Source organism: Pseudorca crassidens, chromosome 8, assembly GCF_039906515.1.
Source record: "Pseudorca crassidens isolate mPseCra1 chromosome 8, mPseCra1.hap1, whole genome shotgun sequence".
Taxonomy (NCBI): Eukaryota; Metazoa; Chordata; class Mammalia; order Artiodactyla; family Delphinidae; genus Pseudorca; species Pseudorca crassidens.
Window position 1 is genome coordinate 73,534,193 of NC_090303.1, and position 1,022,485 is coordinate 74,556,677.

At 37.5% G+C, this 1,022,485-nt stretch overlaps 5 protein-coding genes, 2 long non-coding RNA genes, 2 other non-coding genes and 1 pseudogene across 18 annotated transcripts; 6 read left to right on the plus strand and 4 right to left on the minus strand.

Annotated features, from left to right (window-relative positions):
* Positions 1 to 13,649: 13,649 nt before the first annotated feature.
* On the minus strand, positions 13,650 to 13,752 carry LOC137229628 (U6 spliceosomal RNA). Its single transcript, XR_010945781.1, has one exon. It is a non-coding gene; the product is annotated as a U6 spliceosomal RNA (small nuclear RNA).
* Positions 13,753 to 178,672: 164,920 nt separating this feature from the next.
* Positions 178,673 to 334,603, minus strand: TFEC (transcription factor EC). Of its 3 annotated transcripts, none has more exons than XM_067746793.1 (8): positions 334,558 to 334,603; positions 234,145 to 234,396; positions 215,875 to 215,961; positions 195,991 to 196,105; positions 193,956 to 194,012; positions 190,334 to 190,409; positions 184,352 to 184,499; positions 178,673 to 183,468 (listed from the first exon to the last, which is right to left on the minus strand). In XM_067746793.1, exons 2-8 carry the CDS (start codon positions 234,322 to 234,324, stop codon positions 183,088 to 183,090), a joined length of 1,044 nt encoding a protein of 347 aa, XP_067602894.1. In that variant the 5' UTR covers positions 234,325 to 234,396; positions 334,558 to 334,603; the 3' UTR covers positions 178,673 to 183,087. The 3 variants fall into 3 exon arrangements, with proteins under 3 accessions (XP_067602894.1, XP_067602893.1, XP_067602895.1); XM_067746792.1 differs by lacking the exon at positions 334,558 to 334,603 and adding an exon at positions 258,956 to 259,086; XM_067746794.1 differs by lacking the exons at positions 215,875 to 215,961; positions 334,558 to 334,603 and adding an exon at positions 258,956 to 259,086.
* A 92,437-nt stretch (positions 334,604 to 427,040) lies between these two features.
* TES (testin LIM domain protein) lies at positions 427,041 to 474,705 on the plus strand. The gene is made up of 7 exons (XM_067746800.1): positions 427,041 to 427,239; positions 453,059 to 453,144; positions 464,277 to 464,529; positions 465,708 to 466,043; positions 467,015 to 467,230; positions 467,649 to 467,807; positions 473,448 to 474,705. The coding sequence occupies exons 1-7, from the start codon at positions 427,213 to 427,215 to the stop codon at positions 473,634 to 473,636; spliced, it is 1,266 nt and encodes a 421-aa protein (XP_067602901.1). The 5' UTR covers positions 427,041 to 427,212; the 3' UTR covers positions 473,637 to 474,705.
* LOC137229220 (uncharacterized) lies at positions 466,527 to 846,488 on the minus strand. 2 transcript variants are annotated; one of them, XR_010945594.1, is made up of 4 exons: positions 846,357 to 846,488; positions 838,458 to 838,827; positions 570,781 to 570,887; positions 466,527 to 466,661 (listed from the first exon to the last, which is right to left on the minus strand). It is a non-coding gene; the product is annotated as an uncharacterized lncRNA (long non-coding RNA). The 2 variants fall into 2 exon arrangements; XR_010945595.1 differs by lacking the exon at positions 846,357 to 846,488 and adding an exon at positions 845,901 to 846,021.
* On the plus strand, positions 580,617 to 580,723 carry LOC137229606 (U6 spliceosomal RNA). The gene has a single exon (XR_010945763.1). It is a non-coding gene; the product is annotated as a U6 spliceosomal RNA (small nuclear RNA).
* On the plus strand, positions 647,404 to 677,068 carry LOC137228619 (uncharacterized). Of its 2 annotated transcripts, XR_010945321.1 has the most exons (4): positions 647,404 to 647,513; positions 661,539 to 661,775; positions 670,767 to 670,866; positions 676,646 to 677,068. It is a non-coding gene; the product is annotated as an uncharacterized lncRNA (long non-coding RNA). The 2 variants fall into 2 exon arrangements; XR_010945320.1 differs by lacking the exon at positions 647,404 to 647,513 and having other exon boundaries at positions 661,470 to 661,775.
* Positions 685,037 to 697,170, plus strand: CAV2 (caveolin 2). 2 transcript variants are annotated; one of them, XM_067746796.1, is made up of 3 exons: positions 685,037 to 685,346; positions 685,684 to 685,871; positions 696,470 to 697,170. In XM_067746796.1, coding segments are annotated over exons 1-3 (339 nt in total). In that variant the 5' UTR covers positions 685,037 to 685,196; the 3' UTR covers positions 696,471 to 697,170. The 2 variants fall into 2 exon arrangements, with proteins under 2 accessions (XP_067602897.1, XP_067602896.1); XM_067746795.1 differs by lacking the exon at positions 696,470 to 697,170 and adding an exon at positions 690,317 to 692,283 and having other exon boundaries at positions 685,045 to 685,346.
* Positions 699,546 to 700,585, minus strand: LOC137229215 (mitochondrial carrier homolog 2-like; annotated as a pseudogene).
* CAV1 (caveolin 1) lies at positions 709,096 to 742,736 on the plus strand. Of its 3 annotated transcripts, none has more exons than XM_067746797.1 (3): positions 709,096 to 709,247; positions 710,639 to 710,803; positions 740,523 to 742,736. In XM_067746797.1, the coding sequence occupies exons 1-3, from the start codon at positions 709,218 to 709,220 to the stop codon at positions 740,862 to 740,864; spliced, it is 537 nt and encodes a 178-aa protein (XP_067602898.1). In that variant the 5' UTR covers positions 709,096 to 709,217; the 3' UTR covers positions 740,865 to 742,736. The 3 variants fall into 3 exon arrangements, with proteins under 3 accessions (XP_067602898.1, XP_067602900.1, XP_067602899.1); XM_067746799.1 differs by lacking the exon at positions 709,096 to 709,247 and adding an exon at positions 709,837 to 709,944; XM_067746798.1 differs by lacking the exon at positions 709,096 to 709,247 and adding an exon at positions 709,838 to 709,965.
* Positions 846,489 to 846,577: 89 nt separating the features above from the next.
* Positions 846,578 to 974,602, plus strand: MET (MET proto-oncogene, receptor tyrosine kinase). 3 transcript variants are annotated; one of them, XM_067746801.1, is made up of 21 exons: positions 846,578 to 846,850; positions 880,820 to 882,036; positions 915,969 to 916,160; positions 926,315 to 926,449; positions 927,454 to 927,627; positions 932,694 to 932,854; positions 934,825 to 934,927; positions 935,039 to 935,175; positions 935,853 to 936,014; positions 936,780 to 936,879; positions 940,614 to 940,832; positions 947,853 to 947,999; positions 950,056 to 950,212; positions 950,410 to 950,550; positions 953,580 to 953,810; positions 955,732 to 955,812; positions 958,491 to 958,672; positions 961,629 to 961,738; positions 962,933 to 963,098; positions 972,120 to 972,256; positions 972,362 to 974,602. In XM_067746801.1, the coding sequence occupies exons 2-21, from the start codon at positions 880,834 to 880,836 to the stop codon at positions 972,570 to 972,572; spliced, it is 4,149 nt and encodes a 1,382-aa protein (XP_067602902.1). In that variant the 5' UTR covers positions 846,578 to 846,850; positions 880,820 to 880,833; the 3' UTR covers positions 972,573 to 974,602. The 3 variants fall into 3 exon arrangements, with proteins under 3 accessions (XP_067602902.1, XP_067602903.1, XP_067602904.1); XM_067746802.1 differs by lacking the exons at positions 958,491 to 958,672; positions 961,629 to 961,738; positions 962,933 to 963,098; positions 972,120 to 972,256; positions 972,362 to 974,602 and adding an exon at positions 956,117 to 956,295; XM_067746803.1 differs by lacking the exons at positions 958,491 to 958,672; positions 961,629 to 961,738; positions 962,933 to 963,098; positions 972,120 to 972,256; positions 972,362 to 974,602 and adding an exon at positions 956,026 to 956,136.
* Positions 974,603 to 1,022,485: the final 47,883 nt, after the last annotated feature.

Genomic DNA, 1,022,485 nt, shown 5'->3' on the forward strand with positions numbered 1-1,022,485 from the left:
TCTCCGTTATTAAATAGATACTGGTACGTACTGATTTTCTTATAAAACTTAATAATGATAATGACCTTTCCTTTAGGAATTGGGTTTCCACGTTAAAAACACAGGTAGATATATAGAATTTGATACCAGATACAGACTGTAGCAGACTGCTGAGTTTTTATAAAGAGAGAAGTTGAAATGCATTTCTCACCTTGGGCTTTGAATACTGGTGTGCCATCATGGCCATCAAATGTATATATTTCAGTTCATAGTGAATATAATTAGTGTTACACTCAATTAATTACCTGATTCACTGTCCTTATGCCCCACTGCATCATTCTACTGTAGTGATTTGCACATCAGAAAATCCTATTAAAGGAAGAGCAGCTGATGGCACACATTTTTTCCATGTCATTTTGCTCTACTTAAAAAGTAGTATTCAGCCAAATTTTTATGACCACACAGAAGCTAGTAGCTTATAGAGATGATGCTACAATCCTTAACCTTATTCATAATCCAAGATTAAGGTTTATTCCAATATGATGTAATTAGGGATTCAATGATCCAATTAGTATTGTTTTGTCTTCCTCCAAAGTCTGAAATTCTCGTAAGCAAAAACTAATCACATTATTAATATTTCATTCAATATTCAAATGTGTGAAATAGCCATTAATGGCTACCATTTTTATTTTTGGCCCTGAGGCAGTAAGTTGCTTTATGACATGTTAAGTTGTATGTTCGTCAAGGGCCAAAGAAGGGAAATCAATTATAAAATAATGTTTGTACCTATCAAGGATAAAGAAAATTTAACTGTTTGCACTCAAAAACACTTTCTCAGTATTAAAAATTTTAGGTGCTTCTCTAAGCCTGTAATATTGGCTTGCACTATATAACTTGTATTTTACCTTAGCTCCAATCACTTGTACAAGCTGATTTTTATATAATTAGCAATTAGCAATCAACAATAAGACTCCCACACATCAATTGTTTAAGTCTTTTACAAGGGTATGAAAATTCAGCCCAACTAGATTTGAGTCCAACTCAAACTCTGGCTCTTGTTTTAGCTACCCATATTAATTCCCACAATCTTTTGAACCATCCGTTCAAACGTTTTTGAGTCCCATTAGTGTGTTTGTGCAGGTATTCTGCACAGCATGAAATGCTATGTAGATAATAAGTTATAATTTGAATGCCCATTCCTTTTGTAGATGGTAGGATCATTCTCTTATCACTGGTGAAATTCACACTCAAATATATTTTTAACACTGTGTTGACTCAGTCTTAATTAGTTTGCACATGGAGCGCCTTACTCAACTGACAAGAAAATATGAAAGTTAAAAATTATTTTTCTTTTCATATAGGCCATAATGATAGATTGGGATGGAAAGGCATTTAACTGTAGGAATATTGTTAGAAGACATGTCTAAAGTGAGACATTGGGATCACCTGGAAAATAAAGACTAAAATGTGTTTTCATCTTGCCCAGTAAGGGCTCAACCATGTGGGGCTTTGAGAGAGCCATGGGAGTAAGTGAGTGTGCAGTGGACAAGAATCGTTGGTTTTTAGCATTTGCTGAAGACTAATAAGCTGTGTTACCTTGAAAGTGAACCATTACCAACTCTGAGCATCAGTTACCTCATCTGTACAAGAAGGCTTTCATCAAAATCGGGAATTTTTAAACTTTCATCCTTAGAACTTCTGGAGTCTATGGCATAATTCAGAAGCCTCTGAGAGATGTAACCAAATGTAGCATGGGCAAAGATCCAGACCTTCTGCCCCATTCAATAACATCAATTTGTTTTCTATTTTGAGGTTCCCATGATTTCATTTGAAAAAAATTAAAAAGGTGTGGGAGTGGTAATGCTGTTAAAAAATCGAAAGGACTGTTTCTACATGATCTTGAGTTTCATTCAGTTTTAAAATGCCATACATTTTTTAACATTGGAATAACCATCTCTTATCTAAAGAGTTATAAATCCTCTTACCTAGTTATTTATTTACTTAAACACTTAGATGGTGACTTCTATGTGCCTGGTTCGATTCTGACGACTGCATAAATAATAACTCATTTACTCTTGTAAGACAGATATCATATAATGATCCCTATTTTGCAAATGAGGAAAACAAAGGCACAGAGAGGTTATCTCTCCAAGGTCACAGGGATAGCAACTGGTAGAACTAGGACTTGGACCCAGGCTGCTGGCTCTAGAATCCATTGGGCTTAATCCCTACATTGCTCTATCTCTCATATATTTCAAATGTATTAGTGATATACTAGTGATACAAATGTGGATTGATTAATATCCTTTAACAAGTCTATAATGATTCAGATATATGAGAGCTTTTTATCTCTTCCCAACAATGTTAAAATTTGACTTTTCCCATGTAAAATAATGTAACATGGCCTTTGTGCGACTGTCAACTACAAGAATATAACCATCATTAAGGTTTGATGCTCTCATGGTCAGATTAACATAAATGAGTAAATATTCATATTATTTATATGAATTACTTTTAGAGAAGATTATATTTTGGAAAATATTGGTATATTGCTTGAAAATAGACCTTGAGGTTTAACACTTTCAAATTCGTTAGTAAATGAAAATAGAAAAACATCTAATTCTACTGTTTTAAAAAATACTAGAGATAGACTATAGGAAGCTTATTTTAAGAGGCCCTTTTAAATTGTGAGTCTGAGACATAATATCCTTTAGCGTACACTGCCCATTATTTTTAACAATAGAGGTATCCTCAATTGTGATGTTAATAAATGTTAGGAGAATATATTCACACAGTGTGTCCTTTATCACTTTTTTCACAAAATGTTTTAACTTTTTTCACACACTGTGGCAAAATATAATCTTAGAAATTTAGGATTAATGAATTTATTACCCATTACTGTTTTTTCACTGAAGCAATCCATAAAATATACTGACTTTAGTTAAGTGAAGAGAGTACATAAACTTTCACTTCGTTTGCAACTTGGTACAGCAACTCTTGACTATCTAGGATTATCTTCATAGATGGACACAGAGATGTGGAAAGATGTGAATAACTCTAGTGAGTAAGGTAGAAATATTAAAATGAGGTTATGACTAGATGTTCACTATTGATGATTTAATTATCCATACTATACCTACTTTGCTATTGCTAAAGAACAGCAAGAATTTTTTATATCATCTATATTGGTGACTATTCATACAGTAATGAAGAGATAGGTGATCTTAGAAGGGAGCATGTTAATACACATTTTGTAATTTTCTTACACTGTTATCGTTAAGTTGTTAAGCTTTACTTAATTATTCTGACACTTCAGAAAACCCTTCTACTTCATCTTCACAAAGAATGTTTTTAAGTTAACACACAACACATTTTAAAAATAACAAGGAGAACACATACCATCAAAGCATTTGACAATAATATTATATTTTAGAGTCTCTACTAAAAAGATAGCCTCTTATCTCCAGATCTTTCTTCCAGGATTACTTGTTTCAATTATTTACCTATTCATTAATTCATTTCCGTCTTTTCCCCAAGAGGTTTCAAGACTCTTTTACAAAAAGAATAAATCAAACAAAAATAATATAGTAGAAATAAAAGGAGGAAACCAGGGCTAAAAACAGGAAAGCAAGCATTCCAACATCAAGGATTAATACTGCTGCTGTAATTGAGCATAAAGCCTGCATTAAGTTTCCTGGCAGGCAAGGTAAAAAATACAAAGCAGCAAGTTACAAATCTCTCAGAGAAAAGAAAACATAGCTGCAATTTGCTCCTGAAAAACAAAGTTTTTCCTAGCAGCAAACTTTGAGAAAAATGACTCATGGGAGGCAGTGTTTTGCAAATTGTAGGCCAGCCCATGAAATAATGTCACTGGATCCTGACCAAAATTTAAAATGCAATAGTCAATTTTTGTTATTTACAGTAGTTATATTCTATACAGTACCTGCAAACACTGAATTAGTAAATACTGATTCACTGCCACTGGAGAAATTCAGCATTAAGTACCTGTCTGGCCACATTTTTGTAAACCTATCAATACATAACCTTATTTTATGTTTGTTTCTGTTTAAAAGACACCTTATTTAATACATATTGTTGATTCATTAACATTGAACTCATGGCCAATAGCACTATAACTCATGCCTGAACAAAGTTTATCCAACACACATATTTTCTCAGTAAGGCACACCACGGCCCTCTTGTGCTTAGAAGCACTAGACAGAGCTTCAGCACTATGCTGGGGGCATTTAAAACAGCAGAATCACCAACGAAAAGCACAAAAGTGTGAAAAACTTTTACAGTATGAGAGTTAAACAAGAAAGCAGTGCATTTCACCATGTGTGACCTCAGCTGGTATGTGCCTATCTGGTAACTCAAACTTTTCACCATGCTGCACATACACATAGCTACAAAGGACTGTGAAAGGACTATGAGTGTTGAGTTTGGTCTTAACAAACAAACTTTAGGGTTTAGGCAAATCTGCAAATACAGAATCTACCAATAATGAAGACTGACTCTATACTGGAAGTGAATGGAGAGGAATAAAATAGGAAAAAAATATTAGTGCTCATCTCAGGCAGTCAGGATAAATACTATTTCATGAAAGATTTTTCAGAGCTAATATATATATTGATATAGATGTACACATAAAAATCCATATTAATAGATACACCAAATCACAATGAAAAAATCCTTACTATCATTTTTTTTTATGTTTAGAAATCACTGGAACAGAGGATACACAGTGATGCAATGAACAATTCAATGGCAAATTTTGAAACTTAATTCATCGACTAGTTATTTCTGGGGAGTTTTTACTTGTAAAGACCCTCTGGAAACACTTCAAGAATCCACAGGAGAATTAATGATGGCCTCTTCTAAGGCAGTAACCGTGAAAATGAAAAGAACAAGGCTGATGTGAGACTACTGATAAAATCGGAGAATTCTTGTTGACTGTGTATAAAGTGGAGGAAGGGCGAAGAAGGAACAGGGATCATTTAGAAAGGGAAACCCAAACTACCTGAGAAGAGCGGTTCCATTTTTGAAGAATGAAAGCACATGAGTAAAAGATTTTTTTTCATTTTTTGTTTGTTTAAGGAAATAATAAAATGAAAAAAATGAAGTAGAGTATTAAGAAAGGATTAAATAATATAGCTAAAATCTTTTGATTTCTTTCACTCTCTCCTAAAAGTGCAAATAAGAATTAACTAATAAATAATGTAACTTTAAAAAATATTGTAAATATTCTAATGGAAAACATTATTGCTATAACATGTCTGGCATGTTGCAAAGACCCAAAGAGATGTGAGCTACCTGTAAAGTCGTGTACTAACCGTGTCAGATGAGGGTGGAGGGATGCTATATCACAAAAAGAAAAAAAAAAAAATCATGTCAGGATTTAAAAGAAGAAAATAAAAATAGTATTTCTCTTTTTTAGCTCAGAAGTGACGTACCAGAGGAATGGTGAGAAAACTATAGAAGTAAAATGGTAATACCTAAGGCAACGAAAATCAAGTTGGCAGTTATATAGGGAAGTATCAATGAATCTCCCATCTGTCCAAGGTCAAATCACACTGCTGCCTTCTTCAGAATATCCCAAGGTGTTTTCCAAGATTTTTAGAAGTTAAGTCTTCAATGTAAGAAATTCTACCTCAATCAATTCATTTTTCTTCCTTTCTTTTCTTTTTTCATTCCTTCCTTCTTTTCTTCCTTCCTCTAAGACCAATGTGCTAATAGAAAATATTCTAAGGACAACATGTTGCTTTTCAATGTCTAAATACCCTGTATGTGTTATATCATCATCCCATAACACATTATGAATCTGCTACGGCTGACAGGAGTAAAGGTCCTTACTGTTTATTATTTTCCTTCAGTTATTGAGATTTTTGTCTCACTAGGTGTCCCTGGGCTTTTGTGTCTAACTCATGTCAAAAAAGCAAAACAGATTCCCTCTGGCCACCAAAACCATATTGATGACAAATATCCAAAAGCTATAATCATAGTTCTCCTGTTAAGACTTCAATACATTTTGAGATGTAAATATCAATCTCATGTAGTTTCAGTTTACAAGGCTCTCAAAATTTGTTACAGCTTTGGTTTCAATAAAACACACCCAAAACATGTTTTGTATAACAGTACTAATATTAATTCTGTGTTTAAAGCTAAATTATGAAGCTGTTATTAATTTAGAGCTAATGAATATAAAAAGGTGCTATGAGGATAATAATTAAGATTTTAAATGTTTTCTCTTGGGATAAAGAATTTTATCAAATAAGGTAAACACACAAAATTTCTAGGCCTTGGTGGGATTCTCTATGCTTGTAAATTTTTGAGTGATTAAAAAGACAGCAATTTGTTCGTTAGCTTATGATAATTTAAGAAAACACAGATATAAACTGACTTTAAACATTTCGAAGTCTGCATTTCATGACATACTGAATCATAATAACAATAGCCCTTGTCTTTACCTTTTATAACTTTCATCATTAATCTTCACTGAGTTATTGAAAACAAAAGGTCTTATTTTTGTATGTCTAAAGAAAACCTATTGTTTTAATTCCACAGTAGAAGTATACTCAAATATCATACCTCACTTTGTTGAAAATTCAGTAAAGCAAAAGGGAATTTAAACATAAATAAAACATCCTTCAATACAAAACGGGAATTTTATTTTTCATTTTTTCCTGTGCTCAGTGTCAGTCCTAACCAGTACTCAACTCCCTCCTCGCCCTGACCCCAACCTTCTGCCCTCATCTCTTAGTACCTAAGATTGGCTTTGTCTGTTCTTAAAATTGAAATAGCACCTTAACATTATTAGACAGATTTATTTAATAAAAACCACATTATTTCTAAATGGCATTCACCCTCTCAGAAGTTTAAATAATCTGCCAGAAATTTACCCCAGCACTGACCTTGTTTTCTTTAGTAGAGTACAAGCTTTTAATAAAACACTCTCACAGTCAACAGCAAAAAGCTGTCTGTCTCACCTTAATATATAACAAGGATAAGTATCGTGGTTCTTTATATGGACATATTTATATAAGCACACAGACATGGGGGTTATTGGTTAGTACAAAAACGCATATTCCAAACGCTCCTTACATTCAAATCCAGCTAGTTATGGTTTGTTTTGATCTTTGAAAATGTGTTTGAAAGTTTTGTGGGCTTACTTCACGTATTATATCCAGTTAAACTTTAATACAAACTGACTTTTCCCCTCTACATAGTTACTCTCCGACTGCTGTCAGTCAGCAGGAGCTCTGCATACACAGACTCATGTTAACAGTGGCCTCTGGAAGGATGTGATTTCTAACCTATTCAGTCTCCTACAGAAAAGCTCAGATTGTATTTCAAACCAAAATAGAAGTTTCTCTGGAGGTGATTCTTTATTCCCCACCTTTACTACCTACTAGCACAAGTAATCAATCAAAAGGGAAATGGATAGTCAACTTTAGATTTGTAACCAATGTGAATGTTCCAACAAAGAGTATGTATGCTTGTATTCCAGAGAAATATGGGAATAGGTGAGTGGGCACTTATGAAATCTCCTTCAAAGAAATCCTATGAAAGAAAGAGATGGTTTTAACATTTTTCCCTCCAGTGAATGGATTATCTAACATCTAAGTTTATCCTGGGCATATGTTTAGTTCATGAACTTTATTATATTTGATGTCAAGGTGGCTTAAAATGGTTTTGCATTCTTGCCCACTTGCTGAAGGCCTACCAACCTTTCAAGAATCAGCACAAACAACATTTTACTTTGAAACTTTCACTGAACTGACTCCACAAGCACATTTAGGTATTCTTCTGTAATTCTGTTTTCAGAGCAGCGTTTCCTTAAATTTCAATATTTAACTTTGTGCACAGCATCCAGTATCTATCTTTGAATATACTGGGCAAGTAAAAATAGAACTGTTCGCTAATTATTTTAAAATGAAAATCTCTGCTCAGTGAAATCTAAGTTCTATTTTATGCCACCCCTCCTTGAATCTTCCTTAACCACCCAAGCCAAAACAGCTTCTTTCTTCTGTGAGTTCTGTTACATGTCCAACTCATTGGTTGTCCCCACTAATCTGTATCACATGCAGTTCTCCAAGACCTCATGTTTTCTACCAAAAAGAATGAAAATTTCTGAGAGATAGGGAGAGTCCAGCACAGCCCAGAGTCTAGTCCGTTGCGAGAGTTGTCCAAAATTTCTTAGGTGAATTCTAGCTATCCTGGCCTGACACTAGAAGGCTTTAAATTTTTTCAAACTTATTCTGGTGTCACACTAAAGTCTGTATCATCCTGGATACTAGTGACCAGCTAAGTTACGTCAATGACCAAAACACCCTCTGTGCAGGTGAAAATCTTCTTTCCCACTCACATCATCTCTAAAAACTAATAATGTCACTATAGTGTTCTTTCTAATAGGTGCCTCCAATGTGATATCTAAGGTATGCTCTGCTTCTAGACGTCAAAAGTTTAATAAACTAGCCAAAACTTTAAAACAGAATAACAGGAAAATATAGGTTGTGGTTTATTTTGGAGGAATTGCTATTAGCCTGACTACAAGGCTAATCTTCAAACATGACTCTAAAGAAAAGGTCAGCAGCCTGAACTCAAACAGAAATGGTTGTTAATAGATGAATGCAGTGATGAGGGCCCTCGTGGGTGGGTCAGCTCAGTGACTTCTGACCACCTCAGAAGCACAAGCTGTGAAAACACAAGCATTCCTTCATTTCACTTATCATTTGGATCCTAAGCTCCGATTCACTTTTTTCAAAACTTATTTTGGAGCCAACAGCGATTGGTAAGTGAAAGGCTACCTGGGGCCGATTGTCAGCAGCAGCAGGGTCCCGCGTGGAGGAGAATTATCGCTCTTGTTCACAAGAGCATGTTTATAATACATCTGAAATTGCCTGGCAGAGGGTCTTTGAGGAGACTGCAGAGCAAGGGTGGAAAGCGAGAAGAATATGGATTGAAAAAGACACTCCAGTGATTTAGAAAGTTCTTTGGGGAAATGTTTTCCCTCTCTATTCAGTCTTTTTCATACTTTATCAACTCAATTTTATTTAGTATCTGTGTATGATGTTTAATACTTGCTTTCTAATTTTTTTTCTATCCAAATAACTATGTGCAAGGTCTAGATAGTTCCTAGCAGCAGATCACAAACTTTGCATTTAATACTCATTCAGTCACCTAAGAACAACTTGTCTCAGACACCTGGACCTCAGCAGGCAGCCCTCAGGAAGCCACTGTCCAACCAGGCCTGAGGAGTGAAACGGTGTAGTAGGCTCACACAGACCTGGGTTGCTGTTCCTCAACTACTAACTGTGTGATGTTGGAAAGTACACTTACCTTCTACTGAGCTTGAGTGGTAGAACCGGAAAAGGACTTGGGAGGGATGGGTGTGACAGGAAATTAAAATGCAGGTACACAAATTACATTTCAGAACTACTTGTAAAATATTCTCACCAAAGAGCATCTTCACAATAGACAGATTGTCAATTCTTATGATGTGGACACGTACAAATGATTCTGTAGGAAAATCCTGTGGTTTTACTTTAACAAAAGTGGAGATTACATATCATTTAACATATCATCACAAAGCTCTTTCTATTTGAAGGGGCCAAAGTCTAGACATAACTTGTAACACCACTGAATTCTATGCCTGAGAACAAAGGGTAATTTCTGCTCAGCAATCCTCAGTGGGTATGCAAATGAATGTTGCTGAAATATTCAGAAGCTGATACCAATACAAAGTGAAGTGTAATAATCTAAATGTGCCATTGCTTTCCCCTCCTACTAATTACTTGCTTTAGGCTGTTTTCACCAATATTTTGTCTCCTTGCCTTTTCTCTTCAGACTGAATGGACACCTAACTACGTAGGATCACTACAATTTCTTAACACAACTTTGAAGCATTGTCATTATTTTACTGGCTTTGTTGCTGCTCTGGCCGTGAACACTTAGCAGAGTTGGCTGAAGTGCAAAACAGCCGAAGTCACAATTTGTATGGGCTAAATTACTCTTCGTTCTATGGAAACAGATATCACTTAGACAACAGGGAAAATGTTCATGGGTTAAAAGAAACATCAAAACCAGTGCACCTCAGAAGGTATGGTCAGCTAAAGGCTAACGGGTAACTGCTGATTTCCTAAAAATTTTGAGGACACAAAATAAAATTGAATGGTCTCAAGTCGTCAATGCAATGAAGTTTGGTGGTGTTTTCACTCTGCAGGAAATAATTCTTCCCATTGTTAATTTCATCACTCTACCTCCATCTCAGTTTCCTCAGGATTCAGACTTACTGATTAAACTTAAAGGCAAATCCAAAGGATGTTTACCATGCTTATTCAGAGGAAGCCTCTCCTTTTGGACACAAAGCCCTTGTGTCTAGCTAAAGCTCACTAGCTAGCTTTCCCTTCCTTCAGAACAAGTTCTGTACTGAGAGGCTCTTCAGGCCCTCTTGAAAATTGGTTCCTTATAGACCCACTCCTCCAACATTAATTTAACAGTCGTAAATCCAGAGGTTGATTCAGCTTATGCTCGAGCCATACCTGGAGCCGCCAATCATTAACCATATGAATAAATGAGAATAAGTTTCCTGTTATTTATTTTATAGGGTTCCAATATGATTTTATATCAAAATAACTTTTTTTTGAATGACTCCCATTCCATAAAAATGATGACAGCAGACGTGGACATGGAGATGCATGAAAAGCCCAGAGCTGCCACCCCAACTCATCCTTCCCATCACAACCACCTCCCCTTTGATTCAAGGAAAACAACTAAAAACAGGACTACATCATTCTACTCATAGAGTCTCACTCTCTAAATTATGCATGATGGCAGGAATTATGAAAAGTAAAAGAATAAATGAAATTTGGGGAAGTACCTAAATATTATTAATTTATAATTCGTATTATTAATGAAGCAATATGGAATAAGAGAATTTTACAAATATCATTAATAAACATTGTACCTTGAACACTTACTATGTTTGCAACTGTGCTAAATACATTCCATACTTTTTCTCATTTAATTCTCGCAACTAATAATTGATAGGTGCTATTATTATCTTCATTTTATAGCAGAGAAAAGTGAGTCTCGGTAAGGTTAAATAATTAACCCAAAGTCAACCAAATAGTGAATGGAATAGCTAGAACTTGGATACAAGTCTCTATCCAACTCCAAAGATTCTTACTCTATTCTTTATTGCCATTTTCATTCATTCCTTTATTCCTTCAAAATATGTTTACTGAACATCACCTAGGTGAAGGGTTTTGGAGTTGATGTTATGATATATCTCAGAAACTATAATGACAGCTCTTATCTTTAAAGAATTTATAGTTACTTACAGGGCGTACGGTCTTCAAAGGACTCAGTATGTAAGAGGTGTATCTAAATAATTATATAGTTATCCTGGGTTGCATAACAACTTTTCTGTACTTTCTACATACGAACACATTGGAAGAGATCTGGAAGGACTGACAAAGACCCCACCCCCAAAATTATCATTCTGAACATAGGTGTAAAGGGCAAGCAGTGCGGGGGATTGATCCAGAACCAAACTGTGCGTGCCTTGAGTGGCTGGAGAAGTGCTCAATAATTTACGGAGCAGACGCAATTTCTGAGAGAGGGAACTCGCTATTTAATAACTCTAGCTAAAATATAAAATAATTCAGACTTAGTCTATTCTATCTTTGTGAAAACATTTGTGGGAATGATCTAGAAGACAGGGTGGTATCAGAGAAAGAACATGAACTGTGGAATCAAGAAAAATCTGTGTTTGAATCCTGGCTGATCCATGTTCTAGACAAAATACTTAAATTCTCTGAAGCTGTTCTCACATCAGTAAACTAGAGATGATAATAATGGCATCCATCTTAAAGGATTGTTGTAAAACAATCAAGAAACACTTTACATGAGGGAGATACCCAGTATGTGTTACAGCTTTTAGCACTGCTCAATCTTATGTCCTTTTATTTTCAGGAATATTGTATATGTAGGTAGGTGTCCTTGTCTTCCCTCCCTACTGTAGATGAATTCCTCCTAAAACTACATACTTGGTCAATGAAAGAACTTTTTCATGATAAAAATAAAACAATTAAACAATTAATTATAGTATAAATGAGGTATTATTCTCACCTGATAGACTATTCAAACTCAACTCCAAAACACTGGATTATCACTTTCAGAAAATAGACTTTCTTATCTTTTCTTCTTCTATTTTTTAAAACCAAGCTTATTGAGGTATAATTTAACATACAGTAGGATTTGTCTTTTTTTAGTGTAAGTTCTATGACTTTTGACAAACACATATAGTCATATAACCACCAAAATCAAAACACAAACTGTGTCATCACCCCGAAATTTCCTCATGCCTATTTATGGTCCATCTCTCACAATGCCTAAAGCCCCTGGCAATTCTGATTTGGTGCCTATAGTTCTACCTTCTCAGAATGTCTAAACAGAACAATTACATATTACGAAGTAGTCTTCCGAATTTGGCTTCTTTCACTAAGCATAATGCATTGAGATTCATCCATTCACTGCATGTACCGGTAGTTGTTCTCTTTTTATTTTATGGTATTTCACTGTATGAATGCATCAGAGTTTGTCTTGTTGAACGACATTTTGATTTTTACACTTTGGGGCAATTATGAATAAAGCCACCACAAACTTTGCCAAACTGCTTTCTATAGTAGCTGTACAATTTTGCATTTGCACCAGTAATGTATGAGAATTTCAGTTGTGTCACATCTTCAACAGCACTTTTTAAAAACAGGCATTCTAATAGGTGCATAGTGGTATCTCATGATGGTTTTAACTTGTACTTCACAAATGACACCCAATTTAAGTTTGAATGGTCAGCAACCCTGCCTCACCTGTTGTTTAATGTTTTTCATAACACAACTTTATGCTGCAGACAAAAGGCACTTCAGTAAACAAAGAACGCTGCTGCCATCAGGCCCTCAGCCACTGCAGCCACCCCCAACAGTGCACCCTGAGGGGAATCAGGATGGAGAAAAGCAGGATACTGGCCCTAGGTAGTTAAGGTGCACATCAACAGAATGATTTCTATAAACCCAGACTTGTATTCTTCCCATACATAGAAAAGCACTAAAATCATTAACTTGAGATGTTTTTTGTGATTAGCAGTAATCTTTTGATGTTTGACTACATTTTGTGTTTTGGGGGGGTTTGTTTGTTTTTTGGGGTGTTTGTTTCTTGGGGGGGGTCTTTTTTTTTTTTTCAGCACAAAATCCTACATATCTTGGTTCCTCCCTTACCATTTTGGAACAGTCCCTCAGAGCTATCTGAGAGGTTGCCATTCTGGGTTATAGTCCTTAATAAGGTCCCTGAATAAAACATTATTCTCATCTTTCAGGCTGTGCTTTTTTTTTTTTTCAGTTGACAATGCCTTCCCATAATTTAAGGTAATGGGAAATATATTAAGATAATGTAAACCTTTGTGAGATAAACAATATCCCACTGCGGTACTCAGCTACTCAACTGCACCTCAACATTTGTATGTACAGCTTGTACCCTAAAATTTTACATTTCTATATTGTTCTGTAGTTTTCCTCTGATTTTTTTAAATCTGGGAACATTGTATTTATCAACTAGACTTGAGTCTTCACTAAGACAGTGAGTTAATCATCTCTGTCCTAACATTATTTTTTTTTAACATGGAACACTTCACAGATTTGTGTGTCACCTTGCTCAGGGGCCATGCTAACCTCTCTACGGTTCCAATTTTAGTATATGTGCCACTGAAGTAAGCACTATCTTAAACTTACATTATACTAAGAGCCTTATTCCACAAAGGCTTGTGGAGTGAATTGAGAGCATTTAAGCCATAATTTTGTCCTGCCCTTCTCCAAGTTAAATGTCACCAGTTGCTGAGGGTCGACACTGAACAGAAGACAGAGAAGGAAGTGTTAAGAGCATGAGAACATTTGAGAGCTTAAGTGGGGATTGGTTAGCGCTCTAAAGAAAGTTGAAGAGAAAATGCAAAGTGAAGTATTATACAATGTAAATAAAGAAGCACAGGCAAAAGTAAGAAGAAAATAAGCAAAGGGAATATTGAAAATATAAGTAAAGGAAATAATTCACCATATAAGAGGGTAGGACTGAAGATCAGGAATATGCCAAAAATTATTATACATGAATACATCTATTTTATTGATAATATTGATTCTCTTGGTCTATAAGTTAAATCAACCCTCCTGACAGATGTAGGATGAAGAATGAGTGATATATTACTTGCTGTATTTCTGGGGATAATGCTTAAACAGGTTTTTTTTCTATTAACAAATCTCCTGAACTTTTATTAAAATTGAAAATACTAATACAGACTCAAAACAGTCAAGATACTAGCATGTGAGTGAGACTGGGGAGAAGATGGGGGAGACTCAGCATCCCCCGATGACCATCATCCTAATACTGTATCTTTAAATGCTACCAAACACTGACAACAGCCCAACCACCACACTGAACTCTGTGTATTCAACTGCTCGCTCAGTATCTCCCTTTGAATTTGAAAATTTTTTCAAATTTCTCATGGTCAAAGTTTTTCATGGTCAAAACAGAATTATTTATGCGTTCTTCATATGTGCCCCAGTTCCAGTTTCCTCCAACTCAGTAAATGGCAACTCTAGTCTTCCACTTGCCAAAACCTTAGTCATTCTTCACTTTTTCTAACATGCCACTCCAATCCATCAGCAAATCCAAATAGCTGCATCTTCAAAATACACTCAGAATCCTACCACTTCTTATCACAATATAGTCAAAGCTACCATCCTTTCAACAGAATTATTGCCATAGCCTCCTAACTGGTCTCCCTGTTTCCACCCTGATTTCTCTGGGCTTATCTCTTACCAGTCCCCGCCTGGCTCATCCTTTTCTAGCCATACTGCCTTCCTTTCTCTCCGTGGAACATGCCAAGCAAGCTCCCCCCATAAGCCCTTGGTACTTTTTCTTCACTCTCTCTGAACCGTCTCCCCCCAAGATATATACATGCTTCTTCCTGTTCTTTTCAATCCCTGCTCAAAGGATATCTTCATTCTCAAAAAGGCTTTTCCTGACCCTTCTGCAGAAACAGCACCCTCTTCCTGTTTTCCTCCATCCAAATTATTCTGATTTACTTTTCTCAAGAGCAACTGCCACCACCTACCATTTTATATATTTGTTCATTTACTATCTATTTCATCATCATCTCGGTCCCCCATAGGAACGTAAGTTCCATGAGGGATTTAGCCTACTTTGTTCACTATTGAATTCCCAGTGCCTAGAAGAACGAGTGGCTCACAGAATGTGGCAACATGGATTTGTTAAATGAACGAATGAATGATTTATCAGCCTGAAGTAAGGTCACACCAAGTGATAGAGTGTGCATATGAACCCAGCACCTTGATTCCTGATCAGTGCTCTTAACCACTCTGCTTGTTCTACTCATCCTGAGACAGCTATTGTAAGGACTGAAAGACATAATTTAGGTCAATTTTCCATCATCGCATTTGATACACAGTAATTACTGAATGAATGACAAACATCTTTCTATTTCCCGGGCTTTCTCAACTTCAATCCCCTCAAAGGTTGGTAACAGATGAAATCTGTCAAGTCTTGGTATTTGGCAGAGTAGAGAATAATTGATGTGACTGTCCCCCAAATTTTAGTAAAGGGAGGCCTCTACCAGTCATTTTCCAAAACATATATAGTGTCCCTCCCTTCCTGACTCTGAGGCCAACTTGACTTCCTTTTCAAAATTCTGAATAAAAAAAAGAGGGCAGAGTATGAGGGAATAAAATGTATAGAATACATCAAGATAGACAGATAGATAAAAAGAAAATCCTATGTATTCCTCACATAGACAGAATTTGCCAAGCATAGGTTGCTATCATTTGAACAAACAAACTTCAGATTCCCTGGGGCTGACTTGAAGGTTAAACAAAATTATACACCCAGAGCCAGGGTGATGTTGTCTTCAGTTCTGCCCCCTTCCTCAGTGCCCCCTTCTTTCCTCATCCACACTACTGAGCGTTTAGTGGGGTCTGGTCAAGGTCAGCACCAGATGGACATCTGGTACTTTGCACAAATATTAACAATATGTAAGTTTTAATATGCAAGGAATTTTTCAAACTTTTTTATTGAAGTATAGTTGATTTACAATGTTGTGTTAGTTTCCAGTACAGAACAAAGTGATTATATATATATATATAAATATATATACACACACACACACATATATTCTCTCTTCCATATTCTGTTCCATTACGGTTTATTACAGACTACTGAATATAGTTCCCTGTGCTATACAGTAGGGTCTTGTTGTTTATTTTATATATAGTAGTTTGTATCTGTTAACTCCAAACTCCTAATTTCCCCTTTGGTAACCATAAATTTGTTTTCTGTGTCTATGAGTCCATTTCTGCTTTGCAAATAAGTTCATTTGTATCACATTTTAGATTCCACACTAAGTGATATCATACAGTATCAATATTTGTCTTTCTCTTTCTGACTTACTTCACTCAGTATGATATTCTCTAAGTCCATCCATGTTGCTGCAACTGGCAATATTTCATTCTTTTTTATGGCTCAATAATATTTCATTATATATATATATATATATATACACACACACACACACACACACACCACATCTTTATCCATTCATCTGTGGATAGACACTTAGGTTGCTTCCTTGTCTTGGCTATTGTAAATAGTGCTGCTATGAATACTGGGATGCATGTATCTTTTCAAATTAGAGTTTTCATCTTTTCCAGATGTATGCCCAGGAGTGGGACTGCTGGGTCATATAGCAACTCTATTTTTAGTTTTTTAAGGAAACTCCATGCTGTGTTCCATAGTGGCTGCACCAATTTACATTCCCACTAACAGTGTAAAAGGGTTTCCTTTTCTCCACACCCTCTTCATCATTTGTTATTTGTAGACTTTTTTTTTTTTTTTTTTTTGCAGTACGCAGGCCTCTCACTGTTGTGGCCTCTCCCGTTGCGGAGCACAGGCTCCGGACGCGCAGGCTCAGCGGCCATGGCTCACGGGCCCAGACGCTCCGCGGCATGTGGGATCCTCCCAGACCGGGGCACGAACCCGCGTCCCCTGCATTGGCAGGCGGACTCTCAACCACTGCGCCACCAGGGAAGCCCTGTTATTTGCAGACTTTTTAATGATGGCCCTTCTGACTGGTGTGCGGTGGTGCCTCATTGCAGTTTTGATTTGCATTTCTCTAATAATTAGTGATGCTGAGCATCTTTTCATATGCCTCTTCGCCTCCTTCCTCTTGTGCAGATAACAGCAATACAAAGAGCAATATTTGTTCTTTTGTTACAGGCAAATCTCTGACTGCTGTTGCCACATTTGGGTCTGTTTTAAAACTTTCGTCATTTCAATTCACATAAAGCAAAGAATAAAAAAGGAAGTTTGCCATTTCTCATTTGATCAGCTATCCAAGAACAAAGTGAATTTCTTCAATATTGTAAGGTTCACATGGTGAACACTAAGAGATCTTTTCAGGAAAACAAAGTGTTGGTTAAGTCCTTTGTTATGAGCACATTTTAAAATAATAAAAATGGTCTTTAATCCTGATTTAACATAATTTCTAATAAATTCAAACATATATTTGTTCCTCACGGAATTTTAATGTCAGTATTTTGTAAATGAAATGTCAGTATTTTTCTAATTGGTTCTCAGCTGATTTTTTTTTTTTTCAGTCATCAACCCTGTGATACATTTTGGGAGTTCAGTGTAGGGAGTACACACACACTGCTTTCTGTCAGGGTTTTTTTTAAGTCTTCCTTAATGAATTCTTAATTACATTATTCAAAAGATCTATTATTCAGCATTCATCTCACTGCTAAATGAAAGTCTTTACCTGACATGTGAATGAAATGAGTCTAAATGCTTTCCATGCCACCTAGGGATTCTGAATAGACTTTTAGCTTCATGGCAGCAAGAGGCTTCATTTCTGTTTTAAATTTGTATGGATTGTTTTTAGAGATGGGTAACTATGCAATAGTACACCAATCTGAGCAGCACTTGACTTCCAGTGTGCTCTCAGACTTACTTAGGGCCAGAAAAATGCAAACAAGGTCAGATGATAGCTGAAAGTGGAAGAATTCCATACAAGATTTGATAACCTGTACAAAGATTTCAGATGAATGCAAGCATCACCTAAAACATGGACTAATTTCAGATGAGGAGAGTGAACCATCCTGAGAGCTCCTTATAAATGTCCCTCCTGTCATTTCTTTATCAGGAAAAAAGAACAGTGCTAAGTTGTAGCAAGAGAAATTCAGAGACCCTTCATAAGATAACAAGACTTTTTTTAAACATACTTTTCGTTGTTTTCAACGAATTAATGCATAATAATAAGGAATAGTCTCAGGCTTTATATGCCCCTCTTATAGTCATATCTAAAACTGAGCCAGTTACTAGTCTAATTATCAAGCAGTTCCCACATCTTCAAATGATACTCCAAGAAGGTATCTACGAAGAAGGTAAACTGGAGTATGAAATAGTTCTAACTGGGCTCTAGAACTCCCTCTGGTTCTACAGAATATAAACAAACCTGCTGGAGACTATAAATTTAGTGAAAGCAAAGTTCATGTTCTAAAGAACTGAAAGCAACAACTTCAGAATCTTTGCCCTCCCTAACCCAGCTTCAGAAAAGAAAAGAAAAAAAAAACCAAAATTAGCAAGAGCACCTAACAAGACAAGTTTACTTTCGTTTCGCTAGGCTTGGTTTTATTCTGGGTTTTCTAGTGTAAGAAACCTGGCTGAAAACACTGTTACTTGCTTTGCTAGGTTCAGGGTATGTCTGTGTGCAAAAGTGTATAAGAACCAGCCCTATGCCACATTCAGCTATGCAGAGCTGATTGAATAAATGACTTCATAGGCTTGCATCTTATATTGAGTTGACAAAAACAATAAAATCTTTTGGATCCCCAGATCCATCTAAGCATATTCTTAGAGAAAGCGTAAGTTGATAGTTAAGATTCAGGACTCTCTTTGAAGATAGGAGGAAATATGTCTGGGCAGAAAAGCAAGAAATTTTTCTTCCATGATTGTTTTTATAATAACTGCCATTGTAGCCAAAATTGGAGAACCACTTGTTCTGCAATTGTTGCGGAGAGTGGAGAAGGTATATAGAGGAGAAATTTCAATATGAAATTACGCCGAACACAGGAGGGTCGCTATATCTTCAGGGGAAGATATATTTAAATGTTTCCATATTATTAACTAAATATCTTGAAAATCAATGATAAATATACACATTTTAAAATTCAGTGTCTACACATTGTTAAAGAATACAGAGAAAAATGGCAGTCCATAATAAAAGAGCAAGATGTGTCAGAGAAACGGAACATCATTAATTCAGTAGAAACCACAAATGGAGATTTATTTCTTTCCAATTTTTGATTTAAATCAAAATTTAAGATTTTAAGATAATCAAAGTTTAAGATTATTCCAACAACGGAGGATCCAATCTTAAAATATATTTCTCATGGGCCAGAGGTGACGCTAAAGGTGTGACCTTGAAGATGCTCAGGCTCTAATCCCTAACTGATTGGAAACAGAGAAAAGGTTAAGATCTTCAGGATCAGCCTCACTATGTGTACTTCTTGCTAGAAAAGAAGGCCCACTTTAAACTGGTCAGGTATTACTTAATGAAACACCTGGCATTTTCCAGCAGCAAAGCAATACTCCCTGGCTTTAAAAAAAAAAAAAAGTATCCTTTAGAATACATAGGAATATTAGCGGAAAGCCCACATTAATCCTCTCCTGTGTGGGCAACTCCTAAGGACTGCAGTCCTCCATTCTCACTCAATGGGTTCTACCAGTTAAGCATCCTCTGCTGAGGCCCCCGGTCCACTCTAGCTCCTGGGATTAGGAACCCTCAGGGCAAAAGGCTAAGTCAATGGAAGACTTCTGGTGTGACATAAGCTAGAGATTTTGAAAATTAATCAAATGAGTCTAAACATAAACAAATTTACGTAAGGATGAAACCAGTAGGTAACTTAATGGAGCATCTGGGTACTCTCAGCTCCTGAGATCAGCACAAATTCTGTTCTCAAAGTAGGTGCTGCATTTGTTAGGAAATAAGTTCCATGGTAAAAGATATGATTCTCTGTCACGAGAGCCTCTTTCATTTTACAGAAGAAAACATAGATCAGACTTCTCTCCCACGGAGGGTTTGTACCCACAGCCTGGCTAGACTGTTTTATGTCTTGCTGCCCCCATTTCAATGCAGGTGGAAAAATAGACCTTAAAATAAAAGAAGCAGACAAAGAACTTGCCAAGCTTTAGCCCACAACCCATGCACATTTGTAGAAAATAAAAGGTGTATTTAGGGGGAAAAATCAAGACTGTTTAAGTTAAGCGTGCTGAGGGAATGAGTAACCCTGTCTTGGTGTCTGGCACTTGACAAGGTTCTCCACAATTATTTTTTCATCTGTAGTGCAAAAATCCATATTTATCTCTGCTACTGCCAGGAAAAAATATCCTAGTGAAGCTTATGAATAATATTTAAAAGTGAAATAAGCAACAACTATTTAATTATCTTGTTACTTATAGTTATAAAAAGCAATGTTACTTAAAATCCCAAAAGCTCCTTTCCTCAGAGCCATTGTAAACATCAACTATTGTTTACCAGATGTAACTTATTACTTCGGAAATGTCATTCTATTATACTTAAACAAGGTAATTTGCAATTCCCTGTACCATTCATAGGTGTCTCTTTCTGAACCCCTTTAAAAAGGAAATTCATGAAATAATAATACAAGTGTTTTTTATGTGACAATTTCATTTATTTTTAACCAATCTATTTTGCACTTTAACCTTCTGATTGTTTACCTTTTAAGTATCTATTAGATAGAGTGACTGCACTGTAGAATATTTTAACTCTGTACTGATAATGATAAGCAGGATTAAGAAAGAAAATGCGACTCCTTTGATGAAGGGCATTTCTTCACAATATGATTAATGCTTTTTCCCGTGTTAAAAATAACAGCAATTTCCTGTTTGTCCCTTTTCATTTCAATTAAACAATCCTTAGTGTTTCATATGGGGAAAGGTTTCTTTTCTTTCTTTTTTTTTTTTTTTTTGCCACTAGCGAACATTTGAACTTCCTTCTGATATGATAATACTGGCCTACAACAGGCTAGTGTACAGCAAACTAACATCGAAGACTGTTTCTTATTTTGGGTGACAATTATTCCAAATTAACAATTCTTATACTTAGGCAGTTAAAAATTATTTCAAACAGGCTAAATATGTTTAATTAAATGATTTTCTAGATTGTTTTTGAACCCCAGTCCCACCACTCTTTGTAGCACCAGGGGTATTTACAATCCCTTAAAAATGTCTGCTCTTTATTCTGAATTTTGTATGAAATCATTAGGAGTGTGAGTTTCTCACAGTCATTAATGTGTTAAAGGAGACGTACATGAGAGGCAATCCTTAAAGTTAGAATTATTGATAGCTATAAAAGCACTAGCTCAAAACCACGTAACCTTCTTAGCTGGTCAAAAGAGTATAATCTTCTCAGTTATTAGAAGACCTCTGAAGTGAAACACAGAAACTCAGCCCTTCTGCCTGTTTTTTAAAAAAATTCTCCTAGACTATAGACTAAATCACAGGGCAGTGTGGGCTCAGCCCCATCTGCGTGGCAAGCAGCGAATTACTTTACTTGAACTTTGCTCCAGTCAGGACATTTCAGGGCTTATAAATCTTGAATCCATCTAAGTTCACCTTAAATTAGCCTTGCAAAAACACACTCTAAACTCCAGTTGTCAGCCTGGTGGCTTTTGGCCAGATGCCACTCAGCAGCTGAAACACTGTCATCTTCTCTTTCACTTTTTTTTGTATTAGACACAATTTTTAAGGGAAAAAAAAGAATATGCAAGCTAATATGATGTGGAGAACAACTATAGCTGAATAATGGTACTGTTAGCAGGTACATTTTACAGTTAAAATATATGTGATGAAAACAGTGGTCAAGGCAGTCTAGCTGTGTGTACAATAATGCTATATACGGCACAAGGAATCTGGGACTGGGCCAGGGGCTTGGCTAAGCCATGCCAAGATACAACAGATTTTTCAATTTTCCAGCAAATGGAAACAAAATACTAGTTTCAGAAGGTGTACTCAACAAACACTTCCCAATGTGTTTCTGATTTGCGGTCAGAATATTTTTACTGTTGGTGCCCTGCACTTTTGAGACATTTATTTCCTAAAAGAAAGATTCCTTTCTATAAAACTCAACTGTCTGTTTTTCAAAGCAATTTAGAATCAAACACACAAATAAAATTCTTAACATATGGAAACCTTCATATAGGGCCTTACGTATCCAGAGTTAAAATTGTTTTATAAACTGTAATGCTTTGCAGATGAAAATACAGAGAGGATGACTGTTTTTAGCACTAATGCTTTTTGACAGCGTTAAACCTTGTTTTAGTAATTGACATCAAAATGTTTGGTGGTTTTAAATGGACCATTAATAAAAATGGCATGTTTTAAGTTTTTTAGAAATTGTGCTTAATACTGTGAAGTGGGATAAAATTGCAAATGTAATACTGTATTTTTATTATTTAAAAAAATTCTTATAACAAAACAACCCTCATTCCACCCCATGTCTCCAGAGGAACTTCTGAAGCTCAAAGGGAGAAAATATTTCCTCAGCATCTCTATAGAAATGGACCTTTTGCCAGTTCCCAGTTTGGAAAAAAGACAAAATAACAAAACAAAAACAAAATTGGCATGTTCTGCCACTAGGACTCTAGAAGGCTGCTGAATCAAGCTGGATCCCACAGAACCATGAAAATATAAACAAAGGTGTCTACATGAACTAGGAAGTATACATCAGAAGACATGAGTTTTAGTACTACCTCTGTCACAAATGTTGCATCCAGAAAACCACATAAAATTCTCTGAGCCTCAACAAACTTATCTGCAAAATGAGAATGGTAATATTTACATTACCAAAGTAGAAAGACAATTGGGACAGCTCATAAAATACCGTATGTAAAAAATCTTTGTAGTAGGAGGCAAAATTATTCAGTTCCATTTAATTAAACAAGCATTCTACTTAGCACCTATTAGCTCTTATCCACAATGAATGGGAGAGAAGAAATGGATATGAAAGTTATAGATCTTATCCTTGTGGAAACTGTAAAGAATGAATTGGATGAAAGCAGAAAATGGGATGAAGTTGGGGCTAGAGAGCCATTTGGTTCAGAGAGAACAATTTGAGAAACAAAATGAGGGCAGGAAACAGCACAGCATGATTCTGGAACTTCAAATGATCCAGCATTGCAATATGAGGATCGACTGGAAAACAGGAACAAATATGTTTGGGCTAATAGTATGTAAAGGAACCCTGTAAAAGGCTGTCATTCATTTGTTCATTCAATATTTTTTGAGTGTCTGTCATGAGACAGGACCTATACTAGTCACTCAGTTACACAGAGGTGAAATAGAGAGACCTATATATAGGATAGGCCCTAACTTCACTGTACTCATACTCTCCAGTTAGAGACTTTGGACCTAACTAAGCTAGAAACTGGCAAGTTGTAATTTACATCTTATGGAGACAATTGTGCCATCAGTGCAGGAGGAGGGTTCCAAGGAAGAAATTTATGTAAGTGCACCTGCATTTCTTTCTGCTGCCTCTGGGTCCCTCCCAGCCTCCTTCCTACCTAGTTCTTAAGGCCTTTGATTATGTTAATGAGAATAATGAGGAGACAGATCTACCATAGTGGATGTGATAAAGACAACAAAAAAGATTTACTTTGGAAATGAGTAGAACTACTAGGTAGTTCTACAGGAAGGAGAGGAGAAGCAAAGGTGTTAAGAACTGCTAGGTTTTATTTTGAGAAGTTTATGTTAGTAATTGAGATTTGGGAAGGAAGAAATCTGGGGATGAATAGTTGCCATCCATGTAAAGACTACTGAGAACAGAAAATATGAAAATAAATATTTAAATGGTATGAAGAAATGCAAACAGTAGCCCTGATTATTCCTGAAATTTTACCAGAAAAACAAAGCAACATGCTAGAAGCAATGCAGAGATTGGAACTGTGATTTGGGGATAGGGGGTGTACGGCTCAGGAATTGGTGTTTCAGGCTGAGACCCAGAAATATGTGTTCACTAAAATGAAAAGAAGTATAAAAAATGTCCTCAGGAGTTTACAGCAGTCAGCAAACACTGAGGTCCTTTAGAGACACACAGACTCTATTCTCAAGGAGCCTACATTTCAATAGGACTGATAAATGTAACAGTTTGTAAAAATAAAAAATAATTTCAAGTACTATTAAGTAAACAAAACAAAAATATGGAGTCTCCTCTAGCTGAAGCAGTTGGAGAAGACTTCTCTGAAGACATGCTTTCTGAACAGAATGGTGAATTATGTGGAGATAATAGTAAAACATCCCACACAGAAGAGCAGAAGGACACAGGGCTGGACAGGAAAACCTTGGGCTATTGAATATTTGAGGAACACAAGACAGATTGTGTGGCCAGAATGTATTGAATAAGAGAAAACAGTAGAAAATGAGGTCAAAAACATAGGCAACAGCCAGATAGTACAATCTCAGAGGCCACAGAAAAGAGTCTGGATTTCCTTCTGGCTATAATGAGAATCATTAAAGGGTTTAAGTGAGAAATGACACCTATTTTACGTTTTAGAAAGATAAATCTGGCTGCTCTGTGGATAAGCCTTTGGTGCTGGCGGTGGCTGGAGTGGAGGGCAAGGGTTGCGGAAACAGAGCACATTGTCAGGAGGCCATTCAGTCAATACAAGCTGCTGGTGCTCAGGGAAGGAGCATGTGTTTGATGGGGGAGGAGACATGTGAAGTAGGGAATCAAGAGTTTCGTTTTGGCCATGATAAATCAATATGCCTTCTGGACATTCATATGAGGCGATCACAACCAGAGGGAAAGGACTGGAGAGAGATAAAAATTCGAACACCATCTGCAGTGATGTTATCTGAAGCCAAGACTACACAAAAAGAAAGAAGGTGAAGAACCCTGGGCAATTCTAACGTTTAGAGGCTGGTATAGAGAAAGAAACAAAGAAAGGAAATTGAGATAAATCCACCTTGAATAGAAAATGTATTAAGAGTAAAGGAGAAGTCAAATAGTATACTGGCAAGAGGCCAATAAAAATAAGAACAAAAAGAATTATCATTAGTTTGGCAAGATGAAGAAAATTGGTGACTTTGATAAAAGTCATTTAATACTGTGATGGGGATGACTGAAAAGGGCTGAGTGAGTGGCAGAAGTAGTGACGGTGAATATAAGCTCCTTGCCTGACATTCTCTAATTACACGGGGTTTTACTCCATTCTAAAGGAAATCCCTCTACTCATATGTCCCCTGGATGGCATTCCCTCTCATCTTCGCTTGGACTTTGCTCCTATAATGTTCCCCCTCCACTCCTAGGATGTCTCGTTATTATAACTAAACTTCTCACTGATGCAATTAAACCTTCCTATCAGCAGAATGTGGCTTAATTTTCACCAATCTTAAGACTTTTCCCTTAGTCCTACCTCCCTATTCCAGCCACTGCCCAAATTTTCTGCTTTCCTTCATATACAAATTATAAGCTTAAAAATTCTTTTCTTAATCAACATCAAATTTATGAAGAAATTAGTTATCCTTAGAAGGAGGGCAGAGATCCAGGATCCCCTGGAGACTTAGTATCCACCGTGGGAGCCAGGCAGGCTGCAGAACGACTGGCATGGATTAACTGTTAGCATAAACATGGGATCAGGAATTCAGAAGGATCGCCACGCCAGAGGTCAGAGGAAAAACAATATACTTACTGACTAGAACATACTGCTGAAATTCTGTAGGAATGGTAGGCATCAGAGACAGAGGAATGCTGGCACCTGAAGGAAGCATCCAAGAGACCCAGCAGTGGAGACTATTCGGACTCAAGTCCTCTAGAACCTCCATTATGATGGCAGACCGTCCTGTGCTAACTAAAAGTCAGGGCAGAGAATGTCTGTAACTCCCGTGTTAAATTCCTAACTATGCACCAACCAACAAGAAAAATGTTTCACCTTTTAAAATCAGTTTTGAAAGACAACCATTGTGGGCCACACACCAGGGAATTAGAAGAGTCTGGAGCAGGCCATTCTGTGAGGCTCTGTAGTAAAAAACTGAACAGCCTGGTCTTTCATCTTAAAGCTGAGCAATCCCTAGTTTTTTCGCTCCTGGTAAAGTTCATTAATCAGAATTATGGAGGAAAAAAAAAAAGACAACCACAGCTGCCCTCAAGAATGGAAATGAAATCCATGGAGAGCTGCAGATATGCTTCAGCCTCCTGAAATAAGCCCCTCAGCAGCAGAGTTTGTAGGAGGTATAAGTAGTCAGGTGTCTCAGTCCTTTCCAGCTGCTACAGCAAAGTACTATCAACTGAGTGGGCTCATAAGCAACAGAAATTTATTTCTCACAGTCCTGGAGGCTAGAAGTCTAGGATCAGAGTGCCAGCACAGTCGGGTTCTGCTGAGAACCCTCTTCCAAACTGCAGATTGCTAAGCGCTCCTTGTATCCTCACATGGTAGAAAGAGACTAAGAGAGCTCTCTGAATTCCTTTTATAAGGGCACTCAACCCATTCATGAGTGCTCCATTCTCACGACCTAATTATCTCCCAAAGGCCCCACCTCCTAATACCACCATTGGGGCTTAAGATTTCAACACAGGAATCTGGGGAGGACACAAACATTCAGTCCACTGCGTCAGATTTTCCATTCTCTGCCAGGAAAATTCCCCAAACCAAACTAAACCAAGTTTGGAAAATAAGCCTAGCAATTTTCTTCAAGTGTGGCAGGGTAGGTCACAAGCAGGATGGCAATGACCACAAGTCTAACCCTGGCTCTGCCCAGACATCAGAAGGCCCATAGAGGTGGCCCATATTTATATTAGCTGTGGAAGAGGCACACTGCATGGCTAACTGAACCCATAGGAAAAAAAATAACTCAGTGAATGAGTCATCATCTTATCCCAGGCAGAGACCTTTTAAATCAAAGCACTGGCATATTAGCTGACCAGTGTACTAACAGGAATTTGGAAGAACACAACAAAGTAGATTTAAGCAGTTCCTCCACAGATACCAAAAGTAGTGCCATCTGACCTAACAGAAGGGAGTAGGCAAGATGTGTGTGGGGAATGACAGGAGGCTGAGAGTTAGGGGATGAAAGGAGCTTCCAAACAGAAGGAATAGGCGTGTGGCTCTTCATCAGTTCTCTAGAGGAAAATGTATGAGTCTTAACAAACTAACGCTTTGTTGCTCTGCTCTACTTCCCTGATTTCTCCTTTTCCTCTAATTTCTAAGGAAGAGTCTATGTTTTCTTACATAGCTTCAAGGCCTAGTAAAAGACAATCAGGATAACTGGGAAAAGGATTGTCTCAATAAAAGAAGTGAGAGTATTTAAAAGATTTATATTGGAAAAAGGAGAAATCACAAGCAGGAGAAAGATATAGTAGAGCTGAGCTTTGTGAAGGGGTACAGTGGGAGGAACAGCTGTTGTCCACATGGAGGGTGGAGCAAAGAGGCAGAGATGGGGTGGGGAGGCTTAAAGTAAAATCACTATTAGTACTGTACTTCCTCCCTTTGGGTATTTTCTAAGAGAAAGATTATAAATTAGAATTCTGATTCTAGTTTTCCTTTCCACTTTTGTTTCTTCAAATATGATTCAAATTTTCCAAGGACTGTTAGGTAAGGAAGTAAGTATCAAGACGTAACCCAGTGATTATCCTGAGTTCTAAACGTTAGTCCCTGTTCTTCTATTCTGGAACAGCAACCTTATTTCCTCTTGTTAACTGTGATAATTCACCCAGGGCACTATTGTGATCTTCACCTTCTCTACCTGATGGTTCAGCAGCATGAGAAATTCAAAATATCCAGAGAATAGTCTGAGCTTCCAATTTATTGGAAACATGATGATGTTTCCTTGTGAAGTATGCTTCTCTTAGGCACTATGACCTTCAATCTCATTGAACCATACTCTTGGGGGCAGGAAACAAAAATTCTTCTATTGTATTAAGAGTAATTGCAAGAGGGGCCACTTGCATTTCCATGCCTTAACTCTCAGATCTATACATTCCATCTAGGGAGCCTACACTGGCATTGACTACTGATTTAAGAAATACATCTCATCCTATAGGAATATCACTCCCCTCTCACAAGGTGTTTTCTCCTTGTTTGCACTATAGCTGAGGCTTCAGAAGGCCATTTCAATGTTTTGTCAAGCCAGCTACTTCTGGACGAGGCATGTGGTAAAAACTAGTGAGTTCTGACGTTGTGGGCCCACTGTCAAGAAATGTGGCCCTAGTCACACAAGATATATATGGAAGAAAATGATAGCTGATAAGTAATTCTACAAATTCATGAATAATGCTGCTTGTGTAAGCACTGCAGACACTGAAGACAAATTCCTAACCAGAACCAGCCTTGGCAGAAAACCCATGCCTCTATCCCTGATGCTATAGTCACTGTATACATGATACAATGAGCAAGCACTGAGTATCTAAAGAAAGATAACTGTTATCTACTGGGCAGGTCATCTTACCTAGTTATCTATTGAGAACCTCTTCAGTAATGGATTACCTCTGCCGAGCATTACACAAAATACAAATAGTGCCACACTCTGTACCTTTCCAGAATTGCCATCACACATATCCAACCCCCAAATCTTTTTCAATTTTTCAATTTTCCATTAAAAAAAGTTTTCTTTCCAAGTCCCTGACAAGCCAAGTAACTTGTTAGCCACTACCAACACTACCAGTGTAGATTTGTTTCTCAAGTCAGCTCTCCTTCCACGTGCAGTGGAAAAATAAACAAATCTACTAGGATGTTCTCTCTGCACCTTGAGTGGGACTGTAGTAAAATATCTATCCATTTCCTTCCATTCCTGTGCTGAAAAATGGTGTTTCTGTGCATCAGAACAAGCAGGACTGCCCATCACCCAGTCACTAGAGATTCAAAGTAAAATATTAAAACATTAGAATATTCTAAGCCAGTCATGGAATTGTGTTTTCCTTACCAGGATAAGTAATGAAATTTTAATTAATGAGACTTAAGAGAATTACGTTAGGGACTTCCTGGAAATGAATCCTTCTCCTAAAAAGTTATATGTAAAAAGAAAAGACCTTTTTTGCCTCTGAATACTGTTGTATGCATGTGACATCTGAGTCTAAAGCAAATATCTTCAGAAACTAAAGGACACTAGCTTAAGACTACAAGCTAACAAACTGAAGATCGAACAGTGGAAAGACGGAAAGAACCTGGTTCCTAGATAATGTCCTTGAGCCACTGAATGATCCATTCTTGGAATGGCTAAATGTAAGAGTAACTCTAGACTCTTTGCTGCCACCGCGACACTGGCATCATCTGGGATTTTATTAGAACTACAGAATCTCAAGCTCCACCCAATTCTACTTAACCAGAATCTGCATTTTAACAAGATTCCCAAGTGATTCATAAGCATATTAAATTTGAGAAATATTTTCCAAGACAAAATTTTTAGATGTAGTTACTAGCACATGGAATTGACCAGAAGAAAACAGACTGAAAGATTATTAAATTCTTAAGGGAATTGTATTCCCATTAGGTTCTCTATTACTTGCTACTCACTGATAAGGAGGGATAGCTTTTGAATGAAAGAGGCTTAAACATATTTATGATCTCTTTTTTCTTTTTTGGTGTAGTAAATGTATTTGGATTATACAGTATGAAAACTATAAGCATTAGTGTTCAAACTTTGAGCACTGTAATTCTTAAGATGAGGAAACACATGTAGAGGCTTTGGAACATACGATGTTTAAATAACTGCTTAAGAAGGCAATAAATATCACATGAAAGGGGGCATGATTAACAAATGAAAGCAATTCAGTGTCATTCAGGTACTACATAGGTAGTACTAGGGATAAAAATATGAATGACATAACCCTTGCCTTAAGGAAACACACAGTCTAAAACAACTGTAAGCCAGGTCACAGATCAAAATAAGTAGGACCAAACGAAGGATATGCTTTTGATAGTATTTGGCATATACATCCCCAAACAATAAGCAGAAGCATCACGGTGGGCTTTTTTTTTTTTTTTTTTTGACTTTCCAGCATACTTTCCCCTTCTGCTAACAGCACCACAAATTTCCTTTGAGGTGCCAACTCTCCCCCATTTTCCATGCATGCGGTTCAAGTTAAGCTACACCACTGCTCCAGGCAAGAAGAGAGAGATACAGGCCTGGCCAATCAGAGCTCCTATAAAAGATTACAGTATTGTTTCCAGCCAACATCTCCACCCTACTCCCAACTCCCACAAGAACAGTATATGTATATGCCTTTGCCATAGTATTGACAGCTGAGGTGTTGCCCTGTAAGTGGAATACACTGGAGTGGAATCAATCACTATCCAGAGTTTTAAGTCTGGGAAACCAGAAAAATGATTCCATTCGTAGTGACAGAGATGTCAGTAAATGAAGAGCATTTGGAAAGGAAGATGAAGAATTCAATTTTGGATAATGAGATTTAATTTAAAATAATACTTATTATTTCTTTTCGATTATAAAAGTAATGCTTGGTTTTGTAGATAATTCTGAATATCAGGGAAAATGGAAAGAAGGCATTTAAAATAACCTGTTAACATTTTGATATATTTCCTTCCAACCACATTTTCCCCCTCATACATAAATATATAAAACCAAAGTGGGATTCCATTTTACACACATTCTTGTATCCTGCTGTTTTCATTTGACCTTGTGAATATCCCAGTGTAAAAAACAAACAAAAAAAACAACTTGACTATGTAACTCTTCACTTAATGACAGGTTTCTTCTATTTTTACAAGTACAAATATAACAATAATAAGAATATTTATATTGAAACCTGAATATATAACTAATTTCTTAAGACAAAAGTCTAGAAATTAAATGATCAGGCCACAACAAGTATGAACTACTCTAAGGCAATGTAGATATGCACAGTGATTTCTCGAGGTCTTTGAGGTAAAATGTCTACAAGAATATAGGTATGTAACACCTTTTCCTCTCACAGTAAATATTTTCTCAAAAAGGACATATATACACAGACATAGACACTCATGTGTGTATCGGGGCAACTCCATTAAAGAGTCTTTAACACACACACACACAAAAAAAAGAGTCTTTAACACAATAGTATAAGGGTAAGCTTTCCATCAGGATACAGAAGCCGAAAGTCAGCATAAGTTTTCTTTCTGGACCAGGTGGTCATTATAGGCAGAAGGCCAGCACAGTGAGGTTTTGTACCATGTAAGCAAAGAAACATTACTCAACACATGTAGAGAAAATGCAGCCAGAAAAGAGGACATTTCTCTTAAGACAAGAGTAAACTTCTTTCAGGAAAAAAATAAGTTACTCTAAAAAACTAAGAGATTAACTAAATACTCTTATGCATTTCTCAAAAGGATACTGCATCTATAAAACTATAGCATGTAGTTATAAAAAACAAAGAACCTGCGCGTCTGGAGCCTGTGCTCCGCAACCGGAGAGGCCAAAACAGTAAGAGACCCGCGTACCGCAAAAAAAAAAAAAAAAAAAGAACCGGGGGCTTCCCTGGTGGCGCAGTGGTTGAGAGTCCGCCTGCCGATACAGGGAACACGGGCTCGTGCCCCGGTCCGGGAGGATCCCGCATGCCGCAGAGCAGCTGGGCCCGTGAGCCATGGCCGCTGAGCCTGCGCGTCCGGGGCCTGTGCTCCGCAACGAGAGAGGCCACAACAGTTAAGAAGCCCACGTACCGTAAAAAAACAAAACAAACAAACAAAAAAAACCCAGCAATTTCGTACGGACAAAGAAGTGAAAACCGAGAAAATAAGTATTAAGAGCAACTCACCAAAGGTGTTGCGTGCGGTGCCAACTCTCAGGTTCCACGGAGTCCGAGCCTGCGCCGCGGTGTATGCTGGGCCGGCAGTGGGCGGGGCCTAGGCTCCCATCACGGCTGTGCCCATAGGCTTTTGGTTTCTGACTCTGGGCTTCCCTGCGTATCTGTGCAGCTGCTGTCTACAGAGACCAAGCGGGCAAGTTTGGAGACAGCGGTATTTGGGGAAGCTCAAGTTTGCCGTCTTGGAATTTTTCCTGGATCTAAAATGTTGGTTTTAGCCACAGAGAAGAACGAAGTTGCAGCGTTAAATTCTCAGACTGGGTAGATAATCTGGTGCTATGTTGATAAGGGCACCCCAGAGAGGACTCTGGATGCCATGCTGCTCCAAGAACTGGATGCAATCACTGGATTGGATGGAGGCCGAATCCCGCGTTGTTGGCAGGCTAAAATTGGGGGCCCGAAATGGGAGATTATCTTGGACAATGGCAGTTTCCAGGCAGTTGGGCTGGTGGGTCTGCAGGAGTCAGTGAGGTCCCTTGCAGTTCTGAAGACCACTCTTGCCCACCATCACCTCTCTGGTGGGCACTTAAAGTAACCGAAAAAAGAAAGAGAGGGAAACAGGGAAGGGGAAAGAGACAAATATTAGAGTTACAGAGAACAGAGCTAGATGATTCAATATTTATATAATAGGAATCTTCGATATCAATAAACCAACAAAACAGACTCTCTGAATCAAGAGAGTTCACTGGGAACCAGAAAAACCTTTATTAAACAGGATAGTTAAATGCATGGCGTGAGCCTGGATTGGATATTGAATTAGAAAAGTTATAAAGGACACTTTTTTAAAATTAGCATTTGAAACAAATATTAGATAATATTATTGTATCAATATTAAATTGTCTGCATTTGATAATTGTATTATGGGGATGTGAGAAGTCCTTGATCTTAGTAGACATGTACTGACATATTTAGGAGTGAAAGGTCATGATGTCTGTAACTTTCAAATGGTTCAGCAAAAAATAAACAACTGAGAGAAAGAACCTGCAAATATGGCAATATATCAATTGATGAATTTAGGTGAAAGGTATAGAGTTGTTTATTGTATTCTTGCAACTTTTCTCCAGGCTAAAACATTTTAATATAAAATTTAAAAACATGAAAAAAATTGAAAGGTAATGCTGGGATACCAAGTGAAAAGCTTAAAAGATTAAAAAAAAAGGTTCTGTAAATATCTAGGAAGAAAACAAGCAAACAGAAGCAAACTCACAGTGATTAACATCTGCCATATACAAGGAGAAAAAAAATGGAGCATCGTATCAAATGAGCATACAGAAGCTTAGAAAAAAATATCCTTCCTCAGATGGGGGTGGGAGAATGTCTCCGGCCAACTGAGAAGTAAATGATTACAAAATAATTCAAGTTTGAGAGTCAAAGAATGGGGAAAAATACTTTTAACAGAAAAGATAACATATAAAACACTGTCTCAGATCTGTTGGTCTTGTCTGATTTTCTAATTCAGCTGGGTTCAGTATAATTAATTAACATTTCCTGAAAACTACCTTTCTTTCCACATTTTAAATTATTTTGCTTAGAAACCACATCTGGTGTGTATCCCTCAAAGCATCCTCATTTTTTGTGTTTGGATTTTGTGTCTTTATTTGGTTTGTGAAAGACTGCTTAATTCTTAGCTTTTTCAGATACTCCTATCTCCTGAATAAAAGTGGTGATAGTGGGCGCTGTTATCTTTTTCTGAACATCAAACGTAATGCTGCAAGATTGGCACATTAAATATAGCATTTAACAAAGTTATTTTCCATACCAGCTCACTAAAACAGCCAAGGCAACTTCTCAAAATATGCAGTACTTTAAGTTGTTTTCAGAGGAATAGTTAATGAGATTATACATTTCTTATTTTGTGGTTGTAGATACTTTAAAATTTTTGAATTATTTTCTGTGTAAAATGTATGTATATGACAACATTCTGAAATAGTTTGCTTAGTACTGTTGCTATATTTTATAACTTTTCCATGAAAATAAGACATTTAGTTTGAAGAAAATAAGACATTTAGTTTGAAGAAAATAAGAAAAATTCAGAAAATTATCATCTAAATAATGATAGACTTTTTTGGATCATTGTGTTTGATTGATGATTCCAATGACTTGTTAGCTTTAAACAAAAAGTCTATTGTAATAGAAAAATAAATATTGTTGAAAAAAATTTCTAAGCCCAAGATGGAGCTGCTCTTGCTCAGGGTGCCACATCAACCAAATGAAAGATAACTTTCATGTCCCTGTAAATGCTCCACTTGATCAGAAATGCAGTATACTCAGTCAGCCAATCCCCAAATACGAAGCTAACTCTGGGCCTTCTCACCCCAAACAATGTTAACTATGTGACCCCAGCCAATCAGATATTTTCTATTTCTCTCTTCCTCATTCTTCATTACCTATGCTATAAAAGTTTTTTTCCTTCTGCCCTGTTTTGCAGTCTCCCAAAAGGTGACTATCTGCTTCATATATAAAGTTTGTTTGTATCACCTAAATTGCTTTCTTTAATCATTTTTTAACAATACCTATACAAAAAATTTTTTATGAGAAACGTAGGCCTTAAGACTTCAGAAAATAAGATTTTTTAAAAAATAGTTGAGGCTGTTTTTAAGACTGATGACATGCTTAATATTAAAAAGAAAATATTTAAAGTTAAAAAATATAAGATGCAGAAAGTAAAATAGAAAATATTGAAATATTAATTTTTATTTAAGATTAACATTCAGAAAGTGATAAAATATTCATATTAATTACACTCATGTATGAGAAAATACTTTGAGAAATTGATATTCTAATACTATGTAAATCTAATATTTTATGATTGAATAAATTCCAACCTTACCAGATAGAGCATAGCAGATGAAATAGAATAGAATAGTGTCTAATCTGCAAATGCCATGAGTAATACCTCATACTTCCAAGTTGTAGGTATCAGGATCTTTAAGATCAGAAGCACTTTTTATGGCATAAAATAAAATCTTAAAATAAGATAAAAACAGTGAAAACAAACTGACCAGCGTTAACTGTAAACTTTTCCTGGAATAGAGTTTGTACATTTCTTAAATATTCCTGTGATAGGTAGAATAATTTTCCCTCAAAGATGCCTACATCCTAATCTATAGAACCTGTGACTATGTTAGGTTACAAGGCAAAGATGAATTAAGATTATGAATGGAATTAAGGTTTTTAATCAACTGACCTCTAAAATGGGAGATTGTCCTGGATTATCTGAGTGGAGCCATTGGAAATATTGAGGTTCTGAAAACATGGAAGAAGTCAGAAAAGGGACCAGAGTCAGAGAAAGACTTGATGATGCTATGCTGTTGGCTTTGAAGATGGAGAAAGGGGCCAGAAGCTAAGGAATGTGGTGACCTCTGGAATCTGGAAAAGGGAAGATAATGGATCTTCCTTATAGCCTCCAGAAGGAATGCACCCTGCTGACATCTATATTTTAGCCCAGTGATACCCATTTCAGACTTCTGACTTCCCCAACTATATAATAAATTTGTTTTCTTTAAGCCACGAAGTGTGTGATAAATTGACACAGCAGCAATGGGAAACTGATATAACTCAACTTCTTTAAATGTATTAAGATATCCTGCAAAGACCAGCTAATGTTATAATTAAAGACATTTCAAACTGGTAAATTTGTATATAATGGAGGCATCAACTTTCTGCATTTAAATCAAATTTACTTGGTTAGATATTGTTTTCAAGTTTGATTCATAAATTACTACCTATGCTCTCTTTCCATATGAAAATCTAGTCAAGAAAATAATATTTTTTTCAGGCTACTTCTCATGGGAACATCTTAAATGGGTTACTGCTGGTTAAATTGGACATGAGCCCTTTAAAAGAAGGTAAGAAGAGTGCATCTAAAGAGCTATAATTTTGGGATTTCACCATGAAAATTTGTCATTAACCAAGGAGTCAAATAATATATTTTTTAAATAAATTTATTTATTTATTTTTGGCTGCATTGGGTCTTTGTAGCTGAGCGCGGGCTTTCTCTAGCTGCAGCGAGCGGGGGCTACTCTTCATTGTGGCTCATGGGCTTCTCATTGTGGTGGCTTCTCTTGTTGGGGATCATGGGCTCTAGGTGCACAGGCTTCAGTAGTTGTGGCTCGCAGGCTCAGTAGTTGTGGCTCGTGGGCTCTAGAGTGCAGGCTCAATAGTTGTGGCACACGGGCTTAGTTGCTCCGCGGCATGTGGGATCTTCCTGGACCAGGGCTCGAACCTGTGTCCCCTGCATTGGCAGGCAGATTGTTAACCACTGCGCCACCAGGGAAGTCTCAATACTTTTTAAAAAAATAAAAAATTTCACTTAGTTTAAAATTTCTGAACCAGAGACTTCACTATTCTACTAGGTTAATACTTCTGAGAATTCAATAAATTATTTTAGGAAAGAGTAAAATGGTCAAAATTATGTTTTAGAAAAATAAGAAATAGCAATATAGGAAACAGTTTGGACTTCTAGACAAGATGATTCTGTAAGTTCATGCTTTTGGGTAACTCCATGGTTCCAACCACAAAAAGATGATATATAAAGTTAAAAAAAAAAATAAAGATTCAACCTGGCACAGAAATAAGATACTCTTCCCAACTGACCACACAAACAAAGCAAAGAGTAGGCAGAAGCAATTAGCCCACTGAAGTCAAATTCCAGAGAAAGCAAAGGTAGCTGGGATTCAGCTTATGCAGGGAACTGGGATTAAAATGCTTCACATTTGGTAGGAAGATTTCTTGAAAACAGAGGATATTGTGGATTCCAAGATGTTGATGATACAGAGACTGGAACTGTGCTTTACATACAACTTCAACCTTTGAGAGGCAGCTGAAAATACACACAGTATCACAAGAAAACTGGAAAAAATTGTTTGGGGACTGGAATGCAAGGACCCCAATAGAACCTTGGTGCAGAAGGCATTTCAGGATTTGGTATCACAGGAAATGAAAAACCATTAGATAGGGGTGAGGAGAGAAATTGTGAGAGTGAAAGCAAGAGCAAGAGAGTGAGAGCAAGAGTGAGCAAGAGAGGAGGAGGAGGAGGAAGGGAGGTGAGGGAGAAGGGGATGGGAGGGGGGAGGGAGGAGGAGGAAAAAATGAAAGAGAGAGAAGAGGAAGAAAGGAAGAGAGTACACATTAAAAAGATACCCAAAAGTATACTACCAGAAGTCAATTCACTGAGATTAAAATAATGACTAGAATAGTATGAAAAAAGTGTTTTTTAAAATAAGTTGAGGATGCTAAAAATCTCATAATGTCCATACAAAAATAATTAGCATAAGTATACAAAAAGAACAAACCTTAAATTTTACACAAAAAAGAGTTATAAAAATACAAAAGTCTATACCTAGAATAAACTTCATATTGAACTCAGAGGAAAAACAATAGGTGAAACAAAAGGTTTCTGCGGGGTTAACTCAGAATAACACCCAGAGAAAAAGAAGAAAAGATATTTTTAGAAAAGAGAGAGGAAAAAATATCGCAAGACATGGAGGATAATCAAGAGCCTCCAATAAATAACTAATAGGTATTCCAGAGATAAAAAGTGGTCCTGGACTGATGGTGCCCTCAGATGGCTATCAAGAGCAAGTTCAATTTTTTCTGGAAAAGTCGATTTCTATCTCCATTCTTATTGAATCACCACAGATAAAAGTTACAAGAAAAGTAAGCTACATGGAAAAGACTTTGACAAGTACAGGTTTCTGGTAACTGTACTGCTGAACTGAATGAATAAGCATTTTCAGAACTTTAATGGAAAACTGATGATTTCATAAAAGTGCTAACAAAAGATCAAGATAAAAAAAATTAATTACATGGGACTGATTGAACTGATGAGGATGATTATAATTTTTGTGACTTTCTGTTTGAATTTAAAAAAAAAAAAGAAAAGAAAAGTAAGCTAAATATTTAATGTGAGCCCTGTAAAAATATCCATGAGGGCTTCCCTGGTGGTACAGTGGTTGAGAGTCCGCCTGCCGATGCAGGGGACGTGGGTTCATGCCCCGGTCCAGGAAGATCCCACATGCCACGGAGCGTCTGGGCCCGTGAGCCATGGCCGCTGAGCCTGCGCGTCCGGAGCCTGTGCTCCACAGCAGGAGAGGCCCATGTACCGCAAAAAAAAAAAAAAAAAATCTATGACTTTTTTTATGGAACTAGAACCAATAATCCTAAGATTTATATGGAACCACAAAAGACCAAGAATTGCCAAAGCAATCCTGAGAAAAAAGAGCAAATCTGGAGGTATAACCTTCCCAGACTTTAGACAATACTACAAAGCTACAGTAATCAAACAGCATGGTATTGGCACAAAAACAGACATCTGGAACAGAATAGAGAGCTCAGAAATAAACCCATACACCTTCAGTCAATTAATCTATGACAAAGGAGATAAGCATATAAAATGGAGAAAAGACAGTCTCTTCAGCAAGTGGTGCTAGGAAAGCTGGACAGCCTCATGTAAATCAATAAAATTAGAACACTCTCTCACACCATATACAAAAATAACCTCATATACAAAAATAACCTCAAAATGGTTTAAAGACCTAAATATAAGACATGACACCATAAGACTCCTAGGAGAAAACATAGGCAAAACATTTTCAGACATAAATTGCAGCAATATTTTCTTAGATCAGTCTCCCAAGGCAAAAAGAAATAAAAGCAAAAACAAACAAATGGGACCTAATAGAACTTAAAAACTTTTGCACAAAGGAAACCATCAACAAAGAGACAACCTACAGAATGGGAGAAAATATTTTCAAATGATGTGAACGACAGTGATTTAATTTCCAAAATATACAAGCAGCTCATATAGCTCAATGTCAGAAAACAAACAACCCCATCAAAAAATGGGCAGAAGATCTAAAAAGATGTGTCTCCAAAGAAGACATACAGACGGCCAACAGGCGCATTAAAAAATGTTCAACATCACTAATTATTAGAGAAATGTAAATTGAAACTACAATAAGGTATCACCTCACACCAGTCAGAATGACTATCATCAAAAAGTCTACAAATAATAAATGCTGGAGAGGGTGTGGAGAAAAGGGAACCCTCCTACACTTTTGGTTGAAATGTTAAATTGGTATAGCTGCTATGGAGAACAGTATGAAGGTTCCTTAAAAAGCTGAACATAGAGCTCCAGAAATCCCACTCCTGGGCATATACCCAGCAAAGACAAAAACTGTAATTTGAAAAGATATCAATACATGCGCCCCAATGTTCATAGCAGCTCTATTTACAATAGCCAAGACATGGAAACAACCCAAATACCCATCAATAGATAATTGGTTTAAGAAGATGTGGTGTATATATATATATCTCATTACTTAGCCATAAAAAAGAATGAAATATTGCAATTTGCAACAACATGAATGGACCTGGAGAATATCATACTAAGTGAAGTAAGTCAGACAGAGAAAGACAAATACTATATGTTTTTACTTATTTGTGGAATCTAAAAATAATACAAATGAATCTATATACAAAACAGAAACAGACTCACAGATAGAAAACAAACTTAGGGGATAAATTAGGAGTATGGGATTAACAGATACAAACTACCATATGTAAAGTAGATAAGCAATAAGGATTTACTGTGTAACACAGGGAATAATATTCAATATCTTGTAATAACCTGTAATGGAAAATAATCTTAAATATATATGTGTATATGAATCACTTTGCTGTACACCTAAAGCACAATATTGTAAATCAACTATACTTCAATAAAAAAAAATAAGCTTTCAGTCAAAATCTATAAAACAAACAAGGAAATAAGATACCATGAGCAAAACAGAACAGAAACAAAGAGGCAGCTAAATAAAATTCCAAGCCTTCAGAAATAAGAATAACCAGAAAACAAAGTACAAGCATATATAAAAGGTATTAGACACATGGCTGAAATCAAGAAAAAAGAAAATTATCTGGCAAAGAAATGAATAGAACTTCTAAAGAGGAAAAAAATACAAGTATTTGAATGAAAAAATTAATGGGCAGGAATAGCATTTTAGCAATAGATTGTTAAAAAGAAAATTAGCAAATGGAAGATACAGATGAAGAAATTACCCAGAATGTGGCAGAGAAAGACAGAAGTAGAAAATATTAAAGAGTGGTTGAGAGACACGAAGGATGAAGTGAGAAATATATAGGTTTATATATTGGCATATATATGTTATATATATAGACTCAAATATATATATACATATATATACAAATATGTATATATATATTTATATTTATACCAATTTAGGGAAGCAGATAGCCCAACAAATTCCAAGGAGAGTAAATTGAAAAAACTACAAATTATAATTCATCATAGTGAAATGGCAGAAACTAATGGCACATAAAAATCACCTAGACGGGGCTTCCCTGGTGGCACAGTGGTTGAGAGTCTGCCTGCCGATGCAGGGACGTGGGTTCGTGCCCCGGTCCCGGAAGATCCCACATGCCGCGTAGCGGCTGGGCCCGTGAGCCATGGCCGCTGAGCCTGCGCGTCTGGAGCCTGTGCTCCGCAACGGGAGAGGCCACGACAGTGAGAGGCCCGCATACCGCAAAAAAAAAAAAAAAAAAAAATCACCTAGAGAAAAAAGAGGGATTATCTTCAAAGGAATGTTAAACAAAACCATAGAGAACAATTTATATTAAAGTCTTGGGAAAATATATGCCAGCCAAACAATAGCTAAATAAACTGGTTTAGTCATTTTGACATCTGGCAAAGTAGAATTTAAGGAAAAAGACAACGTAAAATGTCAACATATAATAATTTTTAAAAACCCACCAGGAAGTTACAGAAATCTCAAAACTATATGGAGCTACAAAGTGGATTTGAGAATGGATTGGAGAAGGAAAAGACTGCAATGTGAAGTTCAATGAGGAAGATAAGAAGATTGTGGGCTGGATGTGGTTTTAGAGAACTCTGTGGTGACCTTCAAGAGAACAGTGTTATTGAACTGATGGAAGAGTGAACCAGATGCAGTACCAGGAAGAACGAAGGAGAGGTAAAAAAGTGGAGACGTCAGAATTGTGTCTGGGACGTGACAGGGAGAGCCATCACAGAAGCTAGAGGGGGTACGTGGAGCCAAGAGGTTTATTCTTTTTTTTTTTTTTAATGTGGACATATTTTTAACAAAAGCTTAGATTTTGTGATTTTTGCTTGGCAACGTGGAACATTATAATGTTTTTGTCTTTCTTTTGTCCTTTTCTTCTCTGACCACACAGGAGGAATCAGAAAAAGAAGCACTTTAGGGTCATGCCACTTTGTTGGTGTGAGTACAAGAAAGAAAGTAGAGAAGATGTTGAAGAACCACACCCACAAGCATGGCCTCCTACCACCCTCTGATGCCACCTAGCAAAGTGGTTTCATCAGTGGCAGAGCTGAGCAACCAGGTAAGCAACTCTTCCTTCACAGGAAGTGATAGTGAAGAAGTGAGAGGTTGCTATGGGCTAATCATGTCCTTTCAAAGTTCATATGCTGAAGTCCTAACTCCCAGTATCTCACAACATGACTGTATTTAGAGATGGGGTCTTCAGAGGGTGAGCCCTAATCCATAGGACTGGTGTACTTATAAGAAGAGGGGATTAGAACACCAACACACATGGGGAGAAGACATTAATCTGCAAGGAAAGGGAAAAAGCCTCAAAAAAACCCCAACCTTGCCGGCACCTTATCTCAGATTTCTAGCCTCCAGTATTATGAGAAAATAAATTTGTTGTTCAACCTAAGTCTGTGGTGCTTCATTATGACAGCCCTAGCAAACTAATACAGAGGTATAGGATGAAAGGTGGAATCCTGGACTCATTCCCTCCTTAAATTCCCAAATCTTTTTATTTTTATTTTTTAAATTAAGATGTGATAGGACATTGCAGCCAAGCTTACGGTCAAGCCAGTGATCAGAATCAGAGAGTCAGATCAGTAGATCAGAGAGTTTGACCCTAATAGTCCCAGAAAGAATTAAGTGCAAAGCCACCTTTGAACAATTATCCCTTGATCTATTTCTTAGTCTTGAATTGCATTCAGATAATGTTACTCAACCGAGTACACCAGGAATGGCATATTTTATGCCCAGGTCATAATGTAGCCCAAATAATACCACACCAACAAGTTTTAAATTCTCAAGTTGAAGAATAGCCCCATTCCATTGTTAAGAAACCATAGAAAATAATTGATGGAGAAATTTAAGTTCACACAGTGAACCCTCCCCACCTTGTGGTCACATCGAAATATAAAACATTGCATAAGTAAAAGCGATTCGAAAAATAAAGTCAAAATCTAAAAAGCTGTATCACTGTTTATTTGGTCAGAAACACTAAAGTCTAAAAATATAAACTTCCCTTTTACACAAGCTTGTGAGATTTCCAATAGTTTCCAATATACTTGGAGACAGTTTTCATAATTAAAATAAATTAAAATAGTTTTAGGTACTTAGTATGTCCTAAACTTTGGAATTAAATCTCATGTGTTAGAATAATGAACATGTAACTTATTAATGGCATAGTATTTTGTGAAATCCTTTAGTTCTTTGGCTTCCAGTGTTCTCAATGTGCAAATAAGAATAATAAGGCAAACCATCCACTATGTTATAATGATCAAGTTTAGATAGTTTGTGGGAAAACATTTTGTTAACTCTAAGGCATAGTATTAAGAATACTATCTCATTATTTTTTAAATTTACCCTTCAGTAAAAAAGGGGCCTATGGGATTTTTCTTTCTGAAATTGTTCAGCAAAACTGCTCTTTCTCATATAGAATCTAGAATTGGAGTCTCATCTAGAATCTTATGGGTTAGTTGCTGTTAACCATTATGTTCTGAATCCTGTTTGCTGCAAAAATGTCATGAAACCCAATTTTCTCCTTTTCTAAGCACCTCAGACTATCCAGGTTTTACCTCTCAACTGTATATTTTTAAACTAGGTAATAGGAAGCAATGGCCATTTGGACTTGCTGCAGTCAGAACTGTACTGTAAACACTTATCACACCCATTCCTCACAGGCCAAAACGAGGGACCCCTGGAGATCAGCCTCCCTTTCAGGCTGTGTCCAATTAAACATGGCAACAGGCCAATGGAAAACAAAATATCCATTTTTAAAAAGGAAAAAATGCACTTGATTTATCTTTGAACCCAAGAATGTGTGACAGCATGTTATAAATTGTGCTTAAGGTGGGGAATTTTAAAGTTGAAGCTCTAAGGACTCCCTCCCCCAAAGATTTGAAGCTTCTTGTTCTTCTGAGTGTCAGATGGGTACATATGGTGTATTACTTCTCTGGAACTTAATGATCTAGGTTTTCTACCTTTTAATATTTATGATGCTATATAAAGGCTCTGTGTACTTGACATTTCCAGGGCCAATTTTTGCAAATGGTCTTAACCCAGGCTCTAAATTTGCAAACACAAATTATTTGGGCAAATACTTCTGGCAGTTAGATAAAAACGCAGTGTTTGAGGATGTTATTTGATGCACACAATTTTAGAGACCATGCTGTTAGAAGGTAGAGTAGCCTCCCTAAAAAATTTCTTGAAAAACCTGAAAGTTTACTTATATCCACAAACTTTATCTTAAAAAGGAAAAGCAGGATAGAATTTTGAAATATTTTATTGTACATACCAGATGATCTAAAATCTTTACCCAAGTCATTATTATTTGCAATTAGCTTCGCAAAAGAAGGCAGGTAGCATAGCACCTTCTATTTCATTCCTGGGGATTTGATTCCCTCATCTCATCTTCCCCATTATAGACAATACAGTAAAACACCAAAAACTAACCAAGAGATTTACAGGGACCAATTAAGTAGAAGGGGATGCTCTCCTTCTCCCAGGTACTTGAATGAAGGGCTCAGGGGAACAATTTTTCCATGATCAACTGCCCAAGGTTCTAAATTGTCTCTTTCATTTCACCCATTACAACATTAGCTTAATACAGTCACAAGGTTTCTTTCCAAATTCTAGTAATAAAATCAATATAAAATGGAATTTTCCAATCCACATTTGTGATTTTCCTTTATTTGTGTTTTTAAAAAATCTTTTCTAAAGCTCCATGAGTGGTCTGCCCAAAGTGTAAGTGCCTGATTGATTGACAGATTATTTTACAGCTAGTACTTACTATTTCTTTTTATTAAGAGCTGAGTGGCTTTTAGAGAAAAAAACAATAGGATAAAAAAGAAAAAGGTCTTTGATTCACTTATTTCAAATAGAAAATTGTAGAGAAAAAAGTTATAAAGTTAGCAATTTTGACAGTATATGCATTTCTTGCATCTATATTAATTGGTAGTCATAAATTGTAACAAGTGGACATACAATGCAAAAGTGAAAAGGTAAAGATGTAGAATTTTTAAGGTATTATGCAGTGGGTGATAACTGATCTTTTCTTAGTTCTTATATGAGTGAGTTTTTAAATATAAAACTAAAATACATAGAATGTGAGGACTGTGACTCCAGTGTATAGTTTATGAAACTATGGGGATTGTTCTTACGTAAAAAAGCAGGTGCTGCTTTCTCCATTACTGTCTTTATATTGTTTTTATTTTTCCTTTTAGAATAGTTGGATATTTTTTAGAACTATAAAAAATTTAGATGACTTTTCCAAAATTTTGTTGATATCCTTTGTCATACATTTATATGCCACATATAGCTTTCCTACGTTATTTCCTGTTTTATTTACCCTTGGTTGATATTTGACGAAAGAAAAAAAAAAACAGTTGGTAAAATTCTTATTTAATCTCCACAGAACCAGTAAAACCTATCACCTGCTTTCTGTTCTGATTGGGTTAATTTTAAACAATTATGAAATATCTAAAGAGACAGAAACCCTGTATAACTTTTAATGAAAATAAGTAAAAAATTTAGCAACTTTGAGCAAGACAGCCTTCTGATTTAAAACATGCTTTTCAAAAATCAGTCCTTTGAAAAAATTTTAATTACCTGATATGGATAGCAACCTAGAACTAAACAATCATATACACTCTGGGCCATTGGTTTATAATGCTTCATGTATTTCACATGTCCATCTGAAGTTTGCTACTCAGCAATGCATAAAACATAAGAGAGATGAACAGATTAAATAAATCACCCTGCTATTGGCCAATCAGTTGTATTTTTTGGTCATGCATCTCCAAATGGTAAGTACTCTAAGAAGGATATTCAGACGGCAAGGTCTATCTTCTATGTACCCTTACATGAATGATCACTTCTAATGTGGTGGTGGCTAGAAAAAGTTTAGTACAGTTGTTGCCCATTAGGCTCTAGTCTCATAAATGGGTTTTTAAGAATTCCTTGGGCAAATGGGAGAGCTGAGCATAGCAAGCTGGGTCTAAATTCAATATCACCATATACAGCAAACTTTCCACAAGTGTAAAATCACATTGTTGGGCTGCACCCCTCAGGCCTGCAGGCTTGTAATTGCCCAGCGGCAAGACCAAAGAAAGAGCCCAGAAGCAGTGACAGGGACATCAAGGACTTATTGAATAGGGAAACTTACAAGTCAGAAGTCCTGGAGCGACGATGTTTAGCAGACAGCAGGCAGGACACAGGAAAAAACTTGGCTACCTGAAGGAGAAGAAGGCTACCATTTATAGGGGGAATTGACTTCAGGTTGGCTCATAAGTTACCGGGGAAACCAGCGACTGGGCGGGGGACAAGCACGAAAGCAGTTCTGATTAAGCCCTGTAATTAAGAGAATTGGATACTCATGTGAGTGAAGCAGGTCCTGGTTGAGAAGAGGATGGACAGAGAGCAAGAGAACAGCCATCTTGAATGGCCTGACCATACCAATATCCATGACCAAATTGAGCTAACAGACAAGAATAGGAATCAATAAGTACAGCAGAGTATTATTTATTTTTTAGTCATTCAAAGAGCTACTTTTAGGCTGAAGCTGTGAGTGTCTTTAAAATGCTTTTTTGGGGATTTGTGATTAATTTTAGCCTGGGGAGACTGGTTTAGAGCTCCAAATTTAGATGATACCGCTGAGCTCTTGGAATTGACTGAGGGAAGTTGTTGAATGTTTGGCCTAGAAACAGAAGCATGTTACATAAAGAGACGCCACAGCACTGAGGTAACACTGCAGGAGGCAAAACCAAAATGAGGCTGCATCTGAGTTCAGCACACATAGGGGAAAAGGACCGAGTAAATTATGCACCTGCACCAAACCAGGTTGATGAATGAAAGAGAGTGACTGATGAACAAAAGCGAGGGCTAAAAATCACATTAGTCTCTTAGTAAGTGAGGGAGGGAAATGTGATTCTTCTTAGGAAAAACTTATATAAAAGTATGATTCCATGTTGATTTTTAAACAGAACCCATTCAGAGTAGGCAATTCCTGACGGCTCCCTGGCAGCCACTCTTTCTTTGTTCAGTGTCTGCCTGCCAATCAAGGCTTTCAGGCATTCACCTGCTGTGGATCCCAGTCACCTTGCAACCTGCCTTTATTGTTCTATCCACATTTGCATTTGTCTTTGATGCCTCCTGCTTTCCCCTGCTTATTCCTCCTTTTCCTTCTAAGGCATCTTGTCTGTTCATATTCCTTTTTGTCTTTTTCTTATCAATAGCCATGTTCAGCCCTTATTCTGGGTTCTATGATGGTCATTTCACTGTTTGAAAGATCACCCTATTAAAATTGGGTAGGGTGGGGCCCCATCCAGTTGTCAAGGGAATTTTTTTTTCCATTAATTTTTTTTTTTTTTTTTTTTGCGGTATGCGGCCTCTCACTGTTGTGGCCTCTCCCGTTGCGGAGCACAGGCTCTGGACGCACAGGCTCAGCGGCCATGGCTCACGGGCCCAGACGCTCCGCGGCATGTGGGATCTTCCCGGACCGGGGCACGAACCCGTGTCCCCTGCAGCGGCAGGCGGGCTCCCAACCACTGCACCACCAGGGAAGCCCTTTTCCATTAATTTTGCACACTATTCCAAGATAGTCTTTTAGAAGGATTACACTTTTCTTGATTTTGCATATCTAGGAAGAAATGGATAAAAAGACAGTCAAGAAATAAGAGGAGGCAAAAAGTAAATAATTGGAGCTGCCATTCATTGCTGATGGTACAACGACTTTGTAAACTGGCACCACTACTTTTGGTGCTTGAGAGGTTTTAATAAAGCTTGATACATGCCTACTCTATGATACAGCAACTCCATTGCTATGTAGACCTCCCAAAGGAATGAGTGTTTATATCTTTAAAAAATTGTACAAGAATATTCATAGAGACTCTATTCAGCATAGGCAAAAAACTGGCAACAGTGTAAATGTCTACCAATAGGAGAAAGAATGAACAAACCACATATACACACAATGATATGGATGAATCTCAAAACAATTGTATTTAGTGAAAGAAGACAGACATAAATGAGTACATAAAAGTATATTTCCATTTGTATGAAGTCCAAGAATAGGCAAAAACTAACCAATGGTAATAGAAATCAGGATAGAGCTTCCTCTGGGAGGGGGGATCATTATCTGGGAAGGAGTATGAAGAAATTTTCTGGGGAATGGAAATATACTAATTTGCTCTGAGTGATGGTTACTTGAGTATAAATATATATTAAAAATTTCCAAGCTATACACTTAGGATTTATTCATTTTACTGTATGAAAACTATACCTTATTTTAAAAAGGAAGGGGAAGGGATAAAAGAAGATTTGGTGAAAAGAGCACAGGTTTGGAAATAAGATGAACCTGGATTCAGAATCATAGCTTGAGTTTAATAATTCTATGATTTGGGGCAACTTATTTCATCTCTTTCAACCTCAGTTTCCTCACCTGTAAAATAGGAAAACATCACCTATCTCATAGATGTGTTAACCACATTAAATTATTTAATGGTAGTCAATCAAGAAATACTAGTTTCTTTCATGACCCCTTCTTTTCTGTTTTGACTAATTATTAGCAGTGGCAAGAGTCCTAACAAGTATTCTTTCTACTATGCCACCAGATAGGTTTGTATGTACATTAAGTTTGAGGAGCACTGCTCTAGAAAATTCCCAGTGTATAGCAGTACATTCAAGGCTCTCATAAATTATGCTTTAAAGAAATCTATTTAGTACTGCTTGAAACCGCATCTCCCAATCTTATTAGATCAAAGAACTGCCCCTGCCCCTCCAAACATGTATTTTTTTCGGCAAAGACATAACCATTATCCCTCCACAAGATTTTGTTCTAAAGAAAACACCTTGAGAAACATGTTAGTGTAGCACATCTCCCAGTGATGAATAAGAATTTGGGGGTATCCTCTGGCACATTTCAGAAATGTTGAGTTCAGGATTAGTCTGCCAGATACAACTGCAGCTCTTAGAACCACTTAATTTGCTGCTTTGACTCTATTAATACATATGTGCTTGGACAAATAACCCAAGTATGTGATTCTCAAATGTGAGTGAAGGGCACATCAGAATCATGTGGTGAGTTCTATAAAAATACACATAGATATATCATTCAGATTCTACTTTGGATAAACAAGAATGGCAATACAATCTGCAGGGACTGTTGAAAATACTGTCCCCGACACTCCCGCCCCACATTCCGGGCGTTCTGGAAGATACCGTCTAGTGATTACAATGCGCACCCTGACCCAGGTGAGAACTATTGGTTTAAATAAATGCATCTCAACTCTGATTGCCCGTTAGTATCACTCTGGCTTAAAAACATCAACTCCAAAGCCCATGGACTGACTTAATTGGCCTGGGGTTAGACTTGGAGATTGGCATGTTTTAAAGCTTCCCAGGTGATATTAATATGCAGCATGAGTTGAGAACCACTGGTCTAAGAAAAATAACGGTGTTTCTTTGACCCCATCACCAAAACTACCCATCATTTTGTTCTTAAGTTAAAAATACAGTCATTTCAGTGGTGGGTATTAGTCAAAAGAATGTCTGTGCTGAAATTTCTTATGTGGGGTCCCTTGTCTCTATATGGAGAATGGTGAACATCAAAGTGGTGTTTCAGAAAGTACAGGACAGTGAGGTGGGTGAGAATTGCTGCTGAGTCATTAAGATAATATGAGATCTGGGCAGTTTGCACACTGCCCTCCATCCATATTCATTCAGAGCTTTAAAACTGGATATTACATACAAGCAATTTGTAGACATCTGGGTGTAGAAAAACCTCTAAAAGGCTTTTTTCATTGTCTTTAAAAATAATCATTTTATAATTTAACTTCATTTGAACAATTTTTAAGTAAATGCAGTTATTATCAGAGAACTAGTTTTTCCCAAGTCACCTAATTCGTACTAAGTAAAGGCCATAGCAAGGCTTTTAAAAATAAGCACTATTCTTCTTTTTGAGAAAGAATCCACCATTAACAAAGATGTTTTTAAAGCTTCCATCATCCAATACTTTTAAGACTTCATTTCAATATTTATTATAAGTCAAAACTGGTATTCAATTAAATGTGTAAGTAGTAAATGATTTTATTTATTTACTTTTATTTTTTCAGTAAGGAATGACTTTATTAAGAGGGACTATTGCAGCAGGAGGAAACGCCTAGTGTTAGCCAGAATTGTTTCAGGGAAGGAATGGAGGAACAAAGCTCTGATATGCCGCGGCCAGTGGCTGGGGAGGGAAGGAGGGACTTGTTAAAAACTGCTTTGTGGGCGGGGCTGGGGTGATAGTATGGGTGAGGGCAGGGGGGCAAGTGCAAGATGGTGGAGGAGTGGGGAACTGTCTTGAAACTTAACAAACTGCTTTAAATAATTGCAATAGGGCTTCCCTGGTGGCGCAGTGGTTGAGAATCTGCCTGCTAATGCAGGGGACACGAGTTCGAGCCCTGGTCTGGGAGGATCCGCATGCCGCGGAACAACTAGGCCCGTGAGCCAAAACTACTGAGCCTGCACATCTGGAGCCTGTGCTCCGCAACAAGAGAGGCCGCGATAGTGAGAGGCCCGCTCACCGCGATGAAGAGTGGCCCCCGTTTGCCGCAACTAGAGAAAGCCCTCGCACAGAAATGAAGACCCAACACAGCAAAAATAAATTAATAAATTCCTACCCCCAACATCTTCTAAAAAAATAATAAATAATTGAAATAACAGGAAAAGAGCAGGCAGGAAATGTTTGTTGTCAGGCACATGGAGGAGGGGTGGGGATCTGGGACTGACGCAGAGTAAACAAGTTATAGTGCTGGAAGTTCTCACAAATAAACGGTCTCACTGTCCTAAGTCAATCCCAGCATCGGTTATGTCAAGCAACGTTTTTGATCAGCCTTGTCAAGGGCTCGGCTGGAACATTAGCTCCCCAAAGAGTGCCTGTGTTCAACTACTACCAGTCATTCAGGTACCCCATTGCCATTTACGTCTCTTCTAGCATTTGCCATTTGCTTTTTCTTTCTTTCTTTTTTGTTTCTAATATTTATTTATTTATTTATTTGGCTGCGCTGGATCTTCCTTGCCACGTATGGGATCTTCCTCTCGACATGTGGGATCTAGTTCCCTGACCAGGGATGCAACCCGGGCTCCCTGCGTTGGGAGCACGGAGTCTTAGCCACTGGACGACCAGGGAAGTCCTGCCATTTGCTTTCTTCCTTCTTTGATTTTTCTGTGTATATGTTGTGTTGTTTATTTTACATTCCTGGTATTTAGAATAGTGCATGGTATATAGTAAGTACTCAATAAACATCAATTCAATGAATGAATAATTACCCTGTAAAAATACACAACAATTTAGACTTCCATAGGCAGCGAACCACTCTATGGATATTGCTGAATGCAGTTGACGCTGGGGTCGGTAGATCCGCGATTGGCTGAATCTGCAGATGCGGAACCCGCTGAATAAGAGGGCAAAATGTAATACTACACCATGTTACATAAGGGACTTGAACATCCATGGCTTTTCGTATGGGTGGGGCGGTGGTCCTGGAACCAATCCTCCACAGATACTGAGGGACGACTCGTAGTAAATGATTTAAAAAAAAACCTTAGAAGTGCCTTATCTAAAGGTAGCTTTGAGGGCATATTTCTTGTTTACTTGTCTTCCTTGTGCATTAATATCCCTCTTTTTTACCATTTGGAAATAAACAGACTCATTGGTAGAGGCGGGAAGTTTTGTGGAAAAAGAAATATCTATTTACTTAAAATGTACCAATACTATCTAATGGGGCAGGGGAAGCTTGAATAAGCCTTCTGGGAGATGAGTTAATGTGATTTTATTAAACCAGCCTTCCAAACTGTGTGGGCATGACCCTAATAGAAATCTGGGCATTGATGTGTTTTACAAAAAAAGTTTGTCTGTTTTGGGGTTAACTGGATTATTAAAACACACACACACACACACACACACACACGCGCGCGCGCGCACACACACACACACACACCACTCCTCTAATTGTCAAGTGATAGATAATAAATGTTTACTGAAGTGTGTGATATAATATTTTTTAGTAATAGTAAATATAAATTGAGGCAGTCAGGTCTTTTATCAACTGAAGGCATTATAGTATTGCTATTGATAGAACTTTTCTAGTCCTTGCCTTATATAATTTAAACAGTGCTGGTCACCAAACCTTTGCAAGGTTTAATTGCTCTTCAGGGGAACAGTGTGGAGCAAGTATATGAATGATACCAGATCTCGACGATTAAGTTATGTGAAAAGATGGGGAAAGTTGAGCAAATTCTCAGTGGAAAAGGAAAGACTTCATGTAACCCAACTGAAGTTTTAAAAATTATAAGGTGGATTGATAAAATTGATCCAAGCAAACTCTTTATGTTTCAAGACCAGAGAAGTGAGTAGATATGATCTGAAAATTAGAAAGTTGGGAACAAGGAAAAAAGAAGGCAAAACTCTTTTACACAAAGGATAATAAGCATATGGAATAAATTACTATAAAGGGCCCCTGAAGCAAGGAGCATCATTGAATACAGGAGGGAATGAAATGAATTTCTAAATGAAAAGGGAAGATAGAGAAGAACAGGAAGAAAATAGGCTGATGGAAACAAGGGAAACTTTAAAAGGCAGGTATGATGAGCAGAGAAACCTTTCATTGGGGTCCCTTCACTTCTTCCTGATAGTGCTGTTAAATGGCTTTTGGCATAGCCTGTAATCTAAAATAATGTCATAGCGTGGTGCCCCATGCTGTCACATTTAACCAAATGCTACATGGCATTTAACATTCGTCTACCTTCAGGGATGTCTAAATACAACTCTATGTAAGGTAATTCTACTCTGCAAATAGGTGGTTTGAGAATACTACCCACCTTTTTGACCAATGAAGTTCAACTCTTCTATGGCTGTTGCAGATTCAAGGAACTCCTCCTTAGTCTGTTGCTTTAAAAAATAAATAGTTTCCCATAAGCACCTATAATCTAGTGCATGTCAATAATAGATGAGATGATTTTCAATAGGACATACAGAAAGTATGAAAGCATATTAACCATTTGTAAACTATTCAAAATGGGACTGATTGTCTCTCGTTGAGCACACTGTCTTCTGTTATATCTGAAAGAATCCCCTGCTTTTTTAGCTGGAAGCATGAATCTTTTTTTAGGAAAGTGTGCTGAGGCTGAATACAGGATTTCGAGTGATGGATGATTTGAAACATTAATATGTAAGGTATTGCTAGCTAATTATTCAGCGGTTACTTCAGTGACTTAGATGGGGAATAGGTTTCCTTTGGGAGACAGGATTCTGCTTTCAAGTGGTGCTAACTAAAGTATTAGTACTAACAGTTATATAGTACCTGTTACTGCTAATTCTCTCCCAAAAAGTATAGGTACATCACTTTCTAAAATATAAAATGCTTAATAGGAGCATAGTCATTGAGTGCTTGGAAAATATCTACTTGGTTAAAACAGACAAGAAAGTTTTCTTTAATTTAGGCTTAATTGTGAGTTTTTAATATTGCTTTCGTAGGTATAGTCTTTTCCCCACACTTGGGCAGCATACTCTTGTCATTTTCTGAATACCAACGAAAACCATGAGAGGACATTGAGCAGGGCGATGGCTTCTTAGTGACTAACTTAGAACTATTTGAACTTCTCAAACATAAAAGGGCATTTTCAGATGGAAAAGTTCATCAATAACGCATTGAGACCATTATCAAAGTCTGTTGGCCTAGATGTCTCACTTTGAGATTCAAGTCAGATGTGGGACATGTCCACTATTCACAGGCAAGGTTAGTGTATATTAATGACAGACCATAACCTGCCAGAATGCCCAAAGGAGATTGTAGTTTTAAGAAATGGAATCTAAAATGCCATGAGTCTATCCAGAGAGGCACATAGGTAGGACAGGCTCCACTAGATTCCTAGATTTGGGCACGAATTCTATGCACTGTAAAAGAACTCGAGGTAACTGGCACAGTGGGCACATTAGGTCTAAACCTTTGACTCTTCAGTCCAGTGCAGAGCTGACAAAATCATGGAGCTGATCTCACCACTCCTGTGTTCTCTGACTCTCACTTCACCCCAAAGCAAACCAAGGAAAGGCATTGGTAAATAACCATGGCATTCTTTCCCACTAATACACAATCTTTCTTAAAATTGTCCTCCCAGGAAATCCTCACAATCTACTGGGTTCGGCACTGTAGATGAAACCTATTTAATAATCCTTGCACCGATCCTTACATAGACGCAAATTCAGAATGGGGCTTGAAAAAATATCTGTGGAAAGTGTCAGGGTAACTCTGAGCAACAGGACAAGCCACTTTCCTACAAAAACAATGTCTTTCCTTTCTGATTTCGTAATGAATAATACAGGGCATGCGGGGCGGGGGGAGATTTTTGGTGTCAAAGGGCATCGAAAGTTAGTTAAGACGTATTCGTTTTGTGGAGACAATCTCAGAATGGATTTTTGGTTTTTTTTCATTTGAGGCTTTTTGGCTTCATTTTCTCAAAAGTTAGATACAGATTGGTAGACAGGTAAGTAGCTGGGTGGACATATAGGTACATAAGGAGGTAACAGCACGGATTAATTTTGGTTGACCGTGCTTTGCAACATTTTATTTTACAAGCTGGTTTTGTGTTATAGAAATATAGAGACAACAATACCACAGAGAAATATTTGTCTTATGTTTAAATTTTAGGGGCACTGAATTTACTGTGTATAGTTAAAGAAACACATACCAGTATTTTGTGTATGCTGAGATTAATTTTCAATATGCAGTCTCCCTTGGGACATTTATATTCTTCCAATCAGCATGGAACTGTCCATCAAAACTAACATTATAAATTTTTTTTTAACTTGGCACTGAGAAATGTTTCAGGGCTTTCTTTAAAGAGCCCTAGACAGATTAGCAATCTTCCTGTAAAAATGACCTCTGTCATTTTCCCCGTGCTGGCTACTTATTTCAATGCAGTTGAAGTCAGAGGAGGAGAGGCGTTTCCCCTCTTTTTCCTCCCTCTCCCTTTTAGATAATTTTAGAACCATTTGTTTAAGGCATAGAACTTATGGCTATTTTAAGAAAGTACTGATATTTATTTTAGAATGCAACCTGCATTTTGGTGTAAAGTTTATTTTAATTAGACCAGCAGAAAATAGTTTCCAAAAGGGAAAATACATTTTTTCTCACAAATTGCTTCCATAATTTTTGAACCCTGCTAAGCATTTTTAATAGATATGTGCCCTTAGCTCATCTTTTGCATGCTAACAATTTAATCTGAATACCAATATAGACACAAAATAAACGATTGTTTCCTGCCAGAGGTATCTGCAGAAGAAATCTTGGAGTAAAACATTGTCTTTGCAGCTCATTGTGTCTCTAATTAGAGTGGAAGGAGGCAGAAGCTTGCTGGTGTCAGTCTGTGTTTAGCATGCCCTGGAGCCTCAAACTCCTGTGGGTATCAAAGTGCACTAATTAAATGAGGGGTCCACAATACAGCACTAAACATCAGAGTGCGAGAAAGAGTCCAGTGTCCTCAGTGCCTTTGAGAATCTGTGGCCCACGCTAATTACCCATTGTTGAATTGACTTTCCATTCTGTGAGGAATGAATGGTTCCACTCTCCCTCCTCCCTCCACCCCTCCCCCTTTCTATTTTACCATCTTTGCTTTGGCCGCCTAATTAATCTTATGGAAATCTCCCGAAGCCAGATTCCAGCAAGGTTGCCCCGATGTTTATAATTTGATTTGTGATGATAAAAGTGAAGGCACCCGGTGATGGAACAGTGTCATTTTCAACGCTCTTGAGAATCGAAGAGGCTATCAATCTTTCCCACGTGCATGGCAAACTGATATCCTAGAAAATTAACTTCAATTAATAACAGAAATCCCCAGACACATGAGAAAGTGAAGCTGCTTTGAAAGAGAACCTTCAAAGATGTCTCTGGACTGTCTTTTATATGCAGACCTTTTTTATATAAGAGATCCTCAATGAGGAAATATATATATGCGTGCTTGCATGTGTGTGTGTGTGTGTGTGTGTGTGTGTGTGCCTTTTTTTTCAATACTAATTTCAGGGAGGTATGGTGTCATTCATACCTAGTGTAGAAAGAATTTAACCAAAGTTCTCTAGGTTTAATATCAAAGCATTCCTGTCTTTAAGCTCCAACATTTGGTGTCTTTTTTCTTTTGATTTGATGAGCAATGCAATTTTAAACATCATTTGAAAACTTTTCTTCTTATCCATAAAGCCTTTCTGTGGGCAATCAACATCTTAAATGTAATCACAAAATATACATACATGTACAAACATACATACACAGTAAAACTCACTAAAATTTTTGACAGGAAAGGATTCAACAGAACCTGTCCAATATAGTAAGAGTTGGATTGAATAAGGAATAAAAAGCCTCTTTCCCACAAAGTTTTATATCAGATATTACTTGATTTAATACAAGTCTACTCTCTAAGTATGTGCTCCAATTCTGGATTATACCTTAAAAAAGAGAAAGAAAGCAGTTATTCTTGGACAGCACAATTTCAGTTTATTGATTAAAAGATTTATAATATTTTATCACAACAACTGGAATGAATGCACCATCCAGAATAATCTCAGAGATAAATACCTAATTCTTTCTCCCCCTCTTCTCCTCCTTCTGCTTCTTTTTCTGCTTATATTTCTACTTATTTTATTTCTAAAAGCCATTAGGTTATTAAATCATAATTCTCAAAATATTAAAAGAAACCTAATTCTCACCAATAAATAGTGAGCACCTCTCAATGTCTTATTTAACTTAACAATGAGGGAACCAGCAGGATGGCAAAGCTAGTTCAAAAAAGATGAGAGGAACTGGGCTTGTGTACAGCCCTTGAAACAAGAATGGTGAAATAAGATTAGGAAATTACAAGCTTGATTAATCCTTTGGCTCAATGAATATGTAATTTTTAGAGTTAAATTTTCTACTGGACAGAAAAGAATGTTATCACACCTTAGTTTTTAAAGTTAACTTCCAACTTTTCAGAGTTGTCCAATGCCTGGGCTCTAGTCAAGCACGAATTCTAAGTAAAACAAAGTTACACTCCCAGAGAAAATCAGGTGACCCTCAGACTCAGGCAACCTTGTTAGATAATTCTCTAGCATGAATTAAGGAAACTCAAATTTTGGATAATTCTCTTTGACAAGGTAAATACACTCACCAGCTTTGCAATTAAAACAAATGACCAAAGTTAATACTGTTTTTACAAGTCAAAAGCAGGGGGACTTGGAGATTTTAAATTGAGCAAAACAAACAAACACACAAAAATATGGTTTAGTAACCAGATACGGTAAGTTTGTAGAATTTTAAATTTTTGTTGGAATTACCACATGATTGAATTCATTTTGTATCATTTCTTGTTCTTTAAAATCTTTTTTTTTTTAAGTATTTATTTATTTGGCTGCGCCAGGTCTTAGGTGCAGCACGCGGGATCCTTGCTGTCTCATGAGTGCAGGATCTTCCTTGCTGGGCACCGGATCTTTAGCTGTGGTATGTGGGCTCTTAGTTGCAGCAAGTGGGATCTAGTTCCCTGATCAGGGATTGAACCCAGGCCCCCTGCATTGGGAGGGCGGAATCTTAACCGCTGGACCACCAGGGAAGTCCCTAAAAACTTATTAAAAGGCATTGGGAATCTATGAAATTAACAGGCATGGGGATCTCATGGAACCTACGAGTTGTGTTATTGTATCATACCACCTCGACCATTTATGTATGCTGACTGGCTGAAATTTGATTTTTACCTTTGATAGCTAGGACCATGTGTTTAAAAATGAGAAATTGCAATTCAGTTAAAATCCCAGGGACTTCCCCAGTGGCACAGTGGTTAAGAATTCGCCTGCCAATGCAGGGGACACGGGTTCAATCCCTGGTCCGGGAAGATCCCACATGTCGCAGAGCAACTAAACCCATGTGCCACAACTACTGAGCCTGCACTCTAGAGCCCACGTGCCACAACTACTGAGCCTGCGTGCCACAACTACTGAAGCCCCCCACACCCTAGAGCCCGTGCTCCACAACAAGAGAAGCCACCGCAACGAGAAGCCCGCGCACCGCGATGAAGAGTAGCCCCCGCTCGCCTCAACTACAGAAAGCCCATGCAGCAACAAAGACCCAACACAGCCAATAATAAATTAATTAATTATAAATAAATTAATGAAAAAAATATTTTAAATCCCACATTTTAAAGTAGGCAAATGATATATCATGTGTGTTTTCACTTACTTGTTGAAAGTAATATTCTGAGATCTCTAGCGAGTAATTAAAAATTACTTTGACAATAAAGAAGTAGTAATATCAACCTTAATGTTTTAAATTTCATATACTAATTATATGTCCCTTAAGTCATAGCTGAATGCTGAATTAGGTATTAGAATTGACCATTCTTATGTCTTTTCATTAAAAAAGCTCATGTCTTCCAGAAGTCTAGCAATTCGTTGACAAGGAAAAACATTTTCTGCCGTAATTTACTTGTACTCGTGTCTTCAGCATGTGTAACATCAGCAACATTGCTTTTTAGAAATGACTTGATAGACCTTTTATTAAAAATACATATTTTAGAGATATGATTTCATTCTTAACACACAGAAGCATTATTCCCAGCACATTTTTATTGTACATAATTCAATTATAAAACACCGCTTAATCTCACTCAATATGGTGTGCCAATAATTACAGATAGGATTTTTTTCCCTATGAAATAAACATTTTCTTATTATGATTCGTTTTAATAAAGTGGAAGGAACCAAGACTGAGAATAAACCAGAAGTATCATGCAGATTCACGAATATTATTAACTTGACTATGCAAAATCTGCCCTGGACACCCTTACATAGAAAGAGACAATGAAATATAAGTGTTTATATATGTATTGTTATGATCAATACAAACTTTATCTGAACAATTGTATTGTGAAAGTTTAAAGGTGATATTTAAATTATCAAAGCATTGTACAAAACGTCAAGGATGAGGGAACCCGAATTCACAATGAATGTCAAAAGGATGTTTACTCTGGGTGCCATTAGGTCATGCAGCCTGTCATATGCCAAACAAAACATTTTGCTTATGTACAGGGTGATACTTTTTTTTTTTTTTTTTTGCGGTACGCGGGCCCCCCACCGTTGTGGCCTCTCCCGTGGCGGAGCACAGACTCCGGACGCGCAGGCCAAGCGGCCATGGCTCACAGGCCCAACCGCTCCGCGGCATGTGGGATCTTTTCCTGGACCGGGGCACGAACCCGCGTCCCCTGCATCGGCAGGCGGACTCTCAACCACTGCACCACCAGGGAAGCCCCAGGATGATGTTTTAAAACATGTTCTCACAAAGCTACTTCTTAACTCATCTAGGATCTATTTTTCTCAACGATAGATATTTCTGGCTGCATTAATACTCCCCCATACCCAATTAAAGATAGGACATATATTTTGGCCAAATATATATTTAAAAAGCCATTAATTCAGTTTTTGCAGAACTATGTGAAAATCCTAGCATCCCAGGTAGGGTTGTATTATTGTGCCGTACCTCCTTAGTACTAAAAGGATCATTTCCAGATCCAGTGGGTTTCCCACTTTGCCAGCACTGGACTACCTCCACATAGCATGATTAGCTCTCATCTTAGAAATTGTTTAACACATTTCATGTTAAATAAAAAGAAACTGGATGATGTAATAAATGTTTTATATTCAATAAGATAATCATCATATTTCATACATTCATTCTTAGAGAGTGCCTGTTTCCATCCTTCAGAAATGACCTGCAAGTAGCCTAGCAATAATGTTAACTCTATATGGGCTTTATTCTTTGCTCAGTTAATCACACATTCAATTTACCTATCTTCCTGCCCATGTGCATTATAATGCAAATCAATTCAAGTAGAGATGTGAGAGCTTAGGAAGGCTGGCCTGGCGAGCCAGCATCCTTTATTTCTTGCCTTAGAGCTAGCCAAGCTCCTGAGATGAAAATGAGCTTAATTAGAATTGTAGAAGGATTTAAAAGTCAGTTTAAAAAAATAGAAAACTATTCAAACTGAATATTCTATCCGCAGCAAAGTGGAAGAAAATGTTCACTGCCTATGTCCAAACATCTCAAACCTCAAAGGGTCAGAGGACAGTCTTCAAGAGAAAGCTATTCTTGGCATTCACTGCAGCCCTTCCCCAGGAAGAAAAGTATGAAAGAAGTTCCATGCTGTTTACCACCCAGGAGTCAGGCCAGTAAACAGAGCGCACCTTTCACCTGTCTTGCTGTTCCAGTTCTATTCCCTTCAGCCCAGATGCAATCCAGGGCCCTGTACACAACACTCGAGGTTGTAAAGGCCCAAGAGGCCCATGAGATAGATACAAGCACAAGTGCTGCAGAGTCAGTCTTAGAGCTAATAAAGAAAACAATTTCTAATCTCACAATGCTGAAATTTTCTTAAGCCCTGTGCTCCAAGAAAATAGTGAAGGTTAAGAAATCCCCTCACTCTTTCGTGCTCTGAGGACACCCTTCCCCATATGACGTAGTTAAGACTCATGATACATCTCTGTCCCCACCTCATTCACCTATAACAAAGCCAGGCACAGACCCTCCACATTCCAATTTTTTTGCCTCATAAGCAATTAGCTGAACTGCTTGTTTCAACAGATCAATCAGGACAAAATGCTGGTTAACCGAAATTTGGTTAAGTTTGGCCCCTTCTCTCAGAGACCTGAATTTTGACCCACCCTCATCCTGATCCAGCATACAACTCCTCATGAGAACAGACTGGCCTCATAGAAAAAGGTTCTCTGATTTACTCTCAGACCATGCCACTCTTTCATCCCACTTCCACACACCCAGTTTTTTCCAGTCCTGTTTATCCCTCTTGATAGAGAAGAAAATTATTTTCACTGAATGCTATGGTTGCCGTGTCCTCCCTATTGCAGTAGTCCCTTTCCCTACTTTTGCAATAATCATTTGAATATAGCCTTTCTTTACTAAGACTGGATTTGATTATTTGACAAATCTTATCAATGTCCAGGAATTTTGGAAAACTTTAGGTCTGCTCCTAACCTGGGGATTGAATCTTCCTTGACTTCTGGCAGTAAACCCCTAAATGATCCTATGGACCTATGTTTCCACAAATTGCACACACATTTCTGTGGGGTAAGCTTCATATGATCAACCCTTCTAGAGAGTAAGAGTAAATCAACGATTTGGCAGGAGGAATTGTTTTTTCATTTGTTTTTAAAATCACATTTTCACAAAAACAAAAGTTACAGAATCCTAATAATATAGGCCTGTCTTAAGAATTTTGGTAAAATAATTAAAACATTCTAAACTATCATGTACGAATGAAATGATCTATCATGATAGAAACTAATGATATAAGTACTATAATCATTTCAAAGTTAAGGGATCATCAAAATAGAGGCAAATTCCACCAGGCTGATGTCAACTTCTCAATATCATACTCATCAAAGGAACTGGAAGCTGGGACTACCATGGTGGTCCAGCAGTTAAGACTCCGTGCTCCCAATGCAGGGGGCCCAGGTACAATCCCTGGTCAGGAAACTAGATCCCGCATACCACAACTAAGAGCCTGCATGCCGCAGCCGAAATGAAGATCCTACACGCGGCAGTGAAGATCCTGCATGCCGCAACTAAGACCCAGTGCGGCCAAATTAATTAAAAAATAAATAAATATTAAAAAAAAAAAGGAGCTAGAAGCTGGACCAATCTGAGCATCTGGTTTCTGATAACTGAGTTTGTAACTTAATAAACCAGCGGTTTTATTCATTTGTTTTATTTACACACATGCATGTACACAGAGACACACACACAAAATCATTGTCTCTCCCAAATTAGTTTAACTTCAGTCACAATTGCCCTGAAAGCACATTCATAGAGTATCCAAGGCACAATATAATTTTAACAGTACCAATAATTCTGTTTATATAAATGTACTTATGTCAGTCTTTACTTACCCTATAAAATGTATGATATGTTTAAATTAAATTTCCAACAGTGAACATATGAGTTCATAAAAACAATAAATGCTGTGCCATTATTAAAGTATATAAAAAATAAGAGAAATTCAAAACAACTGAAAATCTAGCGTTATATCAGATCAGATGCTCTCTCTTGGCTCCCAACAATGAACTTGACAATGAAGATGAGGTTAAATTGCCCCAATAATAATTAACTTATCAATAGCAAAGAATTGCTTCAACTTAAAAAGATGTGGGATGCAATTAGACACCTATTTAAAATATGCATTTTATTATTTTGAGGCTAACAAGATGAAACTTTGGTATTTTTCATGTGACACTGTCCTGAACAACAACAGCACTGAAGCATCCATCTTTTAAAGGACTTTCAAGTTTGGAAGAAAAATCACTAAGATGTTTTATAACAAGAAAGAGAGAGCTTGATTGGAGAAATGACATTAGAACACAATCAAAAATGCAGGTACAGCATTGCTTGGCTATCTACAAGGGAGAGGGTTTTAAGGTTATCGATTGAGAGCACTGGAAGGTAACTGCTGCAGCTGAGGAGAGGGTTAGAGGGCGGGGGGCGGGGACAAGGCACACCCCTGAGACACAGACACCCCCGTGCAGTCCAAAGACTGAGGCTTATATTAGAAGATTCAAAAATACTCCCCTTGCCCCACATCCTACCACCAAGCTAATAAGACTTCAGTAACAGTAACAGTCGAGTACAAATAGGAGAACTCTAGAGGCAGACTTTTTCTGAGGATCAGCACAAAATGAAGCACCAAAGCCAAGCAGGGAGACAAAAATAAGGTGACAACGTGACGGGAGGAATTTGAAGCCTCTGATGCCCATAGTTACAAGAAACATCAAATACAGCCCAACTATTGGCCGGAACAACAGAGACTAAACACAGATGAGAAAACCATCAGTGAGCTTTAAGGTAGATCCACGGAAATTATCCAAACTGAAACGCAAACAGAAAAACAATGAAAAAAAAAGAAGAGAACATATCTTCAAAAACTGTGACACAATATCAAACCCAATAACTTTAGCCTGATTGGAATACTTTGAAGTAGAAGACAGAGAGAACAAGGCAGAAGAAATATTTGAAGCAATATGGCCCAAACTTTTCCATTGCAAGGGGAGCTAACTCAATCTAACTTGAAAGTTTCATCATCTAGCTTTTAGGCAGATGCTTGGAAAGCTGGATGCCACATCCTATGGTGTGGAAGGGCAACCCAGCCTAGGTAAGATGCTAACCAAGAGAAGGAAGGAATAGTCAGGAAAATCTGAGACGGTGCTCAATGTTTGTACCTCCAAATGCTTGTATAACTGACTTTTAAAAAAACCACTGAACATATATTTATAAAATGTACACTTTTAGTAAGTATAGAATTGACTTACTATACTTCTTACTATTTCTATAGAATGGAAAAATGTAAGTGTGGTCAAGAACTGTGAAGGGTTTAAGATTTTACCCTACTTGCAAATTAGCGAGTTAGGCTGACACATTTTCATGGATGCTGGCAGAAAACACAATACTTGAATCACACAGAAAAAAGATGTCATAACTCATGGCACAGCGAGCAGTAGGAGCACCATGATGTGTGTATCAACTTCCCTTGCCTCCCGCATCTCACATGGGTGAAGTGGAGGCATCAAGTGAATGTTGCACACACAGAGGGCTTGTGTTACAGCTGAGGAACCCTGAGCTTAGGGGATCACAACCTTTTATAACAGTCTGCAAGGAAGCAAACATGCCTGACCTTTTCCCAGAGGGTGGCATTATCTTTATTATACTGGACAGTAAACAAATCTGCCTTTTGCTCTGACAGACACTATCTCTTATTCTTCCAGCGTTGTTCATTATACAAACATCCTTGAAAAGATATTCCGGAACAAAGGCTGTCACTCTGCTCACAAGTCATGGGGAAACACGGGAAACCCCTCAAGAACTGTCTCCCAACTGGGATCTACACATGAAAGAGATCAGATATGTGATATGTCATAATCTAAAAGAAGGACACGGTGCTCTTAGCACACTCTTAGTGTGCTAAGAGCACCAGCACATTGATTCAAAGCATTTTCATACTCACGCTTAGGGTGCTGAATGGAAGAGAAAAGTTTGTAAAAAGAAGTTTTAAAAAGTAACTTAAGTAGGCATTATATTTGTACATGGTTTTAATGAAATAAGAAAGATTTTGAAAGATTGTTCGAGAGTTTTAGAAGTCACAATTTCTTCATGGGGAAAAAAGAGGAAAATGTGAAAAGATATCTTGATAAGGTGAATGACTTCACTGTTTTCTTTAATCATAAGGACTGTCTTTCAAAATTACTTATTTCACAGCTTTTCAAGGCTAAAGAGGAGGCAAAACTCTTGAGTTTTATGTTCATAATTCAAATAAGAACACATTTTTGTCAGTTGAATGACTAGAGTTTACTGTGAAGATTGAGTCATTTAAAATCCTAGTTAATTTCTATAGGATACAAATTACAATATTTATAAAAAGAACAAAAACAATATTAGTAGTAATTATTCTTCATGGAAGACCACTAGGGTATTAGAAAGCCCTTTCTTTCTACCATCTGACATGGGCAACTTAATCCAGCAATAAAAACATACTCACCAAACTGTCTACCAAGAGCAACTAGAAATAATTCCATGTAGCCCTTTGGAGGATCTCTTCTCAGTGATGCCAATTATTATGCTAAATATCTATATACTGATGTGAATTCAGGTTCCCCATGTGTTTGATACCAACACAGAGAAAATAAATTGCCTGGATGTTATATCTTATATATAGTGTCAATCATCTATCCATTGTCCAAAATAAGAGCTTCCACTCTTCAAAATCTGTTGAAATCTGGAATTTTTTAACCACAGCAAAAATGGTTCTAAATCATATTCAGGCATACTACTTATCAAGGAAGGAGTCTGTAAAAATTAAAATACTAAAAAACTCATTCAAATAAAAGGATAAATGACTGACAGCTGAGCAATCATTCACTGTATATTTAGCAAAAACTAGTAGGTTGTGGGTACTATGCAAAGAGCTGAACAAAAAGTGTACACTAAACCATTTACCATGTATGAAAGATATTACCTTGTGCTTCACTTAATATCACTGAGATTCAGTTTCCTTATCTACAGAGTTCAAATTAGAAAAAGGGTGCTATGCTTCTTCCAGGTCTAAGGTTCTTTGCATCAGATACCTACTTGGCCTGAGCTTATGTGCCATACTGGTCTGTTTAAATTAAATGAAGTCATCGGTGTTTGTATTAGTACCCTTTCACCCACCCATTCTCCTCTCCCATATTTGGTACACTCAGCCCCTTCTTCTCTCAGATGTCCAGGGCCAACATGCTGTCTAGGATGCTCTGTGTTTCTCCAACCCTGTGCAAGAGTTGGGATTATTCCAGTTTCTGGACATTTCTTATACCCACTTGCTTATTAAAATTTTAAAGTACAGATTTCCCTATATGCTGAATATTTTGTCTTCATTTGCCAAAGTGATGAAAAATTACGAGGAATATTAGTCCAGCTGTAAGTTTTAATACCTAATATGGAATTTATATATTATACTTCCCAGAGGAATTTTTATTTTAATGGTGGAGTCTTGGAAATACACTTTTTAAATCCAAAGGAATATGAGTCATTTTATCCATTATTACCATCTATCTGAATTTAGGGGAAAGTTTGTAAAATTTCCAATATAACAAGGTAAAGAAAAGATATGTTTGGAGTTCATAATGTATACGCAGCTGTCTTTATGCCCAGGACTGAGTCAGCGTGAGATGATGTTTCCCTTACTCAGTAAACTTTGCTGGGAGCTGGTACTCCCTTTAAGGGGCAGAATGAATCCTAATTAATTAGAGGCAACAGAAAATCCAGGAAACGTACTATAGTAGAAAAATCATGGAATTAAAAAAAAAAACAACCTCAACAAACACCATTCACTATCGGTATGCCTTAAATCTTACTTGTTTTTACCCTTCTCTCTCTCATTTCTCTCATAAGTAAAGTTTAGAAAGGAATAATATTTGAACTATTATATGAATCAAATGTGATAATCTGGCACATCATACAGAAATCCACGGGAGTGGATAGTGTATATTACTAAGGGGAAGAAAGTTGGAGATAAAAACACAGAGTATGGTTAAGAAAAAAAGACAAAAAATGCTACAGAGAAGTAAAATAAAAATGTTTTCCAGATATATTTTCCCTTAAGAGTAGGGGAGCATCCACCTTCTCATTCTAACCTCATTATGGCAGTTCTTAACCAAAGATGCCCCTCAGCACCGCTTGGGAGATTTTCCATAATGGGCCCCCCGGCCAGGAACAGCCCTGGGGCACATCAGGAATAGTAACTCAAGAGCTGCTGCTGTACATCTGTCTTCAGTTGTACCTGTTCCATGCTGTAGGCACACACCATGAGACTAGAACAATATTGGCAGCAATGTGGAATTGCAGTGAGGAAAATTCCTAGCAAACTTCAAATCTGCTTCCCGTGGATTAAATATGGTTCAAGTCACAATATATGTCAAAGGCCTGAATGACTAATGGACAATGAGTTATACATAGGGATTGGTGCTTCATTAAAAGGAGTATCATACATTTTAACAATATATTTTTGATATCTGCTTTCACTCCCTTCATCCAAGGTAAATCTTTCATTGAAATATTGTTACTGCTGTAAGGAACTTTGCTCTCAGGAATCATGTCATGTGGGATATTAACTTCTGGTGGGTACAATTTACTAAACCACTCAATTGCAAAGCCTGTCACTTCACTGTTCAATAATTATGGCTTTTCCTATTCAGCATATAGTTGATAGTTTACTTTCAGAATGTGAATTGTTCACCTTTTGTCTCCAGCAGCTATAGCTGTTGAATTTTCCATTATAATCTAAACCTAAAGGACCAATTTTTTAAAAATTCTTAATATCCCAAGGCACCTTGCTTCTTTAGACATGAATATTAAATAGGGTGAAAGCTTAAAACCCTTGGTGGCAAGTCCCGTCAAGAGAGGCCACATGAGGACATTCAAAATACAACTAGCCAACTCACATTCTATTGTGGGATTAATTAGCTGTGAGCTACAGAGTCAGTGTTGTAGTAAAGGTACTTTTCCGTAGAGCTTTTGTCACGTGCTTCTGCCAGGTCCATTTATTTTTTTCTCAGTCTCAAGCCATAGTTTGAGGAAAAAGCAGCTGGACGTGGTGGAAAGAGCAGGAGACAGAGTAGGAGGGTTCCGGATGATCCCACCCTCTTTACATTACACTTTGCCCACACAGCAACTGACTAGCTACTTCCTCTGAGAAAGTCTTTCTCTTTCTCCAGATTGACACCATTAGAGGAAGCTATTCTTAACCCCCGGATCAAGTAAGCTGGCTAAAAATGAAAGTGAAATCTTTTAAGTTAAAAAAAATTTATATCATTGTCAGTTTGGTAAGAAAAAAGAAAAAAAAAACCACTCTCCATCTAGCAGAGAGAAAAAAACTCTCTCCTTTTCAAACTCTTATGATGTTTTTTCAGTATGTTGCTCAAAATTGAAGAAAGGGCTCATTTCTTGACTATCACCATGATTTTCACTGAGATTTATGTTCAATGACACTGGAAGATTACACATAAACCCTGACAGTAGTGTAGGCTAGATCCTGCCGCCTGAACTATAAAAAAGGATGATTGTAGATGCATCGGAGGGCTAATTAGAAAGTCTTTTACTCCTCTGCCCAGCCAGCTACTCTTGGTTTCAGTTACTTTCTTTGGGGGGCGGGGGGCATGTCTTCCTTTTCTGTTCTACACCTTGCTATAGTTTATAAAATGTTGGAAATTTTTAAATGCATTTTCTCCCAAATAAAATAATGTAATACAAGTGAGATTACTGAAGAACTATGTGTTTTCCTGAGCCACCAATTAGCATTATTATTTTTTACTGGGCACATTTCTATTTCTATCAGACCATGCCAATGAGGACGATTGCACTGTTTGAAATCTTTCAGTAAAATTGTTAAACTTTTTCTCCTTTGGTTAAGAGATTTAAATTTGTGGTTTTGGGGTTCCATAAATCTCTGCATGTTCTGATTTTGTTTGTTATAGGGTACATTATTTCCCAGGAGTCTTTAAATATTATCTAACTCCTAAATGACTTTACTTGTAGCAGATGTTGAGGGGTTTTGTCAAAACCTACTCCAGCAGGCATTCATCTCTAAAATCATGTAGTTTCAAAAAAGTACAGTAATGAGAATATATGGTTCAACTGAGGATCCACTGACAAGGAATTAAGTCAAACTATATTGTCACGTAATTGAATATATTATAATGGCTGACTTATGGTCATCGTGTGGCACAAAGTTATTGATTAAAATAGAATCATGATTGTGAAACCTGCCTTTTTGAAATAATTTTTACTGAGACTAATGTGTTTACTATAGGCATTGAAATATATCAGATATGATATTCACAGCTATTCTGTGAATATATCTACATTAACCCCTTTTCTCTGTTGTACATGAGTCACAACTGCCTTCAAAGTTCTCTCTCCCTCTAGTGTTCTGAAGGTAACCAAGACACTAATAATGATTTGAATACTTCACTTTTGTGAAAGGAATATTCAGAAACAATATAAAGTAAATAAGAAATCGATTTGTACAGATGCGACAAGGCCCAATTTGCCAAATGAAAACCACAAGAGGTATTTAAAGGAAACAAAAAAAGCAAGGTTAGCAAGTTTACCTTAGTTTGTTCATGTTGCAAAAGGAGGCATATTTCCTCTAAAAACAGCATTGCAGAAGTCAGTGATAATGTTTTTATTATAGAAGCAGTAATTTGCAGGAAGTGCTTAAGGTTTCAATTTGGGGACTAGAACTAGGTAGGACAATCCTTTTATTTTTTGCTACCTAAAGGTACAAAGTGTGTGTTTTTTTCTGACTCTTGGACATATTGTGTGTTTCTGGGCCTACTGCCTCAGAACCGAGGGTCAGCCTTCTTTCCAAGATCTCTCACTGTAGGCAGATCTCTGTCCCTAAGGAATGAATTTGACCACACACATTTAAAAAAAATTAATACTGTTAATTTGGTATTTTATTTGGTCAGTTTTATTCGTGGAAGTTGAGAGATATTAATTAATTGATACAAAACTCCTTAATATCTAGCTTTAAAAACAGACCCAGAGGATTCTAAAGCTTATGAGTGAAAAACTATCCATGTGGAGGATTTGTAAAATATCTAGGATTATAATTTACTGTTATGTATCAGAAATATTTTTTGTCTTCATAAGCTTATCTATTGAGATTAGGAATCATGAATCATCAAAATTACATTTACCAGGTTCTGTCTATAAAATCTATAATCTGTAAAACCTGTTACCAATCCTTTCTCAGAGAGTCCCAAGTTTGGGAATGTACTTTTTGACCTAGTTGTCAAAGAGTAACATTCTTGACTACCTGTGAATACGTGTCACAGACAAGACCTTCAAGCCATTTTCCTGGGAGAACTTTATAGACATAGTTTTAACATATGATACATAGTTCTCATTTCTAACAAAGATATTGTCATATCTAATTAAGCAAGATCTTTGTTGTGGTAGGGTTGTAAATTTTAACTTTTTGGGGGTGTGGGGGAGAAGGATAGAGTCTCACTGAAACTCTATGTAAATAACTACATAGTCAGGAAAAGTATAGGAACTCAGCAGAGACACTTGGTATAAGATTTAATTATTGGGCTTCCCTGGTGGCGCAGTGGTTGAGAGTCCGCCTGCCGATGCAGTGGATACGGTTTGTGCCCCGGTCCGGGAAGATCCCACATGCCGCGGAGCGGCTGGGCCCGTGAGCCATGGCCGCTGAGCCTGCGCGTCCAGAGCCTGTGCTCCACAACGGGAGAGGCCACAACAGTGAGAGGCCCGCGTACCGCAAAAAAAAAAAAAAAAAAAAAAAAAAGATTTAACTATTGTTTTAAGTAGTCGTGCAGACAGGCCCCATGAATATATGTCACTGTTGTTGTTTGAGGTAATACACACACAAATTGCCTAAACCACTCTAATATTATGTATACAGTTAATATGAATTTTTAAGTAAATACCGTGTAACCACCACTCAGATGAAGAAGTAGACCCTTTCTAGTACCTTCAAAATTTCTCTGATGCTTCTTCCCAGTTAATGCCCCCACCCAGAGGAAATGAATATTCTGACTTGCATTACCATGTTTTTCATATTCTTGACATTCATATAAATGGAGTATAGGCATAAAGTTGTGCACAATTTCTCTTTGTTATCCTTTTATTGTCTGTAACTCTTCAATGTTCCCCTTTTTACAGCTTTATCAATTTTTTAAAATAAATCTTTTCAGAGAACCAATTTTCAGTTTTATCAAGTTACTCTATTTTTTTTTTCTGTTTTCTGTTTCATTGATTTCTTCTCTTATTATTTCCTTCCTTCTAGTGTTTTTTTTAATTATTATTGTGTAATTTTCTCTTCTTTTCCAGGCTTTTTGAGCTGGGAAATTAGATAATTGATTTCAAAACCTTTATCTTTTTTTAATGTATGTATTTAAAGTTACCTCTTAGCATTGTTTTAGCTACATATCACAAATTTTAGTATGTTGTGTTCTATATTTTCATTTATATAAATTATATTCTAGTTTCCTAAGTGATTTTTAAAAGTCAATTCAATATTACATGTGTGCAGCTTAATTTCCAAATATTCGGGGATTTTCAGGCATCTTGTTACTGATTTCTAACTTAGTTCCACTGTGGTCAGAGAACATGTATCTGAGAAATGCATAGGTGATGGTTCTTTTTAGGTGATGTTGCCCTGAAACAATCAGCCTGCCAGATATTTCTTCAGCAAAGATGGCTTTATTTGGGATCAGCAGAGAATTGCAATTCGGGGTCTGCAACCATGGTGAACCACGTGCAAGTCTCAGCATGGAAAGGGAAGAAAAACTCTTTTATAGAGGGGAAAAGGAAGTTGGGAGCGCCAGAGTAAACAAAGAGTCCATGATTTTTCATTGGTTGAGTCCTCGTCAGGAAAGAAGAGGTGTCTTTCTTCTTCCTGTTGGGCTCTGCTATCATTTTAGGGCATGAGAGCTCCCTGTTCTGGTCTTCCGATTCTATCTGAGGTTTCTGTTCATTAATTTTTTACAGTGAGAGAGATGCTGATGAGAAAAGGAATAATTGAAATGAACCCACTGATTTTATCAGGGTGACAAGAGTGACAGAGGCTAAATAGTGGCACTGCTTCTTCTGCCTTCGTTTGTTTCTAATTTCAGTTCTTTGAAATTTATTGAGACTTGTTTCATGGCCACCACACGGTATATCTTGGTGATTACTCTGCATACACTTGCAGAAAAAAACATTTATTTTGAAGTTGTGTGTAGTGTTCTCTAAATGTCATTGGTGAAGTTTGTTAATACATTTGTTCAAATATTCTATACACTTAATGAAATTTCTTTTTCCTGCACGTCTTATAAATTGCTGAGAATGTAGTGTTAAGTTCTCCGACTATGATTTGGGATTTATCTATATCTCCTTTTATATGTGACAATTATTTCTTCCATCTTGCTCTTTGTTAACTGCCTTCTCCATCTTTTTTGTTTCTATTTTCCTATTTCCTTTGGTATTAGTTGAGTACGTTTTAGTATGTTCCATTTACCACCTTTTTAGATTTTTAGCAATAAGTCTTTGTTTTAGCCTCTGGAGATAATAATGTACATACTTAATTTATTACAGTCTTACTTGAATTAATTTTATACTAATTCACATATAAGAAACTTACAATACCCCCTGCCATTTTCACTACTGTTGTCATGTATTTACATCTCCATAACTTATAAACCCACCATACATTACCAGTATTTTACTTTAGAGAGTTAATATCCTTTTAAAGAAACTAAGAAAAATATTTCATATACACTCACTTATTTTTGGTACACTTAGTCCTTTCTGTAGATCAAGGTTTCTGCCTGGTGGTATTTTCCTTGAGCCTATAGAACTTCCATGGTGTCATCAAGGTAACAGAACATGATAAACCCTTGTGGTAAGGTGAGAAGGTCATGGAGTCTGTGTACTAACTTATGAAAGAGCTGAAGAGCTAGCCCAACCCTACAGTAAGACAGGAAAAGTGTACTTCAGTCTCCATCAGGTAAATGCAAACTGTTTCTGATGGTCTGTGCTCATCAATAGAAAGTGCAATACATATATACAATGGAATATTACTCAACCATAAAAAGGAACGAAATTGGGTCATTTGTAGAGATATGGATGGACCTAGAAACTGTCATACAGAGTGAAGTAAGTCAGAAAGAGAAAATCAAATATCATATATTAATGCATATATGTTGAATCTAGAAAAATGGTACAGATGAACTCGTTTGCAAGGCAGAAACAGAGACACAGATGTAGAGAACAAACGTATGGACACAAAGGGGGGAATGTTGGGGGGGTGGGATGAATTGGGAGATTGGGATTGACATGTATACACTAATATGTATAAAATAGATAATAACCTGCTGTATAAAAGATAAATAAATAAAATAAAATTCAAAAAAAAAGAAAAAATGCATTATCTTTCAAAATTACTAATGCACACCAGTGGCAAAGGGCAATAATGATTTTCTCCACTAAAGAACCCATACCTGAAGCAGCAGCTGCATTTGGAATTACCATCTGATTAAGCTCACAATTATCCACTGTCATTCTCTATGATTTATCCAGAAGAATTAAATATGATAGTAGGAATTACTACCCCTGTGTTTTCCAAGTCTTTGAGGACAATACTAATATCTCTGACTTACCCAAGAATGGTATTGTTTTTGGTTTACTATCTCAGCACCAGGAAGCAGCTTCTGCTTCCTATGATGATGATTCTGACTCTATGGGTCAAGGAGTCAGAGTAGGGCTTCTGCTAATTTCTAATTGTCCCTTTTTCAATCTAACACTCAGGGTTGCAATAGTAACCGCAGGGTGTGACAGATCCATTGAGACAATTACAAGACAAACACAGAGCGAAATTCCATTCTTCCTTTGACCCCTTAAACCCTCACGCTGAATAGTGATGTTTTCTGTCTCGAAGGATTAGTGCTGGTTAAGAGCCAATGTCCCATAATCCTAAAAGGTCTGGGTATTTACCCTTCCCCAGTGCTCAGTCACTTTGGCAAATAGTTGCAATTGAAGGAAGATGATGTAAAATATCATTGTGGGATCTTCCCCCAACAATAACCACTTTCCCAGTAATTCAGTTCTGGGAATTGCATGGGGGATATAACTCTTTCATGGAACTTAGGGCAAGGTTTTTCACACCAAACCTAGTTATATTCACTGAAGAGATCAAGCAGTGCCTTAGTGTACTTTTCACCTATTTCGTCTTAGAGACCCCATGATCCATGAGCCCACAGCAAAGATCCTCACAATTCTCACTCTTGTTCCCACGTTGTGTCTGTCATAGTAACTCTGCCTTCATTGTCTCAGACAGCAAAACACCAGGATTTCGTAACTCCCACTGAAATGAAGGAGGTGAGGACAGTTAGAGGGTGAGTGAATGGACTGCACATGATACTCCCCTATCTCTCTATGTATTTGGCTTCCTTCTTGTACATAATTATCAAGGACTGTTCATTTCATTCACTGTAGAACACAGTTGCATCCTGCTTTTAGTTAACCAACTAAGAAAATGCTAACTGCTCAGGCTAGCACACTGAATCCAGCATCTTAGGTAAATGCCCCATGTTAATAAATTTTGCCCTATCTAAAAGTTTGTTGTTTTCTCCATGGTCTATCTATCACTGAAGAATCCACATATATATTCTTCAGGTTTCGGATTCTTTTAATCTCATATTTGAATTCTTTTGATATGTAAGTTTTCTATCCTTGGTTTTACTTGGTAATTGGCTTCCTTGGGCGTGGCGAAATCTGACTCTGGCTGCGAGATTGGAGGTCGTGCGGCATGGTTGTGGTAGAGCCTAAGGATAACTAGCAATATCCTTGATAAAGTTATTCTAGGTTCTCCAAACAAGGTAAACAAGCCTCTTCAGACTGGAAGGTCGAACTGCTTTTGTTCAATACAGTTTGGAGCTGGGTCACTCAGAGTCATCTGAATCCTTCCAAATGTCCCTATTCTAATTCTCAGAGCCTCATTTTTCAAATGGAAACACTAAACTTCACATAAAAATGTAGCTGTAATTCACTTGGTATTGTAGGTTCTCCAACTTGTAGAATCAGATTCTGTATGTAAATTTGGGTTATAAGAGATGAAATGTTCTTTTCCTCTGACGTTGCCTTGAGCTGAGATTGTTCCGCCCTGAGCCTGTCGTGTTCTTCCTTTAACTCCCAAGTACAGTTAAACACAGTCAGGCCATCCAAAATTTTTGTATTCTTCATGCTCATCATTCTATGATGTGACAGTTACCGTGTGATCTGCCAAAGGTATGCCTTTAACTGACACTTTATTCCAGCAAGACATTTCTTCTTAAGGAACTGTTGCCACTGGTTGACAAAGACTACTATTGTTCTATACTCTACCTCTAACCAGACCCTTGTGCCTTCAAATTCAATTAGGTCAGATGACACATTCTTCAATAACTATTTATTGAGGATCTATTATATTCCAGACATATAACCATAAAAAAAGGGATACAATCCCCAACTCCATAGGACTTATATTCTTTTCTTGGAATATAGGTACAAAATAAAAAACAAGTATATAATACAATACAGTATGGTATAATAAGAAATATGGCATGATGTGATGTAACATTACAAATCATATTATCAGGTAGTGTGATAATTAAATGTGCCTTTGGATCCATTTTGTTCCTAAGGATGTCAGGGATACTATTTTTTAAATAGAAAAGTTTCTTTCAGAGGCAAAAAATTCTGAAAGTATATTCCTGTTGGTTGCTGATTCTATATGCTTTACTTCCCTTTAAAAAACTGACATTTATAAATCTTACTTCATATTTAATTGCTTAAACTCTTTTGCAGTAAACTTAAAGCGCATTAGTGTGTTGTAAGGTCAAATGACTAAGCAGAAGATAAATATCAAAATCTTAAAACAAATTAATAATTTACCTGCATTCCCTGTGAACTTTAAATAGTTAATAATGCCCAGACTCCATGCCTCATGTCAGAAAGCGCATCCCCTTTTGAGAGGTTGGGCTGGTCATACCACCCACACGCTTTTGATCATTACCTAGATATGCAGTGGTCATGTCAGTAGCTAATTGCCCACGTTACCTTCTTCATTTTTCTTGTTAAAGAGAGATGTTTAAAATGAGCTCAATATATCAGCCTTTTTAGCAGAATTATTAATAATACGTAACCCTCATTTATTATTTGGTCTTTTTTTTTCCTGAGCTCTTCCTTCTCTGATAAATCTGTAAAGTCTCTGAAAGACTGTTGGAAATCATCTCACTTTCCCTTGCTAACACTTTTACCTAAAACGACAACAAATTCATACCTTACAATTTATTCTTTCTTAGTTATTCTGATTTGAAGTTGGCTTACTTTTCCAAATTTATTCACTTGAATTTTAAACCTTAAAATAAAGCACATTTTGACCATGAGCAGAAGAGATAAGACTTTTTAAATGAGGAAAGTTTGAAAATGTGAAATAAAATAAATAAAGCGTAAGGATCAACAACAACCAAAAAAATGCAGTGATTTAAGTGGAAACCTGGCTACAAGTTTCTAAAGCAAAGCTCAAGAAGGAAACATAAACTTGAAAAAAAAAATCACGTTCATTATATTTCCCAAGCAGACATTTTTCTCCTGGTGCTAAAGTCTAAAAGAAATTTAAGCCACTATATACAAACAGTGAATAATATAAGTATGTGATTTTCACCAAGTTACTTAACATTCCTGCCTTATCTTCCTCATCTGCAAAATGGCTTAAATATTGTATATCTTGTATACCTTCCAAGGTTGGTGAGACAATGAATTACAAAATTGATTTTTAATTCAACAAATGTTTACTATGCTGCTTAGTATTTCAGGCACAGTTCTAGGTATGAATATAAGCAGTGAACCAGACATTTAATGTCTGCCCTCATGAGTTTATGTTCTATAGGAAAAGGGAGAAAATAAACAAACGAAAAGATTATAGCATGTCAGATAATGGTAAGTGCTTTGAAGAAAAATAGTGAGAGCTAAGGGGAGGATAGATGCGCATTTTGAATAAGCAACTCAGGCAAAAACTCTTCAAGAAGGTGGCATTTGACCAGAGACTTGAAACAAATAAGGGAAAGGGCCACAAAAAGATAGGAGGAAGAAGAATTTCTGCAAGAGGGAATGGAATGAATCAATGAAGAGAAGACTGGACTAGGAGAAAGGGTCAGAGATATAGGCAGGGGTTAAATCAGGTAGACCATGTTTGTCTATGGCAAGTAGTTTGGATTTTATTCAGAACAGAATGGAAACCAGTGGTGGGCTTTGAGCTGTGACATGACTTCATTTCTGTTTTTAAAAAAGGTCACCGGGATGGCTCTGTTGAGAACTGACTATAGCACAGCAAGAATACAACTGTGGGGTGTCAATACATTAGCTTTCAGTGTAGTTTAATAGGCTTAGCCTGGGGAGGTTGCCTAAGGTTGTGGGAAGGGGTTGAGTTTAGGCTGTATCTTGAGTGCAAATGTGAGATCTGATGTTGATGGGCCAGATGTGATGTGTGATAGAGAGGATCCAAGGATGACCCCATGGAGAAGCAGATTTCCAGAGGGAAATCCACAGTTCCAGTTCAGACATTTTAATTTAGCCATTATTCATTCAAGTGCAGATGTCATGCAGGCAGATAATACCAATTTGGAGCTCAGGGAGGAGTGACGGCTATAAATGGCATCTAAAGCCATAGGACTATGTAATATCAGCTAATGAAAAAACAAACATAGATAAGAGAAGAGGGCGAAGGTCTCAGCGTTGGAGCACTTAAACATTTAAAGGACATAAAGAAGATGAGAAGCCTGAAAAAGTGACTGAAAACTAGTATTCAGTGTAATAAAAGGAAAACCAAGGGAGTTAGATATCCTAGAAGATGTGAAAAACCTTAATTCAAGAACAAAGAAGGTGATGGTTAATGTCAAATGCTGTTGCGATAAGGTAAATAAAGGTGAAGAATAGACCCTGGATTTGGCAAGCCAGAGACCATTAGTGACCTTGATAGTAAAGTGGTGAGGTTGAAAGGTTAAGTGAAGTACGTTTAGAACATGTGAGATGAGGAAATGGAGACACAAAGTATACGTAACTCTTATGAGCTTTACTGGTAAGATCTTCACACCTAATTTACTTCACTCTCTCATTTTCTGTCTCACAGGTTTATCTATATGCTTTTTTCCCAGATTCCCTTGTTCTTAATCTTCTACTCTTTCTCTTTCTGGGTCCCTGACCAACCAGCCAATACAGGTCACCACAGCCTATAAGTGTATATATATCCTCATCTATGTCACATCATTTCCCATACAAGGTAGATGATCAGGCACATCATCCCCAAAGTTCTGCCCATTGGGAGAAGTTCCCCTCACCTCTATATTTCAAGGTTAGCCTTGAATGAGGCAGCAGTCCAAACATAAATTAAGCATGAAATTTATTCTCTCCATCAGCTGGTTCTATGGTACCCTTGCAGCCATAGCTGTGAGCAACACATATGAACAAGAGGCCCAAGTACAACAGTGGTGGATGACATGATAGTCTACCCTTTGGCCCTGCTCTTGCCTGCTGCCACTTGTACCACTTCTGTCTTACAATAAATTGCTGGGCCCCCTGAATCTTATGTTTTGGAAAGCCTAACAGAGCCCAGCTCATGATGATCAGCTCTGGCTACGTGGTCAATTCATGTCCCATGATCAGCTGCTCATTTACTATTAGAGCCCAGGAGCATCCAGCTGCTTTTTTTTTTTTTTTTTTTTTTTTTTTTTTAGCCATGCCTTGCAGCTTGTGGGATCTCAGTTCCCTGACCAGGGATTGAACCCAGGCCCCGGCAGTGAAAGCCTGGAATCCTAACCACTAGGCAACCAGGAAACTCCCAGCTGCTATTTTTTGAGTGGTGTAAAATTTTCTGCTGAATATTTTGGTCTAGAAGTCAAGGGGTCTAAATTATGATTATTCTCCTGGGGCTTGCTATAAACTCTACACCACTTCATTTTCAGCCACAGATATATCTAAAACCAAAGTCTGTGATCCTTGTCTCAGAGGCTGCTTCCTGAAGAGCCCAACTGTAACAGGTATCTAATGTCTTTCAACTTTTAAGCAAGTTTTAAAATAACAGCTATGCTACAACAAAACCATTATTTTCTTTACATAATAGAAACTAGACAAGAAGTTGAAAGAACTTGCTAAATCAAATATAAACTTAATATAATGCAGCCTAACTATGATAGCATTAACTTGCTATTCTTTATCAGAAATATTACCACTGAGACTTCATCAATATGTAGTATTTTAGGGGTATGAGCAGATAGGTTATTCTGATAAATGACAATGGTGAACAGTAATAAACAGTTAGGGTGTAATCAGTTTAGGACTACAACAGTCAGTTTCCAGATATTTTATTGCACTGCTTGCTGAGAAATACCTCAAATATGCCAGCATGCAGATCTGGGATTGAATCAACCTTTCCATTTTTAAATCACATAATCTCAAATCTAGAATCTGTCATCTGGGCAACGTAAAAAGAGAGTTTTAGAAGCTGGACCCACAACCTTGACATGTTTCATATCTCTTCTGGAGGGAAAACTACAATCTTTAATTACATCACAAGTCAATTTATTTAACATAATACTATTTTGCTGTAAAATTCATGTGACACAAAAGAAATATTTACAGAATAAAAGACAGTCATTGAAAGTTTAATTATAGTATATCTAGAAAATATAACTGAAAGACACAATTTAAAATCAAAAGTTTCCAAAAGAAAGAATTTTGCAAGAGTTGTCATCTGTAGAGCTGACACTGTGAGCCTTTAAGTTCAGGAAAAAAAATATTTCACTTCCAGTTAATCAGTAGATTACTGACAATAAAATTGCTAAGGATACCTTGAGCCCTAAAATTGGATTTCTTTATCTGTTAGACCAACCAATGGTTTGCAAAACATGCTGTAAAGAGAAGGTGAAAGTACATTGGTCATAGCCAAATTCAACCCCAGCTCTATCTTAGTCTCTATAAACAAAGCAGCTCTGCTTTTGCCTACTTCACATTGTAGGCTCCTGAAAATGAGTACCTTTGGAAGACGATCTTGGGGAGCAAAGGAGTAGCTTGTGTACCATCATCTTAAGTCTGCTGCATTATACATATAGCTGAGTTGATCTGTGCTGATATTGTAAATTTGTACAAACCTATTCTCCAAGCTCAAAAACTTGTATTAAAGATTTGAGGTTTATAATTAATGTCTCTATGTTAGTTGACCCTCTAGATTACATTGATGAGATTTTTTTTTTTTTTTTTTTTTTTTTTTTTTGCGGTACGCAGGCCTCTCACTGTTGTGGCCTCTCCCGCTGCGGAGCACAGGCTCCGGACGCGCAGGCCCAGCAGCCATGGATCACGGGCCCAGCCGCTCCATGGCATGTGGGATCCTCCCGGACCGGGGCACAAACCCGTGTCCCCTGCATCGGCAGGCGGACTCTCAACCACTGCACCACCAGGGAAGCCCCAATGAGAATTTTTAGTGGAGGAAAACAATGGCATCCAGAGGTGGGTTTTGTATGCACAAAAGACTATTCAGAATTTCATTTTGGGAACAAGGGCTGTTATTCAACTTAATAAAGTTGCACATTCAAATCTCCTGTTTTCCCCTAATAGTTAAGTTCAAGTTGCGAATTTTAATATTATATTTGTGATAGTACAGATTTTAATAAACTTTTTGAAGATAACTTTGAATAATGTTTGGTCTTATTTACATGTATGGATATCTACACACACACATATACATATTTTGACATATTTCAAATGGCATTTATAAACTTATACATTCTTTTTTACTTTTACATATTTTAACCCAATTAATAAATCAGATCTTGCCAAATACTAGATATGATTTTATCAATTTAAGAATTAAACATAAAAAGGTAGTATGCTTTACATTTTCTTGAAAGTTCTTGCTCTGTAAAGAAACACTATGATTTCAACTTGAAATCATTTCTAAATATATTGTTCAATTATACATTTTAAATTGGAGTTATAAGGCTTTACTTTAAATGCCAAGATTCTCTTAAATGTCAGAGTAAATAAAATGTCAATCATGCATACATTCTTTTCTAACAAAATATTTATACTATGGTTTTCATTTCTTTTTATAGTAGATTCTGGGATGTGCTGCTGTGGCAGATTATATTTTCCCAGAATGGTCACAGAAAGATGGTCACACCTCACTCCCCATCAAGTGTCAGAGTCTATTTCTCTACCTCCTAAACCTGGGCACGTTTTTGTCTATTGCAAAAAATAGAATGCAGAAAAAGTGATACTGCCACCATGTTGTGAGGAAGCCCAGGCCACACAGAGAGGCTCACAGCAAGTTCAGGTCTTACCTGACAGCCAGCATCAACCACCATACATGCGAATGAGCAAGTCTTCAGATAATCTCAGCTCCTAGCCTCCAAGCTTTTGCAGTTGATGTTGAGTGGAACAGAAAAGTTATCTTCACTGAGCTTTGCCCAAATTGCAAATTTGCAAGCATAATACATGTTGTCATTGTTTTAAGCCACTAAAAGAGGGAGGTTGGTTAAGCAGCAGTAGATAGCTAATACAGCTGCTCAGAAACCCCCTTTAGGACTGTGGCACCCGTTTCCCCAGCTGGTGAGAGTATGGGCAGCTGATGGGAAGGTTTTCAGCTGAGTCACTCTCTGGAAATAGCCCTTAGCTAAAGAGATTTGCCACACAACACCCTAAGTAACTTGCCCTCTTGGAGTCAGCTCATACCACATGACTGGTTGGTGTAGGGGTGCTAACATCCTCTTGTCCTAAACACCATGAAAGTGGAAGAGTTTGAATTGCCTGAGCTCTGTGAGATCCTAAGAGACCTTCTTTGGGGTATATCGCACATCAACTCCTCTTTTTTCCTAATGCTACTTTCTTTACTCCCCCACAGGCTTTGATCCTGAAAGCATTCCCTAAAAGTGTTCCTATACACAAGTCTCCATCTCAGACTCTGTTTTCCTGGAATCCAACCTAAGATGCTTTTCTATATTTAAGTTAAAATTTTCCCAGAGTTAAAAGATGCACTCTCACTAGTGAAGACAACTATCTAAGCTTTTAAATGGGAGGCTGACTAGATTCTTGTTGGCCATCCTCTGAACCCTATTTATATTTGTTGTGTCAATAATTTCATTACTCAAAGGAAATGATCAGGTAGTCCAAACCTTTGAATCAGTACTAATAGAAATCTGTAAAACTTATGCAAATACATCATTCAGGGTCCAACCAGCAGACAGTAACCATAGTGGTTATTTGAATTTAATAAAAAGAATTGTTAACTAGTAGAAGGTAGACAAAAGGGGTAAAAGAAGACTCAGAAGCAACAGATACAAGAAAGCAACTACTACCTCTAATCTGAGGGTGTGTGGACAATAAAACTGAAACAAAAACAGACCAAAACCAGACACATGAAAGAGTGGGAGAGCCCTGACCTCAAGGTTGAGATTCATAACTTTTTAAATACAGTGAACATGAAGACTACCAGTGGAAAAGAAACTTCCTGAGGATGGGAATGGGGACTAGTCTGTAGAAGTACCCTGCAGTTGCTGTAGGATGTGGTCAGGACAGAGCTGCTCATAAGTGACCACTGATAGGAGATCATAATCAGAGCGCACAGCTGGATTGCTTCTGTAGGAGGCTGCTGTGCTCTCTCATTGAATAATAATAATGCAAGACCAGAGCCCCAAAGGAAGGTATCTTCCGCTGTTACACGCTTGGAGCATCTCTCCAGTGCCCTCTACTGATGATGCCTAACATTTTGCCAGTTGGCAAAGTAAATATATTAACAGGGCCCAGTTTCATTATCACATAGCATGGGAAAGAGATGGATTTGGAGCTGAAAGAAAATAATTGATTACTGGAACACCAGGTTAAATACTTGATTGGATTCTGCATTCATTTTGCTCCTTATACCTGTCTAAAAGCTTAAAGACTTTTGAACTTGACAGAATTCTGCACAATTTCAAATTCTCAGCATCATATAATTCCATCTACATTTAAAATGCTATCTGATTGAATTCTGGCTACCTCACATGGCTTTTTATAACCGGCTTTTTCACCTGAAGAGATCAGCTTATAGTCATGCTGCATATTACAGTACTGTTACCTCAATTAATAGGAAATCTATTTCAAGGAAGTACATGAGAATAAGTAGTACAGAAATAGGAATCTTATCCATGTGATCAGTCTTCATAAGAATGTATTGTAGGAAAAATCATGTAGTTAGTTGTCTCTGAAATCAGAACACACTTCAGGTAGTAGAACAATCCAATGTTGAACTAGTAACAGTATTACCTCATTGTCTCCTCAATGGTGGGAATGATTCTTTCACAATGTAGTTTCTCAGGTGATCTCTATCTTTTCTTCTGCACCTACCAACCAAATACTTCACGTTTTTACTCTGCCATGATTTGTTTTGACTTAACAGAATATTCTAATTTAGAATTTATCCTTAACTTTAGCTTCTTCTCCCTTTGATTGGTTTGACTTTGATTGGTTTGGCCAATTAATAATATCTCTTCTTGAAAGTGACTAAACCTCAAGCCTCCTCATAAGACCCTGAACATCCTTATAGATTGGCTCTCATTGAGTTAACAGTCAATTTCTAATTCAGTCACCTATAATCAGTGGCATGAGTTCATATGGTAGAGAATATAGTCACCACCTCTGTGTTAGAAATCAAATAGAGTTGTTGTTCTCAGCAAAGCACTGTCCACATGAAAGGGAGATATTGAATGGTGGAGCAGACCAGAGACTTTGAAAGGTCCTCTCTGGTACGACACTCAATCTAAAAATCCCGATTAAAGGGAGTTCCCCAAAGAAGTTCCAGTCAATGGTTCCCAACAGTGGCTTTTATCGCTTTCTGTCAACACCATCAGCTGCTTCTGTTGACTGTGCTAACAGTGATAGGGTGTCCCATGGGTTTCTCTTTCTGACAGTGCCCTGTGTGCCTTGCTAACAGCTTGCAAGCCCCTTGGAGAATGAAGAGTGCATAATTGCTCTCTCAGCACAGTTCACAACTGAGGCATTGCTGAGGCACAGCTTTTTCTAGGTTATTCTGTACAGCTACCTAGTATTGCAGTTGGAATTGGGCCATTTCTCTGAATCTTCCCTGGTTCACAGTCAGCTCACTGTCCATAAAATAAAATATGACTTTTTAAGGGAAGGGTTTTGCTGTATGGAGCTCCCCCCAACACACGAATGATAAAGGATGAAAACTGCGGTGATGGAAGGAACATATTGGTTTAATATAAACCCAATTTATGTGAATTTGGACTTGGCTTTAATTTTTATCCTGGCATAAAGTATAAAAATGGCAAATTTAACATAGATGCTGGGAGTTTGAAGGTCCCCTTTGGATTACATGGTCAATACTTCTAATTTTATAGATGTAGGGAAAAAAGAGCCAAAAATAACTCAGAGAGTTATTCTCTTTGTTGATAATTTGAGATTAGAACTCAGGCTCCTTGAAGTTAAACTCTGTTCTCTTTCTAGATATCATGCTGCCCCCTAGTGTTATCTAGATTTTCCTAAGAACTCGTGATTTCATTCACAAGAACAAATTTCCATTAATGTAAAGATTTGCAAACCTAGAATACATGAGCTAAATTAAAATGATCCAAAGAAGATCTAATATAAAACTCCTTTTCACAGTATTTTGTCATTTATTAGGATTACTGTCCTTACTAGAACATATGTTTGCCTTATCTTCTAAAATAAGTCTTCTAAGATTAAATTAAGGCCCTAACAAGAACAAAGTTGTGTATGGGGTGGGGGCAAGGGAAGAGACTCACTTAAAAACAAACAAACAAAAAAACCCCAACAACACTATCTTTAATTAAAACTCAATCTTTCTCAATATACCAATGAGTCCATTTTCTCTTGTTATAGATAGGGTTAATTGGCATCCTGAGGCAACTTGGGGGTCTATGAAAAAGTCACAAAGTAAAAGGAATCAAAGAACCACTTTTATAGTAGGAGGAATTAAACATTGTGAAAAAATAGAAAAAAGAAAAAAAAAGCCAAGTTAGAGTATCATAGTAAGTTTTACCATACATTTTCATTCGCCCTCTTCCAACAAAAGGATAGATATATATAAATAGAAGAGCAAAACAAATCAAATAGAAATAAGCAAATAAAAAATACTGACGATACATTATGAGAAGAAAAAATGTGTAACAGATGTATCGGGGAAAGACAGAAACAGAAGAGAAAATAAGACAACTAATAAATGAGAGGAAGCAAAGAATTATTACACTAAGAAGGCTGATATATTGAGCCCATTTAAAGAATGTCTTTAAAAAAGAATGAAGACAAATAAAGGGGAACTAATGAAGACAATGAAAATGCTAATAAAAATGTTGAGAGGGAAAATGTGGAATGTATTGTAAAATAGAGAACAGCGATTCAGAGAATCTTAAGTAGGATTATGGGATCCTTAAAAAAGAAAACTCTGTGATGGATACAGAGTCAAACATATGAGCACTGTCTTGGATTTAATATATTTAATTGAATTAACTGTGAAATTCCAAAAACATGGAAATCACACTTTAAAATATGTATTATTCAAGAAGGATTTCACAGGAGATGCAGAAGCAGCACACAAGTCTCTAGTGTCTTCCTTTTCCTCTTACCTCTAAGTTACTATCTGATCATCTTTCAAGAGATTTCTGCCATAAAATGGCATTTGCCCAGCACTTTGCAATGCAACCCATTCTTCTAATGCAGTCCTTCTCAGTCTAACATCACACTGAATGGTGAAAGCTTGAAGGATGCCTACTTTCAGCACTCTTTTTCAACACAGTACTGGAAGTCCTGGCCAGAGCAATCAGGAAAGAAAAAGGAAAAAAAAAAGCTTCCAAATCAGAAAGGAAGAAGTAAAAATATCTGCATTTCCAGATGATATGACTTTATATATAGAAAACCCTAAAGACTCCACCAAATAACTGTTCTAACTGATAAAGGAATTCAGTAAAGTGGCAGGATACAAAATCAACATACAAACTTCTGTTCTATTTATATACACTAATAATGAACTATTTGAAAGAGAAAGAAGAAAATAATTCCATTTATAGTAAAAGCAAAAACAATAAAATAATTAGAAATAAATTTCACCACGGAGACGAAAGATCTCTACACTGTAAACTCTAAAACATTGATGAAAGAAATTGCAGACAGAAGACACAGATGAATGGAAAGATATCTTGTGTTCATGAATTGGAAGAATATATATTGTTGAAATGTCCATACTGCCCCAAGCCATCTGTAGATTCAATGTAATCCTTATCAAGACTCCAATGACATTTTGTACAAAAAGAGAAAAAAAAATCCTAAAATTCATATGGAATCACAAAAGACCCTGACCAGCCAAAGTGATCTTGAAAAAGAACAAAGATGGAGTCATCACACTTCCTGATTTCAAACTATACTACAAATAGTAATCAAAACAGTATGGTACTGGCATTTAAAAAGACACATAGAACAATGGAACAGAACTGAAAGCCTGGAAATAAACTCAGGCACATATGGTCAACTAATCTATGACAAAAGAGACAAAACTATACAATGTATGATCTCCCTTACATGTGGAATCTAAAAAATAAAAAGAAAAGAAAGAAAGAAAAAAACAAATTCATAGAAACAGAAAGTAGATTGGTGATTGCCAGGGGCAGGGGTGGGGTGGGAAAAACGGGTGAAGGTGGTCAAAGCGTACAAACTTCCAGTTATAAGATGAGTAAGTTCTGGGGATGTAATGCACATCATGGTGACTTATAGTTAACAATAATCTATTGTATACTTGAAAGTTGCTAACAGCATAGATCTTGAAAGTTCTCACCAAATAATGGTAACTATGTAAGGTGATGGATGTGTTAAGTAACCTTATTGGGGCAATCATTTTACAACATATATGACACTGTACACCTTAAACTTATACCATGTTATATATTAGTTACATCTCAATAAGAAAAGATGGAAGCTTATAAAAATGATCACTCTCAAGATATTTTTGAAACAGAAAATGAGAAGCATTCTCTGTCAAAATTTGTAGTTAGTTTTGACAGAGAATGCTTAATTAAATTAATCAATACCTTTAATGAAAATATAAGTGAAATATGGTAGACAGAAAAGGATTTAGAATGCCGAAAATTTTTTAATTCATCATTGAATTTATTAGAGCATAAGTGTGTGTATATGAGTGTGTGCACGTGTGAGTGAGTTAGAAATGGAGAGCAGAAAAGGGAATTTTGAAGTAGGAAAACATGGAGAAAAAAGGCTCTTTCTCGGGCCACATTCTCTGGATGTTAGTCCTTCTCATCCAGGTAATAAGGGTAGGGGCCAATTAGATAATGGACTCTTTCAAAATACTATGTACCAAAAAATACAGTGATCATCTATTGCTACTCAGAATCCATTTCTTCCCTGAGTGAAGAACCATTCGTTTTCTGGGAAACACTTGACCCAGCCCTGAGTCCAAGCTTGTGTTTTGAATGGGAGATGACATGGTGTTACTGGCCTTATACCTCAAAGCAGAAAGGAACACCTGACTCAGGCTAGACCAGTCAGAGCCCTTCTCTGGATTTTTTACTTTGGACCATAGGTAATGTTAGCCAGTACTTTCTATATGTATGAGAAGTATAACACTGAGTGGTTCATTACCATGTTCCCAAACTCTGCAATGTCAGTTTGCACCAAAAGAAGATAAAGCCAACATAAAGAGGAAAGCAAAGACGATTATGGACCAGTCATCCTGGAGATTAGTCCTGCACTTTCTTGAACTTGGTTATATATGATATCCTGGTACCTTTCCAATAAATTTCTTGCTACATTTAAGCTTATTCAAATGGGTTTCTTATACCTGCAACCGAGAGCTCGGTGAACACATGTTTTCAACAACCAGACCAATTCCACTAAATCAGTGTAATGGTCAGCGGATGATCGGTGTGGTCAATTTAGACAAGAATGATAGTCTAAACTGTGTGGTCAGAGAGAGTAACAAACACCCAATAGATTTATTAATTTAATGGGAAGAAAGCCAGGATGGACTCATTTAGGAACCACATTTTTCTATAGGAAATCATCATATACCTGCATCATATCCACTTAGAGTGACTGCTAAAGTGCACATTCCTGGGCCCCACCCTGGACCCAGGACATCAGAATCTCTGGTGAGTGAAGGGAACGTCCTTAAAGTGGCACCCCAGATGATTCTAATGTGGGTTAGAGATTGAGAGCCACTGCCTTAGAGGAATGGTTGTCATTATTAGGATGCTAATAAAATGCAGTGTTGAGAGGCAATACATGCACATTAAGGATCCAGTTGTGTAGAGTGCAGCAAAAACAGTGTAGGAGAAAAACCCAGGCAGTGTTTTCCTGTTGTCATTATGTTACAATGACTGGAAATGGAGAAAGTACAGATAAAAGCATAGGACCTTAGAACCACATATCAATAATAAAGCAGACTAAAGTTTTCTTTTTTATATATATGAAGGGAAAACATTGACCTGGTTTTCTTACATATGAATAACAAAGATGATTTCTACATTTATTTATGGTTAGTATATGAATGTGTTTTGTGCCATTGCAAATAGCCAACATATGAAAAATTAAAAGTCCATGTGAAACAATGAAGTATTGGCCTATTGTAAAACAAACACCCCAACATGTCTGTTCAATTTCCTCTCAACTGTATCAAATAAATTTGCCACTGAAATGGCAATTTCAGCTTCCATTAAGACTGCCCATCTGATTTAACCAAATTTTCTCACCTTGAAAATGAAGTCATAATTTTATGGCTTGTACTGATTCGAAGATCTTAAATCAGAGACCCAAATCCAGACAATTTTCAGAGGAAAACTATTTGCTCCAAGTGAATTTCAAACCAAATGAATAAAATATCAAATGGAGAGCCAACGTGTACATGATCATTTACTCAATGCAGTTCATTTTTGTAGCTAGCCAGCAAGCATTTATTTTTAAGAAATGCAGGAGTCAATGTCTCTGAGAAGAACAGCCACAATCTAACCATCTTGTCATATCCATTCCCTGGAACCTCAGGGGTAGAGCCTTCCTACCAGCTTCAGGGAAGCCCTATCAGCCTTTCCCTCCATTCCTCAATCTTCCATTGTCAGACGGTGTCGGTAATTGGTTTTTAATTGGTTCATTTACCCGAATGATTTATACTGCCTCAGGTAGACAAGATTTAATGACACCCATTACAGGGCTTTAGATTATTTCACAAATAGATATGCTGTTGTCCTTCAAGACTGAAGATCGTGCATATGAGTATTATCATGCATACACCTCTGATGTAGAAAAGTCCAATGCAAGGCTAACAATGATAAAAAATAATAGTTTATCAAGTGTGAACTATGGACCAGGCATTTTGCTAAGTACTTTATACACATTATCTTATTTAATTGGCATTTCCATAAGAAGAGAAATAAACAGAAACAATGTCCAAAGTGTTGCATTTGTTTTGAACAGAGACTGTTTACAACTGTTTCTCTTTAACTGTCCAGATGAGAAACTAGGTAAGAAATCTAGATTTATTCTTGATTCTGATAATAATTGTGAGACTTTAATCCAGTTACCTAACCGTTGGGTTTAGATCGACTCTCCTGAGAGGACTCTTATAGTTCTGAGATAATGTGGCTGACTATAGATTCCTATTTCTCATTTTTATTGACTAGCTGCTTGGGGTGCTGTCAAATCTTCTATTGTATAACCTATGTTTGTACTTCAGTGTTCTCTTGAAACATAATTTCTGCCTAATAGGAACACAGTTAAATATTTTTAAAGTTTTTTATAATTAGTTTGCATATACACACACACATATCATCATACATGTGAACTGAGACCTATTGATATTTAGATATAGATTCTAATGTTGTTTATGTAAAACAACAAATTCAAATGGACTCTTCTGATTGAGTCTGGATAAATTTAGAGAGGCACATTTTAGGATTGGGGCTTTGTCCAATTATAAAGATTTGCACAGAAATCATATAACAAATAATTGGGCGTGTCATAAAATATCTCGCTTTAATGAGAAACAATCTTTGGCAAACCTAGATATTTTTGCAAGAATATTTCTCTTACTTGGTTAAAAATTTTTTTAGTATTTACTTTGTACTTATGGTCATTGACAGACTTTTGTTTAATATCCACTCCTTCAACATGTACAATTTCTAAGGATAATGTTGCGTTTTTCTAATTGTTTCTCACAGTATCCCAAGTTTAGGGAAGCAGATTTACAAAGATTTTACTCAAGGACTGTTATGTCTCAACTCTGGATTAGTGCAGACATATTTAAATGTAATAAGATCTTTACTTGCACTAACATGTGCATGACTTGATGCTTCAAATAAATTCAACTCAGTTGTATACAAATGTAACTGGAAAAAAAATAAAGTGGAGAGGGGAGCTTACCTCAGAATTTACCTGTTCTAAGGATGAGAAAACAGTCTTAAAATGTCTGTTGTATCTTTTTGTACCCAGATGACAAGCATGAAGGGGCTGAAAGCTCTGTTGACTGAAGAGAATTTAGTGGTAGTAGATTTTTTTATGTACTTAAAGACATCTGGGGACTTCCCTGGTGGTGGTTAAGAATCTGCCTGCCAATGCAGGGAAAAGGGTTCAATCCTTGGTCCAGGAAGATCCCACGTGCCGCGGATCAACTAAGCCCATGAGCCACAACTACTGAGTCCATGTGCCACAACTACTGAAGCCCGCGCACCTAGAGCCCTCGCTCTGCAACAAGAGAAGCCACTGCAATGAGAAGCCCACACACCACAATGAAGAGTAGCCCCCTCTCGCTGCAACTAGATAAAGCCTGCGTGCAGCAACAAAGACCCAACACAGCCCAAAATAAGTAAATTAATTAACATAAATAAATAAAGTTAAAATGATACTTAAAAAAAAAGACACCTGGGTATATTTCTCTTCCTTAAATGAGCTCTGTGCTGTCCAGTACAATAGCCAATAGTCACTTGTGGCTACTAAACACTTGAAATATGCCCAGCCTGAATTGAGAATGTGCTGTAAATGTAAAACACACACCAGATTTGGAAGACCTGGCATATAAAAAAAGAATGTAATTATATCAGTAATAATTTTTATATTGATCACATATTGAAATCATAAATTTTAGGTATGGTGTTAAGTAAAATAGTTATTAAACATCATTTGTTTCTTTTTACTTTTTAAAATGTGGCTCTCAAAAAAATAAAATTATATTTGTGGTTCATATTATGTTTCTATGGGGCACTGCAGCTCTAGATTCAGACTGCATTGTCTCTGACGATTATTTCTTGTCATTGAGCTATGTGTCTGTGAGGTTTGATGCAACAATTATCTGATGAAAGATTAGGAATAACACAGGGCTTTGAGTTTACCCAGGCCAGGAGTGGTCAACCCTTCCCTGAACTGTCTTGCTGAAACCAGCCCTTGCATCTTACCTCACCACCATCCCCTTCCCCACTCCTAGTCACCATGGTATCACTCTAAATTTAATAATTTGGACTCTGGGAAAATATATTATGTATCACATCTAACACTGTGTGCCAGGCATGGGTCTCAACTCTTCACATATCAATTTATTTAGTTCTCATAGCAATTCAACGAAGTAGGTTTTATTATAACCCGCATTTTACAGATGAGGAAACTGAGGTACAGAAAAGCTAATAAAGTTGCCCAAAGTTCACAGAGCTAATTAAAAAGTAAAAATAAGGCAGTCTGGAGTCAGAGTCTGAACCCGAGCACATATTTTTCACTCTCGTTCATTTTCATTAACCACAGATTCCACACCCCTCCTACACCCCAGTTGCTGGGTTCTTCATACTTCATAAATCAGAAAAGGTCCATCTCTTTTTCCCAGAAATTTCACAATTTTTACTTTTTCATGCAGAGCAATTTAGCATTCTTCTCCCTACTCTATAGAATCCTGGTCTTCCCACACATGTCCTCAGGCTCAATTTTTTACAACCAAATGGCAAAAGAGAAAACTTTTTTAAGGGGAAAAAAAAAGTAAGCCCTTGGAAGATAGCAGCATCTGTAAATATTTGTGAATTTAAATGACATTTTGTTTCTTACCATTACCCTTATAAGGACTTTGTGTGAGAAATATTGTTATCATTAAGCAAATTAGAAAACTGGGTCACAGAATGTAAATAACATTCCCAAGCTCACACAGCCACCAAGGGGGTTAGTAAAGGGATTCCTGCCAAACAGAATTCATAACTCACTGTACTAGTCATGCCTCACATCTGTTCACATCAGTTGAGGTTCTTCTGGACACTCTGTCCTGGGGCCTTGCCTTTACCGTAGCTCAAACCTTGGTCAATTTAGACGGTCATAGCTCTGTCTGCCATACACGAGTTATCACCACACTGCCACCAGACACGGCGAGGATGCCTGAGCAACACTTCCTGACAGCATGGTATTGTGCCATCAAATAACTTTAAGAACACCCCTTCCCCACCATCTATGTCACTGTCTTTCACCAGGTTATGGGAAAGGAATCTCTAGTCATGTTTTATTGTGAGCACAAATGGTGTCTTTGGTCAAAAACCTATGCATCTTAGAAAAAACCAGAACTCCTCAGTTTATAATTGTTATCCCCACGTAGATAAAGGGAAGATGAAGATCCAGAAGTACCATTTTCTCTATGTTAAATAAGGAAATAAAAAAACGCTTTCCAGTTATAAGAAGATGGAAAAATTGAAGCTATTAGAAAGAAATTATTTGTGGATCAAAAATAGTTAAAAGAAATGTGAGTGTTCAGAACTTGACTGGAGAGCAAACTAATCAGCCAATGAAACCCTTTTAAGTTAATAATGAATGTCTCATCTCAACTTGAAACAAATCTGTCTGCTCTACTGGAAACATTTAATATCAAAGGAGAGGAAGGCTGTCCCATAAAGCCATGGTAGCATTTGAACATCAATTTGACAGGTAGTGTAATTTTCTTACTAAGGACTGAATATCGTATTGAAGCCTACTACAGAAATACTACTCAAATTCTCCACATAAGTCATCTGAATAGGAAAAGTTTCAGCAGAAGTCAGAGGAGATATAGGAAAAAAGGCCGAGGGTGATGAATTTCACTTATGACCAAAAAACCATGACCTTGACTTATTTCCATTTAATACTAATCTATTATTATTATCTCTAAACCAGGAACAAGTGAAACTGAAATCAGTCAGAAGCCAGAGTTATTTCTGCTCCAGATTTACTCTAAGTAGTGCTGTGTCACCTGTACATTTGTATGCAAGTGACAAGACTTGGAGAATGTTCAGTTCTGATCTGTGCTTTTTCTACTATTTTAAGTCCCAGGGAAAGATGATAGTGATTTGAACCTCTGTGTTTCCAGCATATAGCACATGGATGGCATGTAGAAGATGAGAAAAACATTTTATTAGTCTTCTCAGTGTTATCTTGTATAATATATTCAGTTTTTTATTACCCATATAGGAAAAAAGTTTTGAGAAATGTCAACCTAAAATTTCAATTGTTTTAAAATATGTTTTTCCCTAGGCATCCCAGAAGACTGTCACTGTGCAGAGTATGGGAAAACCTTGACTAGTTATGTCTTTCCGTTTCAATGTGATTTACCAGAATACAGGAAACATAACAGAAACTGTGATGACATCCCAACTCCCAAATGGTCTCTGGATTCAGGTTTGGTTACAGCCAAGTCATCAAATGAAGTTCTTTAAATATTTTCTGAATGGTGTCCAAATCTTGGGTGAAACTTTATTCTGTTAGGACTAACATATGAATGGAGTATACGGAACTATAAAAACAATTGTTGATTTTATATACAATTAGCCTTTGCAAGTTCACAAGGAGAGTCATTTCAAGTACAAGTCAAAAACTAGGGCTGTAGGTTATTTATGAAATATAGTTTTGCTTTTAAAGAGCCAATATTTTAAAATTAGACTTTATGTTAAAATCTGCATTTCCATTCTATTTTGAAAAATTTGAAGATCTGATATCTTGTGACCCAGGCTTCCTCATGGCAATAATTTGCAGGGTCCACGTACCTGAAGCTCCTTTAAATTTTCAGTTCTTCACAGCTCCATCTTCCCCAGGGAGCCAATGGCCAAGTGCCTCGAATTTTAGTTGCCTAGCAAACTCCTATAAGCATTTCATGTTACGACCTTGACCTAAAGAGTCCATGAAAATCCCTCAACAGAGCAAAACTGATGAAATACAACCTTCATGAGTGTATTCTCTCTTCTGCTCTCAGAAGGCAAACATTGCTGCAGAAAACCACAGTTATGAAAACTGGTACTACTGTTGAGGTTACCAATTCCCATCTCCACAGGGTCCAGCAGTGTTTTATTTTCTCTGGAAAAGTCCCTTTCACATTCTAGATAGCTTATTCCCAAAGTATACCTTATTCATGAATTCTCTTTTTCCACATTCCAGTCTTTACAGAGAAAATAAAGTCTACGGAAGAACTCACTCAACTTACTATCCTTCTGCTGCTATACTTCCCTATTGCATCTCACATAGCTGTGTGATCCTGGGCAAACCTTTGAAGATTTCTTAGCTTCTAATTTCTCCTTAGGCAATTGAAACCCCTGTGCCTAACTCTTGGGGTGACAATGACTAAATCAGATCAGTGATTAATAATCAGTAAATAAACACAGTGACTAGCAAAGAAATTGTTTTCCTTCATGGGGCCACTTACCTTCCCTGTTCCTGCCTCAGAGGATGGAGATGTTTGATACCATCCACCTTGACTCTCTCTAAATTTTTCTTCCTGAACAATCTATCTTGTTTCATCTGTCACCTCCTTGAACTCCTGAAATACTGTTCATTCATAGGATTCTGTCTTTGCTCCTTTTCTAATCCTGTTCTACTTATTTTTCCAAGGTTATCCCAGACATCCCCATGGATTCTAAACTACTTCCTTTATTCTGGTGTCTCCATGTCTGTACATCAACTTCCTTTTTCATACTTTAGTCATAAGATTCTCACTCCTGACCTTTCATCCTCCACTCTACTGCCTAAGTAACATCGCTCAAGGCAAAACTAATCCTGCCAAAAACATCTCTTTTAGTTTTGGGCCAACCTATAGGATAAATTCCAAATTCTTTAGATCACCATGCAAAGATCTTTATAACAGGTTCACACCCATTTTATGTGCCGTCTTGTATCATTCTGCTACAACACACTGTGCCAAACTGAATTTCTCACCTCTTGCTGGTTAGTTCAGCCACTTGCTGTTCCTTCTTCCTGGTAATATTCCTCTCTCTGCCCCCTGATATGAAAATCTCTTTTTTTCTTTAAAATCTAGGTCAAAATGTACCTCAGTCTGGAGAATTCTTCATCTCCACAATTAATGTGGGTTCCCAAAGTAATTATCAATTCATTGACATCACTATACTGCCCTGTTTCTCTCTCACACCCAAAATAAATAGACCCATGCACTCATTTTGAGACTTCTTAATGGCAGGAATGGTGTTTCACATGTGAATCTTAAAGCCCTAACACAATACCTGTTGTATGATAGGATGGAGAAAATGATAAGTTAGTTCAACAAAACTTTATTTTGTCCTGACTTTACTGTGTTATTCCTCTCAATCCACGCAGCAACCATATGAGTTAGGGATTATTAATTAGAGAAAAATGAGGTTCAGTGAAATTATTGGGTTAAATTAGTAAATGATAAAACTGAAATTTTCTTCACTAAATGTTTGTTGAATTAGTGAATGATTCAATAAATCAGTACAGGGTGTCAGGTAAATCTTTGCCAGTCTTTACATAGTTAACTATCAGGATAGTATGCACTATATATAGTACTCTTTAAAAACGTTTGAGATATTTTAGTGTTTATTCATCACTACATCAAATTAAATTCATTATCCGTTATTTTGCCGAATTAAACAATGCCCAGGAAATAGTTTCCAAAAAGTAACTTAAATTTACCTACTGAACGACATATTTCACAGTTTCTTAAGTAACATACCAAGTTTCATTTGTACATGCTTTAATATACTATGAAACTAAATGTTAAAATAACAAAATTTTAAAATTAATGCCGAGTAAAGCAAAGACACATAGATTGTTGTGCTATGTGTCTCCTAAGGTTATTGTTATAAACCTAATTTAAACTTTAATTATTTTGTTGTAAAGCAGGGTCATTGAAAATCCAGGCAATTATTAAAAACAATTTATGGGGATTATTTTTAACAAGAGAAATTCCATTAGTGTACTATGTAGTATCAAATGTCTTTGGTAATCTTTTCATATTTCACGTAGTTACAAGCTTATTCCCTTTTTAGCTGCATTATGAAATGTTAATAACAATACCATTAATTAGTAATACATATTCATTGAAATTTAGTGACTTAAAGACCTGTCTAGCTTCATATTTGTATTGTCCTTTGGGACACATATTCCAGACCTAGCATCACATCCAACCATAGATAGTGAGAATAAGATGATCTAGCTAGCATAATGTTTTTACAAAAAGATGAGGACCAGAAAGTACACACATCCTTTTTCTAACATGACCAAACAAGGAGGATGACCAAGGACTACAGCTCAGTCTTTAGACTCCTAACCCAGTAAATATTTTTTCTATTACAATGAAACCTATTTTCAATTAAACCTATTTTCAATAGTGAAAAGATAGAACAATGATTTGATAAAGACAATTCACTCTACCCTATTGTCTTGTTTTCCTTTCTAAGGTTACTTACTAGCCTTTACTACATTAATGCCACATATCCAGTATATCTATAAATTGATTTGTTTAGTCAAATCTGTTTGAGCAATTAGTTTGACTAATTATATGACTAAATTATTGGTTAACAAGAGCGGCTAGTAAGTTTATGCTAAAATAACTAATCAAACTGGTTGTTGCTTATAAATAAATACATTCAGTGGCTGAGGATATATTTTATTCTTTGTTCTATTGTTTTAGTGCACATTCAGCTTCTGAGTGAGGCCATAGTCAATTGTTAAAGGTTGTAATAAACTCAAGACAATTTTTTTTTTTATACGACATCAAATAATCACTTTGACTTACTTTTCATCTTTCTTCTAGTAACTCTGGCATCATGTTTCCTAAGAAGACAGTGTGTTCTGGATTTCGTTTTTTCACTTCTGGAAGTCATCAGGAGGAAGAAAAGTTGGTATCGTTTGCCACCTGGGAACTCAGGACTGGAGGAGACAAAGGGAAATTGGGGTAATAACTCACATGAGAAAGTAAACAGACAAAGAACAGATACAAAAAGTCTGAGAGAAAAAGTATGAAAACAGAATTTGGTGAATGTGAAGTATCACCTATATAATTGTAATAAAAGTTTCACTTAGTTATGCTGCTTTGCTCCAAAGCTTAGAAACAATTTCAACAACTAAAAGATATTTTTGCTTCCATTTAAATGTTGATCTAATCCTATCTGTGTTAAAGAGTCACATCATATGAAGTCAATGCCGAAACAAAGATACGTTACACAAAAGAAACTCATAGCTTCTAGCTAGTGTTTTACTGCTGAAAAATGTCCAGAAATTGTTATCAGTCAATTCTCTCTGCTCCTCTATGGGGCTGCAGCTCCCCCACTTTCTTTCAAATGCTCACTTCCCTGGAGATTATGTGACAAATGAGGTTGGGGTGGATAAGAAGTGATTTAACCACCTCTAAAGATTATTTTCTCTGGTGCATCCAAATTGTCTAAAATAATTTTTTCCTAGGAAATAGATTTGGGTTTATTTTATACAGAGGAGGAAATTCTGAAAAAAAAAGAGAGAAGAAAAAAGAAGCACATGTCAAAAGATAAAATAGTGCAGCAGAAGGATTCATTGCCTAGGTAACTTTCTTCTTCTCTCATTTTACTTTGCGGTAAGTTCTCAATGGACTGATTCATTTAAGCTATGATTTTTATTCATATTTTTAAGCTGTTGGGCCGGATGTTGAAATCTCCCTTGTCACCAGTTAGACTTACTAGTTTTAATGATTTGGGTTTTAAATGAAGGTCATTATATAATATCCTGCATTGCATGCAGATTATGAAGTTCCTGCTAGCTTTACCTTTTAATTAAATTATTCTTTCAAGTGGAATATAGAAGTAGAAAAGTCCATCTTCTTTTTATATTGAAGAGACTCTATAGCCAAACTTTTCATTTATTGCTAATGAATATTTAAAATAATGTTCTTGAATAAACGTTGATTGGATCTAAAAGAATTATTTGTTTAATAAATCTTTTTCCCCACCCAGTTCAATTACCTACATTCTGCAGATAATGTAATCCAACATATGACTCTCTTTCTCTCCATACATATATAGAGATATACAGAGATACATATCTATATATCTATCTCCTCTATCTCGTCCTTCATTTTCCGATATCTCTGATACATAGCTAAACAAAAAAAGAAATAAGAGAGATAAGACTTAAGAGTGAATTTGTTGATTAACACTCCAGAAAAAGTGATGAACTACAAGTCAGGGAAAAGGGAAGAGAAAAGTTTATTGGAAGGAACAGAGTGTTGGAGGAAGCTCTGTGGGAAAAGCCCATTACCCCGGGTAGGTCTATTCCATCCAGCAGTTCAGCTCTCTAAGATGGGTATCTACCATGAGGGGAGAAGGGGAGAAAGTTACTGACTCTGGTTGGAAGGCGAGCCTAAAATTCACTATCTGGAGTAGTATTTGCCCATGAATGTGCTAAGTCATGGAGAGCCAACTGTGACAGCCAACTTGACAGGGGCATAGGGAAACTGACAATTCTTGGTTTGGAAAGTGAACCAAAAAAGCCACCAAAATGAATCATGATACCAGGAATAACCCATCCAGTAAGTCACATTTTAGAGTCAAAATTTAAAAATCATCCTGAATAGACCCATTGTCTTAGAAAAGTTGAAGGAAGGCTAAAAGGAGAGTTAGAAAAGTGAATTTCTGGGAGAAAGTAGGACAGCAGGAAAAATCGGTCTTTTTTCTTATCTATTGCCACCTAGAACTGTGTCATAAATCTTGACCAGAAATGTCAGTAGATGACATCTGAATGCTTTTTAAACCTCCCATTGCTGAAGGTTAGTGCTCTAACCTCTCTGGATGGTCTCTGCTATCTAGAATAATAAACAGTTGTTGGGTGGCACCCATAAGTCAATGGCCTGATTAGTCTATCAACTTGCAACGTCCCTGCAACTCTCTTAACTAACACTATCTGCTGAACCATAGGATTGACAGCCTGAGCTTTATTCTAGAAGTTGGGTACCTCTGCAACCATTTGATGACTAATGATGCACGGCCCTTTGTTTATTTGCTTTCTCTGAAATCTGATCCTGTTTTTCATTGCCCCCTTCTAGGTTTGATACAGAACTAATTGTTGGCAGATGTGGCGAGTATTTTGAGCTAAGATATAGTATTTGTTTGCACTGTCTGAGTTTTCAGCCTGAACCAATGTCAGGTCATTGCAGCTGGTTTCTATCAAGACTCTGTATACCGTAGACCATCCACCTGACAAAACAAGATTTGCTCATGTGACCTTCATCTGAAAGCCTTAAGTACAGGAATTCCACCAAAATAATAGGGAAATTTTGTTGGAAATTACTAATCAAATTAATGAATGGCTTAATTTAATTTTTATTTACATGTAAAAGACGATCTTACAATATACAGGAAAATGTGTCCTTTAAAAACATATTCATTAAGATTTATGGTTTTAGCTCACCATGAGTACCAATTTTAGGCTTAAAAATTATATTAAATCCTTACTCTCTATATAGGCATCACTCATAAGACAAAGCGTACAAACCACTTTTTAGCCTTCATGAAAAAGAGAGCTCTCACCATCAAAACTACAGTAAACAACATGAGCTGAATCCAGCAAACTAATTTTGTATTAACATTCCTTTCTTTGCTGACAGGGTTTTCACTTTTCCCTTACATGCCAGAATCAGTATGGTGAATTATTTTCATGACCTTCCTCGTTGTTTTAAATAAATAAAAGATTAGCATTTCAGCCACCCTGTTTACATTAAACTACAAATTCCATAAGCCACAGTAGTGTTTGTGTTTTCAACTTTCATGCATTTTTTTCCCATGGGTGCATGAGTTCATTTGATTTGTTCAGACAACCCCAAATATTTTAAGAGTGCTGCACTGTGAAGAAGTATTTATTTGAAGTAGCTGTGGATAATTTGCAAACTCCGTGATAATACAGTGGTCTTTACTAATGAAACAGAAAGGCTTTTATTCTGTAGTCTTCTTGACACTGCAGGAAATAAAGCCTCAAAGAGACCTAAGCTTTTATTAAAATGATTTTATTTTTGGATTTTATCTACTCCTTGGGTTGTCATGCGTCTTACATAATGTGATTCAAAGGCAATTTTACCTGTTTTTATGCCATCTATGTAGTTACAAGATACTTTATAGTGCTGTGGAATAAGAGTTGTCTGAATCTGAAACAGTACATTAAAAGGTATATGGTTAGAAAAGCACAAAGCAAAAGGAATCTCACTTTCAGATTTGGAAACTGTTGCAAATAAATTTATTTGGGAAAGTTCAAGATATCTTACATTACCAAATATAAGGTGATCATGAAATAAGGCAATTCCCCACTTTTTCAAGAGAAGATCCAATTAAAGATTCTTTTTAGTCAATTTGAACATACAAATATTTACGGATGCAAGTGAGGTAGTCAAATGTCTACTTACAATATTAAAATAATTACCTTATTTATGCATATTAAAAACTTATGTAAAATAATTATTAATATTACTTTATTCCACTCTAATTTCATGATTGTTTTTAAAAATCCTTCACTATATCTTTGACCTCAGTCTCTTAGTCATCACTAGGAAAGTTTTAAAGTTTTTAAACAAATTTTTTCCAGAGAATATTATTTTTAGATTCACCTATGATTGTACAGCACTTTTTTCATTCTTGTGTGAATTGTCCCTGGAAAGTATATTGCAAAAGATAAAGAACCCCTGAGCTTAACATTCAGACATATTTTTCATTGTTGTTTTGATCTCCAAACCATAAAGTACATCATTTTTAAACCAGATCCAATACCTATTGAGAAATAAAACTTTGTTAAATTTCCATTTCTTTGTTTATAAAAATCCCATCAGTTAACCTCTAAGGTCATGCAACGATAGCACCGATCTTTAAAAAAATGAAGCGACTTGGCAAAGAGAATGTTGATGTTCAAAATAAGGTAACTGGGAAAGCACCTATAGTGTGAGATATTTTATAAGTGCTTACATGTAAATCAACTAATTTTCTCCTTTAAAAAGAACGGGGGAGATGGGAATCTCTTCTTATATTCAGGCATGCACAGTGCATTCTTCCTCCAAATCATTCAATTATCCAAGTATTATTTTAGCTACCTAATTACTGCCAAGATGAGTTACTTCAAATTTTGTTTAAATATATATCTATTTATCAAATAGGCAACACATTCTTGTATTTAATACTCAAAAGGTATTTGAAGGTATATGGTGAAAAGTCTCCCACTCATCCCATCTGTCCCATCCAGTTCCCTGTCCTGAAAGCAGCCAATGTTATCAATGTTTGTGTATTATTCCAGAGATATTTTATGTGTATATGAACCAGTATGTATGTATATTATTTTCTGTCCTTGTAAATACTAATTATCACAGTCTGTGCATATTATTCTATACTTCACTCTTTTACTCAGCATTGTATTTTGGAAATAATTTCATTTTATAGGTTGTTTCCAATATCTTGCTGTTACAGATGATACTACAACTAAAAATAATTGACAACAATCTTTTACATATGTTATTTTGCAGGTAAGTGTGTATACCTGTAGCATAAATTTTTGGAGGTACAAATCCTGTGTTGAAAGGTAAAAACATTTGAACATTTGATAGAAATTGCCCTAATGCCTTCCCAATTAAGATTTTTTCCAATAACAAAAATTTTAGTGCCTTTCCCCTCTCCATGGTCTGGTTAAATTCTTTTAAAAGGATTAAATGGTTGCAGCTACATTAAGTGCCCATCAATAGGCGAATGGATAAAGAAGTAGTATATATATACAATGGACTATTACTCAGCCATAAAAAGGATGGTCTCTTGCCTTTTTGACAACATGGATGGACCTAGATGGACCTAAGTGAAATAAGTCAAACAAAGACAAATGCTGTATGATTTTACTTACATGTGTAATCTAAAAAACAAACAAACAAATGAACAAACACAACAAAACAGAAACAGAGTTATAAGTACAGAGAACAAACAGGTGGTTGCCGGGGAGTGGGGGCGGGGAGGAAAGAAATAGGTGAGGAAGATTAAGAGGTACAAACTTCCAGTTGTAAAATAGATGAGTCACGGGTATGAAATGTATAGTGCGGAAAATATAGTCGATAACTATGTAATATCTCTGTATGGTGACATATAGTAACTAGACTTATAGTGGTGATCATTTTGAAATGTACAGAAATATCAAATCACTGTGTTATGGAACAGGAACTAACATGGTGTTGTAGGTCAATTATACTTCAAAAAGAAACAAACAAACAGACAAATTCATAGAAACAGAGATGAGATTTGTGGTTCCCAGAGGTAGGGAGGTGGAGGGAGGGGAATTGGATAAAGCAGTCCAAGTACATACTACCAGTTATAAGGTTGATAATTACTAGAGATGTAATGTACAACATGATAAGTAAAATTAAAATTGCTGTATTTTGTAAATGAAAGTTGTTAACTCTCCTGAGTTCTCACCACAGAGAAAAAAAATGTTTCTATTTCTTTAATTTTGTATCTATATGAGATGATGGATGTTCAGTAAACTTAGTTTGGCAATAATTTCAGAATGTGTGTAAGTTAAATCATTATGCTGTACTTAAACTTATACAGTGCTGTATGTCAATTATATCTCAATAAAACTGTAAGAGAAAAATTAAATTAAATATAATTGAATTGTGGAGATGAAATTGGAGTGAAGTAACCGGGGAAAAAAACACCCATTTCTCTGAATATTTAACAGTTAAGAAATAGCTTGAAGTTATAAGACAACGATGAGATGATCAGGGGGTGCAATGAGCATTGGCCAATAGGATTTTGGTCAATAGTTTACACACAGGGAGAAATAACACTTTGAAAATATGAGTCAGAAAGTGACTAAAGTATCAGGAGTAGATAACCAGCACTGTCCAGGCTTCAAATCTTACTTAATCACTCAGAATAATTTTAGAGTTTTCACATAGGTGACAGCATGTTTTATCATTGATATAATTTCTTAAGGCTTACCAAAGCAACATCTAAGTGACTAAAGATTCAAATTGGCTAATAGCATGAAAAATTTGGAAACATAATTAATCAGAATACTATTTACATCATGAGTTTCATCATCTGTTATAACTCTTGCTGCTAAAGGTAATCTGTTTGAATTTCTACAAGTGTTTTGTTTTTTCTTAATGTTATAATTTAATAGCACAGCTAACATATTATTATATACAGATATCTGCAATTAAGTTACAGAAACTTACACAGCTACTTATTGTTTTTGTTTCCTTTCACCCAAAATATAAATTAAATTCTACACAAATAATTTTCTAATAATTCTTCCTGCTGTGAATATTACTTTAGCCCCATGGTGAACAATAACATTTATACACATATCTTATTCATATTGTTACTTCAGTGAATAAATTTAAACTAGCAGTTGATCAGTTAGGTCTGTCATCATGCACAAACTGTTTATAAGAGTCTACTGCACAATGTTTCTCTAGTCAAAATGGTCTATATGTTTGGAGAAAGTGAAGAAAAGGGAGGAAATATGCTCTTTCCAAGGTGAGGAAATAATCAGTTAACTGACGTATTCATTCTTTATCCAGTTAGTGTAATAAAGACTGTTTCAAAACATGTACAATTTGAAGTCAGATCTTATTATTATAATAGTAAGTGTTCACCAAAGGTATTTTAAGAAACAGACACGAACAAAGAAAGTATAAATCCTGGACAAACCCATCCAACACATGCACTGCTGAGCAGTCTGTAAGTATTGCGGTTACCTCTAGTCTTTCATTGTTTACTTGGCTGAGAGGTTTGGCTCTGCTCCTAGTCTGCAAAGTAAATAGTTCATCAGGGTCTCTGATAAGTGCTATGAAAGCTCCAAGTCACCAGCTTCCACTCCCACCTGACACGGCTCTGCCTTAGCTTTCAGCAACAAAGACTTGCTACCTGAAAGCTCCAACTTTGCTCTTTCTCTCCCAGGTACCCACTCTGAACCTTGTAGCTCTTTCCTACTAGTGACAGGGATCTGAACTTGTGTCCAGAACATCGAAGTGGAACTGTGGGCTATATACTTCCTTCCGGTTCAGGACCAATGGTGGCTGGTCATTCTCACCTGGTCTCTGGTTTTGATTCTATTCCAATTGCCTGCTAGGGCTGTAGGTTCTTCAACTGGCCCTCAGGCCATTACTGGTTTCTTTAACTTCTGGGTCTTGATCACATTTTAGAAATGCTTCACATAATCTTCTGCGATTGGTTCACTCACCCAATGTTGAGACATTTTGCCACTGCTTAGAAATCACATTGCCATGCCCCATCAACTAATCTTCGGTTAAGACTCTTCAACATCAAGCCTACATTTGAGTTGAATTTTTCTGCATTAATTTTGACGTGTGGTTTGAACTGTTCCAATCCTTTGTGTCTGTTGGCTTTCCCCAATGCCTGGTCTTAAGAGCCTTAGGCAACTTCTCTTTGAACAGAAGCTTTTAAGAAGCCGGGGGGCCATGGCAGCAAAAAATATGAGTGGTCTCTGCCTAAATACTTACATCCTATAGACTTCCACACTAATCAGTCATGGAATACAATCTATCCTAGAAATTAAACACTGCATATATGCATCCCAGTTAATCTGTCCATTCTATGCTGTAAGCCAGTAACTCCAATTCTGGGATTACTGTGGTGGATTCTTATATGCTATAAACTTCCCACTTTCTGGAGCTATACCCCAATGGACAATTCCAGAGTTTGAGAACTTAGCCCCCAGGAAAGGTCCTTGTTTGTAGAGGAAGTGGAATGACCTCTAGATATAGGGACATAAAACTTTTGGACTGAAGAATACACATCACAGACCTCTGTAAGATCAGAATGGACAGATCTGAGAGGATAGTTAAGTGGCTGCTAAAGGAATTCCTCAACCATCTTGCTAAAGAAGACATTAGGCAAAAAGCCTCTGTTAGCTTAGTTAGTCCATTGGGAGCTGTCTTGGCCTTTGCTCTAAGATTGATCCTTTACCTTTATTCCCTTTTTTTCCCTTAGGTATCCTTCTCAGTCAGACCAACGTCCCTGCTCTCTTTGTTCTATCCCTGATTTTCTATTTTATCTCTCTTATATAAGTTCTGCTTGTTATTTTCCTTTTGTGAGTAGCCTCAGCCTATCCATACAAACTAAAATTGCAGTTTCCACCTCTGGTTGCCTGGCTCTCAACCAAATCTGCTACTTCTGATTATTGTAGGTAATTGTAACTCCTACAACAGACCTTGGCTACACCCCTCACATCAACTCTGACTTGGCCAAAACTTTCTGGGCATTTAGGATAGTAGGGATGTATTATTACATATATACATTATACATAATATACATATATATATATGTATATACATATATATATGTATACATATATATGTGTGTATACATATATATATGTATATACATATATACATATATATACATAATACATATGTATTATTATATATACATTACATATATACATACATATATATACAAAATATACCTCTATATTTGGAGGTAATTTAACCTACTGATGGCAATAAGCATATTCAAGGAAAAATAAAATTTTGTCAGATATCTTAGTTTTTTTTTTAAGCTACCATTTTGTTCAGATGATTCCTTAGTTCCAGTTTTTTTTTTGTTTCAAATTAATAATTCTCTTATTCGACCGTATTACTTTAATGCAGCAGAAGCCATAGTTTTCAGGATATGGAACAATTATATGAAACTAAGTTCTTCAGGAAAATCAAATATTTTGATTGTTTTTCGTAACTATGTAGAGAATGTGAGGTTTAGACTTTAAAAAACAAAATGTAGAGTTGTTTGTATAGCAATCAATAGAAATTAAGAATTCTCAACCCTTTTCATTCTTTTTCCTTTTCTCTTTGATGAAATTGTTAGGTTAGAAGCTCCACTATGAATAAGAAGACATTCTGAGCATTCAGAGGACTGACCTACTAGACACTTTTTTCCTTTGCTGTTTGGTCCAGGGTCCATAAAAAATTGATGTTCTCTTCTCAGGTAACATGCTTATTTTTATCTACATGAAACTCATTGATCTCCTTCCAATTTGGTGTTAGCCTCTTTATTCCACTATCATTCCCGAGGTAACAAATGATATTTTCATAGGCATGGCTAGTAATCAATATAGACAAGCTCTGCTCATTGATCTGAGGAAGACTTTGATCTAGAAAATCACCAATTATGGCTATTTAAAGTAGATTCAATTGGATTAGGTAGAACAAAAAAGAACTGAAATGTACAGTATTTAATAGTTTTAAAACCTAGAAAGACATAAAGTTAAATATAAGTCCTCTTAATGAATAAGGGTTAATTTTCATTCTTTCAATTTTAAATGAAGATTTTCCTGCACATTCCACTTTATTTCTGAATTTTTTATGTCTGTATAATGTGATACTCTTATAAGGGACATCCTAGGTACTAGGTAATTGACGATTTGCAGTGAGTTTCTGACAACCTTCAAATCCTAATTAATAAAAATAGATTCAGCTTAAATATTGATATGCTAAGCATTAGTCTTATTTTAACTGAAAAAGGTGGACTTCTGGTCCCAGCAAATTAAGTCTTTAATGGTATGCAGGCTACCTGGTTGATTGATCTATTACATTTTCGAGTGGAACTTGGAGTTACTATTATTTTCAGGCTATGGCCAAATACGAATTCGAAATGAGAATGTGGATTGTTTCTTGCCTACATAAGACTAATTATTCCCCAGAGTACAATCTATATTACTTAATGTACAGTGGCCTATACTGCTTCTGAAGACCATGAATCATGAAATATACTGAAAGTAAAAGGTAGAGAGCCCAGCTGTGTTTTCCCCTCTGTCTCCTCTCTGTGTGCAAGGAGTCCTGAATTCTGGCAGAAGATATATCCTAAAAGGCATTTAATTTGTGGTTTACAATGCAGGTTATATAGGAGAGAGACCTGGATTCTGATCCCAACTCAACTCATCTCAACTTAATTTGCTGCCTATGCAGCTTGAAAGATTATTTAAACTCTTTTTCTCTAGTTTCCTTGTTCATAATAATAGTAGCCATCTCATAGGTTTTGAGACTTAAAGAAATTAATACTTAATAATAACAATACTTAATGCTTATAATTATTTATTCAGCAGTTACTATGTGGTGAGTAAAGTTCTAAACCCTTTAAATTATTTAATCCCCTCGACAACCCTATGAATGACATATCCTTTCTCTCTCCATTTTATAGATAAGGAAATAACCATAGAGCGTTTAAAGTTTTCTGCACAAAGTCATAAGCTAGTAAATTGTCAAGTGATTACTAAAATACAAATAGTTTCATCTCAGAGCCTGTCCTCCTAATCATTACTAGATGCACGCAGATATTTAGGACAGGAAGTAGCACATAGTAAGCTCTTAATATATGAAGAATACTGAATGTTAACAAATGTAAATAATACATGCCCCAAATTTCAGAAACTATTTCAACGTTCAGATTTAAATAAAAATAGCTTCACACCTAGCTTTAAAACAATTTCTTATTTCTGTAGGTTTAGAATCCTGCAGAAAAGTCCAGAGGCTTCTCTCCTTTTAGTGCTTACTATGGGCATTTAATTTGTAAGTTAGGTTCTTTGTCTTTGATGCTCTTAACCATCTCCATCCGCCATCCACTTCTTCCTTCTTGTCTGTTTTCTTCCCTAGATATCTACTTTCTTTCTAATCTTTGCGTTTTAGAGTTCAGCTAATTTTTGATAAAGTGTTAGGGGGGCATCTGTTTATTTTCATTCCCAGCATTCATTCACCTGTTTTTTTTTTGTTTTTTTTTTTTAACCTCGGCCTAATTCCATCTGAGAGAATATCCTCTCACCCTCTCTTAGTTTCTGGGCTTCTTTAGTTGGGTTGACCACACACTCCAGTCTCCAAGGATGACTTTGTGACATGTCAGGGTAGATACATTACCCAGGTCAGGTCAGTGGGAGGTTCAGGGATGGGTATATGAACTAATCACAGCCAATGAGATATTGTTGGAATATCTGGAAACAAAGTAGTTTGATTTTTTTCTTTTACTGGGCTTGAAGTTGTGAGGACATAAAATATGGAGCTGCTATGCCATGTGTAACCATCAGAGGGATGCTTCTCTGAGACTGGAGTCAAGAGAGCAGTAGAAATAGATAAACACAGCCCTGGTGGTATCAAGCTGTGGTTAACATCTCCTATAGACATTTCCATAGTGTGATCCAATAAGTTCTCCTTTTGCTTAAGCCAGGTGAATTAAGTTTTCTTTCACTTACAACTGAAAGAGTTTTAACTGAGACAGTTTCTTGATGCTTTAATAGAATATTTTTTAAGACTCAAAAGGATAAAGTTATAATATTGGTATGTTAGTGGGTTTGGATAGTTTCTGTGGGGTACATGTTGGAGCCCTATAGGATAATTGTAGAGGTAGCAATAATAGATAATGAAATTATTGATCCCTTTCTCCATCTTCCTTTTGGTCGGAACCCTTTTCAAGAATTACTTCATATCAATAAGTAGTCCTAGGGGCTTCTGCAGGCTTCTTGTTATTGTTCCCCCAGGGTTCAAGCAGTAATAAAAGAAGAACAATTTTATCCTTGGAGACTTTACGTCTTGCTCACTCACTCCCAGGGCTGGCACTTTTAAGTGAATATCTTTCAAGTATATCAAATGTCTCTCTTGATGGTACAGGCTACCAATCTAGAAAACTTCATGCTTTTAAGCCCAGACAGTTTTCTCCCTGGCTATATTCCCTGGGCCTGGAATACAGACTGATTTAGAAATTCTGCAGCTGCCTTAGGAAACTTATGGGTAGATGAAGAAAGACAATTAAGGAAAAAAAAAAAAAAAAGCAAAGACTAAAGGCCAACTTACTGAGGACTGCAGAGGGAAGAGATGGGAAGAATCTAGGTTCTTACTGACAGCACGGAGTTAAAAAATTATCAACCTAGAATTCCTCATCCACTGGACTTCTGATTCTATGGGAGCAGTAGACAATTGTCTTTCTTTTTAACTATCAAAAATTTTAATCCTTTTTCTATGCTAGGACGTCCTCCTTCTTATTAGGTAGAGCCAGCCCTATATTAGAAAACTAAAGTTGCTACATACTCACTTTCCCATATTCCCTTGCAGGTCAGACTGCAAGCTAGACTCTGCACTAGATCTTAACAAGAGCCAGTGACATGAACGAGCATGGACCATGAAGAAAGCACTTTGAGTGAGAGTAGTGGAACCAGCAGTGGATATGTTCACTTTCCAGGGGCAACTGGGCAGCATTGCTGGCCTCAGTATCCCAAGTTCAGTTTTGGTGGTGCCAGTGGTGAAAACTGGACTGTCTATGCCCACCGGCAATGACAGTGGTGTTTTCATGGGACAAGGTTTGCAAGGTTTGGCTTCGAGATGTTTTTTCTCTTAAATCATCTAGAGTTGATTTTTATCACCTACAACTAAGAACCTTCTGTGATACAGAGAGGTAATACATTTTTAGTATTCTTTTCAATTGTTTCTTATTGTTAAGCAGTTGGCTTCCTGTTATTTTTGCAGCTAAATAAATTTTCTACATGTATCAACTAATATCTCAACAAGCATGAGTCTCTAATATCTACACGGCACATGCTGTTACAGTTACCAGGAAAATAAAAGACAGAATTTCTAATCAGGAAACAAACTTCCCAGTTCTGGTAACAATAAATAAATAAATAGAATGATTACTAATTTCTCCACATAGATAGTCACCAGGTTTACTTACATGATGGTATCTTAGGCAGAAACCATAATGTATTTCTTAATACAGTGGAAGAGTTATTTATTATCACTTTCTTTCAAAGTCTTGTCTAACTAAGACTTAATGCTCCTGGTTATAATATGTCTTTAATGAGTTCTTTTATTTTATTCTAATTTTGAGACACTGTACTCTCTGACTTAACCTGGGGCTAAAATTGAGTATCGAAATCCCCACTGTGGTTTCTGGCTCATCAGAAAAAACACTGATTCTATGGGAGCATGATGATTCTTAATCTTCACAAGAGAACTACAATTTCTTGTCAAAGTCTGTTAGAATTAATAATATAATAATAATTATTATTAATAAAACTGTGGTTCAGAAATTTTTCCTTCATGGTCACTTTTTTCTAAGATAAGTTCCTTTATTATTTATTACCTAAGAAAAGGCCAGGAAGATGGTAAATACAGTAATGTGAAATGAAGAAAAGATCCTGCCGTCTTTTAGGCTACATTGATTTAAAATGCATCACTGACAATATCACCATCATTCAAAGTACTGTATTTTAGTCAGGTGGCAGGCACTATTTGCAAATGCAGAACTCATCAGAGAGGGCTTCTTCTTTTTTTTTTTTTCTTTCAGTCCCACCAAATTCTTCTATTCCATTAAAACAATGAATTAGAAAAATTAAGAAAAACAGCCTGAAGCTGCCTCTTTTGTTCTTTAACATACAGTACTTCTACTGAGGGTTTCAAATGGAATTTATTCACATGTCAGATGTATGGGATTGGACTAACCTCATTTTGAAAAGTTATGTATTCTTCATTACTCTTCTACCCGTCTCTGAATGCTTTAACTGGTATGTTGTTAGGTTTTATTGGATGATATCTGATCAAAGTAGTTCTAATTTATAACTTTTGTTTTCTTTTTCATATTAGGGCTTGTTTGAGATGAGCTACTATATTTATCCTGGGCCATTCCTTTTAAGGTTAAGAAAAGAATTTTTGCCTTTCCCTTTGTGCTGTTTATTCATGTAAATTCAATAAAAATAAAAGATACAGAGGTGAGTTTCTTGAAATAGTTATGATGTTAGAAAGCATATTTTATGAAATATTTCTTTTGATTATGAAAAAATAATCTATAAAAGTTTAAATATAATTTGTAGTTTATACATATAAGCAACACACATGCATAAAAAAGTATCGGAGTTATGTATCGTATACTTACTTTAGAGATGTAAGAAACAAAATGATGCACCCTATTTAACATTTTAAAGCAAAAGATAAAAGAGCAAGCTATTACTTCATTACATAAAAATGGAGTTAACTAGTACTGGGAATGGCAAACTAAGGTCCACAGGCTTGTTACCTGTTTTTGTAAATGTAGTTTTATAGGAACACAGCCATGCCATTTGTTTACATGTTGTCTTCAGCTTTTCTATGGCTGCATTCTCCTTAAAAGGGCAGAAATGAGTAGTTGCAACAGAAACCATAAGGCCCCAAAACCCTAAAATATTTATTGTCTGGCCATTTAAAGAAACAGTTTGCTGGGCTTCCCTGGTGGCTCAGTGGTTGGGAGTCCGCCTGCCGATGCAGGCGACAAGGGTTCGTGCCCCGGTCCGGGAGGATCCTACATGTCACGGAGCTGCTGGGCCCGTGAGCCATGGCCGCTGAGCCTGCGTCCGGAGCCTGTGCTCCGCAATGGGAGAGGCCACAGCAATGAGAGGCCCGCGTACCGCAAAAAAAAAAAAAAAAAGGAAACAGTTTGCTGACCTCAGACCTATCTAGCACATATATTGGTATACCAACATTCCTTAAATTTATAGGTGGAATGTGGTAGCTGTCACATTTTCTGAGGGTAAATTATAAATATATTTTATTTTCAGATTACAAGGCGTGAGACTGCAACGAGAGTCAATGTGTAAAAGAAAGTAACATTATGTGTCAAAATGCTCCACGTCGATAGTATAAACCTCTACCACTTGAGATAAACTATAGGAAACTTTCTGTTAGACACTGAAGGAGCTATTCATCATCTCTACAAAAGATCTAACTTCATACAGTTGAGAGCACAAAGTGTCAGCCATTCCACCAAGAACCTTATTCTAATGTAAAAAGGCAGAAAGACCCCTGCAAGCTAATGGGAGGTCTATAGACTGCTCTTTCATGAAACTCATTCTCTGGAGGGATGAGTCCAGAGAACCAGGGAAAAGTGAGAACATTTTTCAGTTAATCTGCTTTTTACTTTCATACCTTGCTTTGGTTCTGTATTCATCCCATGATTTAAAAAAAATTTTTAATTCATCAAGAGCTGTACACAGTACCATTAAAATAATCTTTCAATATTTAGATTTCCTGTAAATAGCAACTTCACCCCTTGAAAAACCAGTTCTATTAGTTATGATTTTACATTTGCTTTGCTATCACTGATTGTTTGAAATATTATTCCATTATCTCCATCTCTTTTTTACTCAGTGTTTTAGACTTCATTGTTTGGAATTGTTCAGATATATTTTTATTCTAATAGCCACTGACCTTCATCTGGGCTACTTAACAGGTATTAATAAACATAGTTATTCTTTTAAAAAAGAAATCCTCCTTCAATTAGGCATCTATGTCTCTAATGAGAGCATGAAATTTGCAAAAATATGATATTGCTATTTTCAATATGTAACTGTCTGCCCTGGTTAAAGATCTAATCTCTATGTTTCTTTGACCTCATAACCTTTTACCTCAACTTTAAGTCTGTGTTCCATTTAAAAATGTAAATATTATTAGTGCATATAGGAAAGATCATCTCTGTTTGAAAATTGCATATAAATAACTCCAGAGGACTGGAAAGAAGCCTATGCTAGAATCATTGCATAAGGATTAGATCTGTATTACATTAACTGCAGAAAGAGGGAATTTCATATATTAACATATAGAGAACTGGTGAGGAGGTTTGAGCCAAAACTTATAAACAACACAGAAGTGAGCCAGTCAATGAAGCTTATGTTGAAAGATCTTTTCTCCATCCTTGCCTCTCTGAATTTTAAGTATCATATGAGTTGTTAAGTATCAATACAGTCAAATGATTAAAACAAAATGAAGGTTCTGCTTATGCTTTGGAATACTGAGATAGCTGACAACTTGAGTCCATGGGTTTAATTTCCATCCTGTTACATATCTCCTGAAATGACCAAAGGAATATAAAAATAGACACTAATCTGCATCAGTTAAAGGACCAGAGAAGGGTTATCATTTCCATTGTCAGAAATAGCAGCGTATTTCTGCTAGATTTAGTGCAGATGAAATGACAAGGCACTGAAGTCTGGTTCAAAATTCCTCTCCGGAGAAAATGGTTCAGACTCTTAGGAAGCAATCAGTGGATGGGCTGGCAGACCCCCCTGTCACCTTTTTAAATTGGAAGCATGAACATTGGAGGCAAGGAGAATCTATGGGGCAGATGGGGAGTTTAAATTTGGGATCATTTTTACTGTTTTAGAGGAAAAGCATTTCCATTCAGTTGTTTGAGGGAGGCCTGGCATGTCCTTGTTTTCCTAGCAGAGATAATAACAATACTTAATAATTATAGAGAGTTTATTATGTGCCAGATACTTTTCTAAATGCCTAATATGAATTATCACAATTAGTACTCCTACTGACCCTGGAAGTAGGTACACTTATTAGACCAATTTCATAAGAAAGTAAACTAAAGCACAGAAAGCTCAAGTATCTTACCCAAAGTAAAATAATAAGTGAAAGAACCAAGATGTCCACTCTGGCAATCTGACTCGAGATGATGCCCTCAGATATGATTTTATATGGTCTCCTAGAAAGTCAAGAATGCCACTAGCTATACTGGCTTCTCAATGATGCACAGAGAATTTCACTGGATATAGTATGGCTAGGTTTGCCAGATGTGGCAAACAAAAAAATACGGGATGCCCAGGAACATTTGTATTTCAGATGAACAATGAAAAAATTTTTACTGCAATTGCATTTTCCCATGTACTTTGGTTCATACTTGTTGTTTATCTTACATTAAAATTTAACTGAGCATTCTGTATTTTATCTGTCAACCCGAGGCATGGATCTTGCATGACAAGGAGGCAGCCCGGCCAGGAGGAGCACGGGAGCAGCTTCATGATACACTTGGCCAGGAGGTTGGGCAGAAACACCAAAGGACTTTATTATCCTGGTGCACTAGCTTCACCAAATAGAGAAGAAACTACACAAGAGCTACTTCCTTTGCTGGAAAGTTCTGTATTTGAATTGCCCTTTGCTTCTCTCAGGAAGCAAGGTTCTACACTGCTAATGTAAATTTGCGTTTACCAGCCCTTCATCTGAACAGCTAACAGCAGAAATCTCGGAACAACCAAGAAAATACTACAGGGGACCCAAAAAGAGAGGTTGTCTTTATGGAAAGACTTCCAGCTGGATTTATCTCTCTTCTTTCAAGAATAAGCGAACTTCTGGGAAGATGGCGGAATAGTAAGACGCGGAGATCACCTTCCTCCCCACAGATACACCAGAAATACATCTACATGTGGAACAACTCCTACAGAACACCTACTGAACGCTGGCAGAAGACCTCAGACCTCCCAAAAGGCAAGAACCCCCCCCCCCCCCACGTACCTGGGTAGGGCAAAAGAAAAAAGAATAAACAGAGACAAAAGGATAGGGACGGGACCTGCACCAGTGGGAGGGAGCTGTGAAGGAGGAAACGTTTCCACACACTAGGAAGCACCTTCGCGGGCGGAGACTGCGGGTGGCGGAGCGGGAAGCTTCGGGGCCGTGGAAGAGAGCGCAGCAGCAGGGGTGCGGAGGGCAAAGCGGAGAAATTCCCGCACAGAGGATCAGTGCCGACCGTGCCACTTACCAGCCCAAGAGGCTTGTCTGGGGCGGGGCGGACGGGGCCTGGAGTTGAGTCTCGGGCTTCGGTTGGAGCTCCGGGAGAGGACTGGCGGCATGAACACAGCCTGCAGGGGGTTAGTGTGCCACAGCTGGCCAGGAGGGAGTCCGGGGAAAAGTCTGGACCTGCCGAAGAGGCAAGAGACTTTTTCTTGCCTCTTTGTTTCCTGGTGCGCGAGGAGAGGGGATTAAGAACGCTGCTTAAAGGAGCTCCAGAGACAGGCGCGAGCCGCCGCTAACAGCCCGGACACCAGAGACAGACATGAGATGCTAAGGCTGCTGCTGCCGCCACCAAGAAGCCTGTGTGCGAGCACAGGTCACCATCCACACCCCTCTTCCGGGGAGCCTGTGCAGCCCGCCACTGCCAGGGTCCCGGGATCCAGGGACAACTCCCCCGGGAGAACGCACGGCGCACCTCAGCTTGGTGCAACGTCACGCCAGCCTCTGCTGACGCAGGCCCGCCCCGCACTCCGTGCCCCTCCCTCCCCTCAGCCTGAGTGAGCCAGAGCCCCCAAATCAGCGGCTCCTTTAACCCCGTCCTGTCTGAGCGATGAAGAGACGCCCTCCGGCGACGTACACACAGAGGCGGGGCCAAATCCAAAGCTGAACCCCAGCAGCTGTGCGAACAAAGAAGAGAAAGGGAAATCTCTCCCAGCAGCCTCAGAAGCAGCGGATTAAAGGTCCACAATCAACTTGATATACCCTGCATCTGTGGAATGCCTGAATAGACAACCAATCATCCCAAATTGAGGAGGTGGACTATGAGAGCAAGATTTATGATTTTTTTCCCCTTTTCCTCTTTTTGTGAGTGTGTATGTGTATGCTTCTGTGTGAGATTTTGTCTGTATAGCTTTGCTTCCACCATTTGTCCCAGGGTTCTCTCCATCCGTTTTTTTTGCTTTCTGTTTTTTTTCCTCTTAATAATTATTTTTTTATTTTAACTTTATTATATTTTATCTTACTTTATTTTATTTTACTTTATCTTCTCTTTTTTTCCTTCCTTCCTTCCTTCCTCCCTCCCTGCCTCCTTTCTTTCTTTCTTTCTTTCATTCTACTTCTACTAATTCTTTCTTTCTACTTTTTCTCCCTTTTCTTCTGAGCCGTGTGGATGAAAGGCTCTTGGTGCTGCAGCCAGGAGTTAGTGCTGTGCCTCTGAGGTGGGAGAGCCAACTTCAGGACACTGGTCCACAAGAGACCTCCCAGCTGCACATAATATCAAATGGGGAAAATCTCCCAGAGATCTCCATCTCAACACCAGCACCCAGCTTCACTCAACGACCAGCAAGCTACAGTGCTAGACATCCTATGCCAAACAACTAGCAAGACAGGAACACAACCCCACCCATTAGCAGAGAGGCTGCCCCAAATCATAATAAGTTGACAGACACCCCAAAACACACCACCAGATGTGGATCTGCCCACCAGACAGACAAGATCCAGCCTCATCCACCAGAACACAGGCACTAGTTCCCTCCACCAGGAAGCCTACACAACCCACTGAACCGACCTTAGCCACTGGGGACAGACAGCAAAAACAACGGGAACTACGAACCTGCAGCCTGCAAAAAGGAGATCCCAAACACAGTAAGATAAGCAAAATGAGAGGACAGAAAAACACACAGCAGATTAAGGAGCAAGATAAAAACCCACCAGACCTAACAAATGAAGAGGAAATAGGCAGTCTACCTGAAAAAGAATTCAGAATAGTAATAGTAAAGATGATCCAAAATCTTGGAAATAGAATGTAGAAAATGCAAGAAACATTTAACAAGGACCTAGAAGAACTAAAGATGAAACAAACAGTGATGAACAATACAATAAATGAAATTAAAAATACTCTAGATGGGCTCAATAGCAGAATAACTGAGGCAGAAGAATGGATAAGTGACCTGGAAGATAAAATAGTGGAAATAACTACTGCAGAGCAGAATAAAGAAAAAAGAATGAAAAGAACTGAGGACAGTCTCAGAGACCTCTGGGACAACATTAAATGCACCAACATTCGAATTACAGGGGTTCCAGAAGAAGAAGAGAAAAAGAAAGGGACTGAGAAAATATTTGAAGAGATTATAGTTGAAAACTTCCCTAATATGGGAAAGGAAATAGTTAATCAAGTCCAGGAAGCACAGAGAGTCCCACACAGGATAAATCCAAGGAGAAATATACCAAGACACATATTAATCAAACTGTCAAAAATTAAATACAAAGAAAACATATTAAAAGCAGCAAGGGAAAAACAACAAATAACACACAAGGGAATTCCCATAAGGTTAACAGCTGATCTTTCAGCAGAAACTCTGCAAGCCAGAAGGGAGTGGCAGGACATATTGAAAGTGATGAAGGAGAAACACCTACAACCAAGATTACTCTACCCAGCAAGGATCTCATTCAGATTTTATGGAGAAATTAAAACCTTAACAAAGAAGCAAAAGCTGAGAGAGTTCAGCACCACCAAACCAGCTCTACAACAACTGCTAAAGGAACTTCTCTAGGCAAGAAACACAAGAGAAAGAAAAGACCTACAATAACGAACCCAAAACAATTAATAAAATGGGAATAGGAACATACATATCGATATTTACCTTAAATGTAAATGGACTAAATGCTCCCACCAAAAGACACAGATTGGCTGAATAGATACAAAAACAAGACCCATATATTTGCTGTCTACAAGAGACCCACTTCAGACCTAGAGACACATACAGACTGAAAGTAAGGGGATGGAAAAAGATATTTCATGCAAATGGAAACCAAAAGAAAGCTCTAGTAGCAATTCTCATATCAGACAAAATAGACTTTAAAATAAAGACTATTAGAAGAGACAAAGAAGGACACTGCATAATGATCAAGGGATCGATCCAAGAAGAGGATATAACAATTGTAAATATTTATGCACCCAACATAGTAGCACCTCAATACATAAGGCAAATACTAACAGCCATAAAAGGGGAAATTGACAGTAACACATTCATAGTAGGGGACTTTAACACCCCACTTTCACCAATGGACAGATCATCCAAAATGAAAATAAATAAGGAAACCCAAGCTTTAAATGATACATTAAACAAGATGGACTTAATGGATATTTATAGGACATTCCATCCAAAAACAACAGAATACACATTTTTCTCTAGTGCCCATGGAACGTTCTCCAGGATAGATCATATCTTGGGTCACAAATCAAGCCTTGGTAAATTTAAGAAAATTAAAATTGTATTGAGTATCTTTTCCGACCACAACGCTATGAGACACTATCAATTACAGGAACGCTATCAATTACAGGAAAAGATCTGTAAAAAATACAAACACATGGGGGTTAAACAATACACTACTTAATAACGAAGTGATCACTGAAGAAATCAAAGAGGAAATACAAAGATACCTAGAAACAAATGACAATGGAGACACGACGACCCAAAATCTATGGGATGCCGCAAAAGCAGTTCTAAGAGGGAAGTTTATAGCAATACAATCCTACCTTAAGAAACAGGAAACATCTCGAATAAACAACCTAACCTTGCACCTAAAGCAATTAGAGAAAGAAGAACAAAAAAACCCCAAAGTTAGCAGAAGGAAAGATAATCATAAAAATCAGATCAGAAATAAATGAAAAAGAAATGAAATGATAGCAAAGATCAATAAAACTAAAAGCTGGTTCTTGGAGAAGATAAACAAAATTGATAAACCATTAGCCAGACTCATCAAGAAAAAAAGGGAGAAGACTCAAATCAATAGAATTAGAAATGAAAAAGGAGAAGTAACAACTGACATTGCAGAAATACAAAAGATCATGAGAGATTACTATAAGCAACTCTATGCCAATAAAATGGACAACCTGGAAGAAATGGACAAATTCTTAGAAAGGCACAACCTGCCAAGACTGAATGAGGAAGAAATAGAAAATATGAACAGACAAATCACAAGCACTGAAATGGAAACTGTGATTAAAAATCTTCCAGCACTGAAATTGAAACTGTGATTAAAAATCTTCCAACGAATCTTCCAAAAGGACCAGATGGCTTCACAGGTGAATTCTATCAAACATTTAGAGAAGACCTAACACCTATCCTTCTCAAACTCTTCCAAAATATAGCAGAGGGAGGAACACTTCCAAACTCATTCTACGAGGCCACCATCACCCTGATACCAAAACCAGACAAGGATGTCACAAAGAAAGAAAACTACAGGCCAATATCACTGATGAACATAGATGCAAAAATCCTCAACAAAATACTAGCAAACAGAATCCAACAGCACATTAAAAGGATCATACACCATGATCAAGTGGGGTTTATTCCAGGAATGCAAGGATTCTTCAATATACGCAAATCAATCAACGTGATACACCATATTAACAAATTGAAGGAGAAAAACCATATGATCATCTCAATAGATGCAGAGAAAGCTTTCGACAAAATTCAACACCCATTTATGATAAAAACCCTGAAGAAAGTAGCCATAGAGGGAACTTTCCTCAACATAATAAAGGCCATATATGACAAACTCACAGTCAACATCGTCCTCAATGGTGAAAAACTGAAAGCATTTGCACTAAGATCAGGAACAAGACAAGGTTGCCCACTCTCACCACTCTTATTCAACATAGTTTTGGAAGTTTTAGCCACAGTAATCAGAGAAGAAAAGGAAATAAAAGGAATCCAAATCAGAAAAGAAGAAGTAAAGCTGTCACTATTTGCAGATGACATGATACTATACACAGAGAATCCTAAAGATGCTACCAGAAAACTACTAGAGTTAATCAATGAATTTGGTAAAGTAGCAGGATACAAAATTAATGCACAGAAATCTCTTGCATTCCTATACACTAATGATGAAAAATCTGAAAGTAAAATCAAGAAAACACTCCCATTTACCACTGCAACAAAAAGAATAAAATATCTAGGAATAAACCTACCTAAGGAGATAAAAGACCTGTATGCAGAAAATTATAAGACACTGATGAAAGAAATTAAAGATGATACAAATAGATGGAGAGATATACCATGTTCTTGGATTGGAAGAATCAACATTGTGAAAATGACTCTACTACCCAAAGCAATCTACAGATTCAATGCAATCCCTATCAAACTACCACTGGCATTTTTCATAGAACTAGAACAAAAAATTTCACAATTTTTATGGAAACACAAAAGACCCCGAATAGCCAAAACAATCTTGAGAACAAAAAATGGAGCTGGAGGAATCAGGCTCCCTGACTTCAGACTATACTACAAAGCTACAGTAACCAAGACAGTATGGTACTGGCACAAAAACAGAAAGATAGATCAACGGAACAGGATAGAAACCCCAGAGATAAACCCATGCACATATGGTCACCTTATCTTTGATAAAGGAGGCAGGAATGTACAGTGGAGAAAGGACAGCCTCTTCAATAAACGGTGCTGGGAAAACTGGACAGCTACATGTAAAAGTATGAGATTAGAGCACTCCCTAACACCATACACAAAAATAAGCTCAAAATGGATTAAAGACCTAAATGTAAGGCCAGAAACTATCAAACTCTTAGAGGAAAACATAGGCAGAACACTCTATGACATAAATCACAGCAAGGTCCTTTTTGACCCACCTCCTAGAGAAATGGAAATAAAAACAAAAATAAACAAATGGGACCTAATGAAACTTAAAAGCTTTTGCACAGTAAAGGAAACCATAAACAAACCAAAAGATAACCCTCAGAATGGGAGAAAATATTTGCAAATGAAGCAACTCACAAAGGATTAATCTACAAAATTTATAAGCAGCTCATGCAGCTCAATAACAAAAAAAAACAAACAACCCAATCCAAAAATGGGCAGAAGACCTAAATAGACATTTCTCCAAAGAAGATATACGGACTGCCAACAAACACGTGAAAGAATGCTCAACATCATTAATCATTAGAGAAATGCAAATCAAAACTACAATGAGATATCATCTCACACCAGTCAGAATGGCCATCATCAAAAAATCTAGAAACAATAAATGCTGGAGAGGGTGTGGAGAAAAGGGAACCCTCTTGCACTTTTGGTGGGAATGTAAATTGATACAGCCACTGTGGAAAACAGTATGGAAGTTCCTTAAAAAACTACAAATAGAACTACCATATGACCCGGTAATCCCACTACTGGGCATATACCCTGAGAAAACCATAACTCAAAAAGAGTCATGTACCGAAATGTTCATTGCAGCTCTATTTACAATAGCCCGGAAATGGAAACAACCTAAGTGTCCATCATCGGATGAATGGATAAAGAAGATGTGGCACATATATACAATGGAATATTACTCAGCCATAAAAAGAAACGAAATTGAGCTATTTGTAATGAGGTGGATAGACCTAGAGTCTGTCATAAAGAGTGAAGTAAGTCAGAAAGAGAGAGACAAATACCGTATGCTAACACATATATATGGAATTTAAGAAAAAAAAATTGTCATGAAGAACCTAGGGGTAAAACAGGAATAAAGGCACAGACTTACTAGAGAATGGACTTGAGGATATGGGGAGGGGGAAGGGTAAACGATGACAAAGCGAGAGAGAGGCATGGACATATATACACTACCAAACGTAAGGTAGATAGCTAGTGGGAAGCAGCCGCATAGCACAGGGAGATCAGCTCGGTGCTTTGTGATCGCCTGGAGGGGTGGGATAGGGAGGGTGAGAGGGAGGGAGACGCAAGCGGGAAGAGATATGGGAACATATGTATATGTGTAACTGATTCATTTTGTTGTGAAGCAGAAACTAACACACCATTGTAAAGCAATTATACTCCAATAAAGATGTTAAAAAAAAAAAAAAAGAATAAGTGAATGAGAAAAACCCAAGTGGAGATTGCCAAGAGATTCTGCAGTATGAAAGAAACCATCCCTATGAAGTGTCTACTTTTATTTTTTTTTAATCTACAGAAAGTAGAAATGTTTGACAGAGTCAGCTTTGAACTATCAAAAATTCAATGAAACCAAGTATTAGTTGATCTCCTACTATGGATGTGACATGCTCTGGTGATATTAAACTGAAACAGAGGCCTTGCCGTCAAAGAAATTTTTGTAAAATAAATTTTAATAAAATTAATGAAATGTCAAGTGCTGAGGAATGAACGAATTAATTGATTGATCAATCAATAAATCAGTAAACCAACCAAAGGAAAGGAGGAGGAACTTTATGTAGGAGGTGGCTGTAAATAGGATGACGGCGTTCTAAACCCCTCTACTGTGCCTAGAAAGCTAAAAACAACTCCCAGACTCTTTTGCAGCTTAAATTCTGGTTATGATTTAGGCTTCAAAAGTTTAATGGCTCTGGGTAATATTTAAAGGCAAAAATGTGGCAGTTGCCTCAATTCTACTGCAGGCAAGTCCATAATAGAGATGTCTGGGTTTTGGCAACAACATTAATAGACACCCTAGTGTCTGGATGATATCTTTGTGGCTGTTGAGAGGCAGGTGTGTCCATTTTCTTCAGGCTGTCCGACAGTTCTATGAACAACTTAAGATCCTATAATAAATCCCTTTGGCTTTAACTACCTGGAATGCTATTCCATTTTCCACACTGTACTGTGATGGATGCAGTCACTGGTACACGAAACACTCAGAAAATTACAATATGTGATTAGCTCCCTGAAGTAGTTACATTTGAAGGTGACAATGATCTTGTTAGCCTTAGAAGGAGGACACATAGTGATGAAAATTTACTTAAATCATAATCATCATTAAGGGAAAACATGAGTCTCTGTTGCTGGTCATTGGCACTCAGCAACCTACAAAACCATTGCCAGGGAGGTGCAGCCAGGAACTGGGACAGGTTGATTATATTGGATTCCTCCAATATGGAAGAGGAAGTGGGTGTACTGACTAGTGAGTGTACTGGCTGATTTTGGATATGGATTTTGCTTTACTGCCTACTTTGTAAAGCAGCATTTTTGGATTTACTGAATAGTTTACTTTTTAAATCATGGTTTTACCACACAACACAACTCCTGACTGGCCATGACATTCATTATATAGAAGAAATAGGAGAGAACGTGGGCTGACTCCCAAGGGATTCACTATTCTTAGCATGTGCTCAGAAACAAGGGGCGTTTTGTAAAGATAGAACAGACCATTGAAAACAAGTCAATATACCTTGTTAGAATAGAATGTTTCCCTACAGGATGACATGGGCTTTCAGCCAGCAAATGATGTGCATCCCTTTTTCTCTTATGGTTGGAACACACTTGTCTGGGCACTAAGGGGTAGAAGTATTGCTGCTAATGGCATTTCTGCTCCGGTACATTTAATGACCTACTAACAATATTTTTGTTCCTCATTTCTGTGGCTTTGCTTATGATGGTTTAGAGGACTTGGTACCCAAGAGATGAATCCTTCCACCAGGAACACATCAATGGTTTTTTGAATTGAAAGTTGAGATTGCCACCTTTTAATACGGAGCTACACATGCCACTGGGCCAATAGAAAGGGGATTGTTGTGTTTTCTGGGGTGATTAATTCTGATTACTAAGGGGAAATGGGGTTGCTGTTATTATGTGGGGCAGGGAGAAGCATACCTTCAACTCAGGAAATCCTCTAGCACTCATTATGGTTCTGCCAAGTCCAATTTTAAAACTTAATGGAACAGCATGTAGGATCAGTAAAGGCTTGTACCCCTTAGCTGTGAAGGTTTGGGTCACTCCACCAGTTAAAAATCCCAGCTCGTTATGTTGCCCAAGGAGAAAGAGACCTGGGAAAGGGTTTTGGAAAGAGGAAAGTTATAAATAAAAATTAAAACCTGGTGATCAATTTTAGAAACAAAGACTAAAACAACTACTCATATTATCTTCCTTATGCGCTTGTATCTATAGCATTTTCCCTGAACAATTTTATTTTCCTCATCATTTTCTCTTATCATTTTATATAGGGTATACTAGTGTTAGTTTACGTTGTAATTTTGTCCATAAGTTAATGAATATCAAGGTGGGACTATGACTGAATGTGGGAAATGAATATCACCAGTTTGTGGATGCGGTGACTAATGGGATTTTAGGCCTCCTTTTTTAAAGAGAAGGTGAAAGCATTTTCATTTGTAAATTGAAAGCTACAGTAGTGCAGGATGTATTTCGCTGTTCTCTTGATGTCATCTGAAAGGTTAAGATTGGAAAGAAGGACTTGATGAAATTTGAGTATCCAAAGCAGTAAATTGAGGTAGATATGGTGGCTCAGTATTCAACATCCATCTAAACGCCTCTCAAGGTTTTTTCTGATACTGCAGATACTAGAAAACTAAAAACCACATTTTTTTTTTTTTCTCACAAAGCCACAACAGCTAAGTTGCTGGATATGAATAAGATTCCACCACTCAGATACACTCTAACGAGATTTGGAAGGTAGAAGTGAAACAGAATATTTTTCTATTTTTACTGACAAGTATGGTCAGAGGCATGTGCTTTATTTTCTGCCGCACCATTAGCAGAGTCCCAGGGCCTGGTCACAAGATTTGTGAATGTCAAAGCAGGATGTATGGCATCTGTTTTGCTGTACAGACTGCAACATGGATAGCATTGGTTTGGAGCTGGTATCAGGACAGTTTCCTCATGGTGGTGCCTTAATGATTGATCACAGTGGTTTCTGGTTTGTTTTAGTGGCAGCACAGTTCTGCAGCAGCAGCAGCCATGATCCACACTGGAAAATGGCACTCTGATTAAACAGGAAGTTTCATCTACCATGGTGACCAGGTTCTTCAGTGTGGTTACAGAGTCACTCCTGAAATCTCAACCTGAGATTTGTTTCTTCAGATATTCAGGCAATTCTGTAAGCCAGATACACTATAATACATCCATTTTGACTTAAGCTAGGTAGAGTGAATTCTGTTTTCCGAGACAGAGCCTAAACATGCAAAAAGCTTGACCACAGAGGTTGAGATGAGAAGCAAAGAGACATAAGAACAGGCTGAAAAAAAGACCTGTAGAGGAAATTAGGATTGCAAGGTAAAAATATAAAATTTAAAACTTTAAACTTTCATCAAATGAAGTAAAGATTAGAAGAAACACTGTAGAAAACTGAATAGGGATGTGACAGACAGACTTAAGAAACCCTCCTGAGAACAGAAAAGATTAAGACATGAAAACAATACAACAATGTAGTAGACACAAATGTCAGGAGATATTAAATATGTGGATATTAAGTTTTACATAAAGAGAAATCATAATTAAAGAGAGGGAAAAGATTACTACAAATGGGATAAGACAGGGCAAACAACAAAAAAAGCAAATTTAATTCAGAATACTATAGACCTGGCTGTATAGGACACAAGGTCTCCTCCAGAGTTTCAGGTAAAATTTCCTGATGACATGTTTGAATTTATTAAATATTCATTAAAGATGAATAAACAATACGCAAACATCCAAGCTCAAACAAAAACCATCTTCCAAATACCCCAAAAGGAATAAATTCTGTTTTACACAAGAAGACAATAAAATAATCTTTTGCTCTGTAACATTCAGCAACAACACATAAAGAAATAATGTGTACAAAATTTTGATGGAAACATTTTTATGAACTAAGAACTATAAACCTAACCAAATTGTGTATAGTCATTAAAAGGAGTTCATAATAACTCAGAGGTATGCCACCTACAGACCTCTCCTGAATCTTGAAAGCAGTTATTCAATGATCAACGGCAGTCAACCAAGATGAGCCAAAGTAAATAAATGAAGACTATGGTAGGTATAATATAAAAGGTTGGGGTAGTGAGCATCAAAACCCTGATTACAAAATAGAAATTAAAGTTGTAAAAAGCCTTACTTGAAAGTAAAGATAAATAATGTAAAAACCGGGCTTCCCTGGTGGCACAGTGGTTGAGAGTCCACCTGCCAATGCAGGGGACACGGGTTCGTGCCCCGGTCCGGGAAGATCCCACATGCCGCAGTGAGGCTGGGCCCGTGAGCCATGGCCGCTGAGCCTGCGCGTCCAGAGCCTGTGCTCCGCAATGGGAGAGGCCACAACAGTGAGAGGCCCGCGTACTGCAAAAAAATAAATAATAATGTAAAAATCATAGTTTAATTTTAATAAATGTGATGTTTATGTGTCCATGGAGTTAAGTGGATAATATATTAGGATATAAAGTTTGGTTTAATATGTTCCAAAAAACACCCTTTATTAGACCACATTGCCATAAATTAAAAACTAAGTACTTTGACATGAAAAGGGGGAAAAACTTCTAAATAACTCCTTGTACAAAGAAAAAACTTAAAACTTGTATTATATAATATTCAGGAGAAAAAAGAAATGAAAACATTGCAAACTAAGACATATGTAACCAAAAATATGTATAGAGATAAATTCATCAATTTAAAAGCTTTAATTATTTAGCAAGAAAAATAAAATAAGTAAACTGAACACTTTTTCCAGAGGTTAGAAAAAACAAAATCAAAGTAAAGAAAAACAAAAGAATTGGATTAAAAAGTACAAAAGCAAAATTTACAAATTCATAAATGCAACAGTACAATTGTCATCCACAATTTGGCTCTAAAAGTAATACACAAACTCACAATAAAATATGTTTATTGTAATCAAAAAAGCAGGTGATACAATAGAGGAAAAGGAATGTGCAAGTCACAAATCTGAAACTGGGAAAACAAAGACCTAATTCTATTTTATTCTAAAGTGATCTATTTAAAAGCAATGTTAAAACTATTTTTTATTTAATCTATTTAAAAAGCAATCATTAATTACTATACTCAACACTAAAATAAATTGGAAAGATATATGAAATGTGACAGAAACTTTTAAAGATTGGAATAAACAGGAAGATAAATCATATTCCTGGGTAGAAAGACACACAATTATAAAAAGTATAATCTTCCTCAAATTAATTAAGCTTATATAAATTAAAATATCAATTTTCTTTGTGTATGATTCTAACATTTTGTCAAGAAAAATCAAGTAAAACTATACAAGATTTTAAAGTGAAGACTAATAAAGGCTATAAAGTGCATTATAGGCACAATATTTATGAATATAAAGCATCAACATATAGATAAAATACAAGTGTTTTACAAAAGCAACTGTTAAGTGGGTGGAGAAATAAGCATTAGCACACACTGAGTGGGACTGAGAATTGGTACAACATTTCTGAAGATTAACTAGAAAAATATTTATTTTAAAATTATGTATTATATTTATCTCGGAGATTCTATGCCTAGAAATTTTCTTAATGAATATACTTGTATAATTACACCAATACATGTGTATATAAAGTTGATCATTACTTATTATTAGTAATGGCAAAATTATAAGGGAATAAAAAATATGAGGTAAATGAAAGTAAAGTTCAAGGAAAGTAACTAATATAAAACACATTTGTAGGGAATTGTTTAAATAAATTTTAATTTATCCATACAAAGGAGTATAATATAGCCATTTAAAAAATGAATCTGAACTCTCTGTGCTGATAAAAAAATCTTTGATATATATTCTGAAGTTGAAAACAGCAAAATTCAGAACAATATTTTAGTGTGATTTCATATGTATATTAAAAAACAATTTGTATTATATCTCTTATATAGTGATGTAAGGCATGAAAGTTTATAGGAATGAGGCCATTCTAAGTCCTTGAATCTTATGCCTCTTGTGCAGGCAGTGACAGAAGTTCCTGTCTGATATTTTCAACACGTATATTGCTGCATTTATTAAAATTTTTTAAATAACATTCTTACATGACTTAAAAAATAGTGTTTTACATGTATTGAAGAAATTAGAGATTAATACACAGACTATAACACCCAGACACAGATTGCTTCTATCAGGATCAGGTGTTCTCAAATACCCTTAGTGAAAATAGCAAAGCTTTCTGGAGTACAACTTGGCAGAATTAATCAAAAGCATACAAAATGTTTTTACGCTTTCATCCAGTAAATTTACATCAAGTAATGAAACAATAAATTACTAGATATTTGTATAATTATTATTCATTTAAGTGTTACTTACAAAACTGAGACATAAAGACAACAAAAATGTACAACAATTAATTAAATGAATTATGGAATGCTCCTATAATATATTATTAATAATATAAGAAAATTCTCCTCATATATTGTTTTTAATAGATTTATTTACCTGTAATTCACATACATAAAATGCACCCGCTTAAAATGTACAATTCAGTGATTGTTAGTATATTCACAGAATTGTGCAATCACCAGTATCTAATTTAAGAACATTTTGTCACCTCAAAAAGAATCCTATACCCACTAGCAATTATTCCCTATTCTCTCTAACTCTCCCACAGCACTAGGAAACCAATAAATTACTTTCTGTCTCTATATCTATAACTGACTATTTTGGACATTTCATATAAATTAAATCAAACAATATGTGGCCTTTTGTATCTGGCTTCTTTCACTTATCATAACATTCTCAAGACCGATCCATGTTGTAGCATGTATCAGTACCTCATTCCCTTCTATTACTGAATAATATTCCTTTGGATGACTATACCACATTTCATTTGTTCCTTCATCCATTGATGGACATTTGGGGTTTTCTACCTTTTTGCTATTATGAATAATGCTTCTATAAACATTCATGTATAACCTTTTGTATAGAAATATGTTTTCATTTTTCTTCAGTTTATTTCTAGGAGCAAAATTACTGGGTCATATAATAACTCTATGTCTAAACTTTTGAAGTACCGCCAAATGTTTTTTCCAAAGTGGCTGCATCATTATACATTCCTGTCAGCGATAAGTCCCATCAGCAACATGTGAGATATGTGAAGGTTCCAATTTCTACATATCCTTGCCAATGCTTGTGTTCTTTCTTTCTTTTAATTTTTTTAGTCATCCTAGTGGGTGTGAAGTGTATCTCATTGTGGTTTTGATTTGCATTTCCTTAATGAACTAATGACTGTTCAGCATATTTTCATGGGGTTATTGGTCATCTTCTATTGTCTTCTTTGGAAAAATGACTGTTCAGGTCCTTTGCCCATTTTTAAATTGGGTTGTCTTTTTCTTATTATTTAGTTGTAACAGTTTTTTATACATTCTGGATACAAGTCTCTTTTCAAGTATATTCTCTCATCCTGTGTGTTTTCTTCTCATTCTCTCAATGGTATCATTGGTAGCAGAGAAGTTTTTAAAATTTGATAAGATCCAATTTTTTTTTTTTTTTGCTTTAGATATCATATCTGAGAAACCATTGTCAACCTAAGGCCACAAAAATTTACTCCTATGTTTTCTCCTAAGAGTTTTATCCTTTTAGATTTTACACTTAGGTCTATGATCCAGCTTAAAAAATTTGGTGTATGCTGTGAAGAAGAGGTTCAACTTCATTCTTTTGCAGGTTGATATCCAGTTGTACCAGCACTATTTATTGAAAATACTATACTCTCTCCATTTTACTGTCTTGCTGTCCTTATCAAATATCAATTGACTATTATAGATGTCAATTTCTGCACTCTCAATTCTATTCCATTGATCTATATGTCAATCTTTGGACAGGTTCCATGTTGTCTTGATTATTGTAGATTTGCAGTAAGTTGTGAAATTGGGAAATGTCAGTCCTCTAATTTTACTCTTCTTTTTCAAGATTCTTTTGGTTTTCCTAGGTCCCTTGCATTTCAATATGAATTTTAAGATTAGCTTCTCAAGAAACTTATCTTAGGTGGCTAAGAAAAGCCACCTAAAATTTTGATGGGGATTATGTTGAATTTGTAGATCTATTTGGGAAGTTATTTGCCAGCTTAACCATTTTAAATCTTTGGTTCCGTGAACATGGGATATATTTCTATTATTTAGAGTTTTAATTTCTTTCAACGATATTTTGCATGTTTTAGTGTGTTACATTATTTTGTTAAATTTATTCCTAAGTATTGTATTCTCTGATACTATTATAAATGAAATAGTTTTCTTAATTTCACTTTTGGATTGTTCATTGCTAGTTTTTATAAATACAATTGATTTATACATTGATCTTACATTGCACAAATTTGTTCAACTTACTATTACTAAAAAAACTTTTTGTGGATATTTTTAGAATTTTTTATATATGAGGTCATGTCATCATCTACAAATAGAAATAGTGTGACTCCTTCCTTTCCAATCTTCACGCTCTTTTTAAATTATTTTTCTTGCCCAATTATACTGGTTAGAGTGATCAGTACAATGTTGAACAGAAGTGGCAAAAGTAGATGGTATTAAGTTTTTCCCATTAACTGTGGGTTTTTTGTAGATGGCCTTTAACATGTTGAGGAAGGTCCCTTCTATTTTTGTGTTGAGTGTTTTTATCATGAAAGAGTGTTAGATTTTGTGAAATGCTTTATTCTGCATTTACTGAGATGATCTTGTGCTTTTCCCTTTTGTTCTATCAATATAGTGCATTACATAAATTGATATCCAGATATTAAACCAACTGTGCATTCCTTGGGTAAATTCCACATAATCATGGTATACAATCTTTTTTACATATTGTTGGATTCAATTTGCTAGTGTGTTGTTGAGATTTGTTATATCTATATTCATAAGATATATTGGTCAATAGTTGCATTTTCTTGTGATGTCTTTGTATTGTTTTGGTATGAGAATAATATGGTTTTCATAGAATGATTTGGGTAGTCTCTTCTATTTCCTTATTTTAGAAGTTTCTGAATGATTAGTATTTTTTAAATATTTGGTAGAAATCTAAAGGAAAGCCCTCTGGACCTGGCTTTTCTTTGTGAGAACTTTAAAAATTACTAATCCAATCCCAGTTACTTGTTTTAAGTAATTCAGATTTTTATATATCTCCTTGAGTCAGTTTTGGCAGTGTGTGTCTTTTTAGAAATTTGTCAATTTTATCTAATTTGCCTAATTTTTAGGACTACACTTGTTTATTGTATTCCCTTAATAAAATTTTTTATTTCTGTAATGTTAGTAGTGATGGCTCATACCTCTTTCACTTCTGATTTTATTAATTTGAGTTTTCTTTCTATTTTTTTTTTTTGGTCAGCCTAGCTGACGATTTGTCAATTTTGTTAATATTTTTAAAGAACCAACTCTTGGTATCATTGACTTTCTCTATTGTTTTTCTATTCTATAATTCATTTATTTCTGCTCTAACATTTATTATTTCCTTTCTCCTTTTTACTTGAGTTCAGTTTGTTATATTTCTGGATTTTTAAAGTAGAGGGTAAGATATTTTATTTGGGATCCTTCTGTTTTTTTTTTTTTTCGGTACGCGGGCCTCTCACTGTTGCGGCCTCTCCCGTTGCGGAGCACAGGCTCTGGATGCACAGGCTCAGCGGCCATGGCTCACGGGCTTAGCCGCTCCGCGGCATGTGGGATCTTCCCGGACCAGGGCACAAACCCATGTCCCCTGCATCAGCAGGCGGACTCTCAACCACTGCGCCACCAGGGAAGCCCGGGATCCTTCTTTTTAAATATAGATTTTTGGGGGTGGAGTCAAGATGGCAGACTGGGAGGACGTGGAATTCACGTCTCCGCACAACTAGGGCACCTACTAGGCAATGGTGGGGGACCACGGACACCTAAGGGGACGGGTGTGACCCCCAGCAACCAGGTAGGACGTGGGGCATGGGGGGAGTGAAGGGGGAGGAGAAGTGGAGGCGGGACAGGACTGGTGCCCCTGAGGAGCGGCTGGGGGAGGGGAAGAAATCCCACACCCGAAGGGGGAAATTGGACCATTGGGAAGGCAGAGGATCAAAAGGGAGTGTGGTCAGGTTTCCCCTGCCCACCAAGGCCCCCTCCAGCCGCATAGGTCCTGAGGGAGTAGGAGGGAGGGAAGGGGGAGCAAAAGTAAAGGCTGGACCTATGGGACTGGCATTCTGGGGGGTAGCTGGGGGAGGGAAGGAGTTCCTACACCTGGTGGGACCCATCCACAGTTAGGGGTCCAGCAGTGAAAGGGAGACCCTGGGGGAGACCTTGGGGGGTGCATGGAGGAACTGACGGGAATGCGACCAGTGCTTTCCCTGTTCACTTAGGCACCGGTGAGCCTACTGGGCTCCCGTGCCTAATCCTCTGCCCTCGGAGCCTCCCTCCTGCCGTGCAGAGCCCAAGCCCCGCCCCTAAACACCGACCCAAGGCCCTACCTCTACACTTGAAGACCCCTCTGAAAAAACTTCCAACTGTGCTGGGTCTAAACCCCACCCACACACCCTCACCCAGGGCCTAATCTCCAAACTCTGGAACTCCACACTCCAGAGCCCCCCCCCTTTGAACGTGCTGCCTCTCCCCTTATGCACAGGTCCTAAGCAGAGGTGCTGTGCCACAACTGAATGTTGTCCACCTGGGCCCTGCCTTCAAGGCCTTTTCTGGCTGCATGGGTCCTGAGCCTATTCCCTACTGCAAGCTCTAAGGTCACCCCACCCACCCTGCCTAGGTCACACCCCACCCTAAACCCCACCCCTGCCTAAGTTCCACCCCCATCTAATCTCTGCCACCCATAGCCAAGCCTTTTTGCTTTTTTTCTTTTAGGTTGGGGTTCTGTTTTACCTTGTTGTTGTTGATTCATTTATATTTTTATTTTTTCTAATAAATGTTTTATTTTTCTCATTTTATTTTATTCTTTAGACTTTGTTATTGTTCTTTTCCTTTTGGCTTGTTCCCCCTTTTATTTTTTTCTTTTGTGTGTTGTGGTTTTGTTTTACCTTGTTGCAGTTGTTTCAAATATATTTTTATTTTTCCTAATATAGTTTTTATATTTCTAATTTTATTTTATTCTTTATACATTGTTATTGTGCTGCTCCTTTTTTTTCTCCTTTTTTTTTTTTTTTTTTTTTTGCCATGCCATGCAGCTTGCAGGATCTTGGTTCCCAGGCTGAAGGTCGGGTCCAAGCTCCTGTGGTGGGAGCACCGAGTACAAACCACTGGACTAACAGAGAACCTCAGACCCCAGGGAATATTAATCAGAGTGAAGACTCCCAGAGGTCCTCATCTCAGCACCAAGACCTGGCTCTACCCAACTGCCTGCAAACTCCAGTGCTGGATGCCTTAGACCAAACAACCAGTAAGACAGGAATACAGCTCCACTTACCAAAAAAAAAAAAAAAATGAAATGACAAAAAAAATACGTCACAGATGAAGAAGCAAGGTAAAAACTTACAAGACCAAATAAATGAAGATGAAATAGACAACCTACCTGAAAAATAACTCAGAATAATGAGGGTAAAGATGATCCAAAATCTGGGAAACAGAATGGAGAAAATACAAGAAATGTTTAACAAGGATCTAGAAGAACTAAAGAACAAACAGTGATGAACAACACAATAACTGAAATTAAAAACACTCTAGAAGGAATCAATAGTAGAATAACTGAGGCAGAAGAATGGATAAGTGAGCTGGAAGATAAAATGGTGTAAATAACTGCCGGGAGCAGATTAAAGAAAAAAGAATGAAAAGAACTGAGGACGGTCTCAGAGACCTCTGGGAAAACATTAAATGCAACAACACTCGAATTATAGGGGTCCCAGAAGAAGAAAAGGAAAAGAAAGGGTCTGAGAAAATATTTGAAGAGATTATGGTCAAAAACTTCCCTAACATGGGAAAGGAAATAGTCTATCAAGTCTAGGAAGTGCAGAGAGTCCCATACAGGATAAACCCAAAGACAAACATGCTGAGACACATATTAATCAAACTATCAAAACTTAAATACAAAGAAGAAAACATTAAAAGCAGCAAGAGAAAAAAAACAAATAACATACAAGGGAATCCCCATAAGCTTAACAGCTGATCTTTCAGCAGAAACTCTGCAAGCCAGAAGGGAGTGGCAGGACATATTTAAAATGATGAAAAGGAAAAATCTATAATCAAGATTACTCTCCCTGGCAAGGATCTCATTCAGATTTGACAGAGAAATAAAAAGCTTTACTGACAAGCAAAAACTACAAGAATTCAGCACCACCAAACCAGCTTCACAACAAATGCTAAAGGAACTTCTCTAAGCGGGAAACAAAGAGAAGAAAAAGACACGTAAAAATAAACCCAAATAAATTAAGAAAATTGTAATAGGAACATACATGTCAAAAACCACCTTGAATGTAAATGGATTAAATGCTCCAACCAAAAGACACAGACTGGTTGAATGGATCCAAAAACAAGACCCTTATATATATATATGCTGTCTACAAGAGACCCCCTTCAGACTTAGGGACACATACAGACTGAAAGTAAGGGGATGAAAAAATATATTCCAGGCAAATGGAAATCACAAGAAAGCTGGAGTAGCAATACTCATATCAGATAAAATAGACTTTAAAATAAAGACTGTTACAAGAGATAAGGAAGGACACTACATAATGATCAAGGGATGAATCCAAGAAAAACACATAACAATTATAAATATTTATGACCCAACATAGGAGCACCTCAATACATAAGGCAACTGCTAACAGCCATAAAAGGAGAAATCAATAGTATCACAATAATAGTAGGAGACTTTAACATCCCAGTTACATCAATAGACAGATCATCCAGACAGAAAATAAATAAGGAAACACAAGCTTTAAATGACACAATAGATCAGATAGACTTGATTGATAGTTTTAGGGCATTCCACCTGAAAGTGGAAGAATACACATTCTTCTCAAGTGCATACTGAACGTTCTCCAGAATAGATCACATCTTGGGTCACAAATCAAGCCTTGGAAAATTTAAAAAACCTGAAATCGTATCAAGCATCTTTTCCAACCACAACATTATGAGATTAGAAATCAATTACAGGAAAAAACGGTAAAAAACACAAATATATGGAGGCTAAACAGTGTGATGCTAAATAACCAACAGATCACTGAAGAAATCAAAGAAGAAATAAAAAAATACCTAGAAACAAATGACAATGAAAGCACAGTGATCCAAAACCTATGGGATGCAGCAAAAGCAGTTCTAAGAGGGAAGTTCATAGCAATTCAAGCTCACCTCAAGAAACAAGAAAAATCTCAAACAATCTAACCTTACACCTAAAGCAACTAGAAAAAGAAGAACAAAGAAAAACAAAGTTAGTAGAAGGAAAGAAGTCATAAAGATCAGAGCAGAGATAAATGAAATAGAAAGGAAGAAAACAATACCAAAGATCAATAAAACTAAATGTTGGTTCTTTGAGAAGATAAATGAAATTGATAAACCTTTAGCCAGAATCTTCAAGAAAAAAAGGGAGAGAACTCAAATCAATAAAATTAGAAATGAAAAAGGAGAGATTACAACTGACACTGTAGAAATACAAAAGATCATAAGAGACTACTACAAGCAACTTTATGAAAATAAAATGGACAACCTGGAAGAAATGTACAAATTCTTGGAAAGTACAACTTTCCAAGACTGAACCAGGAAGAATTAGAAAATATACCAATCACTGGTAATGAAATTGAAACTGTAATTAAAAGTCTTCCAACAAACAAAAGTTCAGGACCAGATGACTTCACAGGTGAATTCTATCAAACATTTAGAGAAGACCTAAGACCTATCCTTCTCAAACTCTTCCAAAAAATTGTGTAGGGAGGAACACTCCCAAACTCATTCTACTAGGCCACCATCACCCTGATACCAAAACCAGACAAAGATATCACAAAAAAAGAAAATTATAGACCAATATCACTGATGAACATAGATGCAAAAATTCTAAACAAAATATAAGCAATCAAAATCCAACAACACATTAAAAGGATCATACACCATGATCAAGTGGGATTTATCCCAGGGATGCAAGGATTCCTCAATATATGCAAAACAATCAATGTGATACACCATATTAACAAATTAAAGAATAAAAACCATATGATCATCTCAATAGATGAAGAAAAAGCTTTTGACAAAATTCAACACCCATTTATGATAAAAACTCTCCTGAAAGTGGGCATCGAGGGAACCTATGTCAACATAATAAAAGCCATGTATGACAAACCCACAGCAAACATCATTCTCAATGGTGAAAAACTGAAACCATTTCCTCTAAGATCAGGAACAAAACAAGGATATCCACTCTAGCCAGTATTATTCATCATGGTACTGGAAGTCCTAGACACAGCAATCAGAGAAGAAAAAGAAATAAAAGGAATACAAATTAGAAAAGAAGAAGTAAAATGGTCACTGTTTGCCAATGACATGATGCTATACATAGAAAATCCTAAAGATGCCACTAGAAAACGATGAGAACTAATCAATGAATTTGGTAAGTTTGCAGGATACAAGATTAATGCACAGAAATCTCTTGCATTCCTATACACTAACAACAAAAGACTGGAAAGAGAAACTAAGGAAACAATCCCATTTACCATCACAACAAAAAGAATAAAATACCTAGGAATAAACCTACCTAAGGAGGCAAAAGACCTGTATTCAGAAAACTATAAAACATTGATGAAAGAAATCAAAGATAATGTAAACAGATGGCGAGATATACCATGCTCCTGGACTGGGAGAATCAATATTGTAAAAATGACTATACTACCCAAAGCAATCTACAGATTCAATGCAATGCCTATGAAATTACCAATGGCATTTTTTACAGAACTAGAACAAGAAATTTTACAATATGTATGGAAACACAAAAGACCCTGAATAGCCAAAGCAATATTAACAAATAAAAACGGAGCTGGAGGAATGAGGCTCCCGGACTTCAGACTATATTACAAATCTACAGTAATCAAGACAGTATGGTACTGGCACAAGAACAGAAACATAGATCAATGGAACAGGATAGAAAGCCCAAAGATAAACCCATATACATATGGTCACCTTATCTTTGACAAAGGAGGCAAGAATATACAATGGAGAAAAGACAGCCTCTTCAATAAGTGGTGCTGGGAAAAATGGATAGATACCTGTAAAAGAATGAGATTAGAACACACCTTAACACGAAACACGAAAGTAAACTCAAAATGGATTAAAGACCTAAATGTAAGGCCAGGCACTATAAATCTCTTAGAAGAAACATAGGCAGAACATTCTATGACATAAATCACAGCAAGGTCCTTTTTGACCTACCTCCTAGAGAAGTGGAAATAAAAACAAAAATAAACAAATGGGATCTAATGAAAGTTAAAAGCTTTTGCACAGCAAAGGAAACCATAAATAAGATGAAAAGACACCCCTCAGAGTGGGAGAAAATATTTGCAAATGAAGCAACTCACAAAGGATTAATCTTCAAAATATACAAGCAGCTCATGCAGCTCAATATCACAAAAACAAAAAACCCTATCCAAAAATGGGCGCAAGACCTAAATAGACATTTCTCCAAAGAAGACATACAGATGGCCAACAAATACATGAAAAGATGCTCAACATCATTAATCATTAGAGAAATGAAAATCAAAACTACAATGAGGTATCACCTCACAACACTCAGAATGGCCATCATCAAAATATCTACAAACAAAAATGGTGGAGAGGGTGTGGAGAAAAGGAACCCTCTTGCACTGTTGGTGGGAATGTAAATTGATACAACCACTATGGAGAACAGTATGGAGGTTCTTTAAAAAACTAAAAATAGAACTAACATATGACCCAGCAATCCCACTACTGGGCATATAACCGTGAGAAAACAATAATTCAAAAAGATACATGTACCATGCAGCACTATTTACAATAGCCAGGACATGGAAGCTACCTAAATGTCCATCAACAGATAAATGGTTAAAGAAGATGTGGCACATATATACAATGGAATATTACTCAGCCATAAAAGGGAACGAAATTGAGTTAGTTGTAGTGAGGTGGATGGACCTAGAATCTGTCATACAGAGTGAAGTAAGCCAGAAAGAGAAAAACAAATGCCGTATGCTAACGCATGTATATGAAATTTTAACAAGCGGTACCTGGGGCTTCCCTGGTGGTGCAGTGGTTGAGAGTCCACCGGCCGATGCAGGGGACACGGGTTCGTGCCCTGGTCTGGGAAGACCCCACATGCCGCGGAGCGGCTGGGCCCATGAGCCATGGCCCATGAGCCATGGCCGCTGAGCCTGTGCGTCCGGAGCCTGTGCTCCACGACGGGAGAGGCCACGACAGTGAGAGGCCCGCGTACCGCAAAAACAAGCAAACAAACAGACAAACAAACAAAAAAAAGGTACTGGGACTTCCCTGGTGGCACAGTGGTTAAGAATCCACTTGCCAACGCAGGGGACACGGGTTTTAGCCCTAGTCCAGGAAGAACCCACATGCCACAGAGCAACTAAGCCCGTGCAACACAACTACTTAGCTCACGTGCAACAACTACTGAAACCCGCGCGCCGAGAGCCCGTGCTCTGGAACGAGAGGACACCGCAATAAAAAGCCCGCGGACCGCAACGAAGGGTAGCCGCTGCTTGCCGCAACTAGAGAAAGCCCATGGGCAGCAACGAAGACCCAATACAGCCAAATAAATAAAATAAAATAAATAAATTTATATTAAAAAAAAGCGGTACTGAAGAACCTAGTGGCAGGGCAGGATTAAAGACGCAGACGTAGATAACGGACTTGAGGGCACAGGGCGGGAAGGGGAAGTTGGAATGCAGTGAGAGAGTAGCATTGACATATATACACTACCAAATGTAAAATGGATGGCTAGTGGGATGCTGCTGCATAGCACAAGGAGATCAACTCGTTGCTTTGTGATGACGTAGAGGGATGGGATACGGAGGGTAGGAGGGAGGCTCAAGTTGGGGGGGATATGGGGATATATGTATACATATAGCTGATTCACTTTGTTGTACAGCAGAAACTAACACAACATTGTAAAGCATTTATACTCCAATAATGATGTGAAAAAAATTAAACTAAAAATAAATAAATATAAATTCTTCCAGTTTTAAATTTCCATCGAAGCATGGCTTTAGCTGCGGCCCATAAATTCTTATGTGATGTGTTTTAGTTTCATTCATCTCAAAGTGTTGTCTAATTTTCCTTTTGATTTCTTCTTTGATCCACCAATGGCTTAGGAACATGTTGTTTAATTTCCACATATTTGTGAAATTCTCAACTTTCCATGTGTTACTGATTTCTAATTTAATTCCATTATGTTCTGAGAACATGCTTTTTATTATTTTAATCCTTTTAAATGTATTAACGCTTGTGTATGACCTAACATATTGTCCATTCTGGAGAATGTCCCATGTGTGCTTGAGACGACTGTATATTTTACTGTGCTTGAGTAGAATGTTCAGTAGAAGTCAGTTAGGTCTGTTTGGTTGATAATGTTCTTCATGTCTTCTATATTTTTGATCTTCTACTTATTTGCTCTAATCTGTAATTAAAAGTGGAATATTGAAGTCTGCAAATATTATTGTTGAATTGTCTATTTTTCCTCTTAGTTCTGTCCATCTTTGCTTCATGAATTTTGGAACGTTGTTGTAAGGTACATATATATGTATAATTGTTAGAACTTCCTGATGGATTGAGATTTTTATTATTATAAAATATCTTTCTCTATCTCTAGTAACATTTTTTTTTTGTTTTGTCTTAAAGTCTATTTTGTCTGATGGTGTAGCCACTCCAGCTCTACTATGGTTGTTGTTTGCATGGTATATATATTTTTTCATACTTTTACATTTATTCACATTTACTAATACTTTAATGTTTTCTAATTTCTGTAAATGAATATATTATTTTATAATAAATGAGTGTGCTTTAAAATCCAGATTCTAAAGTGATACTTTTTTTTAATGCCTTTTTAAGTTTTCTCTGAATAGCCCATCCTACTCACTTAATTTCAGGAATATTGGTGAAAGCTGCAATGTCTCTGGACCACAGTGGAATGTGCACAGGACACCACAAAAATCTTATCATTTATAATCATCCCAGTCAAAGAATTTACTTTCCTCAAAGAAAATTGTTGCATCTTGTTAAGAAGAAAAATTTCTCCAGAGAATATGAAAATGGGAGAACCATCTAAATTGGAATAAGTCAGCCTCTCATATAAAAATTTTGAAAATTTTTCCTTCTTATTCTTGAATTTTTAGTCATTAAGAAGGTTTATTTGTAGAAAACAAATATCAAGGCGTGTCATACAGTTGAGCTGGCATTCTCATGGATATATACCTAAAATGATGCTAAGGAAGTTGACCAAAGCCATTTAATTGTACCACACTCAGAGGTTCCCTCATTTCTCCTTGGAATAAATAAATGCTACTGAACATTTTACCCTAATAGGGGATAGACGTATTTTAACTATCTAGATCTAATTTAGTTTTTAAGTGACACATTAGACCTTTACCTGTTTATTCAACTTTCTTTCTTTGAGGTTCCAATACATTTTATTTTATATTGTTTTAATGTATTCTAAAGGGTTTTTAAACAGGTCTTATTTGTGGATCAGCCTTTTTTTTAACTCATCATATTTTCATTCATTTCTTAAATACATTACTATAGTTGTGTTTCAACAAAGGCAATTAACTGCCTTAATTACATTTTTTCTCCTTTTTGGTGATTTTAATATGCAAAATGAGTTAAAATAATAAGCTCACCATGAAACTTAGACCTCAAAATGAGAATACTGTCAATTAGAGGCCATGTAAGATATAGGAATAACGGAGGAACCATTTAAGATGATATAAGTATATACCCAATTATGGGGTTTATTTTTAAAAGGAAGGACCTTGGTAGAAGAAAAACTAGAAGCTCTCATCAGACCTAAAGTAAATTAGACAACTGTAAAAAGCAGTAATTGGAGCAAAAGTTAAGCATTTTGCTTTCCAAAATATTAATTTCATAGTAAGTAATAACTTCATTGCTCTCTGATTATTGGCAAAGGCAAGATGTGCATGTTCTCCTTTTGAACATTGTATTAATGAAATTGAAGGTTGTGTGCTTTATGCAGTGTATGTTCTGCAACATTTTGAAAGCTTAGTTTGGAATCCCTGTGGTGCTGACTTAAGGAAAAAAGGAAGCAAAGTCTTCTCCAGTTTTTAAAAACCAGAAGCATTTTTCAGAAGTCATGTATGAAATAAACTGCTTATGAGAAAATGACTGTAATGCTGCCTCAGTTTTCAGTGATAGAGGGATCTGTTTAAAACACTCTGACATAAAAAATAAATCAGCTTTAACTTCAATTATTAAGTGCTAAAGTAGCATTCTTTGATAGAAAGGGGTGGGTTTCTGGCATTTCAATTATAAATATGTATGAAAAGAGTTGTGTCACCATGGAAACCGAACTCTCACCATATTTTTTTAGACAAGGCAAATAGTATAATAGAAACTAGGGACCTCTAAAAACAATGTTGAAGACCAATCACCGTTAGGTTTGTTTTCGTATTCTTAAGTTTTAGCATTCCTTAGTTTTTAGCATTCATTTAAAGTTCTGAGGAATACTTTGGGATTTTCATCAAGTCAGTTTTGAAATTTCAAGCATTTTAATGAATATTTCTAAATAAGCATTCAGGCAACTGTCTATATGGTTGCATTATTAACTAATGTGTTTTACGAACTTTGAACATCCCTCTGAAGAAGTCAAATGTATATTTCTTCAGCATAACACAGCCTCTTTTGTAGGTATTTAGGCAGATACGTTTTATATTTCTCCTTCCTATGAGGAATATAAATTTTGTTTCCTATGAGTGAATTCTGGACTAGAAGTGAAGATTAATATCTGAATCCAGTGATTTTTTTTTTTTAACATCTTCATCGGAGTATAATTGCTTTACATTGTTGTGTTAGCTGACACAAGAGGGAGGGGACATGGGGATATATGTATACGTATAGCTGGTTCACCCTGTCACACAGCATCCAGGATATTCTTAAGTGAAACTGGCCATTACAGTTTGTCATCCAGTGATGTTTTTCCTGTGACACATTTTACAAATACTTTCTGGAGTTTCTGATAGAGTGCCCCCTGGCTCTTTTAGTCAGGACTACCTCCTGCTAGGAGCCAATACATTTCATATTTCCTCTTTCCCTAAAATTACAGAGTTCAATTATTTTTAATGACAATGTTAAGTATATGTATATTTAAATGAAGGCTACGGTAAGCAATTCAAATATACCTTCTGATGTAAGAGGCAATATTTTTAACAGAAAAGAGCACTGGTTCAAGATATCTCAATGTCTAAACCCAGTTCTATTTTTTAAATAGCAGTTTGGCCTTGGAATAGCCATCTCATCTCTCTGAGCCCTCATTTCCATGTTTATAAAATGGGACTCATTATATATTCACATGATCATGATTATTTTGAGAATCATTGTTTATTTGAAAACTCTTTAAAAAACAATGAATTATATTTCAAGTGTAAAGTGAAATTAGGTTTTACTGCAGGTAAAAAAGCACCTGGGCTAAATCTTGCATATATGATAAAGTAAGTTAAGTTTATAGTTCATAAAGTAAACATAGGCTGTGCTTATGCAACACCAAAATATCTGGCTCGAAAGTGAAAATTCATGTAAGATATATTTTCAAATAAAATTTTACCTGCTTAGTTGTTTTCTGTATTTATTTTGTCAGCCATCAGAATTATTAGTGATTATGTAGTTACCAATGAGTAGTTCAGTAGATACCTTCAAAATTAAAATCACTGTGGTAACCTCTTACCACAAGAGACATCATCAACTTTTGTTATGTTTATGTTTACCTAATCAATAACTATGTTACTTCAATGAGCAAGGAGAAATATTTGATATAGCAGGACAATGGATTTTTTAAACACATAAGTGAAATGTATACACACGATAATGAACAACAAAGAGTATTCCAATCTTGCAGAGCATGACTCTACCAATGGATTTCTTCTATAGAGGTTCCCACCTCTTCCACAACATTCTTCTCATTCTCTAAAATTCCATAGTCCAGGGCTGCTGCAGACGCAGAAACCTTGCCACGGCCCCTACAGTTGATACCACATACTTGGTTTCATGGCTGGTGTTGCTTTGTAAGAGTTACCTAACTGCTCCTGTGAGGATGTAAAACCTCTCCAACTTTGGGTGAGCCCTTATAGTCAGGAGGCCCATAGCCTGGCTTTCTGCACACCCCACAGTGCACTGGAATGCTGTCACACCTTCACACTTAAAGGCACATTAAAACACAGACAATACATTGTTTATGATAGCAACTGGTTTTTTTTTCTGCATAAGGAACTTTTTTTTCTTACATAGAGTTCAAAATAATTCTCATTATCTTAGTGCCAAGTCTGAGTACTTGAAAAGCCTCAGAGTTTTAACATGGTTAAGGACTAATTAGGTCTGATTCACAATCTCAGTGACCACTGAAAAAATGTTTATGGAACAGACCATGACAAGAAACATGCCCATCTCCAAATGGAATAACTAATCTTACTACACTCATTTTTTATTTACTCTTATTTATTTCAATGGGGAGTATATATTTAGTAATTTCCTTTAACTGGACAAATTTATGTTTTTAAGTTCTTTACATCTTTAAATAAGTAACAAAATTTCTGGCTTCATAGATATTCTCATATATTTTCTGAAAAATGGACATTTATTTTCAAAATAAATTTTCTTCTATGTTTTCTAGTAACAGAACCTATTTTAAACAACGCTGTGGATTATGAGGAATACTTGAGAACAAGAACTGATAGAGTAGCTTTCTACTGAATGAACACTTGAGTTATAAAACTTTGTACCTATAACTCTCCATTTATATCTTTAAATATCGTCCTTATTTATTATAAAAATTTAAGTCTCTGCCACTTTTAATCGCAAAAAATAAGGAGCTGTTTGGGCACATTCTTCCATTTTTACTCTAACTGACTGGAATATTATGGTCAATGTATACATAGAAGTAAGCATTTAGACAAAACAAAAACAAATCAGAATTATTCCCAAATCCAGATTATTCCCTACACAATGACTAACATCTTGAAATTTCTAATTACCTAAAACTATTTGTTTTACTAATACCATCAAATGTCATACAGACACAGCAGTCACTTAGATAGTAAGATTCTACAAAGAGCGTCACTATCCAATATTGCTGCCAGCACTTCTAAAAGTTAATTTCTTACTGACAAGAAAGAGATCTATTTCTGCTTTTTTCCCCTACAAGTACATACTTTAAGGCTTTATTTAAAAGTTACACAAAATCTTTGGAATCTTATTTTCTTGTGGACAAAAAAAAGCACTAACTTTTCTCATCAAGTTTGATCAATGCCATGTTTTCAAGCTAAGTTCTAATGATGATTCTCGTAGTGATTTGGCAGCATGAATTTAAGAAAAGACATTAGGTTTTAACAGATTGAAATATCATAAGGTAAGAAAGGGTTAACAGCCAATGTAAGTTTTAAAAAGTTCATATAGACCTATTTACTGACAAATTTTAGGTGATAATTAAGTAGTGTGAGACATAAAATAGCAAGCCTTTTTCAAAAAAGACACTTTTAGATATGCTATTGTTAAACTAAAAAGAAATCCTCATGTTCATATAACTAATAACCAATAACCTATTTACCACAAAATGCTTTCATCCCTACCTCTTCTATCTAGCTGTGTCTCATGTGTGAACAATTTATCACGAGGTGAAAAATAAGAGAAAATAAGGTGAAAAATAAGACAGTGAAAAACTTTTCTTCTAAGAAGAGACACTCAAAATATACTACAACATTTTGATATCTACGTATGCCAGCTACCTTTAGACACTAATTGGAGAAAAAGTGACTTGAACTGTAATTATGAAATTATTACCTGTTTATCAGTTATTAGCCACTTCTTTAAAAGTTGCATTTTAATAATATCATACTATTTATCATGGTTATTGATTATTTAATAAACATAGAATTAAACTAGTCAAATAGAGATCTAGCTTTTTATATTGTATTTGAAAATACATGTATGTAGGCAAAGTGAGCTCAAACAGGCTAATATATGGGTAAATAATCTGTGGTGTGAATTTAGGGACAGGAAGTAGGTAAAATTTTTCTGAAATGTCAAAGACACATTTTTACCCCATTTTATTTAACAATTTAATGGCCATTAAAATGCTTTGAAAATAGTGAGTGGGATCAGGAAAAATTATGTAAAGAAGGAAAGAAAGCATAAGAATGCTTAGGGTTTGAAGTTGAAAGAAGGGTATAGAAGAGGACTCCGAGGTCCTTAAAAATAAATTTTGCTCATTCCAAGCTCTTCTTAAACTTGACTGTCTCCTTCCTTCTCTTTCAAGGATCCACATATGCCCTTCTTAATATTGCACATGTTATTTTACCTTCAACAAGCAAGGTTTACCTCAACCTGCATGGAATATACAACCACAGGCATATTCTTTTATATGACTAAGTTGTCAACCAATCATGCTTTGGCATTTTGAGTTGAGAATTAGAAAACAGAAAACTAACCAAAAAGAGATTTTTTCTGAGGCCAGATCCACAAGGAACCAGGAGCAGAGAATCAGTATAAAAAATAATACAAACAAGAAATTTTAATGAAAACTTTTTTTGATTGGAATTGAGCTATAAAACTTCAGCTGTTTGCTAGCATCTATTGAATAAAAAGCTCAAAAATTTTTTATTCATTCTTTAAGTTGTATATTTGAAACTTACATGTTTCTTTCCCTTTTTTTTTTCAGATTTTTTTTTCTTCATTTATGAAACTTTCCAGGACAGAAACTGCAACTTGTAAATAATTCTGGCTTGGCAAGTCCTCATATGTACTTGCAGATTACATACTGTTCTGATTAGGCACACCAAACATGCTACTCAGTATGTAGACGTGTTTCAGCTCACTATGACAGCTGATGTCTGATTCACTATGCTGACTGCTCAAGGCATTTGTACTAGTTCAATATTCTTATTTATTTATGTCAAAATTTTGCTGTAAACAAAGCAATTGAAATGATGTATCAGATGGCTACTGACAAAAAGTTTTTTAAAAACTACTCACTTGTACTTTAAAGGAAAGAGAAATCACATAAATATGTCAAAGTCCTATGAAAATAAAGTAGCTCCTTTTAAAAGTAAAATAAAGCCAGTGACATTCCATCATTATTTGTTTCCTGTACCATTTTAATTACCTGCCAGACTGAAAGAACTGTCAATAAGATGGTTTGAAACATTTGCTTCAGAAAAATAATTTCTCCATTAAGAAAAAGTCCTTTAAAGAAAGAAAAGACAAATTCTCCTTTTAAGTTCACCCAAGTCAGAGCTAAATCCAAGTGCCTGTTGCTCTTCCCTACACAAACTTCTGCATGATTTAATCAGAGAAAAGTCACTGGGCAGGCAGGATAATATGCTATTTTACCTTAACAACCAGCTGTAAATCACGCCATCAAGTGAAACACTTGTTAAAAGCTTAATGGGCAGAGAAAAAAAAAACATGCAAATTTCCAAAACAAGAACCTATTCCTGGGTTTTTCTAATAAATTGCACCCACACCCTGATTGGCCACACAGCAAGAAGGCTCAACTTATTGCCTAGGCAGTAAACCCAGTTTTCTCAGTGGAGGGAACACACCGTTCATCCATATCTTCCTGGCATTTTTATCTCCGATCAGGGATTACTACAGCGTATAATTTAATACTGGGAGGGAGTACCTGAATAGTTCTATTCCCGTGGTAGACAAAAAAGGGGAAAAAATCGATATATACACATGAATTAAGAAGTACATCCTTTAAAAATCACCAAAATGAATTTACGTTGTCTTCCAAATGGTTGTCATTGACCTCATGAAACTCATCAAGGACTTAAAATGGAAGTGGGAACAAAAGTTAAGCAAATAACTTTCTAAAATATCACAGGACAATGAAAGAGAAAGGGATTAAAGAAGGATTAAAAGAGGGAGAAATAATGAAAAAGGAGGAAGAAATGAGAAAAGCATTTGAGGGGGGCGGTTCTAGGTTGTTTTTCCCTCACTCCATAACATATTAAAAGTAAAGCCTTCGGGCTTCCCTGGTGGCACAGTGGTTGAGAGTCCGCCTGCCAATGCAGAGGACATGGGTTCGTGCTCCGGTCCGGGAAGATCCCACATGCCGCGGAGAGGCTGGGCCCGTGAGCCATGGTCACTGAGCCTGCGCATGTCTGGAGCCTGTGCTCCACAACGGGAGAGGGCACAACAGTGAGATGCCCGCGTACCGCAAAAAAAAAAAAAAAAAAAAAAAGTAAAGCCTTCTAATTATTAAGATTGCATTGAAGTCTGAACCAATCTAATTCAAACCAATTGCATTTCTTTATAATTCCCTGGTAACTAACAGAATAAACACATTATTTTTACCTAAAGGGCTACTAAGAAAAAAATTTAATGTGACTTTTTAAAGTTTGGAAATTGCTTATAATATTTTTCTTCCATAATATGTTCAACATCAGAATGTCAATAATTTGCCTGAATAAAAGTGACTTGACAAACACACAGAAATATAGTTGTCAACTACCCTGCTTAGGTAGATTTGTGGAAAAAAGATCTCATAAAGATGCAATATCATATTTTTCAAAGAAAGAGCCTGGTTTGTTCCTTCACTTCTAATTTCTCTTGTAGAGATTTTCAGCTTCCGTATATTAATGACAATTTATTTTATTATCCCTTTTTCAAAATTGTACTTCAAAATGCACAAGTTTGACTATGGACTAAATTCAATGACAAACTGGCTTAGGAAGAGCAAAAAAAAATAAAAGAAAGAAAAAGAAAGAAAGAAAGAAAAAACAAACACTTAAATAGAACGCTTCTTCATTGTTCTAATTTGCATCATTTTGTTGTTAGTTCTATTGGGTGTGGATGACTAGGTCAATCTATCCGCTTATTAATTAGAATTTTCTGAATTAAATAAAAAATAAAGAAGATCTGCCTGAAACCAGAGATAATAGTTCATAAGTTAAGAACAGAAACATACCTTTAGGGGCATAGTGTCCTCTGATAGATAAAAAACCCTCCTGCATTGAATGCCTATCCTGAAAAACCATCTTTCTTAAAGATAGCGCTTATTTTACATTCCGCTAAAATGAGCCAATTAATATTCAAAAATAAGTTTTTCCATAATAAGATGCTATTAACATGTCCTTAACTCTCAAAGCTTTTAGAATCTGTATTTCTCTGTGGTGTATACCCTTTGTCTATGATGCTACCAAGCTGCTGTTTATTTGTTTTTCAACAAATTAGGTCTTTTTCTCAACTACCAGAATAATCCAGTCATATAAGGGTCCAACAGTAGTCACTTAACTGATTTGAACAATCTCTTCAAATGTAAAATAAAAATTTGGTCTCTAAGACTCCTTCCTGTTTGTCATGCCTATGCTATTATTTCAGCCATCTGAACAGCTCAAACTGATCACCAGCATGTGCTTTTTTGGGGGGGGAGGGGGACGGAGGGTGAATGGGAGGGCTGTCACTACCACAAAGAGACCAAAACTTTGTAAAAATATCTGTTCAATCTAGTCACTCAAGTTGAAAAATGTGCCAACCTTATATTTAATTTCACCATTTTTTGGGTTATTAATTGACCAGTAATTCAGTTATAAAATACATTGATTGACATGTCTGAACTGGTGTTGAAAGAAAATACGTACTTAAACTGGTTAATAAATCACAACTGGAGGAAGGGGTATCAGGTAAACTCTTTGGGTAGCAGAATAAAATTTCAATCATGTAAATAGCACATTTTCTATTTTCTGCTTCTGTTATAGTATAGTTTCTGATTCTCCAAACTATTGTCTGACAGGTCTGTGTTCTCCCGGCCAGGTGGTGGTACATTTTTCAGCTTGTCAAATTTCCCCGCGCCCTTTTTCATTATACAGCATTGCTCTGTGCTTAGCCACTGTATCCATGCATGCAGACACACTCTACCTTCAGTGTAACACTAAAATTGATTTGCTAGACTTTCCTTTGCTTCTTCACATTTCACATCTTCCCATTGAATTTCTTGTGTCAGGAGCACAGCACTATCTTTCTACTTCCATCCTCAGAAATCTGAACACTCTTTGGGTTTTCTGAATATTTAAGTGGCTTTGAGACTGATGTCAGTGTGATTCATTCTATAGTACTGTGTTCAATACAATTTTGTATTAATCTTTGAGAGTAGTCAGTGCTCATTTTCATTTCTGATTCTTTCTATTTCAATGCTGTTGAATCTTATTGGTCTTTTTGTCTGAATTAATGACAAGACTTTTTTGAGTAAAAAACAAAGTTCTTAATTAGTATTTCCCCCAGAAAACATACATTAAAAACAAAAAAACCCTTCATAATATAATATAGATCTGTTTGAATAGTTTATTTTCTATAAAAGGGATATAAAAGGAAATGGCAAAAACTAAATACCCTTACACAAATGAGAAAATATGCCTTCTTTTCTTGCAAAAGTGGAAGAAATGAATGTAAAATGATTCAGGCTTGCAATTATATGATCTAAGTTGGCACCAAATCATGGATGTTCTCTGAAGAATTCAAAGCCTGACCATTTAGTGCTCATTGATAAGGCATATTTATTGTAGTACATTGTTTTAACTGGTCAAATTTTGAGACTTTTGGAAGCGTAGGTGAAAATTCAAACTTCTTTACTAAAGTATAGCCATTGTGTAATAAAATACCCAAGGTGATTCATTCAGTCAACCTGATATCTACTCATCAAGGAAGAGAACAAGCTGAGAAGGTATTATATCTTTCTCTAGCATAACATGTTAAGTGCAGCATTCCAATCTAAAAGGTAAAATTGTTCCTTTGAGTAAAATAATTAATGAGCCCAGCAAAAGGAAAGCTGTTACGAGAGAGACCTCTAGTGGAAAAAAATGCAAGTGCCTTGGAAAGGGGTTTTATTGTTTATGCTTCATCTGAGAAACGGAACTTGCATACGCTATTTTAAGACAGCGTCCACAAGACAGCAAACTAAACTCCTCTTTCATCCTGAGCACGTGCGATTTGTTTAGGCAAATAATGATTTTCCGAACGGAGCCAACAAAGTGCTTGAGGGAGACAACTTCTTAGACATTAGATTTTGGAAAACATGTTACAGGTGTCTAAGAAGAAAGACAAGATTTGTAGAAGAGGGCAACCAGAATTTGGAGGCATTCCATAAGCTAGGAACTATAGCCTTATTTGTTTGTTGAATTATACTTTAATTGTAGGTAATTGTTTTACATATAAAATATCAAAGCACTGTTCTATGAGTGGAGGGTGGAGCAGGGATTGGGGATTTTCCATATTTTCATAAACCATAACTTTTAATAATAAAATATTAATTCAATGTTATTTTTTAAGAGAAACAGCAAAGGCTGGCAAATGCAGTGTAAGAAGGCACCCAAGTACAGGTTATTTAGAGAAAATAGTTGCCTCTGGATTAGTGTCTCATTCGACTGGTGCTCCTTAGTTTTAAGATTAGTTTTCCTCTGTCCTTCATACGATTGCATTTAATTCTCCCTCTGATGTATAACTAATTTTAATCACTTATTACAGTTTTCTACTTTAAACAACGGTAATGGTAAATATGATAATTAGGATATGTTTTCTGGCTAGAGATATAGCAGTAAATCCCAGGGAAATCTGGGTCTACTAACTGTGTTTACGAACTAGGTAATAAGTTCTAATTTAAATTAGGACATCCACTTGAGTTCAGAAAAACACCATGACCCAGAGCTATGTAATTTAAGAAAGTGCTCCAGGCATAAGGAAGAAAGTGAAAGAAGTTGATAATCCAAAGGTGTAGTATTAACTCAGCACTGAAATATGGTCACAATTTTTAAGAAAAGTATTATAGCTGTGGGAACCAGTTGCTTACAGTAACAATTTCTGAAATTCGCTTCTATAATAATGACAACTGTTACATACTCTTTTAAAAATTTAACCACAATAGAGCTTAGGTTTTGTTATTGTTCAGATGTTCATCAAAATTTAGGAAAGGAGTATTTTGTGAGGCTATTTTTTACTTTCAGTGTAGTCCCTAGTTTTCTTATCCATTTTTAATTCTTCCTATTGTCTTTAATAAAACTCTCTTCAATTTCTCCTTAGGTCAATGAAATTTTAGAGCCTATTTGCAAGGCAGGTTATTAACAGCCCTTATATTCCTCATACTAATATATCTCAGTTAATGCTGAAGAGGATCTATCTTTCCATTCTTACCAAAGTCTGAACATCCCATAAAACAGGACATCATAATTCCGAGGAAGCGTGCTTCATGAATCTTTTCAAATTTGGGCTGGTGGCTGGCAGCCAGTTAAATGAGAATTGGTAGTAGGGAGGGTAGGGGTTACTGGAGAGTGTCACTCAAATTTTATTTCCCTGACTTTGTTTCCAGTTTAGAATGGCATTTCTTCAGAGAAAAAAATAGCTTCAAATTTTAAAGGCTTTGAATGAGGTTTTTTTATATTTAAAAATATTTATAATGGCTAACAGAAAGTGTCCGAAGGTAGAAGAACATAAAGCAACATATTTGTCTGTCCTTTCTGATTCTTTCTTCTTTAAAATAAAGCTATTCACATTCCTAGCTTGCTGTGTGTTCTTCAAATGAAACTGCACATTTCAGTTTATAACTATTTCCCCTAACAATGTTGAACCCTGTCTCTATCGGCATGTACACCTTGTGAATGGTTTCCTTGCACTCTTTCTGATCTTAATAGATCTCACCATTCATGTTCCACAAAAAGACTAATTTCCACAAGCACCATAGTACGTGAGAAAGAGTGAAGGTGAAAACAAAAGCCTTCCGAGTTTGCCAGAATTCTCGTTGGAAAACGAAAAGTCACAATCCGGTCTGGCTAAGGGGCGTAAATGCAAACCATTCTTCACTTACTACCTTATGCCTTGCCTGAGGGCCTCATTCATACACACACACACACACACACACACACACACACACACACACACACACACACACATACTGGCAACAGGAAAGAACTCTGCAAATACAATTTCATTCTTATTTTAGGTTTGTTTCAGACCCTTGTCTTAATTATTAATTTTTATACACCTACTATTGCCCTTTATGCTTCTCTTTTGGGTGCAAACAAGGTGGGGGGGGATAAAGAAAGAAAAGAAGGAAGGAAGAGAATCAGAGTCCTTTCTGCCCTAAACATGGGCAATATTTTTCATTTCACTTTTTAGTTTGGGGCTGTGTTTTCATACACTTTTTTCAGGCTGCAATAAACTGATTCAGAATTTATCATTTCCCACCATTCAATGTCATCCTCACCCTTATTCCCATTCTAACTGCAGGGACCACCAAGTAGGCACCAGATGTGCTGTTACAGAAAAGCATTCTAGCGAAAAACAAACACCCTTGGAATGGCACTCAGTCGACCCAACTTCTCATTGCTGCAGCGTTGGATTATTGTCACTGCTCTGTCACTAAACAGGTCACCTTAGGAGGTCCCTAACTCCTCTGTTTTTTGGTTTGTCTATCCTCAACATATAAAGATATCACTATTTGCCCTAATGGAATGTTGATATAAAGATGAAATGCTTGGAAGAAATAAAAATACAAGGTAAAATTATGCATCTGAAAATGAAGACAGCAGCTGTCGGATGCTGTTAGAATTCCTCTGCTTAATAGAATTGATGGCTGTACTTGAAATCCTCCAGCTTAAATCCTTTGCCCATTGCTTTGGGACCTTACTAGAGCCACACAAATGACTGACGCTGAATTGTGGGTGAGACTAAGCCAAACTTTGAAGTGACCTGTGTTTTCTTCCCTTTGCCAATAAAGCAGCTGTGGCCAATTAGTGTTCAACCCCATCTTCCAGCTGAGAAGCGATTTCAGGTTCCAGATGCAAACTGCATCAAAGAGGGCTAGAGTGTCTAATCGCTTATTGTTCTAGGCTTTTCATCCTCAAGGAATTTCAGAGGAAAGAAGGATCTAAGAGGTTACCTGGTTCATTCATAAAACAGGAATTATTTAAGCACCTACTAAGTAAGCAGAGCTTTCTCTGGTTTGTGAACAAGAACATTTCTCGTAGGAAATATCCTTGAGATGTAAGTTATTATACCCGACATCTTAATCAATTCAAGATTTTTTCACTAGAGTTAAACATTACGCTTACTTTCCCTTTATCATGAGAAATCACAAAGGTCAGTTAGCATAGATTTTCTGGAAGACCATTGTTCCTACATCAAATATAGGGAAATAGTAAATGGGGGTTGTTCACCTATCTTCTTTAAAAGAACGTGCACATAATATGGGCTTACTTTCCTCACTAGATACGTTATCTAAAGTATCTCTTCCAACTCTAAAACCTTTGATTTTATTTTTCTTTGTTCATATGGTAAAATTCATAGTAATTTGAAAATAGCACACATCAGCGTGAGCTTCAATTTGTGTTTGCATGTTGTTCTGCAGATGTTTGCACACAAAAAAGAAGGAATAGAGAAATAACCAGATAGTGATTAACATAACACTGCTGAGGTTGTGCAGGTGTAATTTTAGATTGTGTTATAGTATACTGTACATATATCCACCTCCTTTATTAGATTATGAGTTTTCTGAGGGCAAGGATCATAGGAATCTTCGTAGCTCTAATATCCTGAATTTATTCATTTGTGCATTCATTCTGCATTTATTGAGCACCTGCTACATGCCAGGAATATTGTTAAGTGTAGAAATTTTTACGAAGATGAATATATGATCCTAGCCCTAAAAGAGCTCACAGTCTAATGGAAATAAAATAATATTATATTACATGATTTTAGCAATCATACAGTTTGAAAAGCACATTTACTTCCATGATATCCTTTGAACCTTAACAACCATTTGAGGTTGGTATAATTAGCTTCATTTTTACAGATGAGGAAAGTGAGTTTCTCAGAGGTTAATTATGTTGCTTCAGGTCACTCAGCTAATCAATGGCAGATCACAGGCTCTAGGCTTCTTACCCCAAATCCTGTGGGTGCTTAACGAATAGTAATCCAACAATACAAGATTGTGTTGTTGGATTACTAATATTTTTGGATTATTAGTTTTCTTCTTCTGATCAAATGAAAATATTTATAAAACATCTTCCTAAACATCTGTCTTAAATCCATTCCATAAGTAAATTACATGGAATAAAAATGAAACTCCTGATCTGACCAGATGAATTGTGAACACAGGATCTCTCAAAATAAATAAAAATATTCACATACCCTAAAAAATTTAGTAACACAAATCTGATTCAGTTCATTTCAGCTGTCAAAAAAACTGCTTTTGTGCATAAGACATTGCATGCAATAGAAGGATACGTTAGTACTTGCCCTCATGGTTCCAGTTCAAAGAATTACTGTGCCAGAAGTTGTTTCCTCTGTTACGGGTCCAGGAAAATCTGATTCTTGTTAGTATCACTTCCTATACATGGGAAAAGTAGGAGAATAGTGCTTTGATTCAATCCAGTCTATACATAGCACTGTGCCTGCCAGGCTGGATTTGTATTAAAAAGAGAAAAAAGAATATGTTACCCAAAAAGCTTCTGTGTTGCAACCAGAGGGGTGGTGACGCAGGGGGCTAGGGCGACGATGACATCCTGTGTATACGGGAGAAATATTATAAAGAATCATTTAAGACAATCAGACCATATGACACTCATGATAATTAAACAGTAGATCAAACGAGATACAAGCTGCATAAGGAAATATCAACTGAGGAATCATTTAAAGAGTGTTAAATGTTCTAAACGTCAATATGACATATCTTGATTGGAATAAACGTAGAAAGTTCTGGGGATCTCATCCTGATTTTGAGTCTATTTTATTCTCAAGTATAGCTAAGCTACACAGTAAGCAGTGGCACCTCTGTCCCATATTTGAATCATGAGCTTCCCCTTCTGCTTTTTCTTTTAAATTTCCCCAAACCAAGGTTTGGAATAAAAGAATGTTTAAGATTACTGGAAATACTGTGCCATGGGGATGTTTGAGCATCTCAGACTGAACACTAGCAAGCTGCAGATCACAAGGCAAGTATAATTGTGCTGTTATGTATCCTGTTCACTCATTCATTCATCCCCTCATTCACTCATTCATGCTATACATTTTTATTGACCATTTACTCTGGGTTTATAAAAATGATGAAGCATAGTTCTTTCCCAGCAGAAATCCACAGCTTAGTGAGGTAAGAAAGACAAATGCAATTGTCTCTTTCAGTGAAAACATATCAGTTAATATTGAAGATGAGAGTCAAAACGAAGACGGCCAAGTCACTTGATGAGGGTATAATGCCAAGGTGATTATTAGGCCTTTAAAGAAGGAGGCACTGCATTGTTCATCTTTATCCCCGTGGTGCCTGGAAGCTTTGCAGGGGCTTGTGAATGAATGAATGAATGAGTGAATAAACATTGCACTCAAAGAACCCCAGAAGAGTCAGTTTCCTTGGCTCTGGTGAGTAAATAAATGTTAAGCTAAGGGTGAATGAAAGATATACTGCAGGCCTGGTGCTCAAAATATCTAGAAATGGCAAGTTTTCTTGCATGAGTAGCTTGACCTCACACTGCACTGTATTTTTCACCCAACAACTTAATCATTTCATAAGATGGACTAAGTGAGAAAGGAGAATAAGTTGACCATGTGATAGGTAAGTCACACCCTGGTTTCCATAGGGACCTAGCCTACTCCGTACAGTCCATACAGTCTCAGTATAATATCTTGGTTTTAGGGCTCCTAGGGAGTCCTGAGGGTTTTTTTACCCACATACTGAAAACAATCTGTTTTTATGTTCTGCACATGACATCACTCTGACATACTGTAAATGTGATAGCGTATTTTATGGCACTGGAAAAATAAGCAAGGAAAGGAAATATCCTTCCTCCATGCTTTGGTCAAATATATTTTACAGTTAACTAAACTTAGCACACATGGGGTTTCCAGAAATGTTCAGAAATGAACTTCCTACTTTGAGTAAAGTTGAGCTAATGAATGCAACTATTCACAGCAAAACTTAGAGATTCCTTGGAAATGTATTATTTCCTGTTTCCAAAGATGTATTAGCTCCTCTACAAAAAAGTCTTTACTATAATTCTAGTTCTCGGTCACTAATATTGAAAGGCTTATGGCTCACTTTCAAGCTCTCAGCATGCAAATAAAGGACTAATATTTGAAGGTTTCGATGGATTTTAAGTTGTTTTTCTCCCCCACACCTAGCAGAATCACAACTATGGGCTCGGTCTCATTTTCACTGAACAGTCATTAGGCAGAGGAGAAGAGAGAATAAAATGGAAGGGATTAAATTCAAGTAGAGGACATACGGAGAAAAAAAGGATAGGAAGCAAACAGAACCAAAGCATTGAAAATGGGTCAGCCATGAGCTTCCTCTCCAGCAGAAGGTCACTTTGGATCCAAGCTCTTAGCACTTTCCTGATGCTGTCAGAGGCAGGTCTTATACTTGCTATTTGCAAGTGCAACAGGGCAAGAGGCTTATCATGTAGGTTTTTGAAGATTATACAGAAAAAAGTAGTATTTAGTCATTTCTTCAAGTATTATTCAAAAGCTCAGGTTATAGCATCTCAGGTTATATGCCTCAAATTATTTCCTGACTTTCAGTCTCCCTGAAATCAGGCAGTTGAAAATATCCGTTAGTGTGTATTGCTTAAATAGATTGCCCCAACTTACCCTGTTAACGTAAGTCATCTCAGCAGTAAAGATTAAGTATGAAAATTATTTTTCATTAGGTTTTAATTTGTGACTCATTTAGATATGTTAATAGGATAAGGCATTTGGTTGATTCGTTTTTAAAAAGTTAAGGAAAAAAGAATATATAATTAAGTTCAACTTGTCCAGTGTTCCTTAAAGATTTAAAAAATCAAGTTCATATGTTGACATGTAAAAAAATGACATAAGAGAAAAAAATGATACTGCCTAGAAAAAAAAAAGCATAACTGGTTTGCTATCTGTCTTCCAGCTGACCTACACAGAGGAATTTTGTTCCATTATTTTGAAGTAAGCTGCTACTTGTAAAATTATAAGCATAAGTTTTTGTTGCTGTTGTTGTTCCAGCATTTACTAGGGATGTTTAAAATAATCTTGAGTTACTTCTGCAGCTATTTATTGATGCATTTTATGCCTTTTGTTAGCTATAATCTCAGTCATTTTAGTACACAGAGCCCTAATCTTCAAGTGTGTCAGTCCCATTTTGCATTACAAATCATTTGTAGTTCTATAACTGTCATTTCCAAGGACATCTGGAAAAGATGGATTTATGAAAGGTTACCATGCATTCTAAGAAGGCCGAGAATTAGCATGACTTTGTAAAGGTTCTTATAAGTTGAGCAGCAGCCATCACTGACAATAAGGTGTTTTCTGCTTTTGTCAAGTATCTTTATTTAAATATTAAGGGAGAGATATGACCTTTGACCTTGGAGATCTCTGTGACATGGCAATGGCCCAGTGTATTAGCTGTCAATGGAGTGCTATGGCCTGACTCTCTCAAGACCCCTATTTGTGGACAATGTTATAATAACCCTTCCATTAGGCATCCCCAAGGCAAATAACCTCAGCTTTAACAGAGTCAGTTTAAAATTCCTTAGAGTAACATTAAGAGACTATCTGGTTTGTGTCAGTTTTAGATCAACTACTCCTTGCATAGGTTCAATTCTGTAAATTTTAAGTAGCCACAGTTATTTAAGAATTATTTCATATATGCCTGCAGGTAAATATTAGACACATAGAATATAGAAAGAACCCCATCTACTTCTTTGATTTCTTAACCAGCCTCTTTAGAGACTAACTGAATCCAAATGGGCTTGAGGATCTATTTATTTAAACAACTCTTTCTATCTGTATATGTATCTTTTGTTCATGGAAATTTCACAGAGTTGCTGCTTATGATATGCACAGGATTTGAAGACATCAAATCACAATTGGAAGAGAGAAGATAATATTCATTAGGAAGCAGCATACCTCCCTATGTGTGCACCAGGGCTAAGTCATGGTTACAAGACCAATGGTTTTGCTCAGATGAGATGCTTGCATTTGAATCACATATTATTATTGCCCTCATTTATAACTACTTATTACTAGGCTCAGACTTTGTGAGGAAATCTGAAGTCAAAAGACACATTTATTCTGTGAAAAATCAAGGTCAAGCTGTCCTAAAATGCTTTGAAAAATCGTAATTGTCTTCTTAAGTCTTAAAATAAATCACTGAAGTTGATGTGAACACTTCAAATACTTGGCCATGAAACAAATTGAGTGTCTCCTCTGAATCCAACTTTTCTGTTTGGGTGTCTGTGACATCGAAAATGTTATTAAATGTTATTAAAATATTTAATCAAAATTATAAAATAACAAATTCATTGGTGACTATAGATGGCTTCTCAAGTGCAACCTTCATTGTTTTATATTCTTAGTTAAATACAAATTAATAAATTGGTTTAATTTGGAAATTTTATTTTTAAAACTAAGGGAAAAGTCAACAAATGTTTATAGAGTGCGCACGATATATACATGACATTGGGATTAAGTATACACATCTTTCAATATTCTTTTTATTCTTACAGTAAAAATCCAGCCAATTTTTAAAATAATAGACTAATTTTAGGGAAATAAATTATATGTTTAGTACTTGCCTTTTGCTTATTGATACCAAAGATGTTAAAGGGTAAATAATTATTGATTGGATTAAGTTTGTCCCACATCAGGTTAACTGCTATAAGGAAAAAAAAAAGGGAAATGATACCATGAGCTAAAACCCCAGTGCTCATAAACAACATTTAGCTTTTGATTTGCAGTGAAATCACAATTCTTCATTTCCTGTTCGCTCTGTCTCTGACATTGCATGTGAGACCATAGGGCAATACATGCCCTACGACATAATATAGGATGTAATTTAAAGGGTTCTATTGATGCTGTAAATCACAGGGAGTTCTGCTGAAGCAGTTTATGAATGGTAGTAAAACACTAAGACTGGATTATATCATTAGAATTATGTATCACATGCAGTTATTATTATTTGTAATTGGGGATGAAGTTTTACAAAACACATATATGGGAATGTCATTTTTCTTGGTATTTACAGGCTTCTTTTATGCAAGAAGATGTGTTTTTGGATAAAATAAGAAATCCAGGGTTGTAGAGTATCTGTCATTCTGGAGAAAGTATTTGTGCGCTCTGAGAGTAAACCGTAATAGTTAGAACATATTCTGACCAGTCATACATAACCTAATTGCTAGAAGTACAAAAGACTATCTGCATATGTGTTACCAGCAAATTTAATAAGTTTTCTTAGTACACAAAAAGACATAACACCACAGTGCCTATGACAGTATGATGTTCTAAAAACTAGTTGAAGAGTGTAAAATATCAACCACCCTGTTAGTGCTCTCTACAGGAAAATTACAATTATGATGGAATTAATTTTCCACTGAACGGACTGGTTTTTGTTGACATATAGCCATTCTGAAACTCTGAAATAATGTATTTCCAAGTTTCTTTTCTGGGAAGATAAAATGACAATGGTGGTTCTTCAACTATTCTGGGCATATCTTTGATGATGAAGAGGAACTCCAGTCTTCTAGCTCATTTAGTTATATTTTTCTGTTTTGAGTAAACTGTCCTAGTGGATGTGTCTATGTGACTAAGCCAGATGGCCTGGATTGTAGCCAAACAATTCTTCCATCTGTTATTTTAATTTTTTTCTCAAAGAAACTAAGATAATATACAGCAGGATATCACAAGTAATTTCAGAATATTCTAGGTTGGCTCTTCAGATTAATTACCCCAAATGAAGTCAATCTCCCAGGAATATGCTAAAATAAGTTAAGACTTGAGCATCTCCTACTTTTCTCTCTCAGGCATTGAACAGCAATGTCCATCAACCCCAAGCTTACCTCTAGTTTCCCAAGAATCAGATAGGGTACTCAAGAGCTATTCTTCTGGATTGTCACCTGTCAGAGCCATGTCCTATCATTTTTGTTTGTTGCGGCCATATTTCCCTTTCCACAGAAACAAATTGGTTCTGGTTTTATTCCTGCAGGAGAAGGATAATAATTAACTGTCTAATAAACGATCTGCATTTATTTGCAAAGGCATCGATTACTATATGGAGAGCATTTTCAAGATACTTTCTGGTAATAACTCTAGAGTTAATTAATCCAAAGATTAAACATGAAGGCAAATCGAATGGGCAGTTGATATTGTGGCAAGCCAGTGTTAGCACTTAATTTGAATTGTTTGGGCATTGAATTCCATTCATCATGAAAAATATATATATATATTTATACACACACCCTCATATATACACACACATATACATATAAATAAATATAAATATGTATATATATGTAATTCATCCCCAAACCTTAGTTCCACTCAGAAGAAAAATTTTTCATAGCCACTGATTTGCAAAGGCATACAACATTTCAGAAGATGCAAGAAAGACTTATAACACTGTAACATGTCTAAGAGCAAGATTTCAAAAATAAGACTACCTGGGTTACAATTCTTACTAGCTGTGTGACTTTGGTCAAGTTACTTAACTTCTCCATGCCTAAATTTCTTCATATAGAAGACTTAGTACTTTAATTTATATAGAATACCCACATCAATGACTAATAAATGAAAATCATCATATATATGTTTGTCATTAAGAGAGTAAATTGTTGTCTAAGAAAGAGCTTAAATAGCCAATATTCTAAAATATAAACACAAATTTTTACAAAGTAAATTCTGGATTATTGAATTATTGATTTTGATTGTTATCTATAGTTTCATAAATTTATTCATTCAACAGATTTTTTAAACACACATGCTAAGCTAGATGCTATGAAATACACAAAAAAAGTTTTAAAAGATCCTTTTTCTCAATGAACTTAAATTTTATTATACATAGTTATAATCCAAGATGGAAAGTGATAAAGCCATAAAGAAGGTAGAGATAATGTGCTATGACAGTTTAGACATGGTAAAAATGACTTCCAGCCAGAAGTCCTATGGAAAGCTTCTTGGAGGAGACGAAATTTGAACTGATTCATGAAGATTAACTAGCATGCAGAGATAAGAGGGATGCCCATTCTGGAGGAGCTTAGGGCACAAGGGCAAGACAGTGGGAATTTCTGAGTGTGTGAAATAGAGGATAAGACACTCTATCCTATCACTATTGGAAGGAGATACAGAAGCATGTATAAAAGAAAATAATAACTTTGAATTATAGTCTTGCAGCTAAAAGTGATCAATATTAATGTTGCTATACATTTTTATAGTTGTTTCATGTATATAATTTTATTTAAATAATTGAAAATGTATTGTATATATATGATTATATACATATATGCATAGGTGTATACATGTATGTCATATACATTTATATTATTTATTTTAAATAATTAGATGAATATTTTAAATGACTGCTCTTACTTTTTCTTAATAAGGATGAACAATTAATTAATCATTCAACTTTATGGGAAATTTATGTGCTCCTCACATTTTGCTATTGTTAATAAGGTTAGAATAAACAAACTTACATATAAATCTTTGCCTGCAATTAACATTGTCTTCTTGTGATATATTTTGAGAAGTGAAATTAGTGTCAAAAATGTTAAAGACTTTAAGGTTTTCGATATATAATACCATGTTGCTGAGTATATACAATTTAACCCTTCAAGTAGTAATAGTGTCATCTTAATAATTATTATCATCTTTCTCAATTTGACAGGCATAACACTGCATTTTATTTATCTTTAAATTTGCAATTTCAACAAGGATAAGGCATTATTAAACTTTATTTATGATGTTTCTCCTTTTTACGTTCTTACACTGGTCTCTTTCCTACTTTTACAAGGCCATTCATTTACCTATGAGAATGTTAGAATTATTACCACACAAGTAGAAAGAGAAACAAAGGTTTTTAATTAGTTTCTCAATCCAAAATAAAATTTTTTGCAGAAGTAAAAATATTTGAAAAGTTAACTTATTTTTGAAGTCGTCTTCTGCTAAATCCAATATCAGGATCATCCCTGGATTTGCTCCTATTGACTTAAAAAAAAATTCTTGCTTATCAGTAACATTTTCCTTCTTCACAGGTCTAGTGATAGCAAATTATATTCCCAAAGTTGTAAAAGTTATAGTAGAAAAACTCTGGATTATGTTATTTTCCTCTGTAGAGTGTAAATTTTTCTTTTGGCAAAATGTTACATTATTGGAAGTGAATTACAGCTATCAAGTCTTGTTTTTAGGGCTTGTTAAAATGAGTATGATTCAGCTTTGCTATTACTCCAAAGGCAGATCCATTACTCTTAGGGCTGACTAAGAGGCATCTTAGTCAGGCATCCTGACTCCTGGGGCATAAACTTTCTCAAATAAAAGCCTGAGATATTTACTGACGACTCTTTGACTGAGTCTGAACTTTAATTTCTTTATATCACTCTTTGCTTTCTGAAGCAAATTGAAAAAATTTCTTCATAGGGTTTGCATACAGTACTTAGGAAGGTCTTGCCTCAATGGGGAATATTTAGCCCTAGATTGAGCACTGCTCCAGACTCCTGAAAAGTCATAAAGTAAGACTCAAAAGGATCAAACTTTTCTCCGAGTAACTCAACTACATTTCAGAACAAACATCCATGTGAGTGAGCCAGGAAGTGGCTCTTTCCCAGATGAACATTGAAATGACTGCAGCCTTGCAGAGGCTCAGAATCAAAGGATACAGCTAAGTTATGTCTGGATTCCTGACCCACAGAAACTGTGGGATAATAAATATTGTTTTAAACCATTAAAATTTGGTGTAATTATTTATGTAGCAAAAGATAACTAATACAGAAGGAAACTTCCACAACCTGACAAAGGGCATTGATGAAACACATACACCAAACACATTTAGTGATGAAACAATGAATATTTTCTACCCAAAAGATCAGAAGCATATAAGAAGTTATGCTCTCACCACTGTTGTTCAATTTCTACTGTGGGTTTAGCCGATGAAACAGTCAGGCAAGAAAAAACAATAAAACGAATCCACTTTGAGAAAGGATAAGTAAAACTGTCTTTTTCACAGACAACATGTAGAAAATCTGATGGACTCTACAAAATTCAGGGGTCAGAAGGCTCCATTTTGTTAAGAAGCTATTTCTTTGAAAATTGATTTATAGATTCAAAATAATCCCAATCAAAAATTCAGCTGTCTATTTGCAAAATTGACAAGCTGATTCTAAAATTCATATGGAAAAGTAAAGGATCTTGAAAAAGAAGAAATAAGTTCTTAAACCTACACTATGTGCTTTCAAGACAAGTTATAAAGGTACAGTAATCCAGACAGTGTGGTATTGACATAAATTAGTCAAAGAGGTCAATAGAACAGAATATAGTCCAGAAATACAAACACATGGCCAATTGATTTTCAACAAAGGTACAAAGACAATTCAATGGAGGAAGAGTAATTTTTTTGACAAATGGTAATTGAAAATTGGATATCCATATGCGTAAAATAAAAAGAAAAAAAACTAAAGTAAAAAATGAAAAAAAGAGAGACAAATACACCTCCTCCACCACATATATGAACAGATTGAACCTCCCTACACTAATAAAAACAATTTACTAAAAATTTATAGCAAGTTTCATGTTTATAGTTAAAAAAAAGTATACATGTTTTCATTGTCAAAGCATAGTTTTAAAAAGTTAAAACATAACCTTCATATAAACATAAACTTGTATTAAAATCAATTGCATCAGAGCTTCCGGGAAGATGGCGGAAGAGTAAGACGCGGAGATCACCCTCCCCCCCACAGATACACCAGAAATACATCTACACGTGGAACAACTCCTACAGAACACCTACTGAACGCTGGCAGAAGACCTCAGACCTCCCAAAAGGCAAGAAACCCCCTCCCCGTACCTGGGTAGGGCAAAAGAAAAAAGAATAAACAGAGACAAAAGGATAGGGACGGGACCTGCACCAGTGGGAGGGAGCTGTGAAGGAGGAAAGATTTCCACACACAAGAAGCCCCTTCGCGGGCAGAGACTGCCGGTGGCGGAAGGGGAAAGCTTCGCAGCTGTGGAGGAGAGCGCAGCAACAGGGGTGCGGAGGGCAAAGCGGAGAGATTCCCGCACAGAGGATCGGGGCCGACCGGCACTTACCAGCCCGAGAGGCTTGTCTGCTCACTCGCCGGGGCGGGCGGGGCTGGTAGCTGAGGCTCGGGCTTCGGTCGGAGCGCCGGGAGAGGACTGGGGTTGGCGGCGTGAACACAGCCTGAAGGAGGTTAGTGCGCCAAGGCTAGCCGGGAGGGAGTCCAGGGAAACGTCTGGACTTGCCGAAGAGGCAAGAGACTTTTTCTTCCCTTTTTGTTTCCTGGTGCGCGAAGAGAGGGGATCAGAGCGCTGCTTAAAGGAGCTCCAGAGGCGGGCGCGAGCCGCGGCTAACAGCGCGGACCCCAGAGACGGGCATGAGACGCTAAGGCTGCTGCTGCTGCCACCAAGAAGCCTGTGTGCGAGCACAGGTCACTATACACACCCCCCTTACAGGGAGCCTGTGCAGCCAGCCACTGCCAGGGTCCCGGGATCCAGGGACAACTCCCCCGGGAGAACGCACTGCGCGCCTCACGCTGGTGCAACGTCACGCCGGCCTCTGCTGACGCAGGCTCGCCCCGCACTCCGTGCCCCTCCCTCCCCTCGGCCTGAGTGAGCCAGAACCCCCGAATCAGCGGCTCCTTTAACCCCGTCCTGTCTGAGCGAAAAACAGACGCCCTCCGGCGACCTACATGGAGAGGCGGGGCCAAATCCAAAGCTGAGGCCCTGGGAGCTGTGAGAACAAAGAAGAGAAAGGAAGCAGCGGATTAAAGCTCCACAATCAACTTGATGTACTCTGCATCTATGGAATACATGAATAGACAACCAATCATCCCAAATTGAGTAGGTGGATTTGAGAGCAAGATTTATTCCCCTTTTCCTCTTTTTGTGAGTGTGTATGCATATGCGTCTGTGAGATTTTGTCTGTATAGCTTTGCTTCCACCGTTTGTCCTAGGGTTCTATCCGTCCACTTTTTGTTTGTTTTGTTTTTTAATTTTTTTTCTTTTTTTTCTTATTTTTTATTTTAATAACTTTATTATATTTTATCTTACTTTATCTTTTCTTTTTTTCCTTCCTTCCTTCCCTCCTTCCTTCCTTCCTCCCTCCCTCCCTCCTTTCTTTCTTTCTTTCTTTCTTTCTACTTCTACTAATTCTTTCTTTCTACTTTTTCTGCCTTTTATTCTGAGCCGTGTGGATGAAAGGCTTTTGGTGCTGCAGCCAGGAGTTAGTGCTGTGCCTCTGAGTTGGGAGAGCCAACTTCAGGACACTGGTCCACAAGAGATATCCCAGCTCCACATAATATCAAATGGCGAAAATCTCCCAGAGATCTCCATCTCAACACCAACACCCAGCTTCACTCAACGACCAGCAAGCTACAGTGCTGGACATCCTAACCCAAACAACTAGCAAGACAGGAACACAACCCCACCCATTAGCACAGAGGCTGCCTAAAAGCATCATAAGTCCACAGACACTCCAAAACACACCACCAAACGTGGACCTGCCCACCAGAAAGACAAGATCCAGCCTCATCCACCAGAACACAGGCACTAGTTCCCTCCACCAGGAAGCCTACACAACCCACTGAACCAACCATAGACCCTGGGGGCAGACACCTAAAGCAACGGGAACTACGAACCTGCAGCCTGCAAAAAGGAGACCCCAAACACAGTAAGATAAGCAAACTGAGAAGACAGAAAAACACACAGCAGATGAAGGAGCAAGATAAAAACCCACCAGATCTAACAAATGAAGAGGAAATAGGCAGTCTACCTGAAAAAGAATTCAGAATAATGATAGTAAAGATGATCCAAAATCTTGGAAATAGAATGTAGAAAATACAAGAAACGTTTAACAAGGACCTAGAAGAACTAAAGAGCAAACAAACAGTGATGTACAACACAATAAATGAAATTTAAAATTCTCTAGAAGGGATCAATAGCAGAATAACTGAGGCGGAAGAACGGATAAGTGACCTGGAAGATAAAATAGTGGAAATAACTACTGCAGAGCAGAATAAAGAAAAAAGAATGAAAAGAACTGAGGACAGTCTTAGAGACCACTGGGACAAGATTAAACATTCGAACCAACATTAACACCAACATTCGAATTACAGGGGTTCCAGAAGAAGAAGAGAAAAAGAAGGGGACTGAGAAAATATTTGAAGAGATTATAGTTGAAAACTTCCCTAATATGGGAAAGGAAATAGTTAATCAAGTTCAGAAAGCACAGAGAGTCCCATACAGGATAAATCCAAGGAGAAATATACCAAGACACATATTAATCAAGCTGTCAAAAATTAAATACAAAGAAAACATATTAAAAGCAGCAAGGGAAAAACAACAACTAACACACAACGGAATCCCCATAAGGTTAACAGCTGATCTTTCAGCAGAAACTCTGCAAGCCAGAAGGGACTGGCAGGACATATTTAAAGTGATGAAGGAGAAAAACCTGCAACCAAGATTACTCTACCCAGCAAGGATCTCATTCAGATCTGATGGAGAAATTAAAACCTTTACAGACAAGCAAAAGCTGAGAGTTCAGCACCACCAAACCATCTTTACAACAACTGCTAAAGGAACTTCTCTAGGCAAGAAACACAAGAGAAAGAAAAGACCTACAATAACGAACCCAAAACAATTAAGAAAATGGGAATAGGAACATACATATCGATAATTACCTTAAATGTAAATGAACTAAATGATCCCACCAAAAGACACAGATTAGCTGAATGGATACAAAAACAAGACCCATATATATGCTGTCCACAAGAGACCCACTTCAGACCTAGAGACACATACAGACTGAAACTAAGGGAATGGAAAAAGATATTTCATGCAAATGGAAACCAAAAGAAAGCTGGAGTAGCAATTCTCATATCAGACAAAATAGACTTTAAAATAAAAACTATTAGAAGAGACAAAAAAGGACACTACATAATGATCAAGGGATCGATCCAAGAAGAAGATATAACAATTGCAAATATTTATGCATCCAACATAGGAGCACCTCAATACATAAGGCAAATACTAACAGCCATAAAAGGGGAAATTGACAGTAACACATTCATAGTAGGGGACTTCCACACCCCACTTTCACCAATGGACAGATCATCCAAAATGAAAATAAATAAGGAAACCCAAGCTTTAAATAATACATTCAACAAGATGGACTTAATGGATATTTATAGGACATTCCATCCAAAAACAACAGAATACACATTTTTCTCAAGTGCTCATGGAACATTCTCCAGGATAGATCATATCTTGGGTCACAAATCAAGCCTTGGTAAATTTAAGAAGATTGAAATTGTATCAAGTGTCTTTTCCGACCACAATGCTATGAGACTAGATATCAATTACAGGAAAAGATCTGTAAAAAATCCAAACACATGGGGGCTAAACAATACACTACTTAATAATGAAGTGATTACTGAAGAAATCAAAGAGGAAATACAAAAATACATAGAAACAAATGACAATGGAGACACGACGACCCAAAATCTATGGGATGCAGCAAAAGCAGTTCTAAGAGAGAAGTTTATAGCAATACAATCGTACCTTAAGAAACAGGAAACATCTCGAGTAAACAGCCTAACCTTGCACCTAAAGCAATTAGAGAAAGAAGAACAAAAAAACCCCAAAGTTAGCAGAAGGAAAGAAATCATAAAGATCAGATCAGAAATAAATGAAAAAGAAATGAAGGAAATGATAGCAAAGATCAATAAAACTAAAAGCTGGTTCTTGGAGAAGATAAACAAAATTGATAAACCATTAGCCAGACTCATCAAGAAAAAAAGGGAGAACACTCAAATCAATAGAATTAGAAATGAAAAAGGAGAAGTAACAAATGACACTGCAGAAATACAAAAAATTATGAGAGATTACTACAAGCAACTCTATGCCAATAAAATGGACAACCTGGAAGAAATGGACAAATTCTTAGAAATGTACAACCTGCCAAGACTGAATGAGGAAGAAATAGAAAATAAGAACAGACCAATCACAAGCACTGAAATTGAAACTGTCATTAAAAATCTTCCAACAAACAAAAGCCCAGGACCAGATGGATTCACAGGCGTATTCTATCAAACGTTTAGAGAAGAGCTAACACCTATCCTTCTCAAACTCTTCCAAAATATAGCAGAGGGAAGAACACTCCCAAGCTCATTCTACGAGGCCACCATCACCCTGATACCAAAACCAGACAAGGAAATCACAAAGATAACTACAGGCCAATATCACTGATGAACATAGATGCAAAAATCCTCAACAAAATACTAGCAAACAGAATCCAACAGCACATTAAAAGGATCATACACCATGATCAAATGGGCTTTATTCCAGGAATAAAGGATTCTTCAATATACACAAATCAATCAACGTGATACACCATATTAACAAATTGAAGGAGAAAAACCATATGATCATCTCAATAGATGCAGAGAAAGCTTTCAACAAAATTCAACACCATTTATGATAAAAACCCTGCAGAAAGTAGCCATAGAGGGAACTTTTCTCAACATAATAAAGGCCATGTATGACAAACCCACAGCCAACATCGTCCTCAATGGTGAAAAACTGAAAGCATTTCCACTAAGATCAGGAACAAGACAAGGTTGCCCACTCTCACCACTCTTATTCAACATAATTTTGGAAGTTTTAGCCACAGCAATCAGAGAAGAAAAGGAAATAAAAGGAATCCAAATCGGAAAAGAAGAAGTAAAGCTGTCACTGTTTGCAGATGACATGATACTATACATAGAGAATCCTAAAGATGCTACCCGAAAACTACTTGAGCTAATCGATGAATTTGGTAAAGTAGCAGGATACAAAATGAATGCACAGAAATCTCTGGCATTCCTATACACTAATGATGAAAAATCTGAAAGTGAAATCAAGAAATCACTCCCATTTACCATTGCAACAAAAAGAATAAAATATCTAGGAATAAACCTATCTAAAGAGACAAAAGACCTGTATGCAGAATATTATAAGACACTGATGAAAGAAATTAAAGATGATACAAATAGATGGAGAGATATACCATGTTCTTGGATTGGAAGAATCAACATTGTGAAAATGACTCTACTACCCAAAGCAATCTACAGATTCAATGCAATCCCTATCAAACTACCGCTGGTATTTTTCACAGAACTAGAACAAAAAATTTCACAATTTTTATGGAAACACAAAAGACCTCGAATAGCAAAAGCAATCTTGAGAACAAAAAATGGAGCTGGAGGAATCAGGCTCCCTGACTTCAGACTATACTACAAAGCTACAGTAATCAAGACAGTATGGTACTGGCACAAAAACAGAAAGATAGATCAATGGAACAGGATAGAAAGCCCAGAGATAAACCCACACACATATGGTCACCTTATCTTTGATAAAGGAGGCATGAATGTACAGTGGAGAAAGGACAGACTCTTTAATAAGTGGTGCTGGGAAAACTGGACAGGTACATGTAAAAGTATGAGATTAGAGCACTCCCTAACACCATACACAAAAATAAGCTCAAAATGAATTAAAGACCTAAATGTAAGGCCAGAAATTATCAAACTCTTAGAGCAAAACATAGGCAGAACACTTATGACATAAATCACAGCAAGATCCTTTTTCACCCACCTCCTAGAGGAATGGACATAAAAACAAAAATAAACGAATGGGACCAAATGAAACTTCAAAGCTTTTGCACAGCAAATGAAACCATAAACAAGACCACAAGACGACCCTCAGAATGGGAGAAAATATTTGCAAATGAAGCAACTCACAAAGGATTAATCTCCAAAATTTATAAGCAGCTCATGCAGCTCAATAACAAAAAAACAAACAACCCAATCCAAAAATGGGCAGAAGACCTAAATAGACATTTCTCCAAAGAAGATATACAGACTGCCAACAAACACGTGAAAGAATGCTCAACATCATTAATCATTAGAGAAATGCAAATCAAAACTACAATGAGATATCATCTCACACCAGTCAGAATGGCCATCATCAAAAAATCTAGAAACAATAAATGCTGGAGAGGGTGTGGAGAAAAGGGAACCCTCTTGCACTGTTGGTGGGAATGTAAATTGATACAGCCACTGTGGAAAACAGTATGGAAGTTCCTTAAAAAACTACAAATAGAACTACCATATGACCCAGCAATCCCACTACTGGGCATATACCCTGAGAAAACCATAACTCAAAAAGAGTCATGTACCAAAATGTTCATTGCAGCTCTATTTGCAATAGCCCAGAGATGAAAACAACCTAAGTGTCCATCATCGGATGAATGGATAAAGAAGATGTGGCACATATATACAATGGAATATTACTCAGCCATAAAAAGAAACGAAATTGAGCTATTTGTAAGCTATTGTCCATGAGGTGGATGGACCTAGAGTCTGTCATACAGAGTGAAGTAAGTCAGAAACAGAAAGACAAATACCGTATGCTAGCACATATATATGGAATTTAAGAAAAAAAAAATGTCATGAAGAACCTAGGGGTAAGACAGGAATAAAGACACAGACCTACTAGAGAATGGACTTGAGGATATAAGCTGTGACAAAGCGAGAGAGAGGCATTGACATATATACACTACCAAACGTAAGGTAGGTAGCTAGTGGGAAGCAGCACATAGCACAGGGAGATCAGCTCAGTGCTTTGTGACTGCCTGGAGGGGTGGGATAGGGAGGGTGGGAGGGAGGGAGACGCAAGAGGGAAGAGATATGGGAACATATGTATATATAAAACTGATTCACTTTGTTATAAAGCAGAAACTAACACCCCATTGTAAAACAATTATACTCCAATAAAGATGTAAAAAAATAAAATAAAATAAAATAAAATGAGTATAAAAAAATCAAAAAAGAAAATCAATTGCATGACTACCAGACAAAATTTCTTTGCGCTGCTATGGACAAGGATCATTTGCTTTTCTCTAATACAAGAATAATTTACATCACAATCAATTTTCTGCCGGTTCAGATCTACCCCTTCAGAGTTGTAAAATCATTTAGTCAATTAAAAAGTCAATCAAAGTTACAAGCACTGGAAAAGCATCCAGTATTCTCTTTTACATTTTTCCAATTTTGAAAAGTTTTTTCGTGAAAGGGTAATTTTTATTTACACTGCTAAAGTCAAGAAGCCTGAGTCATTGTTAATTTAACACTCTACTGTTGATAGAAGTCAATAAACTGATACTTATAAAAGAACTAAAAGATATAAGCATTACAAAGGAAGAAAAAAAATTTCAGAGACTGTCAACATAGAAAATTCAAGAACATCTACAAATGTATTATTATAACAACAACAAAAAAAATCCAGCATGATTCTTTTGATTAAATGTCAACATACAAGGATCACTGGCTTAGACTGACCAAGAAAAAAAGGAAATTTGAGTAAGAGACTCAAATTACTAAAATCAGGAATAAAAGAGAGTTCACTACTAATCTTACAAAAATAAAATGGATTATAAAGAAATACTGTGAATAACTGTGTGCTAACAAATTAGAAAACTCAGATGAAATGGACAAGTTCCTAGAAATACAAAAATCTATAGCTTTCCTCTACCCCAAATGTAAGCATAGAAAAATTTTAATGTAAAAAAATTTGCATCTTGATGGAAGAAAAAATTTTAAAACAGAGGTATAAACCTAATAAAAAATGTGGAAGATCTTAGAAAAAAATTACAAAACACTGTTAGCTACATGAAACTTGCCATAGAGGGAAAGGCTTGACACATTAAAGGTGTAAATTTCCCTCAGTTAATCTTTAAATTAAATGTAATTTTAATAAAAATATGTACATGATTTGCAAAAATAGACAGCTATTTTTCATACTCACATGAAGACAAAAAGACAGTTTTGAAGGAAAGAACCTATTCTCCTATTATTAAGGCTTATTATAAAACTGCAGCAGAAAAGCAGTGTGATACTGGCAAAATTATATTTAACAGAAAAGCAAAAAGGATAAGAGAACACAGAAAATTGCCCAAGTATATACCATGACATAGTACAATACAATCATTTTAGAAAAGAGAGATTACTGAAGAAATGATATTGAAATAAGTTGGAATAAAAGAAAATTTAATTGCTGTCTTACAATATATACAAGAATAAACTCCAGAAGATTTTGATTCATATGTGTAAAATAAAAATTTTAAACTATCAAAAGGTATTATATGAAATATCTTCAATCAACAAGAGTGCAAAAAATTTCCTAAATAAGATGTAAGAAATACATCTCAGAAAGAATGATTGAAAAATTTGACTACATCAGAGATTAAAATTTCTTTTTAAAAAGACATATCACCAACAAAGTTAAAAAAAAAAAGCCACAGACTAGCAAAACATACCTACAAAGGTACAACCAACAAAGAACTGCCACCCAGAATATATTTAAAATCTTTATAATCAATTAAAAATAGTTTCAGACAACAAACAATAAAACAGCCAAAGGAGGCAAAGGATAGAAAGAGAATACTCACAAAAGTAACCCAAATGGCCAAAAATATTTTAAAAATTTAGTCCTAGAGTAGTCAGTGAAATGTAAAATAAGGCAAAACAGTAACATTTTATCCCATTAAATTGATAAAAATAAAACAGAAGACAAAACTAAGCATTGCTGAGTTGTGGCCACAGAGAATGATCAAATGCTTCAACTAGGGATACAAAATAATACTCCTACTTTGAAGGATATTACCCCATATTCCAGCTATTAATTGTCTAGATATGTGCCCTAGAGAAAAAGTTCTACATGTATACTAGGAGACACACTTATGAAGCCATTATAACAATGTAGATTATTCCATGACAAAAAAGATACCCCTAACACAATAAGTGAAAAAAGTAAAACGTAATATGATCTTATTTTTGCAAAAACAAATCTTATACATGTTATGTACACTGAATCACATATTCACACACATGCACAAACACATATACACATATAACAGATAAAATATCAGTAGAAATCTTTCTTTACATAATGGGAATATGAGTGTTCATATCTAAATTTTCTTATATTTATTTTTACTAATAAATCAGTTGTATATATTTTAGAAGTTTGAACTAATATATAATTTCACATTTATCTTTTTATATATCATGTTGTTCATATTATTTTATATATTTGGGCTATTTAGCTATTAACTCTTTCTTTTAAAAATCATAAATACTAGTTTACTTTAAAAAATGAAAGAAATAATTTACTAAAAATTATAAGAAATCTGCTTACCATGACTTGGAATAGCGGCATTCACCATACACTCAGGGAATAAGACACTTCCTTCAGGAATCCTCTCCTGACCCCCGTAAGTCTGGGTTACTGGGTCCTCCTATGTGATCTTGTGTGTAATCGTGGGTATATTGGTTCCTCTCCTCCACCAGTGAGTTCCTTAAGAATGGGTACTAAGGACACATTATCACTGTTAACCACTGATAGAATGTAAAACATAGGACACCTGGCAGGAAATCAAGAGATGTTTGATAAATAGATAAATGAGTGAATGGGTGAAGCTACAGTTTCACAGTGATTCTGCCCATTTTGTGTTCAGAATTACTTGCATTCTGTGAATATCAAGAGAACAACTTTTTAAATGATATAAATTATTTTCACCAATAGGAGAAATAATCTAGGAACAGTAAGCGGGGGGGATGCAAAAAAGAATTGTGACCAAGTTTTGCTGCATTTGAAAAGGAAAAAGAAGTGTTTCTCTGACATCCTAAATTTCCTCATGCACATATCTCAAGCTTAGAGGGACTTATCATATTGGACACATGTCCCTAAGACAAGGAAATGGGGGTTTCAGTATGAGAACTACTTTATGATGCTTGCAAAGAGCTCAGATGGAGAATCTCTCAATCCCCTGTTCCCGAATTAAACATCAACACATGGGAGTCACGCCTGCTGCTCTGCAAGTGACCATGTCTTACACACAAGGCCAGGTCTGTCAGAAGATTAGGCAATGGCCCCTTAGTCCTGGTGTATCTATTACTATATTTTCATTTGCCAGTAACAGAAATTCCCACCCAAACTGGCTGAAATATTAAAGAATTTTTTTAAACCACAGAACTTAAAAAGACATGTGATAATGTAGGCTTTAGGTGGGAGTCAGTTGGTCTCCCTGCCATGTTTCTCTGGAATTCTCAAAGCTCCTTCGTCCCCACATATATCAGCTTTGTTCTTGGGCTGACTTTCCTCCATATGATGGGATGGCCACCAGCATTAACTGGTCCCACATATTGCTCTGTTCACAAACATGGAGAGACAGCAAGCAAATCACTTTTCGAAGTGATTAAATGAGAGTTTTGAGCTTCCTGAACTTTACTACCCTTTACTACCAATTATGTTGCCAAGGAAAAGCCATTAGCTGATTGTTGTAAGCCTGAGTTACCTGAACCAACCCCTATTGCAAGAACACATAATCGAAACTCGGGGTGGAATCTGTTCTGCCAAAGTGACACAGCTTCTTCTCAAGGGGGAAGGGCTGGAATGAATGATGATCTACGTCATTTCCATACTGTTGAAGAAGGCCCTGAATGCTTTTGCCAACATTCAAATGTTTTAGAGTAGACTTTTGACATATTTGCAGTAAATGCCTTCTAATACTCATGAGTCGTCTCTATCTGCAAGGTATTTGGCAGAGAAACACATTCAGTACTACAAATGACTGACAAGAAATATCCTAGACACTAGTGTGCTAACCACACTACTTTAATTAGTACTGTAAAGGAGAAGTTGTAATAAATAACTTGCTTATATCCTAACAGGTAATAATCTAGTCATGGTAAAATTGGAGAATAAACAGCTTAATATTACCAGACACGTATGGCCATAATTTTAGCCTACAAGCAAGTCCAGACTGTCCTATTATTATGAGATCCATTTGGAAGATTATGCTGTAGCAGGAAGCTATGGAGTTGATACCTGCAGAACTAGAAGACTCTGTCTCTGTACCCACATTTCCTAATATATTCTTCCTCTTTCTCTACAATACAGCACATTGGCCTTTCTATTATTCAGGCAGGCCAAGTTGTTTCCACAGTGAGCCCTTTTCACATTTGCTCTCTCTTCTACCTAGCCTGGTCCTTTGTGCAACTTGTACACTCATAGCTTTGTGATCTTTGTTCAGATGTCACCTAACCTATGGTACTCTCCCTGATTATGTGTTCAAAGCATATATCTCTATTCTCATCACAGTCTATAATATTATCATCCTTTATTTTCTTCATAGGACTAATAGTACTTCAGAGTATTATATTTTTACTAAATTTTGCTGTTTTCTATTTTTTAATTTGTTAATTGCCTATATTCCCTATTTAAACCTAAGTTAAATGAAGGCAGCATCTTGGTCTTATTTACTACAATGTCTCTGTATCTGTAATAATGTCCAACAAAGCACAAACACCATTTTTGTGGTGAAAAGTGCAAATAGTTTAGAGTGAGAAGCTGTGATCTGGGTTATGTGATCTAAGGCCTGTCATTCATCATTTTTATGCTGAGATTTTGAATATTTATGATGTATAAATGAACTATTGTATAGGGAAGCTCCTTGAAAATTATAAAAATTCTATGCACTTCAAATTCTTTCTGTAATAATCAAGTTTTTTGATGGATGGATAGATGGCTAGATAGACAGACAGAAAGACATGGCTGAATATGTTAACAGAAACTATGATAACAGCATGCCACCAAATAGCTTACCTAAAAATTAAATAAAGACAAACTTGTTAGGAAATAGCAAATAGTTGATAATAGTTGCCATAGCTATTATTTACTGGGTGCTAACTAAACATATGCAGGGGACTGTGCTAAATTCTTTATGCAATTTCTCTCTTTTAATCCTCACTAACAACTTAATATGTTGCCAATTTACACATTGATGCACAGAGAGATGAAGCGAATCCTTGAGGTCACACAGACCTTAAATTGTAGTGCAGGGACTTGAACCAACTTTGTCTGACTACAAACACTGTGGGGCTCTCCAATTATTACAGATATCTCAGATATTACATGCTGTCTCCGCATCTGATATGAAAGTCTCTAAGAACCTTCACATTTTCTTGTCTACTAAATGAATGTGATCTCTCTGGAAAAATACCTAAAGTGATTGGTGTTACTCAAAAGAGTTGCTGAAAGCAATAAGATCTAGAGTGGAGAATAAAAACTGAAAAGCAAAAGGTCATTCAGAAACTCAACCTTCTTCTTTTCATGAGTAATTTAAAAAAGAAAACAGATAGGCTTTTTTTCATTGAAATGATACATCTTCATCTCCTCCTCTTCTTCATCATTGTCCTCGTCTTCCACTCCCCCTTTCCCCTTATCTTTTGCCTTCCCTCTTCTTCTTTCTTCCTCCTCTTTACTCTCTTTTACTCTTAGCCCCTCCATCCTTCTTTTTCTCTTTTTCCTTTTTCTGAGACCTCACTCACACTCATAGATTTGAATATCAAGTCTACTATGAGCAGTCTCCATCTCCTTGATTAATACTAATAAGAAAAAGATCCCCTGTTTGGGAAGCTATTTGAGAATAGTATGTCTCGGTTCACCTTCTCAGTATACTTCTTCCTCCACCTCCTCCACACACACACACACACACACACACACACACAAAGTACTTTCTTACTCTGGGCCTAGGAGAAGGGACTCAAAGGTCCTCTGACCTAGTACCTGAATAACTTGGGTCTTATGTGATAAAGAATTGAGAAGATTTTAAGGCTAATTACTCCAAAAACGTCTAAATTTTCTGACCCCAAAGAGTTACATTCCTTATACCAAAAGCACTCACGAGCCTCCTGAATTAGTCATAGTAATCTGACTGATTGTCTCTATTTAAGGAACCCTTCCCCTTCTCTTTCTCACCTCCCCTTCTTGAACCAGGCTAGCCCTCACATTGCCTTTAGGTCTCAGTTTCCCTGAGATTGGTCCAGATGCCCTGACCTGTGCTTCCCTATCACACTTAATCTTGCCAGCATAGCACATACTACACTTTACTGAAATATCATCTTTTATATTCCCCTCATCAACAATCACTGTTCTTTGGGGGATGCTTATTAAAGAAACAGTGAATGAATTAAAGGATGAATTCTAGAGTAGAAGATTTCTCTAAATCCATTGTTGCAGCATTTAGATATTATTTTCACTTCTGACCTCACCTTTTAGATAAACCAAAAGAAGACACAAATGCTTATCTCACTGCAATTGAAAGAACTGACAAAGAGAGACTGGAAGAGATTCATTTCAATGAATGGTCACAGCCTTGAGTGATCACCATTTCATTATCTGAAGAATCTTACACTTGCACACTTCCCTCACCTATAATTAACAATCACTTAATCATTTATTAATAAAATAGCATGTTAAGCAAGACACTGTGTTAAATGATGTGAGATACAGAGAAAGCTAATTTTTGCTTCCAATGCTCATCCATCTACTGAAGAAGGTAATATATGCATGGCTATGAAAAACAGCAATACAAAGATAGATTTTAAGTAGCAGCTAGCTGCTATAGCCATAAAGGACCATGACAATGATAACCGTTGATTAGGGTAGTGAGAAAAATCCTCAAAGTTGGAGAATCTTAAAGTGGTCTTAGATTAAAGAACAGAAGGCCGGACTAGAATGGAAGCTGGAAGAACTATCTTTATTGATTTGAGGACCTAGGTAGAAAAGGTGACTCATCTATTCAATAAAAATAAAATTTTAAAGAAAAGGTAATTCATCTATATCTGAAACCTACTTTTTATATTTACCAATGAATAAACAGAAATTTAATGTCAGAATAAAGTCTCAGGGATCCCCTCTTCCTGTCCTTAGGAATATTACAATGGGTTTTATACAACTACATACTGCTTCTAACATAGTTAGAGTGATTTTAAAGTCTTGAAGGACTTAGAAACCTACTTGTTCTATGTAATTACATGAAATAAGTATTTTTGAAGAGACAACCATATAACTCAAACACTATTTTTCTCCACAGAAACACACAGCATCACCTTTCACTTGTGTAAGCAAATAAATTATAATCTTGACTACGGTATTGTTTGCAGCAATTTAATTTTTTCTGAACATAGCTCTTATTCTATTATAATGCTTGAATGATTCACATGCAATGTTTCCAATCTACTTTTCTTGGCTTGTGAAACTTTTCAACAAAATGTTAGCATTTGCAGGCACCAGATGTTTTGACACAAGGAGAAGCAAAATGTAAATTTTAATCCATGCTAGGAACAATAGGCTGCAGGCACCTTTTTCTTATTACATGAATTATATACTTAACCACATTGTGGTCAGTCCTATCAAAATCATCACCATCTAGAATGCTGTACTCTTGTCTTATGGTTGCCAACTAATGAAACTGATATATATTTAACATGAAACTGATATATATTTAACATGATGCCAACTAATGAAACTGATATATATTTAACAGTCCTTAACCCATAAACCTTATTGTATTTTACCACTTAACCACTCCACAGCTAGAACTCTGCAGGCGATAATAATAATAACAATTTTTTAGGTGGGTTTCAATATTCCTTTTGGTGGTCAATAAAATCAATGTTTGTAATATATTTAAAAGGTTTATAGCTGCAAACATCACTTATTTTAACAAAAACATTAAAACTTTTTACAACTTTCTTCATTTTTTCCATCTTTTTGACTCAACTCAGAGTAAGGTGTGTGTGTATGTGTGTGTGTGTGTTTCTAGCAGAAGGGATTTGCGGATAGCTTCAAATGTTGCCTACATGTAGGTTCCAATAAAAAAATAACCCAAGAATAGCATATTCTTATATGTGGAGTCTTTCCTAGTATCAAGAGATTAGAAGACTTTTTTATAAGCTCCCACATAGGCAGACATGTGTCTGTATCCAAATACACCACATATGTACATACACATACAATAAACAATCAAGTATAGAACCCATTCAGTCATCCTTTTTTCAGTCTATATAGTGTCAGAAAATCATCCTGACTTACCTGTACCTTATTAGAGTGGTTATTCCTTTCTACACAGAAATTATTGTATTGATCAGTATTTTTGGCATTGATAATGCATTAAGAAAAAAATTTATCTGATATAACATTTTTTAAAAATCAATGAACCTATATTTGAACACAGAATAGCATCTTTTTATAGTCAACTCAGAGCCATCCTTTTTATTATTTCTGAGGCAGGTGTGTAGAAAAAAATTCACAAACATGGTATTAAATATTAGAAAGTCTTAACATTTAACTGAAATTCTTATTAATTTCATTATCAAGGGATAGGTCTAGTCAATACCAATTAGCAGCTTTAAAATGTTTTACATATTAAAATACAATATTCTGTTTATCCTAGATTGTCTGGGGACTATCTAGTATATTAAAAGATTTTGCCGAGTTTCTTAGTGATTTCATTGCTACAAGTATGCCTGTTAGCAATTTTGCAACATTTTGATGAACATTTTCCATAAATCAAAATCATAACAGCTTAAGAAGCAGATGGCAGGAGACTATATTTTAAAATGTAACAATTATTTTCATTAATAAGGAAATACTGGATTACTGTTTTCAGCATGGACTATGAAGTAAGCAGTTGTCAGTTGTGAAGTCTCATGGCTGTTAAGTATCCTTTCAGATGATTAACCCACATTCTATATTTTCCAGTGCAATCTATACACAAAGGCAGAACAAAAAGTATGTTAAAGCATTTAATGATTCTATGCTTTCATTTTATACATATGCAAAGAAAATTTTGGTACATTTTTTAAAAGTATGTGTATAAGCATTCATTTATGTGTTAGAGAACACCAGTGCTCTCTATTTTCTTAGAAAATAAGACATTACTTTGTTATTAAAAATGAAAAATAGCAATAGTTACAAATTCTACAGTCTTATTATACTAACAATGTTTTCTTGATCTAACCAATGTTAGATTAAAATTATAGGAATATTACTTCAGCTATTCATATATATAAAATGCTATTAAAGTCAAAGATTTTTAACTACATTGTTATTATTAAGATTAAATAGCTGAATTAATTGTAGCCTTGTATGCCATAAGCAACTGCAGTGCTTTTAGATGGGATCCTTGAATTTAGTTAGCTTTTAAACTTCAGTAGTCATGTAGTAAAGAATAATATAATATGTAACTTCCTGATTTCATATAATTCTTTCAGCATATTTTGCATATTTCCTATTTTGTTTGTTATATATAATCACCAGCTTTAAACGATGTACAAATAAAATTTATTTCTGTGGCAAAAGCAAAGTTGAAAATACAGAACTTTTGAAATAAAATGGTAGTGCAGGAATAGGAGAGGTAGAATTGGAAACACAAAAGTCTTTAACTTTATTCTTGAAGCATGTTGGATAAATGTAGGAAAAAAGATATATTACTGAAGATTTCATCAGTAGAAAACACAATAGAAATCATTTGGATATGTAGAAATACATACACAGATCCCTTTACAAGAAAAAGATTAAAAGTTCCCTTTTATGTATAAAGCAGCAGATAGCAGTATTTCATCATTAAATTGGTTGAATCCAGTGGGAGGTTTTTTTAATCAAAATAATTATTTTCTGATGATCTCCTGTATACTAAAATTCTCTATGACTCTCACAGAAAACAAATGTAGCACAGAAAAATTTTAAGAAAACTATTTTTATCATTTTGAATACTTTGTTTACAAATTAGAAATCATACAAATGATAAGATATTGGTGTATACAATGAATAATGATTACAGAAAGGTCATAAGATGCATTAGATCAGCAACACTCTAAATGTATTAAGTATTTATTAAGTAAATGAAATGAAATCTCTGTATATGTAACTTACACTAACTCAAATTGACATCTTGTATTTATCAACAAGCAGGGCACCAGAAGGGCAAAGGATGTAATTCCATGTAGCAGATATAGGCTGTGCCATTATCAATACTGAAGCAAAATTCAATCCTTCAGGTATTTTCAAGAAACCCAGATGGTTGATCTAGTGTTGATAACATAGCAAAAGATTAATTGATTCCAGTTTTCATCTACATCTTAGATATTATAAGGTCGATAAATATCAGCCTAGAGATACTGTAAAAACATTGGAACATTTAGTTATGCCATTTATTTAAATATCAAAATTCCACGATACCAGAGCAGCAAAAAATATTTTCATGATACTTTGAAGTATAAGAAAATTCAAGCATGGCTCAATCTATCAAAACAAAGAAAAAAATAAATTCTTTTTTACCTTGTGTAATCTAACTTCTCCCCTGACAATGAAGGTAAATGAGCACACCAATCAAGAAACTCATTATGTCTATTTTTTTTTTAAGTAAGAGCTATTAACTATTTTATTTACAGTCATATGAGTGGAAAAGAATGAGTTTAAAAAGGAGGAGAAAGGCTGTTTCTCAATGTCCCCAGCTCATCTGGCTATTTATTATTTAGAGCTCTTGTACCCACATCTAGAAAGCTATAGTCACTGACTTCACATCTGTAAACTGAGAAAATATGATCTGTATATATATTCTCCAGTTATGGGGAAAATTCAATAAGAAAGGACACTAAGAAGAAAAAAATATGAAAAGCTACATCTACTCGTAAGAGGCCCTTGTTATTTCAAGACAACTGGGAGTTGGAAAGGTTGTTTAGTGTGAGTCCACGAAAAGGAAGCCAATATTTTAGAGAAAAAAGATTGCATGGGACCTTATCTTGAAAAGATAACTAACAATAATTTTTAAATTGTTTTATTTAATTTTTAACAAAGTTTTTATTATTATAGAAATTATGTAATAATTATTTGAATGAACAAGGTTCGGTTAATTGTGTATTAATAGTTCAGTGGTAGCTGATATTTTCTGTGACAAAATTATTTGGTAAACAATATGCCTCTTTTACTGTTGTAAGTCTCATTTCTGAAAACATATTGTAGGCATCAATTTTCCCAAGGATCACTCTTGATTCTTAGATATTCAAATAATTTGCCTGTGAATTTACATTATTTCTACTTATATATATATATATATATATATATAAAGTTATATAGCTATATATAAAGTTATATATATCTATATAACTTTTAAATGTTATTGTCAGATGGTTACAACATCTATGTGTCATAGAGAAACTGACCCATAAATGTATAAGCATATAACAGAGGCATATATATAACAGGGGATGTTAGAAAGGGGCTACTTTATAAGTGAACAACTTCTTTAGTGAATAGTTTAGTGTTTGGTACACTTTCACTTACCTATGCAACCTTATCATTTCTGGGGCTGGGATAATGATATTCAGATAACTAGGGCTCCCTCCTCCATCATTACATATGACATTAACTGTACACTTAGCTCTTGATAGATACACAGCTACTATGCTATCAGTTGAGCAACAGACCTGATGTGGGAGTTCTTCATCTGTGATCCAAGGAGATATTTAGGAGATCCCCCACACCTCTTAACACATACAAATTTTGGGATATATATATATACACACATATATATATATTCTGTACTTTTCCAGGGAGAAAGTCTGTAACTTTCAACAGATTATCAAGGCCTTAAAAGTTAAGAACTAATGACTAAAATTAATTTTTTAATCTACTTCAGTTGACTGTGACACAACACTACTCTTCACTCTGTCTTTAAAAATCCATTACCTGTTTTACAATCCGCTGATAGTTATTATAATCTGTAAGTAGTAGCAAATATTATTACCCTTTCCAGATCTCCTTCATCCAGACTCTACCATCCTGTGTCAAGCCATTCACTAGCTAAGATTATGAGAAATGGCTTTCAAGGCTGAGTAGTAGTATTTTAGCAGAATGGAAAATGATGACAGAGTGAAGAAATCCTCAGTGTAAGTTTTCTCAGAATATGAAGAAATTAGAATAATGTATAAAATGAGAACAGAAATTAGCCTCTATCTAGAATGATGTGTTTTCCATTGACTTCAAGATATATTCCTTCTCTATGATTTGCAATGTTAACTTATCAACTCGGATAATAAAGTGGAATTTTGTCATAAAGTATATAATGTTCCCTTGAAAATTCTTGAGGAAATGTATCTTATGGCTCTCTTTCACGTGATCTATTTCAGATGAATTTATTTATCTGGCTTTGACAACTATTCCTATAAATCAAGAGTTTTTTCATGTCAAAAAATGAAAATTATTTTAATTCTCCAAACTCTGAGCTAATTGTAAGCTAAGCCTGAGATAATAAGCACACCATAAAGATCTAATATTTTCCACTTTCATTAGCATTAAAATCTCAAATTTTGTGATGACGTATTTTTCATGTAATACCTGAAGCACCCTTTCAAAAGTTTATCCCAAAGTTAATATTCATGAAAGATTACATGTCAATCACATTAGTAATATACAGTAGCATTTTAATTTTTAGGCTTCTTCCTCTTAATTAAAAAATCTATTCCTGCTACATCATTTCATCTTGGTTTTCAAAGGCTTTCATAACTTGTTGCCAGTATTTTTCAGGACTCCGAACAGACGTCTTCTAGGGTGGTCAGATCTTTCTAATGAATGTATCATGAAGACACTTCCCCAACTTATTCTCGCTTTTATCATTTGGTTGATATTATTCACCTGTATAGCCTCCCCTCCACCAAATGTATGCTTTTTAAAAGAAGTTAAATTCTGCTATGCCCACACATTTTTGTGATTCTCCAATCTTCATTTTTAGTTTTTCTGACCTCCTGTATTTGCAGCTTATGCTGCACCATGTAGGCTTTAATTTTAAATGTCTTCTATCTTTTGTTGTGGTTTCTCATGCAGTCATTTTAACTCCCTGAGGAGTAAGACCATATTTTGCTCATCTGTTCTATATTTTCACAGAACTTACTGCAGTTTTGAGTATCCCTCCATAAATACTCATTGATCAGATGATCATTCATGCAGGTCTAGCACAGAGTAATATCCTTGGTAAGTCAATTCCCAATGCTTTGAAGAAGCTCAAGAGAGAATAATTTGAGTGAAGCACCATAGATATAAATAATAAATGCTAACAAGGCTAACAGAGATCGTAGGGTACTCTAAGTACTCACAGGAATAGAACTTTATCCTCTGCTCAGAGCTGAATGTAATAAGAAAGATTTTTTGTTTTACTAATTATTTTGTCAGTTGGCAATCCAGTTTTCAGTATTTCATCAATTTGGAGCAAAATTATATCAACTAATTAATTTAAATCCAATTTTGGAAACAGTGATAAGTTTTATTTAACAAATTAACAAATTGTCCTAGTAGGGGGGCTTTCGATATTTTATTTGCTGAAACTGATTATCCAATATCTCTTCTTGACAAAGTAAAAAGGATTTGGAGTGTAATTTCAGATGCTGATTAGAAAATCAGAAGAATGAAGGGGGAAAAAAAGAACATGTATTATCTGCATTGTGTACCTGTTTGGGGGGGTGGTGGGTATGCTTGTGTGAAGCAATAACAATTCTAGCCAGTATTCTTGAGGACAGCATTCAATGTGTTCTTTTTCTGAACTGAGCATGTCTCCATAAATATGCAAAGATGCTTTTAGAGTTAGTGTGATTGAACTGACCAAGGGAATTAGAGTCTAATTTTAGAATCCTAAGTTTTTATAAATTTTCTGTATTTTATTGTGGAAAATTCTAATGTTTATTGTAGATTCACTTTTCAATTATAAGTGGTAGATAATCTATTTTTTAATTAGTTCCCCTATAAGGCTTGAACTTTAGACAACTATCCCCCAGACAGTGGAAAAAAGGCAATGAACAACCAGATCTGTCGATCTTGATTCTTGAAAATTAACATTGTCAGAGCTGAATAGGAAGGAGACGGAAGTAAGAAAATGTATATTTCAGAAGGTCTATTCTTTGCAGTCTGTTAGTTCCAATAGTACACCACCAAGTCACTACTTTTAAAATATCAGTAGAGAGCTTTTTCTTATGTTGTGCCTCTTTCCAGGAAAACAAAATTTAAGTAGATTTGGACTCAGTAGTCAAAGAGAAAAAAAAGTCTTTTTTGCTCTTAATAATCCTTCGACACTGTGCTTCTTCTTCCTGTGAATTCTGTTGTTTCTAACCAATCAGTTTTTCATGAACAATATATTCCTTTCAGAAAAATTGAGCCAAAGCAATATATGAAACACAGAACTTCATTGCATAGCACCAGCATAGAATTGATTCCCAGTTGATGAATTGAGCCTGTTTATTTCTTATAAGTCATCACCATCATCTGAGCTAAAGCTACTTCTCCTACTGCTCTCTTTGGAAACTGCAGGGGAAGTGGCAGATAGCAGAGGATCTGTTCCAAATGGAGATATTGTGTCATCCAGTAGCATGTCATCCAATCTTTGTTCCTCCTTCAAAGCCGCACTAAATGATAAATCTGTGAAGTGTGACAAAGGATCAGAGAAGGCCATAGCTTGATCACAGAGCTCAGGGCTTGTCCCCTGAGACAGAACCAATTGTTGGCAATAGTCTACTGAATTCTGCTCAAGATGGGCCTGTTGTTTGGTGATGTGAGCACCTAAATCAACTGTGCCAAGTGAAGCCAGGGTTGGCAGACCATGAGCACGAGCCTGTATTTCTAGTTCCTGCAATTTCAAACAAGAATAATTAAATAACGACTTTGAAAGTAAACTCAATTCTATAGAATAAGCCACAAATAGATTTAAAATATTAACAAGCACTCAAAATGAAGACTAATACATATTATAAATATTCTTTGCAAATAACAGAGTGTGGTATATTTCTAATGCCTGAAAAATAACCCTGAGGAAAATACTCAGAGTTTTAAAAACTACTCAGATTGTTCGTTAAAGGAATACATGACATATAATGGTCCCATAGTGGCTCAGGCTACAGTACAACTATTTGGAGATAGTGGAAATCTTCCAGTCATTCTTCCTGATTAATTTCTCTCTATAGGTCCATTTCATGGAAACAGGAGTGTTTTACCTGGCAGTAAGCTTGCTCACATATTAAAGAAAAAAGCTTGAGGCTTATGAAAACCTATATTCTGAGATTTTGTGTCACATGAACAGATGAGGAGTAACAATATAAACTGGCATAATATGCCTTAAGGCAATGAAATCCATAGTAATGTTACTATAGAAATAAAAGGGGGAGAGGAGAACTTAATGTCCAATATTATCCAGAGAAACAAAGGTTCTGCTTATTATTATTTTTTGACTGGGATAATATTTGTGTGTTTATAAAATTGATTCTATTTTCTGCATTTTTGCAATTAGTTGTCGTCATTCATTATATACTTTTAAAGCCAACTTGATCCTAGATTTCTAATCAAAACCTAATTGAATCAATCTAATTCATGAACTTCTAAAAGGCAATAAAATTATCCTTGGGAAGAAAAAATAATTGTTAATGAGAAAAAAATAAATGAGACCAATGAATAAAACTGATGATGGATAAGTCATATGTAAGCTACATGGTTCATGGCAACGTTCTTATAAAAACCTGAATCCGGAGTAGAAGGCGCCTGTTAGCCTGCTCTAATTTCTTCTGTCTGTGTTCTAATTCTTGAGCTCTCTGTTGTTCTTTTTGTAGCCACTTGATGTACTCCACTGATGCTTTTAGAATGGTTCCTTTGTTCCAGCGCATATCACTGTAGAAAGGAGAGATAACCTTTTCACAATTGTGCATGTCAGCAGAATTCATAAGAACTTACAAAATCTTTCACATTAATATGAAATAATGATTTACATGACTATTATTCACTCTTAGATATTATTGCTTCTGAATAGAAATTTTAATAGAATAGTTAAGAAGCCCTTATATAGTAAAATTAATCCCAGAATGAAAATAAGTGTCAAAAGAAAGTAATAAAGTGACTTTTTGTGGGAGAGCTAAATGCAATATCATGATTCTACCATTACAGTTTTTATATTTTTAGTGAAAATTGCTTTTATTATTAACTCTGAGATTAAAATCTATGTGCGGTATTTCTGCATTAATGAACGAGGAAATGTACATTACTGAGGACTTAAGCCTACATTTTTTAAGATCATTTCAAATGCACCAATCTTTTAACCTACTTTCTATAAGGTTGCTTTTATGCTTCTAGGAAAAGAAAAATAAAGTCCCTCCTGAATGGTGATCCTGAGTAATTGTGAAACAAATTGGAGTTTGGCAACATCACTTTATGCAATAGAGCAAAACTTTCTAGAATCATTAGGCAAATTTTTCTACACAAAAAGCATCAACATTTTTTTAAAAAAGCTGGTTATCTATTTTTAAGTAAGTGTACAATAAGTAAATACAGTTGAACATTGCCAATAATCTTCAGACTGTAGCATAGAAAAAATATTTTATTAAAACTTATTTTTAGACAGGAGAGATGATAAATTTGGAACTACAGAACAGGCTACTGAGTTTAATATCTAAAAACATACATCAATATATTTACTACTATCTGACAATTCATAATATGTATGGAGAATAGGGCCAAACTGATTGCTAAAACTTAGAGCTGTTGAAAAATCTGGATGAATTTTCCATTTAGAATCATGAGATTTCTTTTAATACAACAGAAAGTAAACTTGTAGGGAAAATTTTAAAAGACATTACACTGCATGTATTTTTGGTTTACGTGATCTACATGAAATACATGGAACTTAATATGTATTTATTAAATGTTCAGAAATGGGAAAATGTAGTTTATGAAAAACCTGACTGGCATGTGCCTCATTGGAAGTTCAGGTTAGACGACAATTCATTAGCTGTAACAAATTAAAGGAAGATACATTATTCTACCACAGGTGAAAATGCTTATTAGGTGAGAATGCTGGAATAAGCCATCTTCTACTGAAAAGCACCAAACCATTGCCACGTCTGTCTCAAGCTTGAAAATGCTTTGTCAGTTCTCTGGGGCCACTACTGCTGTTGATATCTTTCCAAGCACAGTGAATTATCTAGTGGTGGGAAGGGTAGGGGGAAAAGAGGTTACTTTTGTCATTAAACCAAGAAGTTATCTGTCACTGAAAAGTGTAGTGAACTCCTGAGTTAAAACTCTAAGCAGCAACAGGAGCCTAAAGGCCCTAATTTTGTTTTATTTCTTCTCATGGGAAGAAAAACTTGAAGGACAGAAGGAATAGGATGAAAACAATAACCCTAGTCAACTTTGAAGTTTAAGGTACTGTTTATTTAGATCTAAAATAAACCTTCAAAGTTGTGGTAGATCCATCCACCTTACTACAAATAACTCAATTTCATTTCTTTTTATGGCTGAGTAATATTCCATTGTATATATGTCCCACATCTTCTTTATCCAGTCATCTGTCGATGGACACTTAGGTTGCTTCCATGTCCTGGCTATTGTAAATAGAGCTGCAATGAACATTGTGGTACATGACTCTTTTTGAAATATGGTCTTTCTCATACAGAATGAAGTCAGTCAGAAAAAGAAAAACAAATACGATATGCTAACACATATATATGGAATCTAAAAAAAAAAAAATGGTTCTGAAGAACCTTGGCCAGGACAGGAATAAAGATGCAGACATAGAGAATGGACTTGAGGACACGGGGAGGGGGAAGGGTAAGCTGGGGCGAAGTGAGAGAGTGGCATGGACATATATACACTACCAAATGAAAAACTGATAGCTAGTGGGAAGCAGCCACATAGCACAGGGAGATCAGCTCAGTGCTTTGTGACCACCTAGAGGGGTGGGATAGCGAGGGTGGGAGGGAGACGCAAGAGGGAGGAGATATGGGGATATATATATATATGTATGGCTGATTCACTTTGTTATAAAACAGAAACTAACACACCATTGTAGAGCAATTATACTCCAATAAAGATGTTAAAAAAAAAGTTGTGGTAGAAAACACACAATGGGTTTTGCTACAATATCTACTTGATGTCATTTCACTAAATGTTTAAAAGTTCACTCTATTTAAAGCCATTTTAATATATGAGGTTGCTTCTGAAAATATTTCAAGTTTTCCAAATATATTAAAGAGATGTTTACCTCTCTCCCAAGATAATTTCATGCAGTTAGGCATTAAAAAACATTATATATGACATTATACTATAAACACTAACACATACAAAGACATACCTAAGGAGTGAATGTTGATACTGGCTTTTCATTTTCTACAAAATAATTTTCTTTGAAGAACTTACATCGTTGAGAAAGTTAAAAGCTTGAATGTATATAGGGCTAAAGCAGGTAACAGAAATATGTAAGTTGGAGTAAGAATGCTGCCAGGCAAAACTATGGAAAATGTACAATCTGTTGTCATCTTAGGAGTGCCCATTCACTTAGAAACATTAAAAAAATAAAAAAGAAAGAAAACACCAAGACACGTCTGATTCTTCTTGCTTTGATCAACATTTTATAACTTCTGATTTAGAAAGTCTTGTTAGGTCTCATTTACTACCTCAACTGCCATTCTTACACAAAGGCCAGAGAAAGTTCTGACTGTAGAAGATAAAAAAATCAATACAAAAATACCTTAATTTTATATATAAAAAAGTAGAAAGAAAAGAATAATTTGATAGCACAACTAGAATAATTCATGCTCTGTTGGCATTTTTATATCTACAAATATGATTTTTTTGTAAATATGATTAAAAACACATATGAAGTAAATCACTACCACACGTCTGTAGAAATGCTTCACTTTTTGTATTTGCTAGTTTTGTTTGGTTTTATTTTTCACTGACGGTTAAGAGACTGTGTGCTTTTCATTTCATTTTCTCAACATATATACCTCAACGATAGCTCTTTACTATATTTTTTCCCTTCTGACCATACTATTTTGACCCAGCAAAGAAGAAAGAAGTACAAATTTCTGAATGTTTTTCATACACAAAAATGGCAACTTCATAGAATTCAAAATGCTTTCAGGTATTAGCTTTCATTTGCTAAGCCAAACCGTAAGTTTATTCTAGCCATGAGCTGGAAAGGTCCTCAGAGCCTTTTTATAACCAAAGCTTCAGAGTTCCTGCTACTTGCCCAAGAGCATGCGGTGTTTAGAAGATGAGTCCTAGGTCTCCTCTCTCAGTTCAGTGCTGTATCTGCAAATCTGTGGCTTTCCCACTTTTTCAAATGCATCTGCCATAAGAAATGTGTTTTCTATTGTGACCCAGTGCGCTCTTTGTACTTATAACAGCAACAAAGGATTCATGTGGTATTACTATCCTTCTAACGTGTAATATGTAATACTCTGATGTTTTCAGTGCCTACATATAATAGAATTAAAACAATTAATAATTCCTCTTTCTGAAATCCACAAAGAAGAGAAAGTCCCTTAAGAATACTTAAAATGAAGCTTTCCCAATTATGGTCCCTTTCAGATGTGATTCTGTGATAAATTGATTTTCCATATTCTAGATCAGGGGTAGACAAACTATAGCCTGCAACCTGTTTTTGTCAATAAAGTTTCATTGGATGCAGTCATGCTCTTTCATATATATATTGTCTATGTCTGCTTTCATGCTACAATGGTAGAGTTGAATAATTTTGAGAGACTTTATGCTCACAAAGCTTGAAATAATTACTATCTGGCCCTTTAGAGGAAAAGTTTTCCATCCCCTGTTCTGGACAATGAATTAGAACCAGAAAGGAGCCATTTTACAACCAAAGCTTCTATAAAAATGTAGAGTAATAATTATCCCTCACACAAGCTTTATAATTTTTAAGATATTCTCATACATATTACTTGATTTTATTTTCATAAAAACCCAGCCATATAGTTGGTGCTTTACAGGCATGGTGACATCTAAAGATGTTCAGTCAGGCTTCAGAGTCCAATTTTAGAGTCTCATCTGTTTTCTGCATATAACCTGGGCCTGGCACTGTGGGTTAGCTCTACCGGTTACAAGGGAAGCTCTCTTAACTGACCTTATCTAATCACTTTCAGGAGTAATTAATGTTCTCCATTCCCTTTGTGATACTCACTGACTGTTGACAGAACAAAGTAGACACTAGGCTACCTTCTGAGACACCCAGGTACTTCTGTTATCCTTGTGGTGACATGTACTTACTGACAGGCTGTTAAATGAATGCCCATTGTACTTATTATTGTGATAGTATAATTAAATTATATGTATGTTAACTAATGAAATACGAATGCAAAAGAAGAAAAAGCATTTATAAAGATAGCTATGGTTCTTAGGAAAAGTATATTAAAAGCTTTGGAAAAGCTGAAGTAAAATGTAGGTAGAGATAGGTTGCTAAAAAATATGCTGTAAGAAATTAGAGTGCAAACATTAAAAAAATATCCATCTATACTTAGGTGGTTGGCCCGTAGGTTTTTGTTTTATCTTTAAGAAATTGAAATAGACTATACACTTTTGTGCAGTTTATGTACGAAAGAAATATTGAAACACATTCAAACTAAAAGGTCTTGGTCTTACATCAAATGTTTGGTGAATAAATGTGCATTCATATTTTAAGTGTTAAAAGAAGTCTTATCTGGAAAATGGATGTTCCCTTCTGCTAACAGAAAGAGTTGCATGCTTAGAGACTTCAAAAGATTTGAAAAATTATGGTAGGACCTACACCAAGATTGAGCTCTTCAGACTTTCTGTCCAGTGCTCTTTCTGCCATTCTACTGGAGATGCCTTCACTATCTACTATGCCCATAAGAATAAATATGGCATTCCCTTCTATTATAAATGGATGAATTGTCCAAGTGAACTAGCACATTTACATTTAGGGAAAGAATACTTTCAAATTTCACAAATATCACTTTATCAAACATCATCATTTCTGAATAATGGATTTTTGCCAGTGTCTGGAGAGTCCAGTTCTCAGTCTGAACAAAACATTTTTTTCTAGTCATTATTAATGCTACAATGTTTTCATGTTTTTAGAGAAACACTTAACATGCTAAATTGATATTTTGTTTTATCAACTATTTCTTGAAATTTACAACCTCAAACATCTTGTTTAACTGACTTTGTGACTGTATGACACCATAGCCTAGCTGAAAATTTAATTGCAATAACCGATTATTGACTGGCATCAATCAGCCTGTTTTTACAATTCTATTTTTTCTGCTTGCATATCGCCAGAATTTTGGAACCTCTGAAAATTCAACATTCCAATTTTCACGTACACATAAATCTTAAATTGGAAGGAGTGCTATAATCATAAATTGAGGATGCCAGTCAGTATCATGAAAGCATTTGGTACTACCACTAAATTTGCAAATATTGGTGCCATACAGAAAAATCCACTAAATACTGAGAAGAAATAATTTACTTATTTCCTATAGCTCAATAGGACAAGTGTTAGTAACAACGTTGATGCTTGATAACTATCAGCCTTGAATAGATATTAAAAAATGAGACCAGCAGTAGCCTTATCTTTACCACAGCTGGTTAGTTTCCTAGTCTTTGGTTCTCCCCTCCCCCTCTCTCTCCCACCCATTTTTTTGGGGGGGGGGATTGAAACCATAACATTATTAATAAATGATTGGTGAACTCACGGATCATTAGACTTTGGAATAAGAGTGCCAAGCTCCTTGATTCGGTAATTAATATTATACCTTCTTCTTCTTTCAACTATTAAAAAAGAAATATTATTGATTATTCTCATTAAAGCATAATTCATTTTTGGTCAGCTGTAAACTTTCTTAACAATCTTTGAAAAACAATGAGCAAAAAAGTTTCATTTAGTGAAAAGGGTACTTCTCAAAAATAAAAAATTCAAACACATTTTATTCTAAAAGTAAAAATAACAATATTAGAATTGTGAGTCTATTATTCACAATTATTTTAAAACATTTTCTCTCAAAAACAACATTTTTATCATTCTTTGAAATGCAATAATATTCACTCATACTGATATATATATATATTTATATACTCTCCTTTCTCATACATGCCACTAAAAGGCTAACACAAAGTTTGCTACATGGTAGGTATGTGTGCCCAAATAGACTATGACCTCTTTGAGGGCAGGGACCATTTCTTTTGTATCTCCAGCGGCCTTGGCATGTAAAAGGTGCTAAATAAATGTACGTTGATTAGACTATAAATATAGTTTTCTAATTTAACAACTTTCAATAATACATAGAGCAGTGATTCTTAAACTCTGGCATGCATCAGACACACCTGGAGGGATAGTTAAAATAAATTTGTACCCCGCACCTAGAGATTCTGATTTTAGTAGGATTGGGTTGGGCCCAAGAATTTGCATTTCTAACAAGTTCCCAGGTGATGCCGACGCTGCTCGTCTAGGGCTCACACTTTGAGAACTACTGATGTAGGTTTTTATTCAGAGACTGTTTTCTCTGTTTGCATTTCTATGCATCCATTGCTTATGGAAATTTTGTGCATCTAGTAAATGTTCAATAAATGTCAAATATACAAATAAGTAGAGTTTTCTATATTGACCCTTACCTAAGAGCAGTCTTACAGAGCACAGAGTAGTCCTATATTCCCAGTGCTCTATATTTCCAGTATCAGGAACCACAACTTATGCATAATATTGTTTAAGTAGATAACATTTTTAAAGCTTTTTAGGGAAACGAAGGAAGTAAAATGTCATGAAGAAGAAGAAAACTATGTCAAAAACATTAAACCATACGTGCTTCAAAAATAAGATCTGCTACTAGAAACAAGGAAAGTCATCAAAAATATATCAATTGTCTTGGTGAACCTACTCTACAAAGCAATTTACCATGAATGAACTTGACCTTCAAAAATAATACATTGGGATTCCTCTGAAATTAGGATATAATTGATTCTTGGGAGAGTTTATTTTCCCTCTTTACCAATCCTGTTTTCCTATGCATGTGATTCAAAAAACTGACACCATATAAAAAACTGAAAAGAAAATAAACAAAGATAATGCTGATAGAAATACATTTATATTTTACAGTGAGAATTTATTAGTAAGTCTATGTTCACACATATTCACTCCTATATTATAAAACAGACTTTTAAATATAAGATGAAGAGCAGCTAGGAAGGATGTTCACAGTTTTATCTCAAAATAGGAGACTGGTTTAGTCCTATAATGTTTTATCAAAATCTATTATTTAGATGCACCTTACGTAAAATATCAGAAATTCCTACCCAGCTCTTCTTAGATTGTGCCCAGTAAAACTTTTAATGGCTAATTATGATGAGAAGTTTCGTTCCTCAATGTTTTCATCTCCAGTACTAGTTGTCTGTAAAGGAGTCAAGTTTTAAGAAATTACTAAACTATTTCATGCTACACGTGATTTCACTCGTCACCAAGTTTTTGATATATTCACTCATTCCTGTCCTTAGATCCAAGCAAAAGGGGCCTCTCTTCTCAGACCCCGTACTGATGAGGAGCCCCCTTTGCCTTTTCTTACCACACCCATCCACACTGAGCAAGGCAGCCACAGGACAAAGGGATCCCCCTTCTAAACTATATTCCGGCTAATTTGCAACAGGAATATCTTCCCAAACACCCTGAGCCTGTTCAGGCTGCTTCCCAGGTCCATCCTCTTGAGGGAGGATCAGGACACCAAGGTGCTTACCCTAGTCCCAAGATGCAGACAAGGGGCAACTGTTTGCAGAGATATGTATAGAACTTGAATATACAGAATGAGGGGTTCCCACTCGTGTTTGAGGCCACTTGCAGCATAGAAATGCAAGTGGCCTCTAGGGGGTAGACAGAGAAGTGAGATGGGCTGCTGGCTAAAGGCTGGCATTGCCCCACCCTGACATTCCTACTCAGAATTCCAAGGATCTGAGAATTGTTATTTCACACCTGGCCTTCCAATCTTTAGGAAGGATAGAACATACTTAATTTAGCATTTCTAGCTTGAGTTATAGCTTTTAAGTATTTAGACATCTGGTAAGTGGGACTTTATTTGTCCTCCAGCCATGATCCTCACAAATGTTAAGGGATATCCTAGATTCATATTTAAAATGTGATATTAATTTTTTGTAACATTGATATCTCCAAAAAGGAAGATCCCTAAGTAAGAGAATCCAAATTAGAAAACTCTTTGATAATGGTCATATAAGGCACCTATCATACTTTACATTAAGTGACCTGTTATTTAAAGTGCAAACATAGAGGAGAGAAGAAAGGAGCAAGGAAGGTAATAGTTAGCAGGCTTAAAACTAAGAGAGAAGCCTTTATCTCCTCGATGTATCATTAATTCCTTCTGGCAACAACTAGCTCTGTCTTTCAGGTTCTACTTGTCTCATAAACTGCACCAACACTTATCTGCTCTGCCACTAAGTGATCAGAATCAAATCATTTCCCTCTCCACAATTACTCTAAGGACCGTTATAACCACAGGTCAGCCCTCTCCTCAGTCACACAGTCAACCTACTCTGTGACGTAGGCAGATGCTTGATGAACAGATATATGCAGGTTTCACAGGTACATGTAGAATCAATTTCAACTAACCACATGTAAGGAAATTCCTGGTTTGTTTCAGGGCTTTAAAGTTTTTATTTAATTTTATTCTATTCTATTTTTTTCTCATTTTTTGATTTGGCTCCGAGAACAAAAAAGCTTCACACCCAATTAGTCAAGCTCACTTAAGACAGTTAAGCATTTGAGACATGACAAAGCACTCTAAAACTCAACTTGCCCCTCAACAACTTCCCTGGACTGCATTTACCCATCTCATGTGACCCATTATCAGAGTCAAATTGACCCCCAGGAAGGTGTAAGAGGCCTTATCATTAGGAAGGGAGGAGCAGATTGACACAGAAAGATAAGAACCTGGAGTCACATTTCTTGCTATTTAAATGGTGTATATTTTCCAAAGTCACTTTTATCTCTTTAAACCTTGGAGTCATGAGTCACAACTGAGTTCAGACATAACTCAATGCTCACATGCAGCCTGAGAGAGAGAGAGAGAGAGAGAGAGAGAGAGAGAGAGAATGATCAAGGAGAGAACTTGAGATGCTGAACTGCATAAAAATGTCTAGCTTTTCTGAGAGTTCGCATTGTTTAAATTTCCCAACATAGCTCTACCAGTGAGCATGTACACTTCTGGTCATCTGACCTCAAAATATTTATGGGGCAACAATAAAACATCACACATTTTAAATTCTGCATTTCCTCTTGCACTAATTAATTTTGTTTCGAAAAAAGGAAAATATACTCACTGAGGTTGTGGTTGTCCTTTTTTTGTCTCTCTTTTGCCAAAGCTCGAGTATCAGTTTCTGATCGAAAGGAAGACAATTGAAACAGTCCTTATTTTTACCTTACAATCCTTCCAGTCAACATAATTCAGAAATACTAGTGAAAATACAATATTACTTGCTCCAAGTGGTAAAATATATATACATATTTTTTGCAAATATTCAGAAATTTGGAACAGAGTGCTCTTTAGTAAGAAGGCAGTGACAAAACCTATGGGCTTTGAGCAGTAAAACCTGGATTTGTATTCTGGCCCTCCATTTAATAGCCTTGTGAACTGTTACCTAAGTTCTCTGTGTCTCAGGCTTCTTATCTGTAAAACTGATATAATATAATACTTACCTGATAATCACTGTGATGATTAAAATGGGTACAGCACACAGAAAATATTAAACTGCTTAATCATTTTTATTAGTATTGTTCTCAGAATTTTAAGATTATTCAAAATTATTACAACCTTAATTTTTTATAAAAAATTATGATTTCTACATCCCAAGAATTGGAACTAACTACATTTCTCAGATATTCCTATTGGACAACTCCATACTTTCAGTAAGTGACACTTCATGTGCTATGTACTTGTGAGCATTTGTGATAGTCAGTCTCCACTATGGCCCACGATGATTCTCACTCATGATATTCACACCTTTGTTAGTGCCCTTCCACACTGAATAAAGCTGACCCGTGAAACCAACAGAATTTTGTGGGAATGATTAGTGTGGCTTCCCAGACTACACCATAAAAGACATTTTCAGCTTCCCACTTTGGTGTCCCTTGAATTGCTAGTTGTCATGTCATGTGGACACCTCAGCAGTCCTGTGGAGAGGTCAATGTGGTAAAGAACCAAGGCCACTTGCCAACAAGCAGCACCGACTTGGAAGACCTGTGAGTGAACCACCTTGGGAGTGCATCCTCTAGCCCGTCAAGTGGCAAATGTCTGTACCTCTGGCCAACATCTTGACTGCAACCTTATGAGAGACTCTGAGCCAAAACCAGTTTTACAGGTCACCCCCGGAATTTCCGAACCATAGGGATTGTATGAGATAATAAATGTTTATTATTTCAAGCTGTTAAATTTTGAGTAATTTGTTATATAGCAATAGATAATTAATACAATGTTCTTTGAATTATTCTAGTTTTAAAATACATTTATTTAAATTTAGTTAAGGCTACATTCATTAATTTTAATCTAAATAATTTGAATGCATAGATATTTTTGAGTTATTGGTTAGACTCCAAGAATGGATATATTGCATTTATTAAAAATGTTTATATTAACTGTATAAAAATATTTAAAGACCAGTGTTTGAGCTCCAAACTAAAAATTTGTTATAGAAATTTCGACTGAGTTTTATTTTATTCTTATGGAGAAACTAACACTGGTCTGGTAAGCCATGAAATCCTTATTTTGATCCACTTCTGCTTCTAATCAGCTGTATGACTTTGGGAAAATAACTCCTCTGACTCTTGATTCCCACATCAACATATTGGAGGAACTTGACAGTGCCCCTATAATTCCTTTGAGTTGTAACAATTTTGAGATTTACTATTGAAAACTGAGGGTTTTTTACCCACATGAGAAAATTAAATGTGAATCATGAAATCCATAAAACAAGCTAAAAAGGGGAAAATCTAATTTTCCTTAATCTATTAATCTGTTCTTTTGCAATCATGTTAATAAATTGCATCTATTCAATATCAAAATGAACCTATGTTAAGTGAAGAACTTAGTCAAACTGTCATATACATATGAATAGAAGTTATGTGTACATTCACCCAATTCCTAAAATAATTAATTAATTCAATTGAACTGTAAGTTATGCTAACTTGCTGTTTGGTTGTCATAGAGGAAAAAAAGATAGATTTACTCTCTAAATGTCTTCCATTTTAACTAACTATTTTAATAATATTTTTAAAATCCTCTTTAGCTTGGAAATATATGTCACTCACGTCTTATGTAGTTGATTTTTAAAAAGGATAAAACTACAAAAGCAATGTTACCTGTAATTTCTCTTTTCATTGGTAGACTACTTGGACAAGAAGCACTTGTAAGGCCCATATTAACTGGTGAAATTCCCTGCTCACCACTATACACATCCAAAATACTTCCAGAAAGCTTTAGAGGAAAAAGGAAGAAAAGATCAATCAAATCTTCGTTGGATATTGACAAAGTATTTAGATGTTCATTTTAAATTTACCACTTTATTAATAGTAATTTGTAATATATAGCATTTTAATTTTAAACAAAAGTGAGTATGCCTTAACTTTGTAAAATCATTGTGGCATGCTTATGGATAAGTTATGTTGAAAAAAGCTATTTGTATTTAAGCAAAAGGAGAAATTAGTTCACTCACGAAGAAAAATTTTGATTAATATTTACAAAGTTATGGGAATTTGATCCAGCACATTACCTGGTTATAAATGAAAAAGATTGAAAATATCATTTTTGACAAAAATCAATATACATATTAGCAAAGCTGGAAAGTTCATTGCATATCATAAATTAGGTATAATGGTTGAACATTTTGGAAGCCTTCTTAATACCATCAGTGCTACCAGCAACTCACAGTCAAGAGGTGTTCTACACTGTTAATTAAGTGAAAAACTTTCTTTCCTTCCTGGAAGGCATACTTTTCTCAATGTACACCTAATGTTCTAGATTATTATAAATATCCTAGCTGGTAACCAAAAGTAGTCTAAAACTGCTTTTACCTCTAGTGGATATAGGGTATGTCTAATTATAGCAACACTGCAATTCTTAAAGTGCTTCTTGGGAACAATTTTTCAGAAAGCTAAGATACTTTATACACAATTTAAAATCGTACCAATTTGTTAGTTAAAATGTGCTTATTGATTTGATCTCCCAAGAAAAAAATTTAAATAATATTTGTAACTCAAGTTAATATTCATTATTCCAGAACAAGCTACATTTAAAATATATGATTTGAATGTTTAAAATATTTCCATTCTAAGTATCTTTATTTCATTTCTGGGAAGTCAACCAAGAGCTGAATAAGCAGTATCTTTTTAATTTCCTAAAGAACTAAAAATAATACAAGTAACCAAGCAAAGCTATAACCAGATTATTACGGAGACTCTAACATCTTATTCCCACTTTTTGTAAAACTCCAGTTCAAACTGAGGGAAATTTTTTAATACTTATAAAATCAGACTGAAAATAAATGTGAAGAAAGACCAAAATTAGTTTCTGACATAATAATCTATTAAACTATATAATAATATTGTATATTTCTGAGGGAAAAAAATCATTGAAAATACAGTGGAAATCAGGCTAATATTTAAGTGTATGTGCATATCAATAAGGACATTATAGATTGCATATGGTATTCTGATGTATGTTTTCATATATTGGTTCTTCTCATTATTTACTCTATTTGGACTCCTCATCTTTATTTTATATAAATTCATTGTTTTAAAATGTATTTTTGCTTCTGGGACCTTAGAAAGGAGCGCCTTAAGTGGGATATTTATTCCCTCTCAATTTCCTCAACTGAAAAGTAGGGACAGGGACAAAGTTGACCAAATTGGATAGATGATGAGTATTAGTATCAGTACAACACAATTAGGAAGAAATCCTAAAGGCAGATATTTCCCTAACATGTGAGTCATTTAGTTATATTGGTAAAATTTAAAAGTTTCCAAAATCTTTTTTTGAAAACCCTGTTGGTTATAAGCTGGGGCATCACCAACCTGAATTGTTCATTTCCACTGTGCCTTTGAGAAACATAATGGACATGCTGAACAAAAAGACAGGGAGTGAGGGAGAAGGAAGGGGGAAAGAACTAGGAAAAGGGCACTTTTCTCTGAAGAGTTTGAATTCTGATGGATTTCAATGCAGCAGTGGCAAATAGCAGAAATGTTTGAGAAGAAAAGGAGCCATATTACGTATACACTGCAACAATAAAGTGATAGATTCCTAACTATAGCATCTCACTGGGTCCATATTACCTCATCAGACTGTACCCAATGCATTTTTCCTTAGAAATGGGTCTGGAATTCTGAAAATGAATCTAATCCTGCTTAACTGTGGGTATATTACATCCTCTCCTGACCTTGGTTATTGTCAATTTATGCCCTGAAGCACAATGATTAATATCCTATTTAATTTTATGCTGTAGGTACTACTCTATTTCATGTAAATAGCTAATCACTTTTTGAATATCATTAAACAATTGGTTTCAATTTCAAAGTATGTAATACATCTCACATAATCTAAAGAGCCTTTTCTCCATTAAAAGATATAAGGGTACAGTGTTAGTGAAAATTTAAAGATTACATAGACATTGGAAAAGGCTTACAAAGCAAAATTATAATTACTTTTTTTAAAGGTATAAGTTACTTAGGTATTAAGGTCTAAGTCTTAGCTTTATTTTATAGAGTAGTAGGCAACTTGATAGATATTTTATGAAGAAGCATTTATTATTCTGATTAAAACACAGGTTACTTTTTCAGAAAAGCAAAATCATTGACATAACAATGGGAAATATGATTATTAGAAATAAACTCACAAATTTTAAAGACATCTAATAAAGAATTAATTATAAAATATTTTCAACAAGGTAAAAAACATACTCCTCAAGACAATTCTTCTTTCCAGTAGAAAAAAGTGAACTCCTGATCTAAGAAGTTGCTTTGAAGTGAGAAGTGATTGGCAGTGGTTCCTGATGTCCAAGATTCTCTACCCTAGATTTTAGTCACATCTCATTACTAAGATCATAGAGACTTAAGTGGACTGAGCACTGGCCTTTCCACACATATGCTACCTTTCAGAGTAGCCAATATTCCCTAAAGAAAATTAGCTCACAGGTCAATATATCAAAACGTTAGAGGAAAATGACTATTTTAAAAGTTAAACAATATGGAGTGTTAGAAATAACATCAAAAGCAAAAATTTTAGAAATAAAAAGTAAAAGATCACATGAAACCAAGTTTTTAAAATTGACCTAGTGTACATTCTAAAAGAAACAAAGATATTTGTAATATCTTTATAATATAAAATAACTTGTAATAATTTATAATATAAAATAATAACAAGAAAGCATAAAATGGCTGAAGTGATGAAGCAGAAATAGGAGCCATGAAAATATAATACTTGAACAAAATAAAACTATGGAGAAACAGCATAAATATAAAGGAATTACCAAATTAAAGTAATCTCTCAGGAGGGTAATGAAAAGAACCAAGAAAATCTAATTAGTATGTAGGATAGAATTATTAGAACTAAAATACAGACAGGTATTAGGACTCTCAGAGAAAAAGAATAAATAAAACTGGAAGGAAGAAAAAATTTTAAGAAATAATGGAGATGCATTTCCTAGAATTAACACTAAATAAAAGACCAAAAAGTCTTTTATTTTATCTCATCTTATTTTATCATTGTTTTATTTTGATTTAAAAATCAAAGGGCCTATAGAATATCAAAGAAGAAAAACCTACACCCAGACACATTATAGTGAAATTTAAGAGTATACAATGACAAAGAGAAAGATCGAAAAGCCTAAAGAGAAAAAGAGAAGATCATGCTCAAAGGAACAAGAATCTGATTAACATAAAATTTTTCAATAGCAAAATGGATGAAAGAAGAAAGTGAATCAGTATTTTTCAAATGTTTAAAGAAAAGGACTTAAAATACAGAGTTTTATATCCAGCCCAAATATCATCCACATATGAGGTCATGACGAAAAATATTCTTAGAGGTATAAAATGCTTAAGAATATTTTCTCTCAAAGACTAACACTGAAAACAGTTTTGGATGAAGTAAATATGATATAATAAAATATGTCATAAAAAATAATCAAATATCTTGGTAAAGTGGTTGTAGTCTAAAAAAGAAGAAGGGAATCAAAATCAAAGATAAAATGAAATGTATAGGGCTTCCCTGGTGGCGCAGTGGTTGGGAGTCCACCTGCTGATGCAGGGGACACAGGTTCGTGCCCCGGTCTCGGAAGATCCCACATGCCGCGGAGTGGCTGGGCCCGTGAGCCATGGCCGCTGAGCCTGCACGTCTGGAGCCTGTGCTCCACAATGGGAGAGGCCACAACAGTGAGAGGCCCGCGTACCGCAAAAAAAAAAAAAAAAAAAAAAAAAAAGAAATGTATAACCATATGACTCAGTATTAAAGTCTAGATAATATCAGTATGATTGGATTGGAGTAGTAAAAAAGCCAATGGATGTGAAAGTGGTTAAAAAAAAATTACTAAAGAAAAACATATTAAAATATAGGACTCACTTAAATAATAAAATAAGATGAGAGGAACAGATGAAAATATATCAATAAGAATAATTAATGTAAATAGGTCAAACTCCTCAGCTAAAAGGTTGACAGTTTGGTTAAAAAGACAGTATTTAGATCTATGTAGCTTACAAGAGACACCACTACATTGCAAAAGGACACAAAAGATTGAAAGTTAAAAGATGAGAAAAGATATGTCCAGCAAATTATAACCATAGGAAACCAGTGAACTACATTGATATCAGAGGAAAATAGGCTTTAAAATTAGAAAAATTAGGGCTAGAGAGAGTCACTATCTAATAATAAAGAATTCAATTCTCCAAAAAGGCACAGCAATTATGAGCAGGATTGTACCTAATAGAATAACCTCAAAATATGAAACAAAATGTTTGTAACTACAAGGAGAAATTAATAAATCCATCAACATATTGGGAGATTTCAACACATTTCTCCCTGTTTTTTGAAAAATCAAGTAGACAAAAATAATCAGTAATGTTCTAGATGTGAACAATAAAAGTAAAGTCTTGGCCTAATACATATATATAGTTCTACATCTACAAATTAGAGGACACACAGTTTTCCAAGTACGTATGGAACGTACATAAATATTGATCACGTACTCAGAAAAAATACTAAAACCAACTCCTCCCCCCAAAAAAATTTCAAACATTTCATAGAGTCCTTGATTTCCTATATATTTAGAAATTCTTAAGTGACTCAAGAGTAAAGACCAAATCATACTGTAATTTAAAAATAAATGAAAGATACTGAAAACACACATAAAGAAACTTCTGGAATATGGCAAAATAATGCTTTGAAGGAAATTTATGCCCTTAAATATGAGAAAAATAGATAAAAATTTGAAATTTGATAAACTAAGTAAATTTCTCAAGAAGTTAGAATAACCAAATAAACCCAAAGCAAGTAAAATAGATAGTAATATAAGATCATAAATCAGTGAAAAACAAAACAATGCAAAAGACAAGTTTTGTTTTGTTTTTTCAATTAACAAACTTGACATGCCTCTTACAAGACTGATTAAAAAGAATGAAGACTAAACAAATGATATCTTAAATGAAAGGAGGATATAACCACAGTACAAGTTGAGATTTATAAGTTTTTTTCCTCAAGAATCAGGAACAAACAAGACTGGGACACCACCCACTTTCTTTCGCCACTTCTTTTTAACATAGTGTTGGAAGTCCTAGCCAGAGCAATTAGGCATGGAAAAGAAAGTCATCCAAATTGGAAAAGAGTAAGTAAAATGATATTGTTCACAGATGATATGATCCTATATTTAGAAAATCATGAGGCTACACACACACACACACACACACACACAAGTATGAAAGCTAATAACTAAATTCAAAGTTGCAGGATACAAAATCAACATGCAAAATATGTTGCATCTTTACACACTAACAAAGAACAATCTGAAAAGGATATTAAGTCAATTCCATTCACAATAACATCAAAAAGAATAAAATATTTGGTAATAAATTTACCCAAGGAGGAAAAGACTTAGACACTGAAAACTAAAAAAACATTGCTTAAAGAAATTAAAGAAGATATAAATAAATGGAAAGATATCCCATGTTTTTTGATGAGAAGACTTAATATTGTTAAGATGACAGTTCTACCCAGAGCAATCTACAGATGCGATCCAAACCCTATTAAAATCCTAACAGTGGTTTTTGCAGAAATAGAAAAACCCATATTAAAACTCATATGGAATCTCAAAGGACCCTGAATAGCAAAAACAATCTTCAAAGAGAACGAAGTTGGAGGACTCAAATTTCCATATTTCAAAGCTCACTACAAAGCAACAATAATCAAAACAGTGTGGTACTGACATGAAGACAGACATAGAGAGTGGAATAGAGAGCCCAGAAATTAGTCCTCAAATATATGGTCAAATGAGTTTTGACAAGAGTGCCAAGACCAAGACAGTTTTTTCAACAAACAATCTTGAGAAACTGGATAGCCACATGCAGAAGGTGAGGTTGGATTCTCACACCATAAACAAAAATTTCTCTAAATGGATCAACGACTTAAACATAAGAGTTAAGGCTATAACACTCCTAGAAGAAAAGATGAGGGAAAATCTTCATGATACTGGGTTTGGTGATGATTTTTTAGATATGATAGCAAAATTACAGGCAACAACAACAACCAAAACAGATAAATTGGACTTCATCAAAATCTAAAACTTTTGTACATCGAAGGACACTATCAAGTGAGTGAAAGGACAACTCACAAAATGGGAGAAATTACTTGCAAATCACATATCTGTTCAGAGATTAATATCTAGACTACATAAAATAAACTCATATGACTCACAAAAACAACAACAAAAGCAATCCAATTTAAAAAATGAGCAAAGAACTTGAATAGACGTTTCTCTGAAAAAGATACACAAATGACCAATAAGGACATTGAAAGATACTCAACATCATTAGTCATTAGGGAAATATAAATCAATACCACAATGTTTTACAACTTCACACTCATTAAGATGACTATTATTAAAAGAAAGGAGGACTTTCCTGGTGGCACAGTGGTTGAGAGTCTGCCTGCCGATGCAGGGGACATGGGTTCATGCCCTGGTCTGGGAAGATCCCACATGCCGCGGAGAGCTAGGCCCGTGAGCCATGGCCGCTGAGCCTGCGCGTCCGGAGCCTTTGCTCCGCAAAGGGAGAGGCCACAATAGTGAGAGGCCCGCGTACCGCAAAAAAAAAAAAAAAAAAAAAAAAAAAAAGAAAGGAAAACATGTTGGTGAGGCTATGGAAAAAATATTACCCTTGTTCATTGCCACTGAGAATGTGAAATGATGCAGCCACTGTGGAAAACAGTATGACAGTTCTTCAAAAGTTAAACATAAAATTAGCATATGACCAACAATTTCTCACCTCTAGGTATATACCAGTAAGAGTTGAAAGCAGATACTCAAACAGATATTTGCACCAATGTCCATAGAAGCATTAAAGAGCCAAAGGGTAGAAACAATCCAAATGCCCATCAATAGATGAATGGATAAGTAAAACGTGGTATATACATAATGGGATATTATTCAGCCATAAAAGGTAATGAAGTACGGATACATGTTACAACATGTATGAGTCTTGAAAACATTATGCTAAGTGAAATAAGCCAATAGAAAAGGACAAATATTGTATGATTCCACTCACATGAGGTACCTAGAATAGTCAAATTTATGCAGGAAGAAAGGAGAATAGAGGTTACTAAGGGCTGGAGGTAAGGGAAAATGGGAAGTTATTGTTTAATGGGTTCAGGGTTTCTGTTTGGAAGAATGAAAAAGCTCTGGGAATGTATAGCAGTAATGGTTGCACAACAATGTGAATCTATGTTATGCCACTGAATTGTACACTTTAAAATGTTTATAATAGCAAATTTTATGTTATACATGTTTTACCACAATAAAAAAGATAATAACAGAGAATACCTATAATACCTATAATACCTATAATAACAGAGAATACCTATAATAATTTTCCAATGACTGTGAATGCTTAGGAAAAATACATAAACTTCTAGAAAAGTATTATTTGGTAGAACTTACTACACAAGTAATTAATAGTCTTGAATAGTCATATGAGTACTGAAGAAATCAAAACAAGCTTTAAACATATTACACAAGAAAATATCTGGACTAGACAGTTTTATGGGCAAAACTGTCACATTTTCAAGAAACATACCATCTCAATTTTGTACAAGCATTTCCAGACAATAGAGACAACAGAAAATATGTTCCAATTCATTGAGACTGAAACCATATGAAAACATTATTAGAAACAAATATTATAGACCCATTTCATTCATTCTATAAATCTTAAGCAAAATATTATTAGTAATTTTAATTCAAGAGAATATAAACAAGGTAACTTACCATAATCAAGTTGGATTTCCCATAAATATATTTTATGACGTTAAAAAAGAAAAAAAAACTCTATGGTCATCTCAATAGATTTTTAAAAAGTATCTGATAAAATTCAATCCCATTTATTATAAAATTCTTAGTTTGTGAGAGGACAATAACTTTCAATAATAGAAAAATATAGCTTTGCCAGTGTTTAAAATCAGTGTTTCCCTATGAGAAAATGAAATCTGTGTCCAAAATTATTGTACAAATATTCATACAACCATTTACTCTCAGGCCAAATACAGTAAAGGGCAGCATAAATGATCTGACCTAAATTCCACATATGTTTTTTCTGTTTTGCCCTCTTCCCTCTCCATGTACTAGGTCCAATCTATTACCCAGTTATGACATTTTTTTCTTTTAAATCATTAGTCAGTTTAAATTGTCTTCCCTATCCTCGTATCTCAAGATCCTCAGGGCCTTCAGCCTAAGATATGTCCCTCCCTCCAGTAGCCCTCCATCCCTCTCAGTTAGTTTCCAACTGCTCCTCTCAAACCAACTCATGTTTTAAAAAATACAACTTTCTTCTGATCTCTCCCAGCTCAAAAACCTAAAATTTAAACCTCTCCCCTTTAACTCATATATTAAGTTCAAATCCTTGTGTCCAGCTTTCAAAATCTCATTAAATGGCCCCACATTATCTGGTCAACATTATTTCCCACTACGCTCAAGTTCTGAAAGGTTTCTCATCACCACATACATATATGTAGACTATGTCACAGCTTGTAAAAATAGATCTCCTACTCCAGTGGGAGGGAAGAGGCAAGAAGATAGAATGTTGCCAAACGGAACCTATGAATCCACATATGGAGAATTTTTAAATGATAATAAAATACAAGCAATATCATAATATATATATGCAACATTATAGATAGTTGAGTATTTATTATACACCAGATATTCAGATAAGCATGTTTCATAGTAATAACAAAAAACAGCTTCTCAGGTAATCTTTATAATAACTTTGTGAGTGAAGTCTCATAGTTCCCATTTTAAATATAAATAATTAAAACTCTGAAAAATTAAGTACTTATCTCAAGATCATACAGTTGTAATAAATAAAAGACTTGAGATTAAAACCTAGGTCCGTCTAACACAGAGGCTGGATTCTTTACTACCTATCCCATTGTGGAAGGGCTCTTGCCTTAACACTTTTAATGGTAAGAAGTGTTTTGAAAACTCAAAAAAGTTGGAGGCCATTGGAGAATATTTTTCTCAGTTTTATTCTTTCCCACTACTATTTTCTGCACCTCAAATGTCCTCACGCTTTCTTTAAGTATCAAACTACAACCTACTCTCTAAGGCTCAACTTAAGGTCCAAACATCTCCAACACTCTCCCTACGGCAACCTGGCTTAATTTTTTTCTTCACCAAAATGCTATAGTATGAGGAAACTTGACCACAAATTCAATAATTTAATTCATTTTTATTGTTTTACCCCTCTTCATTTATATTCACTCAGCAAGAGAGAGGGTACTATAGTACCCAGGAACACTCATCATGTTTCTGAAAACTGATTATGTAAAACCCTGAGAATTTCCTGGAGATACATACATGTGCATTTGTGTATATGCATACATACATATAATATGCATATATGTATATTACATATGGGTGTGTGTGGTGTGTGTGTGATGTCCCTATCCCCCAGATAATCTCATTATAAATACAAAAAAAGAAATAAAATCATATATATATATATACATATATTTCCAGACAATTTTTCAGTATAGAGACTAAAAGAAGAAAAACTTCTAAACTCATACATAGATGTGTATGTGTGATATCTATATATCTATATCTATATCAAATATTTAGTGTGAGTTTCATGGGAAAGTGAGGGGATTTTGAGTTGTTTGGACCCTCTATTTTGCTTTTCTCTGAAGACATTTACTGTGAATGCAAAATGGCAAAATTGAGCTTGATACTGTTAGATAGAATAATTGTAGGCATAGAAAGAAGATAAACTTCAGGAATAAAGAGTGAACACTGTAGGAGAGCATATATCACACAATGTAAGCATACATAAAAACTGGCATTTAAGAGAATATTTTCTTTCCTTTTGTGTATTTATTCTTTCCTCTAGTTTACCTTTAAACATAGTAAACTAGATTTTTCCAGTTTTAGGACATGTACAATTGATCTCCCCCTAACTTTATTTTATTTGCTGAAGCAGGGCTATGAGGTTTGAATGATAAACATTGAAAAGAGAAATCCCACTGAGTTATTTTTTTTTTCGTTCTATTATGAGTGAATAAAAATAATCTTTTGGGCGGGAGTGGGAGATTCCTGTCCTTGACCAGCTGGTTCATAAAGCAAATAGAAAAGATAAAATACAAAACAGAGAATGGTAACATAATAAATGCTTTTGCATCATACACTTTATATATATATAATCTGTTTAGTACCAAATGTAAACGCTGCAACAAATAATTAGTAGAACCTCCACTTTTTGATAAAAAGGTCACAATATAACATTATTTTTAACAATTGTTTAACTAAATAGACTATAAAAATATTTTTACTGTAGCCAAAGCATTAAAAACTATCTTCTAAGTAAATAAGCTTGTCAGTACAGCAGACTATATGTTACACTTTTCAATGCTCAACTTCTACATACCTTATTTTATTGACTATTAGTTTATAAAGTTTAAATTCAGTATTTAAGGTGGTTTCATCTCCAAACATTGAAAGAATTCCAAAATGCACTTGCTCACCAGTTTTAACTTTGAAGTGTCTATAACCTTCACAATAGCAATGGTTTTCTCTTTCTCCTTCATCATTTTCTTTTCCTTACACTTGCAAGCAATAACTGGGAGAGCTGTGCAGAAACTTCTAAGGTGAACTTTGGTTCTTCCTTGGACTTTAAGTCTAATCTGCTCTAGATTGTGATTGACAAAAGCTTGCTTGTTGGTGTTCTGTAGTCCTTTCAAGTTCCAATCAAGCACAGGGGGTTGTTAATATTTACTCAGTCCTTGTCTCTGAAATAGTCTTGAACTATAACAGTATACTGAGATTGTCAAACGCCACCAGCATTTACAGACACTTGATTGAAAAATACCCATCTATGATAAAAGAAGTGAGTTACTGTGCACAACCACATCTCTGAAAGGGAGAGGTGAAACTAAGACTAAAGGGTAGAAATTATAGGGAGACAGATTTAAACTCAGAGGCTAAACAATCCTTTGGCTGGAATGTGACAGAGGATCGGATCAGGCTAAGGTCCCTTCAGATTCTAAGATTCTACAATTCTATGAAATGGCTTCCTTCTGAGGCTGCTAGCACAGCAGAGTGGGTAAGATTGTGCATTTGGTGTCATACAGGATTGGATTCAAACCCCTCTCTTGACATTCACTAACTATATGAACTTGAGTGAGTTACTGAACTTCTCTAAGCCTCTTTCCTCATTTGTAAAATGATAATCCATAATAATAGTCTCTATCTCATATGTTTGTTGTGGTGATTAAATTTTCATGAAAAGTGTTTTGCACAATCCTTGTCACATAGCAAGTACCCAAGGCATAGTAGCTATTATTATTGTTGTTATCCTTATTGCTGCCGATTTTAGCCATTAAAAAATTTCCTAAATGGTAATGTATAATGGGAACAATTTTTTAAAATATTGTGTGTGAATTTTAAAGTATTTATTTCATATGTATTTGCTGAGCACCTATGATGTGCTAGACATTTGTGCTGGGTACTGAGAATAAAATAATGAACAGGTCACTCTTTTAGGCTTTAGGGACACAGCAGTGAACAAGACAGACAAGATCACCAGCTTCCAGGAGTTCACATTTTAAGGGTGGGAGCACACAATAAATAGGTAAATAAAATAAAACACAAGATAATTTTTGTAACTCTAATCCTAAGTGTCCCAGGGAATTAAATAAGATATTGAGTTAGGAAGTGTGGGATGGGGTGTTCCAAATAGGGTGATTGTGGAAGACCTCTCTGACAAGTTGATATGGACTAAAGATCTGAGGCATAAAGAGATAGTCATGCAAAGATCTGGGACAAAATCATTCCAAGCCCAAAAAAGGAAATTCCATGGTCCTAAAATGATAATATGCATGTCATATTCAAGGAGTAGGAAGAAGGCTATCAAGACCAGAGCCTAAAGTTACAGGGAAGTGCTGACTATGGCCAAGGGTCCTGGTTATATTCTGAGGATTTCAGGAAGTTAACAGAATGCTCAGCAGTCAGAGAAACAGGATCTGAGTTTTGCTATGTGAAGATCGTTCTGGCTGCTGTGTGATCAACAGCCGTACGGGGGAAAGAAGTAGCAGAGAGCTTAGTTCTGAAGTTCAAGTGAGAGATGATCATAGCCTGGAAAAGGGTTTTAGTAGAGGAGCTGATAAGCTGTGAGATTCAGGAAATCTGGGATGCAGAGTAGGAGGGCATACTGGTAAATGTGGTTGTGTGGAAGTAAGAGAGAGAAGAAGAATTACTTTTTTTGGAGGGTGTTGGTTCTAGATGGATAAGGAGGGGGACAAAAACTTCTTTTCAGTCAGATTAGGTTTGAGATGTCTGTTGGAAGCACAAAAGATGTTAAGGTAGCAGTAAGACATACACATCTAGCATTAGGGGAGACAGCTAGGCTGGAGAAGGGTTGAGATCACCAACAGAATGTATAGATATGTGAGAAAAGAAGACTGAAGTCTAAGCCTGGGAGCACTTTAGCATGTAGATGTCTATTAGAAGAGAAAGAACCAGTAAGGTGGGTGAAAAGCCAAAAAATATGGCGCTACAGAATCCCAGATAATACTTCAAGAAGGAGGGAGTGGTCAACCATGGCTACTGCCACAGAGAAACCAAGGCTGGTGAGAATGGAGAATTTACTATTGGCTTCGGTACTGGTTGGTTTTAAGAGCTCTTTTAGAATTGTAAGGGCAACAGCTGTATTGGAGAGTAGAGAATGGGAGGTAAGGAAATGGAAGCAGAGAGAGTTCTGAGGGGTAGGGAGTCAGGAAATGATGTGGTAGCTGGAGAGGAACTGCATTCAAAGGGAGTTGTTTGATTTGGTTTTATTTGGGGGGAATCTTAGTAAAGACAAGTGTAATGCTGATATTTATAATTCAATACATCAGAATAGACTGATGATATAGGAGGAGCTGCTATTTAGAGAGGGAGAGTGCTTGAGAAGGTAAGAATTTGTGAGATCTAGGACACAAGTAGTTGGGCTGGCTTCAGATTATGAGCTGGGACAATTCTATTCTAACAGAAGGGATGGCAGAGAAAATCAAAACAGATGCAGGTGGTCTTATAGAATTTGTGATGCAAAGCTAACAAGTAAGTTCTAACCTGATTGCATATATTTTCTCTCTGAAGTATGTTGTGAAAGAGAAATCAGCTAGAAAATGGAGAATGGATGGGGAATGGTGGAGATTTGAGAAGAGAAGAGAAAGTATAATGTTGTCTTAATTAATGAGAATTTTCACCAAGGAATAGCTGTAGTATTGTCTGGTAGTAGTGAAAGCCCCTATGAAATTTTGGTGATGTATAGGAGGTGAGTACTATGAGCAATGTGGTAAAATTTTATCCATTCAGCTACCCAGGTGAAGATGTGGAGTAAGATGAAAAATAAGTTTAATCAGGGTTGGGCTTTTGTTAGGAGAATAAAATGAAGAAAAATGGGTATATGCTAAGAGTGTTCGCAAGAGAAATGGTTATAGTACTTGACCAAGAATAGGTTAAGAAAGAAATTGTCAAAATGTCATGAGTGAGGGGCCGGGGCAGCCCACCCCACCGCCCCGTCCCCACTGCCTACGAGGGCCAGCGTGGGCTCTGGGTGAGTGTGGCCATGGAGGGTTCTCCGGAATCAGGGCCCAGAGGTCCACGGGACCCAATCCCGGCTTTGAAAAGAGCACAGCACATCTGGCACTGACCTGGAGCACCATGCCACGCTTCCCCCAGTGTCAGCTGGAGGACCCAGAGTACAGCCAGTTGGAGTACAAAGGTGAGCAGGGTGGGGCTGTATGCTGGGCACCACAGGGTGACCCACAGAGGCTGGTGTTCGGCCCGAACCAAAGGCTGGCCTCAGACAACCCGTCTGGTGGACTGCAGTTTGCCAACACATAACGAAGAAAAGATTGGTTCAAAGAGGGAAAAGGCTGACGGGACCCCCAACCCCGCACGACCACACCCCCGGCCACAGATGGTAGAGCAAATTACGCCCTGGATGGAGGGGCAGACGAACAGCGATCCAGCTCACCAAGCTGAGCTCTATGCAGCCCTGGCCTTGTCCTGCCCTTCCTGGAGGTCTCAGAGAGATAGAGACGGAGGAAGGAGAAGGGGGCCAGTTATTGCATACACTGGCCGCTTTCATCTTCCAAGGTGGAGGAAATCCTCACCATATTAATGGCATGGAAAAAAGAAAGAAGAGGTATCCAACTGCAGAGGAAAGAGTCCAATGGACCTGATTCTCTGCACAGAGAATGCTGAAGGTGACCCCCTCTTCCCCCAAAAGAAAACAGAACAAAACAGAACAAAACTCGTCAGGAAACTCAGTTTGATTGCAGGGTAGAAACTTCATCGACACTACAGAAATCGGTTGCTTTCTGTACACTCACAACAAACTATCTGAATGAGGAAGGAAGAAGAGAACCCTGTGGACAATGACGGCAACAACACAAAAAAAATACCTAGGAGTCCGTCTAACCCATGACCTACAAGACCCGTAACTCAGAAAACTGGATGAGAGACATACCAATGAAAGAAAATGAAAATGATACACACAAAACATGGAAAGATAGGTGGTGCTCATGGATCGCCAAAGTCCGTCTTGTGGAAATGATTCCACACCCCCAAGGCAATCCAGAGATGCAATGCCATTCCTCTCAAAATACCCACAGATTTTCTCAGACAAGTACAACCAAGAATTCCAAAATGCGTCTGGAAACACAAAAGAACCTAGAGAGTGGCAATACGCTCTTCAGACAGAAGCACAGACTTCGGACTTCCCACACTGCCTGATTTCCAACTAGCCTGCCAACCTGCCATCATCAAGACATCATGGTATAGGCACACAAGACATCCACATAGATCCATGGAGGAGAAAGGAGAGGCCAGAAAGAAAGCCACGCTTATGTGTCTATTCGTCTCTGACAAAGGAGGTGAGAAGGTCCCGTGGGGATATGATAGCCTGTGCAATGAATGGTGTTGGGGAAACAGGACCGCTCCATGCACAAGCATCACAATGCCACCTACAACAAGAAACTCACACCAAATCGACTACTGCAACGTAAAACCTGAAGCCAGGCGAGGCCTAGAAGAAACCCATAGGTACTGCGTTCTTGGACCTCAGTCTTGGAACCATGTTTGTGGAAAGAGAAGCACAATAAACCCAGTTGGGGCTCCAGGTGACTGAAAAGGTTTTCAACAGCACAGGCAAGCGTATGCATGACGAAAGAGGCAGTGGACCGAATGTGAGAAAACACTGATTTGCAAATGTTGTATCTGAGAATGGCGATCATCTGGAAAACAGACTGAGAAGTTGCACAACACAAGCCTTTGAGACACAAAAACCCTAACCTGACGCTTAACCCTAATAATGTGTGTGTGTAATTATTTGCACTGATAGTTATTTTATACTCAATATACCTAGATTATGTATAATAAACATATTCTATATCAAAAAAGATGTCATGAGTGAGAAATAATAGCTATTGAGAAAAACAGTGGTAGAGTCAATTGATTTGGAGTCTCCACAAGCTTGAGCAATGGTGAAGTAAGAACATTAGAGTAGGTGCACTGAAAAACAGAATGTAATGGTCAAAAAGTATGAAATAAAAATGTTATAGGATAGAGAAATACATAATAACAAGATCTAAGATATCATCATGTGAAGGGATCGCTGGATAGGAAGGAGAAAAATACCACTGACACCAAGGAGACTGAGAAACTGAGAGGTTAAGGTGTTGATGAAAACACAGCTGATTTCACTGAATGTTTCTTGCACTTTGGGTCTTTTCAGTCCAATTTACAAAATTGTTGCAGTAAGAACGAATTGACAGTTGCCTAGTTCTCTTGGTCAAATAGAAATTGAGAGGTAACTTCTGCTTAATTATTCTGAGTCTAGTCACTAATCACTCAATATTCATTTCTGGGTCAGAAATACCTGGGCTAAATTGATCTGTGAAAACCTTGAACTATTCCATTCAATCTGGGGAAATGTGAAGGACCACCACAAGTGGACCCTTAGCAGCTTCCAAGCTTTCCACCAACAGAAGTTAGAACATGATTTTTAATTAAGCCTATATGCAGTGGTCCTGGGATAAATCTACACTCAAGGTTTTCTGCTTAAGTCACAACAAAAGAACCCCAAAGTGACTAACAGCACAATCAGTAGACTGCCCCTAAGACTTTGCAATTTCTGTGAGAACTACAGAAAATATGTAAAATACTCAGCAACGTGCCTGTGACATAGTAGGTGAGATATTAAGAAAAATTATTATTATTGATAAATATCCTCACTTTTGAAGCTTACCATTATGGGCATCTGTTGTTTCAGCCTCTCTAGAATTCATTTACATTTATTTTGGTAACAACTCCTGCTCTCCTGGTTCTCACTCTTAACCTAGATAATTTGTTTTGTGGAGCTGCCTGATTCACAGCTCTAGCGTGGGCCCAAGACCCAGAAAAATTAGCTGACAGTTAGATATATGACAGAAATTGCTCCACAAGGAATTAGCCCAGAGATTGAACTGGAACTAAGCGGGAAAGGAAGCTCTCCTCTTAAGTTTTTAAGCTTGACTTAATGTATCCACCAGGATGCATTTGGTTATGACAATCAGAAAATCCTGACACAATTAGCTTATAAAATAAAGGAAAAAAATCTTACTTAATGTGTGAGATCCATAGGTAAAGAATTCTCCAGGGGCATATAAGCAGTATTTCTTTGCATTCCGTTTAGATTTTCCTCTCTTTGTTTCTTTAGTTTTTCCTCAGTTTATTTACCTTCTGGGCAATAAAATGACTACATAAGTCACATTGTCTTACAACATCATGGAGAGGCAAAACCTTCTCTTTCTTGGGTCTCCTTTAAAGGCTAAAGTAAATTCTAGAAGACCCCAGGAACCTGCTCAACTTGCCAGAATTGCAACACAAGCTCATTCTTAAAACAATCTCTGGCCAGGGAAACAGGGTCACCAGGGTTGGCTTAAATTAATCAGAAACTTCCTCTTCCTTGTGAAGGAGTGGATGTCTGAAAAAAAACTGGGTTAGCAAGGAAGAATTGTGTGCATAGCTAGGAATAAGCTGTGATAGTGTCTGCTCAACAGCTGAGAATAAGGCCAGTACAGAACAAAGGCAAAGTTATGGAGGGATGTTCACATACAATATTACTTAGGAATTTGTGGATGACATGAGCCAACAAATTCCTTTCATACTTAAGCCCCATATTAGCCAGGTTCTATCATCTACAACCAAAAGTTCACTAGCTAAAATGCTTACTCAAAGCATTCCTCTGAATCTAACAGGTCTTTATTTTTATCCACATGAACTATAAATATCCTTCAGAATTTCCTATCTCTGTTCTACCACCTATTCTTATACATTCTTTTTTTCTGACTTCTTGCCTTTTCTTATGTTGTTCTCTCAACTTGTTATACTTTGCTGCCTTCATGTCTACCTCTTAAAATCTTAACCTTCCTTTATAACTATATCTCAAATATCATCTTTTCCTAAAGCATTCCAAAAATATCTCAATTTCGCATGGTTTCTACTTTAGTCAAACTCCAGGGCAACTCTCTGACTAGCATTTAAAAAAATTATATATATATATATATATATATATATATATATATATGCCATCTACCAAGATTTAATATAAAAATAGCTTTGGCAATAAATATTTTCAATTATTCTCATAATGCAGAAGAAGAAAGTGAAATAAAGAGAAGTGACTTGCACAATACCTAGATGACAACTTGGGTTAATACCAAGATCCATATTCTTTCCCTCCCTGTCTCTCAGGTGTGCCTCACTGCACTGCCTCACTATCATGTTGCCTCTTGATATGTGAATTGTGTCTCACTCAACTTTTAGTTTCCTATAGTGCACGTATTGTGCTTTGCATATAATAACTATTGAATAAATATTTGGTCAGTTGAACTGCTTGGGGTTATATCTTGATCCTGATTTATCAATGATTATTGATTGGCCAACAGCAGATACTTCTTTATATAAGTACAAATAGGCCAGTAGTATCTATCTTTTACATTCTGTATATCAAAAGCAAATTCCCAATACTCACTGTCACCAGTTTGCATGGAATAAGCAATCTATGCAACCTCTACAAAACAAGTAAGATAATTTGACAAAGAGAATGTTTCAATATACAATTTCAATGAAATAAGTACCACATACAAGGAAGAGAAGATTGCAGGAAATTAATATCATTTCCTCAGACCCAGAAGTTGAATACTAGTTAAGAAAATAGTAACCTCATGCTGTTGAATTAGATGGGGAAACTTAGCATTAATAACATTTATATAGATAATTTGTTAGATTTCCTATAAATATGCTGCTTAAAACCTGAAGAGAGAAGAGGTAGAAAGAATTGTCACTTCATTCTAAAAAACGAACGAACAAACAGGCAAAAAACAAACAAAAAAAATCCACCAAAAAAACCTTCAAAAAAAACCTAGATTTTAAACCTCATTTGATCTTTGTCTAATAGTGGTATTAATGACTTGTTATAAAGTGGAGGTCCTTTGTACGAGAGAAAAGGAGGAAAGAGATAATTCTCCTTTTTGTAGTCTATTTGGGAATTAATAAAGAAAAGAGGGATGCTTTGTCTAATTTTTTTCTTAAAGTTTTAAATTTAAAATGTCCATTGTTAATATTAATACAACTTAGCCCACTGATTTACTGATGAACAGTATCTAGTCAGAATTCACTTTCTTTAAATGAAATGTTTAACAATTAAATCACAATCTTTCATATTTTTTCTCATGTTTTCTCAAAGGTCTAAAACCATAAACAAACCAACAACAACCCTTCAAACTGTATAGAAAGAGCTTGCACACCCTTTACAGATTCATTTCTAGAGATTAATAAATGAACAATGAGAAGGCAACAGTAATCAAATAGGAGATAAGATAACTCTTCACTGCATATTATTTCAGGAATTTGTGATTTCAACACAGAAATCTGTCTACATGCCTTAAAGTAGTGTGAGGCTCTTCTAGCTTTCTTCAGTTCATCTTTAACCTCTGGTTATTGGCTCAGAAGTAAAGTTATATTTTTGTTGTTATAATTTTTTTCTTTCCTCTATAAGGTGTAGAGCCTCTGAATCTGATAGCTGTTAGTCATGGTAAAATAGTTAAAATTTAGCCATGAACTTATGAGGGTATTATGATATGTTGTGCTTCAAAAGGAAATCTGAAGATTTCACAGAAAATGCTATAGCAGACTAGATATATAATTAGATGGTGTTTATAGAGATTAGGTAGGTAAGTAGATAGATAGATAGACAGATAGAATAGTACACGTCCTATTGTCTTCCTCAATAAAATTATGTATCTTTTTTTCTGCCCCAATAAATATTTTTTTAATATTTATCTATCTTGTACCTGTTTCAAAAGTGCAGAAGAAAACACCACTTATTAATCAAATGAAATTTCTTGTTTTATCATCATATGCTATTATTGATTTTAATCTCATTGACCTCCTCAGGTCTGGAAACACTTACTGTTCTTTGCATTAGCAGAGGAGAGCCTGTTCCTTCCTCTTTAAAACTCGATTCCGTACCGGTTATATCCTCAATAACGTCCTCCATCTAGCAAAATATAATACATTTAGAATATTGTGCATAATGATAAAAGTTGCACGTCAGTCTGAGTTCAGAGAGAAAAAATTTAGCAATCTTTAAAAGTTTTTTTAGAATATTTAGATTATATGTGTATCAAAACGCAGAATATTTTAGAACTTAAAATGAAGTAATCCTGACACTCTGATCTGTGTTGCTTTTCCTTGCATTAGCTTACGCCAGCTGGCAGGTGATGGCTGGGCAAATCACCCTGGGTTAGTCCTTTGGAAATTAGTATCTGCATAAATAGAGTGATTATCATGAATACCTTGAGCCAGAGCTCATATACTTAGCTTGTAGAGAGATGACTTCCTACAAACTTTATTTTTCTTTTAAAATGTTTTGATAGGGGGCTTCCCTGGTGGCGCAGCGGTTGAGAGTCCGCCTGCCGATGCAGGGGACATGGGTTCGTGCCCCGGGCAGGGAAGATCCCACATGCCGCGGAGCGGCTGGGCCCGTGAGCCACTGCCGCTAAGCCTGCACGTCCGGAGCCTGTGCTCCACAACGGGAGAGGCCACAACAGTGAGAGGTCCGCGTACCACAAAAAAATAAAAACAAACACACACACACATACACACACACGTGGCCATTGGGTATCATATTCCAGAGTGTGGCTCTAGGCCCTGTTCTGGACTTTAGATGTTATTCCATGTGCACTGAGAGATCTCTAAAGGATCTAGGAAAATAAATATACATGTTTTCTTTCTTTTGGTTAGTCCACTTTCTGAAAGTTTTCAAGTATATTATTGATTGTTACCAAACTCAAATTTTAATTTCATGACATTTTTCTTATTACTACTCCACCATTAAATGGACAACAAATTTGTATTGAACAGATGTGAAGGAAACCTGAGGGAAGAAGGATGCTAAACACAATTCATGGTAAGTGGTTTACTTTGGAGCATTTCTGATAGTTTCAATAAAAATTACACATGTCATTTGTCCCTTTTCTTTCTGGAAGCTTACATCATAAATTACTCAGTCTCCTGCATCTCTCATTTTTTCCTCTTACCTATAAACATACTCAGGTTTCTTCTATTCCAGAAGGAAACCCTTCTTTCCTACATGTCAAAGTTCATCCTCCTTGGAGACTCTACTTTTGCCTCTAACACTTCTATCCATAATTTCTGTCATCCACCTACATGACTATCTTTTCCCCTAATTTGTTGGAGTTGCTGTCTCTTCTATTATTCTAAATTGACTTTAAAATCTAAACCAAAACTTTGCTTCACAGCTTCCAGGAATCTTCATAATTAATCACCTTGGAATCCAGTTGCTACTTTAAGAAAGACAACAAACACATCATTTTATATCAGATGAAACAGAATGAACAGATTAGACAAAAGAAGAATTACAAATCAGCAGAATAAGCGTCCTCAAAGTGATAAATGAAGATGATGAAATACAAAGGAAGAACACAATATTTTCACTAAAATAAAAATAGAAATAATAGTTATGGAAAGAATGAGGCTCAAGGACAAAGGAAAAGATTATAAGCAAAGGTCTACAAAAGACTAAGAATCAAGCTTTTCAACAACCCTGGGTGCAAGAAAACAATGGGATAACATTTGAAGTGTTAAAGGTAAAGAATTTTGAACCTAGACATTTATAACCAATAAAATATCCTTTAAGTGTGTGCATGAAATAAAGCTTTTCTTAGACATAAAAACTCAAGTTTTAGGGCAAAAAGACCTTCGGAAAACACTCTTTCAGGAAGTATACTAGTCAGATAATAAATAAAACTATGAAATCAATACAAAATATAAGAATGAGGAAGTAACAGTAAAATGTTTGTGGTCTAAATAAGAAGAATGTATGTGTGTGTATTCATTCTAAAAATATCAATTCAGAAAGATAGGTGAGAACAAGAAGGAGAAGACCATACTCAGACAGACTTTTACTTAAGGGTATGACATAGATATTGTTAAACAATGACATAGATAAAGAAGAAATATAGCTATGTGTCTTAAGTTAGGTGTAACCAAAAAGAGAGAGAGAGAAATTTAACCTATCCAATAGAGGATAGAAAAAAAGATGGCAAATAAGGAAACAGAAAGCATAGTAATTAAAAAAAAAACGTGAAAAAAGGTAAGTATTAAATCCTAATGGTAAAGTAATTACAAGAATGTAAATGAGTTAACATAGTGCTCAAGAAATTATCATTCAAATTGGATTTTTCAAAGGTATTGTAATACTTTGTCTATAAAGGACACATTTAAAATAAAACAATAGAGAAAGCAGAAAATAAAGTGCAAAGATGAACCACAAAAATGACCAAAAGGAAAGCAACAGTAACAATGTTAATATTAGACCATATAAAATTCAAGATCAAATGTTAAAGCAAAAATAATAAAAAAATAATACCAAGTAACCATGAAACCTAAAAAACCTAAAAAGAAAAACCTAAAAAAACTCTGTAGCAACAGCTGTCAGAAATCTATGAAAAATAAATTCAATTGTAGTTGAATATTTTAGCTCACCACTCTCAAAGTCATAAATCTGAATTTAGCCTTCTGTTCACCTATTCTCTAGGCCATGCCTGGGTCCTATCACCTTCTAGTCTATACCACTCCATTTCTGAAATTTTAAATTCAATTATCTCACTCATCAAATGCAATATTCCATTTAGATCCAATTTAGACACCCTATGGCAAATCAACTGAACAATTTTCATTATGACTCTCTATGCTTTTACCCTATTATCTTTCTGCCCAACCACCCCTAACTCCCCAGGAGTTCTCTCTCTCTACTTCCTGTTAACTCTGAATTCAAAGTAGAATGGTTCTTGCTCACCATCTTACTGAAATTCCTTTTGTTGCTATTTTCTTTGACTGCTTGACTGATAAATTCAACAGATATTTATCAGTCCTTATTTACTAGACTCAGTCACTACATTTGAGTGTGTGGGTCATTTCCTCCTTCTTTAAACAGGTTCCTTCAGTGGCACCACACTAGTTATCTTTTTACTTTACCTTTACAGTCCTTTTCCTCTGACCACCCCTTAAATGTGGGTGATCTCCTCAATCCCACCCTTGGTTTCCTACTCTCCTCATTGTTTTCATGTTCTTCAGGAGCTTTCTTCCTCATTCAAATTTTCAAGTACTACCCATAGGCTGACAACTCTTAAATCTCTTCCTCCAGTCTAGATTACTCCTCCTCAAGACAAACTTTGATATCTAGCTGTCACCAGCATCTCCACGTTGTGGTCTCACAGATACCTCAGTTCTAACATGTTCTAATATAAGGCCTCATCATCTCTCATTGTACTATAGAAATAACCTCCCCACTGGTCGCTCCCTCCCCCCAGGTTTCTTCTTCTACATAGTTGACAGAGTGATATTAAAGTCAAATCTGATTATGTCGCCCTAGCCCTTACATTTAAGCCTTTCAAGGATTTGAAATTACTTAACATGGAGCACCAGCCTTTCTGTGATTTGTCTATTACCTGCTTCTCTAGTGTGACCTTTTGTCATCACCTCATGCTGTTTCCTATTCTTTGCTCATGCTATCTTACTTGGCTAAATTGCCCCACTAGCCATTTTCCTCTAAGTCTACTTGACATACTTCTGAAGCAGAACAGCACTTCTGCACTTCTACATATACCATAGCTTTTTCTACATAATAGTATAAGTATTTGCTTCCCTTTTTTTCTCTTCCCTTCAACTTAGAGTTCTTGTAGAGTACAGAGGATAAGAAAAACAAGACAAGGAATAATTAAAATATAGCATGTGCTGTAAAAATGCTATGACAAGAGCAATTTTTATCCACATGATATAGGTGTTACTATGAAAACTCAGAGAATAGGCACCTAATCCACACAGAATACCCCCAGGGAAAGAAGAAACCTGAGACGAATTTTGAAGAGTCAGTCAGAATTATCCAGATAAATGGAGATTGAATGAGTAGTTGGTAAAGAAAGGATATAAGGAAGAACCTGGCCGCTGTGAAAATCACTAGTGAACCATATGGCTGAAGAACACAGTACCCTGCAGATGTGTAATGATAAGTCTGGGTAGGGTAGCAAGGGTTAAGTGTGGAAGAGTCCTGTGTGCCGTGAGTACAAATTTGAATTTTATCTTGGAAAGACCCATGCTATAAAATGCTTATTTGACTTTATATCTGATTGTCTTGGAGCGCTTTAATCACCTAATTACTCCTAATTGCAACCCCCAAATCCTAAATCTATGGATGCTCTCATAGATTTCTTCTGTGGTAGCTATGATTTCTGGGGTCTTTGAATTAATGAAATGTTCCGTGATGTCACAGGAGGACAAGCATAGAAGAAAGAAACACAAAAATATGGCAACAGCCACCAAATCCTGAGCAATCTCACTGCCCTTGTGTTAGAAACTTCAAAAAATGTAAGCATCAGAGTGACATCACCAAGATGGCAACTTAGTTAGCTCCTGAATTCACTCACCATCATGAGAAGAACAATTAACATCTATTCAGAAACAAGACACCACTAAGAGAATCCTAGAGCACGGGGGTGAGGCTGAAATACCCACTGAACCTCAGAGATCAAGGCAGACTGCATCAGAAGGCGAGAGAAGCAGCTACACGTTGACCACATTGACCCTCCTGTAGGACAGTGCAACACTATGCAGAGAGGTCTTCTCTGAGCCACTGGTTCGTCCAGAGGGAAAAGAGAACCCAGGGCGGACAACCAATCTCCTTCAACATTGTGGGCTGCTCTGTGGGAGCCCCTACTTTGATCTCGCACTATGGTAATTGCAGAGGAATCTATGGGGCCCAGCCACTGGGAATCTGTGACAGAGAAGCAGGGAGGGGCTTGCAACAATCAACACACAGATCTTGGCAGACAGTTCGTATCTGCAGTGCCTGCCTAGTAAATCCAACCAGCGACATCGTTGGTCTGCAGAACCAAATCAGGGGTACACTTTGACCAGGTAACTTGGGGGGAGGGGGCACAGATCTGACTGATTCAGATACTCAAGGAGTTTTATCAGCCCTAGAGCCCATTTGTCCACACCCAGTCACGGTGCTGAGTCATGGCCCCACCCACAGTGAAAAGTACTTTCCAGCCCCATCTGAACAGAAGAGCTAGTGACAACTCCTGGAAGTTGTGTGGCACAGTGGGGCTTGAGTCAAGAGGCAGGTGGACAGGCAGAGCAGATCACCCACAGAGCAAAGCCAGTACCAGTCATGGGGTCTTCCCATGCTATGCACAGGCAGGAAGATTAATTCATAGCCAAGGGTAGCTCTTGGCGTCTCTCAAACTGAGAACCTCCTTGGAAAATTGAGAATAGTCTGGAAGGCTATTCCTCTGGCCCCAACTGATCAGAAGGGCTAGCAAAAATACCTGAAAGTTTTGCAGCACAGCAGCACTCAAGTTGAGCAAAGGGCAGACAGAACTGATAGTCTGGAGAGCAAAGCCAGCAGCCCTGTTCAGCCAAGTAACTTGGGTGTGGGTCAGCTTGAGTTAAGACAACAAAGAGCTTCACTTGTTTTAGAGCAGCTTCTGCAACTGTGTCTGGGCAGAGAATCTAATTCATAGTCTTGCTCATCATTGAATACAGCCTTCAGCCCATCCAACAAGGAAACCTAACCAGAACACATGGGAAGTTGCATAGCCCATTCAACAGTCCCACATACAGTGGCACTTGAACAGAGAGCACAGCCATGGCTTCCCCTATCTGCAGAGCAAAATCAGTGGCCTCATCTGACCAGGGTATTCAGTGCATACTCAGGCCTTATTCAGGCCTCCAAACAATGAACTGCACAGGCCCTGGGCCCTGACCTACTTCCCTGCTAGGACAGGGAAGCTAATTCATAGCCCCACCAGCTACATCCAGTCCCAACCATCTAGTAAGCCTGATCAGAGAATTCAGGCAACTGTGGAGCCCATTCTACAGCCTCACTTGAGTAAGAAACAAAGCCAACAGTCCTATCCAACTGCTCTCAGCTAGCGGCACAACCCCCAATCCCTGTCTTCAGAGTTCTAACAGTTGCCTCACCCAAATATATCATAATATCAGGCTCCACCTGCCCAAAGGCATTAGTGGCAGACACACCAGAAACCCAAAATGAGCAGACTGATGAAGAACTGTCTCTGGCAAAGCAAACCTGTAAAGTCTGCAAGAGGAGCCCTATTACTCAAATGCACAGATACCAACATAAGGAATTAAGGATCATAAAAAATCAGGTAAATATGACACCACCAAAGGAAACTAATTAAACTCCAATAACTGACCCTAAAGAAATGGAGATCTATGAACTGTCAGATAAAGAATTCAGAATAATCCTTTTAAGGAAGTTTAGTGACCTACATGGAAACATAGACAGGTAACTAAACAAAATTAAGAAATACAATAATCTATTATTAATAACCCAATATTTAAAAAAGTATAAATTTTAACAGCAATAACCTAAAGTGTGACGGGGAGAAGAAGTAAAAGTGTAAAGAATACAAATTCTATTGAAGTTAAGTTGCTAGCAATTTAAAATAGGGTGTTATAAGTTTAAGTTATTTTATGTAAGCCTCATGATAAACACAGGAAAATCTTATAGTATTGTAATTACGCAAAAGAACTCAATAAAGAAGTCAAAGCATATTGATACCAAAAGGCAGAACACAAAAAATGATAGCAGGATAAGAAACAGGGAATGATGGAGCTACAAAATAACCAGAAAACAACTAAAAACATTTTATTGTAGTGAGCCCTTATCTATCAGTAATTACTTTAAATATAAATGAATTAAATTCTCCAATTCAAAGACATAGTATGGATGAATGGATTAAAAATAGAAGATCCAAAATGTGCTGTCTACAGGAGACTCACTTTCACCTTAAAGACACAAATAGACTGAGAGTGAAGGGATGGAAAAAGACATTTCAAGCAGTGGTAACCAAAAGAAAGCAGGGGTAGACAGCTTATATTGCTTACATCAGACAAAACAGACTAAACTAAAAATGGTAAAAAGAGACAAAGAAGGTCATTATATAATGATACAGGGGTCAATGCATCAAAAAGATGTAACTATTTATGAGTCCAACATCACAGCACCTAAGTATATAAAGAAAAAACTAACAGCGCTAAAGAGAAAAATAAATGGTATAGTTACTATAAACAATAATATTTGAAGACTTTTTTACCCCACTCTCAACAATGGATAGATCATCCACACAGAGAATCAATAAGGAAACAGTGGATTTGATCAACACTATAGATTTCCTGGACCTAAAAGATACACAAAGAACATTCTGTCCATTGACAGCAGAATACACATGTGTACTCTCAAGTATACATGTGACATTTTCTAGGATAGACCATATGTTAGACCACAAAACAAGTCTTAACAAATTCAAGAATGGAGTAATACTAAGTGTCTTTGCTAATCACAATGGCATGAAACTAGAAATCAACAAGAGGAAACTAGAAAATTCACAAACACATTGAAATTACACAACACTCTCCTGAACATTCAATGGATCAAAGAGGAAATTAAAAGGGAAATAAAAATGTTTATTAAGACAAACAAAAATAGAGACATGACAAACCAGAACTTACGGGATACAGCAAAAGCAGGCCTTGAAGGCATTATGCTAAGTGAAGGAAGTCAGACAAAGAAAGACAAATACTGCATGATCTCACTTATATGTGGAAACTAAAGCAAAAACAAAAACAAAAAAACCTCGTAGAAAAAGAGATCAGAGGGGCTTCCTTGGTGGTGCAGTGGTTGAGAGTCCGCCTGCCGATGCAGCGGACGGGGGTTCGTGTCCCGGTCCGGGAAGATCCCACATGCCGTGGAGCAGCTAGGCCCGTGAGCCATGGCTGCTGAGCCTGCACGTCCGGAGCCTGTGCTCCGCAATGGGAGAGGCCACAAAAGTGAGAGGCCCGCGTACCGCAAAAAAAAAAAAAAAAAAAAAAGAGATCAGAGGACCTTCAAGATGGCAGAACAGTAAGACCTGGAGATCACCTTCCCATAAATACATCAGAAATACATCTACACGTGGAAAAACTCCCACAGAACACCTACTGAACGCTGGCAGAAGACCTCAGACCTCCCAAAAGGCAAGAAACTCCCCACGTACCTGGGTAGGGCAAAAAAAAAAAGAATAAACAGAGACAAAAGGATAGGGACGGGCCCTGCACCGGGGGAGGGAGCTGTTAAGGAGGAAAGGTTTCCACACACTAGGAAGCCCCTTAGCGGGCAGAGACTGCGGGGGCACGGAGCGGGGAAGCTTCAGAGCCACGGAGGAGAATGCAGCCACCGGAGTGCGGAGGGCAAAGTGGAGAGATTCCCGCACAGAGGATCGGAGCTGACCAGCACTCACCAGCCCGAGAGGCTTGTTTGCGCATGAGACACTCAGGCTGCTGCTGCTGCCACCAAGAAGCCTGTGTGCGAGCACAGGTCACTATCCACACCTCCCCTCCTGGGAGCCTCTGCAGCCCGCCACTGCCAGGATCCAGTGATCCAGGGGCAACTTCCCCGGGAGAACACACAGCGCGCCTCAGGCCGGTGCAACATCCTGTCGGCCTCTGCCGCCGCAGGCTCGCCCCGTACTCCGTACCCCTCCCTCCTCCCGGCTTGAGTGAGCCAGAGCCCCCGAATCAGCGGTTCCTTTAACCCCATCCTGTCTGAGCGACGAACAGACGCCCTCAGGCGAAATACATGCAGAGGCAGGCCCAAATCCAAAGCTGAAACCTGGGAGCTGTGAGAACAAAGAAAAGAAAGGGAAATTTCACCCAGCAGCCTCAGAAGCAGTGGATTAAATCTCCACAATCAACTTGATGTACCCTGCATCTGTGGAATACATGAATAGACAACGAATCATCACAAATTGAGGAGGGGGACTTAGGGAGCAATGATATATATATGTATATTTCCCTTTTTCTCTTTTTGTGAGTATGTCTATGCTTCTATGTGATTTTTTCTGTATAGCTTTGCTTTTACCATTTGTCCTAGGGTTCTGTCTTGCCTTTTTTTTTTTTTTTTTACTGCTTAAAAATTTTTTTCTCTAAATAATTATTTTTTATTTTAATCGTTTATTTTATTTTATTTTATCTTCTTCTTTCTTTCTTTCTTTCTTTCTTTTCTCCCTTTTATTCTGAGCTGTGTGGAGGACAGGCTCTTGGTGCTCCAAACAGGCATCAGGACTCTGCCACTGAGATGGGAGAGCCAAGTTCAGGACACTGGTCCACAACAGACCTCCCAGCTGCATGTAATATCAAACAGTGAAAATCTTCCAGAGATCCCCATCACAATGCCAAGACCCAAATCCAGTCAACGACCAGCAAGCTGGAGTGCAGGACACCCTATGCCAAACAACTAGCAAGAAAGGAACACAACCCCACCCATTAGCACAGAGGCTGCCTAAAATCATAATAAGGCCACAGATACCCCAAAACACACCACCAGACATGGACCTGCCAACCAGAAAGACAAGATCCAGCCTCATCCCCCAGAACACAGGCATTAGTCCCCTCCACCATGAAGCCTACACAACCCACTGAACCGACCTTAGCCACTGGGGACAGATACCAAAAACAATGGAAACTACAAACCTGCAGCCTGCAATAAGGAGAGCCCAAACACAGTAAGTTAAGCAAAATGAGAAGACAGAGAAACACACAGCATATGAAGGAGTAAGGCAAAAACCCACCAGACCTAAAAAATGAAGAGGAAATAGGCAGTCTACCTGAAAAATAATTCAGAATAATGATAGTAAAGATGATCCAAAATCTTGGAAATAGAATGTAGAAAATACAAGAAACGTTTAACAAGGACCTAGAAGAACTAAAGAGCAAACAAACAGTGATGAACAACACAATAAATGAAATTAAAAATTCTCTAGAAGGGATCAATACCAGAATAACTGAGGCAGAAGAACAGATAAGTGACCTGGAAGATAAAATAGTGGAAATAACTACTGCAGAGAGGAATAAAGAAAAAAGAATGAAAAGAATTGAAGACAGTCTTAGAGACCTCTGGGACAACATTAAACACACCAACATTTGAATTATAGGGGTCCCAGAAGAAGAAGAGAAAAAGAAAGGGACTGAGAAAATATTTGAAGAGATTATAGTTGAAAACTTCCTAATATGGAAAAAGAAATAGTTAATCAAGTCCAGGAAGCACAGAGAGTCCCATACAGGATAAATCCAAGGAGAAATATGCCAAGACACATATTAATCAAACTATAAAAAATTAAATACAAAAAATAAATATTAAAACCAGCAGGGGAAAAACAACAAGTAACAAATAAGGGAATCTCCATAAGGTTAACAGCTGATCTTTCAGCAGAAGCTCTGCAAGCCAGAAGGGACTGGCAGGTCATACTTAAAGTGATGAAAGAGAAACACCTACAACCAAGATTACTCTACCCAGCAAGGGTCTCATTCAGATTTGATGGAGAAATTAAAAGCTTTACAGACAAGCAAAAGCTAAGAGAATTCAGCAGCACCAAATCAGCTCTACAACAAGTGCTAAAGGAACTTCTCTAAGTGGGAAACATAAGAGAAGAAAAGGACCTACAAAAAAACACCCCAAACAATTAAGAAAATGGTAATAGGAACATACATATCCATAATTACTGTAAACGTGAATGGATTAAATGTTCCAACCAAAAGACACAGGCTTGCTGAATGGAAACAAAAACAAGACCCATATATATGCTGTCTACAAGAGACCCACTTCATACAGACTGAAAGTGAGGGGATGGAAAAAGATATTCCATGCAAATGGAAATCAAAAGAAAGCTGGAGTAGCAATTCTCATATCAGACAAAATAGACTTTAAAACAAAGACTATTACAAGAGGCAAAGAAGGACACTACATAATGATCAAGGGATCAGTCCAAGAAGAAGATATAACAATTGTAAATATTTATGCTCTCAACAGAGAATCACCTCAATACATAAGGAAATTACTAACAGCCTAAAAGGGGAAATTAACACAATCATAGTAGGGGACTTTAACACCCCACTTTCACCAATGGACAGATCATCAAAAATGAAAATAAATAAGGAAACACAAGCTTTAAATGATACATCAAACAAGATGGACTTAGTTGATATTTATAGGACATTCCATCCAAAAACAACAGAATACACATTCTTCTCAAGTGCTCATGGAACATTCTCCAGGATAGATCATATCTTGGGTCACAAATAAAGCCTTGGTAAATTTAAGAAAATTGAAATCATATCAAGTATCTTTTCTGACCACAACGCTATGAGACTAGATATCAATTACAGGAAAAAATTTGTAAGAAATACAAACACATGGAGGGTAAACAACACACTACTTAATAACCAAGAGATCACCGAAGAAATCAAGAGGAAATCAAAAATACCTAGAAGCAAATGACAATAAATAGAGGGAACTTAACTCAACATAACAAAGGCCATATATGACAAACGCACAGCTAACATTGTACTCAATGGTGAAAAACTGAAACCATCTCCAGTAAGATCAGGAACAAGACAAGGTTGCCCACTCTCACCACTATTATTCACCATAGTTTTTGAAGTTTTAGCCACAGCAATCAGAGAAGAAAAAGAAATAAAAGGAATCCAAATTGGAAAAGAAGAAGTAAAGCTGTCACTGTTTGCAGATGACATGATACTATACATAGAGAATCCTAAAGATGCTACCAGAAAACTACTAGAGCTAATCAATGAATTTGGTAAAGTAGCAGGATACACAATGAATGTACAGAAATCTCTTGCATGCCTCTACACTAATGATGAAAAATCTGAAAGAGAAATTAAGGAAATACTCCTATTTACCATTGCAACATGAAGAATAAAATACCTAAGAATAAACCTACTTAAGAAGACAAAAAACCTGTATGCAGAAAACTATAAGAAACTGATGCAAGAAATTAAAGATGATACAAACGGATGGAGAGATATACCATGTTCTTGGATTGGAAGAATCAGCATTGTGAAAATGACTCTACTACCCAAAGCAGTCTACAGATTCAATGCAATCCCTATCAAACTACCACTGGCATTTTTCACAGAACTAGAACCAAAAATTTCACAATTTGTATGGAAACACAAAAGACCCCAAGTAGCCAAAGCAATCTTGTGAAAGAAAAATGGAGCTGGAAGAATCAGGCTCCCTGACTTCAGACTATACTACAAAGCTACAGTAATCAAGACAGTATGGTACTGGCACAAAAACAGAAATATAGATCAATGGAACAGGATAGAAAGCCCAGAGATAAACCCACGCACATATGGTCACCTTATCTTTGATAAAGGAGGCAAGAATATATAGTGGATAAAAGACAGCCTCTTCAATAAGTGGTGCTGGGAAAACTGGACAGCTACATGTAAAACAATGAAATTAGAACTCTCCCTAACACCATACACAAAATTAAACTCAAAATGGATTAAAGACCTAAATGTAAGGCCAGACACCATCAAACTCTTAGAGGAAAACATAGGCAGAACACTCTATGACATAAATCACAGCAAGATCCTTTTGACCCACCTCCTAGAGAAATGGAAATAAAAACAAAAATAAACAAATGGGACCTAATGAAACTTAAAGCTTTTGCACAGCAAAGGAAACCATAAACAAGATGAATAGACAACGCTCTGAATGGGAGAAAATATTTGCAAATGAAGCAACTGACAAAGGATTAATCTCCGAAACATACAAGCAATACATGCAGCTCAATATCAAAAAAACAAACAACCCAATCCAAAAAGCGGCAGAAGTCCTAAATAGACACTTCTCCAAAGAAGATATACAGATTGCCAACAAACATGTGAAAGAATGCTCAACATCATTAATCATTAGAGAAATGCAAATCAAAACTGCAATGAGATATCATCTCATACTGGTCAGAATGGACATCATCAAAAAATCTACAAACAATAAATGCTGGAGAGGGTGTGGAGAAAAGGGAACACTCTTGCACTGTTGGTGGGAATGTAAATTGATACAGCCACTATAGAGAACAGTATGGAGGTTCCTTAAGAAACTAAAAATAGAACTAGCATACGACCCAGCAATCCCACTACTGGGCATATACCCTGAGAAAACCATAATTCAAAAATAGTCATATACCAAAATGTTCATTGCAGTTCTATTTACAATAGCCAGGACACGGAAGCAACCTAAGTGTCCATCAACAGATGAATGGATAAAGAAGATGTGACACATATATACAATGGAATATTACTCAGCCATAAAAAGGAACGAAACTGAGTTATTTGTAGTGAGGTGGATGGACCTAGATACTGTCATACAGAGTGAAGTAAGTCAGAAAGAGAAAAACAAATACCATATGCTAACACATATATATGGAATCTAAAAGAAAAGAATAAAAGAAAAAAAATAGTCAGAAGAACCTAGGGGCAAGACAGGAATAAAGATGCAGACCTACTAGAGAATGGACTTGAGGATATGGGGAGGGGGAAGGGTAAGCTGGGACAAAGTGAGAGAGTGACATGGACATATATACACTACCAAATGTAAAATAGATAGCTATTGGGAAGCAGCCGCATAGCACAGGGAGATCAGCTTGGTGCTTTGTGACCACCTAGCGGGGTGGGATAGGGAGGTTGGGAGGGAGGGAGATGCAAGAGGGAAGAGATATTGGGACATATGTATACGTGTAACTGATTCCCTTTGTTATAGAGCAGAAACTAACACAACATTGTAAAGCAATTATACTCCAATAAAGATGTTGAAAAACAAACAAACAAAAGAGACCAGACTTGTGGCTACCAGAAGTTGGTGGTCGGAGTGGTGAGGAATTGGAGGAAGGTGGTGAAAAGATACAAACTTCAGTACTAAGATAAATAAGTACCTTAGTACTTATATAAGTACTACAACTAGTACTTATATAATATAATGTACTACAATGTGATGACTATATTTAACAATGTTGTATGACATACAGGAAAGTCGTTAAGAGGAAATTTTTTCTTTTCTTCTTTTTGTTTTTTTTTTTTTACTGTATCTATATGATAAGATGGATGTTAGCTGAACCTATTGTGGTAATCATGTCACAGTATGTGTAAATTAAATCATCATGCTGTATTCCTCAAACATATATAATGATTATGTCAATTATTTCACAATCAAGCTGAAAAAATAAAATAATGTTAAAATAATTATAAAAATAAAAGATGACAGAAGTTCCCCCCAACCCACCTGGAAATGTAAGCATCAAAACAACTCTTCAAGGAATTCCTTGGTGGTGCAGTGGTTAGGAATCCGCCTGCCAATGTAGAGGACACAGGTTCGAGCCCTGGTCCAGGAAGATCCCACATGCCGTGGAGCAACAAAGCTCGTGTGCCATAACTACTGAGCCTGCACTCTAGAGCCCGCGAGCCACAAGTACTGAGCCCACATACAACAACTACTGAAGCCCGTGTGCCTACAGCCCGTGCTCCACAACAAGAGAAGCCACTGCAATGAGAAGCTCACACACCACAATGAAGAGTAGCCCCCACTTGCCGCAATGAAGACCCAACACAGCCAAAAATAAAATGTAAATAAATATATAAATTTATATATAAGACAACTCTTCAAACCATAGAAATGTTGGTGAGAGAGGTGCCTGACTCTGAAGACTCCAAACTTTCTGCTTTGTGACAATGACTCTTAGCACCAATCAAAGAATATTAGGATGTTGAGGTAAGTTCCCTCTATGTCTACTTTCTGGAGAGTTTTTTTATTATAAATCGGTGTTGAATTTTGTCAAAAGCTTTTTCTGCATCTATTGAGATGATCATATGGTTTTTATCCTTCAGTTTGTTAATATGGTGTATCACATTGATTTGTGAATATTGAAGAATCCTTGTATTCCTGGGATAAACCCCACTTGGTGGTGTGTGATCCTTTTAATGTGTGATCCTTTTAATGTGCTGTTGGAATCTGTTTGCTAGTAGTTTGTTGAGGATTTTGCATCTATGTTTATCAGTGATATTGGTCTGTAGTTTTCTTTTTTTGTGACATCTTTGTCGGGTTTTGGTATCAGGGTGATGGTGGCCTCATAGATTGAGTTTGGGAGTGTTCCTCCCTCTGCTATATTTTGGAAGAGTGAGAAGCATAAGTGTTGGCTCTTCTCTAAATGTTTGATAGAATTCGCCTGTGAAGCCATCTGGTCCTGGGCTTTGTTTGTTTGAAGATTTTTAATCACAGTTCAAATAAACAAGTGGGACCTAATGAAACTTAAAAGCTTTTGCACAGCAAAGGAAACCATAAACAAGATGAAAAGACAATGCTCAGAAAGGGAGAAAATATTTGCAAATGAAACAACCGACAAAGGATGAACTTCCAAAATATACAAGGAGCTCATGCAGCTCAATATCAAAAATACAAACAACGCAATCCAAAACTGGGCAGAAGATCTAAATAGACATTTCTCCAGAGAAGATATACAGATTGCCAACAAACATATGAAAGGATGCTCAACATCACAAATTATTAGAGAAATGCAAATCAAAGCTACAATGAGGTATCACCTCACACCAGTCAGAATGGCTAGCATCAAAAAATCTACAAACAATAAATGCTGGAGAGGGTGTGGAGAAAAGGGAACACTCTTGCACTGTCGGTGGGAATGTGAATTGATACAGCCACTATGGAGAACAGTATGGAGGTTCCCTAAAAAACTAAAAATAGAACTACCATATGACCCAGCAATCCCACTACTGGGCATATACCCTGAGAAAACCATAATTCAAAAAGAGTCATGTACCACATGTTCATTGCAGCATTATTCTCAATAGCTGGAACATGGAAGCAACCTAGGTGTCCACTCACAGATGAATGGATGAAGAAGATGTGGCACATATATACAATAGAATATTACTGACTCATAAAAAGAAACGAAACTGAGTTATTTGTATTGAGGTGGATGGATCTAGAGTCTGTCATACAGAGTGAAGTAAGTCAGAAAGAGAAAAACAAATACCGCATGCTAACACATATATATGGAATCTAAAAAAAAAAAAAATGTTTCTGATGAACCTAGGGGAAGGACAGGAATAAAGACGCAGATGTAGAGAATGGACTTGAGGACACAGGGAAGGGGAAGGGTGAGCTGGGACGAAGTGAGAGAGTAGCATTGACACATATACACTACCAAATGTAAAATAGATAGCTAGTGGGAAGCAGCTGCATAGCACAGGGAGATCAGTTTGGTGCTTTGTGCCCACCTAGAGGGGTGGGGTAGGGAGGGTGGGAGGGAGACGCAACAGGGAGGGGATATTGGGATATATGTATACATATAGCTGATTCACTTTGTTATACAGCAGAAACTAACGCAACATTGTAAAGCAATTATACTCCAATAAAGATGTTTAAAAAAAAAAAGAATATTAGGAAATGGCAACAAGGTAGGATACATCTTAGCTACTAAAGATAGCAAGACTGGAATTGATGGCACTATGTGAAAATGTGTACACGATAAGTCAAATTCAAAGAAAACACACATTAAAACTATAACAGATGGAATAAAATTGTGATTGACATTAATGGTTGAAGAGACTTATATACACAGTTTAAAGAACAATGGTTAAAAAAATAGAAAGTGTTTGTCTGCAGCCAATGTGCATGTTGTCCCTAGACCACTGCAATTAATGAGGCTTTCAACCCTTCCCAGCCATGCAACTCCTTTTGACTGACACCACCTAAAGGTCCACTAAGATCAGGTAAATTTCTCTTATACAAACTTATTATAAAATAAAAGGTAATCTGTGTGCCTAAGGAATAAAAATGTTATCTAAGAAAAACCGAGAAGACTGATATATGTTAGTTATCCTTTCTCATCTTTTAGAAGACATATTTCATAAGACACATAATAAGATCATTTTCTGGGTTTTGCCTAGAATTGACTGGCATATGCATATCCTTTGCGATTTGTTTTTTCCTTTGGGAATCACTCTTCCACACAAGGAAATGAACTTGGGAAGAAGGTGGTTGTAAGAAAAGTTGTATTGGGTGAGTTCTAATATTTATTGTACAGATGATTTTCAACCTACATATATTTTTATTATCTTCATAGAGTGAATAGAGAACCTAGTTCTACATTTTTTTTTGAAAATTCTTTGTATATCCACTACTGAAAAGTTTAAGTAAATATACATGTAGAGATCTATGTTTAGTTTTAGATTTCAACTAGTCCTGTTTTGTGGTTGTTTTATATTACATTAAACAATCTACCAGGTCCTTATTCTTTTCTCTTTTCTAGATTAACATAAAATTTGCAAAAGAAAATCTTCCTCTAACATTTGGAATTCAAATAATGATATACTTAACATCTATTTTGTACCTGGAGGCTACAGACTTAGCTAAAAAGCAGTGACCTGAAATCAGTAATAATCACCAGGAATGTAGATTGGGAGATTAAATCTGGGAGATCATAGAACCATGTCTCCATCTAAAAATCAAATGGAAAAAAAGAAAAAGAAAAGAATAGAAAGCTCAGTTACTGATGTAGTTTTTCTACATTGAGATATTAAAGGAACTCTTTTTCCCAGTTCTAGTTTTCTAGTTCTAGTTTTCTCCCACTTCTACTCATTCTTCAGTATTTTTTGAAGGTTCATTTACAAGCAAGTCACAATAATTATGAACTCCACGAAGCTAGACACTCATTAATTTTGTATCCTCAGCACCTCTAATTTCCTCTTATTTAGTAAATGGTAGGCAAGTATTTGTTGAAAATAGAAATGAATGGATAGATAATCAATAGTAATAAATTCCGATATAATTCTACAAAATATTAAGTGCAAGAAGATTATTAGTCTCATTCTGATAAACATTTCTAGAGCACATGTTTACTGTTATTTATTCTTTTGCTTGTTTTATCTTAATGGGTACTTCAGATAATGTAACTGTTGATAAATGTTTTAACTAAAGTTATCAGAAAACCATTACAATTAAAGCTAAATCTTCTTAACATATTACTATTAGAACCTGCTTTGACTCACATTGATACAAAACTGAAATGAGTGTTAAAAAATGAATTGTTATATTTTATGCATAACAATTCTTATGGGCATAACTAATTATTACAAATTAATAAATTAAGACATCCTTTTGTTAAATAAATTTGCATATGGAATGTTTACTATAAAAATTTGACTTCAATTTCTTGAGGTATTTTTTTTCCCAAGAAACTGATGATATATTTTCATAAGCAGCCATTAGACATACATGCCATTCCACATTGTCATCTTCTTTCCCAAGAGTTAGCAACTTGGTGAGTGGATTTCCAGTGGGTCCAATGTTACTCTCGGGAGACTGGTGTCCATGCTGTACCAGAAGTGCACTGCTTGGTGTTGGAGGGTGTGACCGTTTAAGAGTCTGGCGGACGATCTGGTGGTCAAGGGTCATGAAAGGTTTTACTTGCTGTCTCTGAACTTTCTGTAGCTGAGTCCTAGCAGAACTTTCCAGGTGTGCTGGGACCTACCAAATAAAAACCAAACAAATGCAATGTGTAGCATCATCTGGTAGATGAGTTCCACTTTCAACAACTGGATTATGACAATAAACACTGTAACATCTAGTTTGTTTCTAATTTATTGTCTATGCTTCTGTCATAATTTACATAAGATATTAATGGACTATAGTTTTTGAGAAGTCATTAAAACTTTACTAAAATATTTTAAATGCTAACCAAGTGTTTAAGAATAGCTCTTAAAATAATATGCAACTGAAACCAACTTGGAATAAATATAAAAGCAGCAAAACTTTCTGAGGGTCTGAAAAAGAATGACTAAAATAATAAAAGGAAAACACAGCTGATTTACTATTATTAGTGATTTTTATATAACATATATCTCTTGTATTCCTTTATATTACATATAAATATTCCATTGGCTATAATCTCTATTTTTAATGAAAGATTTTAAAAAATTATCCATGAGGGAGCAGAGACTAGAAATATATATACTAAATATTGTCTGATACTTTATGGGTGGTGAAAATCTAGGTGATTTTTTTCAGTTTTCTGTATTTTCCAGAGTTTCTATACTGAGTTTTATTTTAATTTTTAAAAAATCTTAATTTTAAACTCTTCCATACTCTCACTTTATAATAACAATACTTTGGTAGAATAATTATGAATTGACAGAAAGAAGCATTCAGAGAAAAATCTAACCAGTGTCATGTGCCAACTAAGCAACTATCCAGTATATTGAAATCCCTTTTTCAAATCATAGACATAAAATTCTGGGCATCTTCAGTGTAGCTATCATAGTTAATGATATGCCATTATTTGTATAAGGACAATTTTAAGTATTTCAAGCTTTCCCTTTAAAAACCTCTGAAAATAGTATTGCCTGCCAGTCCCCTTTATATTTACTATGCTGCGATGTGACTTCTAATACATTTTCCTCAAGTGGCCTATATATAAACCTATTTAATATTTCCCTCGTGTTAAACAATAGTAAAGATTGCTGTACAGTGCTTATTTTTCCTTTTATTTCAGCTACACAAACTACTCCTTAAATCCCTTAACATGCATTAGCTCAGATAAATAGCCTTTACAAAGTATTTTGCATTTAAATTAGCTGGTTTGGGGTACAATATTGTAGTAGTTACTTTAGTTTAATTCTGTTATGCTGACATTTTTAGCATTATTTTAATTGTACTACCATAAAATAATTTTTCAGTCATATAAAAAAGATTAAGATTGGTAATAAAGATTACACATATTACTAATTATATTGCTGTGAGCTTTAAAGTTGTAAAACAACATTTCATTAAAATGCCTGTGGTAATTTTTGGGGGGTAGCTATTTAGATTATCCTACAGTTTTAAATTAATCCTTAATCCACATACATTTACAAAATATACACTATAAACAGCATTTTCAGATTCACAAATCTGAATGACTTTCACACAACGTAACTGAATGTTAAAGAACATTGTATATTATTTTAAGAAAAGTATGTTGAATCAGAATTTACAACATTCATTAACTAATTCATTTTTCACTTTTCATCTATGGATGCTAAAAGCATCATTATAGTACTTATTGTGTTTTGTGTTACATCAGGAGTCCAAGGGAAGTCATAAATGTGATCCTAGGGCTCTAGGAATTTACAATATACTTGGGCAATATTAATATCAACTACAGCAAAAATGATGATGATGATAAAAATAATAATATGCAGCAGGTATCAGGCACTGTGCTAAGCATTTTACACACATTGTTTCATTTAATCCTTGTTACAACATTAGGAGATAGGTATCAATAGTACCCCCATTGCACCATATAATTGAAGCCACTGAGACTTAGAGAGGCTAAATGGTGTGGCTGTTATCACTCTGCTAGTAAGAGATGGAACTGGAATACAGGGCCTGGCTTCCTAAACACTACATGATATTGGCTCCTGATTGAAATGACTGGAATACAAAGAAAAAGCTCAGTAATGTATACAATGAATTTAGAATGCCACAAGAAGCAGTGGTTTTAAAAAACTAATTGAAAGAGAAAATGGATATAAATCAGGTGTTGGAAGGAGATGGTCCTGGGATAGGGGACAGAAAGAAGGAAAACTCAAATGTAAAAGATCAAAATGAAAGAAGAAAAGAAGTTGGGAGACAGTCACAAATATTAGTCATGAAAAGGAATTCACATGAATACTTTTCCTTTCTCAAAGCAAAACTACCATCTCATTAGATCACTCTATACAGAGACGCAATAAAAAATATGAAATTCTAATTCTGCCTAAATTATTGGTTATTTATAGGGAATTACAAGGGTTTAGCAGGCAAAAGTGAAGACTCTCTTGGATCCTACATAGATATACAACATCTGTATACAACAGCTATAAACTAAGCATGAGAATCTGAAAGATCAGTGGAGCCAGGGAAGATTAAATGGAATGCAATGAAATTACTCCCCAGTAAACCTCCATCTTTTCCAAGCATGGACTGATATCAGAACAATGAGACAACTAACTGTAAAACATCAGTTAAACCATGTGCAGTCAATTTTAAAATACTTTTAAATTGCCTGGGATCTGAAGACACAACTATAAAACTATCTGTTGGATTGGTTTCACTGAAGGTCTTGGTAGTTGGTGAGATGAGGTAAATGAAACTATATGTTGCCATTGTTCATTTATTCATTTATTTAAGAAATACTTTTGAGTGTCAAGTGTGTGTGCGCTGAGTCATGCATTGAAGGTAAAAGGGAGATAACCACAGTATCTGCCTTCAAAGAGCTCGTAGTCTAGTCAGAGAAGAAAAATAGATCTCCAAGGGCAAGGGCTGCATTTATCTTGCTGGCTGCTGGACTGCCATACTTCCTATACATAACCCAGAGAGGGGCACACAGCAGGCACTTAAAAATATGTGTTCACATGTGTTCAATGAGTGATTTTATGAATGAATCATTAAAGTACAGTGGCAGAGAGCTTTGGGAACCCACTAGAGGAAGCAGGGAAACCATAATCAGAATACCAAAGTCTTCACCTAGAAGGCTAGAGCAGCTGTTGATTGTGATTTTGGTTCTTTGGACTATCAAAGAGATTAAGACCACCCAGATGTAGGGAAGTTTTGCTATTGACAGTAATAAGTAAAACATTATCTCCTAACTCTGAATTATGTCTCAGCATTATCTCTCTGGAATGCTGTTATTGCAAACTAAAAATAATGATGGTCAGCTTAAGTTCAAGGTTTTGTCTATGTGCAGAGATCTGTTTTATTTAAATTAAAAGAATTTATTTACTTAATTCTCCCTCTTTTCCAAAACATTATAAATAAATATAAGGCATAAATGTGGTGAGAGGTATTTATACCAGAAAATGTAGGCTGAAGATTAATATTGCAATCGAGTACAAAATTTACCCACGAGCATCCTGACAGCCAAGGAAAAGGAAAATTTTAAAAACATATTAGGTGGAGCCTTGTGAAATTGCAGATATTTGACAATTTTTGATCTACGAATTGTCCCTTCTGTATAGTTCAACCTAATATATATTTCTTAATAAGTAATTAAATCATGCCAGCTCTGAGGAAAGACAAATATTTTTCAGAATAATATCTGAGAATTTATAAACCAGATATTTTCATGGAAGACTTGAATGATATCTTGAACAAAATTCCAACTTGCAAAATAGGCAGTGAAGTTCTTTATATGCCCATATTTAAAAATAAATATTTATCATCTTCAATTGAGTTAGCTGGGAAACATAATCTGAAACTTGCCTGTAGGATGTTTATTGGGGGGTGCTCTCAGAATCAGCACTGCAGTAGGGTGAGGGAAACAGGATCAGGTGGAGGCAAGAGTGGTTCAGTCATGAAGGGGATAATGTTGGCCATGCACCGTAACATCCACTACATTTATGCTTGATCAAAGGCCCAAAGCATAATATGAATCAGCTCAAGTGAAAGCCCGAACATATAACTTTATAGTGATCTGACTTGACCCTTAGATACCTTAGACAGCACTTAGAGCAGGCAGAGCAATGTTTTCCAAATCAATTTATATTTCAGACTCCATATTTAAATACACTAACCTAGAGGATCACCTGGTTAGACCATTAACCCAATATCAATTATCTCAACCTAGGCTTTCAATAGAAGTTATGTTGTTTTTTTTCAAAAGGTTCCATTATTTGGAGTTACAAAAATGAAACTTAGCTTAAAACATCCAATTATTTTTTAAAATATGTTTCAAATGTAGTTAAGTTCTCATATAAAGGGATGTGGATATTTTAAAAAATTAGAAATGCATGTATTGATGAGCTTTAAAAAATGCTTAGATTCATTAATAAGAGAACCAAGCAATGTGCTTAACGGGTCAATTGAAGTATTTTTTTTAAATTAGAAATACATAAATTCCTGCAAGTACAACAAGCTAATGGGAAGAAATTGGTTGGGAAGAAAAAAGCATTCTGGTTGTAGAAAATATAATCACTGGGGAATCACAATCACAAATAAAAAATGTATGTATCTAATTCAAAAAGAGTCATGTACCACAATGTTCATTGCAGCTCTATTTACAATAGCCAGGACATGGAAGCAACCTAAGTGTCCATCGACAGATGAATGGATAAAGAAGATGTGGCACATATATACAATGGAATATTACTCAGCCGTAAAAAGAAAAAAAAATTGAGTTATTTGTAGTGAGGTGGATGGACCTAGAGACTCATACAGAGTGAAGTAACGAGGAACGAGGAAAACAAATACCGTATGCTAACACCTATATATGGAATCTAAAAAAAAAAAAAGTTCTGAAGAACCTGGGGTCAGGACAGGAGTAAAGACGCAGACATAGAGAATGGACTTGAGGACACGGGGAGGGGAAAGGGTAAGCTAGGACGAAGTGAGAGAGTAGCATTGACATATATACACTACCAAATGTAAAATAGATAGCTAGTAGAGAGCAGCTGCACGGCACAGGGAGATCAGCTCTGTGCTTTGTGTCTACCTAGAGGGGTGGGATAGGTAGGGTGGGAGGGAGACGCAAGAGAGAGGAGATACGGGGATATATGTATAGCTGATTCACTTTGTTATATAGCAGAAACAAACACACCATTGTAAAGCAATTATACTCCAATAAAGATGTTAAAAAAAATTTATGTATCTGTAGGGTTTTTTTTCCTTCTCCTATTTTTAGACTAGAAGAGATGCAGGAATCCTGACTATTGAGAGCATTGATGGAAATTCATGAGCCAGCAGCCCAATGCCATAGAAAAAGGTCAGATCTCATTCTCTGACACTACAGAAGATGATTTAGGGTATCTGATACCTGAAATTTTCTTTTGTTTGTTTTGTTTTTTAATTCCAGAGTTTAGATCCAGTCTTGGGAGGTTTCAACTCTGTAAATCAGCAAATATTTAATTAGAAATTAAGGCTAACAAAATGTTATGTGGCCCTATATGCATTTGTATTTAAAATCTCCTGGTAGGTAGAAGAGCTATGGAGTAATGTGGGCCAGGCAAGCAGTGGAGGCATTCTTATTTTCACACAGTGGTTTTCAAATTATGCTCCTAAATACATGAATTAATTCTCCCAATTTACGTTTCATTGTTCCACACTGTAGTCTTTTGATTTAGTTCTCATATGGGTTTCAGTCCTATCCAGTAGATAAACAACAAGGAGAGTTGTTTTTTGTTTTTTGGGTTTTTTTGCGGTACGCGGGCCTCTCACCGTTGTGGCCTCTCCCGTTGCGGAGCACAGGCTCCGGACGCGCAGGCTCAGCGGCCATGGCTCACGGGCCCAGCCGCTCCGCGGCATGTGGGATCTTCCCTGCCCGGAGCACGAACCCGTGTCCCCTGCATCAGCAGGCGGACAAGGAGAGTATTTTGAATGAGGAAATTTTAGAAACAATTGGGTGGATAGTTGTACAAAAAAACAAAAACACCAACCCTGTGATTCTCTGTCTATAATATTGTCTACTTGTATCATATCTTCTTAAATATTGCTACAAATCATATAAATACTTTTAAACATAATTCATATATATGCATATATATGATAGCCTCTTTAAAAAGTTACCTTTTTATAGAGAAACCATAAGATAATCATAAAAGCCCTCAGCTAATTCTTTTAACATTCACTCAGCAAACATTTAATGAGAGTTTGTTCTTTGTTAACGCCAGTCCCAAGGGAAAGTCATTCCTCTCCAGAAAGCAGGTCTATGATCCATGTGTCACCATCCACCTGGAGATCACTTATCTAAACTGAGGGCACAGAACCTGGGAGGAGATGAAACACCCTCTGGGTACTGGCCTTTTGAAATTCAAAACTAAAAAGTCGTGGCAAACATCACACAAGCAATCATCTGAATAATAAGACATTTTATCACCATTAATTTGACTAGCCAAACAAATCAATCAGGCAAATATGGGCACCTACTTAATGAGTGTGTTTAGATTATCTGCAAAAAGAGAAACAGAAATATTTTCAGCAAGAAAAATATTTATTCTATACATATTTACTATGTAGTGATAGTAAATAAAAACACATGCACTACCGCTAAACACACACACACATACACATACAGGCAGGTGTATACACACAGCCCCATCAAAAAGCAAGACAGACAATCCCATTCACTACAACATGACAACCTCATTTAATTTTGTTAATTTTGTACTAAGGTTGAAATTAATAAATGAAGTAAAAGCTTGGACTTCACAAGTGAGTAATAGGTAACTATTAATTATGTTCCTAGTAGCAGAGGTATATAAGAAGAAATCTATTTTGGGGGGCTTATGAATCTACTACCTCATAGATACCTACTCATAAAAGCCACATGACGTTTGTTAATATTCTGTAGCAAAGATTAATAACTCGTTTCTTCAAATCTTACTTTCTTCACAGCAGTCTTTGTATATGATATACCCATAAATCTCATCCTGACTAAACCTAAAATTATACAGTCGAGCTTGTCTGATTGAGATATAACTACTGAACAAAGTAGGGCCGGGTTCATCAAAAGTTTTACTTAGGTTTCTGAATAACTGTCAGCATATTTCAGCGGAGCATTATACAATCCAAAGCTATTTAATGGATAATAATATAAAATGTGATTGTAACATATTCCTTCAGTCCCTATCACTTGAATTTGGATAATTCCAATGGTGTGTCTTTAGAAGAGATCCACACTTAAGAGACTTTAAAGAGGCATGAATATTATTAAGCGTAGTTTTCCTAATTCGATAGTGTTCTAGCAGTAAAAATGCTTGCACTCTATGAGCACTTATATTATTACTGTAAAGACTAAGCTTCCCTTATTACTCCATCTATCTCCATTTGTACTTGCATTGATTTGATTTGTTTATGTTAGTATCTCAGGAAAATTACCATTTTATATCTTTAAAAGAATTAGAACTAATGCCAGAAATAACTGTGGTTTATTTAGTCTGATCTGTTTTATAAGTGTATGTGTATATAGAAATTTAGAGCCATAAATAGCAACTAAGAATCACAGCAGACACTGACCACTTCCCACCGACTTCAAAATTACAGAGCAGCCATGTACACACTAAAGTCAACCGGCAATATCATCAATAACGAAAATAAGTTAATATGAAAAATGCAGATAACTTAAGCCATAATACTTTAAAATATATTTGACAATGCATTCTCAGGCTTAGTATTCATTAATTCTATAAATATTTTTGAGTGCCACTACACATCAGGTTTTATGCAACTGTGATAAGCTCTGGGGATATAATTATGAACAAAATAGACATAACCCAGTCTTCAAAGAGTTCACAGTCTACTAGGAGAAATAGATAATTAAAATATAATTATAACACAATGTGATAAACCCTGTGAAAGTAAAAGGTGTCACAAAATCAAGCAGAAAGACCTAGATAAAATGGGAAAGAGTCATTCAAATGACAGTTTCTGCTATTAATTTCACTGATTCATTCACTTAATAGATATGTGTGTGCCTATATATATATATACTGGCTACCATATATAGTAGTAGCCAGTTGTGTGGGTAACAATGATGAATAAAGTGAAACATGGTCCCTTTCCCCATGCAGCTTATGGACAGGTGGAAGAGACAGATTTTAATCTAATAATCACACAAATGACTGTAAATTTTCAAGTGTAACAAGTGATAGGCAGGAGAGATAACGCATGACTAGGAGCCTGTAGAAAAAGATTATCTAGACAGAAGTTAGGGACAACTTTCCTAAAGAAGGGATGATAGGGCTGGATCTGGAGGATGAGTAGGAAATAAAGAGAGGAAGAGTAGAAAAAACATTTAGAGAGATAAAGCAGCATATGTGAAGACCCTGGTGGGAAGAAACAAGATGAAAAAAATGCACTGAAAGGAGATGATAGGACTAGAGCAGAGTGTGGTATGAGGCTGGGGAGGCCAGTAGGGCCAATTCATGCAATCTTTTCGGTATACAAAGATGTCTTACTTTCTTTATCATAAGAAAAGGGGCAGTAGCAGTTCAGTGGGATGAATTTTAGAGAGGTAAAATGAGAGAGTCTAGGAAAGAAAAAAGGGCTGCTTGAACTAGGGTCATGTGATAAGGGTTGCATAGTCACATGGAAACAAGTAGATGGATTCAAGAGATGTTTAGAAATGGATTAAGAAATGACACCTGAGGTTTCTGGCTTAAGTGACTAAATAGATAGTGAGGGCTTTCACAGAGAAGACTAGGTTTTTTGAGGGGGACAGAGAATTATAAGGTCAGTTTTGAACACGTTGAGTTTGTGATGTTTTGCAAGTGTCCAAGAAGGTATGTGAAGTAGGCAGCTGCATTTATGGGTATGGAATTCAGAGGTAAGGTATGGACTCTGGATAAAATTTACATAACATCTACACTGAGGTGATAACTGAGATGATCGTTGGAGGACGTACAGAATAGAAGATGAGAGGACCTAGTGCCAAAGATGGTTAACTCCCATGTTCTAACTACACATAGGGAAATCTATTCCGATTCTAAAGTTTATTTTTCCCTTTGGCTCCATTGATTTTTTTCTCACATTTTGCAAAATGCTTATTTGAAGTTTGTGTGTGTTACATTGTCAGGTAAATCCTCCTTAATTAATAGTTAGTTTGCCCTATTTCTAAAATTATGCATTCAACCTTTTGATGTAGATACAGCCCTATTTTCCTAGTCCAATTGCATTACAATTCTATCAGTCCTCTACCTCTTAACTGCAATTCCAAAATCCAAAAAGCTCTGAAAGTAGGAGTTTTCTTCTTTTTTTTTTATGTTTGACACAAACCCAATTGGTGGCAAAATCAAACTTAAAATGAAGTAAGGTTAGTTAAAGTCTTTCTTTATCCTACTTACAGTAGATATTCACATGTACTGTTGCAGGTATATTAATGTGTTTGATTATGGGATGCTGTCTTGGACTGCTGCAGGGTATCAAGGAATATGTAACATATTACCTTTCAAAATTTAAAGTATTGATAATTTTGAAACACATCTAGCCCTAGGTTTCTAAATAATAGATTTTGTACCTTTTCTTGTTTATTGAGTGAACAGCCTATAGAAAGGACTATGCTATATACTTTGCATATATTATCTTATTTAATCCTACAATATCATAAATAAATACTCAATTGGGCCTCCACAATTATTTTCTAAAACTTCAGTACAATATTTAACTGCATTTTGTTTTCAGAAATTATAGAGTATCAAAAATTAAATTAAAATTGAGCATATTCTCTCTTGGAGAAATAACAAGATGAGGAAATGTCCTTTCCAATTCAACAAACCAGTTGAATGAATGAATGATGTATTCTTCCTTTAATAAGAAAGAATTGTCCAGTTGTAACATTATACTTTGATATTATTAGACATATTTATGTTTAGTGCTTTGGCTGTATTTAAGTAAGTTAATACTACAGTTTATATTCTTTTTAGAAGCTTCTCATACAATTAAATTGTTTCCTGTAAATGTGGAAATATACAAGCTAATTATTTAAGCTAGATTCAGTAAAAAGTCTTAACTTCTTTAAAAAAATATTTATCTAAGGGCATTAAGACTTGAACATTAATATTTATTAATAAGACTTTCATAAAACAAAAGACATTTTGCTTCAGAAATCAACAATTGTGTTTAAATGATGACTTATACTTCACAGTTACTTTCAACTTAAAACAAAGCTCTCATGTAATGCTTAAATGTACTATTTTTCATCTTCCGTATAGTGACTTTTTGATATCATTTTCATTATGAAGTTGTGAATGTTCTTTCAAGGATGCAGAGAATAAAGGAGAAACAATACTGACTTCTTCAAAAGGTCATATTTCAAATATCTTGGAAAGTCATCAATGTTTTTTTAAAAAAATTTTTACACATTCTAAAATAGATCCAAAGCCATAAATAGGAATATCTGGGACAAACTTCCATATAATACTTTTCATCTCTTGTATCATTATGCTGCAAATACATTACATTTTTAATTTTTAGTATATCTTAATGGTAAGATTTGGGATAATATCAATATATTGTCGACTTATGCAGACCTTATAAAAGAAATTCATAGGCCACTTAATGCAGGTAAATTTATAACAAATTTATGTATTTTGTAAGAATAAAAGGATCATAAATGTTTATTCCTAAAAAAGAAAATCTAAACAATTCAAATTGGTTTATATTACCTTAGACTTGAAAACTTTTTATATCCCTTATCTACTTTATGAGTTGATATATGGTCATCAATTAATGAAGTCATTTTTATCATAATAAAATGTCATCATTAGAACTGCAGTATTATAGTGTAACCATTTTCTAAAAAATATGATTGGGGCATTTTAGGTAGTTAAATATTAAAATAATCTAATTGAAAATGAGACTTTAAAATTATTCATTTTGATTGGCAAACGGCAGAAAATGGCTTTGTTTCATAAGTACATTTTATCACTCAATTTTCGTAGATATTACTAGTATTTCTGGAGAAAAAAAAAAGTAAAATTTATCTTGTCTTTGTTTTACCTAACTAGTACATATAATTACTTTTGGTTCTCTATGTTTTAAAGGCACCTGTTACTACATTTACATAAATCAAACTCCTCAAGTAATTGTGCCCTCATGTACGAAAGGCCTTCAGTTACAAAGTTGCAGTTTTACTTTCCACTTATCCCTGAAGAATAATGTTCCTTTAGAATCAAAAAAATATACTGCCATTTTAATTTTTTTATGGTTATGGAAAGTATATAGCCATGAAACATCAATTTGTTGAGAAGATTGATCACAGGACCTCATGGACTAGTTGAAAGCCCCAGAATGCAAGATAATAGTAGCCACAGTCACAAGTTGAATCAAACACTCCAACGATTTAAGTAAAGACTTTTATCCTCATTTTAGAGATGAAGAAACTGAAGCTCAAACAGGTTATCAGACTCGCTTACAATCACACAGGAAGAAAAGTGAATTTGACTTCTTGTCTTTTGAGTACAAGGAGGGTATTCTTTCAATTGCAAGTTATTTATTATCAGCGCACAAGAATAGTAAAACTCCAGGCCCTGCAATTAGAAAAAAATATGTCCCATATCTGTATACAAATATGAATCAATTGACTCTACTCTGTAGCGGAAAAACCTTTGGGGTTGCTTCCCCATTATTAGTTGAGTTTGGCTTGATTCACTTTTGATTTTGTATTATTTTGTGTTTCACTTCATCTATGTTGTAACCACCTTATGGTGCAAGACCTGGGTTTTCCATACAAGTGGGGTAATGCTATAATTGAAAGCTACCATCAGAAAATATGAACTCTAGATAAGTGTTTCCTTTTTTAAGATGCTTTCTCCACTTTAGTCTCTAGATCTATGTATTAAATATACACTATTCTGAAGAGTATTAGCCTCCTTACCCATGAGAAATTTTATTTCCCTTATATCATTTTACTGTTACCTTTCCCAAAAACCTTTTACTCCTTTTCACAAGGGTGGATGGGAAGGCAGCAGGTGGAAAGAGCAGAAAATAATATTAGTTTCAGCTTGGCTTATTCTAAATAAATATCATGACTATTCTATTCAGTATATTTAAACTTCCTGCTCTCGGGGATAAATTTAAGAAATGAATAACTGCATATAAAAAGTTGGTAAGAGTTGAAATAATAAAGAAGTTCTTTGTAAGAGCTTTCTTTTATGCCAATTACTTTTGAGAAATAAAGAAAAATCAAAGTGCTAGTTAATATTATAGCATTGGAATATATGGAAAATATTCTTACTGAAACTTCATATATGAGGATACAGGATTCTATTTTCCACACTAATTTGAGCAGACAAACTAAGTAAAACAAAACTTTTTCATTGAAAACAAAAATATATTTGAACATATTTGTTTTAGCCTTTTTAAACTTTTTCCATTTATTTTCAATTATTTTGTGGTAGGTGAAATAATGCCTCCTTCACCAAAGATGTCCACATCTTAATCCCCAGAACCTGTGGATATCTGACCTTACACTATAAAAGGAACTTTGTAGCTGTGATTAAATTAAGGATCTTGAGATGGGGAAATTATCCTGGATTATCTGGATAGGTCCAATGTAACCTCAAGGGAGGGTCCTTATAAAAGAGAGACAGGAGTGTCAGAATTAGACAAAGGAGAGAGATATGACTATGGAAGCAGATGACACAGTTATGAGAATTAAGCCAAAGAATGTGGGCAGCCTCTAGAAGCTAGAAAAGGCAAGGAAACAGATTTTCCCTTAGAAGTTCCAGAAACAAACTAAACCCTGGTGACACTTTGATTTTAGCCCTGTTTAAATGATTTCAGATGCCTATCCTCTAGAATTGTAAGATAATAAATGTGTATTGTTTTAAATCACTAAGTTTGTGGTAATTTTGTTACAGCAGCAATAGGAAACTAATAGGTACTCCTTTTAAATTCTGAGTTTCTCATTCTTGTAGCATTAAGAATCTTGATGATGGCTTCTAGGAAACACCCTGCCTGGAAATTCTAGTGCTATGGGATTTCCTCATCATAGCTGAAGTCATTTGAGGAAAATCCTACAGAGTTCAGTTCCCCAAATCTCATGTCTTTAATTAAGCTCTCAAAGTTATTAAAATGCTCCAATAGCAGAAGTTATAAAGACAAAATGTTCTTTCTTACCCCCTTCCTCCCTTCCTTTCTTCCTCAGTATGATCTGAATAAAGTGTAGGTGAGGACAAATGAAAATAGAAAACTAGGCAGAAGCCAGCTCATAAAGAGAAATAAATACAACCTTAAGCTTTGTGCTTATAGCCCTGATGTCCCATATAAGACTTTTAGCAGGACAGTAATATGATCAACTATTATTTCAGAAATATCCCTTAGGCAACAATATGGAAACTGAATTATTGAAAGACCAAGGCACAAAGAAAACAATTAGGAGTGTTTAGTAATATTCCAGGAGAGAAGAATAGAAGGCCCAAGCTAAGGCAATAGTATTTGATATTAAAAAGATAGGTTAAATATTACCCATAATATAGAGGATAAAAATTTTAAAATATGTACAGGATTTCTGATTCGTTTATACATGTGGTGAAGGGGAAGATTCACATATGATGAAGTGGTGGAGAAGATGGCATTTATCAAAATAAAGAATAAAAGTGGAGGCAAAAGATTAGAAGGAAAGATGATAACTTCAGTATTGGACATAATGAAGTCAGAGTGGCTGTGAAACATCCAACAGGGATGCCTAGTAAACAGCTAGATGTGTGGATTTAGAGAAACAGATATGGTGGCCAGCTTAGAACAAATCACTGAATCAGGGTTTTAGTTAAAATCACACAGGACAAAGAATTAGAATTAAAAAGACAAAATCCAGGTAAAGAACTCTGAGGAATATCAACATGTAATGGGCAGAAAAGACTAAAGAAATCTCAAGAAAGTATAATGAAAATTAGGACAGAATGATATAACAAAGCCAAAGTAGGATAGAATTTCAAGGAAAAAGTGGTTAACAGAGTCAAATAGCACAGGGATGAGGAAATAGAAAGAGCAGGAGATATTGCTGGCAGATTGGGAAATAACTGGGTCACTGGTGACCCTCAGGAGAATGATCTCAGGGACACAGTGAGAATAGAAGTCAGCCTGCAGGGACAGGAGGGACATTGCAAATTGTAAATGAGGAGACCTCGGGGCTTAGCACTAGGCACTTCTACTCTCTCTCCACACTCTCCCCAAAGAGGGTCTCATCTCTTCCCCTGGCTTTAAATACCACCAATATGCTAATGATACCCAAATTTGCAATTCTCTTCCAGAACTCTCTATGAAATGGAAACTGGAATGCAGTAACTTGAAAAGTGAATTGGAGATGACACAGGACTCAGCACCAGACACCTTCTTTCTCATGTATGTGGATGATATCGTCTATCCCCTCAGTTATAAATACCAGTTACACACTAACAAAACATAAATCCCAAAGTTTCTCTCTGGGAGGCCGAGGTTTATGTATATTAGATAAATAGATAGATATCTCACAAATATCGCAAAATTTAAAATTTACATGTCCAACCACTTGTGATAATCCTCCCCAAAGCCTGTTTCTCTTCATTCTTCTCCAAATCAGTTAATGGCATAATTATTCATCCAATTTCTCAACTCAGAAACTGAGCAGTCTTCCTTTTGTCCTTCATTTTCCTTTACCCTCATATATAATCCACCCCATCCATTCTAACTCACAAATGGACCTCAAATATAGTCATCTCTATCTCTAACTACCAGAGCTCTAGTACAAGCCACTATCATCCCTTACTGTGACTCTCTCATTACTCATCTCCCAGCCCCCTCCTTTGCTCTCTTCAACCATTCTTCATACACCCTTCAGAATGGACTTTTTAAATCATAAAATGGATTAACCTCTCTCCTGATTAAAAATCTTTCAGTTGCTTCCCATTTCATCTAGAATAAAGTTCAGTTTCCTTATCGTGGCCTATGGATAGGTTTTTCCCCACCTACCTATTCAACTTCATTTTTCATTTGATCCCTTATGATTATGATCCCTTATTTGACCCATTTTTTTGATAAGCTAATTAAGGCTCATGTTAAGCATGTTAACAAAGCAGCATGCAGAGTTAAAATCAATCGAAGTCTGCTCATCTCTATGCTGGTGTTCTCCGGAAAGTATGTTAATAATCATAATGATAATAATGGCATACATTGCTGATAAGTATAGAAAGTTTGCTTTATGTCAGGCACAGAGCACGGAATGCTACCCACCATGTCTCATATAATCCTCGCAGAAAGCTGTGAGGTGAGTAGCCTTTCTCCGCACTTTCATGAGAAAGTGGAGATAAAGGATAGGTTGAGGAGCTCTGAAGCAAAGCCTGAGTTCAAAGCCTCACTGGTCTCACTACTGAGTCTTTGTTCCTCATCAGAATTGATTATTAAAATGAAGCTGTTTTCCTTTCAAATTAACCAATATTTTTAAATGATAATACCTAGGGCTGAGGAGGAAACAATGCAATAGGTATCTGTGTGAGTTGCTGCTGGGGAAGTAAATTAGTACATTTGCATAGCTTAAGGAAATAATCCTAGATGTGTAAAAGGTTTGAAGCATCAAGATGATCACTGAAACATTATTAACAATGATTCTATAATGTAGAGAACATATACAATTTAAATATATACCCCAGTGGACTCTCTATAGCATTCTTCAAACGGTGAGATTTAATTTATTTCTCTCTTTTACTCAGGTCAAAGGGCTTTACTGCTAAAGCCACTTAATCGTAAAATGACTAGAAAGCATAAACTTTGAAAGCAAAGTTAAAGTAAGCTTCCTTTCTCTCTATTAATCACAAAATTTTTAAAATAGAATTATATATCAAGTGACTCTAACACAAGAGAAAATATGACTATTAAGCAAGCTATTTTAAGAAAAGTATCATTATTTTAGTCATTACTAACACTCTGGCTTTAAGTTCTATCTAGCCTTACCACTGAACTTTAATAGAAGTACATGAGATAGCATCTAAGTCCTGAACATTTACAAAACATTTCCATGGGAAAAGTTAGAATTTTAGGAGTGTTGAAGAGCAGCACATGAATGTCTTTCAAACAGTAACAGGATATTTCAAAATCTCAACATAAATGTATTAGGATGTTCAACCAGCATAAACCAGACCTTATAAAAATGTGCTTACAGCAGACAATAACCTCATTATGTTCTCCCCATAAAATCCAACACTATAATGTGAGAATAAATCATTCTTTCCATCCTTATAATGTTGTTTATGTCTTGCCCAAAGCTGGAGCTCATTTCAAAGTAAATTTCCTAAAGGAACATAAGGATAGATAGATAGGTATATAGATAGATAGATAGATAGATAGATATAAAGGGGCTTGCTTTGAAAAAGCAGCTCAAATAATAATGTCAACCAGATTCTTTTGCCTCTCATCAAAGGTTTTGTTTTGTTTTTCCTTCTCTCATAAATTCTTCTTAGAAGGACTACTCTTAGTGGTAAGGTCAACTTTGCCTTGCCCTAGTCACTAATGACTGAATTGGTAACCTGATATCTGAGAAGTCATTTGCTGTCATAAGTCTATCACCAACGCTTCAGAAGAGTAAGAGAATATAATGCCTTACATTAGGACTTGGCCAAGTTAAGGTAGAGTTTCAATTTTATTGAACTCTATGTGTGCATGGGGTGAAATGTGATTGTTTTGTAGCCTATAAATATATTGCCAGTGCTAGCAAGTGGCAAGACATCTATCTCACTCTAGAAAGTCAAATGCTGCAATGTGTCACTTTCAAACTTCTCTCACTGGTCCCAGGAAAATATGTACAGATTTAGAATAAAGTTATTTAAAGTAGATTCTGGTATACACATACTCCAAAGTTAAATTTTCCAGTTAGACTGTCTCCAGTCAATCTGACCACTTCAAGCTGAAGCCGGTCAAATAAGCAGTCACAGTGGGTCAAAAATCTGTCAGAATGGTTTGCTTCACTGGTGATTACTTTTTGACTGACTTGTGCAGTCAAGTTAATCAAAACAGTCAAACCAGCTTTCCCATGTGTACACGGTCTTAGCTCTTCCTGTGTTAGTAGCTGTGCCCTGTTTAAGTATTTGAAAGAGTTTTATTAAGTTACATTGTTTAAGAGAAACAAGTCAAAAAAGTTATGAGCACCTAGTTTGACAATTAGGGCTCCCCTCAGAGCTGGACCTCAGCTTCAGCACTGGGGAGAAAAGGCTCATGGGGCCTGGGAGGCAAGGGCAGGGGCAGACAAGGGAAAAGCACCATGGGAGCAGGAAGAAACCATATGCCCAGCTCCTAACATTTCTTGGTTATAGAGGGCTGATATGTGTTCTGACAAGGGCTGGTTGTACCTTTTGAAATTAAATAGAAACACTTAGAAAGAATCCAAGGAAGGGTTTGGTGACACAGATATCACTGTTAACAATGGTTTTTGATTCTTGGTGTGAAGAGCCATTTCTGTCAGACAAAAGATAAGCTTTAAGAATCCCCTTAATTTAAAAATGAGGGTGAGGACTATTTAATTTCTCAGCTTGCACAAATGACAACCTTGAACTGCAGTCTGATGTTTCCAAAGCAGTGTTAGAGGAGCAGTTAGGATTATAGGGTTTGGAATCAGCCCACCTGGCTTCAAAGCTGGGCTCCTCACTGACAAGTTGTATGACTTTGGACCACGTATTTCCCTCCCCATATGTAAACACTCTTACCTGTTCACTGAGCACAATAATACTGCTTAATTTCCAGAATTGTTCTGATTACTAAATGACTTAATGTGAGTAAAGCACTTTTATTGGGGAAGGTAAGGAAGACTTGCTGTAGTGAGGCATCTGACCAGAAGATGGTCCACCTCAAGTTCACCATAACTGTGAGAGTATCTTATTCAAAGGAAGGATTTTTATAAAGTACTAGACTTCTTTTATACTCGGGTTTTATGTTTTAAGTCATGCCCCAATTAATAGTTTTACCATTTAATATCTTTATCATTTCTAATAATGATGTTAATAGATACATGGCTGATAAGTATATGTGGACATTGAGCTGGGTGCTTTACCTTTACTTTCTTATTTAATATGAAACCCAATGAGGTATATCAGGTTTACACATGAAGAAATGAGTTTACACATGAGTTTCAATCAAATTACATGACCTGTCTGGGATCAAACAGGTGATTATGACAGAGCTGGTTTTGAAACCTAAGTGCCTTGCTTTAAAACCTATGCTCATTCTAATACACCATGTTTCTAAGAACCTACAATGTAATAAATATCTAACTAATAATAACATATTTCTGGTTCTTCCAGCAAAGAAGAGTAGCTGATATTGCAGGTTTGGGACTTCCTAAAGAGCAACATTTGTCTATTGGGCCTCCAAAGGTATTACAAGTAAATCAGAGGAACCAGGAAGATTGAACACTGACCTGGCATATCCAGAGCCCATGTTCTTCCTACTCTCTACACTGCCACTTTGGGTTCCAAAAAAGTACAAAATTTCTGGACGACAAAACTCACAGATTCCAAAGGATTTAGAGCTATAAAGGATTTTAAAGACTGGTTAATTAAGAAAATACAGGTAGAATATCTCATTAATTGAAGATGGCTCAAGAATCAATTAATAGCCTGAAAACTAAGTAATTCTTGTGACATCAAAACTATTTCATGCCAATTTCTTGGGTGATTTTTCAGAGAGTAGTAATCTCAGAGAGTAATGTACCAAAAGTCTAGACTCTGAAGGAGTATGAATGAATGATACCTCTGGGAAGTGCCCAGCCTTCCAACTAAAACTCAACATAGAGGGTGTAATCCAACATAGAGGTTTAACATCTCAGGAGATTTGCCCTAGGTCAGTTCATCTCTCTGTGATGCCTTATCCTCTAGATGGAAATAAAAGCAGTGAACTCTCTTAAATGTGCCCTATGGTCTGATTAAAGATTGAAAAGGTCTCTAAAAATCCACAGCACTCCCAGGGAAAAATGCTAAATATCATTATCATTATTACACCAAATGCCATAATTTGGTCTCCTCAGATTCCCTTTTTATGTAGATTCCATCAAACTCTGACTTTTGACTTTTTGCCTCTCTGACCAAATCTCCAATGACAAAGCATAGGGAAATGTTGAGGCAATTAGTGGGAAATGGAAGCAATTAATTCCCTTTTTTAGTGGAGACCTGGCCTCTGTGAACCAGTTTAACCAAAAATAATCAATGACCTTTCTCTGACCAAACTGAAGCAAATCTGCTTGATATTTGTCACTGGTTATCCATCTACTGCTTCAACATTAATGAGTCTCTTCACTTTGCCCCTTTCTTTTATGAAATAGAGCCATCTATTCTGGTCCCTTGTTACCTCTGCAACTGCCATTTTTGCAAATTTAATGTAGTCAAAGACCTCGTTATCCATGTATAAGCCTAGGAGCCACTTTTAGCAGAGCTGTGATTTCTGATTTCCCCCAACCCTTCTCCCTTGAACTGTTTCCCCTTCTCTGCTATAAAGATGGGATAAAGCAGAACATTTGTTCAAAATGAATAAAGTAGAACAACAAAGATACAGTTTAAGTTTAAAAGTTCCCCAGAAAAGACTACAGAGTTTACTTAGGTCTAAGACCCTTACAGACCTAGATCTAGGTCGCTGCTCCATCACTTACCCACTGGTCACCTTGGAAAAGTTACCTATCCTTCAAAAGCCTCACTTTTCTCAACAATGGCAATAGCGGACTTGCCTCAAGGGCATGTCAGGCTCAAATGAGGTGATAAAGTCTTTAGTACATGCTGAGAGCCCAATGGATGTTAACTATTATCAACTGTGGAAGAGAAAAGACTATTTCATGTACAATATCTGATTTTGATACTGGTTAAAACTCCTTCTAAGATTACTGCTATCAAGCAGAAGTAATTAACATTCACTGTCTCTCTTTTATCCCTCAATAGAGGACTTAATATTTCAGCTTATGCATTTATTTTATAAATTCTTTCCTTCTCCTAACATATTATAGGATATTTTTGCTTGCTATTTTGTCATTGTTGCTGCTTGTTTTGTCTTTAGACAAATACATCTTAAGCAACTGGTTGTGTTACATATTTCACTTGGTGTGTTCAGTGGGGCTGAATCTAAATGAATTCAGATACTACTTAGTACACCAGTGTTTCCTGAAACAAATAGAAATGAAAATGAACTGGCAATGCAGTTTTAGAAAATATGGAAAAGTAGATGTGACCTATGAAGAAAAGGCAAATTATGCAGAGTTGCTTCATTCTCTACTTCATTTTGCTCTGAGAGCTCTGTCCTAAGGCAGAGTCCTCCAAGGCTATTTTCATAGGAGAGAATATATGAGACAGCAGCCCCTGGTTATGTTCTGTGCTCTAGAAATCTGTCAGAAATGTGAGATCAGGGATCCCATAGGGAGAAGCAGAGAAGTCCTCCCTTTGGGTTGTGACCTTTATTTCCAATCTTAGAGCTCCCATGACCTATCTAAATTTGATAACCTAGGAGCAAATTCAGAACTACTCTTCAAGCACAGGAGACTTTAACACAACCAGACCCCTCTTCCTTCACACTCAGGCCCAGCCCCAGCTGTTCATTCACTCTCCACGCTAGGTATTAATTCAATATAAAATATTCAGCTAACACTCGCACATATACACACACAGACTTATTTAAAGTCACATGGCAAGTTAGTAGCAAGCTAAAAATGCTGAACTTCTGACTTCCTATTTTACAGCACTAAACAGCACTAAACCCAATCAGCACTAAACAAAGCAACCACAAAGAAATCACTGAATCACTTGCAAATATTTCCTTGGCCCACTGGTTTGGGAGCTAATCCATGTTCAGTTTAAGTGGTTATTTTTACAGTGGAAAATGACACAGTCCACCACCTTTGATTTTCTTATGAAGTAGGTTCTACAATATTTTTAGTAAAGAACTTGCCTTCTGTTGTTGCCAGAGGTTCAACAACCTTGCAAAGTATTATCCAGAGACATATAATTGTCTTTGCTGTCTTAAAGCAGATACAGGAGCACTCTACAAACAAAATCTAAAACTTATGACTCTGGTCTTTCATCCCACCAATCTGTGTTCCAAATGGCCAGAGATATCCTGCTAAAACACAATCAGAACAAGCTACTCTTGTTAAAACTGTACAACCCTTAAAAGCATAGTTCTTATGGTCTGCCCCCACCTTAACTCTCCAGCTCTTCTTTATGTTATTCCCCACAATGATTCCAAGCTATAATCAAAGACCCCTGAATGTGCCATGCTTTTCACATCTCTGCTCTGATGGAAAGAGCAAATCATCCATCATGTGAAAAGTGCCTTACATATGTGTAGGACAATCATAAGCTATAGAAGAGGAAAAGTGATTGATTAAATGGAGAGAAACATTTGAGAGATGTCTCTTAGCCTAAGACTAATTAAAGAGAAGCCTAAAAGTTTACCAAACCTTAGAGTCTGATGGTAAAAATGCTACTGACAAAACTTCTGTTACAGACCTCAATAGTTCAGTAGGTTCAAATCTATTTGAATTTGCACAGGATCAAAGGGAGCAGAGAATGTAAACATCCTAGCTGCTGAGGAATTCCCTGCAGACACTAGCTGACAGCATTACCTGTCTATAGAGAGATTTTCAAGGCAAATAGGTACTGGTCAGATTTTTGGGGAGTGTGGAAAGATGTCTAATAGAATGAGTTTTCACCAATGGAGAAAAAAAGGGATACAGTGAAATGTCTGACTGAACACATAACCCTGGCTCAAATGCTTTTCTGGATGGAAATCCACACAAGGAAGCTAAATATCTTTCAGAACCTAATTGTTCATGTGCATAGAACTTTTGAATTGGAAACATGTTCACAAAATAAGGAATAAAGAAAGGAACAAAGGGAGGGATAGAAGAATTCTCTGGCCCAGTGGAAGAAGCTAGAAAGTGAATCACAATCTGTTCCAGTACACAGGCTGAGGAGGAGTGTTTCAGGAAAGGCAAGAAATGATTTGGAAACACTCTTCCATGGTAACTCTTGGGAATAAATGTAAGGGGATATGGAAATTCGTATTAAACCTCAATCTCTTTCCTAGACTCATTCCTTTCAATTGCCTTTTTTTAGTTCTATTTTTGAATTTCACATGTTCTTTCAAATGTGAAGTGATAAAAAGAAAAACAGCAACCTGATGGGCTTTAAGATCATTAGGCTCAACCTCCTGCTGTATTCTGAGAACAATTACAAAATTAGAACCTAGGGTTTTCTGTCCTTAATCAATCTGTTCTTAAAATTGTCACCTAAGGAAATTTCACAACCTATCTTACTATCTCACTTTTCAATAATACAGATCCCCCTAATTTTCCTAATGTTTAACATAAACTACCTGTAATACATTCCCATATCATTCTTTTTTGCTGATGAGTAATTGGCCAAGACATCCATGCTCCAATAGCTACAATTTAATAGAATCACAAAATTATCATCAACTAAGTTCTCACAAGCAAAATAATGTCTGACCAATTTTGGTGTATCTCCAAACACCTATACCCTGACCTACAGATTCCTGAACAGGCTGGTAATTCACAACTCTAGAAAATAAGGGATATTTTTGTATGTTAATTTATTGATACTCATTTTTCTATAAGACTACTGTTAAGCTCTCCCCTCATAGGTTATGTTTTTGAAAACACTTGTGATTCTTACTGTTTTCCTCATACATCCTCTGCTCTATGCCTCCCTGACTCGTCTTCCTAATCTTAGTAAATATAATCAGTAAAACCTGAGCAAGAACTATATTTTGCACTATACATTTGTTTTGGGTTTTTTTGCCAAATAGTATAAAATTTGCAATCTGCTATTTGTAAACATCCCTTCTCTGGATCTGCTATCACTCCATTGTTTAATCCAATATTTTTTACTATAAAGAGTTAATTAAATTTTCCTCCATGAAGAATCTGGTATGTCTAGTGAACTTCATTTTATACAATGATTTGTACAAAAATAAAATTGACTTCTATTTATAATTGATTAATAAAGAATTGATGATTATACATCCACTTGTATATTTATTACTTTATCAGTATCCATCATTATTCCTTTGAATCATATTTCACTAGTTTATTTGAAACTATCATGTAAGAATATTTTCTTTCTTTCAGTTTCTCCTTTCTAACTATTCAAACCACTGTTTTCAAAATTATTTTCCATTTTCACTGTGTTAATTACCACAACTTCTGAAAATGTCACTAATGCTAGACATTTCCATCAGATTTAAATACCTCATAATTATTTTGGCTATCTAAAACTTATAATAAACACTTGTGTCACAGTCATTAAAATTAAGCTGATTTTTAAGGAACTTTTTTCAGTTTGTTTCATTTTTGACATCAGCTCCAACTTCCAGTTCAATAAAATTACTCATACATTGAACTATTCTACTGCTTTGTAATGAAATAGAAATTTTTTAAAAAGTAATGATAATCAAACCAAAGAAATAGACAACATGAAAATTATCTCTATTCCTTTTGTTTTATAGCTAAAAAAAGTTTTCATTCTCAAAATGGAGATTACAAAGTTTGGCCTATTTAAGGTAGCTTCCACCAAAAAAAGTAAAAGATTTAGTATTAATTCCGAAGTTACTTGAAAGTGTAAAGCTACACTCAGATTCATCTAAAATAGAAGTGAAGCAGAATTGTCTGAATAATCTTGATAATGAACTCTATATTCTGCTTCACTTTGCTTTGTTGACACAGTCTCTGAACAGGGAAGAACTGTGAAAGTTATTTTAAATTCTCTTAACTTTAAATGAAGTTTCTAGTAAATAAGTTACTAAAAAGCTACCCAAAATGAATTAAAGATTACCTCAGGTTTATTTTCTTCTCAAAATGTGTATTCCCAATGAAACATTTTAAGATGATACCGAAAGCATGGGATTATAATTCATATAAACAAATATATATAAAATATATTTTTATGTACATATATATAAACAAATATATATATAATCTTCCAGGCCCTACTACAACTCTGCTAATTATTACAGTTGAAAACTATTACTAATAAACTAATTGAAAACTATTATAATAAAAAGTTATTGCTTTGGGATTTTGACATCTCCTACACAAATTTTTCAGATTCAAATCTCCATAAAAAACAGAATAACTTTTAATGCTGGAAAAATAATATATGCTAAAATACTATCTGGTGTTATTTCTGCTATGAATAGTATGCATATTTTCTTACCTTTAATAGCCAATAAAATGTATATTGCTAAAAGTAGAAATTAACATTTACTCATAAAATAACATAAAAGATGCAATAAAATGTTAAATCATGTTCTAATTTAGTAAATATCCAGGAATATTAAACTGGAAGAAGAAATTCCTTTGGTTATCATGAAATAAAACAGTGATTTCTATATCTTGATTAAAATAAGACATTAATAGATTGAGTTTTAGATATATTTTACCCAAATTACAGCAAATCATAGCTCAACTACTCTAATATCCTGATATCCAGTGATCATGCAAGATGAAACTATAATTATCAGCAAGTCACACATATCAAAGTAAAATAGGTATTGATTAGACTTGTCTTTCACAGTTTAAAGTACAGAAAATTAACTTGCCAGTTTAGTTACCTACCAGCAATGACTGGATTCTATCAGTGTTATCACCTTTACAAACAGCACCGAATTATAATCCCTCTTCCCATAACATAAGCACCATGCCACAGGAGACAACCAAAGTAAACGTCCTGATCATGAATAATGAATAGTTTGGACTGGTTGGAATCCACTTAGTTGAGGAAAGAGAAAAGAGAAGTGGCTCATTAGGGCATTTCCTGAACCTTGGTTGGAATTTCAGTTAAGGAAGAAGAAATGACACAGCAGTTTCATGTACGGGGACTTCCTTTCTTTATGTGAAATATGCTACCAATTTGAGAAATAGCACTCCAACAAAAGTACTCCACAGTAATGTGACCACAGTAAAAGCTCTAGTTGATCCCATTATTGCCCCATAATCAATATTTCTTCCCAGAATAAACACAAGCAGTAAATGGTTGTTATCAAAATGGACTAAGGTCCCACATTTATTGCGACGTGTCAAGTCTCACACTTAACGTTTCTTCAAAAAGCTGACCTGCACCAATTTTCAGTTTTTAAGAATTGCAGTTTTGTTAAGAGTGTTAACAGATTTTGAGTTTTTGCTTTAGGCCATTAAATTTCCCATATTTCATATAATCACATTTTCCTTACATATGATTTTGCTCTCAAATTCCAGGATAATTTTCATCTTGTCCAGGAATATTTTATTTTCCTATGTAGTCGGAAGATATATATTTCAACTTATAAGATTTCTAATTTTTATTATTATTTTTCATATCCCAGTGTGACATATTTTTAAGGGACATGAGTACTGGTTACTCACGCACTACCTTTATAAATGAAACATCTAAAGAGGTCTCATTTTATATATTAGTTACCTGCATGAAAGTAAAAACCTAAAGATACAACTTTGTTTCATGCAAAGGTTACATTCAAATTCCTCTCTTTGTGTTTTATAAAATCATGCAATTGGGCTTCCCTGGTGGCACAGTGGTTGAGAATCTGCCTGCTGATGCAGGGGACACGGGTTCGAGCCCTGGTCTGTGAAGATCCCATATGCCGCGAAGCAACTAGGCCCGTGAGCCACAATTACTGAGCCTGCGTGTCGGGAGCCTGTGCTCCGCAACAAGAGAGGCCGCGATAGTGAGAGGCCCTGCACACCGCGATGAAGAGTGGCCCCCACTTGCCGCAACTGGAGAAAGCCCTCGCACAGAAATGAAGACCCAACACAGCCATAAATAAATAAATAAATAAATAAAATATATAAAATCATGCAATTAAATTGACATTGATGTTTGTCAAGGAGTGAGGTTTATGTGAAAATGTCTCAGCACTTTATGTCTCCTCTGAAGAACTGCAAAACTATTAAGTAAAAATTTTAAAAGTTCTCTCATTATCAATAACTAATTTTTGAGTCACCTTACATCTTCTTATGATGTTATCACACATTTAAATCTCCTAAGGTGATGGGAAGGAGTAAGTACTTAATTTAGAGCAAAGGTGATTGATTTAAGCTAATTTTAGAAAGAAAAGATTAATAAGAAACATTGTTAAGAAAGAGAAACATATGGGATTTTAACTCATATTAGAGACTACTTCAGATAGAATTATAATTTGAAACACATTTGTGTGATTCAGAAGGTAAGTTTTGAAGCTCTATTATTATAAGGGCATACATTTTGGTTTTTGAAAAGTTGGAAATGCACACGTGGACACACAAACCTGAAGCAAAAGGCACCAATGTGTTAACAGTGCTTATATCTTAATGATGGTCTAGAGGAGCACTTAAGATATTTTAAAAGTTTTGTTTACCTATAGCTTCTATATTTTATATAATAAACATGTTTGTAATTTGTATTAAAATATAGTTTTGATTTTAAAAATAGTTTGTACACCAAAACATTTAAGGATAGTATACTACTTTGTGTGATACTGTGATATAATAAGAAATAAATATTTGGTCTTCATCCTTGGTTCCTGGTTCACGGTTCTTAATAGGGGTGAGAAGAGCATCTTTTGTTAATCATGTAAGCCCATTTCAACTAGTACATGAGTTTATGTTGAAGAGGTGACTTCTTTGGCCCCAAAATAGTTTCCGGATGAGGGCTGGTTGTCAGAGGAAACAACCACGTGATTAGAGCATTGTTTTTCTAAATCACAGATTTGATAATTTTATTCTCCTTACTTGTAACCATCAGAAGATTCCTACTGCCTAAACTGATTCCCATTACTCTAGAATAACATATAAAAGTCCTCACAACCAAATCTAAGTCTGGATTTCAAGCTTCATCATAAACATCCTTCCTTCCTTCTGCTTAGAACGTCCTGATACAAGACTCTCCCTTTTTCAAAGTCTAGATTGTGTCTGACCTCCTGTCTGTAGGCTTTTCTTGAAAGATAAGAATTAAATGCTCTTGTGTGTGTGAACAAACGGAACTTTACATATCTTTCTACTATAAGTATTAATGTCAGTATATTTTAATCCCAAATAAATTTGTAAATTCAATATAATATCCATCAAAATTATAGTTACAGTCTATTGGTGTTTCTATTATTATTTACTAAGAAGAATAAATGAAAAACATAGCCAAAATATTTTGAAATTAAAAAAATAGTGAAGAAGGACTTGACCAATGAGATACTGGACACACTGTAAAACTACACTAATCAAAACAGCTTACTGATGGCATACAGTAGACAGAAAACTCAAACATGCATTTTTAGAAATTTAGTATATGTTGAAGGTTGTATTTCACATCAGTAGAAAATAGATATATTTCTCAATAAATACTTTAAGGGCAAATAGCTAGCAATTTGTTGGGAGAGAGGGAGAGAGGAAGAGAGAAGTAGACAGAGACCCATACTTCTACTATACCAAAAACTCAATTTCAAAATCTTAAAGATGCAAATATAAAATTTTCAAAATCACGCGCCAAAATGTGACTATTTTGTAATTCATAAAGTAGAGAAAAATATCAAGAAAGTCTAACGTATTTGACCACATACAGATTAAAATCTCTCTAAGAAAAATACTTTTTAATGACTAAAAAAAATCTTGGGAAATGCTTTTATTCCTTAGCTTTAAATCATAAAACATGTAGGTAATCGTTACACTGTATTATAAAGGTTTGATTGTCTTCTTATCTAAAGATGTACTTATTGCTGGATTGGACCATAACTTTTTCTTCTTTGTATTGGTAATTCTTAGTTTCATGACACTGGAAATTATGTAAAATGCTTAGATTTATTCCAGGCAGGGAACAAAGGACCTGGGATATTTAGACCCCCCTAAAATCCATCAGCCACTGGTTTCAGGCTGCCTCCAAGGGAACATTAACACCCAAGCATATCCTGCCCAAGCTGCAGCTGGGCAAAGTGGAATCTGTTCTGCTGAGGGCAGCCTTCTGACAAAACTTCCATTGCAGGCAATTGGAAGACAAGCCTGAGATGGTAAGTGGTATATGGAAGTATAGACAGAACATGGACAGCATATGCTCCAAGTACTTATAATTAGTCCTGTCACGCAATAGACAGTGTATATTAAATACTAAGCCTTATGTTCTTCACAGTAGCTTCTCCATCAAAACCAATATTTTATCTATTATTAATTAATCAGCTTCTACTGAATGTCTACCATGTATCAGGCAGTAGGATACAAAGACAAGCTGTTGTGATCCTTACCCTCAAGGAGATTAAAATCTAATAGAATTTGGAAGATAAATTACCTATGGTTTAAGTTAGTTAAAGGCAGAGAAACAGTAATTTAGTAGATGAATATATGAAATAGCAAACAAAAATGATGTAAGGAATAAATGGACTGTTTTCTTACATCTGATTTTGTGAAGGACTGGGATATTGAAATGAGAAATGCCACAAAAGTAGAGGCTACTTGGTTTCTAAAGTCAAACATATTTGGGGGCACTAAGGTAACAATCAGTAATAGATAATGTCTGTGATAAATAATGTTTAAGTTAAAAACATATGAACAGACCATAGAAGAAAAAATTTTCTGATTGCCAAACGGCAGCTAATGCACTTTTGGAAATGGACTCAAAAAACATTCCTACAAGTAAGTAGAAAGCAGACAAGAAGATTGCATACCAGCTCTTCAAAGAAGAAAAACAAGGCATTCATTGTAACTTCAGACTGCTTTCATAGAAGTCTCAAAGGTAAAAGATTATTGGTAAAGAATCCTTTTAATGGCAATTGATTTTGTACATATATACCTGGATGTTGAGGGTCATTATGCCCATAAGTATGCCTTTTTCTTACCAACAAGTAGCCTAGTTTAAGATAATCATTAATTTTTTAAAAACTTCCAACCTGATAAACACTGAAGAAATCTAACTTCTCTTTTAAAAAGCTAAATTCAAGGAAAAGATACAACTCTCCTAAGAAGTTTGGAGAAAAAGTCCAGAATCAATATTACCATAGAAAACAAACAAAATCAGATGTGAGTATATAGAACTGGAGTTTATATGTCCCTCAGGGATAGAAATTATCCTTTTACAGAGAGATTAATATTACCATTAAGTCATTTGGCAAAAAATTCACATTGATTATTCAAAAGTCTGATTTCATTACCAGAAGTGCGTAAGTTAGAAAGTGAATGTTCCCTGTTTGTATGTGATTACTCTACACTTTGCCTGAATAGCACTTTAAAATAAACACTAAATATCAAATCTGATCTTAAATTCCAATATCATTTAAGAATTACAGACCATCAAACATATAGGAGTTCATCCCACTAAAATACTAACACTGAAACTTATCTAGATTTCTACTATTTCACTAGCACATTAGCAAGTGTAGTATTTGCAAACTTTCAATATATCTTTTAAAACTGCATTTAGGTTTTATTCCATCAAAGTTATTATGTCCTTAAGAAGCGTACTAGGCATGAGAGCTGTGGAACACGTGTAAGATCAGTATAAATATACAATTGCAATAGTAGTACTTTTTCAGTTCTAAAATGCTCTCATCTACTTCAATGAACTTCACAAACATCAACTCATCAATCCACAGTGTCAGCAAAAGTGCATGACTTAACATTGCTGTGTGAGAAATGGAGAATCAAATGACTTTTGCAAGTTTTTCTGTCCCCAACAAATCAGTTTTGAAGAGCACGAAGTCTCTACAAACCTTTAAGGCATTAATATAATTTAATTCTTCTATGATGCCAAGGGCTTTAAGAATTCTCTAGAGTTTATGTTTAATCTCGGCATACATCAGAGAATTAAACAAAGAATCGGCTCTTCTAAAAATTATGAAGTAGGCAAAATTTGTCTTTAACATGCAATCTCTATGTCTTTTTCCCTTTTGCCAGACAGGTGCCATGATCCCTTATCATCTCCCCACTTTGCCACTATCTAAAACTATTTTTAGGAAACTCTCTAATTAATTCATTATGTACTTTATTCGCCAAGGTATAAATGCCTAATAAGACTTAAAATATTCTCCTTCCCCAAAGCATTTGCATTTGGAAGGTAATAAATCCTTAAGGTAAAGACAGAAGATATATTTAAAATTGGGAAGGGAAAATTATATATAAAATTCCAGAAATCAGAAATATTCCATGGAGGCTACCATCTAACCTATACTCAGACGAGACAATGTATTTATTATCCGTAAAATAAGTAAAAGTATAAAGCTTCTTCCTTTGTAATATTAGGAAGTTCCAAATGAGAAGGCATCTCCCATGATTAACACTGCAGCTCCCTAGAGATTGGGAAAATTATAATTCTTTTGCAGTCTGCCAAAATTGTACAGTTGTTCTCTGCTAGACAGGGGAGGACAGGATATGCTGTGGTAACAAAAACCTTCAAAAAATACATAGTGTTAAAAACAAAACGTTATTTTATACTCTATAAGTCCAGTGTGGATTGCGGGGGGTGGGGGAAGGGAGGCTGTGTTCCACACAGTTACTCAAGAACCCAGGATAATGGAGGCTCCATCTCCATATACGCTTTCAACACCACTGAGGCAGGCAAACAGTATGCAATGAACCATATGCAGGTTCTTAAAGCTTCTGTTTGTCATTTATTGGCCAGAGCTGTCAATGACCATGTCTACTTCAAAGGAAATTAACCTGCATAATCCTTCCATATATTGAGAGAACTGGGATATTTGTTATTAGGATCAATGACTATAAAACTCTCCTAATAGCCTTTAACTTATCAACTTTTCCCAAGGGAATCGCTCTTTAGTAAAGTTTAGTTCTCCTGTATTGTCACCTAAGAAACAAATTCAGTCCATGCAATAATAAGTTATGAACTTTATTCTGAAACTCATTATAAATACAAATAGGAAGAGAGAGTAGGTACAGGAATAAGGGAGGGAGTAGACTGACAGAGAGATGACGATGATAATTTTGATTACCATGATTTGGGGAGATAAAAACTAAAATAAAAGAAAAGCTCTCTGTATGAGTATATATGTGCTTATCAGTATTGTTATTTTTGTTCTTAAGATCTATGCCAAAATGCTTTCCGGAATCCGCAAGGAGGGAATTGCCATCTTTCAAAGAAGTATAAAAATATGAGACACTTCACAAATTCATAGTTTGCTATAAGCAAACATGAAGTTTCCCTGAGTAAACTATAATAATTATAACAGTATAATAATTTTTAAAGGAATACAATCTGGAAAGGTAATAAGATCAGAGATAGAGAAAGGATAAGTGTAGAAATGTGTTTCCTATTTCCATTTTGAGGGTTTTTAAAATTCCTTTAGAGGTTTAAAAAAATGCCCATGCACACCAAAGAATCATCAAAGTATACTTCTTGGGGGCTTCCCTGGTGACACAGTGGTTGAGAGTCCGCCTGCCGATGCAGGGGACACGGGTTCGTGCCCCGGTCCGGGAAGATCCCACATGCCGCAGAGAGGCTGGGCCCGCCCATGAGCCATGGCCGCTGAGCCTGCGTGTCCAGAGCCCGTGCTCCGCAACGGGAGAGGCCACAACAGTGAGAGGCCCACATACCGCAAAAAAAAAAAAAAGTATACCTCTTGTTTTAATCTATAATTTTTGGTTGACATTTTTAACTACGATAAAACTACACTCTGACAAAGTAAAATAAGAAGAAATAGAAGGGGGAAGAGGGGAGTAAGACTGTCTTGTTCCTCAAGTAAGATAGGAAGTAATATGCAATAATCTACAAAGTCTAGGTGTGACCTAGACAAAGAGAGTAGAATAAAGCAAGGTATAAATGTTCTGCTGGGGATACTTCATACACTTGGTGACAAGAAATGCTAGTGGTATTTAAATTTACTTTGGTCAGTAGGTGCATCATGATGTGGGAATACAACAAAGGAAAATGGGGCTCATAGGACTTCAATAAAGGTGTCAACAAATGCCAGGAAAATGATGGCACTGGCACGAATAGTCTTTGTTTAATTGATAATGTTGTAGTAATTAGCCAACATAATTTGTTCTTATTCCCTAATTTTTAAAAAAAATGTATACAGATAGTCCCCAACTTACAATGGTTCAACTTATGATTTTCGACTTTACAATGGTGCAAAAGCAATACGAATTCAGCAGAAATCATGCATCAAATTTTGAATTTGGATCTTTTCCTAGGCTAGCCATACGTGGTAAGACGCTCTCTCCCCATGCTGGCAGCATCAGTGAGCTGCAGAGCCGTCAGCCACATGATCACAAGGATAAACAATAGATACACTCACAACCATTCTGTTTTTCACTTTCAGTGCAGTATTCAATAAATAACATGAGATATTCAAACTTTATTATAAAATAGGCTTTGAGTTAGGTGATCTTGCCTAACTGTAGGCTAATATAAGTGTTCTGAGCACATTTAAGGTAGGCTAGGCTAGGCCATGATGTCTGGTAAGTTAGGTGTATTAAATACATTTTCGACTTACAATATTTTCTACAATGGGTTTATTGGGACGTAATCCCATCGTCAGTTGAGGAAGACATGTACATACAGAGAGAGAAAGAGAGAAAGAGCATTAATATTTTCTATTAATAAGATTTTTCACCTCATTTGGGCTCAGAAGAGAGAGGCCAAACTAAATTCACAAATTAGATTTGGAAATATCTTTTCATTTCCATTTTTACAGGGCACATAAAATAGAAATTACAAATAGAAAGACCTGATATTTTAATATTATTTTTGTTTTACAATTGCATTTTAAGTACTCCATTTTTATTTATTTTCTTTCCCCATATTAGGAATCTATTGTAATGCTTAAATTGCACAGTGTTGTGATGGTCAGCTTTGAGTTCCTGGGTTAACGACATCAAACCTGGCAAGCACAAACGTTCAGCCACATATTCACGACACAGAGCCACTAACATCATGGCCAATGAAAACCATCCTACACTTTCTAAAACACATTCCCATCCCCACCTTTGCCATTTGGGACTTATCTGATATGGGTTAACCCAGATTCGCCAGAATCCATGAATGGTTCTTGCATTTGTAGGAACTGTGATTCTTATGCCAGATATTAAAGAATTAACATTGGATTATTCACTTTCATTTTGTCAGAGTTCAAATGTTAGGATAAATTAAATACACTGCCATGGCTTAGGAAATTTAAAATGAAACACATTCTTTTAGGTAGAGGTTTCCCTCAAGGGAACGGTAAGACTTAATTTCCCAGGATACTTAGTTAATGTAACTTGAATATCATAACTTGAGTATCTGTCTCCTGTTGTGACACTGAAATGAGAAGGATCTGTCAAATATACTGAAATATTTCTTGAAACATAAATAACTGGGTGTATCTAGACTAGCATGTAAGCATACTAATTACACTGGGTGTAAGCTATGTGAATTGCCTTATCTTTCAATATAACATTTGTATTTATTGCATTTCCCATATGGTAATGCTTCCTTTCATTTTGCTATCAACTAATGAGGGAAAAGTAGAATATATATATATATATATATACATATCCAACTAAACTGCTAGAGAAGGTCGGCCAAGTATTACAAAATATAAGCACAACTCTATTCAGATATCAGTTCTAGATTCAAGTAACTTGGGGCATGTGTGTCATGTGCCAGGAGCTGTGCTAGGTGCTTTCACTTGAATATGAAATGCAGTAATTTAAAAGTTTTTAAAAAGGTAACATACTTCAGAAATTATAAAGTTAGAATATTGGAAAATTCAACCCGTTGAAAACTTCCTATGTTAAATAAGAGAAAAAGAGAGCTGGTAAGTGGCAGTGACCAGAGCTGGTATATCTGAAAATCTATAACAAGTAATAGTGTGCTCAGAAGTTATTCTTTTCTCATGTGTATGGATCTTGCTAATCATGTAGAAAACTATACTTCATTTTCTGGTTTCAACTCAAAGCAGGCAGAGCTGAGTTTTGAAAAACCCAGGGATTTCAGAGGTTCTATGCTCCCTGTGTTGGATGACCGGTCTGAAACAAGGAAAACACACACACACACATGCACAAAAATAATATGGCAAAGCTTCACAATCAGCCAGTTCCTGAAACAAGGGGCAAAAGATGCATCTCTCACACCATATATAGACCTACAACTGTTCACCTTCTGCTGGCAAGCTGATATAAAGCTACAGATCAGTTATTAGAGAAAAACAACTGTGACATGGGAAAAACAATAGTGAAAGTGGTGCCTAGTAAGCTTCATTTTAAAGAAAAGGAAACAGGTAAAAGTATCAGATGCAATAGTTAGATTTTAGATGTCTGTACTATCAAGTCGCAGAATATAGGTAGCAAAGTGAAAAATGACATTTTAGCACAACGAGATGAATGCAAACCCACAGGTACCACTGATAGTTGGTAGAATGGCATTCTTTTCTAGAATAGAGTCACAGAAGAACATGTTTGGCTTTAAAAGAAGTATGATATACATATACATTGTGGAATGATCACCATGATTAAAATAATTAACATATCCATCACCTCACTTAGTTAACTCTTTTTTTAAATGCTGAGAACACTTTTCTACTCTCAGCAAACTTCAAGTATGTAACACCATATTATTAACTATAGTCTAGTTGAAAGCAGAACTTTGTAGTTAAAATGGACAAACTTAAGTTTGTTATTAATTTGTTAATATTTCATCCTTATAGGAATAGTAAACCTAATTATGGATGTAATAAGTAATCCAGAATGGCTTTTTATTAAATGAAATTGCCGCAAAAAGATTTGGAAGCTAGAACTAAACATTGAAAAGAAAATTATCCATGCCTGAATCCAACAGAATGCAGGACTCATTCAGGAGTCAGGCAGGGATGATGGGGAAAAATGAATAAGTCAATATCTAGGTCAATATGCCTCTTCTCCTTCTAAATTCCATTAATAAATCTCATGAATTCAACATGGAAATAACTGAATAAAGCTCAAAATTATAAAGCTGAATAACATATTTGGCTTCTCTTAAACCTAAAGGCTCAAATTTTCCAGAAATAGAAAATAAACTTCCCTTACATTGAGAGAGAGGGCTATAATATGTGATTACAAATATATGTACTTTTGTTGCAAAAACTTGAATCTTTTTACTGGTTAACTCAAACTGCCTTGACTTCTCATGTTTATGCAAAACAGATTTTTTGGAGAAAAAAAAGAAAGGTACTGTAACATCAGAGGAAATCATCAAAGAACTAGTGGCAACATCTTAAGGCTTTTATCAAAGTAGTGAGGGAATGCATTAAAGCAACAATATCTGAAGCTTACATGTGATGGGACTACTAAATTTAATAGTGTATCTTATGAACATATGTGGATATAATGATTTTTTTGTTAGAATACCTCATTCTGAAGGACTTTCTTCTGAGTAAGAGAACATTATTCTCTCAAGACAATTCAGAAAAAAAAATCCACCAATATTTCATTAATAATAGATATCTCACACTCTACAAACAGAGGACCAAAGTTTTTGAAAAGTATATGCACTATAAGTGAAGGTTATACAAAGGGGAATAAGCTTATGAATGGAAAAAGTCATTTAAAAATCCTTCATCAAATTCCTACGAGAAGATGGTGGGCTAAAACATGAATTGTTAAAACTGTCATAGTATCAATCAATATGTAAGGGTTTAAGTAAAAATAAGGGGCTCTCACCTAGCAAATCTTGCTGAACAAGCTATGATTAAATTTGAGATTTCTATTTACATTTAGCAAAATGTGTTAAAAATAAACCATTTCTTATTTTTCAAAGAAAAAGTATCAACAACAGTATATAGTTTTACCTGCAAATAATAGTTAAGAACAAAAAGGAAAGGAAACCCATATGAAAATGCATATTTTAGTATTTAACAGAGTATGACTATTTGAGATGCTTTACCTAAAAATGTCATGAGAGGTCACCAGTTGGTTCACTCATACCCTGACAAATCCAAGGTCAACCTCTTATGCATATTCAGTCTATGCAGGGCTCAAAATGAACTAAACACTACTGAATTCTTTGATTAATGAAGTAGAATATATGGGTGGGAATCGTGACACTATGAAAGAAAACTCTTCTGGGTGCTAAATGTGGCCTTCCTGTGAATGGGAACTACAAAACCACTAGTATCCAATTTCGGGACCCTTAGCTGCCAAATAATGCTTAGTTATTTTCTCAAAAATAAAAAGGTAATGCACAATCTCTAAAAGTATATCACTTAAATTTATGGCAGAATTAGAATCTAAGTTTTCCAATGTGAACGATGTTAAATTTTACTCAGGAGTTGTAAACTTGGGCCTCTGAACATTAAACAAAGAAGTGACTTGCCCCAAAGAAGACAGGAGTAGGATTCATTAAGCATTCTAAAGTCCTTCTATGCACATTCTCCATCATGGTCAGAACAAGCCTTATGGGATATCATGCAGTAGGATAATGTTACTGTCTTCTAACTGATATTTTAAGGTATTTGTACAGCATCTATTTAATGAGAATAGGCATTTGCTCTTAAATTAGTACTAATCGTGTAGCTCTTACATTCAAAATAAGAGATTTATTACATGCTCTGAACATAAAATTTAAATTATGTATTTTCCTTTCACAGTGTTATAGTTACCAAGAATAGATAAACTGACCTACACTTACTTTGTTATAAAATCTTATTAGAGGGGCTTCCCTGGTGGCACAGTGGTTAAGAACCTGCCTGCCAATGCAGGGGACATGGGTTCGAGCCCTGGTCTGGGAAGATCCCACATGCCATGGAGCTACTAAGCCTGTGCGCCACAACTACTGAGCCTGCGCTCTAGAGCATGAGAGCCACAATTACTGAGCCCACATGCTGCAACTACTGAAGCCCGCACGGCCTAGAGCCCGTACTCCGCAACAAGTCACCGCAATGAGAAGCCTACGCACCGCAACAACAACAAAGAGTAGCCTCCGCTCACCACAACTAGAGAAAGCCCGCGCACAGTAACGAAGACCCAATGCAACCAAATATAACTAATAAATTAATTAATAAAAAAAAATCTTATTAGAACGTAAGTTTATTTTCCTCTGGTTACTGTATCAGCAAAATGTCCTTCAAATCCTTTAGTGTTTGTTTTCTCGGTTTTTTTGAGCAACCACTTGGGAAGCATATTTAAGGGTCTAAACGTTAGGTAATAAAATGAATCACTGGTTCCTGGTAAAGAGCCAGACGCTGAATGTTATTCTCTTCTTCAGTATTTTGACTGCCTATACCTGCTGATTCCAGGCAACTGACAGCTTCCCAGCCTCAGGCTCTGAGGCATGATCTGTAGTTCTACCTGGAACTTGCCTGTGTAAGATCTAAAATACTTGACTGGGACAAGCGGCACCCATGAAGAAGTTTCTCTTTTCCAAATTTGTTTACACTGAGCAGCACTGTCTACTTCAGTGGAAGGGAGACCAAATTCAATTTTTCCAGTTATGTAAGGAATTGCGTGGGCAAAACCTGAGCAAACTAGCACACCAGATCCAAAGAACCCGTGTTGTTGCAGTGCTGCCTAAAAATTGGCACCATATGATGCTACAAAGTTGGCCAGATCCTTAATCCAACACAACTAGCAAAAAGAAAAGAAATAGGCTTATACTTATTTATGTGAAAAATATCTTTTCCTTGTTTCATACCATAAGTTCAAAGAGGGCAAAAGCTTTTTCAGTTTAATCACCATTGTACCCCACTACAAAACTTTGTGCACAATATATATACTAGTGTTTAATAGCTCTCTGTGGAATGCATGAAATTGACAGATATTTGGTATTGCTTATACTCCCTATAATTTAAATGCAGCCAAAGTCATCCATTTTTGTTTCAGAAACATGTATGTCAAAAAAACAAAAACAAACAAAAAAAAAAAACGGGGCTTCCCTGGTGGCGCAGTGGTTGAGAGTCCGCCTGCCGCTGCAGGGGACACAGGGGACACGCTGCAGGGTTCGTGCCCCGGTCCGGGAAAATCCCACACGCCGCGGAGCGGCTAGGCCCCTGAGCCATGGCCGCTGAGCCTGCGCGTCTGGAGCCTGTGCTCCACAGCAGGAGAGGCCACAACAGTGAGAGGCCTGCGTACCGCAAAAAAACAAAAAAAACGGCAAAGCATCTGGGGCAAAATCACACTGTACTTTACATTTCTGAAGTTGTAAAAAACTATACTCATATACATAGACCATAATACCTGCAAGAGAAATGAGCTAGAATACAATCCTTTGAATTCATGCCTTGGAAGCTTATGAAGAAGACCCCTTCTTAGAAACAAAAATAAAATAGAAACAAAAGTGGTGAACACTTATAAAGCACTTATAATATCTCAGTAACCACACTAAAACTGCACAAATATGAAAAACAGTGGAACAATCCTATGAGGAGGTACTATTATAATCCCCATACTACAGATGAGAAAACTGAGGCATAGAGTTCAAGTAAGTGACCAAAGTCATACTAGAGGCAAAATACAAGCTCAGGAAGTCTGGCTCCAGTTGAATTTTTACATTATACAACATCATTACTAAATGATGAGATTCTTTGGGTATCTCAAACTAAATTCATATAAGCAGTCCAAAAGGAATTACTTTTCTACAAAACTGGGGCAAATAGTATATTTTGTATTAATACACGTCTAATGATGTTTAAGCCCATAGCATTTTATATTCAGCTGCATGTGTTTGTATATTTACCTACATTAGCATAGTCTGGAGGAGGAGAAACAGAAAAAGGAGTAGTATGAATAATAGTAAAAATAGCTACAAACATTTATTGAATATTTACTATACACCAGACACAGCGGCCAGCACTTTCCAGGCATTATTGGTTGAATTCTCTCCCCAAATTTTGATAGATGATACTATTTGTTTCATCTACTTTTCCAAATTATAAAACTAAAGACTGGATAAAATAACTTTTGGGTACATCAGGTGCTCTTCAGAGCCTCACACAAAGGATGTGGGGTGTGAGAGGAAGAGAGAAGCCAAGTGCTTTGTCCTGAGGAACTGTGAGGCTGGAGCTGCCATTTCCTGAGATGAGATAATCTGCTGGAAAATTTAGCAGTGTGGTTTTGGATGTGTTAACTCTGAGGTGTCTATTAGACATCCATCCAAATGCAAACATCCAGGAGGGGAGGAGATGCAGTGCACAAATGGGGGGACTGGTCAAGGTAGGGTCACGGAGAGTCCATTCAGAGTGAAAGGAGGGAAGCCAAAGGGTGGACAGACTCCAAGAGGCTGGGAAACATGGCTGTGAGTTTTTGGAAGTTCTTTTCTGACAGTTCACACTTCCTCAGTGAAGTACAATGTAAGAATGAGGAGAAGCATTTAAGGTTGGTGAGAAAGGAGACATGTGAAACAGAGACAGAATGAATCTTGGACATGTAATTGGATTTCTGGGGAGCAGTAAGGGACAATCTGAAGTTCACAATTATTAATTTAAAGTGAAACCAGACAGCCTGTTTGCTTTGCAATTTTTCCCTCTACTTTCTATGTTCATGTACAGAGTACAGTTGGATTTGAATAGGATTTAGGTTTTGCCAGACAAGAAAAGTGAAGGGAGAGATGGACAAAGGATTTAAGAGTGTAAATTAGGGCATTTTGATGTTGCCAATGGTAATAATGTTAATGATGATAATGATAACAAAAGCTAAATTTATAGTGCAAACTTTGTACCAGGAGGGAACTGTTCAAAACACATTACATAAATTATTTATTCTTCACCATAGCCTTATGTGGCATGTTTAACTATTAGTATTGCCATTTTATAGATGAGTAAACTGAGGCAGAATGACTAAGTAAATTGTTGAAAGTTATAGATAGTGAATGGTGAAGGCAGGATTTAAGTCCTTTAATTCCAGGTAGTCTGGATCCATATAATAATAATTCCATACTGCCATGAACAACTGTGGAATCTATCAAATAAGGAGTGAATTAAGAACATGAAGAATGAAATGGTAGAAGGATCAGTGGACTGTAGGTTCCAGTGGAGTAAAAAAGAACAAATACTACAGCTGTGGGTTTTCAATGATGTACAATAAAAAAATCAGAAGTGTTAGCTGGAGAGTGGAATTCTTGGAATTAAATATTATGAGGGAAGTGCATATATTTGGAATGGTGAGGTCTAGAATATAATAATTAATGTAGAAGGGTGGTTAACATAATAGAGAAAGATCACTGGAGGAAAAGAGGTTAAGGACGTAAGAGACCAAAGTACTGGAGACATTATCTGCAGAAAAATTAATATTACCAAGACAGAACAATTTGAAGGGAAAATGACATAGATCCAGGGGCTAAAATGTTGAGGGAATAAGGAGATTGTCATTAAAATGGTGACTGATGGATAGGGTTGCCAGATTTAGTAAATAAAAATATAAGATGCACAGATATATTTTAATTTCAGATAAGAAAAATAAATTTTCTTTGAGTATGTCCAAATATTGTATGGGACATATATATACCAAAGAATAATGTGTTGTTCACCTGAAACTCAAATGTAGACCTGGGTGAGGGAATCGGGAAGATGGCAGAAGAGTAAGAAGCGGAGATCACCTTCCCCCCCACAGATACACCAGAAATACATCTACACGTGGAACAACTCCTACAGAACACCTACTGAACGCTGGCAGAAGACCTCAGACCTCCCAAAAGGCAAGAACCCCCCCCCCCCCACGTACCTGGGTAGGGCAAAAGAAAAAAGAATAAACAGAGACAAAAGGATAGGGACGGGACCTGCACCAGTGGGAGGGAGCTGTGAAGGAGGAAAGGATTCCACACACTAGGAAGCCCCTTCGCGGGCGGAGACTGCGGGTGGCGGAGCGGGAAGCTTCGGGGCCGTGGAGGAGAGCACAGCAACAGGGGTGCGGAGGGCAAAGCGGAGAGATTCCCGCACAGAGGATCAGGGCCGACCGTGCCACTTACCAGCCCAAGAGGCTTGTCTGCTCACCGGCCGGGGCGGGCAGGGCCTGGAGTTGAGTCTCGGGCTTCGGTTGGAGCTCCGGGAGAGGACTGGTGGCGTGAACACAGCCTGGCGTGGTTAGTGCGCCGCGGCTAGCCGTGAGGGAGTCCGGGGAAAAGTCTGGACCTGCCGAAGAGGCAAGAGACTTTTTCCTGCCTCTTTGTTTCCTGGTGCGCGAGGAGAGGGGATTAAGAACGCTGCTTAAAGGAGCTCCAGAGACAGGCGCGAGCCGCTGCTAACAGCGCGGACCCCAGAGACAGACATGAGATGCTAAGGCTGCTGCTGCCGCCACCAAGAAGCCTGTGTGCGAGCACAGGTCACTATCCACACCCCCCTTCCGGGGAGCCTGCGCAGCCCGCCACTGCCAGGATCCCGTGATCCAGGGACAACTCCCCCGGGAGAACGCACGGCGCGCCTCAGCTTGGTGCAACGTCACGCCAGCCTCTGCCGCCGCAGGCCCGCCCCGCACTACGTGCCCCTCCCTCCCCTCAGCCTGAGTGCGCCAGAGCCCCCGAATCAGCGGCTCCTTTAACCCCGTCCTGTCTGAGCAAAGAACAGACGCCCTCCGGCGACCTACACGCACAGGCGGGGCCAAATCCAAAGCAGAGCCCCTAGGAGCTGTGAGAACAAAGAAGAGAAAGGGAAATCTCTGCCAGCAGCCTCAGAAGCAGCGGATTAAAGCTCCACAATCAACTTGATGTACCCTACCTCTGTTGAATACATGAATAGACAACGAATCATCCCAAATTGAGGAGGTGGACTTTGAGAGCAACATTTATGATTTTTTCCCCTTTTCCTCTTTTTGTGAGTGTGTATGTGTATGCTTCTGTGTGAGATTTTGTCTGTATAGCTTTGCTGTCACCATTTGTCCTAGGGTTCTATCCGTCCGTTTTTTTGTTGCTGTTTTCTTTAAAAAACTTTTTTTCTTAATAATTAGTTTTTATTTTAGTAACTTTATTTTATATTACTTTATTTTATTTTATCCTTTCTTTCTTTCTTCCTTCCTTCCCTCCTTCCTTTTCCTTCTTTCTTTCTTTCTTTCTTTCTTTCTTTCTTTCTTTCTTTCTTTCTTTCTTTCTTTTCTTTCTTTCTTTCTTTCTTTCACTTTTTCTCCCTTTTATTCTGAGCAGTGTGGATGAAAGGCTCTTGGTGCTCCAGCCAGGAGTCAGTGCTGTGCCTCTGAGGTGGGAGAGCCAACTTCAGGACACTGGTCCACAAGACACCTCCCAGCTCCACATAATATCAAATGGCAAAAATCTCCCAGAGATCTCCATCTCAACACCAGCACCCAACTTCACTCAACGATCAGCAAGCTACAGTGCTGGACACCCTATGCCAAACAACTAGCAAGACAGGAACACAACCCCACCCATAGCAAAGAGGCTGCCTAAAATCATCATAAGTCCACAGACACCCCAAAACACACCACCAGACGTGGACCTGCCCACCAGAAAGACAAGATGGAGCTCATCCACCAGAACACAGGCACAAGTCCCCTCCACCAGGAAGCCTACTGAAACAACCTTAGCCACTGGGGACAGACACCAAAAACAACAGGAACTATGAACCTGCAGCCTGCAAAAAGGAGACCCAAACACAGTAAGATAAGCAAAATGAGAAGACAGAAAAACACACAGCAGATGAAGGAGCAAGATAAAAACCCACCAGACCTAACAAATGAAGAGGAAATAGGCAGTCTACCTGAAAAAGAATTCAGAATACTGATAGTAAAGATGATCCAAAATCTTGGAAATAGAATAGAGAAAATGCAAGAAACATTTATCAAGGACCTAGAAGAACTAAAGATGAAACAAGTAACGATGAACAACACAATAAATGAAATAAAAAATACTCTAGATGGGGGCTTCCCTGATGGCACAGTGGTTGAGAGTCTTCCTGCCGATGCAGGGGACACGGGTTCATGCCCCGGTCCAGGAAGATCCCACATGCTGTGGAGCGGCTGGGCCCGTGAGCCATGGCCACTGACCCTGTGCGTCCGGAGCCTGTGCTCCACAACGGGAGAGGCCACAGCAGGGAGAGGCCCACATACCACAAAAAAAAAAAAAAAAAAAAAAAAATACTCTAGATGGGATCAATAGCAGAATAACTGAGGCAGAAGAACGGATAAGTGACCTGGAAGATAAAATAGTGGAAATAACTATTGCAGAGCAGAATAAAGAAAAAAGAATGAAAAGAACTGAGGACAGCCTCAGAGACCTCTGAGACAACATTAAACGCACCAACATTCGAATTATAGGGGTTCCAGAAAAAGAAGAGCAAAAGAAAGGGACTGAGAAAATATTTGAAGAGATTATAGTTGAAAACTTCCCTAATATGGGAAAGGAAATAGTTAATCAAGTCCAGGAAGCACAGAGAGTCCCACACAGGATAAATCCAAAGAGAAACATGCCAAGACACATATTAATCAAACTGTCAAAAATTAAATGAAAGAAAACATTAAAAGCAGCAAGGGAATAACAACAAATAACACACAAGGGAATCCCCATAAGGTTAACAGCTGATCTTTCAGCAGAAACTCTGCAAGCCAGAAGGGACTGGCAGGACATATTGAAAGTGATGAAGGAGAAACACCTACAACCAAGATTACTCTACCCAGCAAGGATCTCATTCAGATTTGATGGAGAAATTAAAACCTTTACAGACAAGCAAAAGCTCAAAGAGTTCAGCACCATGAAACCAGCTTTACAACAAATGCTAAAGGAACTTCTCTAGGCAAGAAACACAAGAGAAGGAAAAGACCTACAATAACAAACCCAAAACAATTAAGAAAATGGGAATAGGAACATACATATTGATAATTACCTTAAATGTAAATGGATTAAATGCTCCTACCAAAAGACACAGACTTGGCTGAATGGATATGAAAACAAGACCCATATATATGCTGTCTACAAGAGACCCACTTCAGACCGAGGGACACATACAGACTGAAAGTGAGGGGATGGAAAATGATATTCCATACAAATGGAAACCAAAAGAAAGCTGGAGTAGCAATTCTAATATCAGACAAAATAGACTTTAAAATAAGGACTATTAGAAGAGACAAAGAAGGACATTACAGAATGATCAAGGGATCGATCCAAGAAGAAGATATAACAATTGTAAATATTTATGCACCCAACATAGGAGCACCTCAATACATAAGGCAAATACTAACAGCCATAAAAGGGGAAATCGACAGTAACACATTCATAGTAGGGGACTTCCACACCCCACTTTCACCAATGGACAGATCATCCAAACTGAAAATAAATAAGGAAACACAAGCTTTAAATGATACATAAACAATATGGACTTAATTGATATTTATAGGACATTCCATCCAAAATCAACAGAATACACATTTTTCTCAAGTGCTCATGGAACATTCACCAGGATAGATCATATTTTGGGTCACAAATTAAGCCTTGGTAAATTTAAGAAAATTGAAATTGTATCAAGTATCTTTTCTGACCACAACGCTATGAGACTAGATATCAATTACAGGAAAACGTCTTTAAAAAATACAAACACATGGAGGCTAAACAATACACTACTTAATAACGAAGTGATCACTGAAGAAATCAAAGAGGAAATCAAAAAATATCTAGAAACAAATGACAATGGAGACACGACTACCCAAAATCTATGGGATGCAGCAAAAGCAGTTCTAAGAGGGAAGTTTATAGCAATACAATCCTACCTTAAGAAACAGGAAACATCTCGAATAAACAACCTAACCTTGCACCTATAGCAATTAGAGAAAGAAGAATTAAAAAAACCCAAAGATAGTAGAAAGAAAGAAATCATAAAGATCAGATCAGAAATAAATGAAAAAGAAATGAAGGAAACGATAGCAAAGATCAATAAAACTAAAAGCTGGTTCTTTGAGAAGATAAACAAAATTGATAAACCATTAGCCAGACTCATCAAGAAAAAAAGGGAGAAGACTCAAATCAATAGAATTAGAAATGAAAAAGGAGAAGTAACAACTGACATTGCAGAAATACAAAAGATCATGAGAGATTACTACAATCAACTCTTTGCCAATAAAATGGACAATGGAAGAAATGGACAAATTCTTAGAAACACACAATCTGCCAAGACTGAATCAAGAAGAAATAGAAAATATGAACAGAAGAATCACAAGCACTGAAATTGAAACTGTGATTAAAAATCTTCCAACAAACAAAAGCCCAGGATGAGATGGCTTCACAGGCGAATTCTATCAAACATTTAGAGAAGACCTAACACCTATCCTTTTCAAACTCTTCCAAAATATAGCAGAGGGAGGAACACTCCCAAACTCAATCTACGAGGCCACCATCACCCTGATACAAAAACCAGACAAAGATGTCACAAAGAAAGGAAACTACAGGCCAATATCACTGATGAACATAGATGCAAAAATCCTCAACAAAATACTAGCAAACAGAATCCAACAGCACATTAAAAGGATCATACACCATGACCAAGTGGGGTTTATTCCAGGAATGCAAGGATTCTTCAATATACGCAAATCAATCAACGTGTTACACCATATTAACAAATTGAAGAAGAAAAACCATATGATCATCTCAATAGATGTAGAGAAAGCTTTTGACAAAATTCAACACCCGTTTATGATAAAAACCCTGCAGAAAGTATGCATAGAGGGAACTTTCCTCAACATAATAAAGGCCATGTATGACAAACCCACAGCCAACATCGTCCTCAATGGTGAAAAACTGAAAGCATTTCCACTAAGATCAGGAACAAGACAAGGTTGCCCACTCTCACCACTCTTATTCAACATAGTTTTGGAAGTTTTAGCCACAGCAGTCAGAGAAGAAAAGGAAATAAAAGGAATCCAAATCAGAAAAGAAGAAGTAAAGCTGTCACTGTTTGCAGATGACATGATACTATACATAGAGAATCCTAAAGATGCTACCAGAAAACTACTAGAGCTAATCAATGAATTTGATAAAATAGCAGGATTCAAAATGAATGCACAGAAATCTCTGGCATTCCTGTACACTAATGATGAAAAATCTGAAAGTGAAATAAAGAAAACACTCCCATTTACCATTGCAACAAAAAGAATAATATATCTAGGAAGAAACCTACCTAAGGAGACAAAAGACCTGTATGCAGAAAATTATAAGACACTGATGAAAGAAATTAAAGATGATACAAATAGATGGAGAGATATACCATTTCTTGGATTGGAAGAATCAACATTGTGAAATGACTCTACTACCCAAAGCAATCTACAGATTCAATGCAATCCTTATCATATCACTGGCATTTTTCACAGAACTAGAACAAAAAAAATCACAATTTGTATGGAAACACAAAAGACGCCAAATAGTCAAAGCAATCTTGAGAACGAAAAACGGAGCTGGAGGAATCAGGCTCCCTGACTTCAGACTATACTACAAAGCTACAGTAACCAAGACAGTATGGTACTGGCACAAAAACAGAAAGATAGATCAATAGAACAGGATAGAAAGCCCAGAGATAAACCCACACACATATGGTCACCTTATTTTTGATAAAGGAGACAGGAATGTACAATGGAGAAAGGACAGCCTCTTCATAAGTGGTGCTGGGAAAACTGGACATGTACATGTAAAAGTATGAGATTAGATCACTCCCTAACACCATACACAAAAATAAGCTCAAAATGGATTAAAGACCTAAGTGTAAGGCCAGAAACTATCAAACTCTTAGAGCAAAACATAGGCAGAACACTCTATGACATAAATCACAGCAAGATCCTTTTTGACCAAGCTTCCAGAGAAATGGAAATAAAAACAAAAATAAACAAATGGGACCTAATGAAACTTCAAAGCACAGCAAAGGAAACCATAAGCAAGACCACAAGGCAACCCTCAGAATGGGAGAAAATATTTGCAAATGAAGCAACTGACAAACGATTAATCTCCAAAATTTACAAGCAGCTCATGCAGCTCAATTACAAAAAAAAAACAACCCAATCCAAAAATGGGCAGAAGACCTAAATAGACATTTCTCCAAAGAAGATACACAGACTGCCAACAAACACATGAAAGAATGCTCAACCTCATTAATCATTAGAGAAATGCAAATCAAAACTACAAAGAGATATCATCTCACACCAGTCAGAATGGCCATCATCAAAAAATCTAGAAACAATAAATGCTGGAGAGGGTGTGGAGAAAAGGGAACACTCTTGCACTGCTGGTGGGAATGTGAATTGGTACAGCCACTATGGAGAACAGTATGGAGGTTCCTTAAAAAACTACAAATAGAACTACCATGTGATCCAGCAATCCCACTACTGGGCATATACCCTGAGAAAACCATAATTCAAAAAGAGTCATGTACCAAAATGTTCATTGCTGCTCTATTTACAATAGCCAGGAGATGGAAACAACCTAAGTGTCCATCATCGGATGAATGGATAAAGAAGATGTGGCACATATATACAATGGAATATTAGCCATAAAAAGAAATGAAATTGAGCTATTTGTAATGAGGGGGATGGACCTAGAGTCTGTCATACAGAGTGAACTAAGTCAGAAAGAGAAAGACAAATACCATATGCTAACACATATATATGGAATTTAAGGAAAAAAAATGTCATGAAGAACCTAGGTTTAAGACAGGAATAAAGACACAGACCTACTAGAGAATGGGCTTGAGGATATGGGGAGGGGGAAGAGTAAGCTGTGACAAAGCAAGAGAGTGGCATGGACATATATACACTACCAAACGTAAGGTAGATAGCTAGTGGGAAGCAGCCGCATAGCACAGGGAGATCAGCTCGGTGCTTTGTGACCACCTAGAGGGGTGGGATACGGAGGGTGGGAGGGAGGGAGACACAAGAGGGAAGAGAGATGGGAACATATGTACATGTATAACTGATTCACTTTGTTATAAAGCGGAAAATAGCACACCATTGTAGAGCAATTATACTCCAATAAAGATGTAAAAATAAATGTAGACCTGGGCACGCTATATTTTATCTGGCAACCTTACTAATGGAGCCAGCATCTGAATTCAGATTTTTCCAACTCACAGATTTAGTTCCTAAACTTGATAACATATCTTTATTGCTAGTATTAATTTAAGCAAATAAAGTATTGAATAAATCTTATCAAGTCAAAAATTATACTCCTAGTTTGCTAAACTAGAGTAAATGCATTTCATGATCTTAAATATGATATTCATATGAATATATAAATGCACATGGAATTTTATGAAAGTGAAAGCATTTTGAAAGCATAAACTGTGGTCTAAAATTTGTATCACTAGTTATATGTGTAGTAAGATATCAGTGGGTAGGCTCCCTGATCATTCCTGTTGTTAACACAGTTTAGAGAATAAGTTCGATTATGATGACAGGAAAATAGCTATGCATCATCACGAATTATCTTTTATCTTTGACATAAATGGGAAAAGATTACTCTCAGTAATTCCATAGTTATATTTAAAACAATTTAGCATTGTGCTTGATGTTATGCTTTTAAAAGCAATAGGCCCCACAGTTTGCAATCAATGCTATAGTAATCTCTGTCATTTAAATGTGTTTTTTGTGGGTTTTTTTTTTTTTTTTTTTTTTTTTGCTTTTTCCAGTACTATTTCACATTATCTTATCTTTAAGTTTTTTTTGAATGATGTAGACAAAATCAAGATCAAGAAAGATAGTAAAACGTGTGTAAAAGAAGAATAGAAGTCTAAATTCAAAATAAATTAAATATACAAATATTTTCTGATATTACTTACATAGTGATTTTACAATCTACTAGGAGTCTTTTAATGTTTTCATACTATGGGCTTTTCCTGAAAAATATATAAGTAACATATGAAACATACATGGATTATATACTACAAAAATATTTGTAATAAATATTTTATAAAATTAATATCGAAAATATTTAAAGAGGTCTTACATGTACATAAAATGTTGATTTTTCAAAGAAATTTTACATGCAACATGATTTCACAAGTCTTTGAAGAAGATACTATAGCTGTAATAATATCTTTTTTGCAAATAAGACAATCAAGAATAAACAGAAAACTTAAAGGGTGACACACTGATCAATGGCAAGTTTCATTCAAGGACCAGATACTCTTATTATTGGTTCTGTGATCTTTGTACTCCGATAACCTACATGTTCAGATGCTCCTATTTGATGCATACTGTACCATATTTTTTCTGGTTTTATTGATATTATAATTAGCAGCTATTACAGATCAATTTATAATTATTGACAGCACATTGTTGAAATCTCACTAAAACCGTAATAAAAATATTAAGAAAGCATAAACTTGATGTTACTACACCTGACCAACACAGAGTAACTGGGGCCAAATCTACATTCCTAACGAAAACAACCAACAAACAGACAAAATATTTGAAACGCTAGCTTTCAAGAGACTGGGCATCAGTCAATAAAAGAAAATGATCCCTGAGAGACAGGAAACATTCAGGAGAAAAAGTGAGCTCAATGATTTCCCTAGCTTACTGCCACGAGAGAGTTTGAGGCTGTGGTACACAGTAAGTCAACCCAGGCAGAAGCTGGCAGACTCTGAGTGGGGAAGATCTGAAAATATGAGGAAACCAAGGTGGCTAGAGTTCCAAATATACTGGAGAAGAAAGAGCTGCACAGAGAGAGAACTCCAGATATCTGTAGGCGGTTCTCTCAAAGCATTCAGCTAAGTACTGATAAGTGCATTCTTCTATGAAAATACTCCAAACCAGAAAAAGAACCACTTGAAATGATTAGAGGTAAATGCTGAGAACCATAGTGAAAATCATATGACTCACAGGTATGCAGGAAGAGAATACAGAAGGATCTTGCCTCAATTATGAGGATAATTATAGCCCTAGATCTAGCACTGCTCTGCTCCCATTTAAAAGAAATCTTAAAAACATAACCAGCAAAATTCAAACTCTTTCCAAGTAACTAAATTGTGTCCCAAAACAAAGTTTAAAAACATTTATAAGAATACAAAAATATCCAGCATCCAATAAGATAAAATTCATGATGTCTGACATCCAATAAAAAACTATCAAACATGCAAAGAAACAAGGAAACCCAGACCATAATGGGGATAAAAATCAATCAATCAGTAAACCAATAAAAACCAACACAGATGTTAAGAATTAGAAGAAAATGACATTAAAACATTACAACTGTATTGCATATGATATGTTTGAAAAATTATGTAAAGACATATAAGATATAAAAAGGACTTGGTTGAACTTCTAGAGATAAAAACTACAATGTGTGAGATGCAAAATGTTCCAGATGGGAATAACAGCAGATTAGATACTGCTGCAAAAAAAAAAAAAAAAAATTAGTACACTTAAAGTCATAACAAAATAAACTATCCAAAATGAAACACAGAGTAAAATAAGAATAATAAGAACAAAAATGAACAGAGTGCCAGCTAGCTATGGGACAATTTCTTGTAGCCTAAAATATGTGTAATTGTAGTTCCCAGAGTTAGGAAAGAAAAAGAGAACAGAAAAAAAAAAAAAAAAAAAAAAAAAAGGATGAAATGGTAGCCCAAAACTCTCCAAATATGGTAAAAACTATAAACCCATATAAACCCAAGAAGCTCAATTAAATAACTCCAAGCCCTAAACATCATGGCATACCATTACTAAATTGTTCAAAGCCAGTGATAAAGACAAAATCTTAAAAGTAGCCAGAGAAAACATGTTAGGTACAGAGGAACAAAGATAAGGATGACAGCAGATTTCTGTCACTGAAGATAGTGAAACAGCGTCATTAAGGTGCTGAAAGATAATAATGGTAAACCTAGATTTCTAAACTCAACAAAAACATCTTTTGAAAATGAAGGTGAAATACTTTTCCAGACATACAAAATCTGACAGCATTCAACACCAGCAGACCCATACTATCAGAAATGTTAAAGAAAGAAGAGGACTAGAAATAGTAATTTATGGGTACATATTTATGATTTTTTCTTATTATTTAAATCTCTCTAAAATATAATTGACTATTTAAACAAAATTAATAATAATGCAGTGTGATGTTTATAACATAAAAATAAAATTAACAAAAAATAACACAAAAGCTGGGAGAAAAGAAATGGAAGTATACTATTGTGAGGTTCTTCACTATACATAAAGTTATATCACTTGAGGGAAAACTGTATGAAGTCAAAGACATAGCTATAAACCCTAAAGTAGTCGTTGAAATAAATAAAGAGTTATAGAGAATAAGCCAACAAAAGAGATAAAGTGCAATCATAAGCAGTATTTGTTTAATCTGACTAATCCAAAACGAGGCAGAAAAAGAGGAAAGGAGAACAAGGAATAGATGGAAAAAACAGAAAACAAATAATAGTTTTAAACCACTCAAATTACTAATCACATTGAATGTCTTATTACCCTAATTAAAAGGCAAATATTGTAGGATTGCATTTGTTTCTAAAAGCAAGACCCAACCATATGCTTCCTACAAGAAATTCCCTTTAAATATACAGTAAGAAATAGTTTTAAAGTGAAAGGGTGGAAAAAGCTATACCCTTACTAACACTAATCAGAAGAAAGTTGGAGTGACTGTATTAATATCAGTTAAACTAGGTTATTCAGCAATGAATATTAGCAGGGATAAAGAAGGTAATTTTATAATAATGAAACTGTCAATTCATTTAAACCAATCTAATGATTTTAAACAATTATACACCTAATAACAAAGCTTCAAAGTATATGAAGCAAAAACTGATGGAACTACAATGAGAAATAAAAAATTTTACAATTTTAGTTAGAAATTTTAATAACCTTCTTTTAATAACAGATAGAAGACAGTAAATCAGAATATAGAATATGTGAGCAAGCTGTTGGATTATCAACCAACTTGTCCTAATTGATATTTACAGAACATTCCACCCAGCAACAACAAATACACATTATTTTTACATTCACATGGAAAATTTACTTAGATAACATATTATAGGCAATAAATAAATGTGAATAAATATAACAGAAATCATGTCATACAAAGTATGGTTCTCTGCATAGTGTAAGTAAATTGGAAATCAAAACAGAAAGATTTATGGAAAATTTCCAAATATCCGGAACAAAGTAATATGCTTCTAAATAACTCATGATCAGAAAAGAAATCAAAAGGGAAGTTAGGAAGTATTTTGAACTGAATAAAAATAAAAACAAAACTATGTGAGCTAAATAAATGGGTGAAGTACTAATGAAGCAGTACTTGAGGATACATCTTTAGCACTAAATGACTATATTTAAAAAGATGAAAGGTCTCATATCAACCCTCAGCTTCTACCTTAAGAAACTAGAAAAAGGAAACAAATTACAAATTAAGTTAAAAAAGAAAGGAAATAATAAAGATCAGGATGAAAATTGATAAAATAAAGAAATAAATGAAACCAAAAGCTGTTCTTTGAGAAAATCAATAAAATTGATAAAACTCTAGCCATACTGATCCAAAAAGAGAGTAAAAAAGAGAAAACACAAATCACTCAATAAGGAATGAAAGAGATGATATCACTACAGATACTACAGCTACTTGAAAAGATGATCAATGTATATTACAAATAACTCTATTCCAAAAAACCCTCAAAACTTTTTAAAAACTTAAATGGACAAATTTGTTAAAAGGCACAAACATGACTTCAAGAAGAAATGGATAACCTGAATAGCCTACGTCTATCTAAAAAAAAATAGAATATGAAGTTAACATTCTTACCAAAAAGAAAACTCCAAAATCAGATAGCTTCACTGATGAATTCTACCAAACTTTTATGGATAAATAATTTCAATTCTACACAAAGTTTTCTAGACAACTGAAAAGGTGGGAATCCTTTCTCACTTATTCTATGAGGTCAGTATTACCTTGAATCAAAACCAGATGTTACAAAACAAGAAAACTACATATCAATATCCTTCATGAACACAAATGCAGGAATTTTAAACAAAGCTTTTGCAAATATAATCCAACAATATATCAAATGAAAGAAATAATCATTACTCAGTGGAGTTCATCCTACAAACACAAGGTTGGTTTACCATTCAAATCTTAATCTATGTAATTTGCCTTATTAACATAATTAAAAAGAAAAATGATACGATCATCTCAGAAGACATTAAAAAAAGCATTTGACAAACTAGAAGATTCATTCTTGATAAAAAGTCTCAGCAATACAGCAATACAGCAAGATTAAGTATCAAATGGCCTCTTCTCAATAAACCATCACTGAGAATTGGTTCAAGAAAATTCTGAAAGAAAATTATTTCCAAGCAAAAGATACTTGCAGACATGAAAAAATGGATATGTTATTTTATATACAAGATAAGGGATTAAACCTATAAGGAAGACATGGCGTAGGACATAGCAGACCCAACATGGTGGAGACAATGGGCGCATGCAGGGTGATGGTGCAGGAAGTTCCATATGACTGTTATGCACTAGGTATAAAGTACAACTAGTCTGTACTGGAGAATATCAGGCTACTCCAAAAAAAGATGAAATTGATAGTACACTGATGTACTTGAACATCTTGAAGGAAGACACAGACAATGTTGGGGAGTCTTTGGTACTAAATAAGTTACAAATACATTAAAAAAATCATTTAAATGAGGAATGAAAGTAATATCTCTAGGAAAAACAGAACATTGAACAGTAAAGGAAATTAATCATGATTTACCATATTGTTCAGTTCTGGATAGTGCTTACATGGTCATAATAATCTAAACATAATATTTATCTAACCTAAATAACAACATAATCATATAGGGAAATTGGGGGTGGGGGGACTGGGAAGATTTTATATTATGCAATATGTATATGCATTATGGGGTGGGTAGAGAAGAGTTAAGTCTTAGGAATGGGAAGGCGATTGATAATGCATAAAACTGAGAAACCAAAATGTATGATTTTTATCACATTATTTAGAGACTAGTACCAAACAAATCAACTAAAGTCATGAATGGAGTTGCTTCTGGCACAGGGAAAATGGAGGAAGAGGGTGAGTGTGGTAGACTACTGATTTTCATAAAAGCCTTGTTGAACTATTTGAATATGTACAACTTTGATGAAACTGGAAACCAACAAAAAGTTTTATATCCAGTACAGACTTTTATTATAACACATTCACTTACTAGAGCATGAATTATAAACTGAAACCAAAGATTATCTCACCATTTGAAATTGCCAGTCTTCTTCACCTACTGTATGATAGTGGCTAATACAAAAGTGTCTATACATATGTGCACACTTATATATGGTTTTGATGTGGATGATGTTCCACTAGGAATATGAGATTGTCGTCTGCAGGAGAACTGAGACATAACAGACCACACTGAAGTTACAATGTCATCTTAGAGAAAAGGGCTTCCCGGTCAGCTAAAAAAAATTGAATGCAACCTGATTGAGGTTATTATCTTACCTAAAGAAAGAATACATAAAACAGAAGGAGCCTTGTTCAGCAAAGGGAGCCAAGTAAAATTAGAATCTTCCTGGTGAATGCTGGCAATGTCAATTCAAGGCCTACCCAAGGAGGAAGCTGCCCTATTTACATAACACAGCCTGATGGCCCTGGTGGCTCTTCTGTCCCTATTGAGGAAATGAATTTACCCATCTTTCATTACCTGCCGCCATTAGACATTTGAACCAGGCCTATCACAAAGCTATAAAAATTATATGCACTCATCAGAGGACACAAATATATAGCACCCTTGGTATTTGCATTTCTCATTGGAAATTAATACAATTTACAATGTTTCTTTAGATCTAGGTTAAAGTAGGTTCCTCCCTAAGAGATTAATCAACATTTAATATGTTAGAAAATAAGACTTTTTTTTAGTTTGTAATTCTGGGTAGGGGAGATGAAATAGGAGATCATGTTTTTTAAACTGTCAGGGAATATGTGTTTGAGATAAATCTGAATAGCAATACATATACTAATTTTAAAATATTCAATTACATTTGAGAATTTTTTTTTCTCTGAGTTGTAATGAGCCTAGGAAAAGTTTAAATAAAATGCTCGAGAACTTTGAACTTAGCTGGGGAAGTGTTAAACTAGTTCAGATAAAACAAGTTTGCTAAACTGTAATTATTTTATGTGATGTTTAAAAAATGCACTTAAAATTTTTTTTTAAATATCTGAAACTGAATAAATAACATTAATTATGTCTACTGTGTCAGGAAGCTGAATGGTACCCTAGTAGTCTTGAGAAGATAATGCAATCTACAGTCTACTAAATTATTCCCTAGGCATAGTTTACACAGCAGGCATATATGACCCATTAAAGTCAATGTACAGTTTATGTAAGACCACAGTTCATCTTGGCCAAGAGGTGATTTCAAGTGAAATATTGAGAGTTTAACATTCTCTCACCTAAGAATAATTTGTATTTAAGGATAAAAATTAAATAATATAATGAGTTTTGTGATCAGTTTATATAAAATGTAAAATATATTTTAAGTGAACATTTAAACTCCAATTTGTCTACTAACATTTCTTAGATTCTAATTATTATTGTTCTAATATAGAGTTTTATAAAGGGGAGAGTTAGAAGGATCTTTGGGACAGCCCCTCTAGTGCAGAAGGATAAGGCTGTAAAACACGAGGCAGGACAAGCTCTTTATCTTTCATTGCTTTTATTACTCAGGATTCCCTGATTTTCCACAAACTTTGATTTACTCATTTCAGATGATTAGGCAAGACCTATTTTTCATGGATATTTCCACGTATAAGGCAGAGATGAACCAATGACTTTCAAGTGCTAATTTGAGAATGTTTGTATAGCCTCTGATTTCAGCAAAAACACAAGGGCACCTTGAGTGAAATGTTGACCATTCTTAGCTCTGGATTATGGAAGAGAAGGTGAGACAAGAAATGAGGACAAGAGAAATATGGAAAAACCTGTAGTCCAACCACCAAGAATTTTGGATATCCGTGACTACAAGTGTTCTGCTCAACTGATTTTCACATTGTATTGCTTAGAGCAAGTGCACAGGGCAATTAATGACACATTATACTGTCTCAATGGCTTTGAATGTTGACACTTGTTTCTACCTTCTTTGATCATGCATTTATTTGTTAATTAAGCAAATATTTATTAAGATTTACTATGGGGCTTCCCTGATGGCGCAGTGGTTAAGAATCTGCCTGCCAATGCAGGGGACACGGGTTCGAGCCCTGGTCTGGGAAGATCCCACATGCCACGAAGCAACTAAGCCTGTGCGTCACAACTACTGAGCCTGCACTCTAGAGCCCGTGAGCCACAACTACTGAAACCTGCGCTCCTAGAGCCCGTGCTCTGCAAACAAGAGAAGCTACCGCAATGAGAAGCCCATGCACCGCAATGCAGAGTAGCCTCCGCTCACCACAACCAGAGAAAGTCCGCGTGCAGCAACGAAAATCCAACGCAGTCATAAATAAATAAATACATACATACATACATAAAGATTTACTGTGTACTACTCATAGCTATTATTCCCATACTCACTCAAATAATCTATCTTTTAGTGAAAAGGTATGGTGTTGACTAAAGCCTTTCTTGCACTAATACCACAGTCCTCCTCCACCTAATAATCTCTTTGGCTATTAACCTGCAACATTCAGTGCTATCAAATGGATCTTCGGTAAATTAAATTTCCTGAGGGAGTAGGAAAAGGGAGGAGCTCTCCTCTCAGTTTTAACTCACAGTGCACTACTGACATCACCTAAGCCCTTCCTTCACTGAAAATCTTGACCTAGAATTTGCTCACCATTTTCTCCTCTCAGAAGTCCTACTCTATCTTTCTAATTTAATATACTTAAAAAAGAATAAATCCACATAAATATGCACTATTTGAGAATTTTTTTCTTGTTTGTTTTGAAAGGGAATACTTAATATCACAAATGAATGTTTAATTGGTAGACTTTCAAGGAGTGTTGCCAAATGAAATGAGGATTTCTAGCAAGACAGAAGCAATTACATTTTTGTATTTTTGAGGGCGGTGGGGGGACTTGGAGGTCTCTGTTTCCCTTACATTGTATAACAGGATGATTAATTATTTTTCCTATAAGCCCAGCCCTGATCTCCCTAAATCAGGGTTAATAACTATTTCAATGTTGCTAAACTTGGAAATAGTTTAAGTATCACATTAAGTGCAACTTAAAAACAAGGATTCAGAGATTCTGACTCTATAAACCTAAAAGGGTAGGAGAGTAAACTGTGGGTGTATAATGTGGATGTATAAATAAATGGGAAGACAAAAAGCTAGAAAACATACCATCTATGTCAAAGAAATAATTAAGCTGAGTCCCTGACACTAAAAGTTCTATTATTCCAAACAATATTACAATACACTGTAGCTATAGATTTTTTAGATAATTTGACTGGAAAATTTTGGAATAACTAATAAAGTGGGAGAAAGGTTCACTTGTATATGAACAGATCATCTATGAAATAAAATTTTAATTATTACTTTAACACTACCAGAAAAGAATGCTTTGCCTTCACAAATCTTAATAATAAATAATAAATTTAAAAGTAAAAGGCAAAACATACATCCCAAAGTCATAAAGCAACTGCAGAAAATCTGTTAGCTATATCTAGTTCTTTAATTTATATGCAGGCTATTTAACAAAGATCCACTTTCTCATTTTTAATAACACATATTTTCTAAGGATATTTCCAAGAATAGGATATACTGTACTTGAACACATTGAAATAATAAAAATGAATACAAACACAACATGAAGAAGTAACAGAAATAAGAACACAACTTTTAGACAACAGGAAAAATAGATACATACAATTCATTAATATTTGTTAAATGTGGGGTTAGCAAACGTTACATTTCTCCGTACTTGACTCTTGGCTAAAATGTTGAGCATAGAAAGAGTGAACATTTTTAAAATTCAATGAAATAGCACCCAGAGGTACTCTAGAGAAGATCAACAAAGCTGAAGTTGGTTGTTTGAGGGGCAAAAAAAAAGCCTAACAAAACAGACAAATCTCTGACAAAATGGATTAAAAGAATAAAGAAAACATAAATAATATAATCAATTAAAAGAGGAACATAACCAAAGATAAAGAAGAGACTAAAAAAGTAATGAGAGAATATTATAGAATATTATAAGACTCTGATTTTGAAAATAAAATTTACAAATTCCTAAAATTATGTCTCATCAGAATTGACTCAATAAGAAATGAAGAGGTCGAGTAATCCTATGCACACATTTGATGCACATTTCCTCTTCTTGTTGATGATAAAAAATCCTGAAGAGGAAAAGTTCAAAGACTATATTTTCTGAAATGCTGCTAGAGCCTTACTGCCAGGTTGATAAAACACTATTAATCAACAATGTAATAGTCTGCTGTCATGATTCTTAACGATAATTTTAGATGGGCATGATTTATGCATATAGGTTTTTAGTGAGCACTGCTTCTTTTTCCAGAGATGTCATAATTAATGTTTAATCCTATATCATTATGTGTTAATCAATAGTTTAAAAACCTTCCCACTTTTCCACTCTCACTGCCCCTGCTTTAGTTGATGGGTTCATGGTTTTTTGTCTGAAAAATTATGAAAGCTTCCTAAATGGTCTTTTGCCAACCAAAATTAATCTTTCTACTAATCAAATTTAAAATATTTTTAGAAATTTACCTCAAATTACTGGTCTGGGCTAATTTTAATATATCAAGATATTTAACCATTTTTAGTCTCCAGTGATGATGTATACTCTAATTTTCTCTGAGATATGCTCTTCAGAACAATATAAATACATATATAAGCATATACATATATAAAATAAAATAAAATCATTATTAAATAATATAAAAATATAATATGCATATGTATTTATTTTATATATACATAAATGTATGCGTATATAAAGCAATATAAAAGCAATATAAATGTGTGTGTGTAAGTACAAAGCCATTTTCAAAATTTCCAAAGAAATCCAACCTTGTTAATTGTTAGTAAAACCTATAAAATTCAATATGCTTCCCTGTATTAAAATGTCAAGTATATTCATTTATTACTTTTTTGTCACCAGACAAAACAAGAGATAATAAAGCAAACAAATGGATCATTTTTGTTGACTTCTACAAAAATCTCCTAACATGTATTTGTTTGAAAAAATAAGGTTATTTATAAATGTAATATTTATAAACAAATAAATTCTCTCAGATCACCTAATATAAAATTATAGAGTTAGGTATTTTAGTGTTTTGGTACTTAAGAATCTAGTATTATACTCTCAGAAATGAGTATCGTTAGGTTATGAGATAAATCTGAAGAAAACATAAACACATTAGAAATAAAAAGAAACACATTCAACATACATATTCTATTTGGCAGTTGGTTAGAAACATCATCTTTTAATATATATAACAATAAACACAAGTGTCTATTAGATCTAAACTGAAGTTTCAATGACAAAATTTCATTTTAAAGTAATAATGTTCTCTTATGACCAAATTGTGGTGCACTCTTCGATATTTTTATCATGTAATTAAAATCAAATTTAACAATGTGACTATTCATGTTACTATTATCAGAGAAGCATGAAAAAATACTTTTTCAAAAATGTATCTGAAGAAATAATCCTCTAAGAAGAGCAAGACAGAACAAAAAAGTAAGGGCATAAACCCCAAAGAAACACATAGACACACACATGCTCACTCAAGTAATGCACAATGAAATCGACTTAAAATATTCCTCTAAGCTATAAATCTGAACATGATCTGTATTCTCCATGCATAATGATTAAAGGAAAAAAAGGCAAAGATTCAAATGATAAGGAATATGCATATATACATTTTAAGCTATTTTATTTGGTTATTGTATAAGAAGGGGAATTCTTAAAATATTCTGATGCTCAACAAGTTAATATTTTTACTATATTAGGTGATGCTAAAATAGACATTTTTATGAAAAGGAAAAATACACCCAACACAAGAAAAATGTAAAATATTACTTTTAAAATTTAGAGATTCTCTGAAATTTAAGCTTACCCAACAGCTATGACATAATGATATTCTATATATCAAATGAAATTAATACAAGATGAGATGACTCTTTCATCACAGCAGGCAGACTAAAGTTAAAAAAAAAACCTGAATATGAATCAAGGTATTAGGCATTTAAAGGGCAACTCAGGTATGTAGCAATACAGAAATATTTATCTTGAACTGAGATTTTAATAGACTATATAATCAAAGGTACATTTCAGAAATGACTCATTATTTTAAGAATAACTACTGAATTTCTAAAATATCCCTCTTTCCTTTTCCTAAAACGTATACTTTATTAGATATAAAGAGATTTCTTTAGTCTATTTATAATGATTGCTATAATTATGTAAAGGGTATAGTGAGAGAAATTCTGCAGCTGCCACATAATACACAAATCTCATTTTAAATAATTCTCCTATAAATGTTAATAATTTCATATTCTGATCTAAACACCTGCTTATAATGCCTCACTGTCTATGATAATGCACTTGATTTTCTCAAGTCTAAATACCACATATCAAAGTAGAAACCCATTTTTAGTAATGTATGCCACCATTTTAAGTAAAATACTTAGTACTACATAAACAAGAAAATGTGTTTTTGTCATAACTGAAATACAAACAAGACTCTGTGAAGTAAATTTATTCATTGTTCACTTCTTTCCCAAAGATTAGCCCTTATTCTGTCTCTACTGAAAATGCACACATGCAAAAAATATAGCTGCAGTTTCATACCTGTGTGTGTTTATAAAATTGGTTAATTTTTATTTTATAGACAAAAAGAATGTATTTTAAATCTTATACAAAAAGATATATTCAGTATGGGATACTAAAGTATGGAATACACAGATCATGCCTTTGTATTTGGGCCCAAACATTTTTCTTAAAAATACATATTAACAATAAAATGTTTGCTACAAAAATGTTTAAGTAGTCTTATAATGTTGTGTTTATGTGTATCCATGGACTAATTCTTTTTAAATTTCATTCCATCCCATCAAAACCACATGAACATCTTAATAGATGCAGAGAAAGAATCTGAAAAAATTCAACACATTTTTATGACAAAAAAACAAACAAACAAACTAGGGATAGAAGGGTACTTCCTCAACTTGATAAAGGGTATCTTTGAAGAAAACATAGCTCATACTTAATGGTGAAAGACTAAATGCTATCCCTTTAAGACCAGGAATAAGAGAAGGATGTTGTACCACTTCTATTCAACATTGTACTAGAGAGTTTAGCCAGAGCAATTAGGCTAAAAAAATAAATAAAAGGCATCCAGATTGGAAAGGAAGAAAAGTTATCTACATTTGCAAATGACATGATCTTGTACACAGAAAATCCTAAGGAATCCACTGAAAAACTATTAAAACTAATAAATAAATTCAGCAAGGTTGCAGGATACGAAGATCAATAAACAAAAATTATATTTCTATAAACCACAATGAGCAATGCAAACAATAAAATTGAGAAAACAATATCATTTACAACAGCACCAAAATGAAACAATACTTAGGAATAAATTTAATGAAAATATGACTTGTATACTAAAACTATAAAATATTCTTGAAAGAAAACAAAGTTCTAAATATTTGAAGATATATCCCATGGTTATGGATAAGAATATTCAACTCTGTTAAAACTGCAATGTGTACCAAATAGATCTACGGATTCAACAAAATCCCTATTAAAATCCCAGTGGGCTGTTTTGCAGAAATTGACAAACTGATCCTAAAATTCATATCGAAATTTAATGGACCCAGAATAACCAAAACAAGTACTAAAAAGAACAACAAACAATTAGTTGGAAGACTTACTGTCCCCAATTTCAAAACTTACAATAAAACTACAGTAATCAATACAATGGTACTAGCCAAGGATAGACATAAATTAATGGAATAGAATTGAAAGTCCAGAAATAAACCCTTACCTTTATGGTCAATTGATTTTCAACAGGGTGCTCAAACAGTAAAATGGGAAAGAATAATCTTTTCAACAAACGGTGCTGAGACAAGTGGATATCCACATGCAAAAGAATAAAGCTGAACACCTTACTCACACTAAACACAAGAATTGACTAAAAAGGGATCCTAGACTTTATAAGAGCTAAAGCTATAAAATTCTTAGAAAAAAACATAGAAACAACTTTTTGTGGCCTTGGGTTAGGCAATGCTTTCTTAGAGGTTTCATTCAAAGCACAAGTGATGCAAGAAAAAATATATAAATTGGACTTCCAAAATTAAAAATATTTGTCCTTCAAAAGACACCATCAAGAAAGTGAAAAGACCACCCACATAATGTGAGAAAATATTTGCAAATCATACACCTCACAAGGGGCTTTTATCCAAAATATGTAAAGAATTCTTACAACTCAAAAATTAAAAAAAAATTATAAGAACCCAATTTAAAAATGGGCAAAGAATTTGAATAGACATTTCTCCAAAGAGGATATACAAATAGCCAATTAGCACAAGAACAGATGCTAAACAACATTATTCACTAGGAAAATGTAAATCCAAACCACAATGACTTCACACACACACACCAGGATGACTATAACAAAAAGGCAGACAATAACAAGTGTTGATGAGGATGTGGAGAAATTGGAACCTTCATGCATTTCTGGTAGGAATATAAAATTGTGCAGTCACTTTGGAAAATAATTTGGCAGTTCTTTAAATGTTAAACATAGAGTTACTATAAAAACCAAGTAATTCGACACCTTCGTGAATTGAAAATGAGAGAATACCTCCACATAAAAACTTATACCCATATATTATAGCAGCATTATTCAAAATAGCCAAAAAGTAGAAGCAACCCAAACATCCGTCAACCAATTAATGGATGAATAAAATGAAATATGTTCATACAATGAAATATTATTTGCCAATAAAAAAGAATGAAGAACAAAGTTCTGATACATGCTACAATATGGATGAACCTTGAAATCATTATGCTAAGTCAAAGAAGCCAGTGACAAAAGACTACATATTGTATGAGTCCATTTATACGAAATGACAAGAATAGACCAAAAACAGAAAGCACAGTAGTAGTTGCCCAGAGTTGGGAAAATGAGGATAACAAGGAGTGACTGCTAATTGTTATGGTGTTTTGTGGGGAGGATGATGAAAACATTCTAAAATTAGATTGTGGTGATTTTGCACAACTCTGTGAATATGCTTAAAAAAAAACAACATTGAATTGTACATTTTAAGTGGGTGAACTGAATAGTATATGAATTATATCTCAATGATGCTATTTTTTAAATGTCCATCTCATTATTTTCCCACAAAGAAATATTACATGTACAATGTCTCAAACACCAAAAAAAAAAAAAAAAAAAAAAAAAAACTCAGGGTTTTCTCTCAGCTGTACCATCTTCTTTACATGGCAGTATCAAAATCCTGTGGAACCATTCAGCAGTCTTCTTTAAATCCTTCCTACTCTTCTCCTTGCCCTTGCCTCAGTTGATTAGGTCATAGTTTACTGTCTAAATAATCATAGCTGCCTCCCAGAAGGCCTTGCTGTCAGCCACCAGTCTCTGCTCTCTCCAGACCAGCTACTCACTGCCTATACACTTGTCTTCCTAAAGCATGCTCTGAGAGATATTCCAGAGTTCCCCCATAGCTCCCAGAATTAAGTCCAAAATCTTTAGCATAGATTCAGGTATTTTTCAACCTGACCCCATACAACAAATTAGCCTAATATCCCTACAGCTTTCCAACCAGTACTCAGTACTCAAAGTAATCTTTCAAGCAACTTGCTGCTATTTGAACTTAGTATGCTCTTTATGCCTCAGTAACCTTGTATAATACATCCTCTCCACCTCTCACCTTTCCTGTTTGATTAGATTAATTCTTATTTCTCAATCAAGACCCAAGTTTAGATGCCACCTTTTCTATGAAGTCTTCTAGGAGAGCCCTCATGTATATTTAGTGGTTCTTTTCTTCTGCTTGGGAAGAATTTTATTCATATCTTCATTATAGTATTGAACACTGTTGTATTGTTATTATTTGTTTACACATCTGTTTTCCTCAGTAGACTGTGAGCTTAGTGATAACACATTTATTCATCTTTGATTTTCCAATCCGTCCATTAGAATCCTTGTTATATTAGGAAATGCTTAATTAATTCTTATTAAAGCATAAAACACATACAGAACTAATGAATGTTATACATACACATTTGCTTCAGGGTAAGTGGAGAATTTAACGCTAAGAGACAAATATTCCAAAGCCTCACTCCAAAATTTGCTATTTCACCCAGATTTAGCATAGCATATTAGAGCTAGAAGGACCTTTTTCTAGATTAACTTGATAAACTAAAGTCAAAGAATGGTCTCTAAGGAGTCTTTAAAACTCTAAACTTTTAAGTCCAAGAACATTTTAACTCACTGTAGGAAATACTTGGCCAATATTATGTATTAATGAATCATTTATTAACCAAATGAAAAAGTTCTTTCTGTTACTGATTTTTAAAAATGAGTATCTTCCTCTTTTAAAATCTAATGTACCATTATGATCTAAAACAAAAGAAACTATGCTAAGTGAAACACTGTCCACCAGGAAATGTAAAAGCTAAATTTGTAAATTCATAGATTTGTTAGAGTGAATCATGATCATAAGCATAATGATTTCCAATGATATGCTCATATGAACTAGTGATAATGTCATAAATATTTTGTTGGCAAATTGTAGTCTCAGCAGATACATGCTAGGTAATTAGTATAATTTCATTATTGTGAGATAATTTTATTATCTCACAATAAAATTACATATATAACATACAAAAATACATATACATACATATATATCTAGTGAATCTCATCTCCATCAATCATTTTCAATACATTTTAATAGATGTCTAATGAATGAGAATCCCAAAGCTAAATGTCTAACTCAGTCAATCTAATATTCAGTATTTGACTCCAATATGTATTTAAAGTTTGAGAGAAATTTGATTGCAACATTAACAACAAATAGATGGCTTGTTTACCAGTAAATGATATCCTTTTGAGAAAGACAATATAATAGCTGGAAATACAGAAGCTTTTAATAAAATTCTAGTTCAAAATATACAGCTAAATTTTTAGTTAGATAAAATGATAATATTAAGCACTATGAAAATATTTGAAATTTTAAATGATAAACATTAGATGCATTAATTAGTTTTAGATTCTAATATTTGTAATTGCATAATGATATCTAATTTCTACAACTGAAATTACCTGTACTGGTATGCTAATATAAATTAATAACTGCAATGCTAATTTTTAAAGACTTTAGAGTGATTAATAAAGATATTTTTAAGTATTGAAGTACAAAATAAAATTTACCCTGCCTTACATAACGATCACACAAAATTAAATAAAATAACAAAGCATAAATCTTGAAACTATATACATATCCTGTGTACAATATAAGTTCTTATTAAGTTTAGCTCACTAAATTAAAAGAAATCAGACCACTTATATTAGAAATGTCCAAATTTTCTCCCATTATGATCTAAAGTAAATAATTAAAGGAAATCAAAATTTCTGCAAACTTATATAAGAAATAATCTACAGTTACAGGCTTAGAGTGACAAAACCCTTGGTGTCTTTGTGTGTCATATACCAATAATTCAGTTTCATTTAAAATAATATAGAGATGATAAACCTTTCACCATAGCCTCAAACATCAATCATTCAAATAGAAATACACATACCTGCCCACACCAATCATATTCCAGCATTGTAGAGTTGGAGAATTTAAGGCTTTCAAGATTCTGAATATGTGCGTAAAAGCTGTTGATTCATTTAGAAGGAATCTGTTATTTTCCCTCCTCAAAGTGTAGTTACCAACTACAACTTCTTACTTAGCCATCAACACTGCCACAATCCAAGCTTTGTTGTAATGCTGTACTCTTACAGCTAAAAACCTGTTGATAATGAACCTGAACCCATTATTTTGAGTCAATGGATTGAAAGAAATAGGGCAAAGAATGAAAGCCACAGGGCCAATTACAAGCATTCTTTGATGTATTACTTGCTAGCACCCACCATATCACTTTGTGTCTTTGTCTTGATCCCCTCTGTTACTCATTAATTATTCTGGAAGGGTTAAAGTTCAGAGAGCTAATTGCACAAACAGTCTTTCTTGGTAGGGATTCTCCCTACTCTGACACTTTCCCCAACTGTGCCCAGCCACCTTGTATTATGCCAATTAACCCAATTCTTGGCATTTTTGCTTGGCCTTCCAGCATCTTTTCGAGCTTTGCCTAAAATATTTTCACTGGGTTACCTACAGAATAAACCAAGCAACTTTAAGATTTGATTAAAACTTATTTCATGATATAATCTTTCATAAACTTCTAATGACACAATTAAATTTTCTTCTGTACTAATTGTCATAAATACATTATTTATAACATAAAAATTCTTTAACAAATTGCTGAACATTCAGCAATATTAAATTATTTATTCCACCTTCCTACACTGAGTCACAGCCCATTCTAATAAAAATGACTTTTTGCACATTTGTCAGCCAAGATCTGAACTGAGATTTAGTTTTTACATGTCGTATTGAGGTCCCCGTAATATATGAACTAATCCCAATTATTATCAGGATATTTAAAGAAATCACCTGTGGTGAGTCTACACAGTTTCTGTAAATTTTCAATATTTGACCATTATTATAATTCTGAAATATAATTCCAAAAGTAAATAATCCTGCCTTGTAGTGCTTCCTGAGTATGCCTTATACGTCTTTATATTTTTTCAAAACCTTCAAGAATCCATTGCTTTTCATGTATCAGTTTCAATAGTATCTGGCAATTGTTTGAAAGCATCTATTTCAGAGCTATGCACTAATTAAGTACTCAATTTATTTTCAGTTATTGCAGTTGTGTTTTCATTGAATAGCAATTAATTAAGCAGCTACTACATATCTAGCATTTGCTGGCTGCTGTGGACAAAGGGTGAATGAGTTTAAAAGAGTGTCTACTCTCACAGAACTTTAGGTTAATGGAGTTGTCAAAATTTCAACAGATAAGCAAATGCTAACATAAATAGTAACAAACAGAAGCTTCCTTGAAGAAGGAGGCCCATTGACAAACAGAACCATTAACCTGAAGAATGAAAAGGGGCCCTGCATGCAAAGAGCAGGGCAGATGGAATAGTATATGCAAAAGCTCCCCATTAGAGGTGAGCAAGCTAAGTCTGAAAAACTGTTAAGCCAATTTGCAGTATAGTGAGAGGGAAAAGAATGACTGGGGGCTAGATTAGGAAAATAGGAACCAGATCATGCAGGGTGTTCTAGACTATGAAAAGAACTTATTTAAGGAACAATGCATATGATGTGATTATTTTTTATACTGCTGAGAAGAATACATTAATGGGTTTTTAAACTAAAAGAGAAGCGAAGCCAGAGATCAGTTTTTAAGTAGGAATTCCATAAATCTTCTAATTACTTCTGTGATGGAGAGCGTTCTTTGCATATACCCATAAAACTTACTTGACTCTAATTTACAGAACTAATTTGACCACATAGATTCCAATTGTTAATCTCCATTAAACAGATGATAGAATCCTACACTCCACAAGCAATTATGTCAAAAGAAGAGGCCAATAACTTCTTGGCTTAAATAAAATACGTTTAAAAGCCCAAAGTACATAATTGTTGAATAAGCTTTTTAAGTTGGTTTATAGATTTTATTAAATGTCACAAGAATAATACAAGCCCAAGATGAAGCCAAAATGAAATGATTAGTGCCAGTGAAGTTATACCAATCATTCATTCAGAGTTACATAGATGTCACCTTTAGCTGCAACCCTGTATTAAATGTGTTTGGTTAGTTCATTCACAGTCCTATCAATGACAGAACTTTTCAGATTGACCTTTTAATAAAGCTAACACAAAAATAACCAACCATGATTCCAAAGTTATTAAACGTATCATTTTAACCTCTCTTTCATAAGATGCTGTAACACTAACACTAGGATGGCAAAAATAGTTCCATGAATTAATTGACTCTTACATAACATCTGCAAAAATACATTTTTCAGAGTCTGTGACTTGCCTATTTCTAATTTTTAGAATGCCAATTATTCTCTTTTAAATTTAACTTCTTTCACTCATGATTAATTAAGGTATTAAGCTCTTTTTTCTTAATATAAATGAAAGGTAAATGATAGTTTTAAAATGTAGTTTCATTCTAATGATTTTCATCTAACTCAAAGTTCCACATTTGAAGTAAAGAGGGGCGCTCTAGATTGATGTTAGCACCCCCTTAACTCCCTCTTGCCCCCTGCAGAATTCAAAGAACTTATTTGCTTCATTCCAAACCCCTTCATCTCCCCTGGCGCAGTTTGTCAAACTAAATATTTTTCCTCTCTCTATTTCTGGCTAGTCATATTATGGGTACTATCCTAAAATAATGATGCCACATTTAGGACCAGGGAAATTGAAAAAAGGCCAACTCCAAATGACCATTCAATTGCTCTTGTCCTCATTTTTTAAGATCTTGAATGTTTCTTTACGATTACCCTCCCCACTTTTTCCCAAGTTGTAATTCTATAAGACACAATAAATTCATTGTCCTGCAATGAAGTGTTAGCAAATGCAGGGTGACAATATCAATACTTCACGAACATTGCATTTTATTTTTAGGAATCAGATTCTAGAAGAATGATAATTCAGCATTCCATAGGAAAGAGAGAAAGCAGAATGTACTGCCAACTCATGATTTTAAACTTCCCTCCCCTATTTATAAGCTACTAGTAAACTGCTTGAACTGATATAGATTGGAAACTGTTTAGTTATGTAATTTCTGCCTCCACATTTGCTTCCTCTTATCTCACAAGGTATTCTTCTGATATATCCCCTCTGGATGTATGAGTGAGATAGTTCTGAATCTGCCAAATGCTGTAAAAGAGGTGAAGTGACATCCTTAGAGCAGCAACAATAATATTTGAGCTATTTTCCATTGGTAAATTCATTAACTATCTGGCTTAATCTGCCACTATTTGAACCATCACTGGGAGTTTTATGGCAAAACTCTTTGGTACATGATCCATAATCAGTTAGAGGTCAAAGAAGAGAAGGCATCTCAGCCAATGTTATAAATTTCCATACCTCCAACTCACACCCCTGGGTCCTCAATTTTATATCAATAAAACTGTTCTTAAAATACATCTATTCAACATAAACTATATTTAAAATGGTGTTTAATTTTTTTTAACATCCTTATTGGAGTATAATTGCTTTACAATGGTGTGTTTGTTTCTGCTGTATAACAAAGTGAATCAGCTATACGTATCCATATATCCCCATATCCCCTCCCTCTTGCGTCTCCCTCCCACCCTCCCTACCCCACCCCTCTAGGTGGACACAAAGCACCGAGCTGATCTCCCTGTGCCGTGCAGCTGCTTCTCACTAGCTATCTATTTTACATTTGGTAGTGTATATATGTCAATGCTACTCCCTCACTTCTTCCCAACTTACCCTTCCCCCTCCTCGTGTCCTCAAGTCCATTCTCTATGTCTGCGTCTTTATTCCTGTCCTGCCCCTAGGTTCTTCAGAACCTAAAATGGTGTTTAAATATTGTACTAAACCATTTCATATTTCACATGAAATTATTTCTCTTTTAAGGGACTATTTCAGATGAAAATTTTAAAAATTAAAATTGCATTAATGTTAGGACCCTCCAAAACAAATATCCTATCAAAATAGAATGTCTAGAATCCTAAAAAATATTGACTAGTGTTGTCTGTAATATATCCTACTCTTCATATCTAAACTGAAATTGTATACAATAAAGACCATAATTTTATATTCTTTCACTATTTCTCCAAAGTACATAGGGCTTTGATCCATGAACTGTAAGACTGCTTACAAACTGAACTTCAAGTATTATCAGATATATCCCCTTTTCTATAGATTCTGTAGTCAGCAACTTAGAGTGCTACATTCCATTGTCCTTTTCTAAACAGCACACTTTCCAATCTAGTAATGTTTTCAGGGGTGGGTGAGGTAGAAAGTATCTTTGAGAACATTCTAAGTTCCTTCCCAGTGAGAGAAAGAAAAATATAACCTTTGATTATTCATGAAAAAGGAAAATTTTTCAGACTGCTATTAAATGCCTCCAGTAACAGAGATCTCAAACCCATTCTGCTGTTGGATCAATCTAATAGCTTAAGTGTTTATTTTTAATCTTAAACTGTAAATCACCACATTCTAACATGGTAATTAACATCTTAACTTCTGTTTCCCATTCTTCCTTTGGAAAAATGTGGAAGAAGATTATTTTCTTTCTACAACAGTCCTTCAAAAAATACTTGCTATCACAATTCCCTTAAATCCAGTCTCTGAGATACTATATTTATTCCTTCATGATGCTTTATATGACTTTATTGTCAAGTTCTTCATGATTTCTCTCACCTCAGAGCTTTTGTACCTGCTGATCCTTCTGCCAGGAGCACTATTTCCTCACCCTCTACTGCTCCAGGCTATCTATCTCTCATTTACCAGATTTTAACTTTGGGATAAATTTATGTGGGAAGCTTTCTCTCGTGTTCTCAAAACCTGGGTTGGATAACCACTCTCACCTTCACCCATAGCTATCTCTATAGAACTGTGGGCTGACCCATTATGGAACTTTTCATACTGTCCTGTAATTCTCCCTTTTTCCTCTGTCTTTCCAAATAGACTGCCAGCTCTCTGATGAAAGTAGCTGCCTTAATCACTGATACATCTCCAAAACTGGGCACTGGAAAACTAAAGAATGAGGTAGAATAGTGAACATCTGTGTTCCTCAGTTTCTTTATATGTAAAGTGGAAATCAGACCAGTATCCACTTACTGAGCTTGTTGAAAAGATCAATTGAAACAATATATAAAAAATCTTAGAAAATTCCCTAGTACACAGGAAGGTTTAGATAAATCTTGGTTATTTTTTTTTTGTGGTCAGCTAAAACCACTTTCTTTTTCACATAATTTAATATTAAAGTGTCTACACAATTTTGTACTTTCAGTGTTGATTTTAAAAAATTAAGGGACAAGTTTAACATTTGTATTAGTTACTTTTCATCTTAGCCAATTGTTCAAGATAATTGAAATATGTATGCCTTTAGTATTTTCACCTAAAATATGAATAAAGAAACATATATATATTATATGTATATATGTATGTAATAGAAACAGACAGAGAGCTGGGAGTAAGAAGGGTGGGAGAAAATGGGAGAGACAGAGAGGGAAATGTATTAGTTATGTAAAAGGATTCTGGACACAGTCAGCCTTGGGTCCAAGTCTCAGTTCTTTCACCTAATGATTGTACAAACTTGGAAAAGTTGCTTACTTCCTTCCATTATTAATCTCTTTGTTGTAGATGTCTAGCCAACTATAAATTTACCACACTACAGTGCATTATCATCAGATCAATATTTCATTATGATTTTGGCATGTATTTGCTTAAATCTATAGTAACTGGAAATGATCTCTATCCTCTGAACCTATAATTACTCTATAGTATTTATCACAGAGAAGCCTGAAGCATATGTGATGAATAGTGAGTATCATACCTGGTCCTGAAAATGTGGTACACAAAAAGTAGTAAAGAAGTAACATTGGAAAGGTAGGAATGGGCCAGACTATTTAAGACCTACAATACAAAGATTAAGAGTAAACACTTATTTGGAAGAGTAGCCAATGAAACTTTTTAGTATAAGAATGACACAACTGGACCTCTAATTCAGGAATGTTATGTGTCACAATATGCAAGATGATGGCAGAGGGTGGACTCTTAAGCAAGGAGACCACTTAAAAGATTTTGTAGTAGCCTGAGCAAGAGGTTAGCCAAAAGTATTTATTGAACCACCATCAGGTACAAATCACAATCACTGACATTGATGAGGATATAATGGTGAAATATACACTAGCCTTATAGGTTAAAAAATAATCAAGTGAACTGAGGAATATAGATATATATTTTTTTAAACTGATAGAAGGCAGCTTTGATTACTCTTAAAATAGAGATTAAAATGATGATTTAGGAGAAGAGATATTAATTCCCATTGAGGGTGAAAAAGACTAAGCAAAGTATCTCTGAAGGAGGATTATTGAAGCTGGGCCTTGATTTAGGTAGATGTCAAGCACTAGCTATGGTGGAAGGATGCACACAGATAAGAATGTACAAAGAAGCTGATTTTAAAATGAAGAGGGTAAGTCCTTCTCCCTATTCTACTAGCCAGTATCCCTGGAAATTTCAAGGAATACTCATGTCAAGGTTTGGATTACATAAATCTAGCCCTCTGGGAAGAAGTTCCAAACCTCAGAGGACCAATATGACTTCTTCCAGATATCAAGGGTGCTTGTCTTCAAGGTGAGGTCTTATCACTGGGGTGGAAGGAGAAAGCACTAGAATTTTTACTACTGCTTTTTTTCCTCAAAGATAAAACTATTTTTATCTGAAGTATATTAGTATAATATTACCAGTATACATTTTAAAATATAATAAGACATACATAATTTGCAGATGCTCAAAAATGTTTTACCAATAGTCATGTGATGTTAAAAGATCAGAGGCTATTCTAGAGATCTGAATTGTGGACTTAAAAGAGAATACACAGAAAATACTCTTTTTTGCAAGACTTTATGCATAAAAAAATCCTCCAGAAAAATTCGTTATATAGATCAGAATTGTGTGAAGAACATGGAATAATACAGTGGGAAATACTGTTAGCATGAAAACTGGTCTTTCTAAAATCTTACAGGTTAGACTATACAAAGCTTCCAGTTGCTGTAAAACCTATTAAATAATGTAAGATCCTAAATAAAAATAAATACTGTGTAAATGGTGAAATAAATTAATCGTCCTGCCTTTCACATAAAAGTTTAGGATTGTATTTTCCCCCAATTTGTTTTTCCCTCAGTTAGGTCATCACTAACATGAGATTCTTAATATAAGCAATCCATAAACATTGGTAATGTTTCTGCTATTAAAAATCAGTATTATTTGTATACAAAATCTTTCCATGGGAGAATAAGAACACAGACTCAAAGATATTTAGCTTCAAAATGGATGTCAAAATTGACTGAGTTGCATTCTAAATGGAGAAACACCTTCAACATGAATTTTTTTAAATAAAAATAAAAATAAACAAGAACACTAATCCTTTAGCCCAATATACAAAATCATCCAAGACTGAAAATGTGCTTCATTCCAAACTGTTCTTTTTATAAACCAGTCTGTTTAGTTGTATAGAAAAAAACTGTCCAGTTGCACATGGCATTGATAAAAGATATTTCATAACTTCACTAAAATAAAAAGCAATTGGACACATATATTTATCCCCTTTAACCATTAAGCTAAACTGGCCCAAATGAATTTCTGAAACAAAATAGCTTCTAGGCTAGAATCTTGATGCCAACTTTAGCCTGGAGCAAATTTTTACACTGACAGTGTTTGCTCTGGAAAGTGGTATTTTAATGGAAACACTGTCAGACCTTTGTCTCCAGTAGAGCTACTGGACCCATAAAGACATAATTTAAACTTCCAAACACAGGGGTCGTTTTTACCTACTAATTGTCCTTTCAGAGATCAGATCTCATCCAGTGTCTCCAACGAACTGCCCTGTGAACTCAGAAAGCACTCTTGCACGTTGCCCTAGGTTCAAGTGGAAAGAATAAATGGCAGAAGTTACACGTTACTATTTGATTCTTACATTTTTCTTCCTTTAATACTAGTTACAACTTGAACTTCACCTTACTGACAAAGCCTGTAGAATCCATTCAATTAGCTTTAATAGGATTAAAACACTGCCTTGGAACTGCAGATTTTAATAGACAAAAATCTTGCCAAATACATCTTTCATGTATCCCATGAATTTTAAAATAAATATGTTACCTGAGGCAAAATAAGCATAATAAGATATTTTAGCATTTTGCTTTTTAGCTAAAGTATTGTTTTCCATTATGGTAAAGTCTTAAAACCAAACTTTAAAAAGGAAGATTAGTGTGTTTGTATGTGTGTGTGTGTGTATTAATTAAAGTTTTGCTCAATATACACTCTTGCTTGGTAGTATTCTTCTGACTTAAAATAATGGCCAAGGCTAAAGGAGAAACTCACAACATTAATAACTTTAATTAATTTGAATTGGGCCATCTCCACCAAGTAAACAAGGCAGATTTCCATGATGGTCACTACTGCTCTCTTTAGCCATATGTTTTTAATGTAAAAAATATAGGTCACTTGAATAGTCACTGAGTAATTGCCAAACTGGATCTCTAATCCTGTGTCCAAAAAGTATATTGCAAAGTATGATCATTATTAGCTAATCAGCCAACTTCCATAGGTTCTACAAACAAAAAGCAAGTTAGATTAACAAACAGCCCCACCAAATGCCCTTATAGCAATTTAAACAGATCCTAAGCAAGAATAGATTAACCATTCTTAACGAAGGTAAAAGAATTTGCATCCCTTTCATTGGCTCATTTATTCAACCAATTAAATTTACTGAGTACCTATTGAGTTAATACATCAGCAGATGAATACTTTGAAGTTTCAAAGAAAGCAGTAAACTTGGGCCTTGTCCTCAGGGATAATTTCCTAGTAAGAGACAATACGTGACATCCATGAAACCATGGTAAGAGGATACCTGAACCCTGCAGTGTGGTCTATAGAAAATACATGCTTAAAAAATGGAAAGTAAAAGAAAAATCTACAGTTACAGTTCATACAAGAGGCTTCATTTTTGTTTTTTAAAGCAAAAGAAAATTTCTCAAGAACATACGTGTGAGGAAGAGATAACATAAAGGCACAAGGAAACAAAATGAGCAAAAAAGGGCTCTAGCAAAAAAATAAAGACTGCAGAATATGAGGCTTTGAATTCTGAAGGTTAAATTTACCTAGTCTACAATCTAATACATGACTTACCCTGCTATGCGGTTTTAGAGCAGGTGCACTTTTGTTCTTTGCTTCTTTTTGTTTGTTTAATTTTGTTGCTTTGTCATTTTGCACATACCAAATGCATATTCTCTTTGTGATTTCATGTTTTACACTCTTTTCCCTCACATCTGTTTATACCTAAAATAATCTCTCACTTTCTATTTAAAAAAAAAACCCTACCTTTTTCCCGACTCATAACTTCATTGATTTCTGAAGCTCTAATAGTGAAACAAGATCTAAGCTGATGTTGGAAAATACATGCATAGGTTGGTATATGTAAGAAAAAAATGCAAGCTCTAAAAGTTTGTTATAGATATAACCTGACCCAGAAAAAAATTAATATCAGAAACTTAGTTACGTTCACTTATCTCATCTTCCTGATATTCCACATTTTTTAAGGTAGTTGTAAAACAAAGGGTTTTGTTGTTGTTTTATTTCATTTTCCGTTTGTTATTTTTTAACGTCTTTATTGGAGTATAATTGCTTTACAATGATGTGTTAGTTTCTGCTTTATAACAAAGTGAATAAGCTATACATATCCATATATCCCCATACCCCCTCCCTCTTGCGTCTCCCTCCCACCCTCCCTATCCCACCCCTCCAGGTGGTCACAAAGCACCAAGCTGATCTCCCTGTGCTATGCGGCTGCTTCCCACTAGCTATCTATTTTACATTTGGTAGTATATATGGACATATGTATGTCCATGCCGCTCTCTCAATTCGTCCCAGCTTACCCTTCCCCCTCTCTGCATCCTCAAGTCCATTCTCTACGTCTGCGTCTTTATTCCTGCCCTGTCCCTAGGTTCTACAGAACCTTTTTTTTTTTTTTAGATTCCATATATATGTGTTAGCATACAGTATTTGTTTTTCTCTTTCTGACTTACTTCACTCTGTATGACAGACCCTAGATCCATCCACCTCACTACAAATAACCCGATTTCGTTTCTTTTTATGGCTGAGTAACATTCCATTGTATATATGCGCCACATCTTCCTTATCCATTCATCTGTCGATGGACACTTAGGTTGCTTCCAAGTCCTGGCTGTTGTAAATAGAACTGCAATGAACATTGTGGTAAAGGACTTTTTGAATTATGCTTTTATCGGGGTATATGCCCAGTAGTGGGATTGCTGGGTCGTATGCTAGTTCTATTTTCAGTTTCTTAAGGAACCTCCATACTATTCTCCATAGTGGCTGTATCAATTTACATTCCCACCAACAGTGCAAGAGGGTTCCCTTTTCTCCACACCTTGTCCACCATTTAGTATTTGTAGATTTCTTGATGATGGCTATTCTGACTGGTGTGAGGTGATATCTCATTGCAGTTTTGATTTGCATTTCTCTAATGATTAGTGATGTTGGGCATCCTTTCATGTGTTTGTTGGAAATCTGTATATCTTCTTTGGAGAAACGTCTATTTAGGTCTTCTGCCCATTTTTGGATTGGGTTGTTTGTTTTTTTGATATTGAGCTGCATGAGCTGCTTGTAAATTTTGAAGATTAATCCTTTGTCAGTTGCTTCATTTGCAAATATTTTCTCCCATTCTGAGGGTTGTCTTTTCGTCTTGATTATGGTTTCCTTTGCTGTGCAAAAGCTTTTACATTTCATTAGGTCCCATTTCTTTATTTTTGTTTTCATTTCCATTTCTCTAGGAGGTGGGGCAAAAAGGATCTTGTTGTGATTTATGTCATAGAGTGTTCTGCCTATGTTTTCCTCTGAGAGTTTTATAGTGTCTGGCCTTACATTTAGGTCTTTAATCCATTTTGAGTTTATTTTTGTCTATGGTGTTACGGAGTGTTCTAATTTCATTCTTTTACATGTAGCAGTCCTGTTTTCCCAGCACCACTTATTGAAGAGGTTGTCTTTTCACCATTGTATATCCTTGCCTCCTTTATCAAAAATAAGGTGACCATATGTGCATAGGTTTATCTCTGGGCTTTCTATCCTGTTCCATTGATCTATATTTCTGTTTTTGTGCCAGTACCATACTGTCTTGATTACTGTAGCTTTGTAGTATAGTCTGAAGTCAGGGAGCCTGATTCCTCCAGCTCTGTTTTTCTTTCTCAAGATTGCTTTGGCTATTTGCGGTCTTTTGTGATTCATTACAAATTGTGAAAATGTTTGTTCTAGTTCTGGGAAACATGCCATTGGCAGTTTGATAGGGATTGCATTGAATCTGTAGATTGCTTTGGGTAGTACAGTCATTTTCACAATGTTGATTCTTCCAATCCAGGAGCATGGTATATCTCTCCATCTGTTTGTATCATCTTTAATTTCTTTCATCAGTCTTATAGTTTTTTGCATACAGGTCTTTTGTCTCCTTAAGTAGCTTTATTCCCAGGTATTTTATTCTTTTTGTCGAGTGGTAAATGGGAGTGTTTCCTTAATTTCTCTTCCAGATTTTTCATCATTAGTGTATAGGTATGCAAGAGATTTCTGTGCCTTAATTTTGTATCCTGCTACTTTACCAAATTCATTGATTAGCTCTAGCAGCTTTCTGGTAGCATAATTAGGATTCTCTATGTATAGTATCATGTCATCTGCAAACAGTGAGAGTTTTACCTCTTCTTTTCTGATTTGGATTCCTTTTATTTCTTTTTCTTCTCTGATTGCTGTGGTTAAAACTTCCAAAACTATGTTGAATAAGAGTGGTGAGAGTGGGCAACCTTGTCTTATTCCAGATCTTAGTGGAAATGCTTTCAGTTTTTCACCATTGAGAATGATGTTGGCTGTGGGTTTGTCATATATGGCCTTTATTATGTTGAGCTAAGTTTCCACTATGCCTACTTTCTGGAGGGTTTTTATCATAAATGGGTGTTGAATTTTGTCAAAAGCTTTTTCTCCATCTATTGAAATCATCATATGGTTTTTCTCCTTCAATTTGTTAATAGGGTTTATCACATTGATTGATGTGCATATATTGAAGAATCCTTGCATTCCTGGGATAAAACCCACTTGGTCATGGTGTATGATCCTTTAAATGTGCTGTTGGATTCTGTTTGCTAGTTTTTGTTGAGGATTTTTGCATTTATGTTCATCAGTGATATTGGCCTGTAGTTTTCCTTCTTTGTGACATCTTTGTCTGGTTTTGGTATCAGGGTGATGGTGGCCTTGTAGAATGAGTTTGGTAGTGTTCCTCTCTCTGCTATATTTTGGAAGAATTTGAGAAGGATGGGTATTAACTCTTCTCTAAATGTTTGATACAATTCACCTGTGAAGCCATCTGGTCCTGGGCTTTTGCTTGTTGGAAGATTTTTAATCACAGTCTCAATTTCAGTGCTTGTGATTTGTCTGTTCTTATTTTCTATTTGTTCCTGATTCAGTCTCAGAAGGTTGTGCCTTTCTACGAATTTGTCCATTTCTTCCAGATTGTCCATTTTATTGGCATAGAGTTGCTTGTAGTAATCTCTCATGATCCCTTGTATTTCTACAGTGTCAGTTGTTACCTCTCCTTTTTCATTTCTAATTCTATTGACTTGAGTCTTCTCCCTTTTTTTCTTGATGAGTCTGGCTAATGGTTTATCGATTTATTTTATCTTCTCAAAGAACCAGCTTTTAGTTTTATTGATCTTGCTATCATTTCCTTCATTTCTTTTTCATTTATTTCTGATCTGATCTTTATGATTTCTTTCCTTATGCTAACTTTGGGTTTTTTTTTTGTTCTTTTCTCTCTAATTGCATTAGGTGTAAGTTTAGGTTGTTTATCTGAGATGTTTCTTGTTATTTAAGGTAGGATCGTATTGCTATAAACTTCCCTCTTAGAACTGCTTTTGCTGCATCTCATAGGCTTTGGATAATCGTGTTTTCATAGTCATTTGTTTCTAGGTATCTTTTGATTTCTTCAGTGATCTCTTGGTTATTTAGTAGTGTATTGTTTGGTCTCCATGTGTTTGTATTTTTTACACATTTTTTCCTGTAATCGATATCTAGACTCATAGCGTTGTGGTCGGAAAAGATATTTAATACAATTTCAATTTTCTTAAATTTACCAAGGCTTTATTTGTGACACAGAATATGATTTTTCCTGGAAAATCTATGAGCACTTGAGTAGAAAGTGTATTCTGTTGTTTTTGGATGGAATGTCCTATAAATATCAATTAAGTCCATCTTGTTTAATGTATCATTTAAAGCTTGTGTTTCCTTATTTATTTTCATTTTGGATGATCTGTCCATTGGTGAAAGTGGGGTGTTAAAGTCCCCTACTATGATTGTGTTACTGTCGATTTCCCCTTTGATGGCTGTTAGCAGTTGCCTTATGTATTGAGGTGTTCCTATGTTGGGTGCATAAATATTTACAATTGTTATATCTTCTTCTTGGATTGATCCCTTGATCTTTGTGTAGTGTCCTTCTTTGTCTCTTGTAATAGTCTTTATTTTAAAGTCTATTTTGTCTGATATGAGAATTGCTACTCCCGCTTTCTTTTGATTTCCATTTGCATGGAATATCTTTTTCAATCCCCTCACTTTCAGTCTGTACGTGTCCCTCAGTCTGAAGTGGGTCTCTTGTAGACAGAATATATATGGGTCTCATTTCTTGTATCCATTCAGCAAGCCTGTGTCTTTTGGTTGGAGCATTTAATCCATTCATATTTAAGGTAATTATCGATATGTATGCTCCTATTACCAATTTTCTTAATTGTTTTGGGTTTATTATTGTAGGTCTTTTCCTTCTCTTGTGTTTCTTGCCTAGAGAAGTTCCTTTAGCATTTGTTGTAAAGCTCAATTCGTGGTGCTGAATTCTCTTAATTTTTGCTTGTCTGTAAAGGTTTTAATTTCTCCATGAAATCTGAATGAGTTCCTTGCTGGGTAGAGTAATCTTGGTTGTAGGTTTTTCCCTTTCATCACTTTAAATATGCCCTGCCACTCTCTTCTGGCTTGCAGAGTTTCTGCTGAAAAATCAGCTGTTAACATTATGGGGATTCCCTTGAATGTTATTTGTTGTTTTTCCCTTGGTGCTTTTATTTTTTCTTTGTATTTAATTTTTGATAGTTTGATTAATATATGTCTTGGCATGTTTCTCCTTGGATTTATCCTATATGGGACTCTCAGTGCTTCCTGGACTTGACTATTTCCTTCCCCATGTTAGGGAAGTTTTCAACTATAATCTCTTCAAATATTTTCTCAGTCCCTTTCTTTTTCTCTTCTTCTTCTGGGACCCCTATAATTTGAATGTTGGTGCATTTAATGTGTCCCAGAGGTCTCTGAGACTGTCCTCAATTCTTTTCATTCTTTTTTCTCTATTCTGCTCTGCAGTAGTCATTTCCACTACTTTATCTTCCAGATCACTTATCTGTTCTTCTGCCTCAGTTATTCTACTATTGATTCCTTCTAGGGAATTTTTAATTTCATTTATTGTGTTGTTCATCATTGTTAGTTTGCTCTTTCGTTCTTCTAGGTCCTTGTTAAACGTTTCTTGTATTTTCTCCATTCTATTTCCAAGATTTTGGATCATCTTTACTATCATTACTCTGAATTCCTTTTCAGGTAGACTGCCTATTTCCTCTTCATTTGTTTGGTCTGGTGAGTTTTTACTTTGCTCCTTCAACTGCTGTGTGTTTCTCTGTCTTCTCATTTTGCTTAACTTACTGTGTTTGGGGGTCTCCTTTTCACAGGCTGCAGGTTCATAATTCCCATTTTTTTGGGTGTCTGCCCCTAGTGGCTAAGGTTGTTTCAGTGGGTGGTGTAGACTTCCTAGTGGAAGGGACTGGTGCCTGAGTTCTGATAGATGAGGCTGGATTTTGTCTTTCTGGTGGGCAGCACCGCATCAGGTGTGCTTTGGGGTGTCTATGACCTTATTATGATTTTGGCAGCCTCTCTGCTAATGGGTGGGGTTGTGTTCCTGTCTTGCTAGTTGTTTTGCATAGGGTGGCCAGCACTGTAGTTTGCTGGTCATTGAGTGGAGCTGGGTTTTAGCCTTGAGATGGAGATCTCTGGGAGAGCTTTCACCATTTGATATTACGTGGAGCTGGGAGCTCTCTGGTGGACCAGTGTCCTGAACTCGGCTCTCCCACCTCAGAGGCACAGGCCTGATAGCCGGCTGGAGCACCAAGACCCTGTCAGCCACATGGCTTGGAAGAAAAGGGAGAAAAGAAGAAAGAAAGAAAAAATAATAAAATAAAATAAAGTTATTAAAATAAAAAATAAAGAAAATTATTAAAAATAAAAAATTTTAAAGTAATTTAAATAAAAAAGAGAAAGAAAGAAGAGAGCAGCCAAACCAAAAAGAAATCCACCAATGGTAACAAGTGCCAAAAACTATATTAAAAAAAAAAAAAAAAGAAACCGACAGACAGAACCCTAGGACAAATGGTAAAAGCAAAGCTATACAGACAAAATCACACAAAGAGCACTACCTAAATTTTGGGATGATGCGTTGTCTATTCAGGTATTCCACAGATGCAGGGTACATCAAGTTGATTGTGGAGATTTAATTCGCTGCTCCTGAGGCTGCTGGGAGAGATTTCCCTTTCTCTTCTTTGTTCACACAGCTCCTGAGGTTCAGCTTTGGATTTGGCCCTGCCTCTGCGTGTAGGTCACCTGAGGGCGTCTGTTCCCGCCCAGACAGGACGGGGTTAAAGGAGCAGCTGATTGCACGCAGTGTGTTCTCCCGGGGAAGTTGTCCCTGGATCCCGGGACCCTGGCAGTGGCAGGTTGCACAGGCTCCCGAGAGGGGAGGTGTGGATAGTGACCTGTGCTCGCACACAGGCTTCTTGGTGGCAGCAGCAGCAGCCTTAGTGTCTCATGCCCATCTGTGGGGTCCGCGCTGGTAGCCGCGGCTCGCGCCAGTCTCTGGAGCTCGTTTAGGCGGTGCTCTGAATCCCCTCTCCTCGCGCAACCGAAACAATGGTCTCTTGCCTCTTCGGCAGCTCCAGACTTTTTCCGAGACTCCCTCCCGGCTAGTCGTGGCGCACTAACCCCCTGCAGGCTGTGTTCATGCAGCCACCCCCAGTCCTCTCCCTGGGATCTGACCTCCGAAGCCCGAGCCTCAGCTCCCAGTCCCCACCCGCCCCGGCGGGTGAGCAGACAAGCCTTCGGACTGGTGAGTGCTGGTCAGCACCGATCCTCTGTGCAGGAATCTCTCCGCTTTACCCTCCGCATCCCTGTTGCTGTGCTCTCCTACACAGCTCCGAACCTTTCCCTCTCCACCACCTGCAGTCTCTGCCTGCGAAGGGGCTTCCTAGTGTGTGGAAACCTTTCCTACTTCACAGCTCCCTCCCACTGGTGCAGGTCCTGTTACTATTCTTTTGTCTCTGTTTTATCTTTTGCCCTACCCAGGTACGTGGGGAGTTTCTTGCTTTTTGGGAAGTCTGAGGTCTTCTGCCAGTGTTCAGTAGGTGTTCTGCGGGAGATGTTCCACATGTAGAAGTATTTCTGATGTATTTGTGGGGAGGAAGGTGATCTCCACGTCTTACTCCTCCACCATCTTGAAGGTCTCCCCCATTTTCCGTTTTTTTCCAAACTGTACAAGTTGACAGTATTTATTATAAAAGTGAGGTGAGCTTACAAAAACAAACACCACAAGAGCTATTTAAAAGGATAAAGAACACATTTAAAAACCACTGAGACAGTTTGGAGACCAACAAAATAATGTATGAGGCAGTTTTAAATACATCAAGGAGGTAAAAAAAGGACATAAATAATCTTGATTCCTGAGTATGAGATATAAACACTACAGAGAATTTTCCCCAACATCTGGTAACCTGGACAATTTTATAAAAATCAGAATTGGTTTGAAGTCAGATGGGTAAGACCAACTGCTGTCAATGTGATTACTTTTTTCTCATTATGCCTAGGACTAGACTAGACTTCAGGTTTTAGCTTCCCATAAGCACTACCATGTAATGACAAATGTATTTTGAAATTAAAAATTAGAATACATTTTTACTGGGCTGTAGTAGCTTTACAGATTACCAAACTTGTGAACTGTTTTCCTCTACTCTTATTTTTTATTCAGTGGTTGATTTACTGTTCGTTATTATAATAGCACCAGTACTATAGAATGAGCTCACCACACCTAAGCTTTATGCTGTAAATTGAAGTTAAATTGCTCACTCCCATCAGATGCTAATTAAACTATTATTGATTTTATGTAGCACATTGTGCTTTAAATATATATGCCTGGGATACCCAGCAGATGAATTGCTACTTATAGATACTAATAATAAGGATGCTGGTTATTTTTTCAACTTTAATTAACAGGTGTAATACCCACTTGCAAAGATATCATTAAATTGTATCCAAGATTTACAGAATTTATAATACAAAGTTGGTTGTTTAATATTCCTTTTATAGGTTGACCTTTTCAAAATGCAGTTTAATATTTAAGCATAAAACCACTGAATTTTCAAAACTTTGTTGCCTTAGCTCACCTTAAAACCTATTTTCTCTGTGAATTGTTTCTGTTTTATTGAGATGAAAAACACTTCACTAATGCCACTATACCAATGGCACAAACAAAACAAAAGTGTGTGACTTCTGGTTTCTGGTCCAAATGTAAGAAGCTTAGAAGTAGCCACTCCTTCCTAAAAGCAAGTGAAAAGCTGAACAAACTGAAAAATAAACAACTCTTCTTAGATCTGTCAAAAAGACCTCTCACAGGGCAAACTCTTGCCCCTCAAATTGAAAAGAGAGACAGGCAGATACAGAGAATCACAACTTACTCAAGCAGAAATCCATAAGCAGAAATCTCCTTGGGAACCAGTAGTACGGTAGAAAAACCTAAACTGTAATTGATGAATTGCTGGAAGCTCAGGGAGTATAAGACTGCGAGTTAAAAGCTCTAAAGGTACACAGACCTATAGGGACCTCCCACTTTCATGCGTCTTACCTCCAGGAGCTCTACCAGGTTCTCATAATGAATAATCAGAGACAAATTCCCTCCTGCTTCTGGCAAAGGTAGGGGGATAGTGGCCATTTTAAAATACACTGGAGCATTCTGTTATTCTTAACAAGAACTTCCCTCAGAAGAAACTATTTTACCAGATCTTAACCTCCTGAGAGAAGGAAATATACAACTTCAGCCCCACCTAGCCATCCTGTCCCACATAGAGTATGTGGAAGTGGAGATTAAGAAGGTGTGAAGTTCACAGTCCAGAGACCTAAGCTCACCAAAAGACTGGGACCTAATCACAGATTTTAAAATTTGTCCCTTAACTCCCACAGTTTACCACTATATTGCTAAAGACCTCTTAAGGCAGAGTCTTTCATGAAATACATCATGTCCACTTTTCAACAATAAAAATATTTATGAGGCATACTAAAAGGTGAAAAACCCAGTTTGAGGAGATTAAATAGGTGTCAGAGTCAGAATAAAATATGGCAGGGATGTTGGAATTATAAGGCCAGGAATTAAAAAAAACACAAAAATCCTGCAATTAACATGCTAAGGGCTTTAGTAGAAAAAAGTAGGCAACATGTAAGAACAGATGGATAATGTAAACAGAGAGGTAGAAATTCTAAAAAAGAAATGTCAGAAATCAAAAACACTGTAGCAGAAATGAAGAAAGACTTTGATAGGCTCATTAGCATATGGGACATAACTGAGGAAAGAATCTCTGCATTTAAGGATATGACAGTAGAAACTTCCAAAGATGAAAAGGAAAGCAAAGACTGAAAAAACCAGAACAGAATATTCAATACTCATGGGACAACTACAAAAGGTATAACATACATGTAATGGGAATACCAGAAGGAGAAGGAAGAGAAAGAGGAACAGGAGAAGTATTTGCAGCAAAAATGACTGAGAAGTTCCCCAAATTAATGTCAGACACCAAACCATGTATCCAAGAAGGTTAAAGAATATCAAGTAGGATAAATGTTTAAAATACTACCCCTAGGCATATCATGTTCAAAATTTAGAAAATCAAAGACAAAGAAAAATCTTGAAAGAAGCCATAGGATAGAAACACCTTACCTACAAAGGAGCAAAAACAAGATTTACGTCAACTTCTCCTTAGAAAACACACAAGCAAAAACTGGAGTGAAATATTCAAAAGTGTTGGGCTTCCCTGGTGGCGCAGTGGTTGAGAGTCCGCCTGCCTATGCAGGGGACGCGGGTTCGTGCCCCGGTCTGGGAAGATCCCACATGCTACGTAGCGGCTGGGTCCGTGAGCCATGGCCACTGACCCTGCGCGTCCGGAGCCTGTGCTCCGCAATGGGACAGGACACAACAGTGAGAGGCCCGCATACTGCAAAAAAAAAAAAAAAAAGAAATTCAAAGTGTTGAGAGAAACAAAAAACCCAACCTAGAACCCTGTACTCTCTGAAATTATCCTTTAAAGTGAAGGAGAAATAAAGATTTTTCAGACAAGCAAAAATTGAGGGAATTTGTTGCCAGTAGACCTACCTTGCAAGAAATGTTAAAAGAAGTTCTTAAGAGAGAAGGAAAATGATATAGGTCAGAAACTCAGATCTACATAAAGAAAGAGCATCAGAGAAGAATTAAGTGAAAGTAAAATAAAAGCTTTTGCTTTTCTTATTTTTAATTGATCTAATAGAAAACAGTTTATTCAAAATAATAACAATATATTAAATTTTGTATACTTATTGTATGCTTATGTGTAAGTGAAATGGGTGACAGCAACAATACAAAGAATGAGAGGAATTAGAATTATTTTGTTATTATAAGGTACTTGCACTACTGTGAAGTGATATAGTGTTTTTTGAAAATGAAGTTGGATTACTTGTAAATGTATATTGCAAACTCTAGGTCACACACTAAAAACGTTTTAAAAAGTATAATGGATATGCTAAAAAAGGAAATAAAATAGAATCATATAAAATGCTCTGTGAAAACCACAAAGGTAGAAAAAGAGTAGAAGGCAAAAACAAAAATAAAAAACAAGGACAACAAAGAGAAAACAATAACAAATATGGTAGATATTAATCCAACTATATCAGTAATTACTTTGGACATCAATGGTTTATATGCATCAATTAAAAGACAGAGATTGTCAAAGTGGATAAAAAACAAGACCCAACTCTATGTTGTCTATAAGAAACTCACTTTAAATATAAAGATTATACTTATATAGCTATATACTATATAATATATAAATTCAAAGTAAATGAATGGAGAAATATATACCATACTCACACTAATCAACAGAAAGTGGGAGTAGCTATATTAATTTTCAACAGAGTGAACTTCAGTCAAGGAAAGTTATCAGCGACAAAGAGAGGCATTACATAATGAGAAAGGAGTCAATTCTCCAAGACATAACAATCTGTTTTCTTTTTTAATAGATCGTTATTGGAGTATAATTGCTTCACAATACTGTGTTAGTTTCTGTTGTACAACAAAGTGAATCAGTCTTTAACATGTATGCATCTAACTATAGAATATATGAGGCAAAACTGCTAGAATTTCAAGGAGAAATAGATGAATCCACTATTATAGTTGCAGACTTTAACATCCCTGCATCAGAAGTGGAAAGATCCAGCAGGCAGAAAATCACTAAGGACATAGCTGAACTCAACAGTACTAACCATTGACTGGATATAATTGACATCTATAGGTACTCCATTTGACAATAGTAGAATGTACATTTTTCTCAAGTTTACACGGAACAGTCACCAATATTCTGGGCCATAAAACACATCTTAACAAGTTTAAAAGTATAGAAATCATACACTGTATTTTCTCATATCACAGTGAATTTAAACTAGAAATCAATAAAAGAAAGATAGCACGAAATCCCAAAATACTTGGAGATTAAATAACATACTTCTAAATAATACATGAATCAAAGAGGAAAATTCAAGAGCAATTAAGAAATATTTTAAACTAAATGCAAACAAAAATACAGCTTATCAAAATTTATGGGATGCAGTGAAAGAAGTGCTTAGAGGGAAATGTATAGCATTGAATGAGCAGGCTAAAAAAGAAAAAATATCTAAGATCAATAATCTAAGATTCCACATTAGGAAATTTGAAACAGAAGAGCAAATTAAATGCAAAGCAACCAAAAGAAAATAAATAATAAATTAGAGCAGAAATCAATGAAACTGAAAGTAGGAAATCAACAGAGAAAATCAACAAAACCAAAAGCTTTGAAAATATTGGTTGTTTGAAAATACCAATAAAAGCAATAAGCTTCTAGTGAGACTAAGAAAAAGAGAAAGACACAAATGATCAATATCAGAAATGAAAGATGGACATCACTAAAGAGCCCATGGACATAAAAATATAATAAATATATATTATAAACAATTCTATGCCCACAAATTTGATAACCTAGATTAAATGGACCAATTTCTTGATAAAATTTGACAAAACTCACACAAGAAGAGATAGACAATCTGAATAGGCCTACATCTATTAAATGAATTAAATCAATAATTAACAATCTTCCAAAACAGAAAGCACAAGGCTCACATGGGCTCATTGGTGAATTCTACCAAATATTTAATGAAAAAATTATACCAATTCTTACAATCTCATCCAAAAGACAGAAGCAGAGGGAATATTTCCTAACTCATTGTATGAGGCCAGCTTTACCCAGACAAAAACAAGAAAAGGAAACTACTACAGACAAATATCTCTTATGAACATAAATGAAAACAATTTCAACAAAATATTAGCAAATTGAATCCAACAATGCATAAAAATAATTATACACCATGACCAAGTGGGATTTAACCCAGGTACACAAAGCTGGTTCAACATTTGAAAATCAATTAATCAATTAATGTAATCCATCACTTCAAAGCTGAAGAAGAAAAATCACATAATCATATCAATGGATGCAAAAAGGCATTTGACAAAATAAAACACCCATTCATGATAAATCTTTCAGCAAACTAGGAATAAAGAAGAACTTCCTTAACTTGATAAAAGAAAAACTACACAAAACCTACAACTAATATCAACTAAACTTGAAGATTTCTCACCAAGATCATGAACAAACCAAGGATGTCCCCTTTCAAATATGCTTTACAGCACCTTCTAGAAGTCCTAAAAATTCAGTAAGATATGAAAGGAAGTTAAAATATACAGGTTGGAAAGGAAGAAATAAAACTTTGTTCAGATGATATAATTGTCTATGTAGAAAATCTGAGAGAGAGAGAATATTTAGTTTTGTTAAAAAATCACCTGTCTTCCCAAGGGGCTGAGCCATTTTGCATTCCTACCAGCAATAAATAAAAGTTCCTGTTGCTCCACGTCCTCACTAGTATTTGGAATTGTCAGTGTTTCAGTTTTTGGTCATTCTAATATATGTGTAGTGGTATTCCATTATTGTTTTAATTTCAAATTACCTAATAACATATGATATTGAGCACTTCTCATATGCTCAATATCAATATGCTCAATACTCATTGAGCACTTTTAATTGACATCTCTGTATCTTCTTTGGTGAGGTCCCTGTTCAGATTTTTTTGCCCAGTTTTTAACTGGGTCATTTGTTTTTTACTGTTGAGTTTTATGAGTTCTTTCTTCATGAGTTTTTAAAATCATATTTGATGGTTTAAGCAAAAATTATAGTGCTGTTTGATGTATGCTCAAAGTATGTAGAAAAACTTATTAAGAAAATTACATTTTAAAAGTTGGCAGGGTAAAAGGACCTAAATGGAAGTAATTTTCTACACTTTACTCAAAGTTGTAAAATGTCAATACCAGTAGACTGTGGTGTATGTAGACTGTGATGGTAGATATATATGTATATACTTTAATACCTACAGTCAACACTGAAAAGCTATACAATGATATATACTTAAAAAACTGTAAATAAAGAAAATGAAACTCTAAAAAACATTCAAGTAATCCATAAGAAGGAAAGGAAAAGGAAACAGAGGATGAGAAACAGAGGGAACAAATAGAAAACAAATAATAAAATAGAAGATTTATCTCCTAATATATCAACAATTTCATTAATTGTAACTGTTCTAAATATATTAATTAAATGACAGTAATTAGTGGGCTGGATTAAAAAATGATTAAATTATATGATGTCTACAAGAAAGTTCCTTCAAACATAATGATATAAGCAGATTAGAAGGACAGAAAAAAGATACACCATACAAAACTTAATTTTAAAAAGAGTAGCTCTATTAATATCAAGTAAAGTAGACTTCCGAGAAGAAAAAAAATCAAACAAACAAACAAGCAACAACAACAAACCCCACCAAAACCTTATCAACAACAAAGAAGAATATTACAAGGGTCATTACACCAAGAAGACATAGTGGTCCAACATGTATATGCACCAAGCAATGGAGCATCAAAATACATGAAACAAGAATGAATAGAACTGAAAGGAAAAGAAGACAAATCATTTTAACTGGCAGTTTCAACACCCTATAACTGTTAAAGAAATTTAATTTGTAAATTAAAAACTTACAAAAAATAATCTCTGTAGACCCAGATGGCTTCAGTGGAGGAATCCACCAAACAATAAATAAGAATTGGGACAAACTCTACATAATCTCTTCTAGATAATAGAAGAGAAACTAACATTTTCCACCTCTTTTTATGAGGTCTGGATTATCCTGATATCAAGGTCAGACAAAAACAATACAGGAAGAAAGAAAGAGAGAGAGAGAAGGAGGAAGGGAGGGAGGGAGGAAGTAAGGAAGGAAAGAAGGAATGAAGGAAGGAAAAGAAAGGAGGGAAGAAGAGAGAAAGAAACGAAGGAAACTACAGATTAATATTTTTCATGAACTTAAGTGCAAAAAATTCTTGACAAAATATGAACATTTTGAATCTAGCAATGTATAAAAAGAGTTCTTAAACATAACACCAAAACACAATTCATAAAAGAAATAATTGATAAATTGGATTTTATCAAAATTAAATTTTTCTGTCCTGTGAAAGATCTTATTAAAAGGATAAAAAGAAAAACTACAGCCTTGAAGAAAATATTTGCAAATCACATATCTGACAAATGACTTATACCTTTAAAATGTATAGAAAGAAGGATAAAGAATTAGCTTCATTGATCTTTATGTTATTTACACAGTTTTCTTACAGACTTACAGAACTCTGCACAATAGTAATGGCTACACTGTATTAAGTAATCAGGAAGGTAAGGTTCTGCCAACTGATAATCCTGGGATAGCAATATGTGATAAATTATTACAGTTAGAGTACCCCCCCAAAAAAAATCACACCTGTTTGTATTAACTCCATTATGTAGTCTTTTCGTACATTGACTATGGCTTAGCCATGTTGGCTTGGCCAATGAGACATCATGCAAAATGATGTCACATTCAGGCTGGCCCCATCTCTTCCTGCTTTTAGAACCTTGCTACATATGAAGCCAAGTTATCCTACTAGAGACAAATGGTCCAGCAGACAGCCAACACCAACAACCAGACTTTTGAGTGAGGTTGTCTTAGACCATCAATCCCAAGGATAGTCACCAGATAGTATGCAGAATTAGCAGCAAAGGAACTACTAAAATGAATTGCCCATATTGCTGACCCAGAGAATGATAAAGAGGTAAAATAGTTGTTTTAAGTCACTAATTTTCACAGTGGTAGATTTCGCAACAACACGTAACTGATACAGCTTATTATTACTAAATATTTAAATCTTACTTAAACTTAAGTAAATGGGTTGACTCAATTATGTAATTGAGTACTTTCATTTCAACTCTAATTTTGAAAGCCCTTCATAATTATACACTCTAACTTTTTAAAATTTGAAGTTGTTCATGGTATTATGAGAATCACTGAAGAGAGTAACAGCATCAATGTAGCTGGTTTGGGAAATTGAATTTTGTGTGAATTTATTCAGAACCTACCTTACATAATGTATTTTTAATTTGCCAATAATGATTTTGGCTTCAAATTCTGCCTGCCTTCAGAATATCAAATGGCCAAAAACCAGCAAATTCAGAGTTTACTCAGAACCAATTAATGTAAGTTTTACCAATTATACCTTTATACAAAGTTCAAGTCTTGAACAATTGTCGACTGTGGACTGTTTTTCTTATCATCTTTTGAAATAGTTTAAAGAGGAAGAACCAATTGCCAAATGTGGAGATCAACACTAAAAAGATTAAAATGTTCATCTGTCATTGTAATTTTGCCAAATAAGTTATTGAGTAATTTGTGGAATTTATTATTCAAGCTATTATTTAGGTCAATCTAGTAAGCACATTAATATGAAAAACATCTCCTTTTTCGCCATCTTAGCTACAATAAACTTTAAAATATGCCAATCTTCATGCTTTAGGGCATAATTTGGTTACCAGCTGGGGTCAGGAAGAAATTTTCTCCATAGTGTAGTATTGCCAATTACCACAGGTGTAGAGAGAACAAGAGAAAGAGTCCAGGGGTTACACGGCCCTCTAAAGCATCTGGTATTGGATGCTTTCTGAGTGAGAATTCAGGATAAGATGAAACATTCAATTGTTCCTGTATGTCAATTCCGATATTCCTATGAGCAGCCAATATGACATTGCTGCCACAAGGGAGGGATTTCCTACAGAACAGATGTCACTTACAGTATTATGTGGACTATCTATCTCAACGAATAATTGCTTGGCACTTTTGCCCTATGGCAAGGGTCTGAAAATATGTTAGGGTGGGAACACACCATACAAGCAGATGGGCTTAGATAAAAGAAAGAGCAAGAGCATACTGAGTCTGAAATAGATATGTAAAAGCCAGATGGGGGTACTGAAGCAGATGTCTTTCCTTATCTTCAGCAACTAAAGCTCAAGATCAGAATTTTCCAGTTATTAGTTATTTAGAAGTTCTATTCTCAAATTTCTTTAGATGAGTATGTGTTACATAAGGCTCCAATTTACTGAAGTAAAGAAACCTTGCCTTTTTGGTATAAACTGCAATTTCCATTTGAAATGAATGCATTTTGCTTTAGGCCTGAAACTGATGTGAGACTCCCAACACCAGTGCCCGCTACTTCCACCCCTCCCCCGAAAAAAGAAAAAGGAAAAAACTAAGCTGGGATAAGAGGAGGGACACAAAGACTGACAATGAATGACAAAGGACAACTGAGATGGGACTTGCCTGAGAGAGACAGCAAGAGAGGAAAAAAAGTTCTTTTAAAATATCAATAAGAGAATCAAAGAAAGCAAGATCCTTTTTCTGATAAAAGGGGAAAAGTTAATAACAGTGAAGAAAGAAGGCAATTGCAATATGCTCCAACTGTAATGGAAGAAAAGAAGATGAAGGTAGAATCAGAAAGTAACCATTTTAAATAAGTTTAACATACATGTAGCTTTCACAATTCAAGAATTAAAGTTTTAAAAATATTTAAACTATTTGCCTCCATAGCAGACCTGATTGACTATCCAAATAATGGGTTGGAGAAAGAGGAGGAATGTTTTTGTTCACAAGAACCAGCAAAGGAATTTTTACTTTTAAAATAGCATTGACTCCAGAAAAAAGCTTGGGTCTGGGGGCAGTGAACAATAATGAATTGTAAATTATTAACAAGCATTAATTGATATCTCAGAATTAGAAAATGCTCGAGGATGTTACAGATACATTTCTATGAGTATAATTAGACACAAGTAATAAGTGCTTTGAGAATTTTTTGGACAAAAATAATCTGGCCATTCAATAATGTCTGGAAACTGTGAGTCAACAGAACATTTGTTCATGTGTTAGAGCAGATTCAAAGGTGATTCTTAAGGAAAATTCTAAGCCTTGCTTGCCTATATCCCTTTGTATGTAATTTAATCTTAAGAAATATAATTTTTATCATAAGATATTAATCCTACCATGTTCATCTGTTTTCAAAGTTTAATAACCCATCCACAATTGTTAATATGGAGAAACAGGATACAAGGTCCTATTTGAGACTATAGCTCAAAATTTCTTTTAGCTATAGTCCAGCTGACAAAAGTATAATGTAAGGGAAATTGCCTAAGGAGCAATCATACACTATTCTGAGGCCACTTAAAGAGTTTGGACTTTATCTTCAAGGGAACGGGAAGCCACTGAAAAGCTTTTGTTGGGGTGTGTGCTTGGGAGAAGGGTACCACAGTCACATTTATATTACCATAGATCCCTGGGAATACACGGTGGGGAAAGATTGGAGGGTAACATGACAGCGAATAAGGACACCAATGTGGAGCATTGTAGTAATTAGATGAGAAATGATGATGACCTTGACTAGGGTTGTGGCTGCAGCAGTAGAGGAGTGGGGAGATTTGAAAACTATTTATGAGGGGGGCTCAAACAGGAATTTGCAATAACAGGGATGAAAGAGAGAGAGGATGGTAGGATGATTTCTGTTTTAAGGCTTGAGCAAGGGCATGGGTAAATATTCCAGTTATGAAATATGAAACTCTGAAGAAGGAGCAGGGTCTTTGTTTGTTGTTTTGTGTGTGTGAATTCATTGGGAGACACTACTAATCCAGTGTAGGCCATATTAAGTTTGAAGAGGCATCTAGATAGAAGCAGTTGGATATTTGGATGTGTAGCTAAGAGGAGGGCTGCAAATTGAAGACAAATATTTTTAGGTAAGCAGCATTTACTTTATTGAACCCATGGTAGTGGATAAATCTGCCTGAGGATAACGTGAAAAATCAGAAGCAAAGAATCTCAAAAACACTTTTAAGGAAAAAGATTTATTAAACAAGTATTTTGTAAACACCTACTCTGTTCTAGTCCCCAGAGCTCGATCTATCTCGCTCTATACAACAGATAAGGTGTATTCTCCCATGTAGCATACATTTTCAGGAGTTGAGCCAAACAGCTAACCAGTAAACATATAAGAGCAAAACCCTCCAACATGATAAGTTAGGTATTTTCAGATACTCTGAGAAACTGTGTAGAAAATAAAAGAGCACATGGTGATAACAAGTGACTGGAACATGGTGGAACACTGAGGGAGGGATAAGAAGATGCAGCATGCAAAAGAAAGCAGGAGCCCTAAGGAAGGAGAACAGCAATAGGAACAGGGGTTTTATTGGAAGAGGGAAACTATTGCAACTCAGAGCCAACCAAGAGGCAGAAAACGGAAAGTTAGTTTTCTCTCTAATAAGGCCACCAAAAGTTTCTCTGCCAAAACTGCTGCTTATACAGCAGTAATCAAACTGGACAAGTCTCAGAAAAGTTGTAGAAAGACAGTGCCTTGAATCTAAAGTCTAGAAAGTTAAAAGGAAAGCAAGGAGGGTTTGGGAACTGCTGAATCTAGTGAGCTAAAACAATTAACAAAACACCGAGATAAGACCTTTCCTTAATATAGTTATATATTAATATCAAAAATGTAACTTAGAATGGAAATGTATACTATTCCTGCTTTTCTCAGTTATTCATGTTTGATATTTCACGCTCAGGATTAGTTACCACATCTAGACATCATGATTTATCTAGTGGAAGCTACTGAAATAATTAGCATCTGTATATCTGGGTTTACATACTTAAAAAATGATGATAGCTGTGTTGCCACTAAAAATTAGCAAAACAAAGTTATAGGTTGAGCGCACATTATTTTAAAATTCTAATGAAAAAATTTTTGGTTAATCCCCATGATGCATTTTCAAGTAGCTATGAGAAATTTGAAGATTCCTTGAAATTTGAAATCATAATAATTTGAAGTCATAATAATCTATTAAAAGCCTCAGAAAGAGACATACAAGGAAAAGTTGAAAAAGAACAACAGTATCCACATTTATGGAGGGAGATTATAAAGTTAAAGGTGACCAATTTTCTATGTTTCAAGATAAGTAAAAGGAAATTAGGTTAAAATTATAAGCCAATCATAGTGAAGAAGAAGATTAATATTACAACTTCTATGTATGCCACAATGTATTACCCAGAAGGTTGTATAATTCTCTCTGCTTCATTACCTAAAATCAAGACAGGCCCTGAAAAGCAGGTATTGATTAATAAGAATCATAGTGCCAGACTATCTTATACTTGAGGTTTCCAAAGAAACAGGTCACTCCCACCCTTGTCCCCTTTGACTTCAGTGAGCCATTTTCCTCCATCAGTAAGCTTTTGAGCTATAAAGATATTTCATAGGGTTTTAGATGCTACTAGTCTCAGGTGTATAATAAGTTTTATTCAGACAACACCATGGGGATTAGTTGTCTTCTTGAGACTCTTGCTTATGAAGTTGATTGTAACTTGGATGAACTCAGCTTAAGCCACAGCTACCATCTTAGTTCACCCATTACTCATCATCAGTTAGTAGTAGCTGCATTTGCTCAGGTTCAACCATGCATTCCTCATTTTTATAAATAAAGGAAATACATGTTTGTGGAAAACATGTCCTCACTCTGATCAAAAAATCTTTTTATAGACAGTGTATAGCTCTCACTTTATGTTTTCAGCTCCACAGCTTCTGTAATTTCTGTCCCTTTCATCAACACTAGAGGCAGAGGGTTTTTTAAAGTATGTTAGGTGTCATATACAGGCCACTTGACATAATTTCTGTTTTAAGTCTGAGTCTTATTAGAAAAAAAAAGAAGGGTTTTAAAAGGTTTTTGGAATAGATAACTTCAAAAGTTTGCTCAGCATAGATGTAAATGAAATCTATGTCTGGAGGAAATGAACAAATCCTACAGGTTATTTAACAAATTTAGAACATCCAAAGGACAACTAGACAATGCTATCTAAGCATGGAAGATTTAGCAACTGATTCTGTAACTGGATTTCTGGTTTCTAACTCTTTTCTCTTGTTCTCTAAGTTTTACCTCTGCATCAGAGTTAGTATCCCTGATATACACCTCTTGTGGATTTTTCCTTTTTTTGTATGCCAAATCCTTTCCCTGCATCCCTCCTGTCCTATGACTCCAGAGAAAAGTAAAGGCAAATGCCAACAGTGGAAAAATGAAGATGTAGGAAGTTCTTGGCAGATCAAGCAATGAGAAGTATACATTTCCACCAAAAAAAAAAAAAAAATTATAGTAAGAGGACAAAGGGAGACAAGATGACAAACATGAGGGTTCTAATTCCCTGTTCTGGGACAAAACCATTTTTGTATATGCAGTGGAGAGTCAGAGAGAAGAAGAAACATAAAAAGAGGGATTTTTGCTCCATTTTCCATTTATGATGGTGTTGAGTCACCACAGCATATAAGAAATGATGACAATTATTCCAGCAGGCCCCAGGCTCTGTGACTGAGCCCCAAGGTCCACTGGCATTGACCACTGATGCTACCCTTGCTGGAGGTAGACCGTGAACCCCATTAGCCACAGACTTAGCAAGGGGAGCTAACAGGAAGCCTGGTTCTTAGGTCAAACCACCTTCAAACGTTCCAAACAAATTTGACAGACTTCAACTAATGGAAAAAATTAGACAAAGCCCCTCTACCCTGCATAAGTGATTTAACAAATATAATGTTAGGCTGTTAACCAGTATAGAATTAACTAATGCAACGAGAACAGGTATGGCCTGTGTTAATAGCCACAAACTGGGATGACTGCCTGGCTCATAGTAATTTCTGGAGCCATGTTTGTAAAGCACCCCCTCCTCATTCTAATAATATACTATCCCTTCCATCTCTCCCTACAGCCACAAAAGTGAATACCTGACTAATGAAAACTGATCATAGCATCACCATCACCTTAATGACCAGCCTAAGGGATCACATGCCGCGGAGCAACTAAGCTCGTGCTCCACAACTACTGAACCTGCGCTCTAGAACCCGCGAGCCACAACTACTGAAGCCCATGCACCTAGAGCCCGTGCTCCGCAACAAGAGAATCCACTGCAATGAGAAGCCCCCGCACCACAAGGAAGAGTGGCCCCCGCTCACCGCAGCTACAGAAAGCTTGCGTGCAGCAACGAAGACCCAGACAAAAATAAAATAAATAAAATAGAAAAAAAAAAAAAAAAAAAAGGCTGGGATTCCAAATGTGATCCCAGCAAATCTTTATCTGGAATTTTTCACACTAGAGCCAAGTAACATAAGCCCCCATCTTCCTAGGTGACATGTTGTGAGGATGCAGGCCTAAAGGGAATGAAGCCCACACAGTGTGCTACAAGGAGGACCTGGTCTGAGAACAAAGACAATATGCAGAGAAAAGCACAGATGAGAAATAGACACTTCTTAACCATATTTGAAGTTTCCTAACGGTATTCAAAGTCCTGGTTCCAGTCACCCCTGATATCCTTCCTAGTAATAGGGGTCAACGAATTCTCTTTTTGACTTAATCAACTTCCAACTGGGCTGTTCTTACTGAACATCATCTGAGTCTTCACTAATAAAGCTAGTGAGAAAGTGGGTAAACCCCAACCAGATGGACAAATAATAACTGCCAACACTGTAATGGTCATAGAACAATAACATTTTTTTCATTGTGCAATTTTGAGCTAATTTCTTAAAATCTCTGAGCCTCAGTATATTATCTGGAAAATAGGGCTTACAGCTACTCTACTGGATTATTGAAAAATTAAGAATAATGTTGTAAAGTATTAGCATAATGGCTTTCCATGGCACTTCTTAAAAAGTGCTAAAAATTTATTTTTCTGAAAGTGAGGATGTGAGGATAATGATGAAAAAGACAAAGATTACAGGATTACAGGACTCAGAATCTTATGTGATTTTTCTATTAAAAGCATGCCTGATCAAACATATTTTAATAAAGAAAGTTACAAGAACTGAAAAGAAAAATGTAACATAGTCAGAGATAATTATAAACAAAACATCTCCATTACCTTAAGAAGCAATGATTTTAAGAGCTTAATTTACAACAAATAAGCATTCATGGTCAAAAGTTTACTAGGGGTTAATGAAATAGTCTTACCTTTAAGAATAGGTTTAATATAAAAACAAGCAAATGTGATTGATATAGCTATTCCCTGAGAATGGATATAACAATAGTTTTAGGCCCAACTCAAATGTCTCCATAATAATAAAGCCTTCCATGACTTCACCAAACCTATGTACAATTACTAGACACCATACCTATGGTATTTAGTCTTTCTTTCATTGCATTGATATTTATTTATTTACCTTCTACATTATAAAACTTACATAGCAATGTCTCTCTTTTTCATATTTGTACCCTATAATTATAGCTCAAGAACTTGGTCGAAAGTAGCTGCTCAAAGTATTAAATTAAACTGAACTCTAGAAGTTTACTGGGAGTCAGAAGAAATGGTTTCCTATCTTGCCTCTGTCATTCACTCAGTGTGTTCCCTTAAAAAAGCCAATAGCCTTACAGTCATATACTCACTGCAGTGGACTTCAAAGTTAGGTACTCTAACCTCCTACTCCAGTGCAAAAATCCCCTCTAAAATACATTTGCTCGAAATTGAGTTATTTGTACTGAGGTGGATGGACCTAGAGTCTGTCACACAGAGTGAAGTTAAGTCAGAAAGAGAAAAAGAAATACCGTATGCTAACACATATATATGGAATCTAAAAAAAAAACAAAAATTGGTTCTGAAGAACCTAGGGACAGGACAGGAATAAAGACGTAGACATAGAGAATGGACTTGAGGACACAGGGAGGGGGAAGGGTAAGCTGGGACGAATTGAGAGAGTGGCATGGACATATATACACTACCAAATGTAAAATAGATAGCTAGTGGGAAGTAGCCGCATAGCACAGGGAGATCAGCTCGGTGCTTTGTGACCACCCAGAGGGGTGGGATAGGGAGGGTGGGAGGGAGACGCAAGAGGGAGGAGATATGGGGATATATGTATATGTATAGCTGACTCACTTTGTTATAAAGCAGAAACTAACACACCATTGTAAAGCAATTATACTCCAATAAAAAATAAAATACGTTTGCACACTCAGACCCTCTACAAAAAAGTAATCTTCAATGAAGTTCATAACCACTTTTTCGCATAATTATTATCTCTCACATTGAACAACTCAACAAAGCAATGCTTTAAAAGACCCATTATCATAGAGACAGCGAGAGATCCAGATTTCCAACTGAAAGATGGCATCCTTTCTTTACACTCCAGCACTTACTTGTGTTTTAAAGTCTTAGAATGACTTTAGAAAGCTTATCATTCTTAATAATCTTCCTACTCATATGGCACACCTCACTGATTGGTTTAGATAGTCAAATGAGATGATATGAAACTTCTCTGTATAGTATAAAATGCCGTATTATTATCTTAATGATGATGTTGATTATAATGATGATGATAGGAAAGAGAAAATTATGTACTTTGGAGGTTTTGTTGCCCTAATATTTACATGCTGTTAAATGAACCACTTGCTGGGTATTGAGAGGAAGTTCTGGATTTATATCCTTACTTTGTCTTCAACTTTTGAGTACATTTAAAATGTATGAATTAAAAAGTAGGTGATTACCCACTATATTTACTTAGAAATTATGGCCATTATGTATACAGATATGTGCCTTGGGAAAGGATGGTAACTGACTTGAAGAAATCTCTGGTCTTACTGGGAAAAGTCTCTGAAACATTGGTTTGTATGAAAATTGCATGTGGAATTGTGTGTGCTGGGTCCTGGCTTCCTGGCTGAGTTGAAGTCTCCTCTGCTTTTCTCCTAATTGTCCTTTCAGTTGAAATTGGAATCCAATTAAAGCTTGTAACATATTTTTCTTCTCACTATTAATGATTTGAAAAAAAGAAGCTCTCCAAAAAACATGCAAGAAATTATTTTCTTTTATCACCTGAGATTACATATTGTAAAATAATCTAGTAAATGATAGGGGAAGCATCTGAAATAGAAAAACAAATTCATTCTTTAATGGTTACGGTTCACCCATAATACAATTCTTAATGTTCAAGTTAAAAAAAAAAAAGATGAGAAGAAACAGTTGGCATTCAGCTAACAATTGTGTTTGGAGATTTGTGCCTGACTTTGTTATTCTGAGCAAAGCCAGGTACCAGTCTCTTGGGATTATGTACAAAGGCAAGAAAAAAAGTGGACATGTACAAACCTCAAAGGTGACTGCTGGGTTAATAAAACAGCCTGTTTTCTGTTCACCCACTCTTGCTCTCAGTGTGCAAGTATATTAAAATATGTCAAAAGGAAAACCATTCGCTGTGCAAAAATAATTCAACTACAAGTCACAATTTCCAGCTGCTGGAGTGCCTTGGTGCATTTAAGTGCACTAACAAGTGACCCATACATCTCCCTGGATGAAAGTTGTATCCTCATTAAAGGAGAAACAAACACAAAATAGGAACAACTGTCACATAGAAAAACAGACCACAATAGATGCCGCATTTCCCTCAGTATGTTTCTGACTTGAGCTATCACAGACTGAAGAGCAGTGCTGTCCTAGAAGTCACCTCTTAAAAAGCTATGAAAGTAAAACGAGGAAGCTGCTAGAGGAACTGAATGTGTATCTGGAAAAACATTTTTTCTTTCTAGTCTGTATAAAATCTCTCGCCACACAAGACATTGTAATAATGTGAAGTGGCTGGATTAAACAAACGTAGCCCAGGGAATTTAGAATTAATGCTCTAACATATCTTTAAATAAGCCCTCTTAGATAAAGTCTGGTTTAAGCATTCATAAGATATCATACCAACCTTTGCTTTTCTGATTTTTCTCTAGAGAACTATATCATTAATATGAATCTGCAAAAAAAAAAAAAAAAAAAGAGGTTAATGTTGTTCAACTCTAATAATACTGTTCTTATTTGATTAGTATGTTGCATATTACTGTAAGGCAAAAATAAACATTGGATGCTCAGTGTGATAGCTCCAGTTCTCAGCACAGCAGGATATATTTTTAAAAAGCATATGCCTTCAAAAAGATAATAATCTAGAACAATAAGGGAACAATATTTCAGAAAATGTACCTAATTACAAAATGTGGTACCAACAATTATTTCAAAGCTGGATAAGGCTCTCCTCTTGTATACAGGGACATCTTTGCTCAACGATTTTCGTAGCAGTTACCGGATATTATTGCAATTGCCTACTTACTCTGTTGTGATTCTCAAACTAGAATGCAAGTTCTTCAAGGGCAAGATTTCTTATGTCATTTTTTTAATGTTTTTAGAACACCCATCTCACACAGCCCCTGGCACGTAATAGGAATTGAATAATTTAATTCGTTGGGTGGTTAACTTATTAAATATAGTTGTGTGGTTGACAATTTGTGTCCCCTTTTGAACTACCAACCCTTTCCTGGAAGACAGCAGAAGAATTGTAAAGGGAAGGTGGATCTAGGAAGACATCAACAATTTCTGTGAAAACTTACAGTCCAGAAACAATGGATATACATATAGAAGAGCAGAACTACTCAACTCTGAACTATGCTTTAAACTCGAATATACAGAGCCATTATTAAAATGAAATTGAAGCCCAGTATAGGAGGAAAGATAATAAGGGATCAGCAAACCAACCTAAATAAATTAAACTGGCCAGGCCCAGAACAACTATGTAAGCTTAGAACAAGGAAAGTATGTGAGGAACCTAAGTTAATGATAAGAATAACTTATTAAAAATGGGAAATGATACATTTGGATACCAAGAACTAGTGAGCTTGATTTTTAGCCCCCGTGAAATTCAAAGCAGATTATTAAATATATAGTCTAGGAAGTCGTGAAAAATAAAGTGGAATTCGGTAGGAGATAGTATTACATAAAATCAAAAGAGTATTGTATGAAAACAAAAGTTCTGGGTTCATGTTCTATATGTGTACCCTGGTTACTTTAGTGATTTCTCTTTTTTCTTATTTGTTGTGGGATAAATTGTGTCCCCCTCAAGAATATGTTGAAGTCCTCACCTCTGGTACCTGTAAATATGACCTTATTTTGAAACATTGTCTTTGCAGATGTAATTAAGTTGCAAGTTAATTACAGCCCTTAGTCTACATGTCTGGTGACCTGCAAGGAAGAGGAGAAGAGACATGGAGAAGACAGACACACCCAGAAGAACACCATGTGATGATGGAGGCAGAGACTGGAATTGTGCCAGGAAAGAAGCATGGAAATCTCCCTCTTGACTCCCAGGAAGGAAACACTCCTGCTGACACCTTGATTTTGGACTTCTAGTCTCCAGAACTGTGAGAGAATAAATTTCTATTGTTTTAAGTGACCAAGTTTTTGGTAATTTGTTATGACAGCCCTACTAAACTAATATACCCTTCTATAAAATGAAATTAGTGATATATCTTCCTAAGGTGATTGTCAGGAAGACATCAGCAATTCTTAATTTCAGCAAAACATTTCACAAAGTTTCTTGTAATGCATTTACTAATAAAATCAATCTATATGAGTTCAATTATGAGTTAGGTTCAAAGATGTTAAAACTGTCACTCCCAATGAGAGCTGACTAATAACTCAACATAAATCTAATATTTTCCAAAAAAATCACTTATTGATACGTTGAAAATAGCTCTCAGGCCTTGGATGTCTATATTTTAGGGCTCTTGGAGACAAATGGACAGAAGATGGGAAACTGATCTTGAGTAATATTTGTAATGGTGGACACAGGACCTTCATTCACCTGTTACTTTTAACACATTTAACAAGACTTAGAGAAATACACAGAATGGATGCTACTCAAATATAAGGAAAAAGATAAGTCGGAGAAATAACACTCACTGAAAGACAAACAACATTTAAAAATAAAATTCTTATTATCTTAATAATTATTTATTATAACAGTATAATTTAGTAATCACTATTAACAATTTAAACCACTAACAGTACTCCGAATAGTACTTGATACCTAATAGATACTCAATAAACTACTATTATTATTAATAGCATTATAGCTTAGAATAATGGGTCAATCTCACTTAGGTGCAAAATACACAATATTTCATTTGGGTTCAAAATTATAAAAGTATGTGAAGTGGGAAATATCCAGGTTCATCATAAATTCATATAAAATAGATTTGGACATTTCAGCTGACCAAAGTCTCAATCTGTCCAGTGTTTTTGTGGCCTCTAAAACATAAACAAAACTAAACAAACAACAAAGGTGAAAACTTGGGGTGAATTAATAGGTGTACGTAAGCCTATGATAATTTGCAGAAGGGGGAGGTGAGAGGTTTGTTTTTCTAAAAGCAGCAATTCTCCTCTTTATATCTGACAACAGCCTACATGGTTTAGAAAGAAGAGAGAGTTCCAAAGGAGATGGAGGGTTTCTGCACATTCCCAGACAAATTTCAGGAAGATAAGAAGAGGTAGGCTCCCAAGGCATGCAAATCAGTGTCACACGAAGATCCGGGTGAAGGCCGGGTTGCTTCAGTTGAAGCACTGAAACAATTGAAGCTTCATAATAGTGGCATCCGAGAAACGCAACAGCTTTAAGAAACACCAGAGTCTCCCTCAGCTAAGACCAAAGGGTGCAAAGAATGACCACAGGCATTTGAGGGGCTAAAAGAAAGACAGCAGTTAGGAAGAGAATTTGGAGCATATCACTCCCAAATATCCAAAGGAGACACCAAAAGTAAGGCGGGAGTAAGACATTTGCCAGAGAATGAAGACAAAGGCATGAGAAGAGAAGCTCACACTGCCATGAGTTTTGGTGATATCCAAGAAAAGGGGACAAAGAAGGGCAGGTCTAATATTGTTAGTGTGGCTTTTTGTTAATTAAACCTCTATCTCAAGGCTTTTAGGAACATTACATGCAATGGGGAACCTTCTGTATGTAAAATGTATTTTCTTAGACGTTGAGTAGAACACAGTGCCTATGATACTGATCATAGAAAGTAACTCGGGTTCTTTATACTCGAGTTCTTTCGATGCCAGGTTTCAGACAGCTTTGATTACTCACTGTACTAGTTCCTATCGATGCTGTAAAATAATTACCAAAACTTTGGTGGCTTAAAAAACACAATTTTAATTTTTTTCTCTTATAGGACAGACACTGAAATCAGTTTCCCTGGGCTAAAGTCAAGGTGTCAGCAGTGCTGGTTCCTTCTGGAGGCTCTAGAGGAGAATCCATTTCCTTCCTTTATTCAGATTCTAGAGGTTGCCCGTATTCCTTAGCTTGTGCCTCCTTCTTCCATCCTTAAAGTGGGGCACTCCAATCTCTGCTTCTGTGGTCGCCTGTCCTTCTCCCTGACTCTGACTTCTGCCTCCCTCTTATAAGTACTGTGGTGATTACATTGGGCTCACCCTGATAATCCAGGATGATATCTCTGTCTTAAGATACTTAACTACATCTGCAAGGTCCATGAAAGCATAAGCTAGTTTTGCTTGTTTCACAAACACTTATAATGCTTCTTATTGGCCAGCTGCTTTCCTAAATGCTTTACATTATTAACGCATTTAATCTATATGATAGCCCTAGGAGGTAGGAATCATTATAATTCCCATTTCACTGGTGAGAAAACTGAAGTACAGAAAGGATAAGTTACTCACAGATGGTTTGGTGGTTATTTAGAGGCAGTATGAATCCAAATAATACCTCTTAGCTGGGTGGCCTTAATACAGTGTTTTCTCTGGGAAAACCCTATTTTATATAGTTGTTATAAGGATTAAATAAAATAATGTACATAAAATAGATAGCACAGTTGTTCATTCAAAATGTACTCATTACAAGGTAAATGATAAAATAAATAAATATATCAGAAGCATTGACCGAAACAAAAAACAACCCAAAACAGGAAAAGAAGAATAAGCGTGGTTAAGGATTGGAAATGCTATGATCTGGACAATGATAGTTTAGCTTGGAGAAGAAAAGAATTATGGGGACATGATAGCTGTCTTGAAACATGTGATGAGCTTTCACGTGAGAGGGGAAGTAGATTTATTTTAATGTTCCTCCATAAAACCAAAATAAAACCTAAAGGTAGAAATTACAGGGTGATACAATCTGGCTCAAAAAAAGTGAAAGGGACTTCTCTGGTAGTCCAGTGGTTGGGACTTCGCCTTCCAATGCAGGGGGTGCAGGTTTGATCCCTGGTTGGGGAGCTAAGATCCCACATGCCTCGAAAAAACCAAAACACAAAACAGAAGCAATATTGTAACAAATTCAATAAAGACTTTAAAAATGGTCCACATTAAAAAAAAAAAAGAGAAAGATCTAATAATTAGAGCGATCCACCAATGGAAAAGTCTGCCTCAGAATTTTGTAAGCTTTTAGTCCGTTGGAATGTTCAAGCACAAGCTAAGTGACTTTCTGTAGTATATAAAAGATGGAAAGGATTTCAACAATGAGAGGGACATTAGAATACATTCATGCATTTATTCAGCAAATATTTACTGAACATCTTCTGTGTGTACCGCCTGTAAGGCCCCTTACAACTCTGAAAATAATAGAATCTCCTATTCTATGAACGAACAAATAAGAACACATGTTACAAAAATAGACATAATTTCAGGCTGATTCCCATTGGATTTACTGATTCTTCAGCTCCCAGGCTCTCTGGCTGGTCTGGTGTGATCTGCAGTAAGCCTTTATTTTCACAATCACTTATCACTAGTCACAGGGAGACTTTTTCTGCACTAAAGAGTCAGTTTTTAATAGGAAAAATCACTTATTTTGCATTCTGATAGCAGGGGCTTTTCTTAAAAGGAGAGAAGAGAATTTTATTCCATATTACTTACTTTACTTTTCCTTTCAGCCTAGGCAAACAAATATAATAATAACCAACCTCTTTTAATCCAAAGAAGGGGAAAAGATGGGGCCCTTCTCATTTGATCTGAAGCATAAGCCACTTTGGAAGAGTCTGTGCTTTGTCATTGTCTCCAGCAAAGATATGCAGAGACTTTACTCACTCTCGTGGACCCACAAATAAATGAATTATGGTAAAAATCTATTAAGTCTGATTTGTCCTGGGAATTATTAAGAAGTTGTCTACCTACCTCTCACCTAATCTCTCTGGCTAAGGGAGATTGCTTTTGGAGAATTACCTGAATTACACAGGTAATCCAAGAAAGTCTCCAGCCACGGAGCAGAATGTGCCCAGTGTCTACACCACCCGTATGACACTTCATCACACAGCACCCACTAGCATTTATTATACAGCTGTTAGTATGTGTCAGAATTGACCAGATAATTGGATAGCCCTCTATTTGATTTTTGGTGCTTATAATATTTTCTTTGCAGAAGACACAAAGCACGGATAATAATAACCCTAATACAAGTGGACATTTAATGAGCTCTTACTATGTGATGGTCACATCATATAAACCATCATAGGCAATCCTTTCAACACCCTGTTGAGCAGGTATCACCTTTATCCTTGTCTAACGAATGTGATGAGGTCAAGATTAAAATACAAAGGGACATGCTCTTGAGCTCCCATTGACTGATAAACCACAACATTTAACCACCTCCCCAACAAAGATAAATAAGTTAGCAAAGTAATTACAAGTCTGTATTTAGATATCTTTTACAAAAATAAACAGTGTGCCAAAGATGGGGTTAGAACCTAGTTCTCCAGATAACAGTGTTCCAAATGACTCTTGCCTAATTTAAATATGAAAACCACTGTCAGCCCCCATGGGCTAGCGACATCACTGAGTTATTAAACATCAGGAAAGAGCCAGTATAGGTAAGAACATTTTTAAAATATGGTAAATTTTATTCTCTTCCCCTTCAAAATGCCTCAAGTCACTCGTATACATTATGGACCTCACTGGCCTGAAAATTCTCAGTTGAGGGAAAAAGAAATCCAAAATCCTTGAATTATAAGAGCACTAAAAAAATCTAAAATGATAACTATTTTGTCCATTTAACACCAAAAGATCAACTGATCTTTATTTTTTACTTGGAGTTGGCCTTTATTTAACCCATGGCATGCCAAAGTTATGGCCTGAAGCAATTTTTTCAGTGAATGCCTTGACTTGGGACAAGAATAGACATCTCTGCCTCTGAATCATTGTTTCATACCACTGCTGATGGTCAGTCTAACAAAGAAAAAACATCCCTCAACATGTAAAGAACACTAAAACTTTCTGTTCAATTATGTATTTCCTCCATTTCAAATACATTCAGAACTGTAAAATATTTGCAAATTCCAAAATAATATGCATTATTCAGAGTTATTAAGCTCTTCACTAAAATGTTTGTGCTCAATTATACATTAAAGATAACCAACTGACTGTGTCTGCATTTTTAAAAAGTTACAACAGTTTCTTTTGATCACTTGGCTGCCTGCTGGCATCATTTCCTAATGGAGAAATTAATTTCAAGGCATTCTGGTGCCTCTTTTACCCCCCAGATAAGTCCTGCACCTATACACAATTGTTCAGGTCTATCCCATTATTTTGAAAGTAATAAATGAGGTATAGTTAAAGGATTTAGACATGATTAGTATAGTCTAACAGTCCTTCTCTAACAAAAACAAATTTAATAGTTGCATATTATGAAAGATTACAATACCAAAGAGAAAAGTCCAAAAGTACAGTAGGAGGTATTTAATTTAGGGATTAAGAATTTATGGTGATAAGGACTGTGAGGCACCTCTGTGAGTTATCCAGGGAGAATGCAGATTCTCTGCAGGTTTTTAATGATATAAACAGCTATATTTCTGAGCGGGCATAAATAGGATCCTGGTTATGGGTAGGCAGCATAATAAAATAAAATAATAGTGTAGGAGAAGTAGATCTAATCTGGCTCAAGGATGTCTAGAAGAAACTGTTCAACAGCAACTATGTTTATATGAAAATAATTTAATAGTAGCACAAGTCTTCTATTGTGTATCATCGCACATATTTTTATTTCCTGGGCAGAATCAATCTTTAGAAATTCACACACAAAAAATATCAATATCACCATACGTTGAAAATTTGCTAAGCACTTTGTATCTACTATCTCCTTCAACAGTTTCAATACGCCTATTTATTAATGCTCTTTATTGTTATCAAATGGAGAAACTGAAACTCAATAATCACAAATAATTTGTCCCATGCTACATATTTAGTAAGTTGAATATTAAATTCATATCAGTTTGACTTCAAAATATATGCTTCCAAACTCCTGTATTATACAGCAAAATAGTCTTAGCAATAATTGAGAAAAACACAAATCCACCCACTACAGTAGGTCAGGAAAGAGAAATGAGTTAAGACTACTAAAAGGATACATGATTATTATCTGTAAATGATACAGATAGCTATATAGAAAACCTAAGAAAAACCAACAACAGCCAAAAAAATTGTAAATAACAAGAGTTTAAATACAATGAATTTTTTAAAATCTTAATTACATGCACAAACTTATGAATATACTTTAAAACCCACTGAATTGAACACTTTAAGAGAATGAATTTTATAGTATGTAAATTGTATCTCAATAAAAGTTAAAAAATAAATGATTATACTACCAGTTAATATGAGAGAAAGCGGGTGAAATAAGGACTATTCATTAATGGTATAAATGTAAATTAGAACTTTTTTTCTAGAGAGTAATTAACCTTTGTTTATCAAAAGTCTAGTTATTATAAATAAATAAATGTCTAAAAATGCATTCTAGGAAACTAATTGGAGATGCACCATTAGATTTATACACAATAATATTCATTCAATAATATTATTTATAACAGTTCCCCCGAAAAGAATTAAAACAATGGAAGCTATACAAATCCAGGAACTTCTAAATTTACTTCAATATATCCATAAAAAATCATGTTTCAGAATAATTACATTGAAAATGCTCACAATGTTAAGTGAAAATGGCAAGATACAAATAAAATAAAGGTTAAAAAGAAATTAGAGCTATAATAAATGGTATGAGAGAAGAGGATTTTTTGCAAAAATATATTGGACAAGATAAAAGAAGCTGATATGAAGGCATAGTTGGGTCTAGGAATGAATTTGTTCATTTGCTGGTGGGGAATAGGTTGTCACCGGAGTAACAGAGGGTCAAGGAATTGTAGCTTGTTCTGTGTATAACCCCTAAATGTTAGGGAAAGAGATGGGATTGCTGCTCTGCATCACTTTCCCTCAGATACACCAAGCCTCCTCTCCCCATGGAGCCTTTGCAAAGGCTGTTTTCTCTTCCTGGAAATTTCTTCTCCTAGATTTTAACTCGGCTGGCTCCTGATGCACATTCCACATACATGTTGCCACTTAAAAGTCATTTAGTAAACTGTAAGGTCTTTTCTGCCCACCTGAAGCAGCATGGTCATCACCTGGGAATTTGTTGGGAAGTCAGAATTTCATGCTCTACCCAAGACCTACTGAATTCAAATCTGTAGTTTAATATCATCCCCAGGTGATTCTCGTGCACACTAAAATTTGAGAAGTACTGATTTTATAGTCTATGATAGAGACCCCATACCAATTCCTTCATCATTTTCTTCATAGCTCTTATGCATCTCTAAAATTCCCTCTCCTTCCTACATGTAGTTCCATTAGGACAAAAATCTTTTTGTCTTTTTGCCTGTATCCTTAGTTCTCAAAATCATTCTTGATGCACAGTTGGAACACAGTGAATATCTGTTGAATGAAAGCATAGGATGGGGAGAGGGATACCTCAGTGATTTTCATTGAAGAAATATACTATTTCATGTTTCCTTAATTATCTAAGTTACTCTGTCTTTCAAACCTTCCTATTGTATATGGAGACAAAAGCTATTGGATAAATATTCCAGTCCAAGACATCATGTGAAAATAATATTTGTTGGTGCATAATAAATCCTATCTAATAACTTTCTGAAGAATAACCAATATTAGCATGTATAAAATAAAAGGAGGTTTCTAAAAGTTAAAACTAGAATTACCAAAGGACCCAGCAATTCCACTCCTAGGTAAATACTCAAAAGAACTGAAAACAGCTGTTCAAACAAAAATTTGGACATGAATGTTAATAACAGCATTGTTCATAATAGCCAAAAAGTGGAAACAATCCAAAAGCCCATCAATGGATGAATGGATAAGCAAAATGTGTTTTATACATACAATGGAATACTATTCAGCCATAAAAGGGAATGAAGTACTGATACCTGTTACAACGTGGATGAACTTTGAAAATATTAAGTGAAAGAAGCCAGACACAAAAAAGGCACATATTGCTTGATTCCATTTATATGAAATGTCCAGAAGAGGCAAATCCATAGAGAGAAAAAGCAGATTAGTAGTTGTCAGGGGCTGGAGAGAAGGAGGAATGGGGAGCCTGCTTAATGGGTATGGGGTTTCTTTTGGGGGTGACAAAAATGTTTTGGAATTAGATAGTGGTGATAGTTGCACATTATTGCGAATGTACTGTAAGTCACTGAATTGTACAGTTTAAAATGGTGAATTTTATATTATAGGAATTTTATAAATAAATAAAAGTAAATTACTATTTTAAAATGTAGTATAGCATAAATGTATTGACTTGCTACCAAGAAACTTTGTGCTACAGACTCACTTATTTCAGTTCAGAGTTCCAAATGATTAATATTATGTGATGATTACCTCTGCCAGACAGAGATAAAGCAGGGAAATAAGTAAACGAAATGAGTCTGGGATTTGCCTAAGCCAGGACTCAGATTCCTTTGATTCTTGGCTAAAAGCCCTGATTGGCCCAAAAGGTCAAATGGAAAGGAAAAAGCAGTCAAGAATAAATCAGTAAAATAAAAAATTCATTTAAATTTAGCTATTGGGAGGAAAGGAAATAACCTTCCTTTCTTCTACTAAAGAGAAAATTGACAACCTAATTTTCAGAACAGGTAACAGATGTATGGCTATAGCAAGGTGCCCAGAATTTCTTCTCTACTGGGAAATGTTGGAAATAAATTTAGGAGGAGGCTTCAGACTTACTGAAGCCGCTGAAGTTGTAATTGTTGTTACAATTGCTAGGGTTTATTAAAGATCATCAGGAAGCTTGGCATTAAAAAAGTGTTTAGATAGATAAGACCCCTGTTTGCACTTTAAGCCTTTACTGTTAATTACATGTTGCTGTGACTAAGCACTTCAAAAGTGACTTTTATGAACTGTGCTATTATTTAATTTAATAATAACTTCGAATAAAGTCACAGGTTAGCAAAAGTTCATTAGTAAGTTAAATGTTTGGAGCTCAGAAAGCATTTCCCCACAGATCAATGTTAGCCATGGTTGTTGAGCTGTACATCCATGGGGTACAAAGGAACAGGTAATCGATACACAGCTGCACCAACAGTACTAAAGAGTACAACACGCACATAAAAGGATTTCGTGGAAACATTCATTCAGCATTCTGGGACCAAGACCATCTCTTCCCTCCACTGCATTACTGATGCTTATTCATTCATTCATCATTCCATCACTCATTTAACAAGCATTGGTAGTGCCTGCTATGTGCCAGGCCCCTTGACAAGTTGTCTCCCTTTCCATCTGCCAGGTAGCAGACTTTCTTCAACTTGGAGTAAGTACCTTGTGGCCTAGCTTATAAACTCCATCATGGTGGGGGTCCCTCTAGGGGCAAAGATGAGACTCTAGGGTTAAGGTGACATAATGAGGGCTGGGAATCAGTAAAACAAGGTGATGGCATAGGAACCATCCACCAACCAAGCCGTCTATACCCTTGTCCCCATTCACCACACCGTGGCCACATTGGCTTTACAGTAGGAAAGCCCTAGGAGATGATACCAATAAAGGTCAGTTAGATAAAGGATGCTTTTTCCTGTTTCACTCTCCCATACAGCAGTGATCAGGAGTGGGAAATGCCAGGAATAGTGTTAAAGCCAAACAGGTATGAGGACTGAGACCTAAATATTTATTTCCTTCCTATCTCATTACCTGAGAGCACAGACATAAAAGAATAAAGGAGAAGGAAAATCATTTATAGATGTATATCCATAGGTTTCAATGTTGTACATCGGGAATTGTTCGAAACAAAAATATTGGTTTTCTTGTAACTGTTGAACTCATATCATTAAGGAATCACGAGTTACCAACTAACAAAGATCACCACCTAGTGGCCCCAGCAGGATAATTGCACTTGAACAAAGTGCATTGAAATTCAAAAATGTTGGGGTTTGTTACAAGAATGTAACATAACATTGAAGCTCCTTTTGTCTCTTGGACTCCAACCTCCCGTTTTCCTTTCATACTTGGTCTCTTCTAGTTTATAATTCTAAATAGTCTCTAAATCCTTCTGCTTACAGTTATCTTTATTTTAATCTTTACAATTAGCTGTCTACTTCGTCACATTTTGAGTTCCTCTTCTTTCATTTTATGCCATAAGCCCCTATGAGTCTTATATGAGGTCAGTTTCCTTAAACATCACTTTTGTCACACCACTTCCCTATCAAAAGCTTGAATGCTTAAGTGAATCCTGTTGTAATCTTTAACAAGCTTGGTCTAACCCACATAACCCCACACTCCACTTAGTAAATGTATTGCCTGCCCCTTAGGCTACTTTCCTCACTGTTGCTTCACAACCTCCAAATCTCAGGCACAACCACGCTTTTACCTATCGCTGAGTACGCAGATCCAACTCAAACTCCACCTTTTCTATTAGATTTCACCTACTACCCCTGCCCAAGCTCACTTCTTTCTTCTCTAACTTCCTACATTCATGGTTATTACCACTGTTTACTATTTAATTATTTTCTAATTGCTTTATGTGTATTATGTCTGCAAAGAACGTTCCATAGCTTTTTTTTTTTGGCTGCGTTGGGTGTTCGTTGCTGGGCATGGGCTTTCTCTAGTTGTGGCAAGCAGGGGTTACTCCTCGTTGAGTGTGCGGGCTTCTCATTGAGGTGGTTTCTCTTGTTGAACAGCATGGGCTGTAGGTGCGCGGGCTTCAGTAGTTGTGGCGCGTGGGCTCAGTAGTTTTGGCTCTTGGGCTGTAGAGTGCAGGCTCAGTAGTTGTGGCGTACACGTTTAGTTGCTCCGCGGCATGTGGGATCTTCCTGGAGCAGGGCTCAAACTGGTGTTCCCTGCATTGGCAGGAGGATTCTTAACCACTGTGCCACCAGGGAAGCCCCGTTCTGTAACTTAAACATGTCTGTATCTCCCACAAACCTCAGCATGGTATTAAACATAACATAGAATGCAATAAATAAATGATTTATTTAGAAAGGGATAGAGAAGAATTCCTGTAATTAAAGTGCTTTTGGTGGTCTGGTAGTGGGGAACAAGGGAAGAGGAGGGAGAATAGAATGGGGAAAGGTTGCCGGAATTATACTCTATGAATTGAAAAATGTTAATTCTATCCTCCTTTATCATGTAAAATAGCAGTGACAAACAGAAAAGTATCCCTCAAAATGCCAGGATAAAGACACAGACCTACTAGAGCATGGACTTGAGGATATGGGGAGGGGGAAGGGTAAACTGTGACAAAGCGAGAGAGAGGCATGGACATATATACACTACCAAACGTAAGGTAGATAGCTAGTGGGAAGCAGCCGCATAGCACAGGGAGATCAGCTAGGTGGTTTGTGACCACCTAGAGGGGTGGGATAGGGAGGGTGGGAGGGAGGGAGACACAAGAGGGAAGAGATATGGGAACATATGTATATGTATAACTGATTCACTTTGTTATAAAGCAGAAACTAACACACCACTGTAAAGCAATTATACTCCAATAAAGATGTTAAAAAAAAGTAATCATAGATGCATATAATAAGTCAGCTGCCAGAATATTAAATCAGTATATTCATACAATAATAAATTAGAAATTTAAATTGAAAAAAAAATGCCAGGATACATTTAAACTAATATTTCAAAATATGTAGAACAATTTAATCATGGAAGTTTGCAGTAGAGTATAGTTGCTTTGGGTGCAGCCAGTGACAGGAGCTCACTTCACAGATAAAAAGAAGAGAAACACAGAAGAAAAAGAAATTGTTATTTAAAAGGTAATGAAATGTTAACTTGCATTCTAAGGTAAGACAACGTTTTAATTCTTGGGTAGCAGCAGAAAATCTGCTCCAGGGATATGAATTACAGACAGATTAGGCAGCTGCACACTTGGAAATAACAGGACCAGGAGAAAGTTCTCTGCACTCAAACTCTGGCATACAATTCAAACAACTTTGAATGTGAACAGAAATATTTTACCCCCAAAATGTGAATAATAAAACAAATAAAATATTAAATAATCTACTCAAATGAAGTCTGCAGAATAAGTAATGTGAAATTGAAAAATCTCATTAAGTGACACCAGAATTCTATTTCTAGTGCAACTGCAAGTAGTTTTATAACAAGGCTTCCAGTAAAATAATTAGACTATTTTAAGGGGTAGCAGCTGATTCTATCTTGAGGAGAGAGAGAAAAAAATGTCTCTCCTATGTAAATCTCCCCCTCCCCAATTCCTTAATTTGACACTTTCAAAGGGATTAAAAAAGGACAATTACTTATATGCTGTATATATACTTCTATTTCACCACAAAAGAGTGATACATATGCAAGGCCTTGTGCAAGATACTGTAGAGGGAAACAAAGAATATAAATGCCAGAGACCCTGCTCTCAAGTTTCTTACTGGGGCAAGAAGGCCTATACAATTTAAAATTTAACAGATAGTAAAAACTTCCATGGTAACTTTTAAGTAAGTATACCACATATTATGCAGATAGTCTGTATTTTCATACCTCAACAAATATTAAAGGCTCACAATTAGCAAGATGTTATATTAGTCATTTGGGAATAAGAAGTAAATCAATTACACAACTGACCCTCAAAAGCAATATGTCTAACAAGAAATGTATTGAGGTACATTAAATAGGGCAAGAGAGTACTTGATAGAAGAGGCAGAATTTGTGATTCATCTTATTGTACAGGTATGGTTTAAATATGCAGGGTTGGGAAGTATTAGAGAAAGCATTCCAGGCAGAGATTTTTATCATGTGCAAAGGCACAGATGAATATGAGAACATTAAGTTTTTTACTGGGATATACAGAAAATGTGAAATGAAACACTGAGAAATTATATTGGAAAGCTAGATTGGAACAGGAATATAGAAGACAGTCAATTCCAAGCTTAAGAATTTGACTTTAATCTAGCAAAGAAGGAGTCTTGAAATTTTGAACAAGAGAGTGACACAATCACAGTTGTGCTTTAGGGCAATTAATCAGATGACAATGCATGGAATGGCCTTGAGTGTGGAGACATGGGGAATCCATTAAGAGGCTATATTACATTAGTTTAGAGAAGAAGTAAAGTTGGTGGTATATGTAGTGACCAGGACAAAATGGAAGAGAATTCCAAGACATCCTACAGAGATAAAATGAACTGAGACTTGGTTGATTAGATCAAATATGAACCAAGAGGATCATCTCAAAGATAATGCCATTTAGGGAAACTAAGAACAGAAGAGGGGTAAGGTTAGTATCTATGGAGAGTTGATGACTTCATTCAGACATAGTTTTCAGCTTGAAGTGCCTTTCAGAATGAAATATCCAGATGGGAATTACAATGTAGGACAATTGAGATCAGAGATTAAAGTTGTAGATTTGGAAAACAACCAGAGTGAGTATAAAAGAACTGAAAAAACTGAAATCTCAGACCTTGTACAAAAAGCAGCAAGAAGAGCTAATTTGATACCACAGAAACCTATTAATGAAAATAGGAAGCTCATAAGAAAGGGTGAGTAGAAGCAGTTAGCTCTCCATGTCCCCGCTCTGCATTTAGTCCTCTTCCAACATGGTAGGAGGTGGGACATTCATTCTTTAGAGAAATTAAACCAAGTGTACAAAAGTATTTCCCAATAAGAACATCACAGGAAAAAAACTTAAAGTAAATGAGACAATGTATATGGGGGAGGTAAAAGAAAAAAATAAATAAAGCTTGAAATTAGCCTCAGAGTGATAAAAGAATATATTTTATATATTATATATTTTATAAAATATATAATACATAATATATTATATATTTTATGAAATAAAAATCAGGATGCACTAAAAACAGAAAAAATCAATTTCAGCTAACTAAATAAATATGAGACTATCCAAAATGCAAAAATAAAGGAGTGATGGATATAGGAGAGGAAAAAAATAAGAATTCTTAGTTGTTTACACTAGGTAAACAACTAGGAATTCTAGAAAGAAAAAAGAGGGGTAGGTAAAATGATGAAAGAATTAATAAATAAAATTCCCTAGAACTGAAGCTCATCAATTTCCAGATTGAAAAGGCCCTCGTGAAACTATCAAAGGAATGACAAAGTCACACTATCAAGAAATTTCAGTGAGAAAGAGTTAGAACTCCAGATGGGCAGATGGAATTGGTATCAGTAACCTAGGAAGCTAGAACACAATGGAGGTATGATTCCTTCAAAATCTGAGGGAAAATGACTTTTGGTCTAGAAATCTTTACCAAGTTAGTTCTTAGGCCTAGGTGTCAGGGTCAAAAAAAATCTTACAAACACGTGAGATCATGAAATTTCATTTCCTTACATATTCTTCTGACCACTACTGAATAACGTACTTTAGCCAATTGTGGAAGTATACCAAGAAAAAGGAGATTAGGATTCAAAAAATAAAAGCTGGGGCTCCAACACTAGAGTAATAGTTTAGCTAGATATAAAATTTTACATTATAATTATTTTCCCTCCACTACTCCATTATCTTATGGCCTCTATTGTTGCTGATGAGAAATCTTCAATTATTCTAATTCTCGCCCCTTTTAAGGTAATCATTCTTTTCTCTCTACTAGCTTTAAATATTTCTGCTTTATATAAGATGTTCTGTTGGGTATGTATTTAAGTTGGTTTAACTTCCTGAATATGGGGAATGTGACTTCAAACTAGTATGTTCACAGCTTCAGTTTTATCGGCCATTTGAATTTTGCTTCAGAGCATGTTTAGTTTGTGTTTTTAAAAAGCTATATATCCTTTTTGAGTTACCTCTTTTTTAGTAGTTCATCTTCTTATCTTTTCCTGGCTTTGGTTTTATATTTTGAAAGGCCTTATAAACCCAAAGACTATACAAATATTAAAATAGGTAAAAAAGACTAGTTCAACCAAAAAAAACAAAATGTTATTTAAAGGCAAGTGAGTAAAGAATAATACAGGTATGTAGGTGACTGGGCTTGAGAAGGCAACCTGTATAACATGAGGTAAGGGTTGTTACTGAGAGATATAAGGGAAACAAGCACAAATTTACATTTTCTTTCTCACATGTTGCCTTTACATTGGCACACCATATTTTACTAAGCATACAGAGAACATCAAATGTAATTTGTGTAGTGAAAGTAATATAATTGATTCCCAAGACTAACCAATAAAGTGGTGAAAGAACAAGATCTAGAACACAACCCTCTTTGTATGGTGTTTTTCTTGTTAGCTTTGTGGTTCCTAATATTTTTACATATTTATAATTTCTGAAGCCAATTCTTAACCAAACTGAGAAGAAGAAGAAAGTTATTGTCATTCCCCCAGATGTCTTTTCCTGATGTACTTTTTCCCTTCAATGGTGGTTGTCTAACACCTTAAATTCCCAGTGTTCTCCTTGCCCTCACACTATGATGTTCATGATTCAATATTTTTTTCTGCATTCTTGTTTATATCACCATATTCCTACTACCACAAATGCAAGAACACACACACACACACACACACACACACACACACACACATTTGCTTGACAAATTCCTTTCTGCTCACTTACTAATTTGAAGCCCTATCCACTAGAAGTCTCCTCAGACTAATCAAGTGTAGGTCAGGGCTGTTATTTTCTTTTGTTAGTTCCCTGTAGTTTCACTAATATTGCCCTATCACAGAATGCTGGCATTTTGTTTTCTTATGCATTCATTAGCTAGCCTATGAATTCCATGAGCACTGAAACCTAACCTGTCTCTTTCACCATTGCCAACTAGTACAGCATGACAAATATGTAAGCAAATGGAAGGAGTTCTATCAAATGCAGAGAGAAGGAAGTGAAATTGATAATATGGTAACCTACAAGAAAAACTAATGCTCTATATTTAAGACTTGTTGAAAATCCAGTGAAGAGACTTATAAGGGACAAGTGGTCAGAATTCTGAGTTTAAAAAAGAGTTTAAAAAATATGTAAACTGTCCAGATATTCATTCCAAATTTATCACGCATCGTTGTTTACATTCCTTTCTAAGATGCCAAATGATTAAAGAAAAATTAAAAAGTGATGAATCTCTAAACACAAAAGACTAGGACAGGAAACATTAGTCAGTAGAGATTTTATCAAATTTTTAAGAAAGAAACAAAAGGAGGGATTGTAAAAAGTTTTGTTATGAAAAGTCTATATAGTCTATATTTCAATTTATAGAAAAACCTCATTAATTTAAAAGTAATGGAAAACCATGCAGAAGCAATAATATATTTGAATTCTAGAATAGAATCATAAATTTCTATGTTATCCATCTAATATTCCACATGTTAGAAGGGGACTTAGAAGTTGTCCATCTCATATTTCATATAATAAAAGATTTCCACAAAGTGCTTGAAAACTGTCATGCAACCCTAACTCTAACCCTAATTGTTGTGATTGGGCAACCTTATTGGTTTCAGACCAATCAAATCTCTATCACTTAACAATCCTTCATAGTTATAATACAACCACCAAGGCTAAGAAAAGTCTTCTGACTTCATGCAAAGTTTATCCATTTCCTCATATAGTATAGTTTATCATAGTATCTCTTCTGAAAAATTCACTTCATAAGAATTATTAAAGTGCCAAAAATGGAATATAACACCCCAGACATAAGATGACCAATTTAACTGTGGTGGAAATGTACATTTCCTCATTCTGTGTGCCATATCTATTCATATAACCACTATTAGTGTTTTGTAATTTCCTTTTTCTCTCTCTCCCCCCCACCCCCCACCTTCTGTCTGTCTCTCCTGTGACATCATATGGTTGATTTATATTGAAAAGATCAACAAATTAAGATTTTAAAATAACGATGACCTGGGTTTAAATTTGGACTCTACCACTTACTAGCTTAGGTTAGTTAATCTTTCTTTAAATTTCTTTTTATTTTCCCTCATCTTAGAATGAAGTTTCAGAAAGACAGGGGTTTTGCATGTTTTGTTAACTGCTGCATCCCAACACTTAAAACAGTTATTGGCAGATGTAGGCACTTAATAATTATTTGTTACATAAATAAATGAGTGAATGAATAAATATATAAAATGAGAATAGTAACTCAGTCACAGGTTTGTAGTGAAGAGCAAATAGTTATAGATACAATATATATTTCATAATATAATTTCACACCAGTGATAACTATGACTCCATAGTCCATATTTGCAACCAACTAGTGGACAGCTCCACTTATGTACCACAGGCACATCAGACATATCATTTGTAAAATTGTTCATTTAGAGCTAAACTATGCGTCTCCAGTCCTACTGTCTCTACTCTGTACATTATTTCTCAAAGATGTCCCTTTATCTTTCCTTTTGCCAAGCCTTGCCTAGATCAAACTTCCCCAAAATGTATTATGAACACTAATTTAACTATATGACATAACTGTATGGCCAAACTTTCCTTTTCCTTTAGTAGAATTTACATCAGTGTGTATTAATACAAATTTGTACCCAGTGCATTAAGACCCATGATCTCATTTATAGTACTGTTTATGTACAGCAAATTTTTTAAGTAAGTTTATTTACAACTAATTTTTAAATATGCAATAGATGATAAACAGATATGGCTGTGCTTTCAGACCATCTGTAAGTGGGGTCAATATGCCATCAGTAAGTCATCCAAACCCTCATGCAAATAATTTATAAATATCTTGGAAAGGTTAAAAACAAAGGACAGGGCACAAAGATCAGCCACTACAGACTTTTTTCTTGGGTAATATGGATCCACTAATCAAGACTGGTCTGTTAATCAGTTAAAATGAATTAACAATATCATCATTCAGTACATATATCTTCACTTTGGCCACAAAGATATCATGAAAATATATATGTAGAATAGATTTCTTATTTACCAGTCTAACAACATTGTACCTATTGTAAAAACAAGTGTAATCATATTATTTTATATTATTTTTACTAAATGCAGGTAAAATATTACCTCATAGAAAGAATACTCTAGAATAAATAGAGGGAGGGACTTCCTTGGTGGCGCAGTGGTTAAGAATCCTCCTGGCGATGCAGGGGACACGGGTTCGTGCCCCGGTCCGGGAGGATCCCTCATGCCGCGGGGCGGTTGGGCGCGTGAGCCATGGCCGCTGAGCCTGCGCGTTCGGAGCCTGTGCTCCGCAACGGGAGAGGCCACAACAGTAAGAGGCCCGCGTACCGCAAAAAGAAAAAAATTACTCATGTAAATCCCTTCAATCAACCATAAGCTGTATCCTTTAGTTTTATCTATACAACACTGCTCAAATATATCATTTCTCTGTGTTTTCTCAAGGATTTGAACAAACTTCTGCTTCTTTGGGCATCAGATGAAATACTTGGCCATTTAGGTCTACACTGAATGGAAAATACAAATGCAGAACAGATCAAAGTTATTATCCAGGAGTTACTTGGAATGTCATCGATAAGTACAGCTCTTAAAAAACTGAATGTGCTCAAGGGTCAAAATTTGATAAAGTTAATAATATTTACTGCCTCATCCAAGACATTCTTAAGTAAAACTGGCAGTATTTTTCTTTAACTGTCAGTAAATGGCAGTGAAGAAGCCAGTAATTACTAGCAGTTTGGTACCACTGCCTTGATTCTTGAAAAGACACCAGAAATTTCACTCATTATTGCTCTTGCACCATCAGCGCAAATACCAAGACTGTGAAAATGGAAAATAACATCTTACAATTAATATAAAAATAATTTTGACATTGTGGGCCTCCTGAAAGTGTCGTAAGAGACTCCCTGGAGATTATGGAACACTCTTTGAGAACTATAGCATTTACTCAACATTTCAACAAACTATAGAACATTAGTAGCTGAAAAAATGTGAGAATTCTTTTTTCTAATGGCAAAATATCTTTTCATTTTATTGTGAATGTTTATATAATAAATATTTATGTAAAAATGTAAGCAATGTAATAGGTAACACTTTGAAATCACTTTTATTTTTGCTTTTATCTCATTTCTTATTTGTCCTTTTTCCAGAACAATTTTATTTTATTTTTTTTTTATTTAGAGAATACTCTATTAGTTTCTGTAATCAAACCCATGTAGCTAAGACCTTACATACTTAATACAGTGCATTACCCCTGTACAAATGGAAAAAAATTATGTTTAATGTTTCTAGACCAATATGGCTGTTGATTTCTGTACAATGCCAACCCAATACGGTACAACTGGGATACTTCTCCAAAGTTGACAGCACAGCTAAAGTTTCCAAAAATTCAAATTATATATATATTATATATAGATAGATAGATTTATTTATTTATATAAAAAGACCAATAGCAGTATGTCATGCATCAATAGCAGCAACAGCTTTTCCAGGTTCTGCAGTCATCAGAACAAAATTATAGAGACATCCAGCACACTCCATTAAAAAAAAAAAAAAAGAAAAAAAAAAAGGTTAAAAACAAAACCTCAGAAAACAGCAAATTCTGTTACTGTTGTGGTACCTGGCACCATTTTTTTTTTTAATTATTATCTGGAAAGAAAACATTCTAGAATAACGTCATTAAAAACAGATCAGATAAAGCACGGTCACTACTACGTATCATAAAGCAGGTACAAGATATTTTACATTCACAGAGGTATGATACAGTACGGTCCTACGTCTATAATACTAGAGAATATAATTAAAAAGGCATTATTTGAGACTTGATTCTACTTTTTCAGCAGAGGGCCCAAAGGATGGTTATAACACAGCTCTGGTACAGAACAATGTCAATTTTAAAGCTTTGCCAGTTACTTTTTATTTTTCTTCAAAATGGTTTTCTTATAGATTAGGAGATGAAGAAGGCCATTATTACAGTAACTTAAAAAGAAATAAATGTATGCAATAAAAGCTATCGTAAATATTTAAAGTGCTCATAATATTTTTGTTTCTGTTGATTCCCAAAAGTTATATAGTTATTTATATAGTGATAAATAGTAATTTAATATTTGTTTAAATCACAATGCCTTATGTTAAGATTCCTGGTAACAAAAAGTGAAAACATTTCTTACTTAGCAAACAAAAAATAATTCCTTTCTTAATTAGAAAGTTTCTTTACTGATAAATGTGTTTTGGAAACTATAACATAACTTAATCATTTACATTAAAGATTCTTCATGCCACCCTTGTTGATTTCCAGAAAATTCAGCCTTTTCTTTCTTGACTGAATTGTATTTTGAAATAATTAAAAGAAAATTTTAGATTTCTACCTCTGATCTATTTTTCATTTTTTTGCATTATTTTTCAGGGCTTAACCTATGCTATTGTAATAAATGCTAATTGAAGTCTAATGTATAGCAGCTTATTAGATGCTTAAGACATCTTTAAGATTTAAAACAATGTTGATGAAGTAGAGCACCATTAAATTCATAGAGTAGATAAAAGAGAATAGGTCATGAAAGATAATAATGCAAAAAACAAAAAAAAAAACCCAGATTGACACAAGCTCCTAACATGTAATCATTGACAGGAACAGCCTGCAAATCAAGCCAAAAGATACTAGTAGGCCAGGCAAACCAGACTAAAAGCTTAAGATAAAAATAACTACCTCACTAGTCTTTGTAGAAAACTTCTGCATGCTAAGGATGTCAATGTAAAATGTGTCTGGTTTATAAATAAGAATATTTAAGAACAATACTACATACATTAAAAGAAATAAAATTAATATAAAAGACTGAGTCAAGTAAATGATCTATGTAAGTTCAGAAACTTTCATTAAATACTTGAAAAGCTGTAAAACTAGAATTACAGCTTTTATCCTTTATCACACGTTAAGCAGGGAGTCTATGCTTGACTTCTGTTCTATGCTAAAAAGAAAAAAGAAAAGAAGATAAAGAAAGAGGAAGGAGAAAAATGCTCCCTCTCAATCAATTAATTGTACACAAATTGAATCACCTCTTACATATAAGTTTATCAGAAATATTACTGCATACAGAAATGACCTGTCTTCCCTCTCAACTCCAGTTCAAACTCTTCTCTTTAGGTCTCTGACATTATTTTCACACATTTGACAATTAATTTTACACATCAAGAGGAAATGTGATTATCTGTGAATCCCTTATTTTGGAGAAAAAATACTATTCGACAACTTTGAAATTAATAAGATTATAAGCATTACTATATGAAAAATTAGAAGTCCTGTTTTTGCATCTTTTATTTTGATATCTGAGTTAAATATATGGACATAAATATTTTTTCTATCTATACAAATCTAATAAATGTGACCATACTAATGGAAAACAAAAGGTATATTTTAGCTTCACAGTGGAGCGGCAAAAATGCACCAACCTATATGTGAAGTATTAAACATTGTTATAATACTGGTCTTTGAAACCAAACTAAATGTCTTATTTATTAAGCATTAGGAAAACCTCTTCAGCTTCTGTTCAAATACATTGCAACATTTGAATAATGCCAGTCTCTGTAAGACTGATATTGGACTATGAATATTTGACCTAGAATGTCATTAACAACTTATACATTTTAAAACCACGTTTTGAAATGCGGCAAAACTAAGACTGTAGTGAATTTAATTTCAAAGTCATACTATCCCTCCTTTTATGCTGTATGTGGTAATCCTTGATTTTTTGCTGATGCTAAATGTTAATGAACAGAGCCACCGTGTACCATTTCACCTGGAGCAATGAAAACATTAAAATCTCTTTAGAAGCCTGAATAAAACTTTATTTTATAAATATAATCCATGTTAAAGCTCTACCGTTTCACTGTACTTTTGAAATAAGGGCACATGGAAAATATGGAAGCGTTTCCTTTGAGATGGCTAACTAAAGCTACAAAATGAGCACTGTACGGCATTTCCAAGGAACATGGTTCAAAAGTTGTACGATTACTACTAAGGTTGTTTTATTCTCTACCACATTTGGAACAGGAAGTCTGTGTTGTTCTTGAAGAATTCTGAAAAGCAATGTCACAGTCTGATGACCTCTTCTCCTCATTAAAACGTTCCCAAAGACAGCGCTCTGCATGATGTTTTGTAGCTTCAGCAGCCATGAACTAATTTGTACCTCTTATTTTGATCATGCACTGGTGAAAGCACCAAACAATATTTTTCTTTAAACACAGAGAGGTCTTTCAACAGCTCAGCATGCACTTCTACCCTCTTTTTAATCTTGGAGCACCTATTTATTTGCTCTTTTCACCACTAAATCTTCTTTGCTCCTTTCTGCCCCCTGCAAAGCAGCTAGTTAAAAATCTTCAGTGTTTTTTCTTCATAGGCTTAAACCATTAAAAGGGTATTACCATAAAAACAGAGATGAGGGCTTGTAGATATAGTACAAGGAGAATTTGCATTTCTAATTTTTAATCTAATTAAACTAAAATGATATTTATTTAGTTACTACCTTTCTATAATGTGCCTGATCACTAAAACTATGTGAAAAAAGTATAGCTTTAGAAAATTAGTTTTTAGGGTTCTCTGCAAAGACAGATTGGTTCCTTACCGTGAATAAAAGAAGGCTTTACTTAAAGCTTATTAGTATGTATGTGGCTCATTTGTTTATTTTGCATACCCCTGCAGTTTCTTTGGTTCAGTGATATAAATATTTTCTATATATTCCTTTATACTACCAAGAAGGTGTTGAGATTATTGTATGCATTACGTAGGAAACTGGTTTTAAGCCATGCATTTAATTTACTCAGGAAAAAAGAAGGGGTAGGGGAAACCATAATAATAAGACATTGTTAATGGATATGACTTTTAAGCAGTAATATTTTGAACTTATTAATGAAAACAATTCCAACAGCTTAATGATTCAAAAGTATTGTTTTAAAATGTATATTAATTTATATTAATTGGAGTTACATAAAACTCACATATGGCTAAATGCTAACAACTGATTAAATTTTGGTAAATTTCATCAAGCCAATGGTATAGCTGTAAACAGGACATACTTCAAGGATTACAGATCTAGTTAAGGTGAAATCTATAATTATATACTAATAAGTGAATTATTTCATCACCATGGAAGATTTGCTCTTTCAAGATGTAATTACTGAACACAATGAATTTCTCTTAAAAGGATCAAAGATAATAACGTAAATATTTCACCATTAATGAATCATAGTATGTTTTCAAACTCAATAGAAATTTAAATATTAATATTATTTAAAATAGTAACTCATTGACTTTCAAGTTTTCAAAAACCAGTTGATCTTTTTTTTTTTCTTATATATTTATTTATTCATTTTTGGCTGCATTGGGTCTTCCTTGTTGCACGCAGGCTTTCTCTAGTTGCTGTGAGCGGGGCCTACTCTATGTTGAGGTGCGCAGGCTCCTCATTGAGGTGGCTTCTCTTGATGGGGAGCACAGGCTCTAGGCGTGCAGGCTTTAATAGTTGTGGCATGCGAGCTCAGTAGTTGTGGCGCACGGGCTTAGCTGCTCTGCGGCATGTGGGGTCTTCCCAGACCAGGGCTCGACTCCGTGTCCCCTGCACTGGCAGGTGGATTCTTAACCACTGCGCCACCAGGGAAGCCCCCAAAAACCAGTTGATTCTTGAGCACTGTTTTATATAAATATGCAATTTATCCAAATAATTCCTCGATTTATTTGTAAAATTAAACATTTGTAGGAAAATAAATACCAAAAAGGTGTTGTTTCTAATGATATGACCAATATTTCATTTTAGCCACATTTAAAAAATTTTTTTCCAAGTAAAATTAATCAAATCAATGTTAGCAAAATAAATTATGTGACTTTTTAAGTCATCACATCTACTTAATTGATCCTTTTCTCTATTCCAAATTGCTTCCTAATGAATATTTTTCATTGCATTATACATTTTGATGGCAACCAAGAATGTGTAAAAATTGTTAATTTCAGGAACTATTCCTTCAAATTTAATCAATTTTGCTGTTTAGAATTGTTTCTTCCATAAATTTGTCTTTGACTAATCTTAAAATATATTTACATGTCCTGTTGTGTCTCTATCATATCTTAAATATAATTTTTTCATTAATATAGACCTCGTAGTGACCAGCAATTGTCATAAATTTTCTTGATCTTTTCCTCTCAGTAAAAGACTCACCACGCTGCTTTAATTTGTCTCTTAAAATGATTTTTAAGAGATCTTCTGTGCTATTCAACTCTAAGTTGTATTTATGTGCCTGTGTTTTTGTGTTCAGAGGTCTAGTTTCAGACTTTGGGGATACCTACGCACATGCTTCTAAATCCTCAGGGGAAATAAACACACCCAGCACCAGCTTTCTTGGGTTCCCTGGCTTGGTTAAGGGATGCTTTTCAGTTTAGTGTAACAAAGTCAGAGACCTGGGTGTGAACATAGGTCCTGTCACAAGACCCTCTGATGAGCTTGAGCAAATTATTTCACTTCTTTGAGTCTTAACTTTCTCAACTTTAAACTGGGTTTAAACAATCCTTTTCTGCAAGGTTATTAAGATGATTAGAAATGATGTATGTAAGGGATATGGTAATGGTAGACGCTAGCTGATAGTGACTAGTTGTTGACAGTTTAGCTGGGTTCCCCCAAACATTAAGAAGTTTACCGGCACTGTACCAACAGTGATAGCCCCTAGAAGGGTGCCAGAATGAGTGCCAAGAAACCTGGATTCTTTCTTCAGTTCACAAGTCACCTCACCTTCCTGAGCATCAATGAATAAAATTTGAACTAAATAGCCAGGACATTTTTATTAAGAATCAATTTAGATGATAGTTGTGAAAAACCCTTGAACCGTATCAAATAGTATAGAAAACAAAAATAATATTATACCAGTAGTATTCCAGATTTCTAAACCAGAAGAAAACCATAAATGTGAAAGAAAAGAGATTCAGACAGGCTTTCCCAAGATTACGTAACTAGCCAAATACAACGTTTATCTGTTTTATGTAAATCTACCTCTCCATGGTTGATTGTAAGATATCTCCTTCTACATATAGGTTGTATTAAATTAACATCTGATACTGCCACAATAAACTATACCAAGTTAATCAAGAAAGATAAGCCATTATAGTCATAAAGAGTTCAAAATAACATACAAAGTTAAAAGAAGGTTTAAAATGAACCCGACATCTTATCTTCAGAGAAAGCATACTGATGTTAGTATAGGAGGGAAATTTTTTCTGATTTTTTTTAAAGTATGTTATCTGAAAGTGAGGATCCTGCTTGAGGGTAGTTTTACGTTCCATTCTGTCTTTCGTCCACTAGATGTCCCCAGTACGTCATACAGAAGCTCTGATCTCAGATGGGGCCTTGTTAGAATCTGCATCTACTGTTTCTTTTTGAAGTGAGTTTCTGAGATACCTTCTCAAATGATTTTTTTTTCCTGAGTTCATTTCATCCTGAAAATTAGCAAGCTACTAATCTACAGAGAAATGCAATCATTTAAAGATTTTTGTCTAACAGACAGAGTATAACTTTGCTAATGTAAGAAGCAATTAAAGAACATGTATATCTTCTTTTCTGAAGCGCGTTGAAGAAATCAAAGACCTGAAACAAGTTCAAAATCCTTAGAGAAAAAGTTCAGAGCCTTGAAAAGAACGACTCTTAACACAACTTTTAATTGTATTGGTTTCAAAGGGTGAATAACATTTACACAAAATAGTTCAGAAAACTTTGGTGACAGCAGGAGCCTTGTTTAATTTGAACTTTAATAAATTAAAGAAGAAAAGTAAAAGCCTGAACAGTCACCCAAAGCGTCCCCTCCTAACTCACACAAAAACCTCTATAACAAAGGCTACAAGACTGAAATACAATAATAATTGCAACGTGGGGATATTCAATTAGAACTAGGCTTGCAAAATGCTGTCTTTTTTTCCCCTCAAGAGCCCAGTGAGCCCATATTACAGGAGGCTTCTGCCTCTGAGTGAAAAATAACACCCTCTGGGGTTACTGTGGCAGATGGCTGCACTAGAGGGCTGGGAATCTACTCTTCTAAAGCAATTCAATAAGGATTCCTACAAGGTGTCTCAAAATGGAAGCACTCAGGCAGCGTGTTTCTGCCTCACAGGGCAAGAGGTAAAAAGTTCAGCCTGTGAAGTAGAACAGTTTCTGCCCCAGAGCAAAAGAGAGAAAAAGTACAAGAGCATTCTGGTGAATTATCTCTTACTCGGAGCTAACACGGGCTTCCCAGGAACAATGGCCAAGTCTAACCAGAGCTGACAGCTCCATTCACTGCCCAGCACTCCATCCCGCACTGTGTCGGAACAGTGCGCAATCCTCACCGCTTCCCAACCCGTCCCCAGCCTTTCAACAAACCTTCTCCATTCGGGAGCCACTTCTTGATAGTGCTTTTTTTGATTAAAGCTCACCTTTCATCTCTCTAACATTTTATTGTTAGTATTTACAACGCATTCCAAGAATGGAGGTAACGTCAAAAAAAAAGAGTTTAAACCAATGAGCCTTGGATTCATCTAGTTAATTATCAAGGTTAGGAATGTCGATCCAATCATAAGAAGCAACTAGAAAACTATTTAGTGATAAACTATGGGATCCTGGCAAGAATTACCAATGTAATTCACAGGAGATTATATTTGTGTCCTGGAAAAGAAGGGGTTAGAGAGGAGTGGGAGCTTGAACAAAGTTTTAAAGGATTCAGGGACCTGGGAGAAAAAAAGGAGGCAAAAGGAGAAACCAGGTGAGAAATCATCAAGTGAAAGGACACAGATACAAAAATGACCATTGCATAAGCAGAAGACAGACAGAAGCCAGCTGGACCAGGCATCCAGAGGCGCTTGAAAAGAAATGGGCATAACCTCCAGTAGGCTGGATTGTAGAGGTTCAAGAGAAAAAGGTCCACCAGTTTAAAAAGCAGAGGGGAGCCATTATAGTGTGTTATGTTGGGATGTGAGGCAATAGAAGGAATGTTCTAGAAATATAGTCACAGCAGATTTGGCTGTCAAGGCAGGAGAGGAAGTTTACCAGGAGAGGTGAAGGATTATCAGAAAATGCATTACTTGGTTATTAACACAACCTGTGGTTTTGATAATAAGGGCCAAGACCAGATGATTGGTTTTTCAACATAGAAAAAGAGGCAAATTTGAGAGATCAAGCTTGGTGAAAAAAGAGATAAATGAAAGAAAAGTGTGGTTTCGACAGGAAAAGAACCTACTCTTTGTTTAGATACTACAATTTCACATTCTTCTCCCCAGGGTAGAGCCAATTTCATCTGTATTTTGTTTCGTATTCCACAGAATAAATAACATATTTCAATAAATATGCCTTTTTTTAGTGACTCCATCCCATGAGGAGATATTTTATGTCCCAAACATCTTTGAGATAGCCTAGAGTAAATATCCTAAATTTCTGCTGAGGACATCTTCATATTTCAAGGTATCAATATTATATCCTTAAAACAAATAATAATAAAATAAGTTATGTGCAATATAAACTAAAGCAATGATATACTGGCAGTGCCTTATAGCATATGAATGGCCGTAACTATTTTAAATATATTACTTAAAGGGATATTGTAGTCCACACACCCAGACTTAGAGGCAAATGATATATCAGGTGGAAACTATCTTCAATTTCTCCCTTCCCAACTGTGACCCTCACCAGACTCTCCACACTCTAGAGGTCATACCATTGCAGTCTTTTCATCATTTTACAAATATTTATAGAGCAGCTTCATAAAGTTGAATATGACATAATCTATGCCCTCAAGGCACTTGCCCCATCTAGTCCTTTCCAGACTGGCACCGAATTTCCCCACCTTCCAGATACCAGCCACTTGTTAATAAAACAACTACTCTGTATAAAAGTATCAAGCCCTGTGGGAGACTTGGGAGAAACCCTCTTACATGGTCAATACTCTCTGAAATTTACAATCAACAAATTACACAAGTACATAAACAGAAGCATACGTATTACATGTTAATTAATAATGCAGGGTAAGTAAGTAAGTGCTGCAGAAGTTGTTCCAGGAATTCACAGGAGGGATATATCAGCAAGGATGCAACTAGTAAAAGTAAAAATTAAAAGGCTAATTGCCATTTTCAAACTTAAATTGCTTGAGTAATTTTAAATATCTGGAACCCCGTAAAGGAGCTGGAGCCGTTCAAGCTATTATATTCTCATCATTGTCTTAATGTCACAAATAATAAATAGTCTTTCATGGGTATCTGTCCAAATGTTTAATAATTTTTAAAAGCTAAGTAAAGAATGAAGTTTCTGTAACACACTCCCGCATAACAAACTATTGAGCCAATTGATTTAAAATAGATATCTAATAATCTTCCAAACAAACCAACTCACCAGCCTGAAAACATGCTCAGTCCATCTGGACAGAAGATCAAAGGGACAAAAAGAGCCTCTGTGTGTATGTACATGTGTGCTAAGAGTGTTTCATTTTGTTGGTTTTCTTTCAGTCAGATGCCTTAGAGAAGCATCACCAACCAAGGACTATGGAAGTACCGCTGAGGTCAAACAAAGTTACATCGATTACTTGCTGCAGCCATGGAGACCACATTTCATGAGGAATTAGGGAGCACCTCAGTTCAAGGATGTTACAGGGAGCTGGTTAGAGGGGTGGGCTTGCATTAGGTGATTTTTAAGAAAGGTTCAAAGAAGCATCCTTGGCTTTAGATTGGATGTTATCAGGAATTGGGGGTAATTCAGTGGTTGGGTACCAGTAAGTTTCTAGGAATCAAGGAAAACACAGATTGTCTAAAACTGTAATTGGTAAACAAATGCAGCCACTCATGTCAGCCATTAGAGGGAGTCGTTTGGTCATTTTTGTGGCTGGCACAGGGTTTGGTTTTTGTCTCATTCTATCATAATCTCAGAGTAACCTCAGCAGATGCTGGTGCTGTGTAGGATAAGCAGAACACCATACCTTAGCTGTTAGGATCAGGCCAGCTACCAGCTGACAGCTGTCAGAGCTGCTCTTTTTTCTCAAGCACTATTTTCTGTGATGCAAGGATTGTCCATGCAGTGAGAAAAATATACATCTCCTGAAGGAATTCTTCATTTTCTTCAAAACTCCCAACTGATGAGGATTTGCTATGAATTCTGCTTGTCCCTAGGAACACTCACTTTATCAGTAAACTGGAAGAGCTGGGCACAAAAGATAAGGGTCCTCTTTGAAGTGCTGGATTTCTAAGAAGACTGATAAGGCTGGCATTGTAGATACATTCTAGGGAGCCCCACCTTATTTTTCAGAAGGCATTCCCACACATTGTTGGGTTCTACCAGCTACAATTGCATTATTTGATACCCCTTTGCCAAAATTAAGTGGACAGAGGTAGATACCTGACCCTAGCTGGACCAAATTCCCCCTCCTAGAAACCTGGAATTGGGATTCAGAGAAGCCAAATGAGTTCTGCATGCAGCTGGAATTGTCGCAGGTTAACTCCGGGGCTCTGTAGATGCTCTTTTCCTTATGTGGCCTGACAATCACAAAAAGCCAGGTTATGGAGACAGAATGAATCAGAACTGCAGAAAGAAGCAGAGATACGGACATGGGAGGGTCCTGACAATTTTCAGTTCCTCTTTCCAGTCTCTTCCTGAGGTCCAGCTGAATTCTCACTCTTTTGAGTTCCCTGTATCTTCATAATACATTCTCCATTTTTGTTTAAGCCAACTCAAGCATGTTTCTATTATTATAATTTACAAAAACTCTTAGCTAGCAATAATAAACAATTTAATGCCAGGTGTAAGTGTAGCACAGACCACTGACTGTAGCCCGGTATTCAAGCTTCCACCTCCCAACTACTTTTGCAGCTAGGTGTGACCATATGACTGTGTTCCGTCTAATAGTATGTATGTGAAATTGATGCATGCAACTTTATGGTTATCTCCTTTAGGCAAGCTGCCTACCCTGAATTTTCCTCTTTTCTCACTGACTGGAAAATGGTGACCACTGGAACAATTGTCTTGGACCAGAAACAGAAACACAATTGGGATGACAAAGCCAACGCACCAACCAATGTACCTGGTTGACCTTCAGGAGAAAGGGTTCTGCCACTGCGCCCACACCACCTGCCTGACTGACCAGCACAAGAGAGGAGTGAACTTCTATCACATTTGCACCACTATATCATGAGGTCTTTTTGCTACAGAAGACAAGACTCCCCTAATCAATACAGAGAGGTTGCCATAATAGACCTTCAGAGAAAATGCAGAGCTAGCTGAGTAGAGAATATGTGGGGTGAAATTTTTATTTCGGTATGAAAATCCTACTGTCTATGTTACGTGCTGCTGAAGCAGTTAGTTAAAATCCACCTATAGTCTCTGGGAATTCGAATGATATTGCCCCAAAGATGACAATGTTTTAGGAGAATTCTTTGTTTAGAGTGAGAATTTTAAAATGTGATATCTACTCTTTGTGATAATCAATGAAGTACAACATAAAAGAGGAAAACAGTCCAGAGTTCCCATCTGGATGCAGATAGAGAAAATATGTTTAATGAACTGAAATTGCTGAAGCCTAAATCAAGAAATGAATAGATGTCTTGCCAAACTGAATTATGCACATCACTCCTTGATGTGTATATTACTGATGTTCTATTATGGAACTGCAACATCCTGACCATTGGTATGGGATCTGGGAAGAGTGAGAAAACTGAGGAAACCTATCCTCTGTGCTGTCTCTACTCTTTCTACAAACGTATCGCAATGCCTCTAATTATAAAGTTTAGTACAGGATTATGGGGAGAAAGAGGCCCAGAGAAGGCTAGAGATGAAGTGCTTGCAGATACCCTTCCTCTGCCTGGAAGGGTATCTGCAAGCCCTTTTTAACTAGTTCCTGATTCACTGATACTCAGGTACTCGGAAAGGGTAGAGTGTCTTAGCACAAAAACTCCATCAATATCACTCATCTGGGTATTACTAAATTTGGCATGACAAAAAAGTTATGAGGATATAGTGAATGCAATCATGCTAAATGAAATTGGCAAGCAGTCCACTAAAATTTTATAGGATTATGTGATGATTAATTTCTTATGCCAACTTGGCTAGGCTGTGGTGCCCAGTTGTTTGGTCAGACACCAAACTAGATGCTGCTATGAAGGTATTTTTTTAGATGTGATTAGTATTTAAACTGGTAAACTTTAGTAAAGCAGAGTGCCTCCATAATGTAGGTGGACCTCATCTAATCAGTTGAAGGCCTTAAGGGAAAAGACAGGTTTCCCATAGAAGAAGCAATTCTGCCTCAAGATTGCAACATAGGAACCCTGCCTGAGTTTCCCATCTGCTGGTTGGCTCTGCAGATTTCAGACTCCAAGACTCAACATCAACTCATGAAGACTCAAGATTGATACACACACACACACACACACACACACACACACACACACACGCTGTTTTTCTGGAGAACTTTTTTGACTAATACAAATTGTATTGCTAGGGGAAAATGCAATCCTGGCCAACTGTGGCAAAAAAAGTAAAAATAAATACAAATAAAACAGTATACTACTAATAATTACCCCCTTTTCCCCTGATCTCAGGAAATTCTGTATGCTTATTCTTTCACAACAGTAAATTGTCCAAACAAGATAAAACTGATTCCTCTTCTTTCCCTAGAAATTCACCCGTCCTAAATCTCTTCCCCCTAGGCTCTCAACCTTGGGAAGTGGCATTTACTTCATCTTAGAGTCAAATCCATGCTAAGGAGAGAACAGGCTGATATCTAGAAATCCTGCTCTTTCCCCAAACTATCTGAAGATAGTGACTTCTGCTTTTGCTGTATGATGTAAAGTGGCTAAAACTGTCACCTCTGAACCACAGTTAAAAATAGGAGGAAATCATTTAGTCAGGAGGGGCCTGGCAGCACCTAAAAAAATCACACCACAGAGGCCACTTCCTTTTCTGCATATATGTAGAATATCATAATTGCTAGACTCACATCCAGCAAACACTCTAAGCTCAAGGATTACAGGCAATTCTGAGAAGCAGAGTATTTCCAACCAAGTACCAAGACTGCAAAGTCAAAAATGAAGTTTCGATTTGTTAAGGGATGCAGGAGCTATAATCAATCAGGTCTCAAGTAGTTTCAGTTTCAGAAATACTTGCAGGATATCAAGTTATTTTGAATTCATTTAGGTCCACACACGAATGGACCTGAATTCCTCAGTAACATTGTCTCAGAAATACCCATGACACCCACTAAAACAAGATAATTCTAGAGCAGGCAAAAATTCTCAGGTTGCTTACAAATTGAAATACCATAATTTCTGTGACAATTGAAATAGTAATATTTTAAGACTCAAGTATGGTACATGATAAAAATTGGTCATCATCAATTTCTTTACATTTTCAAATTCAAAGTAGGATATGGAGAAAGAAAATTTAAAATCACAGACAAAGGTAAAACACTGACAGGAAATGAAAAAATTTGAATTCTGTTTGTAGCAACTATGAAGGACAAGAAATTAAGTGGAAACACCTACCAGTGTAGTATACCTAATACAGCTGAATAGCATTTTTAGAAATCACTTTAATACCTGTCTGAGCAAGAGAAGACAATCAAGAAATCCCTCAACCACCAGAAACACAAAACCCTGCAAATCCAGAAGAAGTAAAACCCAGAGCAGGAGTTTGCCCAGGACTGTTTGCCATCCCTGACAAACGAGCAGTCAAAATTTAAAAGGCTCACAGTTGCGGCAAGAGAGACAAAGGTCCCGGACCTAAGTTGATCAAAGAAAATCCACCAAAGCCAGAACCCCTGAAGAAAGGACATTATGGTCAGTGCCTGAAAGAAACTACTCTGCTTGTAGAGCCTGTGGAGACACTTGCATGCTGCAGCTTTACCTCTGAGTGGTGAAATTTAATGGTCTTCCCTTCCTAACCACAAGCCTCAGTCTCAGGTGTCTAAAGCAAGAATTCAGGCTCTATCTATGGTACAAAATACCCATGTCTGGAAATGTCGATTAAAGTGATCCAGGGTTGGTAGTAAACACAGGTTCCTGACAAAAGCAAACACAAGTCTTACATAGACAAACTCACTTTAACACACCTCAAAGAAGTCTCACAGTTAATGCTTCAAGATTAACTCACAGTGAAAAGTCACCAAACACTAAAGGATCAAACAACTACAAATGAGAGTTAAGATATAAATCAAGAAACTGCCAAACAAGACTCTCAAAGATGGTTAATCTTATAATGATCAGAAGAAGCCTATAAAATGAGTTTACTTGTTACTGTTAAATAAATAAAAGAGACCATTATCAACTACAACTGAGGAAGAAGAAATTATGGGAGCTGATTGGAGAGATTTGAGGAAAGAATAAAATTAAATTGTTGGAAATGAAGAAATGTAATAACTAGAATTAAGAACTCAAAGTTTAGATTAAACAACAGATTAGACAAAAGTGAAGAGAAATTTTGTGAATTCTGAGACATATATGGATAAAATATTCAAAATGGAGCACAAAGAGTCAAAAGAATGGAAAATATAAAAGTTAAGAGACATGGAAATAGAAAGATTCCAACGTGTCTGCTAATTGGAGTTCCAGAGATGAATGAGAGAAAAGATGCAGAAGAAATATTTGAAACAATAATGGCTGAGATCTTTCCTGATATGATGAAAGATACTAAATCCTCATATTTAAGAACCTCAGTAAGTCCCAATGAGAATGAATGGAAAGAAATCCATACTTAGACATATCAGTGAAAGTGTAGGACAGTCCTGGCTGAAACTTCAGGTGAACTCACCATGACCCACTGGGTACTAGACCCCATATCCTTTTGCTGACTCCTCCAGCAATTCTTCCCTCTCTCTTCTGCACAATCACTTGTTTCTCTTCTACTGGACATTCACATCAGCATATAGCATGTTCTTCTTTCTTCCAAATATTTCTAAAAAGTTTTTTTCACCTTTATTTGTATGGTTAGCTACCACAATATTTCCCTGTTCCCTTTGCAGGAAGGGTCCTTGAAATAACTACTATTCAAGGCCTATTTCCATTTCTCTCAATTATCTTTTCCAACTATCCAATCAGGTTTGTGCCTCACCACCAAAGTGCTTACTTCAAGGTTACATGGCTAAATCCAGCACTAAATTCCCAATTTCCATTATACTCTACTATCAGTAGCATTTGACAAAAACAATCACTACTCTTTAATATATTTTCTTGACTTGCCACACCACACATTTGACTTGCCAGTACCTCTTTTGGTTTTCCTTCCATCACATGGATCAGATCTTGCAAGATCATCAACTGAGAGTAAAGCTGGAGGAGGGAGCGTTGGAGGAGAGAAGAGAAGACCCCCCCAAAAAAAAGGCTTTCAATAATATTTTCAGAATGAGGATGAAATAAAGACATTTTTAAGATAAATAAAAATTGAACCAACATACCCTCACTAAAGGAATTAGGAAGAAAATGATCTGAGAAGGAAGGTCTGAGGGGCTAAAATGAATGGTAAGCACAGAAGTAGTTAAAAAAGCAGTCAAATCTAAATAAGCATCTAAATAAATCAATAACAATATCTAATTTTGAGGATTACAAATAATCAATGTTTAACTATTATACTGTGTAAGAATAACACACAAGTAAGGAGAGGGTATGACTGGTGTATGTATGTATATACAAGTTCAAGCACCATCATTTCTCAAGTTGCAGTGATGAACAGAGGCTTTTTGAGTTATTTCTAAATAATAATACATTTGCTGTTATATTTGGTGATATCTTCAAATTTCAGCAGAAAAATTCACACTTTTCTCTCATTCTCCCGATTCCCACATTCTACATCCAGCTAAACAAGACAAAAATTCATACAACTTTTCAGCCTTGGGACAATAAAGAACTGGAAAAAAGACATTAAGAGGTACTGAACTCAGCAGTTCACCACTAACTCCTCAAGTATTTTGCATTGCCTCTAAGTAATGGGGCATCCATACTGTAATTCCTTTACAACAGCCAATGTGCAACCAGATGGAAATCAGACTAACCCAAAAAACTTCCTCCTCCCTATCTGGATTCCCCACCTAGTAAATTAATTCTGGGCTTTAGATGTTAGTTTCTGTTGACTTTTAAAATCCAAATAATTTCACATTCCAAAAGACCGAAACATTTTTCACACAATCTAAAATTTCTTTTTTGTTATACCTTTTTAATTTTACAGTTTACCTAATCTCTGTCTCTTACTTAAAATTTTTTAATGTTAATAGAAGACCTTACTTCAGTTAACGCTCTCTTCTTTGGGCAGTGGAATTATGACTTCCCAATTACCAATTTCTACTTTCAAGATTTTCAATGATATGCATGAATTATTTTTATAATAAGAAGAATTAAATCTGTTTTTAAATTAGAAGTCAGGGAATAAATTGTATTATATCTCCTGGGACCTCTATTACAATATTGAATACAATGATTATGGGCTTCCTTGTCTTTAAATTTTATTGTGGAGTCACTAGAACTATGATTAAATGGCCTTAAAGAAAAAAAAATCCACAGCTCACCCTCCTGCTCAAAAACTAAACCACCACAGTCACATGGTGATATACAAATGGTTAAGGATATTAAAACAATAACAATAACAACAACAACAACTACCCTGGCATCTACATGTTTAAAGAATATGTTTGCATTTTTATTGCTGTCACATTTCTTTCTTGCAGAGTGTATAGTTAGGGGAATACTATTTTAATAGTGTGTTAACTGGAAGTGAAACTAACATTTAAAAATTCATGAGAAGAGTTTTTGTGTTCTTATATTAGCATTCAGAGGTAGAGTAAGGGTGATTGGAAGACATGTGAGTTTGATTCAAACTCAAATTATATTTGTTCATATAGAAATAAAGGCCTTGTGATGTATGGTTTTGTCTTGGCTCAAAGCTTAATTTGATAAACATTAATTTTGGTATGCATCTCTTTTAAGGGAGTATAATAAACAGTATAAAACCAACATTTGAGGTTTTAAAATTGTAACTTCTAAACATAATTTTATTCACACTACAATATTTTCATTGATTTCCTTTGAAAATAAAGCAGTAGATTTTTAGCAAGTTGTGTGTAGCATATACTCCATCATTAGCACATGAAAATGAATAAATGTGTGACAAAGTCTGAATCTCTTTTGAAAGACTGATTGATTAATCTCAGTTAAATTCAAAATAGATTTTTTCTAACATTAATCTGAACACAGAACATTTTCATTTGATATTAGCTTTTGAAATTTTTACTCTCCAGTTGAATTTTTCTCCTTATCTTAACAGGGTTTGTTTTTTTTTCAACAAGAATGAAAACTTGTTACAATGGAATTTTCTTTTATTCAGCAGGACAAATGTACTTAACTCTTTATATCATTATACAAATTTTCATAATTGGAAGATTTGCATTTTTGATGGATGAAATAGTGAATGAACATCTGTAGTGTAAGATAACATAAAGTCATCAATTTAATTGGTTCATAAGATAATAACAAAATCTGAATTGATTTGTTTCACTGGATTTTAACATTTTTTTCACTGAGATATCCATTCTAATTCAGTAAGCACCTTGGACTTCAGCAAAGATTAAATTCCTGGAAAAATTTTTAATTATTTCCCAATGTAGGAAATAGGATAATTTAAACATAAATGTAGATCTCTCTGGTCATTTTATCAAAGTATTAAAACCTTTTGAAGTGACGGTGCAGAGTAATACTCAGATCTCTGTAAGTATACCTGGATTAAACTTTGAATTTAAAAAATAGCATTTAAGAGCAATGTGCTCATCAGCCTTAGTTTGGGAAAAATGTCAAGAACTTCCATTGCTAGTCAAGAAAGAGGAACAAGGACCAGATTTATGCTTGTATCTTAAACAACTAAAAAGTCTAACAAAATATATGAAACAATGATTTTCAGACATTGAACAACTGGCAGCAGAGAGCAGTGGTCCCTGAGAGAAGGAAAATAAACTACTTAAACTCTATGATTGCTTCAGCTTACTTCCTGGAGAGAGTTTCCAAACCACACCACAGGGAGAGAGAATCCAAGCAGAGCCCAGAGTTCTCTCTGAATTGAGGAGACAAAGACAAGAATCTGGGGAGGCAAAGGCAATTAGAATTTGCAGGGCAGAGTACCACAACAGAGAGAGTTACAAAGAGAGGTAGCTCCTGAGATCCACAGAGGGTTCCCCTACAGACTTCAGCTGAGTACTGATCAGAGCACGTGCATAAGCAAACTACCTTTTGGCTGGGCAACAAACTACCGGAAAGAAGTAGTAGGAATAATTTCTAGAGATCACACAAAGCTGGGAATGGTTTATGTTCCCAAGAGCCAGGGGGTAGAAAATACACAGGGCGTACCTCAAGAATAGTACTCAGAAAGGTACTGCCTTACTAAGGCAGAAAATTAGCCTTAGACTAAAGACTGCTTCGATTCCATTTGGCAAAAATTAAAGCTACTTGTGAAAGAATCAAAATGTTTCCAAGCAAATTAACTTCATCCCAGAGCAAAGCTCAAAAATATTTCTAAAAAGTACTAAAAGTGCTGGGCTTCCCCGGTGGCGCAGTGGTTGAGAGTCTGCCTGCCAATGCAGGGGACATGGGTTCGAGCCCTGGTCTGGGAAGATCCCACATGCCGCGGAGCAACTAGGCCCGTGAGCCACAACTACTGAGCCTGCGTGTCTGGAGCTTGTGCTCTGCAACAAGAGAGGCCGTGACAGTGAGAGGCCCGTGCACCCTGATGAAGAGTGGCCCCCACTCGCCGCAACTAGAGAAAGCCCACGCACAGAAAAGAAGACCCAGCAGCCATAAATAAATAAATAAAATTAAAAAAAAAAAAGTACTAAAAGTGCCAATACTCACAATGCTTGGTATCCAATCAAAAATTACCAGACATACAAAGAAGTAGGAAAATATGAAGAACAATATGGAAAACACTAATTCAGTAAAAACTGACCAATGAATGACACAAATGACAGCAACAATAAAAAGTACATTAAAACAACTACTATAACCATACTCCGTATTTTCAAGAAGGTAGAGGAAAGAATGAGCCTTTTAAGGAGAGACATGAAAGATACTACAGAAGATCTAACTCTAAATTCTAGAAAAGGAAAATATAATGTCGAAAATAAAGTTTACTCTGGATAATATAAATCTTAGCCTGGGAACTGGAGTACATTGCAACCAGGAAACACCAACAGGCTGGACAAATAGCCTTGATATTCCTTATCCTTTGAGCAAATTAAGCAACAAAGATGATTGTTAATCTGGCTATTTTCTATTTCTTTGATGCTATAGTTGTAGTTACTTATTTTGTGTTTTGCATTCTACCTCTGATCATTCACTTTACCCATAGTGATTAGCAATAGTTAGGCAAAGGAAAAAAAAAAGCTCTCTCTTCCATTACTGGTTAGCAAACCAAATAAAATTTATAATGAAGTAAAAAAAAACAAAGAAACACTGGATAGGATTAAAAGCAGATTCGATAACACCGAAGAAAAGATCAGTGAACTTAAAGACATAATAGTAGAAACTATTCAAAATTAAACTAACAGAAGAAGTCTGAAAAAATTAAGCGGCTATCAGTGAGCTATGAGACAACTTCAAGCAGGCTAATATACATGTAATTGGAGTCACAGAAGGAAAAGGGAAACAAAAAAGCGTCCCTAGGTTTTGAAAGCTTTTGTATGTGGCCCATCCCTTGAAGCAGAGGATTAGATAAAACCATAAGGAGAGAAGAGTTATCCTGCCCTAGCATAACGGTAAAGAACACAGTGTTCACTAAACATTGTCAGGCAGCAGACATTAGGAATATCATCATTTAACTTTAGTTAAGAGTATTGAGCTACAGTGGCCATTCTTCATATGATGCCTGTCTTCCCACTTTTGACAAAAATCTTCCCAGTTGATACATGTACTAGAGTGGCCTCCAAGGTGTGAGGGAGAGATGGATAATGCAGTTAAGACTGAGGCTGAAGAAAACTTTATAAGCTATGAAACTCTGTCACTTATTAAAGCTCTTTCTTTCCTTCCTCGCTCTCATCTCTATCCCCCACTTTCTTCAGATGCAGACTTTACTATCTCTTGGTATATCACAGAGCTCCTATTCACACTGGCACTGGAAGGAGCACATGACTCTCAGTGGAGATCATGACTCTTGAAAGTATAGTGGCAATAATAATATTCATCCATATATTTTTTTATTTATTCAAAATCTCTTATGAGTCAGGCACTATGAAATGTGTTGGGAATATATTAGTGAATAAGGCAGATACATTCTTGATCCATGGAAATTAGAGACTGCCTGGAAAGATTGGCATTACCCTCATAATAGCATTAATTAACATATACTTGTTTAGTATACTAACATTAATTATTTGTCTGAGGTCAATCACTTTCTTCCATGTTCTGTGCCGTATATACAGGGGGCCAGAGACCCCCAGAAAGTATATTTCCCATATTTCCTTGCTAACTGACTTCCAGTTAAGTTTGGCTGATGAGAGGAATTGATACAATATTGGAAGGTGACAGGAGGGGAAAAGTCATGGGTCTTCCTCTCTATTGGGCATTTATTCCTCTCTCTTTGCTTTGTGGTGGTGTCCATGAAAGTGGCTGTGACCCTTCTGGGGTCCCATCCTTAGCTCTGATTTCCCTAACTCAGGTATAGTAGCCCATGCTAAATTGTCCCCTTTGGCAATTCTAGCACTCTGATAGGCACCCTAAGAAGTCATAAACACACTCCCAATCTGGGTTACCTCACCTTGTTTTTATAGTTCCAAAGTATAGCCCACAAATCTGACATCTTCCATATCATTGTTAATTGACCCCAGTCCAGTATGAAAAGAACCCAGAGTATGAAATCAACTATTTTGCCAATTGTATAACTAATTCGTTCTATTAAATTCACTTTCCTTGAAAGATCTAGTATGATTTCTGTTTTCCTGACTGATACACGTATCATATTGATAAATGCCAAGTACATAGCCCACTGAATATATGTAATGGGAGATCTAATCTATACTGGGGAATCAGAGGCAGTTTCCTTTAAGAATTAATATTTAAACTAAGAACTAGAGTATGAATAGAAGTTAGCCAGGTGAAGGGACATCAGATGATCAAATATCACATTATTTAAGATATCAAAGAAGGACTATTCTACAAAAGGCACTTCCCTGATATACACTTGACATAGTTCCATGTTGTACTTCTTACTGTGCCATTGAACCTACAACAAGCCTGCCAGCGTCTACCTCAGAAGGCTAACGCAAAGAGTTGTTATGTTCAGTCCTACTTCTAAGATTACAATCAACGCCCAACTAGCAAAATACATTTGAAACATGGGAAAACAAGATATTAAAAACTAGAGAAATATTTTATTTCATGTGGGCTTGCCCATAACTGCACCCATCCTCAGCCTTGAGTCTCTCAAACAGTTTGGCCACAAATAAATGGGTCACATGTATTTTGTAGCTCTCTCTTGTGAGTCTCTAGAATTTCTGCTTGGTTTCTCAAGGGCTTACTTTTACAGTTCCTGAGTGTAGCCCACAAATCTGACATTTTCCATAGTAATGTTAATAGGCCTCAATTTAATGGGAAAAGAATACAGGCTATGAAATCTAGGCAGGTCTCCTATTGGCTCCTTGTTTGTAACTGGAAAAGATATTTAGGCCTCCATCTCCTCATCTCCAAAATGAAGGTTTTGGACTAAAAGTTCATTAAAATATTTTGTCATATTCACATCCTATGACCAAGTAATTCTGCTACACATACACATTTTAGACCATATGGAAGACTTAGCTTAAGTTGGACTTATTGGCACTCTCTCTTCATCTCTGCTTTTGTGTGTACTAAACTTTATTCTGAAGTATCTGCAATTCACTTAGAAAGTAATTTGGGGACTTCCAATCATAGCAAGAGTTTTGATATCATATATTAGGCCTCTAACATGTCTCAGATGATCTTTCCTATACTTTCTCATGTTCTGTTTTTAAATTGTGTTCTTCTTTTATCATATTCCCTAAAAATGTCCTATCTCAGAACACCTTCCTTTCACATGCAGAAGATTCACAAACACATGAAAAGAACTAGCTTAGTGCTGCTTATATTTCTTAAGAAACCTTTCTTTCTCTCTCACTCTCTCCCTCCTTCCCCTGTCTTTTCTCTCTCCATTCTCTTCTTTTTTCTTCCTTGGCTTGCTTTTCCCATTTTCTTCCTTTTTCTCTCATTACCTTCCTTTATGACAGTAGAGAAGATCCTAGATGTTTAGTTCAGAATATATGAGCAAGTAAAATAACATTACAAATTGAATTTTACTTGACAGTATGCATACAATGCATACTATATTCAGTGCATGCAGAATAACATAGTAAGGAAAACATATGCTATAAGTGAAATGGATTAGTTATTACAAATAATATGTGATGACAAAATACATTTAGTAGGGAATGAACAGTGTTGGGGGGAAAGAGAAACCAGGAAACAGAGGGAAAACAAAAAATGAGATGGTAAGTGTGGAGCTGAGAATGAAGTTCTGAGCTATAAAAATATTTTATGAAGTCCTGTGTTGGCCTTGCTTAAACAATAATGGATAAACAGTTGTTTTTCCTTTCTTTTATGATCTCATACAACTGTAAAAACATAGTACTTATGTCATATTATAACAATGTAAATTTGGTCTTATAGTATTTCACAATTCTTCATTAACATTATTATTTGAAGAGGGCCTTTGCTTAACTGTACTTGCTTCTATTTTTGATGTTTGCTTACATTAAAAATATGAAGTGACAAAAAGGTATAATCAAATATTCTTTACTTTTTTATCTTAAAAGATTATAAAATGTGCTAATTTATTTATTATAAAATTTATCATTATAAATACGAATATGAACAATCTGTATTTCATGTCATTCATATATCTAATCCACAGAATTTATTTTAACTGCTTTTATTTTTAAATAACTCATTTCTCTCCATTTAAGGGCTATCTGAATTAGGATTCAATGTGTTAAATGAAATGAACACTAAGTTACAAGTGTATTTACTGCAGTGAATAATGAGAAATAAATATCACCCATTAAATTATGAAATTCAAATCTATTTATGCCTCACTTTAAGGATATATAATTTTCAAAGTTTCAGATTTATAATGCATACTTCTTTATCAAAAATATACCCTATAGAATAACTTTCTTGTCTGGTGCTCTTTCTTTAAATTAGATAGATGATTGAGAGATGATAGATAGATTATATTCCTTACATTATAGATAATAATTATATCAACCAGTTCTTTGTAAACATATATATTGCATAAAATGAGATAAACATACTCATGCCAATTCTCTATAAACTTTGGCAAAATTTGAAACCATTTTTGCACAGCCAAAAGAGAAAACTATTTAGAAATCTCACATATCAGTTACTCAACTCATCATTTCCTTTTTCTTCTATTAAATTCATCACTGAAGCATTATAATCAAATGTTACCAATAATTTTTTTTTTTTTTGCGATACGCGGGCCTCTCACTGTTGTGGCCTCTCCCATTGCGGGGCACAGGCTCCGGACGCGCAGGCTCAGCGGCCGTGGCTCACGGGCCCAGCTGCTCTGCAGCATGTGGGATCTTCCCGGACCGGGGCGCAAACCCATGTCCCCTGCATTGGCAGGCGGACTCTCAACCACGGCACCACCAGGGAAGCCCGTTACCAATAATTTTAAAAATAGCACTAAAATTTTATCTATTTCTAATTTATAGAGCAAAATGTAAGTTAAGATCTAAATGTTTTTAATATGTAAACATTTCAAATTAAGTTGAAATTTATAGTTTTGTGCTTTTAAACCCCTAGATATATGTAATTTTATAGTTCTAATTAAATAATTTGGAGAAAAAAATTACCTTTGTAATGTCTCAGGAACATAATCTGTAAGAGTCAGTCTCTCCATTTGCTTTCTATGTACTGTACTGTTGACTCCTACTTCTCTACCTGTTCTACTTCTAAGGGAGGCCAAGCTATATAAAGCATGATTTAGTTCCTCTTTTTGGCATTACATTCATTTCTCATATTCCTGACTATAGTTTTGAAGAGAATGAGTAATATTTAACTAACCATGATTTTAATAATTTGTAATTACAAAGAACAACCCAATTCTTTTTTCCCCCTATCAAATATTTTATTATTTTATCAACAATGCTCTATATACAAATAAAAGTTAGAAGTGATTAATATAAAAACTGAGAAGTAAGCAGAAATTTCAATGTGTAAAAAGAGGACAATATTGCCACTGTTAGGTGAAGGCTCCTAGGAAAAGATAAATTGTTCCTCTGTCATCATTGTCTGGCTGTAGTTTCTCTGGATTTTACAAGTTGTCTTCTGGAAAAGTTAACAAATAAACTCAAGTAGGAAACACTGGGTTTGCTTCAGTCAAAGATTTGGAAGAACAAGTGAGTTATGTTTCCAGAAAAAAAAAAAGAAAGGAAAGAAAAATAACATACATACATCTGTGTATCTGTATGAGTATTTGTCAATGGGTGGGTGTGGTAATCATTTAATGTTCACCATTTTCATTCATATTCCATTCTCCTATACTTCTGACTCACTTGAAGTTAGGAGTGACCATGGAACTAACTTTTGGCCAGTGAAATAAGAGGGTTTGAAACATTTCTTGCTGGTGCTTGGCTCTACAGCCCTCCTTTCTGGCTGCCTTGGTGATCATGGAAGCAAGTGTCCAAAGAGCTTCCATCAACCCAGGGCCCCTGGGTTTGACTCTGGTAGACAAAACCCTCCGATCACCTACATTGGGCTTGTAACACAAATGAAAAATAAACTATTTTATTAACTGCTGATATCTGGAAGTTATGTGTCTAACCTAACCAATTTTTTTTTTTTTTTTGTGGTACTCGGGCCTCTCACTGTTGTGGCCTCTCCCGTTGCAGAGCACAGACTCCGGACGCGCAGGCTCAGCAGCCATGGCTCACGGGCCCAGCCGCTCCGCGGCATGTGGGATCCTCCTGGACCGGGGCACGAACCCCTGTCCCCTGCATCGGCAGGCGGACTCTCAACCACTGCGCCACCAGGGAAGCCCTAACCTAACCAATTTTAACTGGCTCAGCGGATGAAATTATAATTACTCTATTTTCAAAAGTAGTGTACCTTTAAATACTTGTGTCTATAAGAACAAGCCTCCACTCCCTCCTGTGAGCTATCTTGCCTCTACAATGAATGTGCAGACTAATCATATGGAAAGAGGACAACGCTTGGAGATTTGGATAGTTGTCCAAAGTAATGCAAACTAATTAGTAGCAAAGCTTGAACCTCTCACTAACTTGTTGCATTACTTTGGACAAGTCATTTAAGCTCTCTAAACTTAAGTTTCCCATTTGTAAAATGGGTACAATAATAGTTTCTGTGTTTATATAACAAAGTTGAGTAACAAATAAAATAATATACAAGTTTTATGTGTTGCCCTTACTAAAGGATAGAAATATATTCTATTCTTCTCTAAATGCCCTATCACCAAGTAAAATATTTTATATCACAATGGATACTAAATAAATATTAGTAATTAAAGGCAAATTCTACTCCAACAATTATTTAAGCCTTTAATCAATGTCTAATGCTGATTTATAGACTAATTGAGAACATCTCTTTCAGGTAATACTTTTCACTAGCCAAGTGTTTAATTATTTTAATGTGTTAAATACTTATTAATGATTTACCATGTCAGGTATTGTTCTATGCATTGGAGGAATGGATAATTAAGCAAATTAGGCAAATTTTCTGCTGCGATGGAGGAAAACAGACAGTGACAAGCAGAGGCTGTATGTGGGAAAAGAAGGAGGCAAGGGTGATTTTGATAAATGTTCAGGAAAAACCTCCTTGTTAAGCTGACACTTGAGCAGAGAATTCAATGAAGGACTGTGAACCATGTGGATACTGGAGGGAACAGTTTTCCAGGCAGTGGGTGCAGCACATGCAAGGGCCCTGTGGCAGGAATGTTCTTAGTGTATTTGAAGAACAGCATGAAAGCCATTTAGATTGAGGCACCTTGAGAAGAAGATGAATACAAAGGATGCGATCAAAGACATAGAGGAGGAACCAAGTCTCTTGTAGGCAGTGATGAAGGCAATGAAAATTTTCTGAATGAGATAGAAAGCACTGGAAAGTTTTAAGCAGAGTAGAACATGATTTGGCTTACATTTTCAAAGGATCATCAAGGCTGCTTCGTGGAGAATGGATTGTAGGAGGCCAACTATGGAAGCAGGAAGATAAGTTGGATGGTTATTGAAATAGTCCAGGTGAGACAACTGGCTCCAAGTAGTTTGATATATATATATATAATTTATATATTAATATAAATTCATATATTAATATAAATTCATATATTTATAGATTATATAATATATACATGGATCAGATTTCCTTTCTGAAGCCATTCTCAGAGCTATGTTACTATGGCAAGAGTCAAACGAGAGAGCCAAGGAATGTGTTGATATGCAGGGTTATATGTATGTCAGGAATAGCCTCTTGACATGGTGAAGGAAGAAAGAAGGGCTTTGCTTTAAGAGACGCACAAGAGATTTCTGTATCCAAACAGTATGGTACTGGCACAAAAACAGAAATATTAGATCAACGGAACAGGATAGAAAGTCCAGAGATAAACCCACACACCTATGATCACCTAATCTATGACAAAGGAGGCAAGAATATACAGTGGAGAAAAGACAATCTCTTCAATAAGTGGTGCTGGGAAAACTGGACAGCTACATAGAAACTAATGAAATTAGAATACTCCCTAACACCATACACAAAAATAAACTCAAAATGGATTAAAGACCTAAATGTAAGGCCAGATACTATAAAACTCTTAGAGGAAAACATAGGCAGAACATTCTTTGACATAAATCACAGCAAGATCTTTTTCAGTCCACCTCCTAGAGTAATGAAAATAAAAACAAAAATAAACAAATGGGGCCTAATTAAACTAAAAAGCTTTTGCACAGCAAAGGAAACCATAAACAAAACGAAAAGACAACCCTCAGAATTCGAGAACATATTTGCAAACAAAGCAATTGACAAGGGATTAATCTCCAAAATATACGAACAGCTCATGCAGCTCAATATCAAAAAAACAAATAACCCAATCAAAAAATGGGTGGAAGATCTAAATAGACATTTCTCCAAAGACATACAGATGGCTAAAAAAAAGATGCTCAACATCACAAATTATTAGAGAAATGCAAATCAAAACTACAATGAGGTATCACCTCACACCATCATTAAAAAATCTACAAACAGTAAATGCCGGAGAGGGTGTGGAGAAAAGGGCACCCTCCTACACTGTTGGTGGGAATGTAAATTGGTGCAGCCACTATGGAGAACAGTACGGAGGTTCCTTAAAAAACTAAAAATAGAGCTACCATATGATCTAGCAATCCCACTCCTAGGCATATATCTGGAGAAAACCATAATTCGAAAAGATACATGCACCCCAATGTTCACAGCAGCACGATTTACAATAGCTAAGACATGGAAGCAACCTAAATGTCCATCAACAGAGGAATGGATAAAGAAGATGTGGTACATATATACAATGGAATATTACTCAGCCATAAAAAAAGAATGAAATAATGCCATTTACAGTGACATGGATGGAACTAGAGATTGTCATACTGGGTGAAGTAAGTCAGTCAGAGAAAGATAAATATCATATGATAATGTTTATATGTGGAATCTAAAAAGAGGGGACAAATGAACTTACCTACTAAATGGAAACAGAGTTACAGATATAGAAAACAAACTTACGGTTACCAGGGGTTAAGCGGGGGGTGGGGGTGTAAATTGGGAGATTAGGATTGACATATACACACTACAATATATAAAATAGATAACAAATAAGGACCTACTTTTTAACATAGGGAACTCTACTCAATAGTCTGTAATGGCCTATATAGGAAAAGAATCTAAAAAAAGAGTGGATATATGTATATGTATAACTGATTCACTTTGCTGTACACCTGAAACTAACACAACATTGTAAATCAACTACACTCCAATAAAAATTTTTTAAAAAAGAGAGAGATGCACAGGAACAGAGTCTGTGTAAAAGAAGAAAGAGAAGAAGTAGAGGAGGAGGAGGAGAGATTGTATTTGCTAAAGGTTGGTTATTTTCAAAAAGTGACCTTCAATGGGAAGATTAGCAATCAAGACAATCCAGACAGACAGAAGAACATGGAGGCAACACATATGGCTTAAAAAAAAAAAAAAATGACCTGTGGACCTATTATTACTGGAGACATCAGACAAGTTATTTAGAAAGAACAGCTAGCAAGAGGCAATGTAGGCTTATGAAGGACAACAGACACATCAGTCTAGAAGTCTAAGATGAACCTCTAAATCAATCGAATTTTCTATGACACTTATAACTAACGGGGGGGTAAAACAAACCATGAGATATCATGGAATTACTGTGGCACATCATTCTGCAAAATATTCAATAGTTACTGGTTTCTATTATTGCAAGAACATGTCCCTTTGTTACATACAACCAGCAAAATTATTACCAGTGTCTGGGTTTACAAATCTCAAACTCTCTATAGAAGGCATTTTCCTAAACTTCAGAGAAATGTGAGCCAATCGAAAAGTGACCCCCTTAGGGCTTCCCTGGTGGCGCAGTGGTTGAGAGTCCGCCTGCCGATGCAGGGGACACGGGTTCGTGCCCCAGTCCAGGAGGATCCCACATGCCGCGGAGCGGCTGGACCCATGAGCCATGGCTGCTGAGCCTGCGCGTCCGGAGCCTGTGCTCTGCAACGGGAGAGGCCACAACAGTGAGAGGTCCGCGTACCGCAAAAAAAAAAAGTGATCCCCTTAAGCTATAGCCCAGCATTTACTGCCAGAGAAGCCAAACAGGGACCTATATTCCCTGGCAGTTCCAAAGGACAGTTACAAAGTCAGTTGCTCAGGTTGGTTGGGGGTCAGGCCCCAGGGAAACAGGAAGAAGGCAGAGAGGCATAATGTGGGTTGTGCATGCCAAAGAAGCCACAGGGCAGTCCGGAAGCAAAGAAGAAGAGTTAAGGCTGATGTGAGTCTACATCTTGAAGTCAATGCAGCCAGGAGCCAGCTCCAATAACTACTGAGAACTTCTGAGACTACTAATGTTTTCACAGCTCAGAACTATGGATCACTGCTCAGTTAGAATCTCTAGAAATTTTAAAGAACTCTGACATTTCTGGGGCTTCCCTGGTAGTGCAGTGGTTAAGAATCCGCCTGCCGGGGCTTCCCTGGTAGCGCAGTGGTTGAGAGTCCCCCTGCAGATGCAGGGGACATGGGTTCGTGCCCCGGTCCAGAAAGATCCCACATGCCGAGGAGCTGCTAGGCCCGTGAGCCATGGCTGCTGAGCCTGCGCGTCCGGAGCCTGTGCTCCGCAACGGGAGAGGCCACAACAGTGAGAGGCCCGTGTACCGCAAAAAAAAAGAATCCGCCTGCCAATGCAGGGGACACAGGTTCGAGCCCTGGTCCAGGAAGATCCCACATGCTGTGGAGCAACTGAGCCCGTGTGCCACAACTACTGAGCCTGTGCTCTAGAGCCCATGAGCCACAACTACTGAGTCCATGTGCCACAACTACTGAAGCCCACACCTAGAGCCTATGCTCAGCAACCAGAGAAGCCACCACAATGAGAAGCCCGCGCACTGCAAGGAAAAATAGCCCCCGCGCGCCGCAACTAGAGAAAGCCCGCCTGCGGCAACAAAGACCCAACACAGCCACTAATTAATTAATTAATTAAAAAAGAAAAACTCTGACTTTTCTGACTGCCACTACCGACAGTCAGGAGTGTACACTCAGTGTGGTAAAGACCCCACTACAATGTTTATCTAGAAACTGCCTACTTTTTCTCTGGGACAGTGCTATGTTCCTCTGGTGAGTCGAATTAGGAGGGCATAGGCTAAGCTTCAACAGGCACCTAAAATACAGTACCTTAAACAAGGTAGTTTATTTTGTGTTCATATAATTGTACAGAGATAAAACGTCTCAGGACTGGTATAAGTGATCTGCCACTCTCAACAGGGGGTTTCCATCTCTGGGCCAATGTACCTGTCCCATTTCCTTCATCTTCTATTGGCACACATCACTTTCTCTCCCATCCCTTTGGTCAGAAATAAGTCTGTGAGGGAAACTGGGAAACACAATGCCTAGCCAAGCAGCCACGCCCCCTGCTGAAACTCAGAATTTCTTTTAATGAAGAAGGGGAGAATGCATCTTGGTGACATCTAGGAGATTCTGCCATAGGGAACTTGACAAAGTGTTACAAATGTGAGATTTGAGAGGAAGAGATTTATGGGGTTTTCTCCCATTTTATAGATGAAGAAACTAAAATACAGTTCTATGAAATTTTTTAACTTATTCGGAAATATCTGGAAAATCAGTGAGTGACTTTCCTTGCTATCATTCACTATAAAAATTCCATGTTCATGTACTTGTTTTCCTTAAGTATTTATATCCTTTGTAATTACACAAAATATTGCTGAAAAAGTTTTGTTCTTCCATAAAATACTGTAACAATTATTTGTGGCCCAGGAGTCTGAAGACTAAGAATTATAGAATATACCATGTAAAACTTAGCTATAATTGAGCTCTCTATTTCTTCTACTAAAGAAGAGATGCATTTTAATAAACATCTGCAGACCATATCCTTAAAGGAAAGCCCCTTTGACTGAGAAAGATTGAGAAAGATGTATGCTATCTATTTCGCCCCAAATTATCTCTCCCATTAACAAACAGATGCATATAATTCCCCAGCTAGAGATTATTTTAAAACCTTGAATCTTATTTAAAATTAAATATACAAAAAAAGAGTCACATAAACTAATTAAAAACTTCTATGCAATTTGTAATATGAGTAATACTGTACCATAATTGCCTACGGTGGCGATAGGCATTTTACACATATTACCTGTAATTCTTACAGCACCTTAAGGAAAATAACATGATCCCCGTTTTAAATCTTAGAAATAGATGGTTAAAAAATTTAAGTATCTTACCCAAGATAACACAGGTAGTAAGTGACCGAGCCAGAAGGTCATTTGAGGTCTTTCAGTATTTATGTCACATTTGCATAGGACATGTTAAAGTAGCATTTTGTGTTGGCACTGCTGTTGAATCAAAGATTAAGTTGTGCTCCATGGACTATTTAAGTCAGAAAATGAGCTTCTGGAAAGTGCCAGCACTTGAAATAACCATCATTTTCATTTTAAAAGTTTCCTTTCCCTGAATTTCCTTTGATTTTTACTCCATTGCTATTTCCTTTCATATTTTGTTTAAGTATCTGGAGAAAAAAATCTAAGAAATGTTCACTACAGAGTTAGAAATTTCTCTTTTTAAGATATTAATATCAAATAAAGACCGTGGCTGATAGATATAAGAGACTGAACCAACACCTAACTTCATTATGGTTATTTGTGACTTGTTCATTCAATGGACCTAAATTGAAAGAACATTATCCAGAATGTCCATCATTAGGTTATATGCACTAACCTCTACAGTCTATAAGTCCAATTAGTTCTCTTCCTTTTTCTATTTTCAGTGCAATTCTCATTTGGAAGTTTGGTTCAATTATGGCAATCAGAGAATTCATCTTACTTGTGGAAATAAATAACACAAGAAAATACCCTGAAAACCACACTTTCTTCAGGAAGTCACTCTATTTTCATAAAGTAAAATCTACAGTGGAATTTACTCCCTTTCTCCTTTTTTATTTTTATTTTATTTTTTTACTATTAAGACATGGGCAATTGGTGTTCTTCACTTCTCTATTCTTGTTAATGTAGTTCCTCTTTATTCTACTTGGGTGGAAATAAAACTAATAACTGTCTTGGTTCTTGTTAGAAAGTCCCTGGGCAGTGGTGAGACAGATATTGGAATTAAACTGCTGACTCACTCTCATATGACTGCACTGTAAAGTCCTAGAACTTAGGGGATCTAGAAGAAAAATTCTGTATCAAATACACTACATAGTCACAAGAGAGAAGCAAATTTAGAGTTGAATAGACTATGGCTAGATGGAACTTCCATGGGTGACACAATAAGACTGAACTTCTTATTATAAAACCTAAGGTTCATAGGTTTTGTGGATTGAGTGGACAACTTGTTACAGGACATTTGAGGGGAAGACTGGAGGGAAAGTTGCCCATGAAATCTACACTGCCTTAAAAGGCTTAAAAGGCTAAGGAATAGTATTGAGTATGAATACACCAACCCCAATACCATTACTATACATTTGCCTAAATGCAGTAAGAGTAAAAAATGGCTTCTATGAAGGCATGGTATAAATCAGTTTCCTAAGCTGTTGGCCATCTCTTATGCTATCCTCATGAACAAGATGATCAAAAATCAGCTGACTTATGGCTGACTGAAGAAGGCTGATATCACTCTGAAGTAGAGGCACTAGTAGAATGCAGCAGATTCCACACAAGTCAAACTTTTAATCAGCTATTTGGAGGAATGTTTAAGGCATGCTCTTCTGACTCCTGCCCATTTGCCCCACCCCAGATTATTCTCTGCCCTGCTTTGCCATGTTCTGTGCCCAGGAGCAGAGGCTGATTTACTGTTGAGCTAATGAAGCTTCCTCTTCAGGGCCCCTCAGGTATTGCCCCTTCCAAGCATTGTGCCTAAGATAATTTTGAATTATTTTTCTCGTAGAGTACCTCCTAATTGTATAAGCTTCATTGCCACATGACTTGTATCCAACCCTACCCAGGAGGCTAAATCCTAAAGACTGTCAACTGATACTGCAGGCAGAAGAATGGCTCCTCCCAAAGATGTCCACATCCTAATCCCTGGATCTTGTGAATATGTTGACTTATATAGCAAAAGAGGTCAGAGTGATGCGATATGAGGACTCAATCTGCCGTTGCTGGCTTTAAGATAGAGGAAGGGAGCCATGAGCTAAAGAATGTGGATGGCATCTAGAAGCTGGAAAAAGCAAGGAAATGGATCCTCCACTAGAGCCTCCAGAATGGAACAAGACCTGCTGATACCTTGCTTTTAACCCAGTGAGACCTCTGTATGACTTCTGGCCTCCAGAATTATAAGATAATAAATTTGAATTGGTTTAAGCCATGAAGTTTGTAGTAATTTTTACAGCAGTAATAGGAAACTTATACACCTGGCTTCTGGTTGGATGTGGCTAACGGGAATCATCCGAAGAAGAGTGGCAACTGAAAAGAGAAAGTGGTTGGCATGTTTCCTTCCTGTTCTCTACCTGTTCTGAAACCAATGTCCTGGCAGGGCACTCATATCTCTACAGCTAGAATTACTGCCGTGGGCCCCTCCTTCACTGGTCCACCTCAGTGGGACCCTGGGGCACAATACGTCTTCTTGTCCCTTCAAGCTTAGGGTTGGTAAGCATTTTTACATCTTGCCTGTTTCCTTATTCCACCCACAATTTCATACATGGTATCTGTAGTGTGTTGAATAGTGTTGCTCAAAAATTCGTGTCTACCCAGAACCTCAGAATGTGACCTTATTTGGACACAGGCTTTTTGCAGATGTAGTTAAAGATCTTGAGATAAAATCATCCTGGACTTAGGGTGAGCCTTAAATCCAATGACTGATATCCTCATGTAAAGAGGAGAGGACACAAAAAGATACACAAAGAAGAGGCTATGTGAAGATACCTTTTGAAGCCAATGAATGTCAAGGATTGCTGGCAGACACTAGAAGCTAGGAGAGAAGGATGGACAGTTTTTTCCCTTCAGAGGCTCTAGAAGGAACCAAATCTGCCAACACCTTGATTTTGGACTTTTGGCCTCCTTAACTTTTGCTTTAAGCCACTGAGTTTGTGGTAATTTGTTATGGTAGCCCTGGGAAACTAATACAATACCTTTGTTAAACTCTTTTGAACCATCTGAGTTGGCTTCTGTTTTCTGTCGGGACCCTGGCTGACAGAGACCTATGCTTATTACACTTATAAAAGATGGGAAGATGGAAGAATGGTTAAAACCCTGCATTACATAGCCAAAATTAAAAATTATCTCACAGTCTAATGAATGTAAGGGGCCATAACCAAAAATATAAACTATAACAGCTTTATACTCAGGCTCAAAAAATCAGCTGCCATTTATTGCCCATGTAGCCTTAGCAAATTACTTGGTATTCCTGACTCTAAATATTATCATGTTTAAAATGGAGTTAACAGAACTTGCTTTTCTTATCTGATGGTGTTCTAAGAGTAAGAGGAAATAATAGAATACAAGGAAATTATAGCAGCCATACGATCTGGTCTAGACCTGACTTTGTCACCAACAAGGCGTGCAATCTTATTTCAATTAATTAACCCCTGTGATCTCTAGTTCCCTCATCTCTAAAGTGAGGAACTTGGACTAGATGATCTGCAAGTAGATCATTTTGTGATAACATTCTCTAGTTTGGTTGATTGGGAAGATATGTAAAAATAGCCATTCTCATGAAAAAGACCAAGGGGATTTTTGGTAGTTGATCACAAGCTCAAAAGTAACCAATTAAGTCATGTGGGTGCTAAAAATTAATTAATTAGTTAAAAAGAAAGAAAAGAAAAACAACATAGACTTAATCTATGCTAGAAATATCTATCTAAAAGGGTATGAGAGTCCTACTGAGCTGTGTTATGTGGTCAGTTATAAACATCAAATTTGTAAAGGAACATTAACAATGGCAGGGTTATTATTACCAAGGCAGGGTTATCAGAATGGTTTGGCATGTGAAAAATATCACATATATATATGATTTAATTAGCAAAAAATACACATCCTGGAGAAGGGAAGGTTTAAGACGGTAATAAACAGGGAAGACTAAGGCCAAAGTGGACCAAAGGTAATTTTAGAAGCATTATCAGGAAAAGAACAATAATAATTGGAACTACCAAACAGTGGAATGGTAATGTTGGACACAGTACTATTCAAAGCTAAGGCTAGGTAGCATTTTAGGGTTCCAATCAACCTACGAATGGTTTGTTAAAGTTGTCTTGTACCGGCTCACAAGAGATAATTGCTAGCAACTCTTCCAAACTCCATGTTCACTGACATCATTTCAGTAGGTTGAAACTGGCCATCAGGGTAGTATTTACACCAAAAATATCAGCAAACACTGAAAACAAGGGTCTTTGTTTTCCCCCAAGACCTGGTGGCTAAACATTTACTATCACACTACTAGGTATTATAGAATTCCAGCATTGAATAGTTCAACATTTGCAATTTTACTCCCAATTCTATGAGTCTAAGATTCTATTTGGCATGATTTAGTGGAGGGAAAAATCAAGAGAGAAGACTCTAAGTGAAGTTAAAATGCCTTCAGAGTGGGACCTCTGGACTCAGCTTCCTGGATCTACATACTCATATTCTTCCTTTGATAATGACTCTTCCACCCACTTTGGTTATTGCCTCCCTACCAGCTTTCTTTACCCTTTTTGTTATGAAAACTAAGAGAGATCTGACAGAGACACATAATAAAGACCTTCAAACAGGTGTAGGGTTGTCATGCAGAAAAGAGATAAGGCTATTATTATTATCATATCTTTTATCAGCAGAGGTATTATGGTATGATTTAAACAACAACAACATCAACAACTATATATGGATTAACACCATTCATTAGCTGGCATTGATTATCTACACACCTGAGAGAAGTTACTTAATATCCCCTGGATTCTGTTTCTCATCTCTGAAGTAGGACTTACAACTCCTAAATGAAAGCTTTGGAAGGTTCTATACGATATAATGAAACAAAAATATTTTGTCAAGTACTATGCAAATAAGAATTATTATTGTTAATATATATCACTAAGTTTTATTTACATCCCAGTTTAAAATTGTATTTATTCTGTGATTTTAACAAAAGCAAGAATTAGCTACACATCCTTCCCCCTTATCCCCCATCCACATCTTCTATCTGAATGTGATGCAAAAGCAAAACAATGCAATCCAGGCCTTGCCATTCCCCATGTAACAGCATCAGCAACGACTGCAAACAGATCTTCTTCTGTGACTTTGCCCATCTCTTCAGCACTGCAGTAGGGACCTATAATATCAAGGGTTTCCCAGAGCCTTGCTCATGTGGAGTATTTCCTTCCTCAGTATGTTCTAAGAAATAAATAAATAAATTTTTGAAAATAAAAGCATTTTGAAAAACCTCACATTGTATTTTCCCTTGTATTAATCCTATTTTTCTCCTTCTTTTAAAAGCCATTCCTTCTACCACTAAGGCTAAGGCATAGAGTTCAATGTCCTAGAAAAAGAAAGTGATAAAAGCCTGGAACAAAGAGGTCACTGTTTCTCTTTGAAGCTCGAAGCTTCAATTTTTGAGTCCACAGCAAGAGAATACTCTTGAAAGTCAGGCTTTGTTGAGAGAGTAAAGAATGTTCTAAAATCTAAATCTGAAGTTTGCCTTTGCATATCAAGCTTAGAGGTCTGAATATATAATTTTTTATAAGGTATGAGTAGAGAAGAATTAGGATAGCACATAATATCCTGGAGCTCATGTCCGCCTATCAGTTTCAAATGAACGATTGGGAAAGACAATGCTGGGGGTGAGGATAGGAGATGGGATGAGAGATGCAGGGAGTAAGCAGAGAAAGTCAGATGAGACAAGTCCAGGGTAAGGAAGCTGCAAGTACCTGAAAAGGGCCTCAACCCAGTGGTTTATAGAAATTCTTATAGAAATTCCAAATAAGTTGAGAATGAATCTGAGAGCAACTGAGCTGATACTCCAGTTTACACCGTGGGGAACCCTACATCAGCAGGGCCAGAGAAAAGGGTCTAGGTACATGGGGCTGGGCATTCCTGCGTCATCCCCTTGCCTCCTGAGTAACAGAGAAGTGATCCAGAAGTTCCCATGTGGGGTGGAAAGTAAATGAAGTGAGCTTACCTGAGGGGTCTGGATGAGTAGGAAATTATCTTATACCACACAGCTTTCAGGCTAAATACCCATGTAAGGGATTGAACTGGAATCATAGCTGGACCTTCAGGGACACATATAGTGGGAAGGAGTTGTAGCAAAATTTGCCACCCCAAAACGTCTCTTTGGCATGTGGATTATTTCGTGATGAAAACAATCAAGGCCAAAAGACTCAGGAAGAAACTCTGACCTTCCCCCTAACTGCCTAAAGAATGTAGACGGGGACCTGCTCCAGGAAGGGAGCTGTCACCATAGAAAACTATAGTATGAACTAGGTGCATAGACAGGGAGGAACCTAGCAAAGTCTGTTTGTTAAAATTTCTCTTTGTGTCTCTGCATGGCCTAGCAATATCTGTTTACCAAACATTTGTTTTTCCATCTCCATGTCAAGTGCCTTCTTCCCCTTTGAGGTCCCAAACCACTACCCTCAATATCCTCTTTTGTCTTTAGCTGAAGGTGGCATTTAAGGTGAGAATTTCAGCCTTTTTGGTGGATTAGATTTTCTGGGTCTCTTGTATGTATACATGTTATTAAACTTTTGTGTGATTTGCTCCTGTTAATCGGCCTCATGTCAATTTAATTCTTAGACCAACCATAAGAACTTAGAAGGGTGGAGGAAAATTTCTTCCTCTCCGACAGAGTCAGGACAGGATTTGGTCAGATGGCAGAGGGGAACAAGTTTAATCTCACACCATATCAATGCCAAGAGAAGAGAACACAAGTTACACCACCTGAGGACACATTAGAAGAGGCAGTGGATGTGGAGAGCCCAGTGAAGGCTCTAGTGAACCCTAAGTTACATAGTTATGTGTCAACAAAAGACTGATGTGATTTAAGTTATGAGAGTGTAATTTGATGCCCAAAGAACCCAACCCAAGGTCCATGGGAGCCACAGATTGAGACAAAGTACAAAGCAAATATTCTTCCTTGGCTCTGATGTGAGTTTTGTAAAACAAAGTAGAAGATAATATATAAAAGACTGAGATTAACAAAAGAGACTATTTTAAAACAAAAGAGGATGAGCTGTTTAATTTATATTTATGCCTATCCCCCAAGTCTCCCAGTAGCAAAGATGGGGGTTTGTAAGCAAGACAACATAAAAATAAAGAAAGTAAAGAAAGGTTACTTGGTTTTTCTTGCACATCTGAATGGTAAAGCATACATTTTAACTTCCCATAATCATTCCTAGTCATTACTTTGAGGAAAGGTACTTTGGGTAATAGGTCATCTAATAAAGGGACCAGCAAACACAGTTCTTGCTGTGAAAGTGTTAAAAAGGAAATTCTAATTGAAGGATCTGCATTCATTGTCTCTTATGACTGCAGCCAGTCCCCCTAGAGTCTGGGCAGTGATGAATGTCAATGTCCATTAGACTGAAGCCCAGAGTATCAGACCCAGGTGAATCCAGGGAGTGATGGCCATTCCTGTGGAAAGTGGTGGTTTTTCCAAGAGAAAATAGTAGAGTTATGAATGAAGAGTGTCAAAGAAGGAGTGTGTGAAGCTAGAAGGGAGACACAACTGGCCGGTAATCTTTAGAAGGTGGAGCAGAAGTCATCCATAAAGTCCCATCCCCGTGAAGCCCTAAGTATTTAGGTTCCTTAACATGTGGGATTCAAGAGAAACTTCAAGTTAACTAAGACTTTAAGCTTGGTCCTTTCAACCTTGTAATTCCTTTCTAAAATTGCCTTTATCCTAAAGAACTCACATACTCTTAGAAAACCGTATGTGATGGTTTTGTGGAAGATAAAGGAATAGGACAGCCAAGAGGTTCCATGGATCCAATGGAAAGAGTGTTAATATATTGGGGTAAATATACCTCAGAATCCCAAAGGGGGAAGAGAAATACCAGAGTCCAAAGGGAAACTGGCAATGGAGGAGGACCCCCGGGATTTAAAAATACTCCAGAAGGACATGCAGATGAAAAACTTTGCAGTCAAATCCTCTAGCAACCCTCAGGTTACTTAAGGGACAGAAGGGGCCTAGTGAACTGCAAGTTACATAGTTATGTATCATCAGAAGACTAATGTGGTTTATGTTACAAGAGGGATTATGGATGATTTTGCTTTCTTTCCTTTATTTTCTAGAGTTTACATACTCACATAAATACTATTTATCCAATGCTTAGAACGTACCAGGCATTCTTCATCAGTGAGCAAAAGAGGCAAAAATCAATCCCTGCCTTTTTTAAAAATAAATACAATGTGAGATTAGATTATAAATAGAAAAAGACAACTCTGAATATTTTCAAGCTCAGCAGGCAGATATCTTTCCCTCTCCCTCTCACATATTTATATATATATGCTTTTCCTATTTATTCCCCCAGGGTCCTTTCACATTATGACTAACTCTTCATTTCACTCATAGGTTTATCTGAATTGCTTAAAGTTCATTGAGCAAAAAAAAGATCAGTATTCATAAACAATCTATCAGATCCTTAAGCCTTTGGTAAATTTAATTCAAATAAAATTGTAGAAAATGAGTCATGATGCTTAGATTAAAACCTGGTTAATCAAACTTATTTTCACATTCTACTATACGCACTGCATTACCACCACCAGAATACACACATACACCAATAATGTTAAAATTAATATAAATTTAAAAAATTATTTGCAATTCAAGTATATTTGTTAAAATAATTATTAGAGGTTTATATGAATGTTCAATGAGGTAAAAGGGAAATTGTCTATTGCAGAATAATGAAAAATATTCCACTTATTCCATTAGGTGGCAGCAAAACACTTCAAAAGTCTTTGTCTTTAAGTGCCTTCATAGCAGGTTTGACAGGTTAGACTGCACACAGAAATAAACATGTTCAATTGTTACCTCTCAGCGAAGGGCCTCCATAAACATCAAGATTAACAGTGTATTGAATTTAAAGGCTTAATGGTTAGAGAAAATGACCTTTCAAATTAAAAAAAATTCAGAGTTTCTTTTTCAATTCAATCCAAAGAATTTGTCGATGATATGTGCCAATAATACTCTAGGAGTTTTCTATTTTTATGAAGTTGGCTCCAGTGGGAAGAACTCAACATGGAATCGATAAATACCAGCAACATCAAAAACATTAGGCTGCAACCTTCATCTCCTCTATCACCAGTCCTGTGTCATCTGAGTGAAATTACCCTCTTTCTAAAAAGGTACTTCTTAACTAGAAATTCAAGCTTGAAAATCATTATAACACACGTTGTCAAAACTGCTTGTCTAAGATTACCTGAATAAAATAAAGATATCCACTTCCTTCATCCCCAAATTCAGCTGTTCTATAGGGCCCACGTCCATCCCTGAAGTTCTGGTATGGGATGCCGGTCTTGCCCCTGCCTTCATTAATATCTTGGGGTATAGCAGAAAAAGGTCCAAATAGCGTCAGAAATATACCAAGTACAAGGACTCAAAGTACCTATAGAGTGAAAGACTTAATTCCTTAAGGAACTGCCAAACTGTTTTCCAGAGTTATGTACTTTTACACACTAGTGAGCAATATGTGAGTGTTCCAGTCATTCTACAGCCTCACCAACATTTAATATTGTCAGTATTTCTCATTTTGCCCATTCTAATGTGTATAAAGTGGTATCATCCTAAGTTTTCTAATGATATATATATATATATATATATATATATATATATATATATATTCTTTTTTTTGCCTCTCCCGTTGCGGAGCATAGGCTCTGGACGCGCAGGCTCAGCGGCCATGGCTCACGGGCCCAGCCGCTCCGTGGCATGTGGGATCTTCCCAGACCGGGGCACGAACCCGTGTCCCCTGCATCGGCAGGCGGACTCTCAACCACTGCGCCACCAGGGAAGCCCTCTAATGCTATTTTTTTTTAACATCTTTATTGGAGTATAATTGCTTTACAATGGTGTGTTAGTTTCTGCTTTATAACAAAGGGAATCAGCTATACATATACATATATACCCATATCTCCTCCCTCTTGCATCTCCTTCCCACCCTCCTTATCCCACCCCTCCAGGTGGTCACAAAGCACCAAGCTGATCTCCCTGTGCTATGCAGCTGCTTCCCTCTAGCTATCTATTTCACACTTGGTAGTATATATAAGTCCATGCCACTCTCTCACTTCATCTCAGCTTACCCTTCCCCCTCCCCGTGTCCTCAAGTCCATTCTCTACTTCTGCATCTTTAGTCCTGTCCTGCCCCTAGGTTCTTCATAACCTTTTTTTTTTTTTTTTTTTAGATTCCATATATATGTGTTAGCATACGGTATTTGTTTTTCTCTTTCTGACTTACTTCACTCTCTATGACAGACTCTAGGTCCATCCACCTCACTACAAATAACTCAATTTCATTTCTTTCTATGGCTGAGTAATATTCCATTGTATATATGTGCCACATCTTCTTTATCCATTCATCTGTTGATGCACACTTAGGTTGCTTCCATGTCCTGGCTATAGTAAATAGAGCTGCAATGAACATTTTGGTACATGACTCTTTTTGAATTATGGTTTTCTCAGGGTATATGCCCAGTACTGAGATTGCTGGGTCTATGGTAGTTCTATTTTTAGTTTTTTAAGGAACCTCCATACTGTCCTCCATAGTGGCTGTATCAATTTACATTCCCACCAACAGTGCAAGAGGGTTCCCTTTTCTCTGCACCCTCTCAGGCATTTGTTGTTTGTAGATTTTCTGATGATGGCCATTCTGACTGGTGTGAGGTGATACCTCATTGTAGTTTTGATTTGCATTTCTCTAATGATTAGTGACGTTGAGCATTCTTTCATGTGTTTATTGGCAATCTGTATATCTTCTAATGCTACTATTTTTTAAGGCTCCCCTTAGTTCTCCACATAACTTTAATAAGAACTTATAAATAGGTGAGCTGGGGCATGGTGGTTGTACCACGTACTTATAACAGATGTACAGATAACTTTATCTCCTTGGCTCTCAGGGTCTCCAGGCCTAGGACTACCAGATGTCCCAGGATGCTCACTTCCAGATCAAAGGGCCTCATCCATTTACCTCCAAGTGCCATACAAACAGCATTTTCAGTATATGCCACGCGAAACAGCCTGGGAAGCTTTTTAAGACATATGCTTAAGCCTCTACTTCTTGTCCTGTTGTGTCAGTTTCAGTCAGAATCTTTTGGCACCTAATTAGTAACCAGCATCCCCTCATTTGTATTACTCTTCTCTCTTTATTCTGGGAGCAAGGGAGGGGTTGAAGGCCCCGGTGGAGCAAGCAGTTTCAGAGAAGATTCAGTAGTGGACTTAGAAAACACCTCTGAAATGGGTCTACTACATCCTGAGATCCTGTCATTAGGCACAGGACTCACCTGTGGTGTAAAATTAGAAATCTGGCAAAAGTTATGTAACTTTCCACGTGAATAAATCAGCCCTACATCACTGTTCACAAGAAGGTCCATAAAGTGGTCAATTTAGAGAAACTCGTTCCTTCCATTTCTATTTTATAAATATGCTATGAAGCACACATTTAGGGAGGATGTGCCCCTGTGGCTTCCTAAGCTCATTCATATACCCTCAAAACCCGCCTCCACCACGTGTTGTCACTTGCCAGTTACAGAATCATGGTGTCATGGGAAGGGATTGACTCTAGCTCACTGTGTTTGGGGGGAAGCTTCTTTGGAAGCATTTCATTCCGGGCCCTTTTCTTATCTTTGATGTTTATAAACCCACTCTGGCAACACTGGATCAACAATCACCTTGTAACAACCTGCCTCACACTCCTTGTGCCATTGTTAGAGACCATGTTTGGTGTAAAATGATTAGAACGGGTGATGCATTTGTTCCTGGAGAAAGAAGTTTCATTATCATGAAACATCAGGGAAGAACAGACTGGATGTTCCTACGAAATTGTCTGTTGAGATATAGCTTCTGGAGACAAGAAAATTTTCCTCAAGCCAGTCTCAAGTGTTTCCTGGATTTATTTGTTTTCTTAATAACTTATTGAAATAAAATTCATGTAACATAAAATTCAGCATTTTTAAAGTGATAATTTGGTGACATATCTAGTACTTTCACAATGTTATGCAACCACCTCTTCAGTCTAGTTCTAAAACATTTCCATCACTTCAAGGTAAAACCCCGTATCCATTAAGCCATTTCTTCCCATTTCCACCTCTCCCTAGCCCCTGGACATCTGAATTCTCTATGGATTTATTCACTCTGGATATTTCATATAAATAGAATCATACAATATTTGACTTTTCATGTCTGACTTTCACTTAGAATACTGTTTTCAAGGTTCATCCACTTCATCCACACTGTACCATGTATAAGTACTTCATTCTTTTTATGGCTGAAATATATATGTGTGTGTGTATGTGTGTGTGTGTGTGTGTGTGTGTGTGTATGTGTGTGTGTTAATGACAACAAGACAGTTTTTTTAAATTTTTTGGCTGTGTGGCACAGCATGTGGGATCTTAGTTCCCCCACCAGGGATTGAACCCACGCCCCCTGCAGTGGAAGTGCAGTCTTAACCACTGGACTGCCAGGGAAGTCCCTGAAATGTACATTTTTAATCATAATTTGTTTATCCATTTATCTGTTGATGAACATTTGGACTGTTTCTACTTTTTGACTATTACAAATAGTGCTGCTATGAACATATGTGTCCAAGTACTTATTTTAGTGCCTGTTTTCCATTTTTTCAGGTGTATACCTAGGAGTTTAATTGCAGGGTCATAAGGTAATTCTATGTTTAACTTTTTGAGAACTTCTAAACTGCTTTCCACAATGGCCAAATCATTTCTCATTCCCATCAGCACTGTAAGAGGGTTCCAATTCCTCCACATCCTTGCCAACACTTAGTTTCCATTTTATTATTATTACTATAGTCATCCCAGGAGATGTATAGTGGTACCTCACTGTGGTTTTGGTTTATATTCTCCTGATGACTAACGATGTTGAACATTCTTCATGTGCTTTTTTGGCCATTTGTATATCTTCTTTGAAGAAATGTCTATTTATATCCATAGCTCATTTTTTAATTGGGTTGTTTGTCTTTTTATTGTGGAGTCGTAACAGTTCTTTATATATTCTGGATACTAGTCCCTTGTCAGATTATGATTTGCAAATATTTTCTCTCATTCTGTGATTATCTTTTCACTTCTTTGGATAATATCTTTTGATACACAGAAGTTTCAGATGAATTCCAATGTATCTATTTTTTTCTTCTGTCAGTCTTTCTTTTGGTGTCATACCTAAGAATCCATTGACAAATCCAAAGTCAAAAAGACTTACCCCTATGTTTTCCTCTCATAGTTTTATTTTTTTAACTCTTATATTTAGGTCATTGACCCATGTTGAGTTAACTTGTGTTTATAGTGTGAGGTAGGGTTACAACTTCATGTTTTCAATGTGGATATGCAGTTTTCTGCATACCATATATTAAAGAGATAAGTCTTCACCCATTGAATGGTCTTGGCACCTCTGTTGAAAATCTATTAGCCATAGATGTATGGGTTTAGTTTCTAAACACTCAATTCTGTTCCATTGTTCTATATGTCTAGCCTTATGCTAATACCATATTGTTTTGATTATGGTAGCTTTATAGTAAGTTTTTAAATTGGGAAATGTGAGTTGCCTAACTTTGCCCTCTTTTTTGAGATTGTTTTGGCTATTCAGGGCCCCTTACAATTCCAAATGAATATAAACTATTCCATTTCTGTGTGTTGCCACTGAAGTCTTTGTTCCTTTATCTTGTGTTCAGCTAGTATTTTGACAGCAATTTCCTTGTACACTAGGAACTTAAAAAAAAAAATCCTCTCCCAGTTTTCATAGATTGGCTCTGTGATGAGTCACTCCCTCAACACTTAGCCAGGATGTTTACAACTCTGACTTAAACTTCACTTCCTGCTTACACTGAGACTAGAGGTCAGCCAGAGGTAAAATCTTAGGGCATTCTATGGTCTTTTCTGAGCATCTGACCTTCCTTGAGCAAATGTATGGTTTTCTAAATTCCCCAATATACATGGATACTTTTCCATGTTCATTTCTCAAAACAATTCTCCCCAGCTTTTCTTCCCAACCTTTGGGCAGTCTGTTGTGTCTCAGCTGTAATCTTTAACCCTAGCTGGCTGTGGGTTTTTCCTCACTTTACAATGTTTCTGAGCAATGCTGGCCACTTTTCCACCCTGAGTGAGTTCCAAGTTAGGCAAACCAGAGACCTTGCATAAGTGTCTCAGGCAGTCCCCAGAGAGCTTAGAACAGACAAACATAATATTTTGCCAATTAGATCTGCTCTGCTCCCTATGGAACTGGGGGTCAGAGTCTTACACTGGGTAGGTGGGCTACCACCTTCAAGAACACCACCAAGCTGGGGAGAGGGTGGGGCAAGGGGAAGTAAAAAATGCCACAGAGCTTTTTTGTCATTGCTAAGTTGCTTTTTGTTTGCTTGTTTGTTTTTGATTCAGCATTCACCTGGCTGCTATAAACCTTTGACTGTTTTCCAGATGTCTGACAAAGTTGATTCTGCCAATTCCTGTTTCTTTTCAGTGTTTCTGTAGAGAGACAGGAGCTTAGAGCTGCCTGCTCTGCCATTTTGCTGATATCTCAAAGATCTGTTTTTAAGGGCATGCAAATCTACTCAATGTGTATTTAGACGTTCTTGTGGTGGTCTGCATCAACAGGGTAATTGAAATAGGTAGGAGGCTACTCATAAATTCACCTTTCCAGAGTATATCCTGTCTGCCAACATATAAAGAATTTTTTTGGTCAAATTTGGTTTACAGAAATGACTAGAATTTTATTTTAGATGTCTTTGGGTGTTTTATAAGTACTTATCATTTTCAAATATCATGAATAAAAATAACTCAGTTAAAATCTATTATATGCCTAGTCAGTACACCTCTCTATTAAATAGAAAAATGCCACACACTACTATTAAATGTAAAACTGCTACAGGGCTTCCCTGGTGGCGCAGTGGTTGAGAGTCCGCCTGCCGATGCAGGGGACAGGGGTTCGTGCTCCGTCCCGCGAAGATCCCACATGCCGCTGAGTGGCTGCGCCCGTGAGCCATGGCCGCTGAGCCTGGGCGTCCAGAGCCTGTTGCTCCGCAACGGGAGAGGCCACAACAGTGACAGGCCCGCATACCGCAAAAAAAAAAAAAAAAAAAACCTGCTGCAATACAAGGATAATTTGTGGTTTGGAAGATAATCCATTTTATGTGGTCAAAACTCCAGCTTTGTATTTCACTGATGTGTTTATAAATGTAGATTTATATGTACAGTGTAGATTTATATAAATAAAGGCATAGTTGCTCACATATTTAAAAAATAACAAAAAAGTACATTTTGAAGGTGATATCAAATACTTAACCTGACTTGAGTCTCACAGGAAGCCTGTGAGGGAAGGATTCCTACAGCAATTATTCTGAGGCATCAGGAGTGTGACTCATGGGTATCATAAATATCATTCTGATCTTGTATCTGAGAGAGATGAGCTGTGAAAAACAGAAGAATATGACTGATAGAAGACTATCTTAACTGGAACTTGAAAAAATGGTACTAGCCACTAGGAAGGGGAATAAAAACCAAGAAAGATATAAAAATATTTTAGGGAACTTCTTGGCCAACTAGCAGGGGGACTCCCTTCTCTTTATTGGGCTCTTAATTAACTAGTTCTTTTTTTGTAGGAGAGTGTGAAGAAAGATCTAGAGCTCTAAGAGAGAAATATTAGTCAAAAGGGTTTGTTTGTTTGTTTTCAATGAAGTCCTATTTACTTTCTATTTTGATGGTGAGGGTCTATATTTTGTTTCAATTATAGAAAATTAAAAGCACCCTACCTCTCACATCCCTTACCACTGCTTTTAGGAGAGGCAGACAAAGAGACAGAGGTTCATCTATTATATTATAGAGAGGCAAGCATAAATAGTTTTTTAGCACACAAAATAAGATTTCAAGATATAGTAAAACATCCCTTAATTTTGTTTTTATCTATTATTGAAACTCAGATAAATTATTTTTTATGATTTGAATTGCTCAGGTGTTACCTATATTTTAAGAAAGCTATTGATATTGGAATTTATTTCCTGGGATTAACTAAATTCCATGGGAATATGTGTAGGTATGAGTCATTTTTTTCTTATACTCTGTTTTGAACTCTATATGCTCTTTCTATCTCCATACTTTTGTCTTCTTCTAATTTGAGGTGTTTTCCTTTATGTCTTTGGTAATTTTCTTCCTGCCATACCTCTTCTTTTTTATAGAACTTCTACCATATACTGGATCTGCTGGATTTACCCTTTATATCTCACTTTTTTCTCTCTGTTTTTTTACACAAATATCTGTCCAAAGAGTGTACTCCATGTGTCTTCAATAGCTGACAGTGGCGCTGTCTCCTCTGCACATTTCTCTAAGGCCCTCGGAAATTCCACTGCCAGCTACCCTGTGGACACTCTCTGGCTCTGCCCAGTGCCATCTGGGATCCTGGAGTAGGTGTCCCAACAGGCTGACATGGTTTCTGCACTGGATCCTGAGAGACCATTCCCTTCATGAACCTTCGTAAGAATTCACAGCACATCAGCCAAACATGAATGGCCGGTTCACTGGCAGATCAGAGCAATCTCAGAAAGAAATTACAAATTTAAATTCTAACAGCTTCCCTTAAATGTCACAAAGAAAGGAATTCCTATGGGTGCCCTGACTCCAACCTCTGACCAAGCTTACCTACCCTCATGTTTGTAACCGTAGGGGGAAAATGCATAAGAAAACATACTCTAAATGACAAACAGTTATTGTGCTACGATGGTAGGGATACGGGGGATTGTATTTATTTTTTCCCATTTACCAGTATTTGAGTAAAGTAGTCCTATTAATTTTAAAATAAACAAAAAATTCAAAGTAAATCTTAAAACAAAAATGTGAAGCGTATCAGTGTTTATAGCTTGATAGTCAAATATTCGTGACTTTATATACAGTAAATACTACAGTACTACACAATCAGCAATTGGTTGAATCCACAGATGCAGAACAGAGGATAAAGAGGAACCTCGGATATGGAGGGCTGACTATAAATTATATGGGTCCTGGGGACTCCTTGGAGGGTTGGTGGCCCTAACACCCACGTTGTTCACAGGTCAATTGTAGACATTATTACACCCTTTCTACAGATGAGGTTAACTGAATCTCAGAGAGCTAACCACTTTGCTTGAGATCTCAAACCTAATAAGTGCAAGTTAGCCGTAAAACCCTGATTCTAAGTCTACTGGACTACCCATCTTTCCAGAGCCACCATTTTTTTAAGATGAGACTACACAGGATATTGATCTCAATGGAGACCAGCCTTATGAATAGTACAAGCAGCTAACGAGTGTGTTGAGAAGGTCTAGGTAAAATCCCCTTCTCCAAAACATTTCACTCACTCACTATTTCCTCATCCTTGTACCCAGGTCAGGAGGAATTTAACTGAGATGAAAGTAGTAACAATTTCTGCCCTTATCAGTTAGTAATAAATATCAAAATAATGTTGGAAGATTTTTCACTGTACAGTACTTATGCCTAGAACCCTCTATCCCCTCCTCCCAAATTCGTATTTGGTATAGGGAGGGACTAGCACATATGTATACTGAAAATCCAGGGGATTCTGAAGTACTTCTCTAATTTAAGAACAACTGTCTTATAAGGATTTGTTGATAGATGGCTGTGAGCAAACAGTATTTTTCCTTTAAAATATATTTATTATCAATTATCCCTTATATGTGGAATCTAACAAAAATGGTACAAATGAACTTATTTGCAAAACACAAATAGAGTTACAGATGTAGAAAACAATCTTATGGTTGCCAGGGGGAAGTGGGGGGGATGGATAAATGGGAGACTGGGATTGACATATACACACTACTATATATAAAATAGATAACTAATAAGGACCTACTGTATAGCACAGGGAACTCTACTCAGTGCTCTGTAATGACCTATATGGGAAAAGAATCTAAAAAAGAGTGGATATATGTATAACTGATTCACTTTGTTGCACAGCAGAAAGTAACACAACATTGTAAATCAACTATACTCCAATAAAAATTTTTTAAAAATAAAGTAAAATATATTTATTATCAATCATATTTCAGGCACTATATCAGGCACTGGGAACATACTGATAAACAGGTGGGTCAGGACCACTGCCTTCAGAGAGCTTATACCTTTTTTTATTAGGCATAACAATTCTGTCCTATCCAAGCATTGAAAGATAGTAGAGAGATTGCAGAAAGGGCAACAAAGCTAAATTATCCATACCTGAGATATTAGGAAAATTAATCATAATTAAAAAGAAGCAAAATAAATACTAAGACTTGAGAAATAAAAATACTGACTTTTAAAGGTAATGATATTCTAGCTAGATACAGTTTATATAAGCATCAGCCTGACAGCCTTGCTGTAACAAATTCCAGATATTGTTAAAATATAAACACTGGAAAGAAGAAATTTTTGAAGCTGGAATAAAAAGTGAAGGAAAGAATATTGACATAAAATTCAGTAAAAAAAATATTTAGATCGCTCAGCAGGGGATAAACATCTTGTGAGACATAAGGATTAATGTAGTTCTTTAAAAGCAGTCCTTTATCTAGTGAACACCTGGCAACTGCCATCATGAAATAATAGTATTAACATGGAAAACTGGATTAGACAAAGCCCTAAGAGTTGCACACCGGTAATAAACTTTAATTAGAGGGAACTAACTATAATATGAGGTGTTCTTTAATACTACCTTCTTTAATTCCATAGCATCTTCACCCTCAATTTCCACTATTTTAATTTGGCACATGAGGCCTCCCATAATCTGGCCTCTCCCTCTCTTTCTAGCCTCATCCCCCCCAATTCCCCATAACTGGTCCCCATTGCATACCCAGTAATCTGGTCATACTGAACTACTCTAGTTTCACAAGTAAGATATTATCGTTCATGGTTACTTGTTTTGCATATTCTCTTCCCTCTGCTTAGAAAAGTCTTGCCTTTATTTTGAAAAAGAAATCAGAATATGTCAGTTTGCTAGAGCTATCAAAACAAAATACCACTGACTACATGGATTAAACAACACAAATTTACTTCCTGGAGGCTGGAAATCCGAGATCAAAGTGTTGACAAGGTCAGTGGTTTGTAGATGGCTGTCTTCTCCCCCATGTCTTCATATTGTCTTCCATCTTGTCCAAATTTCCTCTTCTTACAAGGACAGAAGTCATATTGGATTAGAGCTTACCCTAATAACCTCATTTTAAATTAATTACCTCTTTAAAGTCTCTATCTCCAAATACCATCACATTCTGAAGTACTGGAGGTTAGGATTTCAACTGTGGAGTGTGTGTTGGGGGAGACACAGTTCAGCTCATAATACAAATTCTTACTGTGTACAGTGTATAGCTTGCTCGTAATTTCTTCTAGGAATCCTTCATCTTGAATCTTTCCATCTCAGGCTGGGTTAGGTTTCCTTCCTCAGAACTCCCAAAGCAGGATACACATTCCTCTGTCACATTAAAGGGGCTGTTTTCTTTACTCCACTTTAAGATATGTCTTAATTTTCTTCATCCCAGCAACTATCCCTGTGCTTGGTACATGGTAAGTGTGCAAGACTCTTTGTACCTATATGCTTTATTGAAGTATAAGCCCTCTGGCTTGGTTGTATTATGACAGCATTTCCTGAGATAGGAAATAAAGGATTAGCAAGTTTGCCCAAGGATCTTTCTTTTGGCATGCTGAGTTTAAGAGCTATCTAAATGGAAATATCTAGCAGGGAGTTAGAAGTACGAGCACAAGCTCAATAGAGAAAACCATGCTAAAATTATGATTTGGTGAATGGATGTGATCATTAAAGAACATATAAATGAGAAGAATGTCATGAAAAAATCTTTAAAGAATGACAAAGTTTTTAAAGAATGGGAGAAAGAAAAATGAAATGGAAAGGTCAGAGAAGTAAATGAGACTTAGAGAAGTTGGTTTCAGTTTCCATTTACTCTGATTTCCAAACGAAAAAGTCTGGAATTTTGTGGTTATCTGTTTTTCCTTTATGTTGCCACCAGGGGTCTCCAACAACTCCTGCAATATCTGTCTGGCAAGCCCTCAACAAGTATCTTTTAGCTGTCATTACATCATTACAAGGGCTTTTCCAGCAGTGTCATTCACTCATCAAGAAGACCATGTACCTCACGGCAGTAGAAGTTTATTGGATGCCTGACCCTCGACTGAGGTAAGTTCAGATGCGTCCTTCAAGTGAGTCAGTGGTCTGTGGTTTACTGACCTCCGTGTAGTCTCTTGAACTGGCAGCTTTATCACATGATAAATGAATGACACATCCTCTTCCCATTTCAAGAATTGGGGCTGATTATCTGCCTAGGACACATTAGAGCCCAACATATAGATTGTATAAGGTTTGGTGAGCCCTCTAAGCATACTGAAAAAAACAACTGAATGTTCTAAAAAATTCATCATGTTATACTGACTCTAGAAACTCTCTCTCTCTTCTAAAAAAAAGATGAGAGGAAAAATAGTCTGTCCCCCTAGAACAATGAGAAAAGATGAGACTAGACAAAGCTGACAAACATTTATTTCTTAAACTTTTTCCTTTTTCTAATTATTCCTGCAGATGACATTATTTCTGTAATGACAACCTCATTATCTCCAACAGGTTATAATGCAATTAAGTTATGTGTATATGTACTTTTATATTAGATATTTAAAGTTTTACTAACATGAAAATGTTTAATAATATAGAAAAGTAGAAATACCAAAATATCACCCAGAGACTCCCTATATCGTTAACACTTTGCCGTATTCATTTCTTCTATATATGTTTTCTTCTTGAACCATTATAAAATAAATTATAAATATTCTGATGCTTCAACCTAACTGCTTTAGCATGCATTTATAGAAAATAAGAGCATTCTCCTACCTGTTGACAGTACTGTCATCACATCTAATAAATTTAGAAAACTTCCTAATGTCATCTATTTCCCAGTCTATATTTTAATACTGCTACTTATTTCTAAAACATATTTTATAACTGTTTTTATTTTCAAACCAAGAGCTAATCAAGAACCATGCATTGTCTTTAGTTGTTGTCTCCCTTAATCTAAAACAATTACAACTCCCTCTTCCTTTTTCCTCTACAATACAGACTTGAGACAAGTGGTCTTGTAGAATATTACATATCCTTGCTTTGTTCATTTCCTTGTGGTATCCTTTAAATTAACACTCTATCTCCTGTATTTCCTATATACTGGAGGTTAAAACTGGACCTCCTGAATTATGTTCAGGTTTATACTCTTAACAAGAATTCTTCCTAGGTGATACTGTGGACAACATTGTGCATCACATAGAAAGGCACATCATGTCTGATGTCCCACTATTAGTGACAGTAAATGGGATTACTGAGTTAAAGGGAAGACGAGCTAATCTCTCGGTTTTTAAGTTAAATTATTTTCTTTTGGGACCTGCATATAATCTGTATTCCCCATCAACCATTTATTTAATGGTTTTAGAATTCATTAATTTTCCGTACTGTGATAGGTACAATAAGGTCCCCAAAGATATTCATGTCATAATCCTCAGAACCTATGAATATGTTACATTACATGAAAAAAAAAAAAAGAGAGAAGTTTCAGATGTGATTAAGGTTAAGGACCTTGAGATAGGGAAATTATCCTGGAATATCGAGATGAATCCAGTCTAATCACCTTTCCCAGTAGAGCAAAGAACCTTTCCCACATGTAGTCTGAGAAAGTGATGTAATGAGACCAGGGTCAGAGAGATGCTAAGTTGCTCTCCTAAGCAGGGTCAGGAGATGGAGTAAGGGATCCATGAGCCAAGGAATTCAGGAAGCCTCTAGGAACTGACAAAGGCAAAGAAACAAATTCTCCCCTAGACCTTCCAAAAAGGAATACATCCAGCTGACACCTTAGATTTTAGTCCAGTGAGACCCCTGTAGGACTTCTGACCTACAGAATTGTAACATGATACATTTGTATTTTTTAAGCCACTAAATTTGTGGCAATTTGTTACAGCAGCAATAGAAAAGGAACACAGATCTTCCTCAACTTACAATGGGGTTACCACCCAATAAATCCATTGTAGGCTGAAAATATCAAGTCAAAAATACACTTAATGAACCTGACCTTCTGAACATCATAGCCTAGCCTACCTTAAACGTGCCTAGAACATTTACATTAACCTGCAGTTGGGAAAGTCATCAAAGCTTATTTTATAATAAAGTGCTGAATATCTCATGTAGTTTTTTGAATACTGTATTGAAAGTAAAAAACCAGAATTGTTGTACAGGTACAGAATGGTTGTAAGTTTATCAGTTGTTTACCCGTGTGATCGCATGACTGGCTGGAAGTTGCGGCTCACCACTGCCCAGAATCTCAAGAGAAGATCTAATGCATATCACTAGCCAGGGAAAAGATCAAAATTCAAGATTCAAAGTATGGTTTGAAATGCATATCGCTTTTGCACCATCATAAAGTTGAAAATCATAAGTTAAACCATTGTAAGTTGGGGACCCTCTGTATACATACCTAAATCAATTATTTATTGAGGGATGTGAGTGAAAGTGTGTATGTGTTTTCTACATCAGTCATATTTCAAATAATATGTTCCTAAAGGTTATACCTGGTCTATTGTATTGAACTATAAACACAATCATGGCCCATCAGTATTTAAGTAGTTATGCAATTGAATGATTTTTACTAATTTTCATGTCATAGAATGAGATTTTCCTGGTTTTTCAAAAACTCTATACCTTCTCTATCAAAACTTAGGCCTTGGGGCTTCCCTGGTGGTGCAGTGGTTGAGAGTCTGCCTGCCGATGCAGGGGACACAGGTTCGTGCCCCGGTCTGGGAAGATCCCACATGCCGCAGAGCGGCTGGGCCTGTGAGCCATGGTCGCTGAGCCTGCGCGTCCGGAGGCTTGTGCTCCGCAACGGGAGAGGCCACAGCAGTGAGAGGCCCACATACCGCAAAAAAAAAAACAAAACAAAACAAAACAAAAAACTTAGGCCTTTATTATATAATAACAACATTGAGGTAATCCAGAAAGTATTCATTCCTGGCAAGCATTATCATCCTCAGTTAAAGAATATTGCTTATACGGGAATTTTCCTGCGTAGTTCAGGAAGTTTTAGAAGCTTTATAAACATTAGTTTCCTCCTCTTTCCTATACACTACTTTGTCCCAGAAGACAAATGCTAATAGTAACTAAAGAGAGCTGGAGTGGTTGTACTGTTATCAGACAAAATGGATTTTAAGATAAAAATTGTTACTAGAGACAAAAAGGGCATTTCATAATGATAAAAGGGTCAATTCATTAAGAAGATAAAACAGCAATAATATGTATACACCTAACAACAGAGCTTCAAAATACATGAAGAAAAACTGACAGAACTGAAGGGAGAAATAGACAATTCAACAATAATTGTTGGACACTTCAATATCCCATTTTCAATAATGGACATAACAACTAGACAGATCAACATGGATATAGAAACTTGATTAAATTATAAACATAGTAACAGACACAGAACATCTATAGAACACTCCCTCAACATCAGAATATATATTCTTCTCAAATGTACATGGGACCTTCTCCAGGAGAGATCATATGTTAGGTCTCAGGTTTAAAAGAATTGAAATCATACAAAGTGTGCTCTCCAACTCCAATGAAACAAAGTTAGAAAATCACAATAACAGAAGGAAATTTGAGAAATTCACAAACATACAGAAGTTAAACAACACACTCCTAAATAATCAATGGGTCTACCTGGCTGGACAGCTGGATTGGGAGATGTTACTCCTGTAGATGATTATTGGTGATAAGCCTTAAGGCTAGAGGCAGTGTTAGGTAAGGCCTAAGAAATGCTGCTGTGTTCAACTCTGAAATATTTCTTGGATTTGTCTTTGTCTGCAAACAAACATACATTTAATGGCTTCTGAGATAAGCTCTCAATCCCATTATAATCAAACCTTGTGAATCTATTAGACTATTACTCATTACTGCCAGTCCAACTGCCCAGCTAGGTTAATTCCTCAAGGTTTTATGCCTTCACATCCTCTGTGCCTTGGCTATGTTATTGAATGCCTGCTCTCACCTCTCTGCCTCAGTATGAGACTCAATATGACATCATGTGTATGCAAAGTTTTGTAAACTATAATAATACATTAATGTAAATTACATTTATTGGAATTCACACTCTTCAAGAACCAGTTTAAGTCTCCTCTTCTTCTAAACTCCTATAGTCCTCACTGATCTCTTATTTCTTTTTCTTTTCTATATTTCCCTCCCTCCCTCCCTCCCTTCCTTCCTTCTTTCCTTCCTTCCTTTTTCCCTTCTAAAACTGTATTCTCCTTGTTCTATACCTCTATCCCCCCCTCCCCAAACCTGGTAAACACTATTTTGAATTCTATGTTTATTACTTCCTGGCTTGTTTCACAGAATTTATCATTCATGTATATTTCCTGAAATAATAAACTGCTACATTTTGTCTTTTTTTAACTTCACATAAAAGCAATCATAATGTATTTATTCTTCTGTACCTTGTTCCTTCTTATCATCATGGGTCTGTCAGTTAACTTGAGTAGGTTTTACATGCGTGGTTCAAAAAGCAAAACAATACAATACAAAATACTGAAAGCCTGACTTCCTCCCCTGCTGCAGCCAACCTATGTCCCCCTCTACGTTGTCCCCATAGGTAATCACTCCTATCAGCTTCTTTTGAATCTTTCCAATAAAAGCAAACACAATTGTATTCTTACTCGCCCCCCCCCACCTTTTTAATTTATAAAGGACCTGACATCACATATAAATCTTTCCATATAAATCTTGGAGCACTTTCTTATTCTTTTTTATAACTTCATAACATTCCATGGTGTCCATCTACCATAGTTTTATAACTAGTCCTCTACTAATGGACACTTGGATATTCTCTAATCTTTTACTAGTACAATGTTGCAGATAATAACATATGCCATGTTTTTTCCGTGTGCATATATTTCTGTAGGATAAATTCCTGTGAGTAGGACTCCTGGGTCGAAGGGGAAATACATTTATAATTTTGACAGGCATTACCAAATTGCCCCTCAGAAAGGGTGTGCTATTTTATGCTTATCCAATGATATATAAGTGCCTGTTTCCCACTATCTCATTAAACTTAGATTTTTGCTAATTTAATAGGTGTAAAATGCAGCTATTGTATTATAATTAAAGTTGCGTATGTTTTTCTTATGTTTAAAGCCATTTGTCTGTCTTTTCTGTGAGATAGCTTTTCATGTCTTTTGCACATTTTTCCCTTAAATTATTGATACTTTTTCAAATTAATTCCTAGCATATTAATTCTTAGACTTACATGAGTAGCAATTTTTCTCTGATTTGTCATTTGTGTTTTCACCTTGGGTATTGTAGTTTTGTCACCAAGAAATTTTTTTAAATGTAACTAGTTTTGACAGTTTTAACATAGCTCTGGATATTTTTTATTTTTTTATTTTTACGGTATGCGGGCCTCTCACTGTCGTGGCCTCTCCCATTGTGGAACACAAGCTCCGGACGCACAGGCTCAGCGGCCATGGCTCACGGGCCCAGCCACTCCGCGGCATGTGGGATCTTCCCGGACCGTGGCACGAACCCGTGTCCCCTGCATCGGCAGGTGGACTCTCAACCACTGCGCCACCAGGGAAGCCCTGGATTTTTAATCAAAGGTACAAAGTACTTTCCTAATTTAATTTTATCAAGACATTCTCCTATGTCTTCTTCCAGTATTTACATAATTTCATTTAAATCTTTGAGTTTATATCAGTGCGTAGTACAAGGACTCACTCTAACTGCATCTTTTCCTAAATGGAGCTGCCTGGTTGCTCGACCCCAATATTATGTATAAGATTCACTAGTGTTGATGCATGTAGCCACAGTTCATTCATTCTAAATGTTGAATTCCACTGTGTGAATATAAACAACTTATCTTCTCCAATGATAATGAACATGTTGGTTATCTCCAGAAGTTTGCAGTTATAAGCAGAGCTTTGTAAATGTGCTTATAACATCTTATTTCTAAAGTCTGTAGCACTTTCTGTGTATCACTTATAACTTGCATTAATTGAATAAATGAACTGATATTTAACTATTTCTTACTATGCATTCACTCCTTTCACTCTAGGACTTGAGAAAAAGAGGATAGTCTTACATCTTTGGGCTATATACCATATCGACTAGGAGAGGAATGTGCTCTCAGTAGTAAATATAGACATTTCTCCAAAGAAGATATACAGACTGCCAACAAACACATGAAAGAATGCTCAACATCATTAATCATTAGAGAAATGCAAATCAAAACTACAAAGAGATATCATCTCACACCAGTCAGAATGGCCATCATCAAAAAATCTACAAACAATAAATGCTGGAGAGGGGTGGAGAAAAGGGAACCCTCTTGCACTGTTGGTGGGAATGTGAATTGCTACAGCCACTATGGAGAACAGTATGGAGGTTCCTTAAAAAGCTACAAATAGAATTACCATATGACCCAGCAATCCCACTACTGGGCATATACCCTGAGAAAACCATAATTCAAAAAGAGTCATGTACCAAAATGTTCATTGCAGCTCTATTTACAATAGCCCGGAGATGGGAACAACCTAAGTGTCCATCATCAGATGAATGGATAAAGAAGATGTGGCACATATATACAATGGAATATTACGCAGCCATAAAAAGAAACAAAATTGAGCTATTTGTAATGAGGTGGATGGACCTAGAGTCTGTCATACAGAGTGAAGTAAGTCAGAAAGAGAAAAACAAATACCGTATGCTAACACATATATATGGAATTTAAGAAAAAAAAAAGTCATGAAGAACCTAGGGGTAAGACAGGAATAAAGACACAGACCTACTAGAGAATGGACTTGAGGATATGGGGAGGGGGAAGGGTAAGCTGTGACAAAGCGAGAGAGTGGCATGGACATATATACACTACCAAACGTAAAATAGGTAGCTAGTGGGAAGCAGCCGCATAGCACAGGGAGATCAGCTCAGTGCTTTGTGACCACCTAGAGGGGTGGGATAGGGAGGGTGGGAGTGAGGGAGACGCAAGAAGGAAGAGATATGGGAACATATGTATATGTATAACTGCTTCACTTTGTTATAAAGCAGAAACTAACACACCACTGTAAAGCAATTATACTCCAATAAAGATGTAAAAAAAAAAAAGTAAATAAATTGAAATGAGTTGAATTAAATTGAATGGAATTAGTAGCCTGCTGTAGGCAGTGAAACGTAACATTCTTTCCTTTTATTCACCAAAAGCAAAAGCACCAGGACAAAATTAACTGTATACCTATTTTGAATATGTATAGGTGTTTATTTTTTAAGGTTACAGAGAACTTGAGTCTTAAGGAGAAGCATACCAGTCAATTAATTCATTCACCTTTGATACTCTTGGAATGTCTTGTGCGCATATGAATACTGATACAGCTTCTATGACCTATCAAAAACAGATGAGATACGATGGAAATTTTATTGAGCAATTTCCTTTTCACGTATTCAAAAAGAACATGCTGGCCTTATTTGGCATACCTCTCACATCATTATTTTGACTAATCCTTTTGTTTAAATGATAGGCTTCTAGGAGTTACTACATCCTCTTATGGTAGAAGAAAAGCCTTTTAGAATGCATTCCAGGCTAGGTTTTTGTCCAGGGATTAAAAGCCTGAGTTTTAAGTGAACAAAATCTACATCTCTTTCAGAACTATAATTGATTTTCCTCCTTATCCAGCTATTACTGCAAGCATGACACTAAAATATTCACCAATAGGCTGTTGTCATCCCTTTTTAGGACTGATTCAACTTATGAAAAATAAATTAGTAGCTTGTGTTCACACTTAGGCTTACCAGAGACTCATATTTATACTATGGTTAAGAGGCAGTCTTAAAAGTACAACATTTCCATTAGCCATATCATATTGAGCTCTCAGGAAATGGTATACGCAAAGAAAATCAGTTTAAAAAAAAATGAGATCTGTGTAAACTTTTAAGGTAAGAAAATTTATTAAATGACAATATATTAGATAGAAGAAGATTTTCCTATAAAGTAAAATTATGATTTTACTATTAAGTAATAATACTCCTTTAAGGCAAGGTATTGTGTTATAATTAATGTAGAATTAAAATATCTGTGAGCTTTGAGCTGTATAGGAATTGCACACAGTACTGTGTCTTATGTACAAGCCAACTTGTCTTTTTCTGTACTAAAACACTGTACTAGAAAAACCATAATTACATTGTTTAGAATATAAACTGCTAAAATAGTTAAAAGAATGTAAGACAATAATATTTGTTTAATTTTGCATGTTACTTGTCTTAGTCCTTTTGGGCTGGTATAATGAAAATACCATAGACTGGGTGGCGTAAACAACAAATATTTATTTCTCATAGCTCTGGAGACTGGGAATTCTGAGTTCAAGGCACTAGCAGATTAGGTGTCTGGTGAAAGCCTGCTTCTCCCTGTGTCTTCACATTGTTGAAGGGGCAAGGGAATTCCTTGGGGTCTCTTTTATAAGAGCATTAATCCCGTTCATGAGAGTTTTGCCCTCATGACCTAATCACTTCCCAAAGGCCCACCTCTTAATACTACCACATCGGGGTTAGGTTTCAGCATGAATTTTGGGGGGACGCAAACATTTAGTCTATGGCAGTGCTCATGGTTCTTTTCCACAGCTGTTTTAATTACTGAGCAAAACTAAAGAAGCCCACATTGCTTATTCCTAAAAGGTATCATTCTACCCAGGGAGCATGCTGCCTTAGACAATAATTCCACAAATACCATTCAGCACTCACTGCATTTGCCCACAAGAAAATATTTATTCTAAAAATGATGTGAAATTCTCCATTACAAGACACACAGGGATTCCTAGCCAATTACCTCAATAAACTCCAATGCTATAATGTCTCATCCTTTTATTTTACAACCCTTTTATATCACATTTTCCTTGTTTGCCTAGGAAAGTAGTGAGCATATACTTAGCATTATTATTAACCTTTAACAATGACTTGTGGGAGAAACAGATAATTTCTGCTTTTTACATCGTTTCTAAATTCATCCAGCAATTCAAGAGGGGTTATTCAGTGCTCTAGGTTTAGGGTAAAAATAAATATTACTAAATTTTGGTGCAATAGTATGGAGTTTTCTCAACCAAAATAACAAAAGAAAAATGTTTTTTTTCCTAGAATAGAAAAATGAGTATTTTGTGCCAGTATCTTCCTTAAGGTTATAAGGGACTTAAATAAATAATAACACCTTGTGACTCCTTAGTATAATAAGAAAAGAAAGCTTGACTGATCATAGATCATTCCCAGAATTTTTCAAAATTGAACTTGTAAAGAAGAGCCTTATTTTATTTGGTTATGAAAGATGTGAGCTTGAACTATCCGTAGCCTTGTCACCCATGACATGGAGAAGCTTGTCTGAGAGAATGAACCTGAAATACTGCAAGGGGCGGGGGGGAGAGAGAAAGAGAGAGAGAGAATGAGAATTATAATGAAGTCAATAAACCTAACTGGCTTAAACTATTTCAAATTATGTTTCTGTCCTATGCAACTAGATAATGGCAAGACATTGAGAAATTACTATCTGAAAATGGGGTATTGCAAAGGAAAGGCTTTAATATGTGACTCTGTTGGTGGAGGGAGGTGACAATGAGATACAATTCTTTGAAAATGATATTAAGGAAGTTAGTCAAATTTCTTTCCAGTTTTCTGTTAGGACACAGGCCATACACATCAAGGCTGTCACTTAAAAGAATTCCATAGCAAATGTCAGGGTATTGGAGGGTATGGGTGACATCTTGAAGTCTTCATAAGTTACAAGACAGAGATAAGCTAGGATCCAGGCTGGCTCATCAGAAAGAAGAAAGGATCCCTTGGGATCAATCAACGGTGTTTTTAAGAGAAGCACTTTCCACCTGTTGCCAGAAATCCAAAATAGCAGAAGGTAAAAAAATCATGTGTTCTGCTCATTACAAAGACTGAACACTTTGTCCCATGCTAAATGTAGTGTGTTGGCTTAGAGTGGTGCTTTCAGAAGAAATCACAGGAAGGAAATGGGGAACATTTAATCTCCCATGATTCACCAAAGTATCTCCTGTGTACTCCCTACTACACTACTCTCCAAAACCCTCATTTCAAGCCACAGTAACCTGGGATTAGCCCTGTGGCAAGGCGAAGCTTTCTATTATCTCTGTTTGAGGACAGTGGCCTAGAGCAGGCAATTAAATTGAGGTTAGAGGGGGTAGATAGAAACCCAAACTTGTTGCTAAGAGATCAAATCTATGGCTATAGGCTAGAGATACAAGATTTTACTTGACAAGAGTGGCAGACTGTATTTTCCAAAGATGGCCACAAAAATATCTTCCATGCTATATTCTTACTATGTGATATTGACATCCTTCCTATTGCACAGTAAAGTTCTATGACCCCGTGATCCTGAGTGGACCGTTGTGACTACTTTGACCAACAGAATTTAGTGAAAGTGATGCCATGAGACTCATGAGGCTAGTTCAGAAAAATGTCAATCACTTCCACCTTGCTCTCTGATGTTTAATCTGGAACCCAGCTACCATATGTGAAGAAGTTCAAACTAGCTCATGCTGAAAGAACACATGGAGAGACCATTTATAGATGTTCTTGTTGATAGTCCTAATCACCAGCCATCATCAGCTAGACACATGAAACACCATCCGATAATTCTAACCCTCACCATTGAGACAACCTCAGTTTTCAAGTCTTCCAGCAAAAGTGTCAAACATGATGTAACAGAAACAAGCCTTTTCCTATGTCTGTGGTCCCCAAGACCACTCTCAGATTCAATGATTCAGTAGAAAGACTCACAGAACTCAGAAAAGCTGTTATACTCATGGTTATGTTTTATTACAATGAAAAGATGCAGATTAATTTCAGCAAAGGAAAAAGGCACATAGGGCAGAATCCAGGAGAGACATGAGATTCTAGTTGTCTTCTCCCAGTGGAGTTATAAGGACAGCACTTAATTCTCCCAGTAATGATGTGTGACAATATTCATGAAGTATTTCCAACCAAGGAAGCTCTCCTGAGCCTCGGTGTCCACCGTTACTATTAGTAGTCATTCACATAGGCATGGATCTTAGTTACTCAGTCTACAGTCCCTCAAGAGGTCAAATTGATACAGCACAGTCCAAGGCCCTTACCATGAGTCACGTTTTTAATATAAACCATCTAGTATATCCTAAGTCTCCAGATATACAAAGACTTTGTTCTCAGGAAGGATATTCCAAAGGTTTAGAGGTTATCTCCTAGGTGACAATTAAAGCCAATCTTATATGTGGAATGTGCAGGGTTTGAACAACCCAGATCTGCTGAGTTAACCCTCTACTGAGCACAAGGCTAGTTCAGAAAGATGCCATGCACTTCCACCTTGCTGTCTGGGATCTTGGAATTCAGCTACCATGCTGTGAGGAAGTTCAAACTAGCCTATGCAGAAAAAACACATAGAGAGGTCATATTTAGATGTTCTTGCTGATAGTACTGGTCAATATCGATCATTAATCAGACATGTGAAGACACCTCCAGAGAATTTTGTTCCCCAACCATTTTGTCATCCTTAGCCTTTAAGACTTCCAGCTAAAGTCCCAGACATCATGGAACAATACTTGCCCACTATGCTCTCTCCAAATTCTTGGCCCACATAATTTTTAACCCTACTAAAATTGCTGTTTTATGCAGCTAACTTCGGGATGCTTTGTTACAAAGCAATAAATACAACAACAGCTTTTGAGCACTGGAAGTAGGGTCCTGCCCCACCCCAGCCCCCCCAAAAAAATCTAAAACAGGTGGCACTGGCTTTGGGAAGAAGTGAGAAGAAACTTAAGGGGCCTTAAGGATACTATCTGAAAGTCTAATGGGCTTCTAGGCAACAGTTATCTGAAGCTAAAGGAAGCTGTCAGTGAGGGCTTAAAGGAAAGTATGAAAGTGTTACTAGAAGCTGGAAGAAAGAAAGCAGTTGTTATGTAGTGGCAGAAAGTTTGCCAAGACTGTTGTCTGCAATAATGTAGAAAACAGAAAATACCTAGAACTTGATGACCGAAGAATATTGAAAGTGCCATCTGGCTTCTTTTTACCATCTATGATAAAATGTGAGAAGAGAGATGAACTAAAGACTGAAATGCACTGTTAAACAAAAAGGGACTGGTACTGTCTGCGTTCAAAAGTAAAACTGTTTCCCGTACCCAACATTTCCATATGTCAAATAATTTTTAAATTAAGAATTGAGAAATGACTTCTGGGAAAAGATCAAATCCAGGCTGGTGTGTAACAGCCTTTGTTAAGACATCAGAAAGGTTTAACAGAGTGACTCATATATAAACTTTTAGACAGATGGAAGGCCCCCTAAGGATCTTAAGGGTGTGCCTCAGAAATCTTCTGCATTTAAAACAGAGAGTTTCTAAGAATACTAAATGTGATATCTCATGGAAATTTCACACTGGTAGGACAAGATAAAGAAAGGATAGTATCAGAGAGGTTTGTGGATACGACTTTGGCTTAATAAAATAGATTATACATTGACACATAAGAAAACACACATGATTTTTCAAATAATTATACCAGCTTGGACTGAAAGGGAGAGAGTCAGTACAAAATGCAAAGGGTTTTGGATTCCTAACTTTTGCATTCAGGAGGCAGATTGAGACAATGACTCAAAAGCAAACATGGAGTACTTTTGATGGAAAAGGAAGAATGCCTCAGAGAGCAGAGCCAAGATTCCAGAGAGTGGAGCCAAGATCCATGAAGAACAATTGCCAGGGAGTAGAAATGAGTCCTAATCAAGAAAGTCACAACATGGTCCTGGCTGGATTTCAGAACTGCTATGGAACAGTGATTGTTATATGCCTCCTGTTTTACCCATTTTTGAAAGGGATGGTTTACAGCAGGTATTCTAGGACTGGCCCACTATGTATTAAGTGTGTGTGAGGTACAGATATCTTGTTTCTTTAGTTCAGAGTTTTTCAGATCAAGAGGAATGGTATTCAAAGAGCTGTAACCAATTAACCACACCTGAGTATCATCCACATCTAGACTTGATTTAGATGACAGATAATAGACTTTGTACTGAGAAGACCTGAAGATCTTGGAGAATGAAATAATTATATTTGGCATGTGGAAGGGATGTGAGTTTTTTTGACAATAGGGCAGAAGGTAGAAGATGATATTTTCCAAAGAAGATTGCAACAATATCTCCCATCCTCTATACTCTTCTTAAATTGTGATTTGGATACTCCTCCCATCAAGGTGGGGGTCTATGTCTCCTCCACTTAAACTTGAGCAGATCTTTATGATTATCTCAAACAACAGAGCACTATATAAGTGGCACTATGTGACTTCCATAGCCAGATCATAAAAATGCCATAAATTCCACCTAACTCTCTTAGAACACTTGCTTTTGAAACTCAGCCACCAAGTTGTAAAGAAGTCCAAGCAGCTCACAGAGGCCCTAGCTGGAGAGGATCTGAGGCGCCCCCCTACAAACATCACTGAGGTCCAGCACCAACATGCCAGTCATGTAAAACCATTTTGCAGTACTCCAGTTCAGCCATCTCAGCTGATAATGCATGCAGCAGATACAAGGGATTCTGTCCTTTCCTGCTCAAACTGCTGATTTGTGAGCAAAATAAATTTGTTGTTCTTATTGTGTAAAGCCATTAAATTTTAGGGTGGTTTGTTACACAACAATAGATAATAGATTTCTGGAATCATTTAAAGCTAAGTGGTTCTCAACCGAGGATGATTTTGCTCCACAGAAGACATCTGGCAATGTCTGGAGATATTTTTGGTTGTCACAACTGGGGAGGGATGCTACTGGCATCTAGTGGGTTAAAGCCAGGAATGCTATTAAACAGTCTACAATACACAGGACAGCCCCCTGCAACAAATATCAATAATTATCTGGCTCAAAATGTCATTGGTCTCATGCTTGAGAAATGCCGAATTAAAGTTCCCCTGAAATAAAAATGACAGGCATATAGTTACCTTAAGTCTCAAGCCTGGCAAAAGGTGTTATGTTACCCCAAATACCTCAGTCCTCCAAAAAGGTGCGTATGCTAGCGCAGCTCTCCAGAAGGAAAACCTCAATCAATGCCTTTCTAGAAATTCACCTTAGGGAACACTGGATAAGGAAGAGTTTTCCAGAAGTAATAATCCAGTGCATCTATAGTAGAAGACAAAGGAACTAGCCCCGCTGACAGTAAATTTAGTTCTTATATTCTCAATTCTGCAAGATATAGTGTTTGCTGTGGAACAATGGCCACTGATTGCTTCTGCTTTTTCCAAGTAGCAGTTTTATTGTGGGTATGTTACTTTTGTTCCCCCACTGTAATGGGTCATACTGTGTCCCCCCAAAATTCATATCCACCCAGAACCTCAGAATACAACTTTATTTGGAAATAGGGTTTTTATAGATGTAATTAGTTAAGATGAAGTCACACCAGGTTAGGGTTGGCCCTAAATCGAATGACTGGTGTCTTCATGAGAGACAGGAGAGATTTAGACTCAGACACAGAGAAAACAGCCACGTGAAGATTCCTCAGGAAGGGCTCATGTGAATTGTATTTCCTAAGTTCTATGTTTATAAAAGTTTGTGCCCTTTATACTTGAAAGTCACTTCATACAAAATCCTTGGTTTATACTATCTTTCTTGAATAGCTTAAATATGTTACTCTACTTTCTTCTGATTTAGAGCATTGCTGTAGAAAAAGTGTGATGTTAATATAATTGTCTTCCCCTTGTAAGTCACACCCCTTCCTAAAGCTGGATACCCAAAGGATTTTTTTCCTATTGTTCAAAGTCCAGTAGCTTCACTAGAATATGTCTTGTGCTGGTTATTTTGAGTCAATATATTCTCAAGTATGCAGTATGATCTTTCAATATCTAGTTTCATATCATTTTTTTTTAATTCAGGAAAATTTTCTTGAATCACAGTTTTTTAGTGTTTGTTCCTTTGGTTTGGTTTGCTTCTTCAGAGACTCCTATCATCCATATGTTTGATCTCTTTATCTTATTTTCAATATTTGTAACATTCTTTAGAAAACTTTGTATTTCTGCCTTCATTATTTTTTTATTTTGTTAGAAAAAAGAATTTTTACTATCCATTGTTTGTAGGCATTATCAGTTTTTTGGCCTAGTATTCTTTTTACTTAAGTTTTCATCTATGTAATATTATTTTCTTCATTTCTAATTCTTGCCTGAGTCCTATCACCTCACTTCTGAGTTTTTCTAACTCTGATTTGTGTGGTTCTTTCATGACATGCATTAACTTTGTAATGTCTTTAACTTGTTTTAAAGTAATAGCTTATAGTTTTGTTCTGTTTTGTGGACACATCTTTCTGACGTTCTTTCTTTATCTGTAGGGAAGTTATTCTGCTCTGTTTTCTCTCTTTTCTTATAACCTTGTATTGGATTTGACCTTAATATAACATTTACTGTTACCTATTTTTATGTGATATTAATTTTCCTAAACTTTTACAATGACGCAGCGTTCAGAAAACCATGTCCAACTTGAGAGAGCTCCATCTTCCCTTGTTTTTATGGAGTGTTTAAAAATACAGCAGGACTTTTAGGATTTCCTGACTCTGTTCCCCTTTCTGGCTGCTGAGCACTTGAAATATGTCTAAATTTTAAATTTTAATTAATTTTAGTTAATCTAATTAAATTTTAAACAACTACATGTGATTACTGGCTACTCTAATGGAGAGAACTCCTCTAGCCTTTCACTTTCCACTGTCTCTCCTGCCCCATCCTACTTGATTTTGATTTCCTTCGACAAAGTTTCTTGTTGTGGGATCCTCTCCTAGAAAGGAGTCCTGGTGGGTTAGTTTTCACATATCATAGGGTGAGATTGCTTCAGCCCCTTCAGTCACTTTTCACTGTTTCAGTTGCTGTTAGAAAATTGGCCTGCAATGTTTTAAAATGAGTAACTGGAGGAGAACATCTTGAATTTTCCTGTCCATCAGACACCAACTTACTGCTTCCCTCCCTCCCAGACAGAATTTTTTATACATGCATGTCTTGTGGCTCTTGGTGGTTTGTCCTTACCTCTTGTGTTTGGGGATTTATGGACATACCTTGTCACCCAGTTTTATTGTAAAGGTTGTCCACAGCTTTCAGTTTTGCTAACCAGTTTTTTTTTTTTTTAATGTAGATTTTCAGGCAGATTGAAAAATTATGCTGCCACTGCCCTATCTTCCTAAAATGCTTTGAATACAGTAAGTCCCCTACATAGGAACCTTCAAGTTGGGAAATTTCAAAGATGCGTCCTTGCTGTGCAATACAAGGAGCTTACTAATGAAGACCTGATGGAATTGGAGGTCCATAGAAAGGACGAAGAGAGACAAGAGGAAGAAGAAGTAACTGAAGAACTAAGAGATTCACAATGCAGGAAATAGCAAGGGGATTTACTTTATTGAGGAGGCACTGTTAGTTTCTGAGGCACAGGAACCGAACGTAGAATTGTACACGAAGGTTGCAGCAGCCGTTCAGTATGCAATCCAGGGCTACTGTGTCATCTATGACGAGAAGAAAAGAGCTACTATCCAGAAACACTGGATCATTTTTTCAAGAGGGTAGAACTGAATACAGCAAGGAACCAGAACCTGTGCCATCAATGTCAGGTGAGTGAAATTGCAGCTTGCCCTCCGTCTCCTATTGCTGATGACCCTTCAGCTCTACTATCCGCCACCTAGTCTCCCTCCTCCAGTCAGTAACTCTTCCTGCCTGTCACTTGATGCCAGACTCTGTATGGCAGCTGTTGTACTATACTACTGCACTTTTCAAGGTACTGTACTGTAAGATTAAAAATGTTTTCTTTATTTTTTGTATTTGTTTTTTATGTATTATTTGTGTGAAAAGTTTTATAAACCTATTACAGTACAGTACTATACAGCTGATTGTGTTAGTTGGGTACCTAGGCTAACTTTGTTGGACTTACAAATGCGCTCTGGGAATGCAACTCATTCGTATGTAGGGGACTCACTATATTATATTTTTAAATAAGGTTTTTCCATTAAGAAATATGCCATGATCATCATGGAATATTTTTTAAAGGAAGGAAGGAATCCCTATGGACCCACCAATCACAGACAAACCACTGCTGACATTTTAGTGAATTTTCCTCATGTTTCTTTCCTGTGCATTATGTTTTTGCATAGTTGTGAGCACAATCTATATAAATTCTATTTTGTTCCTATAACATTATAATTGTTTACCGTTACAAAACAATTTAACATAAATCTATCATGTGAATCATCCATTATTTGCTTAGCCAATCCCCAATGCCTAGTCAATTAAAAAAATTTTTACAGGTAATAGTTTGCTCTGAGAAATGTTGGTATATCCCTATAGAACAATGTGTAATCCTATACAAGCTGCTAATGAGCAATAATAGCTATGTCAATAGCACAGGAGTTCCTCTAACAGGTGTTAATAAATGATTAATATTCACTAAAGAGGCCACCTTGGACCACATTAATAATTGAGGAGACAGGTACAGTCATCTTTACCTTGAAAATTTACCTTACCTGGTATAGAAAACGTTCCAATTGGTGTTTCCTTTTCCTCGTGTTTACAGTATGTTGACCATGTGTGTGTGTTTATATGCACATGTGTATATGTAGATGTGTGTGCCTGCATATTTGTAATCAGTCATCTGTATCTCCAGCCCAGATGTTTCTTTTGACTGCCAAACTCAGATCCAATTGGCCTTGCAAAATCATTACATACAAATGAAACCCCTCATCTTTCTCAATCAAACTTCCTCCTCCTGTTTCCTATCTTGAGTGATTTACAGCCATCATACCAGTTACCAAAATAGATTCCTAAGAGTCACTCTATGCTCATCCTCCCTCCCTTCATTTCAACCAGTCAATTCCAATTTTCTACTGCCTTAAAATCATTGGTTACTCCTTCTAACTCTCCATAATTGTTGCTGCCTCAGTTTGGCCCACAGCCTATTTCACATGGGATATAGCTATCACTTCCCAAGTTTACCAATGACTTCCTTTTTGTTAAACCCAATGAGAATCTGACACTTCTCCACAATTTGACATTGTTGATGAATTCCTTCTTGAATTTCTTCTCTTAGTTGTTGGGACTCTAATTTTTTTTTCTTACCATCTGACTAACCCTCAACTCCTTTCTGTGCTTTTTTTTTTTTTTTTTTTGCGGTACACGGGCCTCTCACTGTTGTGGCCTCTCCCGTTGCAGAGCACAGGCTCCAGAGGCGCAGGCTCAGCGGCCATGGCTCACGGGCCCAGCTGCTCCGCGGCATGTGGGATCCTCCCAGACTGGGGCACGAACCCGTGTCCCCTGCATCGGCAGACGGACTCTCAACCACTGCGCCACCAGGGAAGCCCTGTGCTTTTCTTGCTCAGCTTTGCTCAATTGTAGTCTTTGATATTCTTTTATTTTGCAATATCCCATGCTGATCTTACTCCATCCATGGCTTTCAATTATTTGTCTATGTAAGATGTTGACTCCTAAATTACCATAGCAGTCCAAGTCTCATCTCTAAGATTTATATTTGGATACCTTACTTCAATACCCCAACCTCAAACCCAATATATTAAAAACTGTACCCTTAGGGAGATCAGCTCCGTGCTTTGCGACCTCCTAGAAGGGTGGGATAAGGAGGGTGGGAGGGAGACGCAACAGGGAAGGGATATGGGGATATACGTATGCATATAGCTGATTCACTTTGTTATACAGCAGAAACTAACACAACACTGTAAAGCAATTATACTCCAATAAAGATGTTAAAAAACAAAACTGTACCCTTTGTCCCCACCTCACCCCCAAGAAAACACAACTAAAAAAACACTGCCTATCATGTATTTTCCCTTTTCCTGAACCAGCTATATAAATGATCAAGCCAGAAACATGTGTCATCTTCTACTCATTTTTCTGTTATCAACTACATCTTGTCACCAAACAATGCCAGTTCTAACTCCTCAATATCTCTTTAGCTTAACACTTGAATAGCTAAATAAGAAATTGAAATCTAATCCTCCTAACTTAATATTTATCTACCTCAAAGTTACCTTCTACATAATTGGCATAGTAATGATTCCAGGTAGAAATCACTGCATTTCACCTTGCCAATGATACACAAAGTGATGCTGGGAGGGTTGAGAGGGAAGAGAGAGAGAAGGGCAAAATATGATGGTAATAAAATGTTTCCAGATATCTTTCTTAGTGTTGTCTCTGAAATCTCACCAAATAAGCCCAAAATTTATGTTACAACATTTGTTTGATGCCTTATTTAAACTGTTTCACTGGACATTTTAAGCTCTCTGAAAGAGATCAAGTTGCCTTGTCATAACTAAACCTCATGCTCATTGGAGCTTACACTGGGTAAAATTTGCAGGGGCCCAAACATTGTAGGATGACTTGGGAAAATGGGATGGGAAAGTTTTACTTAAACTGAGTGAGAAGAAAAATTCATGACCATTTTGGTCATTCCATTTTTAGTTTATTAATAGGATAAGGAAAACATCACATTATAAATCAATGTTCTGTTACTGAACTGAACTTGGGTCTGCTCATCCAATGCACAGTAAAGCTAATCTACTGACATGAGAGGGTGGTGAAGTAAAGTATAGTGTTTATCGCAAGGCACCAAGCAAGGAGAACAGGAAGCTAATGCTCAAAAGACTGGAACTCCCCAATGGCTTTTACAGAAGGGTTTTTAAAGGCAACATCAGGGGTGTGGGCTGCAGGGTGCCTGACCAGCTTGTGCACAATTCTCTGATTGGTCAATGGTGAATTAACAGGGTGCTGTTTCAGGAATCCCTGAAGATTCATTCATTCCAACTGGTCTGGGGTCTACACTCTGGTGGTCAGCAGTTTTCATCTTGGGGGGGAGGGTCTGCTTTCTGCAAAATCAACTCAAGGATATGGTTCAGGATATTATCTATAGCCCTTAAGGAGGAACTAAAGGTCCTTGACTTTATTTTATGGTTAAACTATTATTATTTAGCTTTGCTTGACTGTTTTCCTTTGTTTCTGCATTTTCTCAGTTCTCTGTTTAAATCTGCTCTTTGGAACTTGGGAAAGGCCTAGGTGGCTAAAGCTCTTCTACAGACAAGGAGCAGAGGACACCAGGGGTCTGTCCCTGGGAAGGTCCTGCAGGGTCTTGCTTGGTTTCATGTTGAACAACATTAATAAACAGCCAAGTAAGCAAAGGGTTAAAAGTGTTAGCTAAAATGAATTTGGGGTGTTTTCAGCTACCAAATTTCCAGAGGTAAGGGGGAGAGAAATCTGGACCTATATATCTACATGATTTGGGACTTTTTCCTTTTTAAATTTAGATGCCAGATTAAGAGGTCACCTGCTACCTGACCATTATAATTTTCTGTCATTACCGTGAACTGGGGAAAAAAAAAAAAGATTCTTTTCTTTTAATTAGTCAAAATTCTGTGTTTGCTGTCCCAAACATGCTGGAGACACTGCTTAAAGACTCATGAGCACTAGCTCTGCCCCCAGGAGACTATGAAATTGGGCAGGTCCCTATACCTCTGGGGTCCTCAGTTCCCTGCAAAATGAGAAAGCTAGACTCAATAATCCTTAGGATCCCTTTCAGATCCACCAAGCTAATGGTATATTCATTGCAACTGCTCCTGAATGAGGCCATGATTTGTATCCAGCTCTAGTGCTTCAGTGTTGCTTGTTATGTCTATGAAACTGCTTCATCAAAACATGACGCACATGAGCACCCTCACACCATTTCACACAACAAGGACAAAGGGCAAACCTCTACTTCCAAAGGAATGACATAACCTGTCTCTGAAGTGGTTCACATCATCCTCATCTTTGAACTAACAAGTGCTCAGAAAACACATAACCATCTTCATTGACATTAAGGCTGTGAGAGGAGATTCCCAGTCAGTGCTTGGGACTTGGAGAAAAGCATTTAAGAAAAGGCCATCTCCACAACTTAATAGTGAAATTAGGGTGCAACACCCATCACAAGGATCCCTAACAACCTCCACGATTTCTTTGCTAGGAAAAGAAACCAAGAAGCCAGTAGTGGTATACTACTCCGCTGGACACATATCCAAGGTCCCAAGCAAAAACAGGTACAAGCTTACTGAATGGAAGGGCTCTTCTTCAGTTGGAGGTAGGCTGGGTTCCAATTCTTTACCAGCAGGTCGGCTGAAGGCCAGGGCAGCCTCAGACACCAGGTCAGGGATACTGAATTGCGCTCTGCAGGGCGCCGCCCCGGACGGGGCCCCGCCCCTCACCTTGCCTTCGCCGCGCTCCGGCCACGAAGGTGCGTGCGGCGCTCGGTGATTGGCGGCTGCCCGGCGGGGCCAGGCTGCCATTGGCTGCCTGGGCCTCTTTGTTCCCGGTCCCCGCCTCAGGCCGTCTGTAGCGGACTGGGCGGCGGAAGTTTGACGGCGCCGGGCGAGTGGCTGCGGCAGCGGCGGCGGAGACCCAGCAGTTCTCTCCTAGTACCTGCAGCGGTGCCGGAGGCCAGGCGAGCCTGGGTGTTAGATCCCGGACAGCAGGAGAAACCCCTCTGACACACAGATATGGACTTGGAAGCCAAAGTAAAGAAGGTAGGGCGGCGCGGGCAGCGGGGCAGCGGCCGCTTCACCTGCGCGGGGCGCTGCCCTCTGGCTGCCATTGGCGGGTGGGGCGCACGGGCCACCGGGCCCGAGCCAGCTCTGGGTCTCCGGAACCCGGAGCCCAGGTACCCGACCCTCTCGGTAGAGGGGATCCCCGGCGGCCTCGCAAACTCCTGAAACCTGGGAGCGACGGAGAGTCGTGCGCGCGCGCGCGCGCGAGGGTGGCACGGGACATTTCTCCCCGTCTAACCACGTCCAACGGTTGGAAGTGTTAGAAACTTTCCTTAAGATGTTTCAGCTGCGCCTGTGCCTCCCTAAAAGAAAAGGATGAGGTTAGGGCGCGTTAAGGCGAGGCTGTGACACTACTTCTTCCTGCCTCAGGAAGTTCAACTTTATTAAGCCTCTGTGGTTTGGGGTCACTGATGTGACTTTGACAGCTCAGACCTCCTCCCCGCCCAGCTCGGCTGTCCGAGGCTCTCTAGAGTGAGCGTTGATTGAATGCGCTTCCTTCGCACCCGCGGCTGGTGATAACGTGAAAGGTGATGATGTTTTTTATTTTTTTTTTGGTCATTCATTACTTGACTTCCAAAGCACTGCCTCCCTCTTCCAAAGAAAATGTTCTCCCTGTTTGGCAGCCATCCCCAAAGGACGATTGTCACCAGTGGTTTAGCTCCAGGAGACGTTTCCTGCCTGGCTGCCCTCCGGGCGTCAGTACCCACGGCCCTACCTGAGCCGCTCCCTGATTTGGGGAGCCTTACGTTTCTTGGCAGAAAGGGGTGGGGGACCACACTGTGTCTGAAAAGGAATGCTGATGTCACATTGCAGTGTAACGTTCGGTGTGAAAGGTCTCATTCCAGGGAATTGCTCATATTTACTTTGCGGTAAATTTAAGCTAGCTGCTTCTTATCAAATAAGGAAGGAAGTTTTGCAGAGAGAAAAAGGGGAAAAAATAGAACCTAATTTTCTTCTCTTGCCCACTGTGGGTTGCCAACATTGCCATTATTTCATCTTCTAAAGACAAAGTTCCTGACCTGAGCATTAATTCTGTTTCATGCCCAGAACTGGATTTTTGAAAATGTATGCAAGTGCAAAATAGTAGGTCAGGAGGCTGTTGAAAAATGAAAACCTGCGGTGGGAAAAAAAGTTTGCCCCTTATGGCTAGAACCGGCACTCAAAACGGAATCCAAGGACGGGAAAACATAGTGTAAATTCTGACAGTCCTGATTGCATTCTGTTATCTTCCAGTTTGGTTTCTTATTTTCTTTGCTTTTAGATGACACTAAAATTTTTTGTTAATTTTGCTTGCTACTAGGAAAGCATTTTGTTTGCCGCTAATTAGTCTTCTGTTGATGAACACTTCTTATTTTGTTTTTCAAGTGGGAAAGAATGGGTAATTTAGTACTTGTCAAAAATTTGGGAGGTCTTGTCTATGCTTAAACATATATTGCTTCAAAAATTACTTTTTAAATGTTAACATCCTTTGGGAGGGGAGGAATGAATGCGTGAAGCACAGAGGATTTTTTTGGGGAAGTGAAACTACTCTGTATGCTACTATAATGGTGGTTACATGTCATTATATATTTTTCAAAACCCACAGAATGAACAACACCAAGAGTGGACCCTAAAATAAACTATGGACGTTGGGGGATGATGATGTGCCAGTGTAGGTTCATCATTTGTAACAAATGTACCACTCGGATGTGGGATATTGACACTGGAGGAAGCTTCGAAAGGGAGTAGGGAGATATATGGGAATGCTGTCCCTTCTGCTAAATTTTGCTGAGAACCTAAAACTGCTCTGAAAAATAACATCTACTTATAAGAAAAAAAAAAATCAACATCCAAAAGTGATTTTGAAATTATTTGAGACAAAGAACAAGTAATTCTGAGGGAGAAAGTACAGAGTTAAGAATTACATGTGCTAGGAAGGGAAAAATCCAGACATTATTTATAAACAATTTACTTAGTTTTAGAATGTGGATTATAATAAGTAATGCTCTTGATATATGGTGTAATTTTTCTCCTCCATCTCCCCTTTACTTTAAAAGGTTATCTTTTCAACCAAGAATCTTATCCTTCTCTCTAATCCTCCTTCTCCCCTTCCCCCACCCTCAAGAAAAAGGATTCCATAAGTTTAAAGCTTTTACAGACAATACCATGACTGTAACAAATCCTTGTTTCACTACTTTGTCATCACTGGTGATTCTCAGGACAGAGTCCTTAACTAGTAAATTGCAAAGTACTAAAAGATCCCAAAGGTGTCCAATTTGACTGCCAACCATACCCTCTGTGTCTGTGCAGGACCCTTGACAGACTTAATGTTCTGTGAATTCAACAAAATGTTTCCCAGCACAAAGAATTTAGAGGTCCCAGGAACACATTTCATAATCTCAAAAAGAAACTTGCATTCCCTTTAGAAATTGCTTTCTAAGACACCAGAAGAAGGAAACATTACAAGATCATCTCTGATCTATGATCAGAGCCTTCTTACCCTATTTTGGTACCTAGATAGTTTTCAGGTCTCCTTTCTTTTTGACTTGGGTATACAAGAAAACTAATAGTTTGAATGTACCTTTTAAAAAGCGTGGTTGGAAGTTGGAACAAAGACACAACCATTTAAGTAAAACAATTTGACTTCTGGTTTAAGATACATGGCATTTTTTCCTTCTAAAACCCTTGTACTGTTGTTTTCATAAGAAATTTTCTCCAGGCAGATGATAAATGTTACTTTCCTTTCCCATTAACATTTTGTGTAAAAAGAATTAAAAAGGGTTGTCTTTATTTCACAACCACCTAGGTGGATGATACTATTATAAGATTCTTTGTTTATAAAATGAGAACTTGGGTGTCCATATCATTGGCATAAATTTGGATTCATTACCAGTTAAAACACACAGTCACAAAGGCAAGGAATTTTTATAATTAGATTTTACTATATTTTGTTTTGTTTGAGGTAAGTGAGCTGTTGCTAGGATGTGAGAGCTAGTTTGGTTATACAGAGTTTTTGTTTCAATAATATTTTAGAGTAGAATTTGACTTTTACGTATTGGCCCTGTCGTCTGAGTTATTTGTCTAGATCTCTTCATTATAATTGACTTCGTGTAAGTAGACCCTATGTTTGCTTGGAAAAAGCAATGGACTTTGAGAAGCAGAAAGAGAGTCTCATTTTGGTGGTGACTGGTAGATCATGGCCCACAGCCAGATGTTTTCTTCTTTCCTTTCTGTGTTACTCTTCCATGAGAATCACTTTTTTTCCCTTTAAAAACATACCAGAGAGAAAGAGAACTCTAGTAATTTCCCTTATGCTGCCTGGAATTGCTGCAGAGCTTTAAATTTTACACCTTATTCATTGTTTGTCTCCATTCTAACCTCCATCTTTTGATCCTTCCTGATGTCTTGCATTTTTTTTCTTAGGACTCTTTTGTTTCTTTAATTTAATTTTAAAAAGATGAGATGTACTTTAAAGATTACAAGTCACTAAAAACCCCCTTTCTCAGCATCCAAACATGTTTTGAAAGCTTCTGTCATTTGCCAAAAAAACAAAATGAAACCAAGTGATTGCGCTTGGAAAGAGTACTGAACCACAAAGATTGTTTCCATTAGAAATTAGAATGAGCCTTTTCTCTAAGGTGGCCCCTGATTGAATGGAAAAGGCAAGTAAATGGTGACCTGGAGGCAGAAATCTACAGTTGAATTCTCTGCTTGAAGCCATTCTTTCTGCGAGAATCATTGGCAAGGCTTGGGGTAATGGGAGGGCAGCGTGCTTCCAGGGCTTTACCTTAGAGGCAGTTACTCTCTCAGAACAAGTATAGAATAAAGTGGTCCTCAGTGGGGCTTTTATCTCTTCCAACCCATAGTATCAGTCATTACATTAATTGGATATGAAAAGTCACTTTCTCTAACTTGGTCTGAATATTGGTTTGAATAGAACTGTAGTAGGTTATCTATTGATTTTGTTCCTTAACTTTATCCTATGAAGTAGAATTAGTGATTTATGTCTCTGCTGGCTGTTAGCTGTGTACCATCATCTCTCTCCTTGACTTTGCTTGCTCACCTTCAATACTAAATACTACTCATCTTTAAAGACACACTCCTTACCCTACCCACACCACACATCACCCTCCAGGTGATCTTTCTTCTTGTTCCTATCTGGATGGAAAATCTTTCTTCTGTATTCCCAAAGTATGTCCTCATAACTCTTAGGACATTCATCACTTTCTCCCTCTAGATTATAGTCTTCTTCTTACCTAGATTGCAAGCTTCTTGAGAGTGAAATTCATATCCTATTTATACTTGTATAGTTATTTTGTTTGCTGTTCAAAGCAATTTATGAAGTAGATCTTAGCCTCACTTTAAGGATAAAGAAACTAAGGCTTAGATACATTAATCTGAAACTGGCAGAACCTAACTGTGATCTTGAACCATAGTTTTCAGAATCCATGCAACTCCCATCATGCCACCTAGCCTGAGTCCTCTGATATCCTTTGCCTTGATCACTACATGTATGTTTGAATGAAGTACCCTAATATAAAAAGAGAAATAACCTGAGGTCTGTTTCAACATTTTTTATTGGTTTGTTTAAAGGAATTATATTGGAAGAAATGGTTTCTATTCCAATAAAATTACCACCCTACTGGTTTTCTACATTTTATTTATACTTTATCCATGGTTATATGTATGCCCTTTAGTGTAAGTTGCCTTTGACCTTCTTTGCACGGAAACAAGTCTAAATAAGTAAAAATATCATGAAAAGGAACTTCTGCGAGACTTTTACAGTCAAAGAAATTCCATAAGCTCCAATAATATTCTGGAACGTATCTTCTGGATTCTTCCAACTTCCCAGCTTTTGTTGGGAGCAATGATAATGCTGCCTCCTAGCTACTTAATATGGTTCTGAACAATAGCGACCCTGCTTTTGGCTCTCTGCTTTGGGATTTCAACCAGTGACATCTGGAATTGTATAGAGGCACTCATGGTTGGCCTGTTCAAGAATCTGTTCTACCTGCTGAAGCCCAGACTTGATAGAAAGCCTTACACATAGCATGGTAGGCTAAACCTCTCTTTCTCCTAGCAGCAAAGTGCTCAAAGTGCCACTGGAATGGCAGACCAGGCAGCTTAGAATAGAGCAGTTAAAAACAAAAAAAGTTCAATGCTAGGAAGAGAACTGTTCATTAAAGAGCTACCGAAAAGCAGTAGGAAACACCAAAATGTTGAACTGTTTTGTGAGGCTCTCACTGAGCTCTAGGATGATACCAGCATTGTGAGCACGAAATTAACATCATGGACCATCAGGGTTACTCTGAGGGGCCTATTTAGTAGAAAGAGAATGATAAATTGGTAAAAGAGTACTACTTCCTATGTTCTTTTTCTGAGAACCAGAAGTAGTTTGCCCCATGCTAATCTGAATATGTTTTTTACAAACCAGATCACTACAATGTGTTCAGAAATTAGAAAAGGTCAGTAAGTGCCAGTATAGGTAAAGAGCTGTAGTAGTATACAGAAAGATCTTCTGTACTATATCAGCTTTCTCACTCCTGTTTATCAGTATGATATCATTAAATTCACTCTGGGCTGAGAGTTAGTAGATCTGGGTCCACTCTAGTTTTTGTGATCTTGGCTACTTTGGATTTCAGTTTTCATATCTATAAAAATCAATAGGGGGGCTTCCCTGGTGGAGCAGTGGTTGAGAGTCCGCCTGCCGATGCAGGGAGCACGGGTTCATGCCCCGGTCCGGGCAGATCCCACATGCCGCGAAGCGGCTGGGCCCGTGAGCCATGGCCACTGAGCCTGCGCGTGTGGAGCCTGTGCTCCGCAACGGGAGAGGCCACAACAGTGAGAGGCCCGCGTACCGCAAAAAAAAAAAAAAAAAAAAAATCAATAGGGGAACCAAGTGATTTCTAAGATTTCTTAAAACGCTGTTACTCTTTTTGACTATGGAAAACATTATAGTTTACTAAGTATAATAGTGTTCCACAGTGCTTAAAAATCATACAAGCCAAGAATATATAAATATATGTGATTTTAATGAAATGGCATGTATATACTCCTGTGAAGTCCATGAGAAAAATGAAATAATTTTTTTCATAGATCTTAGCTGTTTTTCAACTTGTTTTTACTTAATTAGTTTGCCTTTTAAATATTTGTGGGGATTTGAAGACATTAAGTTTAATTAATTTAAATCTGTAGTATAAAGCTTCAAAGGCATATAAACTGCTCTGTTAGCATGAGTCAAATAAGCCTAGGCATGATGTATCACTTTCCTTGGTACTTAATTACAGGAAAGTGAAAAATAATGGAGCTTTTATTGTCTTTAAAAGTTATCTCTCCCCAAATAAGATGAGTCATTTAAAAACTATGTGAGTAGTTTATGTGCAAAGCACTGTTCTAAACTCTGGGGGTATAGTGTGAACAAAAAGGCAAGGTACCTTGTATTATAGAACTTACACTGTTGAGAGGAATGATAGAGCAAAAAAAAGTAAATGAAAGTAAATGACAAAATAAATGATAGAAAGTAAGCGCAAATGGGATTATACCCCTTAGTGAACTCTTTACAGGTCAGGAGTACATTAGATTTCCAACACAGAATGTCCTTTTTTTTTTTTTTTTTTAATAAATTTACTTTTTTATTTTTGGCTGTGTTGGGTCTTCATTGCTGCATGCGGGCTTTCTCTAGCTGCAGCGAGCAGGGGCTACTCTTCGTTGTGGTGTGTGGGCTTCTCATTGTGGTGCCTTCTCTTGTTGCTGAGCACGGGCTCTAGGTGTGCTGGCTTCAGTAGTTGTGGTGTGTGGGCTCTAGAGCACAGGCTCAGTAGTTGTGGCGCACAGGCTGTGGCATGTGGGATCTTCCTGGACCAAGGCTTGAACCCATGTCCCCTGCATTGGCAGGCAGATTCTTAACCACTGCGCCATGAGGGAAGTCCCAGAATATCCTAATTTAGTGGTGATTCTTGGTATTGGTTCCCGGTTTTGCAAACTTTGTAATTAGGGGTTATTATTTATCTTAAGTAATGGCAAATGAAAAAGAGATGAGAAGGTAGCTTTTATGTATTAGAATATAAAAAAGCTCATAATTAGATAAAGCTAAAATATTTACAATCTTACACCTATAAAATACACAAACTGTCTTTTGCCTGATTACAAATGCTCTGCAAGAGTCATTCCTGTATTGCGTTTACTGTTTACAGTCATTACTAATTTTTGTTTGGTAACTACTGTCATGGTACCTGAAAGAATGACTTTTAAAAATCTGTTTATTAGATCATTAATATATAGTACATTTAGGAAATTATTTTGCTTTTTACAAAGTGGTGATGTTCAGGGAGCATTATATAAATTATGAATTATGAAATCAACTTTTTCAAGGAGAGGAAAATAGAGAAAAGACTAACCAAAATCAAAATGGGTTTTAAAACCTCATAAATTTTCAAGATCTTAAGGAAAAATAGTTTGATAATTGATAAATTCACCCCTAGTCTTTGAGTAAAATCCATATATTAAACCTTGCCTTAAGCACTGTTATTAGAGGATTAAATTTAGAGGTTATGCTTTTCAGCTGTCTAGCTCCAATCTTTGATTTTCCTATAAAAGAGCTCAAGTCATATTTGGTTTCACTTATTTTTCTAAGTACCTGATCTACCTAACTCCCTACTTGAATAATAGGAAATTAGATAATAATATGCCTGACTGTAATTTTCTAATGAAAGTTCATGCTGTGACCCTAAAATGACTTTTTAATTACTTTTCTTTCTTTCTTCTCAACCACTTTAATCACTGTTCATTGCCAGTGACAAGAACATTAAGAAAGAACAGAAGGTGATAGAGGAAAGAACGAAAAGAAACTTACTTGGTATACTTTGGGAACAGTGCTATGAAAGTGTTTCATGTTTCTATCACAATGAGTATTTAGCTATAAAAACTGGTTGATTCTAGGTATCGTTACTTTTATTTCGGTCATATTCAACAAAGGAGAAGAGCATAGCTCAGGATTGCCAATTTCTCTTACCCTTGGCTAGTCTGCCAAGAAAGCAGGACTGCTTGGGTTTGAGCACGGCTTGAGGCGGGGAACTGTAGGAGAAGCCAGGCATTGAGCATTGCTGAGAGCTTATCTGCCAAATGACAGCCAGGCTCCCAGTATATAAATATAGTTAATCTCTGAATGAGGCTGGATCATCCTCAAATCACAAGTGATTCAGCCTGTGTTTATTACGGTGACATTCTGACCACCATACAGATTTTAAAAAGGGGTTTCAGGTTGTCTGTTGGTTATAAAGGTTCTTATCTGAACAGTGAGCCTAGCAAAAAGGAGGCTGAAAGCCTAGCACCAATGCCTTGGTGCTGAGTCCATTAATAAGTCTGCCGCCACCATGAACTTGCCTGTGCTTTGTTTGAAGATGAAATGATATCATGTTTCATTGCAAAATGATTATGCAAATGTTAGGTGGATTTTTATTTCTGTAAGTGTAACATCATAGATGTCTTGATAGAATGAGTCACAAAGTAAAGGTAAAGAATGTATTTCCTTCATGGGGTACTGGCCTACAATAAAAATAATCGGGGGTTAAACAAAACAAAGTCACCCTCTGTTTTTCATAGAGAATATTAAAAGTTTAGTTTAAATGTAAGACTACAGAATCTCAACTCCTTTTCTATCAATATTACCTGTGGAGCTTGTATCCCCCAAAATACTGTGATGTCAGCTTTGGTGGATAAAAGAAGGAAGGTAGGCAAGCTAGCTAGTGGGCAAGACATGTACGTTAACTACAGTGCTAGATAGAATGAAATAAGTGCTGTATGCTGTAATACAGTGTTGCTCAAAATATCTATGTTGAAGAACCATTTTTTCAAAACTCTGAATCTGTCATGGGCCGATACTTTTAAAACAAAAAAAAATGAATTACTAAAAGGAAAAAAAGACAAATACGAGGCCAATTTTTAAAAAAATAAGTATATCAGACATAAAACTACTGTCAAGTTGCTTAACAATTCCTAATTGCTTTCTCTCAGTTTCTTTCTATGTCTGATCACAGACTGGTAACCAACAGTTTGCAGACTGCCACACTTTGTAGCAGTGCAATAATAGGAATAGACAACTACAGTATCCCCCCCCCTTATCTGCGGGGAATATGTTCCAAGACCTGCAGTGGATTCCTGAAACCCCAGATAGTACCAAACCCTATATATACTGCTTTTTCCTATACATACATACCTTTGATAAAGTTTAATTTATAAATTAGGCAACATTAAGAGATGAACAACAATAATAATAAAATAGAAAAATTATAGCAATATGCTGTAGTAATAAAAGTTTTGTGGATGTGGCCTCTCTCCTTAATTAACTTCTTCAACTCTGCCACAGATTCAGCAGTGGCTTCTTTATTGGCAGACGCGGCCTCTCCAGTAATTTTTATATTTTTCTTTCCAAACCTATTCCTGAATCTTTATAACCATCCCTTACTTGCAGTAAATGCTGTTAACACATTTTAGGGGATCCCTTGCTGAAGTCTTCATGTGGGCTCTATTGCTTTCTGGTGCCACATGTTACTACCAACTGGAACATGTTTTCTGTTTGTGTGTCCCACCCACAAATTTAATGTCTTTTCCATCTTAAATAAGCAATTAGCATGCACTGTGTGGCCATAACTTCTGCAGTTTGAGGTGCGACAGCAACATTAACAGGAATTTCTTTTTCCTTCTTCACAATTTCATGGATAGAAGATTCCTTCTTACCATAGATCTTAGCAGCATCAGCATACAATTTTTGTTTGTTTGTTTGTTAAGTGGAGAACTTTCACCTTTTCACCTAAAGGAAGCACTTTAAGGCTCCTGTTTGGCAGATCCGAATTGCTAGCATCGCTGCTTCTGCACTTGGCCAGCGATTTTTATTTTGGCTGGCCAAAAATTAATTCTGTTATTTCACTAACACTTTGCAGGTTATTACAGTCTATAGTTACACGTGACACAGCTGTAAATTCTTCCAGTTTTCATGAAGTGCTGTCTTCAATCCACTCTTCTGTAGAAGCAAAGGAGCATTCTCTAGCACTGTGAGTTTCATTTTCACTTTCCATATCAGAATAGATCACTAAGGTTTTTTTGTCTTTTTGTTGGTCTAATATTCACATCATCTGAATCAGAACTATATTCTGAAGAACTATCATTTTCTGAGACACTAGTATATATGTCGCTCAGACAGTCAGAGAAAGTATCTGCATAAAATTCACCGAAAAATTCTTCTTCACTCAACATTTCGCAATGCATCATTTTTGAAAGTTTTACATTTATAATATACACAAGATTGGAACAAAAACCTAACGGAGCAAAATGTGAATGATAATGACAATCATAAGTTGTATAATGAACCCTTGATCAATTTTAAGCTCTAACAACTTCTCATGTTATGTTAATTGTACCACTGTCTAAAAACGTATTGATACGTCTTCGGTCAATAACGTTCTGGTAACAAAAGACGAATTAATACGTCTCCAGTCAATAATGTGTTTAAGTAAAAATAAGGGTTACTTGAACACAAGCACTGCAATGTACTGCAACAGTCAGTCTGATAACCAAGTTGGCTACTAAGTGACTACCTAGCTGGATAAACTGGACAAAGGGATGATTCGTATCCAAGGCAGGACTGAGCAAAGGCTGGAGATTTCATCACGCTACTCAGAATGCAATTTAAAACTTAGGAATTGTTTATTTCTGAAATTTTCCATTTTATATACATATACATATATATATATATATATTTTTTTTTTTTGTGGTACGCGGGCCTCTCACCGCCGGTGTCTCCCCCCCCCGCCCGTGGAGCACAGGCTCCGGACACGCAGGCCCAGCGGCCACGGCCCACGGGCCCAGCCGCTCCACGGCACGCGGGATCCTCCTGGACCGGGGCACGAACCCGCGCCCCCCACACCGGCAGGCGGACCCCCCAACCACTGTGCCACCAGGGAAGCCCTCCATTTAATATTTTTGTATCATGGTTGACCATGTATAACTGAAACCATAGAAAGCAAAAATGTGGATATGGGGTGGCTACTGTATTATGAAGTTTCAGAAGCAGAAGTAATTTAATTGGGTAGATTGGGAACAACATTATGGAGGAAACAACATTCAAACTAACTTCTGTAGGATAAATAAGGTTTCAGTAGGCAAAGAAGGAATTCCAGGAAGAATAAATAAATGAACCAAAGAAACAAGGCTGCAAAAAGTCGGTAAACCCTTGGTATTCACACCATAACATTTTCAGTGTTGACGCTTCTAAAACAAAGCCAAGGCACATGATCTGTAGTGATTTGGGACTTTCCTAGATTTCAGGTTTGAATTTAGGAAGTGTGCCACTGAGCTTGTACAGGAACCTAACCTACTGCTGAGGATCTATATCTTTATCCTAATCTTGATTTTTATTTAATACACTTTGTCATCTCTTGAGGTAGAGGAGGAAATTTCACTGGCGTCTAGCTGATATAGTCTGGGCTTGGTTCCAAGCTGTGGGTTGGGACTACGTTGGCTCCCCGTATCTTTCATCTTCCTTAGATCATTGGATATCTTAAGCAAAAGTTTGGAGCAATAGCGGGCATGTCCAACTGCAGGAGCACATTTTAAGCCTCTGCTTGTGTCACAGCAGTCACATGTCCAAGTTCAAACTCAAGGGGAGGAAAAGTCCAGTTTAATGACTATGAGGCAAGAGTGTGGATGTTTAATAACTACTTGGGAATGAAGAATTGGGATCATTACTTCAGCCTATCACATATTCTACAGTGGGATTTTTTTTTTTAAATTTGGGGGTATAAGTATACTTTTCTGAAGTTCTCTCATGTATCAGGAGTCCATTCTGAGAAGATATTCTGCACAGTTTCATAGACAGCTGGTATTTCAAAGCAGGGTAGTTTTTGACCCTTCTGAAAAATTATAAAGGAAAATTGACCCTGGGGTATCCTTTACTTGATTTTTAGAGGGTTCTTTTTTTCATTTAGTCACTCTTCTGTTAGTTTTGAGACTAACAGACTTCTCCAAATTCATCCCAGCTAGGTCATATGATCTCCATGTGAAGAAATGTAGAACTCATTTCTTTGGAAAATGTCAAGTTGCCAAAGGTTTTTAAGAGGAGTTAAAAAATCTGACCTTTGAAATACTACAACAAATTGGAAATAGATTCTACAGATATTCAAATGATGCCATGTGTTAGACTCTGCCAGTGGTAGCAGAATAGAAAATTATCCCAAGAGAAATAGGCAGAAATTAATGGTAGAGGGAGGCAAGACAGATTTGAGTGGCTTAATATCCATATTTCTTTTAAGATGTCACAGGTAAAAACAATTGAGATGTTATTTGTTGGCACTTTTCTCATGGACCAGATGAAATCAAGCCGGAGGATGGAATCATCCAGTGGACCACTGTTGCCCACCCCTCTGGAACACAGGGAGTTTAGAGGGAGAAGAACAGAACTTTCATAGGTTTGAATCCCAGTTTGACACTCCTCTAGAAATTTGGACAAGTTTCTTAGCCTCCTTGGCTTTAGGGGACTTATCGGTAAAACATAGATAATACCTCCTTATTGGGTTATTGTGAGATTAAATAAAGTAATGCTTGTAAACACTTAGAACAGTGCCTGACATATAGACAGTACTTGATCAGTGTTATTATTAATGTTCTCTGTTCGGTTTTGTTTAGTTATCTAGACCTTAGTATCAATAAGTAAATGTTGGGAGAACCAGAATTGCAGGAAGGTTATCAGCTTTAGAATTCTGGGTTCAGTCTTAGCCTTGGCACTTACTGGCTATGTGAATTTGGCAAAATTATTTAACCCTCTAATCCTCAGGATCTTTATCTGAAAATGTATTGCAGCCATCTATCTCACAGGGGTATAAGAATAATTGACACGAACATTATAAAGCACAAAGTATGGTGCCTGCACATACAATAAATAGATGTATCATAATCATTATCAAGAAATCCAATTTAGAGGGAAGAAAATCCTGCATAGATCTTCAAACCATTTAACAAGCACCTGAATCTATCATCAAGAATTTTATGATAACACGCTTTCAGAAAATTATTGATACTTGATGCTTTGTTGGACACAAAGAAATATTTAAAATTCAATAACTGGAATTTATTAAATTACTAGATTTCATTTTTTCCTTTTTATAATTTGCAAATTATTTTGATTTTAATTTTTTATGATAAAAATTTATAAGTTTCTAATACTGTTTGAGTACATGCCATGTGCTAGTCATTATGGGAAAGATTTCAAAGCTATATTAATTAGGTTGCCTAGCAGGGGCACTTGATTTAACATTACCAGGTACTTTGGTCCAGTATAGGAAATAGGTATGTTTTCCTGAATAGAATCTTCCTCAGAGTTTTTGGGGTAAATTGCAAAAATGGCTACAATTCTTTGCAGCACCTCCCATTAAGAAATGGAGTCTATTTTCCTACCCTTTGAATCTGGGCTGCTGGTAGACAGTGGTAGAACTGATGTTGTGTGTGCTGCAGGCTTGGCCCTCACGAGGGCTTGTTTGCTTCTAACTACTTTATTGGAACCCTGCTACTATCATGTGAACTAGCCTAGTCCAGCCCACTGGAGGATGAAAGATGACATAGAAAAGATGAAACATCTCAGCTGAGGTTCCCCTATATTAGCTGTCCCTAGCTCACCTGAAAGGTGACTACGGATGTAGTGAGCCCAGCTCAGACCAGAAGAACTATCCAGCTGAACCCAGTCCAAGGTGTTAAACTGCAGAAGCGTGAGCAGAATATCATGACCGGAAACTACAGAATAAATGATTGTTATTTTAAGCCACGATGTTTAAGGGTGGTTTGTTAGGCAACAGATCGTAACTTATACCCCCTCTATTGCTAGGATGTAAGTCTTCTCAGCCTCCCACAGTGAAAGCTATGGAAAAGGTCTTAGAGAAGGCTTTTCTCATTCAGAATTACCCTCATAGCCCTCTGTACATAAGAAAGAGTAAAGAATCAGGACACTGTAGGTTCCCTGACATCATTGGGCACTTGAGAATGGGCCCCCTTTCTAACCTAGTCAAATCTAATTTTGATTTTGAAAGTTGTCTATTTCCCCTGAACCCTAGACAAATCTAAGATGATGTCTGTGTACCTTTTGTAGTGACAAAGTCCTTGGGCTATAGTTTAAATATAGAACAAAAAGCATGTGAATCTAAACCATTTCTCTAATAGATCAAAAATCAGAAGATGGATCAAAAATTAGTTAAGGCACTTATGTTTACACAACACATCATATAAACATAATTCATTTTTTCCAGAGTAAGGGATGGTGTGAAAAGGCTGAACAATAAGTAAATAAGCATAAGGCATCTGGCAGTAGGGTTTCTGTATCTCTCCCTTCCTTTCCCAGTTTCCAAGACCCCTATCTGTGCTATAAGACTTTGTTTTTGCTCTAAATACACCTGAATGCCAATCCTGGGCAAAAGTGGAAAATGAGAAGATTGTCTTTTTGTGCCTTTTACCCCCAATTTTCTGTGAAAGCCTTCTCTCCGTTGGGCTTTTCTCTCCAGGTCCTTTGGATGCTCATGATTCCCTGGGCATCCTTCTCTAACAGCTCTCTCAGCCAGTGCCACAAGCCTTTCCCTTCATTCTGGCTCTGAAAACATGCCTGTACTGTCCTCTTTTCCTGCGTGTGCTCTGATTAGATAGGCAATTAGTGGCAATAATCACTTAATTGTATAGTTATCCTCACCCCACTTCTATAACAGGTTACTCCTAAAGAAATAATACTGTAGCCCTTAGGCCTGGTAAACAATGATGGTAATATTCAAGTTTTGGGATATGCAGTCTTATTAAAGGCTTCTCAATACACAGCACTATCTGTGGAATCCACTCTTTAGAGCCAGCTGTGGAGGTAGTGACAAGACCAAATTAGAACTGTTTGTCATGATCTAAATTCTTTTAAGAGACTCCTACAGATGGCTTTTGGAATCAAGTTTTTAAAATCCCTTTTATAGCTAATAATTGGGAGTCTCTGAGACCTGTGTATAAAAGCAAACGCATTACGGAGTCTTTCCACTGAGCCAGAGCTCAGCCTATCCTAATTAAGAAGCCATTTCATCAGCAATTGTAGCCTGTGACATTTTTATAGCCCGCATTGTCTTTCTCAAAGTAACAGAGTTAGGAGGAGGCCCTTTTTGAGTAGAATTCGCGGAAGAGGTATTCTATTGGTGAACATCTCAAGTGACTGCCTTTAGGTAAGAGTTTAAAAATAATTTGATAGTAGTCAGTTTGAAAAACATTTATAAGGAGCCAGCATAAACTGAACAGACACAATACATTTCTTTTTATAATTTGCTACCTAAAATAAGTGCAGTCTCTTAAAAAAAAATCTAAATTATTTTGTCCCTAATAATACGGTGAGGATACATTAGGTTTCGAAAAAGTATACAGTACTGAGAAGTTGGTTATGAACTGGTGACTATAAATACTACCTAATTTGAATCAAGTAATTTACATTCTGATATCACAAAGAAGTGCTATATATTTTTTCCTTTACTTTCCATCACCAGAAGAGTTATGTAATAGAATAAGGTTTATATCAATCTTTTTCCAGTTTTATTCTCTATTCATTAAGGAGGACTATGACATATAAAAATTGTGAAATTTTTCTCTTAAATATATTTCTAGAAATTTCTTGCTAGTCAAACCTGATATTTTGTATTCTGGTTTGTGGCTGTGTTCTAAAACACAAGTATGTGTGCACACAAGTGTGTATGTATATACATTGAGATGGTTAGAGAATAAGACTTAGAGACTAAAAATCATATTCTACCCTGTCTTCTGGAAGACTGTTCCCTGATCTTGACTGAGTGAACAGTTAAATTGAGGTGAATAAGAGCATTTATAAAGGAATGAGCAAAGTTTTGTTTTACTATGCCCGTTGGGGTGAAGACACATTTAAATATTTGAAATGGAAAAAAATAAAGTCAGGGGTTGTAGATAAGCACACCCTATATCCTCTCCCTTTGTAAAGTCTGTCATCACAAATCGCTTAGTATTTAAAATCAAAACAGAATAGAGGCCGTGGCAGACAGTCTCTAAGGTGGCCCCCATTGATCCCCACCTCCTAGAATTCATACTCCTGTATATTCCCCTTCCCTTGAGTGTGGGCTGGACCTGGTTAGTTGCTGCCAAGGAATATAACATGGCAGATGTGATGGTATATCCCTTTCAAGATTAAAGACTGCAGCTTCTGTCTTGGGTACTCTCACTCTCTGTGCGATCACTTGCCCCTGGGAAAACCAGCTGCCATGTCACAGGTGCCAATGTGAGAGAGCTTAAAAGTGGATCTCCTTCCAGTCGAGCCTTGAGATGACTGCAGCCCTAGCTGACCCCTGATTGCAACCTTGCAAGAGGCTCTGAGCCTGCCCACCTAGGTAAGGCACTCCCACCTGCCTGACCCACAGAAAGCTATGAGATGACAAATATTTGTTATTTTCAGCCCCTAAGTTTTAGGGTAATTTGCAATTAATACAGAGGTTTTCCATTATAAATCTAGGAATTTAATGATTTGAAAAAAAATGAAAAGAATTATTGCAGTTTTTGCCTCATTATGTAACCCCTGGACACTGCATAAATGTACAGATTCGTTTCTATAATGTAGTAAGTAATTTTGAGTACTAGTGATGTCTCCATGTTTTGAATAAAGATCTTTCAACTCTGAGATTCAATTTGTTCGTTTGTATTTCGTTGTTTCTTTTAAAACATTTTTTCTCTTGCTATAACATTGGAAGAGACCTATTTTGCATCGGGACCCTGGATATTTTCCTTGACTCCTGACCCATTCTTTTGAGGGCCCTCTTGTGTGCGTGATTAATCACCTCAGGGCATTCAGTGTTAGTGCAGCTGACACAGGTTTCTTATAATCAGTCTCAGGTTTGTCTAGGAAGGAGAGCTCCTGGCTGGTGACGAATAAGCAGTCTTTCAGATCAAAATCTATTGTTCTACAGAAGTTACAGATGAGGCATATTACTCATTTAAATTATTACTTATCTTCAGAGTCTCATTTTGGAGAAAAAAAGTGGTGACTTTATAGTCAAGAGCTCAGGATTTAGAGTTAGAAATGCCAAGATTCAAATCTCAGCTCTGCACTTGGCATATTGCCAACAAGATAGCTGGGCAATCTTAGACAAATTTCTTAATCTCTCCAAGTCTCAGTGTCTTTATTTGTGAAATAGGAGTGATAACACTTTCCCACAGGTCGTCTTGAGAGTTTCATAAGGTGATGTATGTATTGTGCCTGGTAGGTATTAACATCTTAACAAATGGTGGTTGAGGTATTTTTACTACCACTTCCACCTTCACAACTACCAGTGCTCATTAAGAAAAAGAATAATTAGAATCGCTTCAAGGTATCCTACCAAAACTAAAATTCATTATTGTTTCCTAGAAAAAAGCAGCGGGATCTACCTCTGATCTTCATCAAAAACGTTACCATATTTATTGAAGTTGTATGGATGTCTTAGGTAATCTGCTGCAATCTGATTACATCCCAGATCGAAGTAGACAGGTTGCCTTGGTTACAGTCCTTGTATCACTTACCTAATACTGGTACTGACCTAAGAAATGTAGGGGAAGACTGGGTGGGAGTTATCTATTTAATTTGTTAAAGTTCCAGGAAGATTGACCCAGTACCTCCAGAATAGAATTTATTATAAACTACTTAGACTGAAAGATCACTTGTTTCCTTTTCTTTCCTACCACAATGATTTGTTAGTGATGATTTACTACTATGTGTGAACAAAAAGGTGTCAGTCCATTTGTCTCACAGCGGATTTTATGATACAAATTCATCATGTAGGGCTCTGGCTTTGTACTTCATGTGCTGAAAAGCTGAAGGGATATGGAAATGAATCCTAGAATCTGCTATGAAGAGTTTTATTCCCACTTACTTCTGAATAAGTGGTCTTGAAAACTAAAGACCCTTCATTGATTATTTTATTCTTGGCTATAATATTTTGATCTCAAGTTAAAATTATATTTCTTTCTATTTAAAAAATTTAGTTACTAAATATTTATCTAACCCAGGGTCTTTCCATGTTCATGACCTATGTTTAGGCACTGGAGGTTAAGAACAGGCATTCGGCAATGCAACTGACATTGGGTCCGTTAACAATTTTCTGCTTTAGTTTCTTCATCTGGATGAAAATGCAGATAATGAATAGTTTTCATAGAATTGTTATGAGTATAAAATGAGATGATCCATGTAAAAATCTCATAACCATGCCTGATAATATAATTGCTCAATAAATATTTGCCATTGCTTTTATTATCACCATCACCCCTGCCAGAGCCATTTTATTTTATTTTATTTTATTTATTTATTTTGTGATACGTGGGTCTCTCACTGTTGTGGCCTCTCCCGTTGCAGAGCACAGGCTCCGGACGCGCAGGCTCAGCGGCCATGGCTCACGGGGCCAGCCGCTCTACGGCATGTGGGATCTTCCTGGTCCAGGGCACGAACCCCTGTCCCCTGCATCGGCAGGCGGACTTTCAACCACTGCGCCACCAGGGAAGCCCTAGAGCCGTTTTTTAAAAAAATTTTTTATTTTTTATTTTTCTTGTGAAAAGCAATGGGAATTCCTTGGGGTAAAGGTGCTATGTCATAAATGATTTGATAATTAAAACAAGTATTAAATAAATAGATAACACTTTTTGGCATTTCTACAAATCTCAGGCTGTGTAGCAGGCGTCAGGAATTCAAATATGAACAAGAAACTCACAGTCTAGTGGGGTAAATGGATGTCATAGTATAGAAAAAAGGGACTAAATAATAGAATTTGAACCAAGACCAATAGGAATTCAGAAGAACTTTGCTGAGGATAGTTCAAGGAAGGTATCACCAAGTAACTGCTGTTTGAACTGGGTGTATAGAGAGTAGCATTTTACCAGATGGAGAAGAGGAATGAGATCCAGGCAAGGAGAAAGCTCGTCTAGAAGCAGAGCATGGCTGGAGGGGAGGGGTGTGAGGAAGGGAGCTGTAGGAGCAAGGGTGGTGCCAGGTTGAAAAGGCTTTTTTCTCTCTGCCAGGCTAAGACATGTGAAATTCACTGCACTCATTAAAAACATCTAACAAGGGGAATGTTATGATCATCTTTGGGTTTTATTAAAATAACTTTGGGAGCAGCACTATGACATTATATGAAAGGAGTGATTAGTTTGGAGAGTATGTTCCCAGGTTGATGTGATAGAAGTTTGAACACGAACTGTGGAGTGGAGATGAAGGAGGAAACTGTAGGTTTTAGAGAAGAGACCAGAAAAGACAGGGACCTAAAAAGCATGGCTTAGACGAGGATAAAGAAGGCCTCGTGACTAAGTGACTGACTAAGTAATGACTTTTTCTTCATTCTTGTTCTCATGTATTTCAGACTTGAGTAAGTGAGAGATGGGAAGTTTTCGTTCTTATGATTAAAGGAAAAGATAACAGCAATTTTAGTAGGAATGATTAATCGTGGCTCTTAATCACAATAAATTATTCTCACCTATAAAGTGTTCTCACCTAAAACACTTGGCAAACTATAGAAGTTAAAGGATGCCTCTCTTTTTACTTTTAAGTCTGGTTTTCTATGCAACCTAACCTTTTTTTTTTTTTTTCTATGGGGGGTGGTTACTGAAAATCTTAGTAGATAATGTGAAACAGGCATTGAGCTAAAAATCTAAAACTGTTTAAATCTGTCAGAGAGATTAATGAAAACATATCGATTTGGGTTTGGGTGGGGGGAACTTCACAGATTATACCAGGTTTCTAAAAGAGCCACGTGCTGAGAGGAATTATTTACATAGAAATGCAGTTCCTTTGTCCAGAATATTCATTCGTGTGAACAAGATCTAAAATGCCTAAGAGTGTAATATGAATGCATGTATGTATACATATATATGTATAGGTAGATGAATACAGATACACATATACAGAGACAGAGAATATATGTGTATTTCATATAATCTACCTTGGTCAGCTTCATTCCAAGATGAGTAAAGAAGTCTTAGTAACACTTGCTTGTTTAGTAACCACATATGATTTTTTGCTCCAGAGGGAAATTTGGTTATGAAAACAGCATGAATCAGATGATCTCACCATGAATACTGAATAATATCTTCCAGACCCAAATTGTATCCAAATCAACTCAGACTGTGTTTGAAATACCAGATGTTCTCTACTCTTCTTTCCTCTTTCTTTAAAGTATCTGACATGCAGTACCCTTTCCTGGGTCATAAGGGTCACTTGAAATGTTGCCAACCTATCTGGTTGCCTGAAATTATGAATATGGAGAAATTGAACCCATTCCCATTTCTTACTCTAAAATAAGCAGGAGATGATGGATGTTTGGAGGCACAGATCATAGTGCTATAAGCTCAGTATCTGGATCCTATAATTAAGGATATTTTAAAAGTCTTATTTGTCTATGACTAGTGTTTCAGAATAAATATTATACGTCATTTTTATTTTTTCAAAGGACCTTGATAGGTATTCCTAAAGCGTGACTGTAGTTTTTCCAAATATAGTCAATCCAAAGAACCTGTTTTCTTGGACACCGAAGAAGAAAAATTAATCTGTCATAACCTTGTATTGATGCTGACCAGAATGCGTTACTAAAATTATATGAAGAAGACAGCTTTGGGACTTGTGTGCTTATGAAAAAGCATGTGTTTTCAGGCATCAAGCATTGACTCTGCAGGGAATACTGTATCACATTTGCTGTTGAAATAATTATGTGCAACAGAACTGTGTCTTATCCCTCAGAACGTAAATTTTTTGTTTCCTATGTGTACTTTATAAACTACTATTCCAAGCTGAATTCCAAATGATTCTGACCTGTAAGAGCCAATAATATATTAGCTTTCTCAAATAATTATTTTCTATTTAGTGTTTAAATGTTGAGCAGATGACCATGCTGAATAACAACTAAGATGAAGTTAATCTGAAACATGATTTTCAGTCATAATTTTAGAATTAAAAGGTGTCTTGGAATTGATCTAGTTCAATTCCTTCATTACCTAGATGAAGCCTAAAGAAGAAAAATGACTTCTAAAATCACTGGACTTGGCAGTGATATAATACCTTGGGGCCAGATCACAGTTTTCCTGACTCTCTTCCAGTGCTCTTTCTGCATTTTCACTGTTTAGCCATGTAATTCTTGATCATTTCCTTAATACCTGGTGTAGCTAATTCTCGTGACATACGACATATGAGCACACATATATTGGTGTTTATATTACTCCAAGGATCTGAACTTCACGTTCTAAGCAGCTAGGCTATCTTAGCTGAGGCTAATACTTTCTGGACTTCCCTTCCTCTCTACCACCCCCTCCCACACACCATGGGTATCATTAAATAACACCTTCCCTGTTCTCATCCCTCACCAAGAATTCTCCAGCCCAGAAACCTGGGCAGAAACTAACCGGTAAGATCCGGATGTCTAAGAGTAACAGCCATGGCTCTTGAGGAAAGGAGAAGGACCCTGACCAAAGGATGCAGTCTGTGCTGCGGGTAGGGGGAGGGACAAGGTATAGTGAGAAGAATTCTGGATCCTGGACTTAAGGGAATCCTGAACACAGAGTAAGGAGGAAGAGAAATTGGCTGAGCCCTTAGGACAGATGGGGTTCCAGACCCTCAAACTGAGACTAAGAAGAGTTGGGGAATCCCAGCTCCTGTGACCTCTGCCCAAAAGGTCTCGGAATAGGTCTTGAGAAACTGTGCCTAGGGCAGCTCTGGCTCTGAAACTCATTTTACTACAGAGTAAAATCCGTACATTTTACTTCATTTGATATATGTTTGACTTGTTAAAGGGAGGGTAGCAGATTCCTGGATGGCTAAATTGGCGTGGGAACAAAAGCAGAAGAAAGTTGCCTCACACCAGTAGGGATGTGTCTGCTGGGGTGCAATTTTATCATCTAAATTGGATTGAACAGGATTAGAGAACACACTGCACTCTGGATTATAATTTAGCCTGGAACTAGGCACATCGACGAAACAGGGAAAATGCTGGAGTGTGACCCACAGATCTTTGTTGTCTGAGTGGCTTTGTGCTTTTGTATCCTAACTGAGGTTGATAAAAAGGGTAAGATTATGGAAGACGTATCCACCCAGTAAGTGGCATAAATTAGAGATCTTCAATGCTGGGTGTCAAGGAGGTTGACTTTTTATAGCTTCATTTACAGGGAAATTTAATGAAATTCCCTTAAAGAGAGTAAATTCATTGCCAGTCTGAAACTCTCTAATCACTTTAGCTGCTAACAGTGGTTTTGAAAACTAGGTGCTTTTTTGGTTTGAGTGTTGTTTTTAAATTAGAACTGCTTCCTTTGGGTTATAGCAGGAGAGAGTGTATCATATTGCCATGACCTCATTCCACTCTCTTTCATTTACTTGTTGTCTCTTTGTGATTTTTGAGAGTCCCCTCACTCCTTATGTCTGGGCCCTGGGGGAAGAGGAGAGTGTGTGTGTTTGGGAAGGTGGGAAGGGACATGTTCTTAAGGTGGTCACAAACCCAAATTGCAGGAAACAGCCTGTATGGAGATTAAGGTGACCTTCCAGGCAGGCCGGCCGGCAGGGGTGGAAGAACATTGGAGCAGTGCTGTCTGAGCTTTCCAGGGCAGACTGCAGAGCCCTTTTCTCAAATTACTGCTTTTCTCAGAGTCGGGTCTCCTGAAAACTAAAATAGCTAGATTCTTTTGTCTTTTGCATAATGCACTTTATTTCCGTGGGTCTCCCTAACCCTGAGGTTTGGCCAGCAGAACTTAAGAGGGGCTCTTGCCCCCTTTCCCCCATTCTCCACTCCACCCCCATTGCCTGCATGGCTTTTCTCTAAAGCTTCCTCCTTAGAGTATCATCCTTTCTCTGGGAATGTCTTCTCTGTTAAATCTGGTGGCCTAAGACACCGTACCAAATTGTTCAGGATATATATTTCTTCCTCAGGAAAAGGAAAAAAAGAGAGAGAACCCCACCTGGCCTGCTGCAAGGCTGGCTGTATCACCTCTCAAGTACTCTAAGATGTCCTCAGCTCTAACCATCCCTCTTCTGTCACAGGCTTCAAATATGATGTCCCCTCTGCCTTGAATGTACTTCCTCCTCCTCTTTACTGAGTTAGATGTTGCTCATCCTTTCCAGCTCAGTTCAGCTATCACTTGTTCAAAAGAGCTTTCCCAACCTCCCTGCCTGATTCAAGGCTTCTCTTTATAGAGGCCTCAAACTCATCTCCACTGAGACATGTTGCAGGAGGCTTGGGGCCTGTAGTTCTTTTCCTTGAAGCAGAAATGAGGCAGGGAATCTTTTTAGAAAACGGAAGGGGTCCCACTGGACACCCTATAGAGTCTGCCCCAGCAGCACTAGCACAGTGCAGCACAAGTCAGACTGGGTTTTAGGTTAGCTTGCTGTCGACTAGCTGTACGACCAGGAGCAAATCAACTCTCCTCTGAATTTTAGTTTCCTGATCTCTTACACCAGGGGGACGCCTAGGCCTGTCCCGCACTAAGAATATGTGGGGCACTTTAAAAGAGTAGATGTTCATGAGACACCACCAGTTCTAATAATTCTAATAAATAAACTGATAACCATTTTAAGAAGATTGAAAAGCAGGTAGGAAAGAAACAACTTGCCCCTTTCCAAGGCTGACTTTGTAAATCAGCAGTGAGCTACACTGAGGCCTTAGTGTAAAATCTCTGGTGACTAATTGAGGTTCTAGTTACATTAGCTGAGCTTCCAAGTTTCATTCAGAAATACAGAATGAGATGGTATTGGTCCAGTATGTTTCTGGTATTTTATTAAGGCCAGTGTTGCTCAGACCAGATGATTTAGATTGGAAGGCAGGCAAGAATTTGTTTAGGTGGCCATTTAACTTAGAGGCAGAAGCATACTTAGTTCTCCATTATTATATAAGCCAGTAAATCTTTGTTTCAGGATTTTATACACACTTACATATAAGTTTGTGTATGTCTGCATGTTTTCTTTCATGGGATAAGATGTATTTCTTACTGTGAATTATATACAAGAGAGTTTGAAGCACCTGCTTTAAGCTAAGCTGTGTGATTAAGGCTTAATAATGTAATCTTAATTTTCATTTGGGATCAGAGTTTAGCAGGAGATGCATGAAACACAGTATGAGGCAAATCCATATACCAGGAGGATTCAGGATTGTTACCTCTCCTGTAATGGAAAACTAGAAAGGGCTTGAAAAAGAATAGACCTCTTTTTAGATTTGCTGTTCATTTTACTGTGGATATCGTAATGGAGAAAACTCTTTAATTATGTTCCTTGCAAAAGACCAGAAAACTAAAATAGCTAGATTCTCTCTGTCTTTTGCGTAACCCACTTTATTTCCGTCTGTGAACTATAATGATCAGTGACAAGGAAATAATTTGATTCTTTCAAAAAAAAGTGTCTAGTTTTAAAGTATACAATTTAGAGAATTTTAAATCTTTGAAAATTGGTAATGGAGACATGGCAAAGGTGACAAAGTTTAGTTAATGCTGGACAGATTTTTATCCCCTTTAGAAAGTATTCTTGAGAAGGTATACCTTTAAAATATTGTAGGTTCTCCTAAGCAGCTGGGTGGACCAGCTGGTTTTGAATATGCCCTTAGTTATCGTAAGAGGATGTGGTCATTTTCTTCAGGGAAAAATGGAAGGGCTTCATTTAAACTTCAGGGCATGGTCAAGCTGATCTTTCAAGGAACAAGTTACAATGTGGTTTGATTGCACAGGAGAAACACAACTTGGTCAAGCTACAACAGGGAGCCACTGAAAAACATCTCTCATCTGGCTTGAACTCTTACTCCAGATACTAGGCAGTAACAAATTTGTCAGCAGTCACTGATGTGATATTTAAGCTACAGAATAATCGAGGCACTGGTGATTTGCCAATGTGCTGAAGCGAAGCCAGTCAATCTTTTTTACTCTAGTATCAATAGTTGGGTAAAAGAGGTTCCATTGCCTTCTTGTGTCCTTCCCTCATCTGCACCCCCCCTCTTCTGCTTATGAAGTCATGTCTCAGGAGTTCCAGAGGGTTATTGTTCAATACGGGAAAGGGAAATAGTCTGCTATAATGAGGACAGTAGTACAACCCCTCCACCCCCACCTCAGGCATAAGAGCACAGACCTTGGAATCAGGTAGACCTGGAGTCAGATCTCTTCTCTACCATTTATTAACATTTTGATCTTAAGCAAGCTCTACAGCCTCTCTGAATTTCAGTTGTCATCTCTAAGATGGAGAACAATATTGCCTACTTTATAAGCATTTTATGAGGTTCTGTAAGATTTCAATGAGATAAGTACTTTATCTCTATTCCTGGCATTCAATATGTTTGTTGTTGCTATTATTATTATATTTATCAAAAAATAAAATAATATTAAATTGTATTTCCCTAAATCATTTGCATATTCCATGTTTGCCAAAAAATATGTCATTTGGGGCTAGGCTTGCTTTCCGAGCTCTGGCTCCTCTGACTGCTCCCTGTATCTATTGTATACAGGGCATGAAGTGGCCAAAGAGATGAATTCATGACTTTTTGTCACCTGCAATATTTGTAGTCTTCTATGTAGTTGTATTCTAATGCTTTTCTATTCATGAAAAAAAGCAATAAGAATACAAAGTATGTTGTGTGTGTACTTGGAATCGCCATTTAGTGTACCTGGGTGTCATCACTGACTAAACAATGTGACACTCATAAAAGATTTATTTGCAAGTTCTATCAACAGGAGTGGTAAATGGAATTAAAGGTATAATTTATTGAATTTTTTAAGATTTTTTTTAAAAAAATGTAATAACAGGTTCACGTTGTTTTCTCTTTAACAGATGGGCTTAGGACATGAGCAAGGATTTGGAGCCCCCTGTTTAAAATGTAAAGGAAAATGTGAGGGGTTCGAACTGCACTTCTGGAGGTAATGTTTTGAAAACCACAACCACAATAGTAATTCCTGCTTTTTGTCACTGCTTCCTCAGACAGCAGAGATCGCTTACAGGCTACCCAGCATGGTTGCTAAGTTGTGGATCTGTTATATTCTTTTCTAAGAAGTAAAGCTATTCTGACTTCCCATCATTATTCGAGCTAATTGGGCCATAGTAACTATATTTAGAATTGTTTGATTTATTTACTGTTCTTCAGTTTCCCTATGAGACTGAAATACTGAACACGTCTCTTTTCTGAGTGGCAAATAAGTTTGTGGTAATCTTGAAGGACTATTTTGTGGTAATCTTGAAGGACTATTTATTAGTTATTCTTTTGTTAAAAACGTATAACTGCACATCTCATCTGTACATTTGCGATAAACAATAAATATGATGAATTGAGCAGTCATGTCCTAGTTCTCAGGAAATTGACTTGAATCTAGGTCTTTCCAAAATTTTCATTTGTAAATTTACTACTGAAAATCTTTGAAACACTTGAGTTTAAAAAAATAATAATTCATCGCCATTGTTTTTGTTTGAATCAAGTGCCTATATGTGGAGGATGAATGTTAGTGGATCAAAAATATGTATTTTGTATAGCTCTTATTTGCATGTTTTTAAAAAAATATTATCATACATCATATAAACCTAAAATTGGTATTTTAAACCTGTTCTTTTGAAGAACATAAATGTTCATCAGCGGCTGTCAAGACCGTAATAGTAGTTTATAAGTCTGTTCAAAGTTAGAATTAGCACAACATTGCTAGAAGAAAAATATTAAAACGATCAACCATACATTATTTGGATGGAAGCTGCCTGTTGGAATGAATCTTACTTGAGAGCCACTTTTGTACTGCGTATTTCCATAGGAAATGCTCTAGAATAAAAAATGTCCTCAGCTATTGAGGTTGTATACAGTGCAAGTTAAAGGAGAATGTAAAATAAAATTTGGGATATTAGGCTCTTTTAAAAGCTCATTTATTTAGTAAGTTTCAGGAAACAAAGACAGTTGTTTTAAATAGTGAAGGCAAAGGAAAACCTTAGCCCTCCCCAAATGATGATACAGTTCTTTATCTGGAAGGAGCTAATATGTTCCAGGGAATTTCAAATTTACAGGACTTTAATAGCTGTTCCTGTGCTGCCTCTTCAAGGGACATAGCAGTTTTTCAATATGTCTGTCACCTTTTAGAAAGGTAAAGTCACTAGACACAAAATAGTTTTCATGGACTGGAATATTTCAGCTCCTAATGTGAGCGCGACTCTCATTTGTACTGAGTTTTGTGGAGAGCTGCACTGCCCTCTGCTGGGCACAGTGCTTGCTTCACAGTCTTAAAATATACTCTTTTTAGTTTGACTATACATTTGCCAAAAACTGCTGATGAGATTTTTAAAGCTCATTCCTAAGTGATGGCGTCTTTTCTCTAAAGCAGGTTAGTTTATAGTAGTTCTTATTTGCTCTATGTTATTTTTGTATTGTAGATAACTATCATCTGATATTTTCAGATAAAAATGTCAGATAAGAACAGATACCTATGGCATGAAAATCACTTATTTATTTTAATTTTTCCACACAATCTCATCTCCTTACCTGGGTATTGTCTGAGAATCTGCTAAGAGCCATAAAAGACTAGGGCTTTGTCATGGCCTCTAATCTAACTTGGGTTTATATAGTCTGTCCAAATGGTGTTACTTAGTAGTGCTGTCTTATTCCTGGCATTCCAGACACATTTCTCAGAATTTTTGATAATTCCTTGACCTTTTCACCACAACTGGAAGGCTTGAGGGTAAGTGCCTTTACCTCCAGATGAGCCATTTTCAGTACAGTCTTTGAAGACCTTTTACAGACTTTCTAAGGCTGGTTGTCCTGAGTGTAACAAAGATTCCAGGTCTGGTCCAGGGCCACAGAACTTCAGGGCTGGGACTGAAGTGGACATGGGGTCTCAGGATCCTGTCCACTTAGCTTCCTCCTCCATCTTCACGGTGACCCTGGACTTCTGAGACCCTTAGGGCCTCATGGAGCACATTGTGAAAATCAGAGCCTAATTATTCTTCACTGTTATTAGTCGGGCCTTCTATGCAGCCACAAGAATGGCCTTTTGAAAATGGATACTATTATGTACTTCCCAATAGCTTAAGAACCTTCAGTGTTTTCCCACTGGAGTTGATCCTTTAAGCGAAGTCTTTGGCCTTTGATGTTAAACCTCAATATCTGGCCTCTGCTACTGTTCCAGCCTCCCCTCCCATTTCAGGCACCTGTGCTTCAACTACTTAGACACATGCTGTTTCCTGAAATTTCTGTGCCTTGCCTCATGTTCCCTTTGCCTGGAAAGACCCTACATCTCACCACCTGGAAACAAAAAGTCCTTCCTGTTCTCTTCAAGTCTTAGCCCAAGCACTATCTCTGAGAAGTTCTTTACTCCCTGTATTAGTCAGCTCAGGCTTCTATAGCAAAATACCATAGACTGGTGGCTTAAACAGCAGAAGTTTATTGTCTTACAGTTCTGGAGGCTAGAAGTCCAATATCAAAGCATCAGCATGGTTGATCAAAGCATCCTCACCAGAACCACTTCCTGGTTTGTAGATGACCACCTTGTGACTGTGTCCTCACATGTCCTTTTCTCTGTGTGTGTACATAGAGAGAGAGAAAGATCTCTCTCTTCCTCTTGTTATATGGCCACCAATTGTATCAGATTAGGACCCCACCCTTATGATCTCATTTAACTTTACTTCCTAAAAGCTCTGTCTCCCAATACAGTCACATTGGGGGTTACAGCTTCAACATAGGAATTTGGGGAGGGACACAGTTCAGTCCATAGCACCCTCTGTCCCTGCTTCCACACACTCCCAAGTAAAGTAAATCATTTCCCCCCTTAGCACCTTGTACACTTGTAGGAAGCCAGGAAATAAATACTGAGACCTCATTTTCTTCATCACTTGGACTTCCTGCTGGTGCTTTCCATTGCTGGGGACAAGGTAACACACTGCTTCAGTCCTTAGGGGTCAGCCTCCTAGGGCACAACACAGGGTACTGTGCAGAATGGATCTAGAGAGTGATGGAAGAGATCCAACAGGCATGACTGTCTATTCAAGGTGTGTCTCAAAAGTTGTAAAAAGCTGAAAATGAACTGTTAGATGTATGGAAGTTTAGAGTGGGACTCGTAACTTAGCTAGCCAAACCTCATTTTACAGATCAAAGAACTAAAACCCAAGGGAGTTAAAAATGACTTGTTTGAGCCTATTAGTTATTAATAAGAAATATAATACATGAACATCTTCTGTGTCACACACCAATAAACACTTACAATAGTTTCCTGTTGCTGCATAACAAATTGCTACAAATTTAGCAGGCTAAAGTAACACCTGTTAATTAACTCAATATCCATTTACGCTTTAGATCAGAAGTCTAGGCAGCTTAGCTGGAGTCTCTGCTTAGGGTCCCAAAAGGCTGAAATCAGAGCATTGGGTAGGTTGAGCTCTAATCTGGAAACTCTGGGGTCAGAATCTGCCTCCAGGCTCATTCCTCAGGTTGGTAGAATTCATTTCCTTGTGGTTGTAGGCCTGAGGTCCCTGTTTCCTTGCTGGCTGTCATCCAGTGGCTGCTCTCAGCTTCTAGAAGCCACTCACATTCCTTAGCACTTGGCAACCTCCATCTTCTAAGCCAACAACATTGCTTAGAATCCTTTCTGCACCTTCGATCTCTCTGAATTCCTCTCATGCTCCCAGCCAGAGAAAACAATATTTTTTAAGGGCTCTTGTGATTAGATTAGGCACACCTGGATAATCTCCCCTTTTCCATATAAAGTAACATAATAATAGGAATAACACCAGGGGTGAAGGTCATGGGATGACTTAAAATTCTGCTTATCGCTTTATTTACCTGATTGTACCTAATCCTCATAATACCTTTTGAGATAACTGGTAGTATTCCTGTTTTATATACAAGAAGTCAAAGACTAAGAAAGTTAAATAACTTACTAAGCAAGGCTTATCGATGGCAGAGCTGGAATTTGGACCCAAAACTTGCCAAAACCTTCCTTATCACCGCCTTTCTACAGGATAGAACAGAAACTCAGAACCATCTTTACACTCTCCTGCCCAGTGAACTGTGGACTGCACCAGACTATCCACCCTACATGTGGCACTTCTGCGGCATAGACATTTTGGTGGACAATAATATTTTAACTGTGAGCTCTCCTTTTTTTTCAGTGCACCAGTAATTACAAGACCAGAGAAAAATAAAAGGTTGAGGAGACCTGATACTTATCACATAAGAGCTACTATCTTCTGGGCACACTTTCAAGTAATATTTAGAGATAACAAATATTTATGAAATGCAAGGCAGAAACCTAAGATATCAAAGAGTTTATAGCCAATTATTTCATATCATTGGAACCACAGGTTCTTTATCATATAAGTAATATAATTATTTGTTTGTCTTATCCTTGATAAATCCTTCCAATAAAAGAGTTACATTTTACAAGAAAAGTGTTACTTGAATATAGCATACATCTGTCCGGAGAATTTCTGATTGGGTTAGAGCTGGCTGAAAACTGAAAATTCCCCACCATAAATGGATTAATGCTTGCGCTGAATTCTATAACAGAGGCCCACGCTTAAGTCCATATATGTATATCCCTGTTGTAAAAGGGCAGCTTCCAACTCTTTTAAATTATTTGTTTATAGCAGTGCCATGACCATTCCTTTAAATCACTGTGACTGCTGGCAGCATGTCAAAGCACTCCAGTTGCTACTACTTGCCTTGGAAAAATAATAATTTTTACAAATAGTACTACAAAAATAATTTCTCTATTGAGGAGATGAGGGATAGTTTCTTGACTGCTTTCAGCTTGAAACTGTAAATCTATCTACTTTTCTGAGGCAATGCTTTTGGTAAATTTTGGTACTCTCTCTCATGGACTTAACTCAAGAACTCTGAAGTTGTAATGTAAAATTTTGAGAACACAGTTCTGATTTGTCATGCATATTAATCTTTGCATGTGTATGTGTTAACAGCATTAAACATTTTTGTACAAAAACTTTTTAGTACAAATAACCCTCCTCCTCCCACATCTTAGAGCTTCCCAGTCTACCAGTCTACCCTCACATCTTTTTTAGAAAGTCATAAAAAAGACTTTTAAACTAACTTAACTCAGAATCCCCCCACCCTTTTTTCCCTTCACACAACTTTAATTAACATCCCATGGAGAGCTTGGGGAGAATTGCTTTAGGGCAGTTTAGAAGATTTAGAGGTAAGACAACTGTGCTAAGTATGGGAACTGAGTTATATACTCCCCCAAACTGCTATTGAATTGGAATAGCTCAAATAAATTTAATAAAAATAAACTATTTAAGTCTACATATATCATCAGAAGTTATGTGTGAATCATCTGAGGAAAGATACTCTACAAACCTTACAAACATAGCCCCTAGCACATGGATACTGAGCTCACCTAAGCCCTGTTTTTGTTTTGTTTCCGGTTGGCATAAAACCAATTTTTTAAAGTTCCTTGTTTTCTTAAAAGGGATGGAATCTGGGTTATTTTAGACTGAAATTAAATATATTATAAATGTCCCACTCATCCTCACGCCTTCTCTTAGATACAAAGATAATGGTATCTCTTTCTTCCCTAATTCCTTAACAAAATTCTCCTTTTAATAAATTTATTGGCTAGTTTCCAGATGACTTTGAAAGTTCTTAAATGATATTTCTAAAAATAAAATAATTTTAACTTAAATATGGGAGATTCAAATATAAAACACTATAGACTAAAATCCCAAGAAAAGGATTTAAAACATTTTTTTAAACCTAGATAAGTAGTAGATGGCACACGTTTCCACATGGATAGCCCTTGGCACCTGGCCCAGATTTTATGGGTTTATTTCTTGCCTAGTGGTTTGTAGCTGTCCCTTTTTATTGTAGAAATGGAGCTCTGGTATTAGGAGTCTGGAAGGGATGTGGTCATTCCAGCTCCTTCAGTGATGACAACTCTGACTAAAAGAACCATCCTACCCTTCTTGAGTCACATTCCTGCCAAGTGCTCTGTTACTGCAGATTACCATGCTGGCGTAAGGATGCAGATGAGGCTAATAATATATTGGGATTTTCAAAACTATCATGAGTCAATCATAGGTTTTCCCCACTTAGAAAACTGATAATCAGGCATAGTCTGACTTCTTTAGCTACTTCTTTTTCCCTCATCACTGCTGCTATTGGTGTAGTGTTTTAACCTGATTTTTCTTGCTTTAATAAAGGTATTTCAGGTGGGTGAAGGGGTGGACAGGGAATATAGATTTTCTCAGAATGTAAATATTCCAAGAACAGCCAAGATGAAAAATAAGAAAAAATATAGAGATGGCTATTATATCACTGGTTAATATACTTCTTTTATATAACATTTTCACAGTAAATATAATTTATTTAACCATGCTACAGCTTGTCGTAGTATAGTTCATGCTTTAGAAAGCCCGCAGGCTTTATTTTACTTACTCTTTTACTATTTGTCTTTCATATTCTAGAATCTAACTCCCCTCATTTCATAGCATACATGTTGTACTGGTGTAGAACTGGATAATAAACATTTCCAAAGGAACTCCAGTATTCATCACATCCTTGTAAAATTATTACTTCCTTCTTTAGTGAACCACTTTGCTAATATTAGGATGCATGCCATAGTTCACAGCCATATAAGGATCTATTTATCTATATTAAGAACTAAATTCCCAACCCACCTCTTTACCCTCAGGAAGGTGTGATTTAAAACTTGATCCAAAAGCAATGTGATAGTTTTATGTATAATTATATTGTTTTTGTTAACCGAAGAACAAGAATGAAGAACATACTGTAGTAGAATAGTATGCTCCTTTCCACTAGATGGAAGTATGAGATAACCAGATGTAAGAGTCTTTTATAGCTGAACTGGAATATGCAAACTCTTCAGCGAATTCTTACCAAATAAAGAATTCTGACCAGTGTGTGCACAAGGCAAGTATTTAGCCTCTCTACCTTCATATCTCTGACACTCTGTCTCTTTCTTTCTCTCTCTTTCTGGGACTGTATAAATCAGATCTAATGTTTTCAGTTTGCATACCTCACCTTAAGAAAACAGGACACAAAAATCAATAATTATTTAATAATGTGTTATTTGGCAAAGAGTTTTTTAGTTGTTTTGTTTTTTGCTAATTTTCTGATGTAGAGAAATCCAATGATTTATATTAATTTTAAATCCTTAAGACTTATTAAACTCTTAATGATGGTGATACATTTTTATATGATCAGTCATAGCATGTGTGGTTAACAACAGTTTAGTTTCTTCCTTTCTGATGAATCCTTATGACTTGTATTTCTCTGAACTTTCTTACTGCTTTGGTTAGTAACAGGACAAAATGAATGAAGTCACGATGGCAAGGTTGCTTTCTTGCTTCAGATCCTAAAATGAATGCACTAAGTGTGATGGATGCTGAGTCTTGTGGGTTTTTTTTTTTCCAGAAACCCTTTCTAAAATCCTAATTCCCTTCTACAGCTAAAATTACTTTAAAATGTAATCAGAAGAAATGTTGAAATGTATTGAATCCTTTTCCTATATCTGACGGGAAGCAAACATTTATCTTATCAGTTTCCGCTGTTATTTTTATTTTCCTTCTTTTTTACTTTAGGTTTAGTCTGAATTTTTCCTAACTTCCTGAATTAAACACTTAGCTTATTAATTTTTATTCTTCTTTCTAATTTGAGCATACCTTAACTATAAATTTCCTCCTCAGCATCCCTTTAGTTGTGTTCTACAAGTTTCAGGAAGTAATATTTTTGCTTTCTTTTTTCCTAAAATGATTTTGGTTTTAATTTCTATTGTGATTTTTTCTTTCAACATTGAATTTTTTAAGAGGCTTTTTAAAAAAAGTACTTTGTAGTTACATTTTTGCTGATGATTTCTAACATAATTGCATTCTGTTCAGATAATGTGGTTGATGATGTGTCCTTGGGCATTTCTTGAGCCTTGCTCTATGGCATAGTAGACTTTTAGATTTTCAAAGTGTTTCAAATAACTTATTAAAAGAATATATGTTCTCCAATCACTGGATATGATATTTTTATGTGTCTGTTAGATCAAGCTTGATAATTGTGTTATTCAAATATTCATTTCTAATTTTTTTAGTCTCACCATAATGATGGGTTTGTTCATTTATTTCTTATAGTTCTGTTACTTTTGCTTATATATGTTGAAGTTAGGTTATTAGGTTGTATTAAGTTCAGAATTGTTATATCATAGAAGTGTTTTTAAATGTTTGTTACAATGAAGTGACTCTCTTTATTAGTCATTAAAGGAAAAAGCATTAATTGTATGATATTCATATAGGTATCTAACTTACATTTTGTTGGCATTTACCTGGTTAATCTTTTTGCATCTTTATACTTTCATCCTTTCTGTGTGTTTAAACTTTAAGCATTTCTTACAGACAGCATATTGCTTAATTTTGTTGTATTATCCTTCTGAAAGCCTTCATCTTTCAGCTGGAGAAATAGGTCCATTTATTGTGACTGTTGATATGCTTGGGTTATATCAACCATCTAATTTTTGCTTTCTGCATGTCCTAATTGCCTCCGTTTATTTTTTTCTCCTCTCTTATTTGACTAATTACATCTTTATACTTTCATTCCTTTTTCTTTTAGTTTAGAAATTACATTTCTTTCTTTAGTTATCTAGATATTTTAACATACATGTTTAACCTCTAATGTTAATCTATATCTTCAGTATCTTCCTGAACAATATAAGGACATTAGAATGTTTTTTTAAAACTCAGATTCCTCCCTCTAACTTATATGCTATCATTGCCCTGTATTTTAGTACCAGTATATGTTTTTAACCCCACAAAGTCTCTCTACTCCTCTGTTTTCCTCTGTCACCTTTTCCAGCTTCTGCTCCTTTACCAGACTCCTTCCTGAGTCCTCATCTTCTTCCTCTGCTCTTCCCCCAGGAAGTGAAAGTGACCTGTTCAATTAACTCCCTGACTTCCAAACTTATATTTTCTATCAGGCTACAGTTTTTAACACTAGATCTATATATCCTGTAATCTACTTGATATCTTTACCCTGTCTCATAGGCATTTCAAACTTATTATTTCAGTTTTGGATAACTTTCACCAACCTTTTGCCCCATACCTCAGATCTGTTCCTTTGCTTTTACGATCTAAGAAATTAATTCCTTTCACCAACTTACTCATCCTGGAAACCTGGGTTCATTTTTTAACAGACTGGACCTTCCCTTCACCATCACTATATGCACAAAGTTTAGTCAGTTTCACATTCAAGGATATCTTAAATTTGTTCCTTTCTTTTTATCTCCAACATCAAATAATCTAGTCCAAGCTATTACACATCTTAGCCAGGCCAAAACAATGACCATCCAAGTTGTAAATTCCACTTGCGAAGTAGCAGTAGAATCTCTGTTATTTAGAACCTTGCCATTGCAAATTGGATGCACCATTGACATGTTAACTGGTCTCCCTACTTTCAGTTATGTCTACCCCTAATTCATTCTCCATGTGACAAGTACTACAATTTTTGAAAATGATCTAATCATGTTATTCCATTACTTAAAAGCCTTCTGTGCCTCCTGATAGCTCTTATAATGAAAGCCAAATTTCTACAAGCCCCTGCATGATCTCAGGCTTGCCTACCTCTCCAACCTTGTCACCACCCCATTTACTTACCTCACTGTAGTCATACCAGACTTATCTGATCATGGGACCTAAGGGCACAATCTCTTTCCTAATTCAGGACCACCACAAATACTCTTTCTACCCAGAATGTCTGGAGGCTTTTCTTCTCCTTTCATTACCTCTTCTCAAATACACACACATACACAATTCACACATCCTTCAGATCTCAACGTAAATGTCACTTTCTTATGGAGTAATGTTCTTATGGAGTCCTCTCCTCACCAGTTCTAAGTCAAAATTATACCCTCTCGGGCTTCTCTGGTGGCTCAGTGGTTGAGTCCGCCTGCCAATGCAGGGCACACGGGCTCATGCCCTGCATGGGAAGATCCCACATGCTGCGGAGCGGCTGGGCCTGTGAGCCATGGCTGCTGAGCCTGCGTGTCCAGAGCCTGTGCTCCTCAACGGGAGAGGCCACAACAGTGAGAGGCCTGCGTACCGCAAAAAAATAAATTAATTAATTAAAATGAAAAAAATAAAAAAATTATACCCTCTCAAAGTATCCTGTACTTTTCTTTCTTATCACAAATGCAATTATAGGTGTGTGTGTGTGTGTGTGTGTTTGTATGTGTGTGCATTTTTTAATATCTGTCTCCCCACCAGGTGGTAAGTTCTAGAATGTCAGAGACTGGGCCTAATTTTTTCACTATTATGTCCTACTATCAAGTTCATTGCTTAGCACATGGACACTCATATACATTGCATGAATGAAAGATTACATGCCAGACCAGTCTGGGGAAGGGAGTCGGTGTCCTTCAACTATAAGAAGGCCAGAGACTTTATCTGTCTTCTTATACATAAGGGAGCGCATGATAGGTGATCACTACGTGTTTGAAGAAATAAAAGAAGGGGGAAGGAAAGGGAAGGAAAGAGAAAGGAGAAAGGAAATAGAACATGAGAAAAGAGAGGAAAGGAAATTGGAAAGGGGACAGAAAGGAAATGATAAAAGCTAAACCTAAATCTTGGATTACCATCCTTGATCAGAAAAGGATATATCAACCTCCTTCTCTCTCACTTAGGGACAAAAACAAAAACAAAAACCCATGGGCAATGGCTGTTATCATGCAGTAAAATATGAAGCTGCTTACTCTGATAGTTTTTTGGTGATTTTGTTTTATTTATATATCTGGTTGAGAGAATGAGGAATACCAGATGGGGTTATCCTCAGACATGCCCCCTTGAGCATGCACTTTTTAATCAAAACCTAACTTTTTTCAAAGTCTTATAAAGCGAAGATGCATTTATATGTTTCCTTGTTTAAATTTATGGATGGCTACTTGTAATCTCCTCACCCTACCCAAGACTTGACTTTGCATACCATTATGTGGAATATTTGTAAAAGTATATTTTGAACTATATATGTATGACTGATTAGATCTAATTAATCATTGCCTACTTATCTGCAAAATTATAGAAAAATATGTCGTAACTGCAAGTGTGGCCAAGAAGAGCATGATGTCCTCTTGAGCAATGAAGAGGATCGAAAAGTGGGGAAACTTTTTGAAGACACCAAGTATACCACTCTGATTGCAAAGCTAAAATCAGATGGAATTCCCATGTATAAACGCAATGTTATGATACTGACCAATCCAGTTGCTGCCAAGAAGAATGTCTCCATCAACACAGTTACCTATGAATGGGCTCCTCCTGTCCAGAATCAGGCATTGGTAAATAATAAGGGGGTGGGAAGTCCCGGTATTAAACTTCATGGGCTACTTATTTAGGGCAATTCCTTTAGTGACCCTAATCGACCTCAGGTCTATTATTTTTCTGGGGTCCCCATTACTTTGACTTACAACTCCTATTGGTCTTTTGAAAGTAAGATTAGATACCTCATAAAATTTTTGACTACCTAGATAATCTGTGTTAACTTTTTCAAAGAAATGGTCTGACATTTTCAATAATTAAATGAAAAACAGATGTTTTGTATAAATCTAGTAACTTCTATGTTACTCTTGAGAAGATTTCTCTTAAGATAGTTAAGAATATCTAAAGAATAGAATTTTCTTTCATTTTTTATAATTCAAAAGATGTTCAACACTATATTTCTTTTACTATGTAAGGCAAAAAAATGCAATTTTGTGTCAAGGTACTTCCACTAATACAACAACTAGAGGAGACATTTGGAAATCTTTTAAGAAGGTTAGTTAAATCATAAGAGTGAATCTTGTGATATCATTTTCTTATAGTGATGAAAATACTGATGATCCTTAGACCATTCTAAACATGCTGCCTAAAAAATTGTATTCTCTTGCAACTATACAGTTGTGTTTTTTTGGTTTTTTGGGGTTTTTTTTTGTGGTACGCGGGCCTCTCACTGTTGTGGCCTCTCCCGTTGCGGAGCACAGGCTCCGGACGCGCAGGCACAGCGGCCATGGCTCACGGGCCCAGCCGCTCCGCGGCACATGGGATCTTCCTGGACTGGGGCACGAACCCGAGTGCCCTGCATTGGCAGGCGGACTCTCAACCACTGCGCCACCAGGGAAGCCCTTTTGGTTTGTTTTTTAAAATTTTCATTGGAGTATAGTTGATTTACAATGTTGTGTTAGTTTCACGTGTACAGCAAAGTGATTTTAGCACATGTAAACATTAAAAGAAACTGGAAAAAAGAAAAGCTTTAATTTCATGAAGAAAAATGTGTTCATTTTTACTGACCTCAATCTATTTATTGTACCATTTTTAACGTGTTAACGTCTCAAGATACTAATATTATGAAGATCAATTGTTAGTAATGGATAAAACTGACTTCTTTCTTCAGTATTTTGATTCTAATGAGTGTTGTAAAATATCATTTATATGATGGCCAAGGCATCTCCCAGTTAACACCGGTCTCCTTGTGGTCTAGGCCAGGCAGTACATGCAGATGCTGCCCAAAGAGAAGCAGCCAGTGGCAGGCTCAGAGGGGGCGCAGTACCGGAAAAAGCAGTTGGCAAAGCAACTTCCTGCTCATGACCAGGACCCTTCAAAGTGCCATGAGTTGTCTCCCAAAGAGGTGAAGGAGATGGAGCAGTTTGTGAAGAAATATAAGAGCGAGGCTCTGGGAGTAGGAGATGTCAAACTACCCTGTGACATGAACGCTCAAGGGCCCAATAAAACATACATTCCTGGAGGGGATAGAAGCACCACGACAGCGGTAGGGGCCATGGAGGACAAATCAGCCGAACACAAAAGAACTCAGTATGTAAGTGATAACAGTCACCATGTTGGGCCAATTGGTATATTTTACAGGTTCATTCCATTTCTTTGAATGGCTGGTGGGGGGGCGGGGTCGACGGGGAGGAATACAGTTACTCTGTTTCCAAAAGGGAGTAGATGAGGGAAATAAATTGAATTATAATTCAGTTTAGGCTTATTTTAGAGAATTATCTACCATGTTTGAAGCCTTGGTCTAAAGCCAGGTTTTCTGATTATCTGTTGCCGAAGATAATTGTGAGTTTTATGTATACATAGCAGTTAGCATTGGTGTCGTGCTGGAATACAACATACAATCTAGAGTCTGTTTCTAAACATAATTTTGATGTTAATTGTCTATCTCTTCCCATAAATAAGAATAATACATGCTTAGGTTAATTCAGTTTTGCTTGTGAGAACATGCCTAAAATTCAAACTTAAATTTATGTGGATATATGGTCAATCATACTTTTAAAAAGTCTCTCTAGAGAGGGATATTGAAGTCTTTTTTTTAATGCCTTGAAAGTAGAAGCAAATTGTGACACAGATGAACAAAAAATAAGAACTAAACTTACTGTAATGTGTTTCTCACAGATCCCGTTAGCACATCAACCAACAAGGCTTAGTCCTGTATTAAAAAAAAGAAAAAATAAGTACAATAATTTCTAAAGTAGCCATTTTTGAGAGCACTACTAAAATTGAAGTGAAAATTACTATTAGCCTTTTTCCATAAGCAGCTTTAATTCAGAAAACAGTGCTGTGTTACACATAAGGGTGCAAGAATTAGGTTTGGAGAAGCTGGAGAAAGCCTAGAGATTCCTTTTCACAAATACTAACACCATATTGCCTACATGGACAAATTACTGATTTCAGTAGAAATTATTTCTCTTGAAAGTGGTTTCTCTGAATTCCTACTAAAACTGTTGATGAGAAATGCCAGTCTTAGGATGACTAGATTGTTTTGGCTGGTTTCGCTTTCAGTCCTGCTACTGCTGCACACTGAGTATGAAGGAAGGAGACCCAGCCATCTATGCTGAAAGGGCCGGCTACGATAAACTGTGGCACCCAGCTTGTTTCGTCTGCAGTACGTGCCATGAACTCCTGGTCGACATGATTTATTTCTGGAAGAATGGCAAGCTGTACTGTGGCAGACATTACTGTGACAGTGAGAAACCCCGGTGTGCTGGCTGTGATGAGGTATGTTCTCTGGGGCCACCTAAATGCAGGCTCCTTTTTGCACCCATCTATGGTTTCTCCACCATGGTAACCAGGCCACCCTTAGCGAGAAGGTAAGATGAATTAACCAAGCATTAGTTGCTTTATTTATATCCAAAGAAGTTGAATGAAAAAAACTTTAAATTTCAGTCATTCTGAGTGTCCATGTTAACTGAGTTACCTAATGAAATACTGTCCAGAAACGTAAAAGATTGATTTGAACTAAACTAAATGATCACCCAAGTTCAAGCTTTCGGTTGTTTTCAGACTTCACACCCCAAAAAGTTGACTGATATTCCTTGTGGATCTAAATCCCTTATTGGTCTAAAGAACCTAGCTTGGTTATTTGTAGTAAAAAGGAAAAAACATGATTGATCTTTTATTTTTATCCTCTTCCCAGCTAATATTCAGCAATGAGTATACCCAGGCAGAAAACCAGAACTGGCATCTGAAACACTTCTGCTGCTTTGACTGTGACAACATCCTAGCTGGGGAAATATACGTGATGGTCAATGACAAGCCCGTGTGCAAGCCCTGCTATGTGAAGAACCACGCTGTGGTAAGAGACATCTTGGGATGTGGTAGCCTTGACCTGCCTTATTTAAGCCTCCTACAAAGGAGAAACAGAGAGCACTACTCTTAAGTAGGAAACACGTGATTCCTACCATAGGGTGTTAAAATCCAGGTAATTCAAAACAATACATGCACTGACTAGGATGAACCACCTCAAGATTCTACCTGTGCAGTTTACACTATAAACTGCTACTTGATAATCAAATCCCCACCAAAAAAAAGTTCCTTAATGGGAGTGAGATTGATTGATTCTCATCATACAGATCAGATTTCACTTAAATTAAGGTATTTAGGGGCTTTTCATATTGCTTTAGCTCTATTTTAATGTTTATATTTCTGTTCTTGTTACCAGATCACCCACTGTGGCTTTGTTTTTGCTACCTGTAGATTGTACAGTACCTATTTCTTAAACTCTCATTGAATTTATATATATAACAAAATTTGACTTGCATATTTATATTTATTTGCATGAGCCAAACATTCAAATATTTAATGTGAAAGTATATATATATATATATATATATATATATACACACACACACACACACACATACACCCTGCTTACACAGAGCTTTTGTTGAATGATTGCCCAGAGATAGATAAATAAAGAGTAGATAAAGAAAGAGTTGGCCATATGTGGTAAAGCTTATAACCCAGGGGGTATTAAAATGATAGATGTTTACTTTATATGCAGATAAATAAGTACTAGTTAAAGATCTCCCTGAGCTATCAAGTAGAGGAGACTCCTAGCTAAGGAATAAAATGACATATTTATTATGTATAGTTCTCAGAGTATGATACAATGAAAATACGGTAAGAAGTTTTGGTGTCAGTGCCAGTTTTCAACCTTTACCCACTGCCCCCAGATATAATCTATCAGCTCTCATCTTCTATCAACTCTGCCTCATCGATATATCTCAGATTCTCACAGTTACAACTACTCTACTTCAGATCTTTATTTTTTTGTTGTTTGGATTATTGTAGTGACCTCAAATTTGGCCTCCCCACTTCCATTCTTCTTGTTCAAAGCCACCTTCCATAAAGATGGAAGATAATCTTTCTAAAATGAAAATCTGATCATTAAGCCTTGCTTAATAGATCCAGCCCCTTCTTATCTGTCCAGCCATTTCTACTAGTTATCTAACCCAAATCATACATTTCCCAAGTTACCTGCATTTCATAGTTTATACACTGTGCTTTGTCTTCTGCTCACACTAATTCCTTTGTCTGATATGTCCTCCTAGTCCCTGTTGTTTTTTTAACTTATTTATTTATAATTTTTTTTTTAGCCACACCACACAGCTTGTCGGATCTTAGTTCCCCAACCAGGAATCAAACCCAGACCCCCGGCGGCAGTGAAAGCTCTGGGTCCTAATCACTAGCCCACCAGGGAATTCCCTCCCTGTTTTACTTGAACTGTGCCTGCACATTCCTCCAGACTCAGTTTAGGCTTAACTTTTTTTCAGAACACCTTTCCTGATTCCCTACCCCAAGCTCCACCCCTTTCTCTCTGGCTAGGCTGGATGCCTCTCTTCCCACAGGACTCTGTGTATGCTTGCCCACGTGTGTGTAATTGTTAATATCATTCATCTGTCTCTTCCACCAGACTGTAAACAGCTGGAGGATAGAGCTTGCCTCTTTATTTTCACACCCTCAGTGTTTGTACTTAGGAAATGTTTGAGTGACTGACTTGTGTTTTAACATTTCTCATTTGCTTTGGGGGTCAACATGGACCTTCCTTATACCTGGGGATAAGATGTTGAATCATCATATGGCCTGATACGTCATTTAGCTAAAAAAAAACCGCTTCTCTAAATGTTGTTGCAACAATTTCTCTACAGAAGAAGATTATCATAATGTGCATTTTACACATTACAGGGGTATGTTACCTTGGTTTCAAGGAATAGAATGTAAACTCCATGAGGGCAGGGATTTTGTCTGCTTTTTTTCTGTTCTATTTCCAACACTAGAACAACACAGTAGGTACTCAGATATTTATAGAACAAAGCTGTAAACAGATGAAGCTCCTTTATTGTTACAAGCTTCTTTCCATTGCATTGCAATAATCATTGGAGAGGAATAACCACAGATATGATTAAAAAGAGAATGAGAATCTCTAAATTATTTAGCTTTATAATATGGCATGATTTCTTTTAGAAGGTTTACTTTCTCAGTAAGATACACTATTGCCATTTGCTTAATATTAAAATGAACATATCTATCCATCACCTGAATAAACCTTAGCTGATAGCAAAGAGAGGTACCCATGCAACATGCTAAATGATATAAAAATTGGAAGATTATCTAGTTCAGGGAATTGATCTGCTTAGATCTTTTAATCTTAAAAAGAAAAAAAAAAAGGAGTGAGAATACAAATTATTTTTAGACCTGAAGCCAAGAACCCAATTCAAAACAGGGCTTTTCTGAGGAAAAAAATAACATGGAAGGAGGAAAATGAGAAATAACTTAGTTTGTCTCTTCATAGTCTCTGGAATTCTAGTCTCAAATGGCCACCCCCAGAATTCACATCTCTGAGATTTCACAGGATCCTCCTGCTAGAGAGCACATTACATCAAGTGTCATTATCAATTTTATATTGTGTATACAAATAAATAAAAAGTAGGAGAGATTGAAGGAAATAAGAACTTATTGAATTATTAGCGGTTTAATTAAGAATCCAGGAAAGGGCTTCCCTGGTGGCGCAGTGGTTGAGAGTCCGCCTGCCGATGCAGAGGACACGGGTTCGTGCCCCGGTCCGGGAAGATCCCACATGCCGCAGAGAGGCTGGGCCCGCCCATGAGCCATGGCCACTGAGCCTGCGCGTCCGGAGCCTGTGCTCCGCAACGGGAGAGGGCACAACAGTTAAGAGGCCCACGTACCGAAAAAAAAAAAAAAAAAGTATCCAGGAAAAATCTAATGCCAAGCAGAAAGTGGTGAAGTACATCATCTCCCTGACTGGTCCTGGAGTCTCCAGACCTTTGGTTGGGACCTGGGCAGCTTTCAGATCTATGAAGAATGAGGGATTGGTAGTTTTTACCTGGGATCATGTCAGACTTTGGGATGAATGGCAATCAAATTATTAATAAAACTAAATTTCATGAAGCCCACAAACACCTAAATTCCTATACCATTCAGCGTGCTAATTATTTTTTTTTTTACCAAAACAATTTCCTTAATTTTACGTGCAGTTGAACAGTAGTTATCACTTTTTTTTTAATTGCAAATGAAAATGTGAGTTTTGAAAAATTATAAAAAGATCTACAAACATGAGAGGGCTGAGATAAAGAAGGTAGATCATGGTCTAAAATCAAGGGAATAAAAACTTGAGTGTGAAATACTTCTATTGTACACAAACAAGTTTTAAAATATTGAAAAAATAATATGAAATATAGAAAACAACAAAGGGCAACATTCTAAATGAATTACAAAGCTATAAAAAATGAATATACACAAAAGCAATTGCTTGCATGGTGCAGCTACAAATTAGGAGTATGTTTGTAATCAAAACACTCATTTTTGTTGTATTCAGGAATAGTGGATCGATAATGCAAAGAGAGTATCTCCCTTGCTTCTCAGGGAAGATTGGGTTGACATAACCTGTGAATTAAGGAGCTACAATTTCTGTAATTAGAAGCCTTGTAGTTCTAAAAAATATGGAAAGTATATTGCAGGTCTGAAGTGAATATTTATAACAAGGCCTCACTTCACACCCTAAGCCAGTTCACCCACTGAGTGGCAGCCACACTTTCAGGTCTTTTCAAGTAAGAAGGCTTAGGCTAAATGACCTTCCTCAACCCACCCACCCTCATCTCTCAGGAATTCCTGACAATCACATTAAGAGACCAAGGGTGTGGAAGATTAGTCACTTTGATGTAATGCTGGACAATCTTGTTGGTTTCTTCATTTGTTATAAAATATTTAAAACAAAAACTTTAGACACATTGATTTATAATATATATAAACAAGAAGGCATATGAACTATCTAGTGTTTTGGAGCTCTCAACTGGGTAGTTTTGTTTTCTGCTGTAATATTGCCAGTTATTCATTCATTTTCTTTCTATACATGTCCAACTAAAGAAGAAAATTATGTGTGTTTGTGGGTATGAATGTGTGTATGTCATATGTTTATTTTTACATAACATACATGTACACTGAATGGTATATGGAATGTAAGTGTTAATGTTCTATGATATTAGATTATACATAAATTATGACATGACAGAAGCCAGTTAACTACAAGTTATATTTTTAGTGCAAACTCATTATTCTCAAACACTGTCAGTACTTTTTGACTGAGTCCTTAATTACTTTGAACATGATTTTCATCTACTACTGTCTAGAAATTAGTGGTGTTAATAATCTCATGTGTCATAGGTAAGACTGGTAAAATTACCACTTCAAAGCTTTAGTGAGTGACGAAAAATCTCTTTTTTTTAAGCCTATTTTTTAGAGCAGTGTTAGGTTTACAACAGAATTGTGAAGGAGATACAGAGATTTCCCATATCCCCCCTACTCCCCTCACATGCATCGCCTTGAGCATGATCCACATCACTCACCAGAGTGGTACGTTTTTTAACAAGGGTGAATCTACATGGACATAAAGCATAATCACCCAAAGTCCACAGTTTACCTTAGGGTTCACTGTTGATGTGTATTCCATGGGTTTGGACAAATGTATAGAATGGACAAATGACATATATCCATCATTGCAGTATCATACAGAATATTTTCACTGGCCTATAAGCCCTCTGTGCTTTGCCTGTTCATCTCTCCTACTTCCCTGTCCCCTACTCCCTACCCCTGGCAACCACTGATCTTTTTATTTTCTCCATAGTTTTGCCTTTGCTAGAGTGTCATATAGTTGGAATCATACAGTATGTAGCCTTCCCAGATTGGCTTCTTTAACTTAGTAATGTGCATTTAAGGTTCCTCCAAGGCTTGACAGTTCATTTCTTTTTAGCTCTGAATCGTATGAATGTACCATAGTTTATTTATCCATTTACCCACTGATGGACATCTTCCAAGTTGTGGCAATTACAAATAAAGCATCCAGGTACAGGTTTTCGTGTGGACATAAGTTTTCAACTCATTTGGGTAAATACCAAGGAGCATGATTGTTGGATTGTATGATAAGAGTAAGTTTAATTTTAAGAAACTGCCAAACTGTCATCCAAATTAGCTGAACCATTTTGCATTTCCACCAGCAATGAATGAGAGTTCTTATTGTTCCACATCCTTGTCAGCATTTGGTAGTATAGGAAAAATCATAAAACTTTTTTTTATAATTGCTAATGTACAATCTAATAGAATACACTAGAACCAAACACACTGCTTTGGAACTTGCTGTCAAGACTTTTTGCCGTGGGGATATCTTACAAGCACTGAGTCCTGTTTGGACTTCAACTGTTATTTCTCACAGTGTTCCACATATAGACCCCCATTAACAATTGTTGGCTATGAAGGTGAACGAGAAGAAGGTCATTCTCAGTTGTATATCTCTGAGGTTGTCATTCTCAGTTTAATCTGCCATCTGAAGCAATGCACTGAGTTTGTTCTAACATGAAAATGTTACCATCACAGTTCGATCTCTCATCTTCTTTTCTTCTTTGTATAACTGACTTAACAGGTATGTCAAGGATGCCACAATGCCATTGATCCTGAAGTGCAGCGGGTGACCTATAACAACTTCAGCTGGCACGCGTCCACAGAGTGCTTTCTGTGCTCCTGCTGCAGCAAGTGTCTCATTGGGCAGAAGTTCATGCCAGTAGAAGGGATGGTTTTCTGTTCAGTGGAGTGTAAGAAGATGATGTCTTAAGAGGAGGGTACCAAGTAATATTGAGCCATAGCTAACTAGAGTGGTCTGCATTTCTACTGTAAAATGCAATTTAGAAAAACAAAAGGAAAAAAAGAAACTATAAAGGAAACCAGGAGATTTTGTTCAGTATCTTTCTTTGATGTTTTTCCTTATCAGATTTTTCATATCAATTTTTAAAACCTGCTTTAAGCATTTGATTTTAAAAATGGTAAAGAGTTTTACCTTTTCTTGGCTTTCCAGATGTAAAATCTTTTGAGTTGGAAGCTTGGGTTTAATCATTCTTCATATTCCTGCCCCCTTTGTGCCAAACACAGTATATATGAAACATTTAAAAGTTAGTATTTGAATGGAAAGATGAGCATTTCATGTTCTATATTCTTTTTCACTTCTTGTATAAAATGAAAAGGAAATTAAACTTGCCCTAATGCCAAGGTTCTACGTTTATTGCCTCATCATATTCACTGAATTTTGTAGCGATACACAATGAATTCTTTTGACGGAGAAAATAGAAATGCAGCATAGTATGAAGAGCCGTTATCATTTTAATGCCTATGCATTTGCTATTTCCTAACTTAGGCAGAGGTGGCTTTATCGCATATCTCTATTTTTTTTATTTGCTCTGCCTCTCAGTATTCTCTTTGTAAGCTGATGACCTCCATCTGTGGCCTTGAATATTTTATTGTCACATGTGGCATCCACACTTTTTAATTCTATAGATGATTTTTGGCTTGGACGTAAAAGCCAAGCCACTCCTTTATATTATGCTTTCAATCCAAAGAACATGCATACTTTTGTATCCAAGAAACTATAACTTGTATTGTTTGCACTTGCCTGCTGTGGTTTGGATAGACATTTTGCATGGTTTTCTTTCTTTTCTAATGGATACTGTCCTATGATGCCTTTTCATGGATGTATATCAAATGCCTTCTTTGCCTGTATACTTCCATCCTTAGATATTTCTAATGTTAATTCTGCCTTATCTACTTCCATACATAGCTATGCACTATGAAAATTAAATGGAATGAATGATATGTATATTATTATTCAAAATAAAGTCTCTTTCACTTTAGTACTTGTATCTTTATTCTTCGTATCCTTTTCATTTCAGAGCAAAAAAATCCTTCTGCAATTAAGCATTTGTTACAGCAGGGGGCGGTGTTTCCAAGCATAAAAAAATAACCCCCCACATAAAGGCTACTTCTGACAAAACAGGACAGAAACTAGGCTTTTCATTATGGTGAAGGGATAAATTTTATGAAACTTTATAATAAATGAAAGCATTTAAATTGTTGGTTTTCAAGTCATGCACGAGTTTTTTCTTTCAGGAAAAAAATGTCATTTTAATTGAAGTTTGGGAAAGCTGTATTTTCTTGAGGTAAGTCTAACAAGTATTACTCTTATACTCAAATTGCAACTCTGTTTGGTTTTCTAAGAATTTTTTCATGGCAGCCTATTGTGAAAAGGGAAGCAAATGTGGAATAGTTTTAACTTCATTCTTCCTAATATTAGCAGGTCATGAGATTTCTTTTCTTCTTATTCTGAAGCATTTGTCATAGCAGGAGTAGCACTTTTCTCTGACACATACCCAGAATAATTTGACTTTTATTTTTTTTCAGCTCATGTCTGTTTGGCTAATAGCGCTTCTCCTAAATTCCACAGCCAGCTCCCCCGGCCCACCCTACCCCGCACTCACTAACATACAGATATCTGCACTTACTCCCTCTGCACTGTGCCTTCCCCAGCCATGAAAAGAGTGTCTTGAACACATCACCTTATCTAAGAAGTACTCTAATCCTGCATACTATCACAGATATCACAGATATCCATCATTGTCTATAAATATCACTTTATGCTTTCTCTCTTTTACCCTTATCTCAAATGGCAACAGATATATTTCCATCTTTTCCATGAAGTTGAACAACTTAATTTTCCCACACATGGCTAAGTGGGAATAAATTGAAAAAATTTCTTTGCATGCTAACAGGCCTACTCCACATGTCTGCCTGCGCAGCCTGCACTCTCCTGCGGCTGAGATTGAATCAGGCTGTTTTGGAGATGTAGAGGCTCAAGAAATTTGACTAAATCCATCACTTACTACCTGAGACACTGATTGCGTGTCTATTAGGCATTTCCTAAAAGAATAAACTACTTTGCCTGAGAAATACAGAACCACTTGTTTTGACTCATTACCCTGACTAAGTTTTAGTTTGGCTTTCTAATACAACAGAATGAACTGTAATGAAATGTAATGCAAGAGAATGTGCACCATTTTTAATTGTTAATCAGATTTTTTTTTAAAGGGGTTTTTCAAATACTTTGTCCTATAAGCACTTAACAAGAGTGTAAGATGGTTACTAGATTCTATAATTTTTATTTTTCCTCTAGCCCTTAGGATATGTTCACCGCCTCACTTTCCACCATCATTTTATATTCTGCATTGACCTCAATTCTAGATAATGGCTTACTTGGTACTGGCGCCAGAGTTAAATCCTTCCTTTGCAATGGGGAAAAGATAGGAAAGTAATAAATATTTCTATCTGAATGTGTGCATTTTTTTCTTCAAAAATAGATAATGAAGAATAAACTTTTGGTCTACTTATTTCTTATGGGGTCAATAAATAGAAATTTCTATCATCCAAATCTCATTTACGTTCTATTTTTCAGATACATATAGCTTATCCATTTTTTGTACTCAATATAGCAGGCATTTGACTAACATGTCTATGTAGTTAGCAGTTGAGAGACCCTTACCCTGAAAGGGACTAGACAGGGAGGAAAAGAATACCAGAATATGAACCATGATAAAGGCACCACAGACAGTAAGAAAAGAAATGCCTTTTTCCCTTCTGCAGAAGCCAACATCTTGGATATTAAAAGGTATAATGATGACTTCTGATTCTCTTATTCCCCTGTTCAGCCGTGGGTACTTGAGAATAACAATGTTGGATGAGGAAAGAGAAGGGAGATATTTCTTTCCTGAGACCCAGGAAGTTCAAAAGAAGATTTTGACACATCAGTTGCTAAAGTATATTGAAGTAATACATTTATCATCCTTATTGGAAGAATCAGACATGTTAGAATGACTAATCATGAACTCATTCACAGAATCTGCACATAGCCTGTTCATCTCTAAGCAGAAGGATTTTGCTCTTAACCTTTGAATACAGTTGTAATTTTGAAAAATCAGTGGATTTGGTTATCCAATCCCTTTAAGAAATACAAGTTACTCAAAGAGACTCTAGTCATCATACTTTTTGGTATGGTATCTTTTTTTATTTTTTAAAAATTTTTTTGGAAATGAGGGGATGAGGGTTGTTTTTCCTTTAATGAACTCTATCTGAAACTTCTGTGACTCTGAAGTCTTCAAGCACAGGTTTCCAAATCTGACTTTGAAGTATTTCAGCCCAATTTCACCAAAGGCAAGAAATTCATTATTGACTCATTCTTAAGGAATTTTCAACATGCAGTGTTTAAGCTTATCCAGCTTCACCATGGTTACCAAAGAGACACCACAGCCCAAGATCAGCATTAAGCCTCTGTCTCAAGATGCCCTGGCATATCTGAACTTGTCTTCTGGCTATTCACTTAATTCCTTGGAAAACTTATGACTCCATCAATGTCTCCATAAAATAGCACTTTACCACAAATTCTTACTAGATATGCCCTGCCCCTCCCTGACGTCTCCCGATTGAAGTGTTCAATGACAACTCTGACGACTGTACTGAATATTCACATATATGAAAGGGGTACATGGGTGTGTTTTGATCAAACAACCTGAAACACATTCTGGCTTGATTAATAGATTTTTTTCATATATTTACTACATGTTTAAATAGCTTTAGCTAATTATTTTGTCTCTTCACGGGGACAACATGCCATTGTAGCTTCTATTTAATCTGATAATGTATTTTGAAACCTCAAAGCAAGGTATCATTAACCTTTTATATTGTTTTCAATGGCATTTTATGCTGACATTTTTGAAGGATGCTATTGATTTTTCTTCAATGATACTTCCCCCCAGGATATCTCGACCTTCAGACAAATAGCAAAACCAACCTATACCCTGGGGTACCTTTACTAGAGCCAGCCATTATTGAATGCAGAGACATTCGAGTTGATGTCCCCATAAGTAGTGACTAACTGTGAAGGCAACATGGTATAGTTCAAAGGCGGGCTGGGGTCAGGAGTCTAGAGACCTTCTGGCTAAGTCCCACTGATCCTCTCCTCCTCACAGTTACACTGAGTAGGACAGAGGACAAGATTGTTGGATTTGAGGAGTCTAGGAAATAATAGGCCCAAGTGTGGGTTGGACATCTATGAATATATTGAAGTCACCAAGAATAAAAACAGGGAAATCAGTGGAGAGAAGAGTGAGCCAGAGGCTAAAGTCATTTAAAACAAAAAACAAAAAACCCATGAAGGAGTGTCCTGGAATTTGATAGAAGATGGCATCTAAGGGTAGAAATGGGTGGTAAAGTCTGTGGCCACATACTAGATATGCTTCAAAGAGCTGTGATTGTGAGGAAACAAAAAGGAATTAGTGGAAATAACAATGGAGAATGAGGAAGATACCTACCCCACCGGCATTGTGGAATGCCCATATGGGAGAAAAAGTAACTGGCCTCTACTTGAAAGGTCTGGAAGGAAAACCAGGAGTCAGTTGGAGCAAGATGAAGCTGTTGAGAGTACAAGGGAGTTTGCAGTTCACAGAAGTTGAGCATAGAGGTAAATTTAGGGAGTATAGGAAGGGATAGAGCCAAATTAGGGGATTTGCAAAGTAGAATGGATATCAGGTTTCCAAACGAGGCCAAAAAAAATCTAGATACCTGGGGCAAACAGGACTGAGGGGCATACCAAGGTTAGTTTGCTAGAGGAGTATAAGTAATCAATTAGGAATGCTTTTGGTTGTAAGTAACACAGTTAAGAGTAGCTTAAAGACATAGGCTAGCCCAAATTTGGCTCAGAACAAGCTCTTTTTAATCTCTGTGCTCTGCTATCCTCTATGTGTTGCATTCCATTCTCAGGTTTGTCCTTTCATTCAAGCACCACTCCCTCACATAACAGCATCCAAGATACAAAGCAGAGCAATGGCAAAAGGTTTTACTTTCTTAACAAGGAGATAAATCTTTCCCAGGAGGCACCAGCAGACCTACATAACTTTTCCATTTCATTGGCTAAAACTAGTTCACATGCTCGTCCCCATCTGAAGAAAAGGAAAATAGTAGCTATGGTTGAGTTATCCAATCATAATTCATACCCTGAGAGCTGGGCATATGGCCACCCAGAAGAAAATTAATGTTCTTGATAGAGGAAGAGAAGAAATGGCCGTTGAGTAGGCGAATGACAAAAACCACTAAGGTGAATGATCGTTTAGAGTTCAGAGTCTTTAGCTGGAAGGTATGGGATGCCCAGGCAGCTGTTTAGTTCTGAAGCTTGGGGTTTCTGTTGGCCTGTGAGATGAGCCAGGGGCATCATTTGGGGGCACCTTTCTTAGGCAGGATGCCACTTACGTGGCGAGAGATGACATGGAGTCAGAGGAAGAGACACTGTGAAGTCCTTGGGGTGACATTACTAGATTTTGCTTGGCTTGCTCCCCCCACCAGCTCACTCTACCCAATCCATTTTCAAGCTGCAGGACATTGTTACTTCCCCTGTCAAGCTCCCTCACACTCTCTTGATTTCTCTCTCTCTCTCAACCTATAACTTGTTCCTTGGTGCCCCTACCATGCTGACTTATCTGGCCATCTGAAACACATTTCAGTCTGTCTGTGCCTGTCTCTCCAAGACCATAACCAACACTTTAGTGGATAACCTCATTGTTTCTCATCAGGGATATTGTAAGTTCCTTTCAAGCCCTCCTGTTGATAGTCTCACCCTCTCACCCTCATTCTAACTCAGTGGCTCACAAGCTTTAGTATGCAGTTTTGTCCAATAGAACATGAACAAAAGTAAAGCAGTCCCCTTCTAGGCTTGGCCATTAAAACTCAAGATCCCCTAGAAGATGGTGGAGCCAAGAAATAAAGAAGGCCCTTGGACATGCATACTGGAACATATGTGAGCAAGAAACAAGCTTTAACTGTTTTAAGCCACTGAGATTAGGTTTGTTTGTCATAGGAGTTAACCTTTCCTAACTAATACAGATAAATAAAGCAGACTTTTTACTCATTTTACAAACATCCCTTGACTAGGTCATGTGTTATATTGGGATGCTGGGGAACTGGGGGTGAACAAGGCAAGTCTTCTGCTCTCAATTCTCCATAGTCTCATGGAAGAGATAGATAAGTAAACAGAAATTAAAGTAATGAAGGGGACTTCCCTGATGGCGCAGTGGTTAAGAATCCGCCTGCCAATGCAGGGGACATGGGTTCATGCCCCGGTCTGGGAAGATCCCACATGGCACAGAGCAACAAAGCCCATGAGCCACAACAACTGAGCCTATGCTCTAGAGCCCGCACACCACAACTACTGAGCCCGTGTGCCACAACTACTGAAGCCCGTGTGCCTAGAGCCTATGCTCCACAAGAGAAGCCACCGCAATGAGAAGCCCGTGCACTGCAATGAAGAGTAGCCCCCGCTCACTGCAACTAGAGAAAGCCCGCGTGCAGCAACGAAGACACAATGCAGCCCAAAATAAATAAAATTAAATCTTTAAAAATAAAATAAAATAATGAAGACCTGTCCCCAAGAGAAGACAATGGAAATGATCCCAGAGTGACTGTGATATTGAAATGTTTTCTCTGATAGCAGAAGTTATTTTCACTGTTTTCTTAGGTGAGTGGATGGATAAATAGAAGAAACACTGCAAATACAGAGTCTAAAAGACCTATCACAGTGGGATAGAAGGACAGGGAGGAGTCAAGGACAGCTCCGAAGCCCCAGCCCTGCCAACTGGAAGGATGATGGTAACAACCATAGAGATGGGAAATCCACTTGTGGAGGAGCTAGGTTGAGAAAAAAATGATGGGCTAGCTTTGGAACATGTTGAACTTGAGGCAGGTGGAAGGGTACAGTTTAGAACCTGAAATCTGATGCTCAAGAAAAACCTGTGGCTGCAGATGTAGATAAAGAAGTCAATGGAGGGGCTTCCCTGGTGGCACAGTGGTTGAGAGTCCGCCTGCTGATGCAGGCAACATGGGTTCATGCCCTGGTCCGGGAAGATCCCACATGCCGCAGAGCTGGGCCCGTGAGCCATGGCCACTGAGCCTGCACGTCCTGTGCTCTGCAACAGGAGAGGCCACAACAGTGAGACGCCCGCGTACCACAAAAAAAAAAAAAAAAAGAAGTCAATGGATAAAAGTTACATTAGCATCTCATATTAACTTTCAAAAAGGAGCCCGAGTTTCCTTATGAAATATGACTATATGTCAAAGATACTTTTGAAATGATTTCCATGTTACTCTATTTTTTCCAGGGTAAAATTATGACAAGTTTAGTATATTTTCTCTTGAAAAAATAAAAATTATACAAACAGTTTTGGTACTTCCACAATAGGCATTGCAAGTTCTGAACAACCACTTAAACTTTGTCTCAGTTTCTCCTCTATAAAATGAGAATATCAATCCCTATGTGGCAGACTGCATTTTGAAAAATAGCTGTGGTAATAATTCTGGTCCCATATGCTCTTCCAGAACCTTGCCACTCACCATCTGGAGTCTAGCCTCCCTCCCCTTGAACCTGAGCAGGACCTTGTGACTACCTAGATGAAGAAAATGTGGCATGCATCCCTTCCTAGGCTAGGTCATAACAAGTGATATGACCTCTCCAGGCTCTCAAGGGTTATGCCTAGTCACCATAGTGTGAGGAAACCAAAAATAGCCCACCCAGTCCATGTGGAGAGGCCCATGTGGAGAGGAACTAAGGCTCCCAGCCCAATGCCAACATCAACTACCAGAAACATGAGTGAATGATTCTTCAAATAATTCCAGTCCCCAGCTCGAGTCTTCCAGCTGAAACCCTGACATCAGCAGAGAAAAGTTAAACCCATGTGTCCTGACCAAATTCTGGAAGCATAGAACCCATGAGCATAATGAACTGCTGTTTGATGTCACAAAATTTTGGGGTAATTTGCTATGCAGTCATGATATCTGTAACACTTATTGAACAGAATTATTATATGCATGTTTTGCAAGAATTCTCCTTTCTGCATTATTATACATAATACATAACATTATGCATAAAGAAGCATTTCTACAAAACATGTAAATTTGCTCCAGATACTACAAAATGTTACTTATATAAATGTATTACTTGGGATATTAACTTTCATCCTTTTATCTACCTTTCCTCTCCCTTTGCTTAAGGATTTCTGCAGACATACAGTCAATAAATGTAAATCCATAAACTCCATCTGCAGAGTTTATAAACATCAGAAACAGTTATAATAATCTGGATTCAGAAAACCTGGTGATCAGTATTTCAAGACAGTACATTCCATGGGTTAGGATCATGGTCCTGGAGCAAGTGGAAGGCCTATATCCCTATGAGGAGTCTTCAGGTCTTGATTCCTACTGGACAAATGAAATCCTCAGCACTCCAGTTGCCAAGGTGAGAAACACCTTCAATGCTGCTGAAGATTCAGGGAAAGAACTTAGAATACAGAATACAGGGCCTTGTTTATTCTCCAAATCCTATGAAATAAAAGTCACTTATTTAGGGAAGACTGAGGGGGAATTTATTAATAACCCACAAGTTCCCAAGTACTGTAGGTATAAAACTATATACAATATAGGCCTTGCCCTCAAGAAGTCCACAGTCGCATAAAGGAGACAGACACTTAAACAAACTAGCAATCCATTGTGATAGAAGAGTAGAGATAAAATCTGGAAATTAGCTCAAGAGTTTATCAAAACTTACAGTTTATCAACAAATAATACTATCACAATCAGTGATTTACTCGATTTCTTATAATTTCTTTCTCAAATTTAAGATGCATTACTTCCCTTTAATTGCAGTTTATATAATACCTTCAAAGTATTGAAGCATATGTAAGGGAGTATGTGAATTTTGACAGTCCTGCTTAACAAAGGCATACAGTACATTATTTTATTTCCACACACATTTTCTCTTTTTTTTCTTGTTCCAAACGAAGTTCTGCTAATAGACTTGAAATGGAGCAGGGGGAGGTGCGGGGAAGAGAAGCTAGAGGACAACATAGGACCATAGCAACATACAAGACTTTCATTCTGAATCGATTTTCCATGCCTCACTCTATTTTCCACCAAATGGCACTGCACCCAGCATTTTCCAATATCAGGAAATCCCTTTGCAGTTTTGCAAAATCTTTGAAGTAACTGTAGGGAATTATTGTGAAATCATCATCATCACCATTTAATATTTGTTAAGGATTCTTCTCTGCCCATTCCTACTGATGGCAGCATAAAGCAGAGAAAGCACTACAGGCGGAGCTGCTGACATAAAGTGTTTTATCTTAGAGGGAGAGTTCAGTATTCCCATCGAAGACTGAGAATAATTCTTGCTTCTTCACTTATAAAATGAACATAGGAATTTCCATTACTTATCTCCAGCAAAAAACTCATTGCAGGATAATCACAGAGCCTTATTCGGAGAACTTAATAAGGATTTTACCAAAGGAAGAGTTTAAAGCTTTAAAATGACATTTCTTATTTGTGTGTGTTGGGGCAAGCATTATTAAATGAGAGCAAATTTGGGCTGGAACATTTTTTTTTAAAACAAATTTCATTCATAGTCACTTTCTCCTTTTTAAAATTGCCTTAACATTCTTTTTTTTTTTTTTTTTTTTTTTTTTGCGGTACGCGGGCCTCTCACTGTTGTGGCCTCCCCCGTTGCAGAGCACAGCCTCCGGACGCGCAGGCTCAGTGGCCATGGCTCACGGGCCCAGCCGCTCCACAGCACGTGGGATCTTCCTGGACCGGGGCACAAACCCGTGTCCCCTGCATCGGCAGGCAGACTCTCAACCACTGTGCCACCAGGGAAGCCCCACCTTAACATTCTTTTGAACAGCAAAGCTAGTCACTGTTCTAAGTGTTTTATACATATACACTCAATCCTTACAACAAACCTTTCAGGTAGGTATTTTTTACTATATCATTTGACAGATAAGGAAACTGAGGACAGTGCAATTATGTAATTTGGCACAAGTCACAGAGTTAGGAACGGGAAGAACTGAAATTCGAACTCTGGCAATCTGCCCCCAAAGTCTGAATTCTTACTCACCTCACTATACTGCCATAGTGAGTACATGTCTCTTCCCTTTCATATAAACTATGTCAGGACCACATAAAAATAGTTTTCTTTGGCTTGTTTGCCCTATACAGGAATTTCTCCCATGCACCTCTGCATCTTCCAAAAGCTTTATTAGCGCATCCTTTAAAGAAAGGTCTTCTCTCCTTAAGAAGTTGCTCCACATCACATTGATTCTGGGCCATGCAGCCAGCAGCAGCCCCATGTCAGCCTGCTAAAGACAAAACCCTTTCTGTTTCTCAACCAAATCCCTTATATTTTGAGCAGAAAACAAGAACTGCCCTGCTGAGGTGCCAAGGGAAACATACTTACATTATGAACTGTTTCTAACAAATGTTTTGGAGACTTTAAAGGGACAACTTTCTAAATATTTGAGACATTTGCAAACAACCCAGAAACACAGGCCAGCTTTGCAGCCCAAGTATCGCTTCTGGGTTGTATAATCTTCTTCCTGAAAGCAGCTGTTGCGATGCCCAATTATCAGTCGTCCAAAGATAACAACAAATGTTTTCTAAGGTTAAAGTAAACAAAGTAATCTAGGCCTTTGATTTTGAAATGTACATTATTAATATAATTTTGGCATTATTTAACAGATTTCAAAGTGGAATCAAAGGTTTATGTTTATAAAGTTTATATTCATTCCACAAAGTTCAAGACGTTTGGCACTGCTAGGGAAACTTAAAAAGAGTAACAAAAGATTACCATGAGGAATTCAAAGCTGCCTTGTATGGTAATGCTGATTCAAACCACCACATAGCTCAGCATTGTAAGTTTAGCTGTAATTTTAAGGATGGATCAGTGTGTAGCTGCAGAGATTACTAAGTATAACACAGTGGTTTGCCCATTAACAATTAATAAGGGACTTTGGAAATTTTACAATTAATGTCTCAGTTTTGAAAACACACTGGAGAAATGAGAGAGAGAGAGAGAGAGAGGGAGAAAGAGAGAGAGAGAGAAACAGAGAGAACTGTTCAATTTTTGGCTTCATTTACTAAGTATTTATTAGCCTCTTTGACTGTTCTTCAGCAACAGCAGCTCCTCCTTGCCTTGTAATTGTAAACTGCACACTTTTGCCAACTTGGAATGCACACTGTGTTCCTGCCCAGCCCAAGCTCACTCTGAATCCGCCCGCTCTCAAACCCTGCTCTCCCAAGCTCTTGATTTGTTGGCAGCCGGTAAAAGGGGTTTCCTTATGAATCATAGTGCGTGGGGAGGCTGAGTGGTATACCCCTCACTTGTGCCATAATCTGTGTGGAATGTATTTGAAATAGAAGACAGAAATCTAGAGTTTAGTTCAACATCTGACTTCAAGCACATTCTCAAAAAATTGGAGTGCGATGTGGAAAAAACACTGTGTCTCTACTGCTGTGGAAAAGTTTATTCCCATTAACATTGTCTCCAAAGGGACAGGAACTAAGTTGCGCACTTTCAGGCTCTGAGGTCTCTGATTAGGAAGGAGTCCATTTCTCGACACTTTTAGATGACCCAACTTTCCTGTTCAGTTAATATACTTTTATTACATCCTTTGGTGGGCTGAACTGGAAAGGCGTGTGGTTAAGAATACACAGTTGCCATAGACAACAGTTTTCATCAATTCTATTGAACAAATGTAAAGTCTGATGGATCACATCTATAACTGCAAGACGAAGGCTAAGAATATTATAAGATAGGTGTGTTTATAAAAGTCAGAATAAATGTGAGAACACTTTCCCATCACCTGTCATCACCTGTTTACGTTATGTTAAAGAAAAGGGGTTTACTTATCAGCAACATGCACTTACCTGGCAAAATGAATTGCAACTAGCTATCCAGTTCTAAATTTCATTTCAAAGAAACTAGATACACTGTACTAACCAAATCTTTTATTTTCTTCTTAGATTGCACTAAGTACGCAAATATCTTAAATGAAAAAAAAAAGACTGATAAAGGCATTTTGAATGAACAGAAAAACTGGGAAATGTGTGGCTATAAGCTTAGAATTTGCCCTAGAAGCTAAATGTATCAAACTCACATATTCTCCCAAACTATAGAGAATAAATCATGTTTCAGAAATGTAAAATGCACATATATCATGAAGTTTTCTCTGGTTACTAGGCAATAAAATGATTATACCTTCTTAATTCACAAATCTTATAAATGGAAATAAGTCTGATACCTGCTGACTTTGATTAATATTCAAAGAAATAAGTCAAGTTATTTTGCTCATATACCTTGTAACATATATTTCCAAGTAAAGGTAAGTGATGTGAGAAAAGAGGAATGAATAATAATAATAAGTAATCTATTTTGGATACTCATAATTTTGGCTTGATACAGAAGTCCCTTCAGTGTCAATCATCTAATACAATCACTGGATATGGCTGATGTCAGCAGTCTCATCAGTATGTAGAAAATATCAAGCCTGTGTTCACTCATTTATTCAACAATCAATCACTCAGGGCTTACCAAATTTTGTGATGTTTACAAGGTGTACAAGGAGCCCATAAGCTCAGGAAGCTCACCATTTGGGGAGAGAGGCAGACATGCCAACAAGTAATAAGCATGAGCATGTTAAGCCCTCAACAATTGAGGACTAATAAGAAACTGCTATAAAAAAAAAAAAAGAATTTCTCTCTCAGTCTTTGCTCTTCTTTTAAAAATTTATTTTTATAATGGGGTATAGCTGATTTTCAATGCTGTGTTTCTTGCTGTACATCCACCTGAGTCACTTACACAGAGATATAAATAAATTCTTTTTCAGTTTCTAAAAAAAAAAAAAAAAGCCCTCAACAGAGTGGAACATGAAGGGAGCAGAGAGAAGAAGACCAGGGCAGACTTCGGGAGAAAGGCAATAGTTGAACTGGGTCGTTAACAGGAGTGTAAGTGACCCAGGAGAACGGGTGGGAGGTTTTGATAATGTGATTTATAGTAAGAAATATGTACTTGGTCTTTGTCCAGTTCCTGGCACAGGGCTCCCAAAATCCTTGAAATTCCCTAAGTGATAATAGAGGTAAAAATGTCTTTAGTTATTCATAACAAGCCTTTTTCAACCACACTTTAGTCTGCCAGGGGAACCAACCACGTGATTAGAGGGTTGGAACTTTCAGCCCCACTGCCTGACCTCTGGGGAGGACAGAGGGGTTGGAGACTGAGATCAGTCACCAATGGCCGATGATTTAATCAATCATGCCTAGGTAATGAGGCTTCCATAAAAACTCAGAAGGATGGGGTTCTAAGAGCTTCCAGGTTGCTGAACACTTGGAGATACAGGGAGGGTGCTGTGCCCAGAGAGAACATGGAAGCTCTGTGCCTCTCCTCACATACCTTGCCCCATTCATCTCTTCCAGCTGGTCGTTCCTGAGTTATAGACTTTTATAATAAACCAGTAATCTCATAAGTAAACTATGTTCCTGATCCATGAGCCTCTCTAGCAAATTAATTGACCTGAGGAGTAGGTTGTAGAGACCCCCCAGTTTACAGCCAGTGGTCAGAACACAGGTAGCAACCCAGATGTGTGACTGGCATCTGAAGTGGGGGACGTGGAGAGGCAGTCTTGCGGGACTGGGCCCTTAACTTGTGGGATCTGCAATCTCCAGGTAGATAGTGTCAGAACTGAGGTAAATTGTAGGGTACCCAACTGGTGTCACAGAATTGTCTGGTGTGGGAAAACTACCACACATTTGGTGATCAGAAATACCAGAAGTAAAGTAGTGCAGTGTGAGAGCAAGGAAACACACATCTGGCCACTGAAGTGTTCTCTGTAAGCAGGAAAAGGAACACACAGGAATGTGGTCTTTCTGTTCGTTTTTTTGTTTTGTTTTCAGAAGAGACATGGAGCAGTAAAGGGCATTTCAGACAATGGCATTTGCAGCAAGATGGATGGACCTAGAGATTGTCATACTGAGTGAAGTAAGTCAGACAGAGAAAGACAAATATCATGATATCACTTATATGTGGAATCTAAAAAAAGGGTACAAATTAACTTATCCACAAACAGAAACAGAGTTACAGATGTAGAAAACAAACTTATGGTTATCAGGGGATACGATGGGGTAGGGATAAATTGGGAGATTGGGATTGACATATACACACTACTATATGTAAGATAGATAACTAATAAGGACCTACTGTATGGCACAGGGAATTCTACTCAATACTCTGTAATGGCCTACATGGGAAAAGAATTTTAAAAAGAGTGGATATATGTATATATATAACAGATTCACTTTGCTGTATACCTGAAATTAACACAACACTGTAAATCAACTATACCCCAATAAAAATTTATAAAAAGAAGACACTGTTTGTGCAGTAACAAGACATGTGAGTATGGAGTGAAATGAGGTAGCGGTAGCTTTTGATTAATAAAAGAAAGGGAATATTGGTGGAGAGAATGATAGATTTGGGGCTGGCTAAGCAGAGAGGCAAGGTGAGTTTCACTGTAAAGCTTGCTAAGGAGAATGGACTACACAGCAATATTTTCCAAAAGGTGTTTTATGAACTATTAATTTCATAGACCACTTGTTTCTTGGGTTATTTATAGTGAACTGAGGTAAACAAAAGGATTCTTATTCAAGTAAGTTTGAGGAATGCTGGATTTCTTTTCTGCAGAAGTTCTCAGAGTCCTCAGTACACTAATCCACATGGCTATACAAGACAAGGTAATAAAGACTGAATTTCCCACACATATTTGACCAAAGAACCCTGTTTTGCACAGGTTATTTCAAAGAAATAGTGTTCCACATAAGGTAATTTGGAAATGCTACTATAAGGAGTTGAGTGGAATTAAAAGTCTTAATTGTTAAAGGTCAGGGAGATTTGTGGCCAAATCTGTATTTCAGAAATGCAACTTTGGCAAGATTAGGGAAGGGGGGTTGGAAGTGAGTCAGAGTTGGAAGATGAATGGGGAAGCTAAGAAAACAATCTAAGCAAAGGCCATGAAAATGGAGGAAAAAGTCTGAATTTGGGAAATTTTCAGAATTGACAGCTCCAAAGGGCTAGTTGGACATGGAGAGTAAAGGAGTGAATGAGAAGGAAAAAGTAAATAATAACTTAACCAAGTAATCCAAGGTAACGTCATCCATAATGAGACAGATTGACACCATGTGCTTCCTGATGTGATACACTGAGAAAGACACACTATCACTTACATTATATTCCAAACAATATATAATCTGAAACTAATCTTAAAAATATCAGATAAACCCAAATTGATAGATGTAAAATCAACAGAATGTATTCTCCAAAAATATCAATGTCACAAAAGACAAAGAAAAGCTGAAGAACCACATCAGATCAAGAGAGACTAAAGAGATATGAAAACTAAGTGTGAGTGCGATTCTTAATTCCATCCTGGACCAGCTAAAAATATGATAAAAAAGACATTAAAGAGACAATTGAGGGCTTCCCTGGTGCCGCAGTGGTTGAGAGTCCGCCTGCCAATGCAGGGGACATGGGTTTGTGCCCCGGTCCGGGAAGATCCCACATGTCGCAGAGCGGCTGGGTCCGTGAGCCATGGCCGCTGAGCCTGTGCGTCCGGAGCCTGTGCTCCGCAACGGGAGAGGCCCAAAGAGTGAGAGGCCCGCGTACCGCAAAAAAACAAAACAAACAAACAAAACAACAACAACAAAAAAGAGACAATTGGAATAATTTGAGTAGGTCTTATGGATTAGATAATAGCATTGTATCAATATTTTTTTTTTTTGCGGTACGCGGGCCTCTCACAGTTGCGGCCTCTCCACTGTGAAGCACAGGCTCCGGGCATGCAGGCTCAGCGGCGATGGCCCACGAGCCCAGCCGCTCCGCGGCACGTGGGATCCCCCTGGACCAGGGCACGAACCTGTGTCCCCTGCATCGGCAGGCGAACTCCCAACCACTGTGCCACCAGGGAAGCCCCAATATTAATTTTTTATTCTAAAAATTTTACTGTGATTATGTAGGAGAATGTTCTTATACTTAGAAAATAACAATGAATATTTAGGGGGAAAGGTGCATGAGATCTGTAACTTACTCTCAAACAGAATAGAAAAATTTATATGACTATATGTATGCATATAGATATATGGAGAGGGAGGGAGGGGGAGAGAGAGAGAGGGAGAGGGAGGAAAGAAAGAAAGAAAGAAAGAAAGAAAGAAAGAAAGAAAGAAAGAAAGAAAGAAAGCAAGAAAGAAAGAAAGAAAGAAAGAAAGAAAGAAAGAAAGAAAGAAAGAAAGAAAGAAAGAAGGAAAGAAAAAGAAAGAAGGAAAGAAAGAAAGAAGAAAGGAAAGAAAAAGAAAGAAAAAAAGAAAGAAGGAAAGAAAGAAAGAGAAAGAGGAAGAAAGAAAGAAAATATGAGAAAATGTTAAAAATTGGTGACCCATCTAGTTGAAGGGCATTTGGAAACTTTTGGATATTTTTGGCAACTTTGGAAACTATTTCAAACTAAAATGTTAAAAAAAACTCAGCCATTTCACTTGCAAAGCCAATAGGTACAAAATACAAGTCAATGATGGTTTTGCAGTTTCTAGCTTCAGTGATGGATTGAGCATACAGACTAGGGAGGAGCAGGTTTGAGAGAAGAAGGTGGAGTTTTGTTTGGGGCATGTTTCATTAAAATGCCAATATCATGTCCAGGGGAACACAGCTGGTAAGATGCAGCTGAAGTTCTGGAAAGAGAGGACACTGGAGTCAAAGATTTTGAAGACACCTTTACATATGATAGTCTCCACCTGCTGGTATTTTTAATTAAATGACAGTTTCTCTTTTCATTCAAACAACTTTAGTTGAGCCAGAGCAAATTTACAACTTTAGCTTGGGCTTAATTTTTAATCTCTAAACATGACATATGAAATTTTACCACCTTTTGGATGAGCTAGACACTCCCAAAAAGGATACTGACATAAATGACTTAGTTACAATTAAGTTTAGAAGAAAATTCAGGTATATTATATTAAATAATTGATTCTCAATGAATATTAGGGATCAACAGCCACAACCTGGCTTCCTAGACATTAACAGCGATTAAGATTTTGTACATGTGCTCCAAAAGTTGATTGAAAATAATAACATATTAGTTGAGATTGAGTTGAGTTGACTCAAAAATACCAGTGGTGTTTTTAACCTTCCTAAACTTCATGATCTACAGAGCTTGTGTTTCAGGAGCAACTTGAATATTGGTTTCGTTAAGTTAAACAACATTACAGTGAAAACATTTATTTTAATAAAGACTTCCCTTTAACCTAAACCTCTAATTTCATTAGAAAATGGAGAACACTAACACTAAAGTAGATTCAACTGGCCAGACTAAAAAAATGTCAGCTTTTCCAAACCTCAGCGTATAAAAATGAACAGGCTCAAAATATTTTGCCGAAATAAATATTATCTCAATTTTGTGTACGTAAAGCAGTTTCAACTTTTCCAAGACTAAATGCAAAATATTTTTGATGACTCTTGCCTATTGCAAAATGCCATAGATACCCTCCCGTCATGCTGGGACACCAACTCACCCTAACATGTAAATAGCTCATGCATGATTTCCTTCCATCTTTTGTATCAATTATTTGAATAACAGCAGAGTAATCCTTCCACTCTCTTTACTGGAACTAAATGCTGTTTAAAGCATGTCAAACAATGTCTAGCCAGACTGCCTGGGTTTAATTCTGTCTTTGCCCCTTATTAACTGTGACCTTGAACAAGATGTTGAATCTCTTTGTGCCTCATTTTCCCATCTATAAATGGAGCAATGACAGTACTTAGAGCTTTGGTCACAGTATGTGCCATATCAATTAGCCAAAGTAAAATTAATCCCACCTGCCTAGATGAATAGAAGTCCCAGCTTCCTCCAGGGGCCAATCCCTAGTATCTCATCAAGAAGCTAGACTGTCATACAGTGTGAAGTAAGCCAGAAAGAGAAAAACAAGTATAATATATTAACACATGTATGTGGAATCTAGAAAAATGGTACAGATAAACCTATTTGCAAAGCAGAAATAGAGACATAGATGTAGAGAACAAACGTGTGGACACCAGCGGGGGAAAGGGGAAGGGTGGGATGAATTGGGAGATTGGGACTGACATATATACATTACTAGGTATAAAATAGATAACTAATGAGGACCTGCTGTATAGCACAGGGAACTCTACTCAGTGCTCTGTGGTGACCTAAATGGAAAGGAAGTCCAAAAAGGAGGGGATATGTGTATACATATGGCTTGTTCACTTCACTGTGCAGCAGGAGCTAGTACAACATTGTAAAGTAACTATACCCCAATTAAAAAAAAATAAAGAAATCATATTAAAGACAACAAATACTCAAAAAAAAAAAAATGCTGGGACAAGAGGACTCCACCAACACTATTTATACGATGGCAATTCCAGAAACAAATGCCCTCTGTCCTGCTGTTGTGACCGCTGTCACTTCTACCATGACCTATGGATGCTTCTAGAAGTAACTATGGCAACTGCTCATGCTCTGCTTGTGTTTGTTAACATTACCATGCTCTGATCTAAAAGAAGAGAAACCAACTTTCCTCTTTACCCATCTGCCCCAAGAACTGTAATTCTATAAGCCTATCACTGCAGTTCAAGAACTCCAAAAACTAATCAATCACTAATTTTAAATTATTGAGCAGTCTATTTTGGTATTTTTTTAAAATAAAATTCTTCAGGGACTTCCCTGGTGGCACAGTGGTTAAGAATCTGCCTGCCAATGCAGGGGACATGGGTTGGATCCCTGGTACAGGAAGATCCCACATGCCACGGAGCAACTAAGCTTGTGCACCACAACTACTGAAGCCCGCACACTCTAGGGCCCGCGTGCCGCAACTACTAAGCCTGCGTGCTGCAAATACTGAAGCCCCTATGCCTAGAGCCCATGCTCTGCAACAAGAGAAGCCACCGCAATGAGAAGCCCGTGCACTGCAGCGAAGAGTAGCCCCCGTCCACTGCAACTACAGAAAGCCTGCATACAGCAACAAAGACCCAATGCAGCCAAAAAAGTTTTTAAAATAAATAAATAACTTCTTCAATAAACTGTACTCATCAATTTATATAAATTCAATAAATTTCCCATCTTGGAAAAATATCTTCATCCCAATGTTATGTTCAGGAAAGCCAGCATAAAGGCCATTAGAAGAGGCAGGAAAAGTATTACTTAAGGAGGGCAGACAGAAGGTCTATGCAAAGGAACTGGAGAGCACATTGTGACCTGAAGTGAGTTGAAGAAAATTACTCAAAGCATTTGTTACCTCTCAAAAAGTAATGTGTCAGGGAGGACCTTCAAGATGGCAGAGGACTAAGACGTGGAGATCACCTTCCTCTCCATAAATATGTCAAAAATACATCTACATGTGGAACAACTCCTACAGAACACCTACTGAACGCTGGCAGAAGACCTCAGACTTCCCAAAAGGCAAGAAACTCCCCACGTACCTGGGTAGGGCAAAAGAAAAAAGAAAAAACAGAGAAAAAATAGGGACGGGACCTGCACATCCGGGAGGGAGCTGTGAAGGAGGAAAAGTTTCCACACACCAGGAGGCCCCTTTACTGGCGGAGATGGGGAGTGGGTGGTGGGGAAGCTTCGGAGCCACGGAGCAGAGCGCAGCAACAGGGGTGCAGAGGGCAAAGCAGAGAGAATCCTGCACAGAGGATCAGTGCTGACCAGCACTCACCAGCCTGAGAGGCTAGTCTGCTCACCCACTGGGACAGGTGGGGGCTGGGAGCTGAGGCTCGGGCTTCGGAGGTCAGATCCCAGGGAGAGGACTGGGGTTGGCTGCGTGAACACAGACTGAAGGGGGCTAGTGTGCCACAGCTAGCCGGGAGGGAGTAAGGGAAAAAGTCTGGACCTGCCAAAGAGTCAAGAGAACACTGTTTCGGGGGGGCGCAAGGAGAGGGGATTCAGAGCACGGCCTAAACGAGATTCAGAGATGGGCACAAGCCATGGCTATCAGTGTGGACACCAGAGACAGGAATGAAATGCTAAGGCTGCTGCTGCTGCCACCAAGAAGCCTGTGTGCAAGCACAGGTCACTATCCACACCTCCCCTCCTGGGAGCCTGCGCAGCCCCCCACTACCAGGGTTCCGTGGTCGAGGGACAACTTCCCCGGGAGAACACAGGGCATGCCTCAGGCTGTTGCAACATCACGCCAGCCTCTGCTGCCACAGGTTCTCTCTGCACTCTGTACCCCTCCCTCACACTGGCCTGAGCCAGAGCCCCCGAATCATCTGCTCCTTTGACCCCCTCCTGTCTGGGTGAAGAACAGAAGCCAGAGGGAGACCTACATGCAGAGACGGGGCCAAATCCAAAGCTGATCCCCAGGAGCTGTGCGAACAAAGAAGACAAAGGAGAATCTCTCCCAGCAGCCTCAGGAGCAGCGGATTAAATCTCCACAATCAACTTGATGTACCCTGCATCTGCAGAATAACTGAATAGACAACAAATCATCCCAAAACTAAGGTGGTGGACTTTGGGAGCAACTGTAGACTTGGGGTTTGCTTTCTCTGTCTAATTTGTTTCTAGTTTTATGTTTACCTTAGTTTAGTATTTAGAGTGTATTATCATTGGTAGATTTGTTTATTGATTTGGTTGCTCTCTTCCTTTTTATATATATATATACACATATATTTTTTTTTCCTTTTTCTCTTTTTGTGAGTGTGTATGTGTATGCTTCTTTCTGTGATTTTGTCTATATAGGTTTGCTTTTACCATTTGTCTTAGGGTTCTGTCTGTCCGTTTTTTTTGTTTTGTTTTTTTTTTGCAGTACGCGGGCCTCTCACTGTTGTGGCCTCTCCCGTTGCGGAACACAGGCTCCGGACACGCAGGCCCAGCGGCCATGGCTCACGGGCCCAGCTGCTCCACAGCACGTGGGATCTTCCCAGACTGGGGCACGAACCCGTGTCGCCTGCATCGGCAGGCAGACTCTCCACTACTGCGCCACCAGGGAAGCCCCGTTTTTTCTTTAGTATAGTTTTTAGTGCTTGTTATCACTGGTGATTTGTTTATTGGTTTGGTTGCTATCTTCTTTTTACTTTAATTACTTTTTCATTTTAATGACATTTTTTACCTTAATAACTTTACTGCATTTTTTCTTTCTTTCTTTTTCTTTTCTCCCTTTTCTTCTGAGCTTTGGGGCTGACAGGGTCTTGGTGCTCTGGCCAGGAGTCAAGCCTGAGCCTCTGAGGTGCGAGAGCCAAGTTCAGGACTTTGGTCCACCAGAGACCTTCCAGCCCTTTGTAATATCAACTGGGAAGAGCACTCCCAGAGATCTCCATCTCAACGCTAAGACCCAGCTCCACTCAAGGACCAGCAAACTCCAGTGTTGGACACCCTATGCCAAACAACTAGCAAGACGGGAACACAACACCACCCATTAGCACAGAGGCTGCCTAAAATAATAATGTCACAGACACCCCAAAAGACACCACCGGATGCAGTCCTGCCCAGCAGAAAGATGAGATCCAACCTCATCCATCAGAACACAGGCACCAGTCCCCTGCAACAGGAAGCCTACAAAAGCCACTGAACCAACTTTACCCACTGGGGGCAGAAACAAAAAACAACAGGAACTATGAACCTGCAGCCTGTGAAAAGGAAACCCCAAATACAGAAAGTTAAGCAAAATTAGGAGACAAAGAAACACACAGCAGATAAAGGAGCAAGGTAAAAACGCAGACCAAACAAAGGAAGAGGAAATAGGCAGGTTACCTGAAAAAGAATTCAGAGTAATGATAGTAAAGATGATCCAAAACCTTGGAAATACAATGGAGAAAATACAAGAAACATTTAACAAGGACCTAGAAGAACTAAGAGCAAACAAACAAGGCTGAACAACACAATAAATGAAATTAAAAATTCTCTAGAAGGAATCATTAGTAGAATAACTGAGGCAGAAGAATGGATAAGTGACCTGGAATATAAAATTGTGGAAATAAATACCACAGAGCAGAATAAAGAAAAAAGAATGAAAAGAATTGAGGACAGTCTCAGAGACCTTTGGGACAACATTAAACACACCAATATTCGAATTTAGGGGTCCCAGAAGAAGAAGAGAAAAAGAAGGGGACTGAGAAAATATTTGAAGAGATTATAGTTGAAAACTTCCCTAATATGGGAAAGGAAATAGTCAATCAAGTCCAAGAAGTGCAGAGAGTCCCATACAGGAAAAATACAAGGAGAAACACACAAAGACATATATTAATCAAACTATCAAAAATTAAATACAAAGAAAAAATATTGAAAGCAGCAAGGGGCAAGCAACAAATAAGAAACAAGGGAATCCCCATAAAGTTAAGAGCTGGCCTTTCAGCAGAAACTCTGCAAGACAGAAGGGAGTGGAAGGACATATTTAAAGTGATGAAAGGGAAAAACCTACAACCAAAATTACTGTACCCAGCAAGGGTCTCATTCAAATTTGACAGAGAAATGAAAACCTTTACAGACAAGAAAAAGCTAAGAGAATTCAGCACCACCAAACCAGTTTTACAACAAATGCTAAAGGAACTTCTCTAGGCAGGAAACACAAGAGAAGGAAAAGACCTACAATAACAAACCCAAAACAATTAAGGAAATGGTAATAGGAATATTCATATCAATAATTACCTTTAAAGTAAATGGATTAAATGCTTCAACCAAAGCACACAGCCTGGTTGAATGGGTACACAAACAAGACCTAAATATATGCTGTCTACAAGAGACCCACTTCAGAACTAGGGACACATACAGACTGAAAGTGAGGGGATGGAAAAAGATATTCCATGAAAATGGAAATCAAAAGAAAGCTGCAGTAGCAATTCTCATATCAAACAAAACAGAGTTTAAAATAAAGACTATTACAAGAGACAAAGAAGAGCACTCTGTAATGATCAAGTGATCAATCCAAGAAGATATAACAATTGTAAATATTTATGCAGTCAACATAGGAGCACCTAAATATGTAAGGCAAATGCTAACAACCATAAAAGGGGAAATCGACAGTATCACAGTCATAGTAGGGGAATTTAACACCCCACTTTCAACAATGGACAGATCTACCAAAATGAAAAGAAATAAGGAAACAAGCTTTAAATAATGTATTAAACAATATGGACTTAAGTGATATTTATAGCACATTCCATCCAAAAACAACAGACTGCACTTTCTTCTCAAGTGCTCATGGAACATTCTCCAGGATAGATCATATCTTAGGTCACAAATCAAGCCTTGGTAAATTTAAGAAAATTGAAAACATATCAAGTATCTTTTCAGAGCACAACGCTATGAGACTAGATATCAATTATGGGAAAAAATTTGTAAAAAATACAAACACATGGAGGCTAAACAATACACTACTTAATAACCAAGAGATCGTTGATGAAATCAAAGAGGAGATCAAGAAGTACCTAGAAACAAATGACAATGAAAACACAACGACCCAAAACCTATGGGATGCAGCAAAAGCAGTTCTAAGAGGGAAGGTTATAGCAATACAATACTACCTCAAGAAACAAGAGTCACCTCAAATAAACAACCTAAACTTACACCTAAAGCAATTAGAGAAAGAAGAACAAAAAAACCCCAAAGTTAGCAGAAGGAAAGAAATCATAAAGATCAGATCAGAAATAAATGAAAAACAAATGAAGGAAACGATAGCAAAGATCAATAAAAGTAAAAGCTGGTTCTTTGAGAAGATAAACAAAACTGATAAACCATTAGCCAGACTCATCAAGAAAAAAAGGGAGAAGACTCAAATCAATAGAATTAGAAATGAAAAAGGAGAAGTAACAACTGACACTGCAGAAATGCAAAGGATTATGAGAGATTACTACAAGCAACTGTATGCCAATAAAATGGACAACCTGGAAGAAATGGACAAATTCTTAGAAAAGCACAACCTGCTGAGACTGAACCAGGAACAAATAGAAAATATAAACAGGCCAATCACAAGAACTGAAATTGAAACTGTGATTAAAAATCTTACAACAAACAGAAGCCCAGGACCAGATGGCTTCACAGGCGAATTCTATCAAACATTTAGAGAAGAGCTAACGCCTATCCTTCTCAAACTCTTCCAAAATATAGCAGAGGGAGGAACACTCCCAAACTCATTCTACGAGGCCACCATCACCCTGATACCAAAACCAGACAAAGATGTCACACACACAGAAAAAATTACAGTCCAATATCACTGATGAACATAGATGCAAAAATCCTCAACAGAATACTAGCAAAGAGAATGCAACAGCACATTAACAGGATCATACACCATGACCAAGTGGGGTTTATCCCAGGAATGTAAGGATTCTTCAATATACGCAAATCAATCAATGTGATACACCATATTAACAAACTGAAGGAGAAAAACCATATGATCATCTCAATACATGCAGAAAAAGCTTTGGACAAAATTCAACACCCATTTATGATAAAAACCCTCCAGAAAGTAGGCATAGAGGGAACTTACCTCAACATAATAAAGGCCATATATGACAAACCTACAGCAACATCGTTCGCAATGGTGAAAAACAAACCATTCCCACTAAGATCAGGAGCAAATCAAGGTTGCCCACTCTCACCACTATCATTCAACATAGTTTTGGAACTTTTAGCCACAGCAATCAGAGAAGAAAAAGAAATAAAAGGAATCCAAATTGGAAAAGAAGTAAAGCTGTCACTGTTTGCAGACGACATGATACTATACACAGAGAATCCTAAAGACTACCAGAACACCACTAGAGCTAATCAATGAATTTGGTAATGTAGCAGGATACAAAAATTAATGCACAGAAATCTCTTGCATTCCTATACACTAATGACGAAAAATCTGAAAGAGAAATTAAGGACACACTCCCATTTACCACTGCAACAAAATATTAAAATACATAGGAATAAACCTACCTATGGAGACAAAAGACCCATATGCAGAAAAGTATAAGACACTGATGAAAGAAATTAAAGATGATATAAACAGATGGAGAGATATACCATGTTCTTAGATTGGAAGAATAAACATTGTGAAAATGACTCTACTACCCAAAGCAATCTACAGATTCAATGCAATACCTATCAAACTACCAATGACATTTTTCACAGAAGTAGAAGAAAAAATTTCACAATTTGTATGGAAACACAAAAGACCCCGAATAAGCCAAAGCAATCTTGAGAAAGAAAAACGGAGCTGGAGGAATCAGGTTCCCTGACTTCAGACTATACTACAAAGCTACAGTCATCAACACGGTATGGTACTGGCACAAAAACAGAAATATAGATCAATGGAACAGGATAGAAAGCCCAGAGATAAACCCACACACATAGGGTCACCTTATCTTTGATAAAGGGGGCAAGAATATACAGTGGAGAAAAGATAGCATCTTCAATCAGTGGTGCTGGGAAAACTGGGCAGGTATATGTAAAAGAATGAAATTAGAGCACTCCCTAACACCCTACACAAAAATAAACTCAAAAAGGATTAAAGACCTACATGTAAGGCCAGACACTATCAAACTCTTAGAGGAACACAAAGGTAGAACACGCTATGACATAAATCACAGCAAGATCCTTTTTGACACAGCTCCTAGAGAAATGAAAATAAAACCAAAAATAAACAAATGGCACCGAATCAAACTTAAATGCTTTTCCACAGCAAAGATACCATAAAGAAGACAAAAAGACAACCCTCCGAATGGGAGAAAATATTTGCAAATGAAGCAACTGAAAAAGGATTAATCTCCAAAGTTTACAAGCAGCTCATGCAGCTCAATATCAAAAAAACCCCAAACAACCAGGGCTTCCCTGGTGGCGCAGTGGTTGAGAGTCCGCCTGCCGATGCAGGGGACACGGGTTTGTTCCCTGGTCTGGGAAGATCCCATATGCCACGGAGCGGCTGGGCCCGTGAGCCATGGCCACTGAGCCTGCGCATCCGGAGCCTGTACTCTGCAACGGGAGAGGCCACAACAATGAGAGGCCCACGTACTGCAAAAAAAAAAAAAAAAAAAAAATCCAAAAATGGGCAGAAGACCTAAATAGATATTTCTCCAAAGAAAATATACAGATTGCCAACAAACACATGAAAGAATGTTCAACATCACTAATCATTAGAGAAATTCAAGTCAAAACTACAATGAGGTATCACCTCACACCAGTCAGAATGGACATCATCAAAAAGTCTACAAACAATAAATGCTGGAGAGGGTGTGGAGAAAGGGAACCCTCTTGCACTGTTGGTGGGAATGTAAATTGATACAGCCACTATGGAGAATAGTATGGAGGTTCCTTAAAAAACTAAAAATAGAACAACCATACGACCCAGCAATCCCACTAATGGGCATATTCTCTGAGAAACCATAATTCAAAAAGAGTCATGTACCACAATGTTCATTGCAGCTCTATTTACAATAGCCAGGACAGGGAAGCAACCTAAGTGTCCATCGACAGATGAATGGATAAAGAAGATGTGGCACATATATACAATGGAATATTATTCAGCCATAGAAAGAAACGAAATTGAGTTATTTGTCATGAGGTGGATGGACCTAGAGTCTGTCATACAGAGTGGAGTAAGTCAGAAAGAGAAAAACAAATACCGTATGCTAACACACAGATATGGAATGTAAAAAAGAAAAATATGGTTCTGAGGATCCTAGGGGCAGGACAGGAATAAAGACACAGACGTAGAGAATGGACTTGAGGACACCGGGAGGGGAAGGGTAAGCTGAGACGAAGTGAGAGAGTGGCATGGACTTATATATACTACCAAATGTAAAACAGACAGCTAGTATGAAGCAGGCGCATAGCACAGGGAGATCAGCTCAGTGCTTTGTGACCACCTAGAGGGGTGGGATAGGGAGGGTGGGAGGGAGATGCAAATGGGAGGGGATATGGGGTTATATGTATATGTATAGCTGATTCACTTTGTTATAAAGCAGAAACCCACAGACCATTGTAAAAGCAATTACACTCCAACAAAGATGTTAAAAAAAGAATTTAAACAGAGGAGAAAAAATTGTAAAATAAATTTTTCCCCTACTTTTCTTTCTGAGCCTTCCTTCTATTTATTTATTTTCTTGGAATATCACTTATTAGAATATAATGCCATTGCTCTCAATGAAAATAAAAACAATAAACCAAGGGCTTTTCTGTTCTTCAGTAACAAGTGTCTATTTAAAGGCTAGGTGTAGTAGCATGACTGTAAATGTGATTGGAAATATGGGGAAGTAGAGCATGCTTTTTGATCAAAGATGAAGTGTGCTATCTCCTCTGTTGAGTTTGAGGTAGATTGGAACCCAGATTTTTTCTGTACTTCAAGACCCATGCGTTTTCAACTACCCCAAGGGTGGCAGGGGCTGTGGACATGCCCTCCATCCCCCAGCCTCTCTTAGAGTTCCAGTGGGGCCACATGATCAGTTATAACAGATGGGTAGGAGTGGAAAGGCACATGTCACTTTGAGACCAGCCTGACTCTTCTACCTCTCTTCCTAGCACATTGGAAACAAGATTTTATGTAACAGAAACTGAGTATGGGGTGGGAGTAAATCATTCACATTAAAATGTAACTAGAAAGTTAGTACAAACAAAAGAATCACTGTGATATAGAGTAATTATATGATTTTAAAATTTATTTTCATTATCTTTTGCTATTTTCTTCACACCTCACTAAAAGTATTACACAGCTTTGATATTGCTTATGTCCTTTGAGTTTTATTCTGTTTTTAATACGGCCAAATAATATAAAATAACATTCATCTGAAACCTCTGTTTCTGCCCCTGTCTCCATCTCTCTGCCTCTGTCTGTCTCTCTCTCTCTCACACACACACATATATACACACATACCCATTCTTTTTTCTACATTTATTCTTAATATTACAAAAATCCTCTACCACCACGAGGAAATTTGAGCAAAAAGTCAAAATAAAATTTAGACCTAAAAGTTGCTTATGGCTTGTTAACTGATAGCAACCCAACATCAGTATGATTCAATAATAAAAACTGCTCTTTCATTTGAATGGTTAAAGAAGGAAGTGTGGGCAATGGGGAGAGGGAGGAGGGAAAGGAGAGAAAGAACAGGGAGTGACTAGGCTGAAGAGGAGGCCGGAGTGCTAGAAATGCAGAAGTACAAGTGGTTAGGAAAAAATATTTTTGAAGAAAGTTATATGACAGAAAGAGCTCATTACTAAAGCATTGGGTTTATAGTTTAATGCCTATTCCTTTATATACTTATTTGTTAATTTCTTCAATTTATTTAGCTGGCTCACAAAATTACACCACCCTTTTCAGACAGGCAGATAAAGTTCAGGCAGAAAGATAACTAGGAAACTGTCTGAGACTTTATATTGCTTGTTACAGCATTCCCCGCACCCCTCTTTTTTTTAATAGAAATATGTAGGCCAGTGGTTTCTTCAGAAGAAAGCTTTCTTCATACTCCAGAAAGTCATAGGGAGGTTGCTGAAAAGAACAAGCCGTGCACACAGAAACACGCCCAGAAGAAACAGTCGTTCCCTTGGCTGGAATGTTAGATCTGCTTTGAAGTAGCTGAGGTGATGCTGATCTCCCTGGAAAAATAGTGGGAGTAAAACCCAGCAAGGTCATTCACCGTGGGAGCTCGGGTAAGAGTAGATTTGGCCAATCAGTCCATGGCCATATTTTTATTCAATGTAGCTGACTCCTCAGTGTGTGGGACTTAGGATTCCATACCTAAGGAATCAAGAGATGAAGAAACCTATTTAAAAAGGCGGAAAAAAGAAAACTTGAATACTAGGAGCAAACGGAAGACGTGTTTGTGTGCATACAGAATGCTAGGGGTTGGCATGGCATAGGCTGGTGACAGTTGAACAGATTTGGAGACCAGAATCCTGGATTCTATCTAGTTTGCACCTCGTGCGAGTCACTTTTTATGTCTGATCTTCATTATCCTCATCAGTAAAATGGCAGATTTTTATTAGATGGTCCATGAGACTTTCTCTCATCTAATACTATACACACTCTAGGCACAGCTTTCTGATTGGCTCAAAAGTCTGAATCAATATGACTCATAGAGTGTGGCTTTGTTCCGGCTCGTTCTTGATTCTGGAGCATCCAGAAGCCTGGGTGAACTCCTCTTCCAAGGCTCTCCTTGTATAATGGTGATAGTCCTTACAACACAGGGCCCATGCCCCCAGCCCCATCCTTATTGCTGGGGATTTTTTTTCTCACTTTGGCCAACTCTCTGGTGATCCTAACCTGTGGAGATTTGCCTAATCACGTTTGCTGTAGAAAGCTGAACCCTGGTGCTGGATTGGGATTTAGATGGTCAGTTTTATTTTCTGTTCCTTAAAAATTGAGAGTAAAGTATTTCTGAATTAAAATGAAATGATTAATATAATGTGTTAAAGTTTGTTTCTGGGGCATTATTCCAGCAATTAATGAGTTGTGTGGGAGCTCCAAAACAGCAATACAGGAATGTATGCTGGGCAAGCTATAAAAGAAATGTCAGAGTTTTAACAAGTAGTGGCCTTGAGTAAATCATGCCAGGCTAGGAAATAGCAGTGTTTACCATACTACTGATCTAACTATATACCCCTCCCCCAACAATTCAAGACTTACTTCTTTTGAAAGCAACTGAACTTGGTAAATATAAGAAACAATAGATCACTCTGGCTACATATTACACTTGGCAGTGTGGGGGGAGGTTAAGAATACCTTTGTCTGTCTCCTACTGCCCCAACCAACTAAATTAGGTTCTCTGTGATGAGGCCAAGGTGTTGATATATGTGCTAAGTTTCCCAGGTGACAATGCTTCTTCAGCAGACAGGGCTGAGAGACATGCATTTGATGGTCTCTTCCAGGGCAGCTTCCATAGAGTTGAAAACAGCTGAAATTGAAATGAGGAGGTTTGGGGTTCAAATTATGACTCTCTCATTTTCAAGCTGAGTGTCCTCAGGCAAGTCATCAAACCTTCCTTAGTCTCAATTTCTCCAGCTATAAACAAGGAGACAAATTATTCAGAAAGCGAAATAAGGTATATTTGAAAATATTTGCTACATAATAGGTATTCAAAAAGGTATTTACCAAATGTTGGATTTGTTTTCTTTCACTTTGTTAGCTTAATTTTAGGTGGTGAGAAGTGGTTAGTTATTTAAAAAGGTGAAAATCTCAGTACTGAGTATGGTCACTATAGTAAATAAGATGCCTATAAAATACATGTGAAGAATGGAGACATTGATTTTGTTCTCGCTTCCCTCCCAGTTAAGAGATCTCTAATTGTGGATCTGCAGTTAGGCTGATTCCTAGTCCCTCCAACTGGAGTTCTGATATATAAGGGGATTAGAGCCTAGTTCTGAGTGGGTGATGGAGACCCATGGGGCTGACCTCCAAGGTGTGGCTGGTGGTGGCAGCGTTGAGGTCAGGTGGAGGGGCAGACCAGCCTCCTTGGCCTCTTCGGCCTCCCATCTCCATTTCTGTTGAGATCTATAAAGTCAAGATGGTAATGCAAGCATGAACTGTGCCTTCTCTTTCTTTATATAAGAGTAGTCCCAGCTGTGATCTTGGAGGGAGGTGAATAAAAAAGGCAAACAAAAATGTAGGGAAAAGGGAAATAATTACACAAATACTTAAGAAAAGTTACAGATAAAATTGTCTGAGAACCATTCTCCCAAATCACTGCTTTGTATTTTCCAGGTTGTTGTTATTTTAGCTGTTTTTTTGTTTTGTTTTGTTTCTTCAGTATGAGTATTTTATAAATTTAGAAAGTAAGAGCTATCCGAATTAAAATTAAGGTATAGTACCTTCTGTCTTGTAATGAATGCCCCCAGCACCTTAAATCTGGATGGTTTTTCAAAACTTGATTCCACAAATAATGTTGAAAACCCCTCAAAATTAGTACAACCAGTTTTTAGACTGCTACATTAGCAAATCTTTTGCTACAATGTATAAAACAACAAGCTTTCTAGTTATTTCACAGAAATTTAGGTTTTAAAGATATCTGTAGAAATCAGCTAACTCACGCCACCCCCCTTGAGTCACATAGAAGCTGAACAACCTTCCAGGATAACACAAGTCATCAATAGTGGTACTAAGAACAGAATCCAGCTATTCCAATTTCATTGATGCTGCAATTACAGATACCTGGTATCTGGATTTGAAGAAGACTTCTTTGTGAGCTTTCTTTCGAGAAACAGATTACCTTGTTTCAAAAGAAATAACTTTCAACTTCATTAAAGGTTGATATCGGTGAATAAGGTCTAAACATCTAATGTATAACTAGTAACTACAGTTAATAATAATGTATTGTATAATTGAAATTTGCTAAGAAAGTAGAACTAAAATGTCCTCACCACCACCCCCACCCACAAAGATAAATATGTGAAGTTATGGATGTGTTAATTAACTAGATGGGAGGAATCCTTTCACAATATATCTGTATATCAAATTATCATGACATACTATTTAAATATCTTATTATTTTATTTATCAATTACACCTTAATAAGGCTGAAAAAATGTTGCTATCAAATAGGGTTTTCCAGAAGAACTCATAGATTCTATATTCCCTGCATTCTCCTATGTTTGAAAATTTGCTTGTGACTTTTATAAATGAATATTTTGGCATGGTATAATATTTCTGGTTAAAATCTCTGACTTCAAAATTCTGCAGACATTATTCCTCTGTCTCCTGACATTGAATACTACTAGAGACAAGACAAAAGCTGTCTTAATTCCTGCTCTCATGAGTAACTTCCTTTGTTTTCTAAGTGTGTGAAGACTTATTTTCTTCTTTCTTAAAGTTCAATTATTTCAATACCATTTATCTAAGTATTAATTGTTCTTTATTATTTTTTCATGATCTGCAGACTTTATGCTTCATTTCAGAGGAAATTTCCTCTATTATGTATTTTAAATAACTTTCTATGTCTTTTGTTGGCATTTCTATTTTAGGGACACCTAGAATTCTTATATTGAATTTTATTTGTTCACCCTCTATATCTATCATTATTTCTCTAATTATTTTAATCCCTGTGGGCACTGTGGTTACCTAAAATTTTTTCACTGTGCCAGAATTTAGATTTCAAGCTGTATATATATGGCCTTTTCCATTTTATTTATTGTACAGTAGTGTTGTAGTTAACAATTTGCTTACTCAGTTAAGATGCCACCAAAAAACTACTAGAGCCCATCAATGAATTCAGCAAAGTTTCAGAATACAAAATTAATATACAGAAATCTGTTGCATTCTTATACTGTAACAATGAACTATCAGGAAGAAAAATTAAGGAAACAATTCCATTTACAATCGCATCAAAAAGAATAAAATACCTAGGAATAAATCTAACTACGGAGGTAAAAGATCTGTACTCAGAAAACTATAAGACACTGATAAAAGAAACTGAAGACAAAACAAACAGATGGAAAGATATACCATGTTCCTGGATTAGAATAATTAATACTCTTAAAATAACAATACTATCCAAAGCAATCTGCAGATTCAACGCAATCCCTATCAAAATACCAAAGACATTTTTCACAGAACTAGAAAAAGTAATTTTAAAATTACATGGAAACACAGAAGACCCCAAATAGCCAAAACAATTTTGAGAAAGAAGAACAGAGCTGGAGGTATCATGCTCCCTGACTTCAGGCTATACTACAAAGCTACAGTCATCAAAATAGTATGGTACTGGCACAAAAACAGACACATAGATCAATGGAACAGAATAGAATCAATGGAAGAGAATAAACCCACACACTTATGGTCAATTAAAGAAGGCAAGAATATACAATGAGAAAAAGACAGTCTCTCCAATAAGTGGTGCTGGGAAAACTGGACAGCTATATGCATATTTAAAAAAAAAAAGATGAAATTTACAAAAGTTAACTCAAAATGGATTAAAGACCTAAATGTGAGACCTGAAACCATAAAACTCCCAGAAGAAACAGGCAGAATACTCTGACATAAATCGCAGTAATATTTTTTTGGATCTGTCTCCTAAGGCAAAGGAAACAAAAGCAAAAATAAACAAATGGGACCTAATTAAACTTAAAAGCTTTTAGACAGCCTACTGAATGGGAGAAACTATTTGCAAATGATATGACCAGGGGTTAATAGCCAAAATATATAAACAGCTCATACAACTCAATATCAAAAAAACAAATTACCTGATAAAAAATATGGGCAAAAGACCTGAATAGACATCTTCCAAGGAAGATATACAGATGGCCAACAGGCACATGAAAAGATGTTCAACATTGCTAATCATCAGAGAAATGCAAATCAAAACCACAAGGAGATATTACCTCACACGTCAGAATGACTTACCAAAAGGACCACAAATAACAAATGTTGGCAAGGATATGCAGAAAAGAGAATCCTTGTACACTGTTGGTGGGAATGTAAGTTAGTGCAGCCACTGTAGAAAACAATATGGAGGTTTCTCAAAAAAACTAAAAATAGAGCTACCATATGATCCAGCAATTCCACTCCTAGGTATATATCTGAAGAAAACAAAAACATTAATTTGAAAATATACATGCACCGCAATGTTCATAGCAGCATTATATATAGTAGCCAAGATATGGAAGCAACCTAAGTGTCAATCAATAGATGAATGGACAAAGAAGATATGGTATACACACACACACACACACACTGGAATACTACTCAACCATAAAAAAGAATGAAATTCTGCCATTTGTATAAACATGGATGGACCTGGAGGGTATTATGCTTAGTGAAGTAAGTCAGACAGAATAAGACAAATATTGTATGTTATCACTTATATGTGGAATCTAAAAAATAAAATAAATGAGTGAATATAACAAAACAGAAACAGACTCACATAAAGAACAAACTAATGGTTACCAGTGGGGATAGGGAAGCGGGGAGGGAGGGGCAAGACAGGGGTAGGGGAGTAAGAGATACAAACTACTATGTACAAAATAAATAAGCTACAAGGATACATTGTATGGTACAGGGAATACAGCAAATATCTTATAATTACTTTAAATGAAGTATACTCTATAAAAATTTTGAATCACTTTGTTATACATCTGAAACTAATATAATATTATAACTCAAATATACCTCAATAGAAAAACATAAAACAATAAAGAGTTACCCAAATAAAGTTAGCAAAAGACAAAAACAAACAAAATGTTCATTGACAGAGAAGTGGATAAAGAAAATGTGTTTATACATACATTTTCACTGAAAAATGCAAAGTAATTTTTGATGCATGAGGAATATTAATGATGTTTTAAACTTTCTTTGCTATTTTTCAGCATCTTAGAATCACCATGTTAAAGCTTTGTTTGAGCTAGATTAAATCACTGATTTGATAACAGCCCACCAACTCTTCATACATTCTTGTTAAGCTATTGCTGCCTTAGGCATTTAGGAAAAGTAAGGATTTCTAAATTATATGACATTATTCTTTTTCTCTATTGTGTACAACCTCTGTTTTTCTAAATGCCTACTCAGAAAATATGTTCTTCTCACACTTTGCCTTGTCAACTGATTTTAGATAAAATCTTTTAAGACCCATTTACATTTGTAAAAAGGAAAAAAAGAGTAGGTGACCCAATTTGGTTAAAACTTTTGGAGTTATATCCCTTACCTCCTTCAAACACTGCAGGCATATGACAAAAAATTCACTAGACTAGAAAAACCAATCTTGTAGCCACTAAATACAATAAATAAAAGTCTACAATAAATAATATAATAAATGGCCTACAATAAAACCAATATATAGATTTATTTAATAAATTATTTTTTCTTTTGGTGGAGTTTCAATGGGAAATTTAATCCACTCAGATCATCTAAAATGGTTCCTTCCATGGCCTTAAACTAGTCATTGGGCTGATGAGGTAATGGGAAGAGAGGCTAGGAGTTTCGACCACTCTATATAAATAGAGACATTTCAGCTCAAGAAACAATTTAAGATCCAGTCCCAGACTCAAAGAGGCTGAAGGCAAGAGGATTCAAAGGAGACTTCTGAATAAACAGTGAATCTATTATGCTACTAAGGAAAACCAGGGTAAATCCCTTTTGATAGGTCTCAATTAAGCACCAGTTATAGAACATTTTGCTAAGAGTCATACTGGAAAATTCTCCAATAAGTAAAGCCACAGAACAGACATTTTCATGGGGTCACAGAAAACCCCAAGACAGCCCTGGATCAGAGCCACCAGTGTCTGTAGCATCCCAAGGAACACACTGAAAAGCAAGACTACAACTCTGAGACTTGGCACATTAGATTCAGAGCTTTTACCAGCTTGATGGAATCTGACCCTTCAAGGATTTGAGGAGACTGTGCGCTCTGCCATCTGTGGCTGAGGCCAGATCTTCACACCAATGAGCAGATTATGGATAAGCTGGTGATGGAGCAGTTTATGATGTTCTTGTTGCAGGATTTCCAGGTCTTAGTCAAGGAAAGTGGTGTGGAGAGTCGCAAAGAACTGGAGGACATGCTAAGAAATAACAAGAAACCCCAAAATAGACCATAGTCAGCTTACAAGGAGAGAAGTTTCTTCTGCAAAATTCAAATGTTCAGATGGTGGAAGCTGAGATCAATGACATGGGCAATGGGAGAAACCTATTCAGGAAGTCTGAACCTTCTATGAGTGAGATACATTCAGATGACAGAAGGAACAGAATATTCTCCTGCCAGAGACCATTCCTGAAAAAGGTAAACTGGAGGTTCTACAACTCAAACAGAAATTGGAGAAGGGTCTGATGGAAGACAGGGGAGAGACAAGAATACTTAAATCTCAGGAGCCTCAGCTTCTGAAGGGTCCTGAGAGGGAAGTTTTGACTCAGAGTGGACACAAAAGAGACTCTCAGAAGAGTCTAAGAAGTTCCAAAAGAAAACAGGACAACAGTTCCATTTCCCAAGAAGTGCCTCAAGAAGGAGCCACATATTTGGAGAAAGGAAAATTCTCAGGACAACTTGGGTCAAATTCAGTTCTTTCACCAAGCACCGTGGGACCAACCGGTCATCATATTGGAAAAGAAGCCACAGACACCACATGAATGTAGGGTATGCAAAAAAAAATTTCATTATAAGCCTCAGTTTGTCACTCACCAGAGGACACACACAGGAGAGAGAGACCCTTTAAATGCAATATCTGCCCCAAAGGTTTCATGCAGCTTTCAGATCTCCAAGTTCACCAGTGAATCCACACAGGTGAGAAGCCATACTGTTGTGAACTCTGCACCAAGGAGTTCACCCACTACTCCACCCTGCCTGCTCACAAGAAGATCCACACAAAGGAGAAGCCGTACCAATGTGAAGACTTTGAGAAAGCTTTAAGCCACAAAGGGAACCTCAACATTCACTGACAAACCCACTCTGGACTAAAACCTTATACATGTCCCTAGTGTAACAGCACCTTCTGTCAGCTGGGAACTTTTAAACACCATGAAAAAACACATTTAAAAATGACTTCCCAATGATTCCACCATCAGGTCCAAGTCCATTCTGCCCCAAGAAGGAAATTAAATGGTTGTAAAAATGATGTATGACATGTTGAGCACCTAACGAGGTTTCTGGAACATAATAGGAGTTCCATAAATATTCATTATGAGGACCTTTGCAAAATTACTTATCTTCCCTATAAGTTTTTGTTTTCTACTTCATTATAGCCCTTTGTTTTATTATTAAAAGTTTTTTAGGTTTATGTTGCTATTCTTCTTCCAGTGAGTGCAAGTCATGAGTTTTCAATATTTCATCATTAAACTGAGCTACTGAAAATAAATACTTAATTAAATAAAAATTTTCACTGTACCAGAATTTAGATTTCCTGCTGTATATATTGCTTTTTCCATTTTATTAATTGTCCAGTAGTGTTGTGGTTAACAGTTTGCTTGCTTAGTGTAGTAATCTCCCCCTTAATGTCATCTTACTGTTTTATTATTTTAATGTCATCTTACATAATTATTTTTGAATTCATAATTTTACAAGTTTTTTTTTTTTTTTTTTTTTTTTTTTTAATAAACTCAAGGCACTCACATAAATTGTCTTCCATTCTCTGGTTTTCTTCTCCAGACTGAGCTCATCAGTTTATCTATTGCATACCTTGTTCCTCATCTATATGTAGATTTATCCAGATATTGTTTGATGGATCACACTTCTACATCTTGTTCTTTTGTAACATGACAATGTGGATATTGTATAGTAAAATCTATTTGATAGCCACTTTCCTTATCTCTTGGTATGACACTTAAAGATCTGAATTTTGAGATCTGAATCTCTCTTTCTATTTTCTGTATACTGAAGGTACCAAGGAAGAAATGCTTAAATGAAGTCGCATACTTTGTTTCCCTCCTGAAATACTGTTACTAAAGATACTTTAGCAGGGCCCCTGCACCCAGCCAGGGATGCATTCACTCCTGCAACTTTCTTCTGCTCTCTCCACTTAGTACACATTCCTGGAAATGCCCAACTTCTTGCCTTTGCTGAGATCTTGCAGTGAGAGCTTATGCACTCAAAATGTTTCCTGTATTTATCTCTTGACTTTCCAAGGATGCCTCCTCAATCCACCTCCCTCCCTGTGAAAGAAGTTGGTGAGAATGTCACAATGTTGTGGATTCACAATATTAACTGAGTATTGTTTCTGCAGAATGGAAACAGGGTTAGAACTCTGTGCCACATCAGAATTTACTCATTTATTCAACACATATTTTTTTGTGTCAATTCTGTGGCGAGCTCCATCTTAGGTTTACATCAGTGAAGAAAAAAATTAACAAAGTTTCTGCCTCATGAAGATTACCTTCTAGTGGGAATGAGATAACAATGAATAAATAACAAAACATACGTAAGTCGGGTGTATAAATGTGATGAAGAAAAATGAAGCATAATAGAGAGTTACAGGGCTTGCTGTTTTAGATAGGGTGGTCTAAAAGGACTTCTGATATGGTGACAGAGCATAAACCAGAAGAAAGTGGGTGGTAAGTGAGCCAGGTAGCTCTGAGGGGAAGAACTCTCCAGGCAGAGAATATCTAAATGCAAAAGCCCCGCACTGGGAAGGTGATCGGCATAACTGAGGCACAGTGAGGAGGCCAAGGTGACTGATTGGCTGTGAGGTCAGATAGGTTGTGGGAGCCCCAGAAGACACTTGGGCTTTTACTTTGAGGAAGATGGGAAGCCATTGGAGGGTTTTGCATAAAGGAATGACATATTTTGAAAGGATTCCCCCCTCTCTCTCTCAGCTTGACACTTTCCAAATTTATGAAGAGAAGATTGCCTTTTTCTGCTTAGGCTGCTGCTAACTTTCTTACCATTGTTTTTGTGTTGTTGTTGTTGTTGTTTCTTTCAAGTTAGTTAGGAGAAATATAGCCTGTGAACCCTCTTCACTGAGCCATCTCTACCTCTGCCATCCAGAAGGAGGAAGTTTCATTCCCACTGTGGTCTGGTGGCTTGTAGGCAAGGTCCACTCACACTCACCCTCCAGGCCAGGTCAGGAGGGCTGTGCCCTGAGGCTCTCTGGGAACAGCACAGTGAGTACATTCACCACCCCAGCCTCAAATCAGCCTCACCTTCAATCCAGGCAGTGTGTGCTTGTGCAGTAGTGCTTTACGGTTCCTTTTTTATAAATATATGACTCAAAAGAATATTGTTCTTTGTTTATCTTTCTCAGAGTTTGAAGTGTTTATAAGAAATAGTTGTAGATTTATTTTTCAAGATTGCTACCATTAAATCAAGAATTTTTAAAAACATAAGTATGCCCCCAATTGTATTTTTCTTATAAGAGGATGCTAAATTTACAAAAAAAAAATGTTATATTTGCATTAAGAAAGGACTAGCAACACATTAAAATAATAAATTATCTCTGATACTAAATGTATATAGAAAAGTTCTTGAATATCTGAAAAACAGGATTTCAGATAAAAATCTAACATACTCTGCTTTTTTTTACTGGACTACTTCAAATTTTGTTGTGTGAAAGGGGCTCCAAATGTTCTTCATGCAAAAGTCCAGGTCTTGGGTCTCATGTTTACTTCCTGTGACATAAGTGTAAATAATTATTTGAGCACAGTAGAAACAATGGCACTAGATTTATTAAAATCTGGTTTAAAATGTAAAGAACATGTATTTTTATGAATTATTTATAGACTAGGGGACAAAACTAATGAAGTATTAAGGGAATAAGAAATGAACCTTGAATTTATAGATATTTGAAATAAATCTTTTGACTATGGTAAGGGTAACCTAAATTTCTGAAGGATAAACATAGAAAAAGCCTAAACTTAAGGTTATATGTAAGGTATATTGGGTACCATGTCAATAAGCTTATCATGTCATATATCGTGTATTGTTCTTGTGGTTATTTTTCTAAAAGAATTCTTTTTTTTTTAAAACATCTTTATTGGAGTATAACTGCTTTAAAATGGTGTGTGAGTTTCTGCTTTATAACAAAGTGAATCAGCTATACCTATATCCCCATATCTCCTCCCTGTTGCTTATCCCTCCCACCCTCCCTATCCCACCCCTCTAGGTGGTCACAAAGCACTGAGCTGCTCTCCCTGTGCTATGCGGCTGCTTCCCACTAGCTATCTCTTTTACATTTGGTAGTATATATAAGTCCATGCCACTCCCTCACTTCGTCTCAGCTTACCCTTCCCCTCCCAGTGTCCTCAAGTCCATTCTCTACGTCTGCGTCTTTATTCCTGTCCTGCCCCTAGGATCCTCAGAACCATTGTTTTTTTTTTACATTCCATATCTATGTGTTAGCATACTGTATTTGTTTTTCTCTTTCTGACTTACTCCACTCTGTATGACAGACTATAGGTCCATCCACCTCATGACAAATAACTCAATTTCATTTCTTCTTATGGCTGAGTAATATTCCATTGTATATATGTGCCACATCTTCTTTATCCATTCATCTGTCGATGGACACTTAGGTTACTTCCATGTCCTGGCTATTGTAAGTAGAGCTGCAATGAATATTGTGGTACATGACTCTTTTTGAATTATAGTTTTCTCAGGGTATATGTCCAGTACTGGGATTGCTGGGTCATATAGTAGTTCTATTTTTAGTTTGTTAAGGAACCTCCATACTATTCTCCATAGTGGCTGCATCAATTTACATTCCCACCAACAGTGCAAGAGGGTTCCCTTTCTCCACACCCTCTCCAGCATTTATTGTTTGTAGATTTTTTGATGATGTCCATTCTGACTGGTGTGAGGTGATACCTCATTGTAGTTTTGATTTGAATTTCTCTAATGATTAGTGATATTGAGCATTCTTTCATGTGTTTGTTGGCAATTGGCATATTTTCTTTGGAGAAACATCTATTTAGGTCTTCTGCTCAATTCTGGTTTGAGTTGTTTTTTTTTTTTTTTTTTTGATATTGAGCTGCATAAGCTGCTTGTAAATTTTGGAGATTAATCCTTTGTCAGTTGCTTCATTTGCAAATATTTTCTCCCACTCTGAGGGTTGTCTTTTCGTCTTCTTTATGGTTTCCTTTGCTGTGCAAAAGCTTTTAAGTTTGATTAGGTGCCATTTGTTTATTTTTGTTTTTATTTCCATTTCTCTAGGAGCTGCGTCAAAAAGGATCTTGCTGGGATTTATGTCATAGAGTTTTCTACCTATGTTTTCCTCTAAGAGTTTTATAGTGTCTGGCCTTACATTTAGGTTTTTAATCCATTTTGAGTTTACTTTTGTGTATGGTGTTAGGGAGTGTTCTAATTTCATTCTTTTACATGTAGCTGTCCACTTTTCCCAGCACCACTTATTGAAGAGGCTGTCTTTTCTCCATTGTATACTCTTGCCTTCTTTATCAAAGATAAGGTGACCATATGTGCATGGGTTTATCTCTGGGGTTGCTATACTGTTCCATTGATTTATATTTCTGTTTTTGTGCCAGTACCATACTGTCTTGATGACTGTAGCTTTGTAGTATAATCTGAAGTCTGGGAGTCTGATTCCTCCAGCTCAGTTTTTCTTTCTCAAGATTGTTTTGGCTATTCGGGGTCTTTTGTGTTTCCATAAAAAGTGGGAAATTTTTTGTTCTAGTTCTGTGGAAAATGTCATTGGTAGTTTGACAGGGATTGCATTGAATCTGTCGATTGCTTTGGGTAGTATAGTCATTTTCACAATGTAGATTCTTCCAATCCAAGAACATGGTATATCCCTCCATCTGTTTGTATCATCTTTAATTTCTTTCATCAGTGTCTTATGGTTTCTGCATACAGGTCTTTTGTCTCCTTAGGTAGGTTTATTCCCAGGTATTTAAATCTTTTTGTTGCAATGGTAAATGGGAGTGTGTCCTTAATTTTTCTTTCAGATTTTTCATCATTAGTGTATAGGAATGTGAGAGATTTCTGTGCATTAATTTTGTATGCTGCTACTTTATCAAATTCATTGATTAGCTCTAGTAGTTTTCTGGTAGCATCTTTAGGATTCTCTATGTATAATATCATGTTATCTGCAAGCAGTGACAGCTCTACTTCTTCTTTTCTGATTTGGATTCATTTTATTTCTTTTTCTTCTCTGATTGCTGTGGTTAAAACTTCCAAAACTATGTTGAATAACTGTGGTGAGAGTGGGCAACCTTGTCTTGTTCCTGATCTTACTGGAAATAGTTTCAGGTTTTCACCATTAAGGATGATGTTGGCTGTGGGTTTGCCATATATGGCCTTTATTATGTTGAGGTAAGTTGCCTCTATGCCTACTTTCTGGAGGGTTTTTTATCATAAATGGGTGTTGAATTTTGTCAAAAGCTTTTTCTTCATCTATTGAGATGATTATATGGTTTTTATCCTTCAATTTGTTAATAAGGTGTATCACATTGATTGATTTGCATATATTGAAGAATCCTTGCATTCCTGGGATAAACCCAACTTGGTTATGGTGTATGATCCTGTTAATGTGCTGTTGGATTCTCTTTGCTAGTATTTTGTTGAGGATTTTTGCATCTATATTCATCAGTGATATTGGTCTGATTTCCTTATTTATTTTCATTTTGGATGATCTGTCTATTGGTGAAAGTGGGGTGTTAAATTCCCCTACTATGATTGTGCTACTGTCGATTTCCCCTTTTATGGCTTTTAGCATTTGTCATATGTACTGAGGCGCTCCTATGCTGGCTGCATAAATATTTACAATTGTTATATCTTCTTCTTGGATTGATTCCTTGATCATTATGTAGTGTCAATCTTTGTCTCTTGTAATAGTCTTTACTTTAAAGTCTATTTTGTCAAATATGAGAATTGCTACTGCAGCTTTCTTTTGATTTCCATTTGCACAGAATATCTTTTTTCATCCTCTGATTTTCAGTCTGTATGTGTCCCTAGGTCTGAACTGGGTCTCGTGTAGACAGCGTATATACGAGTTTTGTTTTTGTATCCATTCAGCCAGTCTACGTCTTTTGGTTGGAGCATTTAATCCATTTACATGTAAGGTAATTATCAATATGCATGTTCCTATTACCATTTTCTTAATTGTTTTGGGTTTGTTATTGTAGGTCTTTTCCTTCTCTTGTGTTTCCTGCCTAGAGAAGTTCCTTTAGCATTTGTTGTAAAGCTGGTTTGGTGGTGATGAATTCTCTTAACCTTTGCTTGTCTCTAAAGGTTTTAATTTCTCTGTCGAATCTGAATGAGATCCTTGCTGGGTTGAGTAATCTTGGTGGTAGGTTTTTCCCTTTCATCACTTTAAATATGTCCTGCCACTCCGTTTTGGCTTGCAGAGTTTCTACTGAAAGATCAGCTGTTAACCATATGAGGATTCCCTTATATGTTATTTGTTATTTTAACCTTGCTGCTTATTAACATTTTTTCTTTGTATTTAATTTTTGATTGTTTGATTAATATGTATCATGGCATGTTTCTCCTTGGATTTATCCTGTATGGGACTCTCTATGCCTTCTGGGCTTGATTAACTATTTCCTTTCCCATATTAGGGAAGTTTTCCACTATAATTGCTTCAAATATTTTCTGAGCCCCTTTCTTTTTCTTTTCTTCTTCTGGAATCCCTATAATCGAATGTTGGTGTGTTTAATATTGTCCCAGATGTCTCTGAGACTGTTCTCAATTCTTTTCATTCTTTTTTCTTTATTCTGCTCTGCAGTAGTTTTTTCCACTATTTTATCTTCCATGTCACTTATCTGTTCTTCTGCCTCAGTTATTCTGCTGTTGATTCCTTCTAGAGAATTTGTAATTTCATTTGTTGTGTTTTTCATCATTGTTTGTTTGCTCTTTAGTTCTTCTAGGTCCTTGTTAAACGTTTCTTGTATTTTCTCCATTCTGTTTCCAAGATTTTGGATCAACTTTAGTATCATTACTCTGAATTCTTTTTCAGGTAGACTGCCTATTTCCTCTTCATTTGTTAGGTCTGGTGGGTTTTTACCTTGCTCCTCATCTGCTGCATATTTCTCTGTCTTCTCATTTTGCTTAACTTACTTGTTTTGGGGTCTCCTCTTTGCAGGTTGCACATTCATAGTTCCAGTTGTTTTTGGTGTCTGCCCCCAGTGGGTAAGGTTGGTTCAGTGGGTTGTGTAGGCCTCCTGGTGGAAGGGACTAGTGCCTGTGTCCTGGTGTATGAGGCTGGATCTTGTCTTTCTGGCCGGCAAAACCATATCCAGTGGTGTGTTTTGGGGTGTCTGTGACCTTATTATAATTTTAGGCAGCCTCTGTGCTAATGGGTAGGGCTGTGTTCCTGTCTTGCTTGTTGTTTGGCATAGGGTATCCAGCACTGTAGCTTGCTGGTCGCTGAGTGGAGCTGGGTCTTATCGTTGAGATGGAGATCTCTGGGAGAGTTTTCGCCATTTGATATTACGTGGAGCTTGCAGGTCTCTGGTGGACCAATGTCCTGAACTCGGATCTCCCACCTCAGAGGCACAGAACTGACACCCGACCAGAGCACCAAGACCCTGTCAGCCGCATAGCTGTTACTGGAGTAGATACTTGTATATAGACTCTACATAGATCCCATTTCCAGAGTTAATATCAGCAGTAGTTGTGGCCAGGTGGTTAAGGCAATGGAGTAGAAATCCATTGGGGTCTCCCCACGCAGGTTCGTATCCTGCCAACTATGAGAAGCCAGTATTTTGGTACAGATCCTTTTTTTCCTTTTGCAGAGTTGTCCACGGATTATTTAAAGAATTTATGAACTGCTGGAATACAATTGGGACCCCAATGGGGCTAGATGAGGAGCGGACGAGGGAGCTACTAAGTCGTGTGATTGTGGTTACAACTTGAGTCCGGAAGAGGGAGATGACAAAACACCCCAGACAATGTGGAACAAAGAAAAGCAAAGCATTGCGAAGTAGCATAGGAAGGGACAGTTCCGACTGACCTCTCGCCCTGCAGAAAAGCCTGCCTGCACCCGGGGCTTCGGGACCACACTGCAGCCTTCTGCACGAGTGCATCAGTGCCCCTCAAATAATTCTTATCAAATGTGTTCCATATTTTGGTGGAGAAATCCTGGCAACTATAAAAAGGTTGTACCAATTTCCACTTCCACCAACTCTGTATGAGAACTTTTCAAAACCGATGAATCACTATCTTCTGGTTTGGATGAAGTTAGGGGGGTATTGTTAAATAATCTAATTTTTGTGTAACACTTTTTCTGAACACAATTATTTCAGTGTTTTCACAATGTTTCTAAATTTAAAAGAAAGTGTAATTATTTTTTTTTTTATATTTTGCGGTACGCAGGCCTCTCACTGTTGTGGCCTCTCCCATTGTGGAACACAGGTTCTGGACACGCAGGCTCAGCGGCCATGGCTCACGAGCCCAGCCGCTCTGACATGTGGGATCTTCCCGGACCGGGGCACGAACCTGTGTCCCCTGCATCGGCAGGTGGACTCTCAACCACTGCGCCACCAGGGAAGCCCGAAAGTGTCATTATTATTGAAAACATTTTTGTGATGAGCTAACAAAGTCCCCCCAAATAAAATAAATCATACTCTTGAGAGATCTACATTTGATATACTTTTTTCTCTGAGCAAGCAAACCCATCCAAGACCTCTGTATAAGATTATAAAACAATAAGAAAGCATTATAAAAATACATGCAAAGGAAAAATAGAAAAACAAAATATGTCTGCTTCTATCTTATCTCTGGTTTAAATTAAAACCCAGAGAGAAAAAGCATCATAACCACAGGAAATCAATATTCTTATAACAATATTACTTGAAGTTTTTATCAAAAAGTATTGTAAACATTTTCATGGAAAGTTTTATGTCATGTTTCCTAGGGCCCACACATTTCCTTCTCTAACTGTAGTGAACAAGAGATGTCCAATAAAATAAGTTCAAAATACAAACATTTCTCCTGATAGTTTCTCCTAACTTTCTGCTTAGTCTTCTTGTCTAAACCAGCATTGCCACATAAATAGGCTAATGCATGCTTGATTACATTATTCCTTTAAGTGCCTAGACATCAAACTTATGTGTATGTAGAAAACAAAGCAAATCCTTGTGAGAGGTAGTCACTACTGATTAATTCATTAATTAATGTATAGTTTATTTATTTTGATCCTTCTTATTTAATAACAAATATAATACTTTCAATTTTCTTTTAGTTACAGTACACCTTTATATGCAGTTATTTCATTAATACTATTTCCTGAGTAATTATAAATTTTTATTTCCTTTATGGCCCTAGACTTACTGAGAAAAATAGTTTTCAGTGTACGAGTGGTTGACCTTTTCTAATATCCCTATATAATGAATTTCTAAGTTCATTGCATTATTGGCAGAGGCTGTGACCCTCACAATGTCTTATAAGTCCCATGTTTGAAAGGTGAGATATTTATTCTCTGTCTACAGAGTACAGAGATTGATTTAGTCTTTTAAACTACATTAATCCTCTTATTCAGATCCTATACATTATTATGTCATACATTTTTATGTAATACCATTTAAAGTCTCTGTTTCAGTTGAGGTCCTAAAAGCTAAGAACAATAGATTAGGTGCTGAGAGTTCTTGTATCCTAAATTAAGGGATTGGATGACCTAGTTGATACAAGCCAAACCAGTTCTTCCAAGTTTACCAGGTTACAGTGGATTTACTGCGAGTTAATGAAGATTAAGCTTCTGGGCCCCTTCACATGCACAGGCCTCTCCTCAGATAATGAATAATGTCTATTAAAAAAGTATTTAATATTAAGTGCTCTACCAGAACTCTGGAAACACCCTGAAATCTTACAGCTCATGTATGAAAGAAATTTAATAGTGGTTTTCCGAAATTTTTCAAGAATTTCAAAAATTTACATGCTGCTCCAAAAAAGAAGTGTAAAGGTGGAAGAAACTTTTAAAATTATAATAAAAAAACAAATTTTAGTTAACCATGGCAAGAGAAAATTGAAATACCTTCCTAATATATCTATTGAAAACAGATCTATTTCCAAATGATTGGCATATGAAGAGGAGATCAAAGAATATGCAGTGAAAGATGTTAGAGAAAAAGGTATTTTAGAGACATGTCAGGCAGTCCATCAATAAAAAGGTTATTTTTTATTTTGTGAGGTTGAGGGTGTTTGTAAGCTTTTTAAAATTGATAATAAGTTCTGATTTCTTTTCACTTTACTAAACATTCACATTAATTCTTAATTTTGCATTTGTTCTTTTGTATTCTTTTTCTTAACCTCCCCACAAAACTGTACCAGCTTCAGACCCCACAAAAGGTGAATTATTCCCTGGTGATCATACACCTTCAGTGACTCAAGAATGAAGTGTCAAAGGGTTTAATTAAAGAGAAGATTCACTTGTATCCCCCCACCTTACACCAAATAAACACAAGCGTGATGAATCAAGAAGCTGGAGATGCGGTTACATCACTGTGTCCCTACAACACTCCCCCACCCCTTACCCTACCTATGAAGAAGAGCTTTCCCATCACCTCAGTCAGGTGAGAAGGGCTCTGAGGGAATCATCCCAAGGCCCTAGTTGGCATGTCCTTTAGAGGAAGTGGTGTCTGAGGCTTCCCTAGAGATTTTTAGTGTCTGGAGCTGTCTTTTTTGTCAGAGGACTGGGCACAAGCCATACTTTCCAAGGAACAGGGAAAGGGTACCTGAGTTTCTCAAGAGGCAAGTAGTTGCCTGGGAGGGAGCTACCACTTGGGAAGCTTTAAAAGGCCCCCACTCAAGAGAAATGCCTGGAGATGCAAAGAGACCCCAACAGAGGAAGTCTGTGGGGGGTGGACCATCCCACCCAGACCAACCTCCACCCTCCACCTCCCTCTCCCCATGTCTGGGGAAAGGGAGAAAGCTTCAGCTTAAATGAAATCTGGAGTTCTGATTACTGCCTTGGACTGGGCATTTTAATTATCAAATTGTGATTTTCCTTGTGGCTGAGTGACCAACCTGAGCTGTCATTCATCGGTGGGGAAAAACTTAATCGAGCTTGAGCTTGAGGGAACTATGGGAAAAAAATAAAATTGCTTTATATCAAACCCTAATGAGCCAAACTTATTCAAGAAAAGCTATATACATTTTCCTTTAGCCTTCTTAATCTACTGGGGACAGTAATTTATGTGAAAGCATGCCTGTTTTTTCCTCTAAAGCTTCTTTTCCATTTTTAACAAATTTTTACAAATTGCTTTTCAAGGCTATGTTACACAGCATATAAAAGTTTACTATCTTTAAGATAAACGAACATGTCAATATAAATCATGCCCACTGTTTTCTTTTAATTTTAGTATTTACCTAACTAAACTGAGCTTTCAGAGAAGAGGATATAGCCTGAGTAATTCCTACCCTTCGAAATATTTCGAATTTTCTTTGTTACCTTAAAAATGATTTTAGGCATTTTTAAAAATAAATATTCCATGGTATTTGAAAGAAATCTATATTCTATGTTTAAAGAAGGTAAGCTTTTTGACATATCTGTATTCATGTCTGTAAGCTAAATAGAAAATAAAATGATTTTTTCCCCAAAATTATTCATCAGAGAAGAGAAAGTACCTTCTTTATATTTGAAATCCATAGCAAGCTCCAAGAGGAGTAGAAGAGACAGTGTGAAATTCTTTACATTTAGCAATGGAAACAGCACATCTGATTTTTTCATGTTCTTATGAACCCATCTATGTATACAAAAAAGGATGGAGATGGCAGAGTTGTTCAATGTGATGACCCTAGATGCCCTCCCCAGAGCCCTGGCACCTTTGCTAAACCCATATTATTCTAGGAATGTTGTCTGCAAGGCAGTCAACGATTTTGGAGAGAGGTCAGACATTATTTCAAATATATGAGAACTAGAAGTGGGAGTGCAAAAAAGGGGTTCCCAAATTGGCAAGATTTATGCAAATTAAAAATATTTATACTCTTTGGGCCAGCAGTTCCACTTATAAATATCAATCCTAGAAAAACATTTGCACATGTGCATCAAAAAATACGGTATTGTGGGACTTCCCTGGTGGCACAGTGGATAAGACTCTGCAGTCCCAATACAGGGGGGCCCGGGTTCAAGCCCTGGTCAGGGAACTAGATCCCACATGCATGCCGCAACTAAGGATCCCATGAGCTGCAACTAAGGAGCCTACCTGCTGCAACTAAGACCCGGCACAACCAAATAAATAAATTTAAAAAATGTATATGGTATTGTGCTCTTCAAAGTTTGTTGAGAATAAATCTCATATTAGGTGTTCTTACAACCGAAATCCCAAAAGGACACAAGGAAACTCTAGGAGGTAATGCATATGTCCACTACCTTGATTGTGGTGATGGTATCATGGGTGTTAACACATATTCAAACTCATTGAATAATTACACATTAAATAGATGCAGTTCTTTGTACATCAATTATACTTCAGTAAAATTGTCAGAAACATTTAAAAAATATTCAGGTCCACTTCCCTTTTTTGATACGTCTGGTACATAAAAATTAAATAAATGCCAAAACAGGTTCCAAAAAAAGAATAGGAACATTCATGGAACATTGTTTTAAAAGCAAAATATAGGCAATTATCCAAATGCTAATCAACTGAGGGTTAACTAAATTATGATATATCAATACCATAAAATACTGTGCAATAATTATAAGTAAAATTTACATGCTGACATGCCAGATCCATAGATGCTGTTAAGTTTTTATATGAAGTTGCAAAACAATATAGAAAGTCTGATTCCATTGGTGAAAGTGTGTGTGATTTTGCATAAATGCCTAGAAAGCACTTTGGAAGTGTGTACAACAAACTATTAATAATATACTTTGGGAAACCAAGTGCGACTGGGGAGGCAGTGCTGAAGGGATGCTCTAGATATACTTCTCAACTGATTAAACTTTACAATGAGAATATTCTTATGTGTTGTATAAAAGGTTGTGATAAAAATCCACCCTTTTATAACTTGAAAGTTTGGGGTTTTATAACCCACAGAGCCAGAAAATGAAATTGAATGCCATATGGATTATAAGGCTTTAAAATTTTTCATTTCCTTTTTATTATATAATACTAAAAATTTATTCTCTTTCATTGCCACTAAAAATTTTGAGTAAACTCTCCTTACCATTAACAAAGGTGCCAGATTATAGATACTACTGGCAAATGAAGAAGTCATCAGGTCAACATCCATAAATCAGCAAGCATTTATTAAATATAGGTTATACTTCTCATGCTATGTTAGACATAAATATCACCAAGCATCCTGGAACTTCAAAATGTAAAATGTAGTGATATTATATTTGGACTAGTCATAGAGATTTGAAAAAATTAACCCACATAGCTTCTGGTTATCCAATATGTGTACCTTCAATATTATGATAACTGACTACTTGAATAATAACAGTTAACTGCTATGGTATTTACCAGTCTTCAGATTAATAATACAATCGGAAAATATTAATAAAAATACCACATTGAATAAACAATACTGTCACTATTTTCAACATAAGGAACTGAGGGTAAAAAGCTATAAGTGCCCAAGGCCATATTATAAATAAGTCTCAGAATCAGAATTTGATTCTGGGCCTAGTGGGGCTATGTATTTCAATTCTTTCCACTCTATCACAACACCTCCTCTCTACCTATCTGGTAATTTAGAAAAGCTTGCATGTCCTCTCCCCTTTATTTTTCAGTTTTAGAACTGAAATAGCAAGTTTCAGAAACTCTTCAATTCACTGGTCCAGAACACTGCATTGCTCATAGATGTTATAAATACAATATTACTATAAAATGGGCCATAACACGTATTTCAACGCATTTTGAAAACAATTTTAATCAGTCTTTTCTGGCCTTCTCCTGTTTCTTTAAAATCTTCCAAAAACATTTCATTCTTTCTTCATATTCTCTGAATTTTTTCCGGGTTGAAGTCTCTTTAACAAGCATTATTTTTAAGAGGCAATCCTCCTGAGTTGTTTAGAAATTCTACCTTTGATGTGAATTACTTTAATCAAATTGCTTCCACCTTAAACTCTAAGTGAGATCTCAAACAATGGTATTGTGGATGGGGAGTAGGGTTGGTGGATGAAGGAATGAGAGAAAGGGAAATGAGAAAAGAGGTCATTTTAGAGTATAGACACTGTGGAAGAGAGCTGACCTGGGTGTCCATCATCACACAGGGTGTGTCTGGAAAGATGTGAAGAAATGGCAGTGGAAGTGGAATTGATTATAAAAATAATGTTGATAATGCCACTAACCAAAAATGAATAGCATTTCTGGTGTGTTTAACCAAGAGCTAGGCACTGATAAGCCTTTTTATGTATGATCTCATTTACATGTTATCTCATTTACCCCTCACAAAAGCCTTACAATACAGATATTTTTATTCCCATTCTACAGATGAGGAAATGGAGGCTTAGGAACATTGAGCAACTTGCCCAGTTTACGTGTTAGTAAATAAACAGAGCCAACTGGAGTAAACAGAGCCAGCTGGAGTGATTTTTAGTATTTCTAGGATCAGATTTCATATACATTGGGGAAATTCTCCAAGTTAATTCTATGAAATATGCTATTCATTTTAGTGCTTAAAAATATAAATAGAGGGCTTCCCTGGTGGCGCAGTGGTTGAGAGTCCGCCTGCCGATGCAGGGGACACGGGTTCGTGCCCCAGTCCGGGAAAATCCCACATACCACGGAGCGGCTGGGCCTGTGAGCCATGGCCGCTGAGCCTGCGCGTCCGGAGCCTGTGCTCCGCAACGGGAGAGGCCACAACAGTGAGAGGCCCGTGTACCGCAAAAAAAAAAAAAAAGAAACGTATAGTTAGGTTAGGGCTTCCCTGGTGGCACAGTGGTTAAGAATCCGTCTGCCAACGCAGGAGACACGGGTTCGAGCCCTGGCCCGGGAAGATCCCACATGCCACAGAGCAACTAAGCCCAGGCACCACAACGACTGAGGCTGCACCCTAGATCCCGCGAGCCACAACTACTGAGCCTGTGTGCCACAACTACTGAGCCCACATGCTACAACTGCTGAAGCCCGTGTGCCTAGAGCTCATGCTCCGCAGCAAGAGAAGCCACCACAATGAGAAGTATGCACACCGCAATGAGGAGTAGCCCCTGTTCGCCGCAACTAGAGAAAGCCCGTGCACAGCAACGAAGACCCAACATAGTCAAAAATAAAAATAAATAAATAAAAATTTTTTAAAAAGAGAATCCTATAGTTAGGTTAAATGTTATTTTATTCTAAATTCCCCAAAGTATTCAGAGCAGAAAAGGAACAAATGATCTGTGAAGGTCAAGAAAAATCTGACAATTGAAACCATGATTCCTACTCAAATGCCTTCCTATTACCTTACATTTCATATGAAAGTCTCTCTCTCTCTTTTTCTCTCTCTCTTTCTCTCTCTTCCTTGTCTGAAGATTAATATTCTCCATAATGGCCTTCTTCATGGCTCCTCTGGCCTTATAATCTTAGTTTTCACGTGGTTCTGGCTCACTGCAGCCTTGATTCCAACATGGACTCTCCATGACCTTGCTGTCAGTGCTTCACTGTTACCTGACACAGGTGTGCCTCAATGTAAGTTCTTAAGCTTGCACACTTTGGCCCAGTTTGAGTCAGTTTTCCACTCTTCGTGCAATTAGTTATTGTCATGGTCCATGTGATAATGGAGCTCCCTCCACTGGAGGCTTGTAATTGGACGGTTTTTTTCTAAGAGAAGAATATGAACGAGGAAGAAAAAACTGGAGTCTTTAACACTATGGGTTTGAAGCAGTGGGTAGAAAAGCCAAACTTTATTACAAGGGGAGGTGGGCTTAAGAAAGTAGAAGACAATCTGTGAGAATAAGCCAGAAAAGCAAGGAGCTGTGAGTGGTGGGGAACGTATTGGAAGGGGAGAGAAAACATCACAAGGTCATTTCAATGTAGAATAAAACTCAAAGGAGAAATACTTGGAGATAAAAGAGAATGATGCTTTTCTTATGCTGGGACTAGGCAAGAGCCATAGAGTATGAAAATCTAATATCACTAGGACCAGGTGGGAAATCTGCACCAACTGATAAAACTAGCCTCAGATCTTGGGTAAAACTGAGAATCCTATAGGTTCTTAGAAACTATTGACCCAAATCTAACTTAAGCTAAGATTTTGTCTTTTTCAAGTTTTCTAGACCAACTTGGAGACATTCACATGTCACTTGTAATGCCATCTCATCTTATTTGTTATTTTTAGGACATGTCTTCTTTTTATTTGTTTATTTCAGTTCACTGCTAAAGCTATCATTTTAAGCCTTCTAGGGGGTCAAGGAATTTGTCAAGAAAGAGGAATAGATAACTGTTTCCACACCACTAGACTGTGGGTAACTCAGGAGGAGGGACAGTGTTATTTAACTCTGCATCCTTAGCAACCAGCACAGGATCTCGCTTCTTGCGGTTGCTCATTAAATATTTGTTGAATGATTCAGACCTGGAGCAGACCACCCTGGGCAGCCAGGTGTCATGTTAGCAGAAACAGACCAGATCAAGGGCAGAGGCGATTGGGCAATGAGAAAATATTTCAGGCAGCAGGCAGTGAGAAAAAATTTCAGAAGGATAAAATTCAACTGCAAACATACCTTAGTATTTCTGAACACATAATAGCAAGCCCTGAACTGGGACTAGATAGACAACTATGCTTGAGTCTAACCGTAAGCGACTAATAGAGCAAAATTGTTTATCCCAATACTACCAAAACAGCTCAGAACTCAAAGGGCTTTGTGGTGTTTTAAAACTTTCTAGAAAAGCCTGGGAGTATGACTGATGATGACACAGTGTACTCTTTTCATTTAGGCAATTGGCTCACACCTCACCCTCTGTTGTTCCCACCACTGAGCATCTAAGAAACCTCTTTGATGAGTGATGAACAAGTGGGTAGCTATAGGTTTCTTTCCTAAAACTCTTGCCAAGTAACCAAACAATATACTAAAGAGACTGCATGGACCAACTAGAGATAAATGATATTTTTCACCACGTTTGTTGAATCCAATAAAATATACCATTTTATGGAAAGCTTTTCCTCCAACCCCCAGTAACCTTGAGGCAAATGTTGCTCTTTGATCTATGGAAAAGTCAAAATGAATGGTAAAGATAGAGTTTTCTTTTCAAAATCTTACTGGCTAACTAATCTCATTGAAAATGTATGAAAAGGAAGTGGGCCAACAAGGGAGACCATAGCTAAGTCAATCAGTTTCAGTCTTCGTGTATTTTACATTAACTTAAATTTATCTAATAGTCCTCTTAACATGATTTCAAGAACTACCATTTCTTCTCCATCTCTATGCTGACAAGGAAAAACTGTCCTTCACAAAAGTATGGGTAATGAATAAACATTTTTTATGTCTGATACTCAAAAGTATATAAGCATAAAGTTTAATTGAAATAAAAAGGTATCTGACTTTCTGAGTGTCCCTTTGCAGATTTTGATTAATGACTTAATATGAAGGGCACAGGCTTTGGAATAACTTGTGACCTTTCATTACATGGAGTCAGGTAAGATTTCAATTTATCAGAGTGCTAAATTTCATTCTAACAACGGATACGACTTCTTGGGCACCTCACACTTTTCCTTTAAAAAGTCTCTCCTTTTTCTAAATTACATATTTGGCTCCTGTGTTAGTCTTATCTCTTCTATCTTAGGATTTGGCTCTAATACAACTATTGCAGCTGGACCAAGGCCTGCCCCTGCCTGGCAAGAACATGTGGAATTTTGAATTCACGCTTTAGGAAAATTTCATTTTCCCCTCGTATTAATTGTGATGTCAGATTCAAAATATTTCCCAGCTCCAGAGTGGGATGTTTTCTTTTTCCCTCTCCCTACCCCACTATTATGGAATTAAAATGACAAATGCTACTAAATCCCTCAGTATATGTTGGTATAACATATATTAACATATATCTTGTCAAACTAACATTGACATGGAGTAACTGCAAAAATACTTGGGTGATTTTTAAAATAATAATATAAACAATCCTCACTGAACCTCTACTATCTGTAAATCAATGTGTTATAGGGGATACAGAGACATATAAAGCCAAATTTGTGCCCATATGAATTTTCTCATAAGATGGTCCAACTTCAGAAATGGATAAAATCTAGTTTCCTTTCATCCAAGCTCCATACCTATCTTATGGTTTATAAATGTCCCAGGTTGAGACCACACTCTCAGATAAGAACCAAAAGTGCCTCAAAGTGATGCTTTTAATTCACCTAATTACTTTTATGGATGCATCTGACTGAATCACATGCCTAAATTCTAGCTGCAAAGAAGACTGGGAAATATAGTTATGGCTTCCCAAAGTATAGAAAGGGTATTCAAAAAATATATAGGTCAGCCACAAATATAAGGTGTGTTAATTAACAATCCTTTGCTGCCCAATGTCAGCACTTGCCCTTCTGTATTTAAAATTCCAAACAACACTATTTTCTCATCCAACATTATACCACTATTTATCATATGAATAAAACACTCTCATTCTTTGTTAAATGAGACAATCCAAATTTCATTAGTCACTATAACTCATTTCCAGTTAGGATCTCTCAGAAATAGTATTTCCCCTCTATTCCATCATGATCTTGTCTTTATATTTTGTGAGCTGTGGACTAAATACTAAGATTGCCTACTACCAACCCGTCCGCATACAAAAGAGCAGGAAAATTGGAGTGATGAAGGTGGAAATAGGATAGTTACGACAGGATGAGAGATCTGTATTGGAAACCCAATTATTTCTAAGCAGGATTAATTTTTTTCCTGGATTTCTATTTGCACTTCTTTTTTCTTTTTCTTTTTCTTTTTTTTTTTTTTTTGCAGTACGCGGGCCTCTCACTGTTGTGGCCTCTCCCGTCGCGGAGCACAGGCTCCGGACGCGCAGGCTCAGCGGCCATGGCTCACGGGCCCAGCCGCTCCGCGGCATGTGGGATCTTCCCTGACCAGGGCACGAACCCATGTCCCCTGCATCGGCAGGCGGACTCTCAACCACTGCGCCACCAGGGAAGCCCTATTTGCATTTCTTTATTTCTATTTAGTAGAATTTATTTTGAAAATATCAGCTAGTCTTAGCTTTTCTAAGCGGAAACAATTGAAAGGGCTTTTGTGGGCTGGAGCCAGGGTGTTAAAAAGTTGGGAGGTAATTGTGGCAGCAGCCATCAATGTACCAGACTCCCAAGAGGGAAAGAGACCTGGAGAGAGAATCAGAGTTGGCTTATAACCAGAACACTTGTGAACCCTTTTCTGTTCAAATCTTGGAAGGAACTGCTTTGTTTTAATTATGGAAGCCAGCACTTACAAAAGGAGATGAATTTAATGAACGTTTGTCAGAAGGGATTCAGATAGGTATAAAAGGTAAACTCAAAAGTTACTGGGGAGCAATTTGCAGAAAGAAAAGAAGACAAAGCTTTAGTTGGGTCAGGCATCATGTTCAGATTTGAATGAACATGCAGTTTTATTGATGTTTAAAAACTTGATTGAAATAAAATATGCATAAAGGAAGGGGCATATATAATAAATGAACAGCTCAATGAATTTTTGCAAAACAAATACACATGAAACTAGCACTTTCCTAGTCTAGCCCACTCAGAATTAATTCCCACATATATTCCCAAGATTTTTGCCATTGCAAATTAATAAAGTATTTTTAATCAGCTGGTATATAAACTTCCTCCTCCTTTTATGTGAAAGCGGCTGGTATCTGACTCTAGTTATACTGACAGCAGTGAAAGGTGGTATAGGCAGGCATGAGGGAAAGCAGCTTCCCTCTGCAAGGCTATTGTCCCAGGCAAGGTTGTCACAGATCTTGAAGCAAACCAGGGAAAGGCTCTTGACAAAGGGGAGAAGGAGCTGCTTCTGCTTGTAGAGGCAATTCCATGGAACTTGTGGGTTTATGTCTCATGATCTGACTCCTCTCATTTAGCCCTAGGGTAACTCACAGATTTCCATCGAAACCAAGAAATGCCCTTTTACTTGAGAACAAGGCTACAAATTAAACTGACTGTAATCTGGTGACCCTCAGTATAAAATTTTGCATTTTATTTTCAACTATGATTGTTCCATTACTGAAAAAATTTAAAGATAATTTCAAACAGTCAAGGAAATTATCTACTCTTGGATGCATCAAAACAAGAATTTTGCATGCGGAGCATATTGTTTAATTTCTATAAATTCTCCAGCACACTTAAAAACAACCGGCCTACTCCACAATCCTTGCATTTCTCACACATATCCTACTATTCCAGATCAGTGGACATTTGGTTCCTAAAGCCTGCCATTCCAGGTAATCACAGGTGAAGAACTGTTTTTCCATTGCTTGTCATGGATGGCAGGGTCCCATTATCTGCTAACAGTTTTACTCTAAGGCCTTCAGACATAAGCAGGTCATATAATTTCAGATCTCCATTTCCATAAGGATCTGGATGCTTACAACTTTTTTTGATACCATTTATTATTTTGGTCAGGGAACTAAGTTGTGAATAGCTGAATCAACTTGAGCTACTTTAAATCGTAAAGAAATATATTAAAAGATATTGGGTCCTCACAGAACCTGTGAGAGTCAGAGACCCGATGTAAGAAGCCACTCAGCCAGGAACCATGTCTAATCATGCAATTCTTGCCACATCTTGACTGTATCACTGCATCCTTCACAAATACTGCGACTTTCTGTGATGACGTTTGGGACTAAATAAGAGAACCTCACAACTATTGCACAGGAACTGTCAGTTACCAGCACTGTTGCTCTCATCATGAGAGCCTAATCACACATGTTCCAGGTCAAAAAGTCTCATGCAGTTGCATGGGTGGAAACCTTGTCATATACAGGTGTCCAACAAGGAAGGCTGGGAAAATGGCTTCTGACTCTGACACCTTATATTGTAGTGAGAATTTCACCAACTATAAAAAGGATATTTAATAAACAATTGTTGGATGGTGTTTTGATCACCTCCTGTTTACCCTGCTGATGATGGAGAAATTTTTGCTCTATAGTTATGGGAATGGCTGAATACATGCTCCCCAACACTGGATAGATGATACCAACAGCAATTTATTAGTTACATATACTCACAGTCTGGAGGAGGGGGACACTACACGCCACACAAAGCCATGCGAGGGTTGCATTCAGGGACAGAATGAACAAGTAGGGACTATGGTTGGCCAGCTTTGTAAAATCAAGAGGGTGGAGTGACCCTTAGTTGCTGCAGAAGGATGTGATTGGCTTGTTTGAATAATCCACGAGCTAGTGAAGAACTGAAGCCCAACACTGAGGGATAAGCAGGAACTGTGCTTAGTCCCTGTGATAAGGAGGGCTGCTAACCTGGGACAAGGTTGGCTGGGGGACCTTATCCATGGGAAAACAGTGAGGAGGGGAACTTGCAGTTAGGCCGTTGGAGGTCCCCCTGATTTTACTAGATGTCAAGTTAGCACATTAATACTGAGTCTTAATTTTAAGCCTTATACCACTTATATCACATATATGACAAATGCCTACCATAGTATATTTATTTTAAAAATTGAAAAAAAATGTTTAAAACAAATTTTTATATTGAATATACAATTTAATAGCCTGCTTTAAAATTTTACATTATATAATAAACATTTTCAAGTGTCAAAAATAGTGTTTAAAATATTATTCTAAATGTACACATAATAATTTTTTTAAAGTAATGTCTGTTATTTAGGAAATGCTGTGCTAAGAATTTTTCTGAAAAATCATTTCTTATCCTATGTAACCGTTTCCCTAATGTTAGAATATACATTGTTTCTAACTTTTCATTATTTTGAATCATGTTATGATGAAACTGCTGATAATTCTTCTTAGGCCAGGTCTTTATTATTTTAAAAAATATTTTTAAAATAGTTTTATTGAGATATAATTGACATATAACATTGTATAAGTTTAAGGTGTACGATATGTTGATTTGATACACTTACATATTGCAAAGTGATTACCACACAGGTTAACCAACACCTCCATCACATCACATAAGTACTATTTCTTTTTTGTGGTGAGAACATTTAAGGTCTACTCTCTTAGTAACTTTCAAGTATATAATACAGTATTATTAACTATAATCACCATGCTGTACATTAGATCCCCAGAACTTACTCATGTTATAACTGAAAGTTTATACCCTTGGACCAGCATCTCCCCATTTCCCCCAGCTCTCAGTCCCTGATAATCCCCACTCTACTATCTGTTTCTGTGAGTTCAGCTTTGTTAGATTCCACATATAAGTGATATTATATAATATTTGTCTTTCTCTGTCTGACTTACTTCACTTAGCATAATGCCCTCAAGGTTCACTGATGCCACAAATGGCAGGATTTCCTTCTTTCTTATGGATGAATAATATTCCTCTGTGTGTGTGAGTATGTGTATGTTTGCATACAAACATCTACTTTATCCATTCATCCACTGATGTACACTTAGGCTGTTTCCATATCTTGGCTATTGTGAATAGTGCTGCAATGAACATGGGAGTGTAGATATTACTTTGAGATCCCTTTTTCATTTCCTTTGGATATATACCCAGAAGTGGGAATGCTGGATCACATGATAGTTCCATTTTTAATTTCTGAGGACCCTCCATACTCTTTTCCATGGTGACTGTACAAATTTATATTTTTGGTTAGATCTTTAGAAATGTAGTTAATATGTCTAAACATTTTAAGATTCTTTATATAGCCACTTAATATGTCAACCCTTTGCATATATACTTTATAAAAGTTAAGAAGAATTACCTAGTACAACTGGTTGAAACTACTAAGACTTCAATCACCAGTATAATAATGTTTTGAAGACTACTGTTTCCAAATAAATGTAACTCTTCTATTTTAAAATGGGTGTCCTTTCTTCAGGTGTTAAATGTCCCACGTCAGAGACTTCATAAAATTTTTCACTGTTTTTATGCTTTGTAACTCAGTACTTTTCAGAGCCACAATTATTAAAGGGCTTGAAGAAAAAAAGACTATTTAAAAAGGTTAGAAAAAAAGGTTTATTTTACTAAGAGGAGAGTGAGAAAGAAAGCCAACGTGAATGTTTACATGTAGGAGAGGTTATTTTATAGGGAATGAAGGCAGTTGTTTTCTTTTTCCACTGATATAAAAATTAAATGATAGACATTCATTTTAAAGTGTAGGTGTATGTTTGACTTAGAGAAAATGTTGACAGGAGAATGTTACCAAAGGGGATTGTAGAATCTCCTTTTTTAGATATTTTGAAAGCCTAGGCAATGATATAGTTTGACTTGGGAAGATTCTTGCCTTGCATGCCCTTTCTAAAATACAACCACCAACATCAGCATCATTTATGGCAGCATATGGGGTAAGCTTACTCTTTGAATTCATTCAACGGACACCTACGGGGCTTTACATTGTACCAGACACTGGGAGGTCAACTTCCAGTTCACATTCTGTATGCAAACAGACATGCAGATAGACATGCAGACAACTGAAATGCAACATAAGTGTATGCTAGAAAATGGGAAGAATCAGTCCAGTAATCATGACCACCCTCTACTGGGTTCTTTCAGTGTACTAGGCACTATGTCAAGTGCTCTATGTATATTATTTTGTTTAGTGCTCACAGCAACCCTATGGAATATATACTATCATTTGCCAGATTTTATCAATGAAGAAACTAAGGCTAGAAGAGATTAAATAACTTGCCCAAGATCACGCAGACAGCAAACTGCAGAGATTGTTTTCAAACACAGGTCTCTGGCAGTAGAGCTGAAATTCTTAAACACTGGGCCAGACAACCTAAATCTGAGAGGAGGTGGTGCTGGGTGAGTGGGAATTGAAGAGCCTGAGGAAAGCCTTTAGCAGGAGAAGCCATAAAACTAAGTATTGACTATTTCTGTTTTGTAAATAAGTTCATTTGTATAATTTTTTTAGATTCCACCTATAACTGATATCATATGATATTTGTCTTTCTCTCTCTTCCTCACAGATATAGAAAACAAACATGCTTACCAAAGGAGATATGGGGCCGTGGGGAGAGATAAATTAGGAGTTTGGGATTAACATATACACTCTACTATATATAAAATAGGTAAACAACAAGGACCTACTGTATAGCACAGGGAATTATACTCAATATCTTGTAATAACTTATAATGGAAAAGAAGCTGGAAAAATATATATATATCTGAATTACTGTTGTACACTTGAAACTAACACAACATTGTAAGCTATCTATACTTCAGTTAAAAAAAAAAAACTGAATATTTAATGAGTAGGAATTGGCCACCTCCAAAGAGGTAGTGGTGGAGGGGTGGGAGGTGGAGAGGTGGGTGGAGGAGGGATGAAATGTAGAAGGGTGAGGAAGAAGAATGGGAGGTGGAAGGTTAGGAAGTGGAGGTGTGGATGGTGGAGAGGTGTGAGGTGAAGGGGTGTGAGATGGAGAGAAAGACAGTCTTGTGAGAAACCAGCTGTGGAAGGAATGAATCTCAGTCACTTGTTATTTAGTTAAAGACTTTGTCATTCTAAAGTCCTCACTGGGTTCTTTGGTGTTGAAAGCAGGGTTTTCGATGAGTAGTGCTCAACTTATGACAAGGGTTAAGGGGCTGTCATTGTCTTCCTTAGTCTAAGTACAGATAGTATTCCATTGGACATCTGCATTTCAGTTGCTCTGCCTGTTTTTGGTCAAGCCATTTGCCACTCCCTTCTTTCCCTCTAGCCTCTAGCTTCCTTGTAACTACCCTTTTAGTTCCTCCTCTTTCTCTCTGAAGGGAAGCGCTCTCCTTCCCTTAGAGGACACTCCCTCCCCTGTCCTACTGGGCAATGTTTCAAGCACAGCCCCATGACATCTCACATACCCTATTGCGATTGATCCTTATTGCAATCCTGAAATAAATTACCCTTAGTCTGGGATCTGATATTACTGCATGATCCGACAATGTCTATGGCCATGCTTCCCTCTTAAACATTTGCAGTTACTTTCTTTTAGAAGGGAGAGGAAGGAGTAAAATTCATAATTCTTTTCTTCTTTCAGGATTTTTGATGTTCCGGTTCTTCTGTGGTCAATTAATACTCATCAAAGTGGAGCCTTATGCTCTCTCTATGCTGATTCTCTTTTATACATCTGCCTGTCTGATGTCACACAACAGTATAAACAAATAAACATGAAGAGATTTGGTTTGTATTCTTTTCTTCTCATTTTTGCTTCTTTTCAGAAAGATAAATTCTATTTAATTTTTCTGACTGATACTTAGATACACATCTTGCATCTCACATAACTGTTTCTTAATCAACTACTGGAGCTTTATTAAGATCCAAAACCAACTCTTCCCTTTCTGAAGAACTGAATTCATAAGCAACTGTGAGAGAGAGGCAGAGTCATACCAGTGGGCTCATAGAAGGTGATTTAGAACTTAGCTTTAGATCTGTAGCCATAACTGGTCTCCATCGCTTAGTCCCCGAATGAGAAAGTTGGACCCAGTGAGTCCAAAGCAGAGCTGGGGAATCACAGGCTTTTCCTAGGCCATCCCCACAGGGTCAGAGACTGGCCTGAATTGCTCATCCCTCTAGGGAAAAGTGAGTCAGAGCAGCCAGAGCAGGGACTGACATGTTCAAGGAAGTTTCTCCACATAGAAACAGGAGGCCAGGAAAAAAGGAGATTCTTCCATGTTGGGAAAGAAACCTTATTTAGCTTTGCCTCCTTGGATAACATTAACTACTGTTCCCTTCATATTAGCCTTTTGTGTTTCATTTTATACAGAGAATTGTCTTTTACAATATGGGTAATACTCAAATATATTTACTTAAAATTTATTATGCCTCATATTTCTCAAATTGAGGCCCTTTCACCCTTCCTTTAAAGCTACGTCACTGTTCCATTGTAACTGCTATCCCGTAGAAATAATAATTGGTATTTTTATAGCATGGGCTTTAGTAATGCTCATATCTTCATATTTACAAAGTGCATTCCTGAATTGATTTTATCAGTGACTTTACTTCCAAAATAATTTCCTTTTAGGAAGATATCAGAACAGCAAACATAACTGTCCCCAAATCATATCTGGAATAAGATCACTTGGGAACATGAGTCAAAGAAGGTGTATAAACAGCTCTGCTACTGAAATAGCAAGCAAAAGAATACTGTAGATGGCTTAAAGATTTCAAGACATAGGACATAGGTTTCCTCTGTGTGATCCAATTGCCTCACCTAAATTTTCATTAGGCTGATTCATTCATTCCCCAGCAGGGTTATTTGATGTGCTTTTTCACCAATGGCATCCATGGTGTAAAGCTGTCTCTTACTGGCTTTCATCACAGTAGGATTCAGGATGCTCACTTTGGAAAGACTGCAAGTCTTAATAGATGGTAGAAAATTCAGTAAAATGCACACAGAGTTTAAGAATTGTCTTTTATAAGACTTGAAATCCATTTTGCTTATATTGAAATAGTTTTCTGCAGAGGGTAAAAATCCTGCCGGCAATTAGAGGATTGTGTGACATTCAAGTCTGCCCAGGGTGAGCAGCCAAGCAGAGCACTCTCCGCTCTACAGATTTGCACTGTTCTGCTAACTTTCCTATGCCAAAAACATTCAGTTGCTCCCTTTCACCAGCGTCTAAGGTCACAAGACAGACAGTTCTTTCTTGATTACTCAAACAAATACACGTCTGATTCAGAGGGGGAAAAAGAGAGTTGCCAACAGTCAATGCTTAGGAAGGGCAAGGCTGCTTTCGCTTTTTAAGCCAACCTGATGAATCACCACATCCATGACTAATTGTGGTATTAAAATGTACCCAGTAATATAGCCTGTTTTTTAGAGAGGAAAATACTAATAGAGACACAAATAAATATGGAAGAAAACTAGAAAATTTTGCATGAATATATAAATGGCCCACTCATCACAATTGTCTTGATAAATATCTACATATAGGCTTTCAATTAAGTCCTAGAAAATATGGAATTAACATTGCTGCTCTCAACCTGGCTTTCCTTATAAGTCAGCTTCATGAGCTCAAAAATTTTTTCCAAATGTTTTCTAAATTTCATAAGGTTAGGCATGGGCAGTGACCTTAATAAATTATGATGTTGAATATTTTTGTTTTATGGAAATGATAAAAACAGACTAATTTTTACATATATGTATATACATACATATATAAATGTAATATATAATATAAATATAATGCAAATATACATTTATGTAATACAAATATATATAAATATATGCACATATATACATATATATGATTATGTATATCTAACATATGTACATATATGTCCCATGTTTTCTTTGTAGAGGTACTAACGATACAGTAATTTTAAAAAAGACATGGTTTTTGTCCTCAATTATATAGTCTGTTGGGGAAGAAAATACATAAACAGAAAATTCTAATATAGTGAGAAAAGATCATTAACAGTTCTTCACCAGTTATTATGGAAACAAGGGAGGAAATCTTAATGGAGGGGAGCATATCAAGAAAAGGTTTGGGAAAGGGAGAAGTAAGCTGATCTTAAAGGATTTTTAGCAGTTAATCTTATAAAGGTGGAGGGAGGGATGGACCATGAGTGAAGGGAATTCCAGGAAGGGGAGACAGCATAAATCAAAAAGGCAACAGGAAAGAAACTGCATGAGATGCATAGGGAACAAAAGCACTTTGACTCAGGTAGAGTAGGGGGAGGCAAACTAAGGTCTGCGAGGTCTCCGGCCTACCATCTGTTCCTATATGGCCTATGATCTAAGAATGCTTTTTGCATTTTTAAGTGGTTTTAAAAAAATCAAAACAAAAATACTATTTTATATATTTTGCATTAGAACTATATGAAATTTAAATTTCATTGTTCATAAATAAAGTTTTACTGGAACAGAAACATACTCATTCTTTTAGATGTTGCCTATATAGCTGCTCTCCTGCTACAATGCAGTTGAATAGTCAGGACAAGGACCGAAGGTGGTACTCCCCTTGCATTGCAGTGCTGTCTGGTGTACTACAAATCACAAAGAAGCACTTAGAACTTGACAGTGTTTGAGTGCCTTGCATATCACCACATTGCAACGTTATTTTATTATTATTACCAATGCATACTTACCATGTTAAAACAGGAATAGAAACGTGGACTTCAAATAGAAGACCATATTTTTTTTAAGTATAATTGACTTACAATATTATATTAGGTTCAGGTGTACAACATAGTAATTTGATATTTTTATGCGTTACAAAATGATCACCACAATAAGTCTAGTTACCATCAGTCACCATACAAAGTTATTACATTATAATTGACTATATTCCCTATGCTGTACATTATATCCCTGTGACTTATTTATTCTATAACTGGAAGTTTGTACTTCTTAATCTCCCTCACTCATTTCCCTCATACACCACATCCCTCCTCTCTGGCAACCTCCAATATCTCCTCTGTATCTATGAGTCTGTTTCCATTTTGTTATGTTTGGATTCCTTTCTCTTTTTTGTGTGGTCTTTTCTTTTCCACTTAGGGAGGTCCCTCTGAACATTTCTTATAAAACTGGTTTAGTGGTTCTGAACAGTTTTAGCTTTTGCTTATCTTTAAAACTCTTTGTCTTTCCTTCAAAGCTGAATGGTAGCCTTGCCTAGAAGAGTGTTCTTGGTTGTAGGCTTTCCCTTTTCATTACTTTGAATATATGGTGCCACTTCTGGCCTGCAAAGGTTCTGCTGAAAAGTCAGCTGACAGTCTTATGGGAGTTCCCTTGTATATAACTAGTTGCTTTTCTCTTGCTTCTTTTAAGATTCTCTATCTTCCATTTTTGACATTTTAATTATAATGTGTCCTGGTGTGGACCTCTTTGGGCCCTTGTTTGGGACTCTCTGCTCTTCCTGGACCTGGATGCTTGTTTCTTTCCCCAGGTTAGGGAAATTTTCAGCTATTATTTCTTCACATAATTTCTCTTCCCCTTTTTCTCTCTCTCTTCTCCTTTTGGGACCCCTATAATGCAAATGTCAGTATGCTTGATATCCCAGAGGTGTCTTAAACTATCCTCAGTTTTTAAAATTCTTTTTTCTCTTTTCTGTTTAGCTTAGATTATTTCCATTACTCTGTCTTCTAGTTTGCTGATCTGTTCCTCTGTATCACCTAATTTTTAAATTTCTTCTAGTGTATTTTTTATTTAAGTTATTGTATTCTTCAGCTCAGTTTGGTTCTTTTTTTTACATTTTCTAGCTCTTTGTTAAATTTCTCACTGTGTTCATCGATTCTTCTCCTGAGTTTGTTGAGCATCTTTATAATCACTACCTTGAACTCTTTATCAGGTAGATTGCTTATCTCCATTTCACTTAGTTCTTCTGGGGTTTTGTCTTGTTCCTTCATTTGGAACATACTTGTCTGTCTATTCATTTTACCTGATTCTCTGTGTTTATTTCTATGTATTAGGTATGTCAGTTATGTTCCCTGATCTTGGAGAAGTGGCCTAATGTAGGAGATGTCCTATGGGGCCCAGCAGCACACTCCCTTCTGGTCACCAGAGCTATGCTGCAGGGGTGCTCCCTATGTGGGCTGCATGGGCCCTTCTGTTGTGGTGGGGCTGACTAATGTGGAGCCTGCTGGTACATGGGGCTGTCCCCTGACCCAGCTGGCTGTGGTGGCTTCTGGCTTGCTGGTGGGTAGGGTCAGCTCTGGGGTATAAGACACAATTTTAAAGGCACAATGAAATGTGGATTTTTTTTTAACTGAGTTATATGGCAAAGCACTGCATTTGCAATGCAATGACACTATAGCTTTACTAATAGAATACAATATGTGTTAATATTTCCAGATTAAGAACTTGTTGCAATATTCTCAACTCACAGGAAATTAACAGTCAGAAAAATTAGAAAACTTAAAATGGAATATCTCATCACAGCAGAATTTCTACACAAAATTTAAAAATCAAGAATGAAGTCGCAACCAAATTAAGCTTCTGAGCAACTCATTTGTTGGCCATACAAGGAAGGTCATTTATCAATGGTGACTTGGTCAAATCATATCTGATTGTAGCAACTGAAGAACGTGTCCAGAGAAAATAAACTTGTTTAAAATTACTAGCCTTTCTATGAGAACAGTTGCTTGAAGAGTTGAGGACATTAGAAGCAACATCAATAGTCAATTGAGAAATAAGGCAAATAATTTCAAGTGATTTTTCTTGGCTTTTGATGACTTAAGAGTTATCACTGAGTTTGAACTGACTAAAGAATTAGCTTCACAGTTCCAAGAAAGTCTGCATTGGAACAACTACAGATGAGAATATTTTCATAGAAGTTGAGAGAATACTAATTCAATACAACCTGAAGTGGAATCCGCTAAGATGTGATACAACTGACAGTGGTAAATATATGTATGAAGCATAAAATGGGACACATTTATAAAATTTGTGAAACTGTAAAGTGTTTATTCATTGTAATACTAATTAGCAAATATTCTGCATAAAATAGTTGAATCTATCATTTGTCATTGACCTAGAAGTATCAATGGTGCACTGTATTCACTTTCATGGATTTAATCATCATTTCTGTGAATTTTTGTCAGAAATAGAAGCTAAAAAACCTGACTTGCCTTACCATACAGAAGTGCAATGGCTTAGCAGTAATGAACTTTTACTGAAATTTTTTGAGCTCAGGGCTAAGACTGAAATTTTTCTGAATGAAAAAGAGCCACTCTCAGCCACTATTATTGAAATAGAATATTTTAGAAATTAGCTTTTGCTGAAGAATTGAATATGTTTCTTAATTAATTTAATCTTAAATTACAAGGCAAACCAGTGCTTTATATGTGAAACTTATATTCAGTAATGTCAATGACAACTAATGTTCTTGAATCACAAAAAATGTTAAGCTGCTTTATATACTTCTATTCTTTCAAAAGTTAAAACAAGAAGTGAGATCCAGTCCAATACAACTTTACAACAGATATATATCCTGACCTCAAACTACAGTTCCAGAAGAATTTTTCAGAATTAAGTACAAATAAGAAGGAAATTTCCATACTATTTCAAAATCCATTTATCTGTTCAATTAAATAGCTTCCACCTAACCTTCTTCAATTGGAAGCACTTAATCTGCAATGCAGTGATATATTAAAAAACAAATATGGAGAAGAATACAAATCTATAAATGCTTTCTAAATAATAATTATGCTTAATTAAAATTGTATGCTCATGGATAGATATCAGCATTTGGTAATACCTGTCTATGTAAAAAGGCATTTCCAAAGTGAAGTACATGAAGTCTCATTACACACCAACATTAACAGACGTACATTCGTGATCAATTTTGATGATAGAGAATACTAACTTTGAGCTTCAATTAAACAAAATGTTATTCAGAGGAAAAAGAATGCCATTATTCTCAGTGGATTAGTAGTACAAAAAATTATTATACTCAATTACTGTCATTATATTTTTAATTTTGTCAGTAAAAAATTTGTGGAAAATTTTCTCCCTTGTCACATATTTACCAAATAATATCTGTGATTTTCCCCTTGTCCCACAAAACCTAAAATATTTATCATCTTGCCTTTTTCAGAAAGATTTTGCTGATCCTTAGGTAGAGTACAAAATAATAACCAGAGCATGGCAAAAATTTAGATGGAGTGGTATATAAATAATAAGTGAATAAATGCAGGATTCAATGTATATCTGCCTGAACCCAGAGCCTATGCTTTATGTAGTTAAGCTTCATTTTTTTTCCCTAAAAGAATTTTATTTATTTATTTATTTATAGAGGTACAGTTGATTTACAAGACTATATTAGTTTCAGATGTACAACATAGTGATTCAAAATTTTTATAGATTATATTCAATTTGAAGTTATTATAAAATATAGTAGTATTAAGATTTTCAGTATTTTCTTCAATCTTTTTCTTCTCTATGAATAATCACACACTCACTCCTACACTTTTATAAATTTTTACCCTAATGTATACATTTTTTGTATCCTAGTTTTAAAAATTATGCCTTGAATATTTTATGATGTCATTTATTATTTGAAAGTACTATATATAATTGTTGCATAGGATTTTACCATGTAAATATTCATGTGTGTTTAATCAATGTCTTAATGCTGATCATGTTTCCACTTTTTCCCATTTTAAATACTATTTTGATTATTTTCCTAGTGCCTAAATATTTTTGCATATTTGAGATTATTTCATTGATATAAGATCTTACAAGAATAATTAAAGGATCAAATTATATCAATAATTTTTAAGTTCCTTTTACTAGTCACCAAATACCCCTTCAGAAAGTTTGTGTAAGTTTAAAATTCTACTACCAGTACTTACCCACACCCTTGTTAGCAATATATATTATCTTTATAAAAGCCCTGCTTAACTTGAGGAGCAAGAAAATAAGATTTTACTATTTTTATTTTTTATTTCTTGTATACCTAATGATGTTAAAGAATTTGTTTAACCATGTATTTTTCTTTCTAAATTGAAAATTAATACTATTCACACATTTAGTTGTTAATCTGTAAAGCTATAATTCTTGCTATACATGTTTAAAATTCTTCAGAAGTTTTTAAATTTCCTTTTATCTTTATTAGTATATTTTTACCTTTAATTTTTTAAAATTTCATATTGTTAAACTTATGTTAAACTTTTCCTACATGTATTTTCCTTTGCTTGAATGCCATAAAAACATTTCTTTCCCTCAAAAAATAAATATTGATTCCTAATTTCTGCTAGCTCAATTTTTTAATTTAATTCTTTAATGTACTGAAAAATTTTTGAATCAAACTATAAAATGTCTATCATTATTTTTTCCAAATATTTAACCAAATATCCTATTACCATTCATTAAATAATATTGCCTTTATTTTCTAATTTGAATTGCTAGCTTTACTGTATACTAAATTCTTTTACCTATTAAGAGTTGTTTATGAATTGTTTATTCTATAGCTTTAATCTGCCCATTTTTGTATAAATAATCCACTGAATAATTGTTGACTTTCAGCATATGCAGCAGTCTAGATAAAATCAGTAAGCACAGATACACTACAACATTACCAGAATAAAAGGAATTTAATATAGGAATTAGGGCTTGCATAAATGTGGAAGGTAGTCTGGAGACAGCAAACAAAGGATTGGAGGATCAGTTACTAATGACTTCTGCTCAAAGACCTAGAACAGACTGGAGAAATTAGAGGTTGCAGAGAAGTCTAAGAAGCTACATCTGGCTGTCACTATGACTCAGTGTCACTATGACACCATGTAACTATGAAACGTGAGCTGATAGTAAATTCTATGAAGTTGCCACATCAGGTCACGATGACCTCAAAGAGAAGCTCATGGAAATATCTGCAAAGCCACTACATCTGGCCACCACACCTCCCTAGAATAATGGCCTCTCCACCCTGCCTTCCAAATCTTACAGGAGTTCCTCACACGAGATCAGCAAACTAGAGAAGGGGATTCTGGGACATTCGGTTCCTTAGAAATGGGAATAATGCAAAGTTGACAGCTAACAATCTAGCTGCATCCACACCACTGTCAGTTCAGCTTCCATTTCACATTTTACCTATGTTAATTTCTGACTAAAGATAACAATAACATTATACTTCCACCTAACCAAAGATATGCTCACTCTCACTAAAAATGAAGACAAAACCTTCAACTTACCCATCTCTGAGTGATGTTTACTCCTTTTTAGTTATATTCTTTCCTTGATAAATCTGTCTTAAATACCAAGATATAGAGTTAACTATTATTAACTCTTCTGAGGGGAGAAGAAAAAGAATACACACACACACACACATACACAAATATAGGCTAGAGTACCCAGTTATTTAATCAAACACTAATGTAGGTGCTGCTATGAAGGTATTTTGTAGATGTGGTTAACATGTTCAATCAGTTAACTTTAAATAAGGAACACCCTTACGAAGTGGATGAGCCTCATCTAATCAGTTGAAAGACTTTAAGAACAAAAATTAAGTTTTCATGGAGAAGAAATTCTACCTCAAAACTAGGACATCAATCCTTTACGAGTTTCCAGTCTGCTAAACTGCTCTATAGATTTTTGGACTTGCCACCTCCACAATTGTGTGAGCAACTCCTTAAAATAATTATATATAAAATCTATTGGTTCTGTTTCTCTGGAGAACCCTGACTGATAAATATCTCATTTTTATTTTTTCTGCTTTATTAAAATGACTAAAGCTTCCTGGGCAATAATAAGTAATGGGGATGATAAAGAATACCCTTTTTCCCTGCTGGCTTAAGTTTATTCCTGTTGTATTTTACAAATAAGGAAAATAAAGGCTATCGTTAGACATTCTCTTAAGATCATGTTAAAAACACAGAAGAGTTTTAAAGGAGGGCAAGGACATAAAGAGTCTTCACATTTTGAAATGTATTACTTTGGCTACTCTGGAGGGGATAAAAATGTAGGCAAAGAGACCAATCAAGAAGCTATTTCAGAAGCCTGGGCAAGAGACTGTGAGAGCCTGAATCAGAGAAGCATTAACCAAATGAATAGTAGGGATAATTAGACCAAATACTTAGAAGGGAAATTCAGAATTTAGGTTCTGATTGGGTGCCAATGATGAAGCAGGGTACAGATTCAAAGATGACTGAAATTCTGGCATAGTTATTTGATTGAATAGTGTGTCATTTATTAACTACAAAATACAAGATATGAGAAAATAATAAGCTCAGTTTGTCTATAAGATACACATGTGGAAATGTCTAGATAGCTAGACTTGGGAATCCTCAGGATTCTTCACGTACATATATGTCAGTGAGTGTGAAAGAGATCATCCAAGTTGAGTGTATAAAGTAAGAACAGTGAGACAAGCTTTAAAGTCTGGTGATCATCAAGGTTTAAATGCTGATTAGAAGAAAAAAGAAACTCATCTACGATAAAGAGAACCTAAAAAAAAGAAGACAGAGAGTTGTGAGCCTAGAATCATATATTTTGAAAAAGAAAAATTTATCTAATATCAGGCAAATCAAAGATCCAAGCCTAAATAACTTCTAAGATCTACCTTCTACAGTTCTTATACTAAATTTATTTAATTTCTTCTGATTTCTCACATTCAGATAAAATTAACCTGTATTCAATATATATTTCAGAAGCTTCAAGCTTTATGTCTAGAAAGTTATCCTAAAGAAATAATCCTGAATGCATACAAAAGATATGATCAACATATGTTAGATATATATAATTCATACATATGGATATATGTGTGCATATATTTGTATATATTTATATTACATAAATGTATATTTATATTGTATATTACACTTATATATTATTTTTTTATGTATGTATACATATATATAGCAGAGATTTTTTGTTAAATAGAAAAAAATGCCTTAGATTTCCATCAAAGAGAAATTGTTCTATATATCACGGTATAGTCATACAATAGACAATTATGGATCCATAGAAAACCATGTTATAGAAAATTAATTGTGTGAGGAAATGTATATTTTATTACTAAAAATAACAAGTTAAAAACTGCACTCACAGCATGGTTATATTTTTCTCATAAAAACTTAAGATAGGGCTTCCCTGGTGGCGCAGTGGTTGGGAGTCCGCCTGCCAATGCAGGGAACGCGGGTTCGCGCCCCGGTCCGGGAAGATCCCACATGCCGCGGAGCGGCTGGGCCCGTGAGCCATGGCCGCTGGGCCTGCGCGTCTGGAGCCTGTGCTCCACAACGGGAAAGGCCACAGCAGTGAGAGGCCCGCGTACCGCAAAAAAAAAAAAAAAAAAACTTAAGATAAACATCTCATATAAGTCCTATATAGAGACAAATATAGTCATGTCTATTTTACTTTTCTAGTTTAATAACCTCAATCACTCTAATCAGAAAGTTTAGTATCACACTTTTGAAAAGCCACATCCTCTCTCTACTCCTATATTTTGACCTTCCACTTCCTCCAACCCACAAAATGCCAACAGATGGCCCACGTCGCCAAGGTGCCATACTGTTCTCCACAGTGGCTGTACCAATTTACATTCCCATCAACAGTGTACGAGGGTTCCCTTTCCTCCACAGCCTCTCCAGCATTTATTGTATGTAGATTTTTTGATGATGACCATACTGATTTGTGTGAGGTGATCTCACTGTAGTTTTGACTTGCATTTCTCTAATGATCAGCGATGTTGAGCATCTTTTCATGTGGCATTTGGCCATCTGTATGTCTTCTTTGGAGAAATGTCTATTTAGGTCTTCTGCTCATCTTTTGATTGGGTTGTTTTTTTGATATTGAGCCACAAGAACTGTTTGTAAATTTTGGAGACTAATCCCTTATCAGTCGCATCGTTTGCAAATATTTTCTCCCATTCTACGGGTTGTCTTTTCGTTTTGTTTATGGTTTCCTTTACTGTGCAAAAGCTTTTGAGTTTCATTAGGTCCCATTTGTTTATTTTTGTTTTTATTTCCGTTACTCTAGGAGACTCCTCAGAAAAGATATTGCTGCAATTTATGTCAAAGAGTGAACCTGCCTATGTTTTCCTCTAAGAGTTTTATAGTATCCAGTCTTACATTTAGGTCTTCAATCCATTTTGAGTTTATTTTTGTTTATGGTGTTAAAGAATGGTCTAATTTCATTTTTTTACATGTGGCTGTCCAGTTTTTCCAGCACCATTTATTGAAGAGACTGTCTTTCCTTCATTGTGTAGTCTTGCCTCCTTTGTTGTAGATTAATTGACCATAGGTGAGTGGATTTATTTCTGGACTTTCTATTCTGTTCCATTGATCTATATTTCTGTTTAAAAGAATACATGCACCCCAATGTTCATTGCAGTGCTGTTTACAATAGTCAAGACATGGAAGCCACCTAAACGCCCATTGACAGATGAATGGATAAAGAAGATGTGGTACATATATACAATTGAATATTACTCAGCCATTAAAAAGAATGAAATAATGCCATTTGCAGCAACATGGATGGATCTGGAGATTATCATACTAAGTGAAGTAAGTCAGACAGAGAAAGACAAATATCATTTGACATCACTTATATGTGGAATCTAAAAATAAATGATACAAATGAACTTATTTACAAAACAGAAACAGACTCAGACTTAGAGAATGGACTTATGTTTACCAGGAGGGATGGGTAGCGGGGAGGGATAGATTGGGAGTTTGGGATTGACAGGTATACACTGCTATATTTAAAATAACCAACAAGGATCTACTGTATAGCACAGGGAACATTGCTCAATATTCTGTAATAACTTAATGGGAAAATAATTTGAAAAAGAATAGATTCATGTATATGTATAACTGAATCACTTTGCTGTAACACCTGAAACTAACACAACATCGTTAATCAACTATGCTCCAATATAAAATAAAAATAAAATGCTTGAGCCTCAGGGGGTAAAAGAAACAAAAAAACAAAAAGCCCAGAGCTGTTTATAAGAGACACAGTTAAAACCTAAAGATTCAGAAAATTCGGAAGTAAAATGATTTAAAAACTAACAATATGTACTAGTCAAAATCTAAGCAGAAAGGAAGGTGGTAAGGTACTAGCATCACTCTAGATAGATTTAATAGCAAAATAATTAAGAGAGAATAAAGTGGTAATTAGATAATGTTAATAGATTCAATAACTCAAGAAGATTAATAGTTTTAAACCTGTATGAACCTACCAACAGAGCCTCAAAATATGGTAATAAAAAATTGAGAGAAAAACAGGAAAAGATAAGCATACAATAATAATGGGGGAGTTTAATATATATATATATATATATATATCTCAAAGCTAAAGAAACAGCTGATGAAATAAAATTAACATGATATTGATGATTTGAAAAACATAATTAGCAAAATTTAGTTAATGGACATTTATTGAACACTATATCCGCCAACTCCCAGTTACAAAAGCTTTGAAACATACACAAAACATGTTGTAAAAGTGACCATATTCTGCTCCAAAAGTAGTCTCAAGTTCAAAGAACTGAGGCATGCAGGTCATGTTCTCTGTCTACAATGAAATTTTGTTAAAAATCAAAACAAAAAGATAATTAGAAAAACTATGTTTGGAAGGAAATCACCTCTAAATAACCTATGGGTCAAAAAATGAAATCATTATAAATATTATAAAATATTTAGAAATGAAAGATAATAAAAGTGCTACGCATCAAAACTCGTGTGACAAGTCCTTAAGTCTGAACTTCTGTAACATTAGAAAAGAACAAAAGTTCAGAATGAATGCTAAGTGACCATCCAAAAAGAAATAAAAATAAAGCATAAAAACAGTACAAGTTGTATTTTTAAGAATAGAGAAAGACATATATAAAAGAGAGAATCAAAAGAGCCAAATTAGGGGCTTCCCTGGTGGCACAGTGGTTGAGAGCCTGCCTGCTAATGCAGGGGACGTGGGTTCGAGTCCTGGTCGGGGAAGATCCCACATGCCGCAGAGCAGCTGGGCCTGTGCACCACAGCTGCTGAGCCTGCACTCTGGAGCCCGCGAGACACAACTACTGAGCCCACGTGCCACAACTATGGAAACCCTGCGCGCCTAGAGCCTGTGTTCTACAACAAGAGAAGCCACAGCAATGAGAAGCCCATGAACCACAATTAAGAGTAACCCCCGCTTGCTGCAACTAGAGGAAGCCCGTGAGCAGCAATGAAGACCCAGTGCAGCCAAAAGTAAATAAATAAAATAAATAAATTTATTTTTTAAAAAAAGAGCCAAATTATGATTCTTTGTGAACATTAATAAAATTGATAAACCTCTCATAAGATCGATAAAGAAGAGCAAAGGCAACTGTAGTCAATATTAGGAATGAAAAAGAAGGTATAGCTTCTTTGTTGCAGATATTTAAAAGATGATAAGAAGATATAAAAGAAAACTTTATTCCAATGAATTTGAAAGTTTAGATAAAATTGACAAATTCCTAAGACAATATACCTTAAAACTAACTGAAAGAAAAATCAGAAAACCTGAAGTTTTCTAGAATGGTTAAAGAAATTGCATCATTTTGAAAAATTTCTCCCAAAATGAAAACACCAAAGACGGTTCACCACTGAATTCTAGTCAAACACTGAAAGAACAAATATTTGCAATATTATATAAATTCTTCAAAGAATATAAAAACAAGAAATACTTTCTATGTGATACCAGCATAACTTTGATGTCAAAATCTGAGGACAGCATGGAAAAGAAAATGACAGGCCAACTCACTCATGAACCTACACGCAAAAATCCTAAGCCAAATATTAGCCAAATGAATCCTGCAAAGTATTACGAAGACTATAATATCATGACAAAGTTGGTTTATCCCAGCCTTACAAAGTTGATTTACAATAGAATATCAGTTCATATAATTCATCATATAAATAGATTAACCTTATAATTGTGTCAATAAATGCAGAAAAATCATTTGATGAAATTTATTGTTCATTCATTATTAAGCAAAACAAAAATCTTTTAACAAAGTTTACTGGATGCAAAATCAATATAAAAATTTAACTCCATTTTTATATACCAGCAACAAACATTTAGAAATTAAATTTAAAACGTATCACTGGGGGACTTCCCTGGTGGCACAGTGGTTAAGAGTCCGCCTGCCAATGCAAGGGACACGTGTTCGAGCCCTGGTCCGGGAAGATCCCACATGCCGCGGAGCAACTAAGCCCATGAGCCACAACTACTGAGCTTGCGCTCTAGAGCCCATGAGCCACAACTACTGAAGCCCGCGTGCCTAGAGCCCGTGTTCCACAACAAGAGAAGCCACCGCAATGAGAAGCCCGTGCACCGCAACAAAGAGTAGCCCCCGGGGCTTCCCTGGTGGTGCAGTGGTTGAGAGTCCGCCTGCCGATGCAGGGGACACAGGTTCGTGCCCCGGTCCGGGAAGCTCCCACATGCTGCAGAGCGGCTAGGCCCGTGACCCATGGCCGCTGAGCCTGCGTGTCCGGAGCCTGTGCTCCGCAACGGGAGAGGCCAGGCCACAACAGTGAGAGGCCCAAGTACCGCAAAAAAAAAAAAAAAGAGTAGCCCTGGCTCGCCGCAACTAGAGAAAGCCCATGAGCAGCAACGAAGACCCAATGCAGCCAAAATAAAAAAAAAAGATAAATAAATTTATTAAAAAAGAAAAAAAAACATATCACTGAAAATATAAACCAGGTAGATCCTAAGGGATAAATTTAACAAAAGGTGTATGTAAAACTTTTTTATAGGAATTAAAGAGGACATATATAATAAAAAGATATGCCATGTATAACATGCTAATAAATTAGAAGATGACCTACAAATTAAAAAGTTGATGATCCCTCTTTCTTCAATCTTGTTTGGTTTGCCCTTTCAGAATTTGATGCATGATGATGTACTTGAATTAGATAGTTTGAGATTTTTTAAAAAAAATATCAAGCACACTTTCCCACAGGGTTCATTTTATATTTATACTTACTTATCTCAATAAATTGTTAACATATTGAAATGAGTGCTTACATCCACCATGAGCCATCGGCATGCATTTATTCAAAGATTTGGAGGGTCAAATTTGTTATTATATCATGTAACAACCAGTTCTATTTTAAGAAATTAAAAATAATTAATTTTAACATCCACATTAGATTCCAAATTGTTTAGATTGTCTATCTACATTCCCTGCATTCACCAGATAATGGCCTCAGTATATCCTGTACTTGGTCATGAATTGACATTCAGTCTGTAATTCTTAATTGCCCAAGATTGTTTTATTAAGTAAACAGAGTGTCCATTTTAGCAAAATAAGATGTAGTTAACAAACTCCTGGAAAGGGATGAATTATTAAGGAAAAAAATGCTAAAAGTTATGGAGAACATTCTACATGCAGGGTGCAACGCTGCAAACTTTACCTCTCACTATCTCATTTACTTCTCACAGAGACTGTATCTGGTGGTTGCTACTGTGATACAATTTTACAGATCAGGAAGTGGAATTGTTCCAGTGGGTAAGTAATTTGCTAAAAGGTTTACAGCTGGTAAGTGGTAGAGCAGGAGTTTGATGCCATACTTTCAACAGTCATAGTCCATGGCCTCTCAGGTCGGTATATAGATGGTGGTAAGAGAGTGTACGTGTGTCTTTATGTACAAAAAGGGAAGTTGTGTTGACTGAATTAGGAATAATAGGGTAGGGAATTCTTTTATATTCCCCCACTTAAAAATTATGGATTAAGAGATTAAGTATTTCAATGTAGCAAATTGCCCCCTATTGAAAGAATTGGGCAAAAGTCCACTATTTCAGAAGAGAAATATATTATTTATCCAAAATTTGAATTTGGAATTAGAATGTATATCCACTGTGCATTTGGAAGGAGGAGGCAAGAAACTCAAAACTTTAAAAGCAACTTTATGAGGCAGACAGGATTCCTTTGGGACTTCATATTAAGCTATTTTCAGTAGGGAGTACAAATACTTTGTACAAAATGCTAAGAAACACCCTTAAAACATCTCCTAATAGGGTCATAAGTGGCCTGTTGAAATGAACAGAAACCAATTTGCCCCTATGCTTGTAATATTATTACTGTACATGAAAAGTCAGTAGTTATTGCTTTTTTTTTTTTTTTTTTTTTCCGATTAAACAATAGCCTGGGCTTCCCTGGTGGCGCAGTGGTTGGGAGTCCGCCTGCTGATGCAGGGGACACGGGCTTGTGCCCTGGTCCGGGAAGATCCCACATGCCGCGGAGCGCCTGGGCCCGTGAGCCATGGCCGCTGAGCCTGTGCCTCCGGAGCCTGTGCTCCGCAACGGGAGAGGCCACAACAGTGAGAGGCCCGCGTACCGCAAAAAAAACCCCAAAAACCCAAAAAATACCCAATAGCCTACTTTGGGTCAATAAATGTAGATGTTGTGACAAAGTAATTTTGATAAGACTTACACTTTAATTAATGATGCAAAAATACATTTTTGGTCTTAATTCATTAGAATGGCAATTTATTTCTAAGATTAGCTTTCCCTTTCCTTATGTACTATTTTAAGTGGTTGTTGCCTTTTGTACTTCTTTACATTTCTTGTAGCATGTAATTCATTGCTAAACTTAAATATTTGTAGGTTGATTGCCCTTTTTCACCTAAAGAAAATAATGAAAGAATTACAACATTTGTAGAGAGAAATAATATTGCATTCTAACCACTTAATTGTACTCTCCTACACTTTGGGGTACTTAAGTATCAAGTCTAAAGTTGTGGATTGGGACTTCCCTGGTGGTCCAGTGGTTAAGACTTCGCCTTCCAATGCAGGGGGTGCGTGTTTGATCCCTGGTCAGGAGCTAAGATCCCACATGCCTCAGGGCCAAAAAACATAAAACAGAAGCAATATTGTAATAAATTCAATAAAGACTTTAAAAATGGTCGACATCAAAAAATCTTAAAAAAAAAAAAAGGAATAAAGTTGTGGATTGAATGTAATACTTTTCTGTCTGTAGGAGGCATAAAACTAGACAGGCCAACACTAAAAACAAAACCTCCCCACCCTCTATTCACTGCGGCTCCTCTTCCCCTGTGAGGTGTCTATCCTTCTTCACACCTTCAAGAGTGTCTGGCGACTGCTATCACAATTTGCTCACTGAACAGGCTCAGTCATTATTATCTCAGTGAAAATTTAAATTGCTGTATATTCTCTCCTTAAAGGATTTATATTTTAAGCCTAACATGACATGGGAAGTATCATCTCCCCACTCTTGAAAAAACATTTGAACGTCAGATATTAAGAAGAAATATTAGTGAAAGTAGAGAAGAAGCCTTGAGAAGACTATTTATGCATCCCAAATGACACAAATCTATGCATAGCTAGTCCCAAAATAAACTTCTACAAATTTCATGAAATAATAAATGAATCTGAGATGCTTGAATAATAGAATACTAGAACCAGATGGCATCTAAGAATTCATTGTCTACTTCACTCCACCCAAGGTGTAAGAACATTAACAGATGGTCAATAACTTATACCACCTCTTTTGGCTTTTTTAAAATTAAAACAGCTAGATTTCGGAAACTTCTTGGCAAGCTGCTATTCAACTGCAGAAATGCATCTGCTCAGACACCCAAAAATAAACACGTTTCCCAAAGGAATCAAATATGTACTACAAAATCCTGTTCTGTTCATAGAATATGGTAAGCATGAATTTCATTACAAGTTAATGATGGTGCTGAGATCCTTTTTGCCAGATTAAGAGGTGTTGAATGTAGTAGGTGATGGTTCAAAATAGGAACAGAAAGTTGTGCACTAAGAGGTATGCTCCAATCCTGCATGTTTCCTGGCATCAGATTTCAGAACATTAAGAAATAATATTGCACAAGACAACTTCATTTCATAATTTTAAGTTATTGTTCTCATTATACATGAAATCTGCCATTATACTTAAACACAATATCCAATGGAGTAAATTTGGACCAAATATATTCTTTAACTGACAGAGCCAATGGGGTGAGAAAACCACTCCCTGAGTTTCAGGCACATTGACATACTAAGTACTCTCAGTCAGGGATCTGAGATGCTGAAATTTAGCAAAAAATGGGACAAAAGGAGTTTTTGAGAACAATTCATTAGTCTGTATGCTTTCTGTATGGTATAATACATTTGCAATGCTTCTTAAAATGTAACAATTCTACAAACTTTTATTTTATTTTTATACACAGTCATTCAATTTCAAATTTACTCAGTAGATGATATTACTGTACACATATCAGAATTTGACATATAAACTTTCAGTCCTTTAGACAGATTGATAACCTTGGTAATCTCTATCCTGTTTAATACTTCCTTGCTTTCTCTGCTTTTGGACATTCTCATGACTCACTTAATGGAGAAAAGATTACATTAATATTCAGTGATATACAACCAAGCATTTAAAGTAATCTCTAATCTGGAAAGAAAACAGAAGACATCTTGAAATCTAATACAATATTAATGCTATATTTACTAAAATATGTGGATGTTAATTATAGACAGAGGTTAATTTCCAAAAATGAAGCAGTTTTACTGTGCCACACTCAATATTGATATGAACATAGATTTTATGTTTTAAGACTCAATTTGATTATTTTGTGAATTTCACCATTTTAAGGAGATTTCCTCATGATCCTGATTCTAACTCAAAATATTCCTTCTCACTACTCTTTTTTGGTATGCCACTAACTCCCTTTCCCCAAAACGGTGAGCAAAATAATAAATGAATAAAAACTTAAATTAAAAAAAATTTTACAAAGCCTTTTGTACTTCAAATGGTTCTTACAAAACTTTTAGATAATTCAACTGCAGACTAATCAGAAACACATGGGACTGGATTCCCTCTGAGATTTACAATCAGGGTGAAAGGACTTGGCAAACTGCAGTGGTTTAACAATAAAAAATCAAGAATATTCAACTTCATAAGTTTCTAAATTTCTTCCCAATTCACTTACATTTAAAAGGGAAGTATGTACTGGAAGCTTGAATTATGAAAACTGCCTGGTTATCTGATCTAGTATTCTCATGCACTAGCACCTTACCTACCACCCACCAACTTAAAATTATCGTCTCAATCAAGACGACTTAAAGTCAAAAAGAGAGCCTAAAATGGGATGTATGGTCATTCCACTTACATCTCACATCTGTTCTGAGTCTATTCTGACTCTTGGAACCTGAAGCAAAAAATACCATGCTTTTTTATTTTTATGATGCTCTCAGTTTTCTGCCAGAAATGTTCTGATGTGTGTGCTCATTATTTTCTGAGGTACACACTGCCCCATTAGGCATGCAGTGGTGGACCAAACAGCCTCCTTTCTTCCGTGCCTGGAGCTTACACTCTGGTGGGCATTTCATGGGACTGGTATCTGTAGAAGGTGTATTGGGAAGCATAGCTTGGGGTGGGGTAATGAGCCAGCATTGCACAGGATGAAGATACAGTAAAGGCTCAGGGAAGGAAAAGATCTGCAGTGGTCTAGGTAGGAAGTAATGAGGATATAAACCAGAAACATGGAAGAGGAAATGAACAAGTGGAATCACAGATGAGATAGTTTAAATATAAAATCAGCAGGATTGGGTAGCAGCTTGACTTTGGGAATCAAAGATGAATTTCACTGGGAAAATTGTTGTACTGATTAAAATACAAGAAGCCTGGGAAAGATAGTAATGAGTTTAGGTTTGTGTATTAGTTTAATATGCAGTGTAACAAATTCCTATAAACTTGGTAATTTAAAATAATATACCTTTATTATCTCATAGTTTCTGTGGATCAGCAGTCTGCACATGACTTAGATGGATTCTCTGCTCAGGAGCTCTACAGCTCAGGCTGTAATCAAGGTGTTGACTGGGCTGTTTTCTCCTCTGGAGGCCTGACAGGGGAAGATCCACTTTTCCAAGCCTTTTCAGGTTTCTGGCAGAATTTGTTTCTTTGTGGCTGAATGACAGAGGGTCCCAGTTTCTTACTGGTTGTTAGCTGTGTGCTGCCTTCAGGTCTTAGAAGGAGTTCCTTGTCACATGGCCTTCTCCACAGGGAATTCACAACATGGCTGTTTGCTTCTTCAAAGCCAATGGAAGGCCCTCCACCTCAGTCTTGCACAACATAGCTTAATTCAGGCAGCGATATTAAGCCATGAGTGAAATCCCATTGCCTTTGCCATATTTTATTGGTTAGGAGCAAGCCACGAGTTCTCCCAATGTTCAAAAAGAGAGGATAATAGGAGAGCAGGACTCACTGGAAGCCACCTTAGGGTGCGTCTGCCACAGTTCAGATGCGTTGTGTTGGAGGTGTTAGAGGAGCCTTCTGATGAAAAAGTCACCATAAACTGGACAGTGTGCATCTGAAAAGTTCTGTCCTTAGTGAACTTTTGATAGCAATTTGAATTAAACTACTACATCCCATAATCCTCCTTTATCCAGCTTGTGCTGGATGTCTATACGATCAAGAGGACTAATCCTTACTATGACAATAAAAAATGAAATAATATTTGTCAGGTGGTGATGAAAATATAACTTAGAAAGGTATGTATGGTGTCACTCAGACAGGGCTAGAAAGCATGGAGATACATGTTTATTCCTTAAAGCCAAAGATAAAATAATTTAATTTCCTAATCTGAAAAGCTCCATAGCACATAAATTGGCAGCTTCTCTGCCAAATATCTCTTGGAAGAAGATGTAATACCTCCCACTACACTTTAGCTCCTGAGCCAATTTCCATCTAACACACAGAAGTTAATTCTGGTCATTTCTCAGCAAAATCTTGACCTTTGAATATCACTGGAAAATTGAAGGGAGATTTAGAAACAGAGACAATATGCTAAAAATTGGTGCTGCATTACCACCCACTCCCTTTGTTTCCTTCTTCTCCTATCCCTAAGTGACTAAATAAAATGAGCATAGATCATCTATATCTTGGATTTAAGTGACCAAATCTCTCAACAAATCAATAACATCACTTGTGCATAAATTTATAGTTTTACTCTCCCTATATTTCACTTCCGGTAGGTTTGGCCAACAGACACTCTGTTCCCTAAAGGCAGAAAGTAGAACAAAAGATCATAGTATTCCACAAAGAAAAAAAATAAATCAAATAACTCTGTAAGGAAGAATTTCCTTCTGCATAAATTTTGAGTTACATGACACAATCATGGGTTTTAAAAAAAGCTACTTCAGAGCTACATTTTAAAAATCTAGATATAAAACCTAGAAAAGCATACCATAACCTGGGGAGATACTTGGGACATATAAGACAAAGGATTGTTTTGTTTGTTTTTTTAATAATTAAAGAGTCTTTAAAATCAGTAATATATAGATTAACACAATAATAGAATAAATAAAAGATATGAAGAAACACAATGACTAATATGCTTATGAAAAGAAAGGCTCAACCTTATTCGAAATTAAAGATGTAAATTAAAGCAATGAACTATTTTAATATATCTAATAACCAAATTAATATACCGAAGCGAGAGTACACAAAAATTAGTACTTTTAAGTATCTGGAGATGGCATAAGTTGACACAAACTTTCTGGAAGACAATTTCAACAAATATCAAAAGTTCTAAAATGTAATGATTCTCTGCACCAGGAATTCTATTTCTAGGAATTACTCATAAGAGGGATCAAATGGGACTTAGCTCCAAGTATTTTTATCACAGTTTGTTTTATTAAAAGACGAAAATGCGGATGAACGAATATTCAATAATAAGGGGTTACTAAAGTAAGTTATGGTATAGTCACACCTTAAAATACTATTAGCCTGCAATAGACAGTTTTAGCCTGTTCCCACTCTATGCCCCATTCTGTCCTCTCAGAACCACTGCCAGCCTCACACCACCCACAGGAGCATTTGTGCCACATAACCCAATGCACCCATCCATTCTGCCTGTATCCATAGCTAGTAAGATGTAGATACACCCAACTAACCCAATCAAATTTGTTCTCTTAGAAGTTTAGAATTGGAATTAAGAGCCTCTAGTAAATCTGTACTTCACTTAAATGGAAGACCTGTGAACTCCGGTAGAGGGGACATTTACACAGAGAAGGAGAGAAAGCAGCCTCCAGAGAAGAACAATGAAGCAGAGAAGCAGAGAAAAGCAAGGTGGGGAGAGGCAGTGTTGGGTGCATGCTGGGGCCAAGGCCATGTATCAAACCCCAGTGTTCTTGTATCCTTGACGGAATCCAAACAAGGAGCTCATTTTTGGAGACCCCCTCACCTTCTATTTCTTAGCCCTTCCTCCCCACATTTTCCTTGTTTTCATTTAGGTGTTGTATATATTTGCCATTAGGGTTTCCTGAGAAAGGCTTCCAAATAGCACCCTAATTTCCTTTTGGGAGGCTGACCAGACTCCAGAACCCACCACCAACAGTTGTTGTGTTGGTGACAGGGTAATCTAGCTGCACACAACTCACTATAGAAGCTGAACCTGACAGACACCACCTCTCCCCTTCCCTAGTAAAGGCAGAGAATAGACTCCCACCTAAGCTCAGCCCTCTCCCTGGCCTTTGAATCTTAAATCATGGCATCCTATCTGCACTTCATGCTTTCCACATTTTGGTACTCTGTGTCACCCTGGGATCCAGCTTACTCTCATACTTATTGCTCAGCCTCCCCCTAGTTTTCTGGGACCTCAATAGCCTTCCAAAGTATTTCCTTTGATTAAATTAGCCAGAGCCAGTTTTATGGGAATATTTCAAAATATGTTAATATGTGCTTTTCTTTCTTACATTTCCTTGTATTTGATGCCCTCCCCCCTTCAGCTAGTGGAACCTTGGCCATTATCTTAGGGAGGCTTGGAATTAAAACAGGAATGTAAGATGAAAAGGTATCCATGTTCAGCTTTTGATTTCCAAAATTAGATTTTTTAATCCCCAGTGATATGTATGTATATTTTCTGGCTGTGCCATGTGGCTTCTGGAATCATAGTTTCCCAACCAGGGATTGAACCCAGGCCACAGCAGTGAAAGCGCTGTGTCCTAACCACTGGATTGCCAGGGAATAACCCCCAGTGATATTCTTGAAACTGAGGCTTTGTGTAAAGGGATAAGATTTTTCTAAATCCCCTAAACTCCAATTCCCATATAAGCATATAGACTTAATAGACGCTAATCCTAGAGTTTTATTAGAACTCCAGAGAGGTGACAAAGTATATTACTGCAAGGGATATATTCAATATGAAGAGGGAAAGGAAGAAAGTCTTTGCCATGAAAAGAAAGCACACACCTCAGAGGCAACGCAGTTAAGCTGAGGAGGTGCCTGTCAGAACAAGAACAGTCACACAGCCATCCCTGTGCCTCGGCCAAAGGGAGAGAACCAGGAAACTCAAAATGTCCATTGAAAGCTGAAATAGGTTAAATGAAAGGTTGATGCTCTGCTTCTCTGTCAACAGGCCAAAGAGGTGTATAGCAGGGATTGCAGAAGGAGACATTCAACCCTCGATGACATACCCAAGAGGGTGCCCCAATCCTTCCTCAGCCTATGCATGGCATGCCAGAGACCCAGCAGCTCCTGTGTGGCCAGTGGGGGAATGTAGAGATGTCACAGGGTCTGGAAGGGACTCTGGATTGGGAAAAAGAGACCACATAGCATAGGAACCTCACAAGTTGAGGCAACTGGCAGGAACAAAGACATTAGAAGTCAGTACCAGCGAAATATTCAACAGGTTCGGGTAGAACCAGCCATACTGCAGAGGACACAAGCACAGAACCCTTGGGGACCAGACCAACCTCTCTGTAGCAAAGAACACAAAAAAATATGGAAAACGGTGGCCCCAAATCTTGCCAAGTGAAGACAGATAAAACCTCCACTTGCACATTGGGAAGAAGGGTGAGGAGGAGAGAGCTTTCGCTAGCAGAAGACACAGTCAAAATTGGGTTCTAAATTGTTGAAAATGAGAGTATTTCCTCAAAAGAGTCTGAGATATCTATACTTGAAAAGGCTGTACTTGGAATTGAATCTCTACCTGGAATTGAATCTTGTGAGCAAGGTGAAATCAGCTAAGGAAAATAAGGGAAGTTACAAAATATTTTGCACATACGGATTATAGAGAACACATTTAATTCCTGCTATACTTATAATCAAGTATACTCAGTAAGACAATAGAAAAATAAGAGATGTGTGTGTGTGGTTATAGGTAGTTAAAAGCCAATATCAAAAAAGAGAATATAGATGCAATTGGGTTCTTTTCTGTTTCTAAGATTCCTACTTCTGTACCTGTACCCTAAACTTTGTCTTCTCCATCTGCTCTCAGATCTTGTTTCCTCTACTATAACTTACTCTGATACAGAAGGAGAAGAATATAAAATGAATCTAGGGTTCATTATTTAAATAGATAAAAGAAGAAATATAAGTGCTAATATGACTCATGTCTTCAACTATCTCAAGTCTTATGATTAGAGAGAAGAAAAGCTCGAAGAAAATATCAAAATGTTCATAAAGTTCACTGTGTAGTATATTCTGCAGAATGAAGAAAATGGGAATAAAAATAGGGTACGAATAAAAATTTGTAGTAATAAGCCAAGCCACCATGGTTGCTGAAACAGTGACTAATGGGACACTGGTAGTGACAACACACAACCCTAGGTAATGTATTAGAGGAAGGGTGCTGAAAGCAAAATGTGGGGTGTATATAAAAATTATCTGCTGAAGGGATGAAGCTAAGATAAAATCAGCTAAATTCAATATTCATATATCAGCTGGTTCACATATCAGCCAGTCCCCTGAAGTCACACCACATTGGTTACCAGTGTTGGGAGACAATTCTGTACGGGTCTCTCAATTTTCTCCATGTCTTGTGAGCAGTGGCACTGACTGACTTTATCTTTTCCAGAATGTTTGTATGGTTAACAGCCTTGGAAGATGGAGACAGGTCTCCCTCTGGATCACAGAGCACCTTTGCTAATTGTCTATTATAATAAAGAGAGTGTCTCTCCCCCAGAGCAAAAGTCAGGCAAATTTGATTACTTCCCATTAAGAGTTAAGTTCACTAAGGTTGGAGTTTTTCAGCTGTGACAGATAACCACTGCATAAACAGCATCCACCTAGGCCTCTTTATATCAAACCCATGGGAATCTCAGGCAAGGGAGAATCAATGCAAACATCTCATGCTGCCTGCTGTGCCATAACAATGTCCTTTCTCTGAACCAGAAGCTTTGTGTCTTCTGCCAGCATCATGGAACTGTGGCAGGCTAACTTGTTAACATGCAAGTAAAGTAACATCCCAGAGCCTTCATGGTACCTGATAATCAGCTCTTCCTAGGTGAAAGACACATGCATGTCATTATGAAAGGCTTTGATGTGCAGTGTTCAAAATTTTGCCCAGTAGGAGGTTCCAGCATCATCTGAGTAATACATAGTACTGAGAAAATAGTTACTAAAGGAAGAAGAAAATAATATATTTCATTAAACAGTCTCAACCTTTTCAAAGAAATGAACGAAAAGGTCTTAATTGGTGGACTACAAAAATCTTAGAATCTCTGTCATCAATACCAATTCAGGGAAGAAGAAATCTGAAAGACAGTGACATTCATACTGACATATTTGATAACAGAAAAAATATTGAACTATTTTTCTCTCCCCCTTCTTAAATTTATACTCTTTTGGCCCTTAGTAAAAGCACTTCAGATTTTTTTAAATGATACTATTAATCTCCAGATTTTTGAAAATAATAGAAGCGTGTTGTTCTATTATAGCAGCAATTGATAGTCCATTTTTTTCAGACACTGAAACCTATGGAAGAAATAAGCCTTATTATTTTCACTTGTATTTGATAAATGTGGATGCAATGAAAGTTATATAATTCCTGATTATACATATCCCATCAGGCCAATTAAACACCAGTAATGTAAATTACTTCCTGATCCAAACACATCTCTTTATGTCATTGAGATCGAAACAGTCAGTGAGGGCTTTAAGCTAAATTACATTTGAACTCTTTATGGCCAGGTACCACTTTAAGAATCATTTTGCTTTGTCTGCAATGGTAATTGTCAAGAAAAAAAGAGTATACTTCAGTAACAACTTAGTTAAGCACTCCAAATCCAAAGTAATTCCAAGAATTAATATCTATACTCAAACCAACAAGTATATCTTTAAAAGTTTTGTAGAATGTTTCTCTTGGGTGAGGGTTTTATGATTAGGGGTGGGTGGGTAGGGGAGGAAGGAAGAGGGACTGCCTCACTACAAACTGATAACAAGGCTGTTAAAATCACCCTTATCGATGGCCTTTGCACTTAACTTGTTTAGAAATAAAAGAAAAAGCATTTCTGTGATCACAGCATTTTGTCTTTTCTAGCTTGGCAGGTCACCTTGTTCTAGTGGATAGAAACTGAGTCAATGTGGGAAGAACCAGAATTTGGACAAATCTCATCAAACATTCACACAGAAAAAAGAGAATGTACTGCAACTGGAGGTGCTTTAAAATTTTTTATGTTCAATTTAAGTCAAGGGTTCTATGTTATGAAGGCAGAGCTTCAAATCTCTAATAGAAAAACAGAAATAGAATATTATCTGAAATTTCTGATTGGATTTGTGTTCTTCTAATAAGATTTTAACTTTAAAGGAATCAGACAGCATTATCGAAAAGGATCCATCAGTGTCTGCATGCTCCTACCTATGGTTTAATCACTTCCCTCCATACATGCATATATTAAGCAATTCAAATGGTATGAAAGATAAGTTACATTTTCTATTCAACACCCTCCCACTTTTCCCACACCCCTACCCCTTTCCTCCATCCCCATTTTTGCACAGATACTGAGCATAGGAAGAAAAGACTAATGAATATGGGAAGGGAGGGAGGTAGATTAATCCTATACTGTTTTTTAAAATCTCCATTACAACCAATTTTTAATTTTAAGTCAGATGATGCTTCATAAGACATAGGCAAACACTGAGATTGGCACAGAAATTAAATGTTAAATTAAATTATATTATTAAATTATATTAAATTATAGATTTTAAGGAAAGCTTTTTGCTTTTCTTCCTCTAACTTACTTCTCTTCACATTTAGTGTCTTTCAATAGCTTTTTCTGCAGGATACATTTTTAACTACTATATTGTTCAATTTGAAAAAGAGTTCAGGGTGAGGAAGATTACAGCTGAGGCATTCACAAGGATTTCCTGTTTTGGGTGGCTCTTTCTTCCGCCATGATAACGTGTTTTTGATATTTTTAAAAAGCTGCCTGTGTGTTTTAATATTATTCTATCTTCCCTGCCCCTTAAGAAACCATGTTGGGTAGGGGAAGAGAGACAGTTTGAGTGCGGGCTCTTTCCCTATCCATCTCAGTGACCTAAGACAAGCTTCTTAACTTCACTCAACTCTATCAATAAAATGGAAATAGTAAGGCCTGCCCTGAATTGTCACATAATTTTGGTGAGGCTCAAATAAAATGTATATGTTTAATATTTTGAAGAATCACTATGTAATAAAGATCTTGAAGTGTTCGTAGTAAGTTATATCTGAAATAGATAAATTCACCAATATCCAAAGGGAAAAAAGTGTTCTATACCCCGTGGGAAATATGATCCATTGATAATTTGTCCACAAAGTTATAATACAAAAATAGTACCCCATGCCTCAACTTCATCAGGGTCAAAAAAACATGAGGTATAGTAAATCTCAAGTGATTTGGGATCTATTTGATTTTTGTACCATTTGCATATGCCCCTCTACAAAGTCACTGGCAACTGGGTGACTGTTGATGATGTGAAAAAAACCAGACTGACGTCCCCTCCCCCCCATTCTCCGCTTCCATTATTATTATCAAATAATACATTGATAAAGATAATTGAATCATATTAAACATTCTAAGGGTTTATTTGAGCAGAAAAGGATTCCAATGAGGCAGCACCAAATTGGACGTGATTACAAGCACTCCGCCTGACAGGACCCAGGGGAATGAATTACGTAGAGAAAATGCAGAAGCAAAGAAAGGAAATTATTGATTGACTATAACTTAAAGCCTAGTTGGCTGGCTGTGACTGGTTGTCCTTAGTATTTTGATTCCATCACCTCAAGGCATTTACTGGCTTAGATTTTGATTTGCACATGTAGGCCGCCATGGCATTAGAGCCACCTCAGGTCTAATGGCCTCCTTGTTTAACTAATTTAACAACATACATATATAGAACAAATTCAAATGGAATTAAAAGAAAAGTTACATTTCCTGGCTTAGCTGCTGCCACTTATCCCACTTTCCAGAGTTTCTGTTTTTAGTTCTGATGGATTCCTCTGTGTTCTCTACTCTGACTGATATGTTCATACTTCAGCAAACACACTGCTCCTCATCTGTCCTTTCTCCTGAGTTTTGTTTTATGCACACATATATACACAAATACACACACGCACACACACACACACACAATCTTTTAGCCTTTCTATAGTTCAATAATTGTTAAATAATATTCCAAACCTCTATTCCTTGTTTCAACTTTAGGCCCTGCATATTGTCTCAACACTGCCTTCACCTCCATTGCTCCTTCTCTCCATCCCTATAGCATCTTTACTTTCAGCAAGGATTTTAACAGTTAGGGCTGCTGTGCTGTTGCCTCCTTTGAGGATGGTGCCTCTTAGAGTTTGGCAGTGCACAGCCCATGTGGATTCACATAGATGCCCCAATCATATTTACATTTTATTGTTGCATATCTATAATGAATCTTTAAAGCCTTGTCTATAGGTGATTCATTGAAGCTGGAAAACAATAAGCAGCATTTACAATGTCATGATTTTAGCAATATTATTTACTATAGAAGTGAATAGTATGCTCTTTCTCTGTGTATTCTTTTAAAGTCTTTAAATTTCTGAAATTTTACTTGGATAAGTCCAGGTGGGGCTTTTTATCATTGATCCCATTTAGCACTTTGTGGCCTTTTTCAAATTTCAGACTTGTGTCTTTTTCAACTCTGGATAATTTCCCTCTGTTACATCCTTGATCATTTTCATTCTTCTGTTTTCTCTGTTCACTCTTTCTAGAACTTCTAATAGGTGCTCACTGTCCTAAACTGGTTCTCTATATTTAACTTTTATATTTTTTTTGCTCTATATTCTGAGATATTTAACTGACTTTATCTTCTACTATTTCCTTTCACTTTTTACATTTGGGTAATTGATTCCAAAATCTCTTGCTTATTCCCTAAGTGCTCATCCTCTATAGCAAACTAAGCTTATTTTATGTTTGCAATGTCTAGTACGATATTCCTGAAGATACAAATAATAATTTTAATTTTTTCACTTGTTTTGTTACCTTTGTAGCCAGTTATTCTGTTTTTTTATTTGTATTATGCCTTTTGCCTTATTGATTTTCCTTAATAATTGTTGGTGCACAGTTGGCCATTCATACTGGCTGACAAAAAACTAAATTAGTATATATAGTTGGTATGAGTTTCTTCAGGAGTTCTGTCTCTCCATCGTTTGTAGTGTCTATACCTTAGTAGGGAATGGGGGAGAAAGTGATGCAAGTTGAGTTCCCTATCATCCCACATTTTGTTCTGAAGTGCCAAAATCCATATTAGAAGCTGTAGGACTTGGGATGATTGGTCAATTTCTTTGGAGATCAGTCCTCTGATTTAGATAGGGGCTGGAGGGGATGGGTTAAAAGCTTCCAATTTTTTGCATACTAAAATACTTTTTTGTCATAATTTAGTGCATTAAATAAATACACATTCTAAATGGAATATACTGTACATTTGATGAAACACATATAGCATTCATCAAGGTAAAAATAATACATAGCCATGGAGTAGAAAGATGGCACACATTAAAAAAAATTACACATTTGGTAAGAGTTGCAACACAGTTAGCTGTTCCATGGATAGCCCTTCAATTAATTACTCTTTCCCAATTCTGCCTGGCAGAACAGCTGCTGAGGGGTCAGGAAAATTTACAGAGACCTGTCAGAAAGAAGGGCTACAGCCTGGAGGCTACCTTCTCTACTGCAAGTTGTATCCTGATTCCAGCTCCATTCTGATTCATCTATCAGTAAGTATTTATATGCTCTGCCTTGGAATGTGTTCAAACTTCTGGATATATTCACGAGCACCCTTCCATCCTAAGTGATTTTCTCTTCAGGTTAATGGAATAAGAAAATGGGACACGGGGTGGGGGAAGAGGTAAATTACTTTCTCATACATTCTATTTTAAACTGAATTTTATCCCACTCTTTTTTGGTAAAATTAAAAGGAATAATTTTTTCCAAAGTAGCATAAAAAGATGACTTTGATTAATCATCCAAACTGGGTCACTTTGAGAGTGACTGGGTTCTATTAATAATGATGCCTGGTTAACAGGCATGCTCCAGGACTGATCTGGATAAACCAGGATGCATGGTCACCCTACACAGGTAAGCCTAACTAGGTGCAGGATCAGTTGCAAAAAGACTTTAGTCCAAAGAAGAGAAAAAAAATGAGACGAGAGAAGTATGCTGTTCTGTGAGGAGATATAAAATACCCACCTGGGTACCTTGGGCATGATGCAACCAGGATATCTTACAGGTAATGAATAGAGTTACAATCAAGTAGAACAGCTTAGAGAACAGTATCCCTTTTGTTATCTCAGTGGACAGCAGAAACTTTTCTGGGATATTATGTTTCAAGAGCAATAATAGGGTTAAGTCAAGTGGTAGCATTATGGTAAGGGCAGTGATTCTCAACTGAAGTTAATTTGCCTTCTCTTCTACCTCTCTATCTCTCTCTCTCTCTCTCTCTCTCTCTCACACACACACACACACACACACACACGGAACATTTGTCAATGTAGGAAGATACTTTTGGTTGTAAGTACAAGGAGATGCTGCTGGCATCTATGGGTAGAGGCCAGAGATGTTGCTAAACATCCTAAAATGCATAAGATAGCCCCCACAATACAAAGAAGTTTTCAGTCAAAAATACCAATAATGCTGAGGTGAGAAACCCTGGATTCGGTTTAGAAAAACCCCTGGACAGAGCTTGCAGAAGAAGGCATTGAGTATGTCACTTGGGAGTAACAAGTAACTACAGGACTTGTTAGCTTTCTTTTCTCTGCTATGACTTCCTTCTGATATTGTGTCACATTGGTTAAACCCCCAAATATGGAAGCTGATGACAATTTCCTGGACTGACTGACCAGTGAAGAGATTTTTTCTCCCAGACTTTTAAGTAGGAACTCAACCCAATGAAAGAGTAATACCCATATAAATTAATCACAGTTCCTCTGCTCCAGGCATCTCCAACACAAGGGTCACACATACAAACATTCATTCCATAACAGTTGAGTCATTTCTAAGAGTATATTTGCAACTTTAAGTTGAGTGCTTTGTTTCTACAGAATTATGATTTCTGAGTAAACTGATACATTAACTTTAACTTAAAATTCAACCACAAATCTATAGTAGAAATACCTGCTACAAAGTGAAGAGATATAATTTATGAGAATTGGTGAGTGTGTTGCTTTTTAATATAGAATGAAGCTTTATCTGTTCTGGCAGAGTTAGTTTACCAAGTTATTAATAATTATTCTAACACTTGAAATTCAAGTCTTTTATCTCTCAGTATTTTAATATTCTATGTAAAAGTTGTAAATGAGAATTTTTTTGTTTGTTTTTCATTCTTTGGCTTTCATGGCAACAATTCATTCTGGAACAATTAAATATTGAAAAGAGTTGAAATTAGTTACAAAGAGAATAACAATAATGATTTCATTTACCATTTTTGACCATTTGGAAAATGATGAGTATCTTAATCCATTAGAGCTGCTATAACAAAATATCACAGGCTGAGTAGCTTATAAACAACAGAAATTTATTTCTCATGGCTCTGGAGGCTGGAAGTCCAAGAAGAGGGTGTCAGCATAATCAGGTGAGGGTCCTCTTCAGGGATGCAGACTTCTCATTGCATCCTCACATGGTGAAAAAGGCTAGGGATGTCTCTGGAGCTTCTTTTACAAGGCACTAATCACATTCATGAGGCACTCTACTCTCATGATTTAAGCACCTCCCAAGGGTCCACATCCAATATCACCATTTTTAGGGGTTAGGATTCCAATATATGAATTTTTGAAGGACACAAATATTCAAACCATAGCAACTAGGTTCTCAACTACCAACAGAAGAGCTAAGGAAATATAGAATATTGATGTGTACAAATGGCAGGAAAAAAAGAATGCTCATAAAAGAGAGACACTCATTTCCATAGTCTCTGTCTGACTTCTCTGCAAGGTTTAATGGCAGAAACTATAGGAGAAGGAAATATGTTTTATGTTACTAATTCTTTGAGCAATGAAAACCTTTGACTTCCTAAGCTCTGTTTATTTTAACAAATTTTGACAGCAATCTTCCTGTGTTCCAAATAAAAAACACAAGTCATAGCTTAATTTTCCTTGATAGCAGTGGTCCATAATTTTATCTGTCTTTTTCTGCACTATGTTATAATGCAGAACACAATTCTGTACCTACTTTCCAGTCTTAGGCTTTTCCCTTGCTTTCAAGTGGTTAGTTCTCAAATCTGTGTGTTTCTGCCAGAATGCCTGCCTTTAATTTGCTTCTAATCTTTTCTGGGCTTGGAAAACAGATAACTGAGCTGGCTAAGAGTTATATATAAGATATGTTAGATTCAAGGCACCAAAATTTAGAACAAGGGCCTAGACTTAGGCTCTGAGCTTCCCAACAGCCATTCTGGTGTGCAGTAGCCTTTCCTCTCCTACACCCATGTTCAGAGCTACATTACGGCTGTACAAATTCTGACTTCTTAATAAATGAGAAAGAAGCCATAGTCCTTCTCAGGTTCATTGTTCCATTTCTCTGGACAACTACAACTTGGGTTTTAGAGTGGGGGTGATAAGTCACTGCCACCATTCACTCTACACAAAGGAAAATTTGTAATTGGCTTAGCTTCTCCCCAGACAGTCCTGTGACCCATTACCATGTTTCCTGCCTGCATGCCCCTCCTGCACACCACAGCTGGTCACTCTGAACATGGAAACTCTCCAGGGCTCAAGAAGAATAGCTAACAAGAGTTCAGTGGCAGTGGCAGACTTCACCACCACATGTGGACATCCGCTCTTGCAGAATGAGAAGAAAGTAAATCAATAAAGGTAACATGGCAATTTAGAAACTAAAATAATATTTCAGTTTTTGTTTTAATTAGTTTTAATTCATTGAGGAGCAAAAAACATGAAAAGAAGGGAAGTTCTGTCAGCAGGTCAAATTATGCTGGCTGCCATGACTCACTAGACAGGTGTCTTTGTTATGGAAATAACTGTTTAATAGGCATTGTTTATGATAGAGTCTGAAAAAGAACAAATTACCTATAGAAGGAAAAGTATATGAAAGATAATCCTGAGGCTCTATGCTAGAAAGATATATTGTGATATCTACAACAGTTGTTTAGAGAGGATTTTTCATGAGAAAAATTAAACGTTAACTTGAGGGAATCTCCAACATGGTCTCAGCGAGCATGTGACATAGAGTGTGCATGATACGTGTATCATGGGATTATGAGTTCAATAGTCATATTGGTTGCAGTTGTTCAGTTTGAATTCCTCTGGTTAAATCTCCAGTAACTTTAGATGTGTTTGGAATAGATGGTCTTTGCAGCAATAAGGACCTAATTGATGAAGGCCTTGTGTTTTCTTTTTCACCAAATCTATTTAAGTATAAGTCCTGTCAATTGGGCCTTTTCAAATTCTTTCAGTCTATATCCTCTTCTCTACTGCACTATCATTGCCTTAGGTCAGACCCTCATCATTTCTTCCCTGGACTACAGCCAATATCTTTCTAATAGGTCTCTTCGCCTTCAGTCTCACCAATCAGTCTTTGTTCCACATATCACTAGAATGATCTAGGTAACAGGAAAATCTAATCATTAAAATTCTCTAATGTGTCCACACTTCTTTAGGAAAATTCCAAATCCTTAACAAAAATGTAATGCTATTCCTGATTTAGTTTCTTCCAACATCACTAGAGTCACTTCTTGTCCTCCACTCCCCCCACCCCATGTACCTTATATTTCAGTAACACAGAACTATTTGCCACTCCTTCAATGCCACATATTCTCTTACCTTTATGCCCAGTTGTTTGTCTCCTTCTTTTCTCCACCCCCACATCTTGAAACAGGTTCTCTTCCACTTCCCAAAGAGACTCAAAGTTGTCTCCTCCAGGATACCTTTCCTAACACTACATCTTCCCATCCCAGACTGCCTGGCTCCATCCAGAATGGCTTAGGTGTCCAACTACATTTCCCCACAACACCATGGATATGATTTTTATCAGATAGGATGCTTTTCATGTTTACTTCTCCACTCCCTCCCCACCAAGAAGAAAGTTTTCTGAGGATCATGATAGTATTTTAATGCTTGTATTTTCAGAAAAAGTCCATCGTAATGTAGATAACTCAAAAATTTTTGCTGAAAGAAAAATGAAGTCAGGGAGTGAAGGATGGAGGAAGGAAGGACAGGAAAGAAAGAAAGCATGGAAGAGAGGATGGGAGAGAGGGAGAGAAGAAGACAGGAAGAAAATAATGGGGAGCTCTTCTTCAAAATTAAGCTGGAAAACAACAAATAATTCTGGAAATCAACTGACTCAAATTCCACTTTAATGTCCTGCATTTAAAATGCTGTTCAGGGGGCATATTGAATGTTTTCTGCTCAGAAATTTGCTCCCTGGGAATCACATGATGACAAGAATTCATATCTTGAGGCAATAAAATCAAAAGTCCTTAAAAGAAAAAGCATATTGTTCTGAAAGTTTGTGGAGCGCACAATATAATTTACATTCAGCTATTTTGTTCCTGCTTCATAAGCATAACTGACAGTCTTGTGGGATAACAGAAGTATAGCCCTCATCAGTGATGGTCAAATTTTTCAAATTTAGATTTTCAATACAGAACTAGCAAAATGTTTATAGTTCTGATTTGTGCCATCTATGTACTTTACAATTCAAGGGACTACTTTGATGATGTATAGCAGAATAGTGTTAGAGAAGGAGTTTACAATGAAACCTTTAATGACTTCTCTTTGTACCATCTGACTTAGGATTAAATCTCACATAGGCAAAGGTCCTAGAATCAGCTTTTCAGACAAGATTGTAGAGTTCATAGCAAGTAAGGACACAACCTCTTGCTTACCTCCTGTGCACATCAATCAAGCACAGCTTTCTTGACAAGCTGGTCACCAGGGTCTGCTGCACAGCAATGTGTACTCCAGACTACCTGCCACTCAGTGCAGACACACCAAACCCTGTTTAGCCTACAAGAGTGGCATCTCTGCTCCTTTCCAGGGAAAGCTGATATCTTGCAAGAAAAGGGGTAAACCATTCATATCGCCCCCAAAGGAAGCTTAAGAACTAGCATCGCAATTCACATTACTCACCATTGGATATACGATGGTAATTCCATGAAGGGGTCCTCACATCCAGAGGGTCCAGGCAGGACAATATGCTCTGGGATAACGAAGTGTCAGTACTGCACTGGTCTGCGCTGTAACACAAGAAGGAAACTGAGTCTGATTATGCTCAGTCAAAAATTGGTAAAGATGTCTTCCACAGTATTCTCTCTCTAGACTCTTTGCCAAAGAGGTCAATGTCACCAGGTCTTCCTTAGGAGTACCTCAGATGAATTGGGCAAAATGGCTCCCTCTTAGAGAAGGAAATTGGGGTAGGAAGTGTAAAGATCACATTCTATACAGAAATCAATGTGATTGATTTTTACAAAAAAGGAAGTGTAAAGATCACATTCTATACAGAAATCAATGCCCAATGTGTTCATAAGATTGGGGTGGCTTGACTTCTAGAAGTTGTTCACAAATGTCCTAAAGTAGTCTCAGAGGCAACTGCCAGGAGGTGCGGTGTGATTTCCTCAGGACACGGTAATTGAGTCAACTTACTTGAAAGCTTGGACTATACCCCTTGGTTTCACTAATCATACTGAAGAACTCCAAGAACTATTCCCCTGGAATTCTCCAACTAGTCATCACAACTATGGTTCTAAAGCTCAAGGCAAACCTTAGCAACCCCAAGGATACTACAAAGAGTGCACTGAAAAGGCATCTCTATATAGTGCCTGCAATAAACCTGCTCCTTGCTATTCTGGAGGCAAACTTTACTCAGTCCAAATTAATCAAATGCCAATTTCAGAGTTACCACTGAAAAACTAATAAAACAATTATCATCCAAGTGGCACTCTGAATTGTCATCATGTCAGAATTTACTATTAAATCTTAAATTTTCCTAGTTATATGAGACCTTTTTTTCAAAGAATCCAGGAATAGGACTGCATTTTGTAGATGTATGGAATTACATAGTCAAAAAACCTTGCAGAAATAACCACTGACGATCTAATGAAATCAGTTACAGGAATGGGGGAAAATAAAAAGTGTAAAATCAAAATTTTTTATGTCACTTTCTAAAGTTACCAATATTATTGGTATTCACCCTACCTAAGACAACATGAATGTAAACTATAGTTACCCTTCTGCTGAGCCAAACAAGAATTTTAAGCTATTTAACAGCTCTTGAATTTCTACCATGTTTTAGTTATGAGGGTAATCACTTTTTCACCTATAGGAGTAATATTTTCTATGGCCCTGACCTCAATAAAAATAAGTCTGGCATCTGGAAAGCACAGTAGTCCTTGACGTCAGGTGTCTGGGCCATATCCTCAACAAATGAAATCAGAATCTCTGGTGGTGGCAAGGGGGAGGACTGGACATGGAAATGCTTCTAAAAGTTCCCCAGGTGATTCTACTGTGCAGCCAGCGTTGTGAATCACTGTGATGAATGAACAGCACTGTGCTAAACACAGTAATGAAAATAAGCACCTAGTAATCTATTCCTTGCCCCTAAGGAATCTGCCCTGGAGGAACAATACAACTTATCTTGTGCCTATCTACTAATTTCCCCCTTCCCTGAAACTTCACCCACAGGCTGCCACAGGAATGGGCTTAGGCAGCTGTCTGTACCAAAAATCACTGACCCTGCTAACCACACTGATTAAATGACTGGATATACAGTTCAAGATAAGACAACCAAATCTCTGAAAGTTTCGAATTAAGATCCCAAAAGTCTAATTCAGTCGTTTGGCTGGCGGTAGTTGAGCTGAAAGAAAACTGAAATGATAAGGCAGAGAGACAAGGGAAGAGTACGAAAGTAGATATTCCTGGGAAAGAGTCAAGAGGGGTACTGTATGATCCTGAGAACTGGAGAGAGAGAGAGAGCTGTCTAGGCTTCTGACAGGTTCCAGTGCATACCCTGCAAGGCCCATTTCTTGGATGCTGTAGGTTTATAATACCTTCTCCTTATTTTAAGCTAGTTGAGTGAGTCTCTGCTCCTTGCAATAAAAAATGCTCCTTTCTCCTCTTCATATTCTGGGTCCCAATTTGATTCCCACGTGATCTGTGAGCCCTCCACATCCTTCTCTTGTCTCCTGAAAACAGTAAGAGCAGTAAGAGTTCAGATAAATGGGAAACTAAAGGGTTGAGGAGTTGTCTGGGAGGCTTTACAGATCAGGTGGGAACTGCACTGGGACCTAAAAGATGGAGGGGGAAAGAGAGCTCACTCCAGGTGAGGGAAAGAGCAAGCACAAAGTCACAGAAGCAGAAATGTACCAAAGGTGAAGCCTACACTTAAGGAAGAGGCGCACTGGAAAATTAATTTAGCTTGGTGGGGATGAACCCGATTAAAGGCCAGACATGTTAATTCAATGGTCTTCTACTCCTTAGTTTCTCCTGCATGTAAAAAATCCTGATGCCCAGTACTTTTAAATAAATGCTTTCTAAATTCTTAAATACATACCATCTGTCCCACTACTCTAGGGGAAATGCACTAATAATAACAAACAACCAAAAAGTAATAAACAAGAGAAAAGCATTGATAGAAAGGAACAGACAACGCTTGCCAGTTTCTGTTAAAAACAGTTTATTTTTTACACATCAATGGACTCTTATAGCTTATTTTATTCTCTGTACACTTTGGCAAACATTGGTTATTTTGAGACTATGTTTTACTTCTATTATCAAAGTAATTCTTTTCTTAACAAAATTTTAAACTTAGTTGCATCTTCACATACATAACTAGTGTAATGGTCATAGTCTATAACCATTATTGGTGACAGGAAATAGTGTATCTTAGTATTAACTATAATTAAAAAGCATTTTGGATAATATTGGTTAAATGCTGTGAATTCAACAGTGGTATTTACCATCAACTGGAAATAATTAGAGTAGGGTTCTAAGTATTAAGAGATCCTTTTAATTCAAGCACTTTCTCATCAGTGATGTAGACCTGGAGTCAAGGTGTGAAGCCACAGGCAAGGCTGACAATCAGCCAATATGCATCAGAGTACCAGCCCCAGCCTGAGCTGTACCAATAGCCCAAGAGTGACTCTCACCAGGTCACTCCCAATGATCTTCTTTACATTCAGTATCTTCCTATTTATACTAAACGTGTCCTTAAGTTAAAAATGGCCCAAGCTGGATGGGCTCTTGGAAATTAGTTGATATTTTACTAATGAACCTAAGATAGTTAATTGTTGGGCTTAAGGGGAATGCTGAATTTGCTTTAAAAAATACTTTTTTTCTTCCAGCTAATAGCTCCATTGCTTTACTAAAATGACTTTTAAAAATCTTGCATTCTTTTCCCTTAGAATGCAGGCAGGAGCAGCCTGTGCAAAGCCTGCCTGCTCCATACGTCAAGCAGTGTTTGTATATATTTCGGCGTATCCAAGCAAGGGCTTTTTAACTTTCCACCCTACGGACGGAGCTGTACTTTCCTGAACGGCAGCCAGGAAAAATCTTGGAACTTTGGCAGGAAGACTGTGGGAAGCCTGGTGCAACACCAGGCTGAGATCTGGAGCAGAGGCTTTCTACAAAGGCAGAGGAGCGAAACACCTCCCTTTGTTTAGCTCTACATATGAGTACAAATGGAGCCCCCAGATTGCAATCAGGCCCTATTGTATAAACTTGGGGTTTCCATGCCATACAGCATTTTTGGCACCAAGTACCTTATTATTTTTCAGCTGGAAAACCAATTAGCATTCTTTTTATATCTGGGTGTTAGTACTTGGGACTTAGATTTTTTGGCCACCAGCCCACATGGCTGTAGTCTCTTGGGCAATGCCTGACAAATTAAGATAAAACTGTTACTTCATGTTTTCCTACAAAGAGAAAACAAAAACTGTTTCCTGCTCTTATTAATTGGATGAAGTCAATTTCCACGTTTAACAAATAAAAAGGTAGGCATAATCAGGGTGTCAACCCAGGGCTCTTATCTCTCCCCAAGCTGGTTCCTCTGCAGGAATGTGAGAGTATAAGAACTGTCAGGTTCGGACTAAGCGTTCCTTCTCTTGGAAAAAATTCCCATGGTCAACAGAGGCCTCTGTCCAGTGGAAAGGCTGCGACCACCACGAGGTCACCCTTTGCCCCCTCTGGCATTTTTTCCCCCACAAGTTTGAGCAACGGGATTTACCTGGAGAGAACTATGAAGAGATTCCAGCCCTGTCAAGTGAATTAGTCATAACAGTCAAGAGGGTACTGCCCAGTTTGAAAGAAATAAACAGAGCCAAAAATTCCCCTATCTTGAAAGCAGAGCAAAGAAAAGTTCACACTCTAGGAATGCAACTTATGATTAGAGAAAACCATATCTGGGCTGCTGTCTCAGAATATCTGAGCATGTGCGAGAAGAGGAGGAAAAGAGGTTGAAATTGTTGTGAGAGGTGCCCATCCTATAAAGTATTCCCTTATGATAAACAAGCCTTGCCATGGCGACACAACCTAATACCACAAGTCAGAGGAATATGGCCCTCCAGTGAGCAGACCACATTTGGGAAAACCTCCAGGATGATGCAAAATATTTAGAAGGAAAGTGGTGAAACAAACAGAAGGGAAACACAGCAATCCGACTGCAGTTTGAAGACAAAAATATGTTGGGTGCAAAAATCAGTTTGGGTGTAGTTACAACAGTGTTTTTGTGTTGTTGGTACTAAATGTACATCTCTTTGCTAGAAATGGCCTGAGGGGTCTGTTGCTTCCCTTAAAGACTTTCTTTGTAAACAGTGGGTGGTGGCATCCTTAAAAAAATGCACTTGAAAGACTTCTTTAAAGAATTTTCACAGAACATTTTCTTTGCAACAAATTCTGTTCTGGAGCTATATTACTTAACAAGGGGGCTGTGTTCTGAGTCATATGGAAATTAATTATCTTATTGCTAAATTTGTTATCAACAGCATAAAATGATCATCTGTAATAATCTAAGGGAGTAACTAGAAAATGTCCAATTTTGCACAGGTAAAGAAGCATTAGAATTGAGGTTCTAGACACCAGACGTCACACATTGCCCTACGTACCAGGTGACCATACATTCCAATTTGTGAAGACAGTCTCAGCTTACTCCAATTATCCAGGTTTAGTTACTAATAGTGCCCCTTTCACTCACAAAAGTGGTTTGGATAACAAATAATTTAGAGACCCTACTCCTGCAGAGACCAAGAGTCTTCTCTCTATCCTCCAGGGATACCAGTCTGATGCTTTATCAATCTCAGAACATACAAGCACTTATAAAAAAGGGAGGGGAAGGGAGAGTTGCTGCCATTTTGCAAAGAGTAATCCTCAACAGTTTGGCTTCACCTAAAAGAAGCATAGAAGGACCATGCACAAAATCAACTTAGGGGAAGTGAGAGAAAATGTCCATCCATAGAAACCCCCTAAGGAAGCCTTCAGGAGTACCTGGGGGCTTCTTACTAGATTATGTACCAAAGTCTAAACAAGTGTTTCTTTGTCAAATCCTAGAAGGCAGGCAGTCATTTCAAAAGCAGACATGCATACTGCCTCTTTTTCTGCCTTGTAGTCTAGAATGTATCACTTAGATATTCCAAATCAGAAAGTGTTCAGCCATTTTTATATCGCCACCAGCTACACTGCTGGGCTGCAGCTATTTGGATCAGAATGGAAATGCTTTGATCTCTTTTACATCTAAGTTTAACTGTGGCTTGGGCCCAAAAGGTGGACTAATTTTGGCAACTTCCCCTTTACACTTTTATCTGAAGATAAAAGGAACACTTGGAAGCATAAACAGAAGGTGTATTTCTGTAGGCCCAAGGACCACCACATCAAACAAACGAAACTATAGAAGCTTATGCTGAATATTAGCTCTGTTTCATCAGCTCTACTCACTCCCTCATTCACTGGCAGCCAGTAGGATCATTTCCTTCCATTGTAAACAAATAAAGATAATATAACATTAAAGAACTTAGAAAAGAAAGAACATTTCCATCACAGTGATTTTCATTTTCACAGAAAAATTTTAAAAATTGAAAACCATGTTTCTTAAGTGATAAATTTATTATACTGGCCTTAGATTCAGGAGTCCAAGGTCCTTTTGCATTCTCTGCAAATATCTGGGTGACGGGAGATGCTGGAGCAGCCATTCTCCTAACCTCCTTGTGTCTCAATGCTCTGGGCTTTAGTCAGGAATTTATAGATTGATAAACTCAGTTAGAATGGAACACAGGCCCCTATGGGAAGCCAGCTTGGAGCTCCAGAGAGGAATCATGGCTTCCCAATGACTTCTGCAGTACACAAATTATTCATTTGAGGACTAAATGAGAGCAATTCAAGAGCTCAGGGGGTTTAATGACCTATTTGATCTTATAGTCGGAGCTGTAGTCCATTCAAGCATAGGTCAAGGTACACTGGAGTTCTAAAAGTGAGGAGGTGGTCTCTTTATAGGGACACATATCTGAGTGCACAGAGGCAGTTTAGCTGGATGCAAATCAGATAGGCTCTGAGCAAAGGTATTGGGCACATAATTGCCAAAGCAGTGCTCTCGCTAAGAACAAAAATCACCATATTGGAAGGAGAGATTTCTGACTTTTCCTTACCAATATCTAAGGAGACAAGTGAGTTTCTTGAAGGGCCCTTAGGACACACAGGACCCAGCTAAGAGAATATGACACGGCTTAAACATACCAACTTGGCCAACTGACCCACTATAATGATTTGACAAATGGAGATAAAACAACCAGGCTAGTGATGGACAGAGTTGATGGAAGGTAATATGGCAGGAATTTATGGATTAAAAGGTATAAATACAGATAATTGAAATAATACTGGGAGTCACTTTTTGTGGGTCATCAGGTGGCATCACAGTACTCATTTGTTTGCTGAAAAAATATTTATTAATTTTTATTCTTTTGAATGAAATTACCTTTTTGTTTTCTTACATTGTTGGCTTAAAAGTTGGGGGAGTAGTACCACCCTATTTGAGTTTTCAGTGGTAAAGTTTTCCCAGGTTTCTGGATAAGAGGATGTGACTCAAGCATGAGAAATGTGAAAATCCCATCAACATTTCCCGGCCATCTCAGAAATCAGGATCCCACGTAAAACTTGAGAGTTGCATTAGATCATATCTAAAACCCCTTCCAGCAATGCAATTTTGCATAACAAGGACCTAAACTTTATTAAAGAATTTCTTTTTATGCCCATTTCAACACCCTCCAGAAAAGGAAAATTGGTAGCAAAGCCAGAGGTCAAGAGAAAATGTAAGTACAGAGAGTCCCAAACCACATTAGTGACAGACATGTGATTCTCAAACCCTCCTTGAAGCAGCTGTCTATCATGTGAAAAGAGTTTGAGCTACCAGGCCTGATCTTCCTTGAATACTCGTCTCTTTGATGTAAAAAACTTTTTTTTTTCAGTTAAACGAGAAACACATGAATATATTCTCACAGTAGAAGAATCAATCCATACAAAAGCATATAGAACAAAAAAATAAACACAAAGTATTTGTACATTTATGGGCCATATACATTTATATACGATTCTATTATGCAATGGTAACTTCTTTTTACCTGGGTCTTAAAGAATTTTCTATTTTAATATGTACAGATCTTATTCTTTCTCTACAACAATGGAATGTTCTGTAATTTTATTACTGTCTCCTTTGTTGGTGATATTCTGTTTGTTTCTACTGTTTGCTATTATAAAAGAGAATATTCTTGTAAACGTGTTTTACTCTGAGTGAGTGTTTCTGTGGGACAGATTCCTAGAAGTAGACCGCAAGGTCAAAGATTAGGGTTACTTGAAATTTTGGTAAATACTATCTAATTTACACATGCTGAGCTTCACATGTATGCCATATGCATTTCTCTTGTAAGTGGTCCTTTGTATCCTTTGTCTATCTTCTGTTTAGTTCTTTGTGTTTTAAATATTCATATGCAGGCACCTTTTATATATTGCAAATCTTTTATACCTGTTGCAAATATTTCTGCTAGTCTGTAGCTTATCATTTAACTTCTTTTTTATTGTTGTCTCATAGAAGATTTTTGTTTTTATGAGGTCAACATTATAAATAATTTCTTATATGACATATGAATTTTGTGTATTACTTAGGAAAGCCTTCCCAATTCCCAGAGTTATGATTTTTTTCTATATTCTCTTCAAATACTTTTATAATTTGTTCTTAACATTTATTCTCATCAGTCTCTCCAAAAGGTATCTTTGCTTATGATATGAACTATGAGTTTAATTTTTTCCCCAAAAGGAGAGCCAATTGTCATAATGTGATGAATTGAGAAGCTTTGAACACTTTACTAATTAGAGATGACATCTTTACTTAAACTATATTTTTGGGTTTCCATTCTAGTGTTTTTTTTTTTTTAATTAATTAATTTATTTATTTATGGCTGTGTTGGGTCTTCGTTTCTGTGCGAGGGCTTTCTCTAGTTGTGGCGAGTGGGGGCCACTCTTCATTGCGGTGTGCGGGCCTCTCACTGTTGCGGCCTCTCTTGTTGCAAAGCACAGGCTCCAGATGCACAGGCTCAGTAGTTGTGGCTCATGGGCCCAGTTGCTCCGCGGCATGTGGGATCTGCCCAGACCAGGGCTCGAACCCGTGTCCCCTGCATCGGCAGGCAGATTCTCAACCACTGCGCCACCAGGGAAGCCCTCCATTCTAGTTTTTTCTACCAATGTGTTTGTCTATTCCTATGCCAAAATGCACTGTTTAAATTGTCTTATATTATGTTCTTCTTATTAGTAGTAGTTCAAATCCCATGATTCTCTTTTTTAAAAATGTAACTTGCTAAGCATTGCTGTTCTTTCTTTCATACGTGCTTGAGAACCAGCTCATCAACATCTTCACAATGTTGAGTTTTCCCATTGAGAAATATGGAATAACATTTTATTTATGTAGATTTTTAAACACCCTTTTCATAAAAATCTTGCACATTTCCTATTTATTTCTAAGTATAAAATGGATTTTGTTGCTATTATGAATGAGATTCCTTTTAACATTACGTTTTCTAATTGAGTATTGCTAATATTAAGAAAGTTATTGATTTTTGTATATTGACTTTTATATCTGATCACCTTACTATACTCTTAAAGTACTCTCTTAAAATTCTAACAGTTTTTCTTATCATCCTCCAATTTTCTTGGTAGAAAACTTTATATATTTCTCAAATTAATTGTTGGGAGTTAGTAAAACTTGAAACACATGTTTTTTAAGATCAACCAATCAAAGTAATCCTTTGAGAGTGTTATAGACTGAATGTCTGTGCTCAACCTCCACAATTCATATGTTGAAGCTTTAACAACCAATGTGATGGTATTTGAAGATGGGGTGTTAAGAGTATAATTAGGTCAGGAGGGTGGGGCCCTCATGATAGGATTAGTGGTCTTATAAGAATAGGAAGAGAGAGAGAGAGAGAGAGAGAGAGAGACCTCTTCCCAGTGCATGTACCAAGGAAAGGACATATGAGGACACAGCAAGAAGGTGGCCATCTACAAGCCATGAAGACTACTCTCACAGAACCCAGTCATGCTGGCACCCTGATCTCAGACTTCCAGCCTTCAGAACTGTGAGAAAATAAACCACTGTTGTTTAAGCCACTGAGTCTATAGTATTTTTTTCATGAGAGTCCAAGCTAAGACAGTGAGTTTATGTTATGCTAGGCATACTGGGATTATTACTGGGACCCCAGTAAGAAAGCATGTAACACTTACTTGTTAAACTTACAGATTTAATACTTTGAAATTATGGTTTGCTTGCTTGTTTGGGATTTCTTGGTACAGATCAAATACTACATTCTTTTCCTAGTAGGCTCATCCTACTCTTCCCCAACATACACAAAAAGATTTTCAAATTTAATAGCTGTTTTCAATTTCTAATGCTTGTAAATAGGTCACCATTAAAACTTACAATCAAGAATGTATAATTTGTGCTCACTTCAGCAGCACATATACTAAAATTGGAATGATACAGAGGAGATTAGCATGGCCCCTGTGCAAGGATGACATGCAAATTCGTGAAGCGTTCCATATTTTTATGAATGGATAAAGAAGATGTGGCACATATATACAATAGAATATTACTCAGCCATAAAAAGAAATGAAACTGAGTTATTTGTAGTGAGGTGGATGGACCTAGAGTCTGTCATACAGAGTGAAGTAAGTCAGAAAGAGAAAAACAAATACCGTATGCTTACATATATATATGGCATCTAAAAAAAAAAGGTTCTGAAGAACCTAGGGGCAGGACAGGAATAAAGACATGGACGTAGAGAATGGACATGAGGACATGGGGAGTGGGAAGGGTAAGCTGGGATGAAGTGAGAGAGTGGTATGGACATATATACACTACAAAATGTAAAATAGATAGCTAGTGGGAAGCAGTCACATAGCACAAGGAGATCAGCTCGGCGCTTTGTGACCACCTAGAGGGGTGGGATAGGGAGGGTGGGAGGGAGACACAAGAAGGAGGAGATATGGAGATATATGTATATGTATAGCTGATTTACTTTGTTATAAAGCAGAAACTAACACACCCTTGTAAAGCAATTATACTCCAATAAAGATGTTAAAAAAAAAAGAATGTGTAATTTATAAAGGGAAGCCCCCCCCCCAAAACTGAATAAATAAGGACAAGAGGAAAATATTTTCAGTTTCACTGCCACACAGCCCATTTCTATTCTTAGCCAGCCTGGGTATGGGTCTTCCAAAGATTTGCTTCCCTGACATATGGAAACACAGCCGCAGATTTCCTCTGAGTAGCCCAGCCCTTAAGTTTGCAATGCCACATTTCCTGTGGAAGGAATTCTTGAGGCTAAAATCCTTGCTAACTTCCCTTTCCAAAACTGATTGCTTCATATAGGGACATGCTTTCTCTGTACGTCCAAAAGGACATAGAAAAATTAAAATAACTTTTGCGTGATTGTGTCTCTCCATTTGCTTTCTTACAAACTAATGACTCATTTCCTTCACTTAGTTTGTACATAATGGATCCATATTGGTTTATAGATACAGATAGGAAAGAATTATGGATAATAAGGGTCACACTCTATCTTTATTTATCTGTTCATGATAGATAAGTCTGCTCCCTTAACCATCCCTGACTGACTGATTGTGGCTCCTAGAGCACTATTTTGAGGAGAGGTCAGAGGCTGCCTCTGGCCATGATCAGTGATTAATGTCTGCCATGAGCATGGGAGGAAAAGAGGTGGGATGCCTGCCAAGCATTTCCCATCTTTGAATATAATTGGCTTTTTGTTTCTGAGCTTGGAAGTTTTATTAATTTGTAGCTATGATATGCATAAAAGGAAAAATATTGGTTCTTTAACTTGGATCAACAAAGAGGCCTAAAACATGTAAGTGCCTTTAAGACTAGGAAGCTTTAATGCTAAACATTGAGCATATTAATGTATATCTTAAGTAAAGCCTAAGCCAAAATACTACATTTTAAAAATATGCTACTACATAGTAGTGATTATCCTCATTATCATTAATAGTAGTAGCATGGTAGTATTACTAATAATTCTAACTTTAAAAATCCAACTTGGCACTATATTGGGTGGCATATAAAATTATCCATAAAGTATGAAACAGATATTTTCAGATAATAGTAGAATACTTTATTTTCACAACTCAGACATGCCAGGAGGCTAAGAGTTGAGGAAATAATACGAATGTTGCTGGTTTTTATCAAAGATAAGTATTATGTTTTGTGAAATTGAGTTAATAGTACAACCCAAAAGTTAGACTTTGCAAAATACTTGAGAAACATTAAAAAAAAAAAAATAGTGATGTGCAGCTCTAGGCATTGGAGGTTAACAAGTCTACCCTTCAGAGTGGGATTATCAGCAAAGTCTGGTAGTGGTTGAATTTGTAAAAAAAAAAAAAAAAATGGAGTGTTCAGCTGTGGTTTGGGATATTATATCATAAGAACTCAAATCACTATTTTTCCATATCCACATATTTATAATATTTTATGTTTTTTACAAGCAAGGAATTGTTCCTACTAACAACCCACTACTGTGATTCAACTCTCCTATTACATTAGAAATACTGTATAAACAGAGAGAGCAGGGGAACTTCACTTGGAAAATTAGCTAACAATCATCATACCAATCCATTTCCACAAACTATTACAACACATCCACATCTTAAGACATTCCCCCAGAAGTTCACACTGAAATTTGGGCTACAAAACAAATGTTTATATTGATACTGTGTTTTAACCAATTTTCCAGTTTTTTAAACTATGTCAAATAGCCACCTGAAAATACATTTCCATGAAATTTATGGTACTTCCTTCTAGTGATAATACGTCCATCATTCTTTCCCACGAAATACTTATCAACATGACCTTTTCCAACAAACGGGTAAAAATTGAGTTTTTAAACTATGTGACTTGCTTACCATCAACCAACAACTTTTTGAGGTACACACCTCTAAAGATCTAACCCATTGACCCTAAAAGAGATTTCTGCTCAGATTAACAAATGGATAAAAAAATTATGATAAAAAATTTTTCCACAATCTAATCAAACAACATTTATAAAAGATTGAAAGTCTTGTCATATCCCATTAGAATTATTATACACTTAGTCATATCTACTTTTTAAAGTATGTCCCTGAAGTGTACCAATATACAAAAACATTAAAAAATGTGTTGAAGTTCATACAGTGATACCAAATCATGAATATACAATTTTGCTATTTATTATTGGAGACAGTGTCTTTAGAGTGACTAGAAAACCAGTGCTTCTTTTACCTCATGTTGCACTTGATCAGTAACACATTTAACAAAACCATGTTATAGGACTTAAAGACTTTAGAGTTAAAGAAATTCCTTGTTTCCATTCTGCTACAATTTTTATTTTTAAAATTACCAACCCAAAATAATCTACTGCAAAAGATATCGTACGTGTAGGCAACCTACAACAGTTCTACATTTATACATGAGACCATGAAAACCAGACAGATGTATATCTGAGCAGCTATTCATCACTGCAGTGGACCATACTAGTTAAGTTTACAGCATTTGCCTTCAAGTCCTAGCCTTAAATCCCAGCTCAACAACTTTCTAGCTATGTGACCAGTACAAGTTACTTAAACATCTCTGTTCTGAGTACCCTCATGTGTAAAATGAAGGTACTAATAGTACCAACTCAGAAGTTGGTGTGATAATTAAATGAATAAATATATGTCATGCACTTAAAATAGTTTCAAGCGCATAATACGTGTTTAAGAACTGGAAAAAAATATGACGGCAGAAGTTTTGGGGGATAGGCAGCTGTGTTTAAGAGCATGAATTAACAATAAAGCAATGGGATCTGTTTTTTAAAGCTGGAAAAGATATGCCTGGGATGTAGCATTGACAATTCCCAGTCTTTTGATTTACCTGTTCTCTGTGAGTAATGTTTTGCACGATGTGTCAGACTTTGACACAGATTTCAGTGCCTCTTCATTTATCACAGGATTGATCTCATGAGAGTTTGCTAAGGGGCCTAGGCTAGATGACAAATGGACTGCTATCAAAGATTTTTTTTACTGCTATAATGGTTTCTCAAATAAGGTATAATATGTATGGGCTTTACAGTTTTTTTTATCAGATAAATGGTTTCCTTTTATGCATAATGTATTCTCTAATTATCCTCGGGTAATACATTGACAGAAAGCTAGGCATTCACTTTGCAAAACCTGTAAAGAATTGAGATGATTATGTATGTCAGCTGTTTTAACTGACATCATTTATGAAAGATTAGCTAGTATTACTTTATTAACAATTGCATAAAGAATGAAGCTGTGAGGCAAATAACCCACCTTAAAAGCCAAGTATCAACACTATTAGATCCATACATGGTCATAGTCTGCAGTATAAGATTTAAAGTTGAAAGAGACCTTAGACTCCATATAATCTAACCTTGTAGATTTTACATTTGCATAATCTGAAATTCCCAGGACTTGCATACATTACCTAAGGGAATCAGTTACGAAGTTACAGAGTTCCAACTGGAAACCAGGTCCCTAAATACTTGGTTCAGTATTTTTTATTTTAATCTATTCCAAACCACCTGCTTGTTGCAAGGATCAACATTTTTTCTCTGAATTAACACTGTTTCGTGATTAAATTGAATGTTTCATTTTATAGATGGTAGGTGAAAAACACTAGGTCACCTTTGATTAAATGCTAAATACCTTTCTTGGCTCATTGCCTCTGTATTTTTCAAATGATTTATTGTACAGTGATTATCTGTGATTTGTGTCGGCCATGATACAAAGTGAAAAGGGGCTCCAGCTGCAAAATTAGGGACACTGTTAACAATAATGTTAAAGATTTCCCACAAAATAACTTAGCAGATGGAAATGGGAATGGGGATTTTTTTAGATTTTTATTTTAGTATAGTTTTGCCTATAACCTTTTCCCTTTGCACCACAGCTTAAAACCGCATTGTCATCTTCCTCCCTTGAAAGACACCCAACAGATCATCCTATCTTTGCTGTTGGCACTTCTTGGAGTTCAGCATTTGAAAATACCAGGTTGAACTTCAGCACTGTCAAATCTAACCTGAGCTTTAAATACCACACCACTGCAGGCAGATGGTTACATTTATGAGGAAGAAAGTGGCTCCTATATTTACCTTACTAATATGACTTTTATGGATGAGTAAAATGCACTCAAGTGTCTCACAGTCTTTCCCGTCCAAGGAACTGCCTTGTGGGACAGGGATATGTGGCATTTGGTTGAGGATGGCTCCTTGAAGATAATCCAAACTGCACTGGCATTTTATTATTATAAATCCTGCAAATAGCGTTATATTCTGCTTCAATGCAATGACATATCAAATCCCGGGCTGCTTTTCTTTAAGAACTTCTATTGATGCCGAAAAGCTTAACAATGTCTCTCACTGCTGACAGAACAATACTAATGAGAAGTTTAAACTTTAGCAAGAGTTACAGTATGTCAAGTTATTTAAGGGATCATATTAATAGTTCCCATTTGTTTTGAGATCCAATAGTACTGGGATTGAGTAACTCTTTCCCATTTCATTACCTCGTGAACTGCCTTTCCTTTCTTTCCTTCTGCCAAATCTCCTCTTCCCTGCAGTCTTACCAAATTCGCCCAGGCAAGTAGTAGTTCCCTTCTCTCTGAACCAAAAGCACATTGAACACCACTTTAACAGCAATTTGTCACACTGTGTCACTATTATTTTTTTCATATCTGTCCTCACTGGAGTGCAGTAACTTGAGTCTTAGTTATCTTTGTACCTTCAGTGCCCCCTACACAGGGAACCACCAAGATTTGTCTTCAAATGTTGGTCTAGTAACTTTATTGCATTCTTTCAAGTTAATTAAAGAAAAATTAATACAGGAGTCACAATACTTAGTAAAATTAAATATTAAACAAAGAAGGGGAAACAGTTCATGTCCCTATGACCAAAACATGCAAGCAGCTAGTGGGAAGCAGCTGCATAGCACAGGGAGATCAGCTTGGTGCTTTGTGACCACCTAGAGGGGTGGGATAGGGAGGGTGGGAGGGAGACGCAAGAGGGAGGAGATATGGGGATATATGTATATGTATAGCTGATTCACTTTGTTATAAAGCAGAAACTAACACACCATTGTAAAGCAATTATACTCCAATAAGGATGTTTAAACAAAAACACACAAGCGATATGAACACACATACACACTGAATTAGGCCCACAAACCCTCATCTGAAACTCTTGGGGATAGCTGTATTCAAAATTCAGAATTTTAAATAAATTTCAGAATATGACAGCATGTAAATGGCACATATTTAATATTCCCACCATGGTCTGGTTCAGCACCCCCCCCAAAAACACATGAATATTTCTGTGGCATAAGTACGAATATTTACCTTCAAGAAGAGTAAGTAAAGGTACAAATAACCTTATTAATTCAGAACAGGTTTGCCACCAAATGACTTTGCCCCAAACTTATGAAAAATGTTTCAGTTTTCAAAATGTTTCAGTTTTCAAAATGTTTTCAAAATGTTTCAGTTTTCAAAATGTTTCAAAATGTGAATAAGGGATTGGGGACATGGATAATACAACCTATTTGGTGCTTCATCAAGTCTCCCCCTCTGAATGCACTCCAAATTGGATTTGGAACAAAATATTATTATTTCTTACAAAAATACAGTAACAGAATAAAATACTCTTTGTATCTATCATTAGAATTTTAGTCTATTTTCAAAATCTTTATTCCTATAAAATTAATCTGCATTTGTTTAACTTGTCAGTAAATTGTTTTAGTTGGAAGGATAAAACTTCGTGAAAAACCAACTTACTGAAAAGCTTCTGTGTAATGATCTTATTAAATGAAATACCATAATAAGAGGGCTTTCTCACTGTAATAATTTAGAAAACTTCAATTAACTCATAAGGCAGAAGTTCTAATTAACAGGTATTATATATTATATACTGTGATCTGATCATTGTTTCTCTTTTAATATTTATACTGGAGAGAATTTTTACAATGAATCTATGTTTTAAAATGTAGGTTTTGTTATTGTTTAGTATGTCATGCCAATAGATCAGGAGACAATAATTGCCACTGAAACAAAAATCAAATCACCTTTTCAAAGGAAAGCACAAAGTCATCAAACTAGTCACACTTTATACTTTGTTTTACCTGGAATTTTCCAGTAAAGACTTCTGGGCATAGAGTAGGTACCCAATAAATACAACAGAATAGAACAGCTTTAAGGGAATAATGGAAACCCCTAATTCAGAAATCTACTTTATATCTTGTTCATAAATTTCTTCATATGATATATTTTTAATATGTCACATACAAATTTTAAAAGAAATTTCTATTGCTTGCCAACTTCAGAAGACAAGTCCAAACTTTGCAAAATGCATAAAAATAAATAATTCTACTGTATTAAATAATATTAAAAGTTATTTACATAATGTGGTCTTGGATTCAGACTAATGAGGGCATAATGCTTGCTTGCAGTGCCTTCTTCTGACATCTCAGGGTGCCAAGTTGTTAATTCTGTGTGTGGTTATTTATTGAATATCTGTATCCCCTATTAGATAGTCCCCTTTGTGAAGACTAAAAGATGCATCCCTGGTGTCTAGAATTCTTAATAAATATTTAGTAAATGAATGAAAAAAGGGAAAGGGAAGGCAAGGGAAGAGGACTAACATTCCTTGAGGATGTACTATATGCCAAAGCCCATCACGCTCTGAACATGATTAAGCTTTTAAACTAAAAATGAAAAAAGGAGGCTAAAAAGTAGTAATTTGAATATATTTGTTCTTACAATGAAATAAGAAAAGACTGTAATAAAATAAGGCCAATAACGAGAGTAAAGAAATAATTCTTATTTCACTGTTGGTTTAAATTTGTATAATTGTATGCATTTGTACATTGTAATCATCACATTTTCTAGTTTCTGTATTTGATGCTTTGCTCTCTTAGGGCCTTGCTGACCCTGAAGGGACTGTCCCTCCCAGGGCTAACTAATTCCTAGAGATAGCAAACAACTCATCTAAGAGTGTGCCTTTTACATGCAAACCGACCAATTCAGAGCCCATACCCCAACCACCTCCTTTAAAGTGCTGTCACACTCTGGGCCACTATCCATCTGCCCTGATCACTTCAGGACTAGGTACCAGACTACTAGGGACAGTCCCTACATCCCAGAGTGCACTGAAATTATTCAAAATAGCCAATCCTGAGGCGGCTTACCCTGCCTTGCTCATTCCTTCCTGTGGAAACCACAATAAAGGCTCTTGCCCCCATTTTCTCCTTGTTCCTTCTTCCTGAGTGACCCTGGTGCTTCCCCATGTGGCCCTACATGGTGTGGCATGCCCCCTCCTCTTGGGACCTGTGATTATAACCATAGGGAAGCCCTGGGACTATTTTTTTAACCAGTCTATCTCCAGTCGTCTTCTGTAGATAACCTTTCTGTTTTCTTCCTTAATAATTCAGCTTCTGTATAGATACTCATAGCACTTGCTCTTTGATATCATGTTCACTATTAAATGAATTGCACATCATTGCAACAATAAAATTTAATAATTTTTTGTAATACTAGTGCTTTCTCTGAGATATTTTGGCATACAATATAACTTCCAAATATGAAACACTTTCCAATAAAGATTATCTCCCTGGGCTTCCCTGGTGGCGCAGTGGTTGAGAGTCCGCCTGCCGATGCAGGGGACATGGGTTCGTGCCCCGGTCCGGGAAGATCCCACATGCCGCGGAACGGCTGGTCCCGTGAGCCATGGCTGCTGAGCCTGCACGTCCGGAGCCTGTGCTCCACAACGGGAGAGGCCACAACAGTGAGAGGCCCGCGTACCGAAAAAAAAAACAAAAGAAGATTATCTCCCTGATTATCTGAGGTTCCTGACTAGACTGAAATGAGAGGACTGACCTCAATGTTCTTAGTTTCATTGTCTAATAATCTTTTCTTTCAGTTTCTTACTAAAGGAGTTGGATGTGCTTGTTCCTTTGTGTTACAGCCTAGATGCCTTCTCAGGGCTCAGGACAATGAAGGCCCTATCAGTTTTCAGTTCTGGCTCTTCTTTGGGACCACCTCTCTCCATCTCCTATATAACACATCACCTTTCAATTGCTCATCACTGACTCTTAGGACCAAATCCAGACTCTTTAGTGCAAATTCTGAGGCCCTATGTGACATGGCCCCTGCTTACCTCCCCAATGATACTTTTCCCCACTTGCTCTCACATTCTGTGCTCCAGATACTCTGAGCTTCTTTCCATGTCCCCAACACTCCATGTTTCCCCTTACCTTTAAACTTTTTATATATGCTGTTAATCTGGCCTGAAAAAAATCAAGGAGTCCTAATTTGTATACCATAGAAATGATTCTATTTCCCCAACAAAAGCTGTAAAAACATAAAGATCAAATATTGTGGCCTTGTCCATCCATCCATTATACAGCTATTAGCCTATCGGTATCATTAGAAGTCTATGGGGGTATAGATCCTTGTATTAGGTAGGGGAGAGATATCACGGAACTAAACAATAATTATCTCTGTCCTCTGGAAGCTAAGACTTTTGAGAAAGACTATAAGGCGTGAGGGATGGGGGAGCAAATCCACAAATACTTATGTAAAACCTTTAAACTACTGGAAAATAAAAATAAGTGAAATTTAGAATATGATAGTATGCAAGTATGAAGTACAGAAGGAAAAAAGCTGAAACATCAGTAGAGTAGGGTCAGAGGAGTTGACTTAAGCCAGATTGCATAGGTATAAAGGGTCATGAGTGAACACCTGTTTTGGGGAGATGGGAAAGAAGAGTTCAAATAAGGGAAAAAAACTTTGGAAGACTCAAAATTATAAATAGGTAATTTAAATACAAGGTTCAATAAATTCCAGTGTGACTAGAGCTGTATAAGATAGTTTTACATTTCAAATGTTGTTTAATTCAATGTATATTAGAAAATTTAAAAACCAGAATGTAAGACTGGACACTATAAAACTCCAAGAGGAAAACATAGGCAGGACACTCTTTAACGTAAATCACAGCACTATCCTTTGGATCCGTCTCCTAGAGTAATGGAAATAAAAACAAAAATAAACAAATGGGACCCAATTAAACTTAAAAGCTTTTGCACAGCAAAGGAAACCATAAACAAAATGAAAAGACAACCTACTGAATGGGAGAAAATATTTGCAAATGATGCAACTGACAAGGGATTAATCTCAAAAATACACAGACAGCTCATACAGCTCAATATCAAAAAAACAAACAACCCAATCAAAAAATGCACAGAAGGGCTTCCCTGGTGGTGCAGTGGTTGAGAGTCCACCTGCTGATGCAGGGGACACGGGTTCGTGCCCCGGTCCGGGAGAATCCCACGTGCCATGGAGCGGCTGGGCCCGTGAGCCGTGGCTGCTGAGCCAGCCCGTCCGGAGCCTGTGCTCCGCAATGGGAGAGACCACAACAGTGAGAGGCCCACGTACCGCAAAAAAAGAAAAAAAAATGCACAGAAGATCTAAATAGACATTTCTCCAGAGAAGACATACAGATGGCCAAAAGGCACGTGAAAAGATGCTCAGCATCACTAATTATTAGAGAAATGCAAATCAAAACTATAATGAGGTATCACCTCACACCACTCAAAATGGCCATCATCAAAAAGTCTACAAATAATAAATGCTGGAGAGGGTGTGGAGAAAAGGTAACTCTCCTACACTGGTGGTGGGAATATAAATCAATACAGCCACTATAAAGAACAGTATGAAGATTCCTTAAAAAAACTAAAAATAGAGCTACCATATTATCCAGCAATCCCATTCCTGGGCATATATCTGGAGAAAACCATAATTCGAAAAGATACATTCACCCCAATGTTCCTTGCAGCACTCTTTACAATAACCAAGATAAGGAAACAACCTAAATGTCCATCAACAGACAAATGAATAAAGAAGATGTGGTACACACACACACACACACACACACACACACACACACACAGTGGAATATTACTCAGCCATAAAAAAGAATGAAATAATCCCATTTGCAGCAAAATGTGTGGACCTAGAGATTATCACAGTAAGTGAAATAAGTCAAAGCAAATATCATATATCACTTATATGTGGAATCTTAAAAAATGATACAAATAAACTTATTTACAAAACAGAAACAGACTCACAGACATAGAAAACAAACTTACGGTTATCGAAGGGGAAAGGTAGGAGGGAGGGATAAATTAGGAATTTGGGAGTAACATATACAGATTACTATATATAAAATAGATAAACAACAAGGACCTAACGTGTAGCACAGGGAACTATACTCAAAATTTTGTAATAACCTATATGGGAAAAGAATCTGGAAAAGAATATATATATATTTGAATCACTTTGTCGTACACCTGAAACTAATACAACATTACAAATCAATGATACTTCAATAAAAAATAATTAATTAAAAAATTAAAATTAAAATAAAAAAATTATAATGAGGACATTAACTCCACAATTGTACCAATATTATCAGACAAAGGTTACAAGAGGTAGTGAGCTTATTTAAATTAGAAATAGGCAACCCCAGTTAGGGAGTTGATTTAAATAAAATCATTAAGTAAATAACAATAAAGGAAGAATACAGATAAAGCAACAATCATGAAGGCCCTACTCAAATGACTGAAGATTGGGGCTCACTGGACTAGAGCAGTAGGCCCTGTCTAAAGACTATGGATGATAAAATGGGAAAGAAGGAAGAAATATATATATATATATATATATATATGTATATGTATATATATGTATATATGTATATATATATGTATATGTATATGTATATATATGTATATGTATATGTATATATGTATATGTATATATATGTATATATGTGTATATATATATGTATATGTATATATATGTATATATGTATATATATGTATATGTGTATATATATATATGTTATTTGGTGTTGAATTTCTTAGTTTCTGAGCAGGAAAAAAATAGAATATATATTTTTATGTGAAATAATTCTTGCAGCAAGATATATATAATCAGTGAATGAGAGAGAGGCTGAGTAAAGGGGAGAGCCATGAAGTTGCTGGAAGCATGAAGTACATTCTCCTACAAATGAACAGAAAGGAGAGAATTGGATATGGTGGGTGAATAATATAACACTTAGAAATCAGAGCAGTGGCCAAGGGTTCAGCATGATGGTGCTTTTCCTCAGAGTAGCCAGGAAATTTGGGAGGGTATACACAAGAGAAAGCTGTTATTTCCATAAAATACAGCTCATCAATCAAGCACATCTACAATACTCCTCTGTCAAACCGCTGGAGAAAAGTGGTTGAGATCAGGGAGACAGACATATGTTTCAAGGAAGAGGCAAAGAATTTTAAATGTAGTAAGGCATGAAAATAAAGGTAAGAATTCTCACTGGTTAGGGAAAAAAATGTGTGGAATCCTATGCATTCATGGGGAAATTACTGATACGGGTTTTTATTGGTAAGTATCAGTGGGCACATTTTGACTGATTGAATTAATTGTGCAACAAGGGCAACAAAATAGGTTCTTATAGTTATACCTAACACTTCAAAACACTAGAAAAGAAATGTATAAATGTTTTATACTACAGACGACAATAACTTTTCCATTCACACTCAGGTCAGGTTAAGTTAGTTGAGCATTGTCATTCCAGTCCTTTGATAACTTAATAGTTAATACTAACATGGGGTGGAATAGAGACAGGAGGATGAAGTCTGGGAAAGCAAGCAGTCTGCAACTAGAGACAGCCCTTTGCATTATGCAAACTGAGTTTTTATTTTTAATTTCTATTTTTTAGTACAGCAAGATCTGTAATACAGTTTCCTTCAATGAAATAATAATAAAATTCATAGGATTTTGAAATCTGTTACTAACATTTTAAAAATGTATTTCCAAGCCCCAGCATATTTATAAATAGGTACTTTGAGATAGCTCAGGGAATACAACCATTTCAGATTTATTTAATTGGCTTTCAGACTTTCTCTTCCAAATAAGCCAGCATGCAAGTAGTCAATGGCAAGTTTTCACAATAGTTTAACTGGCAACGTTAAGGCATCAGCTTAAAACTCATTACACCAAGAGCTACAGCTCTCTGCTTTTCTAACTTGTTATTCATCACCATACATACCTTCTTTTAAGTTACACTTTCTTTTGCTTTTACTAACTTAATGAGCCCAAGAAAATGAAAAGGAAATGAAGTTTCAAAAATCTCCTCTGAAGGTTCTTCAAGATTCAGAGTTACACTTCATAGAACCAGGACTCTGAGTAATCTAAAATAAGAGCTGGCAACAGAGGCTTGCCAGCTGTTACACATTTACCAGCACAGCTACATTTTTCCCCCCTCTGGGCTGAATAGTTATAAAGGGCCACTCTTAACCTTATTTGGATTAAAATTTATACCATTCACACAACAGAGTTTCTTTTCAAAATTTTCATTTTCTTTATTCAATATTTCTACTGAAACCAGATATCTCTGATGTCCTATCATATTTTAGGGACTGTGGAATGCTACTACTGTAACACTGGAAAAAGAAATAAAGTTTGACCTATTTGCTTGTGAGAATGATGAGATAAAATCTGATCAATCTCTGTGACGAAAAACTATAAATCAGCAGTTACAGCACATTTTCATTTTTATTTTTTTTATAGTTTGTTGTTTCTTTAAAAAATGTAAAATATTGCAAAGGTGTGTTGGGATGCCCAAGACCACTCCATGTTTAGAGACTCTAAAAAGACTCACAGGATTCAGCATACAGTTGTATTCACAGCTAAGACTTAATCATAAGGGGAAGAGACACAGGCATTCTAGGGGAATCTGTGTGCAGGCTTCCTTGTGCTCACCTCCTCCTATGAGAGGTCACACAGAGCATGTTCTTCGCTGAAGAGAAAATACAGCAACACGTGTGTGGTGTTTCTACTGAAGGGAGCTCACTAGAGACTCCGCATCCAAGGTTTTTACTGGGGGCTGGTCATGTAGGCACCCTCTGCTTAGCATGTACCAAAATCCCAGACCCCCAGAAGGAAAGCAGGATTTCAGCATAACCACAATGTATTGCAGTCTAGGCACAATGAACCACCTTATCAACTCCTGAAATTCAAATGATCAGACATCAACCAAAGGCCAACTCTGCAAGCAGGGCTTTCTAAGGATAGACGTCTCATATCGGCTACATTAACCCTGTTCTTCACAAAAGGACACTTGCAATTATTCTAATTTACAAAGAAAACTGTTTAAATTCAGAGAGGAAGGAAAAATATTTCTCAACAGATTATTTAAACAGTTAAAGCATTTGAGAAAAATCTGGATGGTGTGCATTTCACCTTCAAAATAAAGTAAAAAAGAAAATGTTACCACAGAAGAATATTTTTTTTTCTTACTGAAAAGAACTCATGGAGAAAAATTTTAGCTCTTGCAGAAAACTAAGTAAATTCAACAATATTTTCTAAATTTTCTTCTAGGGTGCTATGAGTTGATGCCTTCCTCCAATGCTCACTATAAGACTAGATCATTTATAAATGGAATGTCATATTATTTGGGGCATTCATTTACTCAAATTTAAAAGCAGAGACTGAGGGACTTCCCTGGTGGCACAGTGGTTAAGAATCCGCCTGCCAATGTGGGGACATGGATTCGATCCCTGGTCCGGGAAGATCCCACATGCCGTGGAGCAACTAAGCCCGTGTGCCACAACTACTGAGCCTGCACTCTAGCGCCCACGAGCCACAACTACTGAAGCCCACGTGCCTAGAGACCATGCTCCGCAACAAGAGAAGCCACCGAAATGAGAAGCCCGCGCACCTCAACGAAGAGTAGCCCTTGCTTGCCTCAACTAGAGAAAGCCCATGCACAGCAACGAAGGCCCGAAGCAACCAAAAATAAATAAAATTAATAAATTTATTTTTAAAAAAAAGCAGAGACTGAAAAAAATCTACTCATTCTATTGTGTTTCACATTAAATTATCCCAAGCAATGCCCCAAATCAGCAAAATGCTGCTATGAGACTTGAATCGACATTTTTCAATAGGTCACAAGATATTTAAACAGCTTTCTTTGCTATTCCAAAAGCAGTTTGGGTATCAAGCAAAAGTATTTAGATTTAATAATATGTGCAAAATAATGAGACGTGAACTTGAAAATATAGAAGTGATCTTAAGGCCACAGCCAGTATTATTAAAAAACCAGGGGATTTTTTGTTGTTCTTATATCTTAGGGCCCTATAAATGAAGTAGCAACCACAATCTGAAATCTCGAGTGTCAGATCAATGTACTAACATTTTTCAAAGCTCTTATGAATACGCGAATTTAGAAATTAACTTAGTTGCATTATCTTCCCTATTTTGATGATTTGGAAATGAGATTTTTTTAACCCAGGGGACAGTGCATGGACTAAAAGCCCTTTCCTTTATGAGCTAAAGACACAGAGGCTTCCCCTTGAAATAAGATGCCACCATATGAAAGAGAAACAAATAAACCCTGAAAGATAAAGTATTTACCAAAAAAGAGACTAGAAGAAATAAGAAAGAGACTAGAAGAAAATAAGACAATGTCAATGGGCAATCTTAAATCCCCTGTTTCACTTCCTTCACTCCCCACCCAATTACTGGGAAGGACTGGGGCTTGAGGGCAACATTACCTCAGTTACAGAAGATTAGAAATTATGATTCCTTCTGCATATCTGACTTTTATTGCATGTATAGTTGACCCTATGGCACCATCCTTGAATAAATCAACCCATGCTATTATGGCATTAACCATGTAAGAGGTAACTTGGTTATAAATCAACTCCTGCTCTGTGGAGGCTGTACTCACATGACTTTTTATTTAGGGTCATTCTTCAAGTTTCTAAATATGTTCGGTGTGTTTCTCCCAGTTGGCGGTAGCAGCTTCTTGGGAGAAGAAATGAACACTGAGATCTTCTCCCAAGAACGCTGTTGGAGTCCACGTATTAAGTCAGCCCACCTAAAGTATAACCTCCAAATTTGAGACAATCCATCTAAGCCAGTTTTCTTGATGCTGTAGCACTCAACATGTAACTGTGTGTATACAGATAGCTTCCTCAATGCTATGTAGTACAGCTCCAACATATAGGAAAAGCTTAATAAATATTTACAGAAGGAAATTCTTGAAGAAATAAAACAACACATATGAATATATGGTATTACATTATGTGTGGTAATATATGTTTGCTTTAAAACAGTCAGACTGACCTATGTTTAAATTCATGCTCTGTTACTTAATAGCTTTATGGCTAGGATAACTTAAAATAATAATGATAGTATAAAACCTTCCTATAGCATTACTGAGTGCCAGGCACTCTTCTAACTACGTTGTATATGTTAGCACATTAATTCTCACAACAACCCTAAGAGTATGTATTATCATTTTCCTCATTTACAGTTAAGAAAACCAAGGCACAGAGAGGTTAAGCAAACTGTCCAATGTCACACAGCTGATAACTGGCAAAGCCAGGTTTAACATCAGCCTCCAGAGGCTGTGCTTGTGACCACTTTGCCTTATTGCTTCTCTTAAGACAGGCCGTTTACTTTTCCTGAGCCTCTGTTGCTCTACTATAAAAATAGGGTGATAATACTTATTTGCATATGGTTTTTGTAAAGAATACTCTAATAACAGAAGCAAAATGCCTAAAAGTACTGACTCAAAATAGGGACTCAATACATGCGATTTCCCTTCCTCCCTCTTTCTGGTGGCTCCCCCACCCAATAACAGCTCAGTGAAACACCAATCAACAATTCCTAGAGGCTCATTTTCTCTAGACTAAAAGGCCCCAAGTCCTTTGAAAATTCTTCATACGAAGAGTCAAAGAGAAGTTTCCTAAATTGCATATATTGCATAAATGTGTTAAAGGATAAGAATTTGAGATACTAGGTCCTCCACTCCTTGGCATCACCATCCTGACCCACTCCCCATCTCCAATCCTCAACACACACTTCCTGTGACCATCGCCTCATGAAAGGAGCAGCACACACTGGATTGGGGCATGACTAAGACAGCTGCATGCAGAATCAGAGGCCAGTTCCTGGCTTTAGCTCCAAATAAGTTCTTGCAACTCATAGCAAGGGTCATTGTTGTGAAAGCCAAGGATTCTAATTCAGAAGATCTGAGTATTTTGAAATCAAAAGACTAATCTCTAGAGAAGACTAAGTCTAACATACATTTTATATCATTTAACAAATAGACTGGGACTTCCCTGGTGGTCCAGTGGTAAAGAATCTACCTTACAATGCAGGGCACCGGGTTTGATCTCTGGTCAGGAAACTAAGATCCTACATGCCAGGGGCAGCTAAACCCACGTGCGCCACAACTACTGAGCTCGTGCGCCTCAACTAGAGAGCCTGCATGCTGCAAACTACAGACCCACAAGCCCTGAAGCCTACGTGCCACAACTAGAGAAGAGAAAAAAACCCGCATGCCACATCTAGAGAGAAGCCTGCGCTCCACAACTAAGACCCAACACTGCCAAAAATAAATAAAATTAAATAAATAAATAAATAATAAAATAAATCTTAAAAAAAAATAGACTGAAAAGAAAAAACTATGATGAGCTACATAACCCTACCCCTGAAAACAACATAAAGGAATTGGAAGTTCTGTGGAGGATGGAAGACAGCTTAAACATCTCTGAGGTCCTGAGAAGTGGCGGGATACCCTACTCTGAGTACAATAATAGGTTGGGGATGGGGGCTGATTTTGGATAATCCAGCCAGACATGTTTGAGGCTATCTGAGGGAAGAAGAAAAGCCGAAAGAGGCAAAGAACTCCTTAGAGATGCCATCTGCCCCAGTATGTGTGGTAGCCATCAGGTAGAAATGACCACGGGGTAGGTCTGGGCAGTGAGGACCTAAGATAGAAAAGCACTATCCTTATCCACCTCACCCTGGCCCTCAGCAGCTCAGGTGAACCTTTGAGTTTTCTGAGCTCCCTAGGGGAAGCTGGAAGGGACTGAGAGTGAGCTATTAATACCAGATATGTCTGGTGTACAGGGGGAAAAAAAGACAGAGGGGAGCAGGGTAGAAATAGACCCACATAGATCTGATGGTAGAGTCCATAGGACTGCAACATCTCAGTGAATGCAGTGGAAATAGACCCACAAGTAAATCAGATGATTTTCCTCATAGCCCATGATGGCACATGTCAGAGAACTGCTGAGGCCCAAGTGCACCCTCCTGAAAGAAAAAGCTGGCTGTCACATGTGCACCTGAATCCCCAGAGCAAGTCACTGACCTCTTCTTTGACCAAGTTAAAGACTCAAAATGAAAGAACTCATATGGATTGAATTTACTTGAAGATAACTGAGTTTCCTACCATCAGGTAGAAAGGAGACTTGCACTAGAAATGCGTTCCATTTATAGAAAATTTAATTTTTGTAGAAGCGAGCTATGACCTGAGAAATATCATACCCACTACATGTGTCTTCTAGTCTGAAGGTGACAGAGGTGGCAAATGTATTATTGTGAAAAATAGCTGCAATTGATTAGCACACTTGATGACACTGGGAAAGAATCTCTTCTGTCTTTTAACCTCATTTCTTGGTACCATTAGGTTATTAATTCTTAACAATTGTAAATTGCCACCTCAAAGATCATGGATAACTTCCAAAATATCACACCCAGTGACTACGGGTATCTGTTTCCGCTCTCTGTAGCACTCAGCCTTTTTGACCAGCTCCTTCCCACCTTTCACATGCTTCCCATGATGTTCTGCTGACCACTTTTGTCCCACTTTTGTCACTCCCAAACTGTCTCATCCTCCTCCCACTTGCTAGTTGAGCTGAGGGCTTAAGGAACTGAATTCTGCCAACAATCAGTAAGCTTAGAAAAGGACCCTGAACCCAGATGAAAATCCAGCTGCAGCCAACACCTGCACTGCAGTCAACACCTGCAATGCAGTCATCTGCAACACTGAGAAGAGGACTCAGTTAAGCCGTACCTGAACTCCTAACCTATGGAAACTGTGAGATAGTAACCTTGTGTTGCTTTAAGCCACGGAGTTTGTGGCAATTTGTTAGGCAGCAGTAGAAAACTAATACAGCATCTTAATATACTGTTCTTTTGTATAAATTATATGCTTTGGTTCAGTCTGTATAAATGTTTTACTTTTTATTTGACATTTAATGGGTAACCTAGGTCACAGTAAACTACCTTTCCTAAAGAAATTTTCATATTTTGCCATGGCAGAAAGGACAAATAAAATGGTATCAGATTCCTGGCAAATTGAGCTATTTGTCTCTTGATGCAATGTCTAAAATCACTTCCCAATCCCAAATATAGACTGACTTAAACTCCTGCCAAATTGTGTTCTCCTAAAAATTTAACTGTTAATCCTATTAGTTTGCCTAATGGGGAAAAAGTGAACAATCCAAAAGCCTTCTTTTGAGAAAAATGCTCTCCTCCAGCCACAATGATCACAAATTAAACTTCTGAGAATCAGCATTACCCATTTCACCAAGAAGAAAATTCATGGATGGCTTAGGCCAGATTACAGTTGTTCATTCTTCTCCAGCATTCCGATCTTGACAAGGCTTTTTGAAAATGTGAGTTTCAAGTGTTCTAATTCTCAGGAGATTTTCACTTGGGGACAATTTCTCATAACATCCTAAATAAAGGTTTAGGTCAATTCTTTCATAGTAACATAAAGGGAGAGACCATGCTTACAATCATAGATTTGACTCAAGAAATAACCTTATCTTAGAGATCCTGTCTCTGAAGTATGTTTGAATGCTCCTGTTGACTGAAGATTCACTGCTCCCTGTCAGTCAATCTATTCTGGTTTTAGACAGCAATCATGATTAAGTTACTCAAAATTATTCTTTTAAAAGTTCTCAGTCTTTCTAAATAATTTTAAAAATATCATAATAATGGCAAAAAAGGCATAGAAACTCATTTTCGTATCTATTTCCACAGAAAAGAGAAGAGTGAATGATCAGGTTTTTTGATCATTGCTCCCATCTCCATTTTCCCACTTGGCATGATTCTCAGACTTTGTGTTGACCAGTCCCATGCCCACAACAGGGAAAATCTAGGAATATAGCAGGCGAATAAGTAGTCTAGTAATATAGCAGGCTACTAGTAAAATAGTGGGCCAATAAAGTACTTTCCCAAGAATCAAACCAATGGAAGATGCCTCTATCTAATGCAGGGGTTAACGAACATTTCTAAATTCTGTGATGAAAGCAACTACACTGAAAGAAAACATGGGCCACCAAAGGTTACTTTCCACAGACTGGGCAACCTAACTTCTTAAAGGACAGTCCAAAGCAAGAGAGGCAAATGCGTTCTGCCACAGTCTCTTGACAATCACTCAAGCGAATAATACCTATGGAAAATCTACTATGCTCAAGGGAATATACTTGACATCTTATGGAACGTAAGCACTTACTTCATGGGGAGACAAAGTGTGATTACAGAAAATGTTTTATGAACCTCCAATCTCTCACTCTAAGGCTACCCCTATTTTTCTTTTTGACAGTTTCATTCCTACTCTTGGTGGGAATATAAGTACTTCTGACTAGCTGGTTGTCTCATCAACTGATGATGCCCTTTATGATGATTATGCCCTTTATGTTCAAACTAGGAGCATAGACACTATTTATTGAGTGTCAAATACTTAACATTGATTACTTTTATTTTTTATAACAACCCTGAAAGATAAATATTATGATGCCAATTTTACAGGTGCAGAAATAGAGGTTGAGAAAGACGAATGACTTACCCAAGTCTAGGAAGAAGCACTGTATCTGGAATCAGATAATCTTTTATAACCTTGTGAGCTGTATAATCATAAGCAAATGACTAACCTTCTCTGTATCTCAATGTCCTCTTATGTAAAAGGGATATAAAAAGGACCTATCTCACTGGGTTGTTGCCTTGATAAAATTAGATACTAGCCATGAAATTGTAAAGCATCATCCAAATGTAAGCATTGCTGTTGTAACTTCTACATAGCTAGCACATTAGATTTTTTAAGCCTATACAATGTGTGCTATTTCAACTACCAAGATTAAAAATATCTTAGTAACAATACAGTACAGCAATGTGACATTATCCTGTTGAAATTTTAATATATACTCGAACTCATAATGCTTTAGCTCAATTTACTTCTATGGCTCAAAAATATAAAAATGGTGCCACCTTATCATAATGTTCTATTAGCTGCAAAATAAAAAGAATTTATGTGCCCCTGGAAACACATAAATAAAAATAATCAACATCTAAATCCACAATACTTTTTTGTACATCTCCTTACTCTACCTCAAAGATATAATGGAACTAGGATAGATCCAAAAAAGGATATTAAACTTCAACAAACACACATTCAATGCTTATTACATTCCCAACACTCTGTTAGGCATTAAGGAAATTGAGATAAATAAAGCAGAGTCCCTGACCTCAAGTAATTCCTGGCTAAAAATAGCCCACTTATCTGGAAGAATGAATACTCTGCTGTTAAGTGTCAGTATACAGTAAGAATAAGAAAATCAGAAAATTCGCCTTTATGGCTTCTACCCCACAAGATGATTGTATTATTAGTCTACTTCATATAATGAATCCAAACTTATAGAATCTATTTCTCTGTTTGGCTGTACTTCAAAAAACTAAACAAGAAGATTTTAGGCAACTCATAAATAATAAATTAAAATCTGACTATTAATAGAGACTAAAACATGTTAGCAAATAACATTTAGCTTTTGAGATTGATGTCATGGAATTTCTTCAGGCCCTTCTACAAGCCCCAGTTCTATACTGTCCTGGCCAAACCAAATGAAGAATGGTGATTCTTTTGATTGTCTTATAAATTATCTTTAATCATGAGAGATATTAAGAGGTTTAGGTAGAACATTCCTCACCATTCAAACATCAAAGAGAAGTAGAAAAATGCAAAAATCTTTGTATATTAAATAGGTTTCCAAAACTATATCACAAGGCAATAGTTAAAGAGAGGTCAAGTGATCAGCAATGTAATTGCCTATACTTACACCTGGAGGTGCAGGTTGGTTGAGCAAGATGGGAGGAGGGTGTAAAGTTTAACAGTGGTACACCCTACCAAACAAAAACCTAGATTTGTTAAGAAAAAAGTATTTGCATCATGAATTTGGACTCCTAAGCTGCTATTTCATTAGCTGTGTATTTTAGCCAGTTTTTGGAGGGGCTACTGCCTGTGGTCAACGTGCTAAGCATCGCACAACTCCAGGGGGCACCATTTACATACATAAACTATAACATAAATGTCACCCTCTGGAGCTGCATAACATAGTAGCCTTTATTCTGTGTGCAAGGCAGCGGAGGAAGGGTGAGATGGGGAAGAATTATGAGGTAGGCCAGAATGCTGTAGGGGAGGAAGGCCAGTAGACATACACGATCCAGACATCCCTGACCTGAGCACCTAATCTGGAACTATACCAGATACTTACATATACCCTTAACAGGGATTTGGGGGTATATGTAGACACATAGTACAGTTTTCAAACATATACTCCCAAATAACCATACTGCCATTTTGTGTAATGGCAGTACACATGACATTGTGTTAGCATCCTTATAAAACCATTTAAAACTAAACTATTTGATCTGAAAATTTTCATTTCTTAGATTCAAATGAATTTGAAAATACATGCCCCTTTAGTGTGGAATATCTATAGAACATATTCAGAATGTTCTGTAGATGCTGAATATGGTCTGAAAATTCTGCCTTACATGCTGTTATACTTATTTTTGTAACAAACTTTAAGAAGGTTTTTGGCTTTTAAGAAATCTGTCATGCTGGTATCACACCAGATCTTTTATATTAGATCATTTATGTGTATTTCTGGAAATTCCATAAATTTGAGTCAAATCAAACACATCTTACTTAAACAAGTCAAACCACATCTTACTTAAGTCTTGCATATATCATGTAGGATATATATCTGCATGATATTATATTACAGCTTATCGGCAACACATACACAAAAACACACACAACCATACACACAATGTGAGTCTTGAATTCTATAAAGTAACATGCTATTTTATGATATAAATTCAAGTGAAGAATGCTCAGTTAATAACAGAAGTAAATAAGATCACATATTTATCACACATTTCTATGATTCTTCAATAAGAGAAAAGCATTCTTTTATAAATAGACATTATTCCCACACGATCAATATGAATGGCATCTAATATACTCATTCAGAGTATAACATTTACTGGTGAAAAAAAAAAAGGTTAGTACCTAAATTGGTAGATAGAGGTAAAACCATTGACTGAAAAACAGAATAAGCATATTTAAATTAATAATGATAGCAAATATGAAGTATGAATAATTATAACAGCTACTATTTTTAAACACCTACTATTACTACTGTGCTTATCGTGCATTATTGCTCATTTATATTTTGACATTGCAAAAATGATGTCATTTAGTTCAGAGTGATTAAAGAAAATTTCAAGATATTGCATCTGGAACTCAAACTCAGATTATCTAAATCCAAAGCTCTCAAACCTGTGCTTACTGTCTATGGGAAGAACTCAAAATATTTTATTTTAAAATATAGTAGTGATTCCAAGAAATAAAATAGAACTTTTGTTTTGCTTTGTTTTTTGCTTTCCTACACTTGCTTGGAAAATACTTTTTAATTCTAGTTCACCTAGAATTAGGAGCCCATTCTAGCCCTTATAAATTTTAAATAGAATTTCATGGTAGGGAGCACTTTGGATGTACCCTCACTAGATGACAGGTTCAATGTAAATACTTGTGAACGATGGAGCTATGCTAGCTGTCAATCTCTGGGTAATGAAGACACACCAAAATCATCGTTTAACTGCTTAAATTTTCCTCCTAGCATATCACTAAGTTAATACTCCTTACAAAGAAAGCTATTTAAATTATGGGAGTTTTTTCATTCTATTTTAGGATCATAGGCCACTGGCAACAACAGCCAAAGTCAGAGACTATTGTTAATGTACTTGTTATCTACAAGCCAATTCACTCCCTAGATCCCTGAATCACCATAATGTGTACACACACACAAAGTCATGTAACCTCTGTGGGGTTCAGTTTTGTCATCTGGAAAATGGGAATAATGGTTTTGGTTTAACATATTAAAAGTAATTTTTAAAATAACTGAGAAGATATCACACTTATGCCAAGTTTTAGGTGAAGAAAAGACAAGTTGATGATACGTATTTCATTGTATCAAGCACTTATTCAACAAATACTTAAGAAACATCTTTTAGATGTAAGAACCCTTGAAGGAAAAAAGAATGAGACGGAAAGAGTGAGGAATATATAAAGGTGAAACAAAAGGAGACTCTGTGACATAGCTTTCTTAAGTGGAAGATGCTAAACTCATGAATTACTCCAAATAAAAGAACATAGGTAAGTCAAATACATTCTGGAACACATTACAATATCTGATTTTTAATTAAAATTAAGATCGTCTATTAACTATTTTTTTTTATAATTGATGTCATGATGTAATTTTATATTCACTTTGCACAACAACAAGATCCAAAGCCTTGGCAAGATAAACGTTCTGACTATTTAAAAGAATCATCATACTCAGTGTGTTTTAGCTTTTTTCGGTGACTGGGATATGAGGGGCCAAGGAAGGATATGTGTTCCCAACACTATTAGTAACCGCCCCTTCTTTCTCTTCTCCCTAACAAGGTCAGGGAGATTCGTGCAGACTGAGTAGGTTTGAAAAATGTCCTTATCACTGCCTGGTGATCACTGTTCCAGCTGGGACAATGAGGGTTCATCCAAAAGCACTGCTTCCTCTTGCCTATTGACAGGAAACCCTGCCTGTGACTAGCTGCACAAGCCTTGCTCAATGCTGGCAGGGCAGCAGCTAGAGACTTGGGAAGAAAAACAACTTCTAAACCTGGTTTTTGTGCAGTAAAGTATCAGGTGGTGGTGACATGGGAAGGCTAATTGGGGATTTTTTTAAAATACTCATATCACCATAGGCTTCCCCAGATTGTAGAGAGAATTATGATATTCACAAAAGAACTTATTAAAAGTACAAAATAAAATAATTTTCAGTCTAAGACAGCTAGGAACTTAGAAACTTTGCATGTAAAGAGATGTGGTGAGGCTCCATAATAGAATGATAAAAGTATTAGGATGGAGTAGCTTTTCTACAGGACCTTCTAGAAATGGGTTTCAAATGCTTGAATTCTTATGTTCAGTTTAGAAGAGTGTGTTGGACCCCTTTTTGAAAATTGTCCTTAAAAATGTGTACCAGACTGCCTTAAAAACTTTACCAGGGGAACACTTAAAATGAAAAGCACCAGCAACTGAAGATCTGAATATCTTGTTTTCATGTATCATTTTTCATCTATATTCCTTGAAAAAAATGCATTAATTATAAGACTTTTTTTATACATCTGATTGGAGGCATCAGAGGAAGAAAGTGAACCGCATCTTTGATGTGCTAAACTGAGAAGCTGATGAGAGAACATGGATGGAAACATCTATCAGGTAGTTGGGGATTTGGACCGAGAGTTTGAGAGAAAGATCATTGGAGCTACTGACACAAGAAAAAAATGCCAAAGGAGAGGAAAGATAAGAAGGTTGAAAACAAAGTCTCAAAAAATGCCTACATTTGGAAAATGAAGAGAGAAGAAAACAAATAATTTTATTAATATCTATGTAAATAAAAATATAAGCCAAGAGAATATAATAAAACTAGAGGTGACCAGGACATGATGCAGGTCATCAAAACTGGCAAATAGGTTTTGACAAAGAGAAAACAATTTCAGTAGACTGCTGAGGACAGAAACTAGATTGCTAGAAGAACTGGACTGCAAATGAGTAAGTGGTTAGGCAATGGAGGAAACATGAATAGATAATTCATTCAAAAAAATAAGGGGGAAAAGGAAAAGACACAACCTTCGAGAGGGGAGAAAGCTGGAGGGCAGCTTCCTGCATCTGAAAAAAAAAAAAAGCTCTAGTGGTGAAATTTGAACAGAGATGAGGAAGGATAGGAATCCTTTATCCTCAAGAAAATAAAAAGTCTATTTAAAAAAATTAAAATTCCAAAGAACCAAAAATTAAGGTTTGGGCTGTTCCTGCACACACTCATGTAGGCCACATCCGTCAGCATTTAGGAATTCCCTCCCCTCTGTTACAGGCGTGGGCTTAAGCCCACGATGCAGGCAGTCTGCTATTTGTTTGCTTTTCCTTTGGTGAGAGCGTCTGAACATCCTGTGGTGAACCAAAGGCATCCCTGACCTCTCCTGACCTCTCCTGCCCTCTCTTCCCTCCAGCACCCCACACCCTCACTCCACCTCTCCCATTTTTTTCCTTCAAGCTGAATTTGTCTGCAAATTTGAACCTAGCAAATTGAGATTATTAAACAAGCTAGGCAAATATCTCTGGCAATCAAGGAGGGATTCATTCTACTGGAAACAACAGCCAAATTTTTAAAAAGAGAGAGAGAGGGAAAGAAGGAAAGTTACATAGGAAATAGAGATAAAACTTGATTACCAGGTGCCTGCCTGGTGGCCCAGTTTCCTGAGTCAACAAGTTGGTCCAAACTTGCAGAGCTGGCTGAACTATAGAAAGCAGCAGAGCCAATCAGCTAGATCACTGGAGGAGAGAATGCTTCCCAACTTTAGGCAAAGCCCTGTGAGTTTAATGCCCCTTACTCAAAATTGGAACCCAACTGGCGTGAAATAGGGTCTGATGAATGGGAGAAATAATGTACTTTTTCAGAAATAACACACACATTAGGATCTTTGCGCCTACGTATATTTTCATCTCAAGTCTGTAATACCTTTCCCTGCCACCCCTTCCTGCTGAAATCTTCCTCAACTTTAAAATCCAAACACTACCTCCTCATCAAATTTTGCAAAATTCACAAAGTGGAATCCTTTCCTAAGTGACAGGAACTTAACTCAATATCAGGAACTGTACACTGATGCTGGGGATAGTCTCCTTTGCATCTCCCTCCCCTCAGTCGTGCTCTGACTTTTTCTTTTTTAACTGTATAATATTTTTCATTAATTGATATTATCTTTATCCATTTATATGTTTATTCTATGTCTCTTCCTACCACAATATAAGATCCATGAGCACTGGGAATTTATTTCATGTGCAAATATGTTCCCAGAACTTTGAATAGGGTCCAGCACATAGTAGGCACTAAGCATATATTTGTTAAATTAATCAGTAAACCAACCAATCAATCCTGTCATTTAATCCTCACAGCCATCTGTGAAGTAGAAATTAATCTGCACATTTTTTCAGATAAAAATTAATACGAGGAAATCAAGGGTAACAGAAAACTAGTAAGTGAAATAAATCATCCAGGTCCTTCTGATGGCAAAGCCTTACTCTTTCCATTTAATATCACCTACAGCACTTGTCACACACTGCCTTGTTTGCTTACTTATGACCTTATCTGTCATACCCATAGCACTGTGAGCTCCCTAGGTATAGACTTCATTCTTCATATTTCCTCTCGTAGAATCCCTATGACTTGAAGATAATGGCTGTTCACCAAATGTTTATGAGTTGAATTTCCTCATCCCTACTTTAGGCAGTAACTAAATTTGAGACTCATTTACGCTTACAATCTTTGCTCACAAAAGGAGTGTGCAGTTTTCCACAGCTAAACCAAGAAAAGTGATTATTCTCTCAGCTAAATGACGGTAATGCAGGACAAAGAGACAGCAGTATATCTATAAAAACAAGCGAACCTGTTGGCTGGAAAATAGTCTGTACAGAATAACAAGAGGATAGTTCAGGAGGAGGGGCAGTGAGAACATCAGCAAAGAGGCAGGAAGACTTGGAGAACACGCCTGGAGATTAGGGAATAGATCCAGTTTGGCTGGGAACATTGACAGCCACTGGAGTGGCAATAGATGCTGGATGCTTCTTCTATATTCACCAGAGTAAGTGAATTCTAAACTCTGAGTTCTCAATAGTGCAGTTCATGAACTGTTTCCTATATGTATTAGATTTCTATTGTTGCTCTAACAAATTACCACAGATTTAAAGACTCAAAGCAATGTAAATTTATTATCTTACACTTCTAGAGGACAGAAGTCCAAAATAGTTTTTTTATAAGGCTAAAATTAAAGTGCCAAGAGGGCTACTATGTTCCTTCTGCAGGTTCTAAGAGAGAATCCTTTTGTTGTTATCTTTTCCAGCCTCTAAAGGCCAGCTGCATTCTGTGGTTAGTGACCCCCTTCCATCTTCAAGTCCTCTTCTGTATCTAGGCAAGCAATCACATCACTCCAACCTCTGCTTCCGTCCTTCACATCTCCTTCTCTGAGTCTGATTCTCCCACCTCCCTCTCCTATTTATAAGGACCCTTGTGATTACACCCAGGTAATCCAGGATAATCATCCCATCTCAAGATCTTTAACTTCCATTTCCATTCATTTAAATCACATCTGCAATCAAATGTTCTACTCCTGAGCTGTACCTTCACAACAGTTAGGACGTGTATCATCAAAAAGACAAGCAATAACAAATGCTGGTGAGGCTGTGGAGAAAAGGAAACCCTTGTACACTGTTGTGGGAATGTAAAGCTGTGCAGCCACTACAGAAAACAGTATGGAGTTTCCTTAAGAAATTTAAAATAGAACTACCATATAATCCAGCAATCCCACTTCTGGGTATGTATCCAAAGGAAACTCACTATCTCCAAGAGTTATCTATACTTCTATGTTCATTGCAGCATTATTCATAATAGCTAAGGTATGGAAACAACCTAGGTGTCCATCAATGGATGAATGGATAAAGAAAACTTTATACATTATCTTTATACAATAACTTTACTGTGTGTGTATGTGTGTGTGTTTGTGTGTGTGTATATATATATATATAGAGAGAGAGAGAGAGAGACAGAGAGACAGAGACAGAGAGAGAGAGAGAGAGAGACAGAGAGAATGGAATACTATTCAAGCCTAAAAAAGAAGGAAATTCTGCCATTTGTAACTTGGTTGAACCTGGAGGGCATTATACTAAGTGAAATAAACCAGACATACCAGACTCTATAGACTAGCCTCCCTCTGTACCTTCTCACCAAAAAGAAAGGAGGATCTGAAAGATACTATTCTGAAGAATAATAACACTGTATTTCTAGCAAGTAAAACTTTAAATAAAATAATACATATGATGCTGTATTTTCCCTTTGCCCCAAATGTATCATTTCTATAACACAGAATGAAAGAGGCCCTGAAAATTCTGAGACTCAACTAGTTTGACAAAAGCTGTATGGGGGCTTCAAGTCTTTATGTCAACAGTGCTGTTTATAGAGGTTTGCAAACCTAATTAAATGTACATCTTAGACAAAACTACTTAAAAAATAGATCTGGGCTTCCGTGGTGGCACAGTGGTTGAGAGTCCGCCTGCCGATGCAGGGAACGTGGATTCGTGCCCCGGTCCGGGAGGATCCTGCGTGCCGCGGAGCGGCTGGGCCCGTGAGCCATGGCAGCTGAGCCTGCGCGTCCGGAGCCTGTGCTCCGCAACGGGAGAGGCCGCAACAGTGAGAGGCCTGTGTACCGCAAAAAAAAAAAGATCTAATGACTACTATAAGGAAAATGCTATAGCCACATAACAAAATTGCAGCTGTTCCATTTACTATATAATTTTCACTTTTATCCTTAGGAGAATTATTTGAACATTACAGAAAGTGAAAAGAATTCATTTTAAATAAAACATAATTTTGTAGGAGAGCACCTTTTGCTTCAGGTAATGATAAGGAACCTGGAAATTTTCTCTCCATCAATGGTGATTCTAATTTTTCCCCATCTTTTCAAATTTCTCAGTGGAAAGTGGAAAATCTCTGATCTACACCATCTGTTTGTCTCATCTGGTGGTGCATGCATTCCAATTTCTGCAACCGAAGGCTCAAGACAACCTGCCAGTAAAATTCCCTGAGATTGTCAAGACACAGAACACCTGTGAAAAAGATTAAGATAAGCTTTTTTCATGGTTAAATTCTTCTCACACAACCTCTCTCTCAGGGCACCTCTGGCTTCAGCAACAGATTTTAAGTAAAACTAGAAAATGCCACACAGAGAGAGCTTTCAATGATTTATTACATAAACAGGCAGTTTGCTGGGTTGGAATCCCTGACTCACTCATCTGTGGGACAGAAGTCTGGGCTTTCATTTGCATTCATTTAAATGGCAATAGGCTGATGGCAGGTCACATCGAACTTACTACATTCCATAAAGAATGGAGATCCAGGCCTGCCAAAGAACACTATCTAAGTTAAACCCACAGTGATCACCCTTTGTATTGAACCCAAACAGGGTCACAAAAACAATGTGTACAATCCTTTGAGTTCCACAACCATCATGGAGGTTGAGAAGCTGCTTTCTAAAACAAGAGACTGGGGGTAGTAACATTTTCTAAGCATTTACTAACGTGCCAGAAGCTACATTAAGAACTTTAAATGTATCACCTCAGTTAATCCTTTCAACTACCCAATGAATTATATAATACTATCTGATCTACTTCTCAGATGGAGCAATTGAGGCAGAGGGTTAAGTAATTTGCCTAGAGTTGAATGTCTAGTAATCCTGAAGCCAGGATATTACACTCAGATAGCTTGTCTAGAAAGTCCATATGCTCAACCACTGGGCTTTGCAGCATTTGTACCAAGAAGCTGCTGTTTTTCTATGAAGAAACTGAAATCAAGCAGGACCCTGTGGGGCTCCTGGGCACAGAAGCCTTTCTGGGTCCCCCATTCATTGCTTGTAAGGAACAGACTCCAGCCTCCATGACCTTCCCTGAGTTCCAAAGGGCAGATTTGAACAGTTTGTAATCAGGGAAGGGAGGGGATGCAGAGACAAGGGAGGAGCAGCCAAGAAACAATAGTGCAGCCTTGGGGCAGGGTCCTGGTTCTGCCTCAAGGGATACACATAACAATATCTTTGAGCTCTTTAGGAACTAAACTCCCCAACAAATGGAAAGTGTTAGCATTCTTCATTCCAGAAAAGATCAAAGGCCAGATTAAAAGAACCAGAGAAGCTTTATCAAGAGACCACCTGAGGCCAGATTAAAGGAACCAGAGAAGCTCATCAAGAGATTTCCTGAGCCCAGATTAAAAGAGTGCAGGCCCTGCACACACCCTAATCTTATCAGCAACCCTGTCCTTGAACCATTTCTATAAAACTCCTCACCAAATTTTCCCAGGTGGGGACACACAGTTTTTGAGGGGCATGAGCCCACCGTGTCCCTCTTTGCCTAGCAAAGCAATAAAGCTATTACTTTCTACTTCACCCAAAACTCGGTCTCTGAGATTCGATTCGGCACAAGTGCACAGAGGCTGAGTTTTTGGGTTCTAATTCACTCTTCATACAACATTGGGTATGAGTGGATTTTCCAGGAGGTGGTGAGAATTGCACTAATCCATCTACCCATACTCAACCAGTCTCAAGAAACAATTCTGCAAGATTGGCTGGCTGAATTTGGGTGGAGTTGTTGGTTCTAAGCCAGAGTAAATTTATTGGCTTACCTGGGGGTGAATCTGAAACTTGGACTCATTAACATGATGCCTAAATGAAATAAACTAGTAAGCCATAGACATTGTAACAATTTATTTGATTGCCTGAAGCCATATACTTCAAAAGGAAATTAAAAACAGAAATGTTCTCTTCTTTATGGTATATAAGATAAAACAACCTCTTAGTTATTTTTTCCATTTTTTTTCCCCTGGAGCCATCAAATTTCCAATGTTGCTAAATACACTGAGCTCCCAAAATTCACAATATATTGCCTTCTAGTGGCTCTAATTCCTTTGAAATGCCTCTTAAAAAGTTCCATAGTTTGTTGTGAGATTAGCCTTAAAGATTAGGAGGAGGTTGCCACAAATTTTGAGCTCTCCTAAGTAATACCATTTCCTACAGAAACCTCACAAACTGTTCTCTCAAATCAATGAATTTACTCTCCAAATCAAAGCACTTGATTAGATAACAATGTGATACTCCTTTAAAAAGTCCTGACAGATTCTTATAGATAAGAAAAAACCAAAGGTGTGAGCAATGATGTACCTACGGGAATAGACTACTCAGAAGGAAATGCAGCCACCTGAAGCCTGTGTGTTTCACACTTCCTGAATGCAGAGGCCGTCTCTTGCTGAGACTCTGATATCTGCAGAACCTTTGCATTTGACTTTGCAGAAGTAGACCATTTATTTACATCAAATAGAGGCCAAATAAGTCTGATTCCTGTGAAAGACACTGTTTTAGGAGCGAGGGAAACAACAGAAAGAATGTCATTTATCAAATATAATGGAGGCGTTATCCAAATGACACAGCCATACTTTCAGGATTAGAGACAGAAGTGAGAAGAACTAAATCCATTTTTTCTTTTCGTTTCTACTTAGTACTATGCCAATGAACCATACAACTTAAAAGAGGGGGTTTTTTTCATCATAAAAGTAACAATTGTTCTGTGTACAAAAATGGAAATATAGAAGCTTATAAAGAGACAGTTAAAATCATGCATAATTACACTATCAAGAGAATTATAATCACTCATATTTGTACAAATAATATTTCAGTATATCCTCGTCCCTTTCTTTCTATGTATTTTTTATATGGCAGAATATATTTACAATTGCAGAATATATTTGCATTGCAACCTTTGCGGTGAGATTTTTTGATGTCATCAGTCATTTATGATATCCCTTTATTGGACATACAACAGTCTAGATGGATATACCATCATTTACTCAAGTAGTTCCAGGGCTATTGTGTTGCACAATTCCACAGGGAATTTGCACTGTATTTGTGCATTTGCATTTCATTTTTAATTATATTTTGAATTTACATTTGCATTGTATCATGCACATGAAGCACCATTATATGGTCAAGCACTTGTGCAATGAGGCAACTCAACCATGACCTATCCCCTATTATTGAACTTCTAAATTGTGTACAATTTTTTTCTATTATAATTATTCCATAATAATCATTCTTATACATATACAATAGTTTAATCTTAAAAGAGTTTTTAAACATTTTCTTCCAGAATTTTTATCCTATACCCACAAACATGCTTATAAAAGTGCATTTATGCCATTCTTATTTACCATCTTTTTTTGTTGTCTTTTTTCAGCTTGGTCTCTTGCAACCGATTTTTATTCCTTATTCAATCTCCTACCTTAAGATACCAGTGCTTATGATTTCGTTGCCTTGCCACTTATATGTATTAGGATATTTTTAGCAACAATTAACAAAGGGCCCAACTCACAATAACTTTGAGAATATACTAAAATATTATTTCACCCAGGAAACAATAGCAGAGAAGATTTAAGATTGTCTGAATCTGAGGCCAGTCACAGAGAGCACTCCACTACCGTAAAATGAAAGTCCAACATCCAAGTGCAAGGCCTTCAAGAGGCAGTTTCTGAAACCAAATACTGCAAAAACATCAACACAGGGGAAGTGATTAACTTGAGCAAGCAACCCATGAAAGGAATACAAATTGAAATGGATTTTCACACTTACCCAGCTACATTGGTAGGAGGCTTTATCTTCTTTCTTGGTACTACATATAATCATGAGCTTTATTTGTTATCTTTTCTTATTGAGAAGCAAACTGAAATAGCACCTAGGAAAGCTACATTTACTAAAAATAAAAAGCTGGTATGTCATTGTTTCTTTTTCAAGGGAGCTGTTTTATTTCATGTATATAACTTCTTTTCATCTATATTTCAAATACCAAAAAGAGACTGATAAGTTTTCCAAAACTAAAGATAAAAACACGATTACCAAACATTTATTCATCCATTGTAATTCATATTCTTTTGATGGTGATTGCTCTTGCAAAGAAAAGAGAAACACAGTAAAACATAATAATAAATTTTGAAGGAATTATGAGAGTCTAAAGGCAAGAATTTAAAAATGGTTCTCCTCCAGGATAGAGTCTAAGTGGGTTCCAGGTGGCTGACATTCAGGCTCCACCTGACCCAATGAAGGCAGCAGTAATTTTGAAGTCAGAAAAGTTGGATTCTTATACTAAATTACATATGGACTTTTATAAAGGCCATGCCATGCTTTTAAGACTCTTTGCAGAGAGATCCAGCATGCACACACCTAGGTCAACAAAAATGACCTCTGAAAATAGCCAGCATTCAGTGTTTATCTAAGGACTCTAATGAGTCCCTTGTTTGTCTTATGATACCTGACTACACAGTTTGGTAGAGCCCGGGATGCAAAAGCTAAAGTACAAGTAATCCTGTTTGAACTAGCAAAGACTTATTCAACATCTTGCATTTGAATGGGTCATAAATATTAAAAGTGGGAGCATGCAGACATGTACACATACTGTACTGGGAAAAGCAAGCCTTTGGAGGATGAAGCACTTTGCAGGCACATGGAAGTGAGTGGGTAAATAAAGGACATCAGTTTAGAAAGAACGCACCCACATGCAAACTTTACAATCTACACGATTTTGCCATGGATCAGTTCTACTCAGAGAATAATCATGGGAATATCAACTTGTTTGCAAAAAATAAAATATTCAAATTAAAATTTTTTCAACAATAGGAATTTATTTTCTCACTTCAAAAAGTAATCAGGGGCTTCCCTGGTGGCGCAGTGGTTGAGAGTCCGCCTGCCAATGCAGGGTACACGGGGTCGTGCCCCGGTCCAGGAAGATCCCACATGCTGCGGAGCGGCTGGGCCCATGAGCCATGGCCGCTGAGCCTGCGCGTCCGGAGCCTGTGCTCCGCAATGGGAGAGGCCACAACAGCGAGAGGCCCGCGTAACGCCAAAAAAAAAAAAAAAAGTAATCTGTAAGTACAGTTCAAGACGTAGCCACTTCAGGGATTCAATGATGTTATCAAGGATCTCTTCTCTATAATTTCCATTCTTCTTTTTTCAGGGTGTTGCCAATGTTTCCCCTCATAGTTCCAAAATGGCTGCAGCAATTTCACAGACTCTTACTGTTTTCACCAATTTAGTAGATTTTATTGAACGAATGTTTCTCCATTTGCTTTACCCTCTTAGGATAATTTCCAGAAACTTAAAAAAATTGTTTTTTTTTTTAAATTTTCACCAGTTAAATTGTCATTTTGCTGGGGATAGAGTCCATCTAGACACTTACTCTGTTATTCTGGAAGTCCCACCTTTCAAGGTTTCTTGAGACTAGGTTTCAAAATGGTGCACCATCACTTCTGTTATATTTTGTTGCCAAAACTAGGTCACAAGATCAACCTAAACTTAGGAAGTGAGGAAATAGGCTCCATCTCTAGCTAAGGAGAACCACAAAGTTCTATTGCGAAGGATCTGGATACAAGGAAGTTTAGATAGCTGAGACCACAGTCAGTTCACAATCAGGAGGAACACCTTTCTGAGACTTCCCCAGAAGATTTTTCCTGTGGCTCACTGGACAGGATTAAAGGATTAAATCACATGTCCACACCCTAGCTGCATGAAAGACTGGATAGCCAGAGTCTCACCTTTTCAGGTCCATAATGACAAACAGACTTTTCCACTGTTAAGGGGAAGGGAGAAGAAGGTTGTTTGGTAGGCAACCTACATGTCTTCCAAAATGTACAATCTTTTACCTCAATTTGAGAAGGCAGTTCTCAGTACTTAGTCAAGAATAGAAGGACCACCCAATGTCAAATATAATAAAAATAAAATATTCAAAAAACAGGAATAAATATTGAGTCTGTGATATATACTTTGGAAGGTTTGTGATAGATAAGAGGCTGGGTTTTAAGACAAGAAAATTTCATATAAAAATGTATATCAAACTATTAGAAGATAAGGAAAAAGCAGGAGAAAAGTACTTCATTTGAATATGATATTTTCAACAAATTACTATCCAGTTAGAATAACTGGACTTGCTATATGATATCAAAAATAACAACTGACATCTCTCCATCATTTGCAGTATTTTTTTAAGCCCCTTCTATGTGCTAGACAATTTGCTAAGTGTATTCCATATGAAATTTCATTTGGTCTTCATAATAAACATATGAAGTGGATCATTATTTTCCTCAGTTTTCAAAAAGAAAAGAAATTTATCTTCATATAAGTTGATAAATTGGGATTTAAGTTAGCCCAGCTAATAAATGACAAAAATCCATATTCAAACCTATACCAATCAGTTTTCACAGTGTGAAATCTTTCTGCCGTGTTATGGTCTCATTACCAAACATATGTGGCTTTAGAAGGGAAAAGAAAAAGAAGGAAAGCTTGGGAAAGTAGTAATTATAACATCACTGAGATGATATCATTTCAGAAGTTTTGCTCTGTCAGCTTTCTATAACTAAAGGATCTTCATAAGTCATGGTGACCATGTGAACAATGATAACATTTGTGCCAAAAGTACTGTTTGTAATACATGCTTTTCACTCAATACATCAAGAACACCTTATCATTGCATTCAGTATTACAAATTTTTTTTTCTTAACTGCTCAGTGTTCTACTATATGGATATAATTTATTTTAAAGTGTATCTACAATTAAAATTTGTAATTATTACATGTTCACCAAAATCTATTTCTTCTGTTGTCTAAGAACAAAGCTGGAGTACATTTCCCAGCCTCCCATACTGTTGGGTAACCATAGACTGTGTCTAGCCAATGAAAAGGAAGCAGAAGTGATCTATGCCACTTGCACACTCAGCATAAAGCATCTTCCATGTGACTTCAATATTCTTGTGATCACATAGATCAGCCAAAGGCAGAGGATCTCCTTCAGAGGAGGAAGGCATCAGGAATCACAAGGTGGAAGGGGTTTGAGTCTTTGAATAATTATATGGATGTGCACTCCCTAAGGACATCCATTTTGGAATTTGTATGAACACGAAATATGCTTTTCTGTATGTCCAGTCATAAAATTTTTGGATTTCTTTTACAGCAGCTGGTGTTACTGTTACTTAATCTAAATAATATATGAACAATGCTGCAGAAGACCACTTTGTAGCTAACTCTTTGTGCAAACGTTGATTATTTACTTAGAATATATTCTTAGAAGTAGAATTTCTGGGTCCACAAAAACGTGTATCAAATTGCCTTCCAGAAAGCATTTAAAATACTTAGCAGCAAATCAATGAGAATTTCTTAAATAATTCACTTTACAACTCAACAATGTTTTCTAACACAGGCAGATAACTTCTGTAAAGAATTTACTAGGATCTTGTACTGGCTCTTCTAACGTTGTAAACTAAATCTGTGTAACATACCTATCCTTCCATTTATTTCAAGGATCAAACGTCATAGAATAGTATATATTTTAAATGATATAAAATATAAGACAATACAAATGCAAATTTGACATGAATCTAATTTCATATGTGAAATTAATCGTTGTAGTGTCAATTTTTTTCTGCCTTGAAAACATCATCCACTGAAACCTTGTCCATATGATCTTTAATTAGATTTTCACTTTGCTGTACTACCACAGTAGCATTAGTTACTTAACAGTACAGATATTTCCTTCTTGTAATTTTTATTGGCTCAAAGTGAACTCAAGCTTTAGTTCAAACAAAGGTGAGAGAGTGAAATTTAAATGAGGTGGTGATAGAATATGTACTAGAAGAGAAAAAGAGATAGATGTATCAGCTGTTTGTTTTGTTTTCCTTTGAAAACTGCTGTGTCTCTGCTCCTGATTTGACACTTGGAGGCTAGAAACTTTCCAGCTGTGTTGAACAGAACCTCTGTCTCCCCTTGGGAGCAGCAGCAAGCCATGGTAGACCACAGGAACCAATGAAAATACCTCATGCTATTTACAACGGATCACATTTCACCATTTCTGACAGATGGAACCTTTGGAGAAGAATATTAATGACCATTGGGAGATGACACTAGTCATTTAGGGAAACACTCAATAAATAAGCAAGTGATACTTGACACAGAGACTCCCTGGATTTGTAAAATACTTAGAAGCCAAAGGAAGCTTTTCCTGGGGCTTTGATCATTTTTTTAAGGATAATAAAGCTTAATTCTGAACTCCCTGATGTAGTAAAATAGCCCACTAGTACCATACTACATTTCTTTAAATCTTGAAGAGCTCTGTTACTTTATTTTTTCTTATAAATTCTGGAGTTATATAACTTAGGAGTTATTCAAAAATATATGCTCTGTTTTCACCAATTATAAACCAAATAAGTTAGTATATTACAAAGAATCATGAGAAAGATGCCTTTCTTATAAAGAAGATGCCTAGGATCAAGAAGTTGTGGGTGATATGTTCAATGGAGCCTCCAAAGCCCCTCACAGTTGGTAGCAGCCACTGTGCTAGCCATAGGCCTAGAAGGCACCCCTTGGACAGAGGCACAATCATCTCTTACTCGTCCTGGCTGGAAGGCTCTTCACCAAATTGGTGGACTGAGGAGAAGAGGGGTAACAAACACCTGCAAAGAAAACTAAGTCTATGTTTCCTGAAGTGAATAAGTCCTGTTTTACCTCAATCTTTTTTTCTCCCCAAATCTCATGACTGTCAACCTGAAACACTGAAGAACAAGACTAAAATTATTCTGACTAGAACAAGAAGAGATCACATGTAGCCGTAAGTTTTATTCAAACCCCCTGCCCATGACACTATTACTGCCAAACTCCCTTTAAAATGAGTCACAATATTTCTCAATACAACTGATGATGGAAGGGATTCCCCTCTGGCCATTTTGGGAGCCCCATATTTTCTCTGATAAATTATCTAATATATCAAACACTGGAGTCTCCTATCAGAGATTAGTCACTAGAGCAAACAGTCAAAATCTTCCTCCAACAGAGGGTTTTCTGGTGTACGAGACTCTTGCAGTCATCTGTAAAGAAGAATAACAAGTACTCTCCAAAGAACTTCCCCAGGATTATCCCTAATAATCCCAAGAGGAAATCTCAGAAATACTGTGCCTGCAACAGACTGAAATATGTCAAAAATGCTAAGGGTACAGGGTATGTTCACTTTGCTGTTTTGTAAACAGAAAACACACACCACACAATGTTAAATGAACATTTCAGACTTTCATTGGGGGGAAATGAGGTATTTTAAAAGAATGTAAAGGCAAATTATTTGGTTCAGTGGGAATTCCACTGAAAGAAATTGTTTAAGAACAAATGTTGATGAACTTAAATACAAATCCATGGTTAAATACAATAGTGGAAAATCATATGGAATGCTAGATTTTATCATTGTAGTACAATTTCCTTAAAATTAAAACTCTCTAGATAATGCTGGTGACACTGTTACATTCATATCTGGTATTTTAAAGACAGAGGCATATTGAAAGAAATGTTTAATGATCATTGAAATGTTGTTGAAGGAATTAAGCTATGAATGAAGATTAAGAAAATGTATAATTTGGCAGGATAGCAACTAATCAGGAAATAGAAGAGCAAAATGCCATTAAAATGAGAAATCACTTAAGGTAGTCCATAGAGGAATATTAACAAGGAATGATGACTGGAAAATATGAAAAGGAAAACTGAAGAATAAACACAAGAAAAGTTTCCTGAGAGTCAAACCTTGTCCGCCTCTAGGGAGTCAATGGACAAATCCATCAATTAGGTCATATAAAACTACATTGTTCAGAATATTAACCAAGCCTTGTATTTCGACTTCTCAACCTTTCACTCTGAGAAACTATGTGTGCTGCCCACAACAGCAGAGTTCTTTAGGTTTTGGGCTTATTTTCTTTATAAACTCCTCCTTCATCAAAAGTCAATGACAACCAGAAGAACTAGTAAAGATGACAGGTAGCCAAAGTGGAAATGAGAAGTACTCAATACTAACTCCCAGTAGCAGTGGATATATGAATCTACTTAATTTTAATCAGAAAAGGGTACTGTTGGTTAATAAACGATTTGTAAGTCTTTCCCAAAATACCATTGAAGCTATCATTTCTATGGCATAAAGATTCATATCTGTAATTGTCTCAGTTCTCTAGCATATATAGGTTAGTTTCAAATTTTCATAATTAATAGAGGAAATCTGATCTCCAGTTCAGATCACAAGAACTCTTAAATTCTTTACAAGTGAAGTGACATTTCCTTCATGATTAAAAATGTTCACCGCAAATGTGTTTGAGTTAAATGAAGTAAATCAGATTTTCCATATTAATATCATTAGATACCATCTTATTTCAGCACAAATAATATACCAGGTTACAATTTAATATTAATATTACTAAATATGAATGGCTTGATACTAAATAGCTCTGATTGTTCTATGATGACAGCAATCTCTGTCACAGATTTCATAATTTTTATTAAGCAATACCTCAGAAGGCTGGGGCAAAGGTTTTCTTACCCCTGTTAAGACTATGTGTGGATGTTACACAGGACAGATGTCTCCAGTGAGTGCTATTTTTCAATCAAGTTTATTCTCCCTTTTGCAAGCCAAACTAGTAGTCCAGATACTTTCCATTAGTATCAATATTTGCAAAGTCTCTGACCGATTTGGCAGTTCTACCAATTAGATGTCTCCATGACTAGACTTTTCCAAAGTGGTTCAGGTTTCACTTGTATACATTTCATCTGCATGACCAGTTACTTTCATTGCTAATATAATCTAAGCAACTGGAGGAGAAAATGAGGCCAGAATAACATTTCCACACTTTCTTCTTTTTTGCGAACAGCCCCTAATTTCCACGCAAAATGATTATTCTGTATAAATTTTCTCAACTTTTTTTAATGGATCATTCACTACATTTAAGCCACTCTGTGGCTCATTTAAGTCACCCCAAAGTCTTTCCCTTTACTATTGCTGTTCACAGCAAACCTGGAGTCCCCTCTCTACTGCTGATCTCAAGTTGAGTTTTGCTCTTCGTAGCTGTGGTACTGAACTCCATTCCTGCTTTCCCTGCCTTACTTATTGGGAGTGGAGGAAGCACAGAGATGACTACACACACACACACACACACACACACACTCACACCCACAGAGCACAGTTTCTCAGGCACAGAGACCCTGAGCTATTTGTCTTTCTGACTGTCCTGTGGATGAGGAAAGAAGGGAGATGCAAAGGAAGGAACATGCTAGGTTCTAGGACCCTAGTCTGCTTCTGCTCTGAGAACAGAGAGCTTACGTTTCTGGGAACAGTCTTTACCTCTACTACTTTCAACACATAGGATGCCAGAATGACCTCGGCAAGCTCCTGTGTCTATTTGCCAAGATGCCCTGGGAAGAGACTCTATTTGTTCATGGAAAGAGGATAAGAGACCTGAAGCAAAATAAGTCTCACTTCACTGTGGAATCAGAGTGCATAACGTGGAAGCATTATGAATTTGCTTCTCTGGAAAGTGTATTAGGATGCATTTATCTACAAGAAAGAATAAAACTGGTTATCAGGGGTTTAAACAAATGAGAAATTATTTTTATTAGACAATAAATTTGAAGGTAAATTACTGGTAGCATGGATTCAGTGGCTCAGTGATGTGATGACTGTTGTCTGATTCATTTACCCTTTCCCTCATAGTCACAAGATAACTGCCACAGCCATAGGGAACATGTCCTCATTCAAGCAGAAAGAAGGGGGGGACAAGGGGAATCCCCACCAGATGTCTCTCTAGCTCTCATTAGTCACATGGCCACCCTCAGTTCTAAGGGAGGCTGGGAAAGCAAGTATTTTACTTTCCAGTCTCTATAATTGGGGTTGGAAAGGAAGAAAAAGTTGAGATTACGTGCTGGGCAAGCCAGTCAACAACATCTGCCACAGAAGGGATCCCAGGCTCAAACTTATCCACTTATTTTTATTTTTCTTGGAAATATCCAGGAAGCACATCATCCTTCCTGATGCTCAGCAATACCCAACTCCCAATAACATTGTCCACTTATAAATGCTAGTTCTTTCTTGCTTCGTAGAATTTGAGCATGTTGTATGTTTTGGAGGCCTGCAGTTTTATCTTTATGTGCCCTTGCCACCCAGCTTGGTATGATCCAGCTATTATAGAGGTTACATACTCTATACTCAGGCTATATACTCTATACTCAAATTCAAATGCAGGAAACTGAATGAAAAATATATATATATGTTCCTTCTTAAATCATTGTGTTCATTCTTTCATTATATTTTGTTCAACAAACACAATATGACTATCCTAATCACATCCCAAGCTCATTTTTTTTTTCCTTTTGCAATTTCAGATGACACCTGCAAGCCTGAATGTCCAGGTAAAAACTATTTGTCCTTGGTTTTTCCTCTTGTCTCAATTCTTCCTCTAATTCCGGCTCTACCCACCCAGTCTTTCATTTTTCTCACAGAACCTTTTGCTTTTCTAGTTATTCACCTCTGTCTTAGAGAAAGAGCTTCCTCCCTTGGAAGATGTGTAATCTTTCTCGAGACCACACAATGTGCCTTTTTGTGTGATGATGGGGGACAGATGTGATTTTTCCAATGAGTTCTATTTTGCTTGCTTATTTATGTATTCTTCAGACTTTGGTCTGCAGTCTGGAACAAAATAAATCAGGTCACTCATTTCTCCTAATTTATACTGAGGTGGGTTTTCATTAATTTTAAATGATTTGTTAATTACACAAAGTTCTTAAGCCCCTTTATTAAAAATCATAGAATATACTAGGCAGGGTTTTAAAAGCACATTTTTCATTAAAAATGTTTTTTAAAAGCAAGGCTGCAGTACTATTTAATAATAGATTATTTTGCCCAGGACAGTTTTCATAATATTTATAGAAAATTAACATAAGTAAATGCTCCACAACCCATGCATCAAAAAATTTCCAATTATATTTCTCTTCCTTGAAACAGTTATTTTATGTTAATAGAGAAATATGTGATCCAGAAGGAAGTCTAAAATTATCTAGCATTAACTCTTATTTTACAGATGAGAATATGGAAGCCACAGAAGGTGAACAAACACCCAACGGTTTACGGTTTGTGAGTGGTAAAGCCAGGATTGTAAACCAGGTTCCTGATGCCCAATTCTGAGCTCTTTCACAATCACCTACATCTCAAGGGTTCACCCCTATGATAAGCAACTACAAATATCATCCCTAGGTCCAGTGGTTCAGGTGGTAAAAGGCTCAAACAGCAGAAATGGCTGCATGGCAGGGCTGTATCAAGAACTAAGTACGGGATGACAGGCAAAGAATGAAAAGAAGGTGTAGAGGTAAGACCAGGAATGTGGACCTGTTAAAGTTGAATGATGGAATACTGGCACTATATTCTCCATATTCACTGAGCCAGATTGAGGGTAGCAGGAAAAAGGGGGCAGATCCAAAAGAATGATAGAAGGGATTGCTTCCAAAGACAAGTCTCCCTTGGAATCAGGAAATTAGACAAGCATTGCCTGGGAGAGGTTAGTTGTAGTTAGTACATTGTTTCACTCATTAATCAGTTTAAAACATGTTAATCAATTGACTTTCAGGTAATTTCAATAAAAAGTATGGTGAGGTGGAGTAGGGTAAAGGAAAGCATTATCCCTACAGCAACTTCAGCTGAAAAACATACTCAGAGGACTTGTACCAGCAGCATAGCTAACGGCCCTTTTAGAAGCATGCTTACTCTGAAAAAAAATCCTTTTTAGACTTAGTCTGCTCCTTGGTGATTCTAAATTCTTATTCATTTGTTTACTCAGTTATCAAACTTAGGAACCACCTACTATATGCCAAATAACTTAATCATTGTCAATATTTACAAAGTAAAGAGGTGGCTTTTCTTTCATGGGATGGAGGGTTAGAAAACATAAAATCCTTCTTTTAAAGTGTTTGTAAATATTCATTCTGCCAGTTTGAAATAAGTTATTGTGTTTGTGTTCAGAGCAGACAATTCCAATGTCTCATACCATAAAAGCAATTTATCTTATCTTTTTGAATATTAAATTAGCAAACAAGACACTCCTAGAAGAACTGGCCATGAAAGAATAGGGTGTGTTCAGGGTATACCAGTCCAGAAGGTATGCACTTATTTGAACCATGCATCATGTTATATAAAACCTATTCCCAATTAAGTACAGCACTTAAATAAACTGCAGAGTTAAAATGGTAGCATTAACTAAATAGATTTTTTTAAATGTCAGAGCAATTTCCTCACCATGTTGTATAAAGATATTTTATGTACATTAAATATGGGGGAAGGACTTGCCTTTCTCTTCCATCTCTCCAACCCCAATCCCACTCCTGGTCTTCAGTAAAGTAGATTAAAGAGTAAGCGACTTTGTTAGCATAAAACACATACAAAACACACGAACCATATTAAATGTGTGTCTCCATGTATAATAATCATCCCCCTAGTAGCACCAACACCTGAATTACTCCACTCTCCTCTCCTTCTAGGGTCCTAGCTCTATTTTGGAGTAGAATCATATTCTGCAGATTCTGCATATCCCTGAAAGGGACCTGAGGACCACATGATCTTCAGACTGACATGTGGACAAGAAACAGATCATCCTCTTGTAAATATACTGCCTTGTAGCATAACTTGGAACTGTTATTTTATTTTGCTAATAAGTTTATATTCCATCCTACCAAATGATGGGGAGTTGTATTAGAGAAGAAAGCCATGTTTGAATATACAGTTACATGTATAATTAGCTCACATGCAAATTACCTGAACAATTAAATTGTATATGCAATTACAAATGCATTCAGCACACAGTTTGGCTATTGTTTTGCCTTCCAGTGTGCCTTCAGCAAAATTTGTTAATGCCTTAAGCCACAACACGTAAGACCAGAGGAAAGTATGTTTTACACAGGCCCCAATGGATTCTATTGCCCAATCCGTTCCCCATCATCTCCCCAAACCACTTTTATAACCTAATACAAAATAAGTTTGTCTACATTATCATTCACAGGAATTTAATCAGAATGCCACTAGAAAGACCATCATCCCAGGAAGTGAATATCCATTAAAAACAACAACAAAAATCTTCCTCCAAATCAGATGCTGCTAACAAGCCCACAGAAAAGACATTGGCAAAGAAAAAATATTCAAAAGGTAAAATATTTCACCCAGTTCCTGGCACACTATAAGTACTGATGCAGAGGAAATACTCCCTGTGTTTAAATGAGAGGACTAACCTGAACTGTCCACATTTTATTATCATCATCAACTATTGCCCAAATAGTTCTCCAAAGTGGGGGGATCCAAAGAGGCCTTGTGAAAATTTCCAAAACAAAATCCACTAAATCATTTAAAAATGTTTAAATATGAAAAGAGGAGGATGAAGAATTGAAAAATCTAATAATAATATCTTATTATTCGGAAAGGTTAGAATAACTGTCAAAACATATTTCACTTCACATTAGAAAGATACTAGACATTTCCTATATTTGTTCATTATCATCCCATTTGCAGAGAAGTTAGTCATCTTTTGGCATATTTGCCAGATTAGTCTAATCAATGATTATTAACATATGTTTTAATGTCCAAAACCTAAGAACTGATGCTTTGCCAAAGAAATCAGGGTGTAGACAAAAGAAATGTAAGGAATTCAGCCTCACCTTTTAAAGTTTTCACTAGAAATCATTTCATGAGGAAAACACTTGTTGCCTTAACATAGGAAGTTCATTTTAACTTAAGAGTGTGGGGTAGTAGATGAAGCAATGCAAGGATATGGAAACAACATAAATGCAAAAGGAGTGAGTGAGCGAATGTGGAACCAAAGCATAGACAAGAATTAACCACCTTCTCGATCCTCTTCTTTCTCCACTCACCACATCTATTCTTAAAATACAACTTTCCACCTGCATGCCTCCCCTCCACAAAAAAAAGTTCCCTTCAGTTTAAAGTAGTGGCTTAGCAGCACAGATAATGGTGTTCCCAATGTCTTTTTCGAGATTGCTTATTTATCTGCACAGATGTTAGCTAGTCTCTTTATTACTTCTTATATCGAGTCTTCCCTCCATGTTTATTCCTCTGGTTTTAAACCAGCGGAGCAGTGTTATTTCTCTAAATAAAGGAAATGTACCAAAGTGTAATTTTATAGTGGTCTCTGCTAATTTCCTTCTTTGCCCCCTACCATGTCAGGAGGCTCAGTTCTAGGTTTCCCCACAGGCAGTGGGAACTTTTCAAGGATTCTGGATAATAACTGACATTTTGTGTGTTATACCTGGTACTATGCTGTGTTTTTTATGTGTTATCTTATTTGGTCCCTAAAATAACTCTGTAAGATATGTACTACTGTTATCCCCATTTTTAAGGTGAGGAAACTAAAACTTGGAGAGATTAATTCACTTGCCAAAGTTGAATCACAGAGTTTGGATTTGAGCTCCAAACCAACTCTAAAACCCATACTCTTAATCAGTTCAATATTCCTGTGTTCTTTTAAGAAAATATGAAAATCTGTCCAAATTGCCTTCTGAAAAATGAAAAGAGAAAACCCAATCAAAATAACAAATATAGCCATACCTCCAAAAGTTTTCCTGTATCCTTTTGTTATCATTCCCTCCTGCCCCACCCCTCCCAGGCCAACACTGACCTGCTTCCTGTTACTATACATTGGTTTTCATTTCATAGACTTTTCTATGAATTATATCATATATAAGTACTCTTTTTTTGTCTGGATTCTTTCACTCAGCATAATTATTTGAGATTCATCCATGCTTTAACATGTAACAATAGTTCCACTATCAAAAACCATTTTTATTGGTTGTGTAGTATTCCATTGTATTGGATATACCATAGTTTGTTTACTCATTACCAGTTGATGAACATTTGAGTTATTTCCAGTTTTTGACTATTACAAGTAAAGCTGCTATCAGTGTCAGTGTACCAGTTTTTGTATAGATACATGCTATCTTTCACTTGGGTATACCTAGGAGTAGAAAGACTGGATCACATGGTAAGTTTGTTTAACTGCCTAAAAAACTGCCAGACAGTTTTCCAAAGTGGTTGTAACATTGTATATTTCCAGCAACAGTGTATGAGAGTTGGGTAGAAGAATAATCTTGTTTTTCTAAAATCATAATCATTAAGATCCAATCGGTAGGGGACTTCCATTGTGGTGCAGTGGTTAAGACTCTGCACTCCCAATGCAGGGGGCCCAGGTTCGATCCCTGGCCAGGGAACTAGATCCCACATGCATGCCACAACTAAGAGTTTGCATGCCTCAACTAAGGAGCCCACAAGCTGCCACTAAGGAGCCTGCCTGCCGTGACTAAGACCCAGCGCAACCAAATAAATAAATAAATATTTTTTTTAAAAAAGGAAAGGAAATAAAAAGATCCAATGGGTATAAATTCTAAAAAATACATTAGAACACAGATAGAGATCTCCTTTTTTTTCCCCTGGTGTTGAATTCTACTAAAACTTACATGCTTATGAAACTTAAACTAGTATTCCATTTCAGACTTATCTTCAGAGCTCCATATACAAACATATAATTTACAATCCATCCAGTCACCCACTCTAAAAATCTCAGAGTTGTTCTTGAGTCCATATCCTGCCTTAAACCCCACATATAAATGTCAAGTCCTGCTGTTTTAACACCTTAAAAATATCACCGATCTATCCCATTTTTTCCATCCTTAGCTTAGTATCTCATTATCCCTTGTAAGAGCCTTTTCAATGGTTTCCCTGGTTCCAGAATTGGACTTAAAATCCATCCTCTACACATAAAGCTGGGGAAATTTTTAAAATAAAAATATGACCATGTTAGTCCACCTAACTCACACGATAAGGTTAAAGCTACCTTTTCACATATGGCCCTCCATCTTTCCAGTTTATCATTCATCACTTCCTGCCTTCCCTTATTCCTTAGAACTGCTTGTAAATTCCTCACATACCATGCTGTCTTGCCTCTATGCACTAACACATGCAGTCTACTGTCTCTAGAATGGCCTCCTGCCCACTATTCACCTAATTAACTCATCTCTGTTATCATGTCCAGCAGGAAGTCTTCCTCAAGTCCTCAAGTCAGGTGAAATTCTCCTCATTGGTAGTTCCATATTTCCATTTACTTCTATGACAGTACCATCAGATTGTTTCTAATTATCTGTTTATGATTCCCCCCACCCACCCCCAGAATATGAGCTCTTTGGCACAGTGGTATATCTAACTCATTGTTGCATCCATGGTGCATAGAGCCATGCTTGGCACTTAGCACACCCTCAATAAATCTAGATTAATGAACAGAAATGTCAAGGTCTGAGAGATTTGGAAAAAGAGTACCTGCCATAAAATTTTGGGATTCTAGGATATATTGGATCATAATTATAATACCAGTAGAGTAGGGACCTACAAATCTGCTATTAAATGCATTTTGACATAGTATGTGGGTGTTTTAAATTTAAAGTATGCCTAGATTATAAAGACTGCCTGCCTGCACTGGATAGGTGTGGTTTTTAGTCATTATCCCTTTGTGTATGTGATATAATTTCACTGAATAGATTTGGTTTTCAAGAGAAGTCAGCACATTGTCACAATAAAGTCATCACATAGCAAGCTTCTGCAGGATTCTTCCACAATCTTGTTGGTAACATCTGGCCCCTCAGGGAATAGAAAGTTGAGGCCTAGATAATAGTTTCTTAAGGACTTCTGAATTACATTAGAAAATTATGTGATAAATATATCAAGGGGTCCAAAATGAATCTCATGATACTGTACAAAGACAAAAAATACCTTTTGAATAAATTAAATAATTAGTTCATTGTTTTGGATACCTTTGACCAAAACAGGGAAATGCCTCTTCAGAATGGCTCTCATCTTCTGAGGATGCATCTGCATATGAAGCAGGGCAAGGATGTGTGACTCAGAAATTCCATTCACTGGAAGTCAAAGGCACAATTTTTTTCTATCTGGGCTTAAAGCCAATGATACCATAGCCTTAATGGATCCAGTGTAGCTGTGAGTCTTGTGACCTCAGGAGTATAATCATAAAGATAAATTTAGAATAGCATTCCAGGAGATAGCTGACACTCTATTATAAAATGAATAAATATGGATAGGGCATAGAACTGGAAAAATTGCATCACTATATACATGAAATTGCTACAAAAGAATCTGAAATTTTCACTAACAATTATCCCCCATCTCTCTCTCTTTCTCTCAAACACACACACACACACACACACACACACACACACACACACACACACACAAACAAAAAACTGAAGTTATATGCCCTCCTCCTCAGTCTAGCTTGCTGAAAAAAGAGATCTTGTGATTCAGGTTAAATTAAATTCAATTAAAGAAATAGTTACTGTACTTATTAAGTATAAGGCAATTCTCTAGGATACAATAGTGAACCACGTCCCATGGTATACAGTATGAAGAATTAATTTAGAACAAGGATAAAATGGAAAGCAATGTTAAATTAATATATTCCTTACATTATATATTACCTGATATTAATACTGCTACATTTTATTTCAATAGCCATTAACTGATACATATTTTGATCCTCAATTTTTTTCTTTTTTAAAATCTTTTGTCTATTTCTTGGAACCTCCTGTTCTTATTTTATTGATATGCTATCTCTTGAGTGTCTCTGAAGATAGTAATGATTTTTTTTAAAGTCTTCTGTTTTCTCCATTAATTCCATTTCTTCAATTTGATTTTTCTCAGTTTTTTGGTGGTTCCTGGTGTGTTTGAGAATCCCTTTTTGCTCTCTGTGGTTACAGGCATTTACTATAGGATTTTGCAATCAGTTATCACAGAGGAAGGATGGTCTGTGCTACCAGGCTGAGGGCAGAGTTAGCAATGTATCTTTTAGGTTTTGGGGGCTTCCTGCTGCTCCAAAAACCTCTCTGTCTCCCTCTGTCTCTGTCTCTCTTTGTCTTATATGCTCACATATGCTCATTATCCTTCACTGTGGGGAAAAACATTGCTAAAAAAAAACCCCTCACATTTCAGCAGAAACGCTGGAAAGGAAAATAGATAACTGGCTCAGCTGTGCCAAATACAGTTTTATAAATATGCACTTTAAAAATGCCAGGGTTTAATCTGATTCTGACAGCATTCCTGACATGAATTTCACAAGACCCTTGCTTTCCAGAGTCAATTATTCTGTACACACATACATAACCTGCCATCTTGCTCTGCTGATTATCATTCTATATGTGTGTGTGCATTTTTCTGACACAATGGTCCACAAAATTCTCAGTGTTGTAAAAATAACTTTATTTCCACTAACAATTTTATTATCTATCATGAGCTCCCATATCTACATGATATTAAAAAAAAAAACATCAATTTGGTCAACTTCCATATTTCTCAATCCTATCCAGGGATTTAACCAATTTAACCTTTTAACCAATTCCAAGTTTTTAAGGTATATGTGCTCCTGTTTTATCCCTAACCCATACTCCTTGGTCAAGAGGTGGTCATTAGAGAACGGCCACTGTGTCATGGTGGGGGGAACAGGAAGTCTTTCTCTCAGTCTCCCTTTTTCTCTGTCCTGTGTTGAGAACTTTTCTAGTGATGTAACTTGACTCACAGGGAACTGGACAACGTGTGTGAAGCATATGTTACACTCAGAGGGCAATTGCCCACGGGTGGATCACCTGGCACTTTAGCACTGCCAATCCTTCTTATCTGTCGCTGGGAAAGCACTCACATCTCTGCTTATTGCTTTCCCAGTCCCAAGACCTCTTAGCCAACTTTTCCCTTCTCTCAAATGTGGATACATCATTTCACTGTCCCTACTAGAGCGCCCTGGTAGACAGAGTGTACCACATCCATGACGCTGCTGCCTTCTGAGATGTTAGATGAGTAGTGGACCACGAGACCCTTTATCCTCATATTCCTACTTAAAGTTAATTAGATCATTTCCTCCCCACACCACACCCCCCCACACACACACCAGACTCCTACATCGGGGAGTGACAGACTCATGGCCCTTGCAATACTTCTAACTTATTTCCTAAACTCTCCACTTCCCGTGAAGTTCCTTTGTCTAGTATGAAGGGCAGAAAGACACACCTATTCTCCCTGCTAGTGGAGCTGCATCAAATCTTCTTGGTCTTAAACTGAGATATCTTTTGACTGTAGAAGCTTAAAATATAGCTTAGAATAGGATGTAGAAGCTCTTTGTTCTCATGAGTGGGGTTTTCCTTCTCTGAGCAGCAGGTGCACCCCTCCCTCATTGCCTAATAGGAAGAAGGTGGCATTACAACAGGGAAAACAAGAAAGTTGACATTAGTTAGTATTTGAACTGTTATCCCACCAGAGATTACTACTTCCTATGCCATCTTGCCATACATTTCTTGTCTTTGCAATGAGACTGGATGGGATTGTCCCAATGGGCTTTTAGCCTGAGTCTGAATCAGGCTGGAATCATAAACTTCAACCTTCATGGTATACTGTAGTTTGTCTTCATGTCAGTCTTTGAGTAGGCCAAGTGTGGTCAGCTCAGGAGAGGCTGAGATGGTCTGTGATGAAACTCATTGATATAATGTTAAACTTTTTCCCTGTTTTTTTCTGGAATGATCTTTCCTTTGTCTCAATATCTTTTTTTTTTCGAATTTTATTTATTTGCATTTTTTCCAGATGTATTAGGTATTAACTGACAAACATAACTGCATATATTTCAAGTGTGCAATGTGATGATTTGATATACATGAACTGTGAAATGATTACCACGATCAAGATAATTAACAAATCTGTCACCTAACATAGTTAACTCTTATTTTGTGGTGAGATCCTTAGTCCAATTTTTAGAAACACAGGTGCAGTCTAATGCCTGTTAGTGAAAATTGGCAGTGGCAAATTAAAACAATCATGCCTATCGCCTCTGTTTTTCATTGCCTCATGTTCCACTTTGTACTGCAAGACTGCATTCCTCAGGGCTTGGCAGAGAGAGAGAGAAAGAGAGAGAGAGAGACCCAAAAGGTCATATCCTAGGTCTCTAACATTCAGGACTAACAAACACAAGGATAAGGATAGCATTTTTTTAATGTTTTGATGGAATATATTCATCCTCTAGGCAAAGAACAAATAATTGTGAAGGGAAAAGAATCAAAACCCTCTTTGTAAGAAAATCATTTACAACAAGGTACTGCTTGAAAATTTGAAAAGAAAGTCCAATCTCACTCCTAAAATTGTTAATTAGAAGGAAGATTAATACACTCCATAGTAACTAAAACTGTTTGAACTAATTCTGAAATATCACCTAACAATTTTTTAATGTGATGCTTTTTCTAATTCTTTTTTTTGATAGGGAAATGACATAAGCTTTTCATACTTTGTGCATGTTTAAAGTAAGAATATTTATAAGCAAAAGTAGCATTACTTCATTGATTCAGAATCAGGAATTACGATCTCAAAGTTTGTTCTTCAATGGAAGTTTTTAAAAAATCACTTAAGTGTACCACAGTTTTCTTTTGTGAAATACATTTTTCAAATTAATAGGTCAGAAAACTTTGGAGTAATTCAAAAACTCTTCTAGTAAAATTTTATAATCTGAAGTCCAAGTTAGAGCCTTAATTCCAAACAAATACACTTTCATTTCTTTTTAACCTGGAATTTTGCAGTCAATAATATGCAGATAGAAATATGAAAAAATTAAATTAAAAGTTCGTTATATTCAACTATCTGAGAGGCATAAGAATTATCTGGGAAGAAAAGAGAGAAACACCAAATATTTTAGTATTGATTGCCATCATCATAAATAGTATGTTGGAATGATAGCAAATCACTATTGCCCTGTTAGTACATATCTATATACAGGGAGAAAAAAAATAACTAGTACACAATCAATTTCTGGCAATGGCAATTCTCATTTTGATACATCTTGGAAAATCACCAAAGCCAAAATAAACATCCAACTGTCCAAAAAGCACATGGATTATTAAAAATAAAAAAAAGTCCCTGTGCCATATTTTGGAGCTAAATACCAATTCAGTACCTGGCCTAGAAAAAGTACTCAAAAAATATTTTTAGAAACAATGAAAGAAAATGCTCATTGGTCGACATATTGGTCAGACTGGTATATCGGTGAATGATAACACTGGGTTCAAAGATCAACACTATCTCATTTCACAAGAGAGATATGCAAAAAAATTACAATGCACTGTATTAAATGGAACAATAATGTCACATCAAGTTTCATGGAAATATAATAAAGGATAAGTAATTCTGCCTAGACAGTTTGCCGAAGTAGCCACAGAATGAGTAATATTTGAGCTAGTTTTTGATGCATGAGTAGAATGTAGGTAGATGGAGAAGAGCAAGAAAGGATCTCCCAGAAAGAAGGGTCAGCATGTACAAAGCCTTAGCATTAAAAATATCTCTATTTGGGCTTCCCTGGTGGCGCAGTGGTTGAGAGTCTGCCTGCCGAAGCAGGAGACATGGGTTCGCGCCCTGGTCCGGGAAGATCCCACATGCCACGGAGCGGCTGGGCCCGTGAGCCATGGCCGCTGAGCCTGCGCGTCCGGAGCCTGTGCTCCGCAACGGGAGAGGCCACAACAGTGAGAGGCCCGCGTACCACAAAACAAACAAACAAACAAACAAATCTCTATTGAAAGCACAGTGAGGAGTTCAGTAGGGCAGGTTTAGGCGTGCATGTGTGAGAAAGCAACACAAAATGTGGCTTGGGAGTCAGGTCCAGGCTAGCTTGTGAAAACATTTTTAAGACATTCTAGGATTTTGAACATTTTCCTATAGTTCTCGGGAAACTACTGAAGTTATTTAAGCAGAAACAAAGTATTTTTGAATTTGAGTTTTATAAAGTTTGCTTTGCTGGTAGAATGTAAAAAGGCTCAGTTACATACAGAGGAGCAAATTAGCCTCTCAGGAAAGAAATGCTGAGAATCCACAAAGAATTCAAATACAGCTAACAAGTGCTCAACACTCTCTCCCCAAGTGCTTTGCCCTCAATAAATATAGAATTCACTAAATGAAGGAACAGATGAATGCATGTCTATCAGAGTTTGCTTTGATATCAATTTTAAACACGGCAAATACAGTTTTAGTGAAAGAGAACTGAGGTTGCAATGGGCTGATTAACAGATATTCTACAATATATCTTAACCACTTACTTCTCAGAGAGTTTTATTTTATCATTTTTAGTTGTATATGGGCTCACAAAAATATTAAAATCAAATATAAAGTAGTAAGCTATGCTGCCGATTGTATTGTACTACATAGTAGTATATTATACTGTTTTTATAATTACGAGGTGTTATACAATATAAAATATATTGTATATATAATGTATATAATCTCTAAATATACAATGAGAATTAGATAATTATCAGTTTTATTTTCATACTGTTTTCTTTTTCATAATTAACTAAAAATTCTAATTTCTTAGAAACCTTGATTATTTCATATTTTATAAAAAGTATTTACAGATAAATGCTATTTCCCCAGAAGAGTTCCAATAAGACATGATTTTAAAAGTTTCCTTGAAGAGGCTGTTAGAATTTAGACGTTTATAGCTCAAAGATAGATGGATTGCTAAGCAACTTTGTGGTAAGTCACCATATCTCTGAGGGTCTACATCCTCAATATGAGAGATGAAGTAAGCACTGGGGTTCCCTACCTACCATCCACTCCCCAGTCTGCTGGTAATAACCAACCTCAGCTTGCTTGTTCACATGTCCCATGAGGAACTTGCATGCTTCAGGGAAAGCTGACTCCATCCTGGATCTAGAAGTGAGGCAGGCAGCTCCGGCATACACCAACCTGGACAAGCCCATCCATTGGCCATTGGTACTGGAGGCTATATGACCTAATTTCTCTCTATAAGACTAGAAGAGGTATTTGCAGGGGCTTCTATAGTAGAAACTTTCTCTTCTGGGAAACAACTGGAGACAATGTCTCTTCCCTTTTGGATGATGGCACCTAGAACAACCATAGTCAACTCCCTACCAGTTCCTCCATGTAGCTGATGATGAGGCTGACATCTTGAGAAAGGCAGAACCATGAAAATCACAGGGAACCAAACCAGAGCAAGATAGGCTGTTCTAGAGTCTTATATATCTCTGGGGATATTGGTTACATGAGCCAATAAATCCTCTACATAGTTTAAGCCATTGTGAAATGGGTTTTCTGTAACCTACAATGAAAGGATCCCCAGGGGTATAAGTTGTTAACATAAAAATGACTATAAAGACATCACAAAGGAGCAGCTAATGTGGAGACACTGCCTGGGCTGACTCTCAGCTCTATGTGACCTCTAGCTATGTGACCTTAGGGAATCACGTAGACTTGCTGTGCCTCAGTTTCATCATCTGTAAAATGCGAATAATAATATATACCTCACAATGTTATGAGTTAGTAACCATAAATTAATAAAAATGAGTTAATGTATATGAAGTGTTTAGTATAGTGCCTAATGCATTGTCGATGTCTCAATAAGAGGTAGCCTTTATTAAAGTCATTCTAGTCTTAAAGAATCTAATGTTATCTATGTTACCTACTCCTCAAGCCCTCAGCCACTCCCAAATTTTCATGCCTTATCTCTCTCTCTGACCCTTTGCCTTATGACTTACGAAAACCCACTGCACCTACCGGAAACAATAATAGTGATTAAAGGCTCCCTACCCATAAATTCAAATGCTTAGTTGTTTTAATAATACTAGCTTACGCTTACATATACCTCCTTCCATAATGACACTTGTTAAAACCAATATCAGTCTTGCTATATACCACTCACTACTCATGCAAGGTCAGGTCCCATGGCTGGGAGTTTCACCAGTCTCTGTCCTGCTTACTCCTAGCTTATTCCCTTCCCTTACTACTAGAGTTGTTGAAGGTCTAACATGTTTTACACATACCCGAGCTTTTCTGAAATATTAGAATCAAGGACAAAGGCTTGTGGCTATCTTACAGATTTTTAAAATTCTTGTAGTATTTCATTTTAGTTATGACCTGCATTCTTCTTAATTTCTCCTATAACTAATAGTATTATAGCAAAATTCTAGTTCACTTTTGTTAAGTATGGACAAACTTAACAAAACTTACTTAACAAACTTTCCATTTTATAGACACATCATTTATAGAGAAAATAAACATCCAAAGAACTATCTGTAAATAAATACAGGTTTGGTAACCACAAATAGTGCTACAATACTCTTATTTTAATTGAAGTATAGTTGATTTACAATATTATATTAGTTTCAGGTGTAAGCATAGTCATTCAATATTTTTATAGATTATATTCCATTTAAAGTTATTACAAAATAATGGCTATATTTCCCTGTGCTGTATAATATATCCTCGTTGCTTATCTATATTATACATAGTAGTTTGTATTTCTTAATCCTATATCCCTATCTTACAATACTTTTTAGATGCTTGTGAATGATTTTTGTTTTGGCTCTTAAGCCTGAATTGTCCAATATGGAAACCACTAGCAATACATTGTTATATCAATTTTTATTAATTAAAATTAAATAAATTAAAGATTCAATTCCTCAGTTACCATAGCTACATCGTAGGTGCTCAACAGCTACTAGGCACACGTGACTAGAGTAATAAGCAGCATTATATAGAATGATGTCTCCATAACCACAGAAAGTTATACTGGACAACCTGGACCTAGATGGTGCTAATAATGGTGAAATATATCTGTAAGAGAGAATAATATGCTAACGACCAGACTAAAGTCTTTTAAGTTGTTAAATCCTGTCTTCCTTGTCTTACGAGTAAAATAAGATAGGTAAATGCTTCATTTTCTTGTTCTTTCTTATCACACAAATAACAAATATTATTGACAAAGTTAAAATACAAAGAAGTAAAAAGAAAAGGAAGTAATTCACAAATCACTCTAAATTGGGTGATGCTTTGACGTAGAAATTCATTTCTAAATAGAGTAATGATTGACTCTTCTACTTTTCTGTTTAAGGCACTTTTTCCCTTGACTTTTTCAGTAGGTAATAAATTGACCTGCAGTGAACCTCACAAAAATCTAGTACAACGTTACATATTAATATGCTCATTTGTTAAGTAATTACAAAAAATTCCTTCAAATTAAAAAAAAAAAAAAAAGAGTTTGCAGAAACACAGGTGCTCCATCCGGGGGGGGGAAAATGTAACACTTTAATGAGGAGTAACTAATTTCAACTATTAGGAAATGCAGGGAATCCCATCCTTTAACAAAAATATTTTCACATTCCCTTTGAAGAGCAGAGTGGTAAAATGCTGAGGAAATGAGGCCTTCCTGTTTCTGCCACATGTATATAATTATCCAGCTGCATCTCCAAAATAAGTATGGCTGGGAAGTTCTTTCAAAGAGCTCCTTGCAGCTGAATACCAAAGGAAATTTGCATGTTTCTAAAACTATTGTTCTTGTGGTTCATGATGGAATTATGAGGGCTCTCCTGTTTTTGTCTCTAAATAAAAATAAGTAGAGTTAAGTGATTTGAACCTACAGGATCTCGTTGCAGATTTTCCTCTTTTATAAGATGGCTACGGAGTAAGCAAAGAACATTTTGATGGGGACAAGTTCACTTCATTTACCAGGTGACCAAAGGCCAGGCCACTATAAAAACTTTGTTCTACTTGTATTTCTAACTATTCAGATTTTTTTAGTGTTTTATAAAAGCTTATTAAGTACTCTTTATTAATATCTTTCTGAACCTTTTAGAGCTTTTTTCTTCTATTCATATCTAAGAAAAAGTATGTCACAATAATTATGTCATGCTTTCCTTTTCTGGGCAAAATATATTTTACAGATGTTACTCTTTTATTACAAATATTCATCTAAATGAGCTTTAAGTGGTCATTCCTGTCTATTCTGTTTCCAAAGAAGGCTGATGAAGCCTGAGCTGGTGACACCACCAAGACACATTTAATGGTAGCAAGAGGGGCATAGTATTTGAGAGATAAAAAACAGAGCAAGAAAGTGGTTCTATGCTCCAGCTTCCAGAGGAAGCTTCACCATGCTTCCTCTCTTGGATGGATCGTTTCATTAAGAAAGGGAACTTTTACCCCAACATTAAATTTAAGAGTCCAAAACCACTAGGACATTTTTCATATAATGTTACTGAGAACAAGGAAGGGTAATGGTGGAGGAGCAATCAATAAATAAATAGAATCAATACATGCTAATAAAAAAGATGAAATCTTCTAAATGAAAAGAAATTAATTTAGCCAAGAAATTCTTTTATGTAAAAGAAAGAAGTTTAAAACATAGAAATGTGTATTTGGTAGGAGATATTAAAATGTTAATCATCTTTAAATAGAAAATAAAAGACAAACAAAACATTATACTGTTAAAAGAGTTTAAAATAGGCTGGAGAGTGATATGGGTCAGAATTAGAATGATGCTCTGTGATCTAGAAGCTGGTAATTTGAAAGGAAATTTGGCATCTGAGAGAGGTGAAAAAGGGAAGGGAATATAAATATTTTCCACAAACAGTCCTAGATCAGGAATTTATGTGACTAAGGAACGATACATAACTGAATTTTTTTTACGTGAGTTTAAAAAGATGTGACTAATTTCTGTGTAATCCTTTTGTACTGTATTTCTGTTCATAAAAGTAAAACAATGTCATCTCCAAGTTTTGATAGCAGAAAGTTTCCCACGGGGAATATAAAATATATATATTCTTTCACTTCCTTTATTCTTCCACAATTAAATCCTGGCTTCACTTCCCACCTATTATGGGACTGTGAGCAAGTTATGTAGCCTCTCTGTCTTGGCTTCCCCACACGTAAAATGGAGAGACTAACAGCACGTATGACATGAAGTTGTTATAATGGTTCAATGAGATAATGCAGATAAAGTGCTGAGCACAGTGCCTAGAATATAGTTAAGCCATGCAAAGTATCACTGGCTTTAAGTCTACAGAGAGATTTCACAGGAACAAGCAGTGATCTACATAGTTGATCAACCCGTGAAAGGAAAAAATAGCAAATGTGACAGAAGAGGGTAAACATCCGTGTCCATCGAGGTATGGCTCTAGTTGGCAATGGATTCTACACCTGTGGATTTCAGATGACCAACTGAACAAATATAATTCCTAGTAAGTATACTTGTCTGCTGACAGAGCAGCACTTTGTTGAACAGTGTTAAACAACAGAACTTTCTCTAATAATGGAAATGTTCTATTCTTCTGTGTCCAATAAAGTAGCCTCTAGCCACGTGGCTATTGAGTAATTGGAATGTGGGTAGTATAAGTGAGGAACTGGACTCTCATTTTACTTTTTAAAAATTTAAGTAGCCACATGTGCTATGGCTACTGTTTTAGATAGCACACCTATAGAATAATATAAATAAACAGCATACTGAAGTCACATATTTAAAACAAACTTCTTTCATCACTCTGCATTACTCCAAAAATAATAATATTTTTTAGAGGTGAGTTCAAGTACTTTGCATCACTCTTAAATTACAGCATGCTACAACACCCAGCACAGATATAGGTAAATGTTTAAATCAACTAATCCTAAAATGTGGTATAGCTACACTTCTTAGATCTATAGCCACAGACCATTTGTGAAGGATTTAGTACTTATAAAAGAGATAAATTGAACACATAGAATTTACTATTTACTTGCTGAGATACAATGCTAATTACAGAAGCAAGTTAACTACTCTAGCTCTATGTATGATAATACAAATTGAGGATTCCCTTTCTGGTAATGGCTGAGGAGCTCCTATTGGATCAATCCTACTGCAGATAACAACTATACACTCTGGACAAAACACAGAAAATAACTGCTTGAAAATACTGATAAACAGGCCAAAGCAGGCAGAATCTGGATGTGGGGGAGAATCTACACAAAGAAGACATCAGCACTAGGTGGATTTCCCATTTTTTATAGCCTTTTATCTGAGGGGAGGACCCAGTGTGGCTCAGTGTTGGATGTCTAGAACTCTGATAGATTCCGATGGTCTTTCTGGTGTAAAGAATGAGAGAACAGAGTTCAGGTAACCACAGCAGCTGGAAAGTGGTGGTAAGACCTGAAAAGGAGAGAGTAAGAGAGGGGCAGCTCCAAATCCTGTTCATAAACTCTACCCAAATTTCTGGCTGAACCCTGTACTATATAAACATAGGGCAGACTGCAAGCAGCTCAGTTAGGGCCAAATAGAAAGAACTAAATAGATACTTTAGCTGTTACCCATTATAGGGGAGACAGGGCTGGAAGTATGAATCTAGACAAGTTTATTGCCTGCTAAAACCGAAAAATGAACACTCTTCTGAGGAATATAAGAAAATCTCAGAGTCTCTAGAACACAGCTTCTGTAAAGTCCAGGATGCAATCCCAAACTCCTAGATTTATTTATAACAGAAAAACATGACCCATGCTCAAGAAAAATGGCAGTCAATGGGAAGAGACTGAGATGACCCAGATATTGGAGTCAGCAGATAAGTATTTTAAAGCAAGTATTGTAACTGTGCTCAATAAAAGAAAATATGTTCATGATGAATGAACAAATGTAACAAATTTCATCTGAGAAACAGAAACTATAAAAATGTATCAAATGAAAATTCTAGGAGTGAAAACTACATATCTAAAATAAAACTTCCAGCAGATTAGAGATGACAGATTAACTTTAATATTTATTTAATACTTCTAAATTACAGAAGTCAGTGAACTTTAATATAAAATAACAGAAATTCTCTAATCTGAAGAAAAGGAAAAATATCTTAACAGAGCCTTAAGAATCTGTGGGAGAATAGCAAAGATTTCCTGTGTGTGTGTGTGTGTGTGTGTGTGTGTGTGTGTGTGTGTGTGTGTGTGTGTGTATTTGTAATCCCAGAAGGGAAGGGAGAAAGATAATGGGGCAGAAAAAATATTTAAAGAAATAATGACAAAATATCCCAAATTTTGTCAAAGATATAAATTTAAAGATTTCAGAAATTCAGCAAATATCAAGCAAGATATATACACAAAAAACTAAAAAATGAAAAAAAAAACTAATAAAATATAGTAAAATAGATTTCATAGTACATGTATTATGCCACATACATTCACACACACATCACATCATGTATCATTCGGTGATAAATATATTGTCACACTGTGTATGTACTGTCACATATGTTGTATTGCAGGGCTCCCCAACCCCTGGGCCGAGGACTGGTGGTGGTCCGCAGCCTGTTAGGAAGCGGGCCGCACAGCAGGAGGTGAGCAGCGGTTAAGCAAGCGAAGCTTCATCTGCATTTACAGCCGCTCCCCATCGCTCTCATTACGCCTGAACCACCCTCCCCACCCCACCCCAGTCCGTGAAAAAACTGTCTTCCACGAAACCGGTTCCTGGTGCCAAAATGGCTGGGGACCGATGTTTTATTGTACTAGCTCTGCCTTCCAAACCAAGCTGTGTGTTTCCCAAGGTAAGGGATTTTATTTGTGTTTCTACTTTAGTTCCTGGTACATGGTACAGGATAAACATGCATGAATTGATGAATAAAGTGTCTTGACAAGTTACAAAGAAATTTAGTGGTAGAACCAGAAGTAAATTGAGTTTTTAGTATTTGTCCTGCCTCTACCTCATCTTCTCTCCTTTACCTGGTTAGGGATACAAAAACTTCCCTCTTAGACATTTAGAAATGTGTTTACTATGTCAAGTGAAGGTTAAACAGGTTTTATGAAACTAATGTACATGTTAATTCACTGAAGTCAGCTTTAAAAAAACAGGGATTTAGATATAAATAAGCTATATACAAACTTGACCTCCTAAGTGGGGGAAAAGTTAAAGTTGGACTTAATATTTCTGCCTAGTGCAAGTAATCCCCAAAATAAAAATCATGTCCATAAAGTGAAACAGGAAAAGTTCCTAATATTGAAAAGCTATCCTTAGGATGTATTTTAGGTCCTCAAAAAACTTAAGGGGTACTTCTGTGTGCTCAGACAGATTAATACTTTCAAATAATTATTGTTACTAAGAATAAAAATAACTAACAATTAATGTGTATGTAATAAGTGTGGGCATTTTGCTATGTTTTACATGTATTATTTTATTTTAGACTCTTGGCGGCTCTCTAAGGTAAATATTGTTAATATTCCCATTTCACAAGCTTCAAGGGAGTAAATCAAGTGTCTAAGGTCACCCAGTCAGTAAGATGATGAGCCAGGACTGGCACCCACTGCCTGCTCTCCAAGCCAGGCCCCTTCACCACCAAGCTGCACTGCCTCTCTTTTCTTGAAGTCAGCTTTCCAAAAGATCACCTTCAGTCCAGGATAAAGCTGGTACATCAAGACATGCCCCGAAGCTCACAAAGTGGTAATGAAAATATCCAAGAAGATTGTACTATTAGAGGTCAGTAAGAAAACAGGGAGACGTAAATTTGACATACTTAAAAAAATGAATCATGCAGACATTGCCTTTATTGTAGGCAATGTGTTTCAGGCTAGCTGAATTTTGTGAAACAAAATTATTGGGACTTTAAATTGTGTATAGACTGTAGTTACGTTGCTCTCTTGGTTTTAATTTATGAGTATATTTTATTTGGAATCACAATTGTTTTCATAATACAGCAATAACAAACCTGTCACTCTGAATAAACAGGAATATATGTTTATGTTGTATAGTAACTTGTTCCAAGGAGTTATTGAAACTCTAATCCAGACTTCACAAAAAGCAGAGGCAAGAGGAAAGCATTTTAGTATCTTATCCTGCAGTGCAGATAAAGATATCTAAACAGGTAGTTGCCTGCCAGGTGTATTATAAACTGTAGTTGGAGAAGAATGAAGACTCAAAATATCATGCCAATACTTTAAAAGAAAGGATCTTTGTTTTCAATATATTTGAAGAATGTCAAAGTAAGTAAATAGACAATTAAAATTGATGGTCAGTTTTTTAGGCTTCATTAAATTTTCCAAAGTGTGGATTTGCTTTTCCAATTTGCTTTCTGAGAGTGTTTTGGATTAGAACATTTTCTTCAAAATTTAAAGAAATAATGAAACATTAGACTGCAGAAGTAAAAAGAAAATATGGATAAAATGTTGTTCCAATAGTATATTACTGGAAATATGAACATCTAGCTAAATTATTGCTGGTACAACACTTCGTTGCATATGTATCAGGAAAAAAATTCAAGTAAAAAAGTAGCTTCTGGTGCAAAATGGTAGACTGAGCTCATTTGTTTATCCTCTTTCCTTCTCTAGATCTTATTAAAAGTAAAGAAATAAAGAAGGCATTAAACAAAAAGAACACAAAAACAGAGAAAACCAGAGACAAACCATCAGCAAATAAGAGTTTTCAATGAATTTTCAGGAGACAAAAAGTAAAATGAGATGGGATAACTAGTAGAGTTGGCCAGAAAAAAAAAAAATCACAGCCCAGAATATGTTGATTTTCAAATCAGCCTGAATATACATCAGAAAGGTGTTAATTATGGGTGCGGAACAGAATACAAATGCTGAAAGGTATAAATAATGTAATTTGGGAGACAGAAATAAGGAAGAGAGTTTAAATCAAGGGTAGGGGCACTAATGTTCTTTTATAAAGTGAGGAGTCTAGAGATACTGTCTGTAATTGGTAGAAAACACAAATAACCAATAGAAGTCATAAACAGTGCTGTAACAAAAAACTGGAAGGTGGTAGTGATGGTGGTGGAGGTGGAGAGGGGATTACCTAGGCTAATTGTCATCTATCAGAAAGTCAATGAATAATGTCTACATGGAAAATTAGGAGATAGTGACATAGTATACACAGTATACATATATATGAAGTTAACTAGGAAAGAAGTTTAAGATGGGAACACTTAAGAGAGAAGAAAACACTTGCCTCTGGAAAACAGAATTCCGTGTAGGAAAAGATGGGGCAGGGGGCTGATTCTTTTAACTATAAATTCTTCTATATGTTATTTTTAAACATGGACATGTATTATGTTTATAAGATTTTTCAATGTATGTAAGAAAAAATAAAATGCTGTGAATATCTATATGTTCAGCTTATCAATTTAAGCCTGATATGCAAGGCAGAAAAGCAAGGCAAATGCATTAAAAATTCAGAATCTTCAAATGCTGCATTAAAGAGTGTAGAAGCTCCTGTTTAGGACTAAGTGTTATGACATAATGGTGTCTGTTTCTATTCTGGCCAATAAAGCCTGGCAGCTTGTCAACTATTATCCCGTTAAAAGGTCTGGAGTGGAAGAATTAATTAAATGTGTTTTTCATAAAAGATTTGCCAACAAGACCAGAGAGGGGCTCCACTGGCAATTCCATTTCACAGTCTTTGCCTTCTTTGGGCAATATAGACGATGCCAGTGGGCTACCATATGGCCTCTAAAATCTTTTCCTTCTCTCCTCTGGGTACAAATCACTACAGTGTAGGAACACTCTGGATAATTCTGTGGTTCAATTATTAGTACTATTCTTAGACATGTTTAGAATTGTAACAGCAAAAATAGCTTGATTTTTCAGAACGTGGCAGCTTTACCATATAGCATCTACTAATTTCAGAGAAAATGGTTTTTATAGATTCAAAAAGTTAGAAAAGTTCCAATGATGCATGGATTTAATTGGTTAATTATTGCTAATTTGAATTAATGAAAAATATATATACACACACACACCCCACCACCATGACCACCACCACCACCGAAGCAAATATCTGTGTTGTTCAATTTTGTTCCCAAGAGAAATGATAATACCTAAGGCAATGGAGATTGCAATAGCCTGTCAGGATCCTAGGTACGCACTCTGGGCCTGACAGCTTGTGTCACTGGGTTGATATATTAGGAGACAACATGTGATTCTCTAGTTCTTTTCTTCCCCTGTTTTATGAACGTGGAAACCATATGTCTCCAATGCAGTTAACAATATGGCAGCTTTAGTCCCTGAGTATATGTCTGAAGCAGAGCCCTTACTACCTGTTTTAAGTGTACCATGACTGAGAAGTAACCCTTTGATGTGTTAAGCCACTGACATTTTGAGACCTAGCATAATTTAGATTATCCTAAGGTAGATGTTAAAAAGACATCTCAATCTTACTGTAATTAAAACTGAATTTTTTTGATGTTCCTCCTTAAAACTTACTCCACCTGCAGGTTCCCTATGTGAGCTGATGTCAGTTCCATCATTCCTGTTGCTCAGGTCAAATTATTTGAACAACCCTGACCTCTTCACTTCCTCTCACATCCTACATCCAGTCTATTAGGAGATGCTGTTGGCTCTGCCTTGAGAACACATCTACAATTCAAGCACTTCATCCCACTTCCTATGGCATCTTAGGTGGTTTTCTTTTTTTGAAATTTGTACCAAAGTTTAATAAAATGCTCAATTCTTCAAAACAGCCACAGGCTTTTCAGCTTTGGACACTCAAGTTACACAAAAACCTTGTGGGACTCATTCAACCAGAATCTTCACTAGCACCCTAGGTTGATGTTGGCCTGTTGGCCAACATCATCTCTCTCAGATCCAATAGCCTCCTAATAGTCTCCTTTCATCTACTCTTGCCCTATAATATACTCTCAAGACAGTCGTCAGAATAATCCTTTTAAAATACAATTCAAATCATATCACTCCTCATGAAATCCTCCCAAGTCTTCTCATCTCCCCCTAGAATCAAAGCAAAATCTTTACCATGGCCTACAAGACTTTGTATAATCAACCTGTACCCCAGTCCTCCTTATCTCTCTGATTTCTACTACTCTCCCCCTCACTCCATTTTAGTCACACTGGTCTTCTTGTTCTGCCAACTCACCAAACATGCCTTAGGGCCTTTGCCCTAGTGAGTCTCTTAGCCTGGAATGTTCCCTGATGGTTGCCTCCTTTATGACTTTTGAATTTTTTCTCAGATGCCATCTTCTTTTTTTTTTCTTTTTTTTTTTGCGGTACTCGGGCCTCTCACTGTTGTGGCCTCTCCCGTTGCGGAGCACAGGCTCCGAACGCGCAGGCTCAGCGGCCATGGCTCACAGGCCCAGCTGCTCCGCGGCATGTGGGATCCTCTCGGACCGGGGCACGAACCCGTGTCCCCTGCATCGGCAGGCGGACTCGCAACCACTGCGCCACCAGGGAAGCCCTGCCATCTTCTTAATGAAGCTTACTCTGACAATTCTATTTTAAGTTGCAAGGAACCCACCCCTTCCACCAGGAACTTCCTGCCTTTACACTCTATTTTTTCTACTGCTTCCCATCTTCTAGCCTGTTATATGATTTATTTATTGTGTTTATTGTGTACACCCTTACTCATTTGTTTCTCTTCTGTTATGTAACATAAATGCCTGGAACAGTATATGTCCCATAATAAAAGCTAAATAAATATTTACTGGATTAACCTAGCGTGGGTGAGGCAGACATGTTTTTACATTTCATAAGTAAAAATACAAACTCAGAGACAATGTAGCAACTTGCCCCAAATCACTCCAGTTAATAAGTGTATCCCCCCACAAAAAAAGACATAAAAGCACAATTTCCCAGAATCACAGAGGTAAGTGTCTATGTTCTCTAAATTCACTGGATAGTTTAAATCTTGTAGTTTCATCCCAATACTGAGTATGAACCTACCTAATTGGCTTGTTTATACTCTGGATTAATATGCCAGAATGACACTGGCTTTAACAATTAAATTTATCAGAGGATTTTATGTAGATAGAAAACAGTTTCAAGACAAAACTAGTATAGTAGATGCATTAAATAAATTTATGTATCTATTTCTTGTACCATAATACAAATTGCTCATTTGGGGGAAAGCTACAATTGGCTCATGGTCTAACTTTCTACTCATCAAAGTTTTCACAAGGGATGGAAATCATAAACAAGTTCATATTAGTCATTAGTGATCTGTGCTCATAAACCACATGTGAAGATCATACATCTGTTAAGATTTTGCTTTTATGATGCCTTTCTTATATCCAAGATTAAAGTAAAAAGCAAAAGAAGATTTTAAATATGTTGACCATATGCAAAATGTTTTTCAAATTGCTCATTAAAATTTTTCTTCACCCATATGAAAAAACACTTGATTTAATTAATTTCATACAGTTTTTGTTAGGCAAAATTAAAAATAAGGAAAAAATATTGTCTCTAACCAAAATTAAGCCAATAATAGCAAACAATAAAAATAACATACCAAAACCAAATATCTGAAGTCTAAGAGGATAGAAAAACCAAAAGCTGCATTGGCTTTTTTGGCAAGACATGAGCATTACCCCCTAAAAGTTCAGTAAAAACTGCATAAATATAAACAAGTACCAAAGACTAACTATTACACATGTAAGAAGTTGTTTTGTATACCTTTGCATTTGCATTTCTAATAATGACGTATATTGGATCCATGAAATTCTGGATTTGGTGGGAAGGGAGGCACAGTATAACATTCTAGAGGTTCCAAAGCTGGCTTCCTATAATGTTTATGTTCTATAATAGCTCTGTGTCTGTACTCTTATACTTTTAGTCTTGGCATAAACTTGACTCATACTTATTAAGTCACATCTTTGAGCCAAACTCTTCATGAGACATCATTAAGCCTTTGCCTCAAAAATGTCAACCTTTTGTGGAAACATGTATAGAAAAAAGAAATTAACTGCAGAGCAAGGCAGTGCAAGCTTAAAGGGGCATTCAGAGCACAAATGAAGAATGGATTATTTCTGACTTCAGGACCAGGGTAAGGAATTAGGAATGAAAAGACTTTTGAGCTAAAACGATTGTTTAATTTCAATCATTAGCATTTCATCAAATGCAGCCTAATTTTCGAGGTGAATATAATTAAGAGGAGTTTTCCTTTAGGGTCATGGGACTTTTTGCCTCAAACAAACTGAAATAGATTTAGAGCCAAATAAATGTGAATACCCTGACAAGTTTTTTTTTCAATATGTAATTACTGGCCCATACAATATTGGAAATAAGATGGTTCCCACATCTTAGCTGTGCTAAACTAGGTGTGAAACTCTCAGTTATGCTACTGTTGGGGAAATGTTGACTAGGGTTACTGCACAGAAGTTGTTTTTCATTTTGCTAAATTACGTAGAATTCATTTTCAGCTCAAGCCCATTTTGGACATTTCTTTAACAGGGGACAGATCTTGAAGAATTTGGAGATTGTAACAAAGAGTTCATGTTTTATTCTAAAGGCAAAAAAAGGACATTAAATAATTTTAAGCAGAAAAGTAAATTTGCTTTTCAGGAAGATCAAACTAGTGGCAGTGTGAAGGACAGGTTGGCAGTGGCGAAAGAGGCCAATTGGAGGCTGGTTTCAGTAATCCAGGAGAGAAATGGTGAGTATCTGGAGGCAATGACAGAGAAGATTCAAAAGAGGAGGTGAACTTGAGGGATTTTCAAGATACAGGATTGGCAAGACTTGGTTATGGATCAAAAATAGAGAATTACAGAGGGGGAGAATCACTTTTTTTGGATAAAATAATGTATGTAAATAAATAAAATGTATGGAGCTGCCAATAACAGAAAATACTGAGAATCAGATGGTAGGGTCTGATGAAAGGGAGGGAAACATTTAAGTTAAACTATTTGTGTAACAACCCATGTGAAAATATCTTGTATCAGATATGAAGGTCATTATGTATAATACAACTAAAGAAATCCTAGATCAAGAGCACAGGGAGCAGGGTGAGATATGGAAAGTGAAGAATTAATTCTTAATGTAAATTTTGAGCAAGTACCTTGAAAGAGATTGTGGATTTTCTGCAACTGGCAATAAGGAAAGATAAAATCAATAAGGAAGCAACATCCCAACATTAAACACTTGGGGTGGGAGGTGCGGGAAGCATAGAATCCACAGAAGCTATAAATTGTAATAGAAAATGGCACAATCTGGGACAGATCAGCAATTGTATTGGGCAAAATAAGATAGCGGATGTCACAATAAACAAACTGTGATATCTCAGTCTCAAAAATTTTCAACAAATATGAGCCAACCAGATGCAGCAAAATAACGATACTAAATTAAGACCAAGTTAATTTTGTCCGGAAATGCAACGTTGACTCAAAATTCAAAGATCAATTAATGTAAATAACCACACTAACAGAATAAAGAAAAAAAGTCATATGATTATTCCAATAGATGAAGAAAAAGCATTTGGCAAAAATTAAACACCATTCATGATTAAAAACTCTCAGCAAACTACTGGAAAAGAATAAAGCTGAAGGACTTACATAACCTGATCTCAAGACTTAAAGCTACATTACTTGAGACAGTGAAGTATGAGGATATACTATAGAGCAATGGAACAGAACAGTGTCCAGAGAGAGACCACACATAGATGAGCAACTATTTTTTAATAAAGTCACCAAGATAATTCAATGGGAAAGGAAATTCTTTTCAACAAATGTTGTTAAACAGTTGCATTTGGGCATGAAAAAATATGAACCTCAGTGCTTATTTCACATAAACAACAATTAACTTGAGATGGATCACAGACTTAAACATAAAAGCTAAAGCTATGAAACTTCTAGGAGAAAATATATGAGAATATATTCAGAATATATTTGGGGTAAACAAAGATTTCTTAGGAAGGATACAAAAGACATGAACCATGAAAGTTGATAAACTGGATAAAATTTAAAACTTCTGCTCTCTGAAAGCTATGATTAAGAAAAAGAAATGACAAGCCATAGACTAGAAGAACATATTCACAATACATATATGACAAGGGACTTGTGTCAAGAAACTCAGTTTAAAAAGTGACAAGTGCTGAGCAGATATTTTACCAAAATAGGTTATGAATTGTGAATAAGGACATAAAAATGTTCAAAATAATTAGTCATCAGGAAAATACAAAACCACAATGAGATACCACTACTCACCCACTAGAATGGCTAAAATTTAAAAGACACAATGCCACGTATTGGTGAGTGTGTGGAGCAACTGGAACTTTTGTACATTGTTTCTGGAAGTGACAAATGGTCCAAATAAGCAGTTTGGCATTTTCATATAAAACTAAACATCTACTTACCATACATCCTTACAATTCATTCCTATGTATTTATATTAGAAAAATGAGGGACTTCCCTGGGAGTCCAGTAGTTAAGACTTCACCTTCCAATGCAGGGGGTGTGGGTTCAATCCCTGATCAGGGATCTAAGATCCCACATGCCTCACAGCCAAAAAGCCAAAACATAAAACAGAAGCAATATTGTAACAAATTCAATAAAGACTTCAAAAAACTGTAAACACATTTAAAAAAAAAGAAAAATGAAAACATATATCCCCAAAATAGGATTTGTACATGAGAGCTCATAGAAATTTTATGCATAACAATCAAATACTGGAAATAGCCTGGATTTCCATCAATAAGTGAATGGATAAACAAATTGTGGTATATTCATGCAATGGCATACTTCTGGGATATGATACAGTTTCCAGGAGCACCTCTGTAAGTTCAGCCTTACTTATTAAATATCTTTCCCACTAGAGTGGGAACAATAAAATATGCTGTGCGTCAAATGATTTAAAAGGAATTTCCATTTTGGTGCTTACAAATTATTTGACATATTCCCTATTTACTTAAGTCTGACCCCAAAGTTTTACTCCAATACGATAGTCTTCTAAATACTTTGCTAAACAATAAATCAAGGAATCAGATAATGTGGTATATATGACCACACCCTCATGTTGCTATGAATATTTTAAGTATTTTAAATAGCTCTTGATTTTCATTACAGTCAGGAACACTGTGGAGATTTCTAGATTTATGCATTATTTTTACTTATGTAACACAGAAGGTTTTCCTCATGTTCTCTTTTTCAATACTTAAGAAAACAACCCTACGTGTCCAAAAACTTTAGAAGCAATGTACATTTTAATGAATATTTCTAAAACAGAGAGACACAAATTCACTCAAATATTACTTGTTAACACGTGTCTCTTTTCCCATGCTCTTCAGCTGTCAGCAGCTAGTACTTCTCTCAGCCTCAATTCCCCACCCTCCCCAGTCACCTGATCTCCCTTTCTATCCATTCATTTCTCCCACCAGTCACTCCATCTCCATTCTGGTCTCATTTTCTTTGATAATTTTCTCTATTAGCCTCCCTCATACAGAATCATTTTACTCCCACTCACCCTCAATCCTGAACTTGAGTATTTCACCCTCTACCTAATACTGCACATTAGCTGGATCTTTCACTGACCAATACCTCTGGATTTGGAATTTTTTCCTACTTATAAAGAAGCCAAAAACATTGTTGCAGTATGGAGCTATCATTTCCTTCCTTCCTCCCTCCCTTCAATAAGTAATATAGTATAAAAGAAATAAAATATGTGCTATGTGCCTTCATAGGAGATGAGACATGCCTATATAAGTCTAAAGAATTCTAAAACAGTTTGTTTACAAAGGACATCTAAAGGAGAAAAAAATGGACTAATTAGAGTCTTGTTTCTGCTGTACTATGAAAAATAACTTGTTATTTAAGACCTTGTGTTTTACTGGAGAATTTTTTTAAGTATTGACTGAGATTGAGTTTTTGATAGGCAAATCAATTGTACAAGTCAAACATAGCTATTCAATTTAAGTGCATTTTTCTTAAAACCATAGAGCAATGCTTATAATCAGGCTTCATAGGCCTTGAGTCAAATCAGCAAATAATTCTAGTTCACAACATAAATGCCCATAGACACCAAATAATAAATTTTCTAAAAGCACTATTTTATATATGTTTATGATATAATTGCCTATAAAAAACTAAAGCAAACAAAACATAATAAACTACAAAATAGATACTAGGAATAGAGGAGATGCTAACTATAGGTTAGAAATATTTTCTTGGAGTAAATGGAGTCTAAGAAAGTACTCAAAGGGAATTGTATTAGTCTGGTAGGACTGTCATAACAAAATACCAGACTGGGTGCCTTAAACAGAAATGTACTTTCTCATAGTTCTGAGGGCTAAGAAGTTGAAGATCAAGGTCCTGGCAGGGTTGATTTCTCCTGAAGATTCTCTCCTTGGCTTGCAGATGGCCACCTTCTCATCGTGTCCTCACAGGATCTTTTCTCCAAGCATGTGCACTGCTGGTGTGTCTTTCTCTTCTTATGAGAACACCAGTCTTATTGGATTAGGTCCCCACCCTTACTACTTCATTTAACCTTAATCACTTCTTTCAAGGTCCTATCTCCAAAAACAGTCACCTTGAGAATTAGGGTTTCAACATACACATTTTGGAGGAATACAGTTTAGTTCACAACACAAATGATAGGCACAAAGATTGAGGTTTAAATGATAGAGGTGAATGTATTTTAAGTATATTAATATATTTTTCTTAGGAAAGACATGCTGTGGTACTCTAACATCATGGTCACTTTTCTTCACCATCTGTATTTGCTGAGAATTAAAAGGACATTCCAGATGAGGGAGTAATATAAGCAAAGGCACAGAGATGGGAACAGGAAAAACAAGCATGAGAAAGGCAAGAAGCCCCATCTAGGGAGATACAAGAGCAAAACGGACAGGGACAGAGTAACAAAAAGCAGAGAGAAAGGACTATACTTTAAAATTCAGCATCAGTTAAAAACAGCAATTTCAGCTTAAAAATCGAAGCTTTTGCCTCCCACTAGTTTTGTGATTTGGGACAGTAATTTCATCTTCCTTGGCCTTAGATATTGGGAAAAGTAATTTCTAGGTGTTTACTGTTCTAAGATTTCGTTACTTAATTATTCCACTATGTCTATGCTTATGTTCACACATTATTTTATTGTTTTAATCCAGATGTTGCAATAGACACTTAAGTTAGAACAGACTACAAAACACAGCACCTGTTTCTAAAATGAGCAAGAATAAGAGTGCCAGGTTAGTTCAAGGTTGTTTTCACTTCCAACCAGAAACAAGCATTAAAAGGATACAAAGTAGCGAGCGGATGCAATTCCTTGCTTGCTATAGTTACATATTTTTGTACCATGTTTCTTACAGTAAACAAGCTTAAAGCAGGCCTGGCCAAGTCTACCACAGGACTCTAAAATGTTTCCACTATTCAGCAAAATAGAAGTAAATTAATTACATTTCTGTTTCATTGATGACATATTTTTTAACATCTTTATTTCACTATAATTGCTTTACAATGGTGTGTTAGTTTCTGCTTTATAACAAAGTGAAACAGCTATATATGTATATATATCCTCATATCGCCTCCCTCTTGAGTCTCCCTCCCACCCTCCCTATCCCACCCCTCTAGGTGGTCACAAAGCACCGAGCTGATCTCCCTATGCTACGTGGCTACTTCCCACTAGCTATCTATTTTACATTTGGTAGTGTATATATGTCCATGCCACTCTAACTTTGTCCCAGCTTACTGTTCGCCCTCCCCATGTCCTCAAGTCCATTCTCTACATCTGCATCTTTATTTCTCTCCTGCCCCTAGCTTCCTCAGAACCTTTTTTTTTATTAGATTCCATATTTATGTGTTAGCGTACAGTATTTCTTTTACTATTTCTGACTTACTTCACTCTGTATGACAGTCTCTAGGTCCATCCACCTCACTACAAATAGCTCAATTTCGTTTCTTTTTATAGCTGAGTAATATTCCATTGTATATATGTACCACATCTTCTTTATCCATTCATCTGTTGATGGACACTTAGGTTGCTTCCATGTTCTGGCTATTGTAAATAGAGCTGCAATGAACACTGTGCTACATGACTCCTTTTGAATTATGGTTTTCTAAGGGTATATGCCCAGTAGTGGGATTTCTGGGTCGTATGGTAGTTCTATTTTTACTTTTTAAAGGAAACTCCATACTGTTCTCCATAGTGGCTGTATCAATTTACATTCCCACCAACAGTGCAGGAGGGTTCCCTTTTCTCCACACCCTCTCCAGCATTTATTGTTTGTAGATCTTTTGATGATGGCCATTCTGACTGGTGTGAGGTGATACCTCATTGTAGTTCTGATTTGCATTTCTCTAATGATTACTGATGTTGAGCATCCTTTCATGTGTTTGTTAGCAACCTGTATATATTCTTTGGAGAAATGTCTGTTTAGGTCTTCTGCCCATTTTTGGATTGCGTTGTTTGTTGTTTTGATATTGAGCTGCATGAGCTGCTTGTAAATTTTGGAGATTAATCCTTTGTCAGTTGCTTCATTTGCAAATATTTTCTCCCATTCTGACGGTTGTCTTTTCCTCTTGTTTGTGGTTTCCTTTGCTATGCAAAAGTTTTTAACTTTCATTAGGTCCCATTTGTTTACTTTGGTTTTTATTTCCATTTCTCTAGGAGGTGGGTCAAAAAGGATCTTGCTGTGATTTATGTCATAGACTGTTCTGCCTATGTTTTCCTCTAAGAGTTTTATAGTGTCTGGTGTTACATTTAGGTCTTTAATCCATTTTGAGTTTATTTTTGTGTATGGTGTTAGGGAATGTTCTAATTTCATTCTTTTACATGTAGCCGTCCAATTATCTCAGCAGCACTTATTGAAGAGGTTGGCTTTTCTCCATTGTATATCCTTGCCTCCTTTATCAAAAATAAGGTGACCATATGTACGTGGGTTTAACTCTGGGCTTTCTATCCTGTTCCATTGATCTATGTTACTGTTTCTGTGCCAGAACCATACTGTCTTGATTAAGGTAGCTTTGTAGTATAGTCTGAAGTCAGGGAGCCTGATTCCGCCAGCTCCATTTTTCTTTCTCAAGATTGCTTTGGCTATTTGGGGTCTGTTGTGTTTCCATACAAATTGTGAAATTTTTTGTTCTAGTTCTGTGAAAAATGCCACTGGTAGTTTGATAGGATTTGCACTGAAGCTGTAGATTGCTTTGGGTAGTATAGTCATTTTCACAATGATGATTCTTCCAATCCAAGAACATAGTATATCTCTCCATCCATTTGTATCATTTCTACTTACTTTCATCAGTGTCTTATAGTTTTCTGCATACAGGTCTTTTGTCTCCTTAGGTAGGTTTATTCCTAGGTTTTTTATTCTTTTTGTTGCAATGGTAAATAGGAGTGTTTCCTTAATTTCCCTTCCAGATTCTTCATCATTAGTGTGTAGGAATGCAAGAGATTTCTGTGCATTAATTTTGTATCCTGCTACTTTACCAAATTCTTCGATTAGCTCTAGTAGTTTTCTGGTAGCATCTTTAGGATTATCTATGTACAGTGTCATGTCATCTGCAAACAGTGACAGTTTTACTTTCTCTTTTCTGATTTGGATTCCTTTTATTTTTTTTTCTTTTCTGATTGCTGTGGCTAAAACTTCCAAAACTATGTTGAATAATAGTGGTGAGTGTGGGCAACCTTCTCTTGTTCCTGATCTTAGTGGAAATGTTTTCCATTTTTCACCATTGAGAACAATGTTGGCTGTGGGTTTGTCATATATGACCTTTATTATGTGGAGGTATATTCCCTCTATGCCTATTTTCTGGAGAGTTTTTATCATAAATGGGTGTTCAATTTTGTCAAAAGATTTTTCTGCATCTATTGAGATGATCATATGTTTTTTCTGCTTCAATTTGTTAATATGGTGTATCGCATTGACTGGTTTGCATATATTGAAGAATCCCTGCATTCCTGGGATAAACCACACTTGATCATGGTGTATGATCCTTTTAATGTGCTGTTGGATTCTGTTTGCTAGTATTTGGTTGAGGGTATTTGCATCTATGTTCCTCAGTGATATTGGCCTGTAGTTTTCTTTTTTGTTACATCTTTGGTTTTTGTGTCATGGTGATGGTGGTCTCGTAGAATGAGTTTCAGAGAATTTCACCCTCTGTTATATTTTGGAAGAGTTTCAGAAGGATAGGCGTTAATTCTTCTCTAAATGTTTGACAGAATTGCCTATGAAGCCGTCTGCTCTTGAGCTTTTGTTTGTTGGAAGATTTTTAATCATGGTTTCAATTTCAGTGCTTGTGGTTGGTCTGTTTATATTTTCTATTTCTTCCTGGTTCAGTCTCGGAAGGTTGTGCTTTTCTAAGAATTTGCCCATTTCTTCAAGGTTGTCCATTTTAGTGGCATATAGTTGCTTGGAGTAATCTCTCATGATCCTTTGCATTTCTGCAGTGTCAGTTGTTACTTCTCTTTTTTCATTTCTAATTCTATTGATCTGAGTCTTCTCTCTTTTTTTCTTGATGAGTCTGGCTAATGGTTTATCAATTTTGTTTATCTTCTCAAAGAACCAGCTTTTAGTTTTATTGATCTTTACTATTGTTTCCTTCATTTGTTTTTCATTTATTTCTGATCTGATCTTTTTGATTTCTTTCCTAAAGAAAGAAATCCTAACTTTGGGGGGTTTTTGTTCTTCTTTCTCTAATTGCTTTAGGTGTAAGGTTAGGTTGTTTATTTGAGATATTTCTTGTTTCTTGAGGTAGGATTGTGTTGCTATAACCTTCCCTCTTAGAACTGCTCTTGCTGCGTCCCATAGGGTTTGGGTTGTCATGTTTTCATTGTCATTTGTTTCTAGGTATTTTTTTATTTCCTCTTTGATTTCTTCAGTGACCTCTTGCTTATTTAGTAGTGTATTGTTTAGCTTCCATGTGTTTGGATATTTTACAGATTTTTTCCTGTAATTGATACGTAGTCTCATAGCATTGTGGTTGGAAAAGATACTTGATACGGTTGGTTCAGTGGCTTGTGTAGGCTTCCTGGTGGAGAGGGCTGGTGCCTGTGTTCTGGCGGATGAGGCTGGATCTTGTCTTTCTGGTGGGCAGGTCTGCATCCAGTGGTGCATTTTTGGGGTGTTTGTGACCTTACGATGATTTTAGACAGCCTCTCTGTTAATGGGTGGTGGTGTGTTCCTGTCTTACTAGTTGTTTGGCATAGGGTATCCAGCACTGTAGCTTACTGGTCGTTGAGTGGAGTTGTTTCTTAGCGTTGAGATGGAGATCTCTGGGAAGAGCATTCACTGCTTGATATTACATGTAGCCGGGAGGTCCCTGGTGGTCCAATGTCCTGAACTCGGTTCTCCCACCTCAGATGCTGAGGCCTGACACCCGGCCAGAGCACCGAGATCCTGTCAGCCACATGGCTGCACACCTATGTAAGTCATGTGCAACCAGTGCTTTTGGGTTGTTTTTGGTTTTCTCCCAACAATCACTCTTGGAACACCCTGCCAAGTATGACGCTCTGTGCTCTGCTTATGCTCACTCCAGTATGTGGCCTTGGTCCACCTCCAATTTCTGTCCTCACAACTCTCATTTGGGTGCTGAAATCCTGAAAGGACTGTGCTTTTCTAGCTTGAGATGAGTTGCATTCCATGATGTACTGTTCTGGAGACTAGAAGTCCGAGGTCAGGGTGCCAGCAGTGTCAGTGTCTGGTGAGGCTCTCCCTTTGGGTTGCAGATGGTCTTTCTTCGCAGCACGAGAGTGAGGAGTGAGGGGAGAGAGCTGATGACATATTTTTAATCAACTTTATTGAGTAAGATTTACATATATATAAGGTACCCATTTTAAGTATACATTGTAATTATTTTTAATAAATGTATATACTACACAACCACTACAGTCAAAATATGATATATGTCTGTCATCTCTGAAAGTTCCTGTGTAACTTCTAAATCAATGAACCCCCTACCCTCAAACCTTGTTTCCAGGTAACCATCGACCTGTATTCTGTCACTCTAAATTAGTGTTCTATTTTTTCTGTAATTTCATATAAATGGAAACATATAGTATGTACTCTTTGGAATCTGGTTCCTTTCACTCAGTGTAGTATTTTTGAGATTCATCTGTGTTGTTGCTTGCACCATTACTCTGTTCCCTTTTATTGATGAGTAACATTCTGTGTTATAAATATACCATCATTTGTTTATCAATCACTTATGGATGGACCTCTGGGTTATTTTCATTTTCTGGTTATTATGAATAAAGTTGCTATGAATATTCATGTGCAAGTCTATGTGAACTTCATTTCTCTTGGGTAAAAACCAAGGAGTGGAATTTCTAAATCACACTGTAAGTGTACACTTAACTTTTAAGAAACTGTCAATCTATTTTCCAAAGTGATTATTTTATTTTTGTTTAATTTATAGTGATTGTTATTGATTTAAGTGATTAATTTAAGTGCCTGTTTAATTTATATTGCCCAAATCAATATATGATAGTTTCAATGGTTCTACATCTGGGCCAGCACTTGGTATGGGCAGTCTTTGTAAATGTAGACAATCTAGCAGGTGTGTAGTGGTATTTCATAGTGGGGTTTTTTTTTAAATAAATTTATCTATTTATTTATTATTTTTTTTTGGCTGCATTGGGTCTTTGTTGCTGCGTGCAGCTTTCTCTATTTGCGGCGAGTGGGGGCTACTCCTCACTGCAGTGTGCAGGCTTCTCACTGCAGTGGCTTCTCTTGTTGTGGAGCTTAGGCTCTAGGTGCACAGGCTTCAGTAGTTGTGGCTTGCAGGCTCTATAGCTCAGGCTCAGTAGTTGTGGTGCCTGGGCTTAGTTGCTCTACAGCATGTGGGATCTTCCCAGACCAGGGCTTGAACAAGCGTCCCCTGCACTGGCAGGCGGATTCCTAACGACTACACCACCAGGGAAGCCCTCGTAGTGGTTTTAATTTACATGTCCCTAATGACTAATGCTTTTGAGCATATTTTCGTGTATGTCTTGGTCATATGCATATCTTCTTTTGCTTCTCCCTCCTCTCCTTTGTGCTATTGTTACTATATATTTTACTTCTATGTATGTTATACACTCCAAAATACATTGTATTATTTTTACTTTAAGCAATTAAATACTTTTAAAAATCACTAAAAATTAAGGGGAAAGGTCTTTATATTTAAGCATATATTTAGCATTACCAGTGCTCTCCATTCCTTTTTATTGATCCATATTTCCATTGGTATCATTTTTTCTTCACACGATAAACTTCCTTTAACTTTTATTGTGGTTCAGCTCTGCTGAAAACAATTTTTTTCAGAAAATTGTCCTTATTTGCCCTTATTTGAGGAGCAATGCCTCTGTTTATAGACTTTTAGATTGAAGGCTTTTTTTTTTTTTTTTTTTAGCACTTTAAAAATGTCATTCCAGGACTTCCCTGGTGGCACAGTGGTTAAGACTCTGCACTTCCAATGCAGGGGGCCCGAGTTTGATCCCTGATCAGGGAACTAGATCCTACACGCATGTCACAAGTAAGAGTTCGCATGCCACAGCTGGAGCCCATGTGCTGCAACCAGGGAGCTGGCAAGCCACAACTAAGACCCGGCACAACCAAATAAATCAATTAAATCAATATTCAAAAAATAAAAATAAATAAATAAATAAAAATGTCATTCCACTGCTCTGGCTTATATAATTACAGATGACAAATCTACTGTAATTTCTATCTTTATTTCTCTTATCTAATGTCTTTTTTCTTTAGTTGCCTTTAAAATATTATTCTCAAGTGTTTCCAGAAACTTGATTATGGTGTACCTTGATGTAACTATGTTAGCATGAGTGTGTTCATCCTGCTTTCGGTCCATTGTGCTTTTAGAACCAGTGGGTTCATAATTTTCATCAAATCTGGAGCCATCATTTCTTTATTTTTATGTATCACATTTTTATTTCTATAAATTCCATTTGCCTCTTTTTTAATAGTTTACATTTCTCTACTTACTGTGTTCATGTTTTTAACATCTTTGCTAATTCTAATAACACCTTCATTTCGTGCTTTTCCTATTGACTAATTTGTTTCCTGGCTAAACGTCCCCTTTTCCTTCTTCTTGGCTTGTTTATTAATTTTTTTCTTGGATGCTGGATATTGTGAGTGTTATGTTGTTAAGTGTTTGCATTGCATTCTTCCTGTACAGAGTTAAATAACCAGGGCTCGAACAAGTGTCCCCGGCATTGGCAGGCGGATTCCTAACAACTGCGCCACCAGGGAAGCCCTCATAGTGGTTTTAATTTACATTTCCCTAATGACTAATGCTTTTGAGCATATTTTCGTGTTCCATCACCTCTGAGGTCTATTTATACATTTTGGTAGGGTGGGTCAACAACAGCATCCACTCCAATGTTGGTTCATTCTTACTTCTAAGGCAGGAATCCTGGGGTCTGCATTAAATTTCCCAGATGATCATTAAGAACTCTCCATTCTGGATGGCCAGAGCTCAAATGTCTTCTTGCCCTTTGTGAGCTCTGAATATTTCCTCTTACAGACCCATAGTCATTCCTTCTCCATCTTTGTGGAGCTTTATTCTCTATGTGGGTAGCCTAGTACTCAATGAAAACTAGAGGTGACCCCATGCAGATTTATGAACTTCTTTTCTTATAAATGCCCCCTTTCCAAAACTCTGCCCTGTAACTTCCAGCTGTCTCAGCCTCCCCAGACTCTGATCTTCATCTTCTCAAGTTAGCAAGCCTTCCAGGATCTGTTTGAGTTTCCACCTCTGTGTTCCCTCCCTTGGTTTTGACTCCAGGCAGAGAACCAAGAAGATTGTATGGGTCACAGTTGCTTCCTTTCTTACAAGGATCACAACTCTATGCTGTTTATTCTCCGAACATTAGAAACAGTTGCTTCATTAATTTGTTCAGTTTCTGAATTATTTACTGTGGGAGGTTAGAGCTGCTCTTTGACACTTCGATTTTAGCATACCCCTCGTATAGGATTTATTCCCGGGTGGGACTATATGGGTACAGACTCAGACTAGGTGGAGTTTATATGACAACTTCTTTTATAAATTGCTACCTGAAGCAATGTGTTGTAATTACTACTTGAATATTTCAAAAAACCATTTACTGTCATGTTATAACTGGTTGTAGATAGTCACCTCTGACTAAACATTAAGCTTGGAGATCCAGAGGAGATCTTAAAGATGGTGGAAGAGTAAGATGTAGAGATAACCTTCCTCCCCACACATACATCAGAAATACATCTACATGTGGAACAGCTCCTACAGAACATCTACTGAATGCTGGCAGAAGACCTCAGACTTCCCAAAAGGCAAGAAACTCCCCACATACCTGGGTAGGGCAAAAGAAAAAAGGAAATACAGAGACAAAAGAATAGCGACGGGACCTGCACCACTAGGAGGGAGCTGTGAAGGAGGAAAGGTTTCCACACACTAGGAAGCCCCTTCACTGGCGGAGATGAAGGGTGGGTGGGGGGGAAGCTTCGGAGCCACGGAGAAGAGCGCAGCAACAGGGGTGCAGAGGGCAAAGTGGAGAGATTCCCGCATAGAGGATTGGTGCCGACCAGCACTCACCAGCCTGAGAGGCTTGTCTGCTCACCCGCCGGGGCGGGTTGGGGCTGGGAGCTGAGACTCGGGTTTCGGAGGTCAGATCCCAGGGAGAGGACTGGGGTTGGCTGCGTGAACACAGCCTGAAGGGGCCTAGTGCGCCACAGCTAGCCGGGAGGGAGTCCAGGAAAAAGTCTGGACTTACCTAAGAAGCAAGAGATCATTGATTCAGAGTGCGTGACGAGAGGGGATTCAGAACACAGCCTAAACAAGTTCCACAGATGGGCATGGGCTATCAGTGTGGACACCAGAGACGGTCATGAAGTACTAAGGCTGCTGCTGCAGCCACCAAGAAGCCTGTGTGCAAGCACGGGTCACTATCCACACCTCCCCTCCAGGGAGCCTGTGCAGCCCCCCACTGCCAGGATCCCGTGATGCAGGGACAACTTCCCCAGAAGAACACACGGCACGCATCAGGCTGTTGCAATGTCATGCTGGCCTCTGCCGCCCAGGCTCACCGCATTCCGTACCCCTCCCTCCCCCCAGCCTGAGTGAGCCAGAGCGCCCTAATCAGCTGCTCCTTTAACCCCGATCTGTCTGGGCAGGAACAGACACCCTCAGGCGACCTACACGCAGAGACGAGGCCAAATCCAAAGCTGAACCCCAACAGCTGTGCGAACAAAGAAGAGAAAGGGAAATTTCTCCCAGCAGCCTCAGGAGCAGCAGATTAAATGTCCACAAAGAACTTCTCCACAATAAACTTGATGTACCCTGCATCTGTGGAATACGTGAATAGACAACAAATCATCCCAAAATTGAGGCAGTGGAATTTGGGAGCAATGGTAAATATATATTTTTCCTTTTTCTGTTTTTGTGAGTGTGTATGTGTATGCTTCTTTGTGTGATTTTGTCTGTATAGCTTTGCTTTTACCCTTTCTCCTAGGATTCTGTCTGTCTGTCTTTTTGTTTGTTGGTTGGTTTGTTTTTTTAGTATAGTTTTTAGCACTTGTTATCATTGGTGGATTTCATTTTTGGTTTGGTTACTCTATTCTTTCTTCTTTTATTTTCTAATTACTTTTTAATTTTTTATTTTTAATAATTAGTTTTTATTTTAATAACTTTATTTATTTATTTTTCTTTTTTCTTTGTTTTCTTCTGCCTTTTCTTCTGAGCTGTGTGGCTGACACAGTCTTAGTGCTCCAGCCGGGTGTCAGGCCTGTGCCTCTGAGGTGGGAGAGCTGAGTTCAGCACATTGGTCCACCACAGACCTTCCAGCTCCACTTAATATCAAACAGCAAAAGCTCTCCCAGAGATTTCCACCTCAATGCTAAGACCCAGCTCCAGTCAACGACCAGCAAGCTACAGTGCTGGACACCCTATGACAAACAACTAGCAAGACAGGAACACAACCCCAACCATTAGCAGAGAGGATGCCTAAAATCATAATAAGGTCACAGACACCCCAAAACACACAACTAGACGTGGTCCTGCCCACCAGAAAGACAAGATCCAGCCTCATACACCAGAACACAGGCCCCAGCCCCCTCCACCAGGAAGCCTACACAACCCACTGAACCAACCTTAGCCACTGCGGGCAGACACCAAAAACAATGGGAACAATGAACATGCATCCTGAGAAATGGAGACCCCAAACACAGTAAGTTAAGCAAAATGAGAACACAGAGAAACAAAGAGCAGATGAAGGAGCAAGGTAAAAGCCCACCAAAACGAACAAATGAAGAGGAACTAGGTAGTCTACCTGAAAAAGAATTCAGAGTAATGATAGTAAAGATGATCCAAAATCTCAGAAATAGAATGCAGAGAAACGTTTAACAAGGACCTAGAAAACTAAAGAGCAAAGAAACAATGATGAACAACACAATAAATGAAATTAAAAATTCTCTAGAAGGAATTAATAGCAGAATAACTGAGGAAAAAGAACAGATAAGTGACCTGGAAGATAAAATAGCGGAAAAAACTACTGCAGAGAAGAATAAGAGAAAAGAATGAAAAGAATTGAGGACAGTCTCCTGGGACAACATTAAATGCACCAACATTCAAATTATAGGGGTCCCAGAAGGAGAAGAGAAGAAGGGACTGAGAAAATATTTGAAGAGATTATAGTTGAAAACTTCCCTAATATGGGAAAGGAAATAGTTAATCAAGTCCAGGAAACACAGAGAGTCCCATACAGGATAAACCCAAGGAGAAACATGCCACGACACATATCAATCAAACTATCAAAAATTAAATACAAAGAAAAAATATTAAAAGCAGTAAGAGAAAAACAACAAATAACATACAAGGGAATCCCCATAAGGTTAACAGCTGATCTTTTAGCAGAAACTCCACAAGCCAGAAGGAACTGATGGACATATTTAAAATGATGAAAGGGAAAAACCTACAATCAAGATTACTCTACCCAGCAAGGATCTCATTCAGATTCGACAGAGAAATTAAAACCTTTACAGACAAGCAAAAGTTAAGAGAATTCAGCACCACCAAACCAACTTTACAACAAACGCTAAAGGAACTTCTCTAGGCAGGAAACACAAGACAAGGAAAAGACCTACAATAACAAACCCCAAACAACTAAGAAAATGCTAATAGGAACATACATATTGATAACTACCTTAATGTAAATGGATTAAATGCTCCAACCAAAAGACAGAGTCTGGCTGAATGGATACCAAAAAAAGACCCTTATATATGCTATCTACAAGAGACCCACTTCAGACCTAGGGACACACACAGATTGAAAGCGAGGGGATGGAAAAAGATATTCCATGCAAATGGAAATCAAAAGAAAGCAGAAGAAAATTCATATCAGACAAAACAGACTTTAAAATAAAGACTATTACAAGAGACAAAGAAGGACACTACATAATAATCAAGGGATAGATCAAAGAAGAAGATATAACAATGGTAAATATTTATGCACCCAACATAGGAGCACCTCAATACATAAGGCAAATGCTAACAGCCATAAAAGGGGAAATAGACAGTAACACAATCATAGTAGGGGACTTTAACACCCCACTTTCACCAATGGACAGATCATCCAAACTGAAAACAAATAAGGAAACACAAGCTTTAAATGATACATTAAACAAGATGCACTTAACTGATATTTATAGGACACTCTGTCCAAAAACAACAGAATACACTTTCTTCTCAAGTGCTCATGGAACATTCTACAGGATAGATCATATCTTGGGTCACAAATCAGGCCTTGGTAAATTTAAGAAAATTGAAATCGTATCAGGTATCTTTTCCAACCACAATGCTATGAGACTAGATATCAATTACAGGAAAAAACTTGTAAAAAATACAAACACATGGAGACTAAACAATACACTAGTAAATAACCAAGACATCACTGAAAAAATCAATGAGAAAATTAAAAAATACCTAGAAACAAATGACAATGAAAACACAATGACCCAAAACCTATGGGATGCAGCAAAAGCAGTTCTAAGAGGGAAGGTTATAGCAATACAATCCTACCTTAAGTAACAAGAAACATCTCATATAAACAACCTAACCTTACACCTAAAGCAATTAGAGAGAGAAGAACAAAAAAACAACAAAGTCAGCAGAAGGATAGAAACCACAAAGATCAGATCGGAAATAAATGAAAAAGAAATAAAGGAAACAATAATAAAGATCAATAAAACTAAAAGCTGGTTCTTTGAGAACATAAACAAAATTGATAAGCCATTAGCCAGACTCAAGAAGAAAAAAAGGGAAAAAACCCAGATCAATAGAATTAACAATGAAAAAGGAGAAGTAACAACTGACACTGCAGAAATACAAAGGATCACGAGAGATTACTCCAAGCAACTATATGCCAGTAAAATGGACAACCTGGAAGAAATGGACAAATTCTTAGAAATGCACAACCTTCCGAGACTGAACCAGGAACAAATAGAAAATATAAACAGACCAATCACAAGCACTGAAGTTTAAACTGGAATTAAAAATCTTCCAACAGACAAAAGCCCAGGACCAGATGGCTTCACAGGCGAATTCTATCAAGCATTTAGAGAAGAGCTAACACCTATCCTTCTGAAACTCTTCCAAAATATAGCAGAGAGAGGAACACTCCCAAACTCATTCTATGAGGCCACCATCACTCTAATACCAAACCAGACAAAGAAATAAAACTACAGGCCAATATCACTGATGAACATAGATGCAAATACCCTCAACAAAATACTAGCAAACAGAATCCAACAGCACATTAAAAGAATCATACACCATGAACAAGTGGGGTTTATCCTAGGAATGCAAGGATTCTTCAATATATGCAAATCAATCAATGCGATACACCATATTAACAAATTGAAGGAGAAAAACCTCATGATCATCTCAATAGATGTAGAAAAAAGCTTTTGACAAAATTCAACACCCATTTATGATAAAAATCCCTCCAGAAATTAGGCATAGAGGGAACTTACCTCACCATAATAAAGGCCATATATGACAAACCCACAGCCAACATCATTCTCAATAGTGAAAAACTGAAAGCATTTCCAGTAAGATCAGGAACAAGACAAGGTTGCCTATTCTCACCACTATTATTCAACATAGTTTTGGAAGTTTTAGCCACAGCAATCAGGAAAGAACAAGAAATAAAAGGAATCCAAATCAGAAAAGAAAAAGTAAAACTGTCACTGTTTGCAGATGACAATGACACTGTACATAGATAATCCTAAAGGTGCTACCAGAAAACTACTAGAGCAAATCAATGAATTTGGTAAAGTAGCAGGATACAAAATTAATGCACAGAAATCTCTTGCATTCCTATACACTAATGATGAGAAATCTGAAAGAGAAACTAAGGAAACACTCCCATTTACCATTGCAACAAAAAGAATAAAAAACCTAGGAATAAACCTACCTAAGGAGACAAAAGACCTGTATGTAGAAAACTGTAAGACACTGATGGAAAAAATTAAAGATGATATAAACAGATGGAGAGACATACCATGTTCTTGGATTTGAAGAATCATCATTGTGAAGATGACTCTACTACCCAAAGCAATCTACAGATTAATGCAATCCCTATCAAACTACCACTGGCATTTTTCAGAGAACTAGAACAAAAAATTGCACAATTGGTATGGAAACACAAAAGACCCTGAATAGCCAAAGCAATCTTGAGAAAGAAAAACGGAGCTGGAGGATTCAGCCTCAGTGACTTCAGACTATACTACCAAGCTACCTTAATCAAGACAGTATGGTACTGGCACAGAAACAGAAATATAGATCAATGGAACAGGATAGAAAGCCCAGAGTTAAACCCACACACATAGGGTCACCTTATTTTTGATAAAGGAGGCAAGAATATACAATGAGAAAAGACGGCCGTTCAATAAGTGGTGCTGGGAAAACTGGACACCACTTTGTTTCACCAGGGTGTATCTATACACAAATTGTGATAGCTCCATTAAAAATGCTAACCTATTTAAAGTGATCTCTGATTATTTCTACCACTCCCAAATGGAGGCCACCAATATTTCCATTTGACCAATAGCTATTTTCATTAGCTCTAGTCACCTAGTGGCATCCAATGTCCTTTCTTCTCCTATTTCATTGAGCCTCACTGAATGCACCCACAGATAATGCCCACTAACCCAAAATCTGCGCCATGTGCTGAATCCTGAAGCTCTCAAAGCCATCAATCTTTGGGATATCACAGCAGGACTGGAATCCACAAAGAGCCTGAAAGAATGAGTACCAAAATAGCTCCAATATATCCAGAATTTTACATCTTTTAAGAAAACAGTTCTTCCACCTTCTAGTTCTTCCCTTCTAATTCCAAGGTCTCAATTCTTGTCCAAAGAGCCAGACTGGGAACATATACCATGTCATCCCTTCCATTTTTCTACTCACCCCATTTCCTATGACTCCTTCTTCAACCAGACTCAGAGCTTGGGGAAAAACAAAAAGCCACCTGCATCCCAATCTAGACAGTGAAAAAGACACTTTTATAATAGGGCATTAAAACTCATCGAGATTTCAGAGGCCATCAAAATGATGCCTACATATTTTATATTTCATAATGTGTACCCTTTTAACATTGTGGAAATCTCAATTACCATTTTAAGACACTTAGAATAAGCAATTTAGATGCTCAATACGGCATCATTTTTTTGTTTGTTTTTGGTTTTGTTTTTGCGGTACGCGGGCCTCTCACTGTTGTGGCCTCTCCCGTTGCGGAGCACAGGCTCCGGACGCGCAGGCTCAGCGGCCATGGCTCACAGGCCCAGCCACCCCACGTCCTGTGGGATCTTCCCGGACCGGGGCTCGAACCCGTGTCCCCTGCATTGGCAGGCGGACTCTCAACCACTGCGCCACCAGAGAAGCCCAGGTGTCATTTTAATACAACTGATTAAAATGGGTTACATAATGCATGAGTTAGAAGATTTTTAAATGTAGAAAATATGTAAGAGAAAATAACTTTCGTAGAACCACATAATAAATTCTACAATGCCGATAATTAAAGTAGATAAATACCAGAATCTACCATGCCATGTAAAATATGAAGAAGACTGCCTAATATCAATTTTGCAAAGCATTTACACTGTTTACAGAAAATTTACAACACATAAAATCTTTTAAATAAAACTTCTCCTATCAATGTTAGCCACAATTTGATAAACAGTAACTCCCAAAAAACTATTGTCATTTATTCACCACTGATTTCAGTAAATCAAGAAAATGGAAATTTATGATAATATATTTTCTCCTAAATGTAAGCTTAGTACATTGACACTAAAAAACAAAATAATTTAATTGATAAGATCAGGTTACGACAAGATAGGTCATCACACAATTACTCCAGGAACTGGGAGGACAAGAGCACAACCAGGGAATCCCCTGTTCTCGCGTATGATTAGATAAATTTGCCTTATAAAATCATTTGTCACAACCGGAGTACATAAATGTTACAATCAAAGGTATGTGATCAAACTTGCATATGCAAATAATTTAAAAGGAGGGGATGATAAGTTTCTAAGTCAACAAAATATAAAAGATATGTATTAATTTTCTAAGAAATGTAACTAAGTACAAGTGAATGCTAGCAGGAACATTAAAAGACAGAAATAACAAAACACATCCCTTAACTTTTTAGGACTTTCTTCACCAAGCTTCCACTTAATTCTTTTCTCATACTATTGGGATAGATTTGTGATCTTTCCCCTTTTTAATGCTCTTTGATGACCTTTCTCCAGATTCTAATACAGCACATTCCATCAACCATTTTTTAAATGCACAATCATTCTGACACATTGAAAATAATCTGAAGTTTCAAATTCTATATAATTAAGTATATTCCGCATCTCATTGTTCAATTAACTTCACTCAGCATAAAACACTCATGAGTCTCTTCTACTCACTCCCTACTTCACTTATTTCAACCCCAAAAGACTGGCTCTTCCTTAACCTGTGCTTCCAGATTACCATTCTTCCTTACTAATTGTTTCTTTACCCACTTCTCAGGATCAGCTGGCTAGATTAAACCAGGTTTGCCTCAGCCTCCTGTCAATGTAATTTGGAATACTTCTTGTAATTCCATCCACACAAAAAGCCTGTTGTGGCCCTGAAAAATGCACCACTCAGATCTCTTGCTATGGGGAACATAGTTGATAGATGGCCCTAACTGCTGCTTTCTGAATCCACCCCCCTGTTCCTGCTGAGACCACACTTTCCACTGGTTGCCCCCAGCCAATGACTGAGCATGGGGATGCTGAGGCCAGCCCAAGCTTTCTTATAACTCTGCTGCAGTCTGAGACTCTTCCTAAGCAACTCTTCTTCCTTTCCTCTTTCTCTTACACGTGTTCCCCCCAATAAATCTCTTGCACATCTAGTATATAATGCCATTTTGGCATCCGTTCCTAGAGGACTCAATCTGGTACACCTCCAGCTCCATAGCCAGCCCATCTCTCTCAGCCTCTCCCAGTCCAGCAGGCCCAACATTAACCTAGTATGAACTCTCAGAGTTTCTTATTGCCAAGTAGTTATGACACTAGGAATTTTCTCACTTGAGGTACCTTCATACTAAAAAAGGTATCTAGTAGACACTCAATGAACATTAATTCTATTTGGTTGCCCTCAAAGCTGCACAGATTAACTTGAGGTTCTGAGAAAAAACCTGAAATTTACTCAGGAAACATAAATTAACTACACATTGTATATCTAGCACTGTGCTAGATGTGAAAAATTTGAAGTTCATTAAGGTATGGTTGCTGTCTTCAAGGAACCCCTGGGCTATTTGTAATAAAGGTAACCCTTAGAAAGCACTGTAGAGTTTGCAAAGCAATTTAAGATACTTTTCTTCACTTATGCCTTGCAAATCCCTTTATATGGGGATAAACAAGGATCCCCTCCTATTAGTTTACTTTTACGTGAGCCTGGACCCCAGAGGGAGCAGGGCAAGTGCCGAACCACAAGAAAGGGTCAAAGGCAGGAAAACCCCATTTTGCCACATGGAGGACTGAGTTGTATGAGTGATAAATCCAAGTCAAACTATTAAGAGAGACATATATATATGGACACTGTCAGGAGTTTAAAACTGACCATATTTGGCTTGAAAAGATGAAAATCCTACCCTCAGTTAAAGCTTTGCTCCTCAGCCGCCAAATCAAACATTGCAATACACTTACCAACTTGCAACGCTCTTATGTTTAAATGTAACCACTTTTCTGAAATTTTACCTTCTATAATTTAGACATAACGAGGGTTTTCTTTTAACTTGAAAATATTTTTAAATGCTTTTAATATTTTGACCAAAACCCTAAGAAATTGTGAAAATCAGTCTGAGCGGAAAAGATCAAGGGCCTCTCAGAAGGTCTTGAAAGCAGACTTGGTTCACATCACACTGGAATCATTGAGGAGCATCTTCTGGGATGACTTCCAGCAGCAGAATGTGCTCAGACTGGACAGCTGCTGCTCTGTTTCCTCCCTCACCCTCCCCCAACATCAGATTTTTCAGATAAAATCAGGACCAAAATTAATATAATGGGGAAAGGAAGTTACAAAAACGAAGCCTGTGCAGTTGGAAAGTACCTTACCTTGAACCATAGCAATATTCTTCTCTTTATTCTTTTTTTGCTCAATACCCCATGAAAAAGTTTAGAAAAACTTTGTAAATTTCTAGGTTGACACATAAAAAGTCTTTTTCACCACAGTTTAAATAGCTGCAAAGAAAGTAATTTCCAGAATATTATAAATACTAACATTATTGTTTTAAATGTAGCCAATGGCATATAGGTATCATCAATTTGATACCATCATCTATTTTATTAATAAATAAGCAAATATATGACAAGTTTTTCTTTAATTATAAAAAATTTGTCTTTGTCCTTTTTCTTCTTGAGAAGATTATTTCATGTGGCTTCCCCTTCAGCATCTATAGAACATGATTTTAAAGTAATTGTTTTATGCTCGAAACTACTTTTGACCACCTTAGCATACTTCTTTGTTACAAAAATATGTCTATAAATTGAAATTGATTTTTATTGCCTGTGATTTTAAACATCTAAGAATTATAAGTTTCCTTCTGGAATGAGGTATTGCTATAACAATTACATCATAATAATAAATAATAATAATTACTATTAAAGGTATTAGTAGTAAATAATTGATCAAGACAGTGTAAATGTTTCACAAATTTTGGTGAGTAATTACTAAACATAAAAAGAAAAATGCATTGGAAATGTTTATCTTAATAAGATGAATTAGGGGTAGTGCTTATGGCTTCTTGATTGAAGAAGACTGCTAACACCAATACTTTGAATTTGTCCCTTCCCCACTCTCTTCTCCAGAGGCTTTTACAGCACTGGGCACAGCAGCGTGATAAGTTCAAGATGGATGAGAGGTCTGCATTTCTTTGGTATGACATGGAAAAGGAGCAACTTTGAAAGGGTAAGTGGGAATGGAAAACAACAGATGAGTTATCAAGCAAATCAATTTTGTTAGAGTACATATGGAAGTTGAACAAATGAAAACTGATACCCTTAAAACCACTTTTACTCACATACGCCTTGTTAAGCTTCCAAATGCCTCCCAGTATAATCTGTGGATGTGGTTCTATTTGTCTGACTGATAGAGATGAAGAAAACTCCCCACATCACTCTATGAAACAGCAGCACAGGGCCCCTGTGCAACACCCTCACCTCCACAGGGAATCACCCCCAATCCTCTTATCTTAGGGATGCTACTGTACTTAATTATCAAGCTCTGTTAAGCTATGAATTTAAAAAATTAATTTGGTAAAATCCTAATTACCCAATACTTGATGAAGTTTACATTTTGTGAATATTGGTTCATTTACATCTTTTTAGCTTTAAGACTTCATTTAAACTAGCCTAGCAAAAATGAGCGATCAGCTGAACTAGTCAATAAACAAATTCTTAGTGGGTGCAAACTACATGCTCAACTTTGTATTAAATCATGAAATGGTCTCAAAATAAACGAGAAGCATGGACCTTATCCTCTGAGAGTTGCAGTCTTCCTGGAGAAAATTATATAGTGCCCCTAGAAAAGATGTAACTAATAAGACAATACCCTATAACAATACAATATATAAATACGATTTAATGCAATATAATAAACACACTATAACTTAATTGCCACATGACAAGTCCACGGGAAAGACATAACTATGGAATAGGAATTACATGAAATGAACAAAGAACTTTTACAGTGGAGATAATATACAGGGATTTGTAATATTTAGCCAATATTGCCCCTGAAGGGCATATATATTGGCTAACATTCTGGACAAAAATGAAATCTATAATTAGCTATCAGAAAAATGCCAATCAATGAGTGCTATGGTCTAAATGTTTATGTCCCCTGAAAACTCATATGTTGAAATCCTAATGCCCAATGTAATGGTATTAAGTGAGGCTCTGAGAGGTGCTTAGGTCAGGAGGGTGGAACACTCAAAAATGGGAGTGATTTTATGAAAGACCCCAGAGAGCTCCCTAGCCCCTTCCAACATGTGAGGACAAAGCAAAATGACAGCTGTCTATGAACCAGGAAGCCCTCAATTAACATTGTCTGCCAGCACCATGATCCTAGACTTCTCAGCCTCCAGAAATATGTGAAACAAATGTTTGTTGCTTATAAGCCATCCAGTCTATGGTATTTTAGTACAGCATCTCAAGAGGACTAAAGCAGTGAGATACTACTTACCATCCACTAGGATGACTATATTCAAAAAGATAAATAACAAGTGTTGGTAAGAATGTAGAGAAACTGGGCTTCCCTGGTGGCGCAGTGGTTGAGAGTCCGCCTGCCGATGCAGGGGACACGGGTTCGTGCCCCAGTCCGGGAAGATCCCACAGGCCGCGGAGCGGCTGGGCCCGTGAGCCATGGCCGCTGAGCCTGCGCGTCCGGAGCCTGTGCTCCACAATGGGAGAGGCCACAACAGTGAGAGGCCCAAGTACCGGGAAAAAAAAAAAAAAAGGAATGTAGAGAAACTGGAACACTCCTACACTGCTGGTGGGAATGTAAAATGGTGCAGCCACTTTGGAAAAATTTGGCAGCTCCTCAAAATACTAAATATAGGGTTACAATATGACCCAGCAATTCCACCCCTAGGTATAGATGCAAGATAAATGAAAACATGTTTCTACAAAAACTTGTACCCAAATATTCACAGCAGCATTATTCATTATAACCAAAAAGGAAAAACAATCCAAATGTCCATCAATTAATTAATAGATAATATTAGTAAAAAGGAATATTATTCAGCAATAAAAAGAAATGAAGTACTGATGTTTAATGCAACATGGATAACCTTGGAAATATTATGCTAAATGAAAGAAGCCAGTCGCAGAAGGCCACATATTGTATAAATTATTTTATATGAAATGCCCAGAATAAGCAAATATACAGAGACAGAAAGTAGATCATGGTTGCCTAGGGCTGGGGAGATGGAGGGACTGGGGGATAATAGCTAATGTGCAAAGAATATCTTTTGGGGTGATGAAAGTGTTCTAAAATTTATTGTGGTGATGGTTTCAAAATGCTGTGTATATACCAAAAACCATTGAATTGTACACTTTAAATTTGTAAATTGTATGGTATGTGAATTATAGCTCAATAAAGCTGTTACTTTTTTTAAAAAAGGAAGCTTCCTTTAAAAAGGAAGTCTAAATTTTTTCCACATGGATTCTATCTTCTTTTTGGACCATTCTCTCAAGTCATACAAAGACATGTACTTATTTCTACTCTTTTAGTCCAGTGTTTTCTGAGGCACTTTAGAACTATTTGGGCTGAACCTGCAGCCATGTGGGTGGCCCCATCCCACCCTGTGCTCAGGGTCAGCCCACTCCCCTTGAAGAAGCATGAGCCACTCCCATTGATTTGGAACATTGTCCATCTGTTTCCCCTTCTTTCTTTTGTTGTTGAATAGCAATGTCCTGACTATTAAGCTCCAAAGGTTTTAGGATTAACTCTAGCTTTCTCATACTATCAGCTGAAGAATGTGGTGGAAAATAATGCTAAAACATAGTCGGGCCCTGATTTATTTTTCATTTGCCTTTGAAATAATTTATGTGCTTTATATCACAGATTGAAATTATTAATTGTATTTTGGATGTAATATCAGCATTCCCAGAGCATAATACTCTCACTGAATAGACGGTTGATGGAAAAATATCTGAGGTGTTTCTAATATTCAGGGAAAAGCAACTGCAGAACTTGTTTTAGAATAACCATAAAATGTGTGACACATATGCAAATAATAAAAAGTTAGTGATTTTTATCCTTTAGCTGCTTCCAGAACTATAATCAACACCTCACTTTTGTCAAAAAATAAAGCAAAGCATATCATACAAGCAAATATACCTTAAATATTTTATTAAATGGTTTCTTTCAAACCAGTGTCTTATCTCAAGCCTGGGGACCATAGTTAATTAATTACCCATCCATGCACCTGCAAAAGGCAGGAAGAGCCAGACATGTTAAAAAAAAAGTCCTAGACCAAGATGCAAGAGACCTGAGTTTACATCCTGGACCTAACATTTAATAACCATGGCAATTTTGTCAAAATTATGAACATCTCTGAGCCTCTGCTTCTTTGTCTCTAATATGGGTATAATAAAAATTGCCCTGCCTTTACCACAGGACAGTTCTTAGAAACAAATATAAAAGTATTTGGAGAAAAATATAAAAGATACATACAATATTAAGAGTTATACGTTGGATGAGAGAATTGGACCATATTCAGTATGAGGCCACCTCCTCTCCCTTTGATTACCTTCTTATTTGCAAGCATTGACTCCCTTGGAAGAGTAATATGTATTGAGTATCTTTCCTGGTAATGACAGACTTAAACACTTTCTCTGGCATTTTGGTTCATTCTTACATCATTGCATTTTTCATTGAAGAATCCAAGGATAAAAGAGATTGAATAACAAAGCTACATGGATAATGATTTTAGAACAGGAATTAAAACTTAACCCTAAATTCATGTTTTTTCTACTACATGATACTTTGGGGTGGGGGGCAGATTCTCCTTTCCTAGATCTCCTTTAAAGCAACCAAATTACAGTGTCCACCATCCATAGACCAGGAAATGGGAAGGCAAGATTATCTGAAGATTGTTATCAAGCTCGGATGGCAATAGGTCCCAATTTGCTCATGACAATCTCTGTCTTTGCTGGTTGTTCTAATATAATTATCAACAGTGCCCCCCTTTCACTCTCAAAAATGTTTTGGTTTGGACCTGAGATGCTAACACTGTCTTTACACCATGAAGGTTAATCAGGATCATCAAGGAATTAGATCAGTACTTCTCAACTGTCATTACTGGACATCAAAATTGTAGATTTGTAAATGTGCTACAGATTTAGATATTTTTTTAAAGTGGTATGAAGTTAAGCTAAAAGGGAATATAGATGTTTGAGGAAGATAAAAACCAGGTGAGCAACTAGACTGAAGAGACAACAAAGACAAGAGAAATAAAGAAGTCATGGAAATGTAAATGAAGAATTGCAATACTGGATGTGTCAACATATTTGTAGAAAAATAACTCACTTACTCATAAGATATTTTAAAAGACTGTTTGTAAAAGCAAGGTACTCCCCTAACACTTGATATTATCCCTTCCCAGGAAGCAAGTACAGTGAATAAGAATTCATTTCCCACTCCCCAAAGGGACATTTTAGCTAGGTTGATTATTTTGGCCCCTGTATGGTTTCCAGGGACCCACCCCTCAGAAAGAGTATCAGTCTCAAACCAGTACTTGGTTTGCTTCTCATCTACCTCCTGATTTTAAAATAACCACAGGGATATGTCACTTTTTACTCTTGATGTTGCCAATCTTAATATTTTCTTCATTCTTGCTGAATTATCTAATTCTTACAATGCTTTTGCTATTTAAATTCAAAGTTGTAGGTACACATGGTGATGATGTGGAGCAACTAGAACTCTCATTTACTGCTGGTGGGAGTATAAATTAGTATAATCACTTTATAAAATTCGATGTATCTACTATAATTGAACATAAATTACCCTTTAACTCAGTGAATCTTCTCCTAGATATAAACCCAGCAGAAACGTGTCCATATCTGCACCAAAAGACATATTCAGAAATGTTCACAGCAGCATTATTCATAGCAGCCCTTAATAGCAAACAACCCAAATATCCATCAACGTTAGAATGGATAAATAAATTGTGGTTTAGTCATATAATGAAACACTATACAGCAATGAAATGAGATGAAATGAAAATGAAAAAAACTACTCCTCCTCTATATAACAAAGATGTACTATTCACAGTCATGTTTAATGAAATGAACTGGACTCAAAAAAAGTTTTATGTATGATTCTTTTTATGTAAAATTTGAAACAGGCAAGTCTAATGCATCATGTTAAAGTTCAGTTACTTTGGGAAGGAAATGAAGTTGGTGAGAGACATGGCAAGAGAGACTTCTGAGGTCTGGTAGTGTTCTATTTCTTGATCTGTGGGGAGGTTATAGGGTATGTTTTCCTTGTGACAACTCATTGAGCTGCATATTTATGATTTGGTATATATATATATTGCTGTATATATATTAAGCTGTGTATATATTATACTTTGTAACAAGAATATTCATTAAATACTTCAACAAGAATATTCATTAAATTATGCATTTTTTCACAGTAAGTCTAATTAACATCCATCATCACACATAGTTACACATTTTTTTCTTGTGATGAGAGCTTTTAAGATCTACTCTCTTAGCAACTTTCAAATATACATTATTATTGACTATAGTCACCATGCTGTACATTACATCTCCAGAACTTATTTATTTATTACTGAAAGTTTGTACCTTTTGCCCCCCTTTACCCATTTCATCCACTCCCCACCCTCTTTGGCAACCACCAATTTTTTCTCTGTATCTACAAGTTCTATTTCTTCTTTTTAGATTGCACACATAAGTGAGATCATACAGTATTTGTCTTTCTCTAACTTATTTTAATTAACGTAATGTCCTCAGGGTTCATCCATGTTTTGCCAATGGCAGGATTTTCTTCTTTTTATGGTTGAATAATATTCCACTGAATATATTTGCCACAGTTTTTTAATCCATTCATCTGTTGATGGGCACTTAGATTGTTTCCATGTCATGGCTATTGTAAATAATGCTGCAGTGAACATGGGGGTGCTGATATCTTTTTGATTTAGTGTTTTTGTTTCCTTCAGATAAATAACCCGAAATGGAACTGCTGGATCATGTAGTAGTTCTACATTAAAAGATCCTTTGGCTGTTGTGTGGAGAAAGCAATTTCTGGGAGAAGAGTGGATACAGAATCAAACATGGAGCCTGTTGAGATGGTTCAGTTAAGACGTGAACTTAGACCAGGGAAGGGAAGTGAAAATGGAAGAAAGTGAAAGCACTGGTTTTGAAGATTGAACTAACAGACTTGATGGGAAAGGAAGCAGTGAAGAAAATGAAGAAAATAAAGCTGACTCATAATTTTTGAGTTTGACCAACTGTGTGATGAGAATGACCAGAGGGTTGGATATGAGGGTGGACATCAACATCTAGTTTTTTGGAAATATAAAGTGTGAAATGTCAAAGTTGTCAGAAGGATATATGAATTTGAAGCTTGGAAACAGCAACAGCTAGAGCTATAAATTTAGAAATCATCTCTATTTATAGCCATTAAATTGGAATGCTTCATAACTTGGTTCTCAACCCTGCTTTTTTCAAAATTTTATCAGTGACTCTGGAAAAAGGTATAAGCAAAATCATGGTTTAACAGTAATTTAAGACACTGAAAACAGTCAAAAATAAGAAAATAACTCAAAGCATGACACTATTTAATGGGAATAATATAGTCATCCTCTTAGATTCAAATCATTAATTACTTCATACTAGCAGTGTGACCTAACCAAAATACAAATGAGTATGAAAGACTCAGAGATTTCAATATCCAATAGGATTAATTTGAATCAGCACTAGGAGAGAGTAGCCAAAAACATCAAAACAGTCTAGTAGCCAATATGAAGAAGGTAATATAGTATTCTTGCTCTACCCTGCACTGCTCAGACCCCAGACCAAGTGTTATACTTTAAGTGTGGTTTCTGAGATATGGAGCAGGTCCAGAGAATAAGAAAATTATAAGAAGCATTTGGTAACAGTGACACGTGAAGAACAACTGAAGGAAATAAATCTGTTTAGCTAGAAAAGAGATTCAGTAGGGACAGGGGTTGGTGTTCAGAAACTACTTTCAAATACTTCAAGAGCTGACATTTCACACTTTTTTTTATCTGTAGAAGTCAGAAGATGATAGAGAGATAAAGAAAAAGAAAGAAAGAGATAGAAAGAAGGAATAGGAAGGAAGGAAGGGAGGAAGGGAGGGAGAGAGGGAGAATTTTAGGTAGATAGATGACCCTGGCACATATGATGAAGAATGTTATAACAACCATATTGGGTTGCTTTATAAATTCCCCATTGCTAACTATTCCAACAGAGCCTGTATGCCACTTATGAAGATTCACTGATGGGTGATCATTAGTCTAGAACCTCTAAAGTTCTTCCCAACCCTGAGATATTGTTAGTAAGACTGTGACTGGGGAAAATAACACTTTGAAAAGGAAGAGAGCAAGAAAGCAAGAAAGAGAGAGGAAGGAGAGGAAGAAAGGGGAGAAAAAGGAAAACAGTTCTGTCATGGAAGCTCTTTCTCTGGCAGGAAAAAACAAACCAACAAGAAAACACTGAAGAAACTTAGGGGAAAATAAGATCCATGGCAGGAATGTAGACTTCTAAAGTAGGTTTTAATAGCCCAAAACATCTCCCTACACCTAAAAGAAATTTAACTGCATTTTAATCTTTTCCTAAAGGACAGTCCAACTCTTATAGATTATCAGCATCCTATAGCTAAAAATAACTTAAGCCTAAACAGTTTTTATTTGTCACCTCCTGCTTCTTCTATTATGCTATCTTTTTAATAAAAAAGACTTGCAATACATACATGGTGAAATTGGATAGGCTTTTCCAAGACAGTAAAATAATAACTCTATTTTTTGGCTCAAACATTTAGCTATTTGTGCTCTACTCCTTCAGAAAATACTTTGCTTTCATAGTAAGAGTCTTCAGAACCAAGTAATTTGAGTAGCATGCCCTTTACAGCAACATTCTGCAAATTCTACTATTTCCAAATAAAGTAGTGTGCAGTTTTTCAGGACCACAGTGTTTTACTATCTAAGTTTATTTTCAGTGACTTGTTTATCCAAGAGCTTCCAATGACCATAATATTATTTAAAAAGGAAAAAAAGCGTATTTGTTAGTAAAATGTGTAATTATGTGAATATATATAGACTGATAATAAGTGAGAAGCAAGATTTTTATATTCACTTACTATTATTAAGGGGAAAATAGTCACTCTACCTATCTGGTAAATAATTGTTATCATATCCCCAAAGTGAGATGGTGACATAAATACAGATGTTACAGGAAACTGTGTATATTTCAATGAAGTTTGTTGTTTCTCTTGAGGTTAGCATGATGAAAATGTTCTGAGTGCTTCAAAGAATTCCTATCTTTTTTTTTAAGAAAATGCAAACATCTACTAAAGTTGCTTTTGAAATAATACATTTATTCATTTAGTAATTATTTAACTAGAGAAGAATTACCTTATTCAGACATACAAGAATGTCAATAGTCCTACTGGTAATGAATTTAATAAAGTAACTTTAAAATCTATATTTGGATCCAATCCTCTCCCTATTCTAACAAGGAACCTGGAAGTTAATAAGCAGTTGGCAGGCAATGAGGGTCTAACTAGGCTTCAGTGGCCCAGAAAGAATGGATACAGACACCTGAACTGACTAATTTATTTCATGTCTTTATGTAGTGTAGAAATGTGCCTTACAGTTTCATGTAACCACGGAACAAAAATAGACATTCTTTTAGTAAACTCTCTGGAAACAAAATTCTTCCCAGATATTTATTGATAGGAAAATATAATCTAAAAATTCTTCTGCCCAGCCCCTTGGCAGTTGCCCAGTCTTCCATCTGCCCCATGCAATTGGATTCCCTTTGCTTTTTTGCTTTTTTTTTTTCCCGTTGCGGAGCACAGGCTCCAGACGCGCAGGCTCAGCGGCCATGGCTCACGCGCCCAGCCGCTCCACGTCATGTGGGATCTTCCCGGACTGGGGCACGAACCCGTGTCCCCTGCATCGGCAGGCGGACTCTCAACCACTGCGCCACCAGGGAAGCCCTCCCTTTGCTCTTGACTCCCAGATGACTCTCGCAAGAATTAAAGTTCACCTAACAGACACCAAAGCAGTAATTTACAAGAACCAGGTAGAAGGCATTCTGTGTTTTTGTCTTTATTCTTCTTTTGGAAATATGCAATAAGACTAAAATTTATTAAAAACAAAAACTAACAAACAAAACAAGCAGACAAAAAACTTCCCATACTTTTGACTAATGTAAATTCACTGTGTCATTTTTAAAGTTGGCATTTACTCTAAATGAAAAGTAGAATAACATTTGCAAAAACAAGAATTACTAGAGAAAACAAAGGCTTCAAATTGAACTAAAATATTTTTTTGTCCAAAATAAAACCCCAAATTAAGAAAACAACCTCTTGATCTTTTGTTTTGATAACTAGTAATCTTATTGTGCACATTTCAGTTGGTATTTGAAAAACATTTAACTATGCAGAAATATGTTCCCATTTGAATGTAGAGGAAGTTGTACTTAATAAGAGTTTAATTTGAAAGTTAGTGCTCACCAACACTTAGTGCCTACTTCATGTTCTGGAAAGATAAAATACCAAAGTCCTGGGGAGATGTCTTATTTATACATACAGTATGCCAGAAATCAATGGGATGCTCAAAAGATTAAACAGGAACATCCTTTATTTATGGAAGACAGGATAAAAAAATCCAAAATTAATTGTCATGCATTGTTTTGAATGAGAATAGAATGACGATCCTATCGGTTCTAGTCATGAATATAGACTTTTCAGGAGTGTACCTTCTTCCTCGTCTATTTCTAATAGCTAAGTATTCCCAAACAAAAGTTAATTCTGGAAATTCTTGTGTATGAAAAGAGGTTATGGCCAGAGGTGGTACTATTTGAAACAGCCAGAAGATTAAGCTGGCAACAATTACAAACTAGCTACTGTGCGTTAATACTAAACTCAGAATTTGCTGGTTCACTCAGAATTTGCTGGGAAAGGCTAATTTTACCCAAAATGTGAACAGAGACAAGTGATAGGTAAGAAAAAAAATGAAAAAGCTTTTATTAAATACCATACAACTCTCTGGCACCAGTCCACAAAAGTTAATTATTGAATAACTTTAATAACAGACATTTTTTATCTGTTCCCTTAAACTTTTTTGTGGGGGCCCTGGGGAGGGGATAATTGGAGAGTAGGGGTGAAGGGGGGAGAAGATGAAAAGATACATGAATGAAGATGGAGTACGGGACAGGAAGTTATGGAGGGAAGTTTATGCAAAGCCCACTATCCACAAAGAGAATGACTCATGCAAGATACTGCAGGTCTTCCAAATTTCTCAGGCTTTGCCTTGCTGCCAGCAAACAAGTCTGGGAAGGGATGCTTAAAGGACTTGGTAAGCAACCATCTAGCTGTTCCACCAACAAATCCATGAACTTCTCAGTTAAGGTCACCTAAAGCTTGCAAAAGTGCTGAAGAGTGTCAAAAATTACTAAGCTTTACAGCCTTAAGATGGAATCAAGAAGTCCCCAAATCTCATTTTTCCAGCTATAATCATTCAAACAGCCCTGGCCTTTGTAAGGAAAATGTAGGAGGCTGCAAGGTAGATAGGGCCTAGCAGTTGTTTCTTTTTGGTCTCTTAATGAGGTATATGTACATCCCTCAAATAATACCAGCATTATATTGAAAATCTGCAATTTAACTGATGATAATAAGTTCTGAAATTTTTACAGGGCAAACAAGTATCCTTAAGGTTAATTTTAAAAATCCCTGGAGTTTCTGACAAATTGGTATTACAATTCTGAGCTTTAAGCATGGGTTTGTAAATAGACAGCTGGAGCTTAATTATTCCCATTCACATGAAGACCTGTTTCAGCAGTATCTTATCCAATGTTCTCACCCCAGGAAAGGAGGGAAAAGGTGATTTTGGCCTCCAGGGGACATTTGGCAATGTCTGGAAATATTTTTGGTTTTCAGGACTGGTGAGTACTACTGGCCTCTAGAGGGTAGAGGCCAGGGATGCTGCTAAACATCCTGCAATGCACAGGACAGTCCCCACAACACAGAATCGTCTGGTCCAAAATATGAATAGTGTTGAAGCTGAGAAACCCTGCCTAATCCAAATGCTTTAAATATGATCAAACCATAATAGTGAAATCAAGAAGTCATTATTTTCATTAATAACCAGTTTTCACAAAGGTCGTTTGAACAGAACCTGCCTAAAGTTGTATGTAAGCATACAGAGGGAATATATATATATACATATGTGATCTGGAAAAAATTTAAAAACTGAAGAGAAAAATAGATATTTTTATTCATAAAAGTATTCACACACAATTTTCAAGGAACCAGAAATATAACCTTCTTTCTTAGACACTGCTGAGAAAGGTGACGAACAAAATGGTTATAAACTATCCTACTCAAAAATACTAATACATTATCAAGTTGTTATTCTTCAAATATATTAATAACCATTGGAAAATCAGCCCTCTTGTACCAGTGCAGAAAATAAATGCACTGGTATGGGATTTGTTATGAAATTTTTTAGTTCCTTGGGTTATAGGGCAATTTTAAAAAATTAAAGAGAGCTTACTGGAGAGTTATTCTGTGGTATGGAAGATCCTAGAGAGTGCTCAGCCATTTAGCTCCCGCCCACCTCCTCTCTTCCCCCTTTTCTGGTAGATCTCCCACTTAGAGGAAGCAGGATACTACTTGCTGTGGTAATCACTCTGGTTTAAACTCCTTGAGGACAATAGTAGCTAAGATTTTCTAAGCATTTACTAATAAGATAAGCAAAATCATTGTTACAGCTCATCTCAAAAAATTTTATGTATTAGAATGGTGAGGTGGACAAGAATTTCATCCAAATAAGAACCTTCACTGCAGCACTATTTACAATAGCCAAGATAAGGAAGCAACCTAAATGTCCATTGATAGTTATATAGATAAAGAAGATGTGGTATATATATACAATGGAATATTACTTCACCATAAAAAAGAATGAAATAATGCCATTTGCAGCAACATGGATGGACCTAGAGATTAATACTAAGTGAAGTAAGCCAGACAAAGACAAATATCGTATGATATCACTTACATGTGGAATCTGAAAAAAAAAAGATACAAATGAACTTAAATAAATACAAAACAGAAATAGACCCACAGACATAGAAAACAAACTTATGGTTACCAAAGGAGAAGGGGTGGGAGAGAGAGAAATTTGTAAACAAATGGACAAATAAATTGTTCTCTTTTAAGCTCCACATTAAATACAACAAATCTAGATGAGTCTGGATGAGTTTCTTTTAACTTAGGTTTTAGAGACACTTTTTCATCGATACCTACCATTTTACAAATGAATCTATAAGCTATCCCATTAAAACCAAGTTAATTTTACCTTCCTTTTGGCCTCCTCTCCCTGCCACCTGAAAAAATGAGTCAATTACTTGTGATAACTATTGCAAATGTCTTACTAATCCCACTAGAAATGTAAATGTGGCAAGAGGACAGAGAAGGATAAGGAAAGAAGCCCTAACGCCAGATTTTCAGCCACTGCTTAAGCCCACTCTAGCACTATGGGAATGACTATCTTCTTTGGATGAAACATCTGGCAATCTTAAACTTCAAACTTGAATTTTAAGTTTGAGGAAAATAAGTTTGTACAAAATGTTATTTAGCTGTAAACTCTCTCTTCTTTTCCATCTCCTGGTAATTGATATAACGGATTTCCTTAAGGATTAATGTTTTCTATTCACTTTGATAAACAGTTGTTGGGCAACAACTCTAGAAAAGTCCCAACTCTCAGAGTCAAGTGTGCGTTGGTGAATAGAGGAAGTAGAGAAATATAGAAAAAGCAATAAGCAGAATGTCTAAGTCATCACTTTGGAATTAATTGAACATAGATAAAATTGGGAAAGAAAATAAGAAATAAGGGAATGGGCAAGCAGAACCACTTCTGGGAGAGAAGGAGCAAAGTTTGCATAACATTCAACTATGTTAACACTCTACAGCGTTACAACACTGCCATCCATACGCAGTAGTAGCAGTACGTAAACTTTTTATTTAATTATTAGACTATTGAGTTTTGGCTCCAAAGTATTTTTCCAATTCGGATCCTGCTGTTTTTTCGTATATTTTCAAAAATAGTCTTTTTCTTTCAGAAGAAGTAATTCTTCAAATCGAGTTCACACAAGGGGATTTGATATGTTCAGTGAGTTCCTGTATTCAGCAATACCTACGGGGTGCCTACTATGCCTTAGGCTCTGAGCAAGCTGCAGGCACCCCCTCAAGTCTAGGACTCATTATTTTGCTTTCAGCAAATTTTCACTAGGTGCTTTTCCTCCCCCATGTGTAAGTCCACCAGACCTTAAACCCTTTATGAACGTGCAAGCTCCTCCCTTCTGAAAGCGTTTGTGTGAGTAGTTCACAGACTGGTTCATCTACTGCAGTGTGGCTTTATGATAGGGGTTTGTTTACATGGTTCCTACAAGGTAGTTGCAGATGTGACTGCATCTTAGAGATACCTGAAATCTTTCAACAGGATCTGATCCAAAGGAAAAGTAAGTTATAATTTAGAGAGAGAGTGGAAAAAAAAAAAAAAATCAGACCTCCCCTTATGGTCTGAAGATGCAAACCCATAGGGGTTAGGAGGCTCACGTACCAAGTTTCATATTCTCATGGTGCCTCCAGCTGACTCACATACTCTGGGTACTGGGATAGCTGAAGAGCTGATGTGCTTGCGGGGTCCCCTGGCACTTGCAAGGTTGCCTGGCATTCAGGTGTGTTATGGCTGCTTATCTCACAGTGCAGCAGTAACAACGTTGATTGGAAGCGTACCGTGTGTAGGGACCACGTAAGAGGTTTACTTGAATTAATTCATTTAATTCTCACGGGACAACACTGTGAAGCAAGCACCACTGCTCCCATTTTACAAGGAGGCAGCTCCTTATAAGGAGGCTTCCAAGAGGCTCGGTAGCTCGCTCCGGAGCACACAAGGTAAACGGTAGAGCCTACAGGTGAACACAGGCCTTAATATTCGATACCTCCACGCTCTTAACCACCAAGCTGCCTCGCTGCAGTGTGTCCGTTATCCCTAGGTCAACCTGCCGGCTCTTACACATACAGTTCTAGGTGTCGTGCAATGTGACCCAAGAAGCCTTCCTGCCCCTTGTGGGCCGAATTCGGGTCCTCATCCCCGAGACGCGCTTCGCCCACCTGGGCAGGGCCGGGATCTGCCTGGTTGGACATCCCCCTGATCCCTCTCCTGGCCTGGGCCGGACTGGAACCCGACCAGGGACGGGCGGCAGGGTGCGCGGGGAGGGAGCCATCTCGCGGGCTGCGTTCGGCCCCCGCCCCCTGGCCGGGCCGAGGGGCGGGACTCGGGCCGCGCGGGCCCGGGAGCAGAAGCCGGCAGCGGGAAGCTACCGCCGTCCGGGCCGCTCTGGGAGAGGCGAGGCGAAGAGAGGCGGGGCGGGGCCGAGCGCAACGGGAAGGCGAAGCTGCGCGGGCCGGGAGCCGCGCTGCGCCAGCCGGGCTGCAGCTGCCGCGCACCAAGCGCTGAGATGGGGCTGGAGACCGAGAAGGCGGATGTCCAGCTCTTCATGGACGAGGACTCCTACAGCCGCCACAGCAGCGTAGATTACGCCGACCCCGAGAAGTTCGTGGATCCAGGCAGCGACCGAGATCCCCACCGGCTCAACTCGCATCTCAAGGTGAAGCCTGGGGCGGGCCCTACCCTGGACCTGAGGCTGACCCAAGTCCCCGCTAAGGCCTGGGAGTGGGGGTGCCCCCTCTAACTTGCTCCGACCCCAACTCCCACCCTCGCCACTGGGTCAGCGCCTCAGGGTACGGGATCCGGATTCCCTCTGTGGGGCCGCCTGAGTAGCCAGGAATTCTTAGCCAAATTCCTGTCCGCCCACCATGACCCTAAGAGAAGGTGGGGCACCGCAGCCAAGTCTTTCTTTCTTGCTTCTCCCACCCCGAGCTCTCCCGTATCCTGGAGAGGCAGGTTGGGCGACAGTTCAGGATCCCTGAGTCTTGTCTCCGCAGGTGGGATTCGAGGATGTGATTGCAGAGCCCGCGTCTACGCACTCTTCTGACAAAGTGTGGATCTGCAGCCACGCTCTCTTTGAAATCAGCAAATACGTGATCTACAAGTTCCTGACGGTGTTCCTGGCCATTCCCTTGGCTTTCGCTGCGGGAATTCTCTTTGCCATCCTCAGCTGTCTGCACATCTGGTGAGAAGGGGCACACTGGGGTGGGCCGGCTTTCTGAAACGTAGGAATGTTCTCTGCCACCTGCCCCCTGCCCTCCCCTTCTCCCAGGCCGGCTTGCAGGCGAAAGAAGGCGCATCATCTCTGAACGCAGTAGCAGAACTGGGAGGCCTTGAAGGGTAGTGTGCTTTCTTTAGAATTGTAGGTTGGGTTAGGAGTTTAAACAGAAGAAGGAAGGTCCCTCTGTCCACGGGTGTGATCTTCCTTCGAATGCTAAAGCCCAGCTGACTGTGGAGGTGGAGATCTGGAAGCCATGCTTCCAGCCACAGGCTGCTCTCTCATAGGGCCCTGTTTTGACTTGTGCCCATGGTTCTGGGCAGGGCTCTTATTTCTTTCATCACCTTTTATTCAGTCACCACCTGTGCTTGGGGTAAAACAAAAGAGATCTCTGAGCAGAATGCCAGTGACAGTATCATTGCAGAGGGATGTCAGACCTGGTTAAGCAGTGCTATGGAGAGGCGGCTCCAATCCTGTCACTGGCAAATGGCAAGGATGAGAACAGAGGAGAGGCAAGATGTGTGCAGTTAAGGTGAAGGGGTCCGCAGCACAAATGAATGAAACTCAAACTGCAGGATAATGAAATGAGAAGGCTTCCAAGTTACTTTTTCACCTATGAGGCACCAACAGGAGTGGCATCTAGTAAAAGGGGAAATAAATATAGAAACCTATTGGACATTTTGGGACATTTTGAGTAACTTTATTCACACATGAAATGCATCATAAAGCTATAGAGAACATTTCTAAGCGTTAAAAAATTTAAAAGGAAATGTCATATTTTACCAAGAAGTTTTGTTATTGTTGTTTTTAAAAATGTCCACTTTATTCTGAGAGGAAGAACATTCAGATTATCCCCTGTATGGCAACAATTGCCAAGCTTGTCTTTTAGGGCAGTCCTGCAGAAATGTATAACCCCAGATGTCTCCATGTCTTTCATAATCACTTTATATGGTATTGCCACACCCTAATACATGTTGTGTTCATTGTTAGAAGTTATGAAATTGTTCTCCATTCCCCTTTACCATCTGAATCAATTTCTTTAGTCAGTTAGCTAGCTAGTTAGTTCAACCAAGAAAGTTTATTGAGTGCTTAGTTTGTGCTGGGCACTGGGTCCAGAATGAATAAGATGCAAGATCTGCCTTCAGCTTACTCACAGCACATCAGGACAACTGGCTAGGTACAGAGGTGGCTGCTGAGGACAACCCAGCTAGATCTGTGGAGGAGGGAAGCACAGGGAAGGCTTTTAAAAAGAAAAGGGTCTACAAAGGCTTTTAAAGGATAAATTGAAGTTCACCCAATAAGTAAAGGATAAATAACAAACATCAATTTAATTTGATCACTAAAAACTGTAAACAATTAAACTATATTGAAAGTGCCAGAAAACTGCCAGAGGAATGAAAATCTTTGCCTGTTTACATGAGCAGATCAACAAAGGATATATATAGTTAAGCTTATATTTTGACATTAGCACATGAATTTTTTTTAAAGATGCCCAAGTCAGTGCATAAAATTTTGGATTCCTAATTGAATAAAACCAGTCATCTAAACTCTATGTCCATTTTCTCACCTTCCAAAATGTGAAAAACTGAATGACCACATAACATATTGTGAAATGTTGGCTATGAAGCTATTTGGAAACATAGAGTGCCAGTCAACAAAGCTAGGCTTTCCTAAAGCACTTGTGGAATAACTGACAACAAAAAGGTTTCCATTTACTAAATGGCAGAGAGATATAAGTAAAACTACAATTAACCAAATGATGCTTCTCTCCACCTGGCTCTCCTGAGAATGGGAGATGTTTTTTGTGTAGTGCTTCCAGAGGTGAATCATCAAACCGCTTCCTTTTCAGCCACAGAAAATGTATTACTTAACTATAGCTTATTTTTCAAATTACATTCATGTGGGACATAAATATTTAACTGTCATACATTTGTCATCAGGCAGCTGTGATTGCAAGTAGAGGAGTAACTTCAAACAAAAATGTTTAAAAGTTAGTTTATACCTTGATAAAATAGATTTATCATTAATGGATCACATTCCAGTGACACAATAAGACCAGATCAAGGAGAGGCCTTATAGAAGAGCAAACCCATTTGAGTAAACTTTTTTTCTTGGTGATCAAAGCTATGAAAATATGCAGTAATAAGTTCTTTGAACCACACTGCATGGTCACAATGGATCTGACTTTAGATTATTTAAACAAACAAACAACAAAAACAAAACACTCAGAACTCAGTCTGGTGATGCTGGATCCTAGGCCAGAAGTACAGGTCATTAGGGACCGGTGAATTGGTTTGAGTCCATACCATAAACTGAGGTATATGCCATTTGGCAACCACAGGTTATTGGTCATAAGTGGATCATACCAAAGAAATGTGGCTTGGACCCCTCTACCTTTTATTTTTGCTGGGATGCAATTCAAATAAATGGTCCAACTGATGGAAATTCAGTAGTAGCAGTCTCATTTCCCAGAAGACTTTTTAATACAGCAAATTGCTGTGACAAGGCAGTCTTATGGAACTATAGTTAATACAAAGCTAAACAAAAGTCCCAGTTCTAATGGATTTATTATCCAATGGATAAATATATAATCTTGCTAATTATAAGATTTATTTAAGCAATATTTGGTTGGTCACATAGAGCCCCAACCAAGTTTTGGGTCATTCCAAATTGCCTGGAGTTTCAGAAAGGAAACTAACTGGGATGTTGAGAACACAATTTAAGTTTGTTGTCAGTGGATCACTGGATCCTCTGATCCAAAGTGAGAGAACAACAACTTGAAGAAAATAAAATTAAAATGAGTTCACCACATCCTATGAACTGAGTCCTCAAATGTGGGCAATTGCACTTTGCTGCACTTTTGTCCTGTGTTTAATTCCCTCTTAGGACATGGAGATCTAAAGAGTTAGGGGAAAGAAAATTTCTCAGCCTAAGAAAGAATGGAAAGTGCATTATATTCTGAGGGAAGTGAATTTGGCTAGGAAGCTTTCCAAACTAAACTTAAGTCAAATTGAGATTATTTTGTCATAATTGTTTCATTATATATTCTGACTTCAAAATAGTTCTATTTATTATTCATTATAATGACAGCATCACATGGACCTGTCAGGGATGCATAATAAGTGTTAATCCTGATAGCTGGTCTATAAGATTTCCTATTCTTACTTTAATTTGTAGTGATTTGCCCAAGGCCACATATCAAGTGAGAAACATAATGGGATAAGAAGTTAAAAGTTGCTATCATTCAGGTTTCTGTTCAACTATGTAATTCTGAAACACCTAGTAATTAATTTTCTTTAAAAAATTGCTTCAAGTCTTTAGCATTGGAACAAAACACAAGATAAATATAATCTATGCAGGCAGTCAATATGAATAATTCAGTATTCTAAAAATATCTCAATCACTCAAATGCCTGATCTTCTCTTTACTTTGGGCTAAATACAACAGACCTTTATTTAAGTCACATTTTAATAGTAAACCAAGAAAATCAACCTTACTTCTTTGTGCCCACCCGAGTAATAATAAAAATTCTATTGAAGCCCTCCAACAATGCCTGAGAGTTCACAAACACTTTTGTGCCCAAAAAGCATTACTATGACAAAGAACATTATTCAGAGGACTACAGAAAAAATTAACCAGCCTGAGGAATATGAAAATATGTGGTTATCTTAAGAAAAGGCATAAAGAAAAAATAAATTTAGGATACTCTAGTTTTTCTTGTCTAAGAGTTCTGACATAATTGAAGGGCTCTTTTAACTGTACTACACAACCCTTTTCAGTGTGTGTAATTACTGTGGAAAATTAATAATATAAAGCATATGAGAATACTAAATTCACTTCAGCTCAAACATTTATTAAGGGTAAAGGATGTCCTAACTTAAAAAGCTTACATTCTAATAGGAAAGACAGAAATATAAGCAGTTAGCATCCATTATGATATCTTTTGGTGAATTTGAGGATTAAGAAGTTTGTTGCAGTACTTTAGACGCACAAAAAAGGGGTATCCAACCCAGCCTGGTCCAATGGGGAGGAAGTGGGATGAGACAACAGGAAAAGCTACCAGGAAGTAGGACCTCAGAGACATATGAAGATTTAGGCAGGTTAATGTTTAGGGGCAGAGATCAGGTATATAAATTTACTATTTTGTTTATCTTTTGCTTTACTATTTTAGATTGCCTGCTACCAATAGAAAGAATATTGGTGTTTATCATGTACATTCTTGTTTATTTTTTTTAAGCAACATATTTTCTGTGCATCTTATCATGATGTGGGTTACTGTTCATTTGTTTCAAATGCTTAATCCGGCTTAGGTGAACTGGGCCATTGTTATATCTTTTCATGCATATGCAATAGTCAGTGGCCTTATTTGGTAACACTAATAATCTTTACACATCTCTCTTCCTCCATTCCAGGATTATAATGCCTTTTGTAAAGACCTGCCTAATGGTCCTGCCTTCAGTGCAGACAATATGGAAGAGCGTGACAGATGTTGTCATTGCCCCATTGTGTAGGAGCGTAGGACGCAGCTTCTCTTCTGTCAGCCTGCAACTGAGCCATGACTGAATACTTGGACCCCAGGTCCAGAGATTTGGATACTGTAATACTTCTTTGTTGTTATAACATAAAGGCACTACTGTTCTGTTAATTCCCCAAATGTTCAAATTAAGAAAGCTATTAAGATGGGCAACCACATGTAGAAATGTTTATTTTCAGATCTTTTCAAATAATACTTTTCTATATTAAAAGCCAAGGATTTCATATCTAACTTTATAACCAGAATTACTCAGTAGGTTGGCAACACTTAATTTTGAAGGCAGACAGTTCTTGCTTTAGTATGTAAGTATACATTTTGTAATGATGAATCTATAATGATCAAGGGACATTTCTCTCAAACACTACAATAGTTTTGTGTACAACTGCTCATAAAAATATGGAATTTCTTATTTTTCTTTTACTTTGGAAGTAATACTTTTTAAATTACCTTTGCAGGTAAAGTCATGGGGATACTTAGAGATAAGATAATACAAAGATTCTAGAAATTACAGTAACAAAAGTATACAGTGATGATAGGGGCTCTCAAATATGATAAAACAAATGTGAAAATAGATTCATGAAAGTATGTTCCTTTAAATAGGGCATAGTTAACCTACAGGCATATTTAACAAGATGTTTCAATTTACTGTATATTTTGTACTTATTGTAAATGTTTCTCTAATCAGATTTAAAGAACTCATTATATTTGCTTTAAAGAACTCATTATATTTGTTATCTTGTTGAGCTAATATATAGGAGGAGTAAATGTGTCTTCCACAAGGAACTTCACTGGTGAGATTGCACTGTCTTGATTACATAAGCATATGCATCTTCTTTGGTAATAGAATGGAAAAGAGATATACAAGGCTTTTCTTTCTAACTTTTCCAAGCAAAATCCTGAAGTGTTTTATGGCTGATGTTTATCTGGCTGTGATCTTAATACAAACCCAACTGATATTTCATCTAGGAGATGCTTTCTGTCTTGTAATTAGAAATTAAACCTGTATTCTGCATTCCTATTAATGTTTCGCTTTACCTTCAAGTAATATTGCTGCTATTTAATAACATTTTAAAATAAAGGCTATTTCTGACACTTAAGTACAATTTCAACTACAGTAATTCACGTAGTAATTTCAGGAGAGTTGTCAATTTACTGGGTCCATGCTACTGAGCTACGTATATATAAATTAAAAACTAACAGCTGCAAACTTTCAAGATGTTATCTAATATGAGTCTTGTTACACAGTATAAAATTATTCTTATTATTTTTGAACTGTAGAGTCCTATTTCAGTGTTATGAGTCACTGTTGTTTTAAAAATCTCTATTGCAAAATGATAGGCATGTACAAAAGATGTCTCTGATGTGAGTGGTTAACTATAATTTGCATATCTTAAAAGTGTATAAATGCTCAAATTTCAGAATTACTATTAGAACTCGGACTAACATTCCTTTGAATATCTTCATAGAGGACAACTCCTCATTCAATGAAGATTAATTTTATTTTCCCAAATTCTAAGGCTGGTGAATATACAGGATGACTGTACTGGAATACTATTGGGGACCAAAGCAAATGAATGATCAGATTATGAAACTCATATCCTTTTGAAGGTAGCTACAAAAGAGATTTTTTCAAAGCTGCCTTAGGCCATTCATGCTTAGAAAATACTCTCATGATCATTAACTTCAAGCATTACTACTCATTTGACTATATAGATGTTACTATATAGTTAAAAAGGTCAATAAGTCTCATGACTTTATACCTTATATTTAAGATGTTTTTAAAAAATATTTGGATATGTTGATTGGGCAAATGTATTTGATCAATAAAATATCTATTTAAATAAATCATGAGCTTCTATCTTCTAGTTATTGGTAAGTTTTAAAGCCAAAATATATACACAGTCATATAACAAAACCTATTAACTTGCAAAACGTAGAATATGTGATTTCCTTATTTCTGAATAACATTGATCATTTTCAAAATAACTTTTTATTGAGATTTGCCATTAACTATTTTATTTGAAAGATTGAAATTTTGTACCAAGTGAATCCAGGTTTCATGTGCAAATATGCTGGTTCTTTTATTTGGGGGTAGGGAAGAGGTGGGTGATGATGGGACTTTCCCAGTATCCATAATAAACTTTTTAAAAACTCATAAAATGTGTTTATTGCTTTTACTACATGTCAAACTCATCAATAAAGAACATTTTAAAACTAATTTTTCCTTATTTAAAAAACTCATAATATATAAAAATACATGAGTTATTGCTTATTCAGGAATGTATTTGTGGAAAATTACAAGATTGGTAATTTAACTTTTTTGTTTTCCCAGCATTTAAGAGGTTCCCTATAAACATTTCTATCATTTGATGAATATGATAGAATAGCATGTTCTTAAACCAACCATACTTCATATTCTTCATGAAATAAAGTATCTTGCTAATGCTAAATAAACTCATATTTCTGTTTTCAATTTTTTAAATAAGAAAACAATATAAGTCACATGTTCTTGGATACCAGTACCATGAAGCCAGACCAGAGTCCAAAATTATTTTTGGAAAGTCAATATGTGAAAAGTAGTTGCTGATATTGGCATAGATTTTCTTGTTGTTAGTTAATCTGGAAAAATGACCAATCTCCAATAATAAAACATGCGTTTAGCTTTTTAAAGTGCTCTTTAAAGTTGTGAAGAACTTAAAAGTCCCTCTTTTCAATAGTTGTCTACATCCCATGAATTTATTTAAATACCTTTCTTGGGAAGCTGTTGGAGTTTAGTGAAAAGAGCCCTGCCCTCCAGGTCAGGCATCTGGATTCCTGTCTCAGCACTGCCATTACTGAGGTGTCTCACCTCCTGCAAATGGTTTAATCTCAAGGTCTCAGTTTTCTTATCTTTAATGAGAGGATTAGACTCAAGGATCTCTTAGGAGCGTCCCATCTCATTGTTTCCTGTGACTTCTGTAGAATGAAGACTTGGCTATGTACATGCATGTATATGCAATCTTGCTGTTCAGTCCAGGAATTTTTTTAAAGGCATTTTTTTAAAATCATGAATATTTTATCAATTAAAGGACTGGCATACTATAAACACAGGAATTAATGCATTCACTTTTCACAGTTCTGTTGATTATGAGACTGTATGTGGCTTTGATTCTTCATGACAGGGATTCCTAGATTTACAACAATTCTAAGTCTTTATTATTGTGACAGTTTCCCTCCAATAATATGTTACTCTATTTTAAATTAATTACAATTTATTTTATTTATAGATTTTTCTACCCAAATCACTGCTATACCACCATAATCACGGCCATCTTCATCTTTTGCCTACCTAGTTGCCACAGCCTCTTAACTGGTCTCACTCCCAGCTTCAATATGATCTTTTCCAATCCATCTTCCCCTTCAAAAAAGAAGTGATCTCATGAAGACTCCATGTCATTCCCCTGCTTAAACTATCAATTATATGCCATTGCCCTTAGAATAAAATCCAAACTCTTGAGCAGTGTTCACAAGGCCTTCACTATCAACCCACTGTTGTCTTCAGCAACTATCTTCTGCAGCCCTCACTGAAGTGCCCAGCCCTCTCCTGTCCATGGCAGCATCACTCTTCCCCTCATGGCCTGTCTAACCCTTCCTGTTTCCAGAACCCCACCACATTAAGTGCTTCTTCTATGTCTTCATATAAAATCTTGCACAAACCCCTATTATCACTTACCACATGGTAAAACTAACCCTGTTAAATAACCCCACTAGACTGCTGGTTAGGTCTTTGAGAACCAAAAATATGACTTCATCTTTGTTTCCTGGGGTTCTAAAATGGTGCCAAGCACTTAGTGAGGTCAATCAATATTTTCTGAATGAACAACTACATGAATAAATAATTGAAGAAAATTTGGGATGATTGCAGAGCTGGAGTGGGAATCACATTTTGACATCATAATTTTCTTCATTTGCATGAGGGGTTTGAAAAGTACTGATCCTAATAAGATTTTCCTTCTCGTCATTTTCTCACTCATGAATCATTAAGTTGGGAAAATGAAAATGTATGTAAAGCATATCAAGTATATTTCATCTTTTGGGGTAATGCCTATCTTTACTCTCAATTTTCTTGCCTGAAATTTATTTTCACGGCTTCAGGGGTAGGAAATGCTAGTACTTAAAACTGGTTTGGAAACATTCTCTCTGGCATTTTAGAATGTTGCTATTTCTTTTACTATCCTATTTCCCATTTTGAAATTTATACTAAAACATTGTTTTTATCGAGTTTTACATTTTAGAAAACACAGTCCCATACACTGTCTCATTTGAATCCAGGACAAATTAAATAGCATAGTGGAGAAATCACATAAATAATGGCTCAGTTTCTTTAGCTTGCAATTTCATCATTTTTGAATGTTTACTTAAGATAACAAAAGCTTAAAGAATTTTTACAAGATTACATATTACTTTCAGATAAAAAAAAAGTAGGTAGTGTTGCAATGAAAATGTTGCACCACTAATGCAACTTATCATAAATCAGGATTTGGTATATTTCCTTCCTTCACGGTATATGTGTATGTAGGGAGGACAAGAGAAGGAATTGAAGGAGGAGGGAGCAGAAGATAAGGATATACTAGATATCTAGGTTATATGTTTTAGGAATAAAAATAATTTCGGCTTCCATAGCTAATCTTCCCAATTTCTTCTCCCTGTTTACTGCCAAATGAGCAAAAGAAGGCACCTGTTGTATTTTAAAACCATTTTTGCACCCACTCTTCAGCTTCTTTCTTCAGACTATATCTGAACTGCTCCCACTGCAGCCTTACACCTTGATGCTTGTTTAAATGAATGATACCTTTGGGTGAGGTAACATTTCAGTCTACTAGTAGACATCCATTACTTCACTGTGAATGGATGATCTGAGAAGGGGATGCTGAAAACTATATAAGGGGCCCTAGCATGAGGGCCTTGAGTGGAGTGCCACCTGAGAGCATCTTACACTGATTAAAAGACACGCCACCAAAGTGAAAGTCAAGACAGAAAAGGGAGAACAGGAGGCTCCAATGACACAATCTTTACCCTTCACAGTTTTGCTTTTGGACACCTCTGTTCAAACCCCTAGCGAAGGGGTCTGAACAGGGTGGAAGGAGTTGAAGTCAGCTAAGACCATAAAGGAAAGTTCCTTATGTTTTGTTAAATGAAAAGGGCCTTGGGAGGGGGCATGAGGGCTCTCCTAGAACCCTGTGCCCTAAAGAAAATGGCAGAAGAGCAAAAGTTAAAATGAAAACTGTACTACAACTTGTGACCATCTGTCTCTCTTCCACCTCACCTCTCTGTGCTGTTGACTGTTGCCGTGTATCTGTGGCAAAGAAAGAAGACCATGCAGCAGTCAGAGAAATCAGAGGACACCACTTCAACAATTATCCAAAAATAGGACAGACACCTATCTGCCTGCACTTGGACGTGTCAGGTCATTCAGCTTGGCTGCACAGCTGGAGAAGTTGTTTTGCCATTATAGGAAAAGGTAGGGGTGGAGAATGATGAAAGAAAGGAAGAGACATGACTCAGAGTGGGAAAGAGCACGTAACCAAGGGCAAATATTTCTCCCAGACATAAATGGTTCAGGAAGAGATAGGAGCTACAGGTCATCTTTGGAGCATTCTTTTCTCTCCCTGCCTCTGAGTAGCTTGTCATCGAGCACCTGCCAGTAACAAAAGGGGAGAGAAGGGCAGGAGGCAGGACCTGCCTCTAACTGAATGGCACACCAGTTCCAGCCAAGTGCTGGCTCAGCTAACTGGGACAGTGAAACAAGGAGTCATTTGGAAAGTTGCAGGGATAAACACAGCATTTCCCAGGGAGGCAGGTGGCAAAGATAACATGTTTCTTTTACTGAGGAGGACACCGGTTGGAATCCTTCATGCATTACAACAGTGGGAGAATCCTGATCTCTGGTACAAATAATAACATTTCCATTTGTTAAGCATTTATTACTTGCTGGGCATTTATTTAATCTGCACAATAACTCTATGATGTGGGTTCTATTATTGTTTTTCAGATGAGAAAACTGATGTCCTTAAGTTGAAGAATTTTCCCAAGATCACATGGGAGTCAAGATCTGGGCCAAGAGAGTCTGACACCAGAGTTCAGGCTCTTAATCACTACAGAGATTATCGGCTATTTCTAGGATGTGGGTATGGCTGTTCTAATGACTAATTCTGCCTTCCGACCAAAATCTTCTTTTTTATTCATTGTTCAGTCATGTCACCTTTCCTGCTATGAGAAGCACCTTTTTTCTTTCCTTTCTCCCATAAATGGAGTCAGTACAAAGTCCTCAGTGGTGGGAGCGCCCTACAACCTGGTATCTGGGCTCCCTGTACCTTCCTCACTCTGCCCCCTTCTGATCCCTGAGCCCTCCCCCAGCCCTATTCTCTACTTTCCTGAGCACACCATTTCCTTCCCTGTATGATCTGTGCCCTAGGCCCTAACACTCCAGCTAATGTCAGAAAAATATCTTCCAGGAACTTCCCTGGCAGTCCAGTGGTTAAGACTTCGCCTTCCAATGCAGGGGGTGTGGGTTCTATCCCTGGTCAGGGAGCTAAAATTTCACATGCCCCAGGGCCAAAAAAACAAGACATAAAACAGAAGCAATATTGTAACAAATTCAAATAAAGACTTTAAAAATGATCCACACCAAAAAAAAAATCTTAAAAAAAATTTTTTAAAAAGAAGATTATCTTTCACATGCTATTATTCCCATGTTTTATAAATTTCATAAAATTGTACTACCTTTAACAAAAACTTTCTTATTATGTATCAGAAACACAATGATGATCTTTCTCCTCAATACTAAACACCTAGACATGTAAAATTTTAATAATTACAGTAATAATTTCTCGTTAGGCTAAGCATATACCTTTCGAGATAGGGGCCATATTTCATATCTTCATTTGGTTGGAAATTTCTTATCAGTTTGCACAGCTTTTAGTATGTTATCCAATCCTATTGTCATTTATTTTACCTTGAAAATTCCAGGGAAAACCATATATAATTTTATTTTCCTCCAATAAGATAATTTGCTCATGAGAAATTTTAAAAACAGAAAAACCAGATTGGCGTATACAATCATATTAATGGCTTGGTTGTATATTGTCATACTGCTTTTCAATAGGCTTGTACAATTTACAATTGCAATAGCAGTGTATGTGTCTCCACACATTATCAGCATTCATGTGTATATATGTATATCAGTAAAAGTTACATATATATGTAATTTTTACTAAGATATTAGGTGGTATTATAGAACAACATTATAGTATTCCATTTTGCACACATAAAATTTTAACAAACATTTTTCTACAGTGATAACTCATATTGTGATCCCCACACTCATTTTCCCCTAATTTTTCATTCACTTTAATATAGTAATGCTGTCTGTGCTTTGCAATAACAGTTATGCTGAACACCTATCATAGGGCATGGTGTTTATATTTCCCACTATTGGCAATGGCGAGCAGAGATCCACCCACTCTTCTGCTCTTCCTTCCCTCTTTCTCCTCCTCTTTGCTCTCATCCAGTCCAATGAACTGAATATTTTAGATGGCTTTGAAGGGTGAAGGCTTACAATGTTTTGCTATGAGACAAAGAAAAACTCAGTGGATCACACATGATCTTGATTTCTTTAGAACTCTGTCTTAAATGATCTCACAAAGTTTAATATTCTTTCTGATTGAAACTTTGCAAATAGTGCACCAAAATAAAGAAATCACCAAATGAACATGTCTGCAAAAACAAACATTTTTTACATACATATTTTCTCACAAAGCAGTTGTGGTAAACTAGTCAATATCATAATAGGGAGCCATATGGAAAATGAGAAGTCATCACACTGGAATATATATAAAGCGTAAGATACAAGCAAGCCTTCCTTCCCAGTTTAGATATGACTGTGTTGAGGCAGTCACAGAAATAGCACACATTATTTAGGGTTAGGTAATATAAACTAAATGAAATCTCCACAGAGTATCTAGCATATTCGATCAATTTCATGGTAGCCTCCGTGTGCAGGGGCCATGAAGAGGGCGGAAGGGGTGAGGGAGGGCCATGATCAAAGCATTGGAAATAAAATATCAAAAAAAAAATTTTATCGTATAGAAAAAACAAGTGAGCAATCAACTGAATTATTTATGTACATTTTATTTAGACAAGAGAAAGATCTTATGAAGATTATAAATTTGAAAATAGACCCCTGAAAAAGAGCCAGAGTTGTTGATATTATTTATTCTAAAGGTGAGTAAAGGGCCACATAAAAGATGAAAAATATTGTACAAAGAACGATTTTATTAAAACTATTTTTTTTCTGAGAGAGAGAAAGACTAAGTGGGGTCATCTTAAGTGATAATTTTATTAGAGTAGGCACATGCAAAAAGAATTGTGATCCTAAATATATTGAACAAGAGGAAATGGCAAAAAAGATCATAAACTACTTTTCATGTTAGAACTTTTGGAATGATGAGACAGATCAGATGCAGGCAGTCTCTATGCTGCATGATGAACTAGGGATTCATGTAAAGATTTCCATGATTTCATGATTCTTAGAGTTGAAGAAATATTCAGAATTGGAAAGGAAAATCCTCCCAGTCTTAAAATCTTCAATGAAGTTGGCCCAGCATGACACGCTTCTAGTGCAGGGTGGGTTTGGGCTACTTTGAAGCCCTCCCTAAGGCCAGTGCTGCCTCAGCTCTTGCCACAGCCAACACGTTTTGGGTGTGGCTAATGGGAGAATTTAATACAGCTCAACTCCTTTCGTAGCAAACAAACAAACAAACAAAGCAAAAAAAGAAACCAACAACAACAACAACAAAAACCCATCCTGGCTGCTGTCCAGTTTGTAATTCCTGATTTCACATCCCAAGAAGACTTCAGTTTATAGAAATGCAAAGAACTGCCAGTTCCCTGTAAGCAACTTGGACAACTTAGCCTGTAGGGTTTCCCCTTAAATGATGCTTCCTTCAATTTCCTTCAAATATTTCTTTAATAGTATGTTACTTCCTTTTCGGAGTTGGGATTCCCTGTAAGGCATCCAGGCTGCCTTACTACTGCTCTTCCTATGATGATGTACAAGCTCTGTTATGCATGTATTTGTGGAGGTTTTTCTTCATCCGTGGTTCTTATATATGAGGATTTTTTGTTTTGTTTTTTAGTTTATTTGCTGACATAACTTCTGCCTTTTTTTTCATTTTCCCAAGACTGAATGATTATTTAATAAAAAGCATTCCACACTGTATAGAAACCAACACTCTCTCCCATAATTCTGTGTATATGGGACTACAGAAATGTCACTGTCCCTGTCCCACATCTTCAAATTGACATTCTCAGGTCACAACAATAAGTCTTCCTAAAGGGGACCTTCTGGAAAAACAAGCTATTTCCTCGGCTCATATTTCCCTCTTTTTGTAGCAGGCACCAGCCATCTATCCAAGAAGTATATATTGGGGAGTAAGGAGGGCATCCATCAGCAAGCCCACAGCTGTTGACAGCCATAAGATTAGAGACAAGCACAAAGGGATAGATCAACACACTGGCAAAAAAATCCTGTGACAGCTAGGGAATAACTCATTTCATTCATAGGGGAAACCCCACCGTTTGGTGCAAGGACATTGATGAGGTAGGCCACTGAGTTACAGAGCCACAAAGAAATGATGTCACCTAGGAGGCGAGGAATAACACCCACAAAAATCCTAGTATGTCCTCTTCCTGATAGATAGTTACTATGGAGTCACAAAGTCCATGGTACTTGGATTCTCTGCCAATGAATTGTACCATAGATCTCAGGGTGCTCACGTGAAAGGGATGAGTGATGAGAGGAGCAGCAGAAGAAGCCATCATCTCTCCAGTTGTCTCCTTGATAACTCGGTCAGAGATGAAACTTCTTTCTGTACATTTCCAAATCATGACTCCTCAACCTTGTCACACTACTGGTAATGTTGTAAAACTTTACCATGGACCACAGTTCCAAGGACCCCTGAACACAGTCTTGGAGTTAAGCCTGTGCACAACCCATACTTTCCATGGATGTTTGCAATGTGCTGAGCCTAACAAAAAAGACCAGGAAGCTGACATACTTGCCGCCCCTAAATATTTCGTCCAACTGTTGGAGGAAGAGGCTCATATCCCACCTTCACATACAAGAGCGGCTGGGACAGGATGGTGAGACGAGAGCCCAGGAGCACCTGACTGGTAGCGTCCGCCATGATGGCACCCACTGAGGGACATACAGACTGAGCCACCAAGCAACGGAGCCTGTCTGGGATCATGTGCCAGGGCCACAGGGTTCACTGGCCCACCCTCGTGTGCGCACACTCACTCCCTGCCCAGCTTCTGCCTAACACCTCCCTAACACCTTCAGAGAATAAGCATTTTCAAGTTTCCTCTAGAATGCTGCTTTTCAAAGTTTAATGTGCATACGAATAACCTGGCAATCTTGTTAAAATGCAGATTCTAATTCAATAAATCTGGGATTGGACCTGAGATTCTGGTTTATAACAAGCTTCCAGCTGATGCTGCTGGTGAGGCTGCAGGTCCCTTTGGGTAGCAAGGCCCTAGTAATTAGCTTGAGTAAGACATGGAGAGAGATGAAGATGAAGTAGCTAAAGACAGAGAAAAGAAGAAACTGAAAGAGAGATTATTTGACCCTCTGAAAAGATTCTAGGGCTTAACTGGTGGCGCAGTGGTTAAGAATCTGCCTGTCAATTCAGGGGACGCTGGTTCGAGCCCTGTCCGGGAAGATCCCACATGCCCCAGAGCCACAACTACTGAAGCCCCCGGGCCTAGAGCCCGTGCTCCTCAGCAAGAGAAGCCACCGCAATGAGAAGCCCGTGCACGGTAACGAAGACCCAACACAATCAAAAAAGAAAAAAGAAAAGAAAGATTCTACAGTCTGTCCCATAACTATAATCCCCCATACTAGGTTTAAAACACATTCACATTCCCTCTGAAGTAAGTTGAACTGATTGACAGCAAAGCCAGCAGTGCCGAATTAAACCCATCCTCCAGTATGTACAAAAGCTCATGTTACAGACCAAAATTTTCCCTGGAATTGGTTAAAAAAAAAAAAAACCTTCAATATACTCAATATATAATTATAAGAAAGTAAAGTTCTCTATAAAGACCAGACCACTTAATAAATGGTCAATATGAACTGATATATACTTTTTGAAGAGTGAAATATTTTATGATTAAGCATTGTTGCCTCAAAGGGAGTGGTTGTAGACATAAATTTCCCCCAGGTAAAAGCAACTCCTGGTAAATAGTTTATTTACTAGGGAAAGGGCCAAAAGGAAAGAGAGTTTCCTTTGTTAAATAATGGAGCTCTGACAAAGCCAGATGGGTTGGTTACAAAACAAAGGGCTTTTGTAAAGGACTCCTCCCAAATATTTACATTAACTTAAGAAAAATATGAAAGTTTTACAGTGTATATCTCCTTATAATTTCATGGTAGTATTCAGGGACTACTACCATTTTTGTTCTTCATCACTTCATTAAAATAGAATTTTTAAATTAATTATTTGTTAAAATAAAATATGTGATGTTCTAAATTTAGATTTACTTGTAGGCTGTTCAAACACTCTACTAGTATACTATAAAATGCCATTTATCTCAGATATATATTATATTACATTATACATTATATTACATTTTGTTGTCCTATTAGGTTTGCTGAGAGTTAGTCACACTTTGAATAAGATTTATGGAGTTTCCATATTTATAAAGGGTGATCAGAATTTTGTTTCACTTGAATAGAAGGAAATGTAGTCATCGTCCACATATCTAAAATTCTGCTTCTCTCAACTAGATGTTATGTAGCAATCTGGCTCACCACTTGACACCAATTTTTCTGAAACATTGCTATGCCCGAGCCTCATATTAAACATTTTCAATCTTGGGTTAGTTAGGACTGTAATTAGCATTACTTTTATTATTTATATAAATCTACCTAGGTAAAAAACAAAATGAGCCAAATGTTGAAATTTTTACCTCTCTTTTCACGTTTTCTGAACATATTATTCCTTGATTATATCAGTGTTTGGACTAAGACTTCCTCTCTTTAATAAATGTTGGAACAATTATTTTGGTAGGGCTATTATCCAGTTATTAAAATAGTCAAGGTAGGTAGAGCACTGCTATCATGATGAAATGATGAACTGAACCTGGAATTTTAGCACAAATAAGAAAGAATTCAATGTGATTTGTGTTTGCTTACATTTAGCATTTTCTCAATATTTAGATTTACTTGTATGCTGACAAATCAGATTGTATTATGATTTTGTTTTTAATGTAATTTATGGGGGAAAAACTCAAGGAAAAATTTACATATAAAAGAAAAAGGAAGTCTGTAGATTTTGAATACCTACTCTTAGAGACAAAATTTCGCTGCATTTTCAAGGAAAAATCACAAGTTTCATCATATTGAGTTCTAAATCCGGAACAATAATAATGACGATGACAATAAGATGGCCTAATTTTTGAAAGTAAGGTAGATTGTCAGCTGCTTTGAAAATCATATTCTGCTTAAAGCCAAGAGAATTTATTTTGTGACCTGCTGGGCCCCTTGATCTGAGGCCCTCTGTCAAGCATTGTATTTGAGAATCCTCATATAGAAAATTTGCATTTAATGTAAGATTAAGAGATTTAGTTATTGTTGTTACCAACTGTTTAATACAAAGATTTTTAAAACATATGTAAAGCTTTCTGAGAATGAAATAAAAGATAGCAAAGGGTATATCGCAGAAATTAGATTAAAACGTGAAAAATTGAAAGCCAGTCGCTGAAGACCACACACAGGTGATGTAGATTTGGGCTTCTCACATCTTGCTGCATTCACACCCTCACCTTGGCCTCATCTTGGTGGGATTTACTTGTCAGTCCCTTGACTTTGGGCTGAGTCATATGACTTGCCTTGGCCAACAGAAAAGGACAGAAGTGTCAGTATGTCATTTCCAAGTGTAGGCTTCTAGAAGTCTTGCACATTTTATCTTGTCTCTTGTGCCTCTGCTGCTCCTTGGAGCATGAGAAGAACCTGCCCTAACTAGCTTGCTGATCCAAGGAGGGTGAGAGACATACGGAGCAGAGCCAGCACAGGCCTGCCATGGGAAGCAGAGTTGCCCCAGCCATCCCAGCCTAGACCAGCTGAGCCCCAGCCAAGCCAACCCATGAATCTGTGAAAATAAATGGTTGTTCTTTAGAACCACTGAGCTTTGTAGTACTTTATTTGTGCTGAATTATTGTAGCAATAATTGATACACCCTAAAATTCAATTTTAAAATATGTGTTAGATATATGATGACAAAGAAAGAACCAGTTCACTGCATCTTTTGCTTTTAATTAGCTGTTGTGAATTCAGACATAGTCATCTGTACTGATTTAGTACTTACAACTATATTTTTACCAATTTTACTTAGGACACAGACAAGAATTGTACTTTTCTACACAAGATTTCCTACTCAAAACTTTTCCCAAGAATTAAACTTATTTCAATAATACTGAATAATCAGTCAGATTGATTTGGTCTTGAATAACAAAGATTTTACAGGAAAATTATATAGTAAACTGATACAGTAAAAGCTAAAGGCTAAAGATATTATTCCACCATCAATATTTTGAGCTAATTAGAAGGATATAAGCCTTAATATAAGGCTATCAATGAAATATAAATGTTGGCAGAAGTTCTAAAGTTACATATTTGGAATTTGAATTTGAGGGTTTGTTATAATTCAGAAAAACCAGATAGATCTTATATGTCACCAGCAAAATCTTACCAGGATTATGTTTTCTTCCAGTTTATTGAGATATAATCGATACACAGCACTACATAAGTTTAAGGTATATAGCATGATGATACATACATCATGAAATGATTATCCCAATAAGTTCAGTGAACATTCATCATTTACTATATATATAAAATTAAAGAAATAGGAAAAAAAGGTTTTTCCTTGTGATGAGAACTCAAGATTTACTCTTTTAACAATTTTCATATATAACATACAGCAGCGTTAATTATGTTTATCACTCACACATTACATCTCTATTACTCTTATAACTGGAAGTTTGTACCTTTTGACTAGCTTCATCTAATTCCCCCTCCAAGGGAAAGAGGAAAACTAGTGAATGATGACACTTTTGAAATGTTTACTGATGTTCTTTTCTGGATGCCCATGGAGCCTTCCCCTACCTCACCTTCCACCATACCTAGGGAAGGATTATTACAACGAAAAAGCAGAGATAAGGCTTCTCTTGATTCCAAAAGCCTTGGTCCTGGGGGAATTCAGGGCATTAAAGAAATTGAGTGATATATGAGCAAGGCTTCCTGCTCAAGGGAGACAAAATTAGGAAAATAAAGTAATTTTTGACACATGTGTATCCCTAGCATGAACCCAGATAAAAGAGGATCTGAGAGCAGAAGTACTTGTGCCTCCTGCTTCTGAGTAGGGCCTGTATAGATAGCAACCCTCTAGAGTTCCTCTGCACGGTGGTAGGGCATTTATTCTGTTCTCTACACCACATTTACCATAGGAGGCTCCATGATGCTGCATCAGGCCTGCCCACCCAGATTCATCAGACTTACACAGAGCCCCAAGAAAAGGACAGAAGTAGCAAAAGGTGTCTCTAGCCCTAAGGGTCATATTGAATCAGCATGAGGACATTATAGCAGCATCCTGAACGGACCAATGACAGACAGGATACGTACCTATCAGCAGATCCAAGATGTACAACTAAGGAAGAGACTCTCCTCCACAGACCCACCCTGAGACTCCTTGGCAATAAGCCCCTGGAACTTAGATGCAATACAACCTTAACAAAATGGAAGAAACTAGGACTTGATTGAGGTGAAGGTTCTGCCACCTGAAGGAATGGGGTTTGTAAAAGACATTAAGTTCAGTTATTAATAAAAGAGAAAGTTATGCCTCACAGGAGACCAGAATAATATCTATGTTTTCCACTTTAAAAATCTGAAGCAAACCAGGCAAAACAAAAGTATTTGATCAGGCTTATGGTGAGTGTTCATTACACTATTTGGTATATCTTAGATGGTTGAACTATTTTACAATAAAAATACTATAAAAGAAAATACACTTATTTCAATCCTGAATCTGTGGACTGAAATTTGTCTCCTTAACCCTAGCATCTGTTTTGATTTAGGCAGTATCCTCAGTGGTTTAAATGCATCACCTCATTGAATGTTCACAGCACCCCTCTTGGGTAGACGTCAATTATATTTTTCATTTTACAAATAAAGAAAGTAAAGCTAATTTAAAGAAACAGTATAAAAAGAATACTTTTTCAGCCATCTTGATCAGATTTTTAAGATGTAGAAATAGTTGTCCTTTTTTTTTTTAAGAAAATAAATAGAAAAAAATCATTTAAGAGAGTCAAAATGTAAAGACCAATGAATTCCTCAAACTGAGGAAGATTCCAGTGAGGCCTTCAAACCAGAACAGGGATAGGAAGGGACTGGGTGATGAGGCAAAGTCTTCTTCTAGAAAGCCATTTCTTTCCATGTATAAAATGGAAGGTATGGAAGAAGGTATGGCAGGTATGGGAAGAAGGCCTGAATGGGATCTGGGTTATGAGGGTGAATAGGGGAAGGTATGAGAGGTGGTGATGGTGAAAACAGGGTAAATACTCAGCTGAAACACAGATTGTAAAAATATTGCCATTTATGTACTTGTGTATAAATAGTCACTGCTCTAAAATGTACTCCCTCCCCTCCTGTCCTTCTCCCAAGGGCCCCCAACTCCCAATAAGCCAGCAGCTAGCTGGCAGGACACTAAGGCACAGATCCAGAGCTGTGACTCAAGCCTAGAATGACTGCTTGGTGGCTCTGCCATACTAGTTATTAAATTGTTTTTATATCACACCTAGTGATAATTCTTATTATAATCTAAGCTACACTCACTTTTTTGAACTCATCAACAAAGGCACATTTGGGCAGTATCAAGCTTCTGAGTGTTGAGAAATCTTGGAAAGATGACTGCTTTTTTAAACCTTCATATCATTATAAGCGGTCAAACCTTAGACTCCTAATCCTGGAGTGGGAATGAGATGAAGCCAGCTGAGAGTATGAAGAGGACCTAGGGTGGAAGGGATGGGAAGAGGAAGCTGTGCTCAGGGGTTAGGGAGCCTAGAGAAAGAGATGAGAGAACACGAAAGGCAACAAACGTCACAGTACTGCCACAGCCGTCCTCATTACACTACTTAAGAATCCCACGCCCCGCAAGTTGTTAACAGGTGCTATAGTTATTTATGAATTTTAAAATGTTTCATTGCCCCACAAAACTCCTTAAGAACACATCATTTTCATGTATTTAAACTTCAGTTTCCTTATTTCGAAGACGGCCGGTTTGATGACCTGTGTCCTTTCAGCTCTCTATATAGTAACATATAATGCATGAGCTGACCTTTAAGGCTGCTTTCTAAAAAAAAAAACGTAGAGGGCAAATGAGTTGCCATTTACCCATTTTTTTTTTTTTTTAGTAAATGATTTGGAGAAGTTATTAACTTGCCTCTAAGCCTAAAGTTATATCTGTGGGTATCAAAAAATATATATATCTCTTTACATCATCTATTCATTTCAAATCTCTGCTAACAGTCTTCTACTTCATCTTTTCTTTGTATCTCATGAAGTTGGATGGAGCCAGTTATCCCAATCAGCTATTATAACCAGAATATGATCTGTTTCTCTTTGGTGCCAGCTTCTTGTTGGGGCAGGTTAATGAAGAGTTTGTGGTTTTTCTTCTCATTAGGAATTCATTTTGGCATTGACAACGCTTCACTGATCATTATGATTCCATGTGCTGTGCTGACTTTGGGGTGGACTTCCCCAGGGAGGCTGCTTTCCCTCCTTTGAGTGCTAGTTAAGCATTCACTCACAGGCCTCCCCACAAAGTCCATTCCTTGCTGGAATGCAGGACATGCTCTCTCCCTGTTCCTGTTGACTTTTTTCACAGTCAAGATTACTCACTGCAGCTGAAGACTGAATAACAAAAGATGGGAAACAGCTTCCACATTTTTCCATAGAACAAAACTCAACTGCTTTGCAGCCAACATTTTTATGAAGGAGTTAGAGGAATAGCAATCTTTTCGCAATCATTAGAGGTAGACTAGGCACTACACAACACACTGAGCCTGACACCTCCCTTTTCTAGAATATTATGTTTGTTAACATGTAATCTGTTCAAAGCATTTAGAAATGCAATTTGGCAGAAGTAAAATTAAGAAAACCCAACTTTGGGAAGATCTTTAGTATTCTAATGATGACTAGTCAGCATAAGTAAAGTCATGCCAACATTTGTGACATTTTCTCTGCCATCTAGTTGAAATTGATCTTTTCTCCAAAAACTGTATTGCCTTTCTGCTATCAACAATAACAAAAACCTGTGCTTTGTCATTCTCTTTCATATGTTTATGTCTTCTCTCCACCTTGATAATCAACTCTAGGAGTTCCATCCTCTAATTCCCTTTCTCCTCCTCCTTTTGTGTCCATCCCCATTTTCCCTCTTCTAGACTGCCAGTATTTTTAATGTATCCTGTGCCCTTTCAGGTATAGTACCAGCTTTTTCATTTCAAATCATAATTTGACTTTCGATCGTATGTGGAACATAATGCAAAATGTCCTTTCCGTTTTAGGATAGTGAATCTCCTTATTATTGCCCCAAAGTAAAATGACTGATTATTACTCAATTCATCTTGTGCCACTTTATAATAAGGTAAAGAAAATCCCGATTTAGGAACAGATAAAATATTTTCATTGCTAACAACTTTTTTAAAAATTCTAATCAATTACTAGAAAAACTAAGCCTCCTCTAACTCACAGCCAAGCACTTAAAAAAAAAAAACTTCTCTGGTAAACTTGAAACTCCAATTAAATATTTGTACAATTGTAAATATTTTATGTATTTTGTAAATATGGCATCACCTGTTTCCTTAGTTCCAGGGGGGAAAAAGTAATGAATCAATAGAAGAGTTAAACATTTTTATTTCTTATTTCAAAGCATTTGAGAGACATTTCAGAAGCGGTTGGTAAATGTTAAATTCTGCATGCCTGCTTCTCCAAGTTTCCATCCACACAGACTAGATGTAAACCAGTGTCACCAAAAGCACACCACACACGCACCCACACAGATTCCTTCCTTGTGTTTAGATGTGAAATGCACCTAAAGGTTCCGGGTCATTTTTCATCCCTTCCTCTGTGAAACAGGGAGATAGTTGTGTCTTAAGCAGCGATGGAACGTGGGCGATGAGAAGAAAAGGCTTAGAACAGGGCAGAATTCTTTAAGAAGCTCGGTTGCCCATACTGGGCATCTCTGCAGGCAGTCGACTTCCTCCACTCCCCACCCCTGCTGGGATGATGCACTGCGAAAACATTAGCTCCCCTGCCCGGACGCCTCTCAGTGGCTTATAGTTGGAAAAATGTTGCCCCAGGTTTAAAATATCTGCCCAAGCAGCCCAGACGGTGAAAACACTTTCTCATTGCTCTTTATTCCTTGCGAGCGCTCCCCGCCCTCTGCTGCCAAAACCTTGGGGATGTGCCTAGACCCGGCGCAGCACACATCCCGGCCAACCGCGAGCAGAACAAACCCTTGGCGGAGAGCCAGGAGGCTCCCTCCCAGCCACCGCCCCCCCCACCCCCGCCAGAGCCTCCCCACCCCCCCACCCCCATACAATACAAGATCTTCCTTTCTCAGTTCCCTTAAATCACAGCCCAGGGAAATCTCCTCAGAGCCTTCATCCAGCCACGGGCCAGAATGTCGGGGGGCAAATACGTAGACTCAGAGGTAGGCTCGGGTGGGTGTGCTCCGGTATCGCGGCGCGCAAGAAGTGCTGCTTCTGCTATCACCCACTCCAAATATTCCGACTGCTTTGCTTGCCTCAGCCCTCTCTCGACGTCGGAGCACTCCTCTCCCCTGGCATTGCTGAGGAATGGGTCTGGGCGGGGAGGTGAAGAGGAGGCAGGAATGTTTTATGTTTTCCTGTTAGGAAGGGGGTCAAGGGAGCCCCTAAGCTAGAGGATCGCGGAGAAGGGGGTCGTCGGGGTCCTCAAGTTGGGTCTGCCAGACCGAGGGCGCGTTTCTGAATGGCTCAGGGGCACTGCCTTATTGCGGGACCCCCACGGTCCGGCCCCAGTCTTCTGGGAGGCAGAGAGCCAGAGCAGAGGGTGGGAGCTCATTCACTCGCAGTCTTGGGGACAAGAACAAGGCGCCTGAACCGGCTGGCCGGGGCGACAGCGCGCGTCTTGTTTGCACTTTCCAAAGCTCTTGGGCCACCTCAAGAACTCTTCCTGCATCTCGGCGCCTGGCAGGGGTGTCTGGAGAGGAGCGGACCTCCCCTCCCCCTAACTACCACTCCCCCCCCCCCCCCCCCGCCCTTCCAACCACCTCTCGGCGCTCGGTCTCCGCCTGGGTGTCGAGACCTCATTTTCCCAAACTCAGCCGCCGTTCAGCGACCGGCCGGCAGCCTGGGAGTGACCTGAGGGTGGGCCGGGGGGTTGTGCAGGTTAGATACCGTTCTAGAGAGCTTAGGAGGGTCTGACACTTGGCTCGACCCAAAGATGGGGGATGCGGGATTGTGAGCACCAGGGGAGTGGTGGGAGCTGCGCAGGTACAGAGACTGCAAAGGGAGGGTGGGGGACGCGGACAGGTGCGGAGGATGTTCCATGGGTCGGGGGGTTCCAGCTGGGTCTTAAGGATGAAGCTAGAAGGGATTATGGAGAGAAGGGAAATGGAGGCCAGGGACGGGAACAGGTGAAGAGCTCGGGTAGAGGGTGGCGTGGCGGAGAGAGGGGCTGGAGAAAAGTCGGAAGTCTGGTCTTCTCCCCTGCGGGGGTCTCCGCGGGGTGCCGCGGGCAGGGCGTGCACAGGGCTGAGGCCGGGGCGGACCGCACGGCGGGGTCTGCCCTGACCCCTGGCGGTGGTGGGCGGGGGAGGCAGGAGCTCCCTGCCTGGTACCGAGGGGTGTGGTGTCCTCTCCTCGATCCTCTTAAAAAGCTTGCGGCTCCAAGGAGTTTACTGTGCGCGGAGCCACCGCTTCCGAAGCGGTTAGTTCGATTTTGAGCCTCGAGGTTTGCCGCGCTACTAGGCTGACTTTTCTGATCGCCGGTTTTTGTTTTTGAAATTTTCTTCCTACCGCCGGTGCCACCCTCCCCCTCCTGGCCGTCCGCCCTGCGCAGGGACATCTCTACACTGTTCCCATCCGGGAACAGGGCAACATCTACAAGCCCAACAACAAGGCCATGGCAGAAGAGATGAACGAGAAGCAAGTGTACGACGCGCACACCAAGGAGATCGACCTGGTCAACCGCGACCCCAAGCATCTCAACGACGACGTGGTCAAGGTAAGGTGAGGCGGCCAGCAAGGAAGGGATGTGCCCCGAGAAGACACTGAGAGGGCTGGGACAGCTCTCCTCTGGCCAGCAGCCTGTGTATCTTTCCCTGTCTTTGCCACACACTCACCATTTTCTGGGCTTGATGTGCGGGAACTCCCGCGGTTGTCAGAAATGTCACATCTCCCCTCCCCACTCCTGCCGGTTAGTTCAGCTGGAATTTAGCTAACTTGAGTTTTGTAAGAGTTCGTTTAACTGCACCCTTCTCCTGGCAAATGAACCTCTGGATCTCAGCAAGAGACAGCCCCACACTCCTTGAGAGGGTGAGATGTTTGCGCTGCAGGTCACCCTTTTTCCGTTTTCAGGTTGAAAGTCTAAGTGAAGGGTGGCTCTCCACTGTATATAGAATTAAGCAGTGAGATCATTTGGTAAGGTCTTGTGCCAAAGGTGACAACCGGAATACTAAGTGAGCAGGTTCCCTCAGCTAAAATTAAGATAACCTGAAGTGATTTTCTTAAAAATAACAAAGTAGGTAGAAATACTTCTGACTAAAGATGAAATATATATATATGTGTGTGTATGTATATATATATTTATATATATACACACATATATATACAGAATAGAATCAAATATTTAATATTTATATGAAGGGTATTTAACTGGAAAAACATGGCGCTTGTACACAGCTATGCATAGTTACACAACCAAAATAATATGTGCCTTTTGATTTCTCCTATAGACCTCTAGTTAGGTGTGGAAAGTTGCCTCTTTAGTGACTGCTTGGGTAAGCCTTCCCTGAGCTAATGGGATGTTCAGGTTGGAGTTCCTTTTCATACTTTAAGGATGTGCTTGGTGAGATTAAAAATAGGTTAACTGAATGGGTATTGGCTAAACTTAGATCTGACTGGATGGTCACTTTTTGATTATGATTATGTTACTCAACTTTGACCCTTTGAAGAAATCTCATCAGAGGAATTTGTTGCTTAAACCCATCTTGATTGGGAAATCATAGGCCTGAGCCATCCTTGGCAGAGGGTTTTCTTTCAGGAAGGGGGATGACCAAGGAAATTCCTGGCCTGGAAGATTAAAGTGTGAAGACCCCCAGAGCAGCCAATGGGGTGGATGAGCAGTTTCCGCCCACGCAGCCTCCTATCCAGGATGGGAGGGGCCATAGTTCAGAGACTGTTCACATTTATGAATAATATATTTCAAAAAGGGGAACAATTTAATCTGCAACTGGAAGGAAAATGTAACTGTCAGAATTGACTCTCTTGGCTTGCTGGTGGAGGAAAAAGGAAAATTGGAGCCTTAGCAGGCTTTTCTACTAACCAGATTATGGAATATTTAAAAGCAGCAGCAATAACAAAAATAGCTTATAAACTGGAAATTAGAATTGCTAAAAACTATTTACTAAAAACATTGCCTTAAAGGAGGAAAGGGCATTTTTGCTTGTTTCCCTTCTCATGTAGCTTTGGACAAGAAGGAAAAGTGCCAGGAAAAGATGCAGATTTCAGAAGGGCCTAGCTTCATTAGAGCCTCCCTGTTGTTCCACTGCAGCGTTGAGTGGGATTCCTGAAGCAAGTGAACCTCCCAGGATGAGTCAGAGAAGCCAGCAGTGTAGATGTGGGTCTCCACACATAGCATGACTAAGTTGAGAAAGAAAGGCCCCAGTGGGAAAAGAGACTTCAACACAAATGGAAAAAAGGCATAACAGACTTAGAGGAAATAGTTCACATAATAGCATTTCAAAGAGCAAGTGTGGGGATCCTCATATTAAAGAAATTAAAAGGAAGAGTTAGAACAAGCTTCTGCTGGCCTAGAGAAAGCAAACTCCACCCACTTGCTCATAGAACTGTGAGCAAAACAAGACAATCAGACAGAAAAAATCTACCTCGAGAAGAATTTGGTAGGCCCACTTACTCAGATGTCTTGCTTAAAGAGGCCTTCAGAGAATGCCCTGCAAAGAGAGACGCAAAGAGTACATCTGCCAGTAGGGCCAGGAAAGGGGGCCTACACCCAGTGGAGACTCCTATTTTATAATTTTTTTTTTCTTTGAATCCAAGCACAAATCTAATGATAGAAACAGTGATGATCCTCTCCATGTTACCGAGACAGTAAATAATAAATTTCTCTAAATTTTACTTTTGATTACACAGACTTCTTAAAATAATAAAGACACCCAAAGCTTCACGCTTAATGCATGGTAGCTTAAAACTTCACATGATAATAAAGAAACAGTGGCCAACTGAACCTACTGTTAGAGTTACCAAATCAGGTAAGAAAAGGTCTGTTCTAAAAGCAAGCAGCTCTGTAAAAGCTGCCAATTCTGTCCGATTCTATAGTCACTAACCACTTTTGGCTATTTCAATTTAAATTCCAAGTAATTAACATTAAATACAATTTAAAATACAGTCTTCGGTCACACTAGCTACATTTTGAGTTCTCAGCACTTAAGGCTAGTAGCTACTGTAGTGGACAGCACAGATTTAGAACACTTCCACCTTCATGGAAATTACTATTGGACAGCAGAGGACTAGAGTGTTCATTCTCTCTATATTAAAAATGTCCCCATATCAAGTTTAGAAACTTGTAGATGGAGATGAAATGAAACACTGATGGACAGTGTGAGGAGCAGCATAGTGTATCTGCACAGTATCCTTTTAGTCCCATAAAACAGCTATTTAGGGTAGGGAAGAAAACTCAGAAGATGGATGTGTTGTGATTTTATACTTCAAGAAGGTAGAGTATTATCACCTATTCCACTAGTGATAATGACATAAATTAGACTGAACAATTTAGTTCCAATAAAGTTGGTTTCTTATTTCACTAAAGGTTTGCTACACCATATTATGAGATGTCTGTATAGACATTTATCGAAAAAAAAGAGTAAGTTATGAACGCTTTTTAAAATTTCTTCTAATTAAAATGGTCATACCTTCAGACTGTCCATTCTCCCTCTGAGATTTCTATGTTTTCTTATGCTCACATTTCATTCATATGTTTATTATGTACTATTTTGATTTTCTAATAAAGAAAATGACTTCAAATTTATGATTCTGATATCACATTAGCCATCAATCAATTTGTTAAACTCATCATATGCTAGACTAGACACTGTGCTACGTACTACAAAGTGTAATTCCTAAAATAAGTCCTAGAAATCACAAAGATTAGAGTTAGTGAAGACAAGATGCATACAGATTAAAAATACACACACACATACATACACACACACACACAATATCACAACAGTAAGTCACTTCCAAATGCTATCTAATTGGTCCTTTTTTTATTTGCCAGGAAACATATAACTAGATTTTTAAGTTTCATTAATCCGTGTTACTTATTCTCTCTCACATATGGGTTTGAATTTTCACTTTCTTTTTCAACTGGCATGCGCTTTTATGCAGTCTCTATCATAAGGTTTCTCATTATCATTTTGGAAATATACCAAATATACACTATAATAAATCAAAAGTAAGTAGTATTGAATATTGCATAATAAAAAGTTTATTTAAAAGTGAATCATTAATTATCTTGATCTTGGTAATCATTTACAATATGGATGTATATCAAGTCATCATGTTGTACACTTTAAATATTATATTTGTCAATTATTCCTCAATAAAGTTTTTTTGAAAGTGAATGGTACTGATATTAAGTGTTAGGGAGACCCTACTTGGATAGGGCATTAGGGTGAGAGAAGGATGCATTATAGATAGTTTAATGGAGAAGGGCATGAAGGAGGTGCAATGTGAGTTGGGTCATAATCGACAGATGGAATGCAAATAGCTGAGAAAAGTACAGGAGGTAATTCTAAATGACAAGGCATGGAGATGGGAATGTCACACACAGGGCATAAGTCTGGAGGTTTAGCAGCCCATTTTGACTGAAATTAGAGTTCATGTGGCATAGTGGTAGGTCATAGAGATGAAACGACTGATCGTGGCCAGATGATAGAATCCTGAATCCAGTACTCCTGATAAGTTTGAACTTTATCATGTCAGCAGTGGGAAGCCAAGAAGACTTCAAGCTTAGAATGACATGATGAAGGTGGGCTCTTTGGAAGATGACTGGTTAAGGTACAGGATGTAATAAAAGATAGCCAGTCTGGATGAGGAGCAAACAGTTACGATGTAATTGCATCATGGTCTGGACATGAAATGAGAAGAACAATATGCAGTGGCACTGGGAATAAAACCATATAGGTGCAAAATGACAGAATTTTAGAATTGGAAGAGAATGTAATGGTTACCAGGTTAACCTCCAATTCCCAGTTCCTTTTTTTAACATTAAGAGAAACTTAAGGGTTAAAAAAGTTTAAATTTCTATCCACGTTTTCACATGGTTAGTGTCCAAAACAGATATTTTGAAATATAACATAAGGCATGAATAGATAAGATTATGTGATTTTCATGGATTATTGTCATGAGAGGAGAAATGAGCTGAGATGATTCTGAGCCTAGCTCTGAGACAAATCAGTACATCTGAGAGGAGATCTTTGTTAAAAATAAAAATACGCATTTGTATCTTTCTTTCCTAAAATTTGAATTAATGATTCTTAAATATACACAGATACAAAATTTTCTTTAGCAGTCAAGAAAAGGGATGCGCAGGGTAATCAGTTTGGGTTTCAAAATAACGGCCTAATGCCTCCATGATCCCTTTCAACTATAAAGCATTCTAGAGCAACTAGTAATTAATATTAATATAACAGAGATTTTAAATTTCATGTTTGCTTGATATAATCAAAGCATAAGATTTAAAAGGTCAGGCTGGCCCAAAGCACTCAGCGCCATGTTAATAGTCTCTTCTGTTGGAATTGGTTTTGCTTATTTGTTTGTTTAGGAGATAGCCTCACAAGATGGTGACTAATACTCTGCCACACATGAGAATATGCATGGAGTTCAGAATCCCCAGCTTGTAAAAGAGCACTATGGTCATGTGTGGTGGGAAATTATTCTCACATCACTGAGCAAATAACAATATTAAAATGGGGGACATTATTCATTCATAACCATCTGAAACACTTTCAATTTCAGTCAACAGTGACATACCTTTTAAATGCTTATTAAAAGAAAGTATTTTTTCTTTCTCCACCTCCAAATTGTTGTCCAAAAAACTTGAAGAATTAGCTCAACTTTGGTTCTAACTGAATAAAATTTCATATTATTTATTAAAATTTAAGATAAGATACACCAAATATTCTTGAATTATGAAAAAGTTCATGATGTGGGTTATTCTTCCAATCGACAGCAGTGCTGGCTACCTTTTAAAGGGGTTTGAAGTAAGAGCAGCTGCAAACTATTGCATCTGGAAAGTCCAATAACTTCAAAAACCACCTGCTTATGCATCCTGCCCACTCAAGTTCATAAAATAACAGACACTTTCATATTCTAAATTAAACTGCTTTTTAGTTTGCCCTACTTTTAACCGTAAGTTATTGTTCTCTATGATGAAATATCCAGAGTGAGCTGATCCCTAGAAGAATAGGGCTGTGTGCACTGGGCTATGGGCTCCTGGGCCCTTTCATGATCCTCCTGGCCAGATTTGCAGCGGGAAAAGGGTAGGGCTGTTATTTTCATACAAAGATGGTTTAGGCCAAGAAACACACACTCGTCTTCCACTCTCTGGACCCTATGTATACTATCTAAGTTACTATACACTAAGGCCCTGGAGAAAAAGATTTGCATGCTATACTTTTGTTAAAAGAAGTTTTCTAAAAAGGTAGCCCTTAGCCCCTAGAAATATGCTTAACCACAGGTGCTCAGAGGCACCTGGACAGAGTAGAAAGAGTACTGTGCCAAGAAAAGAAATTTTTGTGACTTTTGTTAACTTTCTTTTTTAAAACTTGAATGTTAACGATTCTTAAATATATAGACACAAAATTCTGTTTCTTTAAAAATCAAGAAAAGGCATGCACATAATAATCAGATCAGTTTTGGTTTCAACCTAAGGGCCAAACTAGAAAGTGTCTAGTCCCATATGTGTGGGACACCAAGGAAGGAGGGGGAAGGATGTCAGGGCAACAGATTTCTCTTCCTCAGCAGTCCCTGAGAGTGGAGCTCATAAGCAAAAAGCAAACTTGTTTAACTATTCAAAGCTAATAAACACCAGCCTTAAAAATATTTTGAGCAAGCTATTTTATGTTTCCATGCTTCAGTTTCTCTAACTATAAAGAAAAGAATGAGAGTCATTCTCATATAATAGCATTCCCCTCCCAAACCCATTCACCTTTCAATAAATGATTACTATATATCTATTATGTGCCATGCACTACAATATGGAACAAAGATAGATGTGAGTACTGCCCACAAAGAGTTTATGACTATCTTCCTTGTCTCTCTTCATTGCAGTTTCCTTTGAAAACTTTTGCTGAAATTCCTTTACCAAATTCTACTGTATGGTAAAATCTTAAAATCTTTAGGGCATAGTTTAAAACATGCCTCATCTCTAATGCCTCGAATTGTTCCTGAGCCAGTAAGTAAGGCTAGGGGAAAATAAGGAACATATATTTATTATATATATATATATATATATATAAAATATGTAATATATATATATATATTTTAGAGTCCAATGTACCACTTTTATTTAGGAAAACACCAAAGGAACATATATTTTTTAAACAATTTGACCCTGTTTGGGTCCTATAAAAATTATAATTAACTTATAGAAAATATTTCAGTTCTTCTCTAATATTCTCCCTTCCCATATTGTTGCTTGACTTTTAATCATCCTATTGAAAATTTAAAATTTTCAACCATTTTAAAACCTCATATCCTCTTTACAAACCCAAGAGGGCTCTCATATTCACCCGAGCATCAGAATCATCACAGGAATTTTTAAAAATACAGATGCCTAGGCCCACTACATAGTTACTAAACTAGAGTATCTAGGGATGGGGCCTAATCTAGGGCCTCTAAGCTCCCTAGATTGTGAAGTCAGGTTTAGAAATTATTGTACCCAAGGCTGGCTTCAAGATATACACTTGAATGGTTCTACCCTAAGAGAACAGTTCAGTCACACTATGTAATTCTAGATGTTCCTCCTGCCAGAAGAACACTTGAAGGTTAGGCCAGTTTAAACTCTGCCAAGGAGTTCTGAAACACCATAGAGGGTTCCCAAGTCAGCCTTGCTCAGTGGTCCTCCATCCCTTGAGGCCACTTGGGCTTACAGCCCACTGCAAGCTTAGAGCCTCAGAGTGGCCTAGGGGTGGGGTGGCCATATGTTCTAGGTTGTCCCATGCAGGCAAGTTAATAATGGTCAATAGCTATCCTGAATAACTATTAATTATTTTTAATTATTAATTATAATTAATTATTAACAATGTCCCTTTCATTCTCAGAATTGTCCCAGTTTGGAAGAAAAATTATATGGTCATGAATGAATTGGCAATGACCTGTCACTGATTCCTGTACCTGAAATACATTGGAAGTCCCTACTTGCACTATTTTTTTAGCAAAATGGGCAAAATTTCCATTTAAGAATGTCATGCTTTTCTTTCCTCTCCAGTCTCCAGTGTCACCTCTCTCCTATCCTTCATTGGCCATAACTTGGAGGAGTTGCTCTTAAGTGCCAATCTACTCTACCCTCAGACCTTAGTTTCTTTCCCTGCAACACAGGGTTAATGAAACTGACATCCTTCCATCACATATTTTGTCAACTACTCAATCAAAGATTAAAATGTTTAAAATAGTTTTAATTTTTTTCAGTTAGTCCAGGAAACATAAAATGGCATGCTTTCACATGAGCCATTGTTTAGAGTGGGGAAGTGCTTTTAATTTTGTCTTAAAGGAAATCTGCATGATCCATGTACTGAGCAACTACCAAGGGAATTTAATTGGTAGAACAGATTTACACCTGCACAGAATACATATTTCCTGCCTCTCCTATGCTGATGTTTTAGATATAAAATACATTTTGTTTTCTTTATTAAACCTTGAGAAGATGTCTCTTGTTGGTCATTATTTCATAGCAGGGGAAGTACATATTCCTAAAGACACAACTGAGCTTCCCTTTAGCCACTGTTAGTTATTTAGGTAATTAAGACGCAGGCATTTTTAATTTTGAGAAGGCTTAAATAAGTTTTGATGGTGTATGTGTGTGCTTAATATATTATTTCATAGCAATTTAAAAGTGAAAATTTTAAAAGGTGCATTCAGTATTTAAACCTTTCTTGAGCCCAGCAAGGACATTATAATACAAATGGACATTGATAGATTCTATGTAAAAAGATAAATTGCATCCTGAGATTATACCGGGTCGTCTCACTGATGTAGGCATCAAACACAATTACGGTTTCTCATTTATAATGAAGAACTGAGAAAGATTCTGATTTCTGAACCCAAGTAGTGAGAAAGTAGGAAACTGGGAGGAAAAGAAGCAAAGACAAAGAAAGGACAACAAGGCCCCTTCTCCCTGCCCTGCCACCCACCCTGTGCTGGACTGGGCTTTGCACGTGCCAACTCCAGGAGCCCCCCACATCCATTGCTTTGCACGGTGCTGTCATGTCTGATGACATGATCAGGTTCAGGCATTGATTGAGTATTAATTCTCAGCTCCTGCCCTGAAGAGTTTATCAGGAAAGCAAATATATAAACAAATCTGAGTGAGGTCACTGTAACTTAGGGATGCGCTATAGTTGGACACAAAGCAGAGAGTTCTCAACAATCTCCAAGGCTGAGCACCAGGCATGTGTGGCAGGAAAGGGATGCCAGCAGAGGGAGCAGCAGGAGCAAAGGTACAGAGACCTGAGGGCACCTAACATGTTCTGGGCACCAGTGGCAGGTCAGTGTAGCCAGAGCAAGGGACACAAGCAGGAGCCAGATCTGCATGACCTTCTGTGCCCAGTCAAAGCACCTGTCCCTGTGTAGGCCACAGCAACCCACAGAGGTGTTTTTAGGCCAGGAAGTGACCTGATGAGATATGACATCTGCTAACAGAAAGGGCTAACTTCAGTACAACGGGGCAAACCAAGGGATGCCAAATGTGCAGGTGGGACATGGAAGCCTTCCTCCAGCACTTTCTACAGGCTAGCTTGCTGGCACAGATTATTTTACTTACTCCTCCAACGGCCCTTTGAGGAGGTGCTATCATTTTCAGTTATATTCATCTGGCAGATAAGCAGATTCAGACCTGACCATTTGCTCAGGATTTCATAGGTAGGAAATGGTACACTCAGAATTTGAACCCAGACAGTTAGACCCCAGGACCAGGGTTCTTAACCACTGTGCTCCAGTGCCTCTCTGTAATAGATCATGATCCAAGCAGACAGTGGTGTCTCCATAGTGAGGAAAGACATGACTGTGTTCTCAGAGTGGCTGAGCAGCATTCGGCAGGGGGATTCCAGACATGGTCTGTTTTGGGAGTGACAGGCCTACAGTTCTAAGGTCAGACTTTAGATCCTGGTAGGTGAGTTGGGAAAGGAGGAGGAAGGACCAACGTAAAGACCAAGATAAAACCCCACACACCTCAAGAAATATGCAAGTTGGGTGAGCTCCCAACAAGGCAGGGAGGGTCAAATCCCAGAGACAGAAGTGGGGTACAAAGTGGGGATGTGTCCCAGTGATTAGAAGTGGAACACACACTCAGGACCAGACAAGCTGCAATGCTGGCTTGTGTTGAATTACCTGAGTCTTTAAAGCACGCTGACTGCCCAGGTTGGCCACAGCTCCTGGGCTGCAGCTGATCCTGCCTGGATGTGCAGGGAGGGCTAGGTGTGAGAAAATGAAGCAGGTCCTGACAGGCACTTTGCATCTAATAGCTTCATTTAAGGTTCTCAATTTTTCTGTCCAGTTTCTACAGATATTCGTGCCATTACAGCAATACATTGTAAAAATAGGAAACAATTGAGAAAAATCTTAGTTTTATGCTAGTGGGAGAAATGCCTATTTAATCCTGAAAGTAGTTTCTATGAGACTTCCTCCCTAATAACTACATATTTGTTCTCAAAAACAAATACCAGAAGTAAGGAACAGTGCATTTTTACAACGTACCATTAATCTCTCAGAAGAACAATTAAAATGTTCCATCAATCATGGCTCACTGTTTTTTTCTATATTAGTAATAATAATATATAGCTGGAAGTGGGCATACCAAAACGTGTCAAGGAAATGCAACTGCATTCATTGGATTTCATTGCCAGTTATTTTGGTTAGGTCAACAGAGCCCTCTTTCTCACTTGTTCTTAAGTGTCAGGCTTTTTAGTAGGGAGAGAAATTGTTTGTCTAAAATGGTTAATAACCACCAGTTCACCAAAATGTTTTGGGTAAGCCTATTATTCTAGTTATAAAGGTAGGAATGAGAGTCATTCTCAGATAGGTGCTCCCTAGAAAGGCCATTCAGCAAATATTTAGGAAGCACTTACTCTGCACTATGCATGGATCCTGCCATGCATCCTTGTGCACCAGAGCCTGCCTGACAGAACCACAGCCATCCACCAAGGCTCACCTCAGATATCTGGGCCTCTGTCAGCCTTCCCTGACTGCCCTCATCAGAACTGGTCATCTCTTTTCTTGGCTCCCACCACATTCTGTTTTTGTTTCTATTTTAGCATGTATCAAAGCCCTCTAAGCATTCTGCTTCTCTATCCCCATGCCTCTCTCCCCTCTTCTCTTCCCACATCATATGCAAGTCCTTCAAGACAGAACAGTGGCCCCTGGTGGCCCCAGGACTGTGGCTGCCCAGTGCCCACCCAGGGCCCCACACGGAGTCTGCTGTCAGAAAATGGATGCCAACATCATCAAAAAATCTACAAACAACAAATGCTGGAGAGGGTGTGGAGAAAAGGGAACCCTCTTGCACTGTTGGTGGGAACGTAAATTGATACAGCCACTATGGAGAACAGTATGGAGGTTCCTTAAAAAACTAAAAATAGAATTACCATATGATCCAGCAATCTAACTACTGGGCATATACTCAGAGAAAACCGTAATTCAAAAAGAGTCATGTACCACAATGTTCATTGCAGCTCTGTTTACAATAGCCAGGACATGGAAGCAACCTAAGTGCCCATCGACAGATGAATTGATAAAGAAGTATATATACTTCTTTATTATGATAAAGAAGTATATATATGACATACTCCATATATACAATGGAGTATTGCTCAGCCATAAAAATAAACGAAATTGAGTTATTTGTAGTGAGGTGGATGGACCTAGAGTCTGTCATACAGAGCAAAGTAAGTCAGAAAGAGAAAAACAAATACCGTATGCTAACACATATATATGGAATCTAAAAACAAAAAATGGCCACGAAGAACCTAGGGGCAAGATGGGAATAAAGACGCAGACCTACTAGAGAATGGACTTGAGGACACGGGGAGGGGGAAGGGTAAGCTGGGACAAAATGAGAGAGTGGTAGTGTATATATGGACATATATACACTACCAAATGTAAAATAGATAGCTAGTGGGAAGCAGTCGCATAGCACAGGGAGATCAGCTCGGTGCTTTGTGACCAGCTAGAAGGGTGGGATAGGGAAGGTGGGAGGGAGGGAGACGCAAGAGGGAGGAGATATGGGGATATATGTATATGCATAACTGATTCACTTTGTTATAAAGCAGAAACTAACACACCATTGTAAAGCAATTATACTCCCATAAAAATGTTAAAAAAAAAACAAAACAAAACTTCATGTCTAGAGGAAAAGTGGACATGCAAAAAGACCAATTAAAGAAAAATATGCATGTACTTTAGTAAAAAAAAAAAAAAGAAAGAAAGAAAGAAAATGGATGCCAAATTGAATCTGCTGCAAAGAAACTGAAATTTCTTTTTTAAGTAATTGAATGTCTTCAGTGAGCTAAAAGACAGTAGGATTATGTCATTGAGTGTATTCCTTTGCTCCTTTTCTCTGCAGCTGCCACATTTAAAGCCTTATAAGGAAAAACATATCCAAATAATTAAGAAAGAAATCCAAAAACATTCACTCTGTTTACTAAGGTAAAGAGACAACCTGCTCTAATATGTATATAAATTTATTATTTAGAATGTTTTAATCTCCAGTTTGAAGAGGACATAGATACATCTCTCCTGAGCCTTCCAATAAGCAGGCTGAGGCACCTGGATGACTTCCCAGGGCCTGCAGAATAAGGCTAATCTCCTAAGTATCTTGCAGGCAGGGCAAGCAGATTCCTAGAATGCCAAAAGATGCCATTGCTGCTGCTTGGCACTGCCCCCTGGGGCCAGAAGTATGAAGGCTGAGAGTTGGGTCTCAGGCCACATGAGAGCTCCCTTGCCAAGAGAGGGGTAGAAGGACTCCCTGTCAGACTCCCCATATACCTTTGGACAAATGCAAACATCAGAGAAATGACTAGGTCCGGAGACAGTTCTGAAGAAAAATCTAAAACCTTTCTCAAAGCCTAAAGGAGACAACAGCTTTGAGAAACCCAAGCCTCTTCTTCCTATTCTTTCGCTTTATTACTTCTAGATATTAAGTACACAGAGATCTGAGATTTTACTAGCTGGGATGTGGTATCCACTATTTCAAAAGCATAGAAGTTTGTACCTCATAGGTGGTCTGTCAGAGATCTCAGATCTCTTCTCAGAAGAATAAAAACAAAAAACAAGCAAAACACTTAAATGTTTCTAGAAGGGGTCAGACATCATTTGTTTCATTATTGATGTCTGGGCCAAGTGAAATGAATGTTAGCTCCTTTTCCAGATATGCTTCTTTCTATCATTTCCCATGATAGGAGGTTGATTTACTATAATAAGGATAAGAGTAAGATGTGTCAATTTGACCCCAAATAGTTTTCTCATCAATAAGCTAAGTATAGGAAATCAGGGTCATTATTCAGTTAAGCATAGGTAGGACTAGAAAGTTGCCATTAAAAAAGGGTGATGATGTGTAATGTGAATTTTAGGTGTGACTGATATCTAATATACAGCCAAGACCACAGTCGTAGCACATTTAATGCTTTATCAATGACTGGAATGAACAAGTTAAAGAGGACTCTCAACTTACAAATGACACCAATTACAATGACCTTATTAACATATATAAAAAATAACATCAAAGTGATTTTTGGCAAATTACAAATAGCCCATAAAAATAAGATAAAAACCAATACAAAGTAAGATAATGTTAAAAGACTAGGAATAAAACGTATAGCTATTAAGCGGGAAACAAATAGGTAAATATATGAAAAATAAGAAAATATCAGGAGAGGGTTGTCATTTCTGTGGGTGCTTGTGATGTGGAAAATCAAGATGCTTGGTAAACACAACGGATATGGAAACCCTTTGTAATAATTCCACAGCCCCTAAGGGACCAAGATCTCCTGGGTGAGAATCACTATTGTAAACACACCCTTAAATGAATCCATCATGCTCCACACCCCTTGAGCAATAGGGGACCAAAACTAAGTCTATCAATTGTGTCTGAACATTAAACATCTCAATAATTTAATGATATTTTAAAGGAAGCACAATGAATGGAATCAAAAGGAGAATTAATCCAAAAAAAACAAAAATGTCACAGACAAGATTCTCTACTTTATTTGCTATTGGTCAGACTTATTAAATATAGGATCTGTTTTGATCTTATAAGGAGGTAGAGATGCTGGAAAGATCCTAGGGAAGAGCAAAAGGAAGGAGATAAAAGATGAAGAGAAACACCCAGGTAGGGCTGGGGAGGGACTGTTTTGTCTGGCAGTTTGTTAGAAGAGTTGAAAGTGAACATAAAATGACAACTGCCTTTAGTTACTGCTAGGTTCTTATGAGACTTAACAAGGCAAATACTGCTCAGCCACAATCACCATTCAGGACAAGGAAAAAGGAGGAAGGGGTTAGTTGAAAAAAAAAAGAAAAGTTAGGTTACATGGGAGAAGAAATTCCAAGTAATCAGAGCAGTTAATCCCAAGAATGTGTCACAAGAGGTTGTTCTGTAAGAGTAGTGTGTTAAATTACTTGTCTATGTAGCTTCTCAAATCCTTCTACCTCTACAGCTACAATTTGGTGTATAAGAATACTGACACAGTCTCATAATTAAGCACAAGCATATGTATGAACACTTTCCTCTATTCCTGCAGGATACCTGGTTTGTTTGGGGGCAAAGAGGAGTTGATGTGGCATTGTGTTAACAGTGGTTGAGAATGCAAGTGGTAAACATCTGAAAGTAGAATACTACAAAATGCATGCATTGTATGTACCAAAAGGTCAGTATCAAACATTATCTTTATGGCAAGCCTGCCCATCCAATCCCTCCTACACATTGCATAGTCACACAATTTTGCAGCTTGTATAAATCCCTATTGTGATTTAAACTCATGAGAGAGTGTGGCTTCTGCAAAGGGTGGCTGTTTTGTGACTTTAGACCAGTGGTCTTTTACCCTAGCTACAAATCATCTGGAGAACATTTAAAAATACTGTTGTACACGCTCCATCCCTAGAAATTCTGATTGAATTAGTCTAGGATGGGGCCCAGGCCTATGTATTCTTTTCTCTTTGGAAAGCTCCCCAGGTGATGCTAATGTACAGCTGGAATTGAGTCTGGTTTCGACTCGCAGAATTTCTTAATAATAAAACTGTGTTTCATGACAAAACTTTCAGGACTGTAAGGGCTACAGTGGGGAAATTATTACTTCTCTAGGTCCTCATCCTGCAGAGTCCTTAGAATTTTTATTAGAATATCATATTTATCACTCAAATTCCTATTACCAAAAAAAAGATAGACTTTGTATGTGGGATAAATCTCATGTCACTTATGTAATTCAGTCCTGGTGTTTTTCCCTTTCCTTTGCTCATTCTTTCTATTCTCCCCAAGAGGAAGATCAGCAGGTTAGAGTGTCAGAACATCATCCCTATCCCTCTTTTTCACTTGGGTTCATGGTTCAGGCATACTAGGAATGGAGCTGACAACATGCACTGGTTTTTCTCCTAATGGTGCAGAGGCCACAGGAAGCTTCACTGGACCTAAGGATGGCAGGTGTCCCACACTTCTCCAGGGCCTGGCACAGAGAAGAGAAAACTCACTGAGAAGTGCTTTACTGATGCCAATCACTCCTCAGAGCAGATGGGGAAACTGAGCCTCAGATGAAACCTGAATTCCAGATCTCTCTTGGACACTGACCTCAAGTGTTACCTTGGGCCTTGGAAAAGTCACTTGGACGCTTTGGACAGCAGTTTATTCATCTAACAATCAATAAGTTGAACTAGAAGATCGCTAAGTCACTTATATTTCTAAAATTCTGTGATTCCAGTTAACCAGTATTCATAAAAGTGTGGAACGCTGTAAACGTGTATAAAAGTCCATGCAGAGATAACGGTGGAGGACCCCCTCATCAATACTATTTTTATTACCTTCTTCCTAGATTTTACCAATTGTCATTCTTACTCTTAATATTAAGGCTGTGGGACTTAACTAAATCATCTTTGAAATACTGAGCTATCAACAGATGGCATCTGAATGCAAATATACTGCAAATAAATATTTGGTCCTGAAGAAGATCAAGAGCTGGAGTTCATTTCCCCTTCTCATTTGGGCTCAGAACTCTGCGGTCTTTCCTTTTACTGCCCTTGCCTCCAAACTGGCTGTTTGTGTTCAAAGATGGATCAGAAAATCAGTTCCAAAGTTGGTTACAAACTTTCAGTAATTTTTGTTTTTTATTTTTTGCAACCAGCCAATTTCTCTTAGTTCACATAACAAAGAAGCTCATAATTATTTGCAACTTTAGTTAGAGCAATGGTCTTAAAAATGTCTAGCTAAATAGAAAATGCTCAGATTTTCTGAGTGCCGACAGTTATCAAATTCACCTAGTTCATATATGGCCACATTTCTGAAGTTCTTTTAACAGCCCAACTGTGAGCAATAGGATCAGATGACTAAGAACTACAGGACGGAAGCACTATTACTTTGAATCATATTTTCCCATTACCCAGCTATAAAGAGTCTGTTTCTCTCTGACCCATATAAAGTTCAGAATTTAGGACCCTATGTGATTTTAATCCCATCATTTAGCACCCCAGCTGTATGAATCTGAAAGTAAAAATGAGGTTGTTTGAATTCCAGACCCCCTGAACATTCTCAGGGAGCTCATCAGCTCCCTAAGCTAAGCTATAGGTTTAAATCTAAACCTAAATCTGTAGGTATGAACCCAAATTTCATGATAAACAAAAACTGAATAGATCTGTCTTCCCTGTCATTACTCACCTTTTGATCATTCTTTTACCAAAATTACTATGACTGGGTTAGAATAATAGAATGCAATCAATAAATGCAATCACTAGCCCCTGGCCAGATAATAACACATTCAGAACTTTCTTTCCTAAAGGAGATTTTATCGTGTTTGTGCTCTTGTAAATAGGAGAAAGAGAGAAATATAACTTAATAAATGGAAGCATTCACTAATTTATTCAACAAATATTAATTTAGTATCTACTAGATTCCAGGGAGTTTACAGTCTAGTAGCAGAAATAATCTCACACACATACAAAATCAAACCATTAAATAAGTGTGGGGTGTGGGGTAGGCGGGATGAAAAAAATGGTCTGGTCTAAATTCAAGAGGTTAGTGATTTGGGGAGGGGCAAGAAAGTGACTTCCTCTATTACCCTAAAAGTAAGCTTGAGCAGCCAGAGGCCATGTCTATTTTATTGGCACTGTCCCCTTTTCAGTGACACCCGTAGCCAGCTCATAGACCCTATCCTGGCTCTGTTTGCTTGGTTCATTTATTCCATCCTCAAAAAGTAGGTATTTCATAACTACTGAATGAAGGAATGAATGAACTCACAAGGCCACAGTACTGTAAACCAAAAGTGCCTGCAATAAATATGCATGCATTCTAGGCTATAGATGTTTCTAAAGTTCAGGTACTCTCTCAGCAAATTGTATTCTGATTTTCTAGAGCACCAGTTTGCAACCAGGGATTATTTTTTGCTCCCCCTCCCAGGGGACACTTGGCAATGTCTGGAGACATTTTTAGTTGTCAAAATTTAGGAGGTGCTACTGGCATCTGGTGGGTAGACGACAGAGATGTTGAGAATCACGCTACAGTTCCCAGGACAGCACCCTCACCCTAACAACAAGGAATTACCTGGCCCAAAATGCCAACAAGTGCCCAGATGGAGTAACCCTGTGGTAGATCTTGGGAGCTATGTCTTGGGAGCCACATGATGGGCTGTGATTATCCTTGCTTAGACCTTACAAGGACCCTAGTGTAAATCCTTTTCCTCACTAGCCAAGCAATGTTCAAACCTACAGAGATTTATTTCATTAATTTTCTATTTGTTTAATAAACAGACTTAAAGCACTGGAGGGAAAAATATTCAAGCAGTGAGGTAAGACGAAAACTATTAGTAACACTAGGTTGACTTAAGTGAATGGTAGGAAACAACCTCTGCCATCAGGAAGTGAGTTGTAGAAACTGAAAAAAAGTTAAGAGTATTTAAAAAGCTCTGGTTCAAACAAATGTCTATGTGAACCAATGGGTAGCTTGAAAACAGTGAAGACATTTCCGTCTCTTATGTCTTTGATGGAATGGAAAGAGCTTTTATTTTCTTTAGTGCAGTGATCATTCATATTTTTCCCATGACATGCCCAGAAGTTTAAAGAATAACAAACTCCCAAGTGTAAACACAGAATTTTGTGAGAAAGTGAGCCCTCTGGATGAATCCTTATCATTGTATGTTTGGATAAAATAAGATTTCCATGCATTAAACAATACAGGACTTTCTATTTGAGAAGTAAGCTTCCAACACTTTGAAGGGCTGCAGTTATTTCTCTTCAGGGATGACAAACATAAGCGCCCCCAAGGTATGGCTCCTCCCTGTTCAAGTTCAATGCTCTAGTCTCAGTGCTCCTATCACTGGCCCTTGCTTGGCCTATTTTTACACTGTGAACTGTTCCGTGTCACTTGTTTGGTAACACTCAACATCAACAAGTACCACCAAATCAATACCAGAAGCCTGAAGATTAAAAAAAAAGGAATCAAAAGATATGTAGCCTGCTTTGTACCAAGCCACCTGAAACTAGGTGCTTTTTGTAATAATGAAAATGTGAGGCCATGTGGACAGGAGAGATAGTTCCAGATTCCTGAAGAAGGCTGACGGCCAATTGGTCTCAGGTACACCAAATGTGGTTTTAGGTTCCTGACTGGGATCCCCAGAAGAAAGAGTACACAGCATACTCAAGGAGGTATGAAAATGCTCTGGAATCCCCAAATCGTCTCATCATCAAGGACAGTTTTTAGCAATTTCAGAAGGATGTATATTCGTTTCCAAGGGATACCTTAAAAAGTATCACAAACTAGGTGGCTTAAAGCAATAGAAATTTACAGTCTCATGGTTCTGCAGTCTGGATGTCCAAAATCAAAAGGTCAGCAGGGCCATGCTCCCTCTGAAACCTGCAGGGGAATCCATCCTTGTCTCTCCCTAGCTTCTGGTTTTCTGGCAATCTTTGGCATTCCTTGGCTTACAGCTGCATAACTCAAATCAATCATATGGCCTTCTCCTTGTGTCTTCACATTACCATCTACTTATAAGGATGCCAGCCATCTCAGATGGGGAGCCCACTTCTACACCAGTGTGACCTCATCCTAATTATATCTACAAGACCCTGTCTCCAAATAAGGTCACATTCTGAGGTACTGGGGATTAGGACTTCATCGTATCTTTTTGAGAGGAACACAATTCAATGCATAACAGGATGTAAACTAGGAGTGTATATTTTTGTTATCAGAGCAGGGAAATTTAACTTAAATTTTCAAAGTGTAATACAAACCCAAGGATCATTTATTCTCCCTCCTAAGAAGAGCAAAAGATGGAAAAACCTGGTGGTTGCCTTCAGGTGAAAGGCAAAAGGAAAGGAAGAATAAGGCAAAAAGGAATTAATCTAAAGCAAAGAGAGTCTTGTCTGCTTGGTGTTGCTGCCACTTTCAGACACATCAAGTCACTCAGTCAGCTGGAGCATCTTCTCCCGCAGGGCTTGTATGCCTCATGTTTACAATAAACTCCAGAAGGCTAACACACATGCAAGAGATGAGCTAATCCTTCTTATTTGCTTAATGGCAGAATGGAAAATAAGCACCCACCTGCACAAAATGGTTTCAGGAATGCCAAGAGGTTCTCCTGTTCCAAGATAGCTCCTCCATCCTCCCAACACTGCTACTGAAATCCCTGACACTTCCCCACTTCTCCTGGTTTGGGTGCCTGGGCCAGAAGCTCCTGATGTAGTATTGACCATTGCCCCTGGCACTGTCCCAAATATTTTTTATAAGTTAAGTCATTTACTACACAGAATAATCTTAAGAAGTATGTACCATTATACCCACAATTTACAGATAAGAAACTAAGGCACAGGGAGGTTTAGTAGCTTAGCAAAGCTGAGATTCAAAGCAGCCCTCATGCTATCAAGCAGGGTACCATATTGCCTTTCAACAGTAGAGAGCAACACAGTAACTAACTTAATATCATGCCCACTCAGATCTGAGTGTTAGATTTTTCAGATCCTCTCACCTAGCAGAGAGCTAAGACAGCCTAAGACAGTTTTTTTTTCTTTCTCGAAGTGTCTTACCTATAACCACTTGCATCAAAATGAGGGAGGAGGTACAGACACCAGGACCCTACTCTCAGACACAACCGACTCAGAATCTCAGTGCCCAGAAATCTGCATTTTAACAAAGAAATGAGTGGACTAATGTTTGAGAACCACTGGCCCTACAGGAATGGAATAGGGAAAGGTACAATGTTATGGTAAACCAGAAAAAGCCACAGAGAGGTGACAAGGCAATGGGGACCCTCGTAACCAATGGTCAATGACTCAGGGGGTCCTGACCAGAGAAGAGCTTGGTTGCTAGAGAGTGAGGGTAATGCTGAGCATGGAGGTTTGACAGCAGAAGGAGGCCAGCCACATCCTCTGGCTTGGATTCACATGCCCTGTCCTGGTAGAAATGGTTATGCTAAGTCAGGGCAGCATTATCTGTTAGTTTGGATGGGAAGTATGGTTGCAGGCAAGGGAGAGCAACCAGAGCACGTGGATTCAGAAATTCTTACGTGATTCTGATTGAGCAGGGCTTCATAAGCAGAATAAGGACTGGTGTGGGGTTAAAGAGAGTTGTGTGATGGAGGATCCAAGAGACCTAAGTCCTGCGTTTGGTTCAGTCACTGATTACAACCTCCCTGAGACTCAGGTTCCTTGTCTGTAAAATGGGGAAAATAACACCTGCCTTGAAGGTCCTCACATACAGGATGTGATGAACCAATTGAGGCATATAGTACTCTATAATGTATGTCATTGCTTTTCCAAAACCTCTGTACAACTCTCCTGCCTCAGAATATATCCGCCACACTCATGCCCTAAGTCCATTAATGACACAATAAAGGACAATTGGAGATGATGCTCTGCCTTGCTCTGTGCATCCCCCTATACCCCTGCCAGGAAAAAGAACATAGTCACCTAAATTCATTCTAAAGTACAAATTACAATGTAGGCCTCCTGCACTGGGGAAACACACACACACACACACACACACACACACACACACACACACACACACACACACAGGAAAACATGAGGAAAAGTGGAGACTAGAGACACCAAAGAACAAATTCACTCTCCTCACTCTATCTCTTCCCCACTGGTGTGCTCTACTGATTCCCCGAAGAGCTGGGCTGCTACTTCTGCTTCTACCCCTGCTTCCACTCCTCAACATACTCCAGTGCGTGCCCCCTGCTTTGGGGCCAGATCTACACAACTGTAGTTATTCAGATCATTGAGGCAAAACCCAACAAAGCAACAACATGCTTTAACCAATATTTTCTAAATCATTCTTCCTTAAAGCTGAAGACTTCTGAGTTTGAATTGCCCCCTCCTCTGTAGGCTTTCCATGCCGTTTAAGTAACTTAAATGATAACCAACCCTACACTTCATTTTGATCAGATCGTGGTATTATAGAGCTATGGGGAAAAGAACATCTCTTTTAATAAAATGGGATACCAAAAATATCGATAAATAAAAGTGCACTTGTGAAATTGGAAAAGAATTCATAGTAGATAATATGATAGTTAATGTATGCCTACATTCTTTCAATGGACATTTATAGCTCCTTTAAAATATTATACATATTGAAGGAATATTTGCTAATTAATGTGTGCATAGTACTACTAGGAATTGTGGAGGATACCAAGATGGGTACAACAGATACAGACCTACCCTAGGTCCTGGTTTGGTCCATTCATTTATTAGTTAAGTGACCTTTCCTTATTGGGGAAATAAAAGACTATTTTCCTTTCTTGTTATGAAGATAACCTAGAACTTCACAAGTTTGTGAAGAGAAGCAGATGAGTGAAATAGGACACTATATGTATAAAATATCATTATTCTGAGGTCTCTGTAATGTCTGAGAAGCAACAACAGGGAGGTCAATCCAAACAGAGACACTCAACTGTCCCAGCTAGAGGCCCAGGCCAGGGACTGCAGGTCCCCTCTGCACCCCTCTTTCTACACCCAGCCCTCTTCTCTCACTCAGAGGTAGGTATATACCCACCTTTCTGTCCTCTTTCAGCTTGAAACCCTGGTTAGTAATGCAGCCCTCTCCCTTCAGGCAATCCTGTGCTCTCCCACAAGGTGAAGTTGCCTAGCACCTGCTACCCCAAAGCAGCCCAAGAACACTTCAATGTTCCCACCCCAGGTTTACATTTTTCCTAGGACCATGTGTGGATCCTCTGGAAATCCAAGCAATCATAAGCATTAAGGATACAGTCCAGGCCTCCTCTTTTCAATCGGGGCTGCAAGAACACTGCAGCTTTTTTCCTACAGTGGTGCTAGTTCAGCCCAGTAAACAAATGGGTATTTTGCCTTTGCCCCTGAGAAAACACATAGGCATTAGAGCAAAGTTCCTGTGTTCTGGTAACATTTAATTGTGCTGGTTCTCAGCCCTCTCTACACCCACACACTCATGGACAACATTTATTCCACTGACTTCAAAGGCTGTTCAACATGTTGGAAATATGTGAGAGAACACTGAGGGGAGTTTGAAATTAGTCTTAACCCTCCTTCTGTATGTGTGGGTTTGGTTCATGTGTTAGGATTTTAGAAGTACGTATTTGATTTTTAAAACATGCATTTGTTTATACTGGGTTTAGAGTCATGAAAAATAAATCAGGATTTCTATTGCCAGTTTTTGTGTTTTTCATAATAAATAGTAGTCATTCATCCTTGTCCAATAATAAATATTTATAGGTTTAAATTAGGAATAGCTTTTCAAGAGAATTTCCATTCATTCATTATCCATCAACTTCCAGATGCCAGCCAGCACATGAGGAGTTTCCAGAAAGAAGCAGGAAGCAGACTAGGGCTTCCAGGCATGGAGGGGAAAGAGTATCGGCAACAAAAAGAAGTTGTCACTAAATCCAAATGGATGTGTCATTCGCTAAGAATCATTTGCATAAGATTCCCCAGGCCCCAACCCAGAGAGTGTGATCTGAGTCTGAAATGGGCCTGAGCATCTGCATTTTAACAAGCATCCTCCCTCCAGTTGATTCTTTTGCAACACTACCCCTGTGCTGGTGCATTCAAGACATTATATTCAGAAGTCAAGATTCAGTGACACGTCTTCCAGGTGGAGCTGGCTCTTAGTCCTTGGTGCATATCTGGGTAGAAAGCCAAGCACTTTATGGATATGCGCTGATAGCACTATCAATTGCCTAAAACTTTTCTAATATTCAGTTTGATATGAATTGTAGAAAGTTGAAAATGCTGCATTTCCTTCTCATATATTTCTAGACTTTGCTCCAGGACCAAATTCCAGGATATTTATGTACATTCATTATATACATTTTTCTATAAGCTTAAAAATTAAATTATCTAACAGAAGAAAGAGCAATGTAATAGAAAATAAAACATGATCATCAAAATAAAGATGGTTTGTTTTAGTCATCTCTAGCTGCATAACAAATGACCCCCAAATTTAGTAGCTTAGAACAACAAATATTTACCATCTAACAGTGTGTCAGAAATCCAAGTGTGACTTAGCCGAGTAGTTCTGGTTCAGGGCCTCTCACAGGCTGCAGTCCAGGGGACAGGGCTGGAGTCATCTCAAAGCCCGACTAGGAGAAGACCCATTTCCAAGCTCACTCGCATGGCCAATGGGAGGATTCAGTTCCTCCCAGGCTGCTGGATTGAGGACTCAGTTTTTCAGTGGCTGTTGGCTAGAGTTCTCCCTCAGTTAACTTCCACACAGACCTCTCCATAGGCCCGCTCACAACATGGCAGCTGGCTTCCAGCAGAGCAAGCAAGCAAGAGAGCAAGAAAGGAAGCAAGATGATGCCATGGTCTTTTGTAACCTAATCTTGGAAGTGACCACCCCATCACTTTTGCCACATTTTACTATTTAGAAGCAAATCAATAAATCCAGCCCACACTAAAGGGGAGGGTGTTACACAAAGCATGAATACCAAGACATGGGGGAGGGGGGGATCACTGGGAGTCATCTTAGATGCTATCACAGAATACATGAATTTGCTTTTTCATAGTCAATTTATCATCCTATTTACACTTTGCTAAAACTAAATGTTAATGTAAAACAAACCCTTCTGATACAGGTTAAGGAGTACATTCTGGGGGTAGAGTCTAGTAGTGTTGAAAAGATATTTTGAGGTTATTAATTGAATTCAGGTTTCTATATGAGGAGCTGTACACCTACTATGCCAACCAATAGGAAAGAGTGTTAGTTACTATATCACTTAAGAATGCTCTCTGCTATAGGTAATAGAAAATCTGAAGAGCTGTGGCTTAAAAATAAGAGCATAAGGAGAAGTCTAGAGGCAGACAGCTACTGGCACTGTTTCAGTAGTTTGGTAATAGCAAAAGCAGCATCTTCTATTCTCTTAATTACACATGTCACCTCATGATCACAAGATGACTTCTCTACACTAAGGCAATACATCATTTTCTAAGTAGGATGAAAGGGGCAAAGGGCCACACCATATACCTCTGCTTCTTTTCATAAGGAAGATAAAGCTTTCCTGGAAGTCTTGCCCAGCAGACTTCTACTTAGATCTCATTGACCAGAATTGGGTCACATGTCTACTCTAAACTGACCACTCACCAAGGAGACTAAGATTACCCTGGCAAGTCTATAACCAACTATAACTTAACTCTGAGATAAAAGAATTATTTCCAAGACCTGAATAAATGAAGATTCACTTGGCAGAGAAGTGGGACTGTGGATTTAGAGCAGGCAACACACATATTCTGTAAACATCTTGTTTGTTATTATTTATGTGCTCCATATATCCAATACAATCACAATTTTGTGATTTTTTTCACAATTTTGACAAAAGTCTAAAAAGATATTTTCCCACAGAAACAGACAAGGCAAGCATCATTGCTTGTTAAAGCTCAAATATACTTAAAGTTTCCTTCTTGAAAATTCCTTATTCATAAATAAAATGTCCAAATTTTGAGACAAAAAATGACCCCATGGTTTTTTAATCCTGTGTACATATAAAATGTTTTTTAAATATTTCCATTGCATACATTTAACAAGATGAAATCTTCTGAGACTTACTGTATTAGCCAGCTATTATTAAAACACAATGAGACAGATTGCTTTTCTTGAACATCTGCTGATAGATTTTTGTTAACTTACATTTCCAAAATTATAGCATCGTAAGTCAATGTTGCACAAAAGTATTTAATGTCATTTATAAAAATCTAGTTATATAAACGGTTGACTCCTTATAAAGCATCTATTAAGACACAGAAATATCACTGAAGCATATTTATGCCTTTGATCTTGCAGTCTGCATAATGATTCGGGCCAGAGGCGCAACTTGTTCCATAGATTACAGAACAGAAAATCAGTTCTTGGAGAAGCTGTTCAACCTCATCTGAGGCATCCCATTCTAAGAAACTAAATGGCACCTGCATGTCTTGGTTTTTGTGTTTGTTTAAAAGCAAATCTCTAACTGCTGTTCTGCTCCAAATCTAGGTGAGCAGATAAAATTCTGCTCTGAGCAAGACCTGCCCTCCTATAGAGGGATAAGAGGAGCATGTCCCTGAGGGAACGGGACGCCAGAGTGACAGCTTTGATAAGGGATAAATCAAACCAATGATGCATGTGAACGATGAGCACACTGGAGATTGTCAGAAACAGGCATCATCATTCATTCAGTGATGTTCAAATTCACATACAAGCCTAGCTGCCTTTTACATTGACTACAGAATGTAGCATCCAGATGATTGAGGATGTATGGTGACAGCAGACAGCTGTGGAAGAGCCTAGGAGAGTTTCTAAGTCTGAATTCCAATCCTGTGCCTGCCATTAAGTGGGAAAGTATTCTTGATCCAGTCATCTGACAGCTTTGCCCATCGATTTCTCTATCTCAAATGGGACTCCTTTTCTTTAAGGATTCCTTCAGCTTTAAATACCTATGAATCTGCTAAAGCAACTATGCTTTGATGGATGGAATTGTGAACTACCTTTAGATGGAATGACTGATTACTAACAGAACTTTGTTGGGTTCAGTGCATTATGAATACATATCAAAATGTACAATAAGGATATTTTTCAAAATATTCCCTCCAGTTTTCTTCACCCTAGATAAATGTACAGAAATGTCTGTATTAGTGTTGAGAAAAGGACACTTCTCCTAACCTCACACAGAGATACATTTCAAGTCTATGTCTTAGAAGACAGTGAGAGACTTACAGGAGACCTAGAGATATGAATGGGGTAGGCAGAGAAGGGACCTGGGGAGAGAGATGTAAGTTCCTAGGGAAATTATGTGGAGGGCAGGGCTGGATCTAGGCCTGGGAATCAGGAAGTTACAGTTCTAATTTCAGCCTTTCCACTGATTCACTTGGGACCTTGAGAATGCCTGGCCCATTTAAATCGTGCCTCAGTTTCCTTATCTGCCATTTAGAAAGAGTCCTTGGCTAGGTGCCCAGGATTGTGAGAACATAATGTTCAGGGCCATGGAAATTCAATCAGTACCAAAAATGCAAAACATCCTAGTTACTAGATGTCCTAACTTAAAATGGAAACATTAACAAGAGTAATTCCTTTAATAATCAAAATGTGAATGTTTTAGAAAGCATATCTATATGGGTGAAAATTAAGCGAATTAAGGTTACTGGAAGAGCTTATAGTCCTAGGGATACATAAGCAGAAAAAGGTCAAACTTGGGGTAGGACAAGTTCCAGTTTTGCCACTTATCATCCTTGTGTCCTTGGGTAATTTCTTAACCTCCCACAGTAGCCTCATATGTAAAATGAGAATAAGAGCACGCATCTCAGAGGGTTGTGTTAAAGATGATTACAGATGGAAGTTAGCTCTTTTGAAGCATTGATGAGGTTTGAATTCACAGCCACCATATACTTTTCAGCTGATAGTTTCTCTTATTGCAATTAAAAAGCTTAGTCACCCAGAGCAAGTACTTTTTTAATGCCATTTATTAAGCATTTACTGTATTGCAATGCTCTATCCCCATGCTAAGCACTTTGCATAAATTTTCTCATGTTCTCTTCACAAAAACCTATTACTATTACTGCTGCAGAAATGGAGGTGGAGAGAAACGAAACATTATTTCTGGCTTCATTGTGTTTCCTTAACCTGCCTTATTTTTTTTCTCAGCTGCATCTAATTGGTTCTACTTTTAATATTATTTTAAGCCACTTAAAGTTTTTAAGACTAAAGCAGCAACTAACTGAATATATTTATATAACATGTTAGTTTTGTCATGTTGCTGTCCACCCCTGGAGACCTGCTCTAAATTTACTTGGATATTTGAGGATAAATAAATCATGCTCACTGCAGTTTCTGGAAAGCATTAAAAAACACTAAACTTGCTTTGAAATAATCAAAGCAAGTTAAAATAAAGCTTAAGAATTTCTAAAATATTCATTGAAAAAAGCATTTATATTTATGTTTAGAAAAATTAACTTATCATTGAGAAATCTTACACACATGCATATGTTCATAGATCTTCACTAAGGACCAATTGTGTATATATGTGTACGACCTCATCGTAACACGCTCCTCAGAGACCACACTGTGGGAATTCTTACAGTTACCAAAGGGTTAAATTCAATAAACTCTTTCTTGTTAATGTACCATTTAATTATGAAATACTATAATCGTCTTAGAGAAAATTTGAAAAATATTTTTTTAAGCAATGTGGTATTGAAGAAAGAGTCGGTATCTTTCAAACCAGATTAGAAATTCAAATCCACCTCTTATTTACCTGGACAACTTATTAAACCTTACATTTTTCTATGAAATGGGAATAATAAATTACAGAGTTGCTGTAAGTTAAATGAGAACAGTGTTTGATCATGATAGCCAATCAACAAATGTTAGTAACTATCCATTCCCTTGGAAAAGAATCTCTAGGCAGACGTGCTTAAATTCTGTTCTGTAAAGAGATAGGAATCCTCTGTTCCCATAAAGTGCTTACCAGCCTTCTTTGGTAATAGACTATTTTCTAAGAAAAAGCAATGGACCCTTTTCTATTGTACATTCAAAATGTATGCACCCACTTCAGGGCATTCGTGGACCAACACTGCCCATCCTTTGACTCAGATTAAGAACACCTGCTCTAGCGCATTCATTCTGACTTCACCAAATCCTCTTACAAAATAAGGTCATCTTTAAAAAATACTCAATTCTTTGGGTACCTTTCAGTTGGATGAAGGAAAACAGCAGGGCTTTATTTTTAATAGCTCTAGGAAAATGCATTATCTGAGCAAAACCCCACAGTAGACAAGTAAACTGCACAGAAACTTCATTAAAGGACTGATCTGACTTGCCACATATTTAGAACAGCCTTTGAAAACACACAAGTAAATGTTTACTTCTGAGTCTAGATCTAAATGAAGAAAGAAAACATTAGAACAACAATAAATTTACTTAGCTTCATTTAGATAATTGTGGACATACCATTTTTATATATTACATATTCTTAGGACATTGGACAACAGATCAAGAAACAGAATGTTCTAGAAAATAAACCTTAACTATTGGTAAGTATTATGTACTTTTTTACGAAAGAGGTTTTGTTGTGTTGAATCAAAAGTGGCTCCTTGGCACTGAGAGGCTCCATGGAGTCACCCAAGTTCTAATTCCCTAATCCTGAGATTAGCTGGATTGCTGCTAGCAGTCATCAACTTGTTTGGATTTCAAACTACATTAGATCCCTTCATATTGCTGCCACCACCAAGCAGTTAAGCTGGCTCTGTCCTATTCTTTTGGTGGTAATTTTTTTACCCTATGCTTCAGTTTAGTCTATATAATCCTTCCAGAGGGATAAAAGCTCCTGGGAATTAATTGCTTAAGTGAACACGTACTGTGGGAGAGAACGCTATTTGGGAAAGGGGCCAAGTTTGCATTCTGTCCCCACCATTGCTTTGTGTTTGACTTCAGCAAGTCACCTTCACCTCTCTAAACCTAAGTATCTTCTTTTGTAAAATGACAGCCTACCTTCCCAGATTGGTTTGAAATCCCAGATCACATGGAGACAATGCATGTAGAAGCACTTGGTAACTGTTAAGTGCTATGTGACTGCAAACTCATTTGATTACTTCCTAGTGGCCACCAAAAGGGACTAGTACAGGTGTGGATCACTGATGTTTGCATCTGTCCTTATTCAAAACCTTACTGTTTGCTCAATTCAAAAATTAAGTTCTCTCTTAACATTTTCTTAACTGCCTTCCTAATTTTCTTCTTGCTTTTAATGTCACCTCTGCTCCCTCTAGCAGGAAAACCTGAAGCTCAAAGCTCAAAGCTCACCTTAGGCTTTTCTCTCTCCCTATCCTTGAAGTAATTAAGTCCTGTGGATTCTTCCTTTAACATCCTGAAATTCATTATTTATTCTTTTCTTTTTTCTTTTTCATGGCCTATTCCAGTTTTGGCCCTACCATCTCAAACTTGAGATACAGCAAGAATCTCTCTGCCTTGAGTCTCTTCCTTTTTTCTCAGGCTGGACACTGATATCAAATTCATGTTGATAAATGATTGCATTGATTGTGGCTGTATTCCTCCACTCCAACATCTTCAATAGACCCCCACTGTATATAAAATAAAATTGAATCTGGCCTCAACCCATCTTTCCAGCCGTGGCCACACAGGTCTATCTGCCTGTGACACTCACTGTATCATCCTTCCTTGTTCCTGGGGCCTTGCTCACTGCATTTTCAAGATCCCTTCTTCCTTCCTTTCCAAATCATACCCCATTTTCCAATCCCTGCTCAGGTCCCACCACCCCATGAAGACTTCTTGAATCCTCAGAGCTCACAATGATCTAATTTCCTGAAGGTATTCTACCAGTTGAATGTTTGAAGAGTTGATAATCAGTTATGAACTAACTACCATTTAACACTGTGTGTGTAGTTGTCTTGGAGTCAATTAACTTAGGTCATGTCATTTACATTTTATTGAGTGCCATGTATACTTATCCATGTTGCTGGGTTTTACTTGAAGGCAGGAATTTTATCATATCCATTTAGTTTCCCCCAGAGCAGCAGTTTTCAACCTTTCACACAGCAAAGAAGCACCTGGAGGACATGTTAGAAAATCTCCTTGATGCCACTCCTAGGGATTTTTGCGGGGCCCAAATCTCTGAATTTCCTACAAATTCCAAGCGAGGCTTATGCTGCTGGGTGCCTTTTAGCATCTTACACAGAACCTGTACATAAAAGCTAATATATATTTATGCATACTCAGAAATGTTTTTTTTTTCTTTTCTTCTTCTACTTCATGCTCATGTTCTGTCACTTCTTCCTTTTAGATTGATTTTGAAGATGTGATTGCAGAACCAGAAGGGACATACAGTTTCGATGGCATCTGGAAGGCCAGCTTCACCACCTTCACTGTGACGAAGTACTGGTTTTACCGTTTGCTGTCTGCCCTCTTTGGCATCCCAATGGCACTCATCTGGGGCATTTACTTTGCCATTCTCTCTTTTCTGCACATCTGGGCAGTTGTACCGTGCATTAAGAGTTTCTTGATTGAGATTCAGTGCATCAGCCGTGTCTATTCCATCTACGTCCACGCCTTCTGTGACCCGCTATTTGAGTCTATTGGCAAAATATTCAGCAATATCCACATCAACACGCAGAAAGAAATATAAATGACATTTCAAGGATAGAAGTATATCCGATTCTTTTTTTCCCTTTTAATTTTCTTGGTGCCAATTTCAAGTTGTTAGCAACAATATATGAATGAATTTTCTTGGTTCAGAGCAAAGAAATCACTCAGTTTTCATAACTATTATTTGTCTCTTCTGAGCTATGTCTTCTATTTTTGGGGTGGTATGAATTTTTAAAACCCACTTAAAATATTTTCCTTACATTTGGATCATTGTTTTATTGGCTGAGATATGAGCCTATCGTTGAAAGATAATTTGAGAGAAATATGAAGAACTGAGGAGGAGAAAAAAAAAAAGAACTAACAACCTCAACTGCCTATTCTAAAATGTTGATCATTTTATGGTAAGGGAAGAATTCCAGGCTATTGCCATTGAGTGTACAGGTATGTGGGCAGTTTTCAACCAACTCTTCCCTCTGAACTGTTAGTGAATTGCTGCCATTCACTTTAATGATCCAGTGGAATCTAGTGATCTTTAACAAGTTAGAAAATATAATCTGCACATGATCCGACTAATGGCTTACTCTCCTGAAATTTTAACCTGTGATACCTTCTGTGCCTGAATATTTGTTATATAGATGGTGATACCTAAGTGCCTTCCTGTTCTTCAGGTTTTCCTTTTCAAATAGGGTCCACCTCATCAACTTTCATTAGGTCAGCAGCCTCCCTGAAGACCAAAATTAGAAAAATCCATTACCTAGTTCTTCACACTTGTTTCTGACTCTGAGATACAGAATCAGATGAAGTTCATGTCTGCACTTGATGACACAACATCTTTACCCATATCGAGTATGGTCCACATCAGCCCCATTAAACGAATTAAGGTGGATAAACGGGGCCAAGCCCTCTCTGGGCTGGCAGGAGTAGAAGCCAACTGTCCCCGTCTCTCACCAGCTGAATGAGGTCAGCATGTCTATTCAGCTTCGTTTATTTTCAAGAATAATCACGCTTTCCTGACTCCAAACTAATCCATCACTGGGGTGGTTTAGTGGCTGAACATTGTGTTCCCTTTTCAGCTGATCAGTGGGCCTCTGGGGAAGGGCTCATAAAATGGAGGCCATTGTGTGAGACTGTCAGAGTTGTTGCAAATGTGACCTCTTCAAAGTAAAGCACTTGCAACTGTCTGTAATGCTGTGACACATGGCCCCTCCCCCTGCCAGGAGCTTTGGACCTAATCCAAGCATCACTTTGCTCAGAAAGAAGATGGGGGAGGAGGCAGTAATAAAAGATTGAGGTAATTTTGCTGGAATAAATTCAAATTCTTCTGAACTCAAACTGAGGAATTTTACCTGTAAACCTGAGTCATACAGAAAGCTGCCTGGTACATCAAAAAGCTTTTTATTCCTCCTGCTCATATTAAGATTCTTCCCAGGGGGACTTTATTTTTAACCTTCAGTTATGCTTTTATTTTTATTTCCATACAACTGTTGGAATTCTGCTTGGTTTTTTTGTTTGTTTGTTTGTTTTTTGGCCTCTTCCAGTTCTCCTGACACTTTAATTGCCAACCTGTTACCTACTTAGGTTTTTTGCATTTAAAACAGACACTGGCATGGACATAGTTTTACTTTTAAACTGTGTACATAACTGAAAATGTACTATACTGAAATATTTTTAAGTGCAAAGATATTTTTATCTTTATATGAGGAAAATCACTTGGGAAATTGCTTTGTGATTCAATCTGTAAACTGTGTATCCCAAGACATGTCTGTTCTATATAGATGCTTAGTCCCTTGTACAAATCAAGTGCTGGTCCAAAAGACAGCTGAAATTTTATATGCTTACTGATATTTTACACTTTTTTATCCTGCATGTCCTGTAAAGTTATAAGTCTGCACAATAAAAATGTTTAACAGTTTGTCAGCTTTATTATTTTTCCTCAAAACAGGTCTGTATGTGTTGATTTCTGTGGTGTGTGTGTGTGTGTGTGTGTGTGTGTGTGTGTGTGTGTGTTTGTGTGTAATGAGCATATTCATGGTGTGTGTACATATTTGTAGTATGTTTTTGGGGGTGGTGGTCTTCCAGTTTTCAAGACCACATTTTCCACATTTAGTTGGGCTCTTTCTTCTAAGGCCATCAACATTCATGAGTTACTTCAGGTGAAAGTTATAATTAATAAGAAATATTTGTTTAGCAGTTTACTCAATGTTTTGTTTTATGTCATCTAATTTGAGCTCCCAACAACTTTATGTGATAGATATTAACTTTCTCCATTGATAAATGATACATTCAGGGAGGGGGCTTTGCTTTGAATTTTTGCCATTTCTTAACTGGAATGTTTTAAGATGCACATTTCAGAAATAATTTATTTTGGCCTTGGCTAAGTTTACATTAAGAGCTTCTGTATTAGTCACGGTGCTCCACAGAAACAGAACCAATAGGAAATACGTATATGAAATATACGCATATGAATATATTAGGAAACTACATATATATAGAGAGAGAGATTAAGGAGTAAGAAACTGGTCCATACAAGTTAAGGAAGCTAAAAAGTCTCAAGGTCTTCAGGGTAAGTCAACAAGCTGGAGACCCAGGAGAACTGATGGTGTAGTTCCAGTCCAAAAGTTGGCAGGCTGAAACCCAGGAAAAGCTGATGTTTCACTTTGAGTTCAAAAGCAGGACAAAACCAATGTTCCAGTACAAAAGAATTCAAGCAGTAGGAATTCTCTCATACTCAGGAAAGGATCAGTCTTTTTGTTCTATTCAGTCCTTCAACTGATTGGATGAGGCCCACCCACATGAGGGGGCAATCTGCTTTACTCAGTCTACCAATTTATTTTTTTATCTTTTTTTTCCTTATTAGTCATCCGTTTTATACACATCAGTGTATACATGTCAATCCCAATCTCCCAATTCATCACACCACAACCCCTACCTCCTGCCACTTTCCCCTCTTGGTGTCCATATGATTTTTCTCTACTTCTGAGTCTCAATTTCTGCTCGGCAAACCAGTTCATCTGTACCATTTTCTAGGTTCCACATATATGCATTAATATACGATATTTGTTTTTCTCTTTCTGACTTATTTCACTCTGTATGACAGTCTCTAGATCCATCCACATATCTACAAATGACACAATTTCGTTCCTTTTTATGGCTGAGTAATATTCCATTGTATATATGTACCAATCTTCTTTATCCATTTGTCTGTCGATGGGCATTTAGGTTGCTTCCATGACCTGGCTATTGTAAATAGTGCTGCAATGAACATTGGGGTGCATGTGTCTTTTGGAATTATGGCTTTCTCAGGGTATATGCCTAGGAGTGGGATTGCTGGGTCATATGGTAATTCTATTTTTAGCTCTTTAAGGAACCTCCATACTGCTCTCCATAGTGGCTGTATCAATCTACATTCCCACCAAGAGTGCAAGAGGGTTCCCTTTTCTCCACACCCTCTCCAGCATTTGTTGTTTGCAGATTTTCTGATGATATCCATTCTAACTGGTATGAGGTGATACCTCATTGTAGTTTTGATTTGCATGTCTCTAATAATTAGTGATGTTAAGCAGCTTTTCATGTGCTTCTTGGCCATCTGTATGTCTTCTTTGGAAAAATGTCTATCTAGGTCTTCTGCCGATTTTTGGATTGGGTTGTTTGTTTGTTTTTAATATTGAGCTGCATGAGCTGTTTATATATTTTGGAAATTAATCCTTTGTCCGATGATTCACTTGCAAATATTTTCCCCCATTCTGAGGGTTGTCTTTTCATCTGGTTTATGGTTTACTTTGCTATGCAAAAGCTTTTAAGTTTCATTACGTCCCATTTGTCTACTTTTGTTTTTATTTCCATGACTCTAGGAGGTGGATCAAAGGATATCTTGCTGTGATTTATGTCAAAGAGTGTTCTTCCTATGTTTTCCTCTAAGAGTTTTACAGAGCCCAGTCTTACATTTAGGTCTCTAATCCATTTGGAGTTTTTTGTGTGTATGGTGTTAGGGAGTGTTCTAATTTCATTCTTTTACATGTAGCTGTCCAGTTTTCCCAGCAACACTTATTGAAGAGACTGTCTTTTCTCCATTGTATATCCTTGCCTCCTTTGTCACAGATTACTTGACCATAGGTGCATGGGTTTATCTCTGGGCTTTCTATCCTGTTCCATTGATCTATATTTATGTTTTGGGGCCAGTACCATATTGTCTTGATTACTGTAGCTTTTTAATATAGTCTGAAGTCAGGGAGTCTGATTCCTCCAGCTCCGTTTTCTACCCTCAAGACTGCTTTGGCTATTCGGGGTCTTTTGTGTCTCCATACAAATCTTAAGACTTTTTGTTCTAGTTCTGTACAAAACGCCATTGGTAATTTGATAGGGATTGCATTGAATCTGTAGATTGCTTTGTGTAGTATAGTCGTTTTCACAATATTGATTCTTCCAGTCCAACAACATGGTATATCTCTCCATCTGTTGGTATCATCTTTAATTTCTTTCATCAGTGTCTTATAGTTTTCTGCATACAGGTCTTTTGTCTCCCTAGGTAGCTTTATTCCTAGGTATTTTATTCTTTTTGTTGCAGTGGTAAATGGGAGTGTTTCCTTAACTTCTCTTTCAGATTTTTCATCATTAGTGTACAGAAATGCAAGAGATTTCTGTGCATTAATTTTGTATCCTGCAACTTTACCAAATTAATTGATTAGCTTTAGTAGTTTTCTGGTGGCATCTTTAGGATTCTCTATGTATAGTATCATGTCATCTGCAAACAGTGACAGTTTTACTTCTTTCCCAATTTGTGTTCCTTTTATTTCTTTTTCTTCTCTGATTGCCGTGGCTAAAACTTCCAAAACTATGTCGAATAATAGTGGTGAGAGTGGACATCCTTGTCTTGTTCCTGATCTTAGAGGCAATGCTTTCAATTTTTCACCATTGAGAATGATGTTTGCTGTGGGTTTGTCATATATGGCCTTTATTATGTTGAAGTAGGTTCCCTGTATGCCCACTTCCTGGAGAGTTTTTATCATAAATGGGTGTTGAATTCTGTCAAAAGCTTTTTCTGCATCTATTGAGATGATCATATGGTTTTTATTCTTCAATTTGTTAATATGGTGTATCACATTGATTGATTTGTGTATATTGAAGAATCCTTGCATCTCTGGGATAAATCCCACTTGATCATGGTGTATAATCCTTTTAATGTGTTGTTGGATTCTGTTTGCTAGTATTTTGTTGAGGATTTTTGCATCTATATTCATCAGTGATACTGGTCTGTAATTTTCTTTTTTTGTAGTATCTTTGTCTGGTTTTGGTATCAGGGTGATGGTGGCCTCATAGAATGAGTTTGGGAGTGTTCCTTCTTCTGCAATTTTTTGGAAGAGTTTGAGAAGGATGGGTGTTAGCTCTTCTCTAAGTGCTTGATAGAATTCACCTGTGAAGCCATCTGGTCCTGGACTTTCGTTTGTTGGAAGATTTTTAATCACAGTTTCAATTTCATTACTTGTGATTGGTCTGTTCGTATTTTCTATTTCTTCCTGGTTCAGTCTTGGAAGGTTACACCTTTCTAAGAATTTATCCATTGCTTCCAGGTTGTCCATTTTATTGGCATAGAGTTGCTTGTAGTAGTCTCTTAGGATGCTTTGTATTTCTGTGCTGTCTGTTGTAACTTCTCCTTTTTCATTTCTAATTTTATTGATTTGAGTCCTCTCCCTCATTTTCTTGATGATTCTGGCTAATGGTTTATCAATTTTGTTTATCTTCTCAAAGAACCAGCTTTTAGTTTTATTGATCTTTGCTACTGTTTTCTTTGTTTCTATTTCATTTAGCTCTGCTCTGACCTTTATGATTTCTTTCCTTCTGCTAACTTTGGGTTTTGTTTGTTCTTCTTTCTCTAGTTCCTTTAGGTGTAAGGTTAGATTGTTTCTTGAGAATGTTCTTGTTTCTTGAGGTAGGCTTGTATAGCTATAAACTTCCCTCTTAGAACTGCTTTTGATGCATCCCATAGGTTTTGGATTGTCGTGTTTTCATTGTTATTTGTCTCTAGGTATTTTTTGATTTCCTCTTTGATTTCTTCAGTGATCTCTTGGTTATTTAGTAATATATTGTTTAGCCTCCGTGTGTTTGTGTTTTTTACATTTTTTTCCCTGTAATTCATTTCTAATCTCTTAGCATTGTGTTCAGAAAAGATGCTTGATATGATTTAAATTTTCTTAAATTTACTGAGGCTTGATTTGTGATCCAAGATGTGATCTATCCTGGAGAATGTTCCGTGTGCACTTGAGAAGAAAATGTAATCTGCTGTTTTTGGATGGAATGTCCTATAAATATCAATTAAATCTATCTGGTCTATTGTGTCATTTAAAGCTTGTGTTTCCTTATTAATTTTCTGTTTGGATGATCTGTCCATTGGTGTAATTGAGGTGTTAAAGTCCCCCACTATTATTGTTTTACTGTCGATTTCCTCTTTTAGAGCTGTTAGCAGTTGCCTTATGTATTGAGGTGCTCCTATGTTGGGTGCATATATATTTATAATTGTTATATCTTCGTCTTGGATTGATCCCTTGATCATTATGCAGTGTCCTTCCTTGTCTCTTGTAACATTATTTTAAAGTCTATTTTACCTGATATGAGTATTGCTACTCCAGCTTTCTTTTGATTTCCATTTGCATGGAATATCTTTTTCCGTCCCCTCACTTTCAGTCTGTATGTGTCCCTAGGTCTGAAGTGGGTCTCTTGTAGACAGCATATATATGGGTCTTGTTTTTGTATCCATTCAGCAAGCCTGTGTCTTTTGGTTGGAGCATTAATCCATTCACATTTAAGGTAATTATCGATATGTATGTTCCTATGACCATTTTCTTAATTGTTTTGGGTTTGTTTTTGTAGGTCGTTTTCTTCTCTTGTGTTTCCCACTTAGAGAAGTTCCTTTAGCATTTGCTGTAGAGCTGGTTTGGTGGTGTTGAATTCTCTTAGCTTTTGCCTGTCTGTAAAGCTTTTGATTTATCCATTGAATCTGAATGAGATCCTTGCTTGGTAGAGTAATCTTGGTTGTAGGTTCTTCCCTTTCATCACTTTAAGTATATCATGCCACTCCCTCTGGCTTGTAGAGTTTCTGCTGAGAAATCAGCTGTTAGCCTTATGGGAGTTCCCTTGTATGTTATTTGTTGTTTTTCCCTTGTTGCTCTCAATAATTTTCCTTCATCTTTAATTTTTGCCAAGTTGATTACTATGTGTCTCAGCGTGTTTCTCCTTGGGTTTATCCTGTATGGGACTCTCTGCGCTTCCTGGACTTGGGTGGCTATTTCCTTTCCCATGTTAGAGAGGTTTTCGATTATAATCGCTTCAAATATTTTCTCGGGTCCTTTCTCTCTCTCTTCTCCTTCTGGGACCCCTATGATGCGAATATTGTTGCATTTAATGTCTTCCCAGAGGTTTCTAAGGCTGTCTTCATTTCTTTTCATTCTTTTTTTCTTTATTCTGTTCCACAGCAGTGAATTCCACCATTCTGTCTTCCAGGTCACTTACCCATTTTTCTGCCTCAGTTATTCTGCTATTGATTCCTTCTAGTGTAGTTTCCATTTCAGTTATTGTAGTGTTCATCTCTGTTTGTTTGTTCTTTAATTCTTCTGGATCTTTTTTAAACATTTCTTGCATCTTCTCAATCTTTGCCTCCATTCTTTTTCCGAGGTCCTGGATCATCTTCACTATCATTATTCTGAATTCTTTTTCTGGAAGATTGCCTATCTCCATTTCATTTAGTTGTTTTTCTGGGGTTTTATCTTGTTCCTTCATCTGGTACATAGCCCTCTGCCTTTTCATCTTGTATTTCTGTGAATGTGGGTTTTGTTCCACAGGCTGCAGGATTGTAGTTCTTCTTGCTTCTGCTGTCTGCCCTCCCAGTCTACCAATTTAAATGTTATTCTCATCCGAGAACATCCTCATGGCAACACCCAGAATAATGTTTGACCAAATATCTGGGTACTCCAGTCAAGCTGACACATAAAATTAATCATCACAGCTTCCAAAAAAAATTTTTGCAAAGGGATCTTCTCCTAATTTCTCTCCCCCTGAAACTCCTTTCATGTTGTTAACAGAGTCCCTCCCTTTGCTGGGCTCTCAAGCAAGCACTGAGGCTGATTATTTAGTAACCCAGGCTGGCATTTGTGTTTACCCAGTAAATCCATTTCTCGTATGCAGTGTGGAGACATGCTTTTGACCGTGGCAGCATGTCAGATCTTGGCCAAAGTTATGCCAAAGTTATTCAAGAAGAATCAGTGTAGTGACTTTAAAGAAAAGCTTTTGTACAGCAAAGGAAACCACTGACAAAACAAAAAGACAGCATACTGAATGGGAGAAAATATTTGCAAATGATATGACTGATAAGGGGTTAATATCCAAAATATATAAACAGCTCACAAAACTCAACATAAAAAAATAAACAACTTGATTGAAAAATGGGCAGAAGATCTGAATAGACATTTTTCCAAAGAGGAAATGCCAATGCCAACATGCTCATGAAAAGGTGCTCAATATCACCAATCATTAGCATTAGGTAATGCAAATCAAAACCATAACGAGATATTACATCACATCTGTCAGAATAGCTATCATCAAAAAGAACACAAATAACAAATGTTGGAGAGGATATGGAGAAAAGGGAACCCTCCTACACTGTTGGTGGGAATGTAAATTGGTACAACCACTGTAGAAAACAGTATGGAGCTTTCTCAAAAAACTAAAAATAGAACTACCATATGATCCAGCAATTCCACTCCTGGGTATATATCCTAAAAAACCAAAAACACTAACTTGAAAAGAAACACAAACCCCAATCTTCATAGCAGCATTATTTCCAATTACCAAGATATGGAAGCAACCTAAATGTCCACCAAAAGATAAATGGATAAAGAAGGTGTGGTATATATATACAATGGAATATTAGTCAGCCATATTGACATGTACACATTGCTCTATTTAAAATATATAGACAACCAACAAGGATCTACTGTATGGCACAGGGAACGCTGCTCAATATTCTGTAACAACTTAAATGGGAAAATAATTTGATAAAGAATAGATACTTGTCTATGTATAACTGAATCACTTTGCTGTACACCTGAAACTAACACATTGTTAATCAACTATACTCCAATATAAAATAAAAAATTTTTAAATAAATAAATTCACTGCTGTGTCCAAAAAAAAGAATGAAATAATGCCACTTGCAGCAACATGGATGGACCTAAAGATTATCATACTAAGTGAAGTCAGACAGAGAAAGACAAATATCATATGATATCACTTATATGTCATTGAGCAATTTTTTCTTAGGATGGTTTTTCTTTTATCATTAACTCATAGGATTCTGTCAGTTCCACCTCCAGTGCTTTTAAACTCTTGCCTCATCTCCCCTGTCACTACCTCCGTATAAGCAACCATCATTTAAATCCTGAACTATCCTAGCTAGTTTTTCTGTTTCCACTTTTGCCCCCTAATCTAACTCACTTGGTCATTTTGCTACACAGCAACACAAACTGTCACACATATGTAGAAACACACACAGCTTAAAACCCTCCAGTAGCTTCTTATTGTATTCATTATAAAATCCAATCCCTTTACCAAGGCCCACAGAGTCTTACATGACCCAGACCCTACCTGTCTCTTCCATCTTAGCTCATACCACCACCACCTTACTACCTGTCCTCCAGACACACTGATCTTTCATTCCCAAGAACATTTTAAGTCCCATCTCGTCACAGGACTTTGCACAGCTGTTCAATCAGACTGGACTGCTCTTATACCTTCCTCTCTACTTTGCTACCTCCTTCTCATCCTTTAAGTCTCAGCCTCAATATCACTCCTTAGAGAGGTCTTCCATGTCTTCCCTATCTGAAGCAAGTCCTCCCTTGTTAGTCTCTATCTTAGCCTCTTGCCTATTTCCTTCACTGCACATAATATTGAGAAATTATTTTATTTTTCAGTTTATAATTTTTTGTCTTTACCTCCCTTAGGATACAAACTGCATGAAGCAGAGATTTTTACCATAATAGACATTCAATTAGTATTTGTTAGATGGATAGATTGCTGGATAGACGGATGGAAAATATGAAGGCATGAAGTGCCAAGTTTCTGCTTTACTGCTAATAGTGTCATGAAGAAGGTCACCTAACCTGTTGTGAAATAAATTATAGCATTACCAACAACATACTTGCCATTTGTTTTTCTTCCCCAACTTCATTCTTTTCTCCATGATTTTGTTCCCCCATTGAAACTTTCTCTATTGTACCCCATTTGAACACTCTGATATGTTAAAACATGAGTTTCCCCTATGAAAATTTTAGCAAGGATTACCATGGATATTTGATATATACAGTTTTTCTTACTTGAATAATGGCAAACACATGTTGATACAGTTATTAAGGAAAAAGATGATTTTCCAGCAGCTGTTGACTTCATCAACTCCACTATGTGATGAGTCACTCAAACTTCTACAGAGCTAGAAAGTTACAAGTAAGGAAGAGGAATTTTATTATTGTAATGAGAGAGGAGTGGGAAGAGTTAGATAGGGGAAAATGAATAAAATCAACTGGAGTGACAGATTTGATGCTACAGAAAGTTGAATAATTTATACGTCAAAGGGAAAAAACTATAATCTACCTAGTATGTTAACAGAACAAGTGAAAAACATGTGGAAACTGGCATAAAGGTGGGGTACTTGCAGCAGGAAGAAGGCAGTCATTAAAAAAAGGTAACAGCTGCCAGTCTGAGCCACTCTATGAATGGGCAACGAAGAAACCTACTCCTCTACTTCATTTGTATTAATATGATGCTAACTACTAATGAGATAATAATTATCCCAGGCATTAGTCAAAGTCCTTTTTGAGAGGATATTTTTTAAGCTCTTCATCACATTGCACGAACACTTGGAAAAGGTGAGATTTAGTTACCCACCAACTCTAAAACAAATTTCTATCAACCGTATAACACAAGTAAGCACTCTGTGAAATACACAGCACAATGTTCACATTGATGGATATAATTTGGCTTGACACTGACTTTGCATTTTCACTGTGATTTTGTCCTTTTCTTCATTGCCTTTCCTATTGCCCTCAAAATAAAAATAGGTTTCATTTACTGAGCACATAAGGCAGAGCAGTATGCTAAGCATTTTACAAATATTCCTAACAACAACCCTATGGCTTATGTGACCTTATCTAAGTCAACTGGATGCCACTGCTCTGTTTTCGAGATCAGAAAACAGAAGCTCAGAGGGGTTAAATAGATTACTCAAGGTTTCCCAGAAAGTTTAACACCCATGACTATTAGCTCCAAAGCTCTTCTTTATGGAGAAACTCACTATGTTCTTGGGAGAAATTGCAAAAGGGGAGTACTATTTGGCAGTATTAAAATAGTGTCATCAAGGGGGAAAAAAGACAGTAAATGGTTAAAAGCCATGCAGATAATATATTCCCTAGTCCAAGGTTCTGTTCACATAGTTGTTCGTTTTCTTCCTTTCGCAGGAAGCAACTATTTGGTACAGTAGAAAATAGAAAAACAAGCAAGACAAAATGGGTAGGACAAAGGCCTTTGTCTTCAAGGAAGCTCAGTGAAGCACCAATGAAAGCGACTCTTAGAATTAATATTTTGTTATTTTTCTCTGAGAAAATAGCTTTTTGTAAAATAAAAATTACTGACAATAAATTTTATGGTTTAGTATAGTGGCCTTAAAACTGTGGAATATAGAACTATAGAAGTCAGAAGTACTGATAGATCCCCTAAGTGAAAAGAGGTGGGCTAGGGGTAGAGATGAGAGGAACAGTATCTACCACTTTACCTCAAACAAACAAGGTCCATTTTAATTTCTTTTCATATTAATTTTCAGCATAATATTTTATTTGATTAAATAGTTCCATCACTAAGAAAATTTGAAAACCACTGCCTTGATGAAATAAATACATCTTTTGTAGCAACTTAGATCTTAAATGAAAGACTAGTGCTTGCTTTTGTGATTATTACTCAAATATGTCCTAATAATATTTTTTTGAAAATCCAAGCTAAACTGAGATGACCAAGCTCAGAAAATATCTATCAAAACCATGAAAAAATATACACTAGCCTTGTAAACTCTCATACTCCAGATCTAACAGAAATGAGTAATAATTTGAGTGGGATGAATAGGAAAAAACTAGGAGCGTCATTTCTATTCCTGAGGAGGAAACAAATTTAACAGTGAGGTTTTGGCATTAGGACAAATATCTGGGATGACATCAAATATTGCTCAGGTAACTTACAAATAAAATATCAGCCTTCAGTATCTACATTGGACTAAAACAACTTCTTTAGTTCTTATTTCACCTTCAACCTTAAACAACAATGAATGTAAATAATAAGAAATACTGTAGCAGAAAAAACTTTGAAGTTAGAAGCAGGGAACTGTAATCAAATCCTCAACCAGGGCTTCCCTGGTGGCACAGTGGTTGAGAGTCCGCCTGCTGATGCAGGGGACGCGGGTTTGTGTCCTGGTCCAGGAGGATCCCACATGCCACGGAGCGGCTGGGCCCGTGGGCCATGGCCACTGGGCCTGCGCCTCCAGAACCTGTGCTCCAGGGCGGGAGAGGCCGTGGCAGTGGGAGGCCCGCGTACCACACACACACAAAAAAATCCTCAACCAACTTCAAAACCAACTATGTGACCTTGGATAAGTCACATAACTATGTTCTCCTAAATCAGCAGTCATAATGCCTCCTATCTCATGAGACTGGTTCAAATTAAAAAGTAAAAATGCCTAAAACAGAGCCAGACCTCATGGGAAATAGAAAGTTTTAAACAACCCTTCACTCCATCACCCTATCTCATTCTTTCCAGTGTCTCAGGGTACCTTACCTGCTTTTCCTAACACATCCAATTGGAAGAATCAACATTGTGAAAATGACTATACTACCCAAAGCAATCTACAGATTCAATGCAATCCCTGTCAAATTACCAATGGCACTTTTCACAGAACTAGAACAAAAAATTTTACAATTTGTATGGAAGCACAAAAGACCCCGAATAGTCAAAGCAGTCTTGAGAAAGAAAAATGGAGCTGGAGGAATCAGGCTCCCTGACTTCAGCCTATACTACAAAGCTGCAGTAATCAAGACAGTATGGTACAGGCACAAAAACAGAAATATAGATCAATGGAATAGGATACAAAGCCTAGAGATAAACCCACACACAGATGTTCACCTTATCTTTGACAAGGGCGGCAAGAATATACAATGGAGAAAAGACAGCCTCTTCAATAAGTGGTGTTGGGAAAAACAGACAGCTACATGTAAAAGAATGTAATTAGAACACTTCTTAACACCATACACAAAAATAAACTCAAGGGCTTCCCTGGTGGTGCAGTGGTTGAGAGTCCGCCTGCCAATGCAGGGGACACAGATTCGTGCCCCAGTCCGGGAAGATCCCACATGCCGCGGAGCGGCTGGGCCCGTGAGCCATGGCTGCTGAGCCTGCGCGTCCGGAGCCTGTGCTCTGCAACGGGAGAGGCCACAACAGTGAGAGGCCCGCGTACCGCAAAAACAATAATAAATTAAATAAATAAATAAGTAAACTCAAAATGGATTAGAGACCTAAATGTAAGGCCAGATACTATCAAACTCTTAGAGGAAAACATAGGCAGAACATTCTATGACATAAATCCCAGCAAGATCCTTTTGGACCCACCTCCTAGAGAAATGGAAATACAATAAAGAATAAACAAATGGGACCTAATGAAACTTAAAAGCTTTTACACAGCAAAGGAAACCATAAACAAGACAAAAAGACAATCCTCAGAATGGGAGAAAATATTTGCAAATGAAGCAACGGACAAAGGATTAATCTCCAAAATTTACAAGCAGCTCATGCAGCTCAATATCGAAAAAACAAACAACCCAATCCAAAGATGGGCAGAAGACCTAAACAGACATTTCTCCAAAGTAGACATACAGACTGCCAACAAACACATGAAAAGATGCTCAACATCACTAATCATTAGAGAAATGCAAATCTAAACCACAATGAGGTTTCACCTCACACTGGTCAGAATGGCCATCATCAAAAAATCTAGAAACAATAAATGCTGGAAAGGATGTGAAGAAAAGGGAACCCTCCTGCACTGCTGGTGGGAATAAAAATTGATATAGCCACTATGGAGAACAGTATGGAGGTTCCTTAAAAAACTAAAAGTAGAACTACCATATGACCCAGCAATCCCACTCCTAGGCATATACCCTGAGAAAACCATAATTCAAAAAGAGACATGTACCACAATGTTCATTGCAGCACTATTTACAATAGCCGGGACATAGAAGCAACCTAAATGTCCATCAACAGATGAATGGATAAAGAAGATGTCGCACATATATACAATGGAGTATTACTCAGCCATAAAAAGGAACAAAATTGAGTTATTTGTAATGAGGTGGATGGACCTGGAGTCTGTCATATAGAGTGAAGTAAGTTAGAAAGAGAAAAACAAGTACCGTATGCTAACATACATATATGGAATCTAAAAAAACGGTACTGATGATCCTAGTGGCAGGGCAGGAATAAAGACGCAGACGTAGAGAACAGACTTGAGGACGTGGTGGGGGAAGAGGAAGCTGGGACGAAGTAAGAGAGTAGCATTGACATATATACACTACCAAATGTAAAATAGATAGCTAGTGGGAAGCTAGGTAGCTGCTGCTAGTGGGAAGCTGCTGCATAGCACCCGATGCTTTATGATGACCTGGAGGGGTGGGATAGGGAGGGTGGGAGGGAGGCTCAAGAGGGAGGAGATATGGGGATATATGTATACATATAGCTGATTCACTTTGTTGTACAGCAGAAACTAACACAACATTGTAAATCAATTATATCCCAATAAAGATATATATATATATATATATAAACACACATCCTAGCCATTCTCTTGCCTGTCTTCATAAACCATATTTCTTCTTGTGCTTATCAATATGGACTGAGTCAAAATGTCCAAAATCTACCCGACGTTTTATTTCAAGGACCTATCATTGTCCGACTTCCATTTCTTGTCTCTATATTCATACTAGAGGAGGGACATCTGACTGGCTCAGCCTCGATCATAGACTGGCTTCTCCTACATTTGTTGTCCATTCTAATCCTATCAGTGACAGCTATGGCAGCAGAGTCACCTGGTTTGAAAGGTTATCCATTCAAGGGGTTATGGAAGGAAGGGAAGTTAATTAGAAATAGGGATATGGCCAGCAAACCAGCAAACATGTCTCTTACAATCTAAATATCCATAAAACTCTAATCTTCCAAACTCTTCCACATTTGTGTTCTCCATATTCCCATGAGATAGGAATGGAGGTGTCCCGTAACCTACATATGGAAAGAATAAAACAACATGGACAAAAGACTTACCTAGGGTCACTTAATGAGTGACTGGTGGAGCAAGAAATAAATCCAGATTTTCTGAGAGCTTAGGCAGCCTGGTCTCTCTTTAACAATTAAGATTGAAAAGATTTCTAAATACAGCAAGGGCAACAAATGCTGAATCAGTATCAACTGTAAAGACAGAAACACAGGCACAACTAGAAGAAGGAACTACCCCAGCTCACTAAATGGAATAAATCAGCTTGAAATGGACTTGTGTCTCAACAATGCTGTGCTTTCACTCCTGGGCAACTTCCTTCTGTAGAGTTATATTAATGCCAGTCAGGAAAGAACCTAAGGGTTAAATCCTTGGCACTAACCCTAGAGGGCAATGGAGAACTTTTCCCCCCATAATTCAGCCAGTGAATAGGAGTCTCTTTCATAAAAGTCTCAGAAAACACAGTTAATATTCAGCCACTACCCTCAAATTAAATGAGGATTTATCTTACTCTAAAGGACAACTATTTCATTATTTGTACAAATTTAAATGACACATGATAAAAGAAGAGACACAAAACAGCCGCTGTCGGAAATTTCAATAAAAGATCACTGCTGGCCACTCTTAGTACATTGGGACCATGTTAAACATAAATGTCTTCTGCACCTGACCCACGGTGGGTTAGAGGAGGAGATGGGAGGAAGGTTCTCCCAGCTTTAAGCAGCAGAGCGCAAAGAGAAGCATCATTGGGATGAGGTCTAATAGCCTGCCTTATGAATAATGTCGCCAAGCGAATTTGGGAGTTGTCATGGTTCCCACCCTATGGTCCAGGCTCATTTGTAAAATAGAGCAAAGGGAGTCCAGTGCTTTGAGAATGCCAATGCAAAATTATAATAATTGCTTATTACATAATATAGTTATTAAAGTGTTTTCTGTGTTGTTCAGGAAACAAGGCATGTTCATGGATAGAGAAGATGAAAAAAAATGGGCATAATTGTGTTTTCCTCTTGTAACTTTCCCAGGCAGAGACAGTTGCTCTGCCCTCGAGGCCTTGAGACATTTTATTCGTATCTCCACTGAACTGTAAGCTACTGGGGGGCAGAGACCAATTTTTAGCCATCAGTATGGCCACAGAGGTCAGCGTAAGGACTGACAATAAATATCTGCTAAACTGAACTGACCCTCTGTTATAGAACTTACCATGATATATTCTGTTGTGCTACAGGCATACAATAATTATGTTTTTAAAATGGAGGGGCCCAGTCTGATCCCTTTACATCTCTGTCACTATGGAACAGTGCTATACAATAGAACTTTCTTCAAGTATAGAAATGCTCTATTTCCAGTATAATAAATGGAAAGCACTTGAAGGAACTTTCTTCCTCTAAAAATCTGTATCTGCACTGTCCAATAGAAACCACCAGCCATATGTAGCTACTGAGCATTTGAAATGTGGTAGTGTGACTAGGAACTGAATTTTTAAATTGTATTTAATTTAAATTTAAGTCACCACTTGTGGTTCATGGTTACTATGTTGGACAGAGTAGCACTGGAGTCTAAAGTGATGCATGGCACATAGTAGTTACTATTCAAATGTTTCTAAATGAATGAATGACTACCTAATCCTTCCTAAAACCACATCCCTCCAAACAGCTGTCAGCTGCACAGTACTGGAAGCATTCAATACCTAATCATTAACTTGGCTGAGTTGGGATTAAATATGTGATCTAAAGGAAGAGTGAATTTGATCATTCTCTGGATATTGTGAGGAAAGCCTTTTGTGGCTAATTTGAAAGATACACTTAAAAGTAACTGATTTGCTTAAGAATAAGTCATCTACAAACCATATTTTCAATCCCAGTCTTATAGCTTAAGGCAGAGTGGTCAAGTAGAAAAACAATCTACTTGGGTTCTAATCCCACTGAATTGCCTACTGCCTGATATACTTTGGAGCTCAGTTAGCATAAAAAACACTTGACTTTTTTTATCTGCAAAATGAGGGAATCTTATCTGCCTTGCCCACTTCCCAGGATGTGGTGAACAGAGAATAAGATCACATGTGTGACAATATATAATGCTATATATACAATGCTATAATGTGACAATATATAATGCTAAACAAAGGTTTAAAAGTTACTTATTTTTAAGTAATATCTAAAAATAATGATTATCATAGTAATGGTGCTTGTGCTATTAGCAAATGATTGGATATGTACTTTCTTGCACAGGAAAAACACAGGAAAAACATATATGTGCCCTCCAAAAAGGTCAAATTACTTTCTTCCACTTTAAATTGAATTCCGTTTTTTCTCCGCCATTTCCTATCTCATAAGGTCACACCCTGCTTACTGGGTGGCTTCAAGTGACAATTCTGAAGCTATTCCTCTCACCCATCTCTCAACATTGTTGGATGTGGCTGTTGGCACAACAGGGTTATGTTACAGGATCTGTGTTTGTAGAAAAAAAAATGTATTGGCATATTGTTTTCCCAGCCACTCCCCCAAGAAGGAGATTTCACATTGTGTTTCTAAAGGTCCCCCTGAAGAATGATTATATGGGCTCCTCTCAGAAGTGAAAGGAATGGAAAAAGCAAGACTGGAAGGCAATTTGGACAGTATCCTTCAAGATTAGGGAGACAGCAGCTGTGTGTAGACTCCACAAGCACTGGGAGTCCCTCTCCCGATGTCTTGCAGTGCCTCGATATGTGACAGGACCTCAGAAGGGATCTTAAAGTTCCTAAAGAGGCAGGACCCTGGGCACCTAGCTCCTGGCCTTGGCAATGACCTCAGTCCCCCAGGAGAACCCCCAGCCGTGAGGAATGGTACAAATCTGAGTCTTTTATTTTTTTTATTTTTATTTATCTTTTTTTTTTTGGAAGAGTTTGAGAAGGATATGGAATGGTACAAATCTGAACACTGACTACTACTTCAGCTGTGATCTTTGGAGACCAACTACAAGAGACCCTCAGGACATTTGCATGGCAACAAAAAGGACCTTATCATGACAAGGTTTGACGTTTCTACCAGTCAGGCTAAATGGGAGCTTGGAGCATTTTAAATTTATTTAGGAAAAGGAAAGAAATGTAATATTACTCATATCCTGTGTTTTGAAGAAAAATCATGCTGCTATCAACTTTATTACTGTGTCTCAAAGCAGGGCTTCCTTCTACTCCACATTTTTTATAGAGGCCATAGTGAGGTGGCTTTTTGACCCACCCTTCGTCAAAGCCTCTATTTCCATAGAACTGTGAGGGCTGAACTGGAAACAAGCCCAGTTACACTCACTAGGCTGTGTTCAAAAACCACTGTTTCTCTTCAACCCTCAAACAATTTTCTTAGATCAAGAGAGTGTACCTAAGGAATTGACAAGCAAATTTGGTTGCTCATGAGTTTTAGGTTATTCTGGCAGATATCGGCCACCTCCAGTAGCTATGGGTGAGAATTGTAATTATCCTCCCCCACAATCCATTACCAAGTGATATATTATACTGAAAACACATTTCAGATCAAAGAAGCCACCTGTTCAAATATTCATTACAATAAGGTCCCCAAACAACTAGATAAGCTGACATGAGCAATGAAGTCCCAGGAAACACTCTCTATGTATAAAATGGTCACTCAAGGCAGACGCATCAGTGTCCTAGTGAAGAATTCAGCTAAATTTCTGGTCAGAAGTCAAGCCACAGGATCCTGTGTTAAGCTGTTGAACAAAACCTGAATGAAGACCTGTCCAAGAAGGCCCCTATGAGGCTCTCTCTAGATTCTTACTCCCTGATGTTCATACAAAGGCAGTAATGCATGTACAACATTTCCAGCTAATCCACATAACTTGATCACCACTCTTTCACCAATGAAAAACCATTCTAGTATCCCTTACACAAACTAGCAAACCTTCTTTTATTTATTGGAGATAAAGTTTTAATAGGATTGCAGGTTATGGTTTTTCAATGCTAGTTGACTACCCCCGGAGAGTAAATTCTTTAGTCCAGTATTTCAGAAGTTAACTATCCACCACTATCCACTCTAAACATACACACACATATCTCTCTGTTAGTGCTAAAGAATTATAAAGTAACTCGGAGACTACAATAGTACTGCTCTCCCTTCTGAAGAGTTCTCTCCTGGATGGCTAAGAGGTTTGAACTCTTGCTTCTTCCCAGTCATAGGGCTTAACCTTAGAGTTCAGAGCTCCCCTTCGCTGTCTTTCCTCTAAGTCTCCTATACAAATAAGTCTCTGGTGAATCACAGGGCTGGCTATTGATAACCACATATATGTGGGATGATGATGAGTACACAGCTTGTGTATGCCCTGCTCCTGGTTTTCCCAGCCAAAACACTGGACCCATTCTTAAAAGCAAGTGCAAGCCCCATCGTACTGTTCCGAACTTTCAAAAGCCTCGCAGTTTCCAGTTATCTATTTGTTCCATTTAACCTCACAGTGCTTGTTCTCGCCGGAATGGGGATACCTGCAAAAATCCCCACATGGAGAATCCTGGTAGCTGCAATATATTGATTTTTTTTCTTTCTTCCAGGAACAGAGGATGTTAATAAATGGTGGATTCTATCAACAAAGGTCACTGAACAGCTATCCTGAGGGACAATGAATAACAGTTTTGCAAATCCTCTTCTTGAACTTTCTTTCTTTAAGAATCCTGTTATGCCAGTATCTGTTTTGAAAGGTGTCTCCTTCAGCTAGTGTTTCTCAAACTGTGAGTGCTGATCTATCACAGAATTGTAAAACTGATTTAATGGTTAATGGCTTTCATTCTTAAATGAAAATAGAACAGAACAGAATAGAATGGGACAGGATGGGATGGGATGGGATGACACAGGAAGGCATGAGATGGAATGGGATGGCATGGGATGGGATACGATAGGGTAGAATAGAAATAACAGAGTAGATCACACATAGCAAGGGTAATAGAATGACTTCAGTAAGACTTGTTTCACTTTTATGAGTGTGGGTATGTGTGTGTAGTGAGTTGCAATATAGAGCGTATTTCTTTCTGAGGATAATACCAAAAAAATCTTTTAAGCCACTATCATAAGTTATATGGAGATAAATTTTCTTTGGGTCCCAAATAAAATAAAAGATAGTTCTAATGGGAAACTGCCAAGTACCTACTAAAATTAGCTAGAGAAGAAAGTTGGGAGTAAATACCACCATGATCCCAAAATATCTGCCTGGGAAAACATTATTTTTAAAGCGTCAGAATAACCCCCTCATTAAGCCCAGGCTATTTTCTGGAATAGTAGAGTTTTAGTTTGCTTTCTCCCAGAAGCAGACACTGAGACAAGAATTCACTTGCAAATGGTTTGTTTGAGAAGAGCAGGGAACATCAGTTGGGAGTTAGGAAAGTGATACAGAGAAATGAAGACAGCTATGAGTCAGTTACCATGGTCAGCTTATGTACATGGGAAACTCAGGTAAATGGTACAGTACACACCAGAGAATTATCCCACCCAAGGAGCAAGACAGCAGGCATTTATGTCCAATTTCCAATTCAGCTGAAGCCTGCTGCTGGGGCTGGGGGGTGGAAGTGGCAGGTGTTAATTCCTTGGCACTTCTAGCCTGCCCTGCTGCTGGGCAGAGTGAGGCAGAGAAGTTTCCACTCCTCCCACCAAAAAAAAAAAAAAAAAACCCTTGTACCTTGAAATGCAGATACTGGGACCCTGCCACCATGAAGGGAGGGGGATTTGCTGAAGTTCCATGGTCACTTGGATTCACTGAGCTAAGATGGACAGATCCAAGGCATCTCCATATCCTAGGCAGGGAATGTCTCACCTGTGAGAGGTGTTACTCATAGGTGTGGAACAATTCCACAGGACTACCAAGGGGACTGGTAATTCCATACTTTCTCATCACTCATTCAGCTGCAGATTCACAAGGTAGTTCCTGGCTCTGTCAAGTTGTCTGGCCAGATAAATAAATAAATAATTACCAAGATGGGTTTAGCTCTGTAGTGAAATAAACCTTGGAGACTCAACCACAATGTCAACTAGATTCAAAGAAAGAGAAAAAGGGAGTATGTAATTCTGTATTCCTCAACTCCAACCAACTGAAGAAATTCAGCACCTTTGCCCTAGTAAGCTCCAGGGTTAATTCCATGGACTCTGATAAAGCATTAGAGACTCCTCTCCATCAGGTGGCGTAGCTTGTGCATGAGACTGGCTAGTTTGTGCAAGAAACTTTTTTCCCTTTCCTCCTGGACCCACAGCTAGACCAAATTTCCCAGCCTTTCTTGCAGTGGCCATGTGACTCAGATCTGGCACTGAAATCCAGGAAGAAATTATGTGCTCTCTTTCCAGGTCTGAGCCATAAAAAACTCCCATATGTTCCTCCATCTTTTGGCTGGATGTCTAGACTAAGGGCATCTATGAAAACCACGTGTTGAAACGACAGAGCATCTCTCAGCTTGGGTTCTCCAAAGACTGTGGGGAGGAAAGCGCCATACCCTACCCTACCCCACTCTCCAGCACTAATGGGCTTTTACAGGAATTAAAGCTGAGCTACTAAAATTTCAGGGTTTATCTGTTACAGCAGCTGCACCTACATTAAACAACACAGCCCCCCATGACAGAGGCTAGGCTCACAGCCAAGTTGGTTACCCCAGCTGTCTGCAGCCTGCTCCCCTCTTCCTCGCAGTTGTGGAGGTCCCAGCTTTCTTGACTGCCAAAGGAGGTAGTTTTAGACATATGGGGTGTGTAAGATGGCTGCGAGACACTGTCAAGGAGTTCTTTCACAAGGGAAAAAACTTGCACTTTTCCATGTTTTGTAACCAGAATTTTCCATAGTCATGCGGTGAGTCAGAGGCAAAGCAAGGATTTGTATTCTCCCTCTGCTAGGGCATCTCCCTTCCTCCAGGATGGGGTCTAGGCTCTGTGCTGAGAGATTTGGGGAATCAATCACAAGAAGGGTCATGACATTAGGATTCTACCTTCCAGCGTAGACCACCAAGCAGACTTTAAGCCCACCAGCCTCAGACAAGTGAGGAAGTTTAAAATCAGCTGTACAATCCCTTTTTGGTCTAAATATAGCACTGTTCACTCCCTCTCCCAAGTGACTTTACCCCATTAGTATCTGCATGTTTTTAGAAATGCATATTCTCATTGTTTAATCTGTAAATTACATAGTCCGGACTCACTTATACAAAGAAGCAAATTGAAAAGTTCCACCCTATGGTGTCACCACACTTAGCTGCTAAGTGCTGCCATCCAAATGCACAGCAAATTAGTTTAAGAACTGGAAAGAAAACTTGTGCTAGCAGGGTGTCTTGAGGCTCCGGACTCTGTGCCTGGTCACCAGAACCAGCTTGTTTCCTCCAAAAAAGAATTCATGCAGCTCACGCAGTTTTGTGTGTCCTCAGGGAATTTAGGAACATTTCATCAGCCTTACCCTGAGGAGAAAGATTCCTCAGAGCAGTGCAAAAGGCACAGGGCAAAGAAAGGGGGAGGAGGCTCATGACACGTAGCAGGCCTCCGTTTACAGAGAAACGATGGGCCTGGGAGTGCTTTGCTTGGCCTATATTTAGTTTGTCCAGTGACATCTTTGCACCTCAACGCCATCTCTCACGCTAGCAAAGGCCTGTGAGACCGAACGTTTTTCTCATTGTAGCAAGGCTCTGACTCACTAGTTTTAAAAAATATATGAGAACAATAAGACCCAAGGGGACAAGAGAATTCCAAAAAAATAATAATAATAAAAGAAACAGTTGACCATTCCTTTATAGGCTGAATAAAAAAGTGACAGTCCTAGAAGTTTTCCAGGAGGCCTCTAATAAGCTCTTTTTTCACTAGAGCATAAACCCAAATTGCACCAAACACTAGTTCATAATTTCCAATGATTTCTGAAAAACATAAGCCTACTTTAATAATGAGTATTTGCAAAACAAAAAACTGTTAGTACTGACCACAGACCAGCATTATGTCTCACTGCCAATAGCCTTTGAGAGGCTGACTACAAATTGCAGAGGTGCCACATTCAAGCCAAGTGGTGGCCTGTTTTGGTTTGGTCTTGACCCCCAAAAGAGGTCAGAGACAAACTGAATATTTTTCAACCCAATCTCTTCTAAATCCGTGAATAACTTAATGCAGGGGTTGGGAAACTTTTTCTGGGCCAAATAGTAAATATTTTTAGGCTTTGCAGGACATATGGTCTTTGTCACAACTAGTCAACTTTGCCATTCCACACATTGGCTGTGTTCCAATAAAACTCTATTTTAATGGGGAAAAAATAGGCGGCAGGCTGAATTTGGCCTGTGGCCACAGTTTGCTGATCCCTGACTTAGTGGTCAGAGCCAGTGTTGTTGAGGCCACACTCACAAATACTACCCAGGGCTTCACCCTGTCCTATGGCCAGGGATGTTCCCCCCACCCGCACTCCAGCAGGCTGTTTCAAAAACCCTGTCCTGTCCAAGAAAGCCAAGCAAGAGAAAGTGAACCTATCCCTGTGTTTCTACCAGCACCACAGTATATCACTTCAAATTTTAACTTTGTAGGAAACAGAAAGTTACTGGAAATCTGAAATAACCGCTATTTTTTAAGTTTGAATCTGAAGACAGAATGAAGTTTCTGGCAACTCCTGCATCCACCAACAGGAACTGGACTCTTAGCCAACTTCTATGAAGTTGGGCCTTTGTAAGACCCAGCTTTTGTGATTATAGATGGACCATGCTCTGGGGCCATTATACAAGATTTGGTTTCCAGGAAGCACTCACACCCAGAGGTGTGTGAGCAGTATTTGTGGAACGGGAAGCATGGTAGATTCAATTAGTTCTTGCCTAAAAAAATATTAATGGATGGTTGAGTGGTCTACCCAAAGTGTGGCCATTTCTGTTTTCATAGTACCTGGCTGAAGTTCTTTAGGAAAATAACAAAAGGAATTACCTACCTGATAACAGAATGCAGGCTTATAAATAACTCATTTAGGCATGTATAACTAATGTATAATGTATAACTAATGTATATAACTAATGTATAATGTATACATTATAATGTATGTACATTATAATGTATGTATGTATGTATACATTATAATGTATGTATAACTAATGTATAATGTATAATGTATAACTAATACATTTTTCCCAAGGAAATGGTAAATTCTTACCATCCCAAGTAAAATCTCAAAATCTAGGTCTTTGTTCTGTCTCTTTTCATAGGGCAAAAAGCATGGAGTTGGATGAGAAAAGAGGAGTGTCTTTTTTCTCTTTAAGTCAGTCTAACTTTTATAAGACAGGAATTATGAAAGAGACCAGGGCCTGATTTTGATCCAGCCCAGTTGTGAAAGTCAGGTACAGAGTCGGGGGCATCCAGCCTGTGTATAAGTAAATATGACATCAGGGGAAGAGGTCAAGAGGCAATAAATACCCCAGTGGCATTTGTCCTGATCACCGATGTCTAAGCCTGTTTGATTCACCTATCACCAGTAGCCAACAGAAGGAAGCAATAGCATGTGACTGTGTTCATGGTAATCAGCTGAGAACCTTTTCTCATGACTCCATCCTTGCTCTCAATCCAACTTCCCCAGCTCTGCCCACCTTCTGAACATTGACTTTAAGAAGGTGGAATCAAGTAGCTATTTAAAAATCAGGCTTTAGTGCAGTGGTTCTAAACTCTGGAATCGTATTAAAGCTACCTGGGGAGTTTGTAAAAATCCCAATACTGAGTTCTCATCCCAGACCAATTAAATGAGGACTTCTAGGTGTGAAACCGGGTATCAGTCTGTTTTAAAGTTCCCTGGGAGACCGGTTAAAAATCAGATACCCTGAGTTAGAAGTCCAGCAAAACCAATTACCTATTCTAAGTCTCAGTTTTCTCATCTATAAAATGTGATAATCACAGTGTCTATATATATACTGTATGTGTATTATAAGGCTGTCAGGATTAAATTAGTTAATTCACGTCTAAACCTCAGCATAGTTCTTAAATGTTAGCTCTTAGCACCAAATATCTTCTTATTGGCTTCCCAGTTTTGAACTCCAGTACCTTCCAAATACTTAAGCTTCTCCTCATCCTCTGTGTCCTTCCATATCAAGTTGCTTTAGGTATGGCTCTGGGCACTGCCTCTAACTCTAGGCTGTGCAGCTGGCACTCTCCAGGCTCACCCCTGCCTCCACTAAGGGCTATTGGACAGGCATTGGAGGGTCCAACAGTGAAGAACACACCGACAGACTGAGGACAGTTACACGTAGGATGCTCAACTGTCCCAGCTTGCTCAGGACTGAGGAGTTTCCCAGGGTATGGGAATTGCATTGCTAAAACCGAGACAGTCCGGGGCTACCCTGGATGGTTGGTCAGCCTATCTGGAGCATCTGGGAAATCAATGCAGGCAAGAGTTATCTTTAAGGAAATCAATTAGCAGGAAGTCAGGGTCTCAAGGTTAGGCTCCACTCCTGGACAAGGATGAAGTTTGAGAAGAGAAGGGACTGTAAGAACAAGGCAGACCGCAGCCCTAGACACGTTAAGCCAGTGCTTTTTAAGGAAAGCAAGAACCCGTTAATAAAACTGGAATTCAAGAAGGTAATATTATAAGGTCAAGACCCAACTAGAGAATAGGTGGCATGAGTATTGTGCTAAAATTCTTAAATCCCTAAGATTTCAACAAGGCTGAACTATCTCAGCCCCAAGGAAAAGGTAGATACAGATGCTGGCTGAAGCACTCTGCCTTGCACCATCCTCTTTTTTTTTTTTATTTTTAACATTCTTAAAATTATGGTAAAATACACATAATATAAAAATTACTTTCTTCACCAGTTTTAAGTGTACAGTTCAGTAATGTTAAGCATATTCACATTGCCATGCTACCAATCTCTAGAAACTTTCATCTTGAAAACTGGAATTATGTACCCATTAAGCAACAACTCCTCATTTCCCCCTCTCCCGGCCCCTGTCAAGCACCGTGCTACTTTCTGTTTCTATGAGTTTGACTACTCTACGTATCTCATTTAAGTGGAATCATACAGTATTTGTCTTTTTGTGACTGGCTTATTTCACTTAGTATAACGTCCTCAAGGTTCATCCATGTTGTAGCATGTGTCAGAATTTCTTTCCTTTTTAAGGCTGAATAATAGTCTATGGTGTGTACACACCAGATGTTGTTTATCCATTCATGTGTCAACGGACATTTGAATCACTTCCATTTTGGCTATTGTGAATAATGCTACTATGAACACGGGTATACAAATATCTCTTCGAAACCCTGCTTTCAATTCTTTTGGATAAATACTCAGACATAGAATTGCCTTGATCTCTTCTTAAGCTCTCAACCTGACCTCCATGCCTCCTTATAGAATCTCTATGGCTTTTCTCAGGGTGATGAGAGCTTGCTACCCTTCCCATGGAAGAGCTCTCCCCTGCTACCACTACCAAAGCTGTAGTTGCTGTCTCTGCTGTACCTTCAAACTCTTGGTAATGATTAGAATGTTAATTTTTTCTGCATGATCATCCATTCATTCATTTATTGAAGAAATATTGACTGTGACGCTGACACATGAAGACTGAGAAGATGACGGCCAGTGCAAAGTGGAGGGGAGAAGAGCATTCAAAGTCAAGTAAACGTCATGTGTGAAGACTTACACTTGATTTCACCTCCTCTCACCTTCCCTTATTTTCTGCTACATGCTCTTCTACATCAGTCCACTCAGCCCTTGGCTTCACACAGAGTCAGTGATGCCACCCGGTACTTCCCAAATCCTCTGTCCAGGAAAGGTTTCTCCTTGACCCTCCTCTGACCCTTCCTCTGACCCACCAGCAGCAGCCGTCTCATCACCTCCAGCAGCCTCATACTTGGCTTATTTCTGACAAACTCACAATAGATGCTCTGAATGCACTGACTTCTGGAAACAGTATTCTTCCTCTCTGCTCTCCAGAGGACTGGGATAGGTTCTTTACCTTGCCCAAGTCTTTTGAGGTAGACAAGAACAGCCCCCAAGGCAAAGGCCCTCTTGGAAACTCCTGCCCCTTGGGAGAAAACATTCCATTATAATTTTCTCTCTCTCTTTTCAAATTTCCCTTTTGATAAATCATATTGGAACCCTATATTAGCCAATTTTCAGTACTGAACATTAATAACTCTTCCTACAATTACCCGTGAATTGTGTCTTCAACACATAGGGGAAACTTTCTAGAAGAACAAAGTATCATACTGTATGTTGCTGGTCACATTTAGAAGGACAGATCTTGGTCTGGAATCTCATCCTCTAGTCTGCTCCTTTCTAAAAAATCAAGAAAACTCACAGAAAATTGGCTTATCGACTTTATCATTTCAGTGTCTGTGGACACTTTAATTTAATAATTTCTCCTGTTTTTTTGTGCCAAAATTGTTTTCAAGCAAAATGAAACAAAAAAGCAAATATATGTTCCATTTATAATGGTTCTCGAAGGCCAAAAATGAATCAGGAGGTAGCTTAAAGTTGACTTTCAACCTCATTGTGTGAAACTTCAACAGAATTTCCAAAAGGAAGATTTTTAAAAAGCTGCAGTTAAGGGTTTAAGATGATGTTCTGTGAATTCTAGTGCATAGACTGCCATCTACTGTGCATTTATGATAGAAAGCTAGCTAAACTGCTCTAGGACCAGAGAATTTAATAACTTAAGCAGGATCTGTAAAAGAAAAATATGTCACAAATATTATTAACTTTTATAATAAAGATAAGTATCTAAATGACTGAATGGAATAAATTAGTAGAATATTCAGTCACAGCAATATTCCATCTGGAAATACTTGTTACTAAGGAGTTTTCATCTGCCACTTTGATGAATATAGAATAGCTGTGTTCAAGCTAATAAAATGATTTTCAAAATGTGGTTACTTGATATGGCAGAGACAAGAGATAACTCATATCATGCTTCCTGTGGCAAAGTAAAAGTAGATATGTGGAGCTTTTCTTTTTTTCTAAAATGATCGCAGAATAGGACATTCTGTCTAATCACACATTCTGAAAACATACATTATAAGTGTGCACACACTTAATAAATTTACAGAAGCTTATCATTTTCAAAGAAATTGAACTCAAGTCACATGCACAATGCTGAATTTTTCATAAGTAAAGTTCAACCTTCATTTCAGAAGGCAGTCCAGGGTTTTGTACTGCCTTGTAATCAGTATTGAAAACATTATTTTTCATAATATTGTAAAAAATACACTTAGTTGAGCTTTGACCTGTTGTTACTCAGGATAGATAAGTGCTATCCTTTGATTGGATGGCAGAAAAATAGAAGAGTTTTGCATTTTTAAATGTTCAAAGTACATACATATGGGAGAGGCAAGGTGGGATTTTTTGCAAAGTAACTTTATAGTAAGGCAGAAATTTGGGGTATAGCAGGCTTAGGTATGGAAAAGATAAAACTCATTATAGATATTACAACCAACATTTATAAGTCACATGTCATTTTTCTACTTATTTTGGACCAGATCCTCCTATGCATATGTTCCTTGTTAGAGAGGTCCTTTCAATGACAATATATTAAGTTGCTCCCAGTCATCTTAAATCTTAGAAAAATGTGTGTGTGTGTGTGTATGAATGTATACGTATATGTGTTTGTGAATATGTATGTGTAATGTATATGTCTATGTGTATGGGTATGTGTGTGTGTGTGTTGCTGGAGTTGTTTATCTGGCAATAGGGGTTAAATTAAAGTATCTTCTATGATGCCAATAATAGAAATCAAGACATTATACACTAATGAAAGAGTTAGTTGAGTGGGCTTAATTTTAACTGCAAGAGCACAAAAGAAAGTATACCTAATGATAAATAATTTGGAATGAATAAAATGGGATGAAGTTTCTATTCAAAATACTTGAGTGTTTTCAGAGTAGATTTTAAGAAAGCTAAAATTTAAGTTAAATAACATTTTTAAAAATTGTAAAGTATTTATTTCTTTGTAGACACCATAATAAGAAGAAAAGCATATATTTCGATAGCTCATGGGACTCCTAAGCCTTTTTTTTTTAACCTGAACTCTCAAATGCAGAAAATTACTTTAGAAAAATAACTGTAGGGGTTAGGCATTGAAATTCACACTTACTAAGTGTTACAAAGTGTTCTCTATTTTTGCATCTTTTAATCTTTGTTTGTGAACCAAAAAAAAAAAAAATCTTTGCTTTACCTTAATTCAATTAAACCAGACCTACATAACTGAAACCATGAGGGAAGATACAATTATGGAATCAATCCTAAAGCACTTGTATGGTTAATTCTGGCAAGAAAAAAAGGGGGAGGATGGTGAATGTGAAATATAGTAACAAGAGTAAGTATATTGGTGAATACCACCCCAAATTCATCAAGAAGTTCCCATATTTCCTACACTCTATAAATCTGTATTGTCAAATATGTCAGTCACTAGCCATATGTGACTATTTAAATTTAAGTTACAGTAAATAAAATTAAAATTTAATTCTTCAGTCTCACTAGCTACATTTCAAGTGCCAAGTATTGAGCAAAGCAGATATAGAACATTCTCATCATCACAGAAGCTCTATTAGACAGTGTTAATATAAATCATTAAAATCCTATTTTACTTCTTTGTTAAAACTTGTAACATCAGTTTTTTTTAAGCAAAAGAATAACAATACTCCTCCAACTAACAACTGTTTTATTTGCCAGTTTATTGGGTGAACATATACCAAGCTTCAAAATGGAGTTGGCATACATATCCAATGCTTTAAAAAGATATCTCACAGGGTACTAGAGTTTGAAAGGGCCTATAGATAAATAAGATATTTCATCATTCTCATTTTACCAATGAGGGCATTCAGACAGACTTGAAGAGGAAAATAGTTTGCACAAGAACACAGGAGCTAGCCAGCTCCACATCTAGAGCCCAGCCTTCTGACTTCAAATCCTATTCTGCAATTTGAATACCAAAGAGTAAGCTATATCTGTCCTGAGACTATATCATAACCTGAATAAATCTCACAAGGTATATAAAGAAATTAAATGAAATTTTTAAAATGGAAACTCTTAATACACTTTATGTGAAATACTTAGCAGTACTCAAAACTAACACTAGGTGTCACATCATTAGATTTGAAAAGTTAAACCTGATAAACACAGAGTTATTACAGGTTTGATAAAAAATTATCTGTCTTCCAAAGCTCATTAAAAATTATATTGTATGGTAAACTAGCTTTGTTTGACTTGGTTGTCCCTGCGGATTGGAGCAATATAATCAGTTGGTCCCTACTTCTGTGTTCTAAGAAGAGAATAATATTTACTAAATTGATTTTTGTTAATTATTTGGGAAAATCTTTAATTGTTCTTCTCTGCATTTGAGAAGAAACCAAAATATTCAATGCTTCTTCACTTTAAAGAGACTTAAGGTGGCATCTTACTTCACCTTATGTTGTGTGCTGAATATCTGAAAGGTGGCATAGCTCCAGTGCAAATATAGAAAGTCTCTCCTTTAGATAATTTATGGAAAAAGACACAAATGTAAGTCAAGAAATAGAGATCTAGCCCCAGCTGGCAGAAGACAATATAGCAGGTTGAAGACCAAGGACACTAGGGAAGGATTTAGGCAGAGGAAGGAGACAGTCCATGGCAAAGCAGATTAGGACAGGGGCTTAACATGAGGAGCATGTGGCAGAAAAGGTTGTGAGTTCAAAGCCAGCTCAGGGACTGAAGGGCAGAGAGAAGAGGGAAGCTTGGCAAGAGAAGGAAACAGGAAGGAGTGTAGGTAGAGATAAGGGCTACAATCTAGCCAGCCACGACTCTGCTCCTCCCTCTGAAGATGAGAACTTGGTATAAGGGAAATCAGGGTACAAAGTCAAGGAAAGAGGCAATAGAATTAGAAGACCTTGAAAGGAAAATGAACCCATGAACCCACTGTTAATTCTTGGGAAAATGGGAAAGGTGAGATTAAAGAAATCAGAGTTCAGAGCACCAGAGAAATTCAGATGAAAATATTCAAACCAAAATATGGGCAGATGATATCACTTTAGCATTTGAGAACAGGAATTCCACAATCAGCGATAAAGTTGATTTGAGACTTGGTAAGTTCTGCAGCAGATCATGCCATGCGTGCTCCTATTTTCTGATGTATGGACACTCTGGAAACATCAGGGTCACCTCAAGCATATCACTCTAGATGCCTAGACTTATGTTCCAGTTGCCTAACAGCCTATGATCCTATGATCATAATGATCCTCCTAGGGACATTTTCAGGTACTGTAGGAAGCAAGCCATGCAGTTAGGAAAAAAAAAGTGGACAGGGGCTTCCCTGGTGCCGCAGTGGTAGAGAGTCCGCCTGCCGATGCAGGGGATACCGGTTCGAACCCTGGTCTGGAAAGATCCCACATGCCACGGAGCAACTAGGCCCGTGAGCCACAACTACTGAGCCTGTGCGTCTGGAGCCTGTGCTCCGCAACAAGAGAGGCCGCGATAGTGAGAGGCCCGTGCACCGTAATGAAGAGTGGCCCCCGCTTGCCACAACTAGAGAAAGCCCTCGCACAGAAACGAAGACCCAACACAGCAAAAATAAATTAATTAATTAATAAACTCCTACCCCCAACACCTTCTTTAAAAAAAAAAGCGGACAAAGTCTGCCCTTGGGGAGTTATCCTTTTAATGCCCTCTCACCGTTTTTTAGGAGCCCATGCAAAAGTCTGTGGATCATTTAAAACTGCCTTTCCATATCCCCTCCTCCACACATTACAATATTCCACCAAATCTTATTCCCTCAAGGCATCAAGTTTCTAGCTAATGAAGAAAGAAAAAGGTAATATGCTAAAGGAAAGTTTAAGTAGTCACATAAACTTATGACTACACATTGGGCTAGCCCTGCACTACAAGAGAAAACCCACAATTACATTAAGAACACTTACAAAGTTAGGAAACTCACTATTTCCTATGTGCATTTCTTCTTGTATTTATAGGAATCAGATTTCCAATGTTCTCAAACTGATACCTTTGGCTCTGCATTTTAAAGACAATCTTATAAAACTGAAGGAAACCCTGCTGTTTTGTGTCTGTATTCCTAGATCTAGGGAAATTAAAATAATGGTTAAAAGAATACAGTCATAGAGTGAGTAAAAAGGATCATTTTTCTGGAAGTTTTTAAATTCCATGGAGTTATAGGGTGCCACAGGGGAGCCTTAGAGCCTTTTATTGGGGAAGGACATGCCCTGGCAAGAGGGAAAGCTAAGTGGGTATGGCTTATGGCCCCATTCCGCTAGCTTCATTCGTTGTATATCTGTTTCATACACTGGAGTTCACATAAAAATATATTTTTAATGGTTCTACTGGTAAATGTTTAACAACCAGCTTTCTAAAGAGTAGAAAAAACCCTGATTTGTAGTGTTTTCCACTTCCCATGCTGTAAGTACTCCCAGTACGGCCAATTACAAGCTGCCAACATGAAGTCTTTGCACACAAACTTGGGAGGAAATGCACACAGTCAACTCTCACAAGCTGGTGCGAGCCAGTTCCAGCACACTTCTACAGAGTTCACTAATGACTGGACCAGAATTGGAACTCAGAACCATCACAGTAAAATACAATCCCATTACACGTTCCAAACTACCAATAATCTTTGGCTAAAATTACCCAGATCAATGTTTAAATCTCATATACAAAACTTTGGGTTTGGACCTTCTTCGTCACGGTGATTCAAATGTTTCACAAGTAAACAAATGTTCAGTTAGGCAAGTAAGTGTTAGAATCATATATTCAGGATTTCCAACTTCAATAGGAGTTTAGAGATTATTAGTCCAATCATGCTTCCTATGCCTAAATCCCTACTGTAATTGATTTTTTCAGCTTCTGAGTAAATCCCCCCGATAACAGAAAATTTACCAACTCTTAGATCACCCATTAGCTCTTTAGTTATGAAACACCTTTTCTTAAAGTAAACTAAATATTTATCACCTTGACACTCTATCCATTTTTCATCATCAACCACATGGAGCCAAGCAGAACAAGTCAAATTAAACATTCACATTAACAGACTGGTGTCTGGAACACTAATATGCCCATGAGTCTTCTCTTCCCAGTCCAAGAACCCCTGGTTTCCTTTATTTCAAGCCCTATCGCCACCTTAATCCTTCTGAGCATGCTTCAACGTGCTTGTCTCTCTGCTTCTCCAGGTTTGTAATGTGTGTCACGGTCATCCTGTGACCAATTCCGAGCAAATCAGGACCAAACCCTCTGTTTACCTACTTTCTACGTGCCTGCCGCATTGTCATCCTTTGACACAAAAGACTTTCCCACACATGACATTGCTAAGACATGCCTGTCTGAATCCCCTTATAATCAGGTTCTTGAACCCAAGCACAGATTTTTACATTTATCACCATCTCCTTTAATCCTGTGAAACTTGGCTCATCACTCCTCTCAGTACCTTTTTGGTTCCTGATTCTCTTATCCAATGTGTCCCTATTTATTTTCCTGAGATCCAGGCAAAGGACAAAAGTGCATGGTACCACCTGGAACTTCTCTTCCAGGTGATAACGATCTATTAATCAATGTCATTTGGGTATTATTATTCCAATTCCCCTTTGGAGAGTTAAAATCTACAGATTAATTAAGTCCTCATTGTGGGGGGGGGGGGTCCTAAATAACCTTCAGCTGATCACTATTACTAACACATAAGAGATCCAGAACATCCCGAAAATGGGACTGACCTCAAAGCATGTGTCCCTTGTATCAACAGGACACTCTTCTTTCAATCATAGTGTCAGAAAAAGAAGACTGGGGAGAGTGGACAGGTTTCCTGCTGCCTGGTCTCTCTCTCTCTCTCTCTCTCTCTCTCTCTCTCTCTCTCTCTCTCTCTGTGTGTGTGTGTGTGTGTGTGTGTGTGTGTGTGTATTGTTCTTTTCAGAACTTGAGCTCTGAATAAGTACCGAGATAATAGGTCTAAATAATGAAATCATCTATTCACAATGCAAGGCAGTGTATGTCATGCTAATGTCATTCTCACACCTTTCATTCACCACAACCTTTCATTTGAATACTTAGAAGACTGTTCATTGAGATCAATACCAAAATAAAAGACCGAGTAACTGCCTGGATAAGTCAGCAATCTGTACTATCTCAGGGTAGTTGCATTTGTACAGGACCTAGAAAAAATGCAGAAGATGAATGCCCATTAGTATCAATAACATGCTACATAACAAATCTAGTCCAATGGTAGGATAGCTATGGAAAGCTCTAAAACTACTCAAGGGTTTCAAATAGAGAACTCAAAAGTCTGAGTGAATTTAGAATCTGGAGTGGAGTTGCTCTCAGTTCAAGGAAACCCTTGAGTGCAGGGGTTGGGGCCAGGTAAACTCTGAGGCTAATCTGAGCCCTTAGATTTAAGTACTATGATCATAGGGAGCCCTTCAGCTCCTGGTCACCCAATAAATACTGACTGTGGCATATGCCGAGAACTTGCATGCTCCTTGTGCCGAGAACTTGCATGCTCCTAATTGTTTTAGCATCCCTGAAGATAATAATACATTGTGCCATCCAAGTGAAAACAAAAACAAAACCCTCAAGCTTAATCCTGTGGTCTCTCTAGTTCCTCTAAGGTGGAAGTTGAGTGATAAACATAAAGGTAGAGTAGGGGGCTTCCCTGGTGGCGCAGTGGTTGAGAGTCCGCCTGCCGATGCAGGGGACACAGGTTCATGCTCCGGTCCGGGAAGATCCCACATGCCGCGGAGCGGCTGGGCCCATAAGCCGTGGCCGCTGAGCCTGCACGTCCAGAGCCTGTGCTCCTCAATGGGAGAGGGCACAACAGTGAGAGGCCCGTGTACCGCAAAAATGAAAAAAAAAAAAAAAAAAGGCAGAGTAGGCCTCAAATGGACACATTCCAAAATTTACAGGAGGTGACCTTGTTCCTGGATAAAGGAAGGAAGTGAGTATGGCCCGTTATGTTCAGTCAGGGAGATTTGGGGAAATTCAGTCTAGGAAACGTGGACAGTCCCAAAGAAATCCTTGTCAAGGATAGTGCCACTCAGGAAAAGTAGAGAGGAATGCATTTGAAATTCCCCTGGAAGTTGGAACTATAAAATGGCCATGGATTTTTGTTGAGTGTGTAGTAAAGGGGAGATATGAGAAAGATTTAGAAAAGGGGTGGAAGTATCATTTTATTCAGTTTTTATAATTTTACTTTAATTTTACTAAACTTGTAAAATAATTATTTTTGAATCATTTTTCTAATGACAAAACCAAGCCTCAGAAAGGTAAAAGATCACAGCTAATAAATAAAAAGTCAGAATTCAAAAATCAGATTTGTCTGACCCCCAAACCAATGCTTTCCTCCCATAAGACAGAAGAGAGAGATGAGAGGAGAATGGGAAGGAAACAATGTTGAGTTCCTAATGGAGATGAGCTACTGTGCTAGGCACCTTACATATATATTTATTTTTATTATGTAGTCTTCACAACAACAGATTCAGTTGTTTTTTTGTTTTTTTAAAAAAATAAATTTATTTATTTATTGGCTACGTTGGGTCTTCGTTTCTGTGTGCCGGCTTTCTCTAGTTGTGGCGCATGGGGGCTACTCTTTGTTATCATGCGCGGGCTTCTCATTGCGGTGGCTTCTCTTTGTTGTGGAACACAGGCTCTAGGCACGCGAGCTGCAGTAGTTGTGGCGCATGGGCTTAGTTGCTCCGTGGCATGTGGGATCTTCCAGGACAAGGGCTGGAACCCGTGTCCCCTGCACTGGCAGGCGGATTCTTAACCGCTGCACCACCAGGGAAGCCCCTCAGTTGGTATTTTTGTTATGCTTTACATTTGTAACTGTGGTTTCCTGTGTAAATTTGACACAGGTGTGACAGCACATTAATCCCCTCCTGTCCCTTTTCACCCACCCTCACACTCTCTTCTCTGATATGCTCAAGATTTCTGGTCAGTATCTAAAATATTCAAAGGTCCAGACCTATTGATATCTCTGGAGCTACAACTCAGAAGAGCCATATTAAGGCTGAAGAATCTCATAATTGACACCAGAAGCACATTGTTCCAGAGTAAACCAGTGCTCCTGGTGCTGCCTCAAAAATGAGAGGCCATTGAACAGAGTGGGCAGACCAAGGGCTTCTCCTCCACCGCTAGAGGGCATTGTTCCTGTTTTGTCCATGGTTGTACTTCTACCACCACCATGCTCCACATCCCTGAGCTCTGTCAAGGAAGAGCAGAAGGTATCTGTCCTCCTCTCTCCTAGTACAAAGTACAGTCACTGAGACTCCAAGCCAAAGCAGCTCAGGCTCAACCTTGCAGCCCTTTCAAGTGGTTCACAGAGAAATCTTACTAAAGCAAGCTCCCCTTCGATTCCCTGAACCAGTGATCATGACCTGCCCAGTGGTTCTCTCTTTCTATACTCATCATTATTTTATTTTGGGAGTCATATCACCTATCCCCATCCCTGGGCCTTGCTCTAGGAAACCCTGGTCCACTGTGATAGATTTGCTAATCTGAATCATAGAAAAATTGGAATTTGCGGGGAGGGGTGTGGACAGTAAGTAATCTTGGCCCTTTCTCTCCCTGGAGTCTTCTGGGCTCCTTATGCAAAATTACAAAATTACCTACTCTATTCCAAAATAGTTATTATTCATCTCACAGAGAAAGAAAAATGTTTGCCTCCCATGTTGCCAGACTCTCCCAACACGGATGAAAAAATCGAAGTTATAACAAAGAAGAGGGGAAGGAGAAAGGAGAAAACATACCCAAGTTCTTTCAGCTAGACAGTGAAATAGAGATTCAAACCCATGTCTGATTCCACAATAACACATGCCTCAAAGAAAACAATTTTCTGAGATTCAAAATGTGGACCGTTCATTCTTGTGGTTCTTCCCCTGGGAATGCAGCCACCATGCTGTGAGAAGCTCAAGCCAATGGAGAGGCCACTGGTAGGTACTGTACTAGCCTCTTGGACCTTGGATTACAGGGGTCTTCCAGCCCCCAGCCATTCCAGTCACTCTCAGCTGTTTGAGTCTTCCCAGCTGAGGTCCCAGACATCAAAGGACAAAGACTCCATCCCTGCTTGTGTTCTCAATTCCTGACCAGAGAATCAGTGAGCACAATAAGATGGTTGCTGCTTCACCCCCCTTCACCCCCAGAAGCTTGGTGTGATTTGTTATGCAGCAAAAGATAACGGGAAATTAATCAGGAGGGCTAAGAGATCAAAGGCTCTAAAAAAGTAAGGTTTTGGATCATCCTAGACAAACAGCAACAAAATGCTGAAAAGTGTATTCTGTCACATAAGTCATCCAAGTGTAAGTCTCTACATTATAAATATTGGCTGAGGGACTCAATATACACATTGCTAGGTATTGTTAACTGAGTATTGCTCATGCTGGGCTGGGAAAACCTTTACTGGCAACGGTGGAACATTTGGATGTGGAATTCTCTGCCATGGAAAACATAAAAACCATTCTTTAGTGAAAAACACTGATCATCTGGAAGAAGCTTTATCAGTATCTTACTGATGTTTTTCACTTTCTTTTGAGGCAAAAACAGTTTTCTCCTAGGTCTAGGTTACATTCATGACTTTTACTAAAGAGCCTCCTTTGTACAGATATCACTGAACAAGAGATGAGAAACTGTCCAAACTGTGGAAAAGATTAGAAAAATCTATGAAGTGTAAGACAAAGACCCATAAATATGGAATTGACTTTCATATTTCTTGTTCCCTTAACATATATGGAGTGTCATATATCATATGTGTTGTATATGTGTATGAATTTATGGGTATGAAACAAACAAAACGAACTTCTACTATTAAATCTCTTGGTTCTGTGCAACTAAAACATAAGGATAAAATTTTTGATAGCCCTATTTTCATCATTTCTCTATCACGGTAGCAAGCAGTTAAAGTCAAGCAGGACATATAACTTTATATATGTATTTATAGACTTGTAACCATATACATTTATTTACAGACTGTCTTAGTTCATTCAGGATGCTACAACAATACCATTGACTGGGTAGTTTAGAATGGAAATTTGTTTCTGACAGTTCTGAAGGCTGGGAAGTCCAAGATCAAGGCACTGGCAGATTTGACGTCTGGTGAGAATCCACTTCCTCGTTCATATATGGCCATCTTTTTATTCTGTACTCACATGGTGGAAGGAGAGAGGGAGCTCTCTGGTGTCTCTTTTATAAGTGCACTAATCCCATTCCTGAGGGGATTAGTGTCCTATCAGACTCCCCAATGGCCCCACCTTCAAATACCCTCATATGGAGGATAAGGTTTCTTCACATGAATTTGGGGGGTACACAAACATTCAGTCTACAGCATAGACTGTCTACTATCCATAGTCAAACATTTATCCATGTATTTATTTATTGAGAAAATATATATTGAACACCAACTACGTGTCAGGCAGTACTGGAGATAACAGTGGTGAAGAAAAGAGACAGGATCCCTCCCCTCATTAAGCTTGCATTCTGGAGGAGAGAGTTAAATGATAAACAAGTGAATAAATAACAAGATACATGGCTTTTGAGGATTCAAGGAAAAAATAGATTACATACAAAAACTTTTGGAACACTAGGTCACACAGCAAAGAAACAGAGTAGGTGTTTGTTCTTCAGCTGTCCAGAATATCACCTCCCTTCCCCTGAGCAACTTGGTCTCCGTTTAAGTGAAACCTCTTGATGAAGGAACAGCCAGCTCCCACAATGGAAACCAGTGGTCAAGAGCCTCCCTCTCCTCACCCTGCTGTAGCGGGAAGGTGGGCATATGACTGATATGTGGCCAATCAGGACTTTGATCCTTGACTGACAGATTCCTCACAGATCTCACCCATGGCAGGCTAACCAGGCCACATCTGCAGAGGATTTTGCCATTTGTGATGGTTAATTTTATATGTCAACTTAGCTAGGCTATGGTAGGCAGATACTGGGTCAAACATTATTCTATTTGTTTCTGTGAAGGTATTTTTTAGATGAGATTAATATTTAAATTAATAGACTCTGAATAAAGCACACTATTCTCCATAATGTGGGTGGGCCTCACCTAATCAGTGGAAGGCCTACTGACCTCCCATTGAGAAAAAGGGAATTCTGCCAGGAGACCGCCTTTGGACTCAAGTTGCAACATCAGTATTTTCCTAAGCCTGTTGGCCTACCCTGCAGATTTTGGACTTGCCAGCCTCCATAGTTATGTGAGTCAATCCCCTAAAATAAATCTCTCGATTTATTTTATATCTATCTATATCTATATAGATATATATATATAGAGATATATAGATATATAGATAGATATATAAAATTCTCTGGAAAACCCTGATTAATACACCATGGTCTTTCCAACCCAGACCTCCAAATTCCCATGCTTCTTCCTCTTCCAAGCCTGGCCCTTTACTCCTGTGTTGGCATATGTGCCCCTCAAATTTTGATAAAATAATAGTCCTAATTAAAGAAAAAAAAAAGCCATGGATCAATCACACAGAGTAGCATCACAAAAACACAACTTAAATTTTATATCTAGCCATTTCAACATACACATCAGTCCAGTGAACTTCCTCCTCCTCATGATGGACAGAGGAGCCTGCAACCATGCACCTTGGCTGATACAGGAAAATTGTAGCTTTTGAAACTTGTGGTCTCTGCAATACCTTCTGCTTAACATCTTTTGCCTTTTCTCCCCTGAAAAAGTCTCCTCATACCGGTAAATCACATCCCTACTCAGAACATTTTTGGCATCCTCACGTTAATTCTGTGTTATGATTAAAGGTTTCCTTGTCTTCCCAGCTAGGTCTTTTCAGAGCAGAGATCATGCTTTATATTCCCTCATTCCACCCACAGCAACCCTTCAGGATCTTGCCTGTTATGGCTGCTCAGCAATGGTCTCTCGAGGTGGTGGAAGTGTAATGCCTGAATGAAAGACCAGCTTTCAGTTTGAAAATTATGTTACCTGTGGTAGTAGTGATTAATTTGATTTAGAGTGCATCTTTGTCCCAATGAATTCCAAACATTTGAGCACATTATTTCATGCATGCAAGATAACTTTTTGGCAAATTATTTACAAATAGACATCCAATAAAGACAAAACACTGTGGTGATTTTTCCAGGGACAGAGTCAGTTAGCAAAAGGTAATCTGAGAAAAAGGCTACAATGGTCCTTATTTTCAGTAAGCCGTGTTTTTCAGATTGCTAGTCTGTGTGATTGATCTATAGCTTTTTTCTTTAATTGAGACTACATTTTGTCAATACTTGAGGTGAAGATAAAAAAGAAACCAGGATATCTGCCCACGTATCCCTTACTGACAGGGAAAGGATAAAGAGAGGGGAAAGAGAACAGAAAGTGGGAGGGGCATTAGAGCTATTCATATCCATTCGGAAGGTCAGGAGACAGAATCAAAGCAGCCAAAAGGAGACTGGCTGCATCATCTCTCTCGCTCCAACTTCACGTATTGCTGTGCATTAAAGAAATCAGGCAAAGGATTGAGGCAAGTGGTAAAGGTTTATGGCCTGAACACAGCTGCGATATTTAGCACGCTAATAATGAAGACCTCTTTATCAATTCCTCTTAAGTAGAGCTATAGTTTTAAAGCATTCTTATTCAGGCAAAAATGTTTTCCAAGGCAGCTCCCACTTTTCAGTGTTTTTTTATGAGCTTGAAGTTAAGTTCAAGAATCACAAAATAAGAGGTTGCAGATATAAGTCCTACTCTTACTGGAGTTTGTATTTTTTGTAGCTTTAGAAGTTGGTAAGGGGAAGTAGCAACAAAAGAGGAAACATCTAAGAGACTTCAAATTCTTAAGCGTAAACTGCGATCTGCTACTGGCACCCAATCCAAATTTTAATTAGTAAATTATTAATTATATGGCCAGAAAGATAAAAGGATCAAGTTGATGAAAACTGCTAGGGCAGAACCTAAGTAATAATGGTTATGAAGGTTTTATGTAGCCACCAAAAAAGGAAAATTCAGCCCCCACTGTTTTAAACTCTCTTCTTTGAATTTATTACAGAGACCATTAACTGCCAAGCTCAGATACAAAAGGCAATGAGACAATAAAGGTAAAATTTAAGGCAACTGAAAGGGAACTTAGCTTCCAGTATAACTTTCCCATTAAATTACTATCATCACAGACTCATTTACACCACAGTCCAAGTTACTGGCTTTTAGTATGAGATTCTAATAGTCAATACAGGAAAATTCTTGTTCCACTACAGAGCTCCAAACGTGGTGATTACACTACTTCAATGCCTCGTACATGCCAAGAGCAGCCATAAAACCCCATCACGAATAGCTCTCTGCATGTGGTGTGGTATATAAGTGTTATACAATGTGAGTTTCTGTAACTGCTTAAACCATGGGCTAAATGAGACCCTCAAATGAAATCCAGCTCTTAAAAGTGTCACTTCCAATTCTTATCCAGGAAGTGTGGCTTATACCTGGGCTTCAGGTATGTAAGAGCCACTGGGGCTTTGCACAACTCACTTTACCTCTTGAGCTTCAGTGTTCTCATGTGCAAAATAAAGAGAGTAGTGATAATAATAACAAAAAAGATAATAATAATAGCCAACACTTATATAGCCATCATCTGCCAGGCACTGTTCTGAGCAATTCACATGTATAACTCAACACTCAGAACAACTCTGTGAGGCAGGTACTGGTATCAACAGCCCTCCCACTACCACCACTCACCTCAGCACCTCCCCATCACCCCCTCCCACCGTGGCCTTAAGTCTCAGGCCAACTTAACCTCACCTCTTATAAATACATGAAGCTGATCTCAAGTGGCGCCAGCTAAGGGATTAGGCCTTAAAATCTAAGAGAGGAAACAGCACCAGGACTCTACAAACAGGATGTATGTCTGTGGTATAATAAAAAACACATAACTTGGTATTTGCCCCTGGTTTCTAGCACAGAACTCCTAAAACCCTTGGAATTTCCTGAGTGATAGGAGTGTCTTGTTTTTCATAGCCAACCCTTTCTACTATACCTGAGCTGGTAAGGAGGTGACTCATAGTGGGCCCTTAGATAGCTTCAGAATGAGAGCTGCTCACCAGAAAGTCCATGTACATGATTAGAGGGTTGGAACTTTCAGCCCCACCCCTCAACCCCTGGGAAAGAGACAATGGCTGGAGATTGAGTTCAATCACCATGGTCAATGATTTAATCAATCACATTTACACAATGAACCTTTAATAAAAACTCTTGAACAATGAGATTTGAGATGCTTCCTGGTTGATGAACACATTGAGGTACTGGGAGGGTGACATGCCCAGAGGGGTGCAGAAGTTCTGGACCACCCATCTCGATACCTAGCTCTGTATATCTCTTCCATTTGACTGTTCCTGAGTTGTATCTTTGAAAATAAAACTGTAATTGTAAGTATAGAACTTTCCTGAATCCTATGAGTAGTTCTAGCGTATTACTGAACCTGAGGAGCAGTCATAGGAACCTCTGAATTTGTAGTTGACCAGGCAGAAGTGTAGGTAGCCTGGGGACTCCATTTATAGCTGGTGTCTGAAGTGAGGGCACTCTCGTGGGACTGAGCTAATAACTCCTTGTAGTTAGTGTCAGAATTGAATTGAATTCTGGGACACCCAGCTGGTGTCAAAGAAGTATAAGAATTTCTCCAATCTTGCTTGCCGAGGTCATCTGACCCTTCTCTGAACGAGAAGATATGTCATTTGTTATTAAAGTCATATTTGAAATTTTCCACAAGGAATCTGCATCTTCCGAAAACATTTATTTAAAGCCTCTTTCCTCAGGAGAGAATAGATACATATTTATTTCGGGGGGGTATAAAAGATTTTACGTAGTTATGAAAACTATTATAATATTTCTTTTTTTTTTTTGGCTGTGCACAGGCTTTCTCTAGTTGCGGCGAAGGGGGACTACTCTTCATTGCAGCGCGCGGGCTTCTCATTGTGGTGGCTTCTCTTGTTGCCAAGCACGGGCTCTAGGCGCGCAGGCCTCAGTAGTTGTGGCACGCGGGCTCAGTAGCTGTGGTGCACGGGCTTAGTTGCTCCGCGGCATGTGGGATCTTCCCAGACAAGGGATTGAACCTGTGTCCCCTGAATTGGCAGGTGGATTCTTAACCACTGTGCTACCAGGGAAGTCCCAATATTTAAAGTGTTCTCTCTACCAACTATTGTCCTATCACCCACTGAAATATGTAGCACTCTAAATATCTATAAAAAATAAAGAATACTTGGCCTTAAGTCACTACTTCTGTAGTCTAAAATACTTTGGCAAAAGTGGGAAACAGACGAAGGAATGGAGAAAAAAAGAAAGAGACAGAGGAAAGGTGGGAGAGAGGTGGGGAAGGAGAGGGAGGAGAAAGTCTGCCTTCCCCTTACACTGACCCACATAGGAGCAGGCTTCCCCATTGATTTGTAGTCATCCCTTTTGTCAGGTATTAATGTGATCTAATGAAACATCAACCTCTATTTTGATCTGCTGCTTACTGCAGCACCCTCAATTTATTAGGCACTTGCTTGCATTTCAAAATACTATGCTTTGAAGGATGATTGGCCTCCTCTGATCAAAGCAAATTTCATTAGCTGAAATAGCTTGACTTATAGCTGGCCTATAACACAGAATTGGAAAAAATTTTAATGTCTGTATAAAAATACCTACCAAAGGCCTTTCGATAATGTTTATTTTTCTTCAAAAGACAAAAGGAAGACTGGGTAGCTAAATAATTTCTTACCTAATTGAAAACCCTGGTGCCTAGAAACCATTTGGAAAATTTTCATATAAACCAAAATAAAAAACCCTTGAAATGCTACCACATAAACTGCAAAATCTTACTTAACAGAACTGAAAATTATTTATAAAAACAAGTAGACTACATAGTTAATTCTTTTTAAGCTCACGATTGATAGGATTTAAATACAGCCAAGTCTTGGTGATTTTGTAATTGATAAACCAAATCAGAGATTTTTTTAAAGGACCTTGTTTTTCCAGAAGCTTCTTTCCTTGGCTGAATTTTGGGCATTTTACTGCTTTTAGTCACAACCACTGAGTTTGAATAAGGAGTGCAAGATCTAGCTCAAATTTCCTACTCAGTATTTATTTAATCACTTAGTAACTTGATTGGAAAAGTCCAAACCATGGACTAACATGGGTTTCCAGATTCTCTGTCTTTATTTTATATTATTTCACTATTCTTCTGTTACTGTTTGTTAAGAAAAGAATGTTGGGGTTATTAGTAATAACTTTATAATGAAAAATCTTAGATATTTTCCTATTTAGGCAAAATGAAAAAAAATGATGTTCAAATAAATAGTCAATCAGGGTAAGTTAAAAAGAAACAAGTGCATCAATGCAAATGCTAGTTCATCTAAAATATTTTAGTACTTGCATTTTTCTGTAATTTTGTCTTAGTTCTGTACCTTATTTTTTGTTAATTATTTATTGAAGTTGTATAATTATGTGAACCTGATGAATACACAGAAATTATTAACTTTCATCAAATTCTGGCACATGAGAATGAGGAGCTATCCCTTGAAACTTGAGAAAGCAGCGACTTTATGAAATATCACAATAAAGTTCGCATCATCAAAGGTCCAAAAGATAAACATTCTTACAGAGCCATTATGTGCCACAAGTTAAAATTATATATGTGTTAGAACATAAATATCTGAGATCTAGTAGATCATGTCATTCTTTTACAGCTCTCCCCTGGAGGAAATGCAAGAGGTCAGGTTCAGAGCACCCAGTTCTGTTACGTACACCTTAAAAGTTCATCCTGAAATGGATGGAAAAATTAGTAAACAAACAATCTTTGGGTGTGGCAAGTAAAATTCTAAGTTATTTTTCACGTCCTGGACTATTGACACAGTCTCATATGGGAAATATTCTGCATCCTTTGTCTTGTTAAGGAAAGGGGAAAATAAACTCTAGCAATGAAACTAGACAGTATAAGTGGTAAGTAAACTTGGGGCATCTCAGAACCCTATGTTTAATGAAGTTTATCATTTAAAGACTTTTCTTAGTCAAACTGTGGAGAGGAAAATAATATAAATGAAACTTTAAAAAAGAGGTATTTAGAGAACAGAATATTCATTGAACATCTGCCTGATCCTTTAAATTTATGAGCACGCTTCTATTTCTTTAGCTTGGAGAGATGCTGATTCCATTTCTAGAATATCCAAATCTAGAATATCTCTAATAGAGTACAAAAGAAGCATGGTACAAAGAGGTTTTTTACTTTAAAACTCATGTATATTTGCCTTTCACATATATTAGTCAGGATATTTTACTGGGACTTTACATAACCAAATAGCTAAGCATATTCAGAAAACTTGTCTCCACAAGAGTGAGGAATTTTCTAGTTTCTTCATTCTGATTCCAGCTATTACAAAACTCCTCTCTATAGCCTGGCCAGTTCTGTACTTTATTTTACCTATGTAAACACAACATCCACTATAACTTTTTTTAAAGTTTTTCTCATTTTTAATAACTTTTGCTATGTGCACTGTAAATTACCAATAATTGGGAAAGTTAGATGACAATTGCATTCAAGTCATTTAATATAATTGTATAAAGAGCAAATCTGAGAATTTATAACTGGGTAAATTCATTTAAAGATTTCCCACTGTTCTCATTAATTAAATAACTCAAATTTTAGACCATTAAGAACTCTGAGACAGAAATAGAAATTCTGCCCAGGAACTGCAGCATCAGCTCCTGCCTGAGAATTTCCAGTCTGCCTTTCCTGACAGCCAGCCCTACTGATTTAGGATTTGCCTAATCAGCCCCTAAAATTTCATTAGATCAATACCTTGCAATAAACCTCCTTATATAATATTTTCTACTGGTTCTGCTTCTCTGCTTGAACCCCGACTGATACACTCCCCAACACTCTTGCCATCTGACTCCCCAGCCCTCCCCATTCAACATTCCCCACCTTATCTCCACCTCCACTTCTCTGAATATACTTCTTATATCCCATCCTCCCATCTTCCCTGGCACCATAAAGGCAGGCACATCATAGAAAGAGAGAAATCCACTACTAATAAGGAAATAAACCAGAGGCATTTTAAATTCTTCTACCTGTTTCCTCCCCCACTAGAGATTTCATTATAAAAAGTTTCAAACTACAGAATATTTGAAAATGTTTATGGTAGCCACCTATACCAACTAGATTCTACCATTAACACTGTATTATACTTACTTCATCTGTTATCTATCCATCCATGTATCCCTCTACTCACCCATCAATCCATCTTATTTTCTGATGCCTTTCAAAGTGAGTGACGGACATGAATACTCTTTTCCCTAAGTGTTTCAGCATGTACACCATCAATTATAATTGAATATTTGTTTATAACGTTTTTAAAGAAAATTTAATATAAACCAAATGTCCAAATCTTAAATGTACCATTCAATGAGGCTATTTGTTGTTGTTGTTAAAGATTTTATTTTTTTAGAGCAGGTTTAGGTTCACAGCAAAATGGAGAGGTAGGTGCAGGGAGTTCTCATCTACCACAACCGCTACCCCCACACATGCATAGTCTCCACCATTATCAATCTTCCCCACCAGAGTGGTACATTCATCACAACTGAGCCTACATTGACACATAATCACCCAAAGTCCACAGTTTACATTAGGATTTATTCTTGGTGTTCTATATTCTGTAGGTTTAGACAAATGTATAATCACGTGTATCTATCATTATGGTATTACACAGAGTATTTTCATTGCCCTAAAAATCCTGTGTGGTCCACCTATTTATCCCTCCTCCCTCCCCAGCCCCTGGCAACCACTGATCTTTTCACTATTTACATAGTTTTGCCGTCCTTTCAATGAGTTTTGACATATGTATCCAACTATGTGACCTGAACTTTATCAATAAGGCATTTATATGACCCTAGATTTCCCCTATGTTCCTTCCCAGTAAACCCTTGTCTCACCTCACTAGAAGCAACCACTGATATGATTTCTTTTCCTCCAGAGATTAGTTTTGCTTGTTCAAAAAATTCATAAAAACAGAATCATCAGAGAAGGCACTCTCTTTGTGTCTGGCTTCTTTCGTTCACCGTAATGTTTTTGAGATACATCCATGTGGTTGCGCGTATCAGTTGTTTATTCTGTTTTGCCATTGAGAAGCAATCATTGTATGTATATACCACAGTATGTTTGTACATTCTCCTATTGGTAGATATCTGGTTTGTTTTTGGTTATTATAAATAAAGTTGCTATGGATATTCTTGTATTAAAAATAAATTAGATAAATAAATAAATAGAAATCCAAGACTGTATTACAAGTTCTATTTCTCACATGAACAAATATTTATTGGACAACTACTGTGTACAAAGCACTGTTCTAGGTACTGATGTCAAGGAACTCGAATACAATAGTAGAATAAAACATGTATTTAAATTATTACTGTTAAAGAGTAAAAATACTACAAGAATATTGTGAAATTGAAGTTATCTAGAGAGGCTTCAGTAAGAAGAGTATCAGTGGGTAAGTCTACAGAGTGTGTTTGGACTACACTTCAGAGGGTTTTTAACAGGGTGGAGTGCTCTGTATTGACTTCAGCAAATACTGAAAGGAAATAACTGAAAGATTTTGAGCAAGGAAGTGATGATCAGAACTGCGTTTTAGCTAGATTCTTCCAGAGGTTATGGCATATTGAAGAGAGGATAGCTTAGAATTAAGATACCAGTTAGAAGGCCATTATATCCAGGTGAGGTAGTGGAGGACCTGCCCAAAGGTGGAGGCAGTGAGAATGAAGGAGAGAACACGTTTGTTACAAATGGACCTATAGAACTTGGCCACCACTAACTTTTTTAATGCACCCTCTAATTATATCGTAATTCAACACATATACACATGCATGAATGAGACAAAGTTTTCACAGAAACACACCCCTTACTACGTTTAATGCACACTAATATTTTCTATTTTTTATTCTCTTTCTTTTCTTTATTTAAAAGCTGAGAATAAACCACTAAATTGATTTCATAATCTGTTGGGTCATGACCTGTGGTTTAAAAAAACACTAGACTGGATAATGGTAACAAAGAAGATGACTCAGATTAAAACCCAGGCAATTGGAAGAATAGTGGTTTCATGCATTTGAAAATATTTTATTGAGAAGTCTCAATTTGTTGGGGAATAAACTTACAACAACTTAATTTTTTCCAATAACTGCCTTCAGCTATGGTCTGTCACTCACCTTTCATTTTCACTGAATTTATCCCCACCCCACTTCATAACTTTTCTTATTATTTATTTTTTAATGGACTTCAGGAGTACAACATTGGAAAAAGCATAACACTTGTTTCATTAAATACTATCATGATTCATGGCCCTCTATTTATTTGTTATGCATTTTTTTAATAAATGTATTTATTCATTCCTGGTTGTGCTGGGTCCCCATTGCTGTGCGAGGGCTTTCTCCAGCTGCAGAGAGCGGGGGCCACTCCTCGCCACGTGCGCAGGCCCCTCACTGCAGTGGCCGCTCCTGCCATGGAGCACGGGCTCCAGGCGCAGCTGCCCCAGCAGCTGTGGTGCGCAGGCTCTAGAGCACAGGCTCAGTAGTTGTGGCACACAGGCCCAGCTGCTCCGTGGCACGTGGGATCCTCCCGGACCAGGGCCCGAACCCATGTCCCCTGCATTGGCAGGAAGACTCCCAACCACTGTGCCACCAGGGAAGTCCCTGTTATGCATTTATTAATCATGTAATCAATACCCATAAATCAACCACCCAATTGGAGAATTAAAAGTGACAAAACTTACATCTATGTTCACCTCCCCATTCTACCTCTTGCCTCCTCTTATCTGATATGACTATTATCCCAAATTATGTCTATCATTCCATTGATTAAAAAAATAATGTATTGCAAATGCTAGTTTAGTAATCAAACTATACACAATCTTCTAGGTCTGGCTTTTCTTTTTTTTAACTCAACATTATATTATTACTATTCATGACCATTTTTGGATATAGCTATAATTAATTCATTTTCACTGCTGTATAATATTCTCTTGTGTGAACAACTGCCATTCATTTACCCTTTTTTTGCCATAAACATTTTTGTAATCCAGAGTTTTGTTTGTTTGTTTGTTTTTGCTACTACAAACAGTGCTGCTACAAACATTTTTGTACCTGTGTCCTGGTGCACATATTCCTGAGTTTATCTTGGATAAATATATAGGAATAGAATTACTGGGTCATAGGGTGTGCATATCTTCAACATCATGAGATAATTCCAAATCAGTTTATCAATTCACTTCCCTCTAGCAAGATATTAGAAAGACTGCTGCTTCATATTCTCTCCAATACTCGGTATCTGATTTTTTTCCCCAACACTTTCTATTCTACTTCTTTAAATTCAGTCCTGGTAATTTAGACACCTCAATATCAGATGGATTTAGAGCTCTTTTGAATACCCCTTTCTCTCCATGCCATCTTAGACCTGCAGCTCCAGAAGCTTGGGGTGGAGGTTAGGGTGTTTGTTTCAACGTCTGTTTCACACATGTCTCCCACCCCTCATCTCCTGTGCTTCTCCTCTGGTCTTAGGGTGGGGAGGAGGGACAGTGGAGGCAGAAGTCTCCTTACTTTATGGCTCCAGACCAAATTTTACACTATTCTTTTGCTTCTAGGACAAAGATGGAGAAAGAGGTTGGAGAGAGATGTAGGCAGGTGAAAGGCTGGGGAGTTGGAGAGGGCTGGGCACACAACAGATTCAGTGAAACCATTCGTCAAGCCCTGAGGGAAAGTGCCTGACTCCTACAATAGTATGCTCTTTGCATTTAGAATGAGGACTACTTAGAATCTTCTCTTTCCAGCTTTGAACTTTAATCACAATTTTGAAATAAGTTCCACTCAGCACCTATTACCATCCCATTATACAGAAAAAGAAGCAAGTTGAAGAGAGAGAAGATTCACCTTCAGAATATTCTGAAGACATCCAATGAGATATGTAGTGTTGCTAGTAAGACATCCAGGTAGGGTTTCCTACTAAGCAATTGGTAACAGAGTCCTGGACCTCAGAAGAACGATAGGGACTAGACAGAAGAACGTGGAAATTAGCCACATTGCTAAAGTCATTAAAAGGTAGTTATTATTATAATCCATTTTACTAATGAAAAAACTGAAGTTCAGGAGTATAAATAATTTACCCGAGATCTCATAGTTAGCCTGAGGCAGAAAGGAAATTTGTCTCTGAAAATTTGTGAATGCAAAATCTATGCTCCTCTGACTATATGACAACATCACATGAGGGATAGCACAAATAAGGGAAGGAGGAAACTATGACAATCATTATTTCTCTTGGAAATCATGGAAATAAGATCACAAATGAGATTTCTGTAAGTTAAATTAGTTACCCTTTATAGAATCTGCTTCTAATAACTCAGAAGATAGAACGATTCCCATATATGTGAAGATATGACTGTACTGAAAGACCATTCATAAGAAACAGTTAAGGTGTAGGGATATGTACAAGGTATAAGGGGGGCATAAAGTGGGACATGTTATGATGGGAATCAGCTAATGAAGCAGAGATGAAAAAGAGCCACAGAGACATATAGTGGCTGTGCTCATCCAAGCCCCAAGCACTACCCATAGGAAGAAGGAACACTGGCCCATGAACACATGCTTTCCCCAGACCAAGAATATACATGCCCATTGTGAAGATCAATAACAAAACCTGCATCTCATTTTCCTGCCCCAGGCTCACTATGCAACCTGTTGATGGTAGCTTGGCTTCCTCACACTTTGCCTTAAAGAGAGAACACATTGACCGGAAGAAAAGAGTATCCAGCACCCCATGTTCTTCCATATCTCACTGAGGTTTGACTTAATCAAGTTAATAAGCATCACTTTCTGGTGACATTTTCCATGGGGGTAAGGTTTGCTAAGTCAATTTTGGAAGCTGAAACCAGAGTTCTCATCCCACAAGACTCTGGGCAATGGTCACTCCACCATGGTAAAGATTTAGTAAGGCTCCATGACCATTCACTGCCCTCCACCCACTACTTACCTTCACTCTGGACTTCTTGGTCAAGTAAGGAACCACTGCAGATGGCCAAAATAATTTTACAAAGGAAGAATAAGGAAAGAGCCATAGGACAGAGAAATTAATGGATAAATGAGCAGAGGGTGGGTGTCCCTCTGTGGAAAATACTACTGAGGCAGTAGGACCTGAGCATGGAGAAAAGACTTTAACTACTTTCTGTATATCGTATGTTTTGATGACTAAAAGATATATATATAAAGCTAATGGATAGCAATGAAAGAACTGCTTCTGAATGAGGATTATTTAAATGTAGTAGGTAATTTAGAAAATATTATTGATAATCTTTAAAAGAAAGAATAAAAAGGAGTAAAATTAAGTGCTTTGACTTTTTAAAAGTGTAAGTTATTAATTCATTCAATTATACACAGTCTGGGCTTGCACATTTAAGAACACCAACATGAAACTAGCTCTATAAAATGAAAAGAAACCGAGATGCTCTCCTGAATGTTTGTCTTTGTGGGGATCTTTCACGTGAAGACCTAATATTCCTGATAAAACTGCACATATTGATCACATATAGGAATGGCTAAGGGGAAAAAACTTTCTTATTTTTGAATTACTGATTTCAGAGTCACAAAACACAGCCTTCCCCAAAATAACTGTTTTTCAAAAAAACCTGCCCTTCTCATTGGCAGCTCTAATTTTTTTCAAAATAATAGCATCTCGAATGCAACTAAAAACATAAGCCAGAAGACCCCTGATAGATGATGATGTGTCTGACGTAACAGATGCCACCGTCCCTTCCATGTCCAATGACTCATGTTCAAATTATATGTGAGGTTTGGATGGGAGAATTAAATTTTCAGCCCTGATTTCCCTTCCCACTACTTGTGATTCTCTCAGATAATCTTTATTCAGAGTGAGGACGGGAATATGAAAAAGGATTACCTAACCGTCCCAGTTAAATAAGAAAACCGTGTAAGACTATATTTCATTTGCCTAAACATGTGCCTTAGATTATCACACTGCCCAGGCTTCGGCTTCACTGCTAGTTAGTAACAAATGAACTGGGAAAAGCTATGTTCCTTTCTCCCAGCTGAGGTTGCAGGTGTGCAGGCTGCTCAGGAAGGGCAACCAGGGAGCAGAATAGCAAGAGCTATTCTTCATGAGCCCAGTGTTTCCTTTGTGCCCAGACGTGTTTGTTAGGAGTCTCCTCTATGATCCCAGGGTACACTAAGGGGAAACAAAACAATTAAATGATGAAGGTAGTGTCAAAGATTTGAACTTATTAACAATCAGAGAGAACTCTATTCTGGACCCAGTAAACACTACACAGACAGTTCATTTAAGGCAGATACATATGTATATCAAAAAGAAATCTCTGCGATGTCATGTTTCCTGGTGTCTGAGACCTACGCAATAGACAAGTCAAATGTTTGGCAACCTCAGCAGTGTTTCTTTAATTTGATTTGGATGCTGTACTCTCAATATTGACTTCTGAGCTTTATCTAGACTTTCCTTTATTGGCATGGCCTTCCCAAGGAGCTGGTTGTCTAGGTGATGAATGCTGCACACCATAATAAAATAAAGTACTTTTGAAATAAATGGTAATTAATGCATTTGTTTTGTAAATTTAACCTTTACCCTGATGGAGCAGGAAAAGGGGCACCTTCCTTGTCAATAGTCAAAACGAGGTTTGGTGTTAATTCACCCATGTGTTTGTTCATCTTCAGTGGGCTGCAATTAGTCCACATTATGAAAATACTTTTAGTAAGCTCAATTTAAAAAAGGAAAAGAATGCTACTTCATCTCTTGCCAGTTGGTATGTGATGTGTGTAAACCATTTCTTTACAATTCTTTTCATAACTTACCAAATTCACATTCCAAGAATTTCCTGGAAGTATACATGCAGTTAGATTTAGATGATTATGCCTTTTTCAGTTTCAGCCCAGGTTTCGGTCTTGCCCCAACCTGAGACTGACATACCAGTCCCCAATTATCAGCAATTCCATCGAGTTAGCATAAAGGGTTCTCTCAGTTATAACTCAGCGATTCAGTGACAAGCAGAAGCTTGAGAGAGGTGGGAGTGCACAGCAATGCAATGGCTAACCCTTTTAGTGAAAATAATGAAACTGAAGAGAAACGAAAGCCATCTATAAAAGAATGAAAGTAATACCAGGATGTAGTGGCTCATTAGGCTAGCACAGTAGATTTTCACATTTAGGAAAAAAGAGTTGAAGACCTAGAAATAAATGAAAGGAAATTGTTTTCAATGTCTGTGCTATTATTCACTTATAAGAGTACATGCACACATACTATACACACACACACGCACACACACTCACTCACACATTCACACCTACGTACACACCAGAGAACGTTTCTTGGGTGTGCTGTGCCCAAGAAAGGAAAGGGTAAGAGCAGCAGCAGCAGGTCCATTGGCAGAACTACACAACGAAAGACAAATACACACAGCGTGCAGTATCTGTGTTTGGCTCAAGTTTGTGCAATTAGTACTGCTATTTACAGCAAACTCCTCGTACCAGCACTTTAAAAGTAAACGACAACAAGATTGAAACTGTTTAATCAGAATGCAAAATTGAACCATGGTAGGTTCCAAAGCTGATTAACTAGCTCACTTTTTCCCCCTCCTGCTAATTGCTAAGTACATTTGCTGGTTCCTGGCATTGATTTGCTGGATTCTAATTCAGGCTATGAGTTTAAAATATTAATCCACAAACTTCTCATTTTCTTTATTGGTCAATACAACTCATGACAAATTGTACTCCATAAATTCTTCATCTTAATGCTTCCACTTTGATTTTTTTTTTCTGATTCTTCCATCTATTTCATATATTTGTCCCCATCCCTCCCCCCCCGCCACATACTACATTTTTATTCTTTCTTCTGGTAAATTTCCTTAGACAAGTACAACATCAGTCAGAAAAACGAGAATATGAGTAACAGAGATTAATAGATACCACTTAGAGCCTAAGGGCTCAGTACAGTGAGTGTTCTGTGCTACAGAATGGAAGCATATTAGAAACCTTAGAGAGACTGGTACCCAAAGGTAGATGTGGGCCGATTCCTTCCTTTCTATGAATGTTTCCAAATACCTTATTTAGGAAGAATTGAGTCTTACATTAATCACTATGTTTTCCTTCGGTGTTTGAGACCAATCTAATTTTACAAAGATGCCCCTTTGCCTGTTTCTTGGGGAGAATGATACTGGTGCTATAAAGAGGGTAGTTGACCCCAGCAAACATAATGCCTGATCCTTCAGTCTGTTCTTTACAGATAGGGAATAAACTAAACTCTCCACTGTATCATGGGTTACGATATGATCTTCTTCAGCAGATAATGGCATGAAAACTTCTGTATTTCACAGTCCCTTTTGAGAAGAGTTATTGTTCCTCAAAGGATCTACCAATTTAATTGCAATTCCATTTATACTACTTCAGAAAAAAATAAAATACACCTTTGCCAGACAAAAGGCAAAACCATTACATGAAGTTGTACTTCCTTATTTCTAAAACAAATACTTCACACAGAGAACATAAACCAACTAAAATAAAAATTTCTCGAAAAAAATTATCAACTTCTTAAAAGATATACTTGATGCTAATATGATAATGCGGATTTTTTTAAATGCTACCATTTTATTTACAACAATATAATTATTCATACCACTTACAATTCAGAGAAACTCTGAGGAGTTTTGAGAAATAAAGAGAAAAGGGAACAATATTTTCACCGGTATGCAACATGCTTTACATATATCATTTCAGACACATTTAGATACAAACAGAACAACCATGTAGGGTCCATAGGATTATCTGACAGGCAAAAAATTGAGACTCAGAGAGACGAAGTAAGTTGACCAAAATCACACAGACAGTAAGTCACATATTCAAGGAATATCTGCCCTGAACAGCCGTCATAACCTTTCCACCATAATACATCAGTCCCCAAAGTTCTCTTTCTTTCCTCTTTTATTCCAAAAGCAAATTTCTTGTATCACAATGACTAGGAAACTATTCAGGAATATATCACTTAACCTAGTAAAGGTGTTCTTACGTATAAACCAAATTAATTTTTAAGTGACCCAAGAGCAGTTTCTTTCTGCTATAAATTCTTTGGCAAATAATTTTAATAGTGTTTTGTTTAAATTATTAAATTCTCTTATATTTAAGGCACATGTACTAATTTGGACTTCAGTATAACGAATTCAAGCAGAGCACATAATAATTATGAGCAATTCTTCACATGTAAACATAAATGACACTGGTGACCAGCCATAAATAGGTAATATTATTCAAGGTGTTTTTCCAAAAGTGGTGATGGATTTGCACTGATTCATTCTTTCTCCTTTCTTTTGCTGGTTCCCTTAGAACCATGTGTATGTACTCGTATTTGCTAGAAAGTCTAAGGTTGAGAGCATGAAAATACTGCAAAGTGAACTAGCCCACGAAGGAATTAAACCTATGACCTTGGCCTCATTAGTATCATGCTCAAATCAACCGAGTTAACCAGCTGTATTTTCTTAAGTCCAAGCACATATTTATTTGGTAAATATGGGAGTTCACACTTCTTCGAGCCCTTTGGGGACCATTAAGTGGACTTCAGCATTCACTCATTCAACAGATACTAACTGAATACTTAAACTGAGCAATTTGTCCTTAGCAGTCTGAGAGCTATCAAGCAGTGCAAGACATGATTCCTGGTCACCAGGAATTACGTTAGTAGATTAAGGGAAGGAGACATATGCACAAGTAGAGTCTTATGTAATAGTTCAGAGCCTGGGTGTGGAGACAGAGAAACATGACCTTGAAACCTAGCCCTGTAGGACATCTGTCACATAACAGATTCTCTAAGTCTCCACATCCCTACATGTGAAACAGAAAAAATATTATCACAGGTAGTCCTGAGAACTAGGTGAGAGCCCATTCTCAAAGCCCTCCACACAGGTGATAGCATATAAACACCCAATGGATTGTAGCTACTATGTTAAAGACTAGAAAGATGAGAACCAAAATTTTCTAATCTCCTAAAATTCCTCAATTTGTCCAGAACTAAAGCTCCTCCCAACCCAAACTACCCATATTTTTCTTCTCCATTTCTTATGGTGACTAATAGTATTACCATTCCTTGGACCAATCTCTGTAAACTCTTGTGTCTTTTCCACATCCCCCTTGACCAGATTCCAGCATCTCAATACTACTTCTTGTCACTTGCAGAACCCCTTTAGTTCTCCTCTGAGCCACCTCCTCAGCTACTCCCCAATTAAAGCTCTTGGTTCCTGGGCTGGGGTAGTCCCTTGCCTACTTTGGCAGCCTCCTGATATGGTATATTTCTTTCCGTTTTGTCATTCATCCAATCAGTCCTCCATGCATCTGTCCCCAGCAATCTTACTAAGCACAGTGTTGGTCAAGTCCTGATTTAACTTTCATTGGCTTTCCAATGCCTACTGAGTATACATTAAATGGTCAACAGCCATATAAATATCCCTCTTTTTCTGCCTCCTTTTCCTGTAGTACCCTCAATATTTGCCATTAGACATATCACACAGAGGTCAAACTTCACAACCTCCCCCCGCCCATCCTGCACCTCTCCACCTCAATACCTTCACTTGTACCATTCCCTGCCTCCTGAAACTCTGCCTATCCTGCAAAGCCCAATTTAAATACATCCTCGAAATCAAGCCTCTCATGATACTCTCAGCATGCAACAAGCTCCCCCTCCCTCATAGTCGAATTACACTTCATTTGTAGTTTCATACAGCATTCACTGAAGTACACCTCGTATTGGAGTTATTTGTATATTTTGCATATTTTCCTCCATTTCTAAAGTAAGTTCTCTGAAAACAGTCATAGCATCTTATACATCTCTCCATCTCACAAAATTCTAGAGTATGGACTAGTTCAACATGCATGACCCTTACTCCTTTATCTATTTTTAGCACTAACGCTGTAAATGATAAGGTTCTACACAAGATCTCTTAGCTCCTAAATCTTAGGACACATTTCAGTTCTTATTTTTACTTTTTTTTACCTGGCAGGATTTGGCACTATTCACCTCTCCTTTCTTTCTTTAAATCTCTCTTCTGCTGGCTTCCATAACCCCACTCCCTCCTAATTGTACTCCCTATAAACTTCCTTCTTCCAGTTTCTTTCATAGGGGTCTCTCCCTCACCTACCCCTAAAATATTGATATTCTCATGTTTCAGTGATCAGTCGTATTTCTTTTACATTCAACATGCAATCTTACTATTACGCAAAATTTGACCTGAATCCATCCAATTCTTCCCCCCAAACTCCTATTCCTTCCTTACTGAAAAGCTTCAACATAAACTCAATCACTCAAACCAAAAACCTATACATCGTCTTAGAGGTTCCCCCAACCTCATGCCAGATACCAATCTCTTGCCTTCAAGTTCTAAATCCATCCTTCATTTCCCTGTTTGTGATATTGAAGCTGGATCCTGTGAACACTTCTTCTTTGCAAGCTGGCCCAAAGGTAAGCTTTGTCAGCAGAGGGAAATGGAGGGACACTGCAGAAGGAAGGGGTTTCTCTTCCTGGCTCATTTTCTTTTCTCTTTTTGCTCCTTTGCTACCTGTCGAGTGTGAGGGACACACAGTGGTGCTCACCCTCAGAGAGTTTCAGCAGCCTCAATGTGGACAGTTTTCTAGTGATTTCCACTGGTGCCATAACCAGCATCCCAGCAAAGTCAGTCATGAAGTGGCTCCCCAGCAACACTCCTCCAGACAGCTTCCCAACAAGTTCCTCCAGCACCGAAGCCAGCTTTATGGCAAGCTTTATCAGAGCAAATGTTTTTCTGCTTGCCAGCCTCAGGCTGCTGTACTGCAGCAGACTTCTTCATCATCAGTGGGCTACAGAACCCCTCTCTGCTGAGACCTGAATCTCAGCCTTGAGGAATGGAAGTGTTTCCAAATTTGTTCCTTCCTCGGGTGCTCTGCCTCATCCCCAAGGGCAGCGGCTACTCCTTATATCTGCTATTCCTATATTCTTTAGAGTTTTCTATACCCCTTAGTAGTTAATCCCTTGTTATAAGTTAATAATTCTTTATATTAAACTTTCCCTGTTCAAATCATTGTGTAGTTTCTGTCTCCTGACTGGAGCCTGATTAACACACCTCCCCATCTCAATTCCACCTCCTGAGCCTCTCTCAGATCTTGACTTCTCGCCAGTCCCAGAGTCCCTGTCTGCATTTAGACCCCTGTCATTCTTAGTTTACCTTTTGGCACAAGTCCCCTCCTTCCAGTTTAGATGTTTTTGAGTACTTCTTCTGACACCAGAGAAATCATTCTATAATGTGCAGTGGGTGTGAATTTTGACCCCAATTTAAGTGCAGATAAAATATCAAATTATTTTCCCTAAAACCTGATTAAATCTAACTCTGAGCAGAAAATCTTAATCGTAGTTGCTACTGAGTTTCTCCTAATCTCCCCAACCCTTCACTCCAGGACTGTGTGAGGATCCCAAGAGTTTTATGTAGATTAAAATATGATCCCTTGATGACAGGTGGCACAGCTAGTTCTCCCAAAGCATAGGAATCTTTGCTGAAGCTGGTAGACCCATTACCATGAGTTCAACTTTCTAAGGGCACCCCACCCTATTCCCCTCCTAAACTGTACAGCTTCCTAGGTCATTATAAAAGAAAGAAGCACAGGTATAAATGGACGCTAAAGACCTCTATCCCTTCCCAGGTTGGTGGACCACTTGCCTCCCTACTCCGCCCACCCCCTTAACAAGGTGAGGTGTCATCCCAGTAAGATTTATTTCTTCTGGCAGCCCTACTTTAGGATGCTAAGACCCAAAACTCCCTAAGGACAAGAAATACAAAATCCTGGCCACCTTCTAGAAATAGAAAAGGAGAAAGAAATACATGGAGAACAAAACATAACTTAGTATCTCACAGAGAGTTAGAATCTTTTTAGAAAAAATCTTCAGCCCTTCATGTTTCTGGCCAAGACATCCTGAGTATATGCTGTATCCTCTTAAACTCCTTTTACCTTTTCCACAAATCCTCTGAAACTTTCAATAAAAGGTTTAGGTTTCAGAGACAGAGTTTCTTAGACTTTTGGTACTTTATTTCTCACTACAACTCTAAGGCAATGAGGACAGGAACAGCAGTCTGAATTTGGCAGGTTGAGGCAGGCAAACAGTAGAGAAAGGGGAAAATGCAGGGACAAAATAAAATATCAGCTAGTCTCTCATATTATCCCAACAAATATTCAATAAACTATCCTTCTAAAAATGCAAATTTAACTAACTTATGCTCCCCAGCTGATCACCCTTCATTATTTCTCAATTATCCCTAGGACAAAATTCAGTCTTCCTGCATTTGGGCAAGGTCCTTCCCAATGTGGCTCTTGATGACTTCTCCAGAATACCTAGGTAATGGCAGTTTCCTGCCAGCACTTTCTTCCTCCTTACCTTGTACTTTTACTAAGTGTTCCATCTTAGAAATGCCTGGATTTGCCTTTCAAAACTCAGTTCAGGTGACATCTCCACCAAGAAACCTGTAGGCATTTCCCCCACTAAATCAGTACCTGCACTGTTTTTATTATGATGTGGGTTTTTTTACGTTTCTGTTCACTTTTCCTTTCTGCTTTCCCGTCTAGATATGAGTTACTTGAAGGACAGACACAGTACCTCTCATCTCTGTATCCTAGAGCTAAGAACAAAGATTGTTCTTGAATGTTTCCATGTTTGTTTAAATCATTTTACAAACTGTTTTGTGTTGCTTCAAAGAAATCTGATGACAAGCGTGCCCTGAAAGATGCACTGTTCCATGAGGTACCAGAACTGAGTTGTCAGGTATTCTTTCATCTATCTAAGAACACACTAAACTCATCTTTAATTTCAGCTATAAAGAAGGGCCATTTAATTACTTCATCTTTTCAATGCTACTTATAACATCTGCTATGATGTAGTCTTTGGAAACTTCTAAATATGGAAAAGCATAGAACTTCTCATTCTCCACACTTTTGGAAATCAGGTGTGTGTTATGGAATATGATACTTTAAAAGAGTATGTCCTTCTGATGACCAATAGGTGAACTTGCTGATGATTTGCATTCTTAGGCTTCCAGAATTTGAATTATTGAGATTTCAGAAGGGGGAAGATATTTTTCCCTTAAAAATATCTTAATTTAATGTTAATATTTTTATGCTGTTTGTGTATTTTGGCAGTCTCAAGAAATGCCATCTGGATTAACAAAATGAGGTATATTCTTAAGGGCTGAAAAATAGCTCACAATTCAAAATGGTACTGTGGAAAATGTAAGTTACTTCAAAAAACAACAACTAAAGACTATTAAGTTAATAGTCTTTATGTGGCAAAAATATGGTAAAGGATTCAATATAATTTGTTGAATGCTTGGTTATCCAAAAGTGAGGTTATCCAAGTGCATTCCATTTTGCATACAACCCAACTTTCTTTTGTGATTATTATGTAAACTGTTTTCACATTTTTGCAAATGTGCTTTCACATTTCTGCCTGGTTCAAAACTTGCTTTCACATTTCTGCCTGGTTCAAAACTTGCCTCTGCTATTTTCTAGCTATGCAGTCTTAACCACTCTGTCCCTCAGTTTTCTCATCTGTAAAATGGAGACAATAATATTATCTACCTCAAATGATTGTGGTGATAATGTAATAAATAATTGCACTCAAAAAATATTTACTGATTGCCTTCTATGAACCAGGTGCCATTCACAGTGAATAAAAGAGGCAAAAATCTCAGTCTTCATAGAGCTTATATTGTAGCTAAAATTCACAAGGCTTAGAACAGTGCCTTCCACATGAAGCATGTAGAGAGAGTTATCACTATTATTATTATTAGTTATTATTAGTAGTAGTACTATTAATACTGTGACCAGAAAGTCACAGTATGTGACCAGAAAGTAAGTATGGGTTCACTGGTAAGTAAACATAGTCCTTAAGCAATTGTCCAGGATCTCAAGTCACGTCTCTGTAGCCTGTCACACCCAAGGCTTCTGGATGAAGGTTGCAAAACATTGCCCAGCCAACCCATTTCCTGAGTTGAAGGGAAGGGGAAAGGAGGGAGAGGGCAGAGTTTCATCTACTTCAAGATGCTTAATATTAGCACTAGCAATTGAGTATCATGCTATGTCTTTTTCCCCTGCACAAAAGCCTAGGAAAGAAAGGATAAAAACATGAAAAACTCAACTCAGGCCACAGAGACTGACCCAATCCTGAGTGATCCTACTTTTGCCAACAGCACTTCTGGGGACATTCTAAAGAAGTTGCAACACAAGGTATGTGAACCTGAAAGGCAGCGTTAGGAGGGGTGTGGAAGCTTTGGGAATAAACCTGCCCTAATCCTCCATTTCCTCCACAGCTTTGTACCAATTTGGACTTCACGTAGAGTACCTTTTCACAGAGAATGACTGATACAGGTAGCCTGCAATTTGCTTGCTCCTCTGTCTTAGCTTTATGCTGCTTTTCCCAATATTCTCCTTCCCTTCACAGCTTTTATCCATCTCTTCCTCCTCCCCAGTGCTTGCTTACAGACTCCCCCCTACACCCTTAATTATTTAATAGATCATAATTTTGGAGAAAATTATTAGATTCTTCTAATCCCTTTTTGAAGACAGGCACCAATAAGAAAAGCATAAGCAATGGTGATCTTTTCAGATTGAACTTTACCACATCAGCAAGATTTAGACAAAATTTACTGGGTTCTCATCCCCACCCTGCACACTATCATGGAGGACTCTTACTGCTTCCAAGCTCCTTATCACATGAGGCCAGACGAACATGGCTGCTAACCACTCACTATGCCTACACAATCCATCCAGACCTTGGTTGACAGCTTAAAGAAGTGGGAAGTCTCCCAAGTAAGACCAGATGTCCCTCAAAAGTGCAATTCAACTGACACCCTCCCCCAGAGTGATTCCAGAGGGATCTGAGGGTCCCTGTGCCTCACATTCCTGCAAACCATAGTCACCCTCCAAGAAAAAAGCTTCTCCAATCATTTGTCTGCCCCAGGACACAACCCCCAACATACTCTTTGCTTCCTCTCCACTGACCCGACATTCTGCTGCTCTTCTCCTCCTACATCTTCCATGGGTCCCCTAAACCTCATTTACCCCTAGAACTCCTTTCAGTGGTTAACAAAGTCCACCAGCCTCCTCACTAAACATTCCTTCCACCTCCTGGCCTGCCAGAGAGAACAGTGCTTTCCCTATACCCTCTCAAGCTGAGTTGGTAGGTGGGGTCAGTATCCTTGGGAACCTTCTAACTTCTTTGAGGCTCATGGCATTTTGCTACCTATCCTGGTTCCTATTATCTACCAGCTTGCAGTCACTTTCCCATTTTCACCAAAATCTTGGACGTCCTATCTCCATCCACACTTGGAATCAAAATTTTGGGAAAAATCAATGCCTATAAGAGCCCCCTGGCCAGCAATTCAACCACCCAACACTTGGATCCAGTCATCAGCCAGAGCAGATCCATCTTTTTAAATTACAAATGTGGTCATACGATAATCTGAACTTCCCCAAACACAGCACTTACTACACTATTGACCAATTAGATTGTAAGCTTTGTGAGGGCAAGGATTTTTATCTGACTTATTTACTGCTAACTTCCTAACCTCTATCACAGTGCCTGACACAGAGTATATTTCAAATAAATACTTGTTAAATGAATAAACAATGACCTGTGTTTGCCCCAGTGGACAAAAATGGTTTCTGACATGGAACATAGTTTAAGAAATTCATGAAATTCATGGGGCTTGAGCTAATTTTCATTCAGTAATGTGGCAGAAGTGGGTGCCAAGCCACCCATATACATATTAGCTGTTTTCGCAACAGCTAGTAACTAGAGGACCATTTGCTGGGCTAGTGAGTATTTTATCTCCAAGGGAGTTTCCAATAAAGCTTTCCTGGTGATGTTTATGGCCATTTGTTATTTTTTTTATCTTCATGTAAATTATTCTGATTGCTAAATAAATTGCTTTCTTGTGGACTAAGACAAGACTAATCTTGCTGAAAATGATCTTGCTGAAGATGACTGGGCTGCATGCTAGGTATCCCCTGGACTCAAATCTAACCATACCTCACTTGTAAGATGGCCAACAGGCACATGAAAAGATACTCAACGTTGCAAATTATCAGAGAAGTTCAAATCAAAACCACAATGAGATATCATCTCACACCAGTCAAAATGGCTATCATCATCAAAAAGTCTATAAATAAGAAATGTTGACTAGGATGTGGAGAAAAGAGAACACTGTTAGTAGGAATGGAAATTGGTGTAGCCACTATGAAAAACAGTATGAAGGGTCCTCAAAACACTGAAAATAGAACTACCACATGATCTAGCAATTCCACTCCTGGGTATATATCCAAAGAAAATGAAAACACTAATTTGAAAAGATATATGCATGTTCATAGCACCATTATTCACAACATCCAAGATATGGAACCAACCTAAGGGCCCATCAACAGATGAATGGATAAAGAAGAAGTGGTGTGTGTATATATATATATATATATATATATATATATATATATATATACACACACACACACATACACACACACACACACACACACAATGGAATATTATTCAGCCATAAAAAAGAAAAAAATTTTGCCATTTGCAACAATGTGGATAGACCTAGAGGGTATTATGCTTAGTGAAATAAGTCAAACTGAGAAAGACAAATACTCTATGTTATCACTTATATGTGGACTCTAAAAAATGTAACAAACAAATGAATATAACAAAACAGAAACAGACTCACAGATATAGAGAACAAACTAGTGGTTACCAGTGAAGAGAAGGAAGGGGGTTGGGGCAAGATGGGGGTAGGGGATCAAGAGATACAAACTGCTACGTATAAAATAAATAAGCTACAAGAATATATTGTACAGAACAGGGAAATATGGCCATTATTTTGTAATAACTTTAAATGGAGTATAATCTATAAAAATATTGAACTACTACACTTACACCTGAAACTAATATAATATTGTAAACCAATTATACATCAACAACAACAAAAAAAAGACAAGCAGGGGCGTCAACTATTTACCGAAATAGATGAATTTAGCAAGTATTCTTTGGGTTTGATCTGCTGAGCTGTTTTGATACCACAAAGGGGAAATAAGAAGTTAATAATATCACCAAACTCCTTACACTCCTTGAGACTAATTTATTATTTGACTTTGTAGTTTCATTAGCAGAATATTTTCATTAATTAGGATATTTTTTTCAATTGCAATTTAATTTGTGTGATTTTTTCAAGTTGTAATTACAGTCCAGGGCATTGATAAAAGGACATGTAAACTTGTGATTACAGAAGTAAATTGAGATCCAGGATTCCTGGGATTCCAGTGCTAACTTCACAAAAGTAGGTAAATATTTGGGAAAAGTTTCTCTCATCCAGAAAAAGCATGAGCCTCCTTCTGGGCCTTTCTATGTAGTCTTCAGCACCACCACAGAGATCCCCTAAAATTAATTCTTACCCACAATGCGTAAATACAGAGTAACACTTCAGTTACCCACTGGGCCCAAGAAATTGGTATTCTAAACAAGCAGCTTTTTGAAAATAACCTATTTTTATTATAGAACAGATCCAGGCAAGAATAAATCTGTGCAAGGATTTATTTAACAGTGATCAGAACGATTCTCTTTCATGCTTAGAGTGATATTAGTGCATTCCCCAGTTAGAGGTCTTGAGAAATACAGAACTTTACCAACCACAGACTTTTGAATTTCACTGTAAAAATAATCTCAATGAATTTCTGTAAAAATGCATAGGGATTTTAAGCCAAATAAAATCAAATTGTAACAACAGCTACCATTTATTGAGCACTAGGTAGGTGTCAAGCTCTGTGCTCAGCTCCTTACATGCATAAGCTTTCCCTAATGCAGAAAACTTCAGAAGTCCATGAACAATGACAGGAATCAAAAAGAAAATTTGATTACAAAATACAAGCATGGAGTGCTGGCTCTGAAAAATAGTGGGCATATGGGAGGTATTATTAAGGTAATAGGCTTTAAAGACACCATCATAAAAATGTAAATGCAGGAGTTAAATCAATTTTTCCCTTCGGATCAAAACTGCAGTCTCTGTAGACTGAGAGCGCAGAACCCTTGAGAAGCTCTTGGGAAATGTCAGGGCAGGCTTATTAACTTCACCCCCAACTCTCTCCTCTAACAGAGACTTCTTGGCATGGTTGGTAGACTTCCCAGCCTGCTTTGGAATAGTGGGTAAATCTGGAATGACTGAAATGTTATTATAGGAAGTACTATGATTATTATCAAACAGATGCTAACAAAGTGAAATAATAAAAATGAAATGTAAATCACAAGTGATTTTTGAAGATCCCAACAGGAAAATAAACACAGCTCTAAAAAATATTTATTCAGTAAAAAACTTAAAAACTTGAATGTGAAGAAATTCTATGATTATGCACGCACCAAATCAGTACAACCAACCTATATAATACCAACTGTGAAATAACTGTAACAATAATTTTAAAAGAATAAACAAAAAATGTTTACTTTCATCACAATAAAGGCCAAGGTACATTCAAATGGATCTATGTATGATGTGAAAAGTGGAAACAAAACACATTTCACTGTTGGGAGTACTAAAAGGAAATATGAGTAATTAAGGAAAAATTAAAGTAGAGCACACCTCGTAATTACTACAACTAACTGGAGTGATAAAGTATGAACAGTGATTAGGAAAAGAGTCACAGCTACAAAAGAGATTACCTGAAGTTATATGTTGTGATGATGAAAAATACAAGTAAAAGAGGTTAATTCCAAGTGTGAATTAGTTCAGGTGCTCTTTCAACTATTTCTACTTAAGTGATCTGAACCAGGCCTGGAGTTTATTTCTAAATAAACCAGTTGCAGTTTATTTCTAAACATGATTTAGCTGGGTACACATTAACTTCCTTAGCAGAACAGTGTGAGCATCAGCCCGATGAGTATCTATGCAATCCTGTTTAGGTTTTCCAGAAGAAAGTTTTTATAAGAATAGTAAAAAGCACACAAAAATTTATGAAAACTGTTTGGCACTGATTTTTCTCTAAAATTTCTCTAGGAACAAAGACTGTCCTTTGTCAATGACAGAAAGAGAAGGGGAGTTAGCCTCTGCTCACCTTAGAGTTTGTCTCTTTCGGACATGCAGAACAGAGATCTCTCTTAGGATAGCAATTATAAGCCTAAGACCTTAGGACAGGGGTCAGCAAACTTTTCCTGGAAAGGGCCAGGTAGTAAATACTTTAGCCTTTGTGAGACAAGAAGCAAAATCAAGGATAATATGTGGATACTTAAACAATAAGAGAGAAAACACATTCCACATGTGTTTTATTGGCAAAATTCAAAATATAGTGATAATAATTAAGTACATGTTTTTCAAATACAGATCTATTAATGAGAAAAATGAAATTATTTTGGGGGGAATAACAATTCATTGAATTGAGGTTCAAAGTTAGAGTCCCCTATCGAAAATCAATTACAAATATTCATTTGTAAAAACCATTCTTACCTTATAGTTGTACAAAATCAGATGGCCAGATTTGGCCTGCACACCATAGCTTGCTGACTAAAAGACTTCTACCAGTGCCACCGAAGAGTTAAAAAGCAGAAGAAAGCAAAAACCAGTAACAATAAAAATTGTAATGTGCTTCTTCAATTTACATTTCATTTTACTTGAACTTCTCCTTGATTGGCCAAAGGCATCTATTTGCCTTGGGGGTAGATTAGAACTATTTAGCAGAAATGAAAAGAGAAGAAAGAATCTACGCTTAGATACTGACTCCCAAAATAAACATTTTCAGTTCTCAGTAAGATCAGAACATTAAAGCCAAGCATAGCTGAGAGAGTGAAACTTTTAAAAAATTACTTAAATTCCTACTTACATACCAAGAGACTGGTTTGACTGACTGATACCTTTAGTTTCACTAAGCCAAAAGAAGAAAGTTCAGGATATATCTTAAGGGAAGTATTCCTTACATGACATCTTAGCTATGGCTACCTTAGTGTTGAATAACAAACCACCTCAAGTCTCAGTGGCTTCCAACTATAAGAACTCACTCTCATCTTCTTGATGCCTAGAAGGCAACTATGGTTCAGCTGATCTAGCCTGGGCTTAGCTGGGTGACTGTACTTCAGGCTGAGGTCCAGCTGGGCTGTGCTCCAGGTTGTAAGTCCATTCAAGTTTGCTCATGTCTACTCATTCTAGGGCTCAGGCTAATGAGGCAGCAGCTAGCCATGCCATGTTCTTCTCATAGTGCCTCAGCAGAATGCAAGAGGCCAGCCACATTGCACAGCATATTTAAAGCTTCTGCCCATGTCATGTCTACTAATATTCCAAAGTTAAGGGAAGTATACTCTGCCCCCATTGGGAAAGGAAGAGAGTGAAATTTGCTGCACAATAATTCAAACTATCACCACAGGAGAGAAGAAAAACCCTGAGCTAAGAGTCCTATGATGTGTGCAAAGATGAAGGAGAAAGTGAATGGAAACAAGTAAGCATACACATTTGACCTGACATCCCCATTATATTGATCAGGAAAGCATTTGGCTGCATGTATCAGAAAATTCTATCATGGTGGTTTAAATGGTTTATTTTTCTTGTAACAAGAATCCTTGAAGTGGGAAGCTGAGGGCTGATGTAGCTGCCTAGGTCATCAAGTATCTAGAATCCTTTTATCTTTCTGCTTTCACATCCTTATTCTGTAGCTTTCTCTCTCTCTCTTTTTTCTCTTTTCTCTCTCATCTTCCCTTCCTGTCTGTTGTGTCTGCCTCTCTCTCTCTCTCTCTCTCTCTCTCTAATGATCTTAAGAAACTTCAGTATGCCCATATTCCACACAGGGTTAAAGGTGAAGAAGTAAAAAACCTACTCCTCTTGGGGCCTTGTTTATTTTTTTAAGGAAAGGAAATCCTTCCAGCTTCTGCTTCATCTTTTTTGCCAGAACTGTGTCCCATGGCCACCTCTGACCAGATAACTAGGAAAACTGAGTATTTAGTTTTCCAACACTCGTAGCCCAGGAAGGCAAGACAAAAGGAGGTTGGAATTGGAGGCCAAGGGAACTAATCCATAATCTACACCATAACTTCTCTATCCTAAAATCTTGGTAGAAAGGGGTTTGCTGTAACAAAGCCCAGAAAGGAATGAAAGAACATGGGAACACTGTGGCAAGTATACCACTTACCTGGGTGCAGCCTACAGGGGGGCCTACAAGCCTGGAAAAGAGGCCTGGCATTGACCTAGAGCAACATCCAACCTGGCTTAGAAGTGTTGGTGAAGGAAGGTATATAGGGAGATTTGCACGAGGTATGGGTCTTGGTTTCTGCCTGTGCATGATCTGGGATCCAGAAGCTTCTTCCATCCCTGTGAAAGAAGTTGGGATACTGAGAGGGACACTAGAGGAATAAAGGTTCGAGAGCAGGGCACTCTGGGAAGAAATGTTTAGTGCTCAATCTCCTTCCCTAAGATTAAAAATTATTGAAATAGGCTGTGACAGACCAACATGGTTTCAATCAAGACCCAAAGACAGGAAAAGGCAACAGATAACTAAAATAAAGTTACTTGGGAGGCAGAGTAAAGCTCAGTCCAATATTCTGGCTGATGGGAGTCAGATGGGAATGATGGTTATGGGTTTATGATGGAACTAAGGGCAGACTGCCCAGCCCTGCCCTCCTGGATCAGGCTTGTGGACCAAAGAAGTGGCTCTGTGAATGAAATGAAGGGGCTGGGGACAGGGAGAGAAAGCAGGGGAAGGTGGGAATTTTCCCTCAGCAAGTTGGAGAATCACAATGCCCTAGGCAAGATCGGAACTGGTAACAATAGCAATGAAACCTACAAGAGGTATCACTGCAGTCTATGGCCACAGACAAGATTGTGGCTGTGGATCTCATCTCATTAGCTATGACCCCAGCTGTCTGGCCTAGTGGTTTAGTTGCCCCTGCTTTACAGCCTGATTCTAGAGAGGGAACAGCATCCTTCATCACAAACGGTGATGCCTGGAACTAACCCAAACACAATTATGAAGCCAGGGAGTTTCTAGGGTTTATATCAGGAGGATATTCTCTCTCTATGCAAGTTGGGAACTCAAAGTAGAACTACCTTATCTTGAAAGCCAACAGAGAGTAGGGCCTCTGCAACTGGAGGAAAAGAAGAAGGCTTTATGGCTTTGTTATTCTCTTTCTCCTCTGATGAATAGAAAAAATAACTCATCACATCTTCTTGTTTATATAAATGACAGCATAAATCTCAATTTTGTTTCTGAGGAGCATGAGTTAACAATATTTTAATTATTGTGATAACAGCTAACCTTGGTCTGTAGCCCTTAAAATCTTTTGGATAGTAATGATGAAGAACAGGGTGCGGTTGAGGTTAGTTTATGGAAAATTAACTTTCTATTAATTGACTTCAGCAATTTTTTTGGCATCTCAATTTTACATTTTCCAGTGGAATAACTGGAAATAATCTTTAAGAATGTACAGGAAAAAAGACTTCCTACAATTATCTTTCCAATAAATGTGAGAACAACAACAACCTGCAACAACACAGTCAACCCACTTTATGATGATGCTATTAGGGAACAAGGAGAAGGAGAAAGAAAGTGAGAGTGAAAGAGAGAATTAAAATGAGAAAAAGAGAAGAGAAGAGGAGAAAGGAATAGACTCCATAGCCTACCTCTAATATTCTGAAAACAAGGAAGAGGAAGGCAGTATAGCAGAAGTACATTACCTAGGTTCAAATCTCAGATCCCCCTATTTTATTAGCTGTGTGACATTGGGCATTATTTGAGTCCGCTAAACCTCAGTCTCTTTTATCTGTATAATGAAAACAATAGTTCCTACTTCATATGGTTATAATGATGATTAGAAGACCTAGTGGATATAAAGCATTTTCCAGAGTGGCTGTCAATAGTACTTGGTAAACCCTTTATTATTATTTTAGGAAATAAATTAATCAGTCCATTGCTACTCATTAGCCAATGGATATGAATCACATCTGAAGAAATCTATAAAATGGGTTCTTCCTTAAAGGGATTTACTCTCTTTTATAATTGTTTGTAGTTGAGTTTTCTACCCATCCCTTATACAAAGCTTACTATCCTGTTTTTTTCATAAATTCCTCTTTTATATGATTCCTTACTTAGCAGCTCCCCACTCCCACCTCTCTTAGACAGAGCTGGCTCTGCCACAAAGCAGTTGCCCAGAGTGCCCACTCTGACTGCTCCTCTCCAGCCCTCAGGCTCAGCATGGCCACTTTCACGAACTCTTCCAAGATGCAGAATCCAGTCATCCAGTAGGTCGGTTAACCAAGCAGAGTCACAGGCTTGACTGCTATGACGTGTTCCTCCCCTGAGTCATTCAGTAGCCACAAGACTACAATGCGTGCACTTAGGAACTCTTGAACTGGGCTTATCAGCAAGCCTCTTCCTTCCCCTCCAGCCATTTCAGAACTCCATGCTTAAAAATTTCTCCTCAGGCAAAGAAAAGTTGTCCCATACTTGGAAGAAACTTGCTACCTGAGGGGGCTCCTCTCAGTAAAGATCCAAAAGAGACTATGACCCTACTGATGTTCACCTCTAATCGTAACACTTTAGAGCTAAACAGGGTACAGTCCTCTCATTTTATACAAGAGGAATCTGGGTCCCATAGAGGCTGATGGCTTGGTCACACAGCTAGGTCATGGTGCATCTGGGAGGGACCTGATTCCTGCCTGGTCCAGGATTTTTCCATTTGATCCTACTATTCTCTTCCGTTTTGATCCAGGGACAAAGAGAGAGTGTTGGATTATGTCACACATGTCCCTTTAAATAATACAATCTAAGCAACTACCATACTATAGGGACCATTCACAAAAAGAGGGAATACCCTCCTCTTTGAGATATGCATATGGTGGAATCAGCAAATGTCTTACATTTAAGTTGACTGCCTAGAAAGTGAATCTACGTCTCTATGAATACGTCCAAAATTATGATGGGAGCAATGCTCACCAAAAGCATGACTTTTATGTATAAAATTTACTTTTAGGATCTTGAATAAGGGCATGGAAAAATCTAAGATACTGTCAACTCTTATCCACCTGGTGTGTGTGTGTGTGTGTGTGTGTGTGTGTGTGTGTGTGTGTGTGTGTGTGTGTGTGTGTGTGTGTGTGTGTGTGTGTGTGTGTGTGTGTGTGTGTGTGTGTGTGTTTATCCTGACAGGCTTTTTGTGATCTGACAGGTCACAAAATTGTGATCTGACAGGTCACAATTTTCAGTTGGTGAAGTTTCCTGCAAACAAGGAAAGGGCTGGCCCTGTTGTGAGTTTGCCCTAATGACTGCCCCTTCCTTTCCATCTGCCATTGGTCAAGCTGGAACTCCAACTGGGATGAGATCCAGTACCAAGGACTCTGCAGTCAATGTTGTTCCGGATGAGCACAGATTCATCGGGACACTGAGCTTATCTAGACTTTGGTTAAATATAAGGGTTTAATATAAAGGAAGAATACATCATGTGGGATATGGTCAAATCCATTTAAACTCTAATCCATTTAAACTCAGCATACACGTTCTAAACTCTAATCTATAGACATTATTTGACTGATTAGTCTTCAATTTCACTACTGAGTAGATGATAGCACACAGAGCTACTATGAGACTTGGGGTAGAAAATCTTTAATTCATTCCCCACATATACACTAACATTAGATGCAGCTTAGAATAAAGAAACATATATAAAAAGAGACCATAAAATACAGGTTACAAAAAGGTGGAGGAAAAGGAAAAAGACACAGATAATTTTATCAGAAACCCAGGATGAGGCAGTTGCCTCACTTGAACACCAAATTTATCCTGGGCATCCTGACCAAAATAATACTGGTGAAACTAAGCTCCTTATTTTTATATCCTACTCCCACATAGACAGCACTCTGATTATCTCATATAATTCTCTTTGGTTCATATACTTTGAACCAAAAGGAATCATATATGTAAAGGGATTTCTGAGTTGCCTGACTATAAGCCAAAACTGTCTAAGCTAATATAAGGAAAATACATTATAGATAAATTGAAGATCCACCATCACTTATCCAAAACCATTGGGGCCAGAATTCAGAATTATTCAGGATTTGAAAATGTAATAAATTATATGGAGGCTGTGTTATACATCATATCCAGAGTCTGGGGCAGTGCACTATAATCAAACATATGACTATTTCTGAAATGAAATGCATGAGGAGTCACACTCTCTGGTATATATGAAGTCTATAAGTAATCTCACATTAGTTCACACCAGGTTTCACCACCCGTGAAGTTTGTCACAAATTTATGAAAAAACTTTTAATTTTCAGAGCTTTTTGGATTTGGGAATGGTGAATAAGAGGTTGCGCATACACACTCACATATGCACACACACAAATATATATGTACACACATAAAGAACTACACATGAGAAGTACGACTACCGAAAGCTTTACCTTTTTTCTTAATATCTGTTTGAACTGGAGCAAATCATATTACTCTGGACTATTTTTACAGCCACAAAAATAGGAGTAAGTGTGGAATTAACCAAAAGATAAACTGTGACTAAATGTTGCAAACATTCTTTGAAGCACTCTTGGTGAATGAGCATAGCCAGGAGGTTAGGAGATCTGAGTACCATCACAGCTCTGCTGTTGACTTTTGATGTGACCCCAGGAAAGTCACTTCATTTCCCTAGTCCTCAGATTTCTCTCTTGTAAAATGAGGCGAATGGAAACGTTGATCCCTAAGGCACTTTCCAGTTCTTCAATCTGTGCTTCTAAGGTTTTTCATTTTGCCCATTTAGCTCATTTCATTTTGCTAATACTCACTTTTAAAAATTAAAATCCAATAATAATGTTTTAAATCATCCATTGGTCTAATATGTCTATTTTTACACAATTGTATATGTTAATCAAACTTTAGTCATTGAATTAAAAGTTTTGGGCCAATAATTTCCCTTACCGGTTCTAAATACTGTTATGTTGTTTTACATATAAGCAATATGGGATAACTAAACATGATAATAAAAACAGAACACTCCAGAAAGCTGACATTTGCAAACCCCTCTGTATTATTATTATTAGTTGCCTTAGTGTCCTTAAAATAAGAACAGAAAGTGCCACAAGATTATTTCTCAACTCTGGAAATATTTGTCAGTAATTTTGCCAAAGTATTAGTCAGAAATGCTATTTGAAAACTCCAGATGGCAGTATCACAGTTACCTTGCTTTGCTAATTTTCCTCTTTGAAATCTTGTCCTCCTAAGAAAACATGTTGAAATCTCTTTGAAACATTATCTTGGACATGGAAATTAGCTTCTCAAGGGTTTTAAAGAGCAAGCTCATACTTATGGCCTCTGTACTATGTCTTTTTCGTAGTCACTGTTTTAATCTGTAAAATGTAAATTTTGGAATAGCCCAATGGTAAGAAACAGTGAGTTGAGTTTCTGTAAAAAAAAATATTTACCAGCTTTGAATCTTACTAAACTTCTGGCACTCAGGAGGACAATCATTATGTTATCCAATGTCCCCCTGGAGCCAATCCACGTTCAAAGTTTCCAATGACCTTGAATAGGACTTTGTACCCAGGTCAGCTGTTTGGTTATAAAGAATAAAATATGAATCTAGGTCAGTATTGCTTGTGCTGACAGAATTACAGTTTTTAAACTGTTGTCATGTGAATTTCTCCATGACTTACATTCTTGCTAATGTATATTTTCCCCCTTAGCTGCAAAATACCTCTATTATTGTGTGTGTGCACACATACACACACACACACATTCAGTAACCTCTCCATCCTCTGTCCTCAAGACCGGTAACTTATATCACTACAGTTACTTAGTTTATTATTAAAATGCTAAAGAACATAAATATCTTAATATATTTTATTTTACAGGTTAGGGCCAAGTCCTCCAAATCCTAGCATGACTTTCCACTTCTAATATGTATACTTCCTGCCTTACGCTAGTCTCAATATGTTTAGAATGGAAGTTGGAAAGAAAGTATAAGGATTGGAACATTTTAACTTTTCACCCCTTTTAACTCTTGTCCCAAGCTCTGTTCTACACTCTTATGGTGTCTTGAACAAAGGCCTGAAGTTAATATATTAGTATATTTTAGTATATATTTATGACACAATCGATGCATAGTATATCCAAATACATACTATTTTAGGAATCCAATTGTAGTTTTTCTTCTTTTCCACTTAGTTAAGGAATATGTTCCCTTTTATATGTAGTTAAGGAATATGTTCCCTATTATATGTTAAGAAATATTTTTATGGTTCCTTTTTATATTTGTGTACATTGCAACTCATTTCCTAATACAGTATATTTTTTAAAAATAGCTATCACTATTTCTACTCATTGTTCTATTTTTTTAAGTGATAGTCTCACTTTATTAATTTCTTTTAAAGTTCAGTGAGCAGTTTCTGTATAACTTGTCTGCCTTTTCTTTAAGAGTATAGCCTTGAAAATACAAACAAAATTATGTATACTTAGGATGACTATAAAATATATGAAGAAACATTTTGCTAAGTTCAGAGGTTTAAATGGGAGGATGAAAAGAAGGCAACCTATTTCTCCCAGCTCTACTCTCGCCTACAATATAACATTTACACAGCCCTCACCTATATCACCACCCCCAGCTGCCTCCCAATGCTTGTTGATTCTGCCTACTGGTATATTTGCCAGCAGGGGATAGAAGAGAATCAGGGATCAGCTATTAAGGAGAGATAGAAACAAGGCTAAACATAAAAGGAGATAGATGAGGAAAGTACAGGTGTAAGCTATGGGGCTCTTGAACTCTTGATACTAACTAGAAACTAATGTACAGACTTTAAGCAGACCAAGAAGTAGGAGAATTTTTAGTATCTGTGTTCCCTAACCAACAATGGCCTTCCCTTCCTGTCCAAACTTAAACACCTACCCAATTTCTTAATATAAATTTTCCTTCAAAAATGAATAAACAAATAAGCAATTATGCATAACATCTAACCTAGGCTGTTTCTATGAGTTAGGCTAATACATCTGATCATGATCAACTGTGATTGTAGATTTTGGTGGAAGTAACAGTGTATTGCTAATAATTTACAGTCTCCCAGTGTACACTCAGAATAATAGTAATAACAGCTAACACCTATGGTATACTTCTATGTGCCATACACTTTCATGTATTCTAAACACTTTCCATGTATTACATTAACTTAATAGTCACAACAACAATCCCTGTTTTAAAGACAAAGAAACAGAGACATTGAAAGGTTAAATAACTTGTCCAAAGTCACCCAGCTCATAAGTAGCAAACCCAAAGTCACACACATACAAGAAAAATTTTCACTAACTTGAGAAACTTGAGAGACTGAAAACAGATAATTGTGCAAATTAATAAATAAATAAAAATAAGTAAAAAATAAATAACAGTACATTTCATTAAACAAAAATTGGTTTCATATCCCATATTTAATTAATTCAGTGAAATTTCTGGGAGGAGTGGGTTTAGATTAATCAAACAAGAAAAAACCTTTAACCACATAGAAAATAGTCATGAAGCAACCATTTTGTGCCAAGAATAATCCTATGGAGTGAAATGTTTTTATTATTTCCTTAAACTTAGACAATATGTAAGCTGAATATTCCCATGCTCCAGCAAAAGATGCAAAAAAATATGTGTATGTGAGCATTATATATAAAACTGAAGCTGTATTATATAATACTAATACTGAAAATATTTATTGGGAATGCACATTAACTCTCAAGTGCCCCATGTCAGCAGTATATTAAAATTACAGCCCTTCATGGCTTTATATTGATAATTTAAACTACACATGTTATTTAACTCTAATCTTACCACCACCTCAGATGTTATGTTTGTAAACTTATACCTCCTGGTTCATTTTATAGGATGCAATTAAGTGGATAGCTGCAAATGGGTGTGACACAGTGATATATTTCAGCATGGTAGTCCAATTTAAGGCTATTGATATGTTTGTTCAAAAGACTAAAGCCTGAGTGTTATACTAGACATTTAATAAGGTACAATAAAATCAAATTTCAGAAAGTACAATGGTCTATATGCCTATCATAAATGCTCTGCCTTGCTGGGTTTTGTTTTTTGTTTTTTTTTTCTGTTTTGCAGTACGCGGGCCTCTCACTGTTGTGGCCTTTCCCGTTGCAGAGTGCAGGCTCAGCCGCCATGGCTTACGGGCCCAGCAGCTCCACGGCATGTGGGATCTTCCCGGACCAGGGCACGAACCTGCGTCCCCTGCATCGGCAGGCAGACTCTCAGCCACTGCGCCACCAGGGAAGCCCCTGCCTTGCTGTTATTTTGAAGACCTAAAATAACTTGGAGAAAACTTCATGGCTTTGATTCTTTCTACAAAATCAAACAAAATAACTATACTAAACCTAAGCACAATATTAAACACTTAAATAGAAATAATGGAATGAAAGTTTAAATTTTTTAAATAAACCTTTTAGAAACATTTCAAGGAAGTTAGGAAAATAATAATGTAAATACATAGGACCAAAGTGAATTCTACCAAACACTAAAGAGTCCTTTAGTGTCATAGGCATTACTTTAGAGTCATATGCATTACCCTCCCCCTCCGAAAAATTCATTTTGGTGTCAAATAATTTGGGGCGATGCAAAGTTTCTTTACAGGTTTCTTCTCCATAACTCATCTTGATAATTTTCCTGTGTTAACTGCCTTGTGAATCTCTAAGAAGGGAATATGGCATAGAGCTCAAATGTTTGACTCTAAAGCCCCTTTTTTCACAGAACGTCTCAGAGGACTCAAGTTACACAGAAATCATTTGGGGATTTTTAATTCAGAAACAAAGGACACTTGCCACAAATATATTTGTTAGCCTCCAGTGGAAAGATGTTCCTGATTCCAGGCTCTCCTTTCTTATAAGATTCCCACTTGACCCTCATCTCCCTTAAGGTGGCAGCAGTGTCATCCATCATTGAGTCCCCAGCCTAGCACATTGTTTGCTACATATTAAGGATACTTGTTAAACATTTCTATTCAAGATATTGTCATTACACTGCTATCTTATTATGCTTTTCCCTTTTTTTTCCAGTTCAGCTCCCTGAAGTTGACACACTGATTGACCATTTAAGTCTTGGCCTTTCTAGTTCCTGATTCAGTGTTTCTAGAGCCAAGATATGATTAGAAGCCCAAACATAGCTTCTGGGCACCCACAATCTCCTTGATGGATAAGCTGGGTGCCAGGAGCCCGAATTATGTGAAAGAAGGGCTTCAGTTATACCCTCTCAATCCCCTTCTAGACTGGCACAGCCCACAGATCTGGTCCTCTTCCTTTGATTGTTTTCTCTTATTTCTTTTTCATAAAATATTTCAAATATAAAGAAAATTGAAGAGAACAATATTTTTTAAAAGTACCCAATTCAAGGCTTAACAAAATATTAACATTGTGTCATATTGAATAAAACATTACAGATATAGCTGAAGGCTCATCTGTATCCCTCTTAATCTCATTCCTATTCTTCCATTCTGAAAGGTGACTACTATCCTAACAAAGTCAATGTGAATTCACAGTTTAATGTCTTTACTACATATTGTGCAACCATAGTAACACATAAATATTCTTCTGTGTGTTATTAATATACATAAATGATACAACTTACATGTACCATTTTTCAACTTGCTTTTTTCATTCAACATTGTGCTTTCAAGATTTAACCACGTAAATTTAAACATGTAAATTTCATTCATTCATTTTAACTTCTATATAGAATTCCACTGCATGCGTATGCCTTAATTTTTTACTCATTCTCCTATTGATAAACATTAGGTTTTGTTGAATTACATTTTTTAGGGGAGTTGTAGTGTCCCACCCTTTTCCTCCAGACAGTGTATTTACCCCAGCTGCTTACTCTAAGGGTTGACTGCTGACAGCTCACAGCTACCCCTTTATCCAGAAATCCCTCTTGGCTGACAGGAGCTACCTTGCCCTGGAGATGACAACACCTCACCCCATACACACACGCCAGGCATGGTGTACAAAACAACCCCCTTACCTCAAGGGAGGTACTCTTTGATATGATTTATGTCCCAGAGCCCTTCATGGATCTGACCAAAACTAGACTTTTTCACCTAAGACCACAATCTGGCTGGCATTTCTCCACACTGCCCCTGCTTTCCTCACTCCCTCATAGTGAGCACACCCACAAAAAATGGCATATATCTTCAGGGCTGTCTCAGACTCTGCTCCTGAGGAACCTGATCTCAGACAGGGTCCCTATCACAAACACTATTATAAAATTCTGTGGCAGTCCTCGTGGGTCTCCACGTGCAGATGTGTTAGGGGGTTGTTTGGGTATATACCAAAATTGCTGCCTAGTAGGATAGGCTTAACTTCAATTCAATTAGATGTCCCCAAATTGCTTTAGAAAGTAAGATCAATTTATACAACTACTCCTACATCTGAGAGTTCCCATTTCCCCCACAGTATCTCCAGCACTTGCTGATGTCAGGTATTTTAAATTTTGCTACCAGGTTGGTAGTGAAATGATTCATCTATCCCACTCCCTTATTCTGGGTTATTTCCTTTTTATTTTGTTATTTAACAAACATTTAGATAGCACTTACAAAAAGCCTTATAAATGTTTGAAGCACTTTACTAATATTAATTCATTTAATCCTCATAAGAAGCCCATGAGGTAGGTACTACCATCATTATTCCCATTTTTACACATGAGGAAACTGAATCACAGGGCTCACAGGGAGGTAAGTAACTTGCTTAAGTTTGCACGTATAGAAAGTGGCAAAACTCGTATTTGAACCAAAGCAGTCTGTCTAAAAAATCCCTGTGCTTAATCACTATACTAATGCTATCTATTAACTACATCCTTTAGTTGTTCTTTCCGTATTGATCTCTGCCCAGTAAGTCTCTTAAACTTTGATTCTCTGAAAAAAATAAATAAAAATTAAAATAAAACCCTATATAACAACTGTGGTCTGCTAAATCATGCCTACACCCCAAAGTGTCCACACCCTAATACCCAGAACCTGTGAATGTTACCTTTTATGGAAAAAGGGACTTTGCAGATGTAAGTTAAGGTTCTTGAGATGGGAAGAGTGTCCTGGATTGCTCAGGTGCACTCTAAATGTGATCACAAGTACTCCTATAAGAGGAAGGTAGAAAGATTTGACAACAGAAGTAGATGTGACAACAGAACAAGAGTGGAGTGACACAAGAAAGGATGAGCCAAGGAATGCAGTCTGCCTCCAGAAGCTAGAAAGTCAAGGAAACAAATTCCGCCCTAGAGCATCCAGAAAAAGCAACCCTGCCAACCCTTTGGTTTTAGCCCTATATGACACACTTTGGACATCCAAAACTGTAAGAGAATACATCTGTATTGTTTTAAGCCACTAGGTTTGTGTTAATTTGTTACATCAGTAATAGGACAATAACACAATAATCCATCCCCAAACTCAAGAACGTAAAAAGCAGTGATTTATCTTCATGAATCTGTGGGTCAGCTTATCTCCTCCACGGTCAGTTTGGGGTGGCTCTGCTCTTCATGTCTCTCATCCTCCTCCTGGGACCAATGGGTGGCTCAGGCATGTTCTTCTCCAGGGCGATAGCATTACCACAGAAAAAACTCACAATTGAGGCCTAGGTTTGAAACTGGTACACTGTCGTTTTCACTTTATTCTACTGGCTACAGCAAGTTGCACAGCTGAGCTCAGAATCAAGCCGTAAAGAAATACACTCCACCCCTTTTTTACTTCAACATTTAAAAATGCATTTCATTGTTTCTTGAATCTAGTTTTTCAGTGAGAAAACTGCTTTCAGTCTAAATGTCATTTCTTTTAAGTTTTTTTTTTTTTTTCTATTTCTCCCTGATGGCTTCTAAGAGTTTGTTTGTTCTTGAGGAGACTAGATTTGGATTTTTTTTCATTTATCTCATTCAGATGTTAGTATTCTATCAAACTGAGGACTCCTGTCTTGCTTGAGGTCTAGAAAATTTTCAATCATACAACTTCATTCTTATTATCTCAATATTATGCTTCTGAAATCCCTATGCGGGGCCTCCCCCATCTCTCTTCATTATTTTTTTTATATCTCTTTATCTTCCTGTGCTATACTCTAATTGATTTTTTCAGAATAGCTCCTAAATCACTTATCCTCTCTTTGGCTGGGCCTAATCTGCTGCTTAACATTTGAGTTTTCATTTCACTTATTATGTGTGTTTTATACCCATGCCTTTTATTTTTCTATAGCACTTTGTTTATTTTTTTATTCTTTCTTTTTTAATCTCTTTTAGCTTTTTTAGTGTGCCTATTATGTTTCAGATCATTCTATAATCTCTAGTTCTTGGAGTGCAAATTCTCCTGGTTATTGCAGCTGTTCTCTCTCCCTCATGGCGTTTTGTTTTCTAATATATTTTTTAATTCCCATGTGCTCTGCTTTGTAGGATGATCCTTTAAGAGCTGTTCCACTCCTGTTTCTTCCAGAGACCTGGGAGGTTCATGAGTTCTAGTGCCAATACTGATGTTAATTTCCCTATTTGGAATTCCTGCACCCTGAGAGTATTATAAATTCAGGACTCACACCTGTTTGTGCCGACTTAAGTTTCCAATTCCTTGCAGATTTTTTTACCCAACCCATCTCAGGCATGTCCCAGAGGGTGGAGTTTCTGTAGTCCATTTCATACAAAGAGCAGCCCTTTAAGACTCCATTGATGCAGGAGACTGACCCAGTGTCTGTCTCACTGGGCCCCCATCTCCTGTCTCTGAACTGGACTCTAGTCCCAACTTTCAAATCTGTCTGGTTGGGAAATCCCTGTGAGCCTCTATGGCTTTATTCTTCTCCTAGCAAATCTGACTTTATGTTCCTTCCTCATTTCTGGCACCAGGGATTTTTATTTTCTTTCTTTCAAGCTTGGTTTACATTTAAAATATACATTTTTTCCAGTATTTCCATAACTAGGAGCAGGAGGAAAAGATGTTCACTGTCATCTCCTTTCACTACTTACAGTTACATCTGGTGTAACAGATGTGATGTACAGTCACATCTGGTGATCCTATTTACTTTCCCAGTCCCCCTTTAGCACTGGGACCCTTTTCTAAATCCAGCTCATATGTATGGGCCCTAATGTCTCCTAGCTTTCCTTCCCCATGTTGTATCTTCCACTCACAAACACCACTATAAAAAAGTCTTTCAGAACCAATCAACCACTGTCCACCTGGTTAACTTTCCTAGTGGTAGCAATCCCACCATATTTGAACTCCTATTTCCAAAGTAAAGCCAGAGTTTACAACAGTGCTTGCATGCTAAACAGACTACCCTCACTCAAAGCCCATCTCTACATCCAGGTCATTTCCTCCTATCCATTCCCCAACTGGGAGTTACACCCTGTTGAGTGAATCACTGCCAGTGTATGGACTAGGCCTCTGCAGTCTAGTCCTGTACTCACCAAAATCCCATCAAGAATACAGTAAAATCCTATTTGAACAAACATCTATCTATCTATCTATCCATCAACTATCAGGGCTTTTAAGCCCCTGATTAAACAATTCCAGTCCCAAACCATTACTAGAACTCTATTTTGATGAAAAGGAAAAAGAAGTACATCTTAAGAAAGGAAGTTTATATGAAAGATTTAGTCAAATAATAAATTCCCTGGTTATGTGCTGAAATTATATATATATTCATCCCAATCTCTGACCAGACAATGATTACTGACATTCAGAAAGATCAATATCAGACACTGGAAATTCACAGTGGCCAAGGAGATTAATACACTTTTTGTACTTCCCATGACAGTAAAGATTGTGAATACATTTCTAAAAGATTTTCAGTAAGAATTAAAAGTGAAACACTTCATCTTAAACTAAAAATTAAAAAAGTAATTAAACAAAATAGCATATACCCAAATATTTTCATCAATTGAGGCACTTTTGTACAACATTTCTACTAAGGTACAGTATCATTTAATGAAATTTTTTAGTTTCCTGAAATTGTTTCCTATAGATGTTTTTAAATTAGATTATAGATTTCATTCACCCTGTGAAAACCTGCAGAAAATACTGGTTTTTGACATGGTTAAAAAAAAAAAAATCAATAATGCCATTCGAAGTTGACTTTTTAAGAATATTTTGACCTACATCAGGATAAGTACTATAGAAAAATCTTTGGAAATTGTAAAAAAGAAAAAAGAATATAAATAAATCCTAATACTCTTCTTGAATGTTATCATTTTTCAAAAAGAAATCTTCACTACAGAATAATTAACACACTTGAATAACCTATCCATTAGCTTTTTTCCCTAGAATTCCTTAAAAACATTTGCTTATTCATGTGTTCTTCAGGTCATTTCAGTTGTCTCCCTTCTGGGAATTTTTTTTAAAGAAAACTCCCTAAATAACTTTCTAATAAAGAAGCCCCTTATGTATGCTATGCCATGTTTTTTATTGGATTATTTTTAAAAAGTTATACCACAAAATGTTTAGCAACATTTTCTGGGGAAAAAATTTCCATGATTAGAACCAAAAGACTTTCAGTAGTAAATGTAAACCATCTATTTCTTACAGCTGATCTGTGTAATATTAAATATTTCTATATACACTTTAAGGTAGCTGATGATATGATTTGCTACATGATATAACTGAACCATGAAATGAGCTCTATGTTAAAAATAGGGGTCTATGTTACTCTTAAAGATATGGAAAAGAAAATATTCTCTTAATACAGGTAAAGAATGAGGCATCTGTTATAATATCCCTAACTTCATTTTCATGTTCAGTCTCTCTGGATTAGAAAGCATCTGATATAACTCATTCTTACTGTAGAATAGACCAAACTATATTTGCAGACCGCTGATATTTATGGATCAGAAAGAATGCTACAAAAGGTATTAGATACGGTTTGTTTTTAACTGGGACATTTCTAATACCAACATAGGATTGGATTTGCTGATAAAGCCCTAGAGGTCAGTTTATTGTGGTAGCTTCTATTAATAATATGTAGGGCTTGTTTGTGATTAAATTTCCAAGAGTTTAAGTTGCTTGCAGCAGTAGTAGGGTCCCTCAGACGTTTCAGGCCTCTGTTAACCAAGACTTCATGATTCTTCCCTTAAACTGAACATATATATCCTCATTATTTTTCCTATTCTAATGAATGCTCCCACTATACAAAAAGACTTTTCTTTTGCTAGACCTTACACTTTACAACATGACTTTCTGTTAAAACCAAATTAGTTTTTAAGGGGCTTTGTCCTTTTTCTTGTCTAAATATGATCAATATTTGAATAGACAGTACTAAATAATTTTAACAATTTCACTGATATTGCCTCACTTAAATTTTTCAGTGTTTTCTGAACTTCCAAATCAAATGCACATTAATTTTGGAGTAGTGATAAAAGAGTGAGTTTTTCAAAAAGAAAACTCCATAAAGATTCTCTTGTCATTTGTGCATAGACAACTTATAAAAATAATCAGAGGGCCTTTGACATAGTGACACAGCTCAGGCTTTGGAGACTGACAGACCTGGTGTCAAATCTGTACTTACTAACTCTACAATGTGTATAGCTCTCAGAGCAACACTTTTCTCATCTGTCACATGGGTAGAATAATTAGCAACGCTTACAATTAAAGGAGACAAGATAAGAATATACAAGGAAAGTTCTTCTCTCCCTTAGAATCTAAGGATTCCATGCTTTTTGCTTCTGACAAGAAATAATAATTCATACTATAGATGACCAGTCTGTCTTCTAAAACAGTAGCATGCTTCCCATTTATTCTGGCAAGTTACTTCCTATTAGCAGGAGTCGCCAGGAGCAGATGGAGGACAGTTTATAATATAAACCAAGAAGAAAGCAGATCATTATCAGTCTTACCTTAAATTAGTTCATGTCAGAACTAAATGCTGAGCAATTACCATGTTGTGTCCCCAGAGAGGTGTCTGCACCTCAAAGAACAAGCCGGAAATAAAAAGCCAAGGGCTCCAGAAAAGACGAAAGGAAGGCTAAGACAAAGCATGGTCTGTGCATACTCTGCATTGCCCTCCCTTTGACAGGATCTACTCTAAGTTACTGAAATTTTTCCAGAAGGTAAAGAAACTCTTTTTCTTTAAAATTCTCACAATTCCTTGTGTAGGGAATTGCTGTACTTCGTAAGATTTCAAGCCTCAGACCCTGGGTCACTAATTCTCTGGAACTCTAGAAAGACTCTATAAAAGGTTGGCCTGTCTAAAGATCTCGTCTCAATTTCCAAGTGTCCTAATGGGATGCCTTTATTGCTACCCTGACTTTTATCAGGTGCATCACCTCAGCCTGTGGCTTTGTTTATTCCTGAATTCTAATCCTGGACTGCTTCCTGGACCTTAACTACTGATCTCATGTCAGAGCATCTGTTATAGTCTCACCCAAGTTTCTACGATTTCTTAATTCTGATCATTCCCATAAACTTCACTCATAATGTTGTCTTAACTAACCCAATCCAGACTTCCAACCCTGCCTTACCAATCTATGCTCATTCCCAGCTCCAATGTGATAACTTGTCCTCAACAAAAACAACAATAATAATGCTGCCCCAGAGCTACCTTCCTTCTTGGAATTTCTATTGAGAATTTTAGATATTTCAGCAATACTTTTCAAATACAATTCATCAACCAAAGTTGTTAGAAAACTAAGTTATACAAATTGTCCAAAGAATTCCAACTCTAGAACTTCGAAAGCACTATGGGACAATCCTTGATAAAATTCTATGGGTCAGTGGTTCTCAGAGAATGGTGTATGGTCCACTGGTGAGTGAGCAATGAGGATTCTCCTCATGAGCCAAGAAAGGACAAAAATCTTTCCTAGTCTCTTACAGGGGAATGATACGCACCTCTATAGGTTTTCATTTGTATATAGGACCAAGGACCAATTTCCAAAGACCATAGTCTTAGCCAGGTTCCTTGGAAAGCAGAGACAGAAGTTAAAGCACACGTGCAACTACTTTATTACAGAGTGCAGTTCAGCAAAGCAGGAGACTTACGGCAAGAAAATTAGTGAAACCAGCTTCAGTTCCTACATCGATTGCTGGTCTCATAAGGCCATAATTGGTATTCATCATCTTATCTTCCCCCCTTCACCATCCACTCTAGATTCACTCATTCTTGGCCAGCTTTGGATGGTCTGGAATTCTTGCCTAGTGAGTGGCCCAGAACTAACTACAGGGTGTTAGCTCCCCCTCATTTCTAGGTCACACATATGTGGGCACCAAGCAGACCCCATAGTGTCTTCTTCCTCACCATCAGCAAGGAAGCCCCAGAGCAGAAGATGAGTAGTGCATGGGAAGGTGTAAGGAGAGGTGTTTTAAGGAGAGCGGTACTCTCTTGAAATCAGCTGAAACCCTTACCAAGATGCAGTGAGTGGAATGAGAGACCAAAGACTCTTGGAGACAACTGACGTCAAAGGGATCTAAAACAGTACAGAAGTGTCTGGTACAGACTACCACGTGAGTTAGCCAATGTTAAATTTTTAAATTTTTCATTCTTAAATCTAAAGGGAGCATGTTCACTGAGTTATTTTTCCCTCAGAAAGTAGAAGTGAGGAAGGTAAGTGGTCCACAGACCCTTTTGCCTTAAGTAGTGGCAGGGGGTGGGGGGGCGTGTCAAAAATACTGCACACTATTGCCTTAAATGACCTTTAAGCTGCTTATTTAGTTATTAACAATCAACTTACTTTTTATCTTTATTTTTTTAAAGGATTTGAAATGGCTTATAAGAAAAGGAAGACCAATGTGATAGACATATAATGGCCCAAGCAAATGAGGGAAATACAAATATGCTAATCCTATGCTTAACATTATTGCAATGATAGAGCTGCGAATTTGGCCTGGAGTTGTATGGTTCAGAAAGCATGATAAGTTATATAGCTCTTGTTATCAGAAAGGAAGAAGCATGCTTTAGGAGAAGCAGATTTTTTTCTGGCACTGAAATCTAAAAGAATTTTCTGCTGTGGTGCTTTATAGAGGGGAAATTGCATGATGCAATGGACAATGCCCTCAGCAACATTTTTATTGCAAATCCAGAAGTTGGCTTCATTTTATAATGAGGTAGGGAGACTTATTATTTCAACAAATGGCACTATAATTCCTTTAAGGGAGAAAACAACTTTTGCTGAGAATAACGGTTGGGGTAGAAGGGTTCAGTGTGGGCTGTGAAGGCCTCAGAGGAATAGGAAAATAGTTCTGTCTAATAGAAGAAAAGGAATTTGGAGGTCTTTAGGACAACTTGGAAATGAGTGGGTGAACTCACCTCAGAGCTGAGGTGGGAAAGGAAATAAGGGAGAGCAAAAGCTACTGAACAGGTGGAAGGTTCTGTGAACAAGTGATCCCTCGTCACCTACCACCACCCCCAGTCCTCAGTAGAGTTGCTAAACTCATAATTGCTTTGGGTATTTCAATACACATTGAAAGCAAAGAGTGTTAAGTTTCAGTCAAGATGGCAGTGGGGCAAGACAGTGACAGAATGTGAAGAATCCAGAAGCCAAGAATAAAAGGAAATCAGGCAATTGTAAGCTAACTGGTATTAATGAGAACTGAAGAGCAAAAAACAATGTGGATTGAGGCCAGGTTCACTGGATTTCAATACCAGATCTACAAGTGTTCACTTTAACATCTCCTTATAAAAGCCAAAAGCCTAACAGGGCCAGCATGATAGGCCATCCCTCCTCTGAATGCAGATGACATATTCATTGTAAAAGTGGCAGGTAATTGTCATCCAGCATCCATTTCCCCTCTTCTTTTAAGTTGTAGGACTTCCTCATTTTAGCTGGACAAATGGGGTCCCACCTAGAGCCATTTCTAACAGACCATTCAGCTGGTTGCAACTTGTTAAAAAAATGGCCAGTAAGATGTAACTGGAAAGGATGTGGACAATTTCTAGATCAGATTCTTTAGGGAGGCTACTTGCCCATTGCATCTAACTTCTCCCATTCCTGAAGTCTATAATATGGACATGGTGGTAGTGAGCCATCTTTTACCATGTGGATAATGACAACACTCTAGCCTAGAGATGGCCTAGCAGTGACATAGAAGGAACCTGAATTTCCTGGTGAACTAGAGCTGCCTATCCTCCCTCCCCCGACCACCTACCTCTCAGACTTTTACATGAGAGAAAAATTAACTATCATGTTTAAGCCGCTGTTATTTGGTCTCTGTTTAAGCAGCCAAATCCATATCCAAATGTAAACATAAATGAATTTCTAGTAGTCAAATACTTCGAATATATGTTCATTTATTGATACTACTCTACTCTTTGGGTATAGCTCTTAAAATTAATGTAGTATAAAATATCTTCAAACTTAGCCAAAATTGTACCTCATCAGTTATAAAAATGGTTCCATCGTTGACATACTGCAAGCACTTCATCAAATTTATTTTTGCTATAAACAACTATATTACTAGTAGATGGAATGTTCTGCTGAGTAGACTATGTTGCCCATAATAAAGGAGGATTAAATATGCTGCAAATAAGAAGTAAGAAGCATGTCATAATGTAATGCTGGCACAAAGAGCCCACGCTTATTAAACATGCCAAAACTCTCCCTCATAAGTATAAGCAAGAAGGCAGCCAAAGCAGTAACAGCTCCATTCATAAAGAAACACAGTGAACAGAGGCAAGTCTGTGAATGCTTTTACAGATCCTGTGGTATACGATTATTCACTAGCAGTCATTATATTATAATTACTGCTGACTTTTTTAGATTAATAATTCCACTAGAAACTGGATTTGACTTTATGCAACAGAAACTCAACTGCTGTGGCCTACCCACATACAAGATTATTTACATCATGTTTAAAGAAATCTAGAGTAGACTGTAGGGTCTACTCTCTCTTAGTAAGGAAGAAGCAGAGAGTAGGCACAGGGTAGGCAACCATCTGTGTCTGCCACATATCGTCACTAAAATTTCTGCTATTCTCTGGATATCATGTGCTCAAAAAGATTAGAACCACTGGAATACAAGATTCCAAACATTTCTGAACACTCACCAATCCATTCTATTACTTCTTTTCACAGTGTTTTGTCACTTTTTTATAGGAAGAGTGAATGCAACTGCTTGTTATCTTAATTACTTTTCTTTCTGTTGTTGTGTCTTCATTATTAATTTAAAATGTTTAATACTAGAGTAGATCAAAGATGTTCACAATTTTTTTTGACAATCATCAGTTCAATTTCATGAGGTTTGTGCCACTTTTCTTGAATCTGAGTGGGCTCTGTGACTGCTTGACCAATAGAACATGGCAGAAACACCGCTGTGCCAGTTTTCAGGCCCAAGCCTTAAGAGGCTGGTATCTTCCTCTTCCTGTCTTTTCAAATACATACTCTTGGAAATTAGTCACCATGTTAGGAGGAAGTTCAAACAGCACTGTGGAGAGGCCAACAGAGAAATGAATCAAGGCCACTAGTGTATAGCCCTGCTGACCTCCAGCTCAGAGCTGGCACCAACTTGCCAGGCATTTCAGTGGAGCCATTTCATAAGTAGATCCTTTACCTTCAGTTGAGCTGTCCTAACTGATGCTTCATGGAGCAGAAATGAGCTGTCCCCTCTGAACACTGCCCAAATTTCAAATTTGTGAGCAAAATAACTGTTACATTTTTAAGCCATTTAGTTTTGGGTGGTTTGTTACACAGCAATAGGTTACATTCAGTGAAAGAAACTAATGATGACTTAATGAAATGTAAATACAAATGAATTTTTAGTAGTCAAATATTGTGAATATAAATATCATGAACATGCCGCCTATCTTTATTTAGTACAATAAGCCAAACTGTATTTATTACTAGTACTTGACTTTGTAGTTTATCATGCTATATGCACAGAGCCAGTGACACAAATATTTGGTAAAAAATATCTAGAAGGATATATATATTCCTCATTCACATGAAAGCAAAAAGTATTTAAGAAGCAAATGAAAACTATACCTGAAAAGCATTTGATACAATAGTATCTCCTTCCTGAACTCTGAATAACTTTTGAACTCTGAAGGAATTTAGAATAAAGATCACCTATTTTTTCTAACAATGTACAGCTAGCTCTGTTGGGTTTTACCATTTAGAGGAATCAGTTACTGCCACTATACCACCCAGCTGATAAACAAAAGAATAAGACAGAGCAGGATAGAGTGCAATGGTCAGTCAGGATGGTTTATCTGTCTAATGTATCAGAATTGTATAATTTTAGTTTAAATATTTTCTTTCAGTTTTACTACGTGTATAATGTTCAGGGCTTTCAGAGGATGAAGTCATTTCAAAGTAGAGCTCCCTAGCCTGTTTGGAGGCACAACTAAAGACATTTTTTTTTATCCATTTCAGGATGAGGAGTCACACCCCCAAATTAAAACTTTTTAATGTACCCAGCACACAAATAAAAATTACAGTTGATTTTTCAATGAGACCTGATCCATGAGTGGGCAATTTGGTGTGAGATCTGAAAATTGAATCACTTTTTTGTTCTCTTGCTTTCTGTAAAGATAGGCATAAGTTAGGACATAATAGGTGGTTTATAACCAAGACTCAAGCTAATAATGTCTTAAACACGTTCACAAATAGGCATTATACGGCTGCTTTGGCAGCTCTCTTCTGCAAGTTGCTCAGGGACCCAAGTTCCTTTCGTCTTGTTATTCCTCCATCTTTAGGCTGTTTTCTTCACCCCCATGTCCAAGGTGGCTTGTCACCACATCTACATTCCAAGCAATAGGATGAAAGAAGGGCATGCCCTCCCTTTCAGGATGCAACCTAAAGTTTCACAGATCACTTCTGCTCACTTTCTATTGGCTGGAACTTAGTTATTACAGGCCACATCCAGCTAAAAGAAAGGTGGACAATATGTAGACTTCATTCGGGATGTCCACGTGCCCAGAAAAAAAATTTGGTATTCTATTGTTATGAGAGAGAAATGGAGATTACAAGTTGGGGAACAACTAGTATGCTTACCACAGGAGCACTCACTTGGGAGCAAGAATGAATCTTCCAGCTAACATTTTACTATATATGAGATCAGTGATTTGAATTTTCTGCCTGAATGAACTCCAGACAAATGCTTTACCTAAACCTCTCTGACCAAAATTTCATAAAGAATTCTTAATTATGAAATGAGATGATGCATCTTTAAGTCATCTTTATGTACCAGTCATGAAATACTATAATAAAGAAAACAGAAGTCATTGATTCAGACATGGCTAATAGATATTCAGGGCACTTTCATCTTGGCTAAGCAACAGTTTCTATTTTATTTGTTTATCATTTAAATTTTATTTATTTTTTATACAGCAGGTTCTTAATAGTTATCTATTTTATATATATTAGTGTATATATATCAATTCCAATCTCCCAATTCATCCCACCACCACCACCTCCACCTGCCCCCTGCCACTTTCCCCCTTTGGTGTCCATACATTTGTTCTCTACATCTGTAAGCAACAGTTTCTAGAGTGCTCTACATGTTTGCTTTTTATATAATTTTAATGCACATAATATCTTTCAGCAGACAATCTCAAGAAGCTTTTATAAACATTAATTAACTGAACTTCACAACACTCTTGAGAACTGAGAATTAATACATCCATTTACATGGCAGGAAGCCAGATGAACATTACGATCAAGCAATATGGAGCTTACGTGGTTTCAGCCTCGTAATGCCATCAAATGGGCAGTACTATAAACTTAATGTTAATCTGAAAATTGAGTATTTAGCTACTTCTAGGCTGGCAAGTGATTATTACCCTATATTCAATTCAAGCAGAGTCACATTACTAAAACAAACACAAAAAGAAACACTTTATTTTGAAAATGCTCCTTCAATTTAAATGACTGATATCTAATTTTCTATCTATAAATCTAAATATAAAAATAAAATTGGAAAGATTCTCATCAGATAGACTTTTAGCACCAAGCTTGATGCCATTTGTTTCTAGATTAAATTTGAAAAGAACAGCTGTTAAAAAAAGTTATTCATTTCACGTGTCAGGAAAGGAGAGCACATATCAGATTTCTCTGAATAAAATAACCAAATTATATATGAATGTATGTTATGTGTACTTCCTCGACCTATCTTAGAGTTATAGTGATGAATAAATAATAAAAATATGGTAAAATACTGTGAATACACTATCCAAAGAGCTAACTTCTCAGTATGACATGAAACATCTTGACAATACTTAAAATCCCAAAACTGTTATTCATTGGAGAAATTAATTATATGCATTTTGTATGTTTGAACTAATTTTCCAAATACATAAGGAAATACAACCGTGGTCCTTTAAAGAGGCAGATAAGGTTAGTTCAGTCACTAAATAAAAGCTTTAACATTACACTTACTTCTTGTAATCTGATCTATGTCCGAAAAAAAATGAGGTCTAAGCCTCACTTTAATGGAAGTTAAAATATAGAAATAAAGGCAAGCGTGTTATTTATTTTTATAGGACGGGACAAGTATCCAATACAAGATTTACTGATGACAAACAGCATGAAGACTAATGATATATGAACCAATGGCTTTTAGCTCAGACTTTCGTCAGTGATCTTTCCAAAATGCTCCTTAAATAGATTTTTTTAAACCCTTAGAATAAAGGCAATCCAAAGTTTAGATATAGGACAATATCCTGAAAGATCTTTTGAAGCTGCTCATTTTCCAAATCACAAGAAACTTAAAACAAATTTTTGGAAAATTTCTCCTAGGACATTTATCCTGGCTAGGCTAGAGGGAACTGGGATTCCATTCCACCTGGCTCACCCTTTCCTGTGGACTGACGCGCTCAAAACATTAGAGTTTTAAGCCAGCTAACTAACGAAAGCCATCTCAAAGCTAATAGTTTAAACTTATGGGTTATTTTATTTGGTTGCAGGGGTGTGGGGGGTACTTTTCCAAAGGAATATCAAATTTAACTTTAATGACTTACCCAAGGAAAAGAATTCTCATCATCAAAACCTGATAAACATGGAAAGTCTTTGCTAATAATAAAGGTGGAATAGAAAAGATGATAGTAATTTATGATAGAATGGGAAATAGCTTTATCCAGGGATATAACACTTTTTAAGGATACATATACATGTTTTCCAATACAGATTAGAAAGTTTTTGTTGGTTTGTTTTTTAATAAAACTATAGACTTTTGTCTACATATGAGTAATATGAAATTCATTTTAACAACAGTTATTGAGAGTCTTCTACTGAGTATAGTAGAAGATATGGAGAAGAGCAAGACATGGGTTCTGCACTCAAGAAGCTTACAATGAAAAAGGAAGATAAGGAGGTATATTTCCAGGGAGAATAACATAAGTATCGTTAGAAAAGTACAGTCAATGTGCTATGAACTTTAGGGGCTTCCCTGGTGGCGCAGTGGTTGAGAGTCCGCCTGCTGATGCAGGGGACATGGGTTCGTGCCCTGGTCCGGGAAGATCCCACATGCCGCGGAGCGGCTGGTCCCGCGAGCCATGGCCGCTGAGCCTGCGCGTCCGGAGCCTATGCTCCGCAACGGGAGAGGCCACAACAGTGAGAGGCCTGCGTACCGCAAAAAAAAAAAAAAAAAATCTGCTATGAACTTTAAAGGAGAAAAAAATTGAGTTTCTTGGAAGAATCAGGAAACGTTGCTTAAGCAAGAAAATACTTTATATGGGCCTTGATGGATGGGTAAGATATTGGTGCTTGGAGTCTTAGGGTGGACAGTAGTGATGGAAGGATTCCAGGTAACAAAAACAAAGCCAGGACATATGAAAGTCAAAACATACTGAGTAGTATAAAGTAGAATGCAGAGAGCCAAGTAATAGAATATAAATTTGGAAAGAGAGGTCAGAGTAAATACTGTTCTTCTTTTCAGCTTGCAATATGTACATTAAAAGTGTTTGGTACAGGGACTTTCCTGGCGGTCCAGTGGTTAAGACTCCATGCTTCCAGTGCAGGGGGCAAGAGTTAGATCAATGGCCAGGGAACTAAGATCCCACATGTTTCATGGCACAGCCAGAAAAAAAAGTGTGGGTACGAACTCCTGAGACTGGATTTGATTTTAAGAACTTCTTCCATACACTTTTTATTACAAAGAGTACTCATTCGATGCTTGTGATAGTGAGCTATGCCATATAATTGTACATTAAATGCTCCAAATGTTTTATTAATTGTGCACTTAAAATGATCATAGCTAAATTAAAACCTCATTTATATTCTTCAAATGAGAACTACATTGGCTGAGTAGCATCTGTGATCTTTTTCTCTTTGAATGTAATGAATATAGAAGAACTTTAGAATCTAAAAATGTGACAAAGTGAGAGAGTGGCATGGACATATATATACTACCAAACATAAAATAGATAGCTAGTGGGAAGCAGCCGCATAGCACAGGGAGATCAGCTTGGTGCTTTGTGACCACCTAGAGGGGTGGGATAGGGAGGGCGGGAGGGAGGGAGACGCAAGAGGGAAGAGGTATGGGAACATATGTATATGTATAACTGATTCACTTTGTTATAAAGCAGAAACTAACACACCATTGTAAAGCAATTATACTCCAATAAAGATGTTAAATAAATAAATAAATAAAATAAAAAATAAATAAATTAAAAAAATAAAAATGAACCTTAGAGGTGTGAGTCTCTTCTAACCAACCCTTCTCCTGAGATGCTGAATGAGCACCAGTATTAAACAACTTAAGTTTAACTTCCTCTCTGTGCCCCTTCTTTCAATAGAATTATTAATTAGTATTGAGATAACCCAATGCAAGTTCAGCTTTTAACGCCAAATGTGATATAGAAGATTACACATACCCAATTGCTTGTTTTATCTGGGAAATGAAAACGCACAGGTTGTGACTCATCCAAAGTGACCCAGCAAGTTACCCTAGCAAATTTTCAGAGTTAAAGATGAAACAGATAATATTCAGTACAAGAGAGAAAATTTAATATATTTACCAAAAAATTTTTTTTCTTTTTACTTCTCTTGTCAAAGATCATTTACTAAATTAAGACCTCGACTTATTTAAAATAATTAAGATAAATATGTTTGAGACTGTTTTCCTCACTTACTTTTCTTTGTCCACACTGACCTCTTTGTTAATCCTCAAAGATGCCAAGATGTGGGGCATGGTATCTATTTCATATATACATATATATTTTGTATACATATGAAAAAAATTATATGATAAATCCCACAGGTTTAACATCTCAATTCTGGAGTCCCAGAAGAGAGAGCAGAGAAAATGAATAGGAGGAGAAAAAAAATCAGGTAAAAAATTATCAAACTTTCAAGAACAAGAATGAAGCTAGAAGATAATGGACACTTGTCTTTCAACCTAGACTTCTATATCCAGACAAGCTATCAATCAAGCAATAGGGTAAAATAAAAACATATCTAGACTTGCAAGGTCTCAAAAAATTCTCGTCACATGCATCCTCTTTCTTCCCCTTTAATTTTTTTTAATTGAGGTAAAATTGGTATTAACATAAGTTTCAAGAGCACAACATTATAACTCAACATCTATATACACTACAAAGTGATCACCACCAAAGGTCTAGTTACCATACATCACCATATAATTGACTTGCTTCACCCATTTCACCCACCCCTCAACCCTCTGTCCCTCTGGTAACCACCAATCTGGGGTTACCAATCACATGTCACCATACCACATGCACCAATCACATGCACCCTTTTTCAGGAGGGTACAGGAGGAAGTGTTGCACCAAAAATGAAAGAGTAAACCAAGAAAGAGGAAAACAGAGGACCTAGGAAACAGGTGAGAGGTAATGGAAATGCCAGTCATCCCACTGCTGCCCTCTTGGCTCATGCCTAGGATGTGCCCTTGCTTCATCCCTTAGTCCTGACACAAAGAACTGCCTCTTAATTCTTACCTTTGTCTTTCCCCTTTCAACTTTAATTCAGATACTCTGGCTACATTACCATGGCCATCACAGGTAAATAAGTAAATCTTTTATTTGAGCTATCTGACCTGCAGCACCTTATGCTGTGCCCAATTCCTCATGAGGACTTCTGTTTAAGTTACTTCACCCCAGTGACCAAGTCCCAGACAAGCCCCATGGGACTTGAATCATATAACCATGAAAGACTTTTCAGCAAATTGTGTATTAGCACCTTTTCAGAAGGATTGTGCTGTCCTTCAAAAGCCAAGCCCTCGCTACATGTTTTTGAATGTTGCCAAAATTAGGGATTCTTCCTAGGTCAGGTTTCATTTCACTTCTTTTCATTATAATGAGAAAGTAATTTCAGGACCGCAAGAGACAAACACAGATTGATGGAGTCTTACCTGCCTGAGCAGTACAGGAACCCTAGCAGTCATGGCTCACTTAGCCTTCAGGTGGCAAGAGGGCTTCTCCCCACCCCACAGCCAGGGGTCATGGGCATGATCACAAGTACATCAAAGGGACAGGTGTACTCTGAGTCCTGGGTGACATCCAGGCACAACTCTCCTTCCCCAGGCCCACAAGACTGTACCCTCTAGTCACACACTTTACCTCATTTGTGATAAGTTTAATGGACACATCCAATTCCCAACATTTTTGCCTCCTCAGCACTAAGTAGTGGATACCTTGCGAGTATCTGATAGAAAACAGCTAGCAAGCATGTTATCTGGACAAAAATTGTCCAAGAATTTGCACATATTGTATGACTCCCCCTTCGTGCAGTACGTATACTAACTACGTCCTTTGGGGAGGAGACACCCATCTCAGTGTGACTTCCTTAAGAATAATCAACATTGGCACCATTTGCTAATCCCATTTGTTTCCCAAGAGAAGGGAAAGATTATTAATTAACAAATCCTATTCGTTTCCCAAGAGAAGGGAAAGGCATGGGTCAAGGGTCATGAGACCCATAAAGCAGGTTGCATATGAAGGCTCTGCCCCCAGAGCACAGTCTCCAATGCCTGCCATGCCTGCACAGTAGCATGCAGAGGACATAGTCCAATTTCCAGAATTGCTTATGCAGTTTTAAAACTTTGTAAATACAGAGATACCAAGGATTTTAGGCAAATGGATTAAAAGGGTGTTATTTCTGGTGTCTTGCCTAACCAAGCAAATGCAAAGCCAGGTTATGTTTTATTTGCAGCAAGGCAGCCCCTTCTGAATGTACAGCAGTCTAAGAGATGTAAAACCTCCTACCTCCCCCTGGCCCCACTGACAGCTTTTCTCATTTTCTTTGCATTACTGCTTTCTGATCCATAAAGGAGAAGATAGAAAAAAATCACATAAATTAATATATCATGCGGTTATGCTGTCAACAAAAAAGATGAGTTGTAATACAGTGTGAGATATGCTAAATTAGGAGTATGAAGTGCCCCTGGAAAACAGATGAAGCAACCTGTCAGCCTGTCCAGGGTGTGGGACAAGGTGGAGTGGGAGAGGGCCAGTCAAGGAAGCCTTCCAACATTAGGTTTGGACCTTGAAGGATGAGTCAAAGTTTGCCGTGCAAATAAAAGAAGGAAGGTCATTCCCACCAGAGGAATAAATAATGCCAATACCACTGCCTTTGCTGACAAGGCTGTTGACACTGCCTCCTTTGCCAGTCTCTTCTTGCAATAGAAGATACCCATGTTCTCCTTTGCTGGCTTTGGAGAAAGACAAAAAAAGCAGGGGGGGAAGAAAAGTACTCACCAGGGCACACACCTTTCTAGATCAATTCTCATTTCCCATAACTGACAACAAAGTCAATACCTCTTCGTTTTCATCCTTGGAGTTAAACTCCACCCTCTTCCCAGGGCAGGAGTGGTCTAAGAAGAGCAACCCAAATGCTTATTCCAGAGTTTTGGATAGCCCCTTCCTCTCATTCCCGTTCTTGAGCTGCTCATGATGGGATCCTCATTGAGCCAATAGCATCAGGACCTCTGTTCCACAGCTGTTCTTCCAACAAGAACTTACATGCCACACACTTCACCCCAAGAATGGCTCCACTTGCCAGCAGGAAGAAAACCTCTTTTCCTGCCACAATCTGCCTTGGTCCTCCCTCCCTGTCTCCAAGGCACCTGAGATCTTCATGCCTGGCTCTCTTTGGTCCAGACAGTTCTAGAGCACTAGATTGTATTAAAATGTTCACATACAAATAATAATGATGATGATTTCTTTTAAAAGCAAAAGAACGAAATGCTGAATTTTCTTGAAATTCCTCTTAGTTATCCTGACAATTTCTCCTATTTAGACACAGTAAGATCATCATTCTGCACCAGTGATCACTATCGAGAAGTCAGGAAAAAAACAAACTCTCAAAATCAAAACAACTTCAAACGATAAGTTTCAGGTATTAAATGTAGTGCTTTTTACAAGGAGTTCTGTTGCAAAATACACTTTGGTTGCAGCTTTAAAAAGATTCAGTCTGGGAAGCAGAACCACTATGAGTGATACGGAAGAAGGAATTTATAATAGGAATTAGTACTTACACGATTGTGGGAAGAGCTGGGAAGATAAAGATCCAAAAAATGTAGTTGAAGGAGCAGAAAAAATGTCACGAACGTGTCAGAGCTTGCAGGGAGCCAGTACATCCTACTCTTGGGACGAGACCACGAAGGCTATGGAAGGTTGCTGGCCCTTCATAGCTGCCACCTCTCTGAGTTGTCAGCCAAGCGTCCGGTGGAGGCCTGAGGTCACTTTTGATGGGCAAGGCCAGCATCAGGAAGGCGGGAAGAGCAAGAACAAACTGGCACCCAGCAGCACCCCTGGGTCTGACGATAACCTTCAGAATATAATGACCGCTGCTTCTCTTCCACGTCCCAGAACTCACACAGTTTTTATCTTTAGGCCAACTCCAATCTGGAATTACATGGAGAAGGAGAGTCTGAGAAACGTAGTTACCAGAATAACCAAGTAGACAATAGAACAATCTGGCACATTGGTATTTTGACTTAACTACCAGACCTCCAACAACTCATTGTGCAGGGACATACAAACACTCAAACTCAACAAGTCCAAAATGAAAGTGTCATCGTGTCCCAGATTTTCATTAAATAACAAAAAATAAACAAATAAAAAGCAACCTTTCTGAATATCGCTCAATTTCTATTATTTCTACGTGGTCCTGTGTGTCCCACACCCAAGGCATCTATCAAACCTTCCTCTCTGTCCTGCACCCAAGAGTCTCTGCCTTACATCAAACTTACATCATTGCTCCCCTGCATTAAAGAAATAGTTTTCCCTCTTGCCACCCTGCCTTCAACTCACCCTGCTCCAAACCCTAAATTAAGCCAGAGTGGCCTGTCTAAAATGTAAAATTCTAATTATTTTACTTAAAATATTTTAGTGGCTCCTTATCACCTACCATACAGATTTTCTTTCTTGGTGTGGTATATAAGACGCCTCATATTCTGATCCTCACCTATTTATTTAGCCTCGTTTCCTGCCCTTGTCCCAAACACACTGTGCTCCCAACTATTCTGAACTACTTGCAGAATGCTGAATATATAATTATTTTAAGCCTGTGTGCCTGCTCTCTCTGCTAAGGATTCACTTCCTCACCTCCATCACCCTGTAAATACAGTCACCTGGCAAACTCCTGCTCATCCTTTCACATGTGGCTCAAATGGGGCCTCCCTTGCAGCGTCTTCCATGTTTCCTCACCTCCCCCTGATCTCCACAGTTAGTCCATAACACTCTCCTAACAGTATTTAGCACTTGCCACATTGTATCAGGTCTGCTAATTTACATGCCGGTTTTCTGTGCTAGACTATGAGCCCCTCAGTGTTAAGGACCGCATCTCATTCATCTTTGTAGCCCCAGACACTAACACTTCCCTGGCACATGGCAGGGGCTCAATAAACATTTGGTTAGAAATTTAGTTGATGGATTACAAAACCTGACATGTTTAAATATTTTATTCCATATTTATAACTTCTTGCATACAAATTATGATTCCCATAAAATACAGGTTTATATTTATAAAGAACTAATTAATTTGGAAGTAATCCAGTATATGTGGATGGCCAAATATTGAAATTCAGTCTAAATCTTGAAACAGCCCTAAATCATATGACCTCACTGACCAGATTAATAAGATCTCAATTTCTAAATCTCAATTTCACTGGTGCTGTTTAAACAGCCTCTTGACCTGCCATCGGAATATAGAACAACAAAGGAAACATCTGGTTTTTCTTAACTTTGGGGTGACAAATCCATTTGTTAACAGTAGCAATGGGAGAGCCAACAGTACTTGATAACAGCTCTAACATGGGGAGCTTGGGCCAAAACAGATGGCCCAGACACTTCAGGGAAAGCTTTAAAAGATGTCTTTTCTAATTCAGGTTACACACTCCTTGAAAGTTCCTTCAACACAAGCAGAATGTTTGCAGATGATTTTATTACTTCTGACTGTTCTGTCTAGAGGTTAGCTTGCAATTGCCTTTTGGGGGCAGTTTGGTTGGATTTTGTTTTTCAAAGTAAGTAAAGGCATGAATGTTTATAATAGACCAAAAAACTGCAAGGTTGAAGCAGTTTGCATCACCACTGACTTTCTGAACATGACCTCTGACTGGTCACCATTTGTCTGTGCTCTCATTTTTTTAATTCTTTGTTGGCAAACCAAGGTTAATCCAGAGTTAGTGCCTTTCCTTCCACGTACATACACTAATAGTAATTATGCTTAGACTCTGAGGTTGTTAAACAAAAGGTAAAAATCTGGCCAGTGCAAAAGTGTTGGAACCATCTTTGTTATAAATCAGAATACATTAGTTATGTGTAATAGTTACAGTGACTCTAATTAAACCTTTCAAACATTCTATCATTTTTCAATGTCACTAAAACCTAGATATTCCTGCTTAAACTGTTAAATATTGTAGCCTTTTCTAAATCACCAAAGTTACTTTTGGATTCACTAAATATATTATCCTTGAGTCATTAAATCAGTCAGTCATTGGAATAGAAAAAAGAATTTTATCATATTTGAACAAGGCAGTAGTTAATAAGAACCACACACTGGAGTACTTTCTTTCTAATATAATGTCCCCTTATATATAATACAATTAGTAAATTGTTTGCTATATTTGCTCCAAACTTACTGGTTTCAGTAAAATTTTAGTTGATACTTAATTTTTTTAAGTCATTTTCATCAGACTTTGGAACTGTTTTTATAGCTGAAGGAACTGATCCACAAGGGTTAAGCGCCAAAGCCCTCATCAAGTTAATGGTAAAGCCTAGAATTGCAGTAATTACACAAACACACATACACATTTGTAAAGGGCTATTCATAAAGAAAAGTTGATCAATGAAGGAAACACTTTTTTTAGTGCATTATTTCACAAGATGGGTTAATCCATTTGTATTAGTGCCAAACCATTTAGATTAACAGATGAAATGGATAAGATAGTTGGGAAATAATGCTGTACTACGCTGTATAAAAATGAAAGATTTTTTTCCTGTTTTCTTTCCCAAAATGCTTTTACCAATTTACCACAAGGTAAAAAACAGAAAAGAAGAGGAGAGGAGAGGAGAAGAAAGGTGAGGAGAGAAAAAGAGAAAGAAAAAAAAAATTAATACAGTTTCAGGGAGGAAAGTATTGATAGAAAGAATTATGAGGGCAGACTTCTGGGACTTTCTGCAAGTTTTGGTCTTTATTTCTCATCTTCTGAAAAGACAAGAGACTCTCCAAAGACCCTCTCTTAGGACTCCTGGCTCTCTGTCATCTGGTGCTTCCCTTTCTCTCTCACATTCCCCAGGTCCCCAAAGGAGAGCTCAGGAGTTGTGAAAACAGAGACATTGGAGAGAGGGTATTCCTGTTCCTTCTCACAGTGGGAGGTCTTGGCCCTATGCACCCATAGTCCACCACGTAGGCCATCCAGACTGCCTAGGACCCATGATCCAACCTGTGTAGTGTTTTATAGACCAACAATGCAGGTGGTGTCAGCACCTTTATTCTGCATGGCAACATCCAGTCCCCAAGGGTCAAGAAGAGGGGTGGCCGTGTCTTAGGTTGTGGCTGACTTTGTGGATGGAAAAGAAGGGAAAATTAAAGGAAGCCTTAAGTTATCCTGCCCCACGTTAAGAACTGCATCATTCACCATAGGACCATGGACAGTTTATAATGGCTGCAAGGGGAAGTGCAGAGTTCTAGAAAGAGACAGACTTAGGCCTGTTGTGTGACCCTGGATAAGTTACATGATCTCTCTGAGCTTCATTTCCCTGGACATAAACTGGGAAGGATAACACCCATGCTGGAGTTTTTTGTTATGAGGACCTAAGTAGAACTCAAAGACATGACTGATACATAGAAGACATTTAATAAATGAGAGCGAAGTATGTTATACCTTTGCCTGATTTGGGGAAAGAGGCAATAAGCCAGATGTGAAAATGAACCAAATCACTAACAAAATTGCAGCACCCTGTTGGAGATGGTAATTTATTTTCAATTTCTCTGCCTCCAGTCTCCTAGACCTTCCGATTAAAATCGTGATACTTGTAACTTCAAGAGCCTAGCTGTCTTGTACTTGTCCTCAATATTGAATATGCTTACTTATATTTTTAGATAACTTAACATTGCATGTTTTATTTTTAGAGAGCCCAGCCACAAACAAATGACCAATATAAATCAACATAAAAGCAGTTCATACTGAAAGTGCCCTCTTCTAACCCTTTGTAGCTGGTATATCCATTCTTTAAGGCAAGGTTTCCCAAAATACGTTACCTATTGAACTAATTTTATAGAAAATTGCTACTGAAGATGTTAAGAGGAAAAAAAGCATGTTTTGGGGGTTTTTTTGTTCTGTTGTTGTTTTTCCATGTGAATTTCCAGAATCTTCAATATTCTAACTTGCATGATGTATCTCTAAAAAGGTAAGAGGAGTCCTATATCCCCAAACTGTATTTGCCAACAGAGGTGACCTGAGGAACTATCACCTGAACTCTTCCTGTCATTTTGGAGACACATTTTCCATAAGCACAGTAATAGGGGCATTGGGGCCGGGGAAGGGAGGAGAGCAAAGAGAATCCAAGAATAAATAAGAGAGGGGACACAAATCCTAATGCCTAAGAAAGTGACCTCAAGATCAGAGGTAGGCTGGATGCATTACAAGAGAAGATGGGAGAACAATGGCAAACCACTGGGAAGACAACAGCAAACTGCAGAACATATCCTCTGTCTACACAACTCAAACTTTTAAAAAGCATTCTATGGGCCTGTGCATGTCTGTGGGCCCTGCCTTCCACAGGTTGCCAGCAAGAAGCCGCTGTTCTAAGAAGGTTGCTTTCATTTTTGTTTCAAAAACAGTGCCATGTGAATGAACTTAAAGAGTGCCATCAAAGATCCGAATTGGTGTCTGTTGAAGGGAGAGCAGAAAGGATGTGGCATGTTTAGAGCAGATTTAGAGCAGCTGTTCCTCTCCCTCTTGACCATGGCTACCATTAGGCCTACCTCAGGGTTAAGAGATGGGATCCTCTTTATAGTTTAGCACTATGTGTTATTCACAAATACATGGAAAATAATAACTCATGCCTTTGAGCACTTATATTTTACCAGACACTATTTCATGCGCTTCACTTATAGCTTCTCATTTCATCCTCACAATAACACTATTATTTTCCCCATTTGGCAGATATGGCACAGAGACTTTAAGCCACTGACCTACAGTTACATAGCTAGCAAGCAGCAGAACTGGGATTGAAATCCAGGCTGTCTCGTTCTAAAACCCACACTCTTAACTACTGTGCTAGACTTAGTCTTGGAGATGTCTTGCTTCCTATTTGAGAGGTACATCAGCTTTGAAGGCTGCTGGCCCCAGGTGACAGAAACCCTGCCTAACAGTGTCTGGAATGAGTATTTTTTCCACAAAACAAGAAATCTGGAAGCAGGTGTCTACTGGCATTGGTGCTACAGCTCAGCAGTGTCAGAGCCAACTTCTCTCCTCATGGTCACAAGCTAGCTAGCTCTCTGCCGGATATTATACATAAAATCAAGAAAGCAAGAAGTGGGAAGGAGTGGCACAAGTTTATTACATCCCTTTAATCAGAAAACAGACTTCAGCTTAATCTCACTGCCAGAGTGCCATTACATGGCCATGTTTGACTGCAAAGGAGTCTGGGAAAGCAAGTATTTCTCCTTTCCAGCCCTAAGAGTGGAGGGAAGCAAGGGAATATCTAGTTAGGAACAGGTGCTGGCCTAGCTAGCCAAGAGCGTCAGCCACAAGGGTTTGGTTTCTTTCAGAAAATACCAACAGAACTTCATCATACAGCATGTCACCCATGCCATGGACCCAAGGAAAGTTAAACAGCAACAATTAGAGTTTGCCACAAAACCGAAATGGAATTGTAGAATTCCTATTGCTTTTTTAAAGTATCTGCTTCTATCCAAAACCAAACATGTGAAATTATACTTCTAACCCTTTTCCTGAAAGGGAAACCTATCTAGTAGTGTGTAAAAACTATTTGATTTTCACACACTCAGATACTTTTTAGTTACGTTATTCTTAGTTACGTTATTTTTATTAAATGTTTTCTCCTTATTTATGGTTAATAAATCAAAAAGACAATTTTTAATCCAGTTTCAAAACTGAATTGAAATTTGTCAGTAACTAGAAAGTAGGAAACTTCAGGGCTGAAAATACAGAATAGGTTATGTGGATTTATAAGCTATTTTATTTTCCAGTTTGCATTGGCTTTGCTGGGTCTACCACTTTAATTGTAATTTTTTTCTTTTATATTTTTATCTTAGCACACAAACTCAGAAAACCTGTTACAGCAACTACATAATGCAATCTAAAAATCCAGTTAACATATTGCTATGGAAACCAGGAAACAGAAAAAATAGAAACAACACTCTAATTCATTTGGACAGCTATGGCTAGGTGTGTGTGTGTGTGTGTGTGTGTGCGTGTGTTTGTGTGTGTGTGTGTGTGTGTCTAAATTCATTAGTTTATTCACCTTTTATTTAAAGTTGGTCCTGAACCCAAATATATAACGGATCTGTCCATAAAATAGGACCAGTGCCCTTCAACCAGTAAATTTGCATTTTAATGTGAAGTAGTCCTTGTTAAATTGTGTCAGGTGATATGAGGAAGTCTTCAGTAGGACTGGGTTGTTTATGCAAACTTGCTAGCCTGTAGCCTCTTGGCACAGTGTGAAGAACACCTGGCTGGGATTTGATAGCTGGGTTCTAATCACTCCTCTTTTACTAACCAGTTGTGTGACCCTCTTAGGAACTCTTAGGCACTCAGTTTCCTCATCTAGAAATGGATCCATGCAGGGCTCTAGTATTATGTAACGAGAACTTTCTTTTTCCACAAAACTGGGGACTTATGAGGTAATCACTTTTGAGGGTTGATAGTGCTCTGTGTAGTTCATGGCAGATAAGAAGCTCTCAGGAAAACGGTAACTATCCTAACTATACTTTCTGTTTTTCATTCTGTGGTCATTCCCGAATCCACATAGTAAATGTTGTTTCGCCCCTTGACTCTCACTAACAGCCGCCATTATCTGACCAGCCCTTGAGAGAGTAGGAAAGGAGCGCTGCTAAGTCCTCACAGGAGAGGCTGTTCCTCTGAGCTTGTTACCTGCGTTTTATTTCCTCTTGAAGGTTAATGCCAATTTTTATATTCAGACACGTGAGATATTAAAAGCTACCCTAACGCACATTAATCCACCAAACCCCCAACATTTTTTAATATCATAAGATTTCAACATTCAAGAATTAAACTTTTGCGCAGCTGTGCTTCCTCACTGCTGTTTGTTATTTAATCAGCCTGTTTCCTGCTATGAACGGGGGAGGGGGGGAGAAAGTTAAAACAGCAAGTTTCCTCAGGGTTAAACTCCTGTGTTGTTTCTCCTTCCAGAAATCTCAGTTATTACAGTCGGGGATAATCGCTGCATAATTAAATCATTGGGACAATTCGTCCATCCACTCCTACCTCCATCCCTGACAATGAATTCCTTGTTTGTGTGGTGGCCAAATCTCCGCGTCCCCGCGTCAGCGCCCGGCTGCTAACCGAGACGAGACGCGGGAGAGGGTCCTCACAGCAGAGCCTCGCGCTTTTCGCGCCGGCAGCGCGCCGGGGGGGGGGGGGGGGCGCCGTGTGCGCGCCTAGTACTCTCGGTGCGCCAGGGCCGCTGGCTGCACGGGCACCAGGAGGGGGAGACTCGGTCCCGCTTATCTCCCGCTGTGCTAAGTTCAAACTGCCCAAGCTGGTGGGGAGGAGAGTGCGCGCGGCCAGGGCGAGAAAACTTCTACTCCACCTAGAAAGTTTCACCTTGTGGGCGGGGGAGGGGCGGAGGAAACGAGACCCCCGCGGGGCCCGGCGCGGCGCGCGGGCGGCAGGAAGGGCGGGGGCCGATTTCCCCCTCAGGGTGTTGTTGCCAGTCCCCACCTCAGCGGTCCTTGGACCCGTGGACGAGGTGGACGGACAGCGCACGAGACAGACGGACACGTGCAGGGGCGGGCGGACGAGAGCACGAGTCGGGTCTCCTGGCCGTTCCTCCCGGCTGGACGCGCCCGGGCCGCCGCGGGCCGCGCGCGCCGATGCCCGGCTGAGTCACGGCCCGGGCAGCGCGCGGGTGGGAAGGGGCGGAGGGAACGCGGGTGGGAAGGGGCGGAGGGAGCACGGCCGGCGGGAGGACGAGGCGTTCGGCTGGGCCCGGCCACAGGTGACCCGGAGGCTCTCGCCGCCCCCGGCGCCCACAGCGCTTTGTGACCAGATGCGAAGCCCAGCGGAGGGCGCGAGCCAGATGCGGGGCGACAGCTGACTTGCTGAGAAGAGGCAGGGAGGCGCGGAGCGCGCGGGTGGTCCTTACGCGGTTGATCCCTACGCGGTTGATCCCTGCCTGGTTGACGTCTCCTCCGCCGGCTCCTGGGCGCCGCAAGGTAAAAACTACAGCCCCTTTCGTATCCTGCACCCCGTCTTTCGCCCCTGCCCTTCTGCTCTTTGTTCCCCTAAGAGACCTGACTGCTGTTCCAGAGGGCAAGACCCGGGAGGTGGGCGAGAGTTTAGGGGCTTCAGAAACTAAAGAGCTGTGGCCCCAGGGGCGAGGTCGAAACTAGAATGGGGCTTTTCGTTTTAGGGGGTTGCTTCTGACAGCCACCTGTGTGACTCAGGAGAGGGGCGCAGGGGTGGGCGATGGTGTATGACTGTTATGGCCCAGCAAGTTTCAAGGCTGTGATCTGACTCAAAAGTGATCCGGTCACCCTGACGGAGGGTGATGTGGCCAGCAAGCTTCGAGCCAGCAGTTTCCTTGTTCCCATCCTTGCTTTATATCTGTATTACGTGGGGCCCCTTCCAAGGGGCAGGTGTTTCTGTGAGGGTCTGAATTCTTAATTTCTGGCAAATACACAGGGCTTGTTGTGACCTATCGTTTTCAATCTTACCTTATCTCTCTGCTGGGGCTCTGTGGAGGACATCTGTCTTATTAGGTGAAATAGATTAGAACCAGAGGTCGGGCAATCTGGCTACGACTGTTACTGACCCAATAATTAAAGCACGAACGAAAGAATTTTCACAGACTATCTACAATGCAGAATTTACTCCAAAGTACTCTCATTTCATACTTTTTATGTTTTAAAAGAGCCATTTACTAATTTGGCAGTTGGAGAGAGTTCCTGTGGCTCATGCATGAATAGTTCTGCCCAGTGTGTTTTACCTTATCACAGTTTTATGTGTAAAGGAGTCCTGGGGCAGAATGAAATATTGTCAACTCTCTTAGGCAAAATAATCAGGATACTTTAATTGCCAAGTTAAGACGGTCGGTGAATATGAGAGGATTGTAAAAACTGACGTTGGAGAGAGTATAGACTATCTGGACCCTCTCCTGAATTTTAAGAACACTGTTCACATTTTGTAGAGTTGGGTGGAGGTTTATTTTGTCATTTCCATCAGGCAGACACATGCACATTGCCATGCAAATGGATTCAGAAAAACATTTTCCTTTACAGCTAAACTATTATAGCTGACTAATGAATTTTTTCTGCATGAAGATGATCTGAAAATGATGTACATCACGTTTCTCTGTGCCTCTAGGACATAAATTGTGCTTTTATGTAAACTGTAAGTGGTGCTTGGATTATTTACAGGTACATAGTTTTTCTTTCTAGCTCCAAGCTTATTGGGCTTTGTTTTAACATGTAAACTTCCATAATGGAACAGAAAGTGAGGTGCTTTGGTTCCAATTGTAGACTGCAAGTCTGTGGTGTATTCAGTGTTCATTCTTTTTGAGTTGCTGAATAATACAAGTAAAATTTACATCACTCATAAGAAATTTTTGTAGTACCAAAAATGTGGCTGATTGCCTATAAAATTTACTGGTGTTTTAAAAATTCTGTTCAGGTTTCAAACTTAACAGTGCATAAACCTATAGTTATTAACCTAAATATATTTTGATTTTAACATAATGGAATTTATGGCATTTAGAAGATGATCTGCTGACTACTGGTTTTTCAAAGATTGCTTTACTCTTAATACATCACAGTAGAGGTTTACATTAGATGTACTTTCCATGACTTCAGAATTAGTGGTTGAGGTTTATCTGAATGATAAAGATGTATAAGATTAACCATAGCCAGTTAGTATGAAAGTTTGTAACTAATATTTTCATGACTTTTAAACCTATGATAAAAGAAAAATGACACTTTTCTAAGCAGCAGAAAAACCCTTATCTTATAAATCCCTTTTAAGACTATGACCCACTATAATCTTGAAATTCTTTAAAATTTGTTCCAAGGAGAATTAGACTAAGAAATACATTTCAAAAATCAATTTCCTTAGCTGTTGGTTAAAAAAGAAAATAAATAGTCCAAAATAGCATTAGTCTGATTTTCCTTTTGCACGTCTATATGATAGCCTCAAATAAACTTTTTCTCAAATGTGGTCATCTCAAAACAAAGTGAATAATTCAAAAGGGCTAACATTCTCTCAGGACACACACCTTTCTCTAAGTGGCTGCACTAGTGCCTATAGTGACACACCCATGTTGAGTAACAGTTCCCTACAAATTCAGAGCACCTCCCATCTCTCTGCCCCCTTCCCCCTCATCTCTTCCCATTGGTTTGGTCAGAGCTGCTTCCAAGCTTTCTGTGCCCCCATTTCTTCCCTCTAATTTCATGTTTTCTTCACTGTCATTAGTCTCACCAGAATCATCTACGCTTTCCTTTCCCATCATCCCCAATATTTTTCTTGAGCTGCTATGTTTGTTCATGGGATACTGAATTTCCTAATTGTGCTACCTTAAGGGGAGAAAATATGCAGAAACTCAAGTGCCAGGGAGTTTACCTCACTGGTGTATGTTGAAACTGGTGTCTTTGACTCTGAGCCCTCAGGGCAGAGTTTCTTCATGGGCTTTGCTCAGTGCAAAACAAATAGTCACCTCTTAGTAATAAATGATAGATATACTAACTAATGTCAATTCAGGATCACTTTGATTCCCTGTTCTTAACAGAGTTGCTGCCAGGCCCACATTTGCTTCAGCAAAAATAGCTAAGAACTGTAGGTTAAACATCATATGTGTCTGGTACTAGAGGAACATTTTTAGAAAGGAAGAAGCGAAATATCTGCCTTTGAAGAATTAGATATTCAGATAAATAAATCTCGTGCAAAATGGAATCAAGGTCCGTAATTGTTACAAAAGAGTGACAGCCTTGGACACCATCCCACTTGCTATTAAATAATAGAAATTTTTTTTAAATCAAAAGATTGGAACTTAACTCTTAAAATTTTGAAGCTGCTTCTGAGTATATCATCTTTCTGATACTGCAACAACCTTACAGAATAGGCAAGGCTGGTTTCACTATCTTAACCTCCCCATGTTATAGACAGGGAACCTGTGCATGAGCCTAGCCCCCATGCTGTCTCAACAGCACCACAGCCTCTGCCCAGCCATCAAGGAAGTTTAACTCTTTGAAGCATTTTGCACTGAGGCGTACATTGGGATCCTTAGGTTAGTGATAAATGATGACTGTAACATTTCTAGTCTCCGGAGTTTTTCTCACCTTCTGTTTCTCCAGTTCTCTTTTTCTCCCTTTCTCTTTTTGTAGTAAAGCATACCAAGAAAAAGCTCCATTCATATGTGTGGGGCATTCTCCTATTATCAGATTAAGAGCTGTGAGTAATTTTGTAATCTACCCTTCTATCAGAAAGTGCATTCTCAGATATCTCTTCAGCTGTGTTTAACAGTTTAGTATATTCCCCTTGGGATTTGTTTCAATAAAAACATCCAGTAAAATCTGACTACTTTGCTTTTCAAGGGACAAAATGAAGAATGTGTTTTTATAAGCTGTAAAATATAATTGAGAGAAAAATCACTCGTGTGGCATTTGTAACAGGAGGTGTGAGTACAGTGAAATTAAAAAAAAAAAATGAACTGGCTAATTGCATACCCAAGTATACATGTTTCTCCTGTGATTGTATAAATTTGTGCAAGTATACAGGTTACTCCTGTTGTTTTAAATTTCTATGATAAATTATGTAGCTATAGGGCAAATAGAAATTATATAAAAGTTTATGAGCCATATAGATTATATAATGGTCCATAGGATTTGAAATGTATTTATTCTAATATAACAAAGGATTATTAGGAAATCTGGCCCAAGCAATTATGAAAAATGGTCAGAGAATCACACGTTCTAGTGAAAGCCAGGTTCCTGTACTCTAAGAATGTGACTAAGGATTTAGGCATTCAGGGTAATTTGTTATGCACCTACTAGGCGTGATTCTAGACTCTGGCAATGCAGCAGAGAATAAAACAGACAAAAGTCTCTGGCCTTATGATGCTCTGTTCTATAATGAGGAAGGCAAACAGTAAATAAAAGCACGTAAATAAGATGTATGTGAAGTAATGAGAGCTATCAGGAAGCATAAAGTGGAAAGAGGAGTACGGACTGTCAAGACTGAGAGGGAATAATGGGCTGGTGACTGAAAAATTCAGTAGTGGGGTCAGAGAAGGCCTTAATTCAAAGGTGGCCTTTGAGCTAGAACCTGAAGGAGATGAAAGAATAAGGCAGAGCTTCTCCTTCGCATTCCTTGGGAGTGTCATTCTCATATTTTATCTCTGGAATTGTGCAATGCATAGCCTGCACAACTGTACGTGGAGTCCCTGATCTTTTATGGGAAGTACCTGGACAGTGCCTGCCATACTTCATTACAGTCTCTAAGGTGAAGATGAAGGCGAGGCCCACATCCCTTGGTTTGAGGGCAATGAAAGAAAAGAACCATGGAATTTTCTTGCATTTACCTGGTCCCATCCCCACACCCCATCCTTGATCAGGGAAATTGCTCCATTCAGACAATTTTCCTTCTTATTTTCTACACAATGACCCTGACCCAGTGGAATTTGTTGAGACTAATACCCATGGCTTTGTCACAGATCGCTTTCATAGTATAAATCTGGAGACGGCAAAGGAGACAATTGCTGATGGTTTACAGCTTCTGTCTGCTGTGTACTTCTTTGCCTTCTCTCTCTCTCCTTCCTTTTCCCTTTCCAGTGTTAAACCACTGTGTTGGATTTTCTTCTTCTTTTCTTTCTTCCCCCTATGCCTTGTCTATATCCTGTATGAAGATTTGCAAACAGGTAACCTAAATGAGTAAAACTAACCAAAAACTGGGACCAAAAACCTGCTCAGAAAAAGTCCTACCTAAGGGGGAGCAGCCACTGCTTGGCATCATCAGAGTTGCCGTGAGGCTCAGTGAGTGGCACGGGCCCATGTGGTGGTGTCTTTCAGCTTTTCAGAAGCTAGAAATCTCTCAATTTTAACATGTTGACTCAGCATCTTTAAAATTGTTTGAGCTAGAGAGACAAAATATTTGCAGGCCAGATTTACAGTCTTGGCCACAACTATACCTGCCAAGTGGTCCCCTGTTTCACCCGCAGGTGCTGTTTAATTCAGCATCAGGCACAGCCCAAAAGCCCCAGGACTGCTTCTGAAAAGTATTTTATCTTGTAGAGTTCTCAGCCTTTTATCCTCACTGGAAAATTCATCATCTATCGGCACATACTTATTTTCCTAAACCCATCAACCCACATACGTTCTATCAAACTCTGTATATTTCTAAACTATAAGAGTAATGTAGTCATTTCATTCTTAAACTGCAGCAATAATTTCCTGAAATCTAAATTCATCATAACTTTATATGTAGATTTCCTATTTCATTTCCAGGTTCTCATTCAGAATAAACTCTCCGTTTAGAATGCTGGTCTCTGTTTTGTTTTGATTTTTAAGAGCTGCCTGGACTTCACCAGTTGTTATTCCTCCACCACTGAAATTCAAAACGTGCACTGTGTTGGTTTTGAGTACCCTTTAAAAGCCATTAGATCAGTGTTGCAGTCTATTTTTCCAAAGGAATAAAAGCTCACAGGTTGTGCACTAACTTGTTTCCTTTAATCCTAAAAACTCGGTGAAATACCCAGGCTAGCGGCCTTCCGGAAAGCCATTGTGTTAGAACGGAAGATCATGTACTGTATTTCTTCCTACTATTTTAAATGCAAATATAATAATATGTCATGAAACAGTGCACATATTAAGATCAGTGGCCTTTTCCTGTTTTCAAATTATCTCTTGTTCTCTGATAGCTGGAAATCTGAACCTAGCACGTAGAATCTCAGGTCCAATTTTAAAGTTGTATGTTAAAAAAAAACATAATTGACTTGGAGGAATTAAAATGTATTCCAGTTGTTTGATAAGACCATGGGTTGTTTCTGGTTTTTAATATTTTATTGAAAATATCAAGAAGAGCATTCAGAGCTAGAGACCTTTGAAGTAATGTAGTCTTCACAAATGAGAGAGGTGGAGTAAATTTGTTGAGCAGAAGGCAGGTTGTCTCCTTTGAGGCCTAATCATGTGGGAAAGTAAAACCCAGCCAAGTTTTAGGTCCATAAGACAGCTCAAACTATCTTTAAAAATAAATTTTGGCTTTTTGGGGACTAATGTGTGTTTAGACCAACATTTTACCTCTTAAAATTTAAAACTAGGGGTCTTTTAAAGGAAATTTAATCCATGTGTTTTTGATTCACTAAATCCTAAATCATTACCCATAAACTGTATGTCTCTCTAAGCTCTTTGATGTCTAAGAAATCTTTGAAACCATGTAAGGCCCCTTTTGTTCCAGAAAAATAGGAAGTTGGTTTTTGTTAAGGGTTAGTAAACAGCATCTTCAAAAATCTGAGTTAGGTCTAAATTCCTGCAACCATAACAAAATGGATGTTTGAATGAGTACTAATGCATTTTTCTGATGCAATGTGAAAAATGTAAGTACTTTTAAGGACCTTGCTCACTATTGGTATTCCATTGTAATCCTTATTAACCCCAAGGAAATTATTTTGGAACAACTCCTCTTTCTATTATAATATAAAGTCCAAATGTTTATCATTTTATCCTGGCACACAGTAGGTACTCAGTAAATATTTTGTTAAATGTTAAATGAATGACTTCTTCTTCTGCCCAGAACCTTCCAGCTAATGTCAATCTTTTTATTCAGTATCAGTATCCATCTGTCATGTCTTGGAATGAGATCTATTCTGAGTCAGTGACCTGGTTCAACAAATTTCAAAAATAAGCCATCTAACTAAATATATGACATTTATTGAAATTCATTCTGTACCATGACACAACAGCCTTGCAAACAGTGCTGAAAATAGGAAGGAATTTCTAGACTAATTTGATTAAATATTCAGTTGTTACCATATGCTTTCTAAAAATTGATTTTTTTTTCCCTTTTACTGTTCCTGCCATCCTTCCTCCCACCTTGACATGCTTACTGATTGAAAACTTTGCACAGAAAAGGGCAGGTCATTTGTATCTATAAGCAAGAGCAGCAAGTTCAAACAGGCTTGGAAAACATAATGATATAATCATAAGTTGCCATAATATAGGAGGGGAGAGAGAGGTACTCAACAATAATAGTGGTGTTGGGTTTTGCTCCAAATTACATAGATGACACATCTTTGAACTCTATTGTGTGGGGGAAAAAAAAACACCTTCTTACTGTAGTTAGATTTCCTGTTTGTGAGTGTGTATTTTGTGGTAATTAGACTTCCCATATAGACTTGAAATAAATATGTAGCTTTAAGTGCAATTGAAATCCACATGATTAGAGTACTGAAGGCTATGGAGACAGCAACTCCTCTCTAAAAGAAAGTAGTATTTAGAAGGCATAGAAGGCATGGTCATTGACATTTTCCTTGATATCATGTTGTGAATTTCTAACAACTCATCACATTTTGTCCCCAGAAAACCTTTCCTGATCAAAAGTGTGTTGTTTCTTTATGACACTGAGGTGCCAGAATTTTTCAATTTTTTATATGTTGGTGGGAACAAAAAGGAAAATTGTGCTATTATGGTCTTGAAATGGAGGTTTTCTTAGGTGAATCTGAAAGTTTGCTGCTGAATACATATATTATTATTAAAACTTGTTTTGAAATTTAATTGTAGATAGCACTGTATAAGGAGTAACTTATTTATGTAGTTTTCACATGCTTAATTTCAATTTCAGTGGTTGACCAAACCATCAGTAATAATTATATATCCATGTGTTTGTACACATTTACATTTAGAGAATTTTTTAAACTCTAATTAAAAGGTCTCACAACTTGATAAATGAGCAGTCAAATGCCTCTGTACATTTGGAAAATGTACAGAGTATTCCAATGTATTTGTACATTTGGCAAAATGTAATTCAATTTAAGACATTTTTCTGATAACTCTCATGCTACAAATATAGGAAGTAGATAATGAAGGAGAAGACCTGCAGGTTTTGCCAGGGTAATGGGTCAGCAAGGTTAAAGGAATGGAGAGGTGGGTGGATACGCTTAAGGGTCATGGATTTGGGTGCATTGCAAGTCATGAAGAGAGTGTCCCATTAGGAATCAGGCTGCCACCTTCCAAATAGGAAAAAGGCTGGTCAAAACTGAGTGGGGAATCAAGGGAAAGCTCACAGGAAAATGGTAGGCACATGATAAGCAAAGTCGAAGCCTCCTCCAACTCTGTCACAGGTGGTTTGATTCTGGGAGAAACTAGGCTATCATCTACCCATTTCTAAATCAGCCCTCTTAGTCTATCCTACCCTTAGCTACCAGTAAGAATAGCAGGAATATGTAGCAGAAAAAGAGGGACTTCTATTCTGAGTGTCAGAGGCATGTCCTATGCACTCTTTTAGCTACTCAAAAACACTGTAAATGAAATTCCGTGTTCTCAGAAGGAATCACAGTATTAAAAGAAAAACCCAGGGCTTCCCTGGTGGCGCAGTGGTTGAGAGTCCGCCTGCCGATGCAGGGGACGTGGGTTCGTGCCTCTGTCCGGGAGGATCCCACATGCCGCGGAGCGGCTGGGCCCGTGGGCCGTGGCCGCTGGGCTTGCGCGTCCGGAGCCTGGGCTCCGCAACGGGAGAGGCCACGGCAGTGAGAGGCCCGCGTACCGCAAAAAAAGAAAAACCCAGGTTACAAATGTTTTATACCATTTTCATGACTAAAATTTTCTAGCATATCAGGGCATTATAATCCATTTGTTACTGTTGGGATCAAAAGTTATGGCCCTTAAAACTATATCAATAATTATTTTCCATTGGGATATCATCTGCAGTGTATGTATATTAGCTTTTCTTGGGGATATTATCTTGAGACCATTTCTTTGGGTCTTGATTGTACAGAGTTCATGCTTTAGTGTGCGTAAGAATTGTACTTCTCATGTTCTAAACTTATACAGTAGTCTAAAGAGTTAAGGAAAGCTTATATCAGGGCCTGCCTTCACTTCCTGTCTTTTTGCTACTCTGAGAGTCTTAGGTGAGCAGCTGTCATCTGATTCTGGCCTCACATTCAGGCAGAATCCCTCCAGCTCCTGCTGAAGGGCACACTGTCCAAACTGAGCTCGTGGGCTGACCACTCTCTAGTTAAGATAAAGACAGCAGACAAATAGAATCATTCAGGGCCTGTGTGAAACTTTGGACCTAAAATATTACCCTAGCTGTTTTTTTTTAACTGAGAGTATAAGTGTACAGTAAAATATTTTAAGTTCTATTGAATTATATAAAGAAGCAATCAAAGCAAAGGTTGTTGACAGAAGAAAGCTTTCTCCTAACAGAAATGAATATGCATTTTGGACTTCTTAAAATTCACTTTCTGTCATGTCAAAATTAAGATACTTCTAATTTTATTTCAGTCTCACTAACACACATTTGGATTGTTCATTGAAATTTGTACGTCAAGGTCCAATGACTTTAAACATTCTTATAGTCTTCAAATAGCTTACCAAAAAGTTGTTCTTTAAATCACCAGAAAAGTGCAGATAAATCCCCAGTTTCATTAATGACAATGAAAGGCGACAGCTCTTGAATCTATGTCATAACTTGATTAATTGCTTTCCAAATGTTATTAAAGATTCTAAATGAATAACAAGACTTGTATTTAGGATCAAGGCTCCCTCACAATTCCTAAATGGGTTTTAATTTTCAGACTTAGATAATTATTATATCTGATTCATTTCTTTAACATCTTTAGACTGTTGGTCTTATTGAAAAGAGAACAGAGTATCTGTTTCAATATGTTTTTCTTTTCCCTGAAGTTATTCCTTACAGATTTCAATAATAATGGTTTTGAAATAAAAATAATCAAATGCTGGCATTTCCTCTTAATAAACGTTCATAGATCTGATGAATTAATAAACATTACAAAGAATTCACTACAGAGGTTATGATTATGGGACCATTTAATCCCCAAATCTGCCATGCTGACTGTTTAGATACTCAATGAAAATGAGCATTGTGCATTAGGATGAGTATTATCTCAAGAGAACTTTATTCTTGTTTTGGTCATTGCCCATTTTGGCCAATTCATAGCACCTGCTTCTCTTACCAGCAAATCTGTTTACTTGTCTCTAGTCTCATTTTTACCCTTTCCCACCACAATGATTACAAACTTCCACTATTCCCTCAAGCTCTTGAATCTCATTGGCTCCCCTTCTTCTCAGTGTAGTATCTTCCCTCATAGTTTAGAGAGCAAACAGAAGCCTGAATAGTTTCTATGTCACCCGTTATTACTTCCTTGCTTCTCTGTCAAATGATGAAATGGTCTTTTCAGCCTATGGTTTTGATCCCATTCTTCCCCACATCTTCCAACACCTTGCTCCATCTATCCCACCTTCCCTACCAATCCCTCTCATCTTTAAAATCTCCATCGCCTTTTTTTATTCAGCCCTTACTCAACTTGCTGCTTCTAGAAAGAAACACACACCCTGAGAAGATCCTTAATATACAGTTACCTTAAGTATTCACTGCTATTTCTGCCTTATCCTTTAAATAAAGAATTCTTGAAGATCACTATCTCATTTTTTCTACTATCATTCATTCTTTAACTTATTCAACTCAAGCAGTCTCTTCCCCACTCCCAAGAAAATATCCTCACTCTAATCACTGGAAACCTCATTGCCAAATCTGACAGACACTTCTGTTATCCCACTTGACCCCTCTATGAGATTTGACACTATACATCTTGCTTTTTCATTCTTGAAATTTCTCAAGCTTCTGAAATACCACTCAAACCTTTCCTTCAGCCTTTAGATATAAAGTTTAGATTCTGGTCTTTAGGGTTCCATCTGAATCCCTCCTTTCTCTTACTGAACATGCCCATGGGTGATCTCATTTACCTCCATGACTTCAAATACACTAATGGACCAATGGTTCACCAATTGCTATCTCTAACTCCCTCTTCTCTCTAAATCACTGTGCCCATGTTGTTAGTCACCTTAAAGACACTGCCACTTGAATGACCAACAGACACTCAGTTATTAACTGAACTATTATTTTTGCCCAAAACTCTTCTCTGCCTACTTTCCTTACTTTTGTTTATTATACCCAAGGTAGACATTTTTTAGCCATCTTTGATTTCTCAGTCTCCTCAATGGTCAGTATTGATGTTGCATCATTGTCACATAAATTTCTAATCTAGTCCTTTCTTTCTGTTATATCCATACTGCCAGAGTTTTTATTCAGGATCATTCTTTCATTTATTAATTCATTCCATTATCTATTCTTCAACAAATTCTTACCAAGTGCCATGTAATGGCAGTATGCCAGGGGCTAAAGATGGAGCTTATAGTCTAGTGGGAAGTATGAATAAGTAAATTACAACACAACATTATAAAGTCTAGATAAGGCGGAGGCAGGTTTGATGTATGAGCACATGGGAGAGTTCCTAAACCCTTCCTAGAGGGCAAGAGAAGCATTGGAGAAGGCTTCCTAGAAGAAATGTTCCCTAAGATGAGACTTGAAGAGAGAGTAAGAGTTAACCAGGTGAAGGTGAGGGCAGAGGTGTTCCATGAAGAGGGATCTATGTGTTGAAACCCAGAGTGGAAGAACACATGGCTTGCTTCAACAACTTAAAGAAGGACAGGGTGGCTGGAGCCTAGATTTCTAGGGAGGAGATGGCAAGTGGCAAGGCTGGAGAATTAGGCAGAAGCCAAATCATGCATGGCTTTTAAGCTGTGCTAAGGAGTTGAACTGTTTTTAAACATAAAAATAACATAATCAGATTGTCTTTTTAAAAAGATATCTCTGTTACGTTGGGGAATGGATGATCAGGGACAAGAATGGAGAGGGAAGACCAGGTAAGAAGCTGTTGTAATAATCCAGGTAAGAAGTGATACCGCCCTGGGGATGGATGCAGGTGGACATATTTAAAAGACCTGTAGGTGGGAGTCAAGCATGATGTCTTGGAAATGTGGGAAATGTTCGGCACCAAGATAGGATATGGAATGGGAGAACAAGTTTCATAGGAGTAGACGGAGGTGCCAGACGGTATACCCAACTGCTCCTTCTTGGTCATCCTGCTCTCCCCAGCCTGTTGGCGTCAGTGAGCCCTAGCACGCGGTTCTCCTCTCTTCATTCCCTACACTCCTTTCCTTGGTGGTTTCATCCAGTCTCATGGCTTTCATACCATTGATATGCAGACAACTTCCTAATTTAAACTCCAGGACTCAAATATCCAACTGCAAAGTAAACATCTCCATTTAGATGTCTAAAAAGTATGTCAAACATGAACAAAACTACTGATCTTCACACATCTCTGCCAAACTTGCTCCACCCTCCAGCTCCTTTGTAACTGGCAGAACCATTCTCCCTGTTACAAAAGCCAAAATCCTTGGCATATTCTTGACTCCTTTTTTTCCTCACACACCTCATCTCCATATCCATCTGCAGATCCTTTTAGCTGCGTTCAAAATATAACCAGAATTCAGCCACCTCTCATCACTTATTCCTTCCTCTTGGCCTAGGCCACTGCCATCATTTACCTACACTATTAACAGCAGCCTCCCAACTCCCAAACAGCCTCACTTCTCCATTTTAGCCCTATCCCAGCCCCCTGCCACCAGCAATCTCCCACACCCACTCAAGGTGATTCCATTCAAGTATAATCAATCCCTTGCTCAACACTCTGCAGTGGCTTCATATTTCACTCCAATAAAGGCCAAGGTCTCACAGTGGCCTACAAGGCCCTGCCTGATCCGATTCTTTGTCTTCTCTGATCTCATCTTCTAATCACCAAGGTCCAGGCTTACTGGCCCCATTGCTGTGCTTCAGACACACCAGGCAGAGCTGTATTTAGATGGCTAAGTCCGCTCTTCCTCCAACTCTTTACTTAAAAGGCAACTTCCCAGTTTTTCTTTTTTTTTTTAACTTCTTTATTGGAGTATAATTGCTTTGCAAGGTTGTGTTGGTTTCTGCTTTATAACAAAGTGAATCAGTTTTACATATACATATGTCCCCATGTCTGTTCCCTCTTGCGTCTCCCTCCCTCCCACCCTTCATATCCCACCCCTCTGGGTGGTCACAAAGCACTGAGCTGATCTCCCTGTGCTATGCGGCTGCTTCCCACTAGCTATCTATTTTACATTTGGTACTATATATAAGTCCATGCCACTCTCTCACTTTGTCTCAGCTTACCCTTCCCCTCCCTGTATCCTCAAGTCCATTCTCTAGTAGGTCTCTGTCTTTATGCCCGTCTTGCCCCTAGGTTCTTTATGACATTTTTTTTTCAGATTCCATATATATGTGTTAGCATACGGTATTTGTTTTTCTCTTTCTGACCTACTTCACTCTGTATGACAGACTCTAGGTCCACCCACCTCACTATAAATAACTCAATTTCGTTTCTTTTTATGACTAAGTAATATTTCATTGTATATATCTGCCACATCTTCTTTATCCATTCATCTGTTGATGGACACTTAGGTTGCTTCCATGTCCTGGCTATTGTAAATAGAGCTGCAATGAACATTTTGGTACATGACTCTTTTTGAATTATGGTTTTCTCAGGGTATATGCCCAGTAGTGGGATTGCTGGTCGTATGGTAGTTCTATTTTTAGTTTTTTAAGAAACCTCCATACTGTTCTCCATATGGCTGTATCAATTTACATTCCCACCAGCAGTGCAAGAGGGTTCCCTTTTCTCCACACCCTCTCCAGCATTTATTGTTTGTAGATTTTTTGATGATGGCCATTCGAATCGGTGTGAGATGATATATAATTGTAGTTTTGATTTGCATTTCTCTAATGATTAATGATGTTGAGCATTCTTTCCTGTGTTTGTTGCCAATCTGTATATCTTTGGAGAAATGTCTATTTAGGTCTTCTGCCCATTTTTGGACTGGGTTGTTTGTTGTTTTGATATTGAGCTGCATGAGCTGCTTGTACATTTTGGAGATTAATCCTTTGTCAGTTGCTTCATTTGCAAATATTTTCTCCCATTCTGAGGGTTGTCTTTTCGTCTTGTTTATGGTTTCCTTTGCTATGCAAAAGCTTTTATATTTCATTAGGTCCCATTTGTTTACTTTTCTTTTTATTTCCATTTCTCTAAGAGGTGGAGCAAAAAGGATCTTGCTGTGATTTATGTCATAGAGTGTTCTGCCTCTGTTTTCCTCTAAGAGTTTGATAGTGTCTGCCCTTACATTTAGGTCTCTAATCCATTTTGAGTTTATTTTTGTGTATGATGTTAGGGAGTGTTCTAATTTCATTCTTTTACATGTAGCTGTCCAGTTTTCCCAGAACCACTTATTGAAGAGACTGTCTTTTCTCCACTGCATATTCTTGCCTCCTTTGTCAAGGATGAGGTGACCATATGTGCATGGGTTTATCTCTAGGCTTTTTATACTATTCCCTTGATCTGTATTTCTGTTTTTGTGCCAGTACCATACTCTCTTGATTACTGTAGCTTTGTAGTATAGTCAGAAGTCAGGGAGCCTGATTCCTCCAGCTCCGTTTTTCTTTCTCAAGATTGCTTTGGCTTTTCGGGGTCTTTTGTGTTTCCATACCAATTGTGAAATTTTTTGTTCTAGTTCTATGAAAAATGCTGCTGGTAGTTTGATAGGGATTGCATTGAATCTATAGATTGCTTTGGGTAGTATAGTCATTTTCACAATGTTGATTCTTCCAATTCAAGAACATGGAATATCTCTCTATCTATTTGTATCATCTTTAATTTCTTTCATCAGTGTCTTATAATTTTCAGCATACAGGTCTCTTGTCTCCTTAGGTATGTTTATTCCTAGATATTTTATTCTTTTTGTTGCAATGGTAAATGGGAGTGTTTTCTTAATTTCACTTTCAGATTTTTCATCATTAGTGTATAGGAATGCAAGAGATTTCTGTGCAGTAACGTTGTATCCTGCTACTTTACCAAATGCATTGATTAGCTCTAGTAGTTTTCTGGTAGCACCTTTAGGATTCTCTATGTATAGTATCATGTCATCTGCAAACAGTGACAGGTTTACTTCTTCTTTTCCAATTTGGATTCCTTTTATTTCTTTTTCTTCTCTGATTGCTGTGGCTAAAACTTCCAAAATTATGGTGAATAATAGTGGAGAGAGTGGGCAACGTTGTCTTTCCTGATCTTAGTGGAAATGGTTTCAGTTTTTCACCATTGAGGACAACGTTGGCTGTGGGTTTGCCATATATGGCCTTTATTATGTTGAGGAAAGTTCCTTCTATGCCTACTTTCTGCACGGTTTTTATCATAAATGGATGTTGAATTTTGTCCAAAGCTTTCTCTGCATCTATTGAGATGATCATATGTTTTTTCTCCTTCAATTTGTTAATATGGTGTATCACATTGATTGATTTGCCTACATTGAAGAATCCTTGCATTCCTGGGATAAACCCCACTTGATCATGGTGTATGATCCTTTTAATGTGCTGTTGGATTCTGTTTGCTAGTATTTTGTTGAGGATTTTTGCATCTATGTTCATCAGTGGTACTGGCCTGTAGTTTTCTTTCTTTGTGACATCTTTGTCTGGTTTTGGTATCAGGGTGATGGTGGCCTCGTAGAATGAGTTTGGGAGTGTTTCTCCCTCTGCTATATCTTGTAAGAGTTTGAGAAGATAGGTGTTAGCTCTTCCCTAAATGTTTGATAGGATTTGGCTGTGAAGCCATCTGGTCCTGGGCTTTTTTGTTTGTTGGAAGAATTTTAATCACAGTTTCAATTTCAGTGCTTTTGATTGGTCTGTTCATATTTTCTATTTCTTCCTGGTTCAGTCTCAGATGGTTGTGCATTTCTAAGAATTTGTCCATTTCTTCCAGATTGTCCATTTTACTGGCATATAGTTCCTTGTAGTAATCTCTCATGATCCTTTGTATTTCTACAGTGTCAGTTGTTACTTATCCTTTATCATTTCTAATTCTGTTGATTTGAGTCTTCTCCCTTTTTTTTCTGATGAGTCTGGCTAATGGTTTATCAATTTTGTTTATCTTCTCAAAGAACCAGCTTTTAGTTTTATTGATCTTTGCTATCGTTTTCTTCATTTCTTTCTGACCTGATCTTTATGATTTTTTTCCTTCCGTTAACTGTGGAGTTTTTTTGTTCTGCTTTCTATAATTGCTTTTGGTGTAAGGTTAGGTTATTTATTTGAGATGTTTCTTGTTTCTTAAGGTAGGATTGTATTGCTATAAACTTCCCTCTTAGAACTGCTTTTGCTGCATCCCATAGGTTTTGGGTCATCCTGTTTTCCTTGTCATTTTTTCTAGGTATTTTTTTATTTCTTCAGTGATCTCTTGGTTATTAAGTAGTGTGTTGTTTAGCCTCCATGTGTTTGTATTTTTTACAGATTCTTTCCTGTAATTGATATCTAGTCTTATAGCGTTGTGGTTGGAAAAGATACTTGATACGATTTCAATTTTCTTAAATTTACCAAGGCTTGATTTGTGACCCAAGATATGAGCTATCCTGGAGAATGTTCTATGAGCACTTGAGAAGAATGTGTATTCTGTTGTTTTTGGATGGAATGTGCTATAGATATCAATTAAGTCCATCTTGTTTAATGTATCATTTAAAGCTTGTGTTTCCTTATTTATTTTCATTTTGGATGATCTGTCCATTGGTGAAAGTAGGGTGTTAAAGTCCCCTACTATACTTGTGTTACTGTCGATTTCCCCTTTTATGGCTGTTAGTATTTGCCTTACGTATTGAGGTGCTCCTATATTGGGTGCATAAATATGTACAATTGTTATATCTTCTTCTTGGATTGGTCCCTTGATCATTATGTAATGTCCATCTTTGTCTCTTGTAATAGTCTTTATTTTAAAGTCTGTTTTGTCTAATATGAGAATTGCTACTCCAACTTTCTTTTGATTTCCATTTGCACGGAATATCTTTTTCCATCCTCTTACTTTCAGTTTGTATGTGTCCCTAGGTCTGAAGTGGGTCTCTTGTAGACAGCATATATACGGGTCTTGTTTATGTATCCATTCAGCCAGTCTATGTCTTTTGGTTGGACCATTTAATCCATTTACATTTAAGGTAATTATCGATATGTATATTCTTTTTTTTTTTTTTTTTTTTTTGCGGTATGCGGGCCTCTCACTGTTGTGGCCTCTCCCGTTGCGGAGCACAGACTCCGGATGGCAGGCTCAGTGGCCATGGCTGACGGGCCCAGCCGCTCCACGGCATGTGGGATCTTCCCAGACCAGGGCACGAACCCGTGTCCCCTGCATCGGCAGGCGGACTCTCAACCACTGCGCCACCAGGGAAGCCCGATATGTATATTCTTATTACCATTTTATTAATTGCTTTGGGTTTGTTATTGTAGGTCTTTTCCTTCTCTTGTGCTTTCTGCCTAGAGAGGTTCCTTTAGCATTTGTTGTAAAGCTGGTTTGGTGGTGCTGAATTCTCTTAGCTTTTGCTTGTCTGTAAAGGTTTTAATTTCTCCATCAAATCTGAATGAGATCCTTTCTGGGTAGAGTAATCTTGGCTGTAGGTTTTTCTCCTTCATCACTTTAAATATGTACTGCCACTCCCTTCTGGCTTGCAGAATTTCTGCTGAAAGATCAGCTGTTAACCTTATGGGGATTCCCTTGTGTGTTATTTGTTTTTGCCTTGCTGCTTTTAATATTTTTTCTTTGTATTTAATTTTTGATAGTTTGATTAATATGTGTCTTGGCATGTTTCTCCTTGGATGTATCCTGTATGGGACTCTCTGTGCTTCCTGGACTTGATTAACTATTTCCTTTCCCATATTAGGGATGTTTTCAACTATAATCTCTTCAAATATTTTCTCAGTTCCTTTCTTTTTCTCTTTTTCTTCTGGGACCCCTATAATTCGAATGTTGGTGCATTTAATGTTTTCCCAAAGGTCTCTGAGACTGTCCTGAATTCTTTTCATTCTTTTTTGTTTATTCTGCTCTGCAGTAGTTATTTCCATTATTTTATCCTCCAGGTCACTTATCCATTCTTCTGCCTCAGTTATTCTGCTATTGATCCCTTCTAGAGAATTTTTAATTTCATTTATTGTGTTGTTCATCACTGTTTGTTTGCTATTTAGTTCTTCTAGGTCCTTGTTAAACGTTTCTTGTATTTTCTCCATTCTATTTCCAAGATTTTGGATCATCTTTACTATCATTATTCTGAATTCTTTTACAGGTAGACTGCCTAGTTCCTCTTCATTTGTTAGGTCTCGTGGGTTTTTATCTTACTCCTTCATCTGCTGTGTGTTTTTCTGTCTTCTCATTTTGCTTAAGTTACTCTGTTTGGGGTCTCCGTTTCACAGACTGCAGGTTCGTAGTTCGCGTTGTTTTGGGTGTCTGTCCCCAGTAGCTAAGCTTGGTTCAGTGGGTTGTGTAGGCTTCCTGGTGGAGGGGACTAGTGCCTGTTTTCTGGTGGATGAGGCTGGATCTTGTCTTTCTGGTGGGCAGGTCCACGTTTGGTGGTGAGTTTTGGAGTATCTGTGGCCTTATGATTTTATACCGCCTCTTTGCTAATGGATGGGGTTGTGTTCCTGTCTTGCTAGTTGTTTGGCATAGGGTGTCCAGCACTATAGCGTTGTTGAGTGAAGCTGGGTCTTTGTGTTGAGATGGAGATCTCTGGGAGAGCTTTTGCTGTTTGATATTACTTGGAGCTGGGAGGTCTCTTGTGGACCAGTGTCCTGAACTTGGCTCTCCCACCTCAGAGGCACAGCCCTGACGCCTGGCTGGAGCGCCAAGAGCCTGTCATCCACATGGCTCAGAATAAAAGGGAGGAAAAAAAAGAAAGAAACAAAGTAGAATATAAAGTAAAATAAAATAACGTTATTAAAATAAAAAGTAATTATTAAAAAATGTTTTAAGTAATAAAAAAAAAGAAAGTGGAGAGCAACCAAACCAACAAAGAAATCCACCAATGATAACAAGTGCTAAAAACTATACTAAAAACAAACAAAGAAAAAAGCGGACTGACAGAACCCTAGGACAAATGTTCAAAGCAAAGCTATACAGACAAAATCACACACAGAAGCATACACATACTCACAAAAAGAGGAAAAGGGAAAAAAAAATATATATATATATATATCATTGCTCCCAAAGTCCACCACCTCAATTTGGGATGACTCGTTGTCTATTCAGGTATTCCACAGAGGCAGGGTACATCAATTTGTTTGTGGAGATTTAATCCGCTGCTCCTGAGGCTACTGGGAGAAATTTCCCTTTCTCTTCTTTGTTTGCACAGCTCCTGGGGTTCAGCTTTGGATTTGGACCCGCCCTCTGCATGTAGGTCACCTGAGGGTGTCTGTTCTTCCCTCAGACAGGACGGGGTTAAAGGAGCAGCTGATTCGGGGACTCTGGCTCACTCAGGCCGCGGGGGAGGGAGGGGTACGGATGCGGGGCGAGCCTGCGGCGGCAGAGGCAGGCGTGACATTGCACTAGCCTGAGGCGTGCCGTGCGTTCTCCCGGGGAAGTTGTCCCTGGATCATGGGACCCTGGCAGTGGCGGGCTGCACAGACTCCCGGGAGGGGAGGTGTGATCTGTGCTTGCACACAGGTTTCTTGGTGGCGGCAGCAGCAGCCTTAGTGTCTCATGCCCATCTCGGGTCTGTGCTGATAGCCGCGGCGCGCGCCCTTCTCTGGAGCTCCTTAACGCGTGCTCTTAATCTCCTCTCCTCGTACACCAGGAAACAAAGAGGCAAGAAAAAGTCTCTTGCCTCTTCGGCAGGTCCAGACTTTATCCCGGACTCCCTCCCGGCTAGCTGTGGCGCACTAGCCTCCTTCAGGCTGTGTTCATGCAGCCACCCCCAGTCCTCTCCCTGAGATCTGACCTCCGAAGCCCGAGCCTCAGCTCCCAGCCCCCGCCTGCCCCGGCGGGTGAGCAGACAAGCCTCTCGGGCCGGTGAGTGCTGGTCGGCACTGATCCTCTGTGCGGGAATCTCTCCGCTTTGCCTTCCGCACTCCTGTTGCTGCGCTCTCCTCCGTGGCTTCGAAGCTTCCCGCAGTCTCTGCCCGCCCTCGAAGGGGCTTCCTAGTGTGTGGAAACCTTTCCTCCTTCCCAGCTCCCTCCCAGAGGTTCAGGTTCCATCCCTATTCTTTTGTCTCTGTTTATTCTTTTTCTTTTGCCCTACCCAGGTACGTGGGGAGTTTCTTGCCTTTTGGGAGGTCTGAGGTCTTCTGCCAGCGTTCAGTAGGTGTTCTGTAGGAGTTGTTCCACATGTAGATGTATTTCTGATGTATTTGTGGGGAGGAAGGTGATCTCCATGTCTTTCTCTTCCACCATCTTGAAGCTCCTCCCCCTTCCCAGTTTTTCAAAGTTACAGACCTCTTCCACCACCTCCCCTCCAGGCACTCTTGATCCCCCAATGCTGCTTTTTTTTTTTTTTTTTTTTTTTGCCTGTAACACTCATCAACTTCTTTTTTTTCACATTCTGAAACTTCTTTATTTGTTGAGGACAGTTAACAAATAGAATAAATACTTTTCACATGGAGCCCTGCATTTTTTCCAACATTTACTTATCAACGTCTAATATAGTACAGGATTGACTTAATTGTTTTATGTATTTGTTGTCTGGAGCACCTGCTACAGAGTAAGTTCCACAACAGCAGGAATGTTTGTTTTGTTTACTGGTGTACCCCCAAGCACCTTGTACATATTAGCTCCTCAATAAATATTTGTCAAATTTAGTCTTGAATAGCTGTTGAACATACAAAATTGATGCTTGAGAGGTGGATTTCTGGACTCTCTGGAGCTAAAGAGATGAGGATGCAGATCTGGGAGTCTTCACTCTATTGTAAGTCTTCATCCTCTAGTGCCTGGAAGATTCAGTGACCTTCCGTTATGTCTTCTGGCCTGTAGCTCCTTTCCCCTCCAGTCCACTCACCACACTGTCACCAAAGTTGTCTAATATATAGTTATAAGTATTCTGGTTTCCGTGTCCTGATTAAAACCTCCCAGGGACTCTCCACTACTGAAAGAGTACAGGCCCCTCAATAGGATGCATAAGACTTTCTGTGATATGCCCCAGCCTAACCTTCTGGCTTCATCCACACCCAGCCCAGCCCACATAGCCTCTGTGCCAGTTACATCTTCCTGACCAGCCCTGCACATTCTCCCCAAGGTGCCTGCATGTATGGTCTCTCAGTCCAGAGAGTCTGTCCCGTCTCCACTGTGCCTGAGCAACTCCAGCTTATCCTGCAAGTAATATCTTCACTTTGGGATACTACTTGGCCCTGCCTCTGTCTGCTGTAGTTAACTCTCCTTCCCTGTATTCCTCCAGAGATGTACACCCATCTGGAGTTCACAACTAGAGGGCAATGTGCCAGGAGGCTGGGACTGCCAACCAGTGGGCAGCACCTATATGGTTAAAAAGTTTTTTAATGCCTTGCTCTCTTTTCTCTCTTTCTCTCTCTCCCTAAAACACACACACACACACACACACACACACACACACACACACACACACACACACACACACACACACACACACACACACACACCCTGGATTATTTTTCCTTGAATTGATCCATTATATAAATGCAGTCCTGAGCACAGTTGTTTTTAAGTTGTCCTAACCTTTTAGTTTATCAATTTTTCAAGGATGCAGAGTTTTAGATATTGGATTCTGTACTTATTTTTCTGTACTGCTCTGTTTTTATGAGGATAACTTTGCTTGGTGTTCTTTATTCATTTTAAAGTATTTAAGATTTTTGTAGAAAGTTTTATTTGGTTCTTTTATTCTCTGATTACATATTGATCTCAACGTCGTGATATTTATGTGCTTTTAATTTTTCTCTCAACACTGTTAGAATTGCATTATGTTTACCCAAGGAATCCACATCTATACAAAATATGGCCAGTTTTGTTATTTCTTCCATTCATACTATTTTCATGATTTCTAAAAGTTTTTTTTTCTACTTTGCTTGAAAAGAAAACATCATATACTGACAAAATTCACCTTGAAAAGGGTCCCTAGTTCACTTCACTGCCAGAGAGTCTACTAGTTAACTTTGATTTCGAAGAAAAGTTCTCAGATGTGAGCAAAATAAAATTCAGCCACACCCTAAGAGCTAGGTGCAAATAGTGTTAGAGGAGAATGCCCCCCTTGCTTGACCACTCCATATTTCAGGGTCACAGCCTGCCCTTTGGCATCCTCATGTGTCTCCTCTTTTTCTCTCTTTCCCTGGATGCTGATTTCTCTTTCTTTATGTGACAGTGGCCATGACACGAATGGGGTCCACTAACCACCAGCATTTCTCTGCAGCCATTTGATTTCTGCTTTGGGTAACACCAGAGGAGATTGATCAGTTATATAAACTCAATCCTGAGCACAGTTCTTCCCATTTGAAATTCACCGTGCCTTATGCCAAGGACATTTTCAAACACTGAGGGAGGGAAATGTCGGATTTATTAATGAGTGATGTACCGGCTTCCTCTCTGTGTCTCCCTTTTGTGGTTCACATTCTGACCATTCAGTCAGGTTTATCCTGTTCAAACCCTGTATTTGAATGCAACTGGAAGAGGTTGCTAGGCTTTTTTTCATTTTTATTTTAATTTGTGTAGTTAGAAAAATGTTTCTCAAATGTGATTTGTGGATTCATGTTATTCAGGGTTCCTGGATTAATTGAATAAAATCTGGTAGCACTTCTACACGATCTGAATTATAAAATTACATCTATCCATTAGGCTGAAAAATATTTTTAAATAGTTTTATAGGATTTCAAGAATCTTAGCACTTTCTTAACATTGAAAGTTCAATCTTCACATTTTCAAGGGCAGTGAAACATTCTTATCTGACCTACGGCTTATTAATGGGACAAAAGCCTGTCCATCAATCAAGACTGACAGTTCAATGTATTTTCTGAACAGGACTTCTTACAATATGCACAATGATAAAACAAATGTCCATTTATTCTTATTTCCCAGAAGTTGAATACTTTCAGCCATTCTTAAAAGGACAAAGATATTTACTAACAGATTATGACTGTGTGAGGGATAATCTTGAGAATATAATGGAATTCTGTTGTTTTCATCTTTACTGTTACCATATCAGAGTTGGACAATTATCTTGATCATGTTTGACAACTAGAAAATGCATGTTGGCTTTTTCTTGTGCTATGATTCAGTCATTTTCAACTTTTAAAATGTTTATTGGAAGAAGGGATACAATATTTGATAAGAATCTGAATAAGAGCACTATTTAGGTTTCCCTCAAAGAAGCAACATTTGTATAATAATCAAGAGTAATTGTTTAGAGGAGCTGCTAAAACAATATTTATAACACATGAAAATTATTTTTGTACCATGTTTAACTTGTTTTCTCCTATAGTGACCTATATATGAATTTTAATAAGCTTTTTATTATAAATAAAGTATGCATATTAATATAAGAATACTTTTTCTGTTTCAGAAATTAATGTCAGTGACAGGTTGCCGTATACACTATAACTTTTCTCTACAAGCACACAAATCTTTTCCTTGATTTTTAGTAGAAAAAAAAAAATCTTCCTTTTACATAGTTGTACCTTCACATGGTATTTAAAACCACCTGTTAGGAACAGGTTACCCTGATAATCACTTTGAAAGCAGCATGTTTTAGACACACAGCATCAAAACAGCAACAACAACGACAAAAAAAACGTATGCAGTTTTGCAACATACATGTGCTACAAAAACCTTAAAAATACAGTTCTACTCCAACAGATAAATAAGTTTGGCCAAAATATTTTCAATCTAAGTTCTGTTAGTAAAAAGGGTGATTATTCCCTTATTTTTCTCCATTTGCTTACAACTCATAATGTCATATTATATACATTCATGGGACATATTTATACTAAAAAAAATTACTCATTGTTTATCTGAAATTCAAATTTAACTGAGCATCCTATATATTCATTTCCTAAACCTCAGTGGGGGCATGGGTTTGCTCTTCTTTAAAGAAGTAAAGTAATGGTTCCTTATCTGTTCTTCGTTAGTGTGGAAGGCCCTTACCATGTCTTGGAGGACAATTTTTTTTTAAATTTTATTTATTTTTTTAACATCTTTATTGGAGTATAATTGCTTTACAATGGTGTATTAGTTTCTGCTTTATAACAAAGTGAATCAGCTATACATACACATATATCCCCATATCTCTTGGAGGATAATTTAAGAAGGGCTTCAGGAACTTGAAACAGCTTTAGAGGAAAACCACAAGATGGCCAAAGGGTGGGAAAATAAGAAATAACACTATTTAAACTGTAGATGAGAGGGCCAAGGTGATGAAATAGCAAGTATTTGGAGTGGGCTCACATAGTGGACTGTGCCAAGTTCCTCATTTTTGATGAAGGTACGCAGAAACTGGCTAAGACACAACTTAGGAGGGTAAGCATAATAGCTACATTTATTGGATGCCAGTGTATGCTGCATAATTGAATGCCAGTGTCCCACAATTCATCTCTAACACTCCTGGCCAACCCACAGATGTGTACCATTATTATCCCCATGTTTTAGATGCAGAAACTGACACTCAGAGTCAGAAGGTAGGTAAATGGTAAAGCCCAGATTCACATCACATCAGAGTGTGATGACACCAAGGCCCATGCTCTCTCCACTACACCCACCTGTTCTCCAGAAGGCTTATGAGTTATTGGGAACAATGTTGTTAAGCAAACTAGTCTGTAAATATTAGGCATAAGATTAACTCATGGGTATTTTGAATCATTTAAATGTGGTCATATAAATGAGCAGTTGTGTGGGCTGAAAAACCCTGAAGACTTCTTCTGTCCTTTTGACTTACTGTTAGAAATCATTGTCAAGGTAGTGTCTGTCTACATTAGAAGGGATTTTTGACATGTATTGTTTTATCTTTCTAAAGTCAGCTTAGGTTTTTTTTCATTTTTTGTGTTTTTTGCGGTACGCGGGCCTCTCACTGTTGTGGCCTCTCCTGTTGCGGAGCACGGCCTCCGGACGTGCAGGCTCAGAGGCCATGGCTCACGGGCCCAGCCACTCCACAGCATGTGGGATCTTCCCGGACCAGGGCACGAACCCATGTCCCCTGCATCGGCAGGCGGACTCTCAACCACTGCGCCACCAGGGAAGCCCAGCTTAGGTTTTTTGATGATAATAACACTAAGTGTTAAAGCTTTAGGCCTAGGAATCAAATGTTGAACAAGGCATGTTTTAAAATTTGCTTTCTCGACAGCCCAGTAGATCTGTCACTTTTCAATTTAGGTTACATATTTAGATTTTTAGCATTTATCTTGCTATGTTCAAATCCGCAGATTGTATACTTTTTGAGGGTAGAAACTCTCAGTATTTAGACAAGGGCATGGTATGCAATGGGAGCTCACAAATATTTGATTAATATTATGTGATATAATATGACTCTTCATAAGCAGTGAGTGTTTATAAATACAGTATTTTAAATGTCATCAGGAATCTCCTATTAGAATCTTCTTTCCTTAGCTTTGTGTTTATGGGCCTACTTTTCAAATTAATGGAAATAATATAAATGTAGAAAGGGCTAAGAATTTTCCTTAGGATTTCACTCTGGCAAGTCCTCCTGGAGAATTTAGCCATGACTGTTTTTATGACTGCAGTTTCCTTAATACGGGGCCTCGGCCATTTTCCATCATCATAAATCCTTTATACACTTATAAGAAGGATTGAAATGTTTTCTAGTTTTTATATTTTGACTCTTCACTTAGATACATTATTTCTATCTTGAGATTATGTTAAGTAAATATTGTAGAAGAATTTGAAACTATAGAGCAGAAAAAAGCTGGTGTAGTACCTCAAAAATTTTAACTAGTAGATATATCTCCAAATGCAAAGTGAAATATTTAAAGAAATTATTCAAGTAAATAAAGAAACTGTCTTTGCCAATTACTTGAATGTTTTCTATAAAGTTGCTTTTATGCACTTGACTTTGTGTTTGAATTCACAAGTTTGTAGAATCTTTGAGTGGACGTTGTTTAGTCAGGACTTTCAGGCACAAGGAATAAAAGAATCACGATGAGGGGCTTCCCTAGTGGAGCAGTGGTTAAGAATCCACCTGCCAATGCAGGGGACACAGGTTCGAGCCCTGGCCCAGGAAGATCCCACATGCTGCGGAGCAGCTAAGCCTGTGCACCACAACTACTGAGCCTGCGCTCTAGACCCCGTGAGCCACAACTACTGAGCCCACGTGCTGCAACTACTGAAGCCCTCAGTCCTAGAGCCCGTGCTCCACAACAAAGAGAAGCCACCGCAATGAGAGGCCCGCGCACCACAACGAAGAGTAGCCCCCCCGCTCGCCGCAACTAGAGAAAGCCCGCGTGCAGCAACGAAGACCCAAAACAGCCAAAAATAAATTACTTAATTTTAAAAATTAATTAATTAAAATCTTTTAAAAAATCACAATGAAACTGCTGATGGAAAAAAGAAAGAGAAAGAAAGGAGGAAAGGAAAAATTTACTGGTTCTCATTAGCTGAAGACATGGTGGATGCAGATGCTTACACAATAGCATTAGTGGCCTGCCTTTCTTCATGTCTAGGATTCCCCTGCCTCTTGGGTCACTTTCATGCTCAGGCAGGCTTTCTCCACACAGTGACAAAGATGGTCATCAGACAGTACAAGTTAATATCATTCTTAGTGCTAGTGATTTTTGAGGGAGAGAGGTCCCCTCCCAGTATCTATATTAAACCCCAAAAGACCCTGGTTCGCCTTGCTTTAGTCACATGCTCACCCCTGTCCAAGCTCTGGGTCAAAGGAATAGAATTCACTAAAAGGCCAGCCTGGTTTGCAAGCTCACCTTGTGGGGAAGAGATAAGCCAGGTGGTTGACAGCCACATTAGATAGGGGAGAGTTTTCAAAAGAGTTGCCAGTAGTAGAGCAGGGGCTGGGCAGGTAAATGCAGAAAAAGTTTTCAAAATATTGTGCCTTTAGAACAAAAATCTTTTCCAGGAAATGCAAATAATTTGAAACAGCTCAAATAAGCATCATACTTAAAAAAATTAGAAATACACTTATAAGAACTAGCTTGCATGTTTATCATATTTTAGATAATATTTTATCCTCTTTGAATCTCAGTTTTGTCATGAAAACATGGGAGTTTCCCCTGAAACAGTTTACCCTGAAAACATGGGAGTAATGCTTACCTTCTAAGAAAACGTTCAGATTAGAAGAGGTGATGTAGTTGATAGCATCTTGTAAACTATAAAGTACTACCTATATATATAGTTATAAAATATTATGATTTCTAAGAAAAATCAGTTCCTAAGGAAAGCAGAGTTACCTGTGTCAAAGTTTTGAAAGTCCCTCTCTTTTAAAAAGCTATTCCATGACACCTGTTGTGTTTTTTCATGAGCCATCAGTACTTGCTTACAACACAGGTATATGCTTTGAGACAGGTTTTTGTTGATGAGGGCAATGATGGTGACAGTAGTAGTGGTGTTAGGCACAGGTAGTTACTCAATAACTCTTAGAGAATTAACTGTATTTCTAGATTTCTAGGGCATGAAAAGCCCAATGTAAGCTAGTTAAATGAGAAAACTAGAGGTAGATAGATGGCAGACAGAGTTGAGTATGTGGTCTTACCATTAGGTTAAGCTGGTATTTGTAGCTAATAGAGCAGCCCTCTTTAAAGGAAATACCCCTAAATACCAATAGTTTAATGACCAAGGTGCCACTGAGATAATCACTCCCAGGAAATGTTTTGCCAGTGAGTTTATCTTAACTATCAACTGAAAAGAAATACGGAAATGTTTTATGAGTGATTCAGTTTCACCTGCTACGTGCATGACGTTTTAAGAGAATGAATTAGTCAGTCTGTTTGAATCATCTTTACGTGTTCCTTTTAGTAAGGAACTCAAAGATGGTTAAATGGCCAGTGCTGTTTCAGAAAGAAAGAAAGAAAAAACAAACAGTAAAAAGACATTTTATATTGAAAGGCTGATCCAAGCACATCACAGGAATAAATGTATCAAGGCAAAAATACATAAAAGATGAAAGTAGTTCTGGAGTCACTCCCAATATAAATATGAAAATTGCTCACACAGCCTGATCTGGCAGATGATATAGACAGAGAAGAGAGAGCAATATATGCCAGTTCAATGGCATTGGAGTAAAACGTAGAAAAACAATCTCAGAGTTGAAAATTATTGGAGTTGGAAAATACTTCTGCGTTCATTGGTTCAAACCAGGGGTATGCTTGTAAGTATTTAGCAACCATCCCTCCAGGGGGGAAATAAGCCCTGATTTTTAGTGTTTGCCAACTTCTATGGGGTAAATACTCCCACCAAGGCTGATTTCAAGCAACCAAGATGAGGTCACTGAACACGGGTTGGGAAGAGATGCGTACGCTAAGTCGTCATTAGCTTGTTCCAGGGGCCTCCAGCACACAACTTGTTCAACACTGTAATTTTACAAATAAGAAAGCAGCTAAGGCCAAAGGAGTTGGGTGACTGGCTTTGGGTCATACAACCATTCAGCTGCACTGCCACAACCAAAACTCAGGTTTCCACCCCACTCGCCCGCCATGCTGAGCTTCAGTATTGGGAATGCATTGTGAGGAAAGGACTACGTCTGATTGATTAGTAAACTTGCCTGACTCCCTTAGCCTGGGTAAGTTCCCCTTGAGGGGCTCCCATAGACATTTCCATGTTGAGTTTAAACTGTAGTCTGTTTGTCTGCCTCTTCATCTCACAATTAGAAAATGCTTTATTTATTTTCATATCGTCTGCACAGTATCTGGAACACAGTACATGCTCAAAAACTATTTGTTGAGGGCATGAACAAGCAATAATAGAGAATATTTATTGTGCCAAGCACTGCTCCTAGTGGTTTATGTTCATTAACTCATTGAATTCTCAGAGTAACCATCATAAGTGAGACAGGTACTATAATCACTCCGATATTTCAAATGAGAAAATAGATGCTCAGAAAAATTTACCGAAGGTCACACAGACAGTGAATGGGTTCAAACCCTGCAGTCTGTCTCCAGAGCCTGTGCACTTGATCACTCAGCTGTCACTCAGTTAACTGGCAGTGTCATCAGTGTGCATAGCTCAGCAACAGATATTTCCCAAAGTATTCCTCCATTCCTTGTGAGGGACACAAACATTTCCTGGAGAAGATCTAATCTGACCAACACACACCATTGTTAACAGGGAAGGGCCTCAATTAATTGGAATGATTAATAAAACAGGATGTTTAAGTTTTCTCGTTAGCTGAGGGTTAAACAAAACCCATATTTTAATTAAAAATTCTATTGTTGACAATGGGCCCTAGTCCTATATTTTTGCTTTAATAAAAAAAATTTTTTTAATTAACATTTTTTTGATTTCTCAACCTGAAAAATGGCGTCACCACTTGCTATCAAGAGAATATGAAGAAAGCATAGGAGACTGGGTTACTAACTCCAGGGTTATTCTGCAGGGTTTTTTCCTTAAATAGAAAAAATTTTTCTCCTTCCCTACTGGTTTTCTTATGATTTGCCATCTCATCGAATGAGATAACAGTTTGTACATTTTCTTGGATTCTAGTTGATTGAGGATTAGTACCATGAAAGACATGTACGAACCTTCAGATAGGAAACTTATTTTTTAAACATAATACCTCAGATTTTTTTTTTTTAAGATCATGTTGAAGGTTCCCTCAAAAAGCCTAGAAGAAAAAAGTCATTCTCACTCCACACTGCATTAATGGGCATCAACTAAGATGCAAATTGGTTGCAATGCTTTTTTTTCTTTTGACAATGGGAGTTTGTTTATTTTCTTCCCGTATTATTTTTCCTAGAGAAAATACAGTGATAAATTATGTACTAGGCTAATGTTCCCAATTTCAGAAGATACACTGATAGCATTTTGAGAAGTGCATTTAATTTTTCTGCATAATGTATTCTAGAAGGTTTAGACACATATTTGTAGTTTGTAGTTTGTATTTGTCTTGTAATAGAACAACTTGTCCCAAATCCTTTTCTTCTACTCCTTGTTATTCCCCCTACCAGTGCCAAAACTTTTCTAGTATACTTTAAAATAGTGAGACTTACATTCAAAAACAGCAAGTTTATGCATATATATACATATATATGCACATATGTAACAATCATATAGTTAGACATGTTTAAGTGTGTATATACACACACACATATGTATACACTGTGTAACAAACAAAGTGCTTTCAAGGATAAGATCTCTTTTTGATACTTAAAGCAGTCATGTGAGGCTATTGGACCCTGGGAATCAGAGGTGAATGAATTGCCTAAAGTCATACAGCTAGAGAGGGAAAGGGCCAGAACCAGAGCTCTGTCTAACTTCTGCTCCAGTGCACTCTCCCTCTTAGCTCAGGAAGCTGCTCCAGTGTTAGTGAAGCATTCAACATCCCGGACAGATTCCTGTCAGTCAGACGTGGGATTGAATCTGGTTCTGTGTGACTTTTGGCAAGTTTGCTCATCTAGAAATGGAGAATAATAATACTTCCTACTTCACAGGATGTTTACAGAGAGTATATCAGAGGGTCTAGCAGAATGCCTGGCACGTGGTAAACACTCAATACAAGTTATTGTTATTTTTATTATTATATGGTTTATACCTTGCTGAAGCTCTGCTTTGCCCTCTGGTCCAACTATAATTTTGTAGCCTTTAAAGCCTATATCCTCAATCAGATGTCTTCATTTGGATCCTTAAAATCATTGTGTCCTTGGCCTTCTTTCTTGGGTTTCTTCCATATCTCATGAATGTGAAGAGGAAGTCATATACATTGTGTCTTCAGGAAGCCCTCAGAGCTACTATACAATCCTTTCTTTCTTGCTGACCTCAGTTTGCATACCCTGCTGTAGATATTCTAAACCTCCTCCTTTACCCTGAAGTCCCTGGTCACTCCTCTGTAACCATCAATTTCAGCAGATGATCATATACCCTAATTTATTTTTTCGAACATTGAGATCATATTCCCTGAACTCCTTAAATGTCCCTGTATCTTTATGTGACTTCTCATCTTCTCCTGCTGTCTCAGAAAGAGTGACTTCTCTTATGTTTCAGGGCTCTTGGAAATGCCTCTTTTTGATCCCTTGGAATGTTGATTGAACAATTTTTATCTCCCTCATTTTCTCTTTTTGTTTTCCCCGCTTCTTTAGGCCCATCTACTTGCATTTTTCCTGATTGTATCATATGCTCTCTCCTGCCACTATATCTTTGCACAAACTGCTCTTCCACTAGGAATTTCCATTCCTCATCCTCCTTCAAGACTCAGCTCTAGCCTCATTTCCAGTCTGGTTGGCTGCCCTTACTACACCTTCCCATAATTTCTGTCAACCCGTTGCCTCCACCAAGTGACTGTGAGCTTCCTGGGAAAGGTACCGTGTTTCTGGGTTCCAAGACCTACCACAGTGCCTGGCCTTTAGTAGATACCCAACAAACGTTAGTAGAAGAAAAAGAGACCTACAAATAAGTGTACGTCTTTCCTGCAACTTAAAGTCCTCTCAACCCTGATATTGCCTTCTGCTTGTCCTTCCTTTGACAAACATTCTACTTCCTCATCACATGTACCCTTGCAATTTAGTGGTCTGATACCACTGTTGAATCTGCTGAACCTACTCTTGTAAAGGTCAACAAGGAGCTTTTGTGTGGATTACATCCACCTTCCTGAGGCCCTCGCCTGCCTTCTGTGACGCAGTGCAATTTTGGCTCTCATGACGCCTCCCTGAACTAACTTACCTTCTTTGCTTCTTTCACTAGTTTCTCCAATGTGCGTATTCTCCGAGATCTGGTTCATTTGTCTTCTCTTCCTTCACCTTTTCCCTCCATGAACATACTCTTTCTTGGTTTTAACCATCCCCTCTGTGCAGATAACATGCAAAGTTTATTTCTATTCCAACTAGAATCCCAATTGCCCCACTAAGATCAAGTCCTGAAGTTTCATTCTTTCTAATGCACAGATGGCAGATACTTGGCACTTATGCTTATACTTGCCTCTGTCTCATCTAAGATGGATATTACCTCACCCAAGACCAATTGTGCCACTTTCCCAGTAAGAGCAGGCTTCTCCTCAAAATCCTTCTCATTATTCTCCTCTGTTGCTTGGCACATATGCTGTCTGCTTGGAATCTTCATTCTTCACTTCAGATAACCTGCTTGCTGGAAACAATGTAAAACCTACTAGTCATTCCTGTAGTAGAACGTTTTCACTCATTTCAATAACACATCAAACTCAACATGTTCAAAACCAGCTTATCATATTCCTTGATCTTTAGCCTAACTTCCTCCTACTGACCACCCTAGTTTGTGACTTGTTCCACTTTTTCCCAGATGACGCTGCTTATCTTTACCTTCTCTTTTGTGTTCCAGCAGTTTAGGTGTCCAGTCTTATTTATTCAAATATGTCTCTCATTCATCCCTTCCTTTCTATTCTTGGGGCCACCATCTTGCTTCTGGCCCTTACTACCTGGTTATGGGCTATAATGCCTGTCATCTGGTCTTCTCATTGCCAGGTTCTCCCTGCTCTAAGCCACTTTTCCTCCAGATCAATCTTCCTAGAGTAAAACCTTGCTCATATGACTCTCCAGCTCAAAACCCTTCAGTGACTTTCTATTACCTCTTAAATAATGCCTATAATTCCTATCAGTTTGGTAGGGTAAAATTATCTTTGATTTTGGAGTCAGTAAATTTGGTTTTAATCTCTGGCTACTACTCTTATCTGTTCTGCGACTTTGAACTTATTGTTTAATTTTTATTCACTCATTTATTCAACATATATTTATTGAACACCTACTCTGTTCTAGGTTCTATATCAAGTCCTTGAGATAGAGTGATGAACCAAACAGACATTGTCTTTGTCTTCTGGACCTGAAATGTATTGGACTTGTCCATATTTCTCATGATCATAGTAATCCTAAGTACAGGCCATGCCTTCCTCTCTTGATGCTTTTAACATTTGGTTTTTGCTATGCAGGAAATTATAATACCATGTATTATAGTAATTTGCATATATGTATTATCTCTCAACCCCACTGTAAGTTCACTGAAGGGTAAGTGCCATGTCCCATTTCCCACAGTGTAAGCACAGAGCCGTGCACAGTGAATTCTGTTGTGTTTTTGTGGACCTAGAGTTAGTCTTTGGCATAGTTACAATGCCCAGTATGTTTTTAGAGGCTCCCTTTGTCCTGTCAGAATTATGCATTTTTTCAAAAGGGGGAAAGAAGTAATAACTATTTGTTTTCTATTTCTCTAAGGCCTTTATTTTCTAACCCTGCCTATAGCTGTTATAAGTAGAACTCACAATGTTTATAACTTGTGCACCTTAACTTTTTAAAACCTGACTAACAAATCCACTTATGCTTCCTAGTAGAAATACTGTCCGTGTGCATACAATGAAATGTTAAAATAATGTTCTTTTAACTAAATAACTTTTGACTTGGTAACGAACAATATGTTGTTTTTCCCTGAGAAATCATTCTAGGACTTTAGCCCTAAAGATTATATTTTATTTTATACATTTTTAGCTTTCTGTTTTTACATTCCCAGTGATCTTACATTAAGTTAAGCATTTGTCTATCCAAAACAATAGGTCAGTTATAGCCAAATTATAACCATACCTTTCCTCTGCACACAAAATCCTATAAACAGCATGTGATCATATTGCTTCTAGAATTTATGATTGTTTTCCACCAAAAGGAAGCTAAATTTAGCCTAGTAATTCTACATGCTCCCAAGGAAACAATGCCTGCTGTGACTTGTAGAATAAATGAATCTGAACCACAATTCCTTTACTTGACTAACTGAGAAAGTTTAAATATCAACCTAGTCATTAACCACAGATATTAAACCACATTAAACAACCAGCAAAAGGTTAAGAAAGAAGTTTGCTATTTTTCTGACTTCGCTGCTGAATGAGTCTAACCTAGTTGCTGTTACAGAACAGAACATTGTTTGCATCTCATAATGGTTCTCTAAAATTACTTGTTCATGGCTTGAGTTCTAAAATTAGACTATGTAGAGTCATGTCCAACTGCACAATGCATCTTTATGTGAAACCAGCTAGAGTTTTTTGTTTTCACTCAATGTAAAAATTCCAGTTAGGAAGATTTGTTTCTAATAGTTTAACTGGTATAGTTCTTTCAGTTTCTTCTTTGTTTCTAATGACAACTAAACTGCTCTTGCCTTAAACATGTTTTGGCAGATAAACTTCTCACCATGAAGGCCCCTGCTGTGCTTGCACCTGGCATCCTTGTGCTTCTGTTTACCTTGGTGCAGAAGAGCAATGGGGAGTGTAAAGAGGCACTAGTAAAGTCCAAGATGAATGTGAACATGCAGTATCAGCTTCCTAACTTCACAGCAGAAACACCCATTCAGAATGTCGTTTCCCACAAGCATCACATTTACCTCGGTGCCATTAACTACCTTTACGTTTTAAATGACAAAGACCTTCAGAAGGTTGCTGAGTACAAGACTGGGCCTGTGCTAGAACACCCAGATTGTTTCCCATGTCAGAATTGCAGCCACAAAGCCAATTTATCAGGTGGTGTTTGGAAAGATAACATCAACATGGCTCTGCTTGTTGACACGTACTATGATGACCAACTCATTAGCTGCGGCAGTGTCCACAGAGGGACCTGCCAGCGACACGTCCTTCCACCTGACAATACTGCTAACATACAGTCGGAGGTTCATTGCATGTACTCTCCACAGGCAGATGAAGAGCCCAGCCAATGTCCTGACTGTGTGGTGAGTGCCCTGGGAACCAAAGTCCTGCTGTCTGAAAAGGATCGATTCATCAACTTCTTCGTGGGCAATACCATAAATTCTTCTTACCTTCCAGATCATTCATTGCATTCGATATCTGTGAGAAGGCTAAAGGAAACGCAAGATGGTTTTAAGTTTTTGACAGACCAATCCTATATTGATGTTCTACCTGAGTTCCGAGATTCCTACCCCATTAAGTATGTCCACGCCTTTGAAAGCAACCATTTTATTTACTTTTTGACGGTCCAACGGGAAACTCTAGATGCTCAGACTTTTCACACAAGAATAATCAGGTTCTGTTCCGTAGACTCTGGTTTGCATTCGTACATGGAAATGCCTCTGGAGTGTATTCTCACAGAAAAGAGAAGAAAGAGATCCACAAGGGAGGAAGTGTTTAATATTCTCCAAGCTGCGTATGTCAGTAAGCCTGGGACCCAGCTCGCTAAGCAAATAGGTGCCAACCTGAATGATGATATTCTCTACGGGGTGTTTGCACAAAGCAAACCAGATTCTGTCGAACCAATGAATCGCTCTGCTGTCTGTGCGTTCCCTGTCAAATATGTCAATGAGTTCTTCAACAAGATCGTCAACAAAAACAATGTGAGATGTCTCCAGCATTTTTATGGCCCCAACCACGACCACTGCTTCAATAGGGTAAGTCATACAGGTTCCCTACTTACAAATTATGAGGTACAAGTCATAATAGGTATCAGTCTAGAAGAGAATATAAAGGGCTTTCTGGTGCTTGGTAAATGGTCTTTATCCAAATATTTGCCAATTCTCTCCAAGAAAATTTAGAAATTGAATCTTCATTTAAAGGTAGAATCATAGCTTGAGAAAAAGTTAATGTGATAACTAAAAGAAAATATGAAATACTTTTACAATTTGGGTTTACAGGTTTGCCAGTATTTTTCAGATTATTAACCTTGTTTCTCATATCAGCTTTAGTAGTTCTGGTCAGATGTACATAAAGTTTAACACAACAGCAATTCCTGTAAAGCACAATTATTGAGATGCCATGCAGTCTTTACAACATTTAGAATAAGATGCTTAATTTTTAGGTTTTGAAGGCTTTTTTTTTTTTTTTAATGAGATCCCATTCGCTCACTGATATATGAGTGAACAGTCTCTATTCTTGGCATTACTTAAAGAAACTTCACTAAAAACAAACAAAAAAACTCTTCTAAAATGTTGATAAACATTTTTAAATGCACTAATATACTCTCTGAATAAATTAGAAAACTACAGAGGAAATTTTTGCTCTCAAATCCATACTTTGGATCTTGACTTTAATACATAAACTTCGTGCTTGAATGGGCAGGTGTCTACCAAGTTCTAATTTGTTGCTTTTTACCTGGTTGGCATTTGATATTTATAGATGTAAATATTCTCGATTGATGATTGTTTGTACTTACATGAAATGATATTTTCCCTGTGCTCGTTAGGGAAATTCTTTATTGCTTCGATTTAGATATAGTAAAGGCTACCAGCTATACCCAGAGGATTTATCCTGCTAGTCCTCAGATCATTTGGTGCTAGAGGAAGAGCATCAAACTGGGAGTCCACTGTGGCCTTGGGCTTTCTTGGTGGGGACCCAGATTTGAACATACAGACCTGGTTATGCCTCCTAACATAATGACCACTAGTGATCATAACTGGATGAACAAATTCTATAGCTTTTCTAAAGACAATTTGACTTTGAAAATGTGCATCTCACTTACTCTAGCAGTTTTCAGTCTAAGTGGTAAAGGTTATAATTGCAAGCAGGAAGAACATTAAACATGTCCTTGATAAAAGAAAGTATATAATTTGCAGATGGATAACAAGGGCATAATAATTCAGAAACGTTTGTTTCACTTTTGCTGAAATGTCTAGGATACTTCTCCAGATGGAAACTCTTAAGTAATTTATTTATAAAGTTAGAAAAGTGCTTCTGAGAAAATGAATCCATCTTATAGTGAACTAAAGACATAACTTTCTTCTCTCTCAAAAGTCTATGAATATACATAATATACATACATATATATCCCAACTAAGACTTATTTCTCCCTGGATACATTTAATATATGTTGCAAAATCTGTAAGAAGCAATGGGATTGCTCATGAGGCTGTCCCTTTTCCTCACTGGAAAAGACAAAGAATGAAAGGAAACAAAGAGACTTTCAGAAACCTGGGAATTAGGACATAAAAGTGTAATATTAATAGCATTTCAGAGAAAACATTTTTCCTGCATCCAATGAATTGCTTCAGAAACAAGTTTAAAAAAGAGTCTACTGGGAATTCCTTCAGAGCCTCTAAAGCACACGACTTTGCTATTTAAATCTTGTTCTGTTAAAAATTAAAGAGACTTTACCTTACAAGGGTATACTGATATCTTATCTCATTGTTTTATTTTGTACATTTCAGCCCCCAGATGTAAAAGTATTTATCAATTCTAGAAATTCTCAAAACACAGCTGAACTTTATCCTACCCCTTTGACTTTTTTAGTGTTCCAAAGGGAACAAGAAGGCAGGGTTACCCAATGAAATTCAGGGCAGGTTTATCACCCAGGAAAAATGCCCAAAATGCACCAACCACACCTGAAACTGTTATCACTCCCATCACAAAAATTCTTGTGGGAAACAAGGTGGAACTGGCCAACATAGTCTTCTTACAAGGGAAGGCAACTTTTACACTAGCCAAATTCCACAGAGACAGATACCTTCCAATCTCTTCTATTTATTTGCCTGTTTATCTTCTCTGGTTACTAAAGGTCAGAATTCTTCCAAGAATGAAACTACCCACGTTATCAGTTTTCATATACCCGCCACAGAAAGACCTCAGATTGTTCCAATAGTCAGCATACAGTCATTTCCCAGCTTCATCTTAAAATGACGGCACCTAGAGCTGTTACTCACACAAAAACAAAATGATTTACAAGATCAAAAAAGTTTGGAGGGGCTTCCCTGGTGGCGCAGTGGTTGCGAGTCCGCCTGCCGATGCAGGGGACACGGGTTCGTGCCCTCATCCGGGAAGGTCCCACATGCCGTGGGACAGCTAGGCCCGTGAGCCATGGCCGCTGAGCCTGCGCGTCCGGAGCCTGTGCTCCGCAACAGGAGAGGCCACAACAGTGAGAGGCCCGCGTACCACAAAAAAAAAAAAAAAAAAAAAGTTTGGAAATACTCTAAGCAAGACAACTCCATTTTGTCTTGGCAAAGATATCAGGTGACCCTTCTGACAATTTCTTGGAACTAAGTTTTTATTTTGGCATAACGTTTAGGGAATAGATACATATATTGTAGTTTTGTTATTAACAAAACTAATCAGTCAGATCTTTATGGAGGGACCATTGTGTGCTCTGTGGACAAAGTTAAGAAAACTGCAACAGTAACCTTCCGAGGACTTAGAGAGCACATTCGCAGCAGCAGGGGTTTTCTGGCCTTCCGTGAGCTTCCACCCTACGCAAAATGTGTCTCTATCACAGGATCAGACAGAGGACCAAGAAAGGGTCTTTTAGATTCTGTGGGTCCAACAGGTGTATCAGACCTGACTTGCTTAGATCACATATTAGATCACATATTATGTTGCTTTTTCCACTCTCACATTTTATGAAAGTATCTGTGCAAACTCTTCATGTACAACTTCTTATATTGATGACATCACTAAAACCGTCTTTTGAGTCATCTGATAGTTTCCAAAGCAGATCATCTTCACCTCTTAGTTATTTGTGCTTCAGAACTCATTAATTCCACATATGATGCTGTTTTCGGAAACTTATCCCAAGCCACAGATATCCATTCATGTAATACAGTGTTGATTATTAGTTGTTCTTCTTGATCTTTGCAGTGTAACCATTTTCTATGTTGCTTTTGAAAGTGATTCCTAAAGGGTTTGTTCACGGTGATTTCCAACATTTAGGATTATGAGATTCTACACCCACAAATAATTAAATCTTCAGTCTTAAATATCTTTACCGCCTTTTTGTACCCATTCATCATTTGACCTCTATAAGCATCCTAAATTAATCGTGATTGAAGTTGTTTTAGGCTAATGTATGTTCCCTAAACAGCACATTATTCAAAATAGAGTAACTGAAAAAATGCCACATAATCTGGAGACTTTGTAAATCCCCAAATTTGAGCATAAGAAAACCTCACCTTCTACTTGGGGATAAACTATTAAAAATTTATTTTAAGCACATTAACTGAATCTCCAATAGTATCATATAAGGGATTTAGTAACATGACAATTATTCCAGGAAAAAACTAGAATCAGTACACATTAGCCCAGTTTCTTCCAAATAAGAATGAATATTGAATAAGGGAATTTTTTGTCCTCAAATCAACAAAGATCCTGTTCCCTAAATTATATTTACTAAGAGAAGTGGAGTTATACATTTTGGAAAGATTTTTAATCAAAGTTGAAATATAAAAGGGTCCTTGAAATACCTCTCATCTACCCAGGAAATATAGTTACGACATTATACTTTTTTTTGCAATCCCATTACCAAAATTTTTTCTACATATAAGCATTTGAAAGAATAGAAATAGACTGGTAGCAAATATTTTTACCAATATCTTGGTCATCTTATGACCAGTGATTGATCAGTTGTAGGGGAAAAGCATGTAATTTGGTGCCAGACTCACCAGGTTGGAACTCATGGTCTCCTGCGTACCAGCTGTGTAACTTCTGCCACGTTACTTAATTCTTAGAGCCTCAATCTCATTCGTAACATGCAGGTAACAATACCTACTTCTCAGCCTTTTTGTAAAAATGTGGGATAATAAATATAAAGTACCTGGCACAATAAGATGACCATAAATTTATCTCTTTGGGAGGCAGCATAGCCTAATGGAACAAGACTGAAATTAAAGAGATCTGGGTTCAGACTTGTACCCCATGATTTTCTATCTGCCTGACCATGAGGGCATTATTTAAACTCACTGAACCCGTTTTCCTCCATGCAGGACTATGGTGTGGACAAGTACAATAATGTTTAAAAGGCTGTAACTTTGTCCATGGCACGTAATAATTAACAGCTATTATTGTATTGTTGTTTGTGTAAAGAAAGTCAAACTCAAATTATTGGATTGTTTCCTGGAAGAGACACATTCTGGTTCTATTGCTCATGAGGGTCTTTTACTTCCCCCACTAACTTATGAGGGACCTGCCTCCATAATGCTTAATTTGTGTAAGTCCTCCTTAACACTTAGTAGTTCCAAAAGAAAAAAAAAAAGGGAGATATGGGAGTGGTGGTGGTTTGGAGGGTGAAGAGAAAGTCAGCTAAATCAGAATTGTGCTATATAGTCAAGCTAAAAGGTGTAAGGTGCTCCTTTACCTGACTTTCAATTCTAACTACCTATGGCACTATAAGATACTATGCTAATGTAATTTATCTTATGCATTCAAGAATTTGCAGATAATGCAGTTTTAGAAAAAGTTAACCTCACAGGTTGTTTGTACTAAGCTTCCTTGTTTTTAAACATCATTTATACTCTAATTCAAAGAGTAGCCAACTGCTTCCCAAAATAAAGGAAACTTAAAGTAGTAATTTTCCATCTCCGTTTTAAAGAGTGCCAAAGTTAAAGGGTCACCACTCAGAACCATCAAAGGAAGAAAGTAAAATGATTAGAACAATTTTGAATGAAAACAAAATCAAAACAAGATGCAAACAAGGGATAATAGGAATAGGCATAAAAATGAACATACAGTGATGTTTCTTTATTACTATTATAAAGATGATAGATGAGTAAAATTGGGTTACATTCAAGTTGTAATGGAAGAAAATAATTGCAGCCTTCCATCAGGAAACCACAAGGACCATTATTGATCTGTCATCCTCAGGGCATGTCTCATAATATTTAATAAAATAAACAAAGATTTATAACTCTTTATAGGCCATATATCTATAATCTCCCACACCACACCATTTGAACTGGGAATGTGGAGTCAACGTTACAAATAACATCCATGTAATTATACTGGTTTGGCATGTCTTATTTAAACAGTCTAGCACTCTCAAGAGAACGTATTTTGTATTAGGGATGAAAAATGTGAAGTCAGATTTCAGGGTTTTTTACTTCCTGTGCTTCGAAATGAGAGAATGTTATCCTATATGAAAAATGTTGAGGATTCTTCATTCTAAACACCAAATATCTTGGCCATATGCCAAATGTAATAGCTACCAAAGCAAAATCTTTCAAGAAAGAAAATCCTTGAGGTCTAAGGATTCAATATACTTAAAAAAAATTAAGTAGAAATTCATTAATTTTACACTTGATTCCTTTCCTTCTGTAAACTCTTCTTTATTGTCTCCCAGGCTCAGGGAGTCGCTGCTCCCTAACTTATTTACTTGAATTCTTCATGCTATCCATCCCATGAAAAGTGCCATATTGCATTAGTTTATTAAGAGGAATTTTGAATTATTTTCTTTCCAGAATTTATAACACTTTCTGAGATCACAGGGCACACCCTGGGGGTATTAGAAAACATGTTACAGAGCGAGCCATTAAAGCCGTTTGCTTTTTTCTCGTCCTCCTGCTAACCCTTCTTTAAACCATTTTATAGTTTATTCACAGGTACAGCCCAGGAAAGAATGAAAAAGCAAAGACATGACGTTTTAATAAACTAAGCAAAGAAACACAGTTAATGCTGAAACTGTCACCAAAAATGTAAATAAGTTTAACGTGTGGATTATATTATCATATATGATAAGACATGCTAATATGTAAATTAATTCATTTTTCTTAATATCCTTTGAAGCAAGTGGTGTGATCTGTGTTTTATTTAAGTAGTTGATTTCTACATGGAGACTCATTTGGTAAAGTTAGTGGAGCAAACAATAAGGAGTTCGGGCAAAAAAATAAATCTTAAAGTGGGTCTTTGAAAAGCTGAAGTGTTAATAAAACTTTGAAGCCACAGCTCTGATACATACTTTCATTGCCATACTACTACATGATTAGAGACTTCTGAAAGCATATGGGATCTTACTTTTTTTTTTTTTTTTTTTGCGGTACGTGGGCCTCTCACTGTTGTGGCCTCTCCCGTTGCGGAGCACAGGCTCCGGACGCACAGGCTCAGCAGCCATGGCTCACGGGCCCAGCCGCGCTGCGGCATGTGGGATCTTCCCGGACCGGGGCACGAACCCGTGTCCCCTGCATCGGTAGGCGGACTCTCAACCACTGCACCACCAGGGAAGCCCGGGATCTTGCATTTTGATAAGAATATTAAGCTCCTTGAGTAATAATGGAGTTTTTATTCCAAATAATGTATCAAATTTTGGGTGTTACACCCTTACTTCAGACTTCTATCTCATTGATGGCATCCCGCCCTGCATTATTATCTCCTCACTCTAATAAGAAAAATGAGGAGCTGCCAGAATTTGGATAGAAAATCCACCAGGAATTTCTGCCGTTGCTTATTCATAGATTGGCACAGATACTGAATCAGTGGGCACCCAGCATCCAGGATGACTCAGTGCCCAGATATGTGCTGTAAGTCACATCTCCAGCATCCAGGGAGGACTGTAAAGGGCTCATTTATCAGGGAAATGAAACCGATGGCTCAGCTACTCTTGAAGTCATTAAAACTCTTTTATTTTTTTTTTAATATAATAGTGAATGTGGTAAGTGATTCTAGGATCCTGGTTACATTCCAGTCTGATAATTATATATTTTTTCTAACTAAAATGGTCCGGGCAGGTTCATTTGCATATGAATGACTTGCTGAGTAAAGTCCTTGGAAAAGACGTTTCCTGCACTTCACCCTAGACCTAGGCTAAGGTGGGGCAGATGAAGTGTGTCTACCTTCTATACTTCAAAAATATTCTCTAGTTTTTCAACAAGAGGACATAAAAATATCTTAAAAATGCATGCTAATATAGGGCAAAGGCTTCTTTTAACTATTCCTGATGTTCACTCATAGGGGAAGGTGTTTTATGAACAGTATATAACTATAAAACAAAAAATAACAATTCTGAATTCAGGCTAAAGTCTGACTTCAGTTGTTTGATTTGGGTAAATCACCAAAATGTTCATCAACCGAAGGACATTAAAATGGTGATATTTCCAATGGTGCTGTAAGTAAAAGGCATGAATTAAGGTCAGTTTTGATTTGTGAAGCATTCTTTTCTAGAGCTGATTTTATGAAAATTAAACTTGCTTAGTTGTCTTCTAAAAATCTGTGGCTTATTCATGATTTGCTAGAATTTGAATCCATGTACCAGAAAATATAAATCTGTAGGATACTAAATTTTCTGATGACATTTTAAATTTAAAATCTGATTAACACTTGCATCTAGCAACCAGTCTGCTAACTAAACTATAGGTGAAGTGCTACTCAGGAAATGGGAAAAATGCAAAGATTAAATTGGTCTATTAGCTCTGAGTGAATCAATAGTATTTAGTGCTAATGCACTAAGCAGATTACAAGCACTAATGCAGTAGCAGTCAATAGCAAAAACGAATATCTCTAAAAATTATCTTGACAATAAAACGTGCAATAGTTTCCATTTAATTTAAGCTAATTACATTACATGCTTGTTCTTTCATCTTATTAGTTTAAGCCAAGTGCTAGAATCCTAACCATTTTATTTAGTGCATAAAATGGCCAGAAACTTGTAATCATCATTTTCAGCAAGAGACAGAGGAAAGGATTTATTCAGACAACTAAGATTCAACAAGAAATTCAACAGGAATTTACTGAATGTCTAACCTACTGGTATTACAATGGTGAGTAAGATAGGCCTGGTTCTTGTCTTTATGAAGCAAACCTACTGGGGAGGAGATGACAATCAGTCATACCAGCAAACAAATACATCATAATAATTCATGAAATATAATGCGAGGGAAATAAACATCTGTGAATGCAAATGAGGAGGAAGATCTAAATTTGGTAGTATAGTCACAAAAGGCCACCCTGAGGAAGTGAAAGTTAACTTTTTCATGAAGCTAAAAGTTAACTTACATAAAGCTCAAAAAATCAATTATGGGGCTTCCCTGGTGGCGCAGTGGTTGAATGTCCGCCTACCGATGCAGGGGACACGGGTTCATGCCCCGGTCCGGGAAGATCCCACATGCCTCGGAGCGGCTAGGCCCGTGAGCCATGGCCGCTGAGCCTGCGCGTCCAGAGCCTGTGCTCCGCAACAGGAGAGGCCACAGTGTTGAGAGGCCCGCGTACCGCACAAAAAAAAAAAAAAAAGCAATTATGTCTTCACTACATGGTCAAGTACATAGCCAGTATTTAACAAACTAATTTTTATCTATATCATAAGCTCGAGGTCTTAACTATTTGCTGTGTCATTTAAGCAGCTTTTTAAAGTGGGTTCTGACCGTGAATGCATATTACTTTAAACTTAGAGAAATGTATCACTGGAGGTAAAACTGTGCTGGAGAATTTAACTTTTTTAAACACTTTATCTTTTTTAGAAAAGTTGTCAGTGTTTCCAAACTTTGTCTTTTCTTTGATTTCTAAATAGTCACTTTTCGTTAAGTAATTCTTAGTGTGAAGAAGATAATGTGTGAATTTCTAGAAGCTAAGGACATAATTTAGGTAGCTCTCACTTTCACTGCCTCTCATAGCCTATCACTTTAATCACCTTCTTTGAAAGCAGAAATTTCTTATATCAATCAAAGTTGTTTCTTTCTTCTCCCCCTCTTCAGTCTTCTGTGGCCAACACTTGGGACCCTACTCATCAGAAAAACCTGTGTTTCTTAGGGATGGAAGGGATTGTCCTGTTACCAGTAAGTCCTATGACCAAAAAAAAAGAATCATATAATTATGAAAACACACAAAATAAGGTCTTTTGAAACTGTCAAAGTTATAAAAGTTGATAGAATTCAAAGGAATGTGATGCTGAGTCTCATTGTCTTTCAACATCTGTGGACTGTCCTCTACACAACTACATCCATTTTAGACCATTTCCTTCTCATGAGAATCATGTGGCCTAGAGGGCCAAGTGAGAGACAAGTGCTCTCAGGACTCACGAGGATGTCATGAGCACCTACTGAATGTACAGGGGCATGCGCTCTGGTTAGTACCGCCTTTATGCTGATTTAATGCATCTCTAGCTGCAGACACATTTTGCCTTTCTCTTTTGTTACACTCATGTTTATCTATATATATATTTAATCCTGCAAATATCTAAATAGGTTTAAGGTCTTAGGCACTTCGTCATGCTTTTTTGTACCTAAGCATGTGCTTTGCAGATCATAGACATTAGTGTTGATTTTGACAAAAAGTTTTGTCTTCCAAAAAATATGTATATATATTTACACAGTAAACAGAGACCGTCTGATTTGCTGCAGTGTTTGGATAAAAGTCCTTGATAAAATCTGCAAATATATTTTTGTGACTGGATCACAGGAAGCATTGTTTTTGTCATCTCCACAAGCCACAAAGATTTATTTGAAATGCAGGTGCAAAAAATATGTATGAAGAGTAGAAAGAAATTCTTACCTTTTTCTCTGTTCACTTTGTTCACATTTGTTTGGCCCAGAATGAAGTAGAGTTTGCCAAGGGAAAAGATGAGGGAATAGGAGGCATTTAATCTTCAGGGCTTATTCCTGTGCCTAAAGTCAGAGAGGTCACTGGCTTGCCCCTTCCTGAAGGCTGTAATTACAGGCAGAGGATTGTTTATTTTCCAGTAAAGTGACCAGAATCTTGAATATAAGAGATTGTTTATAAGAGTACAGCGTGAGCAGGAGTTATACAAAACCTCAGAAATAATAGGAAGGTGAAATTATTTTTCTTCATAGTCACTAATATGAGAAGGTCCAAGACACTGGAAATGTTCTACAGTGCAATAACAGAGGCAAATATGAGGTCAAGTTAGGTGATCCTGGAAGTTAGGTGATCCTTAAGGAACTGAATTAAATTAATAAAGAAGAGGAATTAATAATAAAATACAATATTCCTGATGATTCACTAACTATAAACTTATTTGTAGCTTCAACATCATGGTAAACAAGAATCAGTCAATGTATTAGTAAGAGTAATTGAGAAGTATTTCTAATTTGAAAAACACCAGTTACATTGTGTTTATCTAGAGCTGATGTGGAAAAAAATGGTCAGTGTTTCATACTCTCAACTAAACTCATTCTCATTTCAGAAGAGTCATAAGAAAACTACTGATTCCAAGTAGAATTGGGCAGACAAAGCACAAGATCAGTTCTGTTACTGGTCCAGTAGTAGGGATCCTAGTCAGTGTTTGCAAAATGATGAGTAATATGTAAGTGGTGTTTTAACAACAGTAGGTATTACTTGTAATTAACAGGGAAAGCGGTGGGGGGTGGGGGGATGAATTGGGAGATTGGGATTGACATATATACACTAACATGTATAAAATAGATAACTAATAAGAACCTGTTGTATAAAAAAATAAAATAAAATTCAAAAAAGAAAACCACTGTGCTTGACCAAGCAGCATCTCAAAAAAAAAAAAAGCAAAAAACATTGAAAGGTCAAAGTACAGGGTTTTGACATGTACAAAGAGGACTAAAATATGTGCCTGCTTTAAAAAATGACAGAGCAGGGCTTCCCTGGTGGCGCAGTGGTTGAGAGTCCGCCTGCCGATGCAGGAGACACAGGTTCGTGCCCCAGTCTGGGAAGATCCCACATGCCGCGGAGCGGCTGGGCCCGTGAGCCATGGACGTTGAGCCTGCGCGTCCGGAGCCTGTGCTCCGCAACGGGAAAGGCCACAACAGTGAGGGGCCCACGTACCGCAAAAAAAAAAAAAAAAAAAAAGAGCAAATTTTGACGATTATGGTATTTTCTATCTAGATACTTCTTTAGAATCAAATGCTTATGAAAACATAAGCAGCAATTTCAGACTTTTAGGCAAACAGTACTTTTTATGATCCTGGGTATGTGATATGATGGTGCAATAATTGCCCCCATGCCTCCTCTCCTATCTCCTTTTGTTTTTAGTGGATTCTGCACAGGAAAACATATTCACCTCAGTGTTGAAAATTTGAAGTTCACCTTTTGTGCACAGTTACAGATCCTAGAAAAGTATACACCAGGACTTTACCACACCTAACAAAAAGTTCTTTATTTTAAAAAAAAAATCCAAATTATTACAGGATCTAGGGTAACCATGGTGTAAACTATATGATATTGAGTATCTTTTGACCCTGGTGATAAGATAACAATCCAATTGAATGAAGATCAACTCGTGAAAAAAGGATTATTAAAGATTTGAAAAGTAAACACTTAAATTTTCATAAGTAAGTATTAATTTAGTATTTGTGTGAGCTTTAGCTATTAAAGCTTTCCCTGCAGTCTCTGGGCTCTCAGAACCAGCTGTTATAGCTCCCGATGCATTATTTAATACTCTGTATTCTGGGTATTCAAGAACTAGTTAAGAAACAGTCAAATTTTCTATTTTCTCTGCCAGTATATAATAAAGTCTCTGTTCCAGTGAATGGCTGGACAATTATTTTATTTTAATAAAAATGTTGACATAGCTTCATTTTACATTTTTTGCTACTAGCAAGGCTTTCTAAATTCCAGGTAAATCACAAGTCAAACTGAACTATTGTTTGTTTTGTTTGTTTAATGCTCTGTTTCCTTCTAACCTTATTCTTGTCTATCAACGTCAACTCAGTTCCCCAGTGGCTCAGGAAACTCTCAATTGGGATTAAGTAATAGTTTTCACAACCTCTCCCATTCATTAACCCATGTGGACATTCTCAGTCTGTGCACTAGCCTTATTTAAGACCTTCTTAAGTACCATAACCAGCTGCTGGTCTTTGGGTGCACCTAACAACACCTATTTAATCCAGAAATAATATTTCCAAAGAAATCATTTTACCTATCTCAACATTCTTCATTAACACAATCTTATTAAGTCTGCTTCTTCTATGACTTCTCCAGAAGAAAACCTGATCTCATTCATAGTAAATACGAACTTTAAAAATCTTTACTTCTTCTCGCCTTCTGCATATACACAAAGCAGAAAACAGAAAATTGTATATTATCACCCTTTACAGGTTTTTTGTTTTATTAGTGTGTTGAAAACAATACCAATAAGATAAAGGTAGATCTCCCTGACTCCATCCTCGTCCCCAAGCAATCTATTTGTTTCCAGACTGCTGCTGGAGTAATATTTCTTGAAAGCCAACCCGTGTATGTAACTGCATCCCTTAAAATAATTTGAGGGTTCCCCAATGGTTTGAGTAAAATCCACACCCTCTAGTATGATATTCAAAGGGTTTCTTAGCTTGGCCCTGGCTATTGCCTGGTGCTCCCCACACTCAGTGGTGTTCTGGCAAATGTTTAACTCTGGGGTCAGGGGGAGTAGAAGCCCCTGATTTGTAATGTTTACCAGTTTAGGTGGTGTAAATACCCCCCCAAGCCAATTTCAAGCAAAGAAGGTAAAGTTACTGAATAAGAGTTAAGAAGAAATGTTCACAGTTGGCTCTGTAAGGTGGTACAAGATGGATCAAGCATACCACTGCCACCCTACCCTACTCTCAATTTTCTTTTTTTGTCTCATTCTTACTCTTTCTTTTTTTTCTTTTTTCTACTCTCTTAGCAAATTTCAATTTTACAATACAGTGTTATCAACTATAGTTACCATGTTATATATTAGATCCTCAGACCTTATTTGTCTTTTAATTGAAAGTTTGTAGCGATGAATGGATAAAGAAGATGTGGCACATATATACAATGGAATATTACTCAGCCATGAAAAGAAACAAAATTGAGTTATTTGTAGTGAGGTGGATCGTCCTAGAGTCTGTCATACAGAGTGAAATAAGTCAGAAAGAGAAAAACAAATACCGTATGTTAACACATATATATGGAATCTAAAAAAAAAAAATGGTACTGATGAACCTAGTTGCAGAGCAGGAATAAAGACGTAGGCATAGAGAATGGACTTGAGGACACGGGGTGGGAGAGGGAAGCTGGGGCGAAGTGAGAGTAGCATCGACATATATACACTACCAGATGTAAAACAGATAGCTAGTGGGAAGCAACAGCATAGCACAGGGAGATCAGCTCGGTGCTTTGTGATGACCTAGAGGGGTAGGATAGGGAGGGCGGGAGGGAGGCTCAAGAGGGAGGGAATATGGGGACATATGTATGCATATGGCTGATTCACTTTGGTGTACAACAGAAACTAACACAGTATTGTGAAGCAATTGTACTCCGATAAAGATCGATTAAAAAACAAGTTTGTACCCTTTTACCAGTCTTTCCCTATTCCCCCACCACCCCAGCCCCTGGCAACCACTTTTCTACTCTCTGTTTCTATGAATCCAACTTTTTTTTTATTCCACGTATAAGTGATATCACACAGCATTTGTTTTTCTTTGACTTATTCCACTTAGCATAGTACCCTCCAGGTTCATCCACATTGTCACAAATGACAGGATTTCCTTCTTTTGTTAAGACTGAATAATATTCCATTTGTATATATATGCATATATACCGCATCTTCTTGATCTATTCATCCATTGATGGACATTTAGGTTTTTTCCGTGTCTTGGCTTTTGTGAATAGTTATGCAATGAACACGGAAGTACAAGTATCTCTTACAGATAATGGTATTGTTTCCTTTGGATAGATACTCAGAAGTGGGATTGCTGGTTCATACGGTAGTTCTATTTTTAATTTCTTGAGGAACCTTCATAGTGTTTACTGGCAGTACCAGTTTCCATTCCCACCAAAGGTGTACAAGGGTTCCCTTTTCTTCACATTCTAACAAGTATTTGCTATCTCTTGTCTTTTTGATAATAGCCATCCTAATGTGTATGAGGTGATATCTCATTGTGGTTTTAATTTGCATTTCCCTGATGATTAATTTTTCATGTTCCTGTTGGCCATTTGTGTCTTTTTTTGAAAAATGTCTATTCAGGTTCCTTGCCCATCTTTTAATTGTGTTCTGTTTTGCTATTGAGTTGTATGAGCTCCTTGTATATTTTGTACATTAACCCCTTATTGGATATGTGTCAACCTATCATACTTGCAGTTCCCAGAATCCATCAGTCTCTCTCACAGCCCTGCCTTAACACATATTATTTCACCTACCTCAAATTCCCTTTAACACTCATTTTGTCAGGTTAACATTTTCTCCCTATTTTTTTGCAACCCATTAAGGCATTTCCTTCCCCAGAAACTCCTCTCTAGCTTTCCCCTAACTCCTCATTCTGGATAAGCTGCCTTTCCTGTGTACTCCAGTTAGCACCCTTTGTTTATTTCTATCATATTCTTTACCATACTTCATACTATTGATAATATGTTCACTGGTCCTTCATTAGCCCCTTGAAGATGTGGCCTATAGCTTTTATCTCCATACCTCTGGTACCTAACAAAATAGCTTGAACAAAATATATATTTATCAAAAGAGCAATTAGTTATGACAAATCCTCATATTTCAAATAATATAATAAAATGCTGATTAGCAAAAATAATCTTAGATAAAACAGTTTTTCTTTCTCTCCCCCAGATCCCTGAAAACTAATTTATAGAACTGGGGACTTTCCAAGAGTTAAAGAGCACTGAAGAAATTCTGGAAAGTTCTATTCACCATAACCTATGCCCTCTTCCTTACACACACACACGCACATGCACACACACACACGTTCATACTTAAACGCACTCTCCTCCATCCACCAGTTTGGGAGGAAGATGAATCAAAGAACAAAAAGGAGAAAAATGAAAGGAGAAGAAAAGATGAAGATAAGGACAGTGAATAGACAGAAATTCCAGAGCTTCGTACTTAGTCAAAATTGGGAAAACACAATTAAAGCCATTAAAAAGAGAAAGAGTAACCTCTGTGCTCCTTAAGGCTTTCTCAAGCCTTTCAACAGAGCTTCCCCTTTGAGTGGGTGACACGGTCTGTAAGAGGGACTTAGGCAATGCCTTCTGGTGGTCATTGCTCAAGCAGTGGTACCAGTACAAGCACCCTCCCATGAAGTTTGCTTTTGGAATCCATAGATTTTCACTACTGACCACCAGTCTATGATTTCAAGTAGAAATATATGGGCTAAGGAAAAGAAGTTGAGCCTGAACGTCTTTTTCAATACCACCCTTACTGTGGCCACAGAATTAGACTCCACAGTGGCACCACTTCATGGGCACTAAGTACATGCTTGGTACAGAGAGAAACTTTCTTGAGCTTGGACTTGATGTAGCTGCAGTAAAATTAGAAGAGAGTTTGGTAAGGGCCTCAGGGACCTTGGCCAGTGAGAAGGGTGGCCCACGGATTGAGGTTCCTGATAAACAGTTCTGGGCAAGAACAAGTGGAGAAGAGGAGTGAAGAGTCTCACTGCACAATGATAAGATGGAAAGAAGGGATAAGAGGTGATGACAGCGATGCAGGCTAGAATACAGTCATGGGTTTAAACAACATATTGGGGCACAATTGAAGGACTTTGGTTTCATCCATCTTTCACCTCTCCTGGCCTTCCACTAAGACATTCATCAGCCTGTTTCTGCTGAGTGTGACACTGTTAGACACACAAATAGACCATGGCTCTTACACTCTACACGAGGAACTGCTTCTGTTTTATTGATTAGTGCAGGGTACCTGGTGTTCTGTCTTTTGAGTTATCTCTTACATTTCTATGAGTAAGTACATTAAATTTTTTCTGTTAACTGAATAAAGAAAAGCAGAAAACCTCTGTACACTCAGCATTAAAATCTGCCTCACTGAGAACAACTTTCTCTATGAATCACTCTGTCACTCCTGATTGTGATTGAAGGGCAATGTGAAGGCTGCTAACCAAAACCACATGGACTTGGTCTGTTTTAGATCTGATTCACCTTAGGAAATGATGATAAAGAAGCAAACGTTTTAACATTCGGAATTCCAAAGCCCCTATCATTGTAGAATTCTGAGAATTTGAATTCTAAGGATATCTCATGAGGAGAATGGATATATATATTTCACTTATTTATACATGCATTTGTACACATGTGTATGTAAGTCCATACACACATACACATAAAATATATTCTGCTCCAAGTTTTTCTCTCTTCCTGTGTATCAAGACCAGGCTCAACTTTAGCCTCTGCCATGAGCCTTCCCCAGCTGTCTAAGCCCACTCTGATCTCATCCTTATCTACTCTTATAGCCTATACTACCTGTGTTTTCAGAACTTATCTATCAACAGTGTTCTTTATACTGTACTTTGCATTATTAGCCATTTCATGTGTCTACCTCTTGTCTTCCTATGTGCACAGTGCCTTCAAGGGATATTGAGGGAACAGGCTGGACTATAGGTAGAAGCATTTGCTAGGGTTGGCAAATTATGACCTATTTTTGTACACCCAGCAAGTTAAGAATGGTTTTTACTTTTTTTTTTTGCGGTACGCAGGCCTCTCGCTGCTGTGGCCTCTCCTGCTGCGGAGCACAGGCTCCGGACGCGCAGGCTCAGCGGCCATGGCTCACGGGCCCAGCCACTCTGCGGCATGTGGGATCCTCCCAGACCGAGGCACGAACCCGCGTCCCCTGCATCGGCAGGCGGACTCTCAACCACTGCGCCACCAGGGAAGCCCCTACATTTTTAAAAGGTTTAAAAAACGCACACACAGACTAAACTAAAATATGCTACAGGGACCCAATGGCACTCAAAAGCTAGGATTTTTGCTCCCTAACCGTTTACAAAAAAAGGGTGCCAATCCCTGCTTTAGAGAATAATGAAAAATAATAGTGGACAGATAACAAGTCTGACCTTACTATCTATAAATAATTCTATTAAATGGGTGTGAGTGTTTCCATTTTAGATTATTTTCTTAATCTAAATAATAAGAATTTTGGACTCTGTCCTTCTAGGTATTATGAAGACCCATTAGACCAACGAACAAAAAATAATAATAACAATAACTATTTAAGTTATTAAGCACAAGGGCATAGACTTAGGCCTTTTCTGTTTGCTTCTGTATTCTTCCAGTTATCCAGAACAGTACTGTGGTATGGCATTATATTACTTTCCTAGAGCTGCCACAACAAATGACCACAAACTTGGTGGCTTAAAACAACAGAAATTTCTTCTCACGTAGTCCTGGAGGCCAAAAGTCCAAAATCAAGATGTCCGTCAAGGTTGTGCTCCCTCTAAAAGTTCTAGGGAAGAATCCTTCCTTGCCTCTTACAGTTCTGGTGGTTCGAGGCATTCCTTAGGTTGTAGCAGCATAACTGCAATCTCTGCCTTCATCTTCACGTGACCATCTTCCCTGTGTATTTCTCTGTGTCCTCTCCTTTTCTTGGGAAGACACCAGACATTGGACTGACGGCTCACACTAAATCCAGGACAATTTCATCTCAAGATTCTTAACTAATTACTTGGAAAGATCCTCTTTCCAAATAAGGTCACATTTTGAGGTTCCAGGTGGATATATGACTTTGCGGGGGAACTCTATTCACCCTACTACAGGCTTAGTAAATATTTTCGAATGACTAAATGAAGGAAGGAAGGGACCATTTAATATACTGCTGGCACTGGATTCATTTCATTTGAACCTGGAAACAATTCTATTAGATAGGTGTGTGTTTTTCTGTTTTACAAGTGAAGAACTGAGGCTTGGAGATCTAAGTATCCACTCTAAGTTCACACAGACAATAAGGGCAGGGTCATCCCTGAATGCATGCTCTTCTCCACTAGGCTTGTGAGATTACGAATGGACATGACTAAGAAGTGGACTTGAGGAAGGAGATTATGGAATCAAGGAAATCAGACTGTCGGAGGCTAAGTATGAGATTTCCTTTAATTCAGTAGAAAAATTTTTGAGTTGGTAAGTGGATATAAACAATAAAGGAAAAGAAGAAGAGTTAAAGATGGCTGATACCTGAGGCTTAGGGAGAGGGTGGCTATTGATGCCATATAGAAATAGGAAGCGAGATGCTGGACAGCAGAAACTGACACAGCAGTGTAAAGCAGCTATACTCCCATTAAAAAAAAAAAAGAGGAAGCTAGAAAGGGAGTCAGTTTGGAAAGAAAAATGATGAGTTTCACTGTCATCAATGGTACATTCAAACTTGGCCTGAAGGCAATTGCAGAGACTGGGCTGGTCCTCAGAACAGAGAATGCGCTTGGGTGTGTGAAGTTAGGTCATCACGAGGCAGCATACATCACCTCGTGAATCACCAGTGTTGAGCCAGCAGCTGGCTAGCCAGATGCCTGGTTATGCTACATTCATGACTGTCTGAGGCTCTACACACAGCCCGAGAGGATGCCCTTTTTTCCTTCCTAGAGACAATCAACCTTTCTTTAACTGATCCCCCGTTTTGCTCCTCTGCTAGAACTCCAACTGAGGTTTCAGGTTGTTGAAGCCATGAGGCGAGATCACTTCATCAAGGGGAATTCATGGCAGCAAAAATACTGAGGAAGCATCTTTCTTTTAAATCATGACTAAGGCCAACATCAGGCATCCTCTTCATAGCACAAAACAATGTAGTCACATTCTTAGGGTTTGACCATAGCATCCTAATAGTCTGGCCTTGCATTAAAGACCCCAAAGGGAAGGGCCTGCTCTGCCAGAGAGATTCTGCATTTTACAAAGAATCCAGGCTTCAGTGTTAATATCTTAGACATCTGAGTACAGACTGAGAGAAGTTGAACGAAGCATAAGCAGACCCCTAAGTTCAAAGCTTTGTGTCTCTGCCTGCGGTCAGTTCCACACCACCTGCCTCCAAGTCCCATATAACAAAGAGAAGAGAGCACATGAATGAAATTTAGGGAAATAAGCAAAGTGGAGTTCCTGAAACATTTTGAATCATTTTGGGAAACATTTTGAATCAAATACATTGAGGTATATAGCACTTCGGTTTTCTTTTCATTAAAAAAAAAAGTATACATCTGAGTCAGGTTAAAAAAATATGTCCAGTGCTCGGGAAAAGGTGAAGAAAAACTAAACTATTGTTTCAAGGCTTATGAATTGTAGAGTAATTCCTATTATTTAGCCCTATGACAGTATATAAGCTTTTAGGTTAAGGAAGCAAGTCTTTAACAAGTTTAAAGAAAAACAGAACAGAATGTTTACCATTGGTTCTCAGAGTTGATGTCACATAATTATTTTAGAAGAGGATAAACCTTGCAAAGCTAAATGCTTTTCAAAACTTCTTATAGAATAGGCAGATGTATCTGGAATCTGTGTTTTGAAGCAGCCTCTGGTGGCTGGGGGACAGTGATCATTCATGGCATCTTAAACATCGTGAGCAATCATTTGTTCCAACAGTGGGCTGGTGGCAGTCTGGTGATTCCAAGCCCAGGGGGACTTTGGAAAGTCACCCATGGAGCCACAGCATGGTAGAGCTGGAAGAGAACTTTGAAATCAGTTCTCTCAACCTCTCCCTTTACAGAAAAGAAGTAGGTAGCCTAATGTAGTAGTGAAGACCCTAGGGCCAGATGACCTAGGTCATCAACTCAGCAGTCTTGTCCTGCCACTGCTGGTCGTGTGACCTTTCAGTGCCTCAGTTTCCTCCTAGGATTGTCAAGAGGATTCAGTGAGTGAATATTTGGAAAGTGCTTAGAACCATGTCTGACACATTGTACACACTATGAACAAATGTTCATTAAATAAGTAAAGTAAAACTCAGACCGAGAGAGATCACGTGATTTGCCTGAGTTCATGGGACTCATCAAATCCTAGCTGGGGTAGAACCAGTCCTATCGAGTAGGCATGCTAGTTTTTCTTCCCTCCCTGGTCCTTAGACTATCCCTAGAGTGTGCGTTTGCCTCAGAAATACTTTAGGAGCCTGTAAGTAAGTAGCACGATGCAGTATAAGGAAGACACGGTTTGAAATCAACACCTTGGATTCAAGCTCTGATAGTTACTCTCAACTCTCTGAACCTCAATTTCCTCACCTGTAGAAATATGATAATCATAACAAACCCAACTCACAGACTTGTTGAGAGGATCAGATGAGATAATGTACTTTGAAAACCATGATCCACCATGCAGATGCTATTTAACACCATTATTGTGAGCTCCTGTGAGCTGAGAAAAGCCTGCTTAGGACATCAAGAAGTTGGGGTGGACTCCAGCTTCAAGATGGCAGAAGAGTAAGATGTGGAGATCACCTTCCTCCCCACAAATACATCAAAAATACATCTACATGTGGAACAACTCCTACAGAACACCTACTGAACGCTGGCAGAAGACCTCAGACCTCCCAAAAGGCAAGAAACTCCCCACATAACTGGGTAGGGTAAAAGAAAAAACAGAGACAAAAGAATAGCGACGGGACCTGCACCAGTGGGAGGTAACTGTGAAGGAGGAGAGGTTTCCACACACTAGGAGGCCCCTTGGCGGGCAGAGACTGCAAATGGCAGAGTGGGGAAGCTTCGGGGCCACCGAGGAGAGCGCAGCAACTAGGGTGCGGAGGGCAAAGCAGAGAGATTCCCGCACAGAGGATCAGTGCTGACCGGCACTCACCAGTCCGAGAGGCTTGTCTGCTCACCCGCCGGGACGGGTGGGGCCTGGGAGCTGAGGCTCAGGCTTTGGTCGGATCCCAGGGAGAAGACTGGGGTTGGCTGCCTGAACACAGCCTGAGGGGGGTCTAGTGTGCCACAACTAGCTGGGAGGGAGTCTGGGAAAAAGTCTGGAGCTGCCAAAGAGGCAAGAGACTTTGTCTTGCCTTTCTGTTTCATGGTGCGCGAGGAGAGGGGATTCAGAGCACCGCGTTAAGGAGCTCCAGAGACAGGCGTGAGCCGCGCCTATCAGCACGGACCCCAGAGACAAGCGTGAGACTCAAAGGCTGCTGCTGCCGCCACCAAGAAGCCTGTGTGCAAGCACAGGTCACTATACACACCTCCCCTCTTGGGAGCCTTGCAGCCCGCCACTGCCAGGGTCCTGAGATCCAGGGACAACTTCCCCAGGAGAACACACGGCGGCCTCAGGCTGGTGCAATGTAATGCTGGTCTCTGCTGCTGCAGGCTCGCCCCACATCCGTACCCCTCCTTCCCCCCGGCCTGAGTGAGCCAGAGCCCCTGAATCAGCTGCTCCTTTAACCCCGTCCTGTCTGAGCGGGAACAGACGCCCTCAGGTGACCTACATGCAGAGGCGGGGCCAAATCCAAAGCTGAACCCCGGGAGCTGTGCAAACAAAGAAGAGAAAGGGAAGTCTCTCCCAGCATCCTCAGGAGCAGCGGATTAATTCTCCACGATCAAATTGATGTACCCTGCATCTGTGGAATACCTGAATAGAAAATGAATCATCCCAAATTGAGGAGGTGGACTTTGGGAGCAACGACTTTTTTTTTTTTCCCCTTTTTCTCTTTTTGTGAGTGTGTATGTATATGCTTCTGTGTGTGATTTTCTCTGTATAGCTTTCTTTTACCATTTGTCCTATGGTTCTGTCAGTCCGTTTTTGTTTTTTTTTAGTTTAGTTTTGTTTTCTTAGTATACTTTTTAGCACTTGTGATCATTGGTGGACTTGTTTGTCGGTTTGGCTGCTCTCTTCTTTCTTTTTTTTTTTTTTTTTTTTACTTAAAAAAATTTTTAATAGTTATTTTTTATTTTAATAACTATTTTATTTTATTTTATCTTCTACTTTGTTTCTTTCTCTTTTTTTCCCCTTTTATTCTGAGCCATGTGGATGACAGACTCTTGCTACTCCAGCCAGGCATCAGAGCTGTGCGTCTGAGGTGGGAGAGCCAAGTTCAGGACACTGGTCCACAAGAGACCTCCCAGATCCAAGTAAAATCAAACAGCGAAAGCTTTCTCAGATATCTCCATCTCAATGCTAAGACCCAGCTCTACTCAACGACCAGCAAGCTACAGTGCTGGACACCCTGTGCCAAACAACTAGCAAGACAGGAACACAACCCTATGCATTAGCAGAGAGGCTGCCTAAAATCATAATAAGGCCACAGACACCCCAAAAAACACCAGCAGATGTGGACCTGCCCACCAGAAAGAAGATCCAGCCTCATCCACCAGAAAACAGGCACTAGTCCCCTCCACCAGGAAGCCTACACAACCCACTGAACCAAGCTTAGCCACTGGGGACAGACACCAAAAACAACATGAAATACGAACCTGCAGGCTACAAAAAGGAGACCCCAAACACAGTAAGTTAAGCAAAATGAGAAGACAGAGAAACACACAGCAGATGAAGGAGCAAGGCAAAAACACACCAGGCCTAACAAATGAAGAGGAACTAGACAGTCTACCTGTAAAAGAATTCAGAATAATGATAGTAAACATGATCCAAAATCCTGGAAATAGAATGAAGAAAATACAAGAAACATTTAACAAGGACCTAGAAGAACTAAAGAGCAAACAAACAGTGATGAACAACACAATAAATGAAATTAAAAATTCTCTAGAGGGATCCATAGCAGAAAAACTGAGGCAGAAGAACGGATAAGTGACCTGGAGGATAAAATAGTGGAAATAACTACTGCAGAGCAGAATAAACAAAAAAGAATGAAAAGAATTCAGGACAGTCTCAGAGACCTTTGGGAAAACATTAAATGCACCAACATTCGAATTATAAGTGTCCCAGAAGAAGAAGAGAAAAAGAAAAAGATGAGAAAATATTTGAAGAGATTATAGTTAAAAACTTCCCTAATATGGGAAAGGAAATAGTTAATCAAGTCCAGGGAGCACAGAGAGTCCCATACAGGATACATCCAAGGAGAAACACACCAAGACACATATTAACCAAACTATCAAAAATTAAATACAAAGAAAAAATACTGAAAGCAGCAAGGGAAAAATGACAGATAACGCACAAGGGAATCCCCATAAGGTTAACAGCTGATCTTTCAGCAGAAATTCTGCAAGCCAGAAGGGAGTGGCAGGATATATTTAAATTGATGAAGGAGAAAAACCTATAACCAAGATTACTCTACCCAGCAAGGATCTCATTCAGATGAGGCAGAGAAATTAAAACCTTTACAGACAAGCAAAAGCTAAGAGACAAGCAAAAGCTAAGAGAATTCAGCACCACCAAACCAGCTTTACAACAAATGCTAAAGGAACTTCTCTAGGCAGGAAACACAAGAGAAGGGAAAGACCTACAATAACAAACCTAAAACAATTAAGAAGATGGTAATAGGAACATACATATCGATAATTACCTTATTTGTAAATGGATTAAATTCTCCTACCAAAAGACATAGACTGGCTGAATGGATACAAAAACAAGACCCATATATATGCTGTCTACAAGAGACCCACTTCAGACCTAGGGATACATACAAACTGAAAGTAAGAGGATGGAAAAACATATTCCATGCAAATGGAAATCAGAAGAAAGCTGGAGTAGCAATTCTTATGTCAGACAAAATAGACTTTAAAACAGAGACTATTACAAGAGACAAAGAAGGACACTACATAATAATCAAGGGATCAATCCAAGAGGAAGATATAACAATTGTAAATATTTAAGCACCCAACATAGGAGCACTTCTATACATAAGGCAAATACTAACAGCCATAAAATGGGAAATCGACAGTAACACAATCATAGTAGGGGACTTTAACACCCCACTTTCACCAAAGGACAGATCATCCAAGCTGAAAATAAATAAGGAAACACAAGCTTTAAATGATACATTAAACAAGATGGACTTAATTAATATTTATAGCACATTCCATCCAAAAGCAACAGAATACACATTCTTCTCAAGTGCTCATGGAACATTCTCCAGGATAGATCATATCTTGGGTCACAAATCAAGCCCTGGTAAATTTAAGAAAATTGAAATCGTATCAAGTATCTTTTCCGACCACAACACTATGAGACTAGATATCAATTACAGGAAAAAATCTGTAAAAAATATAAACACGTGGAGGCTAAACAATACACTATTTAATAACCAAGAGATCACTGAAGAAATCAAAGAGGAAGTCAAAAAAATACCTAGAAACAAATGACAATGAAAACACGATACCCAAAACCTGTGGGATGCAGCAAAAGCAGTTCTAAGAGGGAAGTTTATAGCAATACAATCCTACCTTAAGAAACATCTCAAATAAACAACCTAACCTTACACCTAAAGCAATTAGAGAAAGAAGAACCCCAAAGTTAGCAGAAGGAAAGAAATCATAAATATCAGAAATAAATGAAAAATAAATGAAGGAAACGATAGCAAACATCAATAAAACTAAAAGCTGGTTCTTTGACAAGATAAACAATATTGATAAACCATTAGCCATATTCATCAAGAAATAAAGGGAGAAGACAAATCAATAGAATTAGAAATTAAAAAGAAGTAACAACCGACACTGCCGAAATACAAAGGATCATGAGAGATTACTACAAGGAACTATATGCCAGTAAAATGGACAATCTGGAAGAAATGGACAAATTCTTAGAAATGCACAACCTTCTGAGACTGAACCAGGAAGAAATAGAAAATATGAACAGACCAATCAAAAGCACTGAAATTGAAACTGTGATTAAAAATCTTCCAACAAACAAAAGCCCAGGACCAGATGGCTTCACAGGGGAATTCTATCAAACATTTAGGGAAGAGCTAACGCCTATCCTTCTCAAACTCTTCCAAAATATAGCAGAGGGAGAAACACTCCCAAACTCATTCTATGAGGCCACCATCACCCTATACCAAACCAGACAAAGATGTCACAAAGAAAGAAAACTACAGGCCAATATCACTGATGAACATAGATGCAAAAATCCTCAACAAAATACTAGCAAACAGAATCCAACAGCACATTAAAAGGATCATACACCATGATCAAGTGGGGTTTATCCCAGGAATGCAAGGATTCTTCAATGTAGGCAAATCAATCAATGTGATACACCATATTAACAATTTGAAGGAGAAAAACCATATGATCATCTCAATAGATGCAGAGAAAGCTTTGGACAAAATTCAACACCCATTTATGATAAAAACCCTGCAGAAAGTAGGCATAGAGGGAACTTACCTCAACATAATAAAGGCCATATATGACAAACCCACAGCCAACATCACCCTCAATAGTGAAAAACTGAAACCATTTCCACTAAGATCAGGAACAAGACAAGGTTGCCCACTCTCACCACTGTTATTCAACATAGTTTTGGAGGTTTTAGCCACAGCAACCACAGAAGAAAAAGAAATAAAAGGAATCCAAATCAGAAAAGAAGAAGTAAAGCTGTAACTGTTTGCAGATGACATGATACTATACATAGGGAATCCTAAAGATGCTACCAGAAAACTACCAGAGCTAATCAATGAATTTGGTAAAGTAGCAGGATACAAAATTAATGCACAGAAATCTCTTGCATTCCTCTACACTAATGATGAAAAATCTGAAAGTGAAATTAAGAAAACACTGCCATTTACCATTGCAACAAAAAGAATAAAATAACTAGGAATAAACCTACCTAAGGAGACAAAAGACCTATATGCAGAAAATTATAAGACACTGTTGAAAGAAATTAAAGATGATACAAATAGATGGAGAGATATACCATGTTCTTGGACTGGAAGAATCAACATTGTGAAAATGACTATACTACCCAAAGCAAACTACAGAGTCAATGCAATCCCTATCAAACTACCACTGGCATTTTTCACAGAACTAGAACAAAAAAATTCACAATTTTTATGGAAACACAAAAGACCCTTAATAGCCAAAGCAATCTTGAGAGTGAAAAACGGAGCTGGCGGAATAAGGCTTCCTGACTTCAGACTATACTACAAAGCTACAGTAATCAAGACAATATGGTACTGGCACAGAAACAGAAATATAGATCAATGGAACAGGATAGAAAGCCCAGAGGTAAACCCATGCACATATGGTCACCTTATCTTTGATAAAGGAGGCAAGAATGTAGAGTGGAGAAAAGACAGCCTCTTCAATAAGTGGTTCTGGGAAAACTGGACAGCTACATGTAAAAGAATGAAATTAGAACACTTCCTAACACCACACACAAAAATAAACTCAAAATGGATTAAAGACCTAAATGTAAGGCCAGACACTATAAAACTCTTAGAGGAAAACATAGGCAGAACACTCTGTGACATAAATCACAGCAAGATCCTTTTTGCCCCACCTCCTAGAGAAATGGAAATAAAAACAAAAATAAACAAATGGGACCTAATGAAACTTAAAGCTTTTGCACAGCAAAGGAAACCATAAACAAGGCGAAAAGACAACCCTCAGAATGGGAGAAAATATTTGCAAATGAAGCAACTGACAAAGGATTAATCTCCAAAATGTACAAGCAGCTCATGCAGCTCAATATCAAAACAGCAAACAACCCAATCCAAAAATGGGCAGAAGACTTAAATAGACATTTCTCCAAAGAAGATATACCAATTGCCAACAAACACATGAAAGAATGCTCAACATCATTGATCATTAGAGAAATGCAAATCAAAACTTCAACGAGGTATCATCTCTCACCGGTCAGAATGGCCATCATCAAAAAATCTACAAACAATAAATGCTGGAGAGGGTGTGGAGAAAAGGGAACCCTCTTGCACTGTTGATGGTTATGCAAATTGATACAGCCACTATGGAGAACAGTTTGGAGATTCCTTAAAAAACTACAAATAGAACTACCATATGACCCAGCAATCCCACTACTGGGCATATACCCTGAGAAAACCATAATTCAAAAAGAGTCATGTACCAACATGTTCATTGCAGCTCTGTTTACAATAGCCAGGACATGGAAGCAACCTAAGTGTCCATCAACAGATGAACGGATAAAGAAAACGTGGCACATATATACAATGGAATATTACTCAGCCATAAAAAGAAACGAAATTGAGTTATTTGTAGTGAGGTGGATGGATCTGGAGTCTGTCATACAGAGTGAAGTAAGTCAGAAAGAGAAAAATACCGTATGTTAACACATATATATGGAATCTAAAAAAAAAAAAATTGTCATGAGGAACCTAGGGAATAAAGACACAGACCTACTAGAGAATGGACTTGAGGATACGGGGAGGGGGAAGGGTAAGCTGGGACAAAGTGAGAGAGTGGCATGGACATATATACACTACCAAACGTAAAATAGCTAGTGGGAAGCAGCCGCATAGCACCGGGAGATCAGCTCGGTGCTTTGTGACCACCTAGAGGGGTGGGAGGGAGGGAGACGCAAGAGGGAAGAGATATGGGGACTTATGCATATGTATAACTGATTCACTTTGTTATAAAGCAGAAACTAATACACGATTTTAAAGCAATTATACTCCAATAAAGATGTTAAAGAAAAAAAAAGTTGGGGTGGAGAGAGTATTTAATCGGCTCTCTTCACTTTCTTCCCTCCCATTTTTTCACTGTTTTCTTTAAAATTTATTTTTATAATGATATAGTAATATATACAAAAGAATAATGTACTATATACATGTATGTATTGTGAGTGTGTATGCAAAATAAAACAGATACTGATTCTCTACCACGAAGCTGAAAAAAGAGAATATTACCAATGCCTTTGAAGGCCTCATGTGTCGCACCCAGTCTTATTCCTACCTTCCTGCCCCAGAAAAGTGGGTAAACGGCAATTGTGAATTGTTCATCTTTCCCTTGCCTTTACTTGTGCTACACATGTGTATAACCTAAACAACGTATTGTACTGGATGATTTTATTTCTTTTTCCCTCTTGACTCAAGTATCTAGAGCTCTATGGTATCTTCCTGTGCCCTTGTACTATCCACTATTCTTATTCTTTGTCACTGTTTCCCCTCCCCCATCCAATAAAACACATTACTTTTTTTTTTTTTTTTAGCTGAGTGGGGTCTTAGTTGCCTCACGGGCTTTCTCTAGTTGCAGCAAGCGGGGGCTACTCTTTGTTAAGGTGCGCAGACTTCTCATTGCGGTGGCTTCTCTTGTTGCAGAGCACAGGCTCTAGGCGCACAGGCTTCAGTGGTTGTGGCACACAGGCTCAGTAGTTGTGGCTCGCGGGTTCTAGAGCACAGGCTCAGTATTTGTGGTGCACCGGCTTTGTTGCTTCGCGATATGTGGGATTTTCCCAGACCAGGGATCGAACCATGTTCCTTTCATTGGCAGGCAGATTCTTAACCCCCGCGCCACCAGGGAAGTCCCAAAACACATTACTTCTGTCATTCAAAAGACATCGTAAAGAGAGACTTTAGGAGAGAGCCAGCCTTCAGGTTTACGTGAGCAGGGAGTGGGTGTCAGTGGCCAGCGGGAGGGGGCCATCAGCTGCCAAAGTAAATGCAAGAATCCAAAAATGGGAAGGGTCTTGTGTCAGGATAGTCACTCTGAGATTCCCATGGTGTCCTAGATGGTCACCTGACCATCTTAATGGAAAATCTTAATGCCTTAGTGGAAAAAAGACTAAGCATGTTAATCAAGGCAGGTTAGGATGTCATACTAAGGAGACTGGACTTTTCCTGCAGGCCTTTGGGAAGCAATTAAAATTTTGAAGAAGGAAGTAACTGCTTCAAGGCAGATGAGATGGGAGACAGGAAGGCCAGTGAGGAACACCTATCCTGGGGCAGGCGTGCAGGGGTGGCTGGAGAGCTGCACAGGAGAGACACTGCAGACAGAGTTGAGCGAGACCTAGAAACTGCTTGGATGTGAGAGATGCTGGAGAAAGATGAGTTGGTGATGGCTGAAATTTCGAGTGACCGGGATGGAATAATGTCGTTAACCAAAATAGGTGACAAAGAGGTAAATTTGAGAGCCATGCTAACTAGAGCAGCCCAAAATGCTAGTGGTCATTTCTGTGCCATGGTCCAGAAAATAATGATTAATTCCAGCCTTTCTCTCAGAAAAGGAATCAGGGGTGGGCAAATCTATGAATACATTTCCTTCTTTGAAGCGTTGTGGGTTTACGTGTTAAATGATAACTTTCGTTAAGTGATTCCAACTCTCTTAGAGTTACAACTTCCCTAACTTTCAGTTTCTCATACATAAAGTGAGGGACTGGAGTAAGATGGTCTCTAAGGCCCTTTCCATTTTTATAATTGTACAACTCTCGGAACTTTGCCCAGAATAGTAAACAGTAGCAAAAGCAATTCATGAGCTTGAGAGTCAGAGAGAGTTAAATTCGAATGCCTGTTCCAGTGTGAACCTGTGGCCACCACCTTTGGCTGCCCTGCGTCTCCTCCTGAAACTCAGTGTGATAAAACCTCCCAGGGCTGCTGTGAGTCTGCTTGTACGTGAAAATGCCCAACTCAGTGCCTGGCACAGTGTAGGTGCAGGGTAAAGATTGATTTCCTCCCTCCCTTCCTTCCTTCCTTCCTTCTTCCTCCCTTTGTTACCAAAGAGAGAGCATTAGTCTGGCTCCTCAACTGGTGCTGGGGGAAAACTTTCTCTGTAGGCTCTTCTGCAGTGCCCCAAAGCAGCTGTTGTACCAGAGAACTGCTTTTCACCAGATATGTTCACTTTTACCCCCAAACACGAGACCTTTGGCTTTAAGAGAAGCACGAGTGGCAAGGAGAGGGTAGTGGGTCTGTAGTTGTTCTTCCAGCTGGACACAGTCCCACTCCAACATCACACCAGGAACTGTGTGTAAAGTGGTGAGAAGTCACCCCATCTTTCCTGCACAAATGAGCAACAAACACGTTCACTCGTTACCTGTAAGGGACATGGTGAATCAGATGGAGTATTTACAAGATACCTTACCTTTGCAATGCTGAGAGTTTAAACCAAGGCTCCCTCTAATAGTTAAAGGTCTAACTATTCAAGCATAACGACAGCCCGCAGCTCTGTAAGCCAGTTCCTGCCACACTGACCCCAGGCGTCGAGTTTATCAGGATTCTCAGCAGGAAGAGACAAGGAGTAGTCCCCCTCTCCTGCAGTGAACACTGGAATGTTACGTTTTCCTCGAAGTTAGTGCCCCTCTCCTGCAGATCTCAGCTGAGGAGAAAATGAAAAAGAAAAAGGTTGGGGTCCCCTGGCTTCTGAAATTTGAATGCCACTTGACCCTGACATGATGTTGGGTTTTCGGCTCCATTGCACAATTTTTTAAGATCAAGGAGCTCTGTACATCCTATTCCAACATTGTTCAGTGTTTCTATACTTTGGAATTTGTTTGTGGGGGGGTGGGGGACAGGAATCCCTCTCAGTCCTTGAGGAAGCACCATTTAGAGACCTTACTGTTTCCTGAAGGAGAAGCCTTGAAGTGTGGAGTATAAATATTGCATTAACTCTGATGCAGAGTTCTACACTTATTAAGCCTTACATGTGAGAAAACAGACACATAGAAGCTAAAGTTCTGGTCCTGTTTCTCTCCCTTCATTTAGAAAAGATCAGTGAGGTCCTGCAGGTTTGCAGACACTCAGATGCATCTAAACCTCTGTTCTCCAGCTCGCCCTATTCAGCAAGGCAGACCACAAAGCAAGCTGGGGAGGCAAATGAGCTTTATGCCTGGTTACTTTGCAAACTGGAGTATAATTGCATTCATTTTTCAGCAGGCAGTTGTTAAATACCTACAGTGTGCTAGGCAGTGTACACAGTGGGGATAAAAGATAAATGAGACAGTTCCTGGACTCTTGTTGATAGTAGGCTGCTACTAGTTTACAATCTAAGACTCTACTCCACAATTTGCCAATTGTTTTATATGCTGATGAATCCATCATATCTCCACCAGCACCGAACCCCAAGTCAAGTCTGAGGCTTTAAAGTTCCCAGAATGCCACCTAGACATTGGAAAAAAGGGAGAACAAGAAATGAACAAAATCACAGAAGCTGACTCTGAAGAGCAGCCACCTCTGTAACGGAATACTTCAGAAGGGCTTTGATTTAAAAATGTCCTCTGCTCCTTTAAGAAGCTTCCCTGGTTCTAGCACTCTCTGCAAAATGGATGATTGATCACCAATGGAAACTTAATTACCAATTAATTGGTAACTATTGAACTGACAGTACATCTCAGTTATCTGCTACTCCTCAGAGCAATCTATAGCACTTTAGTGAAGAAAAGTTTCCAATTAAATAGTAAAATAGCACTCATAAATATATCAAAAAATGTCTAGAACTAGAACATCTTATTAAAAGTCATAGGTTTAGCATCTCTGAGACTCTCTGTTTGCTAACGTATCACCATTTAAAATAAAAAAGTAGCTGTTGCTGTATAAAACAGGATGTTAGGTGATATTTAACCATAAAAGTTAATACATGTAAGAACTTTGCATTCTATGTGACAGAAGTTTGACATTAAGGAGTAAGGTTATTTTACATAAGGGTAACTAAATTTTTTATTTCAGTTTGTTCTTAAGCACTAAGTTGGTTTGAAATATGCTCTAACAACTTTCTGATTATTACAAATATAATAGGACAATAATAGAAAATCTCTAATCTTCAAATCATTTTCCTGGACTTGTAGCTACATACAAAGATGTGTAAAACTGAGCTGTTTCTCTCTTTCTTCAAGTTAGACTTTGTCTTCTTTATACACCTTCTTGCCCCCCATTATCTTCCCCAAAGTTACCAATTTGCAATGATCTTGTCAGGACAGTCGGGGTCAGTCACTCCATTTGTCCCTTATAAACTCATAAACTATCCCTATTCCTGAAAAAAAAAATAGCTTTAGTAATATTGGTTCATATCTTCACACTCATTCCCCATCTACCCATAATTGATTTACTTACTTGTTCATTTATTCAATTAGTATTTATTAAACATCTACTATGTGTGATATTTCATCTACTACTAGCAATACAGTGGTAAACAAGCAGGGTCCCTAAAGACAGGGAGCCACTTGGGAGAAGTCTCACATCACTCTTATATCACACAAGCGAATAGTAGTTGCAGCTATAATGAGTGCTATTTCACATAGTAAATGGTATTATGACAGTCTATAATAGAAGCATTTGACCTAGATATTGGGGTCAGGGCAGGCCTTCTGAGGAACTGATGACAAGCTGAGATCTGAAGGAGGCATTGGAGGTGGAAAGAGCATTCCAGGCAGAGGGAACAGCATGTGCAGAGGCCCTGTCATGGAGGACACATAGCTATTTAGAGAACTAAGAGAAGGCCAGCTCACTGGAGCATAGAGAGCAAGGAAGAACACAGCGCAGGGTGAGTCTGGAGAATTTGAGCAGGAACCAGATGATGCAGGATCCAATGGGGCATGTTAAAAGTTTTGTCCTTGATCCCGAAGAGCGGTGGGGAAATGTTCAGTGTTTTAAGCAGAGTGACATGATGAGATTTGTGGTTTAAAAAGAAAATTTGGCTGCAGTGTGGAGAATGGACCTAGAAAGAGATTAGATGAGATTGGACGGGGCAGGTCCAGTTAAGAAGCCATTGTCATAGTTCAGGAAAGGACGGAGGTGCCTTCGATGAAGGTTGCCGTGGTAGAGATAGAGAAAACTGTAGAGACCCAGGAGATATTTAGAAAGTGCAATTGATGGGAATTGGTGATGGACTGTGTATGGGGAGGAATGACGGATGACACTTAGATTTCTGACTTGTGCACCTGGAGAAATGGTGCAGCCATTTGCTGGGGTGCATTATATCACAAGGTCAGGCATGGGGGAAGATTGTGTTTTCTACTTTGGTCATGTTGAGCCTGAGGTCTTTGAGACATCTGAGTTCAGATTTCATAGGCAGTTTGATAAATGCACAGTCAGCTCAGAGGAGCAAGTTAGCCTGGAGGTACAAATGTGAGTGTCAACTAAATAGAGTAAAACTGAGATATCCTGGGTGGGGAGTATGAAGAGTGAGTGAGCAGAGGAGCAGCCCTAGGATGGAGTCTTGAGAAACTCTAACATTGACAGGCAAGCATGGATGGTCCTGCAAAGGAGACAAATGTTACAATCTGAGAAGTAGTAGAAGGAAGACCAGCAGACTGAAGTGTCAAGGTGAAGGGAGGGATCCATAGTACTTAAATTGTCATGTATTAGTGAACAATATTCTTTAAATCCTTTCACTTAAAGTTAAAGCTAAAAGATAAATACCTGATTTAGTGGTAATTGCCTTTTAGTTAGCTGGTTAACAAAGCATTTGATGCACAACTTTTACATTTTTGGAGCCTTTCACCATAATGAGGACAAATACTCTGTGTTCTCTGTGCTGGGTTCTATTATAAGAGATTTCTGTAAACTAGTTCATTTAATCTTTACAACAGCTCTGTAAGGTAAGTACTTTTCTGTAATTCTCTCAATTTTACAAATGGAGGAACTATAACAGAGATAACATGGATTTCACAAACACAGGGAGGTTATAGAAATTACATACAACGAGTAACCATTAAGGACCAGGGTTCAATGCAGGCACCTAGGTCTGGAGTCTGTGCTCTGCCACTTCCCCATGAATTATCCGCACCACCCCACTGCGCACAAATGCACACGTTTTAAAATACAATGTCCTAGTGTGATTCTGACATTTATGATTATTCGAGTTGATATTCATCTCATTGGACTTGCCTGCTAGAAGCATTACCTTCATATCCAGGCCTGAAACATTCATAGTTTTGTTTTTCTTTTACTAGCATCAGCTAAGTTCCATTTTTATGTACGTACATATCAAACCATGATACAAACTGTGAGGGAAAGATTTGCCCCTGGTTTTAGAGTCTGTATATACACAGCAGCACCTACTGGTACTAGAGTCATTTAGGTCACTAGAATTGTTTCTGCCTCTCCGGGACTATTTGTGTATTTGCAAACTGTCTATTATCCTTGCCATTCCCTCCAAGCTCTAAAAAGACACACCAAAAAGGTTTCTTAATAGCTTGCTCACATCTGGACTCACATTAATTCTATGACCATATTTTATTCCAGACACTTTTGAGAAATTCATCAGGCTGCGAAGTGCGCAGTGATGAATACCGAACGGAGTTTACCACAGCTTTGCAGCGCGTTGACTTATTCATGGGCCAGTTCAACCAAGTCCTCTTAACATCTATATCCACCTTTATTAAAGGAGACCTCACCATCGCTAATCTTGGAACGTCAGAGGGTCGATTCATGCAGGTACATACTTTCTGAGAGTGGCTGTGTCTGTTTTATCCGGTGTTATGCAGTTAATTTCCTTCTCTTTTTACAGTAAGGTGTTTGCAAATACTGTAAGTGAGAATCACAGTGGAAGCTAGAGGCATAGACTGAAAGCAAAACAATGAAGCTTGGTCCACTTTTTATGAAATGTATGGCCTATTTTCCGTTGTTAAATTCTTAAAGCTTTCAGTTTAAATGTGGTTGCTTTAATTTTCTTGCCTGGAATGGTTTGGGGTTTTTTTTTCCATTCATGATTTCTATCACATGATTGGAAAATAAAATGAAACAATTAAAGCGCTTCCAGGCGATGTTTTCCTATTTCAAGGGAAGCTACGGATCAAAAGAGAGCTATTGTGTGAACCGTGCGTCTCCATGAGAAGAAACATTCACATCATTGAGAAATATTGGCAGGAGTTAGGAAGGGACGTTATCATCTAAATCCCATTGTAACTCCAGTTCTCCTGATTCTGCAAAATGATGGGATCAGACACAAAAAAGTGCAAACACTGGGGAAAAAAGATCCGGATTTTGTTAAGAAATACCTTTAATGGATAGCAACAGTATTTCCATACAATAAAAGTTCACATTTCAGACTTGCAGTTATCGTGTCCCCTAGATACAAGAACCCTAGCACTTTGCAGAAATTAAAATGCTCTCGTGTTGGGTCTGTTTTGCTGCTTTAATAGTTATTGGTAGTGCTTTCAACATGAGTTCATTAGTAGATTCTTGGTTAAGGCACAGTGACAATGGTATCTATTGGAAATGTTGACTTTCCACAAAGACTAGAAATTTCTTTTAAAGAAGGATGTTTATTTCATAATCATCTGACATAATTAACAGCCCAGTCCGGCAATGACTTTTAGTAAACGAATTGAGGACGATGATGTTTTCCTATGACTTGCCCGTCTGTACATTCTCTATCTGTATTCTTTAACAAATATACACTGTCTTATAGCAGTCTGGGTACTGATCAAATGTTTTTCTTCTACTAGTGGGCATGGTGGAATTTTTTCAAAATCATGAAACGTGTAAATACAACTTTCCCACCTCAAAATGAATCATATATTGTAGATCCTGTTATCTAAAGAATCCCACACTTGGTCTCCCCTCCTCCTATTGCTTCACAATTAACTACACTTTTGCTCCCACTCCCCCAGCCCAGTGTTCTTATTCACCCACTTCAGAACATTCAATGCTGTCCTTAACTCCTCAAAATGGGAAGGAGAGATGCCCAGTCTCCTCCCACACAGACAAGCACTCTAACATATTTGAAATATGATCGTACCTATTATCCTTGTAAAATGTGTTTGTTATGTGATGTTTATATGTGTTTTTAGTTCACGTTGATGTTATTCTGTAGAATTCCAAGAAAAATCTAAAGGAGGATGACTGAATTCCTCTATTGAATTCCTATTGTGTTCACTATGTTGATTTGCTTCCCTTTATCTTTTTTCTGCTTTTCTTTTTTTCTTAATTGTCTAATACCTCACCAATCCAGTTCCATATTAATAAACTTTCTACAGTCACTTTAGGTCTGACACTTTTTCACATCATAAGGTTCCTAGCCTATTTCCAGATTCTAAAGAATTCCATTTTTAGATAGATTGCTTTAATAGCTAAGTAAATTCTACTGTGTGACAGATTTCACAACCCAAGTGATATGTTATATACATCAGTCTCATTATAAAAGAAATGCTTTAACATTTCTATTAAAAATGTAACAAATGTTTTATTCTTGTCTCCCAGCATTTTCATAAAAGAAGCCATAGTACACCTTTGCATCCATAACACCAAAGATGAAAATAAGTATATGAGTAGATATTTATTTTATGAAAAGCACTGATATCCTTGATTTTTTTTTTTAAACCAGGTGGCTCTTAATTCATCAAATATGTATCAAGAAGGTACTAACTTTGCTTTACTAGGCAAGTAAGTGCAGCAAAGGAAGCAGTGACACAGAACCTGCCTCTGAGGAACTGAAATTTCAGTAGGGGAAATAAAAACATGTATCTGACACGAAGAGTAGAGAAAACAAAGACATAAAAAACACAGGGCTACTGAAACCCACAAAGAGAGGATCTCTTTCTCTGACACTTGCCCAGAAGAATTCCATTTAGTAAAATTTTATGTAAATAAACCTCAACCATTTAAAGGATAAAAGAGTCAACATCACTGAAACCCAGTTTGTTTACAGCAAATAAAGTGGAGGCGGAGTCAGGAGTGCAGCAGAAATTTGGGGACCATCCAGCTTAATCTATCCAAGCGGTAACCTGCCAAGTTCTGTAAATGTTTTGACTGCACTGAAGTGCTGAATCTGTGGCCAAGCCTAAGTTTCTACAACCCATGTTTTAATAATACTATGAAGTTTCTGTTACAATATAGAAGGGACATAATTTTCCCAAAGACAGCTGCCATACATGAAAAGGAATAGAAAAATGATTTTACTTCCTTCCTACCCTGAAGCCTAAAGGCAAAGTTGCTTTGCAAATGTTTTCTCCCAAGAGTTTGCAGCTGTTTCTGCCTTTCCTATTGTGCTTATGTTCAACTCTGACTGGGAATACAAGCTTCAGCCCCAGCTGTCGGGTGCAAAGTGAATCAGGTATTTCACAGTGGTTATTTGATTAGAAAGAATTATATTGTTTAGCTAACAATATTATACGTATGGAAGAGAAGACATTTTTGACATGTTTTTAACATTTAAACGTGTAACTTACACAGGTGCAGCTATGTCTAAATATACTAATGTGTACATACATTCAAGTCTATCTGTAGAGCTATGTCAGTGTAGATATAGATTTCAAAAACAGTTTTTATTTGTGTGATCACTCTGGGATGCTCTGAAGTAAAATAATATGATAAGCAATGTTTGAGATAGTATAAGTAAACAGTAAGAACACGCCTTCTTACGAATTTTGGAGGCAGAGCGGATGTAGAAAAGAACAAGGCTGGGGAACATGAGCACAGTGTGCAGGGCTACATGGGAGAGGGAAGCAGGATACTCATGAAGATCACAGGACTAATCACAGGGATTGCCCACATCTCCCCTTCTGAGCTCCTCATCTAATCTACATCCAAAAACAATGCTTGCTTGATTTTTTTTTTACAGCACTTATATAAGGCCTTTAATCTCTAGATGCAAGCATCGTTATTAAAATATTTGTGCATGACTGTCAGGCCAGGGAGAGCAAGTGGATGGGGGTGGGGTGGGAGTGGGGAGGCACTTTCAAGACTTGTTGCAAGTTCAGCTCCACATTCACTGGGCAGCTACCTTGTCTATATACAGTGGCCACTGCCTGAGCACTGTCACAGATTTCATTAGGTTCTTTGGCATTATCCTTGCTCTTCTCCCATCACCCTTTCCCCTCTCCCCAATTCCTTGATGCTGTTACCACCCATAACCCCTTTTCTCTTGTGCCTCTTAACTGGACTAGTTGGTCTTAAGCAAGAAACTTCAAGAGGTAGGGACCACCTAAAAAGACATCGTTAGCTCATGATCATTACTTATGACCATCACTTAAAGGATTATGTTAGTAATCAGTGAACTTGACAATAATTACTCACTTCTGGTAAGAAGAATCGATTCATCTATTGACCTCCTGTCTCTAAATTTCTTCAGTTCCTGTGCTGCCATCATGGCATGTCAGTGCTTTGTGCTCGAAGCCTGCAGCATACATTTCATTTGGGATTACTGCTATTTTAGACTATGTAGACACAGATCATCAACTCATCAGTGCTGTGAGCAGCCTGCAGAGACACAGCCAAACAAAGCTTGAACTTGAACATTCCTTTTCAGCGATTGCTAACTTACCCGGCTCCTTTATAAAATGCTCAGATAAAAATATCATCTGCCTGTTTTTAAGGTGCACATCATTGATTTAGTTACATCTCTATAGAATGGTAGCTTTGCTATATTTCTTTAGAGGAAAATATACTTCATGGGTTCTGAAATTTCTTTTGGGAGAAAAAGTACCTGTTGTAAATAATAATTTCAGAGTTATGCCCATAACAAAAAATTAAGCCCAGCTCGTATATAGTCTCCTAAAATGAATTAATGCATGGTCTTGAAATATATATATCTTATAAACTCTTATAGCATAGAAACTTAAAACACCATACATATTTGAAACCATGGGAAAGTGCTAACCTTTTGTTTGTTTTGGGTTTTTTGGTAGCAGGGAATAACTGGAATTTCTTGTTTGGGTGCTTATTTGAAAAAATGGAGAGACATTTTAAAACAGAAAATATATTTATCAGTAGTTTTTTCAAAATTCAGACAGATATACTCTATATATAGATTGGCGAATCCCACAATCATTGTATTTGGAATACTGATTTGAAAGTATTGGATTTTTTTTAATTTTTACAAATTTACTAGCTTATTTGGTTTTTAGATGCTTGAAATTTTTTACAAAGTTCTCAGTTTGGTATTGACTCATTTTGACTCACTCTGACTCATTTCAAAAAGTTGAAACACACATACACATCGGTATTATAATCATTAAAAAAATTGTTTTACTTTTTGTACATACCTGGCCTTTATAGTGTCAGGTTGGTATAGAAGCTCTTGTGCCCACTTACCAAAAAAAGAGTGAAAGAACAGAGCAAAGTTTCATTTAATTCAACTTTTGCCACCTGGTACTTTGTTTTACTACTTCTAATTTTGAGTTGTCAGCACCAATCAGCAATTTCCACTTCTTATGTTTCATTTTTTTAATTCCAGAAAATTAGATGTTTACCTTGGTTGAAACAAAACTCTTTATATCTGATTTCTTTCTAAACAAATACCGATTTCTCTCACATACTTAAGATATACACCTATAGCTGGTGTTTTAGTCAGTTCGGGCTGTTGTAGCAAATTACCATAGACTAGGTGGCTTAAAAAAACAAACATTTATTTCTCACAGTTCTGGAGGCTGAGAATTCCAAGATCAACATGCCAGCAGATCTGGAGTCTAATGAGGGCCTGCTTCCGGGTCCACAGATTGCCATCTTCTCACTGTGTCCTCACGTGGTGGAAAGAGGGCACGAGAACTCTCTGGGGTCCCATTTATAGGGCACTTACCTCATTCATGAGAGCTTCACCCTCACGACCTAAGCAGCATCCAAAGGCCTCATCTCTTCACACCATCACACTGAGGATTAGGATTTCAACATAGGAACTTGGCGGGGGGACACAAATATTCAGTACATTGCAAAAGGCATCAGAAACCATACCTTGAAAATGCAAACCAAACTCTTGAAGGTTATCTAAATGTCTGAAGCATTAAAAAAAAACCATCCCTTCATCAAGGCTTACGTAGGCTTATTATTTCAGTCTATTCATATGTTTAAGCAATAGATATGCCTTTTGGACCTACTATGTGCCAGATCTGTACTAGAAACTAGAGAGAAAGCAGACTCATTTCCTGGATCTGTAAGTTCACATCCAGTTATAACCCAGTTTGTTTATTAATGGTGTCATCTCCTTCACTTACATTTTTTTTTCCCTCTCTCAATTCACTGGGGAACGTGCTGCATCTCCCACTCTGCTTCTCCTAGTGAGAATCCATTTTTGTTTCTTCTACCCCTCCCCCACCTCCAGCCTCTCTAGATCTCTGTTTTACAAAAGTCCAGTCTGACCATGATGTATGTTCTTCAGAGAACTGGTTGGGAGGCTGAGCAGGTGATGCCCAAGTGTCAGTCTCAGGCAGGAGGAATGGATGGAAGGCTGTGAACCTTCAGAAGTAAACTTGTCTTTTACTTAATTTAAGGAAACATTTTGCAGATAAATACAAACCAAAACCACAATGAAGTACCACTTCACACCTACTAGGATGGCTATAATCAAGAAAACAGAAAATAACAAATGTCAGTAAGGATGTGAAGAAATTGGAACACTCATACATTGCTGATGGGAATGTAGAATTATGCATCCCATATGGAAAATGGTCTGGCGGTTCCTCAAAAGGTTAAACATAGAGTTACCGTTAAGACCCAACAATTCCACTCCTAGGTATATATCCAACAGAAGTGAAAATATATATTCTCACCAGAAGTTAGACTTGGATGTTCCTAGCAGCATTATTCACAGTAGCCAAAAAGTAGAAACAACCCAATGTCCATCAACTGATAAATGGATAAATAAAATATAGTATATTCATACAAAGGAATATTATTTGGCAATAAAAAGGAATGACGTACTGATACATACTCTAACATGGATGAACCTTGAAAACATTAAGTGAAAGAAGCCAGTTACAAAAGACCACATATTGTAGGGTTCCATTTACATGAAATGTCCAGAATAGGAAAATCTGGGGAGATAGAAAGTAGATTAGTGGTTGCCAGGAACTGGAGGGTATGACGGGCTAGGGTGGATGATGGCTAAGGGGTGTGGGGTTTCTGAGGTAATGAAAATATTCCAAAATTAGTTGTGAAGATGGTTGCACAAATCTGTGAATATGCTAAAAACCACTGAATTGTCTACTTTAAAAAAATGAGGAGAAAAACCACGTATCTCACGTTATGTGAGAAACAATATCTCATGTTAAATTGTATTCATCCTTCCTAAAGAAAATTAAATTCTATAACAGTTTAATCAAAAGTAGAACTCTGGGGCTTCCCTGGTGGCGCAGTGGTTGAGTGTCCACCTGCCAATGCAGGGGACACGGGTTGGTGCCCCGGTCTGGGAAGATCCCACATGCCACGGAGTGGCTGGGCCCGTGAGCCAGGGCCGCTGAGCCTGCGCATCCGGAGCCTGTGCTCCGCAACGGGAGAGGCTACAACAGTGAGAGGCCCGTGTAATGCAAAAAATAAAAATAAAAAATAGAACTCTGTCTGTGGGGTGAAGAGGTCTGGCCTTTATGTATTTATAGATATATTACATAGAATTACTTTGTTCAGGGTCATGAATTTAGGGCCCTAGCCACAAGGTTTTATTTTATTTTTACATATATTTCTTCCCCTGTCCTCCCCCAGGTAATTTGAGATCATAGCCACCACAGTCAAGTAAATTCAGATTCCTCCCTACTCCCTCACCCTAGTCTTGTATTTTCAAGAACATTAAAGAAAATGGTTTTGAGAACTAAACACTAAAGATTAGTTGTCACAGTAGAAACTCAAAAGATAGTTGCCAGTCTTCTATTTCTTGCTCATTGTCCTAAGACTGCCAGGTGATTTATCATAAGAATTAAATTTAAATGCTGGATTCTGTTCTGTCCTTAGAAATATCTCCATGACAACCAAAAGGAACTCCTAACTTCTTGCAAACATTGCTTCGGGAGTATTTTGAGAGTTAAAGTGGTTACCCACTCATTTAGAATTCTGGCAATAAGAGAAAGTGAGGAATTAATGATAGAAACAATAGCAATAGGTATCCCTCCAGAGAAAGGGCTAATGATCAACTAAAAATGTATCTGCATCTGTGATATGACCTCTGCTTGAAACTCCAAGCAGTCGTCTCACTTTTCCACACAGCCTTCCTGTCTTCTCTGGTTCATTCCTTTTTCTATAACAAGCCACACTTATCCTAGCTCATGATCAAAAGTTGAGCTTGCCAGCTGTACTAATAACATTTCCTCTGTGCCGTCAAAAACTAGTTAGATGTGGAGTCTTTCTCCTTAGGCACACTTAACTTGTGCAGCCAAGATTACTGAAACAAGGAGTATTTGGCAAGGCAAATATATTGTGAAATTTGTTTTAACGCTTTGACTCATAAGTGGCTCTTGGGAGCTCAGAGTTGAAGTTTTTTATTGGTATTTACTCTGGTGCTCCAAGAGTAGATCAGTTGAGTGTTTAAAAAGAGGTCAAGCAAACAGATTCTGGCATGAGATAAAGCTCCTTGGAAACCTGACTCTTGTACTTTCTAGCTGAGATTCTCTGTCATCTTTTCTTTATGGAAAACAATAGTACCTACCCTGTAGGATTATTGTGAGGAGTAAATAAAATACCCATTTAAAGGCTCAGTTACCATCATATATGGTGTTCTTCAGACAAAAAGTCTTAACTGGTAATGCACCAAATCAATCTATCCAAGTTCCAGAGGTGCAAAGAGCTCCTTTATGAAAAGAGTAATGTTAATCCTTTCTGGGAAATGAATATTTGGATGGGCTTAAGATAGTTGATAAAGTCAAAGATGATGACCTATTAATTAAGAAGGGATTTCTTATTATAGATAGGGGAAATGATGTTAAAGAGAGCAAGAAGATAGGAGACAAAACAGTAGGAGGAGGTGACTGTTATGTAGCAGGTCTGAATAGAATGGAAGGTATAAGAGAGACAGAAACAAAATGCAAATACCTATAGGCAGGTTCAGAGGGATGAATGATCTCCAGTGAAGTAGAAAGCACAGAATGAGGCAGAGAACAGAGTCAGGTTATTAAGAGAGGCTGGTGTATTGTTTTGGTTTTTACTTGTGTGTGAGAAAATGAAATTTTTTTTCACCTTTTCAGTTTGAAGTGATTGACAACAATCAGGGAAATATGAAAAAATTGGGGGGCAGGGAGGAGTGAGGGGTAGGAAAAACAAAAGGTGGTGAGCACCAGAAGTACGTCAAGATAGAAAAATTGGTTAACTGAAATCTGGATAACTTGGGACAGAAGTTTGGTGTTCTGATAGTCTGCTTGTAACCAGCACCCAAAGGGAGGTAGGACTGGTAATTGAACTTCTTTTTACTTCCTTACAAAAGTCACAAATAACTATTTGGCCCTAAATTTAGGAATAACAGTAGTTTCCATCCTTTCCCATTCTGACCAAATGACCTTCGATCCGTCACTTAACTTCTGTGCAAATATAGCCACCCTGCTTAATGGAGTTGTTTTGAAAGTGTTGAGTGTTTGGGATAGAACAAATGTTAGAAAAAAAATGTCATGGTGTTTAATTTTTATAGTTCTGTGTGAGCGTGGTTGGTTTCTCTATCAACAGTCCACTCTCTGGGAGCAAATTAGGGACTTTGGGAATCTTCCCAAATTGTTTCAGGCAACTTGACTCCTTTATTATACTGAAGAAAAAATTTACTACTGGTTCCCCAAAACATTTGTATGTTGTGTGTTTGTTAGAGTACTACGCAGTTCATTCCCGTTTTATGGATAAGAAAGCTGAGGTAGAAGGAGTAGTTATTTATTATTTAATCCTAATCTCACAGCTGCCCACATTTGTCCCATGATTTCAAACACATGGCAAATAAACGCACTTTCAGTGAAATGTAAAAGGGTATTTGGATGTCAGGCAATTTCACAAAGTCAATTCCAAGCCCAGAGCTATGCTCAGCCTCCTGTACCCTCCTGTAGATACAACCTTATGCCCTATTTAAGAATGAGAGTCCCTCTGAGTGCTCCTAAACTCTCCTATAGTCTGAGTGTTCATCTCAGATAGTCATCTGATTTTATACCTGGACTTCATTATTACTGGGTTCTAGCAGCTGGGCAGATGGAAATTATATAACTGAGAACCATCCCAAATTAGAAATACCTAACAGCAAGAATCACACCAGTCATCAAACCTCATTTCCAAGGCATTGTTAAAACCATCAGGCCTTATTGTAACACCAGGCCAAGAAGCAGAACTTTAGTTATAATCAAAGTAAAAAAGTATGATGGGACAATGGTCTGTAAGAAATGACAGCACACCATTTCTAAGTTAGCTGAGGGCCTATTTTGACCTCAAAAGATCTATACATATGGCTTAAGAATAGCAAAGCTGGAACCAAATCCAGGTCTCCAGACTTCCCATTCACTACCCTTTCCATTACATCAAGGGAAGCTGCTCAGTGGGGTGAGTCAGGAGACTACATTAAAAAATAATCCAGTATCCTTGTAGCATAAAGGAGGTCTTCTGTGCTTGGCTCTTCCGGTTCCCAATACAATCATGAGGATTTGTCTGCATGTGCTGGCTGATTGACTGGAAGATCTCCTTCCCTAGAAATCATTAAAAGATAATAGGCAAAACTCTGTCTTGGGGGTGCAGATGAATTGTCTTCAAGGCAGGAGATTAGAAGGTGTCTTATTGATTTACAGTGAGATGAACTGTTGGGCCTATAGTTCAAACACCCATGAGCTCGTCTAATCTGGTATTACCATTATCGTCCACATTTTCCCCTGACAGTATATTTAAACTGAGCTTATTGGACTAAGGGTGCTTTCTGGTTTGTTCCTCAGGTTGTGGTTTCTCGATCAGGATCATTAACCCCACACGTGAATTTTCTCCTGGATTCCCACCCTGTGTCTCCTGAAGCAATTGTGGAGAACCCGCTAAACCAAAATGGCTATACACTCGTTGTCACTGGGAAGAAGGTAAGCCCTGTTCCCCAGGGAGGTTCCATGAATGTGGTTCCTCCTCAGTGGATATTTACAGCCAGTGTCATCTGGTCCTTTTTAACTTCTCTCTTCGTCTGAATTCGCCTCTCTTCTATCAAGTTCTTTCCTGAGTATTCCAGAGATCTTCTGAAATCAAGTTAAATTTTTACTCGGGGAAGATTGGACCTATGTTAGGTCCTCTTCATGAAGTGAACTTCTCCTTTTGTCCTCTATTTCTCAATGAGAAGAACAAACACGCAGAATGAGAATTACAGCCCTAAGGGCAGAACTCTAGTGCGCGCAGATAAACCCTGAAGTGTACCTTGGAATCTGACACTGGCCAGTAATCCCTTTTCTCTGAGAGGAGGTGCATTTTGATGCCAGAATGATATGTAAACTTACTTAGAATTTCCCGGGGGTTCAAGTGTGTTTTCCAGCAGCTTAATTTATACTCTTGAGGGATAAATTGGGAGATTGGGATTGACATATACACACTACTATATATAAAATAGAAAATAAAGACCTATATAGCATGGGAACTCTACTCAATACTCTGTAATGACCTATATGGGAAAAGAATCAAACAAAGGGTGGATATATGTGTATGTATAACTGATTCACTTTGCTGTACAGCAGAAACTAACACAACATTGTAAGTCAACTATACGCCAATAAAAATTTTTTAATAAAATAATAAAAATAAAATCATCTCAGACAGAGCAAAATGTCCCAATAAATAGGACCTCTAATATTGCATGGTAATGCTTGTGTTCACTGGACAGTAATGGTAACTTTTATCACATATGCACCAACAGTGGAAGGAAGGAAGAAATTTGTTTTTTTTATTTTAATCACGTAAGCATTATTACGATTAGCACACATAGGTGCTATCCCTGTCAGACTCTGTAAAATTATATTTATATGTGTCTTCGATGTATTTAGTTTTTATTAAGCAAACAAAAAAACCTTCTGGAAGCTCTTTCCATCACTTGTCTTCACAGATCACCAAGATCCCGCTGAATGGCTTGGGCTGTGAACATTTCCAGTCCTGCAGTCAGTGCCTCTCCGCCCCTTCCTTTGTGCAGTGTGGCTGGTGCCATGATAAATGTGTGCGATTGGAGGAATGCCCTGGTGGAACATGGACTCAAGAGACCTGTCTGCCTACAATCTACAAGGTAGAAGTCTCTGTCAGCTGTCATGTGTGTTTTTTGGAAATCATAAATCCCATTGGTGGAAAAATTCAAAAATTAATGTATTCATTTAACTGTGAGCCATCAGCCCAAGCACCATCTCCCTCCACGTTTTTCTTTTTCTTTTTCGCCGCAACACGTGGCACGTGGGATATTAGTTCCCTGACCACGGAGCAAACCCACGCCCCCTGCATTGGAAGCACAGAGTCTTAACCACTGGACCACCAGGGAAATCCTACCCCCCAGGTTTTTCCTTTAGAGTGGTGTTTGGGCACATGCCCCTAGGCCCTGCACTTGAAGTGCTTGCTTCACACTCTCCTTGGGCAGTTGCTCTCCCTTAGTGCTATGTGAATAAAAGAGTGGTGGCTAGAGAGCAATACTGCTCTCCATTTCCTCACACTGGGAGCTGTTCCCTTCTGGCCTGCCCATTCTCTGATTCCTCACCAGCTGCTTTATCTACCAGGTGCCCATGCATGAGCCTTCATCACACACGGGGATCCACTCATGGCATAATCCAGAACCCTAACCTGGACCGTGCAAGCTAGAGATCCCAGCCATGCTGGAGCAGGCAAAACAGGAGGTTTCGTTCTGTCTGACACATAGATGATGGCTGTCTCATCACTGATGAGTCTAGAGGTTACCTCTCAGGGCAAGGTGGGAAGCAAGTGGATGGTGGACAAATGGGTGACTGTGTGCCTTCTCTCAAAGTTCCTGGAAGAGAAGTAAAAGCACAGCTGATGACTACAGTAACCTCTATACTCTGTAAGCCAATTCATTATTTAATCCATTCCAAAAACATTTATTGAGTGCATACCACACAGCTGACACTCTTCTAGACAATGGGGAGATACAGTCCCAGACAAGACAGAAGTGCCTCCTGCTCTTAGAGAACTGAGCTTCTAGAAGTGGACTTCAGCCATGACGTTGTAGCCACACTCTCTAACTCTCTGTTGCCTTATTTACTTAAGCATGTGTTTGGCACTATGAAAATCTCCATGGCAATTTTTTTAAATTTTTTTCTTGATCCAGACACATTTTGCTTGAAGCTACTTCCCTGGTGAGGACCCAGTGTATATTTTCTCTGCCTGCATGTGGAACAGTTGGACTTAGTACTAAGTGGTTCCTGTGAAAGATTCAAGTTAAAGGTCTTGGTCGGTCGCTTGGTTCAAGCCCAAGTAAACAAAGTGTACGAGTCAGAACAGGAACCACCCCCAAGAGCATGGCTGTTTTCATTTAGCTACGGTTTGGGGAAAGATTTGTACCGGGTGACTGGGTTTTAAACCAAATCATTGTATGTTAGGTGTTACACAGTTATTAATACTTAGCTTGATCAGCTCGAGAATAAACTAGGAGATATTAAGAAAACAAATTTAAATCTATACTGTATTATTTATGTACTTTTTGTGTGTTTAATATGCTTTTAAAACCACATGCAGTTTTATACGTTTTAAAACACGTAGCCGTGGCAATTTGAGACACCAGACCTCTGAATCCAGCTATTCCATGAAAGAGATATGGGGAGTGTGTGTGTGTGTGTGTGTGTGTGTGTGTGTGTGTGTGCAACTAAATCACAATTTCATTTCAAAAACAGCCAAGCTGATGTTTTAAATAAAGAGCATGTTAAGAACTTGTACAAATGAAACATTTAATTTTGACCCATGTACCTCCTTTTATTAGTAATGAAAGCTATATTAAAATGGTTAAAAACAGTGAATATTTTAGAATTTTCTAGAACCAGAGAATCTCCCATAATATTTGAATCCCACCCCAACCCCACACCTTCCCTAACTCCAGCACTCTAGCTGGAAATTTTTAAAAGGTTGGACTGCATCCTGCGCGATTCACTGAGGCTTGGGTGCTACAGTTAGAAAAAACGTAATGCAGCTGAGTCCATAAATCCCTTTCGGTTCATAGTTGTTAGGAAGATTTCATGCTGCACTAGAGCATGACATTTAGCATTCTTACTGCAAAAAATAAGACAGATTATTCATCTTTTTCTTATCTGTCTTAAACGCTGCAGGCACAAAACCCAGCTAATGTGTAGAGTTTCACTTTCCAATAAATGTTAAGTCAACCTGCTTTTCAAGGTACATCATGTTCAGTGGCTGAAATTCTTTGCAGTTCCACATATGAAATATTTCAGGATTGCAAGCCCATTATTTTGTTTCAAACATGTTATCTGATCTTGTACTTAGAGAGCAATGAAAAATGCTTCAGAAAAGGAAGAGCACTTTCCAATATATTCTGAATTTATTAGGATAAAACTGTCATTCTTGTAGGATTAGAGTTCAGTCCCAGTGAGACAATAAAACAGTTTATTAATTGATCAGAAGACTCAGATAAGAAGCAACAGTGATATCTAATGAGGGACCTGAGATATCTTATCTCACGCCTGCAATATACTGCCACCAATATATTTGTGACATTTACTGAAGAGACAAATTTTAATTTTCCAAAGTTTTTGGTGGTAGTGGTGTTGTTTTAACTTTCTCATGTATATCCTAATGGGTTTTGAAAATATGATCATTTAAATCATTTTCACCTGTGAAAGGACAGTAGCTACTTTTGTGGCTAGCTCTACCATATCCAGACACAGCCTCTGTGGTTTTATGCCGGACACTCATTTCCTTCTCACAGAGTTTCTCTACCCTCAGGATAACTCAGAGTTTGCCAGCGCATTGTTGGTTCTGTCCAAGGGTGTGTAGTCCAAGACTGCATCCTTCCTTTTCCCCTGGAAGAGTGAACGTTACCCCATAAGCTAAGGCAGAAAAGCTCAGATGCCCCCCTCTAATATTTCAGCCAGGAGAGGAAAGCTAAGTAGAGCTGGCTTTTCAAATCCTGATGATCTAGCAGAGGTTTTATAGTATCTCTTTCTGTTGCCAGCACACCAACCAAACAACTCTCCGTGTCTTTCTGAAATCATCACCCAATCGCTTTGCCTTATATATAGAAAGTGATGATGAATGTGGAGTGACAGACTTCAATTTTTACATAGAAAGGGGGGAATCCAGACAGGGGGATCAGGCCAACATCAGCCTTGGGCTCTTTTCAGTGGGCAAGACTCCTCATTAAAAGAGGAAACAGCAGCTGTGTGACTGCCTCAGGCTGAAGAGAGTCCTGGAGGGTTAGATGTCTTTTTTTCCTCCTCCTGGATTTCTAACATAATAATAAACAGATATTTTTTTTCTAGCAGTTCTCATTTGGCTAGACAGGGGCGAAGTAAGTTTTCATGAAAGGCACAACTGTGTAATGGATTTCATGGGTAAAATAGCTATTGTAAGGGCATTAAGCTAAGACTTTTGAAGGGGTTTGGCAACAAGGGTGTGACTTTGGTTTGTGGTCATTTACTTGGGAGGGAAGGGAATGTTTGCAAATTTGTATTTTGCTAAAAGCTCTTCTAAATTGTAAAAGAATCACTTTTACACTTTCACTAACTTGTCTTTAGCAGATACCTTTACTGGCTTTTGAGTTGCCTCTGTAGCGGTGCTGTGTTTTCCCACCATTGTACTTTACAGCACAATTTACAATATGTCCCCCCAAAAGAGCATTTCCTTTCTCAATTGTCACAAAGCTGCTGCTGAGGAGAAGCTTATTTTTAACACAGAAACTTGTTTTGTTTTAATAGTTTTAGCCTAAGAATAGTTGTTGTATAGACTTCATAAGAGCCTAATGCTATCTTATATCACAGTTGCCAAATTTTCATTAATGAATTCAAGTTTTACTTTTTTTTTTTTGGGGTGTGTTGGGTCTTCGTTGCTGTGTGCGGGCTTTCTGTAGTTGCCGCGAGCAGGGCTACTCTTTGTTGGGGTGCGCGGACTTCTCACTGCAGTGGCTTCTCTTGTTGCGGAGCACGGGCTCTAGGCGCGTGGGCTTCAGTAATTGTGGCGCATGGGCTCAGTAGTTGTGGCTCACGGGCTCTAGAGCGCAGGCTCAGCAGTTGTGCAGCACGGGCTTAGTTGCTCTGCAGCATGTGGGATCTTCCCGGACCAGGGCTCGAACCCGTGTCCCCTGCATTGGCAGGCGGATTCTTTAACCACTGCGCCACCAAGGAGGCCCAGGTTTTACTTTTAATACACCAAAGATGAGCCTGCAATAATAAAAGGAAGCTATTACTTATTTAATACTGAGCCTGAGGAAAAAAAGTCAGTCCTAGAAATGAGATGTACGGTGATGCCAAGGGAGATAATTAGAAACATTGCTACAATACAGATCTCATGTGGGGCTCTCCAATTCTGTTTTTATGTACTTCTAATAGAAATAATATATTGAATATATTAAATATTACATCATTTAGTTTGTCAACTAACCAGCTGGTATATATCAAATAGTGACCATATTTAAAGAAAAAATAAAAGTGACAGATTAGTAATAAATGTGAATTAAGTATAAAGGAATGGGTTCACTTATTCATTTGTTGATACCTGGCCTGCAGTAGATGATTTATAGTGAGTGAATGAATGAATGGCAGATATGTATTGAATATCATATATGTGGTTGATATTACGATAGCTGATAAATGCAGCTATGAAAACACTGGGTGCAGAAAGAGGTATTTTTACTGTGTGACTTTCTCCTCTGGGTGGGGAATACCATAGCAACATGAATGTAGCACACACCCACCTGGCATACAGACCAAGGCATATATTAGGGCTTGGCTTCTAGGGCCTGTAAAGGAGTTTTGATCAGAGTTCAATCTGAAGGCCCATGAAGGGGTTATAAGCATGTAAAAGTCTAGGCCCAAAGTGTTTCTATGCCCAAGAGGTCCCTTCATCCCCACCCAGGCTGAATCTGCTCTCCTTCCCATCTCTGGATCTCCTGAAAACAGCTTGCTTCATCAGCCTGTCAGATAGTTTTAATGTTTGTTCCAGATTCTCTGAAATTTGTGACCCTTTTTCCTATAGTGAAAATTCATTTTTTTTTAGATAATGGGAGAAGGGAAGGATTTCAAACTCTTTGAGTATACATATTTTGTTTGTTTGTTTCTTTGTTTTCCACACCTATGAAAGATAATAATATACTGGGTTTTTTTAAGTTCTATATTGTCCTCATAGGTTTTCCCAACTAGTGCCCCCCTTGAAGGAGGGACAACGCTGACCATATGTGGCTGGGACTTTGGATTCAAGAGGAATAATAAATTTGACTTGAAGAAAACCAAAGTTCTCCTTGGAAATGAGAGCTGCACCTTGACCTTAAGTGAGAGCACGATAAACATGTAAGGACATGAAATCGCTTAGCCAGGGTGTGCTTGGAAAACGGGTTTTGTCTTTGAATGAATCTTGTAAAACTCTCCCCAAATGTCTATCTCTTGAGTTAAAAAGGGTCTTGGCCCATCACTCCCCTTGAGGATTTGTTTTGTTTTTAAAACTGTTTACTCACCAGGATTACGGAAGAAGAAAGGTGACATTACTCAGGTGAAGAAAAGAAGAATCTAGCATCTGGGAGTTTTTCAAGTATTTTTGTAACAACTCTTGAGAAATTGAGTAGATTTGAAAGAATAGCACTGTTTGGGGTCGTTCCATCTTTAAAGTCTTCAAATAAAGAGAGTCTCAAACAGCTTTTTCTATAAAAATCAGAAACCACTCAATATGGACCCTCTCTTCTAAATTCACTTTCTAAACCTCAGAAATGTAATGAAGCAGCTGAATCACACTTTTGAGACTTGTTGTTTATGATAAGTTTAAATTTATATTTACCTGATATTTATTGGCACTGTAATGGAGGGAGTGTATCTCATATAACAATTCCCAAATCTTGGGAAATAGCAATGTTATCCCTATTTTACAAAGATGTTCAGAAAGGTGGAGTGTAGATTAGCAGAGGTAATCCAGAGGGTAAGAGCTGAACAGGCCTTCAAACTCAGCTCTCATGATTCAAGACCTGTTCCTGTTCTACTGTATTCTACATGTAACTGCTATAAGATCTGAATCCCATAATGAACAGAGAACCCAGAAATTTTTAGTTATGTAGTAACAACAACCAAACATTTAAAGTTTTATAGTTGAACCTATTCTTTCAAGTGGTTATTTTATACCTAGTAGAATTCCTTTCAGGGTTATACAAAGATCTAAATCTACTCATTTTACAGAGGCCAAAACATCAAATAATGTCACACTTGTTTAGCTTAATGGCAAAACAAATTCATTCTAGAAATCCCCCTTGTAAGTTCTTGCTCATTGCATTGTAAATTAGAACCTGTAAAAGTGAAACATAATTCATCCTCTTTTGTTTGCAGGGCAGAAATAGAGACACAGATGTAGAGAACAAATGTATGGACACCAAGCGGGGGAAAGTGGCAGGGGAGGTGGTGGTGGTGGGATGAATTGGGAGATTGGGATTGACATGTATACACTAATATGTATAAAATGGATAACTAATAAGAACCTGCTATATAAAAAAATAAATTTTTTTAAAAAAGTTATTTAATAAAACAAATTATATTTATACTTTTTAGGATTATAATAAGATTACTAATTCAAAAATAATTCTGTGGAAAGCCTATCACAATTTCATCATTTTTTAAGTAACTTAAATAAACACGTGTAACCCAGAAATGTATCTTTTTTTTTTTTTTTTTTTTTTTGCGGTACGCGGGCCTCTCACTGTTGTGTCCTCTCCCGTTGTGGAGCACAGGCCCCAGACACGCAGGCTCAGCAGCCACGGCCTACGGGCCCAGCCGCTCCGCAGCATGTGGGATCTTCCCAGACCGGGGCACGAACCCGTGTCCCCTGCATCGGCAGGCGGACTCTCAACCACTGCACCACCAGGGAAGCCCGAAATGTATCTTTTGACATAATTTAAAGAAGAGATTCTGCTTAGTTGTAATCAGCCCATTGTTTCATATGCTGTTGAAGCACCATCTCTCCATCTTAAGTATGCCAAACATTATGCCTATAATTGTATATTATTATATTATAATGAACTTTTCAATTGGTGAGGTCTGCATTGATGAGGTTTAACATTTCCTGTTTTGTCTGTATGAATAATACGAGACAGTCAGTATAAAGTTTAGCATAATAGTACAGAAACAGAATTATGCAATTTTCAATTCTAATGCTTACCTGTAAACTCTGCTTGCTATTTAGAGTAGTCAGCTCACTGTTTAGAGATAATGGCCCATAATATAAAACAGCCAACCCAGAAAATGCCTTTGGATTTATAATATATAAAACTTTGTTTTTGCAGGTTGAAATGCACAGTTGGTCCTGCAATGAATGAACATTTCAATATGTCCATAGTTATTTCAAACAGTCGAGGGACCGTACATTATAGTACATTTTCCTATGTGGTAAGTCTAGGCATTAATTTTCTCATGAACTAGGATATTTAATTATTACTTAATCTACTTAGAGTTATAAAATTAACAAGTTATTTTGTTTTGTTTCTATCTCTCATTCAGGATCCTATAATAACAAGTATTTCTCCAAGTTATGGTCCTAAAACTGGTGGCACTTTACTTACATTAACTGGAAAGCACCTAAACAGTGGAAATTCTAGACACATTTCAATTGGTGGAAAAACATGTACTTTAAAAAGGTGTTGTAGTTTATTTTTTGTTGCATCAGTCAGGACGGATTAATATGTATACCTAACAAATCAAGAAAAGATTGTTCTTCTTTTGTGACGAAAAATCAAGATGTTTATTATTTACTCTCCATCTTACAAAACTTTCTCCTTCCCAAATCCATCTACTCCTTTTTGCTGATTTTTCTACCCTTCCCTTATGGTTTATTAATTCCACTTTTAAGTTTTGTCTTCCCATCCACCTTCTTTATTGTTATGCTTAGTATCCCACCTATGCTATAAGCTGTGAGATTCTGGTAATTGACAATAAACTAAGATAAACATTTCCATCAAGATTTACAGTTAGGTCAGATCACTTTGGGGAGGTGAGAAGCATGAGGGAGATTGGATTAGGAAGTTATGTTTCTGCTTCTTAGATTTAGGAGAGCTCAGTTTAATCAAGTGCCAAAAGGATACTTTAAAATTGCTTAAAATCCCAAATATTTCTAAGTCAAGGATGACCTAAGTTTGGGATCCAGTCAATTGTAAATTGACTACAATTTCTAGATTAGAAAGAGTTTTTTTCTAGACCACATCAGAAAATTCCCACTTAGGAGCCACTGACTGATACCCTTTTGATTTATGTATATAATTCTAATATATGTGTGTCTCTAATAGCAAAGGTCCATTTTCTTAATTTTTTTGTTCAGTGTTTCAGATAGTATTCTCGAATGTTATACCCCAGCCCAAAGCACTCCAACTGAGTTTCCTATTAAATTGAAAATTGACTTAGCCAACCGAGAGATGAACAGCTTCATTTACCGGGAAGACCCCATTGTCTATGAAATACATCCCACCAAATCTTTTATTAGGTAAGTAAAAGCTTCTGATGGGTATAAGAAAATAATGAACATGAGTATGACTGGCTGTCAAATAGTCAAAAGGAAGACAGTTTTATCTCTGGATTTGATACTGTTGCATTTTTTTTGAAGGCTACCTTTCCAATTCGGGAGTGAAAACTACATTCAGGCTCTGAGTACAATTTGACCTTATCAGTGCTAGTTCAAGCCATTTTATCCTATTCTAAATAAATTTCATTAAAACAGTTTAGCTGGACATCATAGTTTGGATATTTATGCACTTATATTATGTACATTTTAATTCTATACTAACCTTAGTGCCTAAAAGTGGAATCACCTTTTTCTCTTCATTCTTCAGTGTATTTTTGCCCTGCCTACTTTACACACAGCTTTTCCCTATACCAGACTCCCTCTGAATCAATATCTCATTGGACCCAATTCAGTCTGCCTTGTTTCTGTTAATTCTATCAGTCTAGCAACAACAGTTAAGTTCATTTTTCCTTTGTATTTTTTTCAGACAGGAAAAAATATTTCTTTTGCATATTTTGTGAATAAAAAGACAAATACATTTCTTCAGCTTATGAAATATGAACTTTTAAAACATTTTCAAGTTAAATAAGTTATTGCCAAAGAAAAACTACCACTGAACTTTCATTTGACTTTGGCTGTGGCTATAACTTGCAGTCAGTACGTGTGATTTAATTTAATTTCTCTCTTAAAATACTTGATAGAGAAAGAACCTCTCAATATTGCTATTTTCCTATTTTATTTTGCCAGTGGTGGGAGCACAATAACAGGTGTTGGAAAAAACCTGAATTCAGTTAGTATCCTGAGGATGGTAATAAATGTGCACGAAGCAGGAAGGAACTTTACAGTGGTAAGTCCTCTGAGTGATAGTTGTGCTTAGAGCTCAGCATCTCTGCTTCTGCCACCAGCTTTCAGGGTAGCAGAGACATTTCAGTTTTGCCTTTAATGTTTGCTAGTTATCTTCCTTGCAGCATGGGTCAAATAGTATTTTTTATACAACAACTAAAATTATCTAGTCTCAGGCTAACATTATAAAACACACACACACACACACACACACACACACACATAATATTTAGACACAAATAATGATTATCAACTTGAGGCAGTGTTTTTTTTTTTTTTTTTTTTGCGGTATGCGGGCCTCTCACTGTTGTGGCCTCTCCCGCTGCGGAGCACAGGCTCCGGGTGCGCAGGCTCAGCAGCCATGGCTCACGGGCCCAGCCGCCCCGCGGCATGTGGGATCTTCCCAGACCGGAGCACGAACCCGCGTCCCCTGCATCGGCAGGCGGACTCTCAACCACTGCGCCACCAGGGAAGCCCGAGGCAGTGTTTTTTAAAGACAGTCAGTACAAGGGCAAACCACGTCATTCCCTGTCTTAGTCAGTTCAGGCTGCTATAACAAAAATACCATAGACTGGGTGGCTTACACAACAAACATTTATTTCTCACAGTTCTGAAGGCTGGTAAGTCCAAGACCAGGGTGCCAGCAGATCTGGCTGTCTGGGGAGGGCCTGCTTCCTGGTTTGCAGATGATTATCTTCTCATTGTATCCCCACATGGAGGTGAAAGAAAGAGGCAGCAAGATCTCTTGTGTCTTTTCTTATGAGGGCACTAACTCCATCATGAGAACTTCACTCTCATGACCTACTTACCTCCCAAAGGCCCCATCTCCAAATACAGTCACACTGGGGATTAGGCTTCCAACATATGAATTTGGGGAGGATGCAGTCATTCAGGCCATTGCATTTCCCTATCCCCCCTTTTTTAATGTCCCATAGAACATCAACCCTTTTGCTCTAATAAAACCCTTGGGTAAAGCCTCTAATCTTGCCACAGCATCCTTGTCTTCCTAAGTGGTACAGTGTTTTCTTACACATCCCTGCTTCTTACCATTTCTCTTGTGCCTTGGTTAGCATGTTATCAAATAATGAGAAAGACCATTAGAATATTTATGTCCTAGATTGTGTATGTTGTTTGGTATTTCTCCACCTTTTTTCTTTTATTTGCAAGGTCAATCACAATTTAACTGAATTCCTCCTTAAAAGTGATTGACCTATTTTGTGCTCTAACAATTTTGGGACATCACATTAAAATGGTAGTTTTACTTCAGACCTTAGGAAGGTTGGAGTTATTTACAAAGATTTCATATTTTTGTTGTTTTTCTTTGATATAAAATATCCATAATCTAGTTGGACTTGTACACGCAACTTAGAATGAAAGTTCTAAGTGCCCCCTCTCAAGCAGGGGCTTAACTGGGGAGGCAATAGATTGAATTACAGCACTTCCTTTTAGATTCCCATCCAATATTTTGTGAAGGCTAAGACCACAGTGTGCTTTAATTACAAAAACCAATTTGGGGCTAAAAATGTCAAGCCAAATCACCAAACAATAAGGTCATCTCAAATGAGATTTTTCTTGACCTTCTCAATCAGCCACATTGCATCACCTCTAAAGAGTATTATTAGATTTTTATAATATTTCTGAGAGATTGTACTCCAGGGAGTCACCGTATGAAGTAGAGAGCTTTGAAACCAATCCCTGCACATGGCCACAAACAAAGTTAGAATACCGCCGCTATTAATTTAAACGACATCGGTTCTCCACAGCCAGGCATAGCAATTTTTCATTAACCTATAAAAATAACAGTAACCCTCTTTGGTGTTGGCATGTGACTTTTTAAAGTAGAAATCTGAGAACTTACTAGTTTATCTAATTCACACCGAGCCTGTGTTATTGAAATAATGGCTAAGTTTTCTTCCTTCTTCCTCACCAGCATTATGATGACATATGGCATCATTCATTCATTTGTAATCAAATAGTTATTAAAACCTCCTAGATGTGCCAAGGAAGATTCAAACAATGGTAGAAGATTTAAATCTTATCTGTTTACATATCTGGAAATGTAAACTTCTCTTATTTTAGCCACAAACATATTAGTACAATAGAACAATGCATTCAAATTGGACAGGAATGAAAAATTCAGTGGGTCTATTTGACTATTGTTTGTGAAAAACCTCTTAAAGAGACGTGTGTTCCTTCCATGTTCCCTGCTTCTTATAGAATTTGAAACTGACCATGATGAATTGAACCCATTCATTATTTAACAGAGAAAAACTCTTGGTCAGGTTTGACTTAGATATACCAATCCAGCCACAATAATTTTTAAGCCTAACGAACTCAAATATTTTAAAATAAAAATACTAATCACCTTCTTAACAAAATGCATATTAATTTGTTAATATGCATTATGTCCCAGAAGCCAGCAGTTTATTGTATAGTTTTCAAATTTCTTGTTACATAGAGAATTACCGTAATAGCGGTAAAATTGTTCATTTCCTTTTTTTCAAGATGATAGAATAAATAGCTTTTAGCATTATAATATGGATTTGATACAAAACTAAGTAATATTTTATTCATATTATATCTATTTATCAGTTTTCTTTATCTGCTTATAGCACATATTTTTTAATGTAGGATAATTTTTTTAATTATTTTTAAAAGAAAATATCAAATATCCAATTTTGTTTGTGCTTTTTATGTATATCCTGAGTCCTTTTTCTATTGTGGGCATAAGTAATTGTTTTATCTCCAACTCTACTTGTCAAAGAAAAGGAAATATGAGGGATGTTGTTGCTTGTTTGTCTTTTCCTTGGGGGAAAAAATGCAAACATTTAACCTTAAATGTGCCACTTTGTGTTGGTGGTTTAGTCTAAGCACAATCAAGAGGAAACCACATTTTCCAAACTTCTATAAATCAGAATTACAAAGAGGAAGATTTGAAATGAGAGATGAAAGGGCATGAAATAATAATAACAGAGCCTTTGTAAAATAGCATAGGAAAAGATTTATCAGTAGAGAATACAAAGTGAGCGAGAAGCCATCCAGTGTGGGAGTTATGTGAATTTTAGGGTCAGTGGCCTAGGATTTATGTTCCCTGCTTTGCCACTCAGAGCTGTGTGACCTGGTCTGATGACATCAGCTTGCAAAGCTCAGTTTCTTCATCTGTAATTATGTGTGTAATCGTAGCACCTACCTCATAGGATTATTGTGAGAATTAAATGAGACCAACCTGTACTAAAGTATTTTGCACAGGACCTGGCACTCAGTAATTGATAGCTTAAAACACACTAATAAGGTGACCTGTATACACTACCAAATGTAAAATAGATAGCTCGTGGGAAGCTGCTGCATAGCACAGAGAGATCAGCTCGATGCTTTGTGATCACCTAGAGGGATGGGATAGGGAGGGTAGGAGGGAGGCTCAAAAGGGAGGGGATATGGGGATATATGTATACATATAGCTGATTCACTTTGTTATAAAGCAGAAACTAACTCACCATTGTAGAGCAATTATACTCCAATAAAGATGTTAAAAAAAAAAAAAAAAAAGACCGTGTTGTTTAGAGAATCACATCTGTCATGTTTCCAGAAATGTGTTCTTCAACATTAGGAAGTTAAACGGAGATTTTTTTCAAAATTGTACATTTTCAATTGATTGTCTGAAACAGTGAAATGTGAAAGTTGCTATTGATGTTGTCAAGCTATGTTCTGTTTACAGTGGATAATTGTGTTTTACTATAGGCATGTCAGCATCGCTCTAATTTGGAGATAATCTGCTGTACAACTCCTTCACTACAACAGCTGAACCTACAACTCCCCCTGAAAACCAAAGCCTTTTTCATGTTAGATGGGATCCATTCCAAATACTTTGATCTCATTTATGTACATAATCCTGTGTTTAAGCCTTTTGAAAAGCCAGTGATGATCTCAATAGGCAGTAAAAATGTACTGGAAATTAAGGTAAGAAATGCTTAAAATCATCTCTCAAATCATCAACTTGCACCTAATTGACTTCATAGCTATGTGAATAAAATTGTACTTGGTCATTATCTTCTACTACATCGGCAAATATCTAAGCTCTGAGAAACAAATCTTTTTGACATAAGACTAAAAGGTGTGTATAATCACGAACTGCTTTTTAATGAAGCATTTAAAAACTCTTTCTTGTGTATATATTAAAAAGTAGTAAATGTGAGACACAAATCCATTAAAGTTGCCTATGATGTATTATTCTGCCAACGTTATATATTTCCCTGGACACCTAAATGTGCTCATTATAAGATAAAAGGTAAGAGTCATGAAAGTAAACGCATCAATTGTAGTTCTGTACTTCCTTCTAATTTGGAATTTTGTATCTGGGTGTGGTTATCTCTAAGCTGATTTATAAATGGAGCTGGATTTCCTCTACCTCAGAAATATATTAGCTTCTAAATATAATTTGATTGGACAATAGCAAATCATGTTTTCTAACCCAGCCTGTTGCAAACAAAGAATGCTAAAACCCAGAGAGGTTAAGTGGTTTGACAAGTGATCAAATCGTGGCAAAACAAAGACTAGAATACAACTCTTTTATGTTGCTTCAGTCACTTTTACTTCAAATAGTAATAAAAGAGGCAAAATGATCAAAACTTTAATTATCTGTAGCCCCAGTCTCTAGAAACAACAAAATATTTATGCTTCAACATGATGTTTTAGGCATGCAGGATTTTCCCCCTGAAAGATAGCCTGAATGCAAATATGAACAAACACAAAGTAATACGATAGTCCTTGTTTAGATGTAATATAAATTCCCAAAGACCATCTCCATCTAAGTAAGAATATGTTTCTACTAAAATTTTTCTGCTTTTTCAACAAGATTTTATCTACAGCCAAACCCATGCACACGTTCGTACTCATACAAGTTTACTAACTTCGCAACTGTGTTTTGTACAATAATTAAGCAAGCCCAGCGTGAAATTAAATGGAAGCCTGCTTCAACGAACAGCATGTTTACCATAGCAGAGTTCTTTCATCTGCTTCTTTAATTAGTTTTAGAAAGGGAGAAAGAGCTTTTATCACTTCTTTTTTTTTCCAATAAAATTAATCTAGTGTGACCTTTTGCTTTCAACAATTACTGTGTTTGCCATTTGAAAGATTCCATTTGATTTTTCTTGATGAAAACAAAGGTTTATTTGCAAATATTTTTACACCCAGATAAACTCTATTTTTCTGTTCCTGTATCTATGATGGAAGGATTAGAGAAGAATGGTTCTTTATCTACCCTTTCAAGCAGTCTTATATGGAGGAGAAAACTCCTTTTTCTGTAAATTACATACCCATTATTCAATGTCCTACAAAATTGTTGGACCAAGAAAAGTATGATTTGACATAATCCTCAGCCTTTCAATGCTGTTCCCAACCTGGCCCAAGAGGCCTCTGGAAACAGACACAAGAGACTTTCTTTTCTTGCCTATATACAGAATGATTCTTTTCTCTAACAAGGGTCTAGCACCTGTCATGTCACAGAGTGGCAATCTGGGGAAAAAAGGAACAGTTTGGGGGGACTATTTTGGTGTCATGATTCAGTCTTCTCCCATATTCCATTTTACATATGTGTAAGAGGAAATCTAGTATAAGAGAATCTTTGTGTGATAGCAATTTAACCCTTTATCAGTTTCTAAAGTTGATCACATTAAAACCTCTGCCTCTCTGAGGGCAGAAACAAAGAAACATAAAGCAAGAGAAAAGAAAAGAAAAAGCCTCTTCTGGACAAGCAGTGAACTGTTTTTTATCAAAAGAAAGGGTGTCATTTTATTTCATGTTGTGCTTGTTCAATTACCATTCAAAACATGAATGTGAAGTATGTTTGCGTTCCGTCAGTGAAAACACTATGGAGAGAATTGTGTTTAGAGTGAGATTTGCTTCTTGTTGCCAGGAAGAGTTCGTGCTCCTCAAGCAGCCATGCATACAAGAATTCCTTGGCTAAAAAGAGACTGCGATAGTTTCCAGCCCTAGTTGTGAGAATTGGCTTAGTCAATAGTTGGTGTAATGATTACACCATGGCCAAGAGGGTCAGCCAAGTTTGGATCAAGAGAACGTAATAGAGATCGGGGATCAGTCATTCCTCAGGACGAATCAGAAACCCAATTAATGTGGGAGGTAGTTTATATCCAAGGCTTAGGCACCAGCTGTGGACAGTGGCCATCAGAAGTAGACATCTCGGGACTTCCCTGGTGGCGCAGTGGTTAAGAACCTGCCTGCCAATGCAGAGGACACGGGTTCGAGCCCTGGTCCGGGAAGATCCCACATTCCACAGAGCAATTAAGCCTGTGCACCACAACTACTGAGGCTGCGCTCTAGAGCCCGCGAGCCACAACTACTGAAGCCCCTGCGCCTAGAGCCCGCGAGCCACAACTACTGAAGCCCCTGCGCCTAGAGCCCATGCTCCACAACAAGAGAAGCCACCGCAATGAGAAGCCCACGCACCCCACAAAGAGTAGCCCCCCTCACCGCAACTAGAGAAAAGCCTGTGCACAGCAACGAAGACCCAATGCCACCAAAAGTAAAAAATAAACAAATCTATGGAAAAAAAAAGAAGTAGACATCTCTTTAGGAGTACACATTAAGGTACGGTGTTCATGTCAACAACAGCTCACATTTGTGTGGAATTTTAGTTAACACAGTACTTTGACATATATTGTTTCATTTGAGACTCATGTGGACTTGAGAGGTTGGGAGGTCAGTGATAATCATCCCCATTTGTAGATAAGTAAACAGATGTTTAGAAAGATTAGGTAATTTGTTTTGGGTCATCTAGGGAGCAAACAGCATAACTAGGGCTCACACTCAAATTTCTTGATTCCAAATTTGGTCTTCTTTCCACTACATTACAAAGGCTTTCATATTAACTTTCATTTCATGAATACCAAAATACCTTTCATAATAGAGAAATTTTCTATCATATGGTATATGGATAGCTGTACAATCCTTTAAGTGAAATAGCTCTAAACTCTAAAAATATCTAAAAGTCAATTCTGTTGAAAGAAGCCCTGAATTTTTTCCTAATTATCTTATATGACTCTTTGTTCATGATCATATTTTATGGAAACTAGAGAAGCACAGTATTTAATGCTGGAACTAGGACTGCCTGACACTGCCCTGGGGCTTCATCTTATTCTGGAGCATATAGATATACATGGTAATAGAGATGCTTCAGAAGTCCAGTTTGGAGAAGTTGGCTAAAACAGGAAAAGCAGCAGGAAGATCATCTAAGTCAGGGAACAGGGGCTCAGGCTACGATACTAGGAGCATAAGATCGAAGGTTGAGAGCTCAGCTAGAGGCCTGTGTCAGTTTCTGGGCATCAGAAGGATCTAGAAGGGACAGTAGTTCTGAGCTAACTCAGTCTACCTGCTGCCCAGAGCCAGCTAGAGTTTTGTCTTCCTCCCACTTCTGACTAAGATACCTGCAATTGTAGGCCCAAACCCATTCACAACCACCGTGAGGCCAGTTCTGTCTCCAGACAGGGTAGAAATGAAGGGCTGTTTTCTTAGAGGTCATTTGGTCCAGTGTCAAGACCTATTCTTATTGATGGTGCTCATAAACTAGTACAGTTGACCCTTGAACAACACAGGTTTGAACTGTGCAGGTCCACTATACGCAGATTTTTTTCAATAAATACATACTATAGTCCTATGTGATCCATGGTTGGTTGAATCTGTGGTTACAGAACCTCAGATACAGAGGGCTGACTGTGAAGTTATACGTGGAATTTCAACTACACGGGGGTCAGTGCCCCTAACCCCCCACGTTATTCAGGGGTCAACTGTATTTCCCTGTGCTACACACTTTAATATGCATTCTGTGGGGAAAAAATCCCATATTCCAGGGCACATAGACAGCACCTGTGGTTTCCCAGTGCCCCAAGTAGCCAATGAAGAAACCAATTTAATTTTGGTTCATCCAGCTTTCCTCAAAAGACCTGGGAACTTTTTTCCCCAAATGCCTGTTAATGTCCTGTGGAGTTAGTTTTAAAGCTTTCTGTGATGGTTCTTTGGCCTAGTTCCCAAGCTGAGGGGGCTCATATCCTCTGGATAAAGTGGAAATGTCCCTCCACCACCACCCCACCTCACTGACTTTCTATTGCCAGCCTCCCTGGACCGTGGCCTGGCTGAGTCCTGCTACCATCCCCTCCATGGCCTTAACTGACTTGCCCAGACTCAACATTGTGGCCCCCTGGAGTCATGAAAACTTGCAAGACCCTGCCTGTTATAATGCTATTTTTCAAATCCTACCCACTTCCACTCCTATCTGCTCTGCTCTGTAACCAGCTCAGACATGGGTTCCCAGGCCTGAGTCCTAGATAGAAACACGTCATACCTGGCCAGAGTTCAGAGGAAATGGACAAGGGACATCCTGATATGACAGAGGAGTAACAGTTTTTCACTTTAGAAATATATTCATTTAAACATTACAGTGAGGGGAAGAAACTCTTACTCATCTTTATATTATAGAGTTTTGTCTAACACACAGTAGTAGATGGTAAGTAGATTTGTATTAAATGGAATTGATTTGCTTCACGACCAAGTCCCTTCTTGAACCTTAGTTCTCAATGTGTAAAGCAGGAATGACCATAATACCTACCTCAGGGAAGTGTCTTTGCAGGATAAAATGAGATAATTATAACTCTAAATTGCTCTATGGGTGTAGGGGATTAAAGACCAGAAAGCTCCTTTTATTTTGCTTCATTTAAAAACCTATGTATTACTGTTTTAATGACTGAAGAACTAATCCAATTTTGTAAATATGTTCTACTATTTAATAATAGCTAATATTAAATAATAAAAAGTAAATAATAAAATTTCTAAACATAAACATTTTTTTCCACAGCTCGATAAAGCTATGTTTATTTTAAATGACAAAAACCAGCCTATACCTTTTTTTTTTTCCTGATTTGGTCCCCTCTGTTATATAGTAGTGGGCTTCCAGTATCAGCTTTTTGATATCTTGGATTGTAAATTTTGTAACTAATCACTATTCAGGGCTTCCCTGGTGGTGCAGTGGTTAAGAATCCGCCTGCCAAGGCAGGGGACACGGGTTCGAGCCCTGGACCGGGAAGATCCCACATGCCGCGGAGCAACAAAGCCTGTGCGCCACAACTACCGAAGCCTGCGTGCCTAGAGCCCGTGCTCCACAACAAGAGGAGCCACCGCAATGAGAAGCACGTGCACTGCAACTAAGAGTATCCCCCGCTCGTTGCAACTAGAGAAAGCCCTCGCGCAGCAACAAAGACCCGACGCAGCCAAAAATAAATAAATAAGATAAATTTTAAAAAAATAAAATAATCACTATACATATAAAGCTGATATTAATTTCTTATGTAAGTCACTAATTATTATGCCTTTCTTAGTAGGCACAAATGAAAAGGGGTTTCGTTGTTCAGCTTTGTGACCTGTTTTTGTTTTAGATAAGCTTTTATGCAACATCCTAGGGAGCCCTGAGCCTAAAAGAAGGAGTATTGGAAATGTAAACGCAGTATGTTCATCCCTTCCCCCAGCCTTCATCATTATCTAAGCAAGCAAGATACATTTTAGTCATTCCCTCATAAATCAAGCCCTCCAGCTCTTTAATCTCTTTCCTTTGTCATTCCCTGAATTTCCTCCAGTATGTGAGCCAATGCCTTAGCCCTCCTCAGTCCTAACCAACAAGTTGTCATTTGAAGCCCCAAGGTGACTTATTAGATTTATGTGCTTCTACGTTGACTTGCCCTGTGGGGCTGACCTGGTTCAATGGAGTACACATACTGCCTCTAGAAATATCGTAAGGATAGACTTTGTCTATATCCATTTTTTTTTAACTCCAAATTCATGTTAGAAAGAAGTATTTTCTTCCAGCTTCTTTTCCGAGAATAATATTTGACCTAGCAATGTATCGAGATCCATATGAGACAATGTATGTAAAACTAGTTTGCCAAGTGTTAAAGGTCATGTAAAACAAAGTGGGAAACAAAGGAGCAGTACTGTATTTGTTACTGGCTGCTCTTTGTCCCTAAGAAAAATGCTAATAAGTTTTGATATCTCTCTCCCCTCAAAATAATGACTTTTTAATAAATAACGATACTTGGACTTCCCTGGTGGTGCAGTGGCTAAGAATCTGCCTGCCAATGCAGGGGACGCAGGTTCAAGCCCTGGTTCGGGAAGATCCCACATGCCGTGGAGCAACTAAGCCCGTGCGCCACAAGTACAGAGCCTGCGCTCTAGAACCCGCGAGCCACAACTACTGAAAACCGTTCACCTAGAGCCCGTGCTCTGCAACAAGAGAAGCCACCGCAGTGAGAAGCCCGCCCACCGCAACAAAGAAGAGCCCCCCTCGCCGCAACTAGAGAAAGCCCACGTGCAGCAACGAAGACCCAATGCCAAAAAATAAATAATAAAAATAAAATAAATAAATTTTTAAAATAATAAATAAATAGCCATACTCATTAAGTCTTCATATGAGAAATTGTGCCACTTTTTTACCAAGGCTAATTATTGGTTTCTTCAACAAAACAGTGATATTTTAAATACCTAATGGTGACTTCAATTAACTAAATATGTCAAATTGAACAATGTTTTTAACGCCTTCATGTAACTATATAATTGTTCAAAATAATGTAATCATGGGCTTCCCTGGTGGCGCAGTGGTTGAGCGTCCGCCTGCCGATGCAGGAGACGCGGGTTCGTGCCCCGGTCCGGGAAGATGCTGCATTCCGCGGAGCGGCTGGGCCCGTGAGCCATGGCCGCTGAGCCTGCGAGTTCGGAGCCTGTGCTCCGCAACGGTAGAGGCCACAACAGTGAGAGGCCCGCGTACCTCAAAAAAAAAAAAAAAAATGCGTGTCAGAAAATCATGTGCCTTGGTAAACAACATGACCTGTGTTTGCAGTATATTTATATTCCTTCACAATTGTTTGCATTCCTGCAAAACTGTGAAGTGTTAACAAGCTCCTTTTTCTTTTTCTCTTCCAGGGAAACGATATTGACCCTGAAGCAGTTAAAGGTGAAGTGTTAAAAGTTGGAAATAAGAGCTGTGAGAATATACAGTCACTTTCTGAAGCCGTTTTATGTACGGTCCCCAATGACCTGCTGAAATTGAACAGCGAACTAAATATAGAGGTGGGATTCCTGCTTTCCTCTCATGATGTAAATAAAGATGCCAGCATAATCATGTCACTTGCAGGCTTGACATAAATCATTAAAGTTCATTTGTCTGTTGGCTTTAGCTCATCATCTCAGCCTTGCTTCTTAGTTGTTATTTTAGAAATAGTGAGGTTTTTGTTGCACTGTCTCCTTCCCAAGCTTCAAAGGGTAGACCTCAAAAGTCCTTACTGGACACGCTCCTCTCCATCATGCCACGTTCTTGCCGAAATTTTCTGTAATTCTCAGGAGGGATAAGGACACATTCAATAGGGCCCTTTCCCCACCTCTCACCACTCCAAGAGGCCAGAGCCAACAAACTACTGCCCGCTACGGTGATCTCAAATGCAGAGACCCATAAGTAAAAGAATATGTATGCACTGGATGAAGTAAAATAAGAATTAAACTATTTTATAGTAACTTCTTTCATGTAAACAGCTAAATCATATAACTGGAAACCGGAGTGAGTGATTTTTTTTTCATTCTTTTTTTTTTTAACAGCTTTATTGAGATTAATTCACATACCATACAGTTTATACATTTAAAGTATACAGTTCAATGGTTTTAGGTATATAACATTATTTTTTAAATTATGGTAAAATACATATAAAATTTGCCATTTCAATCATTTTTTAGTGTACAACTCAGTGGCATTAATTACATTCACAGTGTTGTGCAACCATCACCACTGTCGAATTCCAAAACTTTTTCATCACCCTAAACAGAACCTCTGGAACCATTCAATAGTACTGTCACAATCCCTCCTCTTCCCCAGCCCCTGGTAACCTCTAATCTACTTTCTGTCTTTATGAATTTGCCTACTCTAGACATTTCGTATAAGTGAAATCATATAATATTTGTCCTTTTGTGTCTGGCTTATTCTACTTAGCAAGTTTTCAAGGTTGATCCATGTTGTAGCACGTGTCAGATCTTCATTCCTTTTTAAGGCTGAATAATATTCCACTGTATAGATACACCACATAAGGCTGAATAATATTCCACTGTATAGATATACCACATTTTGTTTATCCAAGAATGTGTGATTTTTAAAGGGTTCCTGAAGTTTTCCAAAAAGTTATGAAATGGGAATGTATGAAAAAATTTAAAAATCAAAGAAGGCTGGGGCTTCTCTGGTGGCGCAGTGGTTGAGAATCTGCCTGCCAATGCAGGGGACACAGGTTCGAGCCCTGGTCCGGGAAGATCCCACATGCCGCGGAGCAACTGGCCCCGTGAGCCACAACTACTGAGCCTGCACGTCTGGAGCCTGTACTCAGCAACAAGAGAGGCCGCAACAGTGAGAGGCCCGCACACCGCGATGAAGAGTAGCCCCTGCTGGCCGCAACAAGAGAAAGCCCTCACACAGAAATGAAGACCTAACACAGCCAAAAAAAACTAAAATTAATTAATTAATTAATTTTAAAAAAAAAAAAAGAAGGCTGAATCATGAGATCAGAGTTTGGAATTAAAAGGACCAGAAATCCTAAAAATCATACCATGTTAGAGCTGGAAGGAACGTCAAAGACTTCTATGTATCAAAACTGAAATAAAAATATTCTGAGACTTTATTATCCCATCATAATAATAATATGATTACTACTTATGGGGAGTCTCCTGTGTCCTCTACCCTACCCTCCAGGACAGAATTAATGTCCTGTTGTCTCTTTTTCTTACTATATGTTCATACTTCTACAGTACATACCATAGCGTACTATAATCATTTATTTTTGTGTTTGTCTCCCTTTCATACTTCAGTTCCTCAAGGTCAGAGACTGATTTTTATCTTTTTACCCCCTAATACCTAGTTATAAGTACAAGCAGCTATGCATAATGTAAGTACTTAAGTGATTAGTAGCCCCTAATTATTTGAACACTGAAACAGAATTGAGGAATGTCTTAATACTCTGAAGGCAGTTATGCTACTTCTAGAACGGTAATAACCAGGTAGTATTTTGAGCCCAGGGAGACTGTGATTCAACTGTGTAGTGTATTTTGTATCTATCATGACTAAATTCTGACTTCTATTTGTCATTTTTAGTGGAAGCAAGCAATTTCTTCAACCGTCCTTGGAAAAGTGATAGTTCAACCAGATCAGAATTTCACAGGACTGATTGTTGGTGTTGTCTCAATATCAATAATACTCTTATTATTACTTGGGCTTTTCCTGTGGCTGAAAAAGAGAAAGCAAATTAAAGGTACATTTTTTGGTTATTGTTTGTTTTAAAGGAGTTGCCTTAAGAATACAGTCGTTACAGTTTAAAATTGTCATAGATTCATGTGTGTGGTCTTATGCAATCCATAAAACCCATGAGTTCTGGTCACTGGGTCAAAGACTACTGGGATCCATGATAGCCAAGTCTTTAACGAGCTCTTTCTCTCTTTCTGTTTTAAGATCTGGGCAGTGAATTAGTTCGCTATGATGCAAGAGTACACACTCCTCATTTGGATAGGCTTGTAAGTGCCCGAAGTGTAAGCCCAACTACAGAAATGGTTTCAAATGAATCTGTAGACTACCGAGCTACTTTTCCAGAAGGTATACTTCAGTTTATTGTTCTGAGAAATACCTATACATATACCTCAGTGGGTTGTGTGGCATTGTTGTTTATTTTTGGTTTTGCCTTTATATTTTTATAAAAATATAAAAGAAGTATTCACCTCTTCTTTGGCCAAAGAAGTATTTAATTTGACACAGAGTTACACGGCTCTTATTTTAAAATGAACTCATTTACATGTTGTATGAGATTTTTAGAGTCTTTAAGCTCTGTTCTCACAAAAAGGTTCATTTTAAAATCATTTGAGCAAAGATAAGGTGTTTATCATCTGAGTGCAATGCTAAAAAATTGTGAAGCTCTCTTTAACAACCCAGGAAGAGTTAAGATAGGAAACATATATTTATTGAAATAGAAGTTGGTACAGCTACATTTTTTTACCCGTTGATCCTCAAACATTTAAATTATACTTTTAGCCCTCCTTTGAAGGATTCTCAGTGAACTGTTAGTACTCAGCTTTTTACCCACAGCATCCCAGGACTTGAATATATTTTGAGTCTTATCCAATAAAAACCTTCAATTATGCTATTTAGAAGGGAGGGTTAACATCATCTGTTTTGCAAAACATTAGGCCTAATAATTGTCAGATTAGCCAGAGCATTTCACATTGTTTTATTTAAAATCTCCTGGTAAAAGCAAAATGTCTGTATTGTATCTGCTCCATTATCTTTAGAAGTTACAGGACGTGAGTCAAGTACAAGCATTTTCCTGGTTGAATATTTACCAGTGGATAAATAAAATGAGTCACAGACAGTTGAGGATACTGCAAAACTTAGAAGTTGCTCATCAAAACAAGTACAAGAGCAATGAGTCACTTACCATTTTAACTTTTTCAGCACTTACTGCCTCTTACTTTTTCAAGTTTATGTTAGTTCTATAGAGATGTTCTATAGACACTGTTAATATTGTCTTTTCCCCCATGACTCCCTTTACCTTTAAGAATCCAAGCCCTTAACAACATGGACAAATCAAATCCAGTTTATAGTTTTGAAATTTAGATCTGTTTATTATTTTATATTCACATTTAATGGCTCTAATTTGAGATCTTTAAAATTCACAAGTAATTTTTTTAAAGAAGCACATTTAATCTTCCTTCAACCTCATTACTCACCAGACCTCTGTCATCATTGCTAAGAAACTTGAGTTTCATCCTCTTTCCTACATTGAACCTACTCCTTGGAGATATGGAAAAATAAAATAGGCAAAAGAAAGTTATCCAGATAGAATAATGAGGAAATGCACAGCCAGCACCTAATAAAGAGGCACCTACAGAGCTTCTCTCTCTGTGTGCGGTGGGGACAGCATCCTTATCAGTCTTTCATGCAGACCTAGAATTCTCTGTGTGTCAGACCAGAATCACACACTGATGGTTTAAATTGGTTTGTGTGCATGTTTGAACTTAGCCCAAGGGTCAGTACAATTTCTATGCCAGAGGATTTTTTCCTGTGCCTTGTCAAGGATTTCCCTTAATCTCTGCACCTCTGAAAATTTAGAACCCTGATCTCTAGGTGCAAAGGTTTGAGAAGTGAAGACAAAGGAACTGAGTTTAGAGAGGTTCATCCGCATTTCCATCCCCTAGGAAAGGTTTGGAAACCCTGACTCTGGAATTAAAGGAACAGACACCCAGCTAGGCGCCTTCCTTCCCTTACCCATCCAACATCTCAAGCACTCCCCTGATGTTCTACATCCTTCTTTTAAGGTTGCATCTGTCTCATTTCCAGCTAGTGATTACTATAACTACAGGTGGTCCCAAAGCTTTTCTGGAACCACTGTTGAAATTTACTGCTCTGGCCAAATTGATGTATTAACCAAACTTCCAACGTGGCAGATACTAAACATGTTTAAGTGGGCTTAGGAATACTTAGGGTACCATCAACTTTCTTTTTAATGATCCTCTCTTAAGTTCTGATTTTCCTGCTCCTTTGCAAAGGAGCTTTTTGTGCTAATGTGGACCCCCTCATAAGCCTCTCCCCTCTCCCTGTGTTATATACTAATACATTTCAATACCCAGTTAGTCTTCAAGTCAGTTGCTGCCAGTATAATGCCCTCTCCTTGACATGTATGCATTCCCTTTGGAAAGGGTGAAGCAACTGGTGGCTTTTTTGCCTTATCTGGCATTAAGAAATGTATTCTCAGCCCCATAATTCCCTACCCCTGAAATGGAAAAGTTTCACCTAGAAAAAGGGAACCTTGCTTGAGGCTCTTACCGTTTTGGTTATAAAGATCAATTTACAAGGAATGCTGATCTGATCCCTTTCCAAGTGTCCTCAAGTAAGCAGTGAGAATGGCACACTAACCCAATTCTAATCTGCTTTCTCTAAAGAGTGATAACACTAGATCTGCTGCCATCACCACAGTATGGAGAACTTACCACAAATGTGAAAAACTTTCAATTCTGAAATTTTAGCCATTGCATATTTCTAGTCGTTTGTGTGTATGGGTGTATATTTATATAGAGAGATATAGATATATAATATTTCACTTTACATATTTTTCATTGACCAGGAATCCACATAGGTTTTGAGCAATACTAATTCATTCCATTAATAAACACTAGTCTCTCAAAAGGCATCTTTTTTCATTTTCTTATAGTTGAGTTGGATTTTTGTGGGAGCCAGGCAGTTGCTTACTATTTTTGCTGCTTTGCATTCTTAAGAATATAGTATATTAAAAAACAAATCTCAAGCTTGGGTTTTTGCTATACCTAAAAAGAGAAATGTCTAAGGAAATGAAGAGGGAAAACAAGCTTTCAAAGTTACTGCTTAATATTCTTACAAGAGAATCAATAATTTTTTTTTAAACACACACACGCATACCTGTATCTTTTCCCAATTTTATTAAACCAATTCCTTTGTAAGGGTTTTTCCTAGCCTCATTCAATGATACAACCATCATTTCTTTAAATTTAAATTTAAACTTTGGTTTTGTTATTAATTCAGTTTGCTGCCCCTGTTGCAGTCCCCACTAAGTGAGGTTTCACTATTGTTTCTAATAATTTTGCTTTATCTTGCAGACCAGTTTCCTAACTCATCTCAGAATGGGTCATGCAGACAAGTGCAGTATCCTCTGACAGACCTATCCCCCATCCTAACTAGTGGGGACTCTGATATATCCAGTCCATTACTGCAAAATACTGTCCACATTGACCTCAGTGCTCTAAATCCAGAGCTGGTCCAGGCAGTTCAGCACGTAGTGATTGGGCCAAGCAGCCTGATTGTGCATTTCAATGAAGTCATAGGAAGAGGTAAGTATTTCCACTCAACTTTTTGTTAAACACGATTTTCCAGTAAGCATTTTATCTTCTGCCTTTGCAGATTAGGAATTAGACAATGGTGAAAGCAACTGACAGAACAGTGATAACAAGTGCACTTGATTTCTGTTCTGCAGACATACAGCCCTGCAAATCACATCCATGGGGATTTGTCCCTGTGCATGGAGACAACTTGATAATCTCCCAAACGTATTAGAAATAAATCACATTCCTCCCTCACCTTTTTCATAATGACAACTATAATTTCTTGAAACGTGCCTTTTACTTCCTTCTAAAAATCATTCTGTTAAGTTCCAATATTTTTACTCCTCTCTCCTTCCAGTCTTTCTCTACCCTGAGAATAGTGACTAACTCTATGAAGTCCTGGTTTATAGCAATTTGTATACTGCTGGACAGCATCAGGAGACAGGGAATTTATAGCCTTCCCTTGATCTGAAGCAACATACATCATCACTACAATGCACTCCAATTTCTTTATACAAAGAGGAATGAATATTTGTAATAAGCCAGCCAAAGCAGCAATAACAGCTAGCGTGTACAGTATTTGAGGAAATATTGAGCAGGAAAAGAAACCAACCGGAAGCCAGGAAATGAACTCCACTCTTCCCTTTTTTTCTAAAAAGCTTTTACCTTTAATACTGAATGGCCTCTGATCCCTTTTTATTCAGTGTGCGCTGCAAGAGGTAGCAGAGACATCAGCCAGCATGATGCAGAAGAAGCTGATGGGACAATTTGCCTTTTGTGTTCACGAGGCCTTCCCATTTTCCTGTGAAAGCATCAACACATTCCTCTATCGCATACTCCAGATTTTAATCCTTAGCATGCTCCCCTTCCCAAGTAGCAGCTTCGCTGTTAACAAACGTGTTTCACATCAGAGTAATATATAGTTCTTTTACCAGCCTGTAAATCCTAGTAATTGTACCAGTTTTAGAGTGTGTGGCTTCACTAATTATGTTCTAATTCTACATATTGTAAAATTAGTATTTTATCATGAAAGGTGCTAAAAATGGCAATTATCTCTCTTATAAAGTAAAAATCATGAATGATTCTATAAGTATTAACTATTATTTATTTATATGCTTTCCCCAGTAGAACGTGAGCCCTCAAGAGCATTTATTTAGTCATCTTTGCATTACAAGAGAGTAGACTAATGCCCAACACTCACATGCTAGGCACTCGGGGGTCTTGGCCAGCTGGACAACTTAATGACTTACACAGCTATCAGACATTTGGCACCTCTGGGGAAAATTACTGCCACTGGATGAAAGGCTACCATTGGGAAAGTGATGTGGCTAAAACCAGAGAACTAGATGAAATGACTCAGAGTGAATTTGCTTCATTTGGGCGATTGCCTTTCAGTTTCTGCCAACCTGGATTACAAACTAACTGGTGACTAAAGGGGGAAATCCTTATTCTGTAATGCTAATCTTATTTCTAATGGTGACATTTTTATTTCATTTCAGTTTATTGGAATATAGGGAGCTTATTTTATTGTATTTCTTTATGTGGGTAAAACTTCATTTTTCATATTTAAAAGATGTTATTTGATCCTTAAAACTAATGTTTCTTTTACGAGGCAGATGTTACTCCTGTTTTCAGTGGTTCCACTGTGGTTGAATATTTTATTATGTTAACCTTTAATAACAGTTACATCACCTAAATATTTGCCATGTATTAAATAATCATATTGCTTGTATCTTTGGGTGAAATTAATTACGTATACATATTTCACAAACACACACAAATAGTGGCATTGTTAATCAAAAGCATAAGAAACAATGCACTTTTTTTCCATGTAGGAAGAAAAGAGAAATGAAGATCATGAAGAGCTTAATAAATAATATCGCACAATTAAAAGTAATGTGGCACTAACCAAGTTCCCTCTTTCATGTAGGACATTTCGGGTGTGTATATCATGGGACTTTGTTGGACAACGATGATAAGAAAATTCACTGTGCTGTGAAATCCTTGAATAGTAAGTTATATTTTATTTAACAGTGGAGTACACTTTCGTGGTTTGCAAACTAATAAATAGTTCATAATAAAACGTTGATTTACACTTTCCCTTGTGGAAAAATCAGCAGCTGCTGGAATTATGGATCTAATCCTGAAAATTCGTTTGATCTAAATTCTTATTGATGGGACTTCCCTGGTGGCGCAGTGGTTAAGAATCTGCCTGCCAATGCAGGGGACACGGGTTCAAGCCCTGGTCCGGGAAGATCCCACATGCCGCGGAGCAACTAAGCCCGTGTGCCACAACTACTGAGACTGTGCTCTAGAGCCTGCAGCCACAACTACTGAAGCCCGTGCGCCTAGAGCCCATGCTCCGCAACAAGAGAAGCCACCGCAATGAGAAGCCCGCGCACCGCAATGAAGAGCAGTCCCCACTGGCCACAACTAGAGAAAGCCCGCATGCAGCAACGAAGACCCAACGCAGCCAAAAATTTAAAATATATATATATATATATATAAATTTATTTTAAAAAATTCTTATTGAAATGTTTCCTCAGAAATTATCCCTCAGAGCCCTCATAAGTAAGAATGAAGGAGAAATGAGGTTCTTGGATGAGCCTAAGTATCATTTAAGTATGTTTGGCTTATAATATTTGTTTTACAAGTGATATTTATGGAAACTATGGGAAGCATGTTGGCACATACAGTAATAATGACTCATTTTACCCAGAGACATTACTATAATTATTTTTTAACCATGACTTCCATCAAAAAGATAAAAAATGAAATAAGAAAACAGGAAAAAAATATGCCAGCAGAAAATTGAAAAATTGTAAATGTGGTAATATCTCATTTATCCACATTTTTGGTGAATGAGGTATTCCACATAAATGTACTTCCTTAACAAGTGATACTTACCCTCTTTTAGTGCTAGACATATATTTTTTAATATTATCTGCTATTGAGAAAATCTTTTTAAAATGGAATGCATACTCTTTTTAAGAAGCAGGGAATGCTGGAGTTACTCAGTTTTCCTGGGTCTCTCCCATGTATGCATGTTATTAAACTTTGCTTAAAAAAAAAGAGAAAAGAAACATGGAATGCTTCCAAACATAAACTAAGACTTTATTAATGACCCAGAGCCATAATTATGGCATAAATTACTGTCTTGTACAACCCAATATACTCCTCATACTAGAGCTTTCCTGGCTCCACCTTTGCTGACAGGTCTCACATGTCAGGTCAGTGTGCTTGCCTTTTCTACCCCCATTTCTAAATTTCTGCTCATAGTTTGAGGCAGCCTGAAAAAATGTTAACAAGATATATTACAGATTTATATTGGAATTAATAAGCATTCAATGCGCACGTGAAAGGTTTTCTTACAAGATACATTATTGCCAGAAATATTTCAGCTTTTTTAAACATAAATCTCCGTGCTGAGCAGTGTTCTGTATGGTTCATTTTTTTGAAAGGCTAACCACAAGGTAATTAAAGGGACAGTTTATATGAAATCTAACTACAAACTGTGATGGATTAAGTATAATTGTCAATAAGTTTGCCTCACTAAAGAGTACCCCTGCCAGTTGTACTCAGAACAGTCCTAATGCCAACAAATCTTTCTCTGTCCCTGGTGTGTGCTGATCTCTGTTTGGTCCAGATGGACTTCCAGGTCTTGGAATGCATTGCATTTGTAGAAGAATATCATCACTGACACTGATACTAATCAGATTAATAAATTAAAGGTTGTTAACTCTTTATTAGTGCTGACTATTGTCAGGCCCTCGGGATCTCTATCTGGAAATGATTAGAAACTATTATAACAAAATAGTCTACTTAGATACCATAGACAACGTTTGGTCTTCAAATCCTCCTACTCCAGGGATTGGAAAACTATGGCCTGCTGCCCGTTTTCATAAATAAAGTTTATTGAGACTCAGCCACTATTGTCTGTGGCTGCTTTTGCGCTGCAATGGCAAGAGTTGAGTATTTGCAACAGAGACCATAAGGCTTACAAAGCCAAAAATATTTACTATCTGGCCCTTTACAGAAAAGTTTGCCAACCCCTGCCCTAGACAATCACTACAGAAATGGACTGGCCTGCTTCTGTCTCCTTTTTCTGTAAGAGACAAACTATGGTTCTGCATGAGACAAACAGATTGCTAGACTCTTACAAAAACAGGTACAGGTGGTGACTTAAAGGTGTAGCACAGGGACTTCCCTGGTGGCGCAGTGGTTAAGAATCCACCTGCCAATGCAGGGGACACAGGTTCGAGCCCTGGTCCGGGAAGATCCCACATGCTGTGGAGCAACTAAGCCCGTGCACCACAACTACTGAGCCCACATGCCACAACTACTGAAGCCCGCACACCTAGAGCCCATTCTCCGCAACAAGAAAAGTCATTGCAATGAGAAGGCTGTGCACCGCAATGAAGAGCAGCCCCTCCTCGCCAAAACTAGAGAAAGCCCGCGCACATCAATGAAGACCCAACGCAGCCAAAAATAAAATTTAAAAAAAAAAAAAAGTGCAGCACAGGTGACATCATTCACTCAGAAGTATTGTAAAGAAACACTCTGATGATAAGGCATCAGGGCAAGATGTAGCCCAATGGTTTTACATTCCATTGCTCTCCTTCTCTGAACTTGACAAAGTAATCGTTGTCCCTGTAATGAGGTTAATGTCTCCACTGCTGGCTTTCTCAGGAATCACTGACATAGGAGAAGTTTCCCAATTTCTGACCGAGGGAATCATCATGAAAGATTTTAGTCATCCCAATGTTCTCTCGCTCTTGGGAATCTGCCTTCGAAGTGAGGGGTCTCCACTGGTGGTCCTACCATACATGAAACATGGGGATCTTCGAAATTTCATTAGAAATGAGACTCACGTAAGTATATTACCAAACTTACTAATTCATGAACTAGCTGTAAGCCAGCGAGTCTTCCAAAATGTGCCTGTTCTGAACCTTTTTAAAAGCTTTTAGCCAAAGAAGCACATATAAAATGTTTGCACCATTCAAATGGACAGAGGCCAATTCAATTCGCTGGTTCCTCAAAATCCTCTATCCTAGTAGGAAGATAGTGATATTTAAAAGGGTCTCCTGGGGGCAGTGGTTCTTACCTGCACTGCAACATCCTTGCTGTACCATCTGCTGGATAGGTACTCATCTGTGAGTACCTACTATATGCCAGAAAAAGTACCACACAGGAGACATAGAGCCAGAATGAGCCTCAGCTTTCAAGGAGTTTTAACCCTAGAAGGAAGAAATACATCGAAAATTAATTATAAATGGGTCTCTTACTATTTTTCAAGCTTGCCACCCACTCTTCTACCTCAGGACCTTTGCACTTGCTATTCTCTCTGCCTGGACTACTCTTCCCCAAAATATCCACATATCTCAGTCATCAACTTCAGCTTTTTGCTGTAATGTCATCTTCAAAATGAAGCTTCCCTGACCTGTCTGAAGTTGCAGCTGACCACCACACCCTCATGCTCTCTTTCTTGCTCCTCTCCACTGCTTTGTTTTTCTTCATCACACTTACCCTCATATCATACACTAGGCCTGAGTTATCCAATACTGTGGCCACAAGCCACACGTGAATGTGGCTAGTCCAAACTGAGATGTGCTGTAAGTATAGAATACATCCCAGGTTTTGAATATTTAGTATAAAAAAAGAAAGTAAAATATCTCATCAATAATTGTTTATACTGATTACATGTTGAAATGATATTTGGGATGTGCTGGGTTGAAAATATATTGTGAAAATTAATTTTGCTTCTTTCTTTTTAATTTTTTAATGTGACTATTAGAAAAATTTTAATTACATATGTGGCTTGTATTATATTTCTATTGAACAGTGCTCTACTAGGCAATAAATAAATAATATATGTATACACACACACACACACACACACACACACACACACACATCCCATTAGAATTCAAGCACATGAGGGTAGCTAATTTTGTTCACTGCTGTAGCAGTAACACCTAAAATAGTGTTTGGCACATAGACTCTCAGGAGATATTTGTTGAATGAATGAGCTCAGGGTTACAAAAGAGGTTCTTAGATGCTTGCAAATGAGGGTTTTCTAAGTGACATTTATGCTGGTTCCTAAAGGCTGAGCAAACAATGGCCAGGCCAGGACCAGGGAGGGAAGAAGGAGTCTCCAGAACTGAAGTCACAGATGGCCCCTGGCTGCTTCTTGGCTCCTGTGATCAGGCCTCTTTGGGAGTTACGGAGTAGCTTTACTCTTGATCAACAGCTTCATAAACATGAGGTCAGGTTCTCGGAGGAAATAAGCTCTAGGACAGTAAAGAAATATTTTGCATTCAGTCAAAAGAATAAAATATTCCCTGGCAGTGAATTTTTGCAAATAAGATGAATTTACCTTACAAAGCACAGAGCTTTGGCCTTACCATACCCACTTTTCCACTCTAACTCTTGCCATTACCCTGATGAGTTCATCTGGTTGGATATGCCATCTTCTCTAGGTATTATTCCCCCAGGGTTAAAGCATGATAGAGATTTCCTATTATACAGTATCATGGCCTTTTATAGTCCAAGGAGTCTATACTTATTACAACCACTAACAGATATGTCTTAGAGAAGCCTAAAACACAGGAAATGGCCTCTCCACATGCTGTATGCATTAAGGAGGGCTGTAGCCCTCCTTTCAGAGTCCCCACTGTCTGCCTCTTAAGTTCACAAACTCCACAGTGGCTGCTGAAGAAGAGATATCCTGTTCCTGATGACCAGGCACCAGTAGGGCTATCAGCCACAGTGACATCTATGTGATTTCAGATACAGTTCTCATAGGTACTAAAGGCATTACTCTGTCCATCCAATTTTGTGTGTTGAGCTTATGGAGAATGAGATTTCCTGTTCTCTGTTGGGTCCAGGCCACTGGTGCTTCAGTACCAGTAGGAGGGCTTCTGATGTGATTGATTTCACTATAGTGTGGGCTTTGGAGTCTAACAGATTTAGGTTAAAACCCTAACTCCACAACTTAGCATCTGAGTGGTTTGGGGTGATGTATTTTTCTGGGAACATCCTTGTATTAACCGTGTATTTCTGATGCTCTGACTTGTGGGGACATGCTGACCCTGGAGAGACTGCCCCTCCCAGGACTAGCAAATTCCCAGAGGTATTAAACAACTCACCTTCAAAGAGCATGCCTTTCATCACCAAACCAACCACTCCAGAGCCCATACCCCAGCCACCTCCTTTAAAGTGCTCTCACACTCTGGGACATTATCCACCTGCCCTGATCACTTCAAGACCAGGTACCAGACTACTAGGGACAGTCCCTGTACCCCAGAGCCCACTGAAATTATTCAAACCAGCCAATTCTAAGCCTGCTTCACCCATTCCTTCCCACAGAAACCACAATACAGACTCTTGCTTGTGTTTTCCCCTTGCTCCCTCTGCCTCCTTATTAACCAACCCTGGTGCTTCCCTGAGTGGCCTTGTATGACATGGCATGCCTCCTTCTCTTGGGAGTTGTGAGTAACAGCCTTTTCGATGGCAGTTGTTCCCATCTGCTGGCCTTACCACACCTAAATAATAATAAAACCTACATTTTAAAACACCTCCAGTTCCCCATCTGGAAAATGGAGCCCATATCACAGACGTGAGTATATAAGGATTAGCCAGAGTTTATAAAGACATCTAGCCTGGTACTTTGCAAATAACAGATACTTAATAAATTATTGCTGTTATCAACAGGGCACAAGTTATTATTTGAAACAAGGTCATTCTTATAAACATTTCATAATTCTGAGCTCATAGCTAGAACAGTAAATGCTTAGTTTATGCGTTTCCAATTCTCTTTGATTACAGAACCCCACTGTGAAAGATCTTATTGGCTTTGGTCTTCAAGTAGCCAAAGGCATGAAATACCTTGCAAGCAAAAAGTTTGTCCACAGAGACTTGGCTGCAAGAAACTGTATGTAAGTAGAAGAATCTCTGTGCCTGCAGTCCAAATTAAGTGACAAGGAGGAATCTGTTTTCCACTGTTCAAGGCTAGAGAGGATGTTTTCTCTTCTCATGCAGAAGTCCGTTAGTTCCGTTACAGTTTTAAATCGATACGTAAGCACTGGGGATGTAGGTGGGACTTTCAGGCTTTATCAAACAGAATTTAAAAGGAATTCTCCAGAGGGGTCTTAAACAGCTGTTGTGTGCTCTTGCTTTTCTTTTTCCTTCCCACCCATAGCCCCCAGTGTTGTGGTTTCACACTGCATTAGTTTTTGGGAGGGAGAATTTGATCTTCAGCATTTTGCAGTGAAAAGGAGAGGGCTGGTAACACAAATACCAACATATTGTAACTTCCCAAGAGTGGATTTGAAGTCAGCCTGCAGAAACCCTACCAAAAATGGTATTTGGGAATGAATATACAAAGAACTTTATTTGTGTCTGTCTGCCTGGGCTGTATAATACAACAGTCAACAGTTTGTAGTTGATTTGTGCTTTCCCTTACATGGCACTGATTCATGGCTCATGGTACGTGTGAATGAAAGAACTGTGCTATTAATTTCCTACCTTGGTTTTGGTCAATGTAACAACATAAAAGCCAGCTTAAACAAAAGGTACATAGCCTCAGATAGAAGAAATTGATTTTTGTTGAACCTTGCTGTTTTCCTAGATGCTTTACTGTGTATCGTTTTTCTCTGTTACCTCACTGGCGGAACATAAGAGTTGTACGTACTAGCCTAGCCCACTGAGAATGAAAAAGGAAAATAACAGTCCCCTCTCATATCTCCCCCATAAAACTAAGTATTGCTAATAAGCTGGCAAGTGAAAATTAGTGATTGCTTTGGGTAGTCAGTTGGCATACTCGATTTAGCAACCAAGGAAAGCTGGGAGGGTGGCCAATTTTACTACTTCTCCAGATCTACATGAAAGCAAAAAAGATTTTCTTATGCCGCATCATTTATAATCTCTTTCCTTGGTCTGTTGAATTTAAAATGGAAATGTCAAGAATTCCATTGTAATTTAGTGTTAGTCAAAACAGGCCAGATGAAGCCCTCCCTTCAGAAGTTATGGATTTCAAATACTGAAGTCCCTTATTCTAATCTTTAGAGGTTCAGCATCACTGTAAATTATTCTATTTCAGCCACCAGTAATAATTTTTGTTCTTTCTGTAGGCTGGATGAAAAATTCACTGTCAAAGTTGCTGATTTTGGCCTTGCCAGAGACGTGTATGATAAGGAATACTATAGCGTACACAACAAAACAGGTGCAAAACTGCCGGTGAAGTGGATGGCTTTAGAGAGCCTGCAAACTCAGAAATTTACCACCAAGTCAGATGTGGTAATGTATTGATCACCCCAACCTCCTCTTTTACTTTCATACCTAACTTTTTTAGTAGTTTTATGGGAACTTAATTTTTTATTAATTAATTTATTTATTTCTATTTTTGGCTGCGTTGGGTCTTCGTTGTTGCACGCAGGCTTTCTCTAGTTGCTGTGAGCAGGGGCCTCTCTTCGGTGTGGTGCATGGGCCTCTCATTGCGGTGGCTTCTCTTGTTGTGGAGCATGGGCTCTAGGCACACGGACTTCAGTAGTTGTGGCATGTGGGCTCAGTAGTTGTGGCGCACAGGCTTAGTTGCTCCGCGGCATGTGGGATCTTCCCGGGCCAGGGCTCGAACATGTGTCCCCTGCATTGGCAGTGGGATTCTTAACCACCGCACCACCAGGGAAGTCCCAGGAAGTTAATTAAAAATAAAAAAAGATACCTTCAGCACCACTAATTTCAGTTTTCTTCAGAAGTAAAAACGGGCTTGACTGTCTAACAGGTACCCATAGTATGTTTCCATAAATTCATTCATTTATTCGGAAACATTTGTCCAGAAGAATAGCATGTTAAGTCCTTGGGAAGCCCAGAGCTGAACCAGATATGAACCCTGTCCTCCAGGAGCTTTTGCTCAGCAGGAATGGGAAGGCATGTCCGTCACTAACTCACACAAAGTAGACTGGGATTAGTCCAGCCACTCATAGCTCAAGGGCAGAAGAAGCTGTAACTGAGGCACGTCTAGCAGTGTGGGCCTAGCTAGAAAAGTGCCCTCCTTTATCTGCAATGGTCATCCTCCTGTCACAGAACAAGCTTCTAAAGGCGTGCACCTGAGCTATGAGGGTAGGCAAGACCATGGGCAGACTCACCTGGGCAGCCAAATCTACCACACTGCCCTTTCACCTGGTGGAGGAGGTGGTGCTTGAAATGGGCCTTAAAGGAGGATGGAAATGATGGACAATGAAAAAATGCCAATCCAGGTGAGGCAAAGGGGCAGGAAAGTATACAGATCTGTAAAGTTCTAAGGAAACAGTAAGCAGCAGTGATTCAGCAAAAATAGAAGGCGCAAAGGGAACTTGTGAGACTAAATTGAGAAAAATATTTTCATAGTAGGTCATAGAGATCCTTGGAAAGCAAACTAGGGAGTCTGGAATTTATTCTCTGGCCATGTGGAAACATTAAAGTGAATCAGATTACACTACAGCCTTTCTTCATTCTGTAAGATGTTTTGAGAGGAGTAGATGCAGGAAGACAAAGTGAGAGGTAGAATTTGAAATAATATAGAAATTGTAAGAACAGAAAAGAGTTGGAAGGAAAGGCATCTCAGAGGTAGAATCAACAATATTTAGCAAGAAATTGATGAAAGTCAAAGCTGAGCAAAGTTATATACGGGTGCAATTACAAGTATGTGAAACAGAGGAGCAAAAGCCGGTTTAGGAGGAAAAATACCAATTGAACCTTGAACATATTGAGTTTGACTTGGGAGTAGGACAAACAGGCGAAGTGTCTGTCAGGCAGTTGGAAATGTGGATCTGCAGCTTGTACAAACTCTTTAGTTGTCTTAGTCAACTAGGGCTGCCATAACAAAGTATTACAGACTGGGTGGCTTAAACAATGGACATTTATTTTTCGCAGTTCTAGAGGGTAAAAGTGGGAAATCAGGGTGCCAGTGTGGTCAGCTTCCGGTGAGGAAAACACATGGCCACCTTTTCACTGTGCCTCATGCTACGGAGAGAGCAAGAGTAAGCTCTCTGGTGTCTGTTCTTGTAAGGGCACTAACCCCATCCTCATGACCTCATCTAAACCTAATTATCTCCCAAAGGCTCCACCTCCAAATACCATCACAATGGGAGTTGGAGTTTTAACATATGAATTTGGAAAGGGGGGACACAGTTCAATCCATAGCAGAGGACAAGGCTGGAAATAGGCTTTTGAAAGTCCAAATACAATTATTCAGAGGAACCTACATACATGAAGTAAGGGAGAAAAGGAGAGAGGTGGGAGACTCAGAGGAAGAGAAAGTTTCAAGAAGTAATGGGATATGGTCAGCAGAGTCCACTGCTACTCAGTGCACAAGAAAGGTCTTGGAAGCTGAGTGACCTAAGTGATTTGGTCCAGAGTGTGCTGAGGAACCTGGGTGGTGGATGGAATATTCTATTTGCCTTTAATAAGTCAAGAGGACTATGATATGTGGAGTTAGAAAAATGTTAATGTCTCAGTCCTTGAGGATAACAACTGAAAACAGGAAAAGTGTTAACTGGTGACATCAGCAAACAAGATTGGGAGAAAATAACGTTAATGGAGGACATAGATTGCAAAAGAGAAAGGGTTGGCAGCTCTTAAGGTATAATAGGGGACCGGGATCTGAGTGCAGTGTTAGGAGGCGGGAAGTCATCTGCCTCCTCCCTGTGAATCAGCAAGAAAGAGAGGTGTGGCCTCTATTGGTAAGAGTTTCAAAGATGTTGTGGTCTTTAAGTGAAAGCAGAGTTTCAGTTCCTGAGGAAGTGGGGGAGTCATTAGAGAATAAGTTGAGGGTGACTGGGAGTCTTTTCAATGAGCAGGTGTATCACAGGACAAGGTGGAGGAATGGGACTTCAGGGTGGATAAGATTGGTAAGAGGATGTGATAGCCCATGCTAGAGCTTAATGCCTGGGATTCTGATCCTAAAAGACTCTGAAAAAGATGAAAAAAGCAGGTGCTAGAGAGGTAGGCTTGAGGACACATTAATGATGGTGGCAAGTGAAGGCATAAGGTAGGGAGAATTAACTCATCCTCAAAGAACATACATTTCATCCAGACTTGACTACTGGTAAGAGCCAGAACCAGCTCTTACAACTCAATAAGAAGACAAAATAACCCATTTTTTAAAAATAGGCAAAAGATTACATAGATATTTACCACGGAGATGTATGAAGAGCTAGCTAATAAGCACTTGAAAAAATATGCCCACACAAAGACTTGCACATGAATGCTCACAGTAGTGTTATTCATAATGTCCAAAAACCAGGAGCGATTTTAATGTCCATCAACTGGCGAATGGGTATATAAAACATGGTATATCTATACAACAGAATAATACTATTCAGTAACATAGAGGAACCACTGATGCATGCTACATCATGGATAAACCTCAGAAACATTGTATCAAGTTAAAGAAGGCAGACCCAAAATATTACACGTTGAATGATTCCATTTATGTGAACTTTCTAGAAAGAGGCAAAAGATTGAGACAGAAAACAGATCAGCGGTTGCCTGGGGCTGAAGGTGGGAGCGAAGATTGACTACCAGCAGGCATGAGGGAAGTTTCTGGGGTGTTGTAATTGATCTAAAACTGAATTGTGATGATAGCTGCACAACTATATATAATTTGCTAAACATCCTCGACTGTACACTTACAATTGGCAAATTTTATGATATATAAATTATACCTCAGCAAAGTTATTAAAACAAAAGAAGCCTGATGAAATTTTGGATGCTCAAGGCAAGAGTTGGGATTCTGAGCTTTTTGACAACCCTGTACACACACTACTATCTCCACAAAAATACACGCACACTGCAGGGAGGTTTAGCACTTCTTATAAAACAGCTGTCACTCAGGTACTTGACTAGAAATTTACACAGGCTTCTATAGATACGAAGTGCTATGTCTTTCTCCCTCTTATTCAAAGCCACTATACTGTACTACATAAAGGGTGAACCTGAGTAATCCATACAGTGCTGCTTTGGAAAATGGTTATTGATTGCATGGATAAATTTGCATAAAGTTTCATTTCCAGGACAGCACAATCTTTTGAATGTTGACATGGAACATTTCCAAAAGCATGTAATAAACCTTATGTATGTTGAGACCTACAAGCAAAAACTTGCCTGTTTGTAGAAAGGTGTACTGTCTTGCAAATGCCAGATGGAGTTCAGCTAAAGTCTGAATACTCTTGAAGCCCTTTCCGACAAAATTGGAATGTCTCTATATGTGCAGTTATTCATACCCAGTATTACACAGTGTCTCACACTTAGTACAAATGCTTCCATTAAAGTCAATACTGACTTCTCAGTTTTTCAACCAACTGGCTTTTTCATCCTGCTTCACCATTCTGCAGTGTTTAATATCGTCAACTACTCCTCCCTTCTTGAAATTTCCTCCTTCTTTGGTTTCGGGGGACACTGTACCATCTTGTTTTCCTCCTGCTTTTAGGCTGTGTTTTCTTTACCTTGACAGCTTCTCTTTCTTCTCTCACAGCCTTACACACAACTCTCCCCCAGGATTTTGGTCCCCAGGTGTCAGCCTCTCTCAACGATTTCAACCATTCCCATCAAGGGTCCCCTTTGAATCTCTCTTCCTAGATATTTTCATTAGCAACACAAATTTACCATGTTCAAAGTCAAATTCTTTCCTGCCAACTGTCAGTGCCTCACTTCTTTATTTCTATTAATGGTATCACCATTGTGCAACATACCAATTCTTCACCCTTTTTATTGTGCAGTTCTTTAAGTTTTAAAGATTGCATACAGTTTTATATTCACCACCACAACAACCAGGATATGAAACAGTTTCATCATCCCGGAAAATTTCCTGTGCCTCTTTGTATTCAACCCCTGCCCTAATGCTAAGACCTGGAAACCACTGGTCTGTTTTCTGTCTCTATAGTTTTAACTTTTCTAGAATGTCATATAAATGGAATCATACAGTAAATATGAGTCTGTCTCCTTCACGTAGCATAATGTGTTTGAGAGGTATCAGTAGTATCAATGTATCAGTAGTTATTCCTTTTTTCATTGTGGCAAAAACATAAAATTGACCATCTTAACCATTTTTAAGGTACAGTACAGTAGTGTTAACCATATGCATATTGCTGTGCAACTGATCTCTAGAACTTCATCTTGCAAAACTGAAACGCTGTATCCACTGAACAACTCCATATTTCCCCCTCCCCCAAGCCTCTCTGGCAACCACCATTCTACTTTCTGTTTCTAACAGTTTGACTACTTTAGATACCTCATTATAAGTGAAATCATACAGTATTTGTATTTTTGTAACTGGTTTATTTCACTTAGTATAATGTCCTCAAGTTTCATCCATGTTGTAGCATATGACAGGATTTCCTTTTTTAAGGCTAAATAATACTCCATTGTGTGTATATACCACATTTTCTTCATCCGTTTATCTGTCAATGGACATTTAGATTGCTTCTGTCTCTTGGCTACTATGAATAATGTTGCTGTGAACATGGGTGTGCAAATATCTTTTCTAGATACTGATTTAATTTCCTCTGAATATATATACCCAGAAGTAGGCTTGCTGGATCATATGGTAATTTTATTTTTAATTTTTTGAATACTCTTTTCCATAGCAGAATAATTCACTCCTTTTTATTCCTAAGTAGTATTCCATTGTGCAGATGTCCCACATTGTGTTTATCCATTCACTGCTTGAAGGACATTTGCGTTCTTTCCTGTTTTAGGCAATTGCTTATACATAAGTATAACTGCTGTAACATTTGCTTAAAGGTTTTCGTGTGAACATAATTTTTACTTCTTTTGAGTAGATATCTAGAAGTAAGATTACTGGGTTGTAAGTTAAGTGTATGTTTAACTTTATGAGAAGCTGCCAACTGTTCCACAGTGCCAGTATCATTTTATATCCCTAACAATAATATATAAGAGTTCTAGTTGTTCAGCATCCTCACCAGCATTTACCATTTTCAGTATGTGGGATTTTAGCCATTCTAATAGATTGTAGTGGCGTCTAATTTTCTTTTTAATCTGTATTTCCCAAATAACTAATGATGTTAAACGTCTCTTCATGTGCTTATTTGCCATCCTTATTCCACCTTTTGTGAAACGTCTACTCAAGTCTTTTCCCCATTTTTTAAGTTTCAGAATTTATTTTCTGGTGTTTTTTAAATTGGGTTGTTTGTTATTTTACTGTTGAGTTGAGAGTTCTTTATATATTCTGGATACAGGTACATGTTATCAGATATGTGTTTTTACCAATATATTTTTCTAGTCTTTGGCTTGCCTTTTCATTTTTTTAATGGTATCTTTCAAAGAGTAGAAGTTTTAAATTTTATTGAAAATGTTATCAATTTACCAGTTGTTAAATATTATCAATTTATCCATTTTTTTAATCAGTTGTGCTTTTTTATAAATTGTGTTGTATCTCAATTTACCTATTCTCAAATGCTCAAATTTGGCTGTGTCTATTCCTTGATTGCCTCGGCAGTGTGCCTTTCTATCACTTTTTATAGCTTATAACAATCTCTCACCTCTAATAACTGCTTTGAGCATCACCTTTGATAAAGTGAGGCAGAGATTCTTCAGGTGAGCTCACTGCTGGTGCTCAGATATTCAGAAAGACTTGACCATTCGCACAATAAGCAAGAATGGCAGCGCTCTCCTGTCTTGAAGCTTAAACTGACTTGTTTCCATCATTCTTTTTTTTTCCTCTTTTTCGATTAATTTTTATTGGCGTATAGTTGCTTTACAATGTTGTATCCATCTTTCTCAACGCACAGGTATTGTACACCACCCCCTCCCTTTGTCTCTCTCTCCCCTTCCCTCTCCTGGCCCCCATCAGCCTTCTCTCTTCTTGGTCAGCATCATTCTCCTCCTTCACTGCCCCTCCCCGCTACGAGCCTGGCGGTCCAAGCCGTTATGGGGAGTTTGGAATGCAGACTGTTCATGGAAACTGCCTCCCTCTCACCTCTTCTGTCCCATGATTCCTCCAACACTCCTCTGATACCCAGTTATTGTCCAAGCCCTATCATTCCTTATAAACTTATCCAACTCTTTCCCCTTTTTTGCAAATTTGCCTCCAGGCGTCCTATAGCTTAGGCTGTTGGTTAGGGAAACCTGATCACACACCAGTCATCAGCCTCTCAGAACTTTGGTTTCTTCATCCTTAAAACATCTACAAAACTGATTACATTACAGGGTTGTTGATAAAGATTAAATAAGACAATCTTTTTTTTAAAGGGCATGACACCCACCCATGCCAGGCTCATTCGATGACACGTACTCTTTCCCACCACTCTAATTCAGGAGTTCAGTCTCATAAGGTTCTGTGTTGCCAGTAAACAGTAGCAGCCCTCACCTACTCCTGTTCAGAAAGCTCCTAACTGGTCTCCATGTTGTGGATCGGCTTCCCCTATTTGTCTAAAGCAGAGTGTTTACAGATGCAATCTCCTGGAGCTCGACCCCAGTCACATCCCATCTATTTCAGTTTAACCCACGTTCAACATTCAAAAACATGGTCCCCTTTCAACCTTATATATCCGTCGTCCCTTCATCTACTCCACACATCAAGAGTGACCTGTTGTCCTTATGGTTCAAAAAAACACACAAGTAGTCTTACCCCTGGGCCCACTCCCTCCATCCAGAACACTCTTTCTGCCCTTACAATACACGTATCTATTTAACATATTCTCCCTGTTCCTCAAGACCCGCTATACTGTCACTTTCTTCCTAAAGCCTTTCTCAGTACCCCACTATTATCCCTTTGTCTTTTCACAACATTTGTACCTCTTTTCTATAATTGCTCTGTATCACAGTTATTAGATCTTATTGTTCTATGTGACAGTTAATTGCATAATACTCTTAACCCTGTTAAATCAGCCTTGGGGCCTATCCAGTAACTTGAACAGTGACCTACTTGTGCATCATCAAGGATCAGTAGATACTTGTTAAATTGATTTAAATTCTAATGCAAATTCTGGAACTTGAAGGTTAACACAATGAAGTTGTCAGAAGTGACTCATAAGATTTTTAGGCATTGAAAACTTTGACTTTGAAGGGCAAAGTTATCTAGTGCCCACCTGGGAAGGAGTTTGTTTTCTCTATTTGGATCAAGGAAGTCAGTGACCTTAAAGGGTTCTTACACCCGGGCAAAGGGAAAAAGTCATTAATGGAGATTTGTATCGGCAACCACAGTGTCTACCTGGTTTCTTTCTTTCAGAAACACAAGCTTTATTCTCCTTCTTGCTGAGTGTTACAAGCTACACTTGCTTCTCAGTGTTATGTTTTCCTGCCCTGCATGTCTGATCTGTATTCTCTTTGCCCTCCTAGCTTCTTTTTTCTCAGTGCCTCATTCCTGCCGCCATGTGCTTCTTGGTCTGTGAGTGTCCTGGAAGTGTTGCTAGGGGAGAACTGATTTCCTTGGTCCTCGGTGACCCACACGTGCTGACTTACTCTCATTGTGTCATTCTCACCTTGGCACACGTCCAGGGCGAGATAATATGTATGACCTGATCTATTCCAAGGAGAGTGCTCTAAATCAAGAAATTGCATACTTAGTGAAGTTTAGTAGACCAAGCAAGACCCAAGAGTCAAGAACTCTTAAATGTTCATCCCTGTGTGAATTCAGATTTATTGGGGAATTTTTAGCAAATCAGTCAACCTCTCTGTGGCCTTGTGATCATCCTGTAAAGTACTGTTACAGCTGTTTTATATTAATTTCCTCCTTTAACATTTTCAAAATATATTTTATTGAAATTCATTTTCAGTTGAGAGCCTTGATGCCTAACAGTTTTATTACTTCTGATTTTTAATATGGATTTTTACTTTTACTGACTTAGACCTTCTCTTTTAGCATTAACTTTTAGATATGGTTACATTTCTTAAGGAGTACTTACATTCATTTGGAAATCCCACGCATTTAAATTTTGGAAGCCTTGTCTTTTCTTTTTTACTAATAATCTAAAATTGTAGTGAAGCTATTATAAAAAAGAAGGGTAGAAACGTTTTAATGCTTTGACCCTGTAAGAGAGAGCTTGGAAAATGCACGCTACAAACTACTGATGAAATGTTAATCATCATGTGGACTTTGAAAACTTTACATTTACTTGTAATCTAAACTTTATCCAATTCTGGTTTAAACGAGTCATAATTATGTAGCTTACTGATTGCCTTTAAGGAAGATTTTGCCCAAAACAGCAATAGTATTAAATACACTAAACCAAGTTTAGTTATGAAGACCTGCTGATCACCTTTCATATTTGTGTGGTCACCCTTCCCTCACCTGGATTCTCCCTTCCCTTGTTTGACCAGTGGTCCTTTGGCGTGCTCCTCTGGGAACTGATGACAAGAGGAGCACCACCTTATCCTGATGTCAACACCTTTGATATAACAGTATATTTGTTGCAAGGCAGAAGGCTCCTACAACCTGAATACTGCCCAGATCCCTTGTAAGTAAGAATTCCAACAGGATCTTCTGTAGCTCTTACGTTCTTTTCTTTTACAGAAATGCTTGCCTTCAGAGTCCTTACAGCATTGTTTCCTTTCTGAAACAGGTATGAAGTGATGCTGAAATGCTGGCACCCTAAAGCTGAACTGCGCCCATCCTTTTCTGAACTGGTCTCCAGGATATCAGCGATATTCTCTACTTTCATTGGGGAACACTATGTCCATGTGAACGCTACATACGTGAATGTCAAATGTGTCGCTCCATATCCTTCTCTGTTGTCATCACAAGATAATGTTGATGGCGAGGGGGATACATGATGGATGGAGGCACCTGTACCACCAGCCCCCTTCTGAGAAGCATTACTGAACTGTCCAAACAACAGTCCACAGTTTGTCCAATATTTTTTTCACTGCCTGGCCACTGAAAGGCCACCAGGTATTATTTGCTTTTGCCAAAATTGCACTATTATAGGACCTTATATTGTTATTTAAAATGACTGGATTCTACGGAATTTCTCATCTGACAAAGCATCGGAGCCAGAAGCTTGGTCCCACAGGCCAGTGACCAACAGCAATCCTGCAACTGTGATGACGCTCCTGTCACATTCAGGCCAAAACCTGAATGCTGGGTTGAAATTTTTAAGAATCGGGATCCCACCTGATTTCATATGGGGAACTGAAGCAATGCATTTTGAGGGCTTCTTGATCACAGAAAATTCAAAAGAAGTGGTCATGTCCAGGAAAGACATGGCAGCCCTGGGACCAGGCCACTCATTTAGACTTAAAGCGTTTCAAATAACTTTTATGTGTTGTATGAACAACACATTTTTTTATTACTGGTGTTGTCATTTGCCCATTAGGTAAACATTCCCTTTTAAATTTTTGTCTACACATTCCTTTTATTGGAGAACTATCCATAGACAACACGGTCAACATTTCAAAACAGCAGGACATGAAATGTGTTTATAAATTAGTAGGAATATTTACATATGTACATAGACAACGTTAAGGCTTTCATAAAATAGCTTAGTCACAGTGAAATATTTGTCATTTAAAAATCAACTGTTTGAGAATGATGCCTTTCTGATCTGGATGTGGACATTTAGAAGTTTTGTCTGTTTTTTTTTTTTTTTAAATGATGACTCTGAAAATGAAACAAGTAATTTGTGATGATAAATGTTTTTAAAGGTAACTCAGCATGTTTTTAAAGCAAAATACGTCTGACTAAAACTTTATTGGTTCCAATCATGGCTCATAAGTAGAGCCGAGAAAGAATCGATGGACTGGGAATATTAGCCTCTTTCTCAGGTGGCAGCCTTCCTTCCACCCCACAAACAATTGGAGACAATAAAATCAGGAGGAGTCCAGTTTTGCATAAGGACATGTTTTGTGTTAAGCAAAACATATTTTAGGGGAAAAAAAAAAAGGCAATTGAAAGTTCTGGCCGTTTCACCTGGATGAACAGTTACTCTGGTCAGGACTTTTGTGATGTTTTGTTCTGTGAGATTTTGTGCTTACTACTGTATAATGCATGTGGCACAGTATACTCTAACTGGTTTTGTCGATGTAAACATTTAAAGTATTATATTTTTATAAAAAGGTTTATTTTTAATGATGTAAAAAAACTTTTGTTAGGCCACAAAAATACTGCACTGTGAACATTTCAGAAAAGGTATGTCGGACTTGGATTAATAACAGCATGGTTTTAAATGGCTGTAAATAGTGATAAGGAAATGTACTGACTGCCAGTACACCCCACCCTCATTACATCATCAGGACTTGAAGCCAAGGGTTAACACAGCAAGCTATAAAGAGGGTGTGTTATGCTAAAACCCAATAGTAGAGTTGAGCTCTTGTTGCGAGAGAGAGTGATTACAACCAAAAGCTCTTTGACAGTGGTGGAACTTATCAGAAGACACAAGGAATTGTACTGCAGTGATACTTCAATTCAAATATTACTATTTCAGAAGTGTAAAGAGTAATACTGATTCACAGAATATTGTAAATGATGGTGAGGAAGAAAAAATCCACTCTGCAGAAAGAAATAACTGTCTCCACCGATGTCAAGAGAATGAATACATCGAGAATAGCGCTTATGTAATCAACCCATCAACAAGACTGCACACCTGTATATATGCTTGAGAAAGCTACAATGTGAAAATCATGTTTGCTATTTATAAACGTGTCCTTAGGTTAATGTGTCTGGACAGATTGTGGGAGTTAAGTGATTCTTCGAAGAATTAGATACTTGTCACTGCCTATACCTGCAGTTGAGCTGAATGGTACTTTGTATGTTAATAGTTGTTGTTCTGATAAATCGTACAATTAAAGTGATGTATCATCTTGTATACTGAGTTGGTTTTTGCTAGTCATGCCTGATTGCCTACTCCATTTACATAATGACAGAGGAAGCCTAAGATTGATTTCACCTGACTATACCAACTCATCCATTTATGAGAGTGTTAGTCAAGTTAATGCATAGACATCTAAAAGAATTTGCATCCTTGATTCTCAGGAAGTCTGTCTCTCTAAGGGTGGTTTCCCCTGCGCTGCTGAATTACCTAACATTTCCCTGACAGCCTTTCAACTGCTGGAGCACCTGGCCCCTACTTCAGCTTGATCCTCTTCTCCAGCAAGATGCATCCTTGGACCAGAAGACATGACAATGGAGCTGCAACCCCACAGTTGGCACAGAGATAGCTAGTTGGGTGTTGGAGGAGAGAGACCTTCTTACCCCCTTAAAACTACTCTTTTCATCTACACAGGTTCCCACTCTTCAGGTGCCCCCAAGGACTAGAGCAACTACCTTCAGGTTATATCCATGAATATTCTTGTAATGGTAAAGGGATTCAAAGGTGAAATTTCAGTCATCTAAGCTTTGGGGCAGTCTGAAATTTTTTTTAAAAAAAAGGTCTGAGTTTAAACTAGTGCCTACAAAGTAGGCACTACTTTGTGGGGGCTGATTCTTTAGTGAAAGAGAATTTAACGCCTGTACCCAGTCAAACTCCCTCCCCTCCAAGAGATGCATTTCCATAGGAAGTTCAATCAGACCCCATGCCCAGAAGGACAAGAACGTGTCATCTTTATATCCCAAGTGTCTGTCACTTTTTTAGCATGTCGTCAAACAGTGCTCTACTGAAACAGGATTTTCTTGTCTTCAGTCAATCACTTTAAGCCACCACAGATACAGAGTTACCCAGGTAGCTCCCATGATGTTTGGTGAATCACTGTAATGGGGGGTGGAAGGGAATCTTTCTAGGGAGAGAGGGATAAAAAGATATCCCTTTACAAAGTTTTGCTTGATGCTCTGTATTTTTAATTACCACAGGATTTTTCACTCCACAGTGTAGGCATCAATTATATTTTTGCTCTCTCTGACCTACACAGGAGATTACATCCTTAAAGAATTATGGTGAAAGGATACAAAACCTGTACAAGCACATTAACTGTTTAATTGCTGACGTCTTGCATTGTTAATTTACCCAGTTTAGTTCAGGAAACAAGTTAACATTATGTAAAAGAAATTAATTAGTATTTAATTTAATTCCACTAATACGTAGTGAGCATCTGCATATGTCAGGCATTGTACTAGGTAATGGAGATTTACAAATAAACAGTCTCTCCCCCTCCAAGGAATTTAATTGAAGGGACAAACAGTATTACACAGTTAGTGAATATTAGAACTGTGCATTTTCTTAGATCTGTAAACCATCTAGAAGAGGCTTCACAGTTTATAATTGGAAGTTTGTAGTTTTTGACCCCTTGACCTATTTCTCTCACCCCCTCATCCCCTTTGGCTACCACCAATCTGTTTTCCGTATCTATGAGCTCTTTTTCTGGGGTTTTATTTGTGGTTTGGTTTTGGGATTTAGGGGGGTTTTTTTAGAGTCCACATATAAGTGAGATCATATGTCTTGTTCTGTCTGACTTATTTTACTTAGCATAATGTCATTGAGGTCCATCCATGTTGTGGCAAATGGCAAGATTTCCTTCTTTTTTATGGCTGAATTATATATATACATATAATTTTCTTTATCCATTCATCCACCAATGGACACTTAGATTGTTTCCATGTCTTGGCTGTTGTAAATAATGCTAAGATGGGAGTGCATATATCTTTTTGAGTTAGAATTTTCATTTTCTCCGCATAAATGTCCGAAAGTGGAATAGCTGGATTGTATGGTAGTTCTAATTTTTAATTTTTTGAGGAACCCCCATACTGTTTTCCATAGTGTTTGCACCAATTTACATTCCCAGTAGGGAACAAGGGTTCCTTTTTCTCCACATCCTCACCATTATTTGTTACCTCTTCCCTTTTTTTTCCCCTTGTCTTTTTGATAATAGCCATCCTAACAGGTGTGAGCTGACACGTCATTGTGGTTTTGATTTGCATTTCTCTAATGATTGGTGATGTTGAGCATCTTTTCATGTACCTGTTGACCATCTATATGTCTTCTTTGGAAAAATGTATATTCAGATCTGCCTACTTTTTAACTGCATTGTTATTTTGATACTGAGTTGTATGAGTTCTTTGTATACTTTGGATATAACTCATTATCAGATGTATGATTTGCAGGTATTTTCCCCTATTCAGTAGTTTGACTTTCCCTTTTGTTGGTGGTTTCCTTTGCTGTGCAGAAGCTTTTAAGTTTTATATAGTCCCACTTTTTATTTTTGCTTTTGGTGCCTTTGCTTTTGGTGCCAGACTCAAAAAATTATTACCAAGACTTATGTCAAGGAGCTTACTACCTATGTTTTCTTCTAGGAGTTCTACGTTTTCAGGTCTTACATTCAAGTCTTTAATCCATTTTGGGTTGATTTTTGTGAATGGCGTAACATAGTGGTTCAGTTTCATTCTTTTGTATGTGCCTGTCCAGTTTTCCCAGCACCACTGATTGAAAAGACTATCCTTTCTCCATGTATATCCTTGGTGCCTCTGTTGAAAATTAACCAACCATATACGCGTGGGTTTACTTCTGGGATTTCTGTTCTGTTCCATTGATCTATGTGACAGGTTTATGCCAATACCATACTGTTTTGATTACTATAGCTTTGTAAAATAGTTTGAAATCAAGGCGGGTATCACAGTTTAAACATACCAAGTGAAGCTTCTTAGTAAAGCAAATAGATCAAGCTCTGACTTATCTTGAGCAAAATACTGAACCTCTCTCAACCTAAGTTTCTTTGTCTGTCATGTAGGTTAGTCCTACTTACTGCACAAAGTTGTACGAGGACTAAAAAATAGTGTGTATAGTCACCTGGATACCATAGTTGCTCAGTAATTGTGATATTATTATTATCTTCAGTAAAAGCCCATGTAAATGTAGCCTGCAGTTGATGAAAGGGAAATGAAGCCTGAAAGGAACCTTACAGATGTTTAAATACAAATTCTTACCCCATCCCTCATGTCATACCAGCTTTATACAGTGGAAATAAAGCTGTGATTCTCCCTCGTCCTTGAATATTGATACGACAGTACAGGTGGGGGCTGAGAAGCATGACAAAACAATGACAAGATGGTGGCACCTTTCCTCTTAGTGCCGATCACCCAAAGACTACCTCTATCCCTTCTTGTTTCTCCAAACTCTCTATTAGTCCTTTAATCACTTCTCCAATGACTAGTTTCCTTGTTTCTTGTTTAGCCTTCAGACCTAGAATTCACAACAGACATGGAAAAGAACAACCTGTCTAAATTATAGGAAAGTTGCAGGAAGGCACAAGGACAGGAATCCCAATTCTCAGTATTACTGAGAATTACTGAGTATCACTGAGAGTATTACTGTTCCTTGCTTTGCTCAAATGGGTGGTTAATGATTATTCAAACTCAGGAAAAGTAGTGTTTGGGAGATAAGGAATACTTCGTTAATATTATGATCCATCTGGATGACTAGACATACATAGCTGACTATGCAGACACGTAGGATGCACTCTTGTGGTGCTTTAGACAATTTCAGGAGAAAGGTATGCAGACATTATGCCCCAAAGGAAGAAATGCTTATTGCTTTTAATTCCATAAAGTGTTTTTCTTCTTCATACCTGACATTTTTCTTCAGGACTATCTCAATTCCCTATCTATCAAAACTTGGAAATAACTCCAGTCATAAACCAGTGAAATATTTCAGTTGGTGAATTGAAAGTAATAAAATAGAGGCTCGCCCAAACTGTCCTTTGTTGTAAATTACACCAGAGGTCTAGATTACGTCAGCCAAAGGTATTGATCACAATGCTGAGAGGTTTATAACTACTATTGACTTACCATGTGACCCTGGAGCAGAAATCTAGGAAAATTGCAAAAGCATATCTACGATAATGAAAAGCCCATCATTAATAGAACGTACTATCCTGTCATCCAACTAGTACTGTGTTGGCATCAAGGCAAATATTTAACTAATGCTAGAAACAGAAGGTACTTCTGTCTTCACCCTTTTTTCCATTGCATGCTTCTGAGCTACTCTGATGAGTGTGTTTTCCCTCTTATCACTAAAGGTATAGGTTTTTTTAAAAAACTGATAGGAATTAATTAGTTCATTATTTCCATATAAAAGTAGCATCAATCATCCAAATAGCTCCTAATCCTTTATTATTTTTTTAACAAAGAGCTAGTTCTCCATATAACTCAATTTAGTATAGGGCTCAAGTCCCACTCTCCTGGGCAGTTAAATCCTACCTGGTTAAGCATTCCACAAAAACTAGTTAGCATTAAGGAAGCAACTCTGAGATGAAAATGGCCATATTTAGGATACACAAACAGAAATTTTTAATTTAAGTAAACTACTAATTTAACATTATTTTGAAGCACTGGTCCCAGATTACAATGATAATTAATTTTTATCCTTTTCTTGAAAAGAAGCCTTTTGTCTTTACGTGTTCACTCTTTCACTGTCACATGGGTACATATTTTTCCACCACACGAGTTCCAGGCTGGCAGAAACGTCCACTAATCCTTAGACCTCTGGGCTGGAACGACAAAAATGCATAAAATCTTACCAAGCCAAAAGAGATCAACTTTAAAAATCTTTGGCATCCAAACACGTCAGAACCGTTTTTCACTGACTCCCCAAACCATTTGTGTTCCCCATCATGGTCCATGGAGTCTGTAACATCAGTTCCTGCTTTTATTGGGCAGCCTGGAATTTTTAAGCACCATATTTCATCTCATTTTCCTTTACCTTTCTTGGTTGTTTATACTTTTCACAGTTGTTTTATGAGTTTTCTTTCTGTCTTTAATTCTAGAAGTGTTGGAAAGTGGTAACGGACAGACTGCTGTCTGCCAACCCAAGCCATCACTTTGATGTTTGCCACTGTTACGGTGACATCTGCTCTTTCCATTATAGTCAAGCAGGGCCTTCCCTTCCACAGAACTGTGACTAAACAACCACCATATTCATCAGTGGCAACAATTCTTGTAAACAAGAAATGCCAAATTCAGAGCCTTTGTGAAATCCTGTCCCACACTTCTGAAGTTAGGCACATGATCACCTTTAGAGATTACTTCAGAAGTACCAATAAAGAAAAATACAGAGAAACCCAAATATCCTATCAGGATACTTTTGCAAACCTGTTTCTGATTTTTTGTTAGATTATGAGAATTAAATGTAAGGAATTTAAACTAGCTTCAGTGGTAGCCAAAAGATCTATGGAAACACATGGGTAAAGCAAGAAATCACTATCACAAAGATACTATAAAAACATGTTTCAGAAACAAAATACCCACTGTTAAAACTACATAGGTACTTTTTCTGAAAATGAACTTAATTGATAAAACAATAATGATAATAATAATGATCTCATCCCAAGACATGTCATAGGAATTAATGACTGTCTGGAAGCTAATGGGCTAAGGTAATGCTCTCAGGAATTAGTCTTGCTTGATAAAATGCTGTTAGTTTAGTAAACGAATGCTTATAATGACAAAGTAAAAAAACAGAGCTGCCACCATCGAGCCTGCCTGATTCACAGGGAAAAAAAAAGTTAATGAGTCATGTGCTGCTCTTATTCATTTTTTCTATTCAGTTGTAATATATCCTTTATATTTTTTTTTCATACATCTCTCTCCTACTTTTACTCTGAGGATATGTTTGCTTAAGGATTGTTATACTGACAGAGATTTAAGCTCTTAATAAAAATGTAACTCCCTCTAGTGCAAGCATATCAAATTTTAAATTATGATTACTTTGAATCATTTTATTTTAACTACTCTGATGTGAAGAAAATGTGGATTCTCCACATGTGGGCTTTAGAATATTGCCTCCAAATTATAGTTGGCTTAGAAGTCATTACTCAACATCTTATTCCAAGGTTATTCTAACAACTGACCTCCTTATTCTGCCCTCTCCATACTGACTCTTATAATCTAAAACCAGCTGCCAAAATTATATATCTGACTATGTCATTTTCCTGCTTGAAAACCTATGCCCATTCCTAGACATTCCCTGCATCAAGTCTTTATGTTGCTATGTCTCGTTTTGTTTTGTTTATTTTTATTACAAAATATATCCTCATGGAAAAAAAATTTTAGTTGGACAAAAACATACAAAATGGACAGGAAATATCCTCTGACCACTCTCCCACACTCTCCATTCTCACTCCCTAAGTGTAACTGATGTTAACACTTTCATGTATATTCTTCCAGAAATTTCCACCCTGCATTAGTTCTAAAACTAAGCCAGACACTTCAGAACATCCTTCACAAACCTCCATTTTACTGACCAAACTACTACTCAGCATAATCTCCCCAGTCAAGGAAACTGTCTCTCAACCTCTGTGACTTTGAAATTCCACTGAAATCCCCCTTTTGATTTTAGTAAAGAGGGCTAGACTGAGCTATTTGGACCATGCTCCCCCCAGTCCCTAGCTGGCTGCTAATTTGGTGTCCCTTCAAACTGATGTTCTCTAAATATTTTCTCAATCTTTATTTAAATAGATTTCAATGATTTTTCTCTTAATAAAAATAATTAAAGAACAGATTTACTTATTTATTTCCATTTAACAGAGCAGAATCAACATACTAAAAAAAATCAACAAAACATTACATTTTTCTAAAATTCTAGTTCTCTTTTGCAATATTCAAAACTAGACTCCTTGGAAGTTATAAAGGTTTCAGCTTAGGTAATAAAAATAAAACACCCATTCCTGATAAGCAGCATTCTGTGAGGGTTATTTCAGAATTTCAGCTGACAACTTTTAACTGAGTGGAACTGTATTTACACGTGGTAAACATACACCACAGAGATGGGCTGTTTACTGTAGCAGATTACTTTGCTTCGCTCCAACTGTCCTTTTGGCAGGAGCATGCCCAGCCTAATTTTGTCCGTTTCATAAGGGGCCGCATGTGGAAACCTGAATCGGCTGACATCATATTACTGACTTAATCCAGTCATAATTCAGGGCCCAGTGACCTGGCAAGCCCCCACCCCCACCCCCTTATTCTGGATAGAAGTGCTATAGCGTAGAGCTTAGGTGGACACACTTTGGAATCAGACACTCTTAAGTTTTCATCATTTCCACCACTTACTAGTGACGTGATTTTGGACTAGTTGTTTAACCCCCCTAAGCCTCAGTTCCACATCTGTAAAATGAAAATACAAACAGTGGCTTCCTCATAAGATTGTGTGAGGATTAAATGAAATGATACATTCGAAACTTTAATGAAGTGGCAGTAATATTTATGGGGACCTTGATTTTTACTATCATCATCATTATTATTATTAATTACCTGCCTTTCTCCACAAAAAGATTCTACGTGGAAGGTGCTAGAATAAAATTACCATCAAACAGGTCCAAAGTTTGGCACAATCTAGAAATATGTGAAGGAAAAAGTTATGAAAACAGACGCTAGTTTTCTTCATCCTTTTTAGTAATACCAGCGTGACACTAGGAACAGGGTCCTAGTCTAGTCCCAGCTGACTTTACTATCTGTGTGACTCTCAGTGTCCCTTAATTTTTCAAGTTGCACTTTTCCTGTCTATAAAGAATGAAGATAATTATACCTCACAATGCTGGTTGTTAATATTAAATGATATAATGTTTTATACAAATACATGGTATTATTATGGTTATTAGATTCATTAAAATATTTTTTTAATTTTAAATATATTTTAGAACTCATCTGATTCATAAAATTCCCTCTAACCAACCCTAGTGCTTCATTTGCTCCAACAGAATGGCTGGAGTTGTTTACAGAAATCTGTGCCTAGAATCAAACAGCTCAGGACTGGAGAAGGCTGCAAATCTGGCCCCAGCCTCCGCTCAAAGGTTCTGGGTGCTAATTGCTTGCTGACCCTTAAACAACTCTACGTCCTCTTCGGAGTTTAAAGTTTGGGGTGAAATCACTGCCCCTTCTCAAAGATAAACACAAATGCAGATCTGAAGTGGTGTCCTGAGCTAACATGAGACACACTGAGTTTGAATCTCATCACGGCAGTGTTTTTCCAACATAATAAATTGCTCTTTGTTCAAATCAGAAAATGAATTTACTTTATTTTCCAAAATCGGCTCTGCCAGGTTTCCTTGATTTAATTGTATCTTTTTTGTCTGCTGACAATGGAAAGCAGAAGAAAATAGTCTTGCTAAGGAAATGAAATATGACCAAGAAAAACAGGCATTCTCACACTATATGAGGTGGGTTTTTTTTTTTCACATTCAATTTTTTATAAGAAAAAAAGGTCTTTACCCTTTGAAATAACAGCATTATTGTGGTGACTGTTAGGTCATATCTACACAGCCCAAAAGAAAATGTTGGAAAGAAAATTAACCAGTTCATAAGGGTATGGACAACATTATTTTTAAAAGGAAATGGTTCTTCATACATAGAAAGAATAATAAATGATAGCAAAGAAAAATGAGAGTTGAGGCAGTTATTTAAATAATTCAAATAAAATATAAAAGTAAAGCACCTGTGATATTTAGGTAAAATCATATAGAGTAAACACAGTTAACCAAATTATTACTGCAGTTTTTCAGTATATTTAGCTAAAATAGTCCTTGCTTTAATAAAATAGTCTTGCTCAGAGAAGAATTCTTTTTTTAATAAATTTATTTATTTTTGGCTGTGTTGGGTTGTGTTGCTGTGCGCGGGCTTTCTCTAGTTGCGGTGAGTGGGGGCTACTCTTCGTTGTGGTGTGTGGGCTTCTCACCGTCGCAGCTTCTCTTGTTGCGGAGCATGGGCTCTAGGCGTGCAGGCTTCAGTAGTTGTGGCACGTGGGCTCAGTAGTTGTGGCACATGGGCCCAGCTGCTCCGCGGCACGTGGGATCTTCCAGGGCCAGGGCTCGAACTCGTGTCTTCTGCATTGGCAGGTGGATTCTTAACCACTGTGCCACCAAGGAAGCCCAGAGAGAAGAACTCTTGAGTCCTGGTTGGCTGATAGGAAGATCTTGTAATGAATAAATAAGGGTTGAAAGCAAGAAAGAGCCAGGTTCCCATCCCAGCTCTGCCATCTACTCACCATTTGCCTGTAAACAAATGTGGTTGTCCACTTATTCCATTTTAACATGTTATTGAGAGCCTTCTACATCACACACACTGTTCTAAGAAGGAAAGATGCAGCAGAGGGTATACTAGACAGACTGTGGCCCCCATAGGGCCTTTATCCCAAAGTAGAGAGAAAGAAAGATGATAGAGATAGGTAGATAGATAGATGGACAGAGAGGTGATGGATGGATAGATAGATAGATAGATGCACAGAGATAGATATACAAAAGTTAATTTCAAATTGTTATAAGTGCTACAAAAGGAACAAATAGGATAATAAAATTAAGATTAAAATGACTATTTGGCACAGGGGGATCAGGAAAGGCCTCTCTAAGAAATCAAAACATGAGCTAAGACCTGAAGATGAAGAGGAGCCCACAGTGTGAACAGCTGGTGCGGAGCAGTCAAGGCAGGGAGGACACCTGTACAGAGTCCGCTGCTGGAGAAGAAGAGGGCTTTGCCTGTTGAAGGCCCCGGAAACCAACCTGCACGGCAGTAATATGTTGAAGGGGAAGCATGGTATGAGGCAGAGTTAGAAATGTAAGCAAGAACCACTTAGATTTCTATCCTAACAGCAATGGGAAGTTACTGAGGGCTGTTAAGCAAGAGAGGACATGATTTATTTTTAATAGGTTAGTCTGGCTGCAGAGTGAAAATAGATTGTAGCAATGCAAGAGAAGCAGGAGCCCATTGAATAACGCCAGGCATGAGATAAGGGCAGGCTTGAAGTTGGATAGAGGGATGGGAAGTAGAGCTAAGTGGATAGATTTGAGAAGCATTTTTTTAAATACAAAATTATTTATTTTTGGCTGTGTTGGGACTTTGTTGCTGCGCGGGCTTTCTCTAGTTGCGGTGAGCAGGGGCTACTCTTCGTTGCAGTGCGCGGGCTTCTCATTGCAGTGGTTTCTCTTGTTGCGGAGCACGGGCTGTAGGTGCATGGGCTTCAGTAGTTGTGGCTCGTGGGCTCTAGAGCACAGGCTCAGTAGTTGTGGCGCATGGGGTTAGTTGCTCCGTGGCATGTGGGATCTTCCTGGACCAGGGCTCGAACCCGTGTCCCCTGCATTGGCAGGCGGATTCTTAACCACTGCACCACCAGGGAAGCCCGAGATGCATTTTAAAGATAAAATGAATGCACCGTGTTCATGAATTATATGTGGGTAAGGAGGGAAAGGGAATGATCAAAGATGATTCCTGTATTTTTGGCTTAGGCAACTGGAAGGATGGTGTCCCCTCTTACTGAGAGAGAAAGCGGGGAGAGTCACAGGTCAGATCAAGAGTTCTACTTCAGAAAAGTCAGTTTCAGATGCCTTTTAGACAAAAAAGTGGAAATGCCAAGTAGACATTTGAATATGTAGGTCTAAAGCCTGGAGAGGCAAAAACATCAACATTTGGTGGTATAAAGCTATGGAACCAGATGAGGTCATCTAGGGATGGAAGCTAGAGAGGGCCAAGGATGGAACCTCAGGGCACTACAGTGTTTAGAGGTCAGGGACTTTGAGAAGGAGTTACCTCATCATAAAACGCAAAGGTTATCATCTGGAAAGATTAAATAAAAGTATGTATGTTTTGCTACTAGCTGGTAAAGACCCTCAACAATTGTTAATTTCTTCCATTTTGTTTAAGCCTCTCCCTGCACACCCACTCCCACCATCCAGATATAATTAACAAATTATATTCAAGCTTGTCTTCTTTCATCTTGAAATGGAAAATTGTGCATCCTGCATCTACCTGTTCACTTTGAGCACCTCAACTCCTGCTCATACTTAGATGATAAATTTATACGATCATTATCATACTTAGAGAAAATCCCCGAAAACAAAAAAAGTAATGGTCCACAATTAATCTAGATTCTGTGCATCAGGATTAGGTTCAGAAAATCCCAAAACAATGTGGCTTAAATGAGAAAAGAGTTTCCTTCTTTTACACAAAACAGGTTGGGAGACAGGTAGTGGAGGACTGGGATGGAGGCTGCAAGATGTCAGGGACCCAGGCTCTAGTCTTTCTGCTCTGCCATCCCCATGCATGGCTTCTATCCTCAAGGTCTCCTTTGTGGTGCAAATGGCTTCCTGAGTTTCAGAATCAGCATTCTTTTTTTTAATTGAAATATAGTTGATATACAGTGTTGTGTTAATTACTGCTGTACAGCAAAGTGATTCAGTTATACACACGTATATATATACACATTCTTTTTTTATATTCTTTTCCATTATGGTTTATCATAGGATATTGAATATAGTTCTATGTGCTGTACAGTAGGACCTTGTTGTTTATCCATTCTATATATAAAAGCTTACGTCTGCTAACCTCAGTCTTTCACTCCATCCTTCCCCCACCCCCTACCCCTTGGCAACCACCAGTCTGTTCTCTATGTCCATGTGAATCAGCATTCTTTAAGAACATCCCTGAAAGGCCTCAAAACTGTTCTCCTGCTACATTCAGCCAGAATGTAGCCTTAGAGCTACAGCTAGATGCAAGGGGTGGCTGGGAAATGTTGTCCTTTATTTTTTCACAGCAATGGCCCAGCTAAAAACCAGAATTCTGTTAAGGAATAAGGGGAGAATGGATGTTGATAGGTAACTAATAGTTTCTTACACAGTGTGTCTACAAGACCAGTATCAACCAGTGTTTTTTATGGAATAAACCATTTCATCATCCTCTTTTAATGATTAATCCAAGAAAAAGACACAGCCATCCACCCTGGGTCCTTTGATCCAGTTTTATTCTACCTAATTTCAGTAAATTCAACATTTATGGACTGTCAGCGTTGTATGAGGCACTTGATTAAACAGTGTAGGAGATACAAAGATTTACAAATTCTCATATAATTTACAATTTTATTAGAAAAGAAAAATAAGGACAGAAATCCTAACTGCAATAGATTACTGTAATAGGCATATAACTTAAGAAATCTGAGAGTTCAGATAGAATGCAATTCATTATGCTAGAAGGGGCTAAAGAAGATTTTGTAAAAGAAGATGCATGTGAATTAGGCCCAGATGGATAGACCTGAAAAGGATATTCCAAATGGAGAGAGTCGTATCAGCAAAGAAGTCAGCAGAGTACAAGAATGGTTAAGGAACAAGAGAGATTCATTTGACCATAATAATATTTGGGAAGACATAATAATATGTCTATTGATAATAGGCCTTGGTGCTTGGTTGACTGTAAGCCTCCACTGCCTGCAACATAACGATCTTTCTTATTCTCTCATGATTCTGGGAAGTGTTTGGAAATTCCAAGGTGGAGTTGGGTGATGGGAGGATACAATCAGGATAAAAGAGTGTGGGTGTTGTCCTTTTTGGCTTCCAGCCTCTCATCTCTGGCCGTGCCACCCCACTCCTGTCCTGTGAACGAGCCCATCCAGAACCCTCCGTGCCCACAGATATGATGCAGTACAGAAGCGGCACTGGGTTGTTACCTCTCTTGGAAGAACATAATACACAGTCAGGCACATAGCACTGGAAAAATATTGTGGCTGAAGGCTCACATGGCTCTCCTGGAGCTAGGGTGTATGCTCCAGGAGCACAGAGGACTCAAATCATCAAAGGCCTTTCATATCACCTTAAGGTGTTAGGGAATGGGGAATGACAAAATGCTTTCAAAACAGAGGGGCAACAAAATCAGAACTGTTATTTGGAATAATAACTCCAACAGCATTGATTGGAAAAGGAAATATTTTAAAAGCTCTATTAGGAGACTATTTCAATTTTGTCTAGTTAACTAAAGTGGAAACTACAGCTGCACTGATGGAGAGTGACAATAGGTCAGCACCCAGTGCTCACATTGCACTGTTGCTTTATGATGGTGTTTGATGACACAATTGTTTACAACCCTCCACTTTCTTCCCTGCCTTATCATTAGTGTTACTTTAGAATAATGAAGTCTGTTCCATCCATTAACTCCACTAACATTTGATCTCCCCGTGGACTGAGGTTAAAAATTAATTACTCTTCCAACATATTGATTACATGACTATAAATATAAAAACAGAACTACAGAGCAACTACAGGGACCTTTGTTTAAATAGCATGTTTGCTCTTTTTAAAGGAGGGAATTAAGGTTGAAGGAACTTGGTACTGGAGGAAGACACTAGAAAAGTGACCCTAGAGTGCCATCTAGTGTTTGTAACGTATTTAAGTGCAGTGTATCAAAGAAAGGTCTGGTTTCAGATACTGTGCGCGACTTCCTGTTAAAAACTAGGCAACGTCTGACTACTAAAAAGCAAATTCTTCCACCGCCTTTATTGTTTGTCATCCAGATATAGTCCTGAATTTTAAACAAAGTGCTCATTTTAGAACTGCGGCGGGACGAAGGCTTAAGTTCAACTTCTAGGTAGTGGTGCGTTAACGGAATTGGAGGGCACTGTTTGCAGCTTTGCATCAGCCCTCATACAACTCTCTCTTTTTATCATACTGGGAAAAGGTTGGCTCTAAGATAGAGCTAGCTTTTAACTCTTTCTTTTTATCTCTTTAACTGAGTAGTTTCAGACTTTTTCACCTAATTAAAAGTGAACTCATAATATTTCATGAATTAAAGAATGAGTAGCATGGAAGAGGTTAAGAACTGGTGTTAAAAGTCTCCTGCCGTGGAAATTCACTGTTACTGATGCCTCTCGTATATCAGAGCACTGCCTTCTACAGACATTAAAATTCACTTTGTTTCATGTCCCTAATACTGCCCAGCCCTTGGCAAGCACGAATCTGACATTATATTAGGCAATTCACACTGACCTAGTAACTCAAAGCAATCATCACTGGTAACTTAAAGTGACTACACTCCAAAAGAGTGTAGAGCCTAAGGTCACAGTTGTAAATCTTGCCACAGAAAGGCCAAAGATTATAATCTTTATGCCAAGTGCTGCAGATTCCTTTCTACTGAGCAGAGTCATATTTCAAAGACTTTACTAATTTGAAACCTATAGTCAGTTGTGACAATAGCAGATATGGCTTAAATGACATCAAACACAAATTTTAAAGAACACCGGTAAATCAACGGAAAAAAGGCAATTACATTTATTATACCTGAGGTTGAGATTTTATAGTTCTAGCTTCACAATATACTGAAATTCAAGTATCATAACTTTTATGAATTGAGAGGCTAACAATTAAATAATTAACTCATGCTTAATTAAGGACAGGTGTGATCCTGTAACAGTGTATATTTTTACAATTTGCTATGATTATGTATAAACAGGATGTATTAATTCATTTGGAGCTTCGTACTATTGAGACCAAGGTCAGAGGTTTGATTTCTAAACAGGATAGACAGCTTCACCGCTGGGTGCCTCTGGGCATCTAATCAATGTTTCCTCAGTGGGCTTCGGGAGAGTGAATGTGTAAGTTGGCCACTGCTAAAGAAAACCATTTTTTTAATTTGTTCTTGCTAGACTTTTTATGACATAAGTAATGTATGCTTCCTGTGTGTAAAATAATGTCAGATGTAGTTTTTTAAAAAGTAGCATTCCTGCAGATTCTAGCAATCCTCTCCAGTACTACCCTGTTCCAATAGATACTGTCACTTTCATATTTTCATGCTTCTCATACTTACTGAAGAATATACATATATGTTGATTTTAGAGGTTTTGAACAAAAATAGGATCATTCTATGTACATAATCTGCAACATGATTTATTTTCACTTAGCAATATATCACAGGTATTCCTCTAGTATATAGCTCAGTGTTTTTTATTGCCTAATATTCTTTAGAATGAGTGTTTCTAAATTCACTTAATCGTATCCTTCCTCCTGGGCATTCAGGTTGTTTCCAGGTTTTTTGTTTTGTTTTGTTTAGTATTAGAAACGATGCTGCAAAAAATATTCTCATATATAATGTATAATCTAATGTGCCAGCCTTTTATTCTTCTAGGATACAGCCCTAAACACACAGAAAAGTAATAAATAGTTGGGGCATCCTCTAATATTGTGTTAAATATTTGAAGTTGAAAGAGAAGTTTTCTCTTTTGACACCCAGTAAATCCGAGCATGTTTCATTACGAAAAGACATGACACATTTGCTCCAGATCTGAAAATCTGGAGAAAATTAAAATGAAAAAGAACAACTCTTTATGTTTATATTAGGATCCTCAGCATACCCTCTGCCAAATTACATTCTATGCAGTGATTTCATAAGATGTAACAACATTAAGTTCTTATCACTACTCCGAAATCCAGTCACGAGTTAAGTAAAAATCTAAACAAAACATCTTTGGCTCAGATGCTCCTGAAAAGAGCATTTCAAAAGAAATTTATTTCGACTTGTTTTTCTAAGATGCGGACTAACTTGAATGATAGGAAGACCACTAGAATTGGAGCCAGACAAATAGGGCCAAGGCCTGGCTCAGTTACTTTTTAATAGCCAGTGTTTATTGAGAGATTACTATGTGCCAGACACTACACAAAATGCTTTGCATGGATTAACAGATATAATCCTCACAATAACCTGATGAGGTACATACTATTATTATCCCTGTTTTATAGATGAGGAAACTTGGGCACAGAGAGTTATGGAACCTGCCCAAGATTGCATAGCTAATAAATAGTTGAACTAGGAATCAAACAGGCAGGGTTCCTCCAAGAATCCATGCTTTTAATCAGTGTTCTGTAAATGGGTAACCCTGAGCCCTTTCCTTCCTAAGATTCAGATAACTTATCTGGAACATGAGGATAATAAACCTATTCTACCTATTTCCCTAGGTCATTTTGAGGACTGAGATCATTGTATGTAAAAATCTCAGTAAGTTATAAATCATTACAGTTTTCGGTTTCTTTCCTAGTTTTTAGAAATGAGCAAGATACATCCTAGGTAAAATTCTAAAGTAGGTGTCCCTTTTCAACAGAAGGGTTTATAGTTAGGCAAGATCACCTGGCATTGACCTTGCAAGATTGCTGTACTTTGAAGGTGGGGATGATGTCCTGTAGATAGAAAATATAAGTGTAGCATGTGGCATGCATAGGAGACCCAGAATCAGAGATGCAGGCCCAACACTGGTTTCAGCTCTTAGCAACTCTATGACATATTCTCTTATTCTTCAGACTTCGCATCTGTAAAATCTAGTCCCCATCTCGCAGGTTATGAAAGTAACATACCTGCATGTGCTTTGTGAACTACCAAACAATAAGCTGTTGTTTGTATTACTGCCATGTCAGAGAAGAGTAATGTACAGCTCACTCAGGAGAGGGAGAAGGAAAGTGTGCCACTGGCAGGGAGCCAACCCCATTTGCTTCTGTGCCTCAAAACCGCTGGAGAACCTGAATTTGATGGCCATGGGTTTTGCCACATTTTTTTTCCAACCACAGTTGGCTGGGGCTATTTCCTTACCTTGAGTCCCTGCCAACCACATGGAAATTATTTATTCATCCATCTTTTCATTCAAGTACTAATATATTTGTTGAGCATCTACCATGTGCCTAGCATTGTGCTAATCATGATAAACAATGGGAATACAATGTAATTGAAATGAAATCCCTGTCCTTATGGAATTTACATTCTAGAGGAGAGATATAAACAAAAGATAAACCAGTAAACAAAAATTAAACCAAATGATAAGAGCACAGCATAAGTGCTAGAAGGAAATTAATAGCAATAAGTGAGAAGATAGAGTAGGAGAGACCCATCTGGGATGGTGTAGTAGAAGTAAAGGTGGGATCCTGAAGATGGACGAGGGAAGACAGATTTAAGGTCTCCCTTAAAGGCAGAACCGGCATAACCTGATGGATCTGATGAGAGGGACAAGGAAAGAGAATTAGAAGATGACTACGAGGTTTCTGCAATAAACAACTGAAAGGACTGTCTCACTATTTACTTGCTCTGTTGTGGGGAATTGGAAGAGGGGTTCTGGAAGTCAAGACTACCATTTGGGATACGTTGATTTTTAAATGCCTGTAAGGCAATCAAATGTCAAGTTGGAAGTGTGAACCCAGAGCACAAAGGAAAGTTCTAGGTTGAAGAAAAAAAAGTTGGGATGTCTTGACAGTACTTAAAACCATAGGAATCCACATTAAGCTGTTGCATATTAGTTTTCCTTTGGTTGTTGACATTTTAATCAATAACAAGCCTGAAAACTATCAAGAATGGATTTTTAAAATCCCTATTAGTGAAATTTCAGGAGCATTGTAATTTTCAGGAAAAATATTTTGGGCCAAAAATTGAGAGGGATTTCTTAGGTTCTGGAAAGTTATGCCTATGGAGTGATCTGCTACTCTGGTGGGGATATGATGAACTGGAATGAGATAGAACTTGGACCAAGACGGACCTGGGCTTGAACTCCTGCTCTCTCATCACCAAGTTATGTGGCTTTAAGAAGGTTTCTTGTTCTTTTCATCTTCTGCTTGATTATCTAAACAATGAAAATTAAAATACCTACCTGGTAGAGTTGTTGTGAAAATTACAGATAATATATGCAAAACATGCCTAGCACAGGATGGTGCTCAGCGAATAGTGGCAACATTAAATTCCTTTACCTTCACTGCACCGTAAAATGTCTTGAAAGACACCACTTCTACTTTCATACCTCATTTCTCTCCTTGACTCCAATCAAGTTTCCCATCCCTACAATTCCACTGGATCTCCTCTTGTCTAATCATCAGTGGTGTTAAATCTGTCCTCAGTTTTGCACCCCTTCTCTGCAGCATTTAACCCAGGTGATCACTTCTCCCTCATTGATTAACTGTCTTCTCTTGGCTTCAGTGACACCATACCATTCTGGTTTCCTGCCTATATATATCATGGAAAGCTCCTTCTCAGTCTCCTTTGCTGGATCCTTTTCCCAGCTCAAACTCAGTATCTCAGGTTCAGTCCTAGAAACGTTTTTCTTTTGTGGCCTCACTCTCTCCAAAGTAATGTTATCCACTCCTATTGTTTTAAATACATCTATACACTCCCAAATTTCCATCTTCCCCTGAACTCCAAAGTAATACATTCAGCACCTCCTTGACATCTTCATGTGATAAGCACCTCAAGTTTAACAGATAAAAAGTAGAACTCTTGACCTCCCCCACTCCTCAAGTCTTCTGCCATCTTAGTAAAATGGTGTTATCATCCACCCAATGGTACTCTACCAAAGTCCTACCTTCCAGCACACACTATCAACTCTTTTTCCAAAATATATCCACAAACTGTTTCATCTGTGCTGCCAAACCCCAAGACCCCATCACTGCTTTACTGGACTACTGCTCAAATGGTCTCCAAGATTCCACTGCAATCCATTCTTCCATGGCATCCAGAATGAACTTTTGAAAACATAAATCATGTCATGGGACTTCCCTGGCAGCGCAGTGGTTAAGAATCTGCCTGCCAATGCAGGGGACATGGGTTTGAGCCCTGGTCTGGGAAGATCCCACATGCCACAGAGCAACTAAGCCCACGAGCCACAACTACTGAGCCCACGTGCCACAACTACTGAAGCCCACTCGCCTAGAGCCCATGCTCTGCAACAAGAGAAGCCATGGCAGTGAGAAGCCCGCGCACCACAACGAAGAGTAGCCCCTGCTTGCCACAGCTAGAGAAAGCCCACGTGCAGCAACAAAGACCCAACACAGCCAAAAACAAATAAATAAAATAAATTTATTTTTATAAATAAATAAATCATGTCACATCACTTTCACATCTAAAATCTTTCAATGGATTTCTGTTGCACTTAGAATGAAGCCTGAGTTGTTTACCATGGTTCATGAAGGCTTACATGATTGAGCCTCAGCTTCCTTTCCAACCCCTCTCATTCCACTCACCCCCTGTAGCACACTACTCTCCCGCCTCACCAGCCTTCCTTCTTTCCTCAAAGCTTGTTTCCCCAACAGCGTCTTGCCCTAGTTTTTTTCTCTGCCTAGAACTCTCTGCCTCAGATTTTTTCATGTCTGGTCCTTTCTCATCATTCTCAGAGAGACCTTCCGTGATCACCCAGTCCAAAATAGCACTCACCCCATCAGTCATGCACTATCACATGACCCTGCTTTATTTTCTTTTATTATTTATAGCCATTTGAAATTATCTTGTTTATCTATATGTTTACTTCTGTATTACATCTGTCTCCCCTCCACTAGATTATAGACTCCAGGAAAGCAATGATAGATCTCCCTTATTCATCTCTATACCCTTAGAACCTAGACAGAGGCTAACATACAACAGACTCCCAAAAATATGTCAAATGAGTGAATGAATGAGTGAACAGTGGTTGTTATTGCTCTACCCATGAACAAAGCTGAGATTCAGGTATTATGGAATATCATCCTCTCTTGATTCAGTTTTTGCTATTTAACCCATTCCTTCTGCTTTACCTAAATGCCTTTTCTTCTCTTTCCCAAGGCCCAACTAGTTGTTAAATTCTGTCTCTTAAACATCTCTTATTTCTATCTTGTCTTCTCCCACACATGTCTACTGCCTAACCTCAGGATCTCATCATTATTTACCTTAACATTATAGGCTCCTAATTGTTCTATCTTCCTTCAGTTTCATCATTCTTAAATCCAATATCCAATTTTTCTAATACACAAATTTCAGATAACAGCCTTCAGAATTTCCACGTTTTCTTAGATTCCTTAGTAAGGTCCTCTGCGATTGGGCCCCTGCCTTCTGTGTGCATCACAGTTCACAGATGCTCCTGTGCTCCAACCATTCCAAAATGATTTTCAAATGGCTTCCAAATTCTGCCTTTTTGCTCTGGTACAGACTATTCCTCCTTCTGGAAATGCCTTCCACCGGCCTATACACTTCTCATCTGTATGTTAAACTCATAATCTGCCTTTAATACCCAACTCAAGGATCTCCTCTTCTGCAAAATCTTCTCCAGTCTACCAAATCCACATTGGTCCTTTTGTCCTGTGTGGCCTCTTTAACGTACACATACTTTTGTTATTTTACTTTTCAAGCAATATGATAATTATTTATTATCTTGATACAGTATTGTGAAATCCTTGAGGTCTGAAACTATGTTTTATCTTTGCACCTCTAGCACTCGTCCTGGAATGCTATAAAATGTCACTAATAAACATTTGCTGATAGAGAAAAATGAAGAAGCTAAAAATAAATGCATTCAACAACCCAACAAACATGCATTATAAAAAATAAGTTGTGTTTCCAAATCATCATTTAAAAAGCATCAATAAAAGATGTCATACACTATTACTCTTCAGTATTTACCAGAAAGGAATGATGGAAAAATAGAAATTATATATTCTGAAAACCCGCTTAATAATTTTGATCGAAGCTCCAAGACTTGGAAATCACACAGTTTTGAGAACTGTTTGTCAGCACAGTGCCTCTCCCCTCCGTTTGCCACTTTGAAAATGGCCAGCTAACAAAATCTTTTATTTTGCACGCATCTTATTCTTGCTTTGATTGAAAAAATAGCCAGCACTCTGCTTATTATGAGAGCTCTGGGTTGTTTTGGAATTCCTGAACCGAGTACACCGAGCTCTGGGTTGTTTTGGAATTCCTGAACCGACTATTAGACTATTCTTCTAACAGTCCTTGGAAATACAGAGCAACCGAGCAGACACCAAAAGGAAGGGAGATGCTTGATGTTCTTTTGGTGGAGCCTGAAAATGCTAGAACCATTGCACTGGACAGTGAGTGTTAACTGGAAAAGCACACTATAAATACAAGCCTCTTTTTTCTACTTTTATCCTCTAAAAATATCTGAAAACCTAACATAAGATGTACATCTAAACTGTACCATGAGGTCTCTCCTGCTCAAAACAAAACAGAAAATAATCTTCCCTACCTCTTAAGGCCTGTTCTTCCTACCATTAAAGTTAGTATATTATATTTATTAAAATCCTTGTTAAAAAGCACCTAGGAAGATTGATCCCATGTGAAAATTAATTCTGATTACTCTGTTGGCTGTGTTAGTTTGTCAGATTTTCAAAGAGAAACCAGCTCTCAAGAGGTAAAAGGAGTAAGAAGTTGCTGGTAGAAAAGGAAGGCTGAAAAGGGAAGAACAACTGGAGGCAAAATTCAGTCTACTTTTGACTAAAGCAGGCCTCAATGTTTACATAGCAGATGTGATGAAAACTTGCATGTGAAAGAACCAGAGCAATGGCTTCCTAAAGGACATCCTGATAAGAGTTACGGTTTGTTGACCTGAAACAGAGTGCCAGATATTTCTCAGCAAAGAGGAGTTTATTTGGGATCACTAGAGAATCCCAATTTGGGGTCTGCAGGCATGGCAAGCCACAGGCAGGTTCCTGCAGGGTAAGGGAAGAACTCTTTTATAGAGGGGAAAAGGAAGTTGGGAGGACTATTGTAAACCAATAGTCTGTGCTGTTTCATTGGCTGAGTCTTTCCAGGGAAGAAGAGTCTTTCTTCTACCAGCAGGGCTTTACTATCATTGCAGGGCGCAGGAGCACCCCCTCTGGCCTCCCAACTGTAGTTAATTGAGGTTTCTGTTGATTAATTTTTACAGATTAAGCCTTAAGAGTCTCTGGGGCTCAAGATGATTCTCAGTCTCCAAAGAAAAGCAGTCTTTGTTTTATGCTTATCTTGCAGTGACAAAGTGAGAACTCGTAAGTTATTGACCTGCAAAAGCATCAAAGATTAAAAGCAAATATAGGGTTCCTAGCTTGGAGTAGGCTTCATTTATAATGCCTTACATGGGACCTGACTGAATGAGACCACCCTACGTTTGCTTTTTCATTAAAAGTATGAGAAAACCTTAAAAAATCAAGAACTCCTCCTAAAATGTCAGAACTAGAAGGGAAACCCACAGTAATGAAATGTTTTGCTTATGGAAACATAAGAAACAACATGAACACAGAACTGCCTGTACTTACTACACCAGGATGGAATAGACCCAACATGCAGCGGACTGCAGATTAAAATGGCAGGTACATTAGAATGGGCAACTGAAGACCAAACACACTTGAGGTAGAAATAAATGGCAGTGTAAATGGAGAGACTAAAGGCTGACCAGCAAAAAATTATTAAATAGAGTCTCTTTGCCAGACACAGAATAGATTTTTTGCTGTTGCCATGGTTTTTATTTTTATTTTATTTTATTTTATTTTAATAGATCTTTATTGGAGTATAATTCCTTCACAATACTGTGTTAGTTTCTGTTGTACACAAAAGTGAGTCAGCCATATGCATATATATGTCCCCATATCCCCTCCCTCTTGAGCCTCCCTCCCACCCTCCCTATACCACCCCTCTAGGTCATTGCAAAGCACCGAGCTGATCTCCCTGTGCTATGCTGCTGCTTCCCACTAGCTAACTATTTTACATTTGGTACTGTGTGTATGTCCATGCTACTCTCACTTTGCCCCAGCTTCCCCCTTCCACCCTGCATCCTCAAGTCCATTCTCTATGTCTACGTTTTTATTCTTGCCCTGCAGCTAGGTTCATCAGTACCTCTTTTTTTTTTTTTTTTTAAGAGTCCATAGATATGCGTTAGCATACAGTATTTGTTTTTCTCTTTCTGACTTACTTCACTCTGTATGACAGACTCTAGGTCCATTCACCTCACTACAAATAACTCAATTTTGTTTCTTTTTATGGCCAAGTAATATTCCATTGTGTATATGTGCCACATCTTCTTTATCCATTCATCTGTCAGTGGACATTTAGGTTGGTTCCATGTCCTGGCTATTGTAAATAGTGCTGCAATGAACATAGTGGTACATGTCTCTTTTTGAATTATGGTTTTCTCAGGGTATATGCCCAGTAGTGGGATTGCTGGGTCATATGATAGTTCTATTATTAGTTTTTTAAGGAGGTTCCATACTGTTTTCCATAGTGGTTGTATTCAGTTTACATTCCCACCAACAGTGCAGGAGGGTACCCTTTTCACCCCCCCTTTCCAGCATTTATTGTTTCTAGATTTTTTGATAATGGCCATTCTGACTGGCGTGAGGTGATACCTCATTGTAGTTTTGATTTGTATTTCTCTAATAATTAGTGAGGTTGAGCATCTTTTCATGTGCCTCTTGGCCATCTGTATGTCTTCCTTGGTGAAATGTCTATTTAGGTCTTCCTAAATAGACATTTGTACTCAGAAAACTATAAAACACTGATGAAAGAAATCAAAGATGACATAAATAGATGGGTAAATATACCATATTCTTAGATTGGAAGAATCAATATTGTGAAAATGACTATACAACCCAAAGCAATCTACAGAGTCAATGCAATGCCTATCAAACTACCAATGGCATTCTTCACAGAATTAGAACAAAAAATTTTACAATTCATATGGAAACACAAAAGACCCTGCATAGCCAAAGCAATCTTGAGAAAGAAAAACAGAGTTGGAGGAATCAGGCTCCCTGACTTCAAACTATACCACAAAGCTACAGTAATCAAGACAGTATGGTACTGTCACAAAAACAGAAATATAGATCAATAGTACAGGATAGAATTCCCAGAGATAAACCAACACACATATAGTCACCTAATTTATGACAAAGGAGGCAAGAACATGCAATGGAGAAAAGACAGCATCTTCAATAAGTGGTGCTGGGAAAACTGAACAGCTACATGAAAAAGAATGAAATTAGAACACTACCTAACACCATACACAAAAATAAACTCCAAATGGATTAAAGACCTAAATGTAAGACCAGACACTATAAAACTCTTAAAGGAAAACATAGGAAAAACACTCTTCAACATAAACCACAGCAAGATCTTTTTTGACCCACCTCCTACAGTAACAGAAGTAAAAACAAAAATAAACAAATGGGACTTAATTAAACTTTAAAGCTTTTGCACAGCAAAGGAAACCACAAACAAGACAAAAAGACAACCCTTAGAATGGGAGAAAATATTTGCAAATGAAACAACAGACAAAGGATTAATCTCCAAAATATACAAACAGCTCATGGAGCTCAATATCAAAAAAACAAACAATCCAGTTAAAAAATGGGCAGAAGACCTAAATACACAGAATAGATTTTGACATGGTTATCAAGAGCAACTATTAACTGAAAATTTATTTATGAGGGCACATTCAAGGTTTTAAAAATGACTTTTAAAAAAGCTATGACTAAGCTGCCTAAAAAGAACACTCTTTAGTGGTAAATTGATGGTGACAGTACTTACTGCCGACAGCATCCCTGAGTATATTCATTTCTAGGGCTACCATGACAAAGTACCATAAACTGGGTGGCTTAAAACCACAGAAATTTATTCTCCCACAGTCTGGAGGCTAGAAGTACAAAAATCAAGGTGTCGGCAGGACTGTGCTCCAAGGCTCTGAGTAGAAGCCTTTCTTGCCTCTTTCTACCTTCTAGTGGTGGCCGTTAATCCCTGGTGTTCCTTGGTTTATAGCTGCATCACTCCAATCTCTGCCTCTATCATCACACGGCATTCACCCTGTGTGTCTCTCTTCATGTGATGTTTTCCTTTTCTTCCAAGACAGTAATCATACTGGATTAGTACCCATCCTAATTACTTTATCTTAAGTTAATTACATCTACAAAGACCTTATTTCCAGACAAAGTCACATTTATAGGTGCTAGGGGTTAGGACTTCCACATATATTTTCTTTTTTAACTTTTCTTTTTAACATCTTTATTGGAGTATAATTGCTTTACAATGCTGTGATAGTTTCTGTTGTATAACAAAGTGAATCAGCTGTACATATACATATAGCCCCTTTTCCACTCTCTCTTATGCCTCCCTCCCACCCTCCCTATCCCACCCCTCTAGGGGGACACAAAGCACCAAGCTGACATCCTTGTGCTATGCAGCTGCTTCCCACTAGCTATCTGTTTTACATTTGGTAGTTCATATATTTCAGTGCTACTCTCTCACTTCGTCCCAGCTTACCCTTCCCCCTCCCCGTGTCCTCAAGTCCATTCTCTACATCTGTGTCTTTATTCCTGTCCTGCCCCTAGGTTCATCAGAACCATTTTTTTTTAGATTCCATATATATGTGTTAGCATACGGTATTTGTTTTTCTCTTTCTGACGCTCTGTATGACAGACTCTAGGTCCATCCACCTCACTACAAATAACTCAATTTCATTTCTTTTTATGGCTGAGTAATATTCCATTGTATATATGTGCTACATCTTCTTTACCCATTCATCTGTCACTGGACACTTAGGTTGCTTCCATGTCCTGGCTATTGTAAATAGTGCTCCAATGAACATTGTTCCACACATCTTTTTGAGGGACACAATTCAACCCATAAGACCTCGGATCCTTTCCCTTGATCCAGCCTCCAATGATAAACTAAAATAGGTTAAGCCCTAAAATAAAATTGTCCCAAGCTCTAAAATAAATTTGTTTCAAGCTCACTGCTTCCAAATGAGAGCTGACATCTGTCTTTCACCATAACTAATATTCATTTGATAATCTTATGGCACTCATCATATGGGCTCCATTTCTAAAGTACCTTTACCTTTAATTTACATATCATGTAAATAGATCAATACTTTATACATTCATGTTTCTTTTGCTCCATCTATAGTTCCCTTACATGTATGTCTATTCTTGATTGTGAGCTCCCAGAAGGCAGTGACCAATTAATGATTTCTTCCCTCTTTCCTGTTAAGCTCTTTAGAGGGATTTCTACAGCAGAGTTCTTTGGACCCCTAAAGATATAATTCTTTCATACCTAGCAGTCTGACGGGTTGACGCTAGGCCAGGGTAGGTTCACATTCAGCCACACATTGTATTTGGAACCTTCTTTTACCTTCTAACTCGGACTTTGACCCAAGTGACCTAAGCATAACAAACTCCCTACTCCCTTATAAAGATTTTTATTTCAGAGATCCCATTGCCCTCCCTTTAATCTGGTTTCCCTAAACCCATCCTCCCATGAGTACATCAAACATTTCTGTATATGACTAAACACCAAATATGGCCATGAGCCAGGTTCTCTCCACTGACACTCCTGGGACCCAGACAAATTAAGAGATATAGTTGAAAATCTGTTTAAGTGGTCCAGGAATATTTTCTTCATTGTCATCATTATCATAATAATTCCTGTCATCATTTACAAAGTGCTTAACAAGTATTTTCTCATCAAAAGCCCTATAAGACAAGTACTTTATCATCCTTATTTATAGATAAGGAAAACTGAAGTACAAGGATGTTAAGTTACTCACCCAAGGTCACGCAGCTGCTAAGTGGCAGAGCACAGGATGTCATGGCATCCAAGGAAACCTAGCTGCTTGAAGACACAGAAGACTCCAGGAGGCTCTTACCTAACTTCACCCACAAGCAGCTGGTAGATGGGGTGCAGGTAAGATGCTGTGTTATAAAGACAAGTTATATGGATAGGAAGAAAAGATAAGTACTCCAGTATTGGCTGTAGGTCATATGGCAGTTGAAAACCTCCTGGTTAAGCAGGGAAACTGTGCTTGTGCAAAATCAAGTTAAGAGGGGAAGAAAAATGAGGGAGCACAGATGGCCCTCTGAGGATATGCTTCTCCTCCAGACAACTGCAGTTTGCTCTTTGCCCAATTAGATGAGCTGTTTCCTATTTGTTTTTACTTCACTTTATTTCTAAGGAATAATTTAGACACTTAATTTGCCAAAAATGTCATGAGTGAGCCTAATAATAAGGAGAAGGTTGGGGAAAGAGTGAAAATAGAAATACTAAGTTTAAAATAATAATGTTAGTGTTTCCATTTTCTCTAAATGGAAAGGAGAGGGGAAGAGGTACAAATAAAGCTTTTTAAAATCTTTATAAAATCCCTGTTAAAAGCACCTAGGAAATTTTCTCCCATGCAAAAATTTATTCTCATTATTCTGCTGGCTGTGTTTGTCAGATTTTCAGAAAGTAAACAATGACATGTAGATGCCAAACATGTAAACCAAACAGTTTTCTATTGCAAGATTTATGTACTGCCCTACATTCTCTTTGGAAGAGGAAAATGTTTGTTAGTGTTTGATTTTTTGTCATCAAGGACATAGCAGATTCTGATGATAATTGTTGTAAATCAGTCATTTAAAGTGTATATCAATCTGCCCTCATTCGGTCAGTAAGGCTACTTTTCCTTTCTGTTTGAATAGAAAAAAATATATCATTTACTGATATATGGCTTCTTTTTCAAAATCACTGTACTTTTTCAAAATCACTGTACACAAATACTATTTGCTGCATAAAGTCAAGAGGGATGGAATCAAATACCACTCTGTAACCCTTACTAAAAATTTCATTTCAGATGCAATCTTTTGCTTTGCTTTTTTTTTTGCGGTTCGCGGGCCTCTCACTGTTGTGGCCTGGCCTCTCCCGTTGCGGAGCACAGGCTCCAGACGTGCAGGCTCAGCAGCCATGGCTCACTGGCCCAGCCGCTCCACGGCATGTGGGATCTTCCCGGACTGGGGCACGAACCCGTGTCCCCGGCATCGGCAGGTGGACTCTCGACCACTGCACCACCAGGGAAGCCCTGCTTTGCTTTTTATTTGTCCTTTCTTCTTTTCTTCCTTTCTTTTCCAAAAAATTTATTTATACAATGAATTCAAAGTACTGTCATAAGACAGAAGAGCTTTTGAGGCTATCCCTGCCAAGAGCTGGCTTGATGCCATCTTGACAAGTGAAAAGTTCGACTTTGGTCCTTCACACTTCTCATTTTTACCTCATCCTCTCTGTTTTTTGATGAATTTCTCACCTAATCTCTTGTTGTGTATATATGTTTATGTAATTAAGATATTTGAATTGTTTAAGTGGGCTCTAGTGGATGTAATGCTAGTGGATGTATAAAAGAATAAATGTTGAGGATATTTAAATGGTTGGGATGATCAGGGAGATCTTTTTTGGTGAGTGAAATCTTTTGGTGCTCCTCAAATCCTGCCATGAAGCATTGTGCTGTTCTACCTCTATTCCAGGCCTTGATTTGATTTTTCTCTTGACTTCAGGAAGGACTAAGTTAAACTCGTGGTATATATGACTAGCAAGAAGTGGACTGACCATCCATGTGTCTAATCATGATAACAGTAGTTTTTCTAAATTGTTATGTTACATGTTCAAAACTTGCAGAGAATAAAATAGTGTATATTAATCATGACTGGTATATATTGAGCACCTGCTAAGTATCAAGAATGTTCCAAGTATTTGACGGTCATTATCTCAAGTAATCCTCTGAAGAACCTTATGAACTAGGAATTGTCAAGTTTAACATAGGAAATTGCCGATATTTGACTGCCTATAACCTATAAAAATGACAATTTCATATTTTAGCCTAATATTATTACCCCCATTTTACAGATCAGTAAACTGAGGCTCATGGAGATTAAGGAATTTGCCCAAAATAAGTGATAGAGCCAAATATCTAAACCCAGGCATTGTGATTTCAAAGCCCACAGTTTTAGAGGTATTTGAATGACATAGTATGTAACAGAATGCATTAGGACCAATATCATACACATTTTTACAGGTGTAGAAAGTCTCTGAAAAGTGTTACTTGTTCTTCAGGCTCTTCAACAAGGACAGTTTCTCTTCTTGAATTAGTAATGCTTTTCCTTTTGATGCCAAATACTTAAAGCCAAAAATGTCAAAGGAAACATCACTGTAATGAAATTGTCCATTACTTCCTGAAAGGCTCTACTCACCTAGTAATTAACCATTAGTCACCTTTCTGGCCTGTGTCACAGTGATTCTGAGGATCATCACAGGACTCCACCAGCCTGGAAATGATTCATCCAGTTAATCTGTAGAGTTTGTTGGGTGGTTTGATTTGTAGGAGAGTAGGGTTAAGTGAATGAAACTTTAGGCCATAAATTAAAGAGCGGAGACAAGTGTTACCATTTACCACCTATGGAGTCAGCCTAGGAAGGAGATTTTTGGCTTTTGGGGATTTTTTTCAGATGAATGTGAGATGATCAGTATCCCTGTTATCGCTAAAATATACTCCTAATTCAGTGAAAAAACAAAAACCAGACAGTCTGAATATGTGTAATTCACTTGATCTCGAACAAGAGAGATCATAATTGAACATAGAATGCTAAAAGTAACATACTGTAGAATAAAAGAGGCAAACTGAAAGCCTCTTAGGCTGAAGAAAGGAAGAGCGCATAGACACGCTGAGGAGATGACTGGTTCATTTTCAGGATCATTGGGCAAGGCAGCCTCTTAGTGAAGAGAAGCAACTGAGAAAAGACCTGCCTTATTATTTTCATGGCTGTTATGTATGCTTTCTTGATCTCAGTTTACCTTGATAAATACAGAATAATCATTAAAAATAAACACACTTTATACAAAATAAAATCATAATCATTTTGACCCAAATAATTGGCACATGATTTACAACAGTGGTTTTCAGTTCTATTTGCATATTGTACTCACTTGGGGAACATTTAAAAAATACTTATTCCCCCTAAAGCCAATTAAAGCAGAATTTCTGAGGACAGAGATAGGTATCTCTTCCCAAGTTATTGTAATGTACAACCAACAGTGAAGACCACTAGTCAATAGGAATATTTATTTCTATGGAAAGAAGAGGAACTGCAGGATTCAAAACTCTTTACAACTTGACTTGCTTTCCATGCCATCCTATATTCTGATAGAAGTACAACTAATCAATATGATACCCCAGTAGGTATATTGTTTCACAGGATTCAGTTTTTGTGTGTGTGATGAGCAGGTTTAGCTTAACTGCCCTAGGAAAAGCTAGCCCTTAACTCTAGACTCAGCCCACATAAAATAGAGAAAGTGGTAATCAAAAAACTCTATTTGCACACCCAGCTCCCAGCTCTTGTATCTTTCTAATACAAGAATGCAATACAACACATTCTTCAATTAAAAAAAAAAAAAAGGAGCTAGATCTCTTTGGAGAAATGGCTGAGTCTAGGACTGGGGCAGGAAGTACACAAGATGAGCCTGGAACATCTTGTAGCGATAGAAAGAAAGAAAGCGCTAACACAGACACACACACACACACACACACACAGACACACACACACACACACACACACACACACACACACACACACACCCCAGAACACAGTAAGGAGGAACAAGAGAGTGAACTAAAAGACTTCCCAATGAACAAAGCTGGAACAATTTGAGCAATAAAATATAGTGGCATTGGCAGCGGCAAAGTATTTTCTAATCCATAAATTGATACTAACGTAAACAATGGATTTAATCAATAAAGAAACTGGGGGAGAAGAGACAAATCTCTCATGCAGAAGAATTGCAAATAATTATATAACTACTCCTCCCTTAACGAGGTGGAAAATAACTACCCACTCCCTCTGTGTAGTCATAGCATTGTGACTTCCTTCCAAAGAGTACAGTTTGGAAAGCAACATGTGTACAATGCTTTATAAATGTGAATAAGCATTATACACATGTCACAAGTTGGAATCCCTGGGAAGCAGCCGCTGAGATGGAGATTATCATGCAAGAGATTTATTTGGCAGTGTCCTTGGAACAAACAACTGGTGAAGGGAATTGAAAGAAGCAGGATGGATAGGGGAAGAAGTTATCTGCAATGCAGTCTTAGTGGAGGTCTCAGCCAACCGTCTAGGGAGTTCTGAAGTGGGAATGGCCCTCCAAAGTTATCGTGATTTGGCGGTGGGGGACAGGTCTTTATTGAGTAGTCATTGAGTAGTCATTGGATGCAAGCCACCCTTGGAAGAAGGTCTTGACCTTGAGCAAAGCAGCTCTCTTCAGCTGAGGCCATTCACATGGGGGACTGAAAACTGAGGGCATTTTGCTGGCCATGCTTCTAGCAACTGGGACTAGGTCCTTTATTCCTGAAAGGGACCAAGCAGCACATCACAGTGTCCACCACAACACTGGTTTATGTGTGATATTTTTCACAATAAAAAAATATCTTAAAGAAAAGAAAAATGGGTAAGGCAGGAAGGCCAAGCTGTAAAAGGGAATCATTTAGAAGTGGTACCGAATCTCAGACAAGACAGGACAAAGTCAGGAACCTAATGTGATGAGGTAGGATGTGAAAGAAAACTGAACACTGAGTTAGGAGTGTCCATAGAGTAATATGTGAGTTTTCTGCTGGTAGAGGTGAAACCAGTGAATCAGACGTGATTGGGTAATATTACCCCAACTACCATGATTAACAGACAGAGTGGAGTCAGCGTCAGGCGGTGAATTAGTTTGACAACTCCCAGGAAGCTAATGCTGAAAATTGGGCCTCTGCTTTGTCCCCACCAACTGTAAGGGACAAATGTGGATGAGGACTTTTATTCTGAGTCTGAGAGATCTGTGTTCCTTTGATTATACAACAGAAGGGCGTCCAATAAGATAGTGAAAGACAGCTCAAGAATTCTTGTCTTGGGGCTTCCCTGGTGGCGCAGTGGTTGAGAGTCCGCCTGCCGATGCAGGTGACACGGGTTCGTGCCCCGGTCCGGGAAGATCCCACATGCCGCGGAGCGGCTGGGCCCGTGAGCCATGGCCGCTGAGCCTGCGCGTCCGGAGCCTGTGCTCTGCAACGGGAGAGGCCACAGCAGTGAGAGGCCCGCGTACCGCAAAACAAACAAACAGAATTCTTGTCTTGAAATAATGCTCATATGATAACAAGGAATCATTTTGTCTTCTACTGCCAATCATCTCATCACAATAAATGCTATTTATTAGTCCGTCACTATGAACCAGGCACTTATTTAAGTGCTTTATGTATGTTGTATCCCTCATTCTGCACAGCAGCTAAATGGGTAGGTGCTACAATGATAAGAAAACTGAGGCATGGGTGAATTAAATCACTTACTCAGTGTCTCCAAGCATGTAATAGGACCATCAGTGAATTTAAGCAGTTTGGTCCCAGAGACTATCTTCCATCTGAACACTCAACTGCCTCCCAGAGATGGGAAAGCATCAATTTCAGTGGTGACAAGACCTCTGTCTTGCACAGCTATCAGGGCAGAACTGCAGCGTGACTTATTGGTCAAGTTGGGAGGGTTCAGTGCTGGGATGCCAATGTAGCATCAAGACATGGAGGGTGTGTCTTGGTGTTGAAGGCTGTGAGGTGACAAGACGGCAAGGACTATAAGAACCAGAGACAGCGAAACTCTGGCTCTCGCTCTGAGGCCACAGCAGCCCCCAGGAGCTCCACCCTGAGCCCCCAAGGCTGTTCTATATCACAATCACTCCCTGTGAGTACAAAACTAAGAAATAATTAGGATCATGACCTGAAGTTCTTGTCTGCAGGTGGATTTTGAGAGAGTAAGACATATAGTATCAGTAGACAAGGAAGGATGTTGAAGATTTCTCAATTTCTTGCAAAGGCAGCAGAAGCTGAGTGAAAAAGAAAGGGGGAAAAAAATCTGTTCTCTGAGGCAGAAAATGTCAATACTGGAATGGGAACTTTCAGAGCTATCCCTATAACAGAGGGTTTAAGAACCAGACCCTAGAGGGTCTGGGTCCGTGGCCTGACTCCACAACTGAGTAACCAGGGGCCCTGGACAATATACTGAAACTCCCTGTGCCTTAATCATGAAGAAGACGGCACCCACCTCATAGCACCACCATCAAAAGCCTGTAGGGTTAACCCGAGTCAAGTGTTTAGAACTGGACTTGACCTGAGTTGTTCTAAGTACCTGTGTGCTATTATTATCTCTCCCTGGGTAGCAGGGCATTGTTTGCCTTGACAATTCCATTCCGGTCTTTTTTTTTTCTCCAGGAAATCAGGGTGTGGTTCTGGGATCAAAACCATTCAGAGTAACAAAGTGACTAACCATTCCTCTGTCTGGAAGGAAGGCAAGTCTCCAAGCTAATAGGCAGGCTAATTCTATTGTGATTCTAGAATAATCAGGCTAGTTCTAATACCTGGAAACACATCAAAGTTTATGATTTAAAAAACAGAAGACGGGCTTCCCTGGTGGCGCAGTGGTTGAGAGTCCGCCTGCCGATGCAGGGGACACGGGTTCGTGCCCCGGTCCGGGAAGATCCCACATGCCGCGGAGAGGCTGGGCCCGTGAGCCATGGCCACTGGGCCTGCGTGTCCGGAGCCTGTTCCTCAACGGGGGAGGCCACAACAGTAAGAGACCTGCATACCGCAAAAAAAAAAAAAAAAAACAGAAGACACAGTCCCACACTCTGGCCCTGTGGTTCCTTATAGGTGAAGTGTGATGAAGACTGTGGATTGAACTGGTGGCTCCCAACTTGGCTTCTGCAGAGTCGTGGTATTCCTCAGAGGTGTCGGAGGCCTCCCAGAGCAGGGCGGGTGGGGGGGTGGTATATGGAGGAGAAGCTGTGCAGGTGAGACCCCAGCCCCCATGTCAGCCAAAGTGGCTCTACTTGCATCTGTTTTATATATTATCGTAACCATAAGAACAAAACACCAGTAGAACCACAGGCCCTTGACTAAAAATGTAATCAAGTTCTTCCCAGAGCAAGAGCCTCAAAGCTCCTCTTTTTGTAATTAAGAGCGCAGCCGTTAAAGTATTATACCCTTTCCTTTAATTCATGACAAATCCAAATGAGCACAATTTGGACAGCAGCAAGGAGGAGAATGAGCAAACTGAATTAACTCCTGTGCCAGATATTAATGTAGTGCCACAGAAAGGGAGATGCTTCACAAATTTAAGACAGTTAGAAAATATTTTTATCCTTCTTGAGAATCTAGACAGCTCCATGTCTGAGAAGTACTTTTCTCATGGCAGATGTGTGTGGTTGGTCCAGTAGGCAGGCCCACAAGGGATGACTTACACGGTAGACACAGTGCCGAGGGCCCGTGACACTTTTAGGGCCCCACTGAAATGTTTTCATTTTCATTTCTTTTAAAATCAGAAGAAAAGTATATGCACATTATTACTGTTGACCTTACACAAGCAGAGTGCCAGATATTTCTCCAGCAAAGATGGGTTTATTCAGAATCAGCGGAGAATTGCAGTTCAGGGTCTGCAACCATGGCAAGCAACGTGCAAGTTTCCACAAAGCAAGGGAAGGAAAGTGCTTTTATAGAGAGAAGGAGGAAGCTGGGAGGGCTAGAGTAAAAAAAGAGTCTCCTGCTTCTCATTGGCCGAGTCCTTGCCAGGAAAGAAGAGGAGTCTTTCTTCTTCCTGTGGGACTCAGCTATGTCAAGGGTGTGAGAGCGCCCCCTTCTGGTTTCCCAACACTATTTAATTGAGATTTCTGTTTACTCATTTTACATTCTATAGCAAATTTAGCCTGGATGATATTCATCTTTGCACCAACACAATCATAAAATGTAATTTTTAACATTTTTTTTATGCAGGAAGCTATCCACAAAGGCCATCACACCTGCAGCCCATTAATATCGTAATGCAGCCCTGAGGCTTACAGCTCACAGCAACAGGTCACAAAGAGGACAAGATGTACAGAGCCCCAGCCCAGCCCAGATTCCCCTTGGAGGGCCAAATCCCCAGAGACTGTGTCATGGAACTTGATCTTGTTGGCAGCCCTGCCTGTCTGTCCTGATGAATCCCTTGCCTAGCGTGTTATGAGATCCTTCCTGTTCAAACTGGAGTGGGAAATCACCAGGAACAGCATCAGCCGGGGGCTTGTTAGAAATGCAAACTCTCATGCCCCTCCCAAGACCTAGGAATCAGAATCTGCATTTTCACAAGATTCTGAGTGAGTTATAAGCACATTGAAGTATGTGAAGCACAGGACAAGGCCAGATGATTCAGTTATAGTGAACTGAGGCTGCACAGAGAAGTCTCCCCCTGGGTCGAGATCAATGCCTGACAGTCACTGAGGATTTCCTTAGTTGGAGGGTAGCAGCTCAGGTAGAGAGGTAATGCTGAGGGCAGGGGAGCCAGGAAGGAAGTGGGAATGGAATTCAAGGGAACTCTTTTTTTTTTTTAAGATGTTGGGGGTAGGAGTTTATTTATTTATTTATTTATTTTTGCTGTGTTGGGTCTTCGTTTCTGTGCGAGGGCTGTCTCCAGTTGTGGCAAGCGGGGTCCACTCTTCATCGCGGTGCGCGGGCCTCTCACTATTGCGGCCTCTCTTGTTGAGTAGCACAGGCTCCAGACACGCAGGCTCAGTGGTTGTGGCTCACGGGCCTAGTTGCTCCGCGGCATGTGGGATCCTCCCAGACCAGGGCTCGAACCCGTGTCCCCTGAATTAGCAGGCAGATTCTCAACCACTGCGTCGCCAGGGAAGCCCCAAGGGAACTCTTTAGAGAGGTTTTGCCTTTATGGCGCTTTCCCCACTGGACTCCGGAAAAGGCTCTTTAACTCCTCCTGTCCGTGTTGGAAGTCTGAACACTTGACCACCCGGCACAACGGTGTTCCAGAGGCTGAAGGCACAGCGCAGTAGAATCAACAGTTAACATCACCACATTCTCCTCTCCAACCTGGGCCCAGGCGAGGGCACCACATCCCACCAGGGCCAGTGCCCAGAGCTTCCAGGAGGTGACCAGCAGCAAAGGGAGCTGTGGTGCAGGCAGGGCCAGAATCAACACAGAACATGGAGAGACACCAAAGAACAGCTTCCGTGTAACCATCTTAACAGGGATTTAAGACCAAAACTTCTGCTTTCCCACTGTGTCCTAGACAAAGGGGATGTGGACACTAGCCCGTAGGTTATATTAGGCTTCATCTAAGTTTTCTTCTTGAAGAAGTGGTTGCATTGTTTAAAATGTTCGAAAGATTTCTAAAGGGAATGAACTCTCAAGTTCCGTCCAGCTGTAATGCGGCCTGTTTCAGACCCCACTCCTCTCTGTCTGGGAAGGTTTGGGAGTACTAGTCACTGTCTTCCTCTCTCCAGCTTCTAACCAGTTGAAAAAATGTACACAGGAGCCTGAAGATGATAAAAGGACAATACCAATTTTATTACTGGTGAAGCTGAATGGGAAAATAAAAACAAATTTCCACACCCCTGGGAAAGGCCCTGCTTGTCTTATACCAAGGCAATAGGTGGCACTCAGAACCTGCTTAAAACCTGTTCAAGCCATCAACAGCTCACCTTGGTGAACGGCTTTTACAAACCAGCCAGTCAGTGTCAGTCCCTTACTCAAAAGTCAGCCAGTCACAGACTCACCCCCGATAAATACACCATAGCAACAGCCAATCAACAGCAGCCACATCCAAGTAACCAGGCTTCCGCAGGTGATGTCTTCACTCCTAAACGTCTGCAAAGCCTCCAGTCCCTGAACTCTGCACTTGCCCTATAAAACTCCATCAGCGGTTTTATCAGCAGTCTGCTTGGAGAGACTGTGCCTCCTTTACTATGGTTAGCAATCAATTCAGTTTATTGTTTTATTTCAATTATTGAATAAGGGTCACGAGAGCCTTTGACACCCTGAACCTAGAGGTTCGTAAGAATATAACGTCCCCAACCAGTTGCAGGTGGAGAAGTTTAGTTGGCTAACTACAAAGAGGAAGAGGCCATAGCAGAGCCCTAGCTTGCTTACCAATGTGTGTATCAGCTAGAGGAAGAGAAGAAATTAAGGAAACCTGGTTTTCACTGTCCAACTGTCCACAGAGTGAGATGTCCACTGAACTCTCTCCAGCTCACCAAGTGTATTAGTTACTTCTCAGGGGAAGGGGCACAGGGGAGAGGGAAAATGAGAGAATGGAGAGAAGAGGCAGAAATAATACTCCAAAACGATTCCTTCCAGAGATTGGAGGCTAATCTCCTCACAGAAACAGGAAGAAGAGAAAATAAAGTTTCCCCTTAAACATTCTCTATATTAACAGCTTTGCAAACTGGTTAGGGTGAAGATACAAATAAAGCAATTGAGAAACACAGGGCAAAATACTCTGAGAAAGACAATGCTATTGGGAATAAGATGGTGAAGAATGATTTCATAGAGAAAATAGAGATGATTGAGATGATCAGAAATTGAGATGATCTGGGAAAGATGGATTAAACTCATCAAATATGATCAGGTGTTTATCGAGCACCACCTGTGTCAGGCAGTGGGTGCTGGGGTGTATAAACAAAGATGAGTAAGTCACCATCTCTTGAAAAATTACCATAAAAGAAAGAATAATTTGGACTTCATTAAAATTCAGATTTTCTGATTGTTAAAAGACACCATCAGGAGAGTGAAAAGACAAACCACAGACTGGGTGAAGATATTAGCAATGAATATACCTAATAACTAGAAACAGTGCAAATGTCCCTCAATAGAGAATGAATAAATAATTGGGGTACGTTGATACAGTGGAATACTACACACAATAAAAAAGAATGAACTACTGATACATAGAACAAAATGGGTGAATCTCACATTTTGCTGAGTGGAAGAAGCCAGAAACAAGAGTATATCCTGAATAATTCTATTTAAAATGTTAAGAACAGATAAAACTAATTTATGGCAATCCACATCGTCTTTTGGTGACTAAACTGGAAGGAGACACAGCAGAGCTCTCTAGGGAGCTAGAGATGTTTGTTATTTTTCAATCCTGATCTAGGCAGCAGTTACACACAGTATGTACAAGGACAATTCTCATAGGAGAATTCAGTTGTGAAGCACATCAGTACCAACACACCCAGTATCTGGGGGAAACAAGGATCTTAGTCCTGGAAGGGAGATCTGGACAGAGAGAGCATCACAACATCCACTATACCAGATGATTCTATTGTGGAACCCAAGGCTGAGAGCCATTGGTCCAAGTCAATGGTTCCCAAAGCGTGGTTCCTGACCAGCAGCAAGAGTATCTCCTGAGTACTTGCTAGAAATGCAAATTATTGATTCCTACTGAATCAGCAACTCTGGGGGTAGGCAGAGCCTAGGAACATGTGTTTTAACAAGCCCTCCAGGTGAGTCTGATAGGCACTAAAATTTGAGAACCACTGGTCTAAGCTAATTTCACTTGTGAGTAGGAAGGGCTTTTGGAGAAATGGAAGAAAACATAGCAATGTCACAAAGCAAGTCAAGCGGAACATGAACAGAGTGCAGCTTGTTGCAAGGGACGTGAGAAGTTTGTCTGGCAAGTGGGACTAGTTACTAAGGGATTTTATTTTTAAATGTTCTTTCTTCATCCAACAGGTCATTAGGAACAGTCTAGATTTTTAAATAATCTGGCAGGGGAACAAGGTATTTTACCACCATTTTGGTGGGGAGAAAACATGCAGTGAAAATTCCAGTAGGAGGTTATTTAAATCATCTATGCATTAAGGAGAACAAAAAGCACAGTCATTAACAGTAAAAATGGGAAGGAAGAAATAACACTGAGGCACTGAAGGATGATGGGCAGCAGAATTTGAATTTCCAACAGGTGAGGAAGCAAGGGCTACTACAACGGTTTTGAGATTTACATCTTCAGGACAGTACTAGTCTCTGCCACCACTGGGGAATTTGAGAAGAGAAACCATACTGAGCAACTAGGAGGGAACATGAATTTTGTTTTCTGTTTTGGAGACTGTGATACTATAATATTGTAAGAAATATATACTTGGTCTTTGTCCCTGTTCAAGGCACAGAGCTCCTGAAACCCCAGGAATTTCCTTAGTGAGGAGAGTGATAAAGGTGTCTTTTGTTACGTTAATGAGGCTGCTATTAGAAAGCCCCTAGGTAATCAAATGGAGGCTGTTGCCAGGGCAACCAACCTTGTGACTGGAGCATTTGGAACTTTCAGCCCCACCTCTGAGGAGGGGACAGGGGCTGGAGATTGAGTTCTATCACCAATGGCCAATGATTTAATCAGTCTTGCCCAAGTACTGAAGTCTCCATTAAAAGCCCAAAGGAACAGGATTTGGAGCTTGTGGTGCCGGCCCCCAACTCCACAGGAACAGAACTCCTTCGTTTGGGACCTCAGCCTATGTCTCTCTTCATGTGGCTGTATATTTGTATCCTTTAATATCCTTTGTAATGAATTGGTAATCTAATGAGTAAACTGGTTTCCTGAGTTATTCGGCAAATTAATTGAACCTGAGGAGAGGGTCATGGGAACCTCTAATTTATAGCCAGTCAGTCAGAACCACAGGTGAAAACTTGTAGTTGCAATTGGCATCTGAAGTCGGAGTAGTCTTGTGAGACTAAGCCCTTAACCTGTGGCATCTGATGCAGTCTCTGGGTAGATAGTGTCAGAGTTAAATGGTGGGACACCCAGCCACTGAAGAATAGCCTGGTAGTGTGGAGAAAATAACCCACTTTTTAGAATTAGTTGTCAGAATCATAGACAGTAAGCCTAGGACATCCAGGTGGAGATGCTTTATAAACATGTAGAAGTGTACATTTGAGAGACAGCATAGAGGTTTTAGACATAGCCTGAAAAAAGGACAAGAGCAGAGGTGTAAGGAAGGCATTCAGGACCGGCTGTGAGGCTGGTCAGAGCTCTACCTGCAACTAGGACTAGATGCCTTCTTTGGGACTGCTTTCCTAACTGAAGGAGCATTTTCCCAGTTAGAGTTAATAAGATTTATAATGTAATAATAAACATACATATATTTGTGGAAATTAAATAAGACTTTTTCTAGATCGTTGGTGTCCATACTTTTGTTTACAAAGAACTATTCTGGGTGAAACATCTAATACGATCCTATTGTTTAGCTGTTAGGCACTTCAGTATGTCCCAGAGCCTTTATCCTAGGGTGGTTTGTGAAATGCTAAGAGAAGAATCTAAGTTTCTTCAAGCTTATTTGACAAGAGAATCCTTTATTCTTAGAGCACTGATAACATCTCCTGGAACCAAGGTTTTGCTGGACCATTTGGAAATTACTGTCAAGATTAGAGTACTAAACCTGCATCAGAATCACATGAGGTGCTTCAAAATGCAGATGCCTGAACTCCTCCCAGGACCTGAAGAATCTCTTTTCAGCAAGATTCCCCAGGTAATTCTGAACTGCAGTCAGCTTTGGAAACTGTATCTTAACAAACGGCACCACCACGAAACAGAGGAAAGCTTCAAGTGAGCTTTATTAGGGAGCGCTCCAGGGCGAGATTCACTGGTCCGAGAGAAAGGGGCCAGAGAAGTCGCACCCGGGCGAGAGTTGGGCAAGATTTTATAGGGGAAGAAGGGAAAGGGGTGTGGTGAATCTGGGAGGGCTCAGGGTATTCCTTATTTGGCGGTCTTTTCGGGTATCCTGGGGGACCGTTGGTCCCGCCCCTCGAAAGGCGGGAAGGCTGGGCTGGGTTCAAAGTCCCCAGGTTGGTTCCTGGAACTGGGTGGTCCGGAATGTCTCCAGGGCAGTTTCTGGAACTGGGTGGTCCGGAGAATTTCGGTCTGATGCAACCTGTGAATCTGATTGTGTTCCCCTGCCTCGGGCCAGTTGGCCTTACAGAAACACCTGGTCTAGATCATTTCTAAGGCTCCTTATAAGACAAAGCAAAGTTTTGTCAGAAGTGTGTTTGGCACAAAGCAAGCAAAATGAGGGATAAGAAAATATCATGGAATGTTGAGTAGGAAAATGTCACAAGTGAATTTATTGCATGTTTCGGTCCATGTAAACTAAATTCTACCCATGTCTCCAATACTCTTACACCTGTTCACACTTCCTCTTGTTCAGTAGCTATGAGGGAAAGTTACTTAGTACTATTAGAGTATAAACCAGAACTGACCCATTTCTTCCCTTTGTGTTTCTTTCCCTCTTCCTGCTACCCATCCCCATGCACTTGGCCGGCTCATTTTCACCCATCAGGCCTCAGCTCAAATGCCATTCCTCAGAGAAGTTGTCCCTGGCCACCTGAGAGGTCTCCCCTAGTTACCATCTTATTCCACTGTTTATCTTCTTTTATAGCACCCTTAGAGAAAACACTTTTTAAAGATAAGCTCTAAAATACAATGCTCGACCAACTCTTCATTTTAGCCATCATCTTGCTGCCAATGCCCCCCCACCCTTCACTCTGCATCTTGGATTTGTGTACAGACACCTCTCCCAAGGCTTGGGCATGGATTCCCAGGTCTTCGGTCTTCGGGATTTGTGTCAAGCTAGAGTTAAACATCTTTCAGGCTGCTGGTGCTTCTGCCTGCACTGGACTTCCTTTAACCACGGAGATTCTGGTTCCCCTGCAGTGTCCCTTTTCTATGAGCCACGGGGGGTGGGGGGGGTGGGGGGGCGGGGAACTCTTCCTTTTCCTATTTCTGCTCTATATTCTTTCCCCTCTGTACCCTCAGTGTCTCACACCCCAGGCTCCAGCCTCCTCCTACCCAAAGAAAGCCTTAGAAGACCTTTCTTGTCTCCCAGTAGGCTCTGGACTCTAGTAAAAACAATTCTGAATTTGCAGTCAAAAAATATAGAAAAAAGTTCTAAGAACATAGAATCTCAGCTTCCTCAACATTCTCTGTTTACCTCACAATAGGATTTTATATATGAAGATAAGCACAGTAAAATGCAGGATAATTTTTATGAAATGTAACCTCCTTTGTGACTTGTAAGGGTAGAATCACAATCTTCTGTTCCCATCTCAGATCTGCTGAGTTTGCCTCCTTGATTTGCATACAAAATTGAGTTGCAGTAAATTCTTCTGAGCCTGTCTGCGCAAACCACTACCTTAGTCCACAGATCAGTACCCACTGCACATCCAAACTGCAAGACACTTTACCTCAGTGGAGCTATTGCCTTGATTTACAATGTTTAGTTTGGCATCAGTATGAGTTTCATAACTTTTTAATATATTCTTGTTTCTTCACTAAAATTAACAAAAATAAATTTAGTATTTTGCTTAAGCAGAAGATTGGAACATTCCAGGGTTTACACATCTCAAATTATGTAAGCACTCAAGTACTTTTTTCTTTCTTTTGCACTCATCACCATCTCTTCCAGAGAAGTAAAAGTGAAACTCAAGAGCTCTCTTTAGCTCTAGGATAGGATGGCTAGGGGCAAGAGAAGATTAAACTTGATTAAAATGTGCCTTGCAGTTTTGTACATTCTTTGGGCTACCTTTACCTTCGGTGAGTACTGGATTTAATCAGGAGACTCATCCTATGAATTACTTTAACAGAATAGTACTAGGAACCAGAAGAATTGCTATTACACTTTGAAGAATAGGCCTTGTCTGTGATTAAAAACAAACAAAAAAGAGGATTGTATAGTTGATTATTATCCAAGATGAAAATCACTGCTATCATTTATCAATGAATGGAAATTTTTACATATGACTCTATTAGGGTTCCCAGAGAAACCGTACCAATAGAATATATATATTCTATATACATGTATTTATTTATTTATTTATTATGCCAATTGGTTCCTGTGGTTATGGAGGCCAAGAAGTCCCACGATTTGCTGATCTGCCAAATGTAAGCCAGAGAACCAGGAAAGCTGGTGGTATAATTCAGCCCAAATGCCTGAGAAGGGGAAGAGGGGCAATGGTGTAAGTCTCTGTCTGAGTCTGCACGCCCAAAGATCAGGAGCACCAATGTCCACAGGCATAAAAAGATGGATGTCTTGGGCTTCCCTGGTGGCGCAGTGGTTGAGAGTCCGCCTGCCGATGCAAGGCACACGGGTTTGTGCCCCGGTCCGGGAAGATCCCACATGCCGCGGAGCGGCTGGGCCCGTGAGCTATGGCCGCTGAGCCTGCGTGTCCGGAGCCAGTGCTCCGCAACGGGAGAGGCCACAACAGTGAGAGGCCCGCGTACCGCAAAAAAAAAAAAAAAAAAAATTAAAGATGTATGTCTTGGCTCAATCAGAGAGAGTGAATTTGCCCTTCCTCCACCTTTTTTGTTCTATTCAGGCCCTCAATGGATTGGATGATGCCCGCCTGCACTGGCAAGGGAGATCTTTACTCAGTCTACTGATTCAAATGCTCATCTCTTCCAGAGACACTTCATAGGCACACCCAGAAATAATGTTTTACCAGCTATCTGGCCAGAATAAGGCTCCTAAGACTAGACAGTGAGGCCACATGGAATGAGTTCTTTTACCCAGAAAAGATGACAGGTACTACCAATCAGGTTCTCCTTCTTGCAAGCTTGAACTGGAGACACAGAGAGTAGTTAACCAATGAGATTGTGAGGGAGCAAAATCCTTGTGTAACCAGAAACCCCTCAGGGAAGTGGAGACCAGTGAGTGTCACTTACCTTCCAACCACATCCCCTCTGGCTTATTTTTTTATTTTATTTTTGCTTTTTCAGACACCTGGGTGGGGGGCCACGAGGCTAAGCAATCTTTCCCACCTTAGTAAATGGTACCCATGTTCACCTAGTTGGTCAGACCAGGAGGCTGAGTGTCACTTTTGACAATTCTCTTTTCTTCACTCCCCAAATTCAATCCATCATCAAATGTTGTACCCTCTAAAATATCCTTTGATATGTCTCTCCATCTTTAGTAACTTTCCCCCTGTCTAAGCCATCAGGTCTTTCCTCGACTTGGGCAATAACCTTTTAACTGGCCTCCCCTTGTCCGCTTTTGCTATTTCCAACCCATTCTCCACATAGTATCTGGAGTATGTAACTCCCCTACTAAAATTTTCATTGCCCTTAGAAAAAGTCCAGAAGTTTTTTCATTGCTTAAAAGGCCCCCTGTGATCTGGCCCTTGTTGATCCCTCCAGCTTCACCCAGCACCACTTCCCCTAGTTCACATGGCTCTGGACACAGCCCTTGTCTTTCACTTCCTCAAGTCCAACAAACATATCCATCATATGTTTTATTGGTCTGAGGACTCTTTCCTCAGTTCTCTTCTTATCAGTCCTATTTATCCTTAAGGTATCAGTTCTGTTTAGTCATTTAATCAATAATTATTAAGTACCTACTTTGAGCCATGTTCTGTGCTCGGCACTGTGAATGCCATAGGAAACAAAACAGACTTAGATCCTATCCCACGAAGTTTATAATTTAGTCGTGGGAAGTGGGCACCATCCAAATAGCATCCAAAGAAACGTAAAACAGCTCCATGGTGCTGGGAGAGCCTATGATGCGGGGATTTGACCTAGTTGGGAAGGTCAGAAGATAGAAGAAACAACTGAATAGAGATCTGAAGAAGAGTAGCATTAAAGAGGAAAAAGAAGAGGTTACAAGCAGAGTTGCACATGCAGAGGCCCAGTGGAAGAGTGATTGTGGGGCTTACAAAGAACCAAGGGAAAGCCAGTGTGGTGAAGCTGAGAGAAAGAGGGAAGTGTGGTAAAACGTGAGCTAGAGATGCGAAAACATACAAGGCAGAGGCAAAGGACTCTACTACCTCAGGGACTGGACAGATAATGTGTGAAATGACAAGAGGGAGGAGCAGAACCTATGGTAAAATGGAGAGTATAAACCTTGCTTCTAACAGATTTGTATTTTGCAAAATACAGTGTTTTGCAAAACTAAAAAAGAAAACAAAAGCAAAACTGGATCATATCCTCACGTGATAAGATATTACACCCCTGAAACCAAAACAGGATTCTCTTTCCAGTTACAGTATAGTAAGTGGATTGGAAAGTTAATACATAAAGTTAACACATTTATCTACTTTTTCCTCCCTGACAAAACGTCACTAAAAGGATTTGTTTTTTAATTAATAAACATGCAACAATGTGGAAAAAAGGAAAAGATACAAAAGCCCCAGAAATTTTAAGGCTAGAAAGTATATGGAGGATTGTAGCAGATTTGAGGACCTCAAATAGACAAATCCTGGTGGTGGCAAAAACCAAGAATCAGCCTCATTTGTACCCACAAGATCCTCAAGGGTCCATGACTTGATAGCACCAAGTCCTTCTGAAAATGGGGGTGAAGTGGGACCTGAAATCAGAAGGACCGGCTGTAGGCTGTTTAAGAAGCAGGTACGTCCTCTGGTCCCCGCCCCTAGTCTGTGCTGCTTCCCCACCCTGGCAGAAGTGTGGAAAATTATCCTCTGGGGAGGGTTAAGTAAAGGGATTCTGGACGGCTGGATACCAAGCATAGTTGAGGGGAATTAAAGGAACATCTGGATGGTGAATGCTGAAACACCCAGCCTTTCTCCTCTACTTGGCTTCTAAAATACTATTATCCAGGCCTTTCCTCTTCTGGCAGAAGATTAGAAGAGTCCGTTCTGGGGATTCTGACCAAAAGAAGATGAGAATCACAAAACAGACCAATCAGATATTCCTAAAATAAAACTAAACTAGTTAACATGAGCAGATAACAAATGAAAGGAAAAACTCGGTAGTCAGGTTAGTCGGGGCTGTTGAAAAGTAGGGCAAAAAAGAAAAGATATGTAAATACAGGAAAAGAAAAGATTAAACAAAAATAGAGCACCAATCCAGGAGGTGGAATGTACAAATAAATGGAGTTGCAGAAAGAAAGTACAGGGAAAGTGGAAAAATGAAAATCAATGAAATAATTTTAAAAGTTTCTCAGAACTAAAGGACATGACTTTCCAGATTGGAAGGACCCACAGAGCCCACTAAAATAATTGAAAACAGAGCCACAAAAGTCGCTTTATTTTGACATTTCAGAACACTGAGGACAAAGAAAATGTCATAAACCAAAAGAAAAAAAAAATCTACGGACCCTGGAAAAATGCTTTAAAAAATTTGAACGAAAATGAATTCCAATCTAGAATTCTATACACAACCAAACTATCAATCAAGTGTGAGGGTCAAATAATGATGTTTTCAGATATATACAGTTGTAAAATTTTACCTCATGTGCAGTCTATACTTCTATATCCCTTTTCTCAGGAAGCTTCTGGACAATATGTTCTACGAATACAACAATAAATCAAAAAAAGAGGAAATCATTGGATACAGAAAATAGGAGATCTGACACAAAATAGGAGATCTCAAACAGATTCAACACATAGTACTAAAGGAGTCTCCAGGAGAATGAGAAAGAGAGACACCAAGATGTTACCTATGGCCCTGAAAAGGGGAGGCACATGTCCAGATTGGAGCACAGTGTGCCTCAAGAAATAGGATATGTTGAGGGTAAAAATGCCTATTATAATCTGAAGGTTGAATGCTGAGGTGATCCTCTCAATAATAAGCTCTGTGAAGTCAGGGACCATGTCTATTTTGCTGCATCTCCAGTAACTAGTAAGTGCTGATATATAATAGAAGCACAATAAATTTTTTTAAGGACTCGTGCATTATTGGACTTGAGTACACTAGAGACAAAACCAGAAGAAAGATGAATGATAGGTTACTGATATCACAAGATATAATGTACTTTAATGATAATTCTTTACATTCATCCAGCACTTTTTATTTTACAAAGCACCTTTCATATATTATTTCATGCAAGTTTCACAATGAATCTTTGAATTGAATGAAGATGTTAAGAGACTCATCCAAGATGAGTGACTTTTTTAAGTGAAAAAAAAAAAAAAGGGCCAAAATCTGGGTATTCTAAGCCAATACTCTTTCTTATATTTCATAAGGCCTTTTTGTCCATGACCATTACAAGGTAGGACAATGTCAAAGCAAACTGGGAGAAGTATCTTTTTAATGTTTTGTTTAAATCAAAAGTTAAACATTCATGGCAATATTTTATTTGTTTATTAACATCTTTATTGGAGTATAATTGCTTTACAATGGTGTGTTAGTTTCAGCTTTATAACAAAGTGAATCAGCTATACATATACATATATCCCCATATCACCTCCCTCTTGCATCTCCCTCCCACCCTTCCTTTCCCACCCCTCTAGGTGGTCACAAAGCACCGAGCTGATCTCCCTGTGCTATGTGGATGCTTCCCACTACCTATCTATTTTACATTTGGTAGCATTTATAAGTCCATGCCGCTCTCTCACTTCGTCCCAGCTTACCCTTCCCCCTCCCCGTGTCCTCAAGCCCATTCTCTACGTCTGCGTCTGCGTCTGCGTCTTTATTCCTGTCCTGCCCCCAGGTTCTTGAGAACCTTTTTTTTTTTAGATTCCATAATATGTGTTAGCATACAGTATTTGTTTTTCTCTTTCTGACTTACTTCACTCTGTATGACAGACTCTAGGTCCATCCACCTCACTACAAATAACTCAATTTCGTTTCTTTTTATGGCTGAGTAATATTCCATTGTATATATGTACATAGCAATATTTTATATATTCATTATGCTTATCACAGTGAATATGAATGAATAGAATTCAATTTCCATCAGACTATGAATGACAAATTGCAGTGATTTATATTTTTAAAAAGTGTACAACACTTACACATATTTTTATCTACACAATGACATAGGTATTACTTTTGTTTCCCTTTTAACAGATGACAAAATTGAGGCTTAGAATGATTTCACTAATTGGCAGAAATCATACAACTATTTGTCCCATAAGTTAAAATACAGAAATGTTAGGCTGAAAATATGAAGCTTTCTTATAAAAAGAAATTACTCTCCCAAGAAGCAGACATCCCTTTCTTCAATACCACTCAAAACAGTTTATTCTAATATGTTCTGCTGTACATTAATCTCTTACTTTGGCTTACTATGTCAAGTATTGTGAAATTAGGAAACTTTTCTAAAATAAGCCAACTCATCTAAGAAGTGATTAGTATATGAACTCATAGAAGCAATCACATGTATATATCTTTAGAATATAGATTTCTTCTGGAAGTATTGACTTAAACTAAAAATAAGTATTAAGAGCTTAACATTGTAATATGCCTTAAATTCACGCTTCAGTCATGAGATAGGCAGTGTGGCAGATTAAGAAATACAAAGAGTAGAAAAGTAGTCTCTATTTCCTCCTTTCATCCACTGTTTTAATATGTTTTACATCTAATCTCATACATATAGGAAAACATTTCTCATCCATGCCAATTATTTTGAACTCATCACATTGCATTGTAGACTCATATTTTTATATATTGAAGTCTAGCATTTCACAACCAGAACATAAGTTACTTTAGGACATGGATTATGTCCCGCAGTATAAAATTCTCTCTTCTCCACCTCTCTGTTATGCACAGTGTCAGACCCATGTCAGGTAAGTTCCTGGCTTTCTCTCCACATTTAAAGTCACCTGCAAAATTAATTCTGTATTCCTAGGGCTAATCTTACTGAGGCAAGAATCGATTAAAGTCTTTCCAAATCAATATTTTGGGGTTCATATTCAAGGGTATCCCAACCCTAATGAGGTGCTCTAAGTTTGATAATTGGCCTC

Bases quoted from the DNA above. Each gene is read 5' to 3' on its own strand.
- TFEC (XM_067746793.1), bottom strand. From the start codon at position 234,324: ATGACCCTTGACCACCAGATCGTCCGCCAGACTCTTAAACGGTCACAC. The intron at 215,962-234,144 runs GTATGTCTAATG...ATATTTTGCTAG, and splicing joins ATGACAATGTGGAATGGCAT to ATGGAGGACGTTATTGAGGA. The intron at 190,410-193,955 runs GTGAGTATATTT...CTTTTTTAATAG, and splicing joins AAAGGACAACCACAACCTCA to TTGAAAGAAGAAGAAGGTAT.
- TES (XM_067746800.1), top strand. From the start codon at position 427,213: ATGGACTTGGAAGCCAAAGTAAAGAAG. The intron at 427,240-453,058 runs GTAGGGCGGCGC...TCTCTTTAACAG, and splicing joins TGGAAGCCAAAGTAAAGAAG to ATGGGCTTAGGACATGAGCA. The intron at 453,145-464,276 runs GTAATGTTTTGA...GCAAAATTATAG, and splicing joins TTCGAACTGCACTTCTGGAG to AAAAATATGTCGTAACTGCA.
- CAV2 (XM_067746795.1), top strand. From the start codon at position 685,197: ATGGGGCTGGAGACCGAGAAGGCGGATGTCCAGCTCTTCATGGACGAG. The intron at 685,347-685,683 runs GTGAAGCCTGGG...TTGTCTCCGCAG, and splicing joins GGCTCAACTCGCATCTCAAG to GTGGGATTCGAGGATGTGAT. The intron at 685,872-690,316 runs GTGAGAAGGGGC...CCTCCATTCCAG, and splicing joins CTCAGCTGTCTGCACATCTG to GATTATAATGCCTTTTGTAA.
- CAV1 (XM_067746797.1), top strand. From the start codon at position 709,218: ATGTCGGGGGGCAAATACGTAGACTCAGAG. The intron at 709,248-710,638 runs GTAGGCTCGGGT...CGCCCTGCGCAG, and splicing joins GCAAATACGTAGACTCAGAG to GGACATCTCTACACTGTTCC. The intron at 710,804-740,522 runs GTAAGGTGAGGC...TCTTCCTTTTAG, and splicing joins TCAACGACGACGTGGTCAAG to ATTGATTTTGAAGATGTGAT.
- MET (XM_067746801.1), top strand. From the start codon at position 880,834: ATGAAGGCCCCTGCTGTGCTTGCACCTGGCATCCTTGTGCTTCTGTTT. The intron at 948,000-950,055 runs GTGGGATTCCTG...TGTCATTTTTAG, and splicing joins ACAGCGAACTAAATATAGAG to TGGAAGCAAGCAATTTCTTC. The intron at 972,257-972,361 runs GTAAGTAAGAAT...TTTCTGAAACAG, and splicing joins GAATACTGCCCAGATCCCTT to GTATGAAGTGATGCTGAAAT.